The 1,018,596-nt window shown below is 41.6% G+C and overlaps 1 protein-coding gene and 2 long non-coding RNA genes across 7 annotated transcripts; all 3 read right to left on the bottom strand.

Moving 5' to 3' along the window:
* Window positions 1-125,025: 125,025 nt before the first annotated feature.
* On the bottom strand, window positions 125,026-820,815 carry PCDH15 (protocadherin related 15). 5 transcript variants are annotated; one of them, XM_075109425.1, is made up of 40 exons: window positions 820,566-820,815; window positions 755,593-755,670; window positions 631,569-631,616; window positions 607,090-607,151; window positions 503,577-503,695; window positions 476,301-476,366; window positions 407,337-407,497; window positions 403,132-403,287; window positions 390,178-390,297; window positions 385,555-385,665; window positions 381,307-381,477; window positions 354,953-355,061; window positions 348,184-348,296; window positions 324,941-325,147; window positions 314,192-314,326; window positions 312,896-313,045; window positions 302,970-303,163; window positions 294,379-294,511; window positions 288,515-288,594; window positions 284,692-284,785; window positions 267,510-267,638; window positions 250,372-250,677; window positions 248,970-249,194; window positions 232,510-232,626; window positions 218,684-218,824; window positions 216,519-216,631; window positions 203,137-203,246; window positions 202,210-202,350; window positions 189,746-189,873; window positions 174,296-174,511; window positions 169,903-169,991; window positions 157,707-157,883; window positions 150,428-150,646; window positions 146,264-146,374; window positions 135,152-135,173; window positions 133,590-133,628; window positions 132,288-132,361; window positions 131,333-131,465; window positions 128,321-129,790; window positions 125,026-125,641 (listed from the first exon to the last, which is right to left on the bottom strand). In XM_075109425.1, exons 5-40 carry the CDS (start codon window positions 503,665-503,667, stop codon window positions 125,087-125,089), a joined length of 6,606 nt encoding a protein of 2,201 aa, XP_074965526.1. In that variant the 5' UTR covers window positions 503,668-503,695; window positions 607,090-607,151; window positions 631,569-631,616; window positions 755,593-755,670; window positions 820,566-820,815; the 3' UTR covers window positions 125,026-125,086. The 5 variants fall into 5 exon arrangements, with proteins under 5 accessions (XP_074965526.1, XP_074965525.1, XP_074965524.1 ...); XM_075109424.1 differs by lacking the exon at window positions 128,321-129,790; XM_075109422.1 differs by lacking the exon at window positions 125,026-125,641 and having other exon boundaries at window positions 128,108-129,790.
* A 42,920-nt stretch (window positions 820,816-863,735) lies between these two features.
* On the bottom strand, window positions 863,736-958,849 carry LOC142064441 (uncharacterized). The gene is made up of 4 exons (XR_012663099.1): window positions 958,739-958,849; window positions 868,791-868,909; window positions 865,813-865,885; window positions 863,736-865,196 (listed from the first exon to the last, which is right to left on the bottom strand). It is a non-coding gene; the product is annotated as an uncharacterized LOC142064441 (long non-coding RNA).
* A 53,610-nt stretch (window positions 958,850-1,012,459) lies between these two features.
* LOC142064575 (uncharacterized) lies at window positions 1,012,460-1,017,081 on the bottom strand. The gene is made up of 3 exons (XR_012663158.1): window positions 1,017,019-1,017,081; window positions 1,012,801-1,012,883; window positions 1,012,460-1,012,632 (listed from the first exon to the last, which is right to left on the bottom strand). It is a non-coding gene; the product is annotated as an uncharacterized LOC142064575 (long non-coding RNA).
* Window positions 1,017,082-1,018,596: the final 1,515 nt, after the last annotated feature.

Here is a 1,018,596-nt window from a genome sequence, read left to right as displayed (position 1 = left end):
AGGTGAACATGACTATTTTTTTTTAGGGCCAAAATCTTGGAAAGAAAGGCTTTATCTTCTTCTAATACGAATTGTTGTTACAGTGCATCCAGGTCTGGTATCCACAGGTATGTTTTGGAGAGCCCATGTCCCTCTTCCAGTCACCACCACAAGCCCATCGCCCTCTTGTGCAGAAGGGCTGGTGGCCCCAGTGCTCACTTCATCGTCCCACTCTCTTACAGACTTTCCAGCCTAAAAAGAAATGTCTGCTGCTAAAAGCCTACCACATTAACTCTGACAAATGTAAAAGTAGCTAAATAACAGGAACAGGAAATAACTACCCAAGGTTTGCCAGCCGCCAGCCAAACGCTAACCCGCTTGAATAATTTTTGAGCCCAGTTTACTAAAAACTGTGATCTGGAGTTAAACATAGCAAGATGCAAATAACACAGGGCAAGAGCTGGCTTGGGTTGGATCCTTGCTTTGGTTTGCAGACCTTGGAATAACTCTCCCTGTTCATTTGGTGCTGGGAAGCACGGAGGGACTTCTGGAGGTTGCAGATACTCAGCACCTCCCAGGAATTGCTCCACATTTCACAGTATCAGGCCCTTGATAGTAGGTTACCAGTTCTCCAGGGTGCACACAGTATACTTAGGGATGCGTTGAAATGAGAGACTGCAGATGAACAGATTTCACCCAGGATCCTTTCATTAAAGCCTGGACAGACACATGTGCAAAGTGAATCCTATCGACCGTGCAGCACAAGGCAGCTCTTTCCAAACCCTGTTACTGGGGATCCCAGCATGGAAAGGCTTGGCCACCACACTGAAACGCCATCATCATTTCAGTCCTGTCTGGATGGTCTTCAATCATCGCTGGTAGCATGCAAAAACTCAGCCTGTGTTAACTCCTTGTTCTTTGTTAGGTGAGGTTGGAGGTGCAAGGAGGAGCTACAGGAGACCTGGGCTTCCCATAATGAAATGGTTGGGGTTTCGACCATGAAATGCTCTGGATTTAGGTTTATTACCATTTTTTCTCTTCCCAAATACAAAGAGTCCATGCTCCCTTTCAGCTGCACCAACATCTGGCGCAGTTAGTTTTCCTTCAAGAGAGACCATGCAAGCTCATTTCAATTTAGGACCCATGGAGGTGGGGAAAGGACAGGCCGTGTCCAAGGTAGGGTTTGGGGTATCTGGCTATGTCCATGGATTTGTGGTGTTCATGCACTTTCCAAATTAGGCATAGAGAAGAAAGGAATTTTAAAGAAGATTATATAGAAGAAGGGGGTACTAGTAGGGCATGGACACCCTTGGGCAGTTAAACCTACGGCTTTTATCAAACTTCCATCTCGAAATTCTGGGCCCGCTGGTATTGAACTGTGAAGGTGGGATGTTGCCTCAGGTACAGAAAAATCCAGGACCTGCTGCCTCAGAAATACAAATTGAATTTCTAGGGTCAAGAAGGTGTTAAACCCTCAGATCAGTCCAAAGTTCCCATGATTTATAGTTAGGAACTTAAATGTCACACCACAAGCACCAAAAGCCTCATTCTTCACAAGATGCCCAGTTTTGCTGGACCATGTTGGTGTCTCTAGAAGGTGACACCAGTCACCACCACCACCACCAGTCTGGTTTCCTGCATACAAGACAAATTTAACAAGGCAGGTCAGACTGTCACAAATACGTGATGTTTCCAAAATCAAAAGGGTTTGGAGCAAATAATTTTCTTTCGACTATACCAGGGCAAGCCAGCAACTTGCTGGTTGGGGAATATATTTATAAATGCTGGGGATGATTCACCGGGAGGACTGTGACTGCCAGCAGCTGCTGGGACGCAATGCGCAGGCGCTCAGGGCTCCACAGCACCTTGTGAAAGGCAAAGAGTTTGTTCGTTAGACCCTTTTATTTACTTGTTTATTTATTACACAGGAGTCGTGTGTGTGTGTTTTATTTGGCCTGAGACATGACTGCCCTAATATATTTCAGGTGGTGGCTTTTTTTCAGGCTACCCCAGGATTTTTACCATAACCTGACAGCAAGTAAAACATATTTGGTAGGGTTTTTTCCCTTTTTTTTGTTCTCAGCCATAAATATCCTCTGTACATAGCTCGTGATATATTGGAGCTGTACATCCAAATGCTGTATGAGCTTTTGAACTGGTTTATACATTTGTTACCAATTTATGAAATGGTGACAAAATCAAACCAGCAGAAATCATTTGGAAATTTTGGGACACGGCAGAGTGGGTGGTGTGGCTGGCCGAAGGGTGCTGGCAGATGCTGCAGGTGCTGAGTGCTGCTGGGAGGTCAGAAAGTGATGGACAACTTCAAGGAAGGCAACAAAAAAAAGCCAATCCAGGGCTATTAATGCCCAAATTTGCATTACAGCTGCTGCGATTTGTTTGTTCCTAGTGCAGCCAGTAATAAAAGTTGTGTGCACCTGGAAACATGCTGTATAGAACGTCTAAAGATGACCAAAAATGCATGCAATTTGATCGCTATGATGTAGGCGTATACCAGAGACCAGCAGAAATAGAAGTTATATTGCAGTGAATTAAACTGTAGCTTGGCAGCCAAGGAGTAATGCCTTTGAGTGTCCGATCAAGTGGGTCAGAACGGTGCCGGGTGCTGTGTATATAAATAAAGTGACACTGTTAATAGTAAACAGCTCTGCTGCTCTTTTGAGAGACGTATTTCTTTGACACATGCAGAAAGTTAATGTTACTACTCTGTGAAATTTCAGTTTGCTCCCTCATCTGTTTATCATTTACTCTTTGGATGCTTGTGCTAAGAATTTAGGCTTTCAGAATAATGTTTATGGTAGGTGGTCCCTTCAAAGCTGGTTTCTTTCACTGAAATGTTTTGATTTGCTGTGCGAGACTCAGGCAAACTTTTCCTTTAACTGTATCCAACACCGTGATGAACCAGCGCAAGAAAAACTACTGTTGCAGTTTTCCTCCTCTCAGTCGGATACTTTGAAGCGTAATTTTTCATTGAAATTCAGGGCCAGAGAACTTGTTTGCGTTTTTCCCCCCCCTCCTTCATTCCTAAGCAAAAAAGAAAATGACTACATGCATGATGGTACTCTCTATATATCAACATATAATCTAAATATAGATATATATAATTGATTTTATACACATATATGCACACACATTAACATAACGATAACTGCCCTTTGCTGTTGCTCTGGCCATGGCTCTCCCAGCCATAAAAAAAATAAACTTTCTCCTTTAGAAAACTGTTTTTTCAAAAGAGATTTACAATTATTATGCCAAGGACGTGGGATATTGACACAAAAATTTAAATGCTTTGTCCCTGTGTGTTCATCTAAAGAAGGTAGCATCCCATTCTCAGTAACAAGCCATGGAACACTTTCCACCAGGACATTTATTTACTGCATAAAAGAAAAAAAGGCTCAAAACCAAGAATTTAATCTTTCTCTATAAAAATCAATATAATAAATCAGCACAGCCACCGGGGCATGTTACAGGTCCTCTGTTTCACATGGAGCGGACACTGCACATCAGGCACAGGCTGAGCCTTGCTGTGGAAGTCGTGCACACAAGTACAAAAGATTAGCCAAAAAATTTTTTAAAAATTAGTAAATCTGCATGAGGATCCTTTTCCCTATAGTAAAACAAAAAGAAAAAGAAAGCAGGGTTTTTTTTTGATTGCTATTACAGTGCTCTCTAGACAATAAGTCACAAATAAAATACGCACCAGGCACATGTGGGGGCCGCTGCATTTACTTAGCTTTTTAAAATGCTAAATATCAATGAGACTTGAGGCAGCACACGCTTAAACTGAGGCTAAAAAAATCCCAGGATATTTGCCAGTGACCTCAACTCAGCTCTCATCCTTTTCACATGGGCTATTGCAACCTGTGCTTGACTCGGGTGCAGGGATGGTGTCGACATGCCTGCGTGGAGCTGGAGAACCAAGTGGGGCAAAACAGGTGGAGGAGGGTGAGGACTGGATCGCCGGGAAAGCTGGGCAGCAAACGCACAAGGGGAAAGTCTGGCTTTAAAAAAAAAAATGAGGTTTGATTTCTCTTGAGACACATCGCTCCCAAAGCAACAACGCATCCCTGTAGGGCGGCATCAGCTCTTTAACTAAGAAGCAATGGATATTAGGTGAAGTATCAATTTTTTTAATACTGATTTTTAAAAATTATTGGTTTATATTGATTAAAATATTTTTTTTTAATATTGATTTACAATTTTTTAAAATCTCGATCTTTTTCTCTATTTTTGCTTAAAAACCCCAAGTAAGCAGCCTGTTTATGTCAGCTAGGCATGCTCCCCACAGCACCATGCTGCCGGTGAGGTAGCCTCATCTGGGCGGCAGCTCCTCGCGGCAGCCCCGCGCCACCCGACTCGCCGGCCTTGAAAGGCTCTGGCGGGAGAGCTCCGACTTCCTCCGAAAGCCTTTGTGTGCTCCGGCTTGCCCATAAATCAGCCCACTCACGCTGCGCGACCTTCTGACATGACCAGCAGACAGGAAGATGGGGAGTGCGAATGACAGCGCCGCTCAGCAGGTGACTGCCGACGATCGAGCTGTAATTCAAGCACCCGATAGAAAAACGTCATGTCAAGACGTTCACAGGGAAAATGAGACGCTGCCCTTCGTGGCATCCTTGCCAGGGAGGTAAGAAAGCATGGGGGATTATTATCTTCTTATTATAAAGGTTTTAATTCGATGTAAGACGCTATGCGCTGCTCCCGGCAGCGTGAGACCAGAGGTAATTCATGTTAGTTTTCTTGCCCTCCAGCTGGCAGCAGACAGGGAATTCATTGAGAGTGACAGCCAAAGATTTGCAAAGCTGAGAGCAATGCTGGGGTCGTGTGGCTACTCCAAATATCTGGAATTTTACCTCTTTTCCTTTTAAAACCATATTGTTTTCTCCCCCTGGTGCAGCCCCCTCTGTCTCTCCTCCCAAGCGCCCAGGTTCATGTGATTTTTCTCAGCAGTTTTGGGCTGGAAGAAAGGCAGAAGAAGAAGGAGAAATTAATAGATTCTTCCTTAAAGAGCTATTAACTATGGAGAAACTGCTCAAAGTCCTGCAGCGTCCCGGTGGGATTGCCTTCAGCTGAACCACATGCCGAAATTACAGTGTTCAAATTGTTCAGAAATGCAATAGAAAAACAAACCTCACTTTCTCTTGGTGGCTCTGTTTACACTTTGGCTCTACTTTCACTGGGCAACCTTGGGTAAAAAAGAAAAACTTTTTTTTTTTTCCCAAATGGGAAAAAGCCCTGTATTTAAAACTAGTATTGCCCTACCCATGGGCAGTCACTACTGGTAGCTCAGGTGCCCAGAGGACCGTGCATGTCTACGTTCAGCTCCTATTTCCAGCAAAACCACTGCAAGAGGATTCGTTTTAGCTGTTGGAAATGGCTGACCAAGGCCAAGCATCTGCCTCGGAGTTTTCCCAGTAAATCCATATCTGGGCAGCAGTTGTTCAGCCTGTACCACTGGCAGCATCCCTATCCCATAAGGAGGAGGACCTGGGCAGGGTGGGACTTTCCTTGCCCTGGGTATGGGCAATATGCACCCTTTGGGGGTGGGTGGCCCCCCTAGGCAGCTCCTGGTGGTGCTTGTGGACGTCAGCAGCATAGAGACTTGTCCCCTCACCAGCGCCCGTTGCTTACCTTTCCTGCCCGGATGTTAATGGGATAATGTTAGCCAAATGCTTTGAAGATGAAGAAGAAAGACTAGGCAAACAAGGGCAGATAAACAGAGCGCTTCATCTTCTGAGTGGCACTCAGCGAAGAGTGCTTCCAATTATTTTTCCCAGCATCTCCATGTACTGGAGAAGACACAGGTCACAGCTGAGCATTCCTTCCCCACCAACCCAAAACATACCATTTGATCCGTCCCTGCAGGATGCTGCCGCGAAGCACACACTGATGCATTGCCTGAGCTGCTCGTTAATTCAACAACCATTAACCTAAGTAAAACTATAACCTGCTGAGTAAACATTTCCCTATTGTTTCTAGAGATTACTTTGCTGGGAAGTCATTAATAACCTGGAAGTACATTCAATTTATCTTTGTTTATTAGCTGCTTTTGTCAGATGCAAGGATCGTCCTCCCGCTATTGAAGTATCACACTATGACATTAGCCCAAACTATAGCCTCTGTAAAGTCAACAGTCTGATATGCTCATTAATCTCACACTTCAAAAGAGGAGGCAGGAGATTGAGTAGGAAGATCTCACATCTGCTCTTCCACTTGCCGATTGCTGCGGCCTGACTTCAGATAATGGCTTAGTCTAGGATCCTCCTTGCTTGCCAGATGCCATCAGGAGCCCCAGATTTTCACTTCCAGCCAAAAGGGACCAGCAGATACAAAGCAGAACCTGCAGGAGACCTGCACCCTGAGGAAGAGGAGCTGGAGGTGTTCTCAATACCCCCTATAGCACCTCGCATAACTACATTTAGGTGACTGAATCCCATCCGTAGTCTCTAAGTGTAAAGCTGCATAGGTACTCCCATGGCTACATCCAGCTCATTTTTGACCTAAGCCAATGTACCTTGCCCTAAAGTCCAGTTTGGTGCAACAGGTCCTTGTGGGTCCAGAGCCCAACACTGTGTCTGTGGCTTCAGAGCGTGCTATGGCTCACTGCAGCCCTCCCAGGAGCTGGGGGCAAGGGAAGATCTCAGCCGTGAAGTACATCAACACAAATGTTAATGATAAGCATTGCCTCCTCCAGCTTATTATGGAGCCATTCCTTCATGCTTTATGCACCTTTTTGGACAAAATAGAGTTAGAAAATCCACTGGACTTGCTGTAGGAACAGTTTGGCATGTTTGAAATGGGTCAGCGAAATGCTTCACACCCTTATTATTCTGGAAGGGATGACTTAAAACACTGTTAAAATAATATATTCTTTACTAGCCACTATTTTTTCATGTGCTTTCACTACTGCTAACACTGCCACACATCCAGGACACCGGTTATTGTAACGAATGGCGCAGGAGAAGCCAGTGTGTAAAGTATCCTCTGTGGTTAAAGCAGTGACACATTCAAGCCATCACAGCCAAACCAAACCTAGCATCATTTTTTTCTGGGCAGTGTTTGCTAAATGTGCTACAAGCATTTGCTTTCTAAATAATTTCTTTCCTACCCAAGGATTTGGCTCATAGCACAAGCCACAGATGATAAAGTTTTGTCCTCCGTGTACAGAACCCACTCTTCACTTGTCCTGGGAAAGTAAGTCACCGGCAGCTTCTTTCATGGGTAGGAGGAGTTATTTAATAGCATAAAAGAGAAACTTCTTTAAAAATGAAAACTTCATTAAACTTCATTAAAGCTTCATGAAACTTCATTTAAACCCTGGTTTCACCACGTTATTATTTTTTCTTACTTACCTTTGCGGGCAAAAATGAAGATGCCAACTCTCTTCTTTGAAAGTATGACATGTATGACCTACAGGAACATTTCTCTTTTCGTTTTAAAGAGAGGGTTTTTTAAATTTTACCCAGCCTGCTAGGAGCTGTGATGTGGGGCTGGGTGGGTGGGGTGGCAATCCTTCGTCCTCCCTCTCCCCCAGATCATGCTCTTGCCCAGCTGGCTGGATGCTCTCCTGATGTCGGAGATTAGGTCCAAACCCCTCCAGGCAAGGAGGAACTTCAATGTGCATCTCCCACATCCTAAATGGATGCTTTAATCACTGAGATATTGCATAAGGAGAGGGAGGAGGGTGCCTTTGGGAAGAAAGGACCTTTTTTTGTTTGTCCTAAAAAGGTATTAGGGGAAAACCCAGCAGAAGTTTCGAGACCTCCAGAGTGATAAACCCTGCCAGAAAAGACATACTGATTGCTTTGAGCCTTACCTATACTTACCTTTTCACCATTTACTACTAGCTGGCTTACATGAGTCTTCATCATCTCCTCTCCAGACGCTGAGGTGGCTGGATGAGGGAGATACAACTCCTCTAACACCTTTATCATCATATCATTTTTTTTTGTTTGTTTTAAACCCTTTGACACTTTTTTAAATGACAGGCACCTCTATATGAACCATGTTACATACTATGTATGTACGTATGACTTAAACACTGCGCGCTGCATCATGGCTGATGCCAGTACTCCCTTTTACCACACGCTTTATACATACGCTAAAGATGTACATAAGAGAGTATTTATCCATAGCTACGGCTCATGCAGGTGCATGGCGCTCCATACCATGTCGAAGGAGAAACTGAAAGAGTCTTTCTGTGAAAAATACCTTATTTTCTTTTGCAAGATGCTCTCTCGGTGTACGTGGCACTTTTCAGACCTGTCCGCTTGTTTTGGGGTCAGTCTGTCATGCAGGACAGTGGCTGTGCAGGGCATTTTCAGGAAAGACCAAGCAATACCCCTTTGCTCATGGTTTGGTATCAAGTATCCTTTAAAATTGTGATTGCACACAATGCAATGTATTTGTAAACACAAGCCTTGGGAGGATTTTGCTGCTTTCGTCATAAGCTTATGTGAGCAATGAAAAAAAAATTAAACTGTTGTATGTCATCGCCATCCTGTAAGAGAAAAGGTTTCCCCTCCCAGAGTGTTTCTTTGGGGAAATGACCACGGACAGACAGCCAGACCTTCTCACAAGTGTAATTTAACCATTTGCTCTGTAACTGGGGTAAGTCGTGCATGGGCTGGACAGGGCTCGGTGTCTAAACCCTGCCAGTAGGTAACGGCAGAAAGAAAGGAAAGCAAAATCTTTGATCTCGGTGAGGTGCTAATTTGTAAGATTTGGGGGTTGTTAGGGCCTTAGGAAGCGAGGGCCAGCACATACACCAGGGTGCTTATCTGGCAGAGGATTAATGATGCATTACTATCTCCACACTCAGCCATTTACCCAAGCGTTTGAAGACGAGCCTACGTGTCAATGAAGGCATTAGAGCGGACACCTTGAGCCCATCAGGTTTATCTGGCCGCTGCTGACAGGAACAGTAGGTGACACTGAGCCAGGCAGGAAACTTCAAAGTTTCATGGGCTAAAGTCTTGCACTGAAGACAAACAACCTTTGCTGCTGGGGCCGGGACAAACAGCCGGGTGGGGAGGGCAGCTGGGAGATGAAAGGCTCGTCCCCTCGGTGGCAAGTTGGCAGCCACGCCGCCCGAGCTGGCCTTCGTTCCATGGCGGGGGCTTGTTTTAATGGAAACTTTCATCTCGGCCCTCCTGAAAGCGACTGTGTTTTAAAAGGAGGAACAAGAGGATTTGAAGCGGATGAAGACCAGAGGAGTCACCTGCTGCTAGGGCAAACACAACACCCAAGCAGAGGGATGGTCCCTTGATGTTGCTGGGGGATCAAATACAACGTTTATTTCCAAAGGATGGGATGCTCTGTGCAGCAAAGCTATGGGGAGGGAACAAGGGAAAGGAAAAGGAAAATACGAGAAGTAGAGGCAGTTTGCCCAACACTGCTCTGTATTTCCAAATCTCAGTTGCTCCAATAGATGCTGTTGCTTCACTCCTGCCTCTGCAGGCCTCTGCAGTTACAACCACTGCTACTAAATCTTGTAACCAGCCTGCAAATGGTTATTGAACTTAAAAACTGTATGACAGCCTTAAACAAATAAGATGTTTGCTTAGAAGGTAGTGAGGTTTTATTTTCATGGTGAGGTAAAATGCTGATCCTTGAGGCCGGGATTAATGTCTGAATCAGTGAAATTAACACCTTATGTTTTGGCTCCCTGATGTGATTTTAACAAATAGGCATTTAAATGAAAAAAGAAATTTAAAAATAAGTATAACCCATATTTCACCTTTATTTGTATCGTATGCTATTGAGGACAAATATACAAGGACAGCCAGAGGCGCTCTTGGTTACACATTTTAAATCTCTGAACAATATCAGTCTGCAAAAAATCTCTCGATGGCATCCCCAGACACGAGGCTACTTTTAAGAAGCCACCATTAAAGATCTGACATCTCAGTTTATTTGCCCATGAAAATACAGAGCCATGTAGGCTTGCAAAGCAAAGATTTCTCCAGCTACATCCCAAATTCTTCTCTTCAGTGCCAGTCATTTTAGTCATGGCCCACACCATTTGATTGCGCCACGCTGGGAGCAGGAGAAACAACATGATGAAAGTCACGCTTTCCAAAGGTGTCAGATAAGGTGCTTGCAAAGGCTGCAGAGCCGGCGGTGAGTACTGGTGGCTTCTGAAGCCACCTCCATGCCAAGCTGGGTTGGAAGGAGCACCTCTGCCCTCTTCTGGGACAGCCACAGCCTAACTTGACCTCTACAAGGACTTAAATCCCCTTGGATATACAACAGCCCTTACGATGGTTTGAGGAGGACAGCAGTTATGAAGCTGTGTATTTTGGAGCTTGCAGCCCCTGCCCAAAATCTGTGCACTTAAATCTTACCTGGGCTCTGGGACTCGGCGCCTTTACTGGTGGACTTGGGGTGACTGTGGAGAAGAGGTACACTGCAATTTCAAAGTCCCTCTAAAGCAAGTGCATCATTCCCTGTGTGATCGGCAGACACAAAATTCATCCATGCTTCAGTGCACGTCTCGCTCTCGCTCACTTGTGGTCCGGGCTTGCTTCTTTTTTTTTTTGGCTGCCTTTAATTTGTGGCCATTCAGTAACCACTAGTTGCAGGCCTGCTGGGCTCAGCCCCCTTTACAGAAGCTGTTCTCTGCAACCACAACCATTTCAGAAAAATCAGGATGTGATGGAATATTTACTCTTTGATTGTTTAACAACATCTGAGAATTTGAGCAATTCCTGTAAGACCCCGAGGAATGTGGAGCCAGAGGAGGAAAAGCCATGCCAGAACCAACTCCTTTTCATTTCTTTTGGACTGTGGAAACTGGAGCCGAAGAAAAGCTGGGATAACAAAGTGTATGGTGGTTTTAATTAGCTGGAAGACGGCACATTTCTGGAATGTGGGGGGTTGATTGTATTTGTTTAATTGTGAATAAGTATGGAACGGTGTGGGTGGGTGTATAAGATAATACATAATGCTATAATGCATAGGGAGTACAAGGAATGTTGCTGCAATATCACAGTGTGGTCACATAGCCCATGGAGCTGCACAGCTGTGCTCTTCCCAAGGGAAATCTCTTTGCAGAGTATTTGGGGAAGGCTCTCTGGGTTTGTTTCAAATGTGCCGGGGAAGGAGCTCTTTTGGAAGACACTATTGCCTGTTGCAGTGCACTTGCAGAGGAGACGAGCACAGGGCTGGCTGTCGCACCTGGAGCATTAAGCAAGTGGTTTGCCTGGTGAGATGCTGCACAAAGCTCCTGGATACCTCACAGTATTGACACCGTCTCTGTTTTCCCCTTTTCCACCATTACAGCATGCAGCTGGCAGCGTGCCTCTTCCAGGGCTGAAGCAGCAGTATTCACTAGCACATTTACGAAGTAGAGGAACACCAGCATGGGACAACCAGCCCTCGCTGTCAAAAGCCCTCAAGCAAAGAAACTGGTCCAGGGAACACCTGCCCTCCACACCCCAAACACTCCCTGCTGGTCAGTACAAGGCTTTTAGTACAAAAGACCAAAAATAATGAAAATTTGATGGCTTTTTGATCCCATAACTAGCATGAGCAGGACAGAGCCATTGGGCCAAGCACCTTGCCAACAGCCCATCTCTTGCTGTTGCTACAGAGGAGGGCAAAACCCCAAGCAATCAAGCTAAGATGCAAAGGATGGGAAAAACTCCTGGTCCCTGCAGAGAGTGGCAGACATATTTGGCATAATAAACAATAATTATATCTTCTTTGAACCATGCTGGGGGATATCACAAGCCACACACACCAAGAGGCAAGCTTTAATGTTCATCTGCCAACTCACCCTCTCTCCAGCCGCACGTCCCCTCTCTTATCAAGCAAGGGTTGGGAACAGGTTATGTTCCTTGTCCCCAGAGCCGTTGCAGAAGACCAGGAGAAAGATTTCATAATTGCTTTGTTTCATGAAATTTTACAGCTGTGATTATGCCTTATTGTATTTCTAGGTTATATTGGTAACAGTTGCTTTCTGTATAATTGCATTTAATACGTAGCCTGGTCAAGAGGCAAATATAACTGAGGCTGACTCCTGCACTGAGGAAGAATTCCAGCAGAAGCAGCAACGGGCATTTTGCAGGTAGTGCTGTCTTCTCTGCCCCATTGCTCTTGCCTTTATAGACCTGCCTGGATCATCTGGAAATGCCTCAGACACATCATTATGATGTGCATGATTTTGCCTATCTTGCTTGGGAGCCACCTCTGGAGTATTGCTGGTACAATAACTACGACTCTGAAGCATACAGCCATGACAGCAAGCCATGAAAATATGCTGGAAAACATGTTATGTTGAAACTGAAATGCAAAAGCACTTTGAACTGTAATAAAAAGTCTTTCAGACACAAAGACATGCTAGAAATAAGGCAGGTTTCTAAAGCTGGGTAACCGGTGTGATATTCTTCTGCTCTTCATAGGACACAGCTATAGTTTGCATAAAGTGTATCAAATCTAAAATCTTGACCTCCCTTTTCCTACCCCAGCCTGTTTTATCCCCAAATCCGTGGCAAAACCCATCTCCAGCAGCACAGTCGCGCAAAGAAATTGCCACTCGTGTGAACAGAATGGTACACACTCCCTGCTAGTGCTTGCTGCTGTCATCAGCACATAAGATTGCAGACTGGAACACTAGACAGGCCCTGTGAACTGCAAACCACCACTGTGCCTCAGCCCTGCAATGAGGTAACCCCATGGATTTTGGTCATTGTCGCAGCTTGAGGAGGTCAGAGCAGCCGAAGGTCCCATCTTGCTTGAAGAGCAACAACTGGCCTAGTACCTTCAGCATCATTTCCCTTTCTGGCTGTATCACTTTTAAATCATATAAAAGAAATTCCCAGCTTGCAGCCCCTGCTGTGGTGAGCTGGTCCTTTATTATCCTTTTCCTTTCTGGCGCAGCAGCCAAGAACAAGACAGAGTTGAGTCCACCGTTATCAGCCTCTCTGGAAACTTGAGCATCTGGCGTTGCATCTTGTGGCACCCTTTCAAAAGATCAGCCAGGCAGCTGCTGAGCACATGTGCAAAGGGAAAGCGCTGCCTGTTAGTTAAAGCAACACTATAATAAGAGCATTCACTCTCTGCAGCATCATTGTTGCTGGGGGTGGCTTCCTGGCCTCTCCAAGCTCTGTGATTTCAGTGCAATACAAAGCAGCTCCCACACCAATGGTGAATGCCAGGCTGAGTACAGGGGGGATAATTTTGTTCCTCTTACAGAGCAATGGTTTAGAAAGTCACTGAAAGATGAGGATGCTCAGATTTGTGGGTCATGCTCTGAAGTGTTCAAGCATCAGATGTTGCATTGCCAGCCCATAGGTCTCTATTTTTGGGTAGAACAACCAGAAGGGCATGGCTGAGCTTCAGTTTGGCACTGCCTTTATAAAAAAGGATGCCTTAGAAGCACCTGAGTTGCACTAATGTCCAGGGGAAACAGTTATTTGGAGGGTGAGGCATAGCAAGCCCATGCAAGAGCATGGTGGGAAGCACAGCACCGTGGATATTGCCCTCCTGCCATTCCCCTCAATGGGTGCAGCAGTAAATGCTGGCAAATGCCCCCAAATGCCAGGACTGAGCTGTTGTAGCAGAAGTGCCACCCTGAGCCTCCTAGGAAATCATTTAACACCTTCCAAAACTAGGCTGCAAGTTGGAAGATTTGGGCCAGTGAAGCCCCCATTTGCTAGGTGGGTATGACCGTTTTATTTACGCACCCCCTGCATTTTCTCCTTATGGCTCAGGACATTTTTTTTGGCACATGAATATCCAGTTTTGGTCTCAGAGAAAGGTCAAGATCTTCCTGGAGTTGAAATTATGATGCTGGGTAAAAATTATCTCCTCTTGTCACTTCTGGGAGGGGGCTGATTTAGGGCAGGAGGGGGAGATCATTCCTGTCCCCCGAAACAGTCCAGAGCATCAGCAGTCCATTACAGCCTCCACCTGCTGCCTCTCACGCCTCTGGCTGCGGCCGAGATGACTGCACGCCCACAGCACCATCACCCTGGTATTTCTGTGAGTGGGCTGGTGCTGGGGGACGCATTGCGAACGCAGAGCTGTGGCATTCAGGGGGAAAGCTAGATAATACAGCTGTGGAAGCTAAGTTAGGTACCAAAGTGCTTTGGGACAGAAACAACCTGAATGTGCAGCAAGATTTTGGATGTACAAAAGCAGACTACACCTGTAATAATCCCAGGCTTGATTGCTTAGCTGACAGGTCTTTTTCTCAGACAAGCACTAATGCAGGGAAGGCTGGTGGTAAGGCAAGGTGTGCTTCTTGGAGAGGCTTATATTTGCTGAGAGCTTAAGCTTTGCCTGTCTGCCAGGGCTGGGAACATGCCAATGTGCGTCTTGTTCCCTTTCCTCGGTCACTTTTCCCCATTGCCTGCTTTCCCTGATCCCCAGCCCTGGAAGGACAGAGCACACCCGCTGTGTACAGCAGCCGGGCTGGAGGTGAAGCCTGCAGGAGGCAGACAGCTGCCTGCCAGGAGAAGACCTTCCCTGCTTTCCCTCCCACACATGCCCATGTGCATCTGTTGCTCCGAGCAGTTTATATCCGTCTCCCCGATCCGCAGAATGGCGGGATGGCTCCGCTTTCTCTGGGGTGATGGAGAAAGCATTGCCTTTGACTCTTCATCATGCAAAGGGTTAGATGGGGGCAAAACTGTGCTTTCCCCTGGGGGCAGTGGTGCAATTTGCAGACTATGCAGTTAAGCGTGTGCTTCAGCTGCTGCAGGATGTGGGGTTTGCATTGCCAAAAAAAAAAAAAAAATAGGAAGCCTGAAGTCTGCTCTCACTTTCGCTGATTTAATTCTAATGGCACTAATTTCGGTGACACCAGCCCTGATTTGCACAGCGGGGCAGGCTCCTGCCTTGCACAACTTAGCCAAACCCAATATCTCACCAATGGGCAGACAACACGCGGTCCTCCTGTCCTTTCAGCTTTCTTCGGTAGGGGTAAAAAATGCTACCAGTTTGCAAATGCTTAGCACCCCGACCCAGCGGAGTTTAGGATAAGTGCTAGAACTAATGTAAACAGAGAATTACACTATTACAGCTGCATGTGGTGTTATAATTACACAAGAATGCAGCTCAGCCGCTGGTGCATCATATGCGCCACACTGTCGCCAAATTTGCAGATGTTCAGTCTTACTTTTATTAAGCATGACAATGCCCAGCAGGATCTATTTTCTCTGATTATACTCAAATGGAGAGGAATATTAAAAGGCAGGATAATTAAAAATATATGCCTAAACAAAGGATGTGTCTACAATTCTTTTTCCTAGCGCTTTGAAATAGTTCAAATTTCTCGGCTGGCTCGTGTATACAGGGAACCAAAAGGATGTCTTAAATTCAGACATATGTCTTCATTCTGTTTAATGTGCCAGAACAAAAACATAGCTCGAGACCACCATGAATTGATTTTTAAGCGACGGCTCCTCGTTCCACTCTGCCAGACTCCAGGGCAGATTTTGCAGCTAGGATATAATAGTTTCCTACAAGAAAAAAAAAAAAAGCGAGAGTCTATCTGCTGAGTTTTATGGTGGGGATGTTGCATGGGGAGTGTGACCTCAGTTCAGGTACTAATCCTGTATTGTCAAGAATTAGCTTTTAAAACAGATGCTCAGAGGAGCACCCGTGCAGGGATGACAAGCAGAAAGTCTTTGAGAGTGGCATTTCATTAGATTGCCTCTGACACTTATGGCAGGCCCTGAAATAATTGTCACGCTCCGAGTTTTTTTTGGAGGATGAGGATTTGAGGAAGGCAAACCACCTGATTCTGAGGAGAGCCATGGGCCAGGGGATGGGAAAGGTAAAGGCACCAATGTAGAATAATTGGGAGCTGGAAAATTGAGAAATGGTGTGTTAGACATGGGAAAGGGGAAACTCAGCCCAGGAAATGTGTATTATGCGAGTGCACAAATAAAGGACACAAGGTAAACTTTCCAAAGAAGCATACTTTCAGGTTGTGGTAAAGAGCGGTGCAGAGGGGCTGGGGTGGCCAGGCGGAGGGCCTTCATACCAGAGGACGGTGGCAGGGCAGCTGGAAGGACAAGGGACGAGGCGCCGGGGGATTTCAGGTAGCTGTGGCTCGGTGGGTGGTGCTGGATGCTGCCTGCAGAGGCAGAGACAAGGCTCTCACTTGTGTGAACCCGCCCCAAGAACCAACCACCCCAAACCAACACCAAAACCACAACCAAAGAATTCAACCTCTGGTGGAAAGAGAAAGGTAGAGTCACACTGGCTGTGGAGGGTGGGGCTCAGTTGTCATTCGCTGGCCTGTACTATGGGATATATAGGATGGTCAGCACTGAAATTATCAAAGCTGTGTTTTTTTCCTTCAAACGCAGCATCCCCATCACTCTGCAAAACTGGCCTAAGAGTTCCAAATCCTTGTGCAAGTCTCAACCTCTGTTTTTAGCAATCCTCAGGCAAATGATCCCACGTGTCCCCTAGTGCCTCCATCCTGGAGAAGCCACAGGGACACTTTAGTGACCAAAAAGCTAAAACCAGCTTTAAGATGGGGGTCTCAGTGCCTAAAGCAGAACTCGGGCAGCATTTATGTGCTTAAACCCCAAACTCTGACCTTGAAAATCCCCAGCCTCCTGCCTTATCTAAAGGGGCCTAAATCCTGCAGGCACCTTGGCTGTCATCCAAAATCCCTGCAGACACCCCAGGCTCAGGCAAGGGGTCTGTATTTCATCCAGAGACTCTTTGGTGTCAAACATGCCGGGAGCTCTCAGGGCAGACGCTCCTCTCCCACAAAGCTATCCCAAAACCGCCAAATTTAGCAACGCAGTCACTGTGCTTTCAGCTCCTGTCTGCAAAACAGGTTTTATGTAGTGATAGTGCAGACCAGTTTCCCATGGGGCCAGATTTTAGGTGTGTGGCCATTGGGCTCATCAGTGGAGCCTAAATAACTGGTTTTGCTTTTTTGTAAGTGCCTAGTGCTGTTGTCCCCAGAGGCCAGAGGTGCTCGCGGACCATGTTTCGTTAATGTGATTTAAACTGGAATAGTGCAGCAGTTTCTCACAGTCACCCCACGTTAGTGGGATTGCCCTACCCCATGGCAAGACCTGTATTAATCTAAGCTTGTAATTGCCAATGTTTTCAATACTTGAGAGTCCTACAAGCATCCCAGCAGCAATGCTCAGTTCAATGGCTTTATGCTGGCTGGGAATGGCCTCACTCCTGCAGACTCTCTGGGCCATGGATACCCAGAACTGGATTTACAACTGCCATCCACTATTTGCTTTCTTGCTTCTTAGGGGAAGACTGTGTGCTATGCAATTGGAAGATCCAACAAGAGCAGCAGGGGAGGCTTGGGCAAGCTGTGAAATATCTGGGAAGGTGAGGCTGCCCTGGCTCTGGAGAGTAGCGGGAACACGATCTGATATCCAGCAGCAACAGCTGGAACTGCTCTTGCCTCTCTGATGCCAGAGCTGTGTAGGACGCTGAGGGCTCCCCCCACCCGAGGAACAAAGGAAGAGAGGAGAACAAGAGTAAGAAAAAATAGGTTATGCCAGGAGGAATTCTGGATTAAGGAGCCAGATTTCCTCTACATAAATCTCACTGTGAAATGACTCATTAAAACACAAACTCTTTCCCCTCACTTTCAAGTACATCTCTCACTCAGCGAGGTTCCCTGGGACCATAATGAGCTTCTTTGAAATATTCACAGGTCCTTCTGGATGGAGCTGCTGGGGTCTGGGGAAGGGTCCCTGCCCTTGCTCATGCCTGGCTACCTGGCAGGCATGCCCAGCCCGACTTGGTGGTCGAGGCCCGGGGGTGAAATGATGGGTCCACACTTTCAATTTGCAAGCAGTCCTTGACCTTCTGGGACACCTCGCTTTCAAAGGCAGAACCCACCCCTTGAAAGACCAGGCAAACATGCAGTGTTGTTTGCAAAGCCTTGGTTGAAGCTGTAAGACCTCATCTGGTTCCTGCTCCTCAATTTTCATATCTCCTTTTAGGACATTTGGCTCCCCATTACCACAGCTGGGGGAGTTCTTGTCCCCTCCCCCCCTCCCTCCTTGTGCCTCTTGCAACCAGTCTGGAAATAATTTGGGTAAGACAGGTTCGTTGTGACCATTCTGAAGCCAAGCAAAGCTGTGTCTCCTGGCACCACAGAGCACACTTCTCACAGGGTTGCCTTGCTACCTCCATCCTTGCACAACCCAGCTATTATCATGGACCAATAACATACATGCATACATATATACATACATATATATATGGACTTCCTATACTTTTTTTAGACTGTGTCTGTTTGTACACGCTCAATATATGAGATCAAGGAGAGAAAAAAAAAACACATGAACCAAACCAAACACAGCCCTTCATGCTTTGTTTTCGCCCACAGTCGTTAAGTGTTAAACCAACATCTGGATGCTCTATAAATGTGTTATTTAAGGAGAGAGAGTTCCCCAGAAGTGTTTATTTGCAGTGTCTTCGTCCCTGTGGCAGAGTGGCTTTTTGACGTGAAGCTCATTGGCAGCTCATTGCATTGAAGTGACTCTTTTGTAGTCTCGCTGTCTGTACAATTGCCAGAGCCAGAAGATTACCACATTAAAAATACACGTCAGTCTCATTAAGGAGCAGTGTCTAGCAACATCCGGCGGGGAGCTCGCTGGTGGAAGCCTTGATTTAAAGGCAGGATTCACTCGCTCAGATGGGGAGGGAGCTTGTGGGCTCTCTAGCACAGTTAAGGGAGACCTTTTTGTTCGGTGGCCAGTATGGGTTTGCTTGGTGAGGGGGAAGGAATGCCTAAGGCATCTTTTGCTCCATCACTTGCTCTGCTCCCCGGTCTCTGGCACAACTTGTTCAGAACAGACACCTTCTCCTGTGAGATGACACGGGGATGAAATGCTGTGGCTGCTTTGAAAGCAGTCAGCATGCTGCATGTTTCAGCTTCTGGCCCTTTGTCACCTTGAAAAAGTGACCCTGGTGGAATCTTTGCCCCAGGGAGAGATGGGCATCTGGGTACCGCTATGCCTCCTCACATTCATGGCACCAAGGGGTAGATGTGGGGTGAGGAGGTGTAGGGTATGGCCCTGCAGGAGGGATACAGGCAGTGTTTAGCTGCTTATGCCCACTACAGAGATCTGGAAAAAACTGCAGGATTGCAGAAAAAATAGCTCTGGTTGATGCCTAGCACTTGTCAGACCCCTCCTGGTGAGAACATCAATTCCCACGGCAGCTTCGAACAGTCTTGAAGGACCTCCAAGCCCAAGGCTGAGCAACAGGCTGCAGCTGAGACACTGCATAAATTGCAGTCAAATGGCATAAAAAGGAGCCTGTCCTTTCACATCCTTCTCCGCTTCACCATCTTACAGAGGAAAAAAGCAACAATGTGCTCCACAAACCTGGGAAATGGCTTTGGGGTCCATAAACTGCCATGAGCACGGTGGGAGTTGAGAGGTGAATCAGCAGTGACTTGCAAGGCAATAATTCTCTTGGACATCCTATAAAACAAAGCAACAAGCTACAGAAAATAGTGTAAATGCATTGCACTTCTCCTGGCATGTCAGAGCAACGTTGGACTTCAAGAACAGCAGGACAGACGGCTGGGAAAAAAACCCAAGTTGCGTGGAAGAAATCAAGCCCAATCATATTGCTGTGAACATGATTCCATCTTGAATTTTACATGTAACTTAAATACATGGCTATATTTTCAAATGCGGCATTTAAAACTAATTGAAAACATGTCAGCTTCATTAAACTGAAGCTGGGTGGCAAGGGAAAATATGACATGCTGGATGGAAGCACTGCTGTTAAGCGCGGCTGTTTTTTAGGAGATGAGATGTTGCCATCCTCAGTCAGTGATATTTCATTGAAAACCCTATGGGGGAAGGAAGCAAAGTGGTTAGCGAACTGCAAACCTGAATAAAAGAGTTTTAAAGTAAGCCCGAGTGTCCCATTGCCCCCAGTGCTAAAGATGCTGACGGGTTTTGGTTTGTATGTCCTTGCTGTGTGCCAGGATGGGGCAAGAGCTGCTCCAGGCTTGTTGCATTGCAGGAAAGAGCTTGTTGCTCTCTGCCATTCACTGCTGTCAATACAAGAGGAGGAAACAGCTTGTCAGCTTGCTCTGGCTTTTCCATTTGTAAAACAGGACTGGTTTGTCCTGTAAATACTAATAATAAAAAATAACCCCTCCTTAATTAGTCTTAGGCCAAGGGAAGAAGTTGCGCAGCATCAGGGCTCATGCAAAGCATGCTTTTAATTATCTCCTGTGCAGACCATCTCCAGGCTCTGGAGAGAAGTTAAGAAAGGAAGGAATTTTGTGCAATTGGATTTTATTTTGCTTGTTTGCTTGCTTTTTTTTCCCCTAACATATGGGAAAGCACATCATTCTGCAATACCACTATCATATATTATAAAGTGGTCTAGCTACAACCAGATGTGCTGCAAGGAAAGGGTTTCTGTCATCTTCTCTTCTCTCTTGGCATTGACTATAAAGGCAACCTAAGAAAGTCAGCTTCACGGAGCGAATGCTGGCCTTGCTGAGTACCCATCACTCTCCTAATGAACTGCCTTTATAAAGCAACTCTTCTGCAGCCTTTCAAGTGATTTGGTATCAACACACTCACCATGTACTGCGTTAGCTATGCTGGATGTAGTGTCCAAACTGTAGAGGCTTTATATAAAAAATTATTGAGTATTTGAGAACACACATAGCCCATGTCAGAGCTCAGGATGCAAAGCTTTACTTCTTTTCTATTCCTAGTAGTGCCTTTGAAAAACATTTGACTGTAAGAAGGTTATACTAAGTTGGCAACAGATGCAGTTCCAGCCATAGCTTTGGTGGCACTCTTTGCAGGTTTAATATAATTTTAACTGGGTTAAATCTGTGCTGTTCTCCCAAGAACAAAATTCTGCCCTTTCCGCTGAGAAAGCTGGAAGCAAGTTAAAAGCTGGTGAGTTGAAAGTTTCCTATTTGATCAACATCTTTCTTCCGTTTTGAGATTTAAGCAAAAACAAATGAGAATTAATAATATGCTTCTGCTTCTCCACTTTTTTTGTTGTTTTTAATGCAACGCCATGTAAGCTGTGTTTGTGCAATTCTAAACGGAAAGCCCTCAGCAAAATTTAGCAGAAACGTATTTTTTTTTTAATGGCAGACATTGCTTTCCTTCAGGTTTTTTTAACCATCTCTAACAATCCCACTTAAGTACAGGAAGGATAATTTCATTCTTCTAATGACTTACCACTAAAACATGTCTAGCATAACTAGCTATCCCAAACCCCCTGGATAACCTGGCATTTAATAAAACTGCATCCAGCTGCAGAATGAAAATCAGTCCATTTTCCACCTCTCCTACGAAGTCATCTGATAAATTTTCTGTTGGGTTCCCCATTTTGCCTTCCTACTCACATTACAACAGGATAAAATGTGTATGATGAAACTGCAATAAATGAATTGGAAAAAATAATGCAGTCTTTTCCACTAGGTGTGGTCCCCCCTATTTAATTTTTTAATTTAATTAATTTAATTCATGAATGAAGTATGGTGGATTTTTCTCCTCGAAAGAGCAATGCAGAAAAAAAATCAGCTTGGGTGACTGCTTCGCCTTTATTACTGGTGATAAAAGAAGTAAATCAGCCTGTAACGGTGCAGTATTTGTTTCACTGTTGCAAGAAATAACTTGCCAAAAATGGAGTCACATATATTAAATTCCTCCTGTGCTCATTCACATTGACGGTTGTCACACCACTTTATTCTCCCTCCGCCACAGAGGCAGCGCTCAACAAAGGTGTGAGCTGTCTTTCTGCCAATTTACTCCCCAAACGGGCAGGCTCCACTAATTCATGGGTCTTTGCGCTCAGAAGGAGAAAGCTGGAGGGGTAGAAGAAAAGTCTTCCAGGTGGTCCCTGATCCTCTGCCCTCAGTGCTACGGCATCATTTAAACAATCCCATGTCTCTGAAGACTCTTTCTCCTATGTGCATCCTATGCACCATTTTGCATCGTTGGCATAAGGATAAACATGGCCGGAATTTCAAGTGCCGGGATTGTCCAGCTCAGCAATCAAATGGCTTAAACGAGGACAACAAGTTCCAACTACAAGTAACAGTTTGAAAAACGTGACTTGTGAGAGGGCACAAAGCACATAATGCTGGCTTTTTTTTGCCCTGACTTACTTTCCATTACCTGTCATGGTTAAACTGGTATTTAAGTATACATTTTCTTAATGTTAATGTTGGAGCAAATTTTTAAGCATCCACGGTCTACCATGCTTTGGAAAGAATTTGAAAGCAAACAGTTTGTTGGTAAAATTATACCTGTATAATACACTTCTTCGGGGCACCATTGCTTGCATGTCGTGGCCTTTGCTGCAGCAATTTATTTATTTTAAACTGTATCTTTGATCAGGTTTTAATGAAGACCACAGAGTAGCTGCTGCCAGAGTCTCAGACCTCTTCTACCCTGCAGCCCTCTGCTGCCAAAACCTTGGTCTCTTGACTGGTGAATGTGTAGTGACTTTGTGAGGACATTAACAAGGGCACATTTAAATAGCAAGTCCTGGGCTAGACTCCACGGTGGCAGTCGACATGTTTTCACAGACCCCAAAAGCAGCCTCTCATATCTTCCAGCCCATCGCTTCAGCTCCTTCTAGCATGTAAAGTAAGACCTGTGGGGGAATTTTGCTCTGTGATTAACAAATTTTTCTGGTCCTTTATCATATTCCTCCAGTGAAATAAAGGGATAAATAAAGTCTCTGTTGACTTCCACAAATGAATTCGCAGAAGATCAAAAATCATCTCACTGTCCCATGTGAAAAGCAAGAAAGCCTACAGGCAAAACGCCTGCTAGGGTGGGTACGCCGCGTCTCGCTTGCAGTTGTGCCGACGAAAGCACGCAGCGGTTGCGTGCGCAGAGGAGCAGCTCTGCCATGGCGGCTCTTATTTTAATAACACAACATGATATGGCTGTGTTATAACAATAACACGGGTGTGTTGTTCCACGCTTTCTTGCATCAAGCGTGACTGTGCCATTGGTTCATGGCTTGCTGGATTTTCCAGGTGTTCTCCTAAGGCTGTGATTTCCTTAAGCCTGAGCTAGCTGCTTTATAGCATTAACCTTAAACTCTGTTCCTAAGGAGCTTCTAGGATTGTCACGCTACCAGAGCCTGCAAACTCAGCTAAATCTCTATTGACAGGCCAATGCTCAAACAACATTTCTGGATTTTTTTTTGAAACTTCATAGCTAATGGAGGATGCCAAAAATTTCCACTGATTATATCCCTCATGCACTCAGTAAATATTCATCTTTCTAATACCCTCCCAGATCTCAGGCTTATGCTGCACCATTCAAAGATCGCCTTCACACAGTCCTGGAGCTCAAGTTAGAGGTGGGCAAACTTTGCGGAGTTTGAGGTTTTGTGAATTTGGCAAAGGCTGTTTCAGGTTCACAGAGTTTGCTTGCCAATTTGGGGTAGAAAAATGTATTTCATCACCATTTCAAATCATATTGTTTTCGTCCAAGGTACACAGTTTACAAAAAACAAACGTATTTTTCTACCTCGGGGAGAGCAGAACACCTCTCAAAGTGCACGGCAGCACAAATAGTCACTCTATTTATTGACTTATGTATATATAGTTTCCCCCCACACTTTCTTAGTGCATGTTTTTCACTTCACCCACTCTCTAGGTTTTTTCCTTCCTTTCCCCCCCTCTTGTTTTTCAGAATTTAAGTGAAACAACAGTGAACCACGATTTGTTTTTAGTGACTAGATAAGACTGGGCAGACAGTAGCTATGGGGTACATCCACGATCCTGTTTCATCCCTCAAATATTCCAACTAAATTAAATGAAGATATGCTCATGTACCTGGGAGTTACATCTCACAAAGAAAAATGGAGAAAACCGATACGTGTGCTAAGCCTTTAGGGATATTTTTTTTTTTTACTCAGCGTATCCACCAAAAAAGTAGACTGCACCAGGTTCCCCTGGCTCAGCCAGGGCTGGCTCAGTTACCCTCATGAGTTTTCCTTCAAATATTTCTCCTGGTTTTGAGAGCCTGCACCACAAGCCCCAAAGGCAACTGGAGTGACTCTTAAAACCTAACCCTAACCACACCACCGGTGGCACTCGTATTCAGCATCAACCATTAATCAAGGCAAATGTCACATGCGTGTTTTTTTCTGCTCAGAAAATTATCAGTCATTTGAGGATCTGGAATGCATCCGAACTGGACCAAGCATCAAGATATTTTTTCACTTTAATGCGATGGCGGAGATGGTCCCATCCTGCATCACTGCAAGGGAGCAGGCACCCCAGTGGGGTTGGGGGGACACATACCCATTTACCTACAGTCAGACCGAAGAGCTGCCAGGACTGACATCTTTATTTGCAATGTTTGCAGTCAAAGGATTTGCCACATTTTTTTCAGAAGGGAAGCTACTCGACTGGAGGTGGTGCGAGACGGGGGGATGAGTCACGGCTTTGTTCCGACACCGTTGTTTTCACAGTCAGCTCTGCAAGCAATATATCATCTTCTGGCTTAGACGGGGCTATGTCCTCCCCTTACATGAAGAGTCGCCATTCGCTTCGTTTCATGTTTTGCCTGCCAAACCCCGGCCTGTCAATGGGAGCAGAAAGTAATTAAGCCAGAGGGTTGGAGCACTGTGTTCGTTTTCCTCTTCAAGCCAATATGTCTTTCTGAACTGACCAGTTACATCATGAGCTGTGATCTCAGCGCTGACACGAGCTCAAGGTGCTTGCAAAAACCTGTGCCCTTTCTTCAGAAGATAATAAGTACCAGACCTCTGAGCATCTGCTGAAAAGAGGAGGAAAGCTGCTGTCTGCTCCCCTCTCCCCTTGGGTGCCCGTGCGATGCTTGGAGAGCACAGGGGCCACGCGCGCCGGTCCGTGCCGCACGATGGCACAGGCTGTGTCGCGCGACCCAGCATTACGGCGGCTCCCGAAAGGCTGAAACCTCCCAGAGCGACGCACTGCCGACTGAGTGGTAAAGGGAAAACAAGTAAATGCCTCCAATTTGCCATTCAGGTCATTAGTTAAGCTAAGTGCAGCTATTCTCTCTTTAATCATTTTAATTTCTGCTTCTGTGGGTATGGATATAAGAAGCTTAAACCTAAGCCCTACCAACACATTACCTAATGGCTCACGTTCCCATTTATTTCAGTGTTGGCTCTGCAGATGCAGAGGAAAGAGCTGCGGTTAAAGGAGATGGGGCAACAACGCTTGCCAGTCAAGATTATGACTTGTCCTTCGAGCTGGCATCAAGTAGAAAAGTCCTTTTTGAACAAAAAGTGAAGCATTAAAAAAAAAAAAGTTAAAATATGGGGAAACCGCCCCTTATTTTGGCTTTTCAGTTGCCATAAATTGTTTGGGTAAACTCAAAAATACATTTTGAATGGGAAAAAAAGGTTCTGATACAATATTTTTTGTTAGGCTTCTAATTATACTTTCACCAATATTCTACCACCCCAGCTTTTATGAATGTTTGCAATGTAGCCATCCTCTCTGAAAACAAAAAATGTTCTTTTTCCCTTGTTCAGGATGAACGGAGTGGGCTAGAGCTGGCAAAGGAAAGGAAGGCAAAGGAATAATGTATGTAGAAAGCATGATAAGCCTACTGCTTGCGGAAAATGTGACAAGCCTATTGCTTAATGCCTCCACACTTCTTGCATGCTGACTTGCACCCTATTGAGCCTTTCTTGTCTGCATGCAGCAGAGGGCAGGATTTTGGCCTGTGGACATAACGCCTTTCCTACGCCAGACTTCAGGTGTACTGATAAAACATCAGTGGTATCATTGTACCATTCTTTCAAATCATTGGGGACTGTTTACAAGCATCTAAAGAGATATTTATTTGCATAGTTCCAAAATAATTACACCTACAGGAAAATGGAATTTTCACTGTAGAGTGTCACAGAACAAATACCCATTTTATCTTTGTGATAAGAAAATGTGTTTTCTCCTTAGAAATGTTTGTATCTTCCACTATTACAGAAAAATCTCTCTGTAGAAAGAGGTGAAAGGTTTGTTAAGACTCTCTCGCCTACTCTAAACATAAAGCTGAATTTTCTGCTATTTTCCATCAGTAGCTTACTTCTACAGTGATTCCCTTACACCTGCACTGGAGACTGTGCCCTCTCAACAGGGCACACTTCTGCTATTTCCCAAAAACTATGTTCCTGAAAAGAGACAGGATTTGGCTTTCCAGTGATGCCTCTTTGGACAGCAGCATTCAGTCAGATCAGAACTGGTACTGTGGTAAATGTGTGCCGGAGAGGATGGAAGAAGATGCCCTCCAGTTGAAGGCACACAAAATACCAACCAACTTTAACAGGAATAAAGCCAGACGTTGCTCTTGCTGCTCCAGTACAATATGAAGTTTGTCTTATAATCCAAGGCTCCTCTCCCACAGCTATAATTACTTGAGCCGTGGTTCATTAATATCTTTGCCTGATACATGATGCAAATAACATAATTACAGCTTGAGACCTCATCGTGTATCATTAGCAGGAGCTTTTGCATTTAATGCTGAGAATGATTCAAGTGAAGGATTGCTCTCTATGACCTGTCATAAATAAGGGACCGTTATAATTAAAACCCCAGCCTTGATTTATACAGGCTGTTTGCTCAGGCTGCCAGGATTGAGCATCTTAATACCTATTGTTGCCAAGGGATTTTTGTGGAAGTTGATCTAGTTTAATCAAATAATTGCTGCTTCTAATAAGCTTTAGAAAAGCAGCAAGGAACAAAACCAATCCTGTCTGAATGGATTTCTCCTAGTCTTCATGTTTGCTCCAGCCTTGGATTATTAATTACTATGACTCTGATATGCTTTGATTTATTTAAATCAAAGCATGCTTCTTTGGCTTCAGTTGCTCCCAGTTTAACTTTAAATAGACATTGATACAAGACGTAGTGATATAAGGAACATCTGGTTTTGATAAATGACATCCGGAGATGCATGGGACTACTGAATGAAGAAAATCCCAAAATAATTGCAGGTTACTTTGCATCATAATAGACACATTTATTTTGTTTAAAATACCAATAACAAAACAGAAGAATTTATGAAGACTTCTACATAAGCACCTGGACATAGTAAGAAATATAAAAGGTCTCTTACACAAGTTTATTAAACAAAGACTGGGAGCCTGAGCCTCACACATATGAATTCCCCAGATGATACTACTCTGACCCTGTAAAGGAAATTAAAGTACACATAATTATGGCTATACTGAAAAGGAACATAATTATCGACACTCCCTCCTCAGTTGGCCACAGTGAAACGTAAATTCCAAACTCACAAAATTACCTAAAATACACTGAAAATTTAGCCTCTTTAGGCAGGAACCCGGGGCAGTATTTTTCTTGCTGGCTCTGCAGCCCTGGACACATTCCCCATGATGTCAGCTAAGCACAGCAACCTGGGCTGCTCTGATGAACTGAGAGGACACATTTTTTATCTTCTAAATATCAAAGATTGGTACCCTACTATTAAAACGGCTACAGACTGAAATAGAGGGCTCATGGCCAGTATTTATCTCACACACTTCAGTGATCCCTCACGTGCTATAGCGTGCCTTTGGCTTCCTCAGTGCCGCCCCGCTGAGCGAAGCCAAAAGAGGCTCAGGATATTTTGTCAGCTCCAGAGCTGTGTCCAAATTTCCAGGGGTGTGAACTGTGACTGGCAGTGGGAGGCAGGGTTTGCTAATTATATTGGAGGGCAGTCTGGGCTAAATGTGGTCTCATGGCCACAAAATTCTGGCTTTGCTTCCACCGTTACAATATTTTTCTTGTATTTGTGTGTCGCAAAATGCTAACCAACCACACAAAACTTTGGTGAAGTAAAGACGAAAAAGATATATTTGATACACCTGATGTTCCTCTCAACCCCATCAGTTATTTTCTTTGCTTTATATCAGGCAACTGGCTTAGAGGAAAATCTGTCAAACAGCCTAAATGGCCAGTGCTGCTTTGATTTCAGAAGTCTGACTACAAAGGGTGAAGTCATGAAAGGTTATTGGGGTGGAATTTCTAATCCATAGCATTATTTCCTCATTTCGGGGTCTCCTGGTTACAGGGGCCAGTCACCGCAGATAACATAACTCAAATACCTTCCTGCTGTCAAAGGCAGAGGACAAATGCAGAAAGCAGGACGCTTTGCAGAAGCAGTCCCGTATGGCACTGGCCAAGAACAAATTTTTTTGCTAAACCAAAACAACTTCTTTAATCTGCAGGACACAATGAATAAATGATAAGGATCCCAGCAGCAGGACAGGAAAGCCTCATAAGATAACTCTGGCAGTTCCCAAAGGCAAATGTGCCATAGGGTTCACCGTCCATCACCCGATCCTCTCCGAAGTCATGGAGTCTCAGTATAATCAGTTGACCAGATCATCTCCTGGAGAGCTATTCTCAGTTTGATGAAGGCATTGGTTTCTCTGCAAATTGTTTAGTCTCTGAACTAATTAGCCTCTTTTATGAAGTTATTAATGCTATAAGCAAGAGGAGCTAAATTAAGAGCTGGACAAGCTGGAAATAATTTTGCTGAAATCCATTACAGTATATTATCTTTTTCCAGGTCTGAACGTGGTTTGTAATTTGCAGATAAGGCCCAAAAAATACTGCTTAGCTGTTTAGAAATATACAGGAACTAAAGAGGCAGAGAAATTGTCTACCATGAGGCCCTGGAATACAGGAAAGTGCAGTACCCCTGGTTTGCCAATACCCAAGATCTGCTGCTTCACTTACACCGCTGTCGGCTGTCTTTGGTACAGAGCTGTTGTCCTGGCCAGGCTCTGATCTAGTCCCTGTCGTCCCATGCCTGGACTGTCCTCTCTGATGCTGGAACAATTTCAGAAGTGCACCCAAGGGCCTGAATTACAAATGTAATTAATAAATAAAAGGGAATCAGATCATGAAAACACAGAACAACATATTTCTGTTCAGATGTTTCAGTGTCTTTTACTGCATTACTGCATTACATTACTGCATTACAAATATGAAAGACTACACTGTATGCAGCTCTTGAGTACTTTTACCTACCTGTATGCTAAACAAATTCAGCATCGTTAGCTTAGTGCAAGATGTCATCATTTAAGAACAGTCAAGGGACTGGAGGGCTGTATTGCTTCTGTCCAGCTCTGAGCATGTCTCAAGCATTTGATACCTGTTGCTGTCAAATAAAAATATATCAAGACACAAAAATGTGTGAGAAGTGTCAGGTCACGTGACTTTACATATGTTTGGCCAAGAATCGTACAAGGAGTTGGTTTTGTACTTTCAAACCATTAAAAAACCCCACCCCATACACTTATTTTAGAAAATAAAAACTAACAGATCCATCTTTATTGAAGAGTGACTGAAATAATTGCTGCCAAGGTGAGGGACTTGGAAAAGGGTGATGAGAACAGTGTCGGGTTATGGTCATAGTGGTGGGGTTGTCCTGAGACAAGGAGGTTTCAGGACAGTAGGAAACACCGTCTGGAAGATCCTGAAGCCCAGGAATCGGCCAGCGGAGGTGGGGATTGCTGTCTTTGAGAACAGGCTGAGCTTGCGTGGGGGCAGCTCCAGACCAGATAACTTTCTTGGGCACCATCTAGCATTATGAGTCTGGGGCAGACAGCATTCACTGATCCTGGACAAAGCAAGGAGGGTTCTCGTTATCTTGTGGCAGGTTGGGGGGAACAAAACCCATCCCTGACTTTGAAGACAGGCCTATGAACATGGCTATTTGCACAATTTTCTAGATGTACATATTCAAGGCGTTTTATCCCAGCACAGCTCCTGAATCACAAAGACTAACACTAGTTTATCTCAAACTTTTCAACCTATTCCCATCATTTCATTGTTCAGAAGTATTTATAAATGTGGATATAGAATCACACCAGCAAAAGCTTAAGTGAAACCACTTAAGGCTCTTCTTACTAGTGGCAAAAGGTTATATCCTGTGAATTCTGGCTTACTTCTCCTCGGGGATTGTTCGGTTGGTAAGGATCGCTCAGGATAACTAAACTAGCTAAGTGCATGCTTACTTAAGTGCTTTGCTCAGTCAGAGACTTAATGAACTCAACAGCCCTAATGCTATTTAACTCTTTAGTATACTAAAACTAAGGTTGTGAACTGTACCAGCCAGGGATAAGACAGCGGCAGTGAATGAACCAATGTCACTCCCTGCTTGGCTGAGGCCCCAAGAAATAGGCCGCAGTCTGGATGAGCAAATTCTAATTGGGTTTGTGTGGCAGTCCCACAGATCATTAATTATCTGCTCAGCAGCCACTGAAGGGCACGCTCTGAGCTAGAAACTGATGCTACCGATTTGCTTAGAGAGCTGGGAGCTGCGGTTAATGCAATGCCAAGCAATCGCTTTCCAAAAGGTTTGCAGGTGTAAGTGGTCCTGAGGGTTGCGTGTCTGACTCTGAAAGAAGCTGTGAGCCGGTCCCATCACAACTCCTTCCCGCAAGCACTCACTGTCAGTGGTCTTGGCTCACCATCACCATGAGCTGTTTCTCTGCCAGTGCTTTCAGGAAAGTTTTAGCCCTGTAAGGATCCTGGCTGCCACAATGTTCGACATTGCGACAATAGGTACCTGGGTTCTGGTGTAGGACTGCAGTGAACTCATATATGTATTTTACCAAAATGTTACTGTACAGAATACTTCTCAATAACAGCTGTAACCCAGGACTTCTGCTACTGTGGTGCAGGCTCTTCAGCCCTGCTCCAGCACACTTCTGAACCCAGAAAATGCTTTATGCTTTTCAAGAGGAGAGAAATAAGGAGGGAGGGTGAAATTGCCTATACCTGTAAGTGGCGATGAGCAAAAAAGCATCCATTGAAATGTCCTTAGGCAAAAAACAAACCTTAACCAGTTTCCCCAGACTTGAGAAGGATGTTTGTTCATTGTGGGGACTACCTTGTCCAGTGGTCGTCTTTTAGGATGAAGCAGAGCTCAGGAGGGCATTTTCTACTGACTGTAGTCAGACGTCTCTGAGTACAGCACTGGACAGCTGTTGTGGTTTATCCCTGGCTGGCAGCTAAGCTCCCCATAGCTGCTCCCTCCCAGTGGGACAGGGGAAAAAATGAGAAGGGTTAAAGTGAGAATACTCATTGGCTGACATATAGACAGTTTAATAGGTAAAGAAAAAGCAAAGTGTGCAAGCAAGACAAAATAAGGAATTCATTCACTACTTCCCATTGGCAAGCAGATGTCTAGCCACCCCCGAAAAATATCCATAAAATGTTCATTGAGTTCATTTAGCCCACGACTTGGGTTCCATACGTTACAGTTACTCAGGACTGGAGACACAGTGTGTTGCGTGGAGTTTGGTGTGGGGGCTCCAAAGCCAGCTTGGGTTACACCACTGCTGGGCCACAGTCCCTTCAGGGAGTACCTGCTAATGCATGCACTTAGCCACAGGTCCCTTTCACTTGAGTTCACAGCGGAGCTCCAGCCTGTCCAGCCCAGCAGCACACAAACACCAGCAACGCCCTAGCCCTGGCACATGGCCATCACTGTTGACGAAACGGTCCCCAACGCAGCAGTGGAAGATGATCAGCGGCGCTGCAAAAGCCAAGAGCAGCCACTAACAGGCACAAAACTTTAATTACAGTAAGGCAAGAAAGCCCGGTGACAAGAACAGGACCCTGCCAATTAGTAGATAAACTATCACAACTATACATTTGGTCCAGCACGTTCCAATCAACTCTGTTGTTACCTCGAACCCTGTAAATACTACGTTAGGTGCCAAAAAGGACTGTTGTGGGTTAACTCCAGTAGGCAGCTAAGCCTGTGGAGAATCCCACGCTGGACCAGGCAAATATTCCCTGAAGGACTGCAGCCCGTGGGAAGGGCCCACGCTAGAGCAGAGGAAAAGTGTGAGGAGGAAGGCGCAGCAGAGAGGAACCATTATGGACTGACTGTAACCCACCCCCACTCCCCACCCACCCCTGTGCTGCTCAAGGTAGAGAGGAAAAAGAGCAGTTGGAAATGAAGGAGTGAAACTGAGTCTGGAAAAAGGAAGGGGTGGTGGGCTGGGGGTGAAGAGAGACACTGTTTGCCTGGTGGAATTTTGGCTAGCTGGCATGGAGGTCTTCACAGCAGGCCGTACAGTGCCATGCTTTGCATCTGTGGCTAAAACAGTGCTGGTAACACACCATGAATGCTTGCACAGCGTCAAGGCTTTCTCTTGCCCACCCTGCTCCAAAGTCAGTAGGTTGGGGTTGAGAAGAGGTTGGGTGGGGACACACCCAATACAGCTGACCCAAACTGACCAAAGGGATATCCCACACCATATGACACTGTGCTCAGTGGTAAAAGCTGGGATCACACCTCCCTTGCCTCCTCTGGGACGGAGGTGGTTGGCTTTTTTGCACAGGTTCTGGCACATCCGAACATAAACTGTTTAGTGGATCAGGCAGGGACCCAAACACCAACTAAAGTCATCACTCCTGCAGTCAAAAGGAAACACTGGATGCTATGTTCAACAGATCTGTAGCATCAGTTATTAAGGGAGGAGGCAGAGGAGGAAGAAGGGTCTGATCAGGTAGCTGTCCTTCAGCAAAGAAGAGGATTTGAGAGAAATCATCCAAAAGGTGGAAACTACCCAGTCCCTAATGCCTTGTGAACTTCAAGTTATGCAGAAAGATTACAGCTACTAGCTAGGGGAGCATATTGCTGCCTGGTTCCTCTGATGCTGAGATAGTGGGGCCAACAGTCAGGAATTAGAGGTTAAGGAAGCCCAGCCGCTGCAATCCCTTTCTAGGCATGGGTGTTTGGCAAAGGAATTGGAAAACAGGCAACAACCCACAGCCTCCGGAGACAGCTTCTGTCAAATGTGAAGGCAAGATATCCCTTCAAAGGTGATCTCGTGAATTACTGAGTGAAGTAGACAACCATGAAGAAAGGTATCCAATAACTGAGAGAATTAGTGGCGCTGGAAGTCATCATCTACAGTAACTTGGATGACAACCAGATCTCCAAAGATCCAGCTGATGTCCAGTGTCCAATGATCCATGTGGATGAGGTTGGTCTGCAATGCACCAGTGTCATATTCCAACAAACTAGCAATGATGGACTGGCCAGACTTTGACACACCAGCTGTGGAGAGGCTGCCCTGCTTGCTCTGACATCTTGAAAAGACCCCCTCTCCCCTATTGTTCCCAGTGCCTTGGCTGTCGGAGTGGCTGTTGTAGGGGTCCTGCATTCATGTGGTCAATTGCTACCATGACAGAGCACCAAAAACAGCTTCACAACAACCGAGACTCCCTGGTTCCCACCCATGAGCTAAATTGATGACTTGAGAGCCAAGGATCAATCGGCAGGACTTGAACACCCTTTAATAGTCTCATATGGCCAGTGCAAAAGTCTGGCCCTCCAGAGTGCCTTCACCAGGCTTTGTCAGGCCCCAGGTAGGGCTCCTGGTGCCCTCTAGAGTGCAAAGCTATGCAAAACATGCTCCTTACTGCATCCGGGAGCATAGCCTCACCTGAAGCCTTCGGCAGGAAACACCTGGAGAAACCCAAGGTTGACCTCTAGGGTTTTGGAGTTGGGTTACTGAGGATCTGAAGCACACTACACTCCAATTGAAAAAAAGATACTACCAGTGTATGAGGCAGGGCTGAGCCACTTCAGAAGTTGTTGGTGTAGAAGCACAGCTCTTGCCTGTGCTGCACTGGTTGCTCATGGTCCCTTCTACACATCATGCAACCAACGCTACATGGAGTAAGTGAGCGGTGTTGATCACACAATGGGTTCAAATGGGGAACCCCAATTGCACAGGAATCCTGGAAGAGATCATGGACTGGCTGGAAGGCACCAATCTCAGACCATTGCCCGAGGAGGTGACTTATGCCCAAGCGGCTCCACCATACAGTGAGTTATCAGAATGTGAAAGGCACTGTGCTCTGTTTTCTGACAGATCCTGTCATATTAGCAGAAAACATCAGAAGTGGAAAGCTGCTGTGTGGAGTCTACACAACAAACCATCAAAGATGCCAAATAAGGTGGTAAGTTAAGTCAGTTTGCAGAAGTGAAAACCATTCAGCTGGCCTTGAGATTGCTGAATGAGAAAAGTGGCCAGTACTCTATCTCTGTATTGACTCTGAATGGTGGCAAATGTCCTGTGGGGTGACTACAGCAATGGAAAGAGATGAACTGTTAATGCAGAGGTAAACCCATATGAGCTGCTGAATCGTGGCAAGACATCGCTGCCCAGGTAGAAAACATTGCTGTAAAGATCTGTCATTTGGCTCGTATGCCAAAAAAAAAAAACAACCCAAACCAAACTGCACTACCAAAGAACATCAAAATAACAAGCAGGTAGACCGGGCTACCAGAATTGAAGTGGCTCAGGTGGACCTGGACTGGGAATGTAAGGGTGAATTATTGATAGCTTTGTGGGCCCATGAATCATTGGGACATCTAGAGAGACACAACACATACAGATGGGCTCATGATCAAGGGATGGACCTGACCACTGAGGTCATCACACAGGTCACCAATGAATGCAAAATGAGCCACAATCAAATGATCCACGTGACTAAAGTCTCCCTGGAAAAGAGGGTGGTGGCAGGGATATCAATGTGGTGAAGCCTGGCAAATTGAGCACATTGGATAGCTGCCACAAGCCTGCCAAGGCAATCGCTACACACTCACCGCGGGGGAAGCGACTACCTGGCGGCTGGTAACAGGTAAACCATACCACTGCCTGAAACATCATCCTAGGTCTTGAAAGGCAAGCTCTGTGGTGACACAGTATCCCAAAAAGAGTTGAGTCAGATGATGGGACTGATTTCCAAAATAAACTCATAGACCCTTGTGCCAACACAGCACTGATTGGGTATATCACATCCCCAGCAAGCATCAGTGGCTGCTTAGATTTAGAGCTAATGTGGGACCTGAGCACGATGCAAATGCTATGGGACAAGGTGTAGAGATTGTATTGGGTCTGAACGGGAGGGAGGTATGGTGTTACCTTTCTTCATAGCAACCCCTGTGGAGCCTTGCTTTGTATCTGTGCCTAAAACAGTGTTGGTAACACACAGCGTTTTGGGTACTGCTGAGTAGGGCTTTCATAGGGTCAAGGCTTTCTCTCTCCTCCCCACCGCAAAGTCAGTAAGCTGAGTGTGGGCAAGAGTTTGGGAGGGGACACAGCTGGGAAAGCTGACCCGAATTGACCAAAGGGATACCCCATACATATGATATTGTACTGAGCAGTAAAAGCTCACAGAAAGAAGGAAAAAGAAGGTGGGACACATTCATGGTTACGGTGTTTGTCTTTCCAAGTAACCACCACACATGCTGAGGATTTTCTTCCCAGCAAGTGGCTGAAAATCCACCTGCTGATGGGAAAGAGTGAATGAATTCCTCTTCTTGCTTTGCTTCCATGCACAACTTCTGCTTTTCTTATTAAACTGTCATGGTCTTAATCCATGAACCTTTTCCCCTTCCATTTTCCTCCCCATACCCTGGGAGAGGGGAGTGAGTGAAAGGAGTCTGGTTGCTGGCCAGGTTCAACCTGCCACCCTGGCCATAGACCCATTGAGCTGCATCCTGACCATGACTTGCCCGTGCCTGGCCTCAGCCCATCCCCACGGAGGAGCCTGACGTCCCCAGGCTGGGGCTGCCCCCGTCCATGCTATCCCTTCAGTGAGTCCCTGGGTTGCGTCAAAGGTTGGAATAGGGATGGGGACTCTCCAGACACAAATGAGACCAGGCAGAGATATGACAACTGCTTCAGTTACCGCACATCAGCTCTTCAATATGTTTAGTTGCACAAATCTGCCTGCTGAGCTGTAAATATTTGGGGTAAGGCATCTGTGTTCACTCAGTCTATATAATACCCAGCAGCATTCAGTGATGGAGCTGCTGCCCAAAGCTGTACAGTTGTTAAACAAAACTACAGCAGCTGTATTTCCAAAGTGAAAATTCACTTACGGCACTGCTAGAACAAAATAGGCTGAGACAGGTGGACCTTAACAGAGAGAGTATTTTGATTCTACATTTCATTTGATCTTTCTCTTGATTTTCTTTTAGCATGACATCTTTTTAGGAGCTATTTTTTTTCCTATTGAATTTTAAGACTCTGGTCTGTCACTCTGACCAGGTGTCAAGCAGGTGCTGTTTAACTTCACAACAGGTTTTCAGTCCTGACACACTACAGCTCAATCTTCGTACAGTATATATAGCCTATATAAACACATACAGTTCACAGGCAAGGAAATTCAGGAAAAAGGTGGGGACTAGCACCTGCGTCTGTATTGATTAGCCTAAGGCACTGTGTATTATCAGTCAAGCAAGTGTCAGAAAGATGCTAAGCAAGCTGAGAGAGTTTGACAGCTTCTGTAGCCTCATCTGCTCTTTTCAAGATGATATGAAAGCCATGTGATGGAAGACAGATCTATGTCAGAGAAGACAGGCATGTGTATAAGTCAACTCTGCCTACCCTTTGTTCTCAGCAACGCTGACCTCAATGGCTCAGAGGTGCAACGTGTGCACAGGCACCATAAAACTGATGGGCATCTCTTCAGCCTGTGGCACAAACCCAAGGTCACAGAGGCATTGATTTGAAGCTCTTTTTTGACTGCACATTTGCTAAAATACATTAAAAAAATATTTTTGCTCATTACATGGCATCATCCACCTGGGACAACTATTAGCATCCAGCAGGTGTCAGGTGAATTTGACAGCCAGTGGAACATGACTTACCCATGTGACTGAAGTTTGTCTTAGTGGTCCCTGTGGTTCACCAGCAGCTGTTGATAAAATACTGGCTGGGACGATGTGCAGGGAACAAATGAGGATGCTGGTGCCTCCCCACAACTGCCACAGCCCAGCTGGTGTGGGCTGTGCCTGCTCACGTGCCATACCCAGCAGCCTGAGCCCCTGAGGAAAGGAAAGTGCGCTATAGGAACGCCGTGTTTGAAACAGGAGTTTTCATAGATTACCTTCATGAAGAACAACATTGCAGCAGCTTTTATATAGGCAGGCAGAGAGATGCGCAGCCAAATGAGTATCTAAGGGTAAAACAAGGGTCAGCAAAGACAGAGTGTAGGCAAATGAGCCCAGGCAATGCGGTTTTGCCCAGGAAAGGCAGGCAAGGGAGGAGAGCTGGCTCATTCGGGTGAGTAATGGGCCTGTGGGCCCTGAGCCATCAGTGGGGGTGGCTGTGGCTATAGGCCAGGTGATCATGCGTGACTGGCAAGGGTCATCTGAATTTGCTGATTATTTAATTAGGGAGTGGAGGCTGGAGGCTGTCTCATGTGATGCCTTAATTCTGCCAAGGGGCTGGGACTTCCTCCAACCCAGGAGCAAATGAAGGGGTGGTATTTCCTTACCTTAGACCTCATTGCATCAGTTTGGCTCAGAGGGCTGTATTGGTGAGCATCTGTACCCAGCAGGAAAGCACAGGGTCTTCAGGTCAGCAGATTTTTTCCCATGTGCTTACTTATGGGTTTGTTTCAGCAGACATATCTTGTTTCGTTGCTAGTGTAATAAGTCTAGAGCAAGGGGCAGTTGTGATGCCTTAATCCCTTTTGCAAAGGGGAAACTGAGTTAATCTGAACCTTAAAAAAATAAAAATAATCAGAGCTCAGAACAGAGTTATCGTTCTAGTGAGAGGGTGATTAAAGCCCAGGATTGAATGGCATTGCTTGAAAGTCCTAAAGGAATTTAGCTGCGAGACTGCAAAACTCCTAGCCAGGGTGTGCAACCTGTTACTGCAAACTGCTGCTGTGCCAGGCAGCTACAGGGAAAGGCTAAGTGATTTCCTTGAAGCTGTGGAATAAAGCCAGTCCTACTGATGACTGGGGAGGAAAGCAAGCAGTGAAATCTCCAGGACTGTGGATGGTGGACACAGCTCTTCTGGGTAGTCAAAAGCTTTGCTGACAGTGAGAAACTCTGTAAGGATCTCTCAGAGTGAAAGGGTAAAGAGGAGGTAGAAGAGTATCAGTGTAGATAAATATATCGCTTATGTATAAGAACAAAATAAACCAGAGCCTACTCACCTAAAGCTGAGCTCTGAACTGGCAGCTACAGCCAGAAAACAACCCTGAAACGACACAGCTCAGTTTACAGTGCCAGTCAGATAAACTTCTGGGACTTGTTGCCACTGGATGCAGCATCAGCAGGTTCAAAAAGGGTTAGATGAATTTGTGATCGAGTGAATCTCCCCAGATACTGTGAACAGACCTTAAAAGTGGCCAGGCTCACGTGCTTGCCGTAAAGGGGATTTCCAGCAACACACCCTGATGGGCTGCTGATGTGAGCACAGCATTTTCTTATGTCTCACATGGCACTCCTAAAGGCTCCTCCAGCTTTAATGAGGAAACCAGCAAAGCATGATGTACTTGAGCCCAGTTACTCCTGTACCTTGTCAGGTCAAAGCAAAGCCCTGCCTGGATTTGTAGTAATTTCCGACTGCAGTTGACAGCAGACAGTGTTTTATTTGTGTTTGGCAAATGCCTTCCAGTAAGTTTATGCATGACAAGTGTGATATCTGAACTCCGATTTGGGAACCCTGCAGTACTTGTGATGTATTCCTGGGAGTGTGCCATCTTAGATCATTTAGAGCTACAAATTGTGCTGGGAGCCTGCAAAAGCACAAGAAAACTCAGTGAAATATAAGTTATTGCATAAACTGATGCTGGTTTCTGTAGACACTAATCAAACCATATAAATCCAATTCTGCTATTACAAGAGCTGTATCATTGTACCAAGAATAGATTTCAAATATATTAGCCGCCTTAGAAAAGGGGTGTCTGTATGAGCCTGTAGAAATCTACAAGCAGTACCGGCTTGAATTTTTCTCTAAAAATGAGAAGTGTCATAACCATTTTGTTCCCTGGGATGTGACCTTTACAGTGACCTTAAATTAATTAATTTTTCTTTTTCTGATCAGAGAAAAAGATAAAGTAGGCAACACTCCATAACAAACCTGGGTAGTTTCTGTGTGTGTTGTAAATTACCCAAGTTCTGGAGGAAGAATTCTTTCTTAAATCTTCTAGTTCTTTTCTGCGTATTCATAATATGTGCATAATAACATAACAGCCATAATGAGGCATGGCACTTCAACACAGAGCAATATTTAAGTCCTTTATCAACTGCTTGGTTATATTAATTAATAAAAATTAATGGCAGCTGTAATACCTACAATTGCTATAACTGCTGTGAGTTAGCTCCTGAAATATTAATTATCAATTTTTAGGACAGCCTTGAGGAACACAGAAATAAAATGTGCTGCATAGGAAGTACTTCAACATGTCTTAGCAGTTCTTTGCAGATATTATGGAATCTGTAAGTTTTCTTAATGTTAATTTGCATACACATTACATATTTAATAGGAAAAAGCTCCTTGGGCTTCAGCTGAGCCAGATTTTCACCTTGTTTCTTGTGCAAGGCATATTCAGTAGAGCCTACAATGCAAAGGGGGTATCATCATATAAACTTTCACTTGCCATTTTTGACGAGTGATGTGACATTTCACCATACAAGCGTTAAGCAAGTACAAAAGCCATGTCTTCCCTCCCTACTGATGCCTGCCCCCACGAGCCAGGATGGTGTGGAGTAGCACACAGGCTGATGGGCTGCTGAAGGTCCCGCGGACTGTATGTAGTACTCTGTAGGACTGCTGAACTGGTTAGGGCTTGTTGTGCACCGGTACATTCCCCTAAATCTCTGGGGAGTTGCAACGAACCCATCCTCCTTTCGTTATCTTTGGGTCCACTTCTAAACAAGATTTCTGGAGCTAGAGAGATGACGCCCTTAATCTAGGTGGCATCTAGGGACATACTGATGCTCTCCAGTGGTAATTTTTCTCAAACGTCATGCTATCTTTGTTGTTCAAAGTAGCTTAATTTTCACAATAAATGGAACTACAAATTATAGAGCAGATGTAGCAAGGAAAGGGACGTGATGTCTGATGAATACAAGTACAAAAAAATTCCTAGCAGTCTTCCTCTCTGCTTTCACACATTGCTGAACTTTATTTTTCTTGTAATACACTTTTTTTGTAATAAGCCCCCAAACTAAATAGAAGGAAGATTTTTTTTTTTCAGGATTATTGCAACAAGAGTGGACTGCTGGACAAGACAAACATCACTTACTTGCAGGATCCAAGCACTTTAAGAGGACAAAGTTGCATAGAGCAGCAGTATCTGTTTCTTATTGTACATGGCTTTTAAATGTGTATAGCACAAGATACAGCCTAGGGCTTGGAGGATGTTCTAACTTGCAAAACCCAAGTGAGGAATAATACAGAAAACATGTTAGTATCAGAGTCAAACTGTCATGCAACGCTCTGGATACTTGTGTATATATAAATAGACAAGCAAGTCACTCACTTTGGGTGTAAAGTTTCTCAAATGTTATGGCTTTAGCTTTTTATGCTTACAAACAAATACTAACTAAAAAATCAAATACTTGGCACAGGAAGAATCTGTGCTTTTACTTAGTAGCTGATATTAACATTGTATCATGCTGCCTAATCAACAAAATCAATTAACATCCCAAATACAAGTAAGGACTAATTTCTGCTTCCATTTGCATTAGGAGCAAAGTTTCTTCCAGCTTCAATGGAAGCAACATTAGCTTCTCAATCTTTAAGTCACCCCCTGGCAGTGTGGCTGTTTCTTGTCTGCTTTCTCATGCTGGCATCAATGGCAATGGAATCAACATGCCACAAGGACAGGATGTCATCCAAAGAGACCTGGACAAGCTGGAGTGATGGGCCTGTGAGAAACTCATGAGGTCCAATGAGGCCAAGTACAAGGTCCTGAACCTGGGTCAAGCAATCCCCAATATCAATACAGGCTGCAGGATGAAGAGATTGAAGCAGCCCTGCGGAGAAAGACTTAGGGATACTGGTGAACGAGAAGCTGGACATGAGCCAACGATGTGCACTTGCAGCCCAGAAGACCAACTGTATCCTGAGCTGCATCAAAAGCAGCGTGGGCAGCAGGTCAAGGGGCCAAGGAGGACCCTCTACTCTGCTCTGGGGAGACCCCCCTGCAGCGCCGCATCCAGCTCTGGAGCCCTCAGCATGGGAAGGACATGGAGCCGTTGGACCAGGTCCAGAGATGGGCCACAAAAATGATCTGAGGGCTGGAGCACCTCTGCTACGAGGAGAGGCTGAAAGTGTTTGGGTTGTTCAGCCTGGAGAAGAGAAGGCTGCGGGGAGACCTTATTGCGGCCTTTCAGTACTCAAAGGGGGGCTATAAGAAGGATGCAGACAATCTCTTTAGCAAGGCCTGTTGTGACGAGACAAGGGGTGATGGTTTTAAACTGAAGGAGGGTAGATTTAGACTGGGTATAAGGAAGAAATCTTTTACACTGAGGGTGGTGAAACACTGGAATGGGTTGCCCAGAGAGGTTGTGGAGACCCCATCTGTAGAAATATTCAAGGTCAGGTTCGATGGGGCTCTGAGCAACCTGATCTAGTTGATGTCCCTGCCTATGGCAGGCGGGTTGGACTAGATGGCCTCTAAAGGTCCCTTCCAACCCAAACCATTCTATGAACTTGAGAGCAGCCATATATTAATTCTCTCAGTGCAACGTGTAGTAGTGGTCAAAAGGTCAAAGGTCCTCCAAAAGGGGATGATCAGAGCTACCAGAAAAAAATAGCAGTGGGAGGATGTATGTTCTTTGTTTTATCAGATGGAGGGAAAAAGCATGCTTTCTAGAGTTGGTAGCCTGCAAGACATATCATATTGGGTCTGTAAGGAAGGAACAGGCCAGTTTTGTTTCTCAGCTCTGCCCACCTCGCCTCCGGAGGCTGGTTTGCAGGGAGGAGGCAGGCTGGCCAGCCAGGGCTGGCTGGACTGTCTGCAGGCACTTGGCATCTCCAGTGGCAGGAGTTGTGCTGTGCCCTTTGCTGCAGCCCTGTCGGGAGCACCGAGGCTGCCCTTCACCACCTCTGTCTCTACCAACAACAGCATGTACAAACAGCCCCTTCCTCGCTGCCAGACTAGATAATTGTCTCTACCACTGGACAAGATTCCTGCGGTATTGATGGGGCAAAAATCCTAGTATAGGCCCTCTGATGCGGAAAGAATTTTGGCTACAAGTTATGTTTTTTGGAGTCTGCCTCTATTAGCATTTTTCCTTCCCAAAGCTGTTTTTCTATTCCAGAATCCCAGTGCTGTTAGGGTGAGAGCCATGACGTTGTGCAGAATGAGGGAGCGTTTTCTACAAATGACACTTGAGATTCTGCATATGGAAATGAATGTTAGAGGAGATTAGATCCATGAAATAGCATTATTTTCCTAGGGCTACTATTGTTAGTACTTTCTTTTCTTGTAGCCTGCAGTGCAGATATAGCAGCAATCGGAAAGACTGACTGGCAGTGAGAATCGCAGGGATGAGAGGAAAGGAGACAAGGAACATATAATGTTCCAACCCTCCTCCCCACCTCCGAGTTAATTCAGTGTGGGCTTTTCTTGATCAAAGTTCCTACCCCGCAATATATTGTAATTTATGTGTGTTGGAGGCATACAATAATGCTGAGCTAATGTGGTTTTGTACTTAAGTAAACATGTTTTCAGAGTTACTAATGCATGACAGAAAGTGCTGTGTCGAAGTCTCTCCTGAATTAGAAATAAAAACAGCCATATAAAAGGAGCAATGCGTCTCACTGAGCAATGTATCAGAAAGTCTGCAAATCGGTATCTTAGTCTTTGATAAGGAACTATTTTCTGTAATTATGGGGCAGAGGATCAAGCACCCCATTATACCTGGGCTCTTACGCAGTGCATCCAGCTACTGCCTTTGAAATTTTTATCCTGTTCCTTAAAGCAGTAAAAAACATACTCCATCTCAGGTCTTAGGGCTGTGAGACATAAACATTCCAAATGGGCTTTAAATGAGGAGAAAGCACATCAAAAAGTTTACCTTAGTTGACCATGGAAGAATAAACAGTGACATGTACTGTCACAGGTAGGATGTAAATTAAATACTACTACTGATTTTTCTATCTAGTGAAGTCTTAGCGTTTTTAAAATCTGACTATGCAACTGAGTTTTATGCATTACTAAACTAAAAAGACATGTTGTTTATAATTTTAAAGGACCATTATATAAGATTTCTTTGGAGACCTATTTGGGTCGGGGAGTTTATCTGCTTACATGGCAACACAGGCACAACATCCAAGTCCTTATCACTGGTGTGGTGCTTTCCTACCATGTCCTTAAAATGAGATAGTGAACTATAATACTGATTTTGTTTGATGTATTTTCAATGTATGTTCTAAAGGATCTCATCTGATAAACTATCATGAGAAACGGACCTTCCATAGCATTTCCTAATATAGCACATGGTTTTGATCTATAAAGTAAACCACAATAAGAAAACCACGTGTTAACAGCGTGGGAACACCAAGAAGAGAGACCTTTCTTACTGTGTTTTGAACATGATGAGATTTCTAGATAGTTTTGCAGCACTGATGTCTCTTTCATCAGAGAGATAGATCCCAGAGCTTGGTCAGAATAACAAAAGCAACTTGAACCAGGAAAATTAGAAAATGGAGACAGGAGTGGTGAACTGAGATAAGCTGGTAAGCTTTACAGATATTTCATAAGTTTATGTGAGAGCATACTGTCTTGCTGGGGAAGTTTGAAACTGAAATGCATATGTATCCCACAAATCTCAGAGTAGAAACCCAAGTGGCAGGAGCTCTATTTCCACAGAGCTCTGACAAACACTGGATCACATTAAGGATCCAGATATCCAGATGTAGACAGAAATGCTAGCTACAATCAGTATCTGCAATACCTAAATGAAGCACTGCTCTCTTGGTCTTGAGTAATGCCAGCATTTGCTTCTGGAAGCATCTTCATTGATGCCAACAGAACTACTCAAGTGAGAGTTTCCTGCAGGAAGGAGGACTCTTCATAAGGAAAATAAGTACCTGGGAGGGTAGGAGATGACAGGGTGCTTTGTGACTGCTTGGGTGGCACAGGGAAGAGGAAAGGGGAACTGTAATCTGCTGTCCTGTGCCACAAAAGCCAGGCAGTGTCACGCAGAACTAGGAGACAGCAAGTTCAAAATAAGCCAAGGAGATGCTCTGTCATACCACATCCCGTTAAACTGTGAAACTCCTTGCTGCAAGAGTGGATGCTTGAGCTCTGCATGCATCCAAGTGCATTACACTGTTTCAAATAGAAATTTACCTAGTGCGAAAATAACATATTGGCTTAAGAAGTCCTTCAACCTCCAAATCACCGGGGAAAAGAGAAGAGTATTTTGGAGAACTATATGCTCAGTCTGATTTTATGTTCTTCCCTAGGCACCCCCTGCTGAAGGCGGGAGAAATGGACTTGACATTTGTCATTGTCATTGTCATACCTAAATGACCTGGTAGGCTTGTGTTGATCTTTTCTCCTAAATGTAATTGTGAAAACAAGTAACAGCTCAAAATTTGTAGATAGGGAAGAAAGGGGTGTAAAGAAAATACATAAGGTGATGGCCAAAACAGTTTCAGCTAGAGCTTCCTCCTCAGCTGCACTCCTGATGCCAGCTGTGACAGGTAATAACCTTGTGACAACGTAAAACCTCATAGTCAGAGAAAATGTAAAAGTGCTTCCTAAACACACATACACAAAATATAATCAAATTATGCAAGTACATGGACCACACTATTTTCCACTGCTGTCGAAGTGAATGAATTCAACAAGGTTCGCTACAGTAAACAGAAGTATCTCAATGTAAGCACACGCTTACATTTTTTAAGGCACTTAAAACTAGGCATGTGCTTGAGAGCTGTTTCTTGTACTGAGAAGTGGGCTTAAAGAATTTTCCTGAGCTGGGACTTTGCTGCATTGATAGTCAGCTATGCAACTGGAGAAAAGAGGAGTAAAACCTAAAATAGATGCATGCGCACACAAAAATGCAGAAAGAGCGTTTCTTTTTATGTCTGTCTGCTAAGCTTAGTGGGCTTTCTTGGCTAAGTCTAAGCTAAATATTACTGAAAATAGCATAGTACTGTAGTTATTTCAAAGCACTGTCTGTATTTGTTCTGTGCACTGGGTGGGCAGGAAGCTTCATTTCATAAATCACTTTCAACGAGACAGTAGGCTATAAAAAGGGAGGGTTTTTTTCTCTTTAGTGTTTTTAGTTCTGCAAGTTCTGAAGTGGCACAGCCTACATACTGGGAAAAGTTCAAAAAATATTTCTCACTGCTCTGCAGACCTTCTCTCACACACGAGAGCCGGGGAGATGCTGGGCAGGCACCCCTGTGCTCATGGGTCGCCCAGGTCGTGCTGCTTAGACCGGGCTAAAACATTTGTCAGCAAAACTGCTAAAGCAACTTGTTCCCAGCCCCATACAAAGCCCTCCCTCCGCAAGCAGTTTCATGGAGCACTGCAGGCCTAGAGAACCCGCCTGGTGGAATCATTGCCCAGAAAAGAAAATGGTTTAGTTTTGGGGGGAGTTTCCTGGTACACTTTTGGGTACAGTCAGTCAGAGACTTGCTGCAGGATGGAGCAGTAAGAGGAAGGGTGTGAGGAAGAGGGGAGGAGTAAGCAGGTACGAGCCTACTTAATCCAAAGGTTCTGCTTAGAAGATACTTGTTAAAACTTTGTTAGATTGAGCTTTACACTCAAAGAGGAGACAACTGCAGATTAGATCGCTCCCTGTGGTAGATATTAGGAACAACAGGATAGGAGATATATAGAGTCGTCTGCCCTCGGCAAGGAAAAAGCTGCTGTCTGGGTCAACTCACTGAATCACAACTTTTCCCTCTTACACTACAAAAAAAAAAAAAAAAAAAAAAAAAAAAAAAGGAGTTCTGAACACCAGTACCTAAAATGTGTCCTGCGATTTTGGCACTGGCTGGACCTGAGCTTCTAAAATACTACAGAGGAGTAAATGTCACTGGGTGAGCGTTTTTCATCTGGGTCAGTTGTTTCTCCCCAGTGTCAGAGAAACTTGCACAAACAGAGTTTAGGAAGCGCAAGAAGTTCACACCTGCTAAATGCTATGCACTGAACATAATAGAGGAACAGCTATACCGAGACAGCCCTCCCAAATCGTCTGCTCCAGCCCCTGTTTCAGACTGTCCCCAATACTGAAGGCCTCGATAAAACACAACCAGCAATTTTAGCACCAGTCTCTCCCTGGGCTGCCCTCCCAGCTTTTGGCACTCTACAGCTTAGCAGCTTCCTGAGCTAACGGTTGCACACAACTGGCTTGCTGCCTGCGGACATACTCCCTTGTAGACTAGCTCACATCTTCCACGTTTGCAGTGAGACCTTGTGCCAGGTCAGCCTGATCTACCGTCTGATGTGGGAGAGCCACTGCAGCCCTACTCTGCATTCGGTCGCTAGCCTTGAAAATGCTTTCCTTGGCTGCGTCGTGTTGCCACAGCTTCTGTCTCTGCTCTTGCAGTTCTGGGATGAAGATGGTTGCAAAGGCTCTACTCTGATCAGGGTTAACTTATATTTTCTCTTTTTTCTATAAAAGAACGGATTGTTCTAGTTGTGGTAGAAAAAGGCGTGCAAAGGGCTCTGGGAAAAATAGCAGCAAACATGTAATGATTTGTTTTAAAACAGGAGTCACCATTCTTTTTTACTCTACAAACCCAGCCTATGACAGTGTAAACTATGGTTGCTTAAAATAGTTGAAAACACTCCTCCAGCAGGAACCAACCTGTTGGACTCAATACATATGCAGAGTGTTAGTTATACTACCCATATATGAGAAGGAAAACTAATTAAAAATCATATCTGAGGCTATGTCCAATTTACTTTGTGAATGTGGGATTGCCTTTTAAAACCACCGCAAGGTTGTAAGATTTGTTTTAATCCAAATACTAACTTTTAGCACAGTTTTAGACGGGAATTTTGGAACTGGTAAGCAAGACAATCCAAAATATTGCCTGTGAAAAAACATGTCTCTCTCCCACTTGGGAGCACTGAATTTACAGGCAGTTTGCAATTTGTATGTACTATTTTGTGGACATCAGAACAGAAGCAGTAGCCAAACATTTAAACTAATTCCTTCTGATGCAAGTATGCATTCTGCTGTTGCCTCTGACACTCCCCAGCACGTAAGATAACTTGCAGAGACCTTATGATGGTGGAGTTCATGGCAGATTATGGCCCTTCAAGATCAGATTAGTGTTCCACATTGTGTATCAGAGGAGTAATTCTTAAAAAACTACTCCGACCGATATCAGCAACTCCGAAGCTTTTCCTAACACATGGTGGTACTCCCTGACCAGAGCCAGCATTTCAGTGGTTCTCCACTGTGGTTCAGATTTAACGCCATTGTATTAGTTGATATTGCCTTAGAAGAGAACATCAAATGCTGGGAGGGTGCCTTATATAGGTGGATTAAATCTTTTAATTTTCCACTGTAATTATTAAGATGAATCATTAAGCTAAGGCTGCCAGCTGTGCTCTGTTAGGCTGCAGTCTCCCATGTTCGACATGTACTGGCTGCTTTCAGCTCAGTAAGTTTGTCATTGGATTTCCATGAATTTGCTGAGTGTTGAAGTTTGTTTTTAAATTCTCTTGCAATCGCACAAACCACACAGTAAGGCTAACCATTGTAATATGATTTACAGAAAATGAGCGATCTGGAAACTAGTTCTGGTGGTGCTATATTGGCTAAGTTCATTGTGGCTCATTTTGTATCACTTTGATCAGAAATAAAATAAAATCTTTGAAAATTAAAACCAGAAAAAGTTTTCCCCAAACCAAGACTCTGAAATGTAAAAGTTCAAGCTGAGTGATAAATGGCAGAAGTTCTGTTTTCCACAACAGTATAAGCAGTTAGTTCAAGAGTGTTGTTGCTGTTGTTACATATTTAAAGCTGAAATTTGCTATATATATATCACATTTCAAAAAAGAGAGCTCTGCATGTCAGACAACAACATTTCAGCTCTTCTATCTTTTAGACATGGATTTCAGGCCCCAAAGGAATATATGTAAGACTGTAGATAAAGAATACTTTGCATAATAAGTGTATGCCGTAACCTTGATGAGTGGGGCGTATAGCTATTTTTTCACTACTCTCCCCAACATGCTAGGTTAATGGATCTACAGTCTGAATTTCCATCCATCCGTCAAGTCATTCACTGTACCCCACAAAACCGTCATCTTTCAAGACGTGGGTATGTGCCGTGTGTTCTGTTTGAGCTCGGGTTGGCTGTAACCCTTCTCTCAAAACCACAACTACCTGAAAAATGTTGCAGTCTGGAAAAAACAACATGTTTTATCTTTGGCGTGTTACATGGGACTTAATCAGAATTAGTGTGAACAGAACAAACACTACTAAAGACTTTTAAAACAGTATCGGTTAAAGTTGTCTGCTGAGCCAGTCTCACAAGGCCCATTAATCTGAGGTGGTGTTTTTCAAATGTTCTCAAGCAGCAGCTTTTGCCAGCAAATGACCTGCATTTAAAAAATATATATATAAAAAAAGAAGAGCTGATGCCAAGGGAGCTGTAAATCCCCTCCTATCCCTGGCTCACCAGCAGCAATAGTACCTGTAATGCATGTATTTTTAGTAAAAGAGCCTCTAGGCCAGGATGCTAAGTGCATTCTGTTAGCAGTGGATCCCGTGTTCAGGTAAACAGAGAGAAACGTGCTGTTAGGGCTTAGTCCAGACACTTATTGGAGATCTTGATTGAGGCTGGAAGGCCGCAGACAGATACAAACCAAGCAAGTGAAGAAACTTGGTGACTGGAAACTAGGCCGAAGTACTGCAAAGAGCTAGTGCGTGAGGTGAAGCTGAGGACCCCAGCTGAAGGATGCTGTGGGATCGCAGGGCAAGGTGCTAAGAGAGACCAGCTCTGAACACTGAAGTGTGCAGTGTAGACAAGTTCTACCCAGGAAATGTGAGTTGAGGCCCTCAACAGGATAAAACACCTTCTGGCAGGGAAAGGTCAAGAGGATTGCAGCTCCTCTCATGTTCTCTGCCCAGGAAGGTCGTAAGGAAGCCGTCGCCTTTTTTATAAGGAACTATGAAATGATGCTATGGAAGCATTTTAAGGAGAGAATTTCCTGGGATGTGGCTTCAGGAAGAACACCACCTCTCCCATGCAGACTCCAAAGGAGTTGTGTTTACAAGCTGTACGCTGAGCTCCCCTCTGGCTAAGCTGGGTGGGAGAAGACAACCAGTCTGAACACACAGCGAAAGGAGGTGCAATGTGTTACAGCATGTAACTTGTTTTAGGCAAGACTGATTAGATGAGGCAGACAGAATGGTGACATGGCTGGCTGGAGTGACTTGGTCATCTCTAAATCTGTATTTTACAGCTCGTTTTTCCTGTACCTTAGAATTTTTTGAGCTCTTTTTATGCTTGATATAATTTTCCCATAGAAAGTGCTCAGGACCTAAAAAGGTAAGAACAAGGGCCTTCTTAAATCATCTACATAATGCATTCTGTAAGTTCAGGACTGGTCTAGAAATCTGCACCTTTCAAGTCCATCACCCGTTTTCCTTGTTTTAGAACCTGCTGAGCCAGCATCCTGCTCTTGATGCCTAGCCCAGCATTTCATACACCTCAGGAAGGCCTATGCGCCCCAGAAAGCTTTCATTTTAATTTCAACCCAGTTTAAGTTACTGAGTAGCTAGCTATAATTTATCAAATAATACCTCTCTCCCTAAAAAGATTATATCCTCTAGGCATCCCTAATCACCCTCATCTTCCTAAAAGGAGGATCTTAGTTCAAGATACATATTTACACATTAACACACATCTCTGCTGAAAATAAACTCACACTAAACACGCTTTTCAAAAGCATCTGTGGGACTCCTCCTAACTAACATCTAGCGGGACCTGGGAACCAAATCCTTCAGACAGCTTAAGAAAAGATCTCCATCTTAATAAGTAAGCATTTACTTCCCCCCCCTTTTGTGGTTTTTTTTTTTTTTGTTCTTTTTTTTTTACTTTTTACTGAACTGAATGACCAACAAGATTTAATGTGTTTCACAACTTAGCTTGGTTGTGCTGTTCACTTTCTGATGAGCCAGAGGATCACCATTTCTTTCTTCTGCGGTGTGGCAGTATTTTAAGTGGGGCTAAGCACTTATTAGGATGAGTCGATGATAACCTGGCTGCCTGCTTACAGTTTCTCACAATACAAAACAACCCGGTAGCAACCTATTTGTTGTATTTCCCGCTCAAACACACGGAGCTGTTTTGGAAAGAGTTAGAGAACTCTAAAGTTGCTGGTGCTCTTGGAAGCTGCTGATTCTGCTCTGGGCTACAACAGCCTATGAAAGGAGGGTGACAGAGACCAGAGCAGAAAAGAAAGGCAAAGGACAGGGAGGTGATGGAGAGATGGAAGAGCTGTGAGGCAACACATTCTGTAAACTGTTTCCTTCTGTGACTTGCTGGAAGGTATAATCAGTCATCTGCTGCTCATTTTTGTGTGTATGGTGTGTGTTTTTTTAACTTCCATTGCAATCCCCAAACACTAACCTCCTGGTTTTACTTTTTTTGGTGGTGAATAGTGTATGTTTGTGTAAGGGGTGTCAGGGGACTGAAATTGTGATACCAACTAGCAATTTGGGTGTGTGGGTGAAAATTAACTGTTGTAGTTGGTTATTTTATGGGCCCAAAATATGGCTGTTAAAAACCCCAACATTCACCATATGAGCTTTCTGTATCCAGACCATAAAATGTCTGGGATACATAGACGGGATCCAAGCCGACTTCCTGCCATGAAATTGTGCTTCACTAATGATCACTCCAGCCTGTTTTCTAAACTTGGAGACCTCTTGTTTTCCCCAGAGGATATTATATTGTTTGTCTTTGGGAAAAAGTGTTTGTGTGCTACAATTATGAAGTTTATAGAACTTAAAAATTCACCTGAAATGGGACTACTACTTTACACACAGTTCAACTTGGGTACAAAAAGAAAAAAAACCTACATTTGAAAGTACAAAGCTGAGGAATCATTTAAAAAGCTAGTTGTCTATCAAAAACTACATTTAAACTCAGTGCTGGGAGTACTTTTCCAGGTGGGGTTCACTCTCCTGCCCCCCCCTACCCCCACCTGCCCCAAATTCTTTTATCAAGTGCAGCATTTCCCTAACATCCCCAAACACTGCATTTCTAATCACATTTTTAGATAGAATATATGCTATTTTTTACATAGGACAGGTTTTGATACTGTTCAGTGAGCATGTGTAGAGAAGCTTCTGAAACCATATCTCCACTGTCTGATTCCTTGCAACACAGAGATCCCTGTTCAGAGTATGTATGTAAAATTTGCTGTATGTAAAAAGATGTTGAAAAAACTATAGTAAACTGAGATATGATGGAAAGAATGTACATTTACGAAGTTCACTGAGAAAGGGGGTTTTTTAATGTTTCATCGCCACCGTGGTTAGGACTCGTCCCTCTGAGCTGCCTTTGAAGAAAGGAGGTGCATATGCCTGGATGACTGCAGAAGGGTAATAAAGATGGATTTGAAAGAGGACAGATTAGCCTCACCATCAGGAAAATACACAGGTACCTCAAAGATGCCATTACCATTGCTTTAGGTGATACCTAAAAGCTAATCCATCTTTTAATCCTTGTTTTTCTAGAAGGAGAAGTAAATACGACTTGTATTTGGACTTCAGCTCAGTGAGGGTTTTAAGGATCAAAGCTGCGATTTCTTGGATTTCTTTTGAACGGAAAGGCAGCGTGATTAGCGTTATGCACGCCTGGAACGTACTGAATATTGCAATGCAGAGCAGTAAACATGGATGACAGCAGCCACAGCGCACAAACTGCAGAAAGGAAAAATGCTTCTTAATCCTGTTCACGTATTCAAATATCACTATTTGAATTGCATTGGCTTGCACGTGGGAGTGTGACTGTCAGCCTCACGCGTGAGGCTCTCTAAAATACAGGCCTGTTTAAGATAGTTCCCTGCTTTCCAGGGCACATACACTGGAGGAATAAAAATGTTTACCAGCAACACATAATTCAGAGGCAGATTAGATGGGATTTTTAATTTGGTCACTCCCTCTACTGGAGGCTTTTTGCCTAGGTCTTCCTTGAATGGTGATCACATTACCAATTAATCAATCCTCACAGCTTGTTGGTTTTTTAAAAAATAATTTCTTTTAAAAAGACAAGCACAAACTGCATTTAACTATTTTTTTGTAGCTTCCAGAGCACATACTGTGCAGGGCTGGCAGAGCTGTATGTGCAGGGAAACACACAGCACAACTGCCATGCAGCCTGTCACGACTGTGCTAACACAGTCACACCGTGAGGCAGTCAAAGGTGGTCCATGCGTGTTAAAAGTCATTTGAGGGCATGTTTTTTCTACAAGTCTTTAAAAACAGCACCTTATTTTTAGCTTTCCAGTGTCTGCTTCAGGGCCACACACTGTCATGATGCTAATCCAGTTTACTAATGGGATTTTTAAAGCTAACTCCCAGATCCTTTTAAGTGTTGTTTCATAAGAACCTGAAAATTGAGAAAAGGGCATTGCAGGATATATCCCAATAGGTTTTAGCTTAAGGAGCAGATGTGATGAGCTCACTATGAATTTCAGTAACCTATTCAACTTTCGTTGCATAAACCCAGCAGATAAAGTGTATTGCTTTGAAGGCTTTACGGTACACGCGTAACATTTAGCTTGGAGATGGCTCTGTGTAAATGGTAAAAACCTAGCCAAAGGGTAAGCAAACGTAATTCCAGCATATTTTGCTAAGGAAGATTAATAAAATACAGAAATAACAAAAAACTCAATGAATGGTCAAGATGTATCTCAGTAAATATAATTAACTCCTAGCTTTGCTAGACGTATTCTCAGTAGCAGTGTGAGATTGATGCAAGAACTCTTTCCTGCCTTGATCTGCTATTAAAATGGAAAGACTGGGGTAATTTGCAAAAAGTTTTGATGGGAAATGATTTATTTCCATTCATTCAGATCCTTGTCAATAGCAAAACCACTCAATCAAAACACAGCATTTCTGCTGGTGTGATGTATTTAAATTTTTGTTTCTTTGGTGGCTCTCACTACAACACTAACCGTGCTCAGAAATTGCATGTCTTGAGTACCACAAGCTTTTCTTAGCTAGGTTTGGTTAAGCAAGGACTGTGTTTAAGCCAGGGGCCAGCCTCTGTTTAACATGGGCATGCATTCCAAACGCTCTTGTTTGCAGATTGCTGATGGAAATTTTCCTCTCTCCTGTCTGGGTTTTCTTCTGAGCTGCCTGTCACCGTTCTTATAAGATGGAGCAGTTTTCGAGTGGCTGGTGAAAGTTGTTTAGTTTTCCCTCTACCTCTCTCCATTTCTTCTACTGCTACACTGCAACTCGCTCTTTGATCTGGTGGAGTCATTACCTGGGAGAGGTTTTACCGAAAGCCTGGGTCAGCTAGTCAGACAGCAACACGCTCAGACTCTAACTTTTTCTAGGAATGGGTTCTACGTGTGGAGAGACCTCCTGTTGGTAAGGGCACCCTGTGATCAACCACTCAGCTCAGTCCCATCTTGAACTTAGCATCATTTTGGAATGCCACCCTCTTGGAGGGATGAAAGTCTTGTGTTAAATCAGCCCTTTATGTGCCAGGACATTGAATTTAATGCAGGTAGTCTGAAGTCTGAAGTTAGCGATAATTCAAGTAAAAAAACCTAGGCTTTGTTGTTCAATAACATCAGGGGTCGCTACAGAAACCTGTAATCTGTGAAGTTTACACTGTGTGTCATGGGCTTGTATCTTGCCTGAGTCAGAGGACACTGCAAATATTAGAGTTTCAGAGAAGAAATAGGGGATTCTCACAAGCTCTGCATTTCTATTTAATGCAATGAGTCACCTGGTGTGGAAAATCTGGGAAGAAAAGGTAAATCTGTGCCTGGCTGTGCTCCCACTACTTTTGGTTGAGAAAAAAATCTCACTAAATAGGAGTATAGGCTAAGTATTTCTAATCAGCTAAGCAAGAACTATTAGGCATCTGAAGTTAAAAAGCAAACTCCCAAGCTGAACACTGAGGTCTTCAGAATACCATAAAGAGTGGGCTAGGGAAAAGACAGACCAAAAATGTTGAAAAATAGGAAGCATTAAGGCAGCACTGCTATTTAAAATACAAAAAGGTGATGGTTTTTTTTTAAAAGCTGTTGAATTGATATATTTGATTGTGCATCCAATAAACCAAAAGTTCTGAAACTTTCTAAGGAAAATGGGAACCCACTTAATTCTTCTTGATAGCCATGGGAAACTGCATCCCTGGCATGCTGTCCATGAAGCCGTTTGCTCACAAATAGCTACAAGAGTAGGTGGTTAAAGGTGATTGAACAGCATAAGGTTTTCCAATTACACCATGATTATAGCAATATCCCACCCAAATAACCTTCTGGTGAATCAGTGTGAAAAAAATCACAAGGTCAAGTCCAGGCCTGCTGTGCAGGTGGAGCCCTGCTGCAGCTGACATCAAGCAGGAATTTGGCTGCTTAACAGCCTGGTTTGTTGCATATCTAGTAGCTGCAAAATAGATGCAAGTTTTATGTTACGACACTTGAAAATGCCACCTGTGCTATTTCATGCTGACTACTGTACCTTTAAAAAAAGCCTTGCAAGCTTCAGATGAACAGAAGAAAAGCCCTAACGAAAACATGACACAAGGCATAGTAGCATTGGACTGACTCAAAACGATGTGCTAAGTTGGAAAGACAATAGCAGTAGGCAATAACTTCATGTAGCTGTCAGTTAAATTGACTAAGGTGATCTACAGAAGTGTCGTTTGAAGTCTCCAAATTTCTCTTTGGAGGCAAAAGTTGATTCCTGTACCAACAAGGGTATAAAATGATGCGCACCATTTCACTTGCCGGGTTGAAGAATATTGCCTGATAGGGTGTGGTATGTTCAAGAGTAATTCCCCCTCCTTGTCCCTGAAATGGTGGTGTTCTTACATACGAAGTAAAGCAGCAACCCACAGGCTCTGCCACAGTAACAAAAGGTCAGGAGAAAATTTTTAGGGTTCCCTCAGCTTTTATGATCTAGCTCTCTACCTGTTGCTAACAAAACAAATCAAAATATAATGGAAATATAATTTCTTACGATGTTTCTGCCTCCTGGTTATCCACACCCATGCTACAGCACTGGCCCCCCCAGCTCACAGCATCCAGATCATACAGGCACATAAAGTTCAGCTGACAGAGGAGCCAGTATTGCCAACCACATGCAGCCTTTCAACCTCCAAAATGTTACAGGATACAGACATTTCAGGGTTATCAGTGTTAGGGGATTTTTTGCCCTTTTTTTTTTCCCCCCTCCAAATTGTTGAGAACCCCAAACTGAAAAAGTAACAAAGAGGAGTTGTGAACTATCAGACCTAAACTTGTCTGTAAATCCCAGTAAAATTATGTACATAGACTCCCCTGCCCCCCCTCAGTGAAATGAACTCTCCAGACTGCTGTGGATTTTCATATGTACTTCCTCAATTATAAGAGATTTCAGGCTCCCTCATCTGTTCCCAGCTACATCCTGTAATTTCCAACGCTGGTTGCTGCACTCTAAATCTGGTCAGCACAACTTACATGTACTTATCAGTGACTCATCCACGTATTTGAAGATCTTAAGAATGAATCACATCTACATGTTTGCTGAATTCCTTCTGCTGCCTGTAAAGGAAGGCTCGCTCTGACGGACTGTAGAACAGAGCTCAAGACGAGAGAGACTTTGATGTTTAGGGACTTTATATGAGCGCGCTCTCTGCAGAGAGGATTTAAATCAGTTTATTAAATCGCGCTGACTGTTGTCAGGCTTAGGCAGTGACACCTTAACAAAAAGCATCCTTCACTTTTTGAGGCAGTAACTAAACACGAGGTATAATTAAAATATTTGGTTTTGAATCTGGCATTTAAAATATGTTGCTGCTGCTGTTAGAATAGCTCTCTGTCAAATCAGATCAGAGGAGGAAGTGTCACTCAGCACAACAGGCCACAGTCTGTGCGTATAAATTGTCTCAAATCTTCCCTTTCAAACGTCAGCTGACAAATCAAAATGAGAATAGGCTATGCAGCATAAATACCAGTTATACATTAAAGACTTAACACAGGGCTCCAGTCTACTAACGTCTGAGAGCTCCAAATGCAGAGAAACCACACAGAGTTAATGATAATTGATATCACATGTTCTTTATCAAAGCTTCCTCAAGAAAAGCAGCTTAAGGGAAAATCCGTAAATGTGTGTCTTGACCACAGTCTACCAATCTTCTTCCGCATTGGAGCCTTTAACTAATTTGTTGGTTTAATTACTGAGGCACAGGAAAGTTTGCAAGAGTGATAATTGCGTATTCTTTGATTGCTGATCATTACATCAAGTGGTCTTTATGGATTAAAAATAACCCCAAGTGTAACATGTGAACCTGGAAATTAATATGTGCCTAAATCTGGAAGTATAAGCCTACTCCTCCTGGTTGGCAGCACAAAGTAAAAAAGCAAAGCACCAGCACAGTTCTAAAAACATGGAATTGCTGTGAAAGACAGTTAACTACAGCCTACAAAAATTTGGGATTCAAAGTGGGTCAAGCAAGATCAATGAGACTGCAGGCTCTTGTTCGAGGGGGGTTTAGGGGCTTGTTAGGTAACTTCTAATGTGCCACAGAGTTATATCTTTAATTGGAGGGGGTAGTACAGCCTACTGCACCATTCTGAACTAGCGCCGGAGGAATTACCAGAAGGTCAAACGGAAGAGAAGGGCAGGGGGAGGAGGAAGTGGTAATTGAAGAGACAAGAGATGATTATGAAAGTACTTGGAGGAGCCTGTGTGTCTGGCAAGACACAACGGGCCAAGCTACAAACAGGAGGCAAGGCACTTACTGGAACAACCTCTTCCCTCACTTCCCTCCCAGCCTAGAGCAATGCCATTGCTAACTGTCCCCAGCAGCTGCCAAAGCAACAAAGCACAGTAGTGGCTAATTAACTGCAGTATCTATCCCAGTGTAGCGACAGAAATATTGGCCATACGTACACACAACTGCAATCAAGCGTGCAACTACAGATGCCTCTGCTGAAACACCTTTGTTTCCAGAGATTAACTGAAATGAGGACAGCAGAAACATGCAGTCAATAGTGGAATGGCCGCCTCTCTTCTGGTTCTGTTTACAGTAGGTTTTGTCTGGCCTTCCTAGTGTTTATGAAATGGAGTTTCTTATAAGTGTTTGCATCATTCTGCAATAAAACTTAGTCAGAGCTTACCTAGGAAACAGGCCAGGCCTTCAGTCACCAGCATAGCTTTTCACATCCATGAAAAACTAAACACAGCTTGAAAGACAAATTCAGGGGACATGTTCTAAGCAAACTGACCTGCATTTTTTTTTTTCTTAATATCCTATCAAGAAGATAAGAAGGTGACAAGTGGTCCTGGATGGCACTATGGACATAGTGGAGGAGTTTAGAGTAGAAACTGAAATGCATGTGGGAAAGAGACTGGGAGCGCATGAAACGGGACTTCTGTCAGAGAGAACTCAAAGTGCAAAAACCTCAAAGGCTAAAAAAGATTGCACTGGAAAACAGAGGTGCCAGAATTTGGGCATCAATGTTACAGGTGGAAGTGTCTGAGACACAGAGGTGGCAAGATAGCCAGCCATCAAGGGAGAAAACCATAGCATTTACAATGCTGTAGGGTGACACAAGACACTGCAGTCAAAATAAGAGTCTGATGATTATGGTTAATCAAAGAGTAATTAATTCAGAGTAGTGTGGATTAAGGAAGGGGTTTGAATAAGGAGAAATCATATGATTGAACACACGTGACACCTGACTGAATCAGTTACGTGGAGAGACAGAGTGAGTCAGGTACTGATGGTGGCTCATGAAGACACTGTTTTTATTTCAGATGCTCAATATCCAGTCTGCCTGACTGGGAAGGAAGTGTTTGCCTAAGAGGAAATCTGGCATGTTCTCACCCCACTTTTACAGCAAACCTTATTATACGTTTCTTGGCTTTCAAAAAGGTTCTCTTGCAGGTTAAATGGACTCAATATTTTCAGCAGTTCTGCTAACCACTGTTTACTAGTGTTACCTTATACCTGACAAAGGTTCTTTATAACCCTGCAAGACACATTTTTACATTATCACAACCTGCAGTAGTTGAAATACTCTTCAGAATTTCTCCTTAGACCTCCACGCACCACCTTGTCCTTATACACACACACACCCCCTCTGCAGAGGCTGTTCTGACGTGAAACAGTGAATTTGAGATGCAAAAGCTATAGAAAGAGGGAGTTCCTTATGCAGCACACCAAAATTTGATTTGCGACATTTAGTTATCTGAAAGCATCAAGAAAATAGCAACAGCATTACGGCTCAAACCCCTATACTGTTTGGATTTTTCTTTTTTCCCTATGAGGGATGGAATACATAAGCAAAAAAAAGGGTTTGTTATTTGAACTTTTTTGATAGGTGCTTTAAGAACAATTTCAGTTTTCAAAAAGCGCATACATTTATAATTAATTCATCATCCGTTTTTAATGAGTGGTTTTTTTGGTGTAACATGTACCTTCAGTACAGCTACAATATATCTTTATAACGCACACCATTTGCCAAGACAGACATTACCATAAGGAATGTATCTTAAAGTTTTTGTGTAGTATTTTTAGAGTTGTATTGTAAAATTGTATTGTAAAATGCAAAGCCACAACATTATAATTCAAATCTAACGGCAAGAAAATTCAATATTAAGTACTTTCTTCTGCAACTGCTCTGAGACCAATACATTGATATTCTACTGCATAAAAGTGTAGACAGTGTATCAGCTAATGGGTTTTTTAAGTATACACCGAACCTTAAAACAATTACAGACATACCAGCTTTTTGCTTGTGATCCGTTCCGTTCTGCAGTGCCATCACTCACAGGCAAAGCCAACTGAGACCAAACTTGGAGATCTTGATCAGAACTTGGAAACCTGGTTACAAAGAAAAAATATGGTACTGGCATTGGACAGTTGAGCTGCAGTCACCCTCTTTGCAACGCTTCTTATTTCATGTTCTATTATATCCTCCTGAGTGTTTTTCCAGGCTGATGAGTCCTGTTATTTAGTCATTGCTCATACAGAAGTCACACCAGACCTCCGATTATCCCACCAACCTTCTCTGGGCTTTTTCCAGTTCTGCACATCCTTTCAGGACCAGAACTGCACAGACTGCTCTACACCGACCTACAACAGATTCATAGTGGATAGTCACCTCCACTCCTCACATTTGGGTCCCTCCTTTGGCTGCTGCTGCACTCAGCCAGTGTTTTCGGGGCACTATTAGTTATAACCGAGGTGGAAAGAGTCAACTTAGAGCGGTAAGTGTAAAGATGAGAGCACTTCCCCCCCCCGCCTTGTGTACTGCCACTTCTGCTGCTTTGTATGTCTTGCCACAAGTCAGCCTCAGTGTCCGTGTGCAGTCCATCATAGATGGTTCTCAGCCTTATTTGCATGAAAAGCTTGGTATCACCAAACTTCATTACCGTACAGTTCTCCCACTCGTTTCTCAGTATATTGAGCATTGAACAAATCCTTGCACAATCTGCTGGTGATCTCTCTCCCTTCTGAAGCCTGGTTACTTACTCCTGCTCAATTTTTCCTGTCTTTTAACTAATTCCTCACCATGTAAATACCTCTCCTCTCATCCCACAGTGCCTTTAATTGCCAAATACTTTTTCAAAATCTGTACTTCTTTTTTTATTAAAAAAATAAAAGTGTGACACACACAGCAATAGGGTTCCCTCAAAGAACTTAAAAAATGTGAGACTTAACTTGCTTTTTCAGGCACCCTACCAGCTCCTCACAGATATGTGATGTTTATCAAAGCAAAGTCTGGTCTGGGGGACAGTCCCTCCTTATTTGCCCAGTTCTTAGGTCAGGCTTCCCAGGCTGTGATTTGCTGTACTGCTGCTTTCCCTATTCTCAAGGCTAGGTGACAGCTTTTTGCTCTGAATTTCCTAAATGGCAGAACTTCAGAGTTGGTAGAAAGACAAAGTTACTTTTAAATGACTGTTTTGTAAAAAATGTAGTTCCCTTTTTGAAACAGAGTGCGACAACAACAGATCTGGGGACATTTGCTGCATGTACAAGAAAACGGAATTAATCTACATTTTGCTTGCTGCTGAGGGGTTTGGTACTCCCCCGATATCATTCAAGGTTTCTAATATTGGAAAGGCTTCAAATTTTTGTGAGCAATTCCATTCCTTTCCTCACTCTCCTACTCTGCTGCCATTTGTGGGTCTCCAATAGGGTGGAGTATTTTTCTTGCTGGCCCCAGGACTTGTGTAATTATAAAACTGTATTATCTTTCCCTTTTCTTTCCTTTCTCTTTAAAGGCACCATCTTTCTTCTTCCTTTATCCTTCCTCCTGACTTCCCCACTGGCAATTTGTTAAAGATCCTGGTTAGACCTTTGTTGTTTTACTGTGGAACAGCCTATCAATACCATCTGTTGATAACAGGACACAGGAGCTGGAAGTGTTTTGTTTTGGTATTTTTGATATTCAAGTTGAGCCTCATCAGCTCCTGGCAAACAATGTTGGCTTCGCATCTTGTCTATACACAGCCCAGAAATCTATCAGAGGGAGACAAAGTAACTGCTTCTCCCAAATCCATTTAAATCTGTTGCTCTCAACAGGGTCACAGCTGGTGGACAGATTCCTGCGGGCCTCACAGTTTCATTCTGGGTCCAAATAACTCTTTCAAATGTAATGGTGGGTAATAATCCAAGTACTGTTAAGGGAGCCAAACAGTACTTACACCCAGTGTAAGAAACATTTCACAAACAGTTTATGCGCAAACTGACTTGCCCTGACTCTATTTGAATGGTTGAATAAGGTCAACATACTAACAAAATTATCTGAGCAGAGAGATGAGGAAGTCTGCTAATGACACTCAGCAATTTAAGGTAGTATGGGCTGATCAAAATTGTTGAAGGACCCTATGAGAATGAAAAGCTGGGCACTAAAATGTCAGATCAAGCTCAATATTGATACACATGAAACGATGCACAAAGGAAAAAAGATTCCAACTGCATACGCAGAAATAGTGACAGCTGAGCCGACCATTACCAAATCTCGATATTATAGTCAAGAGGTCCACAAAAACATCATCTCATTGTTCAGTAGAGGTCAAAAAGCAATTCAAACGTTAGGAACTACTAGGAAAGAAACAGCAAAGGAAACCAAGAATATCATCATACCTTTGACAGGGTCCCCCACAGCATCCTTCTCTCTAAACTAGGGAAATACAGATTTGATGGATAGACTGTTCGGTGGATGAGGAATTGGTTGGATGGTCGTATCCAGAGGGTAGCGGTCAATGTCCAGAGGGAGACCATGAGAAGTGGTATCCCTCAGGGGTACATACTGGGACCAGTACCGTTTAATATCGTCATCAATGACATAGATAGTGGGATCAAGCGGACCCTCAGCAAGTTCGCAGATGACACCAAGCTGACTGGTGCAGCTGACATGCCAGAAGGATGGGATGTCATCCAGAGAGATGGGCCTGTTAGAAACTCATGAGGTCCAGCAAGGCCAAGGACAAGGCCCTGCACCTGGGTCGAGCAATCCCTGATATCAGTACAGGCTGGGGGATGAAGGGATGGAGAGCAGCCCTGCAGAGAAGGACTTGGGGGTACTGGTGAACGAAAAGCTGGACATGAGTTGACAGTGTATGCTCACAGCCCAGAAAGCCAACCGTGCCCTGGGCTGCATCCCCAGCAGCGTGGGCAGCAGGGCAAGGGAGGGGGTGCTGCCCCTCTGCTCCGCTCTGTGAGACCCCCCTGCAGCGCTGCCTCTGGCTCTGGAGCCCTCAGCACGGGACGGACATGGAGTGGAGTTGGAGTGGGTCCAGAGATGGGCCACAGAAATGCTCCGAGGGCTCGTAGCAGAGGGGCCTCAGGACAGGCTGAGAGAGCTGGGGTTGTTCAGCCTGGAGAAAAGAAGGCTGCAGGGAGACCTTATTGCAGCCTTCCAGTACTTAAAGGGGGCTATAAGAAGGATGCAGACAATCTCTTTAGCAAGGCCCGTTGTGACAGGACAAGGAGTGATGGTTTTAAACTAAAGGAGGGTAGATTTAGACTGGGTATAAGGAAGACATGTTTTACAATGAGGGTGGTAAAACACTGGCACAGATTGTAGAGGCCCCATCTGTAGAGGCCCCATCTGTAGAAACATTCAATGTCAGGTTGAAGATATCCCCGCCTATGGCAGGCGGGTTGGACTAGATGGCTTCTAAAGGTACCTTCCAACCTAAGCCATCTATGATTATGCTGCCAGATTCATTGTTTACCCTGAATACTGTGGTTCACCCTGAATATTGTGTTCTCCTCCTCTCAAGAAAGGCTGTAACAGATAGTGCTGGAGGGGAGTAAGTCAGAGCAGTCTTATCAAAAATACACAACAGCTCCTGGACAACGAATGAGTGTAGACTTAGACTCTTCAGTCTGGAAAAGAAACTCTGTCAGTCATCCTACAAGAGCCTGCTGAGAGTAGTACAAGAGCAGGAAGTTGTACTTGAAACCATCTGGTAGGAAGCAAATCTGGAACGTGAGTGTTAATCCAAGCTATAGTAAAACATGTACCATTATGCATTGGTTTAAGCCAGCTAACCATTCCATGTTTGGGTTTTTTTCTTTTTATTACACTACATAGTTGCTGAATGACTTGTGTCGTACTTGTTCTTTTGCAGAAACACAGGAAGACCGGATCATGATCCTCACACAAGTGGCTTCTTTCTTTTTAGCTTCTATTGCACAACGTGCAAATTCTTCTAGATTGTAGTTCTCTGGCAGGACACAGCCAGCCTCAAATGCCCTGAACCTTGGCAGAGCAAGAGGCAAGAAACATGGAAGTAAGATGGGGACGACCTCAATCTCTCTTGATACAGGTCTTACAGTTTGGAGAAGAAAACACAGAGCAGATCACAGTTTATATCAGCTCTCAGCTTTTCCTCATTTCTTTGGCTTTAGCTCTGCCACCCGCCTGCTTGTCTAAGACAGCCCCTCTGAGGAGGCAAGATAGACCATCTCAGCCTGCTCTACATGAGTGGCCCCACTGCTCTACTTCTGCTGCTGAATTCCATAGCCTATAGTCTCTGTAGGGGCAGACACACCTAATCATGGACCTGCTGGTTTATGAGGCTGTACAATCTTCACTGTGAAGATAGCCCTTCACTACTCCTTTAATGCAGTTTTATCTCCCTGGCACTGCCAGCATAGCATGGAGAGGGCTTCAGAAGAGGCAGAATTTAAGCAGAAGCATTCTCCATGAGTTTCAAGCTTTTTCATCAGTAGCAGGCACGGCTCTAGGTTCCTCTCCCACCGAACCACTAGTTACATGCAAAGCATGATTCTGATGCTCTGCAGTGGGTGTCCATAAAGACTTTTTGCCTCTATTATCACAATCTTATTTATCCCATCCTTAAATGAATTTGGTTTCGTGAGCCTGCTAAGGAGGTCTGAGTCTGAGGACTCTGTGATTGCAATATTCTAATGAATGTTCTAAATGGACCTGATTTAAATTGATATTCAATGGAAGTTAATAATTAACAATATCCCTACACCTAAAATCGAACACAGACTAATAGGCTCTCTATAAACTTATGCCCTCATGAGATGGCAAACAGGGCTGTAAATGGGTGAAAATATAAGGTAAAAGAGAAAAGTAAATTATATGGTTTAGCTTATGTACGTACTGGGGCAAAACTGAAATGCTTTTCATGCTGTCTAGCCTGCTCCGTGGAGATAAACATCCTCAGCCCTCATATAAAGCACTCTCTTGATACCACATATTATGGGGTCCTAAACACAAGGGAGGATCAGGTGAACATATAGTCCCCCCTCCCCATATTGCCACGGATTAAGAAACAGACTAAAATCCTGATGACCTACTACCATAATCAAAGAGCAAACATTTTCCCAGTAACTCCCACCATTTTCTGCAAGTGACGTGTGCTCTGTCACAGCTAGGATAAACTTTGTGGGCTGGATGCCAAGCACATGCAGCAAGATAAAGCATTAGATCAGGCATAGCCAGCACTTGAATCTCCAAAGGTGTTTAAATTGAAACAATATGTAGCAGGAATCAGGTTCTCTTAATGGTATTTAAAAAAAAAAAAAAAAACAAACAACAAAACGAAACCCAACCAAACTAAAACCGCACAGCGAATACACGCATTTTTGATTCTTATCTTGATGCCCCTCACAAAACTGCCATAAAAATTTAGTCTTCCCCCACCAAGCCATTTTATATTGAACCAAATACACTATAAGTTAACTCCTGCTTCCTGTTTGTACCCAAATACAGATATGACATCACTTCTGGAAAGAAACATTCCCTTCCATCTTTTACATTAAATTGATTAATTGTTTTTCCATTTGTATTCTTTGCGATGTTCCTCCAAACACTCCACAAATTATCTGGCCTTTAGGAAGCCAGTTGTTCTTTGGCTTCCCCCCACCCCACCCCCAAACTTGAATGCAGCTTGAGAGACTTAAGATCTCACATTAGTTTTAACTGCTTCACTGTAGACCTGCTGGCACCATTGACAAACAGAGAGGGCTCCAACAGGCCACGAAGATGTGCACATTTCAGTGGCCAACAAAGAGCCAAAGGCAACCCCTATTATTACTGCTACTGAGACTAGATTTACCATATTATTAATCATTAAAGTCTGACTCAAAATTCAGACAGGCTTGTACTTACTCCATGGGTCAGGGAGCTTTACCAGAGCTCATTAACTGTGCCGGGCTACTCATTTACTCTTTCTGCAACAACCTTTTTCCTTATGCATGAAGGGAAAAATGAAATACAGGTGATTCTTGTGTTTGCTGCTTGATCTCAACAAATAGAACCAGCGGGAGTATTTTGCTTGTCAAGAGGACAGTAATTCTTCAAATCCCTCTAAAGAGATAATGAGTGGCAGTGTAATGCTTTTGATCTGTCATAATTATAAAATAAAAGAGAACGGATGCAAAGCTCATATGCCATGGGAAGGTCACTCACTTTTAAACGTCTAGGATTCCCTCTGTGGCTAATCCCAGCATGTCCTGAACACAGGCTATTTTTAGGTACAATAGTGGGTCCGTTATATGTCCTGTCCCTATAAAATGAGTGCCTCACTGGTGATTCTCCTGTAGGGCAGTTAATAAGTAGGTAGGAAAATGACGTCCCTGTACTTTTGACTTGCATGCTATTGCAAGGAAGGACAGCAGGAACGACTCCTCTCTGGCGTCAAACAGTCCCCCTGCAGCATACATGCAATTTAAATTATTACAAGGCAATGTTACAAGTATGAACCCTGGCACAAAATAAAGTAATTACATTTAATTAGGCAGCCCAAAAAGTGATGGCCTGAGACTCACTGCCTTAGATGTAGCCTTTTGTTGACTTAACACAGGACAGGTAATGAATGAAACTTCAAAGTGTAAGCAACTAAATTGCTACTTAATTAGTGGAGCCCTAGTCAAAACCACAGCAAAACAAAAAAACAAACCCTCAATTTTCCCTTGTCAAAGGAATTCAGACAAAGATCCCGCGTCTCAGAGAGGCCCTGAAATTAAGGATTATTCTATTAAGTACGTGTTTGTGTTTAAAGGGAGTTTCTGTTTTCGTTAATGCAGAGCTACTGATTGGCAACCCTGGAGCCTGACATTGCCCAAAAGGGAACTCGGTGCAAAGGAGTTACTCGCTCACAAATTTCACTTGCCTGCTAAGCAACAAGTACAGATATTTAATCCGTTGAGAACTCTCATCTGCTGGGACACACACACCAAGCAATTGACCACAGCAAGACAGCTTTCAGAAGTCAGAAATGATGGAAGATACAGGGAAAGGAAAGTAGGCATCATAACACTAGATTTTTATGTACAACCTCTCTTAGTTTTGCTGTTTCATATCCAGGATTGCATAGTTTGCTTCCAGAGAGGGCTCTGGCCTCTTATGCTTCCATAAGCATCCTGCTGCCTTATCATACAATTAAATGCGAAAATGAAAGATGGGTCTGAATAGCACAATGAGTTACGGTAGTCTGTCATCTCTGGGCCAGCATTTTATTCTAATTTCAGAGATGAAAACAAGCTATTTATTGTTCTCATCCCATTCCTTGCAAGCTTACATCAGACTGTAAGTCTCCACTCCCAAGGGATGCTCAGGATGGATTGGCAGGAGCCTCTGAAGCCGATAGAGCCTTTATTTCATCTGTCTGCCTGCAACCGTGTATTTATTGGTGAGAACAGCTGGAAGGTAAAATAACATCCATTATAAAGATCTCTACCTGCTCAGGTTTTCCCTCTCAGCCCTCTTCAGTGCAACAGACCCTTCAGACCCTGACAACTTTGCCCATTTTTAACTCCACTTCCCACCCCCTGCTTGCCTGTCTCTCACTCCTTTCTTTTTATTTATCTCCTCATTCTCATCTTTCTCTCCTGCTTGTTGATCATCTCTCTAGAGCTAGTCTTTTCATCCCCATCTGATGTGCTGCTTTGCAGTCTCCACTGCAGAGTTCGCAGCTGAGGTTAGAAGCAACACAGGAAAGACTGTAGGAGGTTATCAAAATATACAACTACATCCTCCTAAATCCTTTTTTTCAGGAGTTTTAGAGGACTAAAATAGTACTTCATAGTTTTTTTGGAGGAGGGGAACTGAGTTGTCATGTCATGTCCTGTCCATCCTCCCCTCAAACAACGAAAACTACCAAAAAAATACCAAGCAACCAAGGCAAAGTTTTGCTAGAGGACCTGTCTGATTCCACATCTCAAAACTCGGGGAGCTGCCAGTCCAATCAGAAAGATTGGGACATATCTAGAAGACAAGACCTCCCCACCCCTCTACCTGAAATTTAGCTGCTTCGTCGAGAAGAACAGTGTGCTGGGAGCAAGCTCTGCAAGCTGGGAATCAGTTCCAGGAAAGCTTTACTCAGGTCATCGGTTCAAGTAGGGACACCAAAGGAAAATGTGTATCGCAGGACCCCACAGATACTATGATGCGCTTATGGCAATCCTCGCATTGAGCTGGCAAGGTACTCTTCATTGGATGAATCAAACTTAGACATAAGAAATACTTCCAGCTAAGTACATGGGTCTTACCCACATTCAGCTTTTAGCTGCCCAGCTCCCCTCATTCACTTTATTAAGGTGAGTTCAGTGATTTGGCAAGTTTTCAGTTATTTAACCGAAGTGATCTTGGGTTATCTCCCTCCCTAATACCAACCACACCAACTGCTTTTGCTTCAGGCTGTGTACTTCAGTACAGTGTGCTACCGTCCCCCTCTCCACTGTTTCCTATGCTAATATCCATTTAGACAACAGCATTTTTGTCCAAAAATCACACCACACACACCCCAATTTGCCTTTTTGCTGGAGGTAAAAACTTTTGAAGGAGGCACCTCCTTCCTCCTCCACCTCTCACCAAAACACAGAACCTGGACACTACTTTCCGCAGGAGTGATGTGAAGGTCAAAACCAGGCACTTGACAGCCACGTATGGTTTTTGGTAGAAAGCGCAGCAGCACTGAATCTGCTCTACAAAGATACAGAACGCATACCTGCAGTAAGCAATGTTATATGTTCAGGGGCCTCTTTCCCATCACTAAACACAGCAGTATGGAATACGCTGGACTTATAGCTTCCTCTATTGGCATACCCTTTTGCCAATAAAAGCAGTGGTTCTGAGATAATTCAAGTGATTCACTGAAATCAATAAAACCATCCTGTAGACCTCTGCAGTGTTCCTTTTTAGGACAGTGTTAGAAAAAGACCCAAGTGTAAAACAGAGAGAGGGAGAAAAAAGCCATAATTAAACAGAACTTCACCAAGTTTTAGAACAGATAAGCAAGTGCCAGAGGGGCACTAAAAGCAAGCATGGGCCAGCTGAAATTGGATTTAAATTAGATTCTCCATATCTTTCAACAATACATAGAAATTATTCTTTTAATTATTTAGGATAGATTGTGAAGTGCTATCTGAAGTTTTGTTTTCCAGATATCATTAAAATGCAAATAGAGGGAGAATGCCTGTACATTTCCGCAGCTACAAACCTCTGTTCACTGAGGAGCATTTTACTAGCAAAAAGAGATAAGAGATTGGAGTGGTCCGGCCCCTTTCCCTAGAGGAACCCAGAGTCCCTGGGGTAACAATAGAAATACATCTGCTTGGACAGTGCACATCAATGCACAGACAGAGCAATGACACATTAGAGATTAAGAAAAATTCAGAAAATGCAACAAAGAACACTTTTGACGATTTCTGTTTTTTAGGATCTAGCTAGAATCAAAACCTGTATGTCTCGAGGAAATCTGTATGTCACCCCCTCACTGTCTTTCCAGCGGTATGCAGCCATAGGCTCTTCTCTAGGCTGCTGATTAATGGTAGCATATCAGATATCTTTAGTGAAAGAAGAGATACATGCATAAATCAGTAATTCTCTTTCAAAGCCATTAATAATTGTCTCTCAAGGATTATTAGTGTGTAAAGCTATAGAAGCATTTCAAGTGTCTTATCTCCCCAGGCTATGGTTACATCAAAGTATTCCTGACTGTGTACCCACTATATTTCTATCACCTTTCTTGATAAAAATCTTGTTTTGCAAGGCAATACTGTCCAGAGCTAAATATACACAAATGCCCAGGTCCCAGCGTGGTCTCCTGAAGATGTAGAGAAAGCCCTTTCAGAAAAGCCAGTCCTGACCTTTTCAACAACACAGGACAGAATTGATTTTTGTTGCTTCGGAGAGGACAGCTCAGAGGCGACGGCTCAGAGACATCCTTCCTGCCCAGGGATAAAGATCTGAGAGAAGGCTGACGAGGCAAACACCCTTCACTATAAGATTTCAGTGGGCCTAGTGTAAAGCCATTAGATTCCTTTCATATTAACAAGTTTTCTCCTCCCTCAGTCAGCCCCTGCGGTTGTGACATCTCACCTGCTTAGAGGCACCTATTGGATTAAAGGAAATAGAGATGTAATTGCTCCTTGCTGAATAACCTGAACACTAATCCCAAAACAAGACACAACAACCTCCCCCATTCATACTTCCCAGTTTCTGCTTCCTCCTCTCCCCAGGGCACTCATTGTGCCAAGGATCCTTACCCCTATAGAAGTTCAACCTTTTCTGTATATTCATGGCTCATTTTCTAAACAACAGCAATTTTACAGCTCGGTTTCCCTTTTCCTAACACTGCTCAGGCTGCTCATCATTTTCCATTTCTTGCCCAAGGCTTTCCGGCATTTGTCTCCACTTCCCATGCAGCTTCTGGTTTGATACCAGCCGTATCAGCCTCATGAACTCCTTCTCCTCTCCCAGAGGGGCCACTGCACATTATTTCTTCTCCATCAACAAACCTGGCCAGGCTCACTTTCACACATTTCTGCTAGTTCACTGCCTCAGGTGGTTTACTCTTTGACAGCCTCCCACCATCAGCCTCTCTTCCTGGTGGACACAGAACATCAAACAAATGACAACATGCGCACAAAAGTCATTACAGAAACAGCAGTTTCATGTCTAGGACATAGGATGTACAGGTAATTTGTAAGCAGATCCCAAATGCAAGTGGGATCGTCTCCAAATCTTGTCCTATGTATTTTTAAATCAAAGACTATCTTCCTTTAGTAATACCATGCCTTTGGCTTAGAAGCAGCTATGACTTGTCAGAAAAATATTCTGATATAACTCAAGTTGTGGTTCCTGAAGGCCATCATAAACACAGTTATTCTAGAGCACACCAAGATATTTCATTCACCGTCCCATAAATTTCATGACTAAAGTTGAGCAATTATATGTACATTTTTACAAGCTTTCAGCTGAATCATCCGCACGCATGCACACTCCCAGCAGCCAGGCACTAAAAGTTTCCATCTTACTGCTTAGAAGCTTTCATCAAAAGAGCTATAACTTGCTTTATTTTTTATGCTTTAACAGAAGTAATAATGTTGATCGTTATCGTAAAGAAACATTAAAAACATGTTTGTTCTTCGCTATTTATGAAAGCATTAGAAGATGAGGGAAGCTAATACTACTCTCTGAGTGCCACTGTTATAAATGAGTGTACGGATACCGTGTCTTATTTAATCACACATGGCATAGCTAGAGATCCATTGAAGTGAAGCATTTTGCATGTCGAAGAGTAGAGGTGTGGCCCTTCTTATTAGGTCTTTATGAACGTGAACAACATTGTACAGGATGGAAGATAAGAAAATTGCATTCTTTCAAAAACTTCCATCAGGGTCACCTTTTGCATCTCTTTCAGGACAGTAACTGCCTCCTCAAACACAGTTTATTACCTGTGCCTGCCCTTCCCCTAGGAGGGCCAAGGCAGCGGTCAGGCAAGATTCAAGGAACTGCCTGCAAACCACGTTAGTCTTCCTTTGCTTTGCTTGTACCTAATCCACATGCAGGCTAGAGGAACACCTAGCCCCACAGGGAAGCTTAACTTCCAACACAGCCTGACAATTGTAAGCCGAGGGTTTACTCGGATACTAATCTAACAGGCACAATATAAAACACTGGGGGAAAACCCCGCATCAAGAAGGGATGGAAAAGAACTAGAAGCAGAAGTTTGCATAGAAATAGTCTTCTCCTTGTGTACGATAAGTTTTGTGGTATGTGATGTTTAACAAGAAGGCTCCGTTCTGAGACAGCAAAGACTTGTGATCCTATATGCAGCTTTAGTGAAGAGACATACAATTAACTTAGGGGCATTTCAGTTGATTGAAACTCGCGGCTCAGTGCTTCAGGTTGGCAGTAAGAGTTTGTTTCCTACTATAAGATTTTTGTGTGGGAAGAAGAGGTTTGCAGCCAGGGAAGCATTCACCTGCGTAACAGCAACACCAGTTACAGCCTACACCTAACAGAGAAGCAAAAACTAATTCCTTTCACAACTGTCAGCAAGTGTTAAGCCAGCCTTGTGCTTTGGGAGAAAAGAGCCTTAGATCATGTCAAGGACGGGAGCAGCCCGCCTTGAAGCACCTCAGGGAGACATCCTGCCGATAACACAGAGCCATTACAGTGCCTGCCTCTCATCTGCCAATACATCCACACTGCTGAAGGTGGATCAGTGCCATCAGAGATGGATCCACGTCTATCAGGATGAGGAAAAAGTTTTTCTGCAAAGCTGTCTTAAACAAAAATGACAATAACCTGTCTCCCTTCTGTCTCAAATATTTTTTCTAACTTCTTTTAAAAAAAAAAAAAATTAAAAGCAGCCTTTTTCTCTCTCCTCTCTTGAGCAGAACAGCTTTTCAGCCAGGAAAGGTTATGTTCTACCATGTACTTTCGCACTGTATCGGGGGAAGGTCTCTGCCAGGGCGCGGTATCCTGTATTGCTCAACACCCCTCCTGGAAGGTAAGAACCTGCTGAAGTGAGTCCAGCGAGTTGCTCCTGTGGCATCCATCTGGAGCAACCAGACTCATCTGTTCCAGGGTACCTGGAGAAGGGCTAGACAGAGGAAACCAACAATAACCATCTTCAAACTGATCAAAAGCCACTGCAGGCCACAGGGAAACAGATAGCCTATTTTCTGCAGTGGATAGGGAAAGAAGTAACAGAGAGGATAACAGAAGGTTTTTAATGGAGAAGTAAATTCAGGGAGAGTGTCCAGGAAGATTACAAGTCTTCTGCAACTGTGGTGGTGCAAGAATCTCACAGGAACAGCTTCACTGTAATCATTCTTGACTTCGGGCAAGGGATTGGATTTACCAACCCCTGGAGGTCCCTCCCAACAATCCTTCTTCTGTAATACTGTATTCACAGTGTTTAAAGTTTCCCAGAACATAGGGAAATACCTACGCCCATGGACAGTCACACCCCGGAGGCTATTGCGTGGGACAGTTTCCTTGACACACAAAGGACACTTCAGCACTCCAGCCCCAGGGACAAAGTCTGGTTTTGTTTCTGCAGCAGAATGTGTCCTGGAGTATGCAGTGCAGGCAAGGAGAGGGCACTGGGATTAAAAGCACGAGGGAGGAGTAAAGCCCCCTTCACATCACTCGCTCTCATCCTCCTCCTTTGAGGAATATACCAGGAGCCCTCTGCAAGTCCCCTAACTACTCCTTCTACCAAGACTAATCTACTCCACCCTGACCCCCTTGTGATGAAGGGGTAGGTCAGAAAAACATGAACAGAGTCATCTTCCACCTCAACAGGTAAAAGACAAAGGGCAGGGCTGGAATGAAAAGCTGGATGGATGAAAGTCTTGGACAGTCTGGCATTCCCTACTCCTGCCCCTAAGGTAGGGGCGAGGCAGGAGGGAGGAGACGCTGCCTCCCTTCACACCTGAGCTCTTGCTATACAGGTAGGACAGATGGCCTCGTGCAGGGGTGGCCCAGGCAATACAGTCTCCCGCTGTGCCCTGAGCTGGCTCAGGAGGGGACAGCCTTGCCTCAGGCCGGGATTTCTACATTCAGGGTGTTTGAACTCAGCTTCCTTCCTGTGGGCTGCAAAGGCGAGAGCTGGCCTGCATGTTGTCAGGAGGTATGTGATGGCAGGTACCTTTCACTCCACACTTGCTGGCATTTTAGTGGATTCACGCTACTATTATGTTTTCAAGACAATTTATAACCTTGGTTTGAAAAGATCGGAGAGTGAGAAGGACAAATGTACAGAATTACAGGTAATCCTCAGTTGTTTTTCCCTCCTGATGCTCCACCACCCAGTTTTGTCTGTGTGTAGCGCATGAGCAGTCAGGCATGTACAATAGGAGCTGCCCTTCTGATAATTTGAGAGCTTGGCTTAGCTATTTCCCCCTGAGTATTTCTACATATATAAAAATATTCAGACTCTCTCACTGAAGTAGTGGATCCCTTAGTAGATTAGCAAAGCCAATCCTACGTTAGAGATGAGCAGATGTCTCTAAAATGATCTGGGTACTTGCCAGGACAGGTGCAGACAGGGTACAGTCAAAGATGCAGGGAGGTAGAGTGAGCAGCTTCCATAACAGAGGTATTGAGCAGGGGATGCTGTGAAGTTACACTAAAAATATATCATCACCAAAAAAAATGGGGTCCCAAGCACTACATCCAGCCGCAGCTCTGGGAACGGTTACTCTTTGGTTCTCCAGTCCACCATAACACTGCTTTTTTAACCTTCCTTTACTTCTTCCTAATCCAAATTTCTGGATGTGGGACACACCACAAGGTATGGTTGCTTTGAAAGCAAGAACACGGAAGCAGATATTTTCAGTGAATCAGACTCCTTCAAAGCCAGCCCAAAGGCATCTTAGCATAGGCCTGTGCAAGCAAGAGGGAAGGATTAGCAGCTCAGCCTACCCTCAGAGCAGCCAGCTCATCCCTCCAACCATAGGCAAATACCGCAGTTTACCTCCCTCCCCTTCTTTGCTAAAGCCAGCTCTGAGCCTACTATCAGAAACTATTGTTTTCTCCTTGCAAAGAATACAGCATGTACTTAGCTCGGAGGGGCAGCAAGACTCAGAGTTGCTAGGAAGGAGTAAAACGGGGAGGTAAGCGCGCGCAGACAACCAGCCTAACATTCCCTTGTAATTACTGATTATTTCCTTCTTCCCGAGCCGGCTGCAGAGAACATGCAGCAAGACGCCTTTGAGGGATGATTTCAAAAGGTGTTTTCCCAAGCTGCTTGTTCTAATCACACAAGTATCCTTTCAATCACACTTGCTACAGTGAAGTTTGTTCTGAACCACTGGCAGTTTTAACATCTTACCACATTGCACTTTCAGGATGAAATACACCTTCTGCCAGAATTTGACTGGTACTTACAGCTGCCATAACAAAACCAAGGTACTAAATCCCCTCAGTGATACTTTCTGACATTAATGCAGGTTCTCTTTTGTCACTACGATATGGAAAGACAGGACTCAAGTGGTGGTTTTATAAATACTTCCCCACCCAGGGAAAAAGCAAGGGGAAGAAAACAGGTCTCAGGAAATATGAAGTATATAAGACAATTATTTTCAAGGGAAAACAGTCCAAACTGTGCCCCTTTAAAATAGCTTATTGCACCTTCGAAGCACCGAATTAGAGCATTTTTCCAAAAGCAGAAAAGAGAAACCTGCGTTAGGTCTCAAAGAGGTACAGGAGAAAAGCGGAAAGCCAGACACCACAAACTTTTGCATTGCAGACAGTGTGCGACAATCGCTTAAATACAACCCACGATGTGAGAAGGTGGTACCAGCAGAGACAAAGATAAAGAGGAGAGCGAGGTTTTTCAAGCTACAATATCCAGACTAGCTCCACCATAAAATTTAGAGAGGGGCAAAAAATTTAGACAGTCTTTGTAGATTGAAGAAAAAGAACTCTCTGCTGCAAGTCAGGATGCTCCTTTTTCATCTAATTTCATATTAGAATTGTTTCCTATCAACCATTTCTGTAGATGATGTGCTTTCGTAGGCTTAATAGCCCCGATCTGTTAAATTCCAAGTACTTCATAGCTGCGTACTTCATAGCTGTCATTGCACAGCTGGCCTACAGCTAGGAGCAAACGTATTTTGAAGTAATTAGTCTGAAACACACCTGGGACTTCCCAAATAAGATGCAAACTAAGTGTTATTGAGAAAGATTTAGACACTTTCCCAGTCTTAACCTTGGCTTAAAAACTTAGAAACACATATTTGTTCTTTGAAACATGCATACTTTTATAGCCACTCAATACTCCTGTTAAGAGACAGCTTACCATTGCTACAATAACAACGAAAATACACGAAATGCTGGTGGTATACCACAGGAAAGGGAGCTTGCTTCTTTTTGACCAGAATTAGCCAAGCAAATAGCCTCCATTGAGATAAGACTTTAACCAGGATACCACATTATTATCCTACACAGTTATCCATCAAATAAAAAAGGTGATCTGTTGTGTCAGAGATCACTCCTGAGACCTACCGAAACAGGCAGGCTGTCTCAGGTGGTGACAGGGGCATAAACCAGAGCACATCAGCTGGCACAGTCATCTTGGCCACGTGCAAAGGTAGAAAGCAACAATAACAAAGAAACCAAACACCTATAACATCTATCCTTTTTCCTGCCCTCTATGGACACTGCTACAGAAACTTCTGAACACTAGATTCGGCTTTTGCAAGCCAGTATTGCACCCATATACACTCACATTAAATACTCATTTTGATTTGTCTTACCAGAGCATAAAAAGCCACATAAGAAACATCAAGAACTAAAACCCTAGGGTCAAAATTCATCTTGTCCAGCCAATATTTACATACCATGAACCAGTACTCACTAAGCCACACAGTATTTGGTGCTAGCCACTTCCACCCGTTTCACCAGCACTCTGCACACCAGCAATTTTAACCCAATCCTTTTCCCCTGCCCTCCTCATCAGATAAGGGGTGGCCTTCTAGATTAAGCACAGGTGTTCTTGCCTGACTGACAGTCATTTCGGCAACCCAGGTGACTCTCATTACTGCTCATACCAGTCCCCAGAAGCCCACCAATACCCACAGAATAAGGATAGCTGAATACCAGTGAACTAACATCCACCGGCTGCTCGTCAGAGTTAGGCTGCTGTTGATAGGGAGATGCTGGAGCTGTCTTCAGCTCTAACAAAACAGTGTCAGGAGCTGAGATACAACACTGTGTACCCACAGGGGTATTTTCAAGGGCCTGCTTGGACTTACCAGCAGAGCCTCAGCAGCTGTGTCCTCTTGGAGCAGCACTGGTGCCACGCTCGCAGGTCCAGGAGCACCAACAGCCCTGGCCCAGACTCCGCAGAGGCTCCACTGCAATCCAGGCTCCAAACAGCGTCGTCGCTACAGGCAGGGAGAACGGGAACTTTATTTCTTCCTTCACTTACCATCTTACAGTGCCCATGAATCTTTTTGCTGCTACGGGGATATGAACAGGACTGATATTTTCACCCCACAGGCGCTTCATTGCTGAAGTCTCAGCTGGGCTATCCCATCCTCTCAGCCCGAAGGTCACGGGTAGAGAGCCTGCCACACTTTTTAATGGGACCTCAGAGCCGTGTCTGCATCCGAGACGTCATCAGTCACATTCAGAGTGCTGTGTTGCAGCTTTTGCACTACACATTCGGTACAGCTCCTACAGAGCTAAGGGTCAGTCTTGCTATCATAGCTTTTAGCAGTTTTATGCCATAGATCGTGCAGTCCAGCCAGAAGACGTGGCCTCCTCCCCAGCAGATGGGACCACATCAGTGTTTTAGCTGTCTTCAGTGAAACGTGGATCACACTGAGGGCTCTCACTTGTTCTGCATCCTAAAGTCTAGGCTAACAACAGTGTCCTCTCAATGTTTGACTAACATATCTAATGGATATCTACCCAAACCAGAGCAGGTTGGGAAAATCCCAGGGGATCTCAGAGCCTTGTGGCTACCATCATGCATGCTGCACTGCAACGGGCAGGAGGTGTTGCATTCCCACAGAGGATCTGAAGGCTATGATGGAGTTGCTATTACCTTTAGTAACAAGTAGTTGTGCAACGCCACTTTTTAGACACCAACGGGAACAAAACAGCCCCAGCCAAGCCATGCGCAGAGCTAGAGACTAGGAACCGCAGCAGTGTGCAAGCCACAAAAGGAGCATAAAAATGCAACTGAGGTGATACTGGTCAGCAAGGTAAATTGCTTTGCAGTGGCTGCCAAACCACTTGTTTTGCTGTTTGCATATTACAGCAACAGCATTCATCACCTCCGCAAGCTTTACAGAAACACCTCAATTTTCTTTTCCCGGACTTCATCTATTTTTCTTCTCTCTCTCTTACACATTCTGCCTCATTCTCAAATGACAGGAATAAATTACTGTGTGGGATCTTCATGCACATCTTTAGACATCATGGCAACAAAGATATTATCAACAGTCTTAGTGATGGACATAGCCAAACTTGAATTAGCTCCTAAACAGAAAAACACACGGAAGTCTTATCTGAGAAGCTGCAGCACCTCTGGAAATAACAAATTGATTCCACACAGCAGATGTGGGCTAAGTTTCTTGTTTTCCTAGGAGCATTAATATTTAGGTCTTCCTGCCTGAAACATTTGGAAACCCTCATTAAAAGTTGTTGGACAAACCAGGCTCCACAATGTCTGTTTGGAAATCCAACTGTTTCAGCACAGGAAAAATGGCACATGGGGCAGAAACGTAAAATCTACTTCAAAAGGAACAAACAAGTTTTTCACCATCTCCCCCTTCCCAAACTGGATCAGCAAGCACATGATGCGCAACGATTTTCTTGCAAAAATCCAGGACCAAGCCATGGCACCGATTAACAGCTCTGAAGAGGCAGCACAGAGCATTCGTGCTAAGTGACAGTCTGGCAGAGCAACTAAGACGGATGTAGCTTCAAGGCCCGCAGTTTAAACAAGGATTGTTGAAAGGATGTGTTACAGATTGCAAAGGTTGGTAGAACACAGTGGTAGGTCAGTCCACCTTAATAATGATCCTTATTCAGCGCAGCCAGCATTTTTGCCCTAATCACTGCACCATAACAGCCACAGAGACCCTTCTCAAAGGCTGATGGCTCACTATGATATATCACTGAGCATTAAAGTGGTGATTTATACTCAGTTGGATCATCAAACCACAGAGCTTTTACTACAGCAGCTGGTAAGTATAAACGTACACACCTCTGGGTCCTGTTTCAACCATGGGATCTTAAGTAGCTATTGAAACCTACGGTTCATCTGATGGATGGGGAGGGGGAAAGTATCAGGTTGGAGATATATATATTACAGTGGATCATCAGATCTGGGAAAAGAGCATCACCAGCAGGAGACCCACAGCCATTGGTAACCGTTACTTGTATTTCAGCCGCTGAAACGGCTCCCTCTGGCTCACCACTGCTCTCTGTGGAAAGCAAAACACCAGTGTGCATAGTAAAACCTCAAAGATTTTTTTTCTTCCCACCAGTATCTGGGTCAAGCGTATAGCCCACATGTTGCTTTCTCTGAGCTCCTCTCCCTGTGCGACACATGAGGCGCCCACCAGAATGGCCATACTGGGCCTGATGAGGGCCACGTAGCTCTGCGCCTTGCCTCTGCCCACAAGGCAGACCGTGTAATGGAGAGGAAACAGCGGACCTCTGTACATCAGCACAGCAGCGTCCACTGAGGCATTATTATAGTGAAGGAAAGTTCTGCCTCACGATAAGCACAAGCTGTATAAACACACACATACTTTGGTCACGCTCCCGTCAGCTCTATCAGCTCTTCTGCACGCCAAGCATCGTCCAAACACTGCTGCAAGGAGGACTCATTTCTCACAGGGTACGGCTTCCACAAGTTGCGTGAGGTCCCTGGGTGCATGCAGAAAGTGCTGAGCTCCACCTCACGTGTCCACAGCAACCAAACAATCCGTTCTTTCCAATATAGCGCTCTGATAAGTTTCTTCATTCAATAGGTGTTTTCTTACAAAGTAAAAAGACTTCACTGTAGTGAAGTAATGGGACACTTTATCTCTCATTTCATTTCCTGAGACCTCAATTCTATACAACGGACTAAGCCCAAGCCAAGAAAGCTTTGCAGTTTCTGCCATTCTTTGCTGAGCTGCTCTCACAAAACCCTGACATGACCACGCAATTCTTCCCAAATCACCAGTAACAGAGCCCTGGTTCAGGAAAAGTCCCCCCACCCCCTTACAAGTTTACACATCTTCGGTTGGCTGTTTTCAGTATCATGCCCAGCAAACTCTGCTTCAGCCTTTGCTTTGGGCAACACTAGTTGGAAATCGTCTGAGCAGAATTTCTGTTCAGAAGATGCCAAAGAGATGCCAGAAGTGGCGTATGAATCCCAGCTCATTTCTGGGATCTGGTTTTAGCTTCTTCACAGATTCAGCTCTCTGAGCCGGTTGCGTTTACCTTATGTTTTTCAAGGTTGCTTTGGACCAAAGGTTTTTTTTTTCAAAGGAACGAGAAAGAAAGAAAACCAGCCCTCTGGAGAGCAAAACAGATTTGTGAGGCCTGTGAACAAGCCTTGGAGCCCTATTTATCCTTCCTGCAGCAGGTCATCTCTGTCCTGGGGGACCACTGACCTACATAATGTCTATCAAAGACTAATTAGTAGGAAATTAAGAAAGCAGACTGCATTTAAAACAGATCCCATTTAAAAATAATTCAGTGGCAAAGCCAGCCATCAAGACAGCAAAGAACTACTTTGCAAATAGGCTGCATTTGCATTGTGCTGTAACAACAAGATCACAGTCCATATTTTCTGTCAGAAAAGTACAGTTCTGTTGCTTCGCTTTGAGCAAATGATACATTGATGGGGGAGTTTGGTGGGGTTTTTTTTGTTTGTTAGTTTCAGTAAGAGAAAAGCACCTTATTGGATAACTTAGCAGTAAGGGTCAAGGGACGCTGCTGAAGACCAGTGGTAATAGCTGCGAAGTCCACCAATTCATACGGACGGCCTCGCTGCTCCTCGGGTCAGCAGTACACTAGCCGCCCACAGCCACTCTGACAAGGTGTCGGCGTTTTGCTGGGGCATGGTTGCAAGCGCTATATCAGACAAGCCTCCAGCATCCCTTCCTGGAAAAGCCTTGCTGTTAAGAGCTATAATATCATGTATGATGTTCTAACCACATCCTGCTATTATGATTTTACAAAGAATATGCAGTTGGAGGCAAATGGACAAAACAAATTCTTGTGGGGAACATGACCTAAGAGAACCTTGGCGTCTCAGCATTAGACAAAATAGGTAGGTGCTAATGACTGCATTTTATCAAAGTTAGACTGATTATTAAGTTATTAACTGTGGTTCATTTCCTATTGCACATTTACGTGAAAACAGACCATCTTATCTACATGTGTTTTCAGAGGCTGACTACTCATCTTGTACCATAAAACTATTTTTAGCAAGTTTATTAAAATTTATATTATTTTTCTTGTCAGCTAAAACAGTTGAAATTTACTGATGGTTTGAAGAAGTGCAATTTTTGCTTCCGTTTTATAAAAGCTGGACTACACCAGTCAAAAAGCCTCATTGCCTTTGAAGGGTAGCACAAGAGAGTGTTACAGCAAATTACTGCATGACTGTTTGTCAGATTGACTGACTATCAAGATCAAATCTAACCTCAGGATAAGTAAAGTATAGAATTCAAGTTACGCAACATAATAGACCTGCTACTTGAATGCTTTTTTTTTTTTCCCTGTGCTCCTTCACTACTATAGTTTCCGCTAAGAAAACATAGTCTTTATTTCTGAAAATATTGTCTTCACAGATAATTTTTTTACATGTGTCTGCAGGTTGTTTGCAAGCAGAAGAAATATTTTGTCATTAAGGTATCCAACTATCACCATTCTAGCCTATAATTTCGTCCTTTATGAGTTCTTAATTTTTATTTGTATCCTTGTTATAAGGGACTTCCTAAATCTGTCACTCCCCTTGTGCTTCACGTATCACGGACAAGCAGCATGGGAGAATATTTTGGAACTTCTAAACACGAAATATGTGGCTAATTGACCAATGAAGTGTGAACTTCTGCATGTGGTGAAAGTAAGCAACTGGTTGTTCAAGTAACTTTTTAACCAGAAGTAAACACAACAGACAGCCTAGAATTATCAAACTCAAACATATCAACCTACTTATCAGCTAGAAAAATCTCAAACCCCAGCTTAAACACTAGTCTTGCCAGCTGGGTGACAATCAAATATCTGAAGACTTCCTTGTCTCTGTCTGGTCGCTACAGCTGCGTGGTCAGACACACCACTGCAGAAGCAATTCAGAGGTGTGGGTGCAAAGCCAAACAAAACGGGAGGCTAAACTTTACCTCTCATTTCATTGTAAATGAAATTAATCTCAGCAGTTCTGCACAGGAGAACCTCATGGCTAAGAAACTTTACACTGGAGTTCAGCATCAAGGAAACTCGTTAGCAGCAATCCTTTAAAGCGCATGGGTATTATATCCTGATCTGAAGTAAATCAAGAAAAATCATCCCCTGAAAATATAAAGACAGCGAAGAGGTAATGTTGCAGATACTACCTCAGACTAGTTTGCAGAGGTGGCAGGCTCCAGCATCCGTGGTTCCTAACCTCTATACAGAAAACCAGAAAGACACAGTTGGTCCTAGAGTCTTGAGGTCAGCTTCAGCCATACGATGCTTCTGCTCCTGCAGCCTCCCAGCTGACAATTCTGTGCCAGAAATAGCCAGAAGCTTGAGTTCAGTGCTCTTTGCTGCTGTGTCTCAGTTTTGCACCGTTTAAGACAGTACTTCTTGGAATCTTGTGTCTCCTTGGAATAGTCCTCCAACCCTTTCAGCTACACAGTACCTGCTCCGAATCATCACACCACACTTATTTGGCATCCTAGGTACCTGACTTACTCAACCTAAACACTTGGCTGTGGTCACAGCTTTTTGATCGCTACGAGGCTGATTTGTTTCAAAATGCTCTTGAAATTGCCATCCTGACATTTAACAGGACGTGAGTCCACGTGTTACCTGCACAGCGGTTTGGACAGCATGCTGCACCACCCAAACTACAATTAGCCCTCTCAAAAGCAGGTTTGTGGCTGCAGGTAGCTATTGGTTTTGCTACCAAAGCTAGCTTGGGTACCTCTATGTATGCGTTACGCAGTCCAGCCATATCCAGTTGTATGCACACAACCCTGGGGAAGAAAGAGGGGGGGTCGAAGTGGGGGTTGAGATAAAGCCACTGCCAACATTTCTCAGCATAAAACAGCTGCATCAGGGACTTGGTGCGCACACGGGCTGCTGTTAACCTCATTGAGACCGATTGTGTAAGCGAAGTCTCATTAACATCGGGTAGGCTCCAGCATCTGGCCACGAGAAAAATCAATTAGTTGCCTACCAAGTTATCCAGCAGAAAACAAAGGCAGACTTCCAATGTTCAAACGAAATTGGTTTGTAAAAGAAATAGGCTACAAGTTCATGGGTTTGGTGCCAAGTCTACTCTATGTTCACCAGGTTTGCTATCGGTTACAAGGAATAGAGGAAATGGAGGTTTGGCTTTCTCACAAAGAAACATCCTTTGGGACCTAAAGAAAAAAAAACATTTCCTGTCTGCCAGTTAAACTGAGAATACAGAGCTGGTCTTGAGAAATCTATATCCTCTCTCTAGGAAAAAAAAGACACTGCTATGCTTACTCTTCCTTGAAATATTACATCTTTCTGTATTCAATTTCCATAGTTTTCATTTGTAGACAGCTCTGTTGAAATGACTGTAATTGAAAACAACACAAAAGGAAACATGGAAGAATTACATGGAAGTGGTATTGTCAGTCAAAAGCACCAGCAGCTGTGAGAACCTCAGAGATATTTGCAAGCCTCACGGAAACCTTGTGAGTTAGATTCATTGAGACTGGGGTTTTTTTAACATTTGGGGAACTTCCCAGGACAAAGAGCAACTGTGGCAAAGAAATGAGTGGAACCTACTTCTATAGCCAGTGAATTCAACAATTTTATTCCTTTCTCTTCACTGTCAGAAGAATAGAAATTCAGCACTGGAAGAATTAAAATCCATGCCCAAAGTTTTGACTCCAGACAAGTTTCTGACACGACTGCCATGATTTAAACAGGACCTGGTTTCACTGCACTTCGCCATTCCCTATTGCCCAGTTCCTCTCATATATACTGGCAGTAGGATTTTTGGTGAAAGGAAAAAACAGATCCCAGTGCCTGCTTTGGTAGAAACAAGTATGATTTTTTTGGCCCTGGCTTCAGTGGAAGAGAAATTAGTCCCAAATCTTGAGATGCACCAGAAATGTAGCGGTGGTGGCTATTTAAAAACTCTTTATTGCTAAGTATATCCTGCATTATCCAGATTCACTGGGCCATGTCGTCTTTTCCAAAGGGCGTTTTGTCCATATGCAGGTTGCAGGCTTGAGACATTCAGATGACCAAGACTATCAGCAATGCCCCCAGAGCAGCCCAGTCTCGGAGACGCCCGGATGTCCCCACAGCACACGTGCGCTATGCATGCCCAGCACTGACCAGCCGTACAACATCTGCTGCCCACGTGCTGCGCGGACGGCCTACGCATGCAGAGCAAACCCAGGGCACTCAGGATGCATCAGCTCTGGGTGCCAACTCCGGCACGTGGGAAGGCCCAGCTGTGCAGCACATGGACGGAACAGCCAGTTCATCCCAAGGCACCCTGGAGCCAGCCCTGACCCTGGCCAACTGCTCCATGTGTGCGCATCTCTCCGCCCTGGGGATCTCAGGCAAACATTGCAACGCTACTTCTGCTTGTTAAAAAAAAGGGCAGGAGAACAGCATGTTATTTAGATAGATTTAGGGTCTTCCTTGAAAACCCACTACTGGTCACTGCTGGGGTGAGACACTGGGCTGGAAAGACCTTTGCCGAACTTCGTAGCTTTCTACCTCTTATGAATGCCAATGCAGAATCAAACCTCCTTCTGGTTTGTGTTTTTATTAATGACCAATATTCTTCCAATTAAATTGAAGGAAATAATTAGGTTTTTGAATGAACTTGTATCGGCAAAGTTGGGTTTCTGTAAGGTATCTTTGTGTATCTCATGCAGAAAACATTAACAGAAAACTGTTTTGTGCTCTACAGAAAACTGTTGCTAAGAAGAATTATACTGGCAACTTCAGTGAAATTTTGCTTAATCATACGCAGGCCTGGAGCGATAGAAGTAAGCCAGACCCAGGCTGGCTGGGCAAGAGCTGAGGAGAAGCTTACCCAGGTAAGTCCACAGTAATTCATTCAGGACCCATTAAAAACTATGGAGACTGAAGTAGGAAACTTAGTCAAAACCAAAGAAAGCAGAAGCCAGTGTTCAGCAGCTCTCTGCCAAGGAGCAGAGACAGGCTCCCTGTGTATGCACTGCCCAGAAAGGTAGGACTGGAGGTTATGAGCAAGGAAGCAAAATGCAGACTTATCTGAGGCGATCCTGCAACAGCAGCCCAGTCTCACCGCTGTGGGTAAGATAGTGGACCTGAGGTAATGAGCGTGAGGGTACAAAATCAACAGTAATGACCTAGCAAACACAATCGCAACACAGTCCCACGTTTAAATCAGAATCAGTTCCATCATTCTTCAGCAATTACAGCATTTTTACCTCAAAACAACCAATGCATTTGGCTTCTTGGTGGTAACCACTAGTCACGCTACGGTATAAGTGGAACAGTATTCACAAACAACATGGAAAAAGGGATAAATAGTAACTCATGGAGTCTAGTAATTATGTTGTTATTCAAGTTAGTAAAAAGCAGATTGTGAAGAACTGCAGGAGAACTTATGGGACTGAGTAACAGGGTGTTAAAATGACACTTCAACTCCAATGTAAAGTGACATAAATGGAAAACCAACCCAAACTTCACAGAGACAATGGTGGGGAACATCCTGCCTATTTTGGTTCAGAAGTGGGATTTTAGATTAGGCAGGATATCTAACAAGCACATCAGCTCAGTCTGCAGTCATCAAACCCCAGAAATTATTCAGCATTCTTAAAAAAACCACAGAGAACATCTTTATGCTGCTGCCTAAACCCAAGTTTTGCCCAGAGCTTAGGGAATTTTTACAGTTCTGGTCCTTCTCATTCACCCCCAAGAAGACTGACTGATACTGGAAAAAATTCACGGAGGGGCAACAAGGATGGCCAGTGGTCTGGAAGTGCCAATTCCTTCACAGAAGGAATGAATGCATGCACAGGGACTTTCTCGTCTAGAAAAGGTGATACAGGAGAGCAACAGCTATCTATAAAATCATGGGTGGCAAGGAGAGCCTGAATAGGGGCCAGCTACTACCTGACTCTTCCACCACAGGACCTGGGGGTTATCAAATGATGTTAGCAGACGGCATGTTCAAGAGCACACACGAGGATGTATTTTTTTCCCATGCAATGCTCAGTTAAACCATGCAACTCCTTGACATGGGATGTTGAGGATGTGAATGGTTCATATGTAGTTGGGGGGAGGTGCACACAAATGTGAAAGAAAAGTTCACAGAGCTTCTTTGCACTCAGAAACTGCATGGGCCTTAGTATTGCTCTTCTTATATTATGCTCTTACAAAACAAGCATCCTGAGAACACAAACCTGTATGTGAGCACCAGCCTCCATGACACATAACTGAAGTTAATTCTTTTTAGAGCATTTTATTAGGCACTGCAAGTTGTAAGCCCTTCAACAGGTAACAGCACTAAAACGTGCTTTGAATTAATGCCACAAAATCTTGAAACTCTGTATTGGAAACAATATTTTTCTTTTGCCCTCCTTAGGGACCACTGAAATTAAGCTTCTATTTTTGCCCTTTCAGCCAGGAAATTATTTTATGTGAGATCACAGCATATTTCCAGCCACTATATAATTAGTACAGAATTGAAGACAATATATCAGTAAAAAAAATACTCCTTTTAATAGATTTTAGTCCTCTAGCTTGATTTTAAAGGTGTTGTATGAGAAAAAGACCTCTCAGCAAAAAATCATTAATTAAGCTGCTATTCTGGAAAATTGTACCAAAAGTGGACCTATTTCAAAGTGCCATTGTTTGGCAAGAGAATGATGTTGTAATATAATTTTTATGTTGTATAAAGGTACTAAACTGCTCTAGGAAGTCAAATTTGTAAGATTTACTAAAACAATGATTGAATCCCCCTTGGGGCTGGACTGTGTCACCTTGCTTATGAGGTTTTAAGCTGCTCATGGAACTGGGCCTAGCAATGTCTAGCATATTACTTTACCAGGGTCCCTTTTTGATTCCAATATTGGCAAGTAAACTCAGCTTATTTAAAAGTTTTCCACCATTTCACAGAAGATCATGTGTTGCAAAAACCCAGCACTAGCAAATAATTCCAAGTCTACCATCAGAAAACACAGCAGCCTCACAGGTTCTGTCACTAACCAGTACACATATATAAAGGGTAACTTAATAATTGCCATGGGGGCAATTTGTTTCATCATCCAGGTTGTTGATGAAGATATTGAATGATGTCAGCCCCAGGATCAGCCCCTGGGGTACCTTACTCTTAACCAGTTCCCAGCTGGACATCTGGCCCATCATCACTACCCTTCAAGCCTGGCAGCTCAGGCAACTTTCATCCCATCTGGCTGGCTTTTCTTCAAGGCCACAATTCCACAGCTTCCAAATGAGAATGCTTTGATAGATCCTATCAAAAGCTTTTCTAAACATCAAGGTAGTTTGTGTCCGTTGCTCTCCCCTCAACCATAAAACTAGCCATTTCATCAGAGAAGGCAGTCCAGCTGGTCAAGCACAATTCACTCTCAACAAATGCACCCTTGATTATCCCCTTGCTCTTAAAGTATTTGGAAGTAGAATCCAAGAGGATGTGCCTTTCTAGCGACCGATGTGAGGCTGAGCAACTAACGGACTGTCCAGGCTGTTGTTACTCCACTACTAGCTGCCCCACTTTCCCAAGCACATGGAGGTCTATGTTCACGTGAACCATATTACTCTAGCAGGGAGGCAGCTTTTAAATACATCCAGTTCTCATTTTGTTAACCCAGCTAACTCTCTGCTGCAGGGAAAGCAACAGGAAACCATTGCTCAGAAAGGTATCAATAGGATCTATTGGAACCTTGCATTTTTAGGTATACAGTTTGAAGTAGTTTATGGATTATGTGTTTTCAGACCAAAGTGCAAAACTAGTTGCTTGTGAAGCAGTCCCACTGCTGACTTCTAGCCCATTCCCTGACCCACTTTCTGTTCTGCTCCCCATAGAGAAGCCAACCTAATGTATTAGTATGGGCTCCAGTTTTTACCTTAGTAACAGCATATACCACTGGAAATGCACATTTCCTCAAATGGGAAATGATGGCATAGCCCACTGGGACGTCAGGCTTTTGAGGGAACCTCTGTGGGGATTTGGCTGGATGCTTCTTTTAAGTGAGCTTTTTACAGTCGTGCAAGCAACACTCAGAGTTCAGGGTTCTGTGGGAAAAAGACTTGCACGTGTTCAGGTTGCATATTTACACTGCTTTTATGCTCCTGGTTCACCTCTAACACAGAGCAGTCCCAGTTTCCAAGACCAGCCCCTGTATCACGGGATGAGAACATGAACTCGAGTTCAGCTTTAACACAGACAAGTGCTGCCAGAACAGGGTTTCATGAGATATCTGTTAGAAGCCTGTCACCCATTTGGCTTTGGGCTGCCCTGGAGATGCACATCTAGAAGTGTGTTTTGCAGCTGATAAGCAATTTTGATTAATGCTAACTAAGGCCATTTACATAGTGGAAAACATGTAACATTTGCTGTCTTTCCAGAAAAAAAGAAAACATTTGCATTCCAACATCTGATTGTAGACCAGCCAGATAGAATATTATCGTGTTATTTACATATTGAAGTCTACGTGCCTGTTCCTTGCAGAGTTGATAAATGTAGGTGCTTTATTAATGACAATGCAAGCAGCCCTCATGTTAATCTTGGAAAATGAGCTGTTCAGATACATGGAGACTAATTTTTGCATAATTACATACAGGGGACAGATGCCAAGGACTTAGAAGGTTATTGCTGTACATAAGCCAACAAAGATGAGGGGAAATTTGAGACAACTCCTGAGGGAATTCGATAATGCAAAAGATGCACCATTAATGAGCCACTTAACTGGAAGTACCTCAGCTTGAAAGAGTTACGTCAAGGACTGCAGGAGACATTTCACCCAGTGATTCATATGAACGCTCCGTGCAGCATGGACCTCTGTGCCAAGAAACCACTTGTACTCTGCTCACTAATCCAGCTCCAGCTTGTCCAACCACTCAGCTGCTTCCAGTAACTGTAAGTTTGGTAAGACCTGGACTAATGGTTTGGGCTTCTTTTTCATTTTCAAAGAAAGAAGAGGGGAGGCATTTTTTTCCTTCTTATTACAAGTGCCCGGTTCCCTTCCTTTTTCTTAGCTCTCCCTATATAAGTCATATTGACTTGGAGTAGAAAAGGACTTCCACTGAGATATTGAGGCATTTTATTAGGTGAGACATTTAGGTGAGACATTTAAGTTGGCAATATCTACTACCCAACTAAAACTGGAGTTTTATTAGCCTTGAGAAGAGGAATTTCCTATCATCTCCTCCAGTCTCTGCTAGGACCTAATACAGTGCACCCAAAAGTTTAGTTTTGCTGTGGTTATAAAAATCTGGGCTGGCCAGTTTTATTTCTATTAGACACCATGTGGTGGACATACTTCAGAGTAGCGTTCTGTGTTTATCAGGAAAAAAAGATGAAAACTAACAGTAAGAGTTTAACACAAAATCACATGGATAAAAATACAGCTCAAAATCTATGGCAAAAATGGAGCACAGTCTCAGCTTTTCAGCTATAGTTACCCGTTTTTAAAAAAACAACTCTCCACCACCCCCACCCCCTCTTTAAATTTAATAGCCTTTATAGACTTTAGACTCCCATAGACTGATCTCTGCTCCGGCCGGTAGCATCTGTGGTTTGCAGCAGCTCGAAGACAGGAAGATTTGTGCTGACACTAACCCTTACGTAAAACACCTGGCATAAGGGGAAAAGCTAGTTTAGTATAAAAATACATCAAATTGTAAAGTTGCTGCAACAAATGCTAAAGTAATTCAATTTATTTTGCTTTAAGCTTTCTTTGCATGGGAAAGCTTATGGCTTGTCATTACTACTTCTGCCTTTCCTATTTAGTTTACTCGAGAAATAGCACAATATACTTGTACTTTATTTTTTTCTTCCTCATTCCCCCAGGCAAGAGAATTTGTAACACCTCTATGCTTGACACAGAAGACAATAGTGACAGGGTTAAGCATCAGGGTTTGGGCTGAATCCTTTTCTTTCAACAGAAGTAACTGAATAATTGCTTTCTTCCTATTAAGAAAAAAAAAGACAAGAAAAAAGAGAGAAAATGAAGGTTTTGATGGGTTCTAGCCTACCTCTGATTGATATGTAAGATCTCAGAAGTCTCAGGAACTTGAAGTTTTCTACAATTTAGGATCAAATGTCAGACTCCAGCAGCTCTGCTCTAATCCTGAATTTGCTTAGCTAGCTCCCAGAGGACTTTTGCTGCCTGTAAAACACCTCCTAGCCCAGCTACTTCACTCTTCAACACAGGCCACAAGATCAAAGTATAAGGAACTAATGGAACAATTTCTTCCATGTGGTAAATTTTTACCACATCTTTGGGACCTGCTATTCCAGAAGGAAAACAAGTTACAGGTGAGGCTGTGGCTAGCAGGTGTACTAGGCATGCAGGAACTGGACTGCAAGGAAACTGGATAAAATGGAAAGAAAATGGACGCGTCCATCCCCCCGACCCTGAACTTAGCAAAATCACTAGATGAAGAGAAGGCAGAGTGCACATGACAGGTGCTGGAGGCTGCTTTTCTTCAGCAGCCAGCACATGGCTGGGACATCTGCCCTTGCCCTCACCTCGGTTGCCCACAGTACCACTCCAGTTACCTCCTGCTGGCAGTAACATGAAAAACCCAAATCAGGAACAAATAATTCACGTGAACACCATGGCAGACAGTATTCCTGGACCATTAAAGAAGGAGAAGGCAAACAGCCATCAATTCTCCACTCCAAGGCTAAATCCAAAGTTAGCAGGCAGCCCTGCATATTGTTCAGCTTTATACAAGGCCTGCCAGAGATGGTGCGTATTTTGGCATGATGGAACCCTTCCATATAAACACATTCCTACTTATTCTGCAATAAAAAAGCTCTCTTATTACAACTTAATCTTTCTGTCACGGATATGTGAAAAACATTTAAATTTTACAGCACTTTGTCTGTGGAGAATTAATGAGAGGTACTTTATACCCACCTGATAATTTACTGACAAAATACTTCGGACAAGATATGTATTCAGAATGAGGTACTCATTACATAATTGGCAGTGATTAACGGGCTTGTAATGGGTTTTGATGTTTCCACAGTCCCCAGGAAATACTACTCTGCATCAGACACACATACATGTGAAGAACTGTAGCCCTTTGCATGGAAAAATTCATCCTGTTTGGCTATTTTACTGGGAGGGTTTTGTTTTCAGATACCATCTAAATGAACATTTGTAAAATGTGTTCCAGGACACATTTCAGCAAAAGCTCTGGTCTGTAAATGTCCACTTTCATTCCCTAGCTTTACAGGGGATTTTTCAGCACCTTGTACTTGTGGTTTCCTACAGGACATGAGGCCAAAATCCATATGAATTCAATTACCTGGAGAAAAAATACACTGTCGTTCCAGTAGTACATTGGTTATTATGTCATTGCTATTACGGAAGCGAAATGCGGAATTAAACTCACCACACACTGTTACAACCATGTCTCCACAAGGGAGCATTGACCGAGGCTCAACACGATGTCACTGACAGCAAATCAAAGGTCATTCCCATCAACAGTTCAGTCCCGTTAGAAGGCGGCATATCAAATAGCAAATGTGTCTCAGTCAGAAAAACCTCAGGTTAAAAAGAAATCTGTTCACCTCTCTAATCTGTTCAACAGCAGAGTAAATATTAAAAGAACAGTTAAGCACATATTTAATCGATGTTGTATTATGTCCTACTGTTTGCAATACTGTTCTGAGTCAATAGTCTACTCGTTCTGTTTACAAGTAATGTGCAAATCCTGTGATATTTTAGTGTCCTAAAAATTTTCAGGCACGCTGGCAGACCAGGAGCTGGAATAGTGCAACTGGCAGCTTTTAGAGCACTTCTTTTAGATGCTTAAAACATAGATGGACAAGAACAAAAAGCCGTCATACGTGTAACATTTAGAGCAATGCTGGTTTACTGCAGCAGGACTGCTTTTCTGTTCCTAAAATTTGTGACACTGTCTTATCAACAGCAAACATGCTGCCACATTAAGCTCAAAGAAGCGATTGGAGAAACAGTCCTAAAACATAGAAAAACATACAAGATTTGACTAAATAAGAAATAACTTCTCACTCAAAGAAAGTGCTTATGTGTGCGTACTATAGTTGCATCATCATATATACTAAAAGTGCTATTTTACCCGTATGGCTCGTGTTCATTGTTGATTCACCTTTCCTACCCCTTCTACATTTATGTTGCATTTAAGATTGAGTCATTATGGTGAGAAATCCCCTATTTGATCGTATCTCTGTATAGAGGGATGGTGTCGTAATTTGTGATTATTTGAAAATAGGATGAAATTTTTGCCAAGATGATAAAAGATGAAAAGACACTCCAAAGGCCTTTTAGAAAGCTCATTCTGTTGAATCTAGGACCGCAAGCTGCACAGCGAAGGAGCGGAGGTCACTCCGTGCGCCATATATACCCCATACAATAAAACCAAAAAATAAGCGTAACCCAAAGTTAACTTCCTCGGGTGCTGTAGGCTTTTTCCCGTAGTAGATCTCACTTGGCACCCTCTCAAAATTCTCCTCAGCTTCCAGCCTGCAGCAGTGGTGCACTGTCTGCCTGAAAAACAATTTCAGCATCCTCCTCTACCGCCCAGCAACAGAAAAATGAAGCCGGTCGGTATTTTACTGCAGAAACCAAGCATGTGTATGTCACGAGCCCCCTCTACTGTCTCTTTCTGGAAATATCACTATGGTAAAAACTCCCGCTTTTGAGGCAGCATAGCCTGTAAACTCATTCCTCTTTCACTAGTCTTTTAAAGAAATGGGATTTACAGAAAAACGAAACCATTTTTAAAAGCAACTGAAATGACTTTCAATGCCTGACACTATACTGGGAGAGAAAGGATTCCAGCCCAAGCCCCTGGTACCACCACTGCTACACTGAGTGCCAGTCCGTACTTAGCTGCAGGTTTACCAAAAAAGTTCACCAAAACGAGAGAACTACCGTAACGGAGAGGTCGGTTCTTTCATGGGACCTGCTACCAAACTGCTGTGAAACTTTGCAGCTTCACAGACATTTTGACTCTTTTACCTGGCCTGGTAATGGTAACAGAGCGCTTCAGACAGCGCTTGTCCCTTACTTGGGTGGCTCAGCCCCAGTCGGCAACTGAACACCAGGCAGCCGCCCGCTCGCTGCCCCCACCACTGCGGGACGGGGGAGAGCTTCGGAAGAGCGAAAGTAAAAAAAAAAGTGGGTTGAGATAAGAACAGTTTAATAATGAAAATAAAATAATAATGATAATTACGATTATTATTATTATAGTAATAACAATAATGATAATATAATAAAAAGGAAAAGGGAAAAAGGGGAAAAACCAGAACCACCAGTGACACAACCGCTCACCACCCGCCGACCGACGCTGCCCGTCCCTGAGCCGCGATTGCTTCCTCCCTCCCCCGGCCAGCCCCTCCCAGTAACATACTGGGCATGACGTTACATGATATGGAATGTCCCTTTGGCCAGTTCGACTCCGCTCTCTTGGCTGTGCCCCCTCCCCTCCCGGCCGCTTGTGCCCCCGGCAGAGCCTGGGAGGCTGGAAAGCCCTTGACTAGCACAAGCGCTACCCAGCAACAGCCAAACCATCGGTGTGTTACCAGCGTTGTTTTCACACTGAGTCCAAAGCACCGCACTCTGCCAGCTGCAGGGAAGAAAACTGACTCTATCCCAGCGAAAACCATGAAACATAGAGACTATATCCAGCCTTTTGCGTGCACACAACTGCTGGTGTTCTCCAGCCACCATTTCCCACGTCAGGTCTTTGTTCCTACAGCATATGAACTGGAATAAGCATTCTCAAAAAAACCCAAACCAAACCCAGCTGGGATGATGGGATACCTGCCCCAAAACTAGACCCGCACTGGAAGGGACGCTGGTCTTCACCCAGTAGCAGTCTGAAACACAGATAGCAGCCGGACTGCCAATTACTACTGAGAAGCCAAATACAAAGCTGAACTGTATGAATAACTGCTGGGTAGGTCCTAGATAGGTCTTTGCATTTAGTCTTTCCTGCATCCTAGGAGAGAGATTCACAGAGTGGAATGCTCACTACTGCCAATTAAGAGAAGCTTATCCTAGATAAAGTTTAACATATCAGCAGTTTCATTCTGCATTCCTATTATTTTCCTTTTCTCTAACACATCTTTCCTTGGCCATTACAAGTCACCTTGTGGGCTCACGTAACTCAGTTATACACTTATCCTGTCCTGATCTCTCACGTAACCTTCAAACTTTTTTCCTGGGGGAAGGACGATTTCTTCTTAGCAAACCAGCTTGAGAATTAGGTGGGAAATTTCAAGCTCTGGATTTACTCAGGAAAGAAATCTTTGCCCACTAGTCTTCATAGACTCCAAAAATAGTCTTAGTGTGTACAAATATGGATAGAAACCTCAACACAAGCCAAATCACAGTTAATATCACACTGTTTTGGAGACGAGTTTTATTCTATTCTTTCTGCTTACGTTTTTCTCAGGCTTTAAATTTACTAGGTGCCTGTAAGCCTACCAATCACCTCAGTTTTATCGAGGGTGTCAAAATTCCACACACCAGAAAGGTATTTTAGCAAGTGTTAGTGCAAGAAAGGCTCCCAAGGGACTGTATTTTCACAAGAAGCAGCAATCAAAAGTCTAGAAAAGCATCATTCCTTTGTATTAAAAAGTTGCTTATGCGCATCTTACAGAGGCGACACCTGAGACCGTGAGCCTACACATGATAGTCCCAGCTCTACACCAAGAAATTTCACAGTTGCATTCAAATCACCATCAGTCCAATTCTCACTGCAGAATTTCATTCTTCTTAATGCTAATATACTGCTTAGGTTATCCTGCTATCCCGGTCTGGCTGAACAAAATCCCCAACATCTCCAAAATACAGTATACAATTACAGTAGAATGCAGTAGCCATTACTTGTAACAATTTTCATGATGCTGTGGGCCAGCTGACATTCTGAGGCATGTCCTCTGGGAGCCCTGCCTTTTCTGACCCTGCTAATTCCAGTTGAAATGCCTCGGATCCGCTGCTGAATTTGAGCGCTGCTGGACTTGACTCCTGGCCCTGAAGCACAGTCTCCAGCTTCTACTCCACAGGGGAGTTTTGTGTTTGATTTCAAAAGCCAGAATTATCGGCATACCAGCTTGCCTACGCAGCGGACAAATGTCTTGACACCCACAATGTTTGGGCTGTAATGAAGAAAACAGAGAGCTCACAGTAAGCGTTTCTAGTGATGCCACCAGAGGTGACCACGTGAACTACGTCACACTAATATCGCATTTGTAAAGGAACATTACGCATAACAAGCAATTCCACACAAAGCTCGTGGTTTTACCTAGTACAGTATGAGTCCATGGAACAGTAACAGTGCTCAGGTTGCCACTTCACATTGTGTTCAATAGGTGTAATAACAGGGAACCCCTGAAATACTTGTTTACAGAGAACGGAATCTTAAAACATGGCCTTTCCTACCCTTTTGGCTCTGTATGAAGTTGAAATTTTGTGGCCCCACAGTTTTAGTTTCACCACATTAAGCCTCAGTACAAAAAGGTGCAACATGTAGCCTTTTGGACCATTAGTAGTAGATTCCAGCTGAAGATTGGAAACAGCTTTTACAAACAATAACCTTACACACAGAAGCCACAAGCTCTAACTGTGTATGGCAAAGCAAACCTCATGGTTTGACAGCCTGATAACGGAAGCACAAAGCAAAGTGTGATTACCTAAACCCAACTGTAAGTCTCTTACTAAGAACATTCACCCCATGTACAGGCTTTCTGCCATGTTTGGGGGGCTGGACTGCAGTATTAAAAAAGGTGTCTGATCTTGCATCCCGAGTTCTTTCTATGCCCTCTTTATAACCTGTAGATTCAGCATTGCAGTGGAGCCAGCTCTGAACTAGCGCTGATGCCAACACCACGCAGAGTTGTCAACCAAAACTCTGCACATTTTATGTCTATTAATGTAACTTTCAAAACATATCAAGACCTCTACTTGTAGCCTGTATCTGGTTAATTCACTCAGATTTAGACAATATTCCAAACATAATGCTTTTACAATAGTCAGAAATGACCAGAACTACTTAAACAGAGCTTCAGAACAAAACCACCACCAAAAAAAAAATCTGCTACTTCGATACACACACCAGTATCCAACCACCTGCACATCAAGAACCCTACTACCATCCTGTAGTGGAACTTTTCCCCGTACATCTTCCTATGGGGAGATGAAATTGCAGCACCAACAACTCCAGAAGCAGACCCCCATGCTGTCCGTACTTCATGAAGGAAGCAAATAAAAGCCAATAGTATTTCTGGATGCTAACAGCTCACACTCTAAAGTCTTCCCCACAGAAGTCTGTGATTCCCTGATAGCATTTGGCTGCAGCCTAGGTGCCCAGCTGTTAAATATGAAGCCATTTATGGTCAACAGTTACAACTTGAACATGACAGATGAACCTCTAAACTGTGGAGGAACATCAGCATATGTCCCCAACACTCCTTGCAAACAGCAGCATAGCGGCCAAGTTCTTGGTACTCTTAGACACAAACGGACATAATTTTTATTTGCTTCATGCATATTAGCGCCGACTAAGAAGTGATGTTCACTGGGACCCAACAATGCTAAAAATCTGTATGTATATGGGAACCTATACAATACTAAGGCAGGTGGGATGGGACAATCGATAAAATAAGTTTTACTTAGTTATTTTTCAGGTGACTCTTCTCTTCATCTCCCCACAAATCCAAGCATTTCCAGATTTTCCTCAATCAACAACTATCTTTCCCCGAAGCTGAAGCTGCAGGAGCATGCATGGAGATTTTCAGCCAACACAACCACATGGACCAGCACTGAAGGTGCATGGAACATACTTCCATGAGAGAACAGCACGCCCCATACCTAAGCAACCAGCAGCATAAAGCTGAGTGTTTTGCAAGCAAATTTCCATAATCCCTCCCCTAACCAAGCCTTTCTAGCAACAGGCTGAATCTATTACCTTACTTAAATAACCGGGTTATGTTTAATATAGTAATTATTATAAATAAAAATAATAATTATTATAAATAAATATAACCTAAATAATGGCTTAGGATAAGCTATCTAACCTTGGTAAAATGATTCACCTGTGCAGAGCTGGAAGGCTCTGCAGGTGATGTGAATTTTACAAATTAACTCACCCTGGAGTATGTAGGAACAGAGGTAAAAGCCACCAGCACTGCAGGTTAAACATGTCACTCTGTCGACTTCTATCCAGCCAGACACAAACTTGAAGGCTGCTTTGCCAGGTATTTCAACACTTCATCATTTTTGCTGCGCAGACGAGCACTCTGGGGGAATGAAAGGGTTATACCTGCATTAGCCCTCTAAGAAGCAAGGGACGGTAGCATCTAGACATCACCATGCCTCTCTGAAGCCCAGTTATGGCTAGAGAAACGCGAGGCCTAACTGGCCACCCTGCAATAGCCTCACCAGGCTGGGCTTCCCCCCATACGCCACCCCTGACCCTGCCGCCCCCTCCCAGGCACCACCAGCTGCTGTTCCCGCACCCAGCACTCCTGGCACAGCCTCCTCACGTGCTGCTGTGACAGCGATATTTGTCACCCCTTTGGGCCACAAAGAAGGTGGGAGGTGCAGCCAAGCCCGGCTCCGATGGCAGCTTTTGACAGCCGAGGACTCACAGCCTCTGCAAGGGATGTGGTAAGAGGGGTGGGAAGCTTTCCTGCCCAAACGTTGGCTGTACTGAGTCTGTTCTGCAGCTGGGTCCCCCAACTTGGGGACTGAACTGAGGCAAAGTGGCATAAGAGACGCGTGGCTTTCTTTTAAGGCTAAAACGATGCTAAAGCTGTCAGGCAGCTGGCAGCGAAACCCAACAGTTTGTGAGGAAAACACTGAGGGGAAAAAAAGAACATTTTCATTCTGAAAATATGCCAGCTCTGGCACTGAAACAGCCCCCCAAAAAGCATGTCCTTCAGGGAAAAAGGGGTGAGAAAAACTCCCAATACCCATTCGGTTACTCAACACCAGTGGCTTTGCCTAGCCACGTCCTGGAAAAGAGAGGGGAGACTAAGCAAGAGAGGGGAAAAGAGACAACATAATAGGAAGGAAAAGAAGCAGAAGAAACTTTTTAAAAAGTTATTTTCCTCTTCAGGCCAGGTTTTACAGACTGTCAGAAACCAGCCCTTCATGATTCCCCCCAACCCCAGGCTGCAGCTCTTAATGTAAACAACTCCCACCTGCTCTGGCACCAGAAACAAATTAAATCTCTGCAGATGGAGGTGGGAGAGGTTTCCTGAAGCCTCTAGTCATTTTTCCAAATGCTTTTCTTCTATCCTACCTTCGCAACAGTATGGTTTTATTCCATGCCAGTTGTTCATCTTTGTTTTTCGCTAGTGCTTAAGTGACAGGACTGTGCAAGTTTTCCTCCCACTCCTTTGATTTTCACTCTGCCTTTGTAACAGATTTATTCTAGTTCCCTGACACGGGGCATGGAAACAAGCTGTCTGTCACTCATGCCAGTTCAACAGCATTTGGGGTGCTCAGATATAGGCTATTCTGCAAAATTTCTATTAGACCCGGTTTCACTAAATTTGGCAAAAAATAGACTCTCTTTGGACAGACGAAACCTATTCAAAAGCACTCCTGCAAGCTATTTAGCCCTTGCTAAACCCTGTCTTCTCCCATAGCTGAAATCATTGTACTTTATAAATAATGAGTTGCATCAAAGAGATAGTAAATTTACCTCATTTCTGATTTTGATAGCATCACAGGGGAATTGATGGAGTGAGTATTTTCTGGGAAGAAAATGCAGTTCTGGCTTGATTGCGTTAGTTCCTTCAAAACGTATTTTCAATGCTAATTTACTAGCTGGTTTGTATAATTTATACCTGATAGTCCATTTTTAAAAATGGTTTAAAGTATAACAGAATCCCTCAATTTACTGTAGGATTAGATGCAATTTCAAAATAATGAAAGAATTCATTATATAAATTAACACCAAAACTGAGAAGAGCCAGAGAAATAACCACCTATGAAACACAGACCATTTAATGTCTTTGATGATTCCCTATAAACTTACTTCAAATTCTGCCACTCCTTGCAAAGGAAACCAGTGTGCTGCCAACCTGCACATCCGGTGATAAAAGATGAATTAAAGAGAGTTATCCTAAAATGAGTTATGAAAAAAGTTCAGACACCATTTTGCACCAGATATGCAACAACGCAATGAATAAAATCAAACCCATGGTTTAATGCCAACAGCAGAGGAAAGGAGGAAAAACATTTCTCTTCTTCCTCATACTGAACATCGAGGTTGATTTCCAAATTGTAGCAACTGCCTTTCAGTGCCTTATATTATCTGGAGTTAACTCTTTGAAATGACTTTTTAAAAACAATGTGGATCAGCACCTTTGTGATCAAGTCACACGGAGGGTGAGTTATTGCCAGGTAAATAGGCATAAAGGGGCATTAGCCCAGGATTAAATGACGTTGTATCTTAAAGCTGTGACTTTAAGTCTAACTGTAGGAGGGGGAAACTACCTCTCTGGGAATCTGTAACCACCCTCAGGAGGCCTAAAACACTGCACTTGATCAAGGGCTGATCATGTTTACAACACTGATAAGGAGCTGCAGTTATCACTGGGTAGTTGTCACATTTTGCCCAAGATCAAGACTTACTATCACTTTTCTGAAGGTCCTGTGAAAAGGATGCCTCTGTACAAACCAGTCAGCCTGACAGCACAGCTAATGAATCATAGAATCGTTACGGTTGGAAAAGAACTCTAAGATCAATCAAGTACAACCATCAACCCAACACCCCCAGGCTTCCTAAACCATGCCCCGAAGTGCCACATCTACACATTTTTTGAACACTTCCAGGGATGGTGACTCCACCATAGAATCACAGAATCCCAGACTGGTGGGGGCTGGAAGGGACCTCTGGAGCTCACCCCGTCCCACCCCTGCTTGAGCAGGCACCCCCAGAGCAGGGGCACAGGGCCGCATGTCTCCAGGGAAGGGACCCCACAGCCTCTCTGGGCAGCCTGTGCCCCTGCTCTGGCACCCGCACAGGGAAGGGGTTTGTCCTCATGTTCAGGTGGAACTTCCCGTGTTCCAGCTTGTGCCCGTGGCCCCTTGGCCTGGCGTTGGGCACCACTGAAAAGAGTCCACCACCACCTCTCTGGGCAGCCTGTTCCAGTGCCTGACAACCCTTTCAAGAAGGAAATTTTTCCTAATGTCCAATCTAAGCCTCCCCTAACACAACTTGAGGCTGTTCCCTCTCGTCCTATGTCTAGTAACTTGGGAGAAGAGACCAACCCCCGCCTCACTACAGCCCTTTTCAGGTAGTTGTAGAGAGCGAGAAGGTCTTCCCTCAGCCTCCTCTTCTCCAGGCTAAACAACCCCAGCTCCCTCAGGCGCTCCTTAAAAGTCCTGCACTCCAAACACTTCACCAGCTTTGTTGCCCTTCTCTGGACAGGCTCCATGTCCTTCTTGTGGTCAGAGGCCCAAAACAGAACATAATATTCAAGGTGGGGCCTCCCCAGTGCCGAGCACAGGGGCCCCATCCCTGCCCGGCTCCTGCTGGCCACACCAGTGCTGACACAAGCCCGGGGGCTGGTGGCCTCCTTGGCCACCCGGGCACTGCTGGCTCATGCCCAGCCGGCTGTCAGCCAGCACCCCCAGGGCCTTCTCCGCCGGGCACTTCCCAGCCCCTCTGCCCCAGGCCTGGGGCGCTGCCTGGGGTCGGTGTGACCTAAGGGCAGGACCCGGCACTTGGCCTTGTTAAACCTCATGCAATTGACCTCGGCCCATCGCTCCAGCCTGCCCCAGGTCCCTCTGCAGAGCCTTCCTGCCCTCCAGCAGATCAACACTCCTGCCCAGCTTGGTGTCACCTGCAAACATACTGAGGGCGCCCTCGATCCCCTCGCCCAGAACATTGATAAAGATATTAAACAAGACTGGCCCCAACACTGAGCCCTGGGGAACAACACTCGTGACTGGCCGCCAACCGGATTTAGCTCCGCTCACCACAACTCTCTGGGCTCGGCCAGCCAGTTTTTTACCCAGCCAAGAGTACCCCCGTCCGAGCCATGAGCCGCCAGCTTCTCTGGGAGGGTGCTGTGGGAGACACTGTCAAAGGCTTTACTAAAGTCCAGGTAGATTCATGTGTCCACAGCCTCTCCCTCACCCACCAGCCAGGTCACCTGGTCACAGAAGGAGATCAGGTTGGTCAGGCAGGACCTGCCTTTCATGAAGCCGTGCTGGCTGGGCCTGATCCCCTGGCTGCCCTGCACTTGCCTGGTGAGCTCACTCAAGATGAACCACTCCATAACCTTCCCCGGTACCGAGGTCAGGCTGACTGGCCTGTAGGACCCTGGATCCTCCTTCTGGCCCTTCTTGTAGATGGGCGTCACATTGGCAAGTCGTCTGGCACCAAATGCTGTCATGAGAATGTGCTGTGCCACCACACATTCTGAGGTTAGAATTTTTACACAATTCACAGCCCAGACATGTAGCTGACTTGATTTTACAGTGAGGCAGGTTTTTCTGAGCAAACCTCGATAGTTAAGTTTCCTACAGAGCCCTGCTGCCAAGTCAGATCCTGCCATTTATTTGCAGTGCAATCTGTCCTGTGGGTTAGGATGACTGAAAGCCTCTCCTTACCTGCCCTGGGATTCCCATGCACTCAGAGGATTTCTTTGTTCCTCATCCACAGTGAAGCCACATGAGGAGACATCTTCTCCTTTATGCATTGCCTAGTTAGGATCCTCTGCTAGGTCAGCAATCCTGTTTTCTCCATATGTATGCTGTCCTGAAAACACCACCAAACAATTTAGCATCAGTATTTCTAACTCTGTATATTTTTCTAAATACTTTTTACCACAAATGCATGTGTTAATCAGTATAATTACAGTGCAGTGCGATTATACTGATTAATGTGTACATATGTGGTAAAAATTATATAGAGAATTGTGCTGAGCCCCCATATTTCATGGAAAAAGGTGTGTTTCAGTGCTGCCAACCCTCATGATTTTGTTGGGACCAGGGTAGCGAGGTAATAACAGTGGCGTTAGATTTTCACTGTTCATTAAAAAACAAAAAGTAAACATCAGCCTTGTGAGCAGAGAGGCGAAAGCTACACCCCAGCATCACGGCAACCTCCAAGCAGCCCAAACAGGCTATTAACAACCTATGCTCTACAGTGACTGGGGTTGGCCGTGCTCTCGTTTTTCTGTGTCAACATGAATACTGACTGAAGCTTTAGAGGAAACCTGTGCAACTCACCTCTGAGATTTGAAGGGCAGAAGAGACTGTGGCTCATCAAGGCTAGCTGCTGCAGGACTTCGCTCACCAACATCAGAGGCTGACTCCTGTTTGAACCGTACTGTTCGCTTTCCTAAACAGTCTAGTCTCAATTTAATACCACAAGATATGCTTTCCTGTGACTTTAATTAAGTGCTGCAAATGATTTTGCAGCCCCACTACTGAAAGTTAATTTTACTGATTAAATTTTTGACCCCATCAGAATAGATTTGGTATTAGCTTCACAAGAAGATTTTTTCACAAAATGCCCGTGATTGGTGTTAATTCCGTTGCCTTAAATCTTTCGCTGAATGCATCTGGCCATATCTTTCCAATATCCAGCCTCAGACCCATTTTCAAGCCAACCAGACTATATTGGCCTGTTCACCTTTTTAAAGACTAAGTTTTCTTTACTCCTTCAAAACTTTTCCAGCATGATAAAATTTAACAGAAATCAGTTCTAGTGATTTAAATTCTCTTTAAATTTGCAGGAGATAGTTTAAATCTGTCACTTCTTGAAAATATTTTCTCCAAATAACACCAATCTTCCTCCAAAAAATCTATTTACTGATAAAATTTTCTAAGTAAAAATGAATGGATAAACTTAAAAGTATATGTAGCTGTTATGTAAATAGGGAAACCTAAAAATATCTAGCTGGACTAGCTAATAACAGAACCATAGCCAAGAGGCAAGAACAGGTCAGATTATGTGGTAAACATTTACATTGTAAACATAATTCCGTTTGTATAGCCTCCAGTTCTATATATAAACTGTTGAATTCCCGCGTTAAGTGTAAGAAACGCCCTTAAGTAAGAAACTACAGTATAATTTATTGGTAGTAGAGAGGCCATTTGGAAGACTTGGGGCTGGTCTGTAATTCCTTTACGTCAATAGCAAAAGTTCCATTGAATAAATATTGAAACATTGTCAAGATCTTGAAAAAAAACCCCCATGATTTAGAGATAAAGCCTCCTTACCTTTTCTGAGACCCTATATTTCCAAAACAAATGTCTAATTTCAAATGAACTTTGAAAACAAAATACTTGAGTTTGGGCAGATAAGCAATGTACGATGTCAGACTTCTGCGTTGTGCTGTGGTGGAAGCACTAGAAGCTCGCAGCGTACCTCGTTTCCGTAAGGAAAAGTCAATTACATGAAAACAGGACCTCGTTCCTGAAAAATGTATTTTTCAAATACACAGCAGCGTGAGGCCTCCTTGCACGTACTTGCTTACCTTTGCCAAAGAGAGCTCGGCTCGGAGCAGAGCCCCGCTGAGCTGGGGCCTCGTGGGCAGACAGCAGAGCCGCGCTCAGTTGCCCTTAATGAGGAACTAAACCCCCGAGTTTGGCACCTCGGTCTCTCAACCAAGAAAAAGACAGGCTTTTCCAGCTTCTGTTGTGAGCAAGGTCATTGCCATCTTACACAGCTGTGAGGGAAGAAAGTATCTGGCACTCAGGCGAGGGTCCCATCAGCATTTGGATGGCAGGCGAGGGAATTAACCAAGAGTGGACGTGTATTCTGCAGTTTGTACATACAGCATACCTTCACATTACACTGAGGTTACACAGGGTAAACTGCTTGGCTTATAAAAGCTGGGTCTCTGTAGGCCACCAGAAGAGAGAACCAGAGACCAGCGGGCACCGGCAGATGCCAGGACCCACTTAGGCGAGTGCAAACAGCCGGCCCTCACGTACAGAGCTGCTCTGGTCTTGCATAGAGGGCTTCGGTCTTTTACACGGCCGCCACCTGTAGAAAGGACGATTCCCCAGTTGACCTTGCCGGGAGCCGACTGTGCCGTCCCTTCTCACACCTCCAGCGCTCAGCAATATGTCGCGCAGGAGTGGCCAGAGGGGCTTTCCCGGTAAGCGCCAGCTGGTAGCTCCAGCTGTAAGTGCTCCAAAGCTGATTTACTGCCAGGGAAGGGCAAGGAGCCAAAAGCTACACGCAGTGCTGTGAAAGCCAAGGGAGCACAGGGAGAATGGGCTCAAAAGTTTCTCCAGGATAAAGCCTGAGACAGACGGATGCGTCTTCTCTGCTGGGCTGACCTGGGGAGAGGGAAAATGTTTTTGTTTTACCTAAATCCAAATTGTGGGGTAATATAGATACATGTGATTGTGTACACACCTATATATAAACACATATATGTACACTTCTAAATACATACGTGTGTGTACATATGTATATATGTACAAAAACACAAAGGCAGATTAACATTTTGATCATTTTTCCACTGAAAGCAACACATTGCGAAGTACACGTTTCCAAGGAAATTTAACTTCTGTGACATTGCTACCCTTAAATACGCAACTATGCAAATGATGTACAGATTTCTAAAAGATACCAGGCTCCCCCTCCCTTCTTTTTCCTAAAATATTAATTTCTGGATTTACAGCTACACGGTTCAATTAAGAAAAAATAATGAAGGATGAAGCAAGGCAGAAAGCACACATCCAAGACAAGACTTGAATGAGAATTATGGAAACAATGCACTGAAAGGAAATTATATTGTAATTTCGCTCAGCCACCGCAGTATTAGACATCGGTATTCAGTTTTTAAGGTACGGCTTTCCTTCATTTCTCTGACACATTTCACCCGCACACCCTGGCAAGTTCTTTTGGGTAAATGACGATCACCTTACTTTTTTAACCTTGATTTTCCTAGCCAATATAATATTCCTTATTTAAATACGAGGGGGTGAAAGCTCTCAAATAACTCAGTTCCTCTGCAGAACTTGATGCTCGAGTTTGTTTTCCTTCTCTGTGGACACCATTGCCATCTAGTGCCACGATGTTGTGACCGCACTATTTTAGGTACAGAAGAAAGGGTCGGAAGATGGTTATTAGCTACACTATAAGTCGGTAAAGGTGCTGACCGCATAGAACGAAAGCAGTGTTGAAGCATGAGAGCCAAAGTTACAGTGAAGCTAAACTGAACCAGCAGTTCAGTGTAGCAGCAACTACCAGAGAATGATTTCAAAATCCAGGTAGTTAAAACAACTGATTTTGCAACCCAACATGACACCAGTTTTTAACTATGTGACTGAGTTACAATACTTTTTAGCTGCTACATTCAGCTTCTAATTCAAATCATTAAATTCGTCCCTTTAGGACTACCTGGGTTCTTTTTTATTTTATTGTTTTCTTCAGTTTATGCTAGCTAGGTTTAAAAAATCTAAAAAAGAAAAACCTCAAAGGAAAAAAAAAAAGAGAAGAAGCATTTGCAAAGATGCAATAGTTCACTTACACTGAAAAATGTGGAAGGAAAACGTACAATCTTTAAAAGCAATTAATCCTACAGGAAAAAAATTGAACTGTAATGCCACACACCACTTTTCTGTAACATATAGACTTTATGATACGAAGCCAAATAGTTGTTGGCATGAAAAGCTGGATTTTGGAGCATCAGTCCTTAAGATTGTTTGTCAAGGTGTCTGGAACAGTACGGAAAGGAAAACCATGTAGAAATGCAGACGTATTCATCCCAGTCTCCAGCTTCTGGCTGGCCTTCATTTTGGCTAAATTGTGCATTGGTCAGTGCTACCTGCAGGCCACAGGAGGCAGAGACCCTTTCCTGCCTGCAGTAGGCAGCAGCATCAGTCAGGAACCTGATTTTGCCCTTATTTTCCCACCCTGACTGCCAAACACAGATATGCTAGGGGGGGCCATAAATTTCTGGAGGGAGGGTCTGCAGGTCCTGAGAGCAGGCAGAGCTAATGCACGCCCGTCTGCGCCTGACCAAGAAGCGGGGTGCTCTTCATGGGAACGTGGAGAGATCAGAAAGCGGAGTCTGGAATTTTCCTCTGTTGTCTCACAGTAAAGACCTCATTCAGTGTATGAAATGAAATGGTCAATACTTTAACCTGATCAGCAGCACATAGAAAAGGGGAGATAATCCCATAATCCCCCAGAGTTGGTCTATTTATATTCTTGCTGGTAACCAGACAGGGAGAAAAATTATTTCTTCAAATTTTTGAGATGCTGCAGGTATTTTCAGTGTGGGAGAGAAGACTGGCTCGATTTTCTATGCCCTGGCACATAGTTAACAGAAGAAAATTGTGCCATAATGACTCCACCATGATGCATGTAAGTGATTATGGCTGATCAGATAACTTCAGTTCTGAAGCTTTGCAGCCTGCCCGCTTCTTTTAACATAAGGTTTTTCAGTTTGGCTTGTCCTCCATAGTGATTTTAAGCAGGGGCATATATTTTTGGGTTTATATTTGAATAAAACTTTCTTTGCTGATGTCTGCTATGAAAGCATCAGTTAGCTATAGGAAGAATTGTCAGGGATGTATATATTGAGTCAGTCTGGAGCTATAGATACCATAGTGGAAAGACTTTATTTGTTAGTATTAGTTATTTTTAGCTTTTATTCACATCTTGGACTTTTTATCTGCCAAAAGTTTGTGCACCGGTGTACAAGCCCGGTGAATTATGGCATCCATATGGCTGAACATAGGCTGCGTGCCCAAGAAGTGCCTCTATCCGGAACTGTGCCTCCCTGTCACTTTCTGCCAGAGAGGGTTGCTCCGCTGACACTTGTGGATTTATTTGCACAACTGCAATATACCCTGAAGACCTGCTACTTGGGCAGTGCGTGGGTCCAGGATGACCCGGACCTTCCCATACAGGCGGTGCACAGCCCCAGGCCAGCACAGTGGCTCCTGATGACGTCTGCTTGCAGCACCGGCTTAGTCTTAAATTAGAGCGACCACGGTGAGTTGTTACTTTGGTGGGCTTTCAAAACTCAGCTGACAATGCAAGCCACTAAATAGAAAAGTTGCACGTCAAAGGTATGAGTCTTGGGCCTAAACACAGGAAGGAAAAAAATTCCTTCCCTTGGGACTCTCTCCCGGCTGTATTGCAAAGGCTTGCTAGAAAAAAATGTGACTCTGCTCTGGCTTAAAAGTAAATAAATAACTTTAAAAATGAACCTAAAGAAAAGCTCACAACTTTGTCCATTTACAAAGCATGCGAGATTAAATAACTGTCCCCGCACCGCATGTGTGTGACTTGAAGCCTAGGGGACAATCTGATGTTAGCAAGTTTTGTAACTGCCTGAAAAGTAATTTCTTTTGAGCTGTCCTATATGGAGCGGCTTCTCCCGAGACATATTTTTATTCTAATGGCACCAGCGAAATCGGGTCACGTTACAATGTGACCCAAAGGAGAGTGGTGGCCCAGAGGCATGAGGTGGAGAAACAGGCAGCAGGGAGGAGTTGTAAGAGCCCAACTCGTCCAGCATAGAGGCAGGTTGCTTTCCTTACGGCCTGCAAAGTGGGGATGTGCTGTGTTGAAGGCAGCCAAGGGACCACAGCATGGACAGATCTCATAACTGGTGTGTTGCGACAGCTTTGATGTGCGAATTCAAAAAAGCGGAGTCACAGGTGTAGCGTTAGCAACAACGTGCAACAAACCCCTTTCTTCTAGCACGTAACAGAGCATATAGAGGTCTTCCATTACTATGTTCAAAGCCTTTTTACTCCTGGCAAATAAGAAATATAATTTATTAGGAAATATTGTAGAGGTTGGTACTTTCTACAGAAACAAGCAGGCAAAGCCGCTTGGAGCTACGATGCATACTCATGGCAATTTTTGCAAGGCTCTGGATAGGATGAGTTTTACGCTCTGATTTCCTGGTGGACTAGACTGGAGACTCAAGAGTGCAAGCAACTAAAATACATCTGAGCATGCAGCTGCAGCTCTCATAAAACGTTTGTGGATGCCTGTGTTGATCCCAAGGGGATTGCTTTGACACATCTTGGCTATACTTGTTTGCATCATTTCTTATACGCTGACTCTGCAAAAGAAAGTCGCTTTATTTATTTGTACATCGTTGTTATGTTTAAAAAATGACCCTTTAGCTTTCTAGTAAAAAACGAGAAACTTGTTAAACTTATGGCAGGGAAGAGGAAATGAGAGGAGCAGCCCCAGAGCAATGCAAAAAAAAACCAACAACAAACCAAAAAAAAAAAGAGCAGGACACTGCTTGTTTTTCATAAACCCACTCAATTTGACCATCTGACCGCTCCTTTTATGGAGAAAAATGAGTTTCTTCCCATGATTGCTTTTGTGACTGTTCAAAAATAGTCTTCAGTTTTGTCGTGTAAGTTAGTTATAAATATCTATTCCAGAATGTACATCTTTACCAAAAAATCCTCGCCAGAAAAAAAGTGTTGCAGCTACTACCACATTTCTGGTTTTTCCTCTTACCATAATTGCGTTCATGTTCATCTGATCATTAAAAAAGTTTTCTAAATATAAATCCAACAATGAAAACCCTAGAGGCTGCCTGCGCTGGTTATTGCATAGACCTAGCACTCGCCTCTTTGTTTTTAGGGGGACTCAGGCTCTTGCCTGCTTTCCTGCTGTCCTGTGGTGACATCTTCTGGGCCCTACTCAGCCTGCACAAAACCGCCGCCGGCACCACTGGCGGAGGGCAGCTCAGAAACCTTCCAATTTCTGGCCATTAAGAGACGTCTGAACTGGACCAAAAAAAATCTCACTCTTCTGATTTGCCATAAGGATTATTCTACTTAGAGATTTCTTGGCTTGTCAAAACCCCACACAACAAACTCCCACCCTGTTTCCAAGCACCAACTCTACTGTTTTTATTTTTCATCACTATGAAACTGTAGCAAAGGAGGCCTCCAAAGTAGGGTGTGGTGTGTATAAGTCCCCCCTCAGCTTTGTCTAAAGGGTACGTCAACATCCAAAACTGGCTACATCCCCAAATACAGCTTTTTTTTTTTTTCTTTTTTAAGGCAGAACAGGAATTTCCTGGCTATGCATTTTCATTGTGGAGCTGTATATAGGGGCACCTAAGACAACTGTCCTAGTTTTGTTCTGCACAGCTCTTTCAGGGGATATGGAGGTCTTCTAATGCCAATGCCTTCACGTCTTCATAGCATACTTGCAAGGTGGTCTGACTAAGAGCTGAATGCCCCAGTCTCATCCCTGGCTCACCTGGTGCATTGGTGTGCTCCAAGGGTTTCCTTGGTCCTCACATAGCCGCGTGTTACAGCTGAATATGGGGCAACTGCCCATCAGAAGCAGCAAACAGATTTACCCCAGGACATATTAACACCCTACCTAGGGAGGCATCTAAGACACCAACTCTGCAGATGACCTCAAGGCAGACCCACACATACCCTGGGTCCCCCAACTCCTCTCTGAATGCTTAAGCAACTCAAGAAAAACTGCACTTCTCTTCCTCACCTTGAAAGACACTGGCCTCACAGTGTCACAGACTCCTCACAGGAGTCTGGGCTCCTCCACTTGTACCACATGCTCTGAAACAGCCACCCGATGGGGTCCTGAGCTGCCTTTGGGCTCAGCCTCCACGCGTGTACCCCAAGAAAATGCTTTCTGGCCATGCAGAGCGATACCTAGGGAACCTTGCCAAAACCCAGCGAAGCTTCTTACTAAGGCTACTGGCCTCCAAGGTCAAGTGGTTTCAGAGTAGAAGTTTTGCAATATGATTTCAGAGTTAGGGCTTTCATTTCCACTATTTTTGTTTACTTGCCTCCTTTTGAGAATGGGCTCTCGGCCTCAGATGACAGTAACAATTCACCCGGCTCTCATCTGCTGTATCCTCATGGATAATGAACTGGAACAATGCAAACACAGAGGTGAGGAGTCCAGTGTATTTAAGAAGTGAATACACACAACCCTTTCAGCACCTTCTCACTCAATTAAATAAACCTATAACATGGGAAATAGACTTGACGGTACATAGAAAAGTCAATGATAATTTTAAAAGTGGTTCTAAGTGCTGCTGGCTTGAATACAGGTCTTATCACATAAAAATGTCATGTAACCAAATGCCAAATGAGCTGTTTCCTGGGGAAGGGAGCATTAGCACAGTCTGGTATGCAGTTCTGTCATAGGGCACTAATTTTATCCCTTTGCCCCCATAAGCCAAATAGCTTGAGCTGGACGAAAGGCTGTTGGTCATCTGGAGATTGCGTCGTGCGCGTCCTCACAGAGAAAAGGCGATACTGAGTGGCTGCTCTGCACTGACCTGTAGTAAGTACGGGGTGGTGGAAAGAGGTGAAAAAGGTCCCATCCATTTTGCATCTCAGATCTGGCAATTGGTTGCGCATACACACACACGCAAATCATGCCGTCAGTGCAGGCATACTTAAAATTAAGAGCTTTTTAGAGCATCACAGGCAACCGCCCAGTGTCTCATCTCTGTCTCCCCTCTGTTCCCCCTTCTAAACTTTTCTGACAATATTGCATCCAAGAAGATGAAAAATTTTGTGCACCCTGCAGATAAATGAGCAAAGCCTTTAGCTGGTTTCTGAGCGCAGCCCAACAAATACTGTTTTGTTTTGATTTGTTGTTTTGTTTTGTGTTGTGGGTTTTTTTTTTTTTTGGGGAGGTTGGCAAGATGGAAAAAGTAAGAAATGTTAGTTGTTAGTTAGCAGTTAGTTCTTACGGTTCGCAAATCAGGGAGGCAGATAGGAAAAAGTTACGGGACCGTTACATGCCCAACCTGAGCCATTCCATGAAAGGACTTTTCCCATAATGGGGAAATCATTACTTGTTACAGACTTCCACCTGTTAGCTGGTCCAGGCCAGCCATGCCTGATGCCCCCATATTGCCACAAAGGCGTTAGGCTGCGCTTCCATAGACCCTCCAGCACCCCTGAGTACAGCCAGTCCGCTAGAAATCATCCAAACTGTGGCTTTCTCCTGGTCACCAGAGCACATCAGACAGGATGCCCTCTCCACCCCATCCCACGTGATAAATTGTCCATGGCCTCAGGTGAAGGGAGGGACCAGGGACCGTGACGGGGTAAGGGTGAGGGGGAAGCCTCACAAGCAACTCTGTGTTTGGTGACTTGGTAGGGTAAACAGTTTATAGCCCTTAAATACTTCCAGAGGGTCTGTGTGGGCAACCCTTGGAACAGGGTAGTTGACTATCCTTGGTTTAATAGAAAGGATATCCCTTTTAAAGACCACCCTACTTAAAACTGCAGAATTCTTGTATAGTTTGGGCCTAATTTTTTGTTTTCTCCCACACTGCAAAGTTACAGTCAAGCCAGGCTTTACCCAGAAATGCTGCTTCACCAGAGTTGCAGGGTGTCAAGCTATGAATTTCTCATTCACTGTGCAGAGATAACAAATGGACACAGAAGCAGCGGCTGCTGGAACTGAAAAAAAATATCAGAAATAAAGAAATTTTAAAAAAGAGTATGGTGTGAGCCCTCAAAAGAGAGGGGAATTCTTTTCATAAGCAGGTAAGACAGCCTAAACACGAATTCAGCCTTAAAAACTACAGGTCGTTCTCCCTACCGTCTGAAGCTGAATGTGGTCACTCTTGTGCTGGGGACAGAGTGACCTGGCAGAGTCAGAACCAGATATATTGCCAAAAAAACATCACTGTGCACTCACAAAAGCCCTCTGCTTTGCCAGGGAGATGGAGCAGCCCACAAAGTGCAACTGCCCTGAACAGCTTATTAGTGGATAAAGTTATTAACAGCCCCCCAGTGGGGGAGTAAAGCAGAAAACACATTATAAGATGAACAACATGCAAATGATAATTCACAGCTCCATAAGCCGTCCCACGCAGCACTCAGACTTTTCTACACTTCAATAAAAACAAATTTGAATACATTAGAGAGAGGAAGAAAAGTGGCAGTGGTCAGAAGAGATGCTGCATCTTTTCCCGGAAGACCAAGGGACGAGTTCAGCGCCGACAGCCACACCGAATGGCTCTGTCCTTTCCCAGCACCGCTGGGACTTCTGGAAGCACAGACCCACTGACGTTTCCTCTCTCCCACTTCAGCTTTTTAGACTTGAGGAAAATCCTGCAAAATGCCTTCTCTGCAGCTTTCTCACCCTCCGTACTCACCCTCCAGTACGATGTTTTGCAGAAGTTGTGATGAAGCCCCCAGTTGATGAGCTGAGAATTGGCAAGCGGAAGAAAATCAGTCTTAATGTCTTCACTTTCTGGTGTTCTAATACCAATTGCAAAACTCCCCAAGAAAAACGTCAGGGCAGACTTTGATTTGTTAATGTTTCTGATCTAATAGCAAGCTATACATTGAACTTGCAGACCAGGGGGGAAATGAGAGCAGGTAAAATCAGTCCTGCCTCTTGCTTTTATGCCGTATACCACAAGAGGGACTCTATAACAACTTTATAGGGCAAAAATAATTTCAAAGAGAAGGGAAAGGATGAATAAATCAGTTCTGCAGCTCAATATGCAGAGACCATTTTAGGCTTTAAGTTTTTAAGCCTGCAGGAGATGTTAATCTGCAAAATTCATTAACAGGTATCAGTTTATGGTCATGTCCAACTGCTGCCCTGGCTCCGTTCAGCTCCTGGTTTTATACTGCATGTTGCACGTTGCAAATATCCTATTAATTTTTCTTAACAGAGGGGAATTTAAGAGACTTTGTTGATCCACTAGATAGAAACTACAAACAAAGAACCTGACCACCCATAGCAGCCTCTGATTATATTCCAGGGCGGGGAGAGCCTGCCGGGCCACCGAGGCATGACCCCAGCCATGCACACAGTGCAGGAGAAGCCAGAGAGTGGCCTAGGTGAAGCGTGCAGAGAAGCTGTGAGACAGGTATGGGTGTGGGCTGCAGGCTGGGGTTTGGGCAGCAGAGCAGGAGAAGGGGAATATGCCGCAGAAGAGTGCTGGGAGTGAGGGAGGAGGTACGTGCCCCGGTGCCGATCAGCTTGAGCCATCCATGGAGTCATGCCTGCCCGAGAGTAACGCATTGTAAACCACCAGAAGAAGAACCAAAATCACAATTTAAGGTTTCTACTAACGTGCACATATTTAACTGTGGTTTGCTGTACTGCTTACTAATGCCCAGCTATCATGACCGCTTGACATTGCACGGCTGCGTATGTCACTTTCTACCTCCGAACAGCAGACAGCATAAGGCTTAATGCATTTAGAGTTCACTTAAAATGATATATCGAAAATCAAGATCTAAAAACTCAAGTTCTGTTCCTGTTAACTTTTAGGAAGTAAGTAAAACCGGGTCAGTAAATATCACCCTGCATTGTCTGTATGGTGCCTTTCCTAGCTAACATGCCAAAGAAACCTTAAGTATCTATCTGACTGAATCTCTGTTACTGAGAAACTACATTTAGTGGGAGGCTGTGGGTTTCAGCAGAGCTAGAGTTAATTTTCTTCACAGTATCAAGTGTAGGGCTGCGTTTTGGATTTGTGCAACAGTGGTGATAACGCGGATAACGCGGAGATGTTTTAGTTGTTGCTAAGCAGCGCTTACACCAGTCAAGGACTTTTTCAGCTCCCCGTGCACTGCCGGGTGCACAAGAAGCTGGGAGGGCGCACAGCCAGGACAGCTGACCCCACCTGACCCAAGGGATGTCCCACACCATATGGCATCATGCTCAGCATAGAAAGTTGGGGAAAAAAGAAGAGGGGGAGACATTCAGAGTGATGGCATTTGTCTTCCCCACTGCTTAGGCGTGATGGAGCCCTGCTGCCCTGGGGATGGCTGAGCGCCTGCCCGTGGGAAGGGGTGAGTGAATGCCTTGGTTTGCTTTGCTTGTGTGCGCGGCTTTTGCTTTACCTGTTAAACTGTCTTTATCTCAGCCCATGAGTTTTCTCACTTTCACCCTTCTGGTTCTCTCCCCCATCCCACCGGGGGGAACTGAGTGAGCGGCTGCGTGGGGCTGAGTTGTTGGCTGGGGCTAAACCATGACAATGGCGAAAGCCACAGATGGCGGCAACTAAAATGAAGCTGAGAATTAACTGGCTAGTCAAACAAAGTTTTAGGTGACCTCACAATTACTTTAAAAGCTTCACCAAAGAAGACACATTATCATTCTAAATAGAACTTCATTTTAGTGAGAGAAAAAATTGTATTACACAGATGCCATAATTCTCATTATAAGTGACCAAATAATTGTTCTTATTCAACATATTAAATTCCTATTATAGCTTCAGAACATTAACTAAAACCAGATGTCAAAGGTTTTTAAGCCTGTGCTGGAGGACAGTGCTTGAAAAGTTCTGCTAGTCGAAGTGCAACAGTGACAAGCACATTCTCGTCTCATGGCAGGTGTATGTATCAGACAACGATGACTGGCTCTGCAATGGTTTTTAAGATCTCAGCTGTTTACAACAGTAGGAAAAGAAAGTAATTTTGGCAAAGAAAGCATTTGGATTTCTCTCCTCTGTCCCTCTGCCACTCATACCACAGTCACATCAGCATCCCAAGGCCACCCGCAGTGGTCATGGAAGAAGCGGGTGCGTCCTGGCTGGCCATCTGCTTGTGGCCAACTGAACGGGTAACAGCTGAATTCTCGTCTTCCTCTGGGGGAACAGAGATGTTAATTTGCTTCTTGCTTGCCTCTACCCAGCTGTCAATTTTCCTGAAGCTTGTGTAAACTTAATTAATTTGGAGACTGCTAACCCTCCTTCAAATTTGAATGAAGTCAGTCACTTGGTTCAGAAATTATTCCGAGCAGGAGGGACGGGGGGTGGACACCGCAGTCATGGAAGTGTTGTTTCCCTAGGAACTCAAACTGAAAACAAGAGAGTAATAACAACATTAGAAAAACAGAGGTCCTCAAATCTTAGGAGAGCTAATTAGTATCTCACAACTGTCGGATGACTAATTGTTGATGGACAAATTTTGACCAGGCATCTGGAAAGTACCGGGCGATGAATGCACATGGGCGTAGTGGTGCCGCAGTGCTGGGGGTGGGCACTTCCCCCGGACAGGGGCGTGACTACAGGTGATAGGGCTCTTTGCCAAATATAAAGAGCACTCTCAAATCTGTAAATAAAACATCACTTGGAAAAGAACTTGAATTCATGAAGGTAAGGGCGACCAACAGCAGCTAGCTGAAATACTGGCCAGACTCCAGGTGCCCGTGCCATGTCACAAAACCAAAGCTTTTTAATGCAGTCTGGCAGGTTTAAGGTCAACGGAAAGTTGGTGTGTAATACACCACCGAAAGAAGGCACCATAAAGCCATGCCTTAGACGTGACGAAGCAGCACGTCAGTAGGAATGGTATTTCTTAAAACCAAACTCTGAAGGTTTTCATGGGAGGAAATAAGAAGTGGTTTGGGCACTGAAGGCGAAGCGACAGTAGTGATCATGATAGAAGAGTGGGTTTTTTCAGTCTGCCTTTGGAAAAAAATAATCAGTGAGCAGCACTACTGTAAGAAATCATTTTGGTTGCTTTTGGAGATTTTAGCGATCCTGTAAGATGGAAACTAACACTCCTTTCTCTGAACTCAGCTACACAGATTCTGGAAAGGTGTTATTAAGCAAGGCTGTAAAACTTAAAAACTTCTTTCCTATACCTTTTTCAGAAGATAAGGCTGCAACATTTATTATCATGAGAGTAGGAAGAGAACAAATCCCACTCCATCTGGTTGGCAAATCAATAAATTCACAGGCTAAAACTAGCAATGTTAACACAATAGCCTGCATAAGCAGGGCCCTCAGCAGAATGCTTGCTCAGGCCGAACTTTTAACAACATGGCGTTTAAAAAGGAAAAAATAATCGAACTTCATTAGAGCGTATGTATTTTCACAAGAACTTCATTAGCCCACTTAAGCAAAGTCACCTGCAGGAGTGCATAAGACACATGCTTCTAATCTCCACACCTTTTGTTGCCTCAGTTTGTCCCCAGTGGGCTTGGGGATTATATTTTTCTCTTCAGTTCAGCCACACAGAGCTGTATTCATCTGTAAATAAGATCTCCCCAACACTACCTACCTGACCAGACCTTTTATTTTTATCTTTTATATATAAATATAAGCTTTCCTAGAAAGATGGAGAGGGATTAAAGACTAGCTAAACCCTCACATTATTGCTAGATTGCTAGGAACATCCCACTCATATTGCACTGTTCCAATACAAATAAATACTACTGTCAACAGCAACAACACAGAATACCTGTCCACCAAATGCTATTTCACTTCATATTATGGAATTTATTTTTAAAATCCACCCCAAAACAACAAACCCAAAGCAAACAAAACCAAATAAACCAGTAGTTTTGGGTAGTTCAATGCCACAGTGATGCTGAAGTACTCCAGAGGAACCTCACAGAACTGAAGGACGGGGCAAAAAAAAGGGAGGCTGGTGGCTTTCAGCAGAGATAAATGCAAGGAAATGCATCTAGGGAAAATAATCCAAACGCTACCTGCAAGATGCTGAACTCTGCACTGATCGCTACAACTGCGGGAGGAGCTGCTGGAGTCATCATTGGCAGTTCTTGGAAATAAGGGCACAGCCCAACCCGTATCAGTAACCAGAAATAGTCAAAATAATTGGGCATCATCAGACACATCATGGCCGAGATGGCATTTTTCTCCTTCATATTTGCACGAAATGAGAAAGAAGCTAGGGAAGGTCAAACACGCCTTCCGTGCAAATCCTGCTGCAAAAGTTGCTTGCGAAAAAGACAGAGAAAACTGCCTCGGAGGGTGAACCTTCATTGGAAAAACACCTTTCACTGAAAAGTCATCTTGTTTATTTAATGCACACTGTAGCCAGGCTGCTTTACTAGCCCTAACCAATATTGCCGTGTCCTGGTTTTGCCATTCTATACAGATGATCTGCTTTTAAATCCACCTTTATAGGAACAGCATGGAATCGATGCCATAAAGCAACCTGCCAAAAGGGAAATGTGAAAACAAGAATGGGACCTGTGGCAGGGAATCACTCTGAGGAGTTACATATTTATACTTGAAAGGAATATGGCCTTAAGCCCTGAACTCTGCAATACAGAACTGACATGGCTCAAGCTACTTACGCATTAAAAAGACCAGTTGTGAATAGCTTCCATAATGAGCTTACTATAAAAAAAGCCCTTCAAACCAAGTCCCATGTTACAGCGCTTCTTGTAGTTATTTCAGTGCATTCATAAAGAGAGTCTCCTTTTATACATCCACGTGGCATTTTGCTGCTTGAATAAAAGGAAGGGTCCATATTTCAATAGTTATAAACCCTTTCATTTATTATTAAAGCTTATAAAATATGTATCAGTAATAATAGCCGAGGCCATGTTCTCATGCGAAATGGCCTCACAGCAGTCCCCTCCGCTAAGGCGATGTAAGAATTGGTTTGTCCCTGGCTGGTCTGTTCTTCTGTGCTTTATTCAGGAGACCTGCTCTTCCATTTTTTAGATGCAACTAGAAACCTGCATTTCAGCAGCACAAAAACAAGCATTGGAGGAATATTTTTCATTAGGTCTTAAAACATCCCTTTTCTTGGATGATGTGTAACACGCTTGCCATCGCTCCGCGTTTCCCTTTATGGAGGCACGGTCAGTGTGTGCGTCCACTGAGCATCCTTTAACATCAGCCACGCTCAGAAACTGCAGTGCTATGGCAGCTACTGCACAGTAGTAAGTATGTAATAGCACTGTAACTGATAAAGATTTTATCACTTTAACAGCCTGTCCTCAATTGACTCAGCCAGAAAAGATCAAACATAAAGTGTTGATGATGTTTTCTTGTTAACCCCCAAAAGCTAATTATTGCTTAAGCCAGCCTTTTATTTTCCTATACATACATACATCGGTGTACAATGCAAACAACGCAGCTGCTCAGTAGCTACCAGAGATCTAAAATGAACACACACACACAAAAAAAAAGAGCAGTTACCTCTTAGAAAGTATGATTTTCTTCTACCACGGAAAGCATGATGTTTGGAAGAGAAGGATGGGAATTGAGGGCGCACTGGCAAGGTGCCAGCGCCCTGATAACCCATGCCCCCCTGCAAAAGGAATCCCTACGTTCCCAGTGATCTCCAGTGAAACCAAGACTAAGGCTCAGCCTAGATGTGTGCAACAAGCTTGGCCCTCAACTACTACAGTCAATACCAGCACAAAATCCCAGCACATGCTAAACACGTTTGATAAAGTTTATGTAATCCTGGAAAATGGTTTGATTTTAACGGGCCAAAGAAGGAAGCTTCCTCAAGAGGGACTTAAGGGTGATGCTATCCCTTCACAGCCTATCTGCGACATTATGTGCCTAGCTACCCCAGGCCCTAAGCATCAAGACCATACTCCCCCTGCCCTTTTTTTCTTTTTTACAAGCAGTCTATAGATCAGCAAAACAAGGTCTAAAGTTTAGAAAAGGGATATACCCGTCCTGCTGTAGCAACCGCAGTTTTGCACTTACCTGTGCTCAGGGCACTGCCGACAGCAGGGTGGTGCAGCCAAGTCTCCGCTCTTAAGTGGCCCTTGCGAGGACTGTAGTTCCAGCTGCTGTCTCGTATGATTTATTAGATTTTATTACCCCTGATTTGCAACAATAGAATGTATTTTCTATGGAGGCTAAACTAGCAGCACTCAGATGAACGTATATCACAGCTTAGGACTAATTAATTTTTACAATCTCCACCACCCCATCCCTCCCTCCACCCCCCAGTACTGCAAATCTTGCCCTCATCTGATTTCTCATGCAACACGCCAGGTGACCGGCTGCTGGGAAGGAAGCACAAGAAATCAAGGTGACACGTCTTGCAGTAGCAGCAGATGGGGTGGCCTTGTTTTTAAACCTAAGGAGCTTTGCTGTCTTTCCTTCGTATACTTTTTTCTCTTTAGTGACTGCCTCTTCATTAGTTTGAGGATGCTGAGGTTATCAGGAAGGCTGGAAAGCTGTGTCATAAACAGCAGCTGCTGAAATCAACGTGAATTTTCTGCTTGCCTTTGTGGAGCCCACAGCTGAGCTCTTTGCCTCCTGCTAACCCAGACTCATTTGGCTCAAGCAGCCGTTTAGCCGCGTTACCTTCACAGCGGCACAAGCGGCGCGCTCCAGCTCCAGCTCCAGCGGGCGCCACGCCTCGCGCCTGTGGGCACAGGGCAGCGCTGGGTCCCTGGCTGCCAGCGCCAGGGCGTGCGTCCCGCACGGGGGACCAGGAGGGAAAGGTGCTGCGCTGCCACGGGGCGACGGCTGCTGCAGAGCCCTGCCGGTGCGCGCCGCGGTACTGCGGCCGTGCGGCCCAGCGTGCTGAGCCGCTGGGGTCTGGCGGTCGCATCACTGCGCTGCAGGGTGGTAACGCGTGCTGCGCGTTTCACCACTTCGCTCCTTCTCCCCCCTCCTGCCCCCTTTAAGATATATTGAAATTTTTTTAAATCAGACTTTTCCTATTTCATTTACAGTAGTCTCTCCTTAGCCATTAGCTTGTTTTAGCAGGAAGATCTATTTTATCTAATAATCTATGTCGTACGTATAAATTTATAGATGGAGAAGGACGGATGGGCAGGTGTGTGTACAGATACACACACGACGTGCACAGAAAGAGCGACTCCCCTCCAAGCAAAAAAGGGCATGGCTATTCTGTAAGTCCAGAAAAAACAGGGACTGTAATTTGTCACCCTGGCAGGATAATTAGCCTGGGCAGCACGATGCCCAGCACGGCTGTACTCTGGCACCCGTGCTAGACTGGGTATCTCCATACACTGCCAGGTCCTGCCTCTCCTCTCCTTGCTCACCTTTTTTAAGGAAACGAAGAAGGATCTGGTGGCTGAGCCAAGCGCCGCGTCTGAACAGGAGATCTGGGAGCACCGCTTCTGTTCCCTCCCTGCACTTCTAACTCCTACCCACAACCACTGTTTCACCACATCGAGAAGGTCTTTCAAGGTGCTTACAGGCCACTTTGTGCCCTGAAGTCTACTCAGAATTCATTTATTTATGCATATTGATAGTGTAACTATGCAGATTTTTTCAGTCTGCAAGGGAAAAATGTGTATCAGTAAATTAAACTGATGGGAGAATCAAATATTTACTATTCTCACTTGGCTTAATGATGGTATGCACCATTTTGTTTACCCAATCTTCCTAGGACTAGCCTGCTGTGGTAGCTCTTTGCAACACTAAATCAGGGCAGACCCTGCTCAATATTTCATATATTTAAAAATTGCACTTTCCTTTTTCATTAAAACAGCCTCTTACCAGGATTTCTGAGATAACAAGTTAGAGTAAAATAGCTCTTTTTGAATGCTGATAGAGAGATGCTGTCTAAGCCTAGCTGCTAAAATGTAATACATTAAATAATAGAAATCTTTCTACCTGTGAAAAATTTATCAGATTAAACGAAGACCTTAATACAATTTCCCTTGGTGACCTTTATCAAGAAAATAAGAAATTCTTTCTTAGATACTAAAAATAATCACAGCAAAGCAGGGTTTCTCTAAACTCTCCTGCTGGCCTTCAACACGGGCATTAAGGACAACCTAAAGCAACACCCCGTGAGTAGCAATAAACCACAGGAGTGCTGAACACACTGGTTTTGCCACATTTTCTCACAAAAGCCAGTGACCCACTGCGAAGCTGCAGGAGGGCATGGCTGGGCACCACTAACTACACCACACAGCGCCCAACTTGCCAGCAGCCCCGCAGGGACAGCTCAGGCCGCCGAACGGGGGCGTGTTGCAGAACGCAGTGCTTGCGAGCGGCTGGGCTTAACTCCGTCATGGGTGATGAAACGCCATCGGCTCCAGCCCACGTGCCTGGTGGCAAATTGCCACATTGCAGGGATTGCTTCGCCGGGACACCTGGCTGCGGGGTGCCGAACTCTTACAAGACAACTGCCCTCTGAAAAGGGAACTGGCTAGCACGTGTACCGAAGCCACCGTGAGTTACTCGGAGACACAGCGTGAGACATTTATGTGCCTCAAAAGACAACAGATCATCTACGGGCAGCCGGAGAGATGATGCGCGCACGTACTGCAACTCGAACTGCTGATGAGAACCAACGGTGGATTTCAGCGATGAGCCATTAACTACCAATCTCGGCAGCACTGACACAGAACAGGGCTTTGTGGTGTTATCAGTATAAAGGCTTATGTTATCCCTGAACTCTTGAAACAAAACTAAACCTCCCTTCAGCGTAACGCAACATTCACTTCTGCACCAAAGCTGCCCTTCTCTATAAGCATCCTGTCCCCATCTCCCCAAAGAATCTCCCCAAAATACTCCGACTGTACTTCTGTAGCACTCACAGGGCTGCCAGGACCAGGTACTTGCGACGTTTCTGATAACGGCTGCAATGAGATAAGCCCTGTACCTGCCCTCACACCTGACTTCGCCAGGCACCATGTTCAGAGTCCTCTGGGAGTAGAGAACCAAGTCTCAAGTGGCACACACTAAAAAAGGCTAATTTTACCTTTGTTGCCTTAAAAAGATGGTATTTTCTGTTCTTTAAGTATTTCAGCAGAGCTCTGAGGGTGAAGAGAAAGATTTTTTAGCAGTTTGAGACAGGATCTTGTACTTTGTTCCTTGAACAGCAAAAGAGCTGTCAGGCACCGTCCCTTTCCCAAACACGCTTGAATCCAGCACAAAAAATGCACCAGCTCCAAGCAAGGTCAGCCTGCCCAGAGCTAGAGTTTCAGTGAGGCCTCCTGAAAGCCAAATACAGGTTAAAACCTACAGGACTAGCTCCAAGGGTCTCCGTGGTCCTGCCCACAGTGCCCGGTGGCTTTGCTGCCCGAGCAGCCCTGTGTGACTCCCTCGGCCCCCTGGGGGAACTGCTGCTCCTTACCAGGTGCAGAGCATACAAATTAAGCCCACTCAGGCTAGAACCACTTACTACTTCCAAGTAGGCATCTCCACACAACCGGGACCGGGAGCTTGCATCCCCCTCTGCTGAGCCGCTGCACGGGCTCCCCGTGCCTGCTCACCCCACTCTGGCTCCTCGCCTGAGTCAGACGGTAGCAATTCCTGAATGCCACGGGCACCTCTATGTTTCTACAGCATCCCTACGAGGGCAGGCAAACGCTCCAACCCATTCCGGGTTTCACGGCGGCATTGCGGATGGCTGTTGCTTAACAACTTGCAAAGAGTTTGCGGGGCTGGCGCTGCTCGCGTTGGGTGGGTCGCCACAGGAACGACGTAATTTTATTGTGTATTGGTAAAGAGCAGCAATCGGTGCCAGAAAGATAAACTGCATTCCAGCCGTCCGGGCTGGCGCCACCCTGAAAGCTTTGGTTTTGTTATGCTGCGAGTGAATCACCTGATCCTGTTCAAGTTGCTGCTATGCTATCGATCCAGGCCTGTGCTACAGCTTTATCATTTAATCAGCTGGGCTTAGTGCTCCTAGTCCAAACAGTGAAATTGTTGAAACTCTCTTCTTCCAATAATAAAGAAAAAAGGTAATATTCCTCAGTACTCATCTAATGGGCTTTTGAGAACCAGCTGCCTTCAAAATTCATTTGACAAACCGCACCATTCTTTGGGTTCATCAAACCTTGTGGTTTATCAATACTTTGTCATAAATGCAAGTCTAGCTCAGACTATAAACGAGACGGTCAATGGTAGCTTCAAGTTACCATTTCTGCGTGCAGCACTTGGAGGGTCAGCACGCAGGCGTGTGCTGAGCAGCAAAAGCTGCTGCCCTTTTTATTTCTGGCCAGCTGTTTGCCTTGGCGCAGCCACGAACCAGGGCTTGATGAGAAAGCATTCAATTTTATAACCCCATTTGTAGCACAATTATAAATAAATATTACAAGGTAAGAAGCATTTACCATCTACCAGCTGTAAAATGACTTACCTGTGAAGCCCTGAGTTACAAGCGACATTTGCTAGAGGGAAACAGGTGTAAAAAGGAGAAGCTGCTTCCCAGCCACCAAGATCATCACACAGAAGCAACCTGAGGAGGACCACGAGAAACCACCATGGCTTTGATCCATTACAGCCGTTTTCAAATACCAAGCTGTATTCCCTTAGGAGTGTGTGCCTCTTCCCAGAAAGCACCAGTTGTGATTTCTGGCCCAAAATACCTGGTTCCCACTATGTTTTTCCACCATGTAAGCTGAAAATTGTGTAAGAGATTGGTGCTGTTGTCCCACTGCTAAAAATTAAGATTTTTTTCCCCACTCTCTTTTCCATTTTGCTGACTGTGCAAGTTTCCCAGGTACATAACCAGGTGCTGGAAGGATTCAGCCCGGGGGATGCTGAGTGATTACGCTGTGACATCTCTCTGCCAGCAGACGGCTTTAAGATGGACACAGGCAGCACCCTCACAACCACACTGCCCTTTGTCCCACACCAACTCAGGCAAATCCTGGGTGCAAGGACTACCTACCATGAATGCATAAATATTTTAAGCTCCCTAACAGGTCCCCAAGAGGTCTATGGGGCTTTCTTTGCAATCTTGTTCGAAGTAGTATATACTTAAACAAAGGGGAAAAACAAAGTTTCTATTTTTCTCCTGATATTCCTCGTCCTGCCTCACAGCGGGCATTACACTGCCCTTCTACAGCCACAGCACTGGTCATCTAAACCTTGCTTACACTGAAAGCGTAGCAGATGCTGTTCCAGGCCACAAAGCTATCAGGGCCTGCCTGGGGGAGCGTACAAATTAAATCAATGTCAGGAGCAATGATTATCACTTGATCGGTCAGACAGTGAATCGTTCTGCCACCCAGGGGAAAATGCTCATGCCTTTCATCAGTTTTACACATTTCAGTGGTTAAATAGCTGTAAATTATATCCCAAGACCCAGATACTTTGGTTTACTTACTGTATCCACCACAGCCACGCGAATACTTAACTTCCCACGGGAAAAGCAGAAGTGAGCTTTTTGTATTGCATCGGTCTGTACCGTCGTTGCTGTTGGTTCTAGCACCCACTGCCTGCTCAGTCTGAAATCTGTAGAAGTTTACAGTATAGCGTCCCCTGAAAATAGTTTTGAATTCTGTATTGATTGACAGTATTACATCCACAGAAAATAGGAAACCCCCCCCAAATCTTCAGCACCTGTGAAAGATTTCTCAAAGCCAACACTATTTCACTATGCCAACAGTGTTCAAGAATCTGAAAGTGACCAGAAGTTGAGCTAAAACCGAGGTAGGTTTTAGATAAACCCCACCCACTGCTTAAAAAGCGAGATTTCTTATTAAATGTCTTAACGGTTATTGCATTGTGGCAAAGGCTCCGAGCACTCGGACAGCACAAAGGAGCCGGAATTGACAGGTTTTGCCTTCAGTAAGCACGCACAGCACTGCTGACCACCAGCGTTAGCCCTGGCAGTCCTTCACAGAGCTAGAGCTAAAGCTGGTACAGCTGTGAGTCCCTAGAAAAAGAAACAAGAACTTTTTCCCCTCAGAAACTGAGAACAGCTGGGAGAAAATGCTTCTCTAAAAAGCATATGACCTTACTGAAGTATTTAGTAAGAAGCGAACTGACAGGTCTTGAAATAAAAACAATATAGCGAAATAATAACAGTATCTTAAACAGGATTAAAATATAATATTTTACTAGTTATTTCAAAGAATAGATTTTTTTTCTTCCATTGTTCTTATCTGTATGTTCAGAAACTCCAAACAGCTATTTTTTGTTAGGTATCAAGTGCAAATATGCCAAGATAAAAGAGTTAGGAGAAAGAAACACCCGGTCTTTTTTTCCCCTTGTGTGGTAGGCTACATTGCGTTTCTCATGCCTAGAAACAAGCACCATGTCTCAAAATATTTGGTCGGAAACCTCAGCTTGAAAAGGAGGTATTTGACAGAAATGTCACATTTACATCGGCGTAGCATGCGAACAGCTTCTAAAGACAAACATTAAGAGGAATCTTGCGGAGGAGAACCTGTGCAAGGGGAAAACGCGCACAATCACAGTAGCAGAAGTCCATTTACTGCCAGGGCAGAACCAACAGCCATCGTCATCCAGATCTCGTGGTGAAACTTCAACTACAGCACCAGGGAAAGAATGATGATGCCAACAACCTCCTTACTAATTGTGCGCATTCATCCGTTATCTCTTCCTATCTTCCAAGACGTATCCGCTTTGCTCTCACAACTAGTTTGATCTTATCCAGAAAGAAAAGTTTGCAAAATACAACAGGACACCTTTCTCATGTGAATACGTATCTTCTTATGTTCTTTCCTACATCACATTGGAGAAAAACACCTTGCTCTGTATCGCTAGTGTCTTTTAGGTATTGGTGATCGCAAGCAGTGGCATTTCTCGGCTCCCTAGTCAAGTCGTAACACAACACACTCACTACTTTGAGGTACAAACAGAAATTATAAGCAGGTACCAAAATTCATGTAGCGTATTTTACAAGTAATGCTTGCTTTAAGTTTTTGAAACAATTCTGTGCGTGTGTTCAGACACCCTTTGCCCTTCACAGATCCGTTCATGCATATTACCCTCGTAAAATATTCATTTTTTTATCCTCTTCAATATGATCCATTTGTCTTTTCAGCAGGTTTATGTTCAACACTACTGGAGTGGAATGGTGACTGTACCATTTAACCCAACAGCTAGCTGGGCTTGAAAACGTATCCGTCCCCTTCCTATTAATTACTCTTTAATGCCCATTTCTATCACACAGGCTCGTGTATCATCCTGGTTTATTTCAGAGGAATATAGCCATAGGATGACAATTATTGATGGAGCATAAAAACTGGAGGTAAAGACCATATAAAGAAGAAAACAGAACTGATGTGGGAAGCGATGAAAAGATGAAAAATTGACTAGAGAAGAAAATTGGAAAGAGCTAATTTGCAAAAGAAAATGAACAAACCACGGCCAGGTAACTCTGAATAAGATTAATTGCTACACAGTTCCTTCCTCTTTGCAATTTTTATCGTATTTAATCTTCTGTTCCACTTCTCTGTGTAACGGTGCTATACTCTATTTATACACTCCAATTCCACTCTTACGTAAGTTCCCTAGCTGGGTGTTGAGTGAGATCCTCTGTTTGCATAAACTGGTCTATCGCTATCGACTTTGGGATTGTTACTCAAATTTAAGCCAGCCGAGGATTTGCTCCATTGACTTTCATGGATTTATTTTTAATTTATTACTCTGAGTTCAGAATCAAGAGCTCTGGATATAAATCTCGAACATAAATAGACAATTTCCAAATCTAAACAGTATAGCCACAAGTACCGTACAGAAAAACAAGCTAGGCATGTATAGAACTGTCTGAAAAGTTAACGAAATGTTGCTGTGCATTTATTAGTAGTTTACTGTTTATTAAACATTAAATCAAGATCCAAAAAACCTAATTAATTTAAATGAAGTATTGTCTAGCGAAATGGGAGCCTGTCAAAATAGTTGTTGGGGAGGACAATTAATTGGTACAAATGTGTGTGCAAACTTTGTTTTAAACTTTAAAGCGTGTCGTTTGTAGTATACAACGTATGTGCACAATACAAATTTCATACATTTTCCTCAGTGACAATAAAAAGCGCAGTTTATTATAAACTGAAGTAAAAATTAAAATAAAAAAAATAAGATCACAGTTTTGTCATTGGTATGTGAAGGTTGTTCCAAGGGCCCATCCAGAGCTCCTCTTCATCTGACTGTGTGTGTTCACTGTGCGACTCCAAGGGCTCTTTGACATCCTCATTATCCACAACCGATTCTTGTTCTTCTGTGCTTTTCATTTTGGAGCCCCCTGGCTTTGCCCCTACATTTTCACCCCCTATAGTAGAGGGGGCAAATGAGACACTGCAAGGTCTTGTGTTCATTTTATCACTAGAAGATGGTCCCTTTGACAACGTGTTCAGTGGGACGTTCTCCTCGTGCGTCACTGCAAGCTTGTCCAGTTTCTTGAATTGTTTCCCCAGTCTCACTGGAGATGTGACTTTTAAATTATTACCAAGGCAAACGCGACGGGTTCTGACAACGGAGCCATTCTGCGCGATGTAGATGTTACCGTTGATGTTATTTTGAACGTTCGAGTTATTAAGACGATTCCTCTGGCCAGAATCGGGAGCGCTGTCTTCTCCAGTGGAGCTGGTCTCATACTCTGGGTCAACTATCAACTTGATCCTTTTCTTTCTGGCCCACTGTTTGACAATAAATAGAAATGTCGTTAAATGTCAGCATTATTTCTTACGGTTCCTTTTTCTATCTGTTATCTAGGCGCTCATATGAATTTTTATTAACTTGGTCTTTTATACCCTTCCTTTCAGGTTGTACGCAGATACTTCTTGACTATTTTGATTATCACTTTGTGCCAGTTTGTGTGAACATGCAAACAATTCTTTGTACTAAAAAGTTATAAGAAAGATAAACTCATTTTAGTTCATGAACTGTATAATCCGAGTTAGAGTGTATAAAAACGGTGATGTTTTAATTCAGGTTTGAAAAGCAGTGACAGATCTGTGGGAAGCTGTGCTTCCTTTAAGTCAATGAGCACCTTCTTTGGAGAATTCTGAGGATGGAGACGTTACTTTCTGGAAGGAAACTTCTGTAAATCATGATATTGGTAAGCCAGTCGTATTTTGACAAAGCAATGTCTCAGTGTGTCTTACGACAAGAGATGAAAAACAACTAGATTAACAACCCCTTCTAACAGGAACTGGAAGGCACTGATGATGCAGCCATTGTGTAAGCGATACTCCTAGGAAACTACTGTACTAATGGGTAAATGCTAGGAAGGTCTTAGAAGTTTTCTTCCAGAGCATTACTATGCTGTAAATTCAGTGCAGAAACAGCATTGAGCAGGTCAGTTTTATACGCGCAACACTTCAAGCAGAGAAAGGGGTCGGGACCTACAGGAGAGAAGTTCTCAGGCATGACGTTGGCAAAATTGGCTGGTTATAAAACCGAAAAGCTTGACACAAGGCTTTGTGCCAGTTCCAGTCTAGTGGGATCAGTGGAGATGCTGTGCTATTAAATGCAAGATGGTGGAGAAATGAAACTTTAGATTTTATGTAATTTATATATTTCCTAAAGAGTTAATGCAAACAGTTGCCACGTTGCTGTGAATTTGTACTAACAGTGATTACACAAAACCCGTTACTTATTTTAATTTATACTTGAGGCATTTTAAAAATAAATGCCTCCTTGCAGTACACTGAAAGCAACGACTATCATTCCTGAATTAATGATGAAAACACTGTTATTTCACAAAGGCAGCAGATACCATCTCAGCTAACTCCCACTGCAATACATACACATGCACACAAGAAAAGCCAGTTTTCAGAGAAAGAAAATAATGCAAGGTACAAATGGGTGATGATTACTCTTCAGCTTTTGAGAAGTTACACTTTGTACAGATTACAGAGAGGCCTATTCTTTTGTTCCTGATAAAGACATACCATTTTCTTCACACACATATTCAGGTGGATGAAAAGACTGACTAGTTTAAATGGGATTTACGTTAAAACACTGTGTGCAGCTACAACTTCGCGCTATATGGGAGCTCAAAAAAGTAGGTAAGCGATCAGAAATCTAGTTCACATTTCAACTGGAATTAAAGACAACAGCTGAAAACTTAGTATTACGCTTTGCAGCTCAACACCAATTGTCTTGCCAGGGTAACTCCACAGCAGGCTCAAGCATCTTAAAAATTCAAACGTTTTTCTTTCCCTCAACTAAGAGGGACTGCCTGGCAGAGCTTTGGTGCATATGCCAAAATTTGTACTAGCTTTAAAGTACTCGCTCACAAGGCTAATCCAATACTGTCTCAAAGCTTTAATTTTATTTAGGCTTCTAAATGGCTTATCTGGACAAATCTAGCGGGTGAGAAACAGCTCTGTGGCTTTTGATACAAGGTAAATAAAGCACAGGCAGCTTGTGTGCATACAGAGCTTGCACAGTCTGTGCGCTGGCAGCACGGATGAGAGCCCTGTGAGGAAACGCGTCTTAAAGTTGCTTCTTACATGGAAACACAAAGGCCACTTGCGCTCTCAGGAACAGAAGTCTGTCCTACGCAATCCCGCTCATTCTGAGCGGAACTGTGCTAACGGACGTGCCACACGATTTCTCTAACTGAATGACATCAGATATCCCGGGTTATTGAATTTTAAAAGGCAGATATCAAAATATAGAACAGAGTTGGTGGTTACCTTCAGGAACACTTTGCTGTTACACATCTCACACTTTTAAACAGATGTGTAAAGTTTTGCCCCTTTTCCTTCCTGCAGTGTTCCATTTTTGTGACAGACACGAGCGGTATGAACACAGGGCCCTTAACAGGTGTGTGCCAGCAGGTTTGCCAAGCTATCCATCTCAGCTCATGCGAACTGCAATGTTACTGTGCCTCACAGCGTGCATAATGCATAAAGGATTAAATCTAAGAATCAAGACAATGCCTCTTTAATTACATTATTGAAATTAGCAGAGAAAAAGAAGTACTCCTTCCTGCCATGGCTCGATGAAAATTATTCTTTCTATATTCACCACTGAGTATACCTGAGTAGTCTCTCAGAGGAATATTAGTTTGGTTTTCTACAGTCCTATCCTTAAGAGAGCATATAGGGCTCAAATGCTGAAGCAATAAGCTTTGACATTTTCTTTTTGTCTGTCTCTAGTCAAGTGCGTATTGCTTAGGAAAGACCACACAGAAGGCACAGCAAACGAGATCACTCCTTACTGCAAAACGTCCACCTACTGTCGCTCTTTCAAAAGGATGTAGAATCACCAGCCGTCTCTGACTCCGTAATGGCAGTACCCAGCGTCTCATCTGACTGAGACCGACTGTTTTCCTGGGACATCGGTTTTATCTTCTTTCTTTTCACGCTGGTGTCTGAACTGTGACTCTCAGTATCAGGGGAAGTAGCCGTTTTACCAGAAGTGGCACTCGTTGTGCTTTTTGTCCCTTCAGTACCTTTGGAAGTAACACTGATTTCACTTTCCAGGCAAGAAGATTCATTCTTACTGATAGTTTCCTCCCTGTCACTAGCATCTGTGTCAACCTCTTCTGTGCTTTCATCCATGCTGTCCTCACCATTGATAGCTGATTTTCCTCTCTTGGCTTCTTCAGTAGCAGCAGTTTTTGCACTGGCAGCTATTTCAGAAACTGCCTTATTTGTGTTATCTGCCATTTCATCTGGGCTTGCGCTAACTTGCTCCACATCCGCTTGTTCGTCTTCTTCTGACACCTCTTCTATCGTGTCTTCTATTTCAAGGCTGGCGGAGGAGGTTTTGCTCTTATAGCTGGACCCTGAAGTCTTCTGGTAGCTTGTGTCCCGGTCGCTACCTGATGCATTAGAGGTAATATTTGATTTCTGGCTGGATCGCCTTGCTCTCCCACGAGAGCTACCTCTCTTACTTTTTATACTGGACCTTTCAGTGTTTCTTCTACTGCTGGACTTGCTGGTCCCTGATTTGCTGTATGAACTTTGCGTAGATGAGCTCTTTGACAGGCTACCATCTTCATCACTGTCAGTGTCTTCCTCATCATCATCCTCATCAGATGAGTCCTCCTCTGATTCACTAGTAGAGCTGGATCCAGAGCCATCATCGGACTCCACAAAATCGTGCCCAGTTTCTTCATCTGAGTCCACAGTACTTTCAGTGGCTTCACCTTGGTCCAGAGTTACTTTCAGGTAGTCTTTATCTTCTGACTCTGAGCCAGAGCTACTACTCTTCACGGATGACTCCTCTGAGGTGTATTTTGTCCTCTTCCTTTTCTTCTTCTCATAATCACTATCCTCATGTTCACTCTCTGCTGTGATATTTATTGAAACTCCTGATTTTGCTTCATCTCTTTCATAGTCTTCCTCTCCTTTTCCTCTTGCACGCACTGAATCTTTGCTGACAGGCTCTTGAAATTTTCTGGAGACACTAATGCGTTTTAACACATGATTTAGTTTTCTCATCGAAGGCCTGTCATCGGTTGATTTCTGGAAGTAACTTCCCCTGATAATCATGCTTTTCTCACCATCCATTTGGTGAGCTGACATCAGCTTGGCATAACTGGAATCTTTCCTACTGCTTTTCACTTTCTGCAGAATCATTGGGAATATCTTTGCTTTCTTCCATGGAGAACGAGCAGACTCAGTTCTTCCGACTGGTTTGTGAGCACTGACTGCTACGCGACTTAAGTGCATCACTGCTTTTAGTCTCCTTTTTCCCTGGCTGGTCCTATATGCTCTTCCAGAGCCATGTCTCAGATCCATCCCACCACCTAAAGGTCTACCTTCTATCTGAGCCCCTGCTCTCTGGCTTATACCTCGGCTCGAAGGACCTCTGCCTTGACTCATCCCCTGCAAATTATGAAAATGGAACTTGATTACAATTTTAAAGATAGTTATTATGAAAACTCGTAACCTAAAATAAGTCAGTAGGGACAAATGCAACATTTTTTCCTAGCATCAAAACTAACTTACCTGTTTTAGAATAGCTTTTTACCAAAGCTATGGGGTAAGTTTTACTTCTAGAATAGGCTGCAAGGGCACAACTACCTTACTTTGCAACAGGGAAGAATGCTGGTTCAGAAATGCTCTCTCATCTCATTTAATTAAAACCCATGTGATGGACTAAGAGTCTAGTATTTCTGAAAATCAGATTAAAAAAAAAAAAAAGGAACATTTACATCAACTTTTTTCTGGCTGCCACTGACATTTTCAAATTTCTTTACATTCAGTTGTGTACTTTATGATAAATGCGTTTTGACTGCTTTTCTCAGTGGAAAATCACCAGTTATAGGCTGAATATTAGTAATACCCCATTTGGTTAACAATATAAAATGGAATTACCTAAGGCTACGTGGATTTTTCATTGAACAAGAAACCTACATTGAAGGAAAAATAGACGTGGCTATTAAAAGAAACTGTGCAATTTTGCAGATTTTGCACTGGGGCACAGCAGCCCTGGATGCACAGGCAGCCCGGGGAGTGAGGGGCTGGGGAGCAGCTCTGCAGGGACCTGGGGGCTCTGGCCGACGGCAAGTTGAACGTGAGCCCCCAGCGTGCCCTGGCAGCCCAGAGGGCCAGCCGTGCCCTGGGGGGCACCAAGCCCTGCATCGCAGCCGGGCGAGGGGAGGGATTGTCCCGCTCTGCCCCGCGCTGGGGCGGCCTCACCTCGAGTGCTGCGGGCAGCGTTGGGCGCCGCAGGACATGAAGGGTATGAAGCTTCTGGAGAGTGTCTAGAGAAGGGCCATGAAGTTGGGGAAGGGTTTAGAGGGGAAACCGTATGAGGAGCGGCTGGAGTCCCTTGGGTTGTTCAGCTGGAGCAGAGGAGGCCGAGGGCAGCCTCATGGCGCTCTGCAGCTCCCTCCCGAGGGCAGGAGGAGGGGCAGGGCTGGTCTCTGCTCTCTGGTGCCCAACGCCAGGCCCCGAGGGAACGGCAGGGAGATGGGCCAGGGGAGGGTTAGGCTGGGCATTAGGGAAAGGTCCTTCCCCCCGAGGGTGGTGGAGCCCTGGCACAGGCTCCCCAGGGAGGCATCACGGCACCAGCCTGGCGATATTCCAGAAGCACTTGGCCAAGGCCCTCAGAGACACGGTGTGAATTTGGGGTGTCCTGTGCAGGGACGGGAGCTGGGCTCGATGGGCCTTGTGGGTCCCTTCCAGCTCAGGGCCTTCTGTGATTCTATGAATTCCTTTTCTTTTCTAGAAGAGGGGAAAGAGGTGCTGAGACAAAACTGTAACCAGTCATCAGAAGGGCAAACAATGATTAGCATTAGAAGAGCCGCTTACTTGGTCTATACAGAGTACAATATTCTAATAAATGAAAAAAATCCATTTGACAAGGTTTCATGGTCATTCACCTTGTTGCAGAGATGGGACCAACACAACAGAGACACTTACCTCTTCTGCTGTTGATCCATGCGGGCTATAGTAGTATCCACCATCATTCTCCACCACGACTTCTCCATACTCATCGTACATCCCCGAAGGAGAAAGCAATCGGCGGCGGCTCCCGTACTGAGGCAGTTCATACCTGGCAAAGACACCGTTGCCTCTTCGTAACATGCACCGATGTGTTCAGGTGTGTCTCACACGCAGCAAAAAATACACACACATCCCGAAAGGACAAGAATTTCTTTGCTCTTTTTTCTCTCTACCTTTGAGACGATTCCACCCCTCCCACCCCCTCCTTGGCGGCAACGCTCTTCCTATTGCAATTGGCTGTAAGCCTGTTACAACCGGAGGGGGACCCACGTTGCCAGGTCTCTGCAATCAGTCAAGAATCCTCCGAGTCTAACAAACCTCTTTCCAGGTACCTGATTATTTGGGGGATCTTTTTTCAAACTGGGGGATGAAAGAGCAGATTCCCTGGGATCAGTTCTGGAAATCCCTGCCAGCTTGTAAGAACAGTGATAATCCTTGACGTGCTTGCAGTCAGAACAAGGCAGGACGATGTTTTCTAGGTAAATGTAAAAGGCCAGATGCTGGCTGGGAACTGTGGGCAAAAAGTATCAGTCACTGAACTCAGGCCAGTGAGCCACAAAAGGGGAGGAGATAATGGAAATTAATTTCCAAGACAGCAGAAATATGCAAACGAAAAAGTGAATATAAAAATGGCGTGATAGATGGGGTACACATTCTGCAAGTGTAGTAGATCCCTAAAGAAGCTGGGAGTTATACAATGCCCCCTTGACTTTTAAAAAGAGTTTTCTTGTCAGCACGCACCTTCGTGGACATAAAGATTTAAGTAATCCTGAGGTGAAGGTAAAGTCTCCAGATTAGATGCCTAATAATAAATGTCACCAACTTGGAAAAGCAGCATTTTCAGAAATATATAGGAAAAATTAAAACACACCCATGCTCATAACTGTAGTAATCTTGCCCATAGTATTCCTGCCCTGGGTCGATTCCAGACTCCATACTTAACTCCTGTCAAAAGAGAAACACTGATTGAATGCATCGGTAATGACTGATGAAAAAGGCGCAAAGAACAGTATCTTCAAGTGCCAACAAGCAAAATAAATTATAATAATTTGAGGAACTTTGGCAGTTGTCAAGAACCGTAACGAGAAGCCAAGAGGAGCTTCAGATGACCCCTTCCCTGGTGTAGTTCCTGGGAGCGCCTGTTCTCACTCAGATAAACGCAGATGCTGTCCTGGTGTGGGACCCTGTCTCGCTTACCCCGTACAAAAGCCTCATTCAGTAAACTGGGCTCACAGCAAATACGCCGTCACTTCTTCCTCTCAAAGGAAAAAAGCTGCATTGAAAGATTAGGGCTATTTTACTTACAGTGTTTGGCAGGTCTCTTTTTTTTTGTGTTTTCTCAACCATGAGCATCATTCGACCAAGCTAAGTACTTGTCCGTACCCTACAGAAGTGCCAGTGTTTGCTTAAGCTCCCTTCACACACTGTTCGGTATTAGGCTGCTCTGTGGACTATCTCTGAACTTCAGTATCGACACAGAGCACCAGGGCCTGGCTTTTAGCAAGGCACTGCATATTGTCTCCACCTCAGAGCTTCCTAAAGGGTCTTCTCCTGCCCAATGAATTTAAAGTTGTGTCAGAGCATCTCATTGTAATTATTTCCAATGACTGCAGAAACCATCACTGTTCTGTACCACAGAAATACCATTGATAGCGATGTCTCACAAAAGCTGCATCTGCTCTGTTGCTTATTCTGGAAACAATATTGGGTCTAAAAGATTTGAAATAGAAACTATTGGGTTTATAATCCAGAGTGGCCTTTGCCCTTCACAGCAGTGTGCTAATGTTCCCATTGCCTTAGCAGGCCAACTGCTTAGTTCATCTTTAGGTACAATAATCATCAGTTGACTGACATCTGAAAAAACAGACTGCGGTTGGACAGCAAGGAAATTATTCTGTCTGAGAATCTGGACACGAAGCTAGGAAAGCTTTCAGTCTGTGTGATGAAGTCCCTGCGAGCAGCTGAGAGATGCTCAAGGGGAAAATACCAAGACGTGGTAAATTTAAGGTATTTAATTAAAACAACATAAATGGGATAACAATGTCTGACTTCCCTTTTCATCTAAAAGAGTCAGGGGGGAAAATATTACCTAAGACAGCGAAGTTTTTATTAGAGAATTATGTGAAAGCCATTAAAAAAATGAAAAACATTAAGAAATGAAAAACAGTGGTACCTCTGGTCTGAGAAGAGAAGGTCTCAGCAACTGCTGTTGCTACAAAAGGAAATTAGAAAGGGGTTAATTAGGCAGCAACAATTAAAGTGCAGGTCATCTGTGTGTCAGTTAAGATTGGAAAGAAATCCTAAAAATAGGCCCTTCAGAGCTTTTTGTACAGCAGTAACCCAGCTGCTTCCCCGCTCCATGAGCGGCAGTGCAGCGCCAAGCACCTTATGTAGTAACATCGCTTTACAACCCACTCTAAATTATTTCACTCAAGAACTTCTGTCAGAGCCCACGAGAACTGCTGTGTGGTGTATGTTCAAGACAGCAGGGAGGCAATGGCAGACAAAAAAAAATTATCCACAACAGGTAGAAAGCAAATCTAGGGGAATCTGCGGTCAAGTCTGTGATTCAGCTATTAAAAACCTGAAGTGATTTGATTTCTTACCCAAGCTTCTACTGCAATACCATCCCTTTAATTATCTATATTTCTGTACTTCTGTGGCTTTCAACCGAGTACCTCACAACCACAGATAGACTGTAATTCACAACACCGACAAGACAGCGAAGGATTCTCTCACTTGTTTTCTCTACAGCTTATGTGTGATTTCTTTCTGGATGTGGCACGCAGTAAGAAAAGCATGCTGATGTGAGGGAAAAGACCCTGGGAGGCTGCAGGGAGAGGGTCGACAGGATGGTATGGCTCCTCTCAGGTGTGTCACAGCTACGGGTCATTTTTTGGGAGTCATGTTGTTAATTACTCTGCAGCTCCAGTTTTCTGCAGATGACAGACCGATGCACATCACTTGCTGTTTTGTAAATTAGGATCAGATTTACTCAGGAAAATCAGTACCGTTGTCCCCACATTCCTCCCCAAATTTGGTGGCACTATTTCAGCCATGCTTCTTGGCCAAAACCAAACCCTGAGAGACAGGGATGTTCTGTATCTGAATTAAGAGACACAAATCAGCCCTGCGAAGGGAGGAAAAATTGCAGCAGAACAACAGAAAGCTTTCAGTTTGTAAGACACTGCGGAATAAGGAGCAGGAGGCTCCAGACATATACCTTAAGATTAATAAAACTGATCCAGCTCTCAGCAGTACATATCAGCCTTTGTGATAAGAAATGTATTTTAGAGAACTTTCCAATTATTAAACGAGTTCATTCAGATTTCTGAAGAAAACTCTCCCCATTGCTCATTGATGACAAAACAGCTCCTGCAAGGACGACAGAGTACACTGAGCTGCAGAGGTCTGTGTCGCGCAGTACGAGCCCCACGGCAGAGGGCCACCGCAGGTGGTTAGAGGTGCCTTAAGAAGACACGGCAAGTGTGGAGGGAATTCCCTGGGAGAGCAATTTTTGCAGTTCATCGAGCAGCAACCCCCTAGCGTGGAGGTTACCTTTGTGCCACGACGGTTACTAGCCCTCAGTGAACCTACGCCTCCTGAGCTTTTTGAACCACTTCGTATTTTTGGCCTCTAAAACACCCAGTAGCAATGAGTTTCGTAACATAAGCTGTATGGGAAAAGTATGTTGATGTGATTAGTGCTTTAAATGTAACTGGGGAACAGCCTTACCTCTTGCTGCGCGTATCCTCGCCTAGAGGTCAGAGAAAGAAAAAAAGAAAAAAATTAGTATACTTCTGCGAGACTATGTAAAGATGCATATAGCCATTCTTTCTGGAGAGAGGTGAAAAGATAATGTACTTAGAAACATAACTAGCAAGAAAAGAAATACATATCTACAACACAAAATATGTTTTTCTTTAGATTTGCTCTGGACATACGGATTATTGCATGAGAAAGGCTAGCGAAACTTTGGGATCTTTTCTTGCTTTAGATTGCAAATGAATGAGAAGAAATCCCCAATCCCCAAGAGCCAGAGAGCCAGCGCACGCAGAGCAACACAGAGCAGGGAAAGGGGCTGAATGCTGCGTTTGGGTGGCCTCGCCCTCCCACGAAAGGTCCGGCCCAGCTGCCTTCCCTGCCGTCTCAGAGACGTCTACACAGAGACTCCTTATTTCACGCAACTGCTTAGGCAGTGAAACAGTGTCTCTTCTACTTCTGGACTTTCTGTATCCGCTCGGGACTTGCCAGAAATTGCCCTGGAGCTTCTATTACTAATTTCTTGCAACAACATTATTCTTAAAATCACACATTTCCTAACATTTCCTCTGCAGGGGGGAGTTAATTTTTTTTTTCTATCTGTGTTTATTTTGCCACAGGCTTTGTGCTTTTGATCTTATTGGAAATTTCTTGTTGTTGTTTTAATTCATTTTCTTGGAGCCATTCATATGCATGACAAATGCACTTATGTCTAGCAAGTTCTCTATTTTCACATTTTGTGCCAGAAAATTAAAAGGGTTTAGACAAAGCTAGGGAACAGCAATTTAGGTCTTAGCATTATTATTAAGGATAAGCCTGGATTTAAATTTTTTTTTTTTTAGGAAGGAAAGGGTAAATGCTCAAAATTATGTTGAGCTTAACCTAGTACACAGAAAGCATTCTGGGGAATTTCTTTAATTACACTTGAGTAAACAATAAAGAGCAGAGTAGAAGTCCTTTTAATTCTTTAATATCACCATCTATGAAGTCTTCTATTAATATTCAGCACATGGAATTGATTATCAGCATTAAATTAATGCTGTTGCCCACAGAATATAAACTTAATGAACAACTCAAATGAAGATTTATCATCAAAAGATGATCTGTGACTTTCCAAAGCCCGCTTGAGGAACGCTATTTAGTTTCCACATTGCCTACAACAATCTTCAGATAAAGAAGGTCTTGTGTTGAACAGAGGATAAGTAAGCCTATTACTCTTAATTGCTCTCGAGTAATCACTATATTGCAGATTAAAAGCATAATATAAGTAATTCTTATTCAATTTGGAATTCAATTTTCTTAAAAATAGCACCACGCTATGATTTGAGAGATGCTTATACTTCTCTCATAGTTTTGTGTGGCCGTGCTTAAAGCCCCCAAAACACAAAAAAACTCCCATTCACTCAATACAGCACAAGGATCTATTCTGACAGAAAGGCAAAGGTCAAACCACCATCATTTGTTGCCAGGAAGGAATTAAAGCTCTCCACCCAGGGAGGAATTGCTTCCGGATAAACATCATCAGCTAGACTTCACTGCAGTCGGAGGGAAATCTTCAACAGAAAACGGGAAGCAAGGCCACAGTGCCTATGATGATGTAGGATAAGATAACAGCTAATATACAATTCTCGAACTTAACGTGAAAGAACAAGGATGGGTTTGCATATACAAAATGCACCGACCTTTCACAGGTCTGCACTGCTAACAAAGGTTAAAGGAACTGTGATTTGCCTAGAGCCACGTTTTTCCCAATTACAGGCATCCCAGCCGGCATTTGCTATTTCATACTTTGTTTTCATGTTAAAAGCAAAAGCATCATAAACCCCAAATATTACAGATAGCACTCAGAGGAGGCAACTGCTTATTAGTTTGCCCTGACTTTTAAAACGGAGGTTTCCCTGCAGTTCATAGCTGGAACTGAGGTGAAAGAACCTGGGAGGGAGATGAGTAATGACAGGCCACTGCTCCATTTCAGCTTTGCAAATGGGTATGCAAAGAAGCGCTCTCCACTGGCGCAATCTCTGCTCCCGCTCACAGCTCAACCCAGTCAAGCTGATGACAAAAGGATGGGAGATATATCCCGGATTACATCTGACCGTCCTTAACCAAATCAGACAACCTGAAAAGGGGCCAATCAGCTTATATATACTCAACTTCTTACCAACTAATACATTGGTCGTTATACTTTGTAGTGCTGCAGAACTGCAGCAGCATCCGGGCATCTCAATGGGACAGACCTTCCCTGAGTTAGGTTAAAAATACATGCTATTGGTACAGTTTCTTTCCCGGTCTAATAAAATGATTTTTTTAAAGAAAGACTATTCAAAAAACCGGCAGGAGACCAAAGGTTGCATTAACTCCAGACAGAATGAAACTAGGTTTTGTAAACTTTCCAACTTAATAAAGGTTTCCAGAAGGAGAAAGAAGGTGTTCCTCCTTAATGAAGGGCTGATTACCATGACCCCCACAGACTCTTCTGAGACTGATGAAACTAAATATTTTAAAAGGAGCTCCTGTGTGATGCCCATTCTTTCTGCTTAAGGAATGCCACAAATAATTGTGGTGAATAAAACCTTTGGAGTTTATGCTGTGGATGAATAAACACCTGCAGCTTTGCTGCGTGACACCACACTCTGCAAAGTTAGGTCATATTTGTCTAATATTTCACTAGTGATGTAATGAACCTCACAAAAGCATCTGTTATGGGTCTGCAAGCCCTGAAGTGGGATCTGGATACTTAAATTCAAGTTGATCCACTCTGACCGTGCTTAGCACAATAATTTCTCACGCTCATCTCTGCAAACTTTCCACTGCCCCGCTGTCTCCACGCCTGGACCATGGCAGACACACAGAAGCAAGTACACATGTAAGTCACCTTCTGATTCTGGCTCTTAAAAGTTCTGCTGCCTAATAGCTGCTGAACCTCGGCAATTTGCTGCTGGTGCTCCGGTGGTGCCACTCTTGGAGCATTTCACATCATTGGCAGGTATTCTATGTGCGTGCAGCTCATAAATCATACAGATTCTGTCACAGCAAAAATACTGTGAGCGGTAGTCCTTCCCCTCACACGTTTCACTACTATACGTGTCCTGGAACGATAGTCTAGCCCAACAAGAGTTTTAAGCAAAGAAAAATTCTAATGTATCAGCAAAACTGGAGTGATGGAGTTCACGGAGTTTGGTTCTGGGACAAAGAAAGAGAAACTACCTTCAGCAGTTTCCGACTGAAGCATCCATACATGTCCTAACTGCAGATTTAAAAAAAAAAAAAAGAGAAAAGAGAAAAAGCCAAGCACAATGGAGAGGCTGAATTTCTCTAGACAGTCTGATAAATAATTAATTGCCTTTTTGCTCAGAATCACAACATTTGATACTGAACTGGGTTTTTAGATTTCCTTATTTATGTAATATTTGCCTTTCCCGATATGTTTTTAAAAAATGTCATTTTATAAACACAACTATTTTGATTTTTGGCAAAAGACTAAAAGGAAACTTGCAAGTTGAACCAAACTAACGTTCATTTAAATGCCAAAATTGCTTTTACTTACCATTTCTTTTTCAAAGGACAAGCTAATTTCTATAATTGACAGAATTAATGTAAAGGTCTAATTTAGGTGACTGCGAGCAAAAAAGCCAGTAAGTAAATCCATACTACATGGATTTTTTTTCAAGTGCATGAAAACTCTTCACTTGGTGACACTAATCAGGGTGACTTTATTACAATTTAAGTGAGATGTTTCAGCTGTAAAGCTCATGGCAAACTAGCGTGAAAGTTGAAGAGAGACGCCAACAACATGCACACGCAAAATAAAAACCAAACAAATGCTTTGCACGTTAGAGAAATGTACAAAATAAAAAATTTTAGCATGCAGTTACAATACAAAAAGATGCAATGGAAGGCAGAGAACAGGTAACAGGAGGGAAGACAACTAGGTTTCCGGACAAGTCAAGACAAAACCCTTCTTCTGCCTTGAGATGCAGACATGAGCTGAAAGCAAGCATGCCAGCGTGGCAGAGCGCTGCATCATCTCCCACAGAATGGTGATGCATTACTGCGATAACTCCGGCTCACTAGTGCTGAGCCTGCTTACTACCAGTACTTGCTTTCTTTGACATCCAATATCTGACAGTAAGATTCCTCCCAGGTGGTTCATTTTATGGGCAAAGCAAGAGATTCCAATTACAGCTGCAGAAAAATCACTCAGCTTAGTGATGCTACCTACAGCGAAGGCTGCTTAACATAAAGCAGTATCAAGCCCTCTGCCGTCTATGACTGATCCTTGGGTGAAAATAGACAGTTTTCCCCAAGAATTTTTTGGTACACAGGCTAAGAACCAGCATCATAGAACAGTAAGACGTAGCTCTGAGAAAACAACTTGTAGCATTATTATACATTACAAATTTCCGAGCGAGCGGGAAAGACAATGTCTCACGATTTTGGGATTAGGACTGAATAAGTAGTGATACACAGCAGAGAAAGGGAACAAGTCTGAATTTCTAGAGTCTGAGGCAGATACCATGTGCTGCATTAGAGTTATCTCAAAATGTTACATGCAGAAAACATCCAACTGTAAATATTACAGTGCTGTCGACTGAGACGGAAAGCGTTTCTCAAGCTCCTCCACAACACAGCTCAAGTTGCCATTCTGCTGGTTGTGCTCAGCCACAGCTTCTGGCGTTGGCAGCTCTGGTGTCGCAACCGGTTTGAGCTTAGAAACGTGCTTGGGCAGAACGTGGTTTTTGTCTATTTGGCTGTACATGTTGGCCACAGACTTTTCAATCGCTGCTAAATTCTGAATGTTTTTAAGAATACCTTTCAGCTCCCTACCGGGAGGAGGCTCTGGCACCGTGGCCGGTGCTGGTACAGCTGGCTGTTTGGCAGGGGATTTTGAATGCTTGGCAGGGGATCGGTGCTGGGTGCTAAGAGGAGATGAAGAAGAAGAAAGAGAAACTGCAGGCAGAGGCGGAAGATGTGGTGGCAACTGAGGAGGGGATGGAGGTGGTGGTGGAGGTGGCAGCTGTGGAGGTGGGGGTGGGGGAATTTTAGGCGGATCTGGAATGCTTTCTGTAACTCCTTTGCTCTGTGGAGCTAGAAAACTTTGGCAAACTGATTTCTTTATCCTAAAAGACGGAGGAGTTGGTTTGCGAGTTGGTGGAGGAGAAAGTTCTTCAGGATAGTCGTGGTGAGTGATGATTACAGAGGGGACCGCAGAGGCCTCTGGTTCAACTACTTCAGCACAGGGCGTTGGAGAGGACAGAGGAGAAGAGCGAAGGCAAGGAGAAGCAACCGCACTTTTAGGAGACTGCTCTAGCACGGTCTCTCCTTCTCGGAAACAGGTGCTGTGCGTTGGCGATCGGATGGATTTCACATCAGGAGACTTCACTTGCTTCATTTCCTGCAAAGCCTGCTGCTCAAACTGTCTTGCTTTCTCTTTTACGGTCAACTTGGGGCCACTTGTTTTCTGAAATAGTGGACTGCTAATATCAGCAGTGCTCTGTTGATTTTCAGTCCCTTCATTCTCTGCTTTGAGCCTCTCCTGTTGCCACTGAATGGGGTCCATGATAACTGGCCTACTCAGAGAACCAGGCGCATGTCTTTTAGTAACGTGCGTTGGTACCGTCCATGCACGGTGACTGCCTCCCAAAGAGGCATCTCTCAAGACTAGTCTTGAAGGAGAAAGAGTATCTAGAGTATCGTTTCTTTTCCGTAGAAACCCAGCAGCAGTGGGACTTGGAGTGACACCTTCCACATATAAGGGGTTTTGTGTAGTTAATGGGTTCTCATCAGATAAAAAAGTAATGTTACTTGAAGATTTGGGGAGATTATTGTTCAATGATCCATTGATATTAGATTGCTTGTGAGCCTCAATAGCACGGGAAGCAAAGCTGCTTATAACTCTCTGACGGTCTCCTTCTTCTAAGACTGACTTTTTTCCCCTGCTTTGTTGGAAATGGTAGAGAAGAAAAAGACTTGAAAGAAAAGAAGATAATCACGTGTGAGGAAACATGCATGGACATAGATACTTATGAGAGAGAAAAAAAGAACTTATGATATGAATCAGAGCCATTAAATTACTTCTAGCAAACTACTACTATTCAACAGAAAGACCACATTTACTAGACTACTGGGCAAGACATTTACTTTTACATCTTCTTTAGGGGAGAAGGACTTGAGGAGGAAGAAAAATCACAACAAGTTTTCAGCTACCCAGCAAGTTCAAAAATAAGTGAACCTCTTTAAAAAAACCCTTAGATTTCAAAAGTATCAGTCAAAACCATACACTATCTCCCCAGTGACACAAAACATCAATGCTACGTAGTTATGTGATAGTTTCTCTATGAGATAATATGGACTCATGATATGTATACTGTATGTATGTATAATTGTGTCTCTGTCGTTCAAACAGCAGCGGCACTATGCCACGCTGCACACAGCCAACACAGAATATTCACAGGGATCTTTATGTTCATTGTATTCTATAATTGTGCCTCAAAACTCTGCTATTCTATAAAAAACATGTATGATTAGGCAAGTGTTTAAGTGTGCCTGCACTTTTTAAGGACTGGCCACAGACAAAATTAGAACTATGGTTCGAGCCGAGTGCGAGCCTGAAGCTGTGGCCGCGGGAGGAGGCAGGGGTGTACCCAAGCACACCTGAAGCATAGATCTGTAGGGTCTCTGTGAGGTGGCCAACAGGAGCTGAAGCCAGTCAGCTGAGATGCACGTTGTACTGAGACCATTCTCCTGACACTGACTCTTAAAGGATTACCAAGCTGGGCATTGTTTCTTGCATCTACAATACATACACTGATGCAGAAATATCAGTACGTGTATGAATTTCACCTCTGCACCACGTTAATGTGAGTGAAAAACCCCTGCAGTTGGACTGCACTGAATTTCTACCCCCAAAAGTCTCACCATTTTCTGGAAGTCATCTAGGCCCTCTGAGTGCCTCATTAACCTACCTTCCTCAAGTATTTTTAATACCACAAACTTCTGAGGAGATTGTAAGATAAGCAGTATTTTAAAATCAATATCCCCAAACTACCAGCTAGAAAAGTGTGCCTTTAGAGCCCTATTTTAAATAATGCCTGAATACCTGAGGCTGAAAATAAACTTCTCTCCCCCCAGCCTGTGGCAAATTTAAGATATTGGCCAACATCTGACAGAGCTAAAGCCAAAACCCTTATCCTTTCAAAGAGAAGATTACCCTCCTCAGCAATGAGACTGAGTCAAAACACATTTCCATCGCTGCCATATGCAAACTTATTGTAACTACACACATGTGCCATCTGGCACAGGGATGCAAAAAACCCACCCCAAAACCAGTCTTAAAAAGGATACCTACTCTAAAAAGCTCTCTGAAATATTAAATTTATCTGTAAGGCAGGATAGGGTGAGAATATGATGGTACATGGGGACATTATGTTAGAAACGGGGTATAAAGATTGCATTCCACTGTTGTACAATTCACTTATAGCTTCACTACCTCTGCCTAATACTGGCAGAGTTCGAAAATACGTTTTAAATGCCATACTTAAAACCTTCCTGTTTTCTGCAGTTAAGCAACTGCAGCTTAAGTATAGCATGAGTACCAATGACTTCTACACACACACAAAAAAACCCCAACAAAAAACCAAACATATAAAACTATTTGTAGCACCTTAGAACTGCCCGATATTTAAAAAAAAAAAACACCCTTCTATGTTAAAAATCTTAAATCTTGTCTCTAACAAAATTTGAGTCGTATTCTTTAGAATTTAGATAAAAAAGGGTTAGGCTATATTAACAAAAGGAATAGGGGAAAAATTGCGTTTTACTTAATTACAGGAATGCTGGAAGATGAAGTTTTAGACCTCTTGGTCAGATTGTTCCCTCTTCTTTGGTGTTGCTTTTCCACATATCAGAAAATATTACCAAATACAAATTAATGCAAATTTAACCTCTGGTGGTTAAATATTCCCTAGCAAAACCAGAAGAGAAATTTAAATAACTAGATACTGGATAGGAGTTAATTAGGAGATATTAAATCTCCTCTATGTTATTTAATATGTAGAAGTCCCCTGAAGGCCTGTGTTTAGTAACGAATCACATTTGCTGCTTAACTTTTGTCTCCCGTTTTGCTTGCGGGGGTCACCCACACAGAGGAGCTACAGCCGCCTAAAGGGCACAGGGACCTGAGAGGACCCAGCGAAGGCTCTGCACAGAGCGCAGGGATCACTCCCGTTTGCAGATAACACCCAGCAAAGCCACGAAGGGTTACACCAGTGACTAAACCCTCCCCGAGCACTGCAGTTCTCCGGAACACAGCACGCCCAAGGCCTGCCTTCGGGCAGAATCTAACTGTATGAAAAATAATTGATTTCACACTAATAGTAAACTGACCCGTTATTCTAAAGCAGCGTACTTTGAGGTTGGTCAACTACCCTCAGTCAAATTAGAAGCAAGAGAAAGAAATGATTCTGAACTTGAAGGAAGCCCTCCAGTAGAAGGCTCATGCAAGATGACACAACCTTTATGCTACTGGAACAGATTATTTCTAAAGCTTCTCAGTTCCTTCCTCACTTCACACGACGCCTCTCAACGATGAGGTTATCCTGCATCCTTTTTCTGTTTACGTATAGGTACTTTAATCAATGAGAAACATCTGCTCACCAGTTTGAAGCGCATTTCTGTAAATTGAAAGAAAAGTACCTGCCTTGCAAGGAATTGTAAATAGCAGGCAAGAAAGACTTCGCTTGCATCCAATTGTGAGATCTTAAGTCCACAAACTGAAAGCAACACCTCAGTGTCGGTTTTGTTTGGTTTTTTTAAGGTAGTAGGACTATTTGGCTTTAGAAATAATATCATTCAAGTTCAGCAATCATACTACTTCTCTACTTCCAAGAAAAGGATAAAGAAGCATAGAAGTATTGAAACTTCACAGTAAATGTCTTTCCTGTACTTGATCAATGGACAAATAAAATATGAATTTCAGATTGCAAGGTTTAATGGGAATTACTGAAAGGCAAATTAACTAGCATTTCTACTAGCTACAAATATTAGGACAATGAAATGAGCTTACTTACTGATGCCTATGTATCCAAAGACAGAGAAAAACAAAAATTATGAGACAAGGCAGATTTAAAACTAAAGAGCTTAGTTCCATTTCATTTGCTATAAATACCAAATTAAGAAAACAAGACACAAGGCAGCACTGCAAATGGAAGATGACTGTCTTAGGACAACAACAGACAGGAAACATTGTACTACAATTCATGAAAAATATTAAGAAAAGATATCTTCTGAAGAATAATCTCCTAAGGCACACCAGTATCTTCAAATCAACTATTTGACAGAAAAAAAAGATAATTTGTAATTGTTTTGATTAAAGCATGTTATTTTCTCTAAAGTCCTAAGGATTTTAATGTATTTTATAAGTATTTTTTCTAGTTTTATGTTTAATCAGTTCCTTAGCATCATGGATATGTGTAGATATGGCATCTTTTCCGGTGCACTGGAACCTATTTGTAGTCAAAATGAACAGAAATCTAAGCCGCAAAGTCAAAACGGCAAATCTGTAAATTTGCACCTGTATGTTGCAGTACTAAAACGTAAAGAAAAAATCCGTGCAGGGAAAAACCCAACACAGCAAGGATTGTTCTGGGTTTAGCAGGAGGTATTCATCAGTACAAAATGCAGGTTCATCCACTGGGATAGCCAGTTCCCACAGATAATCAGCTTTATATCACTGCCAGTAAAAGTAGTAGAAGAAAGTAACTAATTTCAGTAGAAATTTAGGTAAATGCAAAAGAAACAGGGATTTTATCCTTTAGAGCACCTCACTGTATACATGTAAGTGTATAGATGTGATCTCATGTGGTTCACAAGCAGAAGTGCTCACATTCAAAAATGCAACTGCAAGCTACTGCCGAACATACGTTTTTCCTCCCTCCCTGCCCGAGCGGTAACACTTCACAAAGGCAAAAGGCATGGGAGGCAATGCAACAGTTAGGAGAAGCTATTCTCCCTTCAAGTACAGCTCCTCTATTTACAAAGAAAAGCTCAAGCTCTGGAATTATTTCAAACACAGAGAGCACATTCAGATGGCCAAGCGTTAAAGCAGCAGTGTTACGCTTTCTCATGCTTCCTTAACGTTTTATGAACTCAACCACAGCATCTGTAAAACGCCAAATTTCTCAGCAAAACAAATAATAGTTGAAAACAGAGCAGAAAGAAGTTGGGCAATCCTCAACACTGCCACCAGCAGCTCGCTCTCTCCCTGCCTCCAAACGTATTAACGCTGTGCTCTTCAGCATTACTTGGTTTTAAAATATAAAAGTAGATGAGTGAGCATGGCAAGCTTATCAACAAACCCCACCGATATGAAAGAGATATTAATTGCCTATTCTCTGCTGTAATATTCTCGTACTGAGAATTAAATTGTTGTTGGAGACCATAAACTTCAGATTTATGGACTCATGAAAACATAGGCATCTTTGCACTATTACTGTTTTACGAGCATATAATAGGTAAAAGATATATTTATTGAATGCCAGTGGTTTCTCTACTTTGACAGTTCCTTTATCTGTAATTTCAATATCCAAACAGTTTCAAATTTAGAGCAAAAAACCTGACTTTACCCAACAGAATATTTCTTACTACAGCAAATGGGGACTTTGGGGCAGTGATTTTATTGGATGTATTTAGCCAACAGCTTTGAAAAACATGGCATGCTGGCCTGGATTTGCAAAGGCACTAAACGAGCCCAGTCCTGGCTCGTCCTGGTCGCAATGGCCTGCTGTAGGCTCTTGCTCTAGAAAAAAACCATCTGGTTATAGCCTGCTTTTTGCCAACTTAAAACCTGTTAAATATTCCCCCATGTGCTACAAGCCCTCCCCATTAGCAGGTTACATTGGGTTTTTTCTCCTTAACGAGCCATCCTATTTATTTTCTGGATGTTTGAGAACCCCAAGCAGCTGGAGAAAGACCCCCTTCATGAAGAAAAGAGCTTTTGACACAGACTGCAGGAAGCAATATCCCTGGAAAGTGAATCACAGCTTTGGTCACTAGCAACTCTATTGACGTATCACAAGGAATACTCACATGGTGCTGTCGCCAAGCTCTTCATAGAGGTTATTGGCAGCGGTGCTTGCTGGTTTGCCTGCTGGTAAAGCCATCTGGATTCTCGCAGTCTTTGCACATTCAGCCTGTCGCCTTTGGTAAGCCACGTAAGGAAGGAGAAATACCATTAGAAACACTCTATACCCTAACATAAGCCAAGATGTAAAGTTTCCAATGTTTTTTCCTGCGGTTTTCAAAGCGTTCCTGCATTTTGTCGTCTTCAAAGAAAAGTAATAACATGGTAACCTTTTCCTGGCTTTTCCAGCTCTCCGTTACCTGTCCTCTCTTGGAATCCCAGAGCTCCCCCTGGACAGAGACCTGACCAGCAGTACGTCACTGCCACAGGAGGTCTTTCCCAGGAAATAAGGTACGTGCTAGCTTTGCCACTGCTCTCATTAGGAGGCTTATCTGTTCTGGCTGCCCAAGAGCAGCGGAGGGAGTAAGCTCTTCGGGCGTGCGCTTCATTCAAGTGCCAAGAAACTGGAATTTTAAACACAAAAAGAAGCCTCTGGCAAAGTTTACGTTATCACTTACAACTCTCCTCTCATCAGAGTTGGCTGGGAAATTTCTGTCTCAGTGAACAGTTTTCCTGGAAAAAGTATTTCCACTGTGAAACAAATGTCTATTTTCTATCTGGAAAACAAAGCCTGTTGTCTCTCCTGTGTAACTGGGGCAGCATCACCACGGAGGTGACATGACTGATCCGCCTCGCTTTGGTTTCGAGGGTGGTCGACACCTGACCCTTTTCAGGGAAAGCTCTCCAAGCACTCTAGCCTGCCATGCGCCCGCTTGCTGGAGGAATCCCGCACACATGGAAATATTTACTTTTTCCCCTGCAGTAAACAGGCGGTGCCCTGAACCACGGTATCTTTAACGTGTGCTACCCAGCGATAATAAAATATACGGAGTAGCTGAATAAGTAACTTTTAACCTCGCACACAACATGTTCAGGAACGAGTTGGAGTATAGGAAGTAACTCTTACTAAATATCAGGTACCCTTTCTTCTTAAAAATAAAGACTGGTAGGCTGTCAGTATTCCTATGCAATCTGTTAGAAACAAAGCTGAAAAGAAGTACTTACTCTTTGAATCTGTTTTGTTATGCAAAAAAAGATAAAGAGATAAAAAGGAAGGTTAAATGAATTCTGGTTGCAACAATTGTCCTAAACAGCAAACCTAATAGGAGTAATAAACTAGATGCTGCTTAATTATTCCACACATAAAATTACAGAATTAATGACATGTTTAAAGAATCATACTTTCCAGAGCTGAGCAGTGTTTAGGTGCTCTTTGTGATACTCCTGAAACAATTTTGCAGTCAGCATAAACAGGAATTACAGCAGGGGAAACTGCTTTGGGCTGACAGAAATTAACTCCCTCGCACGCGCGCAGGAAGGAATAAGTAATGAAACCAGGAATATACCTCGCGATACTTCTTTAACAGGTAGACAATTGGGGGGGCATTTTTATAACTGTTTTCTCATTTTAACATATTTCAAGAATGCTATAGAAAACATCTTCAATAGTGAAGTAGTATTATTTTTGGTTTTATTTAGAAGATTCCGGTCTTTTGTGATTAGCAAATAATATATTATTTATAGCTACCTTCTGGGGTTGTGTATTTCAAAGACGCTGGTTAACAGAAAAGAATAATAATAGTTTCTGGCTTGTTTACGAGTCATAAATGTAGGCACTGAGCTGCACTTTGACAGGGGTAATTTTATAAGTCAAATGAGTTTTCAGTAACTGTTATTTTGACAAAATTCAGTACACTGATCACTGATCTGGAAAGCACTCGAAAACAGACCTACCGCACGTAAGAAGTTTTAACAGTGAGAAAATCTTAACATTTCCATTATATGTGCTGTGAGTGTGACAGTTACATTTATCCCGCTATAAACTCTACACTCAGTGGCAGACTGGAGCACCTGATTTGCCAGAATGTTACCAGGAAAAATGCTGAAACTGCTTTGGAAAAGGAGGAAAAAGGCTGTAATGCAAAAACAAACCATAAGGCTCAGGAGAGCTTTTGGTATTGATATTAACACTAAAATTCCTTTTATTTTCTTTGGCACTCTTCAGTGATACACTTTTCATAAAAGTATAGTTTATGCACATTACTGTGCGATAAATCCAACTCCAAGTCATGCTTCCAGACAACAAAAATGGGATTTTTTTTGATGAAATGACGTTAGGTGGGTTCCTTAAAGCTCTTAAAAGAGATTGTTAATCTTTTGATAATCTAACAGATGTCAAGGAAGAATAGTGCTATCAGGTTTCTTAAAGAAACAGACAATTCAGATAACAACAGTAAGAAACTAATTGTAAGTTGAGCCAGTTCAGTAGTGCTTCACTGAAGGAAATTTTGTATACAATTTTGGGAGAAGTAAAGCAGCTTTGAGCTGCACTGCCATCCCAAAGGCGCAGCAGTTTGTCAAGCTCTTTCAAACTCCTTGGAAAGACTTATTTTGGGCCAAATCGTTTGGAGAAACTTGGATGTAACTATAATCCAAAGAACGTGCAGTAACCATCAAGAAGCGGTTATCCTTGGCTATTTTTCTGATGTCACTAAGGAGCGTGCTGTTTTTTCATGTAGGCTATGCTTCTTAAATGGTGACTAACACAGTGCTTTGCTAACTCCTATCTGCAGCGTAGAAAGGAAAAATGCACAGTTTAAAGCTCACCTGGCATATTGTACCTCACTACATCTATTGCAACACTGAGATTGTAACTGCTTTAATGTAATACATGTATATCAGCTCTTCCGTGGCCTCTCCTCTCACAGACCGATGCAGCAGGAGTCTGCAGAGGCACTGACGCTTCATTGCCCTTAACACAACGAAGGGAGCAGATGCCAAAGCATTTTTTTTTTTGTAGAAACAAAACAAACAGAAAAGAAAAACAAACAAAAAAATCCATCAGGGCTCTGGGAACTCCTTCCTTACACGGTCCTGTGGAGCACAGGTTTTCCATAATGAGGGCATATTATGCTCAGAGCATGCATGTGGAATTAGAAATCTTTCATGAGAAGAAATTAAAGAATAAATAGACAGCCTTTAAGTCCAAATGCATTGATTTTAAATATGAGTGGACCTGAAAAGGCTCAGTTGGGAGGAACTTGTTGGTAATGTTGATCCTTTAATTAGTATATAAGCCCAATTACTTAAACCTCTTGAGTCTACAAGAGGTGAGTGAAAATACCAAGAAGGTTCTTTCTGGTGTATGCTGCTTTATATAGTGCTAAAATGGCATAAAATCAATTCTTCGTGAAACATTTGCAATTAAGCAGCATACAGATAGGGAAAAAATATAACTGAGTATTTTGTAGAATCGTAGAATAATTAAGGTTGGAAAAGACCTCTAGGATCATCAAGTCCAACCGCCAACCCAACACTACCATGACCCAAAGTGCCCAGTTTACACGACTTTTAAATACCCCCAGGGATGGTGACTCCCCCACCTCCCTGGGCAGCCTGTTCCAATGCCTGACCGCCCTTTCAGTAAAGAAATTTTTCCTAATATCCAACCTAAACCTCCCCTGGCGCAGCTTGAGGCCGTTCCCTCTCATCCTGTCACTGGTGACTTGGGAGCAGAGACCAACCCCCCCCCTCACTCCAGCCCCTCTCAGGCAGCTGCAGAGAGCGAGAAGGGCTCCCCTCAGCCCCCTCTTCTCCAGGCTAAACCCCCCCCGCTCCCTCAGCCGCTCCTCATCAGACTTGCTCTCTAGATTTATGATTTAAACAAAAACAGTTGAGTCCTCTTATTTTGCCTGAGCAAAATTTCATTTTTGATTCATTTATTGAAACAGCACCTTTTTCCTTTTAGTTTTTTTTTTTTTTGGCATGGACTTCATCTCTGAATCTACACTTGTGATTCAAACATCCGGCTTTTGATCTTGTGTTTCGACATGTACTCTAAAACAGTTACTGCACCACAGCTTTAGAAAATACAGCACAATGCACTTCCCGTGCATTTTCTCTTTTCATGCACAAGCATTGAACGACTCTTGTGGTGAGAGGGAAATGAAAAATATTTCCCTGCATAATAATTTCCTTGCAATGAAGGATAATTTTCAAAGCAGTTCTGCTACGAAATGCAGCATCCCTACTACAACGCTGCTACCACAAAAAGGAGGAGGAGTACTTACTGTCTGTAGCTGACCATAACTATTAAAATAGCTGGCATACAGCAAAGGATGATTATGACGGCTAGAGCAAGTAATGCGCCTTCCGTGTAGCCTACGGCTTGCGCCTGCTTCTTGACATTCGCTACCACATCTGGGGTGCGGATCTCCAGGATGCGTCCTCCCTGCCCCAGGTACGGCTGAAACTCTTTATTGATATCCAGCAGTTTGCCATCCAGGAACCTTCAACGTCACAAAAGAAGACTATTACAGCCAAGTTAATTAACTGTGTTTGAATTCCTGCATAGTTGGCTTAATGGCTATGGTCTGATAAAGTACATACTACTTCTTTATGTGCTTAAGAATATTAGTAATTCCCTGTAATCCCTATGTCAGTAATAATTCCAATGTACTTAATACTGGAACAGAGTTTAAACACCGAAAAGGAGAGGTGAGCTGAAGCTTATACTAATTTATAGGGGCAAAAAGTTCTCCGCGCCATTGAGAGCAGCATGGCAAATGGCTTGCTTTGTGCTTTTTCCTTCAGTGGTCTGTTGCAGAGGATTAACTAACTCTCCTGCACACACCCCTAAAGAACACTTTGGCCTAAAGATCAATCTGATGCTACTCTAAAAGCAGGTAATTTTTAGAGGACTCTCCTCAGCTTCCTAGAGAAATTCCTCAGCTGGAAGGATAGCCTACAGTTGGCTCCTTTTTGACTTCCCTGTCAGTATTAAAAAGAAAAGGGATTTGGAAAACCTATGGGTTTATTAATCCCTGCTCCCTTCCCCCCAGTGGCTTCAATTCTGAACCTCATTCTCACATCTGCTCTGCCTCGTTCGCCTCCGTGTCTCTGCTATTTTCTTAGATAGTAGTGCTGTATTGAATTATTTGAGTAAGACTTTCCTCTTATAGCGTGACTGATGGCAAGAGGGAAACACAGAGGGACAATGATCAGACGGACTCATCTCCAGAGGGAGGGAACATCAGAGTGGCTGAAGATGTGCCCTCTCAACGTTTGGCACAGTGCTGAGGCTTCAGGCTATCTGACAGCATCCTCTCCATCGTGGCAATTTTTGGGTGGCATCTGTAGCCACTTCCCTGAGAGATGCAGGAGAATTGTAACAAGGAAAACCACAACGTTTTAGGAAATGCTGCATCATCGTCACTTACTTGTTTCCTTAAAAGTCTAATTGGAGGTCACAGAAGATGACAAATGGAGATAACTGTAAACTGCCTCCTCTTTATCTTTTTGTGACAAGATGCAGGCCGGTTCTTCTGGAGTGTCACCCCTCTTCTAAAAGGAAAAGCACTAAATGCTTATAATAAACTGTAATTTAACCTTCAGGGGTTCTCCAAACACTGCCAGATACTGGAACAACCTTGACTAACGTTACTACTTACAGGAACAATAGGCTATCAGAAAAACGCTGGCTTCAGGTAGGCCTCAAGGCACACTGTTAAGACAGAGTTAGATCCTAGGCAAAACTAGGGTATTAGCTAATCAGGAACCATGCGCTGCGCTGTCACTGCTTGCAACCTATAATAACGTCTGTCTTCCGTTTGTGCATCACCTTTGAGAGGAACTTGCAAAAACATAGTTACCAAGCAAAGGACTGGATCAGTCTCTGAAAAAGCAAATGCAGTGGAAGAAGTTCAATATCTGATCTGATAATTGGCAGTTTAAAGACAGGTAGCCAAATGTAAATCCTAATCACATGACCTCATTTCCCATATGATGGAAAATTTTCTGTTGGATGACTTTTTGACAGCAAACAGTCTATTTGTTAAAGAAACTTAATTTAGGAGTTTGAAAAAAAGATTTAGGCCAAGGCTTTATCTCAAAAAAAATACATTGGCCAAGGCTTTAACTTCCAAAGGAAAATAAAAATTCTTGGATCACTTCTGAAATGAGGATTGACTGTCTCACTAGATGCCAAGTAGCAGGCTCCTGCGATACAGACCAAAGTAGGACGCACCCATTAGCACGGAGGAGGATCCTACTGGCTCTTGGCTATAGCAGAGCCCCAGACCCTACATGTACAGTGGCCATCCTGGAGAAAGATAGTCAAGTGAAAAGTGCTGAGACAACAAAACCCACAAAACCAACAGCTAAAAAAGTATTCTGAAAGGATTCTGCATATAAACTCTGAATGTCTAAAGAAAGTCTGAAATAGCTTTTGTTTCCTTAGTCTGATCATGAGACACAAATTACACTCCTAAAAGACGATTTCTTAAAGGGTGTTGATTTTTTACAATGATTTCCTCTCAAAATAATTTACCGATAAACCCTGATCGCATCGTTTGTCCCTGGGTTTTTTTTGAACTTTGGGGAAAATGCACTCTGATCTGTGCGTGTAACGTACTAGCAGGATCTCATAACACTCAGAACAAGTCATCCCGACTGATGAAATGGTGCTGGTTTCACAATACTAACTTCAAAGAGCAGCAGAGGTTGCTCATTCACAGACCCACACTCTCACAAAAAGCAACCCACGGCATTTTGAAGAATAATTTCCCTTTGTAGTACCCTCTGCTGATTTTCACAACAAATTATTTGATTTCTTCCACAAAACATTTTCTTGGTATTTGAGCAAAAATCCCTTTTCACAGCTTGAAGACCTGCAATGACGATTCACAAGACATAAACCGAGCTCTAGTTCTTTTGCTGTACGCTAGATGTCACTGGTGCATGTTACACGTCCTCTGAGTTGGCAAAAGCATTCAAGTAGGACAGCATTAAACCTCTGGCTGATTTTAACAATCTCTCAGTTAAAATTCTGTTAGCATTTTCTTGACAAACCCTATTTTAACAGGTTCGTAACTCAACTGTGCGCATTTACTCCATGATGAAACATGACACATTGTGCAAAAGATTCAGACAGGGTAAGCATTTTATTTTTAATGGTGGACATTTTCCACTTAATACATGCAGGAGAAATATTCTGGATTCAACTGGCTTTTATGCTCCAATAAATCAAACCCTCTTTCATATAAAAGATAAAAAAGGAGGCCGATCATTTCAGTCTGTAAAATTATCTAAGTGGCCTCAAAGTCTTTTAGGAGTTTGTGGTAGAGGGAGGAAGTAACAAAGCACAGTTACTATTCAGACACATTTTATGGTGTAACCAGACAGATTCCTGATTAATAAAGATGTCAGGTAATCAGCCATAGCAGTCTTAAGGAAAAGTATGTATCTCTCATTGCATATCAGTCTTACAAAGTATAGGACAGGGGAAAATCAGCCTTTCTTGAGAGACACATGGGGTTTCTGCAGCTGGCAGTGACAAACACAGCACGGCTGTTATGTCCATGACTTCTAAATCAAGTCTTAGTTTTCTAGCCAAACATTTTGCTTGAACGCAAATATGTGGGGTTGGGTTCCTCATCTGGGACTTCTGGATGTGAGGCAGCCCATTCAAAATAGCCTGGTAGCGAGTATGACACAGCCTGTGCATGAGCTGTTGTCATGCCCAGCAGCATTAATCCAGCACATCCAGAGCACACCGCATCTCCTTGTATCTCCATTTCATTAATGACCATTGGACATGACGTGACAGCTTGGCGCGACATTTCCCAGGGGTGATTGTGGGAGCCTCAAACATTAGCTTTGGTTTAGTGGCGGTTACTTCTTGTAGAAATGCAGCTCTGTGGCTGGCCAGGAGTATGACTTTGCTCAGCTGCTGATGGGCATTACCTGTCCTAAGTATCCTTTCCTCCCAGCTCCAGTGTAAAGCCAAGCACCTTTGGGACCCCAACACTGCTCTGACTTGTGCCTGGCTGCCAGCACCAACCAGGATGAGTTACCTGTGATGTTTGTCTGTATGCCAGCAGTCCTCCACCTGCGAATGGGAACAGGTCGCTCTGCTCCACCCTGTCCTCAACTCACCCCTACATTCCTTAAAAGACCTTTGCAGATAATTGTTTCCAGACAGCGTCAGGTTTAACATAAACTCTGTTACAGTCAGGGCCTCCACTAGGTTTCATAAGCAGAAACACAGCAGGGTGTTCCCAAAAAGCCCATTTAAGAAAAGCCACAGGTATCTTCCAATACCCAATAATTTTGTATGTTGTGTTGAAATCACAACTGGCAGATTTCATGTGCTAAATCTGTGCTGTTGGTACAGTTCTCTCTCCTTTATACACATCATGAAATTTTTGAACACTTGGAAAATACCTTGGCTAAGTTTATATTCCTTATTGCTAATTAAATTTTAAAAACAGGGGGTCCATCTCTTTTGGATGTTCTAACCTTTCTCCTGTTATATCAAGTTTATTAAGTGAACCTTTCTCTTATTGATCTCTTCTGCCAGGATCCGGAGCAGATTCCTGGCTGGCAGGAGGATGGTTGTGACTCTTGGCAATCCCTTCCCAATGAGGGGACAACCATTGCTACTGTGTCCTGTGACTGGGGAGGGAATTACATTGATCCATCCCTCTAAAGATCAAAACTCCAGGAAAGATGGTCACAGAAGGAATTCCTTTTAGATTTGGGTAGGCACCTGAGCTGAGCCAAATCTCTTGAGATTCACCCCCTTGCTAGTGAAAACTTGTTAACTTCAGATGTCAGGCTACAAAACTCTCACTTCATTTTTCTCCTTCCTTTAGTCAGTTGACACTTACTCACTTCTACTCTAAAGCCAGGAAAGCATTCCTCGGGATTTTGCCCATTTAAATATTTAAAAGCTTTTGAAGAGAAAAAAGAGGAAAAAGAAGAAGAAAAAAAAAAAAGCTGAGCATGCAGGCACATGGAGCATTTTAATGAGGTTGTTTCTAAGCCGATACGCCATACATTTGCAGACCAGGCACCCTTCACATTTGAAAAAACTGCTTTTTTAACCTATCTTAACATTGTTCTAGTCTGTGTATTTCACCGGACACACAAACATTTCTAAAAAGACATTCCTGTATTTTCAAAAGGCACCAAAATGAAGAGGGACACATTTTCTGACCACTTTGGCCGTACTCTAAACTGGCTATGACTGGAAGAAAACACAGACCTTAATGAATTTACAAACTGTAGAAGTGGAAAAGTAATGGTAAAGAGGGATCAGTATATAGTCTGGGTGTAAGGCAGTAGGATACATTTCACTGAGGCTACTTTTGGGGGTGGGTTGGGGTACAACAGTCACTTACAGGAGCACTGCAAGAAGATTTACCAGCACTTTTCCTCAGAAAGAAAGGAAATTGATTATCTATCAGGGATTTCTGCTGGCTTCCTGCCAGGTTTCCGTGATTTACTCTTCCACTCTTGAATGAAAATGGGAGAAAAAAAATCACAGAGACCCCATTCTGGGAACAATCAGCAGCTCTGTCGGCAGATAAGTGAACCCGAACTCCCAGCACATCACCAAGACCTAAAAAGACTGTATGACCTTGGAGATACCTACAAACAAAAATGGCCCCCTAGGAGGAAGGAGGCTTTATTGCCACCTCCCTGAAAGCTACCACTGCTAAACTGCATCTGATTTTTATATTCTTAGTTCAGAAAGTGATGCTGGAAGACTGAAGTGCTCAGAGAAACCTGTAAGTGATTGAAAGAGTTAAAACATAGCCCAGAGTACAGAGGTCGAGGAACTTCTCAAGAAAAAAAATTTAAGAGGATGATGTAATCGTAAGCCTAGACCTTGGTGGGACCCAGAAATTAAAAGCACCAACCGGATGCTTCCATCTAGAACTCAAAGTTATAATAAAACTCTATGACTGAATCTAGACAAACTACAAAAAAAAAAAAGAAAAAAGGCCTAATTTTCTAATTTTTGACAGTAAAAATAATTACCCTGCAATAACAAAACAGAGGTTGTAGCTGACTGGATTTCCTTGAGCAGTTGCTTTGCTGAAAGACATGCTCAAAGCAGAATTAATCTTGGGAGTTCCTATGGTCTTTATTATACTAGATCATACTGATCACAGTGATCTTTTCCAGCCTATAAACTCCAAATATATGCAGAGCTTTAGTATGCTATAATTCATCGGTAGTAAATTAAGACCCTGGGAGAACAAGCCCCTTTTCAATGACAGTCCACCGAGATGGCTCACAGCCATTTGCTTTTTAGGTTGCTGACTGACATGCTGCTTTACACCATCATGGACACTCTGATCTAGTTTTTACCAAGATAAAATGCAAACACAAAGGCGAAACACATGCAAAAAACCCCAAAAGATAGTGGCTGCTCTAGATGAGCAGCCTGATTTGCATTTTCGTTGTTTTGAATCATATGCAGAACGCTGAAACACAAAAATACAGTTTCTAACATAATGATTCTACAGCCACATTGATACATCGGCAGCTGAACGGGTTGAGATACTAATTTTGTCTTAGAACCTACTTGCCGCTAGTGATGACTCAGAAAACCCACATAAATAGACTATCTTAATTTCATTACCTTAACCCTGTAATCTCTGGCTTCTCTTCTTATTCACGCAGAGAGTGGAGTTGCCTCTGGCCCCCAAAGCAGCCGAACGCCAGAGCAATGTCCCACTGGACCTCTGCGAAGGTGCAAAGGCCCCAGCAGAGTGGCACCCTATCAAACCGCTCTGCTGCAGTGACCAGAGCTGGCCCATTCACTGGCAACACACTGTGACTATAACCAGTCAATAAAAAGCGCCTCTTATGTTTTATGTGACAGTGGAATTTAACTGCTAATTTGGAAGTCGATTGAAGAGGCAAAATGATGTCAAATTGCGAATATAAGTGGCCTGTCTGCTGCTGTTCCCTGTCTCCTGTAGCAGCTGGTGGGATGGGCCCGCGCAGATCTGTCCGCCCAGCCCAGTGAGAGCAGTACTGATATCCTGGATGTCGATGCACACCTGTGCCATGCCCTGATGTCTATGCTTCAGACGAGGGGTGAACCACCGCTCTTCCTTCCCCTTCCCTTTCTTCTTCAGCTTCCACAAGAAAGAAAAGAGAAAGGGATATGCTCCAAATGGAAACTGCAGGAAGCCTGAAGGTCAATGACTGGAGCACCAAAGCCCTTGCCTGGAGATCTCAGAGAAGTTTTGATACATAGAAAGTAAATTCCTTCAGAGGAATTTAAACTGGAAGCTCCTCCACAGGGAGGACCAAAGGTATTGCAAGCTCTCACGGTGACTGGGGCCATTCAGCTGAAGGGAATGGACTGAACCTAGTGAAGTTGTTAGCTCCCGAGTTGCTAACTGAGAGGGGAGGTCTAGGGGCATGCACAAACTGCTTCAACAGATTTTTCTGTTCCTGTTGTGCTGAACCACTTGCTAACAGAGACAGACCAACAGGCTTCAAAACAGTCCATAGAAATATATGAAGAGCAACAAATAATACACTTACTTAAAAAGTTCATTCCTCATTATAGCTCTGTTTGTTTGTGGGTCGATTGCGTAGACCATGAGGTCAGACTTGGTGTAGTCCTCTTCAGAGTACCCATCCCCAAACCTCCGTGCACCGATGGATTCCACCACGACTGTCGCACCGGGAATCTGATCTTGGACATAGCGCTCCAAAATCCTAAAGATGAGAGGGAGCCAGAAAGCTGCAGTGATTTATTTGTGCTGATCAAGACTGAAAACAGCCCAAACAAGATACTAATAGACAAAAACCACAGGCTTAGAAGGATGGTAACCTTCAGAGCACTATTAAAAAACCTCTGCTCCAATATAACCTCTTAAATGCTGAACTCTTGGAAAAAGCTTAGCAGTGTTAGGAGAGGTCACCAGAAATAGTGTCCTTAAGTCTTGCTCTTTGTATTTATGACATCAGTTGAGGTTTAAAAGGCTCATGGGAAACACCATCTATATTTCAGGAAAAAACCCCTGTCATCCTTTTATTAAGCTATATGATTTCAGAACTCTTCAATTGCAGCCTTACACAGGGCGCATACCATAAATTTTCACCCACAGAAACAACTACTTCAACCACTTTCAGTAGGATATTTTATCTGGCCCTCCGATAAAGCACAACGTATCAGGTGCCAGAACACCTGCTACTCCAAAAGGCATGAGCAACTTTTACGGGCGTAAGAAAGTGGGAATATTGAGCCGACACGTTTACCACAGCAAAAAATAAAATAAACTGCAGAACTTCTGCAGTTGACAGAATTCATCGGCAGCTACGCCTGAGCTCACAGGGGCATAACAACTAGAAACCAAAACAAATCTGTTCATTTTCCAAAGAGAGGGATTCATTACAGGCCACCAGAGCACTGAATGGCGCGCTCTGCGGATGTGTCCATGAATCGCAATAGGTCAATACAGGAGATAAATGCAATGCTGGGGAATTAAAATTTATTAGAGATGGTGACATTTACCTGCCATTTTATTAATTCTTGTCATATGACCTATTTTCTTTATTACTGAATATTCTTTCCTCTTTTTGACAACTGACTGTCCGCAGACATCTTCGTTTGTGCTTTTGGAAGCCTTTGTTCTAAATTCAAAATCTCATATTTTTCTACAGTTTTCCATGCAGAACTGTTTATGGGAGAAATCCTAACATGTGATGTTATTCCTAAAATATTAAAAAAGGCAAAGGGAGAGCAGCTGTTTGCAGAACGTCCCTCCAAACAAACAAATAGCACTCGTGCCTACGCCAGGTTGAACTGCCTTCAGCGTGCCTGCAGAGGCACCAAAACAATGGGGAAAGGACCTCGCTGAGCTCCTGGGAAGTTTCTGCAGAGACAGCAAGCACGCTTGTACCTCAGATATGGAGTTTATGAGAAGTTATAAGCATAAGGCACTCCTGCTCTAACAAACTGCTTTAGAAAGGACAATAACTTAACACAGTTTTAGAAAAATATATTCTTTTCCTTCTTCTTTGTCTGGTCCACTGCCCTAATGGGGCCCGGGCAATTTGCTGAGTTCCTGTAGCAGGCTGCTTCTCTGTATCTGCTGCGCTGTGCACCCAATGAAAAAAGGAGGTTTAGAAGTATTACAGGTCAGCTGGACAACCACCAAATTCTGTATGACACAGGGAGAAATGGTATTCCCATCGAGGCTGTAGCTGGGGCTGGCAGCCAAGACGGTGGGGAGCCCAACTCCGGCAAGAATGCATGGAGCCAGAAGGAAAATGGAAAGCTGCTTAGACAGTGCCATGAGAAGAGCTTTAACGATGGCTGTTGGGCAAGGACAGAATACATCTCCGGGAAAATGGGAAGAGCGTCTTTGCACGCAGACTTGCTAACGGCGTGATGAGGCTTCCAAATGGGGAATGAGGAGGGTTCAGTTAAAGACCACAAAGAGTTTTATAAACAAAGACATAGAAACTATTAGCATCAATGTCGGATACAAGGACAAAAAAGTATGGGGAAATAAACAAGAGAAGCTGGAAGGCTAAACACACTATCAGAACGAGTTATGGGAAAACACAAGATTTTTCTGGGCTAATTTATGTTATTAGAATATCAAATCAAAAGGCAATAGCTAAGTTAGGAGGCAAAAGCAGGGGAATGAGAAGGAATATGCTGCTTGATGTATCACGGATGCACTAGAGTGTGGAGGAAGACAAATCTCAAAAAAGGGCATCCATGACTTTAAGTCACTTCTTGTTTTGAACAAAATTTTTTGCAGTTGCTGAGGTTACATTTTGCTGTTGTTTTTTTTTTCCTGACACAAGATTTCCAAAGTACAGTAATGCTGTCAAAGCAGTATCACCGTATCATAATTTTTCAAGACCACTGATTCACATTTATCCATCCAGTTTCTCTGCTCTTTGTTTTAAAGTTTAGCAGGCCCTTAAAATAGAAGCTTTTCTATAAGATTTTGAAAAACCCAAGTCTGCCAGACCCAGGTCCTAGCCTAGCAGTAAATGTATACTCTTAGTGCAGAGCCATTTTTGTTGGGAAAATGAAAACAGTAGATTGTCTGACACATTGCTTGTTGACTGGCATCCTCTAAACAAGACTCCTGTTGTTTGCAGATATGGTAAGCTGTACTCATCTCTGCTTCTGGCATGTATTTACCTGGCAGCGAGGGTGATAACCTGTCACAGGCACCTCAGTAACAGTAATTCTCCCAGGTAAAACTTGACAAAACAAATCTGGGATATGCAGATTGCTATTAAAAAAAACCCCCTGAACATTACATAAATGTAAGGGACTAAAAGAAACTACAACCATCTTTAGAATGGCCTTTTGCACAAGGATTCAGATAGACCAAGTGTGTAAAAGATTTACCTCCCTAATCAGCATACCGTCATCGCCTGTTGCTGCAGAGGGGGGGATGCTTTTGTCTCCTTGCGGAGAACTATTGTTTCACTCAAGACAGAAACATCCTGTAAGGCTGGAAGGTTATAACGTAGGCTCAGTTTTAGCAGAACTGGTAACAACATTCCCTTTCCTCACAAATTCCTGGCATGGCTTCTGCTGGGATTCATTGTCTTTGAGAATATCTTTGTCTAAAACATGATTAAAAGGGAAGAACAAATAGCATACTACTTTCTATGAGGAACAGGTACATTGCAGCCATCGGCTTTAACTGACGTTGCGAGAAACACCACAAAGTATAGTGGAATGACAATAATATTTCATCTGAAACACACAAATTGCATGTTTAGGTTGAAATATATAATAAAAATGCACTGAAGACTGAAAAGTAGCAATTGAAGAATGCACTTAAAAATAGGGCAGTTCCCCATAGAGTTATTTTAAAAGTCATTCAGCTGAACTTGTGATGCTGAAAACACAGCAGTGTTTTAAAACTCTACTGAAAGTGGCCACCTGCTTGCAGTACTACTTACAAGACCAGGTTTTAAAACACACACTTTAAGTAACAACAGCGTCTGCAGTTCTACTTTATTTATCAGCAGAAGTTAGCTTAAAATTAGCCTGTCACTTGTTAATGCAACAAGGGTAATTACCGTCCTCCCAACAGTGGTGTAGCGAGAGGCACAACCAGCAACTTAACAGGCGATGAGACTTTCCTACTGCTCTAACTCCATTTAGCTCTGCAGAAATAATGTAATGAACAGAAATGCCTCCCAGTGTGTCTTCATTACCACTGCTTGCGAATTCCCACCAGTGACACCAATGAAATTAAATGAAGGACAAAAGGATTCTCACTGTCATTGAGGACATAATGGAGACTTAGATACCCTGAAAGTGCAGAAATTATTTTTTTTGTCCTTGGATGCAAAAAAAAAAGATGGAAAGGCAAAAAAATACAGTTATGTTGGTTTGTGGAGCCCTCCCTTGGCTGGTGGCATCCCGCTTCCCAGAACATTTCTGAAACCAGCAGGCCAACACCCAAAATCTGAGATAAGGCACCCTGTTCCCGGGCCACACGCAGCACTTTGTCCACGAGCCGACATGCGCCCCTGAGGCGTCACGCCACGTGGCAGGGCTGAGGCTGCCGCACCCTGTTACAGGCAGATGAGACCCTACTGAGCAGAGGACTAAATTAAGGGGTGCACCCTGGCATCGCAGCATCGTGGTGCTTTCTCCCCAACAGCTGCACAAATCCGGCATGCCAGACACCTGCCCCAGCCTGGCAGAGATGCTGCTACTGGGAAAGATGCAAAGAACCGCTTGGAATCTTTGAAAACTAATGTGAAAGTCCGTAAGAGTCAGTTAATTCACCTCAAAATATGAGATACGGCATCAGCCGCATGAGAGCCCAGCAGCCACGGCAACTCAACTAGACTAACAGTCATCGTGTAAGTCTTGGTAAGTCAGCAGCAAGGTTTAATGACCCCCTGTTGTCCCTGGTGGAGAACATGCATGACATGGCGTGAAAGAGCACCGCCACGTTCCAGTATTTCTATACCCTTGAGACAACTTGCTAAGTTGTACGTTTATCCTCTGAATCGGCACACAAAAAAACCAAATCAATTTGCAGAAAATTTTAGATCCTCACCAGTACCTGAATTTAATAACTAAACAATTTTCTTAGCAGAATATTCTATGGAAAAAAAGATGTTTCTGTTCTTTAGTAATTTGATAGCCTGCTGTGTTTCTGGAGCACATAAAATATTTTAAGAAGTGGAAAAAAAAAAACCCAAACAAGAATCCATTCTCTCTTTCAGGACTCTGAAATAAGCAGTACCATAGACTTGGAGTTGAATTGAAGACTAGATAATCTGCAAACTTTTGGCTTCTCCACTGAAAATTCTAGCTCCCCAAAACAACTGAGTACTAATAATGAATTTATATTCTAGGTATTTGAAAATGTAAGCAAATTTGGCAACAATGCGCAGATGAGAGCACTCAGCTCTGCTGGTAGGCATCAATACAGACTTTTCTAGTGTTTCGTTTAACCTGAGTACACGCTCTCAATTTTGCTCAACATCAGCCAAATTCCGGCTGTGTTGAGTTTTTTTGCAAGGTTAATAATTGACAACAGAACTGCTGGATTTTCAATCGTACTTTCACAAATAGATAAGGACCAAGTCCAGCCCCTCCTGTGCAGTTAGCTGCAGCTTTGGAGAGCTGCTGCACTTGGGCCCCAGCTGCCAGATGCCTTATTACAACATCCATAGAGCGCAGGGAAGGTTATACTAATTCTGAGGCCTCTGGAGAAGGGCTGAGCTGCTTTGGAGCTGCCAACACAACTCCAGAAACCCTTACTAGTCAGCTCAGTCAGCCTGCTTTGTGCTGCAATGTAGAATAAAAAAGCCAGAACTGGGGTTTGTTTCAAGCCTAAGATGACTACTTCTTTAATAAAACAGCCTTTTGACAAAGATTATTTCTACTTTTATACCACACACAAGGCATCTATCTAGCAGGAAGGAGCACCACTGAGCCAATTTACTCTGCATATAATATCATCTGAATTATTTAGAAAACAACCCAGAGACAATGTCTTTATACATACTTATCCTAATCCTATAACAGCGTACTGGATTGCACACCACAAAGGAAATGTGCCTTCTTACATATTGCTAGAGTTTCTTTTCTTCTTTTTGTGCTCATCATGTGTAATCCTGTCCTCCAAAAAACCTACGTGCACTCCAACATTTCATTTCAGTATCATTTTTCCCAGTCACAGAAGGAACATTATGCTACGCTCGCCCAAAGAGTAATACACAAAGACATCTTGACTTTGACCCAGAAGACATATCTTCAGATCTCAGCACAAAAGGGTTTTACTGCAATAGTAAGCAATTTCAGAATAAAGCAGAAGTTTACAGCTTTATCTGAGAAGCCACGCACTGTATTATAGCACTTCAGAGAAAATATATTAACAGAACAACATTCGGTATTATAGAGAGGAGGGGGGAGAAGATCGCTGAACCAGTGCTTCCCAGCTGGCAGTGGAAGTAGCAAGTGGAAAAGCTGGAGCTGAATAAGCTTTGGTCTCTATTACCTGACTTAATAAAGGCAGCCTAATGTTATTAATCATCCTGATTACAGTGGAGGGAGGCTAAGATCAGCTAAGACATGGAATGGGCTCAGTTAACCACTGTACAAAGCGAGAACTATAGGACAAGCATTCTCCAAGAAAAGCCAGATGTAGGGTGGATATGAAATACGATGCAGCCAGTTGGTGGCAAATGTTCCCCTAATCTCATTATTTATTTATTTGCTAATTTTGCAATTTAATTTAGAATGAAACAGCACAGTGCAAAGAAGTGAAGGGGAAAAGGCAAAGGGGAGGTGGACTGGAGTGCAAGGAGCAAAATGAACCTATATAACAGCGTCAGAAAGTGCTGAGGCAAAGAACAGGGCAGCTCTAGCAGTGCCTATGACTAAAGAACATTTAATAACGGGGAGGAAAGCAAGTGCTAGCTGTGAAGAGTGTTTAATGGCAAGTTCACTGCCACCACCCCAATGTGCAAGAAGACCAGCCACCTGTCATTAGGCTTAATTCAGTAATTACGTGGCAAAAATCATGAAGCAAGCAACTGAATGGCACTTGTCCTGTGGGAAAACTAACGAGTCTGAGTGATTTATATACTGCAACTACATCCAGCAGGAGAGACAAGCTTATTTTCTACCAATTCATGGACTGAGGAGAAGAAAAAACACTGGTGCACTAAGGTTGAATATTTTAAGAGAGTCAAGAGCACTTTCAGAGGCACTACACTTCCAAACAAGCACCTCTAAGGCAGCCCATGTGAGGGGTAGTGGTGTCTGGCTTTGCTGAACGTACCAAGAATGCTGGAATCCTAGCGATGCCTCATAACACCTGGTTTCATTATACACAGCCACATCGTGATAAATATGCTGCATTTAAGAGGCATTCACTCACCCTCCCAATTACCGAATATACCGACATTCTAACAAAAAAGAAAGCAGGAAGACAAAGAACTGAAATACAGCGATACACACAAGTGCCACGTAAAGCACTCACGTCCGCTTTCCCTTTTAAATGCCACCGACTGCCTTCTGCAGCTGAGGATTAGAAAACAGAATTTGCTATACCGTCAACAGCAAAACACAACTGAAGGGAAATCATCCACACTCTCAAACATTTCCCTAAAGAGAGGGCTGTGCATTGCAGCTCCTGTATAGAAAAATATATTATCTCATATGCCATGATTATACATAAAATTATATATGATGTGCAACGTACATGTGATGTATATTATGATATACAACTGATAGCAATATATATTGCTATACTATATATTATGACATTTCTTTGAAGTGGACCACAGTTTCTATGCAGCAAAGCAGAGCAGACACTCCTTTGAGAAACGATGGCAACTTCATGTATACAAACTCTTAAGTTAGCAGCTGAATGTTCATAATCTGACACACTCGCTCAGGTGTGTCTCCAAGGATCAACATTTGCTTTTACATTTGGATTGTCTGGTAAAAAACTGCCTGGTCACTTCTATATTGCATCAGAGGGTTCAACATGGATCATCTTTAACTATGGAACTGCTCCATTCTTTTCTAACCATTCAGGTACTAAAGGATTGCAGACTGCAACAGGCCAAAATACACATAAAGGAGAAGTTCCCTGGAATTATCACATTTCCAGTAATTTTGTCTTGAAGAGTAGGGAACAACCTCTGTTAAGATACACACAATACACACGAACGTCCAGAAGACAGATAAAGTTGCTACTCAAGAACACCTGCACCTGAATTCCAGTTCCAGAGCCAGGTCTGGCCAGGAGGCTGCATGCCCCCAAATTCCTCAGCCCAGGAGAATGAAAATGCTAGAGCGGTGCAGAGAGATGGCAGGCTCAAAAGCCCACAATACACAACTAGTACGAGCATTTTGGGACCTATGCCTCCGCACTAGTACAGGCACCACGACTTGTCTGTTAGGAAGCCAAAGTATAAAAAAAAAAAAAAAAAGGGAATCACCATCAAGACCACACGGAAAATAGGGGAGACTACAGAAACTTCTTGACGTGGGAAGTCAAGATTTCAGTGTTTAAATATTAATACTTACTAATAATGTATTACAAATAATCAAACAATTCTCTCTTGCTGTATCTATACACATTTATTAGCAGTATGAGGTGATTACATCGGATCCTCTTTTCCAATGAAAGATTCCCACACCACCACTAGATCTTCTTCATGTGGACAGAAAAGAAACTCCGTTCTTTCCAGGCTCGCTTGTCACTATGGGGAGGAAAGAACATGGGAAACCTCACATGGTTTTTGAAAGTGAGGAGACAATCCTCATACCGTTCTTTAACAGCTCCAGAGCAGTTCAAGTGCAGCTAAACGTGTTTTCTTTACCCATCCGATCGGCTCAGAAAGCACACGCAAGGCAAAAAATGTTAACATTAATGTTGAAAATGATGCCCAAACGGTACTGTCTGGCTCTGGTTCAGGAAAGAAGAGTTCCCTAAGCATTATTATCACCATTTTGTAGGGTTTGTAGGCTGTAGGGCAAACCCAGCCTTTTCAAGAGGAATATCTAAGGCATATTTCACAAAAGCACTCATTCTGAGCCACTCCATTATTCCATTCAAGTGAAAGCGATTTGCCACCTGTAGAAGTGCGTACAGGGGAACTTAATACACAAGACGTTGCTATTACCTGTGCGATGAGAGAAACACAGGTCTCTCCTGGTAATGCGGCACATCTGATTTTAGCTAAAGGCTTAAGTTGTAGTCATGTGAAAACCAAAGAACCAAATGCTCTGAGCATGAAGTTGCCTATTTTATTCCAGTTCAAATGCTGTTCCTTGCCCTACAAGTAAGCACTCACAAACACCGCCATACTTACAGAACACTGTGTCGAGTGCCTTCACCAAGTTTTCTGAAGGAGAGAAACATGCACTGAATTTCCCGCTAAGCCTCACGCCATTTTTGTTGTCATCTTCTGTAGCAGACATAAATGGACTTACCTGAACAGACATAGTTAAAGTGGATGAACAAGTTGGCAAACCTGAAACTGATGTGCAGTCCAGAGGATATGAAAAGCTTGTTGATGAAATCAGAGCAATTGGAGGAAAACTGAGGTGCTTACTGAATGAGAGCAAAGGATCACGACACTATCAGAAATGCCAGCTGAAGATATACCCACCATTGTATCCCTCGAAAAGCCCAAACTCCTAAGGCCAGATAGACAGAGATGGTTTAAAACTTGTCTTCTATGGTATGCTTCCTTTCTTTGGACCATTAACCAACGTACATCTCGCGGCTCTGCTGAGTAAGCCTTCCCAGAGTGGAAGAACTGAATTAATTATATATTTCTTAATACCTTGTATCCACTCTCTAACGAAAATTACAGGCAAATGCGAAGAACCTGTTATAACTTCTTCTCCAAAGTTGTTTAAATCCCTATTTATTTTATTACAAAAAATCAATATAATTTCAAAAATGGCCCAACTACCCACTTCGCTAACATTCCCCACAACCGAGCACTGCAATTGGTGGTCAAATGTTATATTTTCAGGCATTAATATTTACTATCACTCCAGTGCCAAAATGAGAGGAGAAAGAGCTGAATAACCTCCATAGTGATTAATTTAGTTAATGATATAGCCTTTTAATCTGTTAATGAATTGTACAAAGTGTTCTAATTTTATGAATTAGTGCATTATTTGAAATGGCTCAGAAACTTCTTTAGGCAAAAGTACTTTAGCCTGAGAAGGTCTCCAAATTATTTGGTTTCCTTTTGCCTGTGGTTGTATCTTCTGTATAGCATATGAAAAATCACAAATCCCTATTATTTTGGTTTTATGTCCTGCCTGAATTATTAAAGCTTTTATAAAACCAGGGAGATAACATGTTTTTAAACTGCAGGAGGAAAATCCAATAAATTTGAAGATGGCAATGGAAGAAATACATTTCTGTGCGAAACAGGTAAGGACACACACGCAAAATTATTTCTGAGACTTTTGCTCTCTGCAAATATTTTCAATAAGGGATGTGACGATTTTAAAACAAGCTAATGCAATCTCTTCTGGCAAAGGCTGTCCTTGAAAGCCTATCCTTAGAAGTGAAATTCTTACCCTATGTTCACTTGCTGGCCTCACAGTGTTTGTGAACGTAAAGGCTCCCCAAGCTAATTTTGAGAATTCAAAACCTGGCCATGTTTTTTATTTTTCTAATTTTTATACCCATTCAGAAGCTTCATCCACTGTGAAATATTTACACAGCTGTCAGAGACTTCCAGGCACAAGGGCCAGAACAGCATGAAACAAGTTTTAAAAGATTCCAACCTGGCAGAAAAGAGTTTTTTGGAGCATGGAGACTGAGGAATGTGGCTCCCGGCCACTTTCCAAGACTGTGGCATGATATGCCAGCTATTCCTCTGGGCCGCAGAGGAGAGAAGCAAGAGTACGGTTATGCTAGGATTGATTGTTGTGGCACTGAACGCTGCTGAGACGTGCTGGGAGCTGGAAACAAGATGCTCCAGTGTTTGCAAAAGGAGTTTTTTGCAGGGATGGTGAAAGGGCGAGACGCAATCTGCTCTTGCTGGTCCTGCCATGCCACCCATTGCAGCATCCACCCTCCCAGTCCCACGACACCTGTGCGATGTGGTTGACATTCTTCATTCAAGCCAGGCTTGTTCTACCTTGTTTTCAAACCACCTTCTGTAAGAGCCGTCTGTATTTTGCCCATGGCTCCTTTGGCTCCAGGACAGTCCAGAACTGGGAGGACCTCAAGCACAGCCTAAGTCCTGTTTAGCATGAGATCTCTGCCACATCACGTGGAAACACATGGTCCAGAACATGAGTTCATCTTCTCTGCTCAAGAAAACAGAAGCCCGGGAGGTTACTGTGTGAAGAAAAGTTTGTACACTGCAGCACGCTGAGGCGAACCTGAAGGCTTAGCAAAGCAGAAGCAAGCTTTTCCTATTACTGTCACTGGAAGAGATACTGTTCTTCACCTCTCCAGCCAACACCAACACCTGACACTTTCGGAAAGCTGGATCTTAAGTGTTGAACACGCAGACTCCTTTATTATTCTTAGCTCTAGGGCATGAAGTCCCTGTGAATCCAGGCTATTGCCTGAACAACTTAATTAGTGTTTCTGACCTTAGAATCTACCAGAGCTAACTTACCCCTGGCTCAAAAAAGAGAGAGAAAAGGGGAACATGTCCTAAATCTCCAGAAGCAAATTCGTTGACATTTTTTCCTAGTCTAATGGAGTCGTGAGCCATTTAGAGACAACACACTTCTTTTTCAGTGAGTGATAATATCAACCCTAAGGTATTTCAATTTCCATGGAGAAGTAAAGGTATGACAACAGCCAGGGTGGAACAGACCTATTGAAATCTGAAAAATGCCATTTATCACTGATTAAACTGATAGAAGAGTACAAAGATTGTTTTTAAACTATTTCCTATAGTATTTGCTTTCCCATATTGCCTAATTCATGGTTATATGCCTAATGACACAAAGCATAGAAAATCATCCTTGTCTTACAAAAAGAAGGTAAAAGTAAAAACCTGATGCCTGGAAGCTGCTGATGTTGTGGTGTATGAGTGCTATTAAAACATATTTTACTAAAAGGATTTTAGCTGGCTTCCAGCATGATAAAATACCTTGCTTTTATTGCAAAGCATTAATGTTTCCAATTACCCATCCCTCCATCACAACATTTTATACCTGCTAGGCCTGAATAATGACACCCGGTTACCAATTTTTTGCAATTAAAATTTTCTGTAGTGATGCCAGTGGTATTAATTGTACCAGTATAAGTTTTCTAAATTCTGCTTTCCCTTACAGCAATGTAACCCAAATAAAAGGATAGTGAAGCAATACAGCTCACGGAGACACACTGCCTCAACCTTTTGGAGATGTGCTTTATTCATTTTACACCCTGGATTTTGACAGGTGCAGGTTCTGTGCTCAGCGTTTGGAGGCTCCACTGTGGTCTATATTAGGGGCAGCTCTGAACCTACTTTGAGCCTGCAAAGTGGGCAAATGTGTAAGCAAAGAAGTTCTGTACCTCTGCCTTCTCCAGAAGAGGGGCAAAATTGTGGATTGGGGGCGGGAGGAGGAAGGCAGTGTTGTCACCCAGCCAGTTGTGCTGCCCATCAAAACACCCACTTGCTCTTTTTCAAGTCTTTTGGCAAAAAAAGTAGATCATGGTGTAAAGGAAGCAGTCCTTGCTGAATCTAAACACAAAACCAGTGATCTGTCTGATATTTGTAGAGTAAATAAATGTATTACCCTATGAGTTGATCTTTGTTTTGTTCCACAAGGGTGGGAGGAACATTAGAGACGATGACTTGCATATCCAACTGATTGACCACAGAGACCTGGAAACAAAAGAGTGAAATTCAATTGGCACTCCCATGCATAACATCCTCCCCATACAAAAAAGAATAGAGTAATTACTTCCTGCCTTCACAGCCATGCCCTGATGTACGGATTTCTCATTTTAATTCCAAATAAGAGAGCTGGGAAATCTTGCTTTGCTTGGCAGCCAAAACCAATAAACAGCAGGCAAAGATCTAACTAGAACTGTAATTGCAAGACTGCATCAGAATTATAGCTTTTTAAGGCAGGGACTACGAGACCTGTTCTTCGTAGACTTCACATACAGAATCATGGATCTCCCACATGCCGTATTCAAAATCACTTATGAGCATTTTATTATTTTTGATGACTTGACAGGAAAATCCAACCTTGGAAATATGCAGCTTGCACCAATGTAAATGCAAATAGCAGATTAATTCAACTAAACCAATGATACTTCTTTAGAAAACTCACAAAGGAAACTGTTCATCTATTTTGAAGTTACCTGTGTGAGTTATTCTAATATCTGATATTTTTTTTTTTTTAGCTTCTCCCTCTATATGGCATAAAACTGTGCATAACCACATGCATTTTACAATTGCACTTATTTAGAAGGACAGGAAAAATGCCTCTTTAATACGCTCAATACTTGTGTGCTTTATTCAGGGTTCCCAGGAAAGAACCGACTGACCTCAGAACAAATCTCTCACATTAGCATTTTCTGCTACAAAAGCAATGTAACTCTTCTCTTTCTCAACGGCATGGTGGACGGTCAGCGTGCAGAACGCACTACACGCACGCATGAAATTCAGCAGATCTGGCAAACTCTACTTCACATCTGATCTAGTCTCCTCAAGCTATTTTTATCGCAAGAAAAGACTGCCTTCCAGTAGAATGACTGCGTGCTTTTTCCTCCCTTTTAAATATTTTTGCATTTTGTAATAGCTTTCTCTTTGCTAGCACAGCCAGCTTCCCCTTAGGTTGTGAAAGGAACAGTTACTTCCCATACTGGTGGAGAAAAGAAAACATTCCTTAAAACTTGGCTCATACCCATACAGGCAGGAGAGCAAACATTACACTCCAAATCACCTCCCTAGAGAGGATTCTGGAGGTAAGTTTGGAAACACAGGACAACTTTAAACCTGGTAATTTTAAAAATTGGAGTTAGCTGATTCAATTCTGAAAGAACAAAACAACCCGTTTTTCAAAAGGGAAGTCTGAGCCCTGTAAGCACTTCAGCAGACAAGCCATAATACACTTTCACATCAAACACTGATTCACCAGCTTTGAAGCTTAAATCAACCTGAATTATTTAAATGTTCTTGAAATGTCATCAGATGCACTGATCAGCACGTTCAGACTTCTGTGTAAGAAAAACAGAATTATAATGAACTCAAAACAAATTTTGGACTATGATCATTGAAAGGAACTCTAAAGCAGTGAACAGTTTAATAGAATTAACTACATTAGCCAATTCAAGCAACCACTGTGCACCTATGTACCGAGTACTGCATAAATGCAACGGTTAAAAAAGGCATTAGTTCCTTTGATATTCAAGGAATCACAATTATGACTACTTGTTCGTATATAAAAATATGAATAAACACACATTCCTGACAAGCTATAGTAGAACATGGGTGTTGAACAACAACAAAAAAATCAAGAAAAAGTTAAGGTTCCTATAGTAACAATAACTTGCTTGCTATCCAAATTTGTAAAGGCTTTCGTTTTTCAATTATTAAAAGTAGCATTAGGTTGAGGAACTAAGTCTGGTTTAACTCCATTGTAAGAAAAGCTGTGGGGAGAAACTGTTCCCTTTCACTTGAGGCGAAATGGAAGCATGCTGGGAGCAGAGGTGGCAGGTGTGGGGAAGCAAAGGCTCTTCCCGAGGCACCACTAGACAGTGCTCCACTCTCTGGAAGCTTTTTGGGGTGCAGTTACCAGGGATCCTCTGACCCATCATTCCTTAGAAAGTTTTTGCTACTTCCAGTCTACTGAGCAAAAATACAGCCAGGTCCTGTGATGCTAAATAGCAGGCACTAGCCTAAATTATAGGGGTGGAAGCCTGCATGTTCAGATGTCTCATGTCCATAATTATCTGAAGAATACATTGCTGAGAATCAGGCAAACTCCAGGTTAAATTAAATAAGTAGCACAACAAACTGGAAGTTTGCAGCAGAGGCAGGGAAAGCGTATAACTGTTGATAACCACTAGCCCAAAAGTGATAGCCCTTTGATGCCATGCTTCATTCACTAGGCACTTTCCAATTCTTAAATTAATCAAGGCAGAGCCTACAAACAGTCTCGGTCATTATATGGCACCAATGGATTCCTGAGAGTAGCTTCTACTGACAGCTGAATGAGGAAGGGGCCTTGGGACCCCCCCAACCCCCGACAAATATTGGATTACAGATTATATCATATGGATATTCACTGTCCACACTTAGTACTTCTAAGTGCTTACTTGCAGCAAACATTTTAAGATGCAGTTCCTTATTTGTTTCATTTGTCTTACAGAGGCTAAAAAGGGAAATTCTGTCACACGGAACCAAACTGTAGATCCACAGATGTTTAACTTGAGCCATCCTGCCAGTCCCAGCCAGCAGAAACAGACTGGCATCCTTCACGTGGACTGTCCCCTACAGAAGATGACCTTTTACCAGTGGGTCTGGCAGCTTACGTGGCTCACAGAGCTGTGCCAGGGCTCTGAGGAAGCACCCTGGCCCCAGTTCTGGAGGACACCTTGCTCTGCTCAAATTCTTCGCAGTACTGACCCTCTGGTGTCGCCCCACCTCTTCTCTCTACGCCTCCTCCCAAGGCAATCCTGTCTTCTTCCCCCACACCTCACTCTTATGCATGTGAGAAAATTCCCTTCCCTTATCTAGGTGCGCTCCTTAGGCTTGTACTGAAAGGAATTAACACCTCCCAGTCTGAGCACCTGACCCCACAGTGACAGCAGATAAGTTTTGTTTGAATTATGAAGCCCGGGAACAGCTTAGTCTAGTTAGAAAGGCTCGTCACATATGGATCATGCCCAGTGTAATCCCAGACTTTCATGGCGGGATGGTACCAGTCTGTAATTGTATCTACAGCTGCTCTATGCTTTCATGCCTTGCTCAAAAACACTGTACCAGAGCGCTCATCACTCACTCAGACAACCTAAAGATACCTCTATAAATTAATGAGACATACTCCACTTTCTAATTTTAATGTCGATACCTTCTGGCTATATTTTAATATACTATTACTGCATAAATTGCATGAGAATGCCCTATCATTTTGGGAGGTCAAGCATGAGGACATCAGACATTATGTTTATTTGCTGAATTCCCGCATAACTCAATATACCAAGTATTATGGCTATCATCTGTATCACTTGACAGTGTTCCCATGAACTAGATAATGCACTTCATCCCTATGACATTATGCTAATATTAATCCAATCCATCAAGTCATACAGGCTTTAAAGAAATTTAGCTTTGATGGTTTCTGTGACTGGACTAAGTCAATGTACTTTACTCAGCACAAAGACACGAGCTCAAGGCCTGAAGCTGGTACCGTTTGGGCAATGTTGCTTCCCTCAGACTTAAAGTACAGCCTCAGCCCAAAATTATTCCTTGTGTCTCCCTTCCAGACACGAACAACTAAGACATGGCAACCTCGGCCCTCAGCTGACTTCTCGCTTTCAGACACCCTTTGCTCAGATATTTGCCTGCACCGCAAGCCACATACACCAGACCTAACTCCGACCCAGAAGCTATGTACTTATGTTAACACAGAGCACAGCCCCAGCCAGCAAGCTTTCAGCTTGGCTTATTAACTGGGACTTAATGCCATGCTAACCCTGCTTCACAACTTTGATACAGGCGCTGGCTGCACCTTGCTGGCTTAGAGACTAGGTGGAGATGATCTGTGTCCCACCACGCTGATGTGACATGCATTATACTTGTAACGGACAAAACCAGCATTTTTATTGCTGCCATCTGGGTCCAGAAGACCCAGTACATTACTTAGGTCCATGTTTAATGCAAACAATTAGAATCTAAATCGAACCATTAACATTGGCTCATTGAATAAATAGAATATTGAAAGTCATGACTAGCGTGATAACTGAGACAGGTACGTCTACCATGAAACATGACCACATTTCAGAAGGTCATAAAAGCTTTTGGTTTAAAAAAAAAAAAAAAGCTTTATTTCAGTGACTTAAAAAGTACACCCAGTTTAACGGTCTTCCTATAGGTCTGCCTGGAATTAAACTTTATGTAGTGTTAGAATTTCCTTAGGAATTATTCCATAAAGATAATGCCTGGCTCATACTTACGAGTACTTCTGCTTTGCTGCTCAGTCCTTTTCCATAGTTGTCAGTTGCAATGACCTGAAACTTGAAATAGGATCTTCTCATATTTTTGAACAGCATAGCAGTTTTTATTAGCCCTGTGTAAGCTTCAATCACAAAACCTTCTTTACCATCCTTGATTGGAGGAATGATTAGTCTGTATTGCATGGCACTGTAATTCCCCGTGTCTTTATCATCAGCCTAATAGGAAAAAGAAAACAAGCAGAGGCAAATAAAGTAAATATGCATGCAAAGAATCATTAACCTTGTCCTTTAAATAAAGTTGCATATTGGTCCAGCACATTTCTTCCACTCTGACGTTTAAAACATTAGATCCTGGAGAGCAGATATCGCTATTACTTTAAATGGTTCATTTAACTTTGCTGCACACAAGTTTTGCTTTTCCAGCAATTTCTTCCTCCTGCACTGGCACTAAACTGGAAAAAAAAAAAAGGAAAAAAGAAATAAAATATAAATGGACTTTTCAAGTCTGCAACAAACTGAACAGGTAGGAACAGTTTAATTCTGAGAAACCTCCACTGCCAAATTCTTGTTGACAAATATTAATCATCAAAGAAAAAGAAAACCACAGCAACACACTCACAAACTTGCACAGTAAGAACATCCTCTTCTTACAGACATTCTGCACCCTCTCTGATTGAGCACATGTATTTTGGAAATAATTTTATCCTTTTTTATTGAACAAAAAAAAAAAAAAAAAAAAAAAAAGGATTGAGTGATTGAGCAGCATTCCTGCAGCGCTGCACATTGGACCCGATTACAGACCCAGTGCAGGACACGAAGCTGCCCTGGCATTCTCCCACTGCTGAACTTCTGCAGAAGTAGGACACAGGCCTGGCATCACTTAGGCTGCCCTGGGAGCTGTGTTATTTCTCCCACCTTGTGCCTGACAGCCCTGTGCAGCCTCGTTCTGGCCTCTCCAGACGTGCTCCTTTGCACACATCGAAAGGCAGCACCCATATTCAGATGGGAGTACTTTTGAGGGCCCTTATAATGCTTTCATGTGCTCCATCCAGGAGGGGGGCAATGAGATGGCAGCTAATTACTGCCTGTGCGTTTGCCCACACGTTAGACTTGGGCACAGCCTCAGCCTCTGGGGCACTCCAGCATCTATTAGCAGGCTTTTATCAAAATATTGGCACGACTTCTTAAGCCTGTGGCTTCAGCTAATGTTGGAGAAAAAACACCCCTAACTTCAAAAAGGTGCAGGTCTTTGTAAAATCCGTACTTCACCATGACTTGAAAACAAAACCAATAACCACAGTCTACTCAGGGTTTAGAGCAGCATGCAGAGCTGTTTACCACGGTACGCCGTTGCCCTTTAAAAAAACATTCTGTGCAAGGTCATTAAGCCTTCAACAGATGCTGTTAATCATGATTAATTGTTTCCTCACCATCAGTGAACCAGATCTATAAGGTGGAAACCTCTACTAACTCCTGTTTTTCTTTATTTTCTGATAATTTTCAGGGAATACCAGTGAGGAGATACAATAAGCAAGCCTATACAGCACAGTGATTGAATTGTGCCCATCAAGAGATACCCGTGCCAGACAAATGATCCAGGCACTCAAAAATGTATGTGCTTTCCCTTCTACTCTGACTGCTATCAGACCAGATGGAGTAGATATAACTATACAGTGCTTAAGCGATAACATCTGGGCAGGTTTAGCTAGAGGTAGCAAATGTGTTTCCACAGCACACCAACGTGCTGCCCAAAAGATGCCCTCCCTCAGTGACACTGGCTGCCACTCTTCACAGAGACAGAACTGTTTAAAATGGTCCTTGCATCCTTTGTAAATGTTTTATTTTCCTCTAAATTGACAAAGCTTTATCTGGCTTGACTACAAAAAAACCCCAAACTATAAAATGTGTTGAAGTGCTTTTGTTCTCTAGCTTTTAAAATCAAGATTACTACCTCTTGGGTGATCTCAAACCCCTTTATTTGCATTTTTAGGAAAGATGGGGAAGGCTAAAAGCTTTCTGAAATTAATCCCCTTATGTCAGTCAAAAGGTGAAGATATCGTCGCGCTTTTCCAGAGCACTCCTGCTATCCAACTGGCACGAACCAACCTACAACCCCAAAACATCACCGAGCCAGCAGACAGGAGCTTGACAGGTGCACTTTCAGGACTAGCCTCAACTTCAGGAAAATCGATTTAATTTACTGCCATATAAATAGATTTGGATGATAAGAAACAAAGACAAAAATTAAAACACCACCTCAGCTGTGCCTGGCCATGGGCTGTTGGAACCATTTGTGCCTGGCCCAGGGCAGCATCAGCCTCTCCTCACAGAGACCCCTCAGTCCCTGCCTAGGCACGGGCACCCCGTACACCTCTAAAAATCAAATATTTCTCTTCAAATACCTGTTCTTAACCAAGTACAAAGGAAATATTAAAATTATAACTAAAAGATTCCATGTGATTACTATCACTACTTAAAATACTCTTACTAAAGAGACACTTAATACTGGCACGATAACAGAAATAAAACAACCTTGAAAATATGCAAGTTGTTGGTTACCGAGGCATTCAAAGTAGCTTCTCTTGGTGCTTTTTGGACCAATTTTGCCTATGTGTTCTAGGAAAGCTTTATATCCTCTGTGTACTCAAAAAAGAGATCCGGAAGCCTCTGCCAGTAGTAGCGGGGTACGTTTGTACACGTACATTGGCACAACCCATCCAGAAGACGACTTACACGCTGCTTGAAATACAAGAAGGAAACCTCTTCGGAAATTACTTCATGGTGATGCAGAGCAGCTAACTTTTAAAAATAATCACTTTTTTGCCTCATCCTTAACAAATCACTGTATGCGTGCATCTAAGACCAGGCACGTACAGTTTGTACAGCATAGCTCAGTTTAAAGCCATGAACAACACAGGAAAGCTCAGTCTGGCAAAAAAACATGGCTAATCCACGCTTCACTTTGCATGTTGGTACCATGCTGGGGTAAAAAAAAAAGTAATTCCTGTAACCCAACACGGCGTGTGTTGTGGCACACGAGGCAATAAGGCACAGGTAGTAGAATCATCGAATGCTTTGGGTTGGAAGGCGCCTTTAGAGCCCATCTAGTCCAACCCCCCTGGCAGTGAGCAGGGACATCTTCAACTGGATCAGGTTGCTCAGAGCCCCGTCCAGCCTGACCTTGAATGTTTTTAGGGATGGGGAATAGAGCAATATCTTATCTGGCTCCTTCGGGGTCTTCACCGCGGCGAGACAGAATTTACAGTGACTGCCTGGCTAACTGTCAAAGGCTCTCTGGAGGTGCTCTGCGAGATGAGCACTACGCCCTTTCAATAAAAAGCCAATTTCTTTGTTAAAATGGATTTATTAGACTGGTTCAGCTGGGCCATAAGCCTATCATATTTTTAATATCAGCAAATTCTATTTCAATAGAAAGATACAACTTTTAATAGTAGCTTGTTTCAATAACAACAGAAAACAATTTCACCTTCAGTGTTTCACACATGTATATGTGTGCAACTAAGGACAAACCAAATCTGGATCCAAATTAGGGCATCAGTATTGCAGGTACAGACGTTATGTAAAGTCAGCCTTTCTGAGCAAACATCACACTAGTGTTGCTGCTTGAAGCAATGGTATGATAAGCCTTGCAGCTGAGTTTAACACATGAAACTCCAGTGAAAGAGGCATTTTGAAGTTTTAAGCATGCAGCCCCTAAAATCCTGCAGCTCAGATGCCCAAAGCTGGTAGACAGGCTATTCAGTTTTCTGAAGTTCTGAGAACTCAGTGGCACTCCAGAGAAATCAATGGCCACAAACTCATTACAGTTCAGGCTATTTCCATCCCAGACACCATCTACAAGCAGATAAGCAAAGCCAGGTGCAAAACAGCCTGAGGAACTTGGATAAAGCATCAGATTTCAATTTCAAATATTTTAACTGTGTTGTTTCCATTTTCTCCCTTTCCACCACTATTTATAGTTCAAGCAAACCTAATGCACTCTGTGCAACTTTCAGCTTTGCAGAACCACCAGAGAGAGCTTGTGAGCTGCTGACATTAACGTAGCAACTTTAATACAGAGTAAGGTGTTTGCTATTCTTGTAATTTGTCCTGAAGGTAAATATTTTTGACACTTCATTAGGAAGAGATATACGACATCTCAAGAGTTGCGTTAGGCCTGTCAAAGAAGAGAAAGAGCTATACTTAATCTTAATATTACAGCAGTATATCTTCCTTTTGTTATGTGCAAGAAATACAGGTGTCTCCTAAATTCTGATATGATTGAGTGCTGCTAAATATGTATGATTTTAGGAATTGCCAGGCCAAATTCAACCCTCCCATAACTGAGTGTAAGCGTGCCCACATGAATGGAGCTTTGTTGGCATCGTCACGTGGAGGTGCTGCCTCCAGCCCTCTCCCATCACCTCATAGCCTCCGATGGTGGAAGAGGTGCAACTGCTGGCCTGCTCCCTAACCTCACCACAAAAGCACGTTACACCAGCCAGGTGTCAGAAGAAATATGCTGCTCTAGGCCCTAACCTTGAGGGTGTTTACCACAAAGTCATTAACAGGTATTTTTTTTTTGTACCTTCATTGGCAGCTATCTCTCTTGGAGCAACAAGACCAGTAAGCCAAGCATTCTTGGTGACTACATCTCCTCTGCATGGACTCCCAGCACGCCTCACAGCAAGTCATTAGAAACGTTAAAACTCCTGGCACTGCAGAGGCAGCAGAGAGGGAACTGTCGGCGCCGGCTGCGCTCTCAGGTAAGCCATATCTAATTCAGCCCAGCACTGCACAGCCATAGGATGAAGGGTAGAGCTGCTTTGCTGCCAACAAAAAAGTGCTTTTAACACATTGGCTACCTTAAAACAGAGAGGGAGCAGAAGGGTACTTGGTTTGGTTTTCAGCTTTAGGAGGACAGAGGTAAAAAAATGTTAGCTCAAGTATGGAAATATATAGGACTCACTAGAGCTCAGTCAAGCTGCATGTCTGGAAGACAAGAGATTGTAGACTCATGGAATCGTTAAGGTTGGAAAAGACCCTTAAGGTCATCGAGTCCAACCGCTAACCTGTCACTGCCCAGGCCACCACTAAACCATATCCTCAAGCACCACATCTACCCTTCTTTTAAATACCTCCAGGGATGGAGACTCAACCACCTCTCTGGGCAGCCTGTGCCAATGCCTGACAGTCCTTTCGGTGAAGAAGTTTTTCCTAATATCCAACCTAAACTAGGCATAATAGAGATCCCTTTAGTGGTGCCTCTGTAATCAGTTTAGTTTGTCCTAGTATATATGTTTTCTTCTGGTGTAACTAACTAACACAAGACTTGGGTTGCATTTTAGCACTTCACAGAGCAGCTGTCCCTAAAGGCCATTCAAATATCTCACAGCTAAGAATCTGGCAGAAAGAGGTCTGTAAAGGATAGTAAGTTTGGGGAGCAGATGCAAAGAAATGCAGTTTGTGGCAAAATCAAGCTCATTACCATGAGTTCAAAAGTGCTAGAGAGAGGTAACAGTGTAAAAGAGCGCAGTAGTGAAGAAATACAGGGGGAAAAAAAAAAAAGAGGAAAACTGCACAGCTACAACAAACTTACTGGCTTAAGCGTCTCTAAATCACAAAGTAAAACCACCTCTAAAACAGTACAATGGCAGATGTGGCTTCAGGACTGAAAATATTCAACAATCTGTAAATTCCTACTGGCAAAAATGGGTTTGTTCTAAAAGCTATTTTATGTGCCAGCAAGTGACTGGAAACAGTCGAACCTGCCATCTGATTAGTGGCACTAGGCTAGGAAGAATTAAAAAGACACCCAACAGCCCAGTCCCATTCATTTTACATGCCCTGTTAGCATCCTCAGGCTCATGATTAAGGGTGACCCTGCTAGGGAGTCTGGAAAACACTTAAAATTAACAATGACATTTAACTCTAAGCAGCTAGTTTGAATTTAGCTCACACTGAGCATGATGAAAACCGTAATCATCTGATGACTGTGCAATAGCTCCAGGAGCTAGAGTTAATGAAGATTGTAACGCTCATCCCCAACAAGCCACCGAGCATGTCAGCCCACTGGCAATTCTGGTGACAGCATCAGAGCGTTACTGCCACATGGCAGTGCTTTTACAAGTCTCTCCAGGTGAGGGGATAAGTACCCTACCATAACCCTGTGGTTGTGTGGCCACGGAGCTGCACCTCGCACCGTGATAATCCCTGCGGAAATATGCAGATTTGAGAAATCTCAAATAATCACCTTTCATGAAGGCTGCATGGAGCCAAAGAGTAATTAATTTATGCTTTAAATGTGTAGTTTGTTAGGCATACTTACAAAGGCACTACAAAAAAGAGGAAAAGAATGGAGCCTTCTAAGCATATTTGAGTAAATCCCAGCTCCATGGAAACTTAGAAATACAGGTAGCAAGAAAAAAGGTGAATAAGCATAGTTCACTTTTTCCTCCAGTGGTGTCGAAAAAAACAAGACATGGAAACGCGGATCAATTTTGATAGGCTGTCTCATGGGAAAAAATGTTGATTAAGAGGCGTTCCCAAACTTGTGTTTTGAAAAAAATTAGAAACATTGGTTTTATAGCACTTTCCTGCTATGCCAACAGCAGCTAGTGCTCGATTTGGTAGGTGCATGTGCATGTGCAGGAGCGCAGACCATGCGGCTGATCCTCCACGGGATGGGAATGATCCAGTGTGGTGAACGCTCCAGGCACACTCACCCCTTCCAGGCCCGGCAGGAGGCCTCCGGATGGCACGTGCAGGACTCACAGTCTTAAAAATGTTAGAAAATAACATAGTCATTTAAATTATCTAATATTGCATTTGAAAAAATCACAAAGGGTAGTACTTTTTCTGAACACTGCCAAAGGAAAACAACAGTACTGTTTTTTAATACCCAAAAGTTTAGCAAGCCAACAGATTATCTAGCGATATGTTAGTCGAAAGAAATTACCTGCGTGCTTGGAATTAGTGTAATATTATTCTTAGCAGGGCAAGCAGCTTCCTGTCAGAGGCCAGATGTGACAGCAGATGCGCGTGTTTGAGGGCGTGCTGTTGTCACTGCAAATAGGCTTCAAAGGAGATTTTTACTCTACCAAGTACGTTTCTCCCTACAGATTACTCTCTGTGTTTCATAAATCATATTTTAACAAACAAAAGATTGCGACCGGCAAAGCAGTTCATTTTTACAAAGAAGTAGTTCTCTTGTGCACATGGCAAAAGCAACGTCAGAGAAGGGAAAACTTTGTGCTTCACAGCAGAAAGCTGTCTGAAGGTGCCGAGGGTTGGATCTCACTTTTATAGAACTTGCCACTGTGAAGATTTACCTGTCATCCCAGGGAAAAAGGAAATACCAAAAGAAACCTAGAGGTTATAGGCATGAATAAAAAATAACTGGAGATCTAACATCAATAAATGCATCTGGGCAAAACAACAATCCCAGTATTCTCCCTATACGTAACACATAACCATATCCAGGAATTTTAAATATTTATTCTCTCATTTGCTTTAGATCAGTATGCAACCTCTAAGATAGATTGCTTTCAAGGGTTATGGTTAAGTAAAGAGTAATTCCTTTTCACCTGTGTGTCATTAGGGTAAAAACCTGTAGCACAAAATAGCTTTGTTTTATTTTGCTGTTCTGGATATTAAGATACTCAAAGAGTAATAAAGGATGTAGGTACATTATGAGGCCTATCAAAGGGGCACAGAACGCAGAAAAGGTCTGAAATGGAAATATGATCAACCGTATTGTAAGACTCAAGTTTCCTTCAGGATGGAACTGCATTTCAGACTCCACTGGCTCCTACCATCACCATCAACCCTCTCTGCCGGCTTCATATTAGAGCCATTTCTATCAAACACAGGTCAGCCACTTCCAGAGACTCTGATTCACTGGCATTTACTTTGGCAAGCTTCCTTTTCTGCAAACAGTTTCAGTGCAAAAAAAATCCCTTTATAAACTGAGGAGTGATTCAGAAAAGAACCTTTCACTTTTTAAACCTTTTCTTTTGCATCATGAATCTCTAGTTTTGTTTGTTGAAGTGCATTTAAACGAGGAAATGTCAGGGATGCTAATTCTAGTAAAAAAAGGGCTATTAACACACCATTTTAGTGAAAAGTCAATTCTCGCTAGTAATTTCCCTGAAGATTGTGTTGATTTTGGTTTAGTTTTTATAGAGCAGATTGAAAATACTGTATATGTGGCTAAAGGAAGTCTGGTTCGAATTCTGGGGGGAAAACCAGGAGTTATGTGAAAATACCAGTGGCAAAGCAAAATAACTAATTCTAATATAACGAAATGGAAAGCAAATCTCAAACCACAAAATTAATAAATTAGTAGTTATGAGTATTACGTGTGTTTTTAATTAACATATTCATAACAAAAAGCGTGAAAAGGCCTTTAATCATGGAAGTGGGCTCTTATATACCCTGCAAATTCTGGGGGGGGGGAGGAAAAAAGAGAATTACAGACAAGGGAAGAGAACGTAAAAGGTTATTATAACGCCAATCCTCACCAGGACTGTTCAACACCTGCAACCCTTTCCCTGGGCACCACCGGAATGGTAACTAGGGCGATTATCCAGGCTGCCGTTCCAGCTGTCCCGCCACCGCAGGCCCGGCGCAGCCGTGGCGCCGAGGAGGGGAAATGCAGGTACCCAGCGCCGGAGGCGTCCTGCGGCTGCCCTACCTCGGCGGCCTCCCACCGCCCCTCGGTCCTGCACCAGGTCACCAGCCTGGGCTCCAACGTCCCCACCTGCGCGCTGCGTCTCTGATAGGCTTTGGGGGAAACGAGCGGCTTAAGGAGACGGCTGCGTGGAACTGCCTGCAGATTTGAGACGTGATGACCAGCCTCGGCTATCGTTTCAAGAGAACGGTATTTAACACAGCCTGACATTTCCTGCTGAGCTATTAGTAATATAAACACGGTCTTTAAGATGCAAGGACTAAAGAGTGCCATTTGAAGAAATATATTCCTTTTATTATTTTCTTTGAGACATTAGTACTTTTCAGCTTTCAGAGGACGCGAGCCTTAAAACAATCATATTCATATAGAGTAATTCACATGGCATATCATTCACCAAATTAATTCTCATCAAAAGTGATTTTTTGATAATGATTTTTGGCATTCTTCTGAGCTCAAGCTTTCTTTTTACCTACTTACAGTAATCTTTCTAAAAATCTAGAGCAAGACAACACATTAACCTCTTCTAAAAGGATTTTATATTTAAATGAATATATTTAAGAGAGTGGCTGCTGCCGCCAGCAAAATTGCTGCACCTTACAGAGCTCGGAGGAGCAATCTATAGTAGTTGCCTTAGTCACATATGTAACTGTTTTGATGATGAGAGAAGTATTTATCCAGTATTTATTGGCCTATTTGTCTGTAAATTCTATTTGTGTGCAAGATTACATACCCAGTACTCGTTTTCTTTTCTCCCTGCGTTTTTTCTGTGTTTGGCCCATGGCAGTTAGGCTATTCCTGACTCTCAGTACTACTCACTAGGCTGCGTGGCATTATTAGGGCCAAGGCTGGGGTGCTTTACAAAATATTTTTCAAAAGGGGAAGAGCTGTGCTTTGATGGGAGGGGTGAACTTCTGTTCAAGCCACAGAGTAGAGAACGATTTAAGCAACTGAAGTTAGACATACAAACGGTAAGCAGCATCTTTGTGATGAACTTATCTAAAATTGTTTTACATAATTTGCAATATTAAAAATTAATGACTACAGCAAATTATTAAGTACTATTAAAGAGGAAGTAATTGTGGGGGTTTATTTAATTTGAAAGCTGTCGTTTTTGCAGGGGGCAATAAAGCTTGTCATCTTATTTTTATATAAATTACACTCATCAGAAATGAGTCATTCTTACATGCCAATAACATTGTACAAAGAGAGGGAGCTGAGAATAACTTATTAAATGCCAAAATGAGACAGAACTGGAGAACTGCCTACAGATCTTGCTGACACTGCTTACCCAGAGCAAAGCCGGAGCAGGCACTGTCCTGCACCCCCCTCCCCCGGTTTCCTCTGGGGAACCACAGGTGTGCGGCTGGGAAAAGAGCTGCAGGCACCTTAACACATCCCTTGGCCCGAACGATTGCTGGAAGAGCCCACTGTGGATCTTGGTGGGGTAGGGATCGCCTGGAGCTGAGGAGCTGGACATAAACACAGCTGTTAATCCTGTCCTGCAACATAAGCGTCCCTCGGTATTAATGCCAATGTTGACTGTTTTTCTCCTTAAACTATTGTAAAACTAGATATATTTTCACAAATTTAAAATACAACTTACCCCTTGCTTAATGTAACCCCTTAACTCTGTAAAATAAAGACGCAGCGAATTTCAACCCAGATTGTAAAATAATTTTTGAACCTCCTTAGTATCTACACTGGTAAACACTATAATTTAGTACTTCCTAGCAATCACCTCTCAGCTTATCTTTTCTATTTACTGTTTGATAAAAAGGAAAAATTATATTAGCTTAAACTGCCACTAAACGATAACTGCTGGCAAGTGCCTGCCACTGTGATTATTATGCTTAACTAATTTAATTACAGCAATGGCAAATAAAAGCAGGCATACCCTGTAAATCACATCTAACTGCAGGAGCCATATATCAATAACTAAATACCAGCCATTCCAATTACTGCAATTAACCCACCCATCCGTTGATCTTTTCCTGGGGTTCTTCTACCAACAGTGGCTGGACAAAGCAAACCTGATTGCCCAGGCCTGCTCCAACCTCTCAGCAGACAACAGGAGCTGGGTTAAAGCAGCCCCACGGTGTCCCTAGAGACGTGCCCACTCATAAAGCTGTCGTAGAGCTTCGGCAGACTGAGCTTTCAGGCCCTCCCGGCCTCAGACGCTAAGCCAAGACATGTGATGCAAACTTCAGAAGCTGATCCGGTCCTGTTCAATATCTTCATTGATGATCTGGATGAGGGGATCGAGTGCACCCTCAGTAAGTTTGCAGGTGACACCAAGCTGGGTGGGAGTGTTGATCTCCTGGAGGGCAGGAAGGCTCTGCAGAGGGACCTGGACAGGCTGGATCAATGGGCCGGAGCCAACAGTATGAGGTTTAACAAGGCCAAGTGCCAGGTCTTGCCCTTGGGTCACACCGACCCCAGGCAGCGCTCCAGGCCTGGGGCAGAGGGGCTGGGAAGTGCCCGGTGGAGAAGGCCCTGGGGGTGCTGGCTGACAGCCGGCTGGGCATGAGCCAGCAGTGCCCAGGTGGCCAAGGAGGCCACCAGCCCCCGGGCTTGTGTCAGCACTGGGGTGGCCAGCAGGAGCCGGGCAGGGATGGGGCCCCTGTGCTCGGCCCTGGGGAGGCCCCACCTCGAATGCTGGGCTCAGGTTTGGGCCCCTCGGGACAAGAAGGCCCTTGAGGGGCTGGAGCGTGTCCAGAGAAGGGCAGCGGGGCTGGGGCAGGGTCTGGAGCACAAGTGTGCTGGGGGGCGGCTGAGGGGGCTGGGGGGGTTTAGCCTGGAGAAGGGGAGGCTGAGGGGAGCCCTTCTCGCTCTCTGCAGCTGCCCGAGAGGGGCTGGAGTGAGGGGGGGGTCGGTCTCTGCTCCCAAGTTACTAGACATAGGATGAGAGGAAACGGCCTCAAGCCGCGCCAGGGGAAGTTCAGGTTGGACGTTAGGAAAAACTTCTTCACCGAAAGGACTGTCAGGCATTGGAACAGGCTGCCCGGGGAGGTGGTTGAGTCTCCATCCCTGGAGGTATTTAAAAGAAGGGCAGATGTGGTGCTTGAGGATATGGTTTAGTGGTGGACTTGGCAGTGACAGGTTAGCGGTTGGACTCGATGATCTTAAGGGTCTTTTCCAACCTTAACGATTCTGTGATTCTATGACAAAGAACTGTGTGGTCTTCATTCATCCTCTCTGCTAAAGCCACAAACAGCTTTGACCTCGAGCTTTTAGTAGAAAGGAGAAGTTTCAAGATGAGTCTTGGTTTTCTGTCATGAAGCACTCCTCACACATGGATGCATGGGTAAATGGTAACAGAAACCAAACGGGTTTCTGGCACTTGGGCTTAACATGAAATTCCAGACCCTGATCTTTAGATGTAAAAGGCTGAAACAGATACAGGTACCCAAATGATGAGTTGAGAACTCAAGTATTATGTCCTTACCCCCCCTGCCGTTTGCTTTCTATATAAATAAACTAGCAATGACCAGCTTCTTGCAATAAATCGGACCCTTATTTTCAACCAACAACATCTCCTTCTGCCACTCCAGAAAGAGACATTTCTCACTAATAGAGCCAGTGCTGCTGTTTCCAAAATTAGGGCTTCCAGAAGCAGCATCCTCCACCAGCCTCCCAGAAGGCCCTTGTTGGGGAATTTTTATTGTACCTATTGAGGCAAAACAAAACACACGCTTGTGCTTAAAATGTAAAAATTATTCTGCTAGCCAATACCATGTTCAAGGATCATCAAAGCTGTTGTCAGTGACAGGAAGAATGAGAATATGATAAGAATATCAGTTTCTTTTCAAAATTACTCAGATGTCACAAAAAAACTTAGCAACTATTAATGAATGCAGAAGATGAAAGCAAATGCATTTAAAACTCCTACTAAGGAGTTTTTTATTACAATACAAATTTGAATAATACTACTAAAATATAAAATCTAATGATTTTATTAGAATAAAAATTTGAATAATTGCCACAGAGCAAGCTATGCATGTACTTTATTAATATTCTTTAAAATTTCCATTTGGAAAACTACTCATTTAATTCTAATCTCCTGAACTCTTCAAGAATTAATTAGATTAATTCTTCTTAACACTAATTGGACCGGGTACCGTATTGAACTAACAGATCAATTACTTTTTTTCTAAAGGACAGAAAATAAGCTAACTAGCACCAACTGCTGAAAACGCTTGGTGCAAGAACAATAAATTACAGCCTGATTTTCTGTGACAAGCACTTCCTAACCGTTTCTAATATTACTTCACCTAAGCACACAGTTATGTTTGAGGCCATCCCCCAGTAACAACTTTTGTTTTATACCCTGCTCTATTTTGCCTGTCAGCAAAGCCATGGAGGAATCAGTCATATGTTTTAACAGAAGCAGGTTAGAGACATCAACCTGTAATTTCTTTTGTGTCTTCCTTTGTGTTGTCCTTTTCTGTCCTCTGATCACCTTTTCCGAGTCAAATGTTTCTGAAGGGTAAAAGAAGATTCCCCTCCACCCCTGAAATACCCCTTACGTGTATGCCTGCTCTTTTTCGCACACTTCTTATCCCCCTGACTGACACACATGTATATCTGTGCCTAAGAAATCAGGAACGCCTCTCTGAAAACCACGTAGGATTTCCCAGCCTGATCAAATTTTGTATGACCAAATCAAAACATAATTTTACTTGTGTGTCTTGTGTTTCATTTAGTTTCACACACATAAGACTCCTTTATCTAAGTAACTTTGCTATTCACTGTTCTTTATCTACTCCAGTATCTGTGTGCAGTTCTGTATCTTCAGCACTTCTGAAGTTCATGGATTTGACAGAGTTTTCTGTTTCCTATTTTTGACCATGCCAGGGCTTCAGTTCGTAGCCAGACGCAGTAACTGACAAAATGTTTGGAAAAAGGGACATTAACAAAATCATTATGCCTACCTTCAAAACTGCTCAATTATGGTCTCAGATTGCTTTTCAACAAGCATTTTTGGCTAATCACTCTTTAGAGTTACCAACACATATCTTTAATGTCCTCTCATTGTAATTCTTCCCTACACCTTCCCTCTCATTCAGGATTGCTATTTCTTTTAACCACTCCACGTTACTAACAATGCTACGAGAGAAGTTGCACTGGCTTTGATCTGCCAACTGACCTTATCTGATCTGGTTCCCCAAGCCACCTTGCAGGTTGGGCACGGGTCTTCCCATCAGGCAACTGTTGGAAAGACCAACTGTCTCATGCTGCCCGCTGAACAGCATCCTTTGCTATGCTACGAACGCACCTGGGGCAAAGCGGTATTACAGCCCCTTCACATTTTTGCAGCTGGGAGACTAGCAAGCACAAGCCCAGCCTTAGCACCATCCCAGGGCAACGTGTAATGTGAAATTCCTGACCAGCCCCATCCAGTAGGGCTCTCCCTACTTGGCCTCAAACACAATCATCCTGCAGAGGAAGCTGGGAAGAATTGGTGTAGGGCAGATTTATACACTATAATGTTCCTTTTCCAAGTTATGTTCAATAAATTCTCAGCTGTTTACTGGGACTGCTGTATGAGTTTCTAGGAAAGACCAATATGGATACTCCGGGGACAAAAAAATTGCCTATGAGAAGCACTGTATGAAAAAAGTAATACGAAAAAACCAAATACTCTGGACTAGTGCACAGAGTAAACAAATTTCATCTACAGAGGTTTCTATCCAATAGTCAGTGCTTAACGATTTCCCACTTTTCTGCCATTTCTGGGCTTACTTTAGGAAGGACTGTCACAAAACAAAAAAAAGCAACGGACAACTTCAATAAGCCCTGATATTCTCTATTTCATTCCTTGTGCTCTAAACACATCATGAGGTCAAAGTAAAACTCTTAGCAGGTCATATTTCTGTGCCCTTTCATGCATAAGCTAGAATCAGCAACTTCAAAGCTATTCCACTAATGCTTAAGGTGAAAAAAAGATGCAGGAGCCTGCTGAGGTAACAAAATAGAGACAGAGGACACAAGCTGACTTCGAAAGTCCTGGCATCTCAAGCTGTCTCTAGCACAGCAGATTGCATCACAAAGCATGTCATAAAAAAATAGAAAACAAAAAGCTGTTATTCTAAGCTATTGTTCTGTCTGATGATAATTACATTCGATATATTTCCTTGAACTTTTTCTCTCTGTTTTTTTTTTTTTTTTTTTTAAACCCAAACTACAGATAGCCAATTTTACTCACAAATTGTGGGACAGTGCACAGACCTGAAACGGCTTTGCTGACCTAAAACGGAAACCGTCCTTTCCTTTTTAAAGCATAAACGTGCTGCTGCCAAAGAAGTAGTCAGAAGAATTTAAGGTAAAAACTAAAGATAAACATAAAGGAACCCTCTAAATATTATCTTATCTAAAATGATAGCTACAAATCTTCAAAATGAAAAACAAACACATAAATTTTATAGAAATAAAACCTGCAAAACTCTTCTTAGCTCAAAATCAACCTTGTGTCAGTAACTGCTGGAACACTGGGCCAATGCACGTCAATCGTGGTCACAAATGAGAACCATCACGCTCATATTCATACTTAAACACTGATTTCATAAGAAGAATTACCCATTCTTGCTCACTGGACTTGATTATAGAAAAGACATAAAATGGAAATTACTGTCAGTGTCTGGGGAGCTCAAGTGGTTTTAGGAGAAACACATTTCATAACCTCCTGTGAAAAATCAAACCAGTGAGTAAATATTTTCCCACTGCAAGTGAACATTATTTAAAATAAATTTCAGTCTTACCTTAACTTTAAGCACAGAAGAAAACATTTTGGCATCTTCAGACACTCCTCCAATGTACATTTTTTTGGTGAAGACAGGCACGTGGTCATTTTCATCCTTTACTTCAATAAATACCTTGGCTGTATTACCTAGAAGAAGGAGTGAAAAGCATACATAGAACATTTGGCAATAAATCTTTAACACCTACCAGAGTTCAAACGTTTACAGCCCAAAAGGTAATTTAAAATAAGTGCATGGATAACACTGTAAAAATAAATATATTAGAAATAATAGCACATTGGATAAGAAAAGTATGACCTTCAAGGAAGTAGAGATTTCTTTTATTTTTGTACTCTGCTTTTATTGTTTCTGCATTTGCTGTTTTTTTTTTTTTTTTTAATTAATCTTGAGCTGAAATTTGTACTTTTATAGAAAATTATTCCCCTTGCATGTACACCTGCACTTCACTATTAGGGCTATCCGAATTTGCCTGTAAGCAAAAAGCTCCCATGGCTTTCTTTAGAAAGCGAGCTATTTGGGGAAAATGTAAGAAAACACCTGTAACTCATTTTTCGAGTAAATAGAAAAGCACATATAAGAATCTTGTACTTTAGTAACACAGATTTTGGTCACATTAAATTCTCTGAAGTGTTACGAAGAGGTGATGAACAGGTGACGAATACTAGTAGTTATGCTGCAAACAACAGCTTGCTTTGCCCACGTCACGCACGGCTTGCTTTATGTATTTTAATTATGACTAACTCCCATCCAAATACCCAATGGGTGATTCTGCCACGGTGCTTGCAAACTCAGAGCTGTTCATACAACAGCACCGGCAGAAACACCCTCTGGATGAACAACGCAATACGCTGCAGGTCAATGCAGCGTTTTCTATACCTGCTTAAGCCATAAACTGCAAATATCTGCGAGGTTTGGCCACGCGTGGGCTGAGCAGTCTCAACACCTAATGAATGTCCTGCGTTACCTGAACGCATGCCTAAGCCTGTCCTCATCACAAACCTGGCCCAGGGGAGCTCCAGAAGGATTACTTCCCTCCTAGTGGTTCAACACACCTTCAAGCAAAATACAGCTGTTAATTTGTGTTTTATTAAACAGTTACTGATCCACCCCATTGAACAATAAACAGCTCTCTCCATCTGCAAGGAAAAAACGTCTAGCAAAAATTATGGACGCAGTGCAAAAAAGATTCAACTGCGCAGTGATCTATACCAACATCTGTTTGTCTCTTTCAGAATTGTATAATCCAGAAAGATTGCTGGAAATGATGATATCCAGTTCATTAAAACCACATTTTCAAGTGATAAATTGCCTCATTTCAGAGTTGGTTTTCCCAGCTTGTTTCAGTGCCAGGGTAATTTAAATGTTGCACAGGTGCCATGCTGATCTGAGTTAGCTTCGAAACGCAGTCTCATTCAGAAAGAGCTTAGTAGCTCTATCTTTGGGAGACAAAAATGTTATAACCCAGACTATTTCTTAGACCGCCTCAGTCACTAAAAATATTCTGTCTATCTGACGGTCCAACTGATGGGAAACAAATGAGGACTTCATAAACATCACTGAAATCTGAGGAAAACATTTAAAATGCTATCCAAGGCATTAGTGCAGAGAGAAGGAAAAACAGAGAAAGGAAAGAAACAAAGGAAATTACATTTCCTCAGAGGAATAATCAATTATTTACCTCCCACACTGATCTGTGCAGATATCTTAACTTGTAGGTGCTGTTACTTCATGGGAAAATGAGTTCATGACAAGCTCTCTTTTTACGGACGTGAAAAAAAGCCATAATCCAACATCTGAACATGTGTAACGTGGATCTAATGGTCTATTTGATATCATCTCTGGTTTGCTTGTGTTCCTTTTAAAAGAACGCTTCTTACCTTGAATACAGGATTTATTACAGTGAAGAAAAATTTCAGTCAAAGAGGCATCGTGAGGTTCTGTGAATAGTCAGATTTCTCTCTTGTTAAACCAGCTCCTTAATGTTTCTGGCTGCAATACTAAGTTACAGTTAGAAACTGCAGCCCTGTGGAGAAAAATAAGATTCCCAGGCAGGCTTTTTCACTGCAGCTACACTCTCGAAGGAAGCAGGCAACTGGCGCAGGGCGACAGGCAATGTGTGTAAGTGACCTTGCCCTGCTCAGCTAATGAGCAGTTACATCAGTGGCTGGCACTGGTTTACTGCTGTAGGGAAGATCCTAATTGTATTACGTTCGGTGCTGGTAGAACTAGGCATTTACTAACCTGCACTAGTTCTCTCTAATGCAAATTAATGCAAATTAAACACCTTTTGCATAGGGCTCACTACCTTCATCGTTTCAAGCCAGTTTTGGTGGGGTGGCTTTACCCCGTACAAAGTTTGTTTTGCAATTTGCTCGAAAACATTTGTTTAATTTGCTGGTAGTTCTCTGAGCTGCCAAAAGGCTGATTTGTTTAGCGACGGTTGAATGCTTTGAAAATGAGAAATGAAAGTTATTACATTAAGCACAAAGCAAATTAAATATCCTGCATATATAAAGACTAACGTTAGCATCGTTAACGTTAAATTAAACATATACCTTCATTTCATCTTACTGCCTGATTTTTATACACAGCTTATATTTCATTCGTTCTGGCAGAAGAAGGGGAACGCGGCACCTGTGAACTCCTCTCTACCATGTGCTTTTTATCCGATTCCAACCTAGAGCTGGCCGTAGTGAGTGACTCACAGCCAGCTACAGAGGTTGCCTTATTCTCGCATCGGCTAAGCCTGAAAGAAGTGCACATTAAAATCCCTCATCAGAAACCGTGCCATGTGTGCGAAGGTCGTGCCAGACCCTTCAGCACAGGGATTTCCCCAGCCGCTCAGCTTGATTCAGTCAGATACCCCCTGCATGCGGGGCTGCGGGCCCCAGAGGTGGGGGGAGTGGTGCTCCTACCTCTGCCACCCCTTGCACCTCCAATGCCCTGCCTGAGTGAAAAGGCCACCCAGCTGGAGCATGTTCTTTCAGACTCTGCTTTAGACTCTGGCATTAGGCTCTTTTTTCCGTCATACTCCGTATTTGTTCATGCTTGTTCTAAACATTGGTTTGTATGTGGCTCTAGCCCTCTTTTCTGGTACCTGAAGGGAGGCAACAGCATCCGCTATATAATGGGCACTGTTGGTTACTGATACTCTCAGAGGTGGGGCAGTGAACACCAGAGGACACCAATATTTACACTCACGTTCCGGAGGAGATATTTTGTATCCCCACATATGTAAAACCTTGCTTGTTTGGTAGGTATTTCTAGATCAGGAATCCAGCTCCAGTCACATTCTTTGTCACGGATTATAGGAGTTGAAACCAGACTTTACTCCTCTGTGGTACTTGTGAGACCTCATGCAATCAAAATGTAGTTCTTACTGTGACTGAGCTACCCACATAGCTGGCCGGGTGAAAGAAGAAAGGATCTTCCCCTGGACAAAGCAGCACAGGACTGCCAAGGTGGCCAGAAAGAGCAGAGAAGAAAGATTGATAGAGTGCTACAACTTCAGCTGTAAGGGAAGTGTTTCTCTGCACACAAAGCATGGAGATAATATTTCATAGGCAAAGTTTCTTCAGTTTTACTGCACATTGTTATTGCTAAGACACATTTATGGTCTGGATTTTTCACACCAATTAGTTCAATAGTCACAAAGGTCAAGTCAGCCCCCCCAGGCAATACACTGCAAAGGAATTTTCTGCACCACAACCTCCTGCAAGGTCTCCTATGCCCCATTTGCCTCCTTTCTTCTAGACCCCCTGAGATGAGCTGCAATGCAGACTACACAGAACTGCAGGGGGTCTAAGTCATCCTCAGCTTATAAGAACCAAACACACTGCATGCACTGTTCCAGCTAAATAATTGCTCCCGTGACTAGAAGACGAGGCATTTTGATCTTTCAGCTTCTGTGATTTGTTTAAGGAGAGTGAAAACATCCTGAAAGCTGCTCTGAAGGGAACCAGAGGATCTTCTCAAACATGTAAAACTTTTAGATCATGAATGGCAAACGTAGAAGACAAAACCAATAACAACCCCAGTAAGCTGGTCAGAACCAGTGTGTACAAGTATTTCCATAAGTTTTTCCCAAACACGCTCGTTGAGAACCATTTCCCAGTATCACTGCTTATCTAAGTAGTGCTAATAATGTGCCTGATTCATGGGAGCCTGGAAATTCCTGCAATCTAGCAAGAATCGAGTTGAACTAAAGCAATGCTTTCTGAATGCTGGGACAGTGTCAGCTATGCCTTAAGCGTTACCAGATTTGTTTTACATTATGCTTTCAGCAACGATTCTGCACTTGTCTTCTCTATTATGCCAAACCAGCCATTGATACAGCTGCTCTTTGTGCACTGGCAATTTTAACATTAAAAAACCTAGCATCTAGCTCAAGCAGTGGCTGTTTGTTGTGCAGTAGGTAAGAGCAGATTCTTCTCTTTTAAAAGTTTAATCAAACTGGGAATGAGAATTTTAATTCGTCAGGGTTCAATAGCACTTTGCTTTACTACTGTCTTACAAGTCTGTCAAGCAGACTTTGTGCTTTGGCAGGTAAACTAAACCGAACTGCAGCTGCGCTCAGTTTCGCCTCGCTAAATTTGGCAGAACCGAATAGGAATCAGCACCAAGTATTTTTTTCAGTGACATTTTTATCTAACTTATGCCCATATCTAACATATCTAACATATGCCCAAAAAGCCTGAAGAAGCTCATCATATGCTGTAGCTGATCAAGAACAGTGCAAAAACAAGCTTTGACGAGACGTAAACAGTAACGTATTTGGAACGGCACCGATCCAAGGTCTGATAGAAATAAATATAAAACATCTATTTCTACCAGATAATTAACTGAAAGGGCTCTCACATTTTATGCAGGCTCTCTAAAATACATTGCTTTCTTGCCTAGAGATATTTCAAGTTTGTCCCAGTGGCTTTCAGGGAAACTACCCCAGAGCTGTGTGGCAGAGGAGGCAGATTCGCAGCTCTTTAGGCTCTGCAGCATATTTTGCCCATCTGTCACGTCTCCCAGATTCAGGGACTGGCATGGCAGCCAACTCATAAAACACCATCAGCATGAACTTCTGCAACATGTTTGAAACTAAAAATGCACGGCTATTTGAAAAGTCAATAATACAAGGACACAGAATTCATTTTCATATTTAACTTAGTAAAATTATCATTCCTGATTAGTATAGAGCAGTTGCAGAATTTTGGTCGCAAACCTAGTTTTAGCCCTTTTTGCTTTATGATTCCCAAAGGTTTACTTTGTGATTAGAAACCTAAAAACATTGCAGGAGAGGCAGAACTGTTCTTTTACCCTCCAACACCCACAGTAAAGCCTTGCCTCACAGCTGGGTTTACAGCAGCAATTTGACAACAGAAATGACCCTTGTCAGGGCAAGTGCCTCTGCCTACGTCTCAGGAATTGGTATGCACCACTTCTTGCCTGGGGCTGTGCCAAGGGCCAAAAATTGTTCTACCTAAATGAATAAAACATGTCAATAAGAAATCAAAAGGTGCGTGTTTGCTTAAAAATCTTTTGATACCAAAAAACCCCATCTCTATGAAGATGACATTCACACCTGGCAGTGAATCTAATATATAGCACACCTGACTGAAATGAACAAACGTGGCAGTGTATTCCCCTCTCAGCTGGTCTAATGCTCTTGAGATACCTTACCTCTTGCTGCTTGAATTCTACTTCTAAGTTGATCTTTAATAAAAATTCATGCTACGCTGAATTCACTGCACCCACGAGAGTCTGGAGGGATACCTTGTTTTAGCTCCCACCTGTAGCAGGCTGGATGCAAACATGAAGACAGCACTTGCAATTTCTTAAAAAAAAAAATAAATCTATCAAGCCGGTGCAAGCACAGCTGTAAAAACCAACCAATCCATTGTTTGCAGGGCTTTTAATTTCTTTTTAATTCCCCTTAAAAGACAGTAAAACCAACCACGTGGTTTTGTCATTACTCTTGCATCTCTAGGAATGTGAAATACGTGCTTGCTGCTCTTCTTTCCCTACTCTTTAATTAGAGCCAATCGAGGCAGCAAGAGTGCAAGCGAAAATAAAAAAAGAGGACGTGGGAGAGATGACAGTGGGACTGCAAGTGATGCCAGAAGTTTCCTCATGAAGATGCGGTTGACAAGATCAGGGATGTAGGGGAGAGTTCCACTGCATTTACAAGTCCACAACACAAGAAACCCTGCTTTTCACCCCTGCCACGACAACACAGAATCACAGAATCATTAAGGTTGGAAAAGCCCTCTAAGATCATCAAGTCCAACCATCACCCCAACACCCCCAGGGCTCCTAAACCATGTCCCAAAGTCCAAGTCTACACGTTTTTTGACCATGACTTACTTGGGAGGCAGAGGCATCCCGCAGTCAGTCTTACAGACAATCAAAACAAGACAGAATCTACAGTAGAGCAACCTGCAGTCAAAAATACTCCCCCTGGCCTCCCCCTCAACAACTGATCAAGCAAGAAGCTGTTAACACAGGTAACTTGTAATGAAGACAACCCTTTCACGCAGCGCTGTGCCAAGTGGTAACACCTTTGCCTGCAAGATTTAATTTTTAAACAATCTGTTTGCATCCATGTCCATTTGCAGACAGGAACCAGGACAGCCTGGAGGCTACCTTGCTGAGCAGCCACGGAGGACAGGTGAAGTTATGCACAGACGTCAACAGTAAGTCAAGATAAGAGAGCAAATGACAACTGCTGTTGGCAGCAGTTCAGTGAGCAAGAGTGTGGTGGCAGACCGAAAGGGTCATATGAACCGAGCTGGGGAATGAAAAGATGCGCTTTTCTCAGATGCTGGAAACTGTGAACACTGGAAAACATGAGACTGAATCCTCCACTTCTGCACTCAGAGGAATTTGGAGGGCCCTTTTGTCAGCAGTATTCAAAATCAAACATTCTGGTGCTTTTGTAAATATACCTTCCTCTGCAGATCAAAGTGGGAAGCCTTGGTGTCTCCCACCACAGCGCATGCTTCCTCTGTCCGGCACAGGGACCAAATGCCCACGAATGCTTTGATTCTTAAAATTGGGACCATGTTTACGTCGCTGGTAGAACCCTCTCCTCACCCCTTTCTTGTCCATACCGCTCCACTGCTCCTTCTTGCTGTGTTTAGGCAGCATTTTCTCTTCGCTGCTCCCTCTGGTTTCCTGTAAACCCCTCTGCTTCCTCCGGTGCCTGCCTTCCTTGCCACAAGAAGGTTACTGCTCTGACTGCGTTTCTCCTGGGTATCGAACTGCAGGAGAGTGAGATGCTGATGAAAACTTTGTGAACAGCTGACAGTGTTCAAATGAGGCAGAAGATGATGTTTCTCCTGCTCTTGTTCAAGAAGTTCTCCTGTTTTAGTGAATGATTAATTCTACTGATAAATTCCCTTCAGCTCACTAAATCACAACTCTTCCTGGGAGGAAGCAGCTGCTTGCTCTGTGATAGATTACAGAGCAGGACCTTCCAATTGCAGGACACGTCATGCCACACACAGTTTTGGGATGTTCCCCTTATACATCACTTTTTCTTTCTTTCATCTTATCCACTGAAGGAGAACTGAAAGCTTCTATTTGGAAGCTAATAATCACAATCCTAATTTGACCTACAGTATACTACCAGGCTATGGTTTGTTGTGATAGATAATATAAGAAGCAAGGAGCAGACAGAAAAACCCAGGCTGCTAAATTTAACTGAATTGGAGAAGTCCATTAATATTGAAAGTCTTTCAGGGTTCAGCATCACCAGCTGCTGATTCCTGAAGCCAGAATTCCAAATTTTTAAATTCACTATAATCAGAAAACCGAACCCTTCTTCCATTCAAATGAAGTAAAAATGCACGGCGACTTTGTATTATAAAGTTTCAGTTAATTCATTTCAGGAGTTCGAGTCCACTGAAAGGAAGAGTCTGATTTTGCATCGTTTGGCATCATATTTTAAAAAACCAGTTTAAGTCACCAGTTTTATGTTCTCATAGTCCAAACGACATCTCAATTTACTTTCTCTCCTCATTTATTCAGTTATCACTACACTATCAGTTGGCACTATCGCTGAATTACAAGCTCAGTTACACTTAATGCAGTATCACCCTGCGCTGGTTTTGGCTGGGACAGAGTTAGTTTTCTTCATAGTACCTAGTACAGGGATATGTTTTGCAAGGGTGGTCCATCTGTGTATTATATCAAAGGACGGGAAGGGGGGTGGTGGTTAACGAGGGTGTGTTGGGTAGTGTGGGACCTGAGCATGATGTAAATGGTATGGAATAAGGGGTGGAGAATGTGCTGGTTTGGGCTGGGCACAGTTAATTTTCTCCATCATAGCTAGTACGGGGCTGTGTTTTGGGTTTGTGCTGGAAACAGGGTTGATAACCCAGGGGTGTTTCCGTTCCTGCTGGGCAGGGCTTGCACAGAGCCAAGGTTTCTGCCCCTCAGCCCACCCCACCGGCGAGTGGGCCAGGGGGCACAAGGGGCTGGGAGGGGACACGGCAGGGACAGCGACCCCAGCTCACCCCAGGGACGTCCCACACCTCACGGCATCATGCTCAGCGCACAGAGCTGGGGGAAGGAGGAGGAAAGGGGGAAGGGACATTCAGAGTGACGGTGTTTGTCCCCCCACATCACAGTTATGGGTGACAGAGCCCTGCTGCCCTGGGGACGGCTGAGCGCCCGCCTGCCCGTGGGAAGGGGTGAATGGATTCCTTGGTTTGCTTTGCTTTGCTTGGTATGCTGCTTTTGCTTTACCTGTTAAACTGGCTTTACCTCAACCCACAAGTTTTCTCACTTCTACCCTTCTGATTCTCTCCCCCAGCTCACTGCGGAGCAGTAAGTGAGCGGCTGTGTGGGGCTCAGTTGCCAGCTGTGGTTAACTATGGCAATCCACTTTTCCACCACACAGATGTAAACTCAAACTCCTACTTCTAGATGATGATTTTCTATAATACCATACAGTTAAAAACAATTCGGCACCTAGCTTCTGAGTTTTGTAAAAATCAGCACTGTTTTGTGACTGAGCAGTCTGTCAGTGCTGCGTTATCTAGCTCCAGAAGGGCTTCATCATTGCAGCTCCAGAATAGGTCATTGATTCACTGCCAACACACTCCAGAATGGTTCACCGATTCACTGGTATCTCACACCGGAACTGGCAGCAATTCATTGCCATTGAGTGTCAGAGAGGTGTATTAATTCAATGCTACATAATTCTAGAGAAATGCATTCAAAGTCACCTATCTCTGAAGTGGTTCATCATTTCGATGTCACCAAAGTCCGCAGTGGTGCTTTAATTCTGTCTCATCTCCCTCCACTGTAGTTCATCAATTCAGTTCCCTGAAACTCTGAAGTAGTATTTAACCTGATTAAAACTCATCAAGAAAGACAAAGGTGCCACGAAAATGGAAAGACATACATCATACAAATGTAGGAATCAAACCTAGAGGTCAAGGGATCTCCACTACAAAGACGTAAGTGATTTAGTTAGGCAGATACTTGTAAAGTATTTTAAAAATATACTTCTACCAAAATCTTATAGCTATCCATCCAGGCAGTATACTCATGATATCCAAAGACACACAGCAAGTACATGTCTTCCTTTAAGTTGGGCCAAACTCAAACTCCAGTCATTATCAAGTACCCCTGAATAAAGTAAATTCAGCCATCATCTTTTCAAAACTGCTGCCCAGTTGGGAGAACTGCTCTAGTGCAGACTATGGGTCAGAAGAGGGATAGAGAGGCCACTGCTTCCCTGACCAGTGAGGTTTCCCAAAGACCTCCGCTGGAACCTGCCGACTTCCTCGTCTGTTCATCCATGTCAGAGAAAGATCTGAAAAAAGCTGTACACGGCACAGAAGCCTTACCTCCTCACTGGCTACAGTCTGGCTGCATTTTACAGAATATAGCCTTAACGGGACCTCTCCCAGACACGAAGAAATGCAGTCAACTGGCACTAGCTCTCTCATTCTCTCCCTCTCCAGATACTTCATCTATGGTGGCTATAACAGCACACAGAATCTTACACTGCTGCTAATACTATTCAACTTCCGGCCACTGACTAAGCCCTACGTGTTATGCCACACACATACTCAATTCTTTCTTAAGGAAGAAGAAATACCCATGATAATACATGCTCAATTTCCAAAAATAATCTGCTAGTTACATGGGTAGTACTGAGAAGCCTGATGGTTGTATTTTAACTGCCACACCCTGTACAATGTCTCAGGCCACAGTCTATCAACCCTTTTTATGGCATGTTCCCAAATACTTAAGCATATTAAGTCTAATATCTTTAAGAACATTAAAAGTATGTATGCAAATTTTCAGGAAGTACCAATTTTAGTATCACAAGCAGGTTCTACAGTAGTATCTTTACACAGAAGCAACAGACTTGCGCCCTGCTTAAGTTACTATCCTGAAAAATCTGAATGTTGCTCTCTAATCTATACACAATATTCTCAAGCATATGCACCAAACTGGCACTGAAATAAACTAGAGGTGGGTTTCCTTATATTCGCAGCTGTTATTGCATCCATCAGAACAATAATTAGAAGACTCGTTACAGAAAAAGGACGGCAGAATCAGCCCAGTTAGTTAAGGGTGGCCCTTCCTTTGTAGCCCTCAGACTATTAACTCTGTGGATCACAACCTGCAGTGTGGGAAAGACTCTGTCATGGAACAACTTTGTCACCTTTGACAATAACAGGGCGGCACTTCGGCTCTCTGCCTGTCAACGTGCCAGCCAAAGAGCCCACAGTGAGTAGCAAAAGCAAAAAAGCTCACACACCTCACCTCTCCCTGCTGCAGGGGAGAAAAAGGGATCACGCAGTGCTCCCAGTCCTAATTTGCCAAGTGCGCTCTGTGCCTGGACACCAGGGCAATGAATTATCTCTTACTCTGAGCAGGTGGAAAGGTGACAGTCTAACATTAGTGACAGATGCAAGACTGATGGAAATTTTTTTTGCCCCTGGCTTGCCATGCAGACCTGCTTGGGAACAGAGATCAAAGCGAACTCCCAGGCAGCACAATCCCTTCAGCATCGTACTGCCAGTAATGCTTTAAGAGATGCACTCAAACTAAAATTGCTCATTATATTACTGGGAGCTTCCAAACAAAGTGTAAGAAGGTTTTATTACGTGCACACTTCAATAAGTGGCCAAATCTCACTGATGTTGAGGAACAGCCTGGTACTGGCATTTTGTTTACGGTATCTCCCCCACCTGTCTCCCTGGATTGACAAGTAACTAAATATTGGTTATCTGCATAAAACTGAAGTCTGGAGTAGATTTGAAATCCACTTGTGTTCCACGGTTTCAAAAAACCAGTGTGACATCCCTTTTCTGAATGATTTTTATGCACACATCAATAAACAACAGGTACCCGAAGCCTGGCCTCCTGGGGACAGATACCTCAGCTCACACGAGGGGGAATGCAATGAGATGCTACAGCAGCGTCTCTTAGACAGACATTTATAAATGAAAGAGGCTGAAGTTTTCCCCTCAACCTATTAGTTCATGGGGGTGTTTTTGGGCAGGATGAGCCTGCTTTTTCCCCCGTGATAAAGATTTGCTCTATGATTAACACTGGTGGAAGTGCAGAGGAGAAAAAAGCTCCAGCCACCTGCGAGAGATCTGGCTCACAGCTCATATCGGAATAACTGACTGCGCTGCACAACAAATGACTTGAAATAATCTTATATTCAATTTGAAATGAAAGCAGGTAATATTTTCATAGCCTTTAAACCAGTGTTCAATCCCTCACTGCCCTTTTCTCAGAGCAACAGTCATTGCACCATGATGCTCCTTAGCTAGAGCAGGGAAAAACTGAGTCTTACAGAGACCAAAAATACAGGAGAAAATCATGAGACAAACACCACAGTCTGTCAAAATGCGTACTGAAATACTTTTTGGCACAAAGTTTGGTTTTTGTGTTTGGTTGCGGGTTTTTTTTGTGTGTGTTGTTTTTTTTTACTGGGGCCCAACTGTGGCTTAAATAGGAAGTTGTATAGGAACGGATAGGACGTTAAGTGAGTCAGGTGTTTGAAAGCCAGACTTCCCAGACCTTTTCCTTACAGGCAGGATGATAAAAATAATCAAAAGATGTTTTGAATTATTTCCATTAGAAAAGTAAACCAATAAAGGGAAAAAGAAAACCCTCATGATGAGACAGCGCCCTAATACACTGAAAACGTTCCATTTGTGCCATCAACTCTCTGGTTATATATAAACACAACTTTTGTCTGTATCAGTGGGGCCTATGACATGATTTAGCTCAAGACCGATCAGCTCCATGTACAGAAGGCAAGCACAGAGATCCACAATGCACTCTCTGCTGCTCACATACCATCATCACTGCTGTATTTCTGATAAAAACCCAAGGTTACTGGCTAGACTGCAGTTATCCTGCAATATCCTCAAAAAATAACAATACATATGTATGTTAAAAAGAGATTTTAAAATAAAGATTTTTAAACTTACTTTTGGAAGGGACACGCAGATTGGATCGTACCACTTGTAAAGAGTCTGCTTGAACTCGAAGCTCATAACTTTTCACGCTTTCATAATCCAAAGACTTTTTAACTGAGATCACGCCTGTTCTGTTATTAATAGCAAACACCTCTGAAATCCAGCAAAAACAGAAGTAACTTTCTAAGGTGCATAAACACTTTTTTTTTAAAATGCCAAAATGCTTCTATTCTGCAGATGACACTATTCTCTGACACTGTCTTCAGAAAGTCACTCCCATCCCTCCCTCAAGGCTCTAAAAGCCCATAGAACTCCTCTTTGAAGCTGTCTTCAAAGCAGCACAGCAGCTGAATCTGACCTGGTACTGGAATAACCGACTAGAGGACAGGCTGTCAAGAGCAGGCAAGATAAACAGCCCACTCACAAAAAGGAGGATGGGACGGGAAATTCTTCCACATCCCTCCAGATAATTTAGCGTAATTTTGCTCAGAGATTTCAAGGTGGATACCGAGAGCGCCCGAGAAGGATGCAAACGCAGGAATGATGTTTCATTTAAACATCAGGCTCCGATCTAATACTTGTGGCTACAGCATGGCAAAGTCTATAAAGCCTTAAAACAGATTTCTAAGCAAGAAGTATAACTCCATCAAAGCTATTTATATTTTTATTTCAGTATGCCGTGGATTGACACCACGTGCCACTGATGTGAATTTTTGCATCGGTGAGAATTTCATTGTGTTTTAATTTTTATTGTAATTCCGCTAACTAATCTGATCTTTAGCTGATCTCTAAAGGCTTGATAATGGCAGTCCCTGCTGCTTGTACACATGAGGTGGGACTTCACCAAAGGAGTTTTCTTTCTAATCACTACTTCTTGAAGACTTCTGATGCACGCACTAGGCTCAGTGGAACCACTAAGAGCAAAATATTAGTACTCACCCTCTTCATTTCCTGAAACAATTGAATAGACAATTGTCTGGTTCAAGGCAGCCGCTGTAACAACTGTGACCACGGTTCCTTTTGGTGCACTTTCACTCACTGGCGGGGGTCTGCAGAATCGAACAAAAGTATTTATGTTATCTTCCAGTTGCCTGAAGAGCACGTTACTGAAACTTATTCCTCAGGTTAGCAGTTTCATCTGGCTGCCAAAGCAAGAGGATCTGTTATTACAGAAAGACATAGTAAAAATGCAAAGGTTTAACATTCATCTCTGCAAATGCAAAAACAAGTAAAAAGTCTAACTGGCAAGAGGTGGCAATATACAGGTATAATGGTTCGTTGAGACGAGAAATGGAACAGCAGGAAAGAATGAGTAGAAAATAACAGAAACACAAGAACCACCACAGACTGATAAACGGCAAATAAAATTTAGAACATAATAGCTCTTTTATAATACCCACCTCTACTAAGAAAACTTAGTAATCTCTCAGAAATGCACGCAGGAACATTCATTCATGGGTAAACCTCTATCATTTAAACAGTAAGACTTTAAAGCCACCTCCACAGGAGTTTCTACTCTTCAGAAACACCAACAAATTTTCCTGCCAAGCCACTGTGGTACTAAAAGCCAAGATGCTTTTCAGGAAATCCACTGCAACCCAAGTACAGGTACACATCTTTTAAGTGTTTGGTAAATTGTTCCTGATTCGCTGAGGACCAACTCGCGTAAAGAAAGAAAGAGGAGAAAGATTACGCTACTAACACATCGGTATCTCATGTTCTTCACATCCTACAAACGCTGAAAACTGAGCATCTCGTATTCAGTATAGTTTCATCATGTATAAATAATGAGTTTCCTCCTGAAACGCAGCAAAGAATTATTTCACTTTCTCTTCTATTGTTCAAATGATACCTCCTCCGAAAACGTGGTGAGTTACATTTGAGATGCCGTTTCCTTAAGGAAACTGTAACTGCTTCACAATGAACAAGGAGTCTGTGCTAATGTGCTAGAACAGAAATTTAAACAATTCCAACACGGAGAAGTGAGACACTTGAGCTAAGCTCAATGTTCAGATTTTCACCACAGCAAGTAAAGCCTGAATTAATGCTTAGAACTCTTCATGCTAGTGAACAGATTAATTTGAAAGGAAATGTTCACATCCATAAATGTAGATGCATCTTTAGTAAAACTAGCATTATCCAGATAATTTCCACTTTTAAAAAATTACACTCATTCAGTATATAATGAAATAAAAGATGGATGAGGATACATTGAGATAAGCTCCTAAATAGGAGTGGAGTTTAAGGAGTATTTCAGTTGTACAGAATCTGCTTTCATTTCAGAGAATATTTTATGACTTCCCTTTTTCATCCCCCAGGTATTTTTCAAATCCTCCACCCCATACCACCATCTTCCCATTCTAATGGCCTTGTAACCTCCCCTCTGACGCAGCTGAATTCAATGAATTGGCAAATCAATATCAACTAGCAAGTGGCTTTTGTGTTTGCTATAAGGCGCTACAGAGGGAGTGGACAGAAAACTGCCATGGTAATTGTATTGATTTCATTTCCCTGATTTAACGAAGGTGATCCAGTTCAATGGGAGCAATGCATCAGCTGAATTAAAAAACACTGCTGCTCTCTTAAGAACATTTTGCTGAATTGTAGAGAAGTGAATCAGCAAAAGACAATGCTCTTCAGCTGACAATATACTGTTCTACAAGCTCTAATAAGCTTTATTTGGGGATAAGTTCATTATTTTCCAATTTTTGAATGTCTAAGCCATACAACAGTGCTTTTTTTGTTGCTATGTTTTGTAAGTGGTAGACACAGTATTTGTAGCTGTTTTAGGGGACAGGCAAGGCCATTTTTATGCAATAATTTTGCATTACTGGATGATAAACACCAGTTACTGTTGAGAGAAGATGTGACATTAGCAAAGCAGTGCAATCCAGTCCAAGCCACCCAAGAGAGGGCTTAGAAACCAACAACGTAGTGACAGGGAAGGGTACCGCTGCAACTTCAACGCATGATTAGGATTCAGAGCATCTGAAGGTGTTTTTGCCTGCTAGCGTTTGCAACACCTTACTGAGCCTCTGAATGCAACTGCCAATACAGGCATTACCCCGGAGGCACAGGCGCTGACTGCGCCCGAGCACATTTCTGTCACTGTCACTTGAGTGGGACTGGCATGCCACTGCCTTACAGTCCAGCGCTGACTTATCTCAAATGCGCGAAATGCATCCGTTGCTTTCTGAGCTTCTGAACGCTTTCTCAAATATATGCTTTCTAATATTGCCCCCAGTACTTCCATGCACGGGTATCCACATACATACAGCCACTGAATGTGAGAAGGTGCTGTGCATTAACACGATAATCTGCTTGCACCCCATAAATCTTAGCGCGAAATGGGATAAACAGCAATTAACGCACGCTTCAGCCACCTCAGCCGCAACTCAGTCTGCCCACAGTCGTCGTCTTTCCTCCGTTTGCACAACCATCTTTTGACCATGACAAAATGAATATATTTCTATACCAATGATTCATTCATTCACCCGGTGTTTTCCTGTAACCGTCACAGCAATGTGCAATTTAGGTCCGTCGATCCTCACTTTAATGTTTTCCATAGAAGTAGTAAATGGTGTTTTGTCAGCACCCAGGATGGGATGGACACCGGGGGGGCCCCCATCGCTGCACTCCACCAGAAACCCTGTAGGATGCCTGGACTTGGTGTGAAGCCACCCAACCGGCCCAACCCTTCCTGACAAGCCGTGGTGGGAAAAGAGGGCGCGAAGACAGCAAAGGGTGAAAAGGAGTGGCCTCCATCACTTTGTGCCGTGCTGAGATAAGATCGGTATCTGACGGCCGCGGGTTTCGGAAGAACAAATTAATTTAAAATGGAAAAAACAGATGTTCAATAGTAAGTCTTCCATCCCACTCTTCTGATTAAGTTATGCCTGAACAAGTTTAAGATTTGCCTGCATTTCTCTGAGGCCCCTTTTGCATTGCTGACTGCTTCAGTACGGAACCATGCCAGAAAATGTGTTTACCCCTCAGAAAAAAAAAACCCAACCCTAAACCAAAAGAACAACAGAATTAAAGTCATTATTTATATACAAAAACTCTGAAAAAGGATACAAAAAGTAAAATAATATCTTTTAATTTGCTATATCTCAGTTATGCATATTTTGATCAGAGGGGGAAATAGAGACTGACCACATATCACACACATGGCAGAGCATAACTATTTTTAATCTCCAAAGTGGAATTTTAACTTTTCCTCTCTTGTGCTTCTTTTTTCCCTTTGCTAAACACATCAGACTCTCATCCATTTTTCAATTTGCCTGCTATCCAATACACTTTGCATTCACCATGAAACTCTTCTATTTCCAAAAGCATGAATATGAGATTTAATCAAAAATTAAATTTAAAACCAGCAAACCCAATAATAAATTGGAAAATTGGTTTAGTACTATTAGTTTAATAGTGTGATGTGCATGCACTCTGTGTTAGGCACTTCAGTCAACTCTATTTTGTGGATTATATTTTAGTTCGTGGAGGTCCATAAGCATACCTCAGAACGTAAAGATTTTGTTTTCTTGTTTAATTACACTGCTAAGATTCTTAGTTCAACTTGATTAAAATGCCATTTGGACCTCTCCTGGTAAAATCGCCCCCTACCTTCTCTTGCATTACAGCTTCTTAAAGTGTCTTAGCTATTTTTTAACTCTCAAGGGCATTTTACCTGATGCTATTCCACCCTCTTCTACCTGGAACATGTTTCTGAGCACTGTACCCGGTTCCTGCCCAGACTCTTTTCATGCGGCTCCTCATGGGAAGCCATTTCATTTGGCTTTTTGTGTGGCTGATGTTTTCAATTCAAGAGAAGCTACGTAAGCCAATAAAAACCACTGAATGCATGTATTTTTCTGGAGCCAATGCAAGTGTAGACACAGCACTAGTGTCTAAAATGAGGAGAGCTCACAGTGAAGTTACATGGAAATTAAAACAGCTAATAAAAGCTCTACAAACAGAAACACAAATTTGACTGACTGTGCAGCTGAGTTTTTAAAATTGTGAAAAAATGTACAAGTTTCTAACTGGTGTAGTAAAACAACGTGTAAATAAACAATAACACAAGTAGTAAATAGCATGATGGCAGCTCTCCTACTCCTTTCACCAACACATTTAGACTATCTTGGCTTCCTGTCCTTGCTCAGGAGGATGACCCAGCCACATTTTAGAACAATAACTGATCTTTTTTTTCAAATTTTCAGTTTCTAGTATGTGCAACTGTAACAATCTGAACAGTTTGTTACAGACAGTAATTCCTTTTTTCTGGAAAAGAATATTTTCTTCTTAATTAGATGTATTAGTCAAGCAGTTTATCTTCAAAGCATCCTGAAAAGGATGACGTAGTCCTAATGATCACTTTCTATCTCAGTTCTCAAGCTGGTTCAAGACATTCTGACCTTTTCATGGTATTTAGCTCTAAAACAGATGACAAGAGAGTCTGGACATTGTTACAGCCGGCCCCTGCCATAACTTGTTATCTTTTAAACCAGATGTCAAATTTTGTTCCCATAAACTCTCTGTCATCAGGCATAATACATTTATGTGATCCCACCAATCTTCCTAAATTAAAGCTAAAGACATGAAGACACAAACATTTTGTCAGAATTACTACAAAAGCAAAAACAAAAAGGAAAACAAAATCCCATCAAGCACAATGTAGGACACACGCACATACCTGTGCCAGTCGGACACACAGGCATCAACAGAACCAGTTCTAAGACCAAGGATAACGCTGCGGCTTTGCACTCTCATAATACACTGCCGAAAGCCAATAGGGTTTACTACTACATTTGCATATTATTTCTATTCCATATTCCCATTCCCAGAATGACTTAGTTCTACATTTCATCAAACTGCAACGCGGTGTTGAAAGCTCTGACACTCGTCTGCACCAAGCCCAGCGAGGCAGGTTCCCTGCACGGACCCGGACCCCGTGCCTTCCTCTGCTGGTGTAAGCAGGTAACAGGCAGTAGATGCATTTCACCATGATACTTCATTAGGGAAAATTCCCCAAAATTAGACTTTCTTTTTCATTTGGTAAAAAGAAGTAGATTTTAATAAAATACAATGTAGCACTACTAAAACAAGGAAAACCAGAAAAAATGGTGATCCTTCTACTCCACTGTAATCATCTGCTAACTTGCTCACTAATTTTTCAGCTGCAAACCATGCTTCAGTGTCTGCTGTAGAAATAATTTCATTTCCTGATTTTTTATAACCACACGCTAAAGTGTGTTTTCTTCCTAGAGGTCTCTTCCAACTTCTATGATTCTTTTTTCTATGAACTAAATAAGTACCAGGAGAACATCACCATAAAACATCGATTCCAAAGGCAAAATCACACACATTTTCCTCAAGCCAAGCTGCCACTGATATCTGAGGCAAATTAAAAATGCACGTTGGAACCTACACATCATTCCTCTAGTTTCAGTTTGAGGAAAATATTGGCTATTTCCCCCCTCGCCTCAGAAATGCTGCATTGAAAATGGTGCCGGTGGTATTTCGCTCTTTTTCATGTCTTTAATTCACAAAGCTTGAATGTAAATTCCATGATGGGAAAGGTGGGAGAAGCAGTGGTAAGACTTGGATATCCTGTGAAAAGGATTACCCAAATGGATGTTCTGAATCTACCATCATTAACCAAAATTCTTTTGAGGGACCAAACTAAACCCCTGTGCATTCCTATTACAAGACGGGGAGGTGACCCCCTAAGCGAGGACTACTTAAAACAGCAGCAAGCTCTAATAGGAAGGAAAAAAGAAAACTCAAGCAAACAGAGGCCTAAAGAAATACAGCTCACGAGCAGCCTGATGAAAAACCAACGGCATCCAAGGCAAAAGTTTATATCCTGGCACTTCGGCACATGGTTTCATTTATGATGCATCTTGATTCCATTTTACTTATAGGAAACAAGTTATGACTTCTCAAATTACTTCTCAAAGCTACTTGTCAGAGACAAATAAGTAAATCAGTAAGAAAATAGCTTTGGAAATCTGACTGTTGCCTATGACCCAGAAATGTTCCCTTCCCCTCTGTCGTGGCTCAGCCCCAGTTGGCAACTGAACACCAGGCAGCCGCCCGCTCGCTGCCCCCACTGCTGTGGGACGGGGGAGAGCTTCGGAAGAGCGAAAGTAAAAAAAAATGGGTTGAGATAAGAACAGTTTAATAATTAAAATAATAATGATAATTATTATTATTATTGTAATAACAATAATGATAATATAATAAAAAGGAAAAGGGAAAAAGGGGAAAAACCAGAACCACAAACGATACAACCGCTCACCACCCGCCGACTGATGCTACCCGTCCCTGAGCCTCGATTGCTGCCTCCCTCCCCCGGCCAGCCCCTCCCAGTAACATACTGGGCATGACGTTACATGATATGGAATGTCCCTTTGGCCAGTTTGACTCCGCTCCCTTGGCTGTGCCCCCTCCCCTCCCGGCCGCTTGTGCCCCCGGCAGAGCCTGGGAGGCTGGAAAGCCCTTGACTAGCACAAGCGCTGCCCAGCAACAGCCAAACCATCGGTGTGTTACCAGCGTTGTTTTCACACTGAGTCCAAAGCACCGCACTCTGCCAGCTGCAGGGAAGAAAGCTGACTCTATCCCAGCGAAAACCATGACACCCTCCAAATCCCTGGTATATATGGTTTGGGCTTTTATCCCCTGTTCTGCTCCTGGTTTGAACAAAGGACATTCTCAGCTGCTGTCCTCGTTTCTGAAGAGAACTTTTCACTCCTGATTTTTTAAGATATGTATAGATTAACCTGTACCTCTCCCTGGAATAACTAATTTCTCTCAATATTTGTATTTTTCTCTCATGCACAGTAAAGAAACATCACTGAATCAGTAGGATACTCATGATAAGAAAAGCTCAGTTGCTTCTCTTAGGCCTCAGACATTCACACCACTGTGGATGCTGTTTTCTGTGCCAAATGGCATGTTTTTGAAGGAGGCAACGAATTAGAGAAATTTCATACCTGAAACACTACCCATACTCTCAGTGTCGCTGTGCAGGATTCCCCATTTCCTACTTCACAACGAGAATCACTGTTTGACTGACCAGCAGTAAACCAGAGAACTGGGAAGACCCTCTTGGAATAACACTTACAATTGACTCCCGATACATCTCCGTAATTTTGCTTGGTTAAATCCTACAGTACGCAGCTATTTGCTTGGATGAGGTCTGCCTACTGCACTGACAGATTTAATTAAGTGGAAAATATTACATTGTACCTTCTACCGAGCGAGCAAGAGGTCCACATGTCACAAAATCTCACTTTTTAACCGGAATGCATTTTCACAGTAGGGTGCTGTTGCTAGTAGAGAAACAAATCGCCACGCTACTTTTACATCAAATAATAGCCTCAACTATACAGCTTCACGTATTTCCTCATCAACTGGAACCAAACTTCAGATTACCACACAACTGGACACATCTTTTCAAACAGGTTGGGGACCTATAATGCAATGCTAACAGAAGCTAAAAGTTTCAAATATTTTCATTTTTTCTGCTATGAAACGGCTGAACACCTGTTTAATGTGCCCACAGGCAATAATTAGGACCCAATGACGCTGCTTTCGGTTAACATTTAATTTCCTGCTACAGCAGCACATCGCTATTAGCAATGACCTTCTATTTGCAGAGGATGTGATATTTATTAATTAAGAAAAGAAGAAAAAGATCCCAAGTCCCTTTGAACTTTTACTTTTTAAAAATGAGAATGTACTCATAAAGAGGAGAGGCTTGCTAAAAAAAAAATTTTCTTTATATTCATCTGAGGTTCACTTCACATCTGGTCTTCACTGTTCTGTAGCGCTACTAATTATGATCTGTTAATTAAGAAATGAAAGTGCTGCCATTACCTGTTTGCAAGAAATGGAAACTTCTGGATCAATTACTTGCTCTGGAGTTCAATCAAGAGGTGATCTGGGTGGAGCCATCGGGACAAGAGAAAGAATAGCTTGGGAAATGAGCAGAGCAGCTGATTTGATTTTCCCAATCAAGAGGTTTATTGCCAGACGTGGCTGTTTCACCAGCACTAAGCGGAATGAGATCAACGTCAGCATTAAAAACCTTAATATACTGTGCAAACGGCCAGAGCCTGTTTTGGGCAGCGATGCAGAAAGTCTCAGGTGCCATGTCGCAGCAATCCTTTCTTCATCACCCTGCTGTGCCCAGCAGCCCAGGCCCTTGCTCTCCAGGCTGTCACTTCAGCTGGAGAGGCAGCAGGAGTGGGCAGCTCAGGCCTAGTCCGTACACTGCTGACAACCACCCTCCTGCATCAGGTTGGGTGCTTGTGCCTCCCTCTGCCGTCAGTGCTTTGGAGAACCAGCACAATCCAACTGACTGCCAACCACCTTGCGGGGAGATGCGGCGAGAAGAGCAGCAGCAGCAGCGTCCTTCCCTGGCAGCAAAAGGTCAGCTGGGCTCAGAGGTGGACTAGCCATCTGCAATTAAATGTCTGCATGTCATAGACCTCTGATTCTTTTTGACTTTTGCCTCTTCACACTTCATGTTTTTGAGGAACAAGCAAACAATGCTTGGCTTGGAAAACACTTTATTTAGCAGGCACTGCTGCTGTCGGCTCTCTCAAAGTCACATTTAATACCCATGACAAGGGCAGACAATGATCCAAGTAGAGAAGGATCCACATTGCCAATGCAGTTAAACTCTGTGCCTTCAGATGAAGATCCACGCTAGGAACACTGGGCAGCCTGCAGTGCCAGCTGAAGAACAGTGAAGGCATCCAGGCTCACATCTAAGGATGTACCAGAGAGAGATGTGTGGGAGTTGCAGAGTATTGGTGTCCCCAGAAGATGGTCATGTGCAAGAAGCACGAGGCATGGATCATCTGGCCCTTGTTAACTACGCTAATGGCCTGCAAGCCCCAGGGGTGGCATCTTCACAAGCTGATGGACCAGATCATGCAGACCTGCTGGCTGATGCTGCTCTGCTTCTAACAGGGTGTGAGCGCATGGAGGAGGGAAGTCTAAAGCGTGCTGCACCCAGGCTGCTGGGAAGCTTGGCCTTGACTGATCCAATTCAACAAGAGCCAGTGCAAGGTCCTGCCCCCGGGGAGGACCAACCCACCGCACCAGCACAGGCTGGGGGGGACCTGCTGGAGAGCGGCTCTGTTGAGAAGGCCCTGGCAGTGCTGGTGGACAAGGTGACCATGAGCCAGTAACATGCCCTTGGGGGCCAAGAAGGTCAACAATATCCTGGGGTGCATTAAAAGGAGTGTGGCCAGCAGGGCGAGAGAGGTTATCCTGCCCCGGTGAGGCCACATTTGGGGTCCTGTGTCCAATTCTGGGCCCCCCAGTTCAAGGACAGGGAAGTGCTTGAGCAAGTCCAGCAGAGAGCTACAAAGATGATCAGGGGACTGGAGCATCTCCCTTATGAGGACAGGCTGTGAGACCTGGCTTTGTTCGGTCTGGAGAAGGCTGAGGGGGGGATCTCATCAATGCTTATAAATATCTGAAGGGTGGGTGTCAAGAGGATGGGCCGGGCTCTTTTCAGTGGTGCCCAACGCCAGGCCAAGGGGCCACGGGCACAAGCTGGAACACGGGAAGCTCCACCTGAACATGAGGACAAACCCCTTCCCTGTGCGGGTGCCAGAGCAGGGGCACAGGCTGCCCAGAGAGGCTGTGGGGTCCCTTCCCTGGAGACATTCACACCCCGCCTGGACGCGGCCCTGTGCCCCTGCTCTGGGGGTGCCTGCTCACGCAGGGGTGGGACGGGATGAGCTCCCGAGGGCCCTTCCAGCCCCCACCAGTCTGGGATTCTGTGACGTGCTAGCTCCCACCAGAAGAGTTGACTGGCTGCAGCAGATGCATCTCCTGATATACGTTAGCGATCACCTGTCTCAATCATTAGGAAGGAATGATATTTTATCACTCGTCATAATGCAACTCCTCCGTGTTGTATTTTACGGTTCTTACAGCCCTTAGCTTCACTTTGCTGGTTTATATGTATAGCACAGCAGCATTTAGAAGTCTCCAGTATAATTTACAATCCAAAGAAAGAAGGTGTGGGGGGGAAGAGACTAATTAATTTGCCCTATTATGGAATAAAGCAGAGAGAGAGACAACGAATAAAATGCAAATCTCTGACTCTCATCTACTTAACTGCTGCCTCCTGTGGAAGTCACTTTAAAACATGGATGATAATCAATCAAAGCCTCCCTTCGTATGATCAGGACTCCAAGCAGAGACCCTACCGCGCTGCTGTACTTCTGACAGAGAAGAGAGCTGCCAGACCAACAGCAACAGGCAGAGTTGCACTTTTATCAACCTATCTAACACAGCTATGCCTTTTTGATCATACCATCTGCTCCCCTCTCTCCTAGTTTTTTGTATTTATTTCTCATTTGTAATACATGCTGCAAATACACAGGCAGCTTTATTCTGTAAAGCTGTTCAACTGTGACCTTTTTCTAAATCCACAGAAATGAAGTTTGTAAAACAGCTAGAAAACAATGCTGGAATCATTCAGATTATGATAATTACTCAAGCAAAGATCAATACTAATCCACTCTAAAGCCACCAATTCTCAATCCTTCACAAATTCCAGTAGCCACATCCAGCAGTTTATCATTTTGCAAGCAGCACCATTACTCTGTGCTGACATTTACCCTAAAGTTATACTATGTCAACTGAAAAATAAGGTTATATGAAACCTGCCAGTTTCAGCTCGCATCACTGTCAAGAAACCAAACAAGAAGTGCAGTTTGCAGTGTGTGACAATCCCTGAAAATCTTAGGAATCAAAACTAGTCCTGCTCCAAAATCACTGAGAGAGTCTCAGAGCTGAATCAGAAAGTTATAGGGTTGTTTTCATTTAATTTCTGACGCTGAAGAAAATGAGTAACTGCCTTTGCTGTTCCCAAGAGATTTTAAGAGATTTTTTTACAATGGTGTGCATCGAAGAATTTACCAGGGACGGAGTAGTGCTATTTCTTTGGAAAGAGAAACCAGGCTATTCAACTAATTCTGATGAGTTCGCAGGAGGAAAAGATAACATGGCTTATTCAGTTGTCATCTAGGGGCATTAGGGGATATGAGCCACTTTTTTCTCTAAGCTTTCTTCATTATAGCAAAATAAAGTTCCCATCTCCTGGGATAAAACTGGGGCCCATGGTGGCCTCAGAAAGCAAGAGCTCAGTTCACTTCCCAGAAGGCTGTCAGCACCCTGCCTGTGCTCCTGAACCTTGACGCACTTCTCACCATCCCGCAAACAAAGGCGCTGCGTGGGTTGACATGAGAACTGCAAGAAACCTCTTTTGCACTGCAAGGGTGGACCACACTGTGCTTCCAAGGAGTCCTGAGGCTGGACTCGTGCTGGGTTTGGCCTGAGCGGTCCAGCACTGCGGCTGCATTGTAGCCTCTCCCAAAACACACTGCTCGGGACCACGTTTGTCACCAGCTGAGCTTCAAGGACAAGCTCCTTGAAGTTATAAATCAAGTTATAAAAGAAAAAGGAAACAAAGTGCATTACTAAGCATGTTCCTAGCAGCGAAGAGTCCCTTCAGCAGCACCAGCCCCCGGGCTGGCTCCTGAGGCTAGGTAAATGAGCTCTTGTAACTTACCCAAAATATGAATTATCTTGGAAAGGTCTCATTATCACCATATTTCCATGTCCTGTTCTGTTAAATGTAACTACATTTTTTTTTTTTCCTCACAGCTATGCATATAGTACCTGTTCATTTTTTCTTGAAAATAGCAACACAGAAGGTTAAGTCTGTTACAGAAAGGCTTTAAATATTATTCAGAAATTGCGTGCACTGACATGATACCTGAAATTACAGTATCAAATGGAAACATATTTAAAGGACTGCCTTTTGCTACGTTACCTAAGCTACACTTCACACATTTGAAGATATCTAATGAAATATAGCAAGAAGCAGGAATAATCTCTCTCAAGAAAAATCCTTCAGCAAAGGATTATCATTTGCACCATTATTAAATGCAAAGTTTATAATATTGCACTATCCCGTCACATTTTGTATTTGTTTCAAGATCAAATATAAAATTAGTAGAAGACTGGCAGTATTTTGCTATTTTTCATTTCTTTAAGGTCTTGCTTTACAATGCTAATAATGCTAATTACAATGATAATATTCGAGTCATGAGGAAAAAGAGAATGCACATCATGAAATTTTGTCTAAACTCTTTAAAACAGCTGAGCAAGTCCCCTCATTAGGGTCTACTGAAGCCAGTAATATTCCATTCTGTTTCTGGTTTCTGATTTCCTGCAGTACTTTGTTTTGAAAACGTATGTACAAACGCCATTATATTCCAATACCGATTATGTCGCTACATATTGAGGCAAGGCTGTTATTTCTTGATATCAGGAGGCTGCTTGCATTGATCCTATCGCTTCATACTATTATACAGATGTCAAACTTTATGAACACATTCTCTGTAACAAAATTTAACAAACTACTCAGCCTGTGCACCATTTTCTTTTTTTTAAACTTAATTTTAAGAAAATGGGGTTGATTTTATTAAATTGTCATAGGGTGAGCTTTATCAAATCATGACTCTGTAGTAATAATGACTATCATCTGCATTCTAATGTGAAAGAGTTCGAGCCTGAATTCTCTCATGTCCCACGAGAATGGTGTACAGGGTCAAAATATACTCAGACTGGAGGAAACAACCTAGAGTCCCAGTGACCCCAGGTACAATTTCAATGCACAAAATTTCTTGTTTACCCACAACTGACGTTTTCAAGAGCTTCTGAGAGGATAATTTCAAACCAACCTCTCCTCACTGGCTTTGTCGCCGACAGCCCCGATCTTTTCAGTTGGAGACAACCTGTTAAGATGGTAGAACTGCACTGCTATCCAGTATGATTAGGGAATGGCTGGCTGCCAAATATCTTGTGGCCAAGAGAAAGAAGCAACTCTAAAGTATTTTGCCACCCTCGCTTTGTCAAACAGGAGTGCTGCAAAAAAGTCCCGCATGCAATTTCACACAGCCATGCTTCTGGCGGACTTAAGCGCTGACTGCTCTCTCCTCAGAGCAGCATCCAATTTATTTCCTAAAGAAGACTTAGCATCAGTAGATCTGTTATCACCTCTAAGTACACAAGGTTTTTGGTGCTTTGGTTCAAACCTTATTTTTGCGTCATATTTCCTTCCATGAGCCAAAGTAAACAGCAGAAGGTACAAAAGGTGAGGTATATGCAGGGGAAGCACTTCCACCCTGACAGCAGAGTATTTTCGTAGCCCACTTATCTCAGACTAGCATTCAAACAGGAACTTATTTCAACGTAACAGTTGCAATGTGACTGAATAAATGCTTTACCTGTATTCATCCTGCGTAAACCGTGGAATTACTGAAGGCTGCAGAACGGAAATTTCTACAGTAGTGGTGTTGAACTTCACAGGGTCCCCATCATCGTATGCAATGACCACTAGCTATAAACAATACAGAAAATCACTCTCTTGCGACAATTGTTATGCTGAATTGCAACAATACTTCTTCAGGGTCTAACAAGTTGGATGGTATTTTCTTTCACTGCAAATCGTATATTGTATAAGAACAAAGCAGAGGAAAAAGGTGACAGCCACCCACAAGCTGAACCATCTGCTAGAAAATGTATAGAAACACAGTAAAGTGGAATTCAGATATAACAGTCTTCTACAACTACCTCTCCAAAACACATTGCCAGCTTCAAATACGTTTTCCAGGGGATTCCCTTCACATCTAAACATGGTCCTTACTCAGAACTCCAGAATCAATTTCAACTGCTTTAACAGTATATAGTTCAAGTCTACATTTAGGCAGTGGAATAATTTTTGTTGAAAAACCACCTATAAGTCCCAAGAAAAGAGAAGTAGTGCTAGGTAAGAACTCTGTGTTGCTGACACTAACTTTTAAAACTGAGGTCTGATATCAAAACAAAATAATGAACACTGCCTCCCCTCCAAAAAAAATCCTCTTAGAAAAGAGAACTTTGGTACGCTGAAACTTGGGCAAGCCTGGAGGACCTTCTCCAAAGGCAGCCTACTATAAACCTTTTGCTTATCTGATCTTTACTTATGTCTATTTGTTTATTTAATCTGTGCTTGTCTGCTGGGACAAACAGGTTCACCTGTTTTCAGCTTTCATATGAAGGTAAGCTATCTGCTAGCAAAAGGATGACAGACCAGCCCACTGAAGATGGAGCAATGGACAGTTTTCCATTTTCCCCTCTTTCTAAATTTGCCCTTATTTCAGGTCAGTGGATGGAGTAGATCAGCACATCATTCTTCCAAAGGGTTTCCAACTCATTTCTGCAAGTCCAAGCTATTCTCAGACTAGGTCAATGAAGGGACAGCTTAAAACAAAAGCCGGTATTTTTTCCAGCCAGTATATTGGGGAACTCACCAGCGCAAGATATTGTAATTGCAGAAAGTACAAGCGTGTTAAAAACTGACTGGAAAAACTCACAGAAGATTCAGTGCAGATACAAGCCCAATGGTCTAGATGCAAATACCGACTCAAAGTGGTCACTGACTTCTGGAGTCTCTTCTGTGCTTCTTCCCTAAGCATCCAGATTTTCTGAAAAGTTATGCTTTGCTAAATTTACCATTTGTCTGCCCTAACATGGAGCAGTCTTCACAGAGAAACGTAGCGCCATGTCTATGTGCACGTCACCTGTGTGCTACGTATCACAGCTCCAGAAAACAGCCACACTAAATAATTAATGAGGATTAAAAATAAAAATTGCAGCAATGGAAAACCTTCACTCTGGTGATGCTAACCAAGAGTCAATCCTGTTCCCCTTTGAGTTTTACTACGTTAGTTAAAAACTTAAAAGAACTCAAATTAGCACTGTCCTAAGCTCCTAAAACAGTGACAGCACTTCAATGCTACTCAAGCTCACAGCAGCACTTAACAGGACCCTCAGAAGTGGAAAACAGTGAAGCGGACAGCTTTATTCCTTATAATGTTAAAGCATGAAAATAAACCTCTCTTTAATCCTCTTTTCAAAAATAAATAACTGAAAGAAGAAACAAAACGCACCTTAATGGCCATGCAGAAGGTTGGCAGTTTCCAAGTAGGGAAATTAGAGATAAACACCCATATATTATAGATACTTTTTTCTTTGGCTTATTGAGACACTTTGATTTTAATTTTTAATCTTGCCATTCTTAAAAAAGTTCTCACAAAACTGCTACACTAACAGCCCTGTTGAAAACAAAGAGATCAGCAAGGTAACTTTCAAAAACTGAAGTTTCCTTCAGTGCCTCCCTCTTTCTTCTGACCTCCTAACAGCAGCAACCGCATCCATTCAAGACGTTTCTGAAATCAAGAAGGCACGAAACACGTGCCAGGAAGAAATCAACGAAGTAAAGAAACAAACGAAACAGAAACGTCACATTTTCTATGCAATATACAGCAACACGGAGAAACGTGAAGGTAAAAGGAATTCCATCAAACGCAGGCAACATTTCCTGACAATATACAGCAATATGAGTTCATACCTTAAACACCGCACTTGGCTCTTCATTCAGGTTTACTCGGGTTACCACGCGCCCCGAGTTTTCATCCACGTCAAAAATGCTGGCACTGTAGGGGAACTGGACAACATCCACTTTGTATCGGACTCGACTTGCTGGTGTGCCCTGTAAGGCAAAAACAAAGCAACTTGCATATCCTCGTATTTTTACACATCTCGTGAATTTAGTAAAAGATTAAAAGGCAACGCTGCTAAACAGACCACCACAAACAAAACCTGCAGTTTGCCTTCCTCAGACTGGGTTTGTTACTACGCAGCCCCACTGTGTCCCCCCAGAATATCTTACACCTGAGAGGTCCAGTAAGAAAAATGATCAGAGGTTTGGAAAGGAGAGACCTGAAAAATCTACTGAAAAATATCTACTTAAATACAGACAGAAGCAGTGGTCTGTTTTATAACTATTGAAATTTTTAAATAACAGAAGATGGGCACGGCTTAAGGTTGGCTAATACGCTTTTCAAAAATATTTTAATGTATTATAAAAACTCCTTTGAAGTTCAAGAAACATAAATACTCTAAAAACTCCAGCACTTATTCAGCTTGTCCTGAAATGGCAGTGTCTTGCTGCTGAAGGTGGGGAAATGTGTGTTATATTATTTTCTAAAAAGTCAGACTACAGTTCTGCATACAGTACAGTCCAACCTGTGTGACATTCACACACTTCTCTTTTAGAGGTAACAAAATGCAACCAGTACTGGGTTGCCTGGGCAAACCCACCATGGAGCTGAAATGGACTTTTTTACATAGAAATCAAAGAGCAGTATCTGAAGGTTTTACTTTTCACCAAAGCCAAGCGATGAAGACCTAATGCATTTCAAAAATCCTAATCTGAGAAGTAAACCACAGAGATTACAGGGCCTGCAGCACTTCCAAACATAGTCCAACACATGCTTTTTCTGTGGCTGAACTGTTCAGGTCTAGCAATTTTAGCACAACCACCTAAAAGCTCCCATCCACGCCTTCCTCACCGCAGAGACGGTCACAGTGCTTGTGGGAAGTGACGGGACACCTGTGGCCTTCCCCGTCTGTGACAGAGGGCTTCTGCCTCTTACTAGCAGGTATCAGGGCTGGCTCAAAGCACAACGTCAGGAAACAGAACAGAGAACATGTTTGTCGTATTAGCAGTAACAGAAAATGCAGTTTTGCAAATGGATTTTAAGCAGCCCATAATGAACCCTCCCCACTCTTCAAACCCTGTTTCAATGACAAGGAAGCAGCAGAGACGGCCCCAAATGGTCTGCATGCATTGCACTCAAAAACACCAAAACAAAGGAAGAATCAGAAGAGGCACTGCCAGAGGATCTAATAGATTAATTTTTCGGATCAGTAACTCAGCATTTTCTAATAGAAGGCCATTTACCTGATTTAACTGATTTAACACTAACTGCCTAAATAAATAACATCTATTGTGAGGAACAAAGTTTCTTAAAGTATCCGTTATATTCCAGTGGTCCCATTCCAGCAGTCACCTCCAGGGACCTTCGGAGGAGGTGGAGTAACACGGTGCCTGCAAGCACAGCCCAAGAGGCAGCTGCGCCCACACTGGAGAGATGGGAGGGCTCTGGCAGCTTGCACTGGCCTGTCTGATCTGTCAAGTCCCAAAACCCCAAAGAGGTGGCAGTGCTCGTCCCTGGCACCTCCGCAGTCCCACCACTCCCTGGTAGCACCCCAGGCTCTCCTGCAACAGCCACTTTCCCATGTGCCCCTGGAGGAGCTTCTCTGGTAGCAGTAGGACAGTTCCTGGCATCCATCTAACTTCAAAGCAGCAGACCTTTCTGGCAGGAACCACCCAACCTCTTTTTGGATGAGACAAACTGTACCGTTGACTCTTTACAGAGGATGCCTGGGAGACAGTAAATTTTAACACATTACTTCCACTCTCAGCGAGTGACCCTTCACTAGTATTGGTAGCAATCCACTGTTTTCAAAGATTAAAAGGTGACATAGCAGCAGGTTCCCAGAGCAGAGAAGCCAGTACAAAAACAAGCCATGCTCTAAACAGCTGTAAGAAAAAGGGGCATCAAAGATCAGGTTTAAAACAAACAAAGGGTCTTTTTTCACACTGATGTCTGAATAACTATTTTTCAGCAGACCAATGTCTGTGTTACCTGGATATGTAGGCACTTGGGACATTTCACAAAATTCAAACTACATTATTTGCTGAATATATTTAGGAGTAGATTCAGAGAAGCACTTAAACGCAGGTCCTATCACGCGTATCCTTTCAGTTTCTTAATGCCTCTGAGTCTAGACCTCAGATTCGGTGTTGACCTTTACATCGTATTTAAACAGACTAAAAATCAGAGCTCAGTTTCATTAATAGCAAATTGGTGCTTTTCATCTGTAATCAATAATGTGGTATAAAGCAGCTTTGTTGTTGAGAATATATTCAATGTACCATGTCTGCTACTAACTACAAGGAAACAGGACATTTACTTTTGTAAACAGCAACAGAAACAGCTGCAAAAGTGGTTTAAGGTCACTAAATCGCATCAACCTTTTGTTGATATAACACAAGTGCATTGAAATGCTCAGTCAAAATACATAGTTTAAACTAAAAGCTTTACCGGAATGGATTTAGCACAGGTATGCTCCATGCTAATGCATGCTACAGAGCTGTAGAACGTGTCAGATTTTGCCACGCTACGTTCTGATGAGTAGTAGGGCTGTTCAATGAACAAACCATACTTCATTGTGAGAAAAGTGACTCTTCAGTGAAGAATATTTACTTGAATTTAAACTTATAGGTAGCTTCTGAGATTTTAATCGGTGGTATCAATTTAACATCTGTTAAAAGAACAAGAATACTTAATTTTAATACTAAAAGACTATGCCAGAGGACAAGGCACCCAGGCCATCTCAGCCTTCCTCCCCATAAACCCCATAGCACGTAACACCCTGCACGGAAAGAGAAGGGCTGGGTGTAACTGAGACATTCACAGAGTTTCTGGGGAGGCTTGCACAGCTGCTCCGCTCGATGATTTTAACTGCAGCAGCGACGAGGCCGTTGCCTCTTTGAACCCTTCGAGGAGACCCAGCCCGGGAAGCGTTTATTAGCCAGTACACCACTCCAGCGCCGCTGGCAAGCCAGCACCTTTAAAAATTCAGAACTGGGTCTGCCAGATGTGTTTTGATGTTTAGTGAAGTGATGTATGAAAGACCATGCTAATAGTTAAAAGTCATTTACAGGACCATGCAGTAAAGAGTGCAAATCCTTGAAAACATGAGAAATTTCAGATATCGTAGCATAACAGAGGTGATTATACAACTCTTCCCCCGGCATTCTCCGATTCAGTCATTTTTCTTTAACATTATAATTAAGAGGAAATTACCTGCTGAAATCCACTCTATTTGGTTTCAGAGTAATGGTCCTCACATTTGCTTGGAAGACTAAAAGCTATCATCATCATTAAACCTGCACATATTAGGTAATTTGTTATTAAATAAACAAAAATCTCATCAGGTTATTGTTCCTGATATAACTATCAAGTACACTTTTCTCCTGTCAGTTCTGAAAATAACAAAACAGGGGTTTATTTTTTATTTATTACATTTTGGCACCAATATAATTAGAAAAAAATCTCCAGAGAGATTTCCCTGGGAAATCTATTTAGAAACAAGTTTTAATTATCTCAAATATTAATCATCTTTTGCCTCTGTTCTAAATTAATTTATGTGCATTCCTCTGTTTTCAGCAGAACTCGAATACAGCAGATAATATTCTCAAATAAACAACAGACAAAGGATTGTACTTGGCAGGAACCATGTTTGTTCTCTCAAACTGAAGTTTTCCTGAGCGTTCAAGACTATTATGAAACTTAGACGTAAAGCTCATCCAGCTTCAACGATTTCTTTTATTGCTGCATAATTCCTTAAGTTTCCATTTGCTCTGGGGAAACGACATTCACCTGTGCCACAGCTGACAGGTACGGCATGTCCCCACCACGTGCGTTAGGTGACCAGGCACGCGGAGGCGCTGGGCAGAGAGGCCGTGGAGGGGGCACACGAGCGCTGCCAACTCGCAAAAGGCACAGATCGGTTGCGCAGGAATTGCAATGCAGTGAAGCCAGGGAAAAGGGTGAGAAGCGCAACACAATAACTTCTGTATGTTTTTGTGTCTATTCCTGCGAGCAATTAAAAAGGAAGCTAAAAATCGTTACTTCCACCGTCCACAATGATCTGGCCCGGGAAAGAGGGGGGAAAACGCATTTCACTTTCATTTGCAGTTTTCTCCTGAAGATCCCAGATGGGCATCTGGTAAATGACCTGGATTTTACCCCTAAGCACTAGTTCGGAATAGTGGCATAATGAACATGGACTTATTTACCAAGTGTCTTTGTTATAATGCCTCTTTGACCGAAGTCAGAAAAACTCTGAGGGTAATATAAATAAAATGTGAAACTGATAAAGAATTTAATAAATTATCTGCATCTGTAGATTTCAATGCAAATCTGAATGATTTACATAATGAAGAGTTCACTAAGACAAACTTTGTAAAGTTAATTCTATGAAAAAAATTGCAGAGTAAAGCTAGAAACAAAACTTGCACATGGCTGCACATTTTCTTTGTAACATATTCCAAGTAAAGTAACCATGAAAGATGGGGCAGACCACAGAGTATGCGAATGATTCTGGTGGGTCTTATACCAGCTACGGGTTATGAATGGTCCACCCATGTATATTCACCCTAAATTCATTTCTATAAACTCTAAAATTTGAAGGATTTTATTCTTTAGTGTGTAACTCAACAAGGGGGCCTGGAATTCTGAATTACTGAATCTGGAAATTGTGAATTATTAACTATAACACGGCGAGCACAAAAAGAACGTGAACCTTCAAAGCCATGAGACAAAATTACGTTAAGAACTCATTGAGTTTGCAGCATGTTTCCTGTACACAAACCTCCAGCAGACACTATGAAATCCAACAGTAATACTTTTTAAAAGGTCAAGCCCTGGACTGCCTGGAAATGGTTTTATCCCCAATTAAATATCTATGAAATCTCTAATTAAATATCCGTCAGCATCTTTCTTTGAGTGGGTGCCTGTAAAGCAATAAGGACAATTACTCTCAATTTGACAAAAAGGCTCCATTGAACAAAAACCTTACAAGGTGTTATGAGATTGGATAAACTATTAAATTGGATATTCTGAAGCTCTGGAAGCTGGCTGCTCGTTAAAATTAGTGTTCTGCATCTGTTTCTACTGACATTTCAAGTCAACAAAATTAGAATATGCAGGGGAATTGCCCAGGGAAGAAATATCCCAGTTTTTACTGTGATAAACCATTTTAAAAAAAAAAAAAAAAGGCATATACAGGAAAATCAAACACCTCAAGTTATGTCGGTCCTGGGAATACTCACCTTCTGATAAACAAACTAAGCATCTATCAAATAGTTCCCGTTGCTCTCCTCTCAAAACATTTGGAGGGTTAAGAGCTTTGAGAACACTGTCATAATCATCTGGCATCCAACATCACCACAGCACTGCAATAAAGCATAAGCCCTTCACAATGAAGAAAACTCTCCTCCTGCTCTCCAAGGATGATCCCAGGGGTCCTTGAATGACTCAGGTATGTGTACAGCCATCTGTAGAGACCTGCTGAAATTAATCACAGGTAGCCCCTTTGCCAAGCAAAAAAGCAACCACTATTCAAATCCCTCCATGTGCAACTGCCGCATTTCAAATACAGATTTATAAATGTAGGCGCGTAACAGGAAATAAACCAGGTTTATAGCTCTCTCCTGTCAGCAAAACCTTCCCAGCCTTGAGCTGATTAAGTTTCACCTCTGAAGTTGCAGAGCAAACCATTGCTCTGCTGTGCATTTGGTTTGATCATTCCAGAGCCACAAGAGTCCTTTTGCTTTCCTTTCTCTTGCTTCCAAAGCGTCTGTCCCTGCCACTTCAATTCAGACTCTCCATTAGCTTGGGTAGGAAACAAAGACACCGCACCCTTTTTTGTGGCCATGTGCAATGGGGGTTAGCATTTATTTTCAGTTGAAGTTAAATCAAAATCCGAGACACGGAATGGAAAAGCGGCAAGGAGGAGGAAGTCTAAAAGCGGCTTCAGCTGCGTCTCCGTACAGCTGCTGAGTGCAGAAGTGGTGACGCACCCAGATGGCCCAGGCGGCGCCTAGACACCGGTTCCACGTGTTTTCACTTGATGCTCCTGAAGCACTTCAAGAAGCTCTGCTTTTGGGCGGGCCACTCGTCATTCTTTGAGAGCTAAGCTCTCAAACTGAGCACTGAGAGGGGAAATATTATAACCAGTCCTGAGGACTCTCTCAGCATCTGACTGATGACAAACCAAGGGATTTATGCATCTGTACCAGCCCGGATACGGGCCTCAGATTTGTTCAGCTACAAAGGATCATCTATTTGCCCAAAGAGTAGATGGCAAGAGATTCTGGCTGGGGATATTGAAGACTGTGCTAATAAAATGCAGAAGTGTTGGTGAGAGAGGCAGACACCGACTTCATCTAGGCTCTGGGGACTCCAGGTATCTCTCCCTGTAAATACTTGAAAATATCTCTGAGAGAAGCCAAAGCTGCATACACTTGTGTTAGCTAAAGCAAAGCAGCACTTAAAAATAAACCTTTTTCTATAGGATATTATCACATCTACCTTAGTTGCCAGAAGCACTTCTTTGGCACCTCTGGCAGAGATGCAGCGTTTCTGTGGTTTCCCAGCTGCACAAACCCCTTGCAAAGTTTCGCACCTCACACAGGACACCTGCTTGCACCTTTCACCATTTTTCATGTTGGCTTTTGGTCAGATCACTGTCTTCAACACAAGAGTCAGTGGGGAAACTAAACTCAAATAGGGCCAACGGAGGTCTTCCAGGAAACAAAGCAAGGAGTTTAATAGCAGAAAAAAATGGCTTTCTGACTTAGTTTTACCGTATTTCTGTCTGAGATTACTCAGACGCCCATTTACACCGCGTATACGGCAAGCCAAACCCGTCTGGGACGCCCTGGAGCAACTTCGGCAACACAAATACAGCGAAGCCTCTTGAGTGACCCTGCACACCCTTCCTGCTTGGGAAGTCCGAGCGGGTTCTCGAGGCACAGCTTCACTGTGCGGGGCTCCCCCCCTCGCCCTAAACATGACGCTTGACCATGAGGTCCAACAGCCTAAACCAATCCACTCCTGGACACTATGAAACCCCAGATAAATACACAAAGTCCTTAAGCTCCTGCTGGACAACACTTCTGCAAAGAAAACTCAGGACGGTATGTGAGGGAAACCCTCGACACACAACTGCCCCCGCCGTTTCCCACTTAGAGCAGGCTCCTACCACCATGCTGTCCCCCTTTTAGCTCAGCTTGCACAGTGGCTGCGATGTCTGCCCGCCTGCTTCTTCACAATTACGCCCCACACAAACAGTACAGCTTTTCTCAACCGGTCGAAAAGCTACCTCCCTCTCTTCTTGCAGCTCTCTACACAACCAAGTATTTTGAATACATAAGTACTTATGCCTTAAAGGGAATATTCAAATGATGAACAGAAAATGCGCTCAACTCTCTCAACAATTTCAGCTGCAATGTTTGCAAAATAGAAGATTTTGCTTTTCTGAAAGTAAAAGTACTGAAGCTGTACTCAAGCTTTTCCTTGGCAGCCACATAACCGTAGCTCTAGCCTATTACCATAATTCCCTCTGTCTCGCTTGACCTGTTTTTGTTGCTTTCTGCTTAGTATTTTCCTACCCTTTACACGTAGTGTGTCTGGAATGAGAGGTACGCTCTTCTGGGAAAGACAGGGTGAGCAACTATAGGATGCACTAAGGAATTTGAAAAGTCAGATACCATATGACTATTTTAAAACTGTAGAGAAATATACTGTGGATTGTTCCAATAAACCAAAGGACAATAAGTTGGTTTACAATATTCTGTGAAAAACATGTAAATCAAACTTCACCAGATTTCAGTTACCAGAATGGCATTTCAAATTAGAGTGTTTTTAACAAATGTAAAAGCAACTTCTGAAACATTCTATATATTCTTAGTCACTGCAAAAAAGTGAACTCAAACTGGAAAAGAAAGGAAAGGGAAGGAGAAAACTGGTAAGAAGTTGAAGTGACATTTGCTCAAGACAGCCCTTCAAATCCTGCTCTGGCCTTTAGTGAAAAGCACTGGTTTTTATGTTTTAATTGACATTTCACTAAGGACCTGCAGGAATAACTATCAGAGGTCTCTTACGCCTTCAGGCCAAGATTTTTTTGATCACTTTGAAATCCATAGGTCAAAATAAAAACATTACAAAATATCTACTTGGGAGGATTTGGCTCTAGCATAGATAATTTTTGTTTTGAATTAGTAATTATTAACAGTAACCAGAAACCCATGGATTTTTGCAACCAAACCAATCCTATTATTAACAGCTGCATTCTAATGATGGCTGAATGTTCTAGACATCAGGTTTGTATAGTTAAATTGAGAAAATTACACATCTTTGTCCCAACTCAGCCATTCATTCTTTCACACATATACACATTCATACATGCAATAGACACCGAGTTACAGATAATTTACTGCATGGAGACTTGAAGGGGGGAGATCTTTTTGAAGAAAAACAACAAGATAACCTCCGATGTACATCTCTAATAAATTAATAAAAAAGAACTTCATTTATAGTAAAACCTCACTCTTACTCCTTGTGACTGTTTTTGGAAGTGTCTCGTAGCCACCCATGGCACTCCCATGTCTATATGCTGTAAGTTTCTAAATCACTTAGGAAATACATTGCTAGTGTAAACCAGAAAACTCTATGCCACAAGACTCTTCCAGCCTCTCACCTATGTTACATTTTGTACCCAGGCCACCCTCACTAACAGTTTAATACTTGCATTTATATTTACGACTTGTCCTTTAGCAGTCAAAAGCCACAGAAAAACTATCTTTTCTCAGGAACATCACTGAATGAGCACTTCCACAGTCAAGAAGTTGACACAGTAGGTAAAACGCCTGCATCCTTTGCTACAGGTGATGATTTATTAAGATTGACTTCAGTGGTATGAAGTTTTTTTCTACCCCTTACATGCCCGTCACTGCTGCTGTCACCTTTGCTGTCGGGGGAGTAGGAGGAACAGAAGGGCACCACTACAATAGCCCCAGTCCAGCAGCTCAAAGGAGGCTGAGGATGGTGCCTATGGAGTGAAACGGAGAGCCAAACTCCACTGACGCGATTCAACACCTCCCTCCTGCCCCAGACCCACTCTTCTGCTGTTGGAAAATTCTAATTTGCCTTATCTGTAGAGAAATCACGTGCAGGTGGTGCGCGTTTCAGTTTGGATTCTCATACCATCCATATTAATTTGACAATGCAGAGCAAAGTTGGGACTTGCTGAAAAGAGCGGGCAGTCTCTGAAGAGCTGATTAGGTCTGAAAAGCTTTTATTGCAGATGCTGAAGAAAAAATCTAGCTTGACTTTTATTCTGGGCTGAGTTTAATGTTGACAGGGGAATAGTCTACGCTACTTGTAAAATGACAAGAGAAAAATTCAGGCTTGGATACTTCAAAGTAGTTAGGCTCTTATTGGACCTGCCCTGATAATCAGGCATATTTTAAAGCCACAATTATTTTCTTAATAAATATATATTTCTTTTCCTGATCTGATAAAATAGATGTATTAGTATTGTGCAAATAGGATTCCACCAGGCTAAAAATCCCCAAATGAACAAAATATTGACAATAAGAATATTCTTTCCCTTAAGGCAAGTTTAGAGGAAGGTACTCTTGCTGAACGGAGAAAAGGTTGTTTATTTTTTAAAACAATTTCTGGTGAATTCGTATCAACCACTTTGTGACACCACTTAATGTCAAAGCCAGCTCCAAATAAATACAGATTTGCCAGCAGCACAAAACATCTAAACAGGTTGGCTCAGTCACAAAAAGAAAGCAAGCCATTTATGCCTGATGGTTTTCTCTATCTTCTTCTTTATTTTCAAAGTAAAATCTATCAGCCATTAGTCTGGAATAAAAATACCAAGTCTCCAAAACTATTTTAAAAGCATTCCTCTGTAATTGGCTATCTTTTATGGCTATTGCATTCATTAAATGCCTACGGGTAGCTTCATTTTTAAGTCATCATAAAAATCAAAGAAATGCAACAGTTGATTTCGAATAACATTATGTTAACATTACTGTCATACGCATTTATGCCTGTATAATGGTAATAAACAGGATCCCCTCTTCACTGATTTTGATCTCTCTCATGCGTGTGCATTGTTTCTCCGCAGAAGTAGAAGCGATTCCCACACCTTGCAAATACAAAGCACCCCAAAACCAAATAAAAGAAATCCATATAAAGACGTGAGGAAATCACAGGAAAGGAATCTGGGAGACATAAGCACTTTAGGTTTTTATTCGGTCATTCTCATACCACCTAAAGATGGCCATTATTACCCACCGTAAAAAATAGCATGCAAGCTTATCCATGTCCAGTTTCTACGTTTATCTGTTCAAGTGATAGTGACAGAAATCTTAGCAAAGGAGAGAGTTCAGAAGGGTTTGGTTTTTTTTTTTAAATGAAAAAGTGAAACAACTTTGCATTAGGAAAAGCTGATTCCACGGGACTAAGAATTGTTATAAATATAAGTTAATCAGTTTCTGAACTATTTTGTTTCCTCTACTATCTCAGTGATATCTGGGACACATTAAACACAGGGATTATAAAACAGAGCTTATATCAGAATGGGCAAATACTTTATCAAGACCAAAATATCTTGTTGTAGGGCAACAGATACTATTACATAAAAACTGCACAAAAACCAAGTTAAAAAGTGGTTTTCTAGAACCAATGAATAATTTATTTATTTTTCGATCCTCAGTAACTCATTTATGTCAAAATTTCTATGGAACAGAAATTAATCTTCCTGCCCAGTTTCACTGATCCTTAACAGCCTCTTCTGCAGAATTTTCCTCAAAGGTCAGTATGATAAACCTGCTAGGAACGAATACGTACTGGTGCAAGGGGCAGAGACAGGTCCATAGGACTGTGACTAATGAACTTAATATTTCAGATTTTGACTGTGGCAATCAAAAAAAAACAACGCACATGGTTTCAGTCATGCACAGCCAGTTTTCCCCACTCTCCATTGACAGATCACTCTGGAGCAACTCCAGTTGTGATACAGGCAGAACGTTTCCTTTTGATTTATTTGCTGCTAACTGCCAAGGATGAGAACTCTTGAACTGAAATGGGGTTTCCTACCTCCCTGGTTCCCAAGTCACTCCTAGGCAGAGCAAGAGAACCTTCTCCAAGTGAGCAGCATCTGTTGAACTCCGTGAAAAGCTGAATGCAATTCAGACCCAGTTAGGTGAAGGCAAGGTTTGCTAATTTGGTGGTAGCACTCCAGTAGTACAGTGTTTTATTCAGGAAGAAATGCTGACAGAATGAGCCAATACCTTTGTGCAATATACGTAGTGTAAACATAACCCTTGCAGGCTTTTAATGCCACCCAGAAACTTTGCCCACTTTGATATCAGTTTCCATTCTGTAATCGCCATGTTATCGTGCCTAACATGGAAGAATAAGACATTCATGAAACATGACAGCAAAAGTCATTCACAGACTAGAACCAAACAGTCTTAAATCAATTCCAAAATTGTTTTCCAGCAAATAACTACGAGATCTGAGCAATCAAACCTACTTTCCCCTGCAAATTAGTGCTTTGAACAGTGACTAAGACCGTGGTGGAAACCTAGGTCTGGCACGCCCCAGGGAACAGTGAAGGAGGTCGGACAAAAGCACTAGACTTCCACAGAGCAAAAAGGCAGTGGGAGAAAGAGCGTAGGCAGGCCACAAAAACAGGAGCACTTACGAAGCCCTCTGAAGGGCTATAGCAGGCAGTTCTATACTTTAGACTTCTACAATGCTACTAGAGGTACATCCCCTTGCTTAGGCCTAACGGTTCAAGCCCTGAAAAGGACCATATGGTGCAGGTACCAGCCTAGTTAACCTTGCACATATCCCTCATCTTCACAGGTGCTGCAGCTTGTTACCTTTATATAGCAACTTCCTGGCTTGGAAGATTTCCACACTCCTGCAGATATGTTTCAAGGTTGCCAGGAACTCTGGCCAGCCTCCTTCCTGGTGGTTAAGATATTTTATATAGAAACAGAGCTAAAGGTTTGAGTCCTTCAGTCAGTGGAGGGAAGGCAGCCCAGGCCTCTAACCATCCATGGAAAGGCTTTCCCTAGCAAGATTAATATAACAAGACGGAAAGAGAGGAGAGCAGGCACTACCACTACATCAACTTTCTCCTGTTGCATGCTAAAAGCTGTGAGTACACCCAGACGTGTCTTTGAAGGAGAGTGTAGGTGCCTGCCATGAAAAGAACTGTCCTAAGCTATGCATTTTTAAAAGCATCTCTAAAGCAAGACACTAGAAATTCCCACTTGCCTCTGCCGACCAGCCTAACACATACATGTGCTAACTATTCTGTTTTTAATTAAACAGATTTGTTAATTAACATGTTGACTGTTGGGACCCTATTCTAATGTGCCTGTGCTCTATGGAAGGAGCTTAAACACACCTCGGGCTCCATTCTGCAGGCAGAGCACTCAAAATCAGGAACTAACACCTCTTATATTCCCCTTCAAATTGTCCAAGGCCTACCGTTAAGGGACATCTCTCTGTTTCTTCTGTTTACGTCTCAAATAATGTCTATGTCCTCTGTTGTCGCATTCCTTAAATACTCTATAGCACTATTAATTGATAACGACTGCTATTCATTACCTACTTGATATTACTGTCTTTCATATACTTCAAACAAACAATAGTGTGGATCTTCAGCTGTTATAAACGATCTCAAATGCCCCCAAGCTCAGTAATACCCCACTGACATGTATCACCTCCAGGGAATTTACTTACCTTTGTGCATTAGGACTTTTTCCAAGGGGACAGGAGGGCTGTCCTTACAGATACACTGCTTTAGCATTTCTGTCCTTGGGTGGTAAATAAATTACTGTGTAGCATATTTAGCTAAGCTACAGTTGATCTGTGTCAAAGCACTGCCATCAGCTTTTAATGTGCATGGCACATTCCTCTGAACTCTTCTCCCTGAGGATTATTCTCATTAATATGCCAAACACTAACAATTAAAAATTAAACCTGGCTGGCAGAACATCTTTGACTTTTATTGTCCTCAGTGTATCATCTGGTCACCAATGTTCATCAACCTCTGATTACAAAAATTGATATTACCCTTCAGAATAGCTAACAAGTCAAAAACATGTGCCCAGTTCTGTCAATCAAGTGCTTCACCAGGGAACAGTGATAAAATCCAGTTGCAGAAATAAGCTTTATCCCCAAAACAGGTCCACTCCGTTTAAATACCGCACACGCAATCGGGCTGGCTGGTGAGCTGCACGGTTCCCTGTGACGCCTCAGACTGGAAATGCACGACGACTGCAAAATCAAGACAGTGACAATCTTGCAAAGTTTTGTTTTGTTTCCTCTTTAAGCTGCAGAACTGTACCAACGACAGGCACGGCTTCCCTTCCTGCCTAGTCCTCTTACTCATCTAGCCTGTGAAGTCGGATAAAGAGCTTTCCAAATATCTTCCTGACAGAAAGGATCTGTATCATTGATTTGCCAGCTTCAGGAACGATCATTGTAAATGCAGCCTCTGTCCAGAACAACAAAGGACAGGCTGACATAAAAAAGTATGAGTTACTGCTCTGTGGACCTCGTAATAATCACCTTTGCTGCTGAGAGGGTTAGGTCACTTATGAGGGTTAAAGATTTTTCCCTCCTGGGTGCAGAATATTAATAGAACCTTTTTGCTTACCGGAGGATCTTGATCCTCAGCTGAAACTGTAGTGATAACGGTGCCCTTGACTGCATCAGGAGCAACCATTCCCCTGTAGAGCTTTTTGCTAAATACTGGAGAGTAATCATTCATATCCTGCAAAACATAATTAAGAGTTTAGTTCTGAGGTTCAAACAAAATTATAGGTGCATTCACAATTGCTTTTTTTCAAACTCTACACAATCACTCCTTCCTCGTTAGGAAGCCTACTTGCCATTCACAGAACCTCTCGGCTCTCAATTCCATTGCCACCACACAAAACTAGCACACAAGGGGAAGGTGCCAGAGTTTCGAAAAGAAATATTCATGCGAGGCAGCTCGACCGAAGGAAATTCTGCAGAAAACCGCACTCTCACACAAGTAAACAAAGCAGAGATTTCCATGACACCTGCGTCTCAAGCAGCAGACTGCAACATGGCTTTGCTAATTTTCTAAAACGAACGAGCCGCTGTTGCTTGACAGTGTTTGTTTCCTCTAATACGCAGTAAGTGAAGGGAAAATATAATGTCAGATTTGTATCAACACCTCATGAGAGCTTAAGATGGTGTTCCTCAGACTGATGTGGACGTTGCCAAAAAGACGCTGCAAAGGCTTGAGTTAAGCCCAATGTCATTGTTGTAGAAGCGTGTGTATGCACATACTTCTACACCTATATATGTACGTATGTATCCATATAGCATATACATACTTTCACAGCTATATACGTGTGCACAGCTGTGTATGTATATGTGTATATTCATGGGTACCTCCCTGCATGAAATATGTAACCTCACCCAACCGCCAGGCTGTGTGGGATCGTGCAAGCTGGCACTAAGGTGGAGGCCGCAGTCGGATGCACGTGGCTCTGCGACACGGCCCCCCAAGCATCAGGAGCCACAAAGATTTAGAAACTCAGCCAGCATCACAGGTTATTAAAAAGGCATTTATTCTGGCTGTCACAAGTGGTCAGAAAATAGTTTTTTGTCAAAATCCTCTCACAGAGAGTTCCAGAAAATGTATATGTATGTTCCTTTTGAAAAAATTAAACATATATCTCTAAATCACAATATTTTACTAATAAAACTGATTTCCAGGTGTTTTTTTTTTCTGTAGAGCCACCTCCCTAGCTTGAATTCTACTGAGAACAGATTTATTCATTTTTGCATACTACTGTTTTCATTGTTTTGCACATAGGGGTAACATAGATAAAATTTTCTGATTTTTTTGCACAACAGATAAGAAGCCTTCAGCACACCAGAGTGAACGTACTGATCCACAAATGAAAATCAGACGTTTTTCCCCTTAAAGCAGAATGCGTGCCTGAGCTGCGAGGCGGTACAGCTGCCCCCGTCTCTTAGGTACACACAAACACACAGAGCTACTCCAAGTTTATACAGTGATGCCTCTACCTACTGTCACAGCTCCTCATGCAGCAAATGCACTATGCTGATACTGGCTACAGGCCATATTACACTATCGTTTGAAACATTCATCCATACCTCATCAGAGGATAAAACAGTATAATAAACACCTCTCTATATATAAAATAATGACTACAGGTCCCCATAGCAAATGCCTGAATAATTAATGCATTTTGTTCTGCTGAAAGGTCTGCAATTCAAGTCTTCAAGGCACAGGAAATGCTTTTTCTCTGATTTTCAAAGGACAATTGGATCATCAAAAAGCGACTACTAGGCAATTTTAACTGGGAGAGCACTCAAATGAAAACATTTTGGAAAAAGATTCCAATTCAAAGGCATTAGCATTTTTGCATGGAATTACAGGCATTCAATCTTATAATTTCAATCTTTTGACCTGTTTGCAAGAAAATAATTTACTACATTGGAGAATTTAATACCCAGGAGTCATTTACATAAACAATTTGTTTCTCACGACTCTTCAAAGCAACGTCGTGCTTGTAAGATAAACTATCCTTTGTTCCATTTTGCTCCCAGAAACTCCACTCCAGAGCAATATACCGCTGTGGCCAAGAAACCAACATCATCCAGCAATCTCACACTGTAAGGCTCCACGCAGAGCCATCCTACCTCAAAGAAAAGACAGGGAATTACTTTATTTGAAGCAGACGCAGAGTAGCTATGAGTACAGAAATCCTAGGCATTTAGGGATGGAATATTAAAAATAATCTCTGCTATGATAGAAGAAATGTGATGCAACACCAAATGCATAGGTTTTACAACTGTGTAAATTGGGAACTGTTTCAGTTAGTAGACCCTGAAAGCTTTGCAGTGGGACACAACCTTTTACAAACTGCATGTGCACAGGGAAGAAAGACACCTTCTCTCCTATGCAGTTTCCAGTGGGGTAACGACCCAATACTATGCTTCTGATACCACACTTTTTTTGCAGCTTCTGCTTCCCATGATCTGGATGCTTAGGATCACCTCCATGAAGCAGGTGAAGTTTCTGGAATAACCCAGCCTTTTATCTGTATTTATTCATTTATTTTGAATCCATCTCTCTCTGTGCACCTGCAAATCCACAGCCATATCTGGTCTTTTTTCTTTGCCGTAGCAGCAGGAAATCACATTCTACCGTTTGCTCACTGAGGGGGTGGGGAGAATCACTGTGTGTTGATTTTTTTTTTTTATCTTTTGAATACCTTTATATGACCTTAGCACCTGACAATCTGTGAGTTAAGGTATTGGAAATCATAATCCTGTTTAAAGATGATACACTACATCCTCTGCTATAGAAAATGACTAAGTCATCCTACCTAATGCACTTATTTTCCAAGATACATGGATCAGTCCAAAATACACAGGAACACAAAGCTAAGCATAAAGCAGGACAGAAAGCCGTCAGCTTCTCTAACTTTTCTCTAAGGCAAGCTTTATGCACGACTGTGCCTCATAAACCTTAGCTGAGCTGACCGAACAGGCACCAAATGTTTCGGGCATAACTAGACAGAACAGCTCCACGTGCCTTTCTTCCTGGCTCATCTCTCTCTGAATCTGAAATCAGCCACTAATTTCTTCTAGCAGAGTTCAAGCTTAAATGTTTCCACTTTCATCAAAATAAGAGTTCCCTATAAGAATCACCACAGGTCGTCTCATTATGCAGCTGCACTACGTGCACTTCAGAGAGACCAAGACTGTCATTATAGACAGGTGATCAAGTCTCACGTACTCATCGCAAATGTATATGATGAATAACCGCTAGAAACAGAACACAGATTTTTGCAGGCAGAAGGTTTACATGGAAAACACGCAGATGACATGGAAATAGCTTTTTTTTGGTTGAAGTGGCTCTTCTGGGCAATTCCCAGTAAAGTAAGTAGACATTTTGTTAAAGACATGTTGGAGAAATTCACATATTATCATCTCCTTCAACTGGTATAATTTCTCTTTACATATTTTGGGCACTTAAAGGTACCAAAAAAGGTCACAAGAACAAAAGGTCATTAAAAAAGTATTGATTTTGTGGCAAAAAGCACCATCACCAAGGATGGAAATACAGTCTAGATCTGATTTTGTTAGAGCGCAGAAAGAAAGCGCACTCTGTACTTTCTGCAAATAGCTCAAGAGATCATGGGCATGATCTGCCCCATCCCACCCCCAAAACCTGTGCCCCTGTAGTCAAGGCCCCCAATTCAATTTTCTCCATTCTAGTGGACTTAACAGTGAGTAGTGTTCAGCATTCCCTGACAGATGCAGAGAGGTTTCCATCACCGAGGGACTTCGGGCAAAAAGATAACATTTAGAGAAAGTACTGGGCTTCTGTCATCAATGGAGGCCAAAGCCACAGACAGACACGGTTTTGCAGAGCTAAGATTACTTTATACCCGGTGGCTTCCGCTCAAAACGCCATTAAACCTGACTTTGCATAGAAATGGATGCAGCATATGAGTGCAAGCCCTAAGCACAGGTTAGGAATAGGGTAGTAACCTTCCACAAAGTAGGGTAATTGCCTTTTAAAACTGGGGCATAATCCTACGCATGCCCTTGCGGCTGAGCTGCAGCATCTTAGAGCTGTTCACAGTTCATTGCTTCAGTCACATAAATCCAGGCTGCTATCAACTATCAGACACGGAAAAATATGTAAATGGAAAATACAGGTAATGAATTCTCTACATATCTCTCTTCAAAATACTCTGGCTGTGTATTTTGACAGTAAGGTAATAGCAGCCACATATTTATATATAAATACAAAACAACCTTTGTGTCACTGCTCATCTAGCTGCAGATTTATTATATTTTTATACATCTTTGTTTACAAAACAGAATGAAAGTCAAAGCATAAAACCCCCAAAGCTCTCTCCCTATCACAGCTGCTCTTCATCTATCACTTTTTGTTTGGTTTTATTTCGCATTGCTCACACTGGGCAGCACACAAAAGCACAACAGGACACTTTGTTACATGTTTGCACAAAGATTAAGAATCAAGCATGAAGGAAGCTGAAAGTGGGAGAGATACTAAAATATTATTGTCCTTGAGAATCCATATTAGTACCTTCAAAAGCAAATGATGACGTATTGAGATTTCCAGGTGCCAACTCATCGGTTAACTCAGACAGCACCCTTGGCACGTGAACGATCCCACTTCCTGACCAAGCTCCTCACCCTCTGAACGAGACACGTCTCATTCACAAGGTTTAACGGGTTGTTGTTTGGCAAAAGGTTCGTAGGAAACAAATATTGACCGGTCTGCAAAGATTATGAAAATGCAGAACAAAAATCTTGGTGAACCGAGATAGTCATCTCGGAATGCCAATGAGGAGAAACAAAGCATGGGGGAGGAAAGGCATTAAAGAGCAAATCAATATGTAATTTAAAAATCATTAGGACAGTCACTAGCTGTAATGTACTAATATTAAACTAGGTGCTCCTAGACGGGTGGTGACCGCCGACGTGGGAGGGCAACACACAACTAGCGCAGAAGAAAAATACCTGCAGTACAGCATTCCCCGCATAACATTAACTTGTAAACTTTAACGGACTTCAGAGACATTAATATCTTTTTGATGTATGGGGACACCAAGAGACCTTTAATGCTTGTACTCCACTGCGTTAATAATACAAGCATTTAATATCGGGGTGAAACAACTCCCTCTCCCTCCTCATTCACTAATCTGGGAAACACACAAATGGGATTAAAACGTCCGCCTTCTCCCTCGGGCCACCACTGCCCCTTAACGTCACCTGAAGCGCGGGCAGCACAACCCCAGCAGCGGCTCCCCCAGCTCCGCCGCTTGGGCAGCCCCTGGGTCCCGGGGCCACCAGGACTTGCAAAAGCATTTGTCACAAACCGGAGCAGTCCCAGTGTTCCTCTGACTCCACAGTGGATCTGGCAGATCTACCTCCCAAAGGATCGAGAAGCGTGCATGAAAATAAAATCCCACACTTCAACACCGTAACCTAGCAGCAAAGCCTGGGAAGGTCAGCTGCGCCAGGAGGTGCTATGGCAGTTCCACGACATTTGGAAAATCCAAGGAAGGAGCCGGACAGACAGGGATTAGAGCTCCCTTCTGCTGGTTGCTCTGCGCAAGGCAGTTGGGATGAGCTCAGGGTGCAGCCCCTTCTCAGGCCAGTGAGCTACAGCTCCAGTTTGTGACTGTTACCACGCTTCAATTAATAGAATGCAACATTACAATGAGTGACACACTTGCCTGAGTTGAATATTATGACTAACCTAAACATTTTCTAAAGAATAATAATTTTTTTTGAAAATGCGTTTTGGTAGAAATCTTGTTTTGTAAGGGAAAAAGAGTAAAAAGTTAATTTTTCATCAGCTATCTCCATACAAACAGAAGCAACTCCAGATGACACTCCAATTTCAGAGATATATATATATTTACATATATACACCTATATTTCTGTATAGATCTCTATACCTATCTCAGGCGTAATAATTTGTGCAAATGCCCTTTTATCCTACACCGGGAACCATGTTACTGCACTGAAAAACCTGCTGCCTTTAGCTGGCAGCGCACTAGAGGGCAGCCATTCCAAATGGGAGCGAAGCTTCTCCTCCCCAACACCCATAAAAATCCACATTTCGCCCTCTCCCAATCTCCTTCTTATGAAAACAGAGTTATACTTTTTTTACATCTAGTCATCTAGGCTTTGGGTATTTTGGAGCTTATAAAATTTGTTTGATTTTCTTTCGTTCTTGCTTTTTGTAGTCTGTGACCTAATTATAATCAAGTATTGATTATTTATTAAAATACCTGTAATTCCAGGACAGCAAAATCTAATTTTTGATCTACTGAATAGTTCCAGAGGGACAAATTCCTGGCAAAGAACACCAGAATCACAGATTCTGTTGATTTATCTAAAGCTCTAAGAGAACCACACTGTTTAGGAGATTTTCACTATTATCAACAGAGTGCGTGTGTGGCGGTGCCTACCTGGGGCGCCTGCATTACAAATGCAATTTGGCACAAAGCTTCCCATTCTTCTTGCCTCTCTACTGAACTGCTAAGCAGAAAGCACCTTACCATAGAGATTCTAAAAGTCTACGAGGAAATGCTTTACTCTCCCATTTCTGACCTGTTGACAAAATCACTCATTAAGTTTGTTAGCTTCTTAAATATTACATTTTCTTGGTTTGCAAATAGTTTCATAAAGCATTTGTAAGTACACCCACGTGTTTTTCCTACTACTGCACTCTTTGATTATACCTGCTGATACCAGGGTTTCTAGTTAACTGCATCTAAGTGGAAATCAACATTCCCTCACTATAAAAAACAGCGTACCTGAACAGCGTCTGAGCTAGCAAATGCGTATGAGGCATTCACATCTCCTTTTGCAGTCTGCTGGCTTTTATCACAAGTGTAATAAATAGGAAAAAAAAATAGTATTTTTAAAGTGATCCCTCCTTTCACTAATGTTAAATGTACGTAATATAATACCACAAAGGGAGAAAGTAAAAACGTTTACTTCAAAGCATAGCATATGTCACACGCTGAAATTTTTAACGCTGCCCAATCTTTTTGTACAACTACAGATACATATCTGTAATTTTCTGCTATCATTTTGTTTTGAACATCTGCCACTTAAGTCCATGTGCACGTTACCAGAGCTGGTGGCTTTCCATCTGAGCTGCCTCCAAGTGTTTGATAATCCCCTGCTGTTTGGGGACTTCCAAAGGCACATTTAACATTCCTCTACTCTACCTGGTAGGCTCTTCTCAGAAAGGACAGGGGTGTTTTGGTATCACTGTACCTGAAAATCATTACTCCTCTTGTGCAGCCTCTAAGCATAGAAAGATATCACTCAATGCCTTATTAAAAAAAAAAAATCCAAGTTATTTTATTACTAAATAAGCAGAATGAAAGAACCATAAAGGCCACAAGAAACCATGGCCCAACGGGCACCCACAGCCCATAACGGCCCAGACCAGCCTCACCTAGGTGCTCCTAACACCCTGCCCCTGGGACCCCATTTCGGCCCAGTGCCAGTGACGCCACAGGATACCGTGTTCCAGCCCTGCTCTGGCCCCATCCTGGTTTGCTCCTGGCTGGACTCCCCGGGCAGCCCCAGACTGGGTTCGTGCCCTCCCCATGTCTGGGGCTGCGGATGGAGGCTGTTGGTCTGCCCACCCGGCTCTGTCCCCCCAAGGACTCCCCCAGCCGGGGAGGGCACTGCCCACGCTGGGTCACCCTTGCCCTCCTGGCTCACCCCTCCACACGCCGCAGCGTCGCTCACGCTAGTCTCTCACTATAACTTTCAATTTCTTCATCTGTTACCTACCAGTTCATGAAAAAAACCCAGGAAAGTGGGAAGCAAGCCCTCTGTAACAAACACCCAAGGGCCCAAAGATCTTTGGCCTCTGCCACAAGGCTTTATCTTGTCCTTTAACAAAACATTTTTGGGCCCAAGCGGGCAAGTGCTCTCACTTTGATGTAACTACGCTTTGCAACGGGTTCCTGAAGCTCTGCTTAGCCTTAAAGGAAACGCCAAGCGCAGGCCGCCCCTCGGCAGAAGCCTCTCCAGCACGGTGCTCGCTAACGTTCGCTCAGGATCAGGTCTTTTCTACCATTATGACATTTCAGCTACAGCATCTCTAAGCGCCATACTTTTTTACCACCCGTTCCTCTGGTGCGTGCTGACGGGTACTAGCCATCTAGTGCCCTCAACTCGCTCTGTATTTTCTCTATTTCTGCAAAATGTCATTTGATTGTATTTCTATGATTAAAGTCTGGAAGTTTCCAAAGCCTTTCAATAGGATGCTAATCAACCTTATTCAGAACAGTACGAATGTAAAAATATTAAATATTAAAATGCAGATTTCATACACTTTCATGTCATAGTGATCTTACATTACATGATAGTCTAAAAATAAGTTTTAAAGCTCTTCTGAAACAAAGTCTCTGGATTTGGAGTCATAGGCTCAGCATTGAAACAACTGAAAATTTGAGCTTCAGAAAACTTCAGAAAACCATTCGCTAACAGATGAGTTTATTTTTCTGAAAGAAAACCAAAATGTTATTCAACTATAATCCCTTTACTAGAAGATTATCTTTTCTTTTCCTCTTCCCTTAAATGTCGACCATGCCACGTACACAGCTACAGCAAAGTACAACCACAGATCTTTACTTTGAGCCAAGGGTTGATTGAGATGTGCATTATTTTTTTTTCATGCAGGCATGTAAACTGTAGCTATTCTTTCACTAAGCAAACACCCGTGCAAGCTGAGAAGGTACATTATTCTCCAGGCCTTAATAACCACTAAAAATCCCCTAAAGGACCACTGTCGGCAGTTAATACACTATCTAGAACTGGGACAATAACCAGGATCTTTAGATTTCAAGCAAGCTCTCATCCTTCAGCTAAAAGACTGGTGTTATTAACTTAAATGAGTGATTTGTTTTAATTTACCCACATAATTCTGTGGAGAGGTTCACAGCAACAGAACATTACACATCCAGGTGTATCTAGCCTTTCAAGTTAATTGCAAAGGGATTATAAATTAGTAACTGTACAATGGCTTAAAATCATTGAGGTAAAATAATTCTTTTTAAGGTGTTTCAATTTTGCTCCCTCTCTAATTCGTACTTTCGTCAGTCAGTTTCTGTAATTTATATGAAGAACAATTTATACTTCCTAATGTATATGATAAAAATAATGGGAAAAAAATCTACTTATCCCTTATCTCCGTGATTCTTAGCTTTAAAACTGTTTCTTTTATAAATGCAATGACAAATCAATTTTATTATTAATAATCGGATATGTATGTGATGGAAAACTACTGTGATTAATTTCACTTCAAATTACATAAGTAAAGGAGTGCCTTCAGAGTTTTGACTCGTGAAAAATGCAGCTTTTGCGGGGAGGGGGAGAAGAGAACTAATTACATGACATAATATAGAAATACTTAATTTCACCAGATATGGGAGTATCAAGAAGTTGAAGTCCCTTCCCATTCTTTATGTAATTTCTTGGCCTCTGACAATAAACACGTACTACCCTTAAAGGTACTTTCCTTTAAGGTTCATGCATCTCACCAGTACATTCATGCCCCAAGACATGTAACCTAAGTTTGCAACCAAATCTTCATTTGTGAAGCCACATTTTGATTTGCTAAGGTATAATTTCGATTTCATATTTGCAATAAGTCCACTGAAGTAAGCCACTACTTGAAAACTACTCCTAGCTGTGCCACAAGTATTTGAAATACCCTTTACATTCATATATCAGCCACAGTGACTAATTTGGAAGGACTGAGGTTAGAGAATCAAGCAATGTTGAGTAAATTTGAGAAAATTCAAAATCTTTGTGATGATGCTTGACAAGGTAATATGAAAACTGTATGAAGTGGTACTTTGAGTTTTATCTGTAATTGGGTGCAGTGCACAGGGATCTTTCTTTAAAGCCGTACAAAACAGAGGCTTGTTACCAAGTGTAACTGCCTCTATTTTTTATATTTAGTGTTCAGCAAACCCTGAAGTAGCTCCTGATATAAATTAAGGGATAATATTCATAGCTGAATAGATGAGGTAATAAATGACTAGCAGATGATTGAGCAGATAAGTTGAGACTGAAAAAAAGAATTTGTTTACTGGCCCCGTAGTCCAACACCATGCCTGTTATTCCACTAATGTCTCTAGAAAAGAGATAAATAAGCAGTTAGTTTGGAGGCAATACAGCTCATTTTTTAACCTTTGTGTAAGTTATGTGCTGCTGCTGTGTTGGACCACCCTGTTATTGTTTAAATGGGAAATGTTTTTTACTACATGTTAGAATGGAAGGATTAACCTCATGGATGTAACTTAAATTTTATTTTAGAAATATTAGAAACTGATGACAATGTGTTTGACCTTAACTGATTCACTAATGTCTTTTACCTTCCACGTATCCCTCGTTACCTGAATAATTTCTGGAAGAAAATCTTCATTATTACTGTAATTAAATCTCACCATAACATGAAATCCCATCATAATGAAGCAATGATGTATTACTGCTCACCCGCTCAACAGAAACAAGACTTGGGTGAATTTCTAGTGAAAACCTGCAGGAAGAGAAAGCAGTGGCAGCTACACACATGCATGCCTATTTAAACATCTGGTGGAGCAAGGTTTGAACCAAAACGTCCCCGCCTCTCCCTAATGACAACCTGTGGATCCCTCTTCTCCCACTCTCTCCTAGTGATAATTTAAGCATTTTATAGAGACTACAGCTACTCGCTCCCCAGCACTCTGCAGCAGTGCAGTAAATGTGCTCGGTGAGAGGAGAGGGTCCTGCTGTAGGATTTTATTCCACTGTCTCAAACACCAGGTTCCTGCATACTTTCTCCAACACACTTATTTTCTTTGCTTTACTGTTGGCTCTGATTGTTTGGTTTGAGAGGGTGATTCATCCACAAACATGCAGCTTCTTCTAACCCTCCCACCCTAGAAAAGCAAACACATCATATTTCCCCTTGTTCTGATTCAAAGTTTAGGTTGTCAGAGAAACAAAGTGAGCCTTCTTGTCTAAGCAGGTTGGCGCTCTGCACTGCTGTGGCATCACGACAACCACGACCATGCCATTTTCTTCCAACTTGGACATGAAGGACAGCAAGAACGGCCATGTTGACAAAGGACCATTCAGACCAACCATGCCAGAGATAAAGATTTAGCTGCTATACATTTTTGCATGGTTGGCTTGTTTCTTTTATGCAGAGTTCCCAAGGAAGGGAAGACTTAGCATAGCGGTTATGAAAGAGTCAAATTTGTCCCCACAATAAGTACCAATCAATGCACATAATGAATCCTCTAAAGCTTACGTTGACTTCAAACTTCTCAACGGCATACTTCTCTTGAAAAACTAGCTTCACTGTTGCAGTTTGTGTACTCTCTGATGATAGCAATGTTTATTGATGTTCATGGGTAACGTCAATTTTATTAAATCTGGAAATTCATTGTAACATGTTTATAACAGTCCACTGGGATTAATGCAAGGCAGAAATTATATGGAAAAACTTGGTAGGCAATCTCTTAATACGGGATTGCTAGAACGTACAGATCTGTTTTTACTTATTCTTGCTGCTTTATCAATTTGAATCATCAGCGAGAAATAATGGCTTCATTACCCTACATGCTCCCCTTGAAAATCTAAAAAGAAAACCAATCCTAGAACACAGGAGGAGGAGAAAAGGCAATTATAATGAACAAGAAAGAGACACAAAGTAATACAAAAAGAATGCTGGTAACAATAATAAGCGGAGGTCACAGCACAAAATATGCAAGTACCTTACAGGCCTCATGATACAGAAATTCTTATAATAAATATTTAAGAATACATTACTCATTTAGCAGCAATTTAAACTGGAAAAGGTTAGTCCTGTTTCTGTTAAGAAGCTCTGTTACCATAGTAATTGTTTCCAAATGCCAAATCCTAATAATAACAGACCATTTGAACAGCTATGATTTAGCTTCTTCCAATACTGGGAAACACTTACACTGCAAGTGGATGCTTGTGCATATTGCAGCGTGCGCTACAGGCACTCGTAGCAAACAGCCCTCCCAGACACTAAGGGAATGCAAATCTCTGCCATTCTCATGACGAGAGAAATTATGCCTTGACAGTGGCAAACTACTGAAAAACAGCACACAAATTGTTTCTTGGAGTTGCTTTTCTCCCCTAAACTATCGTTTTCAAGACTGACAAAATTTGCTATCATTAACCTGTATTTATATATATATAAGCACCCAGATAAAATAAAAAGTTTTGTGTTCTTGATTACAGATCAAATTACAACCATCAATTACTCTGGATGAACACTTGTGCAATCTCCCATGCCATTCCAAGACAAGATGACTCATTACTACTTTCAGGTTAAGTTGAAAAGTTATGAAAGGTGCGAGAGGAATCTGAGAACAGGAGAAAAAAAGAAAAATCTCAGTCTGTTTGAGGTGGTTTGCATCTTTCTGGCAAAAAGAAATCAATGCCACTTACACTATTCATCCTCAGTAACACTAGAAAGGATGCAACAATTTATTAATTTACCTTTGGCTTTCTTCGAAGAAAGAGAAATAAGATGTCCATAAAATGTAAAGGGCCATTTGGCCGCAGTAGCGACCAATAATGTATTTCAGTACTGAAATGCAGGTACCAGATTTAAGTTATCTTTTCTGCAGTGAGTATTCTGCTATGCAATCTATGTTTTGATCAAGTTCAGGGAAGGTTAATACAAGCTGTTTGTAACTTGGCGTGCCAAAGGCTTAAAGGAAGAGTCTGAAGAAAGTCACTGTGTGTATCTACCCTTCCCCAAGTCACAAAGGTCAGTGTGATTATGGGTGTACTGCACGGCTGCTGGTTCAGTTTTACTTCACATAAATGATACATGAAACCACCAGATGTTTTCCGTGGCTGGTTAACAGAATCCTATTGCACAGTAAAAATGACACCACTTTCGGTTAAGAGCTGGACTGTGAAAAACGACAAATGCTAAAGGAGCAGCGCAGGCCCAAAAGGACTTGGAGATCTCTGTAATACAAATAATGCTCTGAGGATTACAGGGGCTGAATCCATAAAGGCTACATCAGTTCCCTGCTAGGACCCACTATTGCCTTAATGCTTGCTTCTGGCTTTCTCTAGTTCAGTTTCGTGTTTTTGAAGACTGCAATTGGCAGAACTGTTATGTTGGGGCCTACAGTGTATCTGCCCTTGCTTTATTTCCTATTTGGGGTCACAAACACTGTATTAAAATATTTACTCTAATATCATCTTCTAGATAAAGTAAATGCACATTTGCCTCTAAGAAGAATCAGAAACATCTGTTTCCTGGCCCCAGAGCAGGAGCAAAAGACAGGCTGAATGGCAGCAACTCCTCCAGAGCCATGGCAGAGGGATGCTCATCCCCACGCAGAAGCACCCTGTCCCTGAACACAGACGCTGATTTGGCAGATGGTCTGCCAGAAATTGTGAGTTTTAGAAGCCCTTCAATTCCCTGTGCAGACATCTAAATCCGTCAACAAAAAATTATAAATTACTCCAATGAAATAGTGAACACGCTCATTAGGAGTTATCTATTTAGCTAAGCCCTAAAGCAGCAGCTCGGACTGCAGTTAAGTTGCATCAGGGGAGGTTTAGACTGGATATTAGGAACACTGTCTTTATTGAAAGAGTGGTCGGGCATTGGCACAGGCTGCCCAGAGAGGTGGGGGAGTCACCGTCCCTGGGGGTGTTCAAAAAATGTGTAGACGTGGCACTTCAGGGCATGGTTTAGGAGGCCTGGCGGTGTTGGGGTGATGGTTGGACTTGATGATCCTAGAGGTCTTTTCCAACCTTAATGATTCTGTGATTCTAAGACTGCAGAAGAATAAAAGCCTGGATTGGAATCAGGCAATGCACTGTGCTTGAGGCTCTACGCTGCTACATAACACGTCATTTATGCCGTCATGCATTCAAGACCTAGGGCCAGATTCAGTGCCCTGTAAACAACCTCACTGAGCTGCTGGACACAAATCAGTTTGTTCTTTCAGCTTACCAGGATATGCTGATGTTGGCTCCGTATGAGGCGTACACCACCTCTGCCCTCCAGGAAGCTTTAGTGCCTTGCCCTCTCTGTGCTGCCTAGGACTCTTCACCCCCAGCAAATGCATGTCAGCTCTCCCCCTTCAGAACAAGGGGCAGCGTGAGTCTATTCCATTAAGAACGAACCCAAAGTGCATTGCAGCGTGCTTCTGCATTTCCTTTCACACCTGAGGCCTGCTCTTCTTGTTCTCTCTTGGCTTCCAAGGTTCTGCACCCTTCTCCTGCTGCTCTCTCTTCAATCCCCCAGTCGAGGTGTCCTCTTGTGGACCCCTCTCATCTCATGCAGGGGTAGCACAAGGCTCTCATCTCAATCTCTACCTTTCCCCCCACCCTGTAAAATTTGTATCTGGAAAGTTTATCTATAAGCTCAAATTAAACCATTCTTTCTATTTTACACATCTCTCGTGACCAAGGTTCTAAATTTCTACCATCTGACATATAGCCCATTAATGACATCTGCCCAACAAAATGAGATATTAAAAACGTTTTCTCCACAGCCCTCCCCCATTTGCTCAACTGCCACTCAAAATACTATTGTTCTACACGTCACTCAAGGCTGGAACCTAAGTAGCAATATATATAATATTTAATTATGTCCACTGATCTGTTGCAAAAGTCAGCCTGTCACTGAGTATGACACTTAATCATTTCTTTGATTTATTTTCATTCTGATTTAAAATATAAGCTGCTTGTCTTCGCTTTCAGGCCCTGTTCTGTCCCACCCTAACGTCTTTTGCTGCTGAAATTGTTACTCCTGCTTCCAACAGAGTATTCCAGCCTCTCACACACTGCCTTTCCAAATAAGTATCATCATCCTCCCTTTTTGTTGCTGTGTGTGGGAAGTTTGCAGGAAAACAAGAATCCTGTTGTACGATCCTACTAATCCCCTTCTTAAGTTCCCTGTTCGCACACCACCCCCTTTGACAGCGCACAAGCTGCTGTTACACTACGGCCACCAAGTTGAACTGTACTGCTTCCCCGTACGCCGCCTTTCGTGAATGCAATCCACACCCACAGTCATACAGCTGGGTCAGCCCTATGACGCAAACTATGGCTTTTCTCTGAATTTGAAAAAAAGTACATTTAAAAAAACCACAAAACCACCCAAACAAACCCGAACACTTAATTCTTTCAAAAATTCACTGTGCTGGGAAAAATTTTCTTTTAGGGGAAAAACAAAAAAGTCAGGTTTAAGCAGCTTCCTCCTTAAAAGTATAACAGAAACGGCTCAGGGAATGATGTGAATGATGTCAAAAGCTATGTTTTCTTTGATTGACTTGGAAACTGTCGGGGGAGGGTGCAGACTATTAGCAAACAGGTGACCTGCATCTAGGCCTGAGAAATTTTGCAGAGACAGAGAGGTATTGTGGAAGCTTTCTTACGTTGTCATCAAAGCTAACAATCAGAGACATTTACTGTCCCTGAAGTAATTCTGATCTCAGTAGAGACTGAAAAACAGAATTACTCAAAATCATGTGGCAATTCATAGCATCTGCAGATACACAGTAAACTGAACCCGAGACTGATTCATATATGCTAAATACTTTCCACAGACTTACATTTAAACTGAAGTTGCCAGATATGAAGCTCACATTTGTGAGCTATGCTTTTGTTCCTGCTACAATTTTTTCTTCTTGGCTAAAATGCAAGTAATTAAGCTCTCTTCTCTCCCACAGGTCACAGTTCTTCACTGACACAGTCAACAAAAATGAAGCAACTGTGCAAAAGGACTGACTGGCTCCAGAACTGCACCTTTGTAAAGGCACGGAGGCATGATTTAGAGCACCTAAAATATCCTCTCCTCTTGGACTTGAGTACACCAACCAAATTAAGATGGGTAAGTGTTAATGTTTCAGCTACAAATGCTTTTCATTTGTGGATCATTACCAAAAGAATATCATTATCCCCATATTATTGGTGAGATAACTGAAACCCACAGGCGATGCTGTAAGTCGCTGCATAAACACAATTCATTGTGCAGGATCACTAAAATAAGCCTGTTCCTTTGCAGCTCTGTATTTTCAAGCAGCAGAATTCGAAATATAGGATAAGGTATGCCACATCAGCACTCAATACACCTGAACGGTTCATAAAATCACAATTTAGGAGAGCTTTAACTGAAATGTGACGGTGTCATTTTTGCAAACAAATCCATTAGGTACTTATTTCAACCTTTCAGGAATTGTAAAGGACTGCACGTTTGCGTGTGTCAGGTATTCTTGTACTTCATAAATCTGTGATCCAAGATTTCACTACGTAATTGCATATAGAAAAGTAATTACAGCTGTTATAAAGTGGAAGTTTAACTGAACAAGCTGCTGACAGAAAAAGGCAGTAGCTTCACACAAGTGAAAACGCAGGAAAGCAGACATACGCCTCGCATGCGCTGGTGTTTCAGCAGGGCACCTGCGAGGGTTGAGGAAGTCTTTTGTGACAGATAGGAGAGGATGCTATCAACTGACAAGTTACTCCTCTCACCTTCACTCTCACTGTGACAGTAGCGAGACCAGGAGGCATAGTGCCCTTGCTGTCGAAGGCTTCCACAAGAAAGGTGAAGGTTGCTTCTGTGTCAGAGAATGATTCATAATCCAAGGACTTCAAAAGCGATAGCTCGCCTGTATAATTCTTAAGTGCAAAATACTGTAGGGCTTCCTGGGTCCGTATTCGATAGTTAACATCAGAACCAAGATCAACATCCTTTGCCTGGAGAGTGCCACACAGGATAAAAATAATGTACTTAAAGCCAAACAAAGTCAATTTTCATTAAAAAATCCCTACTAGATTTAAAGAACATAAAAAACAAACTACTGCAAACAACTTTAGTTTTGTTATTTATTCTAATAGCACTTAATACTACTGACAAACACAAGGAAGACAAATCCACTTAAGGTTATAAAATCCAGAGATATCTGACACGGGAAATGAGCACAAGTATTCTGGGCAAGAGTCACTGGAAGCTCAGTCTGTTCTCGTTCCCTTCCCTGGGCACCTGCTACAGGCCACTGCCAGGGAGAAGACTCTGGGCTACACAGGAATTTGATCTCACCCCGCATGGCAGCGCGGACGTTTTTATTTCATACCAGTATTTAAACAAAGAATATTGATCTTCACCAGCATAAGGAGTATTATGTGATTGCTTTAGCTGTAATTTGACATTAGATCTATTTGCAGTCAAGTCCAGAGAAAAGCACCCTTGTTGAAATTGTCTCAGGACAGATTCTTCTCATTAAAGGACGCTGACTAAAACATCAGGAGGATATATAGACTGCTTGTGGGAAGTGAATCTCAGCTGTCTCTAGAGATCTAGCTCATCCTTGAACAATTAACTCTCAGTTGTCTGAGTATCTTTCATAGTCAGTGAAGAGAAGACAACACTTCCAGGTGTTCACTTCACTTTACTCCAACTATCTTAGGTGAAGAGCTTGGAATTGGATGAATTACTTCTGGAAGCAACTATTTATCTCCATTAACCATAATGTGAGATTAGACATCCAGGTTTGACTTAGATGTCTAAATCAGTTGAGATAAAGCTCTCTTTTGCTACTACTGTAAACAGGTAGAAGCGATCTGATGGGAGCTTTCAAAAGACAAATCAAAAGCACTTTAGATGTATAAAACAATAATCAAAGAAATGACAATAATGGTGTAGGTTTTGCTGTTTGTTTTTTCATCATTGCTCTTATTTCCAAATGAACCTCAGCTTCAAAGTATTTTTATGTACCTGTCTAAAGGTCATGCATTTTTCAGTCTGTTAAGTGTCGTAACTTCCCCTGCGCCAGTTTGCAATCTTTTACTGCAGTCTCACTGACCAGTTAAATAAGAACATGCTTAGTATTGCAGAACACTTACACAACATCTTCACTCTGTAATGCTTTCTTACCTCTATTTGCAGGAAGACAGTGCCTGGTGGTAGATTTTCTGGCACGCAGACAGTGTAGGAAGCATTAGTAAAAACAGGGCTGTTGTCATCAATATCCAGCACCTTGATCGCTAGAGTTAGCGTTGAACGGCGAGGGTCCACAGCTCCGTCTGTTGCTTCAACAATAAGTTCATAGTAGTCCCTTACTTCTCTGTTCAGTTTAACTGCTGTATAAATGCTACCATTTGATGTGATTCGGAAAAGATTGTTGAAGTTTGCCAAACTGTAATGAACTTGACCATTAACACCAGCGTCTGGGTCTGTAGCCTAAAGAAACAGAAAAAAGAGCCACGTTTTAATGCATGTCTTAAACACCTACAAGGGCCATACCTACATGGGAATAACGGGGTAAGCTAGGGTAACATTCAACAGGGTACTAATGCTTGTGTGGCTACTCAGCATTTCTTGTTTACGGCAGCTTGCCTCTCTCGGATATTTTGCTGAAGATAAAATATCCCACAGAAACAAATCTCTCAATTTGCAGTGACATAAGGTAGGTTTACTGGATGCCAACTGGACTTCAGGAGAAAATACACATTTGGTTGCTCAGCCTTGGACAGCTGCGCACATAAGCAGAAGACAAACCAGATGTTTTTAAAGTCAAGCCATCAGATACGTCTAATGCTGAAGTATCTTTAGGGTTAGGTGGTATCTGAGGGGAATTTTTATTTTACACTGTTGGACTTAGGTGTTTCGTTGCTGCTCAAATCATTACGGAGTGGATGCTTAGATGAAAGATAAAGCAGTCAGCAGAGCGCTAGAATGGACACACTAGTTCGAAATTTTCATCTCACTTGTTTGTCACATTTAGTAATATTTTAATCGTTGCTTTCTGAGGAACCACTTAACTTTCTATAGTTTACCATTTTCTTCAAAACCAAACATTATAACATTTCATCCTTATTCTTCTACACTCAGAAGAGGCAGATGACTGCAATAGAAAACTGCTCAGATTTTGTTCAGTTGGTATCTTTGTTCTCACATAGTGAAATAAGTCTCAGATAAGTCTCAAATTTCAGTATCAGCCAAATAATTCTTGCTATTACATAACTTACATCCCTTACAGGGATGGACAAAATTCCTACGTTTTTCCTAGAGCTACCAGGCCCTCAACGTAGACTGATGCTGACCTGTTATTTTTCCTCCTCTTAATTAAATTATGGCATAATGAATAAGGTTATGTAAATTAAGAAAAGGGCATCCTGTGAGCAAGGTATTTTCATTTACTTGACTTTATAAATGATGCTAAAGACATCTGGGAAGATCATAAGAGATTTTCATGTTTTGTTATCAGAACAATTGGCAGGAAGTTCCCATGAGCATTTAATTCCAGTGAAGGCATCCATTGCAAGACACTAATGAAACCATTTATCTTCCTAGAAATCAATTAAAAGTTAATTAGAATTGTTAATAAGAAAAATTTCACTGTGCTTTTCCCCTGCACTACATCAACGCATTAACAACTAACGGCTACAAGTTCATGATGACCAGTCTATGGATAACATAGTCTTTTCATCGACATCTTTCAACATATGATTGATTTGCTTAGTTTACAAGCAATTCCATTTCCTCCATAGAAATAAGTGATTTGGGGCAGAAAGACCTCCTAGATGACATGCTGGAAAACCATCGGAATGCTACTCAAGGAGAGAAGTTTAAAGCGTGCAGCAGCAGACACTTAGCTTCACTGAATGGAAAGCAAATTACAGGAAATGCAGAGTAAGTTGCAGAACTTCTCAATAAGACACTAACAGCAAGATTACCTTCATAAGACTTAAGCTCCAACATGAGTATGAGGTCAGTCCTCACACTTAGCCTCTAGCTTAAACCAAAGCCATGTTATAGCAATTAAACTGATACTAAACAGAGTTTAAATGGCATTAAAAACCCCACAAAAATCATTAACAGTACGCTGAAATTCTACGACCACCGGAAACTATGAGAGTAAACCAGGTAACATTTTTATTGAAGATTAATTTGGAAGTATGGTTTTGAATAGACAAACTTAATTTTTAGGAAAGTAAATTAAAAATACTTTCAAATATATGGCAGGCTTCTCAGTTTGGTTCCCAAAAACGTGATTATGTATGTTGTAAAGTCATTTGTGTACAGCCTTGGGCATAAACATCTTTTCCACATTCTGCAGATCTGATTTGTTTCCATGCAGACTAGCAGGCAAATCATCATGGTTAAATCCAGTTAAACTAATTGTTATAGTACCACCATAACTCGGTGAGAAGTCAGCCAAAGACATGTGAGCACAGTCATTAGCTCTGTGCATTCTTCCATATCTTAGGCCTGTGCTTCCACAGCATGGGGCAAATTCAAATTTCGGAAGGACGCTCTAACTGAACCCTCAAACAGAAGCTTGCTGCACTTTGTCCACTAAAATTTCTACCATATGGATCCTCTGATTTTCTACTAGATAAAAAACCCCAGCTTTTCTCCAACCTTCCTGCTCTATCTGTGGCATTACGCCAGACACTACTACTGCCTGTTTACAAAGCCGACATCCCATTTCTCGGGCAGTGCTTTGTGTTACCCGTCTTTGATGAACACCATGCAGAAGCACAGCCACTGAGGAGAAGGGCAAAGCTGAGAAGTTACAACAAGTTATATGAGCACTGTCCAACCTCAGGCGGCTTTGCGACCCCAAGAGACTTGGAAAGGCCAGAATGCTGTACGTGGTGGCTGTCAAGCCCATGCCAGGGGTTGCTGCCTTCTGCCCAGACTCCTGTATCGCACAGCAGATGGGCTTTTATATCCCATAAGAGCCTCCCCCTGTCCCCACGCCTTTTCCTGCCTGTTGTGGTCCCCCCACAGGCTGCAGGGGAAGCTGCTCTGGCGCCAGAAGCTCCTCTTCCTCCTCAGTGCTTGCACAGCTCTTCCTCACTCCTCACTGCTGGGAGGAGTTCTGCCCTTTCTTAGTTCTTATTTCTGTTTCCCAGAGGCACCAGCAGAGTCGCTGCAGGGCTGGGCTGTGCCCTGGGGAGGCCACTGGAGCCAGCTGACCCAGCCATGCCTGACCCCGCCCCACAGAGACCCCTCGGCCCCACTGCCAGCCCTGGGAAACCTTAAATGTCTACATATGTATAAAACTGAAGTGCATGTTTTTAAAGAATTAAAACAGATCTTTTTGTGAAAAAAAGCTTTAAGAAAATGCTAGTATTTTACAAAATTAAATTGCTTTTACAGTTTAAGATCTCCATTCATTAACATTTTATCACTATAAACTTGAAGAGAGATAATGTACTCTTTATGGATATGGAAGAAAGAGAGTTTAATCTGTTTCCTAAAAGAATCCTATCTCAACAGTATGCAAAATTAACTCTTTCCACATGAAAAACATTTCACAGAGCCTCTTGGAGCCTGTGGGCAATGGCTCCACAGAGCAGTCCTTGAAGGACTTGCTGGTGACATGGTTACTATCTGTTCCTGTTTGCAGGTCTTGCTTTGTATCAAAATAGATGACTTTAAGTCATCCCAGTTTCCTCCCCACGCTCCATCACTGACAGGTACACGCTGCCATGTACATATCACAAACCTCGACCAGAAGCTAAGGGAGGAGGAGGTTTGCACAACAAGGAGTTGGGCTTTCATAATGTCCTGCTTCGAAAATCAGCCCTTCTTGAACTTCTCACTACCCTTAAAACAGAAGCCAGCAACATCCCAATACATTTAATATGATTTGCTTATGGCCAAAGCTGAGCTGATTTACCTGGGTATACCATTACCAAAGGTGGAGAGAATCATAGAATCGTTTAGGCTGGAAAAAAACTTTAGGATCATCAAGTCCAACCATAAAGTGCAAAGTCCGCCACTAAACCATGTCCCTAAGCACCATATCCAAACGTCTTTTAAATACCCCCAGGGATGGTGACTCCACCACTTCCCTGGGCAGCCCTTTCCAATACCTGACCACTCTTTTGGGAAATAAATTTTTCATAACATCCAAGCTAAACCTCCCCTGATGCAGACTGAGGCTGTTTCCTCTTATCCCATGTCTAGTAACTTAGGAGAAGAGACCAACCCCCACCTCACTACAACCTCCTCTCAGGCAGCTGCAGAGAGCGATAAGGTCTCCCCTCAGCCTCCTCTTCTCCAGGCTAAACCCCCCCCAGCTCCCTCAGCCACTCCTCAGACCTGCTCTCCAGACCCTGCCCCAGCTTTGTTGCCCTTCTTTGGGCACACTCCAGCCCCTCACAGAATCCCAGACTGGTGGGGGCTGGAAGGGCCCTCGGGAGCTCATCCCGTCCCACCACTGCTGGAGCAGGCACCCCCAGAGCAGGGGCACAGGACCGCGTCCAGGCGGGGGGTGAATGTCTCCAGGGAAGAGACCCCACAGCCTCTCTGGGCAGCCTGTGCCCCTGCTCTGGCACCCGCACAGGGAAGGGGTTTGTCCTCATGTTCAGGTGGAACTTCCCGTGTTCCAGCTTGTGCCCGTGGCCTCTTGGCCTGGCGTTGGGCACTATTGAAAAGGGCCCAGTCCCATCATCCTGACACCCACCCTTCAGATATTTATAGGTATTTGTGAAATCCCCCCTCAGTCTTCTCTTCTCCAGGCTGAACAAACCCACGTCTCTCAGCCTTTCCTCTCCGCTGGACTTGCTCGAGCAGTTCCCTGTCCTCCTTAAACTAGGGGGCCCAAAACTGGACGCAGCACTCCAAATGTGGCCTCACCAGGGCAGAGTAAAGGGAGAGGATGACCTCTCTCGCCCTGCTGGCCACACTCCTTTTCATGCACCCCAGGACACCGTTGGCCCCCTTGGCCACAAGGGCCCGGTGCTGGCTCAGGGTCACCTCGCTGCCCCCAGCACTCCCAGGTCCTTCTCAACAGAGCCGCTTTCCAGCAGGTCACCCCCAGCCTGTGCTGGTGCGGGGGGTTGTTCCTCCCCAGGGGCCAGGACCTTGCACTCGCATTTGTTGAATTCCCTGAGGTTCCCCTGGGCCCAGCTCCCCAGCCTGTCCAGGTCTCGCTGGATGGCAGCACAGCTTCTGGTGTATCAGCCACTCCTCCCAGCTTGGTATCATCAGCGAACTTGCTGAGGGGACGCTCGGTCCCATCCAGGTCACTGATGAATATGTTGAACAGGACAGGACCCAGCACAGACCCCTGGGGAACACCGCTAGTGACAGGCCTCCATCCAGACTCTGCTCCATTGATCACAACCCTGAGTTCTGTTGCTGAGCCAGTTCTCTGTCCACCTCACTCCCCACTCATCCAACCCACACTTCCTTAGCTTGCCTGTGAGGATGCTATGGGAGTCTCGATGTCCTGCTTGTCCCGAGGGGCCCAAACCTGAGCCCAGCATTCGAGGTGGGGCCTCCCCGGGGCCGAGCACAGGGGCCCCATCCCTGCCCGGCTCCTGCTGGCCACACCAGTGCTGACACAAGCCCGGGGGCTGGTGGCCTCCTTGGCCACCTGGGCACTGCTGGCTCATGCCCAGCCGGCTGTCAGCCAGCACCCCCAGGGCCTTCTCCGCCGGGCACTTCCCAGCCCCTCTGCCCCAGGCCTGCAGCGTTGCCTGGGGTTGGTGTGACCCAAGGGCAGGGCCCGGCACTTGGCCTTGTTAAAGCTCATAAAGCAACCAGTTTCCTTCTCTGTTTTCAGCTGTAACCATGAGATACAAATCACAGATATTGTTTTTCTCTGGGCTACACCAACACTGAAAATAATTTATTCTATTAGTTAAGGTCCATTAGGAGTAAGAAAGATCTGACCACAAAATTAGCCAGATTTCTTCCTATTCCCAATACCGCAGTCTCTGTCTCACCCCAGCTTCTAATCCCTACACCTCTGAAATTGCGTGTATGTGTAGGATACATACAGAACACATTTTTTCCCCCCCCTACAAGAAGCCAAAACTATCAAAGTTGAGGGCAGCACAACTGATAATCCACATTTCCAAAGATGATCACTCACTCTTCCCCTGCCACAGCAGGATGTCAAGACCAGACAACTGAAGAAAGAACCTTCTCATTTCTGCCCTGTTTTCCTGCTAGATGATTTTTTTTGCCTCATCCAGCTGTAACCCGAGTCCCTGCTTCCCCCCTTCCCTACGGTTGTCACAGGGAAGGAAAGTATCAGTTCAAGTGCCCGTAGAGGCAGCAAGGGGTAATACACAAGAGAGCGAAAGAGTCTGAGGCAACTGGCCTTCACACAAGCACTGCTGCAACACCTGAGTTCCCAGCCACCATACTACCCCAAATCTGCCAACCCATTCTGGTGTCCGATCACTTGCAACCACATGCAACACACTTGGTAAATTTGAGTAAGAAACTAAGCTGATGTTGCTCTTTTGGGTTAAATAAAAATTCAGAACCATTCGTCTGCATGCTCAGAGGTTTCCCTCTTTTCTTACTGAAGCTGGTTCAAGCAGCCTGTTAGGCAAATTTACTATGGCAGTGTTACACAACTGAAGAGCTCATAAACTCACTTACATCAATGTGGCCTAACCAAAAGAGATTCTGTCAGGATAGAGGAGCATGCTTCACACAGGTCTAAGGTAATTTATTTTCTTTTAACTGAGAGCATCTGCAGGAGTACAAGATTGACTTAAAAAAAAAAAAAAAAGAGAAAAGCAAAAAACCAATCCCTTGCTGACTGGCTCCTCTGGCCAATGCTGCAAGAGATGCACAAAGATGGGACGCACGTTTCTATTTCTCCCATCTCATTATATTTATTCAGAAATAGGAAAAGCATGTTCCTCTGAAGAGTCTCTAGTAACTCCTGCTGTTGTTCTAGTAACTCCTCAGGTCTAAATGACTACTCTCATTTCCATTTCTCATGGGGCTAACTTATAAAGTCCTGCATGATAAAACAAACCCAGAAACATCGGAATATAAATGAATCGTTACTTTATTTCCTGGAAAATACCATAATCTAAAGGTGATAGCCTTTATCTGTTGTGGTAAGCTTAAATTTGCATTACCAACTGTGCTTCAACATTACTAAGAAACCCTCATGAAGGAAAACCAACAGTGTTCCAGAGTAACAAATTATCTTTCTCCTTCTCAAACAGCTTGAAAATACAATTCTGGGAGATCTGAATTACCAAAATATCTCTTGAAAGATCATTAACTCTGAAATATAATGACAAGTGCTTAAATGTCAACAATATTAATTATATCATTATCATTCTTTTCAAAATAAACCTCCTACTAATATCCACAACTCTTGCTCACAAAGGGTAACAACAGGATTTAAGCAGGTTAATTGAAGGTTTATGCTCAGACTGCTGGAGCTGGAAAACAGCAAAATAAGGCACCGTGGTGGTGGTGTTCATACTTCTCTGTAAAGCAGAGACAAACATGACATATCTCTTCACTAAAGCTGCAAGCTGAAACGCTTCTTAGGAACCACTGCCACCGACTCAACTTCCTCCAGATTAATTTTTCCTTCAGGCCTTCTTCAGGGACAGAAGTTCCCCATGACCCACCCAACAAAAGCTCCAAATCGCCGACAGCCTCTCCAGTGTTCCAGCAAACACTGCACCTTGAGCAAGGGGTGGAAATCGTGCTGGAGGACACAAAGAATGCTGTCGGTGGGGGTTGGGTTATTGTTTTCCTGGATAACAACAATACTTTTTGTATTTTTATGGGTTTAATGGGTTTATTATTATGGGTTTATTTTTTATTATTATAAAGGGTTCAGAGGATTCCCAAGCCTCTCAGTTGTGTCAAAGAGTAAATCAAGTGTGGGTGGGAGTGCTCAACTGATTTTGTACTCGTTTTTCAGAAAGATTACAGTTTGAGTTCATGGGACAAAATTAACATCTCCCAGGTGCAGCAAGAAGCCACAGATATTTGAAACATTAATGACCTCTTGGTATTTATTTAAAAATATTTTAAGGAGGGAAAATCAGTCATCCATAAAAGTTTGGAATTTTTCTTCTTCCCTATATTTTCAGAAAGGCTTTTCCTCTCTTTCATTTCTTTTTGCCTGCTTTTACACAGTCTTTCATTTCCCTATTTCATTTATTATGTACTCTAAGCCAAGGAAAATATTAGAAGTCCCCAACAGTTTTGAAAGAATTCTGTCAGCTCAACTCAGAATAATGTCAAAAGTAGTAAGGAGACAAGGAAATACCTTTGCCCTCCCAGTGTTGTCAGCAGCTTCACACACACTTTTCTATTGTTTCTCACAGTTAGATTAATAAATCATGCTCCTAAACACTCATGGCATTGCTGTATGTCCATCACAGATAGTTGCAATACTCCCTTGCAGCCTCAAACCCTACAAGAATTCGTTTGTGCAGAACTACCTACAAAACTGACATTTAAATTACTTTATTCATATAAAGAAAAGAAAATTCTTTTACAGACTTGCAGGATTAGAAGACTGCAAGGCTTTGTACAAGTTTCAGGCAAAAAATGATGTAATGCTTTTATTCTGTGTTCATGCCTAACCAAAAGTATATAGAAGGCTTTTTAACTTACGTAATTCTGCTATATAATTTCTGACATGCCGCAAAACTTAACGTTATACTGCAAGAGACAGAGGCTTAGTTACAATGTGTGATAAATCTTAAATGTTCTGAATTATTGGCCTGCAAAAAAAATGACTTGATGAAGAAAGATGATATAAGGAATACACAGTAAAATTAGACATAGCAATATCAGTGATCTATCACTGGCTGGGGCAGCCCAACTGGGTGTAGCTGGTCTAAAAAAATTGGAGAGGCAAAAGTGCAACTCGGAGGCAGCACCCTCAAATTTTGGCTATCTTGACATTTCAAGGCAACTTTTTTAAGAGAACAATCTAATGCCCTACACACACATGTTTTTGAAAAAAACTCTACAGGTTTTGTGTATATCTTCCAGGAACTTTTCAAAAGAAGAACTATCTTATCGAACTACCAAGTCATACCACTGTATGATTTTTCTCATGACTACACTTAGAGTAATTGGTTAGGGTAAAGGTAGCACATGGTAATTTTTCAAATACTGATACATTTTAGCCATTATACAAGATGGGAAAACCTTTGATAATTACTTTCATAGACAATGCAAATTTCACTGCATCTGGAGGGTTAGTTTGGAAACCAATTAAATGTGACTCTAAATAAAACTAGATAGTAAGAACAGTTAAGTGCTACAAGCAAATATAAATTAAAATAAATGAAAATCAGAAAGCTCATGGCTGCAACAATATGATTTAACGGACTGATGAACCTCCTACAGAAGTTAATCATACTGTAACATTTAAAAACAGACAAGCTTTCTTTCGCCTGGTGTGCAACCAAATCCTAAATTTAGACTTGCACTGCCTGTTTTTACTTGAAAGATCATTAGAAATTTTGCTTTTATGATGAGTATGTTCTTTGGCAATGATATGATCAAGCAATTTAGAGATTAAACTAATGAATATATACACTAGCAAGAAGAAACCCCAAAGCTTCCTAAATCACAGATGAAAAATAGATGCATTGTTTAAAATCTCCACATTTAGCTGGGCTTCCAAACATTTCTCCAATACGTTTACCCATTTTAAAGTTATTTTTGTAATTTCTCTAGATTGCTGGCTCTCCTCATAAGCCCACCTTATTAAAGAACATTAGAATCTGAATCCGAGCTGGAACATAACGGCCAACATTTGGATTTGAAACTACTTATCTCACGAGTCACTCTTAAAGCACTCTCTGTTGTCTTCTTTTATTCACAGAATAATACTTAAAGGAAATTAGTTTTCTTATATCAGTTACAGATATCAAGGCCACAAGGTCTGAATGTTAGAAAAAACTTATCGACACCTGACACACATCACAAGAAAACTCCCTCACTTCTCCTTCTACCAGGTGGTCTTCGAAAAAGGAATCACTAATCTAGACCATTGTTTGAGTCACAGAAGAACATCCATAATGAGAAACTGCAGGCAAAAGTTGGCAGACCCAATACAAACCATTCTAATCTGTAAGCTCAGGAAAACCACGATTTATTATCCCAGTGACAGAAATCTGAACAGCCAAATCTAAACAAATAGAATCAGCCATCAAAATACTAAATGAGCATGTATTACAGACATGAAACCGCTGATTCAGAAGATTTAGTATGGCATTGGGTTGACAAAAGATGAAAGGGCTTAAAAACACACTGGGATGCAAGGTGTCAGGCAGACAACAACAAGAATGCCTTTCATACAGAAGTCCCTGGACTCTCAATGATCAACTGTCGTGATTGTGAAAATGGCGGAAATACTTCTCTGACAGCAAGTATCAAAATTTGCACTGCATGACATCACAAATGTTATTACTCCGAAGACAAAGATGTAAATTAAAGCACAAACACAACATCAGAAACAGGAAAGACGAGAGCACGGCTTTTGAAATACATTTGGTTTAAATGGTCACCCCATTTACCACATGGTATGGGTGGCAAGGAGCGTTTTAAATTATTTGATCTGTGTCTTAAGCTCACCTAAGGTTCAGCAAACCACTGTAAAGCTGAGGGAGTGTGGCTGCAGCCGCGTGCTGTGAAATACCCTCCAGGAATTATACAACCCTTCAGGGGTGTCAGCAGAAAGAAGTTAATCATGCCTAACACTGCTGGTCTGAGATGGAAAAAAACTGCACAAATCTACAACTGCACGTATTTCTTCTAAGCCACAGGTTTGGACTTGAAACCATGACATCTATCTTGTTTTAAGAGGGTGAAGGAATTTTCTTGCTAAGAAACAGGTGAAAATCCAACTAGAAGCTCATGGGACAATGACATCAACTTTAGCTATGGCTGTCATTTCATTTCCTCTTACTCTCTAGAGTAGAGATGCAGCCTTTAATAATTATTATGACAGCTAATTATAAAATCTAAGAGCCGATAAAGGGAAATAAAGATAAAATTAATTTAAAACGTATAGCGAACAATATTCATAGAAGTTACCATTTTCTGCATTTCTCATCCCTCTTGCATATCCCCTTTTAGGTCAGAAAGAAGATATTCCCCAAGACTTATCATTTTGAGGAAAGCAAGGAGGAAATCCCCTTTCTGCACACAACTTTAAGCAGCATTCAGCCAAGCTGACATGCGCATGCCCTGCCACACACATGCAAAAGGTTAAAGGCAGGCTCTGTGGATGCAGTGATTCAGAGAAGCTACAATTCTTCCACCTTCATCAGGTATTAGGGGCTGACAAAACTGATACGGGCCGGGCAGGAAGAATAAAAGCACTTGCAACAGGACTTGAGCACATCCACGCCCTGTCGGAAATACTCCCCCCTCTGCACGTCTTGTCTGACGTGAAACTATGAAAGTCTTTATGCCACTGGCATCCGCATGAGCATCTCATGGGAGACGGTGCTGAAAGCCTTACTAAAGGCCTCTGTAATCTACTATGTAGACTACTTTCTTAATAATCACGCAAGGAAACGAAAGCACAAAGGTCCTATCAAAATGACCTTGCGATGAGCCAATCACTTATAAGAAACTACATGAGAGTTACAGAAAAGAGCACAAACAGGAGCTCAAGAATAACAGCTCCGAGCACCTCATTCCCACACACGCAGACACTGCAGAGCCATACCGCTACGCGGTAGCAGATGCACTGCTGCTGTGGATGCGCACATCGCAACCAAATATGGAAACCCGAATTTCCTCCAATCGTGGTCCAACTGCCACGTTATGATTCTCCGATTTTAGATTGTGATTAATTTTTTAATCAATTCTGACTTTAAAATCCTAGCTGCTCGTAGTGGTTTTACATATATTAGATGAACTCAAAATACGTTGGAAGGTAATGTATTATGCAGTGAGCAGTAGTCATGGACTCACTCTGGGTATTTGAGATTTACTTCAGAGACCATGATTTTACTCTTGCCCAAAGGCTTAATTCCTTTCCCTCACAGACTGTCCTCTTCTGCCAATAAATCTCCTTTTTTCTGGTCTTGTCCTTTTCCCTCCACCTTTAATTTTCCTGCACGTTGTCTAAAGGTACAGGAGACCTGAGAATTTAATTTCAGAAGCTGGTATTTTTAATACAGGTAAGGTGTAATCTACAGCTAAGGCTGTGGGAAATTATACACTATTCTATGAGCCTTCACACAGAAAACACGACAACGGTGATTTAGATAAAGCTAAATTCATTTCTAGACTTTTTACAACAAAATTTTGTAATGTAATACCTCATCAGCACTTGAAGCAGTTTTCTTGTATACAGAAACACAGAATCATGTAGTTATAAGGGATCTCCAGAGGTCACTTCGTCCAACACAAAAAGCCTTACCAACATTTGCAAAATTTAAACTGGACTTTAAATGGTGAGACTTGCAGGGTTTACTACCTTATGAATTTAAATAAAAATAGAAGCTGGTAAAAATTTACTGATATTCACAGACAAAAAGCTCTGTTAGGAAACTGGCACCATAATTACATTTAATTAGCATTCAAAAGTGACAGTTTGCTTCTTTACATGACACATTTAGAATACTTCTATACCATTAAAAGAAAATGTCTAGAGTCAGTAGACTGGTGCCATATAGGCTGCCTCTGTCTCACTCATCTTACAGTTATGCCTTGCTTTGTTCTGTAGTGGACAGACACTACTGGATATATACCACAGGTATGAATTTACATTTATTACGTAAAAAGAAAAGTAAAATATTTCCATTGAACAGTACAATCAAAGAAAGTCCTTCAAAATCTCACTTTTCCAATAGGTAGAAGAGCTCCATCCTAAAGAGCAACTTACTTTAAGTGTTTCTTTTCTCTTTTAAAGAAAAGCAGCAGAACCCGGAGGTATTACACGCACTGCCTGCAAACCCCTTTCATTACTGGAGCTTATTTGTACTGTCTCCATTTTATGAAGATCTAAGGTTCAGTGTTACTTGAACATCTGACTGGGGATTGGTTTGTCCATACTTTCCTTCTCACTTCCTCTCATGTCCCTATCTACCCTTGACACCAACATGTTCACGTTAGAGACTTCAAACAGTGCTGATCAATGACACAAATATACGCCTACAATAAACAAATGACGGGTGTGCGTGAACAAACCTGGCTATACATAAAAACCAGATGAATAAAAACTTCAGTCGAGCGATTCATTTCCTCTCCTGGGCCCCATCAGGTCAACCGCTTCTTACTGACCACAGACTGCGTTTTGAAGGTCTGTAACAAACTACTCAGAACTGTGTTCTGCTGAACAAGAATGCGAGCCCACTTGCAGATTTTGCAGTTGCCAGATTGCTCCCCATCTAAATGTCATTCTGTTTTTTTTACCTCCTGTGCACCTGGTATTGATTAATAGTAAAGGGTACAATGCAAATCATTCAGATGGCGTACCTTCAGCAGGATCTTAGCTGTTTTAGACCGCAACAGACAATAAGATGCCTGAATTTAATTTTCAAGTTTCCCATTTGAAGCTTTTTGTTTCCTGTTGGTCCTTTGTAGAGAACTTAGTTCAGCAATTCTCCTCCTGTCTTGCGGAGGGATCCCCATGATCAGACATGAAAGAACAGCAGGGAATCTAATACACCTCCAACTGCCCCAATTTAGACAACACTGTGCAAAATAAAAGGGATCTGAAATACATCTGCTACACTTCCAGCCTTATCCTTTCTAGCTTTTGTTCTTTTAATCTTCAGTATGCTCCTCAAATCCCCACAGGCAGCAGTGCTCTGCCAGTGCCTTCAGGAACTCCAGCTGGCAGACAAAGGGCTGTCGGAGACGCAGAGAGCGATTCAGAGTGTGAACGCTGCCTCCCTGCCTGTAACAAGCCCTCCCCTCTTCAACAGAAAATCTTTCATTGCCCTTGTTTGGCATCTCCTTGGGAAACAAATTCCCAAACGTTACCTAGGCCCTTCTGGGAATCCCTTTTTAAGTCCAACTTTCCCACTCAAAACAAAGTAGAGCACAGAAATCTCTTGCCTGCGGCAGCAGTTATTAGTGGGAGTGTTTGACACAACTGTTTTATACCCCAACTTGCTTATAACCTTCCCTGTATTAGGGGAGAGGGGACAAAAGGAGGTGTGAATGTGATTCAACGCTTGTTTAGAGTAGATGAGCAGACAAGAGACGTGAAGTTCTGCAGCCTCAGGAGAGGAAAGAGAGAAAGCCCATATGGAAAGTCAAGAATGGGAAAAACATTCCAATAGCTGCTCACATGTCATCTGGACTATTTCTAATACTTTAATATAGGTACTGATAAATGTTACAGCTTTACCTTATTGACATTATAGAATATATCCGCACTTACCAGCATCACTATCACATCAATTGCAAAAAGAATTTTAAAAAATCAGTAATAGTAGTAGCAGCCGCTGCTAATAATCAAACCATATAATAATTGATTTTGGTGGGTTTTTAATGAATAAAATAATGATTTTCACTATAAAATACATTCAAATAGTAAGCCAATTAGAAACAAAATAGATTTGGTTGGGAGAGAACTCTGAAGGTTGTTTCAGCATCCAGGTCATTGCTCATGTCCTATTTCCTTAAACAGCCCGTAACTTTACCATCTTCTACTGTGGGTGGTGCTTTCCTCCCCTAGACTGACAGTGGGCTCAGGAAGCTGATGATCCTGATAACAAACCTTACCAGTGAAAAAAACTTAGGCATCAAGGTAGATGAGCACCTTTTCCATATCCTTCATCACTAGGTCCTCTGCCTCACTGAGCGGCAGGGCCCGGGTCTTCTTGGGTCTTAAGATAAAAATCTCTTGCCGTATTTAAACCCTTGCAAAATGGGATGCCAACATTCAAAAGGGAACTGGACACCCCAAAACCTGTCGTCTTTTGTTTGCAATCATCTATATCACTGCTTACTCTGACAGATTTCAGGTTTCTGTTTGAAATGAAGGTAAGTAAGAGGTATTCTGAAAAGCAGGCTTGCCAGTCAGCAGCTTAATTCTTGGTAGTAAAAACACATGACACAATAAGGGCTACCTTCTTTTACAGGCTGTTTTCATCTAAAATAGTCCTTTATATTTTAACCACATCACAGCTTCTATACAAAATATATTCGCAGAGAGACCTCTCCCATATCTGCTGTGATTCTGACAAAAGATATTTCAGCTTTTGAAGAAGAATATCCTCAAACAACAGAGCTACACCTAAATGTTCATCACCCTTATTTCAATAACCTCACTGAAGCCAGAAAAAAAAAAAAGCCAAATGCCCAGCCCACCCTTTTCTGTACTATCTATTTGCATTTGTGAGTATGAGACAGCAGAAACTACATCCAGTATTGGTGCTATAAAGAGAAAGCTTTTTCCATCCAGAGACTGGGAATTAGAATGGCGATAAACATGACAATAAGTGATATAACCAGTTTCTGTCATTCTACAACTAGGAACAAACTATCACGAGGCTCAGTTACACATTTTCATTTCAACACAACTTATAAAGTATAGTAATTTACAAGATAGAGAAGTTCTGTTGCAATAACTCGTTTTATTTTACAGTTCCATCTCAGCTAAAAATAGACCCAACCTAGTGGTGGTGAAGATTATTGCACCTTGAGGGCACCCAGCAAAACACAAAATGGATTTTAAAGATATTTGGTAGTGACTCGAAATATCCTGTCCGTTCGTTTTAGGATGCAAAATGAAAAACGACCACATAAGATAAACACAATGACAAAACTGAAAGCAATAACTTATCAATTTATAGAAACTGATTTAATTGTAGGGATCCTAATTCCTGTATGTCCAAGGCTTCAAAACAGCCTTCGACGTGGCTGATACTTCTAGAGTAATGAAAGCAAGCTTTAGGAGAACTGTAATCTTCATCAATGCTAACAAAAGTTATTTCCCTTGAAAATTACACCTGAGCTCGGACAGCTTCAGAGTAATGCCCACCTTTAACGATATCAGCAAGAAAAGCGCAGACATAGGTAGAACCGCTTCAGTGTAAGTGCAAATGAAACTGTGCTGAAGCAGCCTCCGAAACCCGAAGTACAACTTGGATGAAATCAAACTTCGAGAGTAAGGAAAAAAATTGGAAGGAAACACAAACCTAACCAAGGAGGCAGTTTTTTCAGTTTACAAATAGCAGAAAACAACTAAAGTGAAACACACTTAAAAAGAACACAGAATTAACAAGACAGACGAGACATGAGAAACACTGGTAGATGTCTTACTGCACAATATAAATTTGGGAAGAAACATGGTTATTACGGCTATATGCTACCCAATATGGCTCCCACGCTACTCAAAATGCCCTATTCTTTCCGAAGGTACTGCTAATACAACAGTTAAGGAGCTCCCACTTTCTATTGAGATGGTTGCTATTGGAACGAAAGGCAGATTTTTCACCTTAATTCCTGAAAAAACATGCTTCCAAATTCACCTTGTACCTACAGCTCCTACTGCATCCAGCCTTTGTGCTAACCCACCTCTGAAAGAAATACACAACATATTCAACTGCTAGTTAAAAAACAAAAACAACAAAAAACCCCACACTAAAAAAAACCCTCAACCAAACAAAAACCCACCAAACAACTCATACTTTCTTCTTTCAGCCGGTGTTAGGAAAAACTGACTTTGCCAAACAAAAGTGATGTATGTTTCATGTGACTGAATCTGCGTTCGGTGGCCCAGAAGACCCGTGTGTGTTAAAAAAATTCATACAACTGCAAATCACTCAAATTAACAACACCCCAACCGCAATCTGTTTTTATGATAGGTAACTACTAATTTCAGTCAACAGTTTAACTGTTTTTCTCCTTAATGGCCTTAAAATTTTCTATATGCATGATAATTTTATACACATATATGTCAGTTGTTCAGTCTGTTAGAAAAATATTTTAAAAGAAATCTGTAAGAGTATAAAAACGTGGCGACAATATTGTAATGCTGTAGATCTGTCATAGGCGAGTGTTTACAGTGGTGTGTCTTCAAAAACAGTTTTTTAACATGTTCTTTTTGAATGAAAAAGCCTTTTCATCTATTAAGCGCAGAGAACAAGAAAATCAATTCTCTATTTTAAAGCCCAAAAGATGATTTTGTTAACATAAACGCATCTGACAATAGACAGTTTGCATTTAAACCTCAGACATTTTGACGTGCGTTTGTCTAAGGGACAATTATTTTGTGCTCTTTCCTAAGAGTCTGAACAGTTTGGGTAATAAAATAAACAATTTCACTTGCACAGTTAATAACTTACCCTTACTTGACCAACAAAAGCATTGGCTTCCTCTTCCTGTACAGATAGGTTTTTAGGTAGAAACATATCAAAAACCGGTCCGTTGTCATTTACATCCGTCACCACTATATTAACAGTAGCAGTGGAGGTCTACAGAGAAAGATAACATTATGAGCACATTATCGTTATTTTCAGTTTCACAGATGACAACTGATCAGCGACCTTACTGCTAGGTATTAGACCCATCCGCTACAGAATCACGGGCAGAGTACTGAATTTTTTCACATGTTTTTGTGAAACAGGAGCATTATTCATTTGGAGACCTTATTTTTACATTTTTTTTTTCTTATAAGACAAAACAGGCTCAAGACTGAACAATGTACTAGTGATGCTTGAAGGACTCCAGATATCTTTTTTTTCCTAAATGATGTTTTAAGGACTCAAGGATCTTTCAATCGGGGGGGGGGGGGGGGAAGAGAAGCTAGAAATATCAAAATGTGCCAGAACTATAAATTTGGAAAGCAATTACTGATTTTACTAATCAAAATATGCTACTGTGATGATTAGCCAGCTTCTCTGCTGGCACAATCACACTACCACAGCTCCGTGGTGAGTTCAGCTGGCCTTAGCACAGAGTTCTATCATCCTTCACCCACACCCTGCCGGTGTGCTGTTGAGCATTAGCACATCAACTTCAACGTACAGAGAGGTGCTTAGTGGAAACAGCATAATTAACTATGTTTAACACATATACAATTTCAGCAAAACACATCTGTGCTTCTTACTGAAATTTGCTATCCAAATCAAAGCAATTGGAGAGTGAAATACTTTGTTCGCAGACCTTCACAGCTCAAGTCACATCCTTTTCATTAGTCCCATATACCAAGTGTTCCAGACACAAACCACCACGTTATTGTATTTAATACATTATTGTAATTAATACATTACTGTGTTTTAAATCAATTCAACAAATATTAAAACCTTTGCCATCAGAGATACTTTTATTCCATAAATTCAAATCCAGCACAGGAGCAAGTACCACTGCAAGCTTGCTTCAGGTTTATGGCTGTTTAAGATCATAATAGAAATGGATACATCAGCTAACACTAGCTACTTCATGCAGTTAGTTATTTCAGAATATGCCTAAGCACTGGCACCTCTCCTCTGTTTCTCATGGTTAACCGTTTTAAATTGAGGAGAAATACCTCAGTTTGAGCATCATGAATTGAATCGTTGTGGCAAGAGCAACAAAAACCATGCCTTTACTTATTACCCTATAAAAATAAGTACAGAAGAGCTGAGGCTAATAATGCAAGTCTCTGTGGCCAGTGACACGGGCTGCAAAGAGAAGGAATGAACAGTACTCTTCATCCACCAAGGAAGAGAGGAGCACGACTAGCCAAAAACCACGGTAAGGAAGGTGGAAATGATACGCTAGGAAAGCCTTTCACTGCAAGAACAGAGGACCACAGGCACAGACAGTGCAGGGAGGCTGTAGCATCCTCCCCAGGAGCAAGACGCATTAGTAGCTGGCGTGACTGATAGCGGTGTAAACCGATGCTGTGGTGGAGCAGTGTAACCTGGTATTATAACGTGGTGTCATTAGTCTATGCATGCTTCCTTCAGCATTTCATTCAGATCACATGAAAAGAAAATAAAATTATCTTATTCTATAAATACAGCCTGTTAGGCAGGTATACTAAGGGACACGGATGCTAGAAGAAACACGTGTGAAGTTTAACCCTGCTGCCTTATTGCTGCAGATCGCTAATGCTGGTTCTCCAGCCTGTTTTGTACTGTTTCCCCGTGACAGCAATATTTGTAACGATGGCTATGCTGCAGCCGCTGCTGCCATCAAGTGCAGCGTAAGATCACACACAGTGTATTAAATCAGCTTTCCTGTGCAGATGTAAGCCCTGAAAAAGCCTCTTGCTTTAGGCACAAGACTAACTAACCTGTTCAGAAGAGGCACCTCACAGGTTTCATTAAGAAACCTGTAACCATCCTCCCTTAAAAAACAAAATAAGTCTGAATGTAAACCTGCATCTTTGTATGCCTTTTCTGATCCATCTTCTGGTGCGTGCCTCCTATGCAACAACCCTCAAGCAGCTTTACACCCTCATAGGTCCCCGCAGTTAACTGCCCACAATAAATGCAGAATATCATCTAATTTTTATTTAAGGGGCAAGCTCCTTGTACCTGCCACATGGGAAAAGCACTTGCAAAGGACAACTAATATACTCACAGTCTTAATAGTATTTGGTCATGCTTTCATTACTGTGTCGCCGGTTCCATCTGATAACTTACTCTCTGCAGGAGAGATCCTGTAGCAGGTCAGCGGTATTGGAGTCAGCTGCCTCTTTTCATGGCTAGAAATCCATCTGGGGCATTTGCATGGTGCCCCGCGTATTCACTGAGGTGCTATCTGTGCTAGCAGGCTTCCTTAACAACCCCCCTCGATATCGGCACAGCAAAGAGCAAAACCCAAACATACACAAGTGGCATAAATAATATCCATACACAGTGATGCTCTTTCAGAATGAGAGTTTTTGTATGGCGGCAAATGCAGAACACAGATCTGTTCCATTATAAGCACCATACAATAAATATTTAATACTTAAAAAGTAACAATCAGGGGGCTGGAACATATCCCTTATGAGGTTTCTTCAGCCTGGAGAAGGGAAGGCTGAGGGGGGATCTCATCAATGCCTATAAATATCTAAAGGGCAGGGGTCAGGAGGATGGGCCGGACTCTTTTCAGTGGTGCCCAACGCCAGGCCAAGGGGCCACGGGCACAAGCTGGAACACGGGAAGTTCCACCTGAACATGAGGACAAACCCCTTCCCTGTGCGGGTGCCAGAGCAGGGGCACAGGCTGCCCAGAGAGGCTGTGGGGTCCCTTCCCTGGAGACATTCACCCCCCGCCTGGACGCGGCCCTGTGCCCCTGCTCTGGGGGTGCCTGCTCCAGCAGGGGTGGGATGGGATGAGCTCCAGAGGTCCCTTTCCAAGCCCCACCATTCTGTGATTCTGTGAATACATAATCTTTTGAAACAGACAAACAAAAAGAGGCTTTCAGGCTGCCTTCTTATATTTGGTTATGCTCAGTTATTTGCTAATTGTTTCTGAAACTGCCACTCCCACATTCAATTTAAGGAGAATGTACTTTACAATTTATGCATCATTGTCAACACTAAACACACTCCAGAACGTTTGCTCTGACATGCAACGCACACCGAATGTAAATCAATCTTCCCAAGTTCACTTAATTCCACAGAATACAGGGGAATAAAAATTCTTATATTTAATACACTGCGAGAAATATGGCATAAAACACATTGGCTTAAGACAGCGAGTAAGTCTCATTTTCAAAATATTTCTTTTCCATTCAAGTGAATTTTAACAGGATGCATCTGAATCCATGGCGTGTTCATTTCTGATGATGCTGAATCAACCCGCAGCAGCTCTCAGAACAGCTGCCAAAACATGCATTTGCACCTGGTAACTTCTGAAAGAAGTGCTGAAAGTAAAATTACTGTTGTGAATTACTTACAGGTCTAACTTTTGTACACAGCACATGCCCATGGGGGGTCACATCCTTATTTTAGATGAACATAGCAACATGGTATGAGGAACTCCTACGAGCACTTCTCCTAAACAACAGTGGTTTTCTAAGCCCAAGCAACTCTCTGCTCTGGAAGCATGCTATGAACAAATGACCCTGCAGCAATACTCATATGTCTTGAAGAAAAAGGGAACCTTTCTTCTCCTCAAGCCTTCTTGAAACCCAATCGTTATAATATCATTAGAAATGGAGAGCTTACTGAATTCTGGAATAAGTCTAGAAGCGGTCATTTGAAGTATGAAAGGAGACTCAGGTCTCACCTAAGAGGAGACAGTGGAGGCAGCAGGGAAGGCTGAGCTCTGCTTGCTATAACCTGGATTAAGATGAATTTTAAGATCCTTTTTAACATCTTTATCAATGGTGTGGAGGAGGTAATGAAGCACAGCCTCCTCAGGTTTGCAGGCACCACCAAACTGGGGTAACAGTCAACATGCTTGAGGGCAGGGCTGCCATTCAGAAGGACCTTGGCCAGCTGACAAATGAGCCAACAGGAACCCTGTGAAATTCAGCAAGGACAAATGCCCAGCCCTGCCCTGGGAAGGACAAGGCCCTCAGGAGGACCTGGGCCAGGGCCTGCCTGGCCGGGAGCAGCTCTGCAGGACAGGCCTGCGAGCATCGGCAAAGAGCGAGGGGAGCAGGAGCAGCTCCGAGCCCTGGGGCAACACAGGCCAGCGGCCCGTGGGCTCTACGGGCAGGGGGCCAGCTGTAAGGAAGGGATTATACCCTCTTCTGCCCAACCCTCAGAAGACTGCACCTAGTACTTAGATAGTGGCAGGAGAGAAAACAGGTGTAGACTGAAACCAAAGAGGTTCAGACAGGGCATAAGGAATAGCTTCTCCCTGCAGCAACAAAAATGAGGACATTTCAGCACAGTGAAACACAAGCGTTTCCTATACGCCGCGCTCCAGCTTGTCTTCACACTATGGACAGGTACTGAAAAAGCTGTTCTCAGCACTACCTGGATGAGAACATAAAAGATCACGTTTTTGATGCCTTTAACTCACTGCATAGGGGTTACCTGAAAAATACAATAAATCCACTACCAGCCTGACTTGCGTATGCAAAGGGTGAAAGCTTGCTTTCTTGAGTTATCCTATAGGTTATGCTGTAATGCAGGGTAGGACTTGTGATTAGTGCTGAGGGATTCCAGGTCAGACTAAACCCCAAGACTAACAAGAATTGGAAGAATCGAAGAGATTTGCTTAGCTAGTTTTGCAAGAAAAAAAAGAGAGTTTGTGGGGATTTTATAAGAAGGAAGAAAGGGAGGTAGGAGAAGAGACATTTAGAATTGTTTCCCAGCTCTTCTGTTATCTAAGAATTGCAGTATTTTTCAAATTGATGGCAATACTTTTACTCATCTTAAGCATCCTACCTTACCTGCCAGCCAACACAGCCACACAGGATAGTGCTCCACTTGTTATCGAGTCTCAAGCTATGCTTAAACTTTCACTTACGAATTAAAAACAATATTTTTGCAAAGGAAACATATTTTATGAAGATGCCAAACAGGAAAATTATTTTATGAAGTTAAGTCTTCTTTTCTTCCTAAACTTCCAAGGGTACTGAAATAAGAACCTGTAATAAGGCCAATAGTTCAAACATATCCTCATTTTCATATTAGTCACAACTCAGCAACTATCAAAAGCGGATGCATTCAGTGGCAGGATCACCAGGACGAGCATGCAAACCACGCTCTGGGTTTAGCAGCAATTCCCCTGTCTTCTGCTCCTTTAAATCGGTAACAACAAACCCTGAAACTGAGAAAGAATATAGGAATAGTCAAGATCTTGTTATTTCAGCTGAATATAGGAAACATTCGTTATCCCACATTTGTTATTGGAGCGGTGCCAACCTTTTACATGAAGCGGTAGTCTGTTGGCTACCTTTATTTCTTTGAGATGTGTAAAGCAGCAATTCTGCCATTAGCGTCAGAAACTGCTGTAATCAAAGATTATTAAATAAAATTAACATTTTCATATCCCCTTGAGGTGGCTCCAAAGATTTGCTTAGCTCTCTGCAAGCCACAGCTTAAGCCCAATGTGTTGTTCTGAAATAGCCTTTATTAGGCAACCAGAATAAATTAGTGGCTTATTCAGATCTGCAGCACGAGCAGTATTGGTAACATCATAATCATCTGTTCTGTGGACAATGTAAAAAGTCACCGGCAACACTAAAATCACATTGACTAAATAATCATTGCTTAGAAGTTATGTTCAGGGGGAGCCATAACCTCTTTTCAGTCTGTGACTAGAACAGAAAATAAGAAAGCAAGCAGACTGGGGGTCACAGCCTTTCTTACAGCAGCCAAGTAACTCTTTGGCACGCTAGTCAACAGGCAAGAAGGACACCAGGTAGGGAATGCACGCGTTGGGGATAAAAAGTGCACTGCAGAGAGGATGAAGGTAAACACACTGAAAAAGGGTCACTATATTTTGTATGAAGCTCAGTTTCTTGAACCTTTAGAGAAGCCTATTGTTTCTTATTACCATTTTCAACTGCAGGTAGCAGTGGCTGCCTGAGGTTGCTCCCACCGTCACGTAAATTGCACTTCATTTTCTATGTCACTAGCTTAAATCCTTCCACGAAGGAAACCCCAGCACACAGACACAGGTGGTGATGCTTTCAACTTTGTCACAACTGACCACATCGAAATTTTTAAGTCAGCAATGAAGGGCAAGAGGAGCTCTAAAAGTAATTCTTTCCTTTGACTCTCAAGGCAGCAGAAGTTATATTTAATGACAAGTTCCAACTGGGAGCCCATTTACTGCCGCAAAGCCAGCTTTCTTATCTTGGGGAGGGGAGTTGAAGATAACTGTATTGCACATCTGGTAGCCTCAAGATTTAAAAGAACAGGATTTAATTTCTCTCAATTCGTCAGTTCTCATACTTGAAGTGCTGTAACATTTATCTGGAACCTATGTCCCGGCTCCCTACAACATCACTGTCCTCTTTGGTTGGCTCTACTCTGGTACCCCTGCAAGGTGACCTGAGTACGGCAGACTAAAATTAAAGCAATGAATGCTTGCAACTACCAGCAGCACGAGGCAGATTTTTCCTTGCAAAGTTTGGGGAAAAGAAATAGAGAAAAAGATGATGTTTGAAGAAAATCAGCTGCAGATAGAATCTTTTAATTGTTCCACTTGATGGTATACACGCTATGTTCTTCATTACATACTTCAGAACGAAAGCAAACAGTATCACAAATTTCTTAAGGAATTATAATAAGTTGCAGCGTTTTGTAGAGAATCCTAGAAGAGACAGTAAAATAGCATTCTCATGAAATAGAGCTGCTGTTCTGCTAAAACTCGACATATGTTTAATTAGCACTAAAAGTCTTTAAACAAACTTGAGTGGTTCCCCAAAGTAATGGGAGACCGACCTAATTCACAGCTAGGTTTGTATATCAACTGAATGGATACTCCTCCCGCAAATTTCAAGATAATACGGTAAGGACACCTAAAATCTGCCTTGACTGTTTTAAAACTAGGCATTTCTACAAAAGATTTGCCAAGTGCAGTTTGGAAAGCAGCGCTGAAGTTATTACTGGAAATTCACACACGGAAAAAAGCAGTACAGCCTCGTATTGGGCATTTCCTACTTATTACTGAAGAAAACCATGTTTGCTTCTCTTTTATAATAAACATAAGTCAAACAAAAGATCAGCAGCTGCAATTTATAGCTTTCTTAGGGCCACTAAAATAGTTCTTACATATATAATTCTTCCCTAAGCAATAAATGTAACATTTACATCGCCTCCACAAATATCTTTTGTTCTAAGTATGCCAGGTCCTGAAAAATGTTATGGATGATAAATTTGAAGGAAATTTCACTTGTGACTTATTTTATTTGTACCCTGCCATTTAAATTGAAGTTGGGGATTGATGAGAGCATTCTATGCCTTGGAGAGGAAACATTCTTAGCTCTGATGTCAAGCAAGTTTATTCATTTAGACAAACCCTAAGACAAATGCTATCATCTCTAGATAGAACTGGTTTGCAAATAATAAGATTGGAGGCAAAGCCCAAGGCCTTATTTGATCCAAAAAAACCCCCTGTAAATAATGCTTCTGAACTATGTATCAGGACTTACCTATATTCAGGGAAACTACTTTTTGATTATGGTATCCAAAATAATAGCTATTCTTTACCCAACAGGGGAAATAGGCTGCTCAGATCTTAAGATACTGGGTGTGCAAAGGACCACGATAACATTGTCAGATACGCTGTCCCAGTTCAGTGCTGCAGGAGAGTGACATTGCTAACAGGAATCTAATAATAATTGGTAATGGAGACCGACAGTGAAGTGCCCAAGTCAGAAGAAGTGATGGGTAAATATGCACAACCGGTTATGGCCTCGTTCGCTGACCTTTCTGAAGGCACAGAAGCCGCATAACCACACCAAACAATGTTTGCAAGGGGAAAGGGGGAGCATTCTTTTCCAGTCTGTTCCTATAAGCAAGGCTGCAAGCCTCGAGTATTTTCAGACCTTGTTTCCTTCCAGCGTAGGGCATTAGAACTTTAGAAGTGGTATTACCGACCCCCTACACCTCTCCAAGTTACCAAGAAGAAATGGCCAGCCGGACTGCAAAGAAATTTAGGAGAGAGAAGAGACTGAGGCTGGAGCTTGTCAATAATTACACTAATGAAAAAAGATCAGAAAAAGCCTGTGGAGGAGACAAAGAAAAAAGCTGTCAAACACACAAAAATAAATCCCCAAAGGAAACCCCCCAAAACTATAACTTCACACATCCAAAAAGAAAATACAAAAGATGAGAACTTCAACAGGAAAGGAAGAGAAAAAACACGTCCATTTGAGAAATGTCCTTGACAAATGCGTGGGACCGGCAGGATTGGCCTCCACCATTATGCCAGTCTCTGGCCACGTAACAGCCGAGGCTCCAACCCTGCGTGTCTTTGTGGCAGACGAAGAGTATTGATCTGCTGTCCAAGCAGCTGAAAAGCATCTTAATATCACAGGAGTGAAACGTTACTGTTCTATGGGATGAACCAGGAGGAGCTGGTACCTTATATCCCAAGCTATTCGGCTCTGGCTAAACAAGCCAAATTTAGAGCATACTGTGGGCTGCGCATCACCTAACATAGTTGGAGGCCGACGGACAAAGTAGGCTACGATTGTCATGCAGCCTGGCAGAGACAAAGCTGTGGAAAACGGGTCTGCATCTGAACTGAAAGCTCAGGGTTTGGCATCTTAATCCCAAATTGATAAAGCTGTGGCATCTCTACCAACATCCTTTTATCATAAACTAAACCTGAGAACTTCAAAACAGGTGAGGAACATGGGCTGCCAGAGCCTTCAGCTGCCATTCTCTTGGCCTCCTTGCACGGGCTATCTATTTGCTTAGAACTGGCGACTTCACTGCTGTTATAGAAAGAACAGAGGTTTCTGCTAACCTGCAAGATCTGTCCGAAAGGCACACTCAGCTACAGAGGTGTTCAGGGCAAGGAGCTTTAAGAGGTGTGTCTGCTCTTGAGCTCTCTAACTTTGCGCATATAGTGCTGGCTGAAAAACAGTCTGCCCGACTTATGTTTTCCAGCCTAACTAGAATTCACGACCATTGTATTTACTGTCATGGCTGTGCTATTACTGTAAACACACAATAACACTAATCTATACTCAATGTTACACTATACATTATTGTCATTGCAAACTCTGCTGCAAGGCCTATTTTAACATAGTTCTACTTAAGCTTATTTATTCTGGGATAAAAAAATGCTTCAATAATTCTTGGCGCAGAATTTTCTCACCTTAAAATAATTAAAGCAATCTTTCAAAACAGCAGATTGTAATTCTCGAAATCTTTGATTGAAAACTGTGATCAGTTTATTTCTTTATGCAGATTACTTACATCTCCCTTCCCTCTCAGCATTTGAAATGAAAGCCTTTATGGCGAATACTGCCCATGCAACGCAAGCAGACAAGCTGCACAAACACTGGAAGTTTGGGAGTCTCCTAAAGCTTGCCCTAATGAAAGTGCTGATGCACAGAGAAAACCCTTCTCTTGCAGAAAAGGAAATGCATCCGGACTTCTCACGCAAACTGAAATGTACAGATCAGCAGAAATTTTTAAGGTTTTCTCATACCAATTACATAACTTGTCAGGAAAACAGTAATAGGCAGTGTTTCTCCCATTACAGTTTGTATTGCTGAAAAGAAAATCATTTGAGGAGGAGTTCTTTAGAGGAAGAAGTACAAAATCATTTACCTGTTTATATTGGGTTTTTTCATATATTTAAGAACTGTTCCTTCCTACTGCACCAACAGATCAAAATAAATGGGCTACACTAAGGTAGTGTTAGAGTTCCACAGGACGAACAGATTCCATTGATTTTTATTTTTTGTTGACAACCTTGTTTTACTGATTACAAAAAGGTCAGTTAAGTAAAAGCCATTTTCGATACAAGCCTTTTTGTACACAAAATCTCTGTTCAATGAGTACTTACTGAAAGAGCCATGCTTGCTTTATTCTTGATAGTTAATGGAACTGATGTGGAACAGATAAAGGTAATATTTGTAGGAGAAACAGAAAGTTTACTGTAATCAATTATTTCTCTGTATGCTATTCAAGTAGTGAATCTTTGTCTAAATTACCTTGATCTAGTGCTACCTGTTTGCTCTTAGGAATGTAATTAATTCAAGTGCCACGGGAGACAGATGCTCTAAATTAATGATCTTCTAAGATGACTGCAACACCCAAGTTTAACTCACATGAAACACAGTGCACTGAAATAAGGCTACTTATGGCTCACTCAGTGGTTGAACACCCTCGTGAAATGTTGGTCGGCTCTGACCAAGAACGAGACGGTGAGGAGGAATAAGGCACGGTATCTGCATTTACACAAAGCACACCAGCATGCCCTCAAGGGCCCTGGGACCGACACATCTTTTCCTAGGATCCAGAACACAACGGTATTTATTCTACTTTAGTCTACAGGCTGCGGCAACTATTTAACTAGATCATAAGGCGAGCAAACACTAGTTTTGAACTGTTGGGCCTTCTGAGGACACTGTTGCGGCAGAGAGGCTGCCATGACTTTGTATGAACACCATGCTTCTGCATACTGTAGCCAGGAATATGATTTTGAGGGTTTCTAAATTCTAAGCCCTACTGATTGAAGCCCCTGCACTGCGTACAGTGCAAACCCATGAACGTTTTAGCCACACTTAAAGGTCAAGCATTGCATTTTTACACCTCAGACATCAGAGTGGAACCCAGTGCTGGGCACCCAGAACCGCACACAGAAAGCACAAAGGAAAAAACCTTAAAATGTCTTCAAAAACGTCAATTCGATCCCTGCATTTGGCACCCAGCTGCTCTGGGCTAGCCCAGACCACTGAGAAAAGAGTTCTCTCTCAGGTGCCTTCCTAAGGGTCATCTGATGGCACCTTGGTCTGCTCAGGAAACATGGCCCCAAAACAGTTTTGGGGTGTGCAACGCTAAAATTATTCTGATTTTTTTCATGCAGGGTTCATTGCAGAAGAAATAGCCACAGTCTGAGATTAACAGGCAAGACCTTGGCTTCACGGCTCCAGAGAAACCCTCCCAGAGATAGGTCGCCTCTGATCTTTCCTATCCACTGAATTTCAGGTTGAACAGTGGAACTTTGAAAGAGCAGATGGACAACAGCTATTTCTGGACTTCCAAAGTAGTTTAGTGGCCTGGTGGTTAAGACACACTCTGGGAAAACACATTAAGTAAACATCGAGTCTTCCAAGACATACAAGCGGATCTGAACCCCCGTCAGTATATTCTGGGTAGCACAGAGCGTGACAAGGGCCATCAGTGTTGCGGCTCTCCTTCAGCCTGATTAAAAAGGAAGGCTGTAGCTGCCTGGGATGTTGACAACACCCCCTGGATGACTGACACATTTTAAGAATACCTAATTGCTGACTCCCAAATGGCTTTGTAAGCTGGGCACTGAGCTGCTCTGTTTTGCCAAGACTTGGTCAGATTCATATTTCTGAAGTGCTGGGTGGATATTTTCAGGACTAGACATTTGTATTTGGAGGTTTGAATTCTGCTTAAATCACACAATACACAGTAAGACAATACAATGGAGCTTCCTGTTTTATCTATATAAATTAACTGACACATACACACTCGCACAAGCCAAAAATAAATAGCACAGAAGGCTTTTTCTTCTAACAGTCATGCATATTTATTCCTTAACTTCTCGCTCTGAAATGCAGAGACATGATTTTTTTGCCTTGAAATCCTATACAAACGTACCACAATTTGTGAAAACAATTTGAGCTTGATATATTTTTTATTTGCACATCATTCTTCTGCCCATCTATGACTACGTCTCATTACTAGAGAAACAAAACTATTTTCCTGACTACTCAATTATTGCATACTTGTTTGTCGTGTCGTGTTGTTAGCAGTGACGGGCGGTAGGTTGTGTTATTCCAAGGTCAGAGAAACACCACAAGCCTGTTAATGCTCCAGGTTATAAATCAGAACAACAACTCGGGAAGCACAGTCAGGCATTTTAAACAATCAAGAGCATTATAAGGCGTGCAAAAGTGATGAACCGGTGTCAGCCGGGCCACACTGCTAAATGGAAAGCTGTATTGCTTGGTGAAGGCGTAAGTAGGTCTGTGTTAATTTTTATGGAATAAGCAGTCCCCCAAAGTCAAAAGGTGTCAACATGACTGTCACCACACAACATCAGGCAGTTAAATAAGCCTCGGGGCTTAGAATACAGAAACCTCAACTATTTAGTGTCATAGCAACACTGTTAAAAGTCTCTTAGACCCTTTTACTAATGACACAGGGAAAAAAAAGCAGGGCAAAAAAAAATACCATTAAAACACCAAAAATTTCAGGTGTGCAGGACCACAGACTTTTCAAAAGCAAAAAACGTGTTCCAAGGACTTCATCGATGACGATGGGGAACGGGTTAGTTTTGTCTAGAGAACACTGGGGATAAAAAGGAGAGCTGATACCACATCGTATACTGAGCCCTAGTCCAATACTCCATGGGGTTTTACAGCAGCACGGAGCAGGCAGGGCACACAGCTGGGGGGACAGAGTTTCAGCCCCCAGAATATCAGAAATTGAGTAACCTGTGGGCTTAGAAAGGTAATGGTTTGTACCATCAGGATTATGGGAAAGGCACCTGGAGGAAACGTTGCTCCCCAACAGACAGGTGCTGGGGCTGCTGTACCCCAAGAGACGGGGGCTGGGGATGCTGCACCCCAAAAGACGGGGGCTGGGGATGCTGCACCCCAAAAGACGGGGGCTGGGGATGCTGCACCCCAAAAGACGGGGGCTGGGGATGCTGCACCCCAAGAGATGGGTGTTGGGGCTGCTGTACCCCAAGAGATGGGGGCTGGGGCTGCTGCACCCCAAGCAGAAGCGTGACCCTGCGTGGCAAGTGTCCTGCTGCCCCATGTGCTTGACTTCCAAACTCCTGGGGATACCAGAAGAGGAAAGACAGACCCATTTGGGCATGAATCCCCGGGCCAAAGACGACCTTGCCAGGGCTGAAGATGGCGATCAGCGTGTGAACCGGGCCAGCGTTGAAGGTAGGAAAGGAGATGAATCTTTCTGGCCCTTTCTTTCCATTTGCTTCAGGTGAGCCAATCCCAGAGACTTCTTGCTCCCTACTGAAATACAGCCTTCACCCACCTAACGAGCCTGACTTATCTCTATGGAGAAAAACATCCTTAGGTTTACGAGAACAATGTTGAACAGACAAGAGAGTCGACACCTTGAGACAGACAACTTTTAAAGCAGCAGGGGACAAATTTCTTCCTGAAAGCTTCAACAATTTCAAAGCATAGAAACATTTCCCTGAAGTATTCCATCTAAAATGCAGTATTTTATACACTAGTATTGAAAAATTAAATGAGCTGAAGTTATGCCCCTTTGAAGCCTATGTTCTAATAGCTAAAATATTTGTTCACAACAGAATTTAGCTGAAAAATATTATCAATATTGAAATGCCTTGAGTAGTGTTCACAATTTCTGAAGCAAATTCACTGGCTGAAATTACAAAGACTAAACTTTCTCAGGTAAGTATGAAACATCAGTAAAAATGTTTTATTTTTTCCACTATGTAAGGGTACTAACAGGGCATTTTATGTATCTTTATTCTTGAAGACTTTGAATGAAACAACCTGCTCCACAGTTAAATTTTCAGTGCAACCATAGCAGACCAGGCTTGAGGAACAGGCTCAAACTACCAAACTACATCACCTCTTGAGATCCCTGAATTATCCTTTGATCCTATGACTGTTCTAAAACTTAAATACAAAAACGTACAAATGCCAAATTTTCACGTTGTAACTAAAGAGGAAAGTTCTAGTTAAAAAAAAAAAAATCAACAACATACCCCCTGCCCCCAAAACACACTAATAAAGCCTTTTCCCTTTAAATTCCTTTCAAATTTTAAAGAAACAAGCAAATAGAGAAAAGGTTGTAGAGAATACAAAAGCTTACTCTTAAGTATATTTGACCCTAATGGGTAGTTTCAAACAGCCCACTCTTGGATGGAAGGAAATCAGTTTCTATACGTTACTTGCTAAAATATGTTAAAGTCATTTAAATTAAGTTGCACCTGCCTGTGGAATTAACTGTGTGATTTTAGGGAAACTGAAACAAGTTCTTCAACCAGATAATTGGTTTTGTGTAGGCACTAATAGAATTGCTCAAAAAAGCAAACTTCGATGACAAGCAGCAAGTGAATTAGTTTGGGGAACGGTAGTTTTGTAATTGCAGGAATAATTTTTTTCCTAAAGAGACATCATTGTTTCCTGATATAAACTAGTTAAAAAGAAAAGGTCCTCCACGAAATTTCACTGACTTGTTGAAAGAAGCATTCATGCCCTTAGAAGAGTTTGCCGTGTCACCAGCTAGCGAATTTAAATGAGTCCCTGACCCAGGAGCAGCCTGCCAAATAGCAGAGGAAGTCCAAAAGCGCTGCAAATCAAAGAAACTGTGCAAAGACACAAGGAAGCCTTGCAAATTAGTCAAACCCACTGTTTTCTGGCATGGGAAAGTAAGCCATACTGCCGGACAATTTGAAGAAGAAAGGTACCCCACCACTGGCAGAAAGTATCACGACGGAAGAAAACAGCTGCAGGCAGGTAAGAGAGAGTGATGAAGACCCTAAACCAAGCAGCAGTAAACGGAACACACACAAGCTAAAAAGCGTGGCCACATTTCACCGTGAGAACAATTAACGCACGCACCTGCAGGTACAAAACTCCAGGAAAAAAACCATATGGCACTGAGGAAGGAAAGCGGATAATGAGATAGCAGGGGAGTGGATTTTAGCAACAACAACGTAACAGCACCATCCATCAAGAGCATTCAGTACCGGAGAGTCCAGCAACCTGCTGCTGTTCTGCTCGTCCTCCTGCTTGCCGAGTGCCTGCTGTACTGGTAAGAGCTGTTATTCTTACTGAGAAATGACGAGTATTATGGCAGCGCTGGGAAACCACAAATAGCCTTCACTGATGTTGCAACTGTTCCTTGGGCTCTAATTCTTTGATTTCCTTGTGGGATACTCCTGATATTTTCTCAAAAAAACCCCACCACAAACAACAAAAAACCAACCACAAAAAAAAGAAAACAAACCAAAACCCCCCCAAAAAACCCCAAACATAAACCACACCACTAAAAAGATCCTTGAAACTTGCATATCATTACAAATACTTTTGAAAATGCTACTGTTCTTATTTGTATTACCACACATCTAGGAACCTCTAGCCCTGTCTTCAGTGGGCTAGGCGACGCGTGACGAGTGAAAGGACAGGGCTCTGCCTCTGCAGCTTGGCCGCTACGTGCTCCAGCCTGGTACTGAGCTGCTCACGGACTGAAGCACCAAGGCTGCTGCTGCAGCAGGCAGTCCACCCTACATCAGCGTCGCTCGGAGACAATACTAATGAAGCTCTCCACAGCTTATTTTTGGTGGTTTTTTTACATAGTTGAGCTTCAAAAGCCATATCTCACCTTAGGTACAACTATTTTAAGCAGCGTACCATGATTAACTGGTTTTCTATTGAAAAAGCAACCATTATCTTCCGAGTGTTAAACTGGATCAGATGTCCAGTTAAGTTCCAGGACAAAAAGAGTGAATCTCTAAGTGAAAAGAAGAGGAGATATCTTTTCCGTAGCCCTTCTATGCCCCAGAGAGTATTTCAGCAGTGTAACATAGTCTGAAACAGGATGCAAGTCTTATTTAAATCTTCAGATTTCGCAGCTGGAAGTTAGAGATTAAAACAATTGAACTTGTAGCTATCAAGAACGGGGAGTTATTCGTGAGTAACAGAACTACAAAATATTAAGATGAATTACTGAAGAATAACTGTAGCAAGATTTTTTAATGGAAGAGGCATAGGCTCTGTTATAGTTACTCCATATTGCCATAGAAGTGCATAAAGGTCTAATACTCTCTCAATACTTTCGGGAAAAAAAATTATGGGTAAATACTGAGCAGGAAGGCAAATCTTATAAGGTGAGGAAGCTAAAATAGGGAAAAGAGCATGCCACAGAAATAATACGTAAGATTTTCTTCTGCTGCAGTGAAGACAGGGTAAGGGTCCAAACTGAAGAGGTTTCATCATCGCTCATTATCAAACTGTCAAACATTTCTTTGTTTCCATCTCAAAGCTGAACTCTGCCTCCTAGAACAGCCCAGGCAATGTGGATATATGGTTTTACATCTGCCCTTGCATACTGTAATTTTAAGGTCAGATACTTAGAGAATTCTGCTCGACCTATGCTATTATTCCATGGCACAAGTCCATAGCAGAACTGCTGCACTCCCAGGTACCTTGCACAATTCAACAGCAAACTGTAAGTTCTCCCTGTTGGGATTGCTGCAGACTTTTAGAAAACCTAATTCCATTGCCTCTGCTTGATAAATAAATACCTGTCCTTAAATAGCCCTCCATTTTTTATTAGGAAAACTCAAAATCACAATTTTGTTATATTAAACACAAATGTGAGCAGTAGTTTGTTGGTTTAATTGTGGGGTCGCTGCACACCTGATCAATGCAAGCATAGAAGACTTAGAAATACCTCCCAATAAAGAGAGTTTTATTTTTTAAAGAGAATTTACATGGGCACTTTTCCAGATTTTTCCTGAGAGCTTAAAAAAATGGAAGCTAGACAGTGCTTTGATCTGTCAGTTCTGAAAGAAGTTCAGTGCATTTGACTAGACAAAGTACAAATCTATAATATAGCTGCCACATAACTGAGCTTTAGGAGAAGGTAGAAAGGAAGACGGGTTATTTAATAGCACAGAGAGGAAGCATTAAGAAGATGCACATATCTGAGTAACACAAAACCTTAACTGCATTGGTTCTTGTGGAAGAATAACAAAAAGGCAGAAGCAGCAGCAAAGTCACTCCGTTTCAGGACCAAGGGACGTTACCCCAGTGATGTACGGGCTTTCTCTGCACAAACCTTTTTCAGATAAAGGAAAATCGTTGCAGATTACAGATATATTTGATCAAGACCCATATAAAAGATACTACAATTAGACTACCTCAAGTGCCTAACTATGTATTGTAATAGCCCGTTTTCTTAAACTTTCACAGGAGACTCACCCCATCTGGTCTGCCATCCGAGGCTGTAACAATCAGAATATAGCGATCAGTGCTTTCTCTGTCCAAGGGCTTTCCTAAGGCTAGCAGTCCAGAACTAGTAATAAAACAAAAACATAAAACGTTATCACAACAGTTTTAAGACATCTACAAGCACTTTTGTTCCACTACTTTGCATTACACAAAGGTTTCCCTTTGAACAAGTTCATAAGCTTGTAGGCTTTATTACAACTAAAAGCATGTTTTGTGTAGGTAAAGGCTAATGAAAACCATGAGCCAATTTCTAATGCATTCCTCTTCGATACATGTATAATTTAGGATTAAAATAACAACCCAGTGAGCTACAGGATTAAACAAAAGACAGACCTACACTGAACACAGGACCCTCACTGGTTAGAAAGCTTCGTGCTATAATAAATGAGACGAGAGAATCACAAGCAGTCTGTTAATCACAGCGGAATCCCTGATAGTCCTGACAGGATTGCAGCAGTAAGCTCCAGGAATACAACACGGACGGCCTTAAGTAGGAGGCTCCGTCAGGTTTTATAGGGAAGGGCTACTGACCTGGTGTAACTGCGGTAGAAGCGCTGCAAGCAGCTAACGCCCTTTCAGGGCAAGCACAGATATTCCCTAGTAACAAAATATTAACACAGGCACAAAAGTTGTGGAAAACGAATCGGGATACTGTGATTATTGATGCCCGTTTAAAAAAGATGACACGTGAAGGGCTATTTGGAAGCAACGTGCACAAAAAAAAAACCCAAATAAAAACTTCAAAAAATGCTGTTTGGAAGCATTGCAAATTCCTATAACTGCTGACAGATAAAACCACCTAGATTTTGTCTTTAGGATTATCTAATTTCCTCATGCAGAAGTCTGGACACTACCTGTAGGTGTGCTGTAGCAACACAAAGACAAGATCCCACCTGTGGACTCACTACTTTTCTATTAAGAAGCATCAGAAGAGCACCTTTGAGTTGACAATCCCGTCTGAGCAGGCTAAATTCTGCTTAACTGAACTGGCACAAGTGGTACTTCTGTGACCAGCACTAAAGATCTGCATTTCATTTCCAGGATTTTGGTGTCTACTTGGAACATGGTCAAGTATGTAACAAAAGCAGGTCTCTCTTAAATACCACCCAAACCATATGCTATTTAACAAATATGCGCCAGCAAACATGGACCCAGGATGACATTTACCCTCTTGTTGCGTGGCTAAGCAGCTTCACCCATGAAACTCCACCTATATAGCATTAAAATATGCGTATACATACATCCATATGATTATACACATATAAATGTTCAAATTACATATATACAGAAAATAAATCACAATATACGTATTTTCTATTTACATATACACGCACACTAAAACGCATGTATATATGCAATAAAATATTGATAACAAATACTGCTTTACTAACACTGACCTTTAGCTGCACGTATCCGTTCAAATTTTTGCACTATCATACCACCTTTTTAATCTCCTCCCTCCTACCGCTTGAAAAATTCAGTCTACTGTCTCCATTTCAATAGATGAACATCATTCAAGAGACAGGCCAATTTATAAAACGTCCCATGTTTTACTCAAGGATTCAGATGTACTCACATTCATTTAATACCCCAATCATCGCTTTCAGGGGGGAACATAAGGAGACACTGAATTACTACAGAGAGCGCTCATGGTGTATTGCCCAAGAGGAAAGAACAAAACCATCTCACAATCTTCAGATCGAGGTTAAGAGAGATCAAGTAGGTAGATGCGAAACTGGTAACATTCAGTACTCAGAGAATTACACAGGGATTAACTGACATGCTCCAGAAAAATAATCCAGATGAGAAAAAGGAAGAGCGCGAATCATGTTCACGGTCTCTGCCTCGGCCTTAAAGGATCTAAAAACTGTATTTATGTAACGTTGAGATTCATTCCTGTAGCCTTAATATGCCACTCACATTAACTACATGCTTTGTTTAATATTAATCCTACTTTAATCTCCCATCAAGACATTTCAGCATCTAGAAAAAAAATGTGCAAAAGGCTGAAGAAAACTTTGCACAAACAATTTCCAAGAAAACAGATGCAAGAAGAGCGGGAATGAAAAAACACTTCAAAGAGTTCTCCTTTTTACCAAGAGGCAACAGATCAAAAAGACAAACGCAGGCCTGAGCGTGCACCGATCCCCTCCGCGTGCCGTGATGTCAGACACGTGTCGGGGGGATGTCAGGCTGCCCACGAAGGGCCCCAGAGGCGGGTGGGATGGAGGAGGGCTCCCAGCCACCCCGACAGGCCCTGGGAGGTGACACCTGCACCTGCTGCAACACTGCCCGTGGAGACATAAGGGTGTGCTGTGCCTGCAGCTTTCAGAGAGCACACCAGAGACTTCTCAGTTGTTTTCTGACTGAATCCACATGCCATCCCTAACAGCTTGACTTGTGGGTATTGCCACACCATTTACACCCAAAGCTGGACAACACAGGAGCTGCCTAGGATCCGACCTCTAGAATACCTACACCACCACTGGTATGGCAGGCCATAAGTTGGCCTGAATTTGCACACAGTTTTAAAGTCTCTCTAGTATGGAGAACTGTCAGGATTTTTACGGTGTGACGTGAACAGTGCTGTGATAAGCACAAACTATACAAAACAGCTACCCATCAAGTAACCCTGTTTTGGAGCATCTCTCATGTAGCCAGGCACACTCCTCATTATTCAAGTTCTAAAGGTCACAGAGTAGGTCAGACCAAGTTTCTCTATGTTAAGAGGAGGATTGCTAGCATCACCCTACAAATCTGTGCTGCGCTGCTGGAGGTACGACTCCTAGCGCTCCTTCTCAGCCGATGAGCAAAGCACACCTTCCCTGATCTGTGCTGAAAGCTCAAGCCCTAAGCAACGAATAAAACCTGCAGCCCAACACCGTTTCCTGCCCTCGCCCCCTCACTGAAGCCGCCTCCTCTGTCTAAGCTGTCCCTTTCCTTGCCTTGTCTGTAGTATGAGAGGTCCCCTCAATCCTGGGGAAGAACAGCATCACATCATCAGCATCTCTTGGGATCTTCAAGGCTTTTTTCACATTGTTTCAGAAGTTATTTGAGTCTCTGTATACAGGAGATTTAGCACAGCGAGTAACCTAGAGCTTACCCCAAACACACAGACCTGTTTTAGTGCAATCTCTCCCTCCACCAAATTAGAACAATTTTTTTGCAATTATACCCACACCATGAACAAATAAGCCCCAGGTTTCTTTTGTCCCACCATCTACACTGGGACATCAGCTCACCACCCTCCCGTCTTCCTGCAAAGAAAAATGATACTTTGGAGTGTAAATAATAGCTGCTTGGGTAAAATAAAGGAGGGAGTGGTGGGACAGGCACAGACCTACCTGGTGCTTATTATTTCATAACGTACCCTCTCTTCTTACCTCTATTTAAATTGGTTTTCAATTTAAGGAAAAGAGATTTTAAAACAATGCCAAAAGACTTTCCACTACCGACTAAAACACTTGAAGGCAGGAAACCAAAGCAAAAATCGTCCCTGTCATTACTCAAGAGCTGACAAGTAAAAGGTTTTTAATTAATCCATGGTCACCCTTTTAAATAGAACTTTTCCACCTCAGTGAGTTTTACCTACTAAAGTGTTTAAAATAAATAAATAGTCCCCTGTGAAAAATTCCAGAGTGCAATAGCATTCACGGAGCTCTCATTAACGTCTAAAAGCCAATCTAAGAAACAGCTGAGTATGTCTGATTACAAGCCCTTTCTTTGGCTCTCGGCCTATGTATTCACTTGACTGAAAAGTTACATGTCTATTTTCTAAGGGGTTTCCACTTACCTTTGAGAGAGATTAAAAACTTGTTGAGGATCTCCATTCTGAATGAGGTATCTTATCGGGTCACCCTCTCTATCAAAAGCCTTTAGGAAAAAAGAGGATAAAATGAAGTCAGTTGCAAAGCTTTCTTTTCTTTCCTTCAATTTACAAACTGGAAAATTAACCCCTGAAGCTCTGTTAAAGTTGTCTAAAGGAATGACGCCAACTTCTCTATTTCTAAGGCAACAGTGGCAATTACAGACAAGCTGTAGCCCACCAGAATTCCTACCCTACAGAGAAAATACAGTACCCTGAATACAGACCTTCAAATTACTGCTACACATAAACACACAGCATCACAAGTATGAAATTCAGGTTTTATTCAATTACTTTTATTTTCGTGAAGCTACAGACTGACTAGACTGAACGTTTTGTCTCCTTTCTTCCTGTTCTTTATTTCCACTTCTTATCCAGATTTTTCTTCCTGTTAGTTTGCCAGAAACCCAATCCTCTTCCTGACGCTCCTTTGAGCAGCGGAGACATTGCAGCACTCACCTTCCATCACAATTTGCTTCGGAGGGGGGACTGAAGATCGGGATGAGACCTTCCAGAAGGACTATTAACAGCCCCAAAACAAGTATATTCCACCTACTAGATGACAGAGCAGCTTTGCAGAAGTTGAGCAAACTCCTTTTGAAGATAAGCTTTGGCTAATCTATTTCTAAAAATGGACATGTAATTGTTGTTTGGGGTTTTTTTTTGTCAAGTGGACACACACCTTTTCCTCCAAAGGACTATCAGTTGCTTTTCAGAGAAAATGCCATCTACCGAACTGTCTCACCGTTACAGCTATTTAGCATCCAAAATCTATAGTGATTAAGCATGTTATTGCAGGAAAAAGAATAAAAACACTGCTATGAGAATTGCAAGAAGGCCAACCAACAAGTTCAAAGAACACATGGGATTTAATAGGAGACAGGTCAAAATTAAAAAGACGACAGACTATTTTTGTGTTTCTCATCTTTCAACAACCATCCTTTTTCTTATCTATTTTCCATCAGCATTCCTTTAGACCACATTCAAGAACTGTGTATCTTTAGGCTGACCAGCTAAAAAGCAGTTCTTAAGACAAAAAAAAACCCCAAAAAATAAGGTAAAACCAACCACCCCCCCAATACTGAGAACAGAAGCACACATTATTCCAGTGTGCAGGCAGAACAGGGAATCTAGTAAAAGATAACTTGCCTTAACCAAAGGAAGCATATAGAAAATAGTGGCTAAATCAGATGAAGGGGACCAGCACAAAGAAAAAGCAAGCACAACTATATGGGGTTAAAGTGAGAAAAAGTTGAGGCAAAACTGTAACAGCAACAGAAAAGAATACAAAGGATAAAAAAGAAATGTTTAAATTACAGAGGACACTTGAGCAGCGTGCTACCGTGCCATGGTATTGAAGCAGAAGGATGACGTTGAGAAGATCAAAGAGCTAACACACCTTGCATTTCAGCTGCAATCAAGCAGCTAACAAAATTAAGCATGGCAACAAAGGGGTAAAATCTCAGATGAGAATAGGGAAAGAATAAGGCAGAGAATACGTACATAAATAGATCATCTTTAAATCATTTGCTGAAATTAAAGCCTGATGAAATTCATCCTAGTGTATAAAAACACAGGCTGAAGCAATCTCAAAGCCATTAGCAGCTTTCTTTGAAAACTCACAGAGGACAAACGTGCTGAAGGGCAAACACAAGGTACATCTTTCACAGAGGAACGAGCCAGGAAATCACAGACCAGACAGGTAGAGCGTAATTCCCAGAAAACCAAAAATTATCAAATTATTCGTAACTACCTGTGATGACAATATGGAGATGGATAACAGGAAGCTAAATTTCTCAAGAACAAAGTCTGTCGAAGCAATCTAATCTTTTTTACAACGGGGCAACAGGTCTTGTAAATAGGGAAAAAATGCTGTGGATGTAATAATGCATCTTAGCCACTGCAAGGCTTTTCACACGGCCTTACGTGAAATTTTCACAAACAAGTTTAGGCAGCCTGGTCTCCAAATGGAAGACGGAATCAAGCAAGAATAAACCTGATCATAAAAATTAAGGTCAGACACCAGCGGGTAGCATTTAGTATTGACTAAATTCTGCAAAGGGGTGTATGTTTCTTCCAATACCTATCAATATGTTCATTACCATCAGTGACAGAATAGAAAATTTACTTATAAAGTCCACAGATGGCACCGAGTGACAGGAGGTGCCAACACGTTAGCGGGTGCGAGTGGAACTGAGATGTTCTTATGCTGAAGATATGAACGGTCAGTAAAGACAAGTGAAAAAGGGTTAGCCGAGAATATGAAACTATACAAATATCGAATACAGAAAACCTGACTAGTTGGCATCTCTGAGGACTATCGGTAGATCGTAAATCACCAGAATCACATTGTTGCTTCTATCTTTAGAGGCTCCTTGCATTCATTTTACCTTACCTGCAGTGGATCCTGTCCTCACTTCACATTTAAGGGTATCTCAGAGGTTTGTTTATGGTCTACATTAATTCATGGCAAGACAAGAGACTTTAAAAAAGACAGAAGATAATAGACTGGTTCGTGTCCATTTAATTTTTTCCTTATGTCCAAAGAAAATGTACTTTTTAATCAACATACTTAAGAAATCGGGAAAAATTTTAACATTGTTTTAAAAAACTTCCGTCTTTTTTAAAGCCGAAGAACAGCAAGTTACTGCGTGCATAAGAAAAACACTGAAGACTCGCACATGAGAAAAGAGCAATCTATACCTACTGTTTTCCAGATAAATTGTATACAGTGACTTCATAAATTGTACACGATAATTTCATGTTGCTTCCTTGTTCAGCACATAACTGGACTGTGATAATGGGCCCATTTGTTTTGCAGACTCCCAGAAAAATTACACCATTTGCATATTTTAATTAATAATGGCTGGCAGAACACGAAGCAAGAAATGCCTCCCAGGCATGCAATAAACTCTGAGGTTTATTTACAAATTAATACTGTAGAGATCATTTAATATTGCATTACTTAATCTCAAAAGTTGTTAGTTAAAACACCAGTCACAATCAACTGGGTATATTATAAGATAAATAATAGTATAAAATGAAAATATAACCTTCCATCATCCACGTGAAAAATTTTAACGGAAAAAGAGAAAGTATATTTTATTTTTAGAACATGTATTTCAAAGTCTAATAGGCAAATTTAAAACGCCTGCATTTGCACTGCTATTGACACTGATGTTTTACAGATCTTCAGATTTGCTAACTCTGGAATATTTAGAATAACTTGTTTGCTCTTCCCCAGTTCTTATAACCCTCGTGCTGTATGCAACACTAACAAAATATTATTAAGAGAGAGCCATAAAAGCATAACCTCTGAACCCTACTGCACCAGCTAAAACATACCTTAAGTCCAAAACACTTAATATGCATTGATAAGGCTACTCATGAAAGAAAAAAATCAGTGTGAAAATTTACATGAGAACACTTGTGAAATATTTGAGGACTGGTAATATTTCATATGGAACACAGGCAATACCTTAAGCTTTTGTTAAAATGACACAAAAACCCCCAAGATGCCTAACTGGTAACTTTCTGTTTGCCCGGAAAAGACAGCACAAGATTTCATTAGCGTTAAGTACTCAGTTTATGAATGTTTAAAATATCCTGGCCAATTTTACACGGGGAATAAAAAAAGATGAAGACAGAAATAGACTCCACACACCAGAAGTCCTTTAATACAGACAGGCATATTAATGCAGAATGAGGCAGCCGAACTAGCACTATAAAGACAGCCCGTCGTGTTTCAGGTCCAGGACCACCAGCCCTACAAGAGATACAGTCTTTGACTAATCCCCTAGAGAGGAAGCCAAATGTATTTGTGAGGTAACAATGAAGTATTTTTCATAAACAGACATTACCTAGCTGAATCCAAGCCTTGCATAGCATAGTGGTAATACAAGATAAATCTACGAGGCAGTAACAAAAAGTAGAAAAGTTTTTCTATGTGTTTCCAAAGCTCTTTAACTGATGCATTTGGCTCTTTCCCAAACACAGTAACTGGTCATTTCCGGGGATCCTGGGCACGGAGCGAGAGACCGTGCTCCCGAGAACTGCCGCCACTGCGGTGCCGCCAAACGCTCACCGGCATCCCGGCTGGCCCGACGAGTTTCCAGCTCCCCTGCCCTGCCCGGGCCGTCTTTCCCAGATTAGTCAGTTTACACTACCAGGGATCGTTGGAAAAGGAAAACAAAATCCAGCCAAAATGTTTGGGGTTTAGTGAAACATTGAAGCAGACAGGTTATTCCAACGATGAGGTTTGCTTTCTAACCACATTTAAATTGCATAAAAATCTTTAAATACTAAAACCTGCTAATAGTTTCTCTGCTCCCGAAGATCACCCAGGCCTTCAGCCATATATTCCAACACCTGTCAAGTAAACACAAATGTTTCTCAGCATGCTCCTGGCTCCTGTTGCTCTGTGGGGTTTCCAAAACCAAGCATGTCCCCACCAGTGAGCAGACGGCTCCTGAACAGCACAGCTCTTCATTTCTGAACTCAACACAGGCGTTACAGACATGCCAGAAGTTAATTTTCAGCACCGAGCTAAATGAGTCATCCTCCCTCAGTGCAGGTGACTGTATCAGCTTAACCATCCATAACAATCTTAATCTTTCATCAGCAAACGATTTTAATAGACATTTACCCATTCACCTGCACCAGTGACTCAATTAAAGTTCCTTTATTTCACAAGCTTTGGGGTAGATTATGTTTTTTCCCCTGTGCATTTACTGAATGTGCAAAACACACAGAGCCACACGCTTCAGCTGATATGAACTGACCTAATTCCACGGAGTTCATCAGGCTTCAACAGAGCTACGCTGACTTAGATCAGTTAAGGCTATTGCCCTCTATGGTTTCTGTTTAGCTCAGGTGTCTCCAGTCTTCTTCCTCTGAATGGCTTTATACAAAGTCTGAATAAAGCTATCATGTTTACAGGGGAGAGAGGACCATGCTCAAGAGTGCATGCTGCACTGAGTTTACTGCTTTAGACTTGAGGGCATAATTATTTCATAAGAATATTAAGTTCCTGATCCCAAAAAACCCCATCTAAAGTGTCGTAATTTATCTACCTATTTTAAACAGCTGGCTTGCAAGATATGTGGACAGAAGACACTGCAGCAAAAACTTAGGGAACAGTAAATAAACTAGGAGAAAGCTGATATATTAACCATGCAGCAGCACACAGAGGAGCAACCTGGGCCTGCAAAGCGTGCCAATGCAGCATTATTTATGAGTGACACTGGACTAATGTGCTTTCACTGCTTCCACTTGCAGAGCTGTATCGGGTGGTCAGTACAGGCACCTCTGCTTTTTGTTCAACAGCAGCTGTCACATACACCAAGGGGAGTAAATATCTTCAGATGCTTTTCAAAATCGCCAGGCTAAAGAAAGCTGAGTGCCAAAAATCTTGCTGAAATTCCTTATTAATGAGGTGCAGAAAGTCCTAAGCTCCTCTCATTTGCTGGCAAATATGTACATAGATATTTTAACATAAGAAATCACAGGGCTTGAAAGTTTTGAGCCATTCATGAATTTTTTCTCTCATGTACTTCAGTCCCATATGCAGCCAACAGTACCTTTTAGCACATTTAACACAAAAATGAAGCTACAGAAATATCCAAGTAAGCACTTTTCCTATACGGTCCATGTAAAAGGGGCCGTTTATGACAATTAAATAACTTTCAGCCTCTATAAATTGTCCTTTCCCCCTGTATGTGAGGACCGGGTTCTGTATGGCATGGACTCAAACAGAAGGAACGTGGTAAAGCCTTACAGGGAAGCATCTGTACCTGCAGGTTTAACAAAACGGCTCCAATTCTCATGGCCTCGCTGACTTCAAGGCTGTACATCAGCTGGGGAAAGCGGGGAGGGCTCTGGTTGTTGGGCGGAAGGACCTCAATGTAAACAGTAGTAATAGAGCTCCTGCAATGCGAGGGGGGGAAAAAGGTCATCAAAGCCAGTCAAAATCAATAAATCAACAAACACAAGGCAGCCAGCAATGTCTATTTTCTACACTGTGTGTTCTCTAGCTTTAATAACCTCCCTTTGCTCCTTTAAAAGCTTCAGGACATATTTTTCATTCTGCATTAAAAATAAAGCAGGCTGGCACATTAACAGAACGAAAGCTAAATAATTTCTTTACAAGTAGCCCAAGTGTTTTATGAAAAACAAAACAGTAAGATATCAGTGCACACTCCACATAAAAAGACGACTCATAATCCCCTAGTGATACTGTGTCCTCTAGAAGAGGATGACAAATTCTGGGATGGTAACTGCTCCTGCCAAGCGCAATACCCACCCCTGGAGCATCCCTGCTGTTGTGCGGTTTGCTACCTTTGTAGAGAGAGAACAGAAAATGTTCAGAGAGAATAACTCTGGGAGAAAACTGATGTACACAACTCTATTGAAGGCTGCATCAATGCTGTCGTTCACACAGATAAACCCGATCCCACTTCAGACTAGTAAACCAGGGCAATACAGGAGGCTACAAAACCCACCAAGGAAACCTGGCAAACCCTCCGACTAACCCAAGTATCCAGCAAAAAGCATTCCAGGTAGCAAGCTGCAAGCTCTTCTGGAATCGCTGACACCCTCTACAGACCCTGCATAGACCATGTCGTACGCACACTTGCTATTCCACTGCTCCGAAATTAGAAAGGTAGCCAGAAGTTGAACGAGATTTAAAATTTAGCTTAAAGTGGCCTTTCTCTTGCATCTTTGTGCAGCGACCCATCTGCCTTCTCTCCTGAATGTTATATCTGTACCCCTCCCCAGAACAAAGCCCCGAGGAGACCAAGCGTTACACCGCAGGGGCAGATTTCCTCCCCGTAAGCCCTTTAGCAAAGTTGGTAAATCTCCAGCTTTAGGGCTGACGTAACGGAACCACTTCAGGGCAAAGGGAGATGTCCCAATTTTTTCTTTTTTTGTCTTGGCAGGGGAAAGGAGGGAGAAGAAAAACAAGCATGCACAATGAGCTGCTTCTTGCGGGGCTGGCAAACTCCGAACATTTTTAGAGACTCCTACCAGAAATTGCCAGATACAGTTTAATTGAAACAGCTTCTGTGTTAACTGAGAGAGTTCATTAAATACCAAAATGATACATCACTGATCAGTATTTTTAATTAACTATGCAGGATTCTGACCGAGCACAGTCACCACTGTGTTACAGATGCTTCCCACTGCCCTTGGCCAGCAGGTTGTGTAACTCTAAGCCACTGGTCGGAGCTGTGCAGACCATCGCTGCAACACTGTGCAAACAGCTACGTTTTCAGGGCTATGTTACACAGCGGCTTTGACCATGCTCCGAGATACTGAACCATGAACTCCTCTGCCCAGAAAGACAAGTCCCACCCGTAGGTAGCTGCCCCAGGAGCTCTGTCCCTAGGGGCACATCCACACACGCAGCCCCACACCCCACGAGGAAGGGATAAAACCCAGCCTGGTGCGTCCACCTTCCACCACTCAGCCACGTATTTTGGCCAGGTTGGAGCACATAGCGAGAGCGGCTTCGGTGCTGCCTGCTTCGAATCGGAGACAGACACGCTTGTCAGTTGTACTGCATGGGGTGCCCGCGCCCGGCGGCAGCAGCGAGGCTCTGCGAGGAGAGGCTGGGGCTGCCCCAGGGTGGGCATGGCCAGTTCCAACAGCCCCACGGCCAGGCGCAGCTGAGCCCCTCAGCCCCGATGGTGATGCCTCTGGGGAAATGGATTTAGGACTCCAAACAGGAGAAAAATGAGGGGAAAAAAAGTGTGAGGGACAGCCCTGTGAGCACCGAGGAGGAGGAGGGGGGGAGGAGGAACTCCAGGTGCTAGAGCAGACCTTCCCCTGCAACCCATGGGGAGACCTCGGTGGGGCAGGGAAAGGTGTGGGAGGAAGGAACAGCAGAGCAGGGCGGTTACAGGCTGACGGGAACCCCCATTCCCCACCTTTACCCCTGAGCGCTACAGGGGCAGCTGGGAATGAAGGAGTGAAGTTGAGCCTGGGAAAAAAAGGGGAGTTGGTGGAAGTTGTCATTTTAGTCTTTGTTTTTATTTCTCACCATGTGAACCCATTTTAGTTGGCAGTAAGTTAAATTAATTTTCCCCAAGTTGAGTCTCTTTTTGCTGTGATGGTAATCGGTAAGCAACCTCCCTGTCTTTATCTCAATCCATGAGCTTTCTCACTTTATTTTCTCCCTGTCCTGTTGAAGAGGGAGCATGAAAGAGTGGCTGGGAGGGCATCTAGGAGCTGGCCAAGGTCAACCCACCACCTATATATTAACAATATATACAAGTTGACTCTGACAAGCCTTACACGTTAAACTGCTCCACTGCTAGCCATGTCACGACAGCTTAGCAAACATCCAGCTGTGCCCCAAAACCCTGGCTACCAGCTAGTCCAGGGCAATGCCGTGCTTCCCATGGGCAGGGATGCTCTGGTTGCTGCCTTGCCACAGCTGTGTCTCTGTGCAGCAAGTGCCAGATTTGTGCCCATCTACAAATACAGGAGTTGAGAATCTTACTGCTTTGATGTTCAAAGTCTAGCCGGGTCCTTCTTTGATTTAATCAAACTTTAAACAAGTGCATAACTTGCACTGAAATGCATCAGTGAATGATAGAGCCTTCCCATCTGTCATATCCTTGGGCATTTAAGAAGCTGAATTTGCAGATTACTAACTCAATAGATAGGAACAAAACCACTGTAATCAGGGGAAGATGGACGATTACAGCTAAAGTCGATCACTCAGTGTAGATTACCTCCTTATAAACTATTGTAATTTCCTGTCGTCTTGTCTATTTTAAAATACTCCCTCATATCCCACTAATCTTTCTGAATTGATGTTCCACACTTACATTGTTGGAGTAAAAAAAAAAAAATACTATCACCAAATGCTCAGCAACAGACACAATGAGTTAGCGGACAAAATATCACTTGAGCTGCATATTTTCTCGGGATAGCTGCTGTCTGTGCATGATACACACATCCAAATAGTTGCAGTTTAGCATGCATTTTTCTTCCACTGCTGAATATTTAATAAAAATATATTGTTCTGTATCCTTTTTTTCCCTGATCCTGCTACATCTTAAAAATGCCCAAGATGATTTATCAAGCTCTAAAAAAAACCCCCAATGGTTTATATTCACCACAATAGTAAGCAAATTTTCATCAAATCTTTAAGGTAATATCACAAAAGTAAAGCACTAGTAGTTTGCAAACTAAAAGCACTATAATATTAAACTGCTACTTTTAAAATTTCCAATCATTTTTACTAGTGCTTTGTAATTTTAACCCATGAGTTTTTTGTATGTTATATACATATATATACATATATATATATTTAAGTGGCTGGCAAAATCTGCTTTGGCAAGGGAAAGGAAACAGAGCTGAACTTTCCAACAGCTTCAGCTGGTGTTCTAACACTGCAGGGACAGCTGGATACACTGAGGACAGAACAGAGCTCAGGAACTCAATAGCGCTCACAAACTCACATAAGCACGGAAATGTGGCTTTTACAACCCCCAGGTGTAAGAAATCCGGAAACAAAGGCAAGAGACCAGCATTGATAAGCCGAGCCCTGCTGGTCAAACTAAAGAGCAAGAGGGAACAGCACAGGCAGTGGAAGCAGGGACAGGTGTCCTGGGAAGAGTATAGGGACCCTGCCCGGTTGTGTAGGGATGGGGTCAGGAGGGCCAAGGCATGGCTGGAGCTGAACTTGGCAGGGGATGCAAAGAATAGTAAGAAGGGCTTCTGTGGGTATGTCAGCCACAAAAGGAAGGTCAAAGAAAGTGTACTGCCCCAATGAACGTGACTGGAAAACTGGTAATAATGAATGAGAAGGCTGAGGTACTCAACCACTTCTTTGCCTCAGCCTTCACTGGCAACCTCTCTTCCCTCACCTCTGAAGTGGATGGACCACAAGACAGGGTCTGGGGGAGTCAGAGAAGATCAGGTTTGTGACCACCTGAGGAACCTGAACACACGTAAATCTATGGGACCTGATGAGATGCATCGCAGAGTCCTGAGGGAACTGGCTGACATAGTTGCCAAAGCACTCTCTGTGATATATGAAAAGCCATGGCATTCAGGTGAAGTCCCTGGGGACTGGAAGGAGGGAAACATCGTGCCCATCTTTAAAAAGGGTAGAAAGGAGGACCCGGGGAACTACCAACCTGTCAGCCTCACCTCTGTGCCTGGGAAGATCATGGAACAGATCCTCCTAGAAGCTACGCTAAGGCACGTGGAGGAGAGGGAGGTGATTCAAGGCTTCACCAAGGGCAAGCTCTGCCTGACCAACCTAGTGGCCTCCTGTGATGATGGAGTGACTACATCAGCGGACAAGGGAAGAGCCACAGATGTTGTCTGTCTGGACTTCTGTAAGGCCTTTGACAGGGTCCCCCACAGCATCCTTCTCTCTAAATCAGAGAGATACGGATTTGATGTTGGACTGTTCAGAGGGTGAGGAACTGGTTGGACAGTCACATCCAGATGGTAGTGGTCAATGGCTCAATGTCCAGATGGAGATTGGTGACAAGTGATGTCCTTCAGGGGTCCATACTGGGATCAGTACTGTTTAATATCTTCATCAATGACATAGTGGGGTTGACTGCACCCTCAGCAAGTTCGCAGATGACACCAAGCTGACTGGTGCGGCTGACACACCTGAAGGATGGAATGTCATCCAGAGGCACCTGGACAAGCTCAAGAAGTAGGCCCAGGGGAACCTCATTAGGTTCTTCACATGAAAGCAACACGGCCAACTTCAACAAGGCCCTGCACCTGGGTCGAGCAATCCCCGATATCAACACAGGCTGGGGGATGAAGGGATTGAGAGCAGCCCTGCAGAGAAGGACTTGGAGGTACTGGTAGGTGAAAAGCTGGACATGAGCCAACAATGTGCACTTGCAACCCATAAAGCCAACCAGATCCTGGGCTTCATCAAAAGCAGTGTGGCCAGCAGGGCGAGGTAGGGGATTCTGCCCCTCTACTCTGCTGTGGTGAGACCCCACACAGCGCTGCCTCCGGCTCTGGGGCCCTCAGCACAGGAAGGACATGGAGCAGGTCCAGAGAAGGCCACAAAAATGATCCGAGGGCTGGAGCCCCTCTGCTACGAGGCCAGGCTGAGAGAGCTGGGGTTGTTCAGCCTGGAGAAGAGAAGGCTGTGGGGAGGCCTTATTGCGGCCTTCCAGTGCTTAAAGGGGGACTACAGGAAAGATGGGGACAATCTCTTTAGCAAGGCCTGTTGGGACAGGACAAGGGGTGATGGTTTTAAACTAAAGGAGGGTAGATTTTGACTGGGTATAAGGAAAAGACTTTTTTACTGTGAGGGTGGTGAACTGCTGGCCCAGGTTGCCCAGAGAGGCGGTCGATGTCCCATCCCTGGAAACATTCAAGGCCAGGTCGGACGGGGCAATGAGCAACCTGATCTAGTTGACGATGTCCCTGCTTGCTGCAGGGGCATTGGACCAGGTGACCTTTAAAGGTCCCTTCCAACCCAAATTATTCTGGGTTCTATGATACTCCAGCTAAATGGTAATGCAAGGAAAGCATGGTCAACAAGTAATTGAGACTGCGTCCCTGTCTCTGCTTTAACGCTGTGTGCTTTCCACATATAACTATATTATAAAATGTATAATTAATATATTTATACATATGTGGACCAATATACCTTTGGCCAAACAATCTCCACATATGCAAGTGAAAGAGAAAGTGTATGTATTTCAATAGTCTTATGATCAAGTACTTTCTAGATTGGACTTGATCTGGAGAATCACTGTTATAACTAAGTGAAATGCTTCCACTGTACAGGAATCTGAGGTCAACGGTGAAAAGGCTACGGTCTGGAACTGTTTGATTTTACAAATGTTGTTCTTTTTTTCAGTTACAGAAACTGCTAATCACTATATGCTTACCTATAACTTTAGTTCTAAAAAGCTAAATTGTTAAACTTCTATACTTTGTAGAAACTTAAGTACACTTGAAGTACGTAAGTGGACTTAAATATACCTCAATAACTTACATTAATGATGCTTGCTACAGATATAAACTTTAATAATACTCAACAAAATATCCTGTTTTATGCACAGTCACCCGCCAAGAATTTAATGCGTCAAATGTGCAAAACATCTACACAGAATGCATTTCAATTTGAATTTGGTCTCACAAAGGCTACAAAGCTACAGTTCCTGAGCCAGGTTTAGCAGTTGGGTCCTGCTTTGTGCATAAGCCAGGGGATAATTGAAACCCAGGCAGTTTACACATGACTACAGTTAGCCTGGTGCGTCCTGCAGCAGAACACAGCTTTGGGAAAAAACACTTAATATTTAAAATTACATTAAAAATCCTTTGGTTATTTATTTATGTTACAGGGGACACACCTTCCTGCCTACAGAGATACGTAATGTCTGGCTAGACCTAGCCCATTCCTAGAAATCTCAAATACTGGTTATTGCCTCCACCAAGGCAACGTGAACCACCTAACACAACACGGCAACTTTGCATGAGAAGGAGCAAGAAGTTTGTACAACCCCAACTGCGAGGTACTAACCAGCTCACAGACAGAAGGAATGAACTACAGAGATGCAAAAGGACAGTTTTAAAGACCTCAGAGCTGTCGCTCACATAAGCTCTCCCTGGCTTTTCTCTGCATAGAATGATAGGAGGCTGCTTCAAGCACCACCAGCTCATTTCTGGTTTTCCTGCCTTACAGAAAGAACATCAGGACGGCAGCAAAATCTTTTTATTCAAATGTCCCCTACCAGACAGTAGGAGTTATCCACTTTCATTCTCCATGGCACCTTGTTGAAGCTCCAGTTGCCCTCCCTCTGATTTTTTTAATCTACACACGCACAGAAAACAGCTCTGGAGCCCAAATACACCTCAGGCCAAGGCCAGCTTCGCCCCAGGGCCACCCATGCCAGCTACAGGAATACTGCCCAGGTGGAGTGGTTTTTTGAACTCACATTAAAAGCTATGAAGCAAATTACATGCTCTAATTCCATAAAAGGGGAGACAAGCAGAAACGACAAGAAAGGAGAGCTTTTCCACTTTGGAAGATTATTGCAATAAAGACATTTTCAGAGGAGGAAGCACATGCTCCCAACATACATCATCAGAAGTATGTATTTTTAGACAATATAAGGATTTCTCAAACATAAAAGGAGCTGATAGCAATCAAAGCTGTATTGTAGGGGCTACCGTTGTTGGGACCACGTGGCTGGATTCTGAAGTTCTCTGAAGTGGCATTATTGATTTTTCTCCTCCACTTTAATACTATGCTAGTACTACACAAAAGTAAGTGCATAATGGTCCACAATCTTCCCCTTTGCACTAACAGCCTACTATCAGCTACCCTAAGAAAGGGCTTATCAAGAAGGCAAGCAACAGAGGGAAAGGAGAATAAAATTCAGCTGGAAGACTGTGTTACCAGATATTAGTTTTATGACTAATCCAGCAATCTGAATACTTCAGAGATTAGGAAATGTAATTTTAAATTCTGTACAGAACAGTATGAGCTGCTTTCTTGGAGACTTGATAGAAGCAGCAGGTCCTGAAGAAAAGCCAATAACTGAAATGCCACTTTTGTGTTCTCTTTCCTTCTTACATTCTCCATTTGAGGAAAAGAGGGAAGGTTGTGGGACATTTAAATGCTGGAAAGTACTGTTCCTCTCTGTCATCCTCTTTGGAGAATGAGGTTGTCACACTATCAATACCAGCCCCAGAACACGAGCGCCACTTTGATGCACCACCCCTACACCTTCGTGAAAGCAGGACTCAATATTTTTATTTTTTTGGAAGCATCACGTTCTACCCATACTAAATCTGCAGGCTGCTGCTCTCTGTCAGCTGGTGGAGAACAGAAATAATGAAATAATTCTGCCAGTGAGAATTTAGATCTTAGTGCGAGCATTGCTCACCATTCGCACAGCTTGTCGGGTATGTCCACGGCATGCCAAGGCTAGATGACCTTGCACACCCTATACCTGGAGAGAAGGTCTCCAGCTCAGCAACCAGACTATTTCTGATGCCTTCTGCATCACAGCAAGCTGCATTCGGAACCAAAAGCATCTCCCTTCTCACTTACTTTCTTCCTTACATCCCTTCACTTCAATTTCTTGTAGCAGATGGGCGTGCACAGTGACAGCACAATGTGAACTTTTAAAAACCAGACCATTACAAGCAAACGAAATAATGAAAACTGTGTACTGTAAGGAAAATATAAATAAATAAAAAACAAAAAGTGAAATATTTCTAATATTACACTTTTCCAAAATGTGATCCTCACACCAAACACAGCACATTGAATCGTATTCCAGTGTGGAATTATAGACACAAGGGTGTGCCACGCTTCTTATGCACTGCTAAGCACCGATTAAAAAATTAGGTTCATTATAAGATGAATTACCTTCTCTGCGCAGGAGGAGCACTATCAGATGCTTTGACAGTGAGAGCATAGGATTGCCCCACTGACAATGCAACTCCTGGAGCAATGGTGATAAGGCCTGTTCGGTCATTGATGATGAAGTCTCCCTGATCCCCAGCCAAAATTTCATATACTATGTGTCCATTGGGTCCCTCGTCCGCATCTACAGCAGTGAGCTGCAATTCAAAACCAGAATGTCAGCACGCATGGTTCAGTGTCATAGTTTAATAGTTTTTTATAAGGCAACTCAGTAGGGGTAGAGGAAGCAGAGATGAGGGAAAAACTTGAACACCTGTAACATATGCCGTAACTTCTAATTACTGTACAACAAGGATACAATTTAAATGAAGGACAATAGGTGTAAAAACATCATGAAGCAGAGAAAAACTGCTTACCTAAGATTGCAGGCAAATTACTTTAAGATATGAATTAAGAAAACTAATTAAGACCAAATTTACTCTCTGTGGATTGGAATTTATAACACTTCCTATAAAAGGGGGCGTGGGGGTGGGAAGATACTTATTGTGTCACAAATCTAACAAGAGGATTGTATTTAATTACTGCAAGTTCCCATCTCTCTCTACACTCTTCAAAGTGACAGCCTTGTTACTGCCAGAAATTCTAATATCCAGGTCTTGCATTACAAGCCTTCGTTGTGTGGAGCCGGAGAACAATGTGTGTATTACTCACGTGTGCATGTACCATAAAGGAAGCCAAGTGGAAGGGAAATGGCATATGGATACCCCCGCTGGAGGCACAACCACGCACCTCGCCGACACGCAAGGCTCATTTCACATGGCGATGTGACACCACCTACCTGGAAGGCTATGCTTGTGGGGACAATCTCAGAGCTGTGTGATAAATCCAACCGAGCATATACTTCTCTACTTTGTTGCCTCTACACTGCCTCTCTACTGGGACTGTGGTTCCTCTCGCATGTAGCATTTCTTCTATATAATTGTACAATTTTGATTCTCAGCATGAGAAAAATCTAAGGCCTAATAATTTAGACCCAAATTATAATGATGAATGTGACTGTCACCAGTGAAATGAGGGGGTTCCTACCTTGCCCCTGGGAAAGGCAACGGGTTTATCCCACTTCTCTAGCATACCATGCGAAATCACACATTCATACACAGGGCCAGAAAAATATAGCTCAGTATTCATATTTGTTAGCTTTTAGCCGGGTGTCAGGTACCAATGGCTCTGACTGCCGTGCCACAGAGCAAAGAAATAGGAACCTGAGATTTCAAATCAGACCCCTGCCATAACAGAAATATGCACCCATGCCTCAGCCACACCAGCTGAGAGCCCCGTGTCCTAGCTAAGCCCTTTTACCTCTCCTCTTCCTTTACACATATGCAGAATAACACAAGTTATTCTACCTATGAGGTGTAATCACTCAGCTAACTGCTCACAGTGCCTATCACTTGACCTGTAGCACAATGATTAAAATTGCGTCTTAATTATCACGACATTCAGACAACAAAAAGGAGCACAGCATTCTGTTACGTTTAGGGTTGAGTCACCAAAATACCACCAACTACACCGGTACATCTGGACTTTCTAAGGCGAATGTCTTCTTCCCATAGGGGTTAGTTTGCTGATACACACACTGGTTTCTTCGCTGGCTCTTAGTTTTGTATGACTTTCTATTACCTCAAACTGCGCATGGCGTGACAGAACGCTGTATGAGCGGTACTTGAACATCCAGGAGGCCACAGCTGCAGCAGGCAGTGGCAGCGCTGCCTGTGCACCCAGCTGCTCGCTACCAACAGTGGAGGAGTGGAAATGACAGGGAACGATGGCACAACAGGCTCCTGCTGCTCCCAGCTGCAGCTGAGCAGTTTGGGCTGGGAAATGGCAAGGGGCACCAGCAGGTACAGCAGCAGAGCCCCCCCGCGGGATGTACAAAGCAATAAGAAATCCCAGCCTCAGAAATTATTCCCTGCAGGGCTCCTGAAGTGAGAATGAAAAAAACCAAATAGACACGTAGCCTCTCAAAAGGTCTCTGCCGGCCTATATGCTTTGGCTGTCTTGGCACAAACACTCATGCCAGTGGGCAACATTGCAAGTCCAGGATTTAAGGATAACACACGATGACACAAAACCTTAGCGACGGCTGTGAAGCCGATGGCAGGGTCAACAGACATCGTATCTCAGCCAGGGCCAGGCAACACAGCAGGCTAAATGTTTGCCTGCCAGGCACCCTTTTCTCATCCCTGTGACACTCTCCAAGGTGACAGCAGTGCATGACAGGTAGAGGAACTCATTCAAGTCTCTGCTACATTAGGATATAACATAATCTATTAATCAACACAGCATCGTGCTCAACCTTCCTCAGGTCACAGCCTTCCTACAGATTCAAAACACCTTTGCCCAAGGAAAACTAAACTGGAAGAGAACTGGAAGAGAAGAGTAGAAGCCAAACCTTGCAACTAGAAACAAGAAAGGAATTGAATAATAAAACCCAAAGTTGTAATATTCAAGTTAATCACATTTGCATACAACATTAAACACCCAGGGGAGTGTGTGAGCACTCAAGGATCTAGCTGCTTTAAAGGACAATCTCAGTTCTTTATGCACCTAAGCTCAGTGAAATACAAAATTTCATATGAAAAGTCAAAAACTTGCTCAAAAGCAAAAAACTAAGCCACAATAGCTTAAACAGAATCAATTAACTGAAATGCTAAAAAAAATAAGCGATTTAGGTGTATTAACGGAAGAGGGGTTTACCTTCTTTGTTCGGAGTGCCAGCTATTACTGCTGTTGGGGCCTGCGCTACTTCACGGAGGACCAACCATCTTTAAGATGGAATAGTTTGTACACAGTGTTCATCAACTGAGAAGCATGTTAGTTAAGTTGCTTTTCTCCTGAAGTAATCAGTGTTCTGCTTCTTTCACGCACAGAAGTACTTAACTCGATCTAAACTGATTTTATTTTAACTTCTTTGTCATAGATGCTTCCCTCTAACAAAGTGAACTGATCACGGTTCGGACTAGAATGAGCAAATCCTCTTAATTCATCCTCCTATCATTTTGACACAGGATGAACACTTAAAATACCTCAAAAAAAAATAATCACAAAAGAGGGATCACCTCCTCTTGAAAGTTTAAAAAGCAAATTAATACCCATGTGTTATTCTTGGAGAGCAAATCTCATTCTATATTTTCTTTTAAAATTCTGAAAAAGGCATCCTATAAAGGCTGCACTTTTGGAACATACTTTGCATTCAACCCGTATGATGCCTTGCTATACCAATATATTCACTAGCAACAGTCAGACTCACCAAAACTCAGCATACGGAACAGACTTTCTGCACCCTTTCAGGGTTTAGAGCTTAAAACCCTCTCAAACCCTGTTTCTTTAGTCACTCGTTCTATAGTTACTATATACAACTGCCTGCGTTCATTAGCCTCGCAAAGAATAACTATCAAACTAAGTGACACAGTTAAGAAAAGTGCTGTAATAACTTCCTGGACTGAACTTCACAAGTAATGCACACAAAAAGATAAATAAAGGTTTTATGCAAAATACAAGGGCCTAAGTATTTAATGACCGGATTTGGAACAAGGCCAGTTTTTACTGCAATGACATGAAAAAAGGAAATTAATTGACTACACAGTACACAGATTAATAAGGTTAATTAAACTTACAAATATTGAATGTTTGAAAAGATAAGTGATTTGAATAACATTTTGGGGGCAAAACCAGGAATCAAAACCGGAATTAAACAGAATTAAAGTTTAACAGCTGCCATAGTATATGATTCTATAAATTCCATCTTCTCTGTCCCAGACTGGTAGAGCTTCATAGCTAACAAGATTTGAGAAACACAGTCTAAAATACACGGAAAGAAGTATAAAACAAGATTTATTTTAATTTCCTTAGAAACTTCCTCCATCTAGCAGCCTCAGCTTCGTTACATTAACATTTAATATATTGAACGTTTTGCAAAACAGGTGCATATTCTACTGCAGCAAGAAGTAGTTTCCTTGGAAGGGAAAGGAGACTTGCAAAGACAGCCTTACCGTTTACAAAGACACACTCCTGGTCGCTATATAAGCTCTGTTCAGCCTCACTTCACACTTGGAGGACACGGGACTTCAACATTTGACCTACAACCTTTCCGCAGCAACACTTTTCGGGACCTTGCCGCGAACAGATAAAGTGATTACCAACCTTTCCAGTAACCCTATGTTTTTCAACAAATTGAACGTTTGGCAAAGTCGGTCTGACTGGTACTGACCTAAAGCGCGTCCTGCGGACGCCACAAGTCACGCCGGTTCGCCTCCCAGCGGCTGTCTCGGAGCGAGTGCTCCAGGCAGGGGAGCGCAAGGCTCCACAGCCACCTTGGTTGCACATTTACATTGTGTAACAGCGCCAAGGAAAGCGTACAGTTGCTCTCCAGAGCAGCATACCAGTGAAAAACGCTGGCCTGCCAGAGCACAGATGGCAACTACAAACCCTGCTTGGCCTTCTTGGGCTCGCCATTTCAACTCAGCCACTGGTTGCAATAGGAAAAGCAGTAATAAGTTTCTGTGTGTCAGGGGCAAACAGGATTGTGATGGAGACATTCCTAAACTTGGGCTCACGAAACATAACACTAACATAGAGCAGGTCAAAATACTTTCACAATATCTTCCTTCCGACATTTCAGTACATCCCTGTCCATTATATTTTCACTTGAACACATAAGTGCACTTACTGAGAAATGCATACATAACCCAGTTTTGGTTTCTGCTTCTGCTAATAACATTTACTTTGTAGCTGGAAATCAATATGCTGATGGGGACTTAAAGGCAGAGGGTTGCAAATAACCACATAAATAAAACCTTAAGTGTGGTTTGGAGATGACTTTTGTGAAGATTTCCTTTAAATTGTTCTGTGGCTTCATAGCAAGATGCACGTTTAAGAGCCGCAAACCATGAGCATATGCCCAGCTGCAAATACCCAAACACGTCTCTGATACACAATTTAGTATGCGTCCATACGCAAGGAGGGCTCGAGTCACAGGTCCGTATGTGCAGGGAATGAAAAGACATTGTTTAAAAAAAGTAGTAGTGATCCAGCACTGAGACGTCGCGTTTGGGGTAACGGCAAAACAGTCCCAGGGGAGACATTTATTGAATGGCTCCAAGTAACATTTGTCCCCATGTACAGCTGAAAGTACTGGTACTGCTCGAGTCCAATTCTACCGTGAGCAAGAGATAAGTGATAGAAACATTAGTGCCTGCAGTTTTACCATGTTTTATCTTTTTGCTTTCATTTCTGACCTTAGCACAACGGCCGTTTACGCCGGGATGTGTGAAGTTAAGTGCTGTGGGTAACCAGATCTGGGGCAGGGCCTCCAAATTAACTCGCACTGGTGACCTGAGGCAGAATTGTTTCAGCTCGCAGCAGGCGAACAGGCAATGCACCAATCCACCGCGTAGCTTGTTTTTCATTTTCAATCATGGAGTTATTTAATTGTTCTTATAAGAGAGCCCCTGCACATGGGTCATACCTCTGCAACAGGAAATGAGGTAGAAATGAAGATACACAGATGAATTAAAAATAAGTTATTTTGGTTTCATAAATTTAAAGCAGAGTAAGAACAGCATATAATTCTTAAGGCCAGTTCAGTAGTTATTCTGTAAAGAGAACATACACTAAATCTATTCATGGGCCAAGGAATTCTTTGACCTTCAGGTAACTTTACACAAAGATTTAGGTGGGCAATGTTTTTTTGCCATCCTCTGTCTGTTCTCAGCTCTCTCATTTTCATGCTCAATATTCTCTGTGCCCTGCACAGTTTATGCTGTAGATAGAAATGAGAGGTGTCTAAAGAAACAGAGTGGATTTACTTATGTGAAATATTATTGCATTACGGTTGCACACTCCACCCATCAATGCGTAACTGCTATAAATATCTGAATCACGGGAAGAAAGTACTGACAGAAAAGTGGGGAAGAGAACAGCAAAATTATAATAATATAAAAAAGATGGAATTAAGTACTTTAATAGGTTTAGTATTAATCGGTCATTCTAGTGGTACATTTTATTTATCACACATTTTAAAACTTTTTGAAATGACACTTCTCAGTCAGCTATTGTCTCGCTCAGGGAGCACAATAAAATACCTATAAAAGCAGAAGGAAAAAATCAGGTAAGAAATTCTCAAGCTGAAAGGGAGAGAATACACACACATTTAAACTTAACTGACAAAACCAAGGCAACAATCAATCTCACAAGTACTCAGAGACTGAAATAAAAACTTCCCAAGCCAGTTGTGCTTTCAACACCCTGATGGTACTGCCATAGCCCGTGCCCAAGAAGTCAGCGAGCAGAGATTTCATGCTCCACTCTGTATCCCCAAAAACCGGAGGGAGGCTGTCCCTGTGAAGGGGACAGACAACCTGCTCTATCACGATACCCACCAACTTTCGAAAAACACACGAGCAGCGCTGCAAAGCTGCAGCACACACGTAGAGCTGGACGGCAAAAGGTCCATTACCCACCACCACCAGGCTCCCAGATGAAACCAAAGCAACTCAGTAGGATGCAAATCCGTTTCCACTGTTTTGCTCACTTCTCTTAAAGGCAACGGGAAAGAGGGAAATGCCTTGCTCTAACCACCTGGGGGGGGAGATCGAATTTTACTTGTAATGATTTTTTTTCCCCTGCTATTTGTGGTTATTTTGACACAGAGCCTAAGGATTTTTTAATTTACCTTTTTTTTTTGGGTTACCTAAACTATTAACTAACATGTTAGTGGTTTTTTCCAGAAGTAAGATCAAAACAATTACCCACAAAATGGGACAACAGGCAAGTACAAACTGGGGTTATTTGTAAATTTTCATGCAATTGCACTCAGCAAATAAAATGAAAAAAAATCTCGATCTCTTACTGCCCTCAGGATAATAAAGGCAAAGTGGGATCGACATGAGAGCACTTGCATTGCTATACCAGAAATTCGCATTTTTGCAGAAAGATGACATGCTTCACTTCGTTCATCGTCTGTGAAAATAAGCCTGAGTAGAGAGTTAAGCACAAGCTAGTGCTTATGTGCAGATGATTATGAGATTGTACAGATTCATGGAGGTCAGTGTTCTTTTTCTAACCTACTTTCTCTGATTAGAGAAAGCGTTTTGTACAGACTAATCGTATCTGACCTGGGTCATTTTCCTCTGGGAACTATCACAGCTGATCATCTCAAATGATTCTTAAACCAACGATGAGATAGGCTTACGAGACGAGTTTGCTCTGCATATAGAGAACAAGCCAAGTATATCATCAAAATCACTGATTTAGCAGTTTAAAAAAAATCTGTATTTCATTTGAGAAGGTATTTATAAAGCAGGACCAGAGTGATCAGGCAGCACATACCTACCTTCCTGGCCTAAGGAAACCCACGGGTATTTGTGGCACCACTGACTCGGTGGCTACTTATAACTCCACAAGACAAATCCCATTTCTCACACTCCTGTAACTCTGAATGAGACTTGGTGCCTGCAGCCCAGGCAAAAGAACAAGGTGAGCAACTTCCCAGATACCCCAGCAGCCTGAAGTCATTATTACAGCATTTTCACAGTATGCAGAAATCTTAAGATGACTCCTAGCTTATTTTATGTCAGTTAGTTTATAAACTCAGATCATCTGGCAATGTAAGATTAGTTGAAACACAATCCCTCTCCCAAAACAGCCAGAATTTCCTACCCTCTGACCACATTATATACTCATGTAGTCTGGAAGTAACCATGTGCTGACCTTGCAGACAGAAGTGTGAAGAAAGGGAAAAACTCTCAGGACTCTTACGCTTTCCCAAATAATTTAAACCTTTAGCAAAGGCAAGTTTAATGCCTGACTTCCCCCCTTCTTGTTTCCAACCTCACAATTTCATTCCAGAAGGGACCCCTTCAGGCATTACCTAAATTCAAATGTTCTGCACAATATCCACATCTAAACTGTTCTTCTTACCGTTTCTGCCTTTACACTTGTTAGTCCTTGCAATGTTTCTAATCGGCATAACTACATTGATTTGATCAATTTTTAGACAAGCCGTTACACAGCGTTGTTGTTGGAAGGCCAAAGGCAGCTGCTGCGATGGGCAGCGGAGGAGCAGGAACGTAACAGTGCCTCAGACCAAACCTGCTCACAGAGCAGTAATCTGTTTCTCTGCTAAATGAATTCTGGGGGCACAGGCTAACACAGATGGCCTTGCAGAGCCGCCCTCTTGCTTCTTCTCAGAAGGAACAATTTACCAAGAAATTTGTACTCCTGCTCTTTGCACGCCTCCAGGGGCTGAAAATATTTGCAGTTGAAACACCAGAAAGTGCAGCCCCTCGGAACAGCACATTCCCATTGGACGCACAAGCACTAAATGCACTAAGTGCTAAAGCATTGTAGCTGTTTTAGAGAACCACAGGAGCTGCTTCACTTTGTCCCAAGTATCATAAACATAAGCCCGGCAGCTCAGAGCGTCCTTAAGGCCAACTTTGGGTACTGAAACCATTCTTTTCATGCTTGCTGCAATCTAATTTAGCAACATCATCTGCCTCATGTTTCCTGGCACATGCACCTTTAAGAGGAAAAACCATTTAGATACTCAGATACTTGACATCCATAGCATGCTACTTTGCCCGATGCTCTGCACAACAAAGGCCATGTGATAACCCTAATGATTTATTTTTGGGCTAGAGTGCTTATACTTTCGGAAAAACCCCTTGATTTACATTTTTTCAGCACCGTATGTATCTCTGTACCTTAAATACCAAGTGACTGTATTGTACTTGCAAAACCCATACGGTTGTACAGGGAGTTCGGAATTTATGAGATGTTGCAAATAAAGCTCCTGATGTCAAACCCTACGCACAGCTCCTGAGCTCTGCCTGCCTTTTGCTCATTCAGGATGACAGTATTTGGCCTCTTCCCCGGCCACCGCCTCGTGCATAGCTTGAAGGAACTTAATTAGATTCAAATTGTTTATCTTTCCCTCAAAGGTTGCTGAAAATGTTCCCATGGCTCTCATTGATGCTTTTTAAGCACTCGTAGCCCAGACTGATGAAAAGACAAGGATAACGTTACTGAAGTTCCAAAGACAGCAAATGCAGCAAGTCAATAAGGCTCAAGTAGGGCATATGCCAGAACACACACTGAACTCTCTCCTAATACTGTTAAATCACTGTTACCTTCAAATGCTTAATTCCTGATTATATTTCAGGAAATGGTATTTTATTACTTAAGTCAGCTGATGAATTTTCTTTTTTCCAATACTCCCACTGCCTTCTACGATCCTTGAATGCTGACCTCCACTAACAGCATCTTGTCATCTCATCCATCTAGCCGGGAAGCACGCTGGAGCATGGCTGAGATCTTAGAAGGTTTACTACCCAAAAAAGCCTTTTCCCATTAACTTCAGTGCAACCAGGATTCACCTCCAGTGAAATGTAAATCAGTGCTTGCAAACTTTAATTAAAACTGCTTCTCTCTCTGGGCCCATGTTCAACACATGTTTCACTGCTCATTTGCTCTACAAACAGATGAGACTAGGCTTCTGTAAAAAACAAAAGGTTTTATGACATGGTAAATCACTTCTGGTTATGTTCTACTCAACTGTTCACCTGCTCTCCTAAAACGTTTTATTTCAATATCCAGCTAATACAGGATGTTTTTGTCTTCTGATATTTTTCAGATGAAAAGGTTTTGTGAAACAGCTGATGAAACAGCTGAACTGCAGCTCTACATCTAAGACAGGCCTATAATTCAGTATTAGCAACTTTTTAATAGCTAGGTAGCTACTGAAGTGGACAGAGATAAACAAACGTCATTTCTAGCTGGTTTTAGTGCATTTCCAATTTGTGTTAACAAGACCATCTACTGCTAACAAAAGGTGAGTTAACAAAGCTAATAAAAAGACCTGAAATTACCTTTATAACGCCTTCCCCAGGCCTCATATCTGTATAAATCTTGACGTTGTATGATATATTGGAGAAGGTTGGGGAATTATCATTTGCATCAATCACCAGGATATTGACTGTCACGGGGATACTCTCCTGCACACCATCAGAAGCTGTCATCTTCAGGGTTAAAAAAAAAAAGCAGAACAGGAACATATTTTAATGGTGTGTTTTTAATACAGTTCCAACTATGAGAAAATACAGTATGACAACTAAAAATCAGCATTTCATTTTTCATTTTTGTCTGCACTTAAAATTACAGGAGACTTCAGCTGAACTTGAGCCTGCAAGACTCAGGGCAAAGGCAAAACGAAACAATGCCTTTAAACCATACTGTGCCGGATTAGCAGGAGAAATGAGAGGGAATAACTGTTTCCCAGGGCTGGGGCCAGGATCCGAGCTGCAGTCCTCAGCTGGAAGGGCAGAGCCTGTCCCCAGCTGCTCTGAGCACCCTCAAGGACCTGGGCACAACAGCTCACAAACCTAACACTGCAAGTCTCACCTGGGCACTGCCACACACAGGTGCTATTCACATGCTAAATATAAGAGACAGCATTTTAAGGTGTGACTTAAAGAGCTAGAGGCCTTCTTACTCCAGAGAGGAAATCTGAACTCTTCTTTCAAACGAGAAACAGGCAGAAGATATGGAGGCATTGATAGGGAAGCCCTGCAGAGGAAGGGCTTTCCCTACAGCACATTTGCAAATCGCTTTAGGGCCGTTAAGATGTTTACACACAGAGTGGGAAATGCCCCATGGAGTATTAAGTCAATTTAAGGTTTATTTGTTGGGGTTTGTTTTTTGTTTGTTTTGGGCTTTTTGTTTTGTTGGGGCTTGTTTTTGTTTGTTTTTTAAATACTGCTGGCTGTGGTCTATTTTAACCTACTTTTTTATTCTGTAGTGAAATAAAGCAGAAAGGCCATTAGAGGTGTCCTAGATGTTCCTAGCTCAAGGGATGAGACAAGAAAAGGCAAAAGTGGCCTCAAAGGCCATGTTGGGTACAAAAGAGCGGGGCTGTGTCATGGGAGGGTGGGGAGGAGCAGGATACAAGCCTGGGACCATGCTGATGATGCTGCTACCAAAGCAAACACATGCATTTTGGAAGAGCACACGACCCCAGTTATCAGCTTCCCCCTGCCCCAGAATTGCTGCTACTCATCCTTCTGGTGTTTTGCTGCTTCTGTGCCATTTCAATGACCTACAACTAATGATTTTTCAACACTCGCTCTGAGCAATGCCTGACGTGCCTTCAAGTGGATTTAGCTTACCGAGAAGGTGTAAAGCTCCTGGACTTCTCTGTCAACGGGCTGCAGCAGGGTGAGGTAGCGGGTGATGCCACTCTGAGTCACAGTGAAAAACGTATTGTAATCGTTCAGAAAGAGATGGAGCTGGGGATCCTTGGTCTTTAAACAATATTAAAAAAGAGCATTTCATTATAAACTCATATATACCATTAAGTTTCCAATTACTCAGTGTAAGTGCTTGTTTTAGTTGAAACCTAAATAAGCAGAAAGCACAAATACTGTGACTAACTCAATCTTCAAAAGCGTAAGAAAACCTCAAACCTAAAAAATAGCACTGCTGATCTGAAAAATCTTCTTGATGCAAAATGCATTAAAAATACAGTTTAGCCTATACAGTAAGCAAACCAAATGGTAAACAAATACCTGTATCTGCTAGTTTTAAACGATACTTTTTTTCATTAAACGAATAATTTTTAAGCCAAACATAAATTACCAATATAAGAAACCAGATTCAAGCAGTAGTATTCAACCATATTAAAAACAAAACAAAACTTATATTGATTAATGGAGCAATGAAACAGTTGGGTTGATGCAACAAAAAAAATATAATCCTATACATTGAAGCATATCACTAAATAAATGCTCTTCAGAGATTCTTTTCGTGTCTTGGAAAGAATCAAAATATATTGATGCAGAATTACAAATCTCTCAGTTGATCAGGTGAAAACCATAGTAAAGCAAGTGAGGTATAATTTTCAATAGGAAGTAACATTTTAAGGTAAAGAGAAGGGAAAAAAAGGCAAGTCAAGGCATCGTAAATTTGTTACTCATGACTTCCCTAGGTAGCCTGCTGGGAGCACAGATTTCAGGTCTGGACGGCTCGAGCACCAAGAGTGGTGCTGCAGGTGCAAAACCACGCGACAAGGTAGAGACAGTGCAATGCCTCGCAAGATACCCTGAGCAGCCGCTCAGGAACTCAACCTTCCACTTCCAGCCTCTCTCCCAGCATGGTTAGCAGATTATCCGAGTACAGGGAAGAAGAATGAAATGTTCCCTGGGGAAAGAGGCAGATTAACTTTGGGGCAAACGGAATCTCAGCTGACGGAAACGGGGAGGAACGTTTCTGCCACACAGAAGTTATTGCTGTATTCACAGGGAATAGAGCAGATTAATTGAAGTCCAGAACCTCATGCCAGTTCCTTCCAGTGTGAACTTACCAGATGGATACAGAGCTGCACAATGGACTTCCTACCCTTAGTCCTTACCCTGCAGCCTGCTGGATGCCAGCACAGAGCCGGAAAAAAGGGTGTTTAAACGCTGTATGCCCTGGGGGTTCTGAAAAGCCCCACAAATCAAGACACTTTTCTGGTCTCTGTGTTTTTGAAAAGACAAATGTGAATCGTGACGAGGTTGAAATGCCTCAACATCCTCCCCGGTCTCTTTAAAGATGCTGTTGAGTTAGTAAGGTGATTAGACTGCACAGATCACTATATTACAGCTAAATTTTTAAATAAACTACATTACCTTTTATTGCCTACAGTATTCCAGCAAACATTTCTGTGTCCTTGTATGTAATCTGGTTAATTTAACCTGACTTAATGTGCTACTCTCAGGCGTCCGTTATTTAGTTAGTTTGTTTTATGAGGTGAAGTTACAAAGGAGGAATGCAAATGTGATTGGGCAAAACACAAAAGGTTGGGAGACAAGTCCTGTAAAAGCTGTTCCGAACTGCCCCAAATAATGGGGACAAGAGGAATCAGAGGACTAGTACCGTGAATAAAACATAACAGAAAATGCAGTGGCTGCACAAGGCGTAACTTGAAAAGTATTTTTCCCATCTAATTTCCAAGGTAATTCTACAGAAGCCGCCCATACAGGGTAGGACACACAATGCAGTCAGAGACAGCTGTACTCAAAATATTATCCAAAAAGTAGCATTGCATTCTTCTTCTCCAAACATTTTCTCAATGTGAAGCCAAAACGCTTCTACAAGGTAACTCCTATCCTGTCATTATTGTCACTCCTACAGAATTTAAAAAAGAAAACAGACCGCTGGGAAGCTCACCAACCCCTACAGTATAGCAGGCAGAAACACTTGAGCTAACTCTAACATGCACTAAGTGTCATAGTGAACAACTACAAGGAAGATTAGTACAACAGAAGGAGAAACTGATTTTAGCCATCCAAATACTCTAAAGCACATGTTTGGGAAGGCTAAGATTGTACTAGTTCAATGAGAAACCAGTTTGGTTGCTGAAAGCTTTGTGAAAGAAATATCAAAGTGTTCCAAATGAGTGGTTTCCTATTGCCTAAAGCTTTGCTGCTACTATGCCAGCTTTCAGTAAAATTAAAATTCATTTTACAGCTAGCAATGCAGACGGCAATCCCTTTTTTCGATGAAAAATTACAGAAGGTAATTGCCAATAACTGTTCGCTTTGTAAACACCACAAAGTCAGTCAAAAATTTAATTTACAAAAACCCTGGATAGTTCTTACAGTTCTTGCTTGTCATGCCATTTTGAACACTAACAATAGTGGTTTTTTCCTAATTTGTTCTTGAGAAAAACCAATGATGGAGATCCCCTACACTGTCAAAGTAATCCATCCTATTCCTGACCTACTCTCGCATAAGGAATTTTATCCTAATGTGTAAGTTAAATTACCTTTACTGCAATCAATGCCTATTTCTACTACCTTCCATGTGTACCAGACCTACAAAGCAATTTATTCCCTTAATCTTGGCATTGTTAGGCTTTTATATTTTTATCACATTTTATGCTGAAGGAAAGTCTGCTCCACTTAACTGTGAAAATTTTGTGCGGCAGATACTGTGAGAGTGCAACTGTGGGAAACAATCCATCTACGTTGCCAACGCTATTTCCAATACTTCTAATTTTTTAACTACTCTTATTTTGGGGCCAGGACTTAAGCACTGTGGTTCCTGACTATATCACGGGGTCATGGAGACTCGCTTGTCTCTGACAAATTGTTCAGCATATAGTTTTAAGTAGAAAACTATCAGAATCCACACAAAAGAGTACACCTGCAAGGACCATTTCAAGCATGCAATTACTTGAACTAATTGTAAATTGTAAACCTGATATGGTTCACATTCGTCAAACTGACTAGTAGGTACTTTTTAAATTTTAAAAAATACTTTCTGTAATACTTAAAATTTCTATAAAGACATATAATAATCTAGTGAAAATAAAGCAATCACACCGTAACTGCGGTGCAACTTTATACCCTAAATGAACCTGGCGCAATGTGCTTAAAGGGTTCTTTGCAGGCTTCACAAAACAAGTGACAGTCCCAGTCTCAAACACTGACAGGGCAGAGAAAAATTAAGGAGGACAGCAGGAAATAAATCAATCATGCAATTAAAACAAAAAGTAATTTTGCAAACATAACACCCAATACCTACAGGAATGGCACCTGGTGCAAGCTACAAAGAAAAACACATGATACAAAATAAATACAAGTAAAGAAACACAAATCTGATACTGATGGACATCACAAAAGTGGTACAATTGGGAAAAATGGTTAGAGACAAAAATACAATAAAATGAGACTCAAAGTGCTCCAGTGCCCTCTTAACTAGCAAAGCCTGGGTTTCAATTTGTTCTGCTTCAAAATCTCTGGAGAGGTTCCTGAAAGCTTGAGAGCCTGTGCAGATGTTGCTGTTACATTCCTGCTGCTCCTTTCCTCCCACCAGGGCTGACAAGCTCCTCCTAAAGCGAACAGTTTTCCACAATTTACTAAAATTAAACCAAAATTACCCGATATTGTCAAGAATGATCAGACAATGACACATATTCTGTATGTGCTTCAACGTCCTCAAGGACTTTTTAGAGGGAATATATTTGGCTGTGAAATTATCCAGGGTACCCAGAACAAGCTCCGAAAGTATCAGAACCGCTCGGGCTTCCCGATTGCTAGCACAGGCTTGTCTCCAAAAAGCTGTAGCGATAACAAAGACAATTTAATGACAAGTCTTGGTTTTCCAACATTCTTCATGTAGAGGATCATCAGCACTGAGACACCCAGGGAAAAGGGTTGTTTGTTGAAGAGATGTTTCCAGCATTTGCTCTCCTCATTTCTGGGTCAAAGAAGAAAATCTTTTCCACTCACACCTTTCATTGCAAAAATCAGATTCAGAGTCTTGCAGAGGCGAAGCAAGTGAGATTCTCAGTCCCGCGGACAAGGGGTTTGCAGGCTGTCTCGGCACTGACCTCGTTGCTTTTCTCCAGCTTGTGTGAGGTGAGTTCTAAAGGGCCTGATGAGATGGTCCTCCAGGTCAACAATAGCTTGGGTGGAATAGACGATGTAGAGACAGCATCTGGGGTGAACTTCGACCTGAAGCACAGCCTCCTGAGACGTCTTCACGATGGCTTTAGCTGTAAAACTGCTTAGATGAACAGAACCCAAGGAGAACAACAAATGAAGCCCACCTTCTGAGCAACTGGAAAACTAGCAGAGGTAAACCAGCCTGAGAAGACTTTGCCTAGGACACCCTATGAATGATTTTTTTTCTCCTTAAACTTTTTTTTCTTTAAAGTGAGTTCATTTAAATAATATTTAATTGTACAATTTAAAATAATAATTAAAAAAAGCTCTTCACCATTTACGTCATCTCCACTTTGGAGGAAAAGATGTCAAAAGACTAACGAGAGAACAAGGATGGATGCTGCGCAGTGCTTTAATTCTGACTTCTTTCCATCACCACCAAAACCCCACCAGCCCCTGCACAAAGCAAGGGCTGAGGCTCAAGCATGACTCTATAGTCACTTAGACTTTTTCAGGCTGAGGCACAAAGGGCCGTGCCTCTCCCTGAACGAAAAGACGACAGAGAAGTTTCGAAAAAAATCATCTCCTGTTCCTCACACAGGTGAGCCAGAGAGAGGGCAAGGAGCAGCATCTTCAGCACTTCTACTGATTAACAGTATTTGTTTAAAACAGGGCAGATATACAGGAAACAAATTCCTTGAGGACTTTAAGAAACTCAAAGAGAGAAAGAATAGCTTCAGAAGGCACAAAACATTAGATATTCATCCTACACACAAAAAAAGGAAGAAATAAAATACCACAGTAGTCATTCAATGTTATGATTTTTATTTTTCCTTCTTAAGCAGAAAGATTCAGAAAAGAAAAAAGGCTATCTTTATAAACCCTAAAGAAAGAAAAGCAGCCTTTTCACTTTGCCTTTCCCTTTTGTTTGTTTTAATAATGATATTATTAGTCTGTTACATGTGGGAAGAATATTTCCTGAATTACTATTTCGTAATGTGACTGTTAGAGCGTCACAGAAGTGCTGTGCAGGGATAGCGGTGTTATGAGAACGGTCCCCTTGAGAGAATACCGGCTGTGAAACAGGTTCAAACAGTAGCAGCGAAACACATAAGCAATCAGGCAAATATTAGAGAAAAACGCTTTGATACTTTAAATACTTCAGTACTTACGGATGGAAAAAAAATCCATTCTTTTTCCCTATCTGGATATATAATTGAAAATCCATAACAGTTACATTTAAAAGTTATTTTATCCATTATTTGCTCTGTCCTCCCGGGTTGCTACTAAGATACCTTTATATAAAATAATCATTCTTTAAAATTTCCCACAAGTTCTCTGGAAACAGGGCTGTTGAGCAGCCACGTCCTTAGATTGACTTCCACAGACAACAGAAGCACAAAACAAGAAACTGGCCTGGTAGAAAAGGACCTGGAGAGAAACCTATGGCAACAACTGACCCGTGTCATGCCGGCACCCAGGGATGCTGCGCTGGGCTGTAGGCATCCCCAGAAGCATCAGGGTTCCTGCACGGGTCCTTTTGTGCGCGTGCGCATGGTAAGCGCTTTTGAACGCATGCTGGCACACCTCAAACGCCACATCCATTTTGTGTTCTAATGAGCAACGCACAAATTACCCGACACTCCAAGCTGCTTCATCAAGGCACCGCACGTGGTATCGGTAAACACCTTGGCAGTTGAGCAGTAATGGGTAGGAATACTTACTAGCTTCTTTCATCTTGGAAGTTAAATCCTGGGGGGTTTTTCGTTTCGTTTTTCTTTTTAAGAGAGATTCAACCCGACTGGCCACACAAGGCAGTAAGGCGGTTACTGTGTAGCTTTTTCACCAGCCCTAACCACCGGAGTAGAAGAAATCAGTACTTTCCCATGGAAGCAAAAGAGTAAGGAAGCAAGTGGCTCAGGAAGCCTTATGTAAACAGCAATCAGACCATACTGTTTAAATTCCTCATCTCATTTTTGGTTTACTCAGGTCTTAAGGTACTTGTGTGGCTTAATTTAATTTATGCCATTTAAACAGACCACTTAATTATATCAGCACTTGGCAGTGCTGCGCTAGTTAAAGGTCTGTTTGCAATGTCACATCTATAAATTAATTTTTGGAAGGTTTACAGTAGGACCCTATTATAATTCCCACAAGGTTTAAATTTAGAATGTGTTTTTGTTTTTTTCTTAACATACACAGTTAGGATGACCACTTTCCTCATGCATTTATATGAGGACAGGGAGTTATTTTGCTATGAAATATAATCTCAACTGATTTGTCAATTAGAAGACTGAATACATTATGTTTAGCCAGTGTCAGTATTGGAAACTAACATGCACGAGCACGTAGAGGATCTATATCAACTTCTCATCAGCAATCCCTAGTTACTAAATACATTAATTTACCAAGATACAATGAAGCCATCAGAACATTAAGACCGGCAGAAGTTAATAAGCATTACCTGTGCTTACTAATCCACCCCGAGCTACCACCTAGTCCCATCAAGAAGGCACCTGTCATTTTAGTTTGTCTGGCCATTTTAGGTATGAGCTACAGGCAGTTGCTGCTCTCCCAGCCCTGCTCTGCTGGAAGGCCCACGCCCACAACGGGGTATAAGCACCCCATGAATCACTGACACCTGTATCAACTCAGGCAGTTAAATCTGATTCCCTCCTCCCTCGCATCCATGTTACACCTGTATCATTTCATGGAATTGTAAAGAGCTGTGCTGGCACGAGCCAGGTGATGCCGACGGAACAGGAAATTGCACAGAGCACTTCCACCCGAGGGCGAGGCTGGTCACCTCTCCGCGGCTGCAGGAAGATCTCTGTTGGTGCTGAGGTTCGTCTACAGCATTCTGGAAAGAGAGAGGACGCGTGGCGTCGGGAGGACCTGATGGATCAGATCTGGTTGGCCTTAAGCATCAACAAAACACACAAGAGAGAAGACTGATACAGTCACGGAACCTGACACCAGGTTCCCCGAGTAGTTCAGGTTGCTGAGACAGAGCCACTCTTCCCTCTACCTGCACCTCCCAGGCGTGGTGAGGAGCACTGAGGGCCGTGCCGCTGGCCCTTATCCCCCCGTGCCCAAGGGAAGCGGCCTCGCAGGTACACGCCATCCTAGCAGCGAGGAGGACAGAGCACGAGGGGCACTGGCCACGTTCCTCCGCAGCCCATCTTGCACAGCCTACGGCATTACATCCGAGCAGGGCCACAGATCCTCCTTATTTTGTCCTCACTTTGAGGGGATGGGGTGGGGTGTCAACATTAAGTCTTTATGCCATATCATTTCCCAGTCTAGAAATCCTTGGCAGTTATTCATCCTGCAACACTGAAATATTACACGTTTTCAATAATACACAGAAAAAACTCACTGGAAAACGTTTTTTCTTCATTCAAATTTTGTGTCATGTGACTGAACTAGATTTTCACTAACTTAACCAAACTGCTGTTATTCATTATCCAACGAAAATAAAAACATGATGTAAAACAATCAAGTGTTAAGTTCACTAGGAAATGCTTTTGGGCCCTTGAATGGTCATTTCCTGTGGATAGGAAATTTCACGTCTATTTGTACTGAGACAAAGAACTATTTAGCAACTTCTAATCAGCTGTGCGAAGCAGCTTGCGTTCAAGAATGATAAACTTGGTTTTCATCATCTTTGGACACAGATTATTTAAGTTATGAAATATCTGCTGCAGATAGGACAGATTTGTTTTGTTCTCTGTGATGCAATTAAAACTACAAATAGTTGGGCCACACCTATGTTGAAATTTCTAGTGCAGGTAAACGCAAGTATATGAATGAACTGCCCTATTCAATACCCAAATATTGAGATAACTTCATGGGAACGTGCTGATGTACTACAGAGAAAGCACAACAATAAAATGTGGAGCCCTGTGGTCAAACTGCTTGCGACAAATTTCAGAGCACCCCTCAAAACCTGAGGTATTGAACTTGTACTGATAAAATCAGTAACGGAAAGCACTTTTGGAGGAGAACATGAATACCAGGATTACATTACACACCTCACGAAGCAGTTTATTTTAAGGGAACAAATTACTCTTCTGAGCAGTTTTTGAAATGAAATATTTGCAGTCTGAGAGTATGCAAATATCATTTGCTAGACAAAGAGTCAGTCCAAACTGAGGATTTAACAGATCAAAGTAATCTTAATTTTCAGTCTCGTATATGATCGACTAGGTAGTTACAATGAAGAACCTTGTATTATGAAATCTGCCTTTGACATCTTGTGGGTAGAGTTGTGCAACTGCCAGGGAAAGGTTAATCAGAGCACTAATAACTACAACCTAAAAAACCTCTGGAGGTTAATGAAGTCCAAAGTCCTCCTGTCATGCCTTTAGTGTAACAATATCATCTACAAGGAAATAGGAGAGAGTCCCAAAAACCCACCAGCGTGGAAAACTGCCACACAAATTTGTCTGAACTGGGACACTGAACTCTCTTTCATAAAAACAGTTGTTTCAAATTATTTCAAGCACCAGGGATTCAGCCCCTCCCTCACCTGCCGTGCTGTGTGACTTCTTTTACCACTGTGGACTGTGTCTGCACAGTAGGATGTTCCTCAGTCTTTGCGGCTACAAAGCCTTGAGGGCAAATATCTCAGCCCCTGGAACATCAGTGACTTGCTGGCACCACCAGCGGCACATTGTGGGTTAACAGGGAGATTTCTGTACTATTTTCGGCTACCCATCACCCGAACTGGCAGTGCAGCAACCCAGGCAGAAATGGTTCACACGTTCTCCAGCTTGCCAAAAACCCCACTATATTCCGAGCTCCAGACCATACCGATCCAGCGCGCGAGTCTATCGGTCCCACAGACTTGCTCGCTTTCAGTTTTCCACTCTTCAGGTGATTAATAACCTTTCTTTCCATTTCTGTAAAGTTAATAGGCAGCCACACTTGTTATAAGGTGGGCATAAACAGTGCCCTAACCCTCCAGATTTCTGTAACAAACAGATATGCACCAAGGCATACTTCAGCCAAAGGGTTTACTAGTACTTTCATGGAAGTGTGGATTAAGCAAAATAGACAGCAATTTGCTTAGGCTAAAAACATCCCCATTTTTTTTTTTAAATACATATATGTATGACAGAACTAAAAGCAGCCTTCCGAGAAAATCTCTCAAATTAGTAGCTTAAAAAGGACTTAGAACAACAGACGCTAACTGGTACGATTTGATTTCTGTTTTGTTCAGGCACACATTACACACACAGATTTTATACAACACAATCAGACAATGCGTTGTAAATACAAACCCATATGTGATGCCTGCACACCTTTCTTATTCCTACATTAAGCAACCTACAAGATCCCATTAATATGATCAAACAGGAAAATTGCTTTGCTTTTAGCAAAAGCGGTGCCGCACAAGAGCATTTCACAAGTAATACAACCCATCAGCCATGCCTGCGGGTGACTGCTACGTGCACTTATTCCACACCTTTTACCCAGCCCCTACGAGAACCATCTCCAACAGCCCTTGCCTTCCAGCCGATTTTTATGAATGCTCATAAATTGACTGAGATATTTTAATGGATGGGAAGGAGACAGTCTACATAAGTGTGGGCTTTAAAATAGCTTCTTAGGACAATAAATCACTCTAATGCAGACAACGATGTCGAAAGCATCTTTCAGTGACAGCAGCCTCTTGTGTTTCTCAAAAGTAACGAATTTGCCTATGTCAAAGGCAAAACTTTAAATAACAGAAGATTGTTTTCAGACTATCAGGTTAAGAACTTCATTAAAGCATATTGGCATATACTCTAAATATTACTACAAAACCTATGCCTACAACCTCGCTTTCCGTACATATCTGAAGGTAACAGAAGAGAACAGAACAAAAAAAGAACAAAAAGGACAACTAGAGAGACAACGGTGGTCAGAGTCCAAAAGCAGCATTATCAAGAAACCACGTAACAGCAAGAGCCTCAGTAAGAAGAGAAGAAACGTCAGCCCTAGAGGCGTTGATTTGTTACCACTTGGTTACTATTCCTTTGAAGATGCCCAATATTTACTACAAGCAATGTCAGTATCAAAATCTGGGCAGAGCAAAGAATGGATTGAACTTCTGCCCTCCTATTCCTCCTCTTCCCGGTTTGTTCAAGCTACTACTTCCTTCCACTTGGAGCTTCTCTCTCCTGTTTCCCCACGCTGTGTGGCAGATTCATCCTTCTCACAAGAGGTATTTTATTCCCCCTCTTTGCACTAAGCTCTCATCTTCTCTAACAGAACACAATCTTAAGGAGAGCTGAGTAAAATACAGATTAGTTTTTCAGTTCAGGTGCACTTTCAAATCTGTTTGAACTCAGAACAAAAAAAAGGTAACAATGTTAGGATTTTTCTTTTTACTTATTGACCAAACAGTTTTGTCTCAATAAAAAAATATGAAAAAAAGAACTCTGAAAATAATAAAAAGGTAAACACCAGTATGACACTATAAAAGAACAAGAAACATACCTCCTCCACATCGTTGTCCAACACCATGATTTGTAGCGGAGAAGTCAGATTCTGGTTATCAGAGATGGTTGTTCCCACTGGGGAGGATTCAAGGATGAAGCCCTCATATGTAGACCTTGTGAAATAAGGCTTCTGATTGTTCTCATCAAGGACTTCAATATGCAGATTGGCAAAGGCAGGAAGAGGGTGGCCGTTGTCTTGTTCAGCCTAAAAAAACACCTTATTTATCAAAGGCTCTCAGCCAAGTAAAACCACAAGCAGTTACTAACTGGTGTTGGATTATATTTAAGAATGACAATCCAGTTATAGAAACAAATAACAATGTTTAGGTCACCTTATTATGAAACTTAGCATCAGGAAAAAAAAAAAAAAAGAAACACCAAATAAAAATTAGCTAGGGTATACGAGCAGAAAGAGTTTCAGTCCCAATAACCTTTTCAGTAGCCACAATGAAGCCCCGAACTGTACAGCACCGTGCAAACACAGTTCCTTAAGCCATCAGGATTGAGAGCTTTGGAAAATCTTCAAAGGATGAAAGAAAATGGGAAGCTGCTGACTGTGCAACAGAACCTACACCCGCAGCACCAGCGAGAGTTAAAACCAAAGGACGACACCAGTACACATGAGCATATGGTACTTGCCACAGGTTACTGGAAGAGCACATTGCCCTGGATATGGCTCTTTCTCCTTCTCCCCCAAAATCCATCTTTAGAGTGTTACATGAGTGTGATGTTAATTTCGGTTTTGCCTATTTTTGAACATCAAGCAAAATTCCTTACTTCAAATAATAACCCCCACTTTTCAACGGCAACGCCTCCCCTACCAAGATTTACTCACAGATAGTTTCATCTGATTTATTCTTATTTTCAAGGTTCCTAAACATAAAAGCGCTAATTGCCCATTCCAGTGCGCTAATCCAATACAAATGTATGATGTTGCTTTTTTAAAAAATTTACTACCTATGACTAACTGAAGTAAATAAAAAAAAGAAGTAGAAGACAACAAGTGATTTGTTCTTTAATTTATAAAAAGTGAACCAGTCCTGATTATAGTCCTGCACGTGTACCTGAAGCAAGGCACCAGCAGGGTACTGTAGGCCCTCTCCTACTCCTGTGCCTTCACTGCCAAACTCTGTAAGCCCACGGACCCTGGGACCGCGACAGTAGTGCTCTATTACCCTTCTGCACATGTGGGAAGTGATTTGTCCAATGAACCTCCTAGGTGTAAAAATATTTCAGAAGAGAGAGAACAGTACCTAAATTATTGCTGTTAACAGTAGTTTTGTTTGCAGAGATTTTATTTTCATTCTGGTATTTCCCCCATTTCAAAAGACGAGAATTCCTCATTTTTCAAAACCAACATCCAAGGAGCTTTCTTCTGGAAACATCCCATTTTGATTTCATCAACACGTTATTTTTAATTTATTCTGTAAACACTTTGGTTTTGTCTGCAACATGTTCATTCTGTATAAAGCTTTGCTTTGTTTACTAAGCAACAGCAGTATGCTATTGATGATAAAAGCTTCCATTTCAACTAAAAAGGAGTATAAACATCAGAATTGTTATTTTGTTCAAAGCAGGTGATGACACCTTTAGTAACTCATAAGAAGCTCATTCAAAACACTCAGTTCTTCGGAAAAAATGTGTTTTCCTCTTTAGAATACATCAGCAATACCCTTGACCAAAAGACGGGCAACAGTCGTACTGGCACAGATTTAAAAGCAACCACCAACCCACCTCCTTGTATGTGTCTATTTTCTGGCTCCTGAGGGTGAGGTCAGACCTCGCAAGTGGATTTACATAAGCAGACACTAGTATCTGAAATTAGTCAGGCTTATCCTAGGAGATTAATTTATGTTAATGAGACAAAACTCTCTTGAAGAAATTGGGAGTTCTGCTCGTTAATTCACTGGCACATTAAGATTTCAGTAACCAGGGCGCAGGAGGCAACATATTTATCTACTGCTGTTCTTACATGCTTCTAGGGGTACAGGATACTAGCAGCGATCAAACCTGTAATGGCCTCAAGTAATTACTACCATATTAAGTAGGAATATTTTTTTTCAGCCAACTTCAATTATTCTTATTCAAATAAAACATACAACAGGAAAATAGTACACCAAGCTCCAGTCCACCCAAGGAGACTGATACTTCTGGGCAATCCCAACCAATTTTAAAGATATTTGCATTATCTGAGGAAGTTATTCTTCACACTGGTCATTGTAAGAGAATCACAGATCGCAGTTTTATTAGCGTTTAGTTATAAGCCTCCCAATTACACTGAATTTCATTCAACAGAGCAGCACTCAAACATCCCCGGGGAAATCCTGGTCCTGCGGAAGTTAACAGCAGCACATTTCAAATCCGATATACCGGCAGCTGGGAATAGGACTGGAGACCGGGTGACTTCCAAATGCTGAACATAATTTACAGAAGTGAGATTTATTTTGAAGTTGATGCTCCACTGAATGAAAATAAACTTCATGTGTAAAAACTAACATCACCAAAATTACTGAGAAGTAATCTGGCTACTGACCCAGTAGGATGAAACTTCAAAAATGTCCTGATACAGAGAGTTTTTGCCCAAGTTAATACACTGAAAAAAAATCTCAGAAAAAAGTCCACTCTATGAGCAACAAATACATATTGATCCGGTTCTATTTTGTAAGCAGATCTATGGCTGAACATCATTAAATGCTCTGTTCCACATAAAGAAAAACAGTAAAAAGTTTACACGCAACTGCTGCAAGTTTCTTTATCACAAACCTTGATGTTCCTCGCAACTGCTGCAAAGAGATTATAAAAGAAGGAAAATGCAAAGAACAGAGGGTCCCAACCTTCTTAAGAGCTGAAGTGCCACAATACCGGCCTTGCTTTAAAGCATAAGTGAGCACAGACCCCGTCCTGGGTTAGAAGAGAAAATATTAATCCACGCAGTGCATTTACTGCATCATCACCACAGCACTGCAGTGCCTTTCTGAAGGCAGAGACAGTGCTCTAAATTACATGGGGTCAAATACAGAGAACGATGTGTGCTCCTAAGATTGGACTTGAAATTTTAGGCCCTAGAGACCAAGATTACAACGAAAAGGACTCCTTCCTCAGTGGGCGCTTCAACTCACAAGCACTTCAACTTCGCAGGTGCTTTCCTTTTTGTTCACCAGGTTGGGTACCCTGGTCAAAGCAATTACCTCTGTCTTCCCCATTTGGGAACTGGACAATTAGGCAACTAATCCTTCAGAAAGTGACAGCCGCTTCCCAGCTGCGACTTCTGGCAGCACTAGGACACAGCATCAGCGCTGCACCAGGACACAACTCAGCTTCACTCTTGCACTTCCTTAGCAAGTGCTCGACTACCAGGCTTCCATATGAAAAACACCACATTCAGCTCAACTCTTGTGCCATTTAATTAAGTTTTGTTTCCAAAGACACCTATATTTAGGGGGAAAAAAGCAAGCTTTGGAACCCACCACTGAAATCGCCTCCTTTCCAGAACTAATCCAGAAATCAATGTATCAGGGTAGGACTTGAAATTCCCAAAGCACCAGAGCTCAGCTCTCAGGATTCGGTGCTCAGGCACAGGAGATGGGACAGGTATGAAGGCCCTCGCTCTGCAGCCCTACCCACCTCGGGAGCCACCAGCACCAAACAGCAAACGCCAGTGCCATCCGCAGGACCAGAAATTCCTCTTCAAGGGCTGAGCAGAATTAGGTCCAGCAGCACCTGAGCCCTTGCATCTGACCTGCGTTGCCTACTCAAAAAGAATGTCCTTTACAACAGCAGAAGAAAGTAAAGCAAAACACTTCTGGTAAGAGAGAGGGAATTGCTTTAAAAATGAAAAAAGTGCTGAAATTCTAACCAGTTCAGTGTGCCTTCCTTTTACAAATCTACTAAAAAAAGCATTAAATTTCTGCTTTTCTAATCCAACCTACCTACTTGTGAGACTGTCATTAAACTCACTTCCAATTACTTTCACAGCCTAGTGCTATCAGTTTACATCGAGACTGCTCCGACCAATAGAAGGTGAAACACAACCTCCACAGAAAAAAGTCACTGTTTCCTGATCCTTAGAGTACACAGTTACGTGTTAAGAAAAAATACCCGGCCCTAATATTCGTAAGAACAGAAAGACAAATATAAGCTCTTCCTCTCCGTGAGCTGAAAGCTGGACAGGAGAACAAACCGCTCATTTCCTTACAAGGCCTCTTCCAGAGTTGTTCTGGTTGAAGCCACTGGAAAATACAAATAAGTGTTCTTTCTCCTTTTGGCCTTTACACATAATGATGGGCCCACGAAAGTACATGATGAACTAAAGAAGAAATTAGTAAGATACTAGTTACAAATATTCACTTTCAAACAATGTTTTTAAGAAATCTTCTCTAACAGCCACTTCTTTTTTCTTCTGTTTCATATAAAAGATGAGAAATTGATTTGTTTTCATAATTTACATACATATTCCCAGAGCAATGCCTGGCTAGGAGCAGTTCTTGTACCGTTGATGCATACCCTTCATAATTCTGCAAAAATATACAATACCTGTAATATTGTCAATTTTTGCGGCATCCCCCTATTCCTTAACTACTTCTTGGGTTTGGTTTTTTTTTGGGGGGTGGGGGTGGGGGAGTGGGGGTGGGGGTTGGGGATTTTTTATTTGGGTTGTGGGGGTTTTTTGTTTGTTTCTTGGTTGGTTGGGGTTTTTTGTGGTTTGGGGTTTTTTTTTGGGGGGGGGGGTGGGGGGTGTGTGATTTTTTTTTGTTGTTTTTAGAGAACTGAATTTACAGTTTTTCCTCATCGTGGCCTGTTAAACACTAGCTCGGGCTTGCTGGCTACAAGTTGAGCATCTCCGCGTCCTGTCACGTAATTTGGAGCACATTTTACCTTTCTTTCAGAAAGCAAGCCCCTGATATTCAAGACACAAAGCATTCCAGTTCTAGTCCCCCCAAAAAATGTCCTTTGCTGTTCAAAACAATGAGTGATCCTTCAAATAAACCCAGGGATGATATTTGCTCTTGAATGGACTCCACAGTCCTTCAGTCAAAAGAGCAGTTTGCAGTGAAGCTGGCGAGGTGGTTCAGGTTGAAGATACAGAATCATAAGGAGACACTAATCGAGCAAGAAAGAACAAGCGCGCAACGAAGCCCTCATCACAGTGACACACATGGTGATGAGGACTTTAGACTTGCATGTTGTAATGAATATGGGACAACAGCAGGTACCTTCACACCACCCCCAAGACACACAAAGCAAGCAGCTCAGAATTACGCTCTGGGAACTACTGCTGTAGTTAAGTAGTTGGGTGCACCTAAGGGAGGGGAAAAAAAAAAAGATAAAATAGCATGAAATGTTTTAATTTTCAAACCAAAGAAGTTTAACTACATTTATTACGTAATCTGCTGAGAAAAAGCATATGTAACCTGCTGCTTGAATATTTAAAATGCAGTATTGAACATTTACATGTAGATTGCAGAATGCTTGTATTTGTAGCAGCCAACACATAATTTTGCCCTCATGGAAGATGACCAGGGATGACATGAAACCAGCCCCACCGGTGATATCGTACCAGGAGGGAAGAACAACTGACTGGGTTACCAACTTGAAGAAATGTTCCATACAGAAACAATACGAAGTTCACTTATTCAAAGCATTAGATGAAACAGTTCCCCAACAGAAAGGAGAAATGAAAGCAATGCAATAAAACTTCCTGAATCTTCGCAAGAAGAAACAAAAATATGGAAATTCTTTTCCTGTTGAGCTACCAGGGATCTGTTTGGCGAGATAAACTAACCTTTGACAACAGAACAACCTCCAGATGGACACTGCTGCATAGCAAGACTCTCCGGTGCTCCTGTTGCACCATCTCTGCTCTCCAAGCCCACTGCCACTGGAAGAGGGCAAAGCACAGGCGTGCTGAAAAGACCCATGGTGGGGATGCCTGGACAGTCGCGGGGGGTACAGCTACCAAGGAACGCTGTGGGAGAAGACAACTTCGCAGGCAGGCTATCAGCATTACTGAGAGCTGGAAGCACCTGTCTTCTCCATCCTACGCGCCCCAGGTTCACAATTTTCACAAGGTTCACAAACAAAAAACTCAGGGTTCCTATTTCTCTGTGGATTCACAGAATGAGACTTCCGCACTGTGCCCTGGTATAACACTTCAGGAATACTTAGTCCAGAAAATCTGCCATAAGATGCATGAAAACCCCACAGCGTGCAGTTTATCTAAGACACTTCTATGTTGCTGCTCCTCCACAAGACCTCAGAGTTGATCTCCCCAAGTTAATTTTAATAGCTTAAGTAGGAGAAAGAAAAAACCAAACAAAAAACCCCAAAACAACACCAAGAAACCCAACAACTCCCAACAACCCTGGTGGTTACAAGTCAAGTATCCAGCACAGCAGCCAGAGGCACACTGCAAAACTTTAACCTGCCATACAGAAGAAATGTTTTCTCTTTCCAGCTTTGATTTTATGTTGCCAGCCCCTTGCTTCTACGCCTGAATCCTCTCCAGCAACCAGCCTAAAGCAACGCAGCAGGCTCCTGTTTTTCCATTTCAGCTGTTATTTCTGAGCAGCGTTAATTCACAGCTTTTACCTCTTGGGAAGATGGCTGCCACCTCTTCCAACTCAGCTAAAACTTATCTTAGCATCATTCCTTCCATCATACATTCAAAACCTACCGACAAGGACAGAAGCAGCGTTGTATAAATGCTACCCTGCCTGCTCCCAGGCTCTGTCCGTTATGCCTTTAAAGGTCCTGCTCAGCATCCAGTGAAAGTAATGGTGGCCTATGTAAAATTCAGATTATCTTAATTCAAATCATTCAGCTCAAAATCCTTCAAATTGAATTTCTGCCAGACTTTCCAACTGTGACTACCATAACGCTGGGGTCAAAACATACCTCACATCTGATCACTGCTGCATATAGGAAACTGTTGCCTACAGTTCAAGAACAGACTTTGCTGAATGAACAGATTCTCAAAAACCCTGGTTGCTACATGGAAGGCGGCACAATTTTACTTCCACTTCCTTAAGGTTATAGTGAGATACCATTACATTTGCTGTCAGTCCCAGGGCTCGGTGTTGGGGCCAGCTGTGTTTTGTACCTTTATCAATGATCTGGATGAGGGGATCGAGTGCGCCCTCAGTAAGTTTGCAGATGACACAAAGCTGGGTGGGAGTGTTGATCTGCTCAAGGGCTCTGCAGAGGGACCTGGACAGGCTGGATCCATGGGCCAAGGCCAGTTGTGTGAGGTTTAACAAGGCCAAGTGCCGGGTCCTGCCCTTGGGTCACACCAACCCCAGGCAACGCCCCAGGCCTGGGGCAGAGGGGCTGGGAAGTGCCCGGCGGAGAAGGCCCTGGGGGTGCTGGCTGACAGCCGGCTGGGCATGAGCCAGCAGTGCCCGGGTGGCCAAGGAGGCCACCAGCCCCCAGGCTTGTGTCAGCACTGGTGTGGCCAGCAGGAGCCGGGCAGGGATGGGGCCCCTGTGCTCGGCCCTGGGGAGGCCCCACCTCGAATGCTGGGCTCAGGTTTGGGCCCCTCGGGACAAGAAGGGCCTTGAGGGGCTGGAGCGTGTCCAGAGAAGGGCAGCGGGGCTGGGGCAGGGTCTGGAGCACAAGTGTGCTGGGGGGCGGCTGAGGGGGCTGGGGGGGTTTAGCCTGGAGAAGGGGAGGCTGAGGGGAGACCACCTCGCTCTTCTGCGGTTGCCTGAAATGAGGTTGCAGCGAGGTGGGGGTCGGTCTCTTCTCCCAGGTCACTAGTGACAGGATGAGAGGAAACAGCCTCAAGCTGCGCCAGGGGAGGTTTAGGTTGGATATTAGGAAAAATGCCTTTACTGACAGAGCAGTCAGGCACTGGCACAGGCTGCCCAGAGAGGTGGGGGAGTCACCCTCCCTGGGGGTATTTAAAAGACGTGTAGACGTGGCACTTCAGAGCATCATTTAGGAATCATGGTGGCGTTGGGTTTATGGTTGGATTGATGATCCTAGAGGTCTTTTCCAACCTTAATGATTCTATGATTCTTTGAAATACGTTGACTGTCTTTTCTGTTCTTTATGACTTCAGTACTCATACAGGCATCTTAACTCCGCATAGCTGGTAAAGAAGAAAGGCTATGAGACAGATCCACAAGAATAACTTTAGTTATTCAGTACAAAGCTGAGTGTAGGTGAAATACAGGGGCCTAAGTCCCAAGCTCTAGCTCTCAGTCTCCCAGCTCAGCTCTTGCATAGTACCAACCGAGCCTGGATTCTAGGATGTCCCATTTTCTTTTCTTCATGTAATGCCTTTCCCCATGTTTCTGCAGATGCAGAGAAGTGCTCCTATGGGCAAAGCAACCTTTATCCCTCATGCAGGCCTGATGTGAGTCTTCCCTGTAACTGTATTTCTTCATGATATGCCGTTTTGACAAAAATTGCAAGGTACATATCTGCAAGCACCATCAGCTGGTGCATTTCAGGCAGTAGTAGCACCAGTAACAGGCATGTTTCACACCTGTTCTTCACAGGCAGTTTGAGCGTCGATAAATAAAGAAAACTGGGCTTCTGTCTCTCCACCCTCCAATCCCAAGAGGAGGATGAGCGAGTGGAGCTGAGGGGGAAGCAGTGCATGGGGATAAACATGAACTTAACCCATCTTAACAACAGTTGCAACCTAAGTAACTTTTTCCCCTTTCGGGTGACAGGCTGCACATTTGCAGTGTGGGAGAGTGGAAGCGAGACCCGCAAACTGATCTACAAGAAGGTCTTTGAGACTTAAGGAAAACAAAGGTAGGTGGCCGTTTCCTCCAGAGGCAGCAGATCCACCGGCTTGGCCAAGAGCGTGGTACTGATGAATAGGCAGCTGCCCAGTGTGACCCACCCCCGGCCAACTGCAGGAGGGGTCTGAGCAAAGGGGCTCACGCTGGAAGCAGATGTCTTTGTTAGCTATTTAACAACATCATTTCACAGAGCCTGCAACTGTACCAGCAACTCACCTGAGAAGAAACTGTGGAGAATTTTTAAGTATTTCAACAGCAACCAATGACAAAGATGAGTTAGTTGCTCACCTCTCCTCTAAAAGATCTCATCTGGTCAATACAACAACATAACATTTGCCCATTGCCTAGCGCTTGGACAGAACTGACATTGCTCAGAAGGGATGAGATTTCTATAGGGTGGCAGGGAAAAGTGAATTAGTTTTATGAGAAAACCTGTCGGAATGAAATTTTGGGTAAGTTACCTTGAAATATCTCCCCTGAAGACCATTATAAGCAGATTGACTTATAAAAGCTTCCATTTCATTTATCCTTCTGGCTGAAGCGATGGCTACATTAAATAGCTATCTGAGAAGATACAGAAACACTCCTGGGAGCAGGCTGCGATCTCATTTTTGTGCTTTAAATATTTCCTCACAAGGATCATTCCTTGCTTGGTGTAAAACTCAACTTTCAAGAAACTCAAGTTCAGAAATCTCTCATCTTCCTTCTGCATGCAACCTTTATCAGGTCTGAAAGCCTCTAAAATTCCCTCCTGAAAATGCCCACTCTAGCATGTGTACACACACACAAACTTCAGATCCAGGGAAAAAATCAATACACTGCCAGAAGGGAATACGAGCATATTCAAAGCAGCAGCACTAAATATTCCCGTGTCCCTTTGTTGTTCTGTAGTTTTTTTTCTTGATTTGCTGGTAAATCTGGCACATGCAACCACCCATGTAACAGCATGTTTCTGACAATTTTAAAAATACATATATTGCCTTTCTGATCCAGTTAAAACAGACGTGGCTCTGTCACAATGACGAAAACACTGGAAATAGTGTCTAAAATAACAATAGAACCTATCACAGACCTCCTGACCCAAAAAAAATGAAGGTAGGTTATCACCGTCCAATAAATAACTGGGCCAATAATGTCTAAAACCTAAAAAAAAAATGGTGGAGAGCTAAAAGAATAAATACCAGTGGTGAAAATAATCTAGTTTACACCAATATCAGCCCTAAGAATGTTTCTTGGAACCCATGCAACCAATTGGTCCATTAAAATGAACTTCTTCGTGCACTACTTGACCAGTTTGCTGAAATCAGTGCCACCAGTCTTTTGTTCTTCACAACCAAAGTTTTTCAAATTGCAGTTAGGTCCTAAAGTCATTTACTCTGTGCTAAGATGATCCTCTTAATTCCCTGAGCAACTTAATACTTTTATTCAACAAAATGGGTTTTAGACATGGTTCTCCTTGTGCTTCTTCAGCCTAAGCCTGCTGTACCTACCCCAGCCAGGTGAGCTTCTGGATATCGTTTCTTTAATAATGGGATTAAATCATTGCTTCTTCCCTACATGACACAGTATCTGAAGTGAGGAAGTCACAACCACGTGCTTGAACTTAACTTTTGTTATCACTCACGAAAGAATCAAAATTAGATGAAAAATGTATTTGATGGATAAATATAACTTTGCATTTTTATTCTATGGCTAGACTGATTTTTTTCATAGCATTCAAAAATCATGGCTTACTTAGTATTATTTTAAGCAATTATTTCCATGTTTTTTATTTCTTCCAGTTCAATAATGATGATACCTATATACCCTAACATACAACTGTTTAGAGCTTGAGATAAAGCTTTTAAAATATCTGCACCATCACACATACAATCCCACGCAAAAAACACACTCCACTGCATCCCAGATATTTAAATGTTCACATGAAGCAAACAAAAAGAACAGAATGCTCTTTGAATAAGATTCACAATATAACTAAAAATTGACCTTCGGCTTTTCTGAAAGGGAAACGAGCCTGTTCTTTTGCTGGTAGAAGTTAATGCTGGGTTTAGAACTGATGCATCCATTTAGGCGTGCTCTAAGAATGACGACGCTAAACTTTACCGCCAGAAAATACCGACCTAAAGACGACAGAGAGAACCTCTAGTAGGCTACGAGAGCCTCCCTCACAGAGGCCAAGGAGAGCGCCGCTGCCCAGTCGACCACGACCTGCGCCCATCCTCTAAGCGGTGTCATTTATTCGGTCCGGCTATCTTTTCACAAGCATCCCAGCGAGAACAATGAATGTTATAACTTCAGGTGCCCTCACTGCTTCCAGTCTTGCACTCATCTCCTTTCCAAAGACCACCAAAATCCTCTGTGCTTCCCCTGCCACTGATTATACCCTAGCATTTCAAGAGATACACTAAAAGACGGAAAAGCCTCTGCCAAACATGTTTGTCAGCTCACTGAAAGAGATGTAGTACTGGAGAACTGCAGGCAGGTCGCTTCAGATTTTCTATTTAATACAAGATACAAGGAAAGAGCCCAGGAACTTCAGACACTCAACTTAAACTTGACTTCAAGCTGCAGAGAAGATGGAAACACTGCACAGTATTTAAATCAATGCAATTTAGAAAAGGAGCAGTCAGCACACACACAGAGAAGAAAGGTCAGGTCTGACAAAGTTGCTTCTTTTAAGCGCGTAACTGAATTGGGAGATAAAGGTGAAACTAGGGACATAACTTACCTAGATTTGGGGTAAGTTTTAGGACTGTATATCACACACCGGATTAATCTGCAAGGTCAGAAAGTTCAGCATAAGGAAAGAACTACTGAAATGGATTAAAAATTGGCTTAAGGACAAGAAGCAGAGGGTATCGTTAGAATGTAGAAGACATTTAACTTTACCGTCAGCGAAGCTTGTAAAGTGGCAGTGAGATGACATTGGCACATAATACACCTAGACGCTATGCTTAAAAAAAAAACCCAAACCCGAAATGTACATTTTTTTCTTCATGTATCAAGGGTGACTTCAGTATCAGCAGGGCTTCTGATGCTGTAGTGCAGTGAGCAGCAATACTTACCGCTGCCCAGCTTTCCAAACAACAAAACTTTCTTCTTCCCTTCAGTTAAAGAAAATGCCAACTATGAAGTCATTATGCCAAATTTTAAGTGGTGGATGTTTAAGTTTTAAATGGGGGGGGGAAGGCCTGTTTGCTGCAAAAAGGAAATACAGCTATTTCCGTAAATAAAAGACATTACAGAACTTACCGTTTATGGGTTTTAATATTTTCATTTCTCTATGAGTGATGACACAGAATTTAGGGTCTTAACTCACCATCACGGGTCTTTCTAATGTGTATCTGTGACAACGCAAATACAGGCAGTGAAAAACATTTACCACGCTGAGATGCTGCCAAACGCGGGACACACTTGCTATTTTCAATATGTGTATGATAATGCTGCAGAGAGACTGATACGAAGAAACATTTTATTGATGCATAGGAAAGAGTCTGGTTTTCCTGTACCCTTTTTTTCTCTCCTTATTCACAAACACAAAACCTGTCTTTGCACTCAGATTTTCAATTCTGCATCGACTTTCTACATCTACTGTATTACACACAAGATCGAAAAAAAGGCCGCCTCAGAGAGAACAGACACTTCCAGGCTATTTGGATTAGGTATGCTTTTGTGACAGTGATAAGTCAAGAGAAGTAATTGAATACTGAGTTCACATAAGGGATGAACATTTGAAAAGCTAATTTAAAAAGCAGTTATTATACTTAATACCTACAGGAGATGCACAGCAGTTCAACCGACCTAATGATTTCGAAGATTTCATCATTGTCAGGAAGTGGATTGGGCAACTATTTAATGAAAATACATTTCTTCCGTTCTTCTTCTAATCTGTCACCATGAGTACAAAACCACTCTCATTTGTTCAGTTCATGTTCTGTTTTGAGGCAGAGCAATCGCCCTGTTTCCCATTGTGGCCGATACATCTCTACTGTTGTGCAAGAACATCAGAGACTATCTTCAGTTGCATTTCAAAAGAGAGACACAAAACCAAAGCAGTTTCAAAACAAGGGCAAAATTTTTTTGAAAACCATACTTGCCCTGGGGCCTGTGTTTTATTTTCCATCTTGAACTCAGAGAAATTTGAGAAAAAACAACACTATTAGGAAAATGAGCTCTTTAACATATAGGTTACTTTCTAAAGACCTATTCGATAGCAATCACTGTGAAGTTTTCTGAGTTCTCAAATGCTGCAGCCCAGATGAGTACTTCAAACCAATAAGTCTTTATCATGTTGTTTAAATTAAATAAATGGCATAATAAACAGGCACAAACCCTCCTAAATGCAGGAAAATACGTTCCTCGTGATATACCAGAAGAGGAGAAAACTAGAGCTACCCTGAAAAAGATAATAAAGGTCAACAGATACACAGAGCCAAGAGATCAAAACAGGCTGAGAAGAGTTGGAGGCTGACGTTGTTACAAAAATCTAACAAACATTGCAAATAGGAATTTTCTGAAGTGGGGAAAAAAGATAATTCAGGACTTTTTAAGTCCCAAAAAACCCATAGGCTTTGGACCATTTCTGTAACAGCAATCCAGGAGTTTCCAGCCTAGTGAGCTTCAATTGGTGCATGTCTTCTCATTGCCTGCTAGCATTGTGTTTTCTTTTGATGTTTTCTGAAGCTCACAATAGAAGAGTATCATAAGAAGAATTGCACTAGATCAGAACAATAATCCATCCAGTGCAAAATCAGTTGCAGCTGCACCCAAAGACAGAAGCCTACAGAAGAATGAAAGCAGCTCAGATTTCCGTGGATCTCACTCTATATCAATAGATTTTTTTCCCCTCCATGAGCCAGCCCTGCCTCCCCTTGAGCCCATGTCAACTTTCAGCCCCATATCACTGTCTGTCAAAGCAGACAAACTATATTAGATGAACAACCACCTTATTTTGCCTGGGTTAAACTTGCCACCTGCTTGTTTTATTTGATAACTCCTAGCTCTTGCATGGCAGGAGACAGTGAACTATTGATTCCTCTTCACTCTCAGAATTGTGGCACTATTTTATGGGTGTCTATCATACCTTCTTCCTTCCTCACCCAGTAAGAGCCTGCTTCAGTTCTGCTCTACCCTTTTGGTGATGAGACCAGAGCTGTGCACTGTGGTCAAGGCACATATACAGCCTGGATCTGTACAGCACTGCAGTGACTAACTCTGTTCTGTTCTCTATTTTTCCTCATTATTTCTAACGTTCAATTTGCCTTTTTGCCTTTTTTTTTTTTTGACAGCCACAGATCACTGAGCCAACCTTCACACTCAGTTATCAGTTACAGTGCCAACACCTCATTCCCAAGTCAAGCCAGAACGCATCATTTTGTGTATAAGCCCAGGATGATCTTTTCAGACTTGTATCACAATTTTTAAGCTATGCATAAAATTTTACCAGCCATTTTATCACCGACTCATTTGGTCTCACAAAGTCCTTCTGCAATTCTACTGTCAATCCTCATCTTTACAACCAGAACGGCAGGGGTGGGCCAACAGCATCTACGCCAACCAGCTGATCAGCTCGGCAAGGAGATGACAACCGACAACCAAGTGAGGAAGTGGTGGACCCAGGCTGGTCACCAAAGCCTGCAGGATTATAGGAGCAGGAGGAACCCCACAGTTATTAACTCAAACATAAAAAGAAAGCCTACAAGAACCGGAACTAGGGACAGGTGATGCAGAAGGACTATCGAAGCACTGTCTGGGCATGCAGGTTACAGTTAACGTGCAGGTTTAGAAAAGCCAAAGCCCACCTGGAACTGAATGCCAAGAAGAGAGGCTTCTATACTTCTATATTCTACATCAGCAGCAAAAGGAAGACTATGGAAAATGTGGGCCTGCTGCTGAGTGGGACAGGGCAACAGGGGAGATGGAAAAAACTGCAATACTCAATGTCATTGTCTTCTCAGCCTCGACAGGTAAGACCTGACTTCAATAATCTCCATCCTTGAGACCCAGAGAAAAGTCTGAATCAAGGAAGACTGAGGAGGATCAGGTTAGGGATATGTATCAGCAAACTGGACATACACGAAGCCAGGAGACTTGATGGGATGCACTCACGTGTGCTAAGGGAGCTGGCCGATGTCACTGCAAGATCCCTCTCTACTACATTTGAAAGGTTCTTGGCAATTAAGAGAGGTCCCTGAGGTTTGGAAGAAAACAAATGTCATTTCTGTCTTCGAGAAGGGCAAGAAGGAAGATCCAGGGAACTACAGACCTGTCAACATCACCTCAGTGCTAAGAAAGGTCATGGTGAAGAAAATCATTCTGGGAACCATTTCCAAACATATGAAGGGCAAAGAGGACATTAGGAGTCATCAGTGTGGATTTATGCAGGGCAATTCATGCTTGACCAGATAGGCCTCTACAATGAGGTGAATGGCGTGGTAGGTTTTGGGAGAGCCGCGGGTATTATTTAGGTTGACATGAGTAATGCTTTTGGCACTGTCTCCATATGATCTCATAGACAACTGGTGAGGTACGGGCTAGATAGATGGACAATGAGGTGGACTGAAAACTGGCTGAACTGCTGGGTACACAGGGTTCGGCTGCTACAGCACGAAGGCCAGCTGTAAGCCAGTTAATAGAGGTGCACCCAGGGGTCAATAGTGGTGTCACCACTATTTAACATCTTTATTAATGCCCCAATTGATGGGACCACGTGCACTCTTAGTAAGTTCGCAGGCGATACAAAACTGGGAGAAGTGGCTGACTTGCCAGATGGGTGTGCTGCCATTCAGAGGGGTCTTGACGGGCTGCAGAAATGGGCAGATGGGAGTCTCATGAAGTTAAAAAAACCCCAAAAATGCCAAGTCCTGCACCTGGGGAGAGATAACCCCAGGCACCAGTTGCCACAAGGGGCCAAAAAGCTTGAAAGCAGCTTTGCAGAGCAGGACTTGGGGGTCCTGGTAGATGATTTGAGCAAAATACCCTTGCAGCAAACCTGTGCTGCATTAGGAAAAAAGCATTGCTAAGTGGGTCAAGTGCTACTTAGCACTGGTGAGACACATCTGGAGCACTGGGATCAGTTCTGGGGGAAAAAAAAAAAAAAAGAAATATAAGTTACTGCATTTAAATATAAGAAGAAACTTTTAATCTCAGAGTAGTCCAACACTGGACCAAGTTGCCCAGAGCAGCTGTGGAGTCTCCAGCCTTGGAAGTACTCAACACCTGCCCTAACCCCCAACCTGAGCAAGGAGGGTTGGACTGGACAATCTCCAGAGACGCCTGCCAATCTCAGCAATTTTATGATTCTGTAATCATAAAATAAGGATCATAATAAGCTTTTTAATTTCAGTATTTCAACCTTTGAGATCATTCCCAAGTTTCCTAAAAAAGCAAAGGGCCCCAGCCTAGAGCTGTGCTCAATGACCTACCTGTTTTTTGCCACTGATTCTTTAGCTTTGCCCTCTGCACCAGCTAGTAGCTTGCAAAGCATCCTCACTGAGCCTCCCTGTACTTCCGCTCTGAACAGAAAACAGTCTTTGTTCAATGAATAGACCACAGAAAACATGGCGCGTATATATACTTTACTTTCTGCCTTCAAAGTGCACATTTGTCCACAGTTTCATCCTGAGACTGCTGATGAAGCTATGCCTTCTTTTCATGTAATGCAGCAAGCTTTCAGCAGCCTCAAGAGCAACGGACAGGAGAGATCAATGAAGTTCCCAACAGGAACAGAGAAACCAATTAACCTTCAGTATGAGTAGCAGGAGAGTATCATTTTCTGTCATTTCTGCTGAGATCCATATCAGGGAAAGTCGCGCATATTGCAAACAGCTTAACTATACTGGAACAGCTGATACATGTAACTGGGAGCATCTCTCTGATGCAAAGTACCTCCACTGGAAAGGAAAAGTGACCTTTCCAGCTCCCAGGCGGTTTCTTCGGATGTGCAGCGGAACAGGCGCACAAATGCATGCCATGCCAGTATCATAGAATCATTCAGGTTGGAAAAGACCTCTAATGCCATTGAATCAAACCACAAACCCGGCACTGCCAAGTCCAGCACTGAACCATGTCCATAAGCACCACGTCTACATGTCTCTTAAATGCCTTCAAGAACAGCGACTCCACCACTTCCCTGGGCAGCCTGCTCCAGTGCTTGACAACCCTTTCAGTGAAGAAATTTTTCCTAATATCCAATCAATCACAACAGTATTCATGTAATTAAATGTGCGCACTGGTGGATGGCACTTTATATTTGTAGCCAAGCTTTATACCCAATCTTCTGTCGTTAACATGGAATTTGGTCTGGCTAACACACTGGCTCAGTCTCTACATGCAAACTCAAAGCGAGTAGAATTGATTTATCAAAACCTCCTGTGACTAGTCACAGCCTATATAGATGCCACAGCCAATTCGGCAGTGGGAAGCCTTCTAAAAATCGGAAATCACACTCCATTCAAAGATTCAAGCCTAAAGAGTAAACAGAGTAGATATTACTGCTGGAAAGTTCCACGGCACTTCTTGCCCAAGGGGACCCCAAACTATTTTTTTGTGACACTGGAATTTCAAACAGTCTCTTCAACTCTGACACATGGCATTGACCTGCTACCACCTAAAGAACAAGGAAACACAATCCCATTACAGAACTGTTTCTGTGGTATTATTTGTCATGAGGTTAATGCCAAACTGACTGAAACACCACCTGGGGAAAAGAGACTTTTGAGATAGGTACCTAAGATACAGAAAATACTCTGTAAGGATATTCTTTAACAATATTCTGCACAACTGTGGCATGGTGTTGAAGTACACTTCTGTTACCAACACTGTTGGGAAGGCACCAAAAACATCAAGCAACTGTGACACAAAGCAATTCTGTTTCTAAGAGTCTGTTCCCTAAGAGTTGTAAAACTCCCAGATCCAAGGAAAACTCTTATTAAAAAGTCAGGCTACAAATGTTATTTGAGGCTGGGAAACTTGTTCCCCCTGCCCTTTTTTCTTTGAATCTAATTGGAGTTTTTATTGAGATGTCCAATTTACATTAATCCTTCCCAATTTCCCAATGGCATAAATACAATCAAATACAACAGAGTGGTTTAAAAAGCAACCATACAGGTGGTAGGAAAACCTACTCTAAAACTACATTATAGATTTGATTTCCCCAGCACACAGGTGTCCTCACAAGATTAAAACAACCACTCCTCTATTCTTCTATCTCATGTTATAATACTCAATGTATTTTAGTCATTAATACAAGTATCCCCATGACATTAAAAATGAAAAATCAATTCTTGTGAGAGAAATGAAACTCCTATCCTGATTTTGAATCCGACATGCATGCATTTTCTTTACACTGGAGAAAATTTCAGGTATTAGTTGTTCTACGTAAGTAACGTAGACTAGAGAGATACGACCATGAAGTGAAATGGTATGCATATACGTCATTGGCCTCAAAACACTTGCAGTCTTTTTTTCTATTGCAACTCCTACAGGTTTCACAGCAATCCTAAATGAACAAAATTCTTGATTCTTCCTTACTTACCAACCCACTGCAGTACTGATGTGTTGGAGAACCCGAGCTGACTGCTGACGCATATTCTCAACTGGTTACGCAACAGTTGCTAAGAAAATACTTTTCCTACCTCTTTCACTTTGTATCACCATTCAGATTTTTAGTAGGAGCACCCTGGGTCTTAATAGAGTTGACAAAATTTCTGTAATCATAGTAAACAACATCGCTATTTGTTTATTTACAGGAGGATTACTTTTTGCTTTACGAGACACTGAAATATTCTATGAAGTCATGCTGTTTTTAAGTATTTTATAAAGTTGCTCATGACAACTTCTCCCCCAAATCTCTACACATGCATTCTTTGGGCTGGACTGACAGCCCCCGTGGTAGCGTAGCTCCTCATCCTCACACTACTATGAAAGCCACGTGAGTCCCTATGAACTAAATACTCAGCATGAGTAATTTTAGCAAAATCTGGTCTCTCAGACGTGTCGTAAATTCATCTCCAGCATAGCATTTCCATTCATTACTGCTTCATTGACTGTGTAAGCACATGTAGCCTTCAGTAGTCCATCTACTTTGCTAATTGATTTTAACAGAACTGTCAGGTTAGATTTTGTCTGATTGATAAGTAACTGATGTTCAAATAGGAAAGGATCAGAGTGCATAAATTTGGTTAATTTTCCTATTTGTTTCATGATATACATGCTTTAAAAAAATACAAAAAGCTCACTGACACTTCCTAGAGCTAGCAACAAGAACGTAGTCTCATATCTACAGTGCAATGGTCGTGTTTTTTCCGGAAAGGTGATCAAAGCTGCTGCCATTTTCTTCAGGCAGATATATCCCCTTCTACAAGCAAAGAGGTATCAGAGGTGAAATTAACTCTATTGAGGACTAAACAGATCACATGCTGGCACAGGCTGCCCAGAGAGGTGGGGGAGTCACCATCCCTGCACGTGTTAACAAAAAAACCATGTAGCCGTGGAACTTGAGGGCATGGTTTAGGAGCCCTGGGGGTGTTGGGTTGGCGGTTGGACTTGATCATCCCAGAGGTCTTTTCCAACCTTAATGATTCTGTGAGTCTATGCCTTCCTGTTACAAATCATTGCCCTCCAGGAGAAATATAACTACCGTAGTGACAATGCTAAGGAAATGTAGTTTTAGTAGATTTATTATTTTATTGCAAATATAAGGAGATGTTTCAGCAAGGCTGCAGATCAAAGTTGTAATTATTTTTCAGCCTTTGAGGTTGCTGAAAGCGTGCTCCCTCTCACTGTAGCTTAGGTTTGATTTCTCTAGCAACTACATTTGCTAAAGCAGGACTCTGCTCCAGAGGACATCGTTCTCTCTGCGAATTGTCTGCTCACCCGCGACGTGAAAGTCCCCACCTTTATGGATAAATCTTAAAACGATATATATATATTTATAAATAAAACTTACTCCAAAGGCAGTAATTGCTTTCAAAAAAGGAATCCGCATTATGGGGTGTGGTTTTGCATGTCAGGAACAATCTTTTATAATAGGAGCAACAGCAAGTGCTTCCCGTTCACAGCCTTACACGTTTTGGGTCTCGTATAGGCTATATTTGTAGGTACAGTGTTATTAACACTTGAAAGCCCTTTCAGTTTAAAGGCTCTAAATCCACATGTGTACTGCAACAGCCATGAGATGCCACGTGGAAATTTCAATGGGACAGGCAAAAGAAATAAATGTTCTTTTGTAAAAGCCCCTGTTGCTTTGCAGGGAATGGAAGTGACAGGAGCTTCCCTAGGAGCGCCAACAGGTTTGCCTCCTGGCTTATCACCAGATAACTTCTGGAGATAGCAGGGAAGCTGAAAACCAGCATTTCTTAAGTAGTTTAGCTTTTCCCATTGTCTATCTGAGAATTCAGCATTTATCAGCAATGCACTTTTTATACCACAGATGAGCGCACCAATTGCCTGTTCGCCTTACTGCACGCGTTCCAATATTCATGTATTGACTTAACCACCTTTTCCATTTCACTGTTTTCCATAATATTTTGGCAGGGAAAAAATTGATCTCCTGATATCAAAGGGAATATTTTAAAGATTATGTTTAGTCAGTTCTGTAAAAATAGCTTATTTTCTTTTTAACAGGAACCATCACACATTGCACCCCTCCAGATAAAATAGAATCAGATTCCACAACTTCCAACACTGCAAGAAATGCCAACTTCAGAATGTGCAAAACAAGAATGCGAAGATTTTATTTGGTACAAGCCTGAGACATCATACCAGTTCAAAAGGTCCCCGAACAACACAGCATTAAAACTTTTATTATTCTAGTAGGTGGCATATTATTATTCTTACAGACTGATAATTATCATTCTTACAGACTGATAATTCTCCTTCTTATCCTCTTGACTGCACATGTAACACAGCAATGTGAACCTAATGCCGCCTATAAACATTTCCATTAACAACAGAGCTTGCTATTTAGGCAGACAGAATGTGGTACCAGAGCAGTCTAATTCATTTTTTAATTGATGTATTATGCTACTGTATATCGCTGCTGAATTTTGACAACAACAACAACAACACCAACCAAAGTGCTACAGGGTTTCAACACGTCACTTCTTAGCATATTTATTTTGCTATTAATCCACCTAAGTTTCTTCACCTGTCCCAGTGGCAGCAGAACTCCACAACAGGAAGTAACCCAAAAATAGATTCTTATAAAAGAAAGCAATCACAAATTATTTCACTCTAAGCATACACAAGCTTTGTACTTTGATGCACACACAATCAGCTGAGGCAGGAAATAACACAAGTATTTAAAAAGGCGCCCAGATATTCAAAAATTGTATAAGCTGCGGTTTATATCCTCCTCTGTCATACTATAATCGGCTATATTCCTCAGAAGATACAGAAGGGACCTGTATTATAATAAACTTATTACCATCTTCCCAGAGAAACTGCTGCCCTCTCGAGATGCACAGAAGCAGCCTGCAAATCTGGCCTTACTCTCCTGTGCTTAATAAATGCTCAGAGTTAATATAAAAAAGAAGAATTCCTACAAGTTACACAGGTACTATCCACAGTCAGCTTTTGCACGGCCATGCACAGGCACAGTCGGGGACCCAAGTCGCTCTGTCACATCGTATTTGAAGATGTTCCTTCGCCCCTCCTTATTTCAAGAGCAGAAGCGTGTCTCACTGCTCCTCCCGCTACCAAATGCTTAAAAAATCCTGAGCTTTGCTTCTGCTTTGGAGGAAAAAACAAAAACCAAAATCCTACTCAGATTTTGCCTGAGGAACGATAGCAAGCGTGTTGGTCTGACTGCACAACAGGCCAAAAGCGTCGAGGCTGGGAGCTAGCAAAACTATGGCCCATGATTTCAAAGATGGTCACAGGCTGGTATAGAAGCAGCTGCTCTTGCCAAAGGTGCAACCATTAACACCCCCAAAAAAATGAGGGGAGAAGGAGAGGCAAATAAATCATTCTTACCATATAAGCACAGGCCTTGTATTTAGAAGTAGATTAAATAATACTAACAGCAAGAGCTTTATGACACCCCTGTGTGAAAAAAAAAATACGCTAGTTTGGAAAGCCCACTCTTTATTCTAAATGAAATACACTGATAAACACACAAGCAATCTACTACTATAAAACAGACTAGTCTTATTTGCTAGTCTGCTTTTATTTGCTCCTCTGCTTACTAATAAATACTGCAAAGCCGATACAACTTTGTGTGTCATTAGACAACAGCTTTAGGGACAGCTCTAGACTGTCTCTGAAAGGACCAGACGTAATTCTGCTCTACTGGTATTAGAGGCGAGGCCGCCTTTACTGAACTGACATCTGCAGTCCGTTACACACCTGTCACCTGCAGCAAAGCTTACGGCATTGGACAATTTTGCTCAAAGTGAAATTAATAGCTTACTACTTTTAACAAGTTTAACAATTAAATATCGATATCATCACCTCCTATTCTTTTCCTCTTAATCCTCAAATTGGCAAAGAAAACAGCAGATACTGAAAATAATTTATACTTGCAAAGCTGGGACTTGGTAACCGGACAAAGGCACATCTTGAGATTTTCTGTAAAGACACACTTTTCACAACTAACTGATATGGGCTGCGATCACTTGGCTCAGCTAAGGAGAACTGCAGACTCTTAGCGAGTCAGACTGTAAAATTAAGAACAAAGCAGTACGTACAAAAGAGGAGAGAAGCCAACTCTCCTCATCAATGGCAGGATTTGAAGAGAGCAACCACACAGAAGTGGTTTATGTCTTTTCCAAGCAGTAGGAGCTGAATGAGACCAGCAGTGGTTATATTTCAAAAGCTTTAATCCAGTAGCAGAGCTCTGGAGTAAGCTTTTTTCCCCCCAAATCATTCCTGAACAAAACCAATGAAGCACAAAAAATTAAAAAAAAAACAAAAAAACCAAAAAACAAAACAAAACCTACACAAAAAGCTCCACCACCACCACCCCAAAACAAACAAACAAAAAACCCCAAAACACCCCACCCCAAAAAAACCCTACCACAAAACAAAAAACCTCACCACTAAAAATAACAAACACCACAGAAAAATTGCTAAAAGATGTGGAGATGACTTTTGTTCTGCGTGCTCCCAATATTCAGTACTCAGACAATTATTTGTGTCTGTATGACAGTCTAGCACAGGTTGTGAACTGGAGAAAACACGAAATACAAAACAAATGCATTCTCAGGACAACTGAGTTGGCAAAAAGCAAACGTACAAGCAGTACTTAGTTTGTTCATACGATATCAATACAACATGAAACGTTAGCACTCTACCCCGACACATTCCCTTTTCAAAAATGCTTCACACCCTTCTTCCCTGGGGTCGTGCTCAATGATGCCCAACAGGCTAAAAAATAAAGAAGAAAAAGCAGGAAAGACAAGCCAACCCACCCCACATTTGCTCTAGAGTTTTTTGTTACTAAGCAGCTTTCAAAAGCGTATGGAAATATGAATTCAGCCAAAATTACCTTAATAACCAAGTCAAACTTCTGGTGTAAATCCCTGTTTATTGGCTTTAGGAGTGTGAGTACAGCTGTTGTGAGATTCATATGGAAATACTGTGGATAATCCTCAGGAGTACCTGTAAAAAAGACATTGAGGTTTGAACAAATGCTGTTTCTGAAAGATTTAGTTAAATGATATTTTTTGCTCATTAGTCATCAAAGGAACAACAACTAATCCTGCTATTATAAGGATAAAAAATTGCACCATGCGTACATGGAGCTTAAGGACACTACTAACATTCTGTGTTCGATATTATCATTATTTCCTTACTCTCCCTAACCATGAAGATTCTTCTCAACTGGGAATCCCTCAGTACTTGATAACAACCAGAGCCCAAACACACCAGCAGCTGGTGGAAATTCTGCTCCTTGGCTTCCAGGAGATATGTATAAATCTAATCAGATAAGAGGGCATATGGAGAAATTAGCTTTCACTGCCAATCATCTTCCACTTGTACCCACCACATCCCTGACACCCAACTTGCTAAACACGTACGCGGACATTTCCCCTGAAGTATCGTGGGGCATACACTGACATCAGTCACAAAGCAGAGAACGCTGTGAACCGGTTTTTGAGGGCTCATGTTTAAACGAAGAGAATACACGACGAGGTATGTGACGAAGACATTCCCACTAAGTTCATGACCGCCACGCTATTGCTCACAGACGATGCCCTGACATTTGCAATTTAAAATGCAATTTTTAAAATCTTTAGTTCTCGTAGCCCTCTGTTGCACCTATGGGCAAGCTCTCTAATGCGTTATTAATAACATATACATAAGTAATAACAACAGATACTTTATTTTAGAAAGCCTTCTAAGAAAAGAAGCTTCTTATCAGGGAGGAAGCATCAGATGAAACCTCATCTGCATCTAACAGCTTCCATTTATTGTCAGCAATAAATAGTGTCTTCATGGCTGTGAGGTTACAGGATACCCTCTCCAGCCCCATCAAAACAGCAGCAGTCAGAGACTGAACAGATTTGCGATCCCCTGGAGATCCAGCAAGGGCTGTGTAAGGAACAGAGACAGCCATGACCTTGCTGTGCCTGGCCCCGAGGCTGGCCAACGAGGCAGTTCCAGCCCAAAACCTTTCCCATGGTACCGTGCTAAAGCCAAAAGGCTCTAAGCAGCATAACCTGACACAGGAGGAGGGAGGAATTAAGCTACAGTGATTTCGAACTGCATGATTCTCAAAGAAAGTACACAAAAAAGTAGCAATGGTGGGACATTAGTTGCCAGTGCAGGAGGAAGCAATTAGCATAGGGGATACTGTTCAGAAACAGTCCATCACCGGTCAGGGATCAGAGGCTATATCTTTGGATTTTTTTTTTCCTGAAAAGCAACGGGATGTTCTCTCCTCATTTACGCAGCAGAAACCCGTATCCACCTCCTCTAGCCTCTTTGTCTCATCCCAGTTTGCTTTGGTTTAACTGTCTGACTTCCCCGGAACCAGCCTGACTCTCAGCTGGGGAGGTGTGAGAGCACAACTCTGAACAGAGCAGGGCTGAGAAAGCCAAAGTGTTTAGAAACAGCATGAATTCCGGCATCTCCCAGCTTATCAGTATTACTAAAAGTATCCAAAGAAACCAAAATACAGATTACAAGTCTAAGATCTCGAGTTATTTTAGGGCTAGGAACAGTCCCGTGTGGCAGCTGAGAGGCATAAAGCACTCCTGGCTGACAGCGTAAATGCCCCAGTAAGTCCTCCGAGCTCATGAGTTACGATAACTTAAAGCACCATGAGAGCAGGACAAATATTGCGAGGCATAGGATTCAACACAAAAAGAGACCACTTTTCTGATAAATGATGCTATTATTTGTTCACCTTTCAAGTGAAATGATTAGAAACTGCTTTTAGAAAGCGGGTAGCTATCCCAGGAGATAGATTACTGTCCAAACTCATATGCAATACTTTAATTTGCAGCTCATCATATGACAGCCATTTGTTATACTGTGTGTATATTGCGCATATATATTTTGCATGTCTGTATATATATTGTGCATGTATATATATACACACATACAGACACACCGTACACATTCTACAAATATCTCTGTACATATGGATGCCATACACCCAGAGAGGAAGAACCACTACGGATTATTTTTCCTATTACACCGCCAATGTAAATGCAGAGTTTCTAGCTCCAAGTCTTCCCTCCCCTTCCCCCCCTTTTAATTTCAACTCCTAATTAACTGATCTAATTTTTTAAAAGCACTAGGCATCCAGCAGGAGCTGCAAGCTTTTGGCAGATAATGGATCGCTGTAGTCTTAGGAGGTTGCACATCACAAGGGCTAATGCTGAAGCTAAGGAAAATCAAGAAATGAAGGACTAAATGCAAAAGTAAAAACCAGTATGTTCCCTGAAGGAGAGCAAATACATAAGGGAGGATGGCTGTAAGGAGCACAAAGTGATCTACAGCAGGGAAGATGACGCTAATATTGTGTAAGGATGCCAGGAAAGAATCCAAGGAGAAGAAAAAAATAAAAAAACAAACCCAAACCCAAAAAAACAGGTAAAGGAGGAAAAGACAGCAAGGAGGACGACAAGAAAGTAAAGATTAGAGTGTAATAGAGCTGGATTGCCTGAATCCCAGCTGATGATGCCTGCTCAGCTGCTGCCTACCACAGAAAGAGTCCAAACTCCAGGACACCTTAAATTCTGAAAGTAAAGTTTTCTGGAAACACAGCTGCATGCACAAAAATATTCGTATTTTAACAGAGCAGACCAACCCTCTTGTCCACCTGTTGCCTGACCTGCTTCAGAAAGGAGGAATTCCCTACTGCAACTGTAACTGTGTGTCTTCAAAATGTGTCGTCTGCATATGACAGATAAGCTCTACTGGCCAGAGAAGTGCTCACGTCACCCCCGCACTGCCAGTCTCTCACTAGTCCAACCTGCAAGGAGATGTAACCCAGGAAAAGCAGAGAGGTCTGAAGCTCTCTGGATGAGCTCTGAGTCTCCTGCCTCCAGAAACTCATCTGGTCTGTGTCTTTGGAGGTTTACAGTATCTAAAGGCGGTGGGCCAGCATGCACTGGTGGGTCCGTAAGCACCCGCACCAAGGGTGGCATGTGGTTGCTTTTCTGCACTTTAGTACGTGGAGATGCACCACTCACACAAGAAACGAGCGTGAGAGTGCTCAGCAGACCTCTGGTTACGCTCTTTTGGCCCAGGTAACAGAAGCAGCGAGCTGACAGCCCAGGAGGGGACATGATCTCTTCTACCCTGATGACCTTACAGCAGCGGGGAATGTCCACAAGGTGAAGAGCACTCTTAGGTTTGCTTCTTCTGGAGCCAGGAGGGCCTTTGCGGGGAGTGTTGCCTGCCAGGCAAACGCATCAGGGAGCTCACGGGACTGGAGAGAAGCTCCCCAAAAGGTTGTTGTGCCTTTTGGCTCTTCATTTAAATATCACACAAATAGAATACTTAATTTTTCAAAATTGGCAGCAGAAATCACAGAGGAAGTCCCAGGGTCAAAACCAGAGGGTGATGATTTAAACAAAACCTTCATTTTTTCCAAGAACCAGCCCCAGGGAAAAGGAAGCCTTAAAATTACTAATAAAAATAACTACGGGAAAACCTTCAAACAGGGCTAATCAGTAAATAGAAGAGTAGCACAGGGCTGTGACACTGTTAGTGCTAAGGAAAAAGCAGGGTGAGACTGCAGATGAGAGGACGTGAGCTGGCTCTACCCCCTTTTTTTTGCACACACATTACATGCAAAGGCAGGGGGCTCGCTTACACACTTGCGTACACCAGCCACTGTATGTGGATCTACTGCAATGCCCCGAATATATTAACACTCCTGAAAGTCAAGGATTGGAAAAAATAGTGCATAAAAAAAACATTTCCAAACATCATGTTTCTAAATGTAAAGATTTCAGGCATTTTATAAGAAATTAAATGTTACAGTATGGCCCCAGTTCCAGCCTCTTCTCTGAGGCACTTCACTGCACTTTGCAAGGTAGTTCTTTCATCAGGTACTTTAGCCAATATTCAAACAGAAGGCAACAATACAGTAGTATGGTGCTGTAATTAGTCCTCTAATCTCAGGATGACCCTCAAGAATATTTAACACCTAATCTTCATAGTTTTATCAGTACCAGTCCGTAACTACTTGAACAAGTACATCCAGACCTCTTGACGTACCGAGAGGACTGTACTCACAAGTCAGAATGAGGAAGCAAACAGAAAATAATGGGCTAGTAACATAGTTGGAGTATTTCTTCATTTCTCAAGCACTTTACCCTCAAGTCACTTTTTTTGTTCAGCACTGCTATCCTCACGTGAACGTGAGGAACAAGACTTCCAGAGGCAGTTATCATTACCTCATTGAGTAAGTCTAACTTGTTTTCAATGACCTGCAGGGGAACCTGCTGTTGTTGGAACCGGAGAGGTTCACTCATACCCTCCTCGTGGGAAAGATCACTAGATTTGGTGAAAGAAGCATTGAGGCACCTGCCCCAATATTTGCAAGGCTGGTTAGCTTGAAAGCATGACAGGCAGAGATCTTTACGGGCACTTAGGGATGATGTTACTAAGCCACATCAAGTAGAAGTGAGTTACCGCTGCAGCGATGCCGCACTTCATTAAGAGAGACACATCTTCACAGTAGATCCTAAAGATGCTGAGAACGGTGCACAGACCTCATATGTAACATCCGTAGTGCCCGAAGCATAAGCCAAACCTTGACTTGTACAGGTGTGCGGTGGGAGGAAGAAAGCAGGGTACAAGAACCAAGTTAGAACTCAGCCAAACCAAATGAAATTCAAAATCAATCTTATATTTGGTAGGTAGCTTATTCTCTCATTTTATGGACACAGTTCAGACCTTCCAGTGTTTAAAAAATGACATACCCAAAGATATAAAGACCAGCTACATTTAGATCTAAAGTAAGGGAAAAATCCATATAACAAGAAATATCTGCAAGGCCTGTTTCCTGTGAAACCATTTAAAATTTTCTGAGGTAAAGGCTAAAATATAAATAGCACTTCATACTGCCAAAGATGAAGACAGGCTTAAAATCTAAAAAAAAAAAATCCTTTTGAAGACCATGGTCAAAAAAAAAAAAAAAAAAAGATAAGAGATAGCCTTTCAACTGAAAAATCCCCCAAACCAACCGAAACTGCTATAATACATCTTTCTGAATTATTTCTTTGAGGTCAAAACAGTCACTCAAACATTAAAAATATCGTAGGTTAGTGAAACACAATTGTTAATAAGTTCAATCCTGAAAAACTTTGCAAGTTACCCAAAGGGTGTTAAAAAAATGGACTAAACATTGCACTAGGGCATAACTGTCAATAGGAGAATTTACCAATAAGCCAAGTCAATTTTCAAACATAAAACCACCTGGTATGTTTACAAGTATTTACAGATTTCCTTACGAAACAGTTTTGCTGGAAAAGGACTGGCTGACAGCAATGCATCCCTTGGCCTGCCAGATTTGAACGCAGTTACAGCCTGAAGGAATCTAGCTCGCTTCACGGCTATCCAAGCAAAACCTCATTTCTCTTCTGCTGAGGTCTGTCGTGCTGAGGCTGCCGGGTCACACCGTGTCCCTTGCCGGAGTCCTGGGAGCAGAGCCCTGGAGGTGCCTCAGGACCAGTCTGTTGGCGCCGAGCGGGTTCGGGCTCCTGCATTTTGCACACAGAGCTCAGGGCCCGCACATTCAGTACAGCGGTACCTGGTACACTAGCGATTCCTTCGTACCCTCTTCAGATGGCTCTTAAAATATCAAACCTACTACTCTTCCCCTTTCACAACAGAACTATAATACCTATAAGCATCTTTTTTTTTTTAAATGACAAGCAAAACTACATAATCCACTCATTAAAAAACCCTTACTTCCACTTCTCCATGGGCGAGAAAGCCACGTAGCTGCAGTTTAACACAGCAAACATGAAAAAGATGTGATTCCACAAAAAACCACAATTTTTTAGCTCCCACGCTCATCACAGGGAACAGAAATTACTGCAACATCAGTCTCTGTACTTTGGGAAGAGCAGGGCCGGTGCAGGTCTGCAACTGCAAACCACTGCCTTTCCGTTATCAAATCATACAATCCAAGCGATGGGAAGCAAATGCCGAACAAAGGAAGGTAAAGGCGGTGGGAGGGGTGGGGGGAAGCCACCACCAAACAAACCACAAACCACAGCAGAATACAAGAAATCCCCCAAAGTTGGTATTCTCTGAACTCTTTCTAGAACTGCATTCCCCTCTGGCAAGAAAAAAAGCACAGCCAACTGAACAAACAACTAAATTACAAGGGAAAGCACGCAGGCCCACGGGCAGCGAACTTAAAGGCGGATGCAGTAAGACCCTTTAGATTGCTCTGTGCCAGAAGACTTTTGGAAGGAAACCTGCTCTAGTTGCCTTTCCTTAACATCTTCTATTGCGTTTTGCACCTGTGAATAAAAAAAATGCATTGCAGCACAGCTACGGGCACAGACAAGTGTCTCTCCTTTCGCTTGCTGTGTTGCTGTATTTGCTAAACCAGACTATTTTGAATCTATTCTGAATAAATAATAATAATAATAATAATGCAACCGTCTGAAATCAGCTTCTAAATTGCAATTAAACATAAATAGGTAGAACAATGATTTCAAACACCCCACTAACCACAATATGAATTTTTATTAGGTTTCCATTCTCCTGGATAATCTTTCTCTGGCCGGTCATAATAAAGCCACTGATTGTGAGTGATAGCAAGAGTAGCAGACACCAACCAACTAGGATGGAATAGAGGATGCCCGGTCGATCAGAAGGAGGCTGGATGTTTCGGTCCTGATCTATGGCTTGTATGGGTGGAGTGACACTGATGGGATTCACACGTGCCTGAAATGAAAAATCAGACAGATTTGAAACAGAAAAATTAGAAAGCCAGTAGGCAGATCTTTAGGCTTAACACAAAAACATCCCACTGAAAAGGATATTTGCTGAAGCTGCAGGGGAAAAACCCCTCATATTTAAGAATAGCTACAGCGCATCTCCCTTTTGAAATCAAAATTAAGTAGGCAACATATATATTTCTACAGCAATCTCCTTTCTTTTAGATGCGTTTTATACTACAATAATACCTTCAAGGAAAGGAAGCTCGAAAATGTTCAAGCAAATGCTTGACTAGGCTACTATAAATAGTCCCTTGAATCAGACACTTCAGACATCATCATAGCAGTGAAATGCAGCATACACTTCAAGAAAGGAAATAAAACCAAAATCAATTTGAGAATCATTAGGAGCTAGAGTGGCTGTGATACGCGAATACATACTGCCAAAGGAATTCAAGCCAAGGTACAGACATTTCAAGACAGGTACATGTGAAAAGTTTGGATGGACTTTGCACTAATTCACACCACTATTCAGAAGCGGAGCGATCTCCCATGCCAAACATGGAAGCAGAAAGCCAGAAGAAGCATTTGCAGGCCTTCACCTTGTTTAGTATTTGTATGCCCAAGCCTTTACCTACCGTCTTAACAGCATTGCTGTGCCTGCCAACAGCACGCAGCCCTCACTGCTGCTTTGAATATTTTCTAACGCTTTCCTATGCTGGTACACTCTTCAGTGGTAACACCAGAGCTGCCATTCCCAACTCTAAAAGAACAGTTTTGGTAACCTTGGCTGCTTAATCAACTAGAAGTACAGCCACCCCACAAATGTACGTGCACTGGTCTTTTCCCTCCCCTTGGAACTTTTATCTGCCTGGCCAAAATATTTAGTAACCTCTATGAAAAACCAGGCGCCTTTTTTCCACATACAACTAATCCTGGCAGCCTTTGCTTTGGAAAGCTCTAACGTTCCATGTTCTGCAAGAGGGAAATTTAGCATAGGAATAGGAATAAGATGAGTCTACACATGGACAAGTTTTGGCACAGCCTTTAGAAATCCTCCTGCTGAGATTTGGAAGAAATCTGCAAAAGCTTTAGCGATGCCTGTCAATAAACCTAGAGGGAAAAGAGGTGAGCCAGGAGGAGGAGAACAAGACAGGAGTGGATGCAAGGCAGTTTGCAAGAGGGGAGAGTCAATACCCGCCCTGTGATTTTGAATACATAGCCACATGGTCATCTGCAATAACACAAGCTATTCTGGCCACCGTTTGCCCACCCAGAAATAATTTCCTACAGGTTACTGAGGTCCGACAAGGCTTTTCCAGGCTCATGAGCCAGGGCTTGCAGTGACGCGTGGTTACAGAGCTCTCGGCTGTGGGTGCAGATCACCTGCCTACCAACGCAGAGGGCCTGGTACCTCCTCGCTCTGCCTCTCTGCGCGTGGCTTCTTCCACAGTCCCCAAGGAGCAGGCAAGGTCCTTCGTCACACGCCTGTTCCCACTTTTGACTCTAAAAAATTAAACTCTTAAAAGCGTAATGAGGAAGACGAGCTCAAAATAGGCATAAAGGGAGAAGATATATTTGACTAAGTTTGAATTTTTAAAATTCTTTAGGACTGCATAAAAGTCACATGCTCAGAAATGACTATGCACAAAACTGTCCAAGACTAAAATGCTATTTTTAAATTTACAGATCAATTGAAGCACTCTCAGACAAATCCACATTAAAGTTAAAAACATACCCACAACAAAAACAGTCTCATTTGCTAAGGCTGGCAAGGTTTTAAACCCACCATTACAATATTGCAGACCAACCTGAAACATCCGAGTCTGTGCTGGAGTAACTTCCATGGATATTGCCTTGTCAATAATGAGCTGTCAGCTTTACCCGACTGCCAGAACTAGGCTAAATAATAATTGTTGGATATATAACTGAGATAGGAAAGGCTTGTGCTTTACTTTCCAATTCAAGGAGAATATCAAGAGCAGCATTTTGAAAATCAGCACTTGCAATTAATCAGGCTCTACTTGAACAATAGATATTTTATCCCATGCTGCCACCATTACACTGACTCCTCAGAACCAAAGCAATCAACTGAACAAAAGCAAGTTGTATAAGAAAACAAAGACACATAAGTAAACTAAGAATGAAATGTGAAATCCATTAAACTGTTACTCCATAAAAATTGTTTTTCTAAGTACTGTACACACCCTGAAATGGGCTGCTCATAAACTAGAAGATATCATGCAGCAAGATCAGTTGCAATCTGCTGAAATGTTTAGGGATAGTTTAAAGCTGTTCTGCACTAAATAGGTTGATGTGCCTTGAAGCAAAGCTAAAGGTACTCTTTTATTGTTTTAATATTCCATAGATAATGCAAGTATCTTTTTCATTTAAGCTTGAATTAGAGCTACGAAAACATAACTGCACAAAGAAACAGCCATTAAATATGTTAATAAATTTGTAAAAACACATGTGGGATCATTTCAGAAGGCGTACATATCCTTTTTCTGAAAAATAATTGTTTTAAAAATTTTTAGTCAAAACATGCTTTAATCAATAGCAGTAATAACTATGATTATTCCATAGGGATATTTCCTTCTTTCCTGAGCACTTTAAAACGTAAAAGGCATGAACCGTGCTCACGACATCCCCCACGTCCCACTGATGTGGTGCTGCTGAGCAGCAAAGCCATTAGGGCTCACGGGGCCCCGGGCAGCTCCCCAGAAGTCCTGCCCCCCAGACGTCCTGCCCCCCAGAAGTGCACCGCATATGGCGGTTGGCAGCTGTCACTACGGACCGGCAGACCACAACGGTACAATGCCCACCGCCATCCTCACCAGGAGGTTCACAGAAGAGATGAGGCTTTGCTCAGCCCGTTGACGGAGAGGACACGGTCCCGTACAGATAGAAGGTGGCTCCTGACTCAAGCAGAGGAGGCAGAGCCTCCTTGCAGCTCTACAGAGTGGGCAAACGTTACAAAAATGGGCCTGTGACAGCCACCACTGTGTATTAAAACCAGCATCCTTGCAAAAGAGAAAAAAAACCCCATCACTGTCATTCTCAGCCTCAAAGCAGAGCTGCACAAAAAGGTGGAAACTCATTAAAAGGAAGGGAAAACAGATTCGTGAAAGCAAAATGTTTGCAGGGCCCAGGACTGCTTATGGTCACTCGGAGGCAAAGAAAAAGCACATGGGGTTTTTACTGAGACAGGCTTGAGAAAGGGCAAGGCAAGTCAGCATGGCTACGCAGCGGTGCAGGGAAGGTTACTCAGAATAAATCGACGGCCTTCAAGAAACAGCCACTTCCAAATGATGAACATAAAAGGGTTCACAAGCTCTGGCAGAAACAGGTGATTAAAAAACAAACAAACAAGGAGATACTGTCAGTTCTAGGGTAAAATATGCAGTAAGATATTTACTTGTCCCTATTAGGCAAGAGATCTCTTGATTACTGGTTTTGGTATTAATAGACTTCCAGGTGCTTCAATATAGCAGAAAACACATCAGGCTGGCCAAAAAGAGAACCCAAACCCCAACTTGCAAATGTTATCACAAGTATTAATAAATTTAAAAAAATAAATCCTTCATCAAACAGAACGGTGACAGGAAGCCTGCAGGGAGTCTGCAGGCCAAGAAATCATCAAGGCAAAAAAGAAAAAAAAAAAATGTAAAAAAGCTCAGAGAGAATAAGGTAGTAGGCACAAAACCTAATTTTTCTTCCTTTTGTGTTCACCGTGAAAGGACTCTGACGGGTGCCCTTGCCAGCACCTTCCCCATGCAGGATGCCTAGCACGTCCTGCAAAACATCATCGCATTCAGAGACATTATGGACTGATGAAGGCAGATGAAGAGTAACACGAGGCCAGGGGCAGATGGTTTTCTACGGGAAGGCAAGACTGAATCATGTTAACTTGCTGTGCTATACAATTTATTGCTTAAAAGTGCTTTAGTAGCTGAGGAACAGCAGGTGACAAACGTAATACCAAAATTAAAAGGGTCCCAGGGCTACCCGGGGGAATGCCGCCCTGAAGCCTGAGGCTTGTATAGTAACAGTCTTAGCAAACACGTACATAAATACAATACACCAGGGAAAGTTCAGTTTTCTGCAAAGGAAATCCAGCCTTTTAATCTTGCTGCGGTTCCCTGCAGGAACCACCGGTGCATGGATACCACAGAACCCTCTGACAGAGCACATGTAGACCTCCAGCCAACTTTGACAAGCTCCCTTACAAAACACTCGTACGGAAATTTGGTCTCGACAGAAAACAAGCAAATGCCTGTGTATCTAGCAACAGCGAGGCCAACTGACGCGAGGCAGAGCCGAAGCCAGCTTTCCGCTCCCGCGGGCGGAGAGGGGAGATCCACAGGGATCTGTGCTGCTACCGGAGCTGCTTGGCTGGCTCCTGCGCAACCTCGGCAACGCGGGGGAGAGCGAAGTACGGGGAATTACAGATTACACTCAATTATTCAGAGTAGACAGGATGAGGGTCACCCGCAAAAGACTTCAGTTTTATGCTCTGAAGGCCACGTATTTAATGAAGTGCCTCCAGTTTTTTCACATTTTCCTGGTACATATTCAGTCCTTTACGAAAAGGCCCTCAATAATCTCACACAGAGAAATCCTCTCATCTACGTTTGGGAGGGTGAGGAGTCAAAATGATCCTCCTTTTCAATGAAATCAAACAAGACTTGACTGCTTAGGGGCTGTGAGGACAGAGCACTGGGGACATTTCCCTCAGCTCTTTTCAACAGAAGGATCTCTCGTAATTCATTATCAAATGAGCAGTGAATAATAAAATGTTCGTTCACAAATGTCATAAAACAGTGCCATTCGCCTACCCAGTCATCCAATGATACCTGCTTCAGAAAGCATCATCACTGAGCTTCTGTCCTGGGAAAGACGCGACTGGAAATTATCTGAAGTTACTGCTATAAAATTGAAAGGACTAGAAAACAAAAAAAACCACAACAGCAAATACTCATTCAAAAGCATAGCTGGAAAACACTTATACTAATTTGCTATGTTCTTTTCATGTCTCACTCTTTGACCCGTGTGGTTGGCCAAAAATTAGCTGCAAATTGTTTCTGTTTAGAAAAGAAACCGACAACAGAGCCAGGTCTGTTTTCAACAATCCTGTTTATTCAGCAGAAAGCCATAAGCCACATTTCCCTGGAGAGGAGGGAAACTGAGCTTCCAGACACTAGTGCTCCTCCGTACATCTTTGAACATACTCCAGCCACAAAACCCCTTTGGTTAAGGCACTGACTGCCACCTGCACGTCTGAGCCCGCCTCTGGTGCTCCCTCCTCCCTGCTTTTCTGTTTTGCCACACACACCTTCATAGCGCAGTGAAACGCTCTCAGTTGATACCTCTATTGCGAAGGGTGGCACATGGCTAGAATACAGATGTCTAAGTAGGATAATAACATGATAATAAATACAATAGCGTTAAATAATGATGACTGGCAGAAACTTGCCTGTTTTTTCTTACCTGAAAAATACATTTAAAAATCTAAAGTAGAAGATCTTTAAACCACAAATCACTGACGAGTCCCAAAGCTTGCAAAGGAAGCCATAACACTCCGTGTGCATTCACGCAAGAGCGTTTTAAGCTCCTACTAAGGATAGTGAGGAAAAAGAACAGATGATTTCTTTAATTTATTAACACAGAGCTTAATAAATTTAGGACTGCGGTTGCATTCAATAATCCAAACAGTATCTCTAGACAACTGCATAAACACATGCATTTTCTTCACCATGACATGGTGACTGAAATACCGTACGGAACGATTAAAAGGAAATTTACAACCGAGATGCAGAATATGCATTTCGTGCTTTCAAGCATAATAAACCAAAAGTGACTATATTTAAGGTCACATCTTTTTCAAAGATTTTGCATGTACATTATTTTATTTAAAACATTTTAAGACGTCCATGACTGCCAGACTTTCAATAGAAAAATATGTAAAATGTCATAAGGGTTAAATGGAATGACTCAATTATTTGATTAAAAACAAACTGAGAGACTTTTGTCTTCTTATATGGCCACTTTTGATCGATTCTGCAAATGACTGCCACCTGCCTCCTCCTCCTTCCTTAGTTGTAACTCCCGTCACCATCCTCCTCCCCTGAGATTTCTCTCATCCACTTTTTAGGGGTAAAACGTTGCTTCTCAGCACTGCACGAAGTCTTTGGAAGATACCAGCTTGGATCTTGCATCTCTGTGAAAACTGCTAATGGTTTAAAACCAGCATGTTGCCAAAAAACCCACAGTGGGTCATTTTTGCTAAGTAATGATTAATAAGCAAGATAAAGAAAAGCAAGAGAAAAGCAATTTGAGGCAACTCATTTACCTGAACAAAATAGCTTCCTTTCTTTCTATGTTCACCTGGAGCTCACCTTCCTGATTTTTAAAGCCAAGCAGCTCAGAAATACTCAAAGTTAAGGAAATAAAAACTGGTTCAACCTCTGAGGAGCGAGAGCTAAACTTAATGCTGCATACCTACAGTTTTACCCAGACCCCTCCCCAGAATACAGCAACTTCATCCATTATATGAACAGCAGCTTTTTAAGTGACTTAAAACCTCTCAGGTCAGTACTCAGTTCTCACTGCATCTAACACTGTTCTCTCACTATTGTCTGTTTGTTACTAAACCACCATATGTATGAAAAAACAGAACCTAACTGCAAGATGAAACAACGGTCTAGGATTTCAAGTCAGCTACCCATACTGTACCACATACAGCGCTCCGCTGAATTCGAGGTGCCATAGGCTCGTTCAGGACACTCGTTCTATCGAGTACTAAGCTTTAAATGAGAAAGAAAAAAGCACTGATTGGGGTTTGGTTTTGTTTTGGCTTTAAAGCCAGGGGACCACAACCGCAATTACTGTTGCACGGCTGATACCGAGGGCAGCTCTGCTTTAGACAAAAAGATTTCCTGTCTTTGCCACGGTCTACCTGAGATGCAAAGCTACATTTGCCAACTCCATCTATTTATGGAGAACTGCTTCCTCTAGGAAAGATAAGAAGGAAAAGGGAGGAAATGACAAGTTTTAGAGTTAGAACAACAAGATCATCATCTTCACAGAGCTTCTTTTTTATTACCACAAAAATGACGGTGTTCTGAGAAGCTGAAACAGTTAACCTTACTGAACTAGGATGTTGCCTGGCTTTGAGCAGTTCGCTTATGAATAACAACTGCCTTTTACGTGACTGGGGACAACAGACCATGAACCAGCCATGGGTTCACAAACTGGGGTGGGTGCTGCTTTGACGATTCACAACCACTTCAGGTCCCACCTGCCTGCCCCGAGATGTTCCTGGGAGTCAGTGTCAGGACCACTGCGTGGACGGAAGTAAACGTCAGCAACTGCTGGAAAAGATAAAGCCATAGGAGAAGGAAGAGTTCCTGAATTTAGTCTAGATTCACCACGGCGAGCTTCCCACCCATAGTGCTCCTATGTCTATTAGCCTGCAGGAAACCACTAACAGAAGGGAAAAAAATGACATATTTAGAATTTATTATTGTATTCAAACACAGCGAGACATTTTCTACCCACTAATTCACATGAAAGATTAAGTTAAGACATACACAAAGACTGCTAAAAGTACACATAAAAAAGGAGGAATATCATGAAAACACGCATTACTAAGGTTGACCAAAGTAAGATTCATCATGGTGCTTTGAGCAACAATCCACCAAAAAAAGGAACGTTCGCTTGCAATATTTCAGTCTGCCAACTGTGGAGGCATTTCTTCGGCAGACACAGACACAACTGACCTTTACCCAATATATCTATTACTAACAAGGCTGTGAAAACCTGTCCTAAATCAAGTCTTACCAAATAAATTTATATTATTTTAAAATAATTTCCTATTTCATAGTAAACCCTGTGTTGCCTATTCGATTGCTCTAAGGCACCCGTATACATCTACATGATCTGTTCCATGGGGGTGTGCACGGTATTTATAAGATGATCAATGCTGGACAGTTAAGCATATTCTGTAAGGAGTTCAATAAATTATCTAATATTGAAAAACCTGAAATGTCTCCGGAGGCATTCTTCTCTGAGGAGATAAGAACATACATTCAATTGTGAGAACAGCATACCTGATTCCTAAATACTAGCTTATACTAATTTATTCAGATTCAGCAGACTATAATACTCTAATGGGGGGGGGGAGGTTAAAAAAAAGGGTACTTTTTCATGTGGCAGCAATTAAATATTTTGATCTGCATCAGCTCAACTGATTATTTCCAACACTAGAAGAGAGGTGACATTATGTCACTCAGTTGGCAACAAATTACAAAGATTTGTATTTTTCCCTACGTCTCCAAGTGCTTCTCCCTTTTTCTTCTTTTCAGTCTTCACATTTACTAAGCATCACAGTGGCGATCCTCTCCCGCCTCCCTGCCCCACACCCCCATCCCCCACCAGTAACTGCAAGCAAACCCAGCTGCTTTGCCCTCCCATTTTCCCGGCTGCCAGCAAATCCCTGCTTCCCTGCTGCTGCTTCCCGACCATCCATCACCCCACGACACCTCGTGCTGCCGTCGCGGCAAGTGGCACGCACCGACACCCCCAAGGAACACCAGTATTTTTATTGGGCGGTAGCATCAAGTGCAGTGTGACTATAAACATCAAGGGCAGGGACTCGTATGTGTGAGAACTGCCCTCTTTCCCCAAGCCGTGGGCCTGAATCCATACAAGCACCCAGATTTCTAGCCAAGGACACAGGAAACTGAATTTTGCACCAGTTAAGTGGCTCAGTGATTTTCAAGGAAGTAAGACCAGAGTTCCCTGCCCCTCTGTTGTCAGGTTAAAACATACTAAAAGAGTTTGGCGAACTGGATTAAATCACTGAAACACACAGGCTGTTTCTTGCCTTTGACAACTGACAGTCTCTACTGCTTTGAACAAAACTAAAGACGACACACAAAATGCTTTGCAACAGCCAAGTTGTAGGAACATACAGATGCAGCATTCTCTTCTTTCCCCACTTATTTTTGCATCATTTTCTAGGAAGTGCTGAGAATTGTAGAGTATTTCAGAATGATAACTGACAACACGAAATATTCCAAGAGAAAACAATGCATTGCATTTAACCATCAGTTTTTCTTGGGTTTCTCTCACAGTTCAAAGCAATATAGGTACACGTATTTTATCGGAACAGGGTGGTCAATATTAGGGCAATTAATTGACCAAAGACATTTCATGCTAGCATTTTAAACCCTGAAAAAGTATTATTTTTTCAGCTTTCTTAGTTAGAAAGCTGCAACTGTGCCCAATGGACTTCAAATAAAGCCCGGAGGCATTCAACACACATCACACTTATAGCTTAGTTGATGAATTTACTGATCAAGACAGCAGAGCTCTCATCTCTATGCAAACAAAAGCGAGCTTTTTGCCAGGTAGAAAATAGTAGTAAAGCAACATACATTACCCCTTCGAAAGGAGCCCTGTAATATTAAACCAAGAAAGTTTTTGATAAATTGATTAATCATTATGGTTATACTGGTTCTCCTTGTGCTTTCTCGAGAAACGTGCGATTAGAAAACAAGCTGTAAACTGGAAATTACCCAAGTTATATCCACACTGCGCAGAGAGGCACACACTGTTGCCAACACACAGTATTAAAACAGCAGGAAGAATTGCAAAACCATTCCTGTACCGTTTCTTACCGCTGCTTCAGATTCTTTGCCAGTACAGGGGCTGTGATAAAACCCTAATGAACACAAATCCATCATAAAGTACTTGCATGTCAGTAAAACGCAGAAAATATTTCAAGAGTTATCCAACCGTAAGTGAAGTAAATCCAAAAAGGAAGAAACACCCCAGAAAAGTATATTTAGCTGAAGATACTATCAAAAATTTGTCACTAGTCAAATCGAGTATGTCACGTCAAACCTCCCATTTGCAGGATCTCGCCATTCTCCCTCTCTCCTTGCTTTCCCACTGATAGCTACAAGCGCCTACAGATGCTCCCTTTGATCAGTGAGCACAGGCAGGGCCTCGCATCAGGAGCATGCAGAATTTCCTATGCTACCCTTTGAGGGCTAATGCAATACAAAAATGTACAGGAATAGAGGGTGAATGGGATTTTCTGACCCCCCTCTTTGAAACAGAACACCCAACTTCTAGGCTACAATCTCAACTGAAAGCCAATACAGAGAGAGAGGAAGAAAACCCCAAGCACAGATCTAAAACACACTGTGAAGCTGAAAGTAAATGGAGAGTAAATCCTCTGAAGGAAACTGTTCTGATGAAATTGTCACAGGAGCTAAACAGGTTTATAGGGCAACAATTCTGTGCCTAGGGCACTGCTCCCCAAGAAAGGGCAAACGTCCATGAGGAAACCAACCCGTCAAATGCCGTTGCTCAACCCTAAAGATCTGCAGCCGGTTCACCTGATCAATACTTCTTACTTGTCTGCAACACTGCACATACATCCGAAGGTCCACACTCTGTTAAAATAACACTTCCTACCACCAGATGATGTTGCAGAGTCCAACCAGACTGTGTGAGATATCCACACTCGATATGAAAATGAAATAGGAGCAGCACTGCGCAGCATTCCTGGAGATTAACTTTGCTGTGCAGCTCTTGGGTGAAGGGGGCACTTTTACCAACACCGCTAGTAAAAGAGGAACTGTGTTGTAACAGTGCACCGAGGGTAACCTAACAATTAACAGTAGATAATGAAATTGGTATTATGAAATCATTGTTAAAAAACTGTTCAGTTCAAACATACTTGTAAGCAGAAAGTAATGATAATGGGGAGTTGATCTGAAAGTTTAGACTAAATCTAACTTTTCTATTTATTTATTTATAAGACATTTACTTTCATTTCTAAAAGCCACTGATAAAAAGCAAAAGCAGATAATTCATGCAGTTGACATGTCTGAACTAACCCCTCATGTCTTCTCGGGGGTGCAAAAAACTGTTTTACTAACTGATGGGAAAAACTAAGACATGAGATTATTAGAAAGGGACCTGCTTTCCAAATTCAGACCTCTAATTATCAAATAGCTTTTAGCACCTTATTTTGTTGCTCAATATAATCCATAGTTGCTGTGTTCTTAGTTTTCTGTTGTGTCTAATCTTCGTGCAGTTTACTAAAATCAAAACTGTAAAATTCAAATATCCTGACAGATCACGTTGTTAACAGAGTAAGGTGTCAAAAAACACAATGCCTTTCATTTATTTGCAGAAACAAGCCACCTCTGAGGGGGAAAAAATATTTTGCAAGAGAAGCAAGAAAGCATAAGGAATCAGCACAAAGAGGAAAATAGAGACTATTTTTATCAATGATGTCTTCCAGGAATGGCAGGTCCAAAAAAGAAGTGAATTTCATCAGGATCTGATCACAGCCTTTACTAGATTGCTTTTTCTGTATCTGACATGCTTTATAAGAAATGTCTCCAACAGAGAATCTGTGCTGGAAACTAAACGAAATGCATTATGCAATGGGCCTCCTGGCTTGGCACGCAGGTATAATCTCCTGTGCAATTCAGGCAAAAAGCAAGAATTCAATTTGGAGGTTTCCCTTGTTCCAATGCGATGACTGTGATTAAAGAACAATAAACATTTCCTTTTTGACACTTCCCTTTTTTCCATACAAGCTATGACGACTATTTCCTTGATTATCTTCCAAATTCTTGACAGTAGGTTTTTGGCTGTGATTGCTGCTCGGGACTCAGAATGAGGCAAGAGAATAGCCGCACAAAAGCAAGTTGTAAAACCCAAGACAAACGCACCTACTTCTGCTTAACACAGATTCACGAAAAATAGAAATTCTTTAAGGATCATTTTAACACTTACTTCACCATACTAAATTAAAGATTTTTTTTCTAAGACTAACTTCATTATATTAAAAAAATAATTGTTTTCTTTAAAATGCATATTTCTCTCAGAGGGTAAAAAGGAACACAGTTGTCAGTTTTGTCAAGAGCTGCTAATTTCAGCTGAGTTTGCAAATATCTAATCTTACTTGATACTGCTAAGGAGTAAGTATCTTTCTTGATACTGATTGCTTCTCTATGCCTTTAGAAAAGTTAGCCACAATATAAGATATTATAAAAGGCATGAAAAGTTTTGATCAAAGGTATGCTTGAAAGCAGGGCATAGCCTGAATACGTACAGGCTCTGGCTTAGCAAGTACCTTTCAGCCTGAAAAAAAGGACAAAGAATACACAAAAGGTCTATAAAGCCGTGTGTTACAGAGGTGTGCATAGTGTCCACTGCTCGCTGCCTCCTGCAAACCAGCAGGTCGGGAACGTCTAAATAAAGTACCTGGTGGCAGGCTCAAAATGGGCAGAACAACAAGGATCCTCACCCAAATACAACCATGCTAGGGTGCTCCTCGCTACAGGCACCGTAGGTGCCAAAAGGTTACCTTGGCTCAAAACCCAGACAGGTTCACAGAACAAAAAAAATATCTCTACTATCCATTTTTAAGACAGCGCTTCTAATTGCGACATGGGAGAACCCTCTGGGGAAGTACAACCAGTATCGCTGGCGGGACCTTTCCTATATAAATTTGTATGAAACCAGACCAAAAAACCACCACCAAAACACTGACTCATCTAAAATTCCAGATAAGGTAAATACAGAAATGAAGAGGTTGTGCTTCACCCAGATCCTTTGTCTCTTGCCTGATTCATTTTACACATAGATTTCCTTAAGATAATGTTCTTAGTTTGTGTAAATAAATTAAAAAAAAAAAACAAACCATTTAGTATCTTCCTTCAGAGAACTTTACTTTGGTAGAACCATTTTCTCACCTGGAGGAAAAAGCAAGGTCAAAAGTCTCAAAGGGAAGGAAATTTCTGAAGTAATGAACCTGCAGCCAAGCAGTGCTCCCATCGGTCAGGCTCATACAGGAGTCTGACATTTGGGGTTAGCAGAACACCACTATGGACCACCACTCTCAGCTTTGTGAAGAAACATTTACACTTTCTTTACTGTTTTTTTTTTTTTGTTGTTGTTGTTGGTTTGGTTTGGGTTTTTTTGGTACTTGCAACTAAATGTGCCCTTTTCTAGGTCAGGCATGGGAACATCAGCTGAAACTAACACTCAAATGATTTAAACTGTATCCACCACTGTCCTTTTCTCATTAACGTTTGTACCCATTCAAGAGATAATTTTAGGTAGAGATCTCTTTCCCACAGCCAGCTACAAATTCTGTATCACCATTCTTACAACCACTTTATTACACTGCTTTAATGGTAACATTAACAGTAGCATTAATACCCATTCGATTGAAGGTTAAAGGAAAAATTAGTTTTCCTAGGTGTACTTCAGGTGCTTTAACTTTCAACAAATTTGTACAGCTATGCAGGTATATCATACGTGTGCATGCACACACACAATCCGCAAGGCTCGCTACATCCATAAGTCCATCCTCACGTCTTTTTACAGTATAGTGAAATTCTACTCTTACGTTTAAATGCTCCTTTTCTCAATCTCAATACTCCTCCAGAACAAAAAGCAGGAATTATTTACAAAACAAACTCCTACCTGTCTAGCCCTATAAGCTGCTCTGAACTTGAGCACTGCTGTACAGCTGGAGGTATCGATGCAGAGCCAAATGCAGACTAACCACGTTTTCCTGTTTCCAAAGAGGGTGTTGCTGCTCACCAGGAATTTCCTCGCGCTCTAGCGGGAAGACTGCTAAGATTTAAGCAAGGTTTTCTACAGAAGCATTACCAATAGCACAGAGCAGAGACAAACATAACTGTAGTGGTAATGGTGATGATGGGCTGCCCCGTCCCTACCCTACATCGTGTGTGCAGCCCACAGCTGGAGGCAGGGAAACGCCCTACAGCATGTCACAACACATTCTCTCGGGCTTCTTCACATTTTATCCAGGGACTCGGGTCAGGGCACTGGGAAGAAACTGAGCTGCTGGGCTGCGATAGCAAGGCTCCCTTGGCTGCTCCCTCCCCGGTGCAATCCCAACGTGGACGGCACGGCTGGGAAGGCTGGTGGCCCCTCAAGGGCAAACACTGCTTTGGGAGCACAACAACAAGTATAACAAGGGTACATCTGTACCCCAGACTACAGTGGACCAAGGAGACTTCCAAGTTAGCCTTAAAAGACATGGGACAACCGAAAAACCAGGTAGGTGAGCTCTGAGGTGCCATACCTACGTTGCTACCAAGAGCCGTGCCGTGAATGCCAAGCCTGGCGAGGAAGCCTGCGCCAAATCACGTGCTCTTGGGTGCGCAACGGCTAACGAGAAGGGGACAGCAAATCCTGCTGCCCCAGTTCTGACTCTGTGGTGATCAAAAGGGAAGCAGCACTCAGAGTGCCTCCCCAGCCTCCGAGGGTTAAGGCGTCCACCCCAGCAAGGAAGCTCCTCTGATACTTCATCTCCCATCACTTGCAAGCACTCTTGCACGTATCTGCAAGACACCTTAACTGATGAATCATTATTTGACTAACTGAAGAACTAATGTAATCTGCACCCTCTGCGTTGTGACAACAAGCTGAAAAGAGGAATCTTTCTTCTGTCCCTTAATGAACAGCTAGCGATAGTTTAACAGGATCGCCTAGCTATTGAAACGATAATTATCTCTACAAGGATCAGTGTTACGACATAGATGAGAATTTTTCTGAAGTTCACTGATAAAGCATCACTGTAAAAGTATTTTGTCTAAATGTCAACATTAAAAACCTTTAAATGTTTCTAAATGACATTTAAGGATCAAATAAATTAATACATATGCTTCCTCTTTGACAAAAGCTCCACTTCACACCGTAACAAACACAGTTTTATGAACTAGAAAACAGACATGCATATTGTGAAAGTGACTTTTTTGTCATGGCAAATATCCAAGACAGCAATTAAATCACACAAGTAGTTGATTGTATATTCACAATACAGACCGGAGCTCAGAACAAGATAAGGATGGTACTTTCTCCGGCAGTCTTTCCTCTCCTGAAGCTCTAGTTTGTGTGGAGAGAAAGGTTCAGTCACTTCGTATCTGAAATCCCTTAACAGCATCACAGAAAGCAAGATGGTTTCAAACCCCAGGTTTTGGGATTTCTCACAGACATGAGGAATCACTTTTCTGCTGTCCTCACTTATTTTTGTAAGCTCTGTGATCTCACACATTATGGCTAAATCCATCTCCATTAAGAGGCAGGTGGGTTTTTTTCTAATTCTTTCTAACAAACTTCAAAATGAAAACTGGAGAATGAGCAAAGAACGCAACAGGATGAAACAGCAAGGTCTTTTCAACTAAGACTAGGGCGTTTGGCAGTTTTGGTGTTGCATTAATTGATCGGATTTTTGACATTAGTTCTGCCAAGCAAGAAGGTGGTTTACGCTAGTGAACCTGTACTACTGCACACAAACCCACCCAGGAACCCTGGTGATCTCTCTCAAACGTTTAATGTATTTGGCTTATGTGGCTGATGTGCCCGACTCAAGTTTGATTCAAAGCAGATTGTCTAAATTAATTTCCTTTCAGAAATTGAAATACAGCTCCACAGTTACTCCTTCCAAGTAAAATCAGGACCCTCTTTCTTCTCAGCTCCTGACAAAGCTATAAGAACTGAATATTTCCATTAGTGTTCCCAGTAAGTAACTAACGATGACAATAAATAAGGCAATTAATGGAACATTTCCATATTTGGAAAAAAGAAAATTATGTATATGATAAAATCAGCCTTTTTTACCAGTTTATTCCCCCCTTACTCTTGATACTTGAAGGAATCAGATTTGAGATTAACTCTCTAAAATGTCACTTTACAGATTGATAAACACCCAGAAAAGTTGCCTGTTTTCACCATCAGCCAAATATCCAGCCCAGACAGGGTTTCTGGTGAGCTACCAGAGTTCCTGCTCCTCCGGCACCGGCAAGGGAGCCCCATACCCGCTGTGTTTTACAGGTCACTCAATAACCCAGTCCTAGCAATAAACAAAATGTGTTTCTCTCACCCCAGACACAACTTCAAAGATTATCTGCAATGATATTTTCCTTTTCCTCTTTCATTTTTTACTACATATTGTCCAAAACTTCTCAATTTTCAGTCAAGCTTGATCCTTTTTCCCTTAAAACTTCTAGCTGTGCATTTTAAGAAAGATTATTAGTAGTGAAAACCTAAGGCATGTAGATCATGTTCAACCAATTCTCTTTTCACATTATGAAAAAGAAGTCCACGTGTCTTCCTGTGCTTTCAATGAAACTCACTATTCTCCCCCTCTTTCCGGCACGTACCAAACATATGAGGCAAGATCTCCACCATAGTAACCCCACATCTAAAGCAAGCTTCCTGTCCTCAAACTGTGACATATCACTTTACTCCTCCCCATAGACATCAACCCTATTTCTGAAACGCAACTTGGTTAAAATCCCCACCAGAGAAGTATCTTTCAGACTATATTCACTTACTCTGCAGCCTTGCTATATTTTCTGAACCAGAAACAGTGTTTTCAATACTGAAACATCTGGTTTCTTTAAACATTCATCACATTTTATATGCTAAAAGCACGGGTTTTTTTGTTCTTGAAGTGAAAAGCAGCCAACTTACCTTCTCCTTTATCTGCCGTACATTTGTATTTAAAATCGCAAGTTAATCCTAGACAGCGAACAGTGACTGCCCTGCCTGATCAATACACCATGCAAGTGCAGTGCTTGCCTGCTTGCTAAGATTATAGAAAACAATTCTCAGGTTCATGTATTCACATATTAAGGTTACTGACAATTTTACCGACAATTCTTTTTAATTAGCCGTGCCATCTTGGTATACTACCAAATATATAAAAATTAATTACCTGTAATATCATATCTTTGTAATTTTAGCCTTTTCATGCTTCACTACATTTCAGTGGCATTTCCTTTAAAAAAAAAGGCTCTACTTATCAAGAGATTGCGTATGGGAGACAGACAATCAATCACAAAAACCGAAGAGAGAGGGAAAAATCATAATGGAAGACTTAAAACACCTTTTATGACTCCTTATCATGCACTAGCAGATAATCAATAGCTTATAAAAGCTGTCCATTTTGACTTTGCTGAAAGAGTCATTTCCGTAGAGTTAATTCAAAATCACCCATATCAACTTATAAAAAAGCCTGTGCTAGTACATCCACAGTGGGCACTACTACTTGTTTAACATTGTCCATTACCGTGAACACAACATCAATGTGGTGACCTCTGTATGGCTGCAATTAGAGTGAAAAGAGTGAAAAAAATGCAAATGAAAAGTTTATCCATAAACTTTAAAGGCGAAACTGCACCCAAGAGAGGACTTTATCATTGCTTCTGAATTGCTTTCTGGCTTTCAAAGCAATTCAAGATTGCCTATCAGTTCATCATGCATCTATGTTTAAATTTAATTAGAAAAATTGCTATCTGCTGCTCAACTACACTGCAAATAACTTGGCCATAACAATTCGCCTTTTTCAATAACAAAATACACTGACAACTGCATACGTGTCATGGAAATCCATCTTCGTTTTCACTTTCCCAATACGAGTTTCAGGTTTTACCTAAACTGCTAATGCAAAATTAATACCTGAAAAATGGGTCAATTTGCTCATCTTTCATCCAGTGGCAAAGGGACTACTCAAAGCCTCAGACACGAGATTCTCTTCTAATTTATTGAACAAGCAACAACCCAAGAACATATGGATACGACCCTGATTTTTAAAGCATTTCCCTGGTAAGTTCTTGTAGTATGGCTGAAACGACACCATTGCCCTGTCTACCAAATAATTTTTGGCTAGTAAATACAGAGGAACTCATTCATCTTACAGCTAAACAGCTGACAGCACATGCTGTCTTCACCAAAGATTTTAGTCTAATGAACACCAACCGCCAGGCTTTTCTAAATAAATATCCTAAGATATAATATACAGGCATGAAAGTACATAAACCTTTTAGTAGCAAGTGATGATTTGCCAGTGCTTTTCTGTCTAACATTTGCTCAGAAACTGGAGCATTTGTGAAGAAAAGGTAAATGATTACGGCATTAAATATGAGAATGAGTTCATACAGGAAGCTGGACGACAGACGCATACAGTAAAACCAAAAAGTTAGCTGCCTATGCTATAATGCACGAGAGGCCTGATTTTCTATGCTCTGGAGCTACTACATTCATTAGAGAATGGCTGCAGGAGTGTTATACAAAATGCAAGCTTTTACCATGAAACATTTCTTGTATAGACTGTATAGAAACTCTGAAATAACACCTGTTAGAAGTTGATCTTCTCAAAAAATATTATTTAAAACCAAAGCATGCTTATGCTTATTTCTTTCTTATCAAGCCCTGAAACAATGAGATACAAAGAACACCTGGGCTCATCATCGGTAAACATAAGAGAGATCCTCAGGCAACGTGAACGTAGTTGAAGACAAAGATGAACACAGCACAGTTAATAAGGCATTTGCTGCATTCCCATGTATTGACTACTGAGAAACGTACATCTGAATTCAATGCTAAGATCAGTTTCTAACATAGGAGGAGATGAAGAAACAGATGGAAGCAAAAAACAAACAACTATGCAAGAGAGACGGAGCGTATTTACCAGGCTGGGCAGAAGACACGTCTCCCTAAACAGCCAGCCTCTCTTCCTAGGGTGCCCCGGCATACCTCCGATTTCAGCAGAAGTCTCAATGCCAGGCACCACTACAGAGCTGGACACTGCCCGTTCAAAACGCAAAGTCACTTCTTTCCTTACCAAAAATATTTGTATAAAGAGCAACATGCAGTTCTCCTAATGATGAAAGCTCCATTTTCTACGGAAGCCACAAACCCAAGCTTTAAATGTTCAGTTATGCCAGCGGCCATAACTGTGCTCAATTATGGCCTAATTCCAGGATGAAGTGTAAATACCAGCCCCTACAAGAGCATTTTTAGCATCAGTCCCCAAAACAGGATAGCATCTATTTTGCTGAGAAAGGAATCATTAGAAACAAATTAAATCTCAAATAATTTCCTGATGCTTGATGCAACTAAATCACAAGCAGAGCTAATAAGACCATGCAGGCAGAGTAAGCCAAAGGCTGGCAAACCTCTTCTGCCATGTTTCAAAAAAAGATTCCAAATCTTAGGAAAAATAAGGCAAAGGACAAAAAAAGGCATATTGAGATACAACCACATCAGAAACTAACAACTTCCTAAATTAGCCATGAACATTTGCAATTTTGAATGTACCATATCTAACCAAGACAAAAAGAATTACTTGGCAAGAAAAACGGGCAATCTAACCTGATTTTTTAGCTTTATGCAGTTTTACTGTCAGCAGGGGTAAATTCACCCTCATGCACATTTAACTCTAAGCAGTCATGCCTGTAAGAAAAGGGAAGGAAGAAACAGCTTTCCTCAGGGGTAAGCATCTCTGCTTTTCTGTGAGGTGTTACCCTTCATGTAGGTAAAAGAGGCTGCTTCTTTACACATTGAAAGGTTTTATTAAAGTTGATTTAAGCACACATATTCACTTCAACTCAGCCTAAATTTGTCAAATTATGAGGACTGTGTGTTTCAGTGCCACAAAACTCTTACTTAGCTCTCTATGGAATCTTGTGTTGAACTAGCAAGTTACTCTGAAGCCTCAGGGAAGGTTATTTGCTCTTAGTTTGCATAGAAGATACCAGAATAAAATGCCTTCTGTAGGTAAGTATTTCTTGCAGCAAAAAAAAAATAGAAATATAAAACAACCAACCAACAAAATTCCCCAAAACAACAAACCAACACAAAAAAAGCACAGAATATTTTGATGAACTTTATTCTTTGACTAATACCTGCTGGTGTAACTAAGATGGGGAGATGTTTCCAAAAGTTGCAGGCACATTTCCATACAGTGGACTAAGCTTCATTAATCTGGGATTTGTTTATTTGTTTTGCAGCAAGTTTTATATTAACATGTCTCCGTAAGAACATTTCCAGGAAGTTTTCTGTGTGGAAGGAACTGGGATTTGTACGGTCAGATAGCAAGGAACGGCAAGGAAATTAGTTTAGAAAGAACTGTTAAGTGGTTGTCACCCTCAAGCCCAGAGGTTCTGAAAAAAACAGCACATCCTCCACAATGTGAATTAGCTATCAATCATAAGCATAGAGCTGATTAAACCTGGTTACTCATGGAAGTGCCCTGTGTTCCCAATGCCAGCCCCACCCACCGATCAAACGCCTTCAGTCCTCCACCACAATGAAACTAGCCTTTGCGCTGCTACAACCTCAGTTCCCTCCTACGGCATTTCCAGTTCTCTCACTGAGAGAGCAGCCCCATTTTCTCCACATCCCGCGGACCCCCCACCACCGTAGGCGATGGTGCCCAGAAGGTACCATCAAGCTCCCAATTCCTCAAACAGAGTAACTGCAAACAACTGCCGAACAGCAGTACACCAGGGAAGGGGGTATGAAAGTCACTTGACTGCAGCCACTACCGTACGTCACCGGATGATGCCGAGCCAGAACGGCGCAAGGGAATGGGAAACGGCTTGGAGAAAAACTGTTGGGATTGCCCCTAGAGTTTCAGCAAGAAACGAAAAGACAAAACACAAGTTTTAAAAAGCTCCTGTCATTTCTGACATATCAGTCTGATGCAAAACACATTTTTCGCTGCTAACTGGGAGCTCTGCAGGTGACTCTGGATTCCAAGATGTACTTTCTGTCAAGACATAGTGAGGATTTAATGAATTTACTGTATAGCCACAATTTGTAATATTATGGTGGTTTATTACACTTTGCATGTATGAAAGTCAATTAACTTTTTTGTCCCTTGGATGAAGTGTTCGAAACCCTTCTGCTTGGGGAGGGGCTGGGGGTGCAGGGGGCTTGTTGAAGAAGTGATCAGACAAGACTCTGTTCAGTTGTAAATACAGAATATATAATGAATTAACTTTGCAATAAAAAATTATTGTAACTCCTGATTTCTGTGACATTAGAACAAAACTGTTCACTTCACCTTGCCATCAAAAGTCTGCTGTTTCCACAGTTGTTCAAAACTATGCGTTACACGATGCGCACAGCGCTCTTCAGGGAGGACTCCCTCCCTGACTGATCAAGCAAGGCTTGCACCTCTTACAAGTTCAGGTTTCTTCCCCTGAATCCAAACTAACGTAACTAAAGAGGTCCTTCTTGCTAACAAAAGCTTGAGGGCTTCTAAGGGCACCTCCTGCTCTTCAGCGTCTTTTTTTACCCGCCTCAACCACACCGTTCTTTGGAGAATTCTGGGGGTTTTTTAAGCCTTTCATCTAGCAGTCCTCTGCTCAGGCCCATCTCCAGTTCTGCTCAGCAGGGCAGCTGAGCCCACAGACTTTGTAAGGTCCCTGCTGACACAACTCCTAAGGATACTGAGGATAATTAGTACAAAAATACCAATCCTAAGAAATACTTTCCATGTAGAAAGATACGTCAGTGGTGCATTAATAAGCAATGTCTCATCACACAGCTAGGTGTCTGAAGTGTTGAATCTTGAATTAGTACAAAGAAAGCCTCAGAGGTGTCAGGGAGTGCATTAGTGTTCGTGGGGACTGATAATTATTCCATGGAACCTGATCAGGAATCCGTTTGTTGCAAAACTAGTCCAGCAACTGATTAGATAAATGTAATCTATACTTCACTGCTAATTGGCTTTTCTTTTTTGCATGATGATGGAAAAAATGAGTATAGAAATGGATAAAACCTTCACAAAGTGAGCACGACGGGAACAGACTGAAGGGGAAAGAGGGAGAAGAAATTATCTTTCCAATGTTATGAGACATTCAGAAGCTATATTTTTTAACTCCATTTGAGGGCTTGCATGTCCTGATAATAAATGCTAATTTATTCCTGATACAATGGGGGGAAAATTACTTACCAGATTTGATCAGACAGAAACACTAGGGTAAATATAAAACTACGTAACAACAACAACAACAAACCCCAACCAACAAACACCACCGGTTTTCTTAGAAATGGAAATCTATCTAACAACAGTAAATTCGTTCCCAGAGGGAAAGTAGGATGGCGACAACCAGGGAACACACGCAGAGGTTTATGGAGCTATCAGCAGACACAGGAGGTTCCTACACGCACCCCTTCATGTAGCACAGGCATTGGTTTCCCCTTTGTTACACGGCAATAGATTTGGCTTGTGGAACTTGGACTTTTGAAAGGTTTATGCTAGCTGATTGCAAGGTAACACTGAGGCTGTACTTTGCATTCCACTAAAGGAAACAAAGTGAAAGGATTTGCACGTGTATTATGAGATGGAACTTCAAGCAATGACTTTGAGTGCTGTCATATCATGGGCTTTGGTGTCTTTTCTGCAGGATACTTTTTGCAATGATTATTAGAGGACTCAAAACTCAGTAGATTTATTTCTTTTCCCTCCTGGTCCGGGAACTTTTCAAGCAGTTTACTCCATCACTGTCATGGGCACTGAATCAGACTCAACAGGTAGCACTTCACAAGCAAATTACTGCCCAGGGAAGCAATACATAATCTAAGGTGGGGATTACAGGCTGCTTAACTGAGTTCTGTGCCTGGGCTTCAGCAGTGGTGAGGCAGTTCAGCCATCACTTATCACTCACCTACCACAGGATTAAGCATCCCGAATAGCTCATGTGCTATAAAAGCAGCCAAAGTTTGTTTACTCTGAACTAAGAGTTTTCTGCCTCCCCTACAAAGTTACAAAAAGCACCTCACAAGCATTTGGTATCAGACACTGATGTTTATATGACCTTAGCTACGACCCTAGACCTAATAAGGCCATCACGGCAATTAATTACAGTAGTTCATTGGTGGCACTGCAGAAGGGACACTCTCAAAACCAGGCAACGACCAACAAAGGATGTCACACCTGGGGGCAAAGCTCAGTCGGGAACAGGCAGCACCCGGCTGCCCAAGAAGGTACAGCCGCAACATTTCATTCCATCTGCACACCCAGAGAGGACCATCAGATAACCTTTGGCTCTGCTTGGAAGATCTACAGCTTTGGGGGAATTTACACTCTCTGTGCAAATGGCAGAAATAAAAAACTGGTTTTTACAAGTAATTATACAGCACACTACCCAGCCTGGAGCAGATTTAATAATATTATTAATACTGCCATGAGTCAGAGCAACTCTCAGAAGGCATAGTGTAAACCTTGATATTGCTCTTCAGGAAAATAAATTGCTTTTCTGGTAACAAAGACATCCATTAATTTTGCTGGCCTCTTCCATCTCTGCCAGCCAAAGACCATAAACAAAGCACACGCTGTATGGATTCTTCATTGCCAGTGTATCCAACTGCTTTAGAGCATCTAAGGGAAAGAAGCTTGGAAAGGAAATACGATATTTACCTCAGTAAATTAATGGATGGAGGCCAACTAAAGATCATTAAATCGTGCAAGACTGAACAAAAATATTATTCTTACCAGTTACATTAAATTCTTTACTTCAGGGGTCAGCTGAGTAGGCATCTTGCCCTATAAAGCAGGACTTCTTTTTCAAGCTACTGCTTCTGAATAATTCATAATTTGTCGCCCTTTGTTCTAGATTCATTAATATTCCTTCTCATGTTCATTAAGAAATTAAAAAGCAAATAGAAAAAAAAATGACAGCGTTGGATTAACAATAATCCTTTAACCTACATAGTGGCCACAATTAAACTTCAGCAAGGGCATTCTGGTCTATTTGCTTCTCTGCACTTGATTATACTGCTGCTTGCAGGACACAGATGTAATACGTATGTTACTAGCTGAAACTTTTCAGGTACCATCAGTATCTTCTAAATTAATTAGAATTTGGAAGTCAAGTATATATTTGAGGTACCAAGGTAAAACTTTGAGTTCAGACAGCCTTCTTCCACTTACATTTATCAGAACAGCTGCAGTGCTACAAACAGATAAACAGCAAATAGCTGGTCGCTTATCAACAGAACCCGTTTCTCATTTCATAGATACCTCAAGGTGCAGTTTGATGTAAAAAACCCAAAAATCCAACAAAAAACCTAACACCTGAATAGACTGTAGCTTATGAAATTGAACGAATACACACTGCAGCTCAGCACCAAATCAATAGTCAGATTTTTCCTAGCCTAGACACCCTCCTAGGCAGACACCTCTCTGTCTTCCAGCGCAGCGTAGGTGCCTGACCAAGGGCAGGAATGAAGACAGAGCTGGATTCCTTCCATCTGAGAGGGCTGTCTCAGGAAAATTGTGAGACTCACATTATATCTTAAGATAAACAGATAAAAAACAAGGTAATGACCAAACACCAGTTATCCATAATTTCTGCCTCACCTGCCTCTGTACTGGGAACTCTATCAGAACTGTGCAGATAAAACGGGGTCACACTCTGTCATCCTCCACAGTTTGGGGACCCCAGTAACCCTGATGAGGCCACAACTCAGCCAGGGAATAACTTGTGGTTGCCCAGTTAATTTAAAATAAGCCCAAGTCCAAAACAGACAACACAGTTACAGAGGATTATCAAATACCAAGGTGTGGAAGTGAAAGAGAGATGCATAAATCAATATAATAATTTAAATCTGGAACGTCTCTCCCCTTCCCTTCCCCAACTGATTTGCTGCTGCCAAAAGCTGAATATCTCAAGTCTCTTCCTTCATACACCTCAAAAATCAGGCTGCAGTTGTTAGGAAGAGCTTCTCTGGTAGAGAGAAACACCACCACCTTTGGAGGTGCACGTGTCATGCAAGACCCAATCTTCCTCCAGAAGTTTGCCAAAGCATCCAGACTGACTTATACCACCTCCCTGAAACTTGTTCTAGCCCTCCCTTATCCAGAAGGCACACTAATCGCACATCTTGATTACAATAAGCCTTATGTCACCTCCTTGAGACTGTGCTGGTTATTAAACCAGAGCCTGTACCATTAACCTGCACAGATGCAACTGATCAACTGCTGTATACTACACCCAGTGTTAGCTGTTCCTAAAATGTATAAAACAACTGTGAGAGATTTCAAAACTCACAAAGAGTATCGTCTTAATCAACCAAGCAGGGTGGCAGCAGTGCTTGGTGGCCCTGCTCGAGCATATTTGCAGCAGGACTCTTGGACCAGAGAAAGCAGGAAACCATAACATAGAATCACAGAATGCCCTGAGTTGGAAGGGACCCACAAGGACCATCGAGTCCAACTCCTGTCCCTGCCCAGGACACCCCAAATTCACACCGTGTCTCTGAGGGCCTTGGCCAAGTGCTTCTGGAATATCGCCAGGCTGGTGCTGTGATGCCTCCCTGGGGAGCCTGTTCCCGGGCCCCGCCACCCCTCTGGGGGAAGGACCTTTCCCTAACATCCAACCCAAGCCTCCAAGCCTCCAACAAGTGGTTTGGCAAAAGACTATGAAGCACAGGATGGCAAGACAAGTAAGTCAAAGAACAGCAAGAAACCTCCACGTTTACAGCCTCAACCTCCCCCATCTCCTGGTCAGAAGCAGCACGACAGAGTGTGTTCTGCAATGAACAAGGGCAGTCATAATCTCAGTGTCAATACTTTGTTATCTTAATGTCATCTTAATGTCAAATGTTAATCAGGTAGGGTAATACCTAGTGATTCAATCGGGTCTTCGTTTTTATGGTCTTAAATACATGAATGAAAGGTCATATATCAACATCACTTAAGAAACTCATTTTTCTGTTTCACCCGCCAGAGATGCACATCTCCATCATGCCAAGCAGCAGTTCTCCTTGCATCAAGAAATGAGAAAGCTCTCGCCTCTTCCTTTTGTGGTTCATTGTGCATATTCCAGTGTGAAACGAGCCTTACACTGACCTTTATCCCTATCCTAAATTATGTATTAACTGACATATTTAGTACAAGCATCTACATGGGATAAACACATGTTGCTCTTGAGTGCCTCTTGATTAAAAATAGATAACAGCCACACACAATTTTTTTAAGGGATTAGTGACTAATGCTTCCTTTTCCTAAAAAAAAAAAAATCTTTCTCCTAAGGTCTGTACCAATCCTGAATGGAATAACATGTCAAGTCCCTTCTCAAAAGAGCTTCTTCAGGATATTTGGAGAGCAAAACATGGACAGAGCAGGAAAAGCAATTCCACAATTTACTGAATTTCAGCAAGACTCAGCCCTTGTAGTGAATGAGCAGTTTGCCATTTTATCAAAGCTAGAATTTCACCGTCTATTCCTACATAGCTCTTACCTTGGTTTTCTTTTGTTTAGCACATAAAACATGGCATAAAGCATACATAACCTTTCTAGTTACAGTTCTCAATCGGGTCCATAGAGTAAGACAGTGGTTGCTTGCAAAACAAACATATAAAACTTGCAATAAATCAAGTGGACTTACAGGATCAGTCAGTTCTGGCAAGCTCGCTTGATAGGTGAGAGGTCTACAGTCACGAGTATTATTCACCAAGACACAAGGAAGAAACATTGGTCCCAAATCGTCCCCATCAAGCACGTCTACAGTCAGGGTGGTCGTACTTGTCCTTCGCTCATTAAGATTTTGGGCTCGATCCTGTGAAGCAAACAAGTTACATCGGGTCAGAATTTCTGAATTTAGAATCTACAAGAATGTTTAAAGTAAAGGGCAAAATATATAAGCACCATAATTATCCAGGTTCTAGGAAATCGCAAATTACAGAAACTTCAGCCTCAGAGCTACAGCCTTTAATTTCACGAAGGCTCAGAAATACAGTTAAGAAGTAAAAGTTTACCTCTTGACTTAAGCAATACTGAGAAATATCTATCACTCAGAAGTAATACAGTTTTGAGAAATTAATTCTCAGGAAATGTGGGAAATGAAGACACGTGTCTTGGTAAACCTATAAAAATGCAGCATACCTGTGTAAGATAAGAAGTCCTTCGTGCCTTACCTAAAATCTGAAATATATTCTTATGCTGCCTTGTGCAAATCCTATCTGTAAGTGAAAGGGCTTCCACTTATAGAAATAGAAGGTATAAGCAGTTACTATTACTTTTACAATTGTCAGTGGACAAGCCCTGGACTGTAATGCTCAAGCTACCTCTGCACACCACGATTTAAGATTCAGCAAAGAGCTTCATCTAAGACCTACAAAACTGCACTCCATGTAGAAAGCTGATTTGTCTGGAGAATGAGTTACACTGCTTGTGTTTTAGAGGTTGAAGAACACTTCTGTCCAAAATAAAACAGCTACCACGCTGCATCCCGAGCAAGTCTCCATGCTGTGTGACAGGCTCTTTCAGTGTACTGTGGTTTGGTTTTTTTTCCCTCTCCCCTAATCTTTGGGTACACAAGACACCACTGAGTATTGCAAGTTATTTATTGTCTCCTTTTTTTTCTTTCCAGGTGGTACAGAATAAAACTACACTTTCCTGAATTGTGGGAAACACCCAGATTATTTTTATAAAATCACAGAACGCCCTGAGCTGGAAGGGACCCGCAAGGCTCACTGTGCCCAGCTCCCGTCCCTGCACAGGACACCCCAAATTCACACCGTGCCTCTGAGGGCCTTGTCCAAGTGCTTCTGGAATATCGCCAGGCTGGTGCCGTGATGCCTCCCTGGGGAGCCTGTGCCAGGGCTCCACCACCCTCGGGGGGAAGGACCTTTCCCTAATGCCCAGCCTAACCCTCCCCTGGCCCATCTCCCTGCCATTCCCTCGGGCCTGGCGTTGCTCACCAGAGAGCAGAGACCAGCCCTGCCCCTCCTCCTGCCCTCGGGAGGGAGCTGCAGAGCGCCGTGAGGGCTGCCCTCGGCCTCCTCTGCTCCAGCTGAACAACCCAAGGGACTCCAGCCGCTCCTTGTACGGTTTCCCCTCTAAACCCTTCCCCAGCTCCGTGGCCTCCTCGGGAGACTCTCCAGTAGCTTTATACCCTCAATGTCCTGCGGCGCCCAACCCTGCCCACAGCGCTCGGGGTGAGGCCGCCCCAGCGCGGGGCAGAGCGGGACAATCCCCTCCCTCGCCCAGCTGCGATGCAGGGCTCGGTGCCCCCCAGGGCACGGCTGGCCCTCTGGGCTGCCAGGGCACGCTGGGGGCTCACGTTCAACTTGCCGTCGGCCAGAGCCCCCAGGTCCCTGCAGAGCTGCTCCCCAGCCCCTCGCTCCTGTTTTATACACTAAACAAAGTACACTCTAGCAACAATTCACCTTTTCTTTCTTCTTCTGTTATCATAGTGAAGAAACAGCATTCCTCTCCAATATTTTTTTAAAAACAGTCAAAAATGCTTTCATTTTCATGGAGGAACTGTTGGGAAGCTTGTGGAGGGAATATGGGCTATTAGCTAAGGCTCACCTTCCTATCCTAGGATAACACCGACAGAAAAGAAAATAGCTTTTTTAAAGTATTTATGCTGTTGAATATCATCATCTCTAAGAAGAATAGGACACTGCTCTAAATCAGACTGGATACATAGTTTTTTTGCTACTTTGCATCCACTCAGTTCTTGGAATCGCTTTACATCTTCAGTTACTAAATATGGGAATTTCCACATTCAGCTTTCTTTATGGTCAACCATGGAAAACAGTCCCAGTTACAAGGAGCAGCCTTGATCACCAGCTAAACTTTTTTATATTCCCCCAACACATTCCTTTGAGTAACACTGGATCAAAGCACAGATACAGAGTAATTAATTTCATGTCATGTCTTCAGGATACAAGAACAATAAATGTTCACTGCTAATGTAATCAGTGGAATAGAAGTAGGATTGCATAGTATGTACAATAGAGAATTAAATGCAGCCTGCAGTATTTTGTAAAATTAAAAAACAAAACACGAAAACCCACAAAACAAACAAAACCATATAAAAGGGTGCATAAGGCAAACTCCTAAAAAAGCTGGGCTACAGAGCTTAAGTAGAGCCTTTCTTTGAGCTCTAGTCTCCCACCTCTGAGTGCTCAAAACTCAGTTCCCATTTGGGTATGTTTGAGAAAACACATGGCCTAGCAAGACGAGTCAATGATGCAAGCTGCCCCATTATGTATAAACATGATAACAACCAGCTATCAGCACAGCTTTAGTCCCAAACTCAGTACCACAAAGGTGACAATGTACTGTGTAAGGCTGTATATTGAAAGGAATGAACAAATTAATATGAGATTGCTTTGTCATACTGCCACCACGATTCCCAAGCTGCACCTTCACCAGCTGTTCTTGCAGCATGACAGGCTTCCCTCCGCACACGAGGTGTTTGTGCTGCTGCACACCGTGCCTTTCTCTTGAAAAGCATGACCTACTCAACTACCCCAGTTACTCTTCTAGGAGCGCAGCATCTCCTGAAACTCACAGCTCTGAACATCAAAGGAAGAGAGTTGTGAATACGCAGTGGTGATCTGTGGAGTAAATCATTGCTAAAACAAGAAGGCAAATTGTAGTGACAAAGAAGATGGAGACTCCCTTTTTACACGGAGTCCCATGGAGAGGACAAGGGGGGATGGACACAAGTTGCTCTTGGGGAGATTCCGATTGGACACCCGAGGGAAATGTTTCACAGTGAGGACAGTCACCACTGGAATAATCTCCCCAGGGAAGGGGTTGACTTGGCCACGTTGGACACCTTCAAGAGTCGCCTGGACAGGGTGCTGGGCCATCTTGTCTAGCCTGGGCTCTTCCCGGAAAGGTTGCACTAGATGATCCCTGAGGTCCCTCCCAACCTGTGAAATCAGTTCTGAGCCTTCCCGTATTCTTGATCAAGAGACGAGCAAGTTCCGTTACCCAGGTAAAATGAGTTATTCTAGCAGCCAGGAAGCATCTGTAGATACATCTAAGTGCAAAAAGCATTGAGGCACCCCTGGTGTCTATCTTCTGTCAGGGGAATGCTGAACATGCCACAAAACATGCAGGAAAGTAGATTGTAAAATGTATCGTACAATATATCTACAATTCTGTATCAGAAAGATGACAGTAATATAAACACATGAGTTCAGGAGCAAGCTATCTAAAGGGGCGTCAAAGCATTCTCATTTTCCCACAAATGCAGTAGTATCACAACCCAGGTAAACAACAGAGGAAAAGTTTGCATTTCTGCCATTATCAGAAGGACAAAAAGGGAAAAAAGCTTTCACAACCCTCAAGGGCACCAAAAAACTTCTCTGATGACAGATGTATTAGATACAGCTTAAACATCACTCTTCTTCCCAGTGTGCATTATCCACTGCCAGCCACTGTAAAAACCTCTATATACGCTTGCAACATCACTTGAAAGAAAAATCACCTCTTTAGAGAAAAACGCATTTCAAACCTGAGGGATACAACTAAATTGTATCCATTAAATTAATTTGAGATCAAATTAGCATCGCTAGATTTGTTAGAAAATGAACACTTAGTGACACTAGAATGCACTTTTCCGCATGGGCTGTACTTCAAATCTGCAAGTTGTTCCTTGTGCCAAAAAGGTTGTCTTGTTACACACACAGAGCAAGCTTTTTTAACCAGTAATAATATGGCCAAGCTTTCAACAACTTATATAAATCTTAATTAAGATCTTCAGGAGCAGAGTCTTATCAGACATGGTATTTCAGTGAGACTTTTCCTTTCCTCAGAAAATTCTACATCTGCAAACTAAAACCCCACCTAAATCAGCAGCACAAACGGTCATTGCGACACCTATACTTACATTTGCTTGAACAATGACAAAATAACGCGTCTTTTCTTCATAATTTAGTCTCTCTCGTAGAACTACTGCTCCGGACAAAGTGAGAGGAATATCAAAGGTCCTGTTGGAAGTCTGAAAAAGTTAACACAGTATGATAAAATTTAACACGCGTCAAAGTTAAAACACATTTCAGATAGGCCACAACGACATGATCGATTGGATGGCATAACAAAATTGCATACACTGTCCAGAGCAGAGATTTTAAGGTTTTCTATGTTTTCTTCTCTTCCTTTCTTTTAACTGTATTTGCAACAAAAGCCAGCAGGTTGTGAACTGTGCGACATAGAAGATGATGCCATGTGCGCGCACACGCACACATAAATGTGCCACTTCTAATTCACAAGGAAGATCTCCCAACTGCTTTAGACCATTTATCTCTGATTTAAAAGGCCAGAGCCAGCTGGAAAAGACTCTGCAGCTGAGAATCAGCCAAGGCACTCTCAGAATAACTGCCTTTTCCTTGGCAGGAGGATGCACTTAAGTGGAACTGTACAATCTAAACTGTTACCAAGGTTCAGCACAATTTCAGCAGAAAACATTAACCTCCTCCCCAACTGGTTATATCTTGGGCCCCTCTTGCTCCAACACAGCACAGAAGTGCAATCGTTCGGTGGCGATTTAAAGCTTAGCTTCCAGGTGTTAGTTTACGCCGCAGCTCCTGACAGTAGCACATCAGATCAACCCTGCGATCCCTCTGCAAACTCCGTTTACTTCTGCTGCAGCCCAAACTCTAACGGAGCTCCAAGGGGATTAAAAGAGGTGCACAACACCATCACCTCTCAGCTACATTTCCATCCGGTACTGAAACGAGCCATGCATGCTGGAAGTCGGGAATATCAAGACACAGCTTTGTCACCTGCTTACTCCAAGAGAACAAAACTGGTTCTCCTTTCACTTCAAAACAGGGACAGCAAAGGGCTTTTGTACAGCAGTCTCCATAACTTAGGACATTTGTTGGCCTGTAACCTTGAATAAATGGGGAAAGTCATGCGAATAACAATTCAATTTACTCCCCAGAGAGATGATAGGTGAAAAATCAGTTCAGCAAAAGCATTATGCATATTCCCTAATGCCAGATAAACTCAAAATGTTTAATTTTGATTCCTCACCAAACACAATACAATGAACCTCAGTAAAATTAGCTAGTAAGGAGAGAGTCCAGAACTTGTTTTGAGGATGCATTTGTCTTAATAACCTTCAGGTAGAAATAAAACCATAAGGAATCTAAAAATGCACCCTGCATTAGGAGACAGAATCTTTTTGCCATGTTAACTGACTTGATCCTTACCTTTTAAGAGCTAAGAAAAGTTTTCCAGCATTCCTTCACATGATAGTTACAGCCCAGCCCTGTGTCAAGTATGATCTGCATTCATTTTTCTACATGGCTTTTATATATCTTCCCAATTAAACAAGAAAATAATTAAGTTAAATTGCATTTCCAGAATAACACCTCTTTTTTTTTACTGCTTTTTTCTCGAATGCCTAAACTACCCTTCAGTGAAACTTATGAGCTATAAATCAGTCTGCTTTTTCTAAGGCAGGACACTGTCATTGGTGCCAAACAACAGTGCGGCCATCTTCGTCACACAACAGAGGTGGATCCTAGAAGCAGAAAAATAGGGAAATTTTGCACTAAGCTGTACACATCATTTTTGAGCGTGGCAGAATTGTTTCCCAGGTTAAGGAAGAAAATCCACTTGTAGCAGATATTATGCAGTAACTTTCTGCAAGGTGACAGCCAAGATGAAGCAGCTTACAGTGACGAGAACTCATCTCTGGCTAGCACAGGCACAAAACTTATCGCTAGGTAAAGCAATATTATGCACAGAAAGTCTACATACATATGGAAGAGTCAGATATATTTAATCTGGAATACAAAAGTGGTAAGGAAAAGATGCAATAAAGCAACTAACTATTCCAAAGAAGTTGTTCCAACCAGGGAAATCCCTCAACAAGAACAAGTTTCACTGAGTGAGAGAGAGGAAAGGAAAGTTTTCAGAAATGTTTAACTCTCCCTGTGGCAAAACACCAGACCAAACCACTCAGAGATGCTATCATGTCCTTCGCCAGCGGTAAGACAAACCCCTCTCTGCTGAGCTCAAGGCTACTGTGGTTCTGGGAGATGCTTCTAGAATAAGTTTTCAGGATAGTTTTGAGCAATATATCGTTTTCAGAGTAGGAGGAAGGGTCTGAGGAATGAGCATCATGTCAGAGATGACTGAAGAAACCTGTGTGGTAGGGGAATAGCATTTATTTACACCACCTCCGTTATGCACACAGTTAAAAGATGATGCTAGCGTAACATTTTAATACCCATTATTTCCGTGGAAAACCCTTGCCTTTCTCTGTAAAGTTTAGGAGAGAAACTCTCCAGTCATACGTACCACCAGTACAAAGAACAGCTGGAGAATGTAACATGATCGAATCACAGAATCGTTAAGGTTGGAAAAGACCTCTAGGACCATCAAGTCCAACCACCAACCCAACACCCCCAGGCCTCCTAAACCATGTCCTCAAGTGCCACGTCTGCACGTTTTCTGAACCCCTGCAGGGATGGTGACTCCCCCACCTCTCTGGGCAGCCTGTGCCAATGCCTGACTACACAACATGCACTCGTAATTTTAATCGTTTAAGAAGTCTCGCTGAAGGAAGTGTCATAACTCAAGAGACCGCTCAAGTCTGTGCAACTTAATCTCTAAGAAATGATTGCAAACATTTAAAAAATGAAATAAATCCAAATATACATAACATATAGAGTCAGAAAATTCTTTATATCACAAAAACCTAACACCACAATTCCACTTTTGTCAAAAAGACATTGCCTCTCTGCAAAACAAAGCTCCTGTCATGGTTTAGCCCCAGTCAACAGCTAAGCCCTACGCAGCCGCTCGCTCAGTCCCCCACCCCTGTGGGACGGGGGAGAGAATCGGAAGGGCAAAAGAAAGAAAACTTGTGGGTTGAGATAAGAACAGTTTAATAATTAAAATAAAACAGTAATAGTAATAATAATAATAAACGAAAATAACGAGAGAGAGAGAGAGAGAGAGAGAGAGAGAGAGAGAGGGATGAAACCTCAGGAGGAAGGACAAAAAACAAAAAAGTGGTGCATCCGCTCACCACCGGCCGACCGATGCCACCGGTCCCTGAGCTGTGATCGCTGCTTCCCCTGGCCAGCCCCTCCCAGTAACATACTGGGCATGACGTTACATGATATGGAATGTCCCTTTGGCCAGTTCGACTCCGCTTTCTTGGCTGTGCCCCCTCCCCTCCTGGCCCCTTGTGCCCCCGGCAGAGCCTGGGAGGCTGGAAAGCCCTTGACTAGCACAAGCGCTGCCCAGCAACAGCCAAACCATCGGTGTGTTACCAGCGTTGTTTTCACACTGAGTCCAAAGCACCGCACTCTGCCAGCTGCAGGGAAGAAAACTGATTATCCCAGCGAAAACCATGACAGCTCCCCAGAAAAGACTGCAACTTAAGGTGCTGCAAAGTTTCTCAAGAAACCATCTCTGTCCTAAAATTATGTATATATAGTAAGTAAATATTATACCTCAGCATGTAACTATGCCAAAATCAACCCTTACCCCAGTGAAAATTAAAAAGTAGGGTCTTGTATCATTAGTTCACAGTGAATTTCTCCTTGATACTGTCACTATTCTACAAAATTCTACCTCCTAGAAAGTACAAGCACTAAGTGTAATTCAGTAGATGCTTAAACTCCTGTTGACTTCAGTGGAAATAGGACTGAAAACTTTGAGGTGTACAGCTTAAATGGTGCAAATTGAATCAGAACTCATGTGTCTATGCTTCTAATTAAACTGCAAATCAGACTACTGTTTTCCCACAAACCCACTTCTGCTCAGAATTCCCCTTAAGTAAAAATAGGGAAGGGTAGAGAGGTTACTAAGTCTAGTCTATATACTATAACTGTTTGCAAAAAAGGGTTGCTAAAATGACTTTAAATTTGCTATGAAAATGCATATGGGGACACTTCACACAAATCACCCATGTGCCAAACCTTGTTATAATAGAGAAATTCACACATCTGACCCTGAAGACTATTCTTGTACTTTAAGCTTTTCGTCTCTAAAAGTATGTGTTTGCAAAGGTAACAGGTAGGGATTACTATTGTTTTATTTTAATAATATATAACCCTCTTTTTTTAAAAAAAACCAACGATCTTTAAATGTAAATGGCTCCATGAGAAGAGTCAAAACATCTCTTTTGAGAGCAACTTAGCCATGCCTATGAATATTTCTTAGCTGTGAATCTATCAGGTATAAATGTGTAGGAGTAAATACAACTACCTATCACAGACGGAAAAGGCCTGCCAAGAATCAAGGTGAAGCATGTGAACAACACTGGAGAAGACAGGGGATTATTAATGACTGAAGCAATCTGGCTGCTAATAACACGGCAATGCAAGGGAAAGTAAATGCAGCTGTGTTTACATGGCAAGCAAGGCTCTTGGGCAGAGAGGATACTCTACATCACAAAGCAAGAAATTTCTCTATGAAGTCCGACGGCACCCTCTTGTTCATTTGCTGCTTCACACACCTGAAAGGAAAAAAAGCTAAATGCACTTACCTTGTCATTAGGATTGTACTGGATGACATATTCTATCTGGCCGTTCGGACCATCATCAATGTCAGTAGCACCATGGTTTCCAGAAAATCCTGTGAAGATGGTTGTTCCAACTGGAGTTAACTGCAAGAACAGAGAGACATTAAAGCCTTACGGTATACAAGAAACCATTAAAGAACTGTTTGCAAAACCTCCCCCCCAGCTCTGGTCTGTAATGCACGGCTGACATTCTCTCCTCCCCTTTGTTCACCCTGGAACCTCATGTACGAGCAACTATTTGGACACAATGTACTTTAGCTGATGCCAAGCGTCACACAGAGGATGACACCAATTTCCATTTTTATTCCACAGATTGGCTGCATCAGGACGGAGCCCCATTTGTTTTAAAAAAGATGAAGATGAAAAAAAAAGTCTTAGAAATGAAAGAATTCAGGAAATAAATAGAAATAGATTAAAAAAATAAAAGCTACTTTTTCGGACTCGGGAAGGAAAATAAAGATGAGCTGCCAAAGTAAACAGAACTTATTTAACAGTGTCTTCATAACAATCTGAATAGCACCAGATAAACGTTATTACATGCAAACACAGACACTCAGACAGCTTTATGGCTTTATACAAACACAAGAATGATGCTGTTTCTCCAACATTTTGTTGGCAGCAATTGAATACGCATAAAATTATATTTTGAAAATGATTCAATTTATAATTATCCCAGCGTAGATAAATAGCATGAAATCAAGACCCATTGAGATCAAGGACAGCAGTCCAACTGACTTCTTGGGAGTCATCATTCCTGAATTTTAATATTCAGAAAACTTTGTGAGTAATCAACCCGAAAGAGAAAAACAAACGAACAAACAGTTCTTGATTCAACATAGACACAGCTCCTAGCCATGCTTCCTGCTGCTGCTCTCATCGCACCCCAACTTTTGGCTCTTGAATTCGCAGAGACCCACTGACCCCCTCTTCCTTCCTCCGAATTTCACATTAAGCTGTTGCACATCTTTAAAGCTATAGCATCTAAAAAGATTTGAAATGCTGTAAAAATAGAAGGTGGCAAAGGACAAAGAGCCATTCAAACATTTGTTGCCAATGTGGATGCTATTCCACTTTCATATTTTGTAGCTCACACCATAAAACAAATAATTAACTTCCCATTTCCTCCTACAGTCACAGTTCCTGATCTTGTTTTATTTATAAAGCTGATAATTACTTTAAGAGTTTAATGGCTGACAGAGTCCTCTGAGAAATATTTTCAGGGCTAGGAATACTGAATCTTTGAAATAAAAAACACCAATTCAAAGCATTTTTTTCTAATAACAGGTGAGCTTAATTTACAATACTTACTCACATTATCTACACTTATGTCACAATAACGATGTATGCTTCCGTTTTGCTCCAAACTAGACTTGCTTACTGCTGGTACAGGTAAGTTAAAGTGTCATACATGGGCGTAGGAAGTTGACTGTTCCTCCTGCCTACTAATCGGGAGATAATTACCTTGCAGAGAGTCTCTGCCTTGTACCTTTGCTACAGCACCAGCCATCCAGGAGAGCTATCAGCTCAGAACCATGAGCCGTGCCCGACAGTATAAAATCAGAGTCAACTGTCACAGGCCAAAGAGGGTACCGTCGTGGTTAATGACAAAGTGCATGTGCAGGGGAGAAGGGGCGCTCTCGTGGTTTTGTAAGGGGACAGAAGAACAAAGCAACCTGAAAAACGATTTGGAAAATTGGTTTGTAGGTTCCTTCCTCCCACAAATGGTGGGCTGCCCACCAGACACCCACCCAGGGGTCCTCCCACCCCCCTCCTCAGATGGACACACTCAAGGGTCGAGACTGGGAGATGACTTATCCATTACCCTCCTAGGCAGAACAGACTCCACTTGGGGAAAATTAATTTAACATACTGCAAATTAAAAATACACTTGGTGTATAAATATATAAATATACTTCCCCTATATATATATATATATATATAAATATACTTCCCCTATTCCCTCCCCATTCCCAAGGCTCAGCTTCACTCCTGACTCCTCTCCTCACAATTTTCTCCTCACTCCTCGCTCCTGCACGGCATTTTCCCCTTTCTCAACCCTGTTTCCCTGAGGCGCCACCAGCCTGGCTGAGGCGCCGGCCCCTGTGCTGGGGCCCTTGGCAATGGCTGGAGTCCTCACAGGGACCCTTCAGCCCCCACCTGGGCACGGACGCGCAGTATGACATTAAATAGTTTAACCGATTAATCATTGGTTAAATGATACAGTCTCATGAGCGGGAAGAGCTGGGCACAATGCTGGCCTGTGAGGGGTTGGCAGGTGATGGAGATCTCCCACACTTATGCTGACAGAACAGAAGCAGCCTCAGTGCTCCCACCCAAAGAGAGAGGAGCAGCTCTGAAGACATCACGTGTAAGAGGCTGGCAAGCGGGCGGGGAACACCCTGCCCAACACCACCCTCATTAGGCTGCCTACAGGTTTCCCGGCACCCACTGAAGGAGCGCTCCCTGCTCAGCCCCTGCCGGCGGCCGTCACACCAGCCTGCTCTCAGGAGCGGGAGAGGTTACCGCTGGAAATCAAACGACAGATCTCTCAAAAAAATCCTGTCACATCAGAACAGCCCAAGAGCTGAAGACACCCAAGGAGGTGCTGGTACTGACCGCTCTAGCCGGCCGCTGTCACGCCGTGCCCTGCAAAGGGAGAGGGCAGAGCTCCAGCGCAACGCCCCAGGCGTCGAGCCTGACCTAAGCAGGTACCTCCACGGCTGCCGAGAGGCCGAGGAACGGCTAGACCTGCAAAAGTGCTCACAGCTGAAGGATGCAGAGAGCTCTGTTGCTTTTCCGAAGCGCATAAATGCGTGGTTTCCACTGAATTCAGCCGGCAGCTCTGCTCAGCAATAGTTATTTGCTCTGTTTCATCCAGAGAAGCTGTATCAGGATCCTGACAGGGTGCAGATAAATGAAGACTAACATAAAAAGGCTCCAGCACTATAAAGCACATCATTAAGTGATAACAAAGGAGACAGTTGTAAAAAGGAAATAGCAGTAAACATCAGAATTACAACTGCATGCAGTAAAAGTCAAAAGCTAAAGTCTTGGATTTAGTGTATTACATCCAAAATAACTGATGGCAGATGTGCAGACCTTCACGAACCTAATACACAAGTTTCTATGTTATCTACATTTTCTTTTATACAACACAAATGATACTAGAAAGGACACTGAAAAAATTCCCTTGCCACTCCCTCTTCCTGAAAGTTAGGAAAAAACTAACTCATTTCACTCAACTTTCCAGCCTGCCCATCATCTGACATCAGAGACTGCTGCAGCCTCTGGAAAAATGCAGATGAGCTCTTAATTAAATGTCTCAAAGTGCACTTCTAATCATTCGAGAGAGGCACTTAGCATTCAAAGCTACATAATATTTTTACACTGTGATCTCAACATTGCGATGATTTACTCTTAGCCAGCAATATCACTTTTCCCCACAATTTCTGAGAGCTTTCTGACAAACTGCTGTCACCGTTCACTTTATTGTTGCAACAATAAGGAGGAGCTCGGTTCACCTTATAAAAATGTGACTCTACATATAGTACTATATATTTATAGTGTGTGTGTATATATATATAGTTCTTTACCAACATGAATAATCCCACTGTTCTTGTTTAAATAAGGATTACTTATTATGTGAACAGCCTGTGAGGAACTACATTCCTAGGAAGACAGACAAGTGACACAGGAACGACAGGCCTATTTTTCTAGTGAAAATCTTGGAGGTATCTAAAACATGTATCCAAAAATTAAAAGAGCAGGCTGAAATACTGGGTTTGATCTCATACCAACATAGACTAGGTATGCCATTTGATTACATGCACGAGCAAGCAGAACAAACTGGCTAATCAGATTTTTGGCATTGGCAAAAAGCAGAACTTCAAGGTGGTTTTGTATTAACGTACTATTTAAGCTACATAATTCCTCAATGCAGTGATCAAATTCATTCTTTAGTAGATGTACACACTCTCTAGAGAGTAAACACTCCTCTAGAGCTCAAACCACCCCACACCATTGCTATGTCAACCAGTAACGGAGAGATTCTGCACAGCACCCATTTCCCCACGGTTTCCGACTCAGTTCATTCTCTGAAAAATCTTCCACCACGAAGTTTTCTGGCAGTTGGGGGAGGTGGAAATACATCTACAGAGGGGTTTCCCAGCTTCTTTGCTTTCCTACCTTTCAGAAAGACCCCAAAATGGCTCTAGAAAGCATTGCTTCAGCTGTCTCTAGAGCCCCACGTGTTTCCTTCCCATCAGACATGCCTACTCCAGAAAACACCTTGAAGAGGAATTTTGTTTCTCCACATTAAACGTTAGTATCTCCTACAGAAAGGCACTGAAGTTGTGTGGTAAATGGTTTGACCACACTGAGTATCTTACCTTATGCAAGATAAAATGTTAGGAATTGTAAAGAAAAAAAAATTGAGTGTTAGTGACAGTTTCAGGATAATAGTATCTGTGGGAATTCAACATGGTGAAAAAGAAGCACGATGACAAGAAACAAGTAAGATTTCAAAAGAAAGCAATAGAACAAAGTGAGAGGAAATACACACAATAAATCTTATTCTTCCACAGTCAACAGCTGTAATGCTTAAAAATTTCCTTCAACATGATTTATGTCTATTAGAAGTCTAGATGCAGACAGGAATGTTCAACACTTCCATAAAACATTTTGAAAATAAATTTTCTTATTATTGCCCATTTACAAAGTTGAAAATGAATAATCTTTCACAGTGGCCCCGAACAGCAGAGCAAAGTAAGATTTACAGTTAATCATTCTGAGCTAATATTCTTTTGATGATGTCTACCTGCAGAGATTAATTATTTCAATACCACAAGGAAAAAGATATGAATAATTACACCAGAAGCAATGAAAATTCAGCACAAGTTATAATTCTCAATAGCCCGAAGCCAAAGTTTTAAGATGACTGAAGCTTAAGAAACAGTAATTTTGCAATGGATTCCCATCTCTGCCAACTTAAAGGGGGAAACACCCCCAAAACAACCAGAAAAACAAATCTATTCTAAAATTTTGGTTTACAAACAGAAAATTCTCATCAGCTCTAAGGTTATGTATGTTTACTAAAGTAACACTGACTTCAAGCAGTATTCTAGCAACTCCATTACCTTTTCCAAAAAACCCCATGTTATTAAATGCTCCCGAGCTTACGGACACCTCTGTAACACTCAGGTAAGGCTCATGTGAAAAACTAACACCAAAAAAAAAAGTCAGTCTTGTGAAACCCAGGCCATGCAGAATGAGAGCTGTAATACCCGAGATAAAATTTGTTAAGTTGTGTTTAACACAAAACACAGACAACCACAATTCTGCCCTAGTATTACAAAATTTTAGTTTCTAGTCCCTGTATTAGGTTATATGTATTTAAAACCCTTGTAGCAATACTATAGATTTGCTTGTAAAGCATTCACTGAGTTGCATAATTCTTCTGAATTTCAGCGTAGCTCTAGAACTTTGTTTTAATATACTGTTATAACTCGTATCTTTAAGTAACTAATACGCATGGTGAAATTTAGCCCCAGGCTAATGTCATTTTGTCAGGATTGTTTTTCTAAATGAATAACGATGTGACATTTCCGTACAAAGAAAAACATATAACACACACAAAACAAAGGAAATACCCCTGCAGAATATTTCTAACAATCATAATTTTAACATCAACCTTAACTAATTTTTACTTTTATGAGGAGATTCATAACACTGTGGATAGCAGTTGGATTTGCTTTTGGCTGAGACGCTTATATACTTGGTCTTGAAAAAGGATAAGAAAGGGAAAAGGGAAACTTGTTCCTGAACAGTAGCACCCCTTTAAAGGGCTTCCACACTTGTGCTGCGCTAAGCTCTCCGTGAGGCTGGAGCCTGCTACAATATAGACAAAAAACCTGAAACCACCGGCTACCAGCAGAGCAGCAGCCCTGGGCCAGTTGTGGCATGAAGGAAAAGCGCCCATTTCCATCCTGGTGCTTGCCCAGACTCTGTGGTGTGGCAGGCACGGTCGCAGCAGCCCGAGAGCGGCAATCACCTTAGTTACTTCAGATGCCAGAACAGCACTACTTAGGAGTGTAATGGAAATACCTTTAATTGTTCTAACCCAGGATTTGAGTTACATATTATGCAAATTACTATAGCAGAAACCCCTGGTTGCTAGCCAGGCTGGGAGCAAGGGGAGGAGTTCATTGCAATGTTAAAACCTATAACCTGGCCCAAAGGGGCCAGGAGTGGAGACTGTAATGGATATACCTTTAAATTGTTGTAACCTGCGATTTGAGTTGCGTGTTATAGGAATTACTACAGCAGGAACCACCTGAACCAATGGAGGACAAGCCTTTCAAGGAGCAGTGCAAGTGCAGCAGTGACCCGACCTGAGCTGGCTTTGGTGCCCAGTAACTCCACGCAACACACCACCTCTCCTGTCCTGAGTGACCACAAGAACAGATGGAGCCCAAAGCTGTGGACTAAATGATATCTGTGTTATTTTATCAAAGGATGGGAAGGTGGGGTGGAGGTTAATGAGGTTGTATGGGATAGTGTGGAACCTGAGCATGATGTAAATGGTATGGAGTAAGGGGTGGATACTGTCCTGGGTTCAGCTGGGATAGAGTTAAATTTTTTCGTAGTAGCTAGTATGGGGCTGTGTTTTGCATTTTTGCTGCAAACAGTGGTGATAATGCAGAGATGTTTTAGTTGTTGCTAAGCAGCGCTTACACTGGTCAAGGCCTTTTTCAGCTCCCCGTGCTCTGCCAGGTGCACAAGGAGCTGGGAGGGGACACAGCCGGGACAGGTGACCCCAACTGACCCAAGGGATATTCCATACCATATGACGCCATGCTCAGTATATAAAGCTGGGGAAGAAGAAGGAAGGGGGGACATTGGGAGTGCGGGCGTTTGTCTTCCCAAGTAACCATTACATGTGATGGAGCCCTGCTCTCCTGGGGATGGCTGAGCACCCGCCTGCCCGTGGGAAGGGGTGAATGAATTCCTTGTTTTGCTTTGCTTCCACGCGCAGTTTCTGTTTTACCTATTAAACTGTCTTTATCTCAACCCATGAGTTACTTCACTTTTACTCTTCCGATTCTCTCCCCCGTCCCACCAACGGGGAGTGAGCGAGCGGCTGCGTGGGGCTTGGTTGCTGACTGGGGCTAAACCACGACAGGAGTTGCCTGAATTATGTCCCAGATCTGTTTCACAACCCAGACAACTATAACAAGTCAATAGCTTAATTACAACCTCATTTTCTTGACCATAGCTTATGCACAAAATGCCAGTTAAATTTAAGGAGATGGCTATTTTGTGTCTGCATTAGCCTCCTATGACCACTGAAGAGCAGCAACAATGAAGACTACTTTTACATATATACATAGACACAAGTGTCCACATAAATAGGTATGTTTTTTCCTATTAACTAACTAGCTATTTCATTTATAAATGCCCAGATAATAACCCTTAGGTTAAAAAGCACATAGTTATTTTAGGGAAACAGACATTCTATTTTATACTTCAAATTAGTAAGCTGAACTTTAAAACCAATTTTAACCGTAACTTAGTACGAACCCCAGTACTGCTGCTCAAAGCTGAGCCACCCAGTCAAACAACCATCACAGGCTCCATCAACATTAATAAGTACAAGAACAACACACTGCAGCTACATTCTTTTGATAGAATAATTGAATAATTAAGATGCTCCTGAAAAAAAGTATTTCCTCAATAAACATGTAACGATAATTTGTATGCTTGGCTGCAAGAGATACATTTTCAAACCACACATGCACTGGAAGGGAACATGAACTCCTCTGCACATTGTAATTCTGGAACACTTTACCCAGGGGTCTTCTGTACATTCAAGTCTCTGAATGACAGAAGGTAACGCTTAAATCCCTAAGGATCGTTTAACAATATGCAGAATAGAGCCAAATTGTACAGACATGTACAGATATGTACAGAGATTTCTCAGGATTTTTAGGATCCAGATTAAGGTATCTGAAGCAACAGGGTAAGAAATTATTGTATTTCTCATCTCAGTATCCAAGATTAGACCTGACATTAAAAAAAAAAAGCTTTAAAATACCTTAAGTAAGGAAGGAAGGGACCAGGGCTTTTTCATAAGAGGGACCACATAATTACTGGATTAATAAGTGTGCATATTTTGAAGGATTTGGGAAGTTCGTCTTAAGGCATGGAATTTTGCTCTCTTCAACTTAAGAGGGAGAAGGGAGACCAAAGGGAGTATTACCACTCAGAAATACTAAGGTTATCAGCAAACAGGTGTTAATGATAAAATTCTCTACTCAAACTGAAGGATGCCTTTAAAAAAATCAAGGAAATGCTACCATGATATTTGTGAACTTAGACCCATGCATGTTCTGATGCTGTGGCAGATGCCTGTGACAACAGGAGGAGTTTGATACAGATTAGGCAATATTTATTGTAATAAGAATTTTAATACATACATGTTCACAAGCAACTGGAAAAGAAAAAAAAAATTAGTCAAGAGCTATTACTTACACTGCCTTTAGTCTAATGCATTTTACAGCTACAAGGGACTGAAGCTTGGGTGAGCTCATTAGGAAAGCACCACTTCATGTTTCCCAATCCTCATGCTCTTCTGCATGTGAGCATCTGCATTATGAGCATCTGCAAGGGCTGCTGACAGCGAACATACAGTGGATTAGGGGAGCGTTTGGTCCAACTTAGTACAGACACCCTCCCGTTCTAAACAATCAAGTATAACAATCGGCATACCTTTTGATATTAACCAAGACACTACCCTATCAAATCCACCTCATTCTAAGCCTTCTGGAAAAATATGAGCTCAATTTTAAACTATGTCTTTTAATGTGCAAATGGAAGAGATTTCTGTGAAATTAGGAACTATTTTGGTATTAGAATTACCCTCCGCTTCTTCTACAAATTAATTTTACTATGTTGTGGACAGTTCAAATATAAAGAATATTTGACATAAAAACCATTCTATTTCTCCAAAACATAATTTAACCCCTTGACACTTCTGAAACTGAAAAACTACCTAGGAAACAAATAACTATAGCTAGACCTTATTATTACAGGTGCCAATAACTGCAATCATAGGATCATTAAGGTTGGAAAAGACCTCTAGGTTCACCAATCCAACCATAAACCCAACGCCACCATGACTCCTAAATGATGCCCTGAAGTACCACGTCTACATGTTTTTTTGAGCACCCCCAGGATGGTGACTCCCCCACCTCCCTGGGCAGCCTGTGACAGTGCCTGACAGCCCTTTCAGTAAAGACATTGTTCCTAATATCCAACCTAAACCTCCCCTGGCACAGCTTGAAGCTGTTTCCTCTCATCCTGTCACTAGTGACCTGGGAGAAGAGACCGACCCCCACCTCACGCAGCTGCAGAGAGCGAGAAGGGCTCCCCTCAGCCTCCCCTTCTCCAGGCTAAACCCCCCCAGCTCCCTCAGCCACCCCCCAGCACACTTGTGCTCCAGACCCTGCCCCAGCCCCGCTGCCCTTCTCTGGACACGCTCCAGCCCCTCAAGGCCCTTCCTGTCCCGAGGGGCCCAAACCTGAGCCCAGCATTCGAGGTGGGGCCTCACCAGTGCTGAGCACAGGGGCCCCATCCCTGCCCGGCTCCTGCTGGCCACACCAGTGCTGACACAAGCCCGGGGGCTGGTGGCCTCCTTGGCCACCCGGGCACTGCTGGCTCATGCCCAGCCGGCTGTCAGCCAGCACCCCCAGGGCCTTCTCCGCCGGGCACTTCCCAGCCCCTCTGCCCCAGGCCTGGAGCGCTGCCTGGGGTTGGTGTGACCCAGGGGCAGGGCCTGGCACTTGGCCTTGTTCAATCTCATACAGTTGATGTTGGTTCCTTGATCCAGCGTGTCCAGGTCCCTCTGCAGAGCCTTCCTGCCCTCCAGCAGATCAACACTCCTGCCCAACTTGGTGTCACCTGCAAACTTACTGAGGGCGCACTCGATCCCCTCATCCAGAACATTGATAAAGATATTAAACAAGACTGGCCCCAACACTGAGCCCTGGGGAACAACACTCGTGACCGGCCGCCAACTGGATTTAGCTCCGCTCACCACAACTCTCTGGGCTCGGCCAGCCAGTTTTTTACCCAGCCAAGAGTACCCCCGTCCGAGCCATGAGCCGCCAGCTTCTCTGGGAGGGTGCTGTGGGAGACACTGTCAAAGGCTTTACTAAAGTCCAGGTAGACACATCTACAGCCTCTCCCTCACCCACCAGCCAGGTCACCTGGTCACAGAAGGAGATCAGGGTGGTCAGGCAGGACCTGCCTTTCATAAAGCCGTGCTGACGGGACTTAATCCCTAATAGTTTTGACTATTTGGGGAAACCTTTGCCCTAGACATTACTCCCTAAAAAACAGAAGGGGGGGAAGGAATAGCAAGGCTGTCATATTTTTGCTGAGGATTTCCTTACAGTAGACGTATACAAGAAGCAGGGTGCTTTTGGGAGACTCTACACCTACAAAGCATACACACCGTTAAGCTGGTTAGCACCGGAGTTGTAAATCCGACGCTTACTGCGTACGTGCAGGTGGATTAAATGGTATGTGTGGAAAGCCCACGTAATGTTTTGTGCAAGCCACAGCGCATGTGTTCTTCATCCCACATAGGACGGCCAGAGAGACACGGCAGCTGATAGGAGAAACTGCTGAGTACAACCCTGTAAAGCACCTGAACAAATCCTCAAATTGACACAGATTACATTCTGGCTAGAAAAAATAGGAGATATTTGTGATGCTCACATATATGGTAGCTGTAAATAATAAAATCTACTTCCCTTTGATTTGCTCTATGTACTTATGTAAAAGAAATTTCTGTACTTTTTAGTTTACAAGCACACTAAAACCAGATGACCAGAGGCAACCAAAAAATCACCACAAAACCCTCATTCCAGTGCATTCCTGTAGTTAAATTCACAAGAGGCAGTGCCAATTACTAGCAGAATAAACTATCATTAAAAAATGTAATCAGTCACTAAAACCTTTGAGAAAGCCTGAGATACTTTGTGAACTTTTTTTTTGTTAATTAATGAGAGCACTAACCCACTGGGTACTGAAAGGCTCACTGCTGCCATGTCAGAAGCTATCAGCATAACGGTGATAAAATGAAACAAAGCAGCTAATTAACATCAGGACTGCAACTGGTCAAAGAACAACACTGCATTTTGCCCAACAGTGGTGCAAATAAATGATTGAGTGTATTTGCAACATTGCTACAGTTCTTAATATAAATAATTTTAAATAGTGCGTTTTTCACTCTGTCTTTCGGACTTCTTTCAAATTATGGAAAATCCTTGCTTCCTTAGTATTACAGCACTGACATACTACTTGCATTCAGTTTCATGGCAAAACTTATGCAGGTCTTGGAAGCGATCTGGGACCTGCATCACAGCCCATACAGGCACTTCAGAGTAATGTTTATATTGCCTTTATTCAAGACCAGAAGCACTTCTGCAACAGGTCTGCAAAAACATGGAAATTATAATGACCATGTAAAGGTCAACTTGAAAACAATTTCAGAGCATAAGGAGGACTTTACTCATACAGATGGCATTTTGTGACCTCCACATTCTGGTGGTAAGAAACATCAGTAAAAGGATTGCCGAAAATTTGCCTATAGGGAAACAATCCCCATTTAGAAGGTGTCACTACTCAGGAGACCACTAAGTTTGAAAAACCTCCCTATCCTTATCCCAACTCTCCACTCAAAAATAATGCAGGGGTGGGTTGTTTTTTCTTCCTCAGTACTTTTGGCTTAACTAGGCTTAAACTCATCAACCAAGTCTGCCGCTCCTCTCCTAAGGCCTACGAGATCTCCCGCACGTCACTTGGCTGGGGGCTTCGTCACTGACAGCAGTGTAGCAATTGTAACGGAATGTGCAACACAGTGAAAAGCTGAGTCTCCCAAACGCACAAAATTATGAAAGTTTTCTTTGAAACAGCAAATCAATCCTACTAAAAATCAAACAACTTGCAAGCAGTCGTGCTCCTTCACAAGACAAAACCCACCCAACAAGGACACAATGCACACTGCATTTAACAGCTTTATTTTCTTAAATGTAACTGTAATTCTTCACATCTTTCTCTGCAGAAGACTGACCCATCTTTCCATTCTTCTCTTAGTTTCAGTCTGGACACTTCCACTTTTGCATGTTACTTCCACTTCTTATTAACTAAAGCCCCCAAATACTAACTTACTGAAAACACAGATCCTTTGTATCGGTTACTAGCAGATTATGCAATCCCTAATAGACTAAAAAAAACTTAACTGTAAAGTGAAATGCAGTTGTATCAAGAAAGCTCAAGAAAGAAATAATTTTTTTCCTTCAAATAATACAGAGGATCAAATCCACAGCGCTCTATTCCATAAAAAGATAAAGCTAAATAATTCCATTCACAGACATCATTTTAAAAAGAAAAAAAAGACAACAATAAACCAAAACTGCACTTTGCCAAGCTTCAATATTGTTAACAAAACCCTTTGAACTCTTTGCTTTACATTTCCTCTTCCTAAACACATTTATTTTACTTCCAGGTTTGTTGCTATAACTCCATAATGCAGTAAAACATTTTCTAAATTTAACAGAAATCAGTGCTTCACTCCTTGAGACGTAGCTTCAGATTCTCGTGTTTTCCGCACTATTACAGGCATCCCGGGGAAAAGCGTGCTTGTGTATTCACTACGGAATCGGAAGGACAGCGTACATGCTATAGGCTGCAGCACACTGCCTGTGCTGTGCTTCTTCCAAAGTGACACAAACGGAAGGGATTTTAAAACAAGTGAATTTACCAGGTTTTCACGTGAGAAGTGAAAGACCCAAGAGCCGGCCTTTCGCAACGACACCACACAAGAGAGAGGAAGAAGAGGGAAGCGATTCTGACCTCATTTACTGCCACATAGTATCGCTGCTGCTGGAACCGAGGTGAGTTATCGTTCCTGTCTCTCACCACAATCCGTACTTCGTGGTTGATAATGGTGCCAACCTTTTTGTTAACACACTGGACTTGCACCACAATGGACTGAATGGACGTCGGTGGCTGTAAGTGAAAATACATTTTTACAATTCGCAGTCAAAACCTGAACTAACAGGTAAATTTTCCACGGATGTTAATATTGCCCAGGTTCCCTCATAGCCCATCAGCTTGCCTGGGCTAGGTTTAATACTCTGTGTCTGGATTAAAAAGCTTCTCTCAGTGTCCAGACTACAACTCACCCTGGCAATATTTTAAGTAGACCTACACGTCTCAAAGGTGTATTTTGCAGACCGAGCTTTACCAGCTCTATGTGCTACCACAGAAATAAAACCCCCAGCATGATTAGCGCTTCACACTTCCCTGGAGACCAGCAACAACAAAGCACATCATCTGAGCATCTTCTGGTTATTGAAACATACCTAGAAAATGTCACACTTTTTAACCTTTAGTTTATTAATATTGGAATCAAAAGGTCAAGTCAGAAATAAATTCAATATGCTAACACTTACATTTACCAAGTACTTTAGAAACAACTTGATTACCTTTAAGCATAGGCAATCCAAAGTCCTGTTGTTTTCACTCCAGGGAACATCATAATATTCAAATGAAAAATAACTCCCAAACTTGATGAATGGGTAAAGAAATTTAAGCTGGAAAGGCTATTACTGCTTACCTGAGTTATTAAAACAATTCTAAGAAGAAGAAAGGAAAAGGCACCTTTGGTTGAAATGGGAATTCAGAGAGACTGCTATGGAAATACAGCATTCCAGCGTGGCTTCCATTCACACCGCTCCCACCATGGCAAGTGCCAATTTACATATTTGAAACAACAGTCTGGCATGTAAAATATTGACAGCAAGTCCATTTTGATTTTGTATCCAACATCCAGCAGAGAGCAGGCAAGTGTGGGAAGGGACAAAATGAAAAAATTCTGTATTTATTAACCTCAAAGTCTTCAAGAGAATAAGCAACGCAAAAACGTAAAGATGCCTATGCCACGCTATTCTGTACAGTCCAAGCAAACAGGTTTTTGTACTGAGATTCTGAGACTTACAATTATACCATAATTATAGAGCTACATAATTATGATTTCACTCATTCCAAATGCTACAATTTCTTTGATTGATTTATGTTTTTTTCACTTGCACTATAATGGATTTTAGAACCATACGGCTTGCTTTACCCTTCAGACTTTGGCACATACCAGTTTTTAGAGTCTGCAGACTTGGGGAAAGAAGGGGCCTTTACGGTGCCGTTTAGATCTTGCATGAAATATCTATTCCTCCCTACACATTTCACCCTCAACTATCTGTGCAGTGAACTACAGCATGAGCTTTTCACTAAAAGGCCATCCTCTTTGCTGTAAAAATCTGCAGCCAGCTATGATGTGGTTCTACTTTTATCAATGGGGCTTCTAGCACAGGTAGGAACATACCAAACATCATCTGTGACTGAAATTAAGACTCTGACATTATAACATCCTTTTATTTTTCGTGCTGGGACCTCTAATAAACTTCAAACACTACTGAGTTCACCTAGATTTATTAGCAACGGCCAGGAAAAACATAATTAGGTGTAATGATAGTAACGATAGATATGTATGCAAATATATGATGTTCTGGATTTGGTCTCTCACAAGAACATGAAAAAACAAGAGAGTTTGTTGCCTTTGGCAAAATATGACAGAGTAGAGGGCCTATGATACTTTCACAAATGTACAATTCCTGCTGGGTCAGTGCTTAGATTTAAAATCGGGTCTTAAGTATTTAAAGTTTTGGAAACAAAGTCTGGAATTTTCTTATCTGATTTTGTTTTGAAAACATACTGTCATTCTCAGTAAAATAAATCAATGGAATCTAATAAGATTTTCTTTCAAGAAAAGTAATAAAAAAGAACAGGATCAGGCTAACTGGATCAGCAGCGAGCTGACAAGTGGGCACATTGGAGAGGAAAATAGGAAGAGTATCCAAATGTATTAAACGCAACCTTATATGCACCATTTGTGAATCAGAGAGTGCAATTTCTGCTCCATGATAAAAAAATTTTAAGATTCAACTTAAAACCCCAAATTTTATTGGCACTACTATGGTTTCATATGGTTTTAACCAAAAAGGTGAGAAAAACAGTTAACTATTTTTTGTTATTTTAAAAAAAAGGAAAAAAGGAACTGCACACACTCTTGAATGATCTTGCATTTTAGGGGTTAATATCGCTCTGGATCCGAAGGCTGGAAATACGCTTTAAATAAGACCCACATTAATCAAGTCAATGACATAAATTTCACATTTTTACTCAATCAGTGGGGTTTCTGTGGGTTGCTTTCATTTTCTTTGGCTTGTGACTTACACCAATTAGTTGAGACCACCAAGGACAGGTACAGTGGGGCTCATGCCCAAAATCTCAATTACCTTAAATCTCAGATGTTCTTTTCATATTCCAGTAAATTGAAATAAACATAAATGACTACACCACAAATGAGTAATTTTAGCCAGCGCTACTGCACTAGGGATGGGAAGTGTTTCAGGTCGCAGGAAGAAGAGGAAATAACCCCTTAAACGCCGTTGTATTACATATATAGAATTAAGAAAATGTACACCCTCCACTTGTTTCCTTGCCACTTGAGTCTACTTCTTGCAAAACACATCACTGTAAAGTGTCCATGTATTTACGATATTGTAAAATGTTTGTGACTTTATTAGACTGTTACTAATACTGGAAATCATTCGAAAAGGTTATTTTGGTAAAGCATCTAGTTAGATTCAGATAAAGCAGCTCAGATGAACAATCCTGTAGAGAGAGAAAAGTGTTGCTAAAAGACATTGAAAAAAGTATTAGTGCTGATCTAACCGGAATTCCTTTTGTTTCCCAATGCCACATGGATATGCAGGCCTGTGTGGGGTGAAGAACCTGCCCTACACTTCCTAGAGTGGTTCTTCTGCCTCACCTCCCATTCGGGGCTCCTGCTCTTTGCTCTGACTTAAAACTGAAACGCCAAATACGCTGCAGCACCAGCCTGTCTCCTCAAAGCAGCTGTTTGGCACCTGAGGAAATGCCAACTCTTTGCCAATGCACCAAAGAGCCTTTTGCCACCACGTCCCTTCTGCCATGTCTTGTGCTGCTTACCTTTGCTTCACATATGAAAACAGATTGTGAATTAAAACTAGATTAAGGACAGCTGAATTCAATTAGCTCTTTTAAACTAAAAATGGAAATGAAAAATTTGCATATTGTTTCTGGTACTTAGGAATATAACTCAAAACACACAGAGAAGACAAATTAGTCAATCAAGCTAATACAAAACAAACTTTCATGCGCTTCAAGGGAACTCCTCATCTTCAAAGCACTCTCTCCATGTTCATTACAGTCACTTGTGAGTCAATTTTCCTTTCAGATTCTGAAGAACTGCAGCCATGCTATAACACTGGGAGAAAATGTCTCAATTTTTAAAGTGTTTCTCTTCAATGAAATTAGCATAGATGAGAACGTTCCTATTTATTTTGTGCTTTTAATCTTTCTTCTTATAAAAATCAAACTTAGCCTGACAATATTTCTTTAATACTCTTGGGAACAACCATACCACACAAATTTTATGCTGCCTTAAACAAAGGAATCTGAACTAGCAAATTCTCGATTGAATATGTCAAGCTTTATAAGTGAATTGTAATATTCACAATTCCTTGGCGCTCGCTCACATCTCATAAGTCAATGTACACAGCTAGAGCAGGCTTTTAACAAGTGTCAAGGGACATGAGGTGAGCAGCACTTCTTCCAGACAAAAGCAGCAAACCAGAAAAAAATTGTTTTTAATTCAGTAAACAAGTCAAGTTTGGGTCAATATATATTTCTGCCAACGCACGCCTCTATTTGTTCAGTCTTTATTGTTGTTTGTTCATATATTTGTTGTGCAGAAACGGTCAAGTTTCTGCAGGGTCCCAGTAAGTCCTAATAAAGAACCAAATTAACTCTCTTCACATCTACCTGGGGACAAAAGATAGATGCAGCTGTTACATTCTAGCAGGTCTTGTGTTTACAATCCTTCGACGAGCATACATAGATTCAGAAATTAATGTCTATGGGGAGAAAAGAAAGCAAACGGCAAACCGCAAACTTACATCTCTGTCCAGAATTCGGCCAGTGCTATTCAGGTATAACCTCTGGCTGATAGGATCGAGGATCACCCAGTAATCTAGGTTATCCTTTAAGGAGAGTTCAATGGTGGGGTCTGGCCCTCCTGCGGTCCCTTTGATCAGCATATTGTCAACCAGGATAGTGCCTGCAAAAACAACAAACACACGAGGGAGAAATTTATACATGCATCTACATTTTTATGTCTTTTCATTACAACTGCAGCACTAGAAATACTGTTTTCTAACAAGGGTTTCTGGTATTTTATGTTTTGAGTGATTTTTAAAAAGTCTGAACCTTATTATCTGTAATGAAAAACTGCCTCTGACACTGAAGCTGTTTCAGACAATACTAGAAGAAGCACTTGCAATGCACAATAATGTAAGTTGACGATGAGACCCATCATATACAAATATCTATTTAACATTATGAGTTTTTTTCTCCATTGAGTAATCATCACCCAATCTCACCTGAAAGAAACAAAAGCACTGAACTAACTAAAACTGGAACAAATTTTCTACAGCAAGAGCGACACATGAAGGTGAGGGAAAAACCCCCAAATGGTTACATAAAGCTCTCCAGGAAAAAAAAGAAGTTTTATACCGTGAGTTACTCTGCAACTGAGAGCTAAATTGCAGCATAAAGAAATGAAAACTCTATATACCAAGGCAAAGGAGGTACTTAATAAGGACCAGCCACCTAGTCAACACACAAAATGTGGGTTTTTCTTCCTTCTCCCATTCCACCAGTTAACCAGCTCTACCAGGCAGCTCACAGTACCCACGATGTACATAATGCCCTGGGCAAAACACTCCAACTTTTCCAAACTTCAGGCGTTACTGATTACCCTAACCAGTGCACTCCGGTGCCTCAGATTTGCATGCACTGTGTTTATAAACAATTCTCCAAGATTTCATTTTTCTGAACAATTAACAGTACCCAGTTTTCTCCACACTGAAATATTAAAAGAAATTATCTTTAAGTCCATCAACAGTTATAGAGAAAATCTGTGAATGTCACCAGCTGCAGAACATTTAAATCAGTTGAAAATATTTTTCATGTAACCTCCTGTATTAAGGGCCCAAATAATCTATTCCGAAGTGGAGAGTAAAGTTTCTTTACACCTTCACTTTACAATGACAGCGACCTTGTATAAATTTATTCATCTCTGGCGAGTGGTTCTTGAGTTGGGCCGATGCTTTTTCTGGTAAAACAGTAAAACTAATTTACTGGTCTTAGCCACAGCAAACTGATTTACAGTCCTTCTGAGGAAAATACCACAGTAAGGTTTTTTTCAACTGTTTATTCTGAAAGTATATAACACAATAGATATGATGGGAAGAAATACTGCCAAGCATCCCTAACTGTGCACCACAGACTGGTTTCAAGTTCGAGGAGCAATACCTTTTAGCCACCTGAGAAACAGTTGCCACCCACCTGTTTTATGGCTATCAGCACGATTTCTAGTGCAATACCGTCTGTACAATTATATTCTGACCAGTAGCTTGAACTGACATACAACTTTTGAGAGACCATCACTAGTTTTAATGTAAAGAGGATTTCACCAGGAAAAACATGCTGTTTACCAATCCTCTGAGAGTTCAAACTGTTTATGTCTAGTCACAAATTTCTCCAAGATCTCTAAAATCCACCAGCTCCTCTGTATTGCCCTCATTATTGTGCCTCCATGATGATGCAAAGAAAGGTCAGCAATCTGAATTTGAGCTCATCTGAACAAAAGGTGCACCAAGAAAAGCCTCCCTGAAAAAAAAGACCAACCCAAACACAAACCCAAAAACCAACCAAGATATCGAACACCACAGTCACCCTAATGGCTTCAGTCGTTTTAATCTCTTCCAGTCTTCTTGTCCAGACCTGAAGGCAAAGCCTAAGTTCTAGCTGCCTCTTCACCAGCACTAATCCCAGCAGAAGGCTGTATATCCCCATTTGAATGATTCTCAAGGTAAATAAAACTCTGCCGTTTCCACCTGTGGACGGCAGAGCAGTAGGCATTCCAGCAAGGGCCACCTGCGCATAGCTCAGCTGTAAGGTGGTGCTTACAGAAAATGTTACATGGACAAATTCTTGCCAGGAAAAGGAGGAGCTTAAGGGATGGAAGAACTGGGGCAATTGAAGTAAGCAGATGACATGGAAAAGGGAACAGGAGAGGGTTGTGAGAGTAGTGTAAAAATATACTGCAACAGACGATTAGGAAATAAGGGAAGGAAATAGCAGAAAAGGCTTCTGTCTTCTCTCCCACGTTGAAGTCTAAGTCCATGAGGAACAAAGGGGCATCACAGCACAGGTTACCAGACCCAGAGCTACCACACCTGCCCACCAATACACCACTTTCAGATGCTTAACCAATCACGGTGTATGAAGAGGGTTTATTTCTCTCCTCAGAAAAGTATTTTTAAAAAATATTGTCCTATAATGAAAACTGGTCCCTGGTCTCTACCAAACGCAAGACTATGAATATAACCCAACACTCGTAGGTCCTGACAGGTGACAGTAGCAAAGACAAATTACTTTCAAACTTTGCAGTCCACTGCCTGAAGAGAAACCCAGTGTATGCAATGCTAAAGGAATTAGACGAATAATTTTGGCAGAATTCTGACTGCTAATAAAATAGTCTGCAGGGCTGTGCCCTTGTGAAGGTAGCGATCACCCTTCCGTGAACTGTATCAGAGGAAAAAATACGTACCTCAAAGGCACATCTAAATTCCTCATGGGACAGTGTGCATTTGGAAGCGGCAAGACACAAGGGCCTTAATACCAGACGCATTTTCTGCAGGTTAAGGATTGCCCTCCCGTTTAGTAACGGGCAAAAAAGAAGTGTAATTTTAAACTGCAACATATACGTAAAGAGGAAAGTGCTGCAAAACAAGTCAACAGAAGTTGTAACCGCATCCTTCGGTGCGATACACCAAATATTTTACTACCTGGCATTTGCAGGCAGCTTTGGTTCAGTATAGGTACGTACACCACGGTCTGTTGCTCTTTGTCCAAGGAGGCTTTGTCCTCCCTTGTCTAGTTTCTAGAAGATTTACTTCTGCCAAACTCGGCCTTCTACAAGGGCTAAAGAGCTCAAACAATTTTTAATTTTGAATGAACCTGAGAATAGATAAGTGCAATTGCATACTTTGAAAAATATTTGATCAACTTGAAATCTTGATGTGATAAATTTCATACAGTCTCTAGTAAAGGACTGCTACTTAACTGACCTCACTGCTTTGAATTCTGCATCTCATTCGACGTTCCTCTGTTGCACTCTGTAATAGCTATCTACTTGATTTAACAAAGCACTTCTATTCGGCTTGTTTTGATACAGTGACTCTTTCGTTCTTAAAAATGGACTGGGTTTTCTTCAGATATTCATGAGGCACTCGTACTTTGTCTTCAGGAGACAGCAGTTTGCAAATAATCCTTTTAATAGCCATCCTTAAAGTGCTATTCCTCTAATTTACAAAGAATCTGACACTGCAGGTCTTTACCCCTCTTTAGATCAGTATTATTTTGTTCCTTACATCCTCCCTCTGTCCTTGGACTAAAAATGCCAGGGAGGTAACCTACGAAGAATGACACTAGATACACACAGTTCAATGCAACCGTATCAACAGTTTGTCCATTAACTCTCCCTACACGCGAGCACAAAAGCAAACATATCCCTCTATATTTCCAACGTAGTCATACAGCAAGTTGAGGCAATTTGCTTTCAGAATTTTTTGCACAAACAGAAGCTCCAATAATGCTCTAGCTGAAGTGAAGTCTTTTACCTTGTTATAAAGGATACATACCTTCTCCTGCAATTATATTGCAAACTCAGTTCTACAGATCTGGGGGGGACGGGGGGTTGGCTAAAGTCTGCTGAGGGCACCTGAAGAAGATGCTGCCACTCACGGTGAGGAGAGCGGCGGTCCGTGTAGATGCATGTGTCATGCATCCACCCGCTGGACAGTTACACTCAAACACCCAAATGTTCAGCAGCATTTCAGCACCATTCCTGGCACTTCTGTCCTGTGTGCACAAGTCATTGAAAAGGACACCCGGACTAGAACTAGTCATATTTTTCCTGACTAATTAATAAAAAAGACTGATGTGAAAGTTAATCAGCACAAGTAGCTTTTAAGAACAGATTTTCATCTTGTGTGGAGACCACAATTTGGCTGCTTTTCCACCTTCACTGAAGCCTGACGATGACCGAGATGTCTTGTGGAAAGACCACACAGATTTTCAAAGGATTAGTACAGAATAAGCCTCAAGGAATCAAAGTCGAGCAAGTTGTTGGCTAAAAAAAAAAAAAACACCCAACAAAAAAGCGCCAGAAAACTACAGCCTGTACAAGAGAGAAAAGATCTATTATTTTCAGGTGTAATATTATTTTACTGGAAGTAATGACATTTACTCAGAAACGTTATCTGAGCTTCTTGGGAATTATTCAACAAGTACCTACAAAACAAGACAACGACAATAAAAACTTCAAAGCGCTGAAAACCTCATAACAATAGTTCTACACTAGACTATTCCTTTGTGAGGAATCCAGAGGTTGAAAATCTTCATTAGAGTGAAATAATAGGGAAGGGTTTGCTTTTACAGATCAGCCTCTGCAGAAGGTGATCTTTCTACGGGAAGGGTATTACGAGGGACTCAGGTGCAAAAACCATGAAATACAGATTTTGCTGGTGATGCTCTGCTAAAGACAGCAGACCTGTAGTGCTCATTGAAGACTCAATTATAACATGATTTAACACATCTTGGGATTATTTTAGCTGAATGTTTCAGCAGAGCCCTTTTTTAAGGAGTCAGTGAATTACGGCGGGTCTGGGAATAACCCTTATGCCAGCACATGAATCAGAAAACAGGATCCAGTAGAATGAAACCCGCAGCTCTTGTCTTTTAACTCCTAGAAGGAACTTGCATTAGTTGCCTAAATGCAAGGATTACAAAACAAGAGGGCTGTTTACTTCCACCAGTGATATTTCAAATTTAAAAATTAAACCTACAGCTGGAGGAAAGCATCATATTCTTCCTACTTGAAGCAGTAATTAAAAAGACAAAAGTGGGCCAGGAGCGGGGCTTCTCTTTCGGCAGTCGCTGAGCTCAAGGCATGTGGAGCACACCCCGCCTCCCCAGTGACACCACCAAAGGGCTGCACCAGGCAGAAGCTCAGGCTCATGCCTGACAGTGGGACCAAGGACTTCACGCATCATGGATGGTCAGTCTCAGTGACCTTGAAGAGATATACCTAACTGCAACCAATAAAGCTGTATTTCTGCAGAAATACAAAATCCAAATTGGACAGACCTTACCCTGAACAAGGCTCTTGTAAGCAACATCAACTGTGTGTAGCCTTCCACATGCTCAGGACTAGATGGGCAGTGTTCAGCTTCAGCTGTGCTCAGTGCAGAAAATTGCGAGAGATCCCAGAAGCACCTGAGCACTCACAAGCTACAGGGCTGAAGCCAAAGCCTGAAGGGAAGTGTGTCTGAAGCCAAGGCAGAAGTATAATAGTCCCCAAAAGTTTTTTATCATCCAAGTGTACTTATCCTTCCTTTGAAAACAGTCTAAAACTTGTCATTCTAATTTTCCAAGTTGATGAAAAGATAAAACCACCTGCAACAGCACGATTAACCTCCAGTACTGCCAAATAACATTGGCAGCTACTTCAGCTCTATGCTGTACAAAAAGGCAAAATCAAACAACAAAAAAATCATATTCTGCTGTTCACACAAAACAGTTTTCATTTCAGCATATTAACCAAATCTGTATAACAACAAGTCTAAATAACATGTCAAGGAATTTACTTTAAACATACACGGTGTTTCCTGCCCTGGAACACCGTCTATAAATTTTTCATGGTACCCATCTGGAAGGAAGTGACTTTAGGAAGGAAACAAGTATCTGATGCACTGTACTCACAGAGGCACGGTACATTACATGAGCAACATGAGATATTACTTATTCGCTTAAGGGAAAGGAGGTGAATTTGCAAAAGACAAGTGAAAAGAAAATCGGTACTTAAAAGGCATATATACACACATACACACATGCACTCACTGAGCGGCAGTAAGGGCAAGTACTGATAGCTGTCAATAGATGGAAGGAAATTCATCACTTCTGCGCTCTAAAGCAGTGGGTTTTTTTCACACCTAGTCTGTTAAAATATGAAAACCAACCAAGCAAGAACAGTGAGAATAGGGAGCGTAAAGAGATTAGAAACTCCTGCTTTGTAAAGAGCCGTTGAAGTTAGCACCTCTGGACAGCAGCAGGCGCAGACTCGGTGGTGGTAACAGTGATGCCCCGGTGGGGACATGCACTGGAGCTGGGAAACACAATGTCAGACAGACCTCGTGGTTATAAACCCTTTGCCAAAGGGCAAACGACATTCCCATTGGTGCCTCTGCACTTGCAGCTTCTGTTGGTCAAGTTGAAGAAACCAAAGCAGACAGAGGGAGGTCAGAAAGGTCTCCATGTGCCAGTCCCACCTCTGTCTGCTCAGGACCATTAAGAACAGGCTGCAGAACCCAAGTTCCTCCTGCACACACCCGACAACATTTACACAGTGTGTAAACACCAGGTTCCTTCAGACAGAAAAAATGTGCATTAAAAAACCCCCACCTGTATCTCTCTACTGCGCTCTTCCGCCTGCCACTGATTGCAAAGCAATTTGAAAATGGGGATTATTTTCATATAGAAAGGCATTAGATGGATCAGTTGAAATGGTAGTTGGTTTTTTTTATATTCTACAGAATTTTCATATTTAAACCTGGATCACAAACTTATTTTTCTACAATTGAAGGCGTGTATCTGTAGCATAGGATGGATTAAATAGCAATAAATTAGAAGTCAATGGAAAATGAAAACTTCATTGCGGAAGAAAATTCTCAACGTTATCACGAACTTACTTAGACCCATGCTGCAGGTTCATACACAAAAATAGGATAATTCTACAAAGCCACCTCCTAGATTATATATTTCCTAATCTCTATCCTCATATCATCAGTAGGGATCTCTGAGAAGTTTTCAAGGTTGTTTCAAGATTGTTATCCTGCCATTCTGGCCCGTCCTTTCCCGTCCTGCTCTGCGTGAAACTGCAGCCTCCAAGCAATTAGAGAGCACAGCTCAAACGAGCCCATTGTTTTGGCCAAACTAGGAGTTTGATAGGTTCACATTTAAGGCTTTTATTCCAGTCCTCCCACGTGGACCTTATGCCTTCCCACCTCGAGCCACTGTAAGAATTTCTGTGCTACAGGGGTGTGGAATAATCGCTGGAGGTGACTTCAAAATTAAACCTATGATTTTAGGAAAGGTACAGCCCTGAAGAAGCTGTCAGGGTGAAGCGCAGCTGACACGTGAGGAATCCATTCCACGCAAGTTCCCCAGTAACCACGGATGTCGGCAACGCCACGAGAACTTGGCCTCCTGACTCTAAGGAGTTGTCCGGAGGGCGGAGCGGTGCGGAGGCATCGCGGCCAGGCTCTGGGATAAATGGGAGCTCGCGGTACCATGGAGCTGGCACGCTGCGTATTTGCCACCCCGCGCCAACAGTCCGTCATGCTTTTGACAAAGTGCTGTCCTTTTGGTCAACTTTGCTCATTATAATATCATTATAATACCAAAACACACCTCCATCCCAAAGCTACCCGCCTCTAAGGTGCGGCCACCCCTCACTGCGCATGCGCTTGGAATTTCTTCTAGTCTATGCTTTTAGAAGTAAAGCGAGGAAATCCTACCCCAATCATAATAAAGGTATGTATGACGAGAGTCACTCAAGCTCCACCTGAAAGATAAAAAGTAGTATAAAATGTGTGCCGAGAAAGAGGGTGTTGGGGAAGATACCATCACATAGCACTCTGGCTTCTGGGACCAGTCGATGGGCTGAGCCTCCTTCCCCCCCCCCCCATTGGGACACCTTTGGGTAAGCTCGGAAACCTCTATAGAGTCACTTTAAGTCTCTAATGTATTAGAGTTGCTTGGCTTCACATTAGAGTTGCTTTGTATTTGCTTAACGTGCTTGTAGCCTAGCAGTGTTACTCATTTTCTTAGTATCTGTGTGTGCCTTGTAACCAGGAATCTTATCACTGGTAATCCAAAGAACCTGTGTATCTGTTGCTTTAATAAATTGTACTACTCATTAATCTGGCCACAATCGTTCTCATTGAACGTCACCAGCTGGGCATCTGGCAAATTAGTTACTAACAACAAACACTCTGACGGGTGGTTGCTTCTACAACCCATAGAAAATAAACCGTTGACCAAGTCTGAGACCAAGACCAGACTTAGCCACACCTAGACTCCTCTTGGAGATGGAGTTTAGAAAGCAAGGGGGTCCTGTCTCAACCTCGTGACTCAACGGTAGGGTCTCCCCCCAGCCACTCCTCAGACTCTTACCATTAACGCAACAAAGGGAAAGGTCTGTCCTTAAGGCACTGGACAGTACCAGTTTGGGTCCCCTGTAAGTGAAGGTGACCCATTTTCTTGTTTTAGTGCTTCCCAGCCAGCACGAAGGCAGAGACCTAGCACTCGTGACTCCTGCTCCAGGCTCAAACAATGCAGCAAGATGATGGAATGTGTTTCAGAGGCAGCTCCTGATTAGGGAAAGGCAGAAGCACTGGGATCATCATCAGTTCAGAGCATACATATGCCTGTCCTTCAGGACAAAGAATCACTGTCTTTCCTCCCCACCATCCCTCCACATTCACAAACAATGGGACCAGCATCTCATAGTGCCATCGAAGCACCACCTCAGTACTTCACACACGGGACTCGTACGTGACTTCAAAAAACCTGACCCACACCATTTATACTCTACAACAAAACGAATAAGGATGAAGACAAACCGGAAGAGGGAAGCCTGATGGTCGAATGCTAACTCCTAAATTCACTACATATTCAGTACTGCCTCCCTAGGTGTATAAACCCAGATTAATATTTTTCTTCATTCCCCCTCCGTTTAAGAGGATGAGCAAGAGATGAACAGCTAAAGAGCAGCTGTGGAAGAGAGAGATGGATGTCTGGGAGAAAGCAGAGGGCAACGAGGAAGAAGAACAGAGAGTTTGGGTCACCTCATGGCACTCAGAGGAACAGGCATTTAAAAGAGCCAGGGGACACAGCAGGGATATAGGAAAAAAGAGTTGAGGCTGTAGAGACTACACTGTCCTAATACAAATACCACTAAGGAATGGAGAGGCCAGGGGTCTGGCTGGGGACAAAGTTTACAAGTTACAAGTTTCCTAAGTCCCAGGTTATACGTTATTCTGCACAAAGCCCCATCCTATAAAATCACGATAGCAAAGGAGCATCTCAGACAAAATCCAGCACCCTGTCCTTCCTCATATAGCTAAGAGAATAAACAGAAAACAATGACTCCTGAAGGCTTAAAACAGGAAAACACGAAAGCAGTTGTTCAGAAATCCTTTCTGAAAAACAATGGTTTTTTCCCCTAATGCTCAGGGTTGCAGGAGCAGGATAATTGCTTGGTTCACAGAAGGGTCCTCTTGTACCTCCTTTCACGTTTCACTGGGGAAGGCCACATGCTGAGGCCACTGACATAGCTCTTGTATTCTCTTTCTACAAGTGTTTCTGACAGAAAGCCTCTTAGTGCTGACCTAAGTTCAGTTAAGTAGGTAAGTTAAGTAGGTAAAGCATACCAGTGTCCAAGGACTGACTCGAGTTTGCTGATTTTTTTTTTTTAACATACCATTATTTTATTTCTCTATGTCTCAACAGAACCCAGGAGTTCTACTGAAAGATTAAACAAACTTGTTGGACCTCAACAAGACTACCTTTCTCCACCATACTGCGACAGATTACACAGAGCAAAATCCAGAGTCCTACTCCCAGTTGTTTTAACAACAATCTAAGGTAAACTGGAAGAGGTGTAGCTCCTCCCTGGAGTACCAGAGCAATGGCTGTACCAACTGCTTCCTACTCCCTCCTCCAGCAGCCCCGTTTACAAGACCTTAAACCAAAAAGTTAGCAGACCCTTCACATAAGGCCCTTCCAACATTTCTTCTTCAGTACCCAGCTCACGAGGTGCACTTTGTGGTGTCTGCCCACCCACATCACCAGCAGCGGCACCCCTCCATCACCCCCCCTCCCTCCACAACTTGCCTTTTCTCACATTTTACCCTCCCCTTCACTCAGCACCAGGGTCGGGAGCCAACATCGTTGAACAGAGCCTCTAAACGTCAAAGGCGGCTTTTAACTACATTTAGCGGTATTTTTGCAACATCGAACCACAGGAATGTCTTTATTGGGTCAGAGCATGGTCTGCAAAGTCCTTTACTAGATGTCCAACAATACTCTGCATTTCAAGCGGCAAAGCAAAATAAGTCTGAAGGAGATAGGTGAGAGAACTGAATGTCTTTCCCCTACAGAGGATCTTTTTTTCCTCTTTCAGCCTTCAAAAACTCCTTCTGGGAAAATTTTCTGTTTTTCTTAATGTTTGTGATCTCTTGTTTGTGATTCTAACTGCATGGTACAGAAGGCAAATGCAATGACTCTCATCAAAACGTGCCTAAAGTTTTCAGCTGACCACCTGCCATTCTTTCTCCAAGTCACTCGATATTGATGTTTTCTGCATATTCCTCCCTCCCTGCCCAGCCTTTTTATAATTACTCTAGACAGCCTAGCTGTCCAAACCAATCATTCTCCTTCTGGAAAGCTTACTAACATGCTGAATAGAACAGGTCTTGTTTTGCACATAATTCTTGCAAGAATCCACTAGTGACTTTCCTCTACTGTGAAAATCAGCCATTCTGATTCTGGGTTTGGGGTTTCTTTGGTTGTTTTCTTATCAGTGCAAGAATCTTGCCTCTCATTGCATGCCACTTTCCTTCTTTAAAGAGGCTTTGGTAAAAGAACTCGCCAATCTACTTCTAGAAATCAAGTTTACTTTTATCTCCCCTCCTCCACATGTTCCTTGGCTCCAGATGTCCCTTGTCCACAGGCTTACTGGCTTTATGGGTAAAGACGACTGAGGCGCTTAAAAACCACACAGGCTCTTCAAAAGCTTTTAAAAGCTTACAACTGCACACACTGAGAAGGCATCGATCATATTTTGCCCAAGGGACTATTTCTAAATAGCTAACGATGCATACATTCGAAATATACTGACTTGCCAACTGAAGAAAAACTAACAATCCGACCTCTCTCCAAGTCAGCAGACAAAGATACGCGGAGCAGCAAAAGTTCTCCGAACAACTGGAGGGGAGGTCAGGGTTGCTGGCTGCAGGGCAGCCAGGAGGACCCCCGCAGGGATCCGGGGGCTTTTATAGCAGCCTCCCCAGCCCGCCTGCTCATCTTCCAAGTGGGCTCTTGAGTCTCTGGCAACCCCACAAGGGTAAAATGTCTACTGAAATAAAGTTTGAGAGACCTTGAATTGTGAGATTCCTCTTTTATTTTTTATTTTAGCAAATGGGACCAGAAACAGATTGCTAAGGTTGACATAAGTTTCTCCATTATCTATACAAAAAAGCTGCCAATTCTTAAAAAAAAAAAATATTCCCAGATTGGTGCTCTTATACCAGACAACGTGTGCAGACACAAAGAAAATGACCATTAACAAAAATGTTACCTTGTAAAGTACCCCACACACAATAGAAAGGCTATCAAGACAAAAAAAAAATCCACAGGCTAAAATTTCTGAAAACATTTTAAAAAGAAAACATTCCTCTTCTCACCAGACAGCACAGAAATAATAAAATGCACGTACTACAGTCAGCGGTGAGATAAAAAGTCTTTGGGCTATTCCAGCAAACACTTTGTTTCTTGTCTCACTTCCCAGAAGACCCTGGCAACAGCAATTCTTGAAGGTGATTTAGATTATTAAGATGTAAGCACACAGGAACAGCAAGGATATGTATAAACAGGCAGAATGGAACCACATCGAGTTAGGCTTTTCAGGGATAAAGCTATTTGGAATTAGAGGAACCCAAGTTACACAGCCTTTGATAAAGGAAGCGCATGAGCACCATTAAGCTTCCGCTTAAGTTTTTACTGTACTTAGACACACATTTTTGTGAGAAAAAAATAACGACATGGGAATTATCCCTGCAATTCATTGGGGCAGATTTTGAGGGAAAATGCTTTCAAAATGGCTAAAGGTGACGTAAAGAGGGAAAACAATGTTGTACAGGAGAAACAAGATTAAACGCAATGTCCTTGCCTAAAGGCAAAGCAAAGGAACACACAAACTAGTTGGAGATTGGAGAGACAAGTCAGATCGTGAAAAGGGAGGACTGACAGTAGCCCTGAGTTTAGGAACTGGAGTAAGAGCCAGACGTACGAGCTCCTCACCTAAATGCAGGCAAGATCGTGAGACTTCTAAGAGGAGACCTTCAGCTCTGGAAGGTCTTTAGGAAGACAATGAAGCTTTCATTCAGGAAAAACCCAACCAAACCAACAAACCCAAAACCCTACACTTGAAGCCTGAGAAATGGACTGACATTTTTTTCTTCTACGATCCTCTTATTTTGAGAGACAGAGCAGAAAGATCAACAACTTATACTTCCTGACACACATTGGACATCTTCCTGAATTTGGCCCAGTTTATGAAAGTCACAATTGGGAAGTTACCCTTTGCCTTAATTAACACTCAGAGATGAGGGAGAACTGGTACAGGGAAACCTCGGAGCACAAGGGGGTACAGGAACACAAAGCTTTACACAATTCCAGGTTGTGGAATGGCAATGTTCTGCCACAGCTGTCAAGGTAGAAACTACCCCAAAGTTACGGACATTTCTTGCCACAGTACCTAATTCTACACACAAGCTTTTGCACTGGAAGTTATCACTTCTGAGAGTAAGCTTATTACACCTTGCTGCGTTGAAAAGTACTTTAAGGAAAAAAAAAAGTATATTAACAAAGTCCATGCATATTCCCAGCCAGAACTGAGCTCCTGGGAACACAAATTCTCTGATTATGTGCATAAATTATTACGTTAGGTACCTACGAACAAAATGATTTGCATTTAAAAGGAGTCACGTTCCCAGGGATATCCAAGCCTCCCATTTAAATATATTATCACAAAAGCAATCTCATTTCTAGTTCAGACCTATTTTATTTTATTGAGATATTAATAAACATTAATAAATATTGTATTTACTCTTCATCTGCAAAGCAGGTACCAAGCCAGGACAAAGCAAAACCAATTTTAGCTGTGTGACTACAGAGACATTAGTGGAAGCCTGGGACACACATACCAGCTATTTTCTAGCACGACACATTTTGGATTTAATTTACTACGTCTGTGCACTATGGTCAAGCCCCTCATAATTAAGACAGACCCACACATCCCAGACACAGCAGTCACCAAGCGCACACAACGGAGTCCCAGCACCCAGGAGTCCAGTCACAGCTCCTACCTGCACAGCATTGCTGTGAGGAAGCGTGTTCTGTCCCGTGAGCAGGATCAGTGCCACCCACAGTTAGCAGAAAGAAATGGTATTATCTCACGACCTTTGCACAGGACTGCAAAGACCACCTGCAACACGCTCCTCTCTGGCACCTCCCTTCTCCAGGCCTATGAGCAAACATCCTCACCTGCAAGCATACCGCAGGTGCCACTGTCCATTTTTGTGTTTGCCTAACCCAAAACCGTGACCTTGCATTCAACCCAAAAGTCCAAGCACTTTCCTTTAAGTTTGTGTTCACCATCTTTAACTTCGGGCTTTCTCTTCCCAAACCCTTCATCAAGTTAGCAGGCCCTGCCTCTTCCCTTGAATGCACTCAAACTACACCTGCAAGCTGTCGTACTGAGTGCAAACGTGCCAGATTTTAAAATCAGAAACTAAAACCAGTGGCACTTATACTGTACACTGACCAGTCCTTAGATGAGACAGAAATATGTATGGATAGGTTAAAAGAAATGCAACTTTGAAAAATATTTCTACTGAAAACTAAAAGTGTTCCTGAATTAAATTAGTGCCAACTGTAATGACTTTTTTTTTTTTTTGAGGCAACTACAGACCATGTGTCATAAAGTCTGTATTTGCAGTCCTTCCATTTCCTCTCGAGGTCCCTGACTGATTTTTTTTTTCTGATAACACTATTTTTAAGTTCCTGGAAATATTCTCTATTGATGCTGTCAGGTTTGACAAATGCTGCTGCAATACAAACAGGTTTTCATCAGGGAACTACCTCATTTTTTTACTTTCTGGATTGCTGGAGCCTACACGCACCAGGAGCACCAAGGACCTGAGCTGACACCTGCAGTGCCGCCTTAGACCAGCTCACATGCCAAACCTGGCCCAAAGATCCCCCCTGGAGCACGGGGATCTCCAGGGTGAGCCCATGGCTCCTGAGCTCCGGGGCAGGATGACCAGCGGGAAGGGCTGCAGCCAGGGCTCTTCAGGCCAAACGGGAGAACCTGCAAGTCCACAAAACTCAATGGAGTGGGAGACAGCCAGGTTGGAGCAATTAGAGATCCCTGTCTCTCTCCCTACAGGTAAGCCTCAGGATCTTGGAAAACGCATGTGAAGGAAAGGTCCTCTGGTACCTCGTCCTTGGCCAGTACTTGGTACCTAGGCATCAGCTGCTTTCTGCACAAAATGCCTGTGAATTGGAGAGACTGTTTGTTCTGTTCCACTTATATTTTTCTGAGAGAATACCATATTTCTATTTCCATCCTACAGGAAAAAAAGCTAATTATCATTCTGATTCTAGAAAAATTACTTATTTGGAATTCCAGATTTTTGTCAGTCAGGAATGGCCAAGCTTTGGCTAGGTTTGCTCTCAAAACAGGAACACATATTGCAAAATTAACCTAAAATACACTTCTGGGATTGTGCAAATAGGGTGAGACTTGAGCTCTCGATACAGGCAAGCAAGGCTGATAATAAGGAGGCAGCCGTGTACATGGGGAGGTGTCTTTGACCAGTGAAATTCTAATGCAAACTATTTTATCAAAGTGAGCCTTTCAGCATGCAGCCCACAGCGGTGGAGTGCAGGGCAGCTATCCATCCCTCACATTGCCTCGGCAAAGCCCTATATTCAGGTAATCTGTTTTAGAGTTCTCGGGCACATTTCAGCGTGTCACATCACGAATATATATTAAAAACTGTTTTTGTAAACCTTGTTTGCTTTCCAATTCCTTTAGCCATTAACTCAAGCAAATCAGCATCAGGATTTAATGGTTCTCTGTTTAGAAAAGTCTAATTTACACTTTAAACACTCCGGGACTTTTAAATAATTAAACAGATCAAGCATTTATTTGGGAATACCATGATCAAGCAATGGCTATTGAAGGCATGAATTAAATGACTTGAATGTTTTCACCCTAATTTGGAGCCATCCCAGGGCCTGTGTGCATACCGTTCTGAGGGGAGCAGCAGGAGCCTATCACATTCTGCTCTAAAGTTGAATTATTAAAATTACAAGAGACCTACCTAAACGTTGCTTATGGCTATCTGCATTTTTTTAAATATATTTCCTAGGCATCTACTATGCACTGTAATAACCACACATATCTGTTTTCTCCTTACAATGAAGGCAAAAAAAGGACAACTTACTGATGCTTATACATCCTCTCTATCTGCTTGTGCTACTCTCTGCAGGGATGTAACCTGAGGGAAAAAAAATTAGCATTGCCAGCAAACCTGGATTTTCTCAGTGCACCCTGTTCAATAACAAAGGCAGAGCAACTAAAGCCATGTATTCCAAAATCCTGCCCAACACGACTGCTTAGTCTGAGTTTGGCTCTAAGTATCCCAGCTGCAGATGATGGAAATCCACAGGCATTGCAACCTGAGCCTCGAGAAAAGGGAATAAAAAGGTGAGCGTTTGGGAAATGCTGGGAAAAGCCACCATCGAACACCACCCAGCTAGAAAAATATATCACAGACCTAAATTTGTATCTTTAGCTAGGTTTGGATAAAAGTCTTGTTAAACAATAATGCAATCTTCTGTACTCCACTGCTACAATGTCTGTCCTATTTTCATAGGCAGAAAGAACCCTTAAGGTATGCAATGGAGCACTACAGATCATACTCAACTTCATAACAGAGGAAAATCCATGATAGCTTGGAAAACCCCTTACCTCTTGAGAAATACAAAACTGGGAGATGTACTTTTTCAGAGAATGAAGGAAGGGACTTTTTATGATGCCTTAGCAGCGGCAACTGAAGGACAAACTACCCCAACTGACAAATGCCCTGAGAGCCCAACAGCAGAACAGAAGAGAAGGAGATTCTGCCTTTGAAATTTATTCTTTGCTGATCTGTACTAGTGTAGTTTTTTGAAGAAGGGTGCACTTTTCTAAATAGCCTAAGCTTTCTATGCATTACTGCCTAGGATACCCCAACTATGAGGACACAGAAAGCATCCTCCTTTGCGGGGAGAGAGAAATCCTTTCTTTTCCTGGGAATTGCTTTATTACAGAAATAAACAGCATAAGAAAAGGACTTTATTATTAAACCCAAAATACCATTTATAACCGACAGTTGTGCATAAACTTTCATAAACCAAGTTGATGTCAAGGAATCAGAATTTCAAAAAACTGACAAAAGAGTGATTAAGAAAGAGTCGCACCACCAGTTTTGGAGTATAATACAGAATCAAGCAATCCAGATAGCACGCAGAAAGAGCAATGGATTACAATGGACAGATTAATAAAAATATCAATCTAACATCCTTCCATACTGTTTTATCCTCACTGCACTGAAATACACAAAACCTAGCTGATTTATGTCACTGATACCAACTCATGGTTGTGTTTGTAGACACACCAAGAGAAAACTAAAACCAGAAATACTTGGCATTACATCCTGCCTTGAAGCAGGTTTGTTTATTCCCCCGCCCCGGGAGGGCATTCAAAAGCAAGTTCTAAGCCATTTTGTTTTGCCTTTGCAACCAAGCACAGGATTTGAATTATGAAGAAGCCAAAGTCCTTAAAGCCACTACAGTGTTATATTTGCCGGGGAAAAAAGCCAGACCTCTTTGAGCCATACTATTCCCCAGAGACAGCCAATTATTTCAGACTTCCCTGACTTGGGCGTCAGGGAAGCAGCGAGGACATATCCAGCTTACAAGCCTACCATGAGGATCAGGTTTTTGGCCTCTTCGTTGCTTACCTTGCAAATGATGATTCCCCCCCATACACCTGCTCTTTCTTCAAAGGGAAACCACACTCACTAAAAGGCTGTCTGAGCAGGCCTTAGCATAAAGAAGTCGTCATCGAGTGAAATGAAAGCAAACATTTGGAAGAGGCTGCTAGAGAGCTCATGACATTTGATTTGGCTTGTAACCTGAGAGTCGTCTTAAAAAAAAAATAAAGCTGAGTTAGAATAAAATAATAGACTTGTAATTAACTAAGTTTTTGCTGTTCTACTATATGCCCTACGGAACTGAAAACTTTAGGCATTTGCTTTATCAAGCAGTTGCAGCAAATCCTAAAAGGAAAAGAAAAAGCCTTGGCACGTAATGAAGTTTAAAAAAAAAAATCACTGAAACAATAAAAAGGAGTAACGATTATACACATGCACAATTGGTACTACCGGACTTGAGCCTCAGAGAAGCTTTCTGCTACAATATCGCTGAGAACCTCACAATGTTTAATCATCTGCGATTACTTCTTCATAAAACAAAGGTATTGTCTTAAGACGGTGATTTTTAATGACAAAACCAGCTGAAAATAAACCTCTTGCTTCTTTTAAAGAGTCTTGCACCCTTTAACAGTTCTAGATTTTCTTTTTCAGAGCAGGAATCTGAAATGAAGCGAAGTGTTGAATCACATCAGGGATGTGCCTTTTGTCACCCTGTGAAAATTTACCCACGAGCACGCTGCTGAATAAAACACAATTCACACGTGTTCAGAACAGGGCTTGGGAATTTAGCAACTATTGGAAAATGCCATCACTTCTGAGCACACCAGTACTGCCCACGGCAGCTTGCTCACGTGCCAGCCCCCCAACATGACATCACATCATCCCTTTCCCCACATGGCCTGCTTGGGATTGCAGCTGGAAATCTCCAGGGTCTAAACAGGGGTTATAAAACCACCACAAGACCTGAGCTTTTCTAGGAACGAAGACCAGACAGATTTGGGATGCAATTCCATAGGCCAAGCCCAAGAGGGAATCGAGAGAAGTCGTCTGAACCTGTCAGCCTACAGCATCCTGCTACTAGAAAGCTACGGGCAGGATTCCCACACCTCACCGTCTCTCTGCCACCAGGAGGCTCCCGTGAAGCCTATCCACAAAATATTCACCCCATCACTCCGCTACGACCAGCCCACAGCGAGGATGCGTCAGTCGTGCGATGGCTGGCTCCTGCACGGCAGATCTATACATTCCACCTGGATGACGAGCCATCATGCTGTGCAAATGCTGCCTCATGATGCAACGTTTAGTATCTTTTTCAGCACAAAAAAAAATCCACGTGAAAGAGTCATGCTTGATAATATTTTTTCCCCCCATAAGTTTTTTGACAATTCACGTCCGAGGCATTCATGTGCTCTACTGATGCCAGCAAGATGCCTAAAGCCACCGACTTAACTGGGACCACTTAATAAACCACTGCTCAAGGTCACGGTGTCTCTCTAGTTTCAGTGGTAGCTTAAAATGTGTGTGATGGAAGTTAAAAATTTATTTTTCAGAATGTTGATTTAATTTTAAAATAAAAATAAGCACAATATGATTCAGACTTTTCCCATCAAAGCTTTCAGTACATAATTTTTGTTTTAATTCTATGCTAACTTGGAAGCTACTGTAGCCAGTAAGTGCTCGGGATGAGAGGGATATTAACTGCTTCTTTGCAGTAGTTTAGAACACAGAAAACTACAGATATTTGAACTGTATATTTTTACTCCATATTTCTACCATTAAAAGTTTCCATGGAAGGTACCTTAAAGTAGCTCTGACAGTCTTTTCAACTTATTTACGTATTTTTTCACTTATTCAAGCACAGGCTTATGAGGCAAAATCACCACTTGAATGCATCTAATTTCCAGAAGTTTTCAATCTGCTTTTCAGCCACCAGGACCATGCAAGCTGCTCTTTCTACACAAGTCAATTAAGAGGCAACAGAAGAGCGAACAGCATCAGCACCCCCTCCCAAACACTGATCATTCACAACTGTTCAAAAAGTTTCATGTTTTCTTATTGCTTTTCTCCTCGTAAGTTTTCCTCCATGTCTAAAGTCACAGTGGAGTAGAATTTCTGGACTATCTTGTCTAGTAACTTCCCAGAATTTTTCCTTTTACAAAACCCAGGCACTTAATATACATAAAAGAAAATTTATCGGTGGTTTTGCAGGAAGTAAGTTACTGCATTAACCAAAGGAGCAATCTGTGCCTTTGGCTGGGAAGGGATCTGAGCCCTGTGAAGGTGAATAAATGCAACTTTCTAGAAGATAAGGTTTTTTGAAGTAACCGACATACCTCCTTAAAAGCCACAGTGCTATGTAAAAACCCATTACAAAATTACATATTCTAGACTTATTTAAAAAGAAGCAACGGGAGTGTAAAACTACCAAAAAGCTATTTTAACAATTCCAGAAATAAAGTTTCAACAAAGTTTCCGCAACCAGAAACATTTCCCGTTGATTCTCCAAAAAAAAAAAAATTCACAAACTGGAGGGGTTCATTTGTCATTAGCACGTAAGGGGCCGCACCGCAGCAGCTGAGGGAGGCAAAGCTCCCTCAGGGAGAGGCCAAAAAAAAGCAGCTAAACCAAGCATGCGATTACAAGTAATAAACTTAATGCAGTTAAAACCCAAAATATCTGCCCTAAGCAAGGTGCGTTACCATATGCGTTGGAAAACACTGGTTCCTGCCTTGCAGCTGGGGGACAGCAATCATCAGACGGGGAGGGCTAACTTCTTAAAATAAATTAACATGACAGCTTGCCAGCCTGCTTCCATACCTTAATCCTGTGTAGGCCAGTGCGACTTGGAGGTTTGGGCACTGCCGTAATTATTTTAAATTGCACCTCAGGGCAGGCGGAGGAGGACAAAAAGCCCTCTGTGCACCCTCAACACTCCAAGTATCCGTTTTCTTAAATAAATTCACACAGGCTGTGTAATACAGGATTATGTGCACGTTATAATTAAACATACGGTAACTGCCACATGTGCCTACACAGATATAGGCTGTTTTCCATTGCAAAACCCATATAACAACCAACTAATTTCTCTGCTGTTGCTCTTTAGGTGCTTTTGAAACAGTCTTACAGTCACTGCAAATATCTTCTCAGACGAGATAGGTAACAAGCTCTCTAGCCTCCTCACTTTGGTCTGATAACGTATCATTGCAAACCTAATTGACTATCTCTTCCAGAGCCTGTCACCACTTTGCCAGCCCAAACTACAGCTCTCCAGGGTCCCATATTCACAAGAAATCCCGTACTGAGAATTTCACCGATATACTAACAATCAGAACCAAAGCGGTCACCTTATGGCAAAGTTAAAGAGAATTTCTAATGACACGGATATTGAAAAATGAAGTGTACTGGAACACTAAAGAAACATGGAAGTAAAGCAGTTGATAGCCTTTAGGAGGCTATGCACGCTTAACCTTCAGTACCACATTCCCTAACTTCAGCAAGTTGCCTAAAAAGGCACCTAACGATAAAGTCACTCACAAGGAAGTTTGCTGGGGAGAAGGGGGCTACAGAGCTGCAGCTGTGAAACCACAACTCCAGCTGCAAGAAACCTAAAGCATAATTACCGCCCACCACAAACCTGTGCCTGCCAAACCAGGCGTACAAGTACAACAGGGAAAATACGTCTCCACACACCTGCCTGCCCTAACAAGCTGACCACAACGGTCCCACTCACACGGCTCTGGCATCCCTGCACAGATGCTGTGCAAATGGACCAAAACAAAGCAGAGGAAGAAGCAGCCGCCAGAAATGAATCGAGCGAAAATGCAGGAAAACCAAAGGCTTTGGATAATCTACATAGACCTGCACACAAGAGGTTTGAACACCTCTTGGACTCATCCCCAGCTGCTTCTGTTTCACTTGAGTCACGTCTGCCAAATTTAGAAGAACAAAGAACGCCAAAACACACTCTTTAAAATGAAGCTTTTTCATTATGCCTTGAGAGGCACAACAGTAACTGGGTATTGGAAGGTCCCTGCTTCTGGATGGAAGATACATGGATGCACCAATTAAAGGCTCTATTGTAACATTAAAAAATTACTCTAACTTGTCATTTTCAAATAAAAAGCAGTTTTCAGAGTTATGTGCCCACATTAGAGAGGGTATTTTCATCACTAATTCTACAATGTAAAATTCTACTATCAAAGTGTAAAAAAATATTGAATCACTTGTCCACGTTGTTTGGTAAGTGCAGGGGGAAAAAGTTGAAATCCATAAGTAAAGAAGAAATACAAATGCACTTTTTCACTGGAAATGATGCATTGCTTTAGCATGCACAGGTAAGGGCTAATAGAATATGTTAATACGACTGAACAAACAGCTAGCTTCTCTCTAAACTTTGTAAAGTTTGACTGGAGTGACATACATAATAAATAGCCTCATACAACTTAATTGTAGTACTAGAAAATAATTATACTGGCATCCCACACCTGGCAAACATGGCAAATAACAACCCTTTCAGAGGACAGAGTTCAGTTGCCACTGGTATATTCTCTGGAATCATGTGTATTGCAGCATGTTTTGAACCTGTCGATCATGAGCTCCACTACACAATAACAGAAGAACCCTAAAGATCATCACATGTCAGGTTCTATGACACCTATTCTTACAAGAAATTGCGGAACTAGTCCATAATTCTGGAAACCCACAGTGACAGTACAGAATAATGAAAGGACTTCTTTTACTTAAAAAGATGTGCACGCATATATTTTTCAGGATAAATACATTAAAAGAATAATTCTATATTGGTTTGACTTTTACAGCCACAAGTGTCACAGGAGAAGGCGATCATATATCAGGACTTCACACTGGGATGGTATCTTGATTGTAACATCTTTTTGGGCAAGCAGGCTGCAGAACACCAAGTGCTCAGTTGCCGAAAGGCCTGGAGGGAGGAAACCAGCCGGATGCTTTGACGCCCTCTCATCCCAACAGAGAGATTCAGTGCAGAGTTCCGAGCACTCCACTTTTTTCCCCTCCTATTGCAAAATTTCCTGTATTTGAATAGCCCAGAATAAGAGGTATTTCTGCAGATTTATACAGTTATTGCGTACATTTCATGGAAAACCATGTGAATCTTTGTGAGCATAATTTCACTCACGATTTGAACACAAGCAACAGTTTATTGCTGTCAACAATATACACCTGAGACTCTAACAAATACTACAAAAAAGTTTAATTCTACTTCTGAGGGAGTAACACTGTCAGAGCGTAATCATGTTTACATATAGAGCAGACCCACAGCAGTATTCTGTCCAAACGAGTGAACAATTTAGTGTCCCCTCTCAGTATTTTCCCAGCCCTTACTGCTGTATTTCTTTCCCCAGGTCCCTCCTCAGACACACTCATTTCTTATAGAATAAATAAATACAGCAAGAAATAGGAAAACCAAAAAATAATCCCTTTCTGTTCCATAAATCACCAAACTTTTCTTCATGCTAACCCACAGCTCGGGTTCTGGCCTGATCTTAAACGGAAATTGGTCACATGAAATCAATGTCCATCCACTCTCAGACTCCCCTGTGGTAACTTCAGAACTCCTTGGTCTCTTTCAACCAAGTGTACAACACAGCTGGAAGTCTCAGTGTTCCTAGGGGTGCTGTGAGAAATGCAGGGTTTGGGTTGACGAGAGCATCTCCTCTGCAGAGGCAAAGCCTGGCTACGGCAACTGGAGGGCAGAGCTTGGGAGCCCATCTCCGAAGGGCTGCCTTCCTACGGCAGGGGACAAGAGGAGATAGAACTAATGACCCAGGGCAAATACGTACAGAACGACCTGTGATTGTGGCAGATCTCATGCCAGAAAATAGCCTGCCAAAAGAAGATACCTACACAGCATGTATTCCTCCTAAGACCCAAATACTTGGGCCAAATTTAGTATCACTTTTTGCAGAAAACCTACAAAAGAGACAGTGGATACAGAATTAACACTTCTTGAAAGTAGAACCGACCTAAGCGTGGAGGGGCACACACACGTCATCAAGCTTGCAGAATACTAACAGGAACTGGCAACTGCTACAGTTCTTATATGATTATTGTTTTGCATCCAATCTCATTATGATCTTGCACAGTTTATTGTTAGTGTTTGCTGATAAAGGCTGATTTGGCAGCCCAAAAACTCTGTCTATACTTCAAGCCTGAGGAAATTGGACTTTCAACGAAGTCTCCTTCACACACCCATTTTCTTCGTGTTCTCACAATATTTGTTCTGAATCATGAAAAGCATCTACGTTCAGATTTTTTTTTTTAACACAAATATAACACAAGTCAAAATAAGAGCTTCTGATGGAAGAAAAAAACAAAACAAAATCTCAGAAACCTAATGATGTTTTCTGATGCTGTCTCAGACACAGCACGCTTTTATCTTTACACCGAGCAATTCCAGCAGCACACTGTAGGAGCAAATCATGCGCGCAGTTGAGTATTTCTTTCAGCGGTATTTCTTGGTTTGTGTCCTTCCTGACCACATGCTGCAATCTCTTCCCTTCTTTTGACAGAAATACTAAACAGCAGAGTATGTAAGCAGATTTCAAAGCTAATTGAAAATAGGAACATAGAACCTAACAATATTAAATCAAAAACCCTGTCAAGTTTAGCAACAGATCATTTGCATCTCCTTTATTTTCTTGTACAATCTCCGTTTGCATAGAGAAAAAAAACCAAACCAGATGTGAACTTGCTTTGTAAATGGCTGATATCCAGTAAGGATGAAAATAAGTTTCTGGAATGTTAATGAAGCATCAGCAATGTTTATTCGCCAAGCAAATTACTGAAAGGCAAGTCACTCTGGCATTAGCAAGAGGAAGGAAAGGCATAAAGAACTGACCCACTTTCCAACCTTCCCACATAAGCATAGTACATTTTTACTGTATTAAACAGTACCATAGCACAGACCTGAGCACTGGAGACCAATAGTCAGTGTTGGTTAATGGTTACTACTGTCTCCAGGGTATTTTTGGCCCTGGCCAGCTAGTCCCTGCCCAAACAACCGCCAGGCACAGCTTAGGAGGTGCCACTACTCAGGCTCAGATGCAGGTACTGGCTCTGAAGGCTAAGGGAACCTAACTGTACAGACATGGTCAGACCATGCCAGTTGGCTTCAGGGCCACAGAAAAGGCCCTTGTGCTGCTTAACTTACCAGTATAGATGTGCCTGCAGAGGCTCAAAACTGTAAGCAACTAATTTAAAACTTTGGCTTCATCAGCCAAATTGCTTCCAGGTCTCATCACTCAGTCACCAATGACTAAAGCGAATACCCAGCCTCATGTGCTGAAATCATTACCTGTATAGTTCTCCCCCCCCATTTGCTCTAGCTTTCAAAGGTAAGGCTTGAAGCAACATAGCAGTAGAGTTTAAGGTTTTTAATGAAGTTTAGGCTTGTCTTCATTCTCAGACCTAGATCCAGCTGTAACTGCATTAGTATACAGATCTCCAACCCAAGAGAGATGCAGAGATGGTAAGCGGCCACAGAATAGAGCAGCTGTCCCACACATCATCTACAAGCAACACTCTGATTGTCCAAATAAATCCAGCAGTTCACTGACTAGTGCAGAAACTGCTCCAAAATCAATTCTTCCTCTAAGAGGGAGGTGTAGCTGCACTGGACAAGGAGCTGCAAACAGTACCGCAGAGTCAGTCCCCTGCTTGCCTACGTATTTTTCCTGCAGCTGCACTTCACTGAAGTTTTCTAGTCAAACCCTTTCACAATTGCTGACAGTTTAATGCATGATATTGGCAAAGTTGCCTTTTCTGGCATTTTGAATTTCTGGATCGAAGTGGAGAGGACAAGTTACAAAACATTAGTCTGCTAACAGCTGAACTTTAGTCTGGGCAGCTCTGCCCAGGTAATCACCATTTTACCCTTTCATTACGGCAGAAGAGTCATTGTCCGAGCAGTATTTGGTGTCTGCTCTGCTCCCAATGTGGAGCAATAATGTGAACGTGGTTATGTCTGTTCAAAGAGGCCAAGCAAAATAAATTCCTTCCAGTTGTTCAACCTTAACTCAAGCAAAAGTTATAAACAAGAAAGCGAACTTATTAGTCTACTCAGAAATTTTAGGTGTTATTCTGAATTCCATTCAACATCGTAACAACATTTTAAAGCAAAACAATTAATAAGCTTTTGCAAAGAAAACAGCTCGCTTGGCATTAAATCCACTTCCTTACAAGAAAATATTTCTTATCTAAAAATATACCTCTGCTTATCTACAAATGTAAAACATTTTAACCTATTACATATCCAGCCTATTAAGCCACACATATTCAGTAACACATTTTTATTGCTTTCTTACATGTGATGAAGAACTGTTAATAAATTAAGGAGGTGTTTTAAAGAGTAAATTCTCTAGGCAGCCACAAAACAACATGTAGAATCCTTAGTTACTCCAAATTTTAAGCTTGCAGATTTTTCACAGGAAGCAGACCCAGAGCATTCAAAAGCTTTTTGATACAAATGGGAAGTGTCTAACACACTGGAGATATGGTCCATAGTTACAAAATGAGATGCTCCTTGGAGTGCATTACTTCTGGAAAATATTCACAAATCATCGCGGACAAGCTACTCAGCTTGTCCTCTCAAAGAGTAAATCAAAACCGTGCTGCCTTTAGACATTTTACCAAGATGAAAGACAGAAGAAACAGGGGTGTCAGTTTAACTCTGTGCACAGCAGGGATTAGCATCAAACTGCAAGCGTGACTATAGTTCCCAGGTCTGCTTGTTAAGAAACCAATAAATGGGTAAGGATCCAGTGAATTAAAAAAAATAACACTGTTAATGTATAAGTAATACTACACAAGAAGGCACCAAAAGATCTGAATCAGCCTGACCGGGGCAAAAACACGACTTACCTGATGCCTCTGTGTGAGCATTGCCAGGAGGTGGACGTACCAGTTATGAGAGGTAGGGTTAGTGGAGACCAGTACGAGAACCATGTCCAAATGCTAAAAACATAGCATTAAGGAACCAGAAAAAAAGAGAGGGCAACTAAACATCGAAATTAATCACTGAAGTTCACCAAATATAAGCATAATGCGGTAAATGTAATGCCATTAAATGCAATGTAATAAACAGTTATTACCCCTTAAAGTATTTTTCTCTGATTATGTACTTATTTCTGTACTATAATGTTGCCCCGGCAATACAGGGGTAAATGTTCATTTAATAGCCTATAGTACATAGGTCATGAGAGATATTTTTAACATCTATTTTGACTCTGAACTATATGAGCTTATAGGAAAAAATATACAGCTTACTACCTAAACATGTAACAGTGGTGACAGATCCCTTCTTTCATTACAACTGTTAAAGCCTTCGTTATTCACTTGTTCAAACAAGTCACAGAACACCAGAAGGCTTTTTTGCTACTACATTTTCTTACAAGACACTAAGGCCTTCAACAACTAGAGCTGTCTGTTAATTACGTAAATCCAGAAATAACAGATCAGATGTTACAGCAAAGAACTCTGAACAACACTGTGCTGGGGTCAAAGGTGTTACTCCAGGTGAATGTTGCTATATTCGAAGGATGACAATGTTTACCTGAATTACCTCATGGTTTATTGGCTTTGGTTTTTTATGTTTAAATAAAGTAAAGCCACTTCACATAGCTAACAACACCCTGAGACAGACAATTCACACAGTAATATAAAACAACCTTTATAGCCCGTTTAGATTTGATCGTCCCAAAACCTTGTGAGCAATTTCATTCAAACCATAATTTGGTGACAGCACTAGAACCAGGAGCTCCAGGAGCTCCAGAACTACGAGACAGCATTCACAGGAGTGAACTGAGGGGGCACTGAGGGACGGCATATTTCATTTCCCATTTATAGCTTAACCCCCTTATGAACTGCTAACCAGAAACAAATGTTGAGAGCTGCTTGGAGTAATGAGATACCCGATATAGCATTGTTATTACCATATTCTGCCTTCTAAAATTCATTTCTTAAACCAGCACACATCATCTAGCTTTGACAAACTCATTTTTTTTTTTTAATATCAGAGCCAGCAAGTAATGCATACCTATCCAATTTTGTTATCAAGAAAAGTACTTCTCTCTGCTGTCATCTCTTACCAGAATAATCTCTTACAGCTACTTGCAAATTACATCTTTTGAATTCTAGTCTGACTCCAAACAATCAAAACTGAGCAATAACGTCAAACGACAGAACCCACGGCGGCACCAGCTGGCTCTGTCTGACACCCCCACACCTCTCCCAGGGAGACACGCGTTGGACGTTCAGGGGGTGCATCCCGAGCTGATGCACACCTCCCTAGCCCCGAACTGCAAAGGCATTTGTCTTTTTGGGGTACAGGGGGAGTTTTTACAAGGCACTGGAAAACCAAAGCAGAGCCTGGGGCAGTGATGCCCTGACAGCGGCGCTACCCCAAGCCCAGCCCTGGGAAGTGCAGGAAGCCCGCGGAATCTGCCCAAAGAAAACCCTGGGGAAGGAGCTGGCGGAAACCCAGACTACTTTCTCAGTTAGAAATGATACACTGATCGAGCACTGCATTGACGACATCTACTACAAATAACTGCATCATAAATCTATAATCCTTTTTCTCAATAAACTATCTGTTGTTCAGTACATTAAACTACGTCCTAATAAACTGTACTACTTCCCCTCTTTCTTACCTCCCAAATGCATAAAATAAACATCTGTGAATGCAAATTTATAAAATGAAATGTGTTGTTTTTTTCTGAGAGGAAAAGATAACAATACACTTGGCCATAAATTTTATTCTTACAAGACTGCTCCCTTCCCCCCAATTTTTTTCCTGCAGCATCATTACCGTATTATCTAAATGAATTTGCCCTCCCCATAGCAGTTGGCATTGAATATTCAGTGCTGGTTTCTATTTTGACATATTGTTACAAAAGATACTCTGTTTAATTTTTTTCTCAGTTTGTGTAAAACTATCCTTGAAGAGGAGACTACCCTGAAGAGACCTTGAAGAGGTCAGAGCATCCCAAGGGAAAGCCAGTGTCATTTGAGAAACACAATACCAGCTGATTACATGGGCAAATAAACAACATTAGAAGTAATTCTTCATGGACATTCAAACCCTTTAGCTTTTTTTCCCTCTCCTTTTTATTGTAAAGAGTATTGTCATTTCCAGTACATTCTTGCAACAACATAGAGAGGCTTAAAAAATAACTGGTATTGTGTTCAGTTGAATAGGAGTGTAGAAAAAACTACTCCATTATGGGAAATTAAGAACTGACCTCAAGGACTAGGCAGAGCCGCACTCTATATGAAGCGTTAACTTTGTTCCAACCCTGCTTGTTTAGCTTTTGAAACAAACTGTTTTTTGAAGCTGTGTTTTAACCCCAAAAGTATTTCTAACCAGTGGTCCAAAACTCAGCTAGAGTAAAATCTGACTAATACAGTTGTTCCTACCGTTTTTCTTCTTTGGTGTGTGGTTCTCTGTGGTCTTTATTCGCCACACGCATTCGCCTTTAGGTACCTTCGATGGCCAGCAGCCACGCTGTTTGTTTCTGTTCTACTTTAGCTTCTAGTCCAGGCACCGCAGAGACAGCCTACACGTACGCAGATGGGAAGGGGTGACTTGCCTACAGAGTCAGCCAAGCCAGACAACCCATTTACTGCTGCATCAGCTGCAGTGTTGGGACCCGGCAGCAGCCTGGAGAAAACTCCGGAGAAGAAATCACTTCCTCTATACACACACATGTAGCCACAGGAGCTAGAAACAGAAAATTTTCTCAGGCTAATAGTTTTGACTCTTCAACCTCCATGCTGAAAGTACAAAGACCGATTTTGTCACTCCTAGCTTTACGCTGTTCACCCTAATGCCAGTACTTAAGAGTTTCCTTCTTTACATCCGCTTACAGAGGCATTACAGATATCTCGTGCCTTAATTTTGAGCTATCGTCTTTCACCATTCCTGGTTACAGCCAAATCAGCGGGATTCGGGGGTTGCACACATGCTGGATTTGAGGGAGCAGCAAGCCGGAGGGAGCCCTTGCAGAGAATACCACTGACCTGCCAACAGAGCTATGCAGCTCCCTGCTTGGGATTCACAGGTACCCAGCAGCAGGTCCCAGACTGCTCCTGGCCTCTGCGCGTGCTCCCACCGTGGCTGTCAACTGTGGGCCTCTTGGACAAACCTACTGCTAACGCTCTGCCACGCTTCACCTCATCTTCTCATGTCACTGGCTCTTCTGGTCAATTGCAGTATTCACAATCCACACGTAGCTACCGACCTCTGCATTTTTAACGCAAATTTAATGCTGAAAACTGTTTTAACGGAAGTGCAAATGAAACCAAACCACAATATTCAAACTGAGCATCTAACTCCCCCCAAATGATTCAGCTGTGTGCCTTTAACAAAGGCTTAATGACAGCATTTCCAGTTCAGATCACAAGCGAACAACTGAATAGTAATAGCTGCAAATAAAAAACGTGTTTCAGTTTAAACATCCGTAAGCCCTGCTGCTGGTGACAGATACCTGTCATAATCCAAATGGGGCTAGGAACGCACTTTACTGCATGTAAGATAAATCAAGACCTTGACTCCAAAACATTTCAGTAGTAATGGAAGGCAATCATGCCTCCAGCTTGGGAAGACGTGTATAAAGACATGATTTAGAACAATAGAGTCAACTTCATTTTCAGAAGAGCGCGCAATGGGATGTAATAAAAAAATTACCAAAACCACCCAAGCAGACTTTTAAGCGCACTGGATGCAATGCTTGAAGTTCAAATAAATATTTAATGATAAAAACATATCGGTGGTTGACTAGAACCTGTAATGTGCCATGAAAATCTATTTGCATAATGGACTTTTGGGGATTTGGGCAGGAAATTGATCCCACAATCAGAAGTCTTGCAGAAAAGCTCTCGATCAGCTCTGCAAAGCTGAAAGAACTTGCTTTACATAGAACCGACCTGAAAAGCACATTCAGGAATGAGATGAGAATAATCGACAGGCAAATAAATTTACGTGACCCGATTTGACTGAATGGTGTGTGGAGGAAGTAATAATACTGTTTATTACTAATAATCACATTATCTGAGAACTCTGTTAGAGCAAACTGAAGGAAGGAGTATGCCCGAATATGCCAATTTAGATGATGAACAGAACCACTGATATGATGTTACCACATGGGGGCATAGACCATAAAAACCACACAGATGCAGCTAAGGCCAAAGCAGACCCACCCAACTGACTCCTGGGCTGTTTATTACAAAGAAAAGAAAGATACAGTAAAGGAAGGAAGGATATGTGGTGGTGGTAGCACTCTGAAGCCTGTCGGACTGCCCAACGCTGCTATCTGGGAGAACTCTACCAGGCTTGGTGCGAGATGATACCTCTAAGTGCCAATTTGGTTTCTGCAATCATTAAGAGAACATGAAAAGTGACAAATGTTGATGAGACTTTTTCAGCTGTTTACCTAGATCCAAAGGCATCAATTGCTGTTGTCCAGAATAGACAAAGCAAAACTTTGTTTCCTGTTCATATGGAAAAAGTCAGGATTTTTAACCTCCACACAGGGGCACAATAAATTGATTCAAATTCTAACCTAGATGACACACAAATCAACCAAAAGCACTTATACCAAGTCATTCTTCAAGCCAAGAAACTGCTTAATTCAGACTCTCATCAGGTGGATTTACTGACTGTAAGGGGGTGTTTTCCAGGCACTGCCATGTGTCAGAGGTGCCAATTCATCAGCATAAACAGTTTCAGTGTTAAACTATACAGGCAAAATTAAAACTGGGGAGTTTGCTTGTTTTGCCGGGGTTTTATTTGTTTGGGTTTGTCTTAAATGTAGTGGCAGGCAAACAAAAAAAACCCCAGCTTCCACAGTAATTCTGGTCAGTCTAAAACCAGTATGTGTAAGTGGGAGGGAAAGGAAGGGAGCTTGCTTTTGAATCTCAAACTAAGAACATTTCATTCTAGCTGTTGAAAGTTCGCTTTGGTTTCTGTGCTTTTCTTCAGTGCAAGGGCAAAAGAAACAAATAAGTTAGGTTCAGATTTTGCATCGCTTTTCAACTGAAAGCTGGAAAGTTCTTTCAATACTATATGAAAAGTTCAGTTGGGTTTGGGTTGTTTTGTGGGTTTTTTTTGTGTGTGTGTTTGTTGTTTTTTTTTAACAAACCAGTTGTCAAATTCCACCCATGCATATAAAAATAATCATTCACAGGAAAATCATGCAATTCTCCCCATCACTCAATCTCACTAAGTCTTTGATAGAGCACTTGGCAAAGAGATCTTTGCTACTGCCTGCCACAGACTCCCCAGGGAAACTTTCCTCTCAAATGTTTTATGCAGCTCTGAGACTTTTGCTTAGGTAAAAATACAATAATCTCCAACAAGAATAATTTATCCTGCTTATTTTGAAATCTTCTGTCTTGTTTGCTGTGGACTTAACTGGCCTGTTTAACTGAAGCTGCTGAATCAGATAGAGACAATCCATGGGTTAAAGAATTCCCCATGTCAGCAATTTCTGTAGTACCCACCAAAATGCTCCACAATACATTGGAGACGATTTGGCTCCACACTCAGCGGTGGGGAAAGTGAAAAGAAAACGTGATTGCAGAGAGCAGCTTCTTCAGTGATTGCTCGACTCAGTCCAACTCAAAGCAAGCAATTGAACAAATGAAGCCTGCTTTCTCTGCAGATGGCTTTCTTTTGAGTCACTTTGAGTTAAACCAAAAATATAATAGTAAACCTGCTTTTTTTTCCATTAAGCCCTTTGGCAGCAGCAGGCTGGCGTGGAGACGTTGTTACCCATCCTCCTGCTACATGGGATGAAGCGATCTTACTATGGGAAACACCTGAACACGACCAAGACGTACCACAGCTTTTTAAGCCAATATTATAAACCACAGCAGCTGTGATCTTGAGTTTGTTGATAAGCAATATTCCAGCCAGCTGTTCTTCTATCCTACTTGAGACTTTTCATTAAAAAAAAGCAACAGTATCTTCCTCCCTTGTGCCTCTCCTTGCAGCTTGCCAGGTACCCCTTCCTCATTGTGAACTGCTTTCACAAGTGCCCAGATAAAATCTTGCCCTTCTGACCACTCTTCCAACATTTTTTAGTACGTAATGACTAATTCCAAGAGGATAACTCACCTGATGCCCTTCACTATTGTCTCTTTACGGTATTTCCTCAAAGCATACGCTTCTCCTATTTTAGATTTCCTTTTGTATTCAGAGAAGCAAAAAGCCAGCATGTTTCAAACTCAGGCAGCATATTACTACACGACAACCCTTTTGTACGGGCCATCAGTTGGCACAAGCCACTGCCTGCCAGGCCATGCTGTGCCCACAGCCAGTGAAACCCTTTGCACGTTTGTCCACGGGCACAGAGTGAGGGGGCCAGGCAGGCCTATCGCCTCTCCTTACAGACCCAGGTTCACTCTTCTAACCCATCCCTATTGGATTTTTTCAATCGAGCTATCTCAGAGAAGTCAGTCTTTGCTTAGGCACCTTTAATGTATTTATTATGAATCAATGCTTAAACTTGGCAACACTGTGCCACAGATTACTTGGGACAGATGAAACAGGTCCATAGTAAGGACTGAAAAATCTATACTTACAGCTACGAAGCAACACACTATTTTCACAGCCTTATTTTTGTTCAAGTGCACAAGTACTCACCTTGTAAAAGGCAAAGTATATACTGATAGGAATTACCTCAGGGCTTGTGCAATAGTAGAACAATGTGGCCAGAGCTTACTGCATGTAAATGCCTGGAAATAAGGAGCTGTAACGTGTACAGAGCACCTTTTCTGTCCTGTTAGTGACTGCACCAATACCCAATAAGTACAGTCATTTTCATCCTTTGTAAAACTCCTAGATGGTAAAGAATATGAAAACTTCACATAAATGACATTATTTCACCAGAGCAGTTACGCTAATGATTTCAACTACACATTCTTTGTGAAGCTAAAAGATAGTGTATATACTTACATATTTTATACATTTAACAGGCAACTAACAGCCAATTGCTCATTGTCTACTCAGAGCTTAAAATTAAGTGCCCAGCTGTGGCAGTTAACCACATTTTCCAGTAAGATAGAAGGGTGCTTGGTTTTATTCAACAAGCAGTTCATTTTCATCATAAGTAGAAGGGAAAAAGAAGTCTGGCAGAAGCATGAGTTTTACTATAGCGTAAAGAAGCGACTAGCAGGTGGTTCTGGGGAACAATTATGCTAGATTTATATATTTATCATGGAGAAACCCCGAGCCCTGGCTGTGGCAGCTATGATTATTTGGCTTTATCTTGTTATTGCTGCAAACTTTCTGTGACATACCCACTCACTTCCAGCAGAAGTTTATTATACATATTTTGATGCACCACAACTGCTCCTACTTATGGTCTTATTTTAGTACAGTTTCATCCTCTGAGAGTTTGCATTTATGCTCCCCTCTTGAAAAGAAAAAAAAACACCATCCCAGCAGTGTCAAACAAACTTTTTTTTTTCTAATTTATTTTTCTAGCTGAGTAGAGTTTGCTCTGTCTGTTTTCCTGCTTCTTCCTTCTCCAACTCTAAGGAGGCTGCAGATTTTTTGTTGGTCTGTTCAACAGATCTAACGGAGCAGTCAGCTTCTACTCACCTCACACCTTCCCCTCTTTACAGCAAGGTCCCGCAGCTGGCCCAGGGCAAGGTCTGACACATGCACCCCACCAGCTCATGAGGCTCCTTTGTAGTCAGGTTACACACAGGTCAAACATACCTGTCCTTTCTTCAACGGCAATTGGTAGTGAATATATCAGAGAATATCTGACTCCTTTACTAGGTGCAGAGGGAAGCAAGGCTCCTACAATCATCAGGTTAGAAAAATCCAGAGCCAGCAAGTATAGCTGGGCCATCATATTACAAGGATCTTAAAAAGGGGCAGGATATAAGTTTTTCCATTACTCCAATTCCTTTTTGGAGCTCACTCACATTTCAAACACTTTGGGGAAGGAGGCATTGCAGTTTGATGAGGCACTACAAGAATGTTTTGCTTGCTTAATCATGCAACCTGGTAATAGCACACGATAGCTCCTCATTCTCCTGCTAGGATATGTTAAAGCTTTTCCTACCATTTATTACCTTACAGACGCTAAATGACTATTTGCTTCTATAAGGATACCATTAAAAAATTCATTAAGGTCACTACTAAAATGTGGTATATTGACAGTTACCACCTGAGTCGGGCACCACACCTTGCTCAGGAGGCCACCGGGATGGCTCCTCCATCTCAGCGCCTGAGGCTTCGCTCACCACGCTGCGCCGCATCGCCATTTACCGGCTCTGCACGGGCTAGCCACGGCCTCTCCCCACTTACTCCGGCTTCTGCCTTCTCAGCCTCCCAGGCTGCCCAGCTGGCGGGTGGGCCACAAATAGTACACTTTTCCTTTTCAGGGATGACATGGTAGCCCATAGAGGCAGTAGTGTATTTGTTGCCTTATTTTCCTTTTATAAATCTGTGCTTTCTTTAGGGCTTCACTGGAAATAGCCCACCTTGTTACTCCCGTCTCATTTGCTCTTGCTGTTAAGAATCCCATCAATTCTCTACCTTCCAGCAAGCTTCTGATGCGTTTGTTACAACAGTAATTTCAGATGTCCAAAGCACACAGATTTCAGTATGCTACTACAGTTTTTAAGACTTCAAGCATTAGTATAAAAATCTGCAATTCGGTCTTGGTCTGGTTGCTCAGCTGGTCTAATTGGAATAAAATCTTACTTCCCAAGGCACTTCTTCATTGTTTTCTACCTGAAGTTAATCAAATTCTACCCTATCCCTGTACAAGAAAGCTGAGATTCAATGATTTCCTCCACAGAAGATGAATTCCCTCACACTGCTCATTTGTCAAAACCATTCATACCTCAAGTTCCCTACAGACCTCTAACTTTAAATGGCATTTTTGCCTTAAATGAAATCCATCTTGAACAGTGACTATTAAAAGGAGCCATGAAACTCCATGAAAACCTGGAGGCCCTCTAAGTACGTTATTTACCGCCTAGTTACTTACCTTGTTTTATTTATGAAAGCAGACTTCAATGAAAACATACCATGTTTAGCCTTTACACAACACCAACACACCACGTAACCCACATGCTGGCCAATGAATGTACGTGGCAATTTTATATGGCTGAGAAAGAAAGGCAGTTTTACCCTACTGTCTGAAAGCTTAAAGTATCTGAAAATGTATGACTACCAGGCTGCTCAATTTTATCACCTTTTTATCAGACTTTTTCCACTAGAGCAAGAGCCGAGAGATGCAGAGCCTGGAGCCGTTCATGCTATTTGAGGCCCCTCATCCCCTTTCATTAGGGTAGTACTTGGATCAGGGTGCTCAGAGAGGGTGCACAAAGGAGCACTGCACACGGCTCTTCCGTTCTTTTCTAATTCTGCTATCTTTTACTATGCCACAAAGTCCATGTCTTATCACTGAATATACTTGGGAACGTGGCTCTTTCCACAGCAGCCTCCTTCCTAATTTTTTGAGAGTTCATTTCAACAGCACCCAACGATAACAGCGCACCTCTCAACTGGCTGGAAGAATATTTACCAGACGAATCTTGGGCAATGCATCACGGCTTCAAAGAAAGTAATTCCTAGTTCTCACTCTGCCAGTAACGATGGGCAGGTCACACAAGGGTAGCGCTCTCAGACTTGAACTTAAATCCTCCGTGCCGCAACCAGCCCACTCCATTTTCTCTAACAACGGGAGATTAGCTAAGAAGCTTGTAAATCAAAAACTAATCATGAAATGGAGCCAGCTTTTAGAACCACATTAAATGGCAGGCATTCTTCCACGCTGCATGAGGACTGAGCTGCAGATGCCCTTTCACCTTTCAATCCCATAATACTGCTGGCTAAGTACAAGCACTTCCAGAAGAAGTTTGGTCACTGCCCTAAGCAGTACAGATCGCAGCTCAAGTTGTTACTCTCACAACCAAAACTTCAAATTATATTTAGATACTGCTACAGAGAACATTCTCAATCTTCTCTCCTTTTAACACTCCCATGCTCCTACCAGGAAAAAGATATTTCATACTGGATCCAATTAAGGTGCAATCAATTTTAACTGGATGTGTTTTGAGTAGGCATAAATATTTCTCATAAAGGAAGTTAGTAAATTTGATTGATATAGATTAATACAGAGAAAGTGAATTATATTATGAACAGCTGGAAATTAACTTTGTCCTTGCAAGCATGAGATACCACCAAAGGTCTCCTGGCCTTCAAGTACATACAAATCAAAGACGAAGAGGAGTTTTTCAAACAGGGCAAAAAGTTCCACTTAGCACAACAGGAATTTAAATGCTAGCATGCCAACAGCTTTCTACATCTTTGTACTAATGACCTGTCAACTTTGCCTTTCAAAATACAGCTCTTTAAGTTGGAAAATGTCCTATTCTGTATTCATGCCTTTGTTTCACATTTCAGTCAAAGTCCTCTTTCTGGTTTGTTCCCTCCATTATTACTATTATTTTATTATATTTATTATATTATTACTTTAATTTAACACTTATTGTGCTATATATGCTTTTCTTTCCAGCATGGGCACACACACACCCCCCATCGTATAAAGTTCTCTTCCTTTCTATTCTGGCTATTCGCAATTGTTGCTCATTCGCCCAGCAAGAGACCACAATTGAGAGTTTGCTAACCCAAATCAGGCGTTTTTACTTGTCTCCAGTTGGAAATTAACTGAATGAACATCACCAGAGATGGACCAGTTTCTTGCCATTAGCCAGCACACTTGAGTACATGCTGTCCCCATGTACTCCCATACGCCAAGTGTGCTCGTTGGTTCCCTGATGACTGGGGAGTTCTCCCTTGAACACCCACAAAGCTCATCACCTCTCCTTCAGGTCAGCATGGCATACTACGCAGCGGAAGGAAGAGTACGTCATCTGCTCAAAGCAGTGGTAGTGACCTGCTGAGGCTTTGAGAAAGGCACAAGACTTGATCAAGGAACAACTCAGCATCTACACTTGCAAATGCTGGGAGAGGAGCACTGCCCCATGCTGCTGCCAGAGGCAGGCGGACTCCAGCAGAAACGTGCTCCAGCAATCACCAGGGTTCACTTTGCCGCTTCCCAGCAGGCTGAAATCCACCTACACTGGAACTACACCAGATGGAAGACTTCTGAAGAGGCCTATTAACATCAGGATCACAAAGACATTAAAGACTAGAAGATGAGGCATTCGGAAGACTCCTGTCCTTGGTGAGATGAAAAAACAATCTACCACCCCCTTTGAAAGAAACCTAAACCTCTGTCACTCTGGCTGACACAGTACCAATGAGGAACAGCACTTCCAAAGTAACAAAAGAAAAGGAAGAAGAGCCTTCTGCAGGTTACACATTCAGAATACACACATACTGGGGTGGGGAACTCAAACTCAGTACAAATACACTGGGCTCCAAGCAAGCCTTTTCCACTCAGACATCAGACCTTGGATTTGCAATCAATTCTATGAAAGCACCTTAACAGGGGTCAAATAAAAAACTGAAGCAGCAGCGACTATTAAGAAACAAAAATGCAACGCACACCACCTCAAACATTTTGCCATTATACACTCTTCAGCAGCCCTTCACCTGCGACACCGTAGCCCTGCCCATCACACAGTAAGGGACTGTTCTGCATGCTCCCGCTAGGCAGAACTGGGTTTGCCCACTCCTGGAGACACAGTACCCTGGCAGATGGCCCCTGACACTGTGGCTGTGCGGTTCTCTCTCCTTCCCATCAACTATAACATTGCTGTAAATTACTGGCCACAATTAGTAGTTCATGTTGATAAGACAGATGAAGCAAGACCTTACCATAGGGGAACTGATGACATTCACAGCTATATCTTCATCCTACTGACCGAGCAGCCTTAACTACCCCTTTCACTCAATTACATCTGCAATTAAAGTGAGAGGCGACACGTCTCCCTTTGATATATTCGGGCAGCAACAATCCAGATATCTGCACAGGAGCAGGCTGCCATAGGCTGCTTCTGCAGTCAGTGGACACCTCATTCATATGAGCCGTGGTGTCCATGGCACACTTCTATTTACTTTTCCCATACCTTCGGCATGGCATCTTCCGTCTGTACTTCAAGAATCAGAAGATTTTTAATATACATTTCTATTGATTTTTTCCCACACTTCTAACAATCTCTGTTAGTCATTTCTAATTCAGCTGTAGCTTTCACTAGCAAGGGATGACCAGAAAGAGGACAGGGCTGTCACACTTGATTAGCCACCTTTGTTTTCTTTGGCTTTGCATGCCTTTTGGTGTCAGACTCGTGTTTTCACCTCACTTGAGAAAACAGCACAACTCTTTAAACCATTTGTCAAACTGCTGCTAAGATTCTCCTCTCTCAATCATGATGCTGTTCACAAAAAAGTGTTATAAGGGCATATTTACGTTGCTTATGATAGATAGATTGACATTTACATTTACGCTGGCAAAAAATTCTAATGCCAAACATCTCTATACGACCATAACTTTAAAATTTACTTCACATTAATCTTGAAATAGAAATGCAGTAATGTGGGTATCCGCTCTGGCAGAAGCCACCGGTCACACATCTCAGCTATTGCCCAGTAATGGAGCAACTGGAAATTTGAAGAAACTTGCCCCTTTTTGGCAATACGTGGGCCTCAACATACCACCAACACTTTTGCTGGTGAGGTAAAACCCATTTGATCTAGGCTAACTTTGACTTGTGAACTTGCGCCAACACACATCATCAGCAAGGCTTTAACTTCTGGTAGCAAAGCAAGCGCTGTCTTCCCTGGGGTACCTGTAATCAGCAGCAGAATGACACACCTCTTGTCAGAGCCACTTAAAATTAAGAGGTTACACAGGCACATAACCCTTTAGCTCAACACCCTCAAGGCAGCAATCAGCTAAAAAAATCCCAACTTGATCAGGCAAAGCAGACAAAACACTCCAGCAAACGGAGGCCATTGAACGCTAATGGAGATGAAGAAACTAATAGGAGACAGAGAGAACACTTCACAACACCGAGAAGAGAAAAAAAAGGCCCCAGGAGAAATCTGTGACTAACCAAGTTAAGACCTTGAAAGCAGCTTTGAGATCTTACTTTATGTTTTATAGAAAGCAAAAAATCTGAACCCTGGTGTGGCTTAACATCTCCGTCCATGGGACAGAGAAGTCAGAAGCACTGATTAAATATATGTCCATTTTTCAACAGAAAGGTGATTTGGTCACAAGATGCTGACAAAACACTTATTTACATCGTAACTGAGGACAATCTCACACAAGTGTCAACATTTTTGTGCCTCTGGTCCCAGCGTGCGGATGTGGAGGTGTTTCAGAAGAGCTAGCCGATTGCGCACATCACTCGCCAATAGTCCTAAAACACAGGAAAGCAAACATTGTGCCATTCTTTAAACCCAGTAAATACACGCGTCAGTTCAACGCTGACCCCAGGAAAGAAAATGCAAGGACACATGTAAGACTCAATGCATGCTACAGGAATATAACTATGCCTATTAACATGGGCTTATGGAAAACACTAATGACCAACTTTGTATTACTTTTAACTAAATGACAAGCCTGGACAACAAAGGGAATGTGACTTACTAAGTTTAAATTTCCCTGGCCTCGTATCACCTAAACTGATTACAAAACCGAAATAAACCAAAAATATACCAGACTAAAATTAATTCAGAGCTAGTTAGCTGAGAGATGTCAAAGCGCAACCAGGAGGAAACCACTGCGTTAGCCAATTGTAACCTCACAGCTCCGGGTCTGGAAACATTTGGGAAATGGAGGATGTCCTGCCCAGGAAGGGTCTGGCCACCACCACGATGCTGCAGAGCCCTGTAGGTACCTCTGTCCCTCTGAGATGTAAACAGCTGCAGAATTCGAGTGTACTCAGGGCAAATATCCCGCAGGCTCGTGCCATGCCTATTTTTCCTCCGGCATCTGCCTGCAGTTGCTACTGGAGACAGGACGTTATCCACAAGGGCTGATGCACTATGTCATTGTGTGACCAAGGGGATGTCTGCAGGGTTCTGTAACCGCTGTACTTGGTATTGGCACAGCCAAGCAGGAACACTGGGTCCATAACTCAAAAAATGAAATTAATCCCAGCCCTTCAAAAGGAGTCAGAGAAAAGACTAGATCAATGACCAAATCTGAGAGCCTTTGGTATCACAAGAAATGCTCTAAAACTCCCTCTTTCTATTTCATCAAGCAGAGATTGAGGAATGACCTGATCAGATTTTGCAGCCTTAAGGCAGCACCAGGCCAGAAACCGCTTTCGTTGCAGAGAGCAACAGTCCAGCAAGACTGGATTCTTACCACAGGAACACAGAAGGTGCCCTTGCTTTCAGAAGTTTAACTTTTCATGCAGTTTATCAACAATGTGAGCGAATTGTTCATTAACAGAAACGTCGTTAGATGATGACTGGAAAACTGAAACTTGCGCTGCGTGAGGATATTCTCATACCCTGAGAGACAAAAAGGTTACAGCAACTTTATAATCTATTCACCCACCTATAGCACTTTTTGATTTTCCAGTTCTCAGTCTCATCCTTGCACTCATCTAAGAGCAAGGTTTATATTTTGACTTGAGCTGCAAGAGCATTCTCCTTAGCTAATACCCTGATGGCTTTGATGGGATGAAGCAGGAAAGTGTGAGAGGCTTATCTCAACTCAGCTTTTTCTCTCTCCTACTTTTTCTGTGGGTTTAACCTAACAGATAGCAGTCACGTACAACAAATTGGACTGACATCTAGAACTCCTAAAATACATGGAGCTATTCCAGAGTTGTCACGTTGCTCATCCTGCTTAAATGCTTATTATAGCTAATAGAAATGTTACGGAAAGTTTCGAGGCTAAGCCCAGCCACAGAATGAAAAGGACAGTGCAAATCAGTACTGAAATGAGAGTAAATGTGTGTTTTCAACGTATCTTAATGTTTACCAATCCAGCATAAACAAGATACAAGATACTTAGCAAGGTAGAAGACAAAAGAAGAACTAGCAGCTAAAAGGAAGATAGGAAATAACAGCTCAGCCCAAGTCCAGGAGGTATCTTCCCTCAGCATCAGGGGAGGCACAGCCACTACCAGCCATGAGCTCCAGTGAGGATCAACCTGTCAAGTTTTACAATGACCTTTTTCAGACTATTTCACTCTTCTGACCTATAACTGGGTCACAAACATAATCTTTTAATTTGAGATATTTCCATCTGACACCTACCAGGCATGTTTCCAGATACACAACTTACCCAAGCTGAAAACTAATATAGATCTTAGCACAGATTATAAAGAAAGAAAACAAAAACAAGGCAGCCAGTTTTCAAACTAAGGTATCTCTCCCCCTCGCCAACTATGCCACACCAGATTTCAATAGTAAAAAAAAAAATCCACTAACTTTCAACGTACTGCCAAGTTGGGCGAAATTGCCTTTGAAAAAAGCAACTACCATTTCCCATCTGCCTACAGAATAAAGGATTAATGAAAGGAAAGATCTTATTCAATTTAAAAATAATGAGGCATCAATATGTAGGTGCTTCAGCTCTATCAAACTGAATTAACAGTACATGGGTATAAAGTGATTTTTTTTTTCTCAGTCTCCACCAATGTTTGTGTTTCTTCAATAAAATTGATACTAAATACCAAACAACCTACAACCCCATAACCACCCGATCCCTGGCCTGTTTATGGACAGCTAAAATTTCCTAACTTAATTTGTACTTCACATTACTAAATCGATAGTACAACTCACTGGCTACTTTTTTTGAAGTCTCAACTTCAACAGGTATCGAGCGCACCCAAACACGAGAAGGCCTTGGGCCATCTGGAGCAGAAACTTGGCAGAAGCAAAGGACGCGCCACGAGCAGCAACGCAGCAGCTAACGCAGCGACCAGCTCTGCCCCTTGGGTAGTAAGAAGTCCTCTTCGTCTTCAGGTCTGTACAATCACCTGCGAGCTCAAGCCGCTCCTGTGGCAGCACTGCTCCTCCTGACCATGAAGAATTCAGCTGATTAACATGAGGTAGTTCTAATTGTACCTAACGTTAAAACTGCTTAAAATCCCCAGGTTATACAGAGAAACTGTTGCATAAAGATCCTGGATTTCAAGGCAGCACGACAGTCATACTGAACAAGTTGTAAAACCCACAGAAGGTATCGTTAATCTCATTATCTCACACGGAAAGAGCTGCAGTTTGTGTAGTTTGAAGGAGTACTGTAAAACACAAGCGAGCAAAATCCCATGCAATGCTAACAACATACAGTTTTATCATTTCCTCTCTACCCCTCCATGTTGACTGAGTGAGGCTCAGTAAGGCATATATATTTTGAATTAACTATGAAAAATGTGTCCTGATGATACACCTCCCATGCTGTCTTTTACTGGTGCTCAGGAACTGTTTGTAATCTTGTATTCTAACCACTATCAATTATCATAAAAAGGTTGAAGTCTTCACCTACTGTTTGATAAATAATGCATGAGAGAGATTTCAACAACAGGCAGGAAATATAATTTCAAGATCTTTAACACTTAATGTATAACAGGCATCGGTCTGTAGGGACCTGAACAAAGCGTGTTCTCCAGTTGCAGAGTCTGCTCAAAGAAAGGTGCTCTTTAAGTGCCTTTTACAGAGCTTGTCATTATCCTAAAGGCAGCTGAAAACCTATGTCTTGCCGTGAGATGCTGTTAATAAAAAACTGGAAATAGCAGAAAGCAGTTAGAACTAGCATCATATGATATTCCGGGAAGGAATAAGCAAGATCTCAACTGAAAGCTCTGTGAGGATAGTTACTGCATTCTTACGGAAATACATTTTGCAGTCTACTATCATTGGGGTTGTTTGTTTTTGTTGTGTTTTCTTTTTTTTTTTTTTTTTAAATAACCGTAGCAGCATCCCTCAGGCCCACCATCAAGCTAGACTACGAGAGAGGAGCACGTCCTTCTCTTTCAGCTCCTCTCAGCCACACTTGCTTAAAAGCAGGGGCACTCTGTGGGAGAGGCAGGGGTGGCAAACGTACATGTTGACAACACATCTTAAAGATAATTAATATTAGGGTTGAGAAACTATTTAAGTACCTGGAGGGGCATCTCAGAGCCCCCACTGACTGGGGAACTACACTTCCAAAAGCAACGTTGCTTTGTGATGCTTCAACAGGAGCATTAACGCTTAATAAAAGCATTATGAATATGAAACGAACTCCATATGGTAGCCTTGCAAATTTAACAGGTTAAAACCTTATGAGCTGATGATGCTGATGTTCCTTGAGCTGTACTGAAAGCATTTTAATAACCCGGGGCAGTTGTCCCTAACCACCTTGTGCCAAATACAAAGGCAGCACTGGAGCAGGCAATCCCTTCCAGCAGTCTGCAGCGGGCACAGAAGTATGAGGAGTCCTGCTGAAACACACAGCCTGTGGCTACCCAGCAAAAGATGCACCTAAGATTGGACAGCTTTTGCTGCACAGAAAAACAGAGATGCCTTTGCATTCACAGTCTAGCAAAAATCTAATGTAACATTAGCTAAATATTGTGAAAAAGACGTAAGATTTTCTCTTTTCGAGGTCCTTGTGCAAAGGCCTTGCTTCTACAAGAGAAGTGCGTTCCTTCATGGACAAATGAAGGCAAGGACAAGAGGCTAACAGCTTCAAGGACTCTTCCCTTTAGATATATGAACACTAATATGCTATTCAGGGTGTAAGGTTCTATTGAGAGAGAGTCTTTAAATTGTGAAAGAAGTCTTAATATACATTAATACAAGGGGGGGAGGGGGAACCAGCAAACAAACAGAAAATTCCTTTATTAAACTATGCAAAGCCAAAACTGCTGACAAACGGACTTCTACTTCTCTGATTTAGCAAACAACAAAAAACCAAAACACTCTTTCTTTCCCACACAAAAAGAAGTGCAAGTGGGAGCACATGAGCATGTAGAACATCACATCACAAACATCAACCATTTGGTCACATTTTTTTCTTCCTTCAGCGGGCAACTTCTTAGTATCAGATAAGATATAGTTAACAAAAAACTCATTCAATCCCAAATGACAAATATTTCAAATTTTGCCCTAAATGAATTGCTAAAAGATCTGGAAACAGTGAGGATTTTTGTTCTCAACATACAGCTGCAGGAGGTCTGACGTGTACTTCATGGGTTACGTAGCAAAGCCCAATCCTGTTTTGCTTGGAAGATCTCTTCAGCCAAAACTGAAGATGGAGAAAATGCCTACATCAGCGCAAATATCACACTGAACAGTCCAAGCTATTCAACGGCCCTGCTGAAGAAAGACAAGCTCTAGAGTGAAGGATTTTGCACATGCAGACAATTCAATCAATCACAGTTTATCCCCAGTCCTGAAGTACATTGCTAAGATTATATCACTCCACTCAATCTAGAAAAATTAAATTGCATGAATCATCTAACAAAGTGTTTAAAAATCCTGCAGAGTGCACTGCCAGCAAACAAACCCATTCCCTTTGATTGCTCCTCTGTGTAGATAAAACTTTACATTACTTGCTTATTGCCGTAAAGCACGCCTGTCATCACCCAAAGAAATTGCCACGCAATACAGAGAAGAAATACATAACAAGCATAACTGTCTGTCTTTGGTAAAAATATACTGATAAAGTGACTCGACGCTTCTGGAGATAAGCAAGCTTCAGCTTTCAAACCTTAGAGCAGAGAGATCGATTTGGAATTAAATAAAGCTATGTTGCAAAAACCTAAAATGTGCTCCACAGCGACACCATTCAGATCCCAGCCATGGACAGCCTGAACAGTCTAAAATCTATGAAACGTAATTCACATGGGTAAGGAGGATAAATCCTACAGAGCTAAGATTTCCTCTACCTGCTTAGCATAACATGACACCATGTGGACAAGCAGACCCAACTCGTTATTACCACAGTAAGCTGAACAGTGAGCGCCAGGGAAATGTTCACTGTTCCGCATGTTCACCTGCCTCACAGAAACACTTGAGTTGTGGCAAGAGAAAATCATTCCTATAGACTCCAGAGATTGCATAAGAATTAGAGACTTCTTTCATCATCATTAACGAGAAGGAATATGCTCACTAAACGAGGTCATACCCACTCAAGATAAAAGGCTGATGTCTTCTGCAAAGCAGCATTGAGCTCTGAGTTGTAGTGGCCTGACTGGGGGGATCAGGGTTTGCCTAAACCCTCTTGCAGCCAGATGATTTCCAGCTCTCAGGGTTGGAATTAGAATTTAGTATTAAAAGACCACAGAATGATAAGTTCTGACACTTAGGAACATCTCTTATTAATAAAGCTGTTTGATATCCTAAGTTGCAAAGTAGCAGAGGAGTGAACTGGCATCTGCAGAGCTCCCCCGTGCACAGGTGATGTTAACGAGATGCTCTTTCAACCAATAATTTCAGGTTTCTTGCAGAAACCACCAGATGAAACTGTGTCTCACACTAAGCAGAACAGACTAGATGTGCGGGATTTTACTGCCGTGGATGGTATCACTAAAAGTGACTGGCCCCCAACCAGACTTCTGACAAGTCGCTCTGTCGATCCTTCTGCCTTAAACAACAGCGGTGGCTGTGGTTTCTGCAACAATTTCGTCACTCCTCCCCCATTGTGCACATCACCTGACTTCTTTAGAACTATAACTTCTCTTCTAAAAAGTCATAGACTGATGTCACATCTGGTATGGAGCGGTATATTCATTTTACCCAGACTGTATTTACTGGCATGCTTAGACTTTTGCTCAAGCACTACTGAAACCAGGTTCTGATTAATTTCTGTTCCTTAAAATAGCATGTTATATTTGTTATTGTTCAGCCAACACATATGCCAATATATTTTCCAATCATATATTATTGCCAAGCTTGAAAGATTTATTAAAATCCTTGTCGCCTCATCAGTGATTTCATGCCTCAGCTCCTTCACTATTGTGGGATGAACATTATCTGCTTTCCTTCCTGCTTCTCCGGGTCCTCCTGCTTTAAGGACAGACAGCTCACTGATTTTCATCCAGCCTAAACGCAGTCACTTCCATTGCTTCCATCCCTTTTCATCAGCTCTCCTGCCCTTGCCCTCGATTTCAGCATGGTCCTCCGTAATTACAACCCAGACAATCTGGTATTTAGGTTTGAGGCAATATCCAAGACCATCTTTAACCTTTACTTTCTCCCTAAAGCACAGCCACCTCCCACTTCATTTATACTTTCTCTTCCCTCTGCTGAAAATGATTTTTCTTTTTAATACATATTTTGATGTCCAAGTCAACTAGATTTTGACAGTTCTTACTTCCTGATGTCTTGGTCAAAGCCTTTCTCAGCTGACCCATTTTCTCTGTTTCCCATCTACATCCCAAGTGTTCTTCAAGAATCTCATTTACCTAGCGGGTTCAATTTTAGCATCCTGAGTTAGTAAAATAAAACCTTATTTATTTCCTAAACCAACATTTCTTAAACTGGAAAAAAAATTAAAAATCAAAGTTATTAAATATTTAATATTTAAATATTCAATTTAAATTCAATTGAAGAGCTATAGTGACATTCATAATTCTGAATCCTTTCAAAGAGTAGCTCTCCTCCACTGTGATAAAGAACATCCCAGACACCGAACTCTGCTTGTCCCGTCCCTTTTGATATTGCAGTTTACTATGCCGTTCAAATAAAACAAAGTGTCATGAATTTATAATGATTTTTGCCTCGAGGCTGCTGATCCTGGATACCTACAGCACATATTCTGAATGTCATGTGAACTTCCTGCATTAATATAGCAACATCCCAAATACAAAGAAAAATATGCATATAGAGCGCTCAGGTCCATGACTGATTCCCCAAAGCTTCTCTGAGCAGAATTAAGTGAATTAAAAAAAAAAACTTGACTATAACGTTAGAGAAAATGGGTTTGAATTAGGGCTAAAAAAAGAGAGTGCCATCTTGCCTCTGTTAACCACCCTTCGCTATTGCAAGGCTTCCAGTTGATCAGAATTGTCTTTAATGAAGAACCATCCTCAACTGCTCTTTAAATGAGAAAACAGTGTTTATGTTCAAAGTGATTTAAGATTAACTTCCCTTGGTAATCTTTTGGATTACCTAGAAAACTCATCATCCAACAAGGGGGTGTTATTGAAATTCCTTCAGCTTTCCAAAAGAGGTGCTGGCAGCCCTCTTTTGGTAACTTTTGCCCCCATTTTCTTTTCTAAACCTCTAATTCCTGTCTAGCTAAGAACAATGAACTATAAATAGAAGTTGAGTTATACAAATCAAATCAGCAGTAGCTAACCCAATGCAAGACGTCATGTCAAGTCAACTGCACTTTTTTTATTTCAACCTAAGCATCACACTGGCAGTCCAACAGGACGTCACTACACCCACTGTGACTCCGAAGCAAACACTTAATCTCATTGAAAAATACTTGCCCCCTCCCCTGGGGATGGAGCTGCACGCTGTGTCATCAGGGGAGACCAGTCCTAGAGCTGCACTCACCTTTAATGAGAATTATTTCAGTTTAACTATTGTCCTTTTTGATTCAGTAGTTCAACTCTCACCTAGCTCAGGAGTAAAAAATTACTCACTCTGATTTGTTGAAGGGCAAAGATGAGCTATTTCCAGTTGTTCTCTACAATACAGAGCATAAGATTTTGGGGACATCCAGAGAAGTTCAATAGCTACAAGGTGTGTAATATTCAAAGCTACTGCATAGAACATCCAGGAGTTCCCCTGGGACATTCAACGTATGAGAAGCTTGTCTTTCTAAATGACTCTTGATCCAGAGATTTTCAAGGTAGCTTAGGTAAAACAGGAGCTACCGTATTCAGAGATATTTACAAAAACTGAAATTTAATATATCTCAGTATTATACCAATTTCAATCCTAAATCAGGAACTATGGGGAGGAAAAAAATGAGTATGACTCCCTTACAGCTGTTAGTAAAAGAGGAGAGTAAATAGCAATCAATGAGCACACCATCTCATTTATTTTTGTTTTCCTTAATGATCAACTTAGGAGACTGTAGAACATTATGCCTCCAAAAGATGCAAACATGGCAAATAAATTTGCATTGCCAGCAAACCATCCTGCTTGCTAAGAATGCAGTTTTTAGCGTAAGCCCAGTATCATGGAATAAGTAAGTTCTGACAGCATCACCAGAGGCCATCTAGTCCAGCAGAGCCCCTGCTCAAAACAGGACCAACTTCAGAAAGCAGCACTAACCTTAACTTCAGCAATTCGTAGCTTTTTCCAGTATTTGCTTTAGCTTTCAGTCTAACAGAAATAACTTATCCATAGGTTACAGTGGCGGGACGAAACACAACGGATATAATCCGGTCCAGAAACACAGGTTTTGCATCTTCTCCAGAGCCTGTATTACCAAACAAGTTTCCAAATCTCATACTCAAGAAAAGATCTAGTGATAAAAGGATAATAAATATTCTTCCTAAGACTAAGCATAAAAAAAGCCCGTCAAGATATTAAAACACTGTAGCCCCTGACTTCCCTAGGAAAAGGGACAAAGCCTTTTTTGGGTGTTTCCTCTCTCATGGATGAGCCTTCCTAGAAAGAGGAAGCGTGTCTCCACAATCTCTACAGTCTTGAAATGGGAAATACAATTATCTCAATTACACATTCTCATCATCATACACCCACAAATACTTCGGCTCCATAAATCAAGGCATTTCCCAGAAAACCTACACAGCTGGTGAACAGCCTTGGTTTATATCAGCTACAGACTTGTTACCAGTATTTTTCATAGCCCAAAGGCAACTTTATATATAAACCGACAACTGTCCATCTGGCTTACGTGCCTAACACTCTTGAAAAGCTAACGAAATGCAGGTACCACCAGAGCCTGTAAGGGTGCCCAGTTTGAGCTCAACGGCTCGTCTTTCCTGCTTTCAGAACCGGGACTGCTTCCCTATGAAATGAAAGGGAATTGTGGCATAAATATGGCAGCGCACTAAACTGTACTGAAGAACAAATCCATAAAGAAAAGAATTTTAGAAGTAGGAAAAAGAGTGGAATGCAAAGAGAAACTGGAGTACTAGTACCTGCTGTCCAATTTCTTTTTTCTCACCTCTATTTTCAAATAAACTACATTTAATTTTTTGTAGAAATCTGCACTCATATTTAGTAAGGAATTGAAGAGACAAATGAATTCAGCTGTACTTCTCAGAATTTCTCCTACTTTAACATACACAAGTAGCACCGCTGAAACAGATCGCAAAATTATACGGAAGAGCACAGCAATATAAATGCTAGTGTACTTAGAGCATTTTGGGAAAACAATTAAACGAAGCTGAATGCGTGCTTTAAAAGTAACAGCTCAGAAAAAGGAAAATAAACCTGACGGGAAGGATAAAAGGAAGACAGATCTCCATTGATTTAAGGTTTGTTTGAATTTTTTTTTTAAAGAAGCGGCAAAGAATCAGTAAAGTCAGATGAAACCCACTAAACATGTCCTTAGGAAAGGCAAATTTCATTTTATAATTTCTTCTTTGAAATTTCTAGCACTTCGAAGCAATAGAATTAAACCACATAATAATTAGAGGGAAAAAATAAAGAAAAAAAAAACAACCCTGGGAGCTACATCAACACAATGCAAAAAGGGAATCAAAGCAAGGGATGAATAATGATCTCTGGTAAACTCAATAAAGAAGAGATTAAGGCAAAGCCAGAACTTAATTCCCCGGGGTCGTTGGTCTGTGGCGTAAGCAGAGTTAATTCTGAATAAATAGAAATAATAGAATAGAATAAAGAGAAATCAATAAAAAAAATAATCTTTGACAGACAGATGTGGGGAGCAACCTACAAGCTCCACAACTGAGAAAGAAATCAGGACATGCCACACTTGATTGCTGAGAGAAAGCATAATTCACAAAAGGATTCCCAAAGGGACTTAAGATTTTTGCTTTTAAGAGGAAAGAGGCACAAGAGGCATTAACAAGGGCCAGGTAACAACTGAAAATGCAACAAGGAGGGAGAACCCAAGGTGATGAGGACTAGCTGACAGGAACAACTGGAGAGGGGATGGAGCAGCACGACGTATACCCCACGCGGCCACATTTGCCAGCACTGTACCCTCCCAGCCCACCCCGTCGTACAATGGGTGCAGCTATGGAAAGGCTTGAAAGCCTAAAACAGAGGGTGGGGAGCTGCGTGTGAATCACGGAATCAAACTGTTAGGGGTTGGAAGGGACCTCTGGAGCTCACCCCGTCCCACCCCCTGCTGGAGCAGGCACACCCAGAGCAGGGGCACAGGACCGCATCCAGGCGGGGGGTGAATGTCTCCAGGGAAGGGACCCCACAGTCTCTCGGGGCAGCCTGTGCCCCTGCTCTGGCACCCGCACAGCAAAGGGGTTTGTCCTCATGTTCAGGTGGAACTTCCCGTGTTCCAGCTTGTGCCCGTGGCCCCTTGGCCTGGCGTTGGGCACTATTGAAAAGAGCCCAGTCCCATCATCCTGACACCCACCCTTTAGATATCTATAGGTATTGATGAGATCCCCCCTCAGCCTTCTCTTCTCCAGGCTGAACAAAGCCAGGTGTCTCAGCATTTCCTCATAAGGGAGATGCTCCAGCCCCTGATCATCTTGGTAGCTCTCCGCTGGTCCTGCTCAAGCAGTTCCACGTCCTTCTTAAACTGGGGAGCCCAGAACTGGACGCAGCACTCCAAATGTGGTCTCACCAGGGCAGAGTAGAGGGGGAGGATAACCGCTCTCGCCCTGCTGGCCACACTCCTTTTCATGCACCTCAGGATACTGTTCTTGGCCCCAAGGGCCCGGTGCTGGCTCAGGGTCACCTCGCTGCCCCCCAGCACTCCCAGGTCCTTCCCACAGAGCCGCTTTCCAGCAGGTCCCCCCCAGCCTGTGCTGGTGCGGGGGGCTGTTCCTCCCCAGGTGCAGGACCTTGCACTCGCATTTGTTGAATTCCCTGAGGTTCCCCTGGGCCCAGCTCTCCAGCCTGGCCAGGTCTCGCTGGATGCCAGCACAGCCTTCTGGTGTATCGGCCACCCCTCCCAGCTTGGTATCATCAGCGAACTTGCTGAGGGGATGCTCTGTCCCATTGTCCAGGTCAGTGATGAATCTGTTGAACAGGACTGGACCCAGCACAGACCCCTGGGGAACACCACTGGTGACAGGCCTCCATCCAGACTCTGCCCTGTTGATCACAACCCTCTGAGTTCTGTTGCTGAGCCTGTTCTCTGTCCACCTCACTCCCCACTCATCCAACCCACACTTCCTTAGCTTGCCTGTGAGGATGCTATAGGAGACAGGGTCAAATGCCTTTCTGAAGTCAAGATAGACAACATCCACTGCTCTCCCTCCATTGACCCTGCCAGTCACACCATCATAGAAGGCTGTCAGGTTTATATATATCAAGCACGATCTTCCCTTGGTGAGTCCATGATCCATGTTGACTATTTCTGATAACCTTCTTGCCCTCTACATGCCTGGAGATGACCTCCAGGATGAACAGCTCCATCACCTTTCTGCAGATGGAGGTGAGGCTGACAAGCCTATGGTTCCCCAGGTGCAGGGTAATAGCACAAGTAATCAAAGAAAAAAAGAACAAACAAGAAACTATCAAAACACAGATATGCTTGAAAAGTCAGGTGGCGCTCTCAGTTCCTGGTTTCCTCAGGGATGGCCTTTTCAGAAACTATTAATTCCTGGTGCGGAAGATAATTTATCACAGAATTGCTCTTCTAAACTTCACGTTTTTGTGACAGTGACAAAATAATAGGCCCAACACAAATGCTCAGTAGTGCATTTCAGAAGCAGTATTTGCCAGATTTTTCATTGGTCTCATAAACCAACCTGCAAAATAAAACTTAATGCCTGGCAGCAGCCATATACAATTATTCCTCTGAAAAGAAGTCATATGCATTTGGGCTGATTTAGAACTTGGCACAAAATAATTACGCAAAGAAAAAAAAAATTACACCCTACAAGCCTCACACTCTGTAGAAGTTTGGTGTCATTTTTATTCTGAAGGCATTTAGTACTGCCACCACAGCCCCTCCACTACAGTTCCACAAACAACAATAAAACACCTGGTTTATACGCAAAAGAGCTCTCTCCTAAGGGGCAATGAATTCAGCTGGGTCTTAAAACAGTGCAGGCTCATGATGAAAAACAGCAGAAAAGCATTTCAGAGTTCACAGCTGACAGCAGCCTTACTCGCTCAGCAAATACTTGATCAAAAATATCTTGCCCCTTCAGACCACAGAGTTGACCACTGCTCCTCAGAACAGCTACAGAAGAAAGGACAGGCTTATCAGAGGAAGAAAATTATCACTAGGAATGTGCTAACGGTATAAATTAGAGGCAGACACCCCAGGTTGAGGCTCAATGATTTAATCAGGCCACATTTTCCTAAGCAGTTGCATCAGTAGAATGAAGAGTAGAATACCACAGTAATGATGAAAAATGGTAAGTGAATAAAGGAGGGGGAACAAAAAAAAAAAAAAAATATCAGAGCAGTGGAGGATAACATTTAGCTTGATTAACATGACTTTGAAAATCTAAAAGGATGTGAGTTTTCACATGAGACTATGTAACGAAATAAACCAACAACTGTAATTTATGTTTGTGCCAAACAAAGCTTTGAAATCCATCATTTATTGAATTATTTTACTGTTACGAGCACTCTGCTGTTCAAAACAAGCAATAACGTGTTATTCTTATTAGCATTTCCATGTTGAAACAAAGCTAAAATTACTGACGTTTTCAGAACAACATGCTTAAAAACACAGGGAATATGAGGGAGAAAAAATATACTCTGGGTTGCTGTATACTTACCTGTTTTTTCAAGATCAACACAAAAATAAATTTAATAAAAGGAAGCTGGGGCATGACCACTTATACAAGCCTGCTTCCCTCCTCTCCCCCCCTTTTTTTTAAGATATTAATGATTATGAAAGCATTGAGAACAGCTCATTACTTGCCTGGTCCAGTTTCATGATACCAGTAGCCCTTTCAGGCACGTGTTGAAGAATGAGAGATGCAAAGCCATACCTTCTCATTCAGATGTGAAAAAGTATTGGGGTTTTATCATCATTTTAAATGAAAGTTTAGTTGATGTTTCCTTAGAAGCAAGCAAATTTTCAAAAGCATGCCTTGCCTATAGAAAGCCTCTCAGAAAAGTAATGGGAATTTTTTTCTGGACTACAGACATTCAAAGGTACCCAGGCACCTCCTGAAGGAGACAAAAAGGACTCAGTTTCTGCATCCATTTACTGGCTTTTCTATAGATTCTGTGTATTTTGTTGTGCTAAAGAGTGAAGCAGGGAGGTTACCTCTACCTGGACACTAGCCTCTACATCATGCTGAGTTGTTTGGATAGCAAGTGGAGAGGACTACATCCGCCTTGCCAAGAGCAACTGAACATGCTGAGCGGCAAGAAGAAACCAGGAAAAGCGAGAGGAGCAGGCCTGCCAGCACTCGAACCTTAAGCCCTACAGACAAAACATTTTCTGGATCATTCAAGGAGGACCTGAGCACAACTTTTTGTCCCCAAATCTGGGATACCAGCTAAACAACGAACACTGTTGGAAAGGACATACGTTGTGGTTACCACGATGAGACTTGCTCGCAAACCCTTCTTTGCTCTTTCAGGAGCTCCACAGTCCTTTTGCTTAATGAGCTGTCATTTTTAGTTGTTTTGTGCATTTTAATAAAACACTTCATTTTCTAACAAGGTAAAGTGGGGGATTCATTTGACACGGAAGAGAAAGAAAGGAGACCAATTTGGGATCCCATCACACTGTCAAACCTATCACCTGGTGTCAAGTGGACTTTGAAAAGAACTGCAGTGGCTCAGACCCCAGGCCATCACCAAAGCCAAGGAGGCTTACGAACCCAACAAGGCTTACAAACCCAACGCACTCAATCTTTCAAAAAAGCTTCTTAGATACCTATCCACAAAAGTAGGTTCCACTAAGTGACGTTGGCTCTCCACATTTAAGTATTCTGCGATGCATCCAAATCATCTATGGCAAAGCAATGCCCAAGCTAAGGTTAGACTGAGCACACCGTGAATCCGGCCGCCAGCTTACAGCGCTGTGCAGAAACACTGCTTCAGTCCGAAGCAGCGCAGCCAGCTTTGTCTGCAGGCCTCCTTACAGGCTTGCAGCAGCAGCGTGCCGGTCTGAACAGCGTTTCACACATGCAACGTTTCTTCCAGACCTGTGCTGCAGACAGTATTTCCTGGTATAAGGTTCCATTATAATTCACTCATAAAACCAGAGGAAGAAACTCACTGTACTCTCTGAAGGCATGTCATAAGGACTCCTAAAAATCAGAGATAGTAAAATAGTTAAAAAGACACTGAATCTCTTGCCTATCTTTATTACCATGGAAACAAGACTTAAAAACAACTGTTCAAATTAATATTTTCAGAAACTTATTATATGCAATCAAAACATCTATTTTCATAAATTTGAGATAATTTTTACTACAGCTCTGCAACAGCCAGATCATTTTGTCATTCAAATAATTTACCTCTGAGAGGTGGGGAAGGGAGCTTAGAGTAAAAATAAATTTTAAAAAATACAAACAATGCTAAATAAACTATGTCAGCTCTTTAAAAACAAACAGCCAAACAAAAAACAAACCCTCAGCTACAAGAGAGTTGTCAGAAAAAAAAATTAAAAGTAAAAATAGGTAAACGAGACATTTTACTAAATTACTCTTTCCACAAGCATTATCACACAAACACAGTCCCTACAGCTGTAAATAATACTCACAACTGGCTACCAGTCTTGAAGGCTGACACCCTCTACACACAAAAATGTTACAGCACCAACATATGCTGTAAACATCTTTACAGCCTGGCAGGAACTTACAAAGACTTAAACTCATTTCTTTCTATCAAGACATTAAGGAAAGGTGATGAGTTCAGCATTGTCACGACGTAAATGAGGGCAATACTGTGTTACATCCTCCAACTAAGTCATTTCAATTCAAAGTATTACAGATTATTTACCATTTGTACAATGGTACGTCAACATGTCCTACCACAAATTCACACCCCATGTTTCCATGCAAGAAGCGGGCTCTCCATGCAGACCCAGGCCTGCTCCATCACAACTGCTGACTGACCCTGTTACCACCATCCCTGCTTTGCCCATCCTGCTCAGGTCCTGTGGGACTGAGTCCTTGTCAGTGGGGACGCTGCCCCACCAGTGTTGGGGTCACCCCACCACACCGCTCTAGTTAGCAGATTCTGGTTAGCTACACTAATACTTCCTAGCACTTTTACTACACCTAACAAACTATTTAATGGGATCTAGTAAACCAGGACCATCACTGATGGACATGACATGGAACAGAACAGAGGACCCCACTGATGAGCCTCACTCACACACACCTCACTCTCAAGGGTTTCCTCTGGTCAGCATCTCTCTTCAGTATGTCCAATCAATGGCATACCCCAAACCATCATCAGAATCTGAGCACACAGATTGTTCCAACTCAATCAAGTGAGCACTTCCAGCTGAGTGAAAAATATTTCTTGGCAGTATTAGCAAAAAGATGAGAAAATAGCTGCAGCATCTGACAAGTCCAAATTCGTCTTAGTTCACATGGATAGAAAAAAATCAACTTATGCGTTACATTGGATTAATTGTAAATACTGCAATTCAAAAGCATACAGAAATGAGGAACATGCTCTTACCATACACAAGACTGAGTTGAACAAGAGGTGAATTTTGTGAGCCAAGTCAGTTCAGCTCAACAGAGACCGAGTGGGTAAGAACAGATGATTCTGAGATCAAGTAGCTCAAGTGCACAGGCGCCAGCAGAGCCAGGGCCTTTAGGAACAAGAGCACCTGCCCAACAAGAGCTCAAAAGAGCTAAATGAAGAAGATGAATGAATTCTGAGCTGCAGGTAGGAACTCTTACTGTTTGACACCGAAAACTCATGAAAGGCCATTCCCCAGAAGGCAACAGATGATCCATCCGCTCCAACATCAGTGGCAGACCTTTGCCAGTGGCATTAGAGGAGACCTGAGCTCTCAACACTGCGAGATCTCCACAGCAGTCACTACATTCACACTGCCTCGGGCAGGGCCACTGGGACATGCAGAACAGACCCAGGTTTGATCTTGCCTAGAATGTGGCTGAGGCAGGCTCACCCATACCAATAAACCCTATATTCTGGCTTTGAACTCTGTTTCATACTTTTGTGAAACTCAGCAAAAATACTTCTCCCCTCGCGCCCCTTGCTACCAGATGCTTAAATCTATTCCTGGCTCTGCCACTCGTTTGTCTTGGCATTCACAAAAATGCCACCAATACCCACATCAGGGTAAGATAGTGGCTTATAGGAACAGGCAGCAGAGAACATAAAACAAGAGTGTCTGACTTGGTGGTGGGTGGTGTAACGGTAATAAAGAGCCACTACAATGACAGTGACATGCTCCAGGGAAGAGATTTTCTTCCCGATGAGCAGCGTGCCAAATATAAACCATGTTTCCACAAGAGGAAAGGTTTCATAAAAGAACTTAGCAAGAATTAATTTTAAGACGTGCCAATAAAAACAGCAGATAAATATTTAAACGCATCATCTAACTTTGTGGGCTGACCTATACATGCCACTCTTGCTTCTGAAAGGATTTTCACAGTACCCGTTTTTAGCCATGAATAAAGGAAGTTAAATATCCAGTTCGACATGTAGTTTGTGGAAAACAGTATTCTGTATTCAAAACCATGCCATGGAAATAAATTATGCTTATATTTTGAATGCACTGTGAACATAGATTTCAAAACATTTCTTTCAAAGGTTACTGGTGCCCCCTCTTCACTTGAAAGAAAGAGAAAAAGAGCTCTCTGTTCATCTCCTGTGGGTCCACATGTTAGTTAAACAGTAACTCCAAAGATACAGCGATACCAAAACACTTACAAAGCACGACACCACAGTTCTGGCAATTAGGACCAGAGGATTGATCACAGTAGTCACCTCCCACTGCCCGTAGGAAAACTGATTTTAAGTAGGCTTAAAATGGATTAAATATTCCTATCCTTTCTTTTCTGGAATTGTAAAGGAGGAGAGAGTCAAAGAATATTACTAGTAAAATGACATTCAATGTTTCAAAATTATATGAAAGAAATAAGTTGTTGAAATATGCAGTTCTTCATTTGCAAAGGTAAACTGACAACCCGGGAATGACTGGATCAAGTACTATAACTTGAATATTTTATTCTGAATACTCAAACTGTCAAAGATGAGCTGTTCAGAAAATTTTAATTCACTCTGAGGAGAATTTCCACTAAAAAAAGTAAATCTCAAATGCATTTTGAAAAGGCCAGGGTATTAGAGAGCATAATTGTTTTTCACAAAAAAAATGTACCTGCTGCAAAATGGAGTTGAAGTCCCAATTTCTGTCATTTTAAACATCAATACTAGGGAAGACCTGTGGTCTTGCCTGATCTGCTAATTACTCCTACAGATATTCAATGTTTAGTGAATAAAACTCAATGACTTGCAGTTGAATTAGTGCCTGTGGGTACAAGACAGTTGCAGGTTGGCAGCAGCAGATTTCAGCAGATACAACCGGAGCCAAGACATGACACCTGAATGTCTGCACAGACAAACAACGAAAAACAAAATAGCTTTGATAGGACTGCATACAAGTCCTAAGAGCCTGCGAGGTAGATGAGATGGTTAATCATGAAAGTAAGGGGAAAAACCTGTCATCCCTGAAGGTAATTCAAGGACATCTATTCCGCCTCCCCCCAAGAGTACCAACACCAGGTTAGGATATTTTTCTAGGCAGCTGACAGCACAAAAATGTTTTCAATAATTCCAGCTCTATCACTTACTAACTCTATTTTCTATCCTTAAGAATAAATTAACCCTTCTAAAAGGACTACTTTGCTCCCCTACTTCCACTCCAAATTATCTCCTGCTTTCTAGCACATTAATTTTTTTTTTTTCTTAAAAGACATAATTAAAAACAAATTACTGAAAAAGGAGAATTCCAGAGGTCTTTAAGATAAGGTCTGCTTAAATACTGGCCACTGCTAATGTCTGTGCTCATGAATAGAACTGGAGTAATAAGCTCATCCATTTTACAACTTCTTCAGTCTTTACACATTTGTCCTCCATGAAAAACACATGAGCACGAATTTAAATCAGTGGTATAAAAATAGCATTAGACACCAAATTGATTCATGACTTTTCAATGAATTCGTTAATACCAAAATCCTAAGAAAGTATAATTTCAAAATGGAAATGAACAGACTTGAATGAAACAAAAAAAATTTCCATAAATTTAGTCCTCTCTTCCCATCTCATTAATTTATAAACTAAATCAAATTGTCAGCTAAGAAATTATACTTTCCTGCACTAGTTTACAATTTGATTTAAACAAGTTAAGATGACGAGTTGAGCACCAACATGTATGAGCCCACTGCTAATGTGAAGAACAGGAGGAAAACCGCAAGTACAAATTACAAAAAAAGTATTCCAAGCTCCGTCTTGTTGAAGACATTTATTAGCTGAGTATAAGAGAATTTTCTAACTTCTAATTCCTGTACTTACCCTCTATCTGCTCAGCTCTAAGCCTTCTCACCTGACAAGAACCACAGCTACACTCTTCCAGGCAATTTACCCTTTCTTGAAATATAAATTTGTTATGCTCTGATAGTATTCCTGTTGTTGCATTTAACAATGATTCTTGAGACAGCTGATTAAGACCAAATAAGCCTTACACTTAATTAGCTGTATCTCTGAATACAAAACAAGGAAATTTCTATCTCTGGCAACTAAGTATGCAAGCGGTGACAGAAAAAGAGGAATAGTCTAAAATTACATTATTAAACTATGGCATATTAGCCAATTTTCCTCCATTACGGAGAAATTTGAAGACAGCGCTTGGACCAGAGTATTCAGAAAATCCTCGCGTGTGGAGGATAAACCAAGTCAGATGCAAGTGGGTGTCTCTTAATACTCTTGCACTTGCACCCTGCTGCACGCTTCCCACCTCAAAGCCAAGGAGCACAGCAGGAGTCAGTAAGACCCTTTCTGATGCTATTGCTGAAACTTTCCCGGATTGTACACTGTTCCCAGGGATTTCTACGGACCAAACTAAACCCTTTCTCCAAGTCTAACCAACACATTCCTAAATGGCACAGGAATGCCCCAAATGATCCATAACTAGAGCCAGTGCTTGCCAGGGCTGTGGGCTTTCTTTTCAGACAGTCTCAGAATCTGGATCTTCAGAGCCACATCTAGACTCAATCTAAAACAGCCCATGCAACAGTAGTTCATCTGGATGGCTTAGAAAAGCATCAATAGGAAACACCCAGGCTCTCACGTCAGTCTGAGTGTGGGAAGATGAGGCTGAACTATACAGTGCCCTGTAATGTGGTATATTCAGTCTTTGGCCCTTAGAAGCAGCCCTAGCACTGTGCAGCTACGTGGCATACACAAATCAACACAAATCCCCTCCTCTGGTTAAAATTTGTCCAAAAGATTCTGAAACTAACTTCTCCTGACAGAAGTTACATTAGATCTAATATCTGCCAGATTAAGTATCACCTTTCTTCCTGTATAAAAACAAAGCCAGAATAAACTCCATAGTGCATGTCTTAATTAGACAAAATGTTATTATGTGCCTGGGCCTGATCCAGATCAGATTTGTACTGCTGACTAATCTAATGTTGCACAGACCCAGTATTAATGATCACAGAATAGCATCAGTGCAAACAAATTCAGCAAAAGACTACTGACACCCAACGCTACAATCATCTTAGCCATCTAGATTGCATCGATAGCTACTGATATCACTAGACTGAACTGCAGTCCTGGGCTGACAAGTATCTAGACCTATTTAAGCATTCTCAAGTGTGTACATGGGACCTGAGAAAGGGCAGTATGTGTACAATAACAGCAATTAGTTTTGCAACTGAAAAAAAGTTGGTGGTTTAGAAGCAAAGATGATTGAACTCCTCTTTCCCTTGTACAGCAAGATAATATTTAAGTCAAAGACTTATTGTCTGCAATAGCTTACCTTATACTATCATATAGATACACAACATACCACATCTCTATTGCTACCCAAACCAGACTCCAGACTGGTGAAAGTATATTTGAAAAGAAATAGTTTCCACAGCTGGTGAAAAACATTCAAAAATATTTTGGTAAGCTGCAAGACTGGCTAAAGGTGTGAGAAAAATCTATGTGTGGACACTCAACAGACAGTTGCATAACTTAGACTGGAAATCAACTGAAGCAGTTTCTCCCTGGAAACATTTCACAGGAAGGATAACAACATATAAGCTAATAATTTGGGTGGGGTTTTTTTTCCTTTATAGAAATGTAATTGTTAGCTGCTACAATAGAAATTGTGCACCAACCAAAAGTTAAATGTAAAGAGTCCTCAAACTGCACTTACAGAAACTATGAAAAATCAATACAAAATTGCAGTATTTTACAGTTTGGTCTCTTTTCCCCCTCCACATAATAAAATTAATCATAGAATCATTAAGGTTGGAAAAGACCCTTAAGATCATTGAGTCCAACTGCTAACCTATCACTGCCCAGGCCACCACTAAACCATAGCCTCAAGCACCACGTCTACCCTTCTTTTAAATACCTCCAGGGATGGAGACTCAACCACCTCCCCGGGCAGCCTGTGCCAATGCCTGACAGCCCTTTCAGTGGAGAAGTTTTTCCTAATACCCAACCTGAACTTCCCCTGGCGCAGCTTGAGGTTGTTTCCTCTCATCCTAGGGAGAAGAAACTGACCCCCGCCTCGCTACAACCTCCTCTCAGGCAGCTGCAGAGAGCGAGAAGGGCTCCCCTCAGCCTCCTCTTCTCCAGGCTAAACCCCCCCAGCCCCCTCAGCCGCCCCCCAGCACACTTGTGCTCCAGACCCTGCCCCAGCCCCGCTGCCCTTCTCTGGACACGCTCCAGCCCCTCAAGGCCCTTCTTGTCCCGAGGGGCCCAAACCTGAGCCCAGCATTCAAGGTGGGGCCTCCCCAGGGCCGAGCACAGGGGCACAATCACTGCCCGGCTCCTGCTGGCCACACCAGTGCTGACACAAGCCCGGGGGCTGGTGGCCTCCTTGGCCACCTGGGCACTGCTGGCTCATGCCCAGCCGGCTGTCAGCCAGCACCCCCAGGGCCTTCTCCACCGGGCACTTCCCAGCCCCTCTGCCCCAGGCCTGCAGCATTGCCTGGGGTCGGTGTGACCCAAGGGCAGGACCCGGCACTTGGCCTTGTTAAACTTCATACAGTTAGCTCCGGCCCATCGCTCCAGCCTGTCCAGGTCCCTCTGCAGAGCCTTCAGCAGAACAACACTCCCGCCGAACTTGGTGTCACCTGCAAACTTACTGAGGGCGCACTCGATCCCCTCATCCAGATCATTGATAAAGATATTAAACAGGACCAGCCCCAGCATTGAGCCCTGGGGAACACCACACATGACCGGCCGCCAACTGGATGTGACTCCATTCACCACCACTCTCTGGGCTCTGCCGTCCAGCCAGTTTTTAACCCAGCATACAGTGCACTTGTCCAAGCCATGAGCAGCCAGCTTCTCCAGGAGAATGCTGTGGGAGACAGTGTCAAAGGCCTTACTGAAGTCCAAGTAGACAATGTCCACAGCTTTCCACATCCACACAGACATCCCAGACTTGAGACGTCTTTTTCTCAGAATCACTTGAAATAGTAAAACTAAGATTACTCTTCTCTCATAATGCTACCTATAAAGTTGATTTTTTGAACATAACAAGTAATAGCTGAAAATATGTGGGTTTAAACTTAAAGACTGAGAGTCTCATGAAGGCAGTAAACTATAACTTACAGGAATATATACTTTTATAAATTCTAACACCTCTATACAACATGCCAGCACCCACACAGCTTAAAAGAAAATCACGTCCTCCCTAATGTAGCAAAAAACCCAGAGCTAAAACCCAGACCAGGCTAAAAGCTCTGCTCTATTTTAGTCCTGTTAATCCCCATGGAATAGCACCTAAACAAGACTTAGAGCTGAGTACACAAGGCTGTCTTCAACTCACCTTAATTTGTAACTTCCCCCCGCATTGTGTGTCAACTGACTCATCTAATTCCTAGTAAACAGAAAGCTATTGCAGACAGTGGAACATGTCAAAGGAGTGAGCCCTACACACAACGTGAAGACTTAACTAGGCCTACAGACACATGAACCTGCATGCTCCACGTGGCAACCTTCTACAGAAGCATCTATTTAACCAGGCTTAGACTGCTTCCTTCCACTGGGGACGTCTCTAGAACAGCATGCTATGCTACCATGAAACAGGCATTACCTCCCTCCCTTCCTACGGCTTCTCTTCCTAACAAAAAGCAGAAAGCTGCAGCTTGAGATGCATCGTTTTACTTGTCTGTATATAAATAAACATCAGCTTTTAATTAAATGGACGTGACTGTGCAAAATTTTACAGAACAGTCTCCTAACTTATCTTGGTTTGTACATTCGCCACACACATGTAAAGAGAGTTACCAGAAAGTGCAGGAGGCTAGCAGTTGAAACTCCTTTACGCGTTTAATGCCTCTCATCTCAGCCTGCTCTCTCCGATACGTAGGTCTTTACAGTGCCAAACGCCAAGATTAATTGCTGCAGAGTTTTAGTTCTGCTAATTAGAACCCAGTAACTCTTAGGATGTAAAATAACACAACACTTCTCACAGTTAAATCTGAGTATTTGCTGAAAAACCACACTGGGCTTCAGTAACCCAAACACCCTGAGTAGACTTGAAGGGGACTTTTGAATGTTTGAAAAAAAAAAAAATAAAATTAAATGGTATTTTACAATTATATAGCCTTGGTGGCATGTTCAAAATTCAGCTGCAAAACAAAAAAAAATACCCAGACAAAAGAATTTCAAAACAGCAATGATAACAGAGACATAATTTCTGTGGGAAAGATGTATTTGAAGAAAGTAAGCTGCTGAAACACTTTTTCATCCGCAAAGTCATTCATTCATCCTTTTTCTGAAACAGAAGGGAAGAGCAGGAAAAGCCCACAGAGGTGCAGCTCTTCAGAAATGCTGTTCTCACTGTGCCTGTGTTCAACCACAGCAACGTTCCAAATCAGAAAACAGTATTTTCTAAATCAATTTTCCCCTTAGCCAAAATGTCTTAAGGCAGCCAGACCGGAACCAGCACACAATCCTCGCAGGAGAGGGATAGCAGGACCTTTAACGTTTAAGGCTCATTAGTTCAATTCCTGCCCACACCGGCAGTCACTGAAAATTTTATTAAGTAATGGCTGTTCAGAAGCCATCAAACACAGTCCATAGGAAATGTATTAGTACACCTAAGCCTGTCTCAGAAGAGAGGCTACAGATTTTGTGCTTCTAGAGACATTTTCTTCAATCCCCGTCAATTGGCCCCGAAAATCAAGTTAAAATAGTTTGGTACGGCATGGAAATTTGCAGTGACATTGTCAATTTGCTTTAGCAATCAGGTCCATTCCTCCAGCATTACATACAATTAAGCTGAAACTAAATTCCTCCAAGAGTACCAGGAAAAAACCCCACAGCCTGGGTTGCTGCTTATTTGCGCCTTATTTCCCATTTAATTCCCCGCTGCAGGGAGTTACTGATGGTGATTTGTAGAGTGATCACACATCCCCTGCTTCCCCAGAAAGTGAGGCTGACAAGAAATGGCTGCCAAGACAGCAGGAAGATGAAAAGATACAAAAAACAATACCAAACCCACCTACAGCCACGAAAGCTCCCTCCCACACTTACCTGTGTTTGCATAAATAGCAAACATCCCCAGAGACGATTACAGAGATTTATGTACGGAGAGGAGAGAGAGATCGCGTAATTTGTGGAGGCGGTCCAACTATTCGTTAGCACTCTATACCGTCATAAGGGCAGGGGGCGAAGAAACAAATAAACATCAAAAATAAAATCAAAAGCAGTACAACATTTACTGATTTACTGCAGATAGGCAAGAACACAAACTATTCATAACTACTGAGTTTTTGTTAGGAATGCATTACCAAGACCCCAGTTCATATTCTTCTTCACATTAGGGTGGATCTTTTGAAATTACACGGATCTAAGATGGCACCTGGCTAGCATTTTGACCATTAGCTAGGTATTTAACCTATATCCAAAACAAACATCTGTTAAAATTTGGATAGTACTTGCCCATATTCTATTAACTTTGTAGCTCTCCTGAAATAAAACACCTAAAGGCAAACATCAAGCAGCAGGTGACAGAGGTACAGCTATTCTGTCTGTGCACCCTCGTCGTACATGAAGTCACCAACACTCTGCCAAGAAGCCTGCAACGCTGCAGCCTGCTTGCTCCCTCACCCCGACCTCTGCATTTTGTTCCCAGTTCTATTTTAATCAGCTATATCTAGCAGATCTCAATTTTGCCTCTTGCAGAATTTTCCCAACAGTCTACTTTCCATTAAAAACCCTTTTTAAAGATTCAAAGCCTAGTAGCATTCCAGTATGCTCATCTTAAGGAAAAAAAGCACAGGCGGCTTGTCATGAAGGCCCCAAAAAACTTGGGGTGCAGTTGCAGTGAAAAAGTCTGAAGTATGAATAAGTCTCATTCAGGCAGTCTTTAAAACAAGTTAAAACAAAGTTTAAATTCAGTAATGAAGAAAAAAAAACCTGTGGGTGAAAATAATTCTTTGCCTATAAAAAGACACCCCATACATCTAGAAGAATTACATTTTGTCTTTAATAATATCTCAAGTACTATGACCCTTTCAGTTAAACAAAGGAAAAAATGAAAAAAAATAATTCATTTGTACCTTAAGAAATTTAAAGTTCACCCCTTCTAGGATTCTTCACAGGAACACAACTATAATCTAACATACTATCTAAATTACTTGATATAAAGACATATTAATCCAGTAGTGGGAAACTGTCAAATCCTAACATCTATGCTGATCTCTCAAGGAGATCTTCAAAGGTCAGGCACGGTAACTGCTTGTCTGACTATGAAAACACAGAATAGTTATTTTGTAAAATATTTTTATTCCCTGAGATTTGTTGGTGTCCAGACTTGTTGTGAATTAGAAATGATTGAACGCAGTATGCTCAGAAGCAACATTCACCACAGTGGAACTAAAGATGTACTCCTAAAGAGCAGGATTTTCTGTTTGTTCAGTTGCCAGAATGTGATGAATACGTGCACTGGATGAAATGAAATGTCACACAGAGATGTTAACTCAGTGTTTTGAGATCTTCCTTCTAAAACCTTAGAAGAGACAGTCCAACATCAACAACAGACCTCTGAAAACTGCAGCGCAAGGAATTAAAATAACCTGATTAGATTCCATACTTTAAGTGATCGAGACATATTTGTATATGTTAGAACAAAAACAGGCAGATTCATTCTCTGCATCTGTTGGCAATTCTAATATAAAGGTTTTCTGGTCATTGGAAATGTTGTATAAACATATAATCTGCATATCACCCAAATGTCCAGCTACAGCTTCGCTATCACTTTTACCAACTATATAATGCCAATTTTGACACTGATCTGAAATAATTTCTAATAAACTATTCTAGTGAATTCACACACACAGTAAATACACTCACCCTGTTGATCCTGGCATCGATCACCATGATTTTTACTTTCAGGCTGCATGCACAGCAATGTCCAATCCTTGTGCCGCAGCTCCCAGTGTATCTAAAACTGGTATTAAAATATTTTCTTATAATAACACACTGCTTCAGCTGACCTTCCTTATTACCCTTTATACCCTGTTTGTTTTCAAGATTTGTGCAAAGGTCTTTTGGTGGCAGAGCTGTTTTGACTAATCTATAACCCCTTAGCATTTATACGGATTCATCTTCTAATGCACAGGAAGGATGCAAGGCTACAGGAGACGGGCTCTGGCTACCAAACCATTTCTATTGAATGTAACAGGGCTCATTCTGTAAACCTTTCTGAGGCCCTACTGGCAATGAATCAGCTCACAGTCTGCTTCTTTCAGCAGTTATTTCAAGCGGTAGCTGTAGTGTAGAACATGCAAAGAAATTGGCCAAGGGCAGCGCTGCAGGGAACAAAGCTGAAACTGCAGCCAAACCCAGTGCCACGCCAACGAAAGAGTGCCGCTCAGGGTACCACGGTGGCTTGCCTAGGACCGAAACAGCAGCGTATTAAAAGAGGGTAACTTACAATAGCGTATCAGTATTTTGCAGCACTGATGGCATGGTCGGACACTACTTTTAAACATTTTCTGCAAGCATGTGAACACGGCCACTGAGAAGACAGAGAAACACGCAAAAAGTGCAGTTGCATGCAGGAAGCATCCAATTAACAGAGAGTTACCTGATCAGGTAGTCTAATTCCCCAATACGTACGTGCGTGCAGGCCTGCGCACGGGAGCGTACCCACACGTTCAGTGGCAGCAATACCCATCATTCAGCATGGAGCCAAATTCAACGCTAGCAAGCTAAAGCATTTCCCTGAACCTGAAAGGCATCTGGAAGGGCGCACAAACTATTCTTCTATTTTAAAATATCTACATTCAGTTTCAGCAAGAATTCTGGAAAAACAATTATTTCACGTGAAGTACGCGAGTAGTAGCGCCGACTCAACCACAGAGCCTCTACAGCGTACTGAGATTTCACCTTCATTAATTTCAGTCACACTTGGTTGTGGGGAAGATACAACATACCACTTCAAAGACAGTGAAAGGTTTAAGGACATTTCAACTCAAGAACTGGCTTCCCAAGAGACCCATTTACTTAACACACACTGCGACTTACAGATGAGGCGTGCCGCTTCCGTTAGCTACAATGCTAACTCAAGTCTCTACTTCCAATTTGACTTCTTTAATGGGAGTTAGTGGTTCATAAGAATTCATAGTGAAACAGATAAATTAACTTATTTCTCACCGTTTTAATTCTTGATTCAGTGTTTGCTAAAAACTAGGAAGTTAACATCTCTGTTCAAATGTAACTGGTCCCGCATGAAAGATGGTTAAATTGAGTATGGTGGGGAGAGGTGTGAATTTCCTAAAAGCTTTGCATGTGTCTGCAATACAGTTTATTACACCATTCAGAGAGCTACAAGCTTTTAATTTCTCGAAATTTTTATTTATATTTCAAACGATTCAGTGGTCAGCATCTGGACTTAGTTTCAGCTGCTGTTCTCACCACACTCTCCAGATAAGTGACTCAAGTGCTGCCAGCACGTAAGAATAAAGTGCTATAACACGGGCCAGTACTACCTACGTGTAATCAGGAATACTTGATGCCTTGACAACAAGGTCCTACAGATACAAGTATTTCATAAGCATCAAATCCCAAGACTCCTTCTGCAGTGCATACATTGAAAAAAGATAAAGGAAAAAACCCACAGTATTGATTCTGGACCCTTGAACTACTGAGGTACCATATATACCACAGTATTTTAATGATAGTTGACTAATACGGCAACACAGATTACAAACAAGTTCTACTATTAAGGAGTAAGACCTATCCATGGATGTTGTGTTCACACATCATTAAAACACTCCAAGAAAAAACAACTTGGTTGTTTTGGTTTTTTTCACTTGATATAAGTATGGTATAAATATGATCCAGCTTTCTACTTAAATTAATATTGCACTGTATAAGTTACTGTTACAGAATTCAGGCTGAATTACAAAAAACAAAATACACAAAAAAACCAGGAGTCCTGCTCAGCACATGACACGATTACCAGGGGAATTTCATTTTGCTGAGACCAATCATAATTTTTTTTTACTTTCAGCAGACATAACTGTAAGAAAAAAATCAGCACAGGAGGAGGAAAAGAGCCCGTTTGTAAAAGCCACTCCAGTACCAACTGAGCTCTTCAGCACATAGGTGTATTAAAAACTGTTTTTTTATTCTCTTACCAGTAAAACCTGCATAACTCTTATCCGTATGACCTTGAGCAAATCTAACAGCAAACAGTTCCCCCAAGAACAACAGCAGAGAGGCTCCACCAGCAAGACCTAGACTTTGCTCACCATTTCAAGCACCCATATGTGACAAATCATAATGACACCATCACACAACTGTTCTAGCTTATGAGGTTAAAAAAAAAAAGACAACCTACAAAACAAAAATCAAGAGAGACAAGTAATTTAGTATCAGGAGTAACAACCACCCGTACAAAGCATTGACTCTAACACAGCAAAGCACTTCATCACATTACAGTATGCTGCATAAATGCAATACTAAGACTACAGATCAACAATTCTAAAACTGACACGAGAATACAAGAAAAAAACAAAATATAAAAAATAATTTTCTTTTGATGTTTCCACGATTACATGCAAGCAAGTTTTGCCATTTCAGAGGTATCCATGAACTCATGTTACTGAACTTTGAGCTTCTAAACTCAAAGTAAAAAACTAAACTAAAAAACTAAAAACTAAAAAGCTTTGAGCTTTGAACTTCTAAAAGCAGCATGTGAAACCCAGGAGACAGCAGCATGAACACTCCTCTGGAGCTTCAGAGAAGGAAGGTTTCACCTTTACCTAACTGTACCAAAAACAAAGATTGACTAGAATTTTGTCCTCCAGTAACATCATCCTGACATAGGAAGTCAGTAAAAAATAAGCTGGCATATTAGCAACAAGTGAGATAAACTACTGTTGTATTATAAGTAAGTACCTGTAGTTTAAATACTTATTAAAACTAAATGCATATTCACAAGAGCTACCTAGAGTCAAAGATCAGTGTCATCAAAATGTATAGTTTTCAGGAAGAGATGAGACCTCTCAGCATTTTGGATCGCTGTCACCTTTCCAACCACAACCCCCATTAACAGGTTTTCAGAGACCGGTCAAAGTCGAAGCAGAGGGGCCCTCACCGCCAAGCCAGACGCGCCACTCCCCCACACGCGCCTCTACACCCTGATCAGCTAACGCGGAGTGGCCAAAGGGGCGTCGCGGGAACCGAGGGGCACTCACCGTTCCGACTTTCTTCATCAATAGGAACTATTGTGGCTGGAGGACCTGTTCTGGCCAATTTGCAATCTATAAAGATGAAAAGAGAAGTTATTTCTAATTCCAGAAGGAGGATCTGGGGGTTTGGTTGCTGTTTTTTAAAACAAGTCAACATATTCAGCATACTGAAGGCAAGTATTCACTTAAACATGATGTATGTATGAGCTACAACTGTTCGCTAAGTTACACTCACAGAGGATCAAAATCTGAGCTGTTTTCTTATCCGTTAACTCTGATAACTTTTATAAAGCCCAGGAGAACCTGATGACAAAATATTGTACACCTCAGATACTGATCCATATTTAAAAACAAACACAAACGTTTAAAGCAAAAACGTAATATGGTTTGTTATCTCTTATGTGAGCCCGCCTTTTCACATCATGAACACGCAGACACCCCGAGTCGTTGTCACATACCACCACAATACAGTTTGATGGCTACGCTATAAACCTCTTCCTCCCTTGCTCTAGAGATACCACCAGGGATCTCAGTGAAACGGAAGTCCTTCAGGACAGGGATAATACAGTGGTATCTTAATCCAAAGAAATATCTGAGGAACGATTAAAAAGTATGCATCGTAATGAAAGCTTCACAACAGAAACAAACATAACTTGAATTTAACTGCAACAAAAGGATCTAATTAAAGAGAGCGAACAGAATTTCAGCAATGTTCTAAGGAAAATAAAAAATAAAAACAGACGAGCAATGTTCAGGAAGTTACATTTTGCCATCTTACCCTCATATTGCCAGTCTGGAGTCAAAAGTTTAGAGTCATCAATGGAAGCAGAGCAGAATAACGAAAGAAAATAAGTAAGATTTTGTTGGTTTACTCAAAAGATAGGTTCAAAGACATAAAGCAGTACATGCAGAGCTAGTAAATGCATAGGGTAGTCTTAAAATATATAAAAGCATGTATACTACATGTGATGACTGTACTTTGTGAACAGTTTGGTTTTCTAGATTAAATAGCAGAAAAATATTACCTCTTTAAAGCACACAGAAAAGTTAATGAAGAAGCACTTTTAATTTTCAAAGAGCCACACCACCACCACAAACAGCGTGACAAGAGACAAGCATCCTCCTTCTCATTCCACCATGTTGAACTGTACATGAGATTGCCATCCACGTTTTTAAAGCTAAATAGACACTCCTCTGATCCTCCTGATACGGCCCTGGCCACATGGACGGCTACACCCCATTTGTAAGAAATGACAGCTTCTAATTGCTTTCTTGCCGAGGAAAGAAACACTGGATTTTTTTTTTTTTTCTTTTGAGAGGTCTAAACAGTTTACACAAAAATCCCAACAGAACATCATCCGTAAATTAAACACAAGAGCAAGCAGAGGTAAAATGCTATTTCCCAGCTTACAGTAAAAATCACACATTCGTTGACTTCAAAAGAATTGTGCTGCAGCTAATTACAGACTATAATTACCACAGCACAGGCAAGACCTATGAAGGAATATCAAAATAGCAAAGCATTTATTCAGATCTCCATTTAGGCAAAGTCTCAAAAGGACGCCTCCACGGCACGGTAATTTCATCGAGCAACAGCTTTGCTATTCATCTGATCAGTTCAAATGCAAGACCAAACGCTTAAACACCAAGGGTAAGGACTGATAGCATGGCATTCCTTGAGGATTTCACTGGATGCTATAAAAACAACAGGACCACAACAGACAACTCTAACCGTTTCCAGAGGCATGTGTTACAATCTTCTAGAAGTTTAGGATTTGGCTAACTGAATCTACAAACTCTTTGTTAGGGTTGCAAAGCTCACCCACACAAACTCCTACAGAGACACTGTTTTCATGAATAGTCCCTGCTATTCACCATTCAACAGCGATCACTGCACATACAACCAAAAAGAAATCCAAAGAAGGGGCAATTTTTTATTCTAAAAACTGCACGTGCCTTACCAAAAGAATAATCAATATTCTTTTGAAACCTGAATAAGCTTTTTTTCCCATCATCTCTGTTCCCACGATGATGTTTTCTCCTTGCTGGACAGGCCAACCTCTAGTTCTACTCTTCACTAAGGAAACTGTCAAAATTACAAGTCAATCACATGTTAGCAGCCTTTTCACAGCACTGGCTTTCCAAACACATCAGGATTTCCAGAATTATAATCAAAGCAGTTATTCAGTATGTTTAAAATCAATGTTCAGCTTTGAAATCTGGAAGAAATGCAGGTCTCAGAGAAAAGGCAGACTATACAGTTAAATTCAGTGATTTGCAGAGGATTTATTGCAAGTGTGAGCAGGTGAAGCAATAAAATTTATCATGATATAAATTTCAATGAAAAGAAGAGATTAGAGCAATAGCCAAAACTATTTCTATAGCTAGGGGAGAAGAAAAATAAACAGGATGTGCAGTAGAAATTACCCTCATGGCACCAATAAAAAATTTCTGAGGAAACCTGTAGTTTTATTGCACAGATAAGAGTTTACAGATTATTTCATATAATTTCAACCCTGTCAGTACTAGCCAAGTATCAGAGTGCTTTTTAAGACGCCTGTCACCTCTCCCTCCCCTTCTCAAAGACCAAACCAAATAACACCACAGCCTTATTTATTTTCACATTCATCACCATACACCGAACAGATAAAATTGTAGTCTTACACAAATTTCCAATTCAAAGGGAGACAATGTCTTTAAGGTTTTTAATTAAAATTAAGTTACATGTTGCAAATACATGGGTGGTACACCTTTTTTTCCCTTTGCAAAATACGATCAATAAGCAGCAGCAATAAGCAATAAGCTCAAGCACTGTGTTGTATCACCAGGCATGAGACAGACCTGGTGGGAAGGATACACAAAGAACATCTTCAGACTGAGCCAGGTGCACAGAAAGGTTATTCCCAGCATCAGGAGGATGGAGAGTCCATCCAGTAAAGATGACTGAGCCTTGAATTATTTAGTGTAGGAAAATGAAAGCTTTCTAGAAATACACTTGGGTAAATATCAAGGAGGAAAAACGAGTTCCTTAAACTGAAGAGCAATACCAGCACAAAGAACACTATGAGTGCACAGGAGAAGCGGCTGCATGCTGCTCACAAATTTTAAAAGTACGTTAACAGCCCCAATTTATTTTTTTTTTGGTGAGGGGACTGTCAGAGAAGGCAGATACTGGAACACTTCCACAGAAGCGCTATTTCAGCATTTGGAAACCTACCTTTACTTGCTTACGAAAAGGATTGCATGAAATACTCCTCAGCAATATGAAACAGGGCACAGTTTTTCTCAAGTTTTATTTAAATGTTCCTCAATAGAAATTATTTCAGCAGTAACAGATTGCTCTATTCAACATAACCAAGCAGAGATAATTTCAGGACCAAGGGTGACTTCTGAAGGAAATATTTACAAGCGACTTTACTTTCCTATTCTTTTGTTTTGAAGTGCCCTACATCTGACTGTGGGCCTTAGTTTAAATCTATTAGATATTTTAACTATTCCAATTTCACACTCCAGATTATTACCAGAATAGTGACCTACACCTAACTACGAATTCAAGTTTTTAAGAAAACTAATGCAATTGCTAAGACAGGATGGTTTCTTTCCACCACGTAGCTTCTTCGAAAAGAGGCCCCATGCCCTATCAAGCAGCAGCAGGGAACACCGCGCAGACAGAGGCTGCCTGACACGTCTCACCGATGGAAAGAGCCCCTGCTCTCTTGGAAGTGCAGGGAGAAGCGGCACGCTGAGCCATGGTCTCTTTATTCTAACTTCCTTAACAAAAAGCAAGTTGTCCTTGAAATTCCTGGGAATAACGGAGTAGTAATGGAAGTCAAATCACCTTAAATTGAACATGCTTTAAGAAAGGCAGAAAAGGCACTTCATAAATGAGCTTCCCTATGGACAGTTTTCATGGTATGTTTTATGCCTACACAGCAGCATGGGTAAATGTAAGCGTGATGTAGCAGTACCCTCCCCCCAGGCACCTAACAGAAAAGGCAGTAGGCATCAGGCAAAAAAACCTGAGTAAATAAAACAAGCTATGAAGGCTTTCCTAAAAAACTTAGAGAAGCATTTTTGTTCCTGTCATTAACTTCACTTTTTTCATCTAACTAGTGCATTTGCTTTACAATTATATGATCAAGGCAAAGGTAGATAAACAAAGGGCCCATCACCTTGGAGACAAAGTGAAAATCTTATTTAACAAACTCTTCATGGAACAGTTACATGGCTCAGATCCATTCGGTTTCTGACGGCTAATTCTCATTATTTTAATTTCTAATTATTTTTAATGAGATGGCTCAGAGGAAATCCTCAATCATTGTTCTAGGTAAGATGCTCAGCAAGGTCAAACAGCCTGAGCCAAAACAAAACAACTTGAATAATCCCACACTCTGACAACAGAGCGCTGCCTGATCACCGTCCTTTCACCTCCTCCCTGCCCTCTCAAAGCCACTTCTCATCCAACTATTGCATTACTTAGAGGTCTGCTCGCTGTTCCAACTTCACAGCTGAAGAAAACAAACTATAAAAATGAAAACAAATGGCACTGAATTAGCTAATAAGCAACTCCAAGCATGGGGAACGGACACGCAACATGAAGAGCTCTAGAGACCTGAGCGGAGACAGTCCTGCGCCGAGCTGGGGGTTAACTCGCCCGACAGCCAAAGGCCCTTCCAACCACCTCCCCAGGCACGGGGCTGCCACTAACAGCAGCGCACCTTCCCCTCCCGAACTCTCTTCTCCTTGTTCCCACCAGCCCAAAAGGCCAACTGCATCCTCACAGCCCCTCTCCGGCAGCCTCTTTCTCCTGCCATCTCCCGAGACAGCCTTCGCAAATACCTCCTCAGTAACGCTTCCTGTAAGCCCCACGTTCATACCCTTGCGAAGATGGCTGTAGCCTCACCCACCTTTAGAAGGTGTCTGACAACGAAGAGACAAGGCCAGAGGTAGTCACAGCGATCAAGAATTGCCCATAACCTCCCTCTAGTAAACGCAATGACTTGGAAACCCAAATTAACCATTTATACTTCATATATCCCTAAACTCTAGCTAAATAAAGAATTTTATTTAGTTGGGAGCAGTGTCTCAAGTTGGCTGTTCTGATCATTAAGTCATACAACTGCAAGGCACACAATCACAACCTGCTTGAAAATTTAATCATGAAAATGGCTTGCCTCACAAAGCCTCATAAATTTAAGTGACTATAACCAAAAAAAGGTCTCCCACAACACTCGAGAGGGAATTTGTGTCCCAGTAACAGAGCAAGCTTTAAGATATGTTCTATAACTTAGTTCTACCACAAAGACAGAAATATTTTTATCCTGACAAAAAAAAAAAAGGGGGGGGGGGGGCGCGGGCGGCTGCCCTGCTGGGGGTACAGCACGCTCACCTGGAAAACAAACAGCCAACCTGAACCCTTCTGGGGACATTATTCTGTGAAATAACTGTCATCTTCTCCTAAGTGCTCCTGAAATTAAAACTGGAAAAAATCCACTTCAATATGCTTATCACCAACTCTTCCTCCAGCTGCTTCAGAAACGCCCAATTATTACTCTAAGTTATTTTACATTTTATCTTATATTGACTATATAAAAGAAAAATTCAGATAAGGAGATTTGTTTGGTTTCATTTAAACAGTCATGGTAAGTACAACAGGCAAACTCAAAAATCTCAGATCCTAGCAGATATGCAGCCTGAATTGAAAGACTTATTAAATAAAAATTCTACTCACTAACTACCACAGAAAATTGTTTTATTTGTTGGCAGAATAAAATTTCATTCTTTAATTTGTCTCTGGAACAAAGATCAAAATCTAAACTTTATCAATAATTGTAGAAGGCTCTATTACTCTTCAGCATCAGTCCCTTACTTACCCAGCGCTTTCCCCCGAGTCAGAAAAATCACACCATGCAACTACTCTGTATTTATGCTTCAGCCACTTTTGTTGTATTAATGAAGTTCACAACATTAAACTTAACAATGACTCAGTATTTACCTTTACACTTAATCCAAACTGAAAACATTGTGAAAGGTGATGTGCGTCACACCGACAACAGCTTTCCAATAAAGCTGTGAACTCAAAGGACAGAATTACGGCCTGACAACTGACACACTGAATAAAGCCATATGTGTTCAACAGGAAAAACTCAAACTTGTCTTCAAGCACAGCCTACAAAAGCAGATTTACAAGAATACAGTATTAACTCTTAATTTCTTTTTTCTCTTAATTTGTCCAAACTCTTCCTGAATCCATGGAAGTGCGTAGCATCTACAACATCTTAGAGCAAGCTTACTCTGAACCTAGTCACTGCTTGTTCACGTGGTACCACTTCACCATGGAGCAGGAAGAAACAGCGTCCAACCACTCCTGACTGACCCTCTACATCCTCTATGACTTCAGTAAACCATTTTGTTATCCCTAAATACTGAAGCAAACAATAATTTAAAGTGAGTTCAGGATTCCAATCTACTTCCACACGACTATGTGGTCAGGCACTGGCAGAGGCTGCCCAAAGAGGTAGTGAGTCACCGTCCCTGGAGGTATTTAAAAGACATGTAGATGTGGCACTTGAGGACGTGGTTTAGGAGATATGGTAGTCTTGGGTTGGTGGTTGGACTTGATGATCCGAGAGGTCTGTTCCAACCTTAATGATTCTATTCTATGTGCTATGAATAACAAAAATGGTTACATGAAAAATATAGTATTAAAATTGATTGCCATCTTTAAACAAAGTCATTTGGGGCCAATTGCAACTCCAGAGCCTCTAGGCAAAGAGCCCTGCTGATGTCTCAGACCTGACCATCGACTGCATCGAGATTATTTTTAAGCCATATGTGCAAATATAACAGTAAGGCACATTAACAACATACACAACCAGTCAGCTAAACCCCTCTTTAAAAGTGACGTGGATGAACACAAGCAACAGTTTTCAGGCTGATACCACATACACCATGCTATACTTCATCAGAAATACTATGGCAGTTTAGGACGTACTGTCTCCTGGCTGGAGGAAAAGTCATCTCTGCTGCTGACCTGGCAAAGGAGAGCACACCGACATTTGAACTAAACCACCTCATTTTGTCCTGAAGTCCACGACATGACTGTGTGCTGTCTTTTAGTCTGGCTCAGCTCTTCCAATAATAGCAGCTGACCATGAAGCGGTAACAAGTGACTGGCAAGTGAGATGGGAGGCTTCGACACCCTGATCCACCCCTGCAGTTCCCGGAGGAACTGCCTGACCATAGCCTAACGCACCAATGATTTCTCCGAACACTGGAATTAGAGGCGCAGCTGCCCACCTGTGCTCTGCAACAAAGGAGATGCCAAAGCCACTTTGCTTGATATACGTGCGATTATAAAGAAAACCTTGGATAGTTCAACACCAAATGCTGGGAATTCAACCTCTAGAACAACGAAGCACTGACAAGTCATTTGATGCTACAAAAACCCAGCGCAGCAAGCAAGCCAAAAGTGTTTTCCAGAGAGAGAGATGAGTGGGAGCAGAGTTAGAGAAAAGCCTAAATGAACAGAGGGGAGTTTTCTAGTACCAGAAGTGGAGCTAGAAGTCTAGATTTTAAAAGTTTTGTTTCTTCCCTTCTGCATTTATATGCATTTTAATTTTGCTCTAGTGAGAACAAAACAAAGCAAACACTCAGCATTCAGCAGCACTCCTTAATTCAGGGAGAGCAGTAAGCATTAGGCAGCAGTCTTAACGTCAAGCATACTCTTTTCTTCAACTCTCACTCTTTCCATCTACGTTGAGAAAGAAAGAAGAGCTTGTGAAAGAGGGTTAAGGAAGCCAAAGTATTTAAAGCCTTTCCCCCCCCATTTTTTCTGCACTGTTAGGCACATAAAACACTTGCATAAAAGTCTTCAGTACAGCGAGAACCACTAAATCCAGTCCTCAAGCCTGAGTCACTGATAATACTGTGGCCATTTTATATAAGCAATTAATGGAAAGTCATTAATAAAATAGACACATGATTTTTGCCTGATCACTGACTGGAAATTAAAGAGAGTTTGTGCATGTGCCACAAAGAGAGACGTACAGTGGAACAAAGCCAACACACCTGCATGCATTGGTTTACTAAAGGTTCCCAGAACAGCAAGTGCCACGAGGGTAGATTCTGAATCGCTGGGGTGGTCGGAGAGGGTACAAGCTACTGAGAAAGCCTGTTTCAAGACAACTACGTGATTCACAAAACAGAGCAACAATGAGTACAGTAAAACCTCAAGCCCACGAGGTTTTATAGATTGAAATTCCCTGCAAAGCTCTTGGCAGTTTGTGATGTGCAGGAAAAGTGATAGCGTGTTCTCTGCTTTATATAAATTGGAAACGCAAGAACTGAAATTCTGACAGACTCTAGCATTGGCTAAGGTTAAAGCACCTCACATTTAAATCTGCTGGAAAATGTATTTCAGATGCACTTTATTCTCAGAAATGCCCGAAATGCTCGTTAAGGAAACAGTCCTTTGAAAGACCTTATACTTACCTCCACGTTTTGTACTTCCACTGCTCATTCACTGGGGAACACTCACAGAAAAAACCCATGAAAGAGTCTCTCTAAACATCTTGATTTACAGAACAAGGTTGCTAATAAAGAGCTACATAGAACCATACATTTAAATGGAGTAACTAAGCAACCCAGTTTAAGGGGAAAATGTCCTGCCTTGTTTCCTGTGCGACTGAATTCAGAACTACAGCTGTGCAATTTAGGATAAGCTTGGCATAACCTTTACATTAGCAGGCTTGTACTACAATTGCTCTGTACTGAAAATAGCATAAGACGGGCTTTCACAGACTATTTTCAGCTCTTCGTGATAGACATCTCTAGTTGTAGAAACTAGAAAGGAGTGACAGCAAACTTGAGTTAGATTCAAACACATTTGCGATACCTCTTAAGACTATACTGAATTTCTGTGCTTTGATTCAGAGTGGCTCAGTTAAGCACTAGTCTAAAATTCAGAGCTCAAACTCACAGACTCAAGTGAAAGATAACGTTAAAATCTGACTGTAGCTTAATTTGGGTTTGGTTTTATTTTTAACTGGACAAAAAGTGAGGTCGACGGATAAATCAGGTACAAAAAGGACATAAACCAAATAAAGAGTATTATTGTAAGCGCTTGTTCCGCCAGCCTCAGAAAATGTGCTTTCATACAGAATATGCAACCTGAACAGCTGATTCATTTTGTAGCTTTAATTTTCTGTTCTTCCAACTCTTTTTTTACAGATATAATATCTATAAAAGGTTTGGTACGTGAAAATTGCCCTGCAAGTGCCGTGGATTGTTATTTTACTGTTACAGCTTTAGAAAAACACAGTACCATCCGTCTTTCGGGCAATATTCTTTTAGACTGAAATAACTTTCCATTTTACAAGCAGTTTTGCAGTTGACAGTGTCTTTAAAATCATACTTGTGCCTGAAAAGACTGTAGAACACAAAAATATGATACTATGCCATGTAACACCTAAATTGCTATTACCAAAAGTAATTTTTAAGACCATTAAAATGCAATGGGTGCCTCAAGAATAGCTGTAATATCTTCAGAAGCGCTTAAACTTCAAGAGTTGACTAAACCTGCTTTTAACCATGACTACACACTGAGCACTAAAATTTCATGCTGTTTTCAGTATTTTTGAAATTGCCTTTTCCCTATTACCCAGGTGATGCATTTAAGACAAAAGTTTCACACAGGAGGATGCAAAGGTATTTAATATTTGGAATTAAACTGAATTCAGGGACTATAAGTAAATTTTTAAAATCACAGTAATTTTAACAGCTGTATAAAAGCAGGCATTTAAGTACCAGTACAAGCACCTTGGAAAAGGCAGTTGGAGATACTTGCGACCTTTCCTGTTGTTGAAACTTATTTACAAGCAAATAAAAAGGAATTAGTATTTATTAACTAAAACATAGGAGACAAGACAGCTAAACTGCCTGCAGAGAAGCTAATAATATTTAGCCTTCCCCTCTTCCTGAAGGGTACATTTGTGACTTTTAGACTTTAGGCTCAACATCAGTGTTCATTGCCACTGAAATCACAGTTAATTATCAGGCTTCTCATCTTCCCTTGAAGAGTTTCTCCCATTTCAGTCCAGGATTCTTTCTGAACACAACAGACACAGAAGACATAAGTCTGTCTTCCAGTGAACTGATTTGGATTAGCTGAGACAAAAGAAAGCAGCATTAGAAGGAAGTTTAAGATTAAATTTAGAAAAAACCTTCATGACATTTTGCTATATACGCAGGAATGTTTACATTTTTAAAGCAGATGTGAAATTTTAGAATATTACATTACTGTATGTGAATACCATTGAACCACATTCTTGAGACTATGGGTTTGGGAACTGTCTTTAAAAAGCAGCACTTTACAGAATAGGGAAAAAAGTGATATTGGCACAAAACCTTAAACTCCCTTTGGATTTTTGAGATTATAACCCTCCTTCCCTTCATCCTAAACACTAGCAACATTCACATGTTATGAAGCAAAAAACAAGAACTAAGTGGTCAGTCTACCTTCTGCCTTCGGTGGCAGAACAACCAGAGGCCGTTTTGCTCTTCTGAAGTCACCTCTCCCATGCTGAGCATTAGCTGCTGTAAATATTTAAATGGTTCAAGAAAATCCCACTCGGTACCAGATGTGCCAAACCTACAGCAGGTAACCGTGCCCACCTCCACCGAAAACAGACTGCGCTAATTAACCTGCCAGTTCTAGGACTGTTTATGCTTCAGGTAATTAACTAGCAATTTTGTGAACATCTACATATTGTGCCTATAAATATCTTTCTCATGACATCTCTAATGAAGTCAGTGTTGATCAACATCTTCCTGTAATTTAATCAAGACATCAAGCAGCAGTGACAGAAGGTGAGGAAGTCGCTTTGCTGCTTGGTAAAGCAATACCCTGCTGTGCCCTTCATGGAAACGAAGAGAAGCAAGACAACTCCTTGCCTTAAAAGGCACCCTACTCTTTCAGCTCCTTGAGTACTCACTCAAATGCTGCTAAAATTAGCCAGTCAAAATAGACTGCATCTTAATTATAACAACGCAGCACAAGTTTTCTCCCTCTTTCTCCACAGCAAATGCAACCCTGTTCTGGGAGGACAAGCTGCCGTGTCCTACGGTCACAGGACTCTAGAAGATTAACTAGCACTTACCAGAGTACCCCTCACTCCACCCCTGCAGAAACAACCCTCTGGGCAAATGAGGAATGACCTGGAGGTTTTCATGTTTAAAATAGGGACCCACGATACCTTTGAATGCCATCTTGAAGTAAGACAAACACTGTGCTTCGGTTTTGAAAGCAGAAAGGTTTAGATATCTAAAGTAGATGATGTTGTATCCAATATTAGCGACCAAAAAAAAAAAAAAAATGCCCAAAAAGGCCATAAAAGTGGCCAAAATCTGTTTTTTAAGCATATTTCCAGGCAGACATGTAGTAGCAGAATACAGGAAATAGCATGTAATGACCTTACTACTTACAATCAAGTTCCTGTGGCTTCATAAAGTTAACTTATTTTGCATGGAGGGTGTTTACACATATTCACAGATGCGAAAATTAATTAGCCACAGATCTGGAAAATGCTGCCCCACTGCCTGGATGAAAAGGTACAGAGCTGCAAGGGGAAAGTCACAGGTAGATGGTCCTTTGGAAAAAGTAAAAAAACCTTAAGGCATCTAAGATATGCAGCTCTTGTATGCCACATGACTGAGTCACATCCATTTGCATGTTCCTCATCCATGAAAAATGCAAAGTAATAAGACTTTAGAGAAAGTGTCATTCTTTGAAGTATCTGTTTAATAAATTATGGTCCATTGGATTCAATAATTGAAGCCTGAACTGCTTTCTGCCCATCATAGACCTAGCCTGTGTCTAAACAGCCTGAACCTGAGTTAATTATAGAAGCAATAAGGACTAATGCTGAATAGCTACAAGGAGTTATTTGTTTTGCTTCTGGTTAGATGCACACTTTTGGTACCTATTTTGTTGAGCAAAGAAATGACACATTTAATTTTATAATTAAAATTGTTCCCACCTACAATGATAATCATACCCATGCTTATATAAGTTGTACTTTGTCTTCCTGGTCCCACAATTTATTATTTACATTTTCAGGTAAATTCACAAAATATTTCCCAGTTGTAAACACAATTTAACTGAAAAAACACAAGGCAGGGAGGGAACACCAAGCTTATATGGAAAGTTAGTACTTTCTTCAATATTTATTCAAAATATATTTTAGAAAAAAAAAATTTTGGTAAAAAGTATGAAGGTGTAAGTTAAGCCTCTTTTCTGAAGCATCTATTTAATAAGGAAAGTACAATCTGAGATGAAAGAACATATCTATGGCATCATCTGTTACTCCTGCCAGCATTTCCTTATATATGTGTTTGGAAAGCCTGAGCGCTATTAACTCAAAAATGGTCTGGTAAATGCAAAGTAGCTAGAGTCTTTGTCTTTGAACCAATTTAAGATTTTAATAAATTTAAGGTTTTAGGTATCTCCCCTGTGAAGCAAGTATGTGAGTAAAGTAGCATGGGATGAGACAAAGACTGTTTAACTCTGCACCCATCTGCAGAGGATTCCCAAAATGTGCCAAGCACTCCCAAAACATGGTACTAAAGCCAAGCAAAGCAGCTGATGCTGGTGCACGGCATCTCCAAGCTCTAAGCACTGAAACACTTCTTCCAGAACTTGTGTTTTAGACAGGATGATTTTTTGTGTTGTTTTTTTTTTTAATAACACTAGAGAAAAATGAAGTCAAAGCACGGTACATGTGCTGTCTGAAACCTTTATCATCAAACAATAGATAAATTGCAAGAAGAGAGTTCATACATTTCTGCTACATTGAAAAAGACGTTCCATATCCCTTGCAATAGGACTCCAAACCCTCAAAATATTTACTTCTCAATTCGTACCTACTATGAAAACAGTTTCAAAAAATAAACACCTTATAGGACATACTGATTACCATCAAAGTCTCTATCACTAATCACTGGGAGAGTTGGAGACGTGAGAAAAATTTCTTTTCCTAAAACTGACATGGTGCTGGTACCTTTGTGCTTCCAAAGATAACAAATAGCAAAGAAATTTCATAAACAGTTAACAAATCTACTGCTCCTGGTGCTAATAATGAGTATAGGTAAATTAACATAAAATGCAATTCCAGCTTCTTATTGCAAAGACTATGGAAATTTAAAAAAAAAAAAAAAAAGAGGAGGATATTTGATGGCAGAAATTAAGATTGATCATCTGTTCCTGTAAAGATACAGCTCTCCTCAGCGTTCCAGTTCCTATGAAAAACTAGAAGTGCCAAAGGAATATCAGCTCCTGCCCATCCGTGATCCTTCTTTTCCCTCCAAATACATCCGTACACACAAACACTTCTCGAAACAGCATTTGACTAGAACAGACAAGTATCTGTACATGCACTTACTAAGTCAGTCCAACCCAAGTGCATATTCAGGCAAGTTTTACACCAGCAAGGACGGGCAGCAAAGAATGTTTTTTCTTAAATAAAAAAAAAAATAGTAATAACTTGGACCCAAAGGCTACACAGAGGCCATCAGTAGGACAGAAGTGATGCCTCCAAACTGGACTCTGTTTCATCTCTAGAGCTGAAAATACAAGGATATAGGGGAGCTCTCAAATTCTTCATGTAAGGTTCCACCTATGAGATAGCATTGAAAAGAATCCTACAGATGAAACAACAATTGCACAGCCATTTCTGTAGGTTGTAAATGCATTTTTCTTAGCATTCTGCAGCACCAAAGACTATTCCCCTCCTAATCCCATTCAACACTACTCTCTGATTTTATCTAGGACACAGGCACTGATAAAGTAGCACACCTGACACAAAAGTACTTGGCTTCTACTCCATATCCAGGCTGGCTGTAATGGAGAGGTTGATTAATTTTGTATTAGTCAGATGCACAACTGAAAGTAAGTCCTAAGCCATTGATTACACTGGAAGAACAAGCAGATACGGCATTTTCTTTTCATATCTCTCATTCTTAATTATACAAAGATTCTAGCTGCAAGGAGCATCGGAACACAGCTGAGCACAGCTATGGGATTTTGTTTTTTTTTTTTGTATGATTGTTTATGTTCTTTAAGTATAAAATGAATTTTTTGGTAAGATTCTGATTCATTATGGGTTTATTTCTGGAGAATGAAGAAAACAGTCATTTATCTGAAGCCATTCACTCAGTTCACCTTTCCCCGTCAGTATGTTCATAACTATTTTAAATATCGGACAACAATAGGTTCACTGATTATATGGAGCTGTGCAAAGACCGTGCCCATAAAATGTCTGGCTTTATCTGCAGTTTGTATACTGAGCAATTCAAAGCCTTTTATACTACAGTAGTCTCCACCACATTTCTTTGAGCACCCAGAAGGTTATTAGCCAAGCAGAGACTATCATCACCTGTTAATCACTACCTCCTTAGCAGAATAAAAAGACTAAAGCTTGAAGACAAAACAAAACAAAACTGCTAAGCCCCTGGAGCTGTAAAACCACTAGCCCATGCCACTATACCCACTGGTGTTATTAACTAAAGAGATAAAATTGCAGATATGAGGGGCAATTGACTTGAGCAGCATCCCAGAGGCAAGCTTCTGTGTCTTCCTGATTAGCTTCATTCAATTATGTCACCTTAATTGCTCACGTGCTAAAGCTCATTAAATGAAAAATAATATTGCTTCCTGCAGGTTGTGCACTTGAGACCTGAAAAATGGACACCACCGGTGTACCTTTCAGATACTGCCAGAGATTTCAAAGAGCAGGTACAGCCTATCAAAGCAGACTGATGGTTTTTGTGGGTGTAGATCCTCAATCTCATTGTGGGCTCAGGGACAGAGTATTCCTCCTTTTAAGCTACTGGTAAATTTTCACTTTAAAATCATTCAACAGTTTTTTCCCCCCCAAGATAACCAAAATTTTAGAGGTAAGGTTAATACAGCAGCTCATCATTTTAACGGCACCAGAAAACAAAACTTCAGCCTCTCTATAGCTTTAGAGTGTTAGGCTGTGACTAACACAGCCCAAAAAGACTAATTACCACAGCTTCAGGAGCCACACTTTATGACTTTTTCAGTTCTTTTTGGTGAATTCAAGTTTCCCCTTCATTATCCGTTCATTCAGAGCACTTCTGAGCAAAACTCTAACATTCCCAAACCACACTGCACATGCAGAAGCAGCATGATTTTTGCAGCAGACACTATACTGTTACATAGACAAGCAAAGAAGCATCAGGTTTTTTGGCAAGCTTTTTTGGGCGTTTTGTTTGGGTTTTTGGTTTGGTTTGGGTTTTTTTCCCATAGAAAACATACAAGTAACTCCAAGCTGCCACTCCTAATTCTACCTCTATCAAATGAAAGCATCTTCTTCACATACTGTATCGTTATCCCCAGCAGGAACTGCAGATGCCCCATCTAACTGAACTGGAATAGATTTCCCATCAGGACAAACATACTTTGGGGGTGTCTCGTAAGAAATACCTTGCAGAACATGGCATTTTAGTGACGAAGAAACGGTAAACAAAATCTCTATCAGCAAAGTCCCTAAAATAACATCTTTGATGTTATACTGAAATGAATTTAAGGCTATGAAAGTTTGCTAAAATTGCACATCTTAGATCAGATATATGGCATGTTCAAGTACAAATGCTTTTTTTTTTCTTTCCCTCCCCCCAGAAAACAAGCCAAAAACAACCAGTAACAGGTCAATCGAACAGATAGCTCACAAATGTACCTACATGTGCAAAAAATCTTCAAACTTCCTCCTCTCACTTACAAAACAGTACTTACCAAATGAGATGGTATTTACAATATTTAGAAAAAAATCCTAATTTTTTTTCCACTTTAGCAACTCCTGTACTGTAGCTGAGGAGGAAAAAGGGCTCAGATTAACCCTAAAATGCGTCTCAGAAGGGAAACATCACAAATATCTCTCCATAGCCTCTCACCAGAAAATTCCCAATCCACATTGACAAATACTTCTGTTTTATATTTAGCATAAGACACTTTATAAAACACTTCAAATTGTTAGAAACCTAAAGAACAGTATCCAGATTTTTTCCAATTGATTTTGTAATAAAAAACAGTAAAGGAAAACTTGGAAGGACAAAAGAAAAAGCACTGAAGAAAGGGAAACAGAGCTGAAGTTTGACTTGTGTATCTGAAACTGTGCATACTAAAGAAAACCGTCTACACCAATGGCTCAAAAAGCCCTCTAGCACCTCCTACTAAAACTCTGAATCTGAACTTTGGAGAAATCATAAAACTAGCTTGAAGATAGTGGTTTTCATCTTTACACATCTAAAGACCTTGAGATAAGACACCAGATGGCTTGAATTATAGGTAATAGTGGTACAAGTCTGGTTCTAACGTGTCCATCCTAACAAACATCAGCTGCAGGGGACGGCTCCCCCATCTTCTGGTAAGTGGGGCTCATTTCATTTCAGAGGGGATTCACTTCTCTGCCCTGAGGACTGAGCGCTCACAACACATCTTGCGACTGCTGCTGGGTGAGCTTGTTCACAGAACGGGCCGACGTTGCCAAGGAGATTTCTTTGGAGCTCCCCAATTTACAGTCACCCGTCCTACCGTTCATCACGATGACTGACAAATATACAGAGAAACAATTTAAGGAAGCTTTTGAAAGGTGTCATTTACGGCAACTTCATCTATTACTAGCCATTATCACAGAATTACATTAAATATTACAATGATTCATGTGGCAGAATCACAATCATTTTACGTGGAAAAAAGTCTGATGAGTCAAGACTTAATTGCAAAGATGAGTAAAATCCATTGTTTCTATGAAAGAAGATGAGAGAGAACAATACACCATAAACTCATAACAATATAACACATCAACTGCTCTCATCCAGTATCACTGTCAGCTATACCACATGGAAAAAAAATAGCCTACCTACTCTCTTTTCCTTTGATGTTTTTTCTGAAATCTTTCAGAACTTACTATTTTCCTGGTGGTTTTTTTTTTTTTTAAGTAATTTATTTTTGTGCTGTGTTATCCATTTGCAATAAAAAAAATAAAAAGCCCAGCTATTTCTCAAGAAACACAATCAGTCTGCATTGGCTAACCAGTTGCAAAGGAAACAGCAAAACTACCATCTCAGCAACACCAACGGCGAGGCAACAACAGACACCTTGTTTTAAGCTTGAGCCATCCGGAGGTTCAGATGAAACTTTTAACCAGGGAGGCCGCTGGCTGCTCGCAACTGTGTCTCGCTCCTTAGGACCTAACAAATAAGTCTTTCAAACAACGCTGTTTAGAAATAAGCTGTGAAATTAGTCTCATGCAAGACTTGCACAGCAGGTCAAATAATTAACTCCTGTCCCATTATATATCCTTTAAATTGGAGAACAAGTTGGCAGTAACAGAATTATATGTAGCTGCTCAAACCAATGACGTTCCAAAACAAGGTAACAACACTAACAGAAAACCCCTGTCAGTATAACTGAGCAAATACAAACAGCTCATTCAACAAATAAAGAGGAAAAATAATCATTTTGGCAATAACTTGTTTTTCTCAACAGATAGTACCACAGAGCAGGATTTGACCTTCTTTTAAGGGACAAATAAGTATTTAACGTTGCATCAATATTGCAGGTAAAATAATCAGTAGTTTAAAAATCAATGGCTAAAGCTATAATATTACAGTACAGGATCAAGGAAAGCAAACGATGCAAGTAAATTATTTACTGCTTTGCAGCAATATGTTTAAAAATGCCTAACAGTTTGCAATACCTTGCCCTTTCAGATGTTTCTAAAATGAGAAGTGATAATGTTTATCGATACTGAGTTCAAAAAGAAAATTAAGATGGCATTGTAGGTATACGTACTCAAAAATCATACCACAACGTCCATCCTTCTATTAAAATCAGCTTTCTAGGACAATTCGACTAGATCTGTTCAGCCTTCAAGTGCAGAGAAATCCCATTTATCTGTAACTCTAATTTAAGAACACAACTTCTCTCCCTTGCTTCCTTTTTCACCTCCTCAGCCCTTCACTTTGCAGTCAGGCTAAACTAGCTGCATAATGATAGTTTGACATTATTTAAATATTTTATTTCTGCTCATTGCAGCCTACATACATAAACTACTCATCTCCACACCAATTTAAGGCTTACCATGCCTCAATACACTGTCTGATCAGTATTGCGGCAAAGGACAGACTTTTTCATAGTATTTTCTGAAACCTAACTCAATAAGACTCAGACTTCTTTTTTATAAATCCATCTCTTACTTTCTTCTGTATACTCAAAAGTTTTCCTTTTGCCACCTACAACAGAATTCTTATCTTTCAACAGATTCCCTAGAAGAGATAAGAGAGAGGTATTTGCCTGGGAGGAAACTCCGTGATCACAGCTGTGCATAAGGACAAAACTCGTCACGACAAAAATCCTTCCAAGTCAATTCTATTTGCTCAATTAAGTTCACATTAAATATTACCATCCTAGTCTTACCTGTTGCAAAGTCAAAGACATTTATTCACCTGACACAGTGGGCCAGAGTTACAAACTGCAGTTACTTCAAAAACTACAGCCATATTTGTCGAAAGCGGGGGGAGGAGGGTGTTCAGTTTGGGGATTTTTTGGTGACTGTTTTTGGTTTTAGGTTCAAAACCCACCCGTTTCCTCACGACAGACTTTCCACATAAATCCTTAGCAACTGACTGAGTTTACATGAGCTTTAGTGAAGAAAAACACCATCTATATTTAATGATAGCGAACAGCTGAACAGTAATGATCCCCTAATCTGAAAATGATTACTGTAAAATGAATGCATTAAAATGAGCTGCGAGGGCTCATCCTTTACAATTATTGCCCAAACACATGATTCTGCTCCCACTACACACACTACGGCAGAGATACTGTTGTCTGGAGCACGAACTCAGACCCTGCAGAAGTTCAGACCTTCTGGAAGCACTGAAAAACCCGGACCCCTGTTTAAAGTCTTCCTAAATGGGAGTCTACACTTACAAAGCAATCAACAAAGAAAGTCACGATCTCCTCGGAAAAAATATTTCACACTTCAGTTATTTCAGAACAACTTAGTTACAGCACTACTGATTTTTTTCTAGACCAATTACTTAAAACTTCATATTTATTGCTATCCTAATTGGAGGTGTCCTTGCAATAACTCACTGTTCAATCACATCTTTTCCACATAATAAAACAGAAAACTTATGCTCGTTATTGATGCAGTTAAGAATGCCGCTCCCAATATATATATCAATTGAACTGAAGGAAAACTGGGCATTTGAAATGATTCAAAACCAAATCTGCAATTCATAATGCAGAGAACCTGTGCTCTAAAGGACACAGCTCTGAGTCAGTTCTTGTTATGTGAAAATCAAATCATAATAAAATAAAGTTTTAATCAAGTAGAAGTTCTTGTGCCTTGTTTTAAACAGATACTTCTTGTCAAAACCAGATTAAATTGAAGCACAGCAGTCAAAGGGAGGCAATTGCCATCACAGTTTATTCGTCAATATATGACGATCTCATGTAAACTGTGCCAGTGCCCTTTCACAAGGGTTTCTGCTTTCCCTGCACCAGGCCTCCCCTTCCCAGACAGGAATCTCGCCTTAGAAAGGGGACCTGTCCCTTGGAGGAGAAGTGCCAGCTCAGTATTCACAGCTTTCCCAAACCAAAGGATAGCTCAGGTTGGTCAAGCCCTAGGTGACTCAAAGAACATCGATGCTTGCAACCGTATAATCCAGGCAATCCAACACACACCACCTTGTGTGCAGAAGAATAAGGCTGAGCAGAAAGAACTTGGTAGGCCAGGGCGTAGAAGCAGCTCATTCCTAGCTAGATCCCAATGTCTGGCTGTTCCAAGGATGTTGGGATCTGGGATTTGTTGCACCTCAGCAAGTGGCTTCCATGCCTCACCCATCCCAGCACCATCACAGGGAGCACGCTGCGTACTCGGTCACTTCTGCCAGGAGACTGAGCACTGAAATTTGCACATTAACAAAGGTGAACCTTGCTTCTGATGCCTGTAATTCACGAATTTAACTCGCCTCTTGCCAAAGGGAAATTGATCTTCTGCAGACACAAAGCATTGCTACTGGCACTTCAAGACATCCCATCAGTTACACTTCCAAGAACTAAACCCTTCAGGAACTAATGGCAGAACTGCAATTCAAAGACATCAAGGACAGCTCTTCTCCCTTCACGATCACTGCAGACCCAAGTGCCAGACCTCCCAACCAAAAGCAGTAAGTTTTCATAAAGCAATCAAACAAATTACTTGTGTTCCGAAGAACAGAGGCTTTCCCAGGCAGCCCTTAGGCAAACACCTGTTTACATTTCTCTTCTTTCACTGGAGAGGTACCGTACATGGCTCAGGAAATGATAAATGGGCTACATGTATTCAAGTATGCATTTTCCTGAGTTAATTTCCTTCCCAACAGTAATATATCAAGATCTGAAACTATTTTATTTCTGAAGTATCCTCTTAAAGTGATTTGTGACGCCCTTCAGTTATTCAATTTTTGTAGCACAAGATTTTAACAGACTGAATGAAAGACAGTATCTCAGAAAAGAGGCCCCATGCAGCAGAAAAACAGCTGAAGGAGCTTATGCCTGAACAATCCTGGTGGCAAAAGTGAATGGCACAGTTGTGTTTATCACAGGAAAACCCTTATTTGAAAAATAATCTCCCATTCAGGGTAAAAACCATTTAAATGGCTATTCCCTACATCCTGGTAAAAACAAATATTTGCTTAACCTTTATGAAGTAAAATACTTATTTTGATAAGTAAATCTTCTGATTAGCCTCAATTTTATTTCATTTCAGATGCCAGAACTAACTATAGATGGACTTAACCTCAATTAGTTCAACACTTTCTAAATGTTGAAGTTGGCAAGAGATGTGTTTCTTCCTGCCTGGCCCTCATGCCTTGCAAAGTCTGAGTTTCAGTTTAAGAATCCAGTGCAGATAGTTTTACATTATGCCTAACCTGGAAGTTGATATTAAGCCCTTCCAGACTTGGTATCGCCCTCCCCTGCTGCAGATCTAGCAGTTATGCAGCTGTAGGGCAAGTCAGCTCAGCTTATTGAGCCAATGAAAAATGAACCCAGAAAGCTCTAGTTGCTCAAGTAGAGGTTTGGTTTTTAGGTTTGGTGGTTTGTCTGTCTGTTTCATATGCAAAAGGAGCCAGCAGTAAGAGTTTCTGTTCTTTTGATACAGAGATCAAAAACCTTGACGTTGCTATAGATGACACCTGCCTTTAGTCTTCTGTTAAACTACCCATCCCCGCTTCTACACACCTCTCTTTCAGCAGTAGCAGAAAAACCAGTAGCAGAGTGGTGCAGTAGAAGATTGTTCTCAAGCAGCTCCTTCAGCACAGCCAGGCAGGTGCTCAGGCTTACCTGGCAATCTGCTACCTTGGGCAGCTTCCCACACAGCCAGCTTTGCACCCAAGGCAAGAAAAAGAAGTAGGTGCTCGATGTTCAACACAACCCTACTGCATATATCATGAGGCAACATATTTTCGATACCTAGCGATCACAGTTTTCCACCAATTCCCACCCAAGTCACTTACTTCCTCAGTTTTTCCCTACTGTATATTTTGTCCCAAACAAGACTGCCCTGCAAAACCTCCCCCCGTTGGTTCAGCCCTTCAAGGGCCTTCACTAGCTTAAGGATAACAGTCAATATCTACTATCTTACATTTCAACCAAAATGAGATTTTCTTTTTTTTTCCCCCCTCAATCTACAAGGTAAGTTAGACTGCAATGAAAATGCTAACACGTATTCCTTCAAGCTTCCCAAGCATGAAGCCTTTGTCCTGCAGAGGTGCTTCTGCTAGCCAGTCCTACAATGAGAAAAGATCCAACCACCAGGTTAGAATTAAACACAACCCACTGAGCCATCAGTGACAGATACATTCCAGAGCGCAGATGTCAACAGCACATCTCCTGTTCAATATGCTAGAGCAGTCAAAAGTAAGCAAATGAGTCTTAAACTAGATTAGAAGATAACCTCATACTACTTGGTGCCAAGTCCAAATTGGACTTGTATTTGGGGGGGAAGTTAAAAATCAAAACAGATCATTCCTACTTTACCATATATTACAACATGAGTACTGGTTCCATACCAAACAAGTGGAATTCAAGCACTGGCATTTTAGGATGTTACGCAATAGGATGATATAACAATCCCCTGGGTCAACTGAGATGTAGGGAGACAGGCGAAAGCAAGCATCAAGTTGTGCAGGGGACTACAGGCAGGCTTTGCAAGGCCAGCCCTTCCTCTCCTGCCCCTCAAGAACTCCCCAAAATACAATCCAAATTTTCCCCTGTATTACAAGATAACATAAGGACTGAGATGGTCTCATCTCTGAGTGTATTAATTGAGGACTTCTGTCAGTGTTCTTGTTTTACAGCTAAAAATCTTCAAGTGAAACAGAAGGGGACTTCTCAATCCTTTTATTCATCTGGGTATAAAAAAAAAAAAGACAAAACAAGTCAACTTCAAGCAGCTCTAACAAATGGCTGTCTTCAAAGGTGCCATTACATTAAGCAGATCACCACAGTTCACACTCTCATTAAACACTTCTGAAAATCTTACTACTAGAATCATTGCAACTTTTTTTTGTGGATCCGCAGGTTTACTTTTCGTTCTCTTTTGTTTTTAAACAATGATCAGAATTATTTTTCCCTTTCTTTCACCTTCACTGGTACCCCCAAGTTGGCAGCTATATCCTTCACGGTGGGTACGTATTAAGTCTAAATGCTGAAGACTTAAGTCTGGTAATTGTCAAATGAGCATTTTTGCTGGATTGGTTTGGTGTGGCATGAGTACACACAGGCAGCGTTTAAGTTCAGTGGCCTTCTCTACTAACCAAAAGATTGCTGCTAGAGTGTTTCTTCTAGCCATATACATTGGATTGAGGGGCAGGGCGGGGAGAGGAAAGGAATTGGATCCTGGGTTTCCACCTTCACCGCTGCTTCTAGCTTAAGAGTTTGCCTCCAAATGTAACTGAAAAAAAATAAAAGATTGTAGCTGACCTAATTTCACATATTGCAAGGCTATAACTGACATTTCTACTTTTACTTAAGCTACAATATTAATAAAATTTTAAAAATAATAAAACAAACAAAAAAAATCTAAAAACCTTTGCAGTCTCTCCTGCTTGGAAAGGAGTGACCTATGAGTAGCAGAAATGGTAAAACCAGATTTCTTCCTTTAAAGAACAAACAAAACCCCCACAAAAACCACCCAGAAAACAACCACATTACCCATCCACCCAGTCTTACATTTATTCTGGTGGACCATATCATTGAGCAAAAGAATACAAAGAAGGCATTGGAAGAAAACACGGAGTGGGTTCATCAACAGTCCATTAAGGCTAATGTGATAACTCTAACAAAATAATTGGGGTTTTTTAATAATTGGGGGGACGGAAGTGTTTTTTAATACAAAGAGACTACAGCGGATATGAAGTACTGGCATTTCATCAATAGATATTTACACACTCCCCACAGGAAAGTATTAAGCTAGAAAGGCTGGATTAGTATAAGAATTGTAAGTACCACCTGAAGAGAGCTGGCTAAAATGAGATGACAAGGAGATTTGGTTCAAATGGGCACCTGGTCCTGAAAGGTGATAGAGTTCTCTGCAGGTGAGTAGTAACATATGACTGGAATTTCACTCACTGAAAACTCAGAAAAAGAAAAGAAGGGCACAAATGGAAACAAAACTCAAGTACAAATTTGACATTGCTTTGCATGTCAGTCAGATGCTGCTGACAAAAACATTGCTATGAAAAAAAAATCCCTGAAGGCCCATGCTTATGTTACAGATGATGATAGAAAAAGACAGAGCTGTATTACATTACAGCACGGCCGCCAGCCATCGGTGCACAAAATACATTCTACTGAGTGAAGTAACTCCAATAGAGACAGCAAAGCACAGCTGGCACTGTAAAGGCCTGTCAGGATGTCACCTGGACACAAGATACAAATGCCAGCAACCACGTTCAAGAGGAATTTAGCTGAAAGAGGGCCATAGCAGGACTACCGGGATCGTGAGGGGAAGGAGAATCTACTCTGCAAGGGCAGCCAACAGAAACGTACGTGTTTTGTTTAGCGAGCAAAAAGCAAAAGGGGTAATTATTGTTCTCTAAACGTTCCTTCGGCCAGAGAGCAGAAACACCAGTGATGGAAACACATAACCTGAACTGAAAGATTACACAGGCACTATCAGCTAGCCATGAATAAACTGTCTCATTTCTATGAGACAACAGCATCGAGCCAAATGAACAAAGGAGATTTTGGGGAAGCTTTCTAATAAGTGTAGGAAAAAAGCAGCCTAACCATATCCAAGGCAGTCCTCAATAAAATTTTTAAGGCTACTTTGTAACATCATTAATTGCTGTGGCTGGGGAAGATTTGATGACCCAGGAGGTCAAGCAAAACCATCTGAAATTGAGAAAATAGGAGCTAATGGAGCAAAATGAAGTAACAGAGGCATGCAACTAACTAAATATGCACAGATACAACCGTGAAAACAGATCATTTGCATTCTAAATGCAAAGAAAGAGGTTATAATTTCTGCCATAATTGATTTTTCCTGTTTGTATTCATGATTGTTCTGCTCTCAAAATAACTACAGTTTTTGAATTGCAATTGCTAAAAGAGTGCATCTTTTATATGTTATATATCACGTTAGAAATTTTTTTACTGCAAATTAGAACAACTCTACCAGTCCTAGGCGTGCCAAAGTACTTCCCTGCAACGATGTAAGTACACAATGTAATTTTCTATTTAGCAGCAAGGAATATACTTCAAAGTAATGAGGCAATGCTTATAAAAACAATTAGGTGGGTGATATTTGTTGAGCAACCAGTGCCCCACCCTGGCTTAAATTAATTTCCATATGGTTTTGTCTCTATATAGCACTATGGTATTTATACAAAGTATCTTGAAGATATTAGAAGTACTTTTCACTAAATTTCCCCTTTCCTGAACAAGGGGAGAGGGGGGAATCACTTCATTCTTGAATTTGTATCAGGGTGCTGCATGTTCCTCGAGCAACAGCATTTCTGAACTTTCACCCAGTAAAGAACCAATACTCTTGGCTACACGCATCAAATTTATACTCACTGAAAAGCAATGCCCCTCTGTTCAGACCACATAAGAGAACGTTATTATTAAGGATAAAAACAAGTTTGGGTTCTGTGCTAAAAAAAAAAAACGGCATGAGGAATATCACGATGTGGCCACACTGGGCGGGTTCATTGTAAACTCATCTGAAACACTGGCTTAGACAGAAAACAGGGAAGTTCAAGAATCTAAGTTAATGCACTAAAAGAAAGTCTGTAAAACCCAGGTACTGTCTGAATACTGCCTCCGAAGTTGTGCGTATCTGGAGTAGGTACATGGCTAAGTTGTCCACGAGATTTAGACCTGACTTGAAAATATTTCGTATTTTCAGGTCTTCTCCGTTTCCTGGTGACACAAAGTTTTATTTGCACGTTTTTATGGAATTATTGCAAGCATTCAACAAAAGCAGCAAATAAAAAGTCGAAGTGGTGCAATGCAATTTAAAAACCAGAAAGAACTCTAGTTAGCCGAGTCTCTGCTGCCGTTGCTGTCAATGATGCAATTTTCACCTGCTCGCAATAATTCCTGGCACAGAGTGAAGAAGTTGCACAGATTCTCTCCTACCACGTGACGCCACCAGGCAACGAACAGCGACACGAACAACAGATCGCTCACTGCGACTACATGTTTACAGCCTTTTTAAGTAAGGAATGTGCTATAGATTTTCAGTCACGCTATCATCAATGAACGATAGCTGTATATGTAACTGTGGACAAGTATCTTTGCCTTCCTCTAAACCCCCTGTAACTAACAGGTACAATCTGCACACTTTTTGAGATAAGGGCATTAATTAGCATGGAAGTTCACCATATAAAAAGTAAAAAGGAACAAAAATTGAAACCTGAGGAATCTGTTTTCCCAATTGGAAATATCAAACTGCCTAGTCCTATACTTCCTGAGGCATCCGTGCCATGTATTTTGCACGCTTCAGCATCATTCAAGTATAACTAGAAATTGGTATTCAACTGAAATTCACACTGTTATTTTGATCAAAAATGTCATGTTGGATGAATGTTATAACATTGCCTGTGTGAGTACAAACAAGATCACAATAAAAAGTATTGCCTTATATTTTCAGCCTACCACAAATGCTCTTTTTTCTCATGACCCCAGAACAGATATCATCCAGTGCAGTCCTATCATCCTGCTTCTCTCCCCTCCCTTCAACTGATTCCCGTTGCTCTCCAGCATCTGCTTCCTCCTGTGCTGCTGAACACGCCAGGGAACATCCCGCTGCCATGCAGCCTCTGCTCCCTCAAATCGAGCGTTCTGCTGCTCACAGAGCACTTCACAACCATCACCAAGCCCAACAGCGCAAAGCGTAATGACCCCGCTCCTCCACCATAATAAATGATTAAAAAGCCAGCTAATTGTATGCAAGCATAGATCGAGTATCTGAAATATGAGCGGCTCAAACACTTCACTTCAGTGTCAAGAATGACAGCTATAATATCAGTGCATAAAATGGATAAAATCCAATTAGTTGTCTTGTATATTACGGACATCAAATACAATGTAGGGTTGGGCTGGGGGACAGAGGGGAGTAAAAGGACATCTGGAGAACAATTAATAGAGGAAGAAAAAGATACTTTTTTGTTACTGAGTAGAAAGTAAGATAAAAGCAGATCATTGGCAGAACACATTTCTGATATTTCTTAATTAAATTCCACAAGGATGCCGTAAGGATGAATATGAGCTATGGGTGCCACTTTTCAGGATTTCTTATTATTTCTCTAGAAGATCCTCATTATGGATCTTTCTCAAGTTTTTGGTCAGATATGTATACAGCCCATTAATAATTCCCTCCCAAATTCCCGTTCTGAGTGCTATAGCTGTTGACTTACAAATAAAGCAAGGTAAAGTATTTGTTCAATGAATAAGAGGAAACAAATTTTAATGTCAGAGCCCAATACTGAATAATCATAACTCCAGATTTTATCTTGCCTGGTATATCTGGAGCTCTGTAAAATATAATCATTGGCAGATGCTTAAAGTCATGAAACATACCCTGACCTTTCTTTACTGTAACCTCTTTCCTACCAAGTATCAAACTACTTTTTCAAGTAATAATTCTAGCTGGGGGAAAAATTAAAATGAAATCACAGAATCCCCCACAGCAAAACACTTACCTTCATCATTCTGGGCCAAACAACCTGCTAAGACAGTAGCAACTGCAACACCTACAGCTAACCATTTCCAGAGACAAAACCGCTGTAACATTTTTTGTCAAGCTTCACTCAAGGCAGATCTGAAAAAGAAAGATTTGATACATGCATTAGTCAACCAACCTCCACAAAGGTGTGTGATTACAAACTATTTCAGGGGTAACTGTGTGTGTGCATGTACACAGGGCACACACAGTCTATAAGAATGTGACATTGTTTCTGTTAAAACAAGCAAGGTTAATCCCACTGTCTCTGAAATCAGGAATAAAACGCCTTAACACCAATGCAGTACTAAGAAGCAGACATTCTTTAGTACGGCGCCGGATGCACGGGGGATCACCATCAGCATCAACAAATACATATGTACTCATTAGCTTGATAATCATGTATGCACAGGCCTCCAAGCAAAGAAAATGCAAGTTTCTTGCTTAAATCAGGTCTAATTTCCATAAAATAAAGTATTTATGTTAGCCTTATGCTTTAAAGCACTTTGGAGAAATGGCCACATCGGAGAAATTCCGCTTATTAAAACTGGTGTTCAATTGCAAAAGTCAGTAGGGACCCAGTATTCAAAGACATTGCCCAGCAGAACCCCTCCCAGCAAAAACACAAGCGACCCCCATAGACAGTGTTCTTTAATGAGACAGACTGTTGGTTCATGCCCAGCAAAGGAGAACAAACAAAAAACCCCACGTGCACAAAAAAAAACCCCAAACCACAGGAGAATAAACTAGCCAAGACAGGTCTGGATCAACTCCAGAGCACACTTGGAGTGAGTAACATTAGAAAGTTATCTAAAGCTCTGTTTTATGGCTCCAGTAAAGAGAATTAACATATTTCTGTAGCCCAGAACTAAGTTATTTTAAAATACTCCTTCATATTAAAAAACATTGTGACAAATACGATGGACTTCCTAGCAACAGCAGCATGAAATGGAGAGAGACTTACAGCAGTATAAAAACAAGCTATTGTATAAAAAGGGTTTAAGTGCTGTCAATTTTCCCAAGCAAAGCACTTGACTCAGATTTCATTGCCACTTTCTGCTTATAACTTTCTATTGCGGTTACAACACTGCCGTGTTTCATTCCAAGTCAAACAGACAGACTATTATCCCCCACTTAACAGTCTCAGCATTAACACCATCTGATCCTTTGTCAGCGAGATATTATTGAAGATGTGCTATCATTTTCCATCCACAAACCAAGCCTGTAGAACACACAAATGTATGGACAGCATCTAATTCACAGAACACCAAAAAAATATATGTACTTAGGGCATAAAAACATCCTTTCAGATCACTCTCAAGAGTTATCCGAGCCACAGGGAAGCAGGGTTTCCACTAACAGAAGGAGGTGATAGTTTCATTAAGTACTGGACAAGCCAAGAATCTCTCCAAGATCTGAATTTATTCCAAATCGTATCATCTTGCAAAACATTTTGGTCAATATGAAGGAAACAGTGCTATGATATAAACTGTTCTGCTTAAAAAAAAAATAAAGAAAAGACCAAAACAAGTATGTGAACAAGAGTTTTGGAGGAAAACTGGTTTGGGCTTTGCTTTTTGGTTTTGGGTTTTTGGCGGTTTGTTTGTTTTCTCTCAAATGGATAAGGAAAGGAAGCAATGAAATTTAATAAACCAGACCTAGTGGCCCATATTAGCTTAAACATTTAAAGATCCTAGGTGGCTGACACTGTAGATATTTAGCCTGCTTCCAGGGCAACTCACACGGATGAAATCTATTAGGCTCCCTTACACAGCAAGCAGAGCTCATATTCCCTTTGCAAAGACATGGATTGCACTTGACTTCTTGCCTTCCAGTGAATTTTAACACCAACATTCACTATTCCAAACAATGCTAAAAAAAAAACCCAACACTGAGGGGTGGGGGGTGGGCTGGGAAGCGGCAAAGCAGTTCAAAATCCTACACCACACACACTGCTCCACTTCTCGTTCAAGAGTTAAAGACGAAGAGAGGCTTTTCCAATCTCCATCTTCATTCAAGTAGGACTCTTCCCACCCTGTTCAGCAGCAGCAGGTCACCGCAGGCAGTCAGTTGCAATAGGCAGCAATGTCAGGAAAAATACAAGTATTATACGTGAAACAAGGAGGCAGCCTGTGTCTAACTGAAGCAGCAGGGCAGATCAAGGGACTGTTCATTTTCATTTCAGCTAGACAAACATCAGTCTTGACAAAACAGCTCAAGGTTACAGGAATTAATGAATTCAAGGCATACAATAGTATCTATGATCCATTCAATAGCACCCACCCTCCTCTTCTCTCCTTCTCTTCCACTGGCACTTCAACAGTTTCTGTCCCTAACTCCAGCAGAGACAGCTCAAGTGAGCATTTCAGACCCTTAGTAAAGGGCCTGTTATTCCCATACATGTGAGAAGACCAGAATTGTTAGCAAAGATCCCACTACTCATAAGGGGGAAAAAAAGAAAAAAACCACCACGAAAACCCTATTTAAAAGCTTGCTACTCAGCTATGACAAGGAGGCTTCAAGGCTCAAGTGTGATACCAATAACTTGGCAAGCTTGTTACCTATTAAAAAAAAAAAAAAAAATCAATCCCTTCCTTGAGGAACCCACTCAGGAAGTTTGCCAGTGTTGCTCAAAAGCGGCTTTTTCCTCCCTTCTGCTTACCAAAATGCTCATTTGATTACTGTCACCTGAATTTGCAATTACCCGATCCAGAAGACATTCTGGATTTTGCACCAGCACCTTCAAGGAACAGAAGTTACTTCCACCATAATATATTCTAGTCGACTCCTTTTAAATGAAGGCTAAGTGTCTCCACATTGCCCAAATGGACTCACATGAATCCTACGTCATCCTTAGACTTCCTGGGAACTTCTGAGGATGCGGACTTCTCGATATTTCACCCTTTTTCCTCCCACGTAAAGAGGAGATCCTAAAAGAATCGGGCTCAGTCGCTTTTTCAATTTAAGCAGACAGTGCTGTTACGTTAGGTGCCATTTTCTGTCAAGTGCTTCCAACCTTTTACACCTCAAAAAACAGAAACAAGTGGTTCAGGAGAATATCTTAGTTTCTTCAGGTCAGTCTAAGAAAAATCACATCCATATGCAGATGACGTGTTATAAGACCTAGAAAGAAATGCACATACACATTTCAGGGGCCTCTGATATTTCATTTTACAACCTTGGAAAAAAAAAATCTAGAACTCCAATCACGACGTTCTATTTTAGAAAGTTATTCAGAGCTCAGCTGACATCCTTGAGTTGAGACTACTCTGGACAGATTTTTAGGACAGAATCTTGGCAGATTTATTTTTGATTTTGACGAAATGTCAAGTTAACACGAGGATAGCAACACTGCTGCTCTAAGAATAAGCATCTCTATGCGCAACTGTAACACAACAGAATAAAAATTGGCCCCCCTTTTTCCTCCAATCTGTACCAGAAAAAAAAGGGTATGGAATGTAGAAAGCAAGAATATTCTTAAGTTCCATGGATTCTGGTAATTTGGAAAGAGCTCACAACAAACCACAAGTTCCTATGAAGTCCCCAAAAGTAGATAATCTGTCAGAAATACAGAGGTGAACTCTAGATGCACCCTCTGACAGGGCAAAGGACAATTACGAATCGATGACAGAAGGAAGATCTGTGAAGTAAGAACATACAGTGTGTCTATAAGACTCAGTATTTTCCTGGAAAGTATTCTAACATTACTACAGCAGAATTTAAGTTTGATGTTACCGTGGGCAATGACAACTTATACACTCAAGCTCAAAAAAAAAAAAACCTTTAAATGAAAAATAAAAAGAACTAAAGTTTAGCAGAATTTCACTTCCTGGCATGTCTGCATTTATAAAAGAAAAGTTTCAATAATATTCTCTCCGGAGCATTTCCCATTTGACTGTACAGCTGTACTAAGAAACAAAAACGGGCACAGATTTTCCCAGAGGAGCAGCAGCCGATCACTGGAGATGTTCACAGCTCAGCCACAGCAAACTGACACAATCACGCTGCAAGGAGCAATCGTGTCTCCTCATCTCACTTCTGGCCTTTTTATTTTCCCCTCCCCTCTCGCCAGTGTAGCCATCGGATCAGCCAAAACCCTAACTAGGTATCAAGACATCTATGTAAGAGGCACTTTGAGAGGGGATAAAAGTGAATACCCCCCCCCCCAAAGTATCAAATATGACTTATCACATTCAAGCACCTTGAATATGTTTAAGGCCTAACGATATTACTGTAACCCTAAATACTTATTTACTTCAAAATCAGGTGTTATTGCAGTACTTACACATTGCATTCATTTGAAGGCGAGGGGCGAAACATGGACATAAAATAAATAGCCACACATATTTGGGGTAAAACCAATATAGAATTGTTCTCAGTATGGAAATAAAAACTGAAGTTATAAGAAGTTTTTTTAAATAGAGCGCATGCTAATACAGTCTAATGCCACCTGCAGAAAGGAACTGATTCTTTATAAAAGTTAAACTGTCAGAGAAAGTTGGGAACAGGAGGGGAAAAAAATTGGACAAGTCATCGACATGGTTAGGAGATGAAAAACTAGTGTACAAATAGCCAAACCCTTGCACACGTTGTCCACATTGGTGTCTGATAAACTCCTAACCCAATAGCAGGGCTTAAATTGCAGCAGAACATAGTGTTTCAGTAAACACTTGAAACGTTTAAATTCAAATTGGGGAAAAAATCTGAATTTTGGACTGAGTTTGCAGCAAGCCAGAGGGCACCAGCTTATTCAGAACAGAACTGACCTATATACACCTGATTCCCTATGAGAAGTGGAGTATAGTAGTGCCACACCACATAAACGGTCACATAGCAACAACTTCAAGTGTTTTCTTACCATTAGCAGCAAATCTGAAAACAACTTTGAGGCAAACACTCCAATAGGGCTTCAAACCCACTGTAGGAGCGGAAAGTGCATACTTAAAAAGTAGGAAGTATGCATTAATTCAGTAGACATGTAAACAAATCTTTGCCATTTAATACATACATCAAAAACAATAGCTCCCATGAAACTACCATGATTGGATGAATAATGCAGCATTTAAAAAAAATTATTAAATACGCATTTATAGGTATGCTATTAATTCACACAACCAGCCAGAAGTCCTTCAAGCATCAGAAGTTACACATTTTGCTTAGTGATGTTGCTTTTTGTATATTACAATTGTGGTAGAACTTTAAAAGTATATCTAACTGAATTGTTTAAACACAGGAAAAATTATAGCGGACAGTTTTATTATAAGGCTCATCTATATTATTACTGATCAAATGGACTCTTTTAAAGATTATAGACACAAAAACAGGGAGTCTCTGAAGTGCAAATATTTATTCTAGCAAACTGGTGCCATAATAAATCAGAAATGCCAGCAGAAACAGGGAAAAAAAAGAGGCTCTTACGGAAGCCAAAAAGGAGATGAATTTGCTTTGCTATCTGACAGTGTTCCTGGCTTGGTTAAAGCTACGGTCCATTAAACTCTATGTCCCAAATGTTTTATTTTTGTCGCTGAAACAATTACGTTGAACTGTCAACATAAGAATAAAGAAAACTTCTGAAGTATTATTTAAACACAAGAACAAAGAAAAAAACTCTCTAGTTTGCTGCAATGCCATTCTTAACTAATGTCACTTCATATGGTAGGCAGCTACATCTGGCTTAACATATGCCCTAATCCAGCTAGGCACAGCAGAGCGCCTACCCATTTACAGTTCTAGCTGCTCCTAGTGCCACACAAGCCAGACGCGGTGCGGCACGGCGGCACTTACAGAACCAAGCAGACGGGACACGTACAGCAGAAGTCGGTGCTGGGACCCGACATCCACACTAAGTATCTCGGGGCAGCGGGGGTTTCCTTGTGATTAGTTGGGTCCTGAGCCCCAGTTGCTGGTGGAGCCCACCTGGAGCACATCAGCTGGACAGCTAAAGTGCTGCAGAGCACCCTCGCTTTAGGCTTCACCAGGAGAGAAAGGAGAAAAAGAAAAATCCAGCTCAGGGACCACTTAAGCTAGTCCAGGGCACCTTGGGAAGCTACATGCCAGCCCACAAACTCCCATGGTCAATCACTGCGCCCCCCAGGCGGCTGCTGAGCTGGTCTCAAAGCACCTACTTACAACCAAGAGAACGGCCAATGAAGGAAGACTTTACCATTGAATTAAAGCCATGTAAGCTATTTGTGGCCCTAATTCAGCAACAAGTGTGAATAACTCCATGTACTGAAGCTAAATACCCATTTAAGTGCTTTCCTGAAGAAAAATCTACGCATAAACAAATATTTGGCTGAACTAGGGCTACAGTAAATAATTTGTAGCGCAGGTACAACCCTTTCTCCAATTTTGGATGCTCCAAAAACCAGAACACTACTACAGTTTTTACTTCACTAAAAGTGCTTCAGCACTTCACATGTAAATTTTTCAGCCTATGGACTCTTGCATTTATTCAATCCCTATTATATTAGCTATAGGGCTTTCACGCTATAGAATTAGCACAACTGGTATAGATTTTGTTACTCTCCTTGGGTAAATACTTTCAGTAATATGAAGGTTTGGGTTTTGGTTTTTTTTAACCCAAATTTCAAGATTAAACATGCTCACAACTCCATTCCCTTTTCACAGCTGCTGGATCTGTTCTTATTAATTTATTCCACATAAATAAACATATCGAGAATATAGTATCACTGATGCTGTATTTTAGGCTCTTCTGTTCTGTGCTTATCATGGCCTTGAGTTTTTAGCCTTACTTGGAGAGAGCATTTTTCAGAAAGCAAATACACAAGAACTTAAGAAAAATCTGATGGCAATTTATATGAAAAACCTGAAAATATTTTCATCTGCAAGTTAAAATTCCTCAGCATATTCTCTGTATCTATGTTCAAGTAATACACACATCCCTCCTTGCCCATATTGTTCTAAAGGACTATCAGTTTTAATTATTTCTTTACCCCACTCTTTAAACCTATTCTTTTCTGTGCCTTTCTTACAGAAATGATCGCTTTTGTATGAGATGCACAGCCACTGCCACAGCAGGGTATTTCAAAGCCAAATTAGAGTATCAGTAACAGTGAGTTACTTGCTTCTGCATTAGCTCAAAAATAAGCTAAAACTTCAGTGACAGCGCTTCACCTGGCTACAGCTGACGCTGCACCTAGATGTGAAAGAGGCAATTTACAAGTGAACAATTAGAGAGTCATTTGTACTTCAATGCAGAAATTCCAGAGTTTATTTCAATACTCTGCACCCCAAAACAAAGTAACTGGTATCTTCCTGCATTCCATCAATGATAAAGTTCTTGATTTTTCCATCTCTATATAGCAATAGTAGCTAACATGCATATGGCCTGATTCACAGTAGGTGACATCTTGAGAGCACTTTTCCAATCCCTTGCCAGCAGAACATACTATAAATGCACTATATTAACACTTGATGTAGCATGCTGCTAATTTCTACAGAAAAGAGAGAAGATTGCTAAGTATATGTAGCTTTGCACAGAGAAACGTCATCTGTACTACCAAAAATAGGAAAAAGATTTTATAAAATAATTGAGGTAGGGACTAAGAAGGATTTTTGTTTCCTGCTTCCATGACTAGCTGTGACTATTTGACTTGTTTTATATATTTTTAAGAAATAATCCAGCTATGAGATGGATTAACAGCATTACAGCCTCTTAACCATGGGTGGGTAAACAGGGTCTCCAATTCACTCCTGTGTACAAACCCAGTTTTTCACTGCATGTGCATTACAGATACATTCAGTTTCCCAACCCTCTGCACGGACTTAACCTATAGAATATTGTTTCCACAGAAGGTTTCAAGTGCTTCATCAAAAGAAGTTTGTAAATTCGGGCTGCATCACCCTGTACATGAGAAAATCCTACTTTGCAGAGAGTGGCTCCAGAAAAGAGGAGAGGGGAAATATATCCTAAAACCTTTTATCAGTGCTGGAAGATTTCATTTAAACAGTAACATTAACTGCTTAACAGAAAAGCATTAAAAGAAATATACCTTATACTACAGTCAGAAGTACTCAAGTAAGTTCTTCAAAAACCTTTGTCTTTACAAAATATGCATGCAAAGCTTAAATTATACATTAAAGTGCAGGCTATTTTGCTGGTTAATAACAAAAATATATTTTGGTATAAAAGTATCAAGTAAAAGATCAGTTTCATCACTTTTACTGCAAGACAAGTATTGGATGATATCCCAGAAACCTCTCAATTCCTCTCTCTCCCCCTCTAACTATTCTGTCAAGAGTCCCTCTGAGTGCTCTTTATAGGAAACCAGTAACTGTCTCAATATCTTAAGGCTTAAAAATGGACTTGCATTATGGCAGTCGAAATGTCCAAAACTATGTTAAGAGAATTTATTTTATTGAAGAAAATTACATTTTCTCAAGTAGAATTTATGTGCTGCTGCTTCTCTTCCCCAAGAGAATTTTTTTTTTTAGTTTTGTAAAATAAATACATCAAACTTGTCAAAGCAAAGTCTACCATTCTAGAAGAATGACTGTATCTACCTGCCTGTCAGTCATCACACATTAAAAGTATGTTAAACACATCCTGGAGTAATTACAGGTTTTTTATTAGCTCCGTTGAAATAGTTTAGTGCAAAAACATTTCAGAATTAACAAGCATAAATATACATATACGTGCACGCACACACACTTAGCAGACTTTATATTCAGCTACTTCAATGTCAAGTTGAAGATTGTTATTAAGCATTACTGTGCCAAAAGCTTTCAAAATAGTCCTAGCTTTTGAAGTTAGCACAGTTTACAAATAGGAAGGCTGATCAAGCCAAATAACTATCAGAGGAGTTGTACGTCTGCACTCCAAGTTACAGACAAAGTAAAGAAAGCTTAGAAGGTTTATAAGCATCTTCCACTGTCATTTGTTTCTCTGGAAATAGGATTTTTCCACTTCACACTCTAGAGCAGTTTGTTCTTAAACTACCTGTAATACTATTTATAACGAACCTCAATAAAGAAACCCACCAAGGAGAGCCCTTGAGATTTATCTGTAGTCCCATCTGAACTTTTTCCCTAACAATCATGTTCCGAGATAGATCCCTGTGGGGATAGCACAGCTCAACACGCCGCATCATGCTAGAAGTTTTGTCCTGGTCACAGAGCGCAAAACCAAAGCCCCCCACTACCCTGCTTGCCAGAGTAACACCATCCCCATTCATATTGCTGAGCAGGGCACTTGGCTACACACTCTCCTATAAGCAGTTGCTGGTAGCAGTGGGACGACAGCATTACGAAGTCCTCCAAAAGCTAAAGCACATGCCATTATTGTACAGACGAACAATTCAGTTCAGCCTGCCTTCCTTCACACCCTCGGGTTCATCAGTGCTTGCTTCTCCTTGTTTCTCAATAAATCTCAGACTCCTCTCACCACTGTCCATCTGCTATTAACCTCCAATAAACCAGTGACACTCCACATATGGCTTTTACCCTCAGCCACAGCTGACTACAGGAAGGAGTCCCTTTCTAAACTCTCCAGAGACCAGACTCCTCATAAATTAAGCTTTTTAACAAGGAATTGAGGTTTCTAGAAAAGTTCAGTAAATAGCAAGTTTCTTGTTTATCAGTTCCCAGTTTCCTAGGCCAGTCAATACATTATCAGTACCATATTCTGCTACCCATTTATCAGTGCTTAAATCAACAAATTATTGAACCCGTAAGCCAAGTACACAAGCAGGCTTCAAGACATTAAACCACCTCAGATATTCAATTACACAACTGTTATGTTTAGGCCTCTCTCATATATTACCACAGGTTTGTTGGGAAGCCTTGTAAGTCTGGACAGCTAGATTTGAGCGCCTGCTAATTGAGTCACACGCAAGACCTCCATTATTTTAACCACGTAACTGTGTTACTTAGCCATCCCATATTTCAAGCCCTGCGTAGCGTTACTTTTACTTACGCTCAGTAGGCCTGCCCTTCAGCTTCCTCTGCTCCCATCTAGCAGCAATCCAAAAACCAAAGGGGTCCTGCCTCATCTTACTTCATCTCCTTCACTCTGTCAAGTGCTGGTTCTGCACATCAACCTTGTTTTTCATCACCACTCATACAGCCTCTTCCAATCTTACAGCTCTGCTCCATGTTCTTTCACGCCTCTCTGCTCTCCAAGTTTTTCCTTATCTGACATCCTGTCTATCAATCCTCAAGTACTCTTTCACTCCTCCGCTCCACAATTTTCCTTCCCAATATTTCTGGCAGATCTTACCTTTAAAAAAATCCCTCTTATCACTCCTTAATAGGCAATAAGAGCATAATTAGGTGTGATTACTTGTTTTGATTTACTTTGATTGCTTTCTCAGCTTGTTGGCCATGAGGGAAAGGAGGCAGTGAAGTATTTGCTCATGTTTTCGTGTATTTATTCCCCCCCCCCCCCCCCCCTTAAAAGTCTTCACAGAAGCCACAATTACTTCCCTCTCTACATTTGCCCATCTTTATCACTAGATCACCTTCTAAACCTCCTCATCACTCCAGTCGCCTGTTAGACCTTTGGCAAGCACATATATCCATCTCCAGAATCTCTGTTTCTCCAGAGACCCGGTAACACCTCAGTACTGTATCATCAAGCCCCAACACAGCATTCTACTCTCTAGATTTCCTGGATTTTGCATATTCCTGCTTTCCTTAAACCAAAGAACAGATAGCACTCTCACATGCCCAGGTTTCTTTGGCTATTCTGAGACACTTAGTCTCTGCATCTTTCAAGCAAATCTTTCTCTTCCAACCTTCAAGAATTTGAAAAGTGCTTATCCGCACTAATGAATAGAGGAATTGATCTTGCATTTATCAGCTTCTTTGTTCAACTGCATCTGTCAGTGATTCACACGTTGCAGAGTCAGGGGATATGTGCCGATGTATTATGATGCTTTGATGCACACAGGGCGCTCATTCAGGGACAGCTGGCGATAGAGAGCCTACCAAAGCTGCTGTGTGCCTTCACCAGGGAAAGAGGAAAGATCCTTGCATTTCTTTAAGACAGACAATGTTGTCCATTGAAGAGCACTGCACCTCGCCACAACGTTGTGCAACAGAGACAAGAACACTCTGCCACAAGCAAGCTTTGAGGTGGACAGAACAAAACACAGCCAAGTGATGCAAAACAAGGTCCTTGCTGCAACGTTTAAAATTATTCCAGCAGATTTCTTTAGTGTAAATGCAGCACATACCTTGGAATAGGTTAAGCAGTTCTGTTAAACACAAGACATCTAATAATTTAGATAATTAACTCAGTTACTGTACTAGTGATTATTTCCAGAATCCAAAGAAGTTCAGCCAAAACAAGTTTACAAATATTTATCTTTAACCAAGTATTGAAACATTCAAGTAAAAATAAGATATTTAAAAGCAATCCAAGAGTTTACCACCAACAAAAGAGCTTTCACAGCTGCTGTTTTAACAACACAGCAATAATGCGTCAGTTACAGTAATACTTAAACAGGGCTATGTTATTCTCAAATTTCAAAAGATGTCAAAGTAATTACATTATGGAAACAATTTCCTATAACATCTCATAAAGGAAAAACCCACTTTGTTGTTTGACAGTCTTTAAACTAACAGCATCCTTACACCCACACAGGGTCACCTAGCCTCACTGGTTTGTCTCTGACCGAGGCCAGCTGTGGGAGAATGGGCAAAAGCAAACAAGTAAATGCCTTCCGAGATGCAGACGGCATTCAAGATGTGGACAGCCCATACATGTCAACAGGCGCCTGATAAAGTTCTCTCCCTCTCCTACTCACCCCCAGCACAGCCCACCCGACATTTGCAGTGTTACTGAGCTGACACTTCCATGAATTCCATAAAAACTGATGTTTAGAAGTCATTAAGCTGAGCTGGTAAAGTTGAATGGAGTCTGGAAACAGGCAGCGCAACTCTGACACTCCTTGACCTCCACAGCGCATATGAGCGAGTCAACAGATACCTACTAGGGTATTATGACAAGTGCCGTTGTGAGATAGTAAACCACGCTTTAGAAACCAGGGGTAAAAATACCCCTTTTACCTGGCGTAATATAACTTGACCAAGGTTCAGCAGCAGTGGCCCCAATATAAAAATTTGTTGACCCTCAGAAGCAGACAACGACATGCGAGCAGGCTAGTACCCGAGTCACTCATGTGAAAGAAAATATATACACAGGTTCACGATGGACAGCTAGGCAATGGCTTGCCTTATTCAAGGAAGAATAAGTAATGCCAATCCATCTTGGAAACTGCTCTGAACACAACACTTAGACAAGTAATTTTACAACCTAGAAGTCTGCAAGACACCAGTGCAACTGCTAAGATTTCCAAACAGCAGACAGCTCAGGATTGGCAACAGAATCCTACTCGCTGCTGAAATCAGATGACAGTAAGGAAAGGGGAATGGATTCAGGAGTTGGGAAGGGGAAAGAAGATGCATTCGTATAGTTTGCATCCAAAAGATGACCTGTGCAGGAATTACGGCTAAGTAGTGCCAAGTTAAGTGATATGCCCACTCCTGGTGCCTTGTCCCTCCTTCAGCGGCATCCCGAGGCTGTCAGGATGATAAGGTACAAAAGGCCCCCACAGCAAGAAATTAAAAACATAATTACAGAAAACATTTATCCTAAAGATAAAATTAGAAGGCAGCCTGCATTTAGTGTCATTTAGTGTCAATGCAGGCAGATATTTGATGGGATTGGCCTCACTCCTGGGTTTGAGGGATACTTTCATGCTCCTCTGTCAGGTTTTTTGGTTGGTTGTTTTGAGGGTTTTTCATTGCTGTTTGTTGGGTGCTGTGGGGTGGGTTTTTTTTTTTGGCGGGGGGTGGTGTTTTGGTTCGTTTTGGGGTTGGTATGCTTTAGAACATGAACTAGCCATAGTGTGCAAGAGAAGCTGTCCAAGACAAAATGTTGAACTGTAGGAACTAAAATTTTAATGAGACAAATTTAGTTGTAAACACAATAGCAAACTAAGAGATAAGAGACCAGATGAGCTGACCCGCATGGTTTAGTACCGCTGGATGAAGGAGGTGTAGGTGTCAGTATTGGAGTAGCGTGGAATAAAGAAGTGCCAACCGTGAAAGTCTGCCGACTCCACCAAGTTCAGCTACAGTTATTAACAACCACAGAAGACTGTGAGCGGCTCAGTGAGGATTTAAATGCATTTAGTACCTGAGCAATAGCTTGGGAAATGAATTTCCCTTTGGATAAAAATGCACATTGGGACAAATAAGATATTCATGTATGCAAATAGGGATTCTGAACTTGTCAGCTTTTTAGCTATTTTCCCCTTAAAGGAGGCAGTATAGATAGCTGCTGTAGCGTAATGGGTACCAAGCTAAAGTAAACAAAATGCTTGGGAGCATTAGAAGAGCTAGAAATAGGACCTAAATTATTATGACATTATAAAGGACAACAGAAAACCCCTAGAGCATTAAACACTGGTTTTGCTGCTGTAATTTCAGAAAGCGACTCCAGAGGAGGAAAAGGTCTCAGGAAGGACAGCTCAGCTGCCTTTAAGACACTGTGGGACCCAACCCTTCTTTCTCAAACAGAACACGAAACCCCCAAAAAAATAACCCCTGTGAGAAAGAAGCCCAAGACATTACAGATATCAACTGAAATCTTGGTTACAAAAACTGCTGTAGTAACAAATTTTTCACTTGACATTGTAATATTTCTGTACTACAGGAATACAGACAAATATACGCAGGAACAAATACAAAGAGATGTCTTTCCCACAAACTAAACATTTGGGCTTGGTTCAGGAAGTCATCAGGACAGGGAGAGGGACAGATTCTACTCCCAGTTAAGTTACCTTTCCAAACAGTAATATTTTAACTAACACAGGCTAAGGTAAGGATATTCTATGTTTCAGGGCTTTTGCAACCTGCCTGCAGGAGCCAAGAGAGGATACCCATGTAGTGCTATATAGCTCACCTCAGGCCATGGTTTGGGGTGCTTTTTACTTTCTCTGAAACATGCAGTCACAGTCAGAGGAGTATATGCTGAACACAGCAGATTAATGGCTTAACTCAGTAGCCAATTTGTATGTTTGAACTTTTTTTCCCCAGCTGTCTTTTATAAATTTAGTGAAGCATATAAACGAAGCATTTCTCACACATCTCTACCCTTGTTCCAAGCTAAAGAAACTGCTTGGATATGGAGTTTTCTTCACCTTACCTCTTTGGCTTTACTTGCATCACTTTGGCCCTCAGCACACAAAAAAGGAGAGAGAAGGTTCCTTACCTGAGCATAAGGCAGCCAGCTCTTTGGGACACTCAGGCTTAATTCCAGCTGTTTCAACAGCATGCTAATTCTGACCAGCTGCAGTTGGTAACATGACTCCAAGTGAAAACTCATCCCAAAGAGGCTCTCTGATGCCTCTCTCTCCCTCACACAGTATTTCAAACTAATGTAATCTCAAAACACAGTTTTTATTCTAAAAAAGAAATAGTTAATGAAATTACAGGATCTGACCAATCTCTCTGTTTCCATTCAAAGAAAAAAAAATACCATTTTCATATCTGAATCCCTTATTGTGCTGCAAAGCTGGAGGACAAATGGGTTTCCAGCCTAAGAAAGGAGGAGTTAAAATGCATTAAATTAAATACAGCACTGCAAGTCAAATGAAATAATCCACACTTTCACTTGGTTTTCAACAAGCTAAGGCAACACTGTAAGGAATAAGACAACTCTTTTCTTTTTTGAAATGCATAATTCAAATTCAAGCTGTTTCCTGCTGTCAATTTATACATTTATTTTTTTTTGCAGTCCACACTAACAACAGAAATCCAATATCCCACGACACTGCAGTCAGGGTTGCATCATGTTCCTGCAGAGAGCTGCACCTCCTGAAGTCCCTAAACTTGAGCAATTCCATTATCACACGCCAGTCAGAAATTACAGCGACCGCGGGGCCCAGGCAGCAGTACTGCCTTGGGGGCAGGAGCTGCCATACCACACGGGTGTGTACTTGCTCCCCAGGGAGCATTTCTGGCTTTGTGTAGCATGTGGCTCCAACTCCACAGAGACCACGCTGTCATTTTCTCCCCCAAAACACATACTGGAGTAAGATGATGACCTTTTTGTCTGCTCTCCTTCTCCAGAACGGACTTCCAATTTTCACTACCGTCTGCTGGTTGTTCCAAAGGGGACTCCCCAGCAGCGCCAAGCAGCAGGTCCCTTTCAATGGTAGACTTCTGAAGGCCGGAGCATTGCCATCTGCCTCAAGAGCAGAGTGCGCCTGGCGGGAGCACTATCACCACTGCAAATTCTCCTCTAACCTCCACTGCCGAGGCTAACCACATCCACTAAAGCAGGCCTCACAATATTTTAATAGCAATGCTTCTGAAATTGGAACTGAGCAGAAGATTTTTTTTCTCCAATATATAGATCATTTCAAGACCAACTCCAAGTCAACAGGTGCTAGAGTGCCATTTATAGCACATAATCCATCACTTCTCCTCAACACACAATTTAAAGATAGACTTAAAAATAATTGCGAAGGCCTTTTCTTGGCTAGCAGGTAACTACACAGATTAGCCATGTCATCAGTTCCCCAAGACCCAGGCTGCCTTCCCATAAGACAGAGATTTTTGCTTCTGTGCCGGGGCTTATTTGATTAGGAAGCCGTGTGTTTTGCTCTGAACACACAGATACATTACTGCAGTGATGTGAACTTCCTCCTGGAGCCAGCTCCTAATTCGCACAACAACTGTGATGTGAGGTGTTACTCCCCAAGAGAGAAAATTGTGATCATCTCCTTTGAGACAAGATATCATTATAAGAATAGGGAGTTTTGCCTTGGAGGCAAGCCGTCAAAACCAAGGCAAAATCTATATGGATGTAGTACCAGCACAGACCTTTAAGAAATCATACAAAATAGTATCCACGAAAGAAGCACTGAAACTTGTGCCGAGGATAGAGTCAACCTTAGGTCGCACAACTAAGTAGAGGACGTCACAGTGATTACATGAATGCTGTTGTACAGCCTTACCCCATTTGTGAAGTTTAAATTACCAGTGCTCTCTCAGAAATTGTATCTTGAAGGCATTAGATGGTTTTAAACTTGAAACTGTTTCTTTAAAAAAAAACAAACTGATCTCAAGGACATCACTGGACCGATGGTTTTAAATAACTTTGCCCCTATGAGCCAGCACTTCATTTTTTGCCATTCCCCTTTGAAAGGCAGAGGGGAAAAGAAAGAAATCAAAATAAGAAGTGCAAAGCATTTTTGCTCTCATAACACTGAAAAGAGGTCACAAAGACCAAGCTTTGGCTAAACCTCCTTGCAGGCCACTTATACGGTGAGCCTACTCACACAGGAAAGCAGCAACTCTTCAAAATACTCACCAATAAGCAGACTTATCCTAGAACAACTTACATATACAGTTAACTTCGGTAGCTATAAATCACTTTAGAGCTGGCAACCTCAATCATTACTCTAAAACATATTATCCTTTTATTGAGGTTAATCTCTTGATACATCTTTATAGAGAGCCTTCTACACTCTTGCAGTTTTCAAGTGTTTCCAAAGTTCTGTTGAACTCCCTCTCAAATATTTTATGCATGCACCATTTACCCAATGCTTTAATCACCATTCACACCTTTCTCAGAACAAATGCAGGAAGGCAAAAATGCAAATATGTATATTTTTAGGGATCACTTAGTATGCAATCATAAATACTACATATATCTGGAAACGCATCTGATGCGGGCAGTTTGGAAAATGCAGACGTCCCATCAGGAAGACCTCAGGGGACTGAAAAGTTATGCAAGCATACGTTAGTTTACTGCACTATAGTCCTCTTGCAGGAGCTTTTAGAAATAAAATCCTATTGTTTCTGTCTTGCACTCTTCAACATAAATCTCTCTTTTGAAAAAATTCTCACACGGAAAGGTCTTTCCCCAAATAAAAGACAACCTAGTGTTGGAATTTTTACTACCTTTGAATATGAAGAGAACAATTATTCACGAGACATCCTAGTCTTCTACTATTATGTACAGGTGGTGTTAGAGTAATACCCATTTCCAAACCACCCAGTTTTATAATGGAAAGACACAGGAAATTCATCTATGTGACCCAGCTGCTCTTTGGAACTGTGCTGTACTTCCAGCGTCATTCTAATTGCTTAGAAAAATAATTTGTGATTTAATTGATATTTAAAATACACATTTAAAATTTGTTTCATCCTGGTCTGTCCGAGTCGTCCCCCGTCCCCCCTCAAACATAAGTATTCCTCAAAGTCTGCTCAATAACAGATTTCTCAGTATGAAAAATATTAGCAAAAAATACTAAACACTATTTGAATGAAAGAGTTTCAGAAGTACTCTGTTCATTAAATTTTTCCAGCTTTGATCCAAATTGGAAGTTTAATGAAATAATTTTCAAATTCATTAGGAACTCAAAATGACCTAACAGTGAACTACTTGATTTCTTATTGGCTGCTCTGTATTTTAGCTTGTAACTGAAGTTAATAATTATACTTCTAAACTCGTTAAAGGGGGAAGGAGGGAATCAGTGCTCAAAGAGTAAACATTGTATTTTGGGGGAGATACCTTGCATTCTTTATAGGGAAACCAGGCTTTCAAGCACTTCAAATTCAGAACTGGGCTCAGGTAAGGAACTACCACCATCGTTCTACAAGAATATTTGTTTCAACTGTAACCATTTACTATTGGTTTCCCTCTTTCCTTTCTGTTCCCTCAAGATGAATTTTCATAGAAACAGGTCTTTATTAAAAGATTATTTTTGCTCTTTGAGTACCACTAACACAGAAGGCCTTTGATACCAATCCAGTTACCAAAAGTTATGGACGCCTGCCACTGTACTAACAAGATGGGTCCAAGTGAGCTCCCTCTATTGTTAGGAAAAATAGAAACCAGAGCACAGAAAAAAACATTTTTAAGGTAAAGGAAACAGCAGCTCAGACAAGGTCAGGAAGCTAGGCTTGTCACTGGAGTGAATTTGCAAGAGATTGAAGGGGACAAGCTACATTTCAACCAAATGATCGGGTGACAGCATATTTAGGATATAAACAGAAAAGGTCTTCCCTAAATAGATCAGATCTTTAATGCTTTGGAAGACATTGTTTGCTGGCTCTGCCACGCAATAAATTGATTTAGCAAAATGTCAGGCTGGAGGGAGGAGGCAAGCAACAGGAGTTGAATTCCTCCCAGAAGAACATAAACTATATAACTGGACTGAAAAAGGCAGCTGAAGGATTTACTGATCTGCTGGAGTATTTAATGAAATTATTCTCCTGAGCAGTCTTTATGAGCTGGATCATTACTATCTCTCCCCCAATAACTCGCTCCCTTCTCATTATGCAAAAAAAAAAAAAAAAAAAACAACTTACCACACTTGTCATTTCAATCACTTGTGCAACTGGAAAACTGCTGTTTAAAAACCATTTTCCACTTCCACTTACCCAGCATAATCCAGTTTAAAAATCTCTAAAACCGAAATCTGTGCAGTCCAAAACACAGAGAGTAATTTTGTTTTGTGGCAGCACATCAAGTCCACTCTTATTAAACAAAAAAGCTTTGTATAATCTTTAAAGTTAAGTAAATGACCAATCTCACCATAACTTTTGTATTATATACTAAATTCAGTTCACCATTAACAAACAGGACCATAAAGAACAGCTGAACTGCAAAACACAGTAAAAAGGTAGGATCTCTGAAAAACAATTCAAACTGAATTCCTGCTCTAGAGGAGGTAAGGAAAAATAAACATGTTTTCGCAATAAATGGCTCCTAAAGTTGTCTTCTACAGGTAGGAGACTCTCTTATTAAAAAAGTGTATTATAAAGCAAAATTGCTGACTTTACTTTTGGAAATTGTTGACTTTACCTCTGTTTGAATCATCATTTCAACATACCCCACAACATGATCACAGCAGATTTTTATTTTGCCTATCTGCAAGTTCGCTGAGGACAGAAGAGACTGGAATAAGCAGTTAGCAAGGGTCAGCCTTGATTTAAAACTCCTGAGCTTTAGCATTTACCATCCAGTGCACATTCGTAAAATTCTTAAAATACACATTCATAAGGGTTTTTTTTTTCCAAAGTTTATTTGTAGCATAGCAGAGATGCATCACATACCTAAAGCCCATGAGGAAGGAAAGAGGCATTGTGTAGAAGAGGACAGCAGATCACACATGACAGCTTTGGCACTGCTGAAGTGATACGCCTCCCACATCTGACCTACCGGGTACAGGCTCAGGTGGGGCACCTCCTTACAGCACACCATTTCACCATGTGCCTTTAAGTCTCCATGGCCCTTCTGAAAATAGGATTTTGAAGTAATTAAACAATTTTTTCTCGAAAGTGCTCCTTTGATACAAGCTGAATAAAAAGCACCAGTGTGGCCACATAGACAGACATTGTATTTCAATGTCTATGGATGCTCCTTCACCTGGCATCACACTTGTCAAATATCCAGCAAGTGAAGCTGTCCCTGTTTCATCCCCAATTTTCAGCCATAACCGTCTCTCAGTACCATTAATGCAATACGTGAAAGGAAACAGCAAGCTGCAAGTGAACGCGTGGATGATTCACCAACCATGCCAAGGAGGCAGAGGCTGCATGGACCTCTGCTAGCTCACTTGTCAGCAGCTACAGACCCAACACTGAGTCAACAGAGGCTTCATGGACACATTAGAAGTAAAAGTAGTGGCAAAACATGACTGTAACAAGTATCCTTCCCCTGCTTCCACTGGAAAAGGCAACACAAAAAGCATACCTAATACAGCAAATCCTCTTAGTATGAGTATGGAACTACTAGAAACGTTTCAGGGATTACAAACAGAAGAGTCAAAGGATTCATAAGATCATAAATGGGAAGAAAGCTAGGCTTACCCAGTATTTGAAAAAACGCAGAGTGCGCTAAAGAAAACATTGTTCCTATTTTAAAATTAAGTCCCTTCCATTATCATCTTTCCTTTTCCCGTCTCATTCTTTTCCCAGTTAAATGATCTCAAAAGGATACTACCTGCACTTTTACTCTTCCAATGCATATAGAAATAAAGAAAATATTCAAGAGTATGAATAGCACTTTAGCATGCATTACTTTTCAAATTTCACAATTAAAAAACACCTGAGAAAAACACATTGTTCAGCAGAACACCAATAAACACAGCAGATTTAAGCAGTTCAATATTACTTATTGCAAAAACCTGTGAAATTATGTTACGTAATGGAGTATACTTTTACAGTATCTTGCCACTGTGAACACTTTGTATTGCCGAAAATAAGACGCCTGGTTTAGTTTACAGTAGAAAACAGCTCCATCTTAAAAGGCATTCCAAGTGGAGACACTAGAACATAAACGAGTTTTGTGCAAACACAGAAGAGATGTATGCCAGTGCACAGATATACGCCATTCTGGCCTCAAGTACAAGTGAATTACGTTAGAAGGCGACAGACAGTCCTCCTTGAGTAAAGGTTTCAAAACATAACCTTTCCACTAAGGGAGCTGACAAATACATAAACACAACCTAAGAATCCAGATTCTTGGTGGAGAGGACAAGTGAGGCCAACGGAAAAAAAATATACTATTTCAGCTACAGTAAGGAATTTATTTCACTTGTAGTCTTCATGTTATCATTCCATTAGTATTAAAGTATGTCCTAATGAATAAAAATAACAAATTCTGTAAATCAGCTTTCTTAGACAAAGGTTTAGATCAAAAGAACTTTCAGCTGGGAAGAAGCGATGGGCCTACTGCAACCTTCTCAAAACTCTGGGCATCCCAAGATCCCTCAGGCTGACAGTTGGAGGAATACTTCCTGACGAGGAAGCTCTGGCTCAGCTACAGCACCATGCCTTCCTGGGGGGGGGAACTGACACTTGTAGATGAGACACAGAAGTGACACACATACTGATTATTTGTGACCTGCAAAAGTAGTAGGGCACTTTCCATTTAAATAAATAGTAATAAAAATCAGTCTGTCCAATTCAGCATCACATTTCAATTCTCTACCTTCTCTGAGAGCAGAAACCTGTGTTGGTAAAACTAATTGTCAGTGGCAACAAGAAAAGGTCTTGACACTTAATTCAGTAGTTTAAGGAAAGTTCTCTTTGTTTTAAGAACAAAATCCTTTATTGTATTCACACCATACAGGCAAAGTATTGCTGCAGAAAAGCAGATGGAGAGATGTCCATTTGTAACATTTCAAAAACTCCTAGTCTTCAGAACAAATTTAAAGTTCCTGTAGGTTTTGTCACTTTTTTGGAAGTATTTTCTTAGTAGGAAAATTAGATAAATGCTGATAGAGTGTAAATACTTTGAGCATGTGATTAAGAAGCACCCTGCAGTTCACTGTATGTCTTTACTGAAAATGTGGAAGGGTAAACCCAGGTGTTTTGAGGTCTTTCTGCATTGACATAATTGTCCTTATAGATGGCAGCTCCCTAAATTAAATCCATGGTCTTAGACTTGAACAGCATTAGTAGATCAAAGTTCACCTATGTTATTTTTTCAGAAGATAAAATCAGAACAAAATTCACCCTGTACCTTTCCCTCTGTTTTCCTTCCAGCCCCCAAAACACACTTAGAGGGGAAATACTAGACACAGGGCAAACAGAACATAGTAAAGAAACAGAGCTAGCTACTCTAAAAATTAAGCAACAGTTGTTTAACATACTCCTCTATCAATCCTATAATAGGATAAGCAGCAACACCCTTTTCTTACATTAATAAGTTCATAAGTTCATTCATTTGTTAATGTAACCATTAACAAAAAAGGGAACAGCCTTTGAAGAATTAAAGTACCTATCAATTTTTTTTAACCCTTATGAAGACAAAAGGCTATCAGGCTAGAGAAACCTATGGCTTTTTAGGCACAGCTGCATTATCTCCAAAGATGATGATCATTAGGAAGACAAAGTAAAATTTTTTTTTAAAAAGAAATCACAGGAAAAACCCACAGCAACTACTGTCACGTGACGACGCCTCAGTGCTTGCACTGGAAGAGATGGGAACTATCTACCCTTGCTCCCTTTCAGTCATGATTATACACCTCCATCACATCCTTGTTCTGTCATTCCTCCTCCAGGCTGAGAGTCCTAGCCTACTTAGTTATTCTTCACAGAGAAATTATTTATATGTCTGAAATTAGATCTCTGCTGAATTTGTCCTGGGTTTCATGAAATGTTAACAATGGGGGGGTGGGGGAATGAAGACTAATTCCAAGGGAAAATGATCAAAATGTTTTTCTACCTCCTGTGTTTCAATGGAGATACTGAAAAGTCTTTTTATAAGGCCCAAACATTCAGGAAAAAGGGAAACTGTCAACACATCACCATCACTGCTGATGCACAGGGGAAAAACGCACACCCCAGCCATCACGTGAACTATGTGCTACCGCAGCTGTAGGTCAGACCAGGACTAGACTCATACCTTTCACCTCTGTGACCACTGTGCCTCTGGGGTGCGGGGTACCAACCCCAAAAAACCCACAACCAACCAAAAAGCCAAACCACAAAATTTCTCTTAGCTGGCTGCCATCAGTTGCACATTCATAGTTTATTTATATCAGCTGTATAGTCTTTGCTGCTACACTGATGTGTCACACGGTAATCAGGAAAGAAACAACGCGTCACATCTTAAAAATCTCTACCCAGCTATGGAAAAAGCACCAGTATTTTTTGCTAGGTGTAGCTTTTCTGTGATCATAATATGAATGTGACTTTAACTCAGGTCAGGAGTCAGTTATTACATTCTTGTCTAGTCCATGACCCAGCCCTGTTTAAACACCAGCTCATTTCTCTTGCCTGTACCCTTTCATCTCTTCCATTAACTCACCTCTCTAACCTTTCCCTGATAAATCATTCTCAATTTACTCTAATCTTCAAGCAGCAGAGACAGTACGCTAGCTTTCAGAGACAGAGATGGGACATGATAGTCATCTTTTCCCTACCCACCAGGAGAGGTCATTAATAGCAACGGAAACGCAGAGAAAAAAAAACTACAATGTATTATCGCTACATCTAATAGTTTCCTACAGCTGTTGAGCTAGATCTCTGTATCAGGCTTATACTTGTATATCACCAGAATGCCACAATAGTTAAAGTTTTTGTGCAGAAAGACTCATATCACCTTATAACAGTGGAAGACTAGTAGGATATTCCTCAATGGATACCAATCATTTGTGTCTCTGTGGAGGAGTCCTTTTAAATACCTGTGCTCTTAAACAAGAGCAGGAAACCCTTGATACCCTGCCTTTAGGAAGCACATAAGTCAGGGTTGTGTGCAAATGCAATTGAGATGGGCTTTCAGATAAACACTGAAAAAGAAAGAAAAACAGGCAGAAAGCATTAAAAAGCAGCAACAAAATACTGTGTCAGATTTGCACGTGGATCTGCGGAAGTAGCTGTTGATTGTAACTTATTCATATGCCAACCTGAAGGCAGGCAATTAAGACACCTTCAAAACCCTGCTGAAGCTAGGCTTGTCACCACCACCACTACTCCTCAGGTCTGACTTCGGGGGGGGGGGAGGAAGACGACCAAAATAAAACAACCAACCCAACTTGCCCTTGGGGAACAATACACACAATTAGAGAAATTTTACCATACCCCTCCTCCTCTTATAATTTGCCTTAACAAGAGATGATGAATGCAAAAGCCATGCAGAAGGTTAGGCGAGAGAGCAATGCTCTTAGGAGGCAAAGAATTGTATTTATATATACTGGTAAGGAGAAAAGGTACTTTTAAAATCAACATTTAATAAAGTGAAACCACTGCATTTCATCAAGCAAATCCGAAGTTCTGCTGCAGACATATGGCACATAATAAAATGGAAATTGGTCAGAGCTGCTAAAATATCATAGCATAAACGAGATTATTTTCTAACAGAATAGTTAGCTACTGGGAGCATTTCCTGCCTTTGTACACCAATTACTGCTTAATTACTGTCAGGCCGCCACACTTCACAAAGTAACACCAGAAGGTAATTTATAACACCGGTAAATGAAACGCCTGTTACGTCAATAACAAGAAGCGTAACTGTTTTTTAGAAACTTGGTATTTAATTCAATAGATAACAGCCAGGAAAACAGTGTGATTGATACTGTTAGTTACTAAATTAATTATCTAGCATAACTTAATAACATAAACAGAAAGATTATTTAGTCATTATGGATGAGCAAAGTTCTGGAGGAAAGATTCTTCTCCTTGATTACAGAGCTCTAGAAGGGCAATGTATTACAGCATTAGCAGCTGCTTCATTACCTATTTGCTGCTGGACAGATACACAGCCAACTGCCAGAGATCTGCTAGCTTTAAGAGCAGAGGCCTCCCAAGTATTTGGGGGGGATCATTTCACTGCAATCACACAAACATACAGAAGAAACAGAAATGAGTGTTTCCATAAGCCAATGGTTTGAATCTCCCCCTCCCTGACAGTCTGAAGTCCCCTGAATAAACCAGATTCCCCATAAATTTCTGCAAAATTATTCTGAGGCAATACAACAGTATTTTATTTTATAGTAGTTCATAGGTACAATGAAAGTTAGCAAAACTTCAGAATTCCAGCACGTGCAAACTCACTTTCAAAAAAACCCAAAGTATTTGGAACACTTGAGTCATGAATACTTGATCAATGATCCTCCCATGCTTACTATTTTCTCTGATTCTGCTACTCTCTTCCACCTCATAGTAGGACTCACCCCATCTCCTACCTGAAATGAAAGAAAATTAAAATCTGCTGAAAGCTAGAGCAGAACCAGAGACAAACTCCCTATCCATTTGTACTCAGAGCTGTCTACTGCAAAGCCCCAGGCTTCGAGGACAGCCTAGCATTTAAGGAAAAATGTCTTCATTTTGTTCCTCAGACAGTTTTAAGAACATGCGATAAATCTGAAGGACAGCTTGCCAACTACATATTCTAAGGAGAAAAAATCATGGCATAAGAACAACGAGCTTCAGTAAACAAATTAATTATCTTCAAATTAGGGATTCTGAAACAAGAGCCACAAGGGACAGGGTCCTCTTCCCTACAGACTGAATCATTGCAAACTGGGTCCTGCGATCCATAAAGCCCATTGTTAGAAAAACGACCTGACATTAAGCTCTAGAACCATTAGTGTTTTACCTAAAGTCTTTAATGAGATAGAATAAATCCCAAAATAAATACTAATAATGCGCAAGCCTGCAACTGTCAGCAAAACATGTTCAGTGTAGTTCTGGCCGCACACATGCTAGCTTTTGTATATATTTATGTATATTTATGTATTATAGCAACTTGGGAACACTGATTCTCTAAAAGCAAGTACAAGCTTTTCCAAAACAGTTTTCCCCATATAATTTTACTGGTTAAATCACCAGAATTCCTTCAAATTCTTAATTCGGGATGCTCCTTTTCTCTTTAAATAACTTCCATGCTAGCGCAAAACAGAAGATATTTATCATAACCAGTGTCTCTTGTAATTCTAATCGACCAGTACCTAAACTTCACTATTTAATTCTCATTGTTCATGTACAAGCGTGTTCAGCTGAAAGAGCTTAAGCCTTGCCGTTTCATCCGATCATACGGGAAGGCACTGAAGTATCAAAAGTGGTAGGTGATATAGGCAATTTAGCTTTTAATTAATCTAAACTTGGAACTAAAATTATGATATGCATTTTGATTTTGTGTTTTAATCAGTCTCTTAATATAGCGTTTTAATCTCCAGAAGCACGCACTCACATTTGGAGGGGTGCAATAAGGCTCATCTAAGCTCTCCACATCACTTGAAAAGAGGCCCTGAATTTTAATTAACCCAAGAGCAACAGGTCAAACTAAGCTCGGCACCAGTGAGGATTGAGGGAAAATCCTGAAACTTTGCCTCACTTAAAACAAAGAAACCTAATTTTCCAAAAAAATCAGATGAAATAACATTAGAAGGTAAAACCTTCATCATAGACAGCACTTATCAATGCTAAGCTGGGGGGGGGGGGCGCGCGCAGGCAAGGGAAAAGAAGCATTACAACCTTGCAACCTGCTTGGAAAACCTTTTTCAGTGGCAAGGTCCATGTCAGATGTTCCATGGTGGGAAAAGCCCAGACAAACTATTCTGCCACAGGTCAGTGTGCAATCTAAACAGAAAAATTAGCTGAAAACATGTGTATAGCCATAGACAGTATGAACAGCAAAAATTGGAAAGCGTAAGACTCTGGCCTTGCCATTGGGCTACATTTGTTACCTGACTTTCTCAAGTGAGATGTCTGCCACTAGATTTGTAACTGATCATGATTACTCCACTGTGATGACCGGACAGTCATCATTAACACAGCGGGAGCGAGAGGATATGTAATGGCCAACACACTGGGGAACAGAGCCTTTACTCAGAATTGTAGAGAAGCAGAAGTTGATCTACTTGCATCTCCACCTGTCCTCAGCAAGAATCAGCTTCCTCCACACCACAAGTACTTTCTTGTGTCTCTCATTTAAGGACACAGATACACACTACTGAAGGTTTGCTGCACAGTGTCAAGCAAACATCTCCATCCTGGGAGAAATTTTCCATGTGCAAAACAAATCAAGAAATCCTTCCACAAAGTTTTATACGCAGTTCAGCAATATATACCAGAACAAGAAACAAAAGCTCAAACCATTTGGAATTCCATGCGTCTCCAATATGCAGCAAGTTTTTCTACTAAAATGAATACCAGAAAATAAAAAAAAAATCTCTTAAGTTTTTAATCATCAAGATTAAAAAGGTTTTATTTCAGAGTCAATTTGCCTAGGTTTGCAACTGATGGACACCAAGCAACACAAACAAAACCCGCCACACGTTATGGCTCCCAAGGTGTGAAAGCTCCTCTGCCTGAAAACTCAAGGTGAGTTCAGATCTACAGCGTTTGTTACTAATCAGCTTTCAGGGGGACAGGGACACCAGCGACATCTTCTAAATTAAGTAAATCCAAAAGCAAATGGCCCATCCATACACACTTTTATACAAGGCACGCGTCACCGAGGTGCTGCCTTCAGGCTCTTGACAGGATGCCAGAGTGGTCCATGGAGGCAGACCTTTTGGGCTCACAGTAAATAAAACTGTCAGGTAAGAGAAATGAATAGTTGGAATGTGAAAAAAATTTTAATTGAACTTGACCCATACATCAATTTAGCCTCTGGGGCAAACTAAAATTACTTGGCTCTTACTACCCTAGAAACATCCAAATCACTGTCCAGTGTGATTCATGTTCCAGACTGAATCATCTGAACCAATTAAGAAAATGTAACTCACTGACTTGCTCTAAACCACCACCACCCTGGCGCACTTGATACAGTGATGCTGCTTTGAATCTCTGTGGACACAATGAGTGAGGACAAGAGAAGCGCTCAGTCTGCTCAAAACCTTAGTAGCTCTTTCCTCACTTCACAACAAAGATTGAGAGAAAGGATCTGACATTGCAAGCTTGCAATATTTTACCAGCATGTGGTATCAGAGAGCAAGAGCAGAATCACCTTGTTCAACGAAGCGGGGTTAAGATGAAAAGATATCCTGGATTCTGCAATCTACATTTATGAAAAAAAAGTCCAGAGTAGCAACAATAAACAATTCAGAGTAATAATACTCCATCTGAGTCGGAAACACATTTCTACAGTTTCACATTGCTAGGCATTTAAAAGGTGACTCTCAGGATCAAGTAATAACACTAGAACTAACATTCGGGCATTCCCTAAGCAACACGCACAGCTGGCAGGTGAACGCACAGCTCAATTGCTTTACTTGCAAATCTGTCTCAGAGGTAAGTAGACACTGAATGACAGACCTGAAAAACTGTGAAACAAATATCCCTCTTCTGCATTCACAATTATTTCCCACTAGAATGCTATAATTTCTCAAAACTAATCATAATCAAAAAGGATTATCAGCTCCCATTAGTCAACAGGAATGATCTTAATCAATAGCCCGTAGTTATTAAAGAACTATCTTGCCCTTATGCAAGTTATAGCTTTGATCCAGTTTCTCTCAGGAACAGATTCCCTTTGACTTCCGCATACAATCCTTAGTCCTTAGCTGCAGTCAGCACATCACCTTTCTACGCACATTTCATTTTGCCCATTTTCTGGCTCCCTTCCTATTTACCCACACCAGCAACTGCAGAACCAAGTACGCTGAAACACTTATCTTTGATACAGTGAACTTCACTTGCCTTCCTATCTAGCTCACAGACAGCACACTAAAAATTCAGAGTTTAAAAAAAAAAAATCAAGTTTTTACACTGCAAGGCAGGAACCTAATGTTAATTTGGCAAGTAACAAATACAGTCTTACAGGACAGCCACAAACATGTTTATAAAATCTGAACCAGTGACAACCTTGGAGAGAGGCAAAGACACTGGACATACAGGTTTCCTTTGAGCAGCTATTGAATATTATGTTGTCCAATGCAGAAAGATCCATTAAGGAACATCATAAGAAGGAGTCTACGTTTAGAACAGGTTTCACTGGTCAGCAGGTAGCAAAAACATGAGAGGTTTTCCTCTCACAGTGGTACACGAACCACATTGAGATGATCCTTCAAACATCTGACACTCAAGAAGCAATATCTGGGTCCAAGTACATGGTACGGGTTGCTCTTACTTCTGCCCAAGGAGCAACCTACTGGCCAAAGGCCAGGAAGCTGTCTCAAGTATCATCACTTCCCCAAAAAATGTTCTGCAAAACTAAACACCCTGCTTCTAACCATTTTGGTTCGAATTCTGGCCATGACTCATTCAAAGAGCAGTGGGAAAGCCAACAGTTCAGATACATCTCTGTTTAGCCTCAAAGACAAGGGAATAGAGGTGACAACTGTCACATTGAAGATGATTATCTGTGAAAGTTAGATCTTTGCACAATTTTTATTGCTCTTTTCAAAAGTTGATAATTCAGAAAGGACTGGTAAGAACAACTGGATACTCAGCAAACGTGGCTTTGCTTACTTTCATCATAAAGATTAGCACCATATTTGCAACAGTGTGACCGTCTCCTTTCCCAGGAACAGATCACATGGCCCTTCCTGGCCATACTCTAAAATTCAATATATATTAAATTTTCCAGTGGTAAGAAAAACTGCAGAACAGGATGTCACAAGGCAGCCAAATCCATCTATTTTCTTTGTAATTCCGGCAGTACTTCGCACACAAGCATGCAGGGGAAAACAGCCAAGTAAAGCTCAAACAAAAAATAAAGCATAGGCAAAGGAAAAAAGTTGAGTAGTTTCATTTGAGACACACCTGCCCTCTGTGGTCTCTTTTCAGTTGGAAACAATCATCCTCTGCCTGTGACCACAGGGCCACAACCTCCAGCCAGTTGAATCCAGTCCCATCAAGGTCTGATCACTGATCTGAATGGCCTTGACGCTTGATTCCCGTAGCAAACTCCACTTGTGAATTCAGATGAAGACCACGAAGCCCAGCAAGACTCAGGTGAGTCACTAAGCAAGGCTGATGCTTCTAAGTACATCACTCAGCTGCTCTGCGCAGGAGAACAGCTATTTCACTCTGTGTTCACTTGATGATAATTATCTCAAACTTCAACCACCAGAACAGGTTGCACACAGCCTCTCCCTCAGACCTCCAACTGCCAGAAGACAGCAACAGAAGCACCTAAACTGAAAGAGACTGTGGTAGAGTCACTGAATTGGGTTTTCTTGGAAGGTTTTATGTGTAGAATGTTGGTTCTGTGGAGAAAAAGGAATTCTTACAGCCATTAAGAGAAAACGCAAGTCTCCTCTCCGTCCTCTGCCAGAATCACTAACCATGTACCACCTCAAACTTTTCCTTACACGAGACTAGCTTCAGGCCAAAGGACTCCTTTATGCTCCCCCTCAGAAAGCTTATTCTATAGGTTCTGCTGCAATTCAGAGTGAGATATGCAGAGCTGAGTGCTTGCAGCATGACACACAACGGGCCAAAACCTTTTTGTTGAGTTTGTTAATATTGTAAAAAGGAGCTTCTATTTTAGTTATCTGTACTCATTGGTAGTCTCCTGAGTACTAAGGAGGCCCTATGGCAAATTATCATGGTTTGTAACTAACGGTTACCTGCAGATATCTGAGAGAATTGTTGTGGCTTTGTGTTAAAATATCGTCATAGCAAGGCTGGTGTTAATTTGGACTTTCCACCATCTTTCAGTATGGAAATTTATGTTAACGTAAATTCCACATGGAAAAAACAACATTCTGCACTGTTTTTTCCTATAAGTTTTCAAGCCCTGACTTAGTTACACCAAAACAGTCCAATTCTGCTACTAAAGATTCAAATGAATTCTACAATCAGTTTTTTTAAATAGGCCAATACATAAGAGGAACAATCCACTTGTAGTTGGTGACTTTATGACTTTAGATAGATATTTGTAATAGTGTATTTCAACAGTACAATGAATAGCCTTCAGTAATTTAGTCAACAAAATTCTTCTATTTGCTATCCCTTCAGAGAAATTATGAAACAAATAATAAACCTAATCTTGGCAAGCTTTTCACAATCTACTCCCAAATATGTGAGCAACACAGTTTTTTGAAGAGTGCTTAACTAGTCAACTTTCAAATGTAAAAACACTGCCTGTGACGTGTATTTTCATCCAATATGTGTTATTTTCCTCTTCTAAATCAAGACTCAGTTTGCAGTTCAACATTGTGTTCAATTGATCACTTCGCCAGTGTCCCATGTGAAGAACGTAACAGAAGCAAGCCAACACAGACCACACCAATAACCTGCTCCAAAACAAGTAATCTTTTAAAACTCATCTACACTGTGCTCTGCCATCACAGAGAAAGAAAACTCCTCATGCCTTTATTCCAGGAGGAAAACTCATTTGCAAGTATGGCTAAGAACGCAGTTACACTCCTGAGCATGGGCTGTTGAGACCAGCTACGTGGTGGTGCTGTGGAAGCACTGTAGCTACCACTTGCAAATCCTTTTACCAGTCACTAGGGAAAAAAAAACCAGCAGCAATATTTGACATCTATGAAGACAAGAACATGATTCTATCCACGTAATTTTAGAAATGCGTCCTCACCACGTTTCTGTCAGGGCCTCAGGGTGGCCCCACTCCCTAGCTGGGCGCTGGGACAGACCCCAGCTGGCAAGACCCTGCCCTGCAAGCCCTGTTACTCCCAGTCCCAGCCCACTGCTGGCCCTCCTGGCACCCCGACAAGTGTTTCTCATCTAAATCTTTTTTCCATGGCATAAAAATATACCCCCAACACAAAAAATAGAAATAAAAAAAACAAATCCAAAACCTATTGCTACTGATTAAATCTCTATCATCATGCACATGCTACTAAACCAGCTTCCTTATCCCCCCATACTTCCAGATACAGCAACACAGCACTCCTGACTGCACAACCAGAAGCACCTTCCTGAACCCACCAAAAGCCAACAAACAAATGCTTATTTATTTTACACTGAGCCCAGTCCCATGACTCTCACATTTTAATGCCACACAAAAATTTCACCCCCATCATGCACAACACAGGCAATTTTATTTAACTAAGCAATACCCACAGTAACTCCAACTAGTGGTGGCTCAGACATGAGATGTTTTAAAAAGACTTCTAGTTATGAATGGTTTCAGAGAGACAGGAAATTTATAACATCCCTTGCTAATTTATTTCAATGGTTGATTACCTTCAGTAAAACATTTACAGCTTGTTTACAATTTGAACTTTAACAAATTTGACTTCCAGCTATTATGTTTTGTTACACATTTGGCTGCAAGAATAAAGGCCCTCTAACACTAAAAACTGTTTCCAAATAAAAATAATTTTTAATAGAACCGTCATTATTAGAAGTACTAGCATCAGAAGATGTTATTTCCTAGACTCCAGACTGGAGTCTAGGAAATATGTTTGCATTTCTTGTTTTGGTATTGTGGTTCACAGCCTGCAATAGAAGCTGGCTCTGGTTCTCCCCCTCACAGTTTTCATGCTGCCACAGAGAGAGATAGCCAACATCACTTCATTATACAAATGCTGCCTGGGCTAAAACCCCCTCATCGCAAGGCAGTGGGTACGGGATGCTGGGACACCCAGCAGCTGAGCTCAGCTCTACCCAAGGGCAGCAAGGGAGGAACGCAAGTCAGCCTGGATCAAAAGATGTTACCCTACAGTTATTAATTTTCTCTTTTTCTTATTATTTTTCTTTCTCCTTGCGTAAAGTGCATTGGTGTTACACAGCACTTAATTTTAAACTTTAGTATTAAAATATACTTTTTCATCTCAGACTTCAGAGACTCTGTACAAAGGGCTACAATACTGTGAAAGTCACAGGTACACACACAGGAAGCTTCCAATATGCAATTTGCCCTCTCAGTTTGGTTCTTCACCCTTCTCATATGCATAAACCATCCAGTTTAGATGGCCCAGTTTCTCCTCATCTCAAAAAACTTATGACGCATTTGGCAAACAAGGCTTGCAGCAAAACCACTCAATCTTCCTAATTATTTGAATTTTACAATATGCTTCACCTAGAGGACATTTAACAAATCCTGAAACAGTACAGACATAGCCACCAGAGCTGCTTGAAACCGGCCCAAGCACATAAATTAGAGGCAATCAGTGATTATAACGGCACTTTGTACTTCCAGTAATAAAAGCTTGGTTCCCCCCAGCTTCCGTTAGAGATTACCAAGAGAGATTGTAACAGCCACCAGAATTCAGCTCTTCAGTAATGACAGTCCAGGAATTACCAGAAGTAATATGGTTAAGGTTAATTTTGGGGAGGGGTAAGGGGTAGAAAACCAACGCATAGTTTTCAGCAGTATCCATCTCTTAGTAATACAAGCTAACAATACATTCCTGGCTCTGCTGTACATTGAAACAGGGATCCACAGAAAGATGTTACCATCTCCTCTGGCATCAAAGCTACCAATCTTTAGATCATCAGAATGAACTATTAGTTTCTTTGTCTCCCTCAGTGCTTTGAAGGAACACAAGGGATGCCTCTCCATTCTGAAACGCAGAACTTTCATTCTGACCAGCTAAAATAAAAATGGAACAAAGAGCAACACACAGGACAGAGGGGATGCACAGGCTACTCTTTGTTGATTTGGGGGGCACTAGATAAAGAACAGAAGTTTCATCTAGCCTCTACTTTGCCCCACAAGAGCCACCGAGGTGCAGCTGAAGACACAGAGTGCTAAGAGGGAGCTGCTCAGTGCAGAAAGTATCATGAACGCTGCAAGAACGCTGGTGTGGGGGGGAAGACAAAGCTCTGATGCAGATCAAAAGAAAGGGCAACTGTCCTCTCAGCAGCTATAACCCACAGCTCAAGACTCCTAGTTTTCTTTATATATTCTACCTAATACACTACTACTGTGTATTTAGTAACTATTGGCATGCAGAAGTTATTCACTTTAGACACACATCAGGCTACAGGTACAAATATTTCATCACAAAACATTCATGTCCAGGACCATCTTGATTGATACTGGTTCAGCCTATGCCATTAGCTTAGTCATATGAATTGTAGGTGTCTGCTACTATGATCCAGTTTTGCCCAAATATACACACAATAGCAAAATACATTCTAAGAAGCTCCCAAGAGAGGGAGAACATCCCATGCGTTTTAATTTTGTATCTCAAAGCACAATAGTAGAGGAAAAAAGCAGGAAGAGAGCACACTCACTCATATTCAGTATAAATCCAAAAACTGGAAGCTTGAAGGAGGGAAGAACCAAAAAACAACTTTCTTTTCAGAAAGCGGGAACAATTCTGAGTGTCGTGGGGCCTGTAGTGAAAGCAAGCTATTTTCTCGGCTTCCACAGACAAAACATGACACCAAGAAATCCAAAGTGATAGGTGCAAAATAACAGAGGAGATGAAGGTCAGGCACATCATAGATTGTGTTTTCTCAATTTGGTTTTTTGTAGCTTTATAATCAATCACATAACTCCTCACCTTGGGGAATAAACAAAGTTTTCCTTGTTAAGCCTTCAAGTCAAGTGATTGAATCTGAAACACCTCCCTTGCCCTGTAGGTACAGAAACCAAGCAAGCTGTTGCCAAAATATCCTGCAACCTGGATTCCTACTACAGGGGTATATTCTTCACGAAGGTGCAGGAGTTTTGAGGAAGAGGAGTATCAGGAAAAGGGAATACAACTATCCTGGTGAGCATTAACCAGCAAGGACAGCAAAGAGATAGGTCACAACTTTAGAGAAACCACCACGATCACACAATGCTCAGGGACTTCAAAATAATTTAGGCTGTCTGAATGAGTCTCCAGCTAAGCAGCTTAAGAATATAAACAACCAAACACCGTCACAAAAGCACCAAATCAAACCCAAAGGCTGCGAGAAAAGTAAAACCACTGCAAGTAATAAATATATTTGTTGCCAGGAATCTGTCTTTCCCTCACAAAAAGTTACAAGTATGTTTTAATTGTAAACGATATATTTTGCACTTCAAAGATGTGAAAGTGACATTATTTTTCAGATCATAGATGTTCTTGAATCTTCACTGGGTTAAACACTCATTAGGGCAATTACATAGAAATACTCGCGCCTGTCCCAAGTTCTTGACTGCAACGCAAGAAAGCGTACACATGCGGGATACCAAGAACCAGACGCAAAACACCCTGTATAAGTCTCCGGTTTCAACCAGTTCCCCCTTACCATGCATCTTCTATATTTCCCCATTTTGCTAACAGGAGAATCACGGAGAAATGAGACTATTCAGATGACATTTTTGACCAGCAAAATTCAAAGAAAGAAGTTTTCTCTTGGCAGCAAGCGTTTGTGGATTTTAGATGTTTAGATGACAGTCTGTATTTGAAGAGCTCTTTTAGCTAAATAATCATAGCTCTAAAACTTTTTGTTTAGAATTTTCTCCATCTGCAAAAAGAAGAGCTTCAAAAGCATGAACTCTTCCTCAACCACTACACGTAATATTTCACAACACATTAACTGAAAACATGATGATAACAAATCAGCTGATTTTTTGGGTTTTCTAATTAAATGCCAAGTGCACGCTCATGTCTGCTCTGTACGCTCACAATAAGCCAAGAACAGAGACATAAAGGTGGAACAGGCCTTACTCCTTCCACAAGCAGCAATCCATTTCATATTCGAACTACTGCTCTTCGGGAAGAGATGTGCTTTTGATGAACAGAAAAAGGATCACTTCCTGGCATTCTTATCAGCCAAGGTCTTCTACGCAGCAACAAGCATATTATGTACTTCTCACTTCAAGCATTATCATGGGTTAATTTGCATATCACCAACAGAAACAGCAAACAAGCCCTCAGAAACACCTCTCAGGAGTGCGGGGAATATATTTTCTTTATGAAAATGACTAAAGTTGCTGGGAAAAAAGTACTGTAAGGGAACAGTAGCTGGGTATGACATGATTACGAAAAAATCCAACCTGAGTGACTGTATTGAAAACACAGAATGGCCAATGCTGTAGAAGCAGTGCAACAAAAACCCTGAAAAGCAGCCAAATGCACCTGTGATAAGAAGGAAGCTTTACACTCATATCTACAGGTAGAAGGAACATCTATTTCAAAGATTTCCCCAATACTAGAGACTTAGGGAACAAAGGGATTTATACCTTCACATAACACTTCCCAAACACCCCTGACTAAACACGGTACCTACTCAAAAACAGATAAGCAGAACTGCTAGTTTTCAGCATTCTTATACTTCATATGGCAGCTACAAGGTGGTATTTGAAATAGTGCGTCATTAAAATGGCATTAAAAAAATCCAACACAGATGTAAGCTGAGGGGAAGGAAAAATAAAAAGTTATTTTAGTTCTGCCTTTTCTACAGCAGTACCTTATTTTCACAGGAAGGAAGATCCATACAGCAAATCCTAGCTGGCACTGCTCTACAGTTTGTAGTATGACTATTATTACTTTGGCCTAGTTGCACGAGATTTAAATCAGCAGATCCAATTAGGTTTGGACAAAATAAAATCAAAGACAAATACCGTATGAGTATTTCCTTCTCACAATGTATTGCTCTCAGTAAAACCAAAAAAACTCAACCCAGTGATTCAAGTAACAAACTATTAGAAGATTATTTTATTTTAAGGCAAATTATGTTTCTTAAAGATACTAGTTCGTTTTTTGTGACAATGCTGGGGGGGCAGAGGGTGGCGCGGGTATAAGGGTGAGCCCGTATGCATGTCCAATCTACACACTAGCTACACACTTTGGGTTTTCACATTTTGTTTACAGCTTCATGCAAGTCCCAATTTATCTCATTAGCGAACAGTATTTCAGTGCACATTTTCTGTCATAAACCTAAACCAGGCATATTTGACACTCCATTTCCAAACGTATTTGACAAGTATTTGGTGGGGAACCCAGAAAAATCTCAAGTTGCAGAGACACCCAAGAGAGTTACAAATACTGTAGGCAAAAGACAAACTCACTTGTCTGAAGCGTTAGTGACTGGACCTGTGCTGCTGCAGATACGTTAGCACTGAAGTAGACAGCTCAGAAAATTCTGGGTTGGATATGAACACACAGGGCACAGCCCGAGCTCTAAGAGCAGTTTAGCGCACCAAACTACGAAGCAAATCCCAACAGCAAAGTATGTCACATCACAGACAATGAAGGAAGATGCTTGCAAGCCTTCCCCTTCTTGTCACCAGAAGTACCATGTAAAGAGCCATCACCCCATGCTTTCCTGCTCGTGCTACTATCCCTGACCTTCCCCAAAGCAGTGATTGACATGTGCGGTACTATTCCTGAGTTTGTCCAGCAGCCTTTAGGCTTCCAAATTTCAACACTTCAGATCAACCTGTGCAGTCTACAGACTCTCCCTGAAAACAGCAAGGACTGGCAAGGTCTCCAAAACATCCTGCAAAAATTGTGCCTGAAAGCAGCATCTGTAAGGCTCCAAGTTGCATCTAGGCTTCAGAGAAATTTGGTAGAAGAGAGCTGTAGCGCAAAACCTCAACCTACTTACAGGAAGAATCTTATGCGCAGCAGAGTCCTGGACATGCCCAAACACCACCAGGTATTTAAAAGTACCACAACTTCTAGGCTGTCAGCCCACAACACAGCTCACCACACGATGTTCCATATGCAGAAACCAGAAGTAACGCTTGTTAGAGCTGCCTGCTCGTTCTTTGGCCCCTTTGGAGGAGGAGTCAAAGTTGGTATGATGAGACCTAAGCTCTTGCTTTCCCACTCTTGTCTCAACAAGCCAGTTTCCAGCTCTTTCTGCAGCTGCAGTGCCCTGCAGTTCTAAAGCTGCTGCCTGGAGGCAATGGAGCAACTAAAAGAGGGGAACACACACGCACCTGGGGGAATATTAGGCAATGAGAAAGGTCACTGAAGAAACAGAAGAGCCAAGTGTGCACAGGTGTTGAGGCAGTGGTCAGCACGGCAGCTCTTCAGCTACAGGTGCCTCCTTATCTCTATGAAAAGGCAGCATTCAAGCTCCAGCAAGTTCTGCAGCCACAAACTGCACTCTGCACCATCCAGAATGGGATGAAAGAAGACCTCTTGAGGTCATCTAAGAATACATTACTATTCATATCATTCAACCCTGCTACTGTGTCTCAATAAGCTATTAAAAAATGCTCAAAAGGAAAGGACTATCAAGGTTTTGGGCTCTGCATCTTTAAAGATCAATATACAAGGAAGCTAATATGGTGAAAACCCCAGCTACTTGAAACCAGGGGTTAAATACAACATGCTGCCCATCTCCTGACTTTGAAAATATGGATGCTAATGCAAAAATATTAAAAGGCAAACGAATAAAAATGCATATCTGGAAGACAATACCTTAAAATACAATCCAAAAGAACAAAACAAACAAATCAGTTCAATACATTTCACATCCTTCTTAAAACTGATTTTGTGTTAATATGATTAATAAAGTTTGGCTAGAACAAGGCAATAATTAATGCATGAGAAATTGAAAGTATAAACAGTTATTGTTTGGAGAAATAAGGGCAAACATACACACACTTTAAAAGCCCATGAGAGCAAAATAAAGCTCTGATTACAATAAGAATATTAGTTCCGAATTAATTTATTGTACTTTTTTTTAATACACATGGCAGTTTTAGGCTACCTATCTGTCTGCTATCTGAAGGTAAAACCTGGTGTATCAACTACTCAATACTACGTATTGAGAGTCTGCTTAGAACCCAGATTAAACTTTTGGTAAACAATGATAAACCAGCAGATGGTACAATGTTGTCCTGGTTTCAGCTGGGAGCAGCCAAGTATTTTTTCCACTTTCAGAGCAAAGTAGTCACGCACAAACCCAGCCTAACTTCAGCTGCCTGCAACCTTCCCACACAAGGTAGCTCCAGGGCAGTCAGACTGAGCTGGGAACCAACGCTGCCATCACCCACTCTGCTCGCAGGCACGGTCCTGGGCTTCTACCACAACACTGTGGCAAGTTTATAAACACACAACTGCATATGTTACATTGAACAGATTGCACATCCTTCAGAACATAATACAGTATTTTAGACAAAGAATATATATGCAGATTTTTCTGCTGTCACTTCGTCATCTCTTGCTAGTCACATTGATAGTTGCAGGTTTGAAAACTACTGACAGGAAACATTGTGATGTGAGTTCATGCATATACTAAGACTCACCTAATTATCTACACAAACTCTTGCAACTTTCTCCTTCAATATGCCCACATTTCCAAAGGTCATCTACAATGTTTTTTGAGAAAACTTCAGAACTATAATGCCGAATTACATTGCCATACATGTGCAAGTTGCAAAGAGGTGTATGATGGGCTACTATTTAATTTCCAAAGAGTTTGGCACTTCTCGGACTTAAATTACATCCGATTAACACTACCACAGATGCAAAAATTAAAAGCCCCAAGAAGGTTTTAATACAGAAACTAGTAAGTTACCACATTCCACACTGGTATCAGGTCTAGCTAAGACGACAAAGAATTAACCGCCAGTCAATGCCTCTCCAGCCTGTTGTTGTTCATACATCTGCCCCCCTCCATCAGGGCAGGACGAAATGCAAACAAGTAGGAGAGAACTGGGGGGTTGGGGTAAAAATGTTTTATCAAGTGAAGGGAAGAGGGAGGACGAAGCAAACCAGCCCCCCAGGAGGCGAGGCAAGGGGGCTCGCCCAGGGCCCGCCGCTGCCCCGCAGGCAGAGGGCACCCCACAGCCACCGCAGCAGCGCCTCCCTCCCGCTCTTTTTCCCTGCTGAGCATGACGTCACACTGAGCGGGAGGCGCCATTGGCCGGCGGGGCCCACTGCCCGCCCCCTAGCAGCCACACAGGTGTGAGGGTAGCTCCGCCCACGGCCCCACATGAGCATCACCCACACCCCAAGCAGGGTTTTATTATATGCAAGAGGCTTAAACACGGGACATGGGCAGGTACCCGAGAGGCACGGGGCTGTGAGAAACATCCAAACACACGGTGGCCATTTTGAATGCACCTTTTCCTCACTGACCCGCCTTACCCACATCAGCCTCTATGTCATTTTATCAAAACAGCAGAGGGTTGCAAGGCTTAAGAAAAACAGGATGGAGGCATCACAGCTGAAATGCATCTTCAGGCATGCTACACCCACTGTCTCAGCGTTCACATCATCTTTAAGTTCAATTTAAGTCACTTTTCAAGGAACTGGAGTAACCATGTTTCCACTGTAACCTGAAGCCTTCAGTCCCAAAAATCTCTGAAAGCAACTACTTCTATATCTGACAACACTGTGAGAGCAAAAGACATTACAGACATAAAATCAGACTACTGGCAAGATAAGCAACGTGTGGCCCTGTGTGCACGCACCTGCGCGCTTGGGTGCTTAACATATATGAGTGCGTACCCAAGGAAAACAGTCACTGCAGTCAGCAAGGCCTCTGCTATCAATTAAATTTGTAATTAAATGAGACCCTGACTATCCCTGGACTTCCCTTCACCAACATGTAAAATACAAGTAGAAATGCCCACAGAACTTGCATACACACAGTCCTCACCTACACAGAGGTGAAGCCTGAGGAGCAGTGGCTTCTCCAGACCCTGACACAACACAGGGAGAGAAGTTTCACCAATCCCAAATACATAAGTTCCAGCCATTATCATCATATAAGAACTATCAAAGCCGCATCTTTCTCCCCCAGATATGGGGGGGGGGGGGGGGGACCTAAATTAATACTTTTCATAGGATGCAGTGATCTGGCTTTAAACCTTTTTTTTTTTTAACTAATTAAACTGTAAGCAGAAAAAGCAGTAGTTAGAAATCTACTTCAATTAATTTCTTTTTCTACCTTGTTTGTACAAGCGCTCTGTAAAGTTACATCCCCAAACCCACTCCAATACCCATATTTTACAATAGCTACACAAGATAGGCACATCAAGAACTGAAGAAAAGGTATCTTTTAATCGCTCCTGCAGTTCTCCAATTAGAAAAATAAATAAAGCATGCTTGCAGTTGACAAAAAGGAAAGTTTGAAAACAATCTCATTTTGCTCATTAAAAGTTGAATCCATACTGCTTTGAAGGCTGCACTACACTATTTCAGGTTGGGAGGGGACAGACTGGAAAAAGTTTGCCATTTACTTTTTCTTTATTTTAAAACCAGCTTCTTAAGCAACATTTATAAATTCTAAATGCATATTAAGCTAGGCTGTTATATCTTATTTAAATTTCTATACAAAAGTCTGACTACTAAATGCTGCAATAACAATACAGCAGATCTTAACAGCTCAAGAAAGAATGTGTAATTCATACGTACATTCCAAGTAGTCTGTAGCCAGAAATCTTACTCTTCCCTTAAAAAAACCCTCTGAGCAATTCCATCTCAGGTAAATATAGTAGTGTTAAAACCTCACTTAAAAAACCCCAAAACTACATTCCCCAATTTTGATTTTCGTGTGTATGAGAAAAGCCAAAATCTCTTTAAAAGCTACCACTTCTTTCCCCTCTCCTGCCCATTACAGTCACCTAACAAACCCCACACTTCAACAGAAACCAAACGCCCCAGAATTAAAAAGAAATATTGGTTTTTTACATCTCCTCATAGCAGCAGGAACTCAGGTTTCCCAGTTTCTGACTCCGGCTTTAAGAAGCTTCCTTGCAATATTAAACAAGTCAGACTTTCTTCCCCCTTCACGGATGCTAAATAGGCAGCCCTGCATGATGGGATTGGGGCGGGGAGTGTAGCTGCCACAGGTGCATACCCTTCTCTCACTTCAGGTGCTTAGACCACACTCAATCCCAGGTGTGGGTATCTTCTCACATGGCTCAGCAGGTTCATCTCCAAGGGACACTAATTTGCCCTTCAGGTTAGCTTATTTTATTCATTGCTCAGTCCCTTCCTAAAAGCAGTTTGAGATTCAGTACTGCATTTGCTACAAGGGGGTTACAAAATTTCTGCACACATTCAAATGGCTCTAGATTTGACATGACTGACAGGTAACTATGCTGGTAGTATGAAATACAGGATTTTTTTTTTAATAAACTATGCGAGTTTCTAAAAAAAAATTTTAAAACCAGCAGAAACTGACCAAGAAAGTTTGATTAGGAACCAGAAGAATCAACTATCAGCAGACAGAAACAGACAGACAAATCATCTGTCCAAAAAAATACAAGGATGTCTGTGAGGCACAAAACTCCGATGCTGCTTTGGCAGCATTAAAAGGCATGGAGGGCAACTTTACCTTTAAATTCACCCTCTGGCTTGCCCCCAGAGTCTTTTAAACCATTTTGTTGGTTTTATATCAAGAGGACAAGATAATTGCTATGACAAATGGCAACATTTGAATTTTCAAGATTAATTCACTCACCAAGCACATCACCTGTCTGCCACTTCACTCCCACATGAAGTTTGAGACCTTCAAGTGCTAGAATTTAAGTGAGGCCTTATTATACCTTTGTATATAGTATCTTTTTCACTCTCAGACACTCTGTGGCAAAAGGCTAAGGGAGACTTACTATATATAAAACCCAAGTACTGCCTGTTTGGCTCTGTTGTCTATTTCTGGCCTAATCCATGCTGGGAAACATTTCCAGAATGCATTAGATGGATTCTTCTGCCAGTAAAACTCATACATTTATTCCAGTTGAAAGCATGCACAAAGCAATTTCATCCGGATTTCCCAAATACGCCTACATAATATCCATGTAGCAGTTTCTAATTTTCTTAGCTAGCTGCTGCTGAGGTTTTCATGGGAATCAGGCCCATGCTCTAAAAGCAATGAGTTCTGGAGCTTTTAGACTTTCATGAAAATGCTGGTATTTCAATGGTGTTTCTGAGTAACCAAGTATTAGAAATGCTCAGAAACAGCTGGTGGACTTTAAGAGCTCAGAAACCAGAGAAAAGCACAAAAAGAGTCCCTGCCAGAACCCCTGGGCAATTTGGGGTTTAGTTTGAATTTCTCAGCACTTGACTTAGAATTGTTGAGTCTCCCAGAGGTTAAAAGTTCTGCAAAAAATACAAGAATACACAGCAGGATTTGCAGACTGTAAATGCCAAAACTATAAATCTTGGAAACCTGTAATTTGTTTCTTTCTAGCCTTTGAGAATTAATGCGATTATTAAATGCAATATATCAAGAATGAGAAAAGTTTAAGCCTTCATTAATTTATGTAACAACTGATTAAGCAATATTGCCCGTGTGACTCTATAGACTAAAACCGCCTGTGCAGTCCTCCTAGAAAGAGGCATAAATTGAGATCACTGTTACTCACATAGCATAGCTAGGTTTTAAGATATGTTTTCCACATCAGTGCCTAAGACCAAGACAATAGCAGTCTATTAAATGACTGTAGTTAAAAAAAAAAACCAAACACCACCTTCAAAATGGGGAAGTTTTAAAAACTTACTATTAACCTAGCATACTTGTAAAGACTCCAGAGCTAAACGCAACTGTATCACCACCTACTGGGCAATGATCAATAGGGGCTTAGGGCTGGATCAGTCAAGAAAAACTGAAGGTCACATTTTGTGACAAAGACTCTGACAGTCTCTAAGATGATGGATTATGATGTGCAATTTATACCAGCACCAACCAGCCATGATATGGGAATGCAGACAAAAAAAAGCTGGTATTTTGAAAAGGCTATATCAGGAGTGAAATTAGTGGCACTACAATGATTTGGCTCACTTAAAGCTCCAAAGCAGCAACAACTCCAGTAATCAAACTGGAACCAGCTGAGTAGCACCTGAAGCACAGCACGGCACCATCAGACTGCATCTAATACATCTGGTGAAGCTTCAAGACCTGCCTATCTTCAGGAACCACCCCATGCCATTGCGAATTTCTTTTCACAGAGAATATACATAATTACAAACCAAAACAGCCCCAGGCAAAGAAAACACTGAGTGACCTCATGGAGGCACCCCCAGGGCACTGCAGTCGGTGTCACTCTCGGTGGCTAGAAATGGCTGAAATAAGAAGGGAGCTAACCTCCCTTACCCAGTTTTTCAAGTCTTGTACTAAGGACAGGCTACAAAGGGTCCCTGGGGGTAAGAAAATTCAAGAATATACAAATCACCTACTGCAAACATTCCAGGGAACACACGGTACGTTTGTCCCTCATGAAAAGAGATACTTGAGCATTCAGTCCAAAATTAGCTGGTACTTGACCGATCAGTGGCCTCCAAAATAACCCAAAATTAAACACATGCTTCCATGCCCATAGATCTTCAAAAAAATTACTAGCTGACACAACAGGACTTATTGAAATACCTGTTTCATATGTGGCATCAACACCCAACCAAAAAATGCCCAAACAAAAAAAACCCCAAAACCCCAAACCAAACCAGTAATCGAACATATAAAATGATCCATTTATTAGCAATAGATGGAGTAAAAGATCCAAAAGATATACAAGCTTTCTCATTTCAAAACCAAAACATTCTAGCAACAGCAAGTATTCACAGGGCTTATTTCTTTCTTGCCTTCCCCCCCCCCCCTTCTAAATGCACCCCCCACTGTCTGAGAGACACGCAAGGAGAAGTGAGCTTGCTTTTGTGACCCGAGTGTGCAGAGCAAGGGGAAGGCTGGCTTCCTGAGGTACTATTTGCATACTAATCACAATTAGGGGGAAGACAAGTGCATCTTTACCCAGTGGGAGGATTCACAACTGCAGGCATGGTATGTGATTAGCAACTGTGATATACTGCACTTAGGACAGTGCTCATTTTTAGAAATTTAAAAAAAATTGTGTTAAATGTAAATTTGAATTAAAGTAACCAAAGGAGATGCCCCTGTGCTGGAATGTAAACATTACATTACTATGAATGTAGCCAACTCACACATGGTAACCCAGAGGTATGACTGCAGCTAACTGACCACCAGGAGCAGACCTTGGAGAGGCAGAATGGGGAACACGGGTAGATGGTATAGGAGATCTGTAGGGCTTAATTTGAAATGCAATTTGCACTCAAAGCAAGCCGTGAAAAATAGCTTTGCTATAAATAGGAGTCTACTGTATATTGCATGAACTGCACACAGCACTGAAATCCTGAAAGCAAGCAATAGCTACTCTTTGAGCTTAAAACCATCTCAGGGAGAGAACTTGGTCTGTGCAGAGCAAAAGGAAGAGAGGGAAAAACAAGATAAAGGGATAGGTAGCATCAGTATTACCATGCTTGCTCATTCTCATATTGGGGAAGAGGCAGATTAAATTCACCAAAATAATTTTCATGCAAAAGAAGAAACTGCATGGAACAGGAAACAATAAAGAGAGCATTAAACAACAGAAGCATTTCCAAATGAGCTTCTTACAGATTGCTGTGTAAATCTACGGGTATATAACAAGGATTTAACAACCTGCTTCTTCCACTGCAAGTCACAATGCCACTTGGCAACATTCCGGTAGAAGATGTACTCCGTAACTTCACGTATATACAGAACATAGTGCTTTGAACAACATGTATTGCCTTAAAAATATATATCAAAGTTTCTCAGAGCTACAGGGCATGAAATTGCAATGGGAATATCTGAAAGCAGGACGTGAGACTACAGAACACCTCATTTTTCTAGGCAAGAGAACAAAACTCTATTTGAAAGGAATCATCAAGCTGTAAAACAAAATTATTTCTGATCTAATTTAAAGGATTACCTAAAAACCTAATAATCTCCTATTTTAATTAGATAAATGGCATACTTGGATTGATTAAGCTTGTCATTTACAGCAAGCGTACATATTCCTCTTCCCTATAAAAACAGAGAAACAAGAATGCTCAACTGGAATATTCTTCCATTGAGAAATACCAGTTAGCCAAAGTTAAACAGCCTATGGGAGGTATATTTTTAACACATGGATACCATGAAATATTTTAAATTGGCTTGAAAAGGTGTTTTTGCAAAGCACTGGTTTATCTTCCTTACATTAAAAAAAACACCTCTTCCAACCCCCACTTCTAGCTAGTGCTCTTTTCTCATCCCACATGTACAGACAGGCTGAAAGCATGACTTGCTGCTACAGGGTATTGCTTCAAGAAGATACTGCCATGCTGCAACTCCTTCATCAGCATGTCTTGCTAATTTTGATACAGAGCAAGCAAGCAACTGTGGGAACAACAAATGAAGACCATCCACTTAGCTGTCACCTTGATTGATTCCAGTTTCCACTCAGCTCTTACCACCTCAAGTATTCTCATCTTCCCCAGGCCCTTCCTCAGAAACACAAATGCCAGATCCTCCCCTCAGCTGCCTGCAGGAGCATTCCCATCCTCAGCAGCTTTGGAGAAGAAAAGCAGCAGCAGAAGAAAAAGTAGGCACATCAGTGTCAACCATGGGTGGCATTGTGTGTACATATCCTACTAAAGCCATCATGACAATATGCTTCATTTTCATTAAAATTCTGAAAATAACAAAAAAATATATTAAAAAAGACGACTTTCCGTCTGTACAGTTCATGGATTTAGTGCCACTACCATCTCCTATAAATACCCATGCATGTGACTCCAGGCTATTTCTTAAACAATCAGGGAACATTTTCTGATGAAATCACCATGCGAACATTGCAGATGCGTTGAAAGTTCCTACACACAAACTCCAGAAACAATAAGCAAGGAAGTGTTTCCATTCCTCTGAAGGATGGAATATTTAGTTTCATTTCAAAAACCTTAAGAATCCAAAAAGTAAAAGAAGTAACATCTCAAAAATGCTGAGATGCAAAAGAAAGAATCATACCGTAAGTTACACTGGCACTGCTCAGAGCTCGGATGAGAGGAGACAGTATGGTAGGACACAGAAGCCATTAACATATGCCTAATGCCATAAAGACTGAGAAAACCTGTGCTTTCAAAGTGAAGGACTGGTATTTCAATCAAAAGGCCAAAGGCTCTATGGAACTTTAGGATCAGCAACCTGTAGTCACTTGCTCCTCAGCAAATTTTTAATTTGCTGGCATTGAAAACAATTGCACAGGACTCCTTACAAAATAAGACACACCCAGTCGTACCTGCCCTGGATCAGTGGGGTTCTGCAGTTTGCTTGCCTGTGTCAGACAAAATGTCAATAGCTGCAATAATAAGTTACTTTGGGAGCAATGCCTTATCCCCTGAGTACAGCAAGTGGAATGATTCACGGTAACGTAATAGCGTTGAAACACTTATGGGGCCAGCCGTTTATCCTAGACCTATCCTTTAAACGGCAGCAACAGAAACCCCAACCTCTTCCTCCTCCCCAAAACCGTAAAAAAAAAAAAAAACCAACAAACTTCAGCATAATACATGCAGTAAACCAGTTTGCAAGAAGTAGAGCACTTATCGCAGAAGAAGCCACATTTCAAGGTACATATTAGAAGATGTAATTTTAAAATCAATAATATGCTAAAAGTATGCTAATAATTTATATTAAAGTGAATTATCTGAGCAAAAAACTCTGCATGCCCTCTCTACAATTACTTACAAAATACTATTATTATTGTTGTTATGAGAAGAAAGCTGGAGTTTTGTGCTTAAATTTAGTTGGCCTCTCAAAAACCACCTTTTCTAAATTTATTTTATAAAATATCGGTCACTAAGTATGAATAATTAACTTTAATCCAGAAATTCATATCAAGCGTATGGCATTAAGAGAAAAACCTGCAATTGTATTGGCTTTTCCTTTCCCGTAAGCTCATACTTATTCCTATATATTCTCAAACCCTCAATATCACTAAAAACCATTGTGTTGTATTTCAAGGAGTTTATGTCTTAATGATAATTTAATGTTAGTAATTGAGCAAAAGGGGATTTTTTTTTTTTATTAAGAAATAGCAGGAATTGCTCCAAAACCTTCTTCGGGAGAGCAACAGATGTTAGGCTACTTCCTGTAACCCACATTTTGCAAGAAATACAGATTTCTGCAAATTTTATAGGGCTTATTAGTACCAACTTGCGGAATGAAACATTCCTCTTTCCTCAACTTCTGCCACACAATATGACCATTTTCTTTCTTGCAATCGTGACATAAAACCAACACTGATAATAAAGTTCTCCTTCCACCAAACACAAAGAACACTCCAGTTCTCTAATTCTTCCCAAGAGAGAGTAGGGCAACAGGTCCAAGTGTCAGATGAAGAAACCATTAGAAGGACCAAGTAAGCAGCAACGATCACGTACCACTTACCAATCAAAAAAAGCAGGGGGCGAATCACACTTTTCAAGAGACAGACAGGAACAACAATGAAGGGTTTTATACTTTTTCTAATTCCCTGGAGGAGCTATTCTCTGTTTAAGGCATGAGTGAACCCAAATGTTTTACGTAGCTTCTTTCTTATTTCAGCCAGGCGGTACACAAAGGAAAGTGAATTTATATATATAAAAGTATCATATTTTACAAAACATTTGCTATTTCTGAGAAGTTATATATCTAATATTTTAACACTTATACTTGGAAATCACAGAGTAGTCAAAGTCAGCTGATTTGGGTCAATAGCATAGATGTATTTCAAACCTGCTTAAGCATTAAAAAAACCCTCTTTCAGTTACCTACAGACAAGAGTAAATACATAAGCATATATTATACATATTATACACTAAACATTGAATTTCCTTTCTACTTCTCATATTAATACAGTCAACACATGCAAAGAAACGGCATTAAAATGATAATGTATTGCTCCATAACATAGTCTGAACTCTTTGGCTTTCCTATAATTTTAAAAACAGGTTATGAAACAAAATCATTCAAATTAAGTGCATCTCCCATCAAGCTTCCAGCAGCCACACAGAGCCAAATGCTGTGCAGCTCTCCTCATCACATTCGTGCGGAAGAATAGAATGCATTCATCCATCTTAGCCTGCTTTTGCGTTTATTCAGTTTTAATTCTCTTTCTCCCCCTCATCATCCTCTATATCCTCATCCTCTTCGAACACAACTTATCTTTGTATATTCTTCCCATTCCTTTCACATCTATTGCCCTTCCCTTCGAGTTCTGCTGCTTTTGTTCAATCCAAATACTTGCACAGCTCTCTTCAAGGAAAAGTGGGGGGGGGGGGGGGGGGGGAACCAGATCCTTTTCTCAAGTTGCAGCTTCCTGACAAAAAGGGTTCAAGGTTATAGCTACGAGAAACCAAGGACCTTCTGAAAAGCAAGCACACGAAGTCCATGAAGAATGCAGTATGGATGTCCAGTACTGGCAATGTCACCTACAGACCATAGTGATCTTCATCAATTCACTGTTTCATACCCAATCTGATAAAAATTATGAAGAAACCACTGGACTGCATTAAAACGTCATATTGCCTAATGAACCTAGTTCGAGATACTGAGGGGCTGATCTGGTCTCTGCACAGAACAGTTCCAGAACTGACTTACGAGACAGGCACAGATGAGATTTCTACATCCATACTGCTGGAAGCCTCATCAGTTTTTGGCACATTGTATTTCAAGGTCCTGTTAAATCCCTCCAGTTATTCAGGGAGAAATGGTGCAGCCACTGCAGTAATTCCACCCAGTCTTTCCTAAAAGATGCAAGGAATGGGGATAAGGATTCCCCCAGAGTTTGCTTTTGGCGAGGTGAATCTGCCATCTTTTACTTCCCTTTGCCACTGTAGAAGAGCACAGTGAGAAATGACAGGCGGAGATGCCAACATGACGATGGCAACTCCCTATACACCTCTGCTATATAGCTAACACAAAAACACCAGTGCATTTCCCTGCTCCTGGAAGAAAAGGAGCTCTCTAAAGAAAAACAGACAAAGCAAAGCTGGAAAATTGGGGGGAAGAAATGCTTTTAAACATCATTTGAAGTGCCATTCCCTCCTCCTGTTGAAAATGCATAGTATCCTGTTCAGCTCACACACGCAGATGTTCTCACTCGACCCAAAGATCATGCGAATAACTAGCACCACTCATGAAAATCTCCTTGCTTCTAGAACAAGGAAGAGGGTTCGGCCACATTCTCACCTCTGCTGGAAGAGTATAATTCTGAAGAATAATCGTAGGGCAGTCATAAAGGTTCATCTATTACAAGATACAAGCCTGCATTTCAACCATGAGGCCATCGACTCTGGTCTTCCCATTAGTTGTAACTTCTTGCAATAGTTTCTCAGCTCCAGCACTGGAAAAACTAATGAATCACACTTCAGCTGCAGTAAAGATCACTTTGAGATCAGTTACAGCAAGCATTACATGCTAAAGAATTGCAGCAAAGCCCGCCCCCACAGTCCAGCTGGCCTCGCTGAAGAAAATATTTTCAGAGAAGGCCAGGCAAAACAAGTTCCCTCTTCTACCATCAGAAAGAACAAATCTATTCCGTCTTGTGCAGCGATATTCAGTCTATCCAAGTGCCTTTCAATGCTCCAAAACCATTTATTCAATCCTTGGAAATAAAAAGATACACACATCTCCCAAAGCAGTCCAGAAATATGACAATGTATTTGGGGAATATTCTGGTAAGTAACAGCAACTGCCTTGTTACATGGAATCAAGAGAGTCTACCGTGGGTTTGGCAGAGCAGTATTGACCGTGCAAGTCTTAACTAGCTGGTTGCAACCTGCAGTTCAGAAACTCCTCCTCCTACACAAACTAATACTTTCAAAAACTGTTAGTGGAGTTGGTATTACAGTGCTTTGAAAAAAATGTTCATTGGATTTCTCCAGAATAAATACAAAAAGTGTTAGTAAAGATACTTTTTTCAACTGCTAGCATCTTAGAGGACATACCCTTAGCCAGCTTTGAATATAAGGTTATTCTGAACAACTCAGAAATCTGACTGTGAAGTATATGGTATTGAGTAAACTCCTTCCAAATATTAAAATAAAAGGAATCCTTTCTCAGGCAAATAATCCATACGGATTCAGTGATCCAGAATCAGAAAAATGTCACTCGGCCACCTCTCTAAAATAACAGGGAAAGCATTCATTAGCTGGACTTACTATTACCATGATGCAGTTCATTAAGTATGCTGCTTTCTTCGTTTGTACAGGAAACTGTTTATAATTCTGCTGGACGTGCTCAAGCTTCCCTTTCACTAGGGCTGGAAATGAAAGAAACTTCCAGATAATGAAAGCCAAACATCTGGCACATTCAGAAAACACTTGCATCCTCATGCTGGTGGGAGAAGTAATATCTCTCATCAGTTCATTTCATAACAATCACGTAGGTTGTGCGGCGAGACAGTAAGTACAGAAACCTTTCCTTACCCCCTATCAGGCACTCAGATTTGTCTCATTTTCTGTGCGTATCTGCTGACACCCCAGATGTTTGCGAGCTAGAAACCGAAGACTACATCAGCAATGCTACTACTAATTTTGCATTCCCCCAAGTCTGCTGAAGTCCAGTCACACTTTTCAGGGGTTATATGTAAACGTTTGTAAAGAAACCAGGAGTCTGACTTCTGATCCAAGAGCCACTTCACACTGTGCAAGGCAAGAGTTAGATGTTTGCTTGTGCTACCAGAGATGCTGAAGCTTCACACACACACAAGCCGTGGCAGAGAGTCTGGCGCTACCTGCCCCTCAGAAAGCACACGGTGCTCTCCAAAGTGCACTAGTCATGTTGTGAAACATATTCAAGTGCTGGTACCTGGTGTCTGGGAGAGGTGTGACCGTGCCTAGGGCAGGAACAAGGGCAGGAGTTGTCCCAGGGGATGCTGAAGGCAGTCACAAGGGAATACTGAAGACAAACTGCAGAAAACACTATAAACCCTGCACCCACAGTGTGGTTCAGGTGCCAGCAAGCTGAAGGCACAGGAGTTCCCCTTCAGCTCTGCTACAGGCAGTACGGCCAAGCCAGGGCTCGCAACTCACTGTGACCCCACAGGAATATGAAGGGGCTGCTGCACTGAACCCTGGGGGGTAAAGCCAGTCCCCATCACCAAGGCTATTAAGAGCCAAACCAGGATCTAGGAGAGTGCTGCTGCTGAAACAGGGGTGCAGACAGAGGTTGACAACACGCCTGGGATGCAATGCCCACTGAGACAAAGAGCAATCCCACTCTAAAGAGGGTGACCATCCCTACCAGGGAGAATAGCTCATTGAGCTGGGGGGGGAGAGGCCTTGATGGGAAGAACAAGCAGCTCCAACTGCCCCTCAGTATAAGGAGTACCAGCAGACACTGCTGGTACCCACGCTTACAGCAAACATGGTGCTAGTTTGGCTACCTCATGGCAAATCCATTTTCATAAGCCTTGCAAGAGAAGACTGTGGGGAAAAAGGAATGTGAGGGCTTCCTCCTGCTTCTAGGCTAGCAGAGAGGAAGAAGAGCAATAGGGACAGGAACTGGCAGGGTTCACCTGACAGCAAGCAAGCACACACCTCTGGGGCCTCATTACTGCCTTCGTACATCATTTAGATACGTGCAGTGCCTGGCAATGGCCACAGAGGACCCAGCTCCTGTAGCAGTACAACAGAAGCTCTAACTCTTCTCGTGGCGTGGCGTAGAGGCTGTCCTGGGGTAGGATGCATGGGTAACACACTGGCTGTGGCAACTATTCAAGGCACAGGCTGGAGAACAAAACATGGATTTGCAGGGAGGCTTGCCGACCCCACTGTGCGTATCTCAACTGAGAGGGGTCTTACAACAGCAAAAATACCAGGCAGGCACCATTCCAGTTAATGCAACATTATTCTGTCTGGCTTTATTTAACAGCGGTGTAAAAACCACTTGCAAATGAACAGAGTAGTTTCATTTAATGCAGAGGGGCAAAACAGCTTTTAACTGGGGTTAAAGCTATCTGATGACGGACATCTCCAAGGTATACTACATGGAAGTATTTTGCATTGCGCTAAGTCAGTGTGAGCAGGGAAAAGAAGGAAGTTAAACTAAAAGGTAAGCAACAGGTCCACCCATAGGATGGTTTGTGTTGCATTCTCAGGTCTCTGATGTTGATCCATGGCCAAAACAGTGCTATGCCTTGGAGCAATCAATCAATCATCTTTCCTCTGGAAAGCTCTGTAAGCACTAGCAGCAGCTTTGAGCTATGTCTCATGTGCAACTCATCAGCTGAAACAAGTGTAGTAATAACCATGGTCTAACACGGCTCATAAATTGCAGTATGGACTCCTCTTTCCAGCTGATGCTGGGAAATCTGGGATATTCTAAGCTATTAGATTTTAAGTTACAGGGCCATAATTTCTTGTCCTGCTTCCTACCTTTAAGGAAAGCATTGCCTATGGTGTGTTCAACATTCAAGTAAGTCAGAACCATCCAGGAACAAAGGACACAGGAGTCAAGGTTAACAGAGAAGCACGTCTCCTCCACTTGTTTACAGGTACACTTGGGACGAATGAGTATACTAGACTTCTGGCTGCATTTCAAGCAGTGTGTGTAGCATAAAGATTCACTTGCAGAAGCAACGCCGAGGCCCACCTTAGCTATTTAGAAAGCAAATTGGATACTGCGTGGGACTGAAGGGTCACCACAGTACAAATGAAGCAAGGCTCTAATAGTCCAGCAGAAGCAGACTATGGCACTCACATCTCACTCCCACCAGGCACAGCAGGGCACTTTGTAACAAGCTAGCACTAACACCACAAGATCTGAAGAAGAGAAGGTTGCCACTGCAAGCAGCCACATCACATTATTGGTGTACCATCTTTCTCTCACCCCCCTCACATGTTAGTTTGCTGTGAAGTACATTATACAGAACATCTCACCTGCCGAGGCCTCACAACATCCGTCACTTGGGCAAGCAGCAGCTCTTATGTTTTGCTCAGGACAGACGCATCTTCTACATCCATGCACAGATGCCCTGGCAAGGATGAATCCATTCAACATTGTGCAAGATGTCTAGTAGCTATACTCCACACCCACCTTAGGAAGAGTCAACTCCCCCACAAACAGCAGCTTGGTGGCCACTTCACTACATATTTGGTGCAGAAGTAAGGAAATCAGCGAGAAAAAATCCGCTCTGTTTCCAACGAGGTTCATGACTTCAGAGGTGGGTCAGGTATACTGTAATTCACCTGGTTTTGTGACTGCAGAGCAGGAATGGTAAGCTGTCCAACACACTGTCTACTCAGCAAAAACAGCCCTGAACATTTTTTTTTAACTGACTCACAAAGAATCTAGGCCAGCATGGTGTAGTGAGCTCATCTATCTGGTTAACAGCGATTTCAAAGGTGCAGCACTATGCTCCCTGGTCAGAATGCACCAAAGCATGCAGAAAACTGAACTTGAGACACAGAAGTGGTGGTGAATATAGAGTTATTCTCAATACACAGTATTTCTAAAGCAAATGCTCTGTAGGTTGAGCAGGGAACTTCAAAAATAGAGTCCCCAGAGCATCAAGTGTGCCGGAAACTCATTATAGAACTGTTAAAGGAAGGCTAAAGTGTGAACGTACATCGCCAAATTAAAATTAAGTGTTGGTTATTTATGAACCAAAGATAAATTTATGGACCAAGAACAGCTCTGTATCCCATCATCAGCTTCTGATCTGTTGTGTCAAACAGCAGGTGTTTTATTTGGCTGCTCCCTGGTCTGTGAGAGCTGTGATTTGACTGTACTCAGGGTGGGAGTACACTGACTTCTCAAACTTTTACCGTCTGCTAACTTGTAATCAAAGTCCGCTTTCCCAGGACCAGCAGCATAGCAGGTCCGGTATGCACTTCCACAGCTCGAAACCATGGAAGCACTTTGCAATGACACTAGATGAATAGTAAAATCAGTACTGCCCCCACCCCAGCTTGTCCCCGTACCAAGCTCTTCTACCCGAAGACAGAAATCCCATGGCTGGGATTCAGTGAATGTCCACAGCCAACAGACCGTGGCTAGATCAGGAACTGTCACTGAGGAACCTACATTCTTCTGCAACCTAGAACTATCATGGCCTCGGTACATTCAGAAGCAAACTGTAACAAACCATATTTGTCCCAGTGAATCATCAGAAATTACATCTCCAAATTCTCATGTATGATTTGATGGTCACTATCCTGCTCTACTCTTTTCTCGCTTATTTGATCTAAGATAGCATAAGTGCTTACAAATAATAAGAACAATTTATTTATTTTATAATCCAAAGTGTGCTGGTATGCTGGAAAAGGAAAACAGTACTACCAAGCAATAGTAACTTTTTGGAAAAGCAAAAGGTGCTGTAGCATCAAAAATGTCACCTAGAAAGTAGATTCAGCTTACACAGCTTCAAAGCCAAAGCAGCAGTGATACTGAAAGACTGAACAATTTCAGTAAAAAAACAAGTCATAGCAGAATTTACAAGAGGCATATGATATTAAAAACCACTATAAAGTTTCAGGAGACATTCTGTGCTTTAATAGAGCTTACAAGTATTTCTGTATATCATGATGCAAAGGTTTCATTCTTAAAAGCCTGGATTCTGGTCTGGAGTTTTGTACCGAAACCTTGCAGATATTTCTGAATCAAACCAACAGTTAATATCTACCTGCGCATGAGCTTGCTGGTAATTTAGCTGATAGCTACTGCTTAGTGAAAGAGAAGGGCTGCTCAGCAAAGCAGAACTTACATTAAAACAAACAGGGCACCACCAAAACAAGGACTGGAGCACAGACATACCGACCGCCGAAGCACATACCCTCAATATGCAAAGACTGGACAGCAGTTGCTATATACATATGCGCACACATTACATATACATATATATGCACATATGTGTCTGTTGAGCAAGCGTGCACTGGATTAGTTACAAGCACAACAGTAGTGTGGATGCAAAACCACACCACCCGGCAGCGCTAAAGCAAAGATTTGAACCTTAGCAATGCTGTCTTCAATGGACTTCAGACCAGGTTCTGATTTATTGCCGAGGACAAGCTTCAGGTTTGATTATGTCTGCTAGCCTTCTGGCATCACCTTGTCATGACTATAAACCAGCATGATGTATATCCAGTTTGCGATCACCTTATGTTGGAGAAAATAAAAGAAAATCTTAAATATCTTCTCTACAGATGGAACAGAAAACAGCATTGGCAGCATTTGAAGGACTGCCTCATGAGGAACTTTTCTGCTCCATCAGGACAAAGCTAACCATTTCCACATCCTTTGCGGGCTGTAGGTGAAATAACCACTCTTTGATTATTCATCTTATTACTACAAAGCGCAGTAGCCACAGTTAATGACAGCGTTGAAACGCTGATGCTGTTACCGTGTCTGGTCTAATTTTGGGCAGAGTTCTTCCATTAACGTGGTCGGTTCTATAGGGGTGCAAACTGCTGCTAGTAGAAAAATAACTGTTTGCATACAAATACCATCAGCCTGGGTAACAAAAGGGAGGAGCCATTAGTGCAACCAACTAACTTCATCTTATTTCTCCAGATATGATCAGAGCAGATATTCTCCAAAGGATTTTCTATTGGAGACAGAGCTATAAAGCCAGAAGAGCACCATATGTTAAACTTCAATACTAGTTTTGATCAAAATCACTCTGAGAAAAGCTGATCCAGTCAAATTGCATTTGACTGCAGTAATGCCATAAACCTTGAAGCAACACGTAGATTGCTACAGTGGTCTTTAGAGAAGTAAGAACTATATGGAAACTGTGCCACTATTGAAGAATTTAATTTTCCACATACAAAGAATACTAATACCAGTGTAATTTGTGCACTCTCATACACAATTGATTCAGTGGATAACCTTTATATCTATAAGAAATAAGGTTAATTCCTGCTTGATTTTGAGAGAGTTCACTCACAGAAAGTAAACTGGATTTGAATGGTAATAAGCTGATTAAACAAAATGGAAGAACAAAAGAAAACAGATTTGTAATTAAGGGCATCAGCATTTGTTTTGAAAAAAAGAAATTAAGGGAACTAACTAGAAAAATCAACTGACTCGAGGAGCTCAGCGCTCTGATTGTGAAGGAGGCCTAGAAATCTTCAAATCCCAGGTATCAAACCCTTCAATATTCCAAGGAAGGAAGAGGGAGAGAAAGACTTTGAAGTCAAAAGACACACCATTTTATTCTGTATGAATGCACACCTAACAGTTAACTACCTCTAACGTCAGAAGGCTTTTAATGAAAATATACGGATTTTTAAAAAAGCCTAAAACTAGACACAATGAAGAGGTCAAGAAAGGAAAAAATAGTGGGAACTGGTATTACAACCTTGGGAAGATCTCGAAGTCCTAACACAGTATTTTCCCACGTTTTATAGCTTTATAAAGATTGTTGGGTGCGTTAAGTAGGGAAGGATCAGGAAAAGAACAACTTGGGTTCCTGTGCAGCAAGAAGGGTATTCTGGGAAGGATAATCTAAGCACCAAAGGAAATTTTTAACCTTATTTTTAGTAAGGGCATTAATGTTTACTACAGTATAAGAGGAAGAGCATGAATGGTGAAGAAAAAAAAAGATACACAAAGGTACAAAAGAGGAAATCATCATAAAGTGAAAAAAAAAAACTTGAGAAGCCATAAAACAGTCAAACCCAGAGTTTTGAAGTAATCAGCACACAAAGTTGAATGTAACTAAGCCATTTCTTTTAACTAGGATACTGCATACAATTGAAGAGTAGGAAATAAATTATTCATGGTTAAAGTAAAAGAGAAGAATTTTCTACAAGCCTATAAAACTTACTTCAGTGGCACAGAGACCAAGTATGCTTCCCTTCAAATGTCCTTCTAAAGACATGAAAGCACTGGAAAATGTGACCAAATTTATTATGGGTTTAACACTAGGTAGCTTGTGACAGACTAACCTAAGAGATTACTTCATCAGATAACATTCTCCAAATGCTGTAGATCCCATTAATCTGGATTTTGGCAGAGTACTCAGCAGTGTCACATGGGAAACCGTTAGTTAAGCTGCAACCAGAAGGAATTTAGAGGTAAGCGAGCATCTGGTTCAAAGGGAGACACAATAGCAGAAGACCTGAAAACTTCAGTGATTATTAGAGGGTCTTAAAAATCAGTCTTGGAACTGATCTTGTTAAACAATAATTCTGTCTCTAGTATTAGGAACAGCGTGGTAACACACAATACAGCAGGGATACAGATATCGGAAGAGAGGACATAGATATTACACAGAAATAACCAGATGCTCTGAAGAGCTGAAGTAACAGAGACAGTACAAAATTCAGTAAGGCACAACTCAAGGTCATGTATTCAGGGAGTACAAGAAGTTTCCTGGTATGCTACGTACTGCCTAGGGAAAGCTGCAAAGAAGGAAGACCAAGGAGTTTTAGTTAATTACAACATAATTATAAACCATGAATGTGATCCAGGTACAAAAAGGCAAATGAGATACTCGGCTCCAGAACAGACATATTTCCAGTAGGAATGAGAAAGCAATGGTATCACCGAACGAAACACTGGTAATGTGTAAAATTAAATGCCACATACCATTTTGATCACCATGTTAAAAGATGAATCTCAGATAAAAGAGGAACTCGAAGACAGCAAAGACACTAGAGGAAAAAAGACCGTATGTATTTACTCTGCAAATCCGGAGAAGGATCTGAATATCAGGAGCTCGGGACTTCCAAGGGGAGTGCCAGGGGCAGAAGGACAAAAAGCCCAGCCATACCCTTTTTTCAGATGGTATGGTATTGAGGCTGCAGTAGCAAGAACCACAGTTGGAGGTACAGATGGTCTTTTCCAATCTGAAGCTCCTAATACATATTTAAAATCCTGAACTTAGAGCCAATGGTGCCAAAGCTGGCTAGCAATGTCAGTGTTACCACATCTCAGCCCTGACAGTTCACTACCGATGTTAAACTACACAAATGCCCTTCACAAGTCCGCTCGTCGTGAAAAAAATTTTTTTCCTCTTTTTTTTTTTTTTTAAAGAGAGAGGTTGTGGATAATGGACATTCACAGACAAAAAAAAATATTAGCACACTATTTAAAAGCAGAAATGAAGTTTAAAAGTGGACATCTCAGATGAAGGCCTGCAGCACACAAGGCATTAATTCTAACTTTAGACCCTTAACCCTTACATCAATTTAGCTGTTCCACAAGTAAAGACCAGAATCCAGCATGGTCGCTTAATTTTATTTTTAATCTTAACAACTTAAATTTCATTCATTTCATGTTATTTGAAAGTATTTGTGAGCAAATATTTCTTCTGCATAAAGACCATTCTACTATTCCTAAAAATGATGTTATCATCAGAGAATCCCATATGCCAGTAAATCAGTAAGCTCATACAACAAAAAAAGAAAAAAAAGAAAAAAAATTTTTTTTAAGAAAAAAAGCCTCTAACATCCCTCCCCACCTTTCCAGAGAACATTAAAACCTTTGCACCACAATTTTACAGGCTACTGCCTTTCTGGCAAAGCTATTTCACCTGAGCAAATATGACACAAGGTGACAATACAATTATTCCAACCAGTGATTTAGCAGCAGTAGAAAACCATAAAGAAGATATCAAGCCCCAAACTTCTTTACAGTCTGCATATTCACTCTCCAAGGGTAAGGTGTGAAACACAGCAACTGGGGCTAACTTTCTTGCTTCAGCAGCTCCGTACAACAGCCAGGAGAGGAGCACTTCATCGCTAAGCGGAGCAGTCCTCTCGTTAAATTGCACTCTTATATCATAGGGTTGTAACGGCAAAGCCAGGTGGATTATGTTCCTGAAACCTGAGTGCTAACACTGACAGATAAAATGCATCAAATAACCTCTTGCTAACCACTCTTCTGCGTCCTCAGGAAAAGAAAACCAAAAGCAATAGTTACAACCTGGTAAGAGTACTGAGAATTCACAGAAAGTCTCAAATACTGTGAGGCAAGACTCAGTCCTGTAGAAGCCCACAGTACATTAATATTAATATTCTTATTGACTATATCTTCTATACTATTACCGTACCAGCTCCACCAGTCAGCTGACTTTATAAGGAGTAAGGAAACGTGGACCTAGAGTTAACCTTACACAGGGACCTGTTATCCTCCTGTAACAATAAAGCACTTCAAACACAGCCTTCCTTCTTCATACACACACTCGCACACATCCATTTTGTCTTCAAATATCTGAAGTACAAGAAACATGTTTATAATTCTCTATATAAATGGAAAGCAACAATCAATAATTTATATTTTTTTTACCTAAAGGAGCGCCTTTACATTGATAGCAGCATTGCAATGAACACTGAGCAAGGAAAATGCAGAAATCCAAGAACAACAACTACTAAAATATTACCAATCAGCCAAAGTGATGCACACGCAATCAATAAAAAAATTGCTAGGCAGTAAAAAGTCAAATATTAAGGATATTCAAGGTATGACCAACAGAGGTTACTTTTTTACAACTAAGGTTAACTGTGGTATAAGAAAAGGCGGGTGAAGGAGAGAGAAGCTAACCCGAAGAACTAACAGAACAGTTCCTACTGCACCGACTTTAGAGGCGTATCAACAAATTAGCCACGTACAAGCCCTTAAGTTTACTAAGCCTCCATTCTAAAAACTGCAAAACTTCGCTAAAATACTGCTTGGCAAGTTACCCTGTTACGAGCGCTTCTCTGAAAACAAACTCCTCTGAGGAAGAGGAGAACAGTTGTGGAAGCTATACTTTGCAACAGACAGTAATTTCCAGTACAAACAACTGAAAAGCAAGTGTTACGGTCCTTTCCATTTCACTGCAGGGAAACCAGACTGACACGAAAGACACAGACTTCAGTTTCACAAAGGACATTCTGCCTAAATCAAAGAAACTATTTTTTTTTTTTACCCGACTGCCCCCCACTCTAAATCTAATGGAAAAGGGGGTTCATGCAGATAAGATTTTTTCTAAACAGGTTAATCAATTATTAGTTCTGGGGGAGATTTTACCTTGCCTTACTTCCAAGGGAAAGCAAAAGCCAAGAAGAAAGCCGAGCCTGACTTGGTCCCTGGAAGCGCTGCCGTGGGTCGCGCCGCGCGCCTCCCCCGCCGCCGCGCGCGGAGCCACGGCGCAGCCGCCGCTCCCCGCGGCCGAAACCGACCCGGCAGCGCGGGGCGATGCCGCGCCGCGCGCGCACCTGGCGTAGGGACCGGCCCGGGCAGGGCAGAGCGCGAGGCGCCCGCTCCCTCCCCCCTCCCGCCCTGCCCGCCGCCGCCGCCGAGGCCGCGCCCGCGCGGCGCCGGGAGCCGCTTCCCGCCGAGAGCCCCGCGGCTCGGTGGTGGCTCTTCCCGCCTCCCCACTGGCGACGGGCACGGCAGCTCACGCTTGTTTATGAGATCATTTGACAGCACGGGAGTAATCTCTTTAAAGCCCTTCTCAACACACCGGTGCTGCCGCTTAAGGCTACGTTACCCGAAGTAAACGCACCCGATACAATTGGGTAAAACGTAAGGGGGGAGGGTGTTCTGAAAAGATTTGTCTTTTATTTACCTTCATTAAATTTAAACAGCATTCATTGAAACTCCCGTCTGCAAAAAAGCCTGCGCAAATCATGTGAGACTGCACAGGCACCTAATCAAACTTATTAAAAGTTGAATAATTAACAAGGACAGGTGGGACCTCACACCGGGCATCGACCCTCTCCAGAGCCTACGCATGTAAGAAGTCAAGTAAGCCTGCCTGAATTTGGGCTTAGCTTTAAACAGTAATTTCTATGGCTGCAAGTTCCAGGATGAGCAAAAGAAGCATCATTATTGAACTTGCTGTGAAATGGAGAAAATGCTATGAAAGTGTTTTGGACCTTCTCTGCGAGGGGTAGGCACCAGTTAAATATGACTGGTCTGGAAACAAAAGCCAGCAGTTATCTTCTAAACGGCTTTTGTGGCCAAAGTGAAAGAGCTTCAGAAGTTCTGAGCCCATTTCCCACTGTATCGTTGCCCCTATTACAAAAAAGTGCCATTTTTTCAAAACGAGTCTTTTTTGTCAGGGGAAAGGGCAAGACTAAATAGGAGCTCACAACAAAAGATTTATACGAAATAATACCACAGCACATCAGCTATACTTGAAAACCTGTGCTGAGACTAAAATTGTTCATCAGTTCTTAAAAAAAAAAAATAAAAATACAGCATCTTCTTCCAAACTGTCTAACGCTGCTGATTCTCATACACAAACCCTACTCAGCAATAAGAAGTACCCAGAAAGACTTCAAATCTTAATTTCTTTCAAAAGAAACTCACAAAACCATAACTGAGACTGTATTTTCTTTGTCCTATGAGGCCAAGAATATTATTGATAACTGTACATGGGAAACTTGAAAAAATAATATATATAAATCAGAATGTAAAAAAAAAAAGTAAAACCCAGGGCAATTACTCTTTCCCAGTGTAGGTGTGCGCATTTAGTTTGTTCTACTATCTATTCACAAGCTTTAGCTTCCCTGTGAGAGAATACACCTGTCGATAGCACAGGCCACAAACATGTACTTCCATAACAGCAGTCGGTGCTCACGTTCCCAAAACGCCAAGAGCAGCCGCCACTAAGTCACAGTACAGGATCCTTCAGCCAGAATTTTGCCTTCCCCAACAAAATTCCTACTGTTGGAAAGGTCTGTTCCAAGGGAAACTGCCACAGAGTGAGAGAAAAGACTTCTTGCTTCAGTGGAGATATGCTTATTAAATATTTAATATGTTACAAGAATGTTATTGTTGTTAGTTTCAAGTTTTCTCCAAACATTATCAAAAGGAACTAATTCACCTTATGGTCACCAATATTTGAGTGCTTGGCATAAGGAAGGTATTTTGGAAGTGTGAAAATCTGACAAATATAACAATGATTGACTTGAAAGGTGCTTATTAATTTCTTTACCTTCTGTGAGGGTCCCACATCTCACCAATTAATATGTTCAAAACCTATCCAGGGTCATCATTTTGCAGAGGATTTTCCCTGCAATCAATTCATGAGCATGCCGAAGTCTTGTTCAACTGTATTTACACAGTTACAGTGCAGCACGGAGAAGATAAAAATACAGTATTGCCAGACTCAGAGGTGTATTTTCCTGCACTGCGGGATAAGGTATCTGGGAAAGAAATGTTGCTTTTGTAAAAAGCAGGAACTAAGGCCCCACTGCAGCCGCCTTTGACCTTATCCCCACCCACCATTTCCAGGAGGGTGCACCTGTCCTAGGCACGCAAGTTCAGCCCACCGGTGTCCAAGACAGACAGACCTTCTGACTTACTGTGGAACTGTTGCATGGCTCTGATTCCGCGCACAGTCAGATGCGGAGACAACAGGTTCTTCAGTTTAGCCTTTTAAAATATATACATGTATAAAGTTACTTTCCACCTTCCAGCTATTTTAAACACCTTATATGACATGAAGATCATTTGAAATTATGGAGCTTGTCCTCCCGAAACACATTTCTGGGCATACATAGGAGAAGGTGACTGGGATCAGTCAGCCCAGATTTATCAAAGCTAAATCATGCCTGACCCAGCTGACTGTGATAAAATGACAGAAATAATCAAGTGATAAAAAGTGGATGAGCAGGGGACAGCAGGTGTCATTTCCCTTGACCTTCTCAAGGCTTTCAGCACTGTCTTCCACGCAACATTTTTATATCCAGGTGAGGATGGCATGGTCTAAATGGGTGAACAATTAAAAAAAGAGGTGAACTAAAAAACTGGCTGAGTGATGGGGCTCAGATGTAGCGTGAGGAGAAAGAAGAGGCATAAGCTGAAACAAGAGAGGTTTAGACTGGCTGTAAGGGGCACCTCTTCCCCGGGAGCAGAGGCAAGCAGTGCAGCAGGCTGCCATGAGGCTGTGCAGTCTGCGTCTCCAGAGGTTTTCAGGACCTGAGTGGACAAAGCCCCAAAGAGCCAGGTCTGACCTCAAAGCCGGCCTAACTCTGAGCAGGAGGGTGGACCACAGACCTCCCCGGGTCCCTTCCAATGTAAATTTTCTATCATTCTTAGTCTTGCCTCCAAGTTAAGTTACATACTCGTATAAGCAGGCAACCATTTCCGTCATTACTGAGTAGTTGCTAAATACAGTCCTGAGAGGAGCAGGGAGCTGGACGTGACGATCCTTACGGGACCCTTCCAACTTGAGATATTCTATGATTATATACTTGAGAAACAGTAGCTATGACTTAGGAAACAAATGTTGGATCAAGTCTTAAAGTTACGAACATACCTATGACCTATGTCCAGTTAAAAGACAGACCATAACTGCACAAGACAGTTAAAAATATTCATGATTTGAAGATTTTGTGTAGTCTAGTTGAGGCAAAAACTACTTGCAGCTTTCCACATGCCTCTGTTTTGCAACGTAAGAAGCAATGTAAGCAGCATAGGGAGGCTGTTGGAACTACACTACACAAAACACAGAACCATTTTATCTATGACCTGATGCAACATATTTACTATCTTCCTGGAAAGCAGAAAGTCTGCTGCTCTAGAAGGCAGAAAATGCAGAATGCAATTCAATAACTGATCAAACTCATTTCAGGGAGGGAGGACAATCCAAAATTGCCCCTGGCTTAGTTCTTGCACTTTCAATTTAGTTGGTTTGAACCCTGGAGTAAAAGATTTGGCTGTGCTATAATTCCCTGCAAACAGGAGTTTATAATAAAATGCTGACTGCCTCTTAACTACAGTAATACTAATAGGCCCATTATAACATGCCACTGGGCATTCAAAAAAGACCATCCTTCTTCCATGTGAAGAGATTTGAAGTACTAGGTGGTAAAAGACCTAAACACGATTTGCAGAGAGGCACATCACAAACATGGTAAGTGATTCTGCTCGTGCCTTTTTCAGTATTTTTGTCACCAAGAGTCAAGGTGTAAAGAAACACAATCACAGTCGGCCGTGGAAGGAACTGGGAAGGCTGGAATGTGTTCTGCAGAGACCTGCCATCTGCCCATCTGTTCCCAGGGAGGGATTACATCAAATCCCATTGGGCCTTCATATTCAGAAATCCAGCAGGAGCAGTAATTGGTTTACTGAAGATTGTTAGATTCATAATTTTATCACAAATTCATCTCAAGGCAAGTTCGTTCACAGTATTAATTTTTCTCCCTTTTCAACGGCTCATTTGTTCTGTAGCACTATAAATATTATGTGAATGAAAATCACAGGAAATGGCTATTCTGCGCTCCAGTGCTTTATTAAAAGATATGTTTCCCCCTCAAAAAAAAATCATAAAGCTAATTATATCTGCATTTACACAGCTCCTTTCAGAAAAATTATCTAAGACTCTTTATAGAGCATCAAATTACAAACCCACAGGCTGACTATATGCAAACAATCAGATATATTCCATATGCAGCTGTGAAGACTGCCATAAACATTTATATTCATGCCGGTTCATCTGTGCTAGGATTAACGGAGTGAGAAAAGCTGGCCAAGGACACCTATTTAAAGAACCGGGAGGTTTAAGTAGATGGAACCAGCACAGTAACTTCTCATCTAAAGTACAGCACAGCTAATGACTATGTAACCTGTAATTCTTACTGCAAAGGCAATATTTTGGGCACAATCCCACCTTGTCTTGCCAAGGAAATTGAGCTTGATGTGTCATGAGCCCTTTTGGTGCAGGTCATCAGAATGCTTGAGCAAAACTATCAGGAAAAAGACTGCGAAAACACGTGGGGGCTTTGCACTAACTGGGATTCAGCCAATGTACATGTGCCCACAGCCTGGTATAGATGAGACCCCACTTCTTTACAAGGCTTATTGGGGTGGAGCGGAAGGAAAAGCCCCCAGGGCGATGCAGCAGAACATGGCCAGGCTGGCAGTCCTGAACTGAAACAATATTTCAGGGAAATACGTGGAATTTTTAATGCCTAAATCAAAACAGCAGACTTGAAATCCTCCTCTTTCAAATAGTAACCTGTGCTGCTGGAAGACCGCAGGTGCTGCTACATTCGGACCTTCACACTTCCCAGCTGTCTCAAGCCCCACCTCTGCGCAGACTCAGAACTGTCTTAGTGCCACCAAGGCTGAGAAATGCAACATTTCCCACCTTAAGCAAAGTGAAATCCAGAGACGAAGGGCACAGACGTATAGGCTACACATCATCTCCCATGACTTAACTCCCATGTCCTATGTCCTTCACAATACTATTACTACAGCTTTCTCTAAAAACTCAGCCAGAGAAGGGATGGAGGTGCCCATCACCCACCACATTAAGAAATGAAACCAAGTTCAAGCCCTTCAGGGTCAGAAGAAACCAAGATGATACCACTTCTGTTTTGCAAGGAACCACTCTAAGCACCAGGACAGTAACGATTCTGGCAGAGACACTCCTCACCTCTGCTGCTGAATCCCTGCCAGCAAACAGGTTTTACTGGGCTGCAAATCCAGATTAGGAGATAACTCCACTGTAGTCTGGTGATCAGGCTGTTTAATGTAAAATGCAGAGAAAGTCCTAGGACAGAATCCCCTCTGCCGGCATGTTTTAAACAGAAAATGTGAGCTCTGCTTAACCCTTGAAAGGAAAAGAATAAAAACCTATCCCCAAAGGAGCAATCCAGTGGGTGGCACAAAGCTCTCCTTTCAACAGCTCTGACGGAGAGGGTGCCGCCCTAGTTCGCTCATCCTTTCCGGGGTCACTGTGCTGTGGCACCTGGTGCCACGCTTACAATGCACAGCGTAGCGTAGCAAAGAGACTCCAGCTGAGCAGGCTGCCCAGGGCAGCGTGGTGGGGTGCTGAGGCTAACTGCAGCTGCTCGGGTGCTAGGTTTATAATATCCGGCATGGTGCCATCCTAGCACAGCTACGTACTTTTAGGGCCAGCGCACCCTAGCAAGCCTCATTACCTCACACAGGATCCAGGTTAGGATCCAGGGACCCCAGAAGATGCAGCTGGGTTGTTAAAATTAACTTAATATTTGAAGGGGGCAGAGGAATGTAGCAAATACAGGCACATCTATATACACACACATATATGTATGTAAATACAAATATAAAAATATGCATAGAGATATGTAGAAACACACACATTTATATATTAAAAAGTGCCTGGTAAGTGTGTACATTTTATTTGGTGTCATAAGAGTTTAGCAGCTCTCAAAGCTTTGAAGCACCCCTTTCAGCCATTTTAAGCCTACCCAAGTGTGGAACACCAAACAAGATCCAGGCACTTCAAGCACAAGACAGTGCCAAACTACTGAAGTCACAGTCAAACAATAAATATGAATGATAATTCTCTTCTTTCTCTCTCTGAATGTAATGGCTGTGATAGGTGCATCTGAAGAGCCCTCCTTGCTAGCACAGTAGTGACAACCCACTGTAACTTCCAAATATCATGGCCTTGTCCTAGGACCATCTCTGCTGTTCTGATGCCTATACCCTTCAGTTACTGTCAGCAAGCAGGCAAAAAAATATCAGCTTTGAAAACAGCTTTCCTCTGTGAACAACTGTTCACCAAAGCATGAAACCAATAGCTTCGCAACCACTTGACAATGGCCTGGCTTCCACTCACTGCTACAGCAATGAGGTGGTCAGCAGCTGAGCTACAGGTAAAGACCATTTTTTTCCTGTCCCACTTGAATCCAACCTGTTTGGGGTTACATTCTGCTTCCTTCTCACTAGGTGAGCTGACAGTAGGCAGCAGGGGAAACAAACAACAACAAAAAACCCCACTTGAATGATTTGTTCACCCTTCAGCAATAAGAGGACAGAATGCATCACACAAAATGAAATGCCCTTTGTAGGAAAGGGATATTTTATATCCAAATATTAGTTCTTATGAGAGATCTGACATCTCCTCAACCAGCAATTTTTGAAAAGCTGTAATTCTGTCTGGGAGATTTTCCTAATTGCTCCAGCAATAAACCAAAAATTGCATTAGGATTTTTTGGCATGTTTGTTTCTCTCTCTGTTTCCTTCTCCCATAATCTGTTCACTGTTTCCAGCTGCCACACACAATGCATTTAGTTAACTATCTGCTTTTCACTACCTGAAAACTTACTCTTCAAATGATTACTCTTTATATATCACTCAGAACTAAATTTTTTGAAAGGTGAAAGGCTCTCTTTGGAGAGACAGCTTTACAGCCCTGCTTGAACATCAGAAACAGCATACTATACCTACAGTACAATATACACTGAACTCACTTTTAGTAAACTATGACACAACAATTTGTAATATTGTTTTCACAGTTCACCACACCCAGCCCTGATCAGTAATCACTACATAGTGAAGATTTAAAAAATAACAAAAAACCAACACACCCCCCTCAAAAAAAAAACCAAACCCAACCCACAAACAGAAGTACTTTTTGCTATCCCACCTGCATTGGTTTTCCCCCAGGACACAGTGGCAACCTCTGTTCCGGCATTGACACTTCTGGTTGGATCCTCATATGAATTCCAAGAGCTGCTTTATTTCAGTAGTCTTATATACCATATACCTGAAGGTTCACTAAAGACTGTAAGACAACTGCATGCTAGTTCCTTGTCAGTCAAGGCTAATTCCCACAGATTAGAGAAGGAAATCCTTACACTCTCCCAGGTCCTAAACCCTACTGTTAGAGAAGAGTATTTTGTTTCATCCTAAGTCATCACCTTAGGGAGAAAACAAAACAAAACGAAACAAAACCACCCCAAAACTCAAACCAGAATCTGCACAGAAAGTATCAAAGGGGGTAAACTAAGACCAACCTCTGACTGTGAGTTAGGTCCCAGACTATCTACTACCAATGCCATGTGTGTTTACCCTGATTAACTCAATGATCATGCCGTTACTACTTGTCAGCAACAAACCCACAACCACAATCCCTCTCCTCTGCTTTTCTGGTGTCCTTGTGCAACTGGTCCCCAAGGAATGATGAGCAATGTTGCTCTAAAAAGGAGGTTTTGAAACTCTGTGAAAAATGGTCAGAGAGAGAAAATTTAGATCATTCTTTTGTTCTTCACCACAAAATGAAAATTCTCCCTAAATTCAGAGATGTATTTGTCCTCCTAATTCCTTAATGCCTCTAGGCCAAGGTTTGTTCCCAAAGTCTAAGGGCATCATTCAGCAGGGCTATCCATTCTTTTACTTGAACAGAAGCCTGAGCTGTCCCTTTCAGATTTTGTCCATAACTTCTCCACTTCTTCACCTACTTCAGTTCTTCCCCTTCTCTCAGTCTGTTTCTCCCGCAGAAGACAGAGAAGCCTTAAAACTAGCACGGAGAGCTTCCAATAAAAAGATGATGGCAAAAATGTGCTCCTTTGCCCACCTCAGATACACACAAACCGAAAACAGCCCTTCAAACACACCTGCCAGAGAACCGGCAGGAGAGAATTACCCACTTCGCTCCAAACCCCCTTCTCAGTGCTGGATCAAGGGTGAGTTTCAACATGCTTTTATCAGCCTCTCTAAAAAGCACTAACCGGCATGACTCCGAGGCTGCTCTTTTGGTTCTAACTTTGGATCAGGGTGTTTTGATTTACTTTTTCTCCTCTGAGTAAGTGTGAATATTTAGGATCAGGGTCTTAAAATATAACCAACAGTTCACAGTTCTACAGTTCTGAGTCTCTACTAATCTTAGACTCTAGATTTTACCATCAGTTCAACACAACAGCAGCACTGCCATTTTTTACAACACTGAGGAATGTACAATAAGCGAGCAGGGAGCAAATCATTACCTTTCTAGTGCCAATGGGCTTACTGTGCACGTGGCTGGAGCAGACAGACATGAGGTAAGATGAGCAGAAAGGATGTGGGCATGCCGGCTCCTCCACACTGCCCGTGGCAAATCACAGAGCCCTGGATTTCCAGGTTTTCTGATTCTTTTCTGAAGTTGGCAATATTTGCTTCTTAAAATGCTCCGCATAGCTGGTATTTTTTTCCTGTTGAACATTTTTGATTGTTTGGATATATATTGTGCAGTAGAAAAAATGTAAAATGAGTATATAAAATATTTTTCTTCACATTTCTTATCTAGTTGAGGAAGGAAGATTGTAACTGCTCAATACCTTCAACTTCACCTCTTAGAATAATTTCTATGTTAATGCATTATTATGTGATAGACTTTGAGCAAGGGTCAAGTAGCTCTTAGAAGTAGGAACACTGTGCAGTATTGTGAAAGTTAATGGAAACATATTTAAAGTATATTGAAAAGAACAAAGGTGGGTTAAGAATACCTTTAAGTATTCCCCAAATTCATTTTTATGTTGATTCGGGTCTTGCAGGAAATAAGATAAAATATTTCAGAGGAACCTGAGATTTCTTTGAAGTATTATACAGAAAAGACCACTATGATTAATGTTCTAATTTAAAATCTTGTGCAGATAACCCCCTTATCCCCTTTCCATCTCCATGTGTTGCTCTTCACCCCATTCCTAATTTTAATGCTGAAGCATTCCAGAGCTGGATCAAACACCTCCAGAGAATAGCACAGCACTAAGTACCATCAGTGTTTGACTGGATCAAATGACTGTTAGGAACAACCACTTCTACAGTTAAGAAAAATTTGTCTCCAGGTATATGCTGAGCCTAGCAATGGAATAAGAGGAAGGCAGGTTCTCCTTATGCTTTGGTGATTTTCTCACTAAAACCCCAATATTGGCAACTGTTACAGAGGTTGTGCTAACAGAGAATAACTCTTTAGAAACATCCTTGGTAGGCCCTCTTAGATGAGACAACAGAACGAAGGAAGGAACCTGTGCCGATGCTCTACCAGCAGTGCTAGTTTTCATCATCCATTTGCCCTTTTTTTTGCTTTCACTCATGTCACTGAACATATGAAGCCACTTCTACAAAATTTACTTGCATAACCACTACAACGTGCTCTTCAAATCTGTCCTTCACTCTCCTGCTGTAATTGCCAAATGCAAGTGGATAGAAGAACAGTTGTGTAATACACTTTTTTTTGCTCATACTTCTATTTTATCAAAAGATGGTCCAGATCTCAACAATGCCTTTTCTCTCTCCCTTCTAAATGCTAATTATGCTCATGTAATTTGTCTTGATCAAAATAACTCCCTTGCTTTAAGCTTAATCCTTTCTTATCCCTATTGTCTCCTTTCTTTCCAACTCCCGTGGTACTTTCTCTTCTTGTTAACTCTTCTTTCTTCATGCTCTGTCTATCTGCACCAATCCTTCAAATAGTTCCAAGTCCCAGTGATGCACCCCTGTTGCCCCTTCCTTGCCATTCACCAACTTTCCAGCTCCTGACTTTATTTCCTCTGTGCCTACCCCTGCCAGCTCCTGCCCCTTGCTCGTCTTCTCCTCCTGTCTCTGGAACACCTCTTGGCTCCTGGAACCTCTTCCCTCTCTGCTGTGCTCCTTCCTCCTCATGTACTTGAATGATCTGCTACTCTTTATCCTCCAGTCCTCCCCTCTGTGTCATCCTCTTGGCTGTCCCTACCTCCTTTTTCATGTGTTCTTCCCCTCACTGACTCTTTTGAGGGGCTCTTGGAGGAGGACTTTCAGCTGCTGAGGTCTCAATGGTCGTACCCTGAATTCAATGGAATCGACTTCTACCCTGCTGTTGCTTCTCTCCTTATCTCTCCACCAGTACTCTACTTCCCAAACACCATCGTGCAATAATCAGCTTTTCCAAAACTTACAGAATTTCCAAAGGTGACTGTCAGCTGTGTTAGCTTTTCTACATCCATGTCTTCCCACAGACAAATACACACTATCCTTCAAATCATGCTCTTCACATGTATTTCATTCCTGGTGCACTTCCACCTGTTGTGATTCATATCTACTGGGCAGAAGTATCTACAGGGACTGAAGTCCTACCACAAGTGTGCCAGCATCTGGAAGCAGCCCCATATCTGACTGAGGGAGGGTAGGGATACCACATCCCTTTTTTCTGCACAGATTCCAGGTGTTTCGACACTCATGGGAAACATATAGAGAGCTCATCCTGAAGAGCTGTGACTGCTGGGCAGGAGACTCAGATTTACTCCTAGAATCAACATCACACTTCACTCCCTTCTACTGACCCAGACTGGATCAGACAGGATCTTGATATAAAGGAAGGAATGCTCAGTCTAGATTGGTGAAAACATTCTGTTTGAAAATGGACTGCAGGGCAATGCTCTATGAGCACATGAAGTCATTACTACACAGCTGCTCTGCAGCTCTCAGAAATGGGAACAGTTCAGGGAAAAGCCAGAGGGACTGCTGAGCTCCGGCCAGCCTCTGTCCTGTCCCCAGCGTTCACCACTACCTCCCTGCTATCTGCAGCAGAACACTTTAGAAGACCATTTCCAACCACGTGCTGGAAAACATCAGGGGGAAAAAAAGAAGAAAAATAGAAAATAAAAACAACCCAGCAGTGCACAGCGCCCGGTATGTCACTGACTACTTGGTGGTGTCCAGGCTACTCAGTGCTGGAGATCTGATCTTGCCACTTGAGCAGCGCAAAAAAAAAAAAGCATGCTTGGTGTTGGATGCCAGGGTCAAGTGTGCAGCTGATTCGGGATGCCTCCTGTCCCACCTCCTTTCTCTCCAAACGAAAAAAATAACTGGGAGAGTAAGGAATAACCTGTGAGAGGCCCATGCCCTGAGCACAAGGTGTATCAGGGCTGAAAACTGTGCTCTAGCAGAAACCAGGAATTGTATTTCCTGAGGGATACGCACAGGGAGACAAGGGCGCTGGGAACGCTTATGGTCCCTAGTACCTCCCGCTCAACTAGTCTCAGTATATGCCCCAGGTAAATCTAATAATAACCCGGGAATGGAGTTAGCCCAGGGCACAGTGGTAATCATTTTAATGCCCTCAATACGCAGTTCAATACAGAGGAATTTATCTAAATGATGTACTTGCTAGACTTGGTTGTAGCTATAATGGCCATGACATTAGCAGGTCAACATCAAACATAGAATAGTAACACCGGCTCAGCTACAAAAGAATACAGATGATAGTGCAAATTCCTCTGCGGCTCTGCTTATCTGTTACACGTTGTGTCTGACAGCAGATTAAGAATAACGACAGATCATATTCAATAAACTCAAAATGTGAAACACTTCAACTATTTTGCATTCTTGCTGATAATTATAACTGATCTCAAATATCAGACTGTTACCAATCTTCATATAATGAGACAGCAGCTCATTAATGAAGAAAAATTGAGATTTTGTTTGCATTGTACTGAATTATAATTATCCGGAAATAAATACTCTGTTGGTGTACATTCAGAAGCAAACATCATTTTGATGCACAGTTGACATCTTAAACCCCATTTCTTACCTCGCAGCCTTTTGGCTAAAATCTCACATCTGCCTTTTGAATCACAGAGGTACATCTAAGTGTCAAATAGAAGCATTATCATCCAAGTGAATTTTCTCATCTGAGATCATTCTGTGCTCTATACCTAATTATTATTTTCAAGAGAGAACAGCACTTCGTTTTATGATTTATACAAGTTGGATATCCAACATCTACATTCAGTGCAACTAAACTTTATTAATTTTTAAATCAGAATAATATTAGGAAGCAAAGACCCTGCTGAGCATAACCTGATACAAATAAGAAGTCACACTTACGTAACAGAAGTACGAACACAGATCACGAACGTGATGGAAGCTCTCATTTGTAAATATCCACACACCTTTTGTAGGGGAGAGGGAAGAAATATTTTAATTTCTTCAAAAACAACAAAAACCTCTCACAACAGTAAGTGATATACGAGCCTTTTCTTTGCAAAGCAACGTGTTAGAGTTCAGCTGGTCTTGCCTAGGGACATTTAATTTATACTGGGGAGATAAACTATTCTGGTAATTCAGCAAAAAAAGTTAACATCCTCTCTACCCAAATTCACTTCTAGGTGAAGATGAGAAATGAAAAATTTCAATCGGGACGTGAATTTTCGCGATGAAGTAGTATGCTGCACCGAAGATCTACAAATAATTTTGACTAGAGCAGAACTTACATTACATTGCATGTTATTTTAAGCTGTTAAACTTGATTATGACAATCTTATTTTTTTCTATGAAGTGCCACGTTCCCATTCTAGAATATGACGTGACAAACGCAGGTTTTTCTCCCCTCCTTTTCCCCCTGGGAATTACCTTTGTCACAGTGGCACCCATGAGCACACTTCGAACAGAGAACCTCCTTAACAACACGGATAAGTACCTCTGTGACAGTTGCTGTCATTACAGGTAGCCAACTTTTATTCCGCATAAAAAAAGGAAAGAAGTGTTTCCTTTCCCTTGCAAGAGCAATCAACCTTGCCCAGTGATGATATGCTGCCTTACTAGCTCCACCAAAAACTTTGGCTGTTTTGACTGCATGATTTATATTACCTATTGCCAGTTAACTTGCTCATAGCTTTGCTGGTCATTACCTGGAACCCATAAGATTTTCTTCCACAGTGCTGTTTTATGGACCATTCGGTTTCACAAATCAAGACAGTCATAGTGAAGAATGAAAGTTGACTGTTTTCCCCCTAGAGAATAACAGGTTCTCTATGGGAGGATTCAAAACTTCTGTCTTCACAACATAATGTACCGGTGATCAAACCAGACAGAAACGGTATCCAGCAAAGTAAGATGCGATCAAAACCAGGACACAAATAGCTTGCCAGAGCTGAGAAGAGTAAGTCACCATAATCCTGGCAGAGGGCTACATGTGTGTATACCCTGAGGCCTGACCAAGACTCTCATGTTGACTCCTCTGCTTTGTATAAGGACCAGCTGAAAGTCTGCAGAAATTAAGTCCACCTTCTTTTGCCAGTATCTGTATGTATGTACTGGTTTTTAGGTCCTAACGTGCAACTGGCATTTGTTTATGAAATCTGATGTGCAAACAACTTGATGCTCTTCCCACTCCTCACTGCCACTCCCTCCAAAAGGAACAAAGACAAAACAAAACCCCTAAAAAATCCTCTGGGTTTGCAAAGAAACGCAGCATCCCTGTGTAGCGATCCTGAAACAATCGTTCACGACCAGTAGCTTTCAATCTACATCTTTTGATGTGGTCCAGAAATAACACTTGTAAATCTAAGGCACTGTGTGAAAATAGTCTTAGCAATAATAATACTAATAATAATGAGGACAGGGATCTTTTTAAACCACGAACAAATTTTGGGTTTCCTCTAAAATTAATTTGTGAAGAATAAGAGCATTTTGTAATAGTTATGTTCATTGTTTACTCCCTCTATTCAGCTTTCTGGATGCTATTTATAAGAGGAAAGAATGAGTCTTGTCTTGGGATGAGTCCTTGGGTATAGTTATATGTAATCACATAAGCTGGCACAGATAGGAACGTGGGGGCAAGTGGTTTTTGGGATACAATGACAGCAACAACCACCTAGTAACAATGAAATCTCTATTCTGGGACTAAATATAACATGAGAAAGAAATACGCTTAAGAACAGGAAAGACAGAGACAGTCTTGACAAGATAGTGCCCCTCCAGGAGAAAGGCACCCTGATAACCCTCTTGAGGACTTGAGAGAGGACCATGAGTGGCTCTGTGGCTGCTGACGGTTTGCTAAGACAGCATTTTAACTCAGGAATTTTATTTCCCTGCAGCCACTAAACGCTCACTCTTTTGAGAAAAGCTATATGGCCTAGGGAAAATTAATGCCTGTTGCTGAAAATTTCCCATAGACTGTCTCTATTTCACAGCTCATTTAGCTTTACCTCCCAGGAGGCCATGAGATAAGCAAGTGTGCCCCAGCTTTTAGGACTGCCTTCAGCATCAAATAAGCCTGGGGCTTTAGGGCAGGGATAAGCTTTGGCCAGGAAGGGTTGGGTGGGGGGTTTCAGGAAGGCTTAAAAAAAAAGGCTACATCATCGGGAAAATCTCAAACGCCTGACAAATCAATATCACAAATGTTAATACAGAACCCAGATTCCAAGCTATATTTTACCCTGAAATATTAATAGTAACAGGTTGTTTTCTGATTTATAATTATTGCCGCTTTCTTGAAAAGCTGAACCTTTGAAGACCTTGCAAAACTCACAGAAAAGAAAAAGGAGACATCAACTATGTAGCTATTTATGTAGCTGTTTATGCCATCTATTTACTTCCGAAAGCAATACATTCTGTGTAGCTTGAGCAAAGAGCCAGAAAAAGCACGCAGGCACTTCTACGTGCAGAAACCCTGAATACAGTGCTGCTATTTTCTTCATGTCTCTAGACAAAACCCAACTCTGCAACAGGTGCCTCTGTTACTGTTGACCTTTACTTTTAGGGCAGCACCCTCAGCACCAGCCTTGCCCCCCAGGCCAGAATTTCAGAGCTCTTCTAATACCCTGCGCCAGCCCAGAGCGGACCCAACACCTTGCACAACCATCCCCTGGTGCAGCCTTTAGGGCCACTTACAATTAACAATAGCTCCGAAAAAAAGAGATGCTCCCAATTCACACCATGTGTTTCTTTAGTGAGTTAGCACAAAGATAACACCTATTTTTCTTAAATCTGAACAGTGTTTTACAAGAATTTGGATGTATTTGGTACGCGGTGTTTTTGGAGGCCGGTTAATAAGGATCAGCAGAATTGATTCAGTAGGCTGGAAGGGAACTGCAGAATTTAAAGGTAATTTTCCTCAGTTCATATACAAACCAGCAAGCATTAGTATCACAGACTTGGGGATTACAGACACTAGCAGGGCAGACTTCTTCCCTTGCTTTTATGTTCAATATAAAAGACGCTAGAAGCTTCAGCACTGATTCTAAAACATACTTTAAAAACCCCCATGTACATGGTACAGATTACTGAAGGCTTCCTTGTGCAAAGAAACTTTATCTGCGCTTTAGAATATCTTTCCTCTGCACAACACAATCCCGACATTGCTGCACGACATGGCAGCCTCAAAAACCTTTTACATGGACCTTCTGCACCAACTCATTTGCTAATGTCTCCTGTTAACTGACCTAAGCCTGGCCTCAATCTTCTATTAATGAAAGAGAAGGAAGAGGATACTTTAACAGCTATTAATAGCTCTTAGTACCTGTCTGCAGAAAACAAAAACCAGAGCCTTTAATTCCCCAGGCTTTCTTACAGGCCCAAGGAGACACTTCTCAAGAAAACAGGCATATGTAAAAAAATTCACAATGCATGAAAACCGATGTGGTGTACAGTGATTCCTTCACTTCAGTACCTACATTGGGGAAGAAACTTTGATGAACATTAAAAAAATAATTGTGCGATTATTTAAAATTTACACTTAGAAAACAAAATTTTAATTCCTGTAACTTTATCTGTGACTCCTGTAGCTTTGGGGCAGCTGCCTGGCTTATGCGACTGTGGGGTTTTTGCACCAGCTTAAAAATCTATAGGCAACATGAGCACCTTTTCATTATCCGTAATCTTCACATGATGCAATTAATGCTCTTATCTTACTACAGGCTAAAATGTTGCATTTCCTTCCAGAGTTAAGAGTTTCACACCCATCAGTTCCTGCAGGGCAGACAAGATGTAATTCTGTCGGCAGGGACAGGACCAAGGACCTTTACTCATCCTGCGGCAGACAAACACCAGCAGAATGAATGCTGCGAGTGCTTAGAAATTAGAGAAAATCTGCTTCCATTTCTGAAAATGAACATTGATTTCCTGATGTCCGTATTTCTGTAAATATGCAAGGAATCTGATTATTTTTTTTTCCAGTAATCAGTGAAAATAAGCTTTTAGGTCAAATATTTACTAGAAGATGGCCTAAAATATTTTATGGCTGTAACAAACAGTAACATATGTGATTGCTTCCCTAACTGGATAACTTGATAATGAACTATTACAGGGTAATTGCTATATATGTAAATGGATTACACCCTTCATGTTCAGGTTGGGTTGGTTAGATAAACCAGTTACATGCGCTTCAAGTACAGCAGATTGTGATTTCAGCTTGATTTTACCCTCATATTCATTATGCAGCCTGAATAATTTAGAGAAAGAGTGATTCACAGCTAAATTCACAAAGAATTCTGAAATATGTAGGAATGCATGTATTTTAGGATCTAAAGAGAGAGAGAAAAAAAAAACCTGCAACATTTTTGTGCAATGTTAATTTAGGTTTACTTTTCCCGACTTCATTCACAGCAAATTACTAAACCCCTACTTTTATATTTGCCTAATTAAATAAAAGCAAATGAGAAAATAAGGAACTTTTCCACAAGCAATCCTTCAGTCTCAAAAGAGAGGTATTATCTTTTCATAAAAATAATTTATTCTTGGCAGAAAAACTAGTTTTCTAAATATATTAATACCTACTGCTTATAGTTTACACCGTGAATTATAAACATCAACAATTTTCAGATAACTGCCTCTTGGTAAAACACTAATTAAAACCAGAATCTGGAGTAGGCCTGGATGTATCTTACTGTTCCAGAGTTTTCAATGTCTTTTACATTACCAAAAGCTGCTGAGGAGGAAGGATTGCTACTGTTTTCCCGAAATAGTTTCTAAATTAACCTCTTGTACCCTCCAAAAAGGAGGATTTATATAAGAACAAATATAAAAACCTTACTTTATCCAAGTCCTCTAAACTTTTCTCATTTCCATATACAAATTCATACAGGCAGCCATGCAAGGACATACATCCTATGGTTTTTGTGTCATATTTGTTCTCTACATTCCCTGTGCAAGGCACTGTATATACACTCACGTGTGTTTCTCAGTAACGCCCTCTAAATGCTAAAGGTTAATTGTTATCTCTAATAAATGACAAATGTATTTCTAATAGAAGAAATTTGTTTCTCACTTTTTACTAAAACAATTACAGTCCTTTTTGCTGTAGCGCTTTCAGTAATATTAACTCAGTATTTTCATTAGTAAACTTCTTCACCTCTGACTGTTAGAGGTACCACAACATGCACGGCAGGTAAACTGATTTCATTGCCTTGGATATTTTATAGCATTTATTTGTGCTCATTGGTGAGGGTATTTTTGTAGCTGAAGTTGCTTTACAAATACAAAACACAAAAACTGGTAACAATACAAGACAAACTACAAAAATGTGTTTGATTCACACATTTCTCTTGACGACAGATAAAGCACTCTTAGAGGAACTCTCCATCCACCCACTCTGATTTGCAAAGAACTTTTCCCTCTGATATCTGGGAAAAATGATAAACTTCACAGTGTGGCAAACAAATTAATAAATTGGGCTCAGTTTGCGGAAGAAGTGCTTCCATAATTTAAAAAATATTGCAAGATACTGTTTCTGTAGCTTTTCCCATTTAAGACAAATAAACTTACTTGATTATCTCCATGAATTGCCAGAAAACGTAGTCCTCTATGTTATGGTGCTCAAATCCACTTGCCTAATTTTAAGGAAACGCAGCCTTGAGATTCACCCAGAAAGCACCAAGCCACCACAGAAGATCACAGAGTGCCAGCATCCAGGCCCAAACATCAGACTCCCTTTCACCACGACATTAGTTCTGTATCTAAATAAAATCAACCCAAAGTGGGCCTCTGATAAAATAGGCTGCAGTATACATTTGGTGGTGATCTGATGCAGGTGAGGTCTCTGGAAAGGCAGGTTTGAAACACAACTAAACAAGAAACAACCAAGGGAAAACGAGAAAAATCCCTGCCGAGCACAGCCAAACTTCCAGGCAGACAGCTGTCCACATTCCCTTACCAGCAAGCTGCTTTAGAAATATTAACATTTCCTCTCTTCTGGGGGAAATTCATCAACTTCAAGCTCTGCAGTTCTTTTACAACAGCAAAGAATATCTGAACACCTACAAGGATGTCCGCACCTGCACTACGTGCTTACTGCAGGGGTTGGAGAGTTTTTAACGAGGCCTGTTCTATGTGAACTCCCCCATGCTTTAGTTTCTGTTTTACACTTCCAGACACTGAGGAATTTCAACTTCTATGCTATCTTTAATATCAACATTCATTGCCAATAGTTTTCTCCTTTTTTTCACAATCCAAAAAAGGTAGGAGACTGAAATACAGTATGCTGGGATGAAAAGAAAAATACTGAAAGAGCATTTTATTAACTCTGCTTTTACCTCCTTACCAAGCCTGCTGAGTACCAGTTGCACTTTCAGTCCTTGAGAGGAAAAAAAGATGAAAAAACCTTTTCCATTTCCCTCCCCGCATTGTCTCAAGACAGAAGTTAATACCATTCCACGGAGACAGAAACATGTATCATCCCTGTTTTTCAATCGTGAAAATGAAACTCACTGTAATTAAGTGGGTGGGAGGAAATGATCTTTGGCAATCACCTGCAAAATTCAGAACAGACATGAGAACTACGAGACGCCTGTGCATTAGCCCGGTATGCTGTTGTAGCCTACAACATCGAAATAAGAAGTTAGTGCTAATGTGCAAGCATGAGGATGATTGCGCTCTTTGTAAACCAACTTGCTTCTAGATCCTTTTATCCAAACACCATCAGCTGCCTTAAAATGGCAAATGTTAGAGCATTTCCTAAGTGCTCTATAAAAGCTTTTATATATATATATATAAATGCTTATAAAAGCAAGTAAAACTGGAGATTCACGTGGCATGTGACCACATACTGGTCATAAAAGACTGAGCGTTTGTAGTGAACTCAGTTAAAAATAGAAAATTTCCATGACTGATAGTAGTTATTTCTGGGAGACGATGTCTGCGATCAGCAGGTTAAAGCCAAATTGTTTATCATATGCATTTTTTGTCACTTGCAAAACTGAAGAGGCTACAAGGAACAGCTGTAAGCTAGAAGAGGGGAGAAAGCAAATAGAGAAAGCAAACATTGTGAAATCAGGCAACACAAGAAACCCAAGGTATCATACACCGAGCTGACTTGAACACTTGCTTATTCCATCCCAAGTCAGACCTTCTTTTGCCTGTTTAAATACGTAGTACCTAGAGTACACTTCCCCCGAGAACCATTTTCATATGGGAACACCTAAAACAATCATTATAAATAAAACATGTCCTGCCTTGTTTGTGCATCATTTAGTTTCCTATACTTCAGGGAAAATTGCACAACTAGAGTCAACCCTGCCAGGTGACAGCCTGCCAGTGAAAATAATTGGCCTTGTGCTTTGAGGTACACAGAGTGTGAGGCACACAGTCCTACATCATGCGTTAATAGGTAAGGCTAACAACCGCGTCAGTCTAATGCTGTCAGACCTCCAGGTCAAAATATTACCATTCCTACTGAAACAGAAGATCTGCCGTCGAATGCTAAGTAACACATGTATTATGATAAAATGTGTTTATTGTGTTTTATGGTATGCATGAAAAAGGCTGACTCGATGCTAGCTTTCATGCTTACACTGCTTTGTCCTAGAGCTGACAAATGTTTTCAAGCCACATAGAGTTTAAGGATGGGGCAGAGAGATCTGTCTTTGCACAGGTGTGCATACAAAAAATATGCAAAGTTAGTATAAAGTGTAACTTAATTTTTAAAAATCTCCCAAATTTAAACAATGTTTTAAAAATATAAGCTGTGTTGTACATTAATGCATGCTGCCTGTCATTCAGGTTTTCACATTACTTCCAAATAATGTATTCTAAAGCAAATGCAACAGTGTAAGTAAATAAGTTCTGCATTTTTTCCAGCCATGCAGCCATTCATGCACGATTTTTTTTACATTTTGCAGTAAGTATTTAAAATCAACAGTGGCAGAGTCATAATAAAAGCAATAAGGAAGCAGGTTGCCTGGTGCTAGATTATTAACATATTCACTACAGCAAAAATACCCAATACTTGGGGATTTACTAACAGCTTGCGGACAACCCATTGCTAAGCGTGTAAACCCAAGTAAGGAGAGAGATTTCAGAAACAGTATTATCTAGAAAGCAAAATAAGAGCGATTCAGCTAAAAGGTACTTTGAAGGTAAAAATCAGCTGACTATGGTGCTTAGCAGTTCTTCCGAGCAGAGCTATTGACATCTACTTAGACAAGGACGTTAGGCTGATTTTCCAGGTGTTTGAGAAGCACAACAGCTGCCAAATTCCTATAATTTATCCATCATTTATCCATGTGAAGACCTTCCCTTTTATTTCATAGCAGTTCAGTTTCTCTTGGAGCCTTTGGTTAGGAACCACGGCCAATGCTTTTTGAAACTCTGCCACACTTCCTTGTCCATAGACTCAATGACAGCTCCAAGGAACTGCAGTATGGTTGTAAGGAAGGACTCACCTTCAAAAAATGAGCTTGGCAACCTGCTCAATCTTCTTCATAGTGATATGGATGCAAAATATTCATTCCGGTTTCCTATTCTGGCCTTACTTTCTCTGACTATTCCTTTTATGCCTCTATTACTCATCTTACAAGCTCTGTGGCCAGCTTTTTCCACATGGCGTGCTTGCAGAAGAATTTCTTATTTCTTATGCCTTCTTCAAATTGTTCTTCCAGTTCTTCCTTGGCATGCGTTACTGTTTAATATGCCAGGTATTGATCTTTTCTGTTTTATTCGCTTGGACACAGGCTCAGCTTTCTGAAGTCCTTTGGTATTTCTACCAACTATCCATTCCCTGCTTCTAGCCAGGGAAGATTCCTTTTGGATTTTCTCATGTCTCTTTTGATAGCTAGCGTGTTCAGAACATCCCATATGATGCCTTCAAATTGTATCCACACCATCTGCAAGAATTTAAACTGAGGGTTGTTTCTAACAACTTTCCATGTAAAGTTGTTCCCTCATTAAATTAAGCACAGCAGTAGCATATATACAGACACGTACATATTTGTCTTTGGTTATTTCTGTAAGCAGCTTTTCTGACTTCAGCTATGGAGGCACGCTTACATTTTTCTGTACCTGTTTTTACACATATTTAGGAGAGTTCTTGTTGCTCTTCAGAAATAGGGAGCTTAGCTTTTATCTCTTCTGAATATCTGATAGAAACAATATTCATCACTGAAGCCATTACATTGATACAAAAATGGATGGCTTGCTTCTTAGAAGATACGTGGTCACTGGATGTGCAATACAGGGAGGAAAACCTGCATTCAGATTATATACAATGTTTTTTAGTGGAATATAGTAGCACTATAGAAAAACCTTTGAAAGTCCAGACTCTGCAGCCCAGCACTTGCATTCGAGAATATTATGGAGATAGTAAAAATGATGCATTTAGGCCAATAGTTTAGTAAATCAAAGAGCATAAGAAACCTTTGTGTGTTTGCAGAATGTGTCTTCTTAGTAATGAATTCATGTTTTTTGATGGACAATGTATGAGCACAAATAAGAAATAAATATGGATTAAAAGCTTCTTTTCAACCTGCTGTCAGTAGCTGAGGTTTACACAACCAATTTTAAGTAACAAAGACTAAAATCTCAACCATTGGGCAGGTTTTATAGAAAAGATTCATTCTTTCTGGGGATCTTCCATTTCTAATTTAGTCCAGGCTCACAATGTGTTTCCATTTCTATTTATCCGCAGCTCTCCTGCTTACGTGCATAGCAACTGGATAAGAGGAACAACTGCATGTTATTTCAAAAGTTGCATCAAATACCATATTACGCGGTTCAACATGTCTATGTTGTCCCGTGGTAGACTAGAACACGTTGCAGCTGTTGTTGAGTACAAATTCATGGAATAAAGGTAAGTTCTGCTGTCCCACCCAGACACAATCATTCATTTCCATCCCCAAACTGATCATTTGGATCTACAGGTAACCAGGGACACCTTGCAGTACAAAAACCATGACTGAATGGAAGCCTGTGCTAAAGAGGGCAACTTGCTAAGATTTCAAATTTCCAGTCCCAATTCACCATGTCTTCTCAAGGGGCCAATTTAGTCCAACTCAACAAGAGTTTGCTGTCCACATCTGTTTAATTCTGGGCCTCCCAGCTGTTCGCACCAGTGCCAACTTCGGTGCTGGCAGAAGCCCGGTTAGGAGCAAGGTAACAATCACGTCTCATTTTTCGTAATTATCCGAAAGGCTACACAAGGATTAACAAGTTCTCACCATTATAAAGATCTCAATGACTGAAAGCAGTAACTTAGAAACTTCACATTATTTTCTTTTAATAAAGTAAAATTAACATTAGGAACTACTTAGAGGTTTTATTTTTTTTTTTAATGAAAGTTATAAAATTAATGTCAAATTATAACACAAAGAAATGAAGGGAAATAACAGCTAAAATAGTATCAGTTCTTCATTGGCTGAGAATTTAAATTAAGTATTAGTCAAAGACAATATTGAAAAACAGACCATCACGTTCCTTATTCAAAATGATCAGCATCATCCACAAGAGTCAAATCTCAGTATCATTAAATAATTCTTTAGAAATTAATTAAAATATTTGAAATGTGCAAAGGCAAAGAATTCTGCCTTTACAATATGACTGAACTTATGAAAAGTCCAGGGCCAAGCGACAAGCAACCGTTTTGTGGCTATTTATACAGACATTTCTCCAGAAAGTTATTCTGTTCTTACTTGGACAGAATAGATGTTCTGCATGTTAGTGACACAGCCCATGAATAGGGCTATTCTCCACCCCAAATCTTTTTTTTTCCTTTTCTTTTTCATTATGTCAATTAATGTCTTATTCTCTATAAATCCTGTTTAACAGTTCTGCCAAGAATATAGCTATTATTTCAATTAGCTGAAATTTAAATTTTGCCAGGCAGCTCTTGCACAGCAAGCTGCCAGCGGGATGGAAGATGTGGAAATCCCTGACCAGAGGAGTGAAAGAGCAGTACTGTGCAAGCACCATATATTTAAACATTCATAGCAGTGGTATCTAAAATTTAAACCTAGATTGGACAACTTAAATTCTTCTATAAGCAAATACAACATTTATTTCCATCTCTGTTTCATAGAAAAATGATATATTTTACTACTATTCCAAAAGCTTTTTTCTTTGTGTTTATATATTAAGGTCACTTTAAAAACCAGATAGTTATGCTGTAAACATAAAAGTTCATATTATTCAAAGAAAACAGGGAACACTCACATGCTATTGAATATTTTGGGAAAACAGTATTTTGCTGTTCCGTACCCTCCTATGAGAGCTTATGAATGCAGACTAACCCTTTTCTTTTTTGCATTTTTATAACCCTTATGCTGTTTGTAAGTGGCTAGTCTTAAATGCAGAGCTGCCTAAGTGGTGGAGTACCTTGATGCATAGATTTATCATGTTCTTTGCCACTAGTCTAGTACTAGACTCGTTGTATTTGGTCTCTAGCCAAGTATCCCAATGAGGTAACTCTCAGACTATACGTTAGCTGACAAAAAGTGAATCTTCCTGGCTAAACTACTCATCATATACTCATCGACCTCCCCTAGAGCAACCATAGGTATTTCTTAATCGCAGCAAGTGCTGAAAGGGCCAAAGACCAGAAGTGTGATACAGGCACATTAGAAACAACAAGCACAGAAAATTTAATAAAGTCGGTAAAGATGTGTCCTTAAACAGTCAAGCAATACAGATCACCTACCACACATCACATTAATCCCCATCATCCACTACAGTCGTTTCATGCATGAAGATTTTTCAAGAATAGTTTCACCTCCCAAGTTGATTATGTGTATTTCGTTCACTCTCTGACTCCAGCTCCTAAAGGAGGAGGACTCCTCACCCCCACTGCTGATAGGTTTTCATGCCCAAAACACATAGGCTGAGTTTCTTCTCCTGATGTTATCCCCACCCTTGACATCTCCACATGAATTTCTCTGAGTAGTGAGAAGTCTCATCAATCCACTTCTCACTTTTCAGCAGCTACTTTTCTGTCCGACCCCACTGCAAGGTGATTTGAAAAGATTTCAGGCAACAGTGGATGAGTGTTCTCTTAGTCAGTATTCCCCAAAACTTGAATCAAGGTGTTTGGCTTTGCTGTGCCATTGTAATATGGCAACACCATTCTGAAGCGCACAGGCCCAACCCGTAGGAGTCCAAGCGTGGTCTTATAGAGCGCATTTTACATGGCCAGGATAATGCTCTGTCATTTATTGCCTTATCTCACAGTATACAGCTCAAAGGTATTGTTTGTTTTATCACCACTAGAGGAAAGAAGACTGCACAGATAGCTTTAGCTGTGCTTTTCAGTTATCAACCCAAGTGGACTTCGAGGTTTTTTTTGGGTTTTTTGTTTTTCTTTTTCTTTTTATATCTGTGGCATTCTCTTTTGCATTACTGGACTTATGATGATTTAATCTTCCAACATAGACCAGTGAAAGTTTGGTCCAAAAGCTCAGATTATTCAAATAATTTTAAAAGTGCTTTCATTGTTATTTTTTGTTTGTACCTCTGTCAATTAAGTATCAACAGAAAATATGTGTTACTTTGAAACTAGGCATGACATCAAATCATTCAAACAGCGAAGCAGCCAGAGGCATCCCTGGTGGGATGGTGTTCTACTACTCCTAAATACGTCCCAGTTTTATCAAAGGAAGTCCTTCATAATTTCACTCCTACAGTTTTTATCTTGTACTACTTCACAATGGTCAGTCCTTGCTACTTTTCCAAATGAATTACTAATCACTGTAACAGCTTTCCCACCTATCACACTGTACAGGCGTCAAGCTTTCAGTTCCTGTATTGAATCGTTCCTTTCTTTAATCCCAATCTTCTACTGAACAAAACCTCTCATTTTTCAAATCACAATTGTCTTATAAATTCTACTCAAAACATCATGTTCATTGCCCTACAAGACAAAAGATATATTTAAGCTATTGCTTGAAGATGCTTCGTAAAAATTCAGAACTTTAAAATGCTACATTTATTTGCATCAGCTGCTAATTGCTCTATTAAAACATAAACAGAGGAACAGCCACAGCAGCTCAGAGGAGAGCTCTGTCTGCTGGGCACTCACAGCATGAACCTGGGGAAGAGAGTAAGAACGGGAAAGCAGGTAAGGGTTCCTTCTAGGAATAATCTCCAGCAACTTGCTATTACAGCTTCCAGAAGCTGAGGCTATATTCTCACAGTTACTGGCCTGTGATGGATTTTCCCTTACGACACCATCCAGGCACTTTCTGAGGTTCAACGGGACGGCACCTTTCGAGGCAAGGAGCTCTGCAATGTAACTACACGCATGGGAGGAATGACTTCCACTTGTTTATTTTGACCCTGGCATCTTATCTTCTAGGTTCATTGTGTGCTCCCTAAGTACTGTATTCAGGATTTTATGATTCTCTGTAATATAGCATGCACTTTTCACTTTTTCAGACTCAAGGGTGCCAGCCTCTGTCATCATTCCTTGTAAGCCCTTCCACACTTTTGACCTTCAACAGGTTTTCAATAACTCCCTTTGAGCTGAGGGACCAAAACCGCACCACGGACACAGCTGACTGCTATTATGCTTTCTGTTCCTTTTTCAGTAAGTCCAACATTTAATTTTACTTTCTTGACCGTCAAATGACACTTAGCCATAATTATTAGCTAAAACAAAAATACTCAGCTTAATCCTCACGTTATTTCAGGGCAGCAGATTTTCACTTTTTTATCTGTGCTGAATACCATGGGATTCACTGCTTCCTCACACAGATGCCCAGGACCAAAAATTTCTTCTGCAGTCTCTATGCTAAAAGATTTAGTATCCACAGCAAACTTCAAAGGAGCATGAGATCATGTGGGAATCCACAGGCAACCGTCCTCTGCAACCTCTCTGAAAAATCTTATTCTTACCCTTCATTTGTCTCCTAACAGCTGCTTTGTGCCCTTGAGAACCTCCCCCTCCATCCCACAGCAGCGTGCCACACCGCTGGAATTCTCACATTCTGGTCTGTTTTCTCCGCCGTTCGTGGTCACTTCTTCCAGAGACTCTTGTCTTTACACTGCAAACAATTTCTGATACATTTAATGTCTAACTCCATGCTAATACCACAGTTAGACCACTTGTGTGCTATCATGTAGCATTGCAGGTTGCATTTCCCATTATCCCTCCATCTCCCTTCTTGTCCAGCAATGCTTTCTTCTATAACGTGAACATTTGTCTGTTCTTGGTCAAATACCTCAATGACCTTTCAACATAGTATTATGCTTTCCCTTCAGAACACAAAAATGTTTTTCTTGTAAAATCCTGCTTTATCTCCTTTACCCACCTCTGCTCTCTCAATTTCACAGATTACTAAGAAACGCGGGGAGGACCTGACACATCTTTGGTGCCAAGGGTCAAACCCATTGTTTGGTTATCAGCAGGGCTGAGCTCTTTGAAAGAGTATTAATAGGCTGGGACGACTCTGCTCACCGTCATGATCTACTGCCCTTTGACTGCCTTCTAGATAGATTTTAGTTGACTACTTCAAAGTGTATTTTCTTCTTACACTGTTTCCTGTTTTCTTTGCTAAATTTTTCCCATTTGTAGAGACATCTGGCTGTGCCTCATTTATCTTTTTGTCTTCCTTCAAAATTTTCACAAATCAGAAATCAAACCTGGAATAGCTCATTTCCATTATAATGAACACAGCCCTTTTATATCTGTCCTTCTCATCCACATGTCTGTATTTCTTATTTGCTCTTTTCTTCATGTACTTGATTTCATCCCTTGAAACACAGTTCTAAAACTTCCTTGTAGCACTGCCTGCTCTTGCATAAGTTTTGTGATTTCTGATGTTATCCATCTTATGGTCACACAAGCGCTGTCTCCACATCTGGCCCAGGCTCCAACAAAGCCAAGCCCTCTCTCCTACCACACGCTACCTTTTGTTTGTATGTAAAGCTTTGCAGCCTGTTTTGCACTCTCCCTGCTCCATACGCCGAGCTCTCCTAGCACCACTTCACCTCCTCCTGCTCTCAAAGAACTGGTAGAGAAAACCCTTCTGGCAAGCTTAAGCCAGCGTGCACGCTGAGAGTGCCAAGAAGCCAAATCAAGCTAAAAATCAGATTATTTTGATATTGATATTTCATTACACCTGGTGGCGAGCTCTAGTTTCTTTTTTTTTTTTTTTTTTTTGGCTGTCTATTGCTGTCTGCACCAAACCTCCTTACTATGTGGAAATGGATTTCTCCTGCTTTCCACTGATGATGGAAATGTCTCCTATTTAGAAGACTGTAAAATAAAACAAACAACTAACTCTGTAGGCCTCTATAAATCTAGTGGGCAAACAAGTAAAATATCATATAAATAAGATGAAAAAAGTGCTTTAAAAGAGGCTACTCTTTCCCTTAAAATAGAAACTATCCATCCTAAACAGAACATATATAACCCTTGCTATTATTTCAGTGTTCAATATTTGTTACATTCTTATAAAGAGATCCGCTCCCAAGGAAAAAGCCTCCTCCACAGTTTCAAAGAGAATAAATACATTTGAAAAGCAAAATCAAGGGTCAGAAGCTGTCTGGAATAGTCCTCCAGTATATGCTTCCTTCCGCTTTCTACCAAGGTATGAACTGTGCAAGGGCTATTTGCCCCTCTGCCTACCAGCGTACTACTAATAGCTTGACTAAAATCCAGGGGTGTATAGCTCTAATGGGCCTATCACCAGCACGATACAGCAGACTTAAAAAGCCTTCCCACCTTTTTTTTTTTTGGTCAAATAGTGGAAATACAGAACAGAATAAATTAAATGTTCTCCTGGCAAAATAAAAATTAGGCCCTCTTTTTTCATCAACAGTAAAATTTTGTCATTAAATGTCATCCTACACACAGAATACAAAAGTATACCCTAATCTGAACATAACTGGCAGTGTTATAAAGTCCTGATTTGCTGAAGTGATGCTTTTTTCAATTAAAACAAAACTGAATTATATAAATGAACCCTTCCATCTGATATCCCAAACGATTTAATAATCTGAAAAAAAGAAACCTGAATACTATACCATAATTATTTGCTTTTGGGGGGTCAAAAGTCCAAAACTGGGTGTGGAAGCTATGCAAAACCTGTGAGACTAGAGCTGTGATATTTAAAGCTGCATTTGCGAGGCTTCGTTACCCGCAGCAGAACACTACAAAGCCAGGGCAGAGGCAGCAGTACACTCCATAGTCAAGGGGAGGTGACACGACATGACACGACACGACACTGAGGGAGGTAATAGACGAGCATGTTGTGGGGTACTCCTGATTGACTTGGCCTGCCTGAGTGATACAGTGCTCTGCTGCTATAAATAAACACATTGCCACAATAAACTTACACGAATTTGCACATATTTCTACCAGTTGCCGCGGGGCTGTCTCGGACACACATGGCATCCACAGGTCGTCAGTCACAGTACTCACATCTTTCCTTCAACTCCTCTGAAGCTCAAGGTTGAGCCATCTTCAGGTCTGCTCTCAGACACGAGGAGGGTGAAAAGTGTGAGGTGGAGGAAACATGCATTCTCCACAGCACTGCTCCTACTGTGTAAACTGCTTCTGAAAGGGAAGCCCAAGGGGTTTTTTCAAATCTCTGATTTTTGAAAGAAAGAGCAGAAGTGGTGATGTTGACTCTCAATCGTAGGAAAGGCAACATACAGCCATAACAAGCCAAAAAGTACTTATAATGCTATAAGCAAGCCTGCAGCTATATTTTATTTTGATTCAAAGAACTGGTAATCACAGTTAGGCTAAAAGGAGCGGAGGACTAGAGAATTTGAGGCAAAAATAGCAGCATAAAAACCACCATGGCACTAAGTAATATAAAAACCACTGAGACAATAAAGCGACAGAAAGCCAGTGCAATCTCAGTGCTAACTCCTAACGGGGCAGGGCGGGAAAAAGGCCAGAGTTTATATTTCTGTTTTACATCTGGAGATCTTGGGATTAAATGTATTGTTAAGGCAAAGATTTGGGATGAAGCCAAGGAAATATTAATCTATTTTCCAATGTATGTAGAAGAATATGCAGAACTGTCACAATGTCTTGGCATTTTCAAATGCTTATTAATGTTCAATTCTGCAAAAGTGTAGCCATTTCCAATTCTGTTTGTTTGTCCGGAACTGGTAAGTGCACTGTTATACCTCAGCAAAACTGCTGCTTTCAACAGTGAGTTAGAGCCAAAATATACTAAACAAATGCAATCATCACATAAAAATATACATCTTACCATCTTTATCAAGGCAATGATCTTATTTTAACTCCAATATAAAAGCAGTGCTTTCTTATTTACAGATGGATGTTTTCTAAGGACCGCACTTCACCCAACGCCTTCACAAGAGAACGCAGGCAGTGGCAAGGCTGCTTTCCACAGCCGTTTCCACAGGAATGAAGCTAGAGAGTTTTCGCCAAGCCAGCACAAATCTGCCAGTCACTAAAAACCTAAGTAAGAAAGATTTTCCTGATGCCTCCTTTTTGGAGTGTCCAAGGGAAAGTTTCTAGGTTGATCAAGCACTTCTCAAGTATTTTTAGAAGTCTTAGGTTCTATTATTTACATTATTTTTTTCCCTTGTGTGTTAAAGATGATGTGTTAGAATGGATCCTTTCTTTACTCAATCTACTTGAATTTCCTTTGCAATGTAAACAAAGAAATCCATTTGCTGAAGATCCTGGCTTACATCAGACAAAAATCACAAGAAAGGGAAACACAAGTATTTAAAAAAATACATATCTGTCAATGCCAAAACCCCGATTTTACTTTCATGCAGGGTACCTGTCTTTCCCATTTCTCAAATCAGTTGCAGACTCTCGCTTTGATACCAGCTTCAAAGAGAAATTTGGTATTTATTCTCTGAGGAAGGGAAACTGTAGCACACCTCTTTGATGTCTTGTTACATAACTAAAAAACCCAACTTTATGGGGGTGATATTAAATAATATCAGCTGCAGCAATCTATTTGCCAAAAGAAAAGAGTTTATTAGCAGTGAGCAATGTTGGAGCTGGATTGAGCATGAAAGTGGGTAAGCCTTGGTTTCTATGTAAAATTAAAATATCAAAGAATGCACTTAGGATTTTTGTTAGAGGAAGATTTTGGTAGATACAACCTTCTCACCATTTCTTTCATCAATTCTGAGCGCCATAATATGAACCTTACTTAGCACAGGCTCAAACTTTTCTCTTTGTAAGAGCCAGATGTATGTAAAATGGAGCAATGATGTGGTTTTTTTAAGGTGGTAGAATAAAAAATAAAGGACCAAATAATTAGCTTTTTTGATGTGTTGCCTACATTTTGCAGTTAACCACCACAACTTATGCCTGCTCACGAATTTTACAAACATAGCAAGCAAGACCAATAGAGGAGAAAAAAAAAAGGCAGCTAAAGGTCACTTTGTAAAATAAAGCTCATGGGTGAAAACCTCAGACTGAAATCTGGGCTCTCGCTGAACTGCCACAGGAAGGAGCCTCCAAGAAACAAACCCCTGACCCTAACCTTTCCCCGAGCAGCTCATTTGCTGCACAGGCTCTCTGGAGTGTGGAAGGTACCTGGCACCAATATACAATTTCAAAACTGTAAACAAAGATTAGGAAGGGAATCCCCACATTTATATCTAAAAAGAAGAAATGCAAAATAGTATTTTAAAAGACACAAAGTTTATCCCAGTTCATTAAAGGTTCTCTTGCCTCCCTACTTTCCGCTGGTTTGATTCAAATAGCCAGGCTCTTACTCTAGGGACCCTGAGGAAGGGTGGGGGGGAATGGGTTGTTTAGTATGTTAAGTCATAGTGAGAATTAAATTCTGGAAAAGCCTTACCTACCATCAGGAAACAATTTTCTTTTTAAAATAGTGAGGGATATAAGAGAGAACCTCCAGATAAATATTGCTTTCATAACGACTATTGGACCAGGAAGATAAGCATATTAAATACATGATGGTTATCACTTCTTTGTTAGGCCTTTAGATATACCTGGGAGGAAGCTTGCTCTTGCATAGAAAGCACAGGTTAATGATCTGACCTAGTAAAGGCCAAGGCCTCCAACAACAATAATTCTGGCACATTTTGTTCTGTAGGTCTTTATCTTAGGCTGCTCTGTCTGCCTCCGCCTGCCTCCCCAGGCTGCCATGGCTGCTCCAGTTCCTCAGTCATAACCCTGATCTCTTCATTTTTTTCTCCCCCACACACCAACACATGCACAGATTAATTATCCCACATTAGAAAAAGCAACTAATTTTTTATAAAAAGGCAAACCCCTGCCTTTCTCCTGCCTGGGGTGGTTTGGTTTGTCTTTTAAACATGGCAGCCTCCCCAGTCTGTCACTTGATTTTCCCCAAGATGCTAATTGTGAAAGTTTGGACAAATTCAGCCAGAATGAAAGTGGAACTTCAAGAGAGCCAGAACGCTGCTGTAATTTAATCCTTATTCCAATATGTTCTCAGGTGTTCAACATGAAAAATGAAAATAAAATACTCACAATAATACATTAGAGAACTTAACATTAGCCTACAGGAAATTGTTCCTTATAATTTCTAGAAAAGAATTACTAAGCACACTAAATGTCAATGTCAAGAAACAATTTTCTTGATTTTCTGAAACTATAAGGTTGGCTAAATGTAGTTCGAGAAGGGATTTTTTGCCTTTTTACTTCCTTGTTTAACCTACATAACGTAATTGTCATTAGTAGGGCTTCAATGGATTTTACTGGTGAAGAGTGGGTCCGAAGTAGTTTATTAATTAAAACTCAGCTTTCTATTTGAGGTTTCAAATTTTCATTGCATCTTGGAAATGCTATCTAGATTGGCACACAATGAATTTAGAAAACATTAGGGCAAGAGAACACAGTCAGTGAGAGGGAAGCACTTGGTACAGGAGAGAAGAGCAGCCAATATAATCCAAGCCTCTTGCATGAACGAACCTGGGGACTAAGTTAAATATTTATCTGCAGGACAGGTGTATAAAGAGCAAAATTACAGTGTCCCATCTTTAGCTGCAGAGAAACAAAAATAATTTTTGTGCTCATTTATATACTGGCCTTACTGCTAAGACTTCCAGTGCAGTTACTATTTGCAATGGGAAAACACAATAAGCGGAGCACAGCCTTCACCTAAAGACCATTAAGAGCTTAAAACATCTGGGTCACAGTGAGCTGTTAAAACAGAATAAATAGCCATTTGTTGTGCTCTGAACGCTGCAATTATGGTTAGCAATGCTTTTTTTGTTTTTTTACATAGGGTTTTTCAAACAAGAACAATGTAATTTCTGACATTGGAGGAAGTGCAAAAATCGAGGTCCAGAGAAATACCGTGAGGTGCAGTGGAGCCAGTGCTGGTTGACCTGGCAACTGAAACCAGTCCAAAGCTCTGTCTAGTTGCTCATACTGCCCCAGCCATTAATAATCACCTGAAATAATTTATCCTGCTGGCACTTCTTAAAGCTTCTTGGTCTGAAAACCAACGGCTATGTAATTCAAGATGCAACATGATAAGAACCAGGTTTTTGTCAACTCATAAAATAAACACTCTACTTCAAGAAAGAATTAGTTTAAACAACACAGTTCCTGAACTATGTTCTATTGTGCAGAGACAGGCACGTGGTATGAGAAAAATGTTTGGAAAAAATATGCCACAGACACAAAATATTTTTCTTACATCTCTCGTAACTGTTTGTGCTGCATTCAGCTTTTTTTTTTTTTAAGTAACTAAAACAATGCAAAAGGAAACAAAAAAAAAAAATTGAAACTCGCCCTCTAAAAACTACATGTCCTTGTTGACTGCCTCACAATAATTACTGAAAGAAATGTTATGCTGTAGAGAAAACCAGAGGCTCTTTCACATCCGTCACAAACAACATACTTTGTGGTTCACAGGTGCAAAAATGAATTGACTGAATACATATTAAATTCTAATGCCAATGAATTGTGCAGTACAGAATTACAGTCACAGTTTTCTGAGTTCTTTATTAAACTGAGGGAGTAAGAAGTTTCACTCCAAAGACTACGCTGAATGTATTCGTCATTTGTCAGTAGAACTACAAGCTCTTTTCCTTCCTCTCTCTCTCTTTTTTGGCCAAGTCATTAACGCTCATGCACAAAATAAGCTATTTAACTTATTTATTTTAATTTATTGAAAATTGTTACTGTGCTCAAACAGCTGGGATCACCTTGGGGTTGAAGGACATGTTTCTTGGTTTATTGGCATGATATGTAGCTGTATAACCAAGGAGGGAAGTAAAGCAGTGGAACAGAGATGTTAACGGCCCAGAGGAAATGCTCCAGCAAACGAACCAAAACAGGAGGATGGGTTGGGCTGAAATAACTGTCACCACTTAATCAACGCCACAGGTTTATTAGGAACTGCTGTAACAGAGATAACCAGACTTGCTGACACCTTCTACCCCCCACCCTGTTCTGTGCAGATTTTCTTCAAATGGTGAATAGGCTATTTGCGATGTCACCACCGCATTACATTAAAAGCTCTGACAAAGGCTATTCCTTAACCAGCACCTATAGATGCTGTCGTTCTCCCCTGACTTTTCATATACTGGTAGTTAAACAAGCTAAATACATTCAACAGCCTAAACCCAGTATAGGCATGGAACCAACATACAAACTCCCCTGCTCCTGCTGTTCCCTTTTATCTCCCCTCACAGGCCTCCTGCCTTCCAGCAACGGCTTTTCTATCTTCATTCAAAGGAAACTTTCAAGACTTTGATTTGAGGAAGTATCAGATGACAGGATAAGCTGGTGAAACTTTAGCTTCTTTCAGATACTTCTGCCTGCAAAATCTGAATGCTTAAGACTTCTTAGATTCTCCCCCAAGCATGAATATTCATATTTAAATTTTTCTTTACTTTGCTGGAGAAAGATACCTAAGTTGCAATGGTTATAACACTGTATGCCAAGTCACCAAAGCAGATCTGTAAAACAAGAGGTGGCAAAAGATATATAAAAAAAGCAACCTAGTTCAGCGCATGCATTTCTATACCTAATACCATTCTTCCTTGGGTCATACTCTTGTAGTCTCTCTCCTGTTCATATATACACTGAGAAGGAACTCTAAATAGCATAACGAAATAAAATGGAAAGGACTACAACCTCCACAGTGCTCTGAATTTGGCCCATCCTCTTTTAAAGCTTCTCCTTAAAAACCAATTTTTACTGTTTCTCTGCTGAAACTTGAGATTACAAAATTCAGAGGGAAAAAAAAAGCCTAAAGAAATTAAAAAGAAAAAAGCCAGGAAGGGAGTATTTTGTATCTCAACTGCCACAGCACACAGCAAGGGACCTAGAAAATGCGTACTGTATCTCAGTGCTTGTCTCTCCATCGCTATCCCTTGATTTGCCACAGTGTGCAGAAAACATTGCTTTGTGCACTTGAGCACTACTCATCTCAGGAGGCATGTTTAGACAAACTGATACGCAGTAAAAGCCTCTTGCTAGTCTAAATCTCTGAACACCTCCTTATCTTCCCCAGCTTCCCGGTAACACAAAGATGATTCCGCACTCATCCTTCCAGGCTTTGAAGGAAATTCAAAGACACTGTAGGGTGGATAGAAGAAGAGTATTCATGATATTCATCAAGTTTAGCAGAAGAGTAAAACAGGCTGCCCCAGAGGCTTCTGTGGAAAGACTCTGGGGAGACGACAGCCCTCAGGCCTTCCTGCCAGTGCACTGGGGGTCTGGGGGAGGTCTGGGCGGGGAGATCAGCAGGACGATCTCCCTTGCAAAGGAGCCACAGGCAGGAACAGCTGATAAAGGCCTTGGATGAATGAATTCATCCTCCAACTGCTCTGGTTGCCAGTCCTTGTTCCTGAGCTGCCACCAGAGCAAAGAGCGCTCCATCGCTGTTCAGCCACGCTCCCCAATTTATCTGGATGCGAGGCCGCTGAAAGGGTTGAATAAGGACTGTGTGTGCATCATATGCAAGTAGCAAAGGAGAAGCACTGGTGGCTCTACATTAGTGCATCGTGCTTGACTTTGCACACACCCAACCCATCTGTTCCCACAAAACAGTGCGGCCAGAGCACATCACCGTTTCTCATTACATAAATGCACTCCTCTGATTTCCACTCAATCCTAGGCTTAATTCCATTTTGCTGTTCTTCTGATCCTAACAATTTGTCCTATCTCTCATCTGTGTGAACATTCAGTATCTAACTAGCAACAGAACAGTATTTGAGAAACACCTCGCCCTCTTGTCCCAGTCCTCCTCGCTACAGCAAGACTCTAACTGTATTCGTGTACTGCCTCCACCAAGTGTGTCCCACTGAGTGTCAGTGAAGACAGGACATCTATGCATTTCAACTTTGTAATGGTTGTTCAGCATTGCATGTATTTTTAATGCCATATAAGTAAACGATTATATGTCTGATTTATACCTTAAAACTACACACGTTCTTAAATTTCTGAATACTCCATGCTGTCACATAACAAACTGATAAGAAACAGCTATTAATGGAGAACACCTGAATGGACCAGTTTATGCCACATTGTACTTCCAAATTTATGTTGCCACCTGTAGACAAGCTGGTGTTACTACTTTGTACCCCAGGTAATTTTCTTGGTGCAAGAGACCCGAACACTTCTAAGGCAATGAACAGAAACGCAGCAGCGGATGGCTGTATCCCTGCTAAGCTACCTGCTTCACCTAACAGCCATTTAGTGTGAGAAATAACTCTGAAGAGCTAAGAAAATATCCAGCCCCAAACTAAAACACTAAGCATCTGCAGCTCTGCACAGCCTGGGATTTGTACACACTTCCCCAGTTGAGGCTGGCCTGATCATTTGCACTTAGCAGCACCTGAAAAAAAGGTTGCAAATTGTCCGAGTAAATTATGTGGCTGGAAATATCTGCAGCATTTTCATCCTAGAGATATTACTAACTCTGTCTTATAATCTAAGACAACCTCAAAGGTTTCACCCAGCTGTTCCTCATTTCCCGATAAGCCAGCTGCCCTGCAGAGCCCCTTCAGACCTGTTGCCACTGAGAGTGCACAGGAACAAGGGACGGATGCTGCAAGCTCCAAAACTGTGCAGTCCCTAAAGTGACCAAAATCCAGCAGGATTTGTTTCTGAGATCAACAGGAGCTAGAACCTCTCACCTTGCTGCTTTGCTGCTCATAAGTGTTGTGCCTCTCTGGACAAAGCAACTCTGACCTTCAGTTACCGACAGCAAAAGACCCGCTGTCATGCAGCGGGGCAAGGCTGGGCTCTCTGCTGGGCTTCGCAGTGCCCAGCAGCTCTTGGGGGCTCTGGAGACAACTGGCCCGAGGGCAGGCAGCGGGCAGACAGGGTGCTGCTGGCAAACAGCCTCCTGGGCTCTACAGAACTTCCCCTCCAAGTACACCCAGCACCTGATGTTCTGCCTCGAGGAGCTTAGGTGAGGCTGCTCCACCATGCATGCATGAACCCTGCAAGTGTGGGGGTTCTTGCTATATTCCTACAGCATTAAAAATTAAAGCCTTTCCTTAAAAAAACAAAACAAAAAGCTTGAACGTTTGCACAGTGTCACATGAAAGCAGGCAGGAATGATGCACTGCAGTGTTCAAATGCTGAATTTCCTTATCAGAACTCTGACAAACGCGGCTTAAGCACTTTGAGTTGCTGCTGGGTGTACTGAGAGCAGGGAAAGCATGCATCCAGGCCTGTTCTGCCAGAGTAGGGACCATTTAAAGATTCCCAAATTGCAGGAAGTCCCAGAATCCCAGGTTGGAAGGGACCTCAGGGATCATCTAGTCCAACCTTTCCAGGAAGAGCCCAGCCTAGACAAGATGGCCCAGCACCCTGTCCAGACGACTCTTGAAGGTGTCCAATGTGGCCGAGTCAACCCCTTCCCTGGGGAGATTATTCCAATGGTGACTGTCCTCACTGTGAAACATTTCCCTCTCGTGTCCAATCGGAATCTCCCCAAGAGCAACCTGTGTCCATCCCCCCCTTGTCCTCTCCATGGGACTCCGTGTAAAAAGGGAGTCTCCATCTTCCTTGTAGCTGCCCCTTAAGTGCTGGTTCATGGGGATGAGATCCCCTCTGAGCCTCCTTTTCTCAAGGCTGAACAAGCCCAGCTCTCCCAGCCAACCCTCGTACGGCAGCTTCCCAGTCCTCTGGTCATCTTGGTGGCCCTTCTCTGGACCCCTTCCAGCCTGCCCACACCCTTTTTGTACAGCGGGGACCAGAACGGCACACAGCACTCCAGGTGTGGCCTGACAAGCGCTGAGACCCAATTCCAGTTTGGTAATCTCACTGAATTGTTAATAATATAAAAGTTACCACTGTGGCAAGTGGGGAGAGAAATCAGTGAGTGCCGCATTCATTGGAGCCCATACACAAAGGAAGGTCTAAATCACGGAGCTTAAAAGCTGACTTGTGAGAAAATCAACTTTGCTGTAATTCTGCTCCCATTTAGGTTAAAAAAAAAAACCCAACTCTCTCTGATTCTAGACAAATCAATTCAGCCAATACTCAGGTCTGAGAAATTGCTCCAAATACTTGACTCATTCAGGTAGTCTAAGAATTATCTCAGTCTCCATCAAGGTAAACAATCCAGTAGCATTTTTAAATACCAGTCAAAGAGAACAGATAGAAAAGCAGACCTTTAAAATTATAATGAAAGAGAAAGAGGTTATTCAGATATAATCCCATTAAATTAGTGTACAATCCCAGCTCCAGTACTGGGAGGTTTTTTTTATTTCTGACTATACAAATGCTGAGAATAAATGAGAGCCCAAGCAAATGTCCTGATACCTGCAGTCACTCTGTACCCGCACCGCTGAATGTTTACCAGCTAGTCTAGGCTTCTGGTCACACCTGCTGTGTTGTTATTTCTGGCTATGGTAGAGACACCACCCCTCCCCTCGCCTGCTGATTCTCTGCTACACCTCCTGAATAACCTCAGTGGAGATGTGGCAAATTGCATATTTACCACCAACAAAACGAAAGAGCATCAATGGCCAAGTGAGTTAGGCACTACTGGAGCTATTTAGTGCTCTGTTTTCATATGAAACAAAGACTCAGTAAGGCATTACAGTTCCAAGAGATTAGGAATTCAGGAAAAGTGCATTTTCTTGATGCATTTTATTTCAATGCAAGAATACATATACATATATGAAATTGTGAAGCTTTCTCTTGTAAAATCCTAGATGAGTGTATGTTAAGAAACTGGTGAATGAAGGCACAGGTGCTGTGCATCATTCCAAGGCATCTATTGTATTCTCTCAAGGTACACAGCAATGTCCTTTTCTCTATAATAGGCACTTGCATAGTCAGTATCGATGCAAGGGCACAGGTACTTGTGTAACACCCAAATAGGCAGTGCTGGCCATTACTGCTGACATAACAGCTTGGTGCAACTACAGCGATGGCTTTGTAATGGACCTACTTACAGAAAACAGGCCACAAACAGCTAGTCGCTACTTTGCAGCTGTGTGGTGAAGTTCTTCGTGAGCTGAGTGTTCAGTAAAGGGTAACTACCTGCTTTTAATCTACCTCTGTTGTATATTTTAATGAAAACATTAGGATTTATACTACCATGTAGTAGTAGGGTAGTATAAATCTCTACATGTGGCATGCAGAGAGGGAGTTGTATAGGAAAGCCATCTGCAGGTACAATTAATGTTAAGAGGAATGTATTTGTGGGAAATACCTCAACTGAGACAATTACATGAGGAAAATGAGAACAACATTAGATCTTCCTCTGTTACCTGCAAAAAATAAGTTCTGATCCAAAAATCAAATAGACTGCAATTAACAGATACTAGCCGTTTTGTCCTGCTCTGGCTTAAAGTTGACGTGTTATTGGTAGACCCTTTCAGGTTGATGTTATGTGTTAATCAAATTATCCAACTCTCCACATTTACCCTTGGAAAACTTGACTACATTTGTGCAGCACTATAAAAATCCAAAACAATTCTTGGCAAATATTGGGACAGTCATCATTTGGATGAAGGCAGCGCGTTCCTAGCTGACAATGGGAAGCCCAGGCATGTAAATGGGGCTTCAAGGAGGCAACATAAAGCAGTACCAGAATTCAGCAGCTGCTCTTCCCCGGTACTGTTAGTGCATGGGGTCAGGCAGAGGAGCAACCAAGAAGCCGAGAGAACAGTATGCCAGTCGAGCATCTTCCAACAGCAGCTGCTAAGGAAAAGACCTGGCATATGGGAAGAAACCGGAGAAAGGAAGGAAAATTCTCCCAAATGGTCTACCGCTCATGAGAACAGACCTCTCTCCTGGATCTGCCTGCATCCTAAATGTACCCATCTGACCTTTCTATCTTTTCATATGGTTATTACCTATAGTTATTTGGAGTAATTCTCCCTAGGTATTTCACGCCCTCCTTACACTAATTTCTGTGACCATAAGCTCCTGTAAGAAGGCAAGTGCTTCAACATTCCTTCCTCGTTTAAATCTCACAAATGTCATCAATAATAAAACATTTGGTGTGACAATCTGCAGTGGCTTTTTTGCGCTTCAAGACTTTGACACCAAGAGAGACAAATTCTTCTGTGATACACCAAATCCCCAATGAACTGGAAAATTAAGAAGAATGCAAAGCTGCAGATCGATGTAGGTTCATTTTCCATATCCATCACCAACAGCTAAGTTTGAAAAACTGCAAATGAATTCTGGGTGCCCACTTAGGCACCAAGCACTGGTGAACAGAGCCAGCTCTAGTTATCTCTGTGGCTTTACTTGTGCCGCTGTACAACTGTGATAGCTGACAAGATTTCTCTCCTTTAGGGAGTATAATTTAGGAGCAAATTCACTTTAGGGAGGAATGGCCCTGCACTGAGATACAATTCAACTAAAGCTCGAATCGTAGAGTCTATAAAACTATCTATAACTGTATCTTGAACAGAGAAAATAAATTTATGGATGTACACAGGAGAGACAAATCATGGAGATAAGTATCATATATAAATCTACAGAGACTACGTAATGACTGCATCAGAGATCCATGATTAATTTTGTTCTTCTGTTGAGGACAGAGATACTGATACATCAAGGGTGTCTCTACAAGAGTGCTACAGTTCAGGTCAGACACACTTCTGAAGTGACTGTCCTCATTGTCCACACTTTACAGTACATTGGAGTGCATTGCAGAGAGGTCTGGGAGCACAAAAACTGGATTCCTGGAGGATAAAACTATGAAATCCAGGAATGAGGCAGCCGTTCCGGCTGCTAAGGGACAGACACTTCAGAGGACCAGGCTAGAGCCAGTCTGCACAAAATCTCTTGCACATGTTGGGCGGATGTCAGGGCCCCAGCAATAACTGTTTCAGCCCACAACGCACTCTAGACTATCCAAAAATCCCCCAGCAGGGTCCTCGCTGGTCGTTTGTGCAGCAGCAGCCCCTGTGCCAGCGCAGGGCTCTGCTAAAGGCTGCTCTTCCCTGGGTCTGGCCCTCCTCAGCCAGGGGAGGACACTGATGTTGCTCCAACTAGCTTTAATTTGCTTCATTTCAAAGATAAAACACAATGTCTTAAAAAACACCTCACAGAAGCATACTTGGAGAAGTACCGAATAGTGTTTTCCTCAGTAAAACACAAAGCCAGGCGATGCTGCCATTTCCTTAATTGGCTAAGCAATGGGATTGCAGGCATCTCTGCCGAGTGATACACACGACATCTATCAGTGAATAAAGGGTGAGAGAGCTAAATATGAATTTATATTAATTTCTCAGATTGATGCCAAGAACCAGTGGGTGCAGCAAAGCTTGAACTGAAGTCTTGCCGTATTTTAAAGACAACATTTCTATTTTCAGCTGGCTTTCTCCAAAAAGCGAGGTTCACATAATCATACCATGCCACTGCTTTTTTGTCCTTCCCCAAAAAATGTTTCACAGCAGTATCAAAGCTATTAAGATGCAAATCACTTCATCAAAGCAGGCAGCCAGATAGAGGAGAGCAATTCCTGAACACCCTTAAAAGGGGATGTGCTGCAGGTTACACTTCATGTTCATGAAATATAAGGAAAGTCCACTAAAAAGACGGTTGTTCTGACTCTCTGGGAGAGGGAAATGCCTTGCGAGGACACCCAGAGCCCAAGTGGGAGACACGAAGCTGTAAGGATGCTGGGCATCACCAGTTCTGTTACTAAGAGCAAGACCTTTAGCTCCAGAGGCTGCTGCAAATGCTTTTAACGAGAAGATATTAAAAAGGAATAAATGGATAAACGTCTGATGAACTGATAACTCTGCTGTAAGTCTCATCACCTGTAATAAAGCAGGTAGGCTGTTATAGAGGAATGTCATATAGTTGCTTTTGTACTCATAAAACTGGCAATGTTGGTCACTACATTAAAACCTGAACTTTTCCCACCGTGAATATTTTTCTTCTCCTCCACGGTGAGAGTGGAAAACAGCATTTAGCTCCAGGAGCATCTATGCAGTTATTTTAAAACATTAAGTATATGCCAGCACACAGCAGCACCAGCCAGGGACAGTCCTTGCTGCAACCTTATTTTCCCTTAGTCTAATTTCATTTGCAAGACCTCTAGAGGGCAGTGAATAAAAGAAAATAAAGTACCAGAAATAGTCATAAATGTTAAATACAAATTTTAAAATTAGGATCTTGTCTAATTAATTACTTGTACCGAAAACCTTCCAGTTAATTCCATGGATTACTGCAATGGGATTTTCCCAAACCCAAATCCTATGCTCGCTGGCAGATTGCACTGACAGACATTACAGCAGTGCGCTTCTCCAGCGATTGCCTTTTTTGTGAACAGAAATCACTTTCTTGCACCTCAGCTACACTACGCAGCAGGCCATCTGACTTCCACGGTGCTCATGGGTAAACAAGATTTTTCTTTTTCCTAGAGGAAGTCACAGCGAGCCAAGACAAAGGGAAAATACAGTGGAGTAAAGCTGACCTGTTTACCCAATATACAACAGTGTAACATTATTGTTTGAGTTAATATCAAAACAGCCAGGACCTACAGCAGAAAGTAGCCTCTTAGATAATTCCTCTTCGGTTGTCAGGGACTTACTGGACACAGAATCAGGCAAACTGCACGTATAACTTCACTACACGTTCAACTGGGGCATATACATTAACCCATTACAGATGGAAAATGTAAAATCTAGGATAGAACTTAAGCACAGCAGACAAAAACATTACAGTACATACAGTATACTTTGTCTTATTAACGGCACCAGCCCATACGATTATATCATTTCAGCTATGCTTTAGTAACTTCTTATGGCTTTGTAAACCATGTGCAATTCTGAAATTGGCTATGCAATTACCACAGGCAGAGCTGTCCACACCTTAACTTAATACCCTGTTTATTTTTAGAACGCAGAATAGACCTGCAAATGCAGCTAAACCCACGAGGAACTGAGAGCGCAACATAATAACGCCTGAAAATTTGTGTGCTAAAACATGATGCCAGGGCTCTGAGGGCACTAACACACTCCAAGGCCCCATGGTCTGCAGCTGCTGGGGTAGGGACAGTGCGCTGCCCCGGCCCCGCAGCGAGCCAGTGGTCTTTGCTCTGCCCTGACACTTGCTGAACGCAAACCCCCTCCAAAAAACCAGAGAAACTGAGAACAGCAAGTCAGCAGCACATTATCATTCTTTCTAGACTCCTGGGTGATTCACTGCCGTTACAAACTGTCACTGCTCCCGAGAAGTCAGACACTGACAATTTACTCTTACCTGCTGCATTTTTTTAACCGTGTTTGTGCATTTTTATCTTTTTTTCTGCCCCTGCAATCTTCTCATCCCTTTTCCATCAGTGTTTCCTGTTGTATCAATTTCCTCATATTTAAAAGGGCTAGAGATCTAACGGCGGCTTTTTCAATTCACATTTGTGAAGATACACACTTACATGAACTTGTGAGCCTTCTTCATGCTCCAGCAGAGCTTGCTGCAGTGTCACAGAGCGATAGCCTACAGGAATGAAAAATTGGGAAAGTGTTATTAATGCTCTTTTAACAGAATGCAGCTAAATAATGTTGCTATCGCCTGTTATTTAGATAGCCATATGTCACAGTAAGGGGGGTACAGTAGCATCAATAGTTGTACTATTGATGGAGACTGGAAGAACCTCTTTTCTCCTGGGAGAAGTCCACTTTTGGTGATGGCACTCTACCTGTGGACTTCTCCTTTCTGTAGGAGGAAACAGTAAGGCAGAGCAAGAAAGTGAGACGTCAAAAGTGAAAATAAAAGGTGCAAACAAGAAAAAACGGTAAGAATATCTCATGATTCAAAAAGAGCTCACAAAGGAGCAAGAAGAAACAGATGTGTGGCAAGGCCTCGGAGTAGTAGCTTTGGATGAAAATGGCCCTGGGCAGATCACAAATACGGTGACATCTTCATCAGTCAGTAAAGGTGCCTATAGCCGCATCCACCTGCAGAATGATGGCGCACATCATGCAGGTGCATGCTCTATGCTTTTTGAGGACTACGCTTTTTGAGCACTGCCAGTTCAGGATCTTCCAGAAGCGGTATTTTTATTCTTTTAAGCTAAAATCGGTTACATTGCACTCTTCACACAAGCTGGATTGTATGTCCGTTTGGCAGGAGGTTGCTCCTCTTACTATGCAGCCTTTATACTGATTGCTCAGTTGCACATAAGCGCTCTTCAAAAAGATTAAATCAAAGTCCATCTTTCAAGCAGTTTGAGAAATTCTTACCTCCCAACCACAAAGAACAAGAAATGGATGAGAGGTTGAATCGCCTGTTTGAGCAGGAAGGCCAGCGTAGTCCTGGCTAATGAATCCCAATCAGTCTCCCTCATTACAGGCGTAGCATGTCTCAGATGCAATCTAAACCACATACAGGTTGCCTTCTTAGCGCAAGTGCGGCACTGTTACAGAGATGAAAGAGCATATCTAAACCTGGAAATCATGAAGAGGTGCAGGAGCAGCACCCTGCCCTTCCCCACGATGAAGAGGCACCGTTATTGCAAACTGAAGGCGGCAGGGCTGTATTAGAGGCGCAAGGACGAATGCCTCTGCTGGTGCATAATCTCAGTGACATGCCCGCATACAAAAATCTGTTGCTCAGGTGTGCGCCAGTAACTCCCTACCACAGGCAAACAGGCTTCAACACAACACACAGCCCGCCTAGGCAGAATTAAAGCGCCCTCTACAAGCAGACTAAGGGAAGCAGCCAGACAAGCAGCAGAGATAACTAACTGTTCTGTCTCTCCCACTGGAAAATAACCACGTAATTGAATACAAACTAGGAGAAGCTGGATTCTTTAAAGAAATGGTTTGCTTATGGTTTGCTCCTCAGGGAGTAATCCAAGCACTGTGCTGAAATTCATTCCAGCATTCACAAAACAGAGGTTTTCATTTTAACCAAAGCAGTAAATATAAAAGGATACGTCTCAAACACAGACACAATTTTGTGCAAAATCACAAACCTAGATGCAGTTATGGCTTGTTACAAAACATCATCAGTATAGCTGCTTGCAGCTGAGGGCACTGTGAGCTCTCAGGCTTTGCTTCATCTGCCCTGCCCCTTCCACACTACATACATTATCATCTTGTGAATGCACTGTTTGGGAAGAAGAAAAGGGAAAGTCTCTGCTAGCAAGAGTGAGTATATGCCAATTTACGATTTCCACCTGTGAATAATTATTTAAAATTATGCAAGATCAGGATGATAATTGTGAAGAACAGAAAGTAGGCGAACAAAATAATTGAAAAAATTAAGTTCAGTACAGAGGGGAGGGCCTCTGTGGTGCCAGCCAGAAAGCCAAGAGGCACACACTGCACACTACGGCACATGAGCCCTCCCACTGCAATACGCATAGCCGTACTTCTTCCTCCCCCAGGGTAGCACTGTTCCAACCACACTGGGGCTCAGCATCCCAAGGAATAAAAAGCATCCTGATCTTTTGTCTTTTTCTGCACGGGTCAGTATTTTTGGCAGCTGTTATCGCTGTTTGCAACATACGTTCTACTTTAAGTCATTTGATTAGATTGCCGCAGAAAGACAGTTTGATGCCCAAGTCACAAGTACCTCCCTTCTCCCCAGCCCTTCCCAGGCTTATTCACCCAGGAGGAGTCCCTGCTACAGAGCTCCGCTTACGGAGCAACAGTAGCAGCTAGCAAAACTCAGAGGTATTTGCTCCATTTCATGATCCTTCACCTCAAATTTCTTGCATATCTGGTTATGCAGGAAAATTTGGTAAAAAAATAGTATTAGCAATAAAATTGCATAGCAGCAGAATATAATTGGCTACTTAGACCTCTGGCAGATTAGAAAGGCTTTTGTGACTCCACTGTTAGTACACAGAGAGAGAGGTAAGTCACTTGGAAAAGGAAACATTTAATCCAAAGAATTCTAAAAAAATCCCAAATCTATTTTCTTTCTCTCATTAGCAAGTACATTGAGAAGCTCCTGGTAAGCACAGCCATTATGCTCATTAAAAATAGAAATTAAAAAATGAATAATATAAGTTAACTTAATGGGAACAGGGGAAGTCTTCACTTCCACCCCCTCACCAGTGCTACCATCCTAAAACTTTAATTGGAGCAATATGAACTTCTGTCTTCAAACACTATGATTTACAGATGAAAGCAAAATCTCTGCATATTTGTATGTAGAATTGTACGGGTATACGTGTGTGTACTACCGAGTAACCTGGTGATGTCCTCTGCAGGGATAAAGCATTAAGAACATCTCAGCTTATCCAAATACTGGCCATTTGGTGTCCCTTTCTCTGCCCACCTTCTGCTTCAACTGTTCTTTTGGGCAGCGTCAACTTTTTTTTTCTTCACAGCCACACAGATACTCTTTTCCTCTCCATGCTCAGAGCTAGTTTGGGTATGTTAAGACAAAAGCAGGGAAAAAGCTTCTATTTCAGTGATCTCAGAGCAATCACCAGGCTGCTTGGAACTTTAACAGGTCAAGCCTATTTCCTGCTCCAAGACACAATCGGAACTTAGTTTCATTCCTGATCCATGTTGAAGTTTTTGGAGAGATGTTTAAGTTAAACATCCACCATTTGGGATATTCTTCATTGGTCTCAGGCAACTTATTCACTGCTTGAACTGGTAATGCCCCATCTCCCCAGACACCTAATATGAACCTTCCTTACTGCAATTTGCACCCATTAATTTTATGCCATCTGTTATAGATAATAAGAATGAACTATCTTCCTCTTTGAGGAAGTAGCCTTTCATGTAGTGGAAGGCTGTTTTCAAATTTCCATTCTTTCGCATTCATACTAAATAATACCAATTTATCACTGCAGGGCGTATTTTCTAGACTTCTGCTTGATTTTACTGTTCTCTTCTGACCCTCACCAGCTGGCCCACAGCTTTCCTGAAATGCACTGCCCAGGTCAGGGCACAGACCCCAGCCTGGCTGCTACTGCCTCTGCACAAAGCCGAACAATTACTTTGTCCTTGTTGCAGGTTATGCTCCGTACATACAGCAGGACTGTATTTGCCTTTATTTCTTTCCCTGATCACAATGGCACTTTTTATTCATATAGACCTTTTTCCACCATCCTGTCCCACTCCTTTCTCTTCCAATGTAATCCTTAGCTGTTCCTCACTTTTTATTTGCTTTAAGGGTTGGATTTTTACCAAACAACATCCTTGGGTTTTCTCTTTTCTTTTTTCCCCACGACCATTTCTGTAATTAGCACACAATGCTTTAAAAAATCACCTGCTCATCACAAGTGCTACAACCACAGAGCACAGGCACTGTTATAATCAGCCCTACCTTGATCTTTGAATTACTTTCTCATATTAACCTCAGAAGAAAAGCAAGGTAATTTGATCGCTGCCTGACTCTGGACTCACCCTGGCTGATTTTGCCCTGGTTTCAGACAGAAATGGAATTTCCCGTCTCTCTCCAAACTGGCACCTGGACTGGCCCAATGTCTTTAAAGAAGCTGCCTCTACTGTGAATTGGCTCTTAGGAGCTTTAACAGTGCTGAGGTGCATTTAAATCAATTCTGCTCAAGGAGGTGGTTTGTTAGGTTGTTTGGTTTTTTTAGTGAGTGTTCATTCTTACTCTATTTTTCTTCAACTAGTAAACAGAAAGCTCAACATGAGTGAACAGTGGCTGCTGCAGCCAAGCAGGCCAAGAGGATGCTGGGTTGCATCAAAAAGGGCATCACCAGCAGAGAGAAAGAAGTCATCATCCCGCTCTACTCAGCACTTGTCAGGCCACACCTGGAGTGCTGTGTGCCGTTCTGGTCCCCGCTGTACAAAAAGGATGTGGGCAGGCTGGAAGGGGCCCAGAGAAGGGCCACCAGGATGACCAGAGGACTGGGAAGCTGCCGTACGAGGGTAGGCTGGGAACGCTGGGCTTGTTCAGCCTTGAGAAAAGGAGGCTCAGAGGGGATCTCATCCCCATGAACCAGCACTTAAGGGGCAGCTACAAGGAAGATGGAGACTCCCTTTTTACACAGAGTCCCATGGAGAGGACAAGGGGGGGATGGACACAGGTTGCTCTTGGGGAGATTCCGATTGGGCACGAGAGGGAAATTTTTCACAGTGAGGACAGTCAACCATTGGAATAATCTCCCCAGGGAAGGGGTTGACTTGGCCATGTTGGGCACCTTCAAGAGTCGTCTGGACAGGGTGCTGGGCCATCTTGTCTAGGCTGGGCTCTTCCCGGAAAGGTTGGACTAGATGATCCCTGAGGTCCCTCCCAACCTGGGATTCTGGGATTCTGTGATAATTAAGAGAAAATATTACCGTAAATCAACAGAAAGAGAGAACAAACCTGGCATCCAAATGAAAGCATTTCACAATTTAAAACTACAAGAAATTAACTCAGCTGCATTCAGATTTCTGTTCTTATTTTGTCATAGTTTGCCAGGTATTTTCCTGAACCAGGGAAACCCTGTGCAGCAGATGGCATGCGAAGAAGGACAAGTACAAAGTACTGCATGTAAGAAGTAGTCAAATGTGCAGGTACAGCATGGGGATAGACTTGCTCAGCACCGAACAGAAAGACTAGGGAAACTGCAGAGCATCACCACTAAACGCTGCAATGTAATCCTGAAACCTGGCTGGAATACTGTCTGTCAGGAGCAGGAAGAAATTCGGGCTCTGTTCTGAACCGGTGCTTCCCAGTGAGACAACCGTCCAGTTTTGGACACTGCATTTGCGTATGCAGGCAGAGAGGAGAATATTCAAGAACAACAGGAATATGAAGAGATTTGTAAAATACAACCTGTGAGCAAAGACTGCCAGAATAAGAAAGATCTAATAACAATCATCACATTCACTAACGTGTGTTATAAAGAGGAATTATTTACAAAGGAAAGTCATTGGGAATAGCAGAACAAAACAGATTGGCAACTTGAATACAACAGAGCCTGCAAAAGAGACACAAGCCAACCACGATGGCCTCACCTAGCAGAATTACCAGGAAACCCCAGCGTGCCCACAGTGCGCTATAAAACTGCAATACCGCTTCAGATTAAATTTGCAATATTTCTATCAAAACAAGTCAACAGAACCACCTTCTTGTTTTGTCCAAGATGGGATTACTTACACATGCCTTGATTTTAGTCCCTGGTTATATTCTGGTTTTGCTTCATTTTTTTCACAGAGCACACAGAGCTCGGTAGCTGTTTCCCCTGCAGCCAAGAGAGCAAGCAGCTCCCACTGACCGTCCCAGGCACGGGACGTACAGCCTAACCATGCAGCTGGCTTTCAGACCTTCCCAAAGAAGCAGGACATTCTCTTGAAACAACCTGGCTAAGGGTAGGAAAGCCCAACCCTGCTGTTGCAGTGTTCTAAATGAAACAATGACACTGACCAAAATTTATACCTGTGTATGAAAAAGGGAGCAGGAAATATAAATTCCACTCATACTGGAATTACTATTTACTCAATTCTGCCGTCTTGGCTCCACTCAATACATACAATTCCTCTTGATTTAGGTAAAACTGAGAAAATGTAAGTATACAACAGTAAATTACTTTATTCTAAACTCTATTCTGAGAGAGCTAATTTACTTTCCTTTTCAGTGTCTCCCCCTTTCCACAGAAATTGTATTTAGCCTTACTTAGGTCTTCTCGGAGGTCCTGCTGATGCTGATGGCAGGGAGGTAAGCGACAATCAGGAAGATTGCCGGAAAGAGGCAAGAAGCCAGTAGAAGGGTTAAGATGATGACAACAGCATTGCCAGTTCCTCAAAAAGTTAGGAACCACCAATCTGTATGCCAGAGAGCCTGGGCTGATGGGCGAGACTGCTTTTATGCCTATGAGGTTTTATCCAGTTTAACTGAATAGCAATCCTGCCTGCCTTTATCCCAAGTGTGTAAGAAAGTTACAATTGGTGCAGATCAGTTATATCTATTCAGATAGAATTCTGGTTTATAGTAAAACCAGTGCTATATACCACAGTGGAGCCTAGAGCGTGCAGAAGCATGGAAAATAAAACTTTCCCATTGCTCTTTGTCCCCTTCAACAGCAATGATGTCCTTACATACTGTGTTTTTGAAGTGTTTTCTGTTCATGTTTTGTTTTGGTCTAGTTTGCCTTTTAACATTTCAAAAGCTCCTGAGAAATCCGAAAGGAAAAAGGACAGAGGGACATGTTGAATGAGATGTTAAATTAAGGACATGCATATTCAATTTGTCTTTGTGTTGGAATGGTTGCTATTATGTGTTTCTTCAGGAAAAAATGAAGATTAGAGACTGGAGATTTTTCTTCTTGCATCATTCTTTTGCGATAACTTATTTCTCTTTAAAACTAACTGCCTGGCTGAATCCTGGTTCCAGTCCTAAAGGAAGACACGCGATGCAGTTTTAGCAACTGCTTACAACAGCAAGCAGTTACACATTTTAAGCAGGTGGCTTAAGACCTTTCGTATCAACGCTTCCCATTGACAATCACAATTTTGGATGTGGAAATATCCTTACAATGATTAGGCACAGATGGCTTAGGAGACGCTCTGAAATCATGAATACACAAGTTCATGGACCACTAGACCGATTGCTTTCATAGCTTCAGCAGTTTTTGACCTCCAAAGCTGAGCTTGTAGAGTGCAAGTTACTCCATGGGTTATATTCAGTGGACATTATATGATCCTTAGCAACCCCAAGACTTTTAGATTAATTTTATATGGCTAGTACTTGATATCTGATGAGCCTGTAACCTCATAACACAGCTGCAATCTAATGTAAAGGGAGGAAACATTCTGATTTGCAGTCGTTACAGAGCAGGACCTGACTTCTCTCATCGCAAGACCTACCTTGCACCACATGGTCGGTACACACCTTTCTATCTCATGTCCTTCACAAATTAATTTCCTAGTAAGTCACTCGTCTTTAATATCCATTCCTCATTTTTCTCCTGAATATTCAGCAAGCTCTGCCTCCTTGCAGCCAGAGCAGAGCAGTGCAGCTGACGCTCATAAGAATGGGAGGCCAAAAGAAGAGCAGGATGAGCTCCCTCCCTCCAAGCTGCTCTCACCTGCAGACTTTTACAGCCCTGCCTCTGCTCAGCCAGGTCTCTCAGGCACAAGGCTGAAAGGGATGCCCTTTGCTGCCAGGCTGTCAGCAAACCCCCCCTTCTACTACGCTATTAACATGCCAGGTGAAAGCTTTTGAGGAACTTCCATAAGGATGGAAGCTGAACTGTTATAGTTTCATTTTACTTATACATTTACAAATATGGAAATTAACTAATCCTGCTTCAGCACATTATGTCTTTGCTCTTGGTCAGTCTGATAGTTGATCCTTGAAACAGTTTCACTGTTACCTTTTGCCATTTACTGTGTGTGTTTATTTACTTAATCAAAGGCATTAGATAAGGTGTTTTCCTCACTGCACAGACCCACTGTCAGTAGACTTTAGTGCCCTTTGAGAAATCTTGCATTGATCCTGAGAGTAACTACCAAAAAGCAGAGTGGACATTTTTACTTTGTGGCACATGTTTGGATCCCAAACTCTTAATCTACATGATAGTGAAATTCAATTTAACAACTTTCCCACTAGAAATCAGCTAATATTTTAAAGACAGTCTCACCCATTATTATTATTAATTATAATATTAACATGAATTATACATTTAAGCAAAAACATGCTGATGTTAAAAAAATCATCTTGTTTAAATTTTACTTAGAGTTAAGGAAAAAGTATACATGGACATTATCACCAGGGGAACAAGAAAATTTCTTAATGTCTCTCACACATTTGCAGCTCTGTTATTGCTGTACCCTCTGATTCACCTCTGAAGGCTGTTTGGACCATAATAAAGACACACCTTTGAAACTGCTCTAATTAGGAAGCTTGATGTCACAACCTCATCGTTAAAGGCTCTGCTGAGTTTAAAATTCAAAGGCAATGTAGTCCCAGGTAGTCTAGTTTCTGCTCGCAAGTAATACTCTGGTAGAGTAAAAATGGCTTGAACATAGAAAGTAAGGAAGCAGCAACTTCAGGGGCTCTGATGTAGTTTGCATAGCAAAAGCATAATTAAGACATATTTTATTTCAGCACACCAATGTTTAGTGGCTGAAGCAGGTCTTCATGGTTATTTTCCTGTAATCTCACTGTAACTGCCTGAGCTCTGCTTGCTTTTATAGGCTGCATGTTGGCCCATCCTCCATGCAGCGCAGGAGAACAGATACTCTCTCACTCCGTAGCACTGCTTTCTGATGGAGGAGGTTTCACCGAATTGCTGCACGCTAGAAGGATGAAGCTTTTAGCTCAAGTTCAAAAAGCTTACCACGAGGAGAAGGCAGGCATGCACTGTCCCCACACATCAGGGTGGACTAGGAAGGGAGTCTTTTTATGCTTTAAGGCAATTAATTACTGCATATACTAAAGACAACCTAACTCAAGGTGGAGCAAAGGTGTTTAGGGCAGCAACTCTTAAAACCACAGTGAAGTAATTCAGTACATTAGCTTGCTTCAAGTCTAGTTGTCCCACAAAAAGTAGTGATAAAAGAACTGCTTTAAAATCAGTTTTCTCTTTACTTTCTTGATGAGATGCCTTCAGAGCAACTATACATCTACTCTCTTCCTAGGGATACCATAGATAATGGATTCTTGTTATTTCCCTGGTTCCTAAGCCATTTTGCTGAAGACCCTGGAAAATGAAGCAGAGTGGTGGAGGGGGGCTTCAGACACTGCCAACATTACCCTGAAAAAACTGGGAGGCACCTTATTTTAGGATGGACCTCACCAGAGAAGTCACACCTTTCTCTGGAGGACAGGAACGACACATTCAGTGTATTATTCAATCAAAAACTGAATTACTGCTCTCCCAAACTTGACGTTTGACTTGGCTGTCAAGTGCATAACATCTAATAAAAGGCAGTGGGCTGTTTCACTCTGCTGACTTGCAGGTCTCAGAGACTGAAGGAGATGGTTTTGGCTTCGCCTTGATATTTAGGACGGAGGCTTGCCAATAATTTTAAAGCAGATGAATATACATGTACTCTGTAAGGCTCTTTTTCTAGAAATTTAATAAAAAGTTCCAGGGTTGAGGTGGGGACAGAGGACAGACTGAATAAATAAAAGTGTGGAAATCTCCCAGGGGAGGCCTACCATGTATCTAGAAAACGCACTAAGTACTACACTGCTTCTTTTCAGTCATTAATAGTAGTTTCAGACAAGGGCTAGTAACTACTGGATCAGTCCTGGTAAGAGTTTAGGGCTATCTTTAGAATTAATTTAGGGTATGGTCTCCTCAGTACCTGTCCTTATGGTAAGACAGGTGGCCTTGCCAGAGCCTGGCATCACTCTGTGAAGGGACAAAGCCCAGAACACACACCATCATGCTGCAGCAAATCACATAAAAGCAGTAAAAGATGATGCTCCGAAAGAGTTTGAAGATGGAGCTGGCTCTGAAGGCTTCATCCATGAAACGCCTGTGTTTCAGGCCAGGCCGTTACTGCTGACTCCTACAGATGGACAGGCAGTGAAGTCTCCAAGGGCGATGTTCTCGAACATATAGCCCATGAGCAGAGCAAGGGGAAAGGGTTATCAATCATAATGTCAAATCTGCTGCCTTGTTCAAGCAAAACTCTGCATTGCCAGGAAAGATGAAAAGCTAGCGTTCCTATCTTTCAATATATACAATTTCAGAAATATTATGCTCAAGGTCTTCTGGGATGCAAGAAAAATGGTGTGCTCTGTCTCAGCTTCAGTTTGGTTTGGAACAACTTCCAGTACAGACTGGTCTGTGTGTGCTTAAGAACATGTAACAACAGAATTCCAGGAATGTGTTTTCTGAGCCCTATCCACGTAAGGATTCAAGTTTGTTGAACAGATCAACAAAGGCAAACCATGGTTGCAAAAGCGGGGTTTGCAGTGACCATAACAAATTCAGAAGCAGTAGATCTTACACAGTCAGTATGATTTTATAAACAGCCACATTTAATTAAACACTCTGAATTAGTCACTGGTCCCTGAGTGTCAGAAGCACAAAATAAGCTGGGAAGTCTCTAAACAAACAGTTTTATCAGCCCAGAACGGCAATAGTAGGTGTAACAACTTGCCTGTATCTCCAAAGAGAAGATCTACTAATGGCAAGATGGAGAATAATACAGTACAAGGTGGTCCAGTAGGGCCACATTGCCTTAACGCACCAACCTTGTGAGCTGAATCAAAGCCAGGCTTGTCATTCTCCTCATGGCTCTGTAAGCCTTGGTGCTGAAGGCTCTTCCAGTGACTATGAAATTTTAAGCATCACTCTTACATGCTGACATTTTCAGTAGCAAAGCCTATGCCAGCACTGTTGAGCATCTTGATATAAATGATGGATCTCTTCAGATCTCAGGGAACCAGCTGTGTCGGGAAGGTTGGGATCTCATACGCCTCTCCTTATCTCAACGTCATACAAGACTTGGCCACTCTCCTCTAGGGTTTCTGCTGTGCCCATGTGCAAAAGCTCCTTGCGAAGTTCTCTCGACCCTCAGCCGCCCTGCTCCTCGGTTAAAACTACCATTAAATTGAAGCCATGATAGCTGTACACCAGTAATCCTGGTTATGCCAAGAATAAATTTCTAAAGATTTGTGGAAGACTTGAAAGAAGCTTAGGCTAAACTAGGAACAAGGAGTGCAGGTGCAGGCAGTTTGCTTGTTGCTAAGGCTGGTCAGAGCAAGCTGCTGACCTTTCTGGCTATCAGAAAAGCACATGAAAAGATGCAGGGTGTTCAAAGGGCAGTGCTCATAAAGAACAAAACCCCTCCGTTTTTCTCAATTTTCTGTATCAGATGCTAGCACATCTTGATTAGAATTCACAATGACTCATATTCAGAAGCCTGCTTCTAATCCCTAAAATACTGACTATCAACACAGATAATTGGTTGCAAAGATGCTTTAAGGCATAGCTGGCAAACTCCCTGATAGGCTTTTTTTTCTCTTTATTAAACGTAGCAGATTTTTCAGTATCTTAACTCTCGCTCCCTTTCCACACCTCCACACTGACATATAACAGCAGCCATCACTTAAATTACACATTGATGGTGAATTTATGTGATATATTATCCATTATATTACATTAAACAGAGAAAAAGTGGACTCTGCTATCATGACTACTGAGACTGTTTTTCCTTCCATGTTGATTTACATCCAAATAACTAACTTACCAACCTTGCAAATGTCAATCTCCACTGAGGCAAAAAGCTGTGAAGTTCTTAAGCAGACATTCTGCTTGGGACTGAAAGGTCAGTGTTTGTGTTATTTATTCTTATTGTGGAAATATTTTACTCTTAAGTTATGGAGGACTTTCTCACTATCCACGGAAATAATCACTGAAGATATCAACAAAGGAAAGTCAGGACCTCAGACTAAATTAAATTAAAAATTTCAAAATAATTAGTATTGTTGAAGGGCAGAGAGAAATATATACAGTGAATAAACTCAGTAATGTAACAGCATTGCACTTAAAGGAGGAGTTCCCATTTATACAGGCAGCAAGCCCAGATGTGGCTGCCAGCTTGTGGAGGTGACTTAGAAATTAAACCTATGATTTTAGGAAAGGTACAGCCCTGAAGAAGCTGTCAGGGTGAAGCGCAGCTGACACGTGAGGAATCCATTCCACGCAAGTTCCCCAGTAACCACAGATGTCGGCAACGCCACGAGAACTTGGCCTCCTGACTCTAAGGAGTTGTCCGGAGGGCGAAGCGGTGCGGAGGCATCGCGGCCAGGCTCTGGGATAAATGGGAGCTCGCGGTACCATGGAGCTGGCACGCTGCGTATTTGCCACCCCGCGCCAACAGTCCGTCATGCTTTTGACAAAGTGCTGTCCTTTTGGTCAACTTTGCTCATTATAATATCATTATAATACCAAAACACACCTCCATCCCAAAGCTACCCGCCTCTAAGGTGCGGCCACCCCTCACTGCGCATGCGCTTGGAATTTCTTCTAGTCTATGCTTTTAGAAGTAAAGCGAGGAAATCCTACCCCAATCATAATAAAGGTATGTATGACGAGAGTCACTCAAGCTCCACCTGAAAGATAAAAAGTAGTATAAAATGTGTGCCGAGAAAGAGGGTGTTGGGGAAGATACCATCACATAGCACTCTGGCTTCTGGGACCAGTCGATGGGCTGAGCCTCCTTCCCCCCCCCCCCATTGGGACACCTTTGGGTAAGCTCGGAAACCTCTATAGAGTCACTTTAAGTCTCTAATGTATTAGAGTTGCTTGGCTTCACATTAGAGTTGCTTTGTATTTGCTTAACGTGCTTGTAGCCTAGCAGTGTTACTCATTTTCTTAGTATCTGTGTGTGCCTTGTAACCAGGAATCTTATCACTGGTAATCCAAAGAACCTGTGTATCTGTTGCTTTAATAAATTGTACTACTCATTAATCTGGCCACAATCGTTCTCATTGAACGTCACCAGCTGGGCATCTGGCAAATTAGTTACTAACAACAAACACTCTGACAGGTGGTTACTTTTACAATCCTTAGAAAATAAACCGTTGACCAAGTCTGAGACCAAGACCAGACTTAGCCACACCTAGACTCCTCTTGGAGATGGAGTTTAGAAAGCAAGGGGGTCCTGTCTCAACCTCACGACTCAACAGTAGGGTCTCTTCCTAGCCACTCCTCAGACTCTTACCATTAATGCAATTCAGCTCTTCTTGGGGAAGCTAAAACTGCAAAATCCACTAAGGCGGACTCTAACTTAGACATAGGAATTTATCTTACTGACATTTATTTTCCACCAATTTTAAATGCCTTTAAAAATACACTTCCCTTAATATTTCTTTCTCACTTCATTTCTTGGAAACCCAATAACTTCTTCCCCAAGGGATATTTTATAATTAAGTGACATTATGGCAAAGGCAACCACAAAGTGGAGGCTGGGGCTACCTGTCTGTAGCACTACATAGCACAAGTAGGAGAAAAGATCTGGGTTATCGGAGGAGCCTTAAATTAGTTCAGATTCTGAACAGAACCTGAACAATACTGATGAAAGCCTAATGAAGGAGTGAGTCTTCCAGTTTGACTATTCAAATTAGACCTGCCATGGCTTAACTGAGATTATCTGTAAACTGGATTAGCTCCCAATAACGATCGTATTTCTGTGTAAAAGCATGTGTTTGTGGCATAATTATTGGTGTACATGAATAAGTGTGAAATGTGTAAATAAGATATGTGGCCTATTAGCAAACTCATAACGTGTAAGAATACAAACTGTTTAAGAAGAGCTTTCTAATAAATTTTAACTGGTCATGCTGCTGGCTGGCTCCCACTGTGATGCTGTTTGATCAACAGTGTAATCAACGTTTTGTTCCTTATGGCATTGTTATAGTATGTAAAAAGTAGAAGTTCACTGTGAAAATAAGGTAATTTTGTGGCTGGAGAAGTCAAGCTCCATAGTTAGCCAGAGAGACAGATGCAAGTGCATCCATCAACAGCAAGATGACAGCACTGCAGGAACACAACGTTTTTAATGTGCAAGAACCACCGCTTTGAGTGAAGAAACGGTAGCAACACAGCTACTGCTGCAAAATTAATAAAAGTATTCTTAGCTTCTGAAGAATAAAGGCATTATTGTTGTAAGAGAGGACAGCCTTGCCCTTAAGCTTTCTTGAACATATCAGCCTGGCTACTAACGTAATAGATGGGCAGCACAAAGCGAGGTCTCCACATCCTGCTCCATTCACATAAGGAAGCTTAGGTATAGCAAGGTTTGCCATGAATACTACTGAAATCTGGTGGTGGTAGGCATTGTGTTAAAAACAGAACAAAACAAAACCTAGATGGTTAGGTCTGCCTCCTATTCTGTGCTTTTCTAAAGTGTTCCTTATAAAAAGAGAGCATGAATGTGCTTGAGAGCACCTACTAGCATAGGACATGGTGGCAAAACTGATTCCCAGACCAGCCAAATTGCCAGAAACTAGAAAACAAACAGGCATAGCCTTTTTAAAAATCAAGTTAGTTCAGTTATGCATGGTGATTTTTTCACAGTAATATGGAAACCATTTTTTAAAAAGCCAGACAAATTCACTAGATACAAGGCTTCACAAATAAGCTGTGTGTTGTTTAAAAGAATTTCTTCATTTCACACTGTTTTTTAGCATATGGAAACGCACAGTCTGCTCCCTTCTCTGTTAATTAATGTGAATTCTTTGGTTTATTACCTTCTTTCACCAGCAACCTCACTCTTGCATCAAAACCCTATCAGAATGTTTATCTGGAAATGTTTATTTAATAACATGGATTTTTAAATCAGTTTCTCTAATTTCAGTACTTTACCCCTGGAATAATAGGTGAGAGCTGAAAACGAACGTATGCACATATTTTCTTGGTAATGTATAACTGCACAGCTGTGATGCAAAAAAGCAAGCAAGGTATTAAGGGAATAGAAAAGAGTACACAATTACCATAATGCTATTACGCAAATTACTTTCATGCCTTCCTATGGATATACTGTTTATAAAAAAGGGGAAGATTATAATCAGGGAAGGAACCTCCTATGAAGGAAGCCTGAGCCTACCAGGCTGCATACAGGAGAGGCGAAAGAAGTCACCAAGCCAAATGGGGATTAGAGTTGGAAGCACTGTTAAGGTTAGCATCCCCTGGCACATTTGAAGAACTTGGTCAGGCTACAAGTAAGTAATCAGAGAGGGGCAGGATATGCCCCACGGTCACTGGGACCGCAAAGGCCACCTAGGCTGCTGTAAGACTACTGCTTCAGCGCATGGCAGCTGAAAGACAAGAACTAGGGTTCAGGAAGTCAGTCCACATCAGGAGAGCAGATTACATTTGTTGCTGAACCAACAAGGTGCTCGTTCCTGGGTTAGGGGTTCAGCTGATGAAGTTTGGGGATGCCAGGTTTTGCTAATGGGAAATGTTGCTAGTGCAGGAATGCTTTGAGGATTTCATGTGGAAAGGGCTACAGAACTACCTCTACAGCTCATGGCGTCAACACGCATGCCCTGGTCTAATATTAAACAGCTCTGAAGGTAACATGACTAGAGATAGTGAGACCATTTTTCTGCTATGGAATATTTTATAATTTCACTATGAAAATTTGAAAGACACCTCTTTCTTCTCTAGGAAAATCCTACACAAAGACTGGGTAGTTGCATTCATGTTCAAAAGGAGGGTAATTGTATTTGCTGGGAAAACCACAATTATGTCTCTCCTCACACAAGGCTTCTGCTCCTCGGCACCCAATGCTAAATTCTTTCTCTCCATGTAGCAGGACAGCAGGCAATTTTGACACGCTAAGCTTCTCCTAACCAGTTCCTGGTTTTCTATTTCACAGTCAGCACAATTAAAACAACTCTAGCTGCTAGTGTGTATTTTCTTTCTAAGAGAAAATGGTATTGGTTGTTGTTTGACTTTAACAGCCTCCTGACTTCTGCTGTTGGTTTCTTAAAATGACCAATCCCCAAAGCTATTTTGACGTGCGACTTCTCTTAGCAAAGCACTCGCCCTGTTCTTTGCTGCCGCTGATGTTACCTGTGACTCAGCGGTACATCGTAGGGGCCACTCTCAAAAGGAGACTCTGTCTTTGTTCATGTTACTCTGCCAGTGGAACTTTTTTCTTAAGAAACAGGGGCACTGGCTGGAAATAATGGACTGCCAGGCTAGTGCTGTACATGCCCAGCAACCTGAGCACTACACTGATAACAGAACAGAAAACACATATCTTCAGGAGGATTCTGTAAAAAGCCTAAATTCTGTGCTATTCTGTAGCTGAGGCTGTTTCTGGGATGACTGTTTTTACTCATCTTTTATCAATTTATACACGCAATGTCCTTCTATATCCCCTTCCTCTCCTTTCTCTTTATTTCTCTTCAAAGGATTCATCTCAGATAGAACGACCCCAAATTAATTCTTGTTATAGTACCAGAGAGGAGAAAAGCAGTGTTCAAAAAACAAATTCTGCAAATGAAAGTCTTTGCTCTTTACCAGAGTCCTGACGTTACTTTTGCGAATGCCCAGGAGGCTGGCTGGCTCTGATTCCCTTTCAGCTAACCTCCTTGCAAAGCTGCTCCATCGGTGGCACATCATTCAGAATGCAGAAGCATGTTTGTTTGCTGGTTTGAACAATCGAGAACATATTATGCATTCCCAGCATTATTTATATTGGCTACTTATAAGTTGATTTTTGTTTATTTATTTAAAGTTTCCATCTGTAGGTTCTGGCTATATTTCAAAATCTTCCCCTTCAGCCATGTTCTAATGGGTATCTGTTCTCCCAGAACAGCTGTCCTTTGGGGTCCCAGTAAATGTAAGCTAACAGTGACAAAATTTTTCATCTTATTATATGTGTACAGTTTCCTGTTTATTTATAAATTCCCCAGAATCAACCCATAATATTAGAGCTTCCCTTCACTGTTAGAAAAGTTTCAAGTCCTCATGACTTTTTCAGTCCTGACAAAAATGTTAACACTGTACTTGCAATGACAGACCTCAGGATAGGGAAATATTTTCCACTGCTCTAAATCTGTTATTAAACTGAAGTCTATGAAAACCTGTTAGTTCAGATGACTAGGGCCTCATATTCATAACCTTCTTTTAGTCTGCCCTTTTAATTCTTTCATCTAACTCTTTTACTAGAGCAAGTGATCTCCACAAGATTACTTATATAATTAAGATGCTTTAAAATGGCAGAATCACTTTGAAACATCTAGCATCTATGCTGTACATGGCTCCAAATATTTCAGATCCTAACATATATAACATTATGTCATGAACATAAATGTAGCCTGTTGCATCCAAGTGTCACAATCCACCTTTCTATTAGAAGGATTCACCCATCTAGGTATATCCACAGAGCAACACGAAGGAGTGTGGATAAGCAATAGTAATTTATCTCTAGCTTCCACTGCAAACTGTATCAGTAAAAATATGGCAGCATGGGTTTCTACAAGTAGAAGCCTGAAGGCTTGTTGTCCAATGATGAATATCCTCACTATAACATTAGTATTAGTAAACTGTATTTTTCCTATTATTATGGTTTGCCATAGGAGATGACAGCAAGTGCAGGTATGTTCCAAGCAGCTCTTACCTTCCACGTTTTTAATTTCTGTTTTAACAGTTGTCCTGAAGAGCCGCTGTAACCTACACAGAGCTGATGCATTATGCACAGAACCGTATGTATTGTTTCTGTTGTCCTTGTTAAGGTAGCCCTGGGTTTACTGTTGGCATTACAGTCCAGCTTCTGCATTGCCATCTCACGTATGCCCGTGCGCTCCAAAGCCAGGTGTGCGCCTCCTGAGTCGGCAGGAGTGGAAGTGCAGATGCAAGAGATTTATCCTCTGAGAGAAGACAGCTCTTCAGCTACTTTCAGATAAATGCTAAGCGCGTAAGCTTTGAATCCGGCGAATGAATTCAGTGCGTGCACCAGAACATAGGCCTTGAAAGGACCACCTGGGTTACCGATCCCAACCAACTGCAAGCAATCATACAGTAAGTGTTAAGAGCAAAGTGTCCTGCAGGATGTCACAGTTTGCCCTCTCCATTTACTGCATGTCACAAAGTAACATTCTCCTGAAACACACATCCTGATCAAATTACAATCTTCAGGAGATAGAATCATAGAATCATTAAGGTTGGAAAAGACCCTTAAGATCATCGAGTCCAACTGCTAACCTGTCACTGCCCAGGCCACCACTAAACCATATCCACAAGCACCACGTCTACCCTTCTTTTAAATACCTCCAGGGATGGAGATTCAACCACCTCCCTGGGCAGCCTGTGCCAATGCCTGACAGCCCTTTCAGTGAAGAAGTTTTCCTAATATCCAACCTAAACCTCCCCTGGTACAGCTTGAGGCCATTTCCTCTCGTCCTATCGCTTGTTACTAGGGAGCAGAGACCAACCCCCCCCTCACTCCAGCCCCTCTCAGGCAGCTGCAGAGAGCGAGAAGGGCTCCCCTCAGCCTCCTCTTCTCCAGGCTAAACCCCCCCAGCCCCCTCAGCCGCCCCCCAGCACACTTGTGCTCCAGACCCTGCCCCAGCCCCGCTGCCCTTCTCTGGACACGCTCCAGCCCCTCAAGGCCCTTCTTGTCCCAAGGGGCCCAAACCTGAGCCCAGCATTCGAGGTGGGGCCTCCCCAGGGCCGAGCACAGGGGCCCCATCCCTGCCCGGCTCCTGCTGGCCACACCAGTGCTGACACAAGCCCGGGGGCTGGTGGCCTCCTTGGCCACCCGGGCACTGCTGGCTCATGCCCAGCCGGCTGTCAGCCAGCACCCCCAGGGCCTTCTCCGCCGGGCACTTCCCAGCCCCTCTGCCCCAGGCCTGGGGCGCTGCCTGGGGTTGGTGTGACCCAAGGGCAGGACCCGGCACTTGGCCTTGTTAAACTTCATACAGTTAGCTCCAGCCCAACAACCCAGCCTGTCCAGGTCCCTCTGCAGAGCCTTCCTGCCCTCCAGGAGATCAACACTCCCACCCAGCTTGGTGTCATCTGCAAACTTACTGAGGGCGCACTCGATCCCCTCATCCAGATCATCAATGAAGATATTGAACAGGACTGGCCCCAACTGGATGTGACTCCATTCACCACCACCCTCTGGGCTCAGCCGTCCAGCCAGTTTTTAACCCAGCATACAGTGCACTTGTCCAGCTGTGAGCTTCTCCAGGAGAATGCTGAGGGAGACAGTGTCAAAGGCCTTACTGAAGTCCAAGTAGACAACGTCCACAGCCTTCCCCTCATCCACTAAGCAGGTCACCTTATCGTAGAAGGAAACCAGGTTAGTGAGGCAGGACCTCCCTTTCATAAACCCATGCTGGCTGAGCCCGATCGCCTGGTTGTCCCGCATGTGCTGCATAATGGCATTCAAGATGATCTGCTCCATGACCTTTCCCAGCCCCGAGGTCAGGCTGACAGGCCTGTAGTTCCCCAGGTCCTCCTTCCGACCCTTCTTGTAGAGGGGTGTCACATTCGCTTGTTTCCAGTCATCTGGGACCTCCACGGTTGACCAGGATGGCTGATAAGCTGAGATGAGCTGGAGTCTCAAAAATTATAGTATATGACAGGAAAAGTTGGGGAGGGAAGGGGAGGGTACGACTGACATTGTAGCACTGAAGGTGGCTGAATATGTTACATGAAAACATCTGTAAGACCCTACAAGACCAGTCCAACTGTGCTGGAGGAAGGAAAACATCCCAGAGATCAAGTAAGCCTCGAGGCAGAAAGGTCCTCCTGGATTCCTGAGGCAACTTGTGAAGTCCCAAGGCGGAGGAATAGTCAAATACAGTATCACTGTACAACAGTAAATACAACTGACGGATAGTTCAAGTCTGTTTCCTTCAAAGCTTGGGGACACCCACAAATTGGTAGCCCAGCTCCCGGTACTGCAAGCTGCTACTGGGAACTGCAGGTGTGCTTCCACTCATCTCATCCCTCCCATAACTTCATCTTGAAAAAACAGTGAGTTTGTGTCCCAGCTGTGTTTGCAAAGCACTTCTAGAATATCACTTATCTCTCTGGTTAATGTGACTTTTCCTAATCTCTAGTCTAAACATACTCAAGAGACACTTAAGTCCACTTGATTTACGGTCCATATTATTACGTTGTGTTCCCTCACTCATATTTGAACCCTCAATGTATTTTTAAAAAGTAAGCACCTCTCTATTTTGCTGCAAAAGCAAGTAAATCCCAATCAGTCCTGTAACAGGGAGGTATGGAGGCACACCATGCAATTACTCATCCTCCTCTACAGCTCTTCAAGTTTAAATAGATCTTTGGATGACAAGTAACCAAAACACATATGACAGTTTAAACGAGCCTTGTATAACTGGGCAAACAGTTTTCTGTTCCTACTTGCTAGGCACAGCCTGAAATCCCTCTCAGCAGTTTGGGGCTTTGTTAGTAGCTCCATCAACAGTGGTTTCATCAACAGTGGATCCTCTCATTTTAAGCTCCATAACAACCTGGGAAGAGCCCCTTCACGAGAGGGACCACCAAGCCCAGCAGTCCCTCCCTGACAGTAGCAGCCCCTAAGGAAGAACAGGGCTATCCATCCCATATGAGAATTTCCCAAAATTCCCACCTGACCCTCAAGCACTCACACTCACTTCCTCAACAAAAAGTGAAGTCTTTCTGTATTTCTCAGGCCCTGTTAAGCTTTCCTTCCATGACTCTGTCCTGTTGAGCACTCACCTCCTGCCGTGAGCTGGACTCCACAATAACCACCACCTGCTAGGGAGGCCCCTCCCTTGTATGTGCTGCGTTCTCACCACCCTCTAATTTCACCCCCCGCCTCTGACCCTGGAAACGAGAAGGACCAGCGGGCCCCTGCTCGCTCTCAGTATGACCCGGGCAGTTGTCCAGACCTCCATCTCTCTCCCACGCCAAGGAATGCAACACTACTTAATTGTTCCTTGGAAGGAATCTGTGTCATGCTTTCCATCCTCCAAACTTTCCTAGCTCCTGCTATACCTTTTTCAGACAGAGAAACAGAACTGTACACTACTTAAGATGCAAGAGAACCATAGGCTTACCCGTAGCAATGTGACATTTTCAGGATATTTTTGGTACCTCTCCTGTTATACTGCTTGCTTTTATAACCACTACTGAGCCAAAAGTTAACATTCTCAAAACTAAAGCTAGCATCCTCAGAGAAGCATCTTTCATATTTTACAGCTCTAGCGTTTGGTCAGTGAGCAGCAGTGGTCAGCTCAGCATTCATCACCTCACGTGTGGGGTGTTTGCCATCTTCACTTTGTATCCACCTCCAGCCAATTGCACCTGCCGTTGCCTTGCCCAGGCACTGTGTTTTACACAATCCTTCTGCAGTTTTTCCACACTCAGCACTCACCTTCAGTGCTCCTAACAAAAGCATCATCAGCACACTCTGTCATCTTTTCCAGTTCATTTATCAGTTGAGTATCACAGGTTTAAGCAGAGATTCTTTTGAGACCCTACTGCTGTCATCCTCTCACTCAGAAAACTGATCAGTTAGTTCTACCTTCTGTTTCACATCTTTTGACCAATTTGTTGTTGATCTGTAGAGCATTCCTTTTATCTGATGGAAGTGCAGATTCTTAAGTGTTTAGTAATGAAGTACCGCTTTCTCATCCTTTTGGCTTTAATCACTAATCCTCAGAGGGTTAGCCATAGAGTATAACATACCCATATTTCACTGGGGAGGGCCCATTTTTGGGTTCATTTGCTCCTTTTTTCCACCATGACGTCATTTTGGCATGACTCTGGGGCTGCTACTCTGGAGGTGGGACTGTGCTAAAATGCCCCTTCTTCTTCCTCTTTCTCAGTAGTTTTAGTGTTCTTCAGCTAGAGGAAGGGCTGTTGAGAGATGACCCTGAAGGTAGCATGTCAGTGAACATTTCAGTGTTCCCAAATTCCTCTGAGAAGCTGACCCTGAGGACACTGAGCTCTCCGCCTGGTCAGCACACATCTGCCAGTGCCACGTAAGGCAGATCCTCAAGATATTTTGGCGCACACTTTAGTAAGCTGGACCCCCCCCACCATGTACTGGCTCTGTAACGGATGTGCACTGATTGAGTTAGTTTGCCTTTGCATCAGGTTGCTCTGACCCTCAGTAAGTGCTCTGCTGCTCTCCTTCCTCCCATAGCCAAACCTGTACAGTTTTATCCACCAGCTACCTCCTGGCACCCCCTTTGCTTCATTATGGTTATTGCTCTGCCTCCAGTTTTGTGCCTGTGGCTAAGCTTCTGCTACAGCTACCCCCCCATCCTAGACACAGTGTCTTACCTCTAAGTAACATGACTGCTCATTTGGTGCCTGAGATCTGCACTGGCTTGTTTCCAGCTTTTTGGGTTGTTTGGGGATTTTTGGAGGGGAGGAGGCAGATGGGCTGGTTATATGAAGATCAGTTCCTCAGCTGCTACTGTAACCTACTTCCTGGTAGTCTGGCAACTTCCTACTCCTAACGCAAGGTTAGAGTTCACACCTGCAGCCGCTTCGAACTTTACAGAATAAGGCTCAGAACTTGACATTTAAAATCTGAGATTTTATCAGAATTTATAGAATTTTAATACCTAGGTTCTAAACCATGTAGAGTAAATAGCAACTCTTTGCTAAGCAGGTGTTCATGAAAATTATGTCATTACGAAAGCTTCAGCTGTGTGCTACAACCAAACATTTTTTCAAGAAAAAGCTGAACTTCCATACGCTGAAACTCTTGTTTACAGCAACCGTCCCTGCTATTAGCCCTTAACAGAATGGCAGTGTGCTTATTATTATTATTATATTTTATCCTGTCTCTGCTATACTAAGCCCCAAAGTCAATAAAATTCTTCTGTATAATACATCTGTCCTTCACAGCATTACAGGAGTTTAAAAAAACTGTACCAAAGACCCTGTGCCAAGGTTACTAAAGGAAGTACTGCGGACAACTGTGCACAAGACCTGTCCCTTATGAATACTTCTAGTAACTCCCCTGCAACCTGGTAACTCACCTCTCAGAACATCCTGCCACAGTCCCCTCTTTTCCCAACTCCTTATCTGCCTAAGCCAGCTTCTTATAATTCCTGCACTAATCTGCACCATCTCCACTTTAAATAATAATTTCCTTTGGGAACTGTACGGAATGAATGCTTCCTGTAAATCTAGATAGCTTAAGCCCACCACATTACTGTAGTCTGAGATGTTCACTATCTCAGCAAAAAGAAACATTAAGTGAGTCTGACAAAATCACCTTCTGATCAGAATTTTGCATTTCATTCCACTTTTCACTTAAGATTATGTTCTTGATTGCTCTTGTTCAAAATCTGTCCTAAGATACTACACAGCGTTGAATTAACATAATTGGCATGTACTTTTCAGGATTTGTTTTTTGCACGTATGTTCATATTCACCAGCCAGAGTGCATTATCCCCATACTGAAGGATATGAGGAGTTTTGCTGAAAACATGAGGAGTTTTGCTAGAAGACTGCTGGTGACCAGAGGTAAAATCAGAAAGGTAATGTATTCAGCTTCTACAAAGGATGTACCTAACAAAAATGAGAATTTTCCTATCCTTTACTCATCCTCGAATGAAACACGCAGGCTCAACAACAAAAACTCCCAACAGAAAGGACACTGGTCATTTAGTATTCCAGGATGATTTTACAGCTTACTACTTCAATAGCGATATTAAATCAATAATGGAGCATTTAGAAGTGGAATGGAAATACTCCCATCATAACTACTTTTGCAAGAATTAATTCATGTCATTTTAGAACAACTGTTTCATACTGTTCATTAAGTTTTTAATCTGATAGCACTGGTGTGCTACCTTGTTCATACTTTATCTGTATTTTTCATAGGAAAGAAAATGATTTTTTTCATTGAAGTTTACATTGCCACCGGAGTTCAGCGCAGCTTGCCAAGGAAAAGGAAGCTGACACATGTCCACCTTCTCCTATCTTGCTACTCTTTGTTTGAAGTCCCAGCTAGAAATTTACAAGTGAAAACGTGACTTGCAGAGAGATAACTCCAGTCATAATATGCATATTTCCAACAAAACCAACCATCTTTTCCCTGTGGTACAGCAGAGTTGCTGAGCTGATTGCCATCTTGCGATTCAAATCAACAAATAAATTCTTAGTGCCATGGAGCGTACGGCAGCCATCATTCCAAAAGCCTCCTATGGACAGATTTTCTATCACTTCCCTACAACATTTTCTGAGGTGGTATTTCAAAGACGTGACCTTCAGTCACAAGTATATCATGTAAGCAATATTTCCAGCATATAAGTCTATACAGACATCTTAAAACATTGTTACTAAATTTAAAAACACAAAATTAAAAGATACGGTATATAAGGAAAAAATTACTTTTCAGGAAGCGCAGTGGACAAAGCGGTGAATAAAAAACCCAGCCCACCCAGAGGTGAACTCAGCCTCAGGGAATGCAGGTCAGTAAGTGGATTACTGGCGAGAGTATTTTGGAAATCACTTTCACTAAAAGCATGCCTATATTAAAAGGGAAATTACGGTACCTTAATTGCACTTTTCAGCCATAGTTGTTGAGATTATACGTTGATCACCTGGAAGGCAGAAAACAGATTCATAATACTGTTTATATTTTAATTACCGATTAAGAAGAGCAACTAATATCACGTATTTATCCCTTCTTAAAATAGTTTTAGCTTTCCAAAAAAACAGAGAAGAGCGGAATACATAGCTTTTGATATCTCCTATTTTATTTCTTTGAAAGGCAGCTTTGAATAAGAAAAATGAGAAGAAAACAATGCCCAAGGTTTTCATTAAAGTAGTTTACATATTTTCATGAAGGCTGTCAACTCAGAAACCAAGGAAAAATTCATTAAAACTTTTATTCTTATAAAATATCTACCCTAAAACATATCTACAAGGCACTTACCTGTAATTCGTTTAGACTCAAATATATTCTCTGCCCTTGCCCAACCTAAAATATTTAACTGTAAAATCTCTGACTGGTGGTTTACAGCCCTCTGTGGGGTTTGTGCATGCGAGCTCTCTCCGGGACGGAGAACACAACTGGTGGGCGTAGGAGTGCTTTGGAGGCCGTTTCGCCAGTGTCTACCCAGGAGAGACTGTGCCGTGGGGAAACTTGGAATGCCCATAAAAGCTGAGGGATTCAAGAAGTGTTTGGACTTCCCAGTACAGACTGTCAGGGTGGGAGGTGTCACCTTCCTCACAGATCCAAGGGCAAACGTGCAAGGATCTTTACCAAGGAGTGCCTGCTGGTGGGCACAGGGCAGAGGAACCCACTGGGGACGCTGGGCGGTCACTGGCTACGCTCCCGGTTTTCCCCTCCATAGGTACCCCTCTTGCCTCACCCTGGTAACGTCTTGTGCCGAACTCTTGGAAGTGTGTAAGCTTACCAGCTACCAGCACAGTGGTATCTACCTGAAGGAACAGCGTCTGCACAGTTTAATGAGTCACCGAGAAAGAGTGACCCTAAGTTACCCATATTCTATAGAATTAAATCTAAACCAAGAATGCAGCTCTGAATGTTTCCAGACTTCAAGGTTATTTGCAGCCTGAAAATGTAATCTGAAGTTAAAAAGTTGTCTATGGCCTCATTTGCAGACTAGGTATGCAGAATACACCTTAACCAAACCTGTTTCAAACAGTTCCAGAAACAAAAGGCTTGCAATAAGCAAGGCACAGCTGCTCTGCAGTTCTGTCAAGCTCTGCTTGCTCCATACAGCAAAAATCTCGGGGATGAAACAGAATTTGAAACTGCATTTGAACAGGAGCTTTTACTATGGGGGGGGGAGGTTATAAGTTGTTATTGGTTGGCTTTAAAAATTAATCGTAGGGTTGCTGGGCTCATTTCGCCTCTCTCTTTTGGAAAAATCCAGATCTTTACTGAGAGCATGTCAGCATTATCTTTGGACAATTTCACAGGAAGCAAAGACATTTTGCAGGTTGCTGCTTTGTCTTTTACTTCAATGTTTGTTAAGTTATCTACGTAATCAGACCCAATTGCCTGGAATATGCAAAGAGCTATGACTCGACCAATAAACCAACCAAACTTATCCTCTGGCTTGTTAATTGACAGGACAGAAGTGATTTGTTATATTGGCGTTAGCCAGCTTGCCATGCTCTGAAAGCAGAAAGCAGGTATATTTAGGTACACATGGCTTGCTTTGCGATAACCGAAACTGTTGTTTTGTTCTGAAGTGGAATAAATACACTGTAGGTTGAGTAGTCAGATTTATAAAATAACTCACAGCTTTTAAGGGTGATGGAAGTTTATGGAAACACATGGATGTTATGCTGATTTCAAACAAAATATCACATAAGGGGAACCAACATGGTATTTTATTAGCCTTCAAAATAACTGTTTAAGTAAAAATTGGTATGCTTCATTGACAAGACACCATATGTGTGTGGGAGTGCATAACTTTTCCCCAGAACAGGTCTGCTTGACCAAATAATTTCTCTCTACTACATATGTGTGTATATATATATACGCACACACAGAAAGAAAAAAACCCAGAGTACAATCAGAGGAAAATACAGAAAAAACAACTCACAGTTCATCACAACAAACAGTTGTCTGTATTTCTGAAGACAAACAATTCTGCCATATTTTTCAAGAAAAAAACCAAAGTGGTTCCAGCATACAAACATATTACTGAACCTTACTCCTGAAAGAATGCCTATTCTTGCCTTTAAAGAGAGTTGGTATAAACCGGGATGGGCGGATAGCTGCCCAACAGGCGTAGGCACTAGTCTGTGTGGAATACAGGAGCGTTCTACCAACACCGCGGTTACCACTGATTGGACATTCCACCAAAATAATGATGTATTTCACCCACAAAAATCCACAACATTAAGACGGCAGTTTAGTTTGTCCAGAGAATGTAGAGTATTCGACGCATGTAGTAGAGGAAGAGGAACAAAATGAATTGCATTGCAGTAGAAACAGGGTTTACTACTTGCTTTGCTAAGAGATTAATGCCTATTGTCAGAAGATTTTATAATAAATGATCATCATTTTGCATTTTTGTAATGAAGATACATCATGCTGTGTGTTGTTCACACACTGTAGAACACTTCCTCTAATCATCAAGAGTTTATAGTTCTGTATATTATTTTACAGAAAAAAAAAAAAAGAATCAGGCTGTTTAGATTGTGATTGGTTTGCATTTTAACATTAAAGAAAGAGACACACACTTGATCTCAGAGTTTTCTACAGTAGTAGAAGAGAACAACACAGCAATGGACTGTGGCTATTACATCAGCCTGCAATTTGGTGCAGGAGAAGCACATTAAAGCAGGGAATGCTGTGTAGGCACTGCATCTACACAATCTATAATTTGGGGGGGTTACTTAGGACTTTATGTCCCCACCATATATGTGGTTCAAAGTCGCCTGAAGGATGAGTCATTCATTTGGACCCTCACAGCCCTCTTAGGCTCAGCAATGCATTTTGTGCCCGCTGCAATGGGACTTCTGGTTTAGTTTCCTCTAAAAGGAACCTCATTCACATGCACTAACACACTCCAAATTGACCCAAACTGCAATAAACAGGAATGATTGAGGGATTCACTTCAAAACCATGCTACTGCTCCTAAGTATTAACGATTTCTATCCCAAGCGATGGGATACGTTAAGAAAAACACATTAACATGGTAGGGGTAAAGAAAGTGATTTTATATAATCCAGTGCCCTCTCCTAGCCCTTATCTGCAAGAATCATGTAATATCAAAATTCATCCTCAAAGGCAAGAACTGGGGGGATCCACCAGTTAGCTGTGACGGCGCAGTTATCTACTAAGCAGCCATTAAATCCCTATACCTACTGAAAACTGGACATTTGGCCTTCTATTTCTTTGCTCTCCTTTCAGCAATGGAAGGCTTGGTGAAGGCCCTTCCAAAAATCTGTTGCCCTGTCTCCTTATAACCAGCAGATGTATACGCCTTTTAAATTAGAGAGGAAGCACAAACAGCACATTGGTAAAATAATTTCAAAATATTGTGTTGACTAAGTAAATTATCAAGGCTGTAATTCAGGACGAGCTTAGTTTCTACAGTTGATGATTGCCTGAAAAACAACAACTATCATTAAATCCAAAATATTTTTGGTATTATTTCAGAGATCCTGGTTTTCTGAGGACACCCTTCTCTTCCTTTCTCATTAATACAACAGAATATTTCACCTAAGAGAAGAAAAGGCCAATTTTGGGAAGAACGGTGAAAAAGTCTGTGTTTCTGAGGACACCCACAAGCAATGTCAAAAACCCAAAGGACAGGTTCAGCATGTCATTCTGTCCAGATGCTTAGAATTTTTCATTTTCTGTAAAGGATATGTAGGGAAAGTACAAATGCTAGAATTTGAGTATACAAAGATTCATTTCTGAGTTCTCCTGAAATGTGCTCCTGACCTTTTTCAGCAGACACCTGCTGACATCCTGATACACTGACATTACGAGCTTACCATGGCCAAGAGCTGGTGCTTTGATCCAGTGAAGTTGGTCATGTTTTAGTCAGTGTTGAAGGACTCGCTGCCTCTTTGTGCATCTGCGCCCACTTGGTTTTAATTGCCAGATTTAGCAACTGCTTAGATATGTCCTGTTGAAGACTGGTAGTATTTTTCCAAACTTTCATCTACAGCCAAACGCTGATAGTTGTAGCCAGTTTTTAAGAATAACCTGCAACCAGGTTTGGGGACGGAAACCAGGTACCAAAGCAGAGGCAGCACCAATAGGGATAAAGCCAAGGCACACCAAACTGAAGTGAAGCAGAACCGGCCTTAAAATTCACAAAATTAATAATGCTTTGCATTTTTGCAAAGGTCAGGATTTCAAACAAGGAGTCATGTGGGCAGATCAGGAAACCAAGAGCAGGAACCTCAACTGGTCAGGTACCAGAGCATGACCAAGCCTAGAGGGCAGGAGACAGGCGAAAGAAGGAACCCAGAGGTGAGATTTGCTGACCCTGGAGTTCAGCACCCAGGAAAGGCTGCCCCACAGCCTTCAGCTCAGAAGTAAGTATTTGGGGTTGGAATGGTGTAAGCACTAGGCGTAAGGTTTAGGTTTAAAGGTAGGGCTTCAGGTTATTGGTTAGGCGTTGGCTAAGGGCCTATCTGAAGCAGTGTCCCGGTCACATCACCTTTACCTGAACCCCTCTTACCTCTACAAAAGCTGCAGTCTCTGTTGGCCTGGCTCTCAGACACCCTTCGTGTACTCAGAGGCTACAACCAGCAGAAGCCTCTGGCCTCACTTCTGCCCTCCCCCAGCTCTGCTCCTGTGTTACCCCTGACAGGCACTACCACCACACAGAGCCACCTGCTGCTCACCAGTCAGCCTCCTCCAAGGCAAGTGACCTCACACCACCCACCTACCGCATCATTTCTGCCTGCAGCTCCCTCTGAGGTCCCACCGCCTCTGCCCAGCCCTTGGTCTGGGCTGCAAGCTCCCTGCCCTTCTCTGCCGCGAGACACGCTCCACGCGGCTGCTTTTGCACCGCCCTTAGCCCACATGCCTATTTATCATGGAACAGTACAGCAAGATCAGAGATGTGTGCAGGGTTTTGTTAGGAACATATAAAAAAGAATGTTTTCAATAATTTCTTTTGTCCTGCCTTATTTTTCTTATTGATACATGACATTTACTTTTTTCTCCAGCCTGTTCTCTGAACTTCTACTTTCACTTCGCCTCTTTTCCACTAAAATAAGTGACTCATATAATTACTTTAAAAAATTATGTTAAAAATCAGCATGAAGAGCAATATTATTGAAGCTAAGGAATGCAAATTCACACTTTTCATGAAGCAAGAATCCGAAATCTCTCAGGCATCTTTGAAAATTACCACCTTTATTTTAATTAAGCAAATGCTACCTATAATGATTCTTACAGTATGTACCTTTTCGTATATGATACCTTAACAAACTCCATCTCTACACTTCTCTCAGTGTCTGATCTTAATTTTTATGCATCTAAGATATACTCCATAACTCAAGAAATTAAAGAGTACTGAACAGCTCTTTAAGTATTCACATAATTTGCCTTCTGCAGAGACTAATCAGTACTTTTTTTTTTTTTTTTTTTTTGCCTGCTTACAAGGGAAATTCATGAACCAAAATCACTAAGAAGCGTTAGGGTGAGGGGAGCAAAACTGCTTAGCATGCAAACACTTTTTTTTCTCCTCTCCTGTAGAAAAAATGGGGTTTGATTTTGCCTTAAGTGTATGTTAAATAAAAGTTTTCATCAGAAAAAATACAAATGCAACCATATCCTCTATGACTAATAAAACTTACCTGTTCCAGGTTTGTAAATCAATACGCTTACTCCCTAGTAAGCAAAACTTACAGGTGGTATTCCTAAAATCCACCCAAAACCACCAATCCCAAAATCCACCCTCTTCCAAAAGTCTCCATCAACTCCTAATAACATGTAAAGAGTATTATTCTGGTATTTTTATTGTAAGTTCTGTTGTCAAATTGGAGCAATGAAAACTTGATTTACTGCAACCCTCTTCTGGAAAATCAACTCATTCATATTTTTCTTGGCAGTAGAAAGTAAACTTGATCCAAAGTAAGTGACTTGCTTTAGCATTATTTCTTGCTTTCTGTATACATTTCATATATATTTACGTCTGCCTCTGCTTCTAATGCATGTCTCTGCTGGTTTCACACAGCTGGTGGAAGCTGGCTGATTGAACACAGGAGCATCAATCAAAATCCCAAATTATAATCTCAGCTCTGATTTTTGTTTTTTCTGCAAACTCACTATATAACTCAAGTGCATCCGAAGTATAGTTAAATAATTTACTGCCTAAAATAAAATAAAACCTCCAAAAGAGTTCTTTAGAAGTCTCAGTGAATTTTTTCTCAAATGCAGGTCACTCAGAATTTCACAGTGCCTCAGAAAAAGGTTTGCTTAGAGATCAACAGGGATTGCATTTTATTCCATCTATAGAATACATGAACAAAACAACTGTGCTTGTTCCGTATTCCTCATCTGTCTTTGTATCATTTTGCACTGCCTCACACCTCAAATCTTCATGCATTGTGTGATTGACCAGCTGACTCACTATATAATACAATGCACTTTAAAAAATTGTATAAGTAAAATAATCTTGACAATCAATGGACATATTCTATTGTGTCTAACACTTGTGGTAGAAATCTCCCAAGCAACTGAGGAGAATTAGAATAGAATAGAATAGAATCATTAAGGTTGGAAAAGACCTCTAGGATCATCAAGTCCAACCGCCAACCCAACACTACCATGTCTCCCAAACCATGCCCTGAAGTGCCACTTTTACACGTCTTTTAAATACCCCCAGGGATGGTGACTCCTCTTCCTCTTCCAATGCCCGACCACTCTTGCAGTGAAGACATTTTTCCTAATATCCAACCTAAACCTCCCCTGACGCAGCTTGAAGCCATTCCCTCATGTTCTATCACCAGTAACTTGGGAGAAGACACCAACCCTCCCCTCACTACAACCTCCTTTCAGGTAGTTCCTTCCCTATGGTTTCTGGTTACACAGTAGCAGGCTCCAGCCAACAAGCCTCACTAGGAGCCTAGCCAGCAGCCTACCACCTCTTCCTCGTGTACTACATCTGCAGTGTGGTGTTCAAGAAACTGGTTGTAACCCTGCTGCAGGAATGCATGACGTGCCAGTACCATTGCAGACCAGCAGCAGAGAAGCTCCAATATTCCCACACTCTCTGCTTTTGCCCTCACGTCATTCAACAGGAAATCTTAGTGCTTTCACAAAATTTTCTTTGCTGAATATTACAGGAAATGGCATTCAGCTAACACAGGAACACCGCCTCATTGCTTCAGCTTCATTAGGGCCCCCCAAGGATCTTATTCCTTTCAGAGAATGTCTTAAAGCATGAAACACAATGCAAGATCGTCCCAACAGTTCAACGTGAGAAGTAATGTAGAAAATACCTTTTATCTTTCTTTGGCTTACTCAGGCTGAAAAGTCTTTAGCTCACTTAATTCTGACCTCCTTATAAAAACAGAAAACACGGTGCCAGTCCCTGCCCATGAAATGCTCTTATTCATCAAGGAGGGAAGTTGAAGAGAAACCCGAAGTGAGAGAGAAACTGCAAATATGTCCTCACCCAGCTCCAGCTATGCCAAGTGAAAAGCTGCCTGGGCCCACTCGTCTCCCAGCCTACGTCCAGCTGCTCCTCACTGCTGTTCTGGTGGAGGCACCCACTCCCCCAGCCCTGCTGGGAGCACGGGCCACCAGCTTGCTCTCCAATCTGTTTCAATCACAGTGAAGTGAGTTTAAGTGACAGGTCGTGGTTCATTTGTTCAGAAAAACTCCTAGAAGCTACCCGGCCATGAGGTTTGTGGAGGTGGGAATGCAGTGAGAATGGTGAAAAGCAGCAGGTTGACCTTCTCGGCAAACACAGCCAAGGAGAATCTGGGTAAGAGCCTTTCTACTCAGGAAAGACGGGGTACCCCCTGACATGCATTTGAAGATTTTAGTCCTCGAGGGAAATTAAGTCTGCACCAGGTTAAAACAAATCTATATATTCTACAGTTACAAACTGACAGCAAGAGACATCAAATGCAAAATCTGCATGAGACAGAAAAGGATTTAAGATTTTGTCTAAGCAAGCACAGAGCAGCAGATGCTTCTAGACGATAAAAACAACGTGATTTCAGCCACACACTCCACATCACGAACCTGGGCAGAACCAGCAGATGGACATTCCCAGTTATAGTCCCAGACACAATCCCTCACCCACACTCTGTGCTTTCCCCGAGTCTCAAAACAGTTCTTAAATAGGGATGACATCTACTTGTGTGACAGAATTACACTGGACTTCCTAAACAAGCGGTTGCTCTTCCACGTTTGTTCATACTCATCACTGTACTCCTGAAATCTCCCTCCTACTCTCCCTCTTAATAAGGTTCAGGAATGTTTGAGCAGCATATTCTGGACTAAAAGCTCCCCCAGTCTTTCATCCCCCCTGTCTGTGTAATATTTATGTTAGCCTGTTTTAGGCTGTGTTTGGCTTGGTTAATATTCCTCCCACTTATGTGGAACTATTCAAGAAAACCTTCAGCAATGGTTCTGAACAGATATTTTCCTAGCTCTTTTCCCTTCATCAGCCCTCTGTCCACTGATAAACATAATTAAGGACAAAATCATAAACTCATGCCCTTTACTGTTCAAGACAATACCCTCATCTCCAAAAACTTTGGTACCTGAAAGCAAACAGGTTTCGACAAGGCCGCTCAAGGTAAGGATCACACACATGCAGTTACGTTACGTGCGTGAATGCCCACAGACCTCCCCGTAGGAGCACCTACACTGAGCAGAAGCATGCGCATGCTCCCATATACTCATTGTGTCTCTACATACTACACACAAGAAGACAGAAACTGTTGATTAATCGAAGATTAGTCACACTGATGTATTAAAACACATAAAAAGGACCAAATTTTGCCCAAGATACTGAAACTACAAGTCTAAGGTATTTTGATATTTGTAACAAACTTCTTTTTAGCAGCCTGCTGGCTTAGAGATTTGGGCTTCAATCCGTACTGACACAAGGTCTATTCTGTATCAACAGCAAGCTACAAACATAGTCATTTTAGGCTTTAAATAAGTTATTCAAAGTTACTCTAAGAAGAAAAAAGTATCTTTCTAGAGCTTCTGTTTGTCAGATAATCTAAATAATCTATTTTATTTTTCAGTAGGCTGCAAAATGCTATTAAAAACCAGATATCTTTAGAGGAGTTTCTACATTGCCTCATACAGATCAAAAATCCCAAGGCCTGAGTAGTATTATAAACCTCGGCAACCTCGCTCCTAGGTCTTCTCAAACACTGCTGAAACTTGTTACAAATCACTGTAACTTATTTGGTCTTAATCAGATTTGATCCCAGGTTTGAAAAGGTTCAAAAATATTTCTCTATTTCATACTGCCACTGGCCTCCGTAGTCCTGCACTTCGATCCCGTGTATTTTGTATTTCTACCTAATGCACAATGATAAATGAACACCTGCGGGATTTCCAGAATTTGTGAACCGTCCAATCCAGCAAATCATGCAAATAGTTTCATACATTTCCTGACATTCCTCAAATGAGAACAGAGCCTGAGCTGTGGCATTAATACAGCATACTCAAATTAAAGCTTAGCAACGCCTGAGTTGTTCAGATTTGTATTCAAATAAGACAAACAAGTGGCAAATCCAGAGGGGGTCTTGAAGGTGGCATTAAGTTTTACTTTTTAGATTTTTCACTGCGTACTGTAAGTTTGGGTTCAAGGGCTTTGCTTCAACACCCACTGAAAAAAAACACGTTCCTCATCAGAGAAGTCTTTGCAACTGAAAACTTATACGGACTGCTCTTCTTGCCCCATTTCCATTTTTGCAATTATCTTATTATATAAATATTAATTTCGGTAGTCAAACTCTAAGAAATGGTTTACATAAGCAGCTTTTTAGTTGATGCATTATCACTGTCGTTTTAAAACATTTATGTGGCTTGTTTATATTACTTTGTTAATTTTATTGTAATCTAGTATTAATTAATAGCTCTGTGGTTATAAAGTGTTTAACCAGTTACAACTCTTAATTATGCCACAGCATTGCTTAATAAAACAATACACTACTGAGATTCAATCAAATTAATTTAATTAATCTATCCTCTTTTATGGGTAATTTATTGCACAATAAAAGCAGTCATGAAATTGTTTTCATGGCAACTAGCCTAAAAAAGGCATTGCATATATTCTTTCTTCAACTATAGAGAAAAACTGTCACTGATTTCAATAGTTTTTTACAGACCGTCATGAGGATCTCAACTGTCTCAAAACCAGCAGGCAGTCACAGAAATTTAGTAATAGCGCAACCTTGTTTCTGAAGTAATGCTGAAACGGAGGCCTGGCACACGGAGCTCCAGGCGGTAACTGTCCAGCTGAGAAGCCTGTCCCCGAGAGCGGCCACCAAACTGCCGCTTTAGGACTTACTGAGCCTGAGGTCGGACCTTTGCCTGGCGAAGTCACGGGAGAATTCTTCCTCCAGGAAGCTGTCAAACTGCATCTCGGACCTGCCTGAGCTGCTGCCATGTGCCACGCTCCCTGGCAGCGAGGTCCACGCGCCGACCACTACATGGGAAAGCACTCCATTTGCTTGCTTTAAATCTGCTACTGGATAATTTTGTTTAACCTGTTCTAATCCTACTTCGTGTATTATGAGAAAGATTTAATAAATTGCCTGCAACCACTTTTGCCCACTTTGGAGCTTACAACCCTCCATGAGGTCCATGCCGTGGCTGCATCTCTCAGGCTGAACAGTCCAAACCCATTCGGTGTCTCCTCACACGATGCCACTCCATCCAACTGCCCCTCTTTGGGCCTTTTTTAGTCCTATTAGTTATGCATAGCCATTTATTCTCTGTTTGGTACTGCCTAGCACTTGTCATGACTAAATTAAATCTTAATTATTTCAGATCATTTCTTCATGTGTCAACATAATTTAAAACTATAATTCTGTCCTTGCTGAAATGCTTTCAGATCTTTCTGAAGCTGTGTGCGCGACTTTCCAATTGTGGTCTCTATGATATCACACAAGTCAATGAAGGAAAAAAATTAAACATGACAGTCTCATGTTTAACAGTTGTCACTAGCTCACAACAGACTTGAAAACATTTCCCTGTGTGACAGCACGCACATTACTGGTGACTTACCCTAGATTATAATTCCAATGTTCGCTTATGAGAACAACGCATGGTAAACTTTTAAAAGAGCAACTTAACTTGAAACAAACTGCAATCCTTGCTCCGTCCCCATCTCCTAAACCAGCTACTTATGCAATGACATTTCCCTTCGCACTCCTCTAGGTCCTCTCCTGTCACCGTCAGTCTCAGGTATTGGTCATGGATAATGGTTCAGAAACTGTCTGGCCAGTTCTGCAGATGCTTTAGGGTGAAATTCATTAGTCTGGTGACTGGAATACAAATAATCTCTCTGATTATTTTTCTAACTTGATCTATTCCTCCTTAGACCCTTGCATTATCTCCTAGAATTAGTGAAGAAACTCTGATTATAATTCCAATGCTTCTCACAAGGACAGGAAGCATTTAATTAAATATTTGTAGAATACACTATTCAATACTTCATCTTTTGGAAAATGTGCGCCATGCATTTTACTCTTAGCTGGTAACAAAACTAAATTTAAAAATACCTTAAGACAGATATTTTACTGAATGGAGTGTGAAAATATTCACACTCCGAGTCCCAAAGGTTAGTCCATCTCTTCTGACTCCGATCGTTTTACGTTAAAGGGATCAGTATCATCTTTTATCACAGCCCTCTGACAGACTGGCAGAGATGGTGCAAAACCACCACAGTTTTTGGAGAAAGGAAGTTAGAAAAAGGATGTGTTCAGTTATAAAGCCTAGCAGAAGGATTTTGAGATGGCTGAGCTGATATGACTTCTCAGGTTCATCTCACGTATTTGTTTAATAGTTGATAGGGTGATACCTTGGCCCTAATCTATATTTTAGATTTTCCCTCCCCAAAAGGTATTTGCAGAGATGAGGTTTTATGCCTGAACATAATAAGCACCTATGTAGAATTTGTCCCTTCAGTAATTATTTACTTTTGCAGTCCACAGGGCTTTACTGCAGTGACGCCTTAACAGAATTCACACGCAAATTCTGGAAAATGGAAGGCTGAAGATCACTCAACAAAAACTAGGTTGGGGCTGGCTTCACATGGAGGTCTCCATGCTCTGCAACCTCTTTACATCACCAATTACAGCATGTTTTATACTTGGGGCATGACTGAGCTGACTTTTTTCCCAGGACTGTTTTTCCTCCTAAACGTACTGGTGCTGGTTTTTTGTGTTTTCTGTAGAATTGAGGAATTAGGAAAGTTTTGCTTCTAAGCAATAAACTGTCACAGGAGAGGGCAGGAAGTGTGGTACCAAAGGACACCATGTGATGTAATCATATGAAATCTGCACCACAGTTCACTGGTGTTCTCCTGCAGCAACGAAACCACATGCTTCGCATATGTCTCTCTTGAACACAGGAGGAGTTTTGTGCATTTGTGCAGAGTGGCCCGGAGGTGGCTGCTCCACCCTGCCCCTTGCTGCCACTTGGTTCAGGCTAAGTTTCCTCCCAGCATCTCCTCCCATGGCCTTAGAAACAACCCTTAATGTACTTGCTGCTGATTTTCAAAGGTGAGTGTGCCACAGCCACTCCCATGCTTCCCGCATCGTAGGGATAAAATGCCTCCACTGAAGAACAGTATAGATGTCAAGAGGGTGCCCTGTGATTGCTCATGGAGAGGGAGGAACACAGCTGGGTTCTGGGCTGGTTCCCATTGCCTTTGAAGCACAGGAGGAGGAGGAATGCCTAACGCTGAAGGAAAGCAAATGCAGCAGACTTGAATCTGAAAGGGGACCTCCCTGGTGACACTCAGCAGTGTGGAAAGAAGCTCCCTACATGACTCGGGCAAACACAAATGCATGAGAAAAAAATGTGCTCTTCAAATAAAAGCACTACTTAGTCCCTACATGTGCCTGCGGGGTGGCTCAGGGAAGACACTTGTATTTGTGCAGCTCAGCTGTTACCTCCCATCTTGCTCCCAAACATCTTCTGGGGGTTTATGCATAGACCTGCTCTGGCTATTACAAACCCTTAGGATCAAAGCAAACACCTAATTGCTCATTCAAGAAATTCTCTGCCCACAAATGAACATGCTGTTGTGACTTTTTAACTTACTGACTAAATACTGTTACACGCACTTTGTCAAAAATGTGCATCTTTCCTCTTCTGGGGAACTTTATTGTTAAAATGCTTTCTTATTTAGCAGGTAATGCTAGCTCAAGACTTAGCACTAGTATCTCCTAGCCCAAATACATTATATAGAACCATGTTTGTATTTTTGTTCTCAGTTGGTAGGTATTATATGTTTCAGCACCTTCCCCATGGTTACGTAGCAACTAAAAGTTAAAGAGAGAACAAATAGGACATTAAGAGATTTTCTTTCGGTTACTTTCCTAATTTTTCCTTTATATTAATGTTTAATTTGACATAAAGGAATACAACTTGCTGCATTGAAGTGATACATGTAAATCTCTAAAGACAGCTATTGAAGCCGTTCAGCCTGAGCACTCCTGGTATCACAACTGTGCCTACACAGGGCTACCTTCAACGTGCGCATGTACCAGGGTGAAACTGCTGATCAGGCCACAGCTGTTAGCCTGTTCCCCACTCCCTCCCATGCAAGGCTGCTACTTCCACTACCCCTCCTCCTCCCCTCCTAGCACATACACACGCTGGTTAGAGTTCGTGGGATTAAGGGTCACCTCCTTTCTTCTTCCCTGGAAAGCAAGTGGGAAACCCCCAGAGCTCTCCCTACTGCGCTGTGCACAAGGCAACACAGCTCACAAGTTACAGAGCTCAGTCAAGAGGGTGTGCTCAGCATGGACTCGAAAGGCACCTAAGTCCAAAAATCAGAAAACTACAAGGAGATAGCATGGTTTTAAAGGTCGAGAGAGAAAAAGAAAAGCAAAGCAATCAAACAAGGGAGCAAGGGAGTAAGGAGAAAAGACATGACATATGACAAGCACAGCAGACGCTAGGAAGGAGTACACCACAAAGTAGGTGGTTTCCAAAGAATAACCTGACATTAGACTCAAATGTTGCCACCCATTGAAAGATCACTCATCTCCATCATGGCAATTATTCAGAAACATTTTAGAACTTGCCACCATCACTAACAGCTATTTAAATTTGGGATGTACAGCAGAAGTTGCATAGTATTGAACCTGTCCCTTATTTGGTACAAAACTGGTCATTTTTGCTGTGAAAATTCACATGTAAAAGCAAACCTTAAAAAGCAGTTTGCAAGTGTTTTAGGCTTCAAAAAGCTGTTTCTGTAAAAGCCTACTAATGGTTCTGCATTTCTTCATGTCATGGCTGCACGTTACAAGAAAAATAAAAGTCACAGCTCCAGCAAGGTATGACTGAAAGGGCTCCTGGCTGTCAGGAAGAGGCCTCATAATGGAAAAGCAAAAGAAAAATAAGGCATAGTGAAAGGAAAATTAAAGCAGTGTTTTTTAGTCTTTCCTTCCTAAAATTGCATAGTTATGCTGAAGCATTCAGAACTATCATAGGAACACAGCCACCCACATATTCTCCAACGCATGTAACATGCCACACTGTCTTCCACAGGCTGCTGAATGAAGTCTGTTCAGACAGAGGAAGCATGCCTTAATTTCAGGGAGAAATTCCAGAAAACCAGATTCAAACAGGTTTAAGGTATTCTTACACCAAGAAAAAAAAAAAAGGCTCCAAAGACTTTGTGAAACATCCCTCGTGTATGCTGTGGGCGTGAAACTGCTGAAATGGCTCTGCCTGCTTCAGAAGTCAGCACTGCTGCAACAGCCCCTCACCTGGAGGTTTCTTCCCTCACCTAGCATAAGGGGTCAAACAAGAAATCCTCACCCATCTACTTGTAAAATACATCTCTAGGTGTCAGCTTTTAGTGATATGGCAGGCTTCATACAGCTGCAGATAGAGACGATGGCTTGCTCTGGGAACCCCAGGTGGAAGACTGAAAACTGAATAGCCAGTAGACACTTCCGCTCTGATTGGCTGACCATGGCTGAAAGGCGGTACAGACTAACAACCTGTTTTATGACTTGTAGGCGTGATCCACTTGTATTTTCCCTCTCTCCATTTCCAGCAGGTCAGCAGATGCTTGTGCCTGCAAAATATCAATCTGAGCTGTCACCTGGCTCGCTAAACACTACCAGTAAAAAATAAAATAATAATTCAAAATTTTTATATTCCTCAAATACAGCAACATCTTCCAAAGAGTTTTTTTATTTATTCATTTTGTTTTAAACACAGATACTAAAGAAAGTGACATTTCTGAGAGCTCCGCTTGGGACATTGTTACTGAGACCATCAGAAGAGACCCAACATCCAACATGCACTGTTTAGAAAAAGAGTGACTTGATCTTGTTACATCAACTTTGAAACTGCCTTCTGTAGCACCCTGAGAGAGCCTGCCCTTCAGGCAGGTTTTTACAGGCTTTCACGGCTTTACTTTGATTGCTGTTGTAGCCGAAATATATATAGCTTTAGTACGAAAGGATTATCTGTTATCCTACCCTTTGGGAGAACCTCATACTGTGACAAAGTCTTTTCTCTGCTTAATCTCTTAAATTTCACAAAACTAACAAAAGTACAGCACATCTAGCATTACTTTTTTTTTTTTTTTTTCTATTGCCCTCAGCTCCTTGAGGACTAAGAAATCACTGAATGGTATTTAACATCACCATATCTGATTCTTAATTCACTGATAAACTGGGTTTGATGACATTTTTGCGTTCATAATCTGAATTGCCTAGTGTGACACTGCTCATTACAACCTTTTTTTACTGTATTTTAAGGGAAAGAACAAAGTCAGAAGGGACTAGATCACAGCCCTGGAAATTAAAAAAACCCCTAACGTTCTGCACTTCAGGATCAATTGATTTTGGTCCTCTGTCAAGCCTTGCCCACAAGGATTACCCCTTGGTTTCAACAGAACCATTTAATGCCTTGCTGTGATTTGGTATATTCTCTCTTTACTCAGACAAATCTTCACCAGCAGCTACTTTTTCCTCAGAGACTTAATATCCTGCTAGTGAAAGGACATTAGTCTCTTTGAACACAGATCATACAAACTAGAGTTCTTTAAAGAAGAGAAGCAGGGGCAAACCCAGAGGGTTTATGCTGGGCTGCCTGGCCCATCCTCAGGCTACTGACACCACCAAAGCCCAAGGGCACAAAGGAGAAGTCAGGACATGGCTTGCCAGCAAGTTTTGGTCATTTATCTTCACAGAGGTAGTGAGTCCAAAGAAAGCAGGAAGCACAGATCCCAGACCTCCAGTGGGACAGGGTTTGTGGGAGTTGTTTTTGCAGCCAAGAACCATCATATACTGCCATCAAGAGTTTTAGTTTATTTTGAAGTCAAGGACAACTGAAGACCTAAAGGTCATAATAGCTCATAATTAATTGGGGTTATACTGAATAAATCACTAAAAGTAAAAGTGAACCAAGCTTTTCTCCTCCCACTTCAATTCACTTGCTCTTGGACCCAAATATCCATGCAAATACAGGAGGTTATACCCTATTCACATTCTTGTACTACAGGAATATCCTGCAATACCAAAGAACTTCAGCAGCCACCACCAGTCCTTCCCTATTACCAGCAGCACTTCCATGGTCAGCAAGCATGCATTCATACATGGAAGGTGAACACTTCATACCCTCCCAGCAATGCCACCTCACAAGCCTTATGCACTAGTAAGGATTATAAGGAGCAGAGTTTTTTCTTAAAGGAAACATAAGATTCGGTGCCAAGTGCTTTTTTCTGAACACATTGTCTCTACACACACAAAGCTGAGGAGTCAATATAAAAGACTGCTTGAATGCTACAATAGAGAATTGGAGAGAAAGACCCAAACAGTATTATATAGCTTAATATCTGTAAGAATATCTTCATTGCGAACAGGTTCACTAGGTTACTCTGTTGACCAAAAAATACAGGGTTCACTTGGTGCAACTCTATAGCCAGGGTTAAACAAAAGAAAAAGCAATCTCACAACAGCCCCATCTATCCATAAAATCCACAAATCTAGTCATCTTAAAAGAACAAACCCAGCAATTCTTACACGCAGGTCTACGCTGAAGGCAGAATTTACACCAACAGAAATTACCGGACAGCATGCAGGAAGAACAGCAAAGATCAGCTGTATGCTTAGTGCCTGCTTGGCTACTGCACAAAATCACTGCCATATATATTCACCTTCCAGTTTTGTTCTGCTTTCATTTTCAGTGGTTAAAACGACCAAAGACCAGTATCTTGCCAACAGCCCTTCCAACCCAGCACACTCTTAGATGAAATGTAAACCACTAAATAGTACTGCTGAAGGGTGAAAGAGCATCCTGCCATGTCTGCAAAGATTTTTAAAACCCGAGACAGCAGCCTACTGTCCACAGGACACAATATAAACCAGGAGCCACTACCTGAACATGCCTGGAGACCTCAACAGCAGGAAGACGGATGGGCAGCTGTGCTGGAGGATGCAGAGCTTACGTATCCCCTACCAAGCAGCCGAGGATCCTGTTTAATCACAGTCCAACTCAGGTCTCAGTCCTTGATCCTCACAGAGGTCCCCTTTGGCACAGCGTGTGCTTTTCTTACCTCTGATCAGGCCATAAGAAGAATATTGGACCTGAAACATAATCAGAAGGGGATCCGCAGAACCAGAAAGGACTTAGATCTGCTCACACAGAAGTCCAGTCTGGTGAAGAAGAGAGAAATTAGGGAAATTATCCATTGGCTTTACAAGACAAGGATTATTTTTTTAAGATAGTTGCTATGCTTTTTCTGCTTATTTGCTTTTATTCTACAGAGCTGGTTGCACAAATGAAATTATTTTGTTTCAAGGCATTTTTGTACTAATATTTCATTTGCAATGTTTGCCTGCCAAGCAGAGAAGCAATACAGCTGCTAGGCAAAAGAGGTCTGGTGGCTACGCATCCCTATGCCAGAGAAACAGATGGATGCACCCAGCCAGATTGTAAGTCTACTGTACCACTTCATAAGTAATTTTCTTGAGGATTCATAATACCTGGATGAATCTGATGAATGTTATGGTTTTTTAAAAAAAGTTACTTTCTTTCAATTGTTACAATTTTGGTGGGTATGTAACCTGAGTGTTAAATTCTCTGATCTTTCCTGTTAGAAGAAGGCTAAAAATCAAGGTTTTCGCCCTGCTACTAGATAACCAGGAGGAGAAACAACTTCTCCATTAATTCGTTAATGTTGCTTGTTGTCCAGTTTTGACCTTCTTGTTGATGCCAGTAACATCCTCAAATTACAAATGCACTTGCAGAGGTCAGTCTTGCAGTTCCGTAAGAACTCCATAGTTTTCACTATAAGGGACTCACTATCATTCACACTTCATCAAAGAAGATCCATGAGAATCCATAATAAGAGAAACGTGGCAAACAACAGAGGTCTACAAGAAAGTCAACCAATAGATGTTCTCTCTTACTGCCCATTCATTACAGGATTTCATTCCAGAAAAATATCTGTCTTCATTGTTAATATGTATGTTATTTTCTAAATAAAATTCTATTTATTCTATAATTACATAATGGAAGCAGGAAAACATCTAGGAAAGGAAATGGCAAGTCCCAGTAGATAAAAGGATGAATGAGAAGAATTTTGATATGAAAACTATATGAGAAAATTTGATTTTTTAAAAATTCATGAGTGAATATAAATTTGAAACATAAGAAAAACTGAATGCTTGTTTGAGAAAGAAGGGAAAACAATAAAGAAAGAAAGCATGTAGAAAACAATCCCTTCCAATGGTAATTACACCCCTATTCCAAGCAGGCAGCCAATGTTTGAGACTGTGCAAGCTAGATTTGTGTCTCGGCATTATTATCTGCTGTCATTCAAAAATACAACCACTGCTCCAGCCAAATCATCAAACAGCTTATGCCTCCATCTTGGAAATGGAGTTGAAGATGGAGAGAGAAATTATTTCTGAAAACTTATGCTGAAGAAATTATGATTATATGTGACAAACTCAGGCAGAGTTAGCTCAGAGAATGAATACGAAGGTTGCAGGTTTTTCCTTCTTAGCCTGTTTGCCTGTATCTGGATTCAGAACATGTTGAGAACAAATGCTCTAGTTTTTTTTGTGTATGTGGCAATTAGATGTTCAGCAAAGCATATTTGTATATTAATTCCATTCCTTTCATGTGTCTCCCTTTAACTGATCTCATTTGTGTGCAGTGCAACTTCTCTGCTGTGAGAAGTGTAATTTCTTCTCATGCCACATTGGGGGAAACTGTTTCATGATCCAACTGTGCTAACTTATTTTCTTAAAATGAATTCTTTATTGTAAGCAAACATGATGCTCACAGCACTTGAAAGCTAAATAATATCTAGTATATTATATATAGCATATTATTATCTATATGCAATATACAATATTTCTTTATATTTATCCTTGGAAAATCAGATCCTCTGATGCCACCCCTGTGTAAATAATAAAATGGAGTACTAGGGCTCTTGTGTACACCTTTTTCCTCTCCTCATACCTAACAAAATAAAGAATGAAATAAAACACAGAGAAAATTATTTTATTAGCTGAATCAGAGAGTCTTCCCAGAAAAATTAACTAGTTACTGGTAACATAAATGTTAAGTTTTCCATTGTTAAATCACTCTTTCAGAACTCACTATCATTGTCCTTTGCAGGACAAGAAGCAGTAGAGTAAGATAACATCAGAATACTTACATTTGCCAGCCACACACACATGCATACTCGCCTGCCTTAGCCATAAGCAACAAGTGAAGAAGCCCCTAATATCCAGAACCTCTAGCTCAACTATATGAGTTTTTCCAAAAATCAAGAATTCAGAGTGGCCAGTGTTAACATGTTTTTATTACTTTTTTTCCCCTTTATTACAGCACTGAACAATGAAATACTAGAGCTGCTCTTCAGCAGGCCAGGGGGTGATAATTTAAAGAAATTGACTATAATGTAAAAAATATGGCTTTGATACAACAATAAGTAAAACAGTCAAAAAAAGAAGGACAATTTTTCTGCAAAGGCGCTCTCTTACCAAACCACAGTGTGACTCTAAGCCTTTGCTACTGGCAAGGAATAACTATTTTAAAGCTACTGAGGTTTTGTAATAGCTTTCATTTCCATGGACACTTCAGCGTCATATAGACATTTTCATCAAACAAATCAAAATTACTTTAAAGTCTGGATGTTTTCATTCTAGAGACCACAGTTAAACATTCTTGTTCACTTCAGTAAGGGGCATTTTTCTCCTTCCCCTTGACCATTCAGAAATGCTCGCCAGGGTTTCAGCTGCACCCTTAGGTCCTTGCAACCTCTCAGCATGCAGCAGCTGGATGCCTTACTCAAGCCCTTTGCAACTGCTGCTCTCCCACCGCTTCCCCCATAAAGCTTCCAAAAGATCCAGCCTCCGCTCTCTGCCACAGAGCAAGTACTTGTGACACACTTTCCAAGTGAATCAGGCCTGGCCCTAGTAGGGATCATTGGGGAACTTCATCGCTTCCCTCCCTCAAAGACAAAACCGCCCACATTTCCCCATCCCCTGTTGCCTACGTACATGACTGACCTTGCTGAAGTGCCGAAGTGTGCTCAGGCAGAATACCTGATGTGCAAACTCTTGGGAGGTGAATCCTACGAAACTACTGCATATGGTAGCACAACAGATTTAACTAATACACCTAAACAACAGCCTTAACAACCTTAAGTCATACGCTACAGCAAAGATGCACAATCAATTAACATAACAAAGATAATAATTAAAATAATAAAGGCTGATATTTCTGCTGCCTGAAATGCAGCAAGGAATGTTCCATCTAGCTTGCCCACTTCCACACCAGCAAGGAAATCTAATGCTTTAAATTGGTATGTTCATGATTTGTACCTTTTAGGTACTTTGCTTTTCAGGCTAAGGGTATATGTTATCCCTGTTTCCATTTGAAACAGAAAATCTAGATACACATTTACTGAGTCAAAGTGGTCTCGACGTAAAGGAACTTAAATTCCTTCCACATCTCAAATATAACAAAATAACATTATATGATTTTCTTTTTTTCTTTAAGTCATCATATAGAGAAATTGGAAACCAAGCATGCAGCAGGGATACCTCAGGGATTTTCACACTGTCTATTTGTTTTGTAACCAATGAATACATTATAGATAGGAAGTAATTCAGGCTGCTTCTCCTCAGTAATTCAGAAGGAAAAATACTCATTTTCTTTTTCAGTGAAACAGAATACTCATCGGCCACATGCCATACAAAAGTAATTATTCAAATTGCCTATAACTGATATTGAAGACAGACACATACTGGCTTTCAAAATCCTGCAAACCACCTGAGCTGTGACCGGCTGAACAAATTTCACCGTAAATTTCAGCATTCTCAGCAGACAATGATTTGACCCTTGTTAAATCTATATGCAAGCTGCCAGAACTGGCAATTTGAAATAATGTTAAATATTAGTTTTAATTAAACCATGAAAAATACAACCACATTAAGTGTGCTGATATACCAAACTGGAAACAGAGATGGGTTCATACATAAAATGCTGCAAGGTATGATTGCATACTATGATTATTAAAGCTTACAATCAGTTACAACTATAAAACCATCACTGAGAATAATTACAAGCATAAAACAAACAAGTAATTTCATTCTCATATCATGACAGCTCTTATATTAATCTGTTTCTTATCAAGAATTTACCTGAAAGAGGCTGCACTAAGAAAATCATGTTAAAAAAAAAATCTAAAAATATGTATTTTTAATAAAAAGACCGAAAAAATCTTCAATAAACCCGTATGTGGTTTCTGCATAACATTACTGTTATGCAGAGGAAAAAATATACAATTATGAAAAAACTTCAGAAGCACAACAACATTGAAAAGATCCAAACAAGTGACACTCCCACTGTCAGCACAAGGCCAAATGCTGGGCGAGCAAATCATAGAATAGAATCATAGAATCATGGAATCGTTAAGGTTGGAAAAGACCCTTAAGATCATTGAGTCCAACCACTAACCTGTCACTGCCCAGGCCACCACTAAACCATAGCCTCAAGCACCACGTCTACCCTTCTTTTAAATACCTCCAGGGATAGAGACTCAACCACCTCCCCGGGCAGCCTGTGCCAATGCCTGACAGCCCTTTCAGTGAAGAAGTTTTTCCTAATATCCAACCTGAACTTCCCCTGGCGCAGCTTGAGGCCGTTTCCTCTCGTCCTATCGCTTGTTATCAGGGAGAAGAGACCAACCCCCCCTCACTCCAGCCCCTCTCGGGCAGCTGCAGAGAGCGAGAAGGGCTCCCCTCAGCCCCCTCTTCTCCAGGCTAAACCCCCCCAGCCCCCTCAGCCGCCCCCCAGCACACTTGTGCTCCAGATCCTTCACCAACTTCATCCAAGCTGTCCGTAAGACAGTGAAGGTATCTCAAAAGAAAAATGGGTAGCCTTTGTCACTGAAACAAGTGATTTCTAAAAGTGTCTTTCCTAGACAAAAATAAATGTTATTAAACTGCTCCCTCTCTCTGCTTCTGTATTCCTTTTACCATGGACACACACAAGTATCAAACATGCTCACATGAATTTTCCGCAGTGGACATGAAAATGTGTGTCACATGCTCAACTAATGTTCACGCTAGTGATTCTGTTCCAACCCTTTGAAAACTAATGAAACAAACAAATTCCACTTCCCTGCTCCCACAACTCGCCCTTACAAGCTTTCTTCACCACACGTGTACTTCTCTCTTATTAGACCACGTCAACTCATGGCAGAATAAAATGAACAACTTCTAGAGGGGAACAATAATTCCGGCTCATTCAGGTGAAGCGGGTTAGGTTAAATGAGTGCACTGCACCTACATAACCGCCCATGTAACAGTTCCATTTTTCAGGCAAGGTACTCTAAAAATGCAAATGCTGTCCGATGCATGAAGGACATCAACAACCACAGCGTCACCACCATGACCCCTCGCCACTTCTCCTTCTGCCCTGTCCACCCACCCCTGCTAACCCAGCCACACTTCATGCCCCTCTGAAGTAGTGACAACCAAATTACTGTTTCAGCAGCACCAAAGCAACTCTGCTCCTCCCCGCACTGTACACCAAGGGCTTCTGTATTTATCTTGGTTCTTCAAATTCTCCAAGGGCCCTTTCCAAGACTCCCACGTTATTGCAATTTCCTCAGTATTTTCACAGAGCTACTTTGGAACCTACCAAAAACTGTATGTAATTCAGGGTTTGTTTTTTAAATTCAGCACTCCTAACACTCACCTTCTCACCTTGGCATAAGGCCTAGCAGAATTTAAAATATTTGTTTATGCAGCACTGAACATTTTCCATATTTCTTTAAATGATGAGCCAAATTGAAACACAGGTTCCACACAGCATCTGAATATTGTGTTAGTTTGTAAAGTGGAGATGGCGAGCAAACCTCCCCAAACCAAAATCATATCTTAACAGTGAGATAAAAACAAGCTCATATCAAATTACAACTTTAAAGTGCATTCCTGCATAAACAGCATGAGCCTGGAAATGGGAAAAACAGCCATGCAAATTATACCAGCCGGCAAGATGTGTCCTTTACAAAGGTATAACATTCTGATAGATAAATACTGTGACTTGCTGGCAAAAAAAAAAAAAAAAAAAGAAAAACAAAAACAAAAAACCAAACACAAACAACCCCAAACTATTCTACAGCAGTGTGAGCCTTATAATTCAAATTAGAGTTCAGTTTTAAAACATTTGGCATAGGTATAACACAAACAATAGTGGTGGTGTAATCTTATCGATGCAATTTCATACCCTTCTTCCTCTGCACAATCACAGAGCATTAGATTTAATGTCACCGACTTGTACCAATGCAAGGGGCGGCTTGTGTGGGAGAACATTAGCAAGATGGATGAAAAGAAAAACATAACTCACACTCAGGCATACGTGACAACTTTGCATTTCTGAGGGCTACTCTCTATTTGGTTGTACGTGTCTCTCTCTGGAGTAACAGGTAATACTTACTGCCGCCATCCCTGCTGCTGTTCTGAGGGAGGCCTTAGACAAGTGCCACTGTCCTCCACATCGGCTCCTGTTCCCATGCTCGGCTGAGCCCTCTGCAGCTGAGCTGCCAGCAAGGCCAGCACTGGTGCTGGTGCAGAACACTGTTGTACGCTGGCACTTGGATCGGCATGATCACAGTACACATTTCCTGGGAAAACCTGTAACTGAGCTTCAACCTACCTTTTCTGACCCACTTATCATGCAAGAAAAGACACAATTTTCAGCAGAAGAACCGGTTTCTGCATATGCAAGATGACTTGTGTCAGAAAGGTGCAATCTAAAAACTTTTCTGATTTGGGAAGTCTCCTGTATTTGTTTTTAAGATGGAAGTGCTGTTATCTCAGCCTGATGATATGTAACCACCTTCTACTATCCAAAATGTAGACTTACTTTAAAGTCTCAGTAGTTCAGAACACCCTATTTGCTTCTGACTGAATTTATGGGTATGTTTTCCAAGCAACACGTGGGATGTAAGCACACCAACTGATCAGGAAGTAACAGGATTTGTATAATATAACCTTTGAGGGTATACCCTTATGGCACTCCATTTCTCCATGGACTTAACATAGTTTGCGTGGGAAGAAACCTCACCTATCCTCTAGGGTTAACACTGCACTGTGTTAGTAACAGTAATAATGTGATTTACACTTAAGTAATTCCTATATGGAGAAAAAGGAGCATATTTTAAATTTTAAAAATGATCATTTGCCCAGGGAAATGACCTACAATTGGCAAATACATTATGAAACCCAGAAAGCTGTGAAGCACTATTTTGCAATGGTGCTCCACAGCTGCAATGCTTTGCACCTCATCTATCAAAACACACGAGAACAATACACCAACAAAGGTATCCATGACCAGCAAAGAGGATGCCCAAGAGGTCATAAGGCTTCAGGTTAGTACCAATATGGCTGTATATTTTGATGAATGACATTGGTGCATTAACCATGTTTTAGGTGGGGAGACTGGGTAAATTAGTCAATACCAGGATGACCATGAACTAGCGCCTACTGTGACACAAAGGCAGACATAAGCCTAGGATGCATGAGGAAAAGATATAAAGAGAAATTATATCATTGTACTGGCTCCACATACTCAGAAACATTGCACTTGTCTTGAAAGAGGTACACAGGGGGCTACTGAAAAGTGCACCTCCATTACAAGAGCATCACAAGTCCAACACTGGATACGGATGCTGGCTATAAATATTCCTGGACTAAATAGCCCAGAAAGAGGGGGTGCTACTCAAGCTCGCCTTTTCTGTTTATTTCACACAGTAAATGGCTGTAAAGCAGGAATGATTCCACTGAGGCTGGAAATGAGAAAGCTAACCACTTAGGGCTAAGTGTAAAGCTACCAGAGGGAAAAAATTCAGAAACTGGGAGCTAAAGGAGAAAACAAACAAGTTTAAGGTACACCCTGATAACTTTATGAATGACAGACCCAAGCCGTCTCCCACCACCCTGTTTGCACAGTTTGTAAGCATCCTTTGAAACTGTTTCCCCCCCCGCTCAGGTGCTGGAGCAGGAGAGCAGCTTTCATTGCTGAACCTGCAAAGATACTGCTATCTGCTCTGCTGTTTGGTAATAGACTGAGGTCAGACATTAATTCTACACACTCTGAACACCAACAATATCAAATAAATCTTTATGCCTGGGGCTGACCTCAATTTAATTCTCATCAGTGGCCTGTAAGTAATATCAGCACCTCCCTAGTCCCAGGATCCCCAGATTTCCTTTTGCACATACTTTTTCTACACACAACTTCCTCTGTGCATGCAAGAGTCTTTACCAATCTGAACCAAAACAATGTGTAAGAGCTGGGGTAGAAATAAGATGATAAAAGGGGAAGACAGCAGGATCTATAAGTAAGTAGGGTGGCTATAATATGTATATTAGCTACTTCTTACAGCCTTAAGAGAGGGATGTTTAGAAACATTTGTTTTCACAAAGGTAGATTGCAAAATGCAATTTGATTGGTTTCACACCTGCTTCAAAGATTTGTACAGAAGAAACTTCAAAAGAAAAGGATACATCATTCTGAAAATGAAACTGCTATCCAAAGTCACATTAATGTTGTTCATTCTCCCCTGCAGAAATGAACACATAACTCACTCACAGTGGTTGACTCCTAGAAAGGAACACCATGAAACGTTCCATATCTTGCAGGGCAAATGTCTGCACAGGCAAGGTAGTGTGGAACTATGGTATACGTGAACCTTAAGCAACCTTCCCATCAATGATACTTAATTACCTGCCACACAACTATGGCTGTCCTGATCATAAAAATGCATTGATCCGCTGAACTTCAAGTGGACAAAGGTCAGCTAGGATCTTTGCAAGGGCAAAGATGAAGGGCAAGCCTCCTTAGACAGCAAATGTTTTACAGCCAGGAAAAATATTAAATATATTTAACTATTACAACTTAACAGCTATGAAGCAATGGGTTTCCAACCAGTTAATGCATTCGATCATTCCTCCTTCAACAATCCCAGGTTCAGACAGCTACTGATATTAGATGTTATTTCAGGGAGGACAAGTGCATATGCACAAAAATCTCAACACTAAAACCAGTATTTCACAGCTGACTCCTCATAGAGTTGGGAGGTAATTACTTTCAGAAGATGATGTCTTAGATAATATTTGTTCGTTCATTTTCAGCTCTACTGCTTTATAGCCATGCTCTAACTCCTTCAACTGCAAGACACCTCAAACAGAAACCACAGTGCCGGGAAGGATCTGAGGTGAACTAGTGGCAGGGCTGACACTGAGGCCCCTTCACCTCTTGGGATTCTCAGCCTTGCACCAGCTGAGGATTGGAGGGCGAGGGGAGGAGCTGCCTGCCATGCCAAGCTCTCAGCATGGCCCGCAGTCCTGTTTACACAATCCACAGGCGCCCAGGGATCTCTGCCACATACACTTTCAAGCTGGAAAGAAAAGGAATTGCAGCAATTATGACCTACTGCGTCATTTCAACCAAGCCAAGGAGAGATCACAAGGTGCAGATTTGAAAACAAGAACCCCCTCAAAAATCATATTGCAATAGATATACCAAAACTGAAAGAGGAAGTTCTGGAGGTCAAAAAAGCACACAAATGAAACACTGAAGTGAAAGCGTCCTTAATTTCATAATGCCATCTGTTGAGTGATCTCAAAATCCCACAAAATCTAAGAATACTTCCATAACGTAATGAAAGACCAAGAGGACATGTGCACACAGTGTTTACAGCTCCATCTTTTTTCTCTCTGTTCATACTCACGGGCAGTCACAGTCAGCTTTACAAAAGTTTTCAGATAACCAAGGACTGCCAAACAAGGTTCCGCTTTCTATTTTATGTATTTTCAAGTCGGACGTAGAAAATATAGGTAAATAGAACTAAAAGCAAGTACTTGTGAGACCTTTTAATTAAAAAACGTGTTTGTGAATTCACACAAGATGTTTCCACTGGATCAAGAAGTATCTAAGACTATTGTGTGGTGTGTATTAGTCAATGCTTACACTGCAGTTTTTATCTAGGTATTTATATATCCATGACACAAAACAAGATTACATGAATGTGAAAATTGCATCTTTTCTCCCAGCACTTAACTTCCAGCAAATTAAACACAGCACTACCGATAACCTACTTAATGAGTTAATTTGATGTGAAATAATCCAGGGTTTTCACAGCCTTTGGGAACAATTATGTTAAATATACGGTGATTTAAGTGACTGAGTTTCTTCAAACATATCTTCACAACCCCTTCCCCACCTTCCTGGCCTCAAAGTCTTCTGCTAGTGGCCTTGGCCACATACAAAAACCCGCTTGTTCTTTCTGGCTACTGAAAGCCTCACCAGATTTCCTGCAGAGAGCTATTGCTGACCGCAGGAAGCTATTAAGATTTCTCTATTAAGGAACTCTGGAAAAAAGCTTGCAGCGAGCAGAAGGCAGGGTAACTGCAAGTTAACACAACGCTGTCACACTTTTTTCTATGTCTGGCTGTAAGAAAGAGCCACTGGACACCAGCATTACATCCTAAAGTGCTTCCTCTGCCACCTCTTTCCCTGCAGCAGCACATTCACTTACCTTAGGACTGGAAAAGGGAGAGTAGACATTTCATTGTTCTGGCATTATATCTTCTTCTGCGACCTCAGTACAGGACCAAAGGGAGCTCTGAATTGAGGACTAACTTCGCTAAGTAACCTTTGTGTTCCTTCTCAGTTCATGAAAATTAATCTGTATCTTAGGCAGTTACTTTTTTCCTCCAGCAGACACAGCAAATAAACCTACTTAAATTTGCATTATCACCCTCACTGTTGCTAAAAAACCAGGCCTGACATTTCTGTCTGCTGGAGTCAGACACTGATGTCAAACAAAGATTTAACATCCTTTGGGTTTCAACCAATAGCCAAGTAGTTTCAATACCTTCTGAGGTTATGATGCCCTGTATGTGATGAGTGGCATTAAGCCACAAAGCACAGTGCCTGCTACCTGGGTATATTCACAATTCCTCCCAGCTGGAATAAAGCAATTAGAGAGATGGTAAACACAGTAAACTAGCACAGCGACCTGCCTCTCTGATACGCGTTGCCTTGCATACCAACCCAAACTTGACAGAGAGGATGAGGGACCACTGTCACTCCTCTGCTGCAATACTGATGCAATTCCTCTGGTCCCTGTGGTTCACGACGGCACGCCTTTCACAGGCGTGCAAAACACATATATCATAACACCTCGCCAATGCTGATTCTGCTCACCCGGGGAATGCAAGAATGATGGAGCCGGTTATCTTTACCGTGTGTTCAAAAGCCAGCAATAAATTGCCCCCACCTTTAAACTGACCTGGATTACACTTCTTAGGGATGCACAGAAACTTGGCACTGTTTTTCCCGAAGTAGGAATTGTTAACAATCTGCTATCTGCATCTAGAAAGACACTGAAATCTTAACATGTCCTTTGGGCAAAACAGAACTCATCTCCCCTGTTTCCCCTTGCTCTCAAGCTCATTTCCCATTTTGAAGCACAGTAAGCTTGGATCTCCACAGTAAGCCTATCTAGTCAGCAGGGGATTTCTGGTGGTAGCAAAAATACTGATGGCTGACAAAGCTGCTGGTTTCCTAAGACTGCCTCCCCAACCATGATATTCCATCAGCTTTTCCTAACGCATTTCAGCCTATTAAGTCCAGTGTATTTTTTAACAGTAAGAATCTTTCCCTCTTACTCTATGTTAAAGGCACTAGATCATTCCTAACCTATGTTTCAGACACCACTGTCAGCACAGGGCTTCTAGGCAGCCACGCCAGGCAGCTTCCAAGGGCAGCTAGCTGCCAGTTTGTCCAGCTCCTCTCTACGATTACATGCCGTCATAGTGAGAATGAGCAATAAGATGCCGTTCAGGGGCCTTACGGGTTTGCCTACGACAAGAAGTTTTCAAAAGTAGGTAGCTTTTGCATTTTGGATTCCTCACTGAATAGATAGATAAGCAGACAACACCATCAAGGAGATATGATATTAGACAGAAATACAATTTAGGAAAAAACATCTAGAAATGAAGACGGTCTATGCAAGGTTATGAAATGGGGGTCAAGCCAGGTGAGGAAGAATATTATCTGCATACAGCTGATTTCCAGGACTGCTGTTCAGGAGAAGGCACGTGGAGCTTTGGCCCACAATGCAAATTTGCACCCAGTTTGACGAACAATTTGCCTTTAGTGCTGAAAGCTAAACACAGTTTAGATACACGTGAAGAGGCTCTACCACTGAGCGACTTCATATACACTTTACATTACAGCAGCAGTAAAATATTAACAAATGCAGCTTTTGGAATCACACCTTAAAAAGTCGTTATATACTAGCCCTGAACTATAGCTGTGAAAAATACCCAAAACCCCAGTATTCTTAATATTCCTCTTTCCTACTTTTAGAACTGAACTCCCATTCAACCTTCAGTTGGGTAGGTACTGAACAACATTGAACAAAGCCAAATAAAGCATTCCAGGTTGTCATAGCATGTGCAATTGCTTGCATAGACACAATTCAATCAGAAACAGTTGTTGTTCTACACGGAAACGTCTTTTAGTATAGAAAATCATCACCACCAAATAGATATTAGTACTTGACCTATTATTAAACCCAGTCTTATTAAATAGCATTAATATTGCCTATTAATGACTGGCTGAGCCATACTGAAAGAAATGCAAATAGGCATTAATGTTCCCAGCTGACCTCTAGTGTTTCAGGGTCACCATTTCAATATAATTGAACATGGAGCCATATCACCTATTTAAATATATCAGTGATTACTATGGAAGTAGGATTAATTCTACAAACTATCAATCTCTAATGATAGAACATATTTTTCATGAAGTAATTTTCAGAGAGTTATTACATTCTCTGCAAAATTACGGCGTATTTCAAGATCATATTATTACAACATACAAAACTGCTGGCTGAGACACAGGTGAATACCAATGATCTGGGGAGAGTCTAGTCACAGTGAAGACAATTTGACAGAAACTTTTAAATCCTCACATTTAATTTTACTGGAATTATATGGCACAGAACTTTTAACTGAATACTATGGTAAAAGCAGTACAACACTAAGTAAAAGCACTTATATAAAAAAGCCTCTAGATCCTTTCTTTTAATATCTGCTTAGCTGGGAGTTGTTCTCTGAAGGACCAGAGTCCCGCGGTACTGGTGTAAAACAGCATCCCTCTAGAACCTGGATGCACTTAAGCGAAGTTTATTCACAGTCCAAATCCTGACCATAACTCTTAATTTTGATTACCCTGCTCTGTAACACCAGGACTGGCACAGCAGTGACAGACAGACATGGGATTTTGATGGTAATGGTTCAGGTATTGCTGTGTTGTATAAAAGCCAAAAACTTTGGAAATCCAAAGTAAATGGCAGAAGAAAGAGGAACAGATGGCCACAAAAGCAGCCTGCCATTACACTCCCTGGCTGCAGATGTCAAAGAGCCGTGGACACCTTAACTCGGTGCAGACTTCTGCGAAAGTCAGGAAGCTCGGTGCTCATGTTTGTAACAAGACAGCTTCTCTTGCCTTACAAGGCAGGTGAAACCTTCTAGAGCTGCTGCAGCTACCTGAATTGGCATCGGAAAGGGAGTTAAGAAATACCCCAGGTCCCCAGTGATGGAGTTGCATACCAGTGAAGTGACCCCAGTTGCTTCAGATGCAAGTATGCCCTTGCAGTTGCTTCTGGTCCCGAGGGCAAACCCTCAGCAGAAGCACCTACTTCCCCATCCCACCCGGCCTGACAAACTACCCACAGAGCACGCTGCAGTAGAGAAACTCACCTTTTTGTAGGATTTGGTGGTGACTTCTTGCAGAGCCAGTGACAGTAATATCTCCCCTTTGCAGGGAAATATATGTAAGTGTGCATGCATTAGGAGCTCTCAGGTTGAGCTTAATTTTCAAATTACCAGTGCTATACCTGATGCTGTTTAGCCAGTCGTTTCTCTACAGCCCATCCCGCTGGAGACTTTGGAGTCACTGAGCTTCTTTATTTTCTCTCCACTCTGGAAAAGACTCAAGGTACATTCTGTTCTCTGTAGCTTGGTCCTTACGTAATATTCAGAGAATCACTGAATAACTGAGGTTTGATGAGACCTGGAGATCATCACCACCTCTTCGACAGTGGAAAAAAAACAGAAGAGAATGTTGTGGTTTTTGCCCACCTGTTTTTGTTACAGACGTGCATACACATCGCTTTGTGAGCAGAGAAGGTAAAAATACAGCTCATAATATATTTCTGCACATGTGTATATTTTAGCAATGGTGCCTGTAAAGTGAGGCAATGTCTTTTAAATTAACATTTCAGGAGGTGAGGACCTCCATTCTCAACGATCATAACTTAGTGGTGCCAAAGAGCTTTCTGAGTTAGACTGTTTGGCTGTCAAGCTTTACACATAACCATCAGATTGCAACTGCTCTGGCTGATATATAATGTGCCTAAAATTATACTCTTCAGGAAAACTCACACCAAACAGTCTTATTATGTGTCATTACCATGCTCAGTATGCCATTCCTAGCTGTACATGTGTCTCTGTGAGATCACATGTAAAATCGGTCACATCCCTCAGTGAAATTATTTCTGGATGGCTGGAATAAGAACCGAGAAACCATACTCAACTTTCTGCAGTACACATCAATCTACACCAAGCACAGACTGATCCTCTACCATTGCTGAAGTCTCATCATAGATAGTTTTGTTTGGCAGTCTCAGAATATCTACATATTTTCTTCAGCAAGTACAACATCAAACATGACCTTTGCTTCAGCTTCACAGGCTCCTGTCCTTCCAAACGATTACTTTTCTCAAGAACTAAAACTGCGTGGCCAAGGGCACTTCCTAGCTCCCAGGTGCGCTCCCTGCACACCAACTGCATTCAGTTCTGTTCCCAATCTAGTTCCCTTTAGAAGGAAAATCAAGAGTATACAGGGAGCTACGGGGTGCTCAGAAAGGCTTGCCAGCCAACATTGTCAAGGGACCAGGAGTATGGGGAACACCATGAAGTTTAGACAGTGTGTCTAAGCACCATCAAGTACTCCATGTCTAAAGACAATCTCACTACTGTTTTATTCTTGCTCAATAACTACAACATAAATTAACCTGTGCACTTGCTCCTCGCCAGCAACAACTGCCTTCCCATAGAGACAGAATTTTCACTTAAAACTTTCCAAATGCTTGTCTCCACACATTTCTGGAGTGCTCTTTCAGTGAGATGGTCCATGGTCATCTGTCCCTCACCCATCCTTTCTACTCCTATGTCTCGACATGCACTACTCTTTCTGCTGTGAGCCCTGGCCCCATGCAACGTATTAAAACGGCAACCGTCAACAACTCCAAACTACAGTAGATACACAAACCCAGAGCTGATAAGGAAAGGCAGTGGGTCTGAACCTCTTGCTTAGATTGAATGACAAATGCCAAAAGTCACTGGATTCTAACTCTCAGCCCCAGAGCACAGCTCAGGTGCTCCGGCACTGAAGAACAGCTTCCTGCTGTCCCAGGAAGGGCTGAGAAGGGCAGGAAGAAAGAGACCAGGGACAGACTGAGTTTCTCTTGCAACAACAGTGGTTTCTGCCAAAACCCATCAATCTTCCCTTCTTGTCAGCCAAGAGCTTCGAGAAGTGTTCCCATGCTCCATTAAGCCAGATGGAATCGGCCTAGAATTGACCCGCTAATGAAAAGAAATCATATTACTCTAAAAGGTACAATTTGTTACAGGATGTGCAGGCCGGCAAACCATCCAGTATAAGAAGAATTATGCCCCAGCTAATCAACTATGCCTACTTCTTGAATGGGCTCCATCTAGGCTGTGCAACAGTGAGCACAGGAAAATAAAATGATGCCATAAGATACCAGCAGTTCTCAGTACGTTTGTACAGGTAGAAGCATGAGGTGCTTAAGACAGTTTAAATAGTGCATGCTGACAGTCAGCACCTAAGTGTGCAGGGGCATGCATGAATCTGTGAAACTGAACTTTTGGAATCTCAAGCAGAAGCCTTTTACTTCTATTTGTACCAGTAAAGGCTCATAAAGCTTGATAACACCTGGATTAAACACAACAGACATGTCCTGAATGCTCCTATTAATAAAGAGAGATGAGATGGAACCACAAATTAGGAAGATGATCACGTGTGCTTTACACATAGCCTGTTTAGGTTGGGAAAACCAGGGGTTTGGGGCCTGGAAAGAAGGTGGCAATCACCCTGGCTGGAGGAAAGATGCTGGCAGTGCAGGAAGACCCTTGCAATGGAGGGGGGATCCGTGTGGACAAATGTTGTGGCATGCCCAGGGGCCTTGGCTGGTAATGCTCGAAATTGGTAACGAAGCAGCTGCAGAGCATGAACAAACAGGACTTTGTGCCCAACCTTCCCACCCAGCAGCGATCTGCCTGATGAGAAGGAAAGTCAAGAGCTAATAAATGCGATGCTGGGCTGAGGGTGGCTTGCAGGGGTGAGTGTGTGAGATAATCGAGTAAAAGCTCTAATCTCATTAGGTTCTTAAATAAACCCCAGCTTCCAGATACCTTACGGGCTGCTGTTTAACATGTGATGTGTCCCAGTGCAGGTTTGATCCTCCTTGCCACTTCGCACCAGGCGCAGCACCACAAGGCTGCTGACTCTCCCAGATGCTACGGAAGGGATAAGCTACCATTTGACAGCAAAAAGGAACCACTGCTGAGAGTGAGCCTTACTCCAGCAGTACCTGCAGCAGCACCATTCCCAGGTATGCACAAAGGAGAAGGTATCACCCCAGAATCCTCAGACTGCAGTGAGGCCGGCCCTCCTCCTTTTCCATCACAACAGACCAGCTTTTCTGCTTGTGGAGTCTCCTCCAAATGGCACCTGATGCCCTGGGTCACTGCATCCCCACCTCCACAGAGCACACAACGCTAGGGACATGCTGGATTGATACACGTTTTGTTTCTCCCAGATTTTTCTAGCAAAAGGTATCTGCCTCTCTCCTTTCATTATTTAACAAATTTAGCTGAAGATCCTCTGTGGTGATACATACACCTTATATTTAAATAGCTAACAGGTACCTCCACAATAAGGACTTGCCATGGTTATTGCTGGCCATCAACCAAATATAGATATATGATTCCCATCTAATGCATTTAAAGTGTTTCTAATGCTTGGATCCAGCCCTGCCTGTTATTAGGATGTTAAATGCAGCCACCGCTCTCTTCCAGCTTTTATCTACCTTTAGATTGTTCTTACGTTTTTTTTTTTTTCCTACAGCATGTAAATGAGACTGAAGCAAAGATCGCCTGGGGACACTGCACCCTGGGGTTATCTGAAAGGCCTGCTCACTCTGTCAGCTGCGTAGCAACAGGGGGAAAAATAATCAACCACTGCAGTATTTAACTAATGTTTGTACAGATAAATTCACACACATGCATTTGCTTAAGTAACTAAAAAAACAGGGTATTGTTGGGAAACTGATCAAGAATGGAGGTCACAGCTGTAGTCAGTTTTACATAAAGCTTTAAAAGTAATTATTATAAGTAACTGGGGAAGGAGACAAATTGAGATAAGCTTCATAAAAAACTAAAGACATGAAAAAAAAAATTTCCACACAAAAGACCAACTGTTATTATTTGTCATTGGTTCAGCACTACAGAAACCCAAACATCATTATTTATAAACAAATATTTTGCTTAGCAAAGTTATATAAGATGCAGTAAATTATAATAACCTCTTTCACACTGTAATTTCAACTCTTGTCTTGGAGTACATTGTAATAAGAAATAACTAACCTGTCAAGATAATGCTGATATCTTTTAAGGAACCACTATAACAGCCTATAGAAACACATGAGTTTAACTCAAAGTTAGTTGTTTTACCAACACTTGTCAGAATCAGCAACTCTTCCAAATGAAAGACAAGTAATAATCAAGTTGAGCAATCAAAAAAAACCCCTAACCCCCCCCCCAAACAAAAACCAAGCCAAAAAACCAAACCATTGGCCATGCCCATTTCAACTTGAAGACAGCAAAATCTAAGCTCTAGAGGCAGAAACTATCAATAAACAAACTCACAACAGTGAGTTACAGCCATGCCAGCTTCATTACTTATTTAGAAAATATTCATCTTCAGGGAGCCACACTAGACAGACACTGTTTCCCATTCCACTCCAAAATAATTCTCACATCTTATCTTCTCCTGGATGTACTGGGATAGAAAAATGTGAATGTAGAAAAGGCTGATTTATAGAAACATGAGCATTTTTAAAATCTATTAAGTGCAGTACTTGCTATTAGTTTCAAAAATAGCATCTCTGTACAAAAGTGCTAACCCAAGGAAAAATAAAACATTTACAGAAGCTGTAAAATATACATTTTTCTTTTATTACCTCCATCTTAAATTTGCCTACTTTATTTATTATTTGTGTTTTTCCCCAATCCATTGGCAGTTTGCAGTGTCCTTACTCTTTCTTGTGCTCAGGAAGACTGACAGTTAGTGAGGGGTTTTTGCAAAAAAACATTATAAGAGGAAAGTCTAGAGCACACTAATGAGATTAAGAGGGTCTCCGTGATGTATAATATTATGGCACAAAAAGACTGCAGTAAAGCCAATTGCTGCAAAAGGAACATAAAATTTGTCTGGTTTTGTGAAATCCTTGTATGCATGGAAAGGAAACATCCAGCAGTCCAAAAGCTGCTCTTGTACGTTACAAAGCTGTAAAGCACTCTTCAGCGGCAGCTTCAGGCACACAGCTTTAGACTGGACCCTGTTTTACCTGGGCTGCTGGGGTTGGAACAACTTACAGTCTGCCTAAGGGCAAAGTACAAGATCAGAGGATCAGAAAGAAGTGTAATAGCGTCCAACCTTACACCTGAAGGAAAGACAACTTTCTCTTAAGCTGATTGAGTTAAGATAGCACTCTGTTTAACGTAAGGTTGCGCTAACATAACAATATAGCTGTTAACATAGTATGGTGTTAAAATACAGGAAAGACAAATTTCTCTTAAAGTGACTGTAGGGTAAAACCCTACCCTGCTTAGTCCAATCTCACATTTGTTTTCACTCAAATTCCTCTAATTTCTTAAAAAAACCTATGATGTTCTAACAACAATAAATACTTTTAATTAAATAAATTGGTAATACTTCTGATGCATGAAATGAACACAAGGCTCACTTAAGTATTTTCTCTATTCAGGAGGCCACAAGAAATTTCACTTTTCCATATAATTGAAACAAAATAAACAAAAAAAAACCCCTCTTATTCATTTGTGTTTCCTGTACGGAACTTACCAAAACTTTGATCAAAATCAACTCCTTTTGTATTTCTACACATAAAATGAAGACAGAATCTGAGCCGGGGGTGATGGCATGCATTTCCCTCACACCTCTGTTTGGGCACTTCAGCAATCTCTCACCTCTTCTTGGAGTTTCAACTCATTAACAAGTTAATATTAAAACTTCTTTAGCTCAGTTGTTATTGCACAGGGTGAGCTCTTGCACCTCACCATCTTTTCTTATCTGAAGGGTCTCTGTGACCTCCCTCTCAGGCAGACTGGGGCAATGGACTGCTGCTGTCAGGATGAGCGATGTGCTCGCGACAGGATTTCAACCCCTGCTGAGAACAGGTCAGAAGAAAAACCCAGCCACACGCTCATAGACAGCATCACCAGCTGCTGTTTAAGGAAAGGTCAGAAGTATTTGCTGCCCTTGCAGGCCCCAGCAACAGCAAATACATCTCCTCAGCATCACGTAAGTCCAAAGGTAAGGAGACGTCCTTTAACTGAACAGAACTATTGGCTGAGAAGTCTTTTAGCAGCAGCCACTGAAAATTACGTATGGTAAACTCAAAACTTATCTTTTCCCCAAAGGAAAAAAAATGACTAGTGGATCCAAACACTAAAGATGTCCCACTCAGATATACAAGTTTATAAACTAATGATTTCTGGAGCCTTCTGACGCTATCTCCTTGCCATCTATCACAGTGGTAAGGCCACCAGGGAGCAAATTAAGCAAAAGCTAGAATCGCACCCGCAGCCAAATATTGAGGAAACATGGGCAGAAAGGAGTTAGAGTTATGAGTACCCTTACAAAATCAGTAACAAAATCAAATTTTAGATAGCCTTTAAAACTAACGGTACAGCTATGTTATAACTCTAATCCACACTTCACAACCGGTATGGACTGCTGCAGTAATAATGTATCCCTCTGCTTGAACACACCCAGAAGAAATTAAAGCTCAGATCTTGTCTGAACTGCAATCCATGCTTATTCCTGGAGACAGGAGCCAGATTTGGCATTCTCTGCATACAAGAACCTGACCAGTTCTGCAGATGCCATTATAGTGTAACATAACAAACAGCAGCAGCACATCACCCGTGGGGATTGCGATGGGACTAATGGGTAGCCAAGTCTGCGGGAGGAGACGCCTAGGTGTCAGTCAGTGTTGGACACTGCACATTCCCCAAAAGGAGTGCAAGGTGAGCTGAGGTCAGTGGGTTCATGGGTCTGCCAACTCCCCAAATCCAACGTTAAGGCCAGGGGACATGAATGAACACAACCTGGCACATGCAAGGAGGAAGGCAGGCGTAAAGGAAGAAACTTTAGTTTTCATTCCTGAAAAGAAACTGATTATCGTGTTTGCTAGCAAATGAGTCAAGGTGAAAGACAACAGTGTGCTTCTTTCACAGAATTCTGCCCCTTTGCGTACAATAAAAACACCTCCGAAAAGAGCTTACTGGAGGTGGTGAACCTGCCTTTGAGAGAATCACTGTTGTACTAAACATGTGATATACAGTCCTTAAAGTAAAAAAACCTAGAAAATTAAAATAAATAAATAGACAAGCAACAGGATTAGTAGGGACAAACTGACTTGTCTTCTTTCAGTGTGCCAAAAGTCCAACAGTTCAGAATGCTGAATGTGGAGGCTGGCTTTTTAATACATTAGTAATACAGCAGCTTTTAAACTAATCTGGAAATATTAAAATGTTACACCAAATAAAGGTCAATAAAACAGCTTTTTTATAGAGTGTTTCTAGGATTAAAACATGGGATTCCATCTTTGCAGAAGAAAGTTGTTGAGTTTTGTTTTTCTGGGGGGAGTAATTTTTTAATTTCTCCATGGAAGGCACTTTATGAGTATTTCTGTTGTCACTGACACTATGAAACATTCATTCCACATAGGAAAATATCCAAAAAGACTGATACTTCTCTATGTTAGCGAGGAGCTACGCCCGTCTCTGGCACAACTGCACACTATCAGAGCAGCATCTGCAGAGAGACAAATGTTGGACAAGGCAACAGTCTGGACATCTCCAGGATATTTTTTTTTTTTTCTTACGAGTCACTTTTGTAACGTAAAGAACGCATGGCATGTTTCCATTCATCAGGTATAAATAACTTCACTATCTATCACTCTTTAACTTCACTATCTGAGACGTGCTACCAGTTGGAATGAGACCCTTGCCTATATTCAAACTTAAGTTACAGTAAAAAGAACCTTTATGGGACTGGTGGAACCAGTCCTTTATGGGAAGGGATGGACAGGAAAATAACTGCACCTCTTGATTCTGGATTCCTGTCCAAGTCTGAAGCAGTCAGCTGGATGAAATGAGGTTTCTAATACTCCAGCAACTTTCCAGAAGCAGCATCGTACCACTCAATGGCATTTCACTTTCATTATATGAAGGGATGTGACACAGCTACTTAATACCACATACACACATTGAAAATATGCCAATAATCTGAACCCTTCAGGGAAGCAAACATTTCTTATTTATAAGTAAAAGCCCTATATAAACTTGTGACACCAGGTTATTTTTAATAATAATAATGTATGGCAATATTACCAGTGTTGCACAACCAGTTCATTCTTCAATGTGAAAAGAGGCGAGATTAAAACCAAGGAACAATAAACAATGTAAATGCAGTCCAAGTGGGACACAATCATAGGGTGCTAAATGTGGGTGTTCAGTTCTACCACGTAAGGAAAACAGATTGAATCAAATGCTGCCACTTACAGCCTTAAAATACACCAGAACGCACCAGCACATTCCTCAAATGGTTTCAGATCCATCATTTTTATGCAGCCTTTTCAAAGCTTCCTTAGACATTTCTCCTTAAACACATGAAATACCTTAGCTTCAGATCAAACTTGCTCCCCAGATAACTTCTGCTATAAGGAAGTAACAAAGGTCAATCACAACTGAACCTGATTCTTCTAATAAAAAAAGAGAAAAATCTCAGCTCCTTTAAGCTGGATTTGAGGGACAGGTTACTTACAGAATTAATTATCACTGTCAGGTCCTTCTCCAAGAAACCAGACTATAGCAGCTGATGTTAATATACATATTTACAGGGTATGATCTATCCAAAGACTATTCCTACTTTCTTGTCTAACCTCTGAATCACATTCAACAAGTCTTCTATGAAATTATCTGAAAATCCAGAGACAGGTTTTGTTAGTACTTCTGCAAAAGTAGTCAATATATTAAAGATCATGTATGCAACACCCCTCAACATATAAATCTTTACCATCAGATGGGGAAAATTATTATTACAGGAATTTGTGGAAAGGAATGATACTTACAAATATCCAATGTGGTTCAAAGCAACCTGAGTCATTATCATTCTTTTTCAGACAATAAGCTGAGAAAAGCATTGGTTTAGCCTTAACGAAGATTTCACAATGTTATTTATCCACAGTATCAGCTGGAAAAATGCTCACTTCATCAAAACCCAATCTGATTACAGACATCTCCCTCAGGTCATCCAGGGTAAGTGAAAGGCAAGAACTACACAGGCAGCTCAACCCTCCATTCAACATTACCATGAACTTTAACCATCAGCAATCTCAAATAAGAAACATCTTTCTGTCGCATGGGATGACAGCTCACAGAAGGTGAATCTTCCACACGGAAAGAACTTGCACACTTAGTGTGACAGTCCCTCAGGTCGGCAGGCTCTGTCACTTGCGCCGGCGCTCCCTCAAATTGCCCATTACAGATGAGCATTTTATTTGGAAGGTTCTACCCAATAAAGAAAAACTTTTCTTTTAAAAGACTATAAAGCAGCACTCCTCTCATGTGCCATCTTGAACAATTGTTCCTCAACTACTACAATAGCAAGAATTTTAAACAGGCCAATGGGTATTTCAGGCCTTAAAATCCTCCTTCTTGCCACAGAACAAAACCCATATAGCAATTCCCATTTATTTGAAATCAAATATGTGATTATCAATTAAAAGAGATATAGTTTCCAGACAGCACATGACAGGAATCTGCTTTGGAAGATATGTTGTTTAACCTCGCATAAAGCAGACTATACTATCAATTTAGGATGAGTGTACGAGAAAGGCAGAACAGCAGACGAGAAAAATAAGGAAAGAAAACAGGATTCACTTTTTATTCTCCCTCTACACACTTCTCCTCCCTTCTCCATAGCGTTTCATTATAACTAAGGCAATATGCCCACAGGGCAAACTATACCTAATAAAGATGAAAAGAAGTTTCAGATTAGCAACTCTGTAATCTTCCTTGGTGTAGCAGTGATACCTAGTTAGTTCAAAGGGTCTTGTTTCCAAAACAGAATATTAGTTTTAGAGAATGTAATAGCTCAGCTCTGGTACAGAAACATCCTGTGTGATAAGCTTCAGGTGTCTGTCTGATTGACCAATGTCCTAGGAGACAAAATCACAGAGGTAACATGCAGATGAAACTGAACTGAGGACAGGAAATAAACTGGTCCTGTGTTTTCAAAACATTCGTATATTTTTTTTCAAATATATCACATAAAAATCATACAAGGAGAACATCATCTCCAGGTCAGGGAGCAGCCTTTTGTACCAGCACAGCTTAGACCACTGTGGATATAGGGATCCACAGAGTACACATTAGCCCAGAAATCCTGGAATCAGATTTCACTGATCCCCTTTCACTCAAACTGATATCAAAGTCTCTATTACAGGCTTAAAGTCTTGCAACCTGGACACTATCCCCTTTTGTAATAAATCTTTTGCTTTTCAGAGGAATGCTCACAGGGGGACATGTCTGCCCTTTCCAGTATTTCCCGTGTAGTATTCATTTCAATAGCGCAGATGGGAGATGTTAAGAAGAAAATAATGAAGCCTCACAGTTGGTGGAAAGTGGGCAAACATCCCAGCAAACCATAAATCTTATCACAGTTGTGATAAGATTCATTTAAAGAAGCTGGGAAGTTAACTAAGCTATGAACACAGATTAGAAATTAATAAGCCTACAAGGTCTGGACTCTCACAAAAGGCAACAGGTGTTTTGCTTATGGTTGACAGATCTCCCAAGAACCAACCACAGTTCATACTCTACTGCGAAGCTTACGTCCATATTTCTCACTTCTCACACCAGGAAAACAGCCAACCAAAGCCACTAGGCAAAATAAAACTATGATATATCAATGCATCACTAATGTTCCAAAAAGACTGAGCAAGAACAGGAATTACGTGAAATGCTTGAACACCCTGTCAAAGAGAGAAAGAAAATCCTGTGGACGGATTTAGTGCTCAAGGGAAGAAGAACGCAGCCAGAAATACTAGAGAAAACCAGCAACAACATCAGACCCTCTATTCCATGTTTCTCTTTAAAAATACACATATTGTATTTTCAGCTTCCATCAGACGGGGGCGGGGGGGAAAGATGACTCTGGTCATGCCTCTCCAAGGCAGGGGCTGCTAGACAGACTGGCCAATCCAGCAGTTCAGGAACTTAAAATCCTTAAGTCTAACTGCAAGAGCTCCATTCATAGCTACCAGTGAGCTGGCTTAGAAGCAAAAGGAGCGTGCTCGCATCTTTAACTGGTTATACATCAAGCCCTGTTGAAAGAATCCTGAAAAATGTATTAATATTTATAGGAGAGCTTTAATCCTCACCTATAAATGAACTAAACAGCAATAAAAATTGTACATAAAGGGATGGGTGCGCTAATACTGTAACATTTCCCATGAGAAATGAAATATCATAGGAAGAAAAACAATGACACATTATATAAGTTTACCTTCCTCAGCCAAGTGATTGATGTTATTGTTCTGTGGATGACAGAGTAATATATAACTTAATTTGCTGCAACTTTATTAAGTCACATAGGAATTATCTTACAGTAAACTGTACAATTCCCGTAATTACTTCTGCTCATGTATTCTCAGCTATTTGGCAGAACTGCTCTCAGCCCTTCCCCTTCAAGCCTGACTCCGAGCAACTTACGGGGCTTTATCACCGTCCCTGTTGTACGACCTGACCCAACCCCCTTCCCGACCACCTCCGTGGGATACGTTCACCTAAGCCCTCTTCCTATCCGGGGTCCCATGGAGTGAGCTCCTGCCCCTGACGAGTTTCGTCCACTCAGCTGCAATAACTTGGACTACACGCTGTGATGCAAACAAATGGGCTGCTGCATGGAAGACGACTTACCTGAGTCCACTTCAACATTTCAGTGGTTCAAGGAGTATGTTTTCTCATCAAAAAAGAAACAGCATAATGACAAGAGCAGGCCAAAATTTTGGGGGACAATTTCAAATGTAGGGATAAGAGGATGAAGAACTGCGAATTTGGTATGAGAAAGGACTCCAGTGCTCAATAGCTAGTGAACTTTTCTCCCTGCTTGCTTCAGACAAGATCAATCCTTCAAGGTTCCTAGGTTTTAAGTTTGAAAGAGAAAAGCAGTACTTGTAAGTAGTTTCAGGGCATTTATACTCCTTTAATATGAGCATGCATTACAGATAAAAATAATAATTAATACTAGTGACTATAATAAAATTTTTCTACACAGCCCTACCATAAACCTAGGAATGCAAACAGGAACTTTGAGCAGGCACAATTAATTACACGTACCAAATCATTTTACTACAGAAGTATAAAGATATATATATGTATGTTCTAATTAAAATGTTAAAACCCTTACACCAAGCTAACCACTAAATATACTATGAAACCAGGAAAACAGCATTTACTTATGGCAAGTTCTCCAACATATCTAATGAGGTCAGAACTTAATTGTATTAAATTCCTCATATTTTAGTAAAAGCTCTTACCTCAGCATATCACCATGCTGAAGCTGTTGAATGCAGAATTTCCTGAAATTAAGAACCGAGTCTACTGGCACCTAGCCAGGCCTCTGGCTACGTGTGCTCACCAGGAGGGGAAAGGTAAGAACGTTTCACCTCATTAGCAAAGAGAAAATGCTTCAAATTTGATTTCATGATCAGAAAATAAACTTCTCTCTTTCAAAACCGACATGGGAAAAACGCGTTTGAAAGCATGGACTATATATTAAGGAAAGTAAATGATGTGTAGAAAAGACTGCAAGAGATTGGATTGCCTCTGACCTTCTATAATTTCAGTTCTGCTTTTAACTTCTTATGGGAGTTTTACACTTCCAAGACTTGATTCTTTGAGTGTTGTAGATTTAAACTATAACTCACTAACTGAGAGCTATGGTATTTTTCTGTACTTCATATGATTAGAACAACTGTGATCACAACAGCAGCACACAAAAAGCCTAAGTATCACTATTTCAGATTAACCAGCTCACAACATTTCAAAAGCAAATGGAGAGAACTCTCTCTTGGATAATCTATGTATGCTCTGTGCAACATTTTATATAGATTATATGCCACCCGAGAAATCCAAGCACCACTGAAAAAAAGCAGCAAGGTGTTTTAACATCCTGTTGTCTGACAAGCGCCAGAGACACCTGCCCTGTTCTTCCGGGAGCCCAGCAATGCTCCTCACCTTCTTCTTTCCTATGTAACAGCTTACTCGGCACATTAAAAGGCTCCTGTGCTTATGGTTCACATGACGCACGTCATAGTCAATGTCTCCTCCTCATTGTCAGTAGGTACTCGGCTGCTCCAGCCACCTCGAGGAATGGAGACACCACAAAGTGATGGCAGGAGGAATTATCATCCTCAATCCTTACACTGCAATAAAAATATGTTGAAGAACCAGATAAAACATGACCCTCCATCTAAATGATCTCGCCCCACTGCTTTTCAGCCAATAACACTAATCCCACCCTAATGTAAGTCAGGATCCTACCCTGAACAATGCTCTGATCTTATTTCACTCCATCAGAAAACCAGGAAGCCTGGGGGGCTCAGGCTGCTGACCTGGAAGCCACAGGGAAGTGACTATGGCTCAGCTATGTGTTTGGACATCTCATGCAGAGCAAGTCCCAGCATTTCCTAAATAAGTGGTAACAATTTACTCTGTCTATGCAAAACACCTTCTAGGATCAAACCTCTCCAGTCTTCAAAAATTGTGATACCCTGCTCAAATATGAAACTATTTCATAAGTGCTGTTTATTTAATTATACAATTTTATTGCTTTATGTTTTGTTTCTAAACCTTTATGGTTCATGTTCTCAAGGGTTTTATCTGTTTTGAAAGACTAGAATTTCAGTTTTGTAGACAATTAAAAATGTTATACATTACTTCTTGTATAGTTGTAGTGCATATGCATATCTTTGAAATGCTGTTAACAACAACGAATCCGAATTTTAATTTAAATGCATGTCAATTAGAGAAGAAGAAAAGGCAGCCTGTCAGAGAAAATCTAAGTCACTGTTAGAGAAAACAGTGAGTCAACTTACTGGAAGTGGGGCTATTATTTTTTTTAAAAAATATTTAAACAGGACAAAAATAATTCTGCGATTGCTTGCAGTAATCCTGTGGAAGCTGAGGCAAAACCCCCTTTATTATAGCTTATTGCAGAAATGCTAGCTCCTGGTAAACCGCTGTGTTTTGTGGAAACATGCTGGGAATAACCATATGAACGCTGGAATAAGCAGACATACAAATCGAGACATACATTAGGAATTAAAGACTTTTGACTCGAAAGAAACACCAAAATTGCAGGAAAGACCCAGCAGCTGGCAACGCTGCTCAGGTGAGCAGTCAAGTTTCTGGCTACTGCCAGAGACAGCGGTGTGGGCAGCACACACAGAAACCAGAGCTCCGCTGCCTGGATGCTGGAAGCAAAGAATTTTCACTGCTGGGAAACTTAGCCTTGACTGAACTAACAGGTGTGGATAGGATGTTTCAGCCTTTGCTTAGAGAACCGCAGGAAACAAGCATAACTCCCACCCAGGATGATGGCATAAAGGTGAGATTTGGAAAAAAAAAAAATGCTGCGACTGACAGGGACTGCTTCACCTCTCTTGGATAATCTCTTCGCTGTAGCATCGTTGCTTGACAAACAGTAGCTATTTTTTAGACAATCCAAAGGCATGTTTTAAAGGACAGAGGCACAAGTTAGATGTTCTTGGTCATGAAGTTCATTGCCAGTAATATAACCTGTTCCCTCTGCCAGTAGGGCACCACATGCTCTGGATTATTCCCCAAAATGTCCTGGAAAGTAACAGAGTCCCTCTGGAAGTAACAACAGAAACCAATGCCCCATTCTGCTGGCAGTCTGGGTGAGACCTGAACACCTCAGCAATTACCTGTCCAGCAGCATAGATAAGGTCCTAGTACAAGGAATGGATCCCAGCCTGATTATGCATCAGAAGTTAGGATCCAAACTCACTGCTATTTGAGGATGTCTGCACTAAAATGCACAATGCAGCTAGATTTTGGAAGTAGGTTTGATTTTGCTGCTGACCCTAAGGCCGATACAGCTGTAACAGCAGTCTTCAAGTTCAGCCACCCTGGACTTCTCGCCATCGCAGGTTATTCTGTAAGAAGTGCAGATGCTTGCCTGTGCAAGCTGTAATCACACACCTCGGCAAGATGTTTAAGCAGCGAGGATCAGAAATGATTTCTCAAGATTATAGCATTGTAAATCCAGTTTAATAAACCTTAGAACTGGGAACTGTGTTTGGTCGTATATATAAACTTTTTGCTGTTCTTTCAAACAATCCTATTTTCCGTGGGCAACAAGGAAGTCATATGGGACACTAGCTTTTAGGCTCCAATAATCTTTTGTATTTACAAGAAAAGCCTAAGCTAATCATGTATGCAAGTCTGACACACCCAAACAAAATACTTTTTTTTTCTGTTGAAATGAAGTGTGGCACGCTCACTGAGCGACTATGTGAGTGAAACAAAATATCCTTTATCGGAATCGGAGTCTCTAAGGAAATCACAGAAGGAAAGAAAAATCCCAAGGACTTGACTGAGACTAACAAAAATCTAGGGCAACATTTACACATTACACAAACGCGTTCAATCTCGAGGCTGGATTCTTTCTAAAGCTGTGCAGTTCTGCTGTCGCTTCCATCGCTCGAGGTCTCTGTGGATGATGCATTTGTTTTGCTGCTCCTGTTTTTGAGATTGACTTCACACTGAGGTTCTCCTGAACAAAGTGGCATGATTTATTTCTGCAGAGACATAAATATTGAAAACACTACCTACTGAAAATTAATATAGACTCCAAGAAACAAAGTTATTCTCCTAGCTTCATCTCTGCCTAACACGTGCATGCCATCAGTCAAATTACGGTAACGGAAGATCTTTATCATGTAGCACATGAAGTATTAATACTGACTCTATAGTACCAAACTAGAAACAATGTCTTTGAAATTAACTCAAGTTTCATGAGAGCTTCTGCCAGACCTAAAAACTGAAGTCACCGGAAAGTAAATATATCATGAATAATTTGACCATATAAACTTCTTCACAGTGACGTTCAGTAGAGTCTGAGAGATCAGAACCCTCCTCAAAATCTCCACTGGCAGGGGGTCTGCAAATGCCACCAGGCAGGTGCCAGCTGCCGAGACCACTGCCTGCCACAGCGATGAACACTGTCCTGGCACTCCTTGAACTCACTTCTCACCTCTGGTCTTAGACTGTAAAACTTTCTGAGTTTCTCAGATCTCTGCTGTATACCACTGACCCTAACCTGAGAGGGCTAGTGGATAACAAAAGGCAGAAAACATTAGATAACCTTTTTTGCTCTGTGCCCCAGTAGGTTATCTCTACTCTAATACAGTGAATACAAGACAGGCCAGCAAGAAATTGATTGTTCTCTACCTAGTCTATTTAACACATGATGTTCCTCTGGAACTACATTACTATAATATGAAGAATTGCAAAGGTTACCTAATGTAAAATCACCAAAGCTGGACTGAGCTGAGTGCCTACTCAGTGATTTAAACCAGCTGAAGATGTAGCTACTCCCTTTCAGATTCAAAGCACTTTGAAATCTGACAAATTTTAAGCAGAGGGATCTGTATTTTCCCAAATATACTGTCCAGACACACTGAAGATTCCTGCTTTTCTCAACTGGAAAAGATCTAGCTGACCTTGCTAACTGCAGGAATTTTTTGAGAACTCAACCATCCTGTGTAAAGTGTCTCTTTCAGCCTAAAGAGACGAATGAGCCTTTTAACATTCTTGCACCAGCAGTTGCAGTCTATGCAACAACCACATAAATACAGCTGTACAAAAATCGTCTAAGCTGGCCATTTGGTAATCTTCTTAATTCACTGTAATATCAAATATTTACAGTTCGCTTCTTTGCATGTAATTTCAAGTGACTCCTTAATTTTTTTCTTTTTTTAAAAAACAAGAAATAGATGAAAATTTAATTCAATATACATATGAGGTAGCATGTACCTTGTACAATAAAAAGGATTTGTTTGAAGAGAATATGGGGTTAGTTCTTAAATTTGTGAACCATAATATATATAATGAACAAATCTCATTTAACTTTTAAAGTATCCTGATTAATACGCTATCTTTTTTAAAGCAATTATGACCCACTGCCACTGAGATGACTAGCAGTTTACAAGGAGGAAATTTATGTTGCTTAGAAAAGGTCCAAGTTTGAAACCACAGACTACACTGACCGGCTCTACCCTTCAGTCATTCCACCTCATCACAGCTAGAAAAAGAAAAACCCCAAACCAAAACCACCTCTTTGTTCTAGTTATGTTTGGCATTAAAAGCACTAAAGAATGGAGTCTTGGGACACAAATGAAATTTCATCTCTACAGTATATTTAATTATTGCTGTAGCAGGCATTTAAGAAAAATGAGGTCTTTACTCCATCATGTAATCTTAGATCTAACAACCTAAACCACTTACAGTACTGAGACATGGTTATTTGTGAAAATGCTGGGCCAGGAGTCGCAGTCAAATCAGGAGGTAAGAAAACGTATGTACATATAAGTTGGGGGGGAGACCACCCCCCCCATATTATGATTCAACCCTTTTACCGTGCTCCATGGAAAACTATAGAAGAAACGGGCAATCTTAGTTATAGTTCTTAACAACAACGTACTTCTACTTTCTCCATCTTCTATATCCCTGTAAAATTAATCAAATGCTAATGGCAAAAGCTTTTTTCTCCCCAATAAACAAAGGAATTAAACAATCTCAGAATCACCTATGGTTTTCTAGAAGAACACAAATAAATGAAACAATAACAGAGTACACACTACAAAAACTTTGGAAGAGCATCGCTGGAACTTGTACTACTCAAGCAAATCTAGTAAATCGCTCTCAATAATCCATCTTCAAGTATTTTAGTAAACTCTAAGGCCAATTAACATGTATACATTTTCTGCAAGCAAGTCCCCACAGTGAAAAATGATTTACCATGTTCTGGCACTTAGAAAATAAAGGAAAAAAGCCCAGTTGCTCCATTAGGTTACTTGCCAAGAGAATCACATCAGGAATTCTCATGTACCTGTCCAGTTCAGTCCACATGCCACCAGAACGACTGACTTGTCTTGACTAAATATGAGCATCCTATATCCTCATCTTATGTCCTTGAGCTTTTTCTTAACTCTGTTTGGTTTTGCATTGGCTTCTTTGTTAAAGGCACTGGAAAACAGCTAAAAATAGATTGCCTTATTTGATAGGGGAGACTATCTTATTCCTCTTTTCCTGTCCAAAAGCCATCTTACTTGCTGTTCCTAGAGTGGAAATTTCCCAGAGCTCTATCTGCATTTTACTTTTTTCTTCTACCAGCGGAGGTCTCTGGATCATAAATTGCTTTTTTCCTCCCTGATTACCACATATCTTCTTGATTCACTCAGTCTAGTATTTCCTTTCTTAAACAATCTTTGAGAGTTCAGCTCAAGCCCTTATATACTAAATCATATATTAAGACAACAGATTATTTTTCTCCTGTTTTAGAAGCTGACACTGCAATGCATACACAGGTTGCGCAGAAAAGGTAAAACTGCAGCGCCATAAGGAATCCATATGGAAGAAGCACCGCATGCCGCTTTTTACTGCATTTGTCAGGCACGAATATTTAATCACAGCAGTGCATCTGCACTTCCTCTGGGAACTGTAATTTTCTGTGATCCCTGGACAGTGGAATACCTCTGTACTACTAAGTTTTGTAAGAAATTTCATGTGTATATGTATGCTATGTGCTTGATTATAAATATTTCCTTTTTAAGCACAGCCTATTGACAAGATGTGTTAGTGTTTTCATCACTTGTTTGTATTCATACTCCACCACAGTCTATCATTTATATGGTCCACATTTGTTAGCGATTTGATATAAATTTTATAATTAGAGGTTTGGGATGACAGTTACTGGCTATTCTTGAAAAGTTTCTCTGTGAGAGAACAGCTGTAGACTGCAATTTTGCTATTACAGCTATGCATATACAGACCAAATAAAACGATAAAAAATGTGAAAACGTAACTGTAAGTCATAAAATGCAATGAGGTATTAAAAATGCAAATATTGGAGTATTTTACAACTTAGCCTGCTACAGAATTCAGTATCAGGAGTATCAGGATGGTCAAACCTCATGGAAACTTTCCATAAAAACAACATTCACACATTTCTCATAAAATACACGCCATAATTTATAGTGCAGTTGATAGTGAGCACAGGTTCCATTTCTACGTTTGTAAACCAACTCATTATCTCTTGCTGGTGTCTTCCAAAACTTCCCAAGTACTAAGCTAAAATTGTGTTTGGATCTCAAAAATCTATCTTATGGTGTTCTCCCCACCCACACGGTATTAAATTTCAGTCAAACCATTTTTATTTTCAGTGTGGATAGGAATCCATATACATTTCATGTGGAATGAGACTGTGAATGCACACCAGTTTTGTCATCTTCCCTTTCCTCTGCCAGGTCCGTATTTTGGCCCTGTCTCTGTAGGATTGATTCATCATTCACCGATTCACCCCCAAGCCTCAGGAGGTTGCTTTTAACTGCTTATGGATTTTTTCTCTTTTCAAATTAATCCAAAATGTTTACTGAAGCAGACATACTCACGTCTACTACAAGGCCATTTTTAAACCAATTTTGGTTGCCATAAGGAACAGGAGGACAAAGCCACTGGTGTAAGAGCTAAACAGTTGCACTGCTTCCACACCTAACTCAAGCGCCGTGGATCTGCAGTGCAAAAGCAGCAGCGACCTCCTTTGCACAGGGCACCGCTGATCACACGTGCGAACCCAGGGTCTGCCGCCTTCCCTCTCCTTTCTCCTCCCTCCGACCTCAGTGTTTTGTTTTCCGCGCTTTGCGTCGTAGGATCAAAGAAGTGGACATACCCACTTGAAAAAACATACCGTTTAAAGCTGCTTGCTTGCAGTGTGCTTTGTACCCACAGAGAAGTTTGTTCTGGTTTCTTCCCACGTGAGTCGTGTCCTACAGTGCGAATACAATCATCTTGGCATAGGAGAAGAAACTAGACATTTTCTGGCAAGACTTGCAAATTGCCTTTCCTCCACTTCGCACTTAACTCAGTTGATAGTGTAAAATATCCTGCCAGGTTAGCAGAGTACTTAAGCAGATATTTAACCGTGCTCGGGTCACCCACCCCATATCCTCTCTACTCCACCATGTGCTTGTTAGTTCATTCACAGTTTTGCCTTGAGCGGGATTCAAGTGTGCGCTTGCAGTTAAGTGCACGTTTCAGTGCTTTGCTGAACTCAGTCCCAGTGGACGTGGGGGAGAGTCCCCATAAAGCCATGAGATGAGATCTGCTGCAAAGCAGGGCAGCGAGGCATTGCGAGCAGCAATTGGAAACAAAACCAGCTGAGTGAATCCACAATCCGAACTGCCTTTTTTCTTTAGGATAGATTTTGTTAAAGTCTGTTTTAAACTTCTTAGTGGCAGGAACAGCAATGCGTTCTGCTGCCACTACATCCTAAGGGGTGGTGCTTCCAAACGCTGCACATTTCCAACACGGCACGAGTAGGATAGCAAGGGCCAGATCTGTGAGGCTCTGAGTGCCCATAGCTCCAGAGAAGCTCAACATGACCACGACTTCCCTGTAAAATCCTGTGCACCTCAGTGTGCAGCTGAACAAAAATTAGGGAACCTCAACTACAGATCATTTTGTAAGTAGAGACTCAGTGTGTTACTGACCACAGATAGGCCGCTAGGTACTCCCAGTTACAAAAACCTCATTTCTAACTTTGGCATTAAAATGTGTGGTAGGGAAAAGGGATGCTTATAATGAATGCACGTTTTTCATTAACTATTGAAATTAGCCAGCACACAGCAGACTGCAGGGCATCCTTTGATGCAGCACTGGCTCTTATATAGGAATACATTATATATAAACTGTGTTTTCCCTGATGATAAGTGATACTTTGGACAGCACTAAAATAGTTAAATGCATGTAGCTGGCTCTCCCTCCAGTGCTCCCACTTATTGTGACTCAGGGCTTATCTTTTTAGCCAGACAGATCATTAATTTCCCTAGGTGTTTACTATCCACATGAAATTTCCCATTCCGCTGCTATCAAGTGTTTTATATCTGTGGCTTTGCCTGTGTGAAATCAGTGAGATGACCAAAGACCTTGATATTATCCTGATGTTATTACTCAATATGACATCTCTATGCCTTGGTCCCCTGAGCATAGTAAAAGCAGTTTTATAGTCAATTTTGTTGCCAAATAAATCAAGCCATAATCCCCTTGCCCCTCTAAAATCCAGGATTTTTTTTCCTGAGGTAGTCTAGGCACCAGAAGACATACTATATGACCACCTACTAAACTTCAGACTTACAAAGTAGATGATTAATTGCTACAGTTTATTGGACAACTTAACTTACTATATATGCCAAATCACATAAAATCTTGCAATCTTATTATTAGACTGTCTGCAATTTGTGAGAGCATGCTCTTTTCCTAAAGACCATGCTTTTAATGGTAAAAGCTAAGTATGACAGTTTTATCCGTTAACTAACGTGTAAATTTTTGGAGAATTGACAGGTGGCCATATGTCACATCACATTACAATCTTTCCTTTTTCCTGGCGCGCTCTGTAAGCTTTGTTAGATATGTGTATCTTCAGAAGAGCAAGTAGAACAGCATAGCAGCATAGATTTCATCTATACAGTATAGATTACTTTTTCTTTTTTCCCCGTTTTAATAAATACTCTGAAGTACTACTTCCACTGCAGTGGGCTGTCAGGCTCTGAGAGCTGCCACTTCAAACAGCTTAGCTCACAGTTACAGCTTAATTTCGCACTCTTCATTCATGTTACTCCCAGCATAACTGGGACCCACCTTCCTTAGCATCTTTCTTTTGTCTTCTATCAACTGCAACTATATCAAGGACAATTACACCTTTTATGCCATCCAGCATATTCACGCTTTCTTTCCTTCTCCCTCTTTTATTTTCATTTGGAGGCACTGTTCAAAGAAGTGAATGAAAGTGTCCGCATAAGTCTGGAACACAATCTGGAGGAAAACTTTGCTAATGTTATTCTTCATCTCTTTTGTGATCCTTTTTAACTGAACAACATTGCAAGGAGGCTTTCGGTCCGCATGAAACATGAAGGCTGAGAGCTCTGTTTATGAAAATGACTCACTCATCTGCTAGTTTCTGCTCCAGAGGACGGCACTTGCTATGCATTTAGGAAACAAATGCTGTTTAAACATGGTATGATAACAATTAGAGCTCTACAGTCAGACTTAGATTTAATGCTTAGGATTTGCGAGGAATAACAATATTATTGCTCCTCACAGAGCCTATGTCTCTTCCATCTCCTCTGGGAACTGGTCTGTGTCCATGTCTTCAGCTTTCTGACAGCCTCACTCCACAACAGCCTGACATTGCATATTCCTGGCTTTTCCTGTGCTGTGGAATATGCAAAGTCTGATCTGTCACCTTCTTCCTGTACCCAAGACTGCACTGATTCCATAGAATAATTCCATTTTTCTCTTAGATAGCCAAGAAGCAAATAGTGTACTAAGATATGTATGAACTATATGGGTCCTGAGGAAACTGGCTGATAGAAGAGAGGAAGGATAAATAGTAAACAGGAAGGGCAAAGGAAGCAACTGGGGAGGTTTGACTGTGCTGGAAGTGCTCTGATTTGAAAGGGAGATGGTTTGAAGGCACAGAGAAGCGTTGACCACTTGGCCACTAGAGAGCCCAGAGGACTTAGCCTTGAAGTCTGAAGCTGTCCCTGTACTGCTTCTGGTGAGACATACACAGGAACAAAGGACAGCAGACAATAAACATCTAGTCTGCACACTAGTGGGCATCCAAAAAAATGCTTACAGCTTAATAAGATGAGGAGAGGGACACAGAGTGGGAAACTGGAGTCGTGTGTTGCAGACAATTGCACCCTGCTGCAAGAGACAGTGCTCTAGTGAAAGGAAGCAGCCAGACTTGGGAGTGATTCTTCACTCAGCCAGTCACATCCCTACTTGAAAACCATCATTGTAAATGCAGCTGCATAAATAGTCATTCCATCCCTCAAACAGCTTTCTTATTCCTATGAAAATACTTTAAAAAGCAAATGGCAAATAACTTAGCTGATACAAAAGTAGGGCTGTACTCATCCTCAAATGCAACTTTTGAAAACAAGGAAACTAGAATGAAAGAAATATGCAAATCGAGCCTTATCTCTACACCCATATGCTTACAATGCATACACTCATTTGCCTTAGTATTATCTACAAATGTCCTCCAGTAAAGCTCTAAGCTGATGCCATACAATTAAAAGCACATCTGTTAAAGTTTATAAACTCTTTGTCCTTGATAACATCACCCTTTTAACACTATGCTTTTATTTAACCATTTTTAAGCCCATGAACAAACCCATCTGCCACTTAATTTACCATCAGTCAGGAGAAGATCCATGCTTGCTAAAAACGCCCCTCTTGCCCTGTGAGGAGCTCAAGACAGATGTACAGAGTTTCTCTAGCCATGTCTTTCAACCGCACAGACAGGAGTCAGGCAGAACAGCACTTATTTCACCCTTCTCTTAGAGCCCTCCAGTACCCTCCAAATACAAAAGCTACAACTCTGTAAGGATACCATAGCTAATCCCAGGGAAATTCAACCCAACTAATACCACAGCAGCAGCTGGAGAACCCAAAGATAATAAGCTCACACTGTCCAGTCAACAGTATGCAAACCACAATTTTAATCTTCCACTGAGAACACCTGACAGAGTAGGAAAAGGCCTAAATGAAACAGAATTGCAACATGATAAAACACGACACTGTGTGAAAACCTGGGAGGACAATGAAACTTGCTCACAAATCTGGTATTAATTGACCGAACTGACTTCTGCACACCATCCAAAATTCAACCATCTCTGAAGATATATTAGAAAACAGAAAGGCTAACTGTTCTTAATTCTTGCATCTTGTAGCAGAGAGATTAAAAAGGAATAAATTATTAAAATTGCTAATGTCATAATATTAATGACATAATGATTAATCTCATAGCCACTTAAGTGCAAAATAGAGCAGCTTTCTTCAGAGAACTTGCTTTCTATGAAGAGGGGTTTTTCTGAAAGCAACCTAAGTATTTTTGTCCTTGATTTATTACATAGCTTTGCATGAATACTAGCACACAGGGGTCTTCCAAAAGGATTCTGAAGCTTCTGGGTCAACTGGCATGGAACACGCGCTTAGGCTTATCCTAATGAGACAGCTCAAATGCCCTTTCTATAATTTTTTTTTTCAGTTGGGTTCCTCTTGTCTATAACAGCGGATCATGCTACTGGAAACTGCCTGTTTGCTTGCCTTTTATTACAAAATGAAGTATCAAACACATCTTAGCCTCATTTTCTATGCTATATGAAAACATTCACTCCAGAAAAGGAAGAAGAGAATATGACTCTGGCCTGGGTATTTTCCAACAACATCTCTAAGGGAAGGGTCACAGAAGGCACCCAAAGTGAGGACATGAATGCAGCAGAGAGAAACTTTTCTATTTAACCAGGTCTAAATATGCCAAGTACGTGGGTAAGAGAAGGGTCCTGAGAGGAGGCAAAAGCTAAAGAGCAGTCAAGTTTATTTTCCTTTTGCTATTTTCTCAGTGTGTGTGTGTATATATATAAAATAAATAAATACATTTCACAACCTTTATAAACTTCAGACATGAAATTAAGCAAATAGCCACAATTCAGCAAAGCAGGCACAACCCACTGCTGGCATGTGTGTTGCCATAAACAGCAAAATTCAGTTATACAAAACCCTCTAATCTTTAATAACCTTGATAGCAGTTATTATCCAACTAAAAACAGTGTCCCCATGGGAGGGAGTTCATTTGTCTGACCTGCAAATAGAGCTCTCAGCTGTCCATTTTGGTTTTAATTGCAGCCAGTTAACAAGAAAAAGACAAGGTAACTCCCCTGACTGAGGAAAACATGCTGAGCAGGTTTTTTATAACTGTTACGTTCAAGGGACAGTCACTCTAAGAAGTAATTTTCACCTGTCCCAAAAAGTATGTGATTAATGGAGATGCAATCGTAAAAACAAAAGATTCAAATGGAGTTAGCTAATCTGATCTCGATCCTAAATCAAAGGCGTACAACATAACCAGAACTCACAAACATATGAAGTACCGTGACCAAATATCTTCTTCCTCCAGGGAAAAGCCATTGCTCATGTAAATAATGAAAAAATAAAAGACACAATATAACACAGACTACATCTTTTCCCTTGAGAGAAAATAAAGTTGGTATTAGAGTGCCTCAATTCCTATAAATCCCCTCAATGACTTTGTAATGGATGAAAGTACACATTATTGAATACAGTCTTTACATATGCTATTTAAAATTTTATAATGTGGAACTTAGCTAATGTCCCAGGCTAATACACTCTACAACTGACCTTCTTTGTGTAATTTGGTTCCTTACTGAACATATATTTTTCATATATCACATGGAAAAGCATCTGAAAGCCTAGTGTCATAATACAAGAACTTAAAAAAGTTTAAGTAAATCTAAAGCAACATTATGTCACTTACAGTGACTTGCAAAAATTATTTCTCATGAGAAATCTACCAGGGAGCAAAAGAACGTAAGCCCTGAATCCCAGATGTGAGTAAAGGTTAGTACCATATAATGAGACAGCTTACACAGATCGACTTCTGTAAGAATCCCCTTAACAGTAAAAACAAGTGATCCTTGCAGGGAGTAGGAAAGAGGCCACACTGAAGAGCAAATAAAAGATACAGAATGGAAAACCATAGCAATGATAATATAAAGGCGTGGGTGAGAACAACTGTGCAAGGGAAAACTTCCCTTTAAATCTTCTCAGAGCTGTTAATACATGAAAGACAAAAGAAAATCCTTCTCCAATTTAACTGTACTGCAGTTGAGCAGCAGAAGCAGGAACAAAATCTCCGTTATAAATTTAGTGTCAAGTAGCAAAGATAAATGGAGAGAAAATAGTGTCTCACTGTGTAGACCTAACCGGAGTCTCCAGTTTTCCCAAATAACTGGCACATTTGACTTCTCCCAGCAGGAGAATATGTGCCAATAACATAATATTTTAGCCTACTAAAAACTACGATGATCAAAAGAGCATTGCAAAGACTTCAAAAGACTAGAAAAAGCAACTGACTGAAAAACAAGAGGTCGCATGTTGAGGTTTGAAATGAACTAATCTCCAAGCAATTACATATTTTTCACAGAATGGGTAACTAAAAAAGGACCCCAGCAGCAGAAGGAAGCCATGCCCAGCACTGCTGTGAATGGCTGCACACCTCTGCAGAGAACAGAACCCAAAGGGACCAGCTGCATCTCAGTGTTCTCTGGTGTGGAGGACAATAAAAGACGAGGCTGCTCAATCTTCTCCAACCTAAGCTCCATCTTGCACCTCTGTACGTTAAGAATGGCCTTTTGGTAGGAAGAGATACTGGCATGAGGCCAATACCGAGAAAAAAAAGACAAATATCCTATAACAGCACATATCTATGCAGCACAGCGAGCTGCATAGTGAGTAATACAGTCTTTTACTGCAGCCTGAAAAAAATGGTTCAGTAGACAAAATACTCAGGTACACCACTTTTCTATTCTCTATGATATCTATAGAAAGGGAAAAAATAATCTATGATTCCTTTTTCTTAAAACAGAATACATATGAAATTTCTGAACTGTATTGACAGCCACTTGAAGCTCTTGCTTTTGCCCCGTAGCCCAATATCTGGTTTATATTTGACTATCATATATGACACCAAGAAACATATTCAGTACATTTCATAAAACAACTAGAAGGGAAAACGAATACTCTTATCTTGACAGAGATGATCTTCCCCCAGTGAGATTCCTGAATTACCCTATTTTATCTTATAATTTTCACTTTTCTAGGACTTGACAAAATGTTCCCAGAAATTTTTCCATTACCTTCCATGGAAATTGAGTTCAGACCTATACTGTCTTCATGTTTTTAGAAGTTTTGTCTTCTCTGAATGAAATTGTTCCTGAAACTAACAAAAGCCTATGTGGATACAGGGGAAGTGTATTCTGAATGTAATAGTTTTTCTTCTTGTGAGTTGGGTTTTTCTGTTTCTTTGTTATTTGTTTGTGGGTTTTTTTAATCAAAAGAGTTGTCATCTTTTAAATAGATTTTAAATATATTTCCAGCATAACAAGAAAATCATCTTTGCTCCTACCATGCCTTAGTATTGAACTAATTAGCGATATTACAATATCTGAATCTGATTATCAGCAAAGATAAGGCACATTGCCTCCTTTTTTCCTGCTATTTTCATGGTAAGGCACTGTACATGACAGAGTGTAAAAAACTGCCAAGTGCCTGTAAACAGGAACAGCCAATGCATCATCCCGAAGTGGACAGGCAGGGAATAAAGGATTGGAACAGACCTCAAAGGACTCCCTGTGCAGTCCCTTGCCACTACTCACCATTTATCAGTTAAACACTTCTGAAATTTATAAAGTTATATATTAAAACACAGGAACATTTTCTGCTGCTATGCTTTCCCCAGCTCCTCCTGAAGGCTGTTTGCAAAAGTTTCCCTTTTGTGATGACCTGCACATAATTTCCACAGTAAATGGACTATTTTCACTACTTTCAAATAATGTGGAAGTTTGCTTCCAGTCCCACCACTGTCACTGCTCCGGCCAGTTCCCTGCTCCCTGAACAATACTCAATAATTATCTTTTGTAGTTCTAGCAATAATTCCTCATGTGAGAGCATACTAAGTACTTTCTGAAGTCTAAATACCGAAGATCTATCAATAGACAAAAAGGTCTATGCAATGCGCTTTGGGCATTTCCAATTACATTTACCTCCACCCGATTCTGACTTCTCCACTGCTCCCCGTGCTCTCTCTGGATGTACAGGGCTGAAGTTTGTTTCTCTTTCATTTGCTTTGGAGATGAACATTTTCCAGCATCAAAAAATACCACTTTTGTTTTATTTCCTTTTTTTTTTTTTTTTTTTTAACTAGTAAGTCTCCTTCTCAGTTCCTTGAAGGCTTTCCTTACACCGAATACACTTTTGAGGTGGTAGTCCACATAGATGCCTGGAAACTTTCCTTTCTGTTCTTACACTGCAAATTACAAACAGATTTTCATCCCTCACCTAAAGAAATTCTTGTCCCCTCCTCATACAACTTGATCTGATCCCTTCAGCGTAAGTTTGAATTAACTAGGGTCCTCAGTTGCTATGAATACAACCAACGTAAAAGGAAGACTTCTATTTTTAGATGAAAGTAAAACAAAGGAAGAAAAAACAAAATCCAGGAATACTGGGTTCTTTGCATTCAATCTTTCTGCTTTGCCGTCTCTAACAGAAGCAGAGGAGTAGTAGATATGACCTGCTGGAGACTGGGATTTGGGAACTGTATTTTTAGAGAAGCTTGTTCTAAAGAATTTGCTTTTTTTCAACATTTCCTTTTGATTCGGGCAAAGTGACTACATATAAGAGCATACTCTGTCAAGAAAATCTGCTCCAGATAATGCTCTCCACACAGAAAAAAATGAAGCATAACAATAGAGATTCAAACAGAAAATACAAGCACAAAGCATAAACACAGCAAATATAAAGGTAAAGAGCAAATAATTTAGATCAGAAATTTTACGAACCCTGATGACAAACAGATTTTGTTCAGAACCAAATTCCTCAGAGAAAGATGACTGGACAGTGGAGAACAAAACCTTGCTGACGTTTGCTGACCAAAAAAGGCAACTGGCTCTTAAACACAGTGGAGAGTGGAGTGTTCAAACACGCTGACTACAAGGAATCCAAAATCCTACAAGGAAAGACACAGGATGAACTAAAATAAGTGGAGATCAAAATGAAGCTGCACGAGAAAATAACGTAGGTGGCTACACACACACGTTAGCAAACACCAACACATACACGCAATACCTGGCATTTAGCTTGTGACCATAAGCGGGAAAGATTCACGGCTTCATTTAAAGAAAGCCACTGTTCACAGAAACTGCTCGCACCGCGTTTGCTGCCGTGGGCCCATGCCAACCTTGGGAGTACCAATACTGTTCCACTCTGCTACAGCTCATACAAAATCAGGAAATAACACATCTTCTGAATATACTCTTCACGACGTCAGATAAAAGTGTTAAGAGTACACCACACACTAGTTGTATAAATAATTGTTTAGGAATCGGAAAAAAAAGAAGAACGTATAGAGATGCAGGTGAGGGGCCCCAGCAGCAAGTGCAGGGACTTCACAACCGCCACAGCATACTGCCCCGCTGTGAAACAGGGGTTGCCAACAGCTGCAATTTTACAGTTGGGTCCCTCCACGGAATGAATCTGTTAGCTGGATACATATTGCGGATAATAAGCAATATCATCTAAAAAACCCAGATGAGAGAGAGAAGAGCAGCACGGATTTGGGCATCTCACTTTAAAAGATGTGAGACAAGTATGATCCATAGCACAGGGTGACACCTGAGCCCTAGGACAGGACACTGCACTTACTGTGTTATCAGGAACAATGGCACCTTGAAGGGCATCCACTGGTCAGAAACTAACCAAACTCCGCTAGTTGTCAGGCCTTTTGTTTGACATTTTTAGTCTATTTGTGTTTGAGGTGCCAGATGTGGAAAAATTTGGAGATACTAAGTATAAACACATATTTTATTTTATTTTTTTTTAGGTCATATTTCTGAAGTCTGGAAGGTTCTGAAAACAACTCTAGCTTTCTTCCACTTGCAGAAGGGTCCCTCCACATCAGGGAGAGTACCTATCTGACCCTCACAGAGCTGCTTTTACGAAGTCGCAAATTCTAGGTGATCAAATGCAGGGGTGTCCATAACTGTCAATCTGCACTGAACAGTCAATCTTCTCCCGGCCTCTGTGGCCTGACCCTTCCCTGTTGGGATGACTTGAAGTAGTCAAAGCCTTGGAAGTCGATTCAAGCAGCTACCTTCAAAAAGCATCCAGAAGTAATCTCTTCTTTCTCTTGCCACTGTGAATGAGGTCTTTTTTACCTCCTGTGGCTTTTTTTCCTATAAAAATGTTCTTTCGGCCTGTGTCTATACCACCCTCAGAACACCTGAGTTAACAAAAGTTTAAACGAAATCCATACATATTCCTCCTGACTCGTTCAAGCATAGTGCAAACCTAGTGTAGCCAGATGAGGTTCAGATTTGCCGTAGTGTATGGCACTGCTGGAGGATATGCAGGCTTCGAGATAAGGATCAATTAGCTATGGATTACATCCCCGTTAACAGCAGGGGCAAATGATAAAACATATTGGGGAGGCAAGGGCTGCACTGTCTGGATTTCTGAATACTACCTCCTCTCTATTTTATTGTGTATTCTGAGATTCAAATCTGTCTATGCTCCACTGTGGCAAATTTTCATCATCAAGGCAGTTATTCCTTTATGTACAATTCTATCACTCCTCATGCCAGCAACAGCCTATCACATTACAAAAGAGAAGAGTTGTTGGGAGGTCATCCTGTTCATCCCGCTGCTCTGAGAGGATCTATCTAACCACATGCGGTTTGTGAAAGACAATACAAAAGGACAAATCAGAAATGAGTTACGCTCTTCAAAACAGTAACTGTCTTCATCGCAGCCTTAATGAATCTTACATGAAATATGGCTGGTATTTCCTCTCAGTAACCGAAATCAGAGGTCTTTCCTCCCTCCAATTCTTCTCCTCCTCTTTCCAGCTGTAAATGAAATCCTCTCCCCGCGCCCAACCCCCACCCCCCCGCACTGTGCACGTACAAAGATCTCACTGAAAGGAAAAAAACCAAAATGCAATTGCTGGCTGTGTTTTCAAAAGCTCTGAGCCTAACTTTTATGGTCTCCAGGTCCATAACTTCAGCCAGGTTTCTTAAACCAGTTATACAGAGGGACTTTTTAAAAGTGCTTGTTTTGTGAAGTTTTTCAGAAAAGTTTCTGGAGGTTTCCTGGGAAAAAAACCCTGAATTGTCTAATTAGTGTACCACTCCCTAAGTCATGCTCATCTGAAAAGCCAATCACCTGTTCTTAGGGTACCCTGGTTTTTGATTTAATGCTCTTGATCCTAACTGAGAGCTCTGCAAACAATAGCAATAAGGTACTTAAAAGACATTCAGTAGTTAAGCCATTTCAGACATCTGGAACAACAGCTGTCTATACACGTTTTCACAGCAGTTTGCATTTGGCTATTTTACGTATTTATCACTGTATGCAACACAAGCTTATTCATGCAATTCTAATCACTTAAATATGACTCCAATTTCCTTCTCTCATGATAAAATCCACCTTATTAGCTACAGACCATGCACATTTTGTGTATCGTTCTCCTTGCAACCAAGCTAACAAAGCTCCCGCTTTGTATTATGCATACAAATACCCATTCCAGGGGTTCTCCTCTGGAGTAGTCATCCATGCACTATCAACCTGAAATGTAAGTTTAAATATGATTTAACTCTATTGATGCTTCTTTTAATATCTTTCTTTGCTTCTGATGGTCACATACCTCTCATTTCCAGTGTAGCTCCCTTATCACTGTACAACACACGGAGAGCTTTCATAAGCTAGAACTAAAGCTTGACTAACTTTGTTACAAAACAAGGTGTCAATACCATTGCAGAACTGTTAGCTTTGATGTTTTTCTCCTACCATGAAGGCCATCTTTCTTCTAAACTGAGTACTAGTGACATTCAACAGAGCTCTAAAGCTGCCAAAATTTCTCTCTCTTTTTTTTTTTTTTTTTTGGTGACACTGTGTAATGTTTAAAAGATCTATTAGTAAAAAAAGATCCATAGAGAAGATGCCGAAACAAAGGCTCACCACTCAAAGAAAGAAGCAGAGTTAGTGTCAGAGACACCATTAACAACTCTGGCCGAGCACTTTCTGAACAACCGCACCACAAGAAAATAACCTAACAGAAGGCAAAACCACAAAAAAAAGTAATTCTGCTTTCCTCTACTATTTGTCTTGTCTTCAAGAATGTAACACCAATCTGATTCTAAGTATTATTAGCTTCTCCTTCAGTACTAAAAATTACCAGCTGAGGTAAAATCCACATATGCATGTATGCCTCCACCCATCCACACAGCCCCTTCCAGCATTTCCCAGTTATTGAACAAAATGTAAACAGTTATGTTCTACTCCTGGTAGTATCGTTTGTGGGACCTATTCCTCCTGTAGCTTTTTAGAGCCTTAAGGAATGACATTTTCCTTAAAAAACACCTTTTAAAAATGGCTATTTATTTCAGATCTCAAGATTACAAACTCCTACTATGAAAGAGAGGTATAAAAGCAACGGTTCATGAAATACTAGCATGAAAAACATATTTTATTGAGAGCTAGCTGCCTTGCTGATAAACTGCCTCACGTAACCCAAATACTGGAATCTCCCTGTGGTCTCTCAGCCCTGCCGAGACTGAGAACCCCTCCTGCTTTCAGCATCCCTCCTCCAGGCTCTGCGCTTCCCACGCGTGACGGAGTCTGGGGGACGCACAAGTGTAGAGCAATAATGTATACTGACTACAGAGGAACAGTAAGTAAAACAGCAGTGTTCGGAATTTCACTAGTAACCATAGGCAGTAATCACGGGTGACTGTAAGTAAGAAATACATTCAATCTACCGAATATGAAAGGCTATGAAGTACAGGTTTCTATTGCCGTTTCCTGAAGGGTTGACAGGATGGCAGCAAAGGCAATGCCAGAGGAGGTTAATGTAACTTGCCTGTAGGAGATCAAACACAGCCTGCCTTTCACACTTGAGCTTGGGTATTTCTCATCTGTACTCCAGTCTTCAGTGCAGACACACTGAAATATTGCAGTTATTACATTCAATTCAGATCTGACAATTTCTTTTATAACTCTGAATGTAATAAATTCAAAATAATAAAATCCTGATTTTACATACTCTGAATTTGTCAGGGAACCACACAAATGTATCAGAATGCCTAGATTTTCCCCATGAACTGGGTGTATATAACACTACCTTGCGGGTATGCTCTGATTCTGGAATCTCCTGTTTTAAAAAAAAAATCAAAGGAAGAAATTCAATGAATTAAACCTGCTTTTGTATTAATTTTCTTTTGCAAGCACAGTAATGAAAGCACCTCACAGGGAGAGCAACTGGCACTAACTGTACAGAGAAGCAATGAGACAAAAACATCCAGGAAACTTACATGAACATAAATGCAAAAGATTTTTCTTCAATACCAAACATACCTAGTCTAATTTAAAAAAAAAAGTATTTACAGAATTAAGATAGAGAAGGTTATTTCAAGCAATAATGTCTTAGTAAGTAATATAATCACCACAAACATTTTGAGAAGCTTAACTTTAAAAAATAATTACCTAATTCTAAAGTCACAGTCCACAGCCATTTATTTTTCAGAGCATGGCTGTAATTGCACAGGTCCTTTTTTTGAAGTTCTCATACATTTGGTGACTTAGCTTTGACTTGTCAAATTTCAACAATGACCTGCTGAACTTTTAAATATTGAACCCAGGAAGGGCGCTCTTTGTGCCAGCTGCTCATGTGATCAATGCTTTGATCTATAACATCAGCTCTGTTTTGTCACTTTAACAGAATAATGTTGCAGGCCTTTTTTTCAGGCCGGGTCAATTCAGCACCTTGTTTCATCTCTGCTTTCAAATCACCAATATAATTTGCATGGAAGCCTGCGAGTGCAGAAAGCCATACTTTTGTTTTGGTAAAATATTTTGTGGCTTATTTATCCTTAACAAAAATACAGACTTGAACACGTAAAGAAAAATTTGAACAGCTATCGCTGAATGTAGGCAGGGATCTCAACAAAGCAAGCTAAATACTGTAACTCTGGACACCCCATTCCCACATCCTCCCACCCCCAGTTTCTAGACATCACTTACTAGGTTACTTCCTCTGTACTTAATGGATACAACGCAACTCACAGTCACCTCCTCTATAGCACTTATGATCACGAAGGCTTCTTCCAGACACAGAAAATCATCATGTTGAACTAGTTCATTGTTCATTTATTCTGATATGCGATATTGGGGACAGCTTATTTTCTGATTTCAGATAACACGCGCTCTTGGAATATGTTTTCACGGCGAGCCATAATCACATGGGTTTGCATTTGTTTTCCACTTATAGTAAGGAACGTGCCACTTTGCAAGCTTGTCATCTGCAGATATATGGTTCTGTGCACATACAGCGAGACAGACAAAATACTACTTCTTTGCTATTCTTGCTGATGAAAAGTAAAGGTTGTTACCGAAGAAGGGGTTTGGAAGGGAAGATTTGCCATAAGATAGAAACTGCAAAATGACTGGAATTAGCCATATAAAATGCAGGCTTTCTCCCCTGGTTTATAACATTTCCAGTTGTACTCCTGAAGCTTGATACTCTAGGCAAACAAAGCTATAAAATATTAACTACATTCGTAGGGCACACAGAAGAAAGTTTTATATGACAGGCGAACAAAGCAAACAGAATTGAAGTTTCACCTTTAAAATGCAACAGATGCTACGTGCTGCTGAAACAGATCCACAAGAAAATGTCATGCTGGGAAACAGCTGGATAAAATTCCATGGTTGTCATCTTTTGTGTAAAAGTTTGCCTCAACCAGCAGATCAGAAATGCACTCAGAGCTACCTCTAGTATGTGTTAATTGTGCACATTCAACTTAAAGAGCTTCAAATGGATGTACCCACATGAAGAAAACACATAGAGAAATCAATGCTCAGTACTATCTCTTGAAGCCTCTCTCTGTTTTAAAGCAAACCAAATCAAGCCATGCAAACCAGAATTTAGAATAATACTGTCAAAAGATCATCTCGCAGAAACACAGGCAGTATACAGCTGAAACGCAGAATTTTGATGCTACAAGCAAGACTGAGGCCAGGAAGCACACTATGGAAAGTATTTTCATTGAGCACATTACCAATATAATGCTAATATGACCCAGTCTTTACCCAAGTTGTTAAACAAAGCATAACACTAAACCAATAAAAATAAAAATTGCCTTGAAATGAACAAATTGTACAAGCAGTCTTTCTCCGCCTTCACTAGTTTTCTAAGGAAGCCTATTCAGAGAATTAAGTGTTCACATATGCCAGCACTCACCTGCAGTCACTGCTGCATTGAAGGGACCTATTACAGCATTTGCATGAACTGAAAACAGCAGGTATTGCTGTTACTTTGGAGTGCGTGTTCTATGGCTTGTTTCATTTTTAACAGAGAGTCCCTAAATTACAGTATTTCTATTTTCAATGAGATCAGTTAAAACTCTCAGACTCTTGCGATTAAATTTAGGAACAGCACAAAAAATTTGAAGTACTTGTTCTTACAAATGTTTTCTTCTCTATCAAAAGGAAAAATTATGAGCTCATTGAAGTCAATTCTATGCAGGTACACCAGAAGGTCACAACATTTAAAGATGACCTTTGCAATGGAATAAAGAGCAAGGTATCTGGATTCTCTTGCTAGCCCTAACAGAGATAAGGCTTCAGGCAGCTCTCTCATTTCACCCTGATTGCCTGCCCAGTGTAAAAATTAGCAAGTTTTATTTATTCCCAGAGAAGTGCTAGTTGTATCTGCCCCAGCAAAATGCATGGAAAGTCTCCTGAAGGACTACCTGGAAGGCCCATAGAGGTTGCAGTTTCAAAACACTGCAACTTGCCAGGAGCAAGGAATTAAAATGCTGTGGTGAGTAAGACACTTGTAAAACCCCTCATTAAAGGTCAGGGTCACAGCAGTATGTAGCAGGAGGAAGGTAAACCCAAAAGTGATTTCCTGAAAACCCCTGGTAAGTGCTAGGCAGCAGCCACACATGTCTATGTTTCATAAGCACATGGCTTTATTTCAAACTCCTTTCATTGCCTACAGCTACGCCACCTCCCATGTCTTGGGACACGTCAGTTGCGACTGAGCTAAACTGCTCAGCGCTCACATATAAGCCCTAGAGAAGCAAAAATCGAGATCCTTGCGTGTCTCCTTGAGATGATGAATCCTGTCTTTAGAAAGTTTACCATGTAGCACTACAATCAGGCTCTGCAGAAAACGCACTAATATTTGATATTTTCCTCTTAAAACATTGCTGCTCCTTAGCCTTGTTGTAGGGTAAAAGAAAGAGCATCAGAGCTCTCACCCACAGAGTGGAAAACTTGGATTCACTTTTCTGTTTTCCCTGAATGGATTCACCGGCACAACTCCCATTCCCTTGTCACTGAAGCCACCTCCAATGTTTCAATTTGATGATGTCCTTATGACTATAAAGTGAAATCTTCTGCTCAGGGAAGAAGGGGATGGAAGGGGGAATATGGGTTTAAAGCAAATATACAAAACCTCGTCCTTCATTTTGGCTCGAGGCAGGCTTCATGATGACAGGTATTTGGTTGTTACAGCTTTCACTCAAAAGTGATCTTTTCTGTTTTGTTGTATGTGAAAAAAAAAGCTTGGAAAATAGGTAAGTGTTCCATCTTAAAAAAAAAAAAAAAGATCAGAACCTGTAGGAGTGATTGATTCAAATATGGTAACAGTCAAAGCTGAATTGTCCTTCAGATGTCTACTCAAAATTTTCCCAACAGCTTTCATTTCTTCACAATATTTAAGGTGAAAGAAATGAAACAAATTGTTCTTATACTGACAGGGAAAGCGAATACATCCTAAACTACTCCCTCAATAATAAAGTAGGTATGACAACCCTCCCATCCCTTATATTTGCCACTTTTCCTTGCAATGTAGCTACAGGTTTTTTTCCCACTTGGGCTTCTCTTTTTGGTTAAACACTTTGCTGTGAAACAAAAAACGTGACTAGAAAGGGCTATCACACCACAGTCTGTCTCTCCTAATCTTAACACATGTAACCTCTAAGGTGAAAACTGCAGGTGTTACAGAGATTTCACTTCACAAACATGACAATAAATGCATATATTTCACATAGAACCAAGCAAAAAGGATGACTCCAACAAGTCAATAGGTGCCAAGAAACCCAAAGTTTCCAATATACTTCTTGCAACCACTTAATTTTAACCATCCAGTACCTGTTTTGCAGAAGGAAAGAAACTCCATAGACATACCACCCTTTCCCAAACACTCTTAAAGTAACTGTATAGTAATGTACTTCAATGCCATTAGTATTGGCTACCTCCTCTAAAACAGAATTCTCCAAACCCTATGGAAGAATTACACAAATGTACAGGTAGCTAAAACAAAAAAAAAAAATTAAAAAAAATTTGCAAATTGTATTGTAGGTCCTGACACAAGCCTGCAGAGCGAATTGCTCCAAAACACATCATGGTGTTTCCTTTTCCTGTCATCACAGGTTCCCAGATATTCCTGTTTATTTCCCAGATTCTGTTTTTAACAACTACGTGCTCATCTGAACGCAGTGTTCCTGCACAGAAGAGTTCTCTCTGTCCAAAACACTATGCTAGTATTTCCAGCAACAACTGCAGGCCTAAACACAGCATGATTTTATCAAACATTGTCAGTTTTTAACTAATTATACTCTAGAAGAACCTCGTTACTATTAAACTACTCAACCAATTTTAAGCAACATAAATGTTAAAAATGAAACAGAATCATAGAATCATTAAGGTTGGAAAAGACCTCTAGGATCATCAAATCCAATTGTCAGCCCAACATAATCACTGGATTTCAAATCCACAGCTGATTTTATATTTTCGCATGTGCTCTCAAATTTATGAACTGCATTTATTAATTTCAAGTATGTTAAGAACGAAGCCCACGCCACACGCCCCCCCCCCGATCCTGTCGATACTCATAACCGCATTCAGGATCTCCCTTAAGTCTCCTTACGTTGTGCAATACTCTCTATTCTCGCAAGGCAACTCTTTACGGAAGAAAAGGGAAAGAGGTATTATTGCTCCCTATCTGCAAAGGCAAAACATAACCTTACGAGGGTACACAACAAAAGAAATTATGCAGATATTTTTAATTTGACCTGTTAATATCTTAAGTTTAAAACACTCAGGTAATTTGTCTCACTTCCTCCCAGTGCAGAAGTACTCCTGAAATACCACGCACTTTTAACAAAGTTTTTAAGTTACATTCAGCAACATCTCTGTTTCTTTAAACCAAGTATGAAGACCACAGAGAGGGAAACCCTGGGCTGGCACGGCAACTGGACGAAGGAGAGGGAGGCAGCGTTCCTCAGCAGAGAAGCAGCCTGTGACTCTGCAGAACACCTGTGCCCACGTGCCAATTCAGACTGCCAGTGCCCATCCTGATTCAAATCCTACTAAATAATGATGAATGATCTGTCTGGCTCTACACTGTAAATAATAACAACAACTGAAAATGAAGGATACCATCTGGATGGGACCTACATCACCACACAGCCCGGACAGTGCTGTCTCCAACACAACTGTCCACTTGCAGCCGGAGAGAGGTAGGGAGTGCCCTCTATCCACCAAGCATAAAGTCTTTGATAAGAAGCATAACATTTACAGCCTGAAGGTGGATTCTGCTATGCTATCCTTTAGCACAAGTACTAGCACATTTTTCTTTATTTTCTCCTTCACTTACGATGTCCCTCTTCTGATCCTGTGGGGATACAGCTCTACTAGCACATTTTCATTTACTGAGCCCAGGTCAAGGACTGCTGAGACAAATGTATTTTATAAAAAAGTGTTACTGTATTTGCCATTGCTAAAAGGTCAAGCGCACAAAATACACACGCGTTTAGCTTTTGAAGGGACCACAGCTTCTTGAACATCAATATTACCGCCTAAAAAAATGCTGCACTTCCTTCAATCCCAAGAACCAAGACTGGAAGAAGTTAGCAGAAATTATCTTTTTCCCCTCATGGGTATAGCTTGTGCTTTTGACAGCACAGTGCCTAGAACTGGCACTGGACTACCCTGCAAGATCATTCAGGCTCTGGTCCCACAGTAAGAGCCATGCACGGACTCTGCTACACCACAGCTGATACCTGGAGGAAAAGGTAAACACTTAAACCAGCTCCAACTCAATGTTCCTGGGTCACCCTGGGGACAGACTGACAACCCGCTCAGACCCGACCACAGAAGAAACGGACTCCTGCTGCGACCAGGCCAAGCCACCATCACCACCATGTAGTAGCTGCCTTACAAAGCACTGTGTCATTGCCCCATCTATACCTATCAGCTTGATGCGTATGAAGATGTACATTTTGGAGGCTTAACTGGCTTCAGATACAGCACTGTGGGGACAGGAGAAAGGACAGGAGATGTTTATTAGTAGTGTTTGCAACCTGGGAAGATGAGGTTTTTCTCTAGGTTCTCTCCCAGCCTTCCCACTCACTCCCCAGCACATAAAGGTTCACCAATAAAAAAAACCAAAAACACAGGATGGGTCAAGCATTAGGAAAGGACATACGTTTCCCTTCCCCTCAGCCCTAATTAGCCAGATCTGGCTGGCCTCATGTGCGCTACTCCTGTCCCCAAGGAGAGTGTGATCCCAAACTGTACATTTGTGCGCCATCTCTTCTGCCGGCCACAAAATCAGAAAACAGAAGTAAATTCGCTGCCAAATTAATCATAGAACACTGAGGCAGCATGTCAAAACAAACAGACAAGCAAACAAAAATACAGACCCAATTAAAAACAAAGCAGAATACTTCAAAATCACATGGACCACATCCAAGCTCTATGAAGAAACTGTTAGATACATGCAGAAAGCGTAAGATGAAGTTAATTTTGCTTAGGCATTATTAAGGGCACTTGAATTCACTTTATCAGCACAGTGTCTTGATGAACACAAAAGAATTTTCTTACAATCTACATTACTGTCAAAAGTCCTACTTGTATTTTCTTTATGCAATACTTTATTCTGTTAGTCAATTAGCAACTTCTTGATGTCACAGAATCCCAGACTGGTGGGAGCTGGAAGGGCCCTCTGGAGCTCACCCCGTCCCACCCCTGCTGGAGCAGGCACCCCCAGAGCAGGGGCACAGGGCCGCGTCCAGGCGGGGTGTGAATGTCTCCAGGGAAGGGACCCCACAGCCTCTCTGGGCAGCCTGTGCCCCTGCTCTGGCACCCGCACAGGGAAGAAGATTTTTCTTCTAATGGTAAGTCCTCCTTTCTCCCGATTTGTCCTCTCTTCCCTGGGGGCTGGGATGCCTGAGGGCCAGCCTTAGCAGTAAAGACTGCTGCAAAGAAGGCTTTCAGTAACTCTGCCTTCTCTGCATCCTGCATTACCAAGGGCTCCTTCCTCATTCAGCAGTGGGTGCACTGTATCCCCGGTCTTCTTTTACTGTTGATGTATTTAAAGAAGCCCTTCTTGTTATCTTTGACATGCATTGAAACACATGTGTGGAAACATAACTTATATTAGATTTTTATCTTTAAAAAGGTATTTTTTATTATAATAATTTTTCTATTACAATAACAGTGCCTGAAAAAAAAAAGACAGCAGGACAAGAGAAAAAAAAATCCTCAGGGACACTAAAAAGCATTGTGGTCAATGAGGTGAGAGTAGGAAAAAGCAACTCTACAGGCTGTCATGTTGTCAGTACTAACGGGGGTCAGTGCTGAAGGAAGACCAACTCTTACACCTCAGCTCCTCCCTGAAGCTGGCTGCATGGCCCCATAGCTACTGATACCGTGTCAAGCGAGACATCAGACTCTTTACATTCGTCAAATGACAGTGATGAGATGCTGGGGACGAATGCACCCCACGTGGCAAAGTATGAAGATTAAAATTAATAGATGCATTTTTTTCTTGACATTATCTGCAATGCTGCCTTTCAAAACTCATCATGGATATCAAATGAGAAGATGCTTCAAACATCCTTGACTGCCTTTTGGAAAGTAATTAGGCTGATGTGTTATGAGAGCAACATATTGTGATACATTGCTAAATGTACAGCTCCGCAATGGTGAGCGGTCTACAATGTCTTTCAGCTCTGCCCCGCTTAGTAGGAATTATTTTCTGTGTTTTAAATAAAAAAAATGGTGTGGGCTTTCCAGCTCATTAGTAAATTGGATTTCTGTAAACATCCTTAATGGTAAGCATTTCTGTATTCCCTTTGCATTTCAATATCCCCTCACAATTCAACTCTGTTTGTCAAACCTGTTCACACAAATGAGAATACGGATGCTGTTAATATCTATGATTATCTGCTATAGGCACACAGCTCTGATGCAGCAGCCACATTCACTAAAAGGTTATACTGTGATGAAGAAAAAGAAAACAAAAAAACCCACAGACATGCAAGAAAAAAAATAATAAAAAAAGACAACAAAAAAAGAAAAACCAGCCCAAGAATAACAGGTTGTTACTGGAACAGAACAAGTGAAGAAAGAAAAAAGAAAAAACCCCACCCAGTATTTCTGCTTATTGCCTTCAATTACAGGAGCGGCAAGAGAGCACTTGAAACCTTGGAGCTGCACAAAATGTCCTAAATATCAAGATGATCAAAATGACATCTGCTCCGGGTGTTTTGCCATAGTTCATTTTAGCCAACATTCTTCTAGAAACACTAAGAGGTGATGACCCTGATGGTGATATACCCAGGGGATATCAGGGAACCACAGTTGACTTGTGTAATAGAGATGGCTAGGTAGAAAATATAGTACTGTGGAGGATTCTGCAGAGGTTACGAGAACACGGAGGGTGTGAGAATTCAAAACATGCACCCTCCGACAGCTTAAAACAAAATCCTCCAGTCAAATACATTTTGTTTTCATAGAGAGAGAAAGATTTGAAAGTGCCACTTCCAGTTGCATACATACAAGGCAAAAAGTTTCCTACTCAGGACAAGTTCCTTTTCACAGCAGACAAAAATATTGCATTACCCTCTTCCCAGAGGAGTGAGCTAGTCAAAAGCTTACCAGACAGATTCTTTGCGATTCTACAGTCTGGGATGGCAGCAAGCCGTCGTGGCAGATCTGCCACCTTCCCTGCTACAAAAGGCAGGGCAAAAGAGGGTGGAACAGAAAAATCTCCTGTCTCGAGTCTACCATGTCTGCTAAAGTGGTGTCTCGAAGCCCACACATGTCCGGAGCTGTGGCAGGAAGCCCTCTTCTGCCCAATGCACTGCAGAGCAGGAATAAAAGCCGCAACCCTGGTGATGAGCAAAGACCTTCAGGAGCTGTTTTCTTGCAGGTGATTCAATGTATGACCACATTGCATGGGAGGCACAATGGTCCTTGCCCATGAAGGGAGGTGGAGCTCACACATTTTCCTTCACATGGGGCACAGCCCTTCTCTGTTGCTCTGTGTGTGGGCTGTTTCTGGCAGAGGGTAGTAGCTACCAACCCCAAGTTCCTGCTTATATATTAAAAAAATACTTTGTTGTTTTGTTGCAAAGGGGTATATTTTCCTTCATTCTCCTAAAAAGCATTTGTTACTGACAGCAAAAACCAAATGCTAGAAGACTAGAATCAGGCTTCATAAGTGATTCTTGTTAGGAAGACTTTACTTATTTGTATCGTAAAGACTCACTTAAGAGCAGCCAAACAGCCACCTCTGAACTCACAGACACTTCGTGGGGCTACAGAGAGCAAATGGTGGCTGGTTCACTCGCAGTGGGGAAAACCTGTTGCAGATCTGCATTCCTCTTTCATACAAAGAACAAAGGAGGGAAGCAACGTAAAGAGACAAGTATAAAAATATCACAAAATTGTATGTGACACATTTCAAGGCTCAGTCTAATCTCTTTTCACTTAGGTATAAAAAAAATCATAGAGAAATTCTCATCATCTCAAAATGAAAAACTCACTGTTATCCTGTACTTGATGATCCATGACATTCAAAAATGCTGCCTGTTTGAGATCCCATCAAAAGTTTCTTTAGCCTATATTCTTTCAAAAGTACATTTTAGCATTTAGTGGCAGCTTTACGAATCTGAAAATTTTATCTGCTTTAGCAAGCAAGCCTTTTTTAAATAGAAATTCTAAGCACTCTTTGGGGATAATTTCAAATGTGGATAATCAGTTTAATTTTGTGAAGCAAATGTTATTTATTTCCCCCCTCAGGAAACTGTAATTTACCAAACCCCTTTCCTTAACCAGGATCTTGCAAGTTAGTAAGTACAGAGATGGTCGTTAATTTTCTATACTGTATTCCAGCAGATCACACACTCATCACTGACAAAACTGGGAATGGTTTTCAGCTGGAGCAGAGAGAAACCTATTCATTAATAGTCAATACTACCGCAGCTACAGTCCCTATTTCCTATAGTTTAAAATGGATGCGCTGCTCTGAGCTGCAGGAGGAGACATCATCACTCAGCACCTCCTCCATGGTCCAGCTCTGCCACGGCAGGCACTTTCACACAGCCCCACCACAAATCAAGTTTCTTCAGCAAGGCTTTTGCTACCTGACCATGATTCACCTCTGGGAAGAACTAGAACAGACTTGTATTTTCACGGAAATGGAAGTGCCATGGTATGCAAAGGCAAACAGAAACGTTTCACAGTCACGCCTGGATGTGGAAGGTGAAAATTCACAACGCCTACTCATTTGACAGCCTTTGGATCATTTCTCCACAAAGGTCAACTCCAAATCAACTAATCTGGTTGTGCTGGAACAGAATGTGCATCCATAATTCAACAAACCCTCTTTTTTTTAACCTTGTAATTAAACCCTTATTCCTTTAGGGAGATATTTTTTCTTTTTCCAAATAGTCACTTTTTGAAGGAGTGAAAAGAAAAAAGACACTAAAAGAAATAATATATTAAAAACACTATATATATATATTTCTTACTTAATGGAAAAGACCTCAGACAAAATTTAGAGAAATTTAAACACACAAAGGTTCTTACATATCTACTTTGAAGTGAAATAGATTACCTAATAGTGGCAGACATCCTTAGCACTATTGTGTTTTAGGAGAAGCCCAGCACACTGCAGTAACAGCCCCAGCTTTAATACAGTGTACACAAGTGAGACAAATGAAACTGTGTCTTCTATAAGACTGCTATATCTTGCCATGAATGCAGAGGATATATAGGGCTGTTGAGGAGAATTTAATGAAAGGACTGTTAAGGAGGCTGAAAGCAGAGCAACAGTGTATATCTCAGCTTTTCCGAAGGAGGTCTGTACATTTTATCAGTGCTTTAAGAAGCAGTGCTTAACTTTCTTGGCAAAGAAAACCCTATCTGTCTCTGGTAGTAAATACACTGCAGGTTTAAAACTGCTTTTGGAAGTTTTTCCAAGTGCGGTTTTCAGGAATAAAAGGCTTTCCTAAGAAGCAAGACCTTTCAACTAAAGCTAAGGTTTTTTTTTTTTTTACCGCTACTGCTTGTTAAAGCTTTGAAAAGATCATTTTCCCAAACAATTACTGCATTGACATGCACCAGAATGCAACGGCACAGCTAAATACTTTTACATGTTTAAGCAAAACACATTTAAAATCAATTACAAAGGTAACACACAAAAGAAACCCCTCTGTATTTACACATAAAAATGGCTTATGCACACCTGCATAAGGAACACACACTATGTAGTGACCCAAGCACCTGCTCGAAAATGCTCCATTAAGAAAAAAAGTCAACTGTAAAAAAAGATGTTACCACTTTGCTTTATGCAGCCATAAACCAAAATTATCATCAGGAAGCAGCTGTGAAATACAACGGGAGATTCCTACGTAAACCAGTGAGCCATTTGTCCCTCTAGGAAAGGACTGAAGGTCCCAGGTGGCCAGAGGGAGGACTGGGAACCCCGCTGCTGCTGCTATCAGGAACCACCTCGGGTCCCTGTAACACCGGGGCAGTGGAGAGTGCTCGCTGCTTGTCAGGACCAGATCTCTGCTGCCTTTAGAACAGTAGAACGTGACTCTTCTGCAATCCACTACTGAGCTTCGTTAAATGAATAATTCAAACTACTAACTTTTAAGCAACGCTACACTGTAAATCCACCTGGCTTCAGAATAATAGTATGCATTTCTGATTAAACGGCAAGGTCTTTACATTTTTAATTTCAGCATAGGGAGTTTGCTCCCGTTCCCATTTGAAGTCAATTGTATAACACCCACTGACTTCAGCAAGAATGGAACTAGATCCCAACATATTTGCATGTCAAATCTCTTTTCTTGCAGTTACAGTGCTTTCTCCCATGACATCTGCAATTTAATGGTACATTTTCTATGAAAAAGCAATGCTACATTTCTTTGAAAGGCAGCAACAATGTAATAACTTTGGCCAAAACAGGGGAGATTAATAGTAAAAAAAACCGCAAAAACCACACTTGCTGAAGAGCACTGAAACTCTTTCACGGGTAATGAGAAAATAGTCCACACATTGTGTTTCTTTCACAAATTGCAAATAAATAAAATACTCCAAAGCCTACTGGAAGAACACTGTAAACACAATATAGGCAAAAAAGTATAGACACGTGCACAAAGGAAAATTTAGATGTGCTTCCAGCTTTGAACCTGTTACAACCCCAAAACAAACCAGCCAGAGACAGAATATTACTGTGGCTTAAGATGCTACCAAATATCAAGCATTTAACCTGACCTACTGCAGCTGCAGAAAGCAAGCTGGGAGAGGGCACCTAGCTTGGTGGTATTACCGTAATGGAAACTAGTATGATGATGCAGGTAAGTGAAGTTAATCTGGTCACTTTATGCAACGATTCGAACAAAACCCACAATACTGTTAAACTACACACACAAAACCTAAAAGAAAACAGAATTGGTCTTCCTTGTTCACAAAGAAATCATAGGTCCCTCCTCCCAAGTAACAAGTGATAGGACAAGAGGAAACGGCCTCAAGTTGTGTCAGGGGAGGTTTGGACTGGGTATTAGGAAAAATTTCTTCACTGAAAGGGTTGTCAAGCACTGGACCAGGCTGCCCAGGGAAGTGGCGGAGTCACCATCCCTGGAGGTATGTAAAGGATATGTAGACATGGTGCTTAGGGACATGGCTTAGTGGTGGGCTTGGCAGTGCTCGGTTTATGGTTGGACTCAATGATCTTAAAGGTCTTTTCTAACCTTAACGATTTTATGATTCTACCTGACAGGATTTAACATTTTCACAATACCAGTTTCTTTGTCAGAAACTTACTCTGATCAGTTTAATTCATGCATATTGTACAAGCAGCCCTTGAGGCATGCCTGAAGGTGAATAAAACCACCAGATCAAATGAGAGCAACAAGAGCAAAAGGTCACCATCACTGACAATGTGTACAACCATACACGTAGTCCATTCTTTTGAAGACATAGCTTAAATTAGTAAGGAAAAAGTGTGTGTTGCCTAACTACTACGTCTCTAAGAAAATGTGATTTAAAAATATGCGCTAATGTATTAAATAACCACGCTTTCATTACCAGAAATCAAACCTTTGAACAGCCTGTGCACAGATGTTTAATCCACCTCTCCAAGTTTCAGAATTTAGGAATTAATTTAAATCAGTTTGATGTAGGGTAACCTCAAAACTGTCGATTTTTTAATACGTTAATTTCTTTTGTAGGTTTATTTTCTTCAACGGCTGAAAAAGTGCAGCTGATTTGTCAGTGGTTTCCTCCCTCCACCCTTCCAAATAAAACCCCAGTCATTGCCTTGAGCTGTAGAGGCACACCACAGAATATCTCTTAAAGCAATTCTACTGTTCAGCTGAATTCATATGAACCATTTGCAAGATTAAAAATAAAACATGAGACATTTCTGGATCACGTATTGATTGTTTAATTATTTTCCATTTTAACTGCATGCTATTTTTGGCACAGAATATTTCTGTTGGCTAAGCATCACAATTAATCTTCTAAAATACCTGTATGTCACAAGTCAATTATTCAGGTGACAGCATTAATGTTTAGATTCTTTGTTAACCATGATTAACTTGAGGTTCTGATTTTAAAAGATATCTGAAAGCAGTAATATAGTCTTATTCACCAAAGCAACTTTCATTTTAGTATCTACAGGTTGTGTTTTGAACCACTTCACAGTAATAAATGAACATTACTGTGCTGTTTATGAAGTTATATGCATAAAATGCAGAAATTCTCACTTTATTAGTGGTAAGACCCAGTATACTTTAAACACTATTAATATTACTCTTGATGTTTCTCTCTCGCAACCTTGCTGTATGGGTGACAGTGTCACGCAGGCAGTTAAGGCACTGCTCTGGGTTATTTTGCTCATTTCTCCAGGATTTACAGCTTTGCAATGAAACCTGAGACAAATTATCTATTTAAAACTTATTTCTCAGACCAATTTCCTGTAAATCAAACAATACATGATAGGAAGGGAATTACCTAATTATTATGTACCCATAATCTGTGATCTAAACTATGTTACCTTTATTCTGGAATTTCAAAAGTCTATTACTCCGATTAACAATTCCTTTAAATTCAGTCAACCCACACCGCTTTGTTTTCCCTACAGTTATGATATTAGAATGTCTTCATACACCATGTGAGCGAGCTGAAACAAATTATAATTACTACCACAGATAGAGCAAGCTTCTATATCCGATCCACTTGTTTTGCATGACACTGATAGCACAAAGCAGGTGGAAAGTTAGTTTATTCAGCTGGCAAGAGTGGTATGAGCAGATGGCATGCAAGGCACAACAGGAGCAAAAGGATCCTGCTACAGCGGTACCGAACTCTAGCAGCTGCCAGATCTCTGACAGCTGGTAGGTGATGCTGCACCTAGATAAAACTTGAGGTCTTCTGAGACACACGGACTCCTGATCAGCCTTAGGTAAAGCAGGCCACTCTTATTTCATACCAGCATCTCTGCTGAATCCCTCCTCAAGTTCTCATCCTGAAACTTGCCCAGTGAGCCCGTGGGGCTCAGAGCTCATGCTACAACACCCATGTTTATGCATAGCCAATGCCGTATGCAGCGCAGATGGCAACCTGCCAGCTTTTCTCCAAGTTGTCTACTTTCATATACTCAAAAACAAGATATTAGAAATCCATCAGACATTACGTAGGATCATAGAATTTGTGAGAACTAAATTATGTGAAGCAGGAGGAGAAAAATGGTGAATTAGTGTTGAGAAAGAAAATGTTTTTGTAAAATGTTCACTTTGGGTTTCTTCCTGAATGAAAGGATGGGCTAACAACAAAAATCAATGAGGGAATGGAGGAAGATTCACTAACTGGACGTGAAATTTTAGGGATGAGATTGAGAGGTAACCAAAATCCCATGTAGACTCTTAGTTCCACGATATTTGAGATCCTCTTCCACCATTTTCATTTGTCTCACTGTACTTTAATTGGCCAAATGTGGAAGTTGGATCCAGATCTGACCTCTAGTAGTTCTCTAACCACAGGGAAAGTGTGTTCATTATTTATAAGAAATTAGAAAACAAATACATCAAAACACCAGTGAGTCTGGTTTGTTTTGTTTATTATGGCTTAAAATATTTTGTGTCACTACAGCTAATTGGCATGTTTTCTTAGCAGAGTAAATAGACATTCAGAAAACTCATAAATTAGACTAGCTGTGTTTGTAAGCAACATTTCCATATCAGACATTTTCTATTTTTGTACAGAAAAATCAAGCTGTTGAAATATCCAAACTACAACTGCACTCATCCATGGCTGGGTGAGACACTGTTCAGATAAAAAAATGCTATCGCTTCTTCCAATACAGAAGCTCTGGAATAGCTAAACACAACATTTCTCAACAATTCAGCTATGTAGCTGAAAATTAAGGGGAACATTTTCTAAGGCAGAAAGGGCAGTTAGGCCCCCAAATCATTTCTCTGTGAGAAAGCCATTTCTCTATCCATTTTTTAAAATTTCCTTACAGGATTTATGCAGCCATTTACAACAGCCATAATCTGAAAATTTCCCTGACAATAACTACTACATTTTTCTTACTTCCAACAAATATCACTTCAACTTTGAGGATTTCCCTTGAAGTTTAAAAACAACCCAGCATTCAGTGGGTGAAAAGCCCAAATATATGTTAATATTTAACCATTGTGCTGGGCCTACGATAGGGTAGAACAGGGCACTGCCGGAAAGGCTGAGCTCCCATAGCAGGCAGCAGAGGATCATAACAGAATAGGGTAATTTTCTCTAAGACTGACTGCAGAGAGAGAAAAAAAAAGTAGAGACGAGGGCAGAGAAGAACATCTTTTACTTTGAATTCCTCAGCAGGTATGAGTACAGCAAGACAGATATAAGGGGCAAATGCCAAGTGCCTTACCCATCAACCAACAGATGGGACATGGTAGAGCCCTCATGTTGCTAGTAAGTAGCTCATGTCAGAGGACCAGCCATCTCCAACCTGTTATAATTCTCAGCCTGAGATTTAATTCTCACTATAAAATGTCTTGATTTTCTAGTGAAATCTAGAGGATCTTGACTTAAACTACTTCCAGCCCCTGAAAGGTCTTTCCCCCCCTGATTTTCAAATATCACATTCAACCTGATGGGGAAGATGCTCCAAAGTGACCATCAGGCATAGCCACTCAGCTCACCTCTCTCATCTAAAGTGGCCTGCCCCCTTTTTTTTTTCCTGTAGTTCATTTTGCATTTCAGTAAATTTCACAGTGAATGTCACTGCTAGTGAACTACTTTCCTTTTTCGGTGTTTTACAAGAAATACATAGTCATCCAACAACTACTGTCCATTTGTGATTTTGCCCACAATATAATTACAGAAGGGAGATTTTTCAGTAGAATTTTGATGAAAACTTAGCATTCTTTACTTTCAGTAATTCCATTACTCATGCATGCAAAGGCTACTATCTAGGCAAATGCTCACATCTGGAAATGCCAGGTGACACCCACACTCTACATCTTTAACAAGAGAAGAAACAATTCCTACATGCACACAGATGGCAGCTGACTTCTGTATCTGCAAGAGTCTGCCCCTGCAGAGCCAGTCAAACCTGAAAATCTGACCTTCCCAATGCTGTGCCTAGGTACTGCAGCCTCGACATGTTGCATTTATGGCATACTTTTCATACATCATCTAAGAAAAAAGTGTTTTGAAGCCCAGTGCTACAGTAAGTAAATAATAGGTCTAGACACAACAGCAAAAATTAAGATAAAGTCAATTCTGATTTACTGGCTTTACATTGATTTAAGTTGGGTTAGATTTCATAACCAGTTCCACATTTCATCTAGAACTGGTTTTATTCATGAAAAACTCAAATATCTGGAGTGCTTGTTGAACCTTTCCATCATAATATTAGCTTACACAATGCAATATCATTGAAAACATAAAAATCCCCAAACCTTCTCCCTAGGAGTTTCAATGAAAAACACTTGCCAAAGTAGTAGGAGCATCGTTCCATTGAAAATCTGCATGTTATTTTCACTACGTGCTTAAAAACCTACTTTGTCTTCCTTGGTATATGGATTAACTGAATTCTGCTATTAATATTCAAAATAGGCCTCCTTTCTTCAAGCGGTCATTCATACGTTGATGCAGTGAATCAGTTTCTGTTCCTTAATCTTGAGAGATGAAGCCATACTTACATTAAAATGGAGAGTGCATTAAACATTGAGACCTAATACTGAGCTCTACAGGTCAAGGGCGTTCAGAGTTAAGTCTCTGGCTTGCAGCTCTCTCTCGCATACACACACACACGTATAGGGAAAATAAATGAGTCTCCACTCCCATTTAATAGATTAATAGCTTTTAGTGCCAGGAGGTTCTACTGTGATCCCTTAACGCTCTATTATGTAATAATTTTGCCAATATTTCCTGGCTTCAATGTCAATAGTCTATAAACAAATATAAATGTAAACACAGTCACTTGTTCGTAGAACAAGAGTCACACTTCTGTTCAGTGGGATGCACCCACCTTGATAAATAAGATTCTGTTGCACATTCACATTTGATGTGGTCATCAACTGCAACACCCGTCTGTGAAATGCTAATTCACAGGATCTAGCTCTTAGTTAATTAAATAAATCAGTCTAGCCAAGCTTAAAGCTTTCTTGTTTTGATTTGTTTTTAAGGGACATACAGTGAAAACAGCTCAATAAGCAAAGTTATACTGAAATCTACCACATTCTACAGCAAGTTCCAGCATTCATTCTTCTCAAACTTGCTTTTAAAAAAAAAAAAAAAGAAAATTTTTTTTTGGAAGAATAAACTCTCGCAGATGTGCTACATGCGTATAATACATACACAGAAGAATGTTACTTGAAATGTCTTTAAGAAGCTTGTCCTTGCCCTACCTATCAGTCATTAGGCTATTGTAGATAAGGGCACTTTATACTAATTACATATAAGATATTCCAGCATGCAACACCAAAAATCTGATTTGTAAGACTACTGAGAGAAAGGAAATGAGTGAGTGGGAATACATGGCCCAGAGGCTGCAGCACGTATCAGGAATGGTACGATGTGGGTGCCTGGAAGACCTAGTCAGGGCTGTTTCAGTTTGATCTAGTAACTGAGTGACTTGGGAACTTCCATGCTGTACTGTCATTGCAAGTTAATTAGGAATGTGCTGTGAAATAATTTATTATACTACACCTCCTGCAGGGTACAGGAACACATTTTTTATTTAAGGGAAACATCCTTCTCTCCATCTCTGCATGTGAAGCACTACGTGTTTTTAGGTAGAACAACTGTTTTGCCTTGATAATTACAGGAGCCCTAGATACATACTAGCCACACATATCTACAAGATATGCATACTATAACATTCTTCTATAAATCATTACTAGAGTTTAAACAATCGCCTTTTTCTTCGCAGGTATGTCACAATTCCTTCCAATTAAAAAAAAAAAAAAAAAACAAACCAAAACAAAAAACCCACAACCCAAATGAAAAAAAAAAGAGAGAAGCTGCGAATCCAGCAGGACTCCATCCCTCTCGCCACCAGGGGACACTGTCATGTCATTTCAAAAGTACGAGGAAACAAATTTTTGCTTTAACACCAGTAAGTCAAATTTAGATGGATAGGTGAACTCTTAACGTGTTGGTTGCATGCTTCCTTACAGCAGAGTTCGTAAATATGATAAACACATGCCCAAAACAGGACAGTATCTAAGAATTGTCCTTGAGTCTTTACATCACACACACATATGCATCTCCCAACAACGAAAATAGCAGCAGCATTAACGTAAAACCTCTGTCTTCCTCAGCATAACATCACAATAACAAACTAATTTCTGGCTACATAAGCTAGTACTGCTCCAGGGCTGCTGCTGACAAAGTTCTGGACTGCCTAAAATCTCAGTGCAGCATTTACAGAAGAACGAGTTCTGCCAAAGCTCTTCTCAAGCTAAGCAGCTCCTCATGTCTTGAGTCATCTCTCTAAATTCAGTGGAGCTAATTGAGAAGATGACAGTGGTGAACTCAGGCACAGGTAGCAAAATCTAACTGATTCTGTACACTGAGTATTCTTCAAGACCTTGCCCACATTTTCTCCATTACTGAATGTGACAAGACAATGAGCACACCTTTAGCAGACCACTGGAAAATGAATGCAAAAGTAGTTATCACATAACCAGAGACAGCTGTCACCTGATGCTAGAAGATGAAGATATATTTAAACCTCTTATAGTCAGGACAGCCAAAGAAAGAAATCTGTTTACACTGGTTTTATGCGTTGATGCTGGTAGTTCTTTAAAATATGCAGAGTGTGATTTAGTAAGTCCTTATTTGATAGACATTTCCATTTAGATTAATTTATACATGATCTATGATTACCAAAAAAAGAAAATTGCAGATCCAAAACTGCTATAACATGACAGCACCTTGTGTAAAGCAGGAAGTATGTTCTCCAACATTAACAATGCGGAACCAAAAAAAACATGAGACAAAAGGATGAAAACATAAGCATAGACAACAGCGAGATGGATTTATTAATTTTTATGAAGAAAAATTATTTGGTTGAAGCAGAAAGTAATACTTTGTGCTGTTTCTGTATGTACTAAAGTAGGCAAACAGATATCCCTAAACACTTCAATTGTGTCTTGAAGGCTATATATACCTATAGGTATACAGGTATACCTATAGGTATACAGGTATATATACCTATGCTGAAAGGGTATGTACCTATGAAGGCATATACCTATGCTGAAAAAGGTTGGCATCTATGTTTACAGTGAGATTAAAGTCCCTCTGACAGGTATAGACTTACTTTTTTAATCAGGGATTTAGTTTAAAGCAATCTTTTTTTGAACGCGTAGGCATCGTTCTTCTTTTGCAGCTCTGGTGTACAGTACTTCAATAAACTGAGTGCATACAGTAAATGATCCAGATTATACAAAATCATCAAGTGAGTATTCTAAGCAGTATTTTACTCATCACCTTTGGTGACTCAAAATTCAAAATTTCACTTGTTAAAAATAAGAGGGCACTTGATTTATTAAGTACATTGAAATTATCCTTAGGTCAACTACAAACCCAGGATATTGCTGTCTAGAGCTGAGCATTCTACATTTGAGTAATTTAATAAAAAATAAGCATTAGTTCTGTGTATTCTGTACAACTTAAACATCTGAGCAAACAATAAAGATCAAATCACCTCTCCCAAGTTAACACCACTGTCCCTGGCTTATCTTCTAGCCCTCTCAGATGACACCACCAACAGCCCTTAACTGCACCAGAAGCTGTGACCCATACTGTGCGCCTATTTCTGTTCTCCATCTCGCCAGGAGAAGTTTCAGTCATGTTTTCCTTTACTGCGACTTTCTCCTGGACTACTGTTTCACTTCAACCTCACTGGGCATTTACCTACGAAAAGCAAAATGAATTATATTCATTCCAAAATCCAGATAAAGAGTGAAAACTTTTGGAAAGACTAGAAGGCAGAGATTTCTACACTAAATTATCATAAGACAGAAAGTCTTATAGACAGGACAGGTAGTGATCAATGGGTATCATTCAAAAACACAAAGGAAACTAAGAAGAGGTTGCCACCGCTTCCGAGCAATGCTGAGAACGTACATTCACTAATAAGTTAACAGAGCTTACACAGACTCTTCTGTGGCATCTGAGTTTAGGCCATGGGAACTGCCTGGCTTACACTGCGTCTGCCTGGCCTGAGCCAAAGCAGCAGGTGTGCAGGCTCTGAAGTGTTTGCAAAGGTAATTAAGCACATCCTCTCAGGGTGCAGTTGTGGCGGGGCTACATATCACCCTCCCCTGACACTTCTCAGCACTTGTCATCTGTGAGCCAAGACTCCCACAGTTCTGCAGGAAGAATGAGCACTCCTGGATTTGATTCAAGACCGACTGGGTTAACCCAGGCCTTTATAGAGCTGTTCCAGACTCAGCTGGGGAAGCCCCTAGCAACCTGATCTAATTAGATCTGCTTCAGGCAGGGACTGGCCTCGGTCCCCTCCAGAGGTCCCTTCCAAACAAAGTTAGTCTATGATTCTGTGATCTTTCACTGTTTAAACTACCCCAAGAGACTAAAAGAAATGAAGATGGCATTCTCCAGGAGACACACACACAAGTGCCTTAACTGGCGTAACAGAAAAGAGGAAGTCTGTCCACAGCCTTAGCTACTGTTTTCCCATGTATTGACAATCCCACCTATAAAACATTTCTGTAAAGCAATCGTACCATACACAGCACACTTTCAACTAAAACACTCCACTTAATGGGAACATGGAGGCAAAAATGGATATAAGAGATCAATACTTTTATCACAGATGTGTCATATGCTTTGCAACTCTGAACATTCAGGTAAGAAAAAGTTATTTACATTGCAGCTATACCACTAATAATCTATATTGTTAAATGGTGGTGATGTTAACTTTGGTAATAATATGTTCTTAAATTTAATAGGAACTAGAAAGGCGGAAAATCATTCCTTCTAAGATTTGAAAGGAATTTGGCTTTATTGGTGTTTTGATATTAGAGGGTTTTTGTCTTCTCTGGAAGAATAAGCAGAGATCAGACAGGCCAGGCCTGTTTAATATTTTTAGATTCTTAGGACTAGAGGAGAGAAAACTTTGATGGATCTCTGATCCATGCCTCCTCTTTCTGCAGGCAATAAGTACTTAAAATTGGATCTCCTGCTGTGCAGCCCTGATGCTAACAAACGTTTTCAGTTCTGACATTCCTGTGACACTTTACGCAACTGCCAGTGGGCCTTACTCGACAGAGCAGCTACCCATGCAAGATTATGTCTCTGTGAGATGACACTGAACCATTCCAAATGTCTTTCATATAAACCAACACCTTTTTACTATGCATTTAACTGAAAGGGGTTGATTAAGTGTTAAAGAATGATTAGTCTGTTTTGCAATTGTAAAGGATTGCACTTCACAAGATCTGACAGTATCTCAGGCTAATCTCAGAGCTACACAGCCTTTGTAAAGCTGAAAATATTCCACAAAAGAAATATTTGAAAAATCACTGAAATTAACAATTTGGTTAAAACATGTGGAACAGAAGCTATAATTCAGGCTGACATCAAAAATTCATTGCTTAATGACTTAACACATCTTACCTAGGTGGACTAGTTAGTGCCCGATACCCTTCAGTCTGCTCATACCACGGGTACATTCAGTCATGACATTATTACTTATATCTGCGATATGGACATAGGCCACGATTATAGAGGCTGATGTAGAACTGGCAAACTGCATCAGTCTCAACGGAGAATGCCTAATGCCAACAGCGAAAAGTAGGGGAAAAACAATCCATGCTGCATCCATGTGACTGCAAAAACACATTCATAGAGGAGAACATTTGCTCCTTGCTCCTACGAACCATCAACTCTGCCCAAACACACACAAACAGGTTACAGCACTCACCTCAATAGTACATGCACATATACAAAGTGAGTAAATGGTTGTAAAGCAGAAATTGCCCTTGTATTTTTTATTTCCTTTGTCATTTAAGAAATTAATGCCTTTATCACATTCTTTAAACACTGTGTATAGCACTGAACACACTTAAAAGCAGGCTGGGGTAGAGAATACCAGAGAAAGAACAGAACCTGTACTCTTAGAACTTGCCATGTCAAGCTACTAATGGACTTAATGCATTAAACAGGCTAACAGAGCCCTTTTGATTATAAGCAGCACAATGTTACGACTAAGTTGTTCCCACTACAATTTGAAATAGTTTGGATTAGAGTGTTTCATAGCAAAAAAACAACTAAACAAAAAATACCCAAATAGTTCTCAGTAAAATATAATTTTTTTTACAGTATCATTACTAGGAATTTCAGAGTGGAAAGCACTTCAAACTCCTGCAACTCTAAACACACGTTACATGGATGTTTTGACACACCTTTTTAAAATGTCTGTCATGTAAGGACAAGAGGCAATGGGCACAAATTAAAATACAATCAAGTACAAATAAACAAAAGAATAAAAATGTTTGCTATAAGGATGACTGAATGCTGGAACGGGTTGCCTAGACTGATTGCGAGTCCCATCCTTGAAGATGCTCAAACCCCAACTAGACATGACCCTGAGCAACTTGCTCTAGGTGACCCTGCCTGAGCAGGGGGGTTTCACTGGACATGTCCAGAGGTGCCCTCCAACCTCCACAATTCTGTCGTTTGGTAAGTAAATTAAATGTCCCAAATATTTGTCAGATCAGCTACACAAAAAAAAACAAAAAAAAAAAAAAACAATGGAGGGGTCTAGTTAAAAGTAGAAATTATACCCAATCATGCTCCATTATAAGCAGTTCTTCATTCGGGTATGAAATCTCCCCGTTACTGCGAGAAGCAGTAACTGGGTAGCGGAAGCACTCTGTGCCCAGTCAGCACAACCATGCGAACAGCAGCACAGGCTCCATAAGGGATACAGAATCCTGCTTCAAACCCTCAGCAGCATGACCTACTTCAGTCACACCGACTTGGCCTGAAACAGCTGGGCTTGGTCTGAGCGATATGGTTTACTTCAACCAACTGTAGAATTTAATCTATTTTTTATGTTACTTAATACTGTGTGTCTGCTTTACATAGTATCCTTTCTAAGCTTGGTAGAATACTGTTTTGGGTGCAAATAATTGATTTCTTTCATAAAGTTACCCTGCACAAAGGACCCTGATCTAAAGGCAGGCCAAGATCAAACACCAAAATATTTTTTATTAGTTTCAGTGAGCAGATGGTCCTGAGAGGACCACTAAAATCCTTAAAATTTAAACACAGTTAAGCTTTTTGCTGAGTTAGGACTATAGAAGATACTCTGCTGAAAGTCTTCCTCAGAATACCAAATAATTCAGGATTTAATATCATACCCTCTGATGCCTAGTAACTTGGCAAAAAACAATTTTTCACTTAACAATTTGTGGGTTTGTAGCATGACACTAAAATCCACTGGTTTTCTAGAATGACTAGTGCAGCCCAGACACACTCCCTTTGTATCCACTGATTTCTGAACACACCAAATCAAAATGAAAACTATTAAAAAGTAAAAACTCTCACCTAAAGCCAGAAGCCATGCTGGAGGTGGGCTGGGCTTCTCATATGAATCTGTGTAAGACACAAAAATATCTTGTAGATACTATCACAAAAGCCTGACTTCTTCACATATTAAGTTACTAAAATGAAAACTGACAGAACACACTTGTCAGCTTCATTTAACCAGATGTTACCTGACAATTTCCACATGGAACTGGGGAATTGCATCTCAAAGGGGACGTAAAACCACAAAAAATGAGGAAGAACTTGTCAAGTCAAATAATATAGGCACAGACCTCATAAAGGAAAATGGGTACAGTTATTAAATCAACTTCCATGATAACTGAGGCGATCACTTCAGCCACTGCCCCTGTCAGTTTGACAGCCATACTATGTCCTCATGGGAAAATATGCTTCAGTGCTTTTGAAATACCTATAAATATTGGGCAAGGTAAAAAAAAAAACCACTAAAACATAACACGTTTCCCTTAAAAACCTTCTCCTTCCACTTAGTTTAGCATTAAGTAAAGGAAATGCCTGTCAAAAGCATGAAAGAAATCAATATTTTCAATTGAGGTACATCCTCCTGCAATATCCTGGACTGTTCCTAACGTAAACTTGGAAAACAGTGGGGAATATTAATAATTTCTCAGAAGTCTATCAGAGGAATAAAAACCATGCAGCTTCAACGGGAATTATTTTAATTATGCATGTATTTATAAAGGAATGATTTATCTTTAAAAAACTGATGCTAAAGAGAGTGAGTACTTTTATTGTGCAAAATCTGTCAGAATTTTTAGCTTTAGAGATACAAATGCTCCCACTAATGCCACAGTGTTTCATAAAATTTAGGTTCAAATTGCTCAGCTTGTGCAGGACGGTACTTCGTGGTTGCTTTCTCAGGTTTTTTTGCCTGTTGCCTTTCCACTTACCTCCTATGCCCAAGCAGCTTACTATGGTTTAATCTGAACCAGATCAGCATTTTAAATTCACTTAATTAACACCTTTCTCTTTCAGCACAACCAAGTCAATCTGAACAGTGCAACACTGGATGCATGTTAGTTCCGATCAGGAGCGTGTCCCCTCGCTGTGCTTCTGCTCGCAGCGCACACCAATCCCGCCATGCACAAACTGGACTTCTTTCAGAGGAGGCTAAACTGAAGGGTCATCCCCAGGACTGAAGGAACTAAATGCTCCAACCACTACGGGCCATCTGCCCACAGAACGCCTCGAAAACTACATACAATGTGAAAGTTGGGTCCTCCTCAACAGCTGCTTCAATCAGTTGGTCCTCTCCTACTACATGAGTGACCAGCGCAGACGCTGCTAGGGGCTCAGAGAATCCAATCCATATTATCACCCAACAGAGAAGCACGCCCTGTTTCTGGCTGCCTCCTGGTAGGAATACAACCGCCACTTTTGATGTTAAGAGACCCTTCCTGCTGGGAATAGGTGGCAACAACCAGCAGAAAGCTTGCTGTAAAATCAGCTCACAGTCTAAGGAGGTTTGAGTCTCACTGCTTACAATTCTTGGATGCTTGAGACTGTAGTTCAACACGTAGCTCTGTAGCAAGGCTAAAGCAGGTATTCTCCAACCACCTCCTACATGCTGTTACAGGAATAATCAAATGTGTAAGAGGAAAAGAGCTAAGCAGGGACTATTCCTGAGTCACCAGCAAGAAAACAGACATCCCAAAGATAATAATTATTCTCCTTTTTTAAGCCTGACAAGAAGTGCTAGCTATGCACCAGCTGTTCATGAAAATCAAGAGACCGGACATTTCCAGCTATAGGCAGGAGAAATTAATAGGAAAAAAAAAAACAAACCCAAAAAAGTAGCTTCTAACCATCAGGAAAAAAGCCAAAAGGTGAGAATCCTCTTTCTTTGATGTCCAAGTCTCAAGAGACATTCGTAACAGATCACACCATTGAAAAATAGGTAAAACTTAATTGCTTGCTTACTCGTAAAATATAAGGAGGACTGTGCTGCTGCCACCACTTCAGAATTTAAAATAATGTACATGCAACATCTATCACAACCTTCTTTTGCAATTTAGTGGGAGAAAGAATGTCTCCCTTAAATAACTAAAAAACTTTATCAAGTAAAATGTAACTAAACATAAAAACATGTAACTACCAAATAATATGCAGGTAAAACACCCTATTGAAAAAAAATCTACATTGAAAAGCCTCCTGATGAGTTGAATCCTGCCGCTGGCACAAGGCCACAGGGTGAGGCCAGGCACCCTCGTCATTCCCCACGTCCTTCATGCTGAGTCTCAAAACAATCGCATCCTCTCACCTCAGATTCATTGCACCCCCATGAAGGAGGTCCTGCAGCACCCCTCGCAGTGGGGAGGGCTGCGTCTCCCTCCTGCTGCAGGAGGACATGTGCCAGGCCCAGCTCCGCTGCACCCGACAATTCGCCAAGCAGCTGAGCCTCCTCCGTGGAGTCCCCGCGTGGAGGGAAGCCAGCAACAGAGCTGGGCGGGCGGCGCTGCCAACCACGCCAGATGCAGGCACTCTCGCAGGTGACTGTGATGTGGGGCCCAGATGAACACACCAACACCTGACAACCCACATCTAATTCAGCATGTTTCTAGGGGGCCAAAAGGAAGATGAGGCAGCCAGTCACTGAAGCTCAAGGGTGCTTAGCTTATTGCACAAAACACCAGCTGCAGGGCTTGCAATTTATTCTCTGTTTAGCTACTCCTACTGCAGGGACTTAAAGTAACTCTGAGTACTTGGTGAGAATACAGACCCCACAGCCTTCTCCTGCGATGTCTGATATAAGGAACATGTGCCAGAAGCTCTGGGGCAGGAGATGCCGCCAGCTGGGAAAACAGAGAATGAGGAGTCCTGCTGCAGACCATGCAAAGCTGGAGCCTGCAGTACGTCTCCAAAGGAGTTTCTTGCTTTATGACCAGGGTGGAAATAAAATGAGAACTGGAGCCAGAATTGGGTAGAGAATTGTGGCCATTTTTCTTATTGTGAGTGCTGACAACAGAATCTCTAACGTGTAATGGGGTGGGAATTCCCTTGGTAGGAAAATGTGGGCATAGCATTTCTCCAGAGCTCTTTGTGACCTCCTCTGAACTCTAAAATTAATTCCAAGAGAGAAACTGTATATATTAGTCTTGCTAGACTACATCACTAGCTGTAACCAATAACTACTATGACTCTTAATAGAAGCTTGAATCCCTGGCCCTGCAAGCATGAACATGCACCTGCAGTGCATGTCTCTCCACTGCACCCCTTAGAAGTCTGTTACTTCGATCCTACCAACACAGTCCTACCAGGGGACTTGTATTAAGTGGAAAACTCCCTTGCTGATGGTGGCAGCTCTTGTCCTCCAAAAGCTCAATTGCAACATCGTGTCCGAGCAGAGAACATCAGCTCCCATGTCTGCAGGCTTCTGCACTCATATTCAGAATCCTTGCTCATATCTGAGCAATGTTTTCTCCACGCAGAGCATGTAATGCTACTGAATTTCTGAAAGAAAAATCAAGATAGAGATTTAAAAGAAATCTGTATATCCCACCAGCCCTCTCCAGGCACTGATTCATTGCCCAACCAAGAGTTCATCATATGAAGATACACCTTGTTATCACAGATTGAAGGGATCTCAACAATCTAGAACATATTCCAAGGTTTATTCAGCTTTAATGAAAGAGGAGTAATTAAACCTATTCTTACAGACAGAGACTCCCAAAGGACGCATGAGAATCTACTCTGGTGTTTTCCAGTCTTTACCGTTAGAAATTTTTTCACACCATCTAACGTTCAACTTTCTTCCTGCAGTTCAACATCTTGTCCTATTTACCAAGGATACAGGGGAAAAATTATATTTGTAGTATCATATCCTGCATTTCTAGACTGTTACATTCCTCCCGCTACCCAGTCCACTCTGGTTCATACATGTACTAAAAGTTACTGTAGTTTATATAGAAATACCTGAAGAATCTGCAATCAGCATTCCCAATCCATTTGAAGACTGCCCTGAAGAGCCATTATACAATTAGTGCGCTGGACCCCGCAGCACAGATACTGACACCTGCAGTGTCTCACAGCAGGCATCTCTGATTCCTACACAGCTGGTGAATCAAAAAGGCTTTCTCCAGCTCCTCTTAGCATGACCTTTCTCTGCTAAGCTTCAATTGGCTTCACACAGAGGTAGCAGACACAGAACCTGGGGAAAGCTTCCTATTAATGCAAACTTCCTCCACATGTTCAAAGCCTGCTGCTAAGCACACCCAGTAGTATTTCATTTAAATGTGCCCAGGCTTAGTGGATAAATATGCTCTTCTACAGTCCATCCACCCCCATAAACACACGCAGACTGCTTTTCTCCAACTCAAACTTAAAAATCAACAGAAATCAATTACTGCAGTACTAATATATGCAATATACAGGATCCTGTGAAAGACATCTGGCACCCGCCACTTAGAGTAACCCACGTGTTAGCCAACTTTTCAACACATTTGGCATTTCACCACTGTTGAAGTCAATCACTGCTGTGTTCTGGTGCTCCACAAATTGGTCCTATACTGCTTTCCAAAGCATCCCCTGAAAAAGAAGTCACAAAATTCTTATGACCTTCACACCCAGGGGAGCTTTCCACATGTCTCAGGCATATGTGCCAATGTGATTACAGTCGCCCAAAAACAGAGAGAAAGGCATTCCCTACTTCAAATACATAGTGCACCAAAATAGGACTGGAGGATTAAAAGTAACAGCCCAGCCTCCCCTTTAGTACATTCCAGCACCCTACAAACTGCAAACTCCAAGAATGCTTATCCAACACTCTCTGCGCACCCATTCCTGCCTTGGCATCGTTTTTTCTAAAGAAAGAACAATACAACATAAAGTATCCAGATACAAATTCTTTCAGCTCTACAGTCCCACTATCTCCTATTTATGTGCAAGTAGGTCCAAGGCAGCAGGAGTTGAATGGTAATAAGCTTCTCAGAACTGTAAATTCAAACCCCTATGAGGAAGTTCAGTAATTATCAGACATCTTCCTCCTTTTTTCATTACAAATGAAGAAGCAATCCTACAGTAGAAGTAAACGTATTCATCTGCTACTGGAAAGTAGTCATCACTGAGTTTGTCATGAAAATAAGCGTACAATTCATACCACTCCTGTTATATAAGTCAAAATAACAGCTAAAATTAACTCCCTTTGAGTAATATCTCACAATCTTATTTCAACTCACCACCTGGGAACTCATGCCTTCAGGCAATTCTGCATAGTTATCAAAATGTTAATGTAGTCCATGTTTTCTATTTTAGAAAAGAAAGGAAATTCTTGTTTTTTAGTTGGTTTATTGTACATGCCAATCTCTGGCCCTGAAACTGAGCAGTTCCTTTTTATGCATTTTTAGTGATTTTCTTCATTACAAATATAAGCACAATGCAAATATGAACACTTCGCTTTTTATTGAGTAGCCATATAAGATCTGTGACACTGTAATAACATTTGCTGATAATCTTCATGTCCTTCATAATTCCTTTAAAACGCAGTTTCTCGAAAGTGGATCCTAACACACATCTATTTTAAAATTAATGTTTTCAAAATGGCAAATGAAATGTTTAACCACCTTGTTTACACCCAAAAGCTTTTGAGGAAGATCAGATAAAATGAAGCTATCTTAGCCTAGCATCTACTTCAAAATGTTATTAGTCTTGCTTTGTATTTTGTGTTGACACCTTAAATACTATGTGCACAAATTAAGCAACTGACAGCCTTTTGATCTTCAAAGGCTTATGGTGTGGGGTCTGTAACAACACCCAGGTATCAGAGGGACTTCTGCTCTTGGATTACTTTACCAAAGACCACACAACTTCCATTGATTTCACGATAACTTCTGCATTAAATAAATCTGGACTTTTTACCAATGAGTCAATGTGAAAGAACACAGTAAAGTTTGATTTTCTCTCCCCACTGGGTTTATAAATATTTCACAGACTACATAATATTTTAAGTAATCAGAACTACTTAGCAGTTTAAAATCAGGCAAATTATTACAAAGGTCCAAGAGTCAACAAACAGTGAATTTTCCAAATAACGGTCCCTCTTTCATGCACACTCATTCTTCATTTACGGCCACAAGTTTCAGGTGGCAAAATGGGAGCTTTCTGGCTCCAAAAGTTGAGCCAGTCATTTGAACACAAATTTGATCTGTTACATATTGAAACCCTCCCAAGTTTCTCTCATATGTGACTGTGGAAAATTTTGAACACTGTAAGTGTGACCGAAAATAGAACGATACCATACCTTACTACACTGCATGTACTCACAGATCACTTAATTTTGTCAGTACTCTAAAAATATTCCTTTATTAATCACAGCTTACCAAATTGCTTTGTTGCGAACCTCTATGCACAAGTGGTTTAAATCCAATATCCAATGATCAAATAGCCCTACACACAAAACACCTACTAAAATAAAGTGAAATGCATACTGAATATATGAAGGACCTTCATAGCTGTAAACTCTACGCTGGGTCTGGACAATAGAAATGAGAGTAGAGCAACCACAGTTTATAATTTCATTGCTCGCATATCATGGAAAGCACACTGTGTTGGCTCTATTAAAAATTACTACTCTGAATCTACAATGAAATTAAAAATAGATTTTTACTCATCAGAGGAACATGTTTCTGGAACAGTCTCTCAAAAACAACAGTTGGGTAAAAATATTAACCGCCACTCAGATGGAGCTTGCTTTTCTGCAAGGAAGTGCACAGTGTGATTGCTTATAGCAAAGACAGATGGAAACTCATGGTCCTGGATATTCCTGAGGTTCTCACAGTCTTTTCAAAGGAAAAAAAAAACACAATTAGTAATAATTATTCAAGTACTTCCGAATACCGGAAGTATTTCAAGAGCCGTGCCATTGAAATAGAGATATCCACAGCATAACGAAAACTTCAGTTCAGCACGAGGAAAAAGAATACATTGGGAATTATAAATTATGTGTAAGATGAAGAATAGTGCAATAGAAGAAAAAATAGTACAAAATTGTATTAATCTCATTAAAAAGCAAAATACAGAATTTTGTATAGCCTTAAAAACTCCCAATTATTCACAAAGAGACGAAGAATACACACGCTTCACATGCAAACTACAGACAACTCTTAGGTGCCTACGTGATTGTGCTACTTGACTGCAGCTGTCCTGGTTATTGTATTACTCTGAAGTATCGCAAAGTCCTTGCCTCATAAACCAGCGATATGCTTTCAACATATTGTACCCATCATAATCTGCTTATAGGCCTTTATGATTCGTGCTTATAAACTGCTTTCCTACTTGCTTGTATTGACAAAACACAAATTTTCCTGCAGTGCCTTTTACCACAGGCTTGCTCAGCACTTGGTCTCAATGGGAACCTCTAGATACCACCCTAATAGATTAAATTATTAAAAATGAATGTTTGACCCTGAGGAGTTCCTGTTCAATCCATTTAAATCTAAAAATCACATGTATTGCCTTTCCTGTATGGTACTAAAACTGTAGAAGCTTGTAGACAAAACAGACCCTCAGAGAACACTCTAAAAGCCTACTCATTTTCCTCTTATTACACAAAAAAAAACCCTTTAATTTCTCTCAGCAGAGTATTTTCTAACTAATGAATCAGGTTTTTTTCCTCTAACCGACATTACATAGGACTGTGTTCTTTTACTTCTTCTGGGAAAAGCCCTTTGTAGGTACACCACAGATTTGACTCTCTAAGAAGAGGAAAGGCCCGTTCAGCCATTCTGTAGTGTTCCACTGCCCCGTGCCTTCAGTAGTCACTGTTTTCTCATTCATCTGTGCATGGTCTGAGACACACGTGCAAGGGGTGTCCTCGTGCAGGACTGCCCACAGCAGCGTGACTTCTCAGGAAGCGATGTGCTGAGGAAGCGAAGTTACACAGGAGAGGCTGAACACTGTTAGAAACTGGTTCACTTGAGAAGAATGTGATGGCAATACATTCTGCAAATAGTCATGGAGGTTGCTATTTGTAACACGAGAGGGAATTAGCTATCAAGAAGGTAGGTATTGCTGTTTCCTGCTCGTCAAAAATTTACGATTGCTCATTTTCTTTTCTGAAATGTCTGTCTGTTCTGTGATGACATTTATCTTAATTGTTCTTTAAACAAAAGAAAAAGGTTACAATGAATGGAAGAGAAGAACTGAATAGGTGGCGAACGCCATTTTCACTTGTTATGCTATTACCAAACAAATGAACAAGTGTGTGTCTTTATTAACGGAGAATCAAGAAAACAAAGCGAAAATGAATTATTAGGATAATTACCAAAAAGGTAATCCATGGCACCCTATTCCTATAATTCCTTTCACACCTTTGTTTCAAATATTCAACAATAGCATGTTCTGTTACAGTGCATAGCGCTAAAATTGATTTGTCATTCTGCAGGCTAAGAATAGCGTGAGGACTGAGAGCCACCCACCTCCGGAGAGCCATTAAATGAGGAAGGGAAGTGCCAATCCAGAGAATTTCCAATGACAGAACAATTTCTGCATTGGCTTCACTGGTAAGGAAAGACATGTCCAGCAACCCCTAGCCCCCACCAAGAGCCTGTTAGTATTTAAACAAACAGTAACACCTTTAGACTTACAAATAATCTACAAGAATTTTGAATGCTGCTATTAGCAACTCAACACTGATAGCTGAGCTTCAATTCCATTTACCTCAAAAATAAAGAACCCAATATTTAAGATTGTCTGAAGCAAGTGAATCATCTGCTTCAAAATAGGATTCACGTATGTTCACCTATTCCTGTAAAATCAGGAATTATAGCACATTTCCTGGAGGAAATTAGTTACAAAAAAGTCTTGAGTTATTGTTTATTCCTCCAATACTAAATAAAAAAAATGGTTAATCCAAAAGCGGTGATAGAAAGAAGTCACAAATTTTAAGAGACGGTTTTTCTTTTGTTTCATTTTGTTTTAATTACAGAAGACCGTTATGCAATTTTCACGGGGGTTCCTACTTCTCTTTTGACCACTGCAGCGTGCACCTGCTTGCAATTCTGCTACCGCATTAGCAAAAATTCCAACAACAAAACTTAAGTCCTTGGCAGGACTGGTCATCTGGAGGTTTACCTGCTATCTTTTAAACATATTCCTCTAAAACACTCCCAAAATGCCTAAGGTAAGGAATGTACAGTAAAGAAATAATTATTTGCAATTCAGCTTAAACTGTGAAGCACGATGAAAGCTCAGCATGCCAGTCTGCAGACAGCGTAACACAGGCTGGAAAGAACTAGCCATGGAGATGGCCTAAGTGACAGAGCTGACAACCATACACTGGAGCAGGGAATAGGTATCAGATACAGAACAAGGAAAACAGAGAAAGAAACCTTGTGCAAGTCAACAGAAAGAGACAAGGACTCAAAGAAGAATGGAAAAAAAATGCATCTGGTCAAACTGGGAGGCAAAAGGAAAGTGGTAACGTGAAGAGAAGAGAGAAAACCAGGGATGGTTTAGTAAACCTTGTATCTGTCTTTGCCAAGGACTCGTGCTTAATCCTTTTTTTGGTTTACCAAAGATAAAGGCTACAAATACTCACCAAGACAAGACAATAATATTTTCAGTTCACTGAAATATGTCACATCAGATGAATATGGGAGAAGTGTTACCCCACTATTCTTCTAATGCACCACATCAACTGCTTCTGCTATTTCACTCAGAAGCGTGCCACTAAGTGCAGAGTGAAATCTCACACTTGGCAGAAACTACCATAATATTGCCATTGAACTGGAACAGCCAGACAACCCAGTGCTGGAGACACCTGGAGATACAGCCACTAAACCTTTTTGCCATTGCTAAAATCCAGAGCAAACCAGCACATGGAACCTGGCCGTTGAAATGCCAGCTTAGGACACTAAATGCAGCAGCTTTCCAGCTGCACCAGAGTACCCATGGGCCCAGCTAGCATCCGCAGGACAGCTCACAAATTAAGACCTCCACAAACACTACCAGCCTCAGCCCATGCTGCATTCGCCTTAGCTGGGAAAGAAAAAATTCCGTTTCCCCTGTTTGGCTCTAACGCAAGTCCTACATTCCCTCCTCCAGCTGCTCTTGTTTACAGACCTACACAGGAGTACAGCACACACACACACACAGAGGCATGCTAATGTCCTCTTCCCTTTCCCAGCCGTTTGGTAAAGGGCCTCCCTCGGCTCGTTCCTTCGGAAAGGAGGAAACCATGCCATTTCCAGCCATTCCTTATCCCAGATTTAAAAATATCTGGCAAGATTGTTAAAAGGGGCCATCTACCACAACCCTTTAGGACACGGGCCACTGGGGCGGTCAGGGCAAGTGTTCCTCTGTAGCAGGTCAAGATTTACAACAAGTGGTAACAAGAGGTCACACTGAGGAATACACACAGATGGGATAATTTATATGCCGGGGTGTGTGGGACACCTATTGCGAAGGATTCAGAGGTGCTTTGTGCACTTGGTAAGTCTGACACCTGGGCTCTCTGCTGGTTAGGAAACGACAATTTTGCAGCATGGGGAGATGTCAGAGAGCAGAGGTACATTCAGTTACCAGAGTTCATTTTACCATGAAGAGATGTAATTTCATGTTTATATTTTATTCACATTACTTGAATAGAAAGTAGAATTAATAAACACTGTCCAACTTCTAATTTCTTAATCTGGGCGGATATGATCATCCATTATCCCTGAGGAAAAAGGGAGCCAACTAGGGTACATACCAGAACAGGACCTCCTTGCTATTCTCAAACACCCACAGAAGTCACATGCACAAGGAATAAGGTGACATGTATTTGAAACATAAGTGTTTGAAATACTGAAGACTATGACCGCAAAATTCACAGCTAAGATCTAGTTCCACATCAGGGGGAAAAGCATCACATTGGAACAGCTATCAAGTATTTCAGTTCGAGCATTATATACCCCATGCTGTGGTTGAGAAGCTGCTCTTCTTTTCTTACTTCGGGGTAATTATTCTGAAGCAGCAAATACCTGCTGGCAAGGCAAACTTGTAACTGAAACGCCAGACCACAAATTGAATAGCAGTCTCTCCAGAGAAGCAGTGTTTCTTACCCCCATAGTACACAGAGCAACAAGAAAACTGGCTCCAAGACAATATTATCTAAGGATCGGAAAGCCTCACCTTCAGAAATCATGTCACTTATCTGGAATTTCTTGCACAAGTGTTAGAATACAATCAGCCTCCTACTCCCTTCAGGAATAATCATTCAGGACACTTCCGAATCATGGCGTGATGCAGGCTGGAAGGGACCTCAGAGAATCTCTGATCCAATCCCCCATGGTCCTGAAGCAGACACTAACTGCAGCATTAAATTGGGCTGCTTTGGGTGTCCAGATAAGTTTCATACCCCAAGTCGGCAATCCCACAACCCCTCTGAGCAACCTGGTTTCATTGTTTCACTGCCTTCATGGCAAGTTTTTTGCCCAATATCTGTTCAGAATTTCCTTGACACAGTTTGCAACTTCCACAGCTCCCTCGGACAAAAGTAAGAATTTAGACTCTTACTCCTTAATTTCAGCCAGTAGGAAAACCAGTAGGTGTTCTACCTATATTGCTGGCCATCATAAATTTCTAAGATAATTTTAAACTTGAGCACCCCTGTAGTAGCCTTAAATACAAAGAATCCGTTACAGTCAGACTGAATACATTATTGGTTATGACTCGAGGCATTTGAAGTTACTGTGAGTATAAATTCTGTATGTCTAGGTACATGTTTGTATCACATGCTTAACAATACCTACTAAAAGAAAGAAGTAATAGAAAAAGAAAAGTCCAAATCGGAAAATAAAAAGAAACAAGTGCTCCTAGGAGAAAAATAGAAAGGCTCGTAAACTCTCGGCGTTCACAAATAAAAACACAATAAAGCAGGGCAATTAAAAGTTACAAAACAGTATTTGCAGAAAAGCTTATTAATCTTTTTTCAGAGAGATCATGAGCAAAAAAGTTTGCCAAGGAGCCTATAGCATCAAAAGATGATCAAACCATAGAAAAGAAGTTAACAGAATGTTTTTGCATGTACATTTGACACAGGGAAGTTTGGAAAAGCAAGAATCCTTCTTTACAGGTGACTTCTGAAAGGATCTATCATACCTGCTGGCAGAGGGGGCTAAAGGATAAAAAAAAAAAAATACTGAGGTGATAACAAATCAGCAGAGCCAGATAACACGCAATATTTCTAATAGACCTCACCAGCAAAACAGTTAATTGCCATTTGTAATCCCTGACTTAAAAACGCTTTTGTGCCAAACTGAAAGGTGGCAAATATTAATTCACTTTAAAAGGTTTTGGAGAGACCAAGAGAGCTACAGATTATTATGCTTGCTGCCTGCACCAGATAAATTTGTAGGAATAATAGTGAACAACAGAATCAGAGTACAAAGGGACAGAGATTCAGGGAAGGACAGCAGATGCTCATCAGAAGAATGAAGCGGCTCCCACAGAAAGGACAGCGTCATGGACCGGCACTCGTCAAGCTGGGAAAGGGACAACTGAGAGGAAATACAAAAGATGTCTATAAACAAGGAAGTCACCGCAAAAAAGACGAGGGCATATTGGTTCCCTGCCTTCCCCAATTGACACTGACTATTACACAATAGTAACCTTTCCTTTTGTTTGGCAGACATATTCATAAATGATTCAGTGCTATTCCACGATTTTCTGTTATTAAAAAAAAATAATTCTAAGTGGCATCAAATAAAATTACATGGTGGTGGGTTGAAATGAAACAAAAATTGATAGTTCCTTACTCATAACACCATTAAGCTGGAGAATTTTTGGGTGTAGGATACTGTGGATACTAGTTTATGCAGGTTGCCAGTGGTTTGTACTTCCTGATAACAGCAATTATAACCAAGATGATGCCACATAAGTTCAGGATCAGCTCTTCTTTTAAAAAAAGGCTTCTCTGTACATTACAGAGGCATTAAACTCAGTTGGTTTCAAAATTTAGATGTATAATAAGCTGATATAAAATGTAAAAGCCAGAAGAACTCCATGGGTTTTAAGTCTGACTGAAATCAATTTTCTGTTTGAATAAAAGGTTAAACTAGAGATTTCTGAGAGTTTCCTGACCTTGAGATTTACCAGCGAGCAGTAAGAGAAATTAAACCACATGAAAAGGTCTTTAAATGTTATTAAAATGACCACTAACCAGCTGTATAAATAATGTACACCTAAGTATATAATTGCTAGTTCAAAATTCAGGCTGGATATTACACAACAAGGTGCTCTCCTGTGTTCGCATTAAGATTTGTTTTTCTTAATAACTGTTTTGGAAACACTTAGAACAAACATGTTCTTGAAGTAAATTACTATTTCACTTATGGAAATCCAAGGAATTGATAACAGTTGAAAAAAAAACCAGACAGAAGTAATGATTTAGACTTCTAATTCACTCTTGAGCTGTTTTTTTGAATGTGTCTCTTGTAAATGTTAATACATATTTTTTGTTTCTCTTTTGAAAAAGGGATTTGGATACAGTGAGGGAGTGGGAGGGTGAGAGACACTGCATAATTGTGACCGAGACCAACAGAATAAAAAGTCCTTTTCACACAAAGAAAAGGTAATGAGAAAAAAAGTGTATCAGAAGAAAATAAAGACAGAAGACTTGCAGAAGTAAAAGACTAAGCATATGCCTTCTCCTTGTAGCTTTGAAAAAGGAGATGTAAAAGTTCATAAGAATAGTAAAAAACTGGCCAAGAGCCCAGGACTTTACTGCTGCTACAGGTCATGATAGCTACCTCAGGCTACAGAAAAACCAAAGCAGGAATTACAGATAAGGAGATGCCAGAGACTGACGCAGTTACAACCCCAAACAGAAAACAGGCACTGGGAAACAGACGAGATATCTGCAGTACTACCAGAGATGACAATCATGCTTGTTCACTAAGACCCCAGCAGAGCAAGTCCACACGAAGAGCGGCTCTCCCCAGCTTTGCCTCATATGGTTGAAAGAGACGACAAAAATCAGGAAATGGCTGGCTGACAGCAGAGCAGCTGTAAGAGTACACTCTTCTCAATCCAATGTCTGTCTGGTGGGGTTTTTTCAGGCTTTAACTGAGTTTATACATTTATGGAATACTAAAACATCATGCCAAAACATCATACCACCCTTATTTCAAAATAATGATATAATCATTCCCTGATGCTAACAGAAAAGATGATTTTAGATAGCTATGCATTATAGATCAATGTTATATAAAAGCATGGAATTAGCTGCTATTGGATGGATTCATATTTCAATCGACCATTCTGCTCCTATAAATGGAAATGCCGCTACAAAAACCAGCCCCAGTTTTGGCATAAGGATGTTTCTTGTAATCTAGTGCAACAAGCATGATGACCTAGAAACCAATAGATTCTAAATCTCTGCAAGACTCAACCACAAACTTAATGTAAACAGAGAGTAGGGAATGGGAATGCAAAGGAAAAGAGGCACACAACCTTTCAACCAAGAACAAAGCATCTGAAACTGGTATGCAGAATCACAGGAAATTATTGAGGCTTTATCAAAACCGGTACATTTAAGAGCGGCCTGTTTCTAAGAGAATCAAGAAATTCTTCAAGCAAATTATCATAAAAGGAGTAAGGGAAGAAAGAAGCAGGGTGTAAGGCATCAACAAAACCTGGGAAGAGTACCAGATCCATTAGGAGAGTTTGGATAATATAGCATTGAATTGGCACCTGAGGAAACCATCACAGCTTTACAAAGAGGAACAGTATGTATATCTTCCAGCACCGCGAGGAAAAAAATACGTACAAAAGCTTCTCAAGGACCAGGACCCAAGACCGGCACCAAAAAGGCTTTAAGCTGTTGTAGCCAGGCCAGTACTGGATAGACCAGAATTGCACGGCTATTAGCCTAATGGGCTGTCACTGTGCATCTGCCCATCAGATCAGCCTTGGGACTGGGAAGCTGCTCACCCCTTAGATGAAGATCAGAGTTATGATTGATCTTTTTTTTTTTTTCTCATTTGTTTTAATTACAGTTCAACCACTGCCATAAACTAATTCATTAGGAGTCTTGCTTGAGGAATTCCCTCAACATGAAGTCCCCTGAAAATCGGGCGATGCTCCAAGGGCAAATATATGAAAACAAGACTGATTCCCCCTGAGATCATGTGTTTGTTGGAGCCTCCTATTCCAAATCAGCATGACTTTGATAATTTCTGTAGGAGCCAAATGGATGAGGATTAGCCTCCATTTGGAAACAGTCCTGTTTGCCGATCCCTTCTGGTAATAGAAGAGAAAAGCACTCTAAGTGTATGGATCCAACCATGGCTAGAAGATGACTTCTGACTGCTGAGAAATGGCATGGTGTGACTCATCCATCAGTGACGCACTCTGCAAGCTTGAGTTTTGGCATGGTGAGCTGGCTCACCTCAAGCCTTAGGGACCAGAGAGTTTCTAGATCAAATTTAGGGAATGATGCAGTCTGAGCCTAATGTTTAAATTGGAGATATAAGGAGAACACAGACACAGGCTTGGCCCCAAACCTAATATACAATGTGGACAGAATGACAGACAAAGCTGTAGTTCCATACATCAACACAAGACATGCTGGGTAGAGACTGCTTTTACATTTTTCAGATGGAAGGGCACTGAATTAATTTCCAAATTAGTTTTCTATAAATGACAAAATATTTTGAAGTATGGGCATATACAAAAATCTCACCTTTAGTACTATACATCATCACACTGCTTTGATTTCTTCTGTTGCCTGCATTGTCTGTAACTGGCTATGGAGGAAAATACATTACAAGGAGTGATCTAGTTTCTCTATCTAATCAAGACTTCCTAACTCAAGGCAAACAAATCTAGCAGTGTATTTAACACTCTCTTAAAAAAACAAATTCTTTCAGAGATCACTTAATCTGCTTTCTCAGTTTTTGCAGTGATTAAGGATTGATTCGTGTGACTTCTCTTTGTTTGCACATCATTGTCAGTCATGTGAATAAACAGTGAGCTCACAGGCTTGACCTCTGGAGAAAGCTGCTTTGGATTTTAATAACCACATAACAGCTCTCTGCGATGACAGAAGTCTTGATGTGGGTCTCAAACCCATCTTTATCCCATGTGAATGGCAGACATGCCTAAACGTTAATTATCTCACATTATGAAATTATCGCAGAGTATTATGAAAATTTACCTCGCAGGATTAACATTCATCTGTAATTTGCAAAGTGGTTTGTACTACCAAATTTTTATTGACTTTGTAGGAGCAAGAACTTGATTAAGAAGAGACAGTCCCTCAGGCTAAGACTGGAGGTGTTAAATACTGGCCTATCCATTCTAATTGAAATTTAGGTACCATACACTTTACTGGATTCATTGAAAGGGAAGTAGTTATAGCCTGATACATCAGCTCCAGGGAGCAGTGAACAGAGGTTACAACAGAATATATTTGAGCTATAGTCTTAAATTGCTACCATTTAAATAATAAAGCAAAAAAAGACTTTAAAAATATTTATAGCTCTCATGTATTTTTCATCTCTGTGCACATTTTTGGGTTAGTAATGAAAATGCGTTATTGGAAAAAACTGTAAAAAAATATGAAGCCAGGTGACAAATCAGTCACCCCTATGCAGTTGTTGTGAAAAAAAAAACCTCTTTTCTAGCTGGGGGCTTGCTTATTATTTTCACTGTGGAATTGTGGAAGTTCTCAACAGATCTTAGCTTCTAAGCCTCTTTTATATTAGGGATATTACACAAATCATGTCCTAAAAGGCCATGCTGATCAAAACGTTGATGCACTGTGAGCATAATGCCCTAGCTTGTGAGTGGACTTAAGCAGGTTTTGCTGTGGTCTTGTACCTGTTCTTAAGAAGGGAGAACCAAGCATGGGTGCTCAATTCCAATAAGCAAATAATTCCTTTTTTTCATACTTGCCACTTGCTCAGGATAAGACTTTTGAAGCACTCTAACCTTGTGTAGCTACCAAAGATAACGCTCCTGAGCAACAGTAAAGCAGAGGTTTCCATTCTAAAGAGCTGCAGACATAACCCAGCTCTTTCAGAGTACTCCACTTGATTATGGCAAAAGCCCTGACTCACAATTTCTACAAACAGCATAAAAGCATTATGTTTATCAAGACAATTAGTTCACTGGAGGAAACTGTACCACACTCTATTCTTCCCTGCCACCATCTTATTATGAAGGCACCAGGAAACAGAATTAATGAATCTTTAAATGACCCTTCTCCCAGAACTCGTATTAACAGCATGGTCACTGTTGCAAAAAATAACCTTCAGAGAGTCCTGTCAAAGCTATTGACAGTTCTATAAAGTTTTACGAGCACCATGCTGTTGTGTGCTGAGAAAAGCAATAAAGTATTCATCTTGTTAGAGATCATTAATGCAGAAGATGACACTAGCCAATTTCTGCAGAAAGAAATTGATACCAATTCACCCACTTGGGGATGGGGGGCAGGGGACAACACCACAAAACAGTTCCACATTTTATCTGAGAAGAACTGTCCAAATGAAGATTTCTTTTTCCTCTTTCAGTGTCAGTAGTTCCTGCACAATGACAAGACCAAGAAGAAACGAAAGCCAGAAAGGTGGGGTTTGTTTGTCTGCATGGATTGGGATCAACACATTGGAAGTTTCCTGGTGGGAGGAGACCAATTCAAACTTGAGCTGAGTGGATATAGACTGGCCCCCGTTGGGCAGCTCATTCAGCACTCACACATTCAGTGCCCCACAGTACATTTCATCAGGATACCTTACAGCATGCTGCCACACAAACTCTCCATGGGAAACAGTTTTTACCCTCACTCTCCGAAAGCAGCCTGAACCTTGGTCTAATATACCTGGGGTGAGTACTCTAGTCTCTGTGTTAATGGATAAAAAACAAGCAGGGAGAAAAGGAGGATGGGAAATCAGACAATATTTGAGTTGAGGAACAAGGAAATTATTTTTTTTACTGTATCTGAAAGGTGTTGCAAATCATTCACACCCAGCACTAAACTCATGCAAAGACGATATACCCAAATGGTGTGCTTCTCAGTTGTATCATAGCCCAGCCTACAGTTTAAGCAGGTTTTCTCAAGATGAGATTCCTTTATTGACCAAGGTTTTGGACAAACAAAATTTAAAAGAAAAAAAAAAAAAAAAAGAAGCAAGCTTAGAAGTATACACCCACACTAATGCTCTTAACTTTAAAAACTAATGCATTACATATTTCTTATGCTTTGCTTGCCTAAATCCCACTGAGTTTTACAGAACTGGATATATCTGTATTCAAGGTAGATGTTGCCAATAATTTTAAGTTATATTTCTATGAGATGAACATAAGGTTTAGAATATGCAATCTGTCTGAGTTACTGCGATGTTTTAAAGGTACTAACCTATCAGATTGATAAAATTTTTGGAAAAGCAATGAAACAAAACTGTATATAAAGCTGAAAAAATAATAGTGACCTGTATTTTAGAAAATATATGCTGCAGTCAGCATATACACTAATCTCCTATTATTTACACACAATTGGTAGTAAACCTTCATAATGTAGCCCCAATAATCTCATCTACAGCACTACCAAACAATACCGAGACGTCAATAAAGTCAATATATAAATTTAGCTCCTTGTACCACACACTGAAGTAACACAGTTTGTGAGAATTTAAGAGTTTAAAGCAGTATGCTTACACACAGGTTTCCTTAAGAAACCAAATCCTTCATACAAAATATGATGGTAAGAAATGATAAGGCTGTGATGTGACTCTCAAAAGCCAAAAAAATTTTGAGTATGGCTCATATAAGAGCTGATCCTCAGTAAATCATCAAAGCTTCAAGTGAATTATGTGAATTTACATTAGCTGAAAATGTCATCCCTTGAGCTTTAAACTCAGTATGCAAAATAAGAGAAGAGAGACCTAGCTTGAGAATAAAGTCAGTTTTAATGCTGAATTTCCAATCTTCTCCATGGGGCAAAATCTTAATATTATTGCAACTACTGCTCTTTATCTAATTGGCTAGAATCCTTTCGATGTGTGAGCAAGCACATGGCAACAGCCCATCTCTGAAATGGGAGATTCAAACTGTGAGTACTCATATATGTGAAAGAAATACTTTTTGTCATACACTCCAGAGGCCCCTCACAGCAAGAGGCCGTTTGCTGCTGCTCCTGTAGCCTTAGCCTTGCATACTCCTTTTGCCCAGAGGAACACTGGTCTACTATTAACACACTTGTGTCTGATCTAATTTTGATGTCTACCACTTACTACTTGTGTCTAGAAGTTCACCAAGTCAAGCACTGACTTTAAGAGGCTTTCCTGCAAAAATACACACCTTTTCTTCTCATGCATCCATTCCTTGCATAGGAACTGCCTGGGCATTTATGCCCTTGGACTGTGGTTCACGCCACCACAACTGCAGGTATTCATGCTTCCATATGTTGACTGCACATCCACTGAAGTCTTTCAACAGGGTTATCTGTTCCTAACACCTCAACCAGACTGCAAGAGCGGCAAGAGAATCTGTCCAGCAGTTCCACAGATACTCTGTACAACATCCAAATTCCAACACTGTTTTGCAGCATCAAAAGCACATCGTTTTTATATATCTCGCAGTAGGCCTACCAAACATCACACTAGCTTTCTGGAACCTAAGGACTCTTCTTTGACGGTATTTGGTGAAACACTCCCAAGTGAAACAGACAGCACACTGTCTTCCAAAGACTGCCTGCAGGGAACTCCAATTCCAGCGGTGCTTCCTGAGCAGCCAAGTGGCCTGTCAGGTGAGAAGTTTGCCTGGAACAAGCTCCTGCACAGCCATGTGCATACTGGAGTCCCTGGACGGTGTATCTGACATCAGGCCGTGTTCCCTTCTGGAACTATGAAAATAAATCCTAGTACCTCTGTTAAAAGTCACCTGCTGTACGTGCCAGTGCTGTATAAAGCCATTCATCTGCCTTCAGATGCTTGCGACTTTAACAGTGCTCCTCACAATGAATTGTGGCGTTAGAAACCTGCTGGTACTACCTTTTCTTTGTACGTTCTGCTGTGGAGCTGCCCGCAAACCTGGAGACCGATTTGCGCAGCCAAGTTCTTCCCTAACGGATCAAGTTTAAAGTAAAATCAAAGAGGCTAAAGCTTTTTCTCAGATCAGTAAATGCAAGGTGGAAAAGAAAGAAAAAATTATATCATTGGTTCTACAGTTTGGCTGGGACTTATATTGGGATTTTGGAAACTTCTTTTCTATAGGGAAATAAATTCCTGGGCATGACCAAGAGAGGTCTCCCTGGAGTTGCTACATCTGGATTTCTTGCCTTGGGTCTGCAGCAGTTGCTGCTGTCCAGGCCTGGGTGAAAATCCTCTAGTTTCCAAATCTGACAAAAAGGAGGTGCCCTTGCATTTTGGCATTACAGCTGCAGCTACTATACCCATCTTCAACAAGAAGGCACCCTCACTAGCCATGTTTTACTGCTTCGTACCTCTTATAGAGTAAAAGGACATTCTGCAGCAGGCAACGCAATCCAACAAACACTTTGGGTGCTGCACTGATTCTCAGAAAAGTGAAAGAGTCTCCCTGGGCATACAAATACATAAGCCAAAGAAATTCATGGGTGCGTAAGTCCAACAGTGTTTCCTTTCAGGTACCATTTTGTCTAACCTTTTTTTTCCCCCTTTTTGGGGGGCGAGGAAGACAAGGGGACAATGATTATCCCCTTGTCATTTAAACAAACACTCCTAATTTACTGTTGATTTCAAGGTTTACAGTCATAATGCAAATTATGTTTTCTATGACTCCATCTATTCTGTTATTTAGCTACTGCTTTTTTATTTACCCATTTGTTTTGCATATAAAACTTCCCCTCAGCAATCATTACAGAAAGGACTAAGGCAATTTTTCACTTAGTTTTCTCCTGCTGTTTAGGTGACTCAGATTCTGACCACTGCTAACCAGGTGAGAATCCTTTCAGTGAAAAATTCTTGTTAGAAAATTCATTCCATTTCATCTAAACAAGCTCCCAGCTCAGGGACTTCATGGGCCAGAGGCAGGTTCTAGGTATTTAACTTTTACCAATGTTTCCTTCCACAATCATATGCGATTTCCCCTCATATCCACATAAACACAAGCCAGCAAAGTCACAGCTGATTGTGTCAAGAGCCACCTCCCTTTGTTTGCTTTGAATCTGCAAGCCCCAGTTTGCCTTGTAAGACACAAGGAATGATCACTCCCTATATGCCCTCTTGTGCTGCCCAGAACTTAACTTCCATTGTACATGCACTGAATTGTCACTTTACCAGCCTGAAGAGCCTAAGACACATCCACGCTGTACACGGAAGCCATCCTAGGATTTTGATTATTCCCACTTCCCTTTTGAACCTCTCATAACCCCAGAGTCTGAAGAGAAACGTGAACTTCACATAGCAGAGACACACTCTGCTTCATTCTCCATCCTTCCAAATAGTCCCTGACACTTTGCATTTTTGATAGACAATCAACATTGAATTGACATTTCTGTCAAACCATCTATAATAATCACAAGCTCATTCATTGCATTCTAACGTTCTTCTTACAAAGCTTTGTCTAGCCCGCTTAACTGCTATTAAAATTGCATGCCTCTACTGCTATTGTTATTATACTTCTGCATAAGAAGATATGCTTTAGCACTTTTTTGTTTTGTTCCCAGAGGCAACTTAGGCAACAGTTTAGACTATCAATGATGGCATCCATTAATGTTGCAAACTCTATGCAAACAACTCTGAGTTATAAGGATCAGTCTGACAAACATTCATTGCTGCAGGAAAATGTTTTTGACCAGTTTTTCTTCATTTTTTCCCAAAACAGAAGAAAAAACCCTTTGATTATGTTTTCAAATCTTTGTTCCACATTTTGTCACCTTCTTAAAACACTGCCTCATCTGCAGCTTGTGATTCAAAAAAGGTACAATCAATAATTGCAGGGTTTTGTTTGTTTTTATTTCGTTAACGGCTATATTTTACATTTCTGCATGAAGATTTTCCAGCTCTGTTTCACTTTTTAGGACCATTGGTGTCTGAAGCACTACAGGTTAGTGGTGCATCAACTACGCATATTTTATCTTTTACCTAGTTGTAGTCAGTGTTACTTTCATCACATGTTCTGAATCTATGTCCCCTCTCCCACTCCCTTTCACATTCTCTTGGTCTCTGCCGTAGTACTACTAACTCCACATAATCAAATCACACATGGAAGATCACAAAAGGAGTATGATTTATAAGGAAAAATCCTCAGGTATTTAAAAACAACTTGAGATTTTTGACTTTCCTCCTTCTGCTAAACCTTTTGGAATTACACATTTTCTTTGTTATGCTTTTCTCTGCAGCCATGAGTCTTTCAGTGTTGCTTACTGTGGTGGGTTGACCGTGGCTGGACACCAGGTGCCCACCAAAGCTGTTCTATCACTCCCCTCCTCAGCTAGATGGGGGCAGAAAATATAACCAAAGGACAAGGAGAGGTCACTGAGCAGTTACCATCGCAGGCAAAAGAGACTTGACTTGGTGAAACTAGTTTAATTTATCAACAATCAAATCAGAGTAAGGTATTGAGAAATAAAACAAAATCTTAAAAATACCTTCCCCCCACTCCTCCCTTCTTCCTGGGCTTAACTTCACTCCTGATTTTTTAAATACAGTATCCCAGAGGGGCTACCACCATCTCCGATGGGCTTGACCTCGGCCGCTAGCAGGTCCATCTAGGAGCGGGCTGGCATTGGCTCTATCAGACATAGGGGAAGCTTCTAGCAGCTTCCCACAGAAGCCATCCCCTACCAAAACCTAGCCACCCAAACCCATACACTAGTATTTTTTAATGGAAGCCACGGTTCACATATAATTATATGAAACTAGCAGCCACTAAGACAAAGAAAAAGTATTTTAGGACTTTCTATAATACAATTTAATGAAAAATAAAATTTTATTTGCAGTATTTTTAGGCTTTAAAAATAACACAGAAATAACACTACACTCCAAGCTCTGTGGTCACCTGGTACATTTTTATTCACAGTGCCAGTGATTGCTCACTTTTCTCTGGAAGAAACCCAGTATCAGGGAAAGAGGACAATTTTGAAGTCCTCCTTGAAGCTTAATCTACAGTACACCACAGCAAAGTGTAAGAGCCTGACAGCCTATGTGCCTTTGTAAGTATATAACAGTACATTGAGAAAAGTATAGGCTATTCCTAAAGCTCTTCCAAAAGCAAGCAGTACTTTCTTATTTATAAAGCAATTACAATATAACATTTATTTTTAGAAGACCTGAAATAATCTTGCTCTTTTAGTCACCAATGCTACCCCTCAATAAATCTACTAAGTAAGCGTTTCTCATGGCCCATGATGCCCAAAATGGCTTTCAGAATAAACAACTGTCCCTTAACTACATGTAACGGAGCACGCATTATACAAATACAAGGATTTGGGACACAGTTACAGATACAATCTTGCCTTTAGCCTACTTTATAAGCATATATTCAGTATACTCATCCATATTCTCCTGCTCACTACTTTCTAAAGATTTTCCTCTGAGCCAGGAATTTCCCATTCTTGCTTCCTGCGTCTACACAAGCATTTAAAAATCTCCAAATCCTCCTAGTTAACAGCACAAAACTCACCTAACAGAAACATTTTTGTGGACTCAGAAAACCTATAGCAGATCAGCTCATAGTTGGAAGGCTAGCTTTACACTAAAGATTTTTAAATGCTTCAGATGAGATAAATGTGTAAAACAGCAGCACCTCAGATGGACTATAATAAGCATTTGTGTTCTCCTGAAACTATTAGACAAACTTTCCCATGCCACTGCATACTGTGCCAGACTTTCCAGGTAGCCTTTATAATTTCCTAGCACTCAACTAAGAGTTTATCAGATTTGCATGATGGAGCAGCCACATCTAGACCTCATTCATCTGACACCAAGGCAAGCAAGAAAAGGGCCCTGCATGCTGGACACGTATGTTGCCATAACTGCACAATAATCAGAGCAGTGCTGAGACTGTTCTGCATTCATCAGAGAAAAAAGAACATTTTCTGTAGACTTCAGGGCTCAGGACAGTTGATAACATCATCTCCTTCTGTATTACATTCCTGATTAATGTGACATTCTTGTTCTGAAGACGTATTTCTTGTAGAACTTTTTTTTTTTACCAATATAGATACACAAACCCGAACACGTAGTTTTATATGTGTTTTATCACTTGTCTGGGGTTTAATGAAATACAGGCCTTATTAATACTATTGAACATTGGAGGAATAGTAGAATTCTTGTGTTTCTCTTCAGAACCTCCTTCCATCAGTAAGTTACAGTTCATGCACAAAAGTTCACTCTCTACAAGAGTGAAGACTCTGCAGGACAAGAAACCTCACACAAGTGCCTGCCTGAGGTCACGAGACAAACAGGTACAGAAATTAAACAGGACGAACTACTAGAATCCCAGAGGTAAATAAAAAGTGTTATAGACTCAGAATAAAATATTAGATTTATAATATGACAGATTATAAGTACTGAAAAAAGAAAGTAAGGTTAAGTAGTCAGATTTTAAAAAAATAAATCATGCAAGTTGTTTACATGATGCAGGGACATACTACCCAGGCTCCTTCCTGATGCTGTAATACCACCCAACATGCAGATATAGAGAATCAGGTCATCGAAATCATAAGCCCCAGCAAATACAGGCATTGTAATAGGTTTCTGACTTAAACTATTTTGAGTCATTTTAAAGCTTTATCGGAAAAGACTAGTTGTCACTTTCATTTCTTTGAATCCTCAGAGACTCCTGTAATCATTTTATTTCCTTCAAAACTGAGCTCTTTAATAAGCTAAATACCCCAAGATAGCTAAATTTTTGAGAGTTAATAATGCTGAGTCACACCAATGTCTACACCCACATATAATTTGGTAAATGCCTTGAGATGATAAAGGGAAATGTGGCACAGATTTTTATACAATAATTTTTCCAGAAATATACCACAATTAAAAAAACCCAACACTACAGGGAAAGAAAGAGGGGAGAAAGAGAGAATGCATGCATGAGCAGCAACTGGAATTAGTAGAATAGCATGATAATTTTATATTACTAAGACAACCTCTTAATTTTTCAATGTCTATTTCAATGGGTACTCTAAGATGTACATGCTTTTTTGTTGATGGTTTACTACATTTGAAGAGATTCAAGATACATAAAGACATAACTAAAACAGTCTAAGTTCAAAATACAAAAAAAACCTTGCTACTGTAAAAAGCAGGGAGAAATAATATTCCTGAGTGCAGCACTTGTATTAAAGTAAGGTGCCAGTGGGTGCAGGCCAGAATTGCAGAACCACCGACCAGGCACACACATACGGTTGGGACGTAGCAGAGACAGAGGCAGTGATACAGCCTCAGCCTCAAAGCAGTTCCCAAGGGAAAGAAGGAGGCAGCCCTCCTTGTCTGTTCTAGCTTTCTTCACAACAGCTTTAAAACCAGCTGCAGAGCTGACCTTGGGCTCAGCCAGCTAAATTCTAACTTTGCCAATTAAATTCCTAGACAGGGAATGTGCTCCAGGTCCTGGCAACAACTGAAGAGGCCATTCACTAAGATGTTTGAGAATGAAATTATTCAGTATATTCAAGAACCCACAGATATTCTACCCCTCCCATCTGCAGTACGGACATACAAGCAACTCAATCATTCCTCGTTATCAAGCATTAAGCCTACTTAACCTCCTGTTTTTTCCAAGCTATTTTACTCAGGTTTTTTTGTTGTAAAAAAGTTGTTGAACAATTCCTGATCATTCTATTTCAGACTGATACAACAGTATATAATCTACTAGTTCAGTGGTCTCCACTGAAAATAAAACATACTTAGTGACCGTTGTTACAGTTTCTACCTAAATACAGTTTCTACCTAAAAAAGGCATTAAATTTTATCTTTAAAAATAGACTCACATACATAAACCTTTAATCTAATGTTCCACCAGAAAGATCATGTAATTAAGCATTCGGATTTTATTGACACACAAATATGCACGCATGTGTATATGTATAATTCGCTTGGACACAAATGTAAATCGTTGAAGCACACACAGCAGATGAGCGTCAGATACCGTATTTCTAAATCAACTTTCTAGCTTGACAATTCTGTTTTTGAAATGCATTAGAGCACATTAACTGCATAGATTTGGCCCTAGAGGACGAGAGCATGAACAATTATTAAAAAGCTTGATTTGCTATCACTTGCTAATGACGATAATTTGGGAGAAATCACACAAAATTAAAGACGTTACATTCCTCTATAATTTCTCCTCTGCAAGATCACAGACTACTGGACTCCTTCAGGAAAACTGCAGCAGGATGAAGGAGTTACTTGCCTTTAATGTCCTGGTTTTGTGCCCCAAAATGCTACATGTAAGCCATAGGTATGTCTGTTTCTTATGTCTAGATTTCACATCTTGTAAACCTTGAATAAACAGTTGACATACAAGCATATTTTTCCTTCTTTATGGAAGCCATCTGAGTTTTTTCAGGTGGCCTCACTAGCTTTCATTTCACCCTTCAATAGTGCATCCAAAGACTGCACATTTAGAGGAAATTGTCAATGGTATTTCTTCTCTTTATTTTCAATTTTAGGTATTTAAATATTGGAGTAGAATGCTTTTTCCACGGACAACTCCATGAAGCAAGGCAATGCTCTTATCAACCAAATTTTAAGTGTTGCTTTTTTATTTCAGGATGGGTTTTGTCTGTTTTTATAATTTTATTTATTTCATACTTGCTTCAGTCTCTATGATCATACACCAACACCGCATGCTCGCTCTTTCATTCCCTGCCGTCACATTTTTAATATAATATGGTATGTCACTATTTTTTTCTGAAGGAATTTATTTTTCCTGATCTTAGGAAGTGTCTTCTTGCCCCTGTCTATAAATCCCATTGTTGTCAGGTTTCACATGATAAAGTGTCAAGATTTACTGGGTTCTGAACTGCAGTCTGTTCTTAAACACGAATGCAGGCTGTTGCTTAACAGGTTTTTAAATGATCTTCTTTCCAATCTCAATCTCATCTTCTGACAAGGTATTTGCTTACACCAAAAGATATTGTGTAGTTTGATTAAAGATAAATATTTTTCTACACAGAAAAAGCAGATAATGTACTTTGAAGATACTTTAAGATTTCATCATTCATAGTAGTGAATGTTCCCACATAAGGATTGCTGCCGTTAGTACTCGGCTGAACGAACTTCTCCGCAAGCACTCCTCAGCTCTCTACAGGCACAATTTGTGCCCCACCATACATTGTGAAAAACAGACCATGGATTGATGATGCTGTGTATGTAAAGGACTATAATTATTGGGAGAATAACTGTAATGCCCACACAGATGTAAAAAAAAAAGGTATCAAATATTATACTAGCAATGAAAATATTTAAATATAAACTATTTAAGTTCTAAAAGAAGGAGCAAATTACAAAGAAAGGAAGTTATTACTGCAGCAAGTTTTTTTTCCCTATTACACTCTCTTCACTCCTGTGTTAAAAAGAAGAGTGAAATAGTGATACATTTATGCTGGGTTTTGACTTAGCTTTGTATCTGTAATACAAAGGAAGTAAATAAATGCAAATGGCAAACATGACAAATGTAAAATCACAGAGAGCTATCATACCTATGTGAAGTTTAACCTTAAATCTGAAGCAAATTGCTCAAATGGAAAAAAATTAATTAGGGACTTAAAAAAATTTTATGACTGTTACAGTTGCTCAAGCAACATATTACCACTGAGTGTATTGGCAATCAGCTCTCTTAAAACACTAATTTTAAATAGATGACATTAATTTATAAATAAGTGGTTTTAGCATTACATCTAATCCCTCCTGCTCATCACACAGCGCACAGTAATTAGAGTCCTTGTGAAATCATGCTTCTAAAAACATCGCTTTGCTAGGCACAATTAGTTGATTTCATCAGAGGCTAAAGAAATGCTTGTTCACAAAAGCAGTATTTCCAGTAGCCTGATCAGTAGGATCAACTGGGAGTTGCACAGATTCAGCACCTGGTAAGATTTAGCCTGCTATTTATAACTTTCACTTCTTAGGGTATGGTAATTTGTCTACATTGGAGAAATTTGGAGGGAGGGTTGGCTACCCTACTGCAGACACAGTCACAGGTTAGATCACCAATAAGGAGAAGAAATTACATCAAATGCAGACAGTTTATATCAGGGCACACAATGCAACACAAATGTCAAGAATGAGGTGCCCTTTCTCTGCTCTGTCACCACAGATGTGAAAATCAGTAAACCACACGCTGAGGCTGAGGAGATGCAGAAAATTTCACATCGTATCAGAGGCACTGAAAAAGTTGTTTTTCTAGTTTGTCCTTTTTAAAAGCTGGGACTACATTAATTTTTAAGCCTTTCTCCAAGATCCTAGGACAAGCAGTCAGAGTTTATACTGTGTAGAGTAGTTCAGACTCTCTACTGCGAGACATTGCAGTGAAGGAAATACCAGTTTCACCCAACAGCTCAGCTACCCCAGTGGTTAGGTTTCATACATCTTTTTCACTAGATTCGTCAGCAATTTGCCTTGGCTATGATATATGTCTGCAGAACTTAGGAAATTTTATTCACAAAATTATGGCTTTCAAACACAAGTTTCATACATCAATTTCCTCACAGAAAAAATAAATTATCTTCTCATATATCCTATAGCCTATAGGGAAGACTGAACCCTAGATTAAAGAAAACCCAAGCAAAGTGAAGAGGTTATTAAGATGTAAAGCTGACAATAACCCAAAAGGCAGGTGCCTCCTTACTTTACAGGAACCTGAAAAACATTTTAGGTTTTTACTAGTAATCTCATTTCTGGAACTGCTGGTTTTGTGTTTAGAAAAACACTACTTGTTTTCAGTTCTGAAAATCAAACTCATCATTATCACAGAAGCACTGCCATAGGCACACACAGTTTCTACAATCTACCATCCCACTCAAATTTTCTCCAGGTACCGACTAATAATGCAGCAAAGCTTTGGGTTGTTCATAATGATCCACTGCTCCTGTCCTGAAACATTGCTGGGGGAAATGGAATACAGCCTCCTCCTCCCTAGCTCTAATATTTTGCTTTGGAAACATAAGCAGCTACAAAACCACTCCCTAAACTCAAATATAAGAGGATTAATATGGCACTACGGCAGAAATGCTCGTCAGAGCAAACAAAGGAAAACCGCAACAGGCTTGCAGCAGCTGGGGAGAAGACTCCACCTTGTTTGCAACAGGTCGCAAATGCCCTGGCAGAGGAGGAAGGGGACCTTGCTGGCCCACACACCCATAGTAGCACTCCCCTACCTGAGCTCCAAGGATAGCACAGCGTCATTCCTGAACTAACAACTGGCCTACACTACAGATTTCTGCCAGCAAATCTGTCGGTACCAGATGCAAAAACATCCCTTATTTACAATCCTCAAGGCATAAATGCTCCCATAATGATTGAAGAACACCTCTGCTGCTTAAGCCCGTGTTTTCAAAATACCAAAGATCATGTATTGCAGTTTGTCACAGTATGCTTTGCAATAACATGAAGAAAATTGATTCTGTTTAATTAGCAAAGTGAATACATGAATATGAGTAATTAATGCAATTTTATCATAAATTAAAGTGCTTAGGTCTTAAATAGTGAGTAAGAGCACATCTGGGAGAGGCTATCATTTTGGAGGGAAAAGTTGCATACATATAATTTTTAGTGTACAGCCTGCACTTCACAAAGATGAGTGAGAAACTAGAAAAGAGCAAACGCACACAGATGGCATTCAAGCAGAAGTCCTATTTTATCAGCTAAAACCAAGTCAACCAGAAAGCTTACCTTCAAGGTAAGTGCTACTTTGACCAAGAAGCCAATTTGAGGCCCATCCCTAGTTACTTCCACAGTGAACAAACCTGATGATAAACAAATCTCTCTGACACCAGCCTGCTTACAGTTCATGAAGGCACAGAAATGCTGCTCCACTGAACAAAAAGCAAATAACAAATCAGTCACGAGCTTCCTTACAACTTCCAAAGCTGTTTCCTCGACAAGGTACTTGAGAACTCTCAGGTAGTTCTGCCAACCCCACCACCTCTCTCTGCTGCATTGTCCCTCATCTCATGTTTCTGATTATCCTCTTAAATCTGCAAACTAACAATATCCCAGATCCTACTGGCTATCAACTGTCGGAGAAAAGCTGTATTTTTATTAATACAGCAGTTGTCCTCCTCAAACTGCTGTGTTGGTTGGAGGCTTCTATTCATCAGCCAGCTCACTGCTGAACGATTCTGTTGTTCTCTGCATTCAGCATGAATGCACGGCGCACCTCATACCAGTTGGCATTAAAGACTGTCCTGACATCAAAGTGCTCTCACTTAGAGCTATTAGTACCTTCCAAAGTAAAATAATTTACTGGTTAAAGAAATGCATGGAATGAGGATGGCTGTCTTAAACCTTAACACTTCATATGCAGTTGAATTCAAATGACTAACACTGAGTTAATGAAAAATTCCCCCTAGCTAAGCAATACAAACCAAACTAAACAGATAAAACAACTGCCAACCCCATGCTTTTTTGTCTTACCCCAGGTAAGGGTTCAGGAACCCCAGGTTCAGCACACAGACAACAGTAACCACTACTGAGGGAGTCTATCCGATCCAACCACTACTGCTTCGTGGTCTGAGACCAGCATCTTGTCTTCGTCCCTACCACACAGACATACAGGAAATCTAAGAGCTCTGATCACAATGTCAAAATGTGTTAAACATTAATTTCCACATCACGCAAACGATCTCTCAACTTATAATGTTCAAAAGAAATTGAAGAAATCAAGATGAACTATGTTCAGAATATTCCAGTTTATTAATGCAAAAGCTGAAATAAATTTTAAACATGATTAGTTTATTTTTGGTATCAAAATGAACAGAAGACATGGAACACGTTTGTGCATTTAGTTACCAACATGTTAAACACACCATCTTAATGGCCGCCTCTTCTGAACTGGCTAATTATGACACAGGCTGCAGCAAGGACCTGCATAGCTTTCCTGTGATTCTACAAATGGTTCTTTGGGTTGGTATGGCATGCAAATACAGTTTAAAAAAAACAAACAAACAAACAAACACAAAAAAACCCCAACAACCCAGAAAAAATGCTCCTTTCCTAAAATGTAGTTGCCTTTTAATGTATTCTTACAGACCAGCATCTACGAATGTTAATAATCTGCTTCAGGTGGGCTTTGCTCAGAACCAACTACTGCTCATAAAAACAATAGCAGGTCTTCATGCACCACTACAGAGCAACGCTGTAATGGATTTCAGTCACATCAAGAGCCTTTTACAGAACTAGTAGTAAGGTGTTTACACAGCGGTTTGAGAAGAAACTGTTGGCCAATAGAATAGAAAAGGGAAGAGAACACCTGAACACCAATTCTGCAGTCAGTCCTACCGCTTGCTCTTTAAAGTCCCAGTGTCAAAACAGAGTGACATGTCCAGTCTTCCTTGGTTTTTAGCCCTTTTTTTCCATCTGTGATAGGCAGTCCCTGATTTGGGGTTTGCTTTTTGTTGTTGTTGGATTGGTTTTCTTGTTCATCCTTGTGGTATGTTCTTTTAAAAAGGCTGAGGAAAACTGAGGTGTGGAGGGTGGCAAGCTCCCCCAGTGCAGGCTATGGGAGGCAGCAGTAAGTTACAGCACACAGAGCTGAGAACCTGCTTCACCGGGAGAACAGGAGAGTGCTGAGGGCAGCAGGTGCAGACAGTCAGGCCTTGCAAGCAAACGAACTGACCTCCCAGGAATCAGCAAGGACTGAAAAATGTTTGCTGTGTCTCAGCACGTTACTCTGTTGGCTGAAACCAAGGACCCTTTAGGAAGGGCAAGGGCAGTATAAGGCAAGATGTTTAGATGCCCTCCATATGTCCTTTCTATTACTTTTAATTTTCTCTATCTAAAAACTAAGCATTCAAGTTTTTATTCTATCAGAACATGGCTTTATTTAGTATTTAAAAGCATTTCAGTCATCTTTGAGAAACTCACTTTAATGAGAAGGCCTAGGCAGATCCCTTCAAAGCTCTAGCTGACTGGGGTGTCAGCACAGCACTACAAGTGCCTTATGTGCACGGGCAATCGGAGTACCCATGTTCACCTTTCCTCAGTGTCAGAAAAAGCTGAAGTATCACATGACACACAATATATAAGAATATTAATAATCCTGATGTTTCTCTTGCAACCTGTGAAGGCTATTACTGCAAAAGGACTTTAACATCCACCAAATCATAGGGGTTCCACAGGCAGTGTTTTGGCTCAAAGCATGAGTCTATGGGTGCAAGAGACAGCAATCATTGCTCAGATTTGACAGACTATTTCTTATTTCAAAGTCAGTTTGTGTGCCGAAGATAACTCCTCCCTCCCAACTTGACTTTGGTCTGGACCAGCAGGTGACCCTGCAGAGAAGAAGATTCCCTCCACAGCTGGAATCCAACAAAAACCTCTCTTGTGCTACCAGTACGCAGGCCTCACCTGAAAATGTCATTTCATATCATTTAGATACCCATAAAGAAACCAGACATTTTAATGACATCATATTCATCCAGACTTGCCACTATCACTCTACATGCACAAGGGTTGGATGATTTTTGAGACCATGCTAGCATGAAGTAAGATCAGGCCTTGAACTTACAATATTCGAGAAAGAAGGCCATACTAAATTATACTTAGCAATGACACATTGCAGTTTGAGAAACTCAGTATCATCAATTAAGTTTCTGAGCAAATATACATCTTGACAAGAGCAACCATCATATAATTACATAAGCAAATGAGAATATATGTTCATATTCTAAGTATTTGTATGCAAGTTGATAACAGCTGTACTTTAGAACCAAATAATTAATTTACAAGTTAATTTGAACAACACAGTCTGCCAAATTGAGCCTGAAGCTTGAAAAACCAAAGTTCTGCAGGAAGAAGCTAGTCCTTTAATTTCCTGCATGACTGGAGACACAAAATTAAGACAAAGTGTCATTTTATTAAGGCTCAGAAAACATGCTTTTAAAACTAAGGTGGCTTTTAATTCTTTTGCTTCCGCAGCTTTTAGAAACAAACACTTGTTTAAAACATCTCAGTGAGGAAGCTTAATGGGCTGAAGGCAATCTGTGTTAATGGTGTCTACTGTGGAATGGAATGGATTTTTTTTACTCTCCTTACTTGACCTTGGAAATAGCTAATACTTCTTTCTCCAACTTATTATTATTAGTAATTATAGGGCCAAGAAATTATCAGTCCAAGTTGAATGACATCTTATTTAAACCTAAGACTATTTGTGTGCTCTAGGGAGTTTTGCTATTGTCCTGAATGAAACAATTGTTAGAAACTTAAAGGTACGAAACCATCCCTCTTCTAATTATGCATTTCATGCATAAACTCCTTAACAAAGTGGAGTCCGTATTTTCTGGCTGAGACATTATTGCATGTGTGGAAGACTAGTGCATATTCTAGCGACTAAAATGAAAAACTACCGGGCTGAAAACTCCTGATTTAAATAGGTAGTGTTATAACAATAATATCAGATAATGTACAACAGAAGGTACCAAATGTACTTCCTAGGGGTTTAGGAAAACAAAACAGGAAAGCCTCCATTACATTCACTATTTCCTCAGTATAACACATTTCAATAAATATGTATCTTTTAGAATGACCAATTATCTTGAACTGATTTTTAAAAATACTTAGAGAGAACCTCTCTAGCTGCATGAGCTTTGTGAGCTATGCAGGCAGGTAAAACCATGTTTCTTAATGTAAAATCAGTATAGCTATATGGCAACAGAATGGTCTTGATGTTTGACATGAAAGAAATTCTTTCCGAGAATGATTGCCTTTACTCAGGGTAGATTAAAAAAACACCTTTAAAAATGTAGGCTGCTGTATCACACTTCAGTGCTACATTCATATAGATTTTTCAAATTTATTTGTACATTACAGAGAACAATCGCTCAATTCATGCCTGTAACTGACTGATTAAAGTAAATCTGAACTCTGCCTCTGACTTTCTTTTTCTTTTATCATTCTTTTTCTTATTACTACTTGACCATCTTCATATTCTTTTAATTATACAGTGTGTCTGTACCAAAGGTACAGTTCAATCAAAACCAAAAGAAAGCATCAACACAGACATACACACTTCGAGGCAATTCTTCATCCCACATAGTTACACTCTAGAACAAAAATGGCTACTGCGTGGGAATTTCCGTGCTTCTTCATATTGGAAGGGGAAAACTAAGTTTCAATACATTTTCTAATTTATTTAATTTTCTGATGATTGTTTCACTGAACACAACTAATAACAGAACCAGACCACCGCTTTGTTCATTATCTCCGAACATCTTCCCTGGGCAGCTAGCCAACATCAAAATATTTTACCATCAGTCTCTTCGCACCTTACTGTTTGTGCTTGTCTTGCTGCCCTTCTCCTTAGACTTCTCTTGCCTCTAGGTACAGCCATTCCCAAACAACTACACTAGCTGTGGCTTGTCTCTAGTAAGACCACATGCATAAGTAAAAGCCCAGATGCTGGCCAGCTGACGAGGGCCTGTGTTGACACAATGGTTCCCTTTGTTTCAATGTATTTTACAAATAAATAAACTGCTTGAACACTTCTTACATCAATTTTAAAGTTCAAGGTCCATCAATTACAGAGGTGCTTCGTCTGACCAATGACCTCCCCTCCTCCCCTATTTAGGACATTTCTTCGTTTATCATACTATAAGCAATTGATTTTTACAGCTCTTACTCACAGCTTCTCTTTCCCTCTAAATATGGTGTACTAGTTCACAACAGGCTGTGTTTACCTTGTTAGTCCCCAGCTTTAAAGAAAAATACAAGCTTTTAGGTTCATATTTGTGACAACAGCAGATCCATGTTTGATTTGCCATCTGCCTGGAGTACCTCTTATATCATCATTTCTTCAATTTGTATTCATTACAGAACACCTGTCACATCTGTTTCCCAAATTATTCTGTGTCCATGTTGTACCCCCAAACATTTGAAACCACTACTTGTACAATTAAAGCGCAAGTCTTGTTTGAGAAACACCACATAAAATAAGATTGATATTCATCTTGGAAATGTCAAACTTCTGCTTATAATGCTCAGCTACATTTTTCTGAAACAACAAAGTTCAAAAAGAGCCATAGACCTGACAGATCTCCGACACATCATGATAGATGTGACAGGTCTACTACTTTACTGCCAGAAATGTCCTCCAACAGAATGAGGCAATCAATGAAGAATAATAAATCTATTTTTTGTAAATGAATAGGAGAAGAAACAACACATTTTTTTATATCTCTGGAGACTCGTAGTTTAATAAACTCTCTTTCACTACCTTAACACTGACTTTCATTATCATTACAATACCAGTTACACAGGTTAAACTTTACCTGTTTTATCTGTTTAATAGTTCTCCATCTAAACTCCTAACATGCATTTTTGTATTATTATGCTAGCAGAGGAAAAAAAAGACACAGAATTTAGACAGAATTAAAAACACACTGTGAAAGGAACAGGAAGTTTGTCTTACCTTTTCTCCTGGTCTGTCTGTCAGTCAGGAGAATGACAGTTGCTCCAAACGTCTCTCTTCAATTACGTCCCCGTCATTCTAGAAGACATTGTTATTGATTAGCACTGCATCAGAATTTTACCTTGAAAATTCCCATATTTGTGATAAATTACAGTAGGTTTGGAAAAGTTAATTCAACATTCATAAATCAAAGCTTTCCAGAGAAAGAACTGGTTTGATTTATAACTAATGCCTTTGAAGGTATTCTACCACCTACCCTTCAAGTAACATCCTCGACTTCAGCAACAGAGGGAGTATACTCCCACATATGTCCTTTCTGAAGCATTTGACCACAACGCTAACAAAACAAGCACAGCTCTATCAGCTCAAACACAATGATTTAAAATACACTCTTTTTTTACGGCAACATAAGTACATTTACCATTTTCAGTAAGTAGGCTCAATAAATCTAAATACTGTTACATGAATAGACTGATGGTTACTCATGCTTCTGTATGATTTCAAAAACACATCCATGCATCACTGTCATAATCCTATTTCTTCCATTATGTTATACATTCATAAGCACACAGACAATATTTAATACTGTAGTAACCAAGACAGTTTGAATTAAGCAAATCACACACAGAGAACAAGCAGATATGTGACTAAAGCTCACAAAATTTTTACTCTGGGAATTGAACGATAGGAGGATTTCCAGGGCTAAAGCACATTTATTTATTCATATACAACCACAATCATATAGTTTTTCTTATGCTGCAGGTCCAAAGAAAAAACAGGGGTGTGACAAGGTAGGAACATTATGGTACTTTTATACTCTTGTCTCCTGAAATGCAATGGCTGCATTTATAAAGAGTTTGAGTAACACCTGTGAAAGAAACAAGAACCAGGCATTGTTTTGCTTCTGCGTAAACATTAAACAAACAAGTATCTAAAGAGACATGTCAGGCAGACACACACCTGCAACATACCAAAAGTACCTAGATACCATCACACTCCTGCATTTAATTTGATATTGCATTCTTTGAAGGTGTTCTTTCACCAGCTGTCAAGGGTTAAACAGATGCAGTGCGAGGGGGCATTCAAACAAGTTTGCACCTTTATCACCTCAAGCATGGTATCATGTATCATGTTCCCAGTTACTCTTTCACACCCACATACGCCTCACATCACAAGGGGTCACCAGGGCCTGCAGCCAGCTGAAATGCCAGCTTCAGCGGCATTTCCTCTCCCGCACCGGCTTCCTCTCCCTCAGTCTTTCGGAGGTCCTTGAGGTCTCCTCCAGCAAAGGCAGGCCAGACCTTCTCCAGATGGCCCTTTCTCCCCTCACATCCACCATTTCTGCCCCTTCCTCCACCCTCGGGCATCCCCCTAACCCGCTCCTCCACAGGCGCCATGTGGGGCACCGTGCGCTGCGATTGGTCCGCCTCACCCCAAGGCGCTCCCTGATTGGCTGCTGGCAGGGACTTCAATCTGATCCCACCCACAGTGGTTCCAGATCCTTCCAGAACGTGCTGGATCAGTGCTCTGTCCTCAGTCACCTCCCTCTTCTCACTGAAACTAACCCCCAAGCGTGCCGCAGGGATGGCTGAACACAATTCCCTTCTTTTAAAAGGTAAAATTATAAATGGCCTGATGGGAAAAAACCCCTAAAATTTGGCCTGAAAAACGTTCAGACTGCAGATTAATTAGCAACCGCACCTCACAACCTCCTTCGCTTCAAGTTTGTGAAGTCTCCCCGAAATGGATTTGCCTGAAAAATCAAGCAGAAAAGTTGCCTGCCTTAACACACAGCCTACTTACAAGAAACCACAGCGAATCCCACCTCCACCTACAGGTAAGGCGAACAACCTTTACCACAGAATTTTCACCACCTCACAGGCACTGCCACCAATTTAGAAGTGGTAGGGACAGCCTGCAAACCTTAGCTTAGCCACCTCATCCAGCAGCAGCTCACTCTCCGGCTCTGCCCCAGAGCAAAGGGGACTTTGCTATGAGGAAACAGTTAAGGAGGGCAATGTATACTGTTGGCCCCTGACACCATTTTGTCCTAATACTTTGCTAAAAGGGGTAGCAGTCTTAACAGAATAAATATTTGGAAGTACAAGCTTGTTGCTCATGAATAGTCTATAAGCGAAGGGGAATATGAAACATCCAAAGCAGGAAATAAGAACAAAAAGCAGATTTCCTAATTTTGTGTGTGTGAATGCAAAGGAATCTCACAAAAAAATGTTCTTATAATTTTGTGTGCGGCTTCATTATCCCTGACACATTCTTGCTAGGCATGGCTTCATTCTCATGGCTCCTGTGAAGGGCAGGGAAGTAACATGTTTTCATAGTCCACATGAGGGAACTGAAGTACAGCAAGATTGTGATAAACCTTCAAAGAATTATAAAAAGTCCCCATGACAATCACTCTAGTCTGTGCATCTGATAGCTATTTCTAGCAAGTGCAGTTCGTTTATTTTTTAAAGTGAAAAAAATGTTACAGTATCTGAAGAAAACAAAATTAGAGCTGTGCATCACTGCTTTGTAGTTATTTCTGACAAATAATAAAAGAATTTTATACTAAGAAGTGCATAGGGAGGAGACAAAGGGTAATACAGACATCGCTATTTCTCCTTTTGATAATATTGTTTGTACAATATTTTTCCTGATATCAGCCACATGCTCTGTCAATGATTATCTGTGTAGGTAACACTTATTTTCAGATCAGTAACTCTAAAAAGATAGTGATATTTATTTTTCTGGGAGTTTAAATAACATTTTGAATGTACTTGATTTGTTAACAACAGGAAAATATTTTACATTAGTATAATGAAGTTGCTTACTGTGCCTGAAGCTATTTTTTAATTTTTAATAACTGGCATAAAAGTTCAACTAATCATCTCTAATTTTAATGTCACCATATTGCTCTGATACAAATGTAAGTTTAAATGTTAAATAGATAGCAGGTCTAGAATCGGTATAACTCTTGCTGCATGAGGCCATTATTTTCGAGTTTTACCACCAATAATTAGCAGTAAACCCAAGCTTTCCAAGATTGACACCGAGATGTTCATCCCTATGTAGTGAAATCACTATTGTGCTCATCTCATGTAACAAAAATAGATAAATCAAATATTAATAATATAAGTCAGTTAAAACAAATTCTGTTTCATCTCGGATTTCTTCTTATCCTTTGTCTTGCAATCAAAAGCAGTAAAGGATCATATAGCCATTGTACCCTGATGGCAGAAAATAAAAAATGAAGAGTTGTATATCCATTGTACCCCAATGGTAGTGGCTTAGTATTTATCGTTCAGTCTTAACAGAATAAACATTTGAAAGTACAAGCTTTGAAATTCACTTTATGGGAGAAATTGTTTGGCAGAGTGCTCGTTTTGCACATTGTCCTTATATTTTGGAACTGTGAAAACAGCTCCAAAACAGCTGCATTTATTTACATTTTTAATAACTTTTTAAATAATAGGGTTTTCCTCTTATGATATAATCTCTAATCACAGCGCGCATTACACTGGGGTGGGGAGGGGGAAATAAATCCACCAACAACCTATCGCATTATCTCTGGCTAACTTTGCTACTGGTATTCTACTGAGCTCAACACTATCAACTGCTGGTAAGGGTGTCATACAGAAACCAAAATGAACATCGATGCACTAATGAGAACAAGCTGCACTCGGTGCATATTATTAATAACAAAAAAGTTGGATCATGATGACCTAGACTTCAGCGCTGCTGGAGGGCTCCAAGGTTGCTCATGTAGGTGCCTGGGCACACACTCAGAGATGTAAGCAGCAACGTCTCCTCCACAGCTCATCCTGTCTTGGTGATAAAAACAAGCAACACCCAGGTTGAAACAAAGTGACTTAAGCTAGCTTGCTTTGTTGTTCCTTGTTGGTTGGGGTGCTAAGATTCCGCTCTTAATGTGTCAACAACTCCAGCAGAATTGACACTCTGACCTTCAACTCAGATTTGTTTGCAGGAGACATAGCTGTGTTTTGATAAAAATAAAAAAAATATCTGCACTACAGTTTTCTAAAACAAATAAGGTAGAAGTCATCCATTCCACTGAAGATATGTAATAAGAGTCAACAAAAATAAACTCTGTTAAAATGTCTTCTCCTTCAAGTATTTTAAGAAAAGGGTTTCTTCCATGGCGACAAAACCCCCAGTACTACACTAACAAATACTTAACTGGCTCTAATAGACTGGAGGATAGATGTTATGTGGTTTGCCAAAAAATAGAAAGTGAAAACCAGTTGAAAACTAAAAGCAAAACTTTTCTTATTAAACTAGGGCAAAAAAAGATCCAAAGAAGTTTTGCATAATTTTCACAGTAGTTATTAATTTTAGCTGCAAAATAAAATTAACATTTTATTACTAAAGCGTTCTGACAACTTATGCTGTAGGTAGTGCAGGGGCCTCAGGATCATCTTTCTTTCCTTTAACTATTGCCATTATTTACCAATGTAAATTCAGTATTTAAAAATAAACTAATCACGAAATTAATTCAATACCATAAATATTGAACCTTTTTTCATGATGAGATTAAAATAGTCTATTCTATATCAACCATGTTCTAGAGAAAAAAAAATACATTTGCTTTATAGCATGTTTATACAGTTTCTATAGCGCCTGTATAACGCATTAAAGCCTCGTAGGAAATCAAATAGTATAGGAATTAAGAACAGCAGTCTCCCTAAATCAATGTCACCTTACAGAGATTAGTACAGAGCTTCTTTTAGCTTTTTTGAAGTGTCTACTTAAAACTAATGTGACTCTAAAACATTTGACGAATCACTGAAAGATGACTACCACCAAAACCCAACAGACTCCTTCCCCCGATTGTTGTTAGATTTGCAAAGAACATGTTATTCAGGATGGCCTAAGAGAAGTGAAATTGTGAAAGGGGATAAGGAAGTGTGGCAATAAAAATATTTTCACTGCACGTTAGATTATAAACAAATAATCCTTTAAGCACAGCTTATATGGCGGCTTCTTCATCAGGAAAGATAATGTATTGCTTGGATAGAAGATACAAATCTTGGTAGAGCCGGGGCAGTGACCAAACAAGTCTTTCTCAAAACTCCATGAATATACCTATCCACACATGAAATAACCAGCTTTTAAGGCAGTAAATAAACTTCATCCCTTCAGCAGGTATGAAATCAGAATACTAAGTAATCCAACTTTCAAAACAGTAATTACATGATGCTGAAAGCCCTGTCAACCCTGAGGATGCAGAGATGACCCCAGGATGCTGATGCTTCCACCTGCCACGCTGTGAACTAGCAGTGGGGAACTAGCACCTATTTTAAACAGAGATTCTGTGATGCATCTCCACCATGCATGGTGGGTTTATAAATAACTTCCAGTATCTTGAGCCTGAAATGGTTGGGAGCCAAGACAATTTCCAAGAACATACTGAAATCACCTGAGGAAATTGTTCCAGTTCCTGCTTGCCCTGCTCAGGCAAGGATTAATTATGTTGCTCCTAGCACATCAAAAATCACCTGGAAGAGGGACTCCCAAACTGCATTAGGCAGTACAGTATTAGACAAACAAGTACCAGGTCTACATTACACACAGCCCACCGCAAGGTCACAGCTGGCACAAAACATATTGGCAGCTCCCACCGCTGCCACTGCAGATGCTGGTACCTAGGCAAGAACCCTTAGCCACGTGCTGCTGCGTACCTAATATGCATACGAGACTGAGTTTGCAAAGAGAGCACAGCACAGCTATTTACAACAATTTTATCCCACACCAAGCAAGATTCCCTTGCCAGAAATCTTATGTTTCTTCTGATCTTTACATCACACTCACAACTCACTACAGTAGTAACAGACCCAGGATACAGTAAGTGGCCCAGGGCTGACTTCCTCCGCTCTCTTTCCTGGTATTACCTGTCCATATAATCATGCGAGTTGATCATCAGGACAAGATTTGGTCACAGAGAACGTCGCCCACCTGGAAAGTCTGACAATCACCTCAGTATGGGGTGAGCAGTGGGGCCCTTAGGTAGATCTTTACCAAAAACATTCTGGGAGGCAGACCCATCCACATGAGATGGCTAAAAAGCCCTTGAATCTTGTGTACTCTGCCCTTGGCAGAAAACCAGGTGTGTTGGTGGTGTATTCCAGGAAAGCAATGTCTCAAAGCTCCTCTATTTTCCAATAACTGCCTTTAAGTACTGGATCCAGCAGTGTCTTAAAACTGGTCACTGCCATCTTTCTTCTCTGCTTTTCTTAACAGCAGCTATTTATCTCTCTGTATTCAGACACAATACAATCAAAAAGTAAACTATGATATACATAATGGCCATAAAAAATAAGTACAGCTATCACTCTACTTAAAAAAAAAAAAGTGGCACACATAAAAAATAGTTCTAGCAGAATGTCTATGTTATCAGACTACCTTAAAAATGTTAAAGGTCAAGTCTGTCATAAGGTTGACTGAAGGTATTTGTAAAACTCTGTTATACATACTGATTTTAGAAAACGTATTGTATTGCAAGCCCATGTATCTAATGAAGCTTTTCCAAAGGCATCTTATTTCCTTCAGGGCTCTTCATGCCTAGCCCATACAAAGGATATATATTCCTTTAAGTAGCAATGATTTCTGAATGACGCATTTCTAAATTATTTCTGTTTTAAGCAGTGTATGTAAAACTTGACAGGAAGCTCTAAATTGATGAGTATTTCTACCTTCCTGCTGCACTGCTTTTAAAAGAACAAATAACCCCAAAACAGGCACTAGTTCTTTGAATTCTTAAAATAGAGAGTCCCAATCCTAAAAGATTGCAAGGACTGAAGAATGCCATTGATGTGGTGATAAGGTCTTTGTTTAAGGCAAACAAAATTGCTGGGAAACATAGAATGAAACAAAAAAGGTAACAGACAGTTTGTTCTCAATGACCCACGCTATATCTGAAATCAGTATGTTCCATTGTTAACAATCAAATAATATGAGTAACTATGACAATTCTTTTCAGAATAGCTAAACAGAAGTCAGTTTAGCCGTCACTGCTAAAAGAGGCAATTTTGACGTTCAAAGGTAAATCAAGATACTTCCAAACTTGAAATAAGGAAATAATTTATTATTTTCCTTTTTATTTTTTAAGGAAAATAGTTCCTGAAAATTTTCCACAACAGATTTTTTTCAGCATTAGCAGCACCTGCAGCCAAAGACAAGTAGTCAAAATAACTACCTTGCAATGACGCAGACGCAGCAACTTATCTTCTCTAAGCTAATTAAAGGGTTTTTCCTCTGTGCCTGAAGCTATCTAATCATGCAAGAAGTATTCCCCCATCATTAGAGATGACTCTCTGGAATTAATTTTGCAGCATGATGCAGCCCTGAATTTAGTACCTGACTTTTTAATTATAATAGTTAGATGCAAATCTTCCTAAGTTTTCAACATAAACATTAAAACAAAAAAAAAGAGTTGAAAGGAAGAGGCTAACATGATTATAGATATGGTCCTAAAATCAAATACTTAGACACAAACACTCAAGGATGCCTGAAGGTCCAGATAATTTTTGAGGCTTATCTATAAATCATTGAAAACAACAGGTATAGATTTAGATACAAATTTATAGATCTGAACAGCAGTTCTGTTTGTTGCTTCACAACAGATCTGTTCCTTCAGCAGAGTAAGCGCATAATGAAAACTAATTATGGCTACAGAAGCAAATGCTTGCCCTACTGCTCTCAAGAAACTTAGCTGTTACTCATCATAAAAAGTTCCTGGCTCATGTAAACACTTGCAAGAGTAATTTCAGACTATTCCCATTCCCACTAAATTAAAACTAGACTAGCTGCAACATAGGAGGTCATTCATAGACAGGCAAGCAGGGAGGATCACTGCAGGAGCTTATACTAGCCAAGGAGCTGAGAAGTCCAGTTATGATCTGAACTCCATTTTTTTGGTGTGTGTACCAATATAAAAATGTAACATATCAAAAATATATAGAAAAAAAGAATAATGAAGAAATTGCTGGAAAATGGTGGAGACAGCAGAGCTGTTTTCAAGGGGACTTATGGTGTGATTTTTTTATTCCTTTTACCTGAATTGTGCTGAGCTACTGAAATAATATATTTTCTCCCAGTTCTAGCTTCAGATTTAGCCTAGCAAGATCTTGAAAGGCTTTTGTGATTGGCAAGTCAACTTCAAACCAGAGTTGCTTCTGAATGGGATAGGGTTTTCCTTCTGTTTTTAAAACAAGGCAAGCCCCAGAGCAAATGTGCACAGGGTTAAAATCAGTGCCCATTACCTGGCTTCTTTTCATCTGAATCTGACATCACCTGACTTTTCTAACCCAGTAAATAAGGCAGAAGCACACAAATAAAAGCTAATGCCATGGAGGAATTGTGGGACTCCAAAGAAAGCAGCTTGCTATTCTTCTGTGCTAAGCTATTAAAGAATTATGGTTTGTGCTAGAAAACAAAGACCTAAATCACAAAGGGAAACCATTTCCTTGGTGTTGCACACCATTTGCACTCGCTGTCTTATACATTAGCCAGCAGTCAAACAAGTTAGCTGATAAAGATCTTGTAAGTCATCATACCGCATCCTCAGCTGCCGGGATTCCTCCTAAGATGCTCAATAACAAGTTCTCTGTTTAATGTTGTTACGCTCTTCTCCTTAAGTTCCACTTTTTGTTACAAAGTAATCAAGCCACTCACATTGCCATACAGTCTCTGAAATAAAGATTTAGGAACGCAAGGAATACTACGTTGCAGTACACTACTGTTTTGCTGTGTGATTATTCTGAAGCTAGTAGCAGAATCTCATTCTAATCAGCGCAGCAGGCTTTCTCAAAAATGACTGAGATTTCACTCTCTTGTTATTTATAACTGGACTTAAACTGGGCAATTTTCTTTTCACAAAAGACAGACATAATCCAAATAATTAAACAGCTAGAGGTCCATACATATCTAACATTGCTAATCAAAGAGACTATGTAACAGTCATGCCTGAGATAAGATCTGTATATAATTTCAGCAGCTTTATCATTACTTTTTTTTAACTCTTGACACAAATAGAAGCAGTTGTAAAGGGCCATAAATCTGTCAAGAGATCTTTTAATTTCCTTTTTATTCTTCATAATAAACAGAACAAATATGTCATCTTTTAATATGCTAAATTAGACAAAATGTTTTAAAGCACAATGTTGACTGGTATCAGTATGAAGATAGCAGCATATCCTTTATCAGTTTCAAAGTCCTTTAGCCATTTTTCTGGAGATTGATTTCTGGAATTACTGGCTTTTCCAGGGGGGGGAAAAAAAAAACCACAACAAACAAAAACCCAAAAAACAGGTTACGGTCAATACTTAGGCTGCAGAGCACATTCCACTAAAAGTTTCTGTTTTCTTCTTTGTTGTTTTGAAGAAGGTCTACAAGAGGCTGTTAAATTCTCTATGCCTTTAAGAACAGAAAAGGACAAGGCTTTAAGAGATGAAACAGGAATTTTCTCGGGAATTCCACAATTCAACAGTGAAGAACCATCTTTACCATCTTTTCTTGGTGTTTTTTGAGCTGTGGAGTGTTTTCATTGCTGTCATTCTAAATAAACCCAATCCGATCATTCTTATCTGATCTTATACTGCTGCCCTCAGCAACACTGTATGATGTGGAGCATGTAGCACCTCCCTGCAAAAGCAGAGAAAGCCAATCTCCTTTTACCCCAATCTGTGTTCTGATAAACGGCCTTAGAGGGCTTTCCCAATCAGAAACAAAGGTGTTTTATCTTCTGATGATTTCAGGACAAGAGAAAAGAGACCAAGCAAGACTCCAGGGCTGAATTCAAGTCCCATCTCTTATTTTTAGAAATGAGATGGTGACCACCAGGTTGTTCCCAACCATTTCTCTAACTCGGGTATCACAGCTGCTCCTGCAGTAGCAACACTCCGGTACCACCAGTTGAAGAACCTCCCTACGAAACACAAATGCAGCACAAAAGAGTTCAAGGCTGAAGGTCTGATGATGACTGTAACTGCCCTTTTTACTGGGCAAAGGAGCCAAGTAAAAAAAATGGTGGAGACAGCAGAGTTGTTTTCAAGGGTACCAGAGACTTATGGTGTGATTTTATTTATTCCTTTTACCTGATTTGTGCTGAGATACTGAAATAATATATTTTCTCCCAGTTCTAGCTTCAGATTTAGCCTAGCAAGATTTTGAAAGCCTTTTGTGATTGCAAAGTCAACTTCAAACCAACATTGCTTTACTTTTTACAAATGCAAAATGCTCTGTACACAAGACATATTTTAGTGCAGCTGCATTGTCTCAGCAAACAATAGGGCTTCTTGGAGGAGTGCACTTCATTTTCCATGGCTAAAAATCATTTGCTAGGTGAGGTCAGGAGGAGAGGACTTGTCACAAAATATCTTATCTGTTGCGCACACCAGGGCACTTGTGGACCTCTGTCAGAAGATGGTGTCAGCAGGGCATCAAGAGTATTTATGGAAATAATGAGTTACTAAATGGCAGTAAAACAACAATTGAAAGAAAACTCATTTGGGAACTTTGACAGAAATTGTAGAGGTCAGAGCAGCCTGTGCTTTGTCATCATCAGCAGAGTTAAATATATGACAGAGCTTATTCCAGCGAAGGGGACAGCAACAATGAAAGCAGATGCTCAAAAAAAGTGTTGCCACTTTCAATTTTGTTTGAATAAACTCTGTATCAGATGGGCAAAACCAGGGAGGCCAATACAGACTTTAGTATTGGAAAATTATTGGAATACATTAGTTTAAGCTATTTCATACATGTGACTGGAAACGGACTTTTGAAACTATGCCCAGAAAGCTTGGACAAAATACAGCAGCGATTTTGTTACTTTATGTTTCTATTTATACTCCACCTAAGATCAGAGCAGCTGTAGGTCTAAAATAATTTCCAGTTTTTCACAAGTCTGTTCTCTCAACAGATCATCAGACCACAAAATCTTCCAGACTGCCCTAAGATGCGGAGTCAATTGGAAAAGTCAAGGAAGAAAGACACAAGGGGGGACCAGGCAACAATGCTCTATTTCAAGATGGAGAGACAGCCTCATCGTCTGCCTTTAAGCTGATACAAAGAAAGGAGACAAAAAAGTACAGTTAGAATGCTGGGCAGGGAGCAGGGGCTTACAGAGATGACAAGGAAAAAAATATATGAGACCAGCAGCATAATGCAGCGAGAAAACCACAGGGTACAGAAGTCATCCTATAACAAACATCAGGATCTAAAATAACTCTGGGGTTATACTTCATCAAAAGGTGTTCCCTACTGGTCACAGGTGAGAACCAGAGACTATGTTGGGGGAAACATCACCCATCTATGCCTGGTAACAATCCTGGTTACACAGCCGAACGTAGCTTTGGGGATAACTGCAACAGGTAAACCGTGAAGCTTTCACGTCACCAGTCCTAGGGGTTTCACCTTCCCACACTGCTTGCCCACTCTCAGCCACTGAGACCTGGATTAGGGTCATCTTTCTACATTTTTACCATCACAATGTCACTTTAGCTACTTGCAACATCAGTAGATCCCACCACATAAATATCCTCTTTCTCAGAAACCCATTTTATTTAAAGTTTGAAGGCACCTAAACAATCACATTATTAGCAAAATTGTCTTGCCCCAAGTAGGCTATGTTTAATTCTGTCTCACAGGCTGAACAGCTTACTATATAAAAGTTTGAATACACATCCTTCCTCAAAGAGGGGTTTGGTGCTCCTTCACAGAAGGTGAAGGGTCAGTGTTGAGAATAACTGCAGTTATTGAGATCAAGGCAACTCAGCTGCTGAAGAACAAGAAAATAAACAAAACAAAAACCCACCCAAACAAACGCAACCCCAAAAGCCAGATGAGAACACTTCAAGACACTATCTGGAGGGAAACACGTGCATCTGTTAAAAAAATAATAGCTTAGAAAATGAATTAATGAAATATTAAAATTATTTAGTATAACTGAATTTTAGGAAAAGTCATTAAGTAGTAATTTAAATTATAATCAGCAACATATGTAAACAGTTTCTATATAACAAGTTAAAAATAATACATCATATAAGACATTTGAACTTTTGTCACAGATACTGGTGTGGATGAGATTTCATTTTAACCAAGACTAAAATCCAACAGGTACATTTAAAAATAAATGTATTTATTCAGATTAATCATCTGTACCTGTTGAGAATAAGGAATAACTGGCTGAGCAGGAGTTCTGTAAAACAGGATCCAAATTCTACAGAAGATCCATATTCAGGCAGACAGATTATTTTTTGATTTCTTTAAGAGTAATCCATCCCAGACTACACTTTTAATACCAACCCATTGCTCCTAATGCACAAGAAATAAAAAAGACTGCCTATAAAGCCTGGTTAAATAGTGATTGAGCAACCATGTTTCAGCATTTAAGTCAGATATCAAGGATTCAAAATTTTAGCATATAAATTCTTGCAGAAGTGTGCCAATGTTTCATTTTATCATTGCAGCCTAGTACAGAATTTAAACAAACAACTCTTACTGGGGATTATTTTCATATTTATTTTTATAGGTGTTAAATCCAGTATACCTCTATCATGTAATTCCAAAACAGTAAGTAAAAGTAAACTGTTCTTAAACAATGAAACTGAACTAGAATTACTAATCCATTTATTTTCCACTTTTACTAAGTACAAAAAGACATTGATGAGTTTTCTAGATGCATTTAGCAATGACTCTTAAAACAGCGAAGGTGATTCTGCGCGCATATATGACTTACAAAAGCACAAATAAGGATAACACATAAACCCCCGAGAAGTACTGTCAGAAAAAGGCTGCTTGTACAACCTTATTTTGCCCGCTTTGGGTATGTTTTCTATGATATAATGTGTGACTAATACCTTTTCCATAGGACCTCTTCCTCAGAAATTGTACAGGTTGGACAAAACCAGGTTAACTAATCAGGTAAATATATTTTCTCCTTTAGAGTGTAGATTCTAGATTTTGTTCACTGCACAACAGTGGGAAACTGCCATGCTAAATTAGACGCTCCCTCCTGAGCTTTCCTGTAATGCTCACCGCCAGTACAGCAGCAGAGTCTGAGCCTCAAACATTGACTGATGTTCCCAACCCATGGGGAGCTGCTTTTCCCACTAGACAGGCTAGGAGCAGAGCATAGAAGCCAGTAAGACAGGCACAGAAAGATCAAGAAAGGTTTCACTGGTTTCAACAGTCAAACAGAACTGTCTCAGTTTTCCAAGTAGCTAACTCTAGCACACTGCATTTACTCACATTTTGGAGTTTCTACAAGTAAAGAACAACGGAATACAGAAGCAGAAATAATCGAGTACTCTGGGTTAGGCCAGCTGACCACCTTCTGTAAATGGGGCTGCAGCACCAAAGGAGGGAGAGAATCCATTTTTCTAGTGCGCTGTTCAGGAGCTTTGACAGATATGCTTTCCTAGTCCTGTTTCATGCACAACACATTTTGCAATTTCTAGATAAAATAGGCAACAGTCCTATGGAACTGCATGATCTGATTTTGGTCTCTGCATCAGAGCACCACGTACAGAGTGACATACGTAATCCCTGGGAAAAGAGGATACTATCTTCACAGTAACAGACTACATATCAAGCAACCTGGTATAACCTTTGAAGACTTCACTCTGTCTTAAAAAATTATTTCAGAACATGTTCTGGGTGACAACATGTGATTTATACCACAGACACTGGAGAAAGGCTAGGTATATATGATCAAACCTCGTTTTCAGAGGCTGCACTGAATGCTTATCAAAATATTCAGCGTAACAGCAACGCACATTTGTAAGATCAGCTGTCATATAAGTGATATTTCCTGTCTTCTGAGTTTTCACTCTCATGAAGATTCACTGTATTTCATAAAAATATTTACCCTTATAGATACATACACAACAATTATACCTATCACAAAGTACACGAAAACAACAGTACACCAGTTCAAAGCGTATCTGAAGAGGTCCCAGCAGTAAGCTGAATTCCAGCCCAGGACATGCGCAACGAGCACTGGGGTTTATCACAACGTTAGAGCCAGATCTGCGGAGCAGCAGTAGCATCGTTTCTGTCAAGGCCAAGAAAAAGCTGCTGTACCGAGCTTGTGAGCACTTCCTCTCTGCAGTGACAGGCAAGTTACCACAGACTGAAGAATATGGTCTGCAGATGCATCCAAAGCATCAGATGTAAATATTCTTGAAGTATATTTGAATGCTTATTGTGCCAGAGGGAAGTTAAAAACTTTATTACATCAGGAGTTTATGAAAGTGTGTCTTGTCTTGATCCATTTCAAATATCTGATTAAAAAATAGATTATTATAGTGTAATGAAAGACCTAACTTTCGCTGTTATTTCCTCATTCTGAGTTTCACAAATAGATGACTAGCTAGCCTAGAAATGTCTTGTAAGCACCACAGAGTGCTCTGTTCTCAGCTAATGACAGGCAGTGTAAAAATACACAAATATTGCAAGAACAAAAAAGTTAACTTGCTGAGTCAAGTCAGCAGATGCTCAATCTAACATACGTTGCAGTAAGTTCAAACTTCAAATCGCAGAGCAATTGCTCTCACTCTGGGTTCCTTAATTCCATTATTTATCAGTGGAGAGGCAAAGAATCAGTCCAGGGGAGAACAGGAAAATACTTCTGAATGATCACATGGGCCTAATGCCTAAGATCAAGGGCTTAAACAGAATAGTTCACAGGAAAATTTAAATTTAACACTGATTTTAAAAAAAAAACAGTCTCTATGATTAAAATATACGATTAAGTAAAACCTGAGCAGGCGCCAGCTGTTTCTGTATCTTGCACAAGTTAAATACGGTGTGCTACATATTTTATCATAAAACATATTAAATCATAACTTAAATGCCATAACCTTGTTACTTTACACACATATAACAAGACATGCCTACTACACACGTGATTTTACAATTTAATGTCTCATTTTCACAGACTGTTTACACGTGAGCCGTTTTTAAATGCTTTTTTATCATGGACTTTTCTACTTCTTTCTGCAAAGTCCGTTTTGCCTGGTTTCAGTTAGGGCTAGACGACTGCTGAGATCCTGAGGAATAACACATGAGGTCCCTTCTTCAGTATGACCTCTTGTCCTGCCTATGTACTTGAAATTATTCTTTTTGAGCGCACAGGAGGTGAAGAGAAGTACGCAGAACTAGGGAGGGAGAAATATTTACAGAGTGTTTAACCAAACAAGGCAGGATGGGCTTAGCTGCTTGTATCTGGCAAAATGAAAGCCAAGATAATTCATTGTTAATTTCTACATAGACCAACTGCATGAAGGAGGAATATAAACTAAGCTAAGCAAAATGAAACTTGTTGGCTGAGGTATAAATCTGTATAAAAGAACCATAGCTTGAAGCATTATGTTCAGAACAGCCTCCCTGTAGGAAACACAGGCACAAAATTACGTACTCACAATTTAAGACCATATTGATTAATGTGCAGAAGGATTATCTGGCACAGCTAGCTGGAAGAGCAGCACCTGATAGCCTTTCCAGTCTAAGGGCCTTATCCTGGAAGAGAATCTATAGACAACACTGTGAAAAACCATTAAACATTTGACACAGCATGTCCGGGCAGTGTGCAGCGGTAGCAGCACGGGCAAAATGCAATATGGCAAATGACCTGTGGTGGTGCTGGCAGCACTGGTGTGAGCCTCCTGCCTCAAGGGCCAGCACTCTTGCTTCCTCCACAAGAACTACTATTCCTCCGTGCAGTGCAACACAGCCGCACCAGCTTCTGGAAGGTGCCTCACCCCAGTCACACCACCACCCATCAAACTTTCCTCGTCTATTTATGTAAAAGCAGACACAAGCAAGCACTGCCACAAGGGTGTGGAATTGCTGCTGTGGAGAGGCATAATCCTTAAAAAACAACCGCTCCACCTCTTTGTGCACACTGACATAACCCATATTTAAAGCACATTGAGGTTGATGGAGGAGAAAAAGGCTGAAGCTTTAGTCTGCTTATATTTTGTAACTGTTATGTTATTAGTTTATCATTTAATCATAGACTGCATTTTTTTACATCAAAATCTAGATATATTAAAAATGAGGAATTCCACCTACATATTAAAGACTTTTACTCAGTCATAAGAGAATCGCCAGCTGCCAGTGACTAGCAAAACAACAGCCTGAGTTCTATACTTAGTACAAAGAATAAAATGATAAAAAAATTTGGATTCACACTCAATCCCTCTATTTGGTGATGACCTGCACTCTTAAGACAGGTGATCTGTTTGTATTCTTCATTTTGCAATAATGCTATGTTATTCCTAGGGTCTCAGTTACACATTCATAGTCAAACTACCAAACCTGGATATTCCTAGAACAGAAAGTTATCAAATGTCAGACAAAAGAGGATACATCCCTCTTTGTTCCCTGCACAACACCTTCACTCAAGGATAAACCTGAAGAAATTTCTGAACTGTACTTACGCAGGCTAGTAAATGCAAAGCATTTCATTATACAGAAAATACAGGGAGTTAACCTTGAAGAGGTTTCTCTGCTACCCAGCACTGTTCATATAACAAGACACAAACACAGAGAAGGGTTACCGGTGTAAATCCAAAGGCACTCACACTGGAACTGTAACAGCCCCACCAAACTGTATTTAGCTCATCAGCCTGAAGGCTTGCTTCCTGATAGCAGTGTGCCCAAGAAATAAGTTAAAAGAAAATAAGAGCATTTTTGCTAGATGGAATATGCAGGTATTTTTTGGCTCCAAGAAAACAGAAAAGTATGTCAAAAGGAAGAGATCACTTTGTACAAAGGGTAAGCCTAAAATCATTCAGTGATGAAATGACTCCACGAGCATCAGTGCAACAGTATTAATTTATGTGATGAGCACAGAGTGATTCAAAAGCCACACGTCACTGCTACCCAGCCAAGTAAAACTAAATGCAAAATCTGGCCCAATTAACTTGGAATTGTAAAGACTGAATGAGGATGAATCTTAGAGATGCTAATTAGGATTCAAAGAGTAAAGCAGAAAAACAAACCAAACACTGCAGTATGAAAATAAGGATGGGAACAGAAAAAACCCAACGACAACAAAAGCCCAAACTTCTAACACAAGACCTTTTTAAAAGGATTTGTCCCAATATCACTTCAATTTAAGACATTTTAAGACTTTCCTTCTGCAGCACCTCTATTGCCCCCTCACCCACCCATTTTCAGTCTCGTTTTGTCTTTCTATACTGCTGATTATTTTTATTCTAATAGGTTTAGCAATCTGTAAATTCCTTTCCCACTCACTTGCTGCTTGAACTCTTCTAAAGCTCACATACCCCATCAGAAACTGTTACAGGTACTTTGTACTTATGACTGTACAAGATCTTGCTTGCTGCTGAATCCAGCCACGTCTAGCTCACATTTTGGTGGAGATGAAGCTTAGTCAGATTAGTCAGAAAACAGTGCCTTCTATCCATACTAATTTATTTCAAGGTAGCAGTGCTAGTAGGTTTGTTTTGTTTTGATTGTGAAGATGCAGAATAATCCTACCTTTTCCTCTTTTTTAGGGGACAGAAGGAGGATTGAGTATATTTTCGTGTTTTGAGGGATGATTTATTGTAAGTAAGGAGCTTCATAAGGGTACAGTTCAAGGAAAAAAGAAAATAAGTATTGACTCAGCTCCTGACTTAGTGTTATTGCAACCAATTTTAAAAGGCAGCACAGGGGGAGGTAGCATTTGTTCCCAGTCCTCTCGGGACGTCATGTAAGCACAGAATGGACTAATTAGCGTAACATCTATTTCCGTGCCAAAGCAGCAATAGCTTCCATTCATACACGCACTGACAGACCTTCTGTAGCAGAAAATACCATTATTATATCATAAAAGATGCTGTATATAGACCTTTAAGACCTCTTCGCGGAATATTCAGTAGAGCAGAAGGCGGCAGCAGAGCTTACTCAAGGTAGCTGCAAGTCTAAAATCCATGTGCCATTTCAAAGAACAGGAGTATTATGGCTCCAGACAATGTCGGAGTAGCAGTAAAACATAACACAGTCAAATAGCCAAAAGTAGTATGCTTTGTATCTTGTCTTGGTTTTTTTGTTTGCTTGGGTTTTGTTTCTAATTTTACATTTGCTTCTAAAGATGGAATTTAACTTCTATTTAGGTAAAAATGCTATAATAAGACTAAGTACTCCATGATCAGAATACAGTAACAAAACTGAAGATTAAGAAACTACCACTACTGTGTACTGTTACAGAGTCTAGAAATGAGGTGTTAATGGGAACTTCTCTTTCAGGCTTTTCAGAGTCTAATATTGCACCGAAAATGTTTAGTAAAAAGAAATCAAATACCTGGCAACAGCTACTGGCTGCTAGCCAAAATGCCAGGATGCCGTTTTGGGGAAACTCGCCAGCACGCCTTACAGGGTTCACTGCCTAGCAGGCCACCTTCTCTGGGCAGGCCCGTGGCAGAAATGGTTGACCAACATTTGATTTACTTTTTGTTAATCAACAGTTACCGCTGTCAGACCAATTATGCCATTCTAAGTGGCACAATATTGTAGCAACCGTTTTCAACAGTTCTTGAAAATGCGTGGGGATTTGTGGACTGCTTGTAAAGGGTATGTGAAAAATTACTATGGAAAGCAAATATATGGCAACCCATGTATGTGAACCAAAAACACAGAATTACACTCCACTAGAAAATACTTCCATGTCCACAAAGCCAGTGATCTATTAAGATGTAATTTCTGCACTTTACTGTATTAGATTAATTAAGTACCACAAAAGACACATATGATAGATTGTTGCTGCCAGCTATTTTAGTAACAACGCTTTTATTTTTAACAAAAACAGTCCTTAAAAGTCAGAACTTTTATTCTTAGCTCTGAACTGAAAAATTCCTAGTACAACATACTATGTGAGGAAAAAAAGAAGTTGGGACAAACAACCATGGAAAAAGTGTTTCCTTAGAACAGTCTGTCCGCATTAACAAAAGAAACACTACTTACTATGTGAATAAAGGTTGCATAGTTTGTCATGTGAGAGGGTGGAGACAGTCATAATGGGGGATAAATACATCTATCGCATATTCTACTTTGAGCTCTCGACTTAGGTTTGATTCTGAAAATCAAAGTGACAAGTAGAACCAGACATGTCTGGGGTGCCTAAACCTAAACACACCTAGGATGACAATGCGTTTGTTGCACGTAAGAGCAGCTGTAGTGGACCACGCAGCAGTTCCATCTTGCTAAGGGGCGTGCCGTCAGCCTTAGTTAGTAATGGGCGATTATGGGAAAAAATTAAGGTTAGGGAATAAGAGAGTGATTTTGTCATTATCCATCTTGTAGAGAGAAAGAGAAGTTTAACATAAAGCCTTAAAATTTCTGTTTCAGAAAAAGGGCCCTTTGCATGTAGTACTTGCTTGTTGCTTTCCAACCTCTTGCAAATCATTTACTACCACCTTGAAGGTACTGAGGGATCTTAAATCTAGAATTAATTAATTTCAGCTTCAGCACTGGATTCCTCTTTCCTCAGTCTCTGCATCATCCCAAAAGTATTCCTCTATGCCCAGAACTGGAGAAACAAACTCTCCCACAAAACAGCACTAGAAGTTAAAATTAAATTGCACTGGTGAACCTATAACATTTTAGGGATTTGCTGATATTGTTCTTTATGCAATGGTGCAATTTCTTCCTCAAAAAAATAAAAAGATTTAAAATGTTCAACTCTTAAAGCCAATTTCCAGCCTTCCCATGACACAGCTTGGCAAGGGTAGTAGGCAGATGCAGAAATCTGGAATGCATTTTTCTACCAGATGTTTCTTGGCCTTTCCTTGTCTCATCAGCGACCTTGTGGGCAGCTTCACTGCTCCCTGCTTTGGCAATGTGGTGGTCAATGTGGGAGCCTAATGGAGAATCGGTTTTATTACCTGCGATTCTTGCTTCACATAATGAAATGCTTTTCTGTACAAGAATACTCTGATATTTTTCTAAATTTTCTCCAGCAGCAGCATGAGCCATATAATAATCTTATAAACGTAGTTTAAAATGACAATAATGTCTGTTTTATATATACATACAGAAATTCTAAGGCAAAGACATGTTACGTGACTAAGCATTCAATGTAAAAGAACTTTGGATATGAAATACACAAAGTATTAGGTTTTGGGGTTGGTTTTCTCTGAGGACTAAAATCCATACTCAGCATCACCATGCCTCATTCACTAGCAACTCCTCCTGATATTTACAGCTTCCTGCAAAGTTTTGCAGCATGAAAAGCTAAAAATGAAACCACATTTCAAAAGTGTGAGTTGTATGTTCTAGGATTACAATATAGTTGTTGACCCCATGAGATTTCTCACCTTGTGACTATGAATATACAAAAACTAGATCATGCTTGCACGTTTACTTTCACAGATGTTCATTTTACTCAAGAGGGTTGTCAAACATTCAGTCTTTATTTCCCAGTATTTAAAAACCTAATGAAATAACCTCTGGAAGTTCTGATCATTCTTATTAAAGAGCAAACAAAGTTTTATCCAGGGCAGGCATAATGCTGCTCAACATTAGGGACTAAACTGAATTTTACCACCCCAAGGATATCAGCAAAATAACTATTTGTTTCTCATGCCCAAAACACCAAGTGTGTAGTTCTGGGATGACAGTGGACCTCCAGGCTCCGCAGTCTTCAAGAAGCTCAGGGTTACAACCTCCTACACAGGCTCAGCCCAGACTCTTTCATGGCAAACAACTGTGCCCTCCGTATTGATCTTTGCAGCCTCTCCTGCCTCCTCAGTCCCACAGTGCTGCCCTGTGCAAGGTTCAGGTACTCAAAGCAACAGCTAACCTATAATTTTTCAGTAAATCTCAATTTCTTAAACACAACAGGCTGTTTCCCTAGTGCTTTCTTCAGAAGAGGCACCCCTAAGAGTTCACTGTGAACTACAACTAGTTTAAGAAAGCTAATTTGCTGCAACACCTCCAGAGCAAAGCATGTTCCTGCAGCTGGGATATCAAGAGAATTAAATAAATTGCATGGAAAAGCACAACTGAGCCCTACGAACCTGAAACAAAACAACAAAGAAATGCCCACTTCAGCAGCTACTGAAAATGATGTACTGAAGAATTTGGATAAGGCAGTGGAGTCATTCAATTCCATTGGTACATTTTGAGCTGCAGTGAGGATAACCACCATTACAGCCAGTACAACACATGCCATTCTGGGACTCCAGAAAACACAGAATATTTGTACTTTTATGGAAAGCAGTGTCCAAAAAAGTCTCTCTTCTCAGCGCTAAAGTGCCCGTTTCCTCCAGGATTTTCTGGTCGTTATGCCCCAGATTGTTCAGGATGCCAGCAACATCTGGGTCACCTGACATTTACTGAGTGAAATGAAAGATGTTTTATGTATAATTAACACATTCAAACTTCCTAGTTTCTGGCATTCACATGAGATTAATTATGTATAATATTTAGAGTGTTCAAATTTAAATTCTGAGCAGCTTTTGATTCTCATACTTGAGAGCACTAATGAATCATACTTTCATCCCATTTGGCTTCTAAGCAGATACAAGTACAAAAATTATGTAAGAACTAGAATGACCCACAATACTAAATCACAAACAGCAAAAGGTGGGAAAGAGATTGAAGTTATCACAATGTACTTTACTCCAGAAAATATCAGCAGCTCCAGCAATAAAATTAAAGTTCACCTCTGTGAAACTTGTTCCATATTCATTACACTGGGATGGTTTACTGAAGTGCTGTCATGGAATGTAGAAAACTGGTATTTTCACAACATATATTTATGACGTTACGGCCAGTATTTTACACCCATTGCACATTTACACATTCAAAGGTAATACTCTGTGCTTTAATTGAACTTTCCATTTAAAATAACCTTGCAAACACTTAAAAAAAAAATGTACTACTTCAATACTTCTGTAAGTTAGCAAAAAGACAAAAATGAGCAGAGTGCACAGACTCTCACAAACTCCCCATTCTGGGATGCATTAGGTTCTTCCTACATTGCACCTGCAGCCACCAGGCATTGCCCCAGGCATTAGGTTTAGGAAGTGGAAACACAGTAATACTATACTGCCATATTGCTGGATGGTCCCGCCGCAAAATGCTTACCATCTTTAGTGAAATCAGTGAGATACACAGATCTCTGTTTCCAGATTAATACTTGTTGGTTTTCTTTCTCATACTTAGATTTGAAAGATCTTTTTTGAAAGAGGGAAATCGACTCTGTACAATCTCTCTCTACTATATCTCCTGTGCACTCTCTGCCATACCTCAATAGTTGAGAGGACAAATGCCAGCAAAATAAACACTTAATAATCTAAGATTTACCCAAAGGAGATATGTGCTTTTAAGATTTTAATGTGACAACTTCACAAAAATAAAATCCTTTTTTATTTTTATTCAACTAAGCATCTTTAAAAAGCCAGTCTCGTACATTTCAAGCATTCTCAATATACTTCTGTTACTTAACAGCCTGTCTAATCCAAAAGATATGTAAATACCATGCCTATTCAGTTACAGATGATTTCTTAACCCTGAAATCTAAAATTACAACTGAAAGGCTTGACTTCTCACTCACCAATTCACAGCACCAAGACACTTCTCACTCAGAAAATCCAAGCTCCTCTTAGCACTGCCCTCATTGTAGCCAATTAGAATTACAAAGAACCTAGAGCATAATGTTCCATACATTTGAACTGATTGGAAGCTGTATGCCTCGTTTCATTATAGTATTTTAACCAGGTTACCTAGATCCTTTTAATTTTGCTACAAAAATCAAGTACACAGTATATATTTATACTTATTTCTTAATCCAAATATGTGTCAAAAATTCATAACAAAAGGTGAACCTTAGAAAAACAAGGAAAGGAGAGAGTTAGTCAGAAAGTAGTTGTAGAAGAAAAGATATACAATGCTGGCTTTATTTCCACACCCTCCCCAGAAAAGCCACTTTCCTATCACCGCAGCTCCTTAGAGAACACTTCCTTCAAGTGCTGTGTCCTTCCCATAAACTACTTTCCAGTAGAAGTAAAATTTAAATAAATTAAAATTAGCCTAGGTAGAATACTTCTGAGTCTCTGAAGCAGTAGTTTCTGCAAGGTACCTAGACACAGACAGTTCTGTTGTCACACACACTTCATATTCTCATATTAAAATAAATCAGTGAGAAGTAGGGTCCTTACAGTACAGGAATCAAAGTCTTAACCTGATACTTACCCCAGGAATTATCTTCTTCAATTAGTAAGGACATCAGAAGGTAACTGTATGTTTGTGAAAAGCAAAAGAAATACAGGTAAGAAGAAGATTGAGAAACAAGAGATTAACTCGTTATATGGACATTTAAGTACCGAGTGCCCTACTCCAGCCTGGGCATGTTCCTTCCTCCCTGTAAGGCTTCAGGAAAGTACAGAGGAGGAGAGAGTAGGAAAGAAAAGCAATATGCAGTAGAACTAATGCAAGCTAATGAATAATTGTTCCCATGTTATTTGTATTGGTCCCTACAGTCATCTTTCAATTTAAATGACTGAAAAGAGCAGTATGTAAGGAGCGTGTGGAATGTGGGGGAAAAAAAAGTTATTCACAGAACTCCAATTTATAAATTTCATGGACAGTTAACCTAAGTTAGAAACTACTTTCAAAAGGAAAGATTTTCTGTTTACAGTTGAGTGAAATGCCAGCATAAACATAAAAGAAAATAGAAAAATAAATTGAAAGAACTCCGTTTAAACTTTGTCAACATTTACACAGGCCTGCCTATCTGCAGTCAGTATTTTATATGAATAAATCTATGCCAAGTAACAAAATTTATCATAACTACAGAATTCATGCTAAAAATGCATTTGTATCTTTTTAGCAAAACTTAAGCCCCAAATCTGATACCAAGCTGCTGACCCAACAATATTCACAAACCAGGGTAAAGGAATTAATTCAATCTTAATGCAGTTCTTCCACTCCAATTATCTTTCCATAACAAAAACTTTGAAGCACATCACCCTACAAAAAGGGATTCCAAAGTTGAGTGGAAAATTCAATGCATAGAAAAATATTTTTGTTTCACTGCTGCTAGTACATCGCTCAAGTGCAATCCCCTCTGACTTCTAAACCTTCAAGGTTACTTGTGGATTTTTTAAAATAAACTTTAAAGAAGTGTTCCTGTATGTTACCATCTCAGTCATAGCTCCTTTAAGCTTAACTACAGAATTACACCGTATAGCCCACCAGTACCTATCTTGCATGTGAGCAACCCTTAGGTCTTCAAAGAATGAACACTGAGCATCACCAGCAAACTGGAGTGCTCTGCTTTTCCTATTCGCTAGTTACACGTGAACGCTGCACCAATATTATGGCTGATTAGTTATTCGGGGCAGATAAACCCGTGTGTAAACAACAGCAACAGCAGAATTTTAATTGCTATGCCACACAATATTTAAGTTCTGTGACAGACCTATATTAACTAATTTTATTTACATTATAGGAACTGGTAGTGGAGAGGCTATTTCAGATATCTAGAAAAGGGAAAAATATCAAAATTATTTTATTCCTCAGTTATTTCAGAGCCTCAAGAAGTTTTTGTGCTGTGCTTCAAAGCGTTCTTTCAATATTATATATATAAAAACCTTATATCACTCCCACTAAAGGGTAAGTGAAAGTCATATTGTAATCTATCATAAATGTTTTCCCTCCAGAAAGGGCTGTGTAAAAAGGCCGTGTGTCTCTCTAACACTCTGTAATGCACTCTCATCAGAGAAACTTGGGAATTCAAGAGTCCGCGTTGACCATTTGCTCGTTCTCCATCGCTGGCTGAGAACGACGCAACAACATTAATTTTCTGCTCCAGTGCCTGCTGCTCTTGTCAGACTGTGTTAGGCAATACAGGGCTAGATCCTCAACTGTGATAAACAGATGTTATGTCAATTTAGCCCAAACGAGAAGTAAGATGCACGTCTCATGCTACCCTCAAAACTACATTTAAAAATACTGAGGAAGGGTACATAATTTTTCATAGTTACCTGCCCTTAGAATCCTGAATTGCTACTAACATTTTTTCTTAGTGCTATTTCAGGTCCTGGTACCCGACCGTACTGCGTTAGGTAGAGCCTCCAGGGACTTGATATCAGTATAACAGACACAGAAATTACTCTGCAATCTCACTGCCCATTTCATGCTGTCCTTTACCTTTAGAGAATAATTTTGAATGTAATACAAATATTTAGAAGAAAACTATTTGTTAGCAGATGCACAACATCCACATGCTGCGTATGCATAATGGCAACATTACAACTAATGCATTGGCCGGAAAAAGCTTGTGTTGAATTAATCCTTTTATTTGCATCTTAATGATCGTCTAGCCCAACCTCCTGCTCAATACAGTTCAACTTGAATAGGTCGCTCAAGGCCTTGCCCAGTTAGGGTTGAAAATCTCCAAGGATGGAATTTTTTCAGCTTGCCTGGGTCCTTTTTTGAGTGTTTAACCATTTTTCTGATGGAAGAAAAATTTCCTTACATCTGACTGGAATTTCTCACCTAACCTGTGTCTGTTCTCAGGTGGGGAGAGCCTTGACCATGTCCTCTATACCCCCCACGAGGTGGTTGAAGACCTTTTGTTCCACAAGGCACATAAAAGGTGCTTACTTGCCCAACTTGCTTTAAGTGGTGAATCAGACTTCACAAAGCACCCCACAAAAACCAAACCAAAATGCCAATGGAATACAACAATGCAATTGTCTAAGTGCCCTTCATATTCCAACATCATCTCCTGTTTTTCCTAGCCTTTTCTTTGAAGAGCAGTGCTCCTGTTTGACACTGAAGAAGGCCTAAGAATCACTTATTTAAAGTGACAACCACAATGATGAGAGTGAAAAAAACCCCGCAAATAAAATGCAAGAAGGATTAAAAAAAACCCAACAAAACAACCCCACAATTGATAAATAATTCATTTACTGAAATGTCATGAAGTTTGCATCTTACAACTTTATTCTCCTGGGTATCACAATATCTAAATATAGTATTACACTTCTTTAAAGCCTCTTGAGACACGTAGCCCCCGCACTTTAGAATGCAGCTTCATTTCTTCTCCTATACTCCTCATTTTACACAGTTAAAAATATTTTCAGATAAATAATATTAGTCTTCAAACCAAAAGCCATAGCATCCACTAATATTCAATCCTTTCAATGATCTATTTATACACCATATAGATGACTATGATAACACAAAAATCAGTAACATCTGCACTGTACCAAAACAGGAATGGCAAGGGACATTTTATAGGTTATCTGGAAGGTTAATAAGTCTGGACTGATTAACCATGAAAAGAACTGGGATGCTCATGGACATTCCAGTGAGGCTTTGCTGCTCGAGTCCCGATCCTTCTGTCTACTTGTGGTAAATTGGGTCACATAGCACCGAAAAGAGGGACAGACTTGGATTAAATGCCAATATGTATTAGTGAGGGTATAAAGTAGATTGCAAATAGAAGTATAAAACTTTCTATGCTCATATATTCTCTCTAAAGCAATATAGGACTCCTGGAAAGAACGCTTTTGAGATCAAATACACAAAAGCAATTTTCAGGACCAGTAGAGAAAGGCAATTTGAAGGTTGAGACTGCTCATGGAGAATGAGCTACACTCTTATTTCTCCTTTTATTTTTAACGAGACAATTCTGCTTAAAGTATGTCTTCTTGTCACAGTCACCACCGTATGGCGCAGACTACTGCTCAGATAGACCCTGACCTCTGCAGGCTTTGGAGATCAACTTCCAAAAATCACAGAGCAATGATCTAATACGCCTGCCATACAATTTCTCATATTAACATAGGAGATACTCCCTTTTTCAACATCCTTAGTTTCCAGCTAAATTGAGGACAACCCATAAAAGGCCAAAGTAACCTGAAGTCAAGGTAGCAAAATCATAAATTTATTGTACTGAATTGCTGAATGTCAACAATAACTGACATTCCATCCAGCTCCTCTGAATTCCACAATAGGGACAGCCTTTCTGTAGAGCAAGTCTTTATTTTCTTTTGTTCTAGGTTTAAATTGTACTAGTAATTTGACTGAGGTGTTGAAACTAAACATTTTCTTTCCCCATAATGATGGAAAACCAGAATTTTTTCCCAAATACATCATTTGTGGGTAAAAACAACAATAAATAAAACTTCTAGAAGAGGAGAACAACATCAGGCCAAAAATATTTAGTGTATTTCAGAAAAAAAGGCAGAGTAGAAGCTTGTAAGAAAAGCTGGTATTTTCCTTCAAAAGTGCCAAACGGGAGATTATTATTTGTAACAATATAACCTGACAGCTGAAGAAAATTCCTCAGGTATTCCTGGTAGTCACATACCAGCATACTAGCATAGGTGCTTACTTCGACAATGAGACACTTTCTTTAAACCTCATTAAATTTGGATACAGAAAACGGATATAGAGGAATTAGAAAACCGTGTCAGTATTTTTAATATAATCCCATATATATATAGCTTTGCAGTTTCCTTATAACTTTTGGAGGAACAGTAAAGGGAAGACACCATACCTTTATACTGACTCACAGCAGCTGCGTAACTGCAACTAAGCTCTGCTGCCTTCAGTTAGAATTCATTTTAACCAATATTGTCCAAGGGATGATGACTAGAATCAGAAAATCAGAATGTCACAGCTTACAAAAATACATTAACTTGGTTGGAGAAAAAGTAAAATTAACTATTAAAGGTGATCCTCTTTTACTTTATGTCCTAAAATCAGAAACTATCATTTAAAAATGTTAAAATACAATTCCTCAATGTCAGTCTTTAAAATAGATAATGTACATATCGGATGACTGAATTTCACTACTATATGTCAAGTTCAAGCAACCAGTTTGCATCAATCACCAACATTTTCCAAAAACCTTATAAGCAACATAGCTAAAATAAATGGCATTGACATATAATGCGAAAAGGCGATCCAAAAATAAAGTGATAACCCACCCACATCAATCTCCAACTGTTGCCATGCACAGTCTCCCAAGGAATTATATTATCCTGAGTGCAGACCATGACAGTGATCGATTTTGGTGTTGTCTGATTATTGTAATTATTCAAGTGACGATTTGATTGTGTATTGCTCCTCACAAACCTTTACCAACAACAACTGGTAGATGACAACAGTCTGATGACAAGAAGGGTAGGGAGAATAAAAAGATAACGTTTGGCTGATTGGTTTCAAGATTTTTAACGTAAAATCCATTACGTTAAATCCATTTCAATATAATCCACACCAGCGATCAAAGCGGTTTTAACCTATGTTTCCACTGTGCTAGCAAAGTCAAGTTTCTTCCCCTAATTTATTCAGGACATTCAGAAAATTCCCTGGTGTAGCTGTATTCCTCCAGCTCTGTTGCATTTAGATCAATATCTAGAAAGACCTGTAAGGAACTGAGAAGCAAATGAAATTTCAGACATGTTGTAAACAAAGAAGTAAAACCAAGAAAAGGCGGGGGGGGGGAAGGGAAAAAACCCAAACAGGTCTTTTGCCTCAGCTTCACAAGGCAGAGAGAAAGAACGACCCCAGAGATGAAACTCTTAGGGCAGCAGAGAGATGAAGCTGCTGAGCAGACTCCTGACTGAGGTTTCTCTCACTGAACAGGACAAGAGAAACCATGAGTCACGACAAGAAAGACAAGAAAGATTGCCTGCCATGGCAGATAACAGTGTGGGAAGTGACAGAAGTGACCGTGACATGGGGCAGGGTGGGACTTCACAGCGGTTAAGGGGGACTGGCACAAGAAACATCGAAGGTTTGAGGAAATACCAAGTTGGGGTAAAGATGCTTTAACCTAACACTGTTGTGTCAGTGCATTTTCTAGGTCAGATGAACCCTCCTAACAGATTTCTGTTTATATGGGTTTATTTAAACCACTTAGTTGCTACAGAAGACACAATTAATTCTGTACCTGTGCTGAGACAGAGGGAACAAGGCGGGAGGACACTGCAACATCCCACCCAGTTAAGTACTATGAAAACAAGGGTGGATTCTATTAACATCAAAAGCAGACCCAAAGGTCAACACATGCAACAGCCAAATTCTTTTCCTTGTTGTGGTGTGGCAGAATAGTGTAATTCTTCCATCTATAAATAAAACCTATACCCAAATGTTTGTAGCTGGGCAAGAGCTTTCCAACTAGTCAGTAAGCTACTTCAATCCTGATGAACCACATATCCAGACAGAAGCACTCCTCTAAAATGAAGGCATTAAAGCACCAATTCATTGAGACACGGATGTATTAAAAAACCCTTTCTGATTTTATGACCTGAGGAGCTGACTCACATACACACACACACAAAAAAACCAAACAAAAACAACCCTCTGAGAAGAGTCCCTGGAAAAATAGAGTTAAGGGTTATAATTTGCAGGTACTCCAAATATGACTCCTGCTGCAAGCTCATCTCCAGTTCCGCTCAATATGACCTGTCACAAGCAACAGTACGAAAGGCTCTGCTCCTTCAGTGCAAATTCACACTGCTTGACTCCTCATTCATCCCTCTCCTTGTTCCACATAACCGGGGGTTGAGACAAGATATTAGGAATCAGATAGATGCATTTGATTGACTTACACAGATCGCAACAGTTATTATTTCAAATATGTCCTACAGTCTCTCTTGTTTGTGATGTAGGGTTGCAGGACGCGGTTTGTTTTTTTTTTTTTTAACTCATGCGTACATTTACGCAACAGTGCCTGATGTTAACTGCAAAACTGAACTAAACAAGAACCAAAAGGGTGGGTGAGTTTTCTCGTGTCCATTAAGACACTCGGTTACCCAGCATGATCCCAGTTGCTGTCAAATTGAGCCTCTGCCAAAATACGTGAACAAGGATCAAGAACTGAAAGCAGCACATGTATTTTAAAGTCCTAGACTTGGGAGACTTTATTTTATAAAAGTTTGGTTTAGTCACTCAGAAATAAGTAAGGTCAGCCTGCTCCTCTTAAGCATTACATGAAGCATAACAATACTGTGCGGTACTGAAAGAAAACTCATCTTGTCTGGCAGATAAATTATGCTAGATTCAATTTCACTTTTTCCATTAGCACAGCACAAAAACAGAGAAATGTTGTCTGAAACCCACTGAGACAGGAAACAGACAGATAAATAGGGATTGGGAGGTTCTGAACGGCAGATATACTGCTCTGAGTCCTGATATTTCCTAAGTGAAGCAATTACTGAACAAAAAATAAACACGGTCATTTCAGTCCAAGTGAGTATTCTGCAGATATTTTAAATTGGATACCGTTGTGTAAACTTCTGATTCCACAGGAATATGATATCACTAGGAGATGTATTAAACCTGTAAACATACATCTCCACATGCATAGAGTACTGAAGATTTTCTTTATATGTTATTTAAAATCGCCCAGATAAAATATTCCTCCTTCTCCAAAATCAAGTCTTGACAGGGTATTTATACCAGTAGTTGTATTTCCAATGCATCTCACATTAGTTACTGTTTGATCATTACTATTTTTAAGATAGAAAGTTGGATGCCTGTTAAATACTATAAGGATTTCAAATGAACTTCTCCCAAAGATTATATCCTCCTTTGCCAGAATGGGGCAATATGTTAGATTTCCCAAAGCAAGGAATATCAATCTTTGGCTGCTGACGAGGAGCAACGAGCTTACTGCAGTAGCAGTCAGCTTTGTAAAATACCTCGTGCTTTGTCTTTACCACTTCCATATTTAAAGATGGATGCAGATACACGTGTTTGGTTGGGCACTGTACTGAGCTTCGGCTAACACCCAGTCACGCAAAAAGCTGGTGAACAAAGAAGGTTTGATGTGCAGTATCATTTCTTATTTCTACACCGACAGCGTAACTCCTGCTCTTAAAGAATACCTACATAATCACCCATATTTTGACTTCCATTTACACATTTCTTTATATGACTAAAGTCATGAAGCTCCCTTTGAAATTAAGTTTTCCTTCTGCTTAGAAGGTGCTCTTTCTAAGCCTAATGTCTCTCAATGTGCTTGCACACCATCTTCAGTCAATTTTACAAGGCTCTGCAACAGATATTTCTAGGGAAAGGAAAAAAACAAAATGAAAAATAACCAAAAATCCTCCTTGTATTAAATTAGTCATCTGCAGGGGAAAAAAACACTGCACAAATGCTCTCTACACTCTGCACATACAACATAATAAATACAAGCTACAGAGGACTGGTCAATATACATACATTTTAAAAGAATACAGGCCATTATCCTTTCACCTTGCAAATTTTTGCAATGATATGGTTTAGACTAATATGATCGGTACTCATATATAAAAAAGCTCACATTTAAATGATCCCCCCCCCCCTTTTTTTTCTTTTCCACTAAAAGTACAATCTTAGGGACAAATTGAGCTATTAGACTGGTCCATTCGGACTCCAGAGCTGCGACCTGGGGCAAGGACAGCAAAGGTCCTGAGGAGAGCAAGGTGTAAACATGGCTAGGTGTTTCTGAGACAGTCAGATATTATGGTATTATGTTATTATGCATTCTTTATTTGAAGAAAGACACTGATAAATCAACTAATGTATTTTTAGCATGGAGGCTTTTGATGAAATAAAAGAATATGAAAGCACAGTGTTATTCAGGTAGCTTCAGGCAGCCACTTCCAGGCTATACAATATAACCCACTGGCTACTGCTTTTTAACAACTCAACTTTACAATTACGATGAATCCTTAAAGCCTGACTGAAGATCAGATGAAACTGTATTAATGAAGTAGGACTTCACAGTACAGCTGAGAACCACTAGCAACTCTAAGACTAACTGCAAATTAAAGAATATTTGGATCACCTGCTTAAAAATTTCAAGATGGCATTCCATAAAACGCAGGTTCATCAACCACAATGACTCACTGGAATTTAACAGTAGTTACTCTAGTAAGTTTTTGGTATTAATTTTATTATCAGATGGACAGGCCAAATGCACCTCTGTAGAGCTCTTCCATGTAATGCTTTACAGAAGGTATATTTTCAGCATGCTGCAGTAATACCTACTAGAAGATCCTGTGGAAGTACTTGCTAAACACACAGGTCAACAGTCATGCTCATGACCTTTATGCATACTATAGAAAACTTCTTGGTTGTCACAGCTTTCAGTGGAAACCTGTGACATTTCCTAGCCAAGGCCCCAGACCAAGTCAGTACATGCACACAGAGACTACAGTGTCCATGACCCAGTTAATCATTTTGTTTAACAAAAAGAAACTGCTCCTCTTCATGCTTGCAGCTGATCCTAAAAACAAGAGGCAGTATTCAGGCTAGAATGATGCACAGTTACAATTATGAAAGACATTAAGTGAGCAGAATCTAATTCAACAGCCCATTTGATGGTGACAGGATGATCTACAGTAATGGCAAGAGTAGAATTGAACTATTCAGATCAATTAATCTAGACTTTTCAAAGAGGTTGCTAAATAAAGAGCTGTTTGACCAAGTGCTGGGTAAGGCCTATCAGACGCATTAGCTACAATACAAAAGACTTCCCCTTCCATCCTTCTTTTTGGATTCCCAGAGTTCTTACTGAATGAGAGACTCTTTCTTAGCTTTAAAAACTTTAGCCTTCAGTGTTCATTCTTCTAAGGAAGAGCAGGCTGACCTTCAACACACATCTCCACTGGTAATTAACTGAAGTGAGCAGATTTGAGTGCTGCTACATCCTTTTTGCCTGTTCACCCCAGTGCTGAGCACGGTGGTCTATAGACCAGTCTGCATTTATATGAGATACAAAGTAAGAGTTACTTAAAAACCCCAGACAAACAAACAAAAAAACAAAAACACCCCCTCCCCCCATATTCATCGGCTTCATTGTTATACGAACTATAAGGACATTAGGCTAAAACATTCCCACATTTTATGGAATACTAGTAACAATTAATCGCTGCACATGGTAATGGAAGTATTTGCAGAAGCAGATAAAAACAACAGCCAGTCATCTCAACAGAAAATCCGCCATGTGTTTGGGGGCTGGAAGGGGGTAAAAGCAGAAACTGAGCTGAAATAATTCAAGAAAAGTAGCTCATGCAGGATTCCTGAGTTATTGAAGTCCTTCAAAACACCGCATTGGACCAAAGGACTGCTAATAATAAACATACAATCGACACCTTTTAATGTATTACTTTCAAATGCTGGTTTCTCTATTAATTTGAAACCTCCTCTTTCAATCCCTTTAATTTCTTCTATTGCATTTCCTTCAGGTGTTCTGCAGTTAGAATCACAGAAACATTTAGGTTGGAAAAGACCTTTAAGATCACCAAGTACAACTGTTAACCCAACACTGCCAAGGCCACCACTAAGCCATGTCCCTAAGCACCACATCTACACGTCCTTTAAATTCCTCCGGGGACGGTGGCTCAATCACTTCCCTGGGCAGCCTGTTCCAATGCTTGACAACCCTTTCGGTGAAGAAATTTTTCCTGATGTCCAGTCTAAACCTCCCCTGGTGCAACAAGAGGCCATTTTTTTCTCATCCTGTCAGTAGTGACTTGGGAGAAGAGACCAACCCCCACCTCACTACAGCCTCCTTTGTTGTAAGAGAGCGAGAAGGGCTCCCCTCAGCCCCCTCTTCTCCAGACTAAACACCCCCAGCTCCCTCAGCTGCTCCTCATCAGACTTGTGCTCTAGTTACTCAGGTCCATTCAGGAAACCATGTGGAAAGGAAATTACCTGAGCTGAAGTTCACTAACTGAAGTGCTACTACAAGTCAGAGGTCAACACTTGATTAAGAGTAAACTTCTGTTTAGAATAAAAAAGAGGTACAGGGTTTTATTTCATTTATGTTACTACTTTACTAAGAATATTTTCTAACACTGAGCTGTTACCAAGTTACCCAGATCATTCTGCATATCAAATGACATGTCTTTTTGAAAAGCAGTATTAAAACAATATCATACACACACAGAGATTAATTTAGACATTTATCCTGCAGCTACTCAAAACAAGCACAGAGAGAGATGATGTGCATATCATTAAGGGCACTTGCAGAGGGTTTTCATCTCCTTTCCATTCTCTACTGAGTAACCCCCATCTTGAAATACTGTTCCAGTCTTCCAGACACAGAACAGTTCTAAAGGTTAGCACTGAAATAAATATGTGACATCATGCAGCTCCAGAAATATTTATATACTTTCAATGCAAATAATTTTCTGAACAAAAATAACCCAGGATACAAACGATTCAGTGCTAGCTTGTGAAGATTTTTTTTTTTTTAAAGTGAGTGTCACTCCTTTACCAGCTGAGCCACAGGAATAACCTATTGCTAGACAGAGACTTCATTTTTAATATCATTGGAAAGGGATAGTTTCCTACAGGCTGGAGAAACAGGCTGGCAGCAGCCCTGTGAAACCTTTCCCCTCAAGCAGAGGCAAGCCGTGCAGCAGGCTGCCAGGGAGGCTGCGCAGTCTCAGAGTTTTTCAGAATGTGACTGGATAAAGCCCTGAAGAGCCTGGTCTGACTGCAGAGCTGGCCCTGCTTGCTCTGAGCAGGAGAGCGGGCTAGAGCCCCTACTACAGCCCCTCTCAGGTCCCTCTCTAGCCAAATTATTCTTACTCCCACCCTTAGTTTCTCACTACTACAGCAGCCATCCTAGAAGTTGGCAAGATGATGAATTCTGCGCTGTGAAGGTTTTCCTTAAAAACGCCTTCTGCAGAGTTCCTCCAACTTCCAGCCAAAATGATTGTAGCTAAAGAATATGGTTGTACTGGAAGAGAAGCCGGAAAGTGCCCGAGTGATGACTACAGAAATGCCTACAATATTTGCAAAAAAAGGATAAGAGAATACGTAATAGTGGATTGTGCAATGTGCACGGCCAATTTTCCTTTGCAAAGACATGTGGCTCTATCAGTGGCAATGAAATTATATTGTGTTTACCAGTATGAGCAGATCATAGCACATTATTATCATAAAAACCTACGATAAATCTAAACAAGGAGTAACTTACCACATCTTGCTGGGTCTTTGAAGCAAAGTGAAAACCATACACTTGTTATCACACCATTACAATGCGATTAAAAGTACAGAAATAATAATTAAGAACTACTTCAACTTGGTATCTCTCACATAACAAATATTCTCACCAGACACTTGGAACAAGCACAAAACAACACATTTCATCACAGCACCTTGATCCTAAATGAACTATTATGTTTTTACTTATATGATCTCCAGCCATTAGCAAAACACTACCGTGTGAGTTTGCCATGAATATTATATAAGATTTGAAATCCCTTTCCATACCAAGTTGGCTACCCTTGGATTTAGGAACAATAAAAACAGCACAGGACAAAGTCGCCAAGTTGCCTATTGTATCTGTAAGAACTAAGATCAGAATCTTTAAAAGCCATATTAAACAGTTAAAATGAATAAATTAAAGATGCATCAGAGTTATGTGGCCGCAGACATCATCCACTCTGAGATCCTTTTGAAAAAAGTATGCAAGGAAAGCCACTAGCGGAATTTTTTGACCACATTTCATAGTCTCTGCAGCCAGAGACAAGCAACACAGGTGAGAACACTGTTGGGTGTTATCTATCAAACCTCTACTACTTACATACTGAAAATTGTGATTTTGATAATCTATACAAGTTTTTTTTTAATATCCTGTGTATGAGTTCATTGTATTTGCAACAACTGCACTGTAATGCAACACTTCTGTTGGCAGCTGTAGAACATTGCAATTTATTCCTACTTACTATACCAAAATTGCATTTACTTCATTCAAAACCATACCTCTTGTATCATGGCATGAGCTAGAACTGTGGGTTAATGAAACCTGTATGTGTTTCTTTTTATTAGAGTCCGAGTAAAGTTCATAAAATATTGAAAGTATATTGAATTATGCATATATAAAAGAACAAAACCATAAAATAATAAATCTTTGAAGCATAACTATCAGTTAGGACAACTGTAGTTAAACCCTGAAACACACAAACTAACTCTCCTAAGGTATACAGCTTAGTCAGCAATGCACATTACGTAAAACTAAAGTATGCTGACTGATCAATAAAATGTGTACTTATACCTGTAAAGCCCAGGAGAAAAAAAAGTACTAGAACACTACACAGATCAGGAATTCAAGTATCTAAAACATGCCACAGTACATTACAAGGCTCAAGTGAAGTATGAAAAGATGCAGTCAGTCAACTGTGAAAAGATGCAACATCAGTGATTTGTCAAGTGTGTTAAAAGTGAATTTTAACCATGTTAAAAAAAGTGTAAATGCTTCTCACACAGGCTTGCTTAACAAGCACGCATGGTCAGTTACAAAAGTGCAAACAGAAAGGATCAGCTATTATTTAATCTGAGAAACACAGAAGTGTAATGAGTGAATTACTATTTATGAGCAGTCTTTAAATGAAGTTAACATAGCTAGGGGACCTGCTGTTCAGCACAATCTTTCAAGCTGAGGAAAAATGAATGAAGAAACTTACTCAGTTTAGAAGAGTCCTAAATTTAATACTGGATACACACACTAAACCAGTAGTGCTCAAACTTCTCACATTTTCCTTAAGCTGTGGTACCATCAGAACCTCCCGTATATCAATTTAACCTTTTTTAAACAAGACTGAATTAACAACATACATAAATTTAAATTTAATCCAAAAGATCGTTTGGACACAAAAGGAAAAGGGAAAACTAAAAGCCACAGTATCTATCATTGTGATCATGTATCACATGCACACTGTGCCCTAGAAGGAACGAAGGTCTAAGTACTATGGTAGGCAGAAACTAGCAAAAGATTTTAAAAATGTAATAGTTTACCTCAAGCGAATAATGAACAATCCCATTGAAAAGACCAGAATCTATCACATTTTTTTTGTCCTCTTGCCTTTACATTTCATCCTTTTTCAGCTACCATTTATTTGTTACTAAAGCTATTCAGAAGCAACATATTCAGCTTGGCAGACAAATTCCATTCCTAAGGTTGGAAATACTGTTTGATAGAGCAAACACAGGGAAAGGAAGCAAGAGAAACACTTCTGGGAAGACTAAATATATTCGACAAACCGATCCCTTGAAAGTCATAAAAGTAAGTCTTGGTATCTTCCTCTTTTTTCCTCCACCAAGAATTCAAAAACATTTCAAACATTTAAAATGTTACCAAAACTTGCATGCTTTGCAGATGTGACTATAAATAGAGTGGTTAATACTCATCTTGTGGCTACAGCGATAAAGGGAATATGCTGCAGGCAGAGAATACCTTGCTCTGAAGGATTCTGCGAGCCCATCAAAAATTGCACAAATGACCAGCACACTTCCATGATTTTCACCATCCTGCAGAGCTTATTAGCCCAGGTTCACAGCCACGGTCACTGCTTTTATTTTTCTGGAGTGCAAAGAGAAACTGTTTCTCTCCCAAGTGTATATACACTGGTGCCACAGCCAAACTACATTTACAAGCTGTAAAGACAACCTGTGCATATCACACACGCGTGTGTGTATATATATAGGACTAAGACTTAGACTGATCTCAAATATTACAGTTTCTCATTTTTAAACGCTTTGTTTTGAAAATACTTCCCTAGTTACCTAAAGAATAAAAAAAAAACAGCGATGCTCTCAGCACAGCAGGATCTCTGCTTTCAAACGTTCTATTTAGAAGTACTAAGAAAGATAAACTCCCCCAGCTAATCAAGGTAAATACAGGACAGCTCCAAAGCCACCACTGTGCCATAGCTATCTGACTTGGGATAAGACAAAGATCCTATAACAACTACACTTACCGCAACCATTCCTAACTTCAAAGATAGGAAGCGTACAGATTTGGGGTTTCACATGACACAGAGTGAAAATGAACCATGAATCTGTCTCACGTATTCACAGGATAGTGCAACAGAACCCTCGGCGGCAGCTCTGACTGCTCGACATCCGAATATAGCAAACTTCAGAGAGGTCTCTGATTTCCCCACCCCCCGCTGTTCATCATGCTTGGTAGTTTTGCTATTTTTCTTTTCTGCACTTGCTTGCCCTCGTGCTAGTAACAAAGCTGGGCAGGTCTGAATTTCATCTTTTAACTCAGATAACTGTGTTCTCTTAGATTCAGAAACAGAAGTGCAATGACCAAAAAAGCTTCTGTTTTTGTCACTTCCTCTCGTGATCTTTTTCCTCACATCAATTCAGACAAGATTTGTTCTATGCCTAAGTGCCATACACTGTTCTGTGCAGAATAAATAAAAACCCTGACCTCTGCCCTCCGCTGACTCATATCCCATGCAAAGACATCACCTAACCTTCAGTCACCTGTAGCCTCCTGTGTCATATCTTGGAAACGCAGGCAAATTTACTTTCCTCACAGATTTTCTGGAATTGGATCTTCCCATCATTTTAAAACCAGAAAAGTTTTTTATAAAAGAAAGATCTCCCCTTTATTTTTTCTTAAATCACCAAATTCTTTTATGCAGAAAAGATTTCTGCAAAACTTTGAAATCAAATCATACATCACTCAAAACTGAAGTGTTTTTTTTAAATCCACATTCATTCTCCTCATTCGTTATGAGCTTTTCTGCCTTATCGTTTGGTACCCCACACCACACAAAGTGTGTGAATATGATCAATGGAGGAAACATCTAGTGAAGGTGAAGGATGGAAACTTGAATTACAAGAGCATTTTGCTTCCTCTATCTGTTAAAAAAAAATAAAATCTATCTTGTTCGGCGAGTGGTGATGGACTGAAGTGACACTGAAGCAAATCTGTGACTACCCCCCCCATCACAGTTGCAAGTTGTTCCTATGTTAATATATTGACATCTTATGACTGATGTTTTTCAGCATAACCTAGATCTCTTCCAGTAAATTGACAGCAAAATTTTAGACTTGAAGTGCTCAGGTTTGCTGTCAAGTCTCCCCTGCTTCAACTTGCATACAAATGTAGCTTTCTCTCTGAGAACAAAAAACCGAAACCAAACACCAAACCCAAGACAAACAAAATATTCCAACCCTGACACTCCTTCAGTCCCTCTAGCAACTCGCATCACTATGCCTTCTCTTCTCCCAGGCATCTTGCAGGGACTTGCCCTGTTTGGCACCACTTAGAGCTGTTTTTATCCATTAGGGAGTTCAGGTAATCCCTGCACACAGACACAGCTCCAGGACCACGCTCCCCACTGAATACTAACAGCAAAGTATTAAACCAATCCATACAGTTCAAAACCTCTGTGAGATTGTCTGTCATTTCACCTCACAGGCTGATGCTGGCTTGCACAACGCGACGCGCTGTCGGGCAAGGATACTGCCCAGCATCTCTCAGTGGAGGTCTTTCTAAAATGGAACATAGTGCACCTGATATTGAGCGATAATGAGCAAACCCAAATTCTAGTCAGTCCTAAATCACATTTTAATTCACATGTTTATTTAATGTAATCATTAGGATTAATGTAATCACATAATCAGGATTTAAGATTAATGTATTCTCGTGTATAAAAAGAATGAGAGCGCTGGAATAAAACAAACTAAACTGTGTTCTACAAAAAAGCGAGGCACCGTCTTAATTGTGGAGTGCTATACCAAACTCTAATGCCCTATTCCAACATATTTCTTAAGGAACATATAAAATGTTGTAAAAATAAACAAAAAACACACTTTATGGTGCCTTTTGACCAATATCTGTTTTTGATGCTAGATGGCTTTCCAATACAAGCTGTATCTGTATTAACTGGTACTAGAAGAAAAGTAATAAAATACCATCAATTTTCCAATTTAAAAAAAAAACAACCCACAAAACAACCCAAGACGACGCACAAGATTTTAGTTATATAATACATTAATATATCCTAAATATAGATAGATAATCTGGTTTTATGCATCATTCTAAACATACTGCAGTAACTGCACTCCAGCTCAGGTAATTTAATTTCATATTCTATCAAGAACATACCATTGGAGTTTTATTTAAATGATAATTATCCTTTTGAAGAACCTGTAAGACAGAATAATAGAGTTTAGAGAAATTCTTTGCCCAGGTGGGATTTCTTAGGAAGTTTTTAGAAAGCAAATCAATAAGCATTTGCAGATTGAAAATCTGATCACACTCACGACAGTCCCAAGAGGGAGCTGCGAAATTGTTGTTTCAGTGAAAGGATCTCTGCAGAATTAGTTATCTGTCCCTGAAAATTGCTAAAGGATAGGGGAAGCAGTGGGTGTAGCAAAGGCGGTCAGAATCAATATAACAATACTCTGTGTTATTTATCCTAGCAGGTTTCTACCTTTTCTGCATCTCTGTTGTAAGAAAGGTTAACATTTCCCCTATGCTTCAATAAAATATTTGAATGAAACTAGATGATTATTTGGGGAGGGTCTGAGGAGGAGCTATTGATAGGTATGGTATTGAGATATGAAGAGTTGTATTTCTAGCTCATTACATCATATCTGATTCACAGAACCAACACTCTTCTGAAAGCTCTTGGATTCATTCCCCCACACCCCATTACTATTGATAAAACAGTTGCTAGTATCAAAAAAAAAAAAGCAACTCCTCACCAAGACCACTACTTGATATTTCTACCAGTAAATGACGTATAGGGATAAAGCTGACCTTATCGAGAAACAAAGCTGAAGATCATCTCAGTGAAAGTACTTTTCAGGAAGGTTTCAGAGACCCCAGGAGAGAAATTCAGGGATGTTTACTATCCTACATCATCTCCATGGGCATAGGAATATCCAGATGCCGTAACTTCTGAGAGATTTCACCTGTGACCCCATGCTCAGCTCAGTGAGGACTCAAAGCCTCATTTTAAAGGACACCAGCATTAAAGAGAGCTGTACAACCAGCTGCTCTTTCAGCAGCTTCACCTGGGAATAATGACAAGCAGGAATAATCAGAAATGCAGAAATCTAGAATTTACACCTGTGACCTGGAATCATATTTTCTTGAACACTTCCTCATCTCTCCTCCTTTTACTTCTACTATTTGAGCATGTTTCATGTATAGCAGGAGGAAAACATTAGCGAGAACAAAATCCATAACTCAAGGATGTAGTTGCTTTAAGCCAAGTCTCTCCAGTGGATCCAGAAGACAGCACAAATTATGAATTAAAAATGGATAGATGACTAACATTATTGTAATAAGGACCAATAGTACAAGGTATTAAGGTTCTGTCATTGATGGGCACTTTATTCCTTTATTCATGTTGGTTTTTCCCATTGCAGTAATAATTTATCCCTTCTTGTGGCATCAGTACTGGATCTTCAACAAGCGGGAGTAGACACCCAAGTTATACAGGCCAGATTAACAGTGAATGTAGAAGGCAGTAATGCATGTCATTCACATACGTGCCAGTACATTGAGTATGGGGTTGCCCAGAGGGTAATAAAGCCATACAACCTCTCCGTTCAGGAATCTCTGTTCAATTCTTGAAGAGCAAGCCCACCTCCTACTTTCTTAATGTGCACGACTCCCTTTCACAGAGAAAATAGCGCAATCAAATATCTCACACAAGAATGCCCTCTGAGAGTGAAACCTTGCTCACACTTGAAGGGAAAGCTCTGAGGGGAGCAGAGGTGACAGCTACTACGTAGTTACAACTTAGTGACAACTGGAACAACAATTTTGTGATAATAATAAACATGAAGTTATTTTCTTTTCAGTCCAATCTTGTGCCAAGGGGTATGAAAAATACTTCTTGTGGTCTCAGAAACATGACATTATTTTGATTGATACAAATAAACAAATTCTGCACTGAACAAGCACCCTGTGAGTGGCCTGGCCTGAGAAGAACAAATGAAGATGTAAAAAGCACAGGGAGAGAAAGGAGCTGTAAGTAGACACTAACAATCAAAGCCGCTTCTCAGAATATACCACCTAGTTAAAGTACAGGGACATATGGTCCCTTCCTGCACATGGGACAGGAACAGCAGCTGCAAAATACGCATGCTGCAAAAGACCACGGGGAAAGGCTACCTTCCTGGCTGGGATCGCCCCTTGCGTTGCTTGCCTCACAACGCACCATACCCCGAGTGGAAGAGGCACTCCGTCTCAGCTAGACGCTACGCTGCTTGTTCCGTAACTCAGCTCACAAATATCTTAAAAACCACAACCACAACATACACAAATCTTCAAAAGCCTTTCCAGACACTTTCATTACCATTGACACAATTAAGCTGATCTCAGATCTTACGGGCTCCTGTTGGGTTTCAGGTCTACCACGCTTTTGATAGTCCTGGGAACCGATGTGCCATTCTATATACTGTTGGAGAAAGGTCTAACATTTGACCAGAATTATCTTCATAAGCCTTTATACCTCATCGTGGCAAACAATAACAGAAACAAAACAATTATTTAAGTAGCTGCTTGGCCAAACTGCAGCAAGAGCTTCAGTCAAGATCTAATCAAGCTAATAGGAAGCAGAATGACTGGAAGAACATTATGGATGAGGAGAAATAAGTGAAACCTGGGTTTTATACTTGCAGAAATCCGTAAGCCAGTGTGTTTGCAGACAGATGTGTGTGTTACCTCATGTAGAATAAATTTGTCTTATTGTCAGATACGCATATTACCTTTCACAGATACACATATTAAGATGGCTTTGTACTAGTGATTATAAAAGCGCTGCTGTAAGGCAGTGTTCCTCTAGCAACTGACAAAGCGCCAATTTACGAATGCTTTTTAATCTTCTCCAAAATGTATTCTCTGAACTTAGATGAGTTAGGCAACAATTGCCTGATGTATTTGTAGCTTGTCAGTGTTCTCTAAAAGGAAGAGCCCAAGAAATGAAATAATTTACCTAGCACAAACTTTGGCTTATGTCAGTTTACCTGCTTATTTACTTACTCAGAACCAGCTCGAGTATCTGTCAAGGGCAGCCTCTATAAACATAAAACTGAAGAAGGTGAAATGATTGAATGTCATTGCTCTTCCTCAGTACTATTTGCCGGTGGCCATTCAAGGGGGAAAGGGAGCACTGCCAGCATGCAGGGATGCTGGTCCCTTGCCGTTACAGAGCTGCTCACAAGCAACTGAATGTGTGAAATACAGTGAAAATATGGCTGCTGTGAAATACAGTTCACTTCACAGCTTCAAGCTAGCACCTGAACTAGGAGTAAAGGAAATGCTCACTGAGATGACATCCTTCGTGCAATGCCTGTTAGGGAAACAGACCACACTGCCTTACCAAAAGGCCCCTCTCTTCTCACCCAGATCATCATAATATTTAACCAGAAGACCGAGGAACATACTCTTTTTTCCTCCAGAGCTCAGGCAAACTTGTCATATGCTCATAGTAAGTTAACTACTAAAAAACATCTGTTAAAATTGGAGGTGAAAGAGTGATCAGAAGGCCCTGAGGATGACTTTTGAAGGTATCTTCCTGAGGAAAATATGGAAATCCTCCTCATCTAAAGAGAAACATGGAAACTACCAAAATTCCTCTTCATGTTTCTGAGAACCGAAAAATGTCCTATTGCCTTATGAAATCCACTGCTAACCCCTCTCAATCCTGCTCGGTGTTACACTTTATTTAATCTTTCTGAACACCTTCACAAATGGCTTTAAACTTTCGTTCCACATGATTTTAGACCGTAGTGAAATTTGCAGAAGTTGAATGAAGACATATGCCTCCAGTCTGAAGCTTTGTGTAACCGCACTCAGCCATAAATCCTTCTGAAGTCAAAGAGCCTGACCAATAAAAATGAAGTTAATTATAGCGCTGTTTTAACATGAGTATGTAGGTTATGCAACTCAGAAGAATAGCTCAGTAACTATTTTAATGGGGGTCATCATTATTCAGAGAGACATTTGAGAGCATGCTCTGTGGTTTTAATCATCTGAAAAGAAAGGTTTCAGCAATCGCAAAAATGATTTTTATGTTTTCTATAGAATAATGTGTCTTTGCTACCATGAAACAGAGAAGACAACAGAAAACATCAGAAAGAAAAAGGAAAGCTCTTCTCATCACCTTTAAGTTCCTGCTGTGCATTGGACATTTAAACTAAAAATGCCTCTTTTCCCAAAGAGAATTTTAAAATGGTGCTCTTAACGGAGCATGCATTAGACTTAATCAATAGGCAGCTAGGGATCAAATCTTCAAAACCAGGCAGCACCCAGCAGTTCTCATTATGACCTGAACGTCCAGTTTATCAGATGTTCAAGCAACTAGGACAATTTTGGGACTTGAGACTGACCCCTTTCATAGACAAAAGACAAAATGTTTTGTATAATTTTTGTCCCCCACTACCATTCTGCTCTGGAGAAAAAGCACTCTTGGTTCCTGGACACCAAAAAGAGGTACATAACATTTTAAATAGACCAAATTCCTTTTGTGGTATTGTTTCAAATCCCGAGCAATTGTAAGGTATCATATTTTACATCCAGAATTGCAAGAAACAATGTTTCATTGAGAGGTTCTTTCTATTCCCCTTCTCAAAGCACAGGCTTTGAAGAAAAATGCACTTTGCGTTGAGGCTATGTTTCCCACCTCATGAAAACCTGGCTGTGACAAGTCATACATCACCATAAAAACCCCAGCATCCCTTCCCAGTGTACAGGTGCATATAAAAAGTCATCATAAAACTTAGCTAAAATCTCCAAAGATTAGGACCACGGTGATAGGCTGATACCTTCCCATATATGTTTTGCCAGGAATTCCCCTGAAGTCACACAGCAGACCACAGCTAGAAATGAAAATAAAGTCCTTAGTGAAAACTTCTTAACTGGCAGCCACACACGATAGGAAAAGAAGGTGTGTGAAATGAATGCAGCTAACAAAAAGCTGTATGTTAGGAAGAGTTTGAGAGAAACCCAGGCATTAGGTTTACTACTGGATGAGAAGAGAAGGCAGGTTACAGCCAGCTGAGACAGAAAATATACATGCAATGCACTAGAGGGGCAGGGTGACAGATTGAGGAGACAAAGGGCAAAAAGGGCCCGAGAAGAGAGATGGCACAGAGTCCTCAACTATCAAATCTTAAGAGCCCAGACTGAGAAACTGAGAATATTATTTTCTTTACTTATACGGATATTAACCCCCAAATCAGTCAGTTTCTCTGAAACATAAGAGCTATTATCAATACAGGAAAGACCGTAAGTAAATAATCTCCCAGGTAGTATTAGAATAGCATACAGTAAACAAGGCACAATCCACAACCTCATCAAAACAGGCCACGCAATAGCGAGTGAAAACCTATCCACTCTGTGCTAGGACGTGTGCTCCATGAGGAAAAACAGGGACTATGTGACTGATTATAGAAGACACCCACATGCAAGAAAAGCAAAGCCACACTTTTTGCATCTTCTAACTTGAAACAAACCTTATTTCATGTCGTTAGGTATAAGTACATACTCATTTGGCACACATAGTGAAGCCAGATTGGAGCGTGCTGAGTCATTAAAAGCAATACTGACACTTGCCTCCTCAAACCACTGTCTCAATGCACTTTATAAATGTATTGATATTGTTTCTGGGTCATTCTAAAGCAGCACCAGACATTAGTCAAAGATAAAAGTACTGATAGCTCTTGGGCCCGTCTGGAGCTCCAAGACCAGCACATTTCAAACTTCTGAAACCGAATGCGCGCAGCGCACACCAGCTGGTGGCTCTGACTCTCACCCAGCACAGCCTTTGCACGTACACTCACATTTGGTATTTGCACAAAGCCACCCAGGGCCGCTGTTCCCGGAGTCAAACAAAACGCAATGTATTTTCCTTGCAGAGACCAGCCCTGGTTTGTACTGATCTATTTCTACTTATCCTAGTACACCTCCTACTACAAAGAAACAACTTTCTTTTCTAGCCTTCTCCCTTTTTATTACTTTCAACTATCAATCAGTTAAAACAAACCCCACTTTCCTCCCCCAGTTTTGCAACCACCTGCAGGAAGATCTCCTCTCCAACAGCACCTACAGTTTTTGAGAAAGACAAGGCCAAGCTGGGACAGGGTCAAAGAAAGGGTCTGAAGCGGGTCCACAAAACCCTTGCAAAGAAAATGAAATAAAAAAACCCAAAACTATGATACTTTATTTTTTTAAAATGAGGAAGCAACAGGATTGCCTCTATGGCAAGCGGATCAGTCCATTTTATTTTCAACAGGAATTCAGTCAATTAACAAATTGGATTTTATGGTAGTTTATGGAGACCACCAGAATGAGCTGTCCTCTATATCATTTATAAACTGTCTTAGATGCTGAGAACACACTAGCTACTGCTTTTTCCAAACCAGTGCACCAGTCAGAAGTCATTACCCAGCTCTGCTCAGCGCTTGTCAGGCCACACCTGGAGCGCTGCGCACAGTTCTGGTCCCCGCTGTACAAAAAGGATGTGGGCAGGCTGGAAGGGGCCCAGAGAAGGGCCACCAAGATGGTCACAGGACTGGGAAGCTGCCATACGAGGACAGGCTGGGAGAGCTGGGTTTGTTCAGCCTCGAGAAAAGGAGGCTCAGAGGGGATCTCATCCCCATGTACCAGTGCTTAGGGGGCAGCTACAAGGAAGCTGGAGACTCCCTTTTTACGTGGAGTCCCATGGAGATGACAAGGGGGAACAGACACAAGTTGCTCTTGGGGAGATTCCGATTGGACACCCGAGGGAAATGTTTCACAGTGAGGACAGTCACCACCGGAATAATCTCCCCAGGGAAGGGGTTGACTTGGCCATGTTGGACACCTTCAAGAGTCGCCTGGACAGGGTGCTGGGCCGTCTTGTCTAGGCTGGGCTCTTCCCGGAAAGGTTGGACTAGATGATCCCTGAGGTCCCTTCCAGCCTGGGATTCTGTGATATGTAAATACATATCACAGACAATGCAATGCAGTAGTCATGTTTTTGTCATGTGTTTAAGAATAGTAAAAAAATCTATCATTTGGGGAGTACTGAAGAAGAATTTGGTAGAAGCTTCTTTCATGTTACAGGAAACAAAATGTTTTCTTTTCCAGTATGTTGGGCAGAAAAATCTCTAAGAAATCTTGAGAAAACCTGTTTTTAAGTTTCAGGTTTAAGCTTCTAAAAATGTATCCGAACCCAGCTAGATTCCAACAGTGTTTTACAACAAATCCTTTGCTTGCCATAGCGCACTTCTTCATTGAAAAACTTAGACATCAAAAATGTCACTGGGGAGGTTCACATTCATAGTACTCAGCAGTTACCAGGGCGAAAGTGCTCAGTCTGTATGGTAAAATAAAACTGCTAATTAATATTAATTAAAAAAATTCCTGAGGTGTAAAACCTGACATACTTAGGGAAAAGGCAGCAAAGTCCTACTGGATTTTTAATTATCATACATTACCGTAACTGGTCCGACCAACCCAATTACAGCCTTGGGGACACGCTTAGCTGCTCTGCTGCCCAAAGGTCACTGGCTGGAGTTGGGTAAGCAGGTCCTTAACAGGGGAAGGAAGGGGGATAGAAAGCAGGTCACAGAGCAGGGGGCCAGAACCAAGATGTCGATAGGAAAAACTATGCTGACTACTTCAGACACACCTCCATATCAAACTGTGACATTAGACACCACTTCTGCGGTGGTGTCTAAAGATTTGTGCTTAGAAAGGAGGAAACATTTAACAACTTTACAAGTGCTCTGGAAAATTTTCAGCTTCATCTGTTTTAGACCAAGTTTTGACTAATAAAAGTAGTGTCTTTGACACTACTTCACATATTTGATGGCTGTTTTGAATCAAGTACTAAAAACTACGTAAAGTGGAAAAAAAAGGCAAAAATAAGCCCTGTGAAAGTACTTTTGCAGTTCTAGTCTTGAGGGAAGAACGGAACTTTGTGCATTAAATAAATCAATCTCTATAAGCAGTAGCAACTGACACACAGAACAGAGCTTCTGACAGGCATTTCCTGCAATTGCAAATGCTTCAATAAGCACAACTAGGACTGTTTAAGTTACCAATGCATTTTTAAGAGAGGGAATTAGAGCTGTCCATTGCAGGTCATTACTCGTGGGAGCCAAGGAGATCTCCTATTGCTACAATAGGTGGTTACTAAAGAACTATTCTTTCACTCTGGGAAACGTACACACTCCTCCTACAGTTCCCTCTGCATTATCAAATATAAATCTTTATAACTGAAAAATAAATCTGATTATCAAAATGTCTTTCTGGACTGCAAAATGCATATTTGTCATATTATTTTATCTCATTTGAAGGTTCAGGAAATCCAATTTCCATGGGCTGGAAATCTGTTCCCCTTTCATTCTAACAGAAGCACAGAACTGTGTGTTCATTGGGGTGTTTATTATTAGAATGTCGAGCGCAAAAAGGGAAAAACATCCAAAAAGGCTCCCAGCTACAATTTTTCTCTGAAGTCACATTGACAGCAGGCAGTACTTAACACATATGAATGTCGTCAAGCTCCTTCGCCACAGAATATAGGAGAGGAATGAGTAAGAATGATGTATTCCGAGACATGGATCTCCAGGCTTCGCCCTGCCCAAAGGACAACTTGTTTATATCGATGTGAAACCTGATCTGTACCCCAAAATATTTTTCATTTGTGAAATTTTTCATGTTTCCTCTGTTATCATAACTGTTAATATACCAATAGGAATGAGATATTTATTAGTAGAAAAAATGATATTTTAGTGGCTGTATGTGAAGCACTGACATTTCTAAATCCTGTTGCCTTTACTCAATAAGCTCATTTCTGCCAGTCACAGCACACCTTTGACTCAACACTGGCTCCATTGTCTTTGCAAATTTTTTTCAGAACCTTTTTACAGACTTTTTTTCCTTTTTTTTTTTAAGTCATCAAAAGGAACTGTACTCTAGAAAGTAAGCTGTATGCCACTTTCTGACTTCCCTCTTCTGTGCAGCATAACCTGTGTAGAGCCATTGAAGGCCTACATAAAAGACAAGCTTCACCTGACAATTCCCTATAAAAGAATAGGCTGAGTGACCTCAAGAAACCGCAGGTTTTCTTCCTGTCCAAAATCATAAACTAGTTTCTGTATCTTCCTTCAATTAAAAACAAACAAAAACATTACAAACTGAAACATGAGAAATTAGAGAGAAATACCACTTGCCCTGTACACCCAGTAATAACAGCCTCATTACACCAGATTACAAAACTTCATCAGTCATTTACTTTGAATGAATAATACTTCTTAGAGGCAGGATGATGACTAATACAGTAAGTGAGGGCAATGAGCAAACTAAATAAAAACAATTATATGCCAAGACTCACCAGCTTAAAGGAACAAGCACCAACAAATGCAAGCAAAATTGATGGGAGCAGAAATGCTGGGCAAACAACACAACTTACAAAGACCAAGCATTACTTTCCACATTGGTGGAAATCAAGAATCACACAGCATAGCTAGCTGGTTAAGGGAGGTGACAGTCCCGCTCTGCTCGGCACTGGTGCAGCCCCGCCTCAAGCTCTGCATGCATTTTTGGGCGCCTCAGTAAGGAGGACATCGAACCATTAGAGTGTGTCCAGAGGAGGGTGACCAAGTTTTTGAAAGGTATCTAGGGCAAGACTTACCAGGAGTGGCTGAGGTCACTTGGTTTGTTCAGCTTGGAGAAGAGAAGGCTGAGGGGTGCCCTCATCACTGAGGGGCGACTGCATCGCAGTCTGCACCTTCCTCGAGGTGGGTGGCGGAGGGGGAGGCGCCGAGCTCCTCTCTCTGGTGATCAGAGGCAGGACACAAGGAAACGGAATGAAGCTGCATCAGGGCAAGTTCAGATGGGACATTAGGTTCTTCACTAAGAGGGTGGTCAGTCACTGGAACAGGCCCCCCAGGGAAGTGGTCACAGCATCAAGCCTGTCAGAGTTGAAGGAGCATCTGGATGACGCTCTTAGTCACATGGTTTAGTTTTAGCTAGTCCGGCAAGGAACAGGGAGTTGGACTCAATGATCCTTATTGGCCCCTCCTAGCTTGAAATGTTCTACAATTCTAAGAATCTCAGCAGGAAAATAGTGTAGGTGACTCAGAGGAGGGTCATGAACAACACAATTAAGGTACAAAGGTGCTCCATCTATTGTGGAAGAGGTCACAGTTTGGAGAAAATAAAAAATCCAGCATGACATCAGATATTATACAGCTGCTCAGTTAGTGCTTTGTCCTTACAATAATAGCTACATTACAGAAGACAAGCTATTAGGAATAAATAATAGCAGGTATATCCTGTGAGAAAAGACCTGCGAAGAAGTGTATTAAAAATTATTAAGTATTATTTAAGAAAAAACACGTATATATGCTCTTAACCTTACAATGTAATATAATCCTTAAAGTACAATAACATATCATGTTTGCAATACGTTATAATGCCCTGGTGTTTATATTGCATCTGTTGTTTACAGAATCCATTGCTTCATTCCCTCCTTGAAAATCCAGATCTGCTCCTAACTTCTTCTCACTCACACCAGTTTGCTACCCAGAGCAATAACCCCAGATAAAGTATCTGAAAATGCACACTTACACCTTCCCCCACCACCCCCCCACCCCGAGATGTTCTTACTACACTGTGAAGAGTTTGTTTCTTTGTTTAGGTTAGTTATGACTTGGTTAAATCAAAATTAAGCCTCTAAGCGCATATATACATACACCCATCCTCAAACATGCTTGTATATTAAAATTCAAACTTTAAAACTTAAGCCATCCCTGCCTTTAAAGCACTGAAATGTTGCTCATGCATGTAACATTTCTTAAATGGAAAGAACAAATGCTTTATTTTTTAACTTTTGTACTGGAACTTTCTATACAAACAAGGTAAATAATAATAAAAAATAATTTTAAAGGCTAGCCACAAAAATGGCCAAGAAATTGAAGGCTACAAATATAAAGCAACTATGACCATAAATAAAAGCAAGACTGTCCACTGCTGACAGTTTACATACACATGAACTGACTGAAAGACAAAAACAGTACGAAGCAACCGCCACATCATGAGAAAAATCTGACTCTGGCAGAGAGTTTTCTTGGAAGAAAGTGCAAAGGCAATTCTCGGTGCCACAGAAGGATTGCCATATAGACTAGACAACATAATAAGCGTATTTGGAAATACCACTGTAACGCAAGTCTGGATTGTGAGTATGGTATCATAATTTCCGTGTCAGCATAATAATAACTGTATGTCCTTAGAAGCATTTATTCTAGTCACAGCCATGTAACTTATTTGCACAAACAATTAAATCTCTCTTTCCAAACACACTTATGACTTACCGGTCTGTGGCTGCCCATCATCAACCGGGTTTGAAACATGCTGCCCTACTAGTCACACTGGGTACAACCATACACTCATGAGATTAGTCTAGTATATTGTAAGACATTTTGTGTGATTCAATGCTATTTTGAGAAATTGAATGAAATCTGTCTGCCTTCTCAGTAATGTACAAACTCTGGTTTATGATTTTATAAATTGGGCATTTCAATGACTTTAAGCAAGCCCTCCATTTGTCCCAGAAGGTCGCAGTAACCCAAAGGAAAGCAAAAACAGGATACCGGAAGAAACCTGTCACAGTTGCATACTGTCACTTCATCTCTTCCTACTGTTCACTGAAAAATTAACGTGCCCGCTACTACCTTTGGTGATTATAAAGATGTCATTTACTTGTTCTAAAGTGGATGTCAGAATATCCGTTGTCTTGATGACAGCCATAAAGAAATCTAAAAAATCACTTCAGGGGAAAAAAGTGATTAAAATTGCTATGAAATTCCCATTACCTCTGGACTTCTGATAAAAATCATGACCTTGGCAATCAGCACATCTGAACCACAAGCAAGGGAAGGATTAACTAAGCCACTAGTAAAAAGAAATCGACTCTAAAGCCAACAAGAAATCATCAAGAAAAGGACTGAAGACTGGATTACACTGACGGATTAACCCCATGGAAGTAGCACACGATTTGGCCTAGACTTCCTAAAACCATACATGAAATAAATTTGGCAGGGACCATCTACGTTTGTCTTTCTAATAGCGATACGTTTGCTTTCCCCATCACATGTCGTGTGGTGTGTTTTAACAAAAGAAATTTTAAGAAAGGAAACTTTTCTGACCAGGATATTAGAGAGCCATAGCATCACCTTTAATAACAGTATGACACTGGTCAAACTTACTCCCCTGCCTGAATTGAGCCCTGATGCTGGTTTTGTCTCACCACGGGCAGTGCTGTAAGCCTTCGTGCTACAGGGCACCACTGGCGCAGACATCTGCATTCTTTCTGACCTCTACTGTTTTTTTCCTCCACAAAATTATTCTTTTTTTGTTTTAATTTCAATGTAAAAATGAAAATTCTAAGTGTCTGAAGTTGCCTCCAGAAGATACAAAAGCATACTAAACACATGCAGATTATCCTCTGCATAGCAGTTATCGACTAATCTCAACAACACAAAGAAATAGTATTTTTACAGATTTTTCTTTTCCTATTTTCCCTATTCTTAGCACAATATCCTCCTCTAAAAATAGATGTAATCCTCCAGGTTCCCGTTTCCATTATTGGCTTTCATGGTAATTTGGCAGTGTACATGAAAGGTCACTTATTCCAAAAAAAGCAAACTTTGCTCCTAGAGTAGAGCCCAGCAGGAGCAAAGCCCTGAGCATTCTCGTTACAAGAACACTCTCCACAAAGCTTTACAAATATGTGACAGTCCATATACTTCTCTTGACCACAGGTTCTAGACAGAAGGAAAAATAAAGAAACAGAGACAATAAATTACTGCAAAACTGCTTTACAAGTGCAAGCTATAACGCTAACACTACACAGGGAAGTGCCTTCTTAACCTGAACTTTCCACCCTTACGCTTCAAAGCTATATATGACCACAGAGCTACCACAATAAAGTAACAATTCCAGTGTAAGTACAAAGGCGACAATCCACAAAAGATTTCCAAGAGGCTGTTCTTACCTGTTTATATATATACACCCACAACTGTATTCTACTTCAGCTTTTTGTATGATAGTGAGAAATGTTGACATTGGCACAATTGTATGGGTTTTTTTTGCATTGACAACACAGGTAATAAAAAGGACTTCTCGTGTTCCTTGCTTGCCAACAACATTTGAACTGAACTATGCTGCCTGCTGGATCATCATATGGCAGCTTGTCTTGTAGAAAACAACTGTAGGAAGCAAAACATCAAAAAGATAGACAAGGCATAATCACACCTAATACCAAGCATTAGGTATGAAGTTCACATGTGCACGTGTATGTGGCCACTCACGGCTCTTCACAAATTGGACTACAAGCTCAAGATGCACAAAATGAGGAATGCACCACCTTTTGCTTTGCCAGAATGGAACATATGGATTAAATAACAGCATAAATCAAATTTTTTATAAGTTCTACATTTATAGCAATCCTGTGAAATAAAGAACTGTTCTTCTCATTTTACAGAAGGAGACCGGGGCACAGGGCAGACTGAGGAAATTGTTTATTATAAAATTAAGTTTATGGTTGAGTTGGGAACTGAATGCATTAGTCTGATCTGAGTTCAAGCACGTGCTATGTTTAGGAGGCACGGACAGAGAAATAACAAGATCAGCATTGCAATTCTGATCAATTACACATGGATAAGTTAAGAACATTTTGTGATAACCTGAGAGGAAGTTGAACTGATAACTTCTGCCCACTTGTCAGACTTTCACACCCTCATCCAGCTTGTCTCCACCAACTGAGAAGTTATCAATGGACACGAATTGACATTATGCTCACCTGCAGGGAATCAGCCAATCATTTGCTCTTACGTGCTTAAAATACCTGCAGTTTCGGACTGCTTTATCCACCCATCTCATCCCTTCTTACACTGCCTCTCTTCGAAACCTCACCCTACAGGCAGGCACACACGTGACTCCCAGACTGCTCCCAACTCCAGGGCTCTCAAGAAGGTGGCAACAGTCCCTCACTCTGCAGGTGATCCAGCACACTTCTCATTGTGACTAGGGACTCTCGCCTCTACGCTGCGGCTCTGGTTAAGTGCCAGAAGTTTACAAGTAACAGGGAATTCAAGACAGAAATAAAAAAAAAAAAACCAAACTGATTCAAGATTCTTGAAGTCTGAGTGGCTGTGTTGCCTGACTTCCAAAGGGGCACTCTTCTGAAGTGCCTGACTGGGTAGTAGGGGTGGTGTTACCTCAGCAGACAGCCTGTAACTTCGGCTATGTCTGGGGCAAGCTGTTCATCAGAAAGTGAAGGCTACGTGCCATAGATTCTGCTCTTGTGCCCTCTCTTCTCTCCCCAAAGTGAAGTGACAAAGAGATTTAGGTTGATGTTCTCAAAGTCAGAGGTTTGTATAAGATCTGGAACACAAACTTTCTGTATATAAATGGAGAGCCGTTAGACAAACAATCCTTATCCAGTCAGAGAAGGAATCTTACAAAAAACCCTTAAAGGCTTTTCAAATCTACAGCCATTTCAGCATTGCTTGTGAAAGAGAGTATTGCTACACTGAAACAGAAACATGTACAGAAATGGACTTATTGAGAAATTTTTTTAATAGGCAAATTGTTTTTGGAAAGTAGTAACACAATGTCTGCTGGCAGAAGTACCTCTGAATGAAACCTCATTTTTCATATTCCAACTTGATGCCGACTGACCTAAATGCAGCATTCAGAATCTGTTCTGATGCATGTTTCTCAGGCATTTGATACCATCTCTTGTTAAGTGTTCTCCGGCAGAAAATGTATCTGTTCTTCTCGGCAGCATGCCAAGACAGCTGTAAGGACAGCAACAGGATTACACCGTTATTGCACATAATGGCTATTTCTTACGTTGACATTCTGCTTGCATTTAAATAGATGAAAAAAATCTTCCCGCTGAAGGGATTGCCTTTAAGCTGCCATTTAGCCATCTTTCTGAGACAGCAAGACAGGTCTGAGATACACAAACAAAACATTGCCTTATTTATAAAAATAAGTATATTTAATATAAGTTTTCTTTTTTTCTTATTTCCTCAAGGAAACAGAATTGGCGGTATGGGTGTGATTTGGGCATGAAAATGCTAAACTGGTCCAAGAGTATGCCCTGGGACAGACATGTAATCCGGAATTGCCATGAAACATTTACCAGGAGGCTGTCACCAGTCAGACCTGGAAGGGAAGACTTGCACTTAAAAGAAACAAAGTCTGAAATTTCCGTTTCTTTCTAAATATAATGACTAGTTCAGAAGTCACGATTTCCTGAGAAGCAGATATGAGACCCCCAAGCATCAGAGAGGTTGACATTTAAGAAAAAGCAAAAACCTTTCTAACATACCTCTTGTAAGCGTCCCTCTGTGGTGCAGCTGGCACCGTCCCTCCCAGGGACACGACACCCCGTTCCACAGCCCTTCCTGTGGGCAGCCCACGCCGCTCAACAGCCCTTCTCGCCCTGCAGCCAGAGCTCGGTTGCCAACAAGCACCATGCGCTCAAAAGCCTGAAGGTAAATACCGTCCTTGATGTAAGTGTGTCCCCTCCCCGAAAACTAACCAGATTCACAGCTCCAGCAACAATGGAGAGTTCAGTATTTGTGGAATGAGGTGAAAAATAACCTAATTTAGGGATAATTAAATCAATTTGCAAAGTACCTTATTCTCCATTTCCATCAGAAAATTTTGATTTCTGTATTTAGAAAGTTAAGCAAGGGCTAGAAAGACAAGGTTCACCAACCTATCTGCAAGACAGGTTTAAAACACCTGCCGTAATGAATACAATTTCTCCAGAAACTTTGCCATGCAGCCTAGCTCCTTCTGAGTTTATGGGGAGTAGTTGTGGCTGGAGAGTCCCCCATGAAGATGGCCAGGCCTCAAAGAGCAGCATGCTGATGCCACAGACGTGGAGCCAGGCAGAGAGTACAGAAGCTTCCAACCATACCCAAACCCTATTCGAGGACACCTGATACTAATAACAATGAAAGATCTACTGTTTCACCAATCCCCGAGGTTCTTATACCATGTCTGAAAGACTGGATAAAGCTATCAAAAAGATTAATTCATCCAGCAATAAAGAGGTTTAACTTTCAAGGTTTTTTTGCAATGTCAACAGAGTATATTTCTGATTTGACAAGTTTAAATGAGATGAATGACATTTGCTAAATAAAAGTGATTTCCCTGTTGTTCAGGAGAATCAATCTACCTACGTAAGCTTCAGCTTACCTTCAGGTATATGTCAAACCGCAAACACCAGCCTGACATTTGGGATAAACACCAGAAAGGTAGCATGCATCCCGCTCAGACATACGGCTAGAGCGAATACTCATGGAGACAGATTCCACGTCAGTCAAAACCCTTCCTATAAACTGCAGCCAAATAGGCAGAAAAGATAATTATCTCACATCTTCATCCACAGAGCTTGAATCCTGCAGTTAGCTCATGCTATTTAAGCTTTCACTCAGACAGAAAAATTCCACATGCACATTCACCCCAATACATGCCCTCATTTCTTTTTGGGAACTCGAGTAAAGCAGTAAAAATGCATTTGCTGCTGAGATTGGTAATGGGCATTAGGGAATTTTAGCCATACTGCCACTCGGACAGATCCTATGGCAACACCTGCAGAATGCCAAGAGTTAAAAAGGCCATGCCGGACCCGTCTGGAGGGTTACGCCAGTTCTTTGCCTCTGCTCGTGTCAAAAACACAAGCCAAGGGAGCAGAATAAAAGAGAAAACACATCCTTGAATCTTTCTCCACATCCACCCATTTCCAGATCAGGCACTTGCCAAGCCATATTCAGTTCAGTTGCTCAGTAGCTTGCAATGGATTGCTCTTCTAAAAACACATCTGCTCTTCCCTTTAGCCTGTGTGAGCTTCCAGCACCCACAATATCCCCTGGAAGCAGGTCCCACGGTTCAAACACCTGTGGGGTGAAAAAGCACCTCCCCTGTCTCCATTGAGCCCCGACACCCGCAAGCTTCACCTGAGGACACCTGGTTCTTCCACTCAAGGCAGTCATGAAAAACTGATTCCTATCTACCCTCTTTATAACATGTCTTTAATTCATTGATTGATAAATATTGACAGGACATTTTCACGGGACTCTCTCTTGGAAGGTCAAACTCCTGCTTCCAAATGGTAACAATCAGCAGAGTTGAAGGTAGAATTATTATTGCCCCACATGCATCTTTTGCCAATTACTTATACTGAATTTCATTTGGCATTTTAATGGCAATTGCTCTGACAGTTTCTTCTGCAGATCTTCCTTGTCAGCTCTCATCTTTAGTACCCCCTAAACAACTTACTAGCATCACTAGATTTTCTTATCTCCCAGTAAGCCTATTTCCCAGGTCGTTCATGAATCTAATGAACATCAGAGATCCTGAGGACGCTCCAGTAGTGAACTCCTTCCTCCGTGAGGACTGATCCTAGACTTTTAATCTCTGTTTCCTACTTTCTAATCAATTTGCCCCTGTAAGGATTTCTCTGCTGAAGTCCCAGCTGCCTAACTTCTTTAAAACACACTGGTGAGGAATTTGGCCAAAAGCTCTTGATACGGAATCCTTCTCAAAAATCCCATTGTTTGTTGCCCAATGAGCCACTTTAAACAAGAGGATCCACACAAAGTTAGAATCTTAAACTGGGACAAATACACTAGGTAGGTGTGTCATTATGAGATCTGGAAAAGCTACATCACTATGCTATGTAACAGAAAAAAAAAAAAAAAAAAGTACCTGTAAGTCTCTGACAGTCTCCTGAGGCAAGACTTTTGTACAAAAGTCCTCTTTTTGCCTTAAACCTGCGAGGGAGAGGTCGTTATTGTTTTCTCAAGAAGTTTGCTAGTGGATATCCTCACAGACTGCTTTGATTACATCTAAGAGACACCACATACAGTTGAAAGCTTACAGGTATAATGTTTCACAGATTGAAAAAAATTGATGCTCCATAGGCTAAGGGCAGGCTGTTCTTGAGTGATTTTAAAAAAAACAACCATATTTATTAATTAATAGTTAAAACCTGCTGACTGAATTAGAAACAAACGCCACAAAGGACAACCTGTGGTGTCACTGAAAGACATTAACCTACATCTACCAGCCTTTCAAGGTCTATAAGGCACCAAGAAGAAACCTTATCTCTAAGCTGGTTCGGGCAACTTCCGAGAGACTTGTATGCGGTCATAACATACAGACGCCCGGCATACATTTTTTCAGGCAAAAGAACTAACTAACTAAATCAAAGGCCATCAGCTTGTCCTCTCCTTCCACCAAGAAACATCAGACAATCAAACAGCAATAAGGATCAGGTTTATTCCATTAATATTTTCATATGTTATCTTTCTGATTATAGCATACCACAGTACCCACAGGGAAGAACTGCATACAATATCCTTTGGGAGATCTTATTCTACAATAAATTCCTTGCAGTGATCTGAAAACTGCTACGGCCTGAGTGCCAGCCTTGAAGGAAGGCATAAGCTTTCAATGATTTTCAACCTGTGAGATGCATATCTCTAGAATGATTTGAACCCTACAGAAACAAACAAGATCTCTAGATATTTATACTCCATGCAAATATGCAGCACAAATGTAAACAAATATACATATAGGTGTGTGTGTATATATGTATGTAAACAGAGCATGTGCATGTGGTTACACCAACAGAACATGACGGCTAAATTATCTTCAGTTGGACAAATACACTTGGACTAAGCCGTTTATTGTGCAGTGGTAATAACCGCCTATGTCGCATTGGCTTGTGTCACTGCTTATTCCATCAGGAACTGACTTCTTAATCGCCTAATCTCCTGAGATGGCTTCAGGTCTGAAGTTTAAACTTTTATGTTGTGTGTAATAAACAGTGTCATTCAAAGGAAACCCAGGAAATTTCTTCATGATAGGCCAGGTCACAGCGAGCACAATTACCTTCAGTTAACACACAGTCTGTATCTTTCCGCAATAGTTTCCTTATGCTAAATACAGCCACGCTTCTGTTGGCAAAAACGGGTAAATAATCTTCCCTCCTAAAGCAACAGTATCATTACAAGGTAATAGAAGCAATAATTGTTCTTAATAACTTAGATATTATACAGGAGACTGTCAAACTTCAGAGCTATTGGCATCTGATCTCTTTTCATGCAGTATGACATGCTAACTGCATTATTTAAAAACCACAGCTGCCTAAATAAAAGTAGGATCTTGAATATTCCCTCCTGGTACTGATTATTTTACATATGCAAAGCAGCATATTGTCAAATCAAGTCATCCACAGGTGCATATTTTTTTAAACTAAGAAAGACCTGCTTTTCTCTCCTGTGCAACTCAGGAAGAAGCTGGGGACTTAAACTAAAAAGGAGGAAACCAAGTTATTGTGATTCAGTCAGAATCCAACCAGTTCCGACTGGATAACCGTTGATAATTTTCACCTGTCTGAAAGAGAAAACAATCCTGGAAATATCTGAAAGATGAAATCTCGTAATGCCACTTTATCTGGTTATACCTGACTCTTTCTGCATGATACAGCACGTTTCCTTACAGAAAAGATAAAACAGTTTATTCCACATAGACAAAAGAAAAATGACCAAAAATATTCCCAACCCCTGAAGGGAGTTCACTAAATGTTCTCTTTCCAAATGAAGCACATTAGAAACAAGGTACAGCTGACAGCATTTTGCTGATCCCATGACTTTGGGTTGGGCAGCACTGGTCACCTGCTCCTTCACCGCCCCTCCTTTTTTTCTGAAGCACGTTTTTATTATGTTCTTATATTGTCCAAGGAAGCCATAAGGAGAGTCCACTAAATAAATTTGCTTGATAAATTTATACAAGATTTGAATGTTTAATGTAACTGCCAGAAGATTTTGGAGTGCTAGGAGAATTAATCTTACAACTCATTACATTTATTGATTCAAATCAAGGTTCCGGACATCAGCACAGGTGCCATTGCTAAGAAATAAGAAGTTTCCAGGAAATCTATACGCAAATCTAAAGTCATTGCCAGCTTGGGGGGGGGGGGGGGGGGCGGCAGGGAGGGAAGAAAAATAGAGGTGTGCAATCTATGTGCCAGTAAATGCAGTACTAATGGATTATCACCCACTCTATTGGATGCTTTCTCCAATACAGGATTTTATAACCAACTAAAGAAGAAACTACATTCCTCAAACCTGTAAAAGGGCCGGTGTTCATACCAGATTTTTCTCTTAAAATACTTTTTGAATGAAATTAGGAATTAAAGAAGAAAGGAGCTTCCATATCCAAAGGCTAGGTTTTGTTTGTTTGATTGTTTTTTTTAAATTAGAACTTAAAACCGGCTGAAGGTGGAAGTTGAACAGTCATCTCCAGCCAAAAGATCATTCTATGCTAAATAAGGAGGAAGAGTCTAATTTTGCTGATACTTCTACCCTCAAGTATAAGAGATGGCTTTTATTTTGGGGATGGAGGAAAACACTGAGTTTTGGAATTCATTTACTACATTTGGTAGAGTGGGTCAGAGATTAAAAAAGCATCTGGGAAAGGATGAAAAATAATGGAAGTAATTTTACGCAAAATAGCCGTCGAAGTATCCACTTTACAATGAGGACCACTCCACAGCTGAACCAGGATCTGGAGCTGTGGCAAGCCCTGCTCGGACACAAATTTTATGGAAGTGTTACCTGAGGAGAAAACCAGAATGTGGAGCGTACAGGTGGGGTCTGTCCTGCAGTAAACAAGTTGCTACATAGAAATGAAGTAACAGGAAATTTTTGCCCCCATAGTTTGCATCTATAATCAGGAAGAGAGTGAGAGAAGATAAAGGAGAGCGACTGAGAGAGCTCTCGCAGTACCCATGAAGGCAACGGTGGTCTAAAAACCAACCAAACAGCAACCATGGGTCATCAAGTACCCTGCGTTAAGTGCATTTCCATATTTCTGCCGTCACAACAATTGAAAGCTATAAGAGCTAAGTCACACTAGAAATGATACGGCAGTAATGCCCTCGAGCCGGCACAAAGATTTCCCACCAACCAAACAGGAGCCTGATGCACCCACAAAAGATTATAGCTTGAAACGTGTTGAACTGCAATATAAATGTGGACGTAAAGAACAGGGATTCCGTGTGACAGAGCTTTACCTAAGGAATTCAGAAGTGTGAAAATATAGTTATTTTGTTTAGTGTAACTCCCATTACAAACCTCCACTCTGACTGAAGCGCTACCCACAAGTAACGCTAACACTACACACAATCCATCCAGCGTTTGAAAAGGGTATGGCTGAGCATGCCATAGGAAAACCGTTTTATTTACATGGCTGAAAAATAGCGTCAAGAACAAATTTATAAGTAGCATATTAATTATAATTATGCTCCATTTTAGGGATTAACATAATTGCTTTTAACCTTTTTGGCAGGTTTTTTTTTGGTATAAACTCTGTAAGGATACACCACAAAACACTCGGAAAAAGAGTTTGCTGCAACTCTCAATTTCCAAAGTATCATATTCACTTGCACACTTGCAGTGTGCTAATAAGTAAGAGCCGTACCAACAGTAGGTCTACCTGAAAGACCTTTTTGGAACACCTGTGATGTAACCTAGAAGTTCTGGCACTAAAAATATCGTGATGAAAACATCATAAAAACTAAACAAAGTTGACAGAATCACCATACATTCTGCAAGGAATGCGCAGGAGAAGAAAAAAAAAAAATTAATCAGAGAGATTTCATACAGATATGGACTTGCCATGACATCTTAAACCATCTTATTTAGGAAGCATCTTGTACGGAGGGAAAATTAAATATAGGTATTAATCACAACAAAAAAATAAACAGAAGGAAAGGAGTTAGAAATCTCACTCTAAATCCATCTTGGATTTGATTCCTTGGGGTTTGTTGTTAAACCTTCCTCCAGTTATATTCCTTCAATCTTCAGAAACACATACCATACCCGCAAATCCCTTCCCTTTTCCCTAACGAACATAATCCAACAACAGACAACCTTCACCTTTTCACCCCACAAAGAAACAGCATGAACGCCTCTGAATTGCCTCTCGAAAGCAGACCTGAGCGAGTCCCGAGCGCCCTCAGCTTTCTGCAGCGCGCGCAGGCCGACCTCACAGCACCGGGCCTGCAGCGCTGCAACCGGATCAGAAACTACCGACCCAGGAGACTGCACCCGCCGCAGCCCAGCCCCCAGCAGCACGCCCGCACGCCACGCCGCTTCAGGCCTGCAGAGAGCTCCTCTCCCACCCTGCATTTCCACAGAAATAAAAAGCAGCAGGTGTCCTAGACTCTAGGAGTTCCTCTCTCCAAGCCTCCAAAAATGAAATATAAAAGCAGATTCACCACATGCACAGGGTTTGGGGCTTTCTACTGCATTCTTCAGCACTGAATGAAGAGAGACTCACCTTTAAATACAGAAATACTCATCTCAGAGCAGACTGAAAATACAAATAGCTGAAATGACTTAAAAGTCACCAAAATTCTATTGCGGAACTGGTTAGGAAGTTGGGGTGACAAACAGGAAGGTTTTTCGTTGGTTGTTGTGTTTTGGTTTGGAGCTGGATCAAGGAGGAGAAGGTGCTCTTAACATTTGAGGTTAAGAGAATGAAAAGCAATTTTTATATTTAAAAAGAAAAAAAAAAAAGGAAGCAAAAAGCCTACAGAACAAAAAGGGGACTGCCACCCTTAGGTCATCCACATAGTAATGACAGAAAGGAAGTGATAAAAATCTGTAATTTATGCAGAAGGATACGCCTGGTAGGAGAGTATTTCTGGAATTTCATCCCTGTGCTCTCAGATGGCAGCTGTGGACCAAGATCATCCCAATAAAATGGTCCAAGTCTTGTTGGTACCGACCACGCTGCGTACAAATGCAAATTCTGGAAAGTGCAGTCCCAGCTCCTAAAGCACATTTGTGAAGACTAGAGCATTTCCCTGGACACCCTGGGTTTGATTTTCTGCATAGATGTGCTATTTATTATTTACAAATAGAGACACAAGAAGACAGAACACTATCCACTGAGTAACAAATGGAGAAACTGGTGAGAAAAGCATCTATCAAAAAAATTATATTTTTTATTTTAAAACTTACTTTAAACCTGAGAGTCGTGTCCGATCCAATCCAGTGGAACAATTGGGAAATTTCACTGTACTTTAAGAAGCAAATATGTAGAACAAAAGCTCACGAGAACAACCTTCTCTTTGCCTCAATCAAGAACAATGTATTGAATTGGTTGGGATGGTTCATATTTTAAGGTACATCGATACTTACTACGGCTTAACAGAATAGGTAATTTCAAGCTTCCCTATTCTGAATGCTCTGCTTATAAGAGAAAAACCAAAACAAAAAAACAACTTAATGCTAAAAAGGAAAACCTAAATAACTGGTCAGAATTCTTTGAGGTTTGTAATATTGCCCAACAAATATAGCCTTGATATAGTTTTAATCCTAGTTAGTCTTTACAAAACTAAGTAAAATGTGAAGTAGTAATAAAGATCAGCCTCTTGAGTTCAAGTTTTGTTCCCTGTGTCGCCACCTGACTTTGCAAATGAATGTTAGAGACGTGCTGCTAAAATAGCAACATAAAAAGTAGCCGGAAACTGTTTAACTAGGTCGATGTTTCCTACACAGAAATAAAGACATCTACTGCCTAAATAATACCTACCATATTTACCTATTAGACAACAGAATCAACTTGTTAAATTTCATATTCAAGCTTTCAGTAGTTCGCGATGCTGAGAAGGTGTTGCTGCTCTACTCCTGCCACAAACCAGTCAGAGTTAACTACTAACAGACTGTTTGACCACCTTTTGGAACTGAAAGCACACGTACAATCATAAACGCATCCGTGGTATTTTTCTTGTCTATAACCTAGACCTAATAGGCTTGCGGGACAAACCTTAGCAGGAAGAATAACAACAAACAGAGAAAGTGTGCTAAAAGTTTACTTAAAATTTAAACAAAACAAATGAAGAACCACAAAAAAATCATCTTTGAGTCGTCATTTGTATATATTTAGATATCCCACAGAGAATCAATAGTACGAAAGTTAATTAATCAGCTTTACTGCCAAGGGAAATAGATGTGAATATAGTAATCTTATGCACTGGAATTAATTACATCAAGTTTTAGATGATACCACAAATAAAGCTCAGGTCGCACTACTGAGATGAGCAAGAACACAAACCATAAATCTCTTCTAACGTTTAATAATGCACATTCCCCACAGAGCAGCGTTAGCAGCCTTTCAGGCAACCCCAGATGAGCAAATACTTAAATGTCACACTTTAAAAATTACTTAACATGAAACACCTACCTTTTGTCAGTGGTTCCAGGAAAAGGTTATTTTACCAGTGAAATGCAGAATTAGGTCAACATTCCAGAATGGCGCCATCACTTGATTTCTACCTGGCATGCTTCTCTGCCCTTTTTCCTCTCCCCTTCAACATGCTGTGCTTTCCACCACCAGGTACTTCCCATTTAAAACATAACAAGAGGAACACTCTTGCTAATGCACACAACACAATTCACACTGTCTTCCTAATGGTTTCTCTGGCTGAGTATATCCTTACTGGGTCCTTCCTCCTCACCTCTAATTGCCAGCTGTGATTTTATACACCACAATTTAAACCATATTAACGATGCTTTCTATCAACTTCAAACACGTAAGAAAAGGCCAGAAGGGAACGCTGCTGTCATCTGTTTGGACATCCCCTGAAAACCACAGTTAAGAATGTCATAGCTAGCCCCATGGTGGTATTTGGGGAATTTTATATAGTTTCAATTTAAAAGCACCAAGTAATAGGATTTTCGATCTCATCTTCAAGCTATTTTCCCAATCCTTACACTTACTCTCTGTTTCTATTCTTCATTTCTCTGATTTCAGCCTCCTACCAAGGATCATGTTGTGCTCCTTTCTGTCATTCCGGTCTTCCTCCAGTTTTGCAACATTTTATTCAGTCCCTGCACCTCTCCAGTTCTCTTCACTAAGCTGTCAGGGAAGAGTCATCTCCTTGGAAATATTTGATTACCAGAACCGCCCTATAAACAAGTTCCAAGTAAAGTGAGCAAACTAAAGCAAATTAACACGCATGCTTCCTGAGATAACTTTCATAAAGCTATGCACTAAAGACAATTCACCATTGTCTTCCCTGAATCTAACAGATAAAGCAAAAATGAAAGAAAAAACCCACGCAAAATCTCACCTTTCAATGTTGGATGGATATGGCTTCCAATACAAACTCCAGCGGAATATACTATATCCCTTCTGCTTCTCTGAGCAATCTTCTTCTGAGACTTCCTCGCTTCTGGCTTGCTAACTGGACCTTGTTTGACGTATGTGCGGAAGAACCCGATGCATTATCCACAGAGCAGCTCACTCCCTTTGCTGCCTCTCCGCAGTATTCAGCATGTTAGTCGTAGTGCTGAAGCTGGTAAGAAGCCCACGCATCAGCTCTGTGAAAGAGAAAGTCAGAATAAGCCAGGGCACATGGACGAAGCAGAGGGCGGTCAGCTTCGCAGCTCCCACTCACGCTGCTGGAGCGAGAATAGAAGATGGAAAGCTGGAATGATCAAGCAGAGCTGTCTGAAGAAGTAAGACAATCTATGAATTCAGGTCATTACCAAAAAACCATTTCAAAAGCATGAAAACCTTCAGAGAGGAAAGAAAAAATCAGACCACAAAACAAGATCTGGTATCAGATCAGCCACTGTACAGGCTAAGTTGGATGCTGAGCAGCTGCTCAGCACAGAGCTTGTTAACCTGAGGGATTCCAAGGGAAGTGCCTTGCAAAGTGATCAATACTCTACAGATCAAATAAAGGACGTTGTCCCCATTCTCCCCCAACCAAAAGTCTTCTCTTTCTAGACAATTCAGACTGGCAGTAAGCTGTTACGACAATCCTTGCAATTCTTCTAGAAGGGGATCTGCTCGGCGCACTGTTTTTCAGATGTGGGAAAAAAAACCCCAAACTATTACTACTTGTCATTAATTACAGCGTAAACCCCTGTGTTTCTTCAGTAAACCCCAACTGATAGTAAACAGATGTCCAACACCATACATCAGAACACAGAAAACACAACGGGAACATTTCTTGTATATTCTCATCAGAACAAAAGTGCACTTTAAATAGAATAAAGATCATTTTGTGGAGACATATCAAAAGTACTTAAGAAAATAGAAAGTGCAAGACTTGTTCTGTTTAAATATTATTCTTTTTTAATGAATCCGGTAATAAACATATAAAAATTATCAGTTAAAATTTCTTAGAAATATCTGAAAAATATGCACCTTGAAATAGTAATAGCTTCATCCAGGAAAAACCAAGGGAAGCATACTTTAATCCATATTTAACATCTAATTAATGCAGAGCTGATGATTTCTGCGGAGCCGCAGTGCTGCACCCACACACCACAGGCAAAGGGCAGTGTGGTGCACATCCGCAGCCTCGGCAGCCAAAAGCAGGTAAGTTTGTGCCACACTTCCAAACCACCAGACGTGATAACAGCAAAGTCAAGGCAGAACTAATACATACCCAGCCTGTCAAGTGAGGCTAATCACATCTGCACGTTATGTGGTCTGCAGGTGAAGAACGCGTACACAGTACGCGGAACCGATAGTTATCCCAACTTGCAATTTCTTTTATAGAACACCATCAGGTGAGCGCTGTTTCTTTCCGTAGCAGGACACTATGACGAGAGGCACAGCTCAGGCAGCCAGCAGCAGCCCCTTCCCAGGACACTACACTCACAGGTTCTGCAAGCCTGGGGAGCTGCAGCGGGCACGGAAGCCTTCAGCGGAGCAGCAGAAAGCAGCTCTGCAAACAAATGCAGAAGCAGAAGATGAACTGGGCCAATGAGATTTTTCTTTCAATCACTTTTTCTTAATGAAAAAAAAAATTGATTTGCAACACTCTTTTCATAGGTAAGTGGGAAAGAGCCCTACTCTAAATGGGCTGAGAAAAAGAACTGTGCGATGCTATGGCTGAAAACCTTAGAAACACAATCTAAAATGAGGTTTGCTGGTAGGGAAGAAGGATAGAACAGTAGCGCTCCCTTTAACCATGCAGGAAATCATGCCTGAAACAAGTATACAGCTTCCAAATTACTTTAGATCCATAAATATGCTAAATCTGCTATAAACCTTCAGTAGACACTCAGGAATTAGGTCTTTAATTCCTTGTCATAGGGATGAGTTAAGACGCTTGTTTACTGAGCTGGTGTTGAAGAATAATAATCCCCACTTGTTTGATGCAAAGAAAACTGGAGCCACTTGAATAACACACAATATCCCTCAACCGCTGTTTATATGTTTAAAATTCTCATAATCATGAAGTTCAACAACAGTTCACGAGAAAACTGATCCTACTCCTGAATATATTCAGCAGCATGGAATACAACTTTTCTAAAGCTTAAACTAAATTATACACACAAAGATACAGCAAAAGAACATTTAAGACGTGAACTCTCACAGCCAAGGGGTTGGAAACATCAGATTTATAGTTACTGGAGCACTCTTAATTCACCTCTGATGTACTTTTTTTTTTTTATGAAGCCATCTGGAATCATGTTCCTTCACTCCAGAAGGATCCTGCCTTAGGCTTAATACCAAAGGGGGAAGAATAAAAGCAATGGTACATCCAGAACTTCTGAGCTTGAATGTCTAACTTCAAAAAATTCTTTGATGCTAGCCTTTGTACAAAACGCGCACGTACATATACAGCCGTGTATCACCGCTGTGTCAAATGTTTCACAGTTCAAAGAGAAAGATTCTCTCCCCCAAAAAAGGCCAACTCTCCAAGACTCACTTTCCATCAAAAATATTCACCAATATCCTCCTCTGGTTATCAGTGCTATGAAAAAGAAACACCACCACAAATTGCACAGAGCCTTTTCTCCAGACAAGTGACATTTAGCCCACTGTTCCTTCACATCTCTGGCAATCTTCCACTGCTCAAGTGTGCTAACATTAATAAAAGATTTTAGGGTGAGTAAGAACTCTTAGAAATATGTCAAGGACTGGGGAGAAAAGCAGTATTTGAAAGGAAAATCCATTAAAAAATGGAAAACACGATCAAGTCAGTTATGATTCTCAAATTGCAGGACTACCAAACTACGTTATTAAATTGGCGTCTAAGAAGAAAAAACAAAAAGGGAAAGAATTAGGAGAAACACAGACCTTCCCAGTATTTTTCACGACACAAAGTATCTGAAAGTCTCCTTTAATTCACCCAACATATTAAAAAAGTGAGAAAGTTAATTACTTTTTCCAGGAACACTGGATTCTGGGCATTTTCCCTATTTAAATCCACAAGGAGACATATTTTTGTGTGTGTATGCATGAGTCGGAGGGAGGAAAGAAAGGATGTAACATTAAGGTGTTAGTTCAAAAAAAATTATCTTCTTCCCTACTTTCACCCACCAGACCTCCCCTCCTGATCCATCTCCTCTACCTGTAGGCCCAACGGTGTTGGTTCAGCCATGAAGTGGTCAAGAAAGGCCTTGAACACTTGCCCTAGTGCACGAAATTTGGGGAATTTGAACAGGAGGAAAAAAGAAGAAGAGCAGCCTACCAAGACCAAAAGTTCAAGAGTTTTCAGAAGAGCAATCGCTGAGTTTTCACATCAGTAAAGAGGAGAAAGACACTAGAAGCTCGCCTTCCACAAGGAGAGGTGTGGCACGGCTGTAGTACAACCACAACTACAAAAGGGCTCGCATTCTGCTTCCCAGTTGGCATAAATGCAACAGCTATTTGACTGCACATCTGACAAGTATTTGCTATCTCATTTTAATCATTTTTACTAGCAGTAACTCGTTAGCTCATTTAACACAGTACCGGGTTCTCTAATACAGCAGCAGTCTATAAAAGACAGAGAACCTAAAAGCATCTGGATACCTTGTAACCCCAGCAAAACTTAAATCTAAGACTGACTCTATAACCACCAGCACTACAGACTCTACCAGTGCCCTGGGCAGAAGGGACGCGAGGACATCCAACTCGTGTCTCTTTGGAGGAAACACTGATGATCTCTCAGTCTTACAGAAACTTTTAGATCCATCTGCTCAACTTCCCAGAGATCTCAGCAGAAAGATTCTCACATAATCAACTAAACCCACAAGGTGTGAGCTTAAAGAAAACACTAAATACTGCTATGTGACTAAGATGCAAATTGCAGTGTCAGATCCTTTTATATTTCCATCAAATACACATCCAGGATATAAAGGCCTTCAGTTAATTACTAAGGACTGAAATCATCTGAAGTATCAGAGAAATCAAAGACGGCGCCACTCTTCCTAAAAGGCAGAAATTTAAAAAAAAAAAAAAATCACCTCACAGCACTTAAAAAAAAATGCCTGTGCTTAACTTAAGCACTTTAAACTTTGCAGAGTGGGCCTCCCAAATCATAAACTAAGTGACGCTAATGAACGGGAAATACATGGGTTCAGGTATAGTTGGACAGAATCACAGAATTGTTAAGGTTGGAAAAGACCCTTAAGATCATCAAGTCCAACCGCTAACCTGTCACTGCCAGTAAATATAGTACAGAATGCTTTCTTACACACATTAACATTTCACATATTATTAATCAGAATCATTCTTAACTAGTGCTTACATTAAAAAACTACTACATACATTGAAAATTGTCTGAAAGCAAAATACAACTCTAAAATTTAAGGATGGGGATTGCCAAGGTTCATCAATCAGCATGTTTCCTAACAACTGGCTACAGGTATATGAAGAAACGTAGTCCAAACAGCAGAAGTTATTTTCCTAACATGAAGTTAACTATTTTAATGCGGATGTTTCCTATTTTGAGCAATTCTTAAGTAAAAGGTTCACAAACATAAATTACAAACCACCACCCCATACTAGTAGAGACAAATCACCTCATTAAAGCCTGGTGACTTTCCTAGATACAGCTGTAACAAAGCTGCACGCTTCAGTACTTCAGTAACCTTGAACTGTTTTATTTTCTCAGGCATCATCAACTGTAAAAAGGACGGAAAGTTTCATAAGGCGACTGCGTGAACCTCATTTGATGAGAAATCCAGCGCTGTTTCAACTCAGGAAGACAAAGTGTTATGGAATGATTTAGGGAGAACAGAACAAATTATTGCCATCCTGCGCAGAAATATATGTTAATACGAAAAATAAACAAAGCCTGTAACTTTAAGGCGGACCCATCCAGACGTTCCCTTAAGTCAGCCTCCCACAGGTGTGTGAAAGATACATGAATACATGCAAAAAAACCCAAACTTGATGAGAACAACTAGGCTAATTAATTATTCAATAAGAGAAAGATCAAAGTAAACAGGGAAGGAGCAAGAGATGTAAATAAAGTCATTGCACAACACTCTGCCCAGTCCCTGCATCTTCCCAGGTACATCCTTTTTTCTGTGCAAACTCATGACCTGCAGACAGCAAACTCTGCCCACTGATCTCTAGCCCTCGGGAAGCTCTCACGCTTTCTCCCTCGGTTTGCAGATGGCTGGCTTCACTAAGTGAAAAGGAGAAGAAGTGGGGCCCCTCCTGATGCCAAGAAGCATGCCCTATTTCCAGCGGAGAGTCAGCCCAGCCCTAGGAAGTATCCTTTAGGGTAGCGTGATTTAGGAAGGGTATGAAAGGTGGAGACTGAACAGATTTACACCAGGAGCTCTGAAGAGCTCTTCAGTTTGTGCTCAAACACAAAGGTCTGAAGCCCGAGCTCCTGACCAAGCCTCAGCTGAAGCTTGAAAGTGCAGCCCGGCTCCCCATGACGTGATGCTAGCATTGGCAGTGCAGGTGTGAAGAGGGAAGAAAGTAATACACGTGGGCACAGGATCAAAAGGAGAGCCTGGGTGACAGTATCCATATCCAAAAGAGTAGCAGCCACACACACACAAAAAAAAAAAAACAACCACCCCAAACAAACAAACAAACCCACCAAACATTTTGAAGGAGCAGAGTTTTCTGACTCAGTTCTTATACCTCCTATTTGTTCTCCCCTTCGGGTATATGTTCTGGCAAGAAGTCTTCCTCCCAGAATGCTGCATCTCGTTACTAATACATCTACTTCATGCCAAGTCTTTCTTCATCCTAACGTAAAATTCTTCATTAACAGAAGAACGCCAAATGCTCTATTTTTCATCAGAGTTGGGCCAAATCTGCATACCTGAATTCTTAATTAACATTATTCATTTATACTAACTGCGGATTCTGCCACGATATAGGCTTCTTCATCAATACCGCACCACAGACATTTAACTCCCCAAAGAATTCAAAAAGGGATATACCTATTTGATTTATGTTTGACTCACAGTACCATTCAGTGCAACTATAGCAATAGTGAGTTGTATGTATTAAAAAACCCTATATATATATCCAACCATAGCTACATTTTTCCAGTCGATACAGCTAAAATAGTTAGCCAGGACTAGTATACTTTGAAATAATCGTGTTAATTGCCAAAATGGAGATGATGCTGAACTGGGGGTTGCAGAAAGGGAGCAGCTAATGCAGTAAAGGCCAGCTAGTGGCAGCTGAGATTGGGCAGATCCATTATGTTATTTCTTTCATTTTAACTCCAAGTCTTGAGCCAAGTTTTGTAACTGCAGCTACGATCTACTCCCTGAAGCAAAATGCTGCTCACAGGCCTGCTACGCATAGGAATTGTCTTTCTGACTTCCACACTTCTAAGAGCAAATATTACTGGCAAAATTTTCATCAGGAAGATTCTGAAATTCCTCAAAGCACTTCTTATATTCTGAAGCTACGTATGTGAGGTAATGGAGACAACTGTGGCCCTAGCGGAGATTTGAAAACCAGGCCTAGACTTTAAGCTTTTGAAGGTATCTTTGAAAATTACTGTTTTCTTAATTGCACAACCAAAAGACATCCTCAGACAAAACAGCAGTACTAAAAAAGCAAAATAGAAAGAAAAAGAAAACAACACAGTGGATATCAGGAAGACGTGGACAAAGCTCTCTAACATCAGCCTGGCCATCTGGCTTGAACTATGGGATGCACATAAGAGGTAGGCTGGCACGTAATTCCACCTCTCACCACCAGTCTCTTCCAATACCACCGAGACAAATACAAAAATAGGGTGTATTGAAATAAATAATCTGTAGCAATATTAAAAACATATAGCGTTGTCACATTGCCTTGAGGCAGGTGTTAAATCAGACCACAATGATCCCATGAGCTGATGTATTTAAAAAGTCTTCAAGCGATGTAGAAAGCTTTCCACAGTCCACCGTTTTCAGGATCTGCAGACCAGTTCCTGTGTCTCTGTGTGTAATTGGATATGTTAGAAAAAAGTTAAATGCCCTGTGTCTGTTTAATGTGAACTGCCACAGACGCGTCCTCCAGACAGAGCAGATAATGCCGCTATCATTTATTCCATAAACTTATCAAGGTCTTCATGGTCTTTAAATGTTTAATGACAGCGCTTTTGCTCTAGACTAGTAAGGTACAGTTTAAAAATTACCAACTCCAGTCAGCCTATTAACTTATTTAAAGCAGGGGCAAAAGATTTTCAGTTGTAACTGGTTTCCAACACATTCTAAATTTCAATACCTGCTTATATTTTAGTCTCAGTCCACTGTACAACACTGGGTTTATGTTTAAAAATTTAAGAAGCTTCTCTGAAGAATCCTGAGATGCCGTACAGGAGAAGCTTGGAGATACCGATGAGGAAAGCTGAGTCCATACACCCATTTCACAGACAAACTCAAAGCAAGAGCTGTGAAGTTGCGTAGACTTGCGATGCGGCATAACCAGCTGGCTTCTCCTCCTGCCGCTCATCAGAATTGCTTCCTAAGAACCATGTATTAGACACTCCACAGATTTTCTGCTTCACAGATACCAACAAGTTACAGTGTTTCCAAAGAGCACACACAGAGACATGGGATGGCTTATCTACATAAATATATATATGATTGTTTTGTTATGCTACATGACCATCTGATAAAACCTCAAGACAAGTAAAAAGAAAGTTTTAAAGAACTGCTTGAAATGCACCACAAGTATATTCAGTATTTTCTCTGGTTGACTTGTTAAATGTATCGCCTGACAGATTCTCTGTTCCACGTATTACACAAAACAGCTGAAGTTTCTATGGAAATCTAGAAGTTGGGCTCCACAATTTTTATCGTATTATACTTGAATTTTAACTTTAACATTTTAGTATGTTTTCTAATTCTAATTTAGTTAAGAAAAAAGAGTTTGAACTGGAGCCATTATGAAAATAGAAGTAAATCACGTTTCAGAACAAACCAAACCCCAAGATATTTAACCTCCTGCAAGCTCACATACAGGTGTCATACCACCTTTCAGTACTGAAACTTTTCATCCAAGTTGCAATGAATCAAAATAAATATTGGAGTTTCCTGCAGGAAGATGTTTCCCCCCCATCAAGAAATTCTGCACAAAGTTGGAAGGTTCTAAGTTTAGCAGACAGTGCTAGCAACTAAGCAAAATATTAAAGATTAAGAAGTTATCTTCCTACACTTACTCTAAAGAACAACGGGTACTACGTAATCTCCCATCTCTCAGCAGGGTCGGTGACGGCTGGGAAACAGAGCAGAGGCACCGCAGGTGCCAAGTAGGGAAAACTGAGGATGTTGCACCGCTGTACAAGGCCGTTCTCTTTACTCTGACAGTTCTTCACCTTCCGCACTTTTAACTCAGAGCAACAACTGAAGGTGGGAGCTGTTTAAAGAACCAAACCTATCTATTAGTACAAGTGCCTGGTTTCTCCTATACATTCTTGGCAATACTTGTGTTTAGTCAGATCATGAACACTTCTAAGTCAGCTGGGTGCAAAGAAACAGTTTCCATGATATTTAACTTGGATTTTACTGATAAGTCTTTTCTGTAAGCAATAATCAAAATAAAGATTATTGAAATCACCCTTAATCATGAGTGGAAACAGTTTCTCAATAGTTCCAACGGTACCAGCAATTACTATATTCACTATTGAGTCTATTCACCAGGTTGAGAGAATCTAAAAATATAACCAGGGCTAAGAATGATGATTACTCTGTCTGCTGCACAGACAGCTTATCTGCTCACTGTCTTCAGGGAATCCTCTGTCTGGTGCCTCCACATTTCAGATTCAAAAAGAGATTTCAAATAATTTTCTGGCATTACTCCAGTTTTTACTCTAAGTCAATTCTGTAGAGAAATGCCAGATTTCATATAGCTTCTGAGTGGGTGGGATTGACAGCACTTTCCTAAGGCCCCGCCCTCTCCCTGCTTTTATTACCAATCATTTTTATACATATTTCCCTAATAAGATTTGATTTTGTAAACATATTCAGTGGACTTATAATACAGCTACTCTTGCTGGAAATGTCAGTACTTCAAAAGTGATTCTTAATGTAGCTTTCATAGGATATTGACAAATAGCCAAGTAAATTTATTCTTTGTATCTAAATGCCAGTTTAGGTATAAAAAAATTAAGCATAATAAATAGTAGTAGTGTGCGCACTGTACACCTAATGTGATGACTTGGATAAGAAACAAAATTAAATCTCTTTCATATGAGACTATGTATCTAACAGTGGAGGGTGTCAATGGGCACTCTATAAATGGAAATGTATATTACCAATAAAAATAATTTTACAATACCCTTTTTTGTAATCATAAAGCCTAAAAACATGATGAAATCAAGACATATTTGAGTTTAAAATAGAATAAACCAGAAGCTATTATATCCCTAGCATACCAGCTATTTCAATGGAATCATAATCACTAACTAGAAATTTATCTTACATCAATAATATAAAAACTATTCTTGAGCCAGACAGTTTTCAGCAACTCTGTCTGAGTCCCTCCGCAAAAGTCAACAATGAATCCATTTATGGAAATGGAAAAAATATTGGAGGAAAGAGAGTCTTTGCATGGATAAATAATTGGTTATAAAGATAGGAAACAGAAGGTAGGATTAAATGGTCAGAGTTTTCACAGGGGAGGCAGCTCACCAGGGAAGTCTTGCAGACAGCCAAGCTAGGAGCTGTGCTGCTCCCAATACTCATAATTAATCTGGGAAAAGTGTGTCTGGGAAGGTGACATTCTGTGGATGATACTAAGGCAGTTAAGACAGTAAAGATGAGGACCACCTGCAAAGATCTGCAGATGGACCTTCCATGTTTCAGTGACTGAGCAATCAAAATGATAGATGGAATGCAACAGGAGTAAATGTAGAGTAATGTACCTAGGGAAAAAAATCCTGGCTCTACATACAAAATGATGGGCTCTGTGCTGAATAATAATGTGCAGGAACAATAATGTGGGGCTGCAACTATTACTCTATGAAAAAATTTGCTCGGACTCCTTGACAGTCAAATAAAAAATGAAATAATGATAGAAAGAATAGAAAGTAACAGGGGAAAAAAAAAAAAAGTGTTTCTGTTTAAAACACACAGTGCATACTTCTTGTAGGTAATTCTGACTCCCCCACCTCACCTAAAGGATCAGAAGGAGGATCTGGAGAACTACAGGCCAGTCAGCCTGACCTCGGTACCGGGGAAGGTTATGGAGTGGTTCATCTTGAGTGAGCTCACCAGGCAAGTGCAGGGCAGCCAGGGGATCAGGCCCAGCCAGCACGGCTTCATGAAAGGCAGGTCCTGCCTGACCAACCTGATCTCCTTCTGTGACCAGGTGACCTGGCTGGTGGGTGAGGGAGAGGCTGTAGATGTGTCTACCTGGACTTTAGTAAAGCCTTTGACAGTGTCTCCCACAGCACCCTCCCAGAGAAGCTGGCGGCTCATGGCTCGGACGGGGGTACTCTTGGCTGGGTAAAAAACTGGCTGGCCGAGCCCAGAGAGTTGTGGTGAGCGGAGCTAAATCCAGTTGGCGGCCGGTCACGAGTGTTGTTCCCCAGGGCTCAGTGTTGGGGCCAGTCTTGTTTAATATCTTTATCAATGACCTGGATGAGGGGATCGAGTGCGCCCTCAGTGAGTTTGCAGGTGACACCAAGTTGGGCAGGAGTGTTGATCTGCTGGAGGGCAGGAAGGCTCTGCAGAGGCACCTGGACACGCTGGATCAAGGAACCAACATCAACTGTATGAGATTCAACAAGGCCAAGTGCCGGGCCCTGCCCCTGGGTCACACCAACCCCAGGCAACGCCCCAGGCCTGGGGCAGAGGGGCTGGGAAGTGCCCGGCGGAGAAGGCCCTGGGGGTGCTGGCTGACAGCCGGCTGGGCATGAGCCAGCAGTGCCCGGGTGGCCAAGGAGGCCACCAGCCCCCGGGCTTGTGTCAGCACTGGTGTGGCCAGCAGGAGCCGGGCAGGGATGGGGCTCCTGTGCTCAAAAAAGGGGCTCAAGGGTTCAAGGAAAGGCAAGAAAGCTGAGACCTTTCAGTCAGGAAAGAGAGATGACTCAGAAGAGGGATGACAGAGGTCTAGAAAATCCAGAGTGAGGTGGAAAGGGTGAAAATCCCAGGCTGGTGCTCACTGTCCCTGTCAGGATCAGAGCTTATGGGGCATTGGACAACGGCTGAAAACAAAGAAAAGGCAGTGTGTTTTCCTACATGGCCTGTAATTAGGCTGGGGAACTTTGTTCAAAGATACCAAGAACAGACTAAGAGGAGACTCAAAAAGTTATATGGGATGAAGACCCTTTGACTGCACCTCTGGCTCCCCAGCTGCCCAAGTGTGTGGAGACTGAGAATTTTCTGAGTAAGTTTTATTACGTTTGCTCTAAGCTCATACTGCCACACAGGCACCTGCTCTCAAGTGAAGAACCCTAAAAATGATGGAAAAGCACAAAAATCAAGTAGTATCCAAGAGTAGCAGGGAAGAACCCTCCATCTTGAGCTTAAGATGGTTGTTAGGCAAGTGCAGCATTCAATATGAAATAGGAGTATATGAAAACTGTGAATGGAAGAAGAAAAAAAATAAAGGTAATCATACTCAGCCTTGCAGTTTTCCTTGGTCAGCCTCAACCACTGTAGAGAGCATTAACTGGAGAACTGGTTTGTGACCCCACTGGTGATTTCCACCACCAGCCAGGGTGGCAGGATCCACTCAAAAGCTCTTGGGACACAGCAGTGCTCCAGGCTGATGCTGTCTGACTCCTACAAGGCCAAGCCATGCTCATTCATCTCCACCAACTGCTATAGCTGGTTTCCGCTCCCAGAACACACCCCCCACCCAAACCTTGCTCCAGTCTTACCCAAATGCTGTGTAAACTTCTTTTGGACTGGCATATACCCTCACCCCTTTTGTCAATCAACACAATTCGCAGTTCACATCAGTAATCCCTGGGCCAGAGCACCTTCACCCAAGTTCGCAACAACAGGACGGTACGTACATGTAAATATGCCAGCACATGAAAAAGAGGAAGTACTGAGTACATATGAAAAGGACACAGGTTGCCTCGGGATGTAGGTTCTTCCCTTTCCGGATACGTAGCTCTCAAATCCCAGCATCTAAATTCTATGCTCGACTGAGACTGGAGGTCTAATTAATTTGCTGAAGGTTATACCGATAGCTTTGGTAGATACCAGAATCAGACTCCAGCCTTTAGTAGTATTTTAATTGCAAAGTATCATCTCCACAACCAGATTGATTTTTTTTTTAGTTCTACTCTACTATAAATAATAAACCTTCCTCTATAACACCTGAAAAGCTCATTATGTGCTCCAGTAAAACCATTCGTAATTATTAAGTCATCTGATTAGGCTTGCCCTTCTGTGTATTTGAGCACCTCAGTGTCATAGAAGGTATTAAAGCATTTACAAAATAGGTAAATAATTTACTTTCACATCTAAACAGAGTTCACTCTGGTCATCTGCTGCTCCATATTGCATATTATTATATGCAATCACTCACCTAAATTACATGTTATTGCTACTTTCCATACCAATGTCTGAATGGCCAATAATATCAAGTTCTAAGTAGGATTTCTATTTAACAGCAAATATTCTTGTTCGGGCATGAATACCCTGTGCCTGCGCGAACATAGATAACCACAGAATGAAAACTTGTTCCCTGAACAAAAACAAAAACACATCATAGATGCTTGCAAGGAGCCTAAGCATGACTGATAAGAAAGCAATATAAATCTCCAGCATACATTTGCCAAGCCAATTCTAAAACATTCAGCTGATTCTAACTGTAGATTACCGATTTTCTCCAACCATCCATATTTTCATCTTCTGCTAAAGAGATCCATTTACACAGACCAGCAGAGCAGCAGTCCAGGACGCCCAAACTTTAATAAATCACAGTCATCGATTTAATCTCACGTAAATGACGCTTCCCACAGTCCTTTTAAAATAAACAAGGAGGACACAGCGGCCTGCACATAATCACTAAATTACAAAGAACAGATGTAAAACATTAACAAGGAAATGATCATGCTGGCAAGGAGAAAACATTATAAAACAGCACGCACTGTACCGAACCAGATTGGCTTTTAAATGACTCATACTTAGGAGATTACAAACAACAAGGAACAAAAATAAAGTAGTTCATTTGACTGGGCCTAATACACTTTAGTTACTTTAAATTAACTGCTAATTGTGCCATTTCTTTCCCTCATACTTTTCCTTTTGACATCTTGGTTGAAATGCCTTGGTGGAGGGGAAATTACTACAAGACGGACACAATTCACATCTAGGCAGTTACCTATTGTAAATTCATTATTAGTGCGAGCATTCCCTTCAAAATATGCAGTCATATCTCAGAAAAGAAAGCATCTCTCTCGATTGCCTGTCCAACACGTTATTACACCAGGCATGCATATGATGAATTTTCACTCAGTTTTTCAAATCTGTTCTGTAAAGTTTTTATTCCATTCATGCCATGTACTATAAGGCCCATTTCTCACCCTTTGCAGAGAGAGGGGAAAAAAGGACTCACTTCTTGCAGCCTTACCCACGGAGGCGGTTCAGCGTACCCCTGAACGACCAAGGCATGTCCAGTTATTCAGTATAACAGAGACCGAGAGCTACCATGCAGTGCAGGTTGACAAAAGCTAAAATGCAAAAGGCAACTGAAATTCAGTGTACTCTCATTAAGACCATTTCATAGTTATGATTTTTTTTTTTGGAACAGGTTTTTTAACTACGGTGCCGACACTGCTTGCTTCTCAAACTCACATGTTTTCTATTCATGTGTCTGTCCTGCAAACATTCCTTTGTGTTTCAAGCAACTTTATGGTTTATTGTCCAGGGACAATTCAGTCGGCTCACCTACACTGGACACTGGAAAACACCATCTCTGCTTGCAACACTACTCATTCATGCAAATTCCCCAAGCCCGGCTGCACTCTAGCTATTCTGTCCCATACTCATATGTGAAATTATGTCAAGGAGACACAGATTCCCTTTCTTTTCTCCTTAAACAATTACCTCTGTCAATCTTATACTTCCCAAAGCCACTAAAACGCCACTGCCACCAGCCACTGCTGCTCTATCATTTGGTATCAAGTCAGAGCATTAGAGCATCAGGACCACACTGCTCACATGCTTTCTGCTTGGCTTACTTAACAAAAACCTTGTAATACTCTTGACTACCTAAACCATCTAATATTAGTACTGATAACCAGAGAAATTCCTCAACTCAGAAAGTTACTGGGGAAAACATTTCAAATGAAACATGCTGATGGTCGCTCCATCCCTCAGCTGCCCCTCTCCCACTCTGACTCTCCAACAACAACAGTGCTTTCAGCAACGCCAACTGCAAAATAAGTTTCTTCCTTATCTGACAGCATTTACATCTTAGAATAACGGCTCAGAAAAAAAGCAGCTCTATGCACGGGGCAGGGCGAGAGGGAGAGCAGAAGTCAGAAGAGTTAGGTGTACTAAAATACTGACCTAGAACTAGTCCCAGCCTTGTGCTACAGAAGTAGAACCTCTGACCTCTGTCACTATCTTGGCACCAAAGTTACATATACCTGAAGGTTCGGAACCTGAATCCTTAAATACTGCTCAAGTAACAAAAAACTGCAAACAGTGCGTAGTCATAGAAAACGGGGAGGGGGACAGATGGGACGGGACAAAAACTGTGGGTCAAGAAAGAACACACAACACCCAGTGGAAGGAAGAAAGGGAAGTTAAGGGGCTCTCACACCACTGTTTGGCCCCAGGCCTGCAATCACATGTGCCAGTCGGCAATAAAGCTCCAACTTATGACTGCTGCAAGGGCCGACTCAAACTCTCCATAAGAATTATTCCCCCAAAAAAGGGAGTATTTTGGTGTAGGCAACACACTGCTCCTTACACTTCGGAGCTAAGTAATAGTGAGGGAAGAGAAAGGGCCTCAATGATCCCATATCTTGGGTTGCAAGAAATGAAAAAGCATTTTACCTTTGCATGAACATCATATCAGCAAGATTAACTGCTGAGCACATACTAGCTTGACTGTAACCTGGTCGCTTTGCACAACTAAAGGAACGTACGTAGTACGGTCAGGTTACTGCCTCTCTCTCTTCCTGATGCCAGTGAGCCAGCATGTTTTGTCTCATACAGGCAGAACCTTTCTACTTGGAATTTCTTTAACACAAGTACTTTACCTTGCTATTATAATTTTCTGTTGTTGTTGTTCAAACTACATAAAAATTAACACCTTTACTACTTGGTAGAAAGGAGCCAAGCAAAATCAACACAGTCACTTGAAAGATAATCATAATGACAGAAATGGATTATGTCGGGAAATTTATACTGCTCCAACTACTGATGAATAGATCAATATTTTTTTTTTTTTTTTTTTTCATATTTCTTAGAGATACCTGTATGCATGATTAAAGCAGGAGTTCCCATTATGACCATCCTGGAATAAGTTCCTGATAGCACAGGGCACTGATTTTCTTCCTATTATCCACTGGGAGGGGGAAAGAGGGAGGCAATAAATGTCTTAATTTCTTAAGATTTCCACTGACAGAGAAAGTAGCGCATCTTTCCGTAAACTGTCAGCGATTATTTAAACATAAATGTTAAAAACTCAGGCTTTATTTGCAATCCGAGTTTCTTTAACTGTAGATCCCATTTAACAGGCACTCTTATACCTTCATCTACTAGATTGGAGAGTCCTTTACTACCACATTATCTATAAATACTTATGCAGACAGAAGTTGTATTAAAACACTTTATGTCTTTTTTCCTTTGAAGTAAATGGACAATTCATTTTTTCTCTTGCTGGAAATCAAGCATCCTCAAATCATTTCTGCAGCTCCCTCCTGCACCACCTCCATTATCTTTTCACAATGTTGATACCCAAAGCAGATTCTCCAGCCTAGGAATGATCTTACCACTACTTCATATGGAAATACCACCACTTCTGAGTCCAGGGTGATATTGCCCTACATTTATCATCAGTTATACATATCCATCTAAGTCTGTTCTTAAGATCACTAGAGAAAATACAGCCAAATTTAACTGGTTGCCTTATTATCCCAAATTTATCAGTCTGTTAACAGATTATTATGTTTCGTACTCTTTGTAAGGAAGAGCGTTGAAGCAGCTAATCTTGCAGAAAGCAGTGAGAGCTGGCGAAATATTACCTCTGCAAACCCGAGGAAGCAGCAAATGGAAGAGACAGGCTTCAGAAAGTGATCAAAGGAGCAGCTGGAAACAAAACTGAAGTTAAGTAAAGAAACTGTTTTGTTTAACGGTTTAATCACATTTATATTGAAGAATAAGGACCACCATCTCAGAGAGAGACCAATCATGGCACTTGTGAGAAACTCCAATGACTTATATTGCAGAAATGCAAACTTATTCTTCCGAATCCAAATATTTATATCATGATCCAATTTTAACAGTTGTTAAAATTAATTATTAATGTTCAAATTCCTAAGAAATTCTGCAGTAAAATGACAAAGAATAGAAGAAAACAGCCTCACAGCTGTGGTGGGCTTTGAAGCTCAATTTCAAAGCCAAGATTTTGATTTTGTTCAGGCTAAGGGAGCCTGAGCACGTCACATTTCAGTGCTTATGCATCTACTTTCACATTTAACCTGAAGAAAAATGCAGAAGATCATGGTAGCACCTGTATTATTCAAGGCACATTTTCACTATTACCAAAGATGTACTGTGGCATTAAACTTCATACCAAGACGGGAAATTTCCAAAATCACTCTTTTATTCTTTTCCATTCACTTGACAGAAAAAATAATAAATGAAAAATCACTATTGGAACAATAATACCAGAACATTCTACCTGTACAAGGACAAGAATCAATATACAAAGACCAGAGAGCAATGGAAAACATTAAAAAATAAATAAAAACAAGGAAGTTTTAAAGCACTCTATACACAAAGTTTTCTACAAAAAGGTCTACAGGGCAATAATTGTTATGGATCAGAGTACTTGTTTTCCCACAGCAGCAGTACAAATATTTACAGTCACTGGGATTCTTCAGCACACTGAAATCATTATCCATCCAGCAAAGCACAGGACAGGCACAAGTAGATACTGCGTTCGTCAAGGCCATGCACATGAGCTCCATGCAAATCTTTCATAAGGCATAAGAAATGTAGTGCTCAAGATGCCAAATTGTTAATAAACATCCATTTTCATTACTATTAGATATCAGGAAGAATTACAAAGTCACTCATTAAACTACCCAGGGTGAGCCCTAAAGCTCTCATATGAGTATCTCTGAAGCAGAAAATACTTGCAAACTTGGTATTGCTGGAATATGCTGTGGTGTTCGAAAGAAAAGGCTCACAAACCACCTGGCAGATGCATGATCTACCTGGAAAGCATCCTCAAAAAGGGGCACTTACCTTCAGGCAGACTAGAAAGAGTGCAAAGAAATGTACTGATAGTACTTTGATACGGTGGCTCAGTTCTACAAAGGTCACAGACATAAATGCCCTGCGTGTCCACTTTATCCATCTTTTCCTGCTCTCAAGTCTAGAACGGGTTCATGAAAAGATGAGTGATTTAGGTGAACATATGGGCATTGTGAGAAATAACTGCTAATCCCATACATAGCTAGAGAAGCACACGGTACCGATCCTTCACACTAGTGACACATTTAACATTGGGAATTTGAGAGACTGGTCTCTAGAAGCGTTACTCTGCCAACCAACAATATCCACCCCCCTAAACACAGAGCTTAAGCCCAAAACCTGACTTTGTTTCTAGGATACAATTTCCAGAGAGATTAAGCAGTGTCTGATGCACCTCTGGCACAGACAAACAGCACAGGTGATGTCCAATACCATTCCAGACATTAAGAAAAGCACTGTCTTATCCTTTTCAGATGTTTTCCAAGCAGTGATGGGCAAGGCCCTTGAGACAGTCAGGAAGGAAGGATGTACATATATCAGCCCAGAGTCAGGCCTCCCTGGCACAGAAAATCATCTATCCTTCTCAGTCACCAGCTAGGAGACCTAAGAGTAAAATGTTTCTGAAACTATTCCTCCTTTGTCACAGCAGCCTACTTTTTAGAGGTTAACAGTGGGTTTCTTGCTGTTGCTAGAATATGTGAAATAATCAGTTACCCTTCGCCGAGAGCAATTTTCATAATCTGAGACACAGCCTCCCTGTGAACTTGGCAGTAATTAGATTCTTCTTTGTTTATTTATGTTCTTCTCTATTTATTTATGTTAGAACATTACCAGCATGAGTAATTCTACAGGATTTGAACAGGATAGTCAGAATAAGAAGGACTAACAGTTAGAACAGACTGACACATTTCAGCTCCAGGACAAAGCTTATTCTTAGATCAAGCCTGTGAATCCGCAAATGATACACCAGCTGAGCATCTGTGATAAGCATCATACTGGGGGGCAAGAAAGAGCATGAAGCTTTTAATGTTTGCAGTTCACCAGTCATAATATTAATTCTTGTAGAATTAGGGGCAGAAGCATCCCACACTGTGTGGGTAACAGGCAGGTGGCCTCAGAGCTCCAGATATGAGTTGCCCCCTCTCACGGTATCTTCTTGCTGTCAAACAGTAATTGAAGAGACCGAAATCGCTCCTGCCCCAAGCAGGCTCCGTGTAGGGACAAGGCTAAATTTCCATAAAGGCTATTGCTTGCACTGACATAAAGTGTTTCTCTTCCTTCACCTAGGGAAAAAAGGAATACTATGTACGCCACCTGCGCTACTGCCTTCTGCTTAGCGCTTCCTCACAACCAGGCATCTAGACACAGACACGGGTTCCCCACGCCCTTTCACCCGCTGTATTTCTCCCTTGCTATTTTGTGGCTGGTTACAGCACCATGAACTTTCTGAAGTTACATATTCTGAAGTTACCTTTGCTAAGAGAAGTCTTACAAGATGGAAAGAACATGTGAAGAACAGGATTTGACAGTGGGCAAGTATTTACAACATCCCAGTAATCAGTGCTGCAGCAAATTCCGCTCAGCTGAACAACACGTGCCTATTTGCCAGATCACAGAAGGATCCCAGCCACAGCACTGATCTTGTTCACATGCCACTGAGATACACATATTAAGGAGAAAAGTGTTTGATATTGTCAATGTCCTGGTTATTTCTTTTCTGATATGAAGCATATTCACATCAGCCACCAAAACAGGTTCAAGGTTCCTGATAAAACTGAAAAGTGTATCAAAATGTTTAACCAAAACTAAGAAACACCAGAATTCACAGTGAGGAAGAGAAGACTAATACAACACTTCCCTTTATTTCTACAAGTGGGAGCACAGAGAAATACATAACGTGTGGGATCTGCCAATAAAACACAGCAACAGTCCTGCATACCTGCAGCTCACTGCTACACGCCCAAGCCAGGGTAATTTTTTCCTAATTAATATTACTTTTCAGAACTGAGGCACATGTCCCCAGCAAGTATAAAACAATAGTTGAGGATCTGTTCTGCACTTTACCTCAGGTTTGGACAGAATGAAGGCCATGTCACTATGTTCTTCCTTTTTGGCCACCTTATCCAGCCTATGCCACCTAACATCCGTTGAAAGCAACGTATAATTTAAGAGATTGGAGATACCTCTAACATGCCTTAAAAATATATATTAAAGCAAACCATCTCACTTTGTGCAAATCAGGCTCTCTACAGCTGTGCCTGCATGCAAACCAGCGATCGCTTAAGTTTGTATTAAAAAAATCAGGTAACTGGAGGCAACTGGCGCCCGGGGGCAGTCACTGGGGTGACCGGGCGCCTCAGGCCAGGCACTGGGGGGCTCCGCAGCGTGTGTGCCTGTGTGCGTAAGGGGGTCCGCACCGGCAGCTGGGGTGGGGCGGTGAGCCTCGGGGGCTCATACGACCGTCAGCAACTCAGGAGCCTGGCATCCAGGGCCAGGTACTGGATAGACCAGGTGCCTCAGGCCAGCTATTGGAGGGATCGGCGCTGTACAGACTCCCCGCTAAGGGAGCTTCGCCCTGACCAGCCGGAGCAGCTGGGATTTCCTGCAGCCACCTTGTGACCCACGAACGGCTTCCACTGCCTGCAGGCGTGCTGCTTACCAACCAGCCCCCGGCAGGGAGAGCGCGTCCCTCCCGCGCGCTTCCTCTCCATTTCATCCCAGAAGGGATCTTTCAAATACTATCACTTGACCTCACCACGCTTCTCGGCATGGGAGTACGAGCGCGACACAGACACACGGCAAAGCCTGCTACAGCCTGTGCGTTTTGACACCAGTGAGCAGCAGTGGCAAATACAGCAGCAAAAAAAGTCCCTCAGGCAGAACGATGGGCGTTTTTGACATGCCAATTGACCAAATACAGCAAAAGGAACAGAGAACTGCAAAGTTTTAAATTGTCTATCTGTTATTTCTTCCTTTGCTGTTACGCATCTTCTTTCTTTCAGTGGAAACGGTAACATCCCTTCTGCAGCATGTATTTACTGAAAACTTTCGAACTACTACCATTGAAGGTTCTTTTAAATTACTTTAATACCACAGTATCTCCCTTACTTCAGTTAAAAAGCTTATTTAGGTAGCTATTTGCAGGTCGCACTGCATCTGGACTGATTCCCTGATTTCAGAACAAAGCCTTCAAATTGCCTTTCAAGGCTCGGCAAGGCAAAATAATACTAGTACTAGTAATAATAATAATAAAACCTTCCATCACAAATACTGTGAACCAATGAGAATTAGCTTCAAATATAAAATAACTTCCTGGAAAAACCTTCCCCAAAGCTCATTAACAAAACATTAATCACCACATAATGCTTTGCAATATCAACTATTGATAATAATAAAGTATGTGTACTCTAGGAATTAGCTTTAGTATAACGTTCTTAAAATACACATACAACTCCCAATTACTTTCAGCTCAGGACTTCATCATTTTGTTGTGGGGGTGGGGTTTGGGGGGGAAGGGCTGGTTTGTTGGTGGTGGTTGGGGTTTTTGGGTTGGTCGATTAGGGCATTCTTAAGCTTAAAATGAGCACATGGATATCCACACTAGGAGAGGAAAGAGTCCATCTGATGGATTCTGTAGTTCTAAGGCTACAAGAGACTCTTTGAAATGAACCGTTTTCACAGACTGATCTGAATTTAGGTAAGACAGCAGCTACAGAAATTGTATGCATTTTAGATTTAAATTTAAAGTGCCACCAAGACCTGTCTTTGAAAAAAAGCTGCAATCTAAACCAGCACTTTGTCTCAGAATGTTACATATACACAGTTTTCATTCTTTAAAATTGTTCTTCTTTGCTAACGTGGACACCTATTTGAAAATTAAACACGCATCCAAAGACTACGATCAATAAATCTGTATGTGTTCATTCCCACCTCACAAAATGTTTCAAGGCTTCCTATCTGTGAGAGGCTTCTGAGAATGATCTTTACCCTATCCTGCTAATCAGCAAATTAAAATATTTTTTATGATGTATTCTTATTTACTAGGACGTAAGCTTTCTTTAGCTGGGGATCTCTCCAAACCTACTGATTTGGTCTCAGCAGTCAAAGCTGAACAAAGTATTCACAGCTGTACACGTTGATAGCAACAGAAAAATTCAGAAAATTAATATATTTAAAATTACCTCTAATGTTTGCAGTCGCTTCAAGCAATAATGACGACACTTCTGAGAATCAGGAGTTGAAAGACTCCCGTTGGTGTCATAACGATTCACAAGCAGCAGGGCATTACAGGAGCAGACAAGTCTGTCATGTAGTTGAGGTAAGGTTAACCTGGGGCTGATGCCAGCTCCCATCCACCTTTCTCATGCACTGGCCAAGCAACAGGATCCTCTACTCCTTGGGTCATCTTCAACTCCACCGCCTAAGCTACTGCTAAACATGTACCTCAGCCTGCCCTGGACGCGCTGCTGGGTTTCAAATGAAGTGTGTGGAGTGGCTAGTCCCACCACCCTGATGAAACGGAGCTTCTCCCAACTTCTGAAAAACACACAGCTTTAAGATAGGCTACTTCGCTTCACTTCGGAAGGTGCAGATGTCTGGTCGAAGAACCGTCTTAAACTGTGTCAGGTCTAAATGATCTGGCTTCTGCACACAACAGTGCGACTAAATTACTGCAGCTCCAAGATTAATTTTTTGCATGCAATTATTAATAGCAAGCAATGTTGACAGTTACTTGTTGTAGCCTGTGGGGAAAATGACTCTTGGGCAGGAACTCCAGACATCGGTGAAAAATCTGAAACACTGCACACAGCATGAAAATATTGAACTTGCCTCTCTTTCTGCAAACAGCCTAAAAGGAATTATCAAGGCTTAACAGGTTGTGATATACAATACCACAGGATACCAGATAGTAACAACGGAAGAAAAAGAAATCAGCTGTTTGCTTTCATTACTTGAAGACTAGTAAATCACTGAACAGAAAAAGTGACGAGAATGTTAGCATTAGGTTTGCCCGCAGTGGAACTCTTTATGAAAACAAATAAGAACCTGGAACAGATAAGACAATGAGGAAGCCAGCAGGGCCATCACTGCAACAAGTAGTTTGCTCTCCAACAAGACGCTCCAGGAAAGCTAGTTAGATAGAAGTAAGGCTATGGGTGTTAAAAAAAGACGACACCATAATAGGCTTTTGACTTTATCAAGACTGGCAGCAAACAACAGAATAGCAGAGTGACACCATCTAAATTTGCCCCATTGTTAAAAACAGAAAACAAAATGTGTTATTTACTACAGAAAATAGTAAATTTTTTCTATTTTCTATAGAAAAAAAGTGACCTTAAGTGATTCCTCACCACCCCCACCCCAAAAAATAAAAGTTGTCATATTCACTCCAGAGGCAGATCTATCATTCACTACATGCTGCTCTCAAATTCTTTGTGGCTGAAAATTCCTATAAAAATGATCTGACATGATTTTTTTGTCACTTATCACTACAAGAAAATAACTTCATTTTTCAGATGTACTAGAACAATTTATCCTATCTTTGTCACATCATCCACAGATTCAGTAAATTGAAATTTTCGGCAACATGCATCCAGCATAAAAAGCAAAATCATCCAATAAACACAGACATCTAATGATGAAAATTGTGTATTATTAAATCCTCTGTGCAAAGGTGTGAAGAAGACTTCTGCCAATAAAAATGGCTAAAACCGAACAACCAGCAATGAAAATTTTGTGGCCTAACAGATGTCTAACATCATAAAAATCAGAGACGCACTTTATTACCACTGAAACCATCAATACCTGAAAAGACACAACGCTTTCACAAGAAAGGATCCTTCCCAAATGTGCTCAGGGAACGCCTGTTTCGGTACGGTGGAGATTAAAAGCCCATCTCCCTCACTGCAGCCAAAAAACCCCGCTGCCTGGGACACGGGCAAGCAGCGAGGAGGAAGCATAACCATCTCCTGGAGGCGGTTACTGCGGGTACAGCTGCAGCGGCAGTAAAGGCTTCCATGGTTGATCATTTATGACCTGTGAAGTTGGAATTACCTTGATGTCCTATGGAAACATTTATATGAATCTCCCCGGTTTAACACAGCAGTTCAAATACAGAACTTCCACTGGCCAAAAGAATAAATTACTCTTATTAACTTTGCCTTTGGGATCCATAAGATCAGGAACGCATTCTGAGCCTGTTTCTTCTCCAGCAAAGAACAGTTCCTGCAGCAGCAAATCAAGGGAGGGAGAGAAATCTGTAATCCAGTGCTAAGTTAATTAAGTTTGAGATCCACAGAGGAAAAAAGATAGCAGAAGTATTTTATTTCAATTTTTGTACTTATGAGCAAAGATAACCAGCAACTTACCAAGCAGAGACTACTGGGATGTAAGCCACCAGTTTAGATGAGTGATTCTGATGCAGTGGTACTACAGGACCTTCCCCCCCCTTAACTGTTTGCTGAGGAAAGAGTATCAACCATGAGGTTGTCAAACCCATTCCCAGCCAGGTTCTTCTGGCTACAGGAATCGCTGTTAACCTGACTCTGCGTGTCTGCAGGCTTCCTTCTGTACGTGGGTCATGCACATAAAGGAGATTTGGAACCATTCAGAATGGGAGTTTTCCTCTCTCCCTGTGAACAACTCTACTAGGCACTATGGCACTTGCGATAAGGACTCTTCTTTCGCCTCCCCCCGCCCCGTTCAGGGAGGGTATGTAATTGCACCCAGAACAGACTAAGAAATCAACTTCAACCTACATACAAACCCCACTTTTATATACATGCAAGTTGACTTAAGAAAGGAAAAGACAAAGACTTATATTCTCCCTCCCTCTCTGAAGCCTTGAGGACATCATCAAGTGGAGATAATTCAGGAGACAAAACAATGAAGGGATGATTTCTTAAAATGGGGACAGTTACAGAATATGAAAACACCTTTCAAAGAGCTAACCATGAATAGCCCTCTGTCCAGAAGTCCAAGCATTTCTGTGTTTACCCCAGTCTAACTCTGGCCTGATACTCTGATTTCTGCAAAGGGCCACTGATTTCCCTTTTCTAAGCAGATCATACTGAAAAACACACACATGAAACTTGTGTCTGCAACCCAACAGAACCTAGAAGGTATAGCCTAATAAAGTACGATTTTGCCATTGCTGGTAGACATCAGCAACTTACCATCATGCTAATAGTGCAGGGTTTCAGGATTGCCAAAGTAAAGGACTGATATTCTCACTGAGAAAAGTATTTTTCATGGAGCATTTAGCATGAAATTTGACAATGAGTTACATGCCACTAAACCAGCTGCATGTGTAAGAGTGAAAACAGTCAAGGATTGAAAGTTAAAATCAAGTGGGACTCTAATAACATCATCCTTACCCAGATGCCCTTTTCCCATAAAACTTGGTAAACCAATTTTAGAAATTTCTACCTTTCTGCCAGTTCTGGTTGGAACTGTTCAACGAATTCAAAACTTGTTAGTGCGAGGGAGAGAAATGAAAATGGGTAAGCGCACACAAGAGGCTGTGCGATCACATAAGCCTTAATTCACAGATAAACGAAAGTAGGAATGCATGAGGGAAGAAAAACAGAAAGACCACAAGGGAAAGAAATTGGATAGAAACCATCTTATTACATCAGTTTTGTTATGAACCGAGTGAGCATGAGTCCTGTTGAAGCCTGAGGCATACGCTACATACTTATTTGAAATTGAGTCTATATATCTTAAAGAGTATTTTTGAATGTTGTGTCTTGCCGCTCTAAGGGAAAAAAACCACGCTTTTTTCTGGGTTCAGATCCCAAAGAATTATTAACCGCCAAGTTACATCAATATTTTATATATATATAAAAAAAAGACAACAACAACAAAACCCAGAAGTTTGACAAAAATTAGATCATATTTTAATGCCTCAGCAGTTAGCGGAACGCTCAACTGCAGATTTTTTTCTGAAGTTTTATTGTCCAAATTTTCATGTCAAACAATCTTCGACTTGGAACTGAGGATTCAAGAGAAAACCACAAGGTGAAATAACTGCATGAGTTAGAGTAATGCTAAGCACATCAGTACAGCAACAATGAGCAGTAGTCAGACTTTCCCTCTCCAGCCAAAACAAATTATCTCCTTTTTCAGCCCTCAAACGGAAGACAAACTCCTCTTTTCAGAAGCAAAAAGAATTGGTTGCTGCCACACACAAACTAATGGGTCACCTTCAGTCTGCTACAGCTTCCCAACATGCTGAAGCCGCAAAGGAAAGAGTGCCTCATGAATCCAGAAATGAGCCTTCACAGAAAAAGTACCGATTCCCTTAACTACAGGGTATATGCAAAATATACTTAGCAAAGATACCTATTTATTTACAGAAATACAAAGCTTGTTACTTAAGGACGCCAAATCACAGCTGGGAAACAGTGGGCTATGTGGGAAATAGCCACAGACTGCTGGGAGTCAGAGGAGCTTTTACCTTTAATAAATTCATCATCTTACCTTATCATGAGCAGCCCACTACTGCAGAGGGTGAAACAAATATTATTAGAATTATAGAAAAAAATTTATTAAATCTTAAAAATAATAACAGCTTTCTTTTAATTGAGACATAATTCTCCCTCACCCCCCAACAAAAACAGTCACGTTGGAGGAAAAAAACCAAAAGAAAAAAAAAGGAAAAAAATCTCAATTTTTTAATGATGGATCTTTTCCATAGATCTCAGAAGAAAAGGCATGAAATATAACAATGCTGTGCCATTACTTTGTTTCCCCCCTTCTTAATGCTTCACTAACTATCTGCACGCACCATGTTCTGTTAAAAAAAAAAAAAACCCAAACAATAAAACCTGCTGAGTTTCCGGGAGTATTTTATACTGCAGTCTTACTGGATTCTGCAATGCTTCATGTAAAAGGGACCACAGTTTATGAAAAAGGCCCCCAGGGGTTACCACTGTGACTCATACTGTCTACTCCTTAACAATAACAACAATAAGCTTTAAACATCTCTGTCTACAAATAACGAGGAGAGCCTACCAGCCATCTTCAAGAGCAGGTGATAAGCAAACCAGGTGGAAAAAATGAGACTTGCAAAAGAGACCAAACACACTTCCAGCAGTTTCCTTTTGATAGACAAGATACCAGTTTTGCAAAGAGGTTCTGAAACACACTTTAAAAGATTATTCTATCAAAATAATAAATAAATGATAGCATCTGTTTACCTATAAATATCCTATTATCATATTTAGCGAAGAGCAAACAAAAAGCAGGAGACCTATTTTTTTCATCCTGGAGAAAGGGAGCAATTGTTAGGACGATAAAAATCATAGAAGGTGGCATGTAAGTTTATGTAGGGGTTAACCCTAATGTCAAGTGAAGACCAACCAATGGAGACTATCATACACATGCCACAGTAGCAAAAATTTATCTGAAGTCTTATTAGGGGGCTGGTAAGACAGTATGAAAGTGCTAAAAATGAACCAGACAAATGCAGCAGAGAAATCTGCAAGAATCACCAGGAGGGAGAGGGTTGGCCTTGGGTTTCTATAGCAGAGCTGGTGATGAGTGTTTAATCAGGTTTTATAGCCTTTTCCAAAGTCAAATTGTAAACACTCTGAGCCCTTCTGCTCTATCTCCTTGACATGCTACACTGCTAAAATCTGGACAATAATACATACCATTCTAAAACACAGGCAGATTTCAAATAACAGAGAAATTATTTTTTTTTTTTTTGGGGGGGGGGGGATAGGATGCAAGTGCTTCAGCAGCTTAAGTTACAATAGTCCAAAACGTAGACATTCATCCAAATCAGAGAGCTGCCAAACAGCCTTTAAGCCTAATTAAAGAAACACTGGTGTGCCAAAAAGCTCCCTATCTCTCCCGAGACTAAAATACCAGCTAGTCCTCTACACAACCTCGCCTCTATCTCATTACACTGTACTCTGCAAGAGAGCCAAAACATCTTGCATCCCCTTACTAACGTAAACTCCCTTCGTTTGCCCTATGGGCTGCCGCGGTGACTCACCGGTGCTTTCTGAAATGCAGCACCAGGGGCCCTGGTTGCTGCCCCCGCTTCTCCTGCTGCCACGGGGCAAACACAGCCCGGGGCTGGCAGAAGATCTGCGTTGCATGTTCCCGTACCAACCTGCAATTACCAGAGCTCACGACTGCTAGTGGAAACTAACTATGAGCAACACTTTGTAGTCAGGTTTTATTGTACAACTCTGGTTTTTTTCCCCTTAATTTTAACAGTACGAATCCACTAGGGCAGAAGAATATACTGAAGGATACACGCTAATTCTGGGTAGCGTGGGTCTCACAGGCTGCAGTCACCTAGTTCTCCCTCAGAAAAATATCGATTTACAAGTGAGGTTAAACAGCAAACTTAGCATGGTGGACAGAAAAAAATCAATAATTAGAAGTCCTTTCCACAATCTAGAAAAGTGTCTCTAACACTGGTATCAGAGCTCTAGAACCCACACCAAGAACTGAAAACTATACATCGGATTTTTCTCTGCAGGAAGTGGACAGCAGCCTTACTAATCTGAGTAGAAACTAAGTTTCAGGAGTAGTTTAAGCCCTTCAGACAGCAAAGGACATTGGAAAAACTGGGGACTTTTTGTCTCATAATCACCTTTTTATCTTGATTTTCACACACTCATTGCAAGACAGTTCTTCAGGACAACTGTGCTGTCACATCTTGGTTAGCGCTCATCTTCCCACTTAAAGAATGTGGCTTTTATTGGCTCTGTGAACTTTTTGATTTCCTAAAGTTCAATATTTTCCTCCTCTATATTGCCTTTCAGACTTTTTAAAATAGAAACAAAAACATATAAATACCTATGGTAAGGATAGGAATGATATTGCATAAGATGCTTCTCCTATATACAATTTTTTAATCTTAATGTATTAATCTGCCTACAGAACAACCTGAGGCTCTCAAATCAGAGGGCTCCTTTCATGGCACCCCTCCAGCAGAAACATCAGAGCTTCAGCTCCCTCAGTCTCTTCGCCAAGGCTTCAATAAATGCCTGAGGCTGTTTCAGGGTGGAAGTTCGGATGAGGAATACAAACAACGCTTAGAGGCAGTCCTGGGCCTGGAGAGGCCTGTGGGGAAGGGCCTAGAAACCCAAAGGGAGAGAGAAAAAATAAACATTTCACACTGCAGGAATACAGAGGAAGCTTTCCAAATCAGCAGTAAACTCAAGGAGAAAGAGAAACTGGGTTTGGGAGAGTTCTGTCTTGGTCATAACAGGCAAAAGGAAGAGATTAACCAGTGCTTTCTCTGTGTGCACTCTGCCAGGAAACCCCTTCTTTCCTCTCGTGAAGGGGGTGAGGACACCCACAATTAAAACACACACACAGATTCACTCAAACAACACTCCTATCACTCACACTGAACGGTTAAACAGGGTACAATTCCCAGCAGGGTGTGCACAAACACCCCAAACCCAGTGTCAAGATTTCAGTGAAGCACATTGATTGCACCTCCTGAAGTCAAGAGCTGCCACTACTCCAATACTTCTTTCAGACAGGTCTAAGTCCCCACTCCTACCACAAAAATGTTTGCAGACTCCATCCTTTCTCCCACCCCCCTCCCAATAACTTCAAAGATTCATTTTAGGCAACAAAGCAGCCCAATTTTAATTCTTGCTTAGTCACTTTATTTTCACACTCATCCTTCTGCAGCACAGGCTGACTAAACTTCAGCCCTGAAGATCTCCTGCCCTTCCTTAAGAGCTGGGTGTCTAACCTTTGAGAGGCAGGTTTTGGGACCAGTACAGAGCTCAAGAAATTCATTTGCTCTCACTGGGCTTCAGTAAAAGCTTTTAGGCGCCAGCCCATAAAATCTCTTTCTTGACATGCATTGCATCCTGGCCTGAACATGCATTATGTCCTAGATTGTTCCCACCTCCGTTCAATTTGAAATAAATTCCAAAGCACACAGACTGAGAATGTCGTCACTATTTCAGCAGAGAAAACCCCTGCTATTTTCTTATAATTTAAGGGGTTGTTTCCTTTCTGCTGGTGGGCTTTAGGACTCCAGGGATGCACAGAACATACTCCCAATTTCAGCTATGGTACCAATGTCTTGTAAGATAGTGGTTTCATTCAATGCACAATTACAACCTGCTCTTCCAGGGTTTTTTCCTCATTTTGAGTTAGTAAGGAAGCATTCTGTGGTCACTTAGACATATTTGTTTTAAGGTTTGGATTTATTGTTTGGTAGTTTCCTTTTTTAATTTATGACAAGGGCTTACTACCACACCACTGTCTTACTCTTTTTTGATTCATATTTTCTTTAAATATCATTGGTGATATATTTCTAGGCAAAAATATTCTGTAAATACGACTAACAAGTATAAGTTAAAGAATGAGGGTGGGGAGAGAATGTACAGTTTTTAGCTGCAGCTGGAATTTGCCAATCAAAAATGGACTGTGATGTGCCTGTGACTGCAATTCTAAGCTAAACTGAGTAAAGAAAGTTATTTTACCTTCCAGTAAAGATTCACGCACTATTTTTTTCCCTTTCTTGGTAAGGACAGTCTTGTAAAGCACTAAACTATTAATTTTGTTTGTTTGTTTTATAAAAAGATGAGAAAGACTGGGAAACCCCATGGACTTTACTCTTTAGTTCAAGAAGTATTGGTAAGCTGTGGTTTTTGTGGCAACATATTACATCAAAATTTTTTTAAAAAAGTAAAACAATTTCCTCACAGCAGCTTCCTCAGCAATTATTAACATAATCAAAACATTATTTTCATCAAACTCGTACTTTTCTGGTTCCCCAATTTTGCACTCTGAAAAAAATTTTAAACTCCTGAATAAAGCTTATAGTAAGAAAAGATTTGTTTCTGAAAGCCACCTCTGCATTTAAGCATACTGTGACAGTGTGAAAAGGAAAAGGATCATACTGCTGGTTTTGGCTAGGACAGAATAAATATTCTCCATCGTAGCTAGTACGGGGCTGTGTTTTGGGTTTGTGCTGGAAACAGGGTTTAACACCCAGGGGTGTTTCCGTTCCTGCTGGGCAGGGCTTGCACAGAGCCAAGGCCTTTCCTGCCCCTCAGCCCACCCCACCGGCGAGTGGGCCGGGGGGCACAAGGGGCTGGGAGGGGACACGGCAGGGACAGCGACCCCAGCTCACCCCAGGGACGTCCCACACCTCACGGCATCATGCTCAGCGCACAGAGCTGGGGGAAGGAGGAGGAAAGGGGGAAGGGACATTCAGAGTGACGGCGTTTGTCCCCCCACATCACAGTTATGGGTGACAGAGCCCTGCTGCCCAGCGCCCGCCTGCCCGTGGGAAGGGGTGAATGGATTCCTTGGTTTGCTTTGCTTGTGTGCGCGGCTTTTGCTTTACCTGTTACACTGGCTTTACCTCAACCCACAAGTTTTCTCACTCCTACCCTTCTGGTTCTCTCCCCCGGCCCACTTGGGGGGAAGGAGCGAGCAGCTGTGTGGGGCTGAGTTGCCAGCTGGGGTTAAACCACGACAAGATAACATCTCTGTTTTTAAATAATTTCTTTTCCTGTCATGAATTCTTTTAAATCAATGTCAAACACGTAAAAAGGCAAAAGAGACTGGTGTAGCAGCTCACTGTACTACTGGAGGATAGATGTCACTGCTACACGGACCTCGCGTTATCAGCTAGACTACTAAGGTTAGCCATTAGAACTCTAAGTAACACCAGAAACATTAATCTGGACCAATACCTAATAGTAAACCTAATCAACACTGAAGACTTCTTTCTACAAATATTCAACACAAGCTGCTTCCCTGAACTCAATTTCTCTACCTGCTAACAGCTCTCTTGCTGCTTTTCTTGCAGCATTGAAAAAAGGGATGCAGATGTCTCATTATCATATCTGAATTTCTAATTTTTTACACCCTTAAAATACACAGTGTCTGAAGCTATTATTCTTCTTTTAAATATAAACTAATTTGAAAACTTTCAAAAAAGTTATATCCTCAAAATCAGTGTGTCAAATAACACTAGAAAGATCCATTATTTTATTCTTAATTATAGTCTTAAATGCCTTTGACAGCTTTCCCCAAAAAACAGGTAAACCTACCTGGGGTTTGAAAAGGCTGCCAACATCAGAATCCCTCTTGGATCAGGGAGAGGGAGCAGATGTGAGAACTGGTCTCGAATAAAATTCACTACAGATAAAAAACTTACGGAGCAAATAGACAACATGGGTAACAAATGAGCAGGACCAGATGCCAATCCCCTGCGAGTTGTAAAATAACTCGGAGATAGAAAAGCTGGATTACGAACCACGAGTTAAACCACTCACTTCAAACCAGCTCCAGATGCACTGGCAGGAGGCAATAACAAGAGGCCAATGTATTTAAAAAGCATTCAGTGGAGGGTGTGGGAGAGCACAGGTGAGCGGGTCTGACCTGAGGTTAGGCAAACTAGCAGAAAAGAGCAGAAACGGTGCGGAGACGAACAACTGCAACATATGGGGAAGAGTCAACACAGCTCTTATAAGGTGAAGATGCATCTCAAATCTCCTGGAGTTTCCTGAAAACAAGGGAGTGGTGGTTGACGGAGCCTACTTCATTCTCCTAAAGGTTTCAGCAAGGTCTTCCAGCAAGGTTCCTACAAAACCTGTGCTACTACGACACACGAGGCAAGGCCCCTGCCCGGCTCACCAAGCCACTTGTTAGCAGATGAGAAAAAGAAAAGGTAGGAATAAGTGGCCATTGGAGTTTCTTGGGATCTGTGCTCAGGTTTGTGCCGTGCAACGCATTCCTAAGACAACCCAGGAACGGAGTGGAGTGGTGAGCTGACAAAGTCTGCACCAAAACGACGTTTGACTCTATACATACTTGGAGCCGAACCATGAAAATACCCTCTAGTTTCTGCTCAAACCTTCAAAGACATCAGCAATGGGGAAAATTATTGGATGGCTGTGGCAGGTTGACAGAGGTATTGGCATATGATGGAAGGGGAGAGAAGCACCCATTTGATGGAAGAAGATTCAAAGTTTCACCTGTTTTTTTTCAGCAAATCTTTTAGCCTTACTCACTGTCAGGTATTCACGCTGTTATATTCACAGAACCCTAAAATCCATCCCTAACTAGCTGCAGAAACAGCCAGCTGAATAAGAACAAGACTGTCATATACTAAAGTACAGTCTCAGAAAAACAGTTTGGATTTTATAATGAAGAACAGCATTAATAACCTCCAGCCCAGCAAGATTTAAAATAAAAAAATAATTATTCATTTTCAAATAAAATATCAGTACCTCACTCCAAATAGAATATATTTTAGCTTCAATAGCCTATTTGAAGGAGAACTCAAAATGCACTTTCACTTAATGCATCTCTCTGTTAACAGTGAGAATGTTTCACTTCATAACTCGATACAGAAAAAAACATATGAAGTTAATACAAAATCTTGAGTTCTCTACTATTTTTAGAACGCAACCATCCTGCCCTTGTCTGTAAGCTGCATGGGAGTTAGCTTGCCATTTTGAAAGCTACCCTAAGGAATCAGGCCATAGGATCCAAGAGCATTTGTTGTGCAGCTTTCAGATTTTGGTTCTAAGGTAACAGCAAACTAAATAGGCTCAAAATACAGTTTACAGACTGAAAGAAATTATTTCTTCTATTCTCCTCTTATAATGAATTCAAAGTAATATTTTCACTTCAAGATAAGGCTACCCACCACATCTCTAGAATACTGGATTTTTCCTGCCAAAATTCAAGACTCAAATTCAAGATTCAAATTCAGAATCAAACCCATGTATACTTCTGGCTTTATTTTGCACTTGTACATTCTACAGCCTCTATTAAAATACTAACAATCAAAACGAAGAGACTATTTGCTAGAAAGCAACGCTGTTCAAGATTCATACCTTCAAACAGCAGACGCAGATGTGCCCTGCCACGCGAGACCAGCAACATTCCACTCCTGTATCCGTTTAGGCTGCACATACGCTTCTCAGCAAACACACGTGTACCACCTTCTCCTTTGGCTTAACCATCAGCTTTCACTTGGTAGGCTGCATATTTTCTTGTTTTCATAAAGGAAAGATAATATCATACAACCAAAGCAAGGTGACCTCCGTTATCTGCGCCCTCTGAAGACACCCCTTTTTCCTGCCCTCTTTGCCTTGGAGATTCCAACTACTTCTAGGAAAACAAACCAAGTATTTCTCACGTTCCAGAAAAAGCACTCCATCAGCTATAAAATCATGGCACAACGTTAGCATTTACATTTTGTAGTAACTTCTTTTTTTAATCCTAAAAACATATCTTTGTCAGAGTCAGTTCCTGTAAAAATACTGCTCCAGTCCATATCACCAAAAGAAACTCGAGCCTAAACACAGCCGAAGCCAAGCCCTTCCAGGCTGACGTGCAGTGTGAACTGAACACACTATGCAATGCTGACCACAGTATGGGATGCTACAGCTAATCAGAAATATAACAGCAAACTTTACCAGTATATAAATACAAATTTCCACTGCTATAAAATAAAAAAGGCTGAGCTTTATTAGGACCTTTACCAAATGCCTACACTCCATCAAAAAGAGGTTTGTATGATTTTTTCCGTTTATGATAAACAGACACAAAGATAACACAGAGTGAAAATATTAACAGAGCAGCAATGAGATACCAAGAACTCCTCCGTCAGATTCTAGCATCGACTAACGTTCACAACTCCGCCCCGCTGACACGCAGCAGCATAGGATACCTAAGAATAAAACGTTGATCTTAAAAATGAATCAAATTGGACATCAGAACAAAAGCTTTCTAAACGAAGGACTGCACAGACTCAATTCTGACCTGCAGCCTTTCCTCTCTAGTCTAATTGTGAAAGTTCACTTTTAGGGTATAAAACCAAGAAGGAAACGGGACAAGCAGTGGAGGTGCCTGGTTCCATGCTCACATGCTTACAGCAAACACAGTAAAAGGAACATAAGCTAAGCTGTTTTGAAAAAATAAAATAGTAAGCTGAAATACCCTCCCCCCAACTTGTACCAAAAAGTAGTGCTAATGCCAATATTAACCAACGAGGAACCTGCCACAAGCAAGCATCTTTAACACTAGGCACCCTCGCTAGAAAGCATCTTGAAGAGTAGAAGAAACACATTTTAATCCAATATATAAAACCTGACATCACAAAACCTGATACCCCAAGTGCTTTAACTCAGTGTTCCTGTCCATCGTTCTAACATTAAGCTTTCACTTCTAACCTGTATTTTCTTCTGAGACAAGAGTATTTAGTGTCTGGAACGTTTAACAGAAGGGAACAGGAGAAGGAGAAAGTTGCACGCTTGCAAACCTGGGCAACACCGAAGAGCGGTATTTGTATGTGAGTCTACTTCAGACAGAACTTCATATATACCAACTGCAGTTTGAGTCTTTTAACATCAGGTCCATGATTTAGCCATTTTTAAAGCAAACACAAAAACCAGCAGATTGAGAAAAGCTTTTCATATAAACACAAATCACGATGCTGCTGTTTCTGACACAGCTGCTTTGTCAGTTAATCCATTACATGTAGCTTAGAGGCAACAAACCCACATGCCTTTCAGTTCCTGGCTCAAGAAGTCAATAAGGTTAGATAAATCCTCCCTTATGTCTTTGACCATAGGACTCAGATGTAGAAGCCTTTTCCATTGTTGTTTTCCTTTTGGAGTGAATCAATTCCAGCATGTCTGTGATAGGAAGCATGATCTCCATCAAAGTCACACTGCCATACCACTCGCTGTTGTCTTATAAATGATGCAGTTGCAAGAAAATAAATTCAGTTAGCATGTTTTGGGTTACATCTTCCAGTAGTACAGGCACTCAACCCACCATGTTCTTCAGATATGTTTACCTTAAAGGATGGATTTTCCAATAAAACAATACTCCTTTGCACATATTATAATGTCCTGCTCCTACTATCCAGACTGGGCTGATTGAGAAAGAAATGAAGATGTACTGTAACATGTTCCACCTGCACAGACAAGTGAAATTCTTACAAGCTACAGTTTAAGTTCATTATACAGCATTTGAGTAGCAAAACTGTCCTTCCTTTCTTCAATCAAATCAGGATCACATGCTACCAAGAAAGTAAACCCCTTTTGTGCCCAAAATCAGGATACACTAAGAGAACATTCCAGTGTATTTAATTCCTGCTTCAGCAGTTATTGTATCAGAAATAAATCCAAGCAGCAGTTGTGTTTCTCAGAACAAATCATTCAGACACCAGCTTGCTGCGCTCCCATTTCTGTGCATTCTTTTCCCTTTTTTCCTTACAATTTTACTCATACAATAAAGTGGTTCAGAAATGTAATATTTAATTTTGTTTTACTGCGTATAAAGATACATAAGGGTCGTCTGACTAGATTAATTTCACTTTTTAGGATTCTATACCTTCAGTGAAAGCCTACTGGTGAATGAAGGAAAAAGTAGCCTAAAGGAATCGATTCCAACAATATGACAAAAAAAGGAAAAAAAAAAGAGAAACGGATCTAAAGGGCATAAGAGCTGAAGGAAAATAAGAGACTAACAAATAAACACACATCTCATGTATCATCTGACATTTTAATACACAAATGACGACACTGGCAACAAATAAGAACAAGACAAAGGGGTACAACTATACCATAGGCAGGGACAGCTTTTTAGTAAGTACCGGCAGCAACACGTGCTGCCAGGTGCCACAAGGAAGGCACGTTCGTTTGTAGCAGGAAAACACAACAGAATTATCATCTAGGCAAGACCTCGCAGTAATTACAGTTTTAAATAGCTTGCAAAAAGCAATGCAAAAGGCTGAGGCCAACGCACTGATTCTGAGAGTACAGTGGGGACAGCGCTGCCCCCAACAGGCTGCAGAAGTTACCAAGAGACCCACTAGCTGACATCTAATTTTATTTAAGAAGGAACTAAGAGAACTGTAAAAGCAAAATTTATTGAATCAACAGAGGTTTGCCAAAACAAAGGCAAAAATAACAGCAACAGAATAAAAAACGCCAAAATGCAGAGCTAGAAAGTACCTTCAGGTATTTACTTCTTGCTTTTTAGAAGTGGGATAAGTTGTATCCAAAAAACCACTCCTGACAAACGCGTCCCCAGCATATTTGGAAACACCTATAGCGGAGATCCCACAGCCGTGATCATTTATTTCCATGCTTAACACTGCCTACTCTCAGAACCTTTTCTTCTTGCTACTGTGTTGTAATTGAACACTTACTCCTCCCCCTGCTATTTCTTTCTTTGCCAAAATAATAGAGAGATCTACCTTCCAGGAGGCTTTTACCTATTTAACTTCTCATCTCTCTTCTCCTCATTAGAATACACACCTAGTTCTTACAGATATTCTAGATTTCTAATATTTTTTCCTGACATTCGGGTTTGGCAACAGACCCATTGGTCTGACCATTGACTTACACTAATTTTCGTTCAGAGTATCCCCAATTATTTTTCTCTGAAACAGACACCTAGCAGCCATTCACCACCTATATTTATGTGGATTATGTTTGCCCAAGTTCAGTACACTGCATATATCCCTCTTCTATCGCATTCCATTTATTTCAGACTACTCTTAAGTAGTGAAAATCCTCCTGAAGTGTAAGCCACACTTTCAAAACATCTCCATCTCTTCCTTTCTCAGTGCTCAATATTCAAAACCACAGCAAGGGTATTCCACTAGGAAAGACATTAATTAAAAAGCTGAATAGGACTGGACCAAAAATGATACCATTCACCACTTGTTTGCTGTACATCAGCTGTGAACTCCTGAAAACTGCTCTGAATATCTTCTCCAAAGGGTTGCAGGCCGTGAAGAAAGCTGACAATAGTTGCAACATGGCCCAGTATTTTCTGGGTCCATGCTTCCATGCCACCAGTCAGGATCCACTCTGGCCTCTTCATTACCTTATTACATTGTAAGTGTATGGGAGGGAGAATAATTTTTACCTCAGTTATAAAGTGGTTGAAAACTCCTGACTCTATAGATTTCGGAAAACCCTGGGGATACTGGAATCAAGCTGAGGAATAAAGGAAAGCAGAAAGGTCAGCCATTCCTGCAGGGGACTGCGCTAAGGAGAAGCCGAACAATTCCAATCCAAGAAAGGAATACCAGTATGAATACTGGGGTAGCTTCATAAGGACGTAAAAATAATTTCCTCTTAAAAAAGACAAAACCGAAGCACATCGGGAAATGACTCAATGCATTCTCATGGCACATTCACTCCGGCTGGGGGCTGCCACCAAACAGGTCCATCTGTTCTTCCCTCTGCTGTGCACTGTCAATTCCTGTTCCCTTCCTGTGCTGGATCTAGTGATCATGCAGCTGCAGGATGAATTAATCAGCTTACCAATGTGATGGAAAAACAACCTGCCAAAAAACCCATCAAAAGATGAAACCAAATTGGTTAGTCTTGTTATACGAGCAATTGAGTGTCCACCTAGAGAAGGGGCATGGAAACATGTGGCAGGGCAGGAGAGAGCAGGACAGCTCCGTTCAGGGCATCCTGCCTGCTGATCATGTCAGATATAGCCTGATACGGCATCCTGCAAACCAGCAAGAGAGAACTGTACAAGCACAAAGGCATAAAACCAAAAGTCCAAGGTATAAAATAAATGGCAAGTAGCATAGGATGTAAAATGCAAAATGACAGTATCTTAAGTACTGCAGAGTAGAGACAAAGGAAAGTACTAATGACTGATTACTAGGGAAGACAAATAATCCTGTATGCAAGTGTAAAAATGTCTCAAGTCAGACATTTTTAGTGTCATTCTTCAGAAATACTAGACATTACCAGATACTCAAGGCCAAGTTAACCAGGGTTTAGAAGCTCAAGTCCCAAAAGTGGGGAAAAAGCCAGCTAAAGAACACTGTCTATTAAGAATAATTCAGATCAGCAGGGGTAGGCAAAAAAATAACTTTTAATTATCTTCAGAACTAGGAGAAGCAAACCCCAAACTGACAGAGGACTCGGGATGTCCCTAAGGACAAGCAAAGGACAAATCTGGGACTATCTCAAAAACAGGAGGAAGGAGGACTCAAGGAATTAGAGATCAGTAGTCTTAACTTGTGCTACGCAGAAAGATACCAGAACATATTATTAATCAATTTACAGGCACCTAGGGGATAATAAATGGATAGCAAACAGCCAGCATGAATTTGTCAAGTACAAATCATGTCAAACCAACCTAATTTCCACCTTTGACAGAGTAACTAGATTAGTGCATAAATATGAAATGTCTTTACTACGGCTTCTACCAGTGACATACATTTTATTTAGAAAAAGTGAATTAAGTTCCACAATTAGGTAAAAAGGCACAAGAGTAGTTGCTAAAACGTTCTCTTTCAACCTGAAGGATGTTTCAAGTACAGTTCTGAAGAGATATGTCCTGTGTTCTTTAATATCTTCACTAATGATTTAGAAGATGAATTATAGAGTAGACCTACAAAAATACGCAGATGATGATGAAAAGGGTAAAAATAACTCTGGAGAACGAGACAAAAATTGGAAGCTATCTTGAGAAACTGGAAGAAAAGTACAAAAATCTTATGCAAACAAGCCCATAATCCACACAGGAGAAGTTACATCAGAAGCAAGAACACATGTGGGGGACCTCAGGAGAAGGGGACGATGCTGTACAGAGAGAATTGGGACTTTCTATAAGCAGTAAATTCAGTGAATGTATGACAAAGTAACACTGCTGCAGAAAGAAGCACCTCACTCCAGGCACGTACAGCAGGAACTCTGCACACTGTAAGCAGAAATGCAATCTCCATTTTGTATTCACCACCTCATCTCTACAACACGCATCCAGATCACGTCACTGCATTATAATTAACTGGAGAAGTTCAGAGGAAAACCACAAGAACTATAATTAAAGAGCATACTAAAAAGAGCTGAATGAACAGAGTGTCTTTAAAAAAAAAAGCACAAAAAACCCATCAAACCTCACAGCACTTGTGGCACTTATGTCTTCAACCATATAAAGGTTATTATGAAGAGGAGAAAAGTCAGCCCCATTCCTGAATCATTTGGGAAGAACAGGCATGAACAGGCTGTATTTTTGGGAGAGATTATTGAGGTTCAGGCAAAACTTTCTGTAAACAAGGCCAGCGCAGCCCCAGTACAAAGCATCTGGGGAATCTGCGAATCTCTACCGTAAGAGCAAACTTAGGCAAACATCTGTCAGTTTTCTTGTTCCTGCATCTGGATAGGGAGACTAATGATGATGAACCCCCAAAGAGCCTTCCAGTCGAACTAAGATAACTCTCTGATAAAAGAGAACATGGTTTCAAGAAAGACAATACATGAGATTAATATTTTCAGGTGGCTCACTTGGTTTTACAGGATAAACCAGGTAAGCCTCAGTTTGCCAAGCGCAGCTATTCATGAGCTGATCCACGAAGTAAAACCATGAGGACACAAGATCAGCTTCTCCATCATTGGAGATGCCTCTCTTGACTAAAACTTCTACTCTTATTTCAACTGGTAATTTATAATAGTATAAATACACATTCTAGGATAAAAGTACAGAAGACACATAATAAAGTAACACAAGTAGCTACAACGATTTTTTCCTTTTAATTCTGTATCTATGTGAAAAACTCAAGTTCTAGAGAGGTTCTGAAGTTACTGCTATCAGTTAGACTATGTTCAAGGTTTCAGGTCCTTTCAACCAGTTGTATGAACTCACTTAGCTTGCTGCTGTTCAAATACATCATTCTTCCTCCCTTCTCTGAAACAGATGGAAGACAACAATCAAAGTTCTCACGGCACACAGTATTTTGAGATATCATTAGTAAAAACCCAAAGATTGACGATACCACTTTGTGAAAAATAACACCCCCTTGAGGAGTTCACCTATCAAAAAAAAAAACCAAAAAACCCTTTTATTAACCAGCTCTTTCCTTAGCCTCAACAAGTTCAGTAAGGCACGATTCTAGGGCTCTTATTAGCACCCATATGCAGTCTGGCCAACTGCTATTATTATCTTCAGATGAGAACACAGATGTCATGCAATTTGATTTAGATCAGAACAGGAGCTTTCCACTCCAGGGTTTTTATTCATGGATGTTTATTAAGGAACTTTTCTTCTATGAGTACAGGACATATTATTGATTTGGTGCTATGCAAATGTAGTCAGACAAACTAACTATTTTTGTAGGCTGTTTTCATAGTTTCCACATTAATCTTCACTTTTTAAATGCTGAAGAACTGTAGCTGCAACATGAATTCCTTTCAGAGTCATCTAAAATGTCAAGGTAAATATTAAATATAAAATCAAAATAAAAAATCAAGGGTCTGAGGTGTTTTTTTCATTTTGAGTTACTTTTGGGTTTGCTTTTCTTTGTTTACCATTTTATGTTCAATCTTCCAATACAAAAGTACCTTCTTAAAGACATCTTAGAGAAACTGATTTTTCAATTTTTAAAAAAATACTTGGTGACTCAAAGCAGTTGCAGCTATCGGGTGGAGTGCTAAGTTTACACAGACAGATTACTACTACTAATGGCACTAATGGAAATTATCATTTTCTTGCCATCCCTAATTCAGCCCTAATGCATTGCTTAAATGGATGGACTTGTATCAACGTCTTTGTTCTTCCTTTCTCAAAAGGGAAGGAGCTCTTCAATCGTGTATTCTAAGCCACAAACAAATTGCCTTTTGAACATAAGCACTGACTTAATTTACCAGTGTCAGTTTCCAGCACAACGGTTAGTGCCATACCTCTATCCAAAACCTCCCTTGCTCAAAATAGAAGAGAACTCCCAGGAAGGCCTCCCCAACCCTCAGATGAACCAAGAATAAAGGTTTCCTTAAAACACAATTACCCCAGAGTGCCGTCATTTTCCACCTTGATTATTCGCTGCTGCTAACAGCCCTTGCTTTCAGGCCCGCTTGCTGTGTGAAGCAATAGGAAACCAAGGTAGACCCATCCACATGCAACGCCAGACCCCATTCGGTAAGGTTCGTTAAGGGACTTGCGCAATGTAGCTGTGGCTTAGCTGAAGCAGGGGTCACGTTCAGTTAAATGCTCAATGTTAAATACAGACTTCCTTCCCATCCAGCGTTTCCCAAATTGCTCCATCATGGACCCAACACCAGGAGGTAACCTGAAACGTGTGTGCTTCACAGCCTCACCCAACAGTTGAATCACCAGCAACAGGAGCAAACAGAAGGTGACTTAACGCTAAACAAGCAGCACATGGAAACGTGTTACCCCACAGTAATTCATTTGTGAAGTTGGTCTCCTCAGTGAGGCAACCGCTCCAAGCAAACAGACAGGAGAAGAGATAGAAAAGGGAAACACTAAGAAAATTGCCAGCTGGAAGGAAAAGTTTTTGATGAGAGAAACAGATGAAGTTTCAGACGGGTTCACACGTTCCAAAAGTATTTTGCCCATCCTGTTGTGTTAAAAAAATAAAATAAAATAACAGTACTTTTCAACATCAGCCTTATTAGGCAAAAGGAAAACAAGTCAAATAAGTCTACGAAAGTTCGAATACTTCAGTCACCTAACATGAAACTGGGCAAGACAAATTACACTTAAATGAAAAAAACTAAAATCTGTTTCTAAACCATTGTCAGGAATAATACACTTATTTCAATATACAAAAAGCGTGTATTCCCCCCCCCCCAAAAAAAATTACCTGAACTTCACACTGTCTTTTAGCACCAATCATAAGTTTTCCAGCACAGGGATTTCTCAAGGAAAACCTGTGTTTTGCAAAGCAGAAAAAAAGGCATCAAAATCTCCAATTGTGCCATTTCAACTAACAAATTCTTCCAAAGTGGTTCTGGTTTCTGGGACAAGTCTAGAATAGCAACACTCCTGGGAGTGAGCCAGTCCATGATCCTCCATCACCAACAGTATTAGCAGCCTGTGATGCTTCACCCATTGCTATCCTTGGCCTGCCACAGAGAATCAAAGAATCATTAAGGTTGGAAAAGACCCCTAGGATCACCAACTCCAACCAGCAGACCAACACCCCCAGGCCTCCTAAACCATGTCCTCAAGTGCCACGGCTACAGGTTTTTAAAGCACGCCCAGGGACGGTGACTCCCCCACCTCTCTGGGCAGCCTGTTCCAGTGCCTGACCGCTCTGTCAGTAAAGACATTGTTCCTAACATCCAACCTAAACCTCCCCTGGCGCAGCTTGAGGCCGTTCCCTCTTGTCCTGTCACTGGTGACTTGGGAGCAGAGACCGACCCCCCCCTCGCTCCAGCCCCTCTCAGGCAGCTGCAGAGAGCGAGAAGGGCTCCCCTCAGCCCCCTCTTCTCCAGGCTAAACCCCCCCAGCCCCCTCAGCCGCCCCCCAGCACACTTGTGCTCCAGACCCTGCCCCAGCCCCGCTGCCCTTCTCGGGACACGCTCCAGCCCCTCAAGGCCCTTCTTGTCCCGAGGGGCCCAAACCTGAGCCCGGCATTCGAGGTGGGGCCTCCCCAGGGCCGAGCACGGGGGCACCATCACTTCTTGATACATCCTTCCAAGGCTTCCAGGTGCAGGGTGGGTGAACACCATCCAACGTGCCACAGCACTGGGCAGCTACAGGACCAAAAATGCTCGCATAACCATCAGTAGAACAGGCCCAGGTACTGCTTCATTAATAACTTCAGGCTAATGCAGAAATACTCTATACCTACAAAGATATTTCCTTAAATAAAGTTATTGGAATGTAATGAGATTTAAATAGAAAAAAGAAAAAAAATGCCAGTTTAATGATAAAAAAAAATCACAAGTTAATGTATTCCATTTAATTTAGCATGCTAATTATCAAATTACAAGCAGATGCAAATTTTGGAACTACATTTAAAGTAGATAAAGTACTTGTTCCGATGTAGTGATAATACAAAGATTTTCATCTACCCATTCATTAGTTGTCATGGTTTTGATTTGTTTGCTTTGTAATGTTTAATTTGTTAACTCTGCAAGTTGTTGCTTCAATTCATCACTACTTAACACAGCTGAAATTTTAACCTTTGAGAATGATGCCTGCAACACAGAACAAAGCCTTGGTTTTTATTGCCACTTGAGAATATTTGAAACTACACTTTCTGTTTAAATTACTGAAAAATTTCTGGTTGGAGTTCTTAAGAGCAACAAGGTACAGGCTCCAGAGCATGTCAGGATCCCTTTTAAATAAAGTCAATGTAACTGGGAGAAAGCCACGCCACTACCTAGAGCATTGTTTACATCAAAGAGTTTAAGACAATACCTTAGCTTTAAGAGCTTGACTTTTCTGACAGCTTTTACAACTGTTCTTACTCTCTTGCAAAGACAAAGCAGTCTTTTGAAATGGGGAACTCTAAAGAGGTTTCATTTCAATAAAAAACCCCCAATATACAGCCATGTAAACACAGAGGCCCAGAACACATATTAGTAAAACTCTTTCCCAATACATACACGCAGCTACACTTTGAGCTGACCTGCCTTAGTACTAACCATGGGGGTGGGAGGACGATTCGCCTTACCCCAGGCAAGGTGGCTGGGACTGTGCCACAAGTTGACAGATCTTTTCCTGAGTGCTCAGAGCCTGGGTGTCTCCGAGGAGGAAACCTAGGGGCTAAAATCTCAGACCCGCACACAGAGATCCTGTCCCCCCTTGTGGAATCTGGGTTCCCACCATTCATTGTACATCAGTTCAGTGATATGTTTTTCAGGCTTTCACTTTGACAGTTATCATCGCGTGTCCTAAATGCATCATTTATCAATACAGACCGACCACTTGGGGCAGAGCAGGGTGAGCAGGGAAACAATGGAACACAAACTCCAAACACCACAAGATAAACTGTTATTACAGAAATACACTCCAGACACAATGATGTAAAGGTTAGCCTTGCTGGAGGTGAGCCCCTTCTTGTTTGCTATTTAGGGAACAGAAAACATCCTTCATTTCTCCCTTCCCTTGACTCCTGTGTAGCTACAGGAGCTACATCACATAAAGCATCGATTAGCCAATATCACAGGAAGCTGAAGATAAAGAAGTGTTAGGTCCTAAACCAAGACTGTGATTGCAGCTTCACTTCGAGGAGGATCTGAACTCCCTAATTCACATATTAATGATTTCATCTAGTCCCCGAGTATAGCTTTCAGATGCCAACCACGTGGGCAGTCATTCCTACAGCGGCAGCAATGAGCAAACCAGACGATGCCCTGAGGAGAAAAAGAAAAAAGTGATCTTACAGTTTTGCACCAAACGGTAAAAAAATACCGAGCCTCAGTACTGTACTTAAATCTAAAATCCATCTCCCAGCATGGACCATGACATGAGGAGATAATGTTTGCATGTTCGTGCCCATCACCAAGGCTTAGCAGGATTGCTGTCAATGCACCGAAACTTATCTCCAGAGCCGACCTTTGGAAATCAGATTTTATGTAGGTATTTGCCTGACACACGTAAACCATATGCAAGATTTTCTAAAAGCAGTTAAGATCACAGGATCCGTAAGTGACAGCTCAAGACCTAACACTAAGTTTGAAAACACATGCAGAAATTTAGTTTTTATCAGTGTCAAACCTTTGAACGTTTTTTGTACAATGCTTCTCTTCAGATGTTGGGCAAGTGAAAAGTAAAAAAAAAAACAAACCTGCTTTATGGCTGTGGTCTAGTCCAGATTAAAATCCAAGTCCCAGATATAAAAAGAGAAAGCCATCTGCTTTGGGCAAGTGACAGAGGCAAAATAGGTGAAGATTTACAGATTACAGGTGAAGCACCAGCAAGAGAAGTAAGAACAGCCAATAGGAATAAGCTGAATATCGATAAACATACCTTAGATCCCATCAGCACTCCCCAACTCCACTCATACGTAGTTCTTTAAAGATGGTAACACAAACTGTGATTTCTGTAAAGCAGAAGCATTAAGGCAAAAGATTTGCCGAAGGGCAGATTTTCTTTGTTAGGCTTTACCAACTTATCAAATAGTGGCAGGGAGAAGGGTATAACAAATCTTCAGGAGATACAGCAGAAACAAGTAATCTTCCAAAGGATAGAAGTATAACGTATATTTAAAAAGAAATAAAATACAGACTTAACATCCTGATGGTATTGCACCATACGGAAGACTACCAAACTTCTGGGGAAATACCTGGCTGAGTACTGAGAACAGAGAAGAAACTGGAAAGAGGAATACATTCTCTGCAGTCCCCCTTACCGTGAGATGCCTGAACAGAGAGCAAGGAATAAGCACAAAACAGAACAAAGAAATAAGTACCAATATGGCAACTACTTTTTTGAATCCTCATAAACTTATTAGGGGAAAACTGGAGTAGTATGAGCAGCGTGCTTCACCCAAGTATCATAAGGGAAAAAAAAAAAAAGCTGCAGAAGTCTGTTTTTGACCCCTACGGCAAGCTAACTAAAAGACAGCAGGGTGCAGCAATGCCAGCCCACCACACGCTGACACACAACATAGACCTATGACTGCAGAACAGCACTTCTGACTCACTCAAAAGGCAACTTAGTATTTCGTGTACGTCTTGCATTTAAGCTCAGTGCGCACTACAAATGCCCCATCCCCTCGACCAAGAAAGTTGATTCTAAAGTTCTCCATCATCTGACATTTCCCTATTATCTACTGAGACCACTGCCATATCCTTCCTTCAAGCTCCTTCTCATTCGCATCCATACTTCTAACACCATTTTTTAATCACAAAGTAAAGTAATCCGTGTTGGCCAAGTTAGTTCTGGTTTAAACACATTTCTGAAGTACATAACAAAGAAATCTTATTACTACCAGTTTCCTCATCATGACTTAGATTCTCAGCTCAGATGGAAAGTTGTTTGTGGATAGAACTGCACTAATATTTGCTTAGTTCAACCTCAAGTATACTACAAAGCTACTGTATTTGTAATGTGCCTAGCCTTCATAAACAGTATATCCAAAGGTGAAAGGTATAGTTAACATGCCAAACATTTATAACACATAGCCAGAACACTGAACATAAGCATTAGTTATCAATCCAAAGACATTTAGCAGGCTTCCTTGGCATCTTATTTTCCAGCGGATGGCATTAGTGGCAACGGGCAGATGCATGGCTGCTACACAACCTTCCTCCAAGAGTTATCTGCCTCGCTGTCACTTGATAAATTAGTGTTGTTATAAATATGCATGGAGTCATGCTGTTCTACTGCCAAGGAACCCAGTGATATTAAAGGAACAGCATAAATCAATGACTGTAGAAGACAAGCGAGATCAGAACCCCTGTTGGTGAATCACCTAAGTGTAATTGAAACGGAAAGACCCAAGAGGAGAGTGGCACCTTGGGTTTCTCGTTCGGTCTCTGCCACCAACGGCACCTTCCAAACACAATGCCCTCCTTCCCAGTGCTGCAGAGTTACCAGAGATGACTCTCATTGCAGGACTGGTCTGAGGCTTCTCCCTTTAAGGCGTCATTCTTCCCACTGGATATCCCATGGCAGATGCTCTCTTTGGGGCTAGAACAAATCCCATCCCGCCCATCACATTCCACATTTTCAAGCTCTACAAGAAGTGTTTTTAGTGTCTTTGAGTGCCTACAACACACAGGCTTTGCTTTTATAGAGCACATAATTGTCATGCTTGCCCAGTAACAACAAAAAGTCAGTAAATGGTTATGGTCCCTTCCATTCCCTGCAGTCAAACATACCCTCTACATCCAACACGCTGCTCTTGCAAAGGTGTAACCCCACCTATGGCCACTCTGAAAGACCTCAGCACTTCCTACCCAATAAGCCAACTGTTTACTATCTTGGGGACTGCTTGCAATAATACCATTTGAAGTGCAAACCATAACATTTCTTTTACCAAAACAACAAAGAAATCTTTAAGACCACAAAAGCTCTACCTTTTCTTCAAGCCACCATATGTTTAACTGAGATACAGATTAATTTATTAATTAGCTGGCAATGGCTGAGCACACATACGCCTTTTTTCTCAATTCCAGCAAAGGACTGACTAGTTTTAATCGGCTCTCAAATGGCTGGTATGAGCAAGAAGTGTGTCAGACGCTATACCGTTTTACCTACAGAAAGCTGATGGGGGGAAAAAAAAAAAAAATCACCTTTTTAACTAAAATGCAAGAAGTTTCAGCAGGAAGTCAGGGGGCTTTTTTTTCACCCTTTTCTTGTTTACAGCAAAAGAAGTCTGATCACATCTTCCTTATAGCTGCAGTTTTTACTACCGCATAATGCTACAACTGTATACCTCAGCTTGATAGCATGTTATCCATGTGTCTCGTCTGCCACTATTCTCTCAGAGTTGCTTATGCAAGTTTGAAAAAAAGTAGTTCCGTATTTGTGATGGGTCTGGTATCAAAAGAGACTTTCACACCTCCTCATTTAAAAGAGACAGTTGTTGATTTGACACTGGAAGTCATTAGATAAGAAAAAGAAAAGGTATGTATTTTTCATATTGCACCTTTTCTGGCTCGCCTTCTCCCAGCTGTCTTTGTAGAGCACAGAGTTAGAGGCTTCACCACTATCACCTTAGTTAAGTACTCACAAATTAACGGTGCTTGCGAGAGCCCACAGCAGTATACCCCACCCCGGACACTGCCAAATGAATAATGTCTTTGTAAAGGCATTCTGCTACATGATCAACTATGAATGGGGAAAAGAAGTAGATGTTTACAGTTTTCTTTCTTTTAATTATGACTATATCTACATACGGAACTGTTACTGCCTTGCTCTGAACATTATTTCAAATCATTTGACTAAGACACCATAGAATAGGCTGTTACAAAAATGTAGAAGTTTCCCAAGTAACTCACCATTATTTCTTTGCCAGATTCCCTCATAGCTTCTCATTAAAAATCATTTTATTCCACAGCTGTCCTATTGACTTATAAAGTACTGAAGAACAGAAGAACCTGGCACAGTATGCCTTCTTCTGAAAAAAAAAAAAAATAAATACAACTGTTGGAATTCAGTCATTTAATTTTCAACTCTTTTAGCAGGCAAAGTGTATTATCTATCAAAAAGATACTATTGGAAATAGTATACTAGGACCATTAGAGACAGAAAGTGACAATGAGATCAATCACACTCAGGTTAGCAAGCATTAGAAACCGTGGCAGGCAGCACGGTTTAACATAGCTTTCGCAGGGCTAATAGGAAAAGAGACGATGGGAAAATGTCAGAGGGGGCATTCTGGAGACAAAAACAAGTCAGTGCCTTACACAGGCAAAAGGTTAGAGAAGCACCTTAATTATAACCCATATAATAGATGTAACACTTTATTAAGATGATTTGAATTTTATCCTGTCACTTTACACTGATTATTTTACCCTGGCAATCAAGAAGGGCTAATAAAAGATAGATTCTGCCACAAAACGGCGATCTTGCAACATGAGTACAGATAAGCCTTATCTGAAAATGCTTCAAAGCTTTCACTGAAAGTTAGTCTTCAAGTTTAAATACAGAAGCTATTCTGTCCCAGAAAGTAAATTCCCTATTAGTGTTCATTGAGGTAACGTTTCATTCTAATCAAAGTTCATTTTCAGTCTCATCTAGCATCAGCATAACCTGTGATCACATATATGGGGAATTTCCATAGTACTATCAAATGTGATATCTGTAATGCATTGCCTTTTCGTTTGTTTGTTTCCTTACTATGCAATTTAAAATGCACAGAGTTTTTATCTTCTACTAAAGAGAGTGCAGGATCCATGAACAGTTTTAAATCCCGTCATTTAAACCCCATCTGGAAGTCAAACCTGACCAGAATGCAGTATTCCAACCAAAGCAAAATGAACAAACACAGCAGGAAGTTTTGAATGCTTTTGCATCAGCGGGTTTAAGTAATATCATCCAAACCCAGCCAACTAAACGTGCTGGATCAGAGCGACTTCTATTAAGCTGCAGAAGTTATCTTGTGGTCTTCTGATTCTCGAGAGGAAAATCCAAACGGCGGTACGAGTGGCTTTACAGTTTAAGCCATAATCAAGGAAGATTTGCTGCAGGTTGGACTTCTGGGAGGGGGGGAAAAATCAAACAAAAACCCCAAGCAGGCCACCTCCTCCCAGAACACTCTTGATCAGTGTGAAGGGGCAATTCTGTGCAACGGATGAGCTCCCGGGTAATCGTGGCCGGCCCTTCCCCAGCAGGACACTGCGGGAACAGTGCCAGGGCGGGACAGGGTCAGAAACTGTCAGCAGCCATGGCTCGGCCAGAGAAACGGCCAGGGCACACTCAGCTAAAAACGCAGCAGAGCCTGAGGGAACAACTCCTGCTTCGTCTTTTTTAATCGCTTTCAGTAGCTGGGAGAGGAACTGGGCCACCGTCACCTGTGTCACCTTTAACTACACCCCCAGACCCTCAGGGCAGCCACCAGCTCGATGTTTTAGCTTGTTCCAGCAGTTATCCCGCCTCCCCCCCAAAAAAGAAGCTGTGAGACCTTTTTGCCAAACATGCTTGAGGGCACTAAGCACCAGCCCTCGGGACAAGGCAGTGATGGAAGAGGAGGTGGTCATTTTGCCTTCCCTCAGGCAAACTCTCCACCGCACTAAAATCCCATTTTAATGTCAGTAACAGCAGAATTTGGCCCTACAACTGTTTGCACTGCAGTTTTAGCTCTATCGATAGGAATTAATGGAGTCACAAGGAGATGGAGGTCAGATCCAGGAACGTCTAGTAGCAACAGAAAGCTGCACTCCCAGAAATAACCGAACAGCTAATGTTAAATAACCTGGACTTTCCCTCACCTCCTCCTAGCGCTTGTGAGGCTCTGCCCTGAGCCCATGCCTGCCTTCTTCTAAGGAAGGATTCCAAGAATCCTAATAGAGAAGAGCACAAATTCAATGCTTAGAATGAGATGACTGAAGTTAGTGGGTGACCTACATTTTAGTTTTCAGCTGAGTAGCTCAGCAGATACGCACCAGACAACTATAAACGGCAAGAGAAGAAACACAACCAGGCAGGGAGAGAGCTAACAGAAACTAGTAATTTAGACACCGAAATACAGGGTGATCAGTCTTTGATTCACCCTCTACACTCCTCAGAAGAGCTTCTAGGACAAATTTCAAGCAAGGTCATGTAAGCCAGCTGTGTACAAAACTCATCACCTTTGAAAACAGCATTTCACAGAAACAGAACAAAGCTGCAGCCAGTGAGGTATCAAGAGGCCGGGTATAACCAGTGGCGTACTTAAGACACTGTGGACAGCAGCAAATCAGACACCTTTGGAGAAGAACAAAGGAGGAAACCAATTTCATCATTTAACCTGAACCCTAAAGTTCGTGCGCCTACGTTAATCAGCATTATCCTTCAACAGAAGGCACAGAGAGCTTAAGATTTCGTGAGATGGTTCTAAAACACTACTTACTTCCACTCAAAAGTTCATCCAATTACTCTTTCTTTTTCCCAAAATTGATGTTTTGCTGGCAGCGACCTGTGTAAGAAGGGAAGCTACCCCTCTCTGAGAAAACACTTTCCAAAGGGGTGGGCTACATAAAAAATGCTAGGATTTTGTAAAAACTCACATTAAAATTACTCTGAAATAAATTTTAAGTAAATAGATCTCTTTCAGTAGATTACCATTGTGTGCCACTGGACACAGCTGCCTTTGTGGTTTTTTTGGCAGACTTGTCATGAAACAAATACAAAAATTTATTTGGCGGTTCCAAGATTAAAGAACAATAAGTTTTATTTTGGTTATGTGCTTCAAGGTGACATTCACACGCTGTCCACATCACGGGCATCTGGCATGCCAGCAAAAGCAGTCTGATGCATGTTGGCAGCCAAAACACAGTGCTTATGCCTACACCAGCACAGTTCCTCATGTGTGTTTTTTTGGTAGGGTTTTGTTGGTTGGTTGGTTTGTTGTTGTTGTTGTTGTTGTTGTTGTTGTGTGTTTTTGGGTTTTTTTTTAATATAAGCATGAGGATTTGCTCCCTGTATAGGAACCAGTTAGCAGAAAGTCCTTCACACTATTCCATATATTTTGCTGTAATCCTAGTTCCCCTGTCACCCAACACACATGTCTCTTCATATGGGCCTAACAGAGGAAAAAATAATTTTAGCCATCATTAAGGTTTTGATGGCATGAAAGCCCTATGTGGAAATACCACTCATGTAAAAATCAGCAGCAGGTCCCCTGAACATGGGCTGAAAGCACAAACATAGATAAGGTTATCCGCGTACTTTATCCAGTACTTCGACTCTGCCTTCTAAAAGGCATGGTTTATTTTTCACGACAAATACAGAAATAAAGCTCAAAGTCATTACGCCATAGTCACTTCAGAGCACATTAGAAAAAGTATACAAAGAAGGTACGTATTTTAAACTCTACAACAGCTCAGTAACATTCTGGAAGTTGAACTTCCATATGCAGCAAGCAGCTCCAGACTTCCGTAGAACAGGTATACCCTGCCTTAGTAAATACGTAGCCAGTGGCAGCTTTTAGATTGATTTCTACGGGATATACACAATATATAGGTTTCAACATACAACAGTGCAAATTTTCTTGAAAGTGGATATGGGTTTAGGGTTGAAGTTCACCATTTAAGGGTCTAGCTCCATGAAAGTTCACAGTATTGTGCATAGATTAAGTTTCACAAGAGACACACAAGAAAATTACATCCAAGGAAGCTCACTCTTTTGCATTATTTTGTAAGCTGGGGACAAAAACTTCAATTACTCACATCTCCTCTGTAGTTAAGATCTGTAGGTTTTTTTCTTCAACATGCTGGTAGCTTGCTGTCAGGAAAACCACCAACAAGCAGAAACCCACCAACTGAAGGCCACCTGATGATGCTGGGGGCATTACTACAGCTAAGCAGCAATATACATGTCAAAGTATGTAAAACATTGCAGACTATTGCATAAAATTAAGCACATCTTATCGCTATTATTATTCTGTCACTTAAATGAACCTGTGCCCTGGCTCTTCCCTAGCATGTTATTCTATGCTGTTCACCTGGATCTCCAAACTTGTTGGCCCAAACACTGCTAAATGTCTTGGCATGTGCAGTACAGAGCTAATAGGATCTCAGTGGAACTTAAGACAGTTAAAATGAAGGTGTCCCTGCTTAAATGCTTGAGTAGGAAAGAGCCAAAATACTCATCAGGATAAAGCAAGCACAGTTTTTTGTTTAACTCTTTTACAGAAGCAATTTTGTATAGCTTTCAGAAGTTTCCTATACTTTATATATACATATAATTCTTTTTCATTACACCCTTATTCTGGAAATAGCTTTGCAGAGTAAAACTCTCCACAAAAATACTGAATTTTCAGTACTAGACCTCATCTTGGAAAATCTGGATTACACAAGTAAATAGTGACTTTTTTTAGGAGCACAGTTTTCATTGGTCTCTAAAATGGAATAAAACCCAGAAATTTCATGCATTTGCCCTCAAAAACTCTTTCTTTAAATCGACCTGTTATTAAGGAACTAATGCACATGATATTGACAGTTAGGCCAGGTCTCCAGATGTACCCCTGAGCTCAAGTAACAGGATGACACACCTGGAGAATACCTAAAGGGCTGTTACAAGGAAAACAGCACACACAAGCTTCACAGACAAACAACACAGCCTTTTAAACGTGTCACACTAGGATAAAATTGAAAATATTTGGATACAGGATTTCAACAAATCAGCGGGGCTCATGTGACGTACCCTTTTTAAAAACAGGAGGCAGAAAGCTGGGACTGTCTATCAGCAACAGAGACACACCAGCCCATACACCTATGACCAGCATTAATCACAGCCTTGTTTAGGACTTGAGTCCACGCAGCTATCAATTATCCTGCAGAATCAGAACAAATGACAGGCTTATTATTACATTCCCAACCCAGAGCTGCTATCTCCCTTGGTAACTGCACAAGGCTTGCAGCAAACCCCTATTTAGGGGAGTTATTTTTTCTAATAAGAACAGCCTCCGGCTTCCTTCGTGTTTCCAGGGCAAAAGCGGCACATCAGCTCCCAGGAGAGGAGAGCAACAGTGCTGCCAGACAGGCACGTATGAGGACACAACAACAGCCTGGCTTTGTAGGAAACTACCAGCAGCCAGAGAAACCAGCCGCTTCCTACCATGGCCACAGCACCAAAAACCCCCAGTTTCTGTCAAAATATCGCTGCATGTAAAATTACCGGTTTTGTACACAGAGCCAGCCGCCTCGACTTCAATGGGATGGCATTCCTAGGTGTTTAACAAACCAAATTTCACACCTGGACCCATATATATGCATATACACATATATATCTGCACGCAGGCCGCATCAGCAGTGGATAGAAATGGCTTCGCTCAGGAAGCGAGACCCAGCAGAGTTGTTTCGACATAACCACCTCCCTGTTATATTGTCAATGGAATGCAACAGAGTTTATTAACAGCTCCGCTTTATGAGGGAAAGGATATTTTAATCTCATTATCTCCTCAATAACTGATGGTACCAGAAGCACTGAGTCAGACTAAACAGAGGCAGCACTAGATCCCACAGCTGTCCAGCTCAAATTTATGAATTGCTTAGAAAAAATAAGGTTTCCAGACTAAAAATAATACACAGCCATACAAGACCGTTGTGAGATAAATATAATAAATACATAAATACAGAAGATGTGACCCTGTTTTTTATTTATATTGTGGTTCGTGCAAATAGGTACAGGAACTGACAAAAGTAATCTGTTACATCTTCATGATATTAAAAAAACCCAAAAAATCCATTAACCACTGTGCTGCACTGGTCTTATGATAGCTATGACAGGATTTTAAAATGCATGTTTTGTTTCTTTTTCTCCCCCAGCTGGAAGTTTGCGTCACTATTATAACCCTTCACTCCTCCAGTTCCAACCACTACCACTCAACCCCCACATGAACATAACGCGGAGATGCCCCATAACACCCAGTAGCCCTCTTTGCTCAGCGTAACTTGAGTTGTTTTCCTTCCTGCAATTTTTATTGCGTGGCCTTTTCACTAATCCAGGACTTAATAACAAGAGCCAGCAGCTCCTATTTCTGCAGCATTCTGGACAACAGCATCAATTTCATCTTGTATTGACTTTACCTGCTACTTAATGTCGTGTCAATGCTATTTGGCAAATACGCAAAATATGAGTTGTCACTCTTTTATTCTTACAACTGAATTGATCCAGATTCAAACAAGTATCAACAGAGTTTTTTCACTAACTTTTGTTCACACTACATACTCATTGATAACTCTTTTTCCATTACTACAGAATCAGGTAAATGAAGCAGTACCCTAAAAAAAATAACTTCCAAAAGAAACTTTTCACTTGCTTTTCACTAGAAATCAGAGTAATTACAGGATCTGCTCATTTTTAATGGGACCCTTCATTTTTATTCTTTAACCTTTTCTCATTTTTCTTTGGACACCACAAATAGGTAGGAATTATGAATTGCTCATTACCAAGAACCAGATCCTAAAACTGCACAATAGCCTCAGATAGCTTTCACAGAATAAACACTAAATAATTAGTTACCCATTAAGCAACCAGTTCCTTGCAACGTTGAGCTCCGATCACTGACGGTAACCAAAGACTTCAGTGTTTTGCAGCCTTCCTGCGATCAACATCAGAGCCAAGGAACCTAATAGCATTATTTGCTGTTGCTACCGAGAGTGATGAGGGGAAGGGAGGACATCTGTACGACGCTTCAGCGGTGCTTCCTGAGGATGCTATCTGCCTTGTTGACCCTGACAGCCAGCCACCTCTGCAGGGCTAGGGATTAACACAGTGCATGATAGAGAAGCTGTGCTGTACTGTATTATTTTGATTAATAACACAAACCCTCACATATAATCTAAAAAACAAAAGTGGGCAACCTTTTCTCATCCTTTTCTTCCTTGCAGTCCCAGATCCCTGGACATTGTTAAATAGACTTTCTTATGAAAGTTTCCTTAAACCCAACTAAATCCAAAAACCCTACGACCTGGTGCCAGCATGGCGTAATGTGGAAAAGTAACAACTTGGGCCAGTAAAGTGGAGAACGACACATTGCATCAGGTTCTCTCTTCACATCAGAGTTCTCTTAGGGACAGACGTAGGCACCGTGGCAGCTCGGGACTGCTTTCTGCTTTGTGGGATTAGCTTACACAGTAACACAAGCACTTGCTCCTTTCTCATGTGAAATACATAAAGTGCATCTACTTCATCTGGCCACCTCCCACATCCTCCAAGCTGGCTACCTGTGATGAGCAATTGGCACCACGCACGCTCGGGTCCACACGGTGGGCAGTGCCAATAACAACACCGTTTTGACACAGCTAATATTATTAATAGTCTATATAAGGAACCGAGATTAATTGCACCTCACCCTAAAGGTACCTACATCTAGGTTCAAATGCCACAGTAACAACCTGAGAAGTCATAGCAGTGAACACGGTGCCAGACCCAAGCGAAGATGATCTTTCTGCTGACCTAAGAAATACACTGAAGGTGCTTCTTCTGGGCAGTCACCACCCCAGACATCAACTCAAGACACGTATTCCCTTGCCTTTTATAGAGGTACTCCCAAGCTTATTTCTAGCTTCAGCGCAATTATTAGCACAGCTCAATGCCCTCCAGCAGAACAAGCGAGAGCAGCGTACCTGCCAGACGTGCAGAGCCAAGGGCAGGTTGCCCCTACTTGTCCAAAGCCTTTCTCACGGGGAGGCCACCAAACACCAGCAGCGCAAGGCTCTGGGTAACGCACGCTGACCTGCACTGGGGGAAAAATGAACGCAGAGCTCCGTGTGGCTCTGAGAGGCAGAAGGAGGGACACTCGCACTAACAACTGTCACGAACTGTATCTAGCTTGATAGCAGAGTCATCAGTGAACTATTCCCAACTGGCATGGAAATGAAAAAACAATTCAGAACTAAGATCACTCTTTAAAAAGCAACAAAACCAGGAGACACCTCTCTTTTCCAGTTTTTATAACTAAGAGAAAGAAAGAGTATCGGATTCATCTGCAGGCTGGCTGCATTACAACTGCAGCAATGGAAACCCACCATAAACCTGATTTAACTGTCTGGTTAGATGTATTTACATATTGTGTTGATAGAGCAGTTAATTTGTCCACTGTGCTCTGTGAGACTGCATTTTATTAACAAAGAGTCAACCTCAGTTTAAAGAAATCAAATACATATATTATTTGGCACATCAGTAAAACAGAGAAACAACATTCCCTTAGTATTTATGAAGGGATCTTCTTCCTTCTATAGATGACATACGGGAACACAACGTATCTGCAGTGTACAAGAGTAACTCTGCTACATCGTGCTAGGCACGTCAGAATAAATGCAATTCTGATCACTTTTACATAATGGAAATACTACCGTGTGACACTTTATAAGCTTCGTAACTCCTTCCAGGAGAATATGCAAACGTTTATTTTCTCGTGAAATTTTTTACATTGCCGATTTTATTGTGCTCAGAGATACGCCAAGCACACTACGTAACACTTGCGGAAATTGTTCATTGATGACAAGAAGAGCCAAAGACAGTCTCAGATGTCCCAGTAATATGAATTTAAATATCCTTTTCCTTGTGAAGAGTCTTCAAAACCAGACTCTGAAATGGACCAAAGCACCTAATCTTGACAGAAAGAAGATTAGGAGACTTAGCTGCTTCCTTCACTCAAGATCCTAAACTATCCCCTATCCACTTACATATAGTGAGCAGGTACTGAACAGTGTTCCAAAAAATCTGAGAAATTCTTCCTTCATCATGCGAGACCTGTGCTGTACCTTGGGACAACAGACCAAACGTGTCTTGCTGCTGGCACGCCAAGATTAAGAGAAGAGGAGTAACATCTGTAGATGCTTCAAGATCTTCAGGATTTTGAGTCCTATAATTGAGAAGGTCCTCATGGGACTGCATCTCTGTCCCTGAAATGTCTGCTCCTGGTTAAACACTTAAAACCAAAATATAACTCTTTCAAGCTCACAAGGCTGCTAAGTCATTTCTACAGACAAATAATAGTTCTTGCACATGCTGCAAATCCTGCTTTGACTTCTGTACTGCCTAGGCAACTCTCCCTGTCCTCAGATGCTCCCGGCTGGTGCGGGCATATTTAAACACACAAACTTCCATGCAAAAATTCACTGAGAGATTTGGCAAGAGCGTAACTGCTAAATGAGCAGCAATCAAGTAGTTCACCCAATCAGTTTTCTAATTCACCACAACTGCTATAAATACTACCCATTATTACTGAATGTAGCTTTTAGGGGAAAAATACATGCAAACTTCCTTCAGTATCTAATCTATGTGAAAATTATACAGAACATCACATTAAAAACTAAGTAAACACTTTGGCATACTCCTAATGTATGTGCATAGATTACACGGGTGTACTTCTAGGATAAGTACCATTTGATGTTCAGATTATTGGTGGATATTTAAAGTTGATTACCCTAGAGGTAAGATATAATTGGTAAACAAGGAACATATACAGAACAACAACATAACAACCACAAGTTGCATTTATTTCGCCATTTATTCCTACGCTCAGGACAGAAGTTCAGTAAAGATTTTTTTTTAAACTAACAAAATGAAACCAGAAAGTACGAAGCGCATCATTTTTCATGATATCACATTATAAGCTGAGTGGAAGACCATACTGGACTTCACTTTTAAGGCACCACAACTGACACAGTGCTACTCTGAAGCTTGAGCTGCATTGCAGACACAGAGGCAGGGCAGAAGCTATCGGCAGGCAGAGTTTCTGTGGGGCTCTGCATACCCATAGCGAGCCCCACACTGTGCATCCTCCCAGGAGAAAGACTTACACAGCCCAACAGTAAACCTCAGGATTCCACTTAAGACAACTTTTTAGCTTACAGCACTCCAAGGAAGGAAAACGCCATTGGTCATGGCAAAAGGCTGGTATTTATTTCAGCAAAGTGCTAGAGATGGAAGAATAAACATGCTGCAGCAGATAATGAGAGGAGAAACAAAATGGATGCAGGTAATAAAAGAACAAACAAACAGAGAGGAGACACTGGTGCGCTCACTAGATTACCAAAGAGATCAATCAACTCGCAGATGCAATGGTGGGGGCACGTTCACTTGGCTAACACATATTGGCTAACCTGTATTATTTTCCCTTTTCAGTGTAGGCACCTTGTCTAGACTGTCTGATTATACCCAGCTGTAAGCTGCTTCTGGCTTTTCTCTCTCTTTTGCCTTATTTTCAAGATGGGTTTCACCACTCAATATAGCGTGACTGCAGTCTCCTTCCAGATTTCAGCCTCCTTATCACTGTAAGGCATGGACCAATTACCGTTGTTTGGTTTATCCCACTGATGACCTGAATTAGCGACTACCAGACACTGCAGTGCGGGGCCAGCCACCTCCCTGGTTGTCGAAGTCACACTGCCTCTCAAGATGGAGAATAGCTCCATTTTCTGTGGGTTTGGGGTATTGAGCTAGAGACAAGGACCCTCATCCCCTTCACCACCTGATCTTACAGCTGGCAGCCAAAGGGATTATTTGAAAGCAAAACTTAGGGAAAAGACCCTTCACACTGAGAGCATGATGGAATAACGTGGATAATAGTAAATAAAAAGTAGTCAAATAAAAATAATTAAAAAAAAGGCTAATTAGATAGTGTCCTACGCAGCTGCTCATGCTTGGGGTACCTGTTAACAAATGCGCAGCCTGACTGGATTTGTATATAGGACACATCAGGGAGCTTCCCTGGAGACCGTGCTTCCTCCAGAAGTGCACGTGCCCAATACCAGCACATATCGAACCCGTTTCAAGAACGAAGCGATGATCTTCTAGAGGAAAGCAAACGTTCTGAATCACTGCTGAAAGGCAATGTGGGAATCTCACAGACACCTCCCTGACAACAGATGCACTAAAAGACCTTGGAGCAGCAGTCTGAGCCTTCCTCACGTAAAGATGAGACTCCAGCAGTCAGGTAGATGAGGCAATAAATCACTCAGGAAGAGGGAATGGGCTGTGGTTAAAACCTACCCAGAGCAGCCATAGAGGAAAGGCTAGCTGAAGACCACTTCAGCACTGATGTAAGCTGTGGGAACGTCCAGACACAGCTGTGAAGTAGGAAACTATTCAGTTAAGTTACCGCATTAACATGTGAGCAGAGGAAAAGCCGTTAAGTGTGAAAAAACAGCACTGAGACCTAGAATCTCATGGCTCAAGGACACACCACCAAAAAACTGTTTCACAACGCATTTTTAAAAAAATGCTAGCATATTCAGAGCTTGTATTCCTGTTAAAGATCTGGCACCTTCTTCTGCAACACTTGTTGCCTGCAGGCACGTTTGCAAGAACAACCCCGTTAGCAGTGCCCTAAGCCAATACCAACTCCAGTGCTAACTTTGTGCTTTTAGATCCCTCCACAGAATTCACATGGGCTGTAAAATGACTGCTCTCTCCTTGGAGTGGCTTTCATTGCAGAAAAATATTGCCCATATAGTTTGTAATGTGTTTTTAGAACACAGTCACTATAAAAGTCTCATACCCGAGGTAGTAGGCGGGGTAAGGTTTCCCACCCCCACTTAAGAATGCAGACCTAGCAAATGAAAAACACCTCTGGCAAGCTGCACTGCCCATACCTTCAACACAAAGCCAGTTTACAGAAATAAAGAATACCTCACACTTTCATATGCCAAAAAAGGAAAGGCATGCAACTCTGCTGGGGGGGGGGGGGACTGGGACACCAAAACCAACCAACCAAAAAAAAAAAACCACAACACAACCCAGGATTTACAGATGGAGAAAGAAAATTGAAAAAGCTACTTGCATCTCCTTACATAAGAAAAGACATAAAAGGAACAATTCTATTTTGCTGAGGACTTAAATACTGATTGTAACTTCAAGAATCTCACGCATACTTTTTGTGTCCTCATTATTTTGACTTCATAGGGTATTTGATAGAAACCTTATCTGCTTCACTATTAGGAGAGGAAAAATGCTTCTATTGAGCATTAATTCTTTTCTTGCATTTTAGTGGTAAAAAGCATCTCTGTCATCTGTCTTAAAGAACAGAATTTCACAGTGCTATTCTAAAACATCATTAGAAACACAGGCACACTGTTTTCATCATTACCTGCTTTTCAAGGCAGTCACAAGGAATTGTGCTCCAGGTAACAACTGTTCCTAAAAGGCCTGTAAACATTTCAATACAAGATATTTGGAATTCAGACATGAAAATCCTAAAAACACTTAATGCCACTGCAACTAAACTTGGCCAGGTGCAATTTCTATATTATTCCATAGAAGAGACATAAAAAAATCCTACCGTAACACAGCTTTGCCAATAGCTCATTCCTTCAAATTACTTGAAATTATATTGCGTCTGGAGAGCTTGCAAGAAACATGGAGAGATTCTCTGGTAAGTACATGACATAATAATATGAACCAATGTAATCCAGAAAATCCAGTTCCACTACCAGAAAGTAAGGGCGGTTATCTTCCTAGAAAGATAAAAACAGACAGCTCAAGAAAGAAATGAGCAAAAAGAGTCTTTATCATAAAATAACAGTTTTCTGATGTATTTCAAGCACTGAAAAACCTAGGATTTACTTAACAGCTTTGTTGGCAGATCTCAGAGTCACTGAACTCAAAGAGATTATATAAAGTACTGAACATCAAGGCAGTTTTTGCAAAAAAACATCCTTGCCCATGTCTGAGCATGGGAAAGGCACAGTTGATGCAACTCATCAACCACAGGTAAATACAAATAAAGGCAGGTATAGTGCCATATCTTTTCTCATTTTATTAAACCAGGGAAACACCATTTGCACTACAGTTCAATCCTTCGGTGGCTGTGAGATGAGGAGGAATGTTACCCACTAAAAAAGAAAATATTCCTAACCACCAGACTACAAGTTCGGTAGCACTATGTAGGCTTACACAGCAATCAAATGGAGATAAGGTGGAGCCAGAAGAAAACCAGAGATTACACGCTCAAATAACACTTCAGGTTTTTGAGATGATCAGTCCAAATCAGTAACTAGGTAACACCTCACAGCTTCATACTGTGTGTTAGCTCACCTGCATTTTAGCTCTTCAATTTTAACAGTGGTTTGTCATTGAATCATCGCAATTAAAAAAAAAACCACAAAAACAATCCATGTTCTTTTTATGATACATAGTTTTCTTCAGCGATCTAAAGCATGAAAGTATTCTACATAAAAGGAGTATTCTTAGATTATCTTTGTAGATGTCCTCAGCATTTTTTCTGAGAAGGGTAGGAGTCCAGCAAGTGTAGCAAGAAACAAAATCAGAGAGCCCGGAGAAGCTCGGCATGCCTTGCTCGCTACCAAGGACCAAAGCATGGTCTGCTCATTCCCCATCCTTTTTTCACTACAGCATGGACTCATAGTGTCTCTCACTCTTCTCCCCCTCTTGGCTTATGAAGGAAGGACTCTCCATCTCATCTTCTTTGCATGTTACTGCTCCCCAGTTGCCCACACCAACAAAATATTATGTCTGTCTCTTTTCTTGCTCTTTGGCAAAATTTACTTATGAAGTCAGTATTTTAACTCATACGGGGTAGATATAAAAGACCACAGAATCACAGAATGCCCTGAGCTGGAAGGGACCCACAAGGATCATCAAGCCCAGCTCCCGTCCCTGCACAGGACACCCCAAATTCACACCGTGCCTCTGAGGGCCTTGGCCAAGTGCTTCTGGAATATCGCCAGGCTGGTGCCGTGATGCCTCCCTGGGGAGCCTCTTCCAGGGCTCCACCACCCTCTGGGGGAAGGACCTTTCCCTAACACCCAGCCTAACCCTCCCCTGGCACATCTCCCTGCCGTTCCCTCGGGTCCCATCACTGGTCACCAAAGAGAAAAGATGATGCACCAAGACAGATATTGGCTTCCACCATCCAGTTAAGACTTAAGTCTTTCAGGGTTGACCAAGTACACAGCAGACTCACAGCGCACTGTGACACTCACAGGAATTCTCTGAGCTTTCCAGTGTGCACCCCATGACGTAGTTCTGTCAAAGGGCACCTCAAATTTACAGAGACATTACCCGTGGAGTCCAAAAGCAGCAGCAGTACAAATGATGCTATGCAGTACCTATGTTTTGGTTTAGCTAAGGCGATCATTGAAAGTAGCAGCTCATCAAAAAGACCCTCAGGAAGAAGCCAAAGTTCTGTACCTCTTGTCAACAAGATCCTGCACAGAAAACCAGAAGTGAAGTATTAAAAAAAAAAATCTAACTTTTAACAGCAGATCAAGGACATACATCAGTGCATCTCATCTCATGGCAGACAACTTTTGGCCTCATGGAACGTGCTATTAGATGAACTCAGTAAGAAAACATCTCACGGCGCCAGCTTCATAGATAATTGTGAATTCTGACCTACAGCACAGATTTCTAAAACAAAAAGATCTAAAAAATTGCTCACAGAACAACTGCTCTGAAGTATAGGCTTGAATTTCTCCTACAGTCACACATGTAAGGCCTAACTTCTCATTCATGTCTGATTACCAGGTGAGAGCAATGCATAAATACATCAGACTGGTTTGTTTACAGGACATTTGTCTTTTGTCCAATTAACAGTACAGGAGAAACTGATTTTGGATGGCTTGGAAAGATAAGGGACATGAAACACGTTTGATCCACCAGCCTGTTACAACCTCATCAGAGACTTGAGTGATTTCAGAGAAATGAGCACAGTGCATTTACACGTGGCTATAAAAGCACATCGCATACCAGTCAAATACATACCGTACTGAAAAAGCGATCACTTTATTGGTCTCCTGGAAAAGGCAGCATCCAAGGGAAAACGAGTTTCCCCTCACTCTCTGGAGGCAGCGTTGCCCCAGTACCTGGGCAGCAGGGCTAGTGATTAATAAAACAGGGAGGACTTGCAGGACTACCTCAGACAGCACAGCAGCCAGGCTCCTCCTCCCCTGTGGCAGCGGAGCTGTGCCTAATTATTAAGTTGGAAAACGTGAACAAAGTCAAAAACTTCCAGCACCCTGCCTACATTTCAACATTTCAGATGGCTTCACTGTAACTGAAAACCTCATTTCCCTTGGGTTAAGCGCATTTGAAAATTTACACGATGGAGTATCGTTGACAGGAGATGTGCTTTATGGCAAGGCGAAAGGCTGACTCACCTTACATGCAGGGAATGCACTGGCCTTTCCTCTGTACCCTACATAAAAAATGCAAAGCAACCCAGCCTTAAGAAGCACACATACATTTATAAATTTGCTGCAAGGTTTTAAATTACCATCCAACATGAATTACTTGACAGAAAAGTTGCAGCCCTCCCTATAACCCGTCATATGAATTCTGGGCCACAAAGCAAACAAAATCAACACTCCAGATTTAACAACACTGGCTACGTAAAACAGAAGAATTGCCTTAAGGAAGAAACCAAAGGCTTTCTTAAACGGTGCTACAATTACTGCTCTCGGCTTCTGCTTAGGAATAGGTCTGACTGCCTCTGCCACGCATATACTGGAAGGGATTTCTGTTGTTTCGATATGGGATCGATGCACATCGCTCGTTTCTGGTCTCTCACACTCAGTTAAGCACTAGTTACGTAAAGCTGTGTTTCTCTCCCTAAGCACAAGCTTTAGGGGATATCAGCCAATACTGTCTATCCTCATGGGTTTTCATACACAAAGTGTCTTTCCTTTTGAAGAAAAACCTCTTCTGGGGAGTAGTAAAAAATACATTGGTTACATCATCGTTCTTAATGCAATCATTGGGATCTTTTGCTTGACAGTTTAGAACATAAAATGTTACTGGTAGAAGGGAGAAAGGTTGTCATGCTATAAAATGCTACAATCCTAAAATAATCACGCCACTTGAATACATCTTCAAAACACATACTACTTTATTATTACTGGTATAAAGGGAATTCTTTCCCTGTGCTAGATAAAATGTCAGGTGTTCAGAATCACAATTCTTTTCCTCCTTTTACTCTCACTTTCAACCCAGCAGTAACATATCCCGTTACCTGTTTCACACTAATTAGTGATATAAAAACCCCAGCTATTTTAACAGACCCTCTTTTTCTGTGAAACAATATAAGTTGTCACGGGCAACATAATTTATTGAAAGGATGAAAATGAAAAAAGAAGAGAAATCCACAAGCTGAGAAAAAATACTTAAAATTCTGAGTATCTGAGCGGAAGTAAATTTCACCGCGTGCAAAAAAGGTAAATTGGTTATTACTGCCTCAAACAATCAAATAATTGGCCTACCTGCATGGAAAAAGTGCTACCTCTACAGACAAGGACCAAGAGACAACCCTGCTGATTTATTAGTACAGTTCCTTGAATCTTCAATTTCACCGAAACATTACAATGAGAAAGTGTTCTATCAGACCTGGCAAACAGTACAAGTATCACAGTTAATATTAAAACGATTCTTAGCAAACTTTTTTTTCAGAATAAAGAAGATTTTATAAACATGGAAGATTTTATGAACAAGGACTTCTCTTTTAAAAAGGTAAGTAACAGAAGAGCAGGTCAGAACAGCGTAGCAGGCTCGGCAGCTTTCTCTCTGGAACAAACCCAAGCCCAGCGCTGTGGCACACCCTCCACTGCTTTCGGCTGACAGGCAGCTGTCAGCAGCTGCCTGGGCTGGGTCACAGCCCGTGGGGAGACCTTGTTAGATCCAAATCTTCGCAGTTGCAGCGCTGGTGGCAATTACGCCCTCTGAAACATTAACACTCACTATAACGTACTTTTTTTTTTTTGTCTGGGTGGCCAGGCTGACAGCCCAAAATCAAGGGGTTATTAGTAATTCAAGTTCAGCAAGGGGAATTGTCAAAGTCTTGCACCTGGGGAGAATGAATTCAAAGTGAAGACCTAGAAATGCGCTACATGTTTACAGATCGTGTGCCTATTGACGGATAACCTCCCAGCCTTCAAACTGGCAAAAAACTGAAGAGAAATTCAATAAAATGTTTCAAGGGACATATAAATATCAGCAATACAAACCCATTCAATAGTTCTTTAATTGCATCTCTCTCCACATCAGCATCCAAAAGCAGTGCATCAGACTGGGGCCAGGCTGTTTAGCGCACACATAAGAATATCAGAAGCGCCCACCTGTACAGTGTTATTAATCTTTATATCCACTGGCATTTGTGAGGCAAGCACACTGCCTAAGGGACCACGAAACAAAAATAATTCAGAAAACGAGGAAAGTGGAAAAGTGCCATTTTTAAAGATAAATAGTATTTATTGTTTCAGTTTAAAGGTTGTGTTATTTTGGTAATGCTGCTTATGAAGCTAGCTTTACACGCTGCAGCACAAAGCTAATAGCTATGAAAGTAGACAGGCAGTTCAATCAAGAGTCATTTTCCCTTCACACTCATTAACTAAAAAAAGAAGTTAATGTTTTCCAAGTGATGAAAAAATAAGATACCCGACTTCAAAGACCGGCTCCTACCTTTCCCTGCAATATCACCAAATACCCTTATGACCCTTGTGGATTTATTTAATTCAAGATTCTCACTTCCCCTGCATGTCTGCCAAACTCACTCAATGTAACCAGTATTCTCAGATCTCTTGGACATCCAGAAATTACCACTGGTTAAGAGGTGGCATAAAACGTGGCTGGTTCAGAGCTACACATACCAAACGGTCAGTCATAAGTCAAATACGGTCTGTAATTTTTGAACCCACACAGCACTTTCTCTCTCATTAGCGATACTCATTTGAGTGTGTTTTCCATAGCCAGCTGCAATTTTCCTTCCAAGTAAGCAAATGAGCTTTGAGGTCTCCATTCCTGTTTCAAAACGGATCAGAAACAGATGACAGGGTCAAAAATTACTGGAGAGATGATGACAAATGATAAGGAAAAAAATGCATGTAAGACTGCAGTGAGAAACTAAAAACGTTGCCAGTGTCACCAACAACAACTTTGGTCACGATGCAGCATAGCGGGAAACTATCAGCTGACATTTCAAAAACTGACGATCCCTCGGATCTGTGTTCTTGTACGCTCTTCCCTTTTGCACTGTCCGCTGACTAAGTAAGCGGAGTACCCCCCGAGCGTAAGAGGGGAGGTATTGCAAGGTACTGCACAACATCAGCGTATTTTGTGCTGGCTGCCAAGGAGCAAAAATTAGACACAAAGATGCCAACAGCGTCTTTATTTGCTACCTCAAAAAAGATCCAAGAACATCAGTTAGAGTATGCATAGCTTTGGAACCATCAGCAGACCATATAGATGCATATAATGCAAAGGCTTTGCTTCTCAGGAACAGAGGAGGTTGTTCCAACCAACAAGCTTTTAGATGTGCTTCACGCATACATGCTTTCCCTTGTTCCAACACGCTGCGGTACGACAGAAACAGCCAGGTGGCTTTCTAAGAGACTTGAACTGGAAGGGCAGAGGGTGGCTGTGTTAGAGGAAATCAGCCTTCTGGACACAAGGTTTTCTGGCACATCATGTGCCTGAGCTGGGTCACCAAAACTGCGTACAAAAATAGTTAGTGCTATGAAGGCAACAAGTATTTACTCATCACAAGATGCAGCACACTTATCATCAGATTATCATGATGCATTATAGCAACCACATTACTCTACACAGTCTTTACAGCATTTGAACAGTAGATGAACATGAAACATCTACTGCCTGAAGCGCTGAAAGAAATTAACTGCATAGTGTCCTGAGCAAATAACACCTCGAGTTCAGTTAGCATCAACTTTTGTGGCCACCACATTTAACATGAGAATTGTAGCTCTACTGTTTTCATAGAAGATGCTATATCAACACTCTTGACTGTTCATTCACTCTATGAATGAATGATATATCAAATGAGCTTCACAGTTGGCACTTACCAACAGCTGCTTTTCTTTCCTGAACAGCTGGAAAACACCGTACCCTGTCATAATTCACACCCATGTTACATGCCACCAGCGCTGCTGAAGCTTGAAAGCTGAATGTGTGCCCATCAGTAGCTGTTTTTACAGCTGTTGTGCCACAAGAGCTGTCCCCTCTACCATCATTTTAATACCAACTATTTTGGTAGGTAATGTAGTTATAAAAAAAACAGGGGGGGAGGCAACAGCAGCCAGCATTTTTAACTCCCTGTCTCTGCACTGATGCTCCTAGGTGGGCCCCCATCTGGCTTGTGCCTTCACGGCACTGCAGTGGAATAAACTTCTGAAATTTGAGTTTGCTCTGTGCTGCTAAGCACATCAGTCAACCTTTCTATTTTTTCCTTCATTTACAAAAGGAAGATAATAACACCAGCTATACCAACTGCACAGCAGTGCTGAAAGGATTAATTAGCTAATATCTCTACAGTCTTAAGCATGCAGAACATCACAGATGCACAGTGTAATTACTATTATTAGGGGGGTAATTTCTTTGACTCATGGGGACAACACACATTTTATCTGTCATTTTTTTCATGGCACAGAAGTCTACCACCAAATATCCTCAGTTAAAAAGAAACTTGAGTATCATGGCATAAACTATCCACTGCAGGGCTTTACCTTTTCCGAGCATCTATTATTTCTCAGTAGTATTTAGGGATAGAAATTTATGGGCTGCTGATAGCCATGAAGCCTTAAAGCTAGCCACAAGTGAGTGCTGACAGAAGAGAGACTGACCTACTTGCTAAGTACAGTATCCTCCTAAAAGCCATGTTTAGAACTAAACCATCCTTTGTCAGCTTGCCCGGGCTGCTAGCAATGTCTGTGAATGCTTTAACTGCTGGCCAAAGCTGCAGCATCCAAACTAGCGCTAGACCTATTAATCTGATAGAGAGTCCTCCGCCTTCGGGTATACTGACGTGGCTGAGATCGGTAAGGGTACCGGCCCAACCACCAGATGCGGTACATTGGTCACACATTCTGAAGAATGCTGTAAACTTAGGATTGCTCTTCTTCAGGCCTCGGTACATAATGGCTATAGTCTAAGAGATTTGAGACCTCCTGCAATGCTCAACTGCTTTCCTAAGAGAAGCTAGAGAATAAAGGGAAGTTGCCATGCACAAATGGAGATTGTGGTTACTGTAGACGCAAAAGTAAGGTGTGCTGGTTTTGGCTAAGAAAGAGTGAATTCTCTTCGCGGTAGCGCCTGTCGTAGAGTAGTCAGGGACCCTCCCGGCTTCCCCTGCTCTGCCATGTGGGCAGGAGGCTGGGAGGGGCGGGGCCATGGGCGGGGCGGCTGACCCCGACTGGCCAATGGGATGCTCATTCCCTACCACGTGACGCCATGACCAGTACATTAACGGGGCAGCTGGCGTGGGGGGGGCAGTGCGGCTGGGGACTGGTGGTGCCGGGTCGGCGGGTGGCTGTGTCACATGAGGGTTGTTCTGGTTGTTCATTCCCCCCTGGCCTGGGTTTTGTGCCTCTGTCACTGTTTTCCTTTCCATTGCATTATTGTTGCTGCTGTTGTTGTTATTGTTTTAATTATTAAACTGTTCTTATCTCAACCCACGAGCATTACCCTTCTGATTCTCTCCCCCGTCCCACTGGTGGGAGAGTGAGCGCACGGCTGCGTGGGGCTGAGCTGCCAGCTACACCACAACATAAGGCTAGCTAAACTAGAAAAAAGGGGATGAGAGTTTGGTTGTCATGAAAAATCTGAAAAAAAACTAGGCAGCAAAGGGGCTGAGAGGAGTGCGATAGAACTGTAAACTGTGGTTGCATGCAAGTGTCAAGTATGATGCTAACCCAATGTTAATAACTTCATAGCGAGAATAACAGACAATTCCAGGACATGGATATTCTTTCTCTAGAGTAAAATTCAATGCTTTTCACAGAAATATAGGTCAGCACACAATGCTGACACAGCACACGCGCCTCCTGAACACACATTAAGTAGCAGTAACAGTGTGAAGCAATACTAAACCAAACAGCCTAAGAAATACAGCGGCTGTAAATGTCAAAGGTCACAGTAAATTCTCTCTCCTGTAGATTTGCTGTTGTGTATACAGTGCCATGAATCTTTAGCATCCTGTAAAGAAAAGCACAGTAGCACAGCTACTCAGAGTAACGCAACTGCTCCAGGCACTTACCTACTGAAACTGTTCCTTATGTTAATCACCATCCAACTAAAACAAAAACCTACGATGCTGGTGGACTGACAGTGGTTATATGGGAGTCTCCAAGCAACATCACCTGGCAGACCTTCATTTCCCCAGGACACATGCACTAGGTCTAAGCAACACTGAATTCTCGCCATCGCAGGCTCACAGACCCATCTTTGGCAGCAGCCAGCTGGGACCATTTAAATCAGCTGTAATGGTAACAGTGCAGTGCAAAGTAGGAAAGCACAGCATTGTTCTCACAGCTTCTTGCTTTTACCAATCTGTCACCCACAGAAAGCTGCTCACAGAGCCTATCAGTCACAGATGAAATTCTAACCCTTTGTGATTAGCTAGCATTAGCTAAACCAAATCAATGGCTTGATTGCAGATTTGCCAAACAGAATGGCAATATGCATGCATTACAGTGATTAGACAATTTGCAACTTCATTATCTCCTCTAGAGATACAGAAGGTACTACCCTAAGAGTGGCATGTGTATTTTAAATTGAAACATGTAGCTGTCCTTCCCACCCCGCCCAAAAGACTACCTGATGACAAACAGCTGACATACTGAGGGCAAAGCCTATCATGACAGCCCCCTACAACAGCCTTGACCATACCACCATTAACCTACTTCAATGTAAAAATTCAGAGGAAATTTGAAACTACTTTAAATAGCACAGTCAAACCTAGTTTTATTACTGCTTTATCATTTGAACCTCCTAGGAACAGTGAGTAGGTAGTTAGCGCTTGACACTTACTTTCTTTCTGGGCAAAATGGCAGCACAAATGCTAATCGTACAAGTGGAGTGACAAATCAGGTGTGCCAGAGTCTACCTGATCACCAGCGAACAAAAATACACACAAGAGAAGACAGGCATCACAAGAAACAGCCTATTAGGAATCTCCAGCTAATAGCTGAATGTCTACACAGAAGCAAACTACATAGCTAGAGAAAGACCAGTATTTTCAGCTAAAGCACTGAAGTTTTTTGAAACTAAAAGCAGTTTTTGCAGACAGAAAATTATTATTCTTACTCGCCACTTGTGAGGTGAAAATTAGCAGTTACTCTAACCACTGCACAGTTGTTCAGAAGAAAGCTCTGCCTTTTATTTTACGTAAAATCCATGTCACAATTGAGACAAACGGTTGAATCGGTCTGCAGTCGGAACATTAACCTGCATTTTACTAAACCACCATGCTTACATTTTTAATGACCGCTCTTCTGTACGCCCTCCTTAAACTGATGTTCCACAAAAGCAACAGAGCTTCCATACACGTCATATAATAGGCATTCAATATTACAGCAAACTCCTTGCCTGCTACCCATCACCCTGAAACGCCAACGTAGTTGTATGCTGCAGAAGTAACTAAAATTACAGCTTTAACACTGATATGCAAAGACATTCACCTAGTTTAAATAACCAAATGGGGAGAAAACCAAGCGCTTTCCCACACCTAAACCAACTTGTATATAGTATAGCTACAGCAGGCAAACAGCGAACTACAAGCTCTCTATATAGCCTCATCTAGCCAACACGTACGCATATACCAAAATTTAAGAATACAAAGCATACCAGTGCAGGGAATGCCTTGCACTTAAATACCTACGTAGGTGTTCCTGAAGAGTAGGTTTTTTAAACAGAAAATCTTCTCAAAACGCAGAAGAATATGTATTATCAGAGTTGTACTCCTGCAATTCATTTATGCCTCCTCTAAATAAAAGATTGTAATCTAGCTTGCTGCAATTAGATATTATTATACTGCCATATTTTATTATTTTATTCATTACCATTAATGAACTGATTTCAGATATTAATAACTACAACGTCTACAAAATTTTAACAAAAAGATTCCCACAATAAAACAATAATTCAGGCAAATAAATCCTGACCAAAATCCCTCTCTCAAACATAAATTGCCATTAGGAAGATTTTCATCAGAAGCCTTATGAAACCTATTTTAGTATTTACAGGCAAGAACACTGAATAGACGATATACAGATGCATAGAGCTTACATCCTCCAGTGCAGCTCTGGCAGTTTGCCCTGGTAGGTGATGCCGTGACACATTGCCATAGGCAGCCAAGCTAGCAAAAACGCACCTGCAGGCTACCACGTAAACCAAACCAACCTCAGGTGCCTGTGTAATCACATGCAGTTAGGTTAATGCAATTGGTGTGAAGATACTGCAACAAGGATGCCTCTGCTGTTTCTAATTTGCAAGGGATTTCCTAGCAAAAGTCCTATTTGTCAGCCCGCCTGCACCATCCCAGTTGTGTTACAGTAGTTGTTTCCAAAACAGCAACAAGAGAAAGCTGTAGCGTGAACCCTAATACTTTGGCTTGTTTGAAAAAAAATGAAGAAAGCAACTAATAATATCGATCCTTTTAGTCTGTTTGACTGCTTAAAACTACTAGAACAGTAAATGCACATGAAAGGTCTGATTTGCAAGCGCACTTAATTCCGGCACAGAACGGTTGGGTTAGACACACGCGCACAAACACCCTCTATATGAACTAGCAGTTACTCAAGATACTGATAGCTCAAGGTCAGTTCATGCTACACTGACATCTACTCCTCTTATACTTCCCCCCTTTGCTGTACTGCTTTAGATGCCACAAAAAGCTCAGTTCCACTTGTGTCTTCTAAAAATTCAGACCCATGAGTTCTGTCTACAATACCTCCAACCTGCTAAATTCAAGCAAATGTTGAAAACAGTCACTGAGAACACAGAAAAAGTTACGATTCTTTGTTACCACAGTGTGAAACAGGCTTCTGAAAATGTATCCACGTTAATGAAACCTACAGGAAGAAACAGGCAGCTGCTGCTGTCTATGTGGAAGCAAACAAGAAACAAAGCAGCCCAATAAAAGTAAATAAATACTTGCAGTATGACCTGGAAAGACAGACAGCTGTCTCAGGCACCGACTGGAAGATCTGCAGAACTCAGAGGAAAACCAGCATCATCTGAGGCACAGCTGCGCCTTGTACATGCTATAACTGCTTTGACAAATAAGCATTAGAGGAACACCTACGCAGAAATGAGTTGCTGCTTAATGACGAGAAGTTCAGACACACTGGTAACTAAGATGTCCAGCTGCAGTCAATTAAAGCTGCAGATTTTGTGTCTTCTGACAGTCCAACGCTAAAACCATAAACCAAATAAACTTTGGAGCTGGCTACAGGCAATTATTACAGACAGGCTGACCTGAAACTTCAGCATGTAAACTGCCAGGGCGAACAGGGCTCTTTCAAGGCTGGAACTGAAAAAATAAACAAACAAAAAACCCCACTTTTTTTTTTTTTTTTAAGAGGTACTTAAATCAAACACTAATTCAATAAATCCATAACTGTGTGGAATGTGATGGTCTGCCAAAAAAAATAGTAAGCACAAAAGATCTGATAGTTTTCTTGTGTCATGTTATGTGTGAAGAAAGCTTCTAGAAACCTTTTGGGTTTGTTTGGTTAGGTTTCTCCCCCTTTCTTGTGGAATAAGAGACATCTACGATCTGTTCACATTTTTCAGATTTCAGAATTGTAGTATGCGTCGGAATGGACATCTCTAAACCAACCCCCACCACGGCCAACACCAAACTGGGTCATTTGTAGCTTTTTTCTAGAGAGGTCTTGAAAACCACCAAGGACAGAGATGCCATAACCCTCCGAGCAACTTGTTCCAGTGCTGCCCCACCCTCTAAATGAAATATTCTCTCAGAACGTTCAACCTGAACGTCTCAAGTTGTAATCCGTGGCCATTGCCTCTTTTCGTTTTGCCTGATAACTAAGCGCTATTTGCTTCCATGATCTAACTACCATCGAAACAACAACAACCACCAATCTCTTTGGACTTGATGCCCCAGCCAACTTCCAACTCCTCTGAAGTGCTTACCCATTTATTTTTGAGGTGAACCATGACACCCATTTGACACTTCGCTATTCATATCTGAACAGAGAAAGGAAATGCCTTGGTGCTTGTGGTTGATTTCGAGGGCTGCAGTGAAGCTCTGTTTGAGACTTCTGCTGGGAAACCTCTGCCTCTTTCCCAGGATCTCACTGCGTAAATGACACATCCCTTTTCCTTGCCTCTATCAGAACCGGTCAGTTTTGGGCAGGGAGAATCTCTTGGTTTATGTCTCCTGGCATAAAGATACAAAGCAAAGCATCAAACACAAATTGATTTTCTTACCTTAGTGCATGAAAGTATTGAAGAAATTGCAACTGCCACATCTTTGAACTGATAAAGCACCTGCTTCTAAAAATATCCTTTGCACCTCACATTTAAGACTTGTCTTAGTTACAAACAATTCAGCAATGGCCTTGCAATTCGGTTTCAGATTATTTTGAGTAAAACAAAGTAGATGTTCATGTGCTTTCAGTATTTATAAGGCAATAAACTATTTTCTCCTCAATAAAAACAACTGATGACCATGTATAACAAATTTACTGAAGCCCAGCATTTCAATTTGTCATGGGTCAAAATAACTATGTTTACACAGGAAAATTTCGGATAAATTATTCAGATGTACATATAGGAACTTAAGTGAGGTGTTAGTAGTGTTGAACCCTCAACACCACCACCAACAACAAAAAAAGCAAAAAAACCCAATCAAACGACACTGAGAAAACCCAACCAACTCACAACCAACCAACCCAAAATATTGTGGTTTTTTTTCCAGAATTATAGAGCTTTTACTAGTTCTATACACAGAAAGCAGTAGAATAGTTCAGTCTTGCAGATTATAAAAAGCATAACTTTTTAATGGCCCTTCCTACGAGTAACTGTAGTCATGAAAGAGAAATTAGATAATGTACTACCCAGATATGTAATGTATTACCCAGAAAAGTCTTAAAAGATTCCTCTCTAACAAGTGGTAGTCAATGGCTTATTAAAGAAACAGATCCATCTAGTGGTAACACTAGTGTCATGCTAATGCCTGTGTCAAGCATGAGCAGGGAGGATTGGGGGCTGAACGAAGGGTCTACATTATGTCACCAGAAATAGCACTGGCAATCAGAGTTTCGCTTTAAGTCAGGTAGGAAGATCATCATCTCCTCCAGTGAAGGTGCTGAACGAGCCTTTCCAAATAATTCACTTTACAGATTATTATCACTTACAACCTTTAGAAAACCGCAGCCTTGCTACTCAAACTTATCAGTCAGTATCAATGTCAGAGAGTTGCAGAAAAAACTCAAATGTGTGGGGCAAGGGAACTGCTGGAATTCTCTTCAGAAACCATAATCTGAGTTCGAAACATCCTAAACCACTTAATTCTTTTTTTCATTATAATGACTTTGACTAAATCCGTGGCTAAATAATCTTCAGTTTTGAGCAACAGCCTGCTTTTGTTCATTTGGTCTAGCGCTGTCGCACACGACAATTCTGAGCAAGAATGGTCCCAGGGGATGAGGGAAAAAACTGTAATGTGCCAAAACGTGAAAGCCACACAATTTTAGGCCTGTCAGAGCACTCCTGGTAAGAAGTGCTGGAAAAGCTGATAATAACTCATCTAAAAATGACAGTAAAATTAGCATCACTGGTCATGATTTCATGGTAAATAGATCTTGTCAAAATAAATCATTACAGAGTTTTTCAGTGGGAATCTCAGACTTGGTTACTTGGCACCTCAGGCCATCTTGATAAGGAAACAAAAGCAGTGCAACGTCATAAAAATTGGATTAAAAACTGTGATGGACCTCAGCATGCAGCTGTACAGGAGGACCAAGATGCAAAACTTGTTCCAGGGAATCAGTTTCCCACCTTGCCCTAACTCCTCCTCTGTCCCAACTCTGCCACTCTCAGTGATGACGTTCTCAGGTAACACACACACATAAAAAAACAGTACAGAAAACCACCAAGCAGCAAAGCGTGGTTTGGCTTACCACTATTGCTGGGCTCAAGCAAACACGGTATATTTTGTTAAACAACCAGCGGAGCAGAGATCTACCCTGATTCTTAGGTGCCTTGGAGAAAAATAATAGAAAAGGATGGGTCAAAAGGAAAGGCGGGCCCTGGCCTTACCTGGAGCGGCAGCCAGTTCCCAAACTCGCCTCAATCCTGAAACCCTACAGACCCAGGAACCAGAGGGCAAAACAGAACTGGAAAGAAATGGGAGTGGAGGGGTGCAAATTGGGCAAGCAAAGAGAGCAGCCAGCAGTGGCTTCGTTACAGGGGAACAGCTAGAGGCAAGCCCTTGCTTGCAAAGTTAGTTTGGATTGAGGGAGAGGAAAATAAAAGGAGGGGGAGGCAGCAGCTAACACATGTCCCCACACATAACCCTTTCTCCCCCAGATCTCCATCATGCTGTATGGGCCAGCTCCACAGGTAACGCAGAACTGAGTTCTTCTGCCTTGCAGAGAAAACCAGCATTTGTGGGTCATCTCTAGACAGCAAAATCCTCAAAGGACAATGTCAGAGAGATCCTACACGTATGGTAGAAAAGGGACTTCCCCACATCTATCATCCCTGAACCACAGTTTTTCCCATTCATCCTCAGAATCTGTCCACCTCAGGCCTGTACAGTCTTGCACTGCAAAAGTGTAATCCCTTTGCCACCCTAAGGTCTGTTTAAGAATGTCATTTTTCACCCAAATTCTTGTCATGGATTATGAAATTTGTTAATTACCACTTTGTTATTTAACTGATCTGACGGTATTTGGCAACGCCTCAGCTCTAGACCATGGCCAAAACCCTCACCTGATGACATCAGCGGCCTCAGCAGCAGAAGCTGCATTCCAGAACAGCATTCACACTCCTGACTGATGCAAGCTTTAGCTCCTTGAACTTGAGCCCGGACAATACCTCACACAGCCCACCAATGCTGCGTGGTTGGTTCTGTTACCTGAGAGAGCAGAAAACCTTTTGAAGCTGGGGCTGCACAGTAACTGAGTCGTTACGGACTAAATATAGATGCACTTATTTAAATGCAGCAAGCACACACGTGTCTCTGCTGGTCACAGCCATATTTTCCAGCTCTCCCCTCTCTGACTCTCCCAGCAAGAAAGCAGAATTTTGTCTTTGCTCTAAGGTACCACTTACTGTTCGTGCATTCGGTAGGTCTTTTGATATGGCGTGATAAATATGCCCAATAAGCATTAGATCTATACACTCAAGTCACAAATAACAAATTGGTACCCAGTTCAAGGGCTCTCTATTCTGTATATTTTTGGACACTGTGACGATATAAATTTAATTACTGGAGGAATGGGGAGGGAACCAGGCCCTCACTCAGCTGGGAGTTTTCTTTAAAAGATTAGCCTTTTCCTAGAGAACGTCTCCCCAGGCAAAAGCAGCAGTAGGAAACTCTGCCTCAACCCCAGAACGTGCTTTTGGTCCCTGGGACTTCCTAAAAAGAACATAAAAAGCCTACAGAGAAGTCATTAGGGAGTAATAAGAGACAGGCTCCCATCAAAAGCTATCTGACAAATAATTTGTCTACTATAAAAATATTCCAGTGGAGTCCTGGAGATAAATTAAGTGCTCAAATGATACCCAAAGGAAAATAAAAATCAAACTGAGCAACTGAAGGTAGAACTAGGATCACAATCACACTTTTTAGCAAGGACTGATACACTTAGCTTTCACTGGTGAAATCTGTTGCTGAAATTACTATTTCTATTCTTCTTTTCTCTCTCAACTAAACTGGTGCAAGGCACCAACTCTGGGGTTAGCAGAGCCATGTTATTTACTCATACACAGCTAATACTCACTATGCAATACAATAACTAGAGTCCCAATACCGTATCAATTACCGAAATACCTAATTTGAGACTGAACTTTCAAACTTACACAACAGCATCTGTATTGTCCAGTCTGGATTTGATAATTTTATTTTTATTCCCCTTTATTTTTTAAGCACGTTTTATAACAATACCCATCGATAATTAGCCAGTATTGTTATATTTACGTCTCCTCTTCTATGCCTAACGGATGCAACAACCGTGGAGAGGTGCATTGGACCGTTACACAGACAAGTGTTCAGAAAGCAAATTACAAACTATCCAGGACTAAAATCAGTTTAGATTATAATAAGACTACTACGATTTCTGTAAAGAAGGAATATTTTAGTGCAGACCTTTAATAATTCTGGGAAAAAACTCTGTTTATTTCTTTTCCATATTTCATATGGTACAATCCCTGGTAGAACCAGCTGGAGACTGTAGCAGGAACAAATTAAGAAAAAGGAATGTAGTGGGATAACAGAAGTAACATTAAAACATGACTAACACAAACTTTATCATACCTACAAATATGTATGATAGAGTTAAATGAAAAAAAGATTTAACATGCCTGTACATAGCATTCCACTGGGATGCTGGAGTACTTTTGGAAGTAAGCTGATGGGTCCGATTAAATCAAATCAAAAGGACTATAATGGAATGACAATAAAGGCAAAACCTTTATTGTTTTGATAATGACAATAAAGGGAAAACCAGCCTTGTAATTCAGCACAAGAACAACAGAGCTGCAGAAGGAAACTGCTGAGCTGCAAATTGATTGACATAAGCTGGTGAAAACCACTTCTGGGTCACTCACCTCCTGCGTTAGGACTTGAAGCATGCTTGCCGTCTGACTGTAACTATTCACGTACATGGCATCTAAGTGGCTCCGATGCTAATTACACAACATAGGCTTAAAGCACCTAGATGCATGGGTTTTGAAAATGCCATGCAGGAAAGCAGCAACAGGAGCATGACAAAGGCCATCTGTTGGCATAGCTGCTATTAACATTTTAAAAATCAGAAGAATAGCAACAAACTGCTGCAGCCACTAATTCACACATCCCTTAAACCCTAGAACGAGGTTTTCAGGCACCATCTGACCTTCGTGCCAGCCAGAGCTCAAGCACAGCACGGCACGTAACAACAGAACGCGTCAGCGGCAGAGCTGCCAAACCACAGCTACCCCTCTCCGGTGAGAAAACAGGAAGGCTTTTGAAGCTGGGAACCTAAGTTGCTACTGCATATGTTTTATATATGTATATATATACACAGATATTTATTTCAACACATGCAGTAAGTCAAGTGCACTGCAGGCACAGCAAAGAGCTGCTTTCAGTTGTTCCTTCTATTTTCCTTTTGCCTGTAGAGCGACTACCGCTGTGCTTATGCATTCAATTATCATATTTTGATTCATTTTGATGTGCATGGAAGGTTGCTTCATAAAACTTGAGACCTTTAGTCACAAAGGTGACAGCATTGCAGATGGGAAGGTTTTGGGTTTGGACTTTTTATTGGTTTAATTTTAAATATATCAATCAACTGTTAAAGCAATGCCTGATTTATAGTAACTTAAAAATACTATATTTGATATTTTGGATAAGCTCTGCAAGCATACTCAACAAGCTGAAATCGGACAATGTGGTTTTTCTTCAGAGGAGCAAAGGGAGCACTTGTATTATCTTTTGCATTTAGGTACAGCAGGATGGTACCCATGTGCAGAGAAAACTCCTTCCCCTGGTGTTGAGCTGACATCCGTGTTTAATATGAAATCTGGAGGCCTAAACCAGGGTGCAGTAAGGTGTAGATGCATCTATAAGGGACTTTGACGTGAAAGCAAATGGTGCGTCTGTTAAGAAATGGACCAAGAATAAGTGCAGCATCTTTCCCGATTTTGACCTTGAGCCTGGTGTCAGCTCCAGCACCTGCCCCTGTGTAGGTGACCCCTATAAAGCCAGCCCTTCAGAAACATTAGCTGTAGAGAGTGCAGGACCAAGAGCCCTTTATTAAAGCACACATGCCATCACTTATGACGGTGCAGCTCAAGCGCTGCCGGGTCCATTATGTCAGTACTTATTTATTGTCATTTGATCTCTGAAAGGCGATTGAATGGGTGGTATTGAATCACCATCATAAGGATTTAATGACACTCAGCAGAAGAGCTAAGCTGAAAAGCTGCTGGGAAGAGTGAGAAAAAAAATGTTGTCTGTAATTCTGATATTTTAGTCCTACTTAACTTTGCCCAAGCACTAAACAGGATTCCACTCTTCTTGAAAGAGTCAGAGGCACACAGAGCCCCAAAACACATTACTTCAGGATTCTTAATTTTTAAGAGATTTCCGCACAGCTTTGGAGAGCACACACTTGCGTACACAGAGAACAGTTTAAGTAGTATACAATACAGTAAGTCTGTAAGACCAGGGATGACTTGTAAGCAGAAATTCTGTGTATTCCTCCTAGAGAAAGATTGCAGCTTCCCCCCACCCCCACCCTTTTCTTTTTCCTTCTGCTCTTATTAGCCAGTAGGTGAGAAAACACTGTGTAAGCTCATATTTGGTTTTGCCTCTGATCTCTTTATGACAGACACAACCACAGTTAAGAGCGGTTCAGTTAACTCCCAAGGTTGGGTAGCTTCTTCAGGTGAAAATTACTTTCCTTCCATTTCTCCTCCAGGCTTCAACATCTGCATTGCCATGGGATCAAGCTTTACCCTAATAAAGGAAGATGTCGTTCTAAGTAAAGCTGGAATAGTAATCCCCTGCATCAAGAGGAAAGGTACAACTGGCACACTGCCATCTCCCATCGATAAGCCAGTGCATCCCCAAAGCTGTTTTCAACCCTTACCATTATATTCCTCCTAATACTCCACACTGCTTTGCCCAGCTCTTTGAGGGAAGGGAGTTGCAAGAGAAAGGCAACACCCATAGCAGACTAGCCTCTGATAATGGAAGCAGCGGAGGGGGCGGAAATTTCAATTGTAGTAATTTTACATCTCCCATTAGGATCACATCCTGGTTTTAGAAGGTTCTATGCCCCTTCTTGTTGAGCTGACTTGCTCAGCTCTATGCACATAGAGATACAGTGTGCCAGCTAAATCCATTTTGTTTTCCCAGAGTTCCTTTCTCTTCTTTTTTTGGCTAAACAAGGGATAGTGCTGCAATATAGAAAGTGGGCTACAAGGACATTAGGGAATTACAACAACAAATACCGTAGTATTTTATTTAAAAAAAAAAACAAACAACCACCCCACAAACCAAACACGAGACCCCCAAGACTTTAACACACTTCACAGTCAAAAAAAAACCTACAACACCCACAAGCAATGACCAGCTGCTCACTCAGTATGAAAAACCATGTTTCATCACTTCACCTCCAAGCTAAAGGAGAGAAAAAGTCCTTATTCCTAACAACTCAGACAAAGTTGTTCTCTCCACCCCATGGTGCTGACAATTTTAGTAAAATCCAATCCTTTGGCTATTTAGCAGTAATAGAACTAATGACAATGGAAATTAGGATTTGTATATCTCAAGTATCGTCCATTTGATGTTCACCAACACACAGCATTTACTCTGCTTTGCAACTTAGATTTCACATTGATAGCACAATCAACACTGTGTTCACGCCTCTTATTTACCTCTGAGTTGATGATTTCACAGCTTTTTTGTAACACTTGTATTTACTATCATTTTCTTCAAACATTATTTTCTGATTTATTTCCATCGACAGAAATAAAGCCATCATAGGAATCCCTTTTTTATGTAAATGGGGTGTATTTTCTGTGTGTTTGGTGTTTTTGTGTGTGGGCTCGTTTGGTTTTTTGGGAAAAACCCTTTAGTCTCCCATCTTTGCAAAACTACCCTGTATAGGAAGGAACTTAAGTCATGCAAAATCATTACAAGTGTGAGGCTTGTCATAAAGGAAAGTCACCAGAAACATGCCAGGTAAGCTGCTTTGCTCTAATAAATCCTACCTTCAGCATACCTTCTCAGTGCCCACTCTGGTAACATGAGATGGTTGTTCTACAATAATTGGTTCAATAAATAAATGAAAATCAAGCCTTTAACTCTCAAGTTGTCACTAACAGATGTGAACATTCAGCATCCTAGAAGGTTAAGCAGTAGAGTAATATGTCTGATTGTCTAAACGTAAGTAGCAGGGCTAAACTACTGTCCTTACAGCTCCAAATAACTTACAAAGTATTAGTAGCTGAAGTTATACTGGGATCTTGTATTTTACTCTAAGCAAAACTACTGCTGATCATCATTTGGATAACTACATATGATGCAGATCTTTACAGAAATAAGAGCAATATTTGAACTATTTGCTGCTCAGGCATCTTTAACACACCAGCACTGGTCACCTTGATCAGAATAAGTACTTCTAAGAATTTCCACAATGTCATAAAGAAAACTTTAAAGTAACCATTCTGCCTTTTGCCTTTCAAGAAATACCATCTCATCTTTGCGCCAGGAGATGGAACGTACAGAAAGACCAGATCCCACGCAGAAGTAGTGAAGCGCTCAGGAAGTGGAAATCATTTAGGGAAAGGAAAGCCTGCAAGTTTCTACTCAAAAGCCAGCTAAAGAAAGCACCACCAATGTCAATGAGCTTTAACATCCTCTCAGGGATTATTTGTTTGTCACCTTGGAGTCAACTGAGAGCATCTGTCAATCTCTGAGCAACCTTCATCCATCATTATGGGAAGATCACATCTCTACAGTAGAAAGTTATAACTGTGTGCTCTTGCTCTGTCATTTCTTTGGAGTTCCTGCTACCGATCGTTCAAATATTTGAGTGCCAAAAAGAGTTGACAGCTGTAACACAGTATCAATCTTAAAACCTGATGTTAGACCAGGACTACGAACTGCACAGAGAATTGAGGGTTTAAGTTCCCTCTACCCCAAAACGTTCTTGTAATCTGCTGGAAAGAGTGCAGATATTGCCTACCAGTTTTGAAAAGGAAATTAGTACCTGTTATTTTTCTATTATTTTTGCAGAACAACACCAGGGAAAACAGATGGGATCCGTGATTTCACCTTCACTTAAGCATCAAAGATACATAAAAAAAACCCAAACCTTAAAAAAAACCACTAATGTTATGTCTTCTGATTAAAGAAGGGAGACTCAAAACTTCAGCCCTTCATTAAGGGAAGAAAAACAAAACAAAAAAACCCAAAACAAAAAAAACACCAAATACCAAAGCATCCAGGTTCTGACTTTTCTCCCGAAAAGGATATAACCTGTACTCCAACCTGCCCGCTCCAAGGTGATCTGAAACTCTGAGAAAGACAAGAAAACAGATCTTTCTACTCGGTATGAAAGCTAATCACATCACTTGGTGAAGGAGTAAGTCTGGCACTGTGGTACTTCATCCTGAGGTCCACAGAGGCTCGCAATTTATATTTGCTGTTATTCCCTGTGGACAACAACAGAGACCACAGACACAACAACGTCGAAGTCCTGAACAACAACAAACACCTCAATACTAAGGTGAAGAGAAAACACAAGACAAAAAATCCAATTCTATCATGTCAGTGAGAGAGTCCCACTGAAAGCACCAGGACTCTCCCTGAGATAACAAGGCTCTACCAGATGCAGAGGCTTGAAGGACCCTAATCCAGAAGCAAACCAACTTGAGAGTGTATAGGTATTTTCTGGTTTAATACTTAATTATCTGTTGATACACACTTGAGACAGGTGCTGTACAACGACTAATCTCAATAAACAGCATACACAGAGTTACTGTCGAGTGACTGTGCTGCCCCTTTCCGATAAAAGCTAGCAGGGGAGCCAAAAATAAATCCCAACCACCAAACACATAGCCTAACAATGAAAACTGAAGAAGTTAAAGAACTCAAAGTTCAAGAGTAGAGGCCACCATTACATGTGGAAAAGGATAAATCCACAATCAAAGTCAAATGAAGGGAAAAAAGGGAAAAAGCAACCCCATAAAAGCCTGGAGAGGGACCTAGTTTGGTACAAACATACATTTACTGAGGTTCAGCTGAACAAGAAAGCTCATTAGTTAATTTGTGCCTTAATTTCTAGAAAGTTGTTTGTTGTTTAGGCACAAAAAAATTGCTTGACAAAAACATGGTTAATTAAGTTACTACAAAAACCGAAGGTTTGGGGGTTTGCTTTTTGTTGATTTTGTTTAATTTGAGAAGGTGGCTTGGAAAAATTGTGTCAGATCTGCTTTGGTCAGTGTCCTTAGCCAAGAGCCCCTGTGAACTAAGAGACCATTACTCAAATGGTATTAACAGAAGAAACCCAGGCTATTGCCATAAAAATAAAAAAAGAAAATAAAAGAAACATGACAAGAAGTAGGACAAACCAGATATTACAATAAGCTAGAGCTGGCAGTGCTCCTCTACTACCAATACTCATTTATCTGTCCTGATTACAGGCAGTTTCCATCTCTCCAACTACTGCAATTTTTCTAATTTATCCCATGAGTAAATGGAAGAAATAATGAGTATCAAATACTCAAGCATTTAAGAAGCCAAATGTTCTTCTTAAAAAAAAAAGAAGAGAAGGGAATGACATTTTTAAGGAGACACTATAAACACAATATGGTCATTTTCATATGGCTGTCCATAGCAATTACATGGAAGAAAACGGTACTTAAACGAACTAGCAGAATGTAAAGCACTTCATTTTTTCCCCCCCTCATTTCCTTCCTATAATAGTACTTTGAAACAAAAAGCGCTGTGTTTCATTATTAATCTTCATCTTCAGATGGAGAGAGTGCCTCTATTTTGGCAACACAGCACATATAATCCAAGAAGCACATGACAAGCCACACTAACACGCAGGAAAAAAGCATTTGTCTTATTTTCCTGTCTTATTTCATATCGCAATTTTATTTATTTGCTTAATGCATTTTTAAAGATTAAGAACACATGCAGTTAGGGGAGGCCAACATTGTCTACTGCAATTAATTACTGGAATAGTAGTATTTGGTATTAACAAAGAAAAAAGACAAACCTCCTGCAAAAAAAACCCAACCAACCGTTATTTAGAAAGAACAGAAAGGGGCAAGCTCTTTTACATTCTGCTGGTATTTGTCAGTCTTTCAAGATGTGACAGATTTTATTAACTAAAAATGTTTTTTAAAATAAATAACATTTAGCAGAGGAGCATAAACCAGCTCTTGAGCTAGGTCATGGAACCTTGACTACGTGCAAAAAAAAAACCTACCATCAACTGAGGAATGCAGTCATTCCATTAGGGGGTTGTCACGTTGTCGTGGTTTAGCAGCAGCTCAGCCCCACACAGTCGCTCGCTCACTCCCCCACCGGTAGATGGGGGAGAGAATCAGAAGGGTAACGCTCGTGGGTTGGGATAAGAACAGTTTAATAATGAAAATTAAAAGAAACAACAGTAGAAATGCAATGTAAAGGAGAACAACGAGAGGCGCAAAGCCCCGGGGGAGGGGGGAAGGGAGGGGAGAGGGGGAACGAACCGCCGGAACAAACCGCACGCGCCGCAGCCGCTCGCCGCCCGCCGACCCGACGCCGCGCCGCCTGCCCGCTGCCACTGCCCCCCCTCAATATACTGGTCATGGTGTCACATGGTATGGAATGAACCTGCCATTGGCCAGTCGGGGTCAGCCGCCCCCACCATGGCCCTGCCCCTCCCAGCCCCCCCTGCCACGCCACGCGGCAGAGCGCGGGAAGCTGGAAAGGTAGCTGACCCCCACAGTGAGGAGAATTAACCCCTTCTCAGCCAAAACCAGCACATTCTCCACCCCTTATTCCATACCACTTACACCATGCCCAGGTCCCATATGATGCAATACAACCGTACCAACCACCACCCCTCCCCTTCCCATCCTTTAACATAATACACAGACATCATTCCCTTAGTTCATGGACCTTCCCTGTAAAATGTCCATTAAAATGTCCATTGAGTTCACCCAGTCCATGACTCTGGGCTCCATCTGTTGTATCAGTCTTTCCGGGTGGGAGAGATGGTGTGTGGCGTTGGGTTGCTGCATACCGAGTCAGTCATCGTTCCATCACTGCTGCACGGCTTGTTTCATAGTTGATCTTCCATGGGTTGGGAGGCTCGTACTCTGATATCATTGATACAACACAGAGGTGACACACAATATTATATAGCAGTTCACATTGTGCCATTCAGTTCATTACTGTTTTCACCCAAAATCAAATCCCCTTGAGGCACACATCGGATTTCTCCATCCTCCCGCATCACCCACCAAGTGCACCCAGGTCCTCGAGCAAAAACAATCCCACGAATGGGTTTGCCTTTGCCGGAGGCAGGAAGAACCCAGACTGTTTTGCCCAGCATACTTTTTGTGTGCACTACAGGGACTCTATCCCCTTCCACAGTATGTAGGATTTCTGACTGGGCAGGGCCAGCTCGGTTGGCAGATCCCCTCGTGTTGACTAACCACGTGGCTTTTGCTAAATGTGTGTCCCAGTGCTTGAATGTCCCACCCCCCATTGCTCTCAGTGTGGTTTTTAACAGTCCATTGTACCTTTCAATTTTCCCAGAGGCTGGTGCGTGATAGGGGATGTGATACACCCACTCAATGCCGTGCTCTTTGGCCCAGGTGTCTATGAGGCTATTTCGGAAATGAGTCCCATTGTCTGACTCAATCCTCTCTGGGGTGCCATGTCGCCACAGGACTTGTTTCTCAAGACCCAGGATAGTGTTCCGGGCAGTGGCGTGGGGGACAGGATATGTTTCCAGCCAGCCAGTCGTTGTTTCTACCATTGTAAGCACATGGCGCTTGCCTTGGCGGGTCTGTGGGAGTGTGATATAGTCAATTTGCCAGGCCTCCCCATATTTATATTTCAGCCATCGTCCCCCATACCACAGAGGCTTTACCCGCTTCGCTTGCTTGATTGCAGCGCATGTTTCACATTCGTGGATAACCTGTGCAATAATATCCATGGTCAAGTCCACCCCTCGATCACGAGCCCACCTGTATGTTGCATCTCTCCCTTGATGGCCTGAAGTGTCATGGGCCCACCGAGCTAGAAATAGTTCACCCTTATGCTGCCAGTCCAGATCCACCTCAGCCACTTCAATCTTGGCAGCCCGATCTACCTGCTGGTTGTTTCGATGTTCTTCAGTGGCCCGACTCTTGGGGACGTGAGCATCCACATGCCGTACCTTTACAACCAGTTTCTCTACCCGGGCAGCAATATCTTGCCACAATGTGGCAGCCCAGATGGGTTTGCCTCTGCGCTGCCAGTTGCTTTGCTTCCATTGCTGCAGCCAGCCCCACAAGGCATTTGCCACCATCCAGGAGTCAGTATAGAGATAGAGCACTGGCCACTTTTCCCGTTCAGCGATGTCTAAGGCCAGCTGGATGGCCTTTACCTCTGCAAACTGGCTCGATTCACCTTCTCCTTCAGCAGTTTCTGCTACTTGTCGTGTAGGACTCCATACAGCAGCCTTCCATCTCCGGTGCTTTCCCACAAGGCGACAGGACCCATCAGTGAACAGGGCATATTGCTTCTCATCTTCTGGCAGTTTGTTATACAGTGGGGCTTCTTCAGCACGTGTCACCTCCTCCTCTGGTGATAATCCAAAATCTTTGCCTTCTGGCCAGTCCATAATCACTTCCAAGATTCCTGGGCGACTGGGGTTTCCTACTCGAGCCCGCTGGGTGATCAGTGCAACCCATTTACTCCACGTAGCATCAGTTGCATGGTGTGTAGAGGGGATGTTTCCTTTGAACATCCAGCCCAGCACTGGCAGTCGGGGTGCCAGGAGCAACTGTGCTTCAGTACCAACCACTTCTGAAGCAGCTCGAACCCCTTCATATGCTGCCAATATCTCTTTTTCAGTTGGAGTATAGCGGGCTTCAGACCCTCTGTATCCCCGACTCCAAAACCCTAGGGGTCGACCCCGGGTCTCCCCAGGTGCTTTCTGCCAGAGACTCCAGGTAGGGCCATTCTCCCCGGCTGCAGTGTAGAGCACATTTTTTACATCTTGTCCTGCCCGGACTGGCCCAAGAGCTACTGCATGGACTATTTCTCGTTTAATCTGTTCAAAGGCTTGTCGTTGCTCAGGGCCCCATTTGAAATCATTCTTTTTCCGGGTCACTTGATAGAGAGGGCTCACGATCAGACTGTAATTTGGAATATGCATTCTCCAAAAACCCACAACGCCCAAGAAAGCTTGTGTTTCCTTTTTGCTAGTTGGTGGAGACATGGCTGCTATTTTGTTGATCACATCCATTGGAATCTGACGACGACCGTCTTGCCATTTAATTCCTAAGAACTGGATTTCTCGTGCAGGTCCCTTCACCTTACTTTGTTTTATGGCAAAACCAGCTTTCAGAAGGATTTGGACTATTTTCTCACCTTTCTCAAAAACTTCTTCTGCTGTGCTGCCCCACACAATGATGTCATCAATGTATTGAAGGTGTTCTGGAGCTTCTCCCTGTTCCAGTACAGTCTGAATCAGTCCATGGCAAATGGTAGGACTGTGTTTCCACCCCTGGGGCAGTCGATTCCAGGTGTACTGGATGCCCCTCCATGTGAAAGCAAACTGTGGCCTGCACTCTGCTGCCAGAGGGATTGAGAAGAATGCATTAGCAATATCAATTGTGGCATACCACTTGGCCGCCTTTGACTCCAGTTCGTATTGAAGTTCTAGCATGTCTGGCACAGCAGCACTCAACGGTGGAGTGACTTCATTCAGGCCACGATAGTCTACTGTTAGTCTCCACTCTCCATTAGACTTCCGGACTGGCCATATGGGACTGTTAAAGGGTGAGTGGGTCTTACTGATGACTCCTTGGCTCCTCAGTTGGTGAATGAGTTTATGGATGGGGATCAGAGAGTCTCTGTTGGTGCGATATTGCCGCCGGTGCACTGTTGTGGTGGCGATTGGCACCTGTTGTTGTTTGACCTTCAGCAACCCCACCACAGAAGGGTCCTTTGAGAGACCGGGCAAGGTAGACAGCTGTTCAGTTTCCTCCGTCTCCAAGGCAGCTACACCAAAAGCCCACTTGTAACCTTTTGGGTCCTTGAAATACCCTCTCCTGAGGTAGTCTATACCAAGGATGCACGGAGCCTCTGGGCCAGTCACAATGGGGTGCTTCTGCCACTCATTGCCAGTTAGGCTCACTTCGGCCTCCAATACAGTTAGCTCTTGGGATCCCCCTGTCACTCCAGCAATGCTGATGGGTTCTGCCCCTATATAGTTTGATGGCATTAAGGTGCACTGTGCGCCGGTGTCCACTAAAGCTTTATACTCCTGTGGGTCGGACGTGCCAGGCCATCGGATCCACACAGTCCAGTAAGCCCGGTTATCCCTTTCCTCCACCCGGCTGGAGGCAGGGCCCCTCTAGTCCTGATCATGGCAGTCACAACTCACTTCCTGTAAATGTGAATCAGGAGTCCCTCTATTACACTTAGAAATAAAATCTGCGCTTCTACTCCTCTGTCTGGGGACTTGCTCGCTGGAAACTGGAGCAGCAGCTTTCCTGGAAGAACCTCCCTGAGTGACTGTTCTTCCTTGCAGTTCATGTACTCGTGCCTGTAGGGTCGAAGTAGGCTTGCCATCCCACCTCATCATGTCCTCTCCGTGGTCACGCAGGTAGAACCATAGGGTGGCCCGTGGTGTGTATCCCCTTCTTTGAGCCAAAGGACGCTTATTCCTAACAGCTGAGACACTGCTCTGTCGAGGTGGGGAGTAGGACAGATCTTCTTTGAGTTGCTGGACCTCTTGGGATAGTTTCTCCACAGCAGAGACAAGCGAGGAAGAGATATTTGTGTCATAATCCCGGAGTCTATCTATCACCTCTGCCACCGTTGGTGTCTCGTCATCTTTCCAGGACATCACTGCCAATGAGTTTGCATGCGAAGATGGTGCGCTCCGTACAAACTTCCGCCACATGGGTCGTGTGCACTCGGCTTCATCTGGATCTTTGGATGACCGTTGATCATCCAGGTCACCATAGATCACCTCAAACACAGCTAATTCCCTGAGATACTGGATGCCTTTCTCCATAGTTGTCCATTTTCCTGGGCGATATGTAACATCTTCTTTAAAGGGATACCTTTCCTTCACTCCAGACAGGAGTCGCCTCCAGAGGCTGAGGGCTTGTGGTTTTTTTCCAATTGCTTTGTCAACGCCCCCTTCCCCAGAAAGGGATCCCAATTGTTTGGCTTCTTTTCCCTCTAGTTCCAGGCTACTGGCCCCATTATCCCAGCATCGGAGCAGCCAGGTGGCAATGTGCTCACCTGAACGACGGCTATAATCTTTTCGCATATCTCGCAACTCGCTTAAGGACAGGGATCGGGTGGTCTCTATTTCATTTATTACTTCTCCCTCCTCTCCCCGCGATGGCCCTGGTTCTTCATCATCCCGTTCTAAACGAGTTGATGTCCGCTTCCAATATTTCGTCTTATGTATGGGGGCAACTGATACTGGTACGGGTTTATTTTCTGAGCTAGCTCCGGTACTTGTTGTGGGGGTTTGAGTGGCTGCAGTGCCTGTTGTCAGGGCTGGATTGTCTACAGTGCCAGTCACTTTGCATTTCAATCCAGAGACATTCTCTTCCCCCTGGGGGCACTGAATACTGTTGAGCAGGGCTCGGTATGCATGGGCCAGACCCCAGCACGTTGCAGTTATCTGTGTCTCTCTGGAGTTCCCAGCGTAACAACATACTTTCTCCAAATATTCTACTAGTTTTTTAGGATTCTGCACTTGCTCGGGGGTGAAACTCCAAAACACTGGGGGTGCCCACTGCCCTAGGTATTTGCCCATGCTATCCCACATGCCCTGCCACTCGTAACTATCAAGCCTCGGGGCAGATTTCTGGGTGATATTCTTAAGTTGCTTAGTCAAAACCAAAACAACATGCCCAAAAACTAACAATGACTGCACCTTAACCACCCAAGGATGTTCAAGATACATAAAGGTTGTTGTAACAAAGGCACAGACATCATAGAACAAAGTTGCAAAGGTACAATTCTGTATTTCCTCCATGTAAAATCTCTCAGAGGAGGAGGTATAATTGCTAATTGCCTCAACAAGGTGGTATCCGAAGTACAGTAACGGTTTCAGCAAAAACCCCAAATACCAGATAAAGCTGAAAACGAGTGTTTGTATAACAAATCTCGTAGGCAAAACATTACTAATCACAGCAGAACACAGCAGACTCAAACAACCAACACCGATTTTTAACACCAACTGCAAAAAGGACAACATGGTGCTGGGACCAGCAGCTGTTGTTATCTCCAACCCTCGAGCCCCACGTTGGGCGCCAAAAAGACTGTCGTGGTTTAGCAGCAGCTCAGCCCCACACAGTCGCTCGCTCACTCCCCCACCGGTAGATGGGGGAGAGAATCAGAAGGGTAACGCTCGTGGGTTGGGATAAGAACAGTTTAATAATGAAAATTAAAAGAAACAACAGTAGAAATGCAATGTAAAGGAGAACAACGAGAGGCGCAAAGCCCCGGGGGAGGGGGGAAGGGAGGGGAGAGGGGGAACGAACCGCCGGAACAAACCGCACGCGCCGCAGCCGCTCGCCGCCCGCCGACCCGACGCCGCGCCGCCTGCCCGCTGCCACTGCCCCCCCTCAATATACTGGTCATGGTGTCACATGGTATGGAATGAACCTGCCATTGGCCAGTCGGGGTCAGCCGCCCCCACCATGGCCCTGCCCCTCCCAGCCCCCCCTGCCACGCCACGCGGCAGAGCGCGGGAAGCTGGAAAGGTAGCTGACCCCCACAGTGAGGAGAATTAACCCCTTCTCAGCCAAAACCAGCACACACGTGAATAATGTATTACTCCCAAGTCTTCTCAGACAATTTTTCAAAAGAATAAAAAAAAGTTTCAACTTTTAAATTTAACAGCCAGTGCCGATTTTATAACTTGAAGTCCAAAATCCCCACTAGAAAATGGGTCTACTTTTGATATTTCTGCCAGTACTTAATTGCAGGTCTTAGAATGCAATTTCAATTCTCATGTACCTCCATTTCTTTTCTCAAGAGCTTACATCAGGTAATACCTGACAAAATAAGATTGTCTACATAGAGATCAATAGAAAAAAGTACTTTTCAAGAGGTGGTAAAGTATGCAGATCACTGAAATGGTAGTGAGTTCAAAGGGGAAAATATTTTTATTGTCAGTTCAGAGACGTTCCAGACGCAAGTTTTTTCCAAGTTATTTCAAACAACTACAGTATGAAAAATAGGTTCCACCAATAGCTGTATTTTCAAGACAGAAAATGCTTAAGACATTTTAGATTTGATGTGAGTCAAATACAAAGTTCTTTTCAAATCCTAATATAAGCTTTCTTTTCCCCCACTGAAGTTACGCATACGCAAAGAAACAGACTTCGTAATTTTTTGAAATTTGTAAAGTAACAAGTTTAGAAGTGTCAAAGCAAAAAGTCGTATTTAGAGAAGTGAGAGGAACAAGAAGAATGAAGAGCATTAAGTGAAAATTTGGATGAAAGCCACTGGTTTGAAAGGTAAAGAACTAATCACATAAAAATGACCTGGCCAGGCTGGAGAGCTGGGCCCAGGGGAACCTCATGGGATTCAACCAGAGCAAGTGCAAGGTCCTGGCCCCTGGGGAGGAACCACCCCCCGCACCAGCACAGGTTGGGGGCTGAACTACTGGAAAGCGGCTCTTTTGAGAAGGACCTGGGAGTGCTGGCGGACAAGCAGCTGACCATGAGCCAGCACCGTGCCCTTGGGGCCAAGGTGGCCAACGGTGTCCTGGGGTGCATGAAAAGGAGTGTGGCCAGCAGATGGAGAGAGGTTATCCTCCTGCTCTACTCTGCCCTGGTGATACCACATCTGCAGTGCTGTGTACAGTTTTGGGCCCCCCAGTTTAAGAAGGACGTGGAACTGCTTGAGCAGGACCAGCGGAGAGCTACCAAGATGATCAGGGGGCCTGGAGCATCTCCCTTATGAGGAAATGCTGAGAGACCTGGCTTTGTTCAGCCTGGAGAAGAGAAGGCTGAGGGGGGATTTCGTAAATACCTATAATTATCTGAAGGGCGGGTGTCAGGACAATAGGATTGGACTTTTTTCAATAGTGCCCAACGCCAGGCCAAGGGGCCACGGGCACGAGCTGGAACACGGGAAGTTCCACCTGAACATGAGGACAAACCCCTTCCCTGTGCAGGTGCCAGAGCAGGGGCACAGGCTGCCCAGAGAGGCTGTGGGGTCCCTTCCCTGGAGACATTCACCCCCCGCCTGGACGCGGCCCTGTGCCCCTGCTCTGGGGGTGCCTGCTCCAGCAGGGGTGGGATGGGGTGAGCTCCAGAGGGCCCTTCCAACCCCTGCCAGACTGGGATTCTGTGAAAAGACGATGACAAAGCACAACAGGAGAGTTTCTCGGATCTTCATTACACCCCAAAAGCATGCAGGTACATAAGCTTTTTCTTCAGTTCAACAAAAGGATTGTATTATATTTCTCATATTTTTGGACTTCCAACATAAACAGCCTTCTGAAACGTAACAGCAGTAGGAACATTCAACCCATTGAGTTATAATTTATGGTGCTTGAATTGTGTGATAAAACAAGCGACAGACCGCTCATTCCCTCAGAGGAAGCCAATCTCTTCCCTCTAACCATCGATGTTCTTCGTATTCTCAGCTTTGATAAGATCAATGGTTGCAGCTAAATTAATAGAAAGTCGATTTTTAGTCTGAAGTCCTTTAAACACTCCCAGCTCTTTATAAATAGGCATCCTCTATGACTTTAGGAAATTCAAACTATCAATGCGGAATATAACCTGCATCTCAACATCTGCAAGGCAGAAGTATCCCCAATATCTTCTTATTTTCAGCCATTCAATCAAAACAAAGTTCAAAGGTTCAACATTTCAAAACAATTCACTATGTATATCAACAATTCCTGTACTGAGAATTATTTTCTAAATTATGATACAGATTTTTGGTCTTTGAAAAGACTAGCAAAACCAAGAAATACTTTAATCAAAAGAAAAAAGTAAACCATGGCAACAGAGCTAGTAGGACAGACACACTGAGGTTTAGGTAAGTTTACAGCCACAGAGAACTTCACAACATTCTTAGAGATGTCCAGTTCTCTGCTATCAAATTTCATTCAGATTTCGGGGACAATGTGGGGCACTGAGCTAGTCTTTGGTTGCATCTTAAGAGTAATTCTTTATAGAACTCCTGGACAGGTCTCCCTCATTCAGGAGGATCTTATGCCATCCCCAAGTATACTGAGAGTATGCACAGCTGAACAACAGCAGTGACAGGTGATCAGTGAATTTTAACTTGCTTAAAACCACTCTCTACCCCTCAGAAGATGAATATAGACACTAACCTGGACTTTGAGAATCACAAGTCCTAAACTCTGACCCCAGATTCCCAGCAGACTTCAGTAACTCCCAAAAACCTCACTCCACCTTAGGAACAAAGTTTAAAAATTAGTTGGCGCTTAGTAATTCTGCATGGTGGTATGACCCTAAACATACCCTCCTCAGTACCAAAATGTAATGTTTCTGTTCTTCCTAATGTAACAGCATAGTTGACTATTTAATAAGATCAGTCAATATCAGTAAGAATTATTCCCCTTCAATTTCTTACATAAAGTATTATTGCAAATTTCCACTCAGACTGACATCAGATCTCAGTTCCAATCAATTACACTTGAACAGAACCTACCCATATACCCCAAAAGATGTTATAGTAACAGTAACAATTTCATTCAACCCTTCAGTGCGGCCTCTTTTATCAATAGTTCTTCAAGTACTTTATAAGAGAATCCTGTACCATTTGCCCAACTGGAATTTGAACTTCAGCTATTTGGAGCGCTGCTCTTAACGTAGTGAACTTTGATCAATGGCAGCCATTTGCTTTATTCAGGTAAGAGGTATCTTGGTAGGATGTGTTCAAGTCCCCCAGTCAAGTTCTCGCTGTAGGAAAAATCAGCTAACCTCTGGCTTGCCATCAGCTCCCAAAAGCCAGGAGATTATCAGCCAGAGACATGATTATTCAGCAGAACAGTTAGGTGAGAAGGTCTTGGGAAACACAGCCAAGGAAGATCGGTGGTATTGGCCTGAAACAGGACACCAGGCTAGGAGGAAACAACTGTAGGCTACATGAGTTTAACTTACCTTGAGTCTACGTGCACAAGATGATACAAATGAGCAAGGACACCACCAACCTGTTGCTCGGAACCAAAGCCTCAGTCTGATGCTGCCGGCAACTTAAAATTTTAATAGCTAACCTTCTTTCTCCCTTTTGTATTGTATTGAAGGTGCACTTGTTGCTCATAAACGTGTGGTAAATTGCTGCGTGCACGCAATACAAACACCTAACCAAAGAGGTCTCAAATCACCACACACACAGGGGTTGGAAAATCACCAGCTACAGTAAGAACAGCCACAAAAACCCAAGCCGTTCTGTATTAGAACTGAGCCTAGGGAGAGCGTTAATTGTGAAACATATTCAAGCTACAGAAACAAAGGGCACAGCTGCTGCTGTAAAGCAGGTTTTGCCCACTGCGCTTCCAGAACTAAGCATTTGTAAGGATGATCTGTTTAATTTCACACTAGTAATTTTTATACAAAATTTTCTCAGTTACTTATTCCAACTGTAGCACTACTGCAATGACTGCACTGCCCAGTTCTAGTTTGGATAAAATTTCAGATGTCAGCTGTTACTTTGACTCATTTGTATTAACTGGTAGTATAACAATTAAAAAAAAAAGATAACTTTCCTTGAACCAATATTCTCAAATTGACAAATGATCAGAAGCAAACTCAATTTATAAATCTTTAAGCTGCTTGGGCCTGCCACCAAGTGCTAATTATTCACGGTACCTTCAGACTCCAAGCTTGTAAAATTCTACAGACAATACAGAGCAAAAATGGAGAAAATTGCCATATTGAAAAAGGACGTGAAAGAGCTGTGAGGCAAACGTTCTCTGAGCCCACCAGAATGCCATAGAGGTATGATGGAAGAAAACACTTTCTAGAGTCTATAAAACTATTTATGGGTTTATCCAGGTAAAGGATCATTTTAAAAATAAACAAACCTCGTCGTCCATGCCACTGAAGATTCAGACCCTTGGAAGGGGTGCTGAACTGCATTCTTCTGAGGGCAGCCAGTGAGCACCTGTACCTGAAGACAACTTGTAGGGAGTGTCAGTCTCAGATCTGGCTAGAAAAGCAACATTTCTGAATGTCAGCTCAGAAACCCTTCAAGTTCAAGGCATGATGTGGTCACAGAGGAGATACCTTGATTAATCTGGCTCAGTTCTGCCAGAGATCTTGGCATCAGGCACTTTGGTGCCTTGTCCTGTGGTGCTATACAACTTCTTTTCCTGCCAGCACATTGGCAAGGAAATTACTATGATCAGATCCCCTTAAATTTCTGTCTTTTACTGACTAACAGTAGCTAAGAAACAGCTTGAGAAAGGTGATCTCCCAGCACATTTCACAGTCCTGAGAAATGTTCTGTTGGAAAAACGTTAACCTATTACTCCACAGGCGAACCATATTCTGACCAAGGGTTAAGTTATGTTAGAGCCTGTAAAGATATTGCACTTGACTTCAGCAAGAGTGACTGACTTCCGCAAGAGTGGTCCTTGAGATAAATGCAGAAGGAGACGGACCAGCGCAAAGCCTTAGCAGACTTCTCTTGAATCTCCAGCATTGACACAAAAAGGAAGATATCCGACACCAGCAGCAGGGAAGGAGGGAAGTCTCTTTCGAAAGATTTCTGAGGGTCCTTCAGGTACCAATAACTATGACAGGACTTCTAGGAGATGTACTGATATCCCTGTGTAGTTCTACACAAAACTCCACAACTTACTATAGCTATAATTCCAAATACAAGTTACTGATCAATTTTTTTTTTATTATTATTTTTTTTACTTTTCATCTTCAGAAGGAAGGGGAAAAAATAATGAAAGGAGTTGTGGATTCATTTTTTGTAATCTTCAAAAGTAGGCTTGTCCCAAGTGAGGCTGTCATCTCAGTGTCAGTTTACAAAAGATAATAAGGACCTCTGGTTCATCCATACTAACCACCAAGCATCTCCCAAGTAACTTTAGTATGACGAAGAGGCCAAATGAGGGTGGCATGAAACTGCAGTTAGAACCTCCTACTGGGTACTTCAGATGCCTTCTATATGAAACATGAGTCCAGAAGAGAGACACCATTTAACAGCTGCATGGATCTATGGGTTGACTTAAGGCAAAGTCAGCCTCAACTCTTTCTTTTAAGTGAATATGTTCAATTGCGCCAGTTCCAACAAAAAACCTTCACTTTATTTTTGCAAAATATGATTTCTGCAGTATTCCACTGTTTTCCACAATGTTGAAGCATCCTTAATATTATAACAAAGCACACAGAGCAGGCCCTGAAAGGGGATGAGAAACAGATAATACATGCCACCTTTACATTTTCCAGGCCCACACCACAGATTAAGTCCTCTCAGACTTTAACCAGTCTTCCTGGAAGACCGATACCGAGACACAGTAGATGTAGGTTAATTCCTTCTCTAAAGCTATTGGCTATTTTAGGTGCTTCAGATTTCCGTATATTAAATAAATGTTGATCATCTCAACTGTGCTCAAACTTTGAGAACAATTTTGCTTTAAAGCTGGAGTACAGGACTCCTAGAGGTCCTCACCGTGTCCAGTTGGAAAAAGTTGCATGGGAAACCTGAAGCATGGGAATATTCTCAGCTGTAACTGCTGTCACACTAGAAGTATCTCCTATCATATGCCAAGCAGATCTCCTTGTGTTCATGAGCCCCCATATGTCTAGAAGCCATATCTTCAGCAGAAGGGCTTATTTGGAAGCCTAAATTTAGATGTCATAAAGTTACTAAATTTACCTTCAGTAATGAAGGCTAATTTGGTCCTTATTTTGGAGAAAGCTCTCTTTAAATTTAGATTTAGAAGCTCAATGCAAATAATTGTTCTTTGTTAAGAAGTTGCAGTAACTGCCAATTCTCTTTTGCATGCTGATACAGAAAAAGTCTTCCAATCAGTCGCCTTTCTCAGCTTCCTTGTCTTTTGACGTGTCCTTTTGCAGGCTGTCTTGGATGGTCATTCACCACACTGACAAGTGACGACCATAGGGCTAAATACATATAAAACCGTTAAAGCCCTCAACGCATTTGTTAGTGATCATCTGCTGGTTTTGATGTGGATGCCAAAGGAAAAATAAAAGACACCACACACACCCCAAGCATTGAGAGTGCAAATTAGCTGGCTTTGAAATTCCTTCATTGCTTCATAGCACAACATGTCCAGGAACTTGTGCACATCATCAGAATCTCTAGTGTGTTAATGGCTGTTCCCAGCAAGCCCTGCCTCTGCCCCAGATGAGACAGAAACAAGAGCCTTATCAGAGGAGAACAATGGATGGTCCCTGGCAAAGGGTGATACTTTGTATTCAGCTGGCAAAAAAACCAGCCCAAACTAGCCTTAAAGCTTTCACAATAGCAACAGAGGAAGAAAAAAGGAAAATGCACAGCTCTGAATTGGGATACAGATGGTGGCCTACTGGTGTAACACAGCTATCCCCATGCTGCCAAATTAAATCAAGGTTACATGCACATAGGAAGGGCAGATATCAAACCCAATCTTAAATTTCCTTAGAGGAGACAATTAAAAGAGTATTTGCTTTTAGGTTCTCTATTTAGTGCTATTAAACTCTGCCCTCTACTTTCCATCCCAACAAAGCCTGGCTGAGTAAGGTACAAAAAAAGTGTCTTGGGAAGAGCCACAAAGAAAACGAAGTCTCACAGAAGCACAGAATCACAGGTTGGAAGGGACCTCAGAGATCATCTAGTCTCCGTCCCCAAGAGGCACAGCCACAGCACCTATTGGGCCTCACGTGTGTTCAGCTAATGCTATGGCTTGTGAAAACTGAAAGTGTCCTGAGTACCAGAATAATTACTGTCACTAGCAGAAGGAAAGAGACAAGGAGAAGATCAGGAAAATGGATGGTCTGTAAAAACCTGAACAGATCCAGAGGTCCTTTGAAACCCCTACAGGGCTCTGACATAAGCAAGCTAGCATGGCTGTTCAGATAAGCCATCTGACTTGCCCAGAAATGGATTCAACTCATCACTTACACCGCACAGCACACGTAATCACATTCTCTGTACCTGGACTTTCAAGCAGGAATAAGCAAGCCTGGTCCTGGATCCCCTCCCCTTTTTTTCAAAAAAAAAAACTGATTAAAAATTTTCAAGGATTATCTTGTATAATGTACTTGGACAAGCACTCATCTCTGTTGCGGTCTGTAATGGAACAATACAAGTTTCCTGTATGGACTAAAAAATAATGTTGAGAGTTTTTCCCCTCCCTCAACCCCAAATGTGAAGGCATGTTTTTAAGATTACATTCTGCAATTTAAAATTCCTTCTAGTCTCTCTCCTGCAGCTCTGAGACCAGCAGTCAGCTTAATGAAGCTCCATTAACACTGCTGTATTTCATGGTGGCGACTGACTACCACCACTCCCAGCAGGGCCAAATGAGACACACTTTAGGGTTGTCATCGTCTCTGCTGTGTGTTTAAGCACTTGTTCTGAGTAGAGCTGCAGAAAAGGAGCCACTTCTCTGAAGACAACTTGGCTCCTGTGCAAGTGGCACAATTTCAAACGGTTTCCATCATCTCAGTTATTTTTCCTGAAGTGAAATACTTTTCCTCATTCTTCAGTGAAAGGTAAACTTTCATTTAAGAGTAATGGCTCTCCATCAGCAGAAGGGTCACTCACACAGCACTGACTCTCTCCTGCGGCACCATGAGGGACCCCCACAGACAGATGTTACAGTCCCACCACCAGGATGGCACAAGCAAGCCAGGATGCAGACGGACAGAACGTGAGCCACTCTGCTTCACCCCTGTACCTTATCACCCTTCCCACCTACCCCCTTTTTCACTTCCAAAGTTTAATACACTAACTCAGGTCACACTTACTTCTGGGTACCCTCAAGGCAGATCATACAGAAGAACAGTTACCCTGGGGCAGATGATGCACACAAAGGTCAAATTTCACCTCATTCTGTGAAAAGCTTTTCTTAGTCGCAGTCATTGTTTTGCTATTTCATAATCACAATTTTAACCTGAAAAAATTTTTATCACCTTAAATTCACCAGGCAAAGTTTCCATGAAGTTTCATTTTTTGTTAGCATGCCAGGAATACAGTATCAGCCTGCAGTGATGCTAAAGTAATTCAGACACAATACTTTTTCAGCAGGTACCCGTCTCCTTTCAGTCTGCAATGTTACTCCCCTTCATTCCATGTTTTGGCTCAAAGGAAGTCTTACACTGACCAGTTTTACCAGCCTTGTTCGCTTCTCCTACAGGTATTTTCCTTTCAGTGCCTCCACAAAGCAAGGAAGAACTATTTAAATACCCTTGCATTCCATCCTCTGACAAGTTTTCTGATCATTGCATTAAACCTTTTGCTGCGCATCATTTCATGTCTATGTTCCAGCAATTGCAAAGTCAAGCTTCAATTCAAACACCATTTTCAAGTAACTGCTGATAGCATAAGCACACAGCACTTCGCAGTCTGCGGAGCCAAACAGCTTCAATCAAACTGGTTAGTGTCATGTTTCGCTTCTCAATCACACTGATCCGGTTTTACAAACGCTAATTACTTTTTTTAAAAATATGCATTAAGAAAAAAAGTCAAGTATGATTCTTTCTGCTAAGGCAGACAATTCGGATTTGAAAACAAGAGAACGATTCTGGTTTCATTGGTTAACTTTCATAACTTCAATCTGTTCTGACTACAGTACAATTAGAAATGCTTTTTGGACTAGAGGATTATTACTGAGCTTACGTCTCAATTATGTTTTTCTTTTCGTACACAAAGCTTTGGTCTGGTTCTTTGCTGTGAAAGTTACAGATTTGCTTGGACTTCAAACTGGAGATACATGCATTTATTTCCGTAGGAGATTTTTTTGGCTTTTTTAAGTAATTCAGCATTTGAAATCTAAGCCCTTCAGTGCTGACAAATACACCACAATAAATTAACTAAAGTATTAACGAAGGCATTTTAAAAACCACTAATCCTCTATTTTCTACTACTTTCCATCCTAACCATCCATAAAAATGTCCCAATCCCTATTTCTATAGTATTGTGAACTCTAGCTCCAAAGTCTAAGAAACAGTAAAACTAGAAAGTAAATTCCTTCTGCACAGACAGCTGAAGAACAGTAATACTTTTTTTGCCTTGAGTTCATTTAGCGTTTCATTATAAAATGGTCCCAATCACTGGAGTTTTATTCAGATTTTGAGTTATATGAATCACGTCATACAGGTATAATATATGTCCTGTAATTTCACAAAAGGAAACATACTCCTCCTGAGTTCTTCCTTGCAGCAAAAGCAACATCCTCAAAACAGTGACTTCAAATGAATTCTTTAACAGGTATCAAACTACCACAGGACTAAAAGGAGAATTCAAGTTCTTCACTGGAGCCCGTAAAGCAGGCACAAAAAAAAAAAAGGAAAAAATTTCAATATTTATCCACCATCAGTAAAAACTACAGATACCTCCCTGTAGTAAGTAGGAAACAGTGGCAGTTTATGCAATAAAAATATGCATATAGGCACTGAAAAGACTATCAATGAGACAAGCCATATTCATCACAGGTATTAGAATGAATACTTTTTCTAGTTATGACATGGTTTTATAAACACACAGAAATGCTAAGACACCTAGAGTAAAGCCTTCAGACACGGTCACTGCTACCATGGCTCTACCTCCAGCTGGTGCCATTTACAATTTCTGCTTTGAGCTGAGCGGTCATTCAAAACTTCCCAGCACAACGCTACCATTTTAGGGCTCCTCTACATACAACCGGATGGGGGTAAAGAAACATGCACTTACCTGAGTTTTAGAAACTCTCTTCAAGGGATTACATTAATTGGGATACTGCTCTTTTATGTAAGAAATAAATATGATGAGCTAAGTTATGGTGATGAATTTCCAAGATGGGAAAGTTTCTCTCATGGGGTCACAGCTAACACATCCACTGGTCAAGAAAAGTCAAGACTACCACAGAGAGCAAGAAGGAAGCAGGACGACTGTGACTTTGCCACCTTCCCGGTCTCTGTACATAAGCGCAAGGAGAATCTCATACATGCGCAGCTTTGGCAAGCAACGCTAGCGATGTGCAAAATCCATGAGAACAGGGCACGTGTTTACTAACACGACACTAGCAGAAAGAAACATCATGACTTGAAAACATCTTTACAGCAGAAATAAGGTGAATGGCAAGAACGGCTACCAAAGAGATTAGTTTGGGTTATGCAGCCATAAGTTTCCATCACTCCAGAAAAGTTGTTACTTCTTCATAATTGATACTGTGAAGGCAGAAGACTAATGATTTTTTTTTTAAAGACCTGTATTACCTTCTAGAGGCACGAAGTAGAAAACAGGGTCTACAAGCTAGTATCTGTTGACTTCAAAGCCTTTGGATCACAATAAATGTTGATGGCGCCCAACTGCCACCCCAAGGTCTGTCTGAGCAGACAGACCCAGATTTAAGACAAGAAAAAGACCACACCACAAAAAAACCCCACACATGTTGTATATGCATCTGCTCTCTGCATGCCTCCCCGTTCATACCAATCTCTCCAGAATGCTCCATTCATCACAACGTAGACAACATCTGGTCCTAGTGCAAAATGACTCAAGGTGGTTAGTGAATTTCTTCTACAAATTAATTCTTTTTAGGTCCCTCCAGCAAAAGAGCCACTGTTTTAATCCAGATTGTGTGTCCAATATCTCTGTTGGACACAGCAAACCATTTACATGCTAACTAGAAATTTGCCTCCAGAAAAAGATACGTTTCATTGTACCTTTCCTCCATGCAACAAAAAAAAAACCCACAAAAATTCATAAATTGCTTCTCTTACACCCAATTAGAACCCGCCTTCACCACAAACGTGACTATACCAAGCTATAACAGACAACGAGACAAACTCCCAACTGATCTCACTAACTTAGCCTAGGGCAGCTTCACCCATCCAGAACTTGGAAATCATTTTTACTTAGGGGGAGTACCCCCCTCTGGCAGATTAGGTTGTGTGTCACTTTACAGTTTGAGGATTCTATAGCAGTACGATGCCTCCAGCACCGTCTCTACATCAACACCAGCAGGGGAGAAAATGTGCACTGGCTGAGCAAGGAAGGAAGAGGTGGGAGCTTTTAGACATCTCCTTTGCAAGAAAAAGGATTATACAGAAGGGGGAGCAGGGGGGAACCCACAAAACAAACCACCTGCCCTGCAACACCTTGAAAGTGAATGCCTTGGAACATGGAAGGGAAAAGGTTAATTCTGTCTGTTCACAGCCAGGGAGGAAGAGAACTCACGGTTCCCTATCCATCCTGTTCTCCATTATTTCATGTGCCTCATCCAACTTGGTTCCCATGCAGAGTGGTTTTCCAAGACAGGAGAAAGATGATAAAAAAATACAAGATCTTGTGGAACTTTTGAAATCTGTGGGAAATTATTTTGGCCTTTTAAATTTATGTGCATGTTCAGTCAAAAAATATTACTTCATTTAAAAAATGACTCTGATGTCACAGAACCCCAGATAACTGGCCTTTACTTTCATCTATAAGAAATTACTTTGTATGGAGGATCTCCAAAAATGTCTGAATTAAATCATGCAAAGGGTATTTTTGTTTCTTTGTAAGAATTTTAAGTATCTGCACAAGCGTTCAGTGAGGGAAAGCATTTTTCTGGAGCATGGACTTGAGAAAGAATTCATTTCCCCTGAACTTGAAGGAACTGTAATATGTGCAAGTGCTTCTCTGAGTGTCAGCCAAGACCTGCAAAACAGTTGAGGGGGGAAAATAAAACAAAGCTTCCTTCCATACGTACATTTTAAAAATGTATATAGCTTTCTTAGGTAACCTAGCTGTTCAGACTTTGGTACATGCTGATATGGCCAGCAATTTGCCTGCCCTGCTGTAAAGAAACACCTGGGAAATAAATAAGTTAAAGTGGTAACTGTCATTAAAATTAAAATATATCTGGATCAAAAATTTCACTCTGTCATAGTCACACAATTGTGTTAAATTTTTTTCTCTCTAAAAAGCAGATGAAAATTATTTCCCACGCGGAACACGCTTGCTCAGTTTCTTACAGCAGTGGCAGTCAGGGAACAATTACCAAGTTTTCTTCTCCTAAGAGGTGAAGGTAGAAAGCAGAAAAAGTGCTTTGGAGCAAAAAGCCTTCTTGGGCTATGACGCACAGGAGGGATGTCAAATGACGCAGTCTCCATGAGGTCTTGACAATGACCATCGCTCCCAGCTTGTAAAGACTTTGCCAAGATGCTCCAGAAAAGCGTCTTCACAGAAGAAAGAAAACCTTAACCAAGACAGTCATTAGCCTACAAGAACTACACAATCAGACTTCAAACACACACCTGAAAGTTCTCTGGGTGAGAACATGTATTTTTAGACAATTTTCCAGCCCATTTTTGTCTAAGTTTTGTCTCAATACCGAACACATTCACACCTTTTACCACATTTACTATGGCCTCCTTGATGGGAACAGGGCTGCGCAGCCCAAGCTACGTTCCCACAAAAGGTTTAACAGGCAGTAGTAGGTACCTAAAAGAAAACGGAACTGTATTGCAGTGGCACTGTATCTGGAATGAATAGTTATTAAGGTCTGAAGTTAAAAGGGAAAAAAAAACCCAAAAGAATAAAAAGAAGCTGTTTTGTCCTTGACTACAAAACCTACCTTGTTATGAGTAAAAGCCAAAACCTCAAGTAAAAATTTAAAAGCACGCTAACTCAAAATCACTGTTGAGACTACTGTCAACAATTTTGTAATTGCCTGCTAAAATCTGCATCTATGGCAATAGTAATAATTTCCTCCTTCATACCAGGTAAAATTAATTGATGGTACGTTCATCATCTACATACGATGCAAGGCTGAGTCTAAATTTGGATCAACTAATTAAGTTGCCCAGAGTCCAAGCAGGTTACCATGTTGTTCTGAATTTCTTACAATTTTCCACCCATAAATAACTCCTTTCACTGATCTCTGTTCCACAGGCACAAAAGAAAGTAACAAAACTCAACCTAAAAATACAACAAAAAATTTCAATTGTTCCATTCTGTGTCCTTTGTTTCCCCCTTCTCCTCACAGCAGTAGCCTGCAGATATGTGGAATGGAAAACCTATCTGTCAGTTAATGTTAATTTCTGTGGTCATAAAAATATCTTTCTGCTCAAGTGCCCGTAGCTCATGCACTATTCTATCCAAGTGAACACTTTAGGACAATATACCTGCCTTTTTATCCCAAATTGGTAATTCTAAATGGGAGAGAGTTCCAGTCAGCCAGAACAAAGCAGGAAACCAGAAAGAACAACTGGAACTGTAAATCCAATTCTGTTCAGTCTTGCCCAAATTTTTAAGGATCAACCCAACTCCAAACATACACACATATATATCTATATCTCAATTTGAAGGGGGCAGGGGGGAGAGCCCCTAATTATGCAGTATCACAGGAAAAGTGGCCTTCCTGATTGACTTCCTCCGTCTTGTTTTCCGGCAAGCTCATTATTTCTACGTGCTTCCAGAAATGAATTTTGTGGACTGATTCTATAAAGATAAGTATACACATATTCTGCACCCATCGCATGCTAGTAAATTGGTTACAGATTTTTAATACAGCTTGTTGATTCAGCCTGTAATTGCGATATCAGGAACTCCTCAAATCAGAGTTGCAACAGGAAAAGTTTTTAAGGTGGGTTTTTCAGTGGTTTTTTTCATGGGTTTGTTTGTTTTTAAGAGAGTTAATTTATTTCCTGCCAAGCCGTAGGTGGCTGAAAATCTCCAAAGCCAGGTCATATATGATAAAGAGGTTCAAGTGAAGAACACACACTTCCAGTTTTAAGGAACATCACTCACCAAGTTGCAGTCCTTCAGGGACGGGGCCAGTACCATATACTGGCAGAGGTGTAACACGTACTGGAATAAGGGCAGGGAAAAAAAGTCCTTTCCAAATAATCTGAAGATTGTAAAAAAGCACCTAAACCTTTCACTGGGATCTCACTAAAGATACTGGAGAGTGTTATTCGTAAGGTAATCTGCCCTCTCTCCTATCTCATTTCCCCCCCTTTGAAAACAAGTGCTTCCAAGTCCTCTGAGGCTCTTTGGCCCAAGTGAGTGCACTGGCTACAAAGCTCCTTCAGAATTGGTCCATCTTTCTCTGTACAGAGCCTCACATTCCTCATGTGATTCCTCACCACATCTTGACCCCCAAAAGCCATATACAAGTTTTTATTTCCCCCATCTATTTTTTCAATGAACGTTTCATAACAGAAACCCCAAGTTGCGGAGAACATCTGAGCTCTTCCTGCACAGCTGGTCCTCTGTGGGGCAGCACCGCACTGATTTGGCTGCAATAAAAAAGGATGAAGGTAGCCCTTGCTCTCCTCTGATGACAAGCATCACACAGTTAATGTTTAACACGCAGAAGACACAGGTTTGAGGCTGGTTTGGTTTCTTGTTTTGTTTGTTTTGTGGTTGTTTTTTTGTTTTTGTTGTTAATTCCACAGCAGCGTGACTTGCTATGAGGGACGTGAGAAGCACCACAGAGGAAAAGGATGATTTGGGGGGGAAAAGGCATGGCATAATTGTACTCTTCCTTCCCAACAGTAATAAAATATTAATTTAAGCATCTTGACTTTTTTTGTTAATCATTCCAAATATAGAAGGTCATTTACAAGAACAAAATTTTAAAAGATTTTTCATGAGATCCCCTGCTGTTTTAATTAGGAGAGTTTGAGAAAAAAATTACAAAACTTGATACTGTTACTATGGAGTTAACTATCCCTGGAGTACTTCACACTGACATTTCATTAAATTAGCCAAGCTAGTAGTACTATAATATTTCAAAGGGTTTTGGGAAGCAAACCTACTGTTTGCTACCTGTTTCAGCCATCTTCCCTTGCAAGCTTATGGATATTAACTATGCCAAACAAGAACCCTAGGAAATCCACCCAAAGGGAGGGTATTCCTCAGGAAAATATTCTGAAATATAACTGCTAATTATTTGAGTTACATACTCAGAGTGCCTCTCATGTTTTTAAACGTTATTCTCATATGCATTCAAGCAGAGTTTACTTAATGATTAACTAGGCAAAACCGTATGCTGTGTTGCATCACAGAAGTCTTCTGTATGCAGGAGCAGTCTTTCTGCCACAGTTTAGAGCGCTACAGCTCAACACGTAAAGCACGTGCCAAATCAAAATTCACATATATCTTCTCTTGCAGAAATGCAAGACAAGGGTTTTTTTGGTTTTGGTTGTTCCCCCCCCCCCCCTTCCATAAATCTTCAATCTTTTAGAACTGCCAAGTCAGTTTCATAACAGGGTACTTCTGAGCCAAAGAAAAGCCATGGTTAAAGGTACACATTAAGCCCATTAAAAAAAAAAAATCCTTAAACAATGGTAGAATCTAGAGCCAGAACCTCAAGTAGAAATCTCATGCATTACCAAGCTTTGATTTCCACCAATGCAAAGCTACTCTTCAACACCAGACAATGAAGTTGAGAAATGCGCACAAAACTCAATTTCACCGCCTTCACACAACAGCTATGGCATACATGAAAAATTTTAGGAGATTGTGTTTTATTGTCAACCCTTCCCACCATGTTTGTTGCTTTGTGGGTTGTGTTTTCTTTTCCTAACCAAGTAGGGTCATTTTTTAAATTATAGTGCAAACAGGAGACATTCTGCTGAGGACCAACGCACCAGCCTCACAAGGGAAGCTCTCTGCTTTTGCTACTGGAGTGCATGCCACTGAGGAGTAATTTCACCCTGCTTGGCTGGAAGAAATCCTAGCAGCTTCCCACACCCCCCTTTCTAGTTTTCCCCCTACTCAATTACATTAGTTGGAAAAATATCAAAGGGAAAAATTATTAACCAAATCCAGTGGAGACTACTAAGGCAAACACTTTCATGTTCACATTTTACTTCTGGTACAGCAGATCAAAAAAAAGAAAACAGCATTTGTGACTCACCAAGATGAGTATGCAACTAAGCTGACTGAAAACAGAGGCTGCGGTTGCCTTGCTGCCAGTATCAGATCACAGCTACATATGTCTCTGCCTACCCTGCATCTTTAATTATCCTGGGAAAATGGTAATGACGCCAATCGACACTGGCTGGCCAGTAGGGAACCAGTGAAGCCTACGCTTCCACTAGCAATTCCCTTGAGACCACTGGTGTGCTCTCTGTCCGCATGGGAAGCATTTATGAACTGTTTCACTCAACAGAAGGATTTCTGAAAATCATAGCTGATACAAAACCACTAAAAGAAGTTACTGCAGCAGCTGAACCAGCTACTGCTTAATTTCTCTCTCAAGAACAGAAAAAAGCCATTAAGCTTCTGCTATTTAGGTCACTGTTTCTAAGAGGTGGGGAAATGAGATCTTAGATGCCGTATAAATAAATCAATGAATGATGCAAGCAGACCTGAGCAAAGTTTTGCTGTCAGCTAGTTCCATTGTCATAAACTCTGGAGATTGAAATTCATTATTTTTAGTTCTCATTCACCTCTGCTGCATCTTGTCTTGCTAAACTATGTAAGATATCTTCCAAGCACAAACATATGTAATCTCCATTTTTATTTTATTGATTTACATGGTTATATCACAGTATTCCCCATGCTCAAAAAGTATTTTCCTTTTTAATATCACAAATCATTAATAATTTCCAGTATGCTCTATTCAGACACCACAAGTTCTTTGTGTCCAGCACAATTAGTGCTCTCAAATTTCAGCCTGAGTAAGGAGTTGTGGGTTAGGTCCTTTCGTTCTAATTACAGCCACGATAAGCCTTCTATAGGTTCTTCTTGCCCATAGTTAAAATTTAAAGTAAGATGAGGAATGTGTTTAAGACCAAGTATCAAATGAAGAAAAGCAAGTCAGGAAAGCCTTGACAAGCAAGTGGGGAAAGGAGAGCAAGTTTTTCCCGTTACGATTTTTGTTTGTTTGTTTGTTTTAAAATGACCCCTATACTGTGAGGCTGAGAGAAAGGGGGCAGATTACAATATTTTGAGTTGTGTTTTCTTCTTTTAAGACTCCAAATAACTCCAAACCTGGTATTCCTTGCTCTTAGCAATGATGGATGCCTTTCATCGCTATTTCATCTAAACTCCAAACTTATCAATACGCAATGTTGCGCTAAAGTATGTTACTCTCGCATGTCACTTTTCAAAGTTATACCTGACACTATAAACCCAAGCAATTTCTCAGGTGGAATATTTGTCTAAGTTTGATTTAAATCTGGAAGTTTGCAACAATATCAGATCAAACCAGAGACGTCTGCAACAGTGGCCAAGAACAGATGGCAAAGGAAGTCAGTAAGACCAAGGCAAGCATGTATCAAAGTTTTTCCCGTGTTCCCTAGGATTCAGAAACCTGCAGCCCCAGTGCTTTGAACAGGGGGAATATCTGTGTTTAACCACCGCAGTGAATTTTCATTTTGTCTGTTTGCTTTCATGTGTATGTGAAAGTATGACTTTTTCGCCGCCACACCACCTCACGGCAGGTCCCTGCAGCACACCTGCGTGGGGTGTGAAAAATTAACTCCTTTTGCTATTTTGAACCTTTTAGCTTCATCAGACACCCTCCAGGTCCTCTGTGAAAAGCTGATTCTCTACTCACCTTTCTCCATGTCGCTCATAACATCAGAGACCCTTAACAAACTCCTTTCCTCTTCTCCCCCGTATTTCTTTTTCAGATTGACAGGCATAGCCTATTTCATTGTGCTGCACAGACACCATTCTGTATACAGATGATGCCTTTCATCCATCTCCAAATTGCTTCCATTGCTACCGCTACTCTTCTTGAGATTGGAAGGATGATAGCTGTGCAAAGATACAGGCAATGCATGGATTTATGCGGTCATACAGCATTCCCTTCTGTTTTCTATTCCTTTTCTAATAATTCCCAACCCTTCAGCTGGCTTTTTGACAGCTGCCAAGCACTGTTCTGATATGTTCATAGAATTCCCTATTTTAACACAAAGCTCTCACTCCTGAATTATAACAGTCAGTCAGAGCTATATTTCATATGAAAATTAGGATTCCTATGTACATCACTCCACATTTATCTATACTGAATCTCATCTGCCTTTTTATTACCCAGCCACTCAATACTCCAAGGCCTTTTTGCAGCTCTTCACAGTTAGCTCTCGTCTTTCATTCTTGAATAGCGATCATCAACATAACAGTACTTCTTTCTTCCAAGGCAACAAGGAATAGTAGAACAACACAGGTCTGCTAGTAACCTTCCCGCATCGTGAAAGTTGGCTCTCTATTTCTAACTTTCTTACATGGTACAACCATCTTTTATCAGTGCAAGAACCTTTGCTCTTATTGCCCTTGGTTCCTTAACAGCCCCAGTGGATCCCTTCAAAGGCTTTAATAATTGTATAAAGATCATCTTCCACTACAAAGCCACATTGATTCTTCCTTACTTTGCTGTTTCCATGCATCAATTCGTTCTAGTCCTTACTAGTTTCAACCAATTTGCCTAGTATTGACATAAGACCTGTTGATCTGTAACTTCATCGAATACCCCTCAACTACTTCATTGAGAGACACCTTTCTTTTCTCAGTTGCCTCTTTCTTTTGTTCCTGTTCCCCTTTTTGGTAACAAGTCCAGCTGCTATGGATTCTTGACTCCAGCTCCTACAAATACGTATATTCTGGTCAATGGAAGAAGGGCTCTGACAGCAATATTATGAATCACACCCTCTGCATTTCTCAGGGGCAGGTAAAGAGCTGTTTCTCTTGTGAAGGTCCCCAAGTAGCTAGGCCTTGCAGCAGCTGTAACATTTTAAGTTCTCCAACCTATTTCTTAGGCTTAAAGACACATCTGTCCAAGCATCCATTTTATCATACCCTGTTCTGTTCAAACCTCAGTCTCCTATTTCAGTTTTACATCATCTGCCATATTTTCCTCTACTGAAGAAAGTTTTAAGCACACCCCACTCTTGGGCAGTGCTTCATCCCAAACTACACATAGCTCCACACACATTAGCTTTCCACCACTTTTCTTTTTAAATTACCCTTCACTCTCAATGTCTTCTTTAAGCACCAACAGTTAGTTCCTCTGTTATTTTGACAAATCCGCCATACAGGTCTCCCCCGTTTCAGACATTTCCCCCATTCCCCATTGTCTTGTATCATTTTTCAACTACTGCTTTTACTTCTCTGGTCCTGTGCATGACACATGCAGCATTTCAGAGGATGTCACCACTGAGGACAGTCACACACTGCTGAGGTCCCTCCTCAACAGTCCAAGTCCTAAATCACCAATACACATGTAGACTGTGACCACTGGCTCATCCACAGGCCAAGAGACTGTCCAGACATCCACTGAGGTCTAAGATTTTTTGCATTTGCCAGGCAAGTTACCTTGCAATCACCCAAAATGCACAGTCATGCAGCTGACAGTCAAGCCCCTGCATTACCATCCTCTCTCTTCCTCTTGGCTGGGATCCCTGTCGCTGAGGGGTATTCTTGATGCAAATGAACACGCAGCCATCACTTGATGGGGAGGGCCTATTTACAGAACAGTTCTGCCTTCACTGCATTGATCTCTTGCGCAGTGCTTTTCCCCGTCTCAGCAGGTCTATGGCTGCTAGTCTAGAGATGAGATCGTCCAATACGAGAGCTGTAGAGCAAAGTTAACAGTGCATGGCAGCAGAAGATTGAAGTTCTGAATCAATTTCTTGCGTGTCAAGTTGGTCAGTTATTTTAACTAAAGTTTTCAATTACCAAATAAACAGCAGAAAGGAATGAAATGAACAGCCTTAAGACCTTTATACTGTTAATTTCTGTGTCTATCAAACCATAATTTAAAATTAGCAGCTGTGTCAAAGATAAACAACGGCTGCAGCTGTATCACAGAGAGCGAAGATGGAGAGAGGAATCGCCCCTTAGACACGCTCAAACCAGCAAACCATAAGCTGTTCTCAGCACACAGGTACACATCTTGGTTTTCTTCCTACCAAGGGCCCTACGTACAGCTTTTACCCAGATCTACACACTGTTAAAGCAGATAGAGCTTCCCCACACTGACTAATCTTTAAAAAGTTAAAATTGCTCCCCATAGCAAAGAAAGGATTCTTTCACAGCACAGCATACAGATCTTGAATCCCAGAAGACAGAACTAAGAGTTTCCCTAACAATATCTTGGAATAAGTTAGCTTTATCCATACAGACACTGAAGGAAAAGAAGTGGTTAAAAGAGCAACAAGACACACCAAACAGGGTTTTAAAGTGTAGTTCTCGCTATCATTTGTAGACAGATACAAAAAACCTACATGTGCACGTATAAGTAATGTTTGCCTCTTGAACATTAAGATGGATGTAAAATTTTAGTTTTATGGGAAAAAGCTTTCAAAATTAACAAGGACATCCTAAACACCAAAGTCATGTGAAGATTTAAATTATCAGCTCTGGAATTATGTTGTTCCACAACTGTTAATTGCCTGAAGCAAACGAGCTCCAGAGTCAATGCAGTTGCTACTGGTGGTGCAAAACCCCACAGATGTGTAAGGCCTATTTACAACTTTGCCAGATTGTGGTGCTGTAACAGTTGCCTCACTTCAGCATCAGTAAGATTACTGGACAACTGAAATAACCTCCACAAAAAAGAAACTGTAAATTAAAAAAATTTCCAAGTTGCAAGTCTTACTAGAATACCATATATGTATACATATATACACATATGTATGAAATAATTGCAGGCATTGATGGCAGCTTTTGAGAAGAGCTTTCTGAAGAACAAAATTTGAGAGGGAAAACAAAAGAGAAAAAATGCTTATCCTTGGAAGAACGAGGGTATGAGGTGGTGGGGGAGAACAATCAAACTGCTTGCACAGAATCATGGTATGTGATGTCCCCAGACCCTCTAGCTTGGCTGAGTTTATTTTATTGTCTCTGCCGATTCATTCCCTCACACGCAAACAATACATCACGTCTTCCAACTTGTCAAACAACTTCACGGTGCAGGCAGATGATTCTCCTTCCAATACACTGTACTGAAGAGGGCTGGTTTGGGAGGTTTTTTGTTAATGTTTGTTTATGATCGGGTTTCCTCTAGAGGAGATATTAAATAATACTGTCTTGGAACATACTTCACAAACTAAAGTGTCATAGATAATCCAATGACAGGTTCTTTTTACCGCAACCAACTGGCCTCCCACAAAGCATTCAAGATCCCGTGACACACATCGACAGATGCAACATCACTTATGATCTTTTGCAAACTAGCACATATAGGCAACTAAACCATTCAGTATCTAAACACCCAGCTAGGTTCTAGGAAGACTTTGCAACCCTTTCATACCTCTAGGGTCGAATTAGTCTCCCTGTCATAACGTCATAGGGCAAATGAAGAAAAAAGTGCTTAGTCTTGTCAGAAAGAAGCACAACGCTCTGGAGCCCTCCGCTTGCAGAGCAGGAATTTAATAATTAAGACTGTCAGAACTGGGTAAACAATCAGGCACCGATTTGGACAAACTCTTTCCACTCAGTTTGAATCTGATGCATGGCGAAAAGCCCAGCCTGCACCTCTGGTTCCCATACCACATACCTGAATAAGGGAGGCACCGCTCACAGCTCTCTACTTGAGTTTGAGCTACATTTCACACCTCCAACAGTGATTCAACGCTTTCGGATAAAGCTATCCTCCTTTAAGAGAGAACTTGTTCATCATTTCCAGAGCATTTATAAATACACCATCAACCAGCTGAGTTACATACACCTTAAAATTCATTTCTTAAGTCACTCCATCTGTGTTTCAGTGGTGTTGCAAGAGGAAAGGATGTGAAATAATACAAGAGTGCTGCACCTTGGACTACAACAGCAAAGCTTCACATATAAAATCATGTGTTACTCCAATAAGACACCAAAGTACAGATATGATTGTTCAGATATGCTCATGTACATATGCCCTTTAAAGGCCTTTTATGGTAAAGTTAAATCAGGATAAAGACAGATAGTAACAGTTTACTCATTGCTTAAATGAGGTGGTTGGAGATATCTATTAGCAGGCTCAATTATTTTAACAGGGTTTCCTCCTTCCGTACCACGTAGTAAGACGTTATGAAGGAAGCTAGTGCTACAGAGTGGCTTCCCCTACGGCCGTATTTTATTCCTTCCCCACCACCACTAATTTATACAAAATATGCAAATCACGGCACAACGTGAAACAACAACATGGTATTTCAAGACAGCAGAACTACTTTCCATGCAGATTTCTTACTTACAAAAGTGAAAGCGGCCAGCAGCGGAGGCGCTGCCCACGTTCTGCAGGGCTGTGCAAAGGGCTCAGCCACCACGTTGGGCAACAGACACAGCAATGCCTTGAGCAGCTATTTCCTCCAAACACTGAAGAACAAACCCTGTATGTCAGATAACAAGGAGTAGTGAGAAAAATCAGCATAGTTAACAGCCACCACCACTCAGTGCTTCTGGATAAAGCTGTCTATACACACCCTGTCCCCCAAAGTACAAAGAGGTTTTGCTACTATGCCTCAAGTCTCAGGCCAACAGCACTACTGGAAACACTATGTAGTGGGAAAAACCAACAGGCTCTGGTCCCTCGATTAACACAGCTGTGATTTATCCTTACCTCAGAATCAAGGGCTTCACCTTGGGGAACAGGGTTTTATGTGCTCAAACACATCTTTGCTCTTTTTTGCTTAGCAGCTGTACTGCTGTGCAGGGCGCTTCGCCTCACTTCCGAAAGTCGCAAAGATAAAAAAAGAGCATGTGAAACCCCGGTTGTTCATAAATGCATATTCTCAGGAGACCTCATAGAGGCAAGAGACAAATAAGTATCATATTGTCATCATCAAGAGCCTGGCGGATGAACGCAGATTAAATGGCTGTTCCTGCTCTCTGCCCGTGGCAGACTGTCAAGCCTGCTGATCCAAACGCTCTCGTCTGGATTCAAGTCTTGATGCTCAACGCAGAGCATCTGGGTAGAAAAGAAAGCTGCACAACACGCAGCAGGTCAGGCCAAGATGATTTGCAAACTGTGAAATTCAACACCCCTATTAGCTCCTCAGACTGCTTCCCTCTCTTCTTGGGATCAGCCATTTCAATTCTCTGGACAGGACCCTCAGACTAGAAGCATATGGCCTTTGTGCTAATTAATGCTACTAGTCTTCCCAAAATTTCCATGGAACACGTGATCTCTCTCACATTCATATCCTAGCTGCAACACCCCTCAGGGATGCAAACTGCATGGGCAACAGTGAGCAACAGCTATTGAAAAAAAAATTAACTGCCTGCATGCTAACCGTTATACCTAGTGGATCGATCATTTACCAATAACTGTATCCAGGATTTCTTTGCAAAACTGAATCAACTGAGACTTTATTCTACCTCCCTCCACCTTAACATTGCACAGACTCTAATCAATCTAATAACATTTCCCTGTAAAGATAAGTACTATTCCCACAGTAAACAGCTAAACCATTTACCAGCATTAATGATTTACATAATTCTTAATAGCAACACTGCACAATGACACTTCTCACATCACGTCACCAAACAACATATTCCTTGCCCCAGAAGTGAAGGGTCCACTCCCTCCAAACATACTGCTGAACGCTAGCACACATTTCCCTGCACATTTTAGGAAATTCTCTTTTCTTTTTGGTAGGGTATTTTCGCTTATCTGTTTCCCTACAGTTCAATCTGAGTTGTTTCACAGCTCAAGACAAGTTCAAAGTGTTTTATTTTAAAAGGCCCAAATATGCATTTCATACAGTCCATTACATCAGAACATTGTAACAGTTTCATCTACTTCAGCTCTAATAAGAAATCATTCCACATATTCTTTAAACAGAGAATATGTCAAAGAAAATAGCTTTCAGATATTTTACAACACTTTCATCCACAAAGTAATGCTTGAGGTTTATGAAAATATACACCTGCTCATTTGCGGACACATCTTTCCCCCTCCATGGGGAACAAACAATCACATAACAACTATGTCCCCCACACTGCAAAAACCAGCCAGGCACAGGGATTGACTGCCACAGCTGGAAAACAGCTAAGTGAAACCGCCTCTCAAACACCCATGAGCCTGGAGCTTCCGTCCTGGAGTAAAGCTGGTCCCCCTCCTACTGCACAAACTGGGCCCACTGAAACCAGCAGCACCCCAGACTCTTCCAATACCCATCAACATCTTACCTTGTTTGGCAATGTAAAAAACATAAGCTAGGATTAAAATCCTTTCAACTCACCTTACAGTGAAACACACAGGAAATGCCAACTTGCTCCCCTGAATAAGACTGTGTCAATAATGCATGTTCCAGTATCATTTACACGTATAATATACAATCCTTTCACTTTCTGTTCAACCACGAGACTCAGTGCAACACAAGCAGGCTGTTTTCACAGCAAATAAATACTTCCAGTTATCAGCAGATTTGTATCATTAACTGATAAGTGTAAGAGGACATAAGTTTTCCCGTGGGTCTTAAAGTAAGCTTCCTTATAGTCTGCTCACTAAACAGTAATGATTTAGAGACCCACTGTATGCCGTTTGGCATAAAGTCTAACTCCTATTTCAGTTGAGTTCAGCAACCAGTTCCAATCAGCGTCCTATTTTCCACTAAAAGTCAAGCTTCATTTCTGCAGACCCACGTAAATATTCCTCTTGCAAAGGGCACAGAGCAGCAGTGAGGTCCAAAGACACTTAAAACCACCTACTTGCCCTCCTGCAGCCAGCGCTCCTTTGCAAGAACTGGCCTTCACACAGAGCGAAGCTGCCACTGCGGCAGTATCGAACAGCAACAACACACAGCCACGGCTTACCAGGACAGGGGGAGAACGTAGTTGCTTTCCAGGATTCTCTCCCGTTTTCCACTCGCAGCAGCGCTGGCCAAACCCCTCTGACAGAGCAGCTCCGTTACAAGGAGCTGCAATGGAGAGGGAGGAGCGGAGTGCTGCATCCCACCTCAGATTCAGCTTTCTTCAATGGTTCAAGCTGAACGTTTCTCATCCAGTTCAGAGTCAAAACAGAAGTCACAGCTGAGCGTTAATGAAAATGGAAAAAACAGTATCATTTACTCCCTGTAGCTGCTAATGGGGCTGGGGGGAGGACACTGTTGATCCTGTTAGCCGAGAAGCGCATTTTAAAGCTTGCTATACGGTCCTGAAGAGCCTACAGTTATCCCATCTAGTACTCGTGACAAATACCGAGGAAGCACAGGGTGGGCTCAGACCACTTCCAGGGCAGGTGCTGTAATCTGGCCCAGGCAGAGCAGTGCAGCAGATCACGGACGCTCGTCCAGGGAACGTCCTGGGGTGCAACCGCCTCAGACACTGCCCGCCCACCCCAGGGTCCAACGGCCACCTGGGAACCCAGCCACAGCAACAGCCAGACACGTCTAGCAAGACAGACACCCTTGACTTCCCAGGTGCATGCCTAGAAAAGCCGCTCCAAAATTCATCTGCATCTCTACTGTGGTCATTTACTCTAGTTTTCTAGAGATAGAAGGTTTTCCTCAAAATAGAATACTCAATACCACCATTCTCAAAAGTGCTCATTGATTTCTGCCCAGACTTAACAAGCTATTTGACTTTCTGAAGCTGCACTTAATTTCTTTGTCACTATGTTGCCTTTCCCTGATCTGCAGTCCTTTCTAACATTTCTTATTATAAACATAATTTTTCTCTTTCTCTTCACCATGTAAAGCAGAAGCGTTGTGCATCTAGCAAGCCACTTCTGGAGAAGCGTGACTGTTTCCAGTTCTTTTGGAAAGGAACATCCTGAAATATAGATAAATGTAGGGAGATAGCTCTCCAATCATAACTGAGTGCTTAAAAAAATTAACATTCTGTTTTAAGAAGCTTTGGTTATTTAACAATTATTTCATATTCAAGCACCAGGGAAAAAAAAAAAACCACACAATTAAAAAAAGCATTCTGAGATTACAAGTGCAGCCTACCTACTTCCTCAGAAGTTTACAAAACACTGCAATCTGCCAGCACCCACACATTTTTACACAAACTAAGCCAGTACAACTTGGAAGAAGAGAAATACAAGCATAAGAATTAGTTAAAAAAAAAAAAAAGAAAAAACCACTGAGCCTGTATTTAAGCAATGCCTTTAAATAAGGAACAATGTAGAAATCATGATTGACAAGTCAAAACAAGGTGTGCCTTGCTAGTTTCATACTCTTATTTTCTACAGATCGTTCCTTCAAACTCAGTCATCTGGTAAACTAATACACCTGTACCATGACAACAACCTGTTTTGGATGCAGGCTAACATGGAAAGAGATGCTTTCGTATAGTTTGGATTTCACGTACAATGAGCAATGTAAGAAACCGCCCAGTGTTGGAACTGGGAGGCAGAGACAGAGAGAGCAGCTGATCGTGCTTAGGTACAAACATCGTAAAACCATTATACTTCAACTCACACCTCATAAAATCCACAGTGCAGCAGCAAAAGGTTTAAGCAGCAGGGAGTGAGCTTAAGGTTATTCTTTATATATATTTTTTTTTTTTCCTCTAAAACAATATTCTAGTCACAAGAGACTTTACAGGGTAAAGTTGTATCTTGCAAGGATAAGTGAATCTGAAATTGCTTTCAAGGAATAAATATTTGTCTGAGCTCAGAAAATGCAATATATCAAACAAGAAGGTAAGCGGCGTATTTCAGGACATTTTACCAATGTATTTACTGATGGTTTATCCTCTTCCATTTTATTCTTCAATTTAGACAGTATTATTCGCTGTAATTGTTAATTTATATCCTTTTGTTTTCCTAATGCCACACAGATAAAATGAAGGTCAGAACAAAACGTTTCGTTTTTAACACGAGAAAATCCAGCTGAAGAACCCACATGAAACTGCTTTATCAAAAAATAAAGGGAATTGATCCACATATGCATATGGGACAAATTCTGCCTGCCTTCTCATCTCAGAAATGGAACAGACCAGGAAGGTGCAACTTAAGCGAAAGAAGCACCTTCAGAGTATGGCAGGAAAAAAAAAAACCAAAACAAACAAACTGTTGAAAGTAGCTCTTTACTTCCTTCACGGATAAAGGAAGAGATTAAGAAGATGCTCCAAATAGGAGGAGATTTCTGACATTTAAAGAATGCAAAGGGAAAGACCTTCACATACCAATGACCAAACAGCAGCATTTAAAGAAAGAAAAATGTTTCTGCATGTGAGGGAGCATGTCATGATTAACGGGAACATCCTTGCAACCAATGTTTCACTCAGTTTCAGTGGTTCTTCCTGTCCTCACTCGGGTGTACCGTGAGTAAACAACCACCACAGCTGAGGGGAGAACACAAAGAATTAGAGGGGAGAAATACAACTGGAACTGTGCAAGTCAGTATCTCTAACACAGAAGTTCCCTTCCTCATTAGTCCATAGCTGAGGTGCTAACGGTCCTTCTGATTGTTGCTTCTTGAGGGTTTTAAAAATATGCAGAAAATTAAAAGACTGTAAAAACGCTTGGCTCTTAGAAGCAATAAATGAGGAAGAGCTGAGAAGTGCTGAGGTAACCCTGCTGTTAACTGGTAATATAATTTAAACAGGAAGGTTCTGCAGGTCTTGTATTCCTCAATCTGTCCTATTTGCCAGGCTGTAATTGCCATCCTGGAGCAGTAATAAGCCACAGGAAAGCATGCATCTGGCTACAGCTGCCGAGGAAGAGCTTTTTAAATTGAGATTATCACCAAAATTGTTGGGCAAATAGTACTGTTCTCCATATATGGTTCCCAGTACAACAGGCAAAGCAAAAGCTATTTTGATTGTATACTTAAAATTTCGATTACCTCTTCTTTCATTTGATGCAATCTTCTAAAACAAAATTAAATTTAGTTGTGATAGCCATATAATAGTGTAGGTGGATGAACGTGTACCAAGATACTCCCACACTTCTGTTGTGTCTTCACTTTCAGACATTTGCCTCCACTTCCCCCCGCCGCCTCATATGAGATGAAACGCATCACCATGTCACATAGCAAAACCCCGAAGTTAGAAGAAAATGAGCTGTTAAACCTGAGGCAGAAAGAACAAATAGCATTGAAGTGTCTCTTGCTTCTTGCAATGTTACAAGTGAAACAACTAAATGGGATTACATATTTTAGATGCGAAAGTCCTGTTCTGTTTCTGTGTACTGAACCAACTCAGGACTTGAGTGGAGGCTCATTAATTAAAAAGGGCTCTGGAGTCACTTGTTAATGACCTATGGCTCAGCACACCCCCCCACCGCTTACTACCAAAATCCCTTCCCTCTTTCCTGGGACAAATGGAGGTCAGAAGCACAGTAAATGAGCAGCTCTCACCAAAAACATTGGAAAAAGAACCAGCTGTTACCTTTAAAAGAAGAGTGTACAATTAACTGAAAGAGCTCTTTCTCAGAGATTAAGAAAGCATAAAAATAAAGTGAAAACTGCCAACGGTCAGTTCAAGTACAGATTAGGCTACAGCTGCACATTAGGCAGAGCAGTACAATAAACAGCAAAAATGTCTTCTGCCATATATTACAATTATTACAGGCAGAGAAGAAATGGAGCCACTTGACAGAAGTGGAAAAAAAAAGAGAAAAATTCAGGTAATGGAAACAGAGTTCACCAAAACCTATGGGAAACATTTCTTATGAAGGATGCACAGTTAAGACAAATCAAGGGTACACAGATGGTAATTAGTACAACTACTCAGGAGAAGACAAATTAGCGAAGTTCAGCGCATTTGAAACAGTAGAGCCAGACAGGCTGCCTACGACTTCTGAGCGCTCCACCATATGAATTGTATATCCTGCTGCTGCTGTAGTTTCAAACGCTTCAAGACAAGAATGATATAATTGATTACAGAATAGAAAATACAGGTTTTTAATTAAGAAAAAGGTTATAAAAATATTGAGAAGCTAAGCTTGTAAGCCTGTATCCAATGCATACAGAGCTTTAGAAGGGAAGACTACGTGAAAAAGATATGCAGGTCAATGAAGATTTGGCAAAGACAAGATGAGTTCACCTGCCAAGACCCACAAGCATCAAGCAAACACAACAGCTTTTCAAAGTACTTCTACTAAGGCAGCGATAAACAAGTAGATGTGATGGTTCTCCACCCCACTGGAACTATAGTGATATATTTGGTACAACACCCTAGGGGAAACTAATCCAGAGAAAACCAGGACTAGAAGTACTGGTTTGAGGAAAAACAAGAATAGAACTGGAAAGGAACAAGTCTGGAAGAGGAATACAGCAGCGCTCCCCTAGACAACACTGGAAAACCCACATAAAAGTCTCAGGGAGCATCAAGCAGACAAGTGGGTGATGGTCTACCCAAGGAATCAAGTCATACCTAAGCTTCTTTCTCTGGAGGTTTTAAGATGTGCCTGCCTTGGTGTGGTTCGGGTGTATGGACAGCAAATTACTTGGATGCACACACATCTCAGGTTGGCTCTATGTACTCAAGCAAAGCTAATAGGATCCTGAAGGGCTTAGAGAGCACCAGGAGAAAAGGCACAATACAGAAGTGCTTCTTCTGGAAGACTAATTCAGACATGAACAGGCTGAGTAGCCCCAGCCATCATGGATCCAGACTGGCTTTCTGAAGACTCAGAGTATTTCTATATTATATTCCACATTACCCCAAATAACAGCAGGGCTTCCTGCCCATGGTGCAGACACCAACCACCGGCTGGCCCATGCACTCGTGTGGCACTGTAACATGCCAAGCCTGCTCAGAATCAGACATGGTCTGGGAGGTCTCACCCATGCACAGCTCACATGAGCCCAACAGAGATGGATCTGGGCCCATATCAGCAAATCCCACAGCCTTTTACTGACTTGGTATGATGATGAGATACATGCGCTGGTCTTGCACGCAACCAGACTGCATGCCTAGGGCTTACCACTAGCTCAGGCTCTGTTACACAAAAAAAACACAAAACACACCACACCAAAAAAAACACCCAACAAAAAGAAACCCACACCACCAAAACACCACCAACCAAAAAACACACGCACCCCCCAACCACACAAACCCACAAAGACAGATTTACACTGCCCTGAACCAGGAGAAGCTGCAGCATCGCTAGTTCTACCTCTCTCTTGTCCAAGGAGGAAAAGGAAGATTAAGTTGGCTGGGGGCAGGAGAGTTGCTCAGTTTTTCTACAAAGTCCCTAGGCTTTGTAAGTTGACTAGGGAGAGAGAGAAGAACGGATATCAACTCTTCCTACCGTTTCCCTGAACAGCACTATCCTCTGACAATGCTCCCTCAACCCTTAAAGGCCATGCTTTCTCCACAACTATTAGGAAAAATGTTTGCTTTAATCCTTGGAATGGCAAAAGTACATACTGCCTACGCTGCTCGAAACCACTGACCGAGTTTTTTCATTGATTTAACAAGTTCTTAAATGCAGCAAGTCCTCAAGTCCCCAAAGGAAACCTAAGCTGCCACATTTTAAGATGATGCTAGGAACGACACAGATCTCACAAGAGAATAGTGGTTTGGTTACTCTGGGAAACCACAGGCAAAAAGCAATGTAACCATTCTCTCCACAAAACGCATCATGGAAGCGGGGGACACCAAGGAGGGCAGGTAACTGCTTATGCAAACAAACAGCACTGGCACAGCAACAAATATGAATATGTGGGCCTTAAACAAGCATAGATTATAAGTGAGAGGCACAGTAATTTGAGTAATCAGCCTTACACTGCGAAGAGGGAATATTAACCATGGCATGCCTTGTTTCGCAAAAGGGAGTTTTCACTGTGGCAGTAGCACTCAGACCGATTCAATGACCCAAAAGGTCCCTTAAAGCTTTACATTCCTATGAGAGTTTTAACAACAAATCCACTTGTTTATTTGAGCACTTGGATGAAACAATTTTCTAAATGACCACTCAAGAGAGACAGAAAAACTAGGAGCTTAATAAGGAGTACAGCACAGGTGAAAAGAGCGTCTCCATCAGCAATACATTTATGGGAGTCTAGGACAGGAGGCTGCCTAATGAAAAGTGATCTCTTGCAAAGACCCTGCCAAGGTTTTGGGTTGTATTTTAAAGACCATCTATGTCCAGTGTTTCCTATTTACTTTATCATTGTCTTGCTGCAAAAATAGCAGGAGGTTTTGTTTAAAACAAGGCCAAGAACAAATTCAGTTTTAGGTACTTACAAGAAAACAAACTGAGGAAATAAAACTTGCATCATTTTAAAGAGCATTTAAAAAGTCAATACAACGTAATATGGAGAAACAGAAACGACAAAACATGGGGACGAGGACTTTGGCCCTCTACCTAAAAATGTATTTGAACAGAGAAGATCTGTTGTTCCTAATAATTTTCCCTCCTCCTCTCTAATTCTACCCATTTCAAAAGCAGGCAGGGTGCACAGCTACCTCAGAGCAGATCAAAAGCTAATGAACAATCTTTTGCCGTTAGACATGCCCACCTAACTTAGAGAGTCAACGTTCAGCCTTGCAGTTGAGAATTGCTGTTTTTGTTTCTAACAACTTTCAAAAACAATTTTCCAGATTTTCAGTTCCTTCTTATTAGTGAATTTGGAGTCCAAAATCCATTAGTTGTGCTTCACTAGTTCCCAGCTGATACCATTACACAATATAACCAATTCCTTTAAGCTCCGACACTTTTCTTAAGTACAGAAAGGAAAAAAAGGTTGGGGTTTTTTTTCCCTTCCATGACAGGATGGAACAATGCACCAGCTGCTACATGCAACAGGATTGAAAAGGAGGCAGGGGGTTTGAGCGGGGATCTCAAAATACTTGAGCAGATATTCCTATCAGCAAAGCTTACATTCAGTTGCTAACAAAAATTAAAGTACATGGTCTGCCTGAAATTACAAGGGACAAACAGACTGGGATGCTTTTTTTAATCCAAAACCCCCACATTGCAGGTCATGTTTTTGTCACAGTTCACTATCAGCACGATGAGTTCTAACACTGTACATCATTTCAACAGCATCAAAACCACTCATACCACACAGCTGTTTAAAATTTCTTTCCAACAGGTTGCTACCAGTACATATCTGATACGGCAGCGAATCCTGATTTTGTAGGGTTGCCCTCCACAACCCCAATTCTGCATTACTTTAACACATGATTTAACACCACTGAAGGCAGTCCCATATGCAGGGACCACCTTCCTGGAGTCAAAGCACTGCACCCTCTCCTGCTGCATGTAAAGCAGCTAGCACTCTCCAGATTGTGAAGTGGGCTACAGACTCCTTTCTGTCCACAGCTCTGCCTTTTGAAACTATTTCCTCAGTGTAAGAGCCACGGAGACCAGCAAGCACAATGTTAAAATTATGAAATACAAACGCGTGATAAAAACCCGCTGCACAGAACTCAGCATTTGTTCTAAAAGCAATATGATAACATAGATCAGTTCAAATGTCTACCTAAACGGTTCCATCCTGACCACGGGAGAACAAGTTGCTGCCAACAACTCTGGACCATGTGACTTGCAAAATGTATAGATTTTAAGTACCTGTATTTGGATGCAAATTTTTGAGGTAGATACACTTTGGTTTACTCAATTTCTAAATCTACTTGACAGACACGGTATTGTTATGGTGAAATTAAGAACTAGATTTAAACATATACGCAGTTTCTGAAAAACGTGCAGGCCAAGGCTGGCATACAGCTCTGCAGAAAAGGCTGTGGCAGGCTGGAGAACTAGTAACGGCTGAAAACAAAACCTGACTTATATATAGTAATGTAGCTTAATCCTTCTTACCCTGGTATCGGTAACACTCAGGGCAGCTACGGTACATCCACAGCTACTTCAGATTTCATATATCAAAACTTCATTATTAAGCTGTTCCTTTACATGCAACAAACTTACCAGCCCAGGAATGGCACAATTTTGCAGGAAAACAATAAACCCTTACACGTACATTGAGCACATACACACCTACCAGCTCTGATTTGAGCAGAGCATGCAGAACAAATCCTAAAAACGTCTCCATGACTTTTAGGAGGATCTAGAGACCATTTCAGCATGCTTGAGTGAATATTTGTAAGGTCAGCATGTAGCAGATAGTGCTTTAAGTCTCAGAGCTTACAATTCCTCTGAAGACAACAAATCTAATATGCTCTCTTCATTCATAAACTGTACACAGGTACTCACCTGTTGCTCACGCAAGGGCTATAGCAGTATCCGTGCTGTTCCTTGAGGATGCTGTTCTATTATGAGTATCACTAAGGTCAGGCTGGACGGGGCTCTGAGCAACCTGATCTAGTTGAAGATGCTGCTGCTTACTGCAGGGGGGTTGGGCTCGATGACCTTTAAAGGTCCCTTCCAGCCCAAACCATTCTGTGATACATGTAAAAATATGTAAAACAAGGTGTACTGTTGCAGTTACTACGGCGCCCCGACCTCCGAGGCACTGTGAACAAGACACTGCACATCTCATCTGTGCCCTGTTTCCAAGGTCCCCATACTCCCCAGTCAGGCCAGCAAGTGAGGCTGGTGCCCTCTGGCTGCAACACCCCCATCCCTCTCGCTGGGGAAAGGGCCCCGCTCAGCACCCCACCACCACCCACCCCTCAGTCAGGCCCAGGTGGGTGCTCTGGGGAGGAGGTATAGGCACTGGCCCAGGGTATACGGTGTCACCCCAGGCTGCGAGTTCCTTCCTGAATTCTCGAGCCCCAGAGTCTTATCCAAAAATGCCATAACCAAGTGCAATAAAATGCATCAGGAGGCAACATATATGCAGAACACCGTGTGGTTTGCTTCAGCGGCATCGCTGCATTTGAATACACAACAGTATGTTTTCTTCTCAGCGGAGTAAAAAAAGAAATAAAAGGAGCCACTCGGGAGGTAACGCTAACTTCCTAAGCCTACTACTAGGAAACTACATGACACTGCTCTCAGTGCATCAACACAATCTATACCAGCAACAAGCAGCATGCTCTTCTCAGCCCTGCAAAATGACTTATGCTAAAAGCAATGAAGGGACCAAAACCAAACTTGTGGATTAGAGCCTTTTCCCCACCACTCAAAGTATAAAACAGTTGTAGCCAGCCTTGAGAACACAACCAATGTGTTACAGTCATCGCTTCTTACCAGCTCCCCCTTCTACAATTTCTCTCACCTCAGAGTCTACTGCTTTGAGCATAATATTAAACTCAAAGAAAACTGAGGAATGGGGGGAAGGAAACAGTGTTTCTACAGATGTGAATGTCATGTAAATGTCAACCCTCATGTTAAAATTTGATTAGGAGACTGAATGAAAGGCAAACAGCATTGCTATAAGTAAACCAGCACACTAACAATAATCTCAGCCTGCCTGCAACACAACCTTAGTGATGGATTTCATTATTCTTAAATTTCCATGTAATATTAAGCTGCAATTGATTTTGGAAAAAGATCATATATAGTAGTACAAGAACTGCAAACAATCGTTTGTTGACAAGATGGATCTACGCAGTCTTAATACCAAGTTTCTTGCGTGCTGTGGCTACAACTACACTCTGTCAATTCAAGAAAATTTTCATTGCTTTTGCATTAGAAATAAATGCCCATCTACTTCAAAAGACTGGGAGCATAGGCACCCATTCATCTCTATGTACCTGTGCCAGGGGAAACGGAAGGCAGTTTCACATTAAAGTCCAAAAAGCAGAATTCCAGCGGGCACTAAACGGATACAGATAAACTTTGGAGACCGATTTGTTACAATTTTGTCTTGGAAAGGTAATATTTTCAAAGACTGCACGTCCCCACTTGCCACATTTCTTGATGATCCTTAGGTACTAGCTGCTCTTGGCTCAGGAGCTTTCTTCCTACTGAGTGACCTCAGATCTGCTCCTTCCAGGAGGCTGCACATCTCCCAGACCAGCTCAAGTAATTCAACAGCCCCAGTAACATGAAGTTACTGACACAGAGGCAGAAGACAGTTGTTAGATGAACTGGAGCTATTGGTTTGAACTAAGAGCTAAAGAGTTGATTCACTAAATGAGGAAAAAAATCTACTGTACTATTCATATTAGCAAATGCAAAGTTAGAAGGAAAGAAACTTTCCAGGCACAGGACACTTCTTCCATCAGCTTTACACGCCCCCACCAAATCACCACCACCACAGAGCACACAGGGACTAACTCTGGCTCAACCAATGCCAGCCTCAATTCACTTCAAAATGAACTTGAAAACAGACAAGCAATTGCCCTGAACGGATTACTTTCTACCCAAAATGCAAACCTTAGCCCCAATGTGTCTTAGGTATGTGTTCCCCAGAGGATCAACTTAGTTTTGCACTACCCTTGATGTTTTAGTTACCTGTTGTGCCATCAAAATATTTTGCTAATTTCTTTCACAGAAGTTGTATGAGGACAACTTCAGAAGGAACTTGGAATTTCATGCCCTTGATGACATCCCCTGTGGTTGACAGTCCAAGTCATAAACTTGTCACTATCTTGATAATTGGTGGGAGGGCAAGAGGACATAAGATCCATATCTCTGACAGACGGCTCCCTTTAGTTTGAGACTCCCCTAATAGTTAGAGGATTTTTTTTTGTAATCTGCGTTCAAAGATATTAGGATAAGAACATTATCAGAGACTCAGAGAGATCATTGTACCCCCAAAGAGGAGAGTTATTAAGGGATTTCAATAATCCTCTGTCCTTTACCTTCAATAGGGAAACCTAGGCACTATCTTCCACTGCTTCATTGCTCTTTGTAGTTATAATCAGGAAGAAATAAAGCAAAAAAGGAAGCGGTTGCAGTGCCAGTGGACAAAGCTTCAATCCATTATCAATTTCATGAGCAGCCCAATTCATCTATTCAGTAGTTTCAGTCCCACCAGTGTACTTCAGGCCACCTTTCTAGATGAAAAAGACCACCAAAGAGTAGGTCAGCTTTTCTGACCCTCCTATAGCTGCCATAGTGTCAAACCTCCCATATCCAGATAAGCCCCTAGATAAATCTAGCTGACCTGCTAAGAAAAGGAGAAACACCGCTCACCACCAGCTTTTCACCTCCCTCTGCTTTGCTTCCCAAGTTGGCTGCCAAACAGAAGGAAACCATATTTTATAGAGTTCCTGGAGGCTGTACACTCTGCTCCTGCTCCCAAGTGTAGCGGCGACTATGTTTTCAACAGGAGTTAACAGTATCTTATTCTCCAGAGTTTTTCAAAACAAAAGGAGACTTGTACAGGCTCAAGTTCTGTCCCATGGTTCAACAGTCATAAATCTCATTTTATTAAAGAGTCTGTTTTAAAAAACAAAACACTGAAACAGACACCACCTGAAATTCACCAGGTGCATTTATCCAGATCTTATTCAGTTTTAAGTACTTATGTAAATAACCTCGTTTCACATTAAATGTTAAAAGAACTTTTTTCCAAACTAGAATCTTTATTCCCATGCAATGCATTGCTCTCAGATCTTGGTAGGCAAAAATTAAAAAAAAAGGGAAGCAAAGGAAGGCTGCTGAAAACGATTATCTACTGCCTTACGATTGAATTGGGCACCTACAGGAGGAAAAAACCCTCCAACTTAAGAAAGATGAGTGCGCACTGTTAAGTTCCTTAACTATCAGAACTGCAGCAATTTTGTTATGAATAATTTTATGCTCGCGGACATCGGAGTGACAGAGTTCAGACTGTTTAAGATATTCAAAGATTCCATTTGTGAACATTAAATAACTTAAAGCTCTCATAAGCTAAATGGATTCAGAAACCAGTCGGTGCTTCTTCAAAGGCAACAAGCGCTATGCAGACCTTCATCAGCAGACAACAGAAAGCTGAAGAGGGTGTGCACGTGCGACCCATACAACTGAAGTAGTCCAAGATACTCTCAATATCACAAGTTCACTAAAGCCTTAAACCCCGGTTAGTTTCTTTTCCAACAACTCAGATATTTTGATTTTTACCTTCAGGTGTTTTAGGAAGAGGCCATGAGATTATCTGCTGGACCCCACTTGCAGGACTGTATCACAGATGGCACTTACTTCCTGTGTAACTAAAGACAAGACTTTCACTCACGTCTTGCAGGCAGGCTTTGGTTAAACCTACGCCAAGTCAAGAACTTGTTTGCAATTCACCATGACCCTCTCACAGCACCTCCTATTCAGTATAGGGGTTCTCTTAGCTGAGCTCCCCTCCCTCCCAGGAAAGCACAGGCCCAGATGACTGTTCCATGCAAGAAAGGAAGAAACTTTATATAGGTTTTCATTTAGTGCATTGTGCTGGTTTTGGCTGGAGTAGAGATAGTTTTCTCCATCATAGCTAGTACGGGGCTGTGTTTTGGGTTTGTGCTGGAAACAGGGTTGATAACCCAGGGGTGTTTCCGTTCCTGCTGGGCAGGGCTTGCACAGAGCCAAGGCCTTTCCTGCCCCTCAGCCCACCCCACCGGCGAGTGGGCCGGGGGGCACAAGGGGCTGGGAGGGGACACGGCAGGGACAGCGACCCCAGCTCACCCCAGGGACGTCCCACACCTCACGGCATCATGCTCAGCGCACAGAGCTGGGGGAAGGAGGAGGAAAGGGGGAAGGGACATTCAGAGTGACGGCGTTTGTCCCCCCACATCACAGTTATGGGTGACAGAGCCCTGCTGCCCTGGGGACGGCTGAGCGCCCGCCTGCCCGTGGGAAGGGGTGAATGGATTCCTTGGTTTGCTTTGCTTGTGTGCGCGGCTTTTGCTTTACCTGTTACACTGGCTTTACCTCAACCCACAAGTTTTCTCACTCCTACCCTTCTGGTTCTCTCCCCCGGCCCACTTGGGGGGAAGGAGCGAGCGGCTGCGTGGGGCTTGGTTGCTGGCTGGGGTTAAACCATGACATGCATTTAACTGCTGCTCATCCATCTACCATTTTTCTTTGTCAGGGAGTGAATAATAAACACAAAATGGCATTTCTGCTTCAGGTTGTTAGTTTTCCCTTGTCATACACATGGCACTTAAATGTAAGTCCATTAGAGTGCAGGTTTCATTTCTAGCTTGTGTTTACACTCATTTTAGACATAACAATAGAAATTAAATATACCATATTCCAATTACTTTCATCATGCTGTCTCACAAATATTTTCTTTCCTCAAGCTTGCAATCTCTGTTTGCAGACAACAGCAAAGAATAAAGACATTAGTTATTTTGTGTTGTTGGATACTTGGTGTCTTAGGTGTCTGGTGATATAAGTTATTTCAAGCTTTGATATTACCCAAGCATATAAACTAAAGGGGCATGGGGAGGGGAATCAAGAAAATCTTCATAAGCAATAAATTAAGTTCACTAGATTAAGCACAGGTCTGTTCAATGAAGACTCTTGGGAACAGGTATCTGCCACAGTACTCAAGAATTCACACACCATCATAGTTAACCAGCACATATCCATATATGCTTATCTACGTAACTTGGGTATTGCCAAATGAAGCGAGGACTAGCATAGAAATGAAACAGTGACTTTACTGCCATTCAGAAAGACACCACTGGCCCAGCACAGGCAAGGCCTTTCCCAGCTTCAGATGAAAAGTCCTCCAGCTCACCCACATAGTCTCACCTCTCCCAGAGGTCTGCTTCCCAGTCAGCCTTACTGACACCACTTTTCCATGAAACAAAATCAGATTAGCTTAAACAGCTACTCTGCAAGGTCTGAGCTAGGGGTAACCCAGAGGAACAGTTTCTACTCTGTCCCTGACAGACCCAGGAGGGTCTGTGAGGTTTAGCCTATTCATCACCATTATGTACCGGAATGACCACTTTCTAAGTTTACATCATCACATATCTGCTGTTTGTAGAAAATGCACAAAATGCAGCCAAAAGAAAATTTGATCAAAACCAGATCATCAGAGTAGTCAAATGTTGGGGTTTTTTTAAAGCATCTCTCTCCTAATTCTGACAGGGAATAATTAACTTCTGTTTCGATGAGATTTATTTTCTCCACAAGAGCCATGAATAATGCCCTTCACAAAAACTGTCTGTCCATTACTCCAAAATACATCACTGTGGAATTTTAACAGCTCTTGTAGCAAGAAACAGAGTGACCTCCTCCCATCGCATTTGCTTGACTCGGGAAATACCCCTAGAGACAAGAAATATTTGCATTTAAAAATATTACGTTACAATAATATAGCAAATACCACCACCTGCAAGAAGAGAGCACAACGCTGCCTGTCATCACCCCTATATTGCTGCTCATCAGCCAGCAAAATTTGGAGCTGCTGGTCCAAGTAATATCCTTATATTTAAATAGAACTGTTAGCTTTGAAATAGGGTGGCTCCCCCATTCCTATGGTACAGGATGACTCTAAGAAACCTGGAATCGTACAGTCACCTGGTGGCACGCAAGTGCTGCAATCTAGCACAGAGCTAATAATACTGATGTGCGCTGTCCCTGCGCTGCTGCAGGCGAGGCTGGGAAGGGGCCCGCAGCTCAGCAGTACTCATGGAGCATTCCCCTGGGACAGCTCACGGGGCACCAGACCTTATAGAGTACCACCTTCCCCCTTACCAAACGCAGCCAAGTACCAGATGGGAGGCACAAACCACCGAGACAGAAAAACTGTTTCTCAAGCCACAGTGAGGGGGAAAATGTAGGCAAACAAAAAAATGCTGTAATCAACCATTCAAATTGCACTGGCATGCCGGGATTAATATTTGTATTTCTGTAAAAACCACCACGTGAAATTTAAGGATAGAGCAGTAAAAGACTGCAGTTCCATATCTCATCCAAAACATTAAATCACTAAAACCACTCCAATGGTTGTGCACTGGACCATAACTTGAATGGAAATCAAGGAGCATCTCTGTTCCGTTTACAGTACTTCATTCATGTGGTTCCTTGCCACGTAAATGGACAAGCAATAACCTGGCTTTGCAGGAAGGCTCCTCACTTACCACAATAAGTAGTCTGTAAAATGGACACATTAACAGCCCTCCTCACACTGCCCTCACAGATCCTCAAGCTATTTACACATCCAGTGTTACAACTTGGGGCATAAACCACTTTCTCCAGAAATTGGTATTTTAAGTTGGAATGTGTGCTAATGTGTATTTCTGTAAAAACAAAGCTATTTTATCCACAAATTCTTATCCAAATCTGACCGCCTAACAAACAAAATAATAATAAAGCAAAGCACTGAAAGCAATGAGCTGTATGTTTCTCTCCCACTAATTAAATCACTTCAGCAAGAGCAGCATTTTAGTACTTAAGCATGATCTTCACATAAGAAAGGACTCACTGCTGTTCTAAGACTGCTCCTGAAGATATTTTATCAGGAATGTTTTTCCCCTCCCGCCCTTCCCAAATGCCTTTGGAAATCTTTCTAACAGCTTTTATCAGTCAGCTTTGTCTTTTTACTCAGTTTCTTTTTCTGATACCTCAAATGGTTTGTTCAGGTTAGAAAAGGAAACAGAAATGAAACATATGAACTAAATAAAAAATAAGCTAGTACTTTACCAGTGACAGAAAATAACCGCGGTCTTTGTGGCACTTCACTTTGAACTTCCCTCTGTTTCTCTTTTTTCTTTGCCCTTCAGACTGAACTATTTCAGGGAATTCATTTGAACCAAGACTGCGTCTTTCGGTGTTTCAGGGCATTCTCTTGATAGACAAAATAGGCTGGGGAAAGACAGCAGTCCATGGCCCTTCCTCAGGCAAACATCCACTACAGTTGCTTGGTTGAAGTTTCAAGTAAAATTAGGAAAAAGCCCAGGATTCCGCTGTTCAGCTTTAGGCTAAGATTCCAATCGTGACACTGGTAATGTCAACTGCCAGTAACAGCATCACTTCTGATTAGTTATTCCCAGTATGAGCCAGCAGAGCCGAGATAAGAGCTTTATACACAAGGCAAGAGCCTGCCTGGCACCTGGCTTCTCGCTGCTCTATGCTGTCACCGCAGCTGCAGCATCCTGAGACCACTAGTCCTCTTGGTCATTAATTGCCCTCAGAAACCACTCCAAAGGGACACCCAGCAGAGACCGAGTTCCTCCAGAAAACCAAGACAGAAGCACACCCAATGACAACCTTCACCTGCGCTTCCAGTAGAGGCCAGAGAGCAGAGGGGGCTGGCTCCCTTGCCCACCCCTTCACAGCGCTGGGTTTTTGCTCTGTTCTGGCACCTCCAACAAAGCTCGTTAACATCAGCCGAGGATGCAAGGCAATCCCACTGACCAGGTCAAGTCTCTGAACACAGGGGGATCTACGGTGGTCCAAGCAAACGCCGCCACACTAAAGCCATAGGTTGGCCTTCTCAAATGAACACTCTAGTGGCTTTTCCCTTCCAAGGCAAATCCAGCAAGAACACCCTTCTCTCCCCACACCCACAGGTGGGTGCTTTGTGCAGATATAGGTGTCATACAAAGGCCAGACAGATACATTTTATGTATAGAAAACAGACACTATTTTAAATGACCTTAGCTCTTACTCAGAGGTTTATCACAAGTGATTAGAAGTACTTGTTCTAACTTCTTTTGTGTAACAGCTTGGAAAAATCATCCGGTATGCAGTCACCAAAGAACAGCATGTAATCCTAACAGCTAGAATACATAAAACCTCTGCCAATAGGATTATATCAACTGCCTCAACTGCCAAAAGACAAGTAAAATCCAATTACTACTGAGTTAGTATTTATTTTGAAGTCTCTTAAAACAAACCACCTAAGCACCCAAAGTGCAGGAGCACCGTCCCTCCCAGAAGCCTGCTCTGTTGTACTCTTACAGGTTTTTGGGCACTCAACATATCCTTCCCCAGAAGATTTCACATCAACAAATGCATAAAATAGAACACTCTAGTAGCAGCAAAATGAACACTAAATACCTGCAAGATACATTTTGCCTTCATCAATCAGTTGATTAGTTATTTTTAATTAAAACAGGAAGGTCTGATTGAAGGATTTTGAGCTGTAATCCCTTCCACTTTAACTACTGTTTTCTGTGGTTCACATACCGAATTCATAAACTATTAATAGGACAAAAGTAGCAAACCTGGAATTCAGCCTCAAGCAGCCTTTTGGCTAGATCCAGACCTCAACCTTGAACTATTCAGAGTCACCCATCTGCATGCTTTAAATACTGTGAAGTGCATATTAACTGGTTATTAGTTCAATTTTCACCTGCACACTCTAAATTTCGGAGAAAACTAGATGGTTCACACAAAAGCGATACCTCATTTTGCCAGAGCCCTCTTAAGTTTTCTTGAACTTTGATGAAGATCTGAAAACCACCTTCACAGGGTAAAAAGGTTTGGTTTGCTAAACCAATGGCGTTTTTATCTGACTTGTTGTTACAGCTGAACTAAGACCAGAATTTAGTTTCCTATTTTCAGATTTTTATGCTTAGCTGGATAGAGGCTCTGATACAAACATAGAAACAAAAAAAAGGAAAGCCAGCATTCATACTATTCTACTGTTTAAGAAAATTTTAATAAAGGCCACAAACGTAATCAACTTTGTTCCAAAACTTTATTAAATCTATGAAAGGAAAAGCATAAGACTACTGGTTTCACTTTCTTTACCTGCTTGCTGACAACAAGCAGAGTTTTAACAACAAAGCATGCCCCATGTTTGAAGTTGTTCACAAATACTTAAGTCGAGTTCAGCAGTAAATCTCCACGCGTATCAGGCTGCTAAGGCATGGGAAGAGGGGAAGGAGTAATAAGCAAGGGAGACCTGAAGGATCTTACATTTTAAGAATGTGTCCTACTGAAGTACAAACATAGCTCCTGAATCTTGAGGTGTACAGGTCCTAGCAGCAACGCCTAAGGAACTCACAGATTTATAAAGATGAGGAGAAAGAACTGCAGCCAACTTCCAACTCCTGTCTGAAATCCATGCTCTTAAATCAACCCCGGTAAAGTTCTACATTCCCTAGTTCAGTCCTGGATCTGCTTCTGAAGTGCAACACTCCACAGCGCGCTGCGCCCGCCCAGCACTGCGGTGTAGCTGTCCCTGCAGACAGACACCAGCACGCTGACAGCCCCAAGCTAGCCGACAAAGGAACAAATGCATATACACTGTGGATGCACAATGCAGCAACTCGGTCTTGGTGCTTCAGACTTCCCATGGGGTATAGAAAAACCAGTGCCTAAAGAGCTGACTTAAGAAAACCATGCACACGTTTCCACAACCGGTACAATGCTTGGTCCGTCCAATGAACAACAGCTACGGCCTCAAAAAGCTGACTGAAACTCTATCTGCAGAACACACACTGCATTAGTACTCACCTTTAAAGATGCTCAGGAGGTTGCTCTAGTAACTCTTCCCATTTTAACAAACCTTTCCAACTACGCCTATGTAATGCCATTTGGAAGTTACAGAAAAAGTACTTATCGTAGTAGGATGTGCAAAGTTGCACGATCAAACTTTAAATATCTTCAGCAAGCCTGATCTGACTCTAACTATCCCTCTCCCCGTCTACAGTCTTCCTCTTGAAAATTATGTGTCAACTACAGTCACTGTACCTTCCAGAGGGTGGCATAAGGGGGCTTGCCAGATCAACAGCAGCTGAAGCAAAAGGGTAGAGGCAGCGGTCCCCGATTGGGAAGTAGCCTGCCTCGAATTTTGTGAAGCCTTGTGGCATGACAAACGGTTTAAGGCAGGACGGATTTCCACGTCGTTGCCATACACGCTGGGCTATGCATGTGACCAGACTGCCACTCCTGCTGCAGTACCTCCACGTTCCCATTGCCTCTTTAGGAGGCTGAGAAAAAGCACCTCATTTACATTACGTGATTGACTAGCCATGCAGATTGGGCTTTGCTGGGAAGCAGGAGGAGATAGCATCTTTCAGAGAGAACTGATTTTGGAAGAAGTACAGAGCAGGAACAGTTTGCATTCATTCCCAGCTTGCTACGTGGGATCTTGAGAACATTTCCTTTACCACTTCAGCTATACAGCCTGATTTTATTTTTAAATCTCTCCTTTTCCCCAATTTCCAACCCTCAGAAAGCAAAACAGTTCTCAGTTGAAAGTGAAAAACATATTCACTTAACCCACAGACTCCCCAAAGAGCAGTCCAAGAATTTCACATGCCGCAAACCTCCTCCCATCAGGGTGGTGCGGGGGAACAAACAAGGAAATGTTTCCCCCTGAACTTTTAAAGATGGGAGGTGGGAGCAGCCAGCCTTGCAGACACAGGGGGTTCCCCCCCACCGGCAGAGTCTAAATGAGTCTAGATGTGAATTGCTTCACACCAACCCACCCCTCCAGCCACCACGCAACACGCTCTAAGGTGACAACCACACAGTTGTCATTAATGGCCACGGCTGAAACACGTACAGGGTCTGGAAAGCAGGCGCCTGGCTCTCCCAACGTGTGCCCCCAGATGCCACCACCCACACGCCTAGTTTGTTCTTCCAAAGGTAACGTATTCCTCGGGCTCCAGCCCACCAGGCTGACTTCACCGTGCATCTCTCAAGTTAGCACAACATCGCAAACACAGAGCTCCGATCAGCCGCAGGGAAAGACAAAATCTGTAGGGTGTGCAAAAGGCAGGCAGTCACACCACCTACCAGGAGTCGGGGGACCAGGGTCACCCTGCTGATGCCGCGCTCAGTCCGCTGCTGCAATTCCGCTCCCAAAGCATCCACGGGGCTTTCCAAGCCCCAGAAGGTGTCTCCCCGCAGCTTTACAGTTACGAGGCAAGGAGCTTCCCCTCTCCCCTCCGCAGGGCTCCCCGATGCTCGAGGGAATCAGGCACTCGGACAAAGGCAGCAGATAAGGCACCCAGCATCACTCCGCTTCCCCCAAACGAGCTCGGAAATGAGACGTAACAGCAGCCTCTCCCCCGCGCCAAGTATTACAGGAGCGGAATACTAACCGGTTCATTTATTTTACTGATTACCATACGCAGATATTAAAGTCTAAGCGCTGCATTTCTTCCACTAGCCCTTTCAAATTAACCCTACATTTTAAAACAATACTTGAGGTCACCGTTCCTCCTATGCTTGGCGGCGGGAACCGATGGGGAAGGAGGGGAGGAGATGGGTGTTCGTCCCCACCGGGGGAGGCTCTCCCGGCTCCGGAGCCCTGCCCCAGCCTCGGGAGGGTGCGCGGGGGGTCTCCGGGCTGGACCGGTGCTGCTCCAACCCTCCCTCCCTCCCCTTCCCACTTACCCCCTTTCCGCCAGGCGCTGGGAAAGTTTCGGCCGCGGCGGGGAGCGGGACGGGGCCGGGGGTCGCCGCCCCCTCGCAGCGAGGCCCGCGGGGGCGGTTTGTGTCGCCGGCGGCTCCGTGCCCGCTCCGCCTGCCGCCGGCTGCGGCTGGGGCTGCCTGCGCGGCGGCGGCGGCGGGGGAGCCGCGCAGGGGCGGGAGGAAAACTTTGAGGCTCGCAGGGGAAGGGGCACCGCCGCGGTGCGGCCCCCCCTCCCCAGCGGAGGGGCCGGGAGCGCCGCAGGCTCGGGCAGGCGGCCGCCGCCGCCGCTCCCGGCTGGGGGAGCGCGGAGAAAGCGCGGCGCCGCGGCCGAGGGGCTGCTCACGCCCGCCTCCCCGCTTTATGAGCCGGCAGTAGCGAAAAAAAAAAAAAAAAAAGGGAAGAAGGAGGGTTGGGGAGAAAATAAGCGGGGTTGGGGGGAGGGGGTATGGGGGAACCGCAGGCATTTACAAGGCTCCGGACATCCCTGCAACCTCCTCCCTCCGGGCTGGAGCAAGCAACACCCCGCAGCCTCGCCGCCCCCTTTTCCCCAGCCTTCCCGGCGAGCGGCTCCCGGGAGGGCAGCGGGCGGGGAGGGGGCTCCGGCTCGGCCGCCCCGCAGGGCTCGGCGTGGCGCCGGGCATCCCTCCCGCCCGCTCCCTCCCCCCCCCCCGCGGCCGTGCGGGGAGATGCTCGGCGGCACCGGGAATAAAACCTCACTCAAAACCGCTCTCAGCACTTACTGATCCCAACTCCGGAGCGGCGCGCCTCGGCTGCCAAGCCTGGTGGTGCCTTATCCCCAAATGCCACCTGTAGGCCTTTTTCCCTGGGAGGACAAGTGTCTCGGCTACCACCCACCTGAATTCAGCGTACGGAGTTGCAGGTGGTGAATCAGCACGGCGGGGAGCCGTGGGCTGCCCGGTTCGTGCTCGGCGGCGCGGGGGGAGCCCCGCCGCGGCCCCCGCTCCTCCTCCCCGGGAAGGTCCCGCATGAACGCGCGGCCAATTGCGCCGGCTGCGGGAGCACAACAGGCCCTGCAACGGCAAACCTCCGGGTGTCACCTTAAAGAACTATATACCGTCATTTCTTAGTAAACAAGCTCCAAACTGATTCAGCTATTTGGCACCAACGCACGGGAAAGACCGCTCGGAGGCGAGCGGCGACCCCTAAAACACCGCTGGTTTCAAAGGCCCGTGTTCACTTTTCCACAGAACCCCCTCCACTGCCCCCCGAGACGGGACAGGGCAGGCGCTCCCGGGCCCCAGCACACCTGGAGCCGAGCTTTCCCGAGCAGCGTCAGCCAAGCGAGCGCAACACCCGACTTTGCCTCTTTCCCCACACCAAACTCCCCTCCCCTCCCGCCTTCAAATCCCGTCACCGGGTTCACCTGGGCTCCTCCCTCATTAAACCTCTGCGGGCAACTCCATCAGCTAATCCACCGACAGCTTGCTGTAAAACCTTGTGAGAAGGAAAATAATAACTCCTGACCTTTCAAGTGAAGAGGACCATGTAAATCTTTACTGTCTCAATATCATCTCGAATCCCACCGATAAAGTAAATATATGAACCACAAATTTTCTGCGCGGAAGCTGAATAAAAACCGATTTGCCCAGGGTTTTTCAGATGAGCCCGCTAATTCGTTTTGAATCCTAATAACTAAACCCAGCCTTCAGAAGGACTCAGACTAAATTTCTAGAGTAGTCAACAGCTTAAACATTCTGGACATTAGAGAAGGAGCAGAAAGAGTTTAAGGCGAGGTCTCCCCGGCAAAAGGGATGCTGACAACTATAACTGTATGTCAGCGCCTCTCCCCTGGACGGCGCCCTTAGGCAGCGCTCACCCCCCGGCGCCCCCCGCCCCGCCCACGCCGGAGCCCGGAGCTACTCGGGCAGACGACTTTACTCCCTCCCGCGCGGGGCTCCGGCTCCCCAAGCCGGGCCGCCTCAGCATTAAGGTCCACTGAAGTGCCAGGGGGGCTCCCCCATCCCACCGCGCCCCTCACCTCCGCCTCGGAGCCCCCCGAGCACGGCCCGGGGCGGGGCAGCGCTGCCCCCCGCCGCCTGCTCCGGCCCCGCTGCCGCCGCGGCGTTACCGAGCTGCTGCCGCCGCTCCCGCGGGGCGGCGCCGCCACCCGCCGGCCCTCGCCTTCCGCCTCCTCCTCCTCCTCCTCCTCCTCCTCCTCCTCGTCCTGCCCCGCCGCTCCCGCGCCGGGCCGCGCAACCCCGGGCGGGTGGGAGCCGAGCCGCGCCGCTCCGAGCGGAGCCGGGGCGAGGCGGCAGGGCTGCCAAACGCGGGCGGATTGTGCCCCCCTCTCGGCTCGGAGGGCCGGCGAACTGCAGCCGCAGCCAGCGGGGCTGCTGCCGCGGCCGCCCGCCCGCCTTCCCTCCTGGCCACCGGCACCGCGCCCCCCAGCACGGCACCCCCGGTGCTGCCTTGAAACATCACCCGCGGCAGACTTGGAAGCAAGCAACGCGGTCGGCGGCCGCCGCCTCTGCGCCCTGACCTCGGAGGCTGATCCGCTTCTGGGGGCTCACGAAGATCATACGCTTGCTGTAGTCTGCCTTGTTAGGGTCAAAAATCCCCTTCAAACTTAATTGAAATAGAAACAGGTGTGCTGGTGCCACAGGTATGAACTCTACGAGTGGGATTTGTTTAGGGATGCTGGCACGGGCTGGGAAGTTAATGAGGGTGGGGATTTCCATGAAGTAAAAAAGAATATTAATTATAGCAGCTGAAGGGGGAAGACAGCATCAGCTCATTACCAGGAGTGTTGCTTAGGCTCCCACCAAGCGTATTTGCACATTTGTTTTTACAAACAAGGGGTATTTGTAAAGATCCTCCTGCACTTCAACGGAGGCCCATGAGCTTTCTTGTAGTACTCTATTTGCTTTAAATATGAGCATTTCCTTAATGCGTGAGCTTTGCAGGTTTAAATGTGTGAAACTATCTTAAGAAAAACCTCAAACAGGCTGGATCAGCAGCCTGTGGAATCAGGGGCTCAGCCATTATTATTTTTACTTAAAAATTTACAGCCTTAACCACACACACTGGAATTTCACCCCTGCCTTCGGGGGAATGTTAGCTTGAGCCCAGATCAATGCAGTAGGCCAGGCCAGACTCCTCTGCTCGGTACCGCATTGCAAAGAACTATATATTTAACAATAAAATCCTGTGAGGACTGGCCCTCCAGAGACTCCAGCAACCCCAGTGCCCTGTCTGTTCCCACCGCACTTGCTCACATGAAAACGCACATAGGGTGTTGCTCAGAAAACAAGTTATGTCCAGTTGGCTTTTTATAGGGCTGGTTTAAAAAGTCAGCCTCCCATGCCACCACGTAGAACTGACTGAGGTTCAAAATATACCTTTTTTTTTCAAAATTGAGTTTAGCATTGGTTCAATTCCCTGATCTCATTTCTTGCAGCAGCCCCATAGACAGGCCATTGCAATGGTGCAGCTGTGGAGAGCAAGTGACATAGGTGGGAATATGGGATGGGAGCTATTTAAAGTGCTCTGCTACCAAGAAAAACCCCCAAACTTTCCCAAGCCACGTATTTCTATTCTTTTCCTTGCAGCAACTTTGCTTGACCCTGCGGCATGCCAGTTCAACTCATTAAATCAGCAGAAAAACTAACCTGGCAGAGAAAAGCAGTGTTTCCTTCATCTTTAACAAGCCAAGTGGGATCACTGAGGAGTCAGATAAGCAGCAAAGCCATTGCTGAGCAGGTCAGGAATGAGCAGACCATGCAGGTGGCACAGGACCATCCCTTCCAGCTGCCAGGAGTGGTGAAATTTGCTCAGCCACTTCGTGATCCCTTCTTCTCGTTTTCACTTGGGTAAATCCAGATTAAATCCCCCAGTTGCAGCTGAGTCCAGTATTTCATCCCACATGCTCTCTGAAGCCAAAAGCAAAACTCCTACTGTTTTAGACAAGGCCTTCTGTTCCTCTCCCCTACAAAAGTGATAAGAGCATTAATTTTAACCCCTGTTATGTCCTGGTGCAGGAATCCTATAAATATTTACATGGCAATGTGCGCTACAGAAATAAGCTCGCGGTTTGTGCCTCAGCATTGTTTGTAAACACACAGGTGAATGAAAACCTGTGTTATGACTTCTATTCTCCCCCCCCCCCCGCATGCCGTACCTCCCTTCTCAGGCTTCTTAAACATCCAAATTCTTCACATTAACTACTGGAGGAAGAAAAGGAAGCATAAGGAAGTTGAGTATGAGGAAAATATATAGCAACATTCGAGCCAGCTGTTGCACTAGCCAGGTACTTCTCATCACCACCGTTATTAGATGAGTCACAGAGATTTTAGCAGACAGTCTTGTTTGCTTATACAGAAGACCTACAAATTTGAGAGCTTTTTGTACTAACGCAGGATTCACAAGTACCTGTCACAGTACACAGTCTTATTTGAAAAGTAATGCTTTTAATTAGAGAAAGATTTAATTTCTACTTCAAAATTTGGTGGATGATTTTAATAAGAGAGTAGGAATTACAAGCTAAAGTGTCAAGACCCCATTAATTAAATATTTGCATATGCTTTCATATAATTTAAATAACTCTGCCATTTATTTAATCTTAAAATTCAGAATGAAAGAGCAAATTCACCACTGTTTGTTTAGATATGGCTACATTCACTAAGCTTATGCCTTAAGCCTCTGCTTAATCTGTTTTACCACTCAAAATAATTGCAAACAGGGCAATACCTGCTATTACAGCTATACATTCTCTTCTCTTTTAAAGAACAGTTAATCACAGGAAGAATGTGCAGAGGCATTTGCAACATTTCTGATTTTTTTCCAGTGGCCAGCTGTGCTGAGAATTTGTTCAAGGATCAATGTGCATTTTATATAAATGCAATTAAAGTTGTGAATATAATTCCCCAAAGACCCAAAATAAAGTTGTCCTAACACATCATCTCCTAGCACTGTGGAAATGAGTGAAAATTTCAATATTGATTTCAGCGAAAGCAGGTGCAGCTCCTTTATGTGTTCGTCCATTTCAGGCCATTTTCTTGTCTGACATTTGCAGATGCAAATCCAGAGTAACTCTACTGAAGCAATTCAATTGCCCACTAGAAAGATACATTGTCTTCTAAGACTCCAACCCTCACTCTTAATTATTCATTCCTATTTATTTTCCTTTAATACCATCTGAGTCCCATCCTGCGCTCCTGAAGTTAATTAAAACAATTTGAAAATGCTCCCAGATCTAACGCGAGGAGTGGCTGAAGCAGCCTCCGCTACTTAGTCTGACCTTCACACAGAGCCGGGCAAGGGGCAATGACTCTACCTGTTCACTAATAAACATCCTCCACCTTAACCCTTGAATTAAGGATGACATTTATTCAGAGAAAAGAGATATTATCCAGCTCCAATTTGGGAATCAAGTCTAAGAATACATTTTCAAATACATTTATAAATGTGTAAAAATAAAAGCATTAAGCTACCTTTACATCTACATGTTTTGAAAATGTACACATACATATTCATCTAGGGAAGTCTGTGCGTGTGTGTACATGCGTGACATGTCTGCTGTGTACAGCTGCATGATACTGTATCCTCTGTACCATCCCAAATCTACTATGCATAGAAAAGGTACTCATTTCACCTGTGCATTTAGGAAATTGTTTGCCAGGGGTGTCTCACAGACATTAATTAATTAATTCACATTTCCTGCAAGGTGTGTCGTGTCGCGACAGAGGCCACACTGCAAATCATTTGCAGAGGAAAGATTGGCGCCCAGAACCTACTGTCCTCCCCATGCCCAGATATCCTGTCCACGCTGCCTTAATTCCAGAAATGCTGAGTGACCATGCTTCCCATCGATTGCATTTGCAGCTGTGAGCGCTCAGCACTTCTACACATTAGGCCTGAGGGGTCTAGGAGATGAGACAAACACAGAAAGTAGCCACAAAGGGTGTTTTGGTTGAAGCGGCTTGCTCAGCAACACGCACAAAGACTGTGGCAGAAACGGGGATAGAAGAGAATTATTCTTATTCACCGGCCTTCATCACAGGATGATCCTTTCTCTTTCAACAGTCACCTTCATTGTTCCCTTCTCCATGAACCTTCAGATTTCTACACAGGAACTGAGAATCTTCCTGACACACGCATACACACACTTAGATCTAGAGATTCATATGTGAGAGAGCTGGCAAGAGAGTTAAGTGCCATAATGAAAGATTACATCATTATGAGCATGCACACAGAGGTTGAATTAAAAGGTTATACCGATGACTGTCATTCTGGCTTTTCATAACTTTTGAGTGCCTGACTCCACAACTGAAGTGGCTTTTAACACAAGAAAACCAATGTGAAGCGGAGAGGGCTGCTGTTTTCCCTGTCTTTTCTTCAAGTGAGAGCAAGGGGCAAGAGAAATCACAACTGTTCCCAGTTATCTATCACCAGCTGCGTGCAAATCCCATACAACAAGAGTAACTACATCACCTGCCAAAGAGAAGAGGTTTTTGTCCTACCTGGGAAGTGGAGTATTGAGGTTATTCATTGGTTTGATCACTGGAATAGGTGAGACAGTATCTCATTAGAAGTCCAGTCTACCCAAGACCTTCTCCCTGTTCCCTGCGTCTACACATCTACGTCTACCGCGTGAGATGCCATTGTTCCTGGCAGCACAGTGCGCCAGGTTACACTGTTTTATGTTTTGAGAAACTGCCAGCATTTTGCTAAGAAATCAAGTGCTAAAAAGGGAAATTATCAAGTTTAGATCTCAGCCAGAAGTGAACAGAATTTCATAAAGTAATAAATGCTTTTCTCTGGTTCTGGAGATTTTCTTCCCTGCCAAGTTCCAAAGGATTATGGAAAATAACATAGGTGCTTCAGCCTCTGAAAAAACATTGTCAGAGTCTCTTACAAGGGTAAATTCTAATCATCAGAAATAAATATGCTGTGCTCAGAAGGTATCATAGTTTGAATCACAAAATAAGACTGGATAATAGCAAATATAAAGCCTTTCATACAAGGAAGAACATATTTATGATTCTTAATAAGTAGAGCTCATAGTCCCACTTTTCCAAAATATGATACTGCACAGAGGGAGGTCTTGGAAAGCTCATCTCACATGGGATGCACTTTACTCAGAGCTTCTGATCCCTTTCCCGGGAAAAGGGCTGATTTGCATCAGTGACAATTACTTCCCTGCATTTCTGTGGTGCCTAGGGACAGATGTCAAAATCAGGTGTACTTTTATGAAAGTTAACACTAATAAGGTTTCTGTTCTTATGCACAGAAAATACTGGAGTCAAGAGTTGAATGTCTCTGACTGGTACTAAAACTAATAACAGCTAAGAATAATTAGCAGCTTCCAGATAAATCTGTAAAACTTTAAAGATGTAAAGATGTAAAACTGTGTTTTATAAAGTTAAAACACAGATTCAAGATGCATACTGTAACAACGACTAAAATGCCTATATACTCATCAAAGTCAATAGAAGTTTAGTGCTTACATCATTTTACTATCAGTTGGCAACGTTTCTGTATCTGTGGTTCATAAACACCTTTGTACAGCTTTTTAATTTACTTACTTGCAAATAAAATCTAATAACTTTGAAAAATATTACCCCTTGTTTACTTAATATTTTGAAGTTTGTATTCAGTATCTTAAAACAATGCCTAGAAGTACTCATGGTCACCTACTGAAGTAATAATTTCCACCATTTTCTAATAATCTACTCAGCTCTGCCAAAGCTGGAAAGCGCAGAGACACACAGCGACCTTTCACCCTCCAGATCTAATGACAGAGGGGTTAACGCGTTCCTATCCATCGCACTCTGAATGTGGGGCCGTCGGCTTGCTTGCCACCAGAACGGGTCTGTCCGGCCATTTAGAGAACTGTGTTTCAGTTTGCATTTCACGATGTTGACCCTTACCTGCCTTCCAGGTTGTTCTCACATTTCAGAGTGGCTTTAAAATATTTCAGGATTATTTACAGGAAGTGTACATTTTTCTCCTCTTTTTCAGAGGCCCTTTTTATACATTTGTTTGGTGTTTGACCTTTGCAGCTCCCTGCATATGGTGTACCTAGACTTGCTGTCTCATTATATGTTCCACGCATTACTTTTTACAAAATAGATTGAATGTTATTTTTTACTATCTTTCATACGAGCCTTGACAGGCTGCTAGGGCATGCCTGGGATAGTCTATGCCTTCAGTGGCTGGGAAAGACACGTTTAGCTTCCGCTGTCTGAGGCATATGGACCAACCCCTTGAGTTAAGCAGATGGGAAATGAGCAGTCCTAGGAGGAAACACAAGCACAGCCACAGCTGAAATTTCACCACAAGCATTTTTGTATTTCTGTTGATCGCTCTGTTAGCAAACCCACAGGTAGGTACATTCAGGTTGGGGCAGAAATCTCCCCCACCTTTCAATGCAGCAAAACTCATTTGAGTTGTGACACGTGAACAATAATTGATGCAAGTTTAAAAAGCATATTTTCACTTACTCAAGGAATTTACTCCCGTGTAACCCCAATATCACTCCTTCTTGTAATCTGAAGAGTACATCCAGCCTGACCTGTAGAAGTGGGAAAGAAAGAGTTCAGCTCATTATAGTCTACACCAAAATACTCAGAAACCTTGATATGAGGTCCAGCACAGTATTTGGGGTGATCAGCTATCACCAGAATGCCACCATCTTCAATTAAGCAAAGCAGGTGAAGTAAAAACTTTACTGTAATACAAAGGATGGAAAAGGTTACTGCAAGGTTTTGGTAGCAGGGGGGCTGCAGGGGTCACTTCTGTGAGAAGATGCCAGAGGCTGCCCCTATGTCCGGGGCATGTTTACAGTCACGGGAACCATTTAACAGCAGCAATATATGGCATTATTGCTTTTCATGCAGAATTTCTTGTAACATGACTGGTCTTTCCCCAGCCTGGCCTAAGTAAGAGCCCTAGAGACACCTGGAAGAGAGAGATGCACTATAACACCTGCCCTGCATACATCTCTTCTCATTTCCAGACTATGTGTAGGAGAAAGTCTTTCTGAGCAGAAAGAACGTCTTTCTGGGAGCATTCTCGTGCACCCAGGAGGGGATATTTTGCTCTGCCAATACCTGTAGCACAGCATTAGCAGCATTGACAGTGTTAAGCGAGGCAGCAGACTGAAGCCATCTCACTAAGGGCACAGAGACATGTATGTTATTCTCTGCTGAAGACTGTATTCTGTCTCAAAGGCCACTGGGCACAGTTATCTGGGCGGGGGACTCAGAGGTGCTAGGACCTGAGCACTCTTCTCCTGTGCTGTCAACTGTAAGAACTGGCATCTCTTAACCTTAGTAACCAAAAGGTGCAGCCACATATGGTTGCCCTTTTGAATCTTTTCTAATGCATTGGTCAACATCGCACTCTGTTTATTCACCTTTCTGTTTATGCCTTTCTTTCAATTCCTCACTCTGGCCCAAGTCAGGGCAAGAGCTGACGAACTTTTACAAATTTCCTGCTTCAGTACAGATCTGTATTTTGAGATTAATAAATACATCAAACAACAAAACACCTGCTCTCATATTTTTCCCTACTGAAACCAAACCAAATCAAAAATGTGCCATCTTATTTTTCATCTCCTACTCAGTTTCTGGCCTGAAAAAGTACTTTGTGTCTTGCACTGTGATTAGATAGTATCTGTAATGGCCTTCTAGAGGCTACATACATCAGGTGTTGATTCTAGACCCCCTACTTCACTTACGTGGCTGGAGAGAGGGGTGGTACAGTTATGTCTTTGCTGAACCCATTCTGGCTAGACCTTCCATAGGACTATTAGCTATTCTGAGGTAATACTTTGTCCTGCTTGCCAGGTCCAGGTGTAAGCCTTATAGGTTTTTAATTCCCCAAATCACTTTTACAACCTTTCAATAAAAAAAAAAAACCACAAAACAAACAACCCTCATTGTTTTTAACGTACACCTCCCCCCCAAACTGATATTCTTTTCATTAGCCATCTACTTCATAATTCAGCTCCTGGAACTACAGCAATTTACTGCATTTTCAGCACTTTTTTTCTATTATCTCCTTACCTTGCGTGTCCATTTCTGGAAAACAGCTAATCTTGACTATGACCTGCCTCCTCTCACCAGTAGTAGCGAGTGATGATCCAAATCACTTAACTGCTCAACCATGTCACCAAGTGATTGTTACCTTTACACTTCACATTCTTTTTCTTTGTGGTCTTCCTATTTTCTTTCTTTTAATTTGTTCTAAATTCTAAGTACCAATGCTAAGTAACTTGGGAGGATCCATTCACACATCTTTTTTATACATCCCAATGTAATTTCTTTTTGTGGAAGAACATGATATTGTTGATTCCTGTTCAACTTATGGCTGATTGTTTCCTTCAATTCCTTTTATACAGACCTGCTATTTGGCCAGTTATCCCCCAACATCTTTGTGCACAGTATTATTACCTGAGTGTTACCTCATGCCCTGTTTAATTTCATCCTGTTTTTCATTAAACCACCCAATTTATACAATAATTTCTTACTCTCACCTTGCCGTACAACCTACTTGTCGTTCCTCCTACAAATAAATATAAGCAGCATGCTGTTTATGCCATCATCCAGGTCTGTAATGAAAACACTGAACAGAACTGGCTCCTGCACAAAGCTCTGCAGATCTTATGCACAGCACCCTCCTCTTTTGATAGCGAAATGTGACCAAGTCCTCTCAGATATACTATCTAACCAGGTTTGTATCTATTCTTTTGTAGTTTCATTTAGAGGACGCTTCCCCATGAGACTGAAAAGAACACCTACTGTGTTTCCCCTATCCACAAAAATAATTTCCCTGTTTCAAGAGCAAATTATATCAGCTAGATGTGATTTATTTTTCCTTGAGACAAATACCTTCTGGATGTTTGAAATCTAGGAGCTCACAAGGATGGATGACTTGCTCCAGCATTTTTCCAGGAACTGAAATAAAGCTTGATAATCTTGAAAGAAAACTGAGGCAGGCACTTTGTAAGAGAAAAGACAGAACCACGAACAGACAGACTAGACATGTTTTGTGGCCCTGCTCCCTCATTCCTAACAAGACACACAGAGACAACTGTGCTACAGGGGCTTTACAGTTATGCCAGCGATGAGGCACTTGCAGCTTTGGTAAACACCTTCCCCTGGCTTAAGCAAATGAAATCTCATTGCTGCACTGCTTTATGGAAAACCACAGGCTGTCGCAATACAGACTCGTTAAGCATGGCCATTCTGGGATGCATGGGAAGTGGTTAGGGCAGACAGTCTACCGGTTCCTCCCAGAATGAGAATACATGAATGGTTCAAAAACATAGCCTCTGGGTGGACAAGGCTGCTCTTCTGTGCTGTTGATGGAAGCTAGAAGAAGGTGCACTAAAAATAAACCATGACTATGGTACCATAGCAGCAAACCATTTCCAGGGCTTCCCAAAGGATATAGTAGAATCTCAATTTCCTGATATTTTGATGTATCGATATCAAGATATAAAGGAAATAAAATTGTTTTATGATCTTTATATTTCTATGGTGCAGGGCTGGACTCATGCACAAAAGGGCTGACTCATGAAGACATCTGTAATCAGTACCAAGTAAGTTATGAAATAGCTAATAAAATCATACTACAGTATCAGGATGGTAGCAGTTTTCATTCCCTTATTGCTTCTGCACAAGGTGCAATACCTTGTGCTGGAGAAACCTGGAAGAATATCATATTCTCCTTTAAAATCTCCAATTCCTTCAAGCTGCCCAGCCAGCTGTGAGAAAAAAATCCTGATGTCCTACAGCTCCCTGCTGTGGAGCACACGGCTGGCACAGTCCAGCAGCGGGACCTCAGCCCCAAACAAGGTAGAAAGCACAGTTGGGAATAAAGTCAAGTTTTTACTTTACTGGACTGTTTTGGTCTAACAGAGGGATGTAAGTCAGGGAAGTGACTTTCACAGACAAGAAACACATGTTGCATAGCTATAAAAGGTTTAACAGATGCAGGACAAATTATTGTAGATGGACAAATGGACATCCCATTGAAGTCCAAATGGTTTCCAATACTATTCCACTGAAGACCTTGTCAAAACCGATTATTCACTAGCAGTACACGTCACAGGTTACTTTCCACCTAGCCATTTAGGACAGGACGTGGAGACTCCCTTAGCCGCTACCAGAAGCAACTGAGGAGCTAGGATACAGTTATGCCAAATGGAATTCTGCCAGGACCATGAAGCTAATAACCTTTACTCTCAGAAAAGTGTAACGTTTAATGGCCAAAAAGGTCAGTGTTGCTCCTCTGGTGACTTCTTCACATTAGCCTGAGGGAGAAGAGCAATCTTTGGTATTTATCATATCACTCCCAACCATACTAGCTCTGGTCTCTTTCAGCCATTTTTTAAAAGCAGTCACTTACAGTCTTCTTCCATAATTATATCTCTACTATTAAGTCTTGAACACCCTTGATATAAACATTTGAAACACAACCCATGGCATCTTCCTTTTATAGATTGATGGCCAGATTAATACTAATCTTTGTTTACATCAGTAGAAATCCATAATAGTCTCACTGAAGTTACCATTGATTTATATGGGCACAATGGAGATAAGAGCCCAAAACAAAAATCTAAACAGGTCATTTATTTTTCTTAATCAGGAGAAACAGAGAGAGGATTTTAAGTGGAAAAAAACAATTTCAACAATGAATTCCTTTTTGAAACTTTTTGCAGTCCTTGAGAATCTTTTATCACTACCATTGACAACTGACTACATCCCTGAAGAGCTCTTATTCAAGAATCTTCTTAAACTAACTGCACCATTGCCCCTAATGCCTACTAGGCTGGCATGTGTATTTGTGTCACTTGTGTATTTGCAACATGAGAAGATAGATTTTCAATGTTATTGGATTGACCTTTTAAGACTAACATTACATATTGATGAGTCACAAAGCTGGATGTGAAGAATTGGTTAAATCTTGACTAATTGAAGTATCCAGTGTCTCACCAATGCAGTAAGGTATGTGGACAAGCTCAATTCAAATAATCAGCTCAGCCTGTCTCAGGTGAGTTTAGACTGGCAAAAATTGTTAGGGAATGGCTGTTTGCATGCAATATTACTGTCTGAGTATAAAATAGTTGTTTTGGGCTAGGAGCAAACAAAATGCAAGTGTAAGCAAAACTTAAATAGAAATTTGAGAATAAGACAAAAGCATTACTGTTAACTGCATTTCTCTTACAGACAAATTAGATGGAAAATCACCCACTGTTTTGCAGATAGAAAAATATTTACACACACTGTGGGGAAGCTTTCTTTGCCTTATAGTGCCTGAGAGCCTTCTAAAAATGCAAGGTAAGTTGTCCTCTCTCTCAGAGACAATTCTGGCTCTTTTCTTGGTGTGAGGTACACCTCACACATCTCCTGAACCCTGATGACAGAACACAAATGCAGAGGCCAGCATGCAGGTGTACGCATTATGATGGCTCTATTTCTTCCCTGAACATTTGTTCTCCTTCAATGTCCTTGGGCTTTCATGCTTTGAATCTCACTATTATAGTCAGCATTATCAGCTCACCTAAGAAAAGGTGCGTGTAGTCTCTGAACACACTATCTGTATCACCGGTAGAGCACCCACTCCTATCACTGCCTCTTCACTCACCTTTTCTGGAAAACAAAGTAAATCTTACAGTACTAGTTACCTCTACTTTAAAAATGAAAACAACATGCTGGTTCTGAGAGAGTGAAAGGAGTTTTCACAGTTAATCATAAGGCTCCTGTTCAAGGTGTTTGGTATTGCAGACTTGAAGTTCTGCTATAGTACAATCTGCCTATGCCTCAATGGGACTAAGAAGTTCAGTGTTGTATGAGAATCCAGTTGGTCTATTCAAACTAGGGTGTCCCCATATTTAAACTTCCTGGAAGTCGTATTCTGAATCAGATTCAGTGTTGACAAGACCGTGTTTGCATATACGCATCATCTACAGCAAATTTCATCAAAATATATATATGTAAGTGTTGATGGTGATGGTAAGCTCTTTTTTATGAAAGAGGCCTATGGGAGAACACAGCCCTCTGTCGAACTTACTCTGAAAGGGTCCAAAATTATATCTTCCACTTCCCCTGAACACTACTATCTAGCTATCTAACTACTATCAACACTAACTATTCAGTTACCCTGAACACTACTAGAGGCTACACTACTGTCCTAGGGGAAACAATATCTCCCAGCTCTTAATGTTGAAGTCGTGCCAGTTTCCATAATGACAGAAAAATAAAACATTTGAAAAAAAGAAATGGGGAATTTCAGATTGGCTGATCCACAGAGAACAACAACAACAAACATGTAAGGAAGTACACTGCTCACTAAACTGGCAAAGAGCCCTGCATTGTAGTCCCTGACCCAGGAACAGTCATTACAACTCCTGTTCAGTGTGAACGGCAAATAATAGGTCCATAGAACAGCAATCTAGAAAGCCTAACCCACAAGGTTCTCTCTTCCTACAGCTGTTTTCTTACTGTTCACAAGTGTGTCCTCTGAGGGCTTAGGTTTGCTTGTGAAATGAAGCAAGGTTGAGCACCTCCAAGAATTCCAGCCCTGGTAAGACAGTGATTAAACTCATCAGAATGATTTAACTATTGTCATAATATCTAGTCATTCCCTGTTAAAAAAAATAGTGGGAGATACAGCAGTAAAACTTATCACAGACATAATGAAGGAAGAATGATGGATTCAAAATATTTTGCTAAAAGAAGAGACAAATACAGGGGAAGCAAAGATACGTAAAGCTAATGAATGACATGAAAACAAAATTGGTCATAGCAAGATACCATTCTCATGACAGGAAAGCAAGGGATTACTGGAAACAATTAATCTGAAAGTGGCATGAAAGACCATAATTTTATATAACGAAAAGTGAGCCTGAAGATTTCACAGCTGAAAAACATTCTTGAAAACAAGTTAGCCAATCCTTTTGTTTAAATTGCATTTATATGAAAATGAAGTTACATTAGATGATAATAAAATTGCAAACATGAGGACACAAATCTTAATGATCTGGGAAGTAAACCAAGTATCACCAAGTAGAAGCTGGAAGAATGGACAAATTGCTGGGTGGGGTGGGGGGGGTCACTTTCTCTGTCTCCCTTAAATGCATCCGATTCAGCAAACTTCCTGAGACTGGATTCTGGACTAGACAAACCATTAGTCCAATGTAATATGACAATTCTTAGATCCTTACTTTTGATAATTTGAGCCCAAAACTAGAAGTACCTTAACTGTGAAATACAAACAGGCATATTAACTCAGAAACATTTTCTTCCATGTTATCACAGTTGATGGATAAAGCATGCAATTCTATTTATTTTTTTATTTAAGCAAGACATTTACTATGAAATAGTTCTTACTGCAATGGCAACTTGCTGAATGATGAGTGCGGCACTAGCCCAAAACTAAGTAGGGTACGTGATGAGGCCTAGGAGTTGGGCAATTGGGAAGAAACACTCAAAATCAGGAAATCGAACTGAACAGTCAATTTAATAAAAGGCAAAATATATTAGGGATTCAAAATTTGGAGCAACACGTTTACAAAAAACCCTGCTCTAATACAGTGGTAAGCTCTTTGCTAATTGACTGTTTTGTTAAGGTTCATTACAGACTTGTGTTGTAGCCAATAAATCTAGTCAGATAGCTAGAAGGTGATAATTTCCTTCTGAAGAGGAGGATGTTTCAGCCCAAAACATACGGCTTACTTTCAGCCTGTGATGCTTGAAATGGTATTTATTGCTTATAGTCACCAGTTACATTTGGTTTTATTATTTTAGCTATATTAATCACTAAAAATCATAGCTGTACTATACACAGTTGAAATAACCATACTACTTTCATGTACCATGCTGGGTGTACTCATCAGACATTACAGCTACAGTTTACCTATTTTGAGTGTTTAACTTACACTACTGTAATTTAACAGTGTATTTTTTCATGTTTTTCTTCAATCTTAGTAGCTATGTCTCTAAAACATCAAACACTTTTTAGGACTCACTATGTTTCAGCCTATGCGGAAATATGAAGTTCTTACCTATTTAGACATGTGATGGTTTATTATCTAGGAGGAACAAACCCTGTTAACTTATAAGAACGTACTCTCATAGGCTTCATTGAAATTAGGTACAGAAATATTGTAAGGAAGTATATGGTAAGTTATTTTTCCAAGACTATGTGTAAGCATGAAATAAATACTAATAACACCACACAGAAAATAAGGGTAGCATTATACTATCCAAAAAGATATAAAACTCAACAACAGGAACCACTAGCAGGATATTTTCAGTAAGATTTATATAACCAAAAAATCCTTCTTCTCCCATATACTCCAACCAAGTTGCCTTTGCTTAGTTGATTACTGATAACTTTACTAGTTTGAAGAGGCTTCCACCAGGAATCCAGCTTTCTTTGTAGCACACATAAGCACAGGTTTACTAGCTTATACAGAGAGAAAGCCCACTGCTTCCCCCAGCCCATCAGTACCATCTCACCACAGGGAAATGTTTACACAGCTCTCCTTCCTCACAACAGTATCCATACTGCATCCCACCTCTTCATAGTGTTAATTTAAATGGTAATTTCTAATTCTGAGGCAGCTGGCCCAGCTTCAGAAGAAGATTTTGGCAATCTCTGCTCTCTTGGAGACCTCTTGCAAGGCAGTCATGTTCATTATGAGCCAGCAGTGCCCAGGTGGCCAAGGAGGCCACCAGCCCCCGGGCTTGTGTCAGCACTGGGGTGGCCAGCAGGAGCCGGGCAGGGATGGGGCCCCTGTGCTCAGCCCTGGGGAGGCCCCACCTCGAATGCTGGGCTCAGGTTTGGGCCCCTCGGGACAAGAAGGGCCTTGAGGGGCTGGAGCGTGTCCAGAGAAGGGCAGCGGGGCTGGGGCAGGGTCTGGAGCACAAGTGTGCTGGGGGGCGGCTGAGGGAGCTGGGGGGGTTTAGCCTGGAGAAGAGGAGGCTGAGGGGAGCCCTTCTTGCTTTCTGCAGCTGCCTAAAATGAGGTTGTAGTGAGGTGGGGTCAGGCTCTTCTCCCAAGTAATTAATGATAGGACGAGAGAAAATGGCCTCAAGCTGCGTCAGGGGAGGTTTAGGTTGGATATTAGGAACAATGTCTTTACTGCAAGAGCGGTCGGGCACTGGCACAGGCTGCCCAGAGAGGTGGTGGAGTCACCATCCCTGGGGGTGTTAAGAAAGTGTGTAGATGTGGCACTTGAGGACATGGTTTAGGAGGCCTGGCGGTGTTGGGTTGGCGGTTGGAGTTGATGATCCTAGGGGTCTTTTCCAACCTTAATGATTCTATGATTCATCTTGCTCTTGGGAAGAGCTTAACATTCTTTTCCCTGACAGCATCTGTAAGTTCAATCAAGTATGTAGATCAAAATCCACTTTATTGAGTTCACTAAATCAATAGAAGCATTAATTAGCCACTAAAAACATGTGTAGAAAAATCTGAGTAAAAATTATTATACAAAATAGGACAAAATAATCAGCAGTGCTCCATAGTCCACAAAGACAGAAAAAAACCCAGACTTGGGCAGGAAATACATTCAAAATTGCCAAGTCCTTCTTATCCCATTTTAAAGCTGTCTATCACAGGTTTGGGTCGTCTAACTCTTAGATGTATCACTCATCCTCAGAGAAGTTGATACTGATGGGCAACTATCAATAGATCCAACTGTTTGTAGCATACCTAAGCTGTTGCCTGACACAGCCAGCCTGCTAAGGTACAATTAACAGTTGTTTTGAGAATGAGGCCTTATGAAGTATCTTAGTAAAAAATAAATAAAAACTTTTTTCATATATTAACAGACACAGCCATTTGGACAGGAGGCAGTACTTCCCAGTACTCCAAGCCAGCTTGAATTGCTCTGATTAACTCTCTCCCCATTTGACCACATAAGGCTTTTAATAACCATTTACATTCTTCTCAGTCTGAAAGCTTACAGACCTTGATAAATTTTTATCAAGGCCTCTCTGTGTTGGGTTAAATACATTTTTGCTTACTATGTAACCCAGAATGGCAACTGAATGACCAGATGCAAATACATGAAGTGAGACTCGCTGGATTGAATTAGTATCTTGGGCCAAACACCATTATCAATTACCTTTATCGAACCTCAGTGAGTAAAGGGGGTTGAATGTTAGCAAAAGACCTGACTCACTGAACCTAATCTATAAGTAATTAAACCACTTTGTAATAATTCTCTTTTTCTGTAACCCAAACAGAAATCTTTTCTACAACACCTATTTGTTCTGTTCATTGCAGCTGTTCACTAAATCATATTCATGTCTTCCAACTGGTAGGAGAACAAGCGATACTCTTGTTTTGCAGGTCTTCCTGACAGACAGCCTGCTGGCTAGTTGTAGAGGTTAATTTTACCCCTCATAATCCTAAATGCTTCTCTGCCTTCATGGGGCTGTCATCTGGCCTGTGAGAAGTTAGAATTAACCTGCACACATCCTGAGCACCACAGCAGCCCATCCACAAAGGGCATTCAAGTGCTGTTAAGTGGGAGAGCCTCTGCCAGCATCAGCTTGGCTCAGCTGCTGTGGGTCAGGACAGTTCAGGGCACAGCCAGGGCTGATTCAAATAAATGAGGAACCCCCGAGGAAGCTATTTCCCTGGTCATGCTGAGCACTTCGGTGACCAAATTCTTCCATGTCCCTCTTCATGCCCCGGATCCTTTATGATAGAGCAGCTGCAGTGTATACTCACTGTAGAAAGAAAGGATGAAGGAGTGGTTGCTGTGTTTAGAGCTGTGCAGACAAGAATAGAAATTCCCAATAAAAAAAGAAAAGGAACCCTGAGCTCTGACAGTGCCATAGTTGCCCTAAGAGGCAAAATATCCAGGTTTCAGGGGATGCCATCATCTTCACAGTATCAGCATAGAAAAGCTCCTACTTCACACTGCTCTGGCTTATTACAGATAGGGTTACAATAGCCCTTCCATTTTCATTAATTCAGTGGCATCCCATGGTTTCCTTTTGCTTCTGGCTTCAAAGGCTTTGAGCAATTTGTGGGTTTGGCATGAGGGAGATTAGGGGTAGTACTCATTCAGTGGGAAAACTTCCCTTGAGGGAAAATTAGGGGAAATTTTCCTTTTCCCTTAAGTAAATGAAGCTATAACATGTTCTGAATGAAGTCTGTGTTTTCAAATTAGCTAGCACAATAATCAGCCCAATATTTAGCAATGATGTTAAAGATCAATTTTGCAGTCCTTGTGGACATTCAGACAGGTTGCCATCTGTGCTCACTTAGGTATTGAAATGTAGTGTCAGAAATACTATGGCCTAGAAATACTAAACTCAAATAGTTTTAATTTAGAACTGAGAGCCATGCTGAGTTGTACAGTCACATCTCTGCTCTGCAGCTTGATACCTATAGAGACAACTATAGACAATAAAACAGTTTTCTTAAGTAACAGAAGTACCAACACTAATCCTTAAGAATAACTTCCATCTGTTACTAATAAAGCACTGAAATAGCAAATGCCTACTTAAAAAAATCAAGCTAATTCCTGTACATTGTTCGTGCAAGTAACCTTATAGATCATTTCAGTGGGACTAATTCAAGGTGATCTGAAGCTGTTTGCAATGCCCGGGTGGGCTGAGCAGTATTTATTTCAACATACTGACTCTCATGGAAGTATAAAGCAAGGTAAGTCCTGAACATGCTAAGAAGGCCACTGAGGATTTCGAGCTCTACAAAGTTTAGTGGTAGTACAGAGGTATGAAGAAAGAGATGAAATGGCAGTCTTGTAAGGCTCACTGTCCTTTTCCCTGGGTACCCACTCTGGAGGTTACTTTACACTTAGGCTTGCTATAAACCAGCAGTGACCTGCAGTAGTTTCTCTACGAACACATTAACTGAGAAGAACAAAATGAACTGGGCATCAAGGTACGCAAATTTTAGATCGAGTCTTGCAGAACTAGTGACATGCTGGCTAATGAACAGTTATATACTAAAGAGGCAATTTAATTTATAAAATATAAGCATGCCATTGTTTGTTTATTCTTAACATTTCACATTCATAGGGAAGACCTACAGGCAACAGAAAACAGAATCAAGAAATGTGGTTCATAGGAGAAAAGGAGAGAAAAATGGAAAAAAGGAGTAACAGCCTGTGAACATGAAAACCAAGAATTAATAAGACCTATCTTTTGTTCGCAGAGGATGTTGTTTTTTTAAGACTGAAGGTCCAAAGGCAACTACTTAGCACATTTTAACATTTGGCTATGTAAACAGTATTTCAGTAATTTACTGCCATTTCAAAATATAATGTATGCACCTACCTATAAGATTACTCATAAAATTTTGTATTCAAACCAAAAACGAATTTAGCAAATCTTATTAGGCCATAAGTAAAGGTGTTTTTTTAATTTATAAATAACTTAGCTCAAAGTATATTTGTAAAAATATTATTCAGGACATGCACTGTAGTGTGGTAGCATTTAAAAGCAGCGAGGCTATAAGAATATGTGTTTCTGGCAAAATACAATATGTATGTATAGACAGGGAAATAAAACAATTGTATTTACTATTAATGCCCTCCCATCTACAATGACTGTCAATCATCAAGGTATTAGCATCATTCAAGAAATGGCATGCTGTGAGAAAATCATTCTAATCCATTCAGTAATCCATATTTCTATGAACACATAAAAAAAGAAAAACAGACACCAATTTATGTGACTGTTCCCCCCCCAACAGAAACTTTATGGGTTATTTCCACGATGGGAAATCTATACTGCATAGAAAATGTGTAACTAAATTCACACTGAATGAATAATCTTCCATTTATACAGTACACCACACACACATTCATGAGCTTTACAAATGCACTTTACAAATGGATTTGCTAAGTACATGCCTTACAAGAATCATTTTCAGCCCCTCATAGGAGAAAGATAGCGAACGTTTACTATACACAACAGTGATATGTAAAAGTTAGTAAGACGTGAGAGAAAGATGCCGCATTTTGGAATTGCCAAGACTTTTAAGTGTAGAGCATAACTATCAAAACTAGAATTGGACCAAAATAATGAAGTTAATATTCTTCAATTACTTAGCTTGGGTAGCACCAATACAGCAGAACCAAATATATCCTTCTCCTGTCTTTTATATGCAGTATGCACAAGTGAAAAAAACAGGGAGCATGCAGAGGAACAACTTATGGAAACCAAGACAGACATGGCCTCCAACTTACTACCCCAGTTTTCCTTGTAATTCTAAATCTTCACTCACTCAGGGGATGTTGGCAAGAAAGTGCTTAATAGAGGTCCTTTTCTTCCTTTTCTGAAGATTTCTAGAGCAAGAAGGCTTAACAGCTGGGCACAGGATGCCTTCTCTTCCATTGAAAACCATTTGGTGAGATAATCTGGTCAAAGTAAAGCTTTGGGTCTGACAACAGAGCTCTCTTACTGTTTCCATCCTGTTTTCCAGAAAATCTGCAAAACCCACACATTTAGTGTTCCATATAATACAAAAAATTGTAAGATATGAATCATCTGAGTCAACAAAATATGAAATATTAACAGCTCAGTTGATGCTAGAGAACTAAGAAACGCCTATACCTTGGCTTCACATCAGCTGCTAGGCAGGTACTTTCAGAGAAGGGGAAATATGCTCATGAGCTCCCCAGGGATTAAGAAATTAATCTATATTCTTAATGGGCATTTCTACTGATCTATTTAACCAAGTAACATCTTAGCTTCTAAGTTCTCTTGACTCTAAATAATGCTTAGAGGACACTATTTCTTTCAGACTCGTATCCCTCGTGACATTCTACCTCTAGTGAAGGACACCCCACAGGCCTTTGAAACCATCAACTCACCAGAGGAAAAGATGTCCCTCAGGGGCACAGCTGCTAGTACCAAGATCATCTGTGGCTGGTAGTCCTGGGGATCATTTGTTTCTGAGAGTTTAAGTATACTCCTGGAAATGCATTGGTTTAAACTGCACACTCAGTGAGAAGGAAAATCATCCCTTTCCCAATAGTTTATGGACAAGCAAGTCATGCCATCCAGTGGGACACATTTTAAGGGACACCTGCAACTAGGAAGCCGGCTTGTCCTTTGTGTGTGGTTAATGCCCATCAAAGATGCAGGCATTTAGATACATTTTGACACAGCTACAGCCTTGTGATTTCCGTCTCCCTTTGGAGGTTGCACCACACACATATAATTTAAATCAACAGAGTGACAGACTGGTACTGCCTGAGCTATCCCCAGGTAGGAGACCAGAAGCGTAACTCCCTCCAAGGCCTTCAGCATGCTGGTGACAGCTCCCTTCCCAGTACCCTAGTGCAGGCCCCTCGGTGGACCACTTAAGAAAAATATCATAACTTTTAAATTTGAAGTACCTAAACACTTTAATTACGTCTCCGTATTAAGTTTCCTCCACAGCTGTTTTGCTTTCTTTCCGTCAGCTGATAGACTGATGCTTCTGTGTCTGTGAGCCTGAGGAGGCGGCCCTGCTCGCTGCATGGGTACCAGGGGAGTGGTTTCCCTGGCAACACCATCACGTGAAAGCCCGCTGGATATCCGGCTACTCCTCCGACTTTTTCTACTTTAGCTATGTGGATAGCCAAACTGGGTACTAAGTACCCAAATCGAATCAACTGCAGTGGAAAGAGCAGGGCTGAACAGAAGAACATCAAAGATGTTAAGGTTCTTTTATTTGTTCAGTTTAACTGATGACAGGTTTTGCAGATAGTATTTTAAAGCAACTTTTTTATTTTAAATTGGTCACACTGAAATAAATTTTTTTCTTAATATGTAGCATGATCTGTATTTCTTCTGTTTACACAGTTTCTTGGGAATCTTTTTCTTGAACATGGGTTTAAAATGTGCAAAAATTAAAGTAGTGTTTTACATTTTTTCTGCCTCCCAGAGGTTGTTTATATGTTCTTTTGTGTTTTTTGTAAGGCTCATTTTAACAACTCTTCTAAAATTAACATATCAAAATTGTATTAATTTTTCCCTGGTGGGTTTTGCTAATACAAAACAGGTGATATTGTTTTAATATGTAGAGCTTATTTTGCTATCTGATATGAAATGTGAAAAAATATACAAAAAATATTTTGTTAATTTAATGAAAGCTTTGCTGATATTTGCTAGATATTTTGTGGATATTTGCTTGAAAAAGGATCTTTGCTGTCCTTACTGCAATAGTGATCTTATTGAAATATCTACTAGGAAGTCTATTCACACCCTTTGAGTTGTTTATAGAAAAAGAGCAGAGGTCCTCAACACCTTCTTCACCTCTGTCTTTACCAACACTGTCAGGTCCCAGGCTCTGGGAGCAAAATTGCCAATTGATCCAAACACCGACCCACCACCAGTGAAGGAAGAGTTAGTATCTGAATTACTATGGGAGCTTGACCCCTACAAATCAATGGGCCCTGACGCCATCCACCCGAGGGTGTTGAGAGAGCTGGCTGACTTCATCGCAAGGCCACTCTCCATAATCTTTGAGAAGTCGTGGGGAACGGGGGATGTCCCAGAGGACTGGAGGAAGGCAAATGTTACCCTGATCTACAGGAAGGGCTCGAGGGAGGATCCGGGTAATTATAGACCCATCAGCCTTACTTCAGTCCCTGGGAAAGTTACGGAACAAATCCTCCTGGGGGCCATCACAAGTCAAATGAAGCCCGTGATTGGGAAAAGCCAACATGGCTTCACTAAGGGCAGATCGTGCTTGACAAACCTGGTGGCCTTCTATGACAAAGTGACTTGCCTGGTTGACATGGGGTGAGCAGTGGACATTGTTTACCTGGACTTCTCCAAGGCCTTTGATATCGTCCCCCACAGTCTCCTCCTGGATGGACACAAGTTGCTCTTGGGGAGAATCCGATTGGACACCAGAGGGAAATGTTTCACAGTGAGGACAGTCACCACTGGAATAATCTCCCCAGGGAAGGGGTTGACTTGGCCATGTTGGACACCTTTAAGAGTCAGCTGGGCAGGGTGCTGGGCCATCTTGTCTAGGCTGGGCTCTTCCCAGAAAGGTTGGACTAGATGATCCCTGAGGTCCCTTCCAACCTGGGATTCTGTGACTCTGTGATTCTGTGAAGACCACATGCCTAGGTAAAAAATGTAAGCAAGAAAACATGCCCATTGGGCACGGGAGAGAACAAATCATGCTTCATAGCACAGCAACATAGAAAAGGAAAACAGCAGAGAAAAAGGTCTGCATTTAACTGTCCAGAGCTACAAAAGGAGTCCACGTCTGTTCATTCTGTAATCTAATTTCTTACTTTGTACTTGATGATCCTTAGGGGTCCCTTCCAACCTGAGATCCTCTATGATTCTAAGTTTTGGCCACAAAAGTTCCCTGTATGCCTACAAAACTGTTGCTCATACCCTGAACTGCTGTAACCCCAGTTTAGCAAGTGTAATTGTCTCAGGGAAGATCACTTGCAATGCACAGCCTAGGCATTCCTACAGCTAAATCCTGTGAAGATCATGACTGGTAGGCTTGGTAACCTATAAAACACAGGAAATCTCCGTAAAACCAAGACACACATTCTATGGCAATTTTCAAGCACTGGCCACACTCTCGTTAAACTACCTAAGAGTGTAAAAATTAATCACTCACCATAACATACAAAGGTCGAACCTTCTCTGCCTAGGGAAATTTTGATCACTTCTCTGCTTTCAGCTGAGGACGCCTTATAGTATCACTTCAGAGAATAAGTGTGGTCAAAATGGGCAGTTTCTGCAGGTCTACTGAAGCTGCACCACTGAACCAAAGAAAATGTCAACCAGCTTTCTGAATAAAATGGATATTCACTCTCCATGTGGGGGGACTTCTTCCATTGCACTTCAAAGAGAGGCAAAGAAATTGAGCCAGATTTGTGAGTGTACCAAAATATGCAATAAGCAATATTTTGCCTACTCATAAAACCACCCTTTGTGAAAATGCTGACTTTTCTATTGAAAGAAAATTATTTTTAAATTTATCTGTGTCATGGTTTTAGCTGGGATAGAGTTAATTTTCTTCACGCTAGCTGGCATAGTGCTGTGCTTTGAACTTAGCATGCAAAAAATGTTGAGATAACACACCGATGGTTTGGCTGTTGCTGGGTAGCGCTTATACTAATCAAGGGCTTTCCAGCCTCCCAGGCACAGCCAAGAGAGCGGAGTCAAACTGGCCAAAGGGACATTCCATACCATGTAACGTCATGCCCAGTATGTTACTGGGAGGGGCTGGCCGGGGGAGGGAGGCAGCAATCGAGGCTCAGGGATGGGCAGTGTCGGTCGGCGGGTGGTGAGCGGCTGTGTCTCTTGTGGTTCTGGTTTTTTACTTTTTTTTTTTCTTTTCCTTTTCCATTTCATTATATTATCATTATTGTCATTATTATCATAATCATTATAATATCATTATTATAATGATTATTTTATTGGAATTATTAAACTGTTCTTACCTCAACCCACAAGTTCTTTTGCTCTTCCGATTCTCTTCCCCATCCCACAGGGCTGGGGGGAGTGAGCGAGCGGCTGCCTGGTGTTTAATTGCCAACTGAGGCTGAACCATGACAATCTGTTTGCCAAAAACCTAGTCTGTCATCAGTAGTGTCTTCACACTATTGTCACCATTCTTCATCACAACTTTCCTGCACACTGAAGAGTCATTTTTGAGCAAAACAGAGGAAAGAGCTTTTTCCCCTCAACCAGCCTAGCCCCAGTGCAGGCCACCTCCCAGAGCCACAGCCAGTGCAATACTATTAGTACCACATGGATTGCTTTCCACTTCACACTTAAAGCTTAAAGTGAATATAGTACTGTGGTAGAAATGTAAACCTTGCCTTTAATGTAAAGACTTTCATTAGCCTTACATTCTAACTATAGAATAAAAGGAGGAAATAGACAACATTTCCATTGCAGGACAGGGACTATGTGAATCAGCATCACCACAGCCTGTCTCAAGCTATCACAGATAAAAAATTCTTCCCGCTGAGGAAGTTCAGCCTCCCTTCCTCACCTGTGGAACCGAACCTTGACTATTCTACATTATAGAAAAAATCTCTGTCACTCACCTCCTGCATTACCTTGCAAAATGTAAAGGAATGTTCTGAAACTGGACTAAAGAACAGCCTTTCCTTATTTCTGATTGAATTCTTAGACTATATTAATGTATGAAGTGAAATGCATTTACTGAAATCCATATTAATCATAAGTTCCCTATATCTTTATTTTTATAGAACTCTATTCTTTTATTGTAAAGATTTTTAAAGGAAAAGAAAAACATGGCAATCTAGTCCATGTAACACTTTACTAAGTTTTTACATTTATACTTTTCCCTTCCTAAAGCTAATTTGTTCATTTTGCTTTAATAGAAGCATTGTAATACTGGACTTATGACTGCAATTCTAAAGGGCTATACATATATACCATTACTATGAACAAGCAAATATTGATTCGAAGAGAATATAAACCCAAAACAGTTCAATTAAATCTTTTTCAGCATCAGTAGTAAGTAATTTCCAGTACAAATTAATGATTTTAAAGGCATTTACTAAATACACACTTGCTTATTGGAGGTCAGTTTGTCAATTTGTTTCACAAGCAATGGAATTAGACAAAGCTAATTTTATTAGCATAATGTCAAACAGCATTAGAAAACTTAGATCAAACGGGTTTTAGGCAGCGAAATTATAGAGAACAAACATATACTTTGGCAGACAGGATTATAACGTCTCCACAGGTGGAATTTGGGTACTTTTTTGTGATGTTAAGCATTCAGTGTTTCAGTGAAGAGTACTTCAACACATGAGCTTAGCAACACTGGCACAGAAAGGGAGTTTTTTCATGATTTTAGTGCCTGTTCCTTTTGCCTGCCACCCACCCACACACTTCACTATAAACAGCAGATCCATGCAGAGGTGGTGTAGAGATAGCCACATGCAATTGCTACTCGCATTTGCAGCAAAAGTCACCTAGAAAGACCTGGCTGGAGAGAGAAATAACAGACGACTCTCCTGAGCCAGTAGCTTCCTGGGGTGGAGAGGTGTGTGTGGAGGAAACTAGAAAGAGAGGATGTTGTGGCAGCTTGGGAGGAATGGCTCAGAGAGACGAGTCAAAGCGCACTGAAAGCCAGGAGCCAGGCTGTACCGCAACTCCAAAGGGGATACGGTTCACAGTGTTTCCGTGGCTGAAGTGTGTCCAATGCTCCAGAGTCCAGTATGTTATCCAGAAACAAACCGCAGAGAAGCATTGCTATTACACCCATTCAACCCCTGGCAGCCATATATGACCTTTTTTGCAGGCAAGATATTAATGTGATGCTCCTTACGCTGCTGCTTCTTAGTTTGTATGGGTATAAATGATTTCCCTAGTGTTTAGCTGTGGGGACTCATAGGTACCCACCCAGAAAAATTTTTCATTTATTTGGTTGTACTTTAGTGTGTGCATACATGGGTACACACATGCATAAAACACGCAAGCTTCTTCTCTAATTACACTATGCCACAACATATAGACTCAGCGTAAGTACTGAAAACTGCTCCTCGCCATGACCATTACCTCAGTTTCAGAGACAGTACTTGTAACAGGGTCATTGCCTTTCGGAATGCAGAAGATTTAACAAGTGGAGAAACAGTGACAAATACTAGACACTTCATCCAACAAACCTGACTGAGGTGACAATTTTTTTAAAAAAAACCTAATACAAATGAATTATTTCCTGTGCAAACCTACAATCACCCTAACAACCTAATGCCTAAAAGAATTTTCAAAGTTTATTCTGACAGTCTTACAGTTCTGACTGAAAATCCACAAAATCATACACGAGCAGAAACGTAAACATATTTCTTCTCAAGGTAATCAACAGATGCTAATATTATCTAGAAGTTATCAAAAATCTAACTATCAGAATGGGAAGTTCATTTATGTCAATGAGAAGCACGTTCCTGAACTCAGAACAGTTTCTGTCTTTTAGTTTGAACTGTCTGTCCATAACTATGCCATCTACTTTAGATGAGGTAATTCAAGTTACGGCTCTTCCAGAAATGTGGGAATATGAACTTCCAAATTAAAACCCTCCCCAAAAAAACCCCAAACTATCCTGCCCACACTAGAGGTCAAATATTTGGCTAGGAACAGCAGAAAACCCCTAATTCAACTGCCCTTGTTGCTAAAGCATTCTAAAGAGAAAATTATGGCCTGGAAATACAAAAACATTCAAGAAATCTGTCTTTTACAGATGACTCCAGTGACTGCTGTTGTTTCAGTGTGTTATGATTTATTGTTTAATCATTTAGGACTGGCAGTTTCTGGAAGGTAATAACATTAAAGGGCACAGGTTAGCTTGTATACCATTGCCAAACACTTTTTACACTGCGAAAACTTTTGTTAAATGTGTAAATCATTTTGAGCTTGTAAATGTCAAGACTTCAGCATTCGTGTACTACAACCTGAGCAGCAGTAGGCAAAATTATCAGCTGCACCCCTGGATGGCAAAGCTAACACCCTCTAATTCACTAGGCTCGAGAGAAAATACATCAAATATGAAATACATTATATCCAGCAGCTCAAACCGATGTTATATTTCCCTTAAAATCTGAACCCAATTTTGAGAAGAGAAAGTCTGTACTACAGAGCTTTCCAGAATGTCTGTCACTTCTCCAGAGTGTATTGATGCTTCATTGAGCTGGATGCAGTGGGAAACACATAGGCACCCTTGAAAATTGTTTATGAATCTCTTCTCAGAGATTAAGGTCACACATAAAATGTAAAGAGGATTACTGAGCAAATAAAAAGATACAGTAAATTTAAAATACTTTTCATTATTAATGCAAAAGCAGTCACAGTGTAGAGTTACTGCTAAAAGCATGGGAACTGCTGTATCACACATACTGATCTCTAACCCACAAACACGGTACTGGAAATAAATCCTGATGAAAGTAGTATCTTCTCCTCAATGCACTAAATCAGTAGTGGAAGGTGGAAGAAACACCTTGCCATCGCAAAGGTGCTCCTAGGGAGAAGCGTGGTAAACCTGCATTGATCAAAAGATGAGTGGATGACACAGAGTTTTGTGGGGCTTTTCTGAATAAACAAGCTGGTTGAAGCTCCCTAGTCACGTCCAAAACTCAAAATATCCTTCTGCTTCACAGTTTAAATATGGCTTCTCAACTGTTCTGATGACATAACACTTATACTTGATAATCTTGTGTTTCTGTTGATCTAGTTTTGATCTCACCAAAATGCTGTGACTCATGAGGAAAACAGGCAAAGGCTTTAGTATGGACTAGCTCAGAAAACAGCAGGAGCAGAACTGCAGCCATAGCACAAACCCTGCGGAACCAGCTGAGTGATCAGCATGCATTCAAAGGCATGACTAACCAGTCAACGATCCCTAGCAAAGATATTTAGACATCTTAAATTTTCTGAAACAAAATCACAGAATGAAAGCCTTTCATATTCACAAACCCAGGACTGATCACCTCAATGAATTTAATAGACACGCTTTGCTAAAGAGTTCTACACTTTCTCTTCTCTGTGCTAACCACAGGAGTACGTTTTCAGAAAAAGAGATTCTAGATACTTTGTTTGATTACATAAGAAACACCCAGTGACCCAAGTTTAAATATCATTACCCAAAATAAACAGTAGCCCATAATCAAGTCTTTGCTTAGTTAGTGAAGGCTCTGTGCATACTGATTTCACACAGTGATGAAGTTTTATAACTTTAGGAGTTTTATAAGTGCTTAAAGGAAGATCTTCCTTCCTTACTGGCTGTCTCACAACACACATGACACATTACTCTGTCAGCATGGGATAGCATCTGATGGAAAGACCTGTTCGTCAACAGGCAGTGCCAAAAGATGTGACTAGGTAGAAATGTCTGTACCAATCTTGATGCACAAAATGTATTGCCTGATAAAGCCATAAATAGTATAAGTGAAACCAAAATCACTGTGCTTGTTTTTAAAAAGAGAATGCATAGGAGCCATTTGGGATTGAGGAAGGGGCAAAAAATTCCTGAAGAAAAAAGAAAAGGCATTTGCAACACACACCAGCACACAGTAAAGGTGATGACAATTTGTCCTCTGCAAAGGAGCATTTAGGAAGAGGTCCTAGTAGTTGCATGCCATTTGGCCATTAAAAGTGCTTTCCCTTCTGAAACTACCCTGCTTTTGAGACCCTGAAAAGACGAACAGATCCTAAGCTTTGCTTTGTTCTGGTATGCATTGTTACTTCATATCAGCATAACCCATAACCTCACAATTCACACCACACCATTACGTTTTTTTGTCTCTACTGATCTGGCCCTCAAGTTCAGCCAGTGCTACCTGCACTGCATTCAGGATGCAATGCCTTCTCTCTCTTTCCCGCCCCCACCCCCCTTACAGTTAAACACACAGTTATCATATGCAACTTATATATGGTAACTGTGTGTTTAACTTAAGGACAGAGAACGTTGCATGTGGAAGGTTGTATTTCAAATAGGAAAATACACATGTTTACTTTATGTTCCTTTATCATTATGTTTATCATTTATGTTCCCATCATTAACAATGACATCTGTAAATGTTAATTTTCTTAAATATCCAAGCAATATAAATTAAATGGGTTCAAGCAATAGAAACTTTTTTGTTTTGCTGTCCGGATCATTGGATCATAGAATCATTAAGGTTGGAAAAGACCCCTAGGATCATCAACTCCAACCACCAGACCAACACCCCCAGGCCTCCTAAACCATGTCCTCAAGTGCCACGTCTACATGTTTTTTGAACCCCCCCAGGGATGGTGACTCCCCCACCTCTCTGGGCAGCCTGTGCCAACGCCTGACCGCTCTGTCAGTAAAGACATTGTTCCTAATATCCAACCTAAACCTCCCCTGATGCAGCTTGAAGCTGTTTCCTCTCGTCCTGTCACTAGTGACCTGGGAGAAGAGACCGACCCCCCCCTCACTCCAGCCCCTCTCAGGCAGCTGCAGAGAGCGAGAAGGGCTCCCCTCAACCTCCCCTTCTCCAGGCTAAACCCCCCCAGCCCCCTCAGCTGCCCCCAGCACACTTGTGCTCCAGACCCTGCCCCAGCCCCGCTGCCCTTCTCTGGACACGCTCCAGCCCCTCAAGGCCCTTCTTGTCCCGAGGGGCCCAAACCTGAGCCCAGCATTCGAGGTGGGGCCTCCCCAGGGCTGAGCACAGGGGCACAATCACTGCCCTAAGTCACTCTAAGATGAAAAAGAGAATTGAAACCTGAGAATCTGAGGTTATATTAGAATAACCAAAAAGATCATATTGCGTCATGCTTTTGCTAGGGCTTAACTCTGCCTCAGCAAGCGCATATTCTTTGTTCAAAGAAAGTTTAAAAAGATGTAACCAATGGTACATCTCTCTGAGCTTTTTCAGCAGCATAGTGTACATCTACATGAGTGTTATCTGTAACATGCTTAACATATAGGAAGAGTTGAGAATTTTGATGGTACACGTAATGAATTAGTGTTTGAGAATATGAGAAGTAATGATTAAATGCCAAAGAAGCGAAATTCTTGAATGGCGAAGTGGGACATCTGTTCCGTTGCTTTCCAGTCTGCTTTTTTCTTGTTGTTTTGTAGCATCTTCCCTGCTCCATCCTCAACATCCCAGTTTTTCTTCCTTCTCTGTAACTGTTTCAGCCTGCCTTCCTGTCTTAGACCACATTTTAATTTCATTTCCTAACAAATGACACTTGGGCATTGTTTCTTCTTGTTCAAAAATACGCATAGTTCTTTTCTTTTTCTTTTTTACCAGGGATTCTCCATGTGCTCAGGGACCACCGTGAACTCCTCTAAATTTACTCAACAAAGGCAGCATTAGCACATAAGCCGGTGTGATTTATGATAAAGATATGGTGGAGTAGAAGCAGGCAGAGGTCCGGCTGGCTAAATGGTCAACCTGATCGAGGGAACACCTTGCATTTCTTTGATACCAAACTTTTGGTTTAGTATCACAAAGATTACCTGTATTGCTGAAGGATAATTACCCATGCTGCTAGAAGCTACAACATGTGTGAGGGCATCAAGCTAGCAGATGTAAGGGTAACTGACCCTTAAATAATATGAAATTATACAGTGTCTCAAGCACCCTGGCAAGGACTAGTCGGTTGGAGGGGACATTCAAGTACGCAGCATGTCTGAGCCACATAAAAGCCCTAGGATCTTTGTCCTCCTTACAAGCTCTTTCTCCAGCAGAAGCTAATCTACCTTTTTTACCATTCAAGACTCAGCATCCCAACAGTTATAAAATCTGATTTAGAGTTCCCATTAATAACCACAAAAGAATGCAACAGAAAGTGCAGTAAAAACAAATAAGAAGAAATAGACCGGGAGCTTTTGGAATCAAAATCCACAGTTATGACAACTATGTAAACCAATTAAGGGAGGAGAGAGAATATATAGCAAAAAAGCAATAAGTACGAATATTTTTCATGCTCAATATGCTCAAACTGGTCCCAGCTTGCTACCAGCCCAACATCCTGGCTGGATAACACTAAATTGCAGACATCAAAGACAGGTACAAAATATTGAAGGAATGACATGGAACAAGGATGGTGCAGGGCAGAGATTCACACTCCCAAAGCAGCTACATATAGAAAAAGAAAACCCATAGAAGTGATGGTGTGAAAAGTGTGGGGAGGGATCAGATGATTAAGACAAATGGTATGGGCACAGCAATGGGCACAGCAACAGTCACATCAATGATCTCAGGACAGGACATCACAGAATTCCTCAGCCATGCCAGAGCTTGTAAAGATGAAGGCAACAAGACAGTGTTTTTCACATGAGAAGGGAGTCCAGGAGAGATTTAAACCACATGATGGGGTGAAGACAATGACAGGTGATGCCGGTAAGTCTTACTGGAATATGACTGATAGTCTAGTATGTACAATTTCCATTTCTGAAGTAATTTCTTTCTAAGAGAACAAAATGTTCCAGAAGCAGAATAAACATGGTGTACCATTCATTAATGACACAGACTCAACCAGATGTCGTATTTCTAATTAACACTTATTCTCTAAAATTTTTCACATCTACCCCTTCCTGGGATTGTTTTCAAAGAAGAACAGGTGAATGAAGTCTCAGATTAAACAGTTTCACATAACATCCTCTTAGTTTCTGTACTCTCAGGCATACTCACCAGCCCCTCTTAGTTATGCTCCTCTTTATACAGGCAAATCAATCAAAATCAATTAAATTCTTATAAAATCTTAACCTTGCCACAAAAAACATCAAAGAATCTTCACTAAAAAGACAATTTACATTATTTTTGTATTAGAAATAATCTAATAATAGCATAGAACAGATAACTTTCCAATGCAAAAAAAAAAAACAAACCAACTTGCAATCACAGCTACTTTAAAATTTTCACTGTTAAAATATTTAATCAATGCCATTCATTGTTATAAAGTTAATGTTTAAGTCGGACAAGTTTCAGTAAGTACCTGAAAGGTAGTTTAATGGCAGTATTTTAGGACAGGTCTCATTATTATACTACAAAATGAAATTCAGGATTCTCTACGTAGGCCATAAATCAAGACAGCCAATTAAAAGATGCGTACTGAATGTCTGATATCATTTAAACTTTGGTGAGCTTAAATTACTATACACTCTGTTAATTGAAAAGATGATGCATGGATAAGAGGCTTAATTATGAGCCTCAGATCGATACATTTATTTTAGTTCTCTTTACAGACATCCCTAATGCAGCTATCACTTCGAGAGCTGACAGTAAGTATTTTGTTATGTGGGCAGAAGCAAAAATCCATTCAGACTGTCCATTCTCCCAATTAAAGTTATTTCTCTTTTGCTCACTGACTGGCTGCGTGAAAACAGTCTCTGCTTACATTTTCACAAGGTGAAAGTAAGCCTCCTCTCCCTCATACTGGGGTTTCCCCAGAAGCTGGTAGGAGTTAGAGCTGTAAGCGGGGCCAGTTTAGCGATCTGCAGGCCTAGTACACTAGATGGGGTAGGGACAAGGTTAGAGAAGCACCAGATTTGGCATATGGGGTGTCCAAAATGTGTGTTCAGGAGCAGGATTGGGACTGCTCAGCCTGGTGTGGGATGACAAAAGCATGTTCAGGTGCTCTTTCATCATTCCATGACAGCAGAGTTATGGCGCTTAACCATTCCTTCCCAAGGCACAAGCAATGAACACCAGGACTCTCTGCTAAGTCCTGCTACACAGAACCTGGCGGAAGCATGTTTAGAAATCCTTTGGCTAGCATATTTGCACAGTGTAGCATGCCTAAATCCAGGGATTTAAGGCCTAACCTGGTTGCATTTTAACAGTTCAGGTAGAGGAGGAGGTATAGGATCCCCTGCCTTCCAATTTCAAAACCTGCTGCTTTCACAGAAAAGCAGCACCTCCTGACAAGTGATTTCTTGCTTTATTTTATTCTGTTAGAATAGGTTAGTCTAACGCTAGTTTATTAAAAGTACCCTTCTTGCGTTTCTTCACGCTGCTCTAGCTGTCAGTTTTCTTCCTTCCTATTTATAAATAATGATTCCTATTTATCCTAAACAGCAACTTCTTCTGCTCTCCAACTTTACAAGCTGTCAATTGCAAACACTAATATAAAGACCAGTCTCTCAGAGCTTTAAAATAAGCCTAAGAGATAGCTGCAAATTAGCCATAATGCACCTAACAACAGCCCTGGCAAAACACTCAAGTGAAAATTAACACTTCAATTGCTGAGAAAGCTTGACAGAAAACCTTGCCAGTTGTGCCCCTGCTGCAGCCGCCACCTCACCACAGACCCTGTGAAGTCAGTCACACCATTTACGCCAAGTAAGGAATAATGAGAGTACCAAGCTGTGCGTTGCCTCTCACACAGAGCCAGCCATCAGCCTGCTACAGCGGCAACTACTTCAAGACCACTGCTCAGTCCAGTGCGTACTGGAGCTCAGCATCCATCAGGTTCCTATGCAAGACTGCATACATCCATGATTTTTTCAACTCCTCCCTGTAATTTCTACAACACAATCTGTGCTACGAGTGCAGCACTAAATGTAGCGCTTGTGTCACCTGACTCGGTGGGTCAGAGCACGCTGCATGCAAAATGGTGCCTTGCTCTGATCGCTGGGAGGACGCTGAGAGCAGCAAAGTTACCTGCCCCAGACGCTGACTATTGCCCCAGCCAGACCCAGCTGGGGCTGCAGAATGAACACTTGGCTGAAGAAAAAACATTCAGCAGTCAATACTGCAGCATGAAACTCTTGAGATTTTAATCCCACTTTGTGTTTATTTGAACAGCTCTGATGAATAGAAAAGGGTTACTTGGTTGAACAGGAACCCACATATGAAAGGTTTTAATTAAACTTGCATTGACGAAGTTAGAAATGGTAAAAGAGGGGGTTTGTTTTTTTTTTTTAATAAAGTACTGGATCATCCACAATGATGACTGTTACAGACTTACAGGAAACAGTGACTAGGATAAGCTGGAGCATGAGAAATTGTTTTAGTGCGACTAAACATGTCACCGAGGCTTTTCTCCCATTCTGCTCTAAGCAGTTCTTACTTCATGTTCCCATGGCTACCTGGACCGAAAATACAGCTGATGCACGTGCACGGCATCAGCACAGCAACATACCTGACTAAGCTTTGTTAGTATCACGCCTTATAGCCCAGGCTCCAGGCAGGCTATAGCCAAGAACAAGCCTCTCAAGCCCCAAAAAAGCAGTTTAAGGTGGATCAACAGTATTTGTGAATATTTTACATTTGGAAAATAGTCATTGAAAAAAATCTGAAATAAGCAAAACTTTTTAGTCTTTCAATTTCAAGCATCTTGTCTCAAAAACTAGTTTCAGTTAGAAATTTTGAAATTTAAGTTTATTTCATTTTTGAAGGCTAAACCAATCAATAACCAAAACCCAAAACAATTCTTCAGGTTTTTATTTGGGTGAAGGGGGAAGAGAAGAAAAACAATGGCTGGGGTGGTGATTAGGAATATAAATTTTTGATTTTATTTTTCTGGTTCAGTCAGAGAATTGGAAAGAAAAGCTCAATTTACAGTTTGATTTTTGATCATAAGCTCTGAAAGTAGTATTTATATATTAAGTCGCAAAACAAAACTTATAAACTAATAGTAAGTAAGATTTTGTCATTTAAGCAAGCAAAAAATGATTAAAATCTGAAAATAGTTACAGGAACAGGTTAAGTGTTTATTTCCTTTCTCCATCCCACTTGCAATACTTGTCATCAGAAGGGATTGTTTTTGTCCCTTGTTTCAATTTTTGCTGCAGTGGAAGGTATCTGAATGTTAATACGCACAGTATGCACTAAACCATGATGCTGTACAGAATTGTTTTGACCTTTTCAATTTTCTACATTTTGAAGGACTCACCCTTTCAGCAATGCACCACATTCCCCATTTACAACATCACCAGCCATGAGGGAAGCAAGGGGATGTCCGCTGAGAACTGAAAGAACCTGTGAAAATACACTCCAAGGTGAAGAAAAAACTCCCAGAGAAGAAAATCATCCAATCCATTCCTCCAACAAAGATGAAAGAAGAATGAAAAATGTCATAAAACTAACTCATTTTTTTTGAGAAACCCAAAAAGGAAAAAAACATGTCTTGTTAGACTTCTCTGCTTGTAATTCCCCTAGACCTGGCTTGGGTGCTCCAAAAACACCACCAGAATTTACAGCCTTTTGAAAAATCTGCTTGTAAATCAGCCAGGCTTATGACAACTTTCAAGGCTTTTATGTTGCTGCTCAAGAAAAATGAAGTATGACAAAGAACCCTCAAATATACTTGATGCACACTGTTTTTGACAGGCTGTACTTGAGGTGGGCACGGAAGAGGCATAGCTACTCTGGGGCAGGGGCTGGGGCTGTCAAAAATGCACAAAGTGCTCACTGGTATGGAAACCAACGGCAAGAGGCAATCCTGCCAGGTAGTGCAGAGGCCATTGTCACCTGTTATATTTGAAGACAAAGGGCCAAATAGTATTTTACAAACATCAGAAAGCAAGAAAAACTTTCCCCTCCACCATCACCCCGATTCCGACAGACACAGAGCAAAATATTCCTTAGTACAAAAGGAGAAAGAGTTTCAGGTCAGAACTTGGAACATGATGAAGACAACAAGCACAGTTCACATCTAGCTAACATTGCCTCATGTTCAGAGCAACTGAAGCAGATCAGAATCAACTCTCAACACTGCTGAAATCGGCACCAACTACAAAGGAACATACTGGTTATAAAAAGGGTGACAACTCATTTCTATTTCACATGCAACAGCCTCTGCCTCAAGCAGGGGAAGTGTGGGGAGCAGTGACGCAGCAATCTCCTATCCCCGGCAGGTGCCTAGCCACTGGGCTACAGAAACATTTTCTCCTGCTTTATGTATACCTGTGAATTTTAAATTATCGTCTTTGCAGTGGCACAGCTTCAAAGCCAAGGTGTCCCCATTCCAGCCATTTCTTCTCATTGTTAGAGAGGCTGAAGCACAGCGCTCCCATGCTGAAAAGTGAATTAATCTCTCCAGAAGGTGCAACAATTTTGCATCCCTAAAACACTTATTTATGCTACTTTCTTTATTTCCTGGAATTAAAGCGATGTGGTGCTGCAGGGGTCATCCAGACCTACAAGAAAGAAGTACGGACTCCTGGCTTGAGATCCCACTGTTGTTCCAAGACACTGGCAAAATCCCATTTAAAATCATGATGGAAATATTTTTCGTGAATGACAGTGAGCCCAAGCAGTAATGTGCAAAGCTCAATTACAGTTGAAGCTGGCCAGTACTGTGAAGGACAATAAGAAGGGCTTTTTAAAAAAAAATAATGGCAAAAGGCAGGCTAGAAATAACATTGGCCTGTTCCTTGGTGAGAATGGTCACCTCACAAGCAGGGACATAGATAAGGCAGAGATGTTTAATACTTTCTTCACCTTGATCTTCAACACTGACAGTGGGCTCAGAAACCCCCAGAACCCTGGGCTAGAGATCCATGACTGTGGGAATGATAAACTTACAAACCCTGAACTTGTGCAGGACTTGCTGCTCTAGGGAGACCCCTATTAGTTGATGGGGCCTGATGGGATCCAGCCAAGGGTACTTAAAAGCTGGCTTATGTCACAGCAAGACCTCCCTCAATGATTTTTCAATGCTCTTGGGAATCTGGAGAGGTCCCCATTGACTGGCAAACATTGTTCCAAACATCATGAAGGGCAACAGGGATGACCCCGCTAACTACGGGCCCACCAGGCTCACTTCTGTGCTTGGTAAAATTATGGAGATTATTCTGGGAGTTATTGAAAAACAAGTGAAAGACAACGCAGTCATTGGTCCGAGGCAGCATGGGTTCATGAAGGGAAAGACCTGCCTAACAAATCTGATTTCCTTCTATGACAAGGTCGCCCACGTAGTTGACCAAGGAAAGCCAATTCATATGATCTTTTTGGATTTCAGTAGCTTTCAATACTGGCTTTCAGAGTCTCCTCCTGGACAAAATGTCCAACATGCAGCTGGATAAACATGGAATGCAGTGGGTGAGCAATGGGCTGATGGGTCGGGCTCAAAGGGTCATAGTAAATGGCGTTACATCAGGCTGGCGGCCACTCACCACCAGGGTTCCACAGGGATCCATCCTGGGGCCAGCACTCTTTAATCTCTTTGTTAATGACTTTGAAGCAGGACTGGAAAGAATACTAATTAAGTTTCCTGATGACACAAAACTGGGAGGAGCTGTTGACACTCCTGAAGGCAGAGAGGCCCTGCAGAGGGATCGGGACAAATCTGGGAGCTGAGCAATCCCCAACCGTATGGAGTTTAACAAGGGCAAGTGCCGGATTTTGCACTGGCTGCACAGACAGCCTGGGGAGCGAGGGGCTGGGGAGCAGCTCTGCAGAGACCTGGGGGCTCTGGCCGACGGCAAGTTGAACGTGAGCCCCCAGCGTGCCCTGGCAGCCCAGAGGGCCAGCCGTGCCCTGGGGGGCACCGAGCCCTGCATCGCAGCCGGGCGAGGGGAGGGATTGTCCCGCTCTGCCCCGCGCTGGGGCGGCCTCACCTCGAGTGCTGTGGGCAGCGTTGGGCGCCGCAGGACACTGAGGGTATAAAGCTGCTGGAGAGTGTCCAGAGAAGGGCCACGGAGTCGGGGAAGGGTTTAGAGGGGAAACCGTACGAGGAGCGGCTGGAGTCCCTTGGGTTGTTCAGCTGGAGCAGAGGGGGCCGAGGGCAGCCCTCACGGCGCTCTGCAGCTCCCTCCCGAGGGCAGGAGGAGGGGCAGGGCTGGTCTCTGCTCTCTGGTGAGCAACGCCAGGCCCGAGGGAACGGCAGGGAGATGGGCCAGGGGAGGGTTAGGCTGGGCATTAGGGAAAGGTCCTTCCCCCAGAGGGTGGTGGAGCCCTGGAACAGGCTCCCCAGGGAGGCATCACGGCACCAGCCTGGCGATATTCCAGAAGCACTTGGCCAAGGCCCTCAGAGACACGGTGTGAATTTGGGGTGTCCTGTGCAGGGACGGGAGCTGGGCACAGTGAGCCTTGTGGGTCCCTTCCAGCTCAGGGCCTTCTGTGATTCTATGATTCTATGTGCAAACAGGTACAGATTTTCTAAAAACAGTTCACAAGCTAATAAAGAAAATAGGCATTTTCACTCATCTAAACTTTACAACTTTTTATTTGCTATACCTATTAGAATTACTCACCGTTAAAAGGTCATGGGATCCCAGTGCCATTACAGTGTTTAAGTCTAAGCCTAAAAACCAAGGCGATGCAGGCTTACTTCATTCTTCTTGCATGCTGTTCAGTGCTTGATGGATTAGTATTTTTCTTCCAAGTGCAAATTTCTGTGCAGATACAAAGCAGCCATAAAGGTTTTTGAGATCCCAGGCTGAGACGTTTTCCAGACTGCACAAGTTAAACGAAGTTACGTGGCTATTACCGCATGAGAGCAACATGACTAAGAGCTGTCACTGACTGAGGATGTTCCTCTCAGCGGTGACACACAACCTGTCCCTCCAGAGCAGGGCTTTGAGTCAGCATGTGACAGCGCTCAGGGAAGCAAAAAATCCTGCATGTGTGTGGGAGGACAGGTAAAGTCTGTATTATTGGGGCTGAATGAGCCAACCAAATACGTGCTAGAACCAGGCCGACTGCTAATGAATCTTTATGCTTTGAGTCTTCCTGAAGCCACAGTTTTATTAATACAACTCATCTGTTAGAACCTGTGAAAACCCCTATGTGAGAGGTCACAGTTCCTTGTAACCACTTGGCCAAAGGCAGCAGATAGTCCCTCGTTCACCCCATCTCCACAAAACAGATGCATGCTCACTGCCTCCATCCCATAGCCTGCTCTCCCCACCTGCTCATTGCTTCAAGGTTAAGGAACAGAGCTACATTAAGGTCCTGAAGGGAGTTTCCTCTGCTCTATTAATCAAAAGTGTCCTCCACTCTTCTTCCCTCTTTGTGACAACCAAAGATTCTGATATCAAGAAATACTGCTGCTTGGCTCCTTCCTCTCCAGCCTGCCTGTTTATTAGAAAATCAGCTAACCCCTCACTAACACATTCTGGAACATGCATTCTACAACTACGTGAAAGGAGGCTGTAGCAAGGTGGGCGTTGGCCTCTTCTCCCAAATAATTAGCGATAGGACGAGAGGCTTCAAGCTGTGTCAGGGGACATTTAGATTGGGTATTAGGAAAAATGTCTTCACTGAAAGAGTGTTCGGCCATTGGAACAGGCTGCCCAGGGAGGCGGTGGAGTCACCATCCCTGGAAGTGTTCAAAAAACCTGTAGACTTGGCACCTCAGGGCACAGCTTAGGAGATATGGTAGTGTGGGGCTGGTGGTTGGAGTTGATGATCCTAGAGGTCTTTTCCTACCTTAACGATTCTATGATTCTATGTTTTTTCATAGGCATGCTTCCATACCTAGGCCTGACACAGGGAAAATTAGTGATTCCGATCAGTATACGCGCACGTTCTGGGAGCTCCCTGTGGTTACTGCTGCACCTCATACTACTGAAGCTCAGCGTAACAGCCAAGCCATTCATCTCATCCTAATGAATCACATCCACAATATGCTCTTAACGTTCTTCTGAAAAGAGTTGTATTTCATTATACAGCGTCATGATGCAGTATTTTTAATATTTAAAATCTAGGCTTCAGTATGTAGCTGGGCACCATATCTAACTAGAGCATCCTCATTACAAACGGAAAAACTGTCCAAAAATTTCACACCCTTCTACTTGAGTTCTCCTGTCTCAGCACTCAATGTACACATTTCTAAAGTCACTTTTATAAAATACTGCCATTCTCACCCTCCCCTTCAAAATCCCATTCAGGGACATTTTTCCTTTTTGTTAACAATGACCATGCCTATTTACATCTTGATTGCAGTCAATTTTCAGTTACAAAAGGTTTAAATAACCTCCACTGCAGTCTTTTTTTCCCAACCTTCCTGCAGTTCAATACAACTGTCCACCTCACCTTTATTTTATGGTCTCTTACCCTCCATAGCTTGACAAACAAGACTCAAACTTTAGTTTCAGAAATCTGGAGTACTTCAGGTTCTTCCTACCCAGACACTTGCAATAGCAAGAGCTGTATGTCCTAATGAAAGACCCTAACTACAGCAAATCAGAATGGAAAGGGTAAAAACCCCAACCACAGAGCCCCCACCACAGGATCCTCATCCCTCTTCTTCCTTTCTGAGAGTTTCAATTGCTTTCCTCTCTCTTCTTGTACTATTGCTTGCCTCTTGGCAGTCCTTTTTCTTTAAAATGCCCAGCTGAGCCCCTGTTTATGGATTAAGTTCTTTTCAGCTGGGCCTGTGACTTCTTCCTGCTGAGGTAGTAATTTTAATTATCTGCTTTTTCTCACTTATTTGCACAGTCTGTGAGCATCACCAAGTCATTAATGCATATATACGCACAGATAAGTGTCCAAAAAGATACTCTATTTCACAGCATACATTTTCCCTGTGAATATTTTTGTTCCTAGAGAATATCTTGCTCTATTATCATCACGTCGCCTGTATGAGGATGATGCAACTCAGATTGTCCTGGTTTTCAGTCAGTCAATACTAAAATCAATACAAATGTGACACTATGGCAGAAAGAGCTAAATGGCATATGAAAATGGACGGAATATCAGATTTGTCTCATTCCTGAACTCAGGGACTTATAAGAACTGTAACGAATACAACATCACAGACTTATAAAGGGCAAAGAATTTTAATACCTCCTTACATTTCATGCCATTCCACATATATTTTGTGGCTCCAGCCTGCTAAATGAAAGAAAAATAAACGCGATTTAGAAACTGTTAATACAGAACTGATCTGATTAGGAACATCATTCTGCTAGAAGAAATGCACTTTCCATATGCCAAAATCTATGTAATAAAAACAAAGCCCCCTTCCAACCTCAGCTAGGACAACAAGCTGCAAGAGCTGCCTTTCGACACACCAGCCAACCACGGCCCACACGTGCTGCCCCATTTCCACAGCCCTTTCTGCGAGCAGACATCTACCTGCTTCTCCGCAGCAAGGGGGTCCCTGCTGAGGGAAACCAGAGAGGGAAGAGCATATTTCACAGTAAATCTTGTCCTGTGCAGGGCATAAATGGAGAGACTTCCACGACAGCGTGAGCTGTGAGGGAGGCGACCCTGCTCTGCCTTGAGCCCCTCACAGCCGGTTCCAGCCGGCTGGGTGCCCGATGGCGCCAGCCTGCAGCGCTCCACCCAATCAGAGACGGGCGCCTCTGTGCTCCGGCCAATCAGAGGAGCTCGTGGTGCTGTTGCTGAGGTCAGCGGCGGGGCGGCACAAGCGCGAGGAGGTGGGCGGGAGGGGACGGCGATGGCGGCTGCTGCAGGAAGGGGCTCTGCGCTGGAGGGGGCGCCTCCGCCGGGGCTGCAGGGGATTCCCGAGGTGGAGATGTTCTGCCTGCAACGCATCCCAAGTGAAAAGACCCGGAAGGGGCGTCTTTGGGCCTCACCTCTGTGGTAGTAAAAGAACAGCTCAAGCCTAAATGGTTAAACAAATATTTAGAGAATTTATCAGTTCCTGGATGCCTACCTCCCACTTCCTTTACAAACACAATCAGCACATTTTCTATACGTTTCCACCACTTCAAAAACATAATTCCCTCCACTCTCACCTAAGACCAAAATTTCAACTAACTATGTTTCTTTCTACTTGACTGTTTATTCATTTCCATAATATTTGGAAAGAAGTCCCATGGCCGATACAATGATCCTGGCTGAAGAAGGGATCTGGTTAGTGTAAACATGTGAGTTTCAAAGAAGATTAACTTTAAAAAGAAGAAAAACAGTCTAAATAATTATTTTTTTCCTTTGCAAATATAAATCCATTTATAAATGCAATCTTAAGGTGCATTTAATTATCTGAATATTTGTCTTTTTCTGTTGAAAAAAACCCCAAAACCATTTTCTAATTCCAAAAAATGACTAACAAATCAAGACCACTGCATCCTCCTGCAGTTCACGTCTGTATGCAGATGGAAACAACAGAAGACTTTGTGCTTTCATGACTACTGTTCATCACATTTATTCTTTGCCCCACCGGAGTAAAAGCAGAAAATGCTAATGAAGAACTTTCCAAGAAGTCAGAATCAGGAAGATTTTTGTACCCTAGCACATGGAATTGTTGTCATCCTATATAAAGCAAATGGTCAAGGTATAAAGATAAACAAAAAGAGACTCTAAAGACATGTTACGTTTTTTCACTGTCATTTTCACTAAATCAAGAAGCATAATTGGCTTTTCCATACCAGTTAATTCTTTGTTATCAATTTTATACCATGCCAGGTATGACAGTTTGTTCAAAAAGATAAATTGAGATGTCAACATATTTTCCAATTTTGAGAGTGTAAGTTGTAAATATTTAATGAGCAGATTTAGAAACGTGACTTCTACACCTGTGTTTGATTTATTTGCTAACAGTGTCAGTACGTTTTCCATATACTTTACAGCCACGTGTTGAGCATCCTCCCTCACTCTTTTTTCCTTCCAATTTTTTTTACCTACCAATGCTAGGACTAAGACACCTCATCTGTGAAGTCTCAGGCAATGGTTAAGAAAATTAATATCTCCTCTCCCTTCTCTCCCTCATGCTAGGGAATGACATTTTTGTGTTTCTCAAGATAAGCAGAATATAATTCAGCTTTGCAGCATATCCATATTAAACTTGAAGGAAATCTTCATTAGACCTTTTTTTTTCAGGAGGTTGCGTAAAGTTCCTCTTCACTTTTTAGACTAGTCTGGACATGGCTTTATAATGAATTATACTAAGTGAACACTCTTCTTGATATTTCAACTTCATTAAAAAATCCAGCGGCTGGATTTCAAACATGAAGACATTAATTTTTCAACCTGCTAAATAATCCCAAATTAAATTTGCAATAACTTGCTAAGAGCCAGAAAGTAATTTTGCCATTTAAGGTAACCACAAAAAGCAGAGCAAACACAGCAAAGTGACTAAAATATGATCTGCTGTTTCAGATCGGTTCATCAGTCTGTTATGTGATGGCACCATGGGACAACTGTCTGTGACGCCCTCATGCAAGCAGTGGCTCCTGGTCACGCCATTCAGGGCCTGCTTTGCCTGACTAGCCAGCAGGGCCACAACAGGATGCCACTCTAAGTTAAGTCTTCATTTTAATCCTTCCAGGCTAAAATATGACTTGGGATGTGTTGGAGTACCACAGCTGTGACGTGCACAGAAAACATCACATAAAATAGAAATTACCAAATATAACAAAAGAAAAAGAGGATGGAATCTTCTTGTTTTTCTTTTAGCATTAGCACAAATAAATCACACCTTTCTCAAGGACAGATTACCAGCTCAGCACCAAATCTTCCAGGCTTACCATAGTTATTTAAAGAAGCTTCATGTAAAATAAAATAAAACTGGTATCTTTAAAATTTAGGTTATGCATATCTTTAACAGTTGGAACTCCTGGAAGTAGGATGCATTTTGATATTCGAATCATTTTGTTAATGGAAGCTATCTGTTCAAAAGTTATTTGCTTAACTACATGAAATATTTAAACAAACTATTCAGTTGCTTGCAACATCTGCTAAAGAAATGACACAATACGTTTTGAACTCTGAAACACAAAAAGAGAGCTATTGAAGCAAGCTCACCATCAATTACTGGCTCACAATTACTTCAGAAAGAATCTCTTCTAATTTCCAGCAGTATCTTTTATATAATCTTTTTTGTAAAAGTTAAAATATATTTAAAGTAGCACATCAGCAACTCCTACTTCCAACAACTCAATTCACAAGACAGACAAATACCTCTGGTGGCATACTGAGAACTGAAAAACTTAAGCATTTGCTAACTTGGATGTGCAGACACACGAAGAACACTTCTGTGGGGTATATTTTTTTAATAAATGATAGGACACATAACAAAACAGATCCTAGAGCACAAAGCACTGAAAACTAGCGACAATACACAGAAAAATAGCGCTGGCACAGAGCACCTTGTTTACCCTAGCTATTAGCACTGAGGAGAGATTCTAGGCACACAGGATTTTCATAGAAAGCCATTGCCCAAGTCTCTACATCCATATTCAGTTTCAATTTAATTCTTAGAGTGAAATCCTGACATTGAAAGGTCAATGGAACAACCTCCCTTGGCTTCAGTAGTAACGAAGCTTCCCCCTACATCATTAATCTAGAGTATCATTCATGATTGTTATAATTCAGAATGACCTGTCAGGAAATGGGTACAAATCCTGTAAACAGTTTTCATAAACTATGTGTTACTTCCATGTCTTTCACTGCAGCAACAAATTAAGGATCCATGTTATAAGAACACAGTATGTACAAACTGGAGAATAAAAAAGACAAAGAGAAAAGGAAAAGGGAAAAGAAGCTTCACATTTGATATTTTTCACTATTATGCAAGTGCTGAGAGAGTAATCACTTAGGAATATTCAGCAACTGTGAAGTTTATTTCATTGCATGGAGACAAGAAATGACAAAAAAAGGGCCCTCTCCAATCTTGAGATGTACATGGTTTATTTTTTTTCTGAAGTAATGAAAAAAATATATAAAGCATGCTCATAACAGCATTTTAAAGATCTCTAGTGCAACACAATGCAGAGTCCCACCCAAAATGGGCAACGACATGCAGTGAGCACATTTCTTTCAGAGTGAGTGACTGGGATTCATTAGAAAATAAATTATCATCACCCACATCAAACCGATGGTTTTGACAACCATCAGGCCATTATCATCAACAGGAATCACCATGAGACTTTACAGAGCTTGGATGTTGTCTCCGTGTTATTATCAGTGACTTGGGGGGGTGAAAAACAAAATAATTAGTGACGAAGTTTGAGGTTGACAGAAACAGCGGTGGAACAGCAAATCTCAGTGGATGAATCACTGGTAGACAGTGTCCTGACGGCTTGGTAAGCTGAGGGCAAGGAAACAGCAGGCTTTATAGTATAGGCAAATATTAAGTCAAGCAGATATCAAAAAAAAGATGTTCGACTTCTACAATGGAGGACTCTATATGAAGAAGCAATAGCTTTGAAAACAGCTTGAGAAAAGTATTGCGCAAGCACAGGATTTCTGTATTTATTTTCAGGTGATAGCCAATCCAAAAATTAAAAGAAATTTTTCTCAGCTGGACTCATAATATTATCTTAAATGCAAATAGTCTACCTTTAGATTCTTCAGGTTTTTGTGTTTGTTTTATCCCTTTTCTCATGTTAAGTCAATCTCACAATGCAAATGACCTTTTAAAAAAAACCACAACCCATCCTTATGCCTCATCCAATCTCTTCTTTTTCATCTGAGCTATTCACTAAGTTTATCCTGGATTTGCAAATAGTTTTAGTGCCCTAAACTTTCTCCATTCAATTAATAAAGTCTTCAGACAGAAAATACTGCTGTGTACTATTCATTCACTTAGTTTATTGAAGGGAAGGTGAGCATATGGGGACCACCATATAGGTCTAAGATGTTGAAAAGAGCCTTGAGAATTGGCTCTTCAGTCTAGAGGAGCAGCTGATGCACTCTCATAAAAATGTCAGGGAAGAGCAGACAACAACATTAATGTAATAGAATTGCTGGGAATGGCTTGCTTTCCTCCACAGCACACATCTGTTTAAGAACACACAGCAATCACTTCACTTGTACTTGAATTCACCAGCACAAAAGCGGTGGGAGACTTCAGATCTCTCTCTCTGCTTGTCCCTTTGTTTTGTTCGTTGCTGTGCTCTTCTGTTTTCCTGTGTCCCATTTCCTATACGGACAGAAACATTCTGTTCTTCTCATTCCCTATTGTGTTCATACGCTACTGAGCCTATTACTTGATTATTATACTTTCTGTTCCCTGTGTAAATTTCTTGTATTCCTAGTATGCAGTTCTTTCCTTAGGATCCTCCGTACTGCTCCTCCTTTCTTGCAAAGTTAATTTCCACCTTTCTTCCCTCCTGAAACCGCTTCATTCAGCTTTTGTTCTTCTTCCCTGCTCATCACCCCTTCCTTTCTACGGGCTCCTGCTCTTTGTAGGAAGGATTGACCCAAGCGCCCAGACCAAACTAGGATCTTCTTTTCTGCCTCTTCTGGCTTGCCTGCCCTTCAGTTGCTTCCAACCATACTCCATCTTCACTTTTACTATGTGCTCCCCAGAGAGTGAAAGAGCAAAACTGACAAGGTATCCTTTGAATTCTGAATGCCTTCATAGTTGAGGGAGTGATTTGATATACCTGAGATTTGAGTTTCAGGGATGCTGAGAGTCCTTTCATTCCTCTAAGCAAGCACTCACTTTCCTGATCACATAAGAACAGAAAAGAGGAAGAAAACGATGAATTATTTTTATGAGTGAAACACAATAACTGGTGTATGAAATATAGCTGTAGTAATATGTTTTTTTCTCATATGTTTATGAACTGGCACTTGTTCATGGCAAGAGAAATATATTATCTAGGCAAAAAGGAGGCATTCTAAGCTGCAGTCCCAACTTCTTTCTTCGGGGTTCTCAGCAAAACAGAAGCAAAGGACACAATCTGTGTGCAGACAAGGAAGCCAATTCCTTCTTCACAGCCACTTCACCTGAGTCAGCAGACACAGTGTGTTCTCACAAGAGCCTCCTTCAGCTCCCTTCGTATCTTTCCTTGAGGATTATTGTCACCGGGCTAGCTGTTGCCAAGGACAAAGTAAAAGTAAGGTAGTATTTTCAACAGCAAAGCTGTCATGGAGGGCTTGCTAGAGAAGATGTGAGTCAGACTGAGGCAAATCTTATAGGAAGCCAAAACAATTTAAAAAAGCAACATTCCAGCCATAGAACGTAATTACAGAAGAACAAGAGAAAAAAGAATTTAGAAGCAGCCAGTGGGATAGGATAATTCTTTTTATTTCTTCTCCATTCCACCTCTGTGATAGAAAAACGGCTCACAGGCATCATGTTGTCATACCTATGGCAAATAAAACATTACTGTCACAAGCCTCATAATTGGTATCAAAATAAACAGTGTCAACTTACTTCTGCTTGTTGATTCTGTTACCTGCTCTGTTTTAGCATCCAGAAGCTTTAATTGAGATGGAATCTAGCTGCATTAGGTATGTACAAACACACAGAGAGTGGCTAACCCATAGCACTTAAACAGCTGGAAATGGCTGGAAACAAAGACAATATGAACGCTATGGTGGTTTCGTTGGTTGCAGAGTTGCAACCACAGGACAGACAGACAAAGCTGTTAAATAAAACTCCACGTTTCACCACAGCATATCTGCATAGTTGAAAACAACTGAATCTGATTTGTGAGATGTTAGTAGGGCCATACAGAGAGCCCTCAAAGCTATCTGCTCACACGGGGCTATTTTCAACCATAACTACTTGATCAGGATTGGAACCCCAAAGTTCAGCTGTGGTATTCACCCCCCGCCTAGACATAGAGACACAAACAAACAAAAACAAACAAACAAACAAAAAACCCAAAAGACAAACCCTAGCTTAAAAGCAGCAAATGGGGCACAAAACCATTAAACTGGAAAAAACAACTATATGCCACATCAGCTTTTCTTGGGAAATGGTAGTTCAGCTCAATAGGCTTTATTACTTATTTCTTTAGGAATTTAGAATTATGCTTTAAATTTTTGATTACAAGACATACAGAGAAGTTAGAACTGCAGGTAATAAGAACTCACAGCTAGAAAGTATCTATTTTTCAATTCATTTAGTAGTTTGTCTCAAATATCTTCACACTGTTATGACTTGCCCACTGCTGATACACAGCTCCGAGACAAATACGTGCTATTGTCGTTTGAAAATCCTGCCAACAGCACAAGATGTCCAAAGAAAGACAGTCAATACACAATCTGCAAGAAAAGTTTTGGACATTCTCTGCATATCTGAAATGTCTTTGAAACGCTCCCTTGAAGGTTTGACTTATTGATCATTACATTGAAAACGTTCTGATCTTAAACATTGTACCACATCAGGTGTATTTGCCATTAAAAAAAGCCACCAGCAACACTTCAGTGCTGGAGGATCTGTGGCATCACAGAGCGGCAGGGTTAGGAGTGACTTTGCTACACCATCTAACTAATTTTTACACCCAAGATCAGCTATCCTGCATCTTTTCTGACTGATGTTCTGAAACAACAGCAACATCCCTGCAGAATCTATCCCTAGATAAATAAATGTTAAATTAAATGTAGCATTTAATTTTCCTCACCACTAAAATTCTGTACTTGTTTCAGGACTTCAATTTCTAGACAGAAATTCTTGCTGGTTTGTTTTTTTCCCCAGCTGAAGTAGAGAACCAGCTACCATTAGGTTTCCTTCGTATTACCAGTGACTTGACGCAGCTTGTGACTTGTTATTTTAAGGTTAACTACAAAAGCTATAGTTCCTTCCTTCTTACTGTACGGCATTGTTCGGTCTTGCAACTGTTCTCCTGTTCAGTGATCATCCTTAGGTACAAGAACTGGATATGATACCCCCAAAGAAATCTAACTTCTAAAGTAAATGGATATAATATCACCTAGATCTAACTATATGAACTAGAACTGGCTGCATAAACTTATCCGAAAGTCAACCAACTTTTGTCATCTTATTAGCAACGCCATCATGCTTTCTTCAGATAGTACACAGCATTAAGAACAGATCTCTTAAAGGGATTTCATGCATCATTTAGTCATACACTTTATAACAGCCTGAATATACTCTGTTAGTGCCATTACTTGTATAAGCTAAACTAGTAATCACTTGAAAACTTACCCCAAATTTGTGAGACAATATTTATTTCCATAAAACTTTTGACTGGCATTAATTATGCTCTCCTGCTGTTTCAAAGGAGAATTTCAACATTAAAATATTGGTACTTTCTATTTTGGATATCTGTTTCAGTCAGTTTCCCAGCAGTGATCTGAAGCCCTACTATTGCCAATGGAGCTCTGGATGCAAAACCAGAGTTCGTTGTCTATAAATGGCAATATCCACTGAGATTTAACAGTAGGGGCCAAGTGATCATAATGACACATTATCTGAACACGTTCTGTAGATTAATTCTTGCAGATTTCCCTAACCAAGGTACAAAAATCTTTTAAAATATACCTATTGGACAAAAGATGCTGTTAAATTACCTGCCACACCAACTCTTCTGCAGGCATATCATAAGGAATTTGCCTTTATTGTTCCTCTACGAAGTGAACTGTAATGGATAGAGAAGAGGTCTCTGACAAATATTGCTGCTGTAACGTCTCCGTAGCTCAACATTTTGCCATTAACTATTGCAAGTCTATTTACTTCATGACACAGCTCCTGAAGACACTTGGGAATGCTATGAGGCACTGATTCAGCTTTCATCTGACTGTCATTGGTCTGGGGCAGGCTTCTGACAACAGTGGCTCTTCCTCAAAAAGAGAACATCAGGTAACACTTACCAAGTTACTTAAATGACTAAAGACAATCTGAAGGAGCTTTTAAAAATGGTTCAACTTCTCCAAATTTGATATAATTTACCTTTTAACTGGAAGACTAGAAAAGCAATAATTTTAAATTACTCTACCTTGACACAAGTCCAGAGGTGGTTTTGCTGCGGTCAGGGCTGTGAAGGAACTGTGGAGGAATAACAAGGCCCAGGGAGTAGCAGCTCCTCTGCGACGACTGCTGGTGCAGGCGGCGTGTTCCCAGCCGCCGAGCCCAGGAACAGCCCCACCACTCAATGCCCACCCCACCAGGAACAGGGCACACGTTCCCAGCACACTGGCCAGCAAACTGCCCCCTGCAGACGGAAGAACAAAGGTCCCTAAGGCTGCCCAGAGGGGAATTTGGATGAGGCCTCAAATGTACCAAAAGAAACTCTATGAAAAAGAAAGTAATAGAAAGAAACCGGTCTGTTTGAATGCACAATTAATCCCTTGTGGCATCTATTAAAACAAGAAAAACACAGGAGAAAAGAGATGACCTGTGGGCTAGTGTGCAGAGTTCTGCATGTAGGCTTACATTCCGAAAAGGAAACATCCTGAAAAGGAAAAAATGTCTGCCTTTCCAAAGGAAAGTAGGCAGTATGTTTTATTTCTGATGCTGTTGTCTCCTTTTGCTTTTAGGAAAAGCATTTTATTATGTTTATGAATTTGCGCTTTTTGTAATATTTGAAGTATGTGGAAAAGCATCTTGCACTCCTGATCACTAAAAGCATCATTATTCTCTCGACTGAAAAACATCCGTGATTGCTACTGAGCTTCTAAAAACTTCTGTTCTCTTCCCCATGGTTTGTTGAAGAAGTCAGATGCTTTGCAGTGGCATGTGTCCATCCACCTCTTCTTCCTCTCACATTCATCACATTTCTGCTATTCTTTCCACAGTCACCACCATCTTGTCCTCAGCAAAACACATTGCTACGTACTACCCCTTCTCTTCCTGAACATGCAGGAAGACTTTTTATTTTTATACCCTTGTCAAAGACACACCATTGCAGTGGTTGGTGGCTATTTGACTTCAGTTAATCCCATCATCTAATTAGACTGAACTGTTATACGAAAGAGCAAAGTTTATTCATTAATCTTACCATTCCCTTGACAAGTAAAGAATCTGAAATCAATACTAATGGTGGAAAAGCTTTGTGTAGCCTACTAAAAATATAATTGGATGCCAATATTTTTCAATCCACCAACAAAATAGAGGGAAAAATGTTGGATATACCCAATATTCATGTGTGGCTAGGTAGTTGATATTTAATAAAGTAAAAGATTTCTATAGCTACTTTATTAAAATGCAGATGTTAAACACTTTTCTGCAGCAGAGACTAGAATCTTTGTTAGTGTCCTTGTTATACTGTCTGTTTCCTACATACGATACAAATGGCCAGATGCACACAAGTCATACCAATAACTTGCCTTGAGCGTAGGTGTGTTTCAGTTGCGTTAGATTCAGCAGATCAAAATTAAGAACAACATCCCCAGTGACAATCTTCCCAACAAGTCTGACAAACATTACCTGGATGAATCAATTACTGGGTGATGGCAACACCAGTGGAATAGCCACACCTACTGTCAGTTCCCAGTGATTCATGTTCTATTGAAAACTACATAGTTTTAATAACCAGAAGGACCAGCAGATTTCACTACAATAAGGAATGGGATTAGAATTCAAAATCTTGACAATTAGTCTGAAAAGTAGGTTAAAAATGAACTAGCAAAATTCTACACCTGAAAAGGAATAATCGCCTGAATAAACACTCACCGAGGAGCAACTGGCAAGGGAGCAATGTTGCAGAAAAGAACTCGGCACTAGTCTTAACATTGAATTGAACAGGAGTCATCAGTTTCATTCCTTTGCAAAAAAGGAAGATACATTCAAAGGAATATAACCTACGCTACCTGTTAGCTAACCCTTCCGTTGTAATTAGGAATGATAAATACATAACTAGTATGTTGTCTCTTACTTCACGCTCTGCATGTCCAAAAAATGCAAAACAACTGGGCAGGGTCCAAACAAATCAAGGAACACAAACAAAAATCTAAACATCGTGACCTATGTGGAAAGACTAGAAGAACTGGAGTCGCTTACTCTAAAGCATAAAAAAACCATGGGGGAATGCTTACCGCATACATACCACACGGTGAAGACGAATAACCTTTTCTCCACATCCGGGAGCACGGAACAAGAACAGGCTAACATCAAAGACAAAAAGAAAGTCTCTGGTTAGATCCTAGAATAATATTTTTAACCACAAAGATAGCAAAGTACTAGAATAGATATGCTGGGGAGACTGAGGTTTCCATCATTCTCTCAGGAATGACATAGGCTGAGTAGGTCTGGCATGGAAGTGACTTAGAAAACCTCTTATTTTTGGGTACTGCTTTTCTACAACTGCATGAATCTCTGCATCAAAGGAGGTGCAAAGGAAAGGTGCCTGCAGGACAAGAAATCTGCCAAATATCTAAGCTCCTAGAATCCAGAGCAATGTCAGAGTTTTTAATTTTTTCAGTTTCTTTTTTACTTTCCATAGTTTTCCACCTTTACAGGACAACTTTTCATGGCTCAGTCTAGAAATTACACAAGACCAAAGGCATTTCACATTAGTGTCTATACTGTTTTAACACAGTCTCTGTAGTTCTGTTTCCAAAGATGTAGCAAATTTTCAGAGGAGTACTTAAAAGAGACAGTATTTGCTAATATAATTTAATGGCAAAGATGAATTCTCATGTTTATACATTAAATCATGAAAAAGACAGCTACATATGGCATCCAAGAGAACTGAATAAATTAAGTTTCTTGTTTTGACATATTTTTGGTTTGAAAAGAAGGAACCAGTATCTTTACAGGAAATAATTTGAAGTCAGGAGCTACCCACCACTAAGAACTCAATCCTGCTATCCTTGCATTCCTAGCACCTCCTTTGAAGCTTCCATTCACCTTTGAAATTCCTATATCAAAGCAAAGTTTGTATCTTAAAAGACCTTCTTAAATTATTCTGAGACTTAGTTAATAGAATCACCCTCTCCTTCCATCAACTCAGCACAGAGACTGGCAGTACAGTGGCACAGCAGGAGTTTAAGGGTTGCTGAAACAAAATTACTATTCTAATGATGATTACTTCGCTGCTACGTCTGTTAACAAAATGAACGTTTGGAGAGGCCGATGATCCTTGAAATTTGTTGTTTCACTGTTATCAGAGTTACCAGAATGATTTCCGAGTGTGGGGTCATTTTTCACTATTACTCATATACAAAACAGATGCCTGAAGTTCAATGTACGAGAAAAAAATGTCAGCTTGGAATTTCAATACGATATGATGCCTTGGTTGAGAGAAGAGAGGAGGCAGAGAGCCATGGATATTCAGAATCAAGAGCTCCTCAGAACTCTCACCTTTGAAACAAAAACAATCTTAAAGTACTGCTCCAAGATTTCAAGTACTAGAACAAAATTAAAAGCAAAAATGTTAAGTGCTGTACCACACAGCAAAGTGATAACACACAGCTAGGTTACTAGGAGGCCACCATCAACCTCTGGAAGAGGGCATCAACTCTGCCCCACCTCTCCATGGCCCTCCTTCCTGCCGAGGTCATGCTCTGCTCCCTCTTATTTTCCTGCTATAGCTTTGATGCGCCGAACTACACGTGCACATTCAAAGCCTTGCTGCACTCTTTTGGTGGGGACGGCAGTGCCTAGACGCAGCGCTCACACCTGCTGCCACCTCCCTGCTGGAAACAATACTGCTCATAATCAGGCTTTTGATCTTAATAATCAAGGGTTTGGGGGGGTTTTTTTTGTTTCTTTTTTTTTTTTTTTTAATCTTCTTAAGCCCCAGGAGAAGTCCCATGTGGGGTCTTTACAGCGCCACAGCACAAGTGAACCCAGCTGTGGTAACGTCAGCAACGGGCAGCCTGGCTGGCACTTGGCACAGCAGTGACCTGCCTGTTCATACATTTTGACAAAACATTGACTATTTGAGTGGACTGAATATTCTCTCTGAGACTGTTGTGTAGTTCATTGCCCTGTTTATTGATATGACAGGTTAGGAGGAAAAGAGGGAAGCCCCCTGCTATGCAAAAAACATTTGGGCCTGGGGAAAATAAGGGAAAGGAGGGACCAGAAAGGCCATAAAGTGTTACAGACAAAGGGCTTGAGATTCCTGTGTAGACTGCCACATGGAGGAAACCTTGGGTGGATTAAGCAGCTGTCTTTTTGGCCTGGGTGTCCACGCAGTTGGGAAAGGTGGTGTGTGGGGAGAAGTTTCTGCTTAATCCGGGAAAGGTGCCTTTGCCCAAAATGCCATTCTTTCATGTACTGTGAAGGCAACTCCTCTAAGCAGGGGTGGGGATTAAACAAGTTAGTAGGTGACCAAACCTAGCCAGAACAGTAGATTTTTTTATGGATAAAAGGGCTGGGCCACACCTCTGTTTGACACTGATGACAAGCTCGGGCTGCTGGAGCAGTACTTGTGCTGGGCTACCAGGGTGGTCGGGATCTAGAGGCCAGGCAAAGGGGAAACAAATGGCATGCTGAGATGAGCACAGTCTTATCTGGAAGCTGGGAAAGACCATGCTTTTGTACCTAAACGCTCAGAATGAGATTTTAGGCTGGTTGTTTAAAGTTGTCTAGGCGCGTGTTTTCAGACATATCTGAGAAAGGCCACAGAACTCTACACATCTGATGTGACACTGCTGTTCCAGAACCCATGGAGCTGCTGCTTCTGCCCTGAAGTACTCTCTCATTTCTGCCAAGGCATCCAAATGGCGCTTATGACATCGCAGAGTGTGGCATTCACCTTTCAGCACCGTAGTGCGCTGCTTGTCTCCCCCAGGGCAGTGTCTCAGGCAAGCAGAGCGTGGAGAAAGATGAAGGTACTGGCTTTACCTCTTGACATAACATGGACTGTGCTTCTGTCTTCAGCGTAGAAAGGTATGGGATATTCCTACCCATATATGCTGTAACTGAGCTGTTGCATGTGCCTTTTCAAGGGCAAGGCCTGCAGAAGAGGCAAAGGTCTTAGCAGGAGGGAGTAATAGTAGACAACACTGAAATTAATGGCTGTGTGTGAGCAGGGAAGAAAGTGTGAGGGGGTCAGAGCCCCTGGCAGTCATGAGCTTCCCTAAACACTTGAGCTGGACTGATATACAAAAGAGAAAGGACTTACCTGACAAAGTCCTGCTTATGGATTTTCAAGGGTCTTCAGTATTAGCTGGAGGAGGAGGAAGGACACCCTTCACAAGTGAACTGCTGGTTAATTAGACAAGACAAACGCCAGCCTTAGTGCTGCAGTGAAGGCAGACATCTTCTAACACTTTGCCCATGCACTTGACACTTCCCATGGTACTCGATGCTGACAGGCCACAGGCTTACTATGTTTTTGTGAAGCAAACACCAATACAGATTATCACCTACCAAGAGCTGTCATGCACCAATACTAGAGACAATGTCCTCATTTCTGGCCTCAATGAGAAACAAGCTTCTAAAAAATCATATCTCATTGAATTTTTAAAACAGGTGTAAATTAAAGCTGTATACACAGCCAATAATTACAAACACAAACCGGAAAAGTGTGATAAACCCTAATGCTGACATAAGAAAGGCAAAAATTAAGATTGTGATGATGGGAAGGAAATACTTAAATACAGGGCAGAGATGGCAAGTGTGACTCTTGAGTCCTGAAGCATATCACATGGCAAGGATACTCTGAATTAGCTTAATACTATACATACGATGGCCACTAAAGGAAATTTTCCAGAATGCAATAGAAACTCTTGCCTGTAAAACAACGTGTCCATCGTGAGATACTTTTAGAATTTCCTCCTGAAGCTTAAAAGACTAAAAGGTAATTAATACGCTATTGTGAAAGATATAAGGTACACTTCAAAAACAGCCTCTTCTCCTCATTGCCTACATCAGCTGACTTCCTGGAGTGCTCCATTTGTCTTTAAGTGTACTCTTAGAGAATCCCGTTGAAGACTTAAGAGCCCTCAGTACCATCTTTTCATCTTCTTACCCTGCTGCCTGGTTTTAGGCATCTGCAGCAGAGTCACATGGTTGAACTAAAATGCCATTTCTCTTCTCTCGCTTTGCAGGCTTTACCCTTCTCAGCATTCAGATGTCTACTCATTTCTCATGCAGTACATGGCTTAGACCTTTGAGGTTTAGAATCTAAATTTAATTCTAAAATTTTTATTTTAATGTTTTTTAATTCTAAAATTCTGTAATTCAACAACCAAACAAATCAAGATGGGAGTTCACATCATAAATGACGCGTGAAGCATCACTAGCTCCAACTACCTGGCCTGAAACTCCTGACGGGTGACCCCAAAGCTTGGAACATTAAGCCATAACATCCCAGAAACAGCGGTGTGGCCAAGCACGCAGATCGGCCGCCTGCTCTCTGATTTACAGCCCACGTGCATCTCCTCCCACTGCTGTGCCCTTTTCTCCGTCTTTTCCATCTGTGCCATTGATGGTTTCTTCTCACCCTTTCAGCCTCTTCTGGAACTTACTTACCTCTCCTCTCCTTTCCCTTCCTCACTGTTGCTGCGTGTAAGCGATCACAAAGGAGAAACAGGGAGATGGGAAGAAGAGGCAGAGACAAGTACCAAAGTGATGAATGGAAGAAAAGCACCTGGGTAATTCTGCCTTGATGAAGTAACAGGTCCTGAAGCAAGTTTAGGAAAAGGCTTCCTGGACTCACTTCTACCACACTGCTTCAAGACTGTCAGCCCACGGAAGAGAGCACAGCAGTAGCTACTCAACTACAGGAGGCCTTATATTTTCACGGTCTATTTAGAACATTATTTATTGCTCTGGCCTAAAAGGAACCATTACACTGTCTAATCCCTGGCTGCAGAAATAGCCACAGGTGCTCAGGGCAAGGCTGGGCTATATGAAGGTCAACTCAGTAGAAGGGCATGTAATTTTTTCAGGCTTTGACTTACAGTGCTGATTGGCTATTAATCTAAAAAGCAATTCATCTTTCTCATGCTTATTGATTGAAAAATGCAAAGTACCAGACAGTGTCATTGTTGACCTTGGAAATTCTGTTGTGGTTGCCAAAAAGGCAAAATAAGTCACACTCAGCTACAGCTGTTTTGTCAGAAAGCCTAACTTGACTCCAATGTTTCCTTTCAAGATTTTGATTTTCCATGATAACGTGGAAGAAGACTTAGTGTGGCTGGCACAGCACAACCAGAGCAGCTACAGTCCCCTTGCGGTATTTCCAGGTGAGTATGCCTGTGAACTTATACTACCATGAAATAAATGGAATTGCCTGCTGTGTCAGAGATCTTTATCTCTGAGGAATGTGGCTTTTATTGGAAAAGCTGAGCGAAAAGAGCTCTCTCGTGAATCCGAGAGTGGGGATTAGACTTGTTGCGTTTCGATTAAACCTCTCCTCATTAACCTTCCAATTAACCTCACATCACTCCTTTCAACAAGACTGTAAATACAAATGATACTACATTCCCTTTTATCAAAGAACAGCTTTTGCTAGATAGGATTATGATATATGACCATAATCTACAGAGAATTATATTAGCAAGAGTTTTAAACTCTGCCATTAGTCACCAGGATGAACAGAGAAGGCACAGCTGCTTTGACAAGCACAAAAAGCCAAGCCTGAAGTTTTAGCATCAAAGTTTTCTTTTGCAAAGAAGTAAACTCCGAGATGCAGGATCACTTGAAAACACCGGTTGCATTTGCCAGGTTTAAAGAAAAATTGAGTTTAAAACTATGCCACTGAGAAATTAAGGAAACAAAACGAAACCTAACCAAGTACCCGTAAGTCAGGAACCAGTGCATCTGCAACGACCAGGCAATGCTCCATATGAACGCTTCCTCTCACTCATGTGAGGATGAGCCATTCTACTCCAGAGGATTTTTTGCGTGATTCCTATTATGGTGAAATACCATCTTCTCCTACCTGCCTCCTCGCCCAGAACAGCGCCTGTCTTTTTGCCGTCTCAAATACTGTTTTTTCATGTGTGAAAAGTGCTTTCAGTTAGAGACAATGTTCCGCTGAATGCATAGGTGGTGGCGAGAGTTGTTTAAAAACTGGAAAAAGCTCTGTGTGAAATTTCTGTTTATGAACTACAACTTAATCAGTGCTAATTCTCCTTTTCTCACTTTTTTGGCTGTGTATCACTGCCTCTGTATTTGAAGGATTTCACTGTTACATGACCTTGCTGAGCAAGTTATAACTCCTTCGTGTGTAACTCGTTTCCACTGGGCAGCAGCGGTTGCCACAGATGCAAAAGGAACTGGGGTAGGTTCACGAGGCACTGAGGACCATCCTCTGCTCAGCGTACATAGCCAACTACCAAGCAGTAGGTCCAGCTCCACACTCTCCTGATGGACAAACAGGACACGGACAAGGCATTCTGCCACACCTACCCAAACAAACCATAGCCAGTCAAGCCTTCACTGATACTGAACTACTTCATCCTTTGAGAATTCATATTCCTCCACTAGAAGGCTTGATAGAAACACAGGAAGACCTTTCATGCCAGATTCTTGTCAAGGCCACACACCCTTCCTAATTTTATTGGCCAAACCAAGAGCACATTCCCCAGCTCCAGCACTATCATCTAAGATTCTTCCTCTGCTTCTGTTGACTGTATCAGTCATTCAGGCTGCAGGAAGATGCAAGCCATGCTTGCTCAGCTCCCTTCTTGGTGATATTCCTGCTCTCTCAGGTATAAATCTCTCCTTGAGGAGCCACCTTTCTCCTCACACCACTGTACCAACTTCCTTTATAGCCCTCCCTTAGGATCCCATGAGCCGGAAAGTGTCCATTTCGTTTAAATGCTACTAGAAAATATGTCTCCCATGTGTCACAGCAGCCTTTTCTCAAAAGATTTAGGATTGCGTTTCCTTTTTTAAACATATATTTGTATATACATGTTTCACTCCTCTTACAGGACTAAAACTAGAAGTGCCAAACTCTTACCGAGAGAAGAGATATGTCTCACTAAAATCCATCTCGCTGAAATTTTCAGCTTACTTTCTAAAGCAAAAGGAACTAGCAGCACATGTAACTCTACAGAAGAATTCAAATATTACTCAAGCTCCAGGAAAATATAACAATTTTTTAATTATCTCACTGATTTTTTGGGCCGCACTCTAGCAACCTCATTTCATTTTCCCATGAAATGATTCAAAATGTGTGTTTTTCCTTTCTTGTCCCTAGCCAGGAATGTTATATTCTACGAAGTATTGATGCTAGCATACATTACTGTGCTACCACAGTACGATACCAGGAACATATACATATATGTACACAAAAAAACCCACCTTTATGCAGGCTCTGTGATTTCTGAATACAAGGATAAAGCTGAGAATGACAAACAAGACAGAAAGAGGAATAAGAAAATACCTGTTTTATGATGAAATACGTTCTTTTTTTCCTTCCTCTTCAGAAGAAGACAAGTTCTACATCCACAGAAGCCTCTGGTTCTCTGATAAATGTGTGTCTCTGGACTGAATTCTGAACAATAGGGCTAGATTTAACAACACAGCACTATTAAAACTGTTATAACGGCTTGAAATTCAGACACTTCAATGACCACATGTAGTTCACCTGACAAAATTAGCTATCATGGGGAGCTAAAATATTTGAAAAATGAAAGAATATCTGCAGTTAGACAGGCTTCCTTAGTCCTGTGCTGAGCACTAGAGCTGAATGCAAACCAGGCATGGAGAAGCTGTTCTCCCATGATACGTACCACGCAACTAGTCAGTGGGGACCCCGCGCAGCCTCTGCACCATCAGCTATCAGCCACCACGGGAACCAACGCCCCATAAAAAGACCATGAACGTGAACACAGGTATTTCTGTATTTGTAACCTTCAGGATAACACGTTCATTTTCTGGAGGCAAGTTATATCTGTATTGCTGAACTTTCCAGACCATACTTACAGCGATACAAAATGCACAACCTTTGGTCCATACATGCGTGCATGTAAGGGGCACAGCGATGCACCTCTAAAAGAGGGCCTGTGTAAGTACTGAGCAGGATTCAGCCAGCCAAAACCTGCTAACACAGAGATTAAGATGGAATTCAAGGCCATAACTTCAAAATGTGTCTGTAAATATTTACATTTGCTCTTTCCAGTTCTGACAATTACAGAAAATGGCCAGAAGTAAAAGGAACTTTGTCTTTGTTTATTTTCAGAACATTTTCTTTCCCAGAACCAGAGCTTTGCAAGGAGCTCCAAAGATACCTACTCATGATGCAAACAAGCATCCTATCAGTCTAACACTTGCAGGGTATCAGGCAAGAGGGTTGAATGTTCTCTGATAACAGAAATGAATGCATTGCTTTCAGCCAAAGGGAAAAAAAAAAAAACGCTCCATTATTTACTGTCAGAAGAAAACCTGGGGAACCATTTAGGCATATACATCTAATTAGTTAGCAAACTTTCCACGGGGTAAGATTTTTGTCATTCATTAGAATTCAGTTAACTTGGGGTATTTTAAAAATTCACAAAAACAAATACAGAGGAAAAAACAAGTTTTAAGTGGGAGAGGTCCTTCAGGATGCCGCTGTAACCAAGCTCAAAATCCTGTGCATCCTAAAGGACAGAGACTAAGCCCTGACTCCTGCTTCTCAGAACCACAGATTATCCATTATTTAGCTCTGGAGTCTGCCCTTCTGAAACTCATTACGTACCTCTGTATGTAGACAAGAACACGCATCCAAGCTGTGTCAGATTGGACACCGTCACCTCCTGTCAGTATTTCAGCCGAGTAGCTCAGAAGTCCTCTTACAAGGCTATTGTCTGTGTTAAATTCTTTCACTCTTCCTTACTGAGACTGTTTTTGTATTTCTTTGTAGGTTCTCTCTAATCTTAGCCTACCTTTGAACTGAAGGCTTCATCTCATTGCTTCTCAGACGAACGTACTATTTGTGTTTCACAGATAAATGACGATCATAGAGAGCTACTTACCCAGA

The sequence above is a fragment of the Phalacrocorax aristotelis genome, chromosome 14 (genome assembly GCF_949628215.1).
Source record: "Phalacrocorax aristotelis chromosome 14, bGulAri2.1, whole genome shotgun sequence".
Lineage (NCBI taxonomy): Eukaryota > Metazoa > Chordata > Aves > Suliformes > Phalacrocoracidae > Phalacrocorax > Phalacrocorax aristotelis.
The sequence above is the reverse complement of the archived record's forward strand: the minus strand, read 5'-3'. Positions and strand labels throughout refer to the sequence as shown.

Coding starts and splice junctions, on each gene's coding strand:
- PCDH15 (XM_075109425.1), bottom strand. CDS start 503,667: ATGTTACAGCGGTTTTGTCTCTGGAAATGGTTAGCTGTAGGTGTTGCA. Junction 250,678..267,509: donor CTTTTGTTGGTCAAGTAAGG/GTAAGTTATTAA, acceptor CTGTTTCTTTAG/GCTACAGACCCAGACGCTGG. Junction 150,647..157,706: donor ATGAGGAATGAACTTTTTAA/GTAAGTGTATTA, acceptor GTGACGTTGAAG/GTTCCTGGATGGCAAACTGC.